Source organism: Phlebotomus papatasi, chromosome 3 (genome assembly GCF_024763615.1).
Source record: "Phlebotomus papatasi isolate M1 chromosome 3, Ppap_2.1, whole genome shotgun sequence".
NCBI lineage: Eukaryota > Metazoa > Arthropoda > Insecta > Diptera > Psychodidae > Phlebotomus > Phlebotomus papatasi.
Window position 1 is genome coordinate 52,196,381 of NC_077224.1, and position 1,047,216 is coordinate 53,243,596.

The window sequence follows — 1,047,216 nt, forward strand, 5'->3', positions numbered from 1 at the left end:
CGATATACTATGTATAATACCATTCAATTATTCGATCCGTGAATTTTATTTGTTCCTCGTGCTACAATGAGCTTTATTTTTGGCATAATTTTGCGATCCCTTAGCCAAGCAAAACAAAATTTCTTTGAGTACTCGAACTTCGAAGTTTAATAACTATAATATAGTTACTACATACTCACTCATAATATAAATTTACTTATTTTCTTTTTAACTATCATGAACCATATCTTCACACTTAAAAATGCCATAATGGTAGGGGAAACCGGGGAGATTTGTGACAGGGGTAGTGTAAGACAAGGCGAAAATAAAAAGAAAATACTTTAAATAATTGATTGAATTAAATAATAATGCAAATTATGCGAGAAAAACGCGTCCCAAACATCCCCTTTTGTGTCCCATACTGCCTCACATCGGGGAGGTTTGAAACAAAGCGTCAAGTTAAATGTTTTATCTTCTCCAAGAAAACTAATTTGTTTTTCAAATTCTATCGAGTACTTTTTATAAAGTCAATACCCATAAGTATTCTGTAGACTGCATAAAATTGTAATGCACTATCGTGATTTTTTGGAATAGTGTCTCAAAGTAAAAACATGAAAAAGTGTCCACCGTAACGCTTTGCCGTCCCTTTTTTTTATACAGAAATCGGATTATGAATCCCAACGCCCCGTGGAATCAACTTCACTGAAGCCCATTGGATACATTTAAAACAACTATGATATGAGAAAAATTCCTTGTGAGGGAAAGAGTATTAGAGCCCAAGGCATTTGCACTTGCATCAACAGAGCGAATACTCTACCACTTTACCCATTGAGTGCCTTACATTTAGACAGTACAGTACATAAAAAAATGAAAATTATAAATTGTTAATGAATAATAATACTGGAATAATCTTATAAATATAGAATAATTAAAAAGTAGTAAAATCATCTTCACATTTTACTGCTCGAATTCCACAGAGAGAGCATCAGTATATACATTATGTAGTAATCCCTCGACAAATAGCAAAACTAAGTCAACTTAATTTTATTTTTATTAAATTTGTCCAAGGGGTTCAAGATCGAAAATTTGTGTCCATATTCCGTTTATTCCATGTGATTTCAATGTGATTCTAATGACTCCAAATGTGTGATTCTGTTAATAATTTAATTCGGTATTCCGTGATTCTCAATTATTTTTGAAGTTTATTGTGAACAAAATCTACTGGCGGATATAGGGGGTAGCAAAAAGACAATGTTGACGGGGTGCTCCCTCAAAGGTGACCCCTCCGAACCGTTCTTTTAAGTATTTTGTATTCGTACGCATACTTTTATCCTTTCGGCTATCTTTAGTATTGTATGGTTTAAATTTAGAATTTGTTATTCGATTCTAATATAAAACATTGAAAAACTAAACATTAAAATCAAAAACTGAAAAAAATAAGAAAAACATAAAACTTAAAATAATTCAAAAACACTAAGATTTATTTCACTTTAAGGTCATTTTCACACAAGACGCAACCACTGTTTTGAAATTTTTTTTTGTTAGATTTTATAAGCTTTCCATAGAACTGAAAATTATTTAATTTGAATTAAACTTCGGTAAAAGATAAATATCGACAAAATATGAAAAGCCTTGCGCGGAATCTAATTTAAAATATCTTCAAAATAGGATGGAGAAAGAAGAAAAATAGGATAAGAAAGTTATTGGAAGGTGCTTTTAATTTTTTTTTTAATAAGATTTTTTTAAAAGCTTTTTTGTCTCGATCATCGTTTTGTGATCCTTAAGCTTAATATGCAATTTCCCGAAAGCTATTCAGATCAATGAAAACTCTTTTGTACTCTTTGTCTCAATCCGACAAAATCGTATAAATCGGCACAATGATTTCCTTGAAGAACAGATCATAAGTGAATTCCTTTTCCTTTTATTGATTTTCATATAAACGCAAAGTCATAATAATTGGGCTTACTTTAACAAATTTTCGGGAAAACTTTTCTTTGCGTTTCTTTGCGTTTGAAAAACGATTTATGTTGGGGATAGTTCTCCAATTTGGCTCCCGGCTTGCTAAAGTCTTGGCCGCATCCTTGACTCTAATTAGAGTCTCTTATCAATCCTATATTGGGCACCTTAATCTATGTAAAATATTGAACATAACACAAAATGTAGTGTCTCACCGTACGCAATTTTATTCTTGGTATCCCGGGAGTTCACCTTAATCGCATTTGCTGACTGGGTCTTTTACCTTACATCCGCCACTAGAGCTTTTCAAATGAGACATATTCCAAGATTGATATTTTAGTTGAAAATGTAAAAAATGTCCATTTATTTATTTATTTTGAAAATTTAAAAAAAAAAATATCCATAGAAATCTGTAATTTTGGCTTAATACCTACTATTTATCATGGAAATTTGAGAAAGAATGATTCTGTGATTTCATTTGATTTTAGTAATTCCATTTGATTCTAGTGATTTTTGAAGGAATATTATTTCAGATTCTAACCGAATCTTACGAGTAATTCCATGGATTCTATGGATTTTAACGCAAAAATGTGTTGGTATTCTAAACTTGAGTAACCCCTTGCATTTGTCTAATAAAAAAAAATATTATTTAAGCAGCTGCATTAGGAACATTAGAAACATTAAAAATATATAGAACCCCTACTTTAATCCATCTCTGAAAAAAAGAGCTAGGTTCTCTGAAAATTGCACGGTCAAAAAGATACTATTTTGAAGTTTCTTTTATAAAATTGTTCATTCATAAATTTATTAACATAAAATGATAAAAAAAAACTTTTCTCTTAAAATAAGAATTTTTTGTCTTGAATTATTTTATTAGAATTTTCATAATACCGCGGTACGTTTTTCGACTCTAGAATCTTCAAATATCCCAGGTTTTTTTTTCGCGAAGAATGTTATTGTAAAGTAGACGAGTCATCCCATTCAATCCTTTTAGTGAGTTTGAAAGATATTCAAGACTTTAAGAAGAATTCCAAGAAAATTGTAAGGAAAATTGAACATATTGAGATGTGGTGTGTTCTAAGGAAATCTTTCTTGAGCCCTCATTTACAACTCGCGTTCTTTGAAAACAGTATTCTACAACGTACCGTTATTGATATAAAATGAGTTTTATAAAATAATTCTACCTATTTCTGAAGATCAGACACTTGACATAATGAACCATTAGTATTTTTGGGAGACGTGTTCAGGAGACACTAATGAAATAAAAAATTATTCATTGAATGTCATCTCATTTTATAGAGTTGCACAATTAGCGATTGTAATAAAAAAAACTTATGGACTTTCTAATAGTTTTAAGGAAAAACCCCTGTAAGTTTTTTATCCCCCCCCCTCCTTTAGGGCTCCTTGCTCAGGTATTAGACCTTAGGCCTAATTCGACCGATATCCTGTCAAATCAACTAATTAAATAAGAACCATACTATCAATAACTTAAGAGATGAATAATCAATAATTAACTGAAATAGACTACAGCCTGGAGGAAGTTAATCTTAATATTTAATTTTAGTGCATCTCCGTTTGTCTCTATCATTTCAAAAAAGGTCAATGACATTATCTGAGAACATAAAAATTTACGACATCAAATAAAAAAAGGAGGAGCTTTTTAGCTTTTAGAAATCTCTTAAGGTCATGTGTGAAAATTACAAATTTTCTTCCTACATTAGTGTGTTTCTAATTGGTTTTATCTTTCATGTGGAAAACCCTTTTACATTGCGAATGATGGAGGTTTTGGGAGTAAAATCGATAAATTTTCCACGAAATGCTTCCTTTGTAAAAGCACTGTAAGATCATAATTAAGTGTTACCCGCATTGTCTGAGTCAGTGATGTTTCCGCCAGCAAATTTAATGTGGTTTTTAAACTTCAACGCCGCCGTTTGAGATACCGTTTGGTAGTAAAATATGGTTTTTCTCACTTGTACTTCCCCTAAATTACTTTTTTTTTCTTCTGAGTCAGATTAATGCCAATAACCCATTCAACTATTTACCAGTCAAGGTTTCTTGTTCTTTTTTTCTCTGACCAAGTCCAACTATTTTTGAGTGAATGTGTTAAAAACCAAAAATAAACCGAGAAATAGTCTAAAAGCGTACTTTCTGTATACAATTGATGAGTTAATTTCCTCTGTGAAAAAAATTAAACACCTTTAGCTATGTTTATTTAATTCTGAGCAAAAAGAAGTCATACTGAGAGACACGCGCCAATGTTTGATCATATTGTGATTGATTTCAACTAAAACGTCTAAATTATGGTTGAGACTTGTGGTGTGAATTATTATAAATTTCCCCCTCTAGAATTCCCAGTATTTACGAAATGTAAATAAATTTCTATGATAATTTCCTGACTGGGATGGTACAGAGTGTGACAACCACAACGCAACAGAAACCAGTTTTAGTGCTATTCCTATAGTTCAATTTCTTTGCTTAAACTTGATCGTTCAGTAATTGATTGAGAGTTTCTAGGTAATCTTTCTTAAATCGAGTTATATGAAGAGCAACCAAATATTACCGGTTGCGTTTCTACTGTCACAATCATGTGTTAACACCAGTATTGACTATTTACAAGTTTTTGCGTATGTGTTTATGAATATATTCGTTTTTTTTTCACCAAGATGATTCAATCGTCTCAGTCCACGAGAAGATCTTTCCGGCGAAGCATCGTCAGTGAATCCAGTTTGGATTTTGCACTCACTGAAGAACATACAAGGTCTAGACGAAGTCAATGAAAGAAATTTTGGATGTGAAGTGAATGGTAATATATAATGCGAAGAAATAAGTTCAAAAGAAGTTGAAAAGTCAACTATCTTTCGCAATGTTAAGCTGTGAATCCAGTGATAGTGGTTGAGTGTGAAGATTCTGCAGTCACCCAGCAAAAAAAAAGGGCAGTGAATTGAGCCAAAATAGGTCAAGTGTCTTATCACTTTGCTCACAATTCAATGAAACTTTGCTGGTATTTATCATATTTACCAGTTCAAATTTTAATAATCTCTACAAAGAATCGATGTGGAGTAAGCTAGACTTACTTTCATTTCATAGCAATTATTGTGCTTTTGAAATATTTCCAGATTTTTGCTCAATTCATTAAAATTTTTGTGTAGAAAAAAAGAAGTTGCAAACAAGTTCTGCCAGAACTCTTCTTCCACTGTTGACAACTTCTTGTTGTTTTTTTTTGCTGAATTTACAAAGAAAAAGAAATACTCAGACTGAAAAAAACAGCAACATGACCTTCGGCCATTTCATTGCCATCGTCGCACTTTGGTTAATCATCGCACTAAATTATGTGCATTTCACAACGGAAGCTGATCTCTATGGTAATTAACATTGTGAAATTGGCGAAGAGTTAACTACATCCTGGAATCTCCCATTAAAATTCCCATGATTGACAGTCTATGCATTTTTGGTATTTCCAAGAATTGCTTTTAACCTTTCACCCAATCATGATTTTTACCATTTATGCAATACGCGATTACGCTGAATACTCTAGTAACACTGCTTAACGTCAATTTTCATGACATCACCCATTGCATTGTATTGTACAGATAAGAAATCCAAAAGAAAATCCCTATAAACAAAATAATATTCCCAGTTAATGATTAAAGAGTATTTAAACACTTAAGGAAAGAATATCTTGCAAACTTTTTAATGTTTTAAGATTGCAGAAACTGACGTTTGCTTTAAGATCAATTTTCTAGCGGTTCTAAAGCGGTCTTCAGACTAGAGGTTTACCCAGTTCCCTAAGGTCTCAGAATCCTAAATGGTAACAAACTTTATTGCTTTTTCAAAATCTATTAGGTCATTTGTCCTTAATAATCGAATCCTAAGTTAATTTTTTTCCAAAATATCTTGACTGATAAGAAATTGTAACAGTTAAGCCATATGGCTAAGCCTTGGATTTGAAGCCCGTATAACACAAAATTAGTTAGATATTGTAAATTTTTATTGTACAAATAATGGCCTAGGGTAAGTGTACCAAATTCCGTACAGCTTACAATTCCGGCCACAGTTTTTGTTCCTCAAACTTCCATGAACTTTTAGTTTTTGCATACTCTAGGTCTAGTCTAGAGGATTATACAATGTAATAAAAATAACAAAAAATATTGCTTCGATGAGCAAATGATCTGAAAAAGTCATTAAAAGAATTCCGGAAAGACAAGGAACTATGAGAATGAAGGCAGCCGGAATAGGCCACCAATGCTTTGTCTACATTTTTATTCATTTTAATTTTTTTTTAAGAATGATATTAGAAAAAATAAAAAGGATAAACTGTCCGGAGGTAGCCAAAATCCCGAAAACCAAAATCCCGAAAGTCAAAATCTCAAAAGCCAAAATTCTGAATGTTCAAAATCCTGAAAGGGATAAAATTATATTATGTAGGATAATGCGTAGAATAATTTCCCAAGACACAGGAAATTACCCCTTGCCTCCAGCAAACGCGAGTGCAATCGTGGTAGTAGCTAATGACACTTTTGAGAATACGGGATTTTGACTGTCGGGATTTTGGTCCATTCGGGATTTTGTCCCATTCGGGATTTTGGCTTTCGGAATTTTGACCGGGACCCCTATAGAACAGTAAACTTGTCTTTATGGATAAGGCTCCCTAAACCTCTGCAGTAACCATTAATATCCAAATACAGCAAAAGAGGGCTTTTTTAAAAGCGATACGAATTTAGAAGAGCCACTATTTACCGTATAAGCAAGGCCAGTTTGCACTGGTAAAAATAAAAGGATGAAATTGATCCAAATTTGATCCTTTTGCAAAGGATAGATCAAACTAAAATATTCTATTAGGATAAATGTGCATTCAGAGTTTGAAATTTGATCCATCTTTTGCACAAGGATCAAATTTAGATCAATTTGATCCTTTTATTTTTAGCAGTACACTCGGTCGTAGTCCTTAGGGGTTAAATTTAAAAATTTAATTTATTTATTAAATTTTTGTGTCAACTCTTAATAACTCCATTTCTAAAAGTGTTCTTAGTTCCTTAAATGAGGAGCTCAGAGTAAAAAAACGCTATTTTAATAGGGAAATGCATACGACTTAGAGTTTTTTTGTACCTACGTTTTTGACCCTTCAGGTTCAATCTTAATGACAAATCTTCACTCCAACCTCATAAATGACTCGTTCCTTGAGCAAGGTAATAGTCAAAAAACTATCCTAAAATGGAATTATCGAATGTTGAGTATTCTTCCGTCAAAGAGTCAATACCCTTAATTTTAAATTTAGTTAGAAGCGTTAGAAGTATAATCGTTGATGATTGAAAAACTACTGTACACCTATGAAAAATAATAAGTATTCATAACGAATGTTATTTCTTACAAGAAGAAACACGCGCTAAAAATAAAATATGGTGTAGCGCATTTGACATGTTTCTTTGTCATGCCAACACAAAGTCGACGTATTCGTATGTAAGAAAAGACAGCTTCACCTCAAAATTTTTATTGCACTACTAGGTGAAGCAAAATTCATTGATTTTTGTCTATTTCAAAAATCACACTTTTATTTATTATTATTATTATTATTATTATTATTATTATTATTATATATATGACTGCTTTTGAGCTAGTGCTCTTAGTTGCTACGAAATTTTTATATTGCTATACGATAAGAGCTCTATCTACATATATTTAGTATATTGTAACAAATTTTTTACTCTTATCAAAATTATTCGATATGCCAAATACTCACATACATTTTTCATAAAATGGAAGCCATAAGTCACTCTCTTCACTTTTAAATAATGCAATAAATTTGGTAACGTTCTGTAAATCAACCCAAAAAATTCATCACGGTAAAAAGAATTATAAATTTTCAAATTTTCTAAAATTGTATATACTTTTTTAAGATATTAACTCAATATTGTAATAATTTTGAAGGTGCTTTAATTCATGAAAGATTGAGGAATATGGAACAATGACACTTTATTATAGTTTAACTTACCTTTTACGAGCTCTACACAATTTTTTTTTACATTAATGGTGTCTACACACTATAGAAGCAATTTTCGTCAAAAATTGCCTTTTGTTAAAAAAAATCTGACATTTCTGCCTACAAGGATAGGGGAAATTTTCTTTAAAAGAGCATTTTTTTTTTTAAATTTCTCATAATGTGTAGACGACATAAAACTTTAATATTCAACTCAAAGAAAAACCCCTTCAATGAAAATTCTTGCAAATTGTGACAATTTTCATTATACGATTAAATCTAACATCTCTATTATTACCCAAGTTAATATGATGAAGTATGTGACATTACCTCATTGATTATTTGTTTATTAAAATCACACATTAGCATTTAATTAAAGGTTTGAAATACTTGTGTAATGCAATAACACCAAAATGTATTGGAATTTGTGTAATTCATTCCTCCTCGAATTCCTTTCATTAATCATAGTAAAGTCATTCATTTGATGTATGTTTGTAGTCTAAAGAAATTCTCTCATCTGTTGTATTTTCTTAGAACAAAAGTTTCTTAACTTTTCATGGAATTCTTATGGTATTCCCTTTTATGTGTCGTTTGGCTGAATTCTCGTGGGACTTATTTCAGAGGGTAGCATATGCAGATTGAAGGATGGAACTCTTGGTGTTTGCAAAGCACATCTCCAGTGTATATGGGCACGGGAGGGATTCAAAAATGGAAAAATGTCTTACTCAGATATTGTGAGATGTACCTTTGTTGGAAATTCCGAGATTATTTGCTGTGGCGATGATAAACCAACAGAAGATGACTTTACACCACCCAGCACTGTTAACATAAATCGAAATGACGTGGACATGATATATTTCGTGTGAGTATATTGTCCTTATGGTTTCAATATTGTTGAACGATTTCAGGGATTTCAGTTATTTGAAAATCGGATATGAAATTTTACACAGAGTTTATTCAATGCATTCAATTGTGGTTCATTGGTTCCAATTCCAATATTGGTTCAATGCTTCAAGCACATAAACCATTTTGCAAATATGCAAGAGAATAGATCAAGAATTCAAATAATGTTCTAGTCTGTGGCACTGCACTGCTGCGCAGAAAAAAATTTAATTTGGTCAGGAAACAGCTTTGCTGAATGCTCGAACTTACGAGATAGAGCCATCAGTGAATTATCTTTCTGAATGTTTATTTGGGTTTATAGGGGAAAGCGCGCTATCTTTCGACGACTCAAGCTTCGAATAACTCTCTTTTCAATATATTTTTAATGAGTTTGACCCATTAAAATATTATTTTTTAAAACAGCCATGAGTCTATTCCATTAAGAACATACAAAAAAAAATTGAGTTGTCCGAAGTTTCAGTCGTCCGAAAGTAGCGCGCTCTCCCCTACACTGAGAGAAATCCGAAAAAGTTAAAATAACATTCCGGAAATGTTAATTTTACCCTGCAGTATTGATCCGAAATCGATGTAAATATTACCCTTTTTAGGTGTATTATGGGTTAAAGTTACCCTTTTCCATGTTAATTTTACCCTTAAAAAGGTGTAAAATTAACATTAAAAATGTTGATACACCTAAAATGTGTTAAAGGTATGAGAGTTATGAGGAAAAAAAGTTAATCGCACCCTCTTTTTCTCTCACTCTCAGTGTACCTGTTTATTAACGAATTTTAAATTCATTCACAAATCGGAACACAATTCTGCACTAGGAGATTGACTAAAAAGTGTGCATTTTAAAATGTTCTTGTTATTAGTAACACGCCTACGCTTGAATAAAAAGGGATAATCGAGAAAAATAAATCAATTAACAATTACTTGGCCAATTCACTACCGATTGGGACTGACGCAGCCGGGTTCGAAATTTCAATACCTTTCCAAAACATTCAAATTTAACCAAACCGGTTTAAAAATGAGCCCTCGAAAGTGATTGGTCTTTAACAATAGATAATGGAACTGGTGTGATTAGTTGATTATAAAAATTCCCGTGATCACCAGTGAGAGTTTTCTTCACCTCAAGAGTAAAACACCTTTTTAATCTTGCCCAGGGCTTTCGGTCCGGATATGGACCTTCTTCAGTGGTCGACTAAGACTATGTTTTTGTGATTTCTTGAGGGAGAAATATTGTAGGGGGAATTAAGTTTCAGAAGAATTTCGGTTCGACAGAATGTAGCAGGAAATAGACGGAGACACTGAACCTTTCTCGATTTTCACAATTTTATTCTCTACGACGTTTCGAGGATTGATGTCCTCTTCATCAGGTATCGAATATGGCAGGGAACCTGTACGTGATTTTCCCTGCCATATTCGATACCTGATGAAGAGGACATCCATCCTCGAAACGTCGTAGAGAATAAAATTGTGAAAATCAAGAAAGGTTCAGTGTCTCCGTCTATTTCCTGGGGGAATTAAGGAAAAATATCACAGCAGGAAAAATCAGTTGAGAAGGTTTTTGTGGGATTTAAATATTATATTTTACAATTTAATAATTTCTACATTTTTTTTCCTGCAAAGACTCTTTCAGTGACGTGTTTGGCGCTTTTACTAACAATTTTTCTTTTATTTTTAGTAAAAAGCGCCAAACACGTCACTGAAAGTGTCTTTGCAGAAAGAAAATTTAGAAATTTATTAAATTGTGAAATATTTAAATCCCATAAAAACCTTCTCAACTGATTTTTCCTGCTGTGTTCTTTTTCCTTAATTCCCCCTACAATATTTCTCCCTCAAGAAATCACAAAAACATAGTCTTAGTCGACCACTGAAGAAGGTCCATATCCGGACCGAAAGCTCTGTGCAAGATTAAAAAGGTGTTTTAGTTTTGAGGTGAAGACCACTCTCGGAGGTGATTACCGGAATTTTTATAATCATAAACATATTGTTTTCAGAGGGGTTGGAGGGGATAGGGGAGTTAGAGAAAAAAAGTAAAACACCGACTGAGATAATGCCATTTATGGGGGCTCATCAAAGACCGTAAGTCGTTATGTCTTACCGTACCGTTTCATCTCTAGCTCGGGAACAAACTTAAGGTCGAGTAAAAAAAATAATTTCCGAAAAAAATTATTTAATTATCGGTACTAAACCGATCCATTACCGATAAAAACCTTTCAATACCTTTCCAAAAAAAATCTAAATTTAACCAAATCGATTAAAAATGATTCCTTTAAAGTGATTGAACTTTGACTTTCAATAATTCAAAATCGCGAATTTTCCGGGCATAGGTATGTTCGGTTCGCCTAGACTACCTCTAAAACATATCCGAAAGTGACTGAAAAAATTTAAGACAATTTTGAGGAAAACAAAAAAATATGTTTTTGAAGAAGATGGAGGATGATGAAGGAAAAAAACGTCAGAAGATTGTTTTTCATTGGGAGTTACAGAAGATTGAAAATTGATATCTTTACCGTTTAACTCTTTCGCGTCTTTAGGGTCATATATGACCCGGGGAAAAAAGTTTCTTTTTGGCTATTTACATTAATTGAAATCTAACTGGAGTCTTGAGAAAATGAGCCAAGAATCTTACATCCTTCTATTATGATGTCGTGCACGAACAGATAGATTTCAATTAATGTAAATACCCAAAAAAAACTTTTTTCCCCGAGTCATGACATTGCCCTAAAGACGCGAAAGAGTTAAGCCCCAGAGCGGTGACAAATTGGAAAGGAGCGGATTACATAACTCTTCCTTTTTTGAGTTCGAGCAGTAAAATTAAATGTGCTTAGTACTGAAATTATAACTGAAATAATAAAAAGTGAAATTACCGAAGATTTTATTAAGATTCACATTGTAGTGACCTAAATTAAAAATTTTACTTGCAAAGTTTTATATATCATGCCGCTACCCCACCTTTTACATCGCCAAAATTAAATGAAATCAGAATTTAAATCGAATTTTTCACAAGCATTATTGCACCACGATCTAGCAAGTGATCGAGACAAATTGCCAAACAATCCAAAACACCGGCAGAAAATAAAATTTGGTATAGTCAAGGGGTAAATCATATTGAGAAACCCTTGTCAATTGTCCCAGAAACGCTTCGCAAAACCCGAGAAACCCACTCCTTGCATCGCGAAACCCTAGAAACCCAAAAATTGCATCCCAATTTCTGCATCGTGAAACCCTAAGAACCCATTCTTTGCATCGCAAAACTCGAGAAACCCAAAACAAATTGCATCCCTTTCTGCATCGCGAAACCCGATAAACCCATAAATTTCATCGCGAAACTCGAGAAACCAGAAACCCTTGTCAGAAAAAAATGGAAATAAGTTACCCCTTGAGTATAGTAAATAATAAATTTTTTTCAGGGGCATATTAAATTTTTATAAAGAAAAATCTAAAATCTTCACAAAATTTTACCGGTATATCTTTTTAGCCAGTATAATTTCATGAAATTAAAATTCCCTTTGTTTCTCAAATATGTTGCATATGTCTTTCTCTCTTATCTTCTTCTTCTCTTGAAAATCATAACGGTTTTAATTTAGTTCGATCCAGAAAGAAAGGAAAATTTGCTTTCATGAAATTTTCCTAATCTAAAAGACGTACCGGATGCTATGAGTAGTAATGAATTGTAATATTCAGTGCTCTTTGTTTCCCTTTGCCAAAATTTACATAGAAATTGCACTTTGAAGTTAAAAATTGATTACGGATCAAATTTGATTTATTGCTGACAAAATTTAAATTTGTAATTCTCATTGTCCAGTGCTAGGTCAAATTAGATCAGAGATCTATGGAATGAGATAGGAATATGCAAATGCATTGGATGGAAATTTTGATTCCATGACATTTTCCTGACCTAAAAGATCTGCCGGGGCTATAATTTATATAAATTAACTCGATGGCGGAGATCTTTGTGCCAAATTTAATATCTGGGCAACTAAATAATTTTTCCGTCTATTTTTCATTAGAAAAATTAAATATTTAAACTCATATTTTATTCATTTTTTGAATTGTATAATCATAGTATTATTCAATTGTTAATTGTCGCAAATTTTATTCAATTTTCTATTGATTCATTTTATTTTAATAAATGCTAAAAGCAATTAATATTATATAAAAAAAAACAAAAAAAACTCATCAGTGAGGACAAATGTAAATTTAATTAAATAATGTTATTTATATCTTTTATTGGTGCAAATTTTTTTTTGATCCGATATGAGTATGGAATGGATGGTACGAGTATATAATAATAAAATAGTTAAATATATGATACTGGTATATCTCACATGGCAGGTCCCCTGGAAATGAGATAAATCTGCCAGACTTTGGTGTTGCAACTAATCAACAAATTTCAACAACACCAGGATCGAGAATTGAGAGCAAACCAAGAAAGTGCGAAGAAGCTTGCCTAAAGTTCATGGAGAAATACCAAACACTGACTTATCATATTTTGGGTGGTGTAGAGACGAGTTTGGGGGAGTTTCCGCACATGGCAGCCCTAGGCTATCCATCGGAGGAAGTTGGTTCAGATGATTTTCAGTGGAACTGCGGTGGGAGCCTAATTGCCGAGAATTACGTTCTCACTGCAGCTCACTGTGTTGCCAATCCCGCATCACGTCCCACCATCGTTCGTCTTGGAAAAGTCACCCTCAAAACCAACGACGACACAGCTACACCACAAGATATTCCCATCAGTCAAATCATCAGCCACCCGAGCTACAAGAGGAGTCGCAATTACCACGACATTGCCCTTATCAGGCTGGCTCAACCGGCGGAAATGAATGAAAATGTTAAGCCAGCTTGCCTCAACACTGATAATGAGGATGTTGGTGACGATGTTTCCCTTATTGTCACCGGATGGGGCTCAACATCCGTGGAAAGACGTGAGCGTTCAGGTGTCCTGCTGAAGACTAACCTCACGTCCGTGGCTTTGGAGAACTGTAACAAAACATTTGCGGATTTGCCACCTTCAAGAGCCCTCCCAAATGCACTGGATGAAGGACAACTCTGTGCATTTGACAAAACACGCAATAACGATGCATGTGAGGTAGGTGGAGTTAATTTAAAAAAAAGGGGTTGGAAAGTGTCCCTGGATTTCAGAGATGGCTTGAACTCGTGACGTTAAAACTTTGCTTTAAAAATTAATTGCAATTTGTTTCAATAAAGAAAGTCGTTTACTCTTGGGGAAATGAATTTATTCTCACGATTTTCATCTTTCTACAAAATTATTCTCCAGTTCGTATTTTTTTTCTATACCTCTCTTCATTCACAACTGACAAACAATTAACGATTATGCAAAAGTACTATTTAGAATGGCAAAAGCTATAAGGGGAATTGAGACACCTTTGAATAGGGGTACGTTTAAAATTGGGATTTTTTCTTAATTTTAAGTAAAACTGGATGATTTTTCCATGATATAATTTAGCTTCATAAACCTATTGTGAACCTAAGTTACCATTATGCCCAACGCACATTAACTTTTGTTTTGTAAACATGTTCTCGACATTTTAATAAGAGTGAGTGGAATCTAGATCTAGTCATCTCGCTCACTCTCATAGGAAATTTTAAAAACATGATTACAAATAAAAGTTATTGTGCGTTGGGTATTACATTTCATCTTTTATTTATTTACAATAAGCCCCAATTTCTTTTGAAAATAGGACAAAAAGCCCAATTTCAAAAATACTCCAATCCAAAAGTGCCGCACATGTCCCTACTTTTGAATTACGGATAAAAAATTATTATAGTGACCTTATGTTCAGTGTTGAGACCGATTTACACTTATCGAAAATATAAAAGCTAATTAAATAATTCTATACTTCCCAAAATAAATTGAGAAAAATACACTCCTTGGTAAACTTTTTGACTTACGAAACAGCGAAGATAGTGTATAATATTCTAAAAACATTTCAATATAAATATTGTTTCATGTCGTGCTAGAAAAGTGTTTGAATTTTGAAATTCAGTTTTGAAAATTTTCGAAATTCTTACTAAAAAATCGCATTTAAATACTTTACACTTTTTCAACCGTTAATTATTCTAATTCATACGACTGTCAGAGGTTCACGTTCACATAGATTCTAGTCTTGTTCTTTAAATCACTATTTCTTTCCCTTATAAAATTGTTTGATAAACAGGATTCAACCTTTTTACAATAGCATAGCACAAAAAACCAAATGAGATAAAAGGAAAAGCACAAAATTTATGAACGGCAAATATAAAGCAAAATAAGAAAATAAATAAATAAAAAACAAGGACTGTTAATATCTATTTTAGAATTTTACAAAGATTCTTTTCTCCAGAAATTCTTTTATTAAAAACGACTACTTGGGGTAAAAAGTAACAAAAGGTATGGAGCAAAAGTAACAATAACCGAAGGAATTTCTGATGTCTCAAGCCGAAAAGAAACGCCAACGATTTGCAGTCTCTTGTGTGCTTTTTCTATAATAGCTTGAAAAGAGCTTTTCTCAGGACTTTTCTCGTTCAGATAGATACAACTCTGTTCTACAAAGGTGTAGAGGAGTAAACTTCCTTTATAAATATGTGATTTAGGTATTTTTAAATTTACGGGAGCCCGTAATAAATCGAATCCAAATGTGATAATTATTACCCAATGTCTGATATTATTTGCCCTAGCATTTTTGAGACTGCTCACAAAATTACCTTTTAGAAAACAGCACTATTTCCTTACAAAATAGAGGAAAATTATTTTCACAAAAGTTGTAGAGCGCTAAATATCCTAAAAAGAAATTTGCGCTGATTAGAATGTTCTGTGGCGCTTGGATAGCTTGTAAAAAAATAAAATATCCGTTTTGTGACATTTCCTCAGTCTCCCCTAAGGAAAATTATTATGAAAAACTGTCGAATAACTATTAGATAATTTTCTGAGGTTATTAGTATATCGGTTGGCTTATTTCATGCAATACTTTTTGGATGTTTTAGGTATGAAACGTGTGGCAGCAACTTTTGCTCCAAAACATCGCTCGAACATCCTTGTTTGTTCGTGATTTTTTGGACAAAATAGCACGGTAATTATGCCTACATCACCGTTTTTACCGGCATTGCCCTCCAGGGACTTTTCCTGTAAATAAAACTGAAAAGACCCGGGAAAAGTTAGTGTTTTGGTACGATTAAGGAGATAAACCATATGGCCGGAAGATCTCAAAGCTATTCCAAAAAGTACATATCGACGACTCAGAATATAAGTCGAACAACTCCTTTTTTTTACAAAAAAAACATTTAATTCGCTTTTTGGATACTTCTTTATACCCTCTACCTTCTCTGTGAATATTATATACTTGAAAGATAAATATTTTCAAAGTTATAAGATTTAACATCTCAAAAATCTTATACTCTGCATGTAAAATCTCAGCTTCAAATCGATCTCCTGTTCGTTATTCGTTTCTTATTCTAAGCAGTCGATATAAGAAGGAATTCAGAGATTAGTATATGTTAAAGTACAAATGTTTTATATCTGAAGAGGATTACTTTGAAATAAATATTTTTCGAGAAAAATAAAAATTCACCATACTTTTTGAACACGCCTCGTATATATTTTTATTTTGGGGTATCATTTGAAATATATAATGGAATTTTGTTATTAAAGTACATGACTAATGTATTTTATTATCTTTTAATTCTTTTATTGCTCAACTGATTTGTATAACTTTAAATTTATTCAAAAATATACTAAAATTACCAACGAGTGTAAATTGATCACGACTTTAAATGAATGTATATAAAATCTGTAATTAATTTGATACAAGCATTTCATTTTTATCGGTTATTTAATTGGATTTTACTATATTTGACACATATTGAATATTCTTGCCAATATTTGCATAATATTTTTACCAAGTTTTACGGTTTCCGAAAAAATTTTTAATATCATTTAATTTTATAATAACTGAAGGACAGTCATGATACATTATATCGGTCTTTCAAAATTACAGGGGACCAAGTCGTTTTGTGCAATTTTAGAGCAAATAGTGTAAGTAAAATGTGTAAAAGATTCATTTTTTTAATTAAACATTAGGCTAATATCAGGACAAGAACGATTTATTTTTTTTATCTATTTCGACATGGTTGCCAATATAAAAAGGGTGGCAAAGCGTCCCAAGATTTGCGAAATGCTCGAACTCGTGACTTAGATGCTATACCTCAAAAGTACTTTCGCATCATTTACCGTTTACCGGTACTCAACCGATTTATATCGATTCATAAATCACTCAATAGATTTCATAAATTGGTTTAAAGAGTAATAAAAATAAAAATTATATTTGAACAAAAATTACTTATCGGTAAATAACCGGTTCATTACCGGTTCACAACCGATTTAAAGCGACATATAAATCACTCAAAATATTTCCCAAAATACACCTCAAGAGTAATTTAATTGAATTTCGTACAAAAATTATGTATCGGTTATGAATAGGTTCATTACCGATTCAAAACCGAATACCAATGAGCCCAAATAAGACTCCATTCGCTTGATAAATGCTCTCTCTAGTGTCTTTTTAACTTCTACCTTGAAAAAACGTTATTAGGAATGATTCAATGGTATTTTCGTATATGGACGAAATTTCCGCCTAGGTAATCTCTAAAGGATATCCAAAAATGAAAAAAAGTCGCACGGCGCTTTTTCGAGCAATCCCAAAAAACATGGTTTTGAAGGGGAAGGGGGAGGGTGGGGGAAAATTAGGGGCATGTTAACGATCCTTGGTTCGACTTATGAGGGGGGCTCCCCCGAAGGTCCCAATTCGCTATTTCTAACCGTTTGGCCTCTAGAGCTGATGATAGCCGAACGGACAGACAGAAATTAAGGAAGATAGTAACCAAAAATGATAGTTAAGTTTGTATATCGTCGGTTCCGAAGAAGACTATTGTAAGTCCAAAATGTAAACTTTACAGGAAAGAGGTTTAAAGTTTGACAGCTAAAATTTATTTTCATTAATTTCACTGCAATTAGTATACTTTCAGCTTTTGAAACTATTTTATCATACTTACGCATTGAATATCTTCTAGTTAACACTACTTTTAAATTAATTATAGCAAAATTGTGGGCAAAAAACTCAATAATTGGGCACGCTGATTTTAAGTTTTTTTCTTGTAACTTTTGCAGGAATATCTTAATCAACATAAAATTTTGTGGAGATATAGATCTAAGGTTTCTGCATCCAATGATACCATATTTTTATACTATTGTAAGTAGACTTACAATAGTCTTATTCGGAACCGACGATATTTGTAATTGGTATTTATTCACATCTCTTTCTTTTTCAACGTTTTATAAATGTCTATCCCTCTCTTTTGCACTCTTCTTTTTCTTTTATACATCACAATAAATTCAATTTAGTTCAATTCAATTTTGAATGAGAGTGAGTGAGTGTAAAATGATTTATAGAAGGTAAGGGATGTGAGTTTCGTTTCCATGAAATTTTCTTGGTCGGAAAGTGTGCTGGAAGCGTATTTAGAAGCATAGAGGGAAGTGAGGCACCTTAGAATTGGGGTACCTTTAAAATCGGGTTATTTCTACTATTTTTAAAAGGGAATGGACTTCACTATTATATGATTTAGCTCGACAAACCAATTTTAAAGCCAAACTACATTATGAAAAGTCTCAATTCCTTTTTTATTAGGTGTCCATCTGGAATATTATTGCTCCGCTCAATTCCTTTTAAAAATAGGAGAAGAAAGTCCAATTCCAAAGATTCCCCAATTCAAAGGTGCCCCTTTTTGCGTATACAGAACTCTTAAAATCGCGAGAAAATCAAATTAGTCTCCTGTAATTATGAATGTGCGATATTTACATGTAAAATATACACTAATTAATCATCTACAAAATGAGAAATTTTAATGCTATTTTGCAACAAAGTAATCAACATTTCTATTTAATTTGTTAAACTTTAGCATCACATGTAGTCAAATATATAATCCATCCCAAAATGACCACATATTGCGTAAATATTTGCTGTAATATACTTCAATATGTGGGCTAATAGATTAAGGGACAGCAATTTATTGCACCAACCGACAATCACCCAAACTGATGACATTAAAGTACATCGATATATTTTGCTCTGTTATTTTTCAGGGTGACTCTGGTGGGCCACTTCAAACAGTTGCTGAAAATGGCTTTGCCACAATAATTGGTGTAACGAGCTTTGGTATTTCTTGTGCAAGTTCAACACCAGGCGTTTATGCACGAGTGAGTTACTATTTGGACTTCATAGAATCAAATGTATGGCCTGATAGTGGTTAATAAATTCAACGATTAAACCATGATTTATGGGTGAAATTCTAACCATCTAACCCATTCGGTACCCCTCCATCACTATGGAGACGCCAGGTGGCGAGACGCAGTCACCAGGCGCCTCCATATGTTGCACAAGTCACCCACTGTGTAAAGAACTTATCACTTTATCGATTCACCAACCTCATGTACATGCTTTTCCACTCCTCCAAAATTTATCGTCACCTTTGTACCAGGCTGCTGTCAGGCAAAAAGTTGTCAATCAGACACCTGTTTGAATGCACAAACCTTTTCCTTTTGGAGGCACTTTCCACAGAAATTCTTTCAGGAGCATAACACTTTGGCCTTTCAACATCAAATTCGCTTTAATTTTCTCGATAATCTAATTAATTTCAAGGTACATTTCACATCAGAAGCATTCTCCCGAGGAAACACGTTTGGAAAAACTGTCACACATTGTTGTACTCAATTACCATCTTCACTTAAATACTCATCCATTGTGAATTGGGTATTGACAAGGGTAAGTCAATTTGCAAAATAATGGTCTCAAGTGAAATTTTATCATAAATTACTTATATTTAAAGATATTCTAAATTAATCGAAATAGAGATCTGAATATTATGGCTCCAACACATCTTTCATATCAGGAAAATTTCATGAAGTCGAAATTCGAATCTCTTTCTATGATCTGACTATCTCTTTCTTTCGCTCCCTAAATTCAATTGAGCTAAATTGAATTTGAAATGATGTTTAAAAGAAGAAGAAGAGTGCGAAAGAATGAGATAGACTTACGCAAAGCGTGTGGGAAAAAAAGGGATTCAAATTTAGACTTTGTGAAATTTTCCTGATCGAAAAGGTGTGCCGGAGGCATTATAATTAATCCTATTGAATGTCCTGCGAAAGAGCTTTTCAACTGATTTGCTATGGGGATTAGCTATACGAATACTAATGGCCTCTACACACTGGAGCATTTTTTGTTCATAAAGAAGAAAATTGCCTAGGCTTGTGTAGAGAAAAATGTCAAAAATGAACATATAGTTCTCTAAGCCATAAAACGGCGATAAACGCAATAATACTCAAGCAGCAAAATAAAGTCAGCAAAACGTTATTTCTGCCGGATGATCATAGTAATTTTTTCGACAGTCGCACTTCATACCTTCGAAATAAGAAATAACCTTCGCATTATAAAGAAGTAATTTTTACAATAAAAAACAGCAATAAACCCTGATAAGCTTATGATAACTAAGATCCTTACAGGAGACCTTGAAATGCGTGCTACTCAAGATGCGTGCAACTCGGAATGCATTAAAATTCAAAACTGGATTGATTTTTTGGGGTAAAGAATCGTATCGAGTAAACCACTTAAAAATTCAACTTAAAATCGAATTTTCAAGCATTTCAAATTTCAAGCACTATAGGAGGTTGCATGTAAAAAATCGCAGCTACGATAAGCTTATCTGGGTTTATTACTGGTCATTTTGTATATTAAATAGTTCGAGTACAGAAGGTCAACAAAAAAAAACAAGTCAGAAGAAAGATCTCGATCATTTCACCGAAAACGTTTCATAAACACTGAAGATATCGTCCGGTTAGCTTATTTTCCTTTATAGCTCGGGTCAGGGTAAAGGGAAGGCAAAGTTTTACCCGCCGTTAGGAAAGATCTTAATCTTAGCTACAATATACTAAAATTTCACCAAAATTGAAAATGGATGTTCTGAGATATTCGACATCGAAGTTTCGAAAATCGATATTTCTATTTATCGGATCTTGGATGAAACCGGATAAAAATGAGTTGTTCAAGTAGTTGTGAACATTGTAGTATTTAACGAGAGTATTCCAAATCTTTTTTTTTTTTCAAATTCTGACAATTAGAACCGGATATATGGCCATTTTAAAATTCAATTTTTTACCCTTTATAGCTCGGATCAGGGGGGTTTGACACACAACTTTTTTTTTTACATACAAGAATTTGAGACCGATCAATGCCATAGGGGCTGAGTTATTGAGAAAACAAAATTTGGGAGTCTTCAAAATGGAAAGGGGGGATTGATGAATCTGATATCATCATCTGATATAGTCCACCTGATATTTAACCTTTACTGGAAACTGCTTGTTGACATTTCCTTCCGTTCTCTCGCCAGAAGCGTTTGTACTACGTTACGAGAATCGGTTTTTGGCGGGTATGATATTCGTGATCTATGAGAATCAAAACTTACTTACTTAGGTGGCTGCAACGTTCCTTTAAAGGACCGGGCCTCTCGCACTAACCTCCTCCAGTCCACGACGCTCCGTCAGTTCACTCCAGAAACATAGCATAGGTCTCTGCCGAAAAGTCTATCCTTCCTAACGGAGGCTCCTTGTGAGTTTTTACAGAAAGCTTGCTTTTACGGAGAAGGGTTTTAGCCCCTTGCCCAACCTTCTCTAGAGGGACCAGATCCCTTGTTCATTGGCCTCAGGTTCGTGACTTCTAACGATGAGAGTCAAAACGTGTCTCTGGAATTTTTAACTCGATCTGCCAAAAATTCTTTACAATATTGAATCCCCTTTAGGTCACCAGGAATTCTTCTGCCGTTAAAGTTGTTTGAATTGCATTTAGAAAGCTTCTCTGTACTTGATTCCACGGGACATAAAACTGAAAACCTCATACCGACATTATTAAGCTTGGGACCGTGCCTATACCTTAAAAGTACTTTCTCAACATTTACTATTTATGGGTTCTCAACTGATTTAAACCGATTCATAAATTGCTCAAAAGATTGCTCAAAATAGTTTAGGAGTACAGTAGAACCCTGCTATAGGCCATCGCTCTATAGTCCACAATTTACCGACCGTTGATTTCAAAACACTGATTTTAAGTTAGGTTATGTTTTTTTAGTACGCGACATGCAATTTTCTCATAATTAATTTTAATATTTTTGGCAAACTTAATTGAGTAGTTGTGATAATTGTGAACCATAATGAAGAGAGCGAGGACAAGTATCACAATCGCAAAGAAAGTGGAAGCCGTCGAGCAATTTCAATACTAAAAGTCGTTGATAATTTTAAAAAATGACATGGACTATAGTGCGACCCAAGTGTCAAATCTGGAACCAAATATGGCCTATAGCGAGGCTCTACTGTAATAAAATTGATTTTCGGATAAAGATTAGTTACCGGTTACGAACCAATTCATTACCGGTGTTCAGAATTAATTCGACCCAGTCAGACTTGTCAAACATTCCAAATAAAATTAAAATGCTTCATAACTTCTTTAATTTTTCCCTTTGACAATAATATTTCACTATTGACTATATTTACCTGTATTTAGTTAAATCTGCCGTATCCGGTATAATATTGTTATTCAAGTAGATGAATCTGTAAAATATTTTGCTCTTAAATTAAGAAGCAGTGAGAGCTATAAATTCAAAAAAAAAATGACAGAGTAAAATGTACACATTTTCTCCCTAAATGACAAGCCTCTTTGTGAAGTTGAATGATTCTGGCTTTCTCTCTAATGTATACTCGTAATACCTTTCAGAAAGCCTACCTATAACTCAATATTTTTCGTAATTATATCATTTCACCTCCATTTTCGCGGGTTCATTTGTTGCGGAAAAAGAGAACATTGAGTAGAACACACACCTACACGTAGGGGAAATGGCAAATGATCTGAAATTTTCCCCTGAAATACGGAAAATGAAGAAAGGATACAATGTATAAAACACTCGAGGCATTGTTTTCTTTTATAGCATTAAATATTTAAAATTAACATCACAACTCAATTTGAATTATACTGAATTGGCCTATACATGGGTCAACAAAATATTTTTCTTTTATTTTACATAATTTAATTTATTTTTACAGATGATAAAGTGTTAAATTTTTAAATTCTGAATAAATAAATTATACAATTAATCTACATGGAAATATGGGAACATATTCAGAACTTAAATTTCAAGCAGTTGAGAAGGTTGAGAACTACTCTTTGGGCAGTTGAGAACTGAATTTTGCTGCTCGCACTCAAAGAGAGAGCAGTTATATAATCTACTTTTTTTCAAGTTGTGACACAGCTAGAGGTCAAACGGTAAGAGATATCAACTTTCGGTCTTCGACGACCCTCCTATTAAGTCAGCATTATTTAGGACAGCTTTTTTTTTAAATTTTTTTGATAAAAATTATGTCACGCTATTTGTTCGTTTCTCTCTGGGACGGTCAAAAGATTATGCCCTAGACACACTTAGGACTTAAGCCGAGAGACGGCCTTAGGGGAAATTGATAGAAATGTGGTTTAACCATTATTTCGAATACAGTTACGCTAAGTCGTCTCTCGGTTAATCCTCAAATCTGCCAAGACCCTTACAGATAATTGTATGTGGTCTTAACATAACCCTGTATAAGCTCCTTACGTAAATGAAGTAGCATCTTCAATGCAAAAATTCGGTCATTCTACGTAAATAAGGTCATTTCAGATTTTCTCAAGATGTCGGTCATCAAAGATAAGACGGCGATGGTCATCGAAAAATACAACTTTATTCATACTGCAATAAATAGTAATTTTCTGCCACTTTGTATTCTAGGCAAATATCTATTTTATGTAGATATACTTAAAATTTCCCATAAATTTAATTGACAATTAAATATGAATAGCAATGCAAAAAGTTTTTAATCTAATGAAATAGTTTCTAGAAGTGTTGTATATCACTGCAATTATTTATGGGAAATTTAATTATTTATTACACATGAAAAGTTCTCTGTACAAATGAAACTTTAAACCCGTTTGAAACTTTTATAGTTTTTTTTTTCTTTTTGGATAACAAACTCTATCTAAAAGTTGTGCAAAATTATTCCTGTACAACAAACTTTAAAGGTAAGTTAGGTAGCGTTAACGAGTATGAATCTTATGCTCATTTAAAATGTTGTAGTGCCAGGCACGTGTTGCAATAAAATAGGCAAGTCAATCGAAAGTTGAAATGGCTCTATTCTTGTGTATTTATCTTTATCAAACCACATGTTTGAATAAATTATTTTGGGACGCAGATGAAAGAAAATAAAAGGCTTTTGAAGTAGCTTTTTTTTGCACCTCCCTGACTGAATATAATTTTTATTCAGAAAGTTTCTCTGCTATTTTTTATATCAGAGACGCAATATGCAGCCTTTAGAATCTGTTCTTTCTTCTTGGATAAAAAATTGCTGCAGTATTAAATGAGATTCCTCAGAAAATTCCTCACCTTTATAGTGTCTGTGAAATAATCATATTCATGACTAGAAGGGATGAGCGAATGTGAGAATATTTTTCATGCACATTTATACCATTTGTGCGCAAAAGTTTGTCTCTTATGTACCAAAATTATGTAGATGATTTTTCCTGTTTCCGGCTTCACAGCATATTTCTTATATTAGAATTGAAGTTCTTGTCCCGGGTGATTTAGTGGACATAGTTGGAGAACAAAAGCGGTATAAAAATGTCACTTACATAGAAAATCTGGTCGGCTTAATCTTTCCTGCTATACTATAAAAAAGGGATCGGAAAGTGAAAAACACTTTGCAGAATGCTCTATCAAAAAGTATTTTTTCATTAATTTCTTGAATAAAAAATGCTGTATAGGAACCTAAATTATCATGCACACAAGTTCAATATTTCATTAGGGAGAAATGGGGTACCTTTGAATACGATTTTATACTAGACAAGCTACTTTTTGGAACAAATTGGTTACTAATATTGGGTATCTTTTTGATTTTCCTAGAAGGTACAAAATTATTCCAAAAATTTTCGGTGTCCATGGAAGAGCTACGTTTTGGAACAAATTCGTTACCAATATTGATTATCTTTTTGAGTCTCGTAAAATGAACAAGATTGTGCCAAAAATTATGGTGTCCGTTGACGAGCTAATTTTTTACTTACAATAATGATATAAAAAGATATAATTCCAAAATTTGCATTGCCAAATTCTTTCCTGAAAAGGTCACTTTTATTTCATTTCTCATTTAAATTCATTTATTTAAAAAGGCAAATGGAAACCTTTTCCCAGTATTTTAAGTTTTTCCAATTTATATTGTACTCTTTTAATATCGAAAAAGCTGATTAGTCGGATTATGTTTCCATTGAAAAATCAAAGCAAACTATTTTCATAGAATTCACTGACAATGACGACTGGTTCCACTGTGAGAGGGCGCTATTTTCTGCCGCGAGTGGCGCTGACAACTGTTCCCAATTTAGGTAGTGTGTTTTTTATCTCCTATATAGTATTTTTTCGCATATTTATTATATAATATTATTTAGTATAATCCACACCTCTCGTTTGTATAATTTAATTATTATTTATTTATATTTTTATATTTATAATTGTATATATTTTTACTTATTTAATTTAATTTAAATACGCCAAACGGCTGAACCAGCCTGGCCTTTGTCTCTTGTTGACATCTCCCAAAAAAAAACAATGTACCCTACATTTGTTAATATGGCTTATACAACCAGTGAAGGAGTTTTTCCATCGTTTTACTCTGGAGGTTGGTAATCGACGCTAAGACGGCGATGGACGCATGGGGGGTGGATGATGTCTCAAGATGAAAATAAATACAATACAATACAATACAATTTTGAATTCTTAAACACCAAGTTAAACGTTCGGTCAAATTGAGTAAAATATTCACGAAAATTCTTTTAAACCCCCGATTTTTTAAACAAACAATCTTCATACACTGAAAACCCAAACTTCAAAAAATGTCTAAGCTATCGCCAATCACTGCTAATCACACGATGGAACTAAAATATTTTAGGGGAGACTGGGGCAAAAAGTAACAAAACGGTTATTTTATTTTTTTACAAGCTACCCTAGCGCCCCAGAAATTTCTAATTAGTGCAGTTTTATAGGAAATTTACTGCTCTACAAATCTGTGAAAGTTATTTTGCTGTATTTTGTAAGAAAATACATTTATCGAGCTGTTAAGGTAATTTTGTGACTATTCTCAAAAATGCTGGGCAAATAGTGCCAGGGATGAGATATTATCCCACTTTGATTTGCTTTATTACGAGCTTTCGTAAATTAAAAAAACATAGCTAGGTGACATATTTTCATAGAAAATTTATTCCTCTAGACCTTTTTAAAACACAGTTTTCTTTATCTGAACGAGAAAAGCGATTTTCGATCTATTTTAGAAAAAAACACACAAGAGACTGCTAATCGTTTGACCAATGCAAGCAAAAAGCGGCGAGACGCGAAAATAACGTTTCTTCTCGCCGTGAGACATCAGAAATTGCTTCGGTCTTTGTTACTTTTTGCCCCAAGTGGTCATTTTTAATAAAAAGATTTCTGGAGAAAAGAATCCTTGTAAAATTCTAAAATAGATAGTGGTTTCGTATTCAAAGAATTCAAATCATTTAGGAAATACTTACCAGTGCATTAATTTTATAAAATAAGTAGGTCAAAATTGATATCTGTTGTAAAGAAAACATTTGAAAAATAGGGTTAAAAGTTTCAATATTTTTTATTTTCTTAATTCCTTGTTCGAATTCTAAGAAACTTACGACTTTGAAGAAGGTCTATGGAGGCCATCTATGGAAAAAATTTTAAGCCGCTATCTCTTTTATCTTGGAAGATATTGAATTTTCAAATTTTCAATTTGTGACTTTTTACCCCAGTCTCCCCTACAATTTTAAGCATCCAATTGTTTTCATTTAAAATTTTCATTAGAAAGGGTTTAGTTGTTGCATTTATTGTGTAGCGGCTATTTTAAACTAAATTTATGGAAAATTTCAATATAATTAATTAAACATTTCCTGTACATTTTGAACTGTGAACTGCAAGTAATGTCAAATGAAATTTCAATCCCATTTTGTGTATGATTCCTGAGGTTTTGCAATAATTGAATGAGGCTTACAATCCACATGAAAATGCAATTAATTGAGGTTTAATATCTGATAAAATGTTGTTAAAATTAAAAGTAAAAATGCAGTTTGTTGGTTTAGTACAACCTGACCTTTGTTGTTGGTAATGATGTTGGGTGAGAATATTTCAATAATTAAAAAAAATCAATGAATTCCACTATTTGTCACTTCCATGGCAAAGATATTGAGATCGAGCAATAACAAGTGGTGAAACAGCAAAGGATCTATGGACCTATGTACAAGAAAACACCATGTAAGTTGGATAAATGCCCAGGACGCATGCGTTTCAACGGCTCGTGCATCTTTAGCCTGTGTTGGTGTATTATATGGTTTTGATTATTTGGGAAAAAGGGGAAAACTGTGTGTATGATATTGCTGACGGTCACAGTATCAATCCGAGCACTAGTCACTTCAGACCATTCATCTCAGTTTTCCCGGAGTCTTCCTCGTGGAAGCATCTCAAATACGCTCGCGTGTCCTTTGTCCTCGGTGAAAAAGCATCTTTCGTCCTCCTACCCATGATAAAGTGATTTCTTGGGTTTATTTAGGGTGGGTAGCGAAGGATGGAAAATCCTTGTGACAAATAATTTCATTGGAGTCATTTTAGCTCTGTCATAAGATATACACTGAGGGTGAATAAATGGGACTATACCCTTCTGAAAGACAGGTGAAAATAGGCTGTAGAGGAAGTTTAATATCCTGCCTAGATGAGCATTTTGTGACTGGGCTTGTCTTGCACAAGGATGTGATATCAATATAAATTTTCTTTTCCACAAGTAACAAAAAAAATTATTGTGAACAATGAAACAGGAGTGAAAACCCAACCCTTAATCTATTTATAAAAAAGAAAATAAAAAAAAGAAAAATTGTGGATGAGAAGTGTGATTTGAGATGTGAGGGAAAAAGTCTTCTGCAATTTGAAGAGGCATCAAATGTAACTTGAGTATGTTTGCGTGTGACACACCTGGGTACAAAAGGAGGAAAATGCCCTATACGATGAATAAAAAATTTTCCCTTAGCAACGGATAATCAACATTGACAAAGTCAAGAATTGTATGAGGGCGGCATTTGAATGATTTCCAGCTTCATTGTTGTCATATTGAGCTAAGATTTTCTTTTCCCATCCACATCCTCCCCCAATATATATAGAAATATCTTCCACAAAATTGAAATAAGAAAAAACAACTTCCAGGTACAATGTAACGATTTGATCTTAACAATTCATGGTACCTATCTCTTTAACCTGAACATCATGTATCACTTAATCAGAGAATAAAGAATAGCTGTTTATAGAATTGGAAGATATACGTAAATGCGATAAATATCACGTGAAAATAACATACGGTGCAATTATTAGGTGTTGATGGAAGAATCAAAGGCCAGTTCCTGCTGATTTCTCACAATTTTCTGAATGGCCACTTTAGATACTCCCTCATCTGGTTGCTGGCAAATCTCATTATAAATAGATAGACCACATCGTTTCGTGCAAAAGTTGAACCCCACACAAACGCCAGCCAAGCCTGTTGAACTTCTTAGTCCAATACGCAAAATGTTGGCTATTTGTTAGCACCAGCCTTTGTTTCTCGAAGTAAAAAAAAAACTTAGAAATTGATTCAATCATTCCACAAAAGCTGCAGATTAATTTCCTGCAATCAAACATATTACTAGACGAGTAATTTTACTCCATGATGCTAAAATCAGAACAAAACTTTCTTATCTACATTGTACTGATGTAGTCTTAAAGCCCCTTTAGCAATTGGAAATTCACTTGGAACAAATAACATTGCTCACATATGACAACAAATGGAATGGAGTGGTTTATTCAAATTGAAATTCAATTGAAATTGTTTATTAAAAATAAAATAAAGCTTTATTGGATACAGTACATTTAATTTTTTTGTAGAGAAACATCAAGAAAGAAAGTATTTTTGCGCTGAAATTAATTTGACAGCGTTCATTTCATTTTATTTCAATTAATTACATTTAATATAAATCAGACAGTTTATTCATAAATTTCTTTTGAAAGGAAAATTTGGGTACACACTTAACCGCAAAATAGACATATTTATATTGAATTATCCCTCAATATGGTTATCAAAACTAATAGATAAACCGCAGAAACGAAACAATATAAATGAAAAATCCCGTACAACGTGATAGGTTCACTAAAATCATTAAAAAAGGTTTATCAATAATATGCCTATTCAGACGAAGGATAGGGGAATGTAGGCATGGTTCGCACACAGTAAACCTTCAAACGATCCGATTTTTAACTTTATTTGCAAAAAGTAACAGGGAGTTTCGGCTTGAATAAAAACGGACTGAAAGGATTTGATAAGAATCGCCCACTATTGGGACCTCATTTATAAAATAATTTTTAAAATGCCCCTAAATGCATGCAAATATTTTTTCGCGGTAAATTTGAAATAGGGTCGAAGGAACACCTGTTCGACAGGGAATACATTTTTTTATAAACTGGGCATTTTTATGGCGCTGAAAATATGCCAAATAATCGGTGTCAAAAATATTTTGTGTACATCACAGCTTTTCCGTAACTTATTACAAAGATATCTCCTGTGGGTATGCAATTCCTGCTCAAGAATTTCTTTGAAAGCGGAACTCTCTGTAGTTCGTTGTTTTTTAACCATAAGCCACTTCATAAGGCGAGATGAAAAATGGTAAACCAGAACTTTGCAAACAAAAAGAAAGTTCGTATCGTTTGAAGATTCATTCTGTGCTTTGTTATGTTAAGTGCACAATACCCTTTGATTGTGTAGATATGTTTTCAAAACTGCTTATGAGAGCGAGTAAGGACTAGAGCTACACTAGATCCCGGCATTATGCACATTTTCGGGACCGAAAAAAACGCGCGAAATGGCATTATGCATCGAGAAAATTTGCATACCTACAGGGGCTTTCTTTTGAATAAATTGACCGTTGAACGAATTTCGCGCAGAGTAAAAGTCGGTAAAAGTAGTTCAAACAAAAAGATTCAAATGTTTCAACTAATTCAACAATATAAATGCATTAACAAACAGTACATGGCCAGAGTTCTTCAATAAATGGTTAGAATAATAAAAAAAAATATCTTAAAAAAAAGAAATTAAAATTTTGTTTTGAAAAAGTAGCAAAATGTTTTCAAATTTCCCGCGTCGCACCATAGTATACATTCAGGCGTATTTCAAAAATGATTTCATAAATTGACTCCTGATGGTAGGCAAATTTGCATAATTGTGTGTGCATAATTCCGTCAGGTGCATAATCCCGAAGGACTTAATGCCGGGACTGAGTGTATATTTCAGTCATTCTCACTGAAATATCACCAACATCTTTACAAAACGAAAAATAAGGTAAAGTGCCCTCGCTCGACCGGTTCCTCGTCTCGACCGGTAGATTTATTTATTCAATTTATTTATATTTGCTATAATACTTGCGTATAATCTAACATTAATAGGTCAATTATTCCATGAATAATACGAACCAGTGACAAATTTATAGAAATTGACGAAATTGCCCATCAAACATTTAAAAATTGGCCCACCGCACCGGTCGAATCGAGAAACCCGGTCTAGTGAGGGTACTTTACCTTATTGTATGTTAGGCATTATTCTGCGAAAATTTTAACTACTAAATTTATTACGTTTATGTACATACATTGTATATTCGGATATTTTAGTCCACATTAATTTCCCAAAATTTCTGTTTTATGCTAGAACATTTTTGTACATATGAAAAAAAAATCCCTTTTCTGGACGTCAGATATTTTTTACATCGAACATGTCTCGATCTAATAATTTCAAGAATTGATTAAGGGCTCGCCCTATCCAAAGTCCAACATTTTAATATAAATTGTGGGAGTGCTGTAATTAGAAAAATAATGGAAAACACATTATTCCTAATATCTTCCGTTGATTAGAGATTTAAAAATTGAGAACAGTTTCTAGCGCCACTCGTGGTAGAAAAAAGTGTCCTCACGTAGAAGAAGGCATTGTCAATATCAATTAATTTTGGGTGATTTATTTGCTTTCATTTCATAGTGGAAAATATTTCTTTAAAAATAAAAAAAAAAACTATGGTGCTATTCCAATGAAAAATGAACATGTTTTTTAGCACTTCACTGTTCTCAAGTGCATCTACAGTGCCCGCTCTCTAATTCGGATCGCCGTAATTCGGACAAGTTATCGACGGTTACCTTTAAAATCATTTTGAGGTCAAGTATGCAATGCATGTGTGTTCAGCAATGAAAATGAATTACCCTTTGATGTTTTTATTTGAAAAATAAAGTATAATAGCGTTGAATTCTCTAATTATGTCTTTTTAAGCTTCTTTAAAACTTTTATTCTAATTCTAGAAAAAAACCTTGTATTATATTTTCGAGACGTTGAACAAATTCAAAAAATCCATTCGGATTACGAAGCGAACATCTGTCATACTGTCTTCCAATCATCCGAATTACAAAGCGAGCACTGTACATAATTAATTTTTCTTTATATTGGTTTCTGTCACGCACGACTTCTTGATGGTTTTGAAACACGACGAAGGTTGGGAAAAACAATCTAGATAGGAAACCAACACAAGGAAAAGTCGATAATGCAGAAGCACTTGAGAACAGTAGTGCTAAACTGAGATTGTAAAGAATCTCAGCTAAAAAAGCATGGTTATTTCTAATTGAAATAGCATAGCACCACTACTCAACTCTCAAGAGATTAAAGTCGTGAAAAATAACGATGATAACATCAATAACACCACTTTCATCCTATTTAACTTTCTAAAAAACATGACAAAATTATGCGGATACTTTTTAGTAATTACGAGCATTTACTTTCAAATATTTTGAAAAGAACAAAAAATACTCTTCAAGTGAAAAAGTACAAACATTTACAAACTTTTCAAATAGATTAAATGAATTACGAGCATTTTCTAAGTCGTCAATAGGAATTCACAAACATTTACGAAATATTTTTCTGTGTGAGTAGTTAGTACCACTGCGGAAGAAAACTCGTTAAATGGCGCTGTTAACTGTTCTCAATTTATTGTTGACAAGTTATAAGACTATTTACATGTAGTCAAATTCTTGTACTTCTCATATCATGAAAGCTCGAAAAAAAAACCACTTTAGAACTATGCTTTATTCCAATGGACTCAAATTTACTTTCTCAGTACGCATTATCTTGCACCTCTAAACAACAAACAATCACTGAATTTCCTTCTAAAAACACCTTCACTGTTGAATCAAAACCATGTTTTATGGCAACATGCTTAGCTGACCAAGATTGCCATGCAAGTGTCAGAAGAAAACTCATTGGATGGCGTTATATGCGCTATCGAATCTATTCCCAAACTTTATTTTTAAGCTTTTATGCAAAACAGTTCAACCAACTTAAACTTTTAATCATAAAAGCATCGTTTTTTATGTGGAATTGAGCATTTTCCAACAAATTTATCAGCAAATTTCTCCATGAAAATTATTCATTAGTTGAAATAGTTTGACGAAAATGAATTAGTATTTCATGAGAACCTAGGGATCAAAAGCTCTGGTTTTTCTATGCGAAGTTGATAAATTCCACAAAATTATTCAAACAAATTTAAGTCATTTGAATACGCTTTTAGAAATATTATATAAATAGTGGAATTTAGTATTTCATTTTTGGATTCATTCATTTGTATTTTGACAAAAGTATAAATTTGCAGAACCTGCAAAACACTTTTCAAAAGTACACTTGCTAATGTAACATTTGCTTACAATTCCTCAAATAAAATATTAAATTTAGCATAGGGGAAACTGGGGCACCACCAAACACGGGGTATCACCAAACACTAATTTTTATTTCTAAACTACTCTGAAAAAATGTTTTGTTGAACGAACAAATGGATTTTGTTGAAATTTTGTTAAAAGGATGTTATTTACCAATTTAACAAAAACCTTTTTTGTATTTTACATGGAAAAACACCCTTTTGACAAACTTTTAACAAGATCCAGTTGGCCACCGATTTGACAAAACTTTCCATATTCTGTATGGAAGAAAATCCGTTTTACAAACTTGTCTTGTTAATTTGACAAAACATTTTTTTCAGAGTACTTGAACTATCTCGACCATTCCTTGAGTGGACAAGCATCCCTATAGTGCCTATAAATTCCTATAGGTCTTATCTTCTGAAGTCGAATATCCGGTTAAAAAATCGCAGTGTTTGGTGGTACCCCGTGTTTGGTGGTGCCCCAGTTTCCCCTATAATTCAACCTTATATAAGAGCCTAAGTTAAGGTTCAGTAAAAGAAGTTGAAGATTAACTAAATCAAAATAACCATTACATTTCAGATTAATATGAAATTTAATAGGTTACGCAAAATTACGTTTGTTGAGTAAATATAGACATAAGTATATATTATATATTCTTAACAGAGTTTATGAGAAATATAATTCGAAAACCGTTGCTTACTCTTGCTGAAATGTCAATCCTAAATAATATTTATGGAAATCCTCAACTCTAACAAAAAGTTAGACAGTTTTTTAAACAAAGTGATGAGACAGAAATTCCATCAAGTACTGAAAAAAATTGGAAAATATTCCGTATCATTTGGTAAGGGGAAAAAACTTTTTGCAGATAAGCTATTGAATTTAAACTCACTTGTCATCAATTTTTTGAATGACGTTCCCCAAAGGTGGTGCAAATTTAAGATAAGAAATCGTACGGTTCAACAAGATGCGTAATTGAAATAAGGTTCATAAAATTCAATCAACAAGGGCTAGAGATACAAATCAGGGCACGTTATGACCGGTTATATCTTGAGTCACCCAAGAATATTTGAGGTGAACTTTGGAAAGATATATCAATAAAGTCCTTTTCAAACATGGCAACATGAAAATATGTAAACATATTAAAAATGTAAATATAAAAAACTGTTTATAAACAATTTTCATTCCCTTTTTAAAAAATATTCTAGAACTTCTAATTTTTAAAACATATATGCATACAAGTCGAACTACAAATCAAATGAAGACGAATTAGAAATAAAACCAACATTTTAAAAATCTGTATAATAACTTATTAGATCGTGGTTAATTTCGAAAAATTTGTTGCATAAAGAGTATTCGAATCCGAAACTCGTTAATTGTAGAACTGTCTAATTGTCAAAGGAACGGTTAATTATGTTTAACCAAGAAGAGTATTTAAGAATGAGTAGTAAGGGGAACTGGGGCAGTCGTAAATACTGGTAATGGGTAATTGTAAACACTGATTTTATTTCTGTACTAGGGAAGACCGGGGCAGAATTATCCATAGATAGAATTAGACAGAGTAGTTAGTTAGTTATTATAGTAGATAGTTTTCATAGAGATAGAGTAGATAATTTGCTTTAAAATTAATATTGAACCAATTATCATTAATTTTGTTTTCTAAACATATTTTTGACATTTCAATGAGAGTGAGTGAGATCTAGATCTAGTCATCTTGCTCACTCTCATAGTAATGACCAGTGCACAATAACTTTTGTTTAGTAAACATATTTTTGACATTTTAATGAAAGTGAGTGAGATCTAGATCTAGTCATCTCGCTCTCTCTCATAGGAAATTTTGAAAGCATGTTTACAAACAAAAGTTATTGTGCGCTGGACATAAATCTTGAAAACATGTTTACAAATAAAAGTTAATGAGTGCTGGGCATAAATAACTCCCTCCCTATTCAATGAGTTATTTATCAGTCGTATCAAACATGTTTTTAACAAATCATACACCAAGAAAAATTTCATTTCCTGGTTAATTCTGCCCCGGTCTCCCCTACGTGGGCTTATGTCAACCATTTCTTCAGTGAACATGAATCCCTATACTATCTATTATTTAATATAGGCAACATCCTTAAATTAAATAAAAATTAAATAATTAAAAATTTATTAGCAATATTTACAATTATCTCATGTTCGCTACTGCCCCATATTATTATATATTATTGGAAAATGAGCTTTAATATTAATTTGTCATTTGGAATTTGCTTTCATCCTAGGTTTAGTTCCATTTCACAACAAAAATCTTAAAATAGAACGATATAGGTTTCAAAATATAGCATATCATGCTTTCAATATAGATCTCAAACCAAGTCTTAAACCTTTCTTGGATTAGAAAGGGAATAATACAGAGACGGATAAGAAAGGAGGATTCTATAATTAATTCTAAATATTCAGGCAATGCCTGTTAAATATTCATTTAACTGAATTGCAAAATACGATCATTTATTTACCCTCAATGTCCCATATATCTAACACCGTGTAACAGTAATAGAGATGAACAATTCTGCCTTATTCCGCAGTACCGGTGTAATAAATCAAATGATCTGGTAGGGACTATCTACATCTCTAAATTTATACATGAGCATTTCTCCTTTAACAAGGATAAACAAAGGAAGGAAAGAACATCATCTGAGCGACAAAAGTTGAAATAAAAAAAATAAATAAAGAAAAATTCGAGTGAAACAAGAGGAAATTCAATACGAAATGGGACAATAGGAATGTGACTCAAGGACTTATGCTGGAAATTGGAAAGTAATTTATTTTTCTCATGTGTAACACCAAACAACATTCGTGGTGGAAAACACGGACAAATGCAAAAGAGTGGGTCAATTGGGTGCGAAGTTGAACGGGAGTGAAACTGGTGGATGGATAGAGGTATATCCATCAATTAGGAACAATGGTGAACTCTCGTACGGATTTAGAGACGGAGATGGCTGAGGAAATCCCGGAGCACTGGCTGGCAACTATTGCTAACTATGTGTTGGGCTTCCGGAATGACACATTGGACTTCACTGTGCCCATTCTCAAGCCCGTTGCCGTACGATTCTATCCCATTTTTATCCTGCAATATGGTGTCCTTCTCGTGATTGGTCTCCTCTCCAATATTGCCGTTATCGCCTACATCATGCACTATAAATTGTTTCGAGATGTCACACACTCCTTTATCGTTAATCTGGCTTTCTGCCACGTTGTCCAGTGCTCAGTGGTCCTACCAATCACCCTTATGGTGCTCCTCATTCAGAATTGGGTTTTTGGCCAGTTCCTCTGTTTCTTCCTGCCACTGCTTCAGGTGAGTAATTATTTCAATATATCAAACACTTTTCTAGAAAAAAACTGGTAATCCAACTTTGCAACGCCAGATTGAAATCCGGCTTTTAGAGTGAATTAAAACACCCTTGTCATCAGGGAGACACATTTGTATAACCATTCGGTGCATGCAGTTGGATATTTATTTCCCTCGTGACAATAGGCTATATGTTAAGATCAGTCTCCAACCTACGCATTATGCATTTTATAAAATATTCATCAAGATCGGAGTAGATTAAATATGATTAATTAAATGTCAATTTGAAATATATGGAAACAATCTCTCTAATTATCATTTAAACAAATCTAAATTATACTACCTCCAAATTTGTTTCAGAAATATACCCTCGACTAAAAAGACTAGCCGTACTCACTATGGCGTTGTTATCTCGTAATCTCCGTAATCTGTTATCTTGTTATAATTTTTCATTTATAAAATACATTACGAGAACATAACGAGATAACGAGATAACGATATTACAAGATAACAGCGCCATAGTGAGTACGGCTACTACATGAATTACTTTTTAAATTTAAAAGAAAAGTAATAAAAAATTCAATCCGTTAGCGAGATAGTGTAAGGTAATTTATTCAATTTATTTTTGCTATAATATTTAACGTATGATCTAACATTAATAGGTCAATTATTCCAAAAATTATACGAATCAGTGACAACTTCATATAAACTGACCATAAAACATTCAAAAATTGACCAAGGGTCGACTTTAGGGCACTTTATTTGACTTTAAAATTTTCGTCAAAAGTAGGAAGTGAGAAATTTCGATATACTATATTTGTCATTCTGTTTCTAGGGTTAGGATTTTTTTTGACAAAAGGAAAAAATATAGTATTTAAGGGGCAGATAACTGTGCCGCTCACGCTTCACTCGAACGCCGATCTTTTGTAAAACTTGTGCCGATTTGCCGATTTCGCACGAATTTTGTCGATCGCGTGCCGGTCTGCCGCAAGTAATTTTAAAAGATTAGTCTTTCCAGTGCAGTACATTAAAATACACCACTGGAATTGTATGTAGAAAATTTAGACTGTTGCAAGAGCATAAACGAACGTTATGACCAGCGCACAATATCTTTTGTTTGTAAACATGTTTTCAAAATTTCCCATGAGAATGAGTGAGTTGACTAGATTTATGTCTCGCTCACTCTCATTGAAGAATCAAAAACATATTTACTAAACAAAAGTTATTGTGCGTTGGGCATTATACTCCATAAAAGCGAACTGACACTTAAATCTGCTGATTCCTTGCTAAAATCGTGCCTATCTGCCAATTTTTGTTTATGAACTTGGCATGTTCAACATTCCGATCTGTCAGTTTCTGGCCAAATTGTGCCGATCTGTCGATTTCTTAGCGAAAAATTTAAAATCTGCGGATTTTTGCCAAAATATCGGCACAATCTTACCGATCACCGCTCACGATTCACTCTGAGAACCACTTATTCACCCCTTGATGGCATACTAATTTTGTGTGTATTTTGACATATGTGAAATTCAAAAACATAAAAGACCATGAAAGAGCGATTTTCGTATTTCCTGTCTGAATTGAAATGAATTGGTCGTATATAAATCAAAAACAACGGATTAGATATATATTTCATCTTCTTTGAGTTCCAACTAAATCGACGTCAACGTCACTCTCGTAACAATATTTTGACAGACTTTAAAAAAAAGCTGTCAAAATCATACCCACCCAACACTGATTGTTACAATGTGATCCGGGCTTGCAATATATAGCTTATAGCTTCTCAATTTCACAATTGTGAAAATCACCATGTGTGCTCTCACTATTGTGAGATTAATCTGTTTCCCCGGTTAACAGTCGTTTAATAGACACTGTACGCATTAATTTGAATACTTAACAATTTTACCCCTATTGAACATCTGAACATCCGTGAGCTATTCGAGCTTTTCAGTCAGTTTCATTCAAATCTATCACAATCTTCACATTGTCATACCCTCAGATTGAGCTGAAGCTTTGCATTAAATCGCATCATGACAAAAGCGAAATGGACATCAATATCTCAATTGATAAAGCGTGTGCAGTGTGCACGTTAAGATTGCACCAAAGAATAATGCTTTAAAAATGAAGTCTACATAATATTAAAAAAAAAAAGAAAAATATCTTTTGAAACTTTAATTTATTGTAGATTTATTAGATAAGGTAAAGTACCCTTACTCGACCGGGTTCCTCTATTCGACCGGTGGGTCAATTTTTGAATATTTAATGGTGAATTTCATCAATTTCTATGAATTTGTCACTGATTCGTATTATTTAAAGAATAATTGACCTATTAATGTTAGATCATACACAAAATATTAAAGCAAATATAATTAAATTGAATAAATAAATCTACCGGTCGAATAGAGGAACCGGTCGAATAAAGGGTACTTTACCTTATATTAGTATTTTTTATTCAAGTATTTGATTGGCGAAATCTCGAATCTTCTTCTTGAGTCCTCCCATCAAGGTCTGTACAAGATCATCACATCGGTTTTTATTTGTTTCATTCCATTTTTTCTTGAAGTCCTCGATGTTCTCGACGCGTTTACCCTTCTTCTCCAGATCGTATTTGATAATAGCCCAGTATGTTTCAACTGGACGGAGATATGGAGTGTTTGGCGTATTCATCTCCTTGGGTACATAACGAACGTCGTTCTCCTCGTACCATTCTTTGGTTGCTTTTGAGTAATGGCATGACGCCAAATCTGAAGATCGGGGGTATATCATGTCATCTGTACAGAGGCAACAGGCGTTTTTGGAGGCACTCCGTGATGTAAATTGACGAGTTCATGTTGCCCTGCATGAAGAACGCCTTGCTCTGACGTTCACATGGGCAGATCGCCATCCAAACCATGTATTTTTTTGGAAGCTTTTCATAATTTTTGCACTTGTACTTTTTCTTACATCCTGTGCGAGACTTTGCGGTGTAATATTGTTGTCCTACTAATTGTTTGAAGTCTACTTTTACGTATGTTTCATCATGCATCGAGATGCACCCACTAAAGCTAGACATCATCTTATCGTGCAGCCTCCGAGCTCGTGTTTTAGCTGACTAACTTTGTGCATCCGTGCGATGAGGGGCTCCTTGGGCCTTAAAAGTCTTCAGTCCATTCCTCTGTTTTATTTTGTGCACAAGACTGGGAGAACCTTTTTAAAAAAAAATCAGTTTTTTAGCCATATCCCTCACAGACGTCGAAGGATTGTTCTTGTAGCGCATGATCAGCTCAGTCGAGGAATCGAAGAATCACCTTCCGGACGGTCTGGCGTGAGGTATTTGTGAGTTTTTCCAAGGTCCGCGTAATTGATTCCAGAATGTTTTAGATACGTATAAACGATCAGTTCCCTTGTCTTTTCCATTATTATTTCGTATCTCAGTGAAAAATGAACAGAATTTGATGAGAGTTACATCAAAAGAAAGGTAAAAACACGTGTTACAATGTTTACAACCAACGGACATGCGGAGCTAGTGACATCTGTCATAAAAATATCAAATCATTTGGTACAGTCTTGTCGTGCACACGCCTTAGATGAAGAAAATAAAATGAAATCAATCTTTGTTTGCCATTGAGACCAAAAATGTTCCTTTCTAGCATTATCATTCCGACCGTGCGAAAAGTCTCTTGTATCTAGTGGGATTTCAGTAAATTGTGGCTGACAACTAAATTCCCATCCCCTCAAATTCCACATTTCAGCGAATAAAGTAAATTTCCCACTCGTGGCACTGCGTCGACACATTTCGCATTTATGTGGTAAGAGGGAATTTTGTAAATTTAAATTAATTGCAAGTGCTTTAAATGAGATCTCCCTCGCGTACACTTTTGAACCAATGACTGCCAATTGAATTTTCTACCCACATTTAATTTACTGATGTTGTACAGTATCAGAAAATGAACATTTCCACGAATATACCTACATAAACATTTCTTTCTCCTACTGCTGTACTATTTATGTCACAGTACAAGCCTAATTAGATACTACTTGACTTTCCAACACAATATATCGTCAAAATTTTCTAAAGCCCCCCGTTTATAATTTTCTTTTCTCTAGACTTAATTCCTTCTGATTGCATATCAAAGTTCCCAATTCATCAACGTCACACCAGGAACTTTGTAGAGACACCTGAGAAAGTATGGATTTTTGGGGAATAAAAGCAGTTGGGGTTCATTAATTGCTAATTAATTTTGGGCGATATTAGGATTAAACATATAATTTAATTATTATATACAAAATTTGTTGTAAATATATCCGATACAGTGACTATAGCATGGTCAAGGTTATAGTATAGGGGAAATTACTGTAATTTACTTTAGGAATAAGTGACTCAATCGATATGTAACAATTTAATACAGAAATATTTCCTTTATACAGGGATATTTACAGGAAGATTAGAAAAATTCCAACACATTACTTGAACAGCTGACGAAAAAGCTTTCAGCTTGATGACAATAAAATGTGGTGTTGCCTTATAAAAATCGACGTTTTTATTACTGTACTCCCATTCACAGTGCTTTCCGTGAACTTTATTGTTAAAACTCTTAAAAGAAGAAGCAATACATAATCTAAGTGTTTTTTTTTTTTGGATAACCAGTATTATACCCCCTGTACGTTCACTATTCTGCGAATTTAGAGAATCCGAAATATTGAGTAAATTTCATAAGTCTATTGACATCGCTGCATTATGTTGAAATTAATTCTAATATTATCGGTGTAATTAGCAAGTTCAGTCCCTCTTGCTGCATTGAATGGACTCATGCAATAACGCTAATCTTAGGATATTTCGATATGTACGAGATGTCATTTTTGGAAGCTAGAACTCAAAAAGAACAGTAGGGGGAAGTGAGGCATTTTTGAAAGTGGGGCACCTTTGAAATTGGATTTTTTCACCTATTTTTAAATAAAATGGAGCTTTATCGTGATATAATTTAGCTGCACAAATAAATTGAGAAGCTAAATTGTACATTAATGGCTCAGTTACATTTAAACATAGAAGAAAAATCCCAATTTCAGAGGTGCCCCAATTTCAAAGGTGCCCCACCTTCCCCTACACATCGCAATTCTACGTTTTGAGTATCTGGATGTTTTGAGATAGAAGCCTTCAAACTTCAAACTATTAATTATTTAAATAATAAATATTTCAGGTGCAACATTTTAATGATGTTATGCTGTTTGTTCGTTTCTGCGTCTGTCTGGCCGTTACCACGCCTAAAGACCTAACAATTCTACGTTTCTGTAGGAAAAACTCTCCAATATAGACATAAATTTCTCTAGTGTGTAGAGGCCATTGGAGGTAGAGACTTGGGACCTCTAGTAAGCATCCCAAAGGGTGTACCCCGGAGACCGTGCGCCCCCGAGGCGAAAATCGCATGCTTATACCATCTCAAATTGGGAGAAAGAACTCGGTGAAGCCGAAGAAGAAACCCCCTCAACATAAGAACGCGACCACGTTTCAGACGGTTTCTTAGAAATAACGTCACGCTGTATGTATTTCCGTCCGCCCGTTACCACGACTATAACCCAAACGGTTCGAGATAGAGCTTTAGAATCTTTGCGGGACCTCCTCCTCCTCCATTAAGTCGATCCTGGGATTCCACTCATTTCTCCCTACGCCATGCATCCCCTCCAAAACCATTTTTTTTTGGATATGTTTTAGAGGTTTACCAGACGGATATTTCGTCCTTATACGAAAATAACAAAATACCATTTAATGATAACGATTTTAAATGTCAAAGGGTATTTGGGCTCTTTGGAAAGATCTTTGAATTCATCACAAGCTTGAACCGATTCCAATTTAGTTACGAATCAATAATAAAACCGACTTGTAACCCATAACTAATTTTCATCTGAAAATTAATCTCAATACTTTTAAAACTATATGCGAAAGTACTTTTGAGGTATAGCGTCTAAAGGCCTCTACAAATTGGGAGTAATTTTCGTCAAAAATATCATTTTTGAGAGAATTTTGACGTTTCTACCTACAACAGTGCGGACAATTTCCTTCAAAAGAGCAATTTTTGACGAAAACTGCTTACAATGTGTAGACCCCTAAGTAAGGAGTTTGAGCACTTCACAAAGCCTGAGGCGCTTCGTCACCCCTTCTTTATAAGGATTTAATTTTTTTTTAATTTTTCCAAATAAATTTCAAAATTAGTAATGTTATTTAATCTTGATGTGTGAGGCCATGTTGGTCAGTTTGAACATTATTCAGTTTAGTCTCTATAATTGTGAGGTCTCGGGTTTGAGACTGGGAAGCTGCAAATTTTTCAGGAATTGTATTAGTCTCGCATTCCTCCAGTGAATGATTGAAAAGTAATGCCAATGCATTGACAATGAGCCGCCTAAAAAAGAGAGGTTGGTGTAGGAAATAAGTTTCGACATGCAGAGTTCAGTCGAATATAAGTACACATTCACTGCCCAGATCCACAAACCGAAGCTGGACTACCGTGATATAAAGCGGTACTGTGTGTATCAGAACGCACACAGGATATTGTGTTATAGAGCAGGTTTATCGCCTTGGAGGTTAAGATATATCAGGAGAATGGTGAGTCCATAAGGCCCAAAAAAGTGGCCTGGATGCAGCGGTTCCGTAAAGAATATAACCGACCCATAGACAAATCTTAAATCTTAATCTTGAATACGTTAAAAATGTCCCTTCACTCATTTTAATGTATTGTACCGGATGGGACTCGAATTCAAGACTTTGATAGTCGAGCCAATGGCCTCACTTTTCAAGAGCCGAACGCTCTTACCAATTGTATCACGAAATCTTACATTTTATTTTTCGATTTTTAAAATTTAGAAATCTCGCCATTGTTTGCAAATGTTCTCCGACGAAGTATATCTTATCATGATATGTTTAAATCCATTTAAAAGATTTTAGGTTTAGGCAAAACTTTGAGCCAGTTCCAACTTTTTATAAATCAGTAAATTCTTTTGAATAAGAGTTGTATTTCTTCCGAACTCTTTTAAACACGTTAATCATATGGCTTTAATTGCTTGCTAAAATCGTTAAAAATATTTTAGAATGACAAAATGAAAAAAAAACTTTTTAAAAATTACTCATACTGTCGAGAACAATGCTTAGTTTATGATTTGGACTGATCCACAACTTTATTTTTTTAAGTTCTATTGATGATAAAATTACAAGTTCAACTATTTCGCGAAGTATACTTGTCTACCCCTTTATATCGTATTCTTTTTTTTGCAAAATTCACCTACGGTACATTGCCAAATTTATGGAATCATTTAGCGGAAATCTGACTATTATGTGAAGGAAATCCTGCAAGATTATAAAAAACTTCACGGCTTTTTTCTAAGCTGTAAAAATACTTTTTCACGTTTCCCGTATTCTGTGTGTGACATTAATATACCCAAGGCAAGGAAATCTCAGTGAAAATATTAGGGAAACGAGAAATAAGTAATAAAGAAAATGAAGCTTACAACCGTCTTTTAACCTTCGCGTCTGTGCAAATAATATATTTTACGAAATTTGTCTTGTTCCACGTTTTCAGTACTTAGAAAATTCCAATTTCATTCACTTATATGCGTAACTTGCTTGCCCTTTTAGTAGATTTTTCGAGTATTTCTCTTATCTTCAAAACAGTATCATCCAAAGTCATTCATTTCGCTTCAGAGTAAAATACAATTTCCAAGATCAAAGGCTAAATTGATTTTTTTCTCGATATCAGCTAAAATACTTGAGGGTGGAATTTTCATGATATCGTTGTCGCTTGAAAAGAAACCCTATTGAGTTTTCGGATGGAATAAGAAACACGTACCATTTCTCTGTACAAAATTACCAGCATGGGAAATTTAAAGTGAAATAAAGACTCTCAAGTGATACAACAACGGAAAATATTTCTTACATTCATTATTTCCTCTTCCACAACCTTTATCACATTATCTCCTTCATAAATAACATTACAAAAATGTGTTTCTCTGCATTCGAAAAAGCTTTTTTAAGAAATAAAATAAATAATAATAGCTCAATCTTCATAAATTTACTTTGAACTATTTTATGCAATTTATTCCTTTCAAATATACAAATTCGAATTACTGGTTTAGTATCGACGAGTAGAATCGATTTTTTGACATGTTGAAACATTTAAAAATAATTCAGAATGAAATTCCTGAAGGGAATGAGGGGACCAAAAAATTCAATATTAAAAAATGGTAGAATTTCATGAGGGTCGCAGAAAAACAGAAGACACTATCTCTATCCATATATTTAATTTGTAATAGGCGAGGGGAACTCATTTCGGGGAATTCGAGCCAATCTGGCTGGGGAACCCATTACATTTTTCCAGGAAACCCGGGGAAATCATACATTTTTTGGGAACTCGAGCCAATTTGATTGATTATTGGTTGCACAACGTTCCATAGAGGAACTTAGGCTTTCCCGCAAAGAAAATAAGGGCCTCGACAGACCTGAGGATTAGCCGAGAGACGGCGTAGCGTAATTATATTAGAAATAATGGTTAAAGTGCATTTCCATAATTTTCTACTAAGCCGCCTCTCGACTTAAGTCGTAAGTGTGTCTAGGGCATAAGGGACGTCCTTTGTTATTTTTTCTTATACAGGAATGGGACTCTTAGTCCTTTTCCCCGTGAAATCAAGTGTATTGAAGCTGATTGGATGCAATGGAAAGGGTACATCAGAAAAATTCCTGCCCAAGCAGCAATTTTTTCTTAAAATAGTCTTGTAGAATTCCCTAAGTAGGCACTACAGAACCAAAAATGTTTTTGTTTGCTTATAACGCTCTTGCTTCCATCACTGAGATTACTATAAGTAAAGTGGCGCACTCTTAAGGATCTTGAGAGTTGCTATAGGAATTTCCACAGAAAATTTTCACTTTAAGTTTTTTTAAAGTGCACTAAAAGACTTGTCTAACACTTGGTTCTATAAGGCAGCTATTTTGCTTCTTGGGTGGTGAACTAAAGGAGATTCCAAGCAAGTTAGTGCCCCTATAATTCTATGATAATCCTTAAACTACATGTAAACCCTACAAGTTTTTTTTGTATTTGAATGTTTTACCGTTTAGTTAGCAAATCGTTTTTTTTGGTCCAAAAAAAAACGGTTTGATAAAATGAGACATTTTGTCAAACCTACAAAAAAAAATCATTTTGAGCAATGAAAGTTTTATTTACTTTAAAATGATTTTATAAATTGGATAAAAATCTCAACATGATATTAAATTTCAGGAGAATATAAATATTTCCCTCCAAATACCAAAAATGAAAATTGCAATTAAAAATCATGACAAATTACTTTGATTTTAATGAACTTATTACATAGATTAAAAAAAGTTCACGCAAATTTCGATCCAATGCACTTCCAACAACTCGGCGGAAAATACAATTAATAACTTTTGTTTATAGTTACCAAAAAAACGACACAGATTGTCATAGAATTGCAAGTTTACAGGAATACTCTAACCATGTATCCTAATTTATTTGAAAGCCATTTTAGGGTTATTGAAATAAATTTTATTTAACGTAGCTGATGCTGAAAATATGAAATACTGAAACTTTGGTAATTGGAGACCCGTATATATACATTACTCATCATAAAGCATCGATTCATTTGAAAATTTTCCAACGCTGAAACATGTTCATTAAATGTAGGAAAAAGTGGAAAATATTTTTCGTTATAGAATTTTTTTGGGTATTTCATCCTTAATCCTCTTGATACCTTAAATTTCCATGTACTTGTTAGGTAGTTAAGGTTTAATCGTCAAATTTGTACAATTAAAAATATATTTTTTTTTATTTCATGTCAAATGTATTTAAGCAAGATTTTTTTGTGAAAATGGGAAAAGTGATAATTCTTCAAATGAAAGTTAAAATAAATAAATTTTGTCTTGTGATGTATTATAGTCAAGTGTGCTAATCCGAGCGCTTCGCTATCTTGATCGTTTATGACTACACTAACTAGAAAATCCAAAATCCACTTAAAATAATATTTTTATTTTTATTTCCGTACTATAGTCACTACATTAACATAATATAATTATTTAACTTTTATAAAAAGCAAAAATAATATTTTTATCCATTAAATAGGGTCGCAGGAACGTCTGTTCGCCAGGGAACCCCTATTGATACTTTTGTCAAAATGTTGAAAATTATTTAATGTATCTAGTAAAATATAAGTAATATAACGTTTTTTCTGTGATATACCTTCTACTATAAACAGAGAAGTTCAAATTTCATATCCCAAATGGTACAGAGTAGGATATCAATAGGTGCTGACATGAGTTCTTAAAGTGTCAATAGACGTTCCTTTCACCCCCCTAATTGAGTGTAATCGACTCATTTCAAGCTTGTGCCAGCTGGGTTCTGCACTAAAATTTTTCTAGCAAAGATATTTTTGCTAATGACAGCTGGTTGATTAAAAACATTTATTGTTTATTGTGCCAAAGTCCTTCAAGTTGTTCATAAAACTGATATTATATCAAAGATTGTCGTTCACATTAAATGTTAAATGAAATAATCCAATAAAATTTTAAAAATGTAATAAAAAATTATTTTCTCGTTTTAATATGATTGTAAATTGAGTGATCCAATTAAAATACTATTTGATCCAATTAGCGAAAAGGCGACCCACTTAGTGCATGCTAACTTATTTCAGTATTATCATTATTTTATATATTTTCTTTAATATTTTTAATTATTTTTTTCATATTATGTTTCTGAATAAAACAGTGAATAATTTTATAAATTTAGAAGAAGCAAAAAAGAATTTCATCAGTCCAAAAACAAGCGTTTAACTCTTTCGCGTCTTTAGGGTAATGTCATGACTCGGGGAAAAAAGTTTTTTTTGGGTATTTACATTAATTGAAATCTATCTGTTCGTGCACGACATCATAATAGAAGGATGTAAGATTCTTGGCTCATTTTCTCAAGACTCCAGTTAGATTTCAATTAATGTAAATAGCCAAAAAGAAACTTTTTTCCCCGGGTCATATATGACCCTAAAGACGCGAAAGAGTTAAGTAGCACTCTACGGAAAACGATCCAGTTACCCCACCTTACTATGGGTAACCTATGGGTAACTGTGTACAGTTACCCATAATCGATTAATAATTCTCACATTTGCCATCTTATATTACGAGTGTTAAGAAAATAAAAGTTTATTCCAATTTCCTACTCGCAATACAGAATAGGGGAAATCACTCTACTTTCGGATTATTAAAGCTTCGCACAATTCAGTTTTTTTTCTCAATGTGTTATAAATGAATTTAGTCCATTATGTCCAGTGCCTCAAATTTTCAGTAACGTATTACCGTAAATGTCCTAATTCAAAATCATTTCCAAACGCTTTAACTTTGACAGAAAATTCAACACATTAAGTTCATATTTTTTCTGAAGAAAATTACATAAATGTCTCTTCTAGAATGTTAATGTTTATTAAAAATTCTTTATATATAATTTGAAAACTTTGTAAATACAAGAAAAATACGCGAGCGTAAAATGCTTCTTTTGGAAACATATTAATCCAAATGGAGACAAGGGAAACTTTCTAATTGGAGACAAACAGTGTAAATGAAACCGAAATGAAATTCTTGATTTGTTCTTATTCCTGGTCATTTCTCATTTCCCATCTAAAACAATATGAAAATCTCTCCAAAAATCATATTTCCAGGGTTTCCTATTGAAGAATTTGCAGACACTTCAGGAAAACCCTTTTTGTTCACGAAATATGTAATTATTTCATTTGAAAACAATAAAGATAACACTTCATTTAACTAAAATTAACCAGAAATATGACATAAATGTTGAACAAAACGAATGAACAACAGTCACTTTATTGTGTTTTTCATTGGAAAACATGATCAATCGATGAAAAATTCGATGGTGAAAATGTACACTTTTAATTTTTCTGAGTAATTAACAATTTAAAATTTGTGAATATCAATGGATTTTCGCATTATTTGGAGGAAAATTAAATAAATAATGAAGCTGTGGTAAGAAAATATATAAATATAATGATTTAGTATTGTATTTATCATGGAAACAATGACGTTTCCATTTGGAGTAGCAAAAAATTTCCATTTGGAGCAGGTTTTGAATTAGCTTAATTTACCCTATGGGGTGAAATCCATAAGGAACATAGAGAAAAATTGAATTGTTCGAAGCTTGAGTCGTCCGAGAATAGCGCGCTTTCCCCTACAATAATTCCGAATTACATTTTATTATATATTTCCTTAGTTTTTGAAAAATACAACAGCTCATGTGAAAAGGCTTTTATTTATTATTTTGTGGAATTTACGGATATAATTCTTTTGCCTTAAATTGAAGCCATATGTCAATAATTAATTATATTTTTAATGAGTTTGTAGACTCTGGAATTCATCAGACATTGATTTATCATAGGGGGAAGTGGGGCACCTTTGAAATTGAGATTTTTCATCTATTTTTAAATAAAATTGAGCCATATTATAATAATGAAATTTAGCTTCTCAATCAGTTTGTGCAGATAAATTATGTCACGATAAGGCTAAATTTTATTTAGAAATAGGTGAAAAAATCCAATTTCAAAGTTGCCCCACTTCCCCCTACATGTATTTCTCAAACAAAAGCCACAACAAATTACTAATTGTTTGCTAAATCTCTGAACAAATAAAATAATAATTAATACATGAATATTTATGATTTTACAATTTACATTTCTTCCATTTTATTTTATTCCAGGATATTCCTCTTCATGTGGCAATTATAACACATTTGCTAATAGCGTGGGATCGTATGCGGTGGCTTATGGACCCGCTAAAAGCTCGTTTACCAGCTTTCGTTTGCAGTTGTGCTACGTGGTTAGCTGGAATGGTGATTGCTCTTCCATATCCAATTTATACAACATATTTGGATCTTGGGGTAAGATATTAACTCCCTTTTACAATATAAATCGTTTTTTTATTACTTGTCTCTTCTAAATCTTTATCTCGCCATTCTGCTGATGTTATTTCTTGCGCAAATGGGAGCTTTCAAGTTAGAAGCATCATGCTTAAATTTCCATATCTATATGCATCTGTAAATTGACATAAGCACTTTTGGTTACATAAATTGATATTGCTAGACCTTAGCTATAAAAGTTATATGCCCAAAGAATCATCCTTTATGGATAAGGACTGTGAATCCCAAGGATTTATTCTTGGAAAGATTTTTCAAGTAAACTGATGCAAAAGATTCCATGTATCTTGAAGAGTTGTAAAGATGTTATGGTCTTTTGAGCACTTTTATTGAAGCATTTAAGGCATGTTAGTCTTGAAGAAGGAAAAACGACTGAAATATCAAGAGAGTAAATCTTCTTTAGTTGTATAGAATAAAGTGCCAAAGTTCTTGATGCAGTCGAGTCACGGAATTTGTTTTGCCGTAGCTACAATTTTTCCAGCTTTTACATTCTCACCTAAAACTTTCTGCCTGTCTTTGGTGAAAAGGAACATAGAAAACCTCTTGTTCTCTTAAACTCTAACGCACAGATTTTCCCAATTTCCCTCAGAAACTTCTTACCAACATTTCATATGATTCTCACTAACATAATAAAGTAAAACAAACAAAACTAATGAGAATGGAGAGGGAGTGATATACAGTCAATTGGTACCTCTCCCCATAATAAGTATTTACTTTATTATATCTACAGAAGAATTTCAATTCAACATGTTTTATGTAATAAGAAAAGCCAAAGCAAAAGAATATACTTGAGTGAAAGTTGATTAAGTTTTTACAAGGATTCAATCCTGAACACCCACATGAAGGCAAGAACACTCATCAAAACTCAGCTTGACTTCTATAATCTTAGTATTTTCCTTGGTGTTTGCGGTGTTTGCCAACATTTTGGCAGGATGGAAAAGGCGTGAGAATGTAATGATGAAAATTACACAACAACAAAAGACAAAGTGTTAGAGGATGTGGGAAATGTTGAAAAGTAATAGGATATTTCACATAATGTATTTCCATATTATACTTTGTTCATTTATTAAAATAATATACCACGAATGAACTTTTAATGCCATAAAAGGGGTGAAATATATATCAAAATTTATCATAAAGTATAGCTCTATCATATTGATAGCATTAACGTACGAGGATATTACACGCGGTGTGAAATATAATATGATTATTATTAAAATCATGGGGATTCAATATCAAACTCTTAATTGCATGCACAAAGATATTAAAACATTAAGGAGAGAATTTTGAGTCTTTGGAAAAGATGTTTAACCTTGAGTCATTGATTTCGTTCAATTTTATTTTGAAATGTATTTGAACAAGAGAATTTAATCACAAATTAAATCGAACGGGGACTCTGTAAATAAAAGCATACAAATATAGCAATTAGAAAACTCCATTTTTATATACATTCCTTTTCCCCTGCGGGACTAACTTTCAAATTGAGATCAACAGAAAGTTATTAAAGAGAATTTGTTCAAATAAACAGGACTGTTGGTAAAGCACTTCAGTGTTTTATTAAATTAACCGGAATTAATGAAAATAGCATTCAGTTTTATAAGATAAATATTATTTCATACTCGTATGAAATCATTTAGCCGTTAGATTTACAAATTATTTGTAACATTTGATACTAAAAGGTGTAAGTGTGGGGCAAAATGTGGCAATAAAATTGGTTATAATATATAATTATCTGTAGCAAAAACTAGCTACGATTTTGTAACAGAGAGATAGGGGGTAAATTTTAAATGATATCAGTTGATAATTTTAAAGAGACCATTACTGGTGGATTGTCTGCCAAAGAAACGTTTCCATAAAGAACAAGAGTTTTCAAAAAAAAAACGTAAAAACCAATTTTAAATGGATTTGAACTTAGTGAAGAATGAGAGGACCTTAGATCTTCAGATATTTTAGAAAAAATCACTTAGAAACTGTACCTCGACGAAGTTCTATATATTTATGATCCATTTTCTTTGATCCAAAATCTGATAAATGAAAATGTTCTTTTATATATTCAAAAATCAAATTTATATCTATGGATTTTGTAACCTGAATTGCTTAAAAAAACCTGAATGACCCTTTCTTGGAAAAAAATCCGAAAAAAAATTTAATGGCAAATGCTTTTTAGGGTCTGAAGATCGTTTCTACAGTTTCTTAAATAAAAATGTAAAAAAATGTAATGCTAAACCGATTTTGATTATTTTAGGGCAAATGGGAAAATCTAGAGATTCCTTAAAAGCTCATCAAAGACGATTTTGTAGCTTTCTTAATAAATCAAAAACTTCCTGAGACTCAAAAAATTTTTTTTTAATTAGATTTTTTTAGAAATTCACCATTAAATGCATTTTTCGATTAATTAAGTGATTTTCGACTTTTCGAAAAGCTTGGAAAATTTAACAAATGGTGTTTGAAGGTAGTCAGGACGCTTTCTTTTGGGTGAAAAGATCCAAGGCTAGGTGAGCTAAATTTAGGTGCTCATAAATATATATTATATTAAGTTGTAATTTTTGAAAAAAAAAGACTATCATAGAGAGGCTACGGCTCTTCCAAGCCTCTTCCTCGGTACACTTTTACCTGTAAGAAAAAGTAGATAAATAAAAATTATCTTTATCTCTCAATATTCAAATGTTCAATAATACATTTTCAGTGCATTACCATTTATAAGCAAAGAAAAACCAAGAAAATACGAACTACGTGATATCTCAAATGTGATTTTAAGTAATTTCTGACCATTTTTGCATTTTGTTATTGGAAAAGTAAAATATTAGGTGAGATTCTTAACAAAATCTCACCTACTATAATCCTAACAAAATTTCATGTCGTCCGATCGACCTCAAATTTGGCCAAAATGTGTTTCGCCACTTCCTGATTCCGAATATATATGTGGCTAAGTTACGTTCCCGGCCGGCCGGCCGGCCGGCCGCTCTTTGGAGCTTAATAGCTCCTAAACTAAAAAAGATATCGACTTGCGGTTTTCGGCAAAGGTTATATATCGGGTGAAAATTGCAACTTGGTGCATAGACCCCCCACCCCCCACCCCTCCTTCCGCCATTTTGAAGACCCCCCTTTTTTTATTTTCTCAATAGCTCAGCCCCTATGGCATTCAGCGGACTCAAATTTTAGTATGTTATAGCTGGGCCTTAGAGCTTTCCATCAATACCAAACTTAAGGTCCCCCGACCCCCCTGACCCGAGCTATAAGGGTCCAAAAAAAATTTCTTAAAATGGCCATAACTCCGGTTCTAATTGTCAGAATTTAAAAAGTGAGGGCTTTTTGGAAAGCTCTCGTGAAATGCCACTTCCCCTTCTAACATCGCAAGTTCATAAAACCACCGCTAGGGGCGCTATTATTAAAAAGAAAATTTTTAAATCTTAAAAGTTAAATAACTCAAAAATTCCATTGTGCATCGGGCTGAAAATTTAGTATGTTGTAGCCGTTGATTATACCTATCAAACAAAAAAAACCTTAAGTCGATCTAAAACCCCTGACCCGAGCTATAAGGGGTCAAAGTTCGAACATTGACCGGCCTCTATCTCCGGTTCTAATTAACATAGCGACCTAAATTTTACCTTTTTGGTTTCGTCTCGATGAGCACTTTCAGATGGAAGTTCAAAAAGTCACCACAGGTGGCGCTGTGATAGCGTCAAAATTCATCGAAATTCAAAGTCACTTTTCTCAAAAACGGCATTGTGCAAGTTAATGAAATTTTAGTATGTTGTAGTCCAGTCTAGGACGTTTCCAAAATGGTGCGTATGCGCGCTGTGGTTAAAACAGAACCGGAGATATGAGGGGTCAAAGTTCACAAAATTCAAAAAATCATATCTCCGGTTCTATGTGACCGATTTTGATGAGTGAGGGCTTAAACGAAAGATCTCACCAAATGCTACAACTTTCTAGAATATTTGAACTTCGTGGGACCAACACCAGGGGCGCCACAGTCGAGAAACCAATTTCAATATCACATAACCTCAATTATCTCGACTGTCGCTAAACCGATTTTGATGATTACTTCGACACAATTGTAGAACACATTTGTCTCTACATTTCGTCCATACATCATTTTCCGCTCAGACTACGCTATCACTCCGATTTTGCCGTTTAAGTGTGAAAAAAATGATTTTTCCCATAAAAACGCTTTGAAATCACTCAGATGCCAATTTGACTGCCTCTACTCCACCAAGACACTTAAAATAGGGTTTTAAATGGAAAGTCCCACAAAATACAACAATTCTTTGAAATAGTTGAAGCTCAACAAATGACTACTTGGGGCACTCTGGATGAAAAAACGAGTTAAGAAACAAAAAACCTCGCTTATCTTGGCTTCTGAGTAATCGATGAGATCATGTTCTATGGGAAAATTATAGAGAACATTCTGGTCTACATTTCACCCATATATCACTTTTCTGTCAGTTCATCCAAATCCTTGATATTTTGGTTTAAATACAAAATTTGCATAATTTCACGAATTTGATTCAAGATGACTGAATGGCGTCTCCCTACTTCAGCATCAAATCGAATTTGCATGCACTCCGAGTTAGCTCACGTTAAGAATCTCACCTACATAAGCCGGTTAGGATTATCTGTCCCTTTTATATTGAGCACAAATGTTTTTGCCATAAGAATAATAATTCTATTAAAAAACAAACTAGGAAATATTTTTCACATTCTTTATTCGTTTACTAAATCCATTATATTTTGAAAAGTTTCAGGAAATTTATTATGGCTCTTCGAGATACCTAATTAATTTTGAAACTTACAACGAGTCGCATTATGTCCCATTTAATCTTTAAAGTTCCCAAAAGTAGTTCCTAAAAATTCCGAAACTCCCGGTGGCACTCGATTTTTTCCGAAATTTCAAGGAATTTTCCAGGCGCAAGACACTTTCTCGGAAAGATCCCTGATAAAAATTATGATCATGTTAATGATCCTTTAGTTTACTCGTATAGGATTAGGAGTCCATCATAGGTCCGGAATCGTTAACCCTGTTATCTCTAACCGTTTGGCCTCTAAAGTTGGCTACGGCCGAAAGGATGAGATGAATCAAATAGTTTACATCCATATAAACAGCATGACATCTTACTAAAAAATAACTTTTTGTCTACTGACGAATACACATAATTTTACTTTTTACAAATATTTATTGAATAAACTTGATTCCTTTATTTAGTAAAATGCAAAGAAATAAAAACATAAATTGCTCTTTGGTAAAGAACGAATAGTTACAATTCATTTAAACTTTATTTATTTAAGAAATGTATCACAATCAACATGTTTGTTCATAAATGTTCATACACTGATACCACGTCTGATATTTTAAAGTTTCAAGAATGGTGAATACTTTATAAACTAATTATTAAATAATGATAGTTTCACAAAACAACTTGGGATGAATTCACTTTTACCTCTTCTACTCTCGTTGTTCACACAAAACACATACCCTTCAACTCGTAACAACATAATGAATATACCCTTTTGTTGTTTGCATTAGTTTTGCTTGAAATTTACAATTCTGCTTAATTCAACTGGTATTCCATGAAAATTTCATCAATGCATTGTTGACGTTACTTGAATAGAATTTTAAAAAGAAGTACCACAAGCTTTTATTTCAGAATTATATGTACTCTCTGCGATAATAACGGTGACTTAATAAAATAAGTGATAAATGTGTGTACGGAAAAGCCCAGGGAAAAGCCTCAACATTTAATCAATTTAAGTGGAATTTCAATGATAAGTGCGCAATTGATGCTAGAGTTTGCTCAAGATGAAAAAACTCATGGAAGTGTGTTTAAGAAATGGGTCAGTTTTGTGTACAGCTTATCCCACTCTGACATAATGAAAAATTCTTACAAAGGATCTACCACAAATAATAAAAATATAAATTGTGCTTACGTAAATCTTTTATTGTATATCACACATTTATTCAATTTCATTGCTCATACTCCTCAAATAATAAAAGAATTTCTTCGAATTTTTCACATCTTGGAATTTCCACTTTTTGCATTATTTTGAAATTATACTGTTTGTTCGTTTACCTGTTTACCTTTAGATAGAACTAATAAGATCCAAATGGTAAGAGATACCGGAGAAGTATTTTTTCAGAAGAACCATAAGACGACCTTCTTTTTTATGACATTTATTATTTAATCTTCACTATGCGGATATTTTGTCCAAATACGAAACAATTCGTCACTTTGGTCACCAATTGTTGTAATTTGGGAGAAACTGGGGCACTACCGAACATGGGGCAGCACCGAACAGTGATTTTTTATTTCTAAACTACTTGAACTATGACGATCATTTCCTCAGTGGACAAACATCCCTATGTATCTATATGATTATCCATGATTAGAAATCTTAGTATTCAGTGGTTTTGCTCTTAACGATACCACCTGTATAGTAACAAAGTGCCTAAAGGGCACGCCAGTGGACAAACTCTATCACGACGTAGTGAAAAATATCTTTGTGGAAAGCTCCTACTCACAGGGTAAGTGTGCCAAATTTCGGCATAGTTGCATATAAGCACCGAAGTCCTAAGTTTGAAATGCAATAATTTTAATTCATATTGATATTTTTTGTTACTTCCTTTTCGGGAAGGTTGTGTGGAACCTTGAAAACTAGTTTATCATCTTTGTTTTCTTTAAATCACTTCCTAAAATATTGAAAAATTAATAATAATATGGACATTGCTTTGGGTAGTATTCCGGCCACTTTGAGTGAAATACCGGCCACCTTTTTTCTGACCACCTTTTGTGACGCAACGGAAAGAAAATTTCAAAACGTCAAACGGAACGAGTTTAATATTTAGTTTAATACGTTTAAATGACCTACAAGCCAAGAGATCTTCCGTGTAATTTGTCCCGAAAACCTAAAGAGTAGCATCTCAAATTTTCGTGCAGATTTCCGTAGCAATTTGCCCTTCCTGAACTCTTCCAAGGCCTTTTCCACATCATCATCTTTTTCATAGAAGCGATGTTTTTTTCTCTAGACATTGTAGAACTCAGAAATTTAAAAAGAAACACAAATTGAATAAGAAATTTAGGAAAGCCAAAGATGTTGCCGGAATATCCAACACTACCTCACCGGAGAGACGCTCACAAAGTATATACTTTTTTACGCGAAATACAGGATCCAGCTGTGAAATTTGACCCGAAATTTAAAGATTGATTCACTATTAACATTAACTGAAATAATCTCTAATGAAAACTAATCAATTTTCATGAAAACCACAGAAGGAAAACCCTCTGCACTTCACCACAAATCGCAAGACTGCTAGAAACACAATCGATCTGTCACATTTTTTGTAAGATTCTTTTCACACAACCCAATTTAAATTCAAATTATTCCTAAAATTTAACGGTCTTCGTGTTAATACATCCTAAAATGAATAAATATTTAATAGCAAAATGAATTCATTGACTATTCGAAGATAACATACATAATTTTAATTAATTTATTTCCATGGCCGAAATTACACTTAAAGTGGCCGAAATTAGAAGCTGGCCGAAATTTGGCACACTTCCCCTAAGCACGATGAGCTGAATGATAAATTGCATCGCGTAACAACTTCGCTGATTGAATTAATTAATACCCAACCAATTTTTAGGGCGTAGCCAAAGTCACAGGTTCGAGCATTTTGCAAAGCTGGAACGCTTTACCACCCCTTTTGACATGTGTTTAATTTTAAAACACTGCGAAGGATTTTATTATGTTATTCTGGCATAGGATTTTTTAACCATTCATCATGCCCGCAAAATGTAATAAACTAAGACGACTAAGAGCATAGGTTGCCTGTACATTTTTCTGGGACAACATTAATACCATTTATGGTTCATCATTATCCTAGTATTTACTGTATGAGTTTGACCAAAGCCACCAAACAGAAATTATATGTCATTAATGGGACTTGTCTTTTAATGAACACGAATTTTATTTTGCAAAAACATTAATAAAACACAGTGTTATGTTCCATTTATCCCGAATTTAATGTCCAAATAAAGAGCTTTTACAACAGCATCTTTCTGCAAAGGCTACAATACACCAAAATAAAGTTGCTTTTGCAATAACACCATGCAACAATATAATAAATATTCAACCACTGATTTCCACCATCTGTGACAAAGTTGTAGATTGAATTGCAAATTTTACCCTAAACTCTATTATACTCATTTTTCCAATACACATCCTAACTTTAAAATTCAATTGAGGTACAAGAAAAAAAATTCACGGTTACCGATTTTGTGATTCCCTTTCAATATCTTTATGTAAATTTTTCAAACGTCCATTCAAGGATGGCTCTAAAGAAGGTTTGATTTAAGTTGTGTCGTGATAAAAAAAAAATCCACCAAAACTCTTAAAAACCTATCTGAAAAAAATCTCTGAATTTTCAGCATTTGAATATTTTAATATTTCCCTTGCAGATGTATCTGAAACAATTTCGAGGAGTTGGGATTTGCGCTGTAAATCTCGTGGACGATATGCAAGAATACATGCGAGGACTTTTTGTTATAATGTGAGTATTAACACTATATACAAGAATATGAATTATACATAGTCTGCGAGCTTTCACATACTAAAATACCGTCGGGATTATATCTTTACCGAAATTTTATACATAATAAAAGAAAATTTAAAAGACTGAATTTATATTACTACTTATCTGTAACTAAGTGGACAAACAAATTTAAAGATATAAGAAATAAAGTAATTTTAATAGTACTTTAAATGTTTTTAAATCCATAATTTTCTTAAGATTGTCACCATATAATTTCTTTGTTAATTCTACAAGCTTTTAAAACCTATGAAGTTTTATTAGACTGTGTTCAAATTAAAATTTATTTTATACATCTTTTAAATTTCAATTAAAATTACACTTTCATTACTCGAATTCTACATAGATAGCAATATGTATAAAATCCTTCTATATTTCAATAGACACAGCATTTTAAAAAAATTTACAATACGCTTAAACTCATCAGTGTGAGGTTATGCCCTTTAAGTTGTACCGCTAAAATTGTTTTTTAATCCCCTAAAATTTTAAATTATTTTTTAAATTTACATTTAAAAACCGATTAAATTAATATTATTATTATCCGTTTTAAATTAGTATTCTCGGTTAATTATGATGCTCCTTTGTTTCTCCAGGCATTTGTCCAACCTTGTCATCAAAAAAGCTAAAATTTCACGAAATTTCGTGAGAAAAACACCTGTCCAAAATAAGGACTATCACCTCACTGGTAAATGTCTTAGAAAATTTCTCATTTTTCTCACGAAAAATCTAATTCACAAGGCAAATCTCACTTCAGGTCAAAGGTACAAATCACTACTAACGCGAAACAACACAATTTTCAATGAATATTCAATGATATCACTCAAAAAAAGCGAAGAAACATTGTTAGTACTTCACCAAAGCTGACTGAAGTAAACATGAAGATCTGTCATATTTCTCGTAAGCAATTGCTCACACTGAATATTCAACAAAGTAATTTCAACTCAAATCATATTCAAAATTTAACGTATTTAGTATTAAAATCTTCCAAAAAGACCAAATATTTAGATAGAATTCATTATTCATCAAATATTGGAATAAAAATCCATCATTTTAATCAATTTATTTTTAGTGTCCAATTTTATCCTCAAAGTGTCCAAAATAATAAACTGGACAAAATTATGAGCCTTTCCCCTAATAACGAAGTTGAAAGGTTTTGGGTTTCTTTTTGTGCAAGAATCAAATCCTAAAAATTAACATGACTTTTACAAAATTATCGAAAAATCTTCACGATTCTTCCAAAAATCGGAACGATGGACACGATTTTTGTGAAAATCGAAAGAACAGCATAATTTTTCCATAAATGAAGAACCAATTATGATTTTAACAGACACCTTAATATCTTAAACATTTCTGCTGAAATCACAATATTGGAAGATTTTTTGCAGAAATTGATAGAGATAGAGTTCGACATAATTTTAACACAACCGGAAAGAACGGCACGATTTATATAGAAATAAGTAGATTGGAACGATTTTTACAAAACTAGGAAGAAAAAAGCTGTTCTTATCAAATCGAGAGATCGGCACGATTTTTGCAGAAACTATTAGAAACTGTTGGTATGGTCATGTTCAACGCATGAAAGAAAAAGGAATTCCCTAGAAAAACTATGCAAGCCATTGTGAGGAGACCTCGACCTAGGACAAGGTGGCTGTATCAAATTCAGGATCTTGCCACGGAACGCCTTGAGATCGAAGCCTAAAATCTTCCTGATGTGGCAGAAGATCGACAGACGTGGGATGCTAAACTAAATGTTCTGGGCCACCGAGCCCTATCGGGATAGGCAATTGAAAATGTGTATGATGTATATGTGATAGTGGCTTGTCAACATTAGTGAGATGGTAGAAAGTTATCTGGAACTGAATAAATTATTACCGTAGATGCAGGTGCTTAAACCCACGAGATAAAGCTATCCGTGAATTAACTTCTCGCATGATTTTTGGGTATATACCGGTTTAATACCGATTAAATTAATTCATAAATCAGAAAGCAATTTTGAACTAGAAAGTTGGTTAACAAATGTACATTTTAGAATGTTTTTAACACATTACAAACAAATTAAAAAAGATAATTGAGAAAAATAATGAAGATAAAAAGATAAAATTCTGCACTGTTGAAACTACACTGCTTTGGAGTATTGTGAGAGATAATAAAAAATGGCTAGCTCGTCGTACTAAGCTGTAAGCCATTTGGGACAAGATCCCATGATAGAAAAAAGCGACATAAACAGTAATCTTGAAATATAGAGTCGACAAGTCTAGACAAAATTTCCCGTGAAATCATTAAAATATTAAATATGAATTAGAAAGTAATATTGAAAGGAAAATAAGGAAAAGAAGAAGCCAGCGAAAATCTGTGAAATGTTTACTAATGTAAAGAAATGAAAAAAATATCAATCGAAAAATGAATTAAAATAACCAAAAAATTACTATATGAAGGGGAAAAAAGTAAAACAAAAATAAAAAGTCGAATAAAAAAAAGCACTTAGAGAAAGAGAAAGAAATTAATCAAAGAAATTCCGCCCAGTGGTCACACCACAAGATCCACCAGTAGATGGTCTCAAGAACTATCACTACTTGATGAGTTCATTGCGGATCAGGACTGATATAGCCAGATTCGAAATTTCAATATCTCTCCAAAAAATCTAAATTTAACCAAATCGGTTAAAAAATGAGCCCTTCAAAATGATTGAACTTTGACTTTCAATAATTCATTGGTATTTTGGAACGAAATGTGCGCCTAGGCTCCCACTAAAATATATTCAAAAATGGAAGAAATATATAGTGCCGTTTTGAAATAAACTAAAAAACATGGTTTTCGAAAAAGAAAAAAACAGTCCGAGATATTATTAACTTAATAACTCACACTGGGGGGTCATCAAAGACCGGTAGTCTATATTTCTTACCGTTTGAAATCTAGCTTGAGAATAAACTTAAGGTCAAGTAAGAAAATCATTTCCGAAAAAAGTCAATTATTGGTGCTTACCCGATACATTACTGATGAAGACCGATGCAGACATAAGTTGAAAAAAAAGCGGATTATACAACTGCTCTCTCTTTGAGTTCGAGGAGTTAAATGAACATGTTTTTTAGTCACTACCTTTTTACACAGAGTTGGACAAGTTTGCACCATGACGGTCAAATGCCGACTGCCCGTCATGGTGCAAACTTGTCCAACTCTGTGTAAAAAGGTAGTGATTGTGAAAAACCCTGACCCGATTTGTCCATGTTTTTTAGTACCTAAATGTTTTTAAGTGCTTCTGCTTTACGGGACTTTCCTTTGAGTCGGTTCCTTTCTCTACTGTTTTCCCGGTTTTCCCCAATCCTCTTTAGTGTTATTTTTTGGCGGTCCTTGGTGTAAATGGTAAGAGCGTTCGGCTTTTGGGGGGTTTGACCCCCGGTTAGACGGTTATAGTTGTAAGTTCGAATCCCACCCGGTGCAAATGATTAAAATGTTTCAATGAACATATTTCTCATATGCATTGTAAACTGAACAATGTACTAAATGGCAATAAAAGCCCGGTATATCGAAATAAATAAATATTTTTTCTTTAGTGTTTTAAAACCACCAAACAATCGTGACAGGTACCATTACGATTTTGTGAAAACACTTGAGAACAGTCATGTACTAAAAAAAAAACATTTTCATTTTTAATTGGAATAGTACAGCCCCAAAATTGTACTAATCTTTGTATAGGGACATCAATCAGAAAAATATTAGGGGAAACTGGGGCACCACCAAACACGGGGTAGCACCAAACACTGAGATTTTTAATCAGATATTCGACTTCAGAGGACAAGACTTATAGAAATTTATAGGCGCTATAGGGATGCTTGACTACTGAAGAAATGGTTAAGATAGTCCAAGTAGTTTAGAAATAAAAATAAGCATTTGGTAATACCTCGTGTTTGCTTGTGCCCCAGTTTCCCCTATATTACCATTATTCAGTTTGAAGTAACTTTTAAAAGAAGGATGACCAAGACTATATTTGTTAGTCACATACAAAAGTGTACGATCTAAGGAAACAAAGAGATAAAGAAGATCCAATTCCAAATATTATTTTTCCATTTAAAAATGCAAAAATAGACTTGAATTTTCCTGATGGCCAATAGATGAATTTAATAAGACTTTCATTTAATATTATTAAAAGCATGTCCTTTTGAATAACCCAACTTTGGGTTTTTTTGGTTGTTCAACTCAAAAGAAAACAAAAATAGCATTTTTGAAAGCATTAAGATGATATACTCTACTCATTTTGTATGTGAATAAATTACATTGACAATGTTTTGTGGTATTTTTCTGTATCTGACATGATATGCATGCTATATTATAAAAGCGTACATCTTCATGAATATGTTTACATTTTTCTCAGAAAAATCATAATGTGACTCGTTATTACTGAATGAAGACATAGCAGAAATGTCATGTCAGGATCTAATCATGATTTTTCACCAATTTAAAGTTGTTTAAAAGTCCACCTGATTTGAATCAAAATCATGTATTGATTAGATTCAATAGTTTTTTGGTTAGTTGTATTTGACCAGTCAATTGTTCATGAAATATTAAATATTTAAAATATTAGTTAATACTGAAATTTCATCTAAATTTCAATATACCAATGTGTGAATGATTCAGTAGAATATAAAATCAGAATATTTAAAATAATCACTGATTGGTAAACCTCTTGTAAAAAAAGTAGGGGGAAGTGGGGCACCTTGGAATGTGGGGCAGCTTTGAAATTGGGATTTTTCTCCTGTGTTTAAATGGAACTGAACCATATTATAATGTAATTTAGCTTCTCAATCTATTTGTGCAGCTAAATTATATCGTGGTAAGGCTCAATTATATTTATAAATAGTTGAAAAATCCCAATTTCAAAGCTAGGGGAAAGTACTCTCCCTTCGAACGTTCATGGTTTTGAATAATGCGAATTTCTGTTACGTTTCTTAAAAGATTTCAACATGATTGTTACATAATTGTCAATTGATGATAAGCTAACTAATAGTTAATAGAAATGTGTAGGGGGAAGTGGGGCACCTTTGAATTGGGGCAGCTTTGAAATTGAGTTTTTTTCCTATTTTTAAATGAAACTAGACATTATTATTATATAATTTAGCTCAACAAACCAATTGCGAAGCTAAATTTCATCATGATAAGCCTCAATTCCATTTGAAAATAGGAGAGAAAAGCCCAATTTCAAAGCTGTCCCAATTCAAAGGTGCCCCATTACTTCCCCCTAAGTGTTTTAGGAAAAATAAAAGAAAATACACATTATTCGAAGGCATGAACGTTCGAAGAGAGAGTACTTTCCCCTACCCCGCATTCAAAGGTGCCCTACTTCCCCCTATTACTCTTCTTTTTTTTTGAGCTTTTTTCAATCTGAGTTTCAAAATGCAAATAATAAGAAATCAAATATTCACCAATGTTTTTGGATATTTCAGGTATTGCGCACCTGTTACAATTCTCTCGTATTTGTACATAAGGACCTCACGGGAATTACGAGAGCCTGATGGACCCCTCGATGTTCTCATGTTCGAAGCCAGAGTTGATACACGCAATATACATCAAAGGTATTCAAAATATTCATATTTACACCATGTAATCCCTTAATTACTCAAGGGATAGTATATTCTATACCTATATTGCTATGGTACAGAATTCTCGGTTCAAATTAACGTTTCCAGGGAAGCCACGTGAACAAATACTTAGCAAAGAATAAATTGAGCTTTATTGAACTTGAGAGAGAGAAAAATGTATTTAAAATACCGTCTGAGAACAACGTTAAAATACTAATTAAATTCATGATAGAAAGAAAATCTTAGCAATTCAGAACATGATTACAAAGATATGGACATTAAAAATAATTTAATGGTGGAGTTTATAAAGGACATCGTAAAGAGAATGACACATTGTGCAGAAGTTGCTAAAGGATCAGAAACAGCTTATAAAACTTTTTTATGGACAAACTTTACATCATACACCCACAAAATTCTTATTCGAAAATGGACGGAAAAGCTCCTATAAAATAAGAGTAGATATTCAAATTGCTTCGGTACTCGAAATTTTCCCGAGAGATACATGAGATTCATTTGCTTCCCAGAAAGTCACCGTGTTAGATAGCCTGGAAAAATTTACTACAACTTTCATCCGCCTTTTTCTACAAAATCCCACTTTTTATGTCACAAATTTTCCTCTTTAGTTGTGAATTGAGAAGGTCACTAATCTAATTTATATTCCGATTATGCTTTTAGAGCACCCCCATGGCTATTGGTCTAGGGATAAGATAACTGATACTTAACTTTTGAACCAGGTAACCTATAGACAGGTGAACACTGCATTATGAAATTCTATTGGTCAGGAACTCAATGATTTTTGCTATACAGATCAATTTAATGTTCAATATTGATATTGAACACAAATAATATCCCCTTTAATTAATATTATACAACAACTCTCACACAGTTATTTATGTTTCATCTCTGCAATTACAGAGTGTATCAATAGATAAACTATACAGATAAACAAGAGTTTTCACTATTTATTAAATTTCATATCGCTGTACTTCATCAAATATCTGAAAACTCAATATCCAAGAAATATTCTACTACCACCTTCTACCACATGCCCTAGAGAAGAAAGTTTATATAGCATCATCCATCTCAATTGTGCAAGGAATTTGATAACAAACTATTCTATTGTAAGGTACCTAGTAGTATTATGAGATTTTCTATTGCTTTACGTATAAATAAAATTCTTTTGATGCAGAAATGAAAGAGATTTAACGCCAATTAAATAAAATTTTAATAAGAAATAAAAAATGCTCAGCTCTATTTTGTTTGAGCATGATTTTATTATGGTTTTTTTTCGTTTCCATCAACCGAAACTCTGAAAGAATAAAAAAAGAAAATTCCTGGAATGTTTCAACTCAGTAATTTCAAGTAGTCCACAAAGCTGGAATCTATCTCTCTACAAATTAAAAACAGTGAACATTGAAGAAGAATTTCTTTACACTATTTATTTCTTAAGATCCAGACTCTCTAATTGTCCTATATTAAAGCTCTATAAGTCAGTCAGCACTTTTTCTCGCATTTTCGAGGAACTATGTCACATAATGTTCATACTACTTTATAGTACGAGATGACAAAAACTCGAATACAATTTTTTTTGTATTGTTTTTTTTTCTTAATTGCAAGATTTTTGTTAACTCGGTTCGCAGCATAACCATAGGAGGCTCTATCCAGTGGGGCATTATCTAAAAAATTTTAAACACATAGAGGAGAGTGGGGAAGGTACAGGCACTTAAAGCTTTTTCTTAAGATTTATCGACGTTTATAATTTTTTTTATGCCAACTAAATTAAGATAGTACATTTCTCTTGCACTTAAGTGGCCACTTACGTCCCTTTAAGAGATAATGTCTCTTGCACAACACATCGCCATTCCAAACGATCCAAAAAGCCAGCGTCCACCGGCGTCGCAGCACCCCAGGGTTTTGAGGGTCCACTATGTTTCTCCATCTCGTCCGGGGACGCCCCCTCCTGCTCGACCCCTCTGGATTTCGCTCTTACAGTTTCCTGTAGGGGAATTCTGTAGCAGTATGATAATGTCATATGACAAATTTTATATTTTTTTATATGGTAAATCCGGAAAAACTAATCATAAATCCGACTTATATCAATTACTATGAAGCTTCATAGTGGAACTTAAAATGGCCATTCTATGCTCATTGCGCTTTTATGTTGTCTTGCTCCCGGATTTTCCCACAAAAATTTGTCATATGACATTATCCCCTTCTGGATATTCTCTCCTCTGGCATTCGGCAAATATGATCGAGACAGCTCAATCTTCTTGAGGCCACAATGTCGGCCTCTCCATAAAGTTGGCCCAGTTCGTGGTTTATCCTTATTGTGCGGAATTTCCCTATATTTTCCTCATGAAAAGTCCTGTAGATTCATCGTAGGACCCGTCTCTCAAAGATCAGCAGCTTTGTCTCTATGCGCGTCAACGGTACTGTTTCCAGATCATCCGTTATGCCTAGCTTCAGTATGATAATGTGTATTTTGATCTTTGTTGATCGCGATCTACTCCCTGCCACGAATCTCCCGTTAACCTCTATTCCGACTTTACCCGTCGTGAGTACCGATCCGAGGTATTTGTAGTCATTGACTCAAAATTCCACTCACCCAAAGTGACATTCTGATGGTGACAATTTTCTTCATTTCACTTTCGTTAACGTTGAGTTTCATCCTCAGCTGCAACGATGACTTCGACGAAAGTCTCCTTAACCCCATGTGTGGAGTGGCCCATGATATAGATGTCGTCCGCATAGACCAACATCTACGAGGACTTACAGTAGACTCTTTCTCAATCGGGCACATGGGGCAAAATGTCATTCAAAATATCGAGAGATTTTGGCATCAAAATCATTATAAATTCCACAAAAAACGCTTAATTATAAAGAATCATGATAAAATAAGAGGAACTACACCGAATTTGAGCAAATTTGCTACATAATTAAACGTGAAAATTGTCAACAAAATTTTGCGCCCGATTGACAAAGAGCCGATTAAGCGAGAGTCTACTGTACCCGAAATTATATAATTACACATAAAACCATAATAAAATACATGTAATCGGTTAAAAATGGTCTAGGCTCTCCTGATTGTATCTTTCGGTTTTATGCGCTTTTACATTTTATTGGAACTACTAGGGCAGTCCCAGAAGTCCCTGGCCTCGGAGGGAAAACAAAAAAACGCAAATTCTCAATTACCGTATTGCCTTATCTCATACTCCGTGGCACTAGGTGAAAATAATATAAGAAAATTGAAGAAGTAAAACGAAAATTCGATAAACGGTGAGCAAAAAACTACGATTAGTTTCTGTTGCAGTTTTTTTTTCTCACCGTTTATCGCATTTTAGTTTTATTTCTTCAATTTTCTTATATTATTTTCACCTAGTGCCACCGAGTATGAGATAAGGTAATACGGTAATTGAGAATTTGCGTAAAAATTGCAATGAAAATGCGTAAACCAACGAAATACGGTGAGCATTTTACTGTCAATGTGATTCTGCCCTTAATTGTTTTAATTTGAAACTTATCAAATTCCTATAAGGTAATGTAGGCATGGTTCGCACAGAGTGAACCTTCAAACGATGTTAATTTTCTCTTTGTTAGCAAAGAGCTGACTTACCATTTCTCATATCGTTTCATGGCCTTAATAATTATATATCTTATGGCTAAGAAATGGCGAACCATACCAACATTCCCCTATCTTTGATCTTCTTTAGACTTTTATGCCATAAATTGTCGTTAATAGAGTAGAGGGTAGAGCGCTCGCTCTATGATGCAAGTGTCCCGGGTTCGTATCCCTCTTAAGTCAACAGGGATCTTTCTGGAGAGCTCACTAACCGAATTGAGGAACCGACCGATTACAGGGGACTTTACCTTACCGGAGTAAAGGCCTTGACAGACCTGAGGATTAGCCGAGAGACGGCTTAGCATAATTATATTTGAAATAATGGTTAAACTTCATTTCCATCATTTTCCACTAAGTCGTCTCTCGGCTTAAACCGTAAGTATATCTAGGGCATAAAGGCGCAAATAGACTCAAGCTGATCCTCGAGAATATTTAGACTCAGGATCATCGCTTAGAGGTCTTTTGCATTCCATTGCCTAAAGTTTTATTACCAAATTTTATAACCTAAATATTCTCAAGAATTGGACTAAATTTATTTGGCCCTTAAGGGATATAGGGATCAGGTTCTGCTGCAGTAGCATGACACTTTTGATCTATTCCAGTCAAAAAGGTTTGACTTGCGAAAGATGAGAATACCCCTTTCTGAAACTACCTCACCCTCCTCTATAATATTCGTGCCTTTATCTTCATCAAGTTTTGCTGTTAGGGGAATGTAGGCATGGTTCGCACAGAGTGAACCTTCAAACGATGCGATTTTTCTCTTTGTTTGCAAAGTGCTGACCTACCATTTCTCATCCCGTTTCATTAGCTTAATAATGATCTATCTTATGGCAAAGAAATGACGAGCTAGCTCTATGCAAACAAGAAGAAAATTTGCGTTGTTTGAAGGTTCACACTGTGCGAATCATGCCAACATTCCCCTATGCTATTTAATAAACTTCCCTTTTGTGATACTTTAAGTTCCATTCAATTATTACTCTCTCTCTCTCTTTGAATACACCAGTATAATATTCAACTCAAATGTCCCTAATTTACACACTTTTGCCTTCTCTATTCCATTTTATGCAAATATAGGAGAAAGGATTGGAAGCAGAAAGGGTGCCTGTAGTGGCTTAATTACTTTTATGAAAATGTAAACATGCCACATTACTCCAAATTATCCGTGTACAGCAATTTAAAATGCTGTATACGATAAAACAGACCTTTATATTTAGCATTAGTGCAAATGTGTTAAAACGTCCGCAGTATTAGAATAAACAAACCACGTTTTTTTATGGGTTAAATGAAAAATTTGGCATTCTCCCTTAAAATCAAATTGCATGATTGAATTAAATCTGAATAATATATTTGCTTTCTCACATGGAAAATTGAGTTAACGTGATACTGAAATTACATCTGAGACACGTAGACAATTTAGGGATTATAATAGACTTTTTTAATGTATTTGCCACTTGAAAATTTCATTTATTCCTCCAGAATTCCAATAAAAGAGAGACAAATTAATGCAGTACGCACAAAGAAGATGTCTCAATGACATCCTTGATTTCTCATTCGCACAACCGTAAATTAAACCATGCTCAAAAGAACAGTTTTTAGCGAATTTTCCTTGAAGCATTTCATCTTTCCACATTATTACCCAAAAGGACAAAGAGAATCATCTTGAAAATTGGCATTACAGAATATATTTTGATTATATTTTTTCTCTTCTTGTTTTATCTAAATTAAAGAGGAAATTGCGAGGAAATTTAGAAAGAATTGTATACAAAAAATTTGAATAATGGAAAAAAAGCAATTTATTTCGAAAAAAAAGAAGAATAGGTTCATCTTGAGGACTTTTGGTAAGTCTATTCACATGTGTAATTTTAGTAAAGAATAGCAACAATTTGAAATTATCGATTTTTAAATTATCTTTAATTTAAAAAAAAAATGAAAAGAATTATATCACTTACAATTTATAATAGATTCCTGAAGCTATAGGTGCAATAGACATTGAGTAAATGGTGTGAAAACTTAATGAACTTTTAATTGATTTAGTAAACTTCTGCAATTTCTCACTGTATCCTTTCGTTTGTGCGCAGTTTTGGTTTAAAATGGCTTCAATATACCAGTTTTAATTTTATTTTTCAATAGCATGATGACCCTCAAAAAGAAGGCATAATTAAATATTGAGTGGATGTAAGTGAGAGCCAAAATAAGAAAAGCTCATTTTCTTTAATGAAATTTCAACGCAAGCCCCCCTTTTATATCTACTCAATGTAACTTTAGACAATGACTATGCGTTGTTAGAAGCTTCAGAGAGTAGAAAGGTATTTTCTCAGCAGAAATTGAAGCGTCAATGGAAAAAAGTTTCTAAATCGGATTTATTGTAATTTTATAGACACGGGTTTTTTTGTTATCTCACATCGACCGGTAGAATATTTTCCATAATAATGGTTAACGAGCAAAAACGCTCATCTTCATGATTGAAGATAAAAAAAAAAGTTAATTGATTGCACCTATCCCAGAAATATGATGAGTAAAATAAGGGAGATGGGTGAAAATGCCTGGTCATCCAACTTACTCTAATAAATCTATTTATAATCGTCTCGAATATCTACACAATGCTACATAATGTAATTTAGCAAAAATTACCTTGACATACACTGGAATTTGAAAAGTCGCAAAGGGTTAAAAGGATATACTTTGGTAAAGGTTGATAACAAATTTTTGATAAGAAAGATATTACACAAATTTTATAAACCTCTCTATTGGGAAAATTAATACATAAATTTGTGCTTATATTAATGAAAGAGAGGACAAACTCATTTAAGTCTATTCATGGAAAATACGCAGAAAATGCTGGAACCTCTCTACCACATTCATGCGATATTTATGTAGTACATATTTTAATGCTGATAAACACAAAGTTATCAGCAGCAAGTACCGAGTTAGGTATTGAATTTGTGTTCAATTTGAAATTAAAATTATGTCTACTTCAGAAGGGTATTTCCTCCATATACGAAAATGCTTTTACGGTCTATTCCAATTTTTGAAAATTCAATTTCATTTTGAAACACTTTATTATATTGTTGTTATATATAAAGTCAATATCTTGAGGATTAAATGGATTTTAGGCGGAAAATGTAACTGAGTGATTTTGAACAATATGAGGAAGGAAGTGAAGTATCCTCCATTATGTACAAATTCAAATTCAAAGTATATTTTTTCAGTTCGCTAGACTGTAAAGGTTTAAATCACATTAAATACACTTATCTGAAAATACCAAGTCGAATGCAGCTTATGAAAATCTCACATGAAGCCCCTATGATAATCCTTTAGCAAATTTGTGTGTTTTACACTCAAAAATAAGATAACAGATAACTGAATCAGACTAACTTACAATTTCCCAGTTTATCGGAAAAAAACTATTGAGAGCTTGAGGGTCTGCCGATACTTTAAGAGTAGAATCACATTAACAGTCAAATACTCACCGTCAAAGCCTCACCGTATTTCGTTAATTTACGCATTTTCATTGCAATTCTTACGCAAATTCTCGATTACCATATTACCTTATCTCATACTCCGTGGCACTAGGTGAAAATAATATAAGAAAACTGAAGAGATAAAACGAATATGCGATAAACGGTAAGCAAAAAAAACTGGAGCAAAAAAAATCCTTTTGCTCACCGTTTATCTAATTTTCGTTTTATTTATTCAATTTTTTTAAACTATTTTCACTAAGTGCCACCGAGTTTGAGATAAGGTAATACGGTAATTGAGAATTTGCGTAAGAATTGCAATGAAAATGCGTAAATCAACGAAATACGGTGAGCATTTTATTGTCAGCGTGATTCTGCCCTAAAACACACATATAGGGGAATTTAGGCATGGTTCGCACAGAGTAAGCCTCCAAACGATGCGAACTTTCTCCTTGTTTGCAAAGAGATGATTTACCATTTGTCATCTCGTCTCATGAGGTTAATAATTATCTATCTTATGGCTAAGAAATGACGACCTAGCTCTTTGCAAATAAAGAGAAAATTTGCATTGTTTGAAGGTTCACTCTGTGCGAACCATGCCAACATTCCCCTACGCTTGAGTTCAGGTTTAAATACCATTTTGTGTCCTAATTCCTAATAGATCATATATCGATGCTTCCATTCCATAATGCTATTTCAGAATGACAAGTTTTTAGTAGAGCCATTTGAAGTTGAAAAATTGAATATCTCATTACCCGAACGTGTCAGATGACCATAAAATTTTCAGCAGTTGTAGATCTCGGTCTCAGGAAAAACTTTTTTGGATTGAATTTTATTCCCTCCAAAGAAAAAGAAATTTATCCTGATTGAAGCTCATCCTAAGCAGTCAAAGTTCATTAACTTATTTAAAAATTAATTACCGTACTAAATTATTCATGTTTTCTAAGTGTCTATCTTGACGAATCCTCATTCCACGGTTAAAGAATTCATGACCAGTGGCATTACCTTTTCTAAACTAGACCACACTTTCTATTTCACCCCCATGCCAAGTTGTCTTTTTTATATGGAGCTATTTGACGGAAGCTGCTTTACTCACCTCACAGAGTTGATAGGGAAGAGGCATTTAGACAAAAAAAAACTAGTATATTCATCTCTCCACAGGGATCAATTCCCACTTTTAAGATACATATTTCGCGTACCGGTTGCGAATGCAGAGAAATTCCCATATGTATTTGTACCGTGGCAATCAAAATCCCAAACGACAAAATCCCGAAAGGGCCAAAATCCTTAGTCTAAATCCCGAAAGCCAAAATCTCGAATGTTCAAAATTCTGAAAGGGATGAAATTATATGGAGGACAATATCTAGAATAATTTCCCAAGACACAGAAAATTTCCCTTTGCCTCCAGCAAGCGCGGGTGCAATAATAATAATAATAATAAGTAGCTATGACACTTTGAAGAATTCGGGATTTTGACTTTCAGGATTTTGGCCCATTCGGGATTTTGGCATTTAGGATTTTGGTGTTCAGGATTTTGACGTTCGAGATTTTGGCTGATTTGATTTTGAAATCAAAGAAATAAATGTAATTCATATTGTATTAAAGTTTAATAAAACCTTATTAAAAGGTAAAAACCTTCGTAGAGTCAGTATTTTGATAAAAATCCTATGTGGCCAGTAAAGGACAATGGGCAGAAATGTATGGGAGCTGATCCAATCTTTCGTCAGAGATAGGACTAGGCCAATTTTGTAGGTATTTTTGTATAACTTAAAAATTACCGAGACCCAAGTCAAAAAGGAATGTCAATTCTTGAGAAATTAACGATATCCTTCTGAAAATTCTCAACTTTGACAATATATTACACGAAAACGGTTTAACCTAGTCCCCGGCAAGTGGCCTTCAAAGTTGAAGCCAATTTTTTACTTTCACATACAAATTCGTATGGGAATTTTTCTGCACTCGCAACCATTACGCTAAATATCTAAAAAGTGAGAAGTTTTTCCGTATTATAAGATACCTTTCCGTATGAAGGGATAAATATACTAAATTTTTGTTTAAATAAATTTTTTCCTTGGAGCACTGTGAGCTGAGTCCGAGATCAATTTAGGAATTGGCTTCAAATAGCTCCTTATAAAAAGGCCAACTTGCCAGGCGCTTCGGTTTAACCGATCTTAATGAATTTCAGGTCAAAGTCGATATATGACTTAAGCTTTAAATAGATATTTTCAGATTTTCCCTCTGACTGCCCCATCTGGTAGCTCCCATACAAACTAGCCATGTTTTAAAGTCATCGCACATTACAGGGCAACAGAACAAAAACTTATTTCATTTAATAACAAATCACAGGTATTTTAGGAGTCTTTGGTGTATCTTGAACATATCACCCGAAGAAATTTATAGTCCATCACGACAACTTTTTCAGATATCTTAAAGTAAGAGTTCTTAAGAAATGGGTAGAACTATTTTTATGAAACTTGTTTTTTTTTGAGAACTGAACTCAAGGAACATTTTCCTAAAAGAAACCGTATCCCTATCCCTCCATTTTTCTTGTATCCAGATTTTCCTCAAATATACTCGAATATTCTTTAATTCCGTTAAAAGAGAGTCCGTCTTTAGAGAAATATTCTCCTTAAAAAAGGAGCCAGGATTGATGAATTTCATAGGGTTGTAAAGGTACCGTTACTAAAGAAGTTTAACAAAATACTCTCAGTATAATTAATTAAAACATTTTTCTCTCTGAATTTATTACTCAAAGTATTTCAATAACGATATCTTTTAGGACCTTGCGATCTTTATAGGTTTTAACTCTTTTTTCAAGAAGAATATCACAGCATAAGAGACATTTCTCTAGATACAATCCTCTGTTTATGAATTTGAAGGAAGATCTGGAAAATTGCAGGGAAAATAAAGAGATAAAGATATGCTTTGTTCTAGGAAAATTTTCTTTGAGTCCTTATTTACAAATTATTCTCAAAAAGAGCTAATATTCGATTAGCTGTTATTGTATAAAATGAGTTTTGTCAAAAAAAATTATTAAAATTCTTTTACATATATTTATGCTTTAGTGTTCTTCCTACATATTTTTGGGGTTGGTTCCGGAACAAAAGTTGTTACCTTTGCCAATACCTATTCGATGGTATAAGTCTCATTCGTGGCGAAAAGTTGGACCGTTTTGCTCATTGTCCTTTACAAATTTGGTATCTGTTTTTTTTTTCTAGATTATAAATTTAGAAAAAAAATTAAAAAATAATTTTGGACAGTAATATAACTCGATTTTAGAGAATAATATTCAATAACAAAACTATTAATAAAAAAAGACCTTATTTTTTTCTTTGTGAGAATTAACATGTGGATTCTACGGCTCAAACATTTTTTAAATTAACCTATACTGAAATTTGTCTGTCTACTGACAGACCACCAAAACCACAAATAAACAAAAATTCCAGGCAAATACTAAAAAAAAAGTATCTTTCCAAAAATATTTTTATTTTTTATTTTTTTATATGCTGTGGTTAATTTTTGAGAGCCAATTTTCAATGCGGGAATTTCAGCGTACAGTACATCCGTTTTACTTGACTCTAGAATATATTATTGTTTTTCTTAATTTAAATATTGACTAAAATAAAAAAAAGTGTAATTGCAAAACAAAATTATTTCTCAAATCAAAATCGATTTACTATCGATGGGAATTAATACAAACTTTTTCCGAGGCATTTTTAACAAATTCAAACTTAGGCAATTTATTTAAAAAACACCATATTCAAATTTTTTTCATTCAATTCATTAAAGTTGCATAAAAGAGTTGAACGGGTATAGATAGTCAAAAATTCCAAGATTCATTAATATTACGGTTTTAAACAATTTTTGTATAGGGACGAAATATGTGGTTCGAAATCCTACAAAACACGTTTTACGAATAAATACAACTATTATATCGCATTACAAAGAGAAAAACCAGGTGTGGATTACCAGAAATCAAAAATCGATTATCTCTTATCGTCTGATTTCTTGGCCAGACGGTTAAAAATAATTGTAAATATACTGACAAATTGAAAAAAAAAAGATAGACAGATTTTTGTCATATTTCGTATTATAAGTACCACATTATGCTATTATTAGTAATGAAAATCTTTGTATAACTTATTGTAAATATATAACCTTCATATACATATTGAGATAATAGGTAATTGTGAATATTTCTCTCTCTATTAACTCTTATTATTGATTAACAGTGATAATGAGAGTGCTTAATATGTATACATAAGCTATTGCGGTTTTGCGGTACTAAACACCCACACGCTTCAAGTTCAACAGGTTGCGTGATAAAATTTCGTAAGCATAAATTTTTAATAAAAAAGAAATTCTTCCAGAACACGAAATTTGTAGCGATTACAGAATTAAGATATTCTGCGTAGTATATTCCCTAAATGCGTAAAAGTATAACAAATTGTATTAATTCAGAAGTACTCCATTTCAAGGCATAATTCATCAAAGAACATGAAGAACATTCATTTGTATCCTGCTGGTTGCTTGACCTATGAGTCAAATAGCCTATTTCAGCCATAAGAAAAATTTCTAACAATATCAACATAAATCTCCTAAAATGTGGCATTCATGTGAACGTTGGTAAACCAGACCCTTTCTTATCTCCCAGAGAAACGGTAAATTGAGCAAAAAGTCTTTTACATGTTTCCTTTGTAGTTGAAATTCTACGCCAAAATTGGCTTGAGCAATATTTCGTGCAGGTTGCCTTTCAATCAAAATCCACTTATCAATTCGATAAATAAGATTAACTGGAAGTTGCCGAAATTTGTGAATATTTGACTGTTGCTTTTGATTCCAGACAGTTTAATTTCCAAAGGTTACCTTTGTAGCAAAAGTCGACTTTAACCAATACGACTGAGATGATTCACCAAGAATTTCACTAAGCAATTTATTTATAGACGTCGTTTACAAAGTATTTACAATTGTTGGAAATTACGACACTTGAAAGCACTATAAATGTAATACAATATTATTAAAGTCTTAAGTGAACTCCAGTGAATTCCACGAATTATTAAGACAATGTCTTCATTAAGAATTTTCAGAACGTGAACTGATATTTTGGGCACATTTTTCTTAGGAAAAAGTTAATATGATATGAAGCTTTTGGATGAACAGTTGCGAAAGCAATATTTGTATTCCCCGAAGTAAACGAATCTCCCTCAGGGAATTTCAAATGAAATCATTGCAATAGAATAAATACTAAGTCATATAGACATAATGATATTACTTATTAATTTGCTGAGTTTTGTTTGAAACTAATAGCGCTGGCACACCTTTTCAATTGAGTGAAAATCAATCGATTGAAATTTTAGCACTTATTTTTTCAAACTAAAATCAGATATATCTGTCCCTTTTGTCAAATGAAAACTAAAATTGAAAATGAAATTGGAATTCCAATTTTCATTTGATAGAAAGAGACAAATATATCTTATTTTAGTTTGAAAGAGTAGGAAGTAAAATTTCAATCGAATGAATTTCACTAAATTGAAATGGTGTTCCAGCGCCATAACCTTTCAAATTAGATTTTTACTGATTTAGGTGAATACAGATGTGTAAATAAAAATAGACATATCTAGGGCCTCGGCAAAACGTTATCAAGAGCCTGTCGTACCGGAAATTATATTTTTTTTGCATTCAATCATTACAAACATAATTTCTCTATATAGTGTAAATATCTAACAATAAGAATTTTAGTGCAGAATTTAAATCAAGAAAGAGAATGAAGGAAAATATTATCAAAATCGCTGCAGTGTCAAAGTTTCTGTGCGTAACTTCGCGTCAAACTTTCCCTGACTTATCGCAAAGCAAGAATAGACCAAAAATGTATTATTTCCATCTATATCAAACTATTTTTCCTACGTCTTTGAACGCTAAAGTAACTAAAAACTATCACTAGTTCTTGGAAGAAATAGTGATCTAAATTGCGGAGAAAAAAAATCCAAAATCGGGTTTAGTACTGTCGTAACGGAAATTATATTGTTTGCATTCAAACATCACAAATATAATTTTTCTATATAGTGTAAATATCTAACAACAAGAATTGTACCGCAGAATTTAAATCAAGAAAGAGAATGAAGGAAAATATTATCAAAATTGCTGCAGTGTCAAAGTTTCTGTGCGTAACTTCGCGTGAAACTTTCCATGACTTATAGCAAAGCGAGAATAGGCCAAAAATGTATGTTTTCATCTATATCAAACTATTTTTCCTACGTCTTTGAACGCTAAGGTAACTAAAAACTATCACTATTTCTTGGAAGAAATAGTGATATGAATTGCGGAGAAAAAATATCCAAAATCGGGTATAGTACTGCCAAATTTTGAAACACACTTTAACCAAATTTGTAATCGTCACGTCCAAGTACATTTTAAAGATTTTACGAATATTTTTTCTTATTTTAAGTAGTTGAATGTTCTACAACTCCTTAAAGTTAGATCATTAAGTTAAGAACTTATTAATTACTTAATAAACACTTAATGTGTTAGCCGGGTTATAGACAAATTCATTAAAATATTAAATTTTATTTAACGTAAATATCTAATAATAAACAAGTTTTTCATTAATCTACCATTTCCAATAAGGGTAAATGTTCAAATTTTATATCTCAAATGTCTTAAATGATACAAAAAGGTCAGGACACGATTTCTTAAAGTGTCAATAGGTATTCCTTCGACATTATCTCTTTGCTAAAGCTAAAAAATATCCCTTTGAAAAATCAATTTTGAATATTTCATTATTATTCATATCGGGATATTTGTTACAATGTAATCATATTAGGTTATATATATATTGTTGTTGATCCGGTGTTGGAGTAATCTGCTCAGTCCGTTTGGAAACCGCCCAGAAGCGCCTTCCCTGTAATGTGGATGCTTCTTCCGTGCTCCCGGAGTTTTTTTAGCGAAGGCGGTGCATTTTATTACGTTTTATTCCATTCTTTTTCTAAACAAAAAGTTGCTTACACCAGGCGGGACTCGAACCTCACAACTTTGAGAGTCGCCACTGAGATCCTCAAGTATTTCATGATTTAAAACGGTGAAATTTTAAACTATTTATTATTAATGTTTACCACGGTTTAATACAGTCGTTATATCAGCGAATTTCCAAAACATTATTTAAAAGAAAAACTAAGCTCGTCGAAATTAAAGTATTTTGCATTGTGATAATTAATCGAGAGAAGTATATCAAATCCATCTGAACATTTTAACATACCCTGTCAGGAAGAGATATTCAATGCATGAACTAACAATCAAAATATTATACCATTATTTGGTTGACTGACAATCAGAATGAGCAAATGTTAAATCTTACATTTTTCACTACAGTAGAGTCTCGCTATAGTCCATATTTGGTTCCAGATTTGATACTTGGATCACACTATAATCCATGTCATTTTTTAAAATTATCAACGAATTTTAGTATTGAAATTGCTCGACCGACGGCTTCCACTTTCTTTGCGATTGTGGTACTTGTCCTCGCTCTCTTCATTATGGATCACAATTATCACAACTACTCAATAAAGTTTGCCAAAAATATTAAAATAATTATCACAACATTGCATGTCGCGTACTAAAAAACATAAAATAATTTAAAATCAGTGTTTTGAAATTAACGGTCGATAAATTGTGGACTATAGAGCGATGGCCTATAGCGGGACTCTACTGTATTAGTTAAAATACTGAAGGCCCTGTATGATAGAATGAGTTTGCTACAGAAGATGAATATTCAACTACATCTTGCATTTAAATTCCTCGTTATTATGCATATTAGCATATTGCTTTCAAAATTCCAATTTTTATTAATAAACCATTCTGTCGTATAATTTACAAACATATCGAAATAAAATATAAGATACTCTGACTTACTGGTGCATTTCAAAATTCACCTGTTCGATTAGTAGATTTTTTAGGAACGTTTTTCTAAATAAATATCTAATTAAACATAAATATTTAGCATGGATTAAAATTAAACTTTGGTACTTTCTTACACCTTTTAAATAAGTTAATTTGAAACTGTCAGTTAATATTTTCTTACTCAGTCGTAGGGGGATGTAAGGGCCTTGACAGACTCGAGGATTAGCCGAGAGACGATTCAGCATAATTCTATTCGAAATAATGGTTAAACCGAATTTCTATCATTTTCCACTAAGCCGTTTCTCGGCTTAAGTCGTAAATGTGTCTAGGGCATAAGGCACCTTTGAATTAAGGTACCATTAAAATAGGGTTTTTCTTTTATTTTTAAATGGAATTCAGGCTTATCATATTTTAAATTAACTTTACAATTAGTTTATCGAGCTAAGGTACATCATGGTAAATTCCAGTTCCATTTAAAAATAAGTGAAAGCCCTATTTCAATGGTACCCCAATTCAAAGGTACCCTCATTCCCCCTACTTCATACACCTCAGGCTTCTGCTGGAAATGGCTTCCTTCATAGGTGTTAAATAACGATCTATGCAAGTAGATATCAAGCAATATTTCTTAAGGTTTAATAAAAGCACTCCCTCCTGAAAGTGACAAGACCAATATCTCATAATAACTCACTCCCGTAGGTCACTGTCTACGTCAGCAAATGCAAGGAGTGGCAGGGGAAATACCAGCAGCGGAAGCTCCGGAACAAGACGTTCATCTTTCCGGACGCATCAGCAGCGCTCGTATGATTTGTATGATGCTGAACTGGATGTATGTCGTGAGAAGAGGACACAGCGCTTCCTGGGAGCAATGGCAGCCGTCCACGTTATTTGTGTTTGCCCCCTAATGATAATGAGGTAAATTGGCGCTTTTGGCATTTTTCACCGATAACAATATGGGAAAATGGGGGTGAATTTTCGGGCGAATTTGCACACGTTAATAAATGAACCTGGGGTATTTGCTCCCGTCTCATGCATATATTTAGGTCAAATGGAAATTACAGTCTATTATTAGCCACGCATGCAAGGGAGGAAGATTTAACCCGTGAATAGATGATAAGGTACATTCTGTTAGAAATAAATTCCATAATGGTCAATTTTTAATGTCAATCAGGCTCGCTCGGATGGCCCTCGTAGAGACCTATGAGAATTCCACACACTTCGATCTCACATATCTCATGTTTGTGTGGATGGCCTTCCTGCCCACCACAATCATCCCCTGGCTGTATGGTTCGTGGGTGTTGTCCAGGTATAACACTGATATTCACATTACTGTAGGCATTATTTTTCCATTTCCGAGGTGGATGTACCCTTCGGACTGGAAAAAGCTCCAGTAATCTCCATGGATGCTGTACCTTTTTCAGGCCGGTGAAGGAGCGTCTCCGCGGATACTTTCGCCTCTCTTCCCGTCGCAGCAACAACAGCATCCCGAAAACCAATGAACCTCGTCTTTCGACAACTGAAGACTTTGTCTCACAGGTAATACTTAAAGGATTATAAAAATCAAATTCTGAAAAGACCTTCAAAAACCTCCCCCTATAGCTCATTGTCTCACAATAAATATTTCTTCAACCCTTTTTCTTTAGATTCATTAATTAGTATCGTCTTCTGTGATCTGAAAAGCTCACAATCCATTTTTCTGCACAATTTTACTTTACTGTGATTTACAAAAACATTATCCTTTAATAGTTTTTTTTTCTGAAAAATGGCCATGAAAAACAGACCACGCCCTTTCAAATAAAGTTCTTTTCTTTTAATATTTTATTACTTAATCGAAACTATAACCAATTGATGATGTGATCCTTGCTCATTTTATTTTCATTTTCAAATTCTACTATACCTGCTAAGACTTCATAAAACCTCACTCAGCGTTAAATAGACCACGCCTCTAAGAAATATTTATTGCTCGAATCAACGTGGCAACATTATTTGGGAATTTTTTGATACCAATATTGCACTTTTTCCTCATAATAATAATAATAATTCTAGCACAACAATCCATGAAGGAACTAGGCCTTCTTGCAAGGGAATTTCTAAACACGCATTATTATTTTTTTCTTATACGGGATGCGGTTGTCCTGTCAATCACATGCCCCATGGAATCAAGTACACAGAAAAAAAATATTTTGTAAAAATCTTCGTAAATGTTTGTGAATTCCTATGGGGGAGTTACAAAATGCTCGTGAATTGTATAACCCACAAACATGTTCGTAAAAGTTTGTACTTTTTTGACAAACATTGTTTGTAACATGATCGCTTGACGAGCATTTTTTGTACTTTTACAAACATTTGTTCGTAAATGTTCGTAAACACACAAAAAATGTTCGTAAAATTTTGTCATTTGTTCGTAAATGTTTGTATTCCTGTCGAACATTTACGAACAAATGACAAAATTTTACGAACATTTTTGGGTATTTACAAACATTTACGAACAAATGTTTGTAAAAGTACAAAATATTTTTGTCAAATGATCATGTTCCCAACAATGTTTGTGAAAAAAAGTGCAAACTTTTACGAACTTGTTTGAGGGTTATACGATTCAAGATCATTTTATAACTCCCCCATAGGAATTCACAAACATTTACGAACATTTTTACAAAATATTTTTTTCTGTGTACAGTGAAGCTCACTGGATGCAGTCCAATCACCTTTAACGCCAGAAAAAAAATCCTAGTGATGGAAAAGGGACTCGAACCAGAGACTGCATCACAAATCGGGTACTCTACCACTTGACCGAAAACAAGCATACAGGGAGTTCCGCTTACAACGAATTTCCCAGGACCGAAAAAAGCCCGCGAATTCACTCCAGTGACACAGAAAATTGCATACCCGCAGGGGAGGTCTTTGGAATAAGTTATGGAAACGCCGTGATGTATGCAAATCATTTTCGGCGCCAATTTTCAGTTCCAACGGTTCATAACAAATGTGTTTCAATTCAAATTTACCGCGTGAAAAGTATTTGAGGGGCATTTCAAAAATTATTTTATAAATGACCTCCCAGTAGTAGGCAATTCACATCAAATTCTTTCAATCCTTTTTCACTTAAGCCGGAACTCCCTGTATTTTTAAAGAAATTACGAATTTGAAAAATCCAAAAAAAACTTGGAAAAGCCGAAACCGTATCAAATCTATAATGCCTGGAGTATCTAATCATTTAATGTGCAGACTATTATTACATGATTAAAACCTATTGAAAACTAAAGTTTTGAAAAAGGGACGAGTGGTCTATATTGTTCACATGTGAGCCTGGTCGTACTCTTCTCAATAATAAACTGGTGAAGTGAAATTTCTTAAAGTATCTTGTAGTATTCATCGGGCATTTCGAGACGGTTCCATTCCATACTATTCTATCTCAGAATGAAAACTTTTCAGGAGAGCCATTAGAAGTTGGCGATTTCCTATGCTGCCCGTGTAAATTTTTTTTTCGGAAAAAGTGAATATCTCGTTACCTGAACGCCGGATGACCACTAAATTTTCATAACTTGTAGATCTCGGTCTCAGGAACAACATATCTTTCGGAGTAATATAACTCTAAGTCGAATTAGAATAGTATGGAATGCAGCCGTCGATTTAGTATGTAACATTAAAATTTTCAATTTTATATGACCATCTAAGGGGCGTGACCAATTGCAACGTAGAACATACCAGTTTCTCATGCCTAACATCTAACTTAAAAGTGAAACAGTTCTTGAGATTTCTCTCAAATAAGGCTTTTAAGGAGTTCCTTGTTTATGTATTTAAAGGATGTCACCACTGAGATCTCTCACATCCAAGAGAGTAACTCCCGCCATGGAGATTCGTTCACGCGGAAACACTCCCGGAGGCGGGATCATCGTCGCAGCAGTAACAGCGAAGGCGCATCTACGGCTTCTCGAGGATCTAGGAGCAATTCTGTAGGACGTCAGACGAAGAGAGACTCAAATGCAAGCTCTGACCTCCGGGAGGTCTCACCCTTCAACGAGAGGAAGTGCACAGCACCACTGGAAGGGAAACCAGTGACTTCATTTGCATACAGAAAATCAAGCTTCCTGCTTGACACCAATTCAACCGTGTCCAATGATCCGTCTTTTCCTGGATCCACTAGCACCCTCGAGCATGACCTAGAGATTATAGATTTGCTGGAACGAGAAAGGAGTATGGATATTCAGGAAATGCTTCATAGAGAAGCACTGGAGGAGCAGAATAGGATCAAGTGTATTCCTGGGCAGAGAATCCTGCCGGAAATTTCATCAAATCGAGGTTTGGTGTCTTCTCCACAGATTCTGTCTAGTTCGAGGGGTAGCACAAGACGCGTGAGACACAAACAACTGGCGAAAGACATCGATCGCAGGGATCTTCAGGCGTCCCGAGCGAGACGCACAAGGAGAACAAATTGGCTCAAATCCACAAACTAGAGACTATACAATTCAGGTGCAATTTATTAGACTTTATCGTTGAGATTAGGGGTCAGGCTGATGAATAGCCTCTCAGAAATTATATGTGAAGTCTCCATTGGAGAAATTCACACTTGACACTTCATTTGATGGTGAAAATCTCACAGCTCTCATGGTATCCAAGGTGCTGTCGAGAGTTGGCTGGGGTTCAATTAATTGATATCTCTGTTGGGTGTACTGTGGCACAGAGTCCTGTGCACTGGCATCCGGAACGCCTCCCCCGGCGAAAGCCCTTTGATATTGTGGAACAAATGGGTAGGATTGCTGTTGATTCAAGTATGGTGCAAACACCTGCAGAGAGAAGCCAATTCATAAACTATAACATTATTGGGAATAATTACACACTCATATCCTTCAAACAGTCCTCATATCAAATGTATTCAATTTTGTTTTTGTTCGCAAAACTTTATCCTCCCACGCGTCATATCAATCCCTCTTATAGAAATTCTACAACACATAAATTGTGTCCTTTTATCTGAAATTGTCTGTTTTAGCAATTATATTCCATCGAGAGGACCAATCTCTGTAATGGTATTAAATTAGAGACATGTCATAGTTTTAATCCATTTTCCAAAGTAATGGATTTGGTTAAATGTGATATTTGTAGAAAATTTGCAAAGATTTTCTAATCCCTTCCAATTTAACCCAAGAAACTTCTAAATCTCTCTAAAACGTGTCACCTTTCCACAACATGACAAATTCTAAAGTAACCATTTTTAGGTGGGACTCTGTAAGAGTGTCCAAAATATTTATGGATTAATCTTTCAAGAGGGTTCAATGCTTTAAGAAGTTTACAGACTTTTCTTTCAGCGAGCTTTAAAGCATTTTTTTCTCTTTTGGGTGTATCGCTAACAGATGGTCATTAAAACCATATCATCCATATTAATGTATTTGGGATATTGTTACATAAAGTAAAGTTCTTATAGAAGAAAACATTGTAACCTGTAGATATGCCTAAAGTCCATCGGCGAATTTTAAGCAAAAAAGTTTAACCCATTAGGACCAGATGCCTCTACTCCATAGAAACATGAAACCAATGAATTTGTGTTTTATTTCATCCCAGTTTTTTTTTAGTAATTTCAATGATTTACGAGAAGGGTTTGTTTTATTTGAATTTGCTTTTGCGCCGGTAATGTAGGAAAAATTATTTTTGGACTTTTTTGGTAGATTCTCTTATAAGTAAGAAGACAGCCTTATCAACTTTAAAAGGTTATATCTCGAAAGTAAAAATTGATTTCTATGTAGGTTCATTTTTTGCTCTTAAAAATAATTTTGATTAGCCGTATTTCGTTTCTATACGTAACTTTTTAGCCGAATATCTCTCAAAAGAGTTCCTCAATATTCGGTTAAAATTCCTGAAGCCAAAATTCCGAACATCTAAATCCTGGAAAACCAAAATTCCAAAGAGACAAAATCCCGAATCGGTTGAAATCCCGTATGGGTCAAAATGCAAAATGGGTCGAATCCCGAAGAAGTCAAAATTGCGAAAGCCAAACTCCCGAATGGCCAAAATTCTATGAGGGACGAAATTATATGAAAAATAAATTATGTAATAATTTCCCAAGATACAGAAAATTTAACTTTGCCACCAGGAAACACGGACGCAATCATGGGAGTAGCTATGACACTTTTAAGAATCCAGGAATTTTGTATTTGAGATTTTGGCTTTTGAAAATTTGACCGGAACTCATTATAAATTAAAAAATCAAGCATTGAAGAATTAAATTTTCAGAAAATTCAAAAACAAAACATTTTTAATTCATATTTATTAATTCATATTCCTTTACTTCAGTGTTACAAAAAGCTTGCAGAATTTAAAATTTTTGAGTTGTTTTACAATTAATTCCTGTGTTATTCTGAACTCAAGCAACCACTAGGGTCGAATGAACACCTCTTCAACAGGGAACCCCTATTGACACTTTTGTCAAAATGTTGAATTTTATTTAATGTATTTATTAAAATGTAAGTAATGTTTGTTAACGGTTTTCTTTTTTTTCTTCATTACATATGCTTCCAAGAGCGCAAGCTTAAAAGCATTATTAATTGAAATAAAATAAAAATAAATAATATGGTGTTTTTTTCATTAATCTACGTTTTTCGATAAGGATATATAAGTGTTCAAATTTCGTATTCCAAATGGTACAGGGTAAGGTGTCAATAGTTCCTGGGACGAGTTATTAAAGTGTCAATAGGTGTTCCTTTCCTTTCACCCTAAATATCCAATATTAAACACATAAGGACCATAAGGAAATTCTATAAATGAACAATTATAACAATAAATATAACTTGTAATATAAAAAAAATAATTTATTTCTGATTTTTCCAAAATTTTCGTGCATTTGAAAAAGTCCTGTTTACGGCAAATCATTTACGTTTCAAATTTACTTGAACAATAGCTTTATCTTACCTAAATTAACTTAAAACAAAGTTTCATTTAAGAAAAATATCTTCAAAACTACATCCTTTTGAATTAAACAAAAAAGTAATAATTTTTATAAATTCCACTAAAAAGTCTCTAAATAGTAACTTTACGTTTGGCCTTTGAAATTCATTCTTGTTCAACAATAAATGTATTTTATTTACAATTTTTAATTTACTTTAAAACTTTTTTGTCAGGATAAAAATGTTAAACATTTCACCCTAAAGTTGGTCAAAAGAATTTTCCTAGCCTCAAAGTATTAAAAATTTTGAGATGAACTTGTAAAAAATAATTGATCAGTATCTGGTACGTAAAATTAGACATTTTTTATTTTAATGCCAAATATTTTATTAAAATATTTATTTTGCATTATCGCAAAATTGGAAAACTGGATTCTATAATTTAACAAAATGAAGATTCTCAAACATGGACAAGACCATGCAACGTAATCGGGGGCGGAATGCGATTCGTATTGGGGATTTCAGGGTAAACAATTTGCTCTTTGCAGATGATTTGGATCTTCTTGGATCTTCCGAAGAAGAGCTCCAACCAATGTGGGAATAAGCCGACGTTAATAAATAAAAACATTGGGAGAGTAGTTAACAACAGGACAGGAAAACAAACATCTACGAACAAATGAAAAAAAAAAGTTTGTACCTTTTTGACAAACATTGTTCATAACATGCTCATTTGACGAACATTTTTTGTACTTTTACAAACATTTGTTCGTAAATGTTCGTAAACACACAAAAAATGTTTGTAAAATTTTGTCATTTGTTCGTAAATGTTTGTTTTCCTGTCGAACATTTTACGAACATCTACGAACAAATGACAAAATTTTACGAACTTTTTTTGTGTGTTTACGAACATTTACGAAAAATGTTTGTAAAAGTACAAAAAATGCTCGTCAAGTGATCATGTTACGAACAATGTTTGTGAAAAAAAATACAAACTTTTACGAACATGTTTGTGGATTATACGATTCACGAGCATTTTGTAACTCCCCCATTGGAATTCACAAACATTTACGAACATTTTTACAAATTTTTGTTTGTATGCATAATTAAGTTCAGTTCCATATAACAATACGAGAACAACCCTATTTCAAAGGTATGCCAATTCAAAGGTGCCCCATTTATTTCAACTAAATTTATTGCCTAGTGCAAATTTTGCTAAATAAAACAATATTTAAAACCGTTTGTTCTTTGTTCCAGACAATTTTTCGCTAATGTAATATCGCGTCGAGGTCTTAACAAGGGTTAAACTTTTAAATAATACGTCTTCCAAACCCAATTTAATTCTTTTCATTTATCCTTTTCTATAGATTTTCTATAAATATTTCTAAATCCCATTAATTTTTTGAACAAATTAATTGATTTGAATTAAGATCTCTTTCAATAAAAATAATTTTAAATGCATTCAACAATATTTCCTCATATAAATCATATTGTTGAACATTTCCAATAAGGTAGTGTTAGAACAATTCTCAATTAAAATTAAATTATTCAAACTTTATAAGCTCATTGTGAACAACGACAAATGGAGATGAAAGTAGAAGAAAGTTTTCCTCATTAGTGCATTCTCTATATAGCGAAAATCTCATTAAATCTCCCACAACTGTTTTTTTTCCTTTTATAGAAGGGATTATTCAATTTATAAAGTTTCCAATATTTAGTGAAAGGAAAACAATAAGCAGAAGACAATGTCCCTCTTTGTGGTATTTCTGTACAAATAAATAAATTATATTCTAATATTGTGAATACAAAACAAAATCTATCACTGATGCAAAGATAAAAATATATTTTTTGTATATCTAATGGTAGTTTTATGAGCTTCGCATTGGACTTTTTTGCGTTGAAAATATGTGCTGCACTCAACCATCGTGCATAAATAAAACCATTGTCAAAGGAATTTACCCGTGTTTTTTTTTTTGCTTTTTGAACATGGAATTAGAGCTAGAGGGAAAAAGTATATATCTTTACACCAAAAAGCTCAGTGCAAAGCTCATCACAATAGTATCTTTACTATAGGAATTACTGTTGAGAGAAATCCTAAAGTTTACAATCTAATGACATCCTATCAAATAAATCATATTGATAAGATTCTCCAATGGACTACATATGAAAACCCTCTAATCAGCAAATGCTAATATGAATTGTAAGATTGTAAGAAATTTAAAAAATATATTTCTTAGAAAAACGTTAATTTAATAAAAATAACAATATCTGTGACAAAATGTTGTATTAAGTGGTTTAACTCATAATGTTTGTTAGTAAATTTTAATAATGTATTAAGAGTCTATCTGTTACAATGATTATCAATTAATGATATTGGAAGATAATCATTGCGTGACTGTTTTTATGTAAAAGGACGCAAAAGACGCAAAATATGGCGAAAAGTATGACAATGATGAATAAAATTAATATGGATAAATATATGAAAATTATATTCACCTGTTGATGATTGGATCCGGCCACCTGGGAGTCCAATTGGTAATCCCCAACGCGTTGTGCCCCTCCTCCGAAGTACCTGGTGAAGGACTGCTGCAGCCCTGGTGCTGTCACAGTGAAAGCATTCCTGGTGGGATCCGTGTGGAATTGAAATTGTGCCGAGGTGAATGTGGTGAGGCAGCAAATACCCAGAATTATTGCGTGAATGATGGATTGTGGGGCCATTTTGTTGAAATAAATCTGTTATGCAAAACAGAGGAAAATTGTCACTTCTTGATGAATTGCTAGTACGTTTCGGAAAGCCTATTTCCATGTTTTTGTCTTCGGATTATTTATGTCGGGAATAAAACAATGAATTTGGAGTTACCACCCAAACACAAATTACACTGAAATCCTTTTTTTAAAAGGGTTAAAATAAAAAAAATATTTAAAACTTTAATTTTAAAATCAAAGTCGTTTAAGAGATGCTTTCGATATTGAAAATTGCAGGAAAGGCAAGAAACGTTTTGAAAAATTCTCTAATATATTTTTTTAATTAATTTCAATGTATCGGGCTTTATGGCCACTTTTGTATATTGTTAGTTTTATAATTATTTATTAAGTTTATATTATGTAAAAGGAATATGTCCATTCAGACGCTTCAATAATTTGCACCGGACAGCCACTCGAACTCACAACCGTGGCAGTCGAGCCGAGGGTCACACCAGGCAAGAGTCGAACGCTCTTACCAATTTAACCACGGATTCCCCAATTCTCTAAAAAGTAAAAAAAATATTATAGAATTATTATCTTAAGATCCGTTATATGGTCATTTATTAGTCCAATGACGCACTGAGAAGAGATACGGTTTTTGCGTTTTATAAATTTGGATTTCCTTCTAAACTTTAAAAGTTCACGATCATCTTCTTCTTTTAAACATCAAAAGACATTTTATTTAGTTCAATCCAATTTTTAATCCGAAAAAGTTCATTAGATAGAAGAGACGAGGGAAGCATTAGTTAGGGGTAGAATTGGACAGTTGGGGTACTAGGGTAACGTGTGGTATTTCTGGACAAAGTGCTTTTCGGGACATAATGTGGGTATTTTTGGACACATTAAAAATCCTATAATCTTATCATTTTTAAGTTCTGTATGAAATATTAAGCTCTTTATGCATCAGATAAACATAAAACTTCTGAAATTTTATTTAATTTACAGCGTGAAATACGCGTGAATTTTGAGTGTCACATTCCATTTTTTACAAAACCTTCAGTGTGGTCAATTTTGCTGATGTCAACACAAACAGTACTTAGTTTTTTTTTCAATTTAAGTCACTTTACAAGTAAAATTTAAACAAAATTTGTATGAAAGAGTGATGTTTAGACATTCTACTTAAAGGTAAACAATCAGGCTCGGTGAAATTTATTTGCATAATAGCGACTTTTGACTGTCCCGAAATACACAACTGTCCCGAAATATACCACTAGCATAAAAGGAACATAAATATTTGTATCAACAGTGAAAAGAAATAATTTGAGAAGTCGTTAAGCTGTTTAAAACTTGAAAGTGCTAAAAAGTGTCTTGAACTACCACACGTTACCCTATACACAGAAAACAAATATTTCATAAAGTCGTATTATTATAAGGTAAAATAGAAGGGGGCGGGGGGGGGAGTAATCTGGGTAAGTTAGTCCTCAAGAAAATGTTAACTTTAGGGGGGTCATCGAAGACCGGAAGCCAATATCTCTCACCGTTTTGCAGCCAGAATGGTGAGAATTAGAAAAAAATGGATTGTGGAAACTGCCCTCTCTTGCGAGTTTGAGGAGTCAAAAATTATAAACCCTTTTTTTATTTTGTACTGACATTTAATTTTTAAATATATTTACTTTTAAAAGAATTAGGATTGCAATATTCAGCGATAAACCCTTCTTTAGAAAAATGTTTAGTAGGTCAAACTGGAGCGGTAGGAAACATGGGGTAGTAGCAAACTTTGATATTTAAATCTACACTACTCAAGACTTATATCGTTCATTTTTTCGGTAGACAAGGATCCCTATAGTACTTATAAATTCACATAAGTCTTGTCCTCTCATGTCTAATTTCTAATTTAAAAGTTGTAGTGTTAGAAACTACTTCATGCTTAGTACTGCCTCAGTTTCCCTATTGTTTCCCGATTGTTACCGTAAAATTCTGACGATTGAATTTTTCACTTGTATACAGATACACAAGAGGTTAGCGTATATGACGATGAATTTGCCCCCGCTCAGTTCGTAAGCTTTTCGATCTACTATTGGTGAAGATCATCCTTAAGTGATAGATTCAAAGAAAAGCTTACTAACATCAGGCTTATAAGCTATGGTTATAGAATTAAATATTCAGAACTGAATTTCTAATTTAGTCTTAATCAGCTCTGAAAGCTGGTATACAAGACACTGCCAATTAACTTTAAAAAAAACTTAGCAAGGAAAATTTTTGGGAATGTTGAGCAAAGTATGACTTGTTTGGGTTAGAAAGACCAGCAAATCTTCTGAAATTATTTGGTGTCTTTAAAGACTAACGCTTCAATTTCATTTCAATTTAAAGTTTAACTTCTTTCAGGTTAATTTCTAATTAAACAAATACTTTATCTAAAGAAGGTTACGTAGACTGAAGGTTCAGTCTAGTTCCAGATTCTTCGATGTTTTTTTGTTCTCGAAATAATGATTTGACTTAAATCCCATCAGTTTCCCACCAACTAAGTACATTCCCATCAGTTTTTAATTAATCCATCTCTGGGCCTAAGCCGAGAAATGATTTAGTTAGTGGTAAACTGATGGGAATTTAGTCAAATAATGATTTTCATTATAATTACGCTAAACCGTCTCTCGGATTATGTCGTAAGTGTGTCTAGGGCATTAGCTGATTTAAAAATTAAAACAGTCAAAGTTACGACTAGACCTTAGATCTAAAGACCGAGTGAGTTATAGTTAAGTTTTAACAAAATTTAAAGACGATCCAATTAAGTAAGATTATAATCTTAAAATTAATTTTTGAGCCAGCCCCACTCATCGGAAAGCAACCATTTGTAATATTAGGTAGGGGGAAGTGGGGCACCTTTGAAATTGGGATTTTTCACCTATTTTTAAATAAAATTGAGCCTTATCGTGGTATAATTTAGTTGCACAATCAGATTCAGAAGCTTAATTACATTATGATGTGGCTCAGTTCCATTTAGAAATAGGAGAAAAATCCCAATTTCAAAGGTACTCCACATTCAAAGGTGCCCCACTTCCCCTTAGGGTTATATATTCATTGAACAAATTAAAAACCAACATTTATGAAGAAGCTGATACTTCAGTCTAAAACTCAAAGCTTGAAGTACTATAACCATATACCTATCCGCCAACGTAGTTCCTTATATATAAGCGAAGTAAAATGTTTTTCAAGGAAGAGGATTGGGAAAAACTTGGACAAAACACCCTAAAGCGCAACCTTTAACAGTTACGCCCCTCTTGAACAGACTCACAAAATCTTTGGGGTTGTATATCCTTTTTTAGAACTCATGCAACAATAACTCCCAATACTCTTCAAAAATGGAGTATAATTAAGTTGACATTGACAACAATCCTTATGAAAATTAATTAAATTTAGACTTTAGATAATTAACTTTTCGAACACTTGAATATCTAATTAAATTATTCGAAAATTCACTGTATCAAACGCTATAAATTTAATTATCTCTCTCAAATATTCACTGTTTTTTTCACATTTCAAAGCAGATGATTTTATTATCACGTCATCACTTAAATTTTCCATCACCAATTTCAAAAGAGATACCTATAAGAGAGTGTAGTCCCTGCTCTGCTTTACCACACTACTGATGATCCCAATGAATTGCGCTTTCCAATATATAAAGTGCCGAAATGTTGTGAATAAAGCCCCCACTTTGTAACCTGGGTTATTGTCTCATGGATTTGTGTGTTTTCTACAATTCATATCAAGTCATGAATAATAAATAAAATATACATATATATTTTACCTAACAAGCTATAAGTTAAGGAGAATAATGATGGCAGAAAAACAAGGATACTCAGCATGAATATTGGAAACTTTTTTCTTCAGTCGCTTTCTCGCGCAAAATTTACAGCTTCATAAAAAACATATTATTGATTATTACATAGAAGAATGTTATAAGGGAAGAATGAGAAAATGTGTTATACATTACGGTCCATCAGTTTGAAAGACTAAAACAATACAGAGTTTATATAACTTTTTGGCATTATTATGGGCAATTCAATAGAGATATAAATCTAAATTTTTAAGGATTCTTTGGTGATTTATCGAGAAAAAAGTTTCTTATGAGTCTACAGAAGCATTAAGAAGCATTAGGTAATTAAAACGAAGAAGCAAAAAAGAAAAGACTTTGGAATATACTCGAAATTATATTAGATGAGTTCATATATTCTGTCAGTAGAAGAGGTCGAAAGTTTGGAGTGGTATATCTCAGCTCCTGATGAACATAGTTGGATGGGTGAACTATTGTTGGAAAGCTTGGCTAATTAGCTTTTAGAATTTGGTATATGTATTCTGCTATGAGTAAACCATGGTCATCCAGAACCATTTATGTCGAAGAAGACACTTTTTGCAACGTCATTTTTGACCATCTACTACTGGGACCAGGAGTGACCCACAATTTTCGCACTTGGCCTGTTCGTTAGAGGAACTCAAAGGGTATAATTTGTAGAAGAAACTTTTTTTTTGGACATCTTAATTTTTTTTATTCATCGACTTTTGCAAGAATTTTAACATTTTACACGCATAGAAAAACATGACAGAAATCCTTCTATCTCATTTTCTGGACAAACTAATGAAGACTTAAATGGAATGTTCTTGAAATGTTCTAAGTACTCCCCCATAAGTTGATCCAAGAAATCCAAATATCACATCAATTTCATCCCCACGTCTATCCGTCCCCTCCAGAAACCACTCTTTTAGGATTTCTGTAATTTTTTCTTTGCGTTTAACACTTCAAAATTCTTGCAAAAGTCGATGAATAAAAAAAGTAAGATGTCCAAAAAAAAAGTTTCTTCCACAAATTATACCCTTTGAGTTACTCTAACAAATAATCATTGTGCGAGAATTGTGGGTCACTCCTGGTCCCAGTAGTAGATGGCCAAAAATGACGTTGCAAAAAGTGTCTTCTTCGACATAAATGGTTCTGGGTGACCATGGTTTATCCATAGCAGAATACATATACCAAATTCTAAAAGCTAATTAGCCAAGCTTTTCAACAATAGTTCACTCATCCAAATATGTTCATCAGAAGCTGAGATATACCACTCCAAACTTTCGACCTCTTCTACTGACAGAATATATGAACTCATCCAATATAATTACACACTGAAATCGGTTGTGGTAAGTCGGCGACAGACGCAATCAAGCATGAATTCAGGAGAAATATATTAATTGAATATTGAATTAAATTGAATTGAAAATGCTTATCTTGAGGTGCCACTAGTTGTTACGATGCTACTTGGATACAAAAAGTGGTACTAAATAATCAAATATCGCACTTGATGAGACTTTGCTCCCTACTCTTCGTAAGCTTATTCTTAATTTCAGCGCTTCATTGATCCAATCTATCATATCCGATCGATAAAGACTATCCTTAAGGGGTTACATGGGTCTCGCAGGTCAAAAAATATGCCTTTTTTCTGATAATAATTTATTGTGTAGAAAATATTTTAGAAATTCCGGAAACTCCAACTTTTTGGAATATGAAAGAGTAACTTTATAACAAAATTTTAAAAAGAAAATTTGAAAAATTTTAAAAATTCGACCGTTGGTTAGCTGATTGTCGAAACTATTCCTCAAAAAAACACACCTTGTGGTAAGCAGGATTTCTCCCAGTAGGTTCACCTGAAATCAAAAAACCGAATACACTCTGTTAGAGGATTAGTTGAACCCGTGAATGAACGAAGGATTTTTGAAAAAAACAAAATTTCAAGGGGGAGATATTAGGGTCGGAAGTGGTGTACAGCTAAAAATGAAGTGCTTGGAAGTCTTTGGAAGTGGGAGTACTCGTATATAAAGTCTTTTCTATCTAATTCCGTATTTTTCAGACTACGTTACTTTTAGTTGAGATTTTTAATACGGGCGGCAAAATGAAAAGGTTTGTTGAAATTTGCAAGTTTGATTATGACAATAAATAGAGCAAATACGCTCAAATTTATTATAGCTTAATTTGTGTCGTAATTTTCTCTAGTAAATTATTTAGTTGAATAATAATTTTCCTTAATTTTTACAGGAATTCCAAATTCATGTAGTGGCTCGCAAATAATGACATAGATATTGTAGTTGACTTTCAATCAATTTTATATATTTTTTTTTTATAATTTACAGTATTCGTGGGACTTTTTCGCGAATGTCGTTAAAGGGTATCCTATGGGTTAAGATAAGATTTTGCCAGGGGTCAGTTCTCCATTTCGGATATTCCGATGCATCCAGGCCACCAATTGGGCCCCTTATGCTTCCCCACTCCTATTCTATCTTATCCCCCGATACGGGTAGCCGCTCTATATCACAGCTCTGTGAGCAGTCAGTGCCGTTACTATATCACAGCACCCCTTCTCGGTGTGTGTTTGGGATCAGTGACAGCGAATATTTGTATCGACTGAAGTACCGCTTTCATGTCGAAACTCGTTCTCGTACCAGCCTCTATTGTTTAGGCGGTTCACTTTTGCCAATATGCACCATTGACATTACTATTCATTCATTCACTGGACGAATTCAAAGCCGATATGGCATGAGAAATCTTTTTCTGCTGCTGCTCAGCTTTGAACCCCAGACCTCGCAGTCATAGAGCTACTACTCTATCCACTGACCCACTCGAGGCCCCATCCTATGGGTTACCTCTACCATTTTTTGTTTACCCTTTTGCATATACTGGAAAGATTTTAGTGTATTACATCTCTTCAATGCCTAAGGCATTCGACAAAAATATAGATTTGTGCTTTTGAGGACTATTACAAATAAGAACGAAAAGGTGCATTTGTAATATTTAATGCTAGACTAATTTTGGAAAGATCTAAGTGATGAACTTCCATTAAAGAAACATTTTAGGGGTTTAGATCGCGCCTTTGCTCTAAGGATAATTAAAAAGTGGCTTTGAAAATTTATAAATAAGGATTTATCCTTCGAAATATCAATTCCATTTTAAACGGTCTCTAACATTGATGCCAATATTGTGAGTATCTTAGTGGAAGAAAATTTGTGAATAACAATTGAAGAGATTGTTAAAATGTTGGAAAACAATAATTAAATCGTATTTCGTTATTTAGAAAATCTTGAATGTGTTTGAAAGCTTAATACATGGGTGCCAGATACTTTCACTGAAAGGAATAAGGAGGACTTTATGAATGTGGCCATTTTTCTCTTGATATGTTGCAATAAAAAATCTTTTCTGGATTGATTGGCGACCAGGTAATGAGGAATTAATCTAATACAACAATAGCGAAAAAGATCCTTAAAAAAATAGCCAAGCTTGTTTCAAAAGTTGATTAGCATACATCAAAAACTTTTCCAAAAAGTGCAAAATGTTTTAATTTTAAGGATTTTAAAACCAGGGAGAGAATCAAGTTTAATAAAATGTGAAGATACACTTGAAATGCCGAATCAGTTGTTGCACTCGTACTTTTGGACTCTAACAGACTTTCCAGCCCAGTTTCAATTTACAACTGACAATACAATTTTTTTAGATATTCAATTTTCCAAAAGTAGCTTCGCTGGTTTCTTAGGAAAAATCAAAATATGTTGGTACCCCTTCGTAAAACGCAGATTATATTAAAATATTGAAAGTATGCAAGAATATCTGGCGGTAGAAATTCAAAATATAAGCAAAATGTTAAAAATATGTATAAAAATAAATTTCTCGAGATTTTTTAAGAATTTTTCTAATTAAATTTCTCATCAGATTAAGTAAATTATTGATTTCTAAGTATGAGAAATGCATGAAGTGCAGGAAGTACTGGAAGTATTGCAACATTTTCTAGAGTGTTGTGAAGTTTTGGAAGTGCGAAGGTTTCTGCCATACAAATTGTGGAAGTGCCTGGAAGTGGTGTTCACATTTTCACCCAAATATCTCCCCCTTGCAAAATTTGGATTTTTGGCAAAAGTTTTTGTAAAATAAGTATCAATTTTACCCTATTTTTCAACACATTTTGTATTGTAAAATTGGTTCTGATTAAAAGAAGTGCAAATTCTTCGTTCAAACAGTAGATAATAGTTCTCAAAACAAGTATGCAAAATTTCATTAAAGATCGGTTCAGTAGACTCTGAGTAATCTTGACTACCGCATTGTAAACCGGTGTTTTGATAAAAACGCGTTTAAAGTTTTACAACAACATACGCGCGCGGGCGTAATGCATAACTAAAACTGCTCTACCTCCGAGAGTTTTACTCCGATTGACTTGAAGTTTTCAGAAAATATTTTTCAAATGTTATACTATAAGGTAAAATAAAAATTAAAAAAAAAATTATTTTTTTGACCTGAGAGATCCATATAACCCCTTAAGTTCTATAGAATTGAAGAAAAGCTTACCAACAGCAGAGTATAGTAAAGTCACTTACATCCATAGTATTATTTATAACTATACTGTATGTTACCGTGTATATTTAAAGAATTTTTAATTAATCCAATAGGGTGGTGTAACCACTTATCGCCACTTTTAGGAAAAACTGGAATTAAAATAATTATAATATTTAAACCCTTATTATAAAGTAACTTAAATTTGACACAATGTTACTTAGATATGTTGCCTATAGATATATCAAACTAATAGTCCCTTAATTTAACGGTGGATTACTTAAAAAAAATATTTTTATTAAAAATTCAAAAATAACCACTTCTCGCCACTTACTTGAAAAGGTCCAAACTCAATTATTTTGGACAATATTATTAAAATTCTTTCCTTTTTCTTCCTGATATCCTTTTTATTACTCATATTATATGATTTTTCTTCAATTTAACTATAGGTGGCGAGAAGTGGGTAACTGGCGAGAAGTGGTGACACCACCCTACTCCAATTTTCTCTTTGTATACAAAATATCCAATCCGTCTACACGAAAAGTTTTCAGAATATACAGACCGGGTGATAGGAGAAAGGCCATAGGATCGATTCATGGAGGTTTACCAAAAACCGAAAATTTCTATCTTCAACCGTTTTGTCTACCAATGTCTTCGGTTAAGAGCAATTGCAGTGACAAACCAAAATTTCCTCAGACCGTCTTTTCCTACAAAAAAAGAACACTATACAATTTCTTGGAGGTTGGGGGTGGATATATACGGGGTATACAGGTATCATAAAATCGATCACATACTACTTTCTTCTTGAATTGAAGCAGCACTCTGTGTAACTCTTAAACCATTATTTAAGAAAAATTTCTCATTTAACAATTCCTCATTCCATTCTTCAGAAAAAAAGCAATTTCCCCCCAACTTTTCTGTCAGATGAAAAGAGACAATGTCACATCATAAAATTTTTATCACAATTCGTGGCTCAATGCTGTGATTTAAGGATAACAAATACCAAAGAGCTCACAAATCAATACCAGATGGATATTTGAAATCACGTTCTCTAACTATTTGTTTCAATTCTATGGTAAAGATTAATGCCTATATAACGCTATTCTCTTGAGTATTGTTAGGCTTTTGCTGGAGGAATGTGAATTGAGGACTTTTTCAGCTCTTTTATTACTCACGGGAAAGTCAGGATATTATAGATATATAGAGATAGATAAAATATAAAATTTGTTAGTGGTTTGTTTAAGGTTTCAGTGGAACCCACAAGAACCATAGAATCGTAAAATTTGTCATCAGATTCGTTAGACTGTTACCGAAATGATTTCAGGATTTTACCAATGAATTTTCAGTTGAGAAAACTTCAACAAAGTTTACGGACCTGTAAGTCTTTAATTAACGATAAATTGATTTTATGCAGAGAAGCTTTATTATGCAAGAATAATTTGAATTTCAATTATATTTATGTACATTTTAGTCGATCATTTTGCTCCGTGATTTGTGTTTAAAATATATATTTCAAACTTGCACGATTCATAATCAATTTCTTTCATTTCTTTATCAAAGAGCGCGTTAGAGAAAAAGTAAAGAAAACAATTGAGAATATTTCCTCGTAACTCGGAGAAAGTATAATCAATAAATCGTGATTTGAATTATCAATGCTGCATTTTGTGAATAAAGAACACGTAAAATAATGCATAAACGTCTGTCCTTTAACAATATTCAAATTTTCTCATTAACTTTATTGCGTTGCGGAATACAGAAGCAGTAACAGTTTCATTACGAATTTTTGAAGAGCTTTCCCTGACTTTTCCAATAACGACCAACATGCGCAGTAAAAGCCGAAAGGTATGCAGATTGGAGTGGAACATCGAAAGATTTTTCGATGTTCAAATGCGTCAAGCAATGACATATCAAAAACAAAAATTTACGCAGAGGTTGAACTTGCAAAAATATATTACAGTGTTGTTTTTTTTATATATCGAATTTTGCAAAACATAAAAATAGGAGATTTTATTTATTATTCCTTGCTCGTTTCGTTACAAATTAGTGTGTTATTTACTTGTATAAAAAAAACAGTCCAGAACAGAACGCACATTAGTCAAGAAAATAAATTATTAATAGATTCTTAGAGGTTAGGTTTTCGACAGTAGGAAATTTTTTTCCATTGATTTGCAGAAATTTTTCATGTCTCTGGCATTCTTTTGCATTCATTCAAACTTTCTTTAACGTTTTATGTGTTTTTCTTAGGTAGATTTTTTTGAGGAGGCATAGCGAAATAAAACAAGTTTCATATAATTTTTTTGCGTTTAAAGAGAAAAATGGAATCGACAAAGAATGAGCCGTTGTCAACACAGAAATATTATAGAAAAGCTGCCCATAGGTAAGAAAAACTCCCAATCATATCCCTATTATCAATGAACTCAAACACCTGAATAGCCCTATTGGGGCGGATAGTGAAAATTTTTTGTCACAAAGTGCGAGAGAGTTTAGCCTTGACCTCGAAAAATTACGACACGAGAAAAATCTCAATGCGATTTCATTCAATCAAAACATGTTTTTCATGCCGAGAAAGATGCACGAAGACCTCTATGTCTATGTGCTTTCATAAATAAACTCACGGAAAAATGCTGCGGAAAAATTCATCCCAGATATACATAATAAGGGAATGTATAAACATCCATTGCCCCAGCACTGATAACCTCTAGAATGGGGGCCCCATTTCGATCTGAAAACGCGTTGAACGGGTACATGTGAATAAAAGAGTTGTGTTCATTGTTTACGACTATTACCCTTTAGTACTTTCTTTGAGAGTAAACAATTAATTTACACAAGGCATACTAATTTTTTAAAATTTACAAATTGTATATTTTACGATTTTAACATCCAGAAACGTCCTATTGACAAAGTGATTCATAAAAGTTATTTGACATATATTTAGTTGAAAGGAACCGGAGTTCGACGGAAAGTGGAGTCACTCTTAGAAAAACGGCAACTCTTCCCAAAGCTTTCGGTTCGGTCCCCAAGTCTTCATCAGTGGCTGGAGCATAAAGAGAGGCTTCTTTATTTCTTTTTTTCAATTAACCACTTTTTCTTTCTTCTGTACAACAATTTAACACTTACTCGAATTAATAAGGAATTTCCAGAGTTTTGTCTCTGAATCTGCCCAGTACTTTACATTATTTGACATAAACAAAGTTTTATTTTTTAATTAATTGATAAGCAATAAATATATCCATAAATTATTAGGAAATTACAAAAAAACGCTAATGTTTAAATTTTTAGGTTATAAGCCAATAATTCATTTAACCTCAAATAACCTCTCGTGAAATACGTCTGCTACCGACGTAGAATAGATGACATACCTTTGAAGCAAATCTGTAAAAATTCTTCTCACCAACTGCATGAGAAAACGCGCTACATTCAGACGACTCAAGCTTCGATCAATTCAATGTTTTGAATGTGTTCTAAATCAATTTGCGTCATTTGTTTTAATGGCTAGTCCAATGCCTCAAATTTCCAGTAAAGGACTATTAGTGAATTCCATCAGGAACATAGAAAAAAAATTGAGTTGTCCGAAGCTTGAGTTGTCCGAAGGTAGCGCGCTTTCCCCTATATAAAGGCCCAAATAGACTCAGGATGACCCTCGAGAATACTTAGCCCAGGGGCCTCTCGACATTTCATTTTTCCATACGTTTTTGCATAGAGGCATTGAACATTGAAGACTATTGGTCAGTTTTTTCCTAAAGAGAATTAACTTATCAGTCTGATATATTTCGAAATCGTGTATTAAAAGCTATCTAAAAATACATATTTCATAATGTTCGCCAAAATTATACAAGAACTACGAACAAATTTGTTTAAGTCGTGGTGCAATAGATGCAACATTTTTACAAGTAAAAGTGAAAAATAGCTTCACTTTTTATTTCACTTGATAGGCCCCTGACTTAGCCTATAAAATTTGCCAGTAAAGGATAATGTAAGCGAAATGATGCAAAGGACCTCTAATCAATGGTCCTTAGTCCTCAGTGTATGACAGTTTGGGATAAATCTTTGCTGCCAAATTTACAGGCTAAATATTCTCTAGGATCAGCCTGAGTCTGTTTGGACCCTAAACATAAGTGGTATACAATTTAATAACTATGCTGACAATAGTGATCGAAATAGCCTTAATATTGATTAACCAAAAAACATTCCGTTTATTTATTCAACTAACTAAACTGTGATGCCTGCATTATATTCTCAGGTTTTTTTTTTAAATCATACCTCCTGTTCGTAACCTTTCTTTGTATCTAGAAATTAAAGACGGTCCTTACCGATCAGACGTGATGTACAGTGTACTCACTCAACTGTTGAGGGTTAGAATCCACTTTAAGTTGCCAGATGTTTCCTGTTTTCGACTAACTCTATTCATTACGAGAAATGATAAATAGTTCCTCCATGGGATTATAAAGGGGTTACATGGATCAAGCAGACTAAACAGCATGTTTCCTTCATATCTTTTTTTAACATAACAAAAAAATATTTAAAGTTCTAAGCATTATGCGTACAAAATTTTAACTAATTTTTTTGAAATTATCATTTAAAAAATTTTAAAAATTCAGCCATTGGTACCTCATTTTTGGAAACGGTTTTTGAAAAAAAAAATATACTTTGCGGCGGATAAAATTTCTCAGACTATATTCATGTGACTTCAAAAAATTAAATATTTCCTTTTAACTGATGAGTTGAACTCGTACATGAGCGGTAGATTTTGTGTTAGGGCGAGATTGGGCTACCTTGAGCGGGGGGCTAGATTGTTATACGACTTCAACGCCTATTTCTAAATGACGCTGGTACTTAAAATAATTTTATTTAGATCCACAATTATTTTGTCTATCCGAACTACATCATGTTAAAATCCAGTTTCCATTAGAAATATGTGAAAAAATCGTATAACAATGTTGCCCCACAGCTCAAAGTAGCCCCAACTTATTTTGTAAAACAAAATGTGATGTAAGGTAAGCCGAAAATTATTTTTTTTTCATAAAATTTTGTCAAAAACCCAAATTTCATTTTAAAAAAAATATATATACCGTTCAAGTACGAGTTTAACTCATCAGCTAATAGGGAATATTTATTTTTTTGAACTCTGAGAAATCTTGTCCACCGAAAAGTATGTTTTTTTTTCTTCAAAAACTGTCTCCAAAAATTAGGTCCCAACGGTTGAATTTTGAAGATTTTTAAATGAAAATTTCAGAAAATATAGTTTAAATGTTATGCTTTTATATGCTTAGCAGCTTAACTCTTTAAGGACGATTGGACCACCGGTGTCCCACAAAGAAAATAATTTTTCCTGACTAACTAAAGTCAATTATTTTTTTCTTATGTCTGTACATAACTGTAAAGTAGAAGGTTGAATGAATCTAGAATATTTTTTGCAAGTCTCTAGCGATTTGCTATGTAGTAAATATTTAAGCTCAAAAATGGCGAATTTTAAATTCTCAAATTCATGATTGATTTTATTTATTTTTTATACTTCTAATTTTTTTTAAACAAAACCCTTTTAGCGATAAAAACTACAATACTCATACGTAACATTTTTCATTAAAACGAAAAATATTATTCATTGGTATTGTCAGAAAAATTACTTAAATTTTTGGGCTATTTTTGTCCCTATCGTTCATAGAAGCTCAAAATAACCGGATCAGACTCTGTTAGACTTTCCGAGGTTAGATGTAAGACTTGTCATTGATTATGTTTCTCAGTATAATTTTTATTGTTGATTTTCAGTCCGTAAAAAGTGTCTCGTCGTTAAAGGGTTAAAGTATTTTTTTTTATGTTGAATAAAAATTAAAGAAAATATGATATTCTCCAGTCTTTTGACCCACGTAACCCCTTAATACTCTGGAGATCTCCGATATTTAGCTAATAGAGATCGAAAATTGCGGATGAAACGTCATGTCAAAAGGATATTTTTTTGATTGATATTAATAATAATAATATAATATTGATAATATTTTTTTGAGGGGAAAGTGCTCATACTTTGCACGATCCCAAGCTTTATAATGACTATTTTTTTCTTATGTTTTTCAATAAATGTAAAACCGTCTTCAGACTAGAGGTTTAGCCTAGTTTCCCAGGGTCTCAAAACCTTAAACAGCAACCTATTTTATTGATTTTTCAATATCTAATAGGTAATTTGGCTCTCATAATCCAATTCTAAGTCAAAGTTTTCCAAAAAAAATCTTGACTGATAAGATATTAGAGAAGATAAGCCACATGGCTAAGCCTTAGGTCTGAAGCCCGTATAACTCATCGCAGCCGTATTTTATAAACTAAGGAAAAGTGTTCTGTTTTTAATATATATATATATATATAGGAGTTACGTTTATTCAGAAACATAGAAAAAAATTAGTCATTAGGAAGTTTGGAACCGTGCAAAATATGGGTACTTTCTCCTATATTATAAATGTAATGTCATCAATTATTGGTTCGTTGTGCTATTCTTTACGCGGAAATGTAATCAATGCAGTAGCTTTTGTAACTGCCCAAGATTGATGCAGTATAAAGAAAATAACAAAGATCAGCGATAGTGTCTGCTGCTAGAAAATCAATTGATAATCTGAAAATTAGTTAGTTTTAGCTGAGCTATTCTGTAAGACACATCACAAGGCTCTGTGCTATTAATAAATTTACAACAACAAGAAAAAAATTAACAAAGTGACACGTTTTATCAAACTGATAAGAGAGATGCCGGAACTGTCTCAAGACGCCTTTGAGACGCTATATCCAGTCCCATCAGTGCATGATGGTCTTTTCAGAAATGCGAGAAGTCCTCCAAATTGGGACACATCCCAGAATGGAATTGGATACAAGCGTGAGCACAATCGAAGGTAGTAAAATGGAATAATATCATAATATTGTAGGCCTTTTATCTCTTCATTTTCTCAACCAATTTTGATTCATTCAAGTTGCGATCGTCGCGTTTTCGTGAGCACATTCTGCCAAGAGTGTTGTTTGTGCACTGGTCTCGAAAAGAAAATTCCCACAGAGTGAAAATATATTCACAAATTGCCCCCTCTCTTTGATATTTTAGAGGCTCCCACTTGGGGATTTTGTGTGTTGGTGACGGTCAAAGACAATTTTTAATAATAGTTTTCATAGCTCTGAGGCGCACTCAACATTTTTACCTCCTCTCCAAATCATCACATTTTTCCTCACTCTCTCGCCAATATTAAAATATATATTATATTTCTTGTTTTATTTTTCTTCTTGTGCTTTTTCCAACACTCCAAAATATAGTGAAAGTGCTTTTATAAAGTTGTTATTCCCTAAAGAATATTTACTCTCAAAAAGTTATTCCTCCAAGTGACAAACAGTGGCAAATAATCACAGTATTTGCCCACTTTTGAGACTATATAAAAAAAATCATAATTTTATATTGTTCAAACTTTAGTGCCCAATTAAGTGTGTCAATGTGTAACATTTAACAAAGAATTATTTTGTGTAGTAAAACAAAAGGTGTTTTCAGGTCGTGCCATGCACTTCTTCCCCCCAAAAGACATTCAATTATTTTCTGCTAGTTGAACTTACAATATTAAATGGTTTTTTTTTTTTGGTGAATGATAGCAGTTTGAATGCACTGAACACATTTTTATTGTGTTGAACTTTTTCAATTAGAAAATTTTCATATTATTGCATTAGTAAATATTTGTGGTAGACAAAGAGAAGCACAAAGTAGCAAAAATTAAAATTACAAAAAACAATCAAGATGAGAGAAGATGAATTATATCATTTTGATTATTTAAACAGTGGTGATGGTATTTGTGAAAGATTCAGTGAAGATTTTCTCTATAATTCACATAACAGTCGTGAAATGATCTCTGACAAGTGAGTTTCTTATCAGTAATTTTTTTTTGTCAAACCTCACTCACATTATCATTCAAAATTTATATTGCTTCAATGAGAATGCCATAAAGCTTATTTTAGATTTACAATGAGCTCTCAACTTGTCCAGCTTTTGTATGAAACAATACAGCAAAAAGACTTTAAATATATTCATCGTGAACTTGAAAATAAATATCAGATGCTATTTGTGTTTAAAATCTGTAGCAAAATATTCTGAATGTCAACATTATATCAACGATGAGTAATATCAAAAATTCTATTTATATAATATTAGAATTATAAATCTGATAAATCTTAAGCTTCAAGTCTATGCTAAAAGACATTGAAATGAAATATGATTACACCAATTATACTTCCTAAAACATTGGACCCTTTTCAAAAAAGAAATGTTCATTGCAAAAAGGGCTTGACGCTTTGATTAATCGACTAATGAATGCATCTTTCTTTACGTTATTATTCAAAATTCATCAAGTTGTCGCTAATTAAAACTCTTGATTTTAATTCCTCTTTTAGTGACTCAATCTAAAAGCACTTTTTGCTTCCGAAATACTCTCTACACCAACATCGAGTCAAAATCTAAGTAAAATTGAGGAATTTCGCATGTCTGATTATTTTTACCCAAAATAAACCACGTGAAAATTGTACAACACAGTGAATTTATTTATGCATTGTGACCTTCTCAGTTGAAGTTCAACAACAACAAAAAAATCTATATACGCTGTTTTTATTTTCCGGGATGACAAGAGTGCTCCACCTCTTTTGATAAAGGCTACAATGACCAGGATTTATTGACCCCTTAACCACCCAAAACATATCTCAATTTTTGCTTTCTCCGAAAGGCTATGGAGACCGGGAGAGAGATACTCTCATTAATTTGTCTATATGACTTTGATAAGGCGGTCATTACACATCTTCAGAAAATACTTAATGTACCGATGTCGTATGAGTTTATTTTACTGGGTCGTTTCACAATAACTGCGATATTTGACAACGTGTAATCTCCGCAAGTATATTTTGAGTTTTTTTCTTTATATTTTAAAACAATTTTATTATCAATAAAAAATTAATATCACGCACAGATCAGTGTATTATGACGTACATTTTGGACTAAATTAGTGCCTTGGAAACCCCTTTGAATCGTTAATTGTGATACATTAGGCCCATTAGACCAAAAGATGCCGAATAAATGCCAAATTATAAATTTTTCCATTAAAATTATTTTGATTGTGCTTAGAGGGAAGTGGGGCTACATTGAAAGCGATATTTTATCATATATTTCTAAAGCGAACTCACCTTTAAAGTAAAAAAACAAATATGGATTCTAAATTAAATTACGGAAAGTCCATCAGCTTCCTTTATAAATATGCGACTTCAATGTAGCCCTAAGCCCTAAGTTGAATTAAACATTTTTCACTACTTAAAAAATATCGAGTTTCGTTTGATTACTGCTTCAGTGCCTTCGAAGAAATAATTTCAATGATACTCAGGAGCAATTTTTCTCGATATGTACTCTTTTCATAAAATTAAACTTAATTGATTTAGGGCTTAATCACATTGACAGTAAAATGCTCGCCGTAGCCTCACCGTAGTTCGTTAATTTACGCATTTTCATTGCAATTCTTACGCAAATTCTCGATTACCGTATTACCTTATCTCATACTCGGTGGCACTAGGTGAAAATAATATAAGAAAATTGAAGGAATAAAACGAAAATGCGATAAACGATGAGCAAAATCTGTACGATTAATTTCTCGTACAGTTTTTTTTGCTCACCGTTTATCGCATTTTCGTTTTATTTCTTCAATTTTCTTATATTATTTTTACCTAGTACCACCGAGTATGAGATAAGGTAATACGGTAATCGAGAATTTGCGTAAGAATTGCAAAGAAAGTGCGTAAATTTACGAAATTCGGTGAGGCTTTGACGGTGACGGTGAGCATTTTACTGCCAATGTGATTCTGCCCTAAAAATAGTAGTGTTTTCTATGACAAAGTCAAATTTTTCCTTCCCTATACTAGTTTTGTATATTTTTTCGCCACCTTTGTAATCACTATCCTAATACACTGGTCGAAACCAAAAAAAAAACTGCAAAATTTTAATTTATTTTCAATTTATTTAATATTTAAAATTTAACTACGTGCAGGATTCTTTAACACTAAACCTACCAAGACCGGTCATATTGGCCGGTTTAAAAACCTTTGAAAATTAACACATATTTAAACGATACAATGTCCCTATCAAACTTTATGAATTTCTTCAATGTAATATATTTTTCAGTGTGTAAATATAATTTTTTCCTCTTTTTCAAGAAAAAAATACTAGTTAAGTATCCTACCTACCGCGGTGTGTCATTTGACCGAGTGCCCTAGGAAAATCGACCAAAAACGGTCAGTAGGTTTAGTATAAAGAAGATGGACAAATAAGTAGCCAGCAATAAGCCTAGATCACCTTATAGAAGTGTGATTTTTTCATTCCAAATTGGATTAAGGGGTAAACTGAAAAGATTTTTATTTGTAAATAATGCTAATTAGTTTTCAAAAATACTATTGAATTTTATATTAAAAAAATAATCAATTTTAGTCAGTAGAAAACGTAAAGTTGATCAAAAATGACTTGCCTATATCTAAAAAGGATACCAGTTAGTGAGATTGTTAAGAATCTCGCCTAATATCAAAATTGTTTATATTTATTTATCGTTTGCTATCAATATTCCATTATTTTCGTGCACTGAAAATGCATTTTTAACATTTAATTTTGTTAATTTATTTCTTTAACGCAGAACTAATGACAATGATATATTCATAAAAATAATTTGTAACAACCGTCTAGGCTAATTCGGATATCGAACTTACTGCTCTTACTTTTTCTACTTAAGAAAGCTAAGGGGTTATTATGTATAGATCACGAAGAGTAAAAAAGAAACATATTTCCTATCATTTTTTTTCAACATATTATTTTCTTTTAACTTTAACTGTTAAGCACATAAAGACACAACATTTAAACGTTAAGATCTAGCTTTAGGAGAACCTTAAGAAAAACAAATATTTCCCATTAGCAAATAAGTTGAGCTTGTACTTAAATAAAGAATTTTTGGAAAAAATTAAAGTTTGTATTTTTTAAAGAATTTTATATTTAAAAAATACTATTTTCGACTTATTTTAACCATGTTTTGTCTTGTAAAACAAGTTGCAATTAACAAAAAGTTCTCCGTTCAAGTACTAGTTTAACTCGTCTCCTAACAGGAATTATTTGGATTTTTGAATTCTAGTTAATCTACTCTGACAGCAATCGGGGCTAACGCAAAGTATTTTTTTAAAACCGCTCCGAAAATTAGGTTCCAACGACAGAATTCTTAAACAATTTTAAATGAAAATTTCAGAAAATTATTCAAATATTGTACTGCTTAAGGCCTTAAATTAAATAACTTTTAATAAGACAAATTATAGAAAATTTCATTTACTAATTATATTCACATATATTTTCGGTTACGCGATTTTCAATATCGATAAAAAAAACTGATATTCAATTTTGCGGAAAGACCAAGTTGCGCATTTTTGGAATTAAAGCAGTACAGAGTTCATCTGTCAAGAATGTTGATTAAGTTAAACTTATCAAAGCTTATCACAGATTTGAACAATTCGCTTTACAGACTATTTATTGTCATACAATACTATTGTACAGTACATATTGATTTAGCTTATAACGCGCTTCTGAAATATAACGCTTCCTATAACTCTCAATGATTTTTTCTTTTTTTTATTCCTTTATTAAGGCATAAAAAAAGTACATTGATCATACTTAGAAAAAAACGAGACATTGAATTCACAAAAAAAGTGTGCGACTAACGTTAGCTTTAAAATATATTATTATGAATATAAACATTTTGTAGACCTTGATTTACTCTTTCAGATATTCAGATAATATTCAGATCAATTCAAAACATTTCTCGCGCAGTTTAACGAAGATAGTTTTTATTGTCTCTTTAAATTTTACAAAAATGTTTCTACGGCCCTATCAAGCGATACAATTACTTAGTAAATTAGACAGTTACGATGATAATAATACTTTAAAATGCTCATTTACTTAAATTAGTAAAATAAAATATAATTTAAGATTAATGGTCTTGAAGTTTTCAACCCGATTGCATGGGACGTAATGGGTCATGGATCGGTAATTTACCCATAAATGATAAACCTTTCTCGGATTTACTTTCTATTTGTCCATATTGTTACTCATGTTAAAATATTCCAAAATGTGCTTTTATCGAGCATTTTTTTATTTCGGAATAGATTTTTAAATTTACGAATCAATTGCACCCAAATGGCATGCAAAAGTTAATAAAACGGACAGGTCTTTCTCGTGAGTTCGAGCACTCTGCAAAGCTGGAACGCTTTGCCATCTCTTTTTTCTAGTGTACATTTATTTGTGTAATTTGTACACGTTTTTTCTGGAAACTGTGAAATTTTACACGAAATATGAAACAAAATGCACACAACTGTGTAATCATTCGCAATTTATTACACAGTTTACCATAACATAACATTTAAATTACACATTTTCAGATTACGAGTTTTGCTAAAATACATATTTGAGTAACTTTAGAAGAATAATCGTGGTAGAAAAGCAAACCAACTATTATTCTAGTAATCATTTTTACTGTGTAACGTTGGTGTATTTTTACGACAATTATTGTTTAATTAAAGTTGTTAATTGTACGATTAATGCTAGTTACACAAATGTGTGCTTCTAAAAAATGTGTAATCTAAAAATGTTTGGTTTAAATTTGATGTAATAGTAAAGTGTGTAATCAGACGACAAAATTAGCAATTAATTGCACAGTTGTGTATATTTTTGTTACACATATATATTTTGTGTAACATTACATAGTTGTGTAGTAGTTCCCAAAAATTGCTAATTTTGTTAATTTACAACGAAAATCATGATAAAACAGCCAATACATCCAATACTTTTTTAACTGTAAACAAAGTGTAACTTTTTTACTGTGATATCCTTACGTCAATAATTTACAAAAGTCGTTAAAAATTGTTTACTGTCTTAGGGTATGATTGGGTAATTTGGAACCATGTCTAATTTGAAGCTTTGGGATTTCCTATCAGTTTTCCTATCAGTACTCTCAAATGTAAAGTCTTGTAGAAGAAAACGCCTTAGGGGAATGTTGGCATGTTTCGCACAGAGTGAACCTTCAAACAACGAAAATTTTCTCTTTGTTTACAAAGAGCTAGTTTGTCATTTCTTAGCCAAAAGATAGATAATTATTAGGCTCATGATACGAGATGAGAAATGGTAAGTCAGCTCTTTGCGAACGAAGAGAAAATTCACATCGTTTGAAGGTTCACTCTGTGCGAACCATGTATACATTCCCCTACCTTTGGACGACTCAAGCTTCGAACAATTCTTATTTTTCAATATGTTATCAATGAATGTGGCCCATTATAATATTTTGTTTTAATAGCTAGTCTGATGTTTTAAATTGTCCTGAAGAAAGCCATATGGGTCCAATCCTAGAAAAAAAGATTTGGTTGTTCGAACCCTGATTCGTCCGAAGGTAGCGCACTTTCCCTTATTTCTTCGTGGTTTGCTTTTTCTCTTTCACCATCTGAGACAGTAAGAAAATCTTAAAATTTTAAAATAGACATAGTTCCGAATTACTCCATCTTACCCTATAAGGTGTGTTTTCATGTATTCCAAAAAGGTGTTTTTTGTGAAAAATATTTTAACAAAATTTTTAGAGATTACTACAAAACAGCAGTATCATAAAATCCACAAAATCGGCATAGGGCTATGTAATATAAGAGGTGTATTAATGATAGTATTTGTGAATAGTTTTCTTGTGTTAAGAACTTCAACCACTTACAAATTACTCGTGACTAATTCAAATGTGTTTACTTGTCAAATAGCGCAATTATTATAAAATTACCCGAGCATTGTGCATCTTCTGTTCAAAATTCATGACATTGACCATTATTGTGAAGTTCATGATCAATATTTCGACAACTTTTCTGTTGAAATATTATAACCTTTAATAAAATGTGAAGGTCTTTTTTCGATTATTCATTCAATTTTGTTTCCTAGTGCTTTTTCGGCAATCGTATTTTTTTTTTCAAATGATCGTATATTGATATTAGAAAAATTTGTTATGAAATTTTTGCAATCTTAATACTTTTGCCATTAAATTCAAATCTTGTTGTGACGGAAGCTTTTAGGGTAGGAATAACAAAAACAAGCCTTTCTGTTATAACAGTGAAATTATTATCTATTGTATATTTACATAAAGTAATGGTGACAACTTGCAAAATTTACAATAAATATATAAATAAGAAAATTTGTTGAGAAAAGAAATAACATTCATCCACGGAAGATTTCCAGTGGGCATGAGTAAATTTTTGCTTATCTTCATTCATTCAATTTATTTATATAAACAGATATTTGGGTATCTCCAGTTTACTTTTGAACTGCTTGAAATACAATTGGGACAAAATGAGACACTTTTTCAGACAGAAGCCGTCAAATAGACGTCTTCCGCTCAGGCTATGCTTCTAAAATGATACACTTAAATAATTTATAATAAATATTTAGGGGAGGCCGGGGCAGAATTAGCGACGGACAGTATTTTTTAGTGGGGTGTTATAATTTTCTTTAGAAAGAATATTGAGCAAATAGGGTAAGTGTGCCAAATTTCGGCATAGTTGCATGCAAGCGTCAAAGTCTCAAGTTTGAAATGTAATATTTTAAATACATTGATTTTTTTATTCTTTCTTCTTAAAGAGTGTTGCTTGGAACCTTGTAAAGAGTTTACCGTCTTTATTTACTCTAAAATCATTCTTAATACATTTTAAAATGAATAAAAATATAGACATAGCCTTGGTGCCCTATTTCGGCCACCTTCATTCTCATAGTTCCATGCCCTTCGGGAATTTTTCCAATGTCTTTTTCACGTCATCTCTTTTGTCGCAGCTACATTTTTTGTTATTCTTTTGCATTGTATAACCTCTAGAGTACGTAAAATCTAAAAGTTCATGGAAATTCGGGGAGCAAAAAAGGTGGCCGAAATTGCAAGCTGGCCGGAATTTGGCACACTTACCCTAACTATTTATTCGAAGAAATTAACTCCCTCCCTATTCATTGAGATATTTATCAGACGGATTCAAATATGTTTCCCATAAATCGTCAGTTGAATCAGTAACTCTGCTAACTTATTTGTTTTGTGTCAACGTTCATTGTAAGCGCTAAGCTAAATGCAGTTAACACATTTGCTGATCCAACCGACGAAATTATAAGTAAAGAAAAATTTCGTTTGCTGGCTAATTTTGCCCCAGTCTCCCTTATATACAAATTTCTCGCCTATTCAGCAGTTAAGCAAAATCAACTCAGAAATTGCATTTAAAAAGCAAAATTTGAAGTTTCTCTTGAATTATTTGCAAGATTTAAATTTATTTGCATTCCTTTATTTTCAGAATTTTCGTTAATCGATCACTCCACTTGGAGAACATCAAATTCTATGGCTTTGATATGGATTACACGCTGGCGGAGTACAAATCTCCCCAATATGAACAATTAGGATTTGATCTCGTGAAGGAACGCTTAGTCAATATGGGATATCCCAACGAAATTCTTCAATTTGAATATGATCCATCATTTCCAATTAGAGGACTATGGTTCGATACACTCTACGGAAATTTGCTCAAAGTGGACGCTTATGGAAATATTTTAGTCTGTGTACATGGCTTTGAATTTCTCAAGCAGTAAGTCAAATGTTTTTCTCACCTCAAAATCTCAATACTTAAAAATAGAATAAGTATCAATTTTTCTCACAACCATCAAACTATAAAATCTTTTGATGATTTTTCAGTTATGATGAAAAAAAACTTGTTTTTCTTCTTGTTTTTTCCTCCAAGTGCCTTTCAATGTATCCCACTTGATCGATTTTCTCAAAGTACCTTGCAAGAAATTGGAAGTTTTAGCTTTATAAATCACCATTTGGCATTTATTGCAAAGAACTTGTTATATTTTCATATAATATGAAAAAAGTTCCTTTCGTAGTATTTTATCGAAGAGAAAAAAGAGATATATAGATGGTATGAAAAAAAAATTCAAAACAACTCAAGTAATGCAATAACTTCTCATTGCAGTTCCCAAGTTTATGATTTCTACCCAAATAAATTCCTCAAGTTGGATGAATCTCGTGTCTATGTGCTCAACACTCTCTTCAATTTGCCTGAAACATACTTGTTGGCGTGTCTGGTGGACTTCTTCACCAACTCCAAAGAGTACACAAGGGAGAAGAATGGCGTCAGATGTGGTCAACTTTTCATGTCTTACAAATCAATCTTCCAGGACGTAAGAGGAGCTGTGGACTGGGTTCATATTCAAGGAGATCTCAAAACGCGCACTATTGAGGTAAATATATTGCTTTCAGTCTGAATTAAAACAATAATTTATTACTGCTCAATTTAGCAATGGATAGCTCGTATTGTTCAGGATAAAAAAAAGATGTTTGGACAATAATTTCAATTGGGCGTGACTTATGATCCAGTAAACTAATTGAATTTATTTTCTTTATCCGTATTTAATTATTTTTTTTTAAATTGAATTTATTTGCTATTAAATTTGACTTTTGGTGGGTATTTATTGTTGCTCGCACTATGCATTTAACAGGGAGTTAAATGCATAGTGTTTTGAAAGGTTGAATCCCCTTTGGATTGTCAGAAATTTGCAATTTATTAAAGATGTTAAACTAATAATCAGCCTAGTAAGGAGATCCAAATCTTCTAGGTGCAAACGCGCCTTCATCGGTCTACATCGGTAATGAACCGGTTAAGTACCGATTTTTGAATAATTTTATATCCCTAATAATTGATATTCCCGAAAAGTAAAGTTTTTTCGATTTTTCTCAAAATTGGCCCAAGCTTTTTCAATGATTTTAGGATATGTTTTAGAGATAGTCCAGGCTAACATTTCGCACAAACATACCTATGACCGGAAAATTCGCCATTTTGAATTATTGAAAGTCAAAGGTCAACCACTTTGGAAGGCTCATATTTCAACCGATTTGGTCAAATTTATATTTTTTGGAAAGGTATTGAAATTTCGAACCCGGCTGCATTGGTAATGAGCCGGTTCAGTACCGATTCTTGAATAATTTTACATCCCCTATAAATAAAATCCCCTAAAAAATGCTTTTTCGGTTTTTCTCAAAATTGGCCCAAGCTTTTTCAATGATTTTTGGATATGTTTTAGAGCTAGTCCTGGCGCACATTTTGCCTAAACATACCTATGACCGGAAAATTCGCCATTTTGAATTATTGAAGGTCAAAAGTCAACAACTTTGGAAGGGTAATTTTCCACCCCATTTGGTTAATGAATTTTTTGGAGAGGTATTGCAATATATTGAGAATATAGAAAAAAAACGAGTTGTCCGAAGCTTGAGTCGCCTGAAGGTAGCGAGCTTCCCCTTTGTTTTGATTTTATGATTAGTTTATTCTATATATTAGAGTTAATATTTTTTAATCTTAGCTATTTCCCATACATAATACTTTTTCAAGTAGACCAAAATTCTAGAGTATTATTTGAATTTTGCATATTTGAAACTTTAAAAAGCTTCATAAATTAAGACGCCAGACATAACGTGTTTTTTGCGATTTCTTATTTATTTATTTAATTTTTTTTTTGAAGACGAAGAAACAATCAAACTTCTTGATTTTTTACTATATTTTTATAGACATTTCAAGTGTTTGAAATTGTTTTATCGCAAAAAATATTAGGGGAGATTGGGGCAAAAAGTCACAAAACGGATATTTTATTTTTTTACAAGCTACCCGAGCGCGCCATAAATTTCTAATAAGGACAATTTTACGGGAAATTTACCGCTCTACAATTTTTTGAAAGTAATTTTCCTATATTTTGTAAGGACAGATATTTTTCAAGCCGTTTTCTGAAAGGTAATTTTATGACCATTCGCTTTACTGTGGGCTATCGTGAATTTACAAAATATCTTGATGACATATTTTCATAAGAAATTTATTCCTTTACAACTATGTAGAACAGCGTTTTCTCTGTCTGAACGAGAAAAACGCTTTTCAAGTTATAATTTGGTTAGGAGCTAATTTTCTTCTTTCTTTTTTGCACAGCGAACGGACTGGTACTTGAAAATATAGAGGGACAATATTTTCAAGCATATATTTTCAAGTACCAGTCCGTTCGCTGTGCAAAAAAGAAAGAAGAAAAAAGTTCCTAACGAAATTCAAAACTGATGCATAAGAAAATAGAGGAATTAGTGACAAAAATCCTAAAGAAAAGACCAACCAATAACCACTGAGGAAGACACGATAAGTGTCGAAAGCTCTGATAAAATTGTGTGTTTGATTCATAGGATTTGATCAGCAAATTTCGACGCTCACCGGAAAGACAGATTGTCCTAAAAAAAAAAACTATTCTTAAAACGGTTTTCAAGGGCAAAGGTTAAAAAGATTAAAACAAAGCTCTAGGGAATGCATTTCTCAGCCGAATGGTATTACGATTGAGCTTATTATCTGAGAAATTCTAATAAGACTGAACCGAGTTATAGCATCTCTAAGTCACGAGCTCGAGCATTTCGCAAAGTACGGTACACTTTGCCGCTCTTTTAAAGGGACATTTTGCATAATACATTATAAACTGAATATTGTACACAATGCATAATTTGATAAATATTTTTTAATACAATATTCTTGGATATTATCCAGTTGCAAAAGCTTCAAACTGGGAAATTTCAAATTAGGATGGGAAACAAGAAATACACGTCCTTAAAATCTGTTTAAAGTGTAGAATACGAAAACAGATAAGACTGCACAAAATGTTCGTAAAATAGGTCAGCAAATGTATTTTTTCTTAGTAGGGGAAACTGGGGCACCACCAAACACGGGGTACCACCAAACACTGCGATTTTTTAATCGGATATTCGACTTCAGAGGATAAGACCTATAGGCACCCCCCCGAGACTTAGAAGTTTCAGTGTGAGTTCTTCTTTAATCTTATTTCAAATATTTTCGTTATTTTTTAAGTACCTGTAAGGTACCCCCTTATTCATCAGAGATGGCGCTTTAACAGAGTTGTAATTAGGGGTAAAATATTTTTGTATTTAATTTTACTTAATTTTTTTTACTCAGTGTTTTTAGTTTATTAGAATTATGTTAGAATATAACCTAAAATGACTCCATTTTGCTAGGAATATTTTCCCACTTTCTTTGTTTCGTTTAGGATTATTAACCCTCTAACAGTGTTATCTTTAATATGCGAAAAAGAGTTGTAAGGAAATGTTTTCTAGGATATTTATGAGCCAATAAAGTAAAAAAAATCATCCATTCTTTATTATCTCTTTTAGTTTAGACGCTAGGTGAGAAAATATTTAAAAAAAAATGAAACTCTTTTTGCTTTTAAAATTCACATTTTTACTTTTTTCAAAATTTTTCAAATAAAATATACAATGTAGAATGACATATCTTTAACTCTTTCGTCTCCTTCGGGACTATGGGTACCCATGGAAGCAACAATTTTTTTAGACTATCTAGAATCGATAAAAATCTGATTCTTCTGGATAATTACAAACTATAAAGATGTCCAAATCTAGGATATTTTTTGCAGGATCCTAATTAACTCCTGAGCTTAGATATTTTTGGTCAAAAATCGTGAATTTTCGATTTTCTGCTTCCTTGCAGATATTGTGACTTTTTTGATATTTCTAGACCAGAATAAGGAAAAACCTCTCGGGGCCAATAAGTATGATAACTAGCAATTACAGATTGCATAAATTCGAAAAATATTTCTTTCTTAAATTTTCAAAAAACTTGTTCAAACTTTATGGGTACTCTCGTCCACAAAACTCTAGAGGTCAAATGTAAGGTTATCCCGCCAATGCCTGCCATTTGCTTTTTGACACCAACCTTTTATCAAAATTCCAAGCGGGAACTACTTTTTTGCCAATATGGCTGATAATTTTGACATTTGGCAGCGAGGCAGATTGCTTTCGGGGAAGTTTCTCCTATTCTTCCGGATTTTGGTGAATTCTGTTTGTCCAAGAAGTGTTTTTTTGGCTCTTGAGAAAGCTTAATATGTCTACAATAACTTCGTGTTGAAGGAAATGTGTTTTAAAGTGTTATTATGTGAAATATTTTGAGGAATCTGTTGGCAAGCAGAAACTTGGTGTCTTCTTGACCACTTCCTGGACATCCCACAAGATACTGGTCAATAATTCTTCTTGTTTTAGTGATCAACATTGTAAAGGAGTCATTTAACACGCAAAAACAATTCACAAAATTGATATTATTGGCTTTTGGAAAATTGAAGTTTGTCTCCTTTTCGCTCTTTTGGGGACGAGAGTACCCATGAGTTTTCCAATTTCCCAGAGGCGGACAAAATTCTTTCTCTACAAAAGTATCATATTTGATCACTAAGACTTACAATAAAGTGAGTTTTACTGAAATTCGTTCGCTGGATATGTTGTGGTTCGGAAAGAGTTAAGTAAAAAATAAATTTATTTTACTCAGATAACTTTAAACCGGTATTTTTCTTGGAATTAGAAATGAGTTTGTTCTGTACAAATATTTTTTGTTGCTTTTCTCTGACGTGTCACACAAAACTGGGGATAGCAACTAAACGAAGTCAAAATGAGATCAAACTTTCAAAAGATGTTAGTATACCGAGGACATTATAGCACTTTTAAATAAATTGTAATCGCAGTAAATGTGATTTTTGTGAAGATCGTCTCGAGAGGTCTTACCAGTTAGAGGGTTAAAGTGGCGATAAATTATTATGGAACGCATATGAAATTACAAAAATAGGGCATTGCTTTTTAACCAAAGTTTAAATATCAGCATGAAGTGTTACGTTTACTGTAATGCTAACGAAGTACAAAATCAGTGATATTATAATCGATAGATAGAATCATAGTTTGTTTGTTTATCAAAATACTTACATTTACCCAGAAGTTTTGTCAAATTGCAAAAACCTAGGCGAATCTGAAGCACGAATCATTATGTGGATCCAGCATGACACAGAATTTAAATATTTTGTCAAAAACTTGAAAATTAGGTTTGAGTAGGGTATAAAAGAGACTTTCTAATAGACAGTAAATTTATTTTAAAAATAGATTTTAATAAATACATTGCTTTTTATAATTATTCTGAACAATTGAATGCCTTTCAAGCTTAAGTCCATCTAATAGAATTTGTTTCTATAACACAAATCAGCAAAACACAAATGATATATTCATATGCCTTTTACCAGGATCTCTTATACCGTATGATATTGCATACAATCCATTCTGATGGTCTGTTACCACTTGAAATAAAAAGATGCTGTTCATCGTGACATCTGAGGAAAGAAACGATCACACTTAATTAGTGGTGCGTATTGCTTTCCATCAAAAGATGTGGTACCAATGTATTGTAGTAGGACTGTTGAGCCTAGAGGAGTTGGGGAGAAAGCCCGTCTCGACAAAGACTCTTCTAAGCCAACAGTACCAATCATTGTCCAGTTGGGGTGTAACTTTGAGAGGTGTTGTAACCACAGCTAACTTCAAGTGACGATATCGCTCAGTCGGTCTTCACCAGTGAAGTGGGGAGGACGCCAGATTCGTGGCTCTTTTTGAATGGGCAATGGGGGTTCACTTCCGGAGATTAGCGATGAAGGGTGCTCTAGCATGTTCTGGTGTGGACCCGTAGCAATTTTTGCTGCGGTTTCATACCTGGAAACTTAAGATTGTTTACAATAATTTTCCAATCAGTATCCAAAAATAATGAATTATCCAATTTTCAATTTATTTTTTTTTTTAAATTCAAGTCAATTTAATTTCATCTCATTTCGTCTTTTTACTACCCTTCCCATGCGTCCATCGCCGTCTTAGCGTTTATTCCAGCTTCCAGGACTAAACAACAATCTCATTGTTAAAGCTGCATTGGAAATAAGCCAGACATAATTGAGAGAGAAGAAAAACCACTTCCAAGCCAAATGCTTTTTAGAAAAGTGGCAAAGTTTCCAATGCTGAAAAGCTCGAACTTGTGACTAAGATTCTAATTCCTCAAAAGTACTTTGAGATCATTTACCAGTTTACAACCAACCGATTTATTATGCACCTAGAGTCGCCCAAAAAAAATTACAGAGACACAATACAATTTCGAATAAAATTGTATTATTGGTTATTGGTGGGTATTGGTTATTATTGAGTTATTGGTTCATAACCGGTTTACGTACTACCGATATGTAACCAATTGATACCGGTTTTTTTTGTCAGAAATTGAAAGACTTTCAACGAGCCCTCACATGAACCCCTTTGGTTGGGAAATATGCTCTCTGGAGCCATTTAGACCTTTGATCTTGGAAATCGTCTGAAAAAATGGCCCGCGGGACAGGTTTTTACTTTTCTCTCTGTGGAGTTCGAAAAAGGTGTGTCTAATTGAGGTTCTTAACAATCTCACCTACTATTTCTATATTCGGGAATTCTTAAAAGAGACAAAGCAATCATGTTGAGTGGATAGTTTTCGGAAACAAACCTAAATATATATTGTATGAATTTGAGAAGATTATGGAGTAAAAATTATATCTTCTGTGACGATTGATAGTAATTATTTAAAAAAGCAGGACCGAAAATTTTAACGCTTGTACTTCGAGGGCTTCACTTTAGAGTCACTTTCCTAAATAATATCTTCTGGCCAGACGTCGAGGCTGCATATAGCTTTATTTTTGTTCAAAAGTGAAGCTGAGAGCTTCAGGCGACTTGCTTACACTTCTCGCATCTGAGATCTAAGAGAAAATTTTCAAAAAAAAAAAAAAATCAAAAACTTGTAAAAATCCGGCCTTTTTCTTTATAGTTTCTTTAACCCGAATTGTTTTTATTTCTTGTAATAAAAAATAGGTGTGATTAGAAGGAATCACACCTATTACTAAATATATATTTAGAAATTTACCACTTTAAATGAATGGATATATAAAAAAGTACTCAAACGGTCTATTTTTGACAAATATCAATAACATTGATTTTTAAGAAATAAATTTCAGTAAAAGCGAAATGTTTCTAAAAACTTACTTATCTCACAAAAGAATTAGCAGTCTTGTTTTAAAACTAAAACTCTTCGTTATATATAAACTTAAAGATGAGATCCTGATTGAGAGGGCTCAAAAATCGATATTTTATTGGCCTTACTGATAATAGTTTCCTTTAGAATTGTACATCACAAATTTTAAAGTAATATCTATATATTTTTTCAAAATTACGCTTCTGAGAAACTCAGTATGGCCCTAGAAAAGCTCAAAAGAAAAAAAAACTAATTGATCGATCGAGTTGCTTACAAAACCATTTGAAATACTATAAAAACTCTTCAGTGAATGTGAACTAAAAACATTTAGAAAAAATGTTTTTGTCGATCGATGTTTTTTGTTATATATGAAAAACTAAAAAATTTAATTTTGAGTTAATTAATTTGATCCACATTGAGGCGAATTAATATTATTTAATTTTTTTAATATCTTAGTCCAGTAGTTTTTCTCTAATCACTAAAAACAACACTTTAATTATTTGTGAAGCAGATTTCTGTAAATGATTTTTAATCTTGCTCTTCTAATATTTTGAATATTACAAACTCACGTATAAGGTTTATGAATAAATTTGTAATTTAAGTGGCAAAAGAAAAAAAATTGATTAACGAGGGTTTGAATTGAATTGCTTGCCCCCCCCCCCACGCTCCCGACTAAATCGAAGTTACACGTAAGCTGAATAGAAACAAATGAAGAATGTCACAAAATGAATTAAGGAAAGTTTATCACTATTAAAAAATACAACAGACTTCTTGCGACCCCTAATTCGTCTCTGGGCACAAAAAACTTTTTGCCGATTTCGCAAAATTTGACCAAGTTTCCCATGTTCTCTCTCACTATATTTTTTGTGTACATTTACAATTCTTATACCAATAAAAGCCCTATTTATCTGACGTATTATGAGCCAAATCATTAGGGTAAGCACGTATTAATAAAAAACATATTGGCACAATACCTGTGGAATGACACCTCCAGAGAATTTCGCTGGTCGCCGGTGATGCAATTTTTCACAAATACACCTATTTTTTCTCACTTTGCAGCACAAAGAAATATATTCAAGAGTTTTTACACACCTTTTCACTGGGTTTTACGGGACTTTCTTCAATATTTTCCCGATTTTTCCACAAGAACTGCGCAAGTTAATTCGAGGAAATTGCTTCGCGTGGGAACTGTCAGAAGAGGTTTTGATTGTTTTTCCGCCAGATTCGCTAGTAGTTCGCTACTAGTTCTTCGCGCAACCGCTCGCGCCGCCCTCACGCTCGATTTTTGAATTCTCTATAGAGAATTTGCTAAAATAACGACATTGACAGGGGGGTGCCTATAGGAATTTATAGGCTCTATAGGGATGCTTGTCCACTGAAGGAATGGTCAAGATAGTCTAAGTCGTTTAGAAATAAAAATTAGTGTTTGGTGGTACCCCGTGTTTGGTGGTGCCCCAGTTTCCCCTACATAAATAAATCAAAAATCAAAATTTGCTAATTTATAAAATTAATAAAATATTATTGGTAAAAGAAAAAATAAGAAATCATGGACCATCTTAGAATAAATTGTAGGTTTGTTTTAAAATCAAATGGAAGCAATTTTATTTAAAATTTAGTTTCGTAAAACTTCTCTAAAACATTATCCTATACTGAAAGAAATCCGAAAAAGTTAAAATAACATTCCGGAAATGTTTATTTTACCCTGCAGTATTGATCCGAAATCGGTGTAAATTATGATTTTTAGGCGTGTTAGGGGTTAAAGTTACCCTTTTTCATGTTAATTTTACCCTAAAAGGTGTAAAATGAACATTAAAAAATGTTGATATATTTTTACACCTAAAAAGTGTTAAAATTATGAGGAAAAAAAGTTCATCGCACCCTCTTTTTTTCTCACTGTAGACATCCTATGTAAAGTGTAGATTTTTTTTATATAAAACTCAATGTAAATGATATTACTTCTTTGATAGTTTTGATGTACAAAATTCTTTTTTAAAATTTTCATAGAGAACTTCCGTAGTTTTTCACTAATTTAATTTGGATTTTGTGCTCTTCTTTTACAGAATTTGGAATATTATGTAAAGAAAGACCCAAGATTGCCTATGGTTCTATCCAGAATCCGCGAAAGTGGCTCGAAGGTCTTCTTACTCACGAATAGTGATTTTAAGTTCACGGACAACATTATGACGTACCTCTTCGACTTTCCACATGGCGCCAAGATGGATGAACCCCATCGAAACTGGAGGACATACTTCGACCTGATTGTCGTGGATGCTGGAAAGCCTCTATTCTTCGGTGAGGGCACGATTCTGCGTCAAGTGGACACAAATACTGGAGCACTGAGGGTGGGAAAGCACATGGGACCCTTGCAGGTTGAGCATGTTTACTCTGGTGGTTCCTGTGACGTCTTTACATCTTTGATTGGCGCCAAAGGGAAGGATGTGCTCTATATTGGGGATCATATATTCGGTGACATTCTCAAGAGCAAGAAAATCCGTGGATGGAGAACTTTTCTGATAGTGCCTGAACTTGTGCAAGAACTCCATGTTTGGACGGACAAATGCCAATTATTTGCTGAACTGCAGCAGTTGGACATTATGCTGGGGGACATGTACAAGAATATGGATTCGAGTGCAAAGGAGAAACCGGATATTTCGCAAGTTCGTGCTTCAATTCGTGACGTTACGCACAAGATGGACTTGGCATATGGAATGATGGGCTCACTCTTCAGATCCGGCTCCAGGCAGACATTCTTCTCTAGTCAAGTGGTCAGATATGCCGATCTGTATGCTGCCAGCTTCCTCAATCTCATCTACTACCCCTTTTCCTACATGTTCCGTGCACCAGCTATGCTCTTGCCGCACGAATCGACCGTTGCGCACGAACAGCGGTTCATCATGGATAAACCAATGATATCTAGGACTAGATCGAAGATTGAGATGATTGGGACATTCGATGGAGAAGCGCCAGATGCACTCAATCAACTAGATAACAATTCAGATTTGAAGGTAATGCTATTCATTTATTTATTTTATTTTATTTAGTAGAAAAAAATGACAAAGGAAAATTCGCCAGAGTGCTCGCTCGAATTAATTCGATTCGAGCTTTTCGACTTTAGCCTTTAAAAACTTCAAGAAAACTAATCCAAAATTGCATTGACGTATGTAGGTGAGACCGGGGTAGAATTAGACAATGGATTTTTTTTCGTTTCCCTTAATGTACATTAAGCAAACTATTTTTTAATGAAAATGGGAACACATCTCTATATTCTCTATATTCTCTGAAAAATTTTTAAAGTCTGATCCTATCATCGTACAATTTAGAAACATTTTTATAAAATGTGTATAAAATTGTAATTTTGGTGTTACAGTTTTTGGCCCAGCATTTGGTTTTCTAAGTTTCTAGTCAAAATGTCATAGTTTTACCTCACTTCTGGTTTAATAAAGTTAATTAAAAGATATTTTTCACTTGGATAATAATTATCTTCTTTTTATATAAGATGAGAAACATTGAAACAGCCCCCGGGAAAGTTGTAGCCACTCTTCCATGTAAAACTACCAATCATTCAGATAATTTCATTTCTTTATTCAAAACATAACGCGTTAAAGCTATTTTTATTTCGAAATGGTATAAGTCCTGATAAGATACTACGTTTAATCGGACAGAAAGCCGAATCTATAAAGAATCCTAATTTTTCAAAAAGCTTTAAATCCAAATTAGACAGTTTGGGTTCTGAACCAAACAGTTTAAATGTTTAAAAACTACGAAATCTTGCAGAAAGTAATTTCCATACGTCTGTTTTTTCAACGCATTTTTCTAAATTTTAGGGTTTTATGAATTAACGTCACTGAACTAATTGAAATTTTGATGAAACTGTTTCATCAAAATTCGAAATTCTTTATAAAATTTTCGGATATCAAACACATTTTGTGCCAATAAAAAGCTTAGCCGAGACACTTTTGAAAAACTGGACTCCGGCTGTGAACACACCGACTCTTCCCGTACAGAAGTAGATCTTGAAAAATTCGAAAATCTATTTGAAGATCCAGAAAAGAGACTTTCTTATTTTTTGATAATTCCGCAAGGTGGCTGAGATACACCCTGTTCGATTTTCGAAGTGCTCAAAAGTCAAAATGTAACGGTCTTCACATTGCATTGTGAGGGAAAAAAACAGAACGACGTTTACTCTTGTGCCATTATTTAATTACTCCATAATCACTGAGTAACTCTTTTGCCAGCTTTCTGGTGTGATATTTGATACATTTTCCCCATCTTGTTCAAAAATTTAGTACAGTGCCCGCTCTCTAATCCAGATCGCCGTAATCCGGACGAGTTATCGACGGTTCCGTTTAAAATAATTTTGAGGTCATGTATGCATGTGTCTTCACCAATGAAAATTAATTATCCTGTGATGTTTTTGTTTAATAAATGAAGTTACGATAACATAGAATTCTCTAATTATGTCTTTTTAATTTTTTTAAAACTTTTATTTTATTTCTACAAAAAATCGTGTATTATATTTTCGAGACGTTGAACAAATTCAAAAAATCCATCTTGATTACGAAGCGGACATCTGTCATATTGTCTCCCAAGCATCCGGATTACAAAGCGGGCACTGTATGAAAATTCGAAATTGAATTTGAATTCTTCGAACTTCAACTACTTTTTGTGCAAATAGAGTTCCATTTACCTTTTATCCAAGACACTGTTGTAGAATCAAAATCTACTTCTGTTTGGGCTCATTCTTTTCTTGTAACGGCATCGATGAAAAAATCCAAAGCCTACTGCGTCCTGACTTCATATCAAATAAATCGCAAAATTCATCGTGACACACGTTTTACGAGTCAATTCTCATTTTCTTTTGGAAAAAAAAAAACAAAGTGACATGTTCATAATATTCCTGCCCCATTATTATTCATCTGGAAATCAATCTATAACTCTTTTAATAATATTTCGATATTAGGTATATTTCAATTCTTCGGACATCAATGACATTTTATGCAAATAAAATTTCAATAAAGGGGGAAGTGGGGTACCTTTGAATGTTGGGCAGCCTTGAAATTGGGATTTTTCTCCTGTGTTTAAATGGAGCTGAGCCATGTCAAAATGTAATTAGGGGATACTGGGGTACCACCAAACACTTTTGAAAGATGCGATTTCCGCTGAATTTCCCAAGAAAACTGTGAATTTTAGAAAAATGTTGCTTACCCCATGTTATAGTCTTGGGTACAGGCTACATATTAATATATACAAGAATGATGTAAAACACTTCAATTTTCCGTAAAAAGGAAAATTGTGTCACCATGCATTTTTCGGTTTTTTCCAACCACCCGGGGTACCATCAAACACTTTCTGGGGCACCAGTAAACACCTCATTTTCTCACCCATTGATATTTTGCGCATTCACCACAATTCTTAATTAAAAGAAGGTACTGAAAATGTAAATAGTTATAAATAAAACACTGCAAAATTTAGAATGAGTGACTAAAATAGCAAAAAACTAAAGCACTGCACACCGAACATATTTTTCAAGGGTTTTTTCATCATTTTGACAACAATCGACTTCTGAGACAGGAAGGTAGCGCCAGTAAAATCGTGGCAAACGATCGAATTTAGCGCGCTCTTCGGATTTTTTTTTTGATAAAATCAAAAAATCGTTCGTCAATCCTTGATTAAAATCATTTAAAAATCATTGAGAATCATTTAAGGCAAAATTGGGTTCTTAGAACTATATTTCTCCACTTCCTCTAACTTTTAGCAGAGACACTTCTGGAGAATCAAACTCCAGCTGTGACTGCACCCATCCCAGCATACAGTGGGATTTATCTTTTAGTCGAGACATATTCAGATAAGGGAAATAAGAAAGAAAACTCTTTTATGAACAGGCGGATTCAATCATTTAAGTATTTTCAAAACTTTTTTAAGTATTTCCTTTCGCTTGGGCGCAAAATGATAATAATTAATTAGGAAATTAATTAAATATTTTAAGTAACTTGAAAAAACTAACTTTCTTGCATTGATTTCTCAAATAGCTCTCTGGATTCAATGATGAGGCAACAGTTCCCCACACCAGACCCGAAACTCCAAGATCAGTTACTCACAATCACGATGAAGATTTCACAGATGAGGAGAGTGACAGCAATAAGGGGCAATAAAGCACTGTTTATCTATAGGATTGTTAACATTATATAGGAAATTGCTTCCACAAATATTAAAAAAAAAATGCTCCAATTAAGTAAGTATATATAAAAATGAGAGGAAAATATAATTCACTAAAATTTGAAACGCTTTGTACAAAATGAGAGAAATAGACGGAATTTTTGTGTTAGTTGAAATTCCTTCAGTTATTTTTTTGTTGATTAAATAGAAATTACTTGTAAAAAATTTAGGGGGAAGAATAAAACAATTTATCAGGGATTCCGAATAAAGCACTGCGATGAACTTGAAAATCTTATGTTGTGGTTCAAGTGAAGTCAAATAGTGCATGTCTATTTTTTATTCAGTGTCAGCGACTGAATTTCTTAAACGATTCAAATGCTAAACTTGTTGATATAGAATTAATTATATATACATCTCTCTCTCTCACTTTATCTTACACCTTAACGCGTTCTTCCAATTTCAAACTAATGCGACATACTCTGTAGAAAATGTCTAGAAATTTATTAATTGATTGTCTCAACAAAGTTTTAAAAAAAAACACTTGCAGTGCTTTTTGCATTATCTTTCTGCTTAAGAAAAATGGTCGATAGTAAAACAAGAGTCGTAAAGTTTTCCTAACAAATGAGTCATTTGCAATTAATTATTCACTTCAAGTTTTAATTTATTATTCTGTAACTTACTGTTTTTAAAGCTGAGTAAGACAACGGTGAAATGAACCACTGATTAATTTTATATTCGCGATATTGAGATTTTAAAGTACTTTTTACCGTGCATATTTTTTAATATGAATATTTTTTGATAAATTTTATTTTCCAAATAATTAAAAAAAAAACTTTTATTTAACCAAATTAAAACCCTTTTATTGGCCAAAGCGATTAAATTATCTCCCAAATATTTAAAATATATCCTGTTTTTTTTTTATTTTTTAATTAATTATGAGAAATAAATTGTGGATGCAATAGAAATGTTTTGTAAATTTTGAACTTTTGCACAATAGAAAAGTTGATAATAGAAAAATAATATCATTGTCCTGTAAAAGAAAAACATATTGATTGCAATGAAAAATAACATTTATTAATTATTGCAACGGAGTTTGTTGTAGTGAGCTTCGTCAAAAGTTGGAATGAAGTTAGACGAAGTGATCAACTTTACAGCGTTATCACTGAAAATCACATTCTTAAATCCTGGCTCAAACTCTCCAAACATCTCAAAGACGTCCTCATTTTGTGCATTTTTCCCAAATTGCGTTGCAGCAGCTGTTAAACTATGAATGATTCCATCCAGGATATTTGAACTTACGCCACTTCGAACAAATACCTAAAAAAGCAATTTTAAAAATTCAGAAAATAATATCTCTACTAAGGTGAAATTCGTGAACCTAACCAGACAAAATAGCTAAGAGATAGGCTCATATAATGAGATCATTATGAGATTAGATGTGACACTTTTATTTCAATTTAAATCTATATAAAAATAGGTTATTAAAGATTTTGAAAATTCTAGTAATTAAATTTAGCTTTTTAGCTAACGCCTAAAATTTTAAACACACTTTTTTCTCAAAATTAATTTTTTAAAGTCAGTGTTTTATATCCTTAAGTGGAAGTGGGGCTCCTTTGAATTGGGGCATCTTTGAAATTGGTTCTTTTCAACTATTTTAAAGTGGAATTGAGCCTTATCATGATAAGGTCTAGTTTGGTTTCAAAATACCAGAAAAAAAACTAATTTTAAAGCTATCCCTATTCAAAGGTGCCCCACTTCCCCTATTTCATATTTTCACGTCTCATGTTGCATATTTCAAGTCTCATGTTTCATATTTCGCATTTCATGTTTATTATTTCATGTTTTATCTTTTGTTTCTCGCCAGTTAAATCATCATTTGTCGTAACTTTTTTTGAGAACTTTTTAGGAGACGAAATTTTAAGTTCATCTTTATTTTTCTTAAAAATTAACGCTGAATGAGATATTTTTGAATCAAAATAAAAAGTATTACTAATAAACTGTATGTTAGCTTGAGAAAATAATTTATAAAATGATTTAAAAGCTGAGATATAGAGACATTATGTTAAAAGAAACACAATAAAATATAATCATAACTTCCATTATTTACAAAGCCGTAAGTTCAACGTATGAGGGATTTTAGAAGTTACAATAAATTGTCAAAATGAAAAATAATTGAATTATTTTAGTACAGTACTGTCTCTCTATATGCACAGCTTTTGTGTCGGTTGCATTCAAAATCAATTTGTTTACATTTTGACAAAGTACTAAAGAAAATTATTTTCTTCGTAACTAATTTTTCTTGTTTTTAATTTTCTTAATTTTATTTTTTCTGTCTCATATTATATTTAAAATAACACGGGAAAATCTAGAACAATAAAAAAATGATAATTTATTAAAAGAAAGAAAAAAACCGTTGGGAATTTCAAAAAAAGTTGTGCATATTCAGAGAGAGAACTGTCAAAAAAAGTACCCAAACTGTGCATATAGCGAGACAGCACTGTAATAACAGACGCCATTATTAGATTAAATTAACAAATTAAACTATTAAATTTTGTGTGACGCTTGTTTAGTTTTGAATTTATGACAGAAAATTTGTATGTATTTTTTTTAATATTTATTTAAAATGATTTACTTCGGTATTATTCACACTGTCTTTGAATATTTGACTTTGAATGGCCTTTGAATATTTGAAAAAGTACGTGAATGCCTCATTAAGAAACATAACAATTTTCCCGCAAATTGTAAACCAAACAAGTAAACTAAGAAAGTTACGGCCAATGCTGATTCGAGAAAATTTTTTATGGAAAAGACAATAGGCAAAACAGTCCAACTTTTCGCCACGAATGGGACCTATACCATAGAATAGGTCTTGGCAAAACAAAGAACTTTTCTTCTGATTATTAACCCAAAAAGTATGAAGAAAAAACACTAAAGCATGAAACATAATGCTTAAAAAGTGCCTTAAATTATGTTACAAAACTCCTTTTTTCTCAGTAAAGTAAAGGTTTATCTTAGGTTGTTGATGGAACGAGGATTTAAGGACGTGGAAGAAGGAGTAAAGGAGGACTTAAGGAAAAGTTGTCTAAAACACCTCATAACACTATACTATATCTCTTAATTTTCCTTTGATTTTAGAGATTTTTTTTCATAAATCCTTTAATATCATACAAATTCATGAAATGGATTGAGAAGGGACATATTTGCTATACAGAAATATTTTCCTCGGAAAAATAGTCAAGGTCTGCGAAAATCGTAGGGTTCTAAAAGATACCGTTATCCATGAATTTTAATTAATAAATTCAAAGTAAAAGCATTCTCATAAACCTATTATACTCTGAACTTTTTGTTAAAAATTTCTTGTAAACGGAATCTTTTCCGACCTTATGGTCTTCGGCAACATTAATTATTTTTTGAAAGAGAATATTTTCGTAAAGAAAAAACTTGTCACACGTAATCCTTTTCGTAGAATTATAGAATATTATGGTTTTATTAGAGAAATCTGAAAAGTCAGAGGGAAAATGAAGAGATAAGAATAAGATTTATTTATGAAAAATGTTTATTGAGTTCTCCCCTGAAACTTTTGGTAATTATGATGTAAGGTGTTTGAGAAAAAAACAAATCTTAGAAAATAATTCTACCCAAGGGGTAACTCATACTGAGAAACCCTCGTCAATTGTCCGAGAAACGCTTCGCGAAACCCGAGAAACCCAAAAATTGCATCGCGAAACCCGAGAAACCCACTTTTTGCATCGCGAAACCCGAGAAACCAGAAACCCTTGTCAGAAAAAATGGAAATGAGTTACCCCTTGATTCTACCACTTTCTTAGGAACGTTAACCTTAAATTCGGAAATTTGACATGATGGACTACAAATTTCTTCGGAAGATATGTAAATCCATACAAATGACTCCGAAAATATTAATGGTTTCCCTTCACATGAAATAAGTTTTCATTTTGTTGCACTGCTATGCTCAACGGCTATAAAAAGCAATTAGTTTGAATAAGGAACTACCGGATAGAGTGGTCAAAGCTTGAACCTAAAAATAAATATTTAGAAATTTAGTCGTACGTCGACCTTAAACCGAAGTTGTGATTTTTCAGAAAGATATCGTTAATTACCCAAGGACTTACAGACCGTTTTTGGGGTGAACCTCAGTAATTTTGAAATCATATACCAATACTTACAAAATGGGCCTATAGTCCCATTTCTAACGAAGTATTGGATAAGTTCCCCATACATTTTTGCCCATTGTCCTGTATCGTAACTTCACCATAAATGGAAATTACGGCAACTACTGATTTAGCTGATGATTTCATGTTTCAAATGTTTCATATTTCACTTCCCATGTTTAATGTTTAAATTTAATATTTCGTGTTTTGTTTATCAATCCACTTGTAGTATCTTTAAAACTTATGAAAAAAAATATAGCACTATGATATATTAGGTACATATAAGTTTATTTAGTTGAGATTCTTTATGGGTCTGACATACCTTTCAAATCAGGAAAATGACATAAAATCAAAATTTACATTCTTTTCTTAAAAACTTTGTTTAAGTCTATCCTACTCTTTCGCACTCTTCTTTTTTTTTGAACGACACACTAAATTAAATTTAGTTCAGTGCAATTTTAAGTCCGAGAGATTGGATAGACTTAAGCAAATCTTTTGAGAAAAGAACGCGAATTTTGATTTCATGAAATTTTACCGATCTAAAAGGTGTGCCAGAGAATATCATAAAGATCTGAGAAGCTTGATTGCACCGCACCATATTAATAGCTAAGATGGCTAAGATTATGAAAGAATCACACCTAACTGAACAAATTACACTTTAAATAATATAAAAAACATTTCCGCTTTTCTTTTTAAGAAGGACAAATGTCTCGGTTTAAGATGAAATGGTATATTGTACTAGCTAATTTTGTCTGGTTGTCTAATGAATTTAATTTCTGATAAAAAAAGTGAAACTTACGGCAGTCGGTAGAGTAGCTTCAAAATTACAATTGCTGAATTCCTGAAGAGATTTCCTAGAAAAGTCCTGACAAACCAATTCCTGATCGTCATTGTCCTTCAAATCCCTTGCATTTACGATCTTAACGATTCCATTTTCTGTACTAACTGCATCGAGAGGACATGACGGTTGTCCTTTTTTCTCGTTGAAAAGCAGAGCAGCGTTCAAGGCTCTAGAGTCCTCTCTATTAAAGTTCAAGGTTGCCTTCTTTAGAAGATCTGTTTTTACATCTTTGTCAACAACTGCCACAAATACATCATTATCCGCAAGGGATTCATGGAGAACGGACACAAGATTGTGTTTTCTAGCTATGGCGTACTCATCCGATTTTAGAACTACCACATCAGCTTCATCATTCTGCACAGCAGAAGAGCATTCTTCAACTGTTTTCAGCAGGCACTTGAACTGGGGCCGAATATAGCGTGAAAATGCGGCTTTTTGCATAGTTTCGCACTTCTGAAGAGCAATTGTATCAGATACGCAGAATCTAGAGCGTATACAAAAAATTATTGAAAAAACCAAAGCCGATCAAATACAACAATGCAATAATTTTAATATTTTGCATTTGCTATATCATGCTAGGTTCCTTATAGCTTGGTTCAATAATATCGCAAAGACCATTCGAAGATCTTAAACGCAGGGTTGTTCCTTTACATAGTAAAAAATATTTTTTACATTTTACATGTAAAAAATATGTAAAAATGTAAAAAATACGTTAAATGTAAAAAAAGAAAATTAAGCATTTTTGAATCTTTTAAACATTTCCTGTAAGCAATTTCAATATTGATATTGCTTTCGAGGAATATCAATAAAACATTCCTGGGAAATGCACAAAATTTAGCACAACTTAAGCTCAAAATGATTTCACTTGCATGTAATACACTAATAGCTTCAACACGAAAATGTTAAAATTGCAAATAAAGAACGCACAGTTGCAGCACAAAACGGTTAAAATTGAATATAAAATCCTCACAGCTTTCAAACGGAACGTTTAGCAATTTAGATCGTTATTACTCGAATTCTGTGCAGATTTTATTAAAAATCGATATAATATTATAATTTCTGTGTGAATTTTTGTATGTAAAATTTTTGAATGTAAAAAATTTGCCCAACTCTGCTTAAACGTCTTCCCCTTTAAACGGTTTTGCCCGGATTACAGGCGCAGAAACCAATTGAAGTCTGATTAATAAGTATTTTCGTAAGTTATTGAACCCAACTAACAAAAAATTGCATGAAAAACTCAAAATCAACGTTACAAAGTGATAACAAAAAACAATTTAGCACCTGATTGTATGATCGTAGGGACCAAGCCTTTCGATTACGTCTTTATACTGAGCCCTTGTAAGATGTTCACCAGGAAGAACAGGACTATCTTTCGTTACAACTAAATTTTTCTCATTAATTAACATCTTCTTAGCCAATTCCTTGTCCGAATAGTTCTTTCCCTCCTCATACATCAACTTCAGTTGCTCCTGTAACTTAGCGTAGCGACTACGCAGATCTCCGTTAGCCATATAGCCCTGCCATGGCCGTTGAGCCCACGTACAGGCTCGTCCTGTGACTGGACGACGACTTCCGTCCTCACAAAGATATTCATAATCATTGGCATTGGCTGTACCAGTAGCAGGAGCAGCAGGATTATTCCCAACTGGAAGGCCAAAGTACTTGTTAACGAAGATGACTTTCGTAAACGCTACATCACCTCCATTCTCCACCAAACATCGAATAGCACCATCATAGCCCGAATACTTGTCCGGGTAATCACACTGAGCAGGATTTTCACAAAGAGCACAGAGATTTGCGTACTTCTTCTTCAGTGCTCTATTGATTTCATCATCAGGTGAGTATTTTCCCACAATGCATGATTGTGTGAAGAGATTTGAAAGTCCTCTGAGTTCCTTTTCCACAGCCGGAATAGTTGGATCATTGTCCAATTTGAAAATGCCATGCTTTCGAAGTTTTGTGATCGGAACTTTGTATCCAACCGTTCTTCCATAGCCTGTATGACACGATTTCTTGCCCTGCAAATCGGCCAGAGAATTTATGGGAGAATTTTTGTGAACAAGAATGATTCCTTCGTATCTGAATTCAGCCTGTGGTTCTTCCAGTGTTCGAATTTCGGAGAAGACAGCAAAGTCCTGGTTGTTCATTTTGTAAGCCACATACATGTCCTCTGGATCAACAGCCATAAAGTCTGCCTTCCGTTTGTTCACAATATCCAAACATTCCATTCGATCTCGCCCCGGAATACATTCTATTGTAGCTTGGTCAGAGGGTTTGGACCTCATGAGATCCTCGCAGACTTTTTGCAATTTGTGCGGAACGCATATTTTATCTAAGCCCAAAAAGAATCATTTAATTTATAGCAAAATTTATAGGGAAGTTTGGCCCCTTTGAAATTGGGATTTTTCACCTATGTTTAAGTGGAACTGAGCCATATCATAATGTAATTTAGCTTCTCAATCTATTTGTGCAGCTAAATTATATCACAAGGCTCAATTTTATTTAAAAATAGATGAAAAATCCCAATTTCAAAAGTGCCCCACTGCCCCTTAGGTTCAGATCCATACATAAACGTGTATGTATTTATGCATTTTATTGCTGGAATCGCTGGAATTATTGTATTTTACTGCCCAAAATCAAAGAGACAACAATATAATCTGCATTTTTTCAATTTGTTAGAGTTCGGACTTCCAGTTTTCGGCGTCACCAAATACAAAAAACCTTTCCTAAAGATATTTTCTTTATTTTCTACCCCATTTCCTTTCACTTATAAAACCTTGGCTTTTTGTTTTTCGAAAACGGATCCTACGAATGCTTTTAGTAAAATAAACTTAATAATTTTGTAAGATCATTGAAATATAATTGCTAAGAACAATAATAGCGACCGTTCTATTACAATTTTGATAATATATTTCAAAAATTTTATCTGTCGAAGTTTAGTATCTTTGGATTGAGCAGAAGCTTACTGAATCATCCATTCAGTGATCCATAAACAAAAAATAAAAATGAGTAGGGGGAAGTGGGGCACCTTTGAAATTGGATTTTTTCACCTTTTTCTAAATAAAATTTAGCCTTATCGTGACATAATTTATCTGCACAAACTGATTGAGAAGCTAAATTACATTATAATATGGCTCAATTTTATTTAAAAATAGATGAAAAATCCCAATTTCATAGGTGCCAAACTTTCAAAGGTGCCCCACTTCCCCCTACCGATTTTGCCGAGAAAAAATAGGGGTATGTAGGGCACTTTGAAATAGGGTTTTTTCTCCTATTTTTAAATGTAACTTTGCCTTGACAATGATTTAAGGGCTTAAATTATATCGCAGTAAGTCTCTATTCCATTTTAAAACGAAACAGCTATTCGAATATTATCTTTTCACATGCTTTTCGATATATAAATTGATTGATAAATTTAAAAAAAAAAACGTTCCTAAATAGGAAATTGCTTAAGAAAAGTACGTTTTAGAATATTTTAGAATGAGTAACAAGCATACGAACGAATAAAAAGTTAATCCGAGAAAGGTAAATCATTTACGGGTGTATTATTACTGATTCACTACTGATTAAAACCGATGCAGCCGCGTTGGAAATTTCAAGATCTTTAAAAAAAATCCCGATTTAAGCAAATCAGGTGAAAAATAGGCCATCTAAAGTGGTTAAACTAGGGGCCTCTCGACATTCATTTTTTATACGTTATTACATAGAGGGACTGAAGACTAATAGCAAGTTTTTTCCTATAAAGAGAATTGTCTTATTAGTCTGATATATTTCGAAACTGTGCATTTAAAGCTATCAAAAATACATATGTATTTCATAATGTTCGCCGAAATAATACAAAACTACGAGCGGTCCAATATCTGCAAAATTTCAACAAGGAAAAGTGAAAAATAGCTCTACTTTTTATTAGGCTTGATAGACCCCTGGCTTAAACTTTTATCTTCGAAAATTCTATATTGAGAAGTTTTTCGAACATAGGTATCGAACAGTTCGAACAGGTGGAGGAGGGTACTCCGACTGCTCTCTCTTTGAGTTCAAGCAGTAATAGGGGAAAAACGCACAATTTCAAAAATGCCCCAATTCAAAGCTGCCCCAATTCCACCTAAATTGAATTACGAATTGAATTACAGACTTGTGGGAACAAGATTAGTGCGACCTGACACAGGTTTCAGGCTAAGGTCTAATCTCGTTCAAGCAAGTCCTATTTTTACTTCTTAACCCTTTAAAAACGATTGGGTCAAAATGAAATTTTTCCTACGGCCTTCTAAAGTCATATTTTCCTCTAAAGTCAGAAAAAGTTACTTTTCTGACCCTCAATTTTTGATCCTCTCATCCTGAAAGGGTTAAACTCAAAGAGCTGATCTTTTTGCAACCTGTTACCATTCTGTAGCTTAAACGGTAAAAGATATTGAATTCTGGTCTTTAGTGGCCCCTCCCTCCTTAAAAAAAAACGTCTTCTAGCTAATCTTTTGTCTAGACTAAAACAAATCTCTCATCCCCATCGAATTTCTCCAAAATCATATTTATTTCCGTATAGGGGGAAAGTACTCTCCCTTAGAACGTTCATGCCTTCGAATAATGTGAATTTCCTCTACTTTTCTTAAGAGATTTCCAAAATGATTGTCACATAATTATCAATAATTGATGATAAGCTAACCAATTTTTAATAGAAATGTTTAAGTCTCTTAGGAAAATTTAATAAAAATTCACATTATTCGAAGGTATGAACGTTCAAAGGGAGAGTACTTTCCCATATATATCAAAATTGGCCCTAAAAATTTCATCCGTTTTCCGATATCGACTGGTCAGAATATAAGTCGAATAAGTCGATGTGTTCAAAATATGTTTTGTCGGTCTTCGGGTACTTCTTGACATCCTCTACCTTCTCTGTGAATATTATACCGGAAAGTTAATTATTCTCAAAATTGTAAGGGCTTCAAATCTTCAAAATCCTATTACTCATTATGTAAAATCTCAGCTTGAAATCGCTCGCCTGTAAAGTAGGCCATTCCCGACTGATTCGTTTTATATTCTGAGCTGTCGATATGTTGTATAACTAATTCAGGTAAGTATTTCGTACATAAACAACTATGCTATAAAAATTCGTAATTTTGAAATTCAAAGGGTAAAAAAATCACTCTAGGGGGTTTATTTCTCAACTGATACGGTCATATTTGGATATTTTGGAAAGGTTTTGAAATTTCAATCGACAATGACTCGATAAAGTACCATTTCATTTGATTTCTTGAATCTAATTTTTTATTTATTCACATCCTTGTTACTCATGTCAAAACATTCTAAACTACCTATTTCTTAATCAATTTCCAATTTCGAAATGCTTTTATAAAATTTATGAATGAATTTAATTGGGGGAATGTACTCTCCCTTCGAACGTTCATTTCTTCGAATAAATATGAATTTACTTTTAGTTTTCCTAAGAGACTTACACATTTCTATTAAATATTAGATAGCTTATTATCAATTTATTATTGATAATTATGTGTAAATCTCTTAAGAAAATTAGAAGAAATTCACATTATTCGAAAGCATGAATGTTCGAATGGAGAATACATTCCCCTATTACACCATTATGTTCCTAATACGAAAAGATAATTTACGTAAAACTCTTTTTGGTGATTTTAAGCACTCCGCAAAGCTGTGGCGCTTTGTTGCTCTTTGATCAAGAAGCAGAGTCACTGAATTAAAAAATATATATCCTTATATATTTTGAAATATATGATACCCTAATTTACTATATATAATTTCAAAATTTCTTCAAAAAGTCCCGCTTCCTTATAAAATAATTGAGATTAAACCATGTAGCTAAACCTGAGTTCTCTAAAAGTAGAAAAGTATATCGAAATGGTATAAAAAGTACAAAGGGAGTTGCGTGAATTTTTCCCGAAGTTAAGGGTTCATTTTAATATTATTTTCCACGAAAAATAATTATTTCCTTTGAATTAAAATTATAACGACTTGAGACCGGAGGTTTTATCCTTTTCACCAATATTTAAATTTTCTAATCTACGAGCAATTCTGGATTCTAAAATATAATATTTTACTTTCCCTCAGAATAATAAGAATATTTGCTACCCCAAGTTTGAATTTTCAAAAAAAAAAAATCGCGTGTTATGTAATTAGAAACCATTAAACCACAAGTTTGAAAAGGCAATAACAACGCTAAACCACAAATACAATTCAAAAATGTGAACCTCAAGTGGCTTATCATAACACATAATAGATTAAGCTTAAAATTCACAACTTGTTCCTCTATTTAAATTTTTCAAAAAAATTGTAATAGAGATGTTGTTGTCCATTTTATGGTCTTATCAACTTTGATATACTTTACGTGAAGGATGTTTCAATTACTCTCTCAACTGAGATTGATTGTTGAAATAAAACAAGATTAACCACTCATTTTACAATAAAACGATGTAAATAGTCACTAAGTTGCACTTTTATCTTGGTCAAGAAAAACGATAAAAAAAATAAAGCAAAACTTACACGATTCCGCAAAGACCGGTGGAACTGAGAAGATTGTGCCCAGGGCACAAATGCACAGAACACTTCTCAGCACTCTGGCGAACATCTTAAGCGAAACTGAAACTATCTGCTGATCGTCCACACATCTTGTATTTATATGCTCGTCGAATTTCAAACAAGTTTACGTGGCAAGTTGTAGATCCGCGGAGGGATTGCCGGGGTAAGACGACTCAAAATATATAGAAAAATCCAACAACTCCACCCACAGACTGCAAAGTTTTCTATTTTATTTGGATTTCTCATTTGCAGTGTGACTCCCCGAAATTTAAAAAACTTGCGGGACACCCTGTGATATGGTCAGACTTATCTCTTAATTAGCATTCAGCTGGAGCTGTAAGAATATACATTGAATTGACCCCCAGAATGTAAACACTGCGATATTAAATGGGATTTCCCTGGAACTGAAATGTATGTCCCAATAAATCAATTTTCTAGAAATACCATATCAAGAAAAAAAAAACTTCAAGAGTCATGCTAATTTTTTTTTTTAATACTGCTGGTTATTTTAATTTTTACTGAACTAAATTATCTGTCAACTGGGAAATCTTAATTTCAGCGAAATCATTAAACAAAGGGGTAGCAAAGTGTACAATGTCCAATGCTTTGTGAAATGTTCAAACTCACGCTGTATCTCGAAAGTAATTTGCATAATTTCCGTTTATCGATTCACAGTCAATTTGAACCGGTTGATAAATTGCACAAAGGATCGCACAATTTTTTTTAAAAACTAATATTAATTGATTTTCGGATAAAAATTAGTTACCGGTTCATTTCCGATTTATAACTAATTGAAACCAGTTTAAACTTGACTGAAATTACAAGACCTTTCCAATAAGCCCAAACATGAATCCATTCAATTAAGAAATACTCTTTCTAAAAATCCTTTTTAACCTTTCACGTCTAAAAACAGGGAGAAAGTGCCCATGCTTAACCCTTTAAGGACGCTTGGGTCACCGGTGACCCAAATTGAAATTTTTCCTACGGCCACACAAAGTTGTGTTTTGCTCTAAAAAGTCGGAAAAAACGATTTTTTCTGACCCTCAATTTTTGCCCTTCTCGTCCTTAAAGGGTTAATACGATCCCAAGCTTCGTAATGGCTAAATTTTTCCTATGTTTGTCAATGAATTTGACTCATCGTACTCATATTTTAAAAACTAGGGCAAAGTGTCCAGTTTTTAATAAAATTATATTGCGGAATTAAATTTATTCAGAAACATAGGAAAAATTTAGTTATTAGGAAGAGGAAGAGTGGGCAGAAAATGAGGGGCAATGACGCGGAAGCCGACTTATGGTAGGGTTCCACAAAGGTCCTAAGTCTATCTCCAACCGTTTGGCCTGCAGAGGTAGTAACACATATAGAATCATCTGAAACGTAAAGATATGTTGACAAAAGTGGTTTCCATGGGGTGGAAAGTGGGAATTATATGGAGTGAAAAAATCTGTTTGTAGAGTTCGAGCAGTGAAAAACCGCACTAATAAGCATGAATTTGAAGATTAAAATAAATTCATAATTTATTTAACAAACCGTTTTGCAATATTAACATTATACTCTTAAAATAGTATAAATAAATATAAGTAAAATATGTTTTTGCTTTCCAAATAATTAACATATCTTTTAAATCTGCAGCAAACCGATATGCACCTAATAATAATTGAGTTCGAGTATTTCGCAAAAGCCCGGGACACTTTGTCAACTCTTTTAAAATAATATTACAGTGGGACCTCGATAGAGTCAACTAATTATTTCCAGGCCTGTTGACTCTATTAGATTCGTTGACTCTATTAGAGTCCGAAAAAAATCAGTTAAAATGTGAAATTTTGATAGAAAGTGCTATTGTTTTATGGGTTTTATGTTTGTTTTAGATCACTGATAAATTTAAAACGATAGTCAAATATTCATTTAATTAACCCATAAATTCTACACTCTTTGGCTCAAAAAATCATAGGTATGGGCAAAAGTTGGAGATTAAGGAATGATTTTACGGAATGTTTTTATTATTAGTAAATATCTTAAGTATAAATTACTCTCCATGTGGTAATATTGAGGTCCACTCACGATGTTAAGATAAGGAAATGGTGTCCTAAAGATTTCTTTTTTCACTTTTTTTAGAAGAGCTCCGGTAGATATTTAATTATTGAAAATTCTGATGCAAATAACATTATTAACTAGAATTTATTTTAAACTAAGTGTATAAAAGAAGAGATTGAAAGTTCTTTTCATTATGCCATGGTTCTAAATTTCACAAAAAGAGCAATAAAACCAAATTTTCCCATTTTCTTCATGTTCTGTAATATGAACGCTAAATGGTTAGAGATATCGACTTGAAGTCTTCAGATGACCTCCTAAAAAGTTAACCTGAGGATTATTAATATGACCCTCATTTCCTCCCTACCCTCCCCTTCTTCACTAAGATCGTTTCTTTGTAACTACAGGAAATCACGTCATACTGGGTTTTTCAAAAGATCAAGGAGAAGCGTGGAAATGAGAGTCCTATTAATAATCATCCAGTTGACATAGGGGGGTCATACGAAGACTCCAAGTCAATATCTTTAAGCATTAAGCACCTTAATCTTAAATGTACAAAAGAAGGACGTTTAAACCGTTTTTTGCTGACAAATTTTATTTTCTGTCGCTTATTTTGTTTTTGATCAAAATTTTCTTAAGTTAAAAATGTCACTTAAAATTAATTTACACGTTTTCTTTAGAAGGGTAATTTTTATGGTCGTTTATCATGTACATTTTTTTAAACAAGTTATTTAAAAAGTTTGAATAAATTTAGAAAAAGTTTCTTCACTATGTTGTACTCAAAAAATGTTGCATCCTGTACGTTTTTTTTTTACATTACAAATTTCGTTATATTGCAATCATAGGCTTAATTAAAAAAATTTTAAAACAAGAGAACTTTCAATCCATGAAAACGCTTAAAATCACGAAAAGAAAATTATTTTGTTGGAAAATGATTACACGGTTAATATACGAATTTTATCATAATATTACCATGTACTTTCATAAATGTTTTTCTTGTGTTAAAAACGTTACATGGATACACCAAAACACTAATTTTATTTTTGAAAAATATATAATAAAATCATTTAATATTATTAGTTCAACAATAAAGGAAACGTTGACTCTATCGGAGTCAAATTGGGTCCAAGTTGACTCTATCGGTGTCCGTAGAGTAAAAAAATAGCTGTTGACTCTATTGGAGATTGGCTCTATCGCGGGTAGGCCTTATCGAGGTCCCACTGTATATATTTTCCTAAGTCTTCAAACTAGATCATGACAAGAAAGAAGCTTCTTTAATCACAATTTTCAAATTAAATCTTAAAAAATAAAATAATAAATAAAAAAATCGTTCACAATTTAACAAACTCAATCGATTTTAGCTCATGTAATCTGAGGTGACATGATAACTTCTTTTCGATACTATCGACTGTCGATTCTGAAAACTTTAACTGATTACTGCTTTTTTTTTAGCTAATATAAATATTTATCAACAGTCACATTCTTTTAAAAATGGTGCAATAAATAGGTCAATAGTGTTTAAAAATGCGCCATTCACGAAATCTAATAGATACAGAATTATCGATACTATCGATTAAAGAGTATTGAAAAGTTATCATCCCATTCCAGGATTCTCGGCAACTCAATGGGCAAAATGTTGGCTTTGTAACTCTGAAGCCCTTAGTTCGATCCTTGATCAAGGAGCAAGTATGATAAAAGATAAGGGAGGAAAGAAGGATTTGTGATGAAGCAAAAAGAAAAAATAGATAGGTTGATTTGGTTGATAAATACGCTCTCTAGAGTCATTTTGATCTTTGACCTTGAAAAACCGTAAATAATAATAATTCAACTGAATTTTTTTTTTGTACATTAACGATATGTCCACCTAGGCCAGGAGTGTGCAAGAACCGTTAGAAACCGAATAAACGTCAAAATAAGTTTGTCTAGGTAGCGTTTCGACCATTCGCGTACAATTTTTATTTGACATTTCCTCGGTTTCAGACGGTTCTGGCTCACCTGTGACCTAGGCATCTAAGCAACCTCTAAAACATATGCAACATATCAAACGACGAGTTTACATGAAATCAGTATTTTTTCTTTTCTGACCAGATTATTACCATGTGGAAAAAATGGTGGGACGTCTTTAGGATATGTGGATGAACTGTCAATTAAAGGACATTATACCAGAGGTGAGCAAGAACCGTTTGAAACCGAACAAACGTCAAGTGAACATTGGACGTCAATGGGCAAAACGTTACTTAACTCTTTCCGGACCGCAGCATATGCTGCAAGCCAATTTCATAATTTTTTAATCAAAAATATCTTAGTTCAGGAATTAATTGAGGTCCTACAAAAAATACCTTACATTTGGACATCCTTATAGTTCGTAATCATCCACAAGAATAGGATTTTTATCAGTTCTGAATAATTAAAAAACATTGTTTTTCACAGAACATTCTTATGCTGCTTTGGGTACTCAGAGTCCCAAAAGAGACGAAAGAGTTAAAACAAAATTTATTTTGACGTTTATTTGAATTCAAACGATTTTGCTCACCCCTGTACATAACCAAAAACGGAAAGAATCGATAGCCTAGTCAGTCTTTGATAGGTCTTTTTAATTATCAGTCAATTTGACCGGCTACGGTAGGAACAGGTATGCAGGTATCGATGGGTTCAGTGTTGAGCTTTTTATTAAAAGCTCGACTTTATTCATGAAATATCCGTTATAGCAATACAAATTCAAAAAACTTTTTGGAGACTGTCGATATATCGTACAAGTTTGGAGACTTCAGTGGTTGTCAGAGAGTACCACATGAGTATGTGTGCGTTGGATGTTTGAATGTGTGAGTGGTGCAGGAATTATTTTGGTCTGTTCGTGTTGATTTGGGCATTCATACAAGGTGATACCTTTGCTAAACACGCAATAAGTGATTCCCGTGAAATTGTTTGTTGATCTGTGGCTCTCTGGCGTTGGTGAGTGGCTGGATATTCCCGTGAGAACATCAGCTCGAGTGATTGTCCGGCGATTGGGTTGAAAGGTGCAGGAAAGCCACTTCCATTGTCTCACCATCTCCTTGGTCTTTCTTCTCCAACACATTCCTTCGCTTTCGCCGACAGCACACACACAGATATCCGGCGAGCGGCCAGTGCGTAAATTGCGTCTTTGAGATCTTTGGGGCACAGAGCGGAGTCTTCCGGATGAGCATGGATAAGATGGCATTGGCAGCAGAACGGAAGATGGACGTGGAGACACTCCATGAGGACATTGACGAGGTAAAATATCCATTTCCCTGGAAAGTTTCTAATATCCACTCACTTTTAATCCCATCTCAAATTTCAAATTTGATAAACTTCGTGCGCATTTTATTGAAGTTTTATAAACAACTTTTGTGTTGTTTAAATGTTTTTTTTTTGATAAGGCCAAATCTCCCAAACAACTGGGAGATGAAGACTAGAGACCTGCATATCCGACCCGCACCCGACCCGACCCGCGGGTACCCGCGAAAATTTGCGGGTCGGGCGGGTTTTATCAATAAAATCTGCGGGTCGGGCGGGTCACGGATAATTATCTCGAAATTTTCGGGTATTGTTTAAAAAATTATCCGACCATTTTTTTTGGGGAAATAATCAAACATAATTGTTATATTATTTTGACAAAGTTTAACAAAACGAACCGACAGAAAACATGCTCTTTTCGAGATTTTCCTCAAATTTTTGAATATCTTTCAAATTCGTGAAAAGAATCACATATAGCATTACATATCCTGTGTACAGAAATATTCTTGCAAAACGAGATAAATTCTCTGGAGATTCTTATAAAGCCATTATGCTTTGAACTTGTTAAAAAATTCTTGATAAAGGTGCGTTATTCGACCCTAAGTATCAATTCGAATTCAATACAATTCATTAGGAACTTCAGTGGCCCTAACTCTTATTTCAAGGAAAATATTGTTGTTAAAAGGATTGCTGTCATACTTTTTGAGGATTTGTGGGAAAAATATGAAAAATCATAGGGAGAATGAAATGATAGAGATAAGATTTGTTTTGGGAAATTATTCCCTGGGTCCTTCTCTAAAAACTAATCTTTGGCACCAAAAACTTACGATGTACCGTTATGAGAAAAGAAAGCAAGTTTCATAAAATAATTCTACAGATTTCTAAAGAACCTCCAACTCAAGATTTCACAGAAACTTAGCGTAATGGACTATAGGGGGAACTGGGGCAGTAGTAAACTAGGGTAGTTGTAAACACTGTGATTTTTTTCATTAATTTTAAGACTCCAGAGGATAAAACCCATAAGCATTCATAGATACCATGGGGATGTATGTCCACAGATGAATTGGTCAATAAAATCCTAATACTTTAAAAACAAAAATCATTTTTCCCGAAAATGTTGATATTTCGATTATTTTGGTCATTTGGATTTCCACCTGGAAATTTAAAACTGTGTAAAATAATCGAAATGTAGCAATACCAGTTCTTTCCTACATCTTTTAGGATTATATTTATGCATTTACTAGAGAAATTGAGATTCACATTATTTCAAAAGAATTAATAACACTGTGCAACAAAATGAAAACTTTTTCCGTGTGATTTCAAATGACCGGTATTTTCGGATTCCTTGGTGTCTCCTGAGTGATAACTCCGAAGAAAGTTATGGTCCATCACGTCCAGTTTCTGAGCTAGATTGAGATGAAAATCTTTAAGAAATTGGTTAGAAATATTTTATGAAATTTGTTTTTCTCTCAAAAATGGTACATCCTGGGATGTTGGCGTCAAAGGATGACTCAAGGATGTGTAGAGGAGGACTCAAGGAAAATTTTCCTGGAACAAACCATATCCCTATCCTCATTTTCCCTGAAGTATTTCAGATTTTCCTCATAAATCCCTAAATATCCTTAAATCCATTAAAAGGATGCATAGGACGACTTGCATCGTTTACAAAAATATTCTCCTGAACATCATAGGATCATAAAACTTTCCATTATCCCCAGAAATTATTCAAGGACTCAAGGAAGATTTTCCTAGAAAAAAACTATATCCCTATTTCTTTTTCCCCTGTGATTTTCTAGTTTTTCCATTTAAATCGCTGAATATCCTTCAAATTCATGAAAAGGATTGTTTGTAAGGACACGACTCCCATATATAAAAATTCTTCTGAAAAAAGGGTAAGGATCTCTGAAGATCTTAGGATGCTAAAATTATCGCTATCTAGAAATTACATACACAAAAAAAAATTTAAAAAAAAATAACATTATACCGCAGAAAATTAATGTTCTTTTTATGCTATAACAATATTTATGAAATATTATGCTGCAGCATATATTTGATCACTATATTTACTCATTTGTAACTTTTATAGCTTTTCTTGGGTTCTTGGTTTATCTGTTCATTTACTCTTTACTCTTAATCTCTCCATTACATTGTACACAATGTGGCCAAATTTAAATCATTGATAAATATTTTATTGCACTGATTTATAACTGCTGTTTGAGAAATATTTTATCATTGCGAATGCACTATACCAATAAGTATGATTAGTGATATTTCTCTTCTTGGAGTTAATTGAAATAAATTATTTCTGCTCTTTTCGTAAATTCCACATAATATTTCATAAATATTGTTATAGCATAAAAAGAACATTAATTTTCTGCGGTATAATGTTAATTTTTTTTTAAATTTTTTTTTGTGTATGTAATTTTTAGATAACGATACTTTTAGTATCCTAAGATCTTCAGAGATCCTTACTCTTTTTTTCAGAAGAATTTTTATATATGGGAGTCGTGTCCTTACAAACAATCCTTTTCATGAATTTGAAGGATATTCAGCGATTTAAATGGAAAAACTAGAAAATCACAGGGGAAAAAGAAATAGGGATATAGTTTTTTTCTAGGAAAATCTTCCTTGAGTCCTTGAATAATTTCTGGGGATAATGGAAAGTTTTATGATCCTATGATGTTCAGGAGAATATTTTTGTAAACGATGCAAGTCGTCCTATGCATCCTTTTAATGGATTTAAGGATATTTAGGGATTTATGAGGAAAATCTGAAATACTTCAGGGAAAATGAGGATAGGGATATGGTTTGTTCCAGGAAAATTTTCCTTGAGTCCTCCTCTACACATCCTTGAGTCATCCTTTGACGCCAACATCCCAGGATGTACCATTTTTGAGAGAAAAACAAATTTCATAAAATATTTCTAACCAATTTCTTAAAGATTTTCATCTTAATCTAGCTCAGAAACTGGACGTGATAGACCATAACTTTCTTCGGAGTTATCACTCAGGAGACACCAAGGAATCCGAAAATATCGGTCATTTGAAATCACATTTTTTGCTGTTGCACAGTGTAATTGGTCAGAAAACAGCATTTGGGGTAGATGTAAACAGGCAATTTCAATTTCACAAAATGAGTAGGTAAAAGAGCGGGAAATTGACCTTCTTGCGAAATATCTATAATTCATAGATTACGAAAAAAAATTGATGGCGCTGTGTTCAATAAAAAGTCACATGATGTCAAAATATGGGGAAACTCCATTGAAAAATGTCTTTGATATGCATGCTTTTAGTTTTTTTGCTATTTTAATTATTCTTTGTAAAAAGTATCGTGATTTTTTGAAAAATATGCAGTCTTTATATATCTCTTAAGTAATTAAAATAATCGAAAGTGGTGCAAAAATAATTTCAAGGGTGGAAAAAAGGGTGTTTACATCCTCCCCAGAAAGTGTTTACTTCTACCCCAGGTATTTTGTGAAAAGAGAAAAATGCACAGTGACAAATTTTATTTTTATGAAAAACTCAATTGTTTTCCAACATCCGCATTACCTTCGATGCATTGCCTATACCCAAGGGTAAAACATTAGCTAAGAAAGATTTTCCAAAAAGTTACGGTGTCCTTGGAAAATCACCTCAAATTCGCATCTATCGAAAATGGTTACATGTGCCCCAGTCTCCCCTAAGTTTCTTATGGAGATATGTTTAAGATCAGAGGGTCAATCCAGGAGGGGAATTCTGTAACGCTCTGGCAATGCCATATGACAAATTGGATTCGAATCTTAGGAGAGCTTTTTCGAAAATGCGATTCTGTAGCCGTGACATTGCCATTTCAGCTCACGTGGCATTGTCAGAAGTCACATATTTGAGATTTCTGGCAATTCAAAAGACAGTGAATTTTGTTAAACAAATCAACCAACACGTGTATTTTCATAAAATCATCAAGTAAAGGGATTTCATTAAAAATTCAATGAATTGCATTTTCGAACTCATATGATATGACAAAAAAAGCTCAAATGACATTGTCAAGTTTCGAACTCACGTGTGACAATGCCATGAAAATTACAGAATTCCCCTACAGGTCTCCAGTTCGATTCCGGGTGGAGACAGGAATTTTTCCTATCTCCACTGAGTGAGAAAAAACTGGATGATTTTTGAATGTCGCTTGCCCTAATTGACGATTTTCTGTACATAAATACAATTAACATTAAACTGAAGTTCGTAAACTTCTCACAAAAAGCATAACTTTATATTGTCAGGAAAAACCAGTTTCTTTATGGGCAACTAGTGTTTCATTCAATCGTCTTTAAAGAGTAAAATTATCGAAATTATTACTCTGATAAGTCGAGCGCACCCTTAGAAAAGATAGACAGTAGAAAATTGGAAACGCTTTTTCTCAAAACCATTTTTCTCAGATTTTCTCCAGCGATCAAGAGAAAAGTAATTAACAGCTAAAGTTTGCTTTAAAAACATTTGAAACGTTTTCTTGAATAATTCTTAATGCATAAAAAATGAATAAAAATATAGACATTCTTAAAAGTACTATTTTATGGACATCTTGATTATTATTCTGAACACTTTGCTTGTAATTTTGGACAGCTGATGTTTCGTAATAGGACGCCCATTCTCTGTCATGTTTTCCATTAATTTCTTTTCATAATACTGCACGAAAAATCATGAAAATCTTCAAATAGTGATTCCTTTAATATACTTTTAAAACTCTACGAAGTCAAAAATTCCATGAAAATTTTGTAGTTATCATCACTAAAAATATTGTATTGGAACTCAAAAAAGTTATAGAATTTTCCGCTGACATTTCCACACTAAAATCTGCTTCAAAGGATAAAGGGTCAATATGCATAAATGATTATCACAAATAATTGGATCTACCTTAAATTGTTTTTTTTTTATAAATTAGCAAATTATTAGTAATGTCTCTTAGGGCAACTTTGAAATAAAGAATTGGATTCCTTTGGAACATTGCATTGTTGGAAAGAAAATTTCATGTGACGTATGCAGATTGCAGAGTCCAAACGCAGAATACCAAACAGAATATTAAATACAAAATGTATTTCTATTGCTGAATTTCCTTTAATTTTTTAAATAAAATTTCTTAAATCTACGTGAAGCACATGAGAAATGATTTTCACTTGCATTATTTTACTCACAAAACATGATAAATAAAACAAAATAATAATTTTTCTTGTCTACCTAAAATTATTTCTTTGTAATGTTCGTATGTAATCATAAAGTAGAAGGTTGTAGGTATCTAGGATAATTTTGTGCAAATATCCAACTATCTGCTATATAGTAAATATTTAAGCTCTCAAGTGACGAATTTTCAAATGAATGCACAATTTTTTAAGCAAAACCCTTCTGGGAATAGAAAAACCACAATTAGGGGAAACTGGGGTACCACCAAACACTGCGATTTTTCAATCGTATATTCGAGTTCAGATCATAAGACCTATAAAAATTTATAGACACTATGGAGGATGCTTGTCCACTGAAGAAATGGTCGAGATAATCCAAGTAGAAATAATAATTAGTGTTTGGTGGTACCCCGGGTTTGATGGTACCCCAGTTTCCCCTACTCATATATAACATATTTCATTAGAGTGAAAATTATCTACTGGTATGGTGAGAAAAATGACTTAAATTTTTAGGCTATTTTGTCTTGTAATCCATAAAGATAAAAAATTGTTTATTATTTTCTTTTTTATAGTTGATTTTCGTTCAGAAAAAAAGCATCTCGTTCTACAAAAGTTAATCTAAGATTTTTATTTTTGTTAAAATGAAATTTTATATTTTACTGAGTAAATTGAATCATTTTACTGTCCAAATAGTCCAAATAATTTGTTAATCGTGTTAATGAAACCAAAATACCGTATTACTTTTTTTCGGGTTAATAAGTAAAAAGACGGGTAAATTTACATTTCTTGCGGGTCGGGTCGGACACGGGTATTAATTTTTGTATTGCGGGTCGGGCCGGGTCTGATAGTACTAAATTTCAACGGGTCGGGTCGGGTACAGATCAAATTCACTGCGGGTGCGGGTTGAAAAAAACCCTAAAACCCGACCCGTGCAGGTCTCTAATGAAGACCAGAGAGAGATTGGCAAGATTGACAGTAGGGGGAGGCTTTGATGTTTCGCACATACGCTACCATCGGACACTTCGAATTTCTCCGGTATTACTTTATAACTTTCACTGATGGCTATATATTTTAGTAGCTAGTCTTAAATCACACCTTTCCTGAAAAAATTGGGAGTCTAATCCTTTTCCCCTAGTTTTAGGAAACAAAAATTAAAAACAGGTCCAAAACTGTAATTTTGCTGTGCAATATTTCATACGATTGTGCAGAATTAATATCACTTTTCTGAAAAACTACTATCACAGAGGGTAGAAGGGTTATTAGGAATCAGATTTAAGTAAAAATCTTTTAGGCTGAACAGGCACTTTTTGTGGGTGGAACAAAATTCACAAACTTGACTCAGATTCATCGATCGCACATAGAAGACATGGCTTCTCTCACATTTTCCAAGAAACTTCATTTTAGATGCGATCCCTCATATTCACATCTATTGTAATCTACCGATTTGATCCACCACTAAAAAGGAAAACTTAAAAATCGTAAAGTTGATAAACAAGAAGTAATTTGACTCAAATAGGTTGCAGTTGAGTAATTATTAAGCAATTTTGGATTTCTTTGATATAAAAATATTTTTCAAGCTTGCACAAACTGAATGTGCAATGAAAGAATCACATCTGCAATAAGCTCATACAGTTTACAACTGCTTTTTGACAATCTTTGACATAACCTCACTATTGTGTTGTTTTGCATGACAAAGAAAAGAAATTGTCCGTAAGAAGATGTTTTGTGAAAATTTTAGCTTGTTCACCTGCTGAAGCTCAATATCTGTGCTAAATCCCGATTCCTGCAGCTGCAGGAACAGAGAAATCTTCAATGATGCGCATTCAAACGTTTTTGTGCATATCCGGCTCCGTGGAGGAATGGTGGAATCTTGTGTGGTCTTCTCGCTTGCTGAGTTTTAGTCAATTTTTAGCTTTAAAAACTTATTGATTCGTGTAAATTTGGTGATATTTGGACTTTTCAAGAAAGTATTCATCAGATTTAACCGTTTCCGGAGTGAAATTCTCGTAGAATCAAGCAAAAAAATGGTTTTTAATGTCAATAAAACATCTCTCAGAAAAGTTCCAAAAAAGTGATATTAAAATGTTTTATTCCTTATAAAAATGGTTTAATCAAGTAGATTAGAGTTCCCTTTAAACAATGATGTGCAACTTTTAGTGTCCGGTGCAAAATTTACGGTGAAAATGGGGTGTTCAATGATGGCGTGAATCGTGTGCGATAATAGAAACTTGATTCATCTATCGGACAAATCGCCATTAAATTTTCATTTTCCTCTGGAGGAAAATCTAAGGATTTCCTGGGATTTTGTTTGGTGGGATTATGAACCTTATAAGTAAGACATTTTTTTGGCATAGTTGGAGAATCCATACGGTTTGCATGGTAGTCAGAAAAAATCACTGAACTTGAACATCATTTTTGTGTGCGAAAGTTCAAAGCCTCCCCCTACATGCTTTTCCATTTTATTCTCTCTCACTTGGTCTCTTGACAATTTAGAACCAAAAATTACCAATCTCTGAGGAAGAAAATCCCGTTTATAATAATAAAACCGGGATTCACAGAGGGATAACGGAGATGAAGAATTAATTATTTAATTAATTAAAACCATCACAAGTCAATTCCTTCAGCTTTTCTGACAAATAAATGTCAGTTCAATACAAATCTAATTGATTACGATAATATAATTAAAAGACCAGAAATATTTTATTGTCTGTCTATCATACATAAAATTACATAGAGGGTAAACCCGACGCAATTATTTATTTATTTTAAAACTTTAGGAAATACTCAATTTAAAGCGTTAATTCACACGAAATTAAATAAAAAATCGCATAAAATATTTTAGGTCCATTATGTCTTCTAATTGGCTAAAGCTTTGAAAAGCTTCTAAGGTCTAGCCAATCACAGAAGGCAAAAGGAATAAAATATTTTACTGTCGTAAATATCATGCTTAATTATATTTAGACACTGTATTTTTTGAATGCAATTAAATATTAAATACCGTTAATTTTTTTAGATTATGTAGCGCTATGGGACTAGTAATTACAAAATTTAATATTCTGCATATGGATGGATAATGCCAAATTAGAGCAAAATGGGGCAATTAGGAATCATTTCTAATTGGGAATTTTGAAATTGTTTTATTAGTGTTTCAAATGGGCAAAGATAAAAAGAAGTCCACGAAAAAGTACAAGCCTTATACGGGCTTCAGACTTAAGGCTTAGCCAAATGGCTTAACTCTTTCCGGACCGCAGTATATGCTGCAAGCCAATTTCATAATTTTTTAATCAAAAATATCTAAGCTCAGGAATTAATTGAGGTCCTACAAAAAAATATCTTACATTTGGACATCCGTATAGTTTGTAATCATTCACAAGAATATGATTTTTATCAGTTCTGAATAATAAAAAAAAAACATCGTTTTTCATAGAATATTCATATGCTGCTTTGGGTACTCAGAGTCCCAAAAGAGACGAAAGAGTTAACTGCTTTAATTTCCTATCAATCATGATTATTTGGGAAAATTTAATTTAGGATTGGATTATTAAAGATAAATAACCTATTAGGCTCTCAAAAAGCAATTAAATTGCAAGCTAATCAGGATTTTGAGACCTACGGGAACTGATTTTAACTAATTTATTAAGTATTTAAAAAAAGTTATCCGGATTAGCTTAGAAGAGATACAAATTGAATTTCGAATAAAAATGAGTTATCGGTTCATAATTGGTAGTGGTGCATATGGCCCTGGCCGCCGCGCGCCCGTGAAGCCTATAATGATGATGGTTCATAATTGGTTTATTACTAGGGGAAAGCGCGCTACTTTCGGACGATTTAAGCTTCGCACAATTCGTTTATTTCAATGTGTTATAAATATATTTTGCCAATTACAATATCATATTTTAATAGCTAGTCCAATGCCTCAAATTTTCAGAAAAATTCTATGGGTGAAATCTATATGAAACATAGATATCAACTTAAATTGTCTGAAGATTGAGTCGTCCGAAGGTAGCGCGCTTTGTCCTACTTCGTAACCAATTGGAACCGATTCAATCTTATCAGAAATTTCAAGACCTTTCTAATGATTCCAAAATGGATTGATTCTGTTGATAAATACGCTCTCTGGAGTCATTTTAACATTTGACCTTGAAAAATCGTTTAGAGCAAATTTAAATGAGTCTTAATAGAACATTTATATTTATATTTTTATAGACACATTGCTTAGCTTAGGGAAATGATTTAAAAAATAAATAAAAATAACGCTATGTATATCTAGGACAAATAAGACCATATGCGGATGAATTCTTAATTTCTATCCCTTTAAAAAAATTAAAATCAGCAAACGCGTAAAAGAGCTTTTAAAACGCTACTTTTGTTAAACATTCATATTATGAGTATATTACAGTGCAAAGCAAATATTGCTATATTAATGATAAAAAAAAAACGGTCAGTGATTAAAAAAACATGTATATCTGATTAAAAAAAATAATAGGAACAAAAAAAATAAAAAATAAAACGGCGCTAAGCAAGAATCGAACTCGAGACCTTTGCGTTATAAACACCGTCCGCTTGCCCGCTGCGCCACTGCTGCATCTGCTGGTTCTAGGACTTTCTTTATCATATACAGTTTTGCATGCAATCATTCTGGTCGCTTTTCTTAAAGGAAAAAAAAATTAGCACTTTTTGAGTATGACACAATCCTTATGATGCCCATCCCCGTCTATGTTCTTAATATGAAGCCAATCAGAATTTGATGACTCGATGACCTCCCTTGTTAGATGACTAGAGATCCGATTCTATTGAACTGATCTAATTCCTTGCCTATGAGAATGTTTAAGTGAGAGTTTAAGAGAGTTTAAGTTTAAGTTTAAATTAGAGACGGCTTAGCGTAATTATTTCTGTTCTTTTTTATTTTGTATTAATTTAATCTTAGTTTAAGTCAGGTTAACTAATTCCAGTCTACCTTTAAATATAAATAGTTTCTCGAGGACTTATGTCCTCTTTAGAGGTCGCTAACAGCCATTGGGCTAAGCGCTCCCTCTCTAAATCGCACTCTACACCCCCGTGCCTTTGCGCAAGACTATTCGAAATAATGATTAAACCACATTTCTATCATTTTCTAATAAGCCGTCTCTCGGCTTAAGCCGTAAGTGTGTCAAGGACTTAATGTCTTTAAATGGCCGACAATTCTGAAGACCTGATGAATTTCATAAAACCAACACTATGGGCGCTGCGTTGTTTCAAATATGTCAGAAAATATGGACAAATTACATTTTTTTTTAATTTAATGAATATAGTAACGTGGGGTAACTGGATCGTTTTCCGAAGAGTGCTACTTAAACGCTTGTTTTTGGACTGATTTTTCCCTGTTTCATTCAAAAATATAATATAAAAAAAATTATCAAAAATATTTAAAAAAAAAAAATAAAATAATGATAATACTGAAATAATTCAGCATGCACTAACTGGGTCGCCTTTTCGCTAATTCACTTTTAACACTAAACCTACCGAATGTTTTTGCTCGTTTTTCGGTCAAATGGCAAACCGTGGTAGGGTAGGATACTCAAAAAATTTGTCTCAGAAAAGAGCAAAAAATTTAAATTTAAACACTGAAAAATATATTACATGCTTATTTTAAGAAATTTATAAAGTTTGATAGCGACATTGTACCGTTTGAATGTGTGTTAATTTAAAACCGGTCAAATTGACCGGTTTTTGGTAGGTTTAGTGTTAATTAAACCTTTGGATTTAAGATGCTTTTTTTCACAAGGAAAAAACAATAAATGTTTTCAATCAACCGTCATTAGCGAAAATATCACTGCTAGAAAATTTTTAGTGAAGAACCCAGCTGGCACAAGATTGAAATGAGTCGATGACACTCACTTATTTAATAGATAAAAATATTATATTTGCTTTTTCTCAAACTTGAATAGTTATATTATGTTACTGTAGTGACTATATTACGGAAATAAAAATAAAAATATTATTTTAAGTGTATTAGTCATAAACGATCCAGATAGCGAAGCGCCCGGATTAGCACACTTGACTATATATCTCAACAATCAGAAATTCTTTTTTTATCGTTTGATAGAGATTTTTTAGATGTATTTTACTTACAAATATTTCGTGTCAGATATATTTATATCACTCAGAGCAAGAATTGGCTATTTTAATAATGACATGGATATTGGATATACGATAGACTCCTTAATGTTTGGACCATTTCATTTGAGACCCAGGTATTTGAGTTTAAACGAAAATCAAGCCAAAATTCAAATAGAGAAAATCTTTAATCGCGAAATCCAAGTGATAGCACAAGAATATCTTATCAAAAAGCCTTGCAAAAAATTTTGCAGAATTATCAGGTAAACCAATAGATTTTTAACAATATTTTGCAATGGTAGGACGGCGTGAGCGATGATGAGACGCCGAGAAGGGTTGCCGTAGGCAAGGATGAGCTAATGAAGAAACCCGCAGGAGACGGGGAGCGCGTAAAACGAAAGGCAAAGCGCTTAGTGAAGCACAATAGTGGTGAGCGGGCGCCCACGAATACCATGGATTTCGTGGTGCCGCATCGCCGATGGAAGAACAGCCGGCGTTCACGCAACGGCTACGGCCGGGGGCTGCCGAAGAAGGGCGGTGCCGGGGGGAAGGGTGTTTGGGGCCTTCCGGGTTCTGAGATCCTCGAGGAGGACTTTGAGGACCACAATGATCCCAACTATGACAGTGACGACAAGAACATTGAGCTGAAGGAAGTGATTCCGGATATCACGCCAGAGGAGTACTTCAAGCGTGTTGAACCCATTTTCCTGGAGTACTACGAACATGGGGACACACTGGAAGTGGCCCAGAGCCTCTATGAGGAGACCACGGAAGTACTGAGGCCCCTGGTCACGTCCATAGCCATTGAGATTGCCATGGATCACAAGCAGAGTCATCGTGAGATGACTTCTGTTCTCATATCCGATCTCTACGGCCGGGTGGTTTCCGGTCGAGACATTTCCCGTGGCTTTGACATGGTCCTCAAGAATTTGCCCGATCTCATCCTCGATACTCCCGAGGCACCGACGATTTTGGGCAATTTCATTGCTCGTGCCGTGGCCGATGACTGCGTCCCACCGCGCTACGTCACGAATCCCGAAGTTGAGGAGCTCAATGAGCACGCCATTGTAGCCCTCAAGCGTGCAGACACGCTGCTGAACATGAAAAAGGGATGGGCCCATTTGGACAATGTCTGGGGCATGGGAGGGCCACTGCGCCCCGTGAAGATCATCACGAAGCAGATGACGCTCCTACTGCAGGAGTATCTGTCCTCGAGGGATATCAAGGAAGCCCATAGGTGTCTCCTTTCTCTCGAGGTTCCCCACTTCCATCATGAACTCGTCTATGAGGTAAGTCAGTTTATCTTTTACCACGAATAAAATATCTAATTTAATTTAGCTTATAAAAAATCAATCAAAGGAGCGATAACGGCGACACGGAATGCTCGAAACCTTCCTTACGGTTTTTAGCGGTTCATATCCGTTTGAAACCAGTTTAAACTTGTCTAGGATTCCAAGACCTTTCAAATAAATCTAAATTTGTCCCAATCTGTTTAAAAACACGCACTGTAGAGCTGTTTAACCTTGAAAACCGTTATTTGGAATAATTCAAGGTCAATTCCAAGTTTTGAGAAAAATCTACCTGCATAACTTCCAAAAACGTATTCGAAAAATCCCCAAAAAACATGTTTTAAATGTGAAGGGAAAAATTAAAACTTATGGGGGGGGTCCCCTAAAGGTCCAAAGTCGCTATCTCCAACCATTTGCCCTCAAGGTCGTAACAAGCAGACGATAAAATCAAACCAAAAGATTCCTCGAAGCAATTTTCTTAATGCATTTTTTTTATTTATCAAAATAAATTCTAAAAAATAAATTACAATTGTCGATGGGGAATATCAACTTCCTCGTTATTTTCATCGCGAATTTTTGTGTAAATTGGCCGTAAATTGTATCTCCTTGTCATCCTCTGTCTCCAAAACATTAATTTAGTGCATACAGGACAAGTAGCTAAGCATCCATCGAACCGACGTTGTCTCATGTACCTTGAGATGCATCTGCGGCAGAAGTCATCTCCGCAAGCTAAACGCCACGGACGTATCTTGGGCCCCATGCAAATAACGCAATCCCTCGTGATATCTGTGATTTTTTTTCAATTAGATCGATCTTACATTAACTGCAAAAGTAAAATAGTTTCTCAAAGACTTACCATGCCTTCGACGAGATCTACGAAGATTTTGGGACGCTGTAGAATCCATCAAAAGATCAAATTTTACCAATCGGTTCAGTAGAAAATAAAGTTGCAAAATTCAGCGTTGACTACTAGATTTCTACGTCAGTAAATGTTGCCTACTATAAATCCTCAAAAATAATTACCTTAAAATAATAAAGGTAATTAAAAAGAGGTGGCAAAACGTCCCAGACTTTGCAAAGTGCTCAAACTCGTGACACAAAACGTACTCGTACTCTTAAAACAAAATAGTTTTAAGAGTAATAAAATTAATTTTCGGTCAAATATTACTTATCGGTTCCGATTAAACCGGTAAGTTTGACCGATTTGAACCGATTTATAAATCACTCAAAATATTTCCCAAAATACACCTCAGGGGGTAATTTTATTGAATTTGCATAAAAATTAGTTATCGGTTTTGAACTGGTTCATTACAAGTTCAAAACCGATTGAAATCGGTTCAAGTGTGTCGGAAATTCCAAGATCTTTCCAACGAATTCAAAAAACATGACCCCATTCGATTGATAAATGCCCTCTTTAGAGCCTTTTAGCTGAGACTCTTTACATACATTCTCAGTTTTTGTGGTCAGCTTCATCCGATTTAATCGAAAGTCCGATTAATCGAAAAAATAGCTTTTCGAAATTTCTATTTCGAATATTTCGAAAACTAGACGATTCATTTTCTTTAAATTTTTGTATGTTGTAGCTGAGGTCGAGACCTTTCCAACGGTGGGTCGCACTCTTCCCTCGATGTTCCCTGACCCGAGCTATAATCAAAAATATCTTGACCGGACCATATTTTCGGTGTTTATGAAGCGATTTTGATGAAATTTTAGTATATATTGTATTTGAGATCGAGATCTTTCTAACGATGGATTCCATCCGTCCCTACTCCAAACCATTGTACCCCGATCCTTACTATATCGAATTGGACCGAACTCTATATGAAGTCCTTACTTTTAGTAAAAAAAATATATAAATCCCATTTTCGGATATTTCTTCCGACTTTGGCACATCTAAAAATTAAATTAGTCTCGACTGGCATAACTTCTATAAAATTCCCTTTACTCTAATCAAGATTTCTCTCTTACCTTTTTCTGATGATCAGAGAACTGTGATTCAAACACACGATAAAAAACTTTTCTTGGTGTAGAAGCAATAAAACCCGCCATAAGTAACTAAGCCTCTGCTTTGACAAAATTACTGCTCTTTCGAGACAATAGTCTTCTTTCCAAGACCAAAACCGCTGAGAGTGGTGAACACGACTGTCAAGCGATTAGTAACGAATAGGTATGCGAGTAGAAAAGGGAGAACTCTCTTTCTGCTTAGCGGACCATCGTGGAGTGCAAACGGTTTTAGGTATAGGTCCTCGAAGACAGGGGCACACCCCAGTTTTTGTTCATAAGCCGATCCAATTTCCCAATTTAAAAAAAAATTGTTAATTCGCGTTGCCCCCGCATTACTTAAGTACCCACTTACGTCGCTTTAAGAGACAAGGCTTCCTGCACAACACCTCGCTATTCCACACGATCCAAAGCCAGCGTCCGCCAGCGTCACAGCACCGCCGCATTGGATTACTTTAAGTTTAATTCTTTAACCCTTTAAGGACGAGAAGGTCAAAAATTGAGGGTCAGAAAAAATCATTTTTTCTAACTTTTTAGAGCAAAATAAAACTTTAGAAGGCCGTAGGAAAAGTTTCATTTTTGGGTCACCGGTGACCCTATCGTCCTTAAAGGGTTAAAGTCAATCAACTCGTAAACTATAAGATATAAAAGCCTTTGTAAAAGCCACGAGCTTCCTGGAGGATTCTCGAATTATTAATTTGGCATCCAGTTTCCTGAAGGTTTTCCGTGTTTTCCGAAGATTTCCCACTTTTAATTTCCTAGATTCATGAGGGTTCCTCAGTTTCCCACAAGATAACTAGATTACCAAGGGTTGTTACTATTTTTATGAGTTCCTAAGGTTTGTTCAAGATTTTCCAAATTTTCTGATGGTTCCTAACCCTAAAAATGTCTCAGGTTGTGCTTTCCTGAACTGTTCTGTTATCAATTTAAATCTTTAAATTCGATTAAGATCGTAAAGATGTCCCAAACTTCCCGAAGAATTCCTGAATTACTTAAAAATATTCTCCGAATTACCGAAGATTTCTGATTTTGTTTCCTGTTAATTTTCCAACAGTTGCGTTGATTCACTGAGAAAAAACAAAGGGTGCGATTAACATTTTTTCCTCAGAAATTTAACACTTTAGGTGTAAAAATATATCAACATTTTTAATGTTAATTTTACACCTTTTTAAGGGTAAAATTAACATGAAAAGGGGTAAGTTTAACCCCTAATACTCCTAAAAAGGATAATATTTACACCGCTTTTGGATCAATACTGCAGGGTAAAATTAACATTTCCGGAATGTTATTTTAACTTTTTCGGATTTCTCTCAGTGTTTCCAGGATACCAATAGTTCTTAGCATTTCTATCGGATCCCTAGCTTTGTTAACTCTTTCGTCTCTTTTGGGACTCTGAGTACCCAAAGCAGCATATGAATATTCAGTGAAAAACAGTGTTTTTTAATTATTCAGAACCGAGAAAAATTCAATTCTTTTGGATGATTACAAACTATAAGGATGTCCAAATGTAAGATATTTTTTGTAGGACCTCAATTAATTCCTGAGCTTAGATATTTTTGATTAAAAATTGTGAAACTGGCTTGCAGCATATGCTGCGGTCCGGAAAGAGGTAAAGATTCATCAGAATTCACAACGGTCCTAAGTTATCTCAGGAGCTCCTAATATTTCTGGAATTTATGAGAATTTACCGAATTACTAGTTTTTGAGAACTGTATTTGGGAATTCTGAATAGACATATCGTGCTTATACGGTAATGACATTGAAATATTACTAGCAGAAGTTTTTCAAGGCCGAAAGTTAAAAAAGCTCTAGAGAGTTTATTTTTCGACCGATTGCAGCAAGTTTGGATCCGTTGGAAAGGTCTTGGAATTTCTGAGTTGTCTGAACTGGTTTTCATTGATTTTGAAACCATAATTTACTTCTATAAGAAATTCTAATTGTATTAGGGTCTATCGGGAATCGGAATAATTTTGAACGGAATCTAAATGTGTACTTTAAGATTTCCTCACTGTTTCAATTAGCAAAGACAAAAAGAAGACCACAAAGAAGTACAAAAGCCTCCCTACATTCAGAAGAAGTTCTTCGTGGTCTTTTTCCTTGTGCCTATCCACTGAGAAAAAAATAGGGTGCGATTAACATTTTTTCCTCAGAAATTTAACACTTTAGGTGTAAAAATATATCAACATTTTTTCATGTTAATTTTACACCTTTTGATGGTAAAATCAACATGAAGAAAGGGTAACTTTAACCCCCAATACACCTAAAAAGGGTAATATTTACACCGTTTTTGGATCATTACTGCAGGGTAAAATAAACATTTCCGGAATGTTGGGCTCTATTCTGCGAATAAAGATAAAGATAAAGTTTCAAAATAAAGATTTTAAAAATTTCAAGATTTGGTATTCTGCGATCTTGGATAAAAATCCCAAGAAATGCAAATAAAGATTTCAATATCCAAAGTGTCATCGTCGCTCTGTCATTTGCGACTTTGGTCAACGTGCCGATTGTGCTGTAAGTAACAGATGCTCCTATTCTAGTGAATTTATAGACTGTGGGCTGTGATATAATCTTCTTTTGAAACTGAGATGCACGAAGAAAACAATCCGAATGGTATGTATTGCATAATTGATGACTTCAAGAGAATTTGCGAACAAGTAGAAAATAACCTCACTTTGCACATACTTATTCGTCAGTTGTTCGAGATACAAATCCTGGAACAAAAAGAGCTCGAAAGGGATTAAACACCAAAAAGTCTCAGAGGGAATGTTTTGGGAATTTCGCTATAAAGAACCCTAGTGTTTGGGATTCCCTTGCCTCAGGGTACGATGCATCATGGGACGAACTAAATAAGATGCTGAATGATTTGGGACCTCCTCAGAAAGTCAAAGACGATTGGATCAAGGTAACGAAATCCTGACCTCCACGCAAATGTATAATTAATTTTAATGCAAGTGTGCGGTTTGCATAGAATTTCAGAGATTGGATATAGTTGAAGCACAAGGAGAGGTCAGGCTGCAAAAGAATTTTGAGTAACTTGGAGCAGAAAGCATTGGCTGCTTTCGGGAATATATCTTACGAAGGTGATAGCACTATTAAGGCACGGGGGATACCTTCAACTTCAAGTCACTCCCAGTTGACACCATCAGCTTCTGGATCATTTTCGCCACCATGTAATGGGTTTCCGGAAGATCTTATCGAGGAACTTCCAGACCCTCAAACTATTGCAGATGAAATTCCCAGGAACAGTGATGATCAAGGAGGTGTTGGAAGACGCAGACCGCAAAAGAAACAAACTTTGGATGTGCTCATGATCATCGAACTGAACACCTCTCAATTTCATGTAATTATAAAGTGTGAAACAAGAGTTAATAATTTTTCCAGCTGTTGTAGGATAATAGTGTAGAGTTCTGTGTTTTAGAAGACATCTAAATTTCGACTTCAAAATGCCGAATGCGCGTTCAATTACTTTCCTTCCTAGATTATGAAGTCTATTAAATTTGTGTTGAGCTCGTGTAGTAGGATCAGCATATGGCGTGAAAATAAATGGCTCGAGAGGGTATCCTCTGTCAGCTAAAAGGATAAATTCTTGACTATTTAATAGATGATTTCGAACAGGCGATTTACTCCAAAGTCCACTATCGTGAGTTGAGCCAGTAATGAAGCATTAACCCACGTAAATAACAGATTTGAATCGCATATAGCCTCGACATTTATGCTGGTATAATGTTTCCTGTTTCTATACAGTCTGGCGGGACGAACAGGATCATTTTGTGGCGGAGCAACAATAGCGATGTGTGTACAGTCGATGGAGCCTATAATATTATTCAAATCAAATTGTTCCTGGAATCCCGCAGAGATAGATCTTTTTTCGTCCTGGGATGTTGGAAATTTAATAAATTGATCTGCCAAGTGGTCATCAATGAGTCCAGAAATATATGAGATGCACCGAGAAACTGTAGCCTGACTCATGTTGCACATATTATTCCTACCGACTGAGACTTGGTAGGACCCTTTGCCATAAAAATGTAAAGTGGACAAAACCTTAAGATGAAATGGAATTACTTCTGATTCGAAATTATTCGATGAATCCCAAGATTTTAGCTGGTCAATTAAATCCAATGCCAAATTTGGAGTCAGAACAAATATTTGACGAAATGTATTCTCAGGCAATTCAAAGGGGTTCGATGCATCCCGTAATGCGCGAAATTGAATTCTGTTCAATTGACTGAAATATGAAAAATATAAAAAAATATTTGTCTCCGTTTAAAATTAATTTGTAAGTACTCGATCTTACTTTTCATCCAGGCGTCGTCGCAATTCACACAATTCTCTAATAATAAACAAAATAAGGACGTCTTCCATTGAAGGTTTTACTTTACACACTCTATCAACACGCAAATAAAGATTTCAAAGCACCTCGAGAACACCTTTGAAATCTTGAGAAAAAATAAAGACTTTTGAGGTTAGAATCGTCTTGAAATCTTTGCTTGCAGAATACCAAATCTTGAAATATTTTTATCCAAGCGAAAAATAAAGATATTTGACAGCTTTATTTTGAAATCTTGTTTGTAGAATACCAAATCTTTATTTTTCCCTTTATTTCTTTATTTTTATCTTTATCTTTATCCGCAGAATAGAGCCCGTTATTTTAACTTTTTCGGATTTCTTCAGTGTCTGAAACAGTGAAGAAATCTTTAAGTTCAAATTTAGATTCTGTTGCGAACAGCCCCATTGTACCCATTTTAAGCCATTTTGGACGACTTTTAGATTGATTTTATAAATTATCTCTCATCGATTTTGACCTGGGTATGAATTCTGAGATCCGTGAGTTACTCACATGAGAAAATCACGGCTCTGGGATCACCTTTAGTAAGCATTTTGTGAAGGTTTCGTAAAAAGTATACTGTGCTTACTTAGATGCTGTAAAGAGTTTTACATGACACTTTACATGAAAACTTAACGAAACTCTTACAAAAGACGATTTAAAAGCCGTGAGTTTCTCACGTAAAAAAATCACGCATCTCAAAATTCATACCGTGGTAATAAGCATTAAAAGCATAGCGAAAAAAAATCTTTGAAGAATATTCTGTTTCTGAATTTTATCCTGCAATTTCCAATTGCAGGCAGCCGTTATGGCCCTGGAGTCCATCAATCAATCAACTGAGGAGGCTCTGTGTGCCCTCCTGAAGAGCCTGGACAATGCGTGCATTGTCTCTCCATTGATGATGGAGCAGGGATTTCAACGTGTCTTCGACGACATGACAGACATTGTTATAGATGTGCCATTGGCATACATCATGCTCGATCGCTTCATCGAGCGATGCAGCCGTGCCGGTTTCTTGTCTGATAAGACTATCAGGAATATGCCGTCCAGGTAAGACTTTTTTTTTCTTCAATCATTGTAAACATTCGCTAAAGCGATAACAAAAAAACCATCACAGAGACTCGCCTTCTTTTAACACATTTCACCGCACAAAAATACTCGTAAAACTCAAAAAATCGTGATAGAAGCCCATCTTTCAACTAAGTATCGACACTTTTAGTTGAGGAACTTTTTCTTGCGTCAAGTTTGATTGAATTGGCACTGGAAGAAATTAATGAGATGAATCACGGAAAGTACACAACAAATAGAGCTGTTTTTTTGTTGTTGTATCTGACCTTGACTCCATAAAATTCGGCTACGAACTTCACAAGAATATTATTCAAGACAAATGAAGAAAAAAATAGTTGCCGGAAATCCTGTAATTTCGCTGACTTTACCTCAAGCGAAAAAAAATCAATAAAACAAACAATTAATTGTTCTGCAAAGATCCAAAAACAAAAATGCCCTTTCTAAGTTCATTTCTTTTTTAATTAATTTCCTTAAGTGGCTTTAATAAAAATGAATAGTCATTTTAATAAATTCAATGTTTAATCATTTTATTATCATTTCATTATTTTACAAATAACAAAACTGTTCAATAAAATTTGTAAAGATAAATAGCAAATTTTGTATTTTACCAGAAATTCCGTGAAGTTGATCTTATCAACTTAAAATCATCGTTAAATTTCGTGGAATATAAATCGTCAACAAAAAAGGTCTAATTGCCACTTGGCGATTGAAGTTTGTTGAAACATTTGAATTTTTCAACATCTGTCAAATTAATCCGATGTTGAGTGACATCGCGACTATCGGACTAATGCATTAAGTACTTATTAAGCACTTAGTAAGTACTTAATTCATGCAAATGCAAAGCCTTAATTTTAAGTATTTTCTGAAGAACATTTATTTATTTAAAAATTATTCTTTTTTATTAGGGGTTCATCTGGAAGATGATTGCCCCGTTAATTTTTTTTTTTTTGACAAACCGAGTATAATGGCAAGGAGTCTCAAGCTTTGCCAAAAAAGTCCCCCAAAAATAATTTTAATCTTAAGAATAATAGAATTGATTTTCGGGCAAAAATTACTTATCGGTTCATAACTGGTTCATTACCGGTTCACAACAGATTTGAACAGATTTATAAAGCACTCAAAACATTACCCAAAATATTTTAGGAGCAATATAATTTTTATCCGAAATTCAATTATATTGTTGCAAAAGTATTTTGGGCAACGTTTTGAGTGATTTATAAATCGGTTCAAATGGGTTGCGAACCGGTAAATGATTTTAATCGGTTCAGTCTTGTCGGGAATTCCAAGACTTTTCCAACGAGCCCAAACTTGGCCACTCCAAAACCCACTATGGCACCGATCGGACTCAAATTTTAGTATGTTATAACTGGGCCTTAGAGTTTTCGATTAATACCAAACTTATTGTCCCATTACCCTCCTGACCCGAACTATACCTAAGGGTCCAAAAAAAATTTCTTAAAATGGCCATAACTCCGGTTATAAATTGTCAGAATTTAAAAAGTGAGAGCGTTTTGGAAAGCTCGCGAGAAATGCCACTTTCCCTTCTGACATCGCAAGTTCATAAAACTACCGCTAGGGGCGCTATTTAAAAAAAATCAGTTTTTTAAGTTAAATAACTCAAAAACTCCATTGAGCATCGGGCTGCAATTTTGGTATGTTGTAGCCGCAGATTATACCTATCAAACAAGAAAATACTTAAGTCAAAGTTCGAATATTGACAGGCCTTTGGGTTTTTCGATGAGCACTTTAAAAATGGAAGTTCAAAAAGTCACAACAGGTGGCGCTGCGATAGCGTCATAATTCATCAAAATTGAAACTCATTTTTCTCAAAAACGGCATTGTGCAAGTTAATCAAATTTTAGAATATTGTAGACTAGTCCAGGATGTTTCCAAAGTGGGGCGTAAGTGCGCTGTAATAATAGAACCGGAGATATAAGGGGTCGAAATTCACGAAATTCAAAAAAATCATATCTCCTGTTCTATTCGACCGATTTTGATGAGTGAGAGCTTAGACGAAAGATCTCGCCAAATGCTACAACTTTCTAGAGCATTTGAACTTCGTAGGACCAACACCAGGGGCGCCACAGTCGAAAAACCAATTTCAATATCACATAACCTCAATTATCTCGACTGTCGCTGAACCGATTTTGATGATTACTTCGACATATCCGGCCGGCTATCTACTATGTACAAACTCAGTATATACTGAGTATAATACTTAGTACGAAACTAGTATGCCCATATAAAATACATAGTAGATTTTGTATGAAATGTCCCAAATACTCATCAGTGTGCGTGAGTCGACATTTATACTGAGTATATACTGAGTACATTTACTTTGTATTTACTTGATTTTCCTCATTAATTTTCAATAAATTTTCCTTGTATTTTTCTACTATTTATACTACGTATATTTCGTGTATTGGTACTGAGTCGGTACCTAGTATTTTTCGGTTATTTATACTAAGTAAAAAGAATATTTTTATTTTCTATAAACATTTATTATCTGAACATTTTTTAAATACAATGTGGCTAGGCACATATTATGGATGGATAGTTGGTAAAAATTTTCGTGTCCCACAGCAGTGCAAACAAAGCGAATAAAAGTGAACTCTGGAATAATGCGATTTGATGTTCAGTAATTAAGTACGGGATTTGCGAGACTTTCAGTCTCTAGAAAAGCGTCGAGGAGGAGAGATAGGACATCTTTGAGATTATAGGTGAATTCCCCATACTAGGATAAGCTTTAAAATATATTTGAGGCTGAAAGAATCGATATGGTTTTGTTCTCGATTATGTCTAAAAAATATGTTTCTGAAGAAAAATAAAAGGCGTGACCAAAGAACTAAATCATCCATTCTCTCCAGTCTGACGTATTAGTGATTATCCTAGCGGACATTTCACTCATAGATTCCAAAGATAGACGTCGAATTGTAGAGAACATTTATGTCTATATTTCATCCATACATCATTTTTTGATCAGACAATGCGATCTGTCCGATTTTGTCGTTTAAGTGTGAAAAAATTGATTTTTCCCATAATAACGCTTTGAAATCACTCAGATGCCAATTTGACTGCTTCTACTCCACCAAGACACTTAAAATAGGGGTTTAAATGGAAAGTCTCACAAAATACAACAATTCTTTGATATAGTTGAAGTTCATCAAATGAACATTTGGGGCGCTCTGGTCGAAAAACGAGTTCAGAAACAAACATCCTCGTTTATCTCAGCTTCTGATTAATCGATGAGATCAAGTTCTACGGCAAAATTATAGAGAATATTCTGGTCTACATTTCACCCATTTATCACTTTTCTGTCAGTCCATCCAAATCTTTGATATTTTGGTTTAACTCTTTCCGGACCACAACATATCCAGCGAACGAATTTCAGTAAAACTCACTTTATTGTAAGTCTTAGTGGTTCTCAAATATGATACTTTTGTAGAGAAAAAAATTTCTCCGCCTCTGGGAAATTGGAAAACTCGTGGGTACTCTCGTCCCCAAAAGAACTAAAAGGAGACAAACTTAAATTTTCCAAAAGCCAATAATATCAATTTTGTGAATTATTTTTTCGTGTCAAATGACTCCTTTACAATGTTGATCACTAAAACAAGAAGAATAATTGACCAGTATCTTGTGAGATGCCCAGGAAGTGCTAAAAAGGACACCCAGCTCCTGCTTGCCAACAGATTCCTCAAAATATTTCACACAATAACACTTTAAAACACATATCCCTCAACACGATGTTATTGAAGACACATTAAGCTTTCTCTAGAGCCAAAAAAACACTTCCTGGACAATCAGAATTCATCAAAATCTGGAAGAATAGGAAAAACTTCCCTGAAAGCAATCTCCCGCACTGCTAAATGTCAAAATTATCGGCCATATTGGCAAAAATGTCGCTCCCGCTTGGAATTTTGTTACAAGCGTTTACAAGTTACAAGTTTGGGGACAAGAGTACCCATAAAGTTTGAACAAGTTTTTTGAAAATTTAAGAAAAAAATATTTTTCGAATTTATGCAATCTGTAATTGTTAGTTATCATACTTATTGGCCCCGAGAGGTTTTTCCTTATTCTGGTCTAGAAATATCAAAAAAGTCACAATATGTGCAAGGAAGCAGAAAATCCAAAATTCACGATTTTTGACCAAGAATATCTTAGCTCAGGAGTTAATTGGGATCCTGCAAAAAATATCCTAGATTTGGACATCCTTATAGTTTGTAATCATCCACAAGAATCGGATTTTTACCGATTTTAAATAGTCCAAAAAAATTGTTGTTTCCATGGGTACCCAGAGTCCCAAAGGAGACGAAAGAGTTAAATACAAAATTTGTATAATTTCACGAATTTGATTGAAGATAACTGAATGGCGTCTCCCAACATCAGCTCTAAATCGAATTTGCATGCATTTCGAGTTACCTTACGTTATTAATCTCACCTACAATAAGCTGATCTAGGCTTATCACTAGCTTTAATAATTTTGTTAATTATTTTCAGAGGACGCAAGCGTTTCGTGTCAGAAGGCGATGGAGGCCAATTCAAGCCTCCGACTCAATCGTTTACTCGTGACAACTGAAACGTAGATTGACTCAGAGAAAGGAGCTAAAAGGATGGTTTTTCTATACTCGGAAAATGACGGATGGCTAAATACAAAATGGATTAAGTACTTGCTACCTGAAAAAAAAACACAACACGTTGATGAATGACCCCCAGTTAATACAATACATACTTTTTTCTTATATTAAAATGAAAAAAAAAAAACAATTACGATTAAGTATCAAACCCTAACAAGATTTTCCATTCTCTCTTTTCTTTCCTCTTTATACATTTTTTTTTATTAAGTGAACTACCTAAATATGCCATTAAAAAAGAACATTTACTTTGCATTATACAAAAAATACAAACAATGAAATATTCAAAAAGCTTCTAAAGATTTCCGAATTTTCATTTATATTATTTTATAATCTACTTAAATAGTTTTATATATTTTTTTCTTATGCTTCTTGGATATTTGTTTCCTTATAGTGCTGTAAGTGACAAAATGTAAATGAAAAACTGCATTTGATTTATAAAATATTTTTCCGTTGAAGTTTATCATTGAAATTACTCCTTTAATAGAAATTCATTAAACATCTCTTTGGATTGCATTTCATGAATAAGAGATGTTAATTATTTTTTTGGAAGTAAAAGAAGTTTAAAAAAAATTGACCGCAAACAATGAAGAGATAAAAAAAAATCTATACAATTTCTAAAAAAGAGAAATAAAGTGTTGAGTAGATAAAGATGGTATCTTTTGGTGGGTGGCGGACGCAAAAAGTCTTCCGCGCAAGGTAAAATTGATCACAACAACAACTGATGACGTGCGATTTAAAGTGGGATTGCGTAGTCAAGGGGCTGCCCAGTGCTCATTTTCCAGGTGAGTTTATTGAAATTTTATTGATAAAAAACATTTAATTGCCGTGCAATTTGTAGTTTTTTTCTTTCATTTGATATCGGTCAAACAACAGGAAACTCATAATTTTCCGCTTTTGATTATAGTCGAATTTATAAAAACAACATGTGAAAGTTTATTTACCAATAGTGGAAAATTTCTCACTAGAATAATATTCAACCACTGAGAAAAAAAGAGGGTGCGATTAACTTTTTTCCCTCATATCTTTAACACTTTTTAGGTGTAAAAATATATCAACATTTTTTTATGTCAATTTTACACCTTTTTAAGGGTAAAATTAACATGAAAAAGGTTGACTTTAACCCCTAATACACCTAAAAAGCATAATATTTACACCGATTTCGCATCAATACTGCAGGGTAATATTAATATTTCCGGAATGTTATTTTAACTTTTTCGGATTTCTCTCAGTGCCTCGCCTCGAGTATCAATTTATAATATTTGCAAATGTTATTTACACTGAGTGAGAGAAATCCGAAAAAGTTGAAATAACATTCCGGAAATGTTAATTTTACCCTGCAGCATTGATCGAAAAACGGTGTAAATATTACCCTTTTTGGGTGTATTATGGGTTAAAGTTATCCTTCTTTCATGTTGATTTTACCCTTAAAAGATGTAAAATTAACATTAAAAAATGTTGATATATTTTTACACATAAAAAGTGTTAAAGTTATGAGGAAAAAAAGTTAATCGCACCCTCTTTCTTTTCTCACTCAGTGTATAAAAGAGATAACAAAGCGTCCCGGCTTTCGGAGCACTCGTAGTCACGAACTACAGCTCTCCGTGAATTATCTTTTTCACGCGGCTTTTGTCCATAAAAATTTATTTTCATTTTACTTTCCCAACTTCAGCAAATCGATTGAGAAAAAAGCCATCCAAAGATTTTTCGAAAAATCGATGTCGATAATTTTTTCGGTCAAAGGTGATTATATGAATCAAATTCGCGTAGGCTACCTCCAAAACATATCCGAAAATGAAAGAAATAGCTTGAGAAAAACCAAAAGAAACATGGTTTTAGCGGAGATGGAGAAGGGTAGGGGAAAATATTTCTTTTAGATAATGGTGTTTTAGGATGGTTAACCAAAGACTGAAAGTTTATATTTATTTATCTTATTTTTTTATTAAAAAAAATAATGCTTTTTAGCAGGTGCTCTTGAAGCAAAAAAATACACGTTATAAAAATATAAAGATTTGTCAGAAAGTAAAGTTTGCGTCCACCGCCGTCTTAGCGTTGCTGATCAACCTTTAGATTAGAGCCAAACTGTGGAAATAATGCTCCATATCAAGTTTGTTTAAGTCATCTGCATCATTTGCAAAAAGAAAACTTTCTGACTTTTAGAAAAAGAAAAAAAGCAAACTAAGACGCAAAAAGCATACGATAAGTCCTCATTTTCCCTCTCTAGGAAGTTCTAGGACACAGAAGAACAAATTCAGCCAAATATCTAGGTTGACGATATTTGAGAACACGAGATATGAAATCAACAGCTCGTGACTGCAGAAAGAGTGGCAGGGTACTCTCCAAGACCCGGTCGTAGTAAGGAAATACGTGATAAAAAGGATGAAGATTGAAAGTATATAGAATAGGAATAGAGTATGAAATTATACAGTCAAGCGTCTCATAGAGGCTGCATTACAAAAAAAAATCAGCACCAAAGGAAAAAGGGGGAAGGGAAGGAATAAGGCACGAACTAATAAATATTCGAATATTCTGAGGAGTGAAGTACTGATGCCTTCTAAGGGTATAAAGGGAAAAGTTAACTCTTTTACTAATTATTTGGTCGACCCAATCCAAAGAATCATAGAAAATAATTCCAAGATTTTTGGTTTTATGGACGTAAGGTATCATCTCGCCATTTAGGTAAAAAGGAAGTGGGTCAGAACTCAGAACGGTGTCTCCCAATTGCAATTAGCAGTTTGATATTTACCCGGTTTGAGAAGAAGATCATTATTCACAGCCCACTGAAAAACCAAATGAAGTATCATTCGCTTGAATAAAGCATGCATTAGGTGCAAGAGAATCACCTGCAGATCATCAGCGTAAAAGTGAAAGTTAATGTCACCTCTCAGCATTTCAGCTTCAGAAGGGTATCAATATCAAGTAATTAATGCTGATCCTGTATACTACTCTCTCTGAATTCGAAATGGACAAAATTGGCTCTATCTGATTTCTTACCCTCAAAATTCAACTAACAGATCGCAACTAACAGAGATCGCTTGTAAAGTATCTTCGCTACCATAAGCATTATCACTAGTCATTTCTCGAGTTGAGGGATCCTCAGGCGCCGGTTACGATTGCTCGGAGTTTCAAATTGGCGGACCAGTGCCCCTCGGCCAGTACACGACTGTGTTTCAGGCTGAGGTCGTCGCAATCCTGCTTGATGCTCGGAGTCTAATGTAATCTGGCATCGAGGGTAGAAAAGTTCAAATTTTCTCAGATAGTAGGGCTGCGATTCTGTCTATAAGAGGATATGAGTCGCGTTCTGCTGTCGTGACTGAGTGCAGGAAAATGTTAGAAGCGGCCTCACAGAAATGTGACGTCGGTCTAGATTGCGTACCTGGGCACAGGGGCATAGCGGGAAATGAAGAAACGAACCGCCTCGCGGTAGCGGGGGCAAGGACCGCCTTCATTGGTCCCGATGTCCCGAACCTGCTGTAGGGATTTCCTTGCAAATGAGGAAATCTATTATACAGGAGGATTTATTAAAACTTCATCAAACGGACTAAAGATTGTCGCGTGTCCAAACTGTTCATGACCAACTTGGATAAGAAAAGGACAGCTTCTGGTGGGAGGCAGTCGCCGGAGAGCCCGGCAGATTGCTTCTAACCGGTCACTGTCTAAAAAATAAACATCTGAATAGGATGGGTGTCCAATGTAACATAATGTGCAGGGTATGCAATCAAACTGAGAAGACGGTCACTCACTACGTGTGTGACTGCCCCAGTTTATGCAACATCAGACGAGTGCTGCTATGTAAAACGGTACTGTTTGATGAAGACCTATCAAGATTGAAGTCGCCCTGTTTAATGGCGTCTACACACTAGAGAAATTTAAGTCCATATTGAAGAGTTTTTCCTGCTCAAGCGTATGGAATTCACTTCAATATGGACATAAATTTCTCTAGTGTGTAGAGGCCATAATGGAGCTTATCCGAAAAACGGGCTGGCTTGAACCATCTGGCCCTTAACAGGGATTTATTTAATCGGGGATACATAATGGGCCCAAAAGGAGACCTAAATGTTCTAGACTCACTAAATGCTGTTTGCATTTTTGATAAGATAAATCTATGTAAAGTTTTCCTGTAAAATAAAGTTCAGTGTTCAACAATGGCTCAGAATTCAGAATGGCTACATAGAATATATTTTCCCCAGAAAAGCTATGCAAGCCATTGTGAGGAGGCGTCGACCTCGGGGTATATCTAGGACAAGGTGAAGGTGATCGAACCTGAACATCTTCCTGAAGTGGCGAGGGATCGATAAGCGTGGGCCGCTAAATTGGATTTCATAGGCCCGCTACCCCAATAGGGAGAAGCGGTTGAAAATGATGATGATGATGATCGTTTCAGAATTCACTCATTTTCTGAATTAGCATTCTAAAGAAAACCCGGAGAAACCTAAACATTAAAAAAAAGGTTTGCAAACAACGGTTTACCATAATGTTGTTATCTTACTGTAAAAAACTCAAATAGTTCATAGTAAAATATTTCATTGTGAAAATTATACGAGCTTTCTATTTTCCGTTACATAGGTATTTTTAATGGGCGTCAAGACAGGATTTCAATATAAATTTTTGTTTCTTACTTTTTCTTTATTAATCTGTTAGTTTTCGTCTTTCATTAGACTTTAATTAATTTATTCAATGGAACTAAAAACAAGTCTTTAAATTCTAATTAAAATGCCCCGAAACTGTTTTAATTTTTCGCTGAAAATTAAAAGATATTCTCTTACAATTTTTAATTAAGACCGATTACTATTCCAAAATAATTGTAATTAGAAATGAGTCAGATAGAAGCCCCATTAATCCACTCAAGTCCTACAATTAATCACTGGGCAGCCCCTGAGCCTAGAAAAAAAGAATCACTGCGACAAGAAACCTGTGGAGGTGATTCGTGTGGGATTATGCGCCAGTTGATCAGTGATCGCGGTGCTATAAACAATGGAAATTGTTCGCTCTGAGTCCGCGCGTACATCTTCCCGCTCAAATTCAACAATTTCCAATGCGCCTAGCAATTGCTCCAAGCAGGACTTGTACGTATCCCTGAAGCACTACGACTGCCTCCTGGGTGAACTAAGGTGCCCAGGATGTGCACGACCAATGCACGCGCCCATCCTGCTCTGTCAATCTGGGCACAGTGTCTGCCAGGAGTGTGTCCGGAAGCAGAAATCTTGCCCACTGTGTAGGATGGATTTCACTGATATCCGATCCATGACTCTCGAAGCTCTGTCGGCTAAGGCTTATTTCAGTTGCAAGAACGCCATTTCTGGCTGTACTGTCCGACTGCCCTTTGACCTCATGAAGTGGCACAAGCCCCGGTGCCTCTTTCAGACAGGCTCATGCTTCATGGGCACCATCTGGGGCGGTTGCAATTGGAATGGACGCAAAATGGACTACCTAGAGCATTGCAGTGTATCCCATCGGGATAAACTCTTCCTCTCTGATGAGGCGCAACTCTTCTGGCCATTACCTCCGGTAAAATCGCCCACGGCAAAGACCGTGGTCGGAGTATTCATGTTCAATGTCTTCGAAGAGGTCTTTGATCTCTACCACGTGCACGATCGCACGGGAGCTCAATGCCTCTGGACAATGGTTTGTGAGTCCAAGGAGCGAAAGACCAGTACCAACTTTGCCTTCCAGATCGAACTGTTTTGTCAGAAGGATCCGTCCAGGCTTTTGGTACAGCGACACTCTTGCCATAGCGAACGCGACGATGACCTTCTGGACGAGGCCCATTGTGTCGCAATTTCCATGGGAGATATCATGAGGTTCACCGGTGGGGATAAGGTAAGCAATTTTATCGGAATTCGCATGTCCAGGAAATTTAGAGCATTAGTGGATTATCTTTTATTTGTGCCAAAAGACAAACTCAATCGATTTATAAACTCTTTTTTAGAGATTCTGTAAGTTTAATTTATGATGGTCTGCATGTGGTTTCAAATTGAGACGCTCAGAGCAGAAGTAGTCTCCTTTGTATGCATTTCCCTATTAAAACAGTCCCTTTCTGCTCTGAGCGTCTCAATTATTAAGCAATAATTACCAAAAGCAGTGATTACCGAACAATCTCTTACTTAGATCTTAGGTCTTCTTATTATGATCCACATTATTGGTAATTAAACCTCGTTTCTAACTATAATTTCTGATTTCTAAATTAAATTATCTTTCGAAAGTATCGTAAAGAAAGTATATAGGTCAAATCTTTAAAATCTGTTAGAAATAATGAAATAACTAAACAACGAAACGTAAAAAATTGAAAATCACAGATACCCGGTGACACTTTCACGTTATTTTCATTTAGAAGAGTGAAAAATAAATGGTGTCGAAACGTCTCAATTTTATAAAATAATAGAAATCGTTCAAAAAGTAACATTCGTTGAAGAAAGTTATTAAATCGTTCAAACAACGATTAGAAGGTTTTCGAACCGAAAAGTTAATTTTCGGTTAACAACAGATACATAACAGATTAATATTGAATTATGAGAAAGTCGATTTATCAAGGCTGTAGTTAATAGTTCGTCGCCATTTTTCGAAACTCGAAATTCACATTTTCGATTTCGATAATATTTCAGTTTGTTGTAGCTAAGGCACAATTTTTCAACGACAGGGCCTACTCGGCTAGCTAGGCCCCTGATCCAAAATAACAAACTAAGATTCTGAATAATCATAACACAAAAGAATTGTATCGGGTCAATTTTATACATTTCGATTATCGAAATCAATTTGATTTATGAAAATTTTTATCTGCAAAATTCATCTCTCGATCGATTTTGCAAGCAATTCGTAGTCTTCTGCAAAAACAATCTCAACTACCATAAGCTTATTCGGATTTGTCACTATTTTTTTCTTAATGTATTCTCAGTAATTCAGTTACTGTGAGATATTTCTTCTTCTTCTTCTATTTTATGTAAGGCTGTCGGACTCGGGTCCATATAGCCACTTTTGTTCACTTAGTTCAAATTTAAATATTCCGTTATCCCATGTACTTCACTAATTTCACTATTTTATTTATATTTTTAATTTATTTATCACTTGTTTATTATCACTCTTTTTTTTATATCACATTATTATTTATTATATCAATTATTATTGTTATACGATCACAGTTTTTGAATTATTATATGCTCATTTTATTTCTTTGATTTTGTAGATCTCTTTGTTTATATGTTTTTTCGTTTGCTATTTTAAGAATATTTTTTATGCTCACTTTTTCATTATTAATGCACTTATAGTTTTCTCTTATCTCATTAAATTTTCTGCATTGGATCACTATGTGATTTATATCTTCCACGATTTCGCACTTATCGCATAATTCTGTGTCCTCTGTGAGATATTTAATTTAAAATACACAATTCTGACAGTATTTTGAAGTAAATCGCTGATTGACAGCAATTCAAACCCCTTAATTTTGACGTAAAACTCTTACTCTTCTTCTTCTTCTTTCTCTTTACGTTTTGGCTGTCGGACTCAATTTCAATCACTCCCCGTCAAATATTTCGTCAGATATGTTTAAGATTTCTGCAGAAAATATCTACACCTGTGCCGAAAATCTGCTGATATATCTGTAGATATTCCTACGAATTTTATTTAGGCTTGGGACAAAATTCGTCAGAAATTTTTGCAGATTATCTGACGAATCCTGGTGTATACTCTGACCAATTTCTGTAGATATTTTGCCGATTTTCTGTAGATTTTTTTTCTACATTCCAGACTTTCCAGACAGCTGTGTCAGAAAAGATGGAGTATTTTTCACTGAAGTTTGCAAAGTTCAATAGAGTGATTTTTGGTGATTTCACAGTGTTTATATAAAATAAAGTATTCTGCGACGCCGTGTTCTAAGTAAAGAATAGCGAAGTGAAAACTTTAAACAGAGTGTCGACCTAAATTTCGTGTTTTTGTATCATTTCATGGGCGATTTTTAAGAAATTAGTATTTTTGCTTGAATCTTTTTACTCATCTAAAATGTTTAATCGGTAATGCTTGTTAAGCAGAGCATACCATTTTCTTTGTGACTTCTACAGTTTCTTGATAAATCAACAATATTCTTGTTGAGACAATGGAGACTATGCAGATTTCCTATTCAGAAATTCTGCCGAGAATCTGTAGATTTTCGGAAGAATTTCTGCCGAAAATCTACAGATTTTCTACGCAGAAATTTTGCCGAAAATCTACAGATTCTCGGCAGAATGTACTAGAATATACCGTTACAATTCAAAAAGCCTCCGAGTAAAATCGGCAGGTAGAGCAATGGTTTGACGGGGTACAATTTTATTTGATGTTTGTTCGGTTTCAAACGGTTTTTGCTCATCTGTACGTCTATAGTTCTCCTCCCGTCTCCTCCAATATCGTCAGTTTGTCACCATTTTGAAAAACTTGCAACATTTCTCTCCGGTGAGGCTTTTACTCCTTGCTTTTGAATGAATTCATTGGGAACGCCGTCGTATTTAATGTCAAATTTTATTTATCTTACTGATTTTCTCCCTGAATCTTATTTCCTTGTAAGATTTCTATTCATATTGTCATTCTATTTTTAACTTTAATTTGGACACTCAATTTAAAACTCTCTTACTCAACTCTCAGATATCCAAATGACAGATGTCAAACACTTAACAAAATTCACAAAAAAATCTCTATTTACATAAACCTTATAAAGTCAAAAGTGCTTAGAATATGTCGTTTGGTCATTTCTTGTACCATAAAACGCTTCAAAGATTCTAAAAAAACATTATAAATTGCTGAAAATTGCCACAGAAATTGTAATAAATCTATTATTAGATCACCTATAATTTTCCATCTGATATCAATTATTTAGAAATAATATTTATTTATTTAAAATAAATATTTTCTAAACAAATGTCATTGAGGACAAATAAACAATTAATTACAATTTCTGCATTATCTTATCGTTGTTCCACAAACACTGCTGAAAAAAAAATCAATCGAGCGCGCAAAACTTAACACACGCTCTCTGTTTTATTATGATTTCTTGAACAATCAACAAAGTTTTATGACAGCAATAAAAGGCACATTGTAGGAAATGCTGAAAAAAAGCGAATTCTTAACGAAGAATATTCAAAAATAATTCGAACTCTCTATAAAAAAGCGTCCCAGGAGAAATTTCCCTATTGACCTTTTGGGAAATTTCACTATGTACCCAGTGAATTTTCACCCAGAATTCTCGTACACTTCCTATATTGGGAATATCTTAAGAAATTATCCTATAGAGCTATGGAAGTTTCCCAAGAAAATCACAAGGAATTCTTAATGAATTTTCAGTATTGGAAAATTCGTTAATCTCTTAGGGAATTGCTAGAAAATTCCTAGAGAAATTTCTGTGGAATTCTCTGGAATTCCTTGGGATTTACCTCAGAACTGTCAATGTTTGCGTGGTGAATAATTGAAAAAATTATCCTTCTTGGATGTGGAAATTTCCCAACGAGATCACATTTTCGTTTAAATTTTCGTAATTAGAAATTCCACAACAATCCCAAAGAATTCCTTGAGAATTTTCCACTGACTGTTTCCTCTGATATTCCTTAGAATTTTCAAAAATAAATTTCATTATTTGTGTTAGGAATTTTATCCTAGAAATCCCTGAAGATTGCACTCATGGGAATGCATATTAAATCGGTGGAGAAATTATCTCGCTTAGAAGTGGAAATTTCCCATGGAGATCGCAGGTATTTCCCAAGACCATTTTTAGTTTCGGAAAAATCGGTAACTTCCTAGAGAAATTTTCATGATTTCTAATGGAAATTTCCTGAGGTAATTTTCTAAAGAATTCCCTGAACATTCTATGTTAAATTCGAGAATTTTCCCATAGTATTCTCCAAATATTTTCTACCATAGGAATTTAAGTAGAATCAGTATTGAAATGTCCTTGGTAAACTATAGAAATTTATTAAGAAGGTCCCTGAGTATTTAAATGGGAAATATTCCCTTCGTTTTTCCGGATTTCCCAAAGTTTCCTCAAGATTTCTTGGGGAAATCTTTAGGAAAGTTCCTACGGAAAAGGTAAAAAATTTATTTCCACTTTAGATATTACTTCAGTCGAGAAGAATTTAATAGAAAAAAAAGAAATTTCCTAAAAAATTTCATGGAAAAATTCATAGGAAATAATTTTTCACTTAAGAATATACTTCAGTCGAGATGTTTTTATTAAAAAAAGGATCATATAGAACATCGAATACTCAAGTGAAAACAGTAAAATTTGTAGAGAAAAGTCTGGGGAGATTCATAGAAAATTCCAAACAGAGACAGGGAAAACTCAACAGGTTTTCTCCGAAAAATCTGTATAAAATTTATTTTCACTTAAGGATATACTTCAATCGAGATGTTTTTATTGGGGAAAATTCATATAGTTGGGAAAATTCGTAGAAAATTCCCAATAGAGAAGGGGAAAATTCAATAGGCTTTCTCCAAGAAATCCATATGAAATCATATTTTCAAATCCAATTTCCCTTAAATAACTGAAGACATTTTTGCTCTCTCCTTCCAGAAACTTCACTACAGAGTGAAAATTTTGGATTTGCGAGAATGCAAGACCAATTCAACTGCAACACAACCTGTAGCTTGTCAAACCTGTGTACCCTCGCCCAAGGTACTTCAGGATGCAGAAACAGAACCAATTGAATGTACCAATCACAAGTGCGTTCCCATGTCCAACATTATTACCAAAAAATGCTCAAAAAAGATAGCAATTGGGGAAAAAATTGCAGAAGTCGTAAGTGATTGTAGTCAGTTTATCAGGCAAAAATAATCTTAATCCAAAAATTCAATCTCTAGCCTCCTAGAAATGCCTTGACGAATGGAACAATTGCCGAAGTGAATAAATCTACGTCACTGAATGGAAGTGTCTCGAGTCTGGACGTATTGCAAGAAAAAATACTCACTCAGTCGACGACGACGACGGAAAATGGTGTGACGAAGAGCATTGACGTCAGTAATCGAGATTTGAAGGGGATCTTCGATAGGGAATTCCAATCGGTTCATATAAATTAATACCACGATGTTATCTCTTATCTTCTTGCAGACACCTTTATTGCCGAAGATTTACAGTGTATAGTCTTCCGGATGGTAGAGCTCACTCAGCAATCTGTAAACGTACGATGGTGCATTTCCTCCGCTGTAAACAGAAAACTCTTCATTAAATTTACCATTCAATCTGCAAATATTATTTTTCAATTATATTATACGTTCAAAATCAATTAACTAGAAAATTTCAGAAAATTTCACGAAAATTTCCAAAATTTCATGAAAATTTCAAAAATTTCAGGAAATTTTCCAATATTTCATGAAATTTTGGAAAATTTCCGAATATTTGTATCATTTTTTCAAAAATAAAAATAAAACTCACAGATTTGATATGAAAAGAGTAACAAATTCCGGAGGCACGTAGTCAAAGACAGGATTGTAGCATCTGACGTTCCTAGCATCACGCATCTTGTAGGGAATTACACCTTCAGTCGTGCCAACCATATTGAAAGCATCCATTTCATAGCTGCACAGATGGACTGGTGAAAACTTGTACATGGGCACGAGAACGATAACCGGGACGGAGAACTGCTTAGCGGCCAGAGCCACTGTGTATGATCCACAAGCAGCCCTCAGACCACCATTGGCCAGTACACTATGCGTTCCAATGATCACCTTGTTCACGCGTGACATCATTGCAAAAATTGCAGAATCCGGAATTACCGTCGTCTCAATTTTTGCTTTCGCCAAACTCGCTGCAAGAGCATGGCCCTGCAAAGTTTAACGAATGGGGAGGAGCTTATAATACCGCTTGAAACTTACAAGATGTGGCCGCGGAAAATACAGAAAAGGAGGGTGAAGCAATACCCTAATTCACATTTACCTAACACTTCACAGACTTTTTTTCTACAAAGGATTCTCTTAAAACGAATTTTTACAATAGGGGGCGTGGTCTATATTTTGAGAGGGTCCCGCCCACAATTAAATTTGCAAGAATTTTCTGTCACTTTAATGCTAGTGTGCCGTTGCTCAATACTAAAAATTGAGAAAGTTTTTTTTTCTACTATTGAGTGCAAAAAGGGGCGTGACCTAAAATATAATACAATTTTTAAATAAAACACTGAACTGCTTTCTTAGTTCCCTAAATACGACCAATACGAAAAAAACAAACTTTTATGATTCACTGAGAAATACACTGAAGTTACGCCCAATTTCGAAAATAAATAATTCTAACACACGGCTTTTAGACTAGGAAAATTTCATTAAATCAAAATTCATATTCCCTTTTTTAATAATTTGCACCCTAAATTGTCAAAATCGGTCAAATAGAACCGGAGATACAGCGTTTTGAATTTTGTGAACTTTGACCCCTCATATTTTCGGTTCTATTATAATTACAGCGAACCTACGCCACATTTTGGAAACCTCATAGCCTAGACTACAACACTCTAAAATTTGATTAACTTGCACAATGCCGTTTTTTAGAAAAGTGACTTTGAATTTTGATGAATTTTGACGTTATTGCATCGCCACCTGTGGTGACTTTTTGAACTTCCACCTGAAAGTGCTCATCGAGTCGAAACCAAAAACCCAAAATTTAACTGAATATGTTAATTAGAATCGGAGATAGAGGCCGGTCAATATTCGAACTTTGACCCCTTATAACTCGGATCAGAGGTTATCGATAGACTTAAGTATTTTTTTCTCTGATAGGTATAATCAACGGCTACAACATGCTAAAATTTCAGTTCGATGCACACCTTTTCAATTGAGTGAAATTCAATCGATTGAAATTTTACCTCTCACTCTTTCAAACTGAAATCAGATATAGCTATCTCTTTCTTTCAAACGAAATTTAAAATTCAAATTGAAAATGAAATTGAAATTTTAATTTTCATTGGACAGAAAGAGACAAATATACAAACATTAACTTTGAAAATTGAAAATTTTTCTTTTTAATAATAGTGCCCCTAGCAGTGGTTTTGTGGACTTCCGATGTTAGAAGAGGAAGTGGCAATTCATAAGAGCTTTCCAAAATGCCCTCACTTTTAAAATTCTGACAATTATAACCGGAATTATGGCCATTTTAAGAAATGTTTTTTGGACCCTTATAGCTCGGGTCAGGGAGGTAAGGCGACCTTAAGTTTGCTACTGATCGAAAGCTCTAAGGCCCAGCTATAACATAATAAAATTTGAGCCCGATCGTTGCCATAGGGGCGGAACAATTCAAAAAACAAAAAAAGGGGGTGGGGCGTCAATGCACTAAGTTGTAATTTTCACCCGATATATAACCTTTGCCGAAAACCGCAAGTCGATATTTTTCTTAGTTCGAGATCTATTAAATTCCAAAGAGAGACCGGCCGGGAACGTAACGCTTGACCTAGGTCGTATTTTATCTATGTTCTGAAAAGGTCTTGACATCAGCTAGAACATACTAAAATTTCAGCTCAATAGGATGAGACTTTTGTTTTGACAGTTATTCAAAATGGCGGACAGAAACGTCAAATCAAAATGGCAATCATACCATCTTGTAGATCTTGGTCATTTTATCTCAATTTCTCAATAAATTGGATAATTTTTAGCCAAATACTTCTATAAAAAGCTTTAGAATGACCATTAAATGCAATTTTATAATATAAATCATGCGTTCTTAGGAAGATAATAGCGAAAAAAAAGTATTTTAATAAAAATAATAAACAAAATCGAAATGGATTATTCTAGCCAGATAAATTTAGAATGGATTTGGGGAATACTACTCTGAAATCGATTTTGGAATTACACTTTTTCACGGAGTCGTTTTTTGACAAAATACCTACACTAGGATTTCATTGACTATTACCGAAACTACAAGAATCCTTTTTAGGATCATTGTACCTTTCTTGGTACATAACATATCCCTATATAGTATATACTTTGACATGGTAGACCGGATCGGCGAAGACCATCAATAAGTGCTAGAATTTATGAAATTCTTACGGACAGCAGAGTGCAAAGTCACCCGCAACGACGGTATAAGAAAGAATGGGATAGTCATATGCAAAACATGTGAGAAAGAAATGGTTTCGAATTTCGACTCTCTGAAATTTTCCTGATCTTAAATCAAAAAAGGTGTGCCGGAGCCATAAGCAAAATACAATCTAATAACATTTGACCTGAAAAATTGAACTCTTAATTTTCCTCTTATTATTATTATTATTTCTTTTATATAAAATTTGTCTTCTTTAATAATCGAAATTTATCAAATTCATATAATACTGATAATAAATTTTTTATAAATTTTTTAAAATGAAAAATCTTTCATCTATTCAATCGTCAACTTGGGAGTCCTAATTGTATCGCAAAAAAATGTTTCAAAAACGAGACTTACCCGACAGGAAGGAGCACATTCAGCTACCACCACCTCGAATACCCTCCTTTTGGCGGCTCTTTTGAGGAAGCTCTCAACACTTCGAGAGTGTCCAAGAGTTAGAATGAGCTCCGAGGAGTGAATATGTTCAGCCGCCTGTTCTGCCAGATTCTCCTTCGTTGTCTCCATTTCCATCTCAATCTCTTGCAGATGATTCAGCAGAGATCCTCTGAGACCCTCCTTGGGCTTCGTGTAGTCCATGGCTGAGGAGCTTTCGCTTGTCTGCGTCACGAGTTTGTGCAGTGACAGAGATGCCTGAGATTCGTCATTCCGGACCAACTGTGCCGAATCAAATTCCTCCCGGATCAGCTTCAGCACTCTCCTGCACATGTTAGCCGTGACATTTTCCTGAGGTAGAGCCTCCATCATGATTCTACCTTGGTCCCGGACAATCTTCATCAGTTCATCGGCTGTTTTCCATTCACTAGCCGCAATGATGTTCTTGAACACCTTTACACTTCTCGTCGTCACCTCGTACGAGCTATCGATCTTCCTGCAAAGGATAAAAGGCATTCAGTTCACCCTGATGCTTTCTTCAGCCAACCCATCCTCGTCCTGCCCACCTTGTAATGATGTCGTAGATCATTTCTGCTACCTCCGGAAGAGGCAAACTACAATTTTTCACTTCACTCTTCATTTTACAGAGAAAATTATTATCTTCACAGGTAATTCAGAGTTTCAAAAAACATTTATCAAAGTAGTCACACGAAAATATTAAAGAATTTATGTAATTTGTTCTTAAAAAAAAATCTTTTGAAATTGCATACGCAGAGCCAGCTGTAAAAATAAGGTTAAGGTTGTAACGAATTTACAAAAACGAAATTAACGGAGACTCTCTTATAACTTCACTTTGCTCTTGCACTGTCATTTTAATGTTTTGTAAACAAACAGCAAATCTTTGAAAAATCCAGCAAAAAGTGATATTGTAATTAAAATGCAGTGAATATTTGTTGCTTAAAAGTACCAGTTAACATTTCTGAAAATGGAACAGACGATTGTTTTAATGAAGATGGATATAAACAAAGTGTGTAGAATATGCGAAACGAAGGAAAACCTCGTCGATCTTTCGACGGAGGAATACAGCCATCTGAACGAGAAACTGCACAAAATTGCTGATTTCGAGGTAATTACCAATTGACAGTAATACGAAATTTAATGATCTGTAAGATTCCTATTTGATATGTTCTTAAAATCTATAAATTGCCCCCGGTTCAACAAAATTCTTTCAACTTCTTTTCGTCGCTTATTTCAAAAAGGGGCACATCCGCAGTACACTAAAATTTACCGGTAAAAGATTAATCCAATCCGAACTATCACACTGAGGATCAAGGATTTATTTAGAGATTATTTGTGTTGTTTCTGTCTTCCAAATTCATTCTATTTCAAAGTGTAACAACAGATTAAGATTATCTATAGGGGGTCAGCAAGTTCAGCCATATGCAGCTTTTTATTGAAATATAACCTCAATTTTTCCTGAGCAAAGCCTTTAAATCTTCCTGTACCTATTCTATTTCTCAGCTTGTCCTTGAGATCCTATAAATTAGAAAATCTTGCCTAATTCATCTCCTCTATCCCTTTTACAGATATTACTTTTTTAGTCAAGTTTCTCAATTCAGTTTGCACGTGGCGTCTCAAAATCTTACGGGAATATCGCTAAGATCTATGGTTCCAATTTCCTAGATTATTCATTTTCCTACAGACTTCTAAATCTATTCCCTTTTTTATCAGTCTACTTACGATATTCCAAATTCTAATGAATTTAATCACTTCGATTTTTTAACCCAATTTTCACGTTCATCTGGCCCTGTAGCTGATCGCCCGCAAAAGTTTCACAGTAACGGAAAAATCCATGGAATTTCTCTTCTATTTTTCCGCGTGAGTTTCCGGGGAAATAAACGCTAACATTCTGCGGAGTTGTCAGCTTTTTTCGCGTGGATTTCCTTGAAAAAAATTCCGAAGTATTTTTTTGCAATTCCCTGGAAATTGGAACAAAATTTCTATTGAATATTCCGAGTATATTTTCTAATATCTTTCCGACCAAGACTCCATGGAAGTAAACGCTAAAATTCTGCAATTATTTTTCGCCCTAACGCTATAATTCTTGCGAGGTAGACATACTCAAATGAACGATATCTTAGCAATATTTTCAACTCAAAAATAGAATAAACTGAGTGTTCGTCTGATAGATGAATACTCTTCAAGTTCTAAGCTGCCAATTGGCACTGATCGTCCATTTATTTGTGGATGTTTTTTTTGTGTGGAAATTCTCTATAAAATTCCACGCCATTTTTAATCAATTTTTGGAATTATTTTGAAGAAAAATATAAAAATATCCACTGGAAAAGTCGTGGAATTCCGTAATATTAAACCATGGAAACCTCTAAGGCCGTTGCATGGAAATTTCCATGGAGAAGTTCGTGGAAATTCCCCCGTTCGTGAAGAGGATTTTTCCGAATTATTAAAGGGCTGACTGCCGATTAAACCGCTAATAATCCTTACGAAAAGACGTAGAAATATTCGCCAGAGAAAAGTCCATGGAAACTCGCGGACATTTCTTATTAGACGGTCCTATACCAGAGTTCCGCAAACGTCCATGGAACACTAGGAAGAAATCTAGCGTCAAATTCCATCTCGGAAGCTCACGCGGATTTTGAGCGGTAAAATCCAGGGAACTCCACGCGGATTTTTAGCGGTACAATCAGCGGACATGGCAGAAAAGGCTACTGGGAATCCAGTGGAATCGCCGTGGCCGTTGGCTATAGGGGGTTCAGAATTTCCTGTCCACATAATGTGTTTCAAATAATTTCTATACCCTAATAAAATGGCTGTCCATCCCATTTAGTACACAATTCGAAATTGAAACTGCAACAATTTGCAAATTTTCTTTATGTTATCCTCTATCTAAATTTTACGAGTTATTCTCCAAGATTAGCCAGGGAGTGGATAGGTGGATTATGTAAGTAAGTGACCCCGGTGAATGATTCACTTGACAGATCAAAGTGAACATTTCACTAATGACCCCATTGCAAAAGAAAGCGGAATAGGAATAACAAGCGAAAAATTCCTTGGAATTTTCCACTAGTTTTCCTTAAAAAATTCCATAGGAATTTTCCATAATAGGTTCCAAGGAAAATTTAATGGATTTATGCTGGATTTTTCCTATAGAATACATCCATGGAAATGCTCGTGGAATTTATGTGGATTTTTCCACCAAAATAAAATGGAGAAAAAATGAAGCTGTCACATGCACCTCATGATTTTACTTCCGAATTTTACAGAAACGGCAAAGATTACAAAGATTATAATATGTTTTTATAAACCAGCAATAACGAATTGACACTTTGAGCAATAAAAAAATATTTTATTAAAAAAAAATTTTTTTCCTTAAATATATATTAATTAACATAAAAACAACATTATTTTAGGTTGGCGACCTATTTAATGTAATCACTTCATTATTATCTACACGAAACGCAGCATCGCATAATTAATTATATTATAATTGCCACATGAATCACTAGAAATGTTTGCGGAAGGTTTGGAAACAAATTCTAAAAATTTTCGCAACACCATTTTATTTGTTTGACATTTCAGAAAACTAGTGGAAAAATCCATATAAAACACTATGGAAAGATAGTGGAAATTTCCATATGTTTTTTCCAGCTTATCCCGCGGACGTTTCACGTGTGAGTTTCCATATAAATCTTCCGCGGAATACCGCGGAATTTAACGCTGGAATTCCAGCATGTCGTACTAGTAAATTCCATGGAGCACTATGATTTCCATGGAATTTCCGGCTTTAAATTCCATAGGAAAACTTAGTGGAATTTTAGCGTCAAATTCCAGCGAATTTAGCCATTTGGACGCAAGTTTTCCATTGGAATTTTTGCGGAATTTTGCTATGGGGGAGCCGCTAAAATGCGATTACCCCATAGCAAAATTCCGCAAAAATTCCAATGGAAAAGTTGCGTCCAAATGGCTAAATTCCCTGGAATTTGACGCTAAAATTCCACTAAGTTTTCCTATGGAATTTAAAGCCGGAAATTCCATGGAAATCATAGTGCTCCATGGAATTTACTAGTACGACATGCTGGAATTCCAGCGTTAAATTCCGCGGTATTCCGCGGAAGATTTATATGGAAACTCACACGTGAAACGTCCGCGGGATAAGCTGGAAAAAACATATGGAAATTTCCACTATTTTTCCATAGTGTTTTATATGGATTTTTCCACTAGTTTTCTGAAATGTCAAACAAATAAAATGGTGTTGCGAAAACTTTTAGAATTTGTTTCCAAACCTTCCGTAAACATTTCTAGTGATTCATGTGGCAATTATAATATAATTAATTATGCGACACTTTGTTTCGTGTAGATAATAATGAAGTGATTACATTAAATAGGTCGCCAACCTAAAATATTGCTGTTTTTATGTTAATTAATATATATTTTAGGAAAAAAAATTTTTTTTAATAAAATATTTTTTTATTGCTCAAAGTGTCAATTCGTTATTGCTGGTTTATAAAAACATATTATAATCCTCGTAATCTCTGCCGTTTCTATAAAATTCGGAAGTAAAATCATGAGGTGCATGTGACAGCTTCATTTTTTCTCCATTTTATTTTGGTGGAAAAATCCACATAAATTCCACGAGCATTTCCATGGATGTATTCTATAGGAAAAATCCAGCATAAATCCATTAAATTTTCCTTTGAACCTATTATGGAAAATTCCTATGGAATTTTTTAAGGAAAAATAGTGGAAAATTCCAAGGAATTTTTCGCTTGTTATTCCTATTCCGCTTTCTTTTGCAATGGGGTAACATGTGACTCAAAATCACTGAGTTTACAAAGCGTTTGATACAAAAAATTGCCAAAATATACTTTATCGAAACACAATGATTTCGCGGCACGTATAGTGTATATTCACTTCCGGACAAATCGAAGGGGTTGACAAAATTTCTCACTCACTTTAACATACACTGCTTTGTATACACTTTGTATTGTTTTAACATCAATTTTACTATATTTTTTTCCTAAAACATCATCGTCGAAAACTGGGAAAATTGGTGGAAAAAACTACATGACCACTGAACAAAAACAATGAGTTTTGACCGTTTTGATGTTTTCGAATTTACTCGAGAAGTTTTTCACCGCAGCTGATTCACTCGCTCATTCATAATGACTTTAGCAGTTGTGAACGCGAGCGGTGAATCATTCACTTGTAAACGTTTCAGCAGTGAACGTTCACGATTTTTACATAGTCCACCCCCTAGAGCCCCGACCACGGTGCGTTGCGTATACTTCTGGTCTCGAGAGCTCACTCGAGCCAGTACTCGCAAACAATTTTCGTTGATGGGGTTGTCTTTTACATTACAAATCGCTCCCTGTAAGTGCTAGAATTTCACAAGGTGGAATTGCAGGGCACTATCAGTCTGGATCAGATGAGAGCTAATAACATTCTGTCTTTTTGCTTAATTTCTATTGTTCTTTGTTTCCTTTTGCTCATTCTTCATTTCATTTATTTCTTTATCATCTGTTCTTATTCTTTTTTTTTCAAATTCTTCTTTTTCAAACAATGTAATAGTGACGGACCCTATTTGTTTGTGATAAATAAACATGAGTTGATATAGTTTTTGATATTAAGAAACCATGTCGCTAATATATGTGTTAAAAATGTATTTTCAAAATTTAATAGTAGAAATTATGATATTTTGATTTGTTTAGTAATTATTAAAAGCCGAACTTGGCCCACAAAAAAATGTTTGAAGTAGACTTAACTAGCATAAAATATGGTTTCTTAATAAACGCAGAGGTGAGAGTTTTGCAACTTCTTATGCCAAGAACACAATAACTTTTGTTTGTAAACATGTTTTCGGACCTTAGTGTGAGAGGGAGTGAGGTCTAGATCTAGTCATCTCGTTCACTCTCATAAGCAGTTTCGAAAACATGTTTACAAAACAAAAGTTATTGTGTGTTGGGCATAATTCTATTGATTGTATTTATGTACCGAGAATTGTCAATCAGAGCAAGTGACACTCTAAAATCACCCAGTCTTTTCCGGAGTAGAGATAGGAATAATTCCTGATTTCACATACGGGCGGTCTAACAACTGACCTATTGAAGGCAATCAATTGAACTAGAAGTTCTAAAAATTCTTACAATAAAAACCAAATCTACAAATACATCAACTGCTGCCAACTCAATTGTACGCACACTACCGTTTCCAAATCTCATAATTTGAAGTGCACTAAAGCAATTGGTTAAAGTCGTGTGGCAAGTCAAATAGATCTTGAGTCCTCGGTGGCTGAGTTGGTAGAGCACTCGTATAGACAACGAGGTGCTCAGTTCTATCCTCGATGAAGACAGAAATGTTTCGTATTTCCACTCTGAGAAAGACTGGATGACTTGAGGTATCACTTGCTGTAATTTACGATTTTTGGGATTGGGGATCTCGGTGGCGCAATTGGCAAGACCGTTTTCTCGATTCTGACAGTTGTGAGTTAGAGTCCCGCCCGGTGCAAGCAACTGAGCAACTCAGTTCCTTAATTCAATTTTTATTTTCCTTTTTCGTGGTCTATTTACTAAGTTTTTGTTGCAATGAATGTGAAAGTGCTCGATCTGATCAGCCTGGATTACATAATTACTTTATCAGTGTTTACCAAGCATTGGCCGCAGTTCGACCAATACTTCGTTCGAACCATGTGACCTCTTCACCATATAGTTTCCAGGTTTGCATTTCATTAGTTTAATGTTGCAAAGTAATTTCTAAGGCTTTTGACTTTTTAAGAAGGTTACTAAATTCTTTCATAAGAACTTATTCACAAACTATTAGGGGAAAGTGCCCATACTTTGCATGGTTCCAAGCTTTATAATGACCAAATTTTTCCAAAGTTTCTGAATAAATGCGACCCCACAATTTCAGAGACACTTTCCCCTAATTTTTTGTAAGACTTTAGGCTTAAAAATCATAACGAATCTTAGTAGTTTAAAACATTAACACCAATAAAAACCCCAATTTAGCGATTAAAAATACCTATTATCTCGTACAAAATACCATTTCCCGTTTATCCAAGACACACCTTCATCTTTTAAATTGAAAAGCGAAATTGGTTTTCCATTTCAATAGTATACTTTTTTAGGATAAATACAGCTGCTGGTTGCGCTACATTTGTGCATCATGTTGTTCAAAACTGGAAAATGCGTTTGATTTTAAAGTTCAATGTGAATTCACGTACAAGAAACTTGTCGATAGAATGGAAAGTCTAAGTCTTGGCGCAGTAAACTTTTCAGATCCTCTTAGCAACGTTTGTGAATTTGATACTGCTGAAAGCGTAAAAGTAGAGATATCTGAGTCTCCCGAAGATCCTGGAGAAAATCCAGAAGAAAATTTTGATTTTGAAGAGAATATTCAAAGTAAACTTTGGGATCACAATTACTTCTTGAAGTCAGAGGAAAATGAGAGGGTTTTGAAAGATAATAAAAACGAAATTTTGCCAAAAACAAAAACCAAAAAGATGAAATCTCAGGATATTTTTATGTGTGGATTTTGTAATTGGTCTTTTAAGAAGAAAGACAGACTTAGAGATCACATTGAAGGACGTCATTTGAGAAAGAAGCGATATAAATGTGATATTTGTAGTGAGCAATTTATTTTTGCTCCTTCACGGTACAGACATCGATTGATTTACCATTCTGATCAATCCTATGCGTGCGATATGTGTGGAAAATCTTTTAAGACTAAAATGTACTTGAATAAACATAAGAAAACGCATTCTGAAACACGAGAACCTCAGATGCGGAAGCACCTTTGTGATATTTGTGGATATAGGGCCAAAGATAAAACTCATCATGTTGAGCATATGAACTGGCATGCTGGCATTAAGCCTTACAAGTGTCAGGATTGTGGGAAAGATTTTGTGCGGAAAGATGCACTAAGGATTCATCGAATGACTCACACTGGTGAAAAACCGTTTGAATGTCAGATTTGTTCGAAATCCTTTCGTACCAAAGCCCAAATGAAGGCACACATTACTACTCATACTGGAGATAGGAACTTCAGTTGCAAATACTGTGATAAATCTTATTCGCAAATTGGTGGATTAAGTTATCATGTGAGAACCACTCATGCTGGAGAAAAACCATTTCAATGTCCAACTTGTTCAAAATCATTCTCACTCAAACACTTGCTTCAGGCTCACATAAGGATCCATACGGGCGAAAGACCCTTTGAGTGTCCAACGTGTTCGAAGTCATTTAGATCGAGATCTAATCAACAAAGGCACAGAAAGATATGCCCCTCAGCTCCGGAAAATCAAAATAAATCGAGAAAAACTGTAGAACATCAAAATCTTACATGTAGCACAATGAAAATGTAAAATAAACCTTTTCAAAAGTAAATTATTGAGTTTTTTTTTCAATGCTTTTTTAGTTGTTTTACTAGGAAACTTACAATTCTCATATGAATAGGATTATTTGGAAAATTGTTGGTTATGCTGAGCTTAACCTCAAAAGTTAAGCTGGCTATACATTAGACATAATTTATTGAAATATTTCTTTTCAATGTCAAATATTGACAAGGATTGCCTCCACATTGCAAAGATTTATTGACATAAATGTTTCAATATTGAAGAAAATTGTCCAATGTGTAGGCAAATATTGAAATATTTGTTTCAATATGGAACATTTTATTCAATATTTTATTTCATTATTTTGAATGGCTACAAACTAGGCCAAATTATGTCAATAAAAAATTTCAAAGTCACATTGAAATAAAATTTCAAAGAAATTCTAAATATCAAATTGATTTGATATTTCCTTCAATATTTTTTAATGGTCAGGAATCTTCTTCCTTCAGAACATCACAGAACTGCCGGATTTTCCTTGTTCATGAATGAAAACACATCCAAGATCAAAATCCAAGTCAAGACACATCTCTCCTGTTTCCTCCAGAAAATCCCAAATTCTTGGAATTTGGTTATATATTTTGTTCAATCTCCTCAAGAACCCAACTTGGTCAGCACTAATCACCTGCTTCCTCCAGAAAATCTCAGAACTTCTGGGATTCTCTTGTATATTATGCCCAAAACACTTCAGATACTTTCTGTGGTCAGAGGATTCCTGGAGCTTCCTCCAGGAAATCCCAGATCTTCTGGGATTTTTTTGAAAATCATGTCAAAAACCAGTCAGATACTTTCTGTGGTCAGAGGATTCCTGGCTCCAGGAAATCCCAGATCTTCTGGGATTTTCTTATTCATTATGTCCAAAGCACTTCATATAAGTATAATTTTATGATACGAATTTTAATCCTACAGAGGGAACGAAGGCTTGTGGTTGTGGCCATCCAGTCCTTTTGCTCGCTATGGTAAACTCTCCTACGGTATGATACGAAGCATGATCCTGAAAGTCTGTGAGAATTCAAGTTTTTAATTCGATTTGGCTTTTGTTTTCAATCTGAAGTGTTTTTGACATAATATACAAGAAAATCCAAGAAGATCTGGGATTTCCTGCAGGAAGCTGGAGAAATCTTCTGACTAACTTGGTTATTTTTCGGTGTTCTTGACAAAAACGGAAGAAAATCCCAGAAGATCTGTGAATCCCTGACTACACTGGTGTTTTTAATATTGAAGTTTTAATATTGAAGTCAATTTGTTCAGTGTGTAGGCAATTAATAAAATATTAGTTTCAATATTCGCTTCAATGTTGAAGTTTCTTTTCAATGGCACTTTGAAATGCTATTATTTCAATAATTTATCTAATGTGTAGACAGCTTTAGACGGAATTTTATTGAATCTCGAAATTAAATCCGGAAATTAGGTTAGGTTAGGAATGACTCTTGAAAAAAGTGTTTAGAAATAAAATTATTGTTTCAGAAAAACAAATACAGCAGCTACCTGAAATTTATCTGCGTCCCATGCAGTTCCAAAGTCGAAACGACTTATGATTTTAAAACTCAATGTGAGAAAACTTATACTAAACTGATCAACAAGGTTAAAGACTATTTTGAAAGTGAGTCTGCAGACTCAGAAATTCCTTGTGATTCATATGATTGGCTTTATATAGCCGTAGAGAGTCCAAGATCCGATGATGGATTGAATGAAACCGATAAAGAAAATATTAATGAGACTATCAATAAAAAATACTTCGGCAGAACATATGCTAAAAAAAATATCAATCTTCCCAAAGTTCGCAATGATGTTGAAGATAGCAATTTGAATGACAAAAGTAAAATTGAAGATGAAGATATCAATAAAAGTATCAATCTCCCCGAAGTTCGCAATGATGTTGAAGATAACGATTTGAATGACAAAAATAAAATTGAAGATGAAGATATCAATAAAAGTATCAATCTTCCCGAAGTTCGCAATGATGTCGAAGATAACGATTTGAATGACAAAAGTGAAATTGAAGAAGAAGAGTACATGGAAAAGTCATATTCTGAATTATTTCAAGTTGTTGAGACTTATGATCCTTCCGAGTACAAGAATATTAAATTGCCGGACATTGATGAAATATGGCCAGAATTAATAAATCAGTCGAAGGGGCGCATTTTTGAATGTGCTCATTGCGACAAAGCCTTTAAACATCGAGTTAGAATTGAACGCCACATTGAAAGTGTTCATTTAAAGATAAAACCTTTCGTGTGTGAATTTTGTGGCAAAAGATATGCCCATATGACCTCATATACTGCACATCGAGATTATCATACAACAGGGACTTCAAAGCAATATCCTTCACGATTGCTAAGAAAACTTTTAGTTAGAAAGAATAGGGGAGATCTACAACTTGGACGATTTGAACAATTAAATTCCAAACATACTGATAGAGCTTATCTCTGTGATGTATGCGGTTATCAGTGTCTGACTGAAACTCAACACAAGGATCATCAAAATATCCATTTAAATTTAAAGCCCTACAGTTGCAAGGAATGTCAGAAAAGATTTTACAGTAAAATACAGTATCAGATTCATAATCATTTTACACACAAAGTTGGAAAGCATTTTCCATGCTATCATTGCGAGAAAATCTTCACGACTAAATTTAACTTGAAACAACACATTTTAATTCATACCGAAATAAAGGACCACACTTGTACATGTTGTAGAAAGTCCTTTTCCTCCGCTGTGAATTTGAGGATGCACGAGAGAATTCACACTGGAATAAAGTACGAGTGTGCAAAGTGTTGGAAAACCTACGTACACAAAAGATCACTTCAGAGACACTTGAAGCAATGTGTCAGCTCGAAGAAAACCAAAAAGAAGAAGCAAATCAAGAAAATGAATAATACTAAAAGGAATGAAACCATCGAGGAGTAAAAGGTGTCCTGGACCGGATTTTTGAAGTTGCATTTGTTGAACAACTCTCTTCTTATCTGGATCTAAAAGACTGAATGCTTCCAAGTAAAAATGAAATGCGAATAAAAATTAAACAATTACGAATATTTAGTTTCAATTTTGTAGATTTTGCATAAATAGGCTAAAATTAATTTCCAGAATTCATTTAAATCTTGGTTAAGTAACTTAGTGGTCAACCTCTCCTAATATTAAAAAAAAATCTTAGTAGCGTTTGAACCTACTTTAACTTCCACTCATTGTTGTTCTAAAGTTTCCTATTTCATTTCAAATCAAAATTTTTCTATTTTCCGCCATACCTAAACTAAAAGAAAGACAAAATGCCGGAAGGACCTTAATTACGTTAAGAATATAAATTTCAAATAATTCCGATAGTTGGCGTACTTGCTATTCCAAAAATGGCGAAATCATAGTACAGTAGAGCAGAGGTGTGCAAGAAACCGTTGAAACCGAATTAACGTCAAAATAAGTTTGTTATAGTAGAGTTTTGACCATTGACGTACACGTTTCATTTGACGTTAATTCGGTTTCAACGGTTTCTTGCACACCTCTGCAGTAGAGTCTCGCTAGGCCATCGCTCTATAGAGTCCACAATTTATCGACCGTTGATTTCAAAACACTGATTTTAAGTTAGGTTATGTTTTTTAGTATGCGAAATTCATAATTATTTTAATATTTTTGGCAAAGTTTATTAAGTAGTTGTGATAATTGTGATCCACAATGAAGAGAGCAAAGACAAGTACCACAATCGCAAAGAAAGTGGAAGCCGTTGAGCAATTTCAATACTAAAAGTCGTTGATAATTTTAAAAAATTACATGGACTACCCACCCGGCAAATTCTGCAGAATTCTGCAGAAATTCGTCAGATTTGAATTACTAACTGCCGAAAAATCAGCAGAATTTCTGCAGAATTTTGTTCTAAGGTGGATCCGATCGTTGTATGAAAATTCTGCAGAATTTTCTGCAGAATTTCTATAGAAAATTTTAAAATTATCGGCAGAATTTCTTTAGAGTATTTAGATGATTTCCACATTTCTTCTACCCTTTCTAATGTTTCTAAACATTATTTTAACTACATAAAAATATGTATTTCAATTTATTTAAAATTCAATTTATATTCAACAATTTTACGTGACTACTCTCTTTTTTTACAATATTATTATAATACAATATTATTAAATCAGCCATAATAGAAAATACGAAGGGGAAGGAAATGGTTAGAAAACACGAAAGAAATTCGCGATGCTCACGAAGTCGCACGACTATCCCGAAGCCACACGAAGTGTCCGATTGAATGACAAGAAACGTTAAAATTTCAAAAGTGCAGAATTGCAGATCGAAGTTTTGCTGGGTATGTGCGACCCAAATGTCAAATTTGAAACCAAATATGGACTATAGCGAGACTCTACTGTATTTTGTAAAATTTTAAATTTAAGTCACTATAAATTTCATTATGCTATAAATTGTGCAAGGTACAGGCGCGCAGGTCAACGCAGACTGTCATGCGTGTACTTCGGAGAGAAAACGGTAAGTCAGTTACACTTGTGGTTTTCAGGAAAGTGATAGAGTGGAATTCTTTATTTTCAAAACATGTATTTTTTCCATTTTTTTCCCCTTTAATTAGAACAAAACGGGAAATATCGACCGGTCGATTTTTGGGCTCTCATTCCAGGCATCTGCATTACAGTGAGTTCCTCAAATTTGAACTCCTCAAATATGAACGTCGGTTATATTCAAAGTGTAAAATTTGAGGTTATATGAAGGATATTTGTTTATTAGTGAATTTATCAAATTTTAATTAGTAAACAAAGGCACTTCTCAAGTAAGATAGAATTAATATTCACAGATTCTATTCATTATTGCAACTGCAATAATGGACATAGAATAGGAAAAAAAAGCTCAAAAGAAGCTTATTAAGCTCAGAAGTAGATGCTTGAAAAGAGTGAAGAGTTAAATTAGTGAAAAAGAAACAAAAAAATACAAAAGAAGCAAGTTATTTAATAGAGAGAAATTAAATGAAATGTAAGAGATTAAATTTTTATAGGAATCCAGAAAAAAGAGAGGAAAGGAAGGAATTAGGTGTAAGAAAAGTTCAAAGTCTTAAAGGAGACTATTAGTGCCTGTAGCCATAGTTTTTTGAATTTGTTTTATATTAGAAAAATTTATATTTATTCATATATTTATATTATAACAAAAAATCAAAGACTCTGGCCACTGAAAATTAAAAAATAAAATATCCCACTTTTCACGCACAGATTATTTTGCGTGGAATCTGAATTACAACCATTTTTCTCTGATGTTTCCTCAATATTATCGTATTGTATTCACTTCCTTGACAAATTCCTTTTCTTTAACAATAAATTACATTGATATATTCTCTCTAAAGTTATCTTTCTTAATTTAAGGAAAGTGCATTTTACATTAATTCCGTTACGATTTTGAAAATATTGTTCAAATTCGAGGAATTCTACTGTATTTAGTTTTTTTGTGATAAATAAGCTTAAAATTATTTTAAAATTTCTTACGTTACTAAATAAGTTTATATAATTAACCCTAACCCTTTAAGGACGAAAGGAATATCGGTGTCACAAAAATAAAAACTAATTTTTTGGACTATAGAGAACTAAAATAATATACAAAAACAATTTTTAAACTTATAGAAAGTTATTATGTACACTCAGTCCCGGGATTATGCACATTTTCGGGACCGAAAAAAAATCACGAAATGGCATTATGCATCGAGAAAATTTGCATACCCACAGGGGCTTTCTTTTGAATAAATCTTTGGAGTAAAAGTAGTCAAAGCAAAAAGATTCAACTGTTTAATAGAAATGAATTAACAAACAGTAATTTTGGCCAGAGTTCTTCAATAAATGGTTAGATTATTAAAAAATTTTACCATAAAAAAAGAAATTAAAGTTTTATTCTGAAAAAGAAGCACAGTGTTTTCAAATTCCCTGCGTCGCAACATTGCAGTTTACATTGAGGCGTACAGTGCTCGCTGCGTTATCCGGATGATTGGGAGACAATAATGACAGATGTCCGCTTCGTTATCCGGATGGATTTTTTGAATTTGTTCAACGTCTCGAAAATATAATACAAGGTTTTTTTGTAGAATATTAGAATAAAAGTTTTAAAGAAGCTTAAAAAGACATTGTTGGGGCTCTACCTCCAACTCAAATTACCTTTAGGAAAATGTAAACAATCAGATTAATATGTGAACTCGATCCACCTTGGATCTCCTGCCAGTCTCTCACCTTTAGAACAAATGTAAACAAAACAGATTAGTGTGAGCAATGGATCCACCTTGGTTTACCCTGATGATCTCTCACCTTTAATGGGGATAGAATAAAAGAACAATCAATTGCCTATTCGGCGTAGAATGGATCAAATTTTGCAAATTTGATCTGGATCTCCGGATGTTCCACGTTGCAGAGGATGGTTGCCACGTTGCTGCCACGAGCCACAGAAAACAAACTCCTTTTCCACCACCAATAAAGTTCTTTATTTCACACCTTCTGCACAACTAAACACCTTGCCACTTCCCAAATCTTAACAAACTTTAAACTAACTTTAATCTTGAATGGCTGCACTGAATTTAAATAAATTTTTCTCAAGCACAAATGTCTTTTCCGTCACAAAGGAATGGAGAACGTTTGACAAGTGAAAATGGAGGTAAACAATACCCCCAAGATGGAGGGAGATGAGAGCCGCCTCAGCGGCCATGTTGTTGCTCAGTGTGGAAGTGATGTTTTTCAAATTCGACGGTTGGCTTCCACATACTCCCCCGGATGGACAGATGATTAGCTAATCTATCTGCTCCAGATTTTCCTCTTCTTCTTCTTCGTTGTCCTGTGTTGATTCAGGAGATTGAATGGGTAACTTCGCGATCTTGGTGATCGGTCTTCGGTAGAGTCCTCTGGATGTTCGTACGGTGACAACCCGTACTCGTTGATCAACACCAGGAAAGGTTTCTTCTACCTGGCCAAGAATCCACTTAGAGTCCTCAGCTGATTCGTCGAGCAGCAGAACTATGTCCCCCGGTTGCACATTGGTTTGTTCCTGAAGCCATTTTCCTCTCTGTTGAAGCGTGTTGAGGTACATTTCGCGGAACTTCTTGCCGAACTCCTGGGCTCGCTTCTGACAGAGTTGCCAATGTGAAAGCCGGTTGTCAGAAAGGTTCGTCACGTCGGGATCCGGAGGAGAGTTGCCAGCACAGAATGTCAAGAAATGACCTGGAGTCAGATAACTTCTCTCGTTTGGATCCGACGAGAGCAAACATAAGGGTCTGCTGTTAAGTATGGCTTCGATCTGCGTCAAAACGGTGTAAAATTCTTCGAAAGTCAGTGGCGCATGCTGAGAGACGCGATTCAGATGATGCTTGACCCGTTTGACACTGGCCTCCCAAAGTCCTCCATGATGAGGTGCGTTGGGGGGATTGAAATGCCATATGGTACCGTCCTCTCGCGTCCGGTCTGCGATCTCTTGTTGGGCATCTTCTTGGCTGATCAGGCGACTCAATTCGTTTGCTGCCCCAGCAAAATTCTTCCCACAGTCACTGAAGATATGGCGCGGAGTATTTCTTCTTGCAGCAAATCGACGATAAGCAGCCAAAAAAGCCTCAGTGGAGAGCTTGGTGACAAGCTCCAAATGGACTGCTTTTGTCGCTAGACAGACAAAAACTGAGATGTATGCCTTCTTAACTCCAACATGGCGTCTTCTAGCTGATCGGGAAGCATCCAAACGATACACCACCGGTCCTGCATAATCAATTCCCGTCGAGTGGAAAGGTCTGGTGAAAGTGACTCGTTGAGGGGGCAAATCGGCCATGATTTGCTCCAGAAGTCGTGGTCTGGCCCGAAAGCAGCGAATGCACTGGTGACAGATCTTTCTGGTCAAATTTCTACCGGACAGTGGCCAATAACGTTGACGGAGTGTTGCAAGAAGGAGTGTTGGCCCCGCATGGAGCTGCCGGACGTGTTCTCTTTCAGCGATGTCGTGAGTGAGTTTAGTTTTCGGCAACAATATTGGGAATTTTACATCGAAGTCTTCTGAAGACCGACTCAGGCGGCCTCCTACACGTACGAGATCATGGTCGTCCACAAACGGAGCCAGAGAAGCCAAATTCTTCCATTTTGACGTGTGGAGGGTACCGTTTCGAAGATGATCTTTCAGCCCCGGAAAGGCTTCATCTTGATCATCTGCTATTAAGCTTTGCAGAGCGCGTTCGTGCTCTAATGGGGACAGCTGAGCTCTCCTACGGCTATCTTCTGAGCGGCAATTGTGGAAGAATTTGAAGACGTATGCTCTAATCCTCACAATTTTGTCGAAAGTGCGGAACTGATTGCGTAAGCTTTCATAAATGGACTCAAAGGAGTCAGCAGGCTGAGCTGGGGTGAGAAGAACTTCCGCAGTCATAGACTCTTTGCAATTTCCATCACCTCCGTTGAAGGATGGCGACCACTGTTCCTCTGGTAAAGTTAACCAGTAGGGTCCGTTCCACCAAAGGGTACTGATTTTCAATTGCATAGGCGTAGCCCCACGAGAAATTAAATCTGCTGGATTCAGCTTAGTGGAGACGTGCCTCCATTGTTGTGAGGAGGATAGACTCAAAATCGTCTTGATACGTTTGGAAACAAATATTTTGAAGACATCGGGTGGTGAATGGATCCAGTGGAGCACCACCATGGCATCCGTCCAGAAATGTATAGCTTGGGGAGTGAAATAATCTTTGACTTTACTCACCAGCTCTGCAGCTAGCGTGGCACCGCACAATTCCAATTTTGGGATCGTCACTTCTCCGATGGGTGCTATCCTGGACTTAGATGCAATCAAGCGAGACAGGGAAAAACCATTCGAATCCGAGGTCACCAAATATAAAACAGCTCCATAGGCACGGCTACTTGCGTCACAAAAGGCATGCATGACCACTTGTGATGGATTGTGAATACTGGACAGCCATCGAGGGATTTTGATGCACACACTGTGCTGAAGATGGTTCACAAATGTTGTCCATTTCACGCTGTGTTCAGGTGATATCGGAGTGTCCCATTTCAGTTTGGCTTCATGTAAGTCTTGTAGAAGCATTTTTGCCTCGACTACCACCGGACCTATCAGGCCAAGTGGATCAAAAAGGCGAGCGATGAGTGAAGCGACATCTCTCTTCGTGATGCATGTGTCGTTTTTGGAGATTGGACAAATAAATTCGAACACATCAGCTTTGGTATTCCACCGCATGCCCAAAGCGCTGATGACATCAGGTACTTCAGCTTTGGAATCCGTAGAAGATTCTTCAGGGATGAGTTCTGGATCATTTGAGGCCCACTTTGCTAAAGAGAATCCTCCCTTCTCCAACACTTCAACTAGCTGCAACTGGGTCTCTAGGGCTTGTTCTTTGGTTTCCACAGAAATCACGCAGTCATCCACGTAGAACGCTGTTCTCAAAGTCTCACTGGCAAGTGGATGGGAAACCTCATGCTCCATGGCTAGTTGATTGAGAGCCCTCGTAGCAAGGAAGGGGGATGATGCCAGGCCAAAACATACTCTTGTGATTCTAAATTCGGCAATGCGAGAGTCTCGCGAATCACGCCAGAGAATGCGCTGGAAATTGGCATCTGCAGGATCGAGCATCAACTGGAGGTACATCTTACTGATATCCGCAGTAAGAGCATAAGGATGTTGGCGGAATCTCAGCAAGATAGATACAAGGTCTGGTTGCACGGTAGGTCCTGTCATCAGGATATCATTAAGACTCAATCCAGACGATGTTTTAGCGCTTCCATTGTTGACAATCCTCAGTTTAGTAGTGGTAGATGCCTCCTTCATAACCCCGTGATGAGGCATGTAGTACGATGGATCACGAAGGGAATGGACAGGGACAGGCTCCAGCCAGCCCCGTTTGAGATAATCATGAATCACGTCGCTGTACATTGATTGAAGCAAAGGATTTTTGTCAAACTTCCGCTCCAGTGCCATAAATTGCTGCATTGCACGTTGGCGCGAGTACCCCAGAGTAGAAGGATCCTTCTTGAAGGGTAAGCGCACTATGAATCGACCATCTGGAGCTCTTTTGTGAGTGTTCACGAAATGTTTCTCTGCTTCAACATGTTCATCAATAGTAAGAGTTGAATCCTTAGGCAGATCCTCCAGTTCCCAAAATCTTTTAATAGATTCATCAAGTTTGGCAGAGTCTTCGATAGCTGATACTGTAAGATTGTTGTAGAACGGGGTCTGCTGACTGGTCGATGTGGTGTGCTCACCCACAACCACATAACCAAAAACGGTTTCCTTGAGCACTGGCAAACCTGGCCCAAGAGATATGGTGTCTGCTAACCAACTTTCCCAGTATGCATTCCCGCACACCAAGAGATCTACGGGTTTCTGCTTGGCCCAGTCCGGGTCAGCTAGAACAACTCCAGGCGGAATTCCTATAGCATCTTCATCTACTTTCCAGTTAGGAATATTTGAAGCGATTTTCGGTAACAGACAACAAGTCAAGGTGAATGTCACGCCTGATGTGGGGGAAATGATGGTTGCTTCCGTAGAATATTTGATTGCTGACCTACGATCGTTGACCCCAGAGACATTGAAGCCCACAGATTGCTTTGGAAGATTTAATTTTTGGTACAACGATGTAGTCATCACGTTGATTTGAGCACCTCCATCCAAGATAACTCGGCAAGGAAGTTTCTCATTGTTTGCGGTGAGAATGTATGTCATGGCTGTTGCAAGAAACACCTTGGGAGGCTGACCTGATAGATCGCTTCCTATCGTTGAAGATATTGCCACCACTGAAGGAGATGGATTGGTGTCAGTGGATGGTGGAGTATCCCGGGTGTCCGAGTTGGCTGAAGTGTCCGAGCGTGAAGTAGAAGGTGTCGGATTGGCCGGAGAATTGACTGATGAGTCATGAAGCAGCACATTGTGCTTGGAGTGGCACTTGCGACATTTGCGAAATGTGCACGATGAAGTGTAGTGATGAGCAAAACAATTCTTGCACAATTTCAATGTCTTCACGGTCTCGAGACGCTCCGCTGGAGTCTGTGATAAGAATTTCGGACACTTGTATAGAGGATGATTGGTTTCTTGGCAACAGTTGCATTTGGCACTGACAACTGTCGTGTTGAGTGCTGTGACGTTGCTCTTCTTTGTAGACGGCTTGGATGGTTGAGGTTTAGAAGGCGTCGATGATGAGCCTTTCGATTTCTCGTTGGCATTGAGATTATCGATGCAGCGTTGATTGAGAAATTTCTTGAAGTGTTCAATTGTTGGCACATCTGCACCACACTCCCGACCCCACAAAACCCTGGATTCTGAGTCCAATTTTTCCAATACAAAGTATATCAGCCAGGGGTCCCTTTGTGTCACGGACATTGCATCCAATGCCATAATCGTTTTGGAAAAACGAGCAGAGATTTGATGAATCGCATTGGGCGAGTTGGAAGTGACACTAGGCATTGCAGTGAAGAGCTTGATGTGCTCAGCCACAATTTCGTTCTTGCGTTGAAATTTGTCTTCCAACATCTTCCAAGCAACCTCGAAATTTTCCTCGGTGAGGGGTAGGCTTTCAATTTCGGCAGCAGCTACGCCGGTGAGAGCGCCTTGTAGATACTCGAGTTTCTGGACTGCAGTAATATTGGGATGACTTGTAACCGATGAATTGAAACGGTCCCGGAAAGAAATCCACTCCGTGAATTTCCCATCGAATTTTGGTAGAGAGAGTTGTGGCAATTTCGAGTGAGATCTCCCGTTATTTGTGGCTGTCTGTTGAGATCCTCTGACAAAGGTGGCTACAATTGCGTCCAATTGTTGCTGATGGCGAATCTCACTTTGCACCATGAGGTCCTTCATGAGTGCCAAAACGTCAGAGGTGCTTCCTGCGGATTCCTGTTTTGGATTTGCAGCCCTTGCAGTGATTAAATAGGCCTGAAGCTCATTGTGGATGGTGTCACAGAGACTCATAATTTCCATTTTGATTTCCATGTCTTTTTCAGCCTCTTGTGACTCCCGAACTTCATCCAGAAGTTTATCCTGAACCTCCCTAAATTTGACTCTCAGTGACTCCAAAAGACTCAATTGGGTCTCCAGGAAGGTGGGCATCTGTGGCATTGACAATTCCCAATCCGCAATATCAGACAGGCGCGATTCCAATCTCTTGATGGAAGCCACAATATGGTCTCTTACTACGTGTGACATCTTGATGCTGGTGAAGGCGAATGGACCAAATGTTGGGGCTCTACCTCCAACTCAAATTACCTTTAGGAAAATGTAAACAATCAGATTAATATGTGAACTCGATCCACCTTGGTTTACCCTGATGATCTCTCACCTTTAATGGGGATAGAATAAAAGAACAATCAATTGCCTATTCGGCGTAGAATGGATCAAATGTTGGGGCTCTACCTCCAACTCAAATTACCTTTAGGAAAATGTAAACAATCAGATTAATATGTGAACTCGATCCACCTTGGATCTCCTGCCAGTCTCTCACCTTTAGAACAAATGTAAACAAAACAGATTAGTGTGAGCAATGGATCCACCTTGGTTTACCCTGATGATCTCTCACCTTTAATGGGGATAGAATAAAAGAACAATCAATTGCCTATTCGGCGTAGAATGGATCAAATTTTGCAAATTTGATCTGGATCTCCGGATGTTCCACGTTGCAGAGGATGGTTGCCACGTTGCTGCCACGAGCCACAGAAAACAAACTCCTTTTCCACCACCAATAAAGTTCTTTATTTCACACCTTCTGCACAACTAAACACCTTGCCACTTCCCAAATCTTAACAAACTTTAAACTAACTTTAATCTTGAATGGCTGCACTGAATTTAAATAAATTTTTCTCAAGCACAAATGTCTTTTCCGTCACAAAGGAATGGAGAACGTTTGACAAGTGAAAATGGAGGTAAACAATACCCCCAAGATGGAGGGAGATGAGAGCCGCCTCAGCGGCCATGTTGTTGCTCAGTGTGGAAGTGATGTTTTTCAAATTCGACGGTTGGCTTCCACAGACATAATTAGAGAATTCTATGCTATTATACTTCATTTATTAAACAAAAACGTAACAGGATAATTCATTTTCATTGCTGAACACACATGCATACATGACCTCAAAATGATTTTAAATGTAACCGTCGATAATTCGTCCGGATTACGGCGATTCGGATTTGAGAGCGGGTACTATATTTCAAAAATGGTTTCATAAATTGACTCCCAATGGTAGGCAAACTTGCATAATTGTGTGTGCATAATCCCGTATAATGCCGGGACTGAGTGTATGTATTACTATTTATTATTTTTGGATCACCGGTGATTCAATCATCCTTAACCCTTTAACGACGAGACGGTTTTCGCTGACCGAAAATCAGCAATAAAAATTAAACCGATAAACAAAACTTGTGAAACGTCTTACATGTAACCTTCGAAAAGCCAACAGAGTCTGATCCTGTGTATTTCTTGCCTCTACGAACGACAGGGACAAAAATAGTCAAAAAAATTTAAGTAATTTTTCTAACGATACCAATGACTGATAATTTTCACTCTAATGAAAAATATTATGTTTGAGTATTGTAGTTTCTTGTTCTAAAACGTTTTTGCTTAAAAAAATTGGAAGTATAAAAAATAAATAAAATCACTTTTCAATATAAGAATTTAAAAATTCGTCATTTTTTAGCTTATAAATTTACTATATATCAAATAGCTGAAGACTTGCAAAAAATATCCTAGATTCCTTCTACCTTCAACTTTGCAATTATGTACAAACATAAGGAAAAAATAACTTTAGGTAGTCAGGAAAAATTATTTTCTTTATGGGAGACCGGTGTTCCAATCGTCCTTAAAAGGTTAAATGGTTAAGTTTGTTACGGTTGCGTTTTTCTTCTTCTTCTTCTTTTTAATTTTTTAGGCCGGACGTTCTGTCAACATCCACACAGCCGTTGCGTTTTTCAATTTAAAAAATATATTTAAATTTCATCTCCTATAATTTTATATGATTGAATCGGAGAGTGGGAGAAGCAGGGAATTGCTGGAGATGTAGGGAGTCGTGGTCTGTCCGTCAGTCTGTCCACATCAAGTGTAGTTTTGTTGTTCGTGTTAAGTGTGTTAATAGTTCGAGTGCGCGTTTGTGGTGTTGTGTGTCTGTATTTTCAGACAAAACTTATTGAAAATAAGGACATTAAGGACTCAGGAGGTGGAAGAACCCCAAATACAAAATTTATTGGGACCCTGGTGGTAACAAGTTAAAGGGGTTAAAGTTAAAGGGTTAAGGCTTATTTCAAAAGTGATTCCACAAATTGTCTCCCAATGGTAGGAAAACAATCACATCAGGTGCATAATCCCGGAATCCCATGTAGGCAAAAATAGAAAATTTCAATGAAAAGCTTGTATCACTCAATTGTGTAAAATTTTATTTTTATTAAACCTTTAAGGACGATTGGAACACCGATGTCCCATAAAGAAAATAATTTTTCCTGACTTTTTGAAGTTATTTTTTTCTTATGTTTGTACGTAATAGCAAAGTTGAAGGTAGAAGGAATCTAGGATATTTTTTGCAAGTCTTCAGCTATTTGATATATAGTAAATATTTTAGCTTATTAATGACAAATTTTTAAATTCTCATATTGAAAAATAATATTAATTATTTTTTATACTTCCAATTTTTTTTAAGCAAAACCGTTTTGGAAAAAGAAACTACAATACTCATACATAATATTTTTCATTAGACTGAAAATTATTATTCATTGATATTGTCAGAAAAATTACTTAAATTTTTGGGCTATTTTTGTCCCTATCGTTCGTAGAGGTAAAAATGCATTGAATCAGAATCTGATGGATTTTCTAAAGTCAGATGTAAGACGTTTAATTGATTTTTTTTATCGGTTAAATTTTTATTGTTGATTTTCGGTCCGTAAAAAGTGTCTCGTCGTTAAAGGGTTAAATAATTTTTCACACCGTTTTTGACAGTGTAAATACAGTGCCCGCTTTCTAATCCGGATCGCCGTAATCCGGACAAGTTTTCGACGGTTACATTTAAAATAATTTTGAGGTTATGTATGCATTCGTGTTCATCAATGAAAATTAACTATCCTGTGATATTTTTGTTTAATAAATGAAGTATAATAGAATAGACTCCTCCAATTATGTCTTTTTAATCTTCTTTAAAAGTTTTATTCTAATTCTACAAAAAAAATCTTGTATTATATTTTCGAGACGTTGAATAAATTCAAAAAATCCATCCGGATTACGAAGCGGACATCTGTCATTTTGTCTCCCAATCATCCGGATTACAAAGCGGGCACTGTACCGGTTATTTTTGAATTGATCAGTGTTTTATGTAAAAACTTCAGTGTGGTGCAATACGTACAAGTCTGAAACATTCCGTTTTGTGTGTTGAGTTTCTTTTGTGATTTTTGTGGATGAAAACATCGATGGAGAGAGAAAGGTACCAGCTAGATTTGTGCTCAAAAATCCCATTAACCCTCTGCCTCTGTTCAAATAGATTTTCACTGCTTCTACTCGAGCCGGGAGAGGTTTATTTTGAGGATTTCTCCGTGAATCTCCTGAAGCCGGTGATTGCAGATGAGACTCGTCGAGTGGGGCGCTTGAAACTCTGCTCCAAGTCCCTGGTGTACGATCCCCGGGATGTGTCTCAGCCCATTGTTAAGATGCCGTTCAAGGAGTGCCGGAACATTAGCATTCCGCCAGTGTCTCTGCAAATGCGCGAGACCAATATTCTCACAATCAGGTTTTGAGGGGATTTTCTTCAAGCCCCCCATCTCCAGCTGACTCATCTTTGTTTTTTTCCTTTTGTTTTTTTTTTTGTAGCTGTGATCAGCACATTGAGATGCTGGAAAATAACACAATAGCCCCGTACAGATTCCGTGATGAACCCATGCAATTCATCTTTGAGTTCAATTACGTTAGAGTGGATGATTGCCTCACGAAGATCAGTCAACTGTACAGAGCTTCCAGTTTGCAGCCCTGTGAACAAAATAGCATGATAGCCACAATTGTCTACTCCCGGCACAATCGCCTCAAATTCGATCTGCTGTGGCTGGAGGATGTTTGCGAGGAGGTCATCATTGATTTCCAAGTGGACGAAATTGCGCCCCTTGTCGTTAATCCCGGACGACTCTTGTTGTCCAGCAAAGCCATCTACTTCCAGCCTTACAACAACATCCATCCATATCTGGTGAAGAGGATCAGGCTAAGTGACATTACGAGCTTCCTGAAGCGCAGATTTTTGCTGCGTCAAGTCGGCCTGGACATCCAATGGAAGACTCACGAGAAGACTGATCAACTGTATGTCTCCTTTCGCAGAGACAGCGACAGGGAGGCCTTCTACGAGGCCACAAGGAAGCAAGAGGAGTTCACATATACCGACCCAGAGCCCGAGAGCATGATTCTCAAGTGGCAAAACGGACTCATATCAAATTACGATTATTTGCTGTATTTAAACAGGTAAGAAAATGAGAATAAGTAGCAAGGTCGTGAATTTCATAAACAATGAGTCAGAGTTGAACAGGGATTCACCCAATAGATAAGGATAAGAAATCCATCAAGTGTCAATGGTCCAATCAAGAGCACGAAGAGCACTCAGTTTTTGAGGGATTTCTATACAAAAACGACAAAAACAAAGTTTTTCTTTGTGAAATTGCGGATTTTATTTGTGAACCACAAATTTGTGTTAATTTGCGGAAATTGTGTTTTTTTTTTTTGCTGATAATTGGCACTTGTGCAAGCATAGCAAAAACAGGGTGGCAAAACGTCCGAGACTGCGAGCTGCTCGATTTCCAGAGAAGGAGCTCTGTCTCAATATTTTTTCGCAAATTTTTTGGGCGCATACAAAATTTAAATTTGTCTTCAATTTAAATTATCATAAAACCATTTCGAAGTTGAGAATTTATCAAGAAAATGGTATTTAGCTAAATAGTATTTTATTTATTCACACGTGCTTTAAAAGGGCAACAACATTACAGAAACAGTGATTGATTTTCCCTCTATTGACCCTCTGGCGACCAACCTACAAACGGTGGAAATCCTCCGGTGGAAATGGAAATATGCAAACGGTGGAAATCCTCCTTTGCAGATTGTATAAGCCTGATGATTTTAAAATTCATTAATATTTCAATTAATTTTAGAACTATACCGATGCTTCACAGATTCTCTATCGATTAAGGCCAATAATGTAGCCACATTGAAAATTTCAATACCTTTCTAAAAAATCCAATTTTGTCCAAATCGGTTGAAGAATGAAGATAAGGAAACTTCGTATTTTACATGTTCGTATTGCACATTTCGTATTGCGGAAACTTCGTATTGTAGTACATTTCGTATTTTACCATTTCGTATTTCACATTTCGTCTTTCATGAATTTTGTACAAAAATTGAACAGGCGATACTGATATCTTCTAAAAACACTGAAAATTTCCCTTTGCCCCAAACAGGCAATACTGATAATTAGAACTTGAAGTTCGATTTTAAACTCAGACCCTAGGCGCATAGCGCCCTTAACCCCATAAAACTGCAATTCTATTATTTTATTGGTTGATATGTTTGTGTAAAATGTATGACAGACGAAATGTTCACTTTTGTACAAAATGTATGAAAGACGAAATGTGCAATACGAAAATGTAAAATACGAAGTTTCCGCAAACCCTCTAATTTTAGGTTGGTCAGAAAACAAAAAATCAGTGATAAGCTTATGGTAGCTGAAATTCTTTATAGGTAACCCCGGAGTGCTTGCAATTGGGGGTGCTTGCAATTCGGAATGCGTTAAAATTCGATTGTGAGTTGAATTTTGGGGTAAAGAATCGTGCCGAGCCAATTTAATCCATATCGGTGGCCGAGAACCGCTTGCTCGACGCGATTCTTTACCTCCAAAATTCAACTCACAATCGAATTTTAACTCATTCCGAGTTGCAAGCACTCCGAGGTTGCCTGTAAAGGATCTCAGCTACCATAAGCTTATTTGGGCTTATCACTGGTCATTTTCTATCTTAAATAGTCTGAGTTTGGAAGGCTAACAAAAGTAAAAAAAATCATTGAAATCGGTTAATAAATATTAGAGATACAGTCCGGTCCATATAGATATAGTAAGAGTCGGGGTACAGTGGGTTGGGGTATAGACGGATGGGACCCATCGTTAGAAAGATCTCGATCCCAGATACAATATATACTAAAATTTCATCGAGATATCGTCATAAACATTCGAAAATGTGATCCGGTCAAGACATTTTCTATTATAGCTCACGTCAGGGAACATCGAGGGAGGAGTGCGACCCACTGTTTAAAAGGTCTCGACTTGAGCTACATCATACTAAAATTTAAAGAAAAGCATCGTCTAGTTTTCAAAATATTCGAAATCGAAATTCCGAAAATCGATTTTACTATTAATCTGACCTTCGATTATTATTATTAATCGTGTCGGAATACTTGTTACAATGTAATCATGTTATATTGTTGCTGTTGTATCCCGTGTTGGAAGAATCCGCTAAGTCCATGTATAGACCGCCCAGGAGCGCCTTCGCCGTGATGTGGATGCTTCTTCCATGCTCCCGGAGTTTTTTGGACAGAGGCGGTGCATTTTAATTACGTTATATCACAGTGAAAATGCCTTTTTCTAAATATTCAGATCTTTGCACCGGGCGGGACTCGAACTCACAACTGTGAGAGTCGAGTCAGAGATCTCAACCGCCCAAGAACCAACGGTCTTGCCTATTGCGGCACTGAGACCCCATGACCTTCGATTAAATCGTGTTACCAATATATACAGGGTAACTTAAAAGATTGTCCCACGATGCGGTGCGGTGATTCTCTTCGAGCATAAGACTCCACATAAGAGAAAATCACCGTACTTACCTGGTACCAAAATACTTCTCAATTTTTCTTTTATGTTGGGCGCCAGATCCTACAAGGATCGTGCACCAGAGCATTTGAAAATTCTATTTTTGATCCCTAACAACTCGGGTCAGGGAGGTCAGACGACCTTAAATTTGGGCTGAGTTATTGAGAAAACAAAATTTGAGGGTGTTCCAAAATGTCGGAAGGAGACTGTGGGGTGGATCTGGCATCATCTATTTCTAGCCGCCCATATACATTTAACCTTTGCCGAAAACCTCTTATCGATATCTCTCTCCGTTCTCTCTCTAAAGTTATTTTTCTTAATTAATTCTTAACATGAATTTCGTTACATTTTTGAAAATATTGTTCATATTTGAAAATATTGTTCACATTATGTAGGACGAAAGTCATAAAGTGATTTCAAACAGCTTAAAATCGGCTTACAACCGACTTTTCGAAAAAAAAAAGTTATACGGGCTTCAGACTTATGGCTTAACTCCTCTAATTCCTTATCAGGCATGATTTTTTTAGGGAATTGTTGTTTAAGATTAAATATTAAGGGCAAAAGATCCATTAAATTTTGAAAAATCAATAAAATTGCTTTTTATTTAGATTTTTAAGACCTTCGGGAACTGGGCTAAACCTCCAGTCTGAAGCCGGCATTAGGATTCATCCTATCTAATCCTATCTAGAAAAATTTTCTTTTCAACTCTGATAAATTTTGTAATCGTCCTTCCAGACGGGCTGATCGCACATTTCAAGACTTAACACAATACCCAGTTTTTCCTTGGGTAATCAGTGACTACAAATCTGATCATCTTGACCTCACCAATCCCAAAACATTCAGAGATCTGAAAAAGCCAATTGGTGCCTTGAATCCTGAGCGTCTTGAGCGACTCATTGAGCGCTATGAGGAAATGGCTAAACCCAAATTCCTCTACGGCTCTCACTACTCTACTCCAGGCTTTGTCCTCTTTTACCTCGTACGGAAGTACCCCAAACTCATGTTGTGTCTCTGTTATGGGAAATTTGACCATCCAGATCGGATGTTCAACAAAGTTGAGGAAGTTTTTAACAATTGTCTCAATAATATGAGTGATTTCAAGGAGTTAATCCCGGAATTCTATGACACGGAAGCCAAAGGGGATTTTCTGGTGAATGCTTCAAAGATCAATTTTGGCTGTCGAGCTGATGGGACTACGGTTAATGATGTAATTTTGCCACCATGGGCTAAAAACAGCCCAGAAGTGTTTGTAAAGACAATGAGGGAAGCCCTGGAGTCAGAGTATGTGTCACAGAATCTCCATCATTGGATCGATTTGATTTTTGGCTACAAGCAACAGGGACAGGAAGCTGTAGATGCAAGGAATTTGTTCTATTTCCTCTGCTATGAAGGTGCTGTGGATCTGGATGAAGTGACTGATATGGCTCATAGGCATGCTCTCGAAGTGCAAATATCGGAATTTGGACAAATTCCCAATCAACTCTTCACGCGACCTCATGTTCCGCGTGTTGTGACAAATCCTCAGGCATCTGCCCTGTCGCCAAGTGTCCCAAAATCTCCGGAGAATGAGGAGATGCCTCTACTTATGGATCTCACGTTAAAGGTGAAATATCAAGCGCACAAAGATGTGATCACTTCTGTTGTTGTCGATGGAACAAATATAATCTCAACGGGAAAAGACGGAGTACTCAAATGCTATGACTTCGCGAAGCAGAAGCAACTGAGGAGTGTTCGAGTGACTTCAATGCCAATCAGTTCCTGCATCAAATTGCCAGGAGCCAATGTGGTTGTTCTGGGATCTTGGGATAATACAATGTAAGTTGCATTGAGCTTCAATTTTTCTCTGATTTTCAGCTGAAATATATTTCAAATTGAAAATTTTAAATTTTGCAGAATGTCCTATGACTTGGACTACGGAAGGACAATCAATAAGATAGCAGCTCATGATGATGCTGTATCCTGTTTGGTGTACATAGACTCTTTGGGATTGGTGGTGTCTGGAAGCTGGGATTGTAGTGTCAAGTAAGTGAATATTTTGGAATATTTAATTCTCCTTAGGTTCAATTCCAAGCTATTTTTTAAGCACAAAAAAAAACAAGGCAAAGAGACATTCGCAGAGTGCTCGAAATTAGGTGTTCGTTTTTCCCCTGTTTAAACCTATTTAAAGGTAGCAACATATTGGGCAGTATTTTAGGAAAAATGGGCAGTGTATTTAAATCACAGATGAGCAAGTAAGGGAGACTGGGGCAAAAGTCAAAAAACATATGTAATTCTTTCACGAGCTCTGAGAAAACTTAAAGTTTTATAATGAGCATAGGGTAAGTGTGCCAAATTCCGGCCAGCTTGCAATTTCGGCCACCTTTTTTGTTCCTCGATTTTCCATGAACTTTTATATTTTACGTACTCTAGAGATTATACAATGCAAAAGAATAACAAAAAATATAGCTTCGACAAACGAGATGACGTGAAAAAGATATTGGAAGAATTTCCGGAGGGCAAGAAACTATGAGAATGAAGGTGGCCGAAATAGGGCACCAAAGCTATGTCTATATTTTTATACATTTTAAAATGTATTTAGAATGATTTTAGAGTAAATAAAGACGGTAAAATCTTTACAAGGTTCCAAGCAACACTCTTTCAGAAGAAAGAATAAAAAAATCAATTTGTATTTAAAATATTACATTTCAAACTTGAGACTTTGACACTTGCATGCAACTATGCCGAAATTTGGCACACTTACCCTATTCTTATAGGAAATTAACTGCTCTACAACATTGCAGAAGACTATTTTCCTCTATCTCGAAAGAAATGTGATTTTCGAATCATTTTCTAAAAGTCGATTTTGTGGAGATTCTCAAAATTGCTGGGGCAAATTTTGTCAGTCTTCGAATAATTTGTGACGTTTTATTCTCGCAAAGGTTAAAAATATCAAATAGACATATTTTTATAGGAAATTTATTCCTCTATAACTTTGTCGAAGATAATTTTTCTCTATCTTAACGAGAAATGTGATTAAATTGAGCTAATCAGTATTGATATTTTCTGTAAGCCAAATATATTCCAAAGATAGGGCTCAAAATTTCATTATTTTTTATTTTACATAATCCTTCGTCGAATCCCTTGAAACTTTGTAAGTTTAATCCTTTAAGGACGATTGGAACACCGGTGTCTCATAAAGAAAATAATTTTTCCTGACTACCTAAAGTTATTTTTTCCTTATGTTTGTACGTAATTGCAAAGTAGAAGGTTGAACGAATCTAGGATATTTTTTGCCAGTCTCCAGCTATTTGCTATATACTAAATATTTAAGCTTAAAAATGGCGAATTTTTAATTTCTCATATTGAAAAATGATTTTAATTATTTTTTGTACTTCCAATTTTTTTAAGCAAAACCCTTTTGGGAAGAAAAACTACATTACTGATACGTAATATTTTTCATTAGATTGAAAATTATTATTCATTTTTATTGTCAGAAAAATTACTTAAAGTTTCGGGCTATTTTTGTCCCTATCGCACATAGAGGTAAAAAATGCACCGAATCAGACTCTGTGAGACTTTCCAAGGTTAGATGTAAAACGTTTTACAAATTTTGTTTATCGGTTTAATTTTTATTGTTGATTTTCGGTCCGTAAAAAGTGTCTCGTCGTTAAAGGGTTAAGAAGGTTCATGAAGGCTATCTATAATATAAATTTCAATCCTCAGTGTCTTTCATTTTAGAAAATAGTGAATATTGAAATTTTTGTTTTGACAAATTTTGCCCCAGTCTCCCCTATCGTTTGAAACCAAACAAATGTCAAATGAAAATCGTACCCCGTCAAATAATTGCTCTACCTGCCGATTTTACTCGGAGGTTTTTTTGAATTTTAACGGTATATTCTAGTACATTCAGAGAAAATCTGCAGATTCTCGGCAGAATTTCTCCCTAGAAAATCTGCATAACCTCCATTACTTCACAAAAATATTGTTGATTTATGAAGAAACTGTAGAAGTTATAAAGAAAATTGTATGCTCTGCTTAACAAGCATTACCGAGTACACATTTTAGATAAGTAAAAAAACTGCGAGCAAAAATACCAATTTCTTAAAAATCGCCAATCGAATGATACAAAAACACGAAATTTTGGTCGACACTCTGTTTAAAGTTTTCACTTCACTTTTCTCTACTTGTAACACGGCGTCGCAGAATTCTTTATTTTATATAAACACCGTGATATCACTAAGAATAACTCTATAGAATTTTGCAAACTTCAGTGAAAAATTTTTCCATCTCTTCTGACACATCTTGTCTGGAAAGTCTGGAATGTAGAAAAAATCTACAGAATATCTACAGAATATCTACAGAAATTCGTCAGAGATTCGTCAGAAAATCTGCCGAAATATTCTGACGAATTTTGTCCCAAGCCCAAATAAAATTCGTAAGAATATCTACAGAATTTATCTGCAGATATTCTGTAGAGCTGTAGATTTTCTCTACAGAAATCTTAAAGATATCTGCAGATATTATTTGACGGGATAGAACTATTTAATTACTTTTAATTTAAAATGCTTGCACTGGACTTAGGGAAATTTAGATATTGAAGCTTTTAAGCTTGCGGATATTGAGAAAGACAAGGAGAAAAATGATTGAAATTGTATTAAAAATTTTTGGCTTTGTTATATTGCATTTTTTATATCTTTCTTTTTTAACAACTTAAAAGTTTCTAAAGGATTTTTCCTTTAGAAACTTTTTTTCAATTTGAAAGCAACATTAAGGCTTATTAGTTATTTTTACATTCTTTTTATAGCTTTTACTAAAACCAATTTATTATTGGGATTAAAAAACTCTCAAAAAAACGTTAGAAATAATTTTTCTAATTTCATTTGTATTATTTCTCGGAAAATCACAATTTTCAATTAATTGCAAATTTGAGTATTAGTGATTAAATTTTATTTATACTTTATTTATAATTTATATTTGCATGAGAAAATTAATAGACCCTCTGTCCCAAAAAAAAGTCGTACATTCTTTCATATAAAATGTATTAGCAAACGTAAGACTTTTTTCGGGACGGAGGGAGTATTCTAATTGGGCATCGTTCATACGAAAGGTTTGTTTTGTAAATACTCTATCATTATTTATTGTTTAATATACATAATGCTTCTGAAAGACAACAAGAATATTGTTATAATAATCTAAAGAGATATTAAAAGGTTCTACTATTTTTTGTGTTAAGAAAGAAAGAGTCCTTTAGACAAAATGTTCGTAGATTTTTTCAAGTCTTTTTTAACAAACCTCGTGGATAAAAAAAATTTCTTTATTTTTATACATCTTTATATTTCTTTATTTTTACTAATTATCTCGATTAGTGAACACGAGACCTCAAGTCTTTAAATGTTTTTAAATTTTCTAAAGAGGAAAATGAACAAGTTAGTATATCAAAATATTTTATACCTCTTTTTTTAACTTAATTTAATTAATTTAATTTAATCCTCTCTTTAAAAGAAATGAAGATATTCTTGCTCTCTCTCTGAGTTCGAGCAATAAAATTTAAGAGTGGCATATTTTTAAATAGGCAACCATACATCCATAAAAAATTAACCTATCAGTAAAGTAGAAAAGAGATTTTAAATTCAAATAACAGCGATTCTAAGCTTTCAAACGTTAGATATAAAGAAATATTCTAATTTTGAGTGGACTTTCGCCTACAAAAAGTTCAATTTTAAATATGTGAAATTTGCGCATAAATTTCATATAACTTTAATTATTTAGCATTTTTTATATTTACTGAAAGTCTTCAACTATATTAAAGACATTTTTGGTCAATTTCAGAGAAATTTTTGCCATCTAGACATGTCCAAGAGGTGCCTAGATAGCTTTTGGCTATGTAGTCTCCTATCTAGTCAGGGGTTGTCGCGTTTTCAATTCGTTAACCAACTTAACGAATCCCAGAGACTAGATAGGGATGTGGCAACAGCAACAGGTACAGCTATGTCGTCAGACTAGATATATGTAGTCTGACTAGATACGTTTAGAATTGGCCCCCAGGTTTTGAATTAGTTTTATTTACCTAATTTGCATACATTTAGGGGTATTTCAAAAATTATTTTATAAGTGAGCTCCCAAAAGTTGGCAATTCATATCAAATTCTATCAGTCCGATTTCACTTAAAGCGGAACTGCCTGTATTTGCGATTATTATAAAAGCGCGACACAACATAGTTTTGAGGAACTAGGACTTTTCGGAAGTGGGATGGAGCATGTCAGTCCTATGCTTTGTTTAAATGCAGTGAAGTTCACTGGTAGTAGAATAATTTCTAATGGCCTAAAGAACAATGTTGCTTTAAAATCCGACCTCTTTTTTCATAAAATGTGACTTAAGACTGGCTAATAAAATAACTCTTTCTGTTAGATCAGATTAATTAAAAAATATATATGGGAAAAAATATAAAGTGTGCGAAGCCAGAGTGTCTGCAAAACCTGAAAGCCATTCCCTATACATCCTAAATGTTAGGAGTTTGAGCACTCCGCAAATCTCTTCCAAATCCTTGCTAATCCTTGATCATACTTTGAAAAAAAAAATCTATTAGTAAATTGAGAAAATATTCCTGCAGAATCTGGAAGGGTTTCAGCAGTGACTCTTCATCATCCTTCAGGATGTCAGAATCTATGAAAGCATATCTTTCCCTTGAAGACAAGGTCGGATGCTTGGACGCTCGGTGCAATGATGGGAAAATAAATGTTGTGATAGGGAATGATCTGGGAGAGATAATTCTTTGGACTTTGGATGTGTCCATTGTCAATAAATGTCCAGATCCCAGTGAAAATACTGATCATTCTGCAATATTGTCTACGACTTCTCCCATTTGTGGCATATCCTTCAATGGGGACGGCACAAAAGTGGCCTTTTGCGATGAAATGGGCATTTTTCGTGTTATCTACATATCTGACCATCGTACGGGCACAGTGATCTTCCAGAGGGAGCTCTGCAGTAGCACCTTCACCTGTCTCAATTGGTCACTCAATGAGACTCAGGTGCTCGTGGGTGATGATCAGGGGCAGATTCATGTGTGGGATGTTTGGTGTGGGAAGATGTTTAGTGAATTGGAGGCGTATAGTGGGCCCATTTGGTACATCACACGAACGCAGGACAAGAAGAAGATCATCACGGCAGGTTGTGATTCGAAATGTGAGACATGCATTAAAGTCTGGAGTGCAAATTACGATGAGGACGATAATCTTCTGTTATAGTATTTTAGGATGTGTCTAAAATTTTTTTTTAAGATTTTATTGTAAAGTTCTGTAAGAGCATTAAAAAAAAGTCTGAAGAGAAATATAATTATTTCATCAAGACGTTGGGGATTTTTTTTTGAAAGGAAAAGTGCATCGTAGTAGCCTGGAAAATCAAAGCAATCACGGGAGACGAAAATTTGTTTTTTGTGAAAAAAATGTTGGAAAAGGATTTTCCTGCAAAACTCTGGGAATTGGTCAATAAGGAGGGTTCTGCAATCTCATGGATGAAGTCTGGAACTGAGATTGTTGTGGATTTTGAAGAACTCGATGGATATCTGCAATCAAGTGAGTCGATATTCTCAATGAAGAGCCAGACGGATTTTGTTCTGTGCCTCTTCAAATGGGGCTTTAGGAGGGCGAAGGGGATGAAATCAAGGGAGAAAAGTGAGGAAGATGAGGAGATTCTGGAAGTGTATTGCAATGAATTCTTCAAGCGAGATAATTCCAAGCTCTTGGACATGATAAAGCCAATGGAGCTAAAGAAGAAGAATTGGAAGATCTTCCTGAAGGAGGATTATATTTCGGGTCTCCGGGAGAGGGATCCGTGCTACAGGGTGGTAAGAAAACTACCTAGAATGGAAAGTGAGCTCAATCACTTGATCACAGTTGTGGAATTTGAGGCGAAGCGACAGAATCCCAATAATTATTTGGAAAAGAAAACTACTCTGAATTTCTTGCTGACAAATTCGTCCTGGGCAGAGGAACCTAACAGGGAAGCCAGTACAAAGAAGACCATAAATGCTGGGGACATTGCAGGATTCTATGGGACTAAGGATACTGAAAAATTGACGAGTTTTTTCGGATCCTACATGCCAATTTACGAGATTTCCGAAACTTTCTCCACTTTTGCTCCTCAAGCCACATCATCGAAGATCTGGGAGACTCCCCTTGTGGAAAATGAACACACAGGTGTCCCTGAGTCAGTCCCCGAACCCCCTGACCAATCAGCACCTGAAGAAATCCTTCCCGAAGATGGGCAATCTCCGATTTACATGGAGAATAAAGATAGAGCAACGCCGGCGCCAGAAACAAAGCATGCGAATTTCGATGTCTCCCTTCAGCTCCATGCCTCCTTTGATGTTCTCTACAATAATTCCTAAACAGGAATACATCCGGGTAATTAAAACACCTTAATTTTTCATTTATTTTGTTTATTGTTAAATGAAAAGCAACGCCCCAAAAAAATTCCGGAGCGTATTTTACTTGAGAAAAAAATATTTTTGTAGAAAAAAATTCAGGATCTACTTCTTCTGCTTCTTCTTTTCCGCCTCTTCCTCCTTTTCCTTCTCAATGATGTTCACGTACTTCTCAATAGTCTCAACGTCTAGCATCTGCAGTGGTTCATTTCGACGCATTACGGCCACTTCGAGGGTTTTCTGACCGGACTGAACCACCTCCAAAAGAGCCTTGATGGCTAACTTTACAGCGCCAGCTTCAGTTTCCACCTCCTCATCTTTGTAGTACTTCTCCAGGAATTCCCTCACTGTCTTGGCTGACCTCCCTGTGGCATTTGCCTTCCATTCATAGTAAATGCCTGAGGGTTCTGTCTGATACAAATGCGGAACACCATCATAGTCAAAGCCACCGATTAAGCAGGAGATCCCAAAAGGTCGACGACCATTGCTCTGAGTGTACTTCTGCTTAAGACCAGCAATATACCTGGTAATGTACTCCAATGTCACAGGATCCTCAACATTGAGCTTGTGACTCTGACACTCAACCTGGGCACGATTGATGAGAATCCGGGCGTCTGCCGTGAGTCCGGCAAATGCCATCACAACATGACTGTCGAGCAGACAAATCTTTCGTACTGTTCTCTCCTCCTGCAGCTTAGCCACGGATTTCTTCTCAACCCCAAGCACCACAACATCCTTCCCACGGACGCCCACCTGCCACCAGAACGACCCCAAAAAGATTTTTCGTAAAATGACCAGCAAATTTGTATGGAGTTTGAGGTTAGGGAATACTCACAGCAGTTGATCCTTTCCGTACGGCCTCCTGGGCGTACTCCACCTGCAGCAAATGACCATCTGGTGAGAACACAGTCACAGCACGATCGTAGCGTGAGGACATTTTCACAGAATATCACTAAATTTCACGGGAAATAATTAAAAAGAGATACACCAGTCACCGCACGAAATACTCAAATCATCAACAAACGCACACAACCAAATCAAAACCCAGTGGACAATCCGCTTGACAAAGACACGTTACAATTTAATAACCTGTATGCCATTAGTTTTGATACCTCGTATCACTTCGATTGTGAGAAAAAATACCAGAACATATCGTTATTAACTTCCTTTCAGGAGAAATAAATTTGGAATAACCCTATTCTTACCATCCACAAGTAGGGTGGGGTAAGTACTTTTGGCCACTTTAAGGTTTCATGTGCTTGTAATTTTTATAAACTTTATTTAAATAAAATGAAATTTTGTACAAAGATACCTTAAAAACGTAAAGCCGTTTCTTCCCAATAATCCAGGAGAATTCCCAAAATTTTTTAAATATTTTAGTGAAAACTATGCATGTTTCAGTACTTTTGGCCACTTGTTTCCAATAGAATTTTAATAAAATAGAAGAAATAGCTTTAGAAAATTTTCACAAATACACAGCACAAGTCCTATTCTTATTTAACACCAATTTTATGTGATTATTAGAGTATTTTAAACAACTTTTTGCACATTTTCTATTTGATGTAAAAATCAGTCAAAAGTCACGATTGTTTTTACTGAAATGCGCAAGGTGCACCACGTGTAAAATGTATGGGAAAATGAATGGCCAAAAGTACTTACACAGCCGAAAAAGTAAGCTCTTTTAGCCACATCCGATTTTCATTTAATTTGTTAGAAAATCTTATTAAGGATGATATCACAATAAAATTTAGTTAATTAAGAAATGGACTTTCATTGAATAACATCAAATATTTTCATCAAAAATATGAAATAATGCAAAACAATTTCTCTTAACTCTTTCGCGTCACACTTATATTCAGCAGATGCATTCATGTAAAATTGAGTTTTTCCTAATGATTTATGATCAAATATAATAGTTCTGAGATGAAAAAAATTTTCCATTGCGCGAAAACTCAGAAAAACTCCGGGTCATATATGACCTTATTGTCGGCAAGGGAAGTATACATACCATTTTCAGAATCTATATCACGGGCTTTCTAAGAGTTTTTTGCTTGAAATTATTAATTTGGCCAAAACCATGGCAAACTGGATTGTTTTGATGAACACTGTACTCTTGGTGTTCAAGGAATCTTCCTGGTAATCCCTTGAACAAACTCTGTCACAATATTTTGAGTGGTATTTGGCAAAAATAAATTTATCTACATATTTATTCACACACAACATAATTGCACAATATGGGACGCTTGCAGAATACTCTAAAATATTGCAAAATATGTTATAATTCATCAGATATAAGATGAAATGTCCACGAGCAAGATATTTTCTTTCTGGATTTCACAAAAAAAAACAATGTCCCAACGGTCCTAACTACATTGTTTAGCACGAAAAACTGTCGTAAATCTTTTACCCTTGCCAACAATAGGGTCATATACGACCCGGAAAATTCTACACGCTTTTCTGGAAAATTGAGAGTACAGTAGACTCTTCGATATCCAGCACTTCTATATCCGGGTGACAGCTGCCAAACACTGGCGGATGATATATTCAAAATTATTTTCACTAAACATGAAGTTTGTCCAGAGTGAATTAAAGTATTATTAACATTGTATCGAAGTTTTTAATACATAATTGTGATAAAAAAATGAAACATAAGCACACCATGAAGAAAATTCTCTTTTTCTTTGTCAGACAGAAAATAAATTCACACTGCACAAAATGGAAAAACCGTTGATCATTCAAAAAACCTAAATGTCATTTTGTCCCCCAGTCAGCCGGATATCGAAGAGTCTACTGTAGTTTATTATATCAAAATATGCAATATACAATCTTTGGATATTCTATTTTGTATTTCTAAAGAACTTTTTACTGAAAAAAATAAATGAATATAAAAAATTTTGAAAAAGAAAAGTCATTTCACAAAGTTCGAAATTAGTGATTTTTGATCTCAAATATTTTCTTTTCCTGAATATCTGGAGTATTGAGAAAATTAGCCAAGAATCTTGGATCCTTCTATTATGATGTAGTGCACAAACAGATAGATTTCAATTAATGTAAATAGTCAAAAAAAATTTCCCCGGGTCATATATGACCCTAATGACGCGAAAGAGTTAACCATCGTATTACACAGCTCTCCTCTCTCCGATATCCGGCACTTCAATATCCGGATGACAGCTGCCAAACACGACGGTTGATGAATTCAAGCGCACCACAAAGAAAAATCTGGTTTTCCGTCAGAAAATAAATTCATAAGCGCAAGATAGGAAAATCGTTAACCAGATTCAAAAAACCCAAATGTCATTTTGTCCGGATGTCCGGATATTGGAGAAAGCTGTGTAACTCCTTTCAGGAGAATAAAAGACTCTACACCGTAAAAGCAAGGTGAAATTTGGCAAGTTCAATTCTATTTGTTGAATTAATTGAAATTTCGAATAACAACCACTGAAAATATCAACTTTCAATTCAAAAGGAATCAATTAAATTGCAGAATTAGCAAAAATCAACCCTCGGTAATGGCCCAAATGCAATAAATAGTAGAAATAATTATTATAATAGTACTACAATGAAACAACAAAATAGCATAAACTTCATTTCATTTACTGGATGAATATTTTAACGATTATCGTGTGTAAATCAATTCGATTGTCGTAGTAATTTTGCAACCGATTATCGCCAAAACGTTCAACTTTCAACTACTTTCGTTTGAACTCATTCTTTTTCTTTTCATATTTTATGTAATTTCAGTGGAAGTTTTGGAGGAAAATTCAACTTACTTTGCTTTTCAAATAAGAAAATTCAACTTGTTTCCTTTTCAACTTTGCTCGAATCAATAGTATCGATCAATGATCAATGATCGAATGAATAGTATCGATAAATCTATATCTGTTATATATATCTGTTATATAGCCTTGAGACGGCTTAGCGTAATTATATCGGAAATAATGGTCAAACTACATTTCCATCATTTTCCACTAAGTCGTCTCTCGGCTTAAGTCGTAAGTGTGTCTAGAGCATAAGTAAACGTCGACTAGGGATTGTTGGGCCACTCATTGCGACATTTTGAAAAGAATGAGACTGTTCATAAGGTTCATAAACATCTATATTAGTTACAGAAATTGCAGCTATTGTTTAAATTTTTTAGAATCGACAGTCGATTGGGTCGAAAAGAAAATAAGTTATCATGTCACCTCAGATTTTCTAGCTAGAAGTGTCCACAAATGTGCGAGTCGATTTCTCTCTGCCACTAAAGATAAGCCGGGTGCATTGCATGGGCACAGTTTCAATAATTTGTCATCTGGTTTTTGCTTACAAAATTGCATAAAGAATAATTCAATTGTTCCGTTCCAACAAAATCCGATTTTTAAACGATTCAATTTTAATCCGTATCCAAAGGACTTTCGTATTTAATTAAGCATGTTTACGAAAAAATATCTAGGTCCTAATTTTTTATTTTTTCTAAAATTTTTATTTTCCATAATTTTTATTTTAACAAATTTTTATTCATGTGCTATAAAATGTTGTCCGTTGTTAAAATTCAAAATAGTGTATTGAATTTTCACATGGTCCGCCGGGATTTTAGCTGTCGCAGTGGAGCTATCGCGCCCGATTGCCCCCGACAGCCTGAACATAAAACCGAAGAAGAAGAAGAAGCTCTTGTGGGTCAAAGAGCGCCTGGAAAATCTGTGAAAAAAAAATTATTTATCTGCTGTAAAGTCAATGGTTTGCTCTCTGACTAGCTGGAATACAGCTTTTAAGTCTGAAAATCCCTTGTCCCCATTGTGTTCTGTCTTTAGTGTGTGAAATATAAGTGAGAAAAGCCCCAGAGGACCTCAAAATTGACACCAGAAGGGGGCCCCAAGTGTTGCAAGATTCAGGGTTCTGTGAGAGGGGAAGGTGACTCCCAGGGACACGCGACAGTGAGAAACAAACAGAGAATCTTGCTGTGGAAGTGCGAAAAGTCTCACCTTTTCGGCTTGGACTGTACTATTTTTGGGGAATATTTAATAACCTTGAGAAAAAAAATAATTGAGCATTTTCCTGGTTAGAGAAGACAGAGAAAAGCTGGAATTGTGAGGCAGGAAGTGAATGCAAAAAGATCAGAATGCCGCTTTTTGGGAAGAAAGACAGCAGTAGCAAGAAGGGGAAGAGTGGAAGGGATTCTGCAAGAGATTCAGACAAGCTGCCGGCCATTGAGGACAAGTACATTATGATGGAATTGCTTGGAACGTGAGTATCTTAAGCTTCTCTCGTAATACTCAATTTTATAAACACCTTTTGACCTTATAAGACCGATATACACTCAAGGAACAAGCTTTTAATACAGTCTTCCGATCGGGGGACTAACCTCGTTATTAAAATGTTTAATTTTTTTTATTAAAAAGTGATGAATTGTAAAATTTTACAAGAATTTCTCCAATTATTCTAATGCCTCATTCACATGATGAAATATTTTGCATAGCAATATAGTTCTTAAAATAGTTCTCAACTGTTCTCTATTGCTTTTATTTATTTTTTTTTTATTAAAAATTTAGTAAAAACAGAGATTTTATAGTAAGATTGCCTACAGTCATTGGGTATGAGTTACACTAATTCTGAGAGAAAGCATTAAAGTATTAAATGTTTAAATATGTCTTAAATGCGGTACAGACAATGTACAAAAATACTAGAAATAGATTTTTCATATTTTGGAAATATGGTGCTATTCCAATGAAAAATGAAGATGTTTGTTTTTAGCACTTTACTGTTCCCAAGTGCTTCTGCATTATCGGCATTACATTGCATTGATTCCTGTCTTGACTGTTTTACCTAGTCCTCGCCGTGGTCTAAAACCACCAAACAGTTGTGACAGCAACCAATACAAAGAAAAATTGATTTTATACATTCAAAAATACTGGAGAACAAGTAAAGTGCTAAAAAAATACATTGGAATAGCACTGTTTACTGTTCTCAAGTGCTTCTGCGTTATCGACTATTTCTGGTAATTGTTGCTGTCACAAGTGTTTAATGGTTTTACAATATAACAAGGACTGGGGAAAATCAGTCGAGACAAGAACCAACACAATGAAAAGTCGATAATGCAGAAGCACTTGAGAACAGTCATATGCTAAAAACAAACATGTTCATTTTTCATTGGAATAGCACCACTACTACTTTATAAATTAATAGATGATTTTTATGTAAAGAAAAAAGATAAATGGTAGCGGTTGCAGAATTTAAATCCATTGCATTAATTCTGTAAAACATCATGTATTTATATAGTGCAACTATATAGGAAAAGATTTTGTCACTTAGAATTCAAATCAGGAAAAAGAATGAAGAAAAATATTACCAAAATCAAGACAAAGTCTAATTTCCATGCGTCACTCCTAGAGAAAACTTTGTGACGAAGCATGCAAAACAAAATTATTTTCTATCTGTCGGGCTTTTTTCCAATGTCATTTAGGGACAAAATTCCGGAAGCAATTCAGATAATAATTGCGCAGAAATAATAGTTCTATTTCAATGGAAAAATAGACATTTTTTTTAATACTTCACTGTTCTCAAGTGCTTCTGCATGATCTACTTTTCATTTTGTTGGTTCCTGTGACAACTCTTTGGTGGTTTTGGAATACAACGAAAATTGGGGAAAATACATAGTAGAGACAGAAAGCAACGCAAAGAAAAGTCGATAATGCAGAAATCACTTGAGAACAGTAAAGTGTTAAAAAAAATGTTCAAGATATTGTTTTTTACTTTTCATTTATAATAAGAATAGCACGATAAAGTCTTTAAAATTGCATAATTTACGGTTAATGCTTGGCGCACAATAACTTTTGTTTTGTAAACATATTTTTGACATTTCAATGAGAGTGAGTGAGATTTACATCTAGTCATCTCGCTCACTCTTATAGGAAATTTTGAAAACATGTTTACAAATAAAAGTTATTGTGCGCTAGGCATAATATTCCCAAAACGCACAATAACTTTTGTTTGTAAACATGCTTTCAAAATTTTCTATAAGAGTGAGCGAGATGACAAAATATAGATCGCACTCATTCTCATTGAAATGTCAAAAACATGTTTACTAAAAAAAAAAGTTATTGTGCGCTAGGCAATAAGCTAAAGATGTGAATTGGGTTAAAGGCTATTTCATACATACTTACTATAAAAATTTATATCTTCAATTCTAAAATCCCAAAATATCTAAGTTAAATACAGAAAATTTAGCAAAAACAAAAGAGAAGTTGACTGTCAAACATTTTCAAGTTTCTTTTTTTTATAGTCAACGCACTCAACGCACAATAACTTTCGTTTGTAAACATATTTTCAAAATTGCATATAAGAGTGAGCGGGATGATTAGATCTACATTTCATTCACTCTCATAGGAAATTTTGAATATATGTTTACGCAAATAAAAGTTATTGTGCACTGAGCATTATTCTAAAGCTGATCTCGTGGTCCTTTTAAAAAGTTAAATACCTAATAAATCTAATGACTTTGTACACACCATTCGTGAAAAACTCACTGCAACCTTTTAGATATTGAGGTTAGCAACTATATTCATTGGATGATGCGCTTGAAATTCCCCTGGCTCGTGGTAGTCTTCAACTTCAAAGAGTTTATTCAAATTTAAAAATTTTCTGGATGTAACGACAAACTAATTTTTAACCTAAAAATAGTGCTTTTGACAATGTTCTTGTTCTTTTTTTCGGTTGTAGTTAAGGAATTTAGAGTCAAATAGAAAGTTTCAACAACTTGAAGACCTTATACAAATTAATTTCTCAATGCTTCCTAGTAGACGTTTCTATGTTTTTGCAGGAAAAATAAGACATAACCTCAAAAAAAGTAGGTGTTACATAGATATAACTATTAAGAACTAATTTAAGCTATAAAAAGTAAATTAATTATGCACATATGCAACTTGTAATACAAGCAATAATAATCTAACAAATAATCAACTCATTTCAAATTTAGATTTTGAGGTTAGGCATAATATAACCTCTAAAACGAAAGTTATCTCATGGAAGACATTTCCCGGTCTAATTTAAAGAAATATTAGATCATTTCAATCTTCTGATATGACTAAATTGTTTGGCCGCTATTTTTTTAGATTTATATTTTGTTTGGTTAGAAATGAGATGTTTTTGTGATAAAAAAAAGATAGTAAAAAACTTTGAAATCCTCAGAATTGATAATACAAGATTGTTCGTTTTTCAAATGAACAAATTTTTAAAAATAATTCCTGCTTTTTTTAAAAAATCAGTTTAGTTTTGAAGGTTATGTTTAACATAACCTCACATTTTAACCAACAAAAATTGTTTATTTGCATATATCAATAAAAAGGAATGAAGAGAACGTACTAAGTGAATACTTCTGGTACTTTGTTAATTGCAGTGGTGCATTCTCAGAAGTAAGATTGGCTGAGAGCAGAGAAACACCTGGTCAATTATTTGCTGTTAAAATAATTGACAAAAAAGGGCTCAAAGGCAAAGAAGATTCACTTGAGAATGAAATAAAAGTTCTGAGAAGGTAAGAGATCAAAAAGAAAAATTTAAGCTTTGCTTCCTTTTCTTCTTGTTTTTCACCAAAAAAAAAAGAATTCTATTTTATGTATAATAATATATCCATTTTTATAACCTCTTTGTTTTATGTTAACACACGCACGTCGAAAAAATCACCCCAACCACCCCGGCTGAGAACAAAAATCAAAATCCGCCCTCAGTTATTTTTTTTATTTTAAATCAAAAACACCTTTTCAAAATTATTGCTAAATTTATCCATTTCATTTATTGTAATTTTTATTTTTTTTAAAGCACAGAAAATTATGAAAAAAAAAATTGGAACACAAATCCTTTAAAAATCCAATCCAAAAAGCAAAACAAAAAGAACGCGTTATGCACAATTTACTAATTTTTTAGTTTTCCATTCTCTGTATAATATATTTATTTAGCATTATTTGTTTTGTTGTCTTTTTATTTTTGTTTATTTCTTCAAAAGAGATCTGCAATTTTTTATTTTTGCTTTCTCTTTTCTCTTTTTTTCTTTCTAATCTTCAGGTTCAGTGCATTTCAAAATGAGAGCGATGGTCAAAACATCGGACCGGGGTGAGTTAATGGGGTGATTAAGAGTGTAATTGCTATTTATCCATAATTAAGCCCTCATATTCGTCTAGAAATAAGGGGTGACAAAGTGTCTGATGCTTTGCGAAGTGCTCGAATTCATGAATTAGTTATTGCACATCAAAATTAATTAAGCTTTATTTATCTACATTGTACTAATAAAGTTTTCTTAGTTGTTTGTTTTATGGGGAACATACTCATAAATTTGAGCATTTCGCAAAGACTTTTCCCACTTAAGTTATGTATTTTTTAGGGTTTACCGGTTCCAAACCGATTTTAAACGTATTCATGGACCACTCCAAAATTTGTTTGAAATACTTACGAATTCATAGTCGGTCCACAACGAGTTGAAACTATTTCATATTAGCCAGGGACTAGGGTCTTTTTATACTTTGACCTTGAGAATTTGTTATTAAGAATGGATCAAGGGAATTTTCGTACATGGGCGAAATGACTACTTAAAAAACTTCAGAAAGTATCCGGAAATGAAAAAAGAATGGCAAAAATGTCTCATCTTTGTAAAATGCTCGAACTTTTAGCTTAGATACTATAAAAAACTTCGAGAAACCAAATTCAAGGGGAAAAGCAGAGTTTACGATTTTGAGGATTTCGCAGTATTTCTTCGTAATTCGTGTTTAATTTTACTGATTTTACTGATTCTCTGCTGTTTTGAACTTTCAGGAGAGCAAGTAAAATCGCTATGAGGTGATGTATCTGAATTTCGGATAAAAAATAGTTTTCAGTTTTCTGGTTTCAAAACCTTTCCAACGAACTGAAACTTGACTGCATTTGGTTGAGAAATTACCTCTCTAAAGCTCTTTTAGTATTTGATCTTGAAAAAATCATTGTTAGAAAAAAATCAACGGTGTTTATAAACAAAATATAACCTTTAAGTAAGTTATATCCACAAAACGGGCTGACAAAACGTCCCAGGCGTTGTGAAATGTTGAAGTTGTAACTTAGATGTTATACCTTAAAAGTACTTTTGCATCAATTACCGTTTAACGGTTCGTAACCGATTTAATACGATAATAAGCAATAGAATTGATTTTCAGACTAAAATTATCTATCAGGTCATAACCGGTTTATTACCGGTTCACAAACAATTTGAACCGATTTATAAATCACTCAAAATATTGCCCAAAATACACCTTAGAAGTAAAATAATTGAATTTCGGATAAAAATTAGGTATCGGTTATAAATTGGTTTATTATCGGTTCAGAACCTATTGGAACCGGTTCTGTCTTGTTAGGAATTCCAAGACCTTTCCAACGAACAGATATTTGACCTCATTTGGTTGAGAAATTAGCTATCTAAAGCCTTTTTAACATTTGACCTTGAAAAATTTTTATTGGAAATTATTCAACCGTGTTTACAGACAAAATGTAATCTCTAAGACATATCCAAAAAAATGAACAACGTATATTCCCGAAAAATGTGGTTTTTTATGGCATTAGGGGTATCAGATTATTTGGTGTTAGTCTGAGGAAGCTCCTTTTTCTCAAATAAAAGAACTCAAATTTTCTCCAAAGCTTTCGACAATTTGTACAGGTCATCTTGGGTAGTTTAATTGAAATCTTTTACTTATTTGGTCTTAGCGGATAAAATTATCTTATTCGAAAAATTTGTTGAGAAAAGTGAATCCGGAAGGAGAGGAGCGGTGAAAGTTGGCAACTCAATAGATATTTTATGGAATAGATATTGCTTGGAAACCTTAAATAGTAGTCTATCGTCTTTGTCTTCCCTAAAATTAATCCTATTACGTTTAAAAATGAATAAAGATATATACATGAATTTGACTGTAATTTTGGACACCGTACTTGTGATTTGGGACACTGCTTATAATTTCGGACCGTTGTTATTTTGTCATAGGAGCTCAATTCTCGTTCATTTTAAGAACCGTACTTACTAAGTCGTCCTCCTGTTTATGACAGCAATCCTTGTATGTCGCATGTAGCCCAAAAACTTTCCGTATAGTTAATTGAGGAAAGTTTACTTCGACACTCTAAATACGCGTTAATTCCGTGTTACCTTACTCTTCCATCATTTTTCTAACAAGGAAAGTCTTGATTTTAATTTTCACCCCGTATATTACTATCTAACATATATATCTCAAAATGAACAGAATATACCATGGATCGTTCTGCCGAAATCTAGAAAAAAACATATTTTTAGTGGAAAGGAGGGGGGTAGGGGAAAAATTAAGATTATATTTGGATTCCCAGGGTAAACTTGTGGGGGGATACGTAGAATATTCCAAACTGCTACCTTTCGCCATTTAACGTCTTCACACGAAAAATGCATTTTTGACTTTTTTGACCTTGCCACATAAGGTGAACAAAAAATCTCTGAAATCTAGGACTATCACTAATGAATTCCTTGGTTCCAAATTATGGAATATACCAAGTCTCATTGACAAACTCGATTTCGAGTTGGAGGACTTTCCTTGTAAGAATTTTTCCATTGTATCTCGTTAATAGAGGTAATGCTTTTTTGGTTTTCAGGCACTATATAGAAACTTATGACAAAATCTTACGAACATTTTTTTGTGTGTTTACGAACATTTACGAGCAAATGTTTGTAGGAAGTACAAAAAATGTTCGTCAAGTGTTCATGTTACGAACAATCTTTGTGAAAAAAGTACAAACTTTTACGAATTTGTTTGTGGGTTATACGATTACCGAACATTTCGTAAGTCTCCAATAGGAATTCACAAACATTTACAAACAGTTTTGATATTACAATTTTTGCACCCCCCCCCCTCCCAAAATGAATATTGCGTATCCCTAATATCACGCTTTCCATGAAAAAAATAATTTCTGGGTTCATTTTTTAACGTAAAATCGGTAAAATCAATAAAATCACTGAAATAACTCTGATTGTAAAATCAAAACAAACGAGAATGAGGTTATGTTTCACTGTCCCAAAGTGTCACAATAACTCAGAAACGAAAATTCCCTGTTTGAACACTGTTCAACGAACGTTTTCGGAGCAAGGTTCGCTTTAATGTAAATCCTTACGGCCGGCGTGGGAAAAAGCGAACGCGGTTGAAGCAATAGTTCTCCTTGGTGGCCACTACTTTCTGAACATTTGGGAGGCCGCCACCGTCGCGGCATGTCGAACAGGCAACTCTACTGTTGCTGGGAACGAGTCGACAATGCATGCAGGGTCGCACGTCATCTCTGGATCTAACGATACTAGAGATTCGATAGTGTTGAATCGATACTAGCGAGGGCCAAAGTTATCATTTCACCTAAGGGTTCTTGAGATTTTTGGGATATTTCCGCAAAAAAACCCTTTTCTCTGATTTTGATGAAGTATTTTAAGTAGGCTAAGGTAGAGGGTAGTGGGAGGCTTCCTACGAAGCTAATGTTGCTACCAAAGTGACTATGGGAAGCCCTCTATGTTGCAGGCTATCTCATCCGAATATTGTGCAATTGCTGGAGACGTATGAGGATAAGGCAAAAGTGTACTTGGTGATGGAATTAGTGACTGGGGGTGAGTTGTTCGATAGGATTGTGGAGAAGGGTTCGTATACCGAAAAGGATGCTTCAGGACTGATTAGGCAGGTGCTGGAGGCTGTTGAATATATGCATGAACAAGGTGTTGTTCATAGAGATCTCAAGCCAGAGAATCTTCTATACTACAGTCCAGATGATGACAGTAAAATTATGATAAGTGACTTTGGATTGTCGAAAATGGAGGATTCAGGCATAATGGCAACAGCATGTGGAACACCGGGATATGTTGCACCGGAAGTACTGGCACAGAAACCATATGGCAAGGCAGTTGATGTATGGAGTATAGGTGTCATCTCATACATTCTTCTCTGTGGTTATCCACCATTCTATGATGAAAATGATGCAAATCTCTTTGCTCAGATACTCAAAGGTGAATTTGAATTTGATTCACCATATTGGGATGAAATTAGTGAATCAGCTAAGGATTTCATTCGAAATCTCATGTGTGTCAATGTTGAGAAGAGATACACCTGCAAACAGGCCCTAACGCATCCATGGTAAGTTTGAAATATTATCTTATCAACGCTATCCAAGAAAAAACAGTATCTTTCATAATACTAATATTTTTCATACTAATATTCCTACCCATGATGCTTATGAAACGTGCGAACTACTTTATGCTGGTCCATGAAACGGTTTTATCCTTACGAATCCGTTGTTCCTAGGTCTTCAGTTAAGTTTACTAATCAGTTTCCATTCCTTCGTTCTATCTTAACGAATGTTTACGCACTAAAAGAGTAACAAGACGTTTCTCTAATCTCGTTTAAAGGCCCAAACAATCCGAAAATTCTTATTCCTTAACCGTTTTTGCTGGTTCTTTGCTAGTCGAGCCCTCGGCTATACTTCTGAAACAACTGAATACAGATCTTTGGTTGGAAATCAAATTCTGTGTCAGTCAATCGAATGATGAACATTACGGTAAAAGTTGTGATCTAAGTCCAAGTGCAGTGTAACAATTCCTGGTTGTACGTGATTTTCCCTGCCATTTTCGATATCTGATGAAGAGGACATCCATCCTCGAAACGTCGTAGAGAATAAAATTGTGGAAGTCAAGAAAGGTTCAGTGTCTCCGTCCATTTCCTGTTGGCAATCAAAGAAATGCTTCGCCTCAAGCCGTTTCTTAACAGGTTGTTGTACTGTGGGATTACAAACGAGGGAACCTGGGTTCCCTCCAAGTATGACCTCAAGTTCGCTCAGTAAAACTACCCGATCATGCATTAGTTTGGTGAAGGATCAGGCAGCCTAGAGTAAGCTGGAAAGTCTATAGTAAATGTTGTGGTTCTAGCATAGCCAGATACAACGTTTCTATCATAGAACATTGCAAGAATCGAGGATAGGGGAGTATTTCGGAGGCGTGGGCTGCAAGTGCAACAAAGGCAATAACTGACATATTTCCAATGGATTGTATACGTTTTCAAAAATCCTTACTGTTATAAACGTTACTATTCAAATCCGTTCCTGGACCGCTTCTAAGCCGTTGCGGTATCATTGCCTTCTGGGTCTTTGTCACTGTACCTTTAAGTTGGAGAACCGGGAGAGTCAGTCCGGTTTGGAACGTCAGAGAAGAAGAACGTGTGGGCATGGGTCTCTCGCGGAAATCTGGCTCCGGGAGAGCCCATTCCCTCTCAATCCTTCCAACTTAAGAATCCAACCGGTAGTTTACAGTAAGCGATGGCTCTATTAGGCAGAGCTGTTGGAGCCTACAATGTATCTCATGGCACTTCATTAGTACACTTAAGCCTTAGTTGGGGAACCTTTGATCGGTATTTGAACAAGCAGTATATAATCTGCAGAAGGTCGGGAACCCTTCAAACTGCGAGTTCAGTACTCGCACCAAAAACAGAAGGATCCTGCATTACGATATCCAGCAAAGAGTAAATATTTTCCATTTCCGACGACGCCCGTTTGCGACCTGATCTAGTGACAAAAAGAACCAGGATTACTTACTTACTTAGGTGGCTGCAACGTTCCTTGCAGGGACCGGGCCTCTCGCACTAACCTCCTTCAGTCCTGGTGACTCTCCGTCAACTCGTTCCAGAAACGTAGCGTAGGTCGCTGTTGAAAAGTCTGTCCTATCATAGGCTCCTTGCGAGTTTTCATAACAATCTTGTTTTTACGAAAAGCGGTTGTTAGCCCCTCGTCCAATCCTCTCTAGAAGAACTAGATCCCTTGTTCGTTTACCCAATCTTCTATCACTTACCTGAGTGTACCCCGGGCTACAAGGCATCTAGCCCGCTTGGAGATGAACACAGGAATTTAGACCCCAAATCCTCTCCCTTCAGTAATAACCTTCCCGCTTTGAGAGCTCTCTCAGGTTAAGGATTTCCTTTACCGATTCGAAGGTTTATCAGAGAGAACTTTCCTAAAAACCCGTTGTAAGTTCGAACGTTTAAACCGACGAGTTACACAAAAGGAAGTTAGTTCATGAAAAGGACATTTATTGTAGTGAAATCGCAATTAAAACGTTCTGTCATCCTGGAATTCCACAAAACTACACAAAAAGTTCACTTTTTGCAACATACGTTTACATTTTACACACTGTTGACATTAGTGGTGATCGAAGTGTCAAGAATACCTAAATTCGAAATGACAGAACAATCACCGCTAAAGCGGCGAGTACGTGAACTTACACTTTAGGCTTCCGGTAGATTTTCGTATAGGGTTGGCTTGGCCTTGGAGTGGCTTTGTCTCTTCGAAAAGTTATTACTGAACGGAGCCAAAATCTGTCCATCATTTAAAAATCAGGCCGATCGTATCGATCTGTTTAACTTCAATATGAGCTCTGTTGTGCTGCACAAATTGTTGAAAGAGTAGCGTAATGAGAGTCTCATGCCGGCCACCTTTTACAGAAACCTAGCCCCCGGCGAAATGTTTTTTTTTTATATGGAGCTGTTTTAAGCCAACTCACAAATTGATCAGAAACTCAGCTTACACTTTTCAGAACATGACCGCATTTAGACAGATACATAATATATTTATCCATCTATACAAGGACCAGAATCTTGTACATAAGGAATACCTCACTTTTGACATATATCGTGTAACGGCCACGAGTGCAGAAAAATTTCCATACGCATTTGTATGTGAAAGTAAGAAATTGGCTTCAACTTTGAAGGCCACTCGCAGGGGACTAAACAGAAACTGATTATGTCTACTGGATTGAAAGAAATTGGAAAGTCTAGCTTATCTTTTTTAGCTGAATTAATACGATAACTTAAAACGGGATTTTAGATAAGTGGCAGTGGATCAACAGGAGTTGAATCGTCTGAATCTGAAGTAACAACTTCAATCCGAAACTCATTTTTGTAACTTACTTTACCCGTGCTACAACCAATCAATGGCCTTAGCTTGACTCTGGATCCTTCGCCACTTGAGCCTGTTACGCGCAACTATTGCTAACACCCATAATATGAACAGGTGACTTATTCCATGTCATCTGGTTCATTTAAGATCGGGTCGTCCTCATTCTTACGAACCAAAAGACCAGCCCACTACAGTCTATTGAGGTGTATTTGCTTGACAACGGTTACCTTTCGGTAGCCGTTATGCATCGCATAGGCTTCGGAAACTCTCTTTGTAATAGCCTGAATTACTTAGGTAGTTCGTTTTTTTAATAATGCTTTGGCATTTAAATGATCGAATTCAAGACCGACATGACACTAGACAAATCTACAGCTCATCAGTTTTAAACGCAGGACTTCTAGGTCATAGATCTATTGCACTATTCACTCATCTACTGAGATCCCTTGACATCTCTTATTTCTTCTTTCAACTTTGTTTTTTATCAAAACTCTAAATCCTGCTTTTCGATAGGATCTCTGGAAATGCTGCCAGTAACAAGAATATCCATGGAACTGTTTCAGAGCAACTTAAAAAGAACTTTGCCAAGTCACGTTGGAAGGTAAATAAATAAACTTGCTCAACTTAAAAATGTTCAGTTTTACTTAGGATCTATATAAGCACTAATTCTTGTTTCCTAAACAGCAAGCCTACCATGCTGCTACTGTCATTCGGCAGATGCAACGAATGGCATTAAACAGCAGCGTAAATGCCGGAAATTCGGCTTCAGGACGTACTGGAGGCGCCACTGATGTCTCATCAAATACGAGCCTAAATGGCAGTGGCGCCGGTAAGTAGGCAATAATATGATAGGCCGTCTCTCTACATTGCGAAGCGTGGCTCAGATTTAACTGACGGATGAAAATGAAAAAAAAAATTAAAAAAATTAAACAGAAACTTTCCACTTAGAAGTTAGAAAAGGGGGAAATAATTTTATATACTCGTTTTGATCTAAGACTATCGGTTTTACACTTTTTTTGTTATTGTCTGTTTTTGTGGGCGGAGTTCAGTCCCGAAGATAAAATCTTCGTTACTCTTTTTTTGAAAGGTTGTGCTGCCTTTAATGTTTTTTAACTGATTTATCCCCAACTTGTGAATTCTTAATTTTCAAAAAATATTCTTAGTTGGAAAAGCTCCGCCCATTTATTTTTTATATTGTTCATTTTTTTTTAACGGCAATCTCTATTTTTTATATTGACTGTAGTTTTTTATTAGTTTTTTTTTTTTGTTGGGTTTTACTACTTAGAATTTATTAATTACTTAATCCATGACTAATATCGAATACTATTCCACTAGGCTGTCTATTATTGTACCTTGTACTTGTTTTTATCTTAAAAATTTTAAAAATATTTTTTTTTAAACTTCTTTCTCTACAATCTCGATAAAAAAGAATTGTTCTTAATCTCATAAATTAATACTTAAATAAATAAAAAACTAAAAGAATCTTGTAAATATAGAAGTTACTTTCGAAATTTCCAAAACGAAATTTAAAAAAATATATATATATAAATAAAAGCTATAAGTGTAGTTGTTAGTAATAGAAAATTTAAAAGAAAAATATATAAAAAATACGTTTAAATTAGTAAATAAAAACACAATGTGAAACATAGTAAAAAAATGTTTTTTTAAAATGTCTTATATTTTATTTTGGAGTTAATTATTAGTTTTATAAATAGTTTTTTTTTGTGCAAAATTCCAAAGAAATAAAGAAAAAAAGTGGCATTTAGGAATTGAAGAAAAACAAAAAAAAATGTGTTTTAATATCCCGAACTTCCATATCCTGAAGAGGAATTCTGTAACAGTATGACAATGTCATATGACAATTTTTTTGTGGTAAATTTGGGAACAGAACAACATTTAAGGCAATTGAGGATCGAATGGACATTGCAAGAGTTCTGCGAAGCTCTCAATGACTCATATGAATTTGATTCTCAATTATAATTGAAGGCCTTCCAAGAATATGAGAGGCTTCAAAAATAAAAGACCATCCTGATGAAGTTAAATGGGCAGAACCACAGGATGAAGAAGAGGAGGCATGATCAGGAAAATATCCCAAGGGTAATTACCTCGGATAAGTGGGTGGACTTTTTTCAAAGAAAAAAAAAAAGATTATGAAAAGAAAAAATGAAGAGGATAAATTTGAGAGAAAAGTTGCAAGAGAGGCAATCAAAAAGGAAAAAGAAAAGAAAAAGGAGGAACTCAGTGAAGCCCGAAAAAAACAGGACTTGAAGAAGCATTGGAAAAAATAAAAAAGCATCAGAAAATAAACAGCTCCTATTATTTTCAAATTATCTTTTTTATTAAATTACTTAAATTAATTTATTACTATTATTTTCTTTGTTAAATTTATGAGGTGTGATTTTTACATAATCACTTACTTTATAAGCAACCAAAATACTCATTTTAAAAAGGTGGCATTGAATGGATCCTCAGGTGGCACCAAATGTAGAAAGTGGCATAAAATGGAGATTTTTGCATAATCATAAACAATGTTTATTCTAGATCCTTTGGAAAAAAGTTATAGAAAATCACTTATATTTATAGTATGACATAGCTTCAGGATACATTTAACCCAAATTTTAAGCCGTTTGGTTGAAGAATGAGAAAATTATAAGCAATTAAATTCTAAAAGTGGCATTGAATGGGGCAAACACTTTACGGCCCCTGAATGTATACTATTTTGTGACGCGGGAAATTTAAAGACACTATGCTTATTTTTCAGTATAACACTTTAATTTCCTTTAATCAGATAAAATTTTTAAATATTAAAATTTTTAACTCCGCGCGAAATTCGTTCTACGGCGGATTTATTCAAAGGAAATCTGCGGATATGCAAATTTTCTCGATGCATAATGTAATTTCGCGCGTTATTTTCGGTCCCGAAAATGTGCATAATCCCAAGACTGTATTTATAAATGAAGATATATTTATTGTTCCTCGGCTGATGAACTTCAAATAAGTATAATATGAGAAAGCTTTTGATAAGCCTAGATCAGCTTATTGTAAGTGAGTTTCCTAACGTGAGCTAACTCGGAATGCATGCAAATTCGATTTAGAGCTGAAGTTGGAGGACGCCATTCAGTTATCTTGAATCAAATTCGTGAAATTATACAAATTTTGTATTTAAACCAAAATATCAAAGATTTGGATGGAGTGACAGAAAAGTGATATATGGGTGAAATGTAGACAAGAACGTTCTTTATAATTTTGCCGTAGAACTTGATCTCATCGATTAATCAGAAGCCGAGATAATCGAGGTTGTTTGTTTCTGAAATCGTTTTTTCAACCAGAGCGCCCCAAGGGCCGCAAGTGTTCATTTGATGAACTTCAACTATATCAAAGAATTGTTGTATTTTGTGAGACTTTCCTTTTAAAACCCTATTTTAAGTATCTTGGTCGAGTAGAAGCAGTTAAATTGGCATCTGAGTGGTTTCAAAGCTTTATTATGGGAAAATCAATTTTTTCACAATGAAAAATGGTGAAAAATGATGTATGGACGAAATGTAGACACAAGTGTCCTCTATAATTATGTCGAAGTAATCACTAAAATCGGTTCAACGACAGTCAAGTTAATTGAGGTTATGTGATATTGAAATTGATTTTTCGACTGTGTCGCCCCTGGTGTTGGTCCCACGAAGTTCAAATGTTCTAGAAAGTTGTAGCATTTGGTGAGATCTTTCGTTTAAGCCCTCACCCATCAAAACATAGGTCACATAGAACCGGAGATATGATTTTTTGAATTTCGTGAACTTTGACCCCTCATATCTCCGGTTCTGTTTTAACCACAGCGCACATTTGCACTATTTTGGAAACGTTCTAGACTAGACTACAACACTCTAAAATATGATTAACTTGCACAATGCCGTTTTTGAGAAAAATGAGTTTGAATGTTGATGAATTTTGACGCTATCGCAGCGCCACCTTGTGGCATCCGAGTGGAAGTAATAGCTAGTTGGTTTGGGATAAACTGAACTGAATGTCTATTTCTTCCTGGGTTTATATACAATTCTGATCCTAACATCAGGACCGCTACTTCATAGTCCTGATGAACTATGCCACCTCTTTGTGGGTATTCTCCAATAGATGGTATATTGGACCCATCTTTGTCTCATACATTTCACACCTGTGGTGACTTTTTGAACTGCCATCTGAAAGTGCTCATCGAGACGAAACCAAAAACCCAAAATTTAGCTCAAAATGTTAATTAGAACCGGAGATAGAGGCCGGTCAATATTCGAACTTTGACCCCATATAGCTCGGGTCAGGGGTTATGGATCGACTTAACTATTTTTTTTGTTTGATTGGTATAATCAGCGACTACAACATACTAAAAGTTTAGCCCGATGCACAAAGGAATTTTTGAGTTATTTAACTTAGAAAATTAAAAAATCTTCTTTTTAATAATAGCGCCCCTAGCGGTAGCTTTATGAACTTGTGATGTTAGAAGGGAAGTCTCATTTTACGAGAGCTTTCCAAAACGCCCTCACTTTTTAAATTCCGACAATTAGAACCGGAGTTATGGCAGTTACGGCAATTTTAAGAAAATTTTTTAGACCCTTATAGCTCGGGTCAGGGGGATCAGGGGACCTTAAGGCCCAGCAGTAATATACTAAAATCGATGCCATAGACGTAGACTCTCGCTAATTCGGCTCTTTTAAGATCGGGCTACTTTTTAATTCGGGCAGCGGTTACATTTGAAAAAAGTTTGTTGTCATTTTTCAAGTTTGATTATGATTATCAAATGAATCAAATATGCTTAAATTTGGCATGGCTTATCTTAGTTTTGATGTGATTTTGCATTATTGAGGGGTTTTATTTTTAATTTTTATTTTTATTTTTAATTTACGATAAATATGAGTATGTAAACTCAATATATGTATTCAGATTAATAAAAATTCGTTGCATTTCAAAAAGTTTGTCGCCCGAATTTCTCTCTAATTCGGGTGACATTTCGGTCCCAAATGCCCGAATTTGAGAGAGTCTACTGTATAACCTTTGCTGAAAAACGCAAGTCGATATCTCTTTTAGTTTAGGAGCTATTAAGCTCCAAAGAGCGGCCGGACGGACGGACGGGAACGGTTTTTAGCCATCCATATATTCGTGATCAGGAAGTGTCAAAACACATTCTGGCAAAGTTTGGGGCCGATCGGAGGACATGAGATTTTGTTAGGATTATAGGTGAGATTGTTAAGAATCTCACCTAATAATTTCTTAAGAAAAAGTCAAGAATATCAAGAACAAGAAAAAATTGTGTCAGAGAAACTGGGGCAATAGTAAAAAGTGAAAAACTGTTCAAACTGTTGAGTAGTCCTACGTTTATTAGTTTTTTATTGCACTGATTTACTGGATTCACCTGTAAAGCACTACGCAGGCCTGATCACGTTCTAAAATAGCATGGAGTTGGTGTGAAGATATGCCAGCGGAGCAACAGATCTCATGAGTGCATTTAAAGCCTGTAAAAGGGAGTGTAGGTCGATGGGAACCTGTGTGAGCAGACGGTAAGGCTCGTGGTAGAGGGCGACTACTCCGTCCTTCTTCAGAGAGTGTCTCTCGTCGTATGGAGACGGGATACCGATGTACGGTTCGAATAAGACCCTCTACTAAACCAAATAGCACCATTTGCCGGTCATTGATGTTCAAGGCTGCCGGATTGAAGCGAACACATATCTCACCGTACGTCGCTCCATGAGCCATCGAGGCAAACATTCGAAACACATCACGTACATCACATCTGCAAAGTAAAAGGGGTAAAAGGTAATGCCCTTTCAACTAATGATATTATTTGATTAGTGGAATTATTTGAAGTAATCTAATGTGATTTTCATTGAGAAATTTTAAGAATTGCGGTTTTTAGAGCAGATTTTGCCTTTTTTAAAACATTAAAAAACTCCCAAGGTAGGGGTTCATGATGATTTTTGGTGAAAATTTTTCCAAAAAAAAATTTCAACGTAATGCCCCATTCCATTGCATAGATTAAAAAAAAAGTCTCTTGATTTTAGGATACAAAATGTATCCTAAAGGTAGGCCTAGTTTATCCTATGTGAATTCTTACCTTGCGGGTAGTTTACTGCATTGAGCCACACAACGCTTCTGGAGTGCCAAACATTTAGCTAGTTTTGCAAGTTTTGGTGTAGGTCGATACATGTTACTGTACTGAAAGAGAGGCACCAGTAGTGCCACACCTAGCGCAACTAGGTGACGTATACACTCGCGTACGAGATCAAGTGCAACATCAGCAAGGGCGCTGATACGGCTAATGTGATTAAAACCCGTAATGTAAGGAAGCAAGCGTAGAGTTGTAAGGTCCCATTGGTCACGGGCGTAGGTATGAAAGGCAGGCAGTATAATTGGTGCATGATGAGGTCCAACAACAACTCCTGCAGCAGCCTCTCCACATTCTGGTGCAGTCACACATAGCGGAATAGTTGTTGAACCCTCTAAAAGGATTATATTAATAAAAATCCATACAAAAAATGAAGATTTCGAGGCAGAGCTAATATTAATATGAAAGCGTTAGGCAAACACTTCAATTATCGATTTTTTCGCATCTGAAGAAATTTAAAAGTCGTAAAATCAACACTATTTTTGCAGATTATTGGCGAATTGGTACGATCTTCTCAATAATCAATAGATTGGCATGATCTTTACAAAGACTTGCTACGATTTTTTAATGGTTGACTAATCGACAAAATCCTTGCAGAGATCGATAGAGTGGTACAATGTGTACGATCATGAATCAACAAACTGACACGATATTATAAAGATCAATAAATTGTTATGATGATTTCAGTTTCTGAGATTATCAATACATTCTTCGCGGAGATTAACAGATATTTGCATGATCTTCACAGAGATTGATAGATTGGTATTATCATTGATCGATAAAGTGGTATGATTTTATCAATGATCAATAGACTTGAACGATCTTTGAAAAAATTGATAGATTAATACCAACTTTTTAATAATCGATAGATAGGTACAAAATTTGCAGATATATGTATTATCCAATTCGTGATCGGTATGATCTTTTCATATTATTTGGAGATCGACACGATATTTCCAGAAATCTAAAAATTGACACGGTATTTTCAATTACTGGATAGATCGACATTGTCAATTGATATTTCAATGACTGACATAACGGCTTGCTCTCCGCAGATTAGGTTTGCACCATCTGCGTGCAGAGATCGATAGATTGATGCGATCTTTTCATTAATCGATAAATTGGTATGATTTTTTCAATGATCGATATGTTCAGGAGGGGAATTCTATAACACTCTAACAATGCCATATGACAAATTGGGTTCGAATCTTAGGAGAGCTTTTTTGAAAATGCGATTCTGTAGCAGTGACATTGCCATTTCAGCTCACGTGGCATTGTCAGAAGTCACATATTTAAGATTTCTGGCAATTCAAATGACAATGAATTTTGTTAAACAAATCAAACAAGGCGTCCTGAATTTTCATAAAATCAACAAGTAAAGGGATTTCATTAAAAAGCCAATGAATTGAATTTTCGAAGTCATATGATATGACAAAAAAAGCTCGAATGACATTGTCAGGTTTCGAACTCACGCGTGACAATGCCACGAAAATTACAGAATTCCCCTACAGGGGTGTGCAGAAACCGTTGAAACCGAATAAATGTCAAAATAAATTTATTCAGATAGCGTTTTGACCAAGGGTAACTCATTTGCATTTTTTCTAACAAGGGTTTCTGGTTTCGCGAGTTTCGCAATGCACGTATTGGGTTTCTCGGGTTTCGCAATGCAAAAAGTGAGTTTCGCGATGCAAAAATGAGGTTTCTCGAGTTTCGCGATGAAATTTTTGGGTTTCGGGATGTAAAAAGTGGGATTCTCGGGTTTCGCGATACAACGAGTGAATTTCTCGGGTTTCGCAATGCAAAAAAATAGGTTTCTCAAGTTTCGCGATGTAATTTTTGGGTTTCGCGAAGCGTTTATCGGATAATTGACAAGGGTTTCTCAATGTGAGTTACCCCTTGGTTGTGACCATTAATGTACAAGTTTTATTTGACGTTTATTCGGTTTCAAACGGTTCTTGTACACCTCTGGATAGGTTAATACGATCTTCCCAATGATCAACAGATCGATACGATCGACCTGATCATTAAATGATCGACAGATTGCTTTCGTTCGTAATAACCTTTCGAAAAGACAAAGCCAAGTCAAACCTATTCGAAAATCTACCAGAAAAAGACTAATGTACGAGTTCACGTACTCGCCGCTATTTGAAGTGTTAAAAATACCGAAATTCGAAATGGTAGAACAATCAGCGCTAAAGCGGCGAGTACGTGAACTTGCACTTCAGGCTTCCGGTAGGGGTAGATTTTCCAAAAGGTTTGGCATGGCTTTTGCCTCTTCGAAAGGATATTACTGAACGGAGTTTTTGATGGTTTCTTTTTCAATGATCGATAAATTTACGGATTGGCATAATTTTAACTAAATTCAGCATACGAGTGAACTGTGAGATGTATAGTTGTCTACTCTTTGATATTATTTCTCATGCCCTTTTTTATTTGTCAATGGGCCAAACTGTTAAAGATATCGGCATTGGTCCTTCAGTAAACCTCGTAATAATAACGAAGAATCATCCTAAGAACAAATTTAACTAAACTAAGTTGGTATGATAGCACTTACCTTGGAGTAGGCAAACACCATTGGAATTTATGTCATTACGGACACGTGTCAATAGATTCTGGAGGCAGGAAAAGAGATCACCGTCTGCTACATGTGAAAGTAGTTTGCTGCTTAGCTCCAAGTCAATAAGGTACTCAGTCAACTTGCGGACAACTGGTTCAAAGGCCACAGTTCGCGTGGTTGATGCGAACACGAAACAAACATTGAAGTGAAAAGCATTCCTTGCATACGAATTGCTAACGATTCGCACTGGATAGCCTAGTATTTTCATACCAAGCATTGACCTAAGCAAAGTACAAGTGGTATGTTAGAAATTGGTTATATTCGTCACCAAGATTGGCAACGCTTAACGTTTTCTATGTTTTCTATGTCCGTTATGGCAACGATTTTAATGATCGATTTTTTTTAAATTTAAAATACAGTAGACTCTTCGATATCCGGCTGACTGGGGGACGAAATGACATTTAGGTTTTTTGAATGATCAACGGTTTTTCTATTTTGTGCAGTGCGAATTTATTTTCTGTCTGACAAAGAAAAAGAGAATTTTCTTCATGGTGTGCTTATGTTTCATTTTTTATCACAATTATGTATTAAAAACTTCGATACAATGTTAATAATACTTTAATTCACTCTGGACAAACTTCATGTTTAGTGAAAATAATTTTGAATATATCAACCGCCAGTGTTTGGCAGCTGTCACCCGGATATCGAAGTGCTGGATATCGAAGAGTCTACTGTATGACCATCCCCAGCGAGCACCGCAAATGTGCTCGGATGTGTATTTTCAGATGAATTGTGCTAACCTTAAAATGACACTCGCGAGGCAATGCCATTTCTATATATTTGGTTAGCACTTTTTGTTCGAGAACTGCTGACCGGTCAGTATATTTTTGCTAATCGATTTAGCAAAACTGTGCTGAAAACACTGATTTTTTCAGCTGAAAGGTAACACATTTGGCTCACAATGTGGCCTAATTTGTGTAAAAACCCTTCAAGAATTTAACTTAAACCAGTTTATAAAAGGGAAATATTGTACTAATAAAAACTATCTTATACTCATATGGGATCCTCTTATGGGATCTTATAAGAGTTCAATCGGCTGGAGATGTTCACAATTGAAGCCGACATTTGGAACTTGTATAAATGTACGAAAACAAATATTAATTTAGCAAATCAGAAAATCATCAAAGTGCTTATATAACAAGACATGCTTTATATTTCATCTCGTTCTTGTTGTGATGGAATCAATTTTTAGGGGATGCAAACAACTTGTTGTCAGGTTCTATTTTTTCGCAAAGTGTAAAAGAATTGAGAAATTATCATTTAGTATTAATTGTTCTAAGACCTTTTCTTGAAAAACTATTTAATATACTCACTAATCCAGCACAATGCGCTATTTTTGATCTGAAGCTCAAATAGCCGTTAGAGAGTCTTGTTTCTTCGGATTTTTTTCATTGATAAGTCGAACAATAGAATGGCAATAAAAATAAACTTACAAGCAAATAAAAGTTCGCTGGAGCTGTTGCACCTTAGGAATGATATACCGACTGACAATCTGGAAAACATCTTTGGACACATAATCACTAGGTACTTGGATTGTTATTCGCGGACCGGCTATAGTGTGAAATTCACAGAGAAATATGCATTGAACAGCATTACCATGCGACTCCATCGAGCAAGAGAATAACACTGAAGTGACTGATCTATTGACACAGAGAGATAGTGGTACAAATAAATAGATCTCGCTCTATCTAGACCTATGAGTGGTGTATCTTCTTCTCACTCGCCCGTATGTTCGTTCACTCAATTATCACTTGATGGACTTTCAACAGCCGACATATGCTAATTGATTGTACAGAGTCGGAAAAGTTCGATTTGGATCAGGGTAATGCAAATAAGACCAATTGAAACTCAACGAGCTCAGCATAATCACATTATTCAAAACAAATCCACAAAATGCAACAGGTCCATTACTAATTGTCAGAATTTGATCATTTAAGGTGCAATTGAAAGGTCTTGTTGCACACTACAACTTTTCTAAACATCACAACTTGGTGCGACTACCGCTAGAAGCGCTAAAGTTGAAAATCAATCAATCGTGTAACATCAGTGGAAATTATAATTGACTCTATGGTCTATCGGTCTATGTGTATGTCTTACAGATCCAAACGACGAATGAACTTATGTGAGATCAAAATAACCGAGGTATTGGAAATCGGACATATAGTATCACCGGTGCTGGTGGCCCGACAAGATTTCTCTTCTTAAGAGCATAAATGAAGTCTAAAAGAGTCTCAGGCCTTGCGAAGTGCTCGACTCGAACTCTTGATCTTGACTAAACATTAAAGCTGTCGACCGTTTTGGTCGTTTTTCGGTCAAATGACAAACCGCGGTATGATAAAGATACCCAACAAATTTGTCTTGGAAAAGAGCAAAACATTAAAATTTAAACACTGAAAAATATATTAAATGCATATTTTAAGAAATTCATAAAGTTCGATAGTGACTTTGTACCGTTTAAATATGTTAAACCGGTCAATTCGACCGGGTCTTGGTAGGTAGTGTTAAATGCTATATCTCAAAAGTACTTTCGCTTCTTTTACCTAAATCATTAAGTTCTTTATTGGCTCAATTCATTAAGAAAAGAGTGGTATTCACGAGATCAAGGATTACGCAGAGTTTTTCCCATTATTGGGCAATTTTTTTAAGTTTATCCGTACACAACCATTATGTTCCAATTCATAAATCACCCAAAAGATCGCCCAAAGTAGCTGAACAGTAATAAATAAAATTGATTTTCGGGTAATCATTATCGCCAATTGGAACCGGTTCAGACTTCTCAGAAATTCCAAGACCTTTCCAATGAGTCTAAACATGATGCCATTCAGTTAAGAAATACGCTCTCTAAGGTCTTTTCAACATTTGACCTGGAAAATCGTTACTATAAATAAGTGAGTGGTATTTTCATATAAGGACGAAATGTCCTCCACGATAACCTTCAAAGCATATCCAAAAATGAAAAATAATCACGCAACGTGCTTTCGATCAATCCCAAAAAACATGATGAGAGGGGAATGTTAATGGTTTCAGTGTCGACTTATGGGGTGGATGGTCCCCCGATGATCCCAAGTCACTATATCAAACCGTTTGGCCTCGAAGCGTAATAATGACCAGATAGATGGACGGACAAAGCGTGACGTCAAAAATTGAAAGTTCAGATTTTCAAAATTTTTCGGTTGAAAAATACATTTTATAGCTGTTCTACTCATTAAATGCTTGAGATTGAGAAGTTTTGGATGTAAATGCATTAGGTACAGGAAATCGTTTTAAAGTATTTTTGTACATGGAAGAAACATCCAATTGGGAGAACGAGATGAAACTTTACAGAAAAATCTGCTTTGAAAGAAATTCTCGGGACCAATAAAGCCCACAAATTCACTCCTACGACACAGAAAATTGCATACCCGCAGGAGATTATTTAGAATTGGAATAAGTTACGAAAACGCTGTGATGTATGCAACATATTTACGGCGCTAATTTTTCAGCGCCAACGGTTCATAAGTTCATTTCAAATTTATCGCGTAAAAAAATGTATACATTTAGGAGTATTTCAAAAATGATTTTTTGAATTAGCTTTCAATAGTGTAAACTAAACTATCGGTCGGCTTCTCATGCTGTAGACCTAGAAACACTTACGACTTAAATCGAGAGACGGTTTAACGTTGGAAATATAGGTTTACAATAATAGGCAAATTATGAAAATCCATAGAACAAAGTATGTGGATAACCCCCTAATTTAATGCATTTACAAATAAATGAACATGAACATACAGATATTTTTAAGAGAATAATCATAATAATTTAAGAGAATAATAAGAATAATTTAGAGAATAATAATTTAAGAAAGTACCTTGCCCTTCCTGACCTCTGCTGCTTCCAAAGCGATTCTCTCCACATCACCTCGTTCTTAAAGGTTACGCTTTCTTAGTAACATATTTTTTGTTTCTTCGACTTTTTATTAAAAATATATATATATGAAATTGTGAAAAATAGAAAAGTGTCCGATATTGCAAACAGTCCGAAACTTGGTACAATTTCCATAACTGGAAAGCAAAATCCATTTTTTTACCAAATTTAGGATTAGAAAAAGAAATAAAAATATATTGAAGGGAAGACAGTACAAACAGATTTTCTCAAGTACAAAAAGAAAGTTATTTAAGATTAAATAATTTGAATTAATTTAATAGAGGAAGGAGGGGCTCCTTTGAAATTAGGTTTCTTTTAACTTTTTAAGGACGAGAGGATCAAAAATTGCAGGTCAGAAAAAAAATCAATTTTTCTAAGCTTTTAGATGAAAACATAACTTTGGAAAGTCATACGAAAAGTTTTGAGTTTGGGGCGCAAGTGTTCCAATCCACCTTAAATGGTTCAAATTATACCTTTTCTCTTACTTTTAGAACAAATTGAGACTTATTACAATGTAATTTAACTTAAGAATTTTTTGTGAAGCTAAATTATATTTATCATAGGAGGGGAAAGTACCCATGCTTCATGCAGTCCCAAGCTTTGTAATGACTTAATGTTTCCTATGTTTCTGAATAAATGGGACTCTCCACAATATATTTTAAAATCTGGGAAATTTTCACTAATTTTTAAAATGTGTGTGTGATAAGTCACGCTTATTGAGAAACAGGAAAAATTTAGTTATTATGAAGATTGAGGAAGTACAAAACATGGGAATTTTCCCATTAACCCTCTAACAGTATTTCCTTTAATATGCGAAAAAATTGTAAGAAAATGTTTTTTAGGATAAATATGATCCAATAAAGTCGACAAAACCATCCCTTCTTCATTATCTCTTTTAGTTTAGGCGCTATGTGAGAAAATATAAAAAGGTTTTGAAACTCTTTTTGCTTCTAAAATTCACATTTTTAGTTTTTTCAAATTTTTAAAATAAAATACACAAAGTTGAACGACATACCGTTCAGTAAAAAAATGAATTTATTTTAGTCAGATAACTTTAAATCGGTATTTTTCTTGAAATTGGAATTTTTTTTTGCTCAATTTTTTGTTGTTGTTTTCTCTGACCTGTCAAAGAAAACTAGGGATAGCAACTAAACGAAGAGTTAAAATGAGTTTGAACTTTCAAAAGATGTTAGTAAGACTATTACCAAGGACGCCGAGGACACTATAGCACTTATAAGTACACTCGACTCTTCGTTATCCGGCTGACTGGGGGACAAAATGACATTTAGGTATTTTGAATGATCAACGGTTTTTCTATTTTGTACCGTATGAATTCATTTTCTGTCCGATAAAGAACAAGAGAATTTTCTTCATGGTGTGCTTATGTTTCATTTTTTATCACAATTATGTATTAAAAACTTCGATACAATGATAATACGGTAGACTCTCTCTCAATCGGGAATATGGGGCAAAATGTCATGCGGTTTAGCGATAGAATTGACCGTCAAAGACTTTGTAAATTCCACAAAAAGCGCTCAATTATAAAGAATCACGATAAAATAGGAAGAACTACAGCGAATTTGAGCGAATTAGTTTCATAATTAAACGTGAAAATTGTAAACAAAATTTGTCGCCCGATTGAAAAAGAGCCGATTGAGTGAGAATCTACTGTAATACTTTAATTCACTCTGGAGAAACTTCATGTTTAGTAAAAATGATTTTGAGTACATCAACCGCCAGTGTTTGGCAGCTGTCACCCGGATAACAAATTGCCGGATAACGAAGAGCTGAGTGTAAATAAAAACTTTGTAATCGCAGTAAATGTGATTTTTGTGAAGATTGTTTTGAGACTGTCTTTTCCTAACTTGATAGAGGGTTAAAGCCAGTTCCATTTAAATAGGGGAAACTGGGGTACCACCAAACACTTTTGAAAGATGCGATTTTGACTGAATTTCCTAAGAAAACTGTGAAATTTAGAAAAATGTTGCTTACCCCATGTTATAGTCTTAGGTATAGGCTGCATATTAATGTATACAAGGATGATATGAAGCACTTCAATTTTCCGTAAAAAGGAAAATTGTATCACCTTGCATTTTTCGCTTTTTTCCAACCACCCGGGGTACCAATAAACACATTCTGGGGCACCAAAAAACACCTCATTTTCTCACCCATTGAAGTTATTTTGGGCATTCACTACAACTCTTAATTATAAAGAAGGTATTGAAAATGTAAATAATTCTTAAAAAAGCACTGCAAAATTTAGAATGAGTGACTAAAATAGCAAAAAACTAAAGAACTGCACACCGAACATATTTTTCAATGGATTTTTCATCATTTTGACAACATTCGACTTCTGGTTGGAAAGCAGCGCCACTAAAATCGTGGCAAACACTATACCTAAAGTTTAAATCTTGCGCGCTCTACTGATTATTTGTGATAAAATCGAGAAATCATTCGTCAATCCTTGATTAAAATCATTTAAGAATCATTAAGAATTATTTAATGCAAAATTGGGTTCTTAAAACTATATTTCTCCTGAGTCTTGAATGAAAATCCCATGAATGGATATAAATTTCTGAAATCAAACAAAGAGGGAGATGAAGAGTAAGAAAGATAAGAGGAAAAATTTTGCCATTCAAGCTACGCTCGCGACATCTGCAACTGTGAGAAATTTCCCTGTTTGTTGGTGCCCCAAACTCTGTTTTGTGATGGATTTTATATTCTTTTAAAAAAATGTGAACATTAATTTCTTTAGTAGATACATAAATATTATCTCAAAACATGTAGAAAAGTACTGGTGTAGTGAAATTTGACGTAACTTATTTCAGTTTTATTTTCGAGGTAGATATATAAACGACTAAAATTATCAAAATCTCACAATTTTGCGAAAAAAGATTCTCATTTCTAAACTACTTGAACTATGTGGATCTTTCTTTCGCTGGACAAGCATCCCAATAGTATCTATGATTTCATGTAAGTCTCATTCTCTGAAATGTTATACCTATTTAAAAAATCGCAGTGTTTGGTGGTACCCCTGTTTGGTGGTGCCCCAGTTTCCCCTATGGGAGACAAAAAAATGATTTTAAAACCGTCCCAATTCAATGGTGCCCCACTTCCTCCTAACTAAACTAATTAATAAAGTTTTTTAAGCAATAAATATCTGCTTCTTCTTCTTCTCTTCTTTAAAGTTTTTGTAGGGGCCGGACGTCTTTTGACATCCACACAGCCCAATAAATATCTGCAATCCGCAAAATTAAACATTGCTTATTAGTAAGTTGTACGAGTACTCGTATGCGTCATGTATATTTATAGTGTGCTATAAAAGGTGCATTGGCCACCGGGCAATTATTTTTATAGCACTTCAGTGTCATCGCCATAGAAGCAAAAATAAAAGTCCAAGTGAAGTTGCAAAATTGTTTTGTTCTTATTTTGTTGTTTTAAATGTGAGAACCGTGATTGAAACTATTGTGATAGCATCCAAAAAAGTTTGAAGATTATGGCGGTGGCGAGAAAACTTACATCAAAGATCTGTAAGTGTCCCCCGGGGAGGCAGCTGCTGTAAAAGTTTTTTGTATGTGGAGATTTGTGTCTCACGGAAGACACCTTTCTCGCAAGATATTTTCTCAAAGCACAAGGTTATGTTTGACAATTTTGTCGTGAAGTGCCCCCGCATGTAAAAAAACGATGAAAATGCCCAATCGATGACGTCCTCCTGTGTATTTACATTTTCCCAAGTGTTAATTGAGTATGTGGTGTGTATTTGCAGATGAGATACAGGCCCACTCACAGAAGGTGACGTGCTTGGATGTTGGACAGACTGGACGTGTTTTGGTGACTGGTGGCCAAGATCGTAATGTTAATCTCTGGGCATTTGGAAATGAGAAATGCTTCATGGTAATTTGATCATTGTTTTCCCTCGATAAACTCTCTTCCTCACTGTATTTGTGATGGAAACTTTCCCCCAAATTCAAATGGCGTGTTACCTGTGATTCTTTCACAGTCGCAGCTACTGTGATGCTGCGATTGAGTTAACCATCTCTGATCGAGCTCAGATTCACAGAGAATTTGTTTCGAGCATTTCCGAAATGTGTAAAAATTACTAATTATCGAGTCTACAAAAAAAAAACTGAGGCACATTTCGCTTTTTTCGCGAACTTTACTTGAAGTTTTAGAAAAATTCGTTTTCATGGCTACGGTATAGGCAAGACTGGGGCAAAAAGTAACAAAACGGATATTTGATTTTTTTACAAGCTACCCTAGCGCCCCAGAAATTTCTAATTAGTGCAGTTTTATAGGAAATTTACTGCTCTACAACTTTGTGAAAGTCATTTTCCTCTATTTTGTAAGGAAATACATTTATCGAGCCCTTTTCTACAAGGTAATTTTGTGACCATTCTCAAAAATGCTAATTTGATTTGCTTTATTATACGAGCTTTCGTAAGTTTAAAAAAAAAGCTATATGACAAATTTTCATAGGAAATTTATTCCTCTACACCTTTTTAAAACACAGTTTTTCAAGCTATTTAAAAAAAAACACAAGAGACTGCTAATCGTTTGACCAATGCAAACAAAAAGCGTCGAGATGCGGAAATGACGTTTCTTCTCACCGTGAGACATTAGAAATTGCTTCGGTTTTTGCTACTTTTTGCGCCATACATTTTGTTACTTTTTACCCCAAGTGGTCGTTTTTAATTAAAAAATTTCTTGAGAAAAGAATCTTTGTAAAATTCTAAAATAGATAGTGGTTTCGTATTCAAAGAATTCAAATCATTTAGGAAATACTTACCAGTGCATCAATTTTGGAAAATAAGTAGGTCAAAATTGATATCTGTTGTAAGGAAAACATTTCAAAAATAGGGCTAAAATTTTCAATATTTCTTTTATTTTCTGAATTCCTTGTTCGAATTCTAAGAAACTTACGACTTTGAAGAAGGTATATGGAGGCCATCTATGGAAAAAATTTTAAGTCTTTTATCTCGGAAGATATTGAATTTTCAAATTTTCAATTTGTGACTTTTTACCCCAGTCTCTGCTACCTTTTTTATGTCTCTGGCACATCTTTTAGATCAGGAAAATTTCAGAAAATTAAGATTCATATTCCTTTCTTTCAATATGTCTATTTCATTCTCTTACACTCCAAATTCGATTGAACTAAATTGAATTTGGTGTGATGTTTAAAAGAAGAAGAAGAAGAAGAGGTCGAAAGACTGGGAGAGACTTATGCAAAAGGATTGAGAAAAGGTCGTGAATTTTGATTTTTTGAAATTTTCCTGATGTAAAAGGTGTGCTGAAGCCATTACATTAGGAAAAATTCGTCAAATCAAATTTCACTTTCTTTTCTTTCTCAAACATTTTGCATATGTTTTCTTTGTCCGGCACATCTTTTAGATCAGGAAAATTTTATAAAGTAAAAATTCACTTTCTTCCTCGAAAGATTTACATAAGTCTATTACACTCTTTCGGTGACAAAATTGTAAACTGAACTAAATTGAATTTGGTGTGATGTTCAGAAGAAGAAGAAGAGTGCGAAAGAGTGGGACAGTCTTACACAAATAATTTGAGATGGAAAAGAATATGAATTTCAATTTCTTGAAATTTTCCATATCTAAAAGACGCGCCGGAGCTACTAGCACTCAAAATCGGATTGATCTAAATGGGATTTGTTGTAAGTAGGGTAATGCCATAGACACACTTACGACTTAAGCCGAGAGATGACTTAGTGGAAAATGATGGAAATGTGGTTTAACCATTATTTCTAATATAATTACGCTAAGCCGTCTCTCGGGTAATCCTCAGGTCTGTCGAGGCCCTAAGTGCAATGGAAGAGCCTCGCCTCGGGGGAACCGCCTTAATGATCACGGTAGGCCCTACGCCATCCTATTAGGCTTTACCCCCTCTTCCACTTTTTATTGAAATGGAAGCTGCAAAGGGGGCTTTAAGATTACGTGATATCGGGTTTGTGGGCACAAAAGGGGAGTGTTGTAGGACACTGTTTGGCCTTAAAAAGGATATCTGGAAAGAACCCTTTTCTAGATATGCCTAGTGATTCTACATCTCCAGAATGTTTCGCAGAGATCCCGAATTGTACTCTACTTTTAAATACAGGAAACTCCTTTAACTTTCATGCACTGTCTTCAGTAGTAAATGAAGATGACATCAAAATCTTCACGGACGGGTCAGTGCAGGGACAGAAATCTGGAGGAGGTTTATTTAGACTGGATACAGGTTATGAGGTACATTTTTCCATGGGAAGCTTTACGACAGTTTTCTTGGCAGAAATCGGAGCAATTCTGATTGTCTATTTTTTGTTTTACATAATCTTTCCTCGAATACCTTGAAACTTTGCAAGTTTAAAAAGGTTCATGAAGGCTATCAATAATAAAAATTTTCAAGCCTCAGTCTTTTTTATTTTAGAAAATAGTGAATATTGAAATTTTCGTTTTGACAAATTTTGCCCCAGTCTCTCCTATTTGGTATTTTTGAAGAAAAACTATGAAAAATTTATCTAATTTGCAGCAAAAATAACTGGGGACCACAGAACCAAGTTTTAGCAATTTCAAAGTCCCATTAATTAAATTAGGGCCATTCTTATAAAATATTGAAGTGTATTTGACATTTCAAAGTTGCATGTTTTGAACTGTTCTCACTAGTTTTTTAACATTATATATGTTGGAAAGTCACTTGCTTTAACTAATATGAATATTACTTTTACACGAAAAACTTAAGAAATTATCTAAAAACTAAGAAAATGTGGGAGAATCCCGCATGCAAACAACCGAGAATTGAAAACTCGCAAATAACGCAAAACCGCATCAGCAGGTTGTCATACACGCTCACTTCCCTATCAATATTCAGGGTGGAAATAATTAAATTTAGTTCAGTCCAATTTTGAGCACTAAAGAGTGGGATAGACTTATGCAAATCTTTCGAGAATGAAAGGAATTCGAATTTTGATTTCATGAAATTTTATGGCTCCGGGACACCTTTTAGATCAGGAAAATTTCATAAAATCGAAATTCACATCCCATTCATTCATAAAAGTTTAGCATATGTCTATCCTGCTCTTTTGCACTCTTCTTCTTCTTCTTTTGAGCATCATACCAAATTAAATTTAGTTCAGTCTAAATTCGAACCCGAAAGAGTGGGATATACTTATGCAAATCTTTTGGGAAAGAAAGGGACGCGAATTTAGCTTTCATGAAATTCTACCGATCTAAAAGGTGTGCCGAAGGCATTACCGATCGAAATCGAAAATGTGTGCTGAAGGCGCTGAAGGCATATTGTTGGGGACCAAGTCCCCTGGGTCAAACAAATCAAGAGATAGTGGACTGTATTTATTTTTATTAACTCAATCACGCGTGGCGGACTGCAAGGACTTGATTAATTTGGCGGTGACTGAATGGCTGAATATTACGAATGTGTTAACTCTTTCCGGACCGATGCATATGCTGCAAGCCAATTTCACAATTTTTAATCAAAAATATCTAAGCTCAGGAATTAATTGAAGTCCTACAAAAAATATCTCACATTTGGACATACTTAGAGTTTATAATCATCCACAAGAATCGGATTTTTATCAGTTCTGAATAATTAAAAAACATTGTTTTTGATAGAAGTTGCATATGCTTCTTTGGGTACTACAGTCCCAAAAGAGACGAAAGAGTTAATACAAATGTGTGTGCATGTATGTGTTGATGGTTCCTAAAATATAACCTACATTTCAATTCACTTTCTTAAACAAGATAATTCAATTCTTACTTTAACACAAACGGCCTCCGTTTGCTTCCATCAACCTCAAGCTATTTTCACGAGTTTACAACCTGCAATTTAATAATTTTCATACTATCGCCATATTGAATTTCTTTCAATCGTCTATCAAACCTACCAAGTTATAAAACTCTTTATCCTGACTCAGGACCTAGCTTGATCGTCTCCCAAGGAGTTCAGCCAAACCTATACAATAAATACTACTAAATTACATAGGTTTTAACATGAGAAAATATCCTAACTTACGCAAATTCCTTTCCCAAAAGAATTGCACAACTGCACGTCACGCCACGCTTTTCACAAAAAGACTGACAAATGTGCCGGAAGGCCTTACATAAAAAACCTTCAAATTTTTCCGCCAGTTGGCGGTCGCGTTTCCAACACATATCAAACTAAATTTACAGTGAAAGAATCACAGGAGCAATAGGCTCAACCAAACTTATCCATCTGTGGCTTTTTCTGTTTTTCCCCAAGTCACTGGATGGTCACAACTGTGCGGTAGACTGTGTCAGATTTGCATACAACGATGATGTAGTTTATTCAGCAGATGAAATTGGGATTATCAAACGATGGGATCTCAATATTGGTGGTAATTCCACCAGTTTCCATGGGCACATGAAGGGTGTCCGGACGCTGGATTTCCATCCGTTTGGTGAGTACATTGTGTCCGGGAGCAATGATACGACAATCCGACTGTGGGACGTACGCAATGGGAGTTGCATTAAGAAGTACAGGGGACATATAGCTAATGTCAATTCTGTGAGATTCTCACCGGATGGCTCATGGATTGCCTCAGCTGGGACAGAGGGATCGGTAATTATCTGGGATATACGGATGAGTAAGGAGATAATTGACTTTCAGGAACATGCTTCCTCAGTCACATGTATCCAATTCCATCCGTTTGAATTTCTCCTGGCAGCTGGGAGAAATGATGGAACAGTTGATCTCTATGATCTGGAGAGTAAGAAGATGATCTCACGCACAAGCACAGCTTCACCTAGTAATTTAGCTGGGCACAGTGTAAAGTGTGTTACATTCAGTGAAAATGGGGAATGTTTGTTTGTTGGTTCAACAGCTGGGATCTCGGTAATTGGGTGGGAACCGGACAGGGAATTTGATCATATTGAGTCTACATGGAGTTTCTTGGGGGATATGAAGGTGATCAATCAGCAATTGATTTGTGGTTCATATGAAAATACCAATGTGACAATTCATGCAATGTCACTGGATCTCATAAGACCCTTCTATAATCCCTCAAATACGGCCTTTAGTCACAATCAGAGTTCCCGGAAGAGTTTCAATCGGGGACAGGGAAAGATGCGTTTGTCTATTGGGAAGGAAGATAAACCGGCGATAACTGTACCAACAGTGACTGAGGAGGGTGGGATGTCTTCGCCCAATTTGAGTATTGAAATGATTGAGGAAGATGATGTTTTTGATAAGTATCTCGTGCCCAAGTGTTCAGAACCACCAGCAATTACGTATACAACCCTCTCGTCCAGTCCCAGTTCCAATTTCCAATTTACCAATTACCAATTGGATCGTGATGATTCTGATGTTTACAATTTGAATAAGAACATTGAGGAATTCTCAACTAGCGATCATGACAAATACTCAGATCCTGAAAAGGAAGATTTCCCAGTCAATAATGCCCAACCACCGGATTATGCACCCAAAATGTCCCATACTACCATTGTCAGTCGAAGTACGGTTGTGGCCAAATCACGACCGGAACGACGAGGTGGCGGTGGCAGTGGCGGTAGCACCAATGCCCAGTCCAATGTCACAAATATCAAACACAATCTCCAGAAGAAGATCATCAATTCGATGAGTGTGACGAATTTGAGTGAAATTGCCGAACCACTCAATAATACCACCACCTATGTCGTTCAGCCACGGACAATGTCAAGGGGAGGCTCTCCAGTGCGCAGCAATAGTCAGTCGAATAAACTCAGGCGCAATGACTACCATCAGGCTCAGATAAATAAGGAGAACAATCTGAGAAATCGCAATGCCACTCAGGTGCAGATCTTTGTGAAACCCATGAGGTCAAAATCGACGTTGGACATGAAGAGTCAACAGCATTCGGGTAATCACAATATTCACCAACGGCCACCGCAGAAGATTATGAACTACGGACAACCGGAGGGGGCCAATGAGGGCTACGAGATGAAGATGCTGACCAGTAGTCATGACACAGTCTATCAGGAACTCTGCAACAGACATGCCAGTCTTAAGCTAGTGAAGGAATGCGTCAAGGGACAGGATATCCATACGGCTTTGAGGCAGAGTGTCCGACTGAAAGATCATGCGGTTCTAGTGGATCTTCTTGGCGCCATTCTTGAGAAATCGTAAGTCACCTTGTTTTATCTACTAAATGCACTCTTGAAGATAATGTGAGAAAATTCGTTTACCTTTTCGCGGCTTAGTAAGTGATAGTAGTAGATCTTTCGAATTAAAGATCCTTGGGTGTTCGTCGAAAATCATTTCACCCAAAAATAAGGGACCTTGATTTTTCTTCCAAGGTTTTTGAACTTTGGTAGAGGTTTTCCGTAATTGATTGATTAATTGACCTATTTGAATGTTTTCAATACTTCTTCCTTAATTAATCATAGTTCTTACAGGATTAATATTAGAAAAATGGAAGAAGTATTCAAATTCAAGATATTCATCAGTTTTTAGTGAATCTACTGAAGAAGAAGACCCTTATCAACAAAAAAAGTTTAAATTTTAAACGATAATCATTGGAAATCCCGTCCTGCTTCTTCCTGTCTTATCCTGTCCTGTTATGCCTCGTCCCGTCCCGTTTCGTCTCGTCCCGACCCATCTCGTCTCGTTTCGTCCTGTATTGTCTTGCCCTGTTCTGTTCTGTTTCCCGGTCCCATCTCGTAGCGCCTCGTCGCGCCTCGTCTCGTCCATCTCGTCTCGTCTCTTCTCATCTCGGCTCGTCTCGTCTCAGCTCGGCTCGTCTCGTCTCAACTCGGCTCGTCTCGTGCCGTCCCGTCCCATCCCGTCTCGTTTCGTCCTGTATTGTCTTGCCGTGTTCTGTTCTGTTTTGCCCGGCCTCGTCTCGTCGCGCCTCGTCTCGTCGGTCTCGTCTCGTCGCGCCTCGTCTCGTCGGTCTCGTCTCGTCTTATCTCGGCTCGTTTTATCTCGGCTCGTCTCGTCTCAGCTCGTCGCGTCTCGTCCCGTTCCATCCCATCCCGTCTCGTCTCCTGTCGTCTCGTCTCGTCTTGTGCTGTCCCGTCCCATCCCGTCTCGTTTCGTCCTTAATTGTCTTGTCCTGTTCTGTACTGTTTTACCCGGTCCCATCTCATCGCGCCTCGTCTCGTCCGTCTCGTCCGTCTCGTCTCGTCTCGTCTCCTGTCGTCTCGTCTCGTCTCCTGTCGTCTCGTCTCGTCTCCTGTCGTCTCGTCTCGTCTCCTGTCGTCTCGTCTCGACTCCTGTCGTCTCGTCTCGTCTCGTCTCGTCTTGTCTCGTCTCGTCTCCTGTCGTCTCGTCTCGTCTCGTCTCCTGTCGTCTCGTCTCGTCTCGTCTCCTGTCGTCTCGTCTCGTCTCGTCTCCTGTCGTCTCGTCTCGTCTCGTCTCCTGTCGTCTCGTCTCCTGTCGTCTCGTCTCGTCTCCTGTCGTCTCGTCTCGTCTCGTCTCGTCTCGTCTCGTCTTGTCTTGTCTCGTCTCGTCTCGTCTCCTGTCGTCTCGTCTCGTCTCGTCTCGTCTCGTCTCGTCTCGTCTCGTCTCGTCTCGTCTCGTCTCGTCTCCTGTCGTCTCGTCTCCTGTCGTCTCGTCTCGTCTCATGCTGTCCCGTCCCATCCCATCTCGTTTCGTCCTGTATTGTCTTGTCCTGTTCTGTTCTGTTCTGTATTACCCGGTCCCATCTCGTCGCGCCTCGTCTCGTCCGTCTCGTCGCGCCTCGTCTCGTACGTCTCGTCGCTCCTCGTCTCGTACGTCTCGTCGCGCCTCGTCTCGTATGTCTCGTAAGTAAGCCTTAATCAAAGATAACTTCACCGGAGCACATTTTCTAATTTAGTTTATGAAGCGATTTCAATGAATTCCACTGTATCCTGACCCTTACTATATCCAAATGGGCCGGACTCTATCTCTAATGTTTATTAACCGTTTTCAATGAACTTTTTTCCTTTGGTTGGCCTTCCTCATTCAGACAATTTCAAATAGAAAATGACCAGTGATAAGTCCAGATAAGCTTATGGTAGCTGATATTTTTTAATGGGAACCTTGGAGTGTTCGCGACTTGTAAAGAATCGTTATGAGCAAACTGTTCTTGGCGGCGAAAACGGATAAAACTGGCTCGACGCATTTCTTTATGGTTCCAGCACACTTTTTAGATCAAGATAATTTCATGAAATCAAAATTCACTATCCCTTTCATCCTCAAACGTTTCGCATATGTTTGTCTTGCTCTTTCGCTCTCAAAATTAGATTGAACTAAACTGAATTTGGTGTGATGCTTAAAAGAAGAAAAAGAGTGCGAAAAACTGGGATGGTCTTATGCAAAGAGTTTGGGAATGAACGGACCTGTAGATCAATTTTGAACATCTTTTTGGTAAGATCGGTAAGATGTAAGATAATTTTCGTTAAAAATGTAAATGTATGTGTGAATACAGTGACAGGAAAAAGTACATTTCGTTAACTACGTGTGGCGCTGGTGGTTCGCGCACATTCGCAAATCGCAACCTGAATTTTTACACATACAGTCAAACAATTTCTGTGTACGTGTATAAAGATATATCTTTTTCTTACCAAAAAAAATGTTCAGAATTGACCTACTGAATTTCGATTTTATGAAATTTTCCTGGTCTAAAAGGTGAGCCGGAGCTATAACCTTCAAAATTTAGCTCAAAATCGAATATTAAAGTTATTTCGTGTTGCAAGCAATCCGAGGTCTCCCGTAAAGAATCTCAGCTAAGTTTTTTCAGAACAATCTGTCCTTCCGGTGAGCGTCGGAATTTGTTGACCAAATTCTATGAATCAAACACACAATTTTACCAGAGCTTTCGACACTTATCGTGTCTTCCTCAGTGGTTATTGGTTGGTCTTTTCTTTAGGATTTTGCACAGCGAACGGACTGTTCGCTGTGCAAAAAAGGAAGAAGAAAATTAGCTCCTAACCAAATTCAAAACTGATGCATAAGAAAATAGAGGAATTAGTGGCAAAAATCCTAAAGAAAAAACCAACCAATAACCACTGAGGAAGACACGATAAGCGTCGAAAGCTCTGGTAAAATTGTGTGTTTGATTCATAGGATTTGATCAACAAATTCCGACGCTCATCGGAAAGACAGATTGTCCTGAAAAACCTAGCTCAGTTAGGCGCGCTTTAGACTTAAGACTTAGTCATCTGGTTTAACTCCCCTAATTCCTAACCAGGCAGGATTTTTTAGAAAATTGTTGTTTAGGATTGGATTATAAGGGCAAATAATTCATTAGATTTTGAAAACTCAATAAAATTGCTTGTTATTTAGATTTTTGAGACCTTCGGGAACTAGGCTAAACCTCCAGTCTGAAGCCGGCATTACACCACCGACGGCTATCCCTATAGACAACAAGTAAAGAATCTCAGCTACCATAAGCCTATCCGGGCTTTTGATTTGATTTAACGGGATTTATGATCATTTTTTTTCGATTTTTTACTCAGATCAAATATATTTCCCTTGGATAATTTACTGTTTTTAGTGAATCCGATTCTGAACGAAATTTACCGAGCTCATTCCTGACTTATACGAAGGAAAGCAAATTCGCCATTTTGAATTTTTCAAAATCAAAATTAAAATAGTCTACTAGAGGGCTTAACTGTCAATCGATTTGTTCATAATTGGTTTCAAGTGAAAGGTCTTGGAATTCTAATTATGATTGCATCAATTTTAACTTGTGATAAATCAGTAAGGTGTACCGATAATTAAATTTTTATTAGAGTTTGAGCACTTTGTGGATTTTCCTTTGCCATTTGTTTTATTTGCCGATCGTTAAAGTTACTCACGATCAGTCAATGAATTTATGGGAGGTATTCATAAAGTCATTCACAACAAAAATCAAGGCAATTAATTACGTTTTCTGACTATAAATGACACAGCAAATTAATTTATTGTGTTGACAATTTCAATTTGAATTTCTCAACTGATACTTTCTTTGACATAAAGAAATTGAAAGAAAAAAAGAGTAATAAAGTCTTTAACGTATGTTTTGTTTTTGTCGTTCTTTTTTTTCTCGAATAAACAGAGCCTCATGGACATTGGACATGTGTGTTATATTGTTGCCTGAATTGTACGAAATGCTGCAGAGTGATCGTAAATTGTGAGTAAAATTTTTCTTTCAGCAATGACCTTCGAGAAATCGTTTTGTGTTTTTTTTTAAATCTTTTTATCACTTTTTATGTTGGTGATATAAAAACTAAATGGCGTTAATTTTTTTATTGTCAATTGGGCGTATTTAGCCACTGCACGAGAGCATGTGACACTCTTCGGGTGATTCTCACAAATTTTCTGCCCCTCATCAAAGCCAATGCAGATCCGTGGGCAGCGAGATCACTTGGAGTGGACATTAGTAGTGAGGAGAGGTGGCAAAAGTGCAATGAATGCCGCAAGTGGCTCCTCATGATTCGCACATTGCCGGAGAATAAAGTGGTTGGAGCCACTTTGACGCCACTGCAGAACTTGATTGTCGACATATAAAATGAACTTTCAGTCTGTTAGACAAAGAAAACCTAAAGACTTATTGTCTGTACTTGCTCATTGAGACATTAACACTGTTTTGAAGAAAAAAAAAAAGAAAATCTTGCTATCTAATAGGAACACGATATAACAAAATTAATAAGTTTATAAATAATTTATTAATCTCAGTTGAAAATCCATTTGAAAAAAAAATGATGATTGCATGTTTGCAGACATTGCGATCTCAATTCTTTTTTTCTTTAATGGGAAAATTTCTACTGAAAAAAAATTTTTGCCTCTATAAAATTCAATTTCTCAATCTCTCTAGAGAGTTCTTTTCTCAACTTCAATAAAAAAAAAATAACAACATTCTACTTGAAGAAAAAAAAAATGGAACGAATGAGTTAAAATACAGAGAAAGAATTTAGAATAAAAATTCACGTGTTATACTAATTGAAATAAATTAAGTGCTTAACACAGGACTACAAGAAGGTGATAATTTATCTATTTAATAGTAGAAAATAACACAAGTAATAATTTTTAGAAGCATATAATAAAATAATTATGAAGAAAACCCCAAATCACTAATTTATAAAATTAATAAAAATTCAATGCCACTGATTTACATTTTCGCGTGATGGTGAATGAGTATGAGAAAATATTACTATTACAAAGGAAATTAAAAGAAAAAAGTCAAATAAAAATAACGAAGAAAAGACATTAAAAGACGCTCACAATGTGCATAAGTCCCAAAAAAAAGAAAGTGCTTTTTTGTTAAAGATGGAGAAAGAATGATGGTGTTTCGATAAAGAGTGCCTTCTTAAAAGGTTAGTTTAGTATTAATAGGAATATAAATGATTGTGAGACAACATTAAAAGAAATAGTTTTATGACATATCCATTTTATTTCCTTCTAATTTGTGTGTTTGCTGAAGTGAAGGATGAAAAAAAGAGAAATGGAAAAAAATGAAGAGATTTAAATAAAGAATTTTTACAATGCACTTCCACCAAAATCCCCCAAAATATAACAACGATATTTTTTCACACTCAACGTAAATCTGAGAAATAATAAAAGACTAATGCATTAGCAATGTAAATAAGATACATAAAAATTAATAAAACACATTTTTTACAATCGTAAATGTTTTTGTTTTATCAAATGACGCAATTTTTATGATCTGCAGTGTTTTTACTCTTTGATGCAGTTATTGATGGAATTCAGAAGATCAGTATTCATTTTCTTTAATTTCTTTAAGCATTTAATCTAAAAACCAGTGATAAGCCTATAGATCAGCTTATTGTAGATGAGATTCTTAACGTGAGCAAACGTGAGAACTTGAATAAAATTTCCGAAATAATTGCAAATTTTGATTTTAAACCAAAATACAGTAGACTCTCTCAAATTTGGGCAATTGACACCAAAATGTGACCTGAATTAGAGAGAAATTCGGGCGACAAACTTTTGGAAATGTAACGATTTTTTATTCATCTGCATATTGAGTTTACATACTCATATTTATTGTAAATTTCATGAAAATCCTTTAATAATGCAAAATCACATCAAAACTAAGACAAAGCATGGCAAATTTGAGCATATTTGCTTCATTTCCCGTCAAATCATTGCTCTACGTGCCGATTTTACTCGGAGGTTTTTTGAATTGTAACGGTATATTCCAGTATATTCAGAGAAAATCTGTAGATTTTCGGCAGAATTTCTGCCTAAAAATCTCCATATTGTCCATAACTTCACAAAAATATTGTTGATTTATGAAGAAACTGTAGAAGTTATAAAGAAAGTGGTATGCTCTGCTTAACAAGCATTACCGATTAAACATTTTAGATAACTAAAAAGATGCGAGCAAAAATACTAATTTCTTTAAAATCGCCCATGGAATGGTACAAAAACACGAAATTTAGGTCGACACTCTGGTTAAAGTTTTTACTTCACTATTCTCTACTTAGGGTAAATTAAGCTAATTCAAAACCTGCTCCATATGGAAATTTTTCGCTACTCCAAATGGAAACGTCACTGTTTTCATGATAAAAACAGTGCTAAATTATTATATTTATATATTTTCTATAGGGGAGGGTGGGGCAGTTTCAATTTTTGCATATTCTTCTTATCTCTTTGAAAGGAATGGGATAAAACCTTTATGTTATTGAAGAGATAACTGAGACCCATGTTCATACAAATAATTAATTTCGTGACGCTTCTCGTTTGAATTCTGTAATTGATTTTATAAAACTGCATCAAAATGAAACTTTTTGTAATGTTTTATTTTCAACAATTTCTGAACTATTGCACTTATCTATCGAAATAACATAATTGTATTAAATTACCAGCGGTTTTATGATTATTATAAGGCATTTAGCGTTGAATGAATTTTAAGACGGTTCTGACAATTTTGATTTCAGTTCCGAAAGTACGTGAGGGGCAGTTTCATGCAAGCACTCAGAGAAGTTTCCAGTGTCTAACAATTTACTTTTTCAATCCAAATTTACTTAAAATGATCATTGAAAACGTTTTGTAGCTGTTTTTGTCGAAAAAGTTCGGAATTATGGAAAGTATTACTTCCTAAAAGTTCATTAAAAAATTTTAATAAAAAAAACTTTCACTGTTTTTTAGGTGCTTGAAAATGATGAATTTAATTGTTATAATATCTTTTCAGAATGTTTTCAGCAAGATATTGTAAATTTTTTTTAGTATTTTAAAAATTCAAGACTTAAATACTATTATAAAACTGTTATACTATAAAGGACATGTTCTAAGACGATATAATGATCCAACAATGTACAGAATTAGCTTATTACTACAAAAGACATTTCTTTCGTATAAAAATTTAAAGAAAATTGCTCAATTTATGAGAAACAGGCTTGGAAATCTTTGGCGATATTTTATTTTTTCTATATGATCAATTAATGTTCAAATTCTGTTATAAAGTTCTTGTTCGATTACATTTTCATATTTTAGAGTCTTAGAAGACTTCAAAATAGTAATTTTAATCAATTCTGATATCGCAAGTTTCCTATAAACACGTTTCATCTTTCTCTAAAATTGCCTCATATTTATCTTTAAAGTGCCCCGCAATCGGGGACTTTCACACATTCTGCCTTTCAAGTGAAATGAATTTCTCCACAATAGACTAATGAAATTATAGGATTATTGTTATTTTTTTTTATTAACCCTAAACCCAACTGTAATTCACAGAATATGCAAAGTTTTACTTCTGTTTATAATCTTTTTGCAAGATGGTCTCAAAATCTATTTTGCAATTTAGGGGTGAAACTGCCCCACCTTCCCCTACCACAGTTTCATTATTTAGTTAACTTTGCTCCAAATAAAGCGAAAATCCATTCATATTCACAAATTTTAATTTGTTAATTTCTCAGAAAAATTAAAAGTGTACCTTTTCACCATTGAATTTATCATCGATTGACCATGTTTATTTCCAATGAAAAACACAATCAGGTGACTGTTGTTTGTTCGTTTTGTTTAACATTTATGTCTTATTTTTGGCTAATTTTAGTTAAATCAATTGCTAATCTTTATTGTTAACGGTACGTGAAGTTTTCAACTGAAATAACTACCTATTTCGTGAACAAAAAGGGCTTTTCTGAAGTGTCTGCAAATGCTTCAATAGGAAACCCCGGAAATATGATTTTTTTTGGAGAGATTTTCTTATTGTTTTAGATGGGAAAGGCGAAAAGACCAGGAATAAGAACAAATCCTACGCTCAAGAGCAACTGAACAGGGTTTTGGAAGCTTTTCGTCGCGGTTTCACTTACACTGTTTGTCTCCAATTAGAAACTTTATCTTGTCTCCATTTGGATTAATTTGTTTCCAATAACCGCATTTTGCGCTCGCGTATTTTTCTTGTATTTAAGAAGTTTTCTAATTATATCTAAAGAATTTTCACTAAACAGTAACATTTTAGAAGAGTCAAGGAGCAAATTTATGTCATTCTCTTCAAAAAAATATGAACTTAATGTGTTGAATCTTCTGTGAAAGTTAAAGCGTCTGGAAATGGTTTTGAATTAGGACATTCACCCTAAATGGTTAGAATATTTTTAAAAAAATTTCTCTAATAAAACAAATTAAAGTTTTATTCTGAAAAAGTAGCAAAATGTTTTCAACTTTCCCGTGTCGCAACATAGTATACATTCAGGCGTATTTCAAAAATGATTTCATAAATTGACTCCCAATGGTAGGCAAACTTGCATAATTGTATGTGCATAATTCCGTCAGGTGCATAATTCCGAAAGACTTAATGCCGGGACTGAGTGTATTTAGTATCCACATTTCTCGCAAATCGATATCAACTCTCTTAGAACGTAGAAGTTACTAAGCTCGAAATCGAAAGACAAAGTTATTGCCGATAAGGGAGTTATAAGAAAAATTTTGGTGAAGTTTGGTAAGTAGTTGGAGTATCAAGTGAAATGTTAATTTTTCATGCAATTTAATTAAACTGATAAATATTTCCATCTCGTATATTTCCCAAAAACTGTGAAAAGTAAAAAATTTGAAGTATTTTTCTCGCCTATCCTTTTGTCGGATTTTAAACTATTCTTAGTTGAGAATGCAACATTTGGTTAACTGGAAAAAGATACATTCAACAAAAATTTCGTTCATGTGCAATAAAAGTCATCGTAAATTTATCCCTAGAGAAAACACACTTTTTTTCCTTGAAGGTGGAGTAAAATAAAATTTTATGAAAATATTAATATTTGTCTGTTGGAAAGGCAAAAAATTACACAGAATTAATTTAGGCATAAGGCAATAAAAAGGCTCTCTTGTGAAAATATAGTTTCTTTTGATGTCTTCCTCATCCAAAAAAAATGTGTTCTCTGTATTATTATAATTTTCTCTGAGCATTATACGCCACTCAGGTCGATTCTTTGGAGTTTTGTGGTCTCAGGATGGAACTCATTATGCCTGGAATGGTGATACATTGTAAAGAATTGTATTATTTTGTTGCAACATTGACCATTGCTTGACCATTTCGATGAAGAGGCGTTGTGATAAGTCTAATACGAGGATTGTGCGTGCTGCAATAGAATAAGAATCTATTTCAAATAGCTCGATATGTGTCCTTTTCTGGATGCTTTATAAACCAGAAGTTACATGGAATTTATCTATGCGGGATATTTTTCAACATTAAAAAAAATCACTTCGCTGTTGGTTGGCAAAATGTGTTTGGTGATGGCGGGAAAAAAGTTACAAAAATAATTTTCTATACCTCTATTATGACTAAATTATGATTGTTTGACAACGCAACGGGAGGTTTTTTTTTGCTTTTTGCTTCCTTTATTCCTTTTCACATTATTTTTTTCTTTTTCTCTCTCTCTGTTGTAGGCTCTTTCTGCGATTTTCTGGGTAAGTTTTCAAAATTGATTTTGTGTAATTTTATTGCTTCGATAATTTTAGAGGAATTACCAGTGGGATTTCAGTAAATCTCCTGCCTTCCCCATAATTTTCAATCCAAGACGTGACTTCATTATAACACATAAAGCAGCCAAAATTTAGGGGGGGAAATAGCTATGATTTAGCATGTCCATGCGCAGAAATTATGTACCAACTCCAAAATGGCCGTATTAGAGATGGGATTTAAATGAAAAAATCAATATTATTAAAGATAAACTCTCCGGTACTTATCATACAAGCCCAAAGAAAGGCCTTTTGTCAACCCTACAGCATATTATGTAGAAAGGAGAACCGCCTCTATTCGCTCCCCTTGGCAAAGAAAAACCCAAAAGGGGCCCTTCCATCTCTAACAAAAGTAGCAAAATCCTTATGTACTACCAGACATAGAATTTTCACCCCTGGTTTATAAGAGTTTCAAGTCCATATCAAATATGTTGCACTTTGTTTTCACATCAAATTTATATGTGACTATTTACCCATTTCAAGCCTCTTCAGCAACAATAGCTGTGTTTGTGTTGAGAGGAGAGAAATCATAAATTTTGAATAAATTGTCATATCAGAAATAAAGGTTCACGGGTGTGGAACCCTCGTCGGCCCAACAAAGAACAAGAGGGAATCTCCTTCTTGAGATTACACCAAATACTCTCAGCAGGATATTGAGATGACACTTTCATCCTGAAGATTATTCTCAAGAGTCTTTTGGGAATACTTCATTCAATCCTTTGAATACTCTGGTTCCATAAAAAGATTTCTTCAACTGTCTAAATTTGCAAGAATTCCACAGTGTTCGATTTTTTCATGAAGATATCTAGGGTAAATGTCTTAATTCAAAACGATTTCCAGACGGCTTTAACTTTGACAGAAGATTCATCATATTAAATTAATATTTTTCTGAAGAAAATTACATAAATTTTCTCCTTAACTCTTCTAGAATGTTACTGTTTAGTGCAAATTCTTTAATATAATATGAAAAATTCTTAAATACAAGAAAAATACACGAGTGCAAAATGCTTCTATTGGAAACAAATTAATCCAAATGGGAACAAGGAAAAGTTTCTAATTGGAGACAAACTGTGTAAGTTGTAAGTGAAACCGCGACGAAAAGCTTCCAAAACCCTGTTCAGTTGCTCTTGAGTGTAGGATTTGTTCTTATTCCTGGTCTTTTCTCCTTTCCCATCTAAAACAATAAGAAAATCTCTTAAAAAAAATCATATTTCCGGTAATTCCAATTGAAGCATTTGCAGACACTTCAGAAAAACCCTTTTTGTTTACGAAAGTAATTATTTCAATTGAAAACTTCACGTACCGTTAACAATGAAGATTATCACTGTGATATTATACATTTAAAAAAATAAATAAAATATTTCCAATTTCACAATTTTCTCCTGATTTTCTTAGCTCATTTGAAGAACACTTAGGGTGGAGTAAGAACTTTTGGCCACTTTAAGGTTTCATGTGCTTGTAATTTTTATAATCTTTATTTAAATAAAATGAAATTTTGTGCAAAGATACCTTAAAGCCGTTTCTTCCTAATAATCCAAGAGAATTCTCTATTTTTTTTTTTTGATATTTTAGTGAAAAATTGATTTTATGCAACTATGCATGTTTCAGTACTTTTGGCCACTTGTTTCCAATAGAATTTTAATAAAATAAGAGAAGAAATATCTTTCGAAAACTTTCACAAATACACAGCACAAGTCCTATTCTTATTTAACACCAATTTTATGTGATTATTAGAGTATTTTAAACGACTTTTTGCACATTTTCTATTTGATGTAAAAATCAGTCAAAAGTAACGATTGTTTATACTGAAATCCGCGAGGTGCGCCACGTGTAAAATGAATGGGAAAATGAATGGCCAAAAGTACTTACACAGCCGAAAAAAGTAAGCTCTTTTAGCCACATCCGATTTTCATTTAATTTGTTAGAAAATCTTATTAAGGATGATATCGTAATAAAATTTAGTTAATTAAGAAATGGACTTTCATTGAATAACATCAAATATTTTCATCAAAAATATGAAATAATGCAAAACAATTTCTCTCAACATTAACAAATTTCTTAAGAATCCCATGTTTTTTTTTAGTGATTGTTTACCTTGTCGAGAAAATCTTTCAATAACTTAGAAATAATCAAGTCGATACAAAATTAAATATGGTTTTCTGATTCGTTAGATTAGAGGTCACGAAATAAGACCCATTTCCCTGTTCTAAATTTGTATTTGTATTTGTATTTATTTTTCATTACCATTAATAAAACTTATAATAACTCATGTTAACCCCACCGTACCTTGCGGCCATCGCCGTCTTAGCGTTGGTGACCAACCTCCAGGGTAAAACGATGGAAAACCCCTTCATAGGTTGTATGGTCAGGTTTACACTTTTACAATATTATAAATGATGAGTCTGTCCATGAGTGCCTTAATGGTAAGAAATGGGCCTAGCCATAATAGTTGTTTGGCCACTGTGCACAACAAATTGTTGTAATTAAAAGGAAGGAATAAAATAAGAAAAGAAATAAAAAACATGAATTATACAAATAATGAATGACATCAGACAGTGAGCCACAAAAAAAAAGAAAAAAGAAATATAAAAAATTTAAAGAAAAAACAATACAGATCATCAGAAAGTGGTTACGGATCACGGGCGCAAAGCCATAATTGCCTTACAATGTGATTTTACTTTAGGTGGTCAAAAGTGCTTACATGGCCAAAAGGGCTGACTCTACCCTAATCAAATTTTTTTTTTACAATGAACTACTATAGTCTACATTTTTGTAATATTTTTATCGAAGAATTTTAAGCACTTTATGTTATAAGCATGTATCAAAAATTTATGAAGTTCCTTTGTTCTCTATTAAAAAATTGCGAAAAATATCTAATTTTTGATGTTCTAATTCAGGTGCCCCCCTTAATGCGCTAAGACCAAAAAGGCCTTTCTTACACACCTAAAAAAATCTAATAATAGTGATTATTCTGAAATTACAGCAATAAATAAAAACGCGAGAAAGGATGTTGAAATGGAACACTTGTTACCAAGAGAAAAGAGATCTTGTGAGAATTTTGTCACTTGGTCTCTCTGCAAATGTGTTTGCATGAGGATTCAAAAAGGCGTTAATCCTACAATTAAACAGAAGAAATGTCTTTCAACGGGAGTTGTGTTTTTGTTGATCATGCGATTATTTGATGAGGATTTAGTCAATAGTAAAGACGATACAAATATTTGAGTAGTTGCAAATGGAATTTTCTCGTATTTATTGTAAGAAGGACAATTACCATCTTGTTGACGAAACCTACTATTTGTGCTGAATGGGATATAAACAGTAATTATTATGAATTATTAGTTTGACGATCCAACCTCTTCTGGCTGTACCATATTTAACCAATTGGAGCCATTATAAATATTTCAATTAGTCTGTTTTGACAGATGTTCTATCCTCCTTCATTTTATTCACACCGATATGGTGTCAAATTAACTCGATTTATGTTAATACACGGTGTCATATAAAAGTGCAAAAAAGAGGAGACTCAAAGGAAATTGTAACAAGAGATTGGATAAAAGACATTCATGCAATTTTTGCCTTTCAGCCTGACTTATTCCATCATTCGGGAGTAAATAAAACTAAAAAAAAACTTTTTTAGATTGATTCCCCTTTTAGTGTGAGGCCTTAAAAATTCTGACACCCCTTCTCCAACAGACTGAATAATTTTTATTGTGTTGTGACTCTCAATTATTGAGCAATGGTAAAAAAAGGAAGAGAAGTTAATGCTCAGTCAGTTGAAAATTGTAAAATGTAACTGAATGTAATTGGGAAAAAGCACAATCGTATCGGAAAGAGTATGGAGGATCAACCCTTTTTTCTTCAAATAAAAGTATTGATTGATGAAAAAATTGGGCACGAGAAGAAGTCTTTTTCTTGAAGGTGCAACAGTCCATTTAATTATTTTCAGTTCACCGATTCGAAAATAATTTGTGGGCATTTAACTGTCTTAAAAGTATGAGAATAAAAATGGCAAGAATTGCTGAATTACTTTGTCATTAAGTTTGAGAAGATGTTAGAAACTCCCGAAGAATGTTTGAAACTATTGTTTGGTCGTTAAATGTTTCTTAAGTCTACATAAAAGAAGACATTAAGTAGCGATTGTGTTGTAGTTTGAAGAGAGTATCAATAAATAACTATTTATTCTTCTCAGCTTTAAGCGCATTTTGCCTTTGAAAAGCTATGAAGGATTTTACGCTTAATGTGAACAACAAAAGATCACATCTTATAGAGTTGAGAAGATGAAGAAGAGAACCTGAGAAGAAGATAACAGAGACCCATTCCGTCTTTTTTTTTGTGTGTTCATCTCAAAACACCTATAGAGAAAGAACATCGATCTGCATAGGTGATCATCTCAATCTTCAACAACAATGACGTACATTGTATTCCCGAAAGTGAAGCAAAAGAACCGAAATGATCCAGTGATATCCATGTGATTTAGACAAATTAGCATAATTTATTTACAATCTTGCCAGATAAAAAATAATAAAGATCTTCTTTAAATAATAACACTTGACCCATGCATCATGCGAAGAGTTGATGATTGAATGATCACAGAAAGATCTTCAGTAGAAAAATCACAGTAAATTCTCAAAATGCCAATTTGAATGGTTCATTAGATCTTTTACACTCAAATGGGGAGTGAAATGGCTCATATAGCCCTCGGTCCGATACGTATTTGTTGTTGATCCTCGATGATATCTCTATTGCTGACAAACAACACAGCAAGTATCATGTACAATGGTGTTTTGTTCATACTGATCGCATTAAGATAAGCTAAAGGCCCTAAACGAACGAAATTTGACCCAGTCTTATGCATTGAGTTAGTGTAAAAGGATGTTTAAAAAAAAAAAAAAAATGCACAAGAAACAATTTTGCCGATATCGTTTTTTACGAAGGATATTCTAAGAAAAGGACTTAAGTAACACATGGGGTTTTTAAATATTTCGCACGATGCACAATAAAATGAAATTTGTCCGAGGATAGTTTCTTAATTTCAAGGACCATTTTTCAAGTTAGATAATTTTAATTTTTAGAGTTTTTTTTTAATCTTTCTGTAGTTCCGATTAAAGGGATTCATGATAATTTTTTATGGATTTTTTTATCCTTGCAATAAAATCAAAATGCTTCTCCTGTCTGCATCTTTGAAACTATTAATTCTAAATTATATATTATTAACCCATTCCTTACCATGGTATTATACATCATACGCAAATTGAGTGATTTTTTTTAGAGGATTTATTCCTTGGCAATTTTTATCCGAATTGCTATCGGGAATGGATTTTTAGTATGTTTAGTTCTTCAATTTACTTGGGAAAAATAGTCTGAAAGGGATGAAAATACATTTTGTTACTGTTGTTTTACTTCGCGGAAGGTCATGCAAAATTTTTGCTTAAAATGGTGGACGGAAAAATCGACATCCCGTCGAATTTCTTAAAATTGACCTCTATCCTCTTTTCTGATTTGAATTCCAGTTGCCAATTTGTTTTCTTGAATAGTTACTCCATCTGAAGCAATAGAGTTTGTAATGAATTAATGCACAGAATTTAAATTCAGTAACCGTTAAAGACGTGTGTTTGACAGGGGCTTCATGCGCCCCCATAATAGATAAAAAAAATTCTTTTTAAAAAAAATTGATCTATTAATCTGTAGGAAAACTAATCCCAAAATATGAACATGCTATCTCAAGTATTTCTGGTACATTGACTGAATGGATTAACTATATTTTAAATATTCAGTCATATGAATCCCATAATCAGATATCTTTATAGAAAAATATTTTACATTTCGGTGGACAAGATAAGTAGGTATTAATGGTAATTTTTTGTATAAAATTCTCCCAAAAAGCCAAATTTCTTTTTTTTAATCTTTAGTTCGAAAACTCGTCTGCTAACAGAAACTATTTCATTTTTAGATTTCAGATGAATCTACACAGAAAAAAGTATTTCGTAAAATTGTTTGTAAATGTTTGTGAAATTCTAGGTAGGGACTTACGAAATGTTCGTAAATCGTATAATTTCCTAAGAAGTTCGTAAATGTTTGTACTTTTTTCACAAGAATTGTTCTTAGCATTAGCACTTAATAAGCATTTTTTGTTCATTTACAAACATTTGTTCGTAAATATTCTTAAACACACAAAAAATGCTCGCAAAATTTTGTTATTTTTCCGTAAAGTTTTATCAGACTAACAAAATCTCCAAACAAATATTTTTAAAGACCAAAAAATGATTGCAAAGTACTCATCTTATGAAAAATGCTTGTGAAAAAGTATACAAACTTTTACGAACTCCTTAGCGCGTTATACGATTTACGAACACTCCGTAAGGCCTTATTAGGAATTTGCATAGGGGAGACTGGGGCACATGTAAACATTTTCGATAGATGCGTATTTGAGGTGATTTTCCAAGGACACCGTGATTTTTTGGAAAATATTTCTTAGCTCATGTTTTACCCTTGGGTATAGGCAATTCGTCGAGGGTAATACGGATGCTGGAAAACAATTGAGTTTTCCATAAAAATTAAATTTGTGTCACTGTGCATTTTTCTCTTTTCACAAAATACCTGGGGTAGAAGTAAACACTTTCTGGGGAGGATGTAAACACCCTGTTTTCCACCCTTGAAATTAACTTTGCACCATTTTCAATTATTTTAATTACTTAAGAGATATATAAAGACCGTTTATTTTTCAAAAAATCACTACAATTTTTACAAGGAATATTAAAATAGGAAAAAAAACTAAAAGCATGCAAATTAAAGACATTTTTCAATGGATTTTCCCCATATTTTGACATCATGTGACTTTTTATTGAACACAGCGCCACCATTTTTTTCGTAATCTATGAATTATAGATATTTCGCATGAAAGTCAATTACCCGCTCTTTTATCTACTCATTTTGTGAAATTGAAATTGCCTGTTTACATCTACCCCAAATGCTGTTTTCTGACCAATTATTAATTCTTTTGAAATAATGAGAATCTCAATTTGTCTAGTAAATGCATAAATATAATCCTAAAAGATGTAGGAAAGAACTGGTATTGCTACATTTCGATTATTTTACACAGTTTTTAATTTCCAGGTGGAAATCCAAATGACCAAAATAATTGAAATATCAACATTTTCGGGAAAAATGATTTTTATTTTTAAAGTATTAGGATTTTATTGACCAATTCTTCTGTGGACATACATCCCCATGGTATCTATGAATGCTTATGGGTTTTATCCTCTGGAGTCTTAAAATTAATGAAAAAAATCACAGTGTTTACAACTACCCCAGTTTACTACTGCCCCAGTTCCCCCTATGTTTACGAGCAATCTTAGATATTGTTTTTTTTTTTCTTGAGGTGTGGGGGTGGTCACCGACGACTGGAAGTTGACAGCTCTTACAGTTTGAGCTGCAGAACGGTAACAAGTAGTAAAAAGGCTAATTATACTGCATTTTCGAAGAACATATGTGTGGAGGGGTCACTGAAGACCGGAAGTCGATATCTCTTATCGTTTAACCTCTAGCCCAGTAACAAAGTTTCGGACAAGTAAAAACAAAATATTATAGAAAGATAAATCAATTACGAGTATGCAACAATTACCGATTCATTAGCGTTTGGGTTTGGGACCGATGCAATCGGATCGGAAATTTCAAGACCTTTTCAAAATATCCAAATTTGAGCCTTATCATGATATAATTTAGCTGTATAAACAGCTTGAAGCTTTACTGAATAATGCCTTAAGTTCTACGGATAATAGCGTGAATTAATATAATTCTCAATTCTAAAAAAATATTCGAATGATGTTTCAAAAAAATTTATAAGTTCCAAACGCTATAGGGGAAGTGGGGTAGAGCCCGGCGCACAGAGGGTTTCGGCGGCGGCGCCAGAAGTTTTAAAATGTTTCAGCGGCGGCTGGCGCGCCGGCGCGCCAGCCGAAGCAGTTGGCGGCGGCGCGCCAAGCGCGCCGATTTTTTTCTTCATTTTATTAACACTAAACCTACCAAGCCCGGTCAAATTGACCTTTTGGACATATTTCTAATATTTACGTAGACTAGACGTTCAATTGCCACTACCTTAAGTGCATGACTTTTCTTAATATGTCCATATGATATATTTTTGAGTATTTGTTTTTTATTTTGTTTTGTCCTTTTCGAGAAACTTTTTCATGTGCTCTACCTACCACGACCGGTCAATTTGACCGATTTGACATAGGTAATCACCTACTATATACTATCACCTACTTTCACTCTTGGATATTTTAGAGAGGCCCCTAGAGTCCATTTCATCTATTTACAGCAAAGTCAACCAACCCCTCCCTCCCCCAGTTAGTAAAAGATCAGTCAGAAGGGAAGAATTCGTTCTGATTTATTTTTTGACCAAAGTAATAGAACTAGCCACTCAGAATGTTCTGACAACCCCCCCAAAAGTTAATGCAAGGAATCCAAATACAATATGGATTTTCTTTTCATCCCACTCCTTCACCTCCAGAAACCATTCTTTTGGAAATATCTCAAAAACTAATTCATCGATTCCTTTCATTTTTGGATATGTTTTAGACGGACATTTCGTTCTCAGACACTAATTCTCTCTGAAAATTCCTTCAGGGGTTTTGCAAGGTCAGTGGTCAATTGGTACTTAGGAATCAAATCAATGCTTAGGAAATTGGATTTTCGACGGATTTGGGCAAAATTTCATTTATTTTGAGAGATCTAAAAATCTTGTATAAGCCTAAAGCACTTTTATTCAGTTTTAGAATATTATAGAACAACTAAAATAGTTTAAAAATACTGACCTTGAAAGCTGAAAGAAAGAAGTTTTGGGGAGTATTGGTGCCTAAGGACGAAATGTCCGCCTTGACTACCTCTAAAACATATCCAAAAATGAAAGGAATCGATGAATTAGTTTTTGAGATATTTCCAAAAGAGTGGTTTCTGGAGGTGATGGAGTGGGATGAGTAGAAAATCCATATTGTATTTGGATTCCTTGTATTAACTTTTGGGGGGGTTGTCAGAACATTCTGAGTGGCTACCTCTATTATTTTGGGCAAAAAATAATTCAGAAAAAAATTCTTCCCTCTGACTGATTTTTTACTAACTGGGGGAGGGAGGGGTTGGTTCTCTTTGCTGTAAATAGATGAAATGGACTCTAGGGGCCTCCCTAAATCATCCCAGACTGAAAGTAGGTGATAGTATTGTCTCTGATAGCATTCATCAGTATCGGTCAATTTGACCGGGTATGGTAGGAATAGGTATAGAAAAATCTCGGTAGGTTTAGTGTTAACAAAATATAGGTACGTGAAATTCTTAACTAATTCACAATTTTGATCCTTAATTTTTAGAATACTTCGCGTAGATAAGGATCTATTCTTTTCTTTTAGGTAAAAACCCTATCAAAAAACACAAATTATAACGGTTTTTTCATAAGTTTTTCACAAAGTCTATCTTCAAGTCGTCGACATAAGATACTTTACCTTATATGGAAAATAAAAAAATAGGCATTGAATAAACGAGCAGTAAAAAGTCAAATTTGGTCAGCAAAAAATTCGAAATGATCAGTAAAAAATAAAAAAAGGACAGCTAAAAGTTTAAAAAGATCATTAAAAAAAATTTAAAAAAAGAGCAGTACTTTATTAAAAGCGGTCAGTAAAAAATGAAAAGCGGTCAGCAAGAAATTAAACATGATCAGTAAAAAGTAAAAAGTGATCAGTGAAAAATAAAATATGGTCAGTAAAAAATTAAAAATAAACAGTAAAAAATAAAATTTGATCAGTAGAAAATCAAAAGTGGTCAGTAGAAAATAAAGTGGCCAGTAAAAAATTAAAAATTAGCAATTAATAATAAAATGTGGTGAGTAAAAGATAAAAAGTGGCGAGTAAAAAACTACTATTGATTTGTTAAAAAAAATAAAATTTGATCAGTAGAAAATAAAATGTTATAAATAGAAAATAAAAAGTGGTCAGTAAAAAATTAACAATGGTCAGTAAAAAATTAAAAATTATCAGTAAAAAATAAAATTTGATCAGTAAAAAATAAAGAGTGATCAGTAAAAAATAATAAGTGGTCAGTTAAAAATTTAAAATGAGCAGTAGAAAATAACATTTGATTGGTAGAAAATAAAGTGGTCAATAAAAAGTTCAATAAAAAACAACAAGTGGTCAACAAGAAATTGAAAATATTCAATTCCGTAAGAAATTGGTCAGCAAAATTAAAAATGTGCAGTAAAAAATAAAATGTGGTCAGAAAACATAAAAAATGGACAATAAAAAATAAAAAGTGGTCAATAAAAAAATAAAAATGAGCAGTAATTTTCTTTATTTTCAAGTGAAATTTCGCAAATCTTGAGCCTAAAGGAGACTTTAATAGGGTGTAAAGTATGAGGCCTCTATCTCTCATAGTTTCCAAGGGTTTGCGGAATCTTTGTTTTTTTCCATTTTGTTTTTTTCCAATTTTTCTTTGGAATCTTTGTCTTCGGTAACCTTTGTTTTTTGGAAACTTTGTCTTTGGAAATCTTGTCTTTTATATATTTTAAACAAATATATTTTATTAAATAAAATAATGATATCACAATGGTGTTTTTTGAAGTTTTTAGTTTCGTCCTTCAGGTCAAAGGGAAATTTTCTGTGTTTTGGGAAATTGTTAGTTTCGTCTTTTGGGGCAAAGGGAAATTTTCTGTGTTTTGGAAAGCTGTCAGAATCGTCTGTCGGGTCGGGCCAAAGGAAAATTTTGTTTTGGGAAATTTTTAGTTTCGTTATTTAGGGCAAAGGGAAATTTTCTGTGTTTTGGGAATTTACCAGTATCATCTGTCGGGGCAAAGGGAAATTCTCTGTTTTGGAAAATTTTTAGTCTCGTCCTTTGGAACAAGGGTGTTTTGGGAAGTTAACAGTATAACCTATCGGGACGAAAGGAAATTTTCTGTTTTTGGGAGGTTTTTAGTTTCATACTTTGGGGCAAATGGAAATTTTTTGAGAAAAAGGAAATTTTTGAAAATTTATAAAATATACTTGTGCAAAATTTGTTACAGACAAAATTTCTGAAAATTGTTAAAAATGTATGAAAGACAACATTTCCAAAGACAAAGTTTTCAAAAAACAAAAGTTACCGAAGACAAAGATTCCAAAGGGGGAATCTTTGGGAAAAACAAAAGTGTAAATAACAAAATGGAAAAAACGAAGATTCCCGATCCCGAAGGAAATGCACCACTATAAACTGATTTAGGATTATCACTGGCCGCTGACCAATTTATATTTTTTACTGACCAATTATAATTTTTTACTGACCAAATTTAATTTTTTACTGACCACTCTTAATTTTTTACTGACCTCTTTTAATTTTATGTTGACCACAATTCGTTTTTTACTGACCACTTTTACTTTTTTGCTGATCAATTTTGATATTCTAATGATCAAATTTTATTTTTTAGTGACCAATTTTTATTTTCTACTGCTTGTTTTTAATTTTTTACTCACCAAATTGTATTTTTTACAGACCACTTTTAATTTTTTACTGACCAATTTTAATTCTTTACTGACCACTTTTAATTTTTTACTGACCACATTTAATTTTTTACTGTTCATTTTTAATTTTTTACTAGCCAATTTTTATTTTTTTACTGACCACTTTTCATTTTGTACTGACCAATTTTTATTTTTTACTGCTCGTTTTTAATTTTTTACTGACTGATTTTTATTTTTTACCGACCACTTAATTTTTTACTGACCTCTTTTAATTTTTTGCTGACAAATTTTTATTTTTTACTGCTCCTTTTTAATTTTTTGCTGACCACTTTTTAGTTTTTACTGCTTTTTTAATTTTTTTGCTGCTCATTTTTAATTTTTTGCTGATCAACTCGAATATATCTACTGATCAATTCGAAGTTTTTACTTACCAAATTTAACTTTCTACTGACCAAATTTAACTTTTTACTAACAAAATTTTACTTTTTACTGACAAAATTGAAAATTTTTGCTGATTATTTCGAATTAGTTGCTGATCAAATTTAATTTTCTGCTGACCACTTTTGACTTTTTACTGACCATTTGGTTTTTGCCAAAAAAAAAAAATATTGAAATTATGGACCCTTTTTGGAATATTTTCCTTACAATGAACATCAATATTGACTAAATTAAAATATATTTGTCGTTAAGAAATAGAAAAAAAGATCTTCGACAAAGTAGTAGGTAAAGAAGTAAATTTCCTATCGAAATATATAAACTAGATCATTTTTCCATTTTCGTGAGCAAAATGTAACAACTTATGCCATGCTTTGACACTACCCCAGCAATTTTTAGAAACTCCACAAAATCATCTCATAGAAAATTGCTCGAAAATAACTTTTAGATAAGAGGAAAATGATCTTCAGCAAAGTTCTATAGCGTTAAATTTTCTATAAGAATCTTCTAATTACATATCACTCGGGTTTGCATAAAACGCATAAACAAAAAAAAAACAATCTGAAAAACAAAAAATTATGTTAAACAAAAAAAGAACAGTCTGAAAAACAAAAAAACAAAAATTTATGTAAAAAACTAAAGTTGCAGTGTGGCGCCTACTGGCGCTGCGCCGAGTTATTCTTGGCGGCGCGCTCGGCGGCGCGCCTCAAAAATTTTTAGGCGGCGGCGGCTAAGAAAAAAGTTTGGCGGCGCGCTAAAAACGGCTAACAGTCGGCGCGCGCCGGGCTCTAAAGTGGGGCACCTTTGAAATTGAGATTTTTCATCTAAAGTGGAACTGAGCCATCATAATGGAATTTAGCTTCTCAATCTGTTTGTGGAGCTAAATTATATCACGATAAGGCTCAATTTTATCTAAAAATAACTGAAAAATCCCAGTTTCAAAGGTACCCCACTTTCAAAGGTGCCCCACTTCCCCCTATTGACGTATGACGTAATATATAATATTCAACAAAACTTCCATTTAGTTTAGTGCATTAATCTGATAAACCCCTCGAGCTATAAATCTCTCATGTTCATTTAGATATTCATCCTTTTAATTGAATTAAATTGTGAATTAACAATTATGGTGTTTTACGGCAAATCCACTAGCAGAAAAAGAAACCGCCACCCTCCCTATCAATCGAGATTCTTGGAGACAAAAAGCTCGTGTGTGGGACAACAAAAGGCGATCGCGTGCTGATATTAATCAAGATCGTCACGTGTGTTTTGTAGTTCTTATTCTAAGTTCTCCTTGTGTGCTATTTATCGCGCGACATTGCAAACAAATCTCCATTGTTTCATTCTTGATGAGCTCAACAGCACAATTGAGAGCCAAAAGGTCGTTTTTTTCACATCAATTAAGAGATTTTAAGGGGGTGATATTTATTCAGAGCTAGTCCTTATTCAAATGTCCTTAATGGATTCAATCAAAATAATCATAAAGGTTGAATATAGGTGACAACATAATTTTAAATCATACTCTTTGAAATATTTTTTGTAAAAATATTACAAAAAGCAAGTGCCTCGTGTTTAACATCTTGTTCAAATAGTATAAACATTTTTTTTTTAAATTTTTACGACCAAAGAACATCCGAAAAGTGGGGATAATTTAACATTTTACAAGATACGAATAGTTTTGAATTTTGTAAAAGTAAATATGGTCAATAAAAAGGGGACAAATTGGCCTTCAGAGGGCAAAATTACCGTGACTGTGTTGTGAGAATTGGTCAATTGCACGCCCCCGTTTTTTCCCTACTTTTAGGGTATAATTAGTTAAATTAGGGTCCCATGGAAGCATCATGCAGCGTCGAAAGTTTACGAGTGAGTTCAAGGATCGTGTGTTATTTGCCATCCTATAAAAGAAGTCACCCTACTAGCAGATTCCTGGAGTGTTTGGACATTGGTAGCACTCCTCCTTAAATGCCTCTTTGACAATTTATTTATTAATCTTCTTCGAGTGCATCGAAAATTTATTCTCCAATAAAAATATTGTGTCTCTCCTGAGAAAAATATCTCAATCTTAACATAGAAAAGACACACATAGTAAATGATGCAATGCAGAAGAAGTTGAATGTGAAGAAAATGAATTTAGGATGCTTTTCAACAGGCAACAATTCATTTCATTCTCGCACTCATGTAACAAACCTTCAATGTACCGTGAAATAAATCACAAGTTTTGCTGTTAACGTAAATAATCAATAGCTCGAGGGTATACAGAAATGTCGAAACATTTTTTTTTATCCCTGTCATTCCTAAAAGACCCTCAAATGGTAGCAGGACTCTTGAAGAGAGCCGACAATCGGTGCACAGCAGTGCTGGAAAATCGGAAAGTTTAGTTTTTGACCCTCGAAATCGATGGGATATCATTTAGCATGGAAACATCAACAATAAGGATCTTTTTTGGTGTCTCTTTCACTGAATGTGTCACTTTTTATGATTGACATTGCTCACTGGGAAGTCATATGAGGAGTTGATTGGGAATTGCGAATAAGGACACATGGAAAATTCAGTAATTGAATGGTGACGGAAGACTTCGCAACGGGCTTCTGCTCATATGAAATTTGATCTGGGATTTCGACACATTAGTGTCAAAAAAAAAAATGAAATAAATTTGAGAAATATAATAAATAAAACAGAAGATCCCCGTGCTCCTTGTTATGAAGATCAATCAAAAAGAGATTAAAGATCATCTCACTTAAATGAAAACATATTTTTTAATCCTTCTGCAGGAGTCTTTATACAGATCAGAAAATAGTTACGATATCACAAACAGCTTAAGCTGTTCTTCATTCAGAGATTCACAATAAATAAACAGAGAGACAAAAAGAATTTAACTAATGCCCAGCGCACAATAACTTTTGTTTGTAAACATGTTTTCAAAATTTCCCATGAGAATGAGCGAGATGACTAGATCTAGATCTCACTCACTCTCATTTAAATGTCAAAACAATGTTTACTAAACAAAAGTTATTGTGCGTTGTGCATAATACCCAACGTACAATAACTTTTATTTTGTAAACATGTTTTGTAACATGTTTTGTTGTGTAACATGTGTCAAATCAATGAGTACGATACCTTTTGCAAAAATAATTGTATATGAAAAATCTGATTGAAAAAGTGGTGCCGCATACGTAATTTTTTTTACAAAAACTTGCTTAAACACTTCCGAAATTCAAATATTCGATGTACAAATTGTTTGATCAACTGTCATTATTAAATAGATTTGACTTCCAGAGACATCTATCTGTCAGCAAACGTGAATATTTTTTTCCGTAGGCAACACTTTAAGGCGTCTACACATTGAGAGCAGTTTTCGTCAAAAATTGCATTTTTGACAGAAATTTGACGTTTCCACCTACAAGGCTGCAGGGAATTTCCTTCAAAAAAGCAATTTTTGACAAAAATTGCTCCCAATGTGTAGAGGCCATTAAGCACAAATAAAGAAGCAGCAGCCGTAAAAGCATATTTTGCAGATGTTCCAGAAACACGCTTATACCATGGTTTAGAATTATTTGAGGGTAATTTTTTCAAGTACGTCAAAGTTGTAGATTATTAATTAGAAAAAAAAACGGATCTTGGAATTATGTATTCCCTTTTACCTGTCCGCTCTCGAAAATTTTCACACATATTTTTTTTTTGAAAACTTGCATAAAAGCATTGGAAGCAATTTTCGTCAAAAACTGCTTTTCTAAAGGAAATTATCTGCAGTGTAGCTGGAAACGTCAAAATTCTGTCAAAAATGCAATTTTTGAGGAGATAGCTCCCAATGTTTAAAAGCCTTTGAAAAGTTACTTGGATCAGAAAAATTAAAAACATGTTTCCTCTAATCTTATGTAAGTACAACAATTGAATTTACATAGAGTCTTCTAAATTCGAACGCTCAGGGGGTATTTTTGATATTTCTCACCTATCCTTTGAACACCTATCCTTATAGGAAAGTGTGGATTAATAAAAAAACGTCATATTAGTTACATTTTATTATATATACATTAAATAAATTTCAACATTTTAACAAAAGTGTCAATAGGGGTCTCCTGTCGAAGAAGTGTTCCTTCAACCCTACTGAACGGAGCCATTTTGTCTTTTGACTTCAGATGAATCTACTCATATTATTAACATTGTCCACCGAAAACTAATTTTTTTAAATCAGTTCCCAATCTCAATGGCTGAATTTTTAAGTTTTTTAAATGAAAAATTCAGAGTTTAAATGTACTTTTATATGATTAAGATCTTGAATCAAAATCAAACATTTTTTTTTATTATGCTGAAAATGTTTTTTAGAGAAAAGGGACAGATAATCCTAACCGGCTTATTGTAGGTGAGATTCTTAATGTGAGCTAACTCGGAATGTATGCAAATTCGATTTAGAGCTGAAGTTGGGGATCGCTATTCAGTTATTTTGAATCAAATTCGTGAAATTATACAAATTTTGTATTTAAACCAAAATATTAAGGATTTGGATGGACTGACAGAAAAGTGATATATGGGTGAAATGTAGACCAGAAAGTTCTCTATAATTTTGCCATAGAACATGATCTAATCGATTACTCAGAAGCCGAGATAAGCGCGGTTTTTGTTTCTCAACTCGTTTTTTCGACCAGATCGCCCCAAGTGTTCATTTGGTGAATTTCAACTATATGAAAGAATTGTTGTATTTTGTGAGACTTTCCATTTAAAACCCTATTTTAAGTGTCTTGGTGGAGTAGAGGCAGTCAAATTGGCATCTGAGTGATTTCAAAGCGTTATTATGGGAAAAATCAATTTTTTCACACTTAAACGGCAAAATTGGACAGATCGCATTATCTGATCGAAAAATGATGTATGGACGAAATATAGAGACAAATGTCCTCTACAATTATGTCGAAGTAATCATCAAAATTGGTTCAGCGACAGTCGAGATAATTGAGGTTATGTGATATTGAAATTGGTTTTTTGACTGTAGCGCCCCTGGTGTTGGTCACACGAAGTTCAAATGTTCTAAAAAGTTGTAGCATTTAGTGAGATCTTTAGTTTAACCCTGTAACGGGTAAGACCGCCTCCAGGCGGTCATTCTATAAATCGCATTTACTGCCATAATATTACTTATTTGAAGTTTAAATATGTAATTTTTTAGTCTTTTTTGTCCACGTAATCCCCCTTAACTCTTTAACTCAAAACTCGAAGGTTCGAAAAAATCATTTGTCTGACTTTTTAGAGCAAAGCGAAACTGCCCGTTGGAAAAATTTTGTTTTTGGGTTACCGGTGATCCAATCGTCCTTAAAGGGAAGTGACATTGAGTGTAAGAATAAGAACTCATTCCTGTCTTTAAAGCTTTCAACCTTAATTTGTCTCTATAGTCTAAAAAACATAATATTCCGCCCCTACACTTCTTGATTCTCGTTCTTTTATTTACTTGAGTTTTGGGCTACAGCCCAACTCTTATCGCTTCTATGAATTCACTCAACTCAATCGTCTCTCGTAAATGTTTTATATTTTCTCATTTAGCGCACGCGCGGATATCTTTCTTGTTGACTTATCTAATCACTCTCTGCTCTAAATGTGAATATTGGCGAAAGTTGATCCACCCCCCTGGACCCAATGTGACTCCGTGGCGCAACGGTAGCGCGTCTGACTCCAGATCAGAAGGTTGCGTGTTCAAATCACGTCGGGGTCAATTTATTGCTCTTTTTTTTATTTTACTTGCCTGTTTTAATTTTATTGAAAGTTTTAATTGAGAGGCATTGGGGTGTCATCTGAAGACTTGATATCTAAGTTTCCGTGGTGTAGTTGGTTATCACATCCGCCTAACACGCGGAAGGCCTCCGGTTCGAGTCCGGACGGAAACAATTTCTTTTTTTTAATGATTTTTTTTTCTCAAGGCAAGGGAGAAAGAATCTCAAATAATTCAAATTACTCTTTACGACATGTTCAATTCAATCTATTTTTCAATTATTTCTGACATTGAGTTTTCTGTGGAATTTTCACGCATGCACTCAATGTCCTCTCGGATTTCGAAGGGATAACAAGATCGCCTTTGTGTTCAAATTCTACAATAGTCATGCTCAATGGGAAAATGACATGAGGGGGAGACTGATTAAAAAACTTTAAGGTAGGAAGATGTATTTTTAATTGCCGTCGTTTATTTAAATTCAGCACCCCTTTGGAATTTTCAGCAAAGGGCCCTAAAAAGTCTGTGGAATGAAATTGTTAATGTAGTGTTCCGACATTGTGCTAAACGATTATTCAAATTTAATTGAAAAAGAACGATTCGATACGGTTTGATGGAATATTTGACTATAAATCACAAATTAACAGTGACTGGTCAAGAAATTATCAGAAACAATTTTTTTTGCTGTATTATGGTGCGATGAGAGTAATTTATTTATGTCAATATTAAGCCGGATTCAGACCTATGGTTTAAGTAAATGGCGTAACTTCTATAATTTTTTCCAGGATTAAATTGTTCAGAAAATTTTTACTTAAGATTGAATATTAAGGGCAAAATGATACATTAGATTTTGAAAAACCGTCAAAATTGTTTGTTATTTAGAATTTCGGGACCTTCAAGAACTGGGCTAATGCCCTAGATACACTTACGACTTAAGCCGAGAGACGAGTTAGTGGAAAATGTCGGAAATGTAGTTTGACTATTATTTCTAATATAATTATGCTAAGCCGTCTCTCGGCTAATCCTCAGGTCTATCAAGGGCCTAAGCCTCCAGTCTGAAACCCGTATTAGGCTTCGCTCGGGACTTTATTGAAACGGAAAGATAACCTAGCTTATAACAGATACATAATTATTGTTGCAAATAATAAACCAAAATTAACAAAAGTTTTGTGCTTTATGTCGAACAAGAATAGTAATTTTTTAACCACAGAAGAAACACTTTTGGTGCGGAATTCTTATTTAATTCTGAGGTTAGTCAACCTCATAACGGACTACGATTAATAAATAAAATAGCAGAAAATAGGCTCTTATCAACTAAAACCAATACACAAACTGTGTATACTGCTTTTATTTTCCTTCTAATTTGAAATGTGATGTTATGATGAACATAACCTCCAAATTGAATGGAACACAAACTTCAAAAACCACCCAAATATAAAAAATTATCGAAAAAAGATTTGAAATATAGCCCAAGTGGTGGAGTTGCTTGGTGAAATGGTTATTTTGTAAACTTTTTGATAATTTGCCTATTATTAAACACCTCTACTCACTGAGTAACTCTTTTGGCAGCTTTTTAGTGTGATATTTTATCATTTTCCCTCATTCGAGAAGATTGTACAGTGCCCGCTTTATTATTTGGATGATTGGGAGACAAAATGACAGATTTCCGCTTCGTTATCCGGATGGATTTTTTGAATTTGTTCAACGTCTCGAAAATATAATACAAGATTTTATTTGTAGAATTAGTATAAAAGTTTTAAAAAAGAATAAAAAGACATAATTAGAGAACTCTATGCTATTATGCTTCATTTATCAAACAAAAACATGACAAGATAATTCATTTTTATTGCTGAACGCACATTCATACATAACCTCAATATTTTTATGACATCTAGAAATTAAAAATATACCTGCATTTGCTGAAAAACGCCTTATTGTCCATTTTATGGCTTTACGATATTTTTCTCAATTACACCTCGATGTTTGATGTTGTACGCAAAGACATGAGCTCGAATGGTAAATATCACATTTACATACTACTCTGAATTAATTTTGCTATTTCTTGAGGCAATTTTTAAGGTTAGGTGCCGATTAAGCAAGCTAACAATACATTTATGTCACTCCCATGAAAAGTTGATGTTTTTATACGGAGCGCTATTTAAAGCTAACTTATAAATAGCTCTCAGACGCAGTTCACAGTGTTCTGAGGGAAACTCATGGCGGATAACGAATTTTTGAGGTTAGAATTTGCCGTCAACTGAATATTTTACGACAAAGCATATTTACGAAATTGATGCAATCTATCGGTTTACATGAATTCACAGGAGTACACAATGGGTCAAGTGGTAGAGCACTCACTCTATGATGCAAGTATCCTGGGTTCGAATCCTCTTTAGGTCACCAGGAATTTTTTTTTGGCGTTAAAGGTGTTCGAATTTGCATTCAGTGAACTTCACTGCACTTGATTTCACGTAGTATGTGACAGACAATCCCATCCCATATAAGAAAAATAATAGTGAATGTTCCGAACTGACCTTACGATAAGGTCTAAGTTCCTCTATGGAATGTTGCCACCATTATTATTATTATTATCGGTTTACTAGAAAAATACTACGGTATATATATGAAAGCAGCTGTCATTTATGCCGGTCACGCTCTTACTAAACAGACAGTAACTTATCACAACTTTGGGGATATTGTTCACAGTATTACTGCCGACTTTGAATTTACAGAATGTAGTAAATAATTAAAATTAAAGTTCTTATTGGAAATGTTGTAATTTGATGACCTCGCGCTGCTCTAAAAAAAAGTTTCGTTAAGCAGACAAACAGATCTTTTCAAAATTCTGTCAAAAGCATGTTGTTCACCAATTTGACGAATTTTTTTTTATATTCTATATGACCGGCCGTGTCTGGTCGTTTTAACTCTACAGGCGATTCCTTATTAAATGAATGTATTGATTTTTTTTTATTTTAAGGAAAAGTCAAATTATGTTTAAAAGTGTAGTAGGGGAAAGTACTCTCGCTTCGAACGTTCATGTTTTCGGATAATATGAATTTCTTTCAATTTTCCCAAGAGATTTCCACGTGATTTTCTCATAATTATCAATAATTGATAATAAGCTCACTAATATTTAATAGAAATGTTTAAGTCTCTTAGGAAAACTTAAAGAAAATTCACCTTATTCGAAGGCATGAACGTTCGAAGGGGGAGTACTTTCCCCAACATAGAAAAGCAAATAAATGAGACAAAAATATTCTCTATGGAAAACTTCCTTTCGACAAACTTTAAACAAGATCCAGTTGGCCGTTGATTTGACAAACATATCCATATTCTGTGTGAATCAACTTATTTTTAACAAACTTTTCTTGTTACTTTGACAAAACCAAGGGGTAGATAACTGTGCCGCTCGCGATTAATTCGAGTGCTGATTTGTCGATCTCTTCGAAAAATGGTGCCGAATTGCCGATCTCATGTCAATCTGCCGATCTGTCGATCTCTTAGCAAAATAGTGCCAATTTGCCGCTCACGATTCACTTTGAGAGCCACTAATTGACCCCTTTTACAAAACAAAAGAGTATAATATGATTCCTTTGATAACGTAATGTTTTCACTGCGATATCCTCTGCTTCTATATTTTGCAGAAGGTACTGTATTTGCGCAAGAGGGTTTTTTCGCTCACAATAGTTGACTCCTAACTTTTATGCATATGTTTGTACTCTACTTTTTTTCTGTCTTATCACACTGCATGTAATCTTTTTTTTCCTGCCTCCCTCCTCCACTTCGTCATTCAATCTGCATAATCTGACAGGCAAAAAAAAGAAGGATCTAAAATTCTGAGGAAAAACTCCCATTGAGTTTATGTGTGTCCCATACGTCCCATATGTTAAATGATGTATCTTGTTCTATGCGTATCTTGGAAGCTTGTTACTCAAAGGAAAATTTCAATAAACATAGCCATTTAATAGTGCATTTAATGGCCTTTTAATAGCACCTCGACGCCTTCAATGAAATTTATCTGTTGAATGACTTGTTTAGAATTTTAAACAGGGCATCTTGTTGTTTATGTGTATCTAACCCTCCCTATATAGCTTAATATATTTCCTTGTGACTTCACATTTGACTCTTTTGGCACTAAATTGCTACCTTATGTTGTCCTCTTGGAACAGTTCTTTTTTTGTCTTTTGCCTCCTTTTCGTTTTTGGTATTTCTTGAAGAGAAAAATGTTCCGGGTTCATTAATATGTCACAGATACCACTTCTGGGAGATCAAGAGAGTGTCCCTTGAGGGGTTCTCCTTTCCCAGCATCAATCCAACGGCACGTTCCAACTTAATCTTCGTCCTCATGCGACGGCAATTTAACACTTTTGAAAATATTTAGAGAAAAAATATCATGTTTGTTGACACACAAATTCTCCTTTTGGATAAATATATGGTCAAGAGAATGTGCTATTGATCGATGAAATATTCGATGACAGTGTAATTTTCTCAGAATGATTTGCTGATGTCATGCTTTTTTGGGACTTTTTCTTTATTCACGTTTTCCAAACAATAACTGCTTGTTTTTTTTTTGCTTGTGTGGCACCTCTTGTTTTGGTTTATTTTTGTGAATGAGTAGGAAATTTTCATTGATAAATTTTACTTGATTGATAAAAAAAAGAATTTTCACAGTGGTTGGTGTTAAAAAATGCTTAAAAAAATATATATTGAAGATGAATATGCCAATCTATGCTCAACATATCGTCCCTTATGTACTTCTCTCTCTCATATTCCGGGCACATAAGGCAAGAGATAGGCGGTGCTTATGCTCGGAGTAGTAACCAGTCAAACGGAGGGAATAGTCAGAGTTGTTCGTATGGAACTCGACGAGCCGGAACATTATTGCCGGGCGACAGAGAGTAAATGTGGATTTGGTGTCTGAGGCACAATTTAGTTTCAGTCGAGCGCTCGAAACGTACAAAGTGCTAAAAAAAATTGATAAATACTTCCCGAGATTCCGTTGGATATTCCAGTGATATCTTTACTAAACAAAATAAGAACTTTCGTGTAATTCTAAGTGTTTGGTGCTCTGTCCAAGTGTAAAAACCACTCAAACGTTTTTCAACACCAAAACATATTTTTTGTGATTTATACCAAAAAGAATATACAAATAAAATCCATCATCCATGATGATGAACGATGCTGCCGCCCTGGCTGGGATGATTCCCTATGATTCCATAGGATTGTACGAACAACCCAAGCCACGGTTCATCTTCAAGATGCCCCGAGTGGTACCAGATCAAAAGTCCAAATTCGAAAGTGACGAACTCTTCCGTCGTCTCAGTCGAGAAAGTGAGGTAAGAATGTCTTCAATCTTTTACACCCAAAGTCCATCATATGTTACCATTTTTTTCTTCCCTTAACAATTACCCGGGCGAGTGTAAAGTTTAACACAGGGAATTACCATCTTAAATAGTTGTACATTTTTTTTGCACTTGCGAAACGACTGGGTTTTTTTTCTTTAATCACTCAACTTACCGCTGGCCAAGTTATTCTCCATTCGCTGATTCATTGTGAGTAGAGCATAGCCACTTCCAAGAAAATCATCGTCGGTATTTCCTCCTCCAATTCACGTTGTCACTCTCTCGGCTCTCATGGACTCTAGTCTGCAAGTGTGACCAAGATTGTTTTGTTCGATTATGCTGAATTATTCAAATGCCATTGAATTAATAGCATTAATTTCGAGAAAACACTTTCAAATTAAGTGTGAAAAGATTATTTATTTTTATTTTAAGTGACAAATCAATTTATCACAGCAAGAAATTATTTTTATTTAGTCTCAACTTCTTAGAAAACAAAATTATCTAATATACCTTTTATATGCAGATTAGACAATTTTATCCGATAAAAAATAGAATCTTTTAAACTTGCGTCATTTGTGCTAGATAATAAATTTGTAAAGAATGATGTATTCAGAAATCTCATTATTAAATAATAGGATCATGGAGAGTTGATTGAATTCGCCTTAAAAAACCTACAATTTTACAGAAAAATAAAATTCCTACTCTGCAAAACATAATGAATTTCAAAAAAAAATTAAAATCTAAATTTGCACCAAAATAGATCTAATATGGATAATGCCCAGCGCACAATAACTTTTATTTTGTAAACATGTTTTTGACATTTCAATGAGAGTGAGTGAGATCTATATCTAGTCATCTCGCTCACTCTCATAGAAATTTTGAAAACATGTTTACAAACAAAAGTTATTGTGCGCTGGGCATAATAAAACATCAAAAATGGTTTCAGTGAAAAATAGGTGTTCTTATGTAAGAATCACGTGTAAAAATTTTGGAATAGAAGAATATTAAAAGATTTTATAGTTATTTTTAGAACATTCTGGAAACATGTAATTAGATGGAGATGATGGGATACCACAGTCAAAGTTTTTTTTTTAAAGAATGATTTGCTATACGAATACAAATCATATTTAGGGCAGAATCACATTGACAGTAAAATGCTCACCGTCACCGTCAGAACCCTCACCGTATTTCGTTGATTTACGCATTTTCATTGTAATTTTTACGCAAATTCTCCGTTACCGTGTTACATTATCTCACACTCGGTGGCATTAGGTGAAAATAATATAAGTAAACTGAAGAAATGAAACGAAAATGCGATAAACGATGAGCAAAAAACCTATACGAAAAACTGTAGCAAAAAAATTCTAGTTTTTTTTTTTGCTTACCGTTTATCGCATTTTCGCTTTATTTATTCAATTTTCTTATACTATTTTCACCTAGTGCCACCGAGTATGAGACAAAGTAATATCATAATGGAAAATTCGCGTGAGAATTGCAATGAAAATGCGTAAATCAACGAAATACGGTGAGGGCTTTGACGGCGACGGTGAGCATTTTACTGTTAATGTGATTCTGCCCTTAAACTATGTCCCGGTAGTTTCTCGTGAGTGTAGGCTATCTAAAAAAAAAACTCAGCGCAATTCGTTGATAATTATTTATTGTTTCAAAAATGTGTATTTTTTAAGGTAATGCATTCGTTAAATTATCCCACTCTCCCCTATCATGAAGTAATCTATCAGATAATATGCAATAGTCACATATTTAAGTAGTTTTAGATGATAAATCAATGTTCAATTTAATTGAAACATGGTAAACAATTTAAAAAAAAAATATTTCAAAATAAAACTTGGCGAACTTTTACTACAAAAAACAAATTTTCAATACACAATTTCTGGTAACAATATTCAAAAAAAAATCTTTTTGTAATAGTACAATACTTTATTATCACACTAATAATTTTCAATCATAATAAAATTTAATTTCCGACTTTGTTTTACAATAAAACCATTTTAAATTTAAATTGATTTTGGTTGAATAAAATAAAATAATATATATATTTCCTGGGCATCTTCCTTTTAACAACTTATATTTGTAAAATATATTCATTCTGAATTCCTAAAATTACCTAAAAAGGTTTTAGAGAAAGCCAAAAGAATTTGATGATTCGAACGATAAACAATTATTTATCCATTGTAATGCCCAACGCACAATGACTTTTGTTTAATAAACATGTTTTTGACATTTCAATGAGAGTGAGTGAAATCTAGATCTAGTCATCTCGCTCATTCTCATGGGAAATTTTGAACACATGTTTACAAACAAAAGTTATTGTGCGCTGGTCTTAACTCATTAAAGCTTTAGTAACAATTATACTTCCTAAAGCACACCACAATTTAATTTTATTGTTATAAAATTGTATATAGTACTTTTGGAATAGTTAAATTTTACAGTCTAAATATTTAACACTTATACATTTATGATAATAATAATAATTTTATTCAAGATGTACACATAAATCGGATAAGTTTGCAGGAAAATTGTACTATTTCAGTATAATGGTTAGGCAAAAGAATTGTATTGAGATTCGTCATTATAAATAAGCCAAAACGGAATATTTGAACTGAGAAAAAGATAAGTTTCACGACTCTAAAATTTAAGATTTAATTTAAAGCAAAATGAATAACTTAGGTCAGAGTAGGGATATAAGGGAACGGAAAACCACGTAAGTTTCAGACGAGTTAAAGGATTACATGGGTCTCTCAGGTGAAAAAATAAGCCTTTTTCTGATAATAATTTATTGTGTAGAAAATATTTTGGAAATTCCAATTTTTGGGATATAAAAGAGTAACTTTAGAACAAAATTTGGAAAAAAAAAATTTTTGAAAAATTTTGAAAATTTGACCGAATGCATAACGAAAACTGCTCTACCTCCGAGAGTTTTACTCCGATTGACTTGAAATTTTCAGAAAAAGTTTTTCAAATGTTATACTATAAAATAAAAAAATGATTTTTTTTGACCTGAGAGACTCATGTAACCCCTTAAAACAAAATAATTATTATATTATTACAGCATATTAAAAAAAAACATTTGAAAAAAATTCAAAATTTCTATGTTAAAAAATATTTTCTTATGGATCAAAGCTGATTTTATTGTCTAATAATTAAAGTATATTTTGCAATAAGTACCATAAAGTAAATAACAGCGTCAATTCTGAGATTAAAATTTAAATCAAGAACAAGAAAATTTCAAGATTTTGGTATTCTGAAATCAAAAAACCAAGATCAAGATGTCAAATCTATCAAAAATTCTGGAATATTTAAATTTAAGACACAAACCGTGTGGATTTCAAGACTTCCAATTCTGGAATCAATACTTTAAGATTTCAAGGTTTCAGAATTTTAGGAAATATTTAATATTTCAAGCATTTCTAGGATCCACATAGTTATACACGGTGATGACCTTTATAATCTCTTCTCCTTTATTCTTTCATACAACGTTTTGGATGCAGATTTCCTCATGAAGAATCTAGAACCAAAATTTTTAGTGGGAAACCGAATAGAAAAGTTACTAGAGACGTTTGAAGTGCAAACTGTGATAACAAAAAATGCGACTTTTTTCTGAATTCTCCTTATCTGACGAAGGACGAAATATTCCTCCGAAACGTTGTACTATAGAGAATAAAGAAAAAAAAGCGCATCAAAAGCTTTGGATGTTTGCCCGAACGCTTGTAAACCTACTTGACGTTCTTTGTTTTCGTCTCTGTATCTTCCGAAATATTTCAAATAAGCTTTTAAAATTTTAGAGCTATATTCCTAGATAATTTATCCATATGTTTAAGCAATACAAAATAATATAGATTTCTTTCGATCTTGTTGTTAAGAACACGGCCTTAATGATTTTATTACCTCTCAGATATATTTGATACAGTTTAATACTAATTTTACTAATATTTGTTGCGAAAACAACAAATTCTGCAAAGAAATTGAGATGTTTTTCAGAAAAGACGCTTTGTTAAGTATGGAAAATCTTGAAATCTTGGTTCTTAGCTATGAAATTTTAAGTCCTACAAATCCATCGCGTTAGAATATGAAATCTTAATCTTGGAAATATTGAAAAAGCTTGAAATTTTGATCTTGATCTTGGTCTTGAAATTGAGGCCAATGTATATAAAACATAGTAACCACTTTAATATAACGGATAGGATATTTATCCACTTATAGTTTATCATTTCCTTATAAGATCTTTAAGACTATTCGCAGTTGAAGATATTGTTTTAAAACAAAAAGTAAAAGGATTTTTTTTTGTAGTTTCGATGGTTGCAAGTTTTATTTAGTGAGGAATATGAGATTGGAATTAACATGACTAATCCTACCGACCGTTTTTATTATTTTTCCTAGCGCGCTCGGTCACATGACAGACCACGGTAGGATACTCAATAAATTTTTTTTGGAAAAAAGGAAAAAAAAATCAAAATTTAAATACAGAAAAATATATGACATGCATATTTGAAGAAATTCATAATGTTTGATAGAGACATTGTAGCGTTTAAATGTGTTAATTTTAAAAAGTTTTTAAATCGGACAATTTGACCGGTCTTGGTAGGTTTAGTGTTAAGGAAATAAAATGAGAGTTATTTGGAAATCAAAAATTAAGGAAATTAAAATACTTAACGTAAAATATTTGAATTGATCAACCGTAGCTATTCACTAGCTGATCACCTGAATATTAAATAGTTGAATATTAGAAGTACATTACTTTTTTTATCCGAATAATTGGGAGAATAAAATGACAGATGTCCGTTTCGTGTTATATTCGGATGGATGTTCTTTAATCTGTTCAATGTCTCAAAAACAAATATTAGATATTATTAGAATAAAAAAAATTAAAATTAGAAAGACAGTATTAGAGACTTCCCTGCTTTTATAATCCATTTATTAAACAAAAACTTCACAGATTAATTCATTTTCACTTATGTAAACTATAATTTTAAATGAAATCGTCAAGATCTAATTCGAATAACTCCGATATGAGTATAGAGTGGGTACATCAGCTCAGCGCTTATGCGGCGAGTTCGAGAACCTTATTTTGCACTTCCTGTTGATCTCCGAGTACATTTGCTTATGGTCGTAACTTCAAAATTACGCTTATTAACATAATGTAATCGTTATCTATAAATTGAAATTTATCTCTTGTTTTACTGAAAGAAAGTTAATATATTTTTTTGTACACCAAAACCGCAAAAATATGCTAAAGCTTTCAGTGCAAATAAATTGAAAAGAGCGGTATAGCTTGAAGTTTCCTCGATATCTTCATGCATGTTTTTAATTATAAAATAAAAGGGGATAGGGTAAGTGTGCCAAATTTCGGCATAGTTGCATTCAAGCGCCAAAGTCACAAGTTCAAAATGTAATATTTTTCATAGATTTTTTTTAAATTAATTTTTCTTAAGGAGTGTTACTTCACTGAGATAAATCCGAAAAAGTTAAAATAACATTCCGGAAATGTTAATTTTACCCTGCAGTATTGATCCAAAATCGGTGTAAATACTATGCTTTTTAGGTGTATTAGGGGTTAAAGTTACCCTTTTCATGTTAATTTTACCCTTAAAAAGGTGTAAAATTAACATTAAAAAATGTTGATATATTTTTACACCTAAAAATGAGGAAAAAAAAGTTAATCGCACCCATGTTTTTGTCAGTGTTGAAACCTCGTAGACAGTTTATCGTTTTCATTTTCTCTAAAATCATTCTAAATCCATTTTAAAATGAATAAAAATGATAGCTTTGGTGGCCTATTGCGGCCATCTTCATTCTCATAGTTCCTTACCTTTTCGGAATCCTTTCAAAGCCTTTTTAACATCTTCTCGTTTATCGAAGCTACATTTTTTGTTATTTTATTGCATTGTATAATCTCTAGAATATGCAAAAACTAAAAATTCATAGAAATTCGAGGAATAAAAAGGGTGGCCGAAATTGCAAACTGACCGGAATTTGGTACACTTACCCCATAATCTTCGAAAATTTACAAGATTTTCAAAACTCTGTAAAATTTTTAACAAATGAAATAATCTGAAATGTAATTTTGCAGATCCGATACACAGGATACAGAGATCGTCCTCAGGAAGAACGCCAAATACGCTTTCAAACTGGATGCCGAGAGGGTCATACGGAAATATCATTTGTGGCATCCGGCACAAACCTACAGCTAGTTTTTAACGCCAATCACGGTCCATATTTACCCGAGAGAGAATGTGATTTCGACAAGGAACACGGAAAGGTAAGCACATCCAAAGTGAGCCTCATCATTTAGACATCAATTATCTCCTCTAATCACACATCTCGTCATAATCCGACAAGCGTTTCTTGATTGAAGTGGATTCAATTGATATGCCCATTTAGGTTTTCTATTTGACGACACTCTTATTTGTTGAATTTTTGTGGAAAATTGAATTCGTGAAATTTTGTGGCGAGGCAAAATTGATTGGTTCCAGGCATTGGATTAGAAATTTTTCAAGAGGATTGAGAAGAGAAAAAAAAACATTTAAAATGTGGCAATGGGAAAACCCAGGAAGGACATTGATGGACTTTTTAGATGGTTGTTTTTTTTTTTTTGGTTTTAGGCGCCTGTTAATTAGGGGACATTTCCTCGAAGCGTGCCAGAAATTAGAAAACTATTAATTTACATAAACCCCGAGAGAATGTTAAGGATGTCAGATGGTTGTACACTTGATCTGGGTTCACTAAGAAAAAAAAAAATAAAAATAAAAGAGTGGCAAAAGGAGTCAAAAAGAGCAAGAAAAAAGTCTTCGAATGAAGTCAATTGAATGGTAATTAAGTGCACTTGAATTTCCTCCTCCATTCACATCATGTGGTATGTTTTGAAGGAAGATTTTTATAATTTTCTTTTGTATTCCCAAACACATATGGGTGCAATTTGAAATTTTTTGGGAAGTTCCTTTGTCTGTCTCTTTTGGGTATTCTTTAGCATCCCCAGAAACGGAGGAAATTGGATCTTGAGCAATTTTGGGAACAATTTTTTCTCTTTAGACTCTGCCCTTTTTTTATCGACCTACAACTCTCTTATATGTATGTCAATTAGTGTGTTCAGCATTATTCGGCACGCGAACGTCAGATGTTTGATGTAGCCTCAATGCATCGTGTGACGGAAAGTTCAATGCAAAATTCACCATCAGTTAACGTTACACATTTTGTGAGAGATATCCATGTTATAAAAAAAGGGCGGTAAAATGTCGATTCTACCGCTGTGATTAATTATAAGGCATACATACATACTCCTAAAAAGCCAAGAATCCTTTTTTTTACCTCGTTCTCAACACTTCTTTCAGCATTCATTCCGGAAAAAAAATCCCTTTTATCAGGCCCTTTTATTTGAAAACGAAGTGAATGAACGAAATGACATGCTGAGCTCTAATTCTAACAGAATTAACTCTTATTGAAATTGTAAATATTTTTGTATTTATCAATTGGAGAGATTTTTTTTCTACATTCTTTCTACAAGCTCTTTTTCCACTTTAATGCCTTGCTGGACCCTTTTTTTTGCATGACACGGCGTGAAAGAGTTGAATGAAAAATGCCTCCTGATGTTTCGGTGATTATTACTTTAGTAACAATTCAACAGTATGATTTCATCAAATGAAAGGAGATTTACAGTAGAATAGTGTTGAACTATGAAAATTACTGAAAATCAAACAGTGTGCCACAAAATTGTTGATACAAAATCCTTTTAAGAAATCAATCAAGATAATGATTAGACTACATTCCCATCAATTTCAAAAAGAGCCATTTCTCGGTTTAACCCGTAGGTCTGTCTAGGGCATTACGCTTTAACACAGTTCCGCTTATATTTCGTGCTACAAAGTTTAAGAATTGCACAATTTTCATGTCATTTTTTTTTAATAATTTGTTAATATATTTCTATTTAAAAAAAACTATTCAAACTGATTCGATGTTATCCAGGAGGGGAATTCTATAACGCTCTGGCAATGCCATATGACAAATTGAGTTCGAATCTTAGGAGAGCTTTTTCGAAAATGTGATTCTGTAGCCGTGATATTGCCATTTCAGCTCACGTGGCATTGTCAGAAGTCACATATATTTGAGATTTCTGGCAATTCAAATGACAATGAATTTTGTTAAACAAATCAAACAAGACGTACTGTATTTTCATAAAATCATCAAGTAAAAGGATTTCATTAAAAATTCAATGAATTGCATTTTCGAACTCATATGATATGACAAAAAAAGCTCGAATGACATTGTCAGGTTCGAACTCACGCGTGACAATGCCACGAAAATTACAGAATTCCCCTGCAGGTCTCAAAGACCTTTCAAATGAATCTAAACTTATCCGATTCGGATGAGAAATACACTTCACAGACCTTTTTAATCGGTGAACTTGAAAATCTGTTGATTCACTTTAAGGGGATGCGCGTTGGAGACAACAAGTTAGGAGTTTTTGAGATTTTTTTTTGATAAGATAAAGACTATGCTTCATAAAATTTTTGGTATTATTATTTAAATTGCTTAGGATAAGTGCACCAAATTTTGGCCAGCTTTCAATTTCGCCCTTTTTTTGCTCCTCAAATTTTCATGAATTTTTAGTTTTTGCATACTCTAGAGGTTATATAACGCAAAAAAATTACAAAAAATGTCCCTTGGAGGAACGATATTATGTGAAAAACATATTGGAACAATTCTATAAGGGCAAGAAACTATGAGAGTATAGGTGGCCGAAATATGCCACTAAAGCCAGGGGCATGATACTTCCTATGTTTTCCATATGTTTCTAGCGTACCGAAAAAAAACTTTTAAGCTTATTATCTGTTTTCTGTCATTGTAGAAATTAAAAAAAAATACGAATACACAATAAAAGTCAACTTAATATTGAATAGGTGACCAAAAACCTAAAATTGGCAACCTACGTAGTTTTGGAGATATCTCGTGAAATGTTTAATGAAAACAAGAAAAAATTTACACTAAAATCGGTCCAATTTTCAGAGCTAATGTCAGTCCCCTGACTAAAGCTATGTCACCATTTTAAATAGTATTAAGAATGTTTTTAGAGAAAATAAAGACCATAAAGTGTCTACAAGATTCCAATCAACACTCCTTAAATAAAAGTAAAAAAAAAACAATTTGTATTAAAAATATTGCATTTCAAACTTAAGACTTTCACGCTTGCGTGCAACTATGACAAAATTTGGCACATTACCCTAAATGATTTATTTTTCAAAAACATAAATTAAAAATTGGCGGATTAATAAGTAGATAACTGGAGTGCCTCGTCGCAGCACTCAAACAATTCAAACGGTTTTTAATGGTTTTTTAAACATATTTTGGGGCAAAATTTTGACTTTAACAGGTTGTAAACCATACAGGAAATTCAAAAACCAGTTGAACTTGACTAGAAGAGAATTTATTTCCTAAGAGAATAGCTTTATTTCATTTTAATCAGTCTAAAGGTTTTTTGCTGTTTTTCCCATCAATTTGACAAAATTGTAAAAATGAAAAATGAAGAAAATGGCACTTGCGCTTGCAAATCCTATCGGTGCTCCTGGAATTTTTATTGTATATTCTCAGATAGTTTATTTATCGTTAAGCAATAATAAAAAACGATTCTTTGATCTTATCGTTCAGGCTTCCCCCTTAATACCGACCAATCAGACCGAAATTCTCTCAAAATCTGATATTTACGTATCAATGGCCTCTACTTACTCTTTATTAGGCTTTTCAAGGTCAAAGGTTAAATTTCAGGGAAAAAGTCTACTTCTCAAAGTATTTCGATCACGCTTGAACTTATTTAGAAGAATTTGAATTTTCCACAAATTTTGAACTTTTTAAAACCTGTAACAAATCCGTAATGAACCAATAAATCGAATTTTGCATACAAGTTTGGTACATAGTGTACTTTGTAGCCAACATGATATGCTAAAAATTAGTAAAATTAAGGGAAAGTAGTGCAGTTTTTAAATTTTTGGTCTTTGCTGACGTGATGAGAAGGGTTAATTCATGCTTTAAAATTTTTGCACCCTACTGTATCCTCATGATGGACAACCCACTACCCTAGGAGACAGATGAGCTTGACCAAAGGTCACCAAATGTCTAAAAGCTAATTTTTGAGAGTGGCTACGACGCCCATAACTTTTGCAAGTACCTGCTCCCATATTATTTGACTCTGTGCCAGTGCTAAACATCCATGAAATGCTATGAGATTTATGGCAATTTTACCAAGAAACTGATGTCCAGGCTTCCAAATGGGATTTCCAGGAGAGTATAAGGGTGGTAAAAAAAAATGGAACTCCAAAGTGATGTAATTATTGTTCCCTTTTCTGACCTTGGCTCTAGCTATTGCCTCAGCCTCATTTCACAATAGAGTTGTCACCAATGCATTTCCGTCCCTTTTTATTTATCTGGGAGCCCATTATAAGTTAACTTCTTTGCACAGCAGCATCCAAATGCATTGAAAATGGGCATAAATAGAGGAGAAAAAAAAACTAAGCCTTGTGGGTGACTTTTGAGATTGCTAAAGAAGCCATCTTAACATTCTTTTGTAGGTCCACATAAAGTCACATTTCATCATGAATGGTGTCTGTGTGAGATTTCGGGGATGGTTAGACTTGGAGCGTCTGGATGGGGTTGGATGCCTCGAGTACGACGAACGACGGGCGGCTCACGAGGATGCGATTCTGCGCGATCAGATCGATCGATACAATCAGCGATTGCGGGATTTTGAGGATAAACAGAGAGCTTACCGTGGAGACCGACAGGATGAAATGGATCAAGTGAGACGTGGAGTTCCGGGAGGAATTGGTGTTGGCGTGGGTGGTGGCATGTGGAGACGATAAGCCAATTTATTCAGACTCACAGGCCAACAATAAAAAAAAAAAACCAAGAGAGTGAGGAATAAGATGCACAACCAACTTATTAGCACATGAATGTGAATTTTTGTTATGTTTTGTATATAAAAATTTAATTTTACTTTTTTTTATATTGTGTCTTCTGTTCTCTTTTATTCATATAAATTTTCTCTTCCTGTGCAAGCATTAAAAGATATTCTTCATTATATAGAATTTAGGACAAAACAAAAACTTCTTTCTTAACTAAAGAAATCGATCTCGACTGAGTTTAAACATTGTAACGATACTGTACATTGAACAAACGTAAAAGAAAAAAAACGATGAGTTTGAAAATTAAAACATCTCTTTTATTGATTTTGCCAACAGAAATGCCCTTTTTCTGATCCCCAGCACGTGTAATTGAATTTTTCATTTGCCGAACATGATTTCAATCCATTTGCGATAAGACATTCTCAAATACATATCCACTAAAAAAAAAAGTTGTACCCTTTCTCAATCCACTCCCTGCATGATCTCTCTTGCTGCCTTTCAAATTAACCCCCTACAATGTTTGTTTGCAGTACTGTGAATTCAGTTGAAAATTTTCCATCTTCGTGCCTTTGAATTTAAATTCAGGGTGAATTGGAGGATTAATTGGAAGTCCTGGCATTTTTTACTAAGCAAATTACTAAATATTTTCCTTACCCTTCCTTATTCGACCGATTAGCCAAGAGGAATTTATATATACGAATTTTCTACAATCCCTCAGCCCCCTCAGCACTTTACCCCGAAGGATTTACACCGTGCAAATAACACTGATGGACAAATTTTGGCATAGAAATAGAAAGATGCAAGTTTGAATGTTTGATGGACTGTTAAAGAACGAAAATACAACAATGAAAATCTCTCAGCTCAGTTTTGATTTTAGAAATATATATTTTTTTCGTTTTTATCATTAAATATTCAATTCTGATAAAACCTGTTATCCGTTTTGAATAAATTTGGATATTCTAGAAAGGTTTTGGAATTACCTTTCCTCAAAATGGTGTCTTTGTGCTAGATTCCCCCCAATAAAATAAAATAAAATTAACCTTTTTTGCCAACCCCGTCTGACACAGGGTAAGTAGGACTTTGCGGTAGGGGAGACTGGGGCACATGTAACCATTTTCGATAGATGCGAATTTGAGGTGATTTTCCAAGGACACCGTGATTTTTTGGAAAATATTTCTTAGCTCATGTTTTACCCTTGGGTATAGGCAATTCGTCGAGGGTAATTCGGATGCTGGAAAACAATTGAGTTTTCCATAAAAATAAAATTTGTGTCATTGTGCATTTTCCTCTTTTCACAAAATACCTGGGGTAGAAGTAAACACTTTCTGGGGAGGATGTAAACACCCTTTTTTCCACCCTTGAAATTAACTTTGCACCACTTTCGATTATTTTAAATACTTAAGAGATATATAAAAACTGTATATTTTTCAAAAAATCACGACACTATTTACAAAGAATAATTAAAATAGCAAAAAAACTAAAAGCATGCATATCAAAGACATTTTTCAATGGATTTTCCCCATATTTTGACATCATGTGATTTTATTGAACACAGTGCCACCAATTTTTTTCGTAATCTATGAATTATAGATATTTCGCATGAAGGTCAATTTCCCGCTCTTTTACCTACTCATTTTGTGAAATTGAAATTTCCTGTTTACATCTACCCCAAATGCTGTTTTCTGACCAATTATTAATTCTTTTGAAATAACAAGAATCTCAATTTGTCTAGTAAATGCATAAATATAATCCTAAAAGATGTAGGAAAGAACTGGTATTGCTACATTTCGATTATTTTACACAGTTTTTAATTTCCAGGTGGAAATCCAAATGACCAAAATAATTGAAATATCAACATTTTCGGGAAAAATGAGTTTTATTTTTAAAGTATTAGGATAATATTGACCAATTCATCTGTGGACATACATCCCCATGGTATCTATGAATGCTTATGGGTTTTATCCTCTGGAGTCTTAAAATTAATGAAAAAAATCACAGTGTTTACAACTACCCCAGTTCTCCCTAAGGCTTTAAATAATATCTAGCTTTAGGCATTATTCAGGACCTTAACTCTAAGATTTGAACGATAGAACTTAATGTAGGACTCGATTTTTCCACAAAGATTTATGGTGCACGTATGAAGTTGTCTCTGGCACCTCCTGTTTCCACTTCCGAATAATTGTACAAACGGTAAAAGTTACAAGGGCCGTAACATGTTTTATTTAACTAGTCTCCTAAATAGTCTCCTCAAGAATACCGATGAAAAATAAATAAAACACAAATTTTAGGTATACAATTTGCTTACTGCTATCACCGTGCTTTTCTCTACAAGTTTACACTGTTTACACATAACAGAGCTTTAAAAGTAAGATGTGTAAGACAGAGGTTAATTCAGGCTTTAATTCACGCTTAGTTAGACGGGATTACTCTTTACATAGCCGTAAAAATTGTTTCAAAGTTCCTTTAAATCAAGGACCGAACCGAGGGTTTCTGTATCACAAAATCAACGTTTTGCAAATTAAGGTACTGGACATACTCTAATTTTAAAAACATATTCTGATTCAGGGTCTACGGGGTCTACTCTTCTAAAAAGCATTCCTAGACTAGTGATCTATTATTCTATGGAGGAACATCATTGCGACATCCTTGTTTTAATATTCGCACTTGTATGTGAACATTCAAAATTTGGAAGGTTTCGAAGGTTTGGAATACCGTAGATGCGGGTAACTTTGTCCTCCGTGGGTGACTTTGACTTCCTCCTGTTCGTAAGCTTTTCTTTAATTATGTCACTTAATGAAGGTCTTTACCGATCCGATCTACCATGTCTAATCAATAAGGACCATTCTTAAACATTAGAATTAAAGAAAAGCTTACGAACAGTAGGGGGTCAAAGTCACTCACGGAGTACAAAGACACTCGCATCTATGGTACCGTTTAAGACCTGCCTTTAGATCTTCTTTAAGAAAAGATCTTTTATGGCCCCCAATTACCATTTTAGTGAAAGATTAGCGTTAGATTTCTGTCTTTTTGGACCCAATAAAGGACAGTTCTAAAAGGAACATTTTTGGCATGACAGACGGTTCACTCAGCACCTGTCCGATGTCAACAATCTAAGTAAATGTAAGTGTTCAATCGAGATTTTTTTTTAACAAATTAGAAGAACATGAGGTAATATGCAAAATAATACAGCGCATACAGAAAAAAGTGCATGTGGTGACAGAACAATACAAACTTTTTAAGTGAGTACGTACATCGATTTTGTATCTGTACGACAGGGAAGCCTGTCAAATTCAAAGAGTGGTATTCCATTTTTTGTGTTCTTTTTTCCAGGATCTAAAAGCAAGAAAGTCTTGGTATTGAATAACTTTATTATTTTACAGACAGATTCGGAGAAGTTTAATCATGACAATGTTTTCACAGTAAAATTATAAAAGATGGACAATTACAAGAAACCGCTTAACTTCACATTTTTGTTTGTGTGCTGAAACCGTCTTTCACAGTCTGACTTTCGATATGTCCGAACTATCAGCGCTGTCCGAATTATACGCATGGTCCGAAATTTTCATAAAAATGGAGTATTTTCAAGAAAATCGTTTACACATGTACGCGTAAATCTCTTCAAAATACTTTATATTTTGACGAAAATTTCTAACTACAGGGGGTACCGGGATTATGCATATCGGAATTATCCATATGATGGGATTATGCAAATACAGTAGAGTCTCGCTATAGTCCATATTTGGTTTCAAATTTGACACCTGGGTCGCACTATAGTCCATGTAATTTTTTAAAATTATCAACGATTTTTAGTATTGAAATTGCTCGACGGCTTCCACTTTCTTTGCGATTGTGGTACTTGTCCTTGCTCTCTTCATTGTGGATCACAATTATCACAACTACTTAATAAAATTTGCCAAAAATATTAAAATAATTATGCATGTCGCATACTAAAAAACATAACCTAACTTAAAATCAGTGTTTTGAAATCAACGGTCGATAAATTGTGGACTATAGAGCGATGGCCTATAGCGAGACTCTACTGTACACTTATGCAACTTTGCCTACCATTAGGAGCTCATTTGTGAAATCATTTTTGAAATGCTCTTAATGTATGCATTTTTTACGAAGTGGTAAATTTAAAATGCGTTTCGAACCGTTGCGTTGGCGTTGAAAATAGCCCAAGAAATTGGCACCAACAATATTTTGCATATTTTACGGTGTTTCCATAACTTATTCAAAAGAAATTTCCTGAAAGTATGTAAAATTTCTGTATGCATAAAACCGTTTCGCGTGCTTTTCCTCGCTCCCGAAAATATGCATAATCCCGGGACCCCCTGTAAAGATCGTTAGAGAGTTTACCAAATCATGCCATTTAGAAAACATACGAAGGATACGAAGTATATCAGCCTGTGTATTCTCTGCAACAACACCTTAGGACCTTGACAGACATGAGGATTAGCCGAAAGACGGCTTAGCGTAATTATATTAGAAATAATGGTTAAAGTGCATTTCCATAATTTTCCACCTACCCCCTGCCAAAAGGTTTTTTTTTGTATATGGAGCTGTTTGAAGCCAACTCATAAATTGCTTCCAAACTCAGCTTGTACTTGGAATTCCGAAAAACTTATTACATGGAAATATAGACTATTTACCCCTCTTTATAAGGCACAGAGTCCTGTGTACAAGGCACACCTCAATTGTAACATATATCGTGCAACGATCACGAATGCAGAAAAATGTCCATACGAATCTGTATGTGAATGTGAGAAAGTGGCTTCAACTTTGAAGACCACTTGCCAGGGAGTAGTTTTCCACTAAGACGTCTCTCGGCTTAAGTCGTAAGTCTGTTTAGGGCATTACATTTCTAGAGCATTAACCTATCGATTTTGTATAGGTCTTCAACAGACTTTTAGCAGGTACTATGCATTTAATTTGGGTGAATTAAAAAAAAATAAATAAATTTTATAAGATTCAAAAACTTAGATGTTTGCTCTTTTTTTTTGTTTTTCCGTTAACAAGACCACACAAATATTAAAATTTCTTCGTTTTCATCTAAGGATTTTCAACCTCGTTGAATTTTGTCTACTAGTGTACGGAGAGTGTGAGAGGAATTTAAGGAATTCTTTCATAAAATACAATGGATAAACTTCCTTCTTACCATCTTGCATTACGAGATACCAATCAATATTTGCGCAGGATAACAATCGTCTAACGTTACAAAGAAGCACTATAATACTACTTTTATTTTCAGGGGGCGTTTCTTCATAACAAAATTCCTCGCACTATATCATTTTGAGCATTGTGCAGCCATAAGGCAATCCCAACTGACCCCCCAACACACAATTAATTTAACTCTCGTACAAAAAAAAGAAGCATGTAATGCCAGGGAAAGGGGTAATGCATCAGCAGTCAGTGAAACAATTATGCGTGAAAAACAAACTCTCCGGAAAATTTGCATATTTGACCCATCAGTGTTTGAACCTTCAGCATTGCATGACATTTTTAATACTAGTAAATTTTTCTTGTCCATTTGTCAGCCCCGCCCTCATTTGTTTAGCAAAAGGCGCGAAAAATCGTAAAGGGTTATGGGCAGAGAGAATACAGAAAAAATGCAACTATTAGTGTGCTAAATAAGAGAAACAAGAAAATCATGTCAGTAATAAATTATCAACGCTGTATATTTATTCAACTAAACAGAAAAACTATTTATTTCCTCACACCCGTGTCACTCAAATTCTCACTCCTTTCGGAACTCAATCCCATCTCTATACCTCTTTACCCCATCAAACACAAAACCCCTTTTATTCTTGTCCGCATTGTACCTCATCTCTTGCACTAACATGGGCAAATGTTTATGGAGTGATTCTTTTTCTCACATTGTGTTCTGACTTTTTTTTCTAGCATTTATCGAGCCTGATATGAACAGCATAAAGTCGTAAAAAAATGTGTAAGTCACCCTTTTCCCATTGATACTTGTTTTTTTTCTACTCTTCAGATTTTTGGAAATGATATAGATATTAATGCCAATTTTTTCATCCTGCCCGACTGGTGATCCATCAATTTTTACCCCATTGTTCATCCATTGAACATTGGTTGTGAGAATTACCATAAAAATGATGCAGCATTTTTTTTCGTTGCCCAAAAATCATAAAATATTAGAGGATAATGAGATGTTGCATATGTGTTACGTATTATCCTTTTATCGTAAAGAACTTTGACCCATTCTCTTTTTTTTTGAATATGAGTTGATTTAGAATGTGGTTATATTCGCTCTTACCTAAAAAAAATTAGAGCTTCAAAGGCATTTTTTGAATAAGACAACTTTGGATTGCATTTTAGTTCACAAATTTACGTGTAACGATTTTTCCTAAATTATTTCTCTATCTACTTTGGTGCGAGTGGTAAAACAGTTAGAAATATCAACATTAGGTCTTCCATGATCCCGGGATACACTCATATTGTCCAAATATGCAAAGAGCATTTTTTATATCTCGTAAATATTTCTTTAATAATCTATGTGGAAATGTGAATTATTAACACATATAATTATTATTAATCGTATCGAGATATCTATTACAAGGTAATCATTTTTACAATGTCATATCCCGTGTTGGAAGAATCTGCGAAGTCCATTGTAGACCGCCCAGGAGCGCCTTCCCGTAGTGTGGTGAATGCTTCTTCCATGCTCCCGGAGTTGTTGGGCGAGGCGGTGCATTTTTATTACGTTATATCACAGTGAAAATGTCTTTTTCTAAACATTCAGATATTTGCACCGGGCGGGACTCGAACTCACAACAGTGAATCGAGCCGGGGAATCGATCCGCCCAAGAGCCAACGGTCTTGCCTATTGCGCCACTGATTCCCCCAACACATATAATAAGGTCAATCCCACGACAAGTTGACTTTTTTATGTGGAGCCATTTGAAGCGAATTCATAAAATTGACTCAGACTCACCTCACAGAGCTCTCTTCCGGTTGTCAATCGATTTAAACCGATCCATAAATCACTCAAAAGATCTCCCAAAATACTTAGTTTTAAGAGTAATGGAATTTATTCTCGGACGAAAATTACTTATCGGTTCATAACCGATTTAGAACCGATTTGAACCGGTTTATAAATCACTCAAAACATTGCCCAGAATACACTTTAGGAGCAATATTATTAAATTTCGAATAAAAATTAGTTAGAACCGATTCATAACCAATCGGATCTGGTTCAATTTTATCGGAAATTCCAAGACCTTTCAAACGAACCTAAACATGATACCATTCGGATGATAAATACGCTATCTAGAGCCTTTTTAACCTTTGACCTTGACGAAATTAAGACCTTTTAACTTTTAACCCTTGAGGATGTAAAGTGTGCCTGGGTAATCATCTTTAAAACATATTCAAAAATGAAAAAAAAAAATCGGACGACGATGCGTTTTCGAGCAATCTCGTAAAACATGGTTTTGGAAGGAAAGGAATGGAGGGTGAAATAAGGGACATGTTAAAGATACTTCGGTCGACTTATGAAGAGGGGTCCCCCGAAAGCCTCAAGTCTCTATCTCTAACCATTTGGCCTCTAGAACTGGCGACAGCCGCACAGACAGACGGATAGACGAACAGCTTGACGACATTTCTCAGAAATCGTCTGAAGCACGAAGATTTGTAGAGTAAAGTGATTCCCAAGGGGTGTAGGGTGGAAATTTTGTGAGATGAAAAAATCAAAGCTAGGTTTTCCAGGAAAATCTGTCCTTACGGTGAGCGTCGGAATTTGTTGATCAAATCCTATGAATCAAACACACAATTTTACCAGAGCTTTCGACACTTATCGTGTCTTCCTCAGTGGTTATTGGTTGGTCTCTTCTTTAGGATTTTTGTCACTAATTCTGTCACTAAAAATCCTACAGAAAAGACCAACCAATAACAACTGAGGAAGACACGATAAGTGTCGAAAGCTCTGGTAAAATTGTGTGTTTGATTCATAGAATTTGGTCAACAAATTCCGACGCTCACCGGAAGGACAGATTGTCCTGAAAAACCTGGCTCAGTTACACCACCGTCGGCTATCCCTCTATATGAAAAAAATCAAAGTATTATATATATTGCTCTCCCTGTGGAGAACGAGCAGTAAAATGAGCTTTTGGCATCAACTCTTATACGGGCTTCAGACCTAAGGCTTATGACCAGCACACAATAACTTTTGTTTGTAAACATGTTTCCAAAATTTTCCATTAGAATGAGCAAGATGACTAGATCTAGATCTCACTCACTCTCATTAAAATGTCAAAAACATGTTTACTAACAAAAGTTATGGTGCGTTGGGCATTAGCCATAACCCAGAGCCATAGCAGAGGCTTAACTTCTCTAGATTCCTATCAGTCGAAAATTTTGGACTTGGAAATATAGACTATTAAGGGGAATTAATCTATTTAAATCAAAAGAACAAATGAAATTGGTTGCTATTTAGGATTTTGATACCTTCAGAAACTAGGCTAAACCTCTAGTCTGAAGACGGTCTTAGGCGTCTTAGGCAACTTGACAGAGGCTTGAATAAGGTAAATGCACGGTAAAAGCGCTCACTTGATGGTACTGAGTTTAAAACTTCTTTAGACCACTAGGAATTTTTTGGCATTTAGTATGTTCGAGTCTAATCCAGTGAACTTCACAATTTAATTTCACAGGAATTGTTATACCGACAACTTGTTTCTATATGAGAAAAATAATAAAGTAAGATCTGGAATTCCTGGTGATGACCTAGTTTCTTATGTAAATTCTTTACGGGAAGTCCTAGATAGAGGATGGAATTGAACTCAGATCATAAAAGAACTCAAGTGATTTAATTATTGTTTTAGATGACAGTAAATTGGAGCGTACAGCAAATTGTGTGAAGAAGTGCTTCTCTATGTGGTACAGAAGTCCTTTTTGTAAGTGATCCTATCTTTCAGAAAAGAAAATAACTTTTACCTCTGAGAAACTTCTTTTTTTCCATTCTTGCAATCTATTCCAACAGAAAAAAGATTAAAGCTTCTTAGGGCACCATACAAATCTAAGTACCTTACGGCGTTATCACACTTGCACATTAAAATTTTAATGTGATTCACATTAATTGTCGCTTGTGAGCATCCAAATATGTTATTTGTGTTTTTAAGTCACTTAATATATGGGATTTTTCTACTTATTGATAAAGAAGTGGATTTGGCCTGCAAAAATAAGTTTAAATTTACCTAAAGCATAAATATTCTTCACATTAAAAAATTAAAGAGAAAATCGCATTAATTTTTCGCATTAATGCTATAAATCAATTTATATCAAATTTTGCGGGCCAAGTCTACCTTTTTATCAACAAATTGATCAAGTTTTGAATATAAAATGATTCAAACACACAAATTACACATTTGGACTCTCACCAGCGACAATTAATGTGAATTTTATTAAAATTTTAATGTGCAAGTGTGATAACACAGTTAAGTCAATAACAAATCAGCAAATTATTTCTAGTTCAATTAACGCACATGATCAGACGGGTTCGGTTTATAAAATGAATCCATGCTTTTTTTTAATAAAGGATTGCACCATTACAAATCACTCAAATACAAAAGAGTATTTTATCAAAATGATTTAATTAAACCCTGCAAGAAATTGAAGAAGAGTGAACAACTATTTGTCATATTAGTTTCGGTGTAACATCTCTACTGAAATGGCAAAGTATCTCAAAGATTTTTGTCATTTGCACCAATAAATTACATCCCATTTAACCCTCTCTATCTGATCCTTTTATTAACCCGCCATGCACTGATTTTAGCGCATCGAATTGTCATGCTATGAGACGAAGGGTGAGCAACATATGGTGAATATTTTTTTTCTCTGTCGATCTTCCCAGTGAGATCACCCATAGAGAAATTAATAACCTTGCACACAGCCTGAGACTTCACCTCCTGAAATATTTATTTATGAGACAAGCTGTTGACAAGCAATTCATAGCTTAATATGCTGGAGTAAATGCGTTGAAATTTGTCACATAATTCTGCATGGTTGTAAAAAAGAACGTACTATTACACAATCTTCTACGACTATTTTAATTACATGTACTTTGCACGTGTAGAAGCTTTAATCCCAACCCTAACGATATCCGAGATAATCCCTCCAATTGATATAAATTCACAAGGATTATCTGCGAGATGAGCACCTGATGGATGTCCTGATGCAAAAAGGACTTCGCAACACGGATCGTTGATTGTCAAAGTGAAATTGAAAATAATTAAGAAGGTAAAGCAAGATTAAAAAAAAAAGAAACTTGAAGGTCTCTCTATTACCTGCAGATTTCTATGACAAAGAATTAATAATCTCGTTAGGATTTCTGCTCTCTTTTATCTGCATTTGATGCTTTTTGTAGGAGTTTCTTTTGCGCAACAACAATAACAAATATTTTCCTGTCTCACGAAGATTTATTCCTTGTCAGTGCAATTCATCTTGTCCCTCAGGCACAATTCAGCCACTCTTTTTTTTTGGCCTTCATGGGCTCAAGAAGTGTATATGATCCCATGTCAGTGCATAAGACACCGAATCTCCAGATATTAATTGCATGTGAGAAAAAAGAGGTAAGTATATAAGAAGTGAGACATGTCTCAAATATCGGCAGCCGTCCACTTGGGTGGCAAATATCGTCTAATTTTCCGCATCAATGAGGAAAGTAGGAAAATTGATATGTCCAGGAATTGTGATACTGTCCCATGAAAATGATAATTACACATAACTTACATATCTGAGTCATTTGGGTATTGCTTTTTTTTTAAAGTTACTTGGCACATTTCGTCTGTACAAAAATGGCCTCGAAGTATTATCGTTTTTCGAGATTAATTATTGAAAGGACTCTAGAGAGCGTATTTATCAACCAATTGGGGTAAGTTTGGGTTCGTTGGAAAGGTCTTGGAATCATTAACCAGTACAAATCGGTTCAAATCGTTTATGAACGTGCAATCAATAAAAAAGTAGAAAAACAGTTCAGTAAAATTTAAGCATGCTGATGTTCATGAGTTATCTAAAGAACCAATAATCTCAATTCAAAAATTTTAGTAGCAAATTTATGAGTTCGAATTGATTCGATTGATATAACAAGTCATTCAATAAGTCCGCAGAATGACACATTTTTTTTTAAATTTCAATTCAATTCAATTAATTTATACAATCTCCAATATTGCGACTGCCGACCGACTTCACAACCGATCTCATCAAGAAAAACGGTAGAAAACTCCTGAATCACTGATCGTATAAGCCACTATAAGATCGTATAAGACATGGATGCCGTTATTATAAAAAAAAAAATTAATTCATCTCGAATTATCCATTTTTCAAATGATATGTGCTAAAATTTGACAGCAAGCTGTTACAATTGCAAGTAATCTACCTAAGTGTTTTTTCAGTTTTTCAAAATAGAAAATTCTGAATTTCGTTTTCGATTAAACAGTAGGGGAAAGTACTCTCCCTTCGAACGCTCATGCCTTCGAATAATGTCAATTTTCTTTAAATTTTCCTAAGAAAATTAAACATTTCTATTAAATATTATTTAGCTTATTATCAATTATTGATAATTATGTGAAAATCATGTGGAAATCTCTTAGGAAAATAAAAAAAAAATTGACATTACTCGAAGGCATGAACGTTCGAAGGGAGAGCACTTTCCCCTATTATTTACGTAAGAAAACGATAACCCAAACCAAATTCAAGCTATAGTAATTATTAACTGGACTCTTCACCGTTAATTAGGATGATTCAGAATTGGTTTTCGGGCTTTTGGTGTGGCAGCACAAAAAAAAATGGATAATCGGAACTCTCAAAAGATGTCAATATTTCAGAAAGCGTTGAAAAATCAACGTTATTCGGTTGAACAATCCCAAAGCGGACTTAAGGAAGTTAGCTAAGATCATAAGGATGTCATATCAGCATTTCTTCAATCCCTTAGGGCCTTTACAGCCTTGAGGATTAGCCTAGAGACGACTTAGCATAATTTTATTTGAAATAATGGTTAAACTTCATTTCCATCATTTTCCATTTAGTCGTCTCTCGGCTTAAGTCGTAAGTGTGTCTAGGTCATTACGCTAACATATTTTGGGTATGAAAAAATTCTTGGAACAATGGCTGTCGTATTTGCTCACTTTGGACCAAAACCGAAAAACCAAAAATGGAGCAAAATTGCATGAAATTAGGTTTGAACTGGTCCTTCAGCTGCTATATTCGGAAGACTAAGAAACAAGTTAATCTTACCTGAAGAGATGGTTAACCGATTATGGAAATTTTACTGAAATGACGAACTAAGATCTGAAATTATGGCCGATTTTGGAGAATTTTTGAAAGACTACAGTATTTGCTTTCTTTGCCTTTAAAGGCCTGAAAATGTACCATCATTAATGACTTGCACAGGCGAACGCTAACCAAGCCCATACGTGTAGAATGTAGGGGAAAGTACTCTCCCTTCGAACGTTCATGCCTTCGAATAATGTGAATTTTCTTTTATTTTTCCTAAGAGACTTACACATTTCTATTAATCATTAGTTAGCTTATCGTCAATTATTGATAATTACGTGATAATTATGTATAAATGTCTTAGAAAAGATAAAAGAAATTTTCATTATTCGAAGGCATGAACGTTCGAAAGGTGAGTACTTTTTCCTATCCATACAACACAATTACAATTGAAGATTTCATGTAATAAACATTTGTTTCCAATAGGACTAACTTTGGTCATTAAAAACGATAAGTTAATACTGGGATTTGGTCCTTCGACCCCAGTGTAATACATAATTACAAGGTAGTAGAATGTTGTACAACCAGTGAAAAAACTTTTCTAGCGATTTGTTCCGGGGTTTAGAATCAAAGCTAAGACGGCGATGGCCACCGCATTGAAAGAGGGACTTTGCAAACATAAAAAGCTGAAGTAAACTGCGTAGTATTTTAGTAAAAATGGCCAGTAAAAAATATATTTGAGAGATTGAAAAATTGAGGAGCTATAAATCAACTTAGAGTCTTGCTTGGAATTGTTTGCTCGTTTTCAATATTTTTTCTGACCATAACAAATATTTTGCTCACCATAACTGAGTTTTTCACTCACTACTTCGACTTTTTGCTGACCAAATTCACTAATTTACTGACCAAAAATGTTTTTCCCGTATTTATATCACTCATATCTAAAATTATGCTAAATTTAAACTGACAAAATCTCTAAGTACAATAGGTTTGCACCCCCATGTTCTTTTATAAAATGAATTCTGTTCAATTTTCACTCCCATATATTGACATCCAATTACATTCATGACCGAATACTCACGTTTCCGTAACTCAAACTGCTCTTTAATAGGACATTCAAGTCCCTCTTTTATTTCCAAATGGATCTGTTTGAATTTCTTTCTTCTGCTCTTTGCTATCAATAATGACCCAGAATATCAGGGTGATGGCATAAAAGTTCGTGATTTTTAGCAAATATGCTCCTTACAAATTACTCCTCTCATTCATCGGCCGATTCACTCCTAATGATCTACAAATACACCTCGAAAAGTTCTTTTTGTGAATCAAATAGCACCCCCGCACAATAAAATTGGCGAGAGTGTGCAATCAATAGTCATGTCAATAGAACATACAAGAGAACTGCACAATTTTTCATTTCCGGTTGGGCATTTTAAACATCGGCAAAGGAGACTTCAAAATGTGATTGAGGGTTTTTCAACATTCATACAAAACCCTGCGATGATATGTAGTGACTTTTGGTCTCCTAAATACTGAATGGGATTTTTAGTGCTAAACAAAATTCCCATTTGGATTAATAAATCAATATAAAAAAGAGTAAGACTGATTGGCATCTAAAGTAACGATCTCAAAAGAAATATATCTCACAGTGTCATTCACACGTGTAATTGACGAAAAATAACATTTCTACCCCCAGATTAAGGAGCAAATAGGAAAGAATCTCCCTTTTTGGAAATAAATCCGTAGCAAACGTCCCAGAAATTCACAACGAAATCCATTACATTTCCAACCCTTTTTTCTTCTCACACTAAAATTGTTTACGATATAAATTCGATCAGTGAGATTATTCTTCAAATGCGAGTTAATGCGAAAGGCAAATAAGACGAGAGCAAGAGATTTTGAAACCCTCATTTGAATGTACTGTCAAATGCTCATTTCACAGGCCAAAAGCAATGAATATAACGTACACTCAGAGAAAAAAATCTTTCTGCTATACAAATCAAGATAAAAATAGAGAAAAAACATAAACAGAATATTTTGCAATTGGTTAAAAAATGAAAACTTTAATCAAACATAAAATAAATGGACCTGTCAATAAATTAGTAAAGGAAAGATGTAAATCAATAGTTTTTACTATTTAGTAATATATAGTAAGTAAGGAAAGAGAAATCTTACATTTGCTTTCCAATTGCAGAACAAATAAAATCATTTCCAATAAAATGATACATTGAAAAAAAATCAGGTGTAAAAATTATACAAAACAGGGTTTGTTTTAACACCTCTTTTAATTTTAGAATCAACCTACGAGACTTAGGGTATCCCAAGGTTCACACAATAACAGTGTAAGTTCCATAGATCTAGAGCTCTCAATAAAACTAGAATCGTTTCATCACGCGCCAAATTTATTTATATTTATTTTCATGTACTGGGCAATTATAAAAATTTATTATTTAATTTAAAATTTTTCATTAAAAATGTCCATTTTCAGACACTTCAATCATTTGCAGCGGGCGAGGCTCGAACTCACAACTGTGACAGTCGAATCGGGGATCACACCACCCCAGAGCCGAATGCTCTTACCAATTGCACCACGGGCCTCCTACGCGTGAAATAAGTTTGGACAAAAAGTTGTTCTCTGTTTCTTTTCGAGCATGCAAAGACCGCTGGGATCCTCTTGTATTTTGTTGGTCAACGTCAGCACTACAAATACAGTGCCCGCTTCCTAATTCGCATTTTTTTGAGTTTGTTCAACGTCTCGAAAATAAATATTATAACATAAGGTAAAGTGCCCTCAGTCGATCGGTTCCTGGACTCCACCGGTAGAGTTATTTACAGTAGACTCTCTCTCAATTGGGCATTTGGGGCAAAATGTCATCCGGTTTATCGATAGATTTGGGCGTCAAAGCCTTTGTAAATTCTACAAAAAGCGCTTAATTATAAAGAATCACGATAAAATAGGAAGAACTACAGGGAATTTGAGCAAATTAGCTTCATAATTAAACGTGAAAATTGTCAACAAAATTTTTCGCCCGATTGAAAAAGAGCCGATTGAGCGAGAGTCTACTGTAATAAATTTATTTATATTTGCTATAATATTGTATTTATTATTCATCTTGATTCAGACAATTCCCACCCCCTCTTGCGACCATCGCCGTCTTAGTGTTGCTGATCAACCTCCAGAGCAAAACGACGGAAAACTCATTCACAGGTTGTATAAGACATAGAAATCAACATAGTACAAAGATTTTTACAAATATATTAGCATTTGTTTAAGTTATGGGAAATGTCCACTGAATCGAGAGACAAAGAGGCCAGGCTGTGACATCCGTTTGGCATATTTATCGTAAGATCTAACAATAAAATAGGTCAATTATTCCATAAATAATGCGAATCAGTGACAATTTCATAGAAATTGACCATGAAACATTCAAAAATTGGCCCATCGGTTGAGTCGAGGAACCGGTTGAGTGAGGCCACTTTGCCTTGAGATTTTTTTGTAGGATTAACATAAAACTTAAAGTAATATTAATTAAAAGAAATTATTAAAGAATTCTTTGTTTTTATAGTCCATTTATTAAACTAAAACTTCACAGAAGAATTCATTTTCGCTATACAGTAGACTCTTTCAAATTCGGGTATTTCGGATCAAAATGTCACCCGAGTTTTAGAGAAATTCGGGCGACAAACTTTTTGAAATGCAACGAGTTTTTATTCATCTGCATACACTTATTCCGTTTACAGAAGGTAAAGTACCCTCACTAGACCAGGTTCCTCGACTCGAACGGTGGGTCAATTTTTAAACGTTTCATGGTCAATTTCGTCAATTTCTATGAATTTGTTAATGGTTCATATTATTCATGGAATGATTGACCTATTAATGTTAGATCATACGCAAAATATTATAACTAATATATATAAATTGAATAAATAAATCTACCGGTTGAGCGAGGGCACTTTACCTTTCTCATATTTATAATAAATTTCATGAAAACTCCTTAATAATGCAAAATAATATCATAACTAAGAAAAACTATGGAAAATTTGTGCATATTTTCGTCATTTAACAAGAATAAGCAAATATGAAAAATGTCAACCAACTTTTTTCGTATTTAACTGCTGCCCGAATTAAAAAGTAGCCCGATCTTAAGAGAGCCGAATTAGCGAGAGCCTACTGTATAAACTACAATTTTAAATGAAACCGTCAAGCTGTCATCCGAATAACTCCGATCCGAATTCGAATACGAAAGCGTGCACTGTACTAAAATGTCTATGACCTAAAGATAGCTCTACGTCGTGAATAGGCGAAGCTTACGTTCGGGCAGCGTGCAATGTGTTCATCACCAGACATAGGCCCGTAGTCCGTACTAAAAGTGGTTAGGGGAAAGTACTCTCCCTTCGAACGCTCATGTTCATACCTTCGAATAATGTGAATTTTCTTTTATTTTTCCTAAGAGACTTACGCATTTCTATTAAATATTAGTTACCTTATTATCAATTATTGATAATTATATCATTATATGATAAGTATGTGTAAGTCTCTTAGCAAAAATAAAAGCAATTCACATTATTCGAAGGCATAAACGTTCGAAGGGAGAGTACTTTCCCTACAGAAAATTAAAAAAAAAAAATTCTCAAACATTGAGATATTTCTCACTTTTCACGTTCATATTAATTTTGAAATAAAAAAAATCAACATTTTCAAAATTTACAATTAAATTAACTCACTTTGTATTAAATTTAATTTTTACGTGATTTTAATTTGCAATTTCTATTAGGGTAAATTGATACAATTTGGACATAGTGTTACAAGTTGGACAGGGATTTTTTCTTGATAAACACAGTACTACATTTTTTTTAAGCACAAGGAACCAAATTATAAAACTAAAGCATTAAAAATATATAAATAAAAATGAAGTACTAAATTTATCAAGAAAAACTCCCTGTCCAACTTGTACCATTGTCCAACTTGTACCACTTTACCCTAAATTTAGAAAATATTTTACTCAAAAATCTTAAAGAATGTATTTTATCACTTTTTTCTCAGTGCATCCTCTATTCTTATATCTTCCTTTAATACTTTCTTATCGTAATTCTCAATGGCAATTTTTTATCTAATAGTACGTATAGAAATACTGCAAGAATGTATTGTGGTTAAAAGAAGTAATAAAACAATTTTCTACTACAGAAACTTTGTGCGAAGATGAGATTTCTTTTTGTGGTTTTCCGTTCTTCAATATTCCACCGATTTTCTCCATCATAGAAATGTATTATTATTAATTAAAATATTTCACACAAAGCAATATGCAGTAAATCATGTCACAGCATCACAAAAAAACTGTATTCTCGATGATGGATTAAAATCACACTTGAATGGAAACATACGTTCTAATGCTCTCATTTTTTTTGTCCAATTCTGTCTTGAATCTGTGTTTGCTTATCGTTTTATCAAACATTAAATCTGCATAGGCACAATTAATGTCAGGCCGAAAAGGGGAAAAATGTAAATCTCAGCTCAACATTTTTAATACTTATAGATGGGAGTTTTAAATTTAAATGGGGTTGAATTTGATGTCTCAATTTTGATGGGTGCACGCTGGGGAAATGTTAGAAAATTTCACACTTATTTCAATATTTGCATACAACTTACAATTTGAAGATTCTTCTCATATCCATCAACTCCCATAGAAAGGGTTAATACCATTTTCTGCAATACTGCCGTAAAATTTGGTATAGAAAAAATTACCGTAACGAATTTTATTACTTTCCATTGCAAATTGGTGACGTATATTGCTCTGAAATTGATTTGATAGGGTTTATCTCAAAATCTAACATGAGATTTTTCTTTCCTTCCTTAACAAATTTATCGATTTTGAGTGCAAAAGGGTTGATACATTTATTTCCCAAGGAGAGACACAATTTTATCCTCGCTCTAAATAAATCTTAAGCTACTTGTGAAGCTTCTGGCATTAAATCTCTTCTCATCCTCCCAAAAACGCGATTGTCCAAAAATAAGCGCAGAAATTTACTCTGAGCTCTCTCTCCGTTAACGCCCATAGCGACCAATTGGATTGTTCCTGACACCGTTCAATTCCCCTTCTTCGCTATATACCCAACAATTTTCCGGATACATCTTATATATTGTTACGAGTCTGTTTATATTTTCACTCTTTTGACGCTCATGCCAGCGTTTCATGCTGTGCCGACAAGTAAATAGAAGTATGGAATGATTTTTTTATTCCCATTCAAATTGAAAACTAGATAGGAAAATGGCAGCATTGAAAGGTACAAGGCTCTTTTTTTAATGTACTCTGTTAAAAGAGGTATAGGTAATACTGCAGCCATTCCCTTTTCAACAAAATGTGTCCCTATCATCACCCAAGAGGTGGATACTTTTCAAAGTATAGATTACAATTGAGATTAGAGATGTAAATGCTATTGAGATATCTTCTTCATGAGGGATAGGCTAATACAGTGTGACTATAAAAGTCGAAATCTTCAAATATTTATTGCTTGAAATAAATTTGTTAAGCGAAATATTAATAATTTTCTCAAAAACATAAAACACTTTTAATTTTGCTTATTAAACGATTTTAGTATTCAAATGAACTATTTTATTGTTTGGACTCTACTGAGAAAGCAATAGGGGAAGTGCTTATAATTTTGGACAGTCTGCATATTAGCATCGATATCCCAAGTTTGAAGTGCGATATTTTCAATACTAATTGACTTTTCTTGTTACTCTCTTTTCAGAAGGATTGTTTAGAAACTTGGCAAGCTATTTATCATCTCATTTTTACTAAAATTAGTTTTAATACGTTTAAAAATGAATTGATATGTAGAGGTGAATTTGACTCTTATTTTGGACAACTTAGTTATTAATTTGGACAACTTGTCTGTAAATTTGGACAGATAATCCGCCTCAACAGGATGCCCATTGTTCTTCATTTTATGAACCAATCTTACCAAGTCCTCTTCCTGGTCATGTAAGGGAAACGTGGAATGTCACAAGACGCCCAGAAACTTTCCATATCATTCATTAAAGTGAGTTGACTTCGGTACTCCAAGTACGTGCGGATTCGCTCATTCCCTGCCCTTTCCGGGAGCCTTTCAAGGCATTTCTCACTGCATCTCTTTCGTAGAGATGATGCTCCTTTGTTTCTCCAGGCATTTGTCCAACCTAGTCATCACAAAAGTTAAAACTTCACGAAATTTCGTGAGAAAAACACCTGTCCAAAATAAGAATCATCACCTCACTGGTGAATGTCTTAAAAAATTTCCCATTTTTCACACGAAAAATATAATTCACAAGGCAAATCTCACTTCAGGTCAAATGTACAAATCATCAGTAACGTGAATCAACACAATACTCAATGAATATTCAATAATATCACTCAAAAACAGGGAACAAACTTTGTTAGTACTTCACCAAAACTAAATAAGACTGAAGTAAGCCACACAGTAAAAAATCGTGTAAAAAAAATAACGTGTAATTTCCAAATTACCACTAGAAAAATTGTAAATTTTGATTTTTACCACTATTAAAATAGTAAATTTTGTGTAAAAAATAATTTGTGTAAAAATTTTCAGCGTGTAATTAAAACATGTAATTTTTACCACTATTCAAGTGGAACAGTGTCACTTAAAAAGTGGTAAATATTCAACAACGTGTAAAATTTGGTGCATGTACTCAAAAACGTGTAAAATCGCCATTACAGTTTGACAGCTGCTGGAAGCATCCACCTCGGTGAGTATTTTCTTTAGTTTTTTCAGTTTTATAGCCTCTAATTTTGTGAAAAAGACCAAATCCCTCAAGAAAAAAGTGGAATACTACTGCTACTGTGTATTTTTTAATGTTTTATATGAGTGATTGTGAAAAAATCCAGTGTTGAAATTTACGTGGTGTCACTTTCAGTTGCATTCTATTTGCGCATATTTTGCCTCGGAATCTTGTCCAAAGGGTAGTGGTGGCCCCCACAATAACTACCCCTTGTGATCATCAGTCCTTCAGTCCAATTTTTAAGAAATACAGTGTGAAAATCTGCATATATTTGAACGGGTATTGAACTTGTTAAAACATGTCATAAATTCCACATTCTATTCCCGGAATAGACGATTTCCCTCAGTGTTTCTACACCGTGGGGCCTCCTGTGCTCTTAAAGAGTCTTAAATCCATCGCTCAGTGATCCTCCCAAGGTCCAGTGAAAGTTTGATTGAAAAACTGATTGTTTTTTTTTCTAATTTACAGATCTGTCACCAAAATCACATCCTTCTTCTAAATCAACGAGGCAATTTGATGCTGGACATGGAGGAATCTCTGGCGGCAGTGCAAAAAAAAACTTGAAAAAATGTGAAAAAAATTGCGTATAAATAAAATTACACGCTAGAAATTACATGTTTTTTAAGTTTACACGTTCCTTTTTACACAAATTTGGAAATTACATTCTGCAAATTACACACGAAAAACATTACATGCTGGAAATTACACGCAAAAAGAAATTACACGCTGAAGATTACACGTTTTAAAAAATACACTTTTCCCAAAATTACCACTATAATAGAGATGTCAAAAATTACCTACTATTATAGTGGTACTTATTTTTTACTGTGCACGAAGTTCTGTCATATTTCTCGTAAGCAATTGCTCACACTGAATTTTCAACAAAGCAATTTCAACTCAAATCATATTCAAATTTTAACGTATTTAGTGTTAAAATATTCCAAAAAGAACAAATATTTAAATAGAATTCATTATTCATCAAATATTGGAATAAAAATCCATCATTTTAATCAATTTATTTTTAGTGTCCAATGTTATCCTCAAAGTGTCCAAAATAAGAAACTGGACAAAATTAGAAGCATTTCCCCTAAATGGGATCTCTCGAGAAATGATGCCATGTTGTTTATCTATCAAATCCGTCTATCCGTACAGCCATCATCAGAGACAGACATTTGCGATTTTACGGGGAGCTCTCTCCCTCTCTTAAGTCAATTATTAATTAGTTTACGAGGTTCAAAAGCATTAAAAAAATAAGCAATTTTCTATTTTTTTTTCAACGCTCTTAAGGCATATAAAAAGTTTCGGAGGCAGCCAAAATCCCGAAAGCCAAAATCCCGAATGTTCAAAATCCTGAAAGGGACGAAATTATACGGAAGATAATGTGTAGAATAATTTCCAAAGACACAAGACACAGAAAATTTCCCTTTGTCTCCAACAAGCATGGGTGTAATCGTGGGAGTAGCTATGACACTTTTAAGAATTCGGAATTTTAGCTTTTGAGATTTTGGCCCATTCGGGATTTTGGCTTTCTGGATTTTGACCGGTATCCAAAAGTAGAACATTTAAAATATAAAGACTGGCTAAAAGTAAAGCTGGACACCCCTGGCAGACCCCCCGCCACCCCTTCTAGTAGTAGAAACCGAAATCCTTTGGCAGTATGTTGCTTACATTTCTACAAAAAAAAAACTTAGTGCAAGTTTCATTAAATTTAATCATCCGGTTGTAGAGCAACATAAAACAGAACTTGAAAGAATCAAAATGAGTTCAAACTTTCAAGAGATGTTTATAAGACTATTACCGAGAACACTATGGCACTTTTAAATAAATAAAGCCTTTATTGTCGCTGTAAATGTGATTTTTGCGAAGACCGCCTGGAGGCGGTCTTACCTGTTAGAGGGTTAATCCTTCTTTCATGTTTCAAAATGTGTTTCTTTGCAATAGAATGATAAATTTTGCTGAAAATTATTACACCAGTTGCTCTTCGTAGAAGTATGTACAATATACTGCCAAAGGATTTCGGTTCTCTACTGCTAGGAGTGGAAGAATCTGCGAGGGGTGTCCAGCTTTACTTTTAGTCGGAATTTATTTTTAAAAACTTTTAATATAAAAAAATTTAAAAATTCAGAAAGTGAGACATGATTTTCGGAGACCTTTTCTGCTCACAGGAAATATTTGTCTTTTTTATTTTACATGAAAGTACTCTCAAAACGGTCTGATAAAAGGACCCAGTGACTAAATTTTTAAAATTTTTAGACGAATTATAATTCCAGAAAATATTTAAATGTTGTACTTCTACAAGTCCAAGAGCCCCAAGAGCTTGAATTAAATTATTTTACTCCTCGAACTCAAAGAGAGAGCAGTTATATAATCGTCTTTTTTTTTCAACTTGTCATTGTTCTGGAGTTTATACGGTAAAAGATATCAACTACCGGTCTTGGATGACCCCCAATAAAAAGAAAACAATATCTTTTTTTTCTCCTTTCATTTTTTTTTTTCCTTTTCCTTTCACGCCGCCTCATCTCCTCCAATAACATGTTTTTTCTCAAAATTGGCCCAAGCTTTTTCAATGATTTTCGGACATGTCTTAGAGGTAGTCCAGGCGAACATGTCGTCCAAACATACTTATGACCGGAAAATTCGCCATTTTCAATTATAGAAGGTCAAAGGTCAACTACTTTGGAGGGCTCATTTTGCAACCGAATTGGTCAATCGAAAAATTCAAAATTCAATATCTTCCAAGGTAAAAAAGATAGCGACTCAATTTTTTTTCTATAGATAGCCTTCATAGACCTTCCTCAATGTCGTAAGATTCTTAGAATTCGAACAAGGAATTTAGAAAATAAAAAATATCAAATTTTTCAGCCCTATTTTTGAAATATTTTCTTTGTAGAAGATAAAAATTAATACCTACTTATTTTCCAAAATTGATGCAATGGTGAATATTTTCTAAATAATTTGGATTTTTTGAATACGAATCCGCTATCTATTTAGAACTTCACAAAGGTTCTTTTCTCCAGAAATCCTTTTATTAAAAATGCCCACTTGGGGTAAAAAGTAACAAAAGGTATAGAACAAAAAGTAACAAAAAGGCGAAGCAATTTCTGATATCTCACGGCGAAAAGAAACGTCATTATCATATCTCGCCGCTTATTGATTGCATTGGTCGAACGATTTGCAGTCTTTTGTGTGTTTTTTCTAAAACAGCTTGAAAAGCGCTTTTCTCGTTTTCTCACTTTTCTCGCAGAGAAAACGCTGTTTTACAAAGGTGTAGATGAATAAATTTTCTATGAAAATATGTCCTCAAGGTATTTTTTTCAAATTTACGGAAGCCCGTAATGAAGCGAATCAAAATATGATAATACCCAATATCTGGTTCTATTTGCCCCAGCATTTTTGAGAATAGACACAAAATTACCTTTTAGAAATTAGCTCGATAAACGCATTTCCTTACAAAATAGAGGAAAATTACTTTCACAAAGTTGTAGAACGGTAAATTTCCTGTAAAACTTCGCTAATTAGAAATTTTTGAAGCGCTCGAGTAGCTTGTAAAAAAATAAAATATACGTTTTGTGACTTTTTGCCCCAGTCTCCCCTAATGAACCGGTTAAGTACCGATTTTTGAATAATTTTTTTTACTTGACCTTAAGTTTATTCCCGCGAGCTAGAAGTAAAACGGAAAGAGATATAGACATCCGGTCTTCGATGCCCCCCCCCCCTGGACATTATCTCGAACGGCCTTTTTGTCCTTTTCCCCTATTCCCTATGTTTTTTTTTTGTGGTTTATCAAATAATTTTTTTTAATGGCTTTCGCAATGTCTGTAAACAAGACTAAATCGGCAGTAACTCTACGTGCATACAAAAAATATGCTAACGTAGAGGACTTTCTCGTAAGTTCGAGCATTCCGAAAAACTGGGACGCTTTGTCATCTCTTTTTTATATATTGTAATAATATATTTCAGGGAAAATTCTTTTCTCAGTTTTTTAGACCCACTTAACCCCTTAAAGGTCCATTAACTTTCATTTTCCCTCCAATCCTTCCTTAATCTTTTAACTTGTTTTCATTAATTGTTTGAAAAGCTGACATGCGATATTTTTTAAATTCTTTTAGATTTAGATGTTTTCGGGGTCGACTAAGCGATCATTTCTTCCAAAATTAACTCATTTTTTGCGATATTAAGATTTTGATGTGTTTAGAAGGAGAATTTAATAAATTATCAGATTATTATAAACCGTTTAATTGCTAACAGAAAATGGACGGACATTGAACCTCTCTTGATTTTCACAATTTTATTCCCTATGACGTTTTGAGGATGGAGGTTCTCTTCGTCAGATCTACAATTCATATTGTTCCTTCACCATTCTGAATCTTAATTACTTTCTCGTTCAATTACTTGCGTCAAAGGAATAAAAATTTTTGGCAAGTAAAAAATATATAGTAAGTGTGCCAAATTCCGGCCAGCTTGCAATTTCGACCACCTTTTTTGTTCCTCGAATTTCCACGAACTTTTAGATTTTACGTACTCTAGAGATTATACAATGCAAAAGAATAACAAAAAATGTAGCTTCGACAAACGAGATGACGTGAAAAAGGCATTGGAAGAATTCCTGAAGGGCCAGGAACTATGAGAATGAAGGTGGCCGAAATAGGGCACCAAAGCTATGTCTATATTTTTATTCATTTTAAAATGTATGAAGAATGATTTTTGAGTAAATAAAGACGGTAAACTCTTTACAAGGTTCCAAGCAACACTCTATTAAAAATATTATATTTCAAACTTGAGACTTTGGCGCTTGCATGCAACTATGCCGAAATTTGGCACACTTACCCTAAATATGCGTAAAATTTATGATACCCAGCCAAATTAATTTTTATTAACCATTTGTACCAAAATACAGCTCAATCCGCTTCAACCTTAATCAAGTTTACCAAGAAAATTACCCCTAATAGGTAAATCAGCCTCAAAAATAGAATAGAATTTTTATAAATAAATAAAAGAAAAACAGTTTTCAATAAAATATCTAAAACTCCATATATTTTCAGTCAAATTTGAACAGGTCATTAAAAGATTTTATTTATAAAAAATATTAGTTTTCCAAAAATGCAACATTATATAAAACTTTTCTTCTTTTTTTTACACCTTAAAAGGTAACAACTTATTCACACACACGCCATAATAATTTGAGTCTTTTTTATCTTGCACTTTAGCCACTGTTAGAAATCGTACTCTTGATCAACTTTCAGTTCAATAAGTGAATTAAATGCAAAGATATTGAAGAAACATAGACCCACTGTGAAGAGGTCGATGAGTGGCACTGAGAAATTTTCCGCCAATTTATCAATCACGAAACAATTGATAACACACAGCAATGCTAGTCCCAGTGCCCAATAATTGTCCGCCATGAAGCCAAAGTACATGAGGGACATGATATTGCCAAGGAGAATGAGGAATTTGACTGTATCATGGCCTCCGGGCGTAAAAATGACATCCAGAATGGGGATGCCCGTGGATGAGACCTGAATAATGGCCCAGAGTGAATTATTAACACGCTGATAGAGTTGTGTAGTGAGAAGGGCTACGGGCATTATTCGATTAGCATTGAATGTGATGACATAGACCGATCGGAGGTAGACAACGAGATTGGGATGGCCAAAGCGGAAGACACCGACGATTCCGTGCACCAGCATGAAGCCAAAGGTCACCACAGCCACTGGATACACTTCCAGCGCCAGTGTCCTACTCAGGCACCATCCTGAGATACCCGAGAGACAAATGTGAGCAAGGCACGTTGGATAATTGTGAGCGCTTCGGTGATCCACTTTTTTGAACCTACGGGGGATTATATGCATATATACATCTAATATGAGGATATTCATTATCCTCGTAGAAAATCAGCAACACAGAGAAGCACTATCACACAAGAAACGACATCCAAACACCAAGACAGAAAAGACCAAAAGAAAAATTTACCAAGGGAAGATGCAAAGAATTTAGTAGAAAGATTGTACTTTAAGAGAATCTTTTAAGATAAGAGAGAAAGAAATCAAGGCGAAGCATCATTGCTTGAAGTGTACATCACACAAATGAACTCATGAATACAAATAAAGTTACTCATCTTTAGATTGTTAGAATACGATTTTTACCACTGCTTTCATACTATTTATTAAAATTTTATTATGATTCACATTAAACATAAACATAAAAAATTATTCAAGCTCTTTGGCGTATAAAAGTCCATTTAAACTATGTATTATGACATATTCATTCAAACATTTTAAAAATTCAGCCCCTGGAATATAATTTTCGGAGTAAAGATCTGCACACGGAATGCTCAAGCTGAGGGAAAATTATTGAAATCATACTCGCAACCGTAAGCTCTTTAGTGACTGAGAGAAATTCACTCACATACACCGTAGATTTTTTAGTACAGTGCCCGCCTTGTAATCCGTATGATTGGGAGACAATATGACAGATGTCCGCTTCGTAATCCGGATGGATTTTTTTAATTTGTGCAACGCCTCGAAAATATAATGCAAGGTTTTTTTTTGTAGAATTAGAATAAGTTTTAAAGTAGCTCAAAAGGACATAATTAGAGAATTTTATGCTATTATACTTTATTTATTAAAGAAAAACATCACAGGATAATTCATCTTCATTGGTAAAGACACATGTATACATGACCTCAAAATTATTTTAAATGTAACCGTCGATAACTAGTCCGGATTACGCCGATCCGGATTAGAGAGCGGGCACTGTACGCAACGATTACTTTGTGTTATAACGGCTATAACCCAGCGAGCACCAAATTCTAACTGATTCCAATTCACCTGAAAACATAGATTCTTCAGCTGAATTCTGCTAACCTTAAAATAACACTCGCGATGCAGTGCCATTTCCATACATTTGGTTAGCATTTTTCGTTCGAGAACTGCTGACCGGTCAGCAGAATTTTGCTGATTGATTCAGTAAAAATATGCTGAAAACGCTACTTTACTAAGACTAAGACATTAAAGGATTAGTTAAAACAAGAGGATAGCTTGATAAATTGTTACAATTATTCCAAAGTACAACAAAACTAAAATACTAAATGAGATACGCTCCGATATATTAATTGTAGAATATGTCGAGCGTTATGGTAGGTTGCATTGGATAAGCATACCAGCACTTATTGTCCAAGAACTTAAGATTAGTCAGGAAACAGTTTGAAACTTTTGTATAAGACTGGTTTCAAGAAGAAGAAGCTAGATGTATGAGTGCCACACGAATTGCCGAAAAAGAACCTTAAAGAACGAATTGATGTCTGTGATTCGTTGAAACACAACGAAATCGACCCATTTTTGAAAGAAATGGTGACTAGCGAGGAATAGAATAGAAAAATAGAAGAAAACTGTTTCTTTTTAATTTAAAGCGCTATCCTGAATTACAAAGTTAAGAAATTCTATTTTATATTACCTAGTTCGAAATATAAACAAACTTAGAATGTACAATAAAAAAATTCACAAGCAAATTTGAAGTACTTTCGAAGATACTATGATGAAAACAAATGAACACAGAGCAGTTTGTTTAAAGTCATTTTTTAAACTTCTCTTTTACAATTTCTTTGAATTGATGAGAAATATTAAGAAAAAAACTGAATAACTGAATGAAACAAATTAAGACTTATCCTCTTTAAAAATAAATTTTCTTCTAATTGAATTAAAACAATTGTTGAACAATCGCTGAATTGGATAGTCAATAATCAGTAACCAAAATTCTATGGCTATATTTTCATTATATTTCTGAAAAAAAACCACAAAATAGAAAGATCTAAGGGGGAATTCTGTAAGAGTATGACAATGTCATATGACAAATTAAAAAATGTATTTGGTAAATTCTGTTAAATTAATTGAAAATCAAATTCATATCAGTTAGGGTCTGCCTTTGAACGCGGCAGCCTTTGAATTTTTCAATTTTTCTCGTATTTCCAAAGTAAAAATTCTATTTTCTGAACTATTGTTAATATAATTAATTATTTTCTATTAAATTCGATTAACAAAATGGAATTTTAGTTTTGGGAAATAGGAGAAAAATTGAAACATTCAAAGGCAGGCTACTTTCCCCTACTAAAAGTTTCATAGAGATCTTTCAAATGAGCATTCGATACTCACTGGGCTTTAATGTTGTCCTACTCCAAAACCTACCACGAAAAGGACAATGGGCAAAATTATATGGACGCTGGTCTAAGAATCGCTTCAAATCAGAGTAGGCGCATTTTGTAGGTATTGATATAAGATAAAAAATTTCCAGGAACCAGGGCGATAAACGCTGAAAGACCTTGAAAAAAAAACCTTTATTCTTCCAAAAAAAATCGCTGTTTTGACAACGAATTACGCAAGAACTGCGAAAGCGATCTTGATGAAATTCGGTATAGGGGCAGTGTATGATTTAAACTTTTTATATATACATACCACTCCTTCCTTTCATTCCCCATTCTGATATCCCCCATACAAAATGAGAGTATTTTGCCTTATAACTAGATAGATAGATTTATTGTCATCAATATTTTTGGAGATTTCGCAACATTCATTACATTGTAAATATTTTTCAGCGGCCAATGCCGTCTTAGCGTTGGTTATCAACCTACTCCAGAGTGAAAACGGTGGAAAACTCTTTCTTAGGTTGTATATGCCACACATCCACAGGATGCTCAATTTTAATAATTAATTTACAATAGATAGATAGATAGATAATAATGTTTATTTCATGTCATAAGAATATAAATTCTCTTTCTGACTATATAATAACAATTTTTTATACTTAATTCTAATTAAATTTCGAGTTGCGACCAATCCCCACGAGACAAATCCCTAATACAATACAAAAATTAAATGAAAAAAAGACAGTACAAATGCTGCTCTGATTTTAGCGCGATCTCTCCCCAAAAACAGTGAGAAAAAATGGCTAGCTCATTAGAGCTGTCAGCCATTCGAGCGAAGTACTCATACATCTTTTCTAAGACGAGGTAGAAAGCTTAAATTCGGCATGAGAACAAAGCTTAGGAAAGACACTTTAGCTAAGCATTCCAATTCCCTCCTCCATCACCTCTTCTGGTAGCCCCCATACAAAATGAGAGCATTTTACCTTATAACTCCTTTATGAGAAGAGGTATTTTCTAACATATTTGACATAGGGTTCGTGTCGATTGGATTTGGACCATTCTCTATTGTCATGACATTGTCGATATTTTCACCGTTTGTAAGGCGTTAAAAAACGTCCGAAAATCACAAAATCTGGTAATTGTGAAGAATCTAATGCACTACGAGTTAAGCTGAGAGACAGCTTAACGTAATTACAATCGAAATAATGATTAGATAACGGTCTCAATTCTGAGAAAAAGAATAAGAAAATTTTAAGATTTTGGTATTCTGATGTCAAGATGTCAAATCTGTCAAATGTCTTGGAATCTTGAAGTCCAAGATACAAATCGTGTGGAAATCAAGATTTGTAATTCTGGAATAAATATTGAAAGATTTCAAGATGTCAAATTTCTTGTTTCTTTTTTTTTTAATAATTCTAAGAATCTGTCAGGGGTCCTTTGAATTTTCAAGATACTAACAATTTGAAAAGTTTCATGGGGAAATCATTCTTGGTGAGGAATATTTCTATAAAATATGATACAAAAAGAGAATTACTTTGAAAAATACTATGTTAGATCTTGTAATTTAATCGAAATTGTAGAAATTTCTAGATGTACGTATCAAAATACAACACCCTAAGAATACCTGAAAAAAGAATCACATATTGCCTAAGTATTTCAGGGTTTACTACAGGTCAGAAGTTTTTTTTTGAGTTCTGGTCTTCGATTATGACCTCTTCAACAAATTCAGAAAATAAATGAAGATATTTGTCAGAAGTGACGTTTCGTTAAGTGTGGAAAATTTTGAAATCTCGGTTATTCTTAGCAAGATATTTTAAGTTCCATAAATGATTCGCGTCACAATATGAAATCTTGATCTTGGAAATATTTGACAGCTTGAAATTTTGATCTTGATCTTGGTCTCAGAATTGAGGCCTACATTTCCAACAGTTTCTGACGAATCCGTCTCTCGGATTAAGCCGAGAAATGGTTTAATTAGTGGGAAAATGATGGGAATCTAGTCAAATAATTATTTTTATTATAATTACGTTAAGTCGTCTCTTGGCTTAAGTTGTAAATGTGTCCAAGGCATAAGCTAAATTCGAATAATATCCGATTTATCTTTCATGTACATCACCCAGTAATAATTTCCCCCCTTGAATAGTTTTGTCTTTTTATTTAAGAGATTTCAGTGGAAAGGCCAAAGACATCGTGAAATTTAATATCGTGGGTGAGGAATGGTCCCAGGAAGCATAGAATCGCAAGACCAATGATGTAGAAATCCTCACTGGGCAGAGGAACCCTTCGACAGAGATTTGTGAGGAAGAAGCGATTGACAAAATCCCCTTCAACCAGTAAATTCCATCCCATGTTCCCCTCAATAATAGCCGTGCATCCCAGATAGACCTCCCCCGTTAGAGCTACGAGGTCATACATGTGATCAGTGAAATAGTGTGTGTCCAGTATTGGATGAGCTAGGATTGGCATGCAGAAGAGCATGCAGTGGAGGCATCCTACATGAGGATCCTCCAGAACTTCTGATGCAATTTGTGCATTTATGAGTGGCAGAAGTCCAATTCTGGCAATTTTGCTAGTCACCCCATAAACATAATTGACCACGGTGTTATTGAAGATTCCGTGGCTGAACTTGAGGCTTCCGATTAGCCCATGGCTGATCATTGCTATATACGGGCTCTGTGAGAGGAGACTTTCGCGTCTCAAGACATACAGGGCAAATGAACAAGATCCACAGAGGAGGAAATTGCTAAAATTCTTCATATACTTCCAATCATTGACATCACTATCACTGGGATTTGAATCATGCAGGAGATCTGAAAGGCCAGGAGATAAATCTCAAGGGATGAACTACCGGAAGATATTTGAGGTTATGTTACCATCGGTTCCCAAATTTCCCATCCAAGTACCGGTCATTCTTGCAAAATCTCACAGGAAATTCACAAATATCCCAATTTTTAGTAAATTTAGTTAAAATTTCTGAGTTTTTTGTCTTGAAAAACGTGAAAAGCAATTTTTTATGTTAAGCTACTGCGATTGCACAGAAACTACGAAAAATACCAGCATTGCCAGACAAACAGCATGCGAAAAAGCAATGGCATGATTGAGAGTACTTACCGAAACATTTTCTTTGATTTCTATTCCTTTTATTTCCTATCTAGATGCGTTTTTTCACGATTTTTGTGCGTTTTTGACCCTTTTTTACGTTACTTATTGACACTTTGTTTGATGAGCGACTGTGGCGCCAAGAGTGGTCACTGGTTGAGTTTTAGTGCTTTTGGCTGCGTACATCGATGTAAACAAAAAAGGATTTTCCCAATTTTCTACTGTTTTTCATGAAAAACTTGCTTACTTTTCTTGCTTTATTGGAATTTCCTTTGCTAAAAATCCCTATTTTAGTAAATAAACAAATTTAGCAAAGCAACCATAGTGTTTCCATGTCAAATTTCTGAACTGAGGTGTTCAACCTTACTTTTGCTACATCATCATTTCTTCAATTTTTATTGCTTTTACCAGCAAAAATCCCTATTTAACACGTAAATATTGGATTTTATTAACAATAATTTGCAGATTTTTAGGTCAAATTTTTTATTTAAATGATTTTTCGTATTGCAGTGAAATCCGTTGCAACGGCTTGAATTTGAATTCTACCATTCTCTTGACGCAGTCAAATTCCATACAAAAAAAATTTAGACTGCCGCATCCCAAACGGAAAGATTTTTGATGCGGCTTGCATAGTTGTAAAATATTGAGGTAATATCCTTGCAAAAGTCCTCCCACAGTGATTAAAAGTTTGTGGAGAGTGTGCTGGTGAATTGCCGATTGGATTAAAGCCAGAAAGTCAGGAAAAATTGGTGAGTTTTGGGGAGAAATGGGCAATGAAGCCTGCGAACATCATTGTCAAAGGGAAGATGCCAAGGACATTTGGCGGCTTTTTTGTCCAATAATGGGGCTTTTGTCTAATTATCTCTTGATTATTGAATTGCCAAGACTTGTATCTGCCTAAGGGGTTCAGCAAGAAAGCCTTCCGGTTGAAAAATCAATTGTATTTCAAGCTTCCGGATGGGGTTACAAGAAGAAAACTTACCAAAGACGTTCCGGGAATTCCTTCCGTAGCTATTCCCGGCAATTTTTTTCCATTTTCACTCTTCCGGAGATTATGCAGAAAGTCATTGCAATTCCTGGGCATTTTCTTGGGCTCAAAATGTAGCAGTTAGACGGTAACAGCTGCTTCGGCAACATTTTCTTCCTTGTCTCGCACCTTACGGTTTTCCGTCCCCTTTTCAATCTTCGCCTCATCTTTTGTTGTAATCCTCATATCTTCCCCCTTTTCTTGTCTCTCTCTCCCTCGACAACTGCTCAAAAATTGCGTGCATTTCCTCGTGGTGAACGCATCCTTAAGAAAAGCACCTCAAGTCCTTTCCCTGGCATTTTGCAGATTTTCAGGGAACCTTCTCCAAGATCCAAAAAGTGCAAAAATAATCGCAACAGTCGCGTGAAGTTTTTTTTGCGGCCGGGATTCAGGGAGAAAAAAAATGGCATCGAAGCAGGGAAAAATTGACGGAGGAGGGCAAATGTTGGAGTCGACCAAGAATGCGCGAATGGCAACGAGATCCAAGGCTTGCAGCAGTCTCACTGACCAAAATGTGATGGTAACGCGCAATAAGCGGAAAGCAGACCCCAGTCCCCTCAAAAATGACAAAGTTAAGCGATCAGCCCTGGGGAATCTCACAAATGCCACCGTGGAGTTGGTTGACAACAAACTGGCCTCCAAGGCCGTCTCAATGATCCAGCCCGTGAAGAAAGCCATCAAGTCCGCTGTCCAGGGGAAGAAGAAGACTGCCACGGTCACAAAGCCTGCCAAGGAGGCTACAGTGACCAAGAAGACCAAGGTAAGTGTGGAAAGTTCCTTCACTGAGAGAAATCCGAAAAAGTTAAAATATCATTCCGGAAATGTTAATTTTACCCTGCTTTACGGCGTTATCACACTTGCACATTAAAATTTTAATGTGATTCACATTAATTGATGCTTGTGAGCGTCCAAATATGTTACTTGTGTCTTTGAGTCACTTAATATTTGGGTTTTTTTTTCTATTTATTGATAAAGAAGTGGACTTGGCCTGCAAAAATAAGTTTAAATTTACCTTAAGCACAAATATTTTTCACATTAAAAAATTAAAGAGAAAATCGCATTAATTTTTCGCATTAATGCTATAAATCAATTTTTGCGGGCGAAGTCTACCTTTTTATCAACAAATAGATCAAATTTTGAATATAAAATGATTCAAACACACAAATTAGGGGAAACTGGGGTACCACCAAACACTTTTGAAAGATGCGATTTTGACTGAATTTCCTAAGAAAACTGTGAATTTTAGAAAAATGTTGCTTACCTCATGTTATAGTCTTAGGTATAGGCTGCATATTAATGTATACAAGGATTACGTGAAGCACTTCAATTCTCCGTAAAAAGGAAAATTGTATCACCATGCATTTTTCGCTTTTTTCCAACCACCCGGGGTACCAATAAACACTTTCTGGGGCACCAAAAAACACCTCTTTTTCTCACCCATTGAAGTTATTTTGGGCATTCACTACAACTCTTAATTATAAAGAAGGTATTGAAAATGTAAATAATTCTCAAAAAAGCACTGCAAAATTTAGAATGAGTGACCAAAATAGCAAAAAAATAAAGCACTACACACCGAATATATTTTTCAATGGATTTTTCATCATTTTGACAACATTCGACTTCTGACTGGAAAGCAGCGCCACTAAAATCGTGGCACACATTTTACCTAAAGTTCAAATTTTGCGCGCTCTTCTGATTATTTGTAATAAAATCGAGAAATCATTCGTCAATCCTTGATTAAAATCATTTAAGAATCATTTAATGCAAAATTGGGTTCTTGAAACTATATTTCTCCTGAGTCTTGAAGGAAAATCCCATGAATCGACATAAATTTCTGAAATCGAACAAAGAGGGAGATGAAGAGTAAGAAAGATAAGAGGAAAATTTTTGCCATTCAAGCTACGCTCGCGACATCTGCAATTGTGCGAAATTTGCCTGTTTGTTGGTGCCCCAAACACTGTTTTGTGATGGATTTTATATTCTTTTAAAAAAATGTGAATATTAATTTCTTTAGTAGATACATAAATATTATCCCAAAACATGTAGGAAAGTACTGGTGTAGTGAAATTTGATGTAACTTATTTCAGTTTTATTTTCCAGGTAGATATATAAATGACTAAAATTATCAAAAACTCACAATTTTGCGAAAAAAGTTTCTTATTTCTAAACTACTTGAACTATGTGGATCATTCTTTCTCTGGACAAGCATCCCTATAGTATCTATGATTTCATGTAAGTCTCATTCTCTGAAATCTTATACTTATTTAAAAAATCGCAGTGTTTGGTGGTACCCTTGTTTGGTGGTGCCCCAGTTTCCCCTACACATTTGGACTCTCACCAGCGGCAATGTGAATCATATTAAAATTTTAATGTACAAGTGTGATAACAAAGTTAGGGTAAGTGTGCCAAATTCCGGCCAGCTTGCAATTTCGGCAACCTTTTTTGTTCCTCGAATTTCCATGAACTTTTACATTTTACGTACTCTAGAGATTATACAATGCAAATATAACAATATAGATTATACAATGCAAACAAAAAATATAACTTCGACATACGAGATTACGTGAAAAAGACATTGAAACAATTCCCTAATGGCAAGGAACTATGATAATGAAGGTGGTCGAAATAGGGCACCAAAGCTATGTCTACATTTTTATTCATTTTAAAATGTATTAGGAATGATTTTAGAGTAAATAAAGACGGTAAATTCTTTACAAGGTTCCAATCAACACTCCTTCAGAAGAAAGAATAAAAAAAATCAAATGATTATTTAAAATATTATGGAGCTGGCACACCTTTTCTATTGAGTGAAATTCAATCGATTGAAATTTTACCTCTCTTACTCTTTCAAATTGAAATCAGATATAGCTGTCTCTTTCTATCAAATGGAAATTACAATTTTAATTTTCAATTTCAATTTTAAATTTCATTTGGCAGAAAGAGACAACTAAGGTAAAGTACCCTTTATTCGACCGGTTCCTCTATTCGACCGGTAGATTTATTTATTCAATTTAATTATATTTGCTATAATATTTTGTGTATGATCTAACATTAATAGGTCAATTATTCTTTAAATAATACGAATCAGTGACAAATTCATAGAAATTGATGAAATTCACCATCAAATATTCAAAAATTGACCCACCGGTCGAATAGAGGAACCCGGTCGAGTAAGGGTACTTTACCTTATATCTGATTTCAGTTTACGAGGTAGAATTTCAATCGACTAAATTTCACTCAATTGAAAAGGTGTGCCAGCGCCATTACTTCAAACTTGAGACTTTGACGCTTGCATGCAACTATGCCGAAATTTGGCACACTTACCCTATTTATCCGAAATCGGTGTAAATATTACCCTTTTTATGTGTATTATGGGTTAAAGTTACCCTTTTCCATGTTAATTTTACACTTAAAAAGGTGTAAAATTTACATTAAAAAATGTTGATATATTTTTACACCTAAAAAGTGTTAAAGTTCCGAGGAAAAAAAGTTTATCGCACCCTCTTTTTTTTCTCAGTGTTGACTTTGGGGTGCGCGGGATTGAAAGAGAAACCAGTTTCCTCTTTTGTCCGGGTTGATTAGTGTTCAATTTATCGCATAAATTTGCTATTCTTTCTGAGTTATTCAAGTTCTTGGTACCTCATTGACCTTTATGATCCGGAAGACTCAGAGATCATGTGAAAATTTCAATGTCCTCTTCAGATTTCAAATGGTGAACATAAGAAAGGGGTCAAAATATATTTTAAAATAAAAAAGAATATTTTTTCTTTAATAATTGACCTAATTTGTAAATAATTCACAAACTCCAAAAATTTATTGCAGTTCATTTTGAATTTTAGAGGTTGATTTCGAATTTAAGGTTATGTTCAGCATAACCTCAAATTACTAAACATTTTTAGGTTGATTAGTCCAGTCGGGTTTATCATAAAAAAAGGGATTGCAAAGCGTCTCGGCTTTGCAGAATGCTCGAACTCTCGAGATAGAACTGTAGGAAAGTGATTAAGAAGTCTGAAAAATAAATCAATTATGATTATTTTCTAGGATGATTCACTAACGGATTGAGTATTTTAATTCAGAAATGGTATATTTTTCATAAATTCTTTATAATTTTTAAGCTTTAGATCCCACAAAAATAAATATAACACGAAATGGTAGCCACATTATACAGAGAATATATTTCTATTGAATTTAAAATGTTTACTGGTGTTACAGATAGAAAATTTTTCAAAAAAATTGCGAATGTTACGTATTTTTCATAAAGGTTTTAGGAACTATTATCCTCGTGCAATCATTATAAATTTTGTGCTGATAACATAACATTAGATACTCTTTCATTTGGTAAAAGTTTTAAAATGATTGCATTTGGTTTTATACCAAAACTAAAAAAAAAAACACTTAAGAAAAAATATACCACATTTTTGTACGGAAAATGTATGAGAAAAGCCCTGCCCTGATTATTTGACTCAAATCGGTTGAAAAAAAAATGTCTTCCAAAGTGATTTAGCTTTGATCTTCAATAATTCAACAACTTTTTTATTGAGGGTCATTGAAGACCGAAAGTTGATATCTTTTACCGTTTAAGTTCCAGAGCAATGACAAATTGAAAAAAACAGCCAATTATATTACTGCTGTCTCGTATCGAGTTCGAGCAGTGATAGAAGACTCTAAAAGAAAATTTTGAAGTAAATATAACCTCAAACATTGCTTGAGTTAGGGCAGAATCACTTTGACGCATCACAGCACAAGTCCTATACTTATTTAACACCAATTTTATGTGATTATTAGAGTATTTTGAATGACTTTGCACATTTTCTATTTGATGTAAAAATCAGTCAAAAGTCACCCCCGATTGGCTTTACGGAAATCCGCGAGGTGTCCCACTTGTAAAATGTATGGGAAAATGAATGGCCAAAAGTACTTACACAGCCGAAAAAAGTAAGCTCTTTTAGCCACATCCGATTTTCATTTAATTTGTTAGAAAATCTTATTAAGGATGATATCACAATAAAATTAAGTTAATTAGGAAATGGACTTTCATTGAATAACATCAAATATTTTCATCAAAAATATGAAATAATGCAAAACAATTTCTCTTAACATTAACAAGTTTCTTAAGAATCCCATGTTTTTTTTTAGTGATTGTTTACCTTGTCGAGAATTTCTTTCTATAACTTAGAATTAATCAAGTCGATACAAAATCAAATATGGTTTTCTGATTCGTTAGATTAGAGGTCACGAAATAAGACCCATTTTCCTGTTCTAAATAAACTCATAATTGCCTTACAATGTGATTTTACTTTAGGTGGCCAAAAATGCTTACATGGCTAAAAGGGCTGACTCTATCCTAGTTATATTATGTTACTGTAGTGACTATATTACGGAAATAAAAATAAAAATATTATTTTAAGTGGATTAGTCATAAACGATCCAGATAGCGAAGCGCCCGGATTAGCACACTTGACTGTAGGTAGTTGAATTTGTTTGTTTTCTTAAACTAGTATTGATGTCATTTATGATTTAGAGAACTTTTAAGTTAGTTTTTTTTTATCGTGGCCAACATATTAATCTATAATTCGTCTTCCAAAAATGAAATTGTTTCTAAATGTATTTGGTTTGTATCAGCGGTATCAGCACTATTAATGACACATTACGACGCATCGTTTGCTACGATTGGAAATACAAAGAAAATGTAGTTATAGAACATTTTCATTTTGAAGAAATTAACCGTACTCCCCGACCGTTTAAGAAATTCTGCTACACAAAATAATGTTTTAGGTTCAGCGTCCCATAACCTAAAACTTTTCTAATCAACCTATCCCAAATGAATTAGAAAATTGAGTTTTCTTAAATTTTTGGAGTGTAATTTTTTTGGAAAATTTCACATTTAAATCATAGAAAGCTTTGAAAAGTGAGGTTCAAATGCGATTTACATTTGAAATAACATAACCTAATTTTCCATTGAACATAACCTTAAAAAATATATGAAAAATGCATGGTAGGGTGATTAGATGTGTATAATAATTTTGATTACAGACTGAATTGCCGGAATTGCCACAGTTCGTGCCACTTCTAGATAAGCAGCATGTAGATGAGGCTGCTGATATTCTGGAGGAATTGCCGTCAATTAAGAGGCCAGTGACGCGTGCTGCGGCAGCTCGCAATGCTGGAGCAATTGAGACGACTGCCATGAAGCCAAAGGATCCATTTGAAGCTACCAAAGTAGCGCCCATCAGGCGAATCTCTAATGAGTTCGAGAAGACCAGCGAGAGTGTCTACATGTCGGCTCTGGATGAGACGCCAAGTAGCTCAAGGTGGTCCGTGAGTACAAATCAGAGTGTCAGCGATGGGCAGAGTCGTTCGAGTGTGTCCAGTGGTGATGATGACAAACAACTCCTTCATGTACCGACTCCGTCCAAAATTGAACGAGATCCCGTTCCGGAGGGTGTTGTTGATTTTGACAAGGAGAATCTCATGGATCCATTTCAGGTGTCTGAATATGCTCCGGATATTTTTGAGTATCTGCGGGATCGAGAGAAACTCTTTCCCATTGATCCATACATGGACAGACAGCCATCACTGTCCGTGTGGATGAGGGCTCTTCTGGTGGATTGGATGGTGGAGGTACAGGAGTCTTTTGAACTCAATCATGAGACACTGTATCTGGCTGTTAAACTTGTGGATATGTATCTGTCAAAGGAGGTGGTGTCCAAGGAGAAACTTCAACTCCTTGGAGCTACTTCAATGTTGATCTCATGTAAATTCGATGAGCGCGTTCCACCGCTCATTGATGATTTTCTCTATGTCTGCGATGGTGCATACAGTAGCAGAGAACTCATTACCATGGAACGGAATATCCTCAAGACGATAGGTTTTGATTTGGGCATTCCACTCTCCTATAGATTCCTCAGGCGCTATGCAAGGGTACGGATTCCTTTTTAACGCATTATTGGGATATTTTCTTTGAGTTTCGGTTGCATTTCGGTTTTTTTTTTTGTTGGATTTTCAGTGTGGAAAAATTGATATGCCCGTTCTGACATTAGCTCGTTACATCCTGGAACTCTCCCTCATGGATTACGATACAATTGCACTGAGTGACTCGAAGATGGCAGCTGCTGCTCTCTACATTGCTCTCAAAATGACTGGAACCAGAGACTGGGACAAAACTCTTGAATACTACTCAGGTGAGTTTCGAATTTTTTTAAAAAAAAATTATTTAAGGCTGTCCGTGGTGCAATTGGTAAGAGCGTTAGACTCTCTGAATGTCATCATTATCATCATTTTCAACCGCTTATCCGTTGGGATCGCGTTCTTAGGATATCTAGGTTAGCAGCCCACGCTAGATCCTCCGCAACTTCAGGAAGATGTTCGGGTTCAATCTCAAGGCGCTCCAAGGCAAGATCCTGAATTTTATTCAGTCACCTTGTCCTAGGTCTGCCCCGAGGTCGAGGTCTCCTCACAATGGCTTCAACATGACGACGTTGTGATCTTTCAACCCGAAGAAGCAACTCCTCGACTCTTAGACGAGTGATTCCCTTAACCGCCCGGAGGTACTCTGGCGACTCAAAATTGAATCGCTTGAAATTATGAATATTTGAGAAACACTTGGATAATCCGTGACCTAATTATTTATTTGGCTAATAAGCAATAATAGATTACATCGCGACACAGAAGTTGAGACATAAGGCAGTCTTGTACACGGACTCGAGAAATATAGTCAAGAAAAACACCAGCTACCGTCTTTTAAGCTACAGTACCTCATCTCGGCACCTTGTACTCGCGCTCTTACTTTTTCGGCCATTATCCAAATTTCATGACCATACACGGTAAAAAATTTCGGCACGTATTTGTTCCAAAAATTAGCTCGTCCACGGACACCATAATTTTTGGCACAATCTTGTTCATTTTACAAGACTCAAAAAGATTATCAATATTAGTAACAAATTTGTTCCAATAAGTAGTTCGTCCATGGACACCTAAAATTTTTGGAATAAATTTGTATCTTCTAGGAGAAACAAAAAGATACCCAATATTAGTAACGAATTTGTTCTAATAAATAGCTCGTCTACAGTGCGCGACAAAACCATAACCGCACCTATTTTTTCGAATTTTGAACAAATTATAGAAATTTTATTGTAGTTTTTACCTTAATACTTCCATTTTATCATAATGAGAAAAGAAAATTGTAATGGTTAGTCGGTTGAGTTTGATTAAGATTTTAAGTTGAAAGACATGTTAGAAAATCGCCTTTTTCAAAGTGACAAAACCATAACCGCACTTCAAATTTTATGAAAAAAAATGCTGGAATCATCAGAAAAAGAACTTTTAGTACTTAGTGATAGCTCAATGTTTACGAATCAGCTCAAAAATCCGGTTTGTCATACTCCTAATTAGATTCTGGATGGTGCTTTCCGGAATGTTATGCCAAACATCAAGCAACACACCTTTGAGTTCACGCACGTCTTGATATTGGCGATTTTCATTGTAAACACTTCGCACAAGTATTCCCCAGATGTTTTCAACAATATTAAGGTCAGGAGAAATGGCGGGCCAGGGTAGAATGCGAATACCCTGGGCAGAAATCCAGTCCTTCGTCTCCTGACTTACATGAATACTGGCGTTGTCTTGCTGAAATGTGTATATTTCTTATTCAAGTATTGCAGCAAACCTCTACGGGGGACTGATATGTAGTTTCGACTCTTCATTCGATGCGAGGTAAAGCGTAATTCTAGGGTTCTTCTCGCACAAAACGCTCCCCAAATCATGAGTGATCCTCCTCCAAAGTTCATTTTAGAAAAATACTGCGGTTCTTTCCTTAAATCTCGCCAGTAATACCTGAATCAGTCAGGTCCATCAAGATTAAACTTCTTTTCATCTGAGAAGATGAATTGTAAAAGTACAAAGTGATCACAATGAAAAAAGATAGTGATAAAACATATGCATTACCTTAGTCCAATCTGTCCTTAAATTCTCTCGAGCGAAAACTAAGTGTCTCTCCATGTGATGCGGTTTTAGTCGCGGTCTTGGAGCCATTTTAGCTCTCACGATGTGCGGCGAACGTTTCATGGTGCTTTGCACGGTTCTAACCGATACATTGAGGTTCAATGATACCATAATTGACCTGCAGGTGCGAGATGAATTCGAAGCCTTACGCCACACATTCCTCTCGGAACGCTGGGAAAGCTTCCTTTTTCTTCCATGATCACGGTTAGAATCCTAGCTCGCAGGATCCTTCAAATAATTCCTGACAATGCAATCACAGCGACCAATTATGCGGGCAATTTCGCGAAATGGCTTCTTTTCACTGTTAATTAAATCTATTTGGCCTTTTTTATAATCCGAAAAGATTTTTCTGCGCGCCATCTTGACGTTTTTGACACATAAGTAAACGCTAATAAAAATGACAGTGATATTTCAGAGAACAGATCTAAGATTTTTACAAATAGAGGGCGTGCGGTTATGGTTTTGTCACTTTGAAAAAGGCGATTTTCTAACATGTCTTTCAACTTAAAATCTTAATCAAACTCAACTGACTAACCATTACAATTTTCTTTTCTCAGATGATAAAATGGAAGTATTAAGGTAAAAACTACAATAAAATTTCTAAATTTTGTTCAAAATTCGAAAAAATAGGTGCGGTTATGGTTTTGTTGCACACTTTAGTATAAAATCGTATCCCTCCTCCTATCACACTCAGTCACACGTCACGTCACAGAAGCGAGGAGGACGTCAAATCTCTGGCAATTTTCGTGCTACATGGTTTCACTTTTTTAATTCGAGATTCCCTTTCTCTCCTGCTGCCAAGCACTCGCATATGATTTCGTCATGCACGCGTCTGTATAAAACACTCTTAAGTTGATTTTTATTTGATGTTCCTTACAGAGGAACAACTACTAAAGGAAAAAGTCATTTTTGCATTCGAATGTGGCAACAAAGGACAGTTCGTTAACAAACACTGATAGAAAATTGGAAAATTTTTATGTTTCTTGTAAGTTTTTAATTCTTTTCTTCCTTGACAAATAAAAAGAAACTATTCTAGAATCCTTACAGTGCAAAAGATGTGAAATTTTCCAATTCTTGAAGGATAAAAAGGAATTTCTTTTCAGTCAATGACACTTATGGTGATCTAATGGAATAGATTTCAGTATCCAGAGGGCTTCGAAACAGCACACAAATTGTCTGGAAGGCTACCTAGAACTTCTAGGGCTTTCTCCCTAGGCGACCCATATTTAGCCTATTTTTACTATCAAATCACGCTTTTTACCTAATTCTGTGTCACTAAACTAATTCTAAAAATTATTTTCTTTATGTTAACACTAATTTTTATTGAAATTGCATTAATTGAACTTCACAAATTGGCTTTAAAAATCAATCTTGGAGACGTTTTATTTTTCAAATCTTGGCGACGACCACTACAGAAGCAGAAAAACGACTTTTTCCTTTAGTGGTGGTTCCTCTGTTCCTTATGAATTTTCGCCACCGAAATCCATCTCGAGTGAAGTATAGATTTTAACTGTAAGACGATATTCTTTACACGGATTTGTTCCCAACAATAGGAACAAAAATATTCTCCGTATGAGTAACAGTTTCGTTCCAAAAAGTACCTCGTCGACGGATACTGAAAATTTTTGGAATAATAATAATAATAATAATAATAATAATAATGTTATAAAGAAAATTTACCAATTTGTTCCTGACAGTGGAAACAAAACAGCCGAGTGCAACAAATTCTATTCCAACTTTCAAAAACAAATTTATATAAAACGAAATCAACTCAAATTTCTAGACATTCCACCATATCAAAACGGTTCCAAAAGAAAAGTCTAACAAAATTGTAATTATATTTCGTAAAAAATTGTAAAGAAAACTTTTTGGGACAAACAAATAGTTTCTCTAGGTACAAATTGATTAAAAAAAAATTGTTTCAAGGAAAAATTGTTCCAATATTTTGGTCTGTGTCCAAAAGTTTTTACCGTGTAGTTGAAAGGTCTTGGAAATTCCGACAAAACTGAACGGGTTCCAATCGGTTTTGAACCGGTAATGAACCGTTTCATAACCGATAACTTTTTTTTAAATTTAATTTTATTATTTAGTTATTTTGGGTAATGTTTTTAAGTGATTTATAAATCCGTTCAAATCGGTTATGTACCGGTAATGAATCGATAAGTAATTTTTATCTGAAAATCAATTTTATTACTCTTCAAATTATTTTGTTGGGTTTCTTCGAGTGATTTACAAATCGATTTAAATCGGTTGAGAACCGGTAAAGGTTAAAAGCAAATGATGCGAAAGTACTTTTGAGGGATAGCATCTAAGTCACGAATTCGAGCACGTAAAGCCTGGGACTCTGCTACACCTTTCTGTTTTGATTTAAACAAAGTTCAGCTTATTCAAATTTTATTTCCAGAAAGAAAATTTTGTATAAAAAGCTTTATAAAAAAAATATTTCTAAAGTAAAATTTCTCAGTCTTTTTGGCATAATTTATCTCTTTAAAGTTTTTTATTTATTTTTATTTATTAAATGTATAAAGAAAATAATTTTTTTTATTGCAGGTTACAAAGTAAGGGACTTCTTTCGTGTGGCAGTTCTCCTCAACAATGGCCTTCATAAGAAATTCAAAAATTCACTGTCGACGATAAAGAAGAAATATTCTCACAAAATCTTCCACGAAGTGTCCAAGAAGCCCCTGATAAAGAGTGTCCAACTCTGTGGGAATCACGTGACCATGCAGGAGTTTATGGACTGCGCTTAGAATGGGATTATTTGTAGAAAAAAAAACCTAGGGTATCTTTTTTTTTAAGAAATAACGAGAGAGAGTGTTTAGGAGAGTGAAGCGCATCGACGCTATTCTTACGGAGATTTCCCACCTTACCATCGTCATATTTTTTTATTGATGAAATTCTATGTGTACTCGTTGATGGATCCCTTCCTCCCTCAAAAATTTTGCGTATTTATCTTTAAGTGTTTTTTATCCGATTTTTTTGTATTAAAATAAATTTTTGTCAAGTGAATAGCTTGAACAGAAAAAATGTAATTACACGATACCGAGTTTTTTTGTCATTGCATCACAGATGGCGTTGGAAGATTGCTCAGCGCAGAAGATCCTTTGGGGCCAATTGATTTTCACCTTCAGCCAGGTGGATTTGCATTGCTTTGTACAGCAATCCAATGGCCATTTGTTTCTTGGCACGCTTCGGCCACGATTCCACGGGTCCATAGTATTTTCCGCTACATTCATTTGTCAGATGCTCCAGTCCCAGGCAATCTATGATGGAAGCTTCTCTGGTGAATGCCTCAACCGGAAGGATATTGTGGAAGACATGAAGGCATACAACGCCACATTCACTGTCCCAGATATTCATAATTCTGGTTAGTTTCCGATTTCGTGTCACAGGTACTTGTTCTCGATGTTGATGCAGGTAGAAGTCATCAAAGTGTTTAATGGCCTCATACAGGTGAGCATACGGGCGACTACATTTGCCTTTGCCCACGTAGAAAATGGACTTGAGGAAGCACAGCCAAGCATCTTCAAATTTCATGCGAGAAATTGTAGCAGGAAGATTATTTGAGATCCGTGGATCAATGAGGAAGTAGATAAAACTCGTCTTGACATTCCCCTCGCGCCAATTATTATTGGGCTGCAGGAAGATTCCCTTCATCTTCTCCTCTAGCTTCAGGTACTCATGCAAATGCAGCTCGAAATTCTTTCGATTCAACACATTCTTCAACTCAATGGAAAAGTCTGGAAAATAAGCCGTGGAAGAAAAAGCCTAGATTAGCTTACGGTAGCTGAGATTCTTAATGTGATCAAACTCGGATTGCATGCAAATTCGAGTTCTTACACTGAGAAAAAAAGAGTGCGCGATTAACTTTATTCCTCATAACTTTAACACTTTTTAGGTGTAAAAATATATTAACATTTTGTAATGTTAATTTTGCACCTTTTTAAGGGTAAAATTAACATGAAAAAGGGTAACTTTAACCACTAATACACCTAAAAAGCAAGATTTCGGATCAATACTGCAGGGTAAAATTAACATTTCCGGAATGTTATTTTAACTTTTTCGGATTTCTCTCAGTGTACCACTAAATGGGTGATTATTTTGGTAGATTTATGGAAATCTGAAGGTTCGAGTGTTTTGACGTCTTAAAGACTTAAAGGCCACACTGTTTGTTAGGACATAGGGGACATAGAGACTTGGGACCTTTAACATAAGGGACCATTAACATTTTTGGATATCTTTTAGAGGTTACCTAGACGGACATTTGGTCCTTACACGAAAGTTCCGTTGAATCCGTTAAATCATTCATAGAACGATTTTAGAAGGTCAAATTTAAAAAGACGCTCTAGAAAGCGTATTTATCAACCAAATGATATCATACTTGGGCTCATTAGAAAGGTCTTGGAATTTTTGACAATTTTGAACCGATTTCAATGGGTTTTGAACCAGTAATCAAGGTTAAAAATAAATTTCCAACGATAGAGTCCGCCAAATGAATGCCTTTAAAGATGAATTCCTCAGCGGAATTTTCCTCAAAAAAAAATGTTCTCAAAATTTTGCCATAGGCCTGTCTAAAGGTTTCAAGGCGCTGTTTTCTGGCAGTCAGGAGGAACCAATTGACCGTTAGGAATCCAACACATACAGTGGAAATAGGATGTCGCTGGACTTAGGCAAAGAGGAAGATGCGATTTCTCTGGAAAAAGCACTATTTTTTTCATGCTATTAGAAGTGAAACTCAGAAATCTCATCGCAATTTGATTTATTTAACAAAATTTTATCCTATTTACACAAAATCAGATTTACTCCACCTAACTACTAAGGCGAACTTTGTGAATCCACAATGCGTCATTGCAAAATTGCACATTTTTTATTTTGCTGACGAAAAAATGCTGATCAAGAAGCTAATGAACGGGTGTGATTAACACTACACAGTAAAAGAAATTAACACTATTATAGTGTGTAATCTTTCACACCACTATTATAGTGTTAAATTGCGAAAATGTTTAATTTAAAATTGTTTAATTTAAAGTTGTTGAATTTCAAGATGTTGAAATTGGAGTTGTTGAATTTAAAAATTGTTGAATTTCCATTTCATTTCGTTTATTTTAGTCTTTTTTGCGTTATTAGACATTTGTAATATTTTTTCCTGTACTCGGGATACTCCCTAATGCGAGATAATTTCATCTGATGCTCGGATCTTCCCGATATACTTATTATGCATATAAATATTTGATGCTCTATATGACTTTTGCCCAATAAAAAGCATCTCGACTGAACTATATGTCTTAAGTGGATATTCAACAATTTTTAAACAACTTTTATTTAAAAATTCAACAAATTTGGTTGAAATACACAATGCTTCACACTATATTAGTGTGAAAAATTATGATCAAACTATAATAGTGTTAATTTTTGATCATGTGACAAAAAATACCATAAAGTTGTGTATTTTTTCACACTGCACTGTAATAATGTGAAAAACTGTAATCATACTATAATAGTGGTAATTTTTAGAATTTTTCAATAATTTTAAATTACAAAACATTGTCGAAATTTTTTTATGACTATAATAGTGAGAAATTTTACACAGATCCCAATTAAATAATTAATTTATCCGATTTCACATTTTCAAATTAAACAACGTTTTTGAAAATTTTTCAACTATAATAGTGGTAATTTTCAATCACGTGACAATAAATTACCAAATTATTATGCACTTTTAACATTTCTAAATTAAACAACTAAAATGGTCGATTTTGCACTATTATAGTAGTAAAATTTTACACATTTTTTTTACTGTGTACGCATATAGGGGAAACTGGGGCACCACCAAACACGGGGTACCACCAAACACTAATTTTTATTTGTAAACTACTTGGACTATCTAGACCATTTCTTCAGTGGACAAGCATCCCTATAGTGACTATAAATTCCTATAGGTCTTATACTCTGAAGTCGAATATCCGATTAAAAAATCACAGTGTTTGGTGGTACCCCGTGTTTGGTGGTGCCCCAGTTTCCCCTAGTGACATAATTTCAGTAAGAATTTGACAATTTTCAATCTCTAATACAGTAGACTCTCGCTCATTCGGCTCTTTTTCAATCGGGCGACAAATTTTGTTGACAATTTTTACGTTTAATTATGAAGCTAATTCGCTCAAATTCGCTATAGTTCTTCCTATTTTGTCGTGATTCTTTATAATTGAGCGTTTTTTGTGGAATTTACAAAGGTTTTGACGCTTAATTCTATCGCTAAACCGGATGACATTTTGCCCCATATTCCCGATTGAGAGAGAGTCTACTGTATCATAAAAGCTACTAGATAGAATAGTACCAAATTCATATCAAATAGCGTTACTGTGTTATCACACTTGCACACTAAAATTTTAATGATTCACATTAATTGTCGCTAGTGAGAGTCCAAATGTGTAATTTGTGTGTTTGAATCATTTTATATTCAAAATTTGATCTATTTGTTGATAAAAAGGTAGACTTGGCCCGCAAAATTTGATATAAATTGATTTATAGCATTAATGTGAAAAATTAATGCGATTTTCTCTTTAATTTTTTAATGTGAAAAACATTTATGCTTTAGGTAAATATAAACTTATTTTTGCAGGCCAAGTCCATTTCTTTATCAATAAATAGAAAAAAAAAAACCCAAATATTAAGTGACTCAAAGACACAAGTAACATATTTGGACGCTCACAAGCGACAATTAATGTGAATCACATTAAAAATTCAATGTGCAAGTGTGATAACGCCGTTAAGGATATAGAAAATAGGACGGTAAAGGTTTAGGATCGTTTAAGTTTGGTATTGATAGAAAGCTCTAAGGCCCAGCTATAACATATGAAATTTGTTTATAAGATATTGAGAAGACCAAAACAGGCGATATCTTGTTGTTATAGTTTGGGAGCTATTAAGTTCCAAATAGCGGCCGCACGGACAGACGGGAAAGTTTTTTTATAGCCATCCATATATTCGTGATCAGGGGGCCAATTCTGACCGTATCTAGTCAGACTACATATATGTAGTCTGACTACATAGCTGTACATGTACACTGCTGGTGAATGTGTGTGAGTGTAGTCGAGACACATTTTTCAGTATTACCATATCCCTATCTAGTCTCTGGGATTCGTTAAGTTGGTTAACGAATTGAAAACGCGACAACCCCTGACTAGATAGGAGACTACATAGCCAAAAGCTATCTAGGCACCTCTTGGACATGCCTAGATGGCAAAAATTTCTCTGAAATTGACCAAAAATGTCTTTAATATAGTTGAAGACATTCAGTAAATGTAAAAAATGCTAAATAATTAAAGTTATATGAAATGTATGCACAAATTCCACATATTTAAAATTGCATTTTTTGTATGCAAAAGTCCACTCAAAATTAGAATATTTCTTTGCATCTAACGTTTGAAAGCTTAGAATCGCTGTTATTTGAATTTAAAATTTCTTTTCTAAGGTTAATTTTTTATGGATGTATAGTTTCCTATTTAAAAATGTGCCACCCTTAAATTTTATTGCTCGAATTCAAAGAGGGAGCAAGAATATTCTCATTTCATTGAAAGAGAAGATTAAATTAAATTAAAAAAAAATAGACATAAAATATTTTGATGTATTAACTTGTTCATTTTCCTCTTTAGAAGACATAAACATTTAAAGACTTGAGGTCTCGTGTTCACTAATCAAGATAATTAGTGAAAATAAAGAATTATAAAGATGTATAAATATAAAAAATAGTTTTTAATCCACGAGGTTTGTTAAAAAAAAACTTAAAAATTCTGCAAGCTACGTACATTTTGTCTGAAGTACTCTTACATTCTTAACACAAAAATTAGTAGAACTCTTTCATATCTCTTTAGAATATTATAACAATATTCTTGTTGTCTTTCAGAAGCATTACATCATATTAAACAATAAACAATAAATAATGATAGAGTATTTCCTAAAAAAAAAAGCTTTTCTTATGAAACGATGCCCAATTTTAATACTCCCTCCGTCCCGAAAAAACTCATACTTTTGCTAATACATTTTATATGAAAGAATGTACGACATTTTTGGGACAGAGGGAGTATTAATTTTCTCATTCAAATATAATTTATAAATAAAGTATAGATAAAATTCAATCACTAATACTCAAATTTGCAATTAATTGAAAATTGTGATTTTCCGATAAATAATACAAATGAAATTAGAAAAATTATTTCTAACTTGAAAGTTTTTAAATCCCCATAATATGGTTTTAGTAAAAGCTATAAAAAGAATGCATAAATAACTATATTAAGCCTTAATGTTGCTTTCAAATTGAAAAGTTTCTAAAGGGAAAATCCTTTAGAAATAATAATTTGTCTTTTAAAGTTGTTAAAAAAGAAAGATATAAGAAATTATGATAGAATTTTAATAATTTTTCTCCTTGTCTTTCTCAATACCCGCAAGCTTCTAAGCTTTAATACCTAAATTTCCCTATGTACAGTGCAAGCATATTAAATTAACAGTAATTAAATAGTCCTATCCCATAAAAATTAATTCACATCTCATTACGAATTATCGTAGACCGCATTTTTGTTAACTCTAAAAGAGTGTTATAAAAAAACCGTCAATTTATTAGCAAAATGTCATAAAACTTTTTTTTTGAAAATAATGCAGAATTTTATCGTTTTCTATTACCCGTTAACTACCCCAAGGCCTTCATTTAACTGTTTTACCACGTTCTTGTACGAGGATCAAACTCTATTTGCTGTAAATAAATTTAAATTTAATTGAAACTGTTTTTGACTTATCAGTTAGCGTTTAAGTTTTTCTCTTGATATTTTTAGGATTTTTTTATAACGATTATAGCCAGAAATTAAATTATTTATCATCAAATACCACAAACTTTTTGCAAGAAATAAAGGAATTATTTATTAATTTACTTCTTTTTTAAATGAAGAAAATGGGTAATATAATGCACCCACAATATTAATGCACCCATTCCCAAAAAAAGATGCAATTTGAATTCAAATAATTACCGCGAAAATAAATAGCGATTTTCAGTCTCAATCAGTGTGTCTCCACTGAATTTCGTCAATTGCGGTAGTTGTCTCAGTCACCGCCGAGTTTTCGTTGTTGACTAAATGAAAAACGACAGCTCCGCAAAAGACAGTTTTGTGCAGTTTAATTGCGGAAAAACCTATTAATTCGATTAGAATCTGTAAAATACATTTCAATAAGGTATCATCTTTTTTCCAAAGTGTTTTAGTGCCTGTATTCGTAGGTAGTAAAATGTGAAGTGGCAACAGCTCGGCGTCTTGTGGCTCACACACACAGAGACATTTCAACGAAGCTATGTAGTCTCTTACTACATAGCAAATAAACTTCAGAATTGGCCCCCAGGAAGTGGCTAAACACATTTTGGCAAAGTTTAAATCTTTCCGGACCACAACATATCCAGCGAACGAATTTCAGTAAAACTCACTTTATTGTAAGTCTTAGTGGTCAAATACACTATGCAACACGGTTTTGCTAACGGAGATCTCGAATGGTACGTTTGATAGAGTCAAGTCCCCTGATTAAGGATCTAGTTTTGGTTTTGCTCCAACACGTAACATTTTTTTTATTAATACTTTTATATTTGTTCTGCTTTGCCTTACATTATTCGTTATATCTCAGGTTCTTGTGAACAGAACTTAAAAAGTGTGGGTCCGTTAGAAAGCTCATTAGCTGTGCTTCAATTTTGATAATAACAAAAGACTTTGTAAAACCACTCCTTCAGGGTGTAAAATTGGAGTTTCTCTAAGAATTACCAAAAAATGGTCTTAAAGTGAGGTTTTAAAAATTTATATAAACTAAACAAAATATTAAAAATTCATTAACACTAGGCGATAGGCACCACTTAGGACTACAATTTTGGTCATCGAAGACATCGCGCTCCGATCACTCTAAATGCCTCATTTGTTGGTTTTTGTCATTTTCCAAAAAATATGAAGTACCTATTTTAGAGAAAATTCCCTAAAGATTTCTGAGAAAATATCTTTTAAAACTTATGTGAAACATACATAAATGTTGAGATTCTTCTTTAAATCGATCGGGGGACCACCAACATGATTTTCATTAACAACACTAATAAGAATCTCTCCTAATATTTGCATACATTAAGAGGCATTCCCAAAATAATTTTTTAGCTTCCAATTTATTGTAGGCAAGGTAGGCAATAATTGTAGACACAAACGTAAAGGCCGATCTGACGAAGTCAAAATTTTATCTTAGATCACAGAAGCTGTGATTGTAAAGAATCTCTGATTTCGAGCAATAAAATCTCAAATAATGAAGCATAGTATGCCTTGGATTACAATAAATTAAAAAAAAATCGTTTTAGGAGACAGAGTAGGCCTGAATAATTTTAAACAAAAATTTCCGAATAATGTTCACTTACTTGGAATATTGTCCCTGGCCTTTTGGGCTAATTGCGCCAGTTCTGGATTCATTTTGTATTGGATGAGTTTCTTCACATAAAGCTGTTTTGTGGTCTTTGTGATGGGACCTGGAGGGGCTCCGAGTGCTGTCAATTCTTCCCTGAGTGCCTCAGTCTCATAGTCTGATGGTATATTGAAGGCAAAAGAGAGACTGGAATTTTTGTCTGACTCCTTTTCTTTCTGATCTTCCGACGGGGGCGCTCTGTACTTCATTTCATAGAACTGAATATTGTTCTCTGTATCCCGATGCTTGTACAATTCCACCATCTGCAGGACAGAATCCTTCGAGAAGCGCGGGGATCGTCGGATCAATGCGGAATCTGCTAGAGAATCATTGGCAGTTGTGTAGACATTTGTAGAGGTATCAGTCTCAGCTGGAGGTGGCGAAGATGTGAAATCTTGGCAATTAGATTCCAGATCATCGTAATAAGAGATCATTCGTTCGATATCTTCGACTGTTCGGTTGACGGATTCGCGACTTCTGGATTTGTAGACTTTTTTCCTCCAACTTTCAATGAATGATTTCCGGCTGCTGCTGCCTTCTGAATAGATTTTGGAGAATTCTTGCAGATTCGACGAGGTTAGATCGAAGAGATTGACTTTTTTTGGTGTCACGAAATCATTCTCCTTATTTTCAGGCACTTGCAGGGAATTTGTGGCTGAGGATGGTGTCTTTCGCCGGTGTGTTATGTAGATGTAATAGGGAGAACTTGGATCGAGATTTGGAGCAGTATTTTTGGGTGTCAATCGTGATGGAATTGCTGGTGAAAGGACACCCCGATCTTGCCGTTTCTTCTCCAATTTCTGCTCAAGAATCAATTTATGGGCAATCTCTAGCACTTCAGCATAGCGATTCTGCAAAGCATACGACAATGGTGCCATCCCATCCTCATCGAGAATCTCAAGATTCCCACCCTTCTGCAGCAGCAATTCAAAAATCACCGCATTCCCATTACTTGCTGCGATATGCATTGGCGTCATCCCACCGTAAACTTCCTGGACATTGGGATCTCCATTAAATTCACCAAAAATCAGTTGAGAGGCCTTATTGGCAAATGTTTTGTTCTCCATGCCAGACACATAGTGTACTGCTGCATAACCCATGCTCTTCACAATGACACTGGGATTTGCTCGGTACTCTTCCAGGAGAAGCTGCAAGGAACTGCCCGGAAAACGGTATTAGCAATGGAAAACTTTTGTTTCTCAAAATCTTTTGTTTTTACCTGAAATCCTCATCTTCGAGAGTGTCAATAAGACATACTCCCAAAAATTGAAGCTTCTCCGATGATCTGGGGATTAATGTAGCCATCGTCGCATTTACAGATCAACTTTTAACGTAAAATTATCCTTTTTCCTTATTTTCTTTAGATTTTAGATTTAGAAGATGCTTTGACATAACCGAATAATTTTTAAATACATAACCTCAAAAAGTTTACTGTGCCTATTTGCAGATGTCGCATGAGACGCGTCTGCTCCCGGCTGACCAAGTGTAAACAGTTGGCAAACAACTGGCTAAGGGCCTTGACAGACCTGAGGATTAGCCGAGAGACGGCTTAGCGTAATTGTATCGAAATAGTGGTTAAATTTCTATCATTTCCCACTAAGCCGTCTCTTGGCTTAAATCGTAAGTGTGTAAAGGGTCTAATGCCCTAGCTAGCGCCTAGACACACTTACGACTTAAACCTCTAACGGTGTTTTCTTTAATATCCAAAAAAAGTAATTAAATAATTTTGTCTAGTGTAATTAATGGTCTACTGAATTCAAAAATACCATCCATTCTTCATTATCTCTTTTCGTTTGGGCGCTAGGTGAGAAAAGGTAAAGACCGCCTCCAGGCGGTCATATCGGTTTAAGGCATAAAAAGAATGAAATATTTTAATTGAAAAATAGTTAACAAATAGTAAAATAAATGAATTTTAAACGTTTTTTATGGATGAATGTTGTATGATTATCTAAGAAATGATAATTTTTAGAAAAAAAAACGTTTATAATTTTTATAATTAGACGTTAATAAAGCTCAAGGTGTTTCAATAAGACTGATTTTTACCGAATAGGTCACAGATCAGCTATGAAAACGTCACCTTCTTGTATAATTTGAAGGTCCTTTGAAATACATTGCTCATCTTCTGGTTTTATTTCACGATCTGGAGCGTTAAAGGACGAATTAGGGAACTCATCGTCACTGTTGAAGTCTGCTTCTATATCAATTTCGTTTAATTAGTAGAAATCGACCATTTTACTCATTCTAGATAGTCTTCGTGTAATCTCAATTATTTTCCATGATTAATATATTGCAAAATAATAATATATTTTACTAGAACAACCAAAACAATTAAATAAAAAAATCGATAATTTTTGAAAATGTTACCCTTGAACGAATAAGACCGCCCATAGGCGGTCTTCTTTTTTTTCTTCTAAAACTCTTACTTCTAGTTTTTTCACACTTATCAATTGAAATGTACAAACTAGAATAACATATCTTTCAGGAAATAAGATTCTTACTACAGTTAGATTACTTTAAAACAATCTTTTTTGCACTTGAAAACGCAAAATGTCGCGAGCGACATTTTGTTGTTTTTTCTCTGACCTGTCACACAAAACTGAAGATTGTAAGCAAACGAAAGGTCAAAATGAGTTCAGCTTCAGAAAATAAGTTAGTAAGACTATAACTGAGGACACTGTAGATATTTCAACTTCAAATAAGTTATATTATCGCAGTAAATGCGATTTGTAGAAAGACCGCCTGGAGGCGGTCTTACCCGTTAGAGGGTTAAGCCGAGAGACGACTTAATTATGGAAGTATTTTAACACTTTAAAACCCGAGCCAAAAAATCACGTAGAATACCAAACTGGCATCTAATGCCAATGCAGATATTCTTAACGAAAAGTAAATTTTTAATAGTTTTTCGTTGCGTAACGGCGTTATCACATTTGCACATTAAAATTTTAATGTGGTTCACATTAATTGTCGCTTGTGAGCGTCCAAATATGTTATTTGTGACTTTGAGTCACCTAATATTTCTTGTTTTTTCTGTTTATTGATAAAGAAGTGGACTTGGCCTGCAAAAATAAGTTTAAATTTAACTAAAGCATAAATATTTTTCACATTAAAAAATTAAAGAGAAAATCGCATTAATTTTTCGCATTAATGCTATAAATCAATTTATATCAAATTTTGCGGGCCAAGTCTACCTTTTTATCAACAAATAGATCAAATTTTGAATATAAAATGTGGAGCTCAGAGGCAAAATGACACATATCCTATGCTTTAGCCATATATTATGTGCCATTTTGCCTCTGAGCTCCACAAATGATTCAAACACACAAATTACACATTTGGACTCTCACCAGCGACAATTAATGTGAATCATATTAAAATTTTAATGTGCGAGTGTGATAACACAGTAAGACTTCTACAGCATTTCTAGGACTCATAAATTCATTTTCCTATAAATATTTTCTCATTTTCTTGTGATTCTTGTATAAGTTTTCAGAAAATTGAGAAAAAATGCCAAAGTGAATTTTCACCTTATTTTTTTTACCATACCCTTTTATAACAATTGTAAGTCATATATTATTTAAGTTTTATTCTTTATTTTTACATTTCCACGTATTTTTTGGGATTTTTTCGAATCATAACAAAACTCAATAAATGTTAACACTTTTTAGGTTATGCAGTATAAGCCATTGAAATGTCTATTTCTGATGCCAAACTCCATATAAAAAGGTGGCATTTTACGCCAATTTGGTATTCTACGTCCATTTTTTAGTTTATTCCCTATTTTTTAAATAATAGAAAAGTTATCAACTATTTTTTCCACTAAACGAAAGATAATTAAATTCTCTATACATTCGTGTTATCACTTTAGCATAATATTGAATAGAATTCCTACTAATGCAGCTCTAAACTTAAAATTGGAGTAAAATGCCTATTTAGGGTTTAATTTAAAGTGTTAAAAGCCTAAATAGCAAGCAATTTTATTGCTTTTTGAGACCCTAATAGGTAATTTATCTTTAATAATCCAATCCTGAGTTAAATTTTTCCAAAAATTGTGATTGATAAGAAGTTAGAGCAATTAAGCCATATATAGCTAAGCTTCAGGTCTAAGACCGGTATTATTTTCCACTGTCTCAAAAATGTTACCATACTACCGATAGTACCAGTGCTGTTAACATTTTGGTACCAAGAGCTCTGGGTTCCTAAATTTGGTCAGCTGGGTTGTGGACATGAAAACAAGGAAATTGCCGGAAATTGCTTATCAAAAAGCTTGCAATTCCTGGCATTTTCAGTGTTGATTTGTGCATTTGAGTATTGTGAGCTAATCTTTGAGGTCCTCAGAATATATTCCGATGAAGTCCTCATATCTAACTTTCTTATTTCTTCTGATAAAGTGAGACCGGCTTTTAGTTGCGATAACTCATTGTTCTACTAAAAAAAAACTCCCATTTTTTCCTAGAATTATAAGAGTCTGTCCACAGGAGGATTCTTCTCATGACCACAATACCTTCCCGCAAGATTTTACATTCGGCGTAGCCACAGCTGCCTATCAGATTGAGGGTGGATGGAATGAGGATGGAAAAGGTCCCAGTATCTGGGATACCGTGACTCATGAGCATCCAGAATTAATTGCTGACAGGTCTTCAGGAGACGTCGGACCAGATTCTTATCATCTGTATAGGGAAGATGTGAAGATATTGAAGGAATTAGGCGTGAATTTCTATAGATTTTCCATCTCTTGGGCCAGAATTCTTCCCACGGGCGATGTGTCATCACTCAATCCGGCTGGTTTGAAGTACTATAGCGATTTGATTGATCTTCTGCTCGAGGAAGGCATTCAGCCCATGGTGACTATGTTCCATTACGATCTCCCTCAGTACATTCAGGATTTAGGAGGTTTAACTAATCCTATCTTCGTCAAATATTTCCTGGAGTACTCAAGGATACTCTATGAGAACTATGGGAGTCGCGTAAAGCACTGGATAACGTTCAATGAACCCTCAGAATCTTGTATTCAAGGCTACAGCAGTGGTACTCAAGCTCCATTGATAAAATTGCACGGAGTTGGAGAATATATTTGTGCTTATAACGTTCTTTTGGCCCACGCAGAAGCTTATCATTTTTACAAGGCAAAATTTGCTAAAATATTTGATGGTAAAGTCGGAATAACTTTGGATAGTCGCTGGCTCTATCAGAAATCTCCAGGGAATGATCTGGTTGAGAAGGGAATGCAATTCCAATTGGGCTTCTTTGCCAATCCCATTTTCAGTCCTAGCGGAGGATGGGCTAGGCAGCTGGAGGATTCAGTGGACAGGAATAGTGCAAAAGAAGGACGTGCCTGGTCACGACTTCCGGCATTTAGTCCTGAAGAAATTGAGAGAGTGAAAGGATCTGCAGATTTTCTGGGATTGAACTACTACAGTGCACGTTTTGTGGAACCAGGCAAATTTACAGAGGACCCCACCAATCCGTCCTGGGAGAGAGATCAAAATCTCACATACATGGTGGATCCCAGTTGGAGACGAGCAAAATCTTCGTGGCTTTACATGGTTCCGGAGGGATTAAAGGACATTCTTTTGTGGATAAAAGGGACTTATGGTAATCCCGAAGTGATAGTCACTGAAAATGGATGGTCAGATGATGGTGAGCTGGAAGATGATGGCCGGGTGGATTACCTAAAGGGGCATTTACAGGCAGTCTCGGAGGCTCTTCAGGCAGGATGTAACGTCAGAGGATACACTCACTGGTCTCTTTTGGACAATTTTGAGTGGATGAGGGGCTATACGTAAGTACCAATCTGAGTATTGAAGGAATTTTGAGTAACTTGATCCTTTTGTAGAGAAAAATTTGGACTCTATCGCGTTGATATGGAAGATCCTGAGAAGAAGCGTGTGCAGAAGAAATCCGCCACAGTTTATAAGGATATTATCAAGAGCCGGAAAATCACGTAAACAAAAAAACTCCAAGGTAGAAACAGTGCAAATCTGTTACGTACACCGCTCATCTTCTAGTAACCTCAACAATTTGCATGCATATCCTCTCTCTTACAGTTACTTTTTTTACTTAAATAAAAATAAAAAAAATATATATCGACTTTTTGTTCCACATAATGAAGTTTACATTTTATCACGGTAAAAAATTTCGGCACATTTTTGTTCCAAAAAATTAGCTAGTCCACGGACATCATAATTTTTGGCACAATCTTGTTCATTTTACGAGACTCAAAAAGATAATCAATATATACCCAATATTAGTAGATATATCAATGTATATACCCAATATTAGTAACGAATTTGTTCCAAAAAATAGCTCATCTAGTATAAAATCGTATCCCTCCTCTCACACTCAGGCACCCGTCACCGAAGCGAGGAGGACGCCAAATCTGGCAATTTTCGAGCTACATGGTTTCATTTTTTTTAATTCGAGTTTCCCTTTCTCTCCTGCTGCCAAACACTCGCATATGATTTCATCATGCACGCGTCTGTATAAAACACTTTCAAGTTAATTTTTATTTGATGTTCCTTATGAACTTTCGCCACCGAAATCCATCTCGACTGAAGTATAGGTCTTAATTGTAAGACGAAAGCTTTCACACGAATTTGTTCCCGACAATGGGAACAAAAAGATTCCCCATATGAGTAACAATTTCGTTCTAAAAATTACCTCGTCCACGGACACCAAAAATTTTTGGAACAAATATGTTACAGATGTAGTAATAATATTGTTATAAAAAATATGTACCGATTTGTTCCTGACAGTGGGAACAAAACAGCCGAGTGCAACAAATTCTGTTCCAAATTTCAGGAACAAATTTGTATAAAACGAAATCAACTCAAATTTGTAGACATTCCACCGTATTAAAACGGTTCCAAAAGAAAACTCTAACAAAATTGTAACTTTTCGTAACAAAATTGTAATGAAAACTTTTTGGAACAAACAAATAACTTCTCTAGGTACAAATTAATTCCAAAAAAACTTGTTCCAATATTTTGGTCAGTGTCCAAAAGTTTTTACACTGACGAAAAAATAAACGCAAACTTCGAGTAAAAAAATATCTTTCTAGGTTCTGTTATTGATGCGTTCTGATTGGAATCTGACAATTTTTCTGTTACTTTGCTGGTAAGAACCCTGGTTTTATGACAAAAAAAACTTTTATGTACAGTAGACTCTCGCTAATTCAGCTCCTTTAACATCGGGCTACATTTTTAATTCGGGCAGCAGTTAAATTTGAAAAAAAAAGTTTGATGACATTTTTCAAGTTCAATTATGAATATCGAATGAAGCAAATATGCTCAAATTTGCCATGTTTTGTCTCAATTGTGATAGGATTTTGCATTATTAAGGGGCTTTAATGAAATTTACAATTATTATGAGTATGTAAATTTACTATGAGTACGCAGGTAAATAAAAGATCGATGCATTTCAAACAATGTGATGCCCAAATTTCTCTCTAATTCGGGTGACATTTCGATCCCAATAGCGCGAATTTGAGAGAGTCTACTGTATTTACATTTTATTTTCTAGATTTGTGTGTTGCTTTGTACTTAAGGTGGTCAGCATGGTTAGTAATAAGAAGCTTACGTTCGGGGAGAGGAGGAACATCATGAAAAAGTACTGGCGAGGAGAATCCGTGGTGGGAATTTCGCAATTTTACGGAAAATCCCATGAATTCCGAATCCGAAATTTTCTACTGTACAGTATAAGGGAAGAGCACCCCGGATCGGAATATTAAGAGACATGCTCGATATTTAGTTGCAAATATAAGTCTCAAAATAATACTTGGTATTTTTGTGCATACTAATCGGGATATTAATGATCCATTTAACTATATCTGTGCATTTGAGTTTTAAATTTTTACAATAAATTAATAAAAAGTAGATGTAATTGCAACTACAGTAGAGTCTCGCTATAATCCATATTTGGTTTCAAATTTGACACTTGGGTCGCACTATAGTCCCCCGTCAAATCATTGCTCTACCTGCCGATTTTACTCGGAGGTTTTTTGAATTTTAACGGTATATTCTAGTACATTCAGAGAAAATCTGCAGATTCTCGGCAGAATTTCTCCCTAGAAAATCTGCATAACCTCCATTACTTCACAAAAATATTGTTGATTTATGAAGAAACTGTAGAAGTTATAAAGAAAATTGTATGCTCTGCTTAACAAGCATTACCGAGTACACATTTTAGATAAGTAAAAAAACTGCGAGCAAAAATACTAATTTCTTAAAAATCACCAATCGAATGATACAAAAACACGAAATTTTGGTCGACACTCTGTTTAAAGTTTTCACTTCACTTTTCTCTACTTGTAACACGGCGTCGCAGAATTCTTTATTTTATATAAACACCGTGATATCACTAAGAATAACTCTATAGAATTTTGCAAACTTCAGTGAAAAAATTTTCCATCTCTTCTGACACATCTTGTCTGGAAAGTCTGGAATGTAGAAAAAATCTACAGAATATCTACAGAAATTCATCAGAGATTCGTCATAAATCTGCCGAAATATTCTGACGAATTTTGTCCCAAGCCCAAATAAAATTCGTAAGAATATCTACAGAATTTATCTGCAGATATTCTGTAGAGGTGTAGATTTTCTCTACAGAAATCTTAAAGATATCTGCAGATATTATTTGACGGGCCATGTAATTTTTTAAAATTATCAACGATTTTTAGTATTGAAATTGCTCGACGGCTTCCACTTTCTTTGCGATTGTGGTACTTGTCCTTGCTCTCTTCATTGTGGATCACAATTATCACAACTACTTAATAAAGTTTGCCAAAAATATTAAAATAATTATGCATGTCGTATACTAAAAAACATAACCTAACTTAAAATGTGTTTTGAAATCAACGGTCGATAAATTGTGGACTATAGAGCGATGGCCTATAGCGAGACTCTACTGTATGTACTCTGTATCTCGGATCGTCACGAATTTAATCAGATACCTCACGGAAAATAGATTTTATAAATTAAATTTGAGCTAATGCACTGTATTCTTATGAGAGTTCAATAGTAAAAAGTAGTTAATCATTTTTAAAAATTCATTCGAATTGGTCTACTAACAATATGGTAATAAGTTGACGATTCGAGGAACACCGCCGATCGCTGGTGCTCTTCCCTTACTCTCGCTCAATCGGCTCTTTTTCAATCGGGCGAAAAATTTTGTTGGCAATTTTCACGTTTGATTTTGATGCAAATTTATTCAAATTCGCTGTTAGTTTCCCTTATTTTATGGTCATTCTTTATAATTGAGTGCTTTTTGTGTAATTTACAATGACTTTGACGCCCAAATCTATCGATAATTTGGATGACATTTTGCCCCAAGTGCCCGATTGAGAGAGAGTCTACTGTACTGTTTTTCGAATTTTTTCATTCTTTTGACCCATATAAAATTCAAACAGTAAGAGATATTGACTTCCGGTCTTCGATGACCTCTACTCAAATGACATTATATCGAAGCTAATCTCTTTATTTTCCCCCATCCCCCTTCATGCGCTCCCTATCCCCCTAAAATACGTCAAAAATGAGGTTTTTCTAACATTACAATAAATTGACCCCAGCGATTTCAATGATTTTCGAATATGTTTTATTAGTCCAGTAACATATCGTCCTTAGACATCTTTCACCGGTTAATTCGCCATCTTGAATTATTCAAGGTGAAAGGGCCAAATTTTGAACCGATTTGTGCAAATTAAATAAAATATATTTTTTTTTTAAATACTCTCTTCTTGTACAATTTTCAACTTCAAGATGGTTTTCTGGTTAGTTATAGACAAATTAATCGAAAATAATCCTGCATAAGCATCTAAAAAAATTCCAAAAAAGAATATAAGGCAGAGCTCCTTCTCGGGATTTTGAGCAACTCGCAAAGCCTCGGACGCTTTGCCACCTTTTTTTTAAATTACAATAAAACTGATCATTCTGAAATGTTAATTATAATGCTAAATTAAATTCAGGTGAGGAATTGACATAACATAGTAAATTGATAAAGATGACACGAGAACGAACCGCAAAATGTATTTAAATAGTGAATTACTTTACTTTATACTTACACCAATAATTATTTATATTTACAATATTTAGTTCAATCTTTGAATTCATATATACAATTTCTGTAAAATTTGGGTACTTTTATACAAATATTTCCAGGACTTTGCCTGCTACTATTTACATGGTTTTTACTTGCATAATGATGTTTTCTTGTTATTTATAATTAATTTTAGCTTTTTACGCATTATTTTAGAGAGGGTCTTACACCAATAAAATTATTAGATATTTAATTTAAATATTAATAATTGATAATGTTGATAATCCTAATAAAGTCTTATAAATATTTTAGTTGATAATGATCCCAAAATATATTCTTCTTCTCTTTTGTCCCGCTTCTTGATCAATGAGTAATTGGTTGCGAAGGTCAAGTTCAATCAACAAATGATTGCGAGAGTTTTATGCCAGCGAAGGCTATCGAAATACTCCGGTGTCTTGTCCGGAGATAAAAAAACTTCAAGTTTTGGCTAATCATTTTGGTTTGACGTGCGTTTTTTCATCAGATAGAGTCAGAGAATGGAGATCAGAAGTACCTTCCGCAAAGTAGTTTTTCTCGCACTGTTTTTGGTAGTGGTCTTTGCCGGGTGAGTATTCAATTCAGCAAGCAATGGTTCTTTGTTCATCACCTAAATCTCTTGCAGAAATGTGATAACAGAGGAAGAGACCTGCTCCAAAGATACCTGCGGCGACCAATATCCTAAAGACTTTCTGTTTGGAACTTCAACGGCATCTTATCAGATCGAGGGTGGATGGGATGAGGATGGAAAAGGTCCCAGTATCTGGGATACTTTGATTCATGAACATCCGGAATTAATTATTGATAGGACTTCAGGAGACGTCGGACCAGATTCTTATCATCTGTATAGGGAAGATGTGAAGATATTGAAGGAATTAGGCGTGAATTTCTATAGATTTTCCATCTCTTGGGCCAGAATTCTTCCCACGGGCGATGTGTCATCCCTCAATCCGGCAGGTCTGAAGTACTATAGCGATTTGATTGATCTTCTGCTCGAGGAAGGCATTCAGCCCATGGTTACTATGTTCCATTACGATCTCCCTCAGTACATTCAGGATTTAGGAGGAACTACAAATCCCCTCTTTGTCAAATATTTCCGGGAATACGCTAGAGTTCTCTTTGACAATTTTGCCGATCGAGTTAAGCTCTGGAGCACATTCAATGAACCCTGGTCATTCTGCTACTATGGCCACAGCATTGGGGAAATTGCTCCCATGAAGAAACTTAATGGAGTGGGAGAGTATTACTCGGCTTATCACATTCTTCTGGCTCATGCTGAAGTCTACCATCTCTACAAGGACCAATACTACAAAAAGTCCAATGGGAAAATTGGTTTAACTCTCAGTAGTTTGGGCTTATTCCAGAAAACTCCCGGAAATGACTTGGTTGAGAGGGGAATGCAATTCCATTTAGGCTTCTTTGCTCATCCAATTTTCAGTCGTGAAGGTGGATGGCCGAAGGTGATGCAAGAGACAGTGGACAGGAATAGTGAGATAGAAGGACGTGCCTGGTCACGACTTCCGGTATTTACTCCTGAAGAAATCGAAAGAGTCAGAGGATCAGCTGATTTCTTCGGATTAAACTACTTCACTGGAGGTTTTGTGGGCCCTACAGATTACAAAAATGCCAAAACAAGTCCTCCAAGTCCATCATGGGAGAGAGACCAGAATCTAACTTTCAGTGTGGATCCCACTTGGAAACGAGGCAAATCTGAGTGGCTCTATTTGGTTCCAGAAGGTCTTAAGAATGTTCTCCTCTGGATTAAAGAGACCTATGACAATCCCGAAGTGATAATTACTGAGAACGGATGGTCAGATAATGGGGAGCTGGAGGATGATGGGAGGGTTGAGTGTATAACAGAACATTTAAAAATGGTCAAGCAGGCTCTTCAGGAAGGATGCAGAATAAAAGGCTACGCCGTCTGGTCTCTATTGGACAATTTTGAATGGATGATGGGCTATACGTGAGTATCACCTTTTTTTATTATTATCTGTTTGTTTTTCATTTTTGTATTGTAAGTAAACTTAACCAGATGGGAAATTGAGGATTAGAGTATTGTAATAGTCTTTAGGAAAAAAAAATCAGCAGAGCAAATCACAACGTGTACTTCACAAGGCAATTTTTCACAAGAGAGAGTAAACTAAAGTTTGTACAAAGACAATATTCAAACATTTCGCTCCTTGGAAATTACAAGGGTACCAACTCACTTTTTTGGCGATTTTGAGGTTATAATGCACTCAGACAGAGAATTTTATAAAATTTCAGATGATATGAATCATTAAATTTCGTAATTACAAAAGTTTTTCAAAATTTTATTCTTTATGATTGCTTGCGCGGTTTTGTTTGAAGTCAAGGGGCACAAAATAGATTTATCGTTCAAATTTTTGTGAAACAAGGGACTAACTCAAGTAAGTTGATCCCTTGTCATTCTAATTTCATGAAAATTTGCGCATCATTTAGAGAATGACAAAGAGCTAACTCATAAAAAAACATATTTTGAAAGGAAAAAATATGTATGTTTCGATGTTTATAATAATACTCATACAAATAGAGTCACATTTTCTGGAGCACTGTTTTTTCTTCCAAATGAATATCGAAAAATCGACTAAGCTGTCAAAATTTCAAATGTGGCAAACCCTAAAAAATGAATCATCCTGCTGGAATCGCTGGAACATTATAGAGGTTATGATCATAACTAAATTCTCTTTTTCTAAATTAAGGAAAATGACTTGAGAATTTTATCAATGGAAGTTGTTGTAAAATAAGTGGAATTTGTTGAGGAAATTAATATAATACGATAATATTGAGGAAACGCCAGAGAAAAATAGTTCTAATTCAGACTCCATGCAAAATTTCTTTTACATAACCTCATATTTTACATTTTGAACACAACCGTCGTTCAAATTTGAGGAACTCGACTGTAGTTGAAGGGATAACGGACACTTTCCCACTTCGTAATGTGAATTTAGAGCATTAGGCGACGTGCGGTTTGAAAACGTGAGCGGCCTTTTCCTTGTCAGGCTAATAACAACGGATCTCAATATTTGCCGGTAGTTGGTTCCCATCCTGTAGGTACAACGCCACATTTCTGTCGACGAGGCGACGTCTAATGAGACCAGATACGATTAACTTATAGGGCTAGACGAGACGTCTTTAAGCATAAGTGACCTCATCTCTTATAAGATCTAGGACGACAGGGCTTTTCGTTTGGCAGTGGTGGTGTTCTTGTTCGGCATTTACTACGCTACCCGTGGCTCATGATAAAAAGCCTCGAACATTTCCGGAGCAATGGACGCCATTCCTGTCAATCAGAGGGGGCATAAGTCTCGTCTCTGTTCCAAGAGGGAATTGGCTAGACTTATCGTCCAGAAGAGAGGGCAAAAACCTTGTCACTCTAACTGGGGTGTAGCGGCCTCTCCTAAGTGGATTCGCTGACTGACCTCGACGACAAACTCGGAGATGGCCTACGTCGACTAAATACAGGAATCCACCAAGAAGAACTACAACGCCGATGTACTCAAATCTCAAGCTGTAGTTATCGAAGAAACGGGCTTAGGAGCAGACGATGACCAGGAAAGAGGGCAACGGTCTCAACTTTCCCTAATAAACTCCAGTCCAACTTTTTCTTGCACTCAATACCGCCTCAATGTCTTTCGATGGTGTATCAGTTGCTCGCATGAATTTTACCTTAGATGTAAATGCGTTATTTGCCCGTTAAACCATCTGATTTTCCTCTGAGAATTTTATGCGTCGCCTCTGGGGTTACTTTGTGAATATTTCGCGTCACAACAGTATAATTAAATTCACAATACGTATTGATTATAATAACAATGCTTTTTCAAGATCAAATATTAAAAGGAAGCTTATTTCTCAACCGATTTGGGCAAGTTTAAGTTCGTTGTTAAAGTTTTGGGATCCCAAACAACCCTTGTTCGACCAATTATTAATCGATTAGAACATTATAATTTACTTTTAGTTGTTTGTCTGATTTGTAGTGTGATTGTTGATTTAATGCATAATTGTCACTCAACGCGGAACCCCCTGTATTTGATAAATTAAGAGCAAAAAATGGCTATTTTAATCGAAAATATACGATGACTGTTTTTACTCGTAGAAACTCATTTTTAATCCTTTTGCAGAGAAAAATTCGGACTCTATCGCGTGGATATGGATGATCCAGAGAAAAAGCGTGTACCGAAGAAATCCTCAAAGATCTACAGGGAAATCATTAAACTACATGAGAATTCCTAAGGGTTCCATTGGTTCCATTAAAAAGTCAACGAAAATCTATTCACATGCAATTGTTTTTATTATTTCATTGAATAAAACATGTGTTTTCGATTCTTAATCCTACTTAAATTGCTCTTTGCTGCATCGTCACAATGGAAGAGCACCAAAGTAGATCTCGCTGCTGATGTAAGTACTTTTAACCACGGACAGATTGACAGCAAAGAAGAGATTCCAACGTTCCGGGCTATCAAGCGCAGAGATGGCAACTGGGAGTCTAATGGGATTTTCAGGGTACTGATAGTTAGTCCGGGAACCTTTATCGCACAATGCCAGGAGAATAGTGTAGTCCGGATAGTTTCCCTTGGTCTGCCAGGGTGGAGATCGACGGTAGGTCAGTGGAATGCAGCCCAGGATACGATGGGGCGTGCCAATGGAGTGGATGTATGAGTACGTGAGGCTGAACGATAAAGCTTGTTGGTAGCTGAAGTGAAGGAGTCTAGGAGAAGTCTGGCATATGATATGTGCAGCATAAGCTAACTCCACAATCTCATTCAAATCATAAACAAATTCAGTCTCCGAGAGTCTGAAGTTCAAGTTTGATTCAAATGTGAATCCCACTGAAATATGTTCCAAAATAGGAAAAATTCTCTGGAATTGAGTGATAATACCCAGGAGGATACTTACGAATTTTGAAGTCATTTCCATGAGTCTTGATAATTAAATTGTACGCAGGGAGACCCTTGCAGCGTTCAATAAGTTTCACCATTACTTCTGCAGCCCTCTGATGGACATTCGGTACCAGGACTGTGTTGATCTCCATAAGAATTACGCATTCCACCGGAGAGTTTCTCACAACAACAGCCACATACTGAATATTGATGTCATGGTATAGGCGGCCGAATATGAAAATCGGCATATTCCAGTCATTCGCTACGCACTTGATCTTCAACAGGGAATCATAGTCGTAGAGTTTACGCAGGTCATGAATGCCGTTGGATGACGGTGGAAGAGCCCATTCAGCACTGAGACTGTTACCCTTGAACTTTGTCTGCGTTATTTTATCACGGGCATTCAAAGCTATGGCTTTTGTGGTGAATTCCACGAAAGCAAAATCCCTGACTAGAGTACATTTCACAAGATCATCCTGCTTCGATACGAACTTACAGATGTAAGCCTCGAAGTCACGGGCTTTGGTACCAGGTGCAATGTTGCGGATGAACAGTGTCTTCACCTGAATTCGAAGGACCAATAGAGTAGATTTCGATCTCATTCAGATTGCCTCACGCAAGAATTTACCGGATTGAACGGTAAGTTTATTAACAATGATGTTCAAAAGAAGAAGAAGAGTGGGAAAGAGTGGAATAGACCATATGCAAAAAGCTTGAGAAAGAAAGGGATGTAAACGATGTGAATTTTAATTTGATGAAACTTTCTTGATCTAAAACGTGTGACGACACAATTCAAATTTGATAAGTAGAAAACCAAAACCGATCACTACTATTCCCAGCAACGAAAGTTCTCTGTTTGAACACCGTTCAGCAAACGCGTTTGGAACAGGGTTCGGTCCAATGTAAATCCTTACGGCGTGGGAAAAAGCGAACGCGATTGAAGCAATAGTTCTCTTTGATGGCCACCACTTTCGAAACATTTGGGAGGCCGCCACCGTCGCGACAAGTCGAACAGGGAACTCTATCGTAAATTGAATTTGGTGTGATGTTCAAAAGAAGAAGAAGAGGGTGAAAGAGTAGGATAGACACATGAGAAAGAAAGGGATGTCAATTTTGACTTTATGAAATTTTCCTGGTCCAAAAGAAGTGCCGGAGCCATAATGTTTTAATTCACTTTTTTACCTCCGAAAATTATTTTTTTACTGAAAAAAATCGATTTTTATGCTTTTATCGATTTTTCTTATACCTTTATCTGGGATCTCAGTGGCGCAATAGGCAAGACCGTTATTTCTTGGGCGAACAGATCTCCGGATTGACTCACAGTTGTGAGTTCTAGTCCCTCCCCGTGTAAAGATCTGAATGTCTAGAAAAATGCATTTTCACTGTGATAAAATGTAATAAAATGCACCGCTTCTGCCCAATAACTCCGGGAGCACGGAAGAAGCATCTACATTGCGGGGAAGGCGATCTTGGGCCGCTTATTACAATGGACTTAGCATATTCTTCCATTACGGAATACAACAACAATATAACATGATTCCACTGAAACAAGTATCCCGGTACAATTAATAATAATGTCTTTATGGCACCGGCACTCCTTTTAGATCAGGAAAATATCATAAAGTCAAAATTCGAATCTTCTTCCTCTTCACATGTTTTACAGGTGACTATCTCATTCTTTCGCATTCTTCTTCTTCTTTTAAACATCACTCCAAATTCAATTTAGCTCAATCTAATTTAGTATGCGAAAGAATGAGATAATCATATGCAGAACGTGCGAGAAAGACAGATATTCGAATTTCGTCTTCATGAAATTTTTCCAATCTGAAAGGTGTGCCGGAGCCATTAGCATACTTTTTAGATCAGGAAAACTGCATAAAGTCAAAATTCACATCCATTTCTTTCTATAAAGCCTTGCATATGGCTATCCTACTCTTTCGCACTCTTCTTTTTCTTTTGAACATCACACCAAATTAAATTCAGTTCAGTCGAATTTGAAGACCGAAAGACTTCTAGAAATTTTGTGAGGAAGAAAGAGATGCGAATTTTGATTTCATAAAATTTTATCGATCTTAAAGCTGTGCTGGACCCATTATGGCTCCAGCACACCTTTTAGATCAGGACAACTTCATGAACTTGTAATGTCAATCCTTCTCTTTCTCACACGCTTTGCATATGTCAATCTCATTCTTCTTTTTTTTTATAATCACAGCAATTTCAATTTAGTTCAATCGAATTTGGAGGACGAAAGAGCGAGATAGAAATTTTCCTGACCTAAAAGTGTGCTGGAGCTATTACTGATTAAATTAAATTTATTTGCTGGTCAAATTTTAATTTTATTACTGACCAAAATTGGCATTTTCCACTGATCAAAATTATTTATTTTTAAGCGAACAAGTTTAGTTTCATTGCTGACCAAAATACGTTTTCAACTGGCCTAGATTTTTTCCGCAAAATCAAATTTTTACTGAAAAAGTTATTTTATTTTATAAAAAAAATAGATTTTTTATTGACCAAATTTGATTTAACTGAACTATTTCCATTTTCTGCTGATTAAATTTTATGATAAATTTAGTTTCTGGCCAAAATTGATATTTCTCCTTATAATGGCTTCGGCACATCTTTTAGATCAGGAAAATGTTATAAAGTCAAAATTCACATCTCTTTCTTTCCTAAAAGTTTTGCATATGTCTATCCTACTCTTTCGCACTCTTCTTCTTCTTCTTCTTTTAAAATTCACACCAAATTAAATTCAGTTCAGCCCAATTTTGAGTCAGAAAGTATGAGATTAGACTTATACAAATAGTTTGAGAGAAAGGGACGCGAATTTTGATTAAAATAAAATAAATTTCAATTTCAAATTTCATTTGAGAGAAAGAGAAAAATATATCTTATTTTAGTTTGAAAGAGTGAGAGGTGAAATTTCAATCGATTGAATTTTACTCAATTGAAAAGGTGTGCCAGCGCCAGATGTTTTTATTTTTTATTAAAAAATTAAATAAAATAAATCTCAATAAAATAAAATAAATTTCAATTTCAATTTCAAATTTCATTTGAGAGAAAGAGATAAACATATCTTATTTTAGTTTGAAAGAGTGAGAGGTGAAATTTCAATCGATTGAATTTTACTCAATTGAAAAGGTGTGCCAGCGCCAGATGTTTTTATTTTTTATTAAAAAATGAAATAAAATAAATCTCAATAAAATAAAATAAATTTCAATTTCATTTTCAATTTCTAATTTTATTTGATAGAAAGAGAAAAGCATCTTATTTTAGTTTGAATGAGTGAGAGGTGAAATTTCAAACGATTAAATTTTACGAATTTTACTCAATTGAAAAGGTGCGCCAGCGTCAATACCAAAAATATATTTTTTTTTAATGAATAAAATATATTTTTTTAAATCAAAATTTTATAAATCAAAATATTTTTATTTAGTGAGTAATTTGACCAGAAATGTTTTTGTCAAATTAGGAATATAATTGTGATTTACTGTTATCTTTTATTCAATTTATGAATATTACAATTTTTAAAATTTTTACTTTTTTATATTTTCCTAAGAAGTATTTTTTTTATTCAACATACGTATGAGTTTTTTTTATTTAAAAATGTTTTAGAGATCATTCTAGGTAATCTAAGTAATCTAAGTCTATGTAAAAAACAAGCTGACATAATTCAGATATATTTTCAAGGTCAAGGAATAAAGAGATCTTGATAGCGTATTACTCAACCGATTTGATAGAGTTTTGATTAATTTGAAAGGTCTTGAAAACCTGGACCGTTATTATAATTTTTACCAAAAAAAAAAAAAAAATTATAATTCAATGAGTTATGAATTCGCGCAATCGGCTAAGCTGGGATGTTTTGTGCATAGTTTTACTCAAAAATAATTTTTGTTTTATAGAAAATAAAAAAAGAATGCTTTTAACCAAGTTGTAGTACTCACATAGGTCATGATGTCAGGATCAACTACGCGCTCCTCCTTTGCCCAAACAACTTTGATATCGCGTTCCCAGAGTTTCAGGGCTCCTGATCCGTGCTTCTTCTTGGATATCAGAGCTGCCTGATGATTCGGGAAGTCAATGAAGGCGAAGCCCCTATTCTTGTATCCATCATTTGGACGCGTGTGGATGATGAAGTTGCACATGTCCGGATAGATTCTCTGCAGAGTGTTCTTGATAACTTCACTGTCGAGATCTCGAGGGAGATTTCCGACAAAGAGGCGACACTTGTCGTAGGATCTCTTCACATCGAGGCATACGCCAGAATTTGTGATGTGATGGGGAATTAATTCTAGAGCCTTGGTAGCTTGATCAGGGCTCTGGTAGACTACGTAGCCGTAGCCCCTGTTCATGTTGCTGTAGTCCATCATCAGGCGAAATTGAAAGACTTCGCCAAATTTCTCAAGGATGGGCATAAGTTCGATTTCTGTAAAGGTTTTCGGGATTCGACATACGAACAATTCGCTGTCTTTACCCGGAAGTTCCCCAATGAATTTCCTCGGAGGACCAATTTGACGACATCCATTGAATTGCACAATAGGAAACTTCATTTCCACTCTATTTTCCATCGTAATACTGGTATTGCCCTGGTGTTTCTAATCAGGATAGCTTCTCAATCTATTCACCTTGCCTTTTACGCAGAAATACGCGTCTTTTTCTGAGGAAAAACGTGGCCACAAGGAAAAATTTCAGATCACCAGAATTTTTGCCACCTCGTGCAAAAGTATAACAGTTCAAAAGAAATTCTAACTAACGATTCATGCCAACTGTTATACAACTCAAAAAAAATCCGATGCAACTTGAGCAGAAAAAGACACTTTTCAATTATTTAGGGAATTTATTGCTTCATCTTGTGGTTGGGCAGCAAGGATGATATTACGCAGTGAGGAGCCCCAGGAACAGCACTCCGACAGATAGTCCACCATAAGAGATCGATTGATTTGATTGGCTTCAGTGTAATTTTCTTCCTTCAGAGCTTCACAGATTCGTACCAAACGGCTTTTTACACCCTCACTGAGTTGCTTCCTGCACACCTGATCCCGAAGCAGACTGAGTCGTCGAGATACTTCCTCCTGAACTTTCTTGTCATCGATTTTCCTGGCAAATACCTCAAAATCCTTTAGAATTTCGAGCAATTTGTCAGCACTAATGGTCTCTTGGGTGTCCCTAGAAACATCTAGGGCATCTCCACTCACAGAATTAACACCCAGAGAGCTTGGAGGTGGTTTGAGGTCGGAAGAACTAGATGTAGTCGGTGGAATGATTGTCGAAGGCTGTTCCTTAGTGGACATTCGTGCATAAGGCATTGGCAGACCCGATGGAGCCAATTCGACTTTTTGGGCAGTTGCTCCGCCTCCAGGACTACTCAATGGGAATGCAATTCGCTTGTTCAGGTTCAATTTAGTCCGATTTGGTGAGGATTTAGCTTGCTCCTCGTAGCCCAATTTTGGAGGATCATTCCAGCCAGGATCAAAGGGAGCTGCAAGAAAAATTCTCAGTTAATTTGATTTAAAAGGTCAAGAATAACTTCTAGAAGGACTTACGTTTGGTGACACTCTCTTTTTCAGACATTTTCTCGGGGAAAATTGAGGAAAACCAAAGAGGGAAAATGCTTTGTTGCCACACAGTAATTGTCAAAATCAGCTGTTTTGTATATTTGTCTCGTTCTTTCGTGATAGTTTAATTTCTTTCACACAGTTATAACAGTTTGAATCGTTTTGAAACCCAGCTGACCATGTATAGTGCTCAGGCATGGTAATACAAAGGCCTCATGAGTACCAATTTCAAAGGTGTAAAGGGGCAAATAATTAGCTATTTGTCATGTTCTTGATTAAATTCCATAATCTAAATTTAATAATGGCAAGTCAGTTTAAAATCCGATCATATCTAATTACAAGAGTTTGAGTTCTTCATTTCAGGGTATCAACACTTCACAGTAAAAAAAATTAACACAATTATAGTGTGTAATCTAAAAATCTAATATGTGTTTAATTTAAAATTGTTTAATTTAAAGTTGTTGAATTGTTGTTGAATTTAAAAATTGTTGAATTTTTGTGTGTAAACTCAAAAATTGTTGAATTTTCATTATATTTAGTTTATTTTAGTTTTTTTTTTTTGCATTTTTAGACATTTGTAATGTTTTTTCCTGTACTCCGAATCCTTCCTAACGCGAGATAATTACATTTGATGCTCGTATATTCACTTAGGGGAAGGCTTTGATCGTTCGCACATACGCTACCTTCAAACACTTCATATTTCTCCCATATTCCTTTATGAATCTCACATATGGCTATATATTGTAATAGCTAACCTTAAATCCCATCTTTCCTGAAAAAATTGAGAGTCTAATCCTTTTTTCCTAGTTTCAGGAAGCAAAAAATAAAAACAGACCCAAAACTGTAATTTTGCTGTGCAATACTTCAGACGATTGTGCACAATTAATATCACTTTTCTGAAAAACTACTATCACAGAGGGTAGAGGGGTTATTAGGGTTCAGATTTATGTAAAAATCTTTTGGGCTGAAGAGGCATTTTTTGTGGGTGGAAGAAAATTCACAAACTTGACTCACATTGATCGATCGCACATAGAAGACATTTCTTCTTCGCACATTTTCCGGGAATCTTCATTTTAGATGCGATCCCTCATATTCACATTTATTGTAATCTACCGATTTGATCCACCACTAAAAAGTAAAACTTACAAACATTAAAAAACGACAATAAACGGTTTTATTGTCAATAAAACATCTCTCAGAAAAGTTCCAAAAAAGTGATATTAAAATATTTTATTCGTTGTACAAACGGTTTAATCAAGTAGATTAGAGTTCCCTTCAAACAATGATGTGCAACTTTTAGTGTCCGGTGTAAAATTCACGGTGAAAATGGGGTGTTCAATGATGGCGTGAATCCTGTGCGAAGATGGAAACTTGATTGATCTATCGCACAAATCGCCATTAAATTTTCATTTTTCTCTGGAGGAAAATCTAAGAATTTCCTGGGATTTTGTGGGGAGGGATTATGAACCTTATAAGTAACACATTTTTTTGGCATAGTTGGGGAATCCATACGGTTTGTATGGTAGTCAGAAAAAATCACTGAACTTGAACATCATTTTTGTGTGCGAAAGTTCAAAGCCTCCCCCTATAGACTTATTATGCATATAAATATTTGATGTTCCATATGACTTTTGCCCAATAAAAAGCATCTCGTATGAAATATATGTCTTAAATGGAAATTCAACCATTTTTACACAATTTTTGTTTAAAAATTCAACAACTTTGGTTGAAATACACATGGCTTCACACTCTAATAGTGTTAAAAATTATAATCAAACTATAATAGTGTTAATTTTTGATCATGTGACAAAAAATACCATAAAGTTGTGTATTTTTTCACACTGCACTGTAATAATATGAAAAACCATAATCATACTATAATAGTGGTAATTTTTAGAATTTTTCAACAGTTTTAAATTACAAAACATTGTTGAAAATTTTTTATGACTATGACAGTGAGAAATTTTACACAGATCGCAATTAAATAATTAATTTATTCGATTTCACACTATTACAGTAGACTCTCTCTCAAATGGGAATATGGGGAAAATTTCATCCGGTTTATCGATAGATTTAGGCGTCAAAGCCTTTGCAAATTCCACAAAAAGCGCTCAATTATAAAGGATCACGATAAAATAGGAAGAACTACAGTGAATTTGAGCGAATTAGCTTCATAATTAAACGTGAAAATTGTCAACAAAATTTTGCGCCCGATTGAAAAAGAGCCGATTGAGCGAGAGTCTACTGTATAGTGTTAAAATTTTAGACATTTTTAAATTAAACAATGTTGTTGAAAATTTTTCAACTATAAAGTGGTAATTTTCAATCACGTGACAATAAATTACCAGATTATTGTGCATTTTTTAAACATTTTGAAATTAAACAACTAAAATGGTCGATTTCGCACTATTATAGTAGTAAAATTTTACACATTTTTTTTACTGTGTTAGTAAATCTTCTTTTATATTTTATTTATTTTTTTTTCGTTTCGACCCAAAGTTTATTGCAATTTGTATTGAGTTATATACATTCAGCAAATATTTTCACGAGAGAAGAGTCTTAGAGAGTGTGCAGTGCATACTGTCTTGCACGACCTCTATCTATATCAAATGACTATCACATTTTTAACAAAAGAACAACGAAGATTGAAAGGAAAGGTAAAAGAAAACTAAAATACAAAGAAGTAAAAACCACAAAAGGATTCACAAATTTGATAGGCGCGTTCTCTTCAGTCTAGAAGACCCGTGGTTGACCAAGATCTCTTGCTAATGGATTAGGGTGCTGCTGCTGAATGTTCAAAAATTAATAATGTGTTGAAATCGTTGAATAATGAGTTTGAGTGAATCTTGACTTAACCTAGTCGACATTCTCCCAGAGTATGAGTTATGTTTCAGAAAAATTACAATAAAAAAGAATCAGAGTGGATTAAAACACATTTGCTTTAACAAAAATGTAATCCAAAAAATGAATAATGTTTGTTTTTTAAATAATGTAACCGAGATCCAGATTATTTTATGTCACTCTCGGAAGAAGAGAAATCAGAGAAACGGATAAGTGAGAGTTCACTCTATACAATTACGTATATTTTGTACACAATCATTACACATGTTGTGTGAAATTACATAAACATTAGATAGAAAAAGTGTAGAGTGTAGACACATGTGTAGAAACACAGAAAAATTACACATGTCATGTAAATCTGCTACGAAAATCATGGTAAAACATTCAATATTTTACTACTCGAACTTAAAGTTTTACTTACTGTATAGTGTATATTTATCGTGAATTATGTAGGAAGATATTCACAATAACTCAGGAAATATTCATAATGTTTGTTATATCACAAAACTTTGTAGCTAAATCCGTAAACTTTTGCGCTGGACTCCACTTGCAACAATCCAAATTTAACTGAAAAGACGGTTTTTTTTTCTAAATTGCATTTTTTATTAATACATTAGTATTTCTGTTTTCTTTATATATACATAATTCGATATTCGATTATGAAAATTTTCTAAATTTTTTGTCATTTTCATCATTTTTATAAAACACTCATCTGAATCAAAACGATATAAATTTAATTCTTTCACTGTTTTTTTTACGATTTTAACTAGTTCTTATTTTCTTAATTTATAGCATCTAATCATTTATATGATTCACCTTGCTCTTGCATTCTCTTATCTCTTTTTTTTTCTTTGTAACAATCTCTATTGGAATTACTCACACAATTTTGTCTTTGCATTTTTTTTTTACTCTTCATCCATTGAGTTAGAATCTGGTTTGTGGGGCAATTATGGGGTGCACATAATATTCAGTGTTGTTTCTTTGTCTTGACTTGAAAGAATAAATAAAATATAAATAATAAAAAATATGTAAAACCGCTGCAAGTTGGAATTTGAATATTTTTCTCACTGATTTGTTAGTAAAATATAAAGGAAATATGCTCAAAAATGTCCAGTAGGGGAATTCTGTAACGATATGACAATGTCATATGACAAATCTTTGTAGTAAATTCGGGAGAAGGGCAATATTAAAGCCCAGTGAGCTCTCTGAAGTTATCATTAACTGGTATGTCTGATTTTTGTTTAATTTTTTCAAATTAAAGACATAAAAAATTTTAAATTTGTCATATGACATTGTCATACTGTTACAAAATGCCCCCACAGGGCTCGAAAAAAGGGACTATTTTTGCTCCTCCTCTCATACTGATTTATTTTAATTTATTTGCATGCCCATTTTTAAATTAATTATTGCCTTTGGCACGTTATTATGTGATTACATGCGAAACACATTCACTCTTTGTGAGTCTGTTTTGGTAAATTCAAAACTTGAGCATTCAGTGCGTTAAGAAAATTAAAATGGAATTAATGCATTTTATTGCAATTTGGGTGTGAGATTAAAAATCGAAAGGGAATTTTGGGGAAAAAAAAGAAACTGTCAATGTTATTTGCTGTCTTTTTAATATTTCACTTGTGTAATTATATTGTGTATTGAATTGTAAGCTCAATTTCATATCTAGGTCCTATTGTGAAGTTTATATTTTTTATACACCATTCTTTAATTTATAAATTTGATTTAAAGTCAATTTGATTTCACACGAAATGCTTCAATTTCGTTTCATTGCCATACTTTGCTTAGTTGTGGATCTTTTTTTTTAAATTAGTTTTAGAGTGCTTTTTTCAATTTTTTCCCTCACCATTGAAGGGATTTTTTCCACGAATTTTTGTTTAATAGTATCTTTTTTTTGTAAATATCTATTTAATAACTAATCATTTTGTATGAATAAATAGAAACCGAGTCACTATACATTCATATCATTTCATTATATGTATTGCACTAATATTTACATTATTCAATACTCTTTTTTTTACTAAAATTTATGCGCATCTGTCGCTTACCTCAATTTTCCCACAGTATTTTTTTTGTATAGACAAATATATCCTACATAATTTTTTACTTCGAATTGATTTTGATGCTAACTATTTACAAGTTGAATGTTTATTTCCGAAATGGAATGCAAACATTGAAATAAACTGTGAAAATTAGTAACAAACATTTTTATTCCTTCTTAGTGACAGATATATCTTTTTTTCTATTTTTTTATATGAAGGTTTTATGAGTGATGTGTGTGTCTTTTAAGAATTTGTGTATAAGGGTGCAAAGTGGTTCAAACATTGAATACTTTTGTTAGGTTAATACTCATTCATATGTCATTTAATTACTTTATCGTTAAGTTTGCGAACAGCACGCGTCATCCATTTTTTTACTTGTCATTTTATGACTTCTTTTGTTGCTTTTTTTTTTAAAATTATTTCTCTTCACGTATCGCGTTTTTTTTTTAATTTCCTGATTACTATTCTAGGTGAGATTTCCACAAAAGGGTTACGAATATGCAAAAAATTAAATAAAATTCGGATTTCACGTGATTGTTTACGGGGTTGGTGTTTTAGTGATCTTTTGTTGTTTTTATATTAAAAAAAAGTGTACTGCGTAATTTTTTCATTACACATAAAAACACATCTGTAAAAAAAATGATAAAAAATAATATGGGAAATTTAGAACATTCTGCAAGCAATTAAACGAATCCCAATATTACGTTAATTAAAATTCTCAATAATAGAAGTAAATAACACTGTCAACGGCGATTCGGAACATTTTTTTTTCAATATTCTACTATTATATACAAGATTCTCGATATATAACTCAATTTTTATATATCTAATTTCAATACAAATAATTCACCATTTGACCATTCTTCAGCAACGTTTAATTGATTATATAATTCTTATAAAATACATAGTCAATATCAGTAATTTTATATTCTTTATTTATTTACAGCAACTATCAAAGTTTACTCTTTTTTTTAGAATTACGTTTTTTTTTTGGTTTTCATTACCATCTTAAATATTCTCCATAACACATTTGACATTCTCCTTTTTTTTCTCTTTTGCACAAACCGTACAATCGCGGTTCTATTTAAAATTAACTTTTGCATTGAATTTAACTTGAGCAAAGATGTTTCTGCAAGCCATTGTTATTTTTTTTTGTCTTATAGTTAGAGAATCAAGAATAACTTCTTTGGACTTGTTTTTTTTTTAAGTTTTTCACTATTTTTTTTTAAATATAAATATTTTGTTTAATATCCAGTTTTAATTTTGTCCGCGAAATTCTCGATGATTAAATTTAATAATTTAACATAACACGATCATACTATTTGTTTTTTACCTTTCTTTTTTTATATGCGTTTCATTCTCAATAATTCTCTATATTAAATCATTTTTCTCTCATTCTCAATATTTATTCTTTTAGTGCAAATGATTTTTTTTATCCTACTTCACATTAATTCTTATATACTCGGCTACATAAATTTATAATTTTTTATGTATTATTTAGAATCCATTTTCCATCGTAAATACTATGGTTTTTTTGTTTTTCTTTCTCATATTACGCTTATTTTTCTTTTCGCAATATATTTCTTGTTTTTCTTCTTTTTTTTTAAGTTATTCATCAATATTTTTTCATCTCACTATCGTCGATAATTCTCATATTTTAATATAAAATTGACTTGACATTTCATTCATTTCAAAATAAAAATATATACTATACGTATATTTTTCTCATAATAATTTACTTTTCGATTACTACTTACGCGTATAAGAGATCATTTTTTATTAGTTTCATAATGTTTTTTTTTAAATCTATTTTATTTTTAAATCTCGCAAAGTATTGTTTTGCAAAGGTTTCTGAATTGCATACGCGTATATGATATTGTAAACTTGATCATTCTGTTATATTTTATAACAAATGGCTGACAAAGTTGTGGACAAACGTTAAAAGTTCACTAACTCGTTTTCAAATAATTTCTGGGATTTATTATTAATTAAACTTTTTCAAACCTTCACAAAACAATTCCTTTTAAAAGTTGGGATGTGAAACTCATTTGGCGATATTTTTGTGGAAATTAGTTTTTTTCAAAGGTTGTTATAAGATTATTTTAGAATATGGGGAATGTAATTTTTCGATTTAGAATGAATTATTTGTAATTTCGCTTAACTTTAAAGTAATGGAATTCCTTGCTCTTACGAGTAAAGTCTTTTAATAGTCTTTTTACAACAGTAAGTTACTTTAACACTTGAATAAATAACCGAGATATCTTCAGGTGGCCAGAGTTAGAACTTAACGAAAACCATCTTTCTGTGATATGTTCAAACTACGAGCTGGTTTTCTTCTACCAAAAATAAATGTAGCATGAATTAAACTTATGTTATTTTACTATCGCCTCGAAGTCTCATAATCCCATCCTAGATTTAAATTTTTTTCGACATTCATAAATATGTGTGTGTGAGTTTATGTAATTTCTGTAATGATGTGGTTTCACGTAATGCTATCCTATGTAATGATCATTTCTTTTTTAGAACCATGTTTTGCGTGATCGTCACTTGGCCATAGCTTTTTTCTTAGTATTCTGTTTTTTCTTTCTTTTTAAATGTTATGCCTAAAAAATACCTTAACAAATAACTACCAGTTTATACACACATCGAAAATCACATGGAGGGGATGTGCGGCCCCCTTAGTCATTATCAGTGCTTATACTCGGGATATCGTCCTGTATTCTCCATTGGTTGGCCGTTGATGTCGCCTTGGCCGTCGATTAAGTGTCCGACTCGTTGCTGGGCCGCAGTCTGAGAGAGTCTCTGCGTAGGCTGGATGACACTGCCACTGCTCTCTGTCTCCGTGGACGGGGGTGATGGGTAGTAGTCCCTCGCGCCGATGCTGAGCCCACTCGTCCCCAGTGATGGTTGCTCGCCGTGGATGGTAGCCGTTGAGGATGGCCCGATGCCGGTTGAATCCGTACCGGGGTCCAATACCACCACGGAAACGACATCCTCACTCGCCCACCGGGCTAACTGTTGTTGAGCTTGAATAAAGTCATCACTAGAAAACAATAATTGTGACAGGGCAATGTGGTATGGTACACTTAAAGGCCCAAAGCTCTATTGCGGCTTTCTTTTTAGACACTATCTCAAGTGCAATTGATTTGCTCTTGAGAAGTCATCAGGCACTGAAGTTACCCTCTATAAAGGGCTTAGACTCCTAATTCGGTTTAATAAAAATGCTTGAGGTATTCGCCACATGGTGGCGTGGCATTATCAAGCAAGGTCTATCCTGCAGACGCCATATCTATACTCGGATATACAGTAGAGTCCCGCTATAGGCAATCGCTCTATAGTCCATAATTTATCGACCGTTGATTTCAAAACACTGATTTTAAAGAGGTGTCTCCGGTGATTGCCAGTGAAAAGTTAGTCACCCTAAGATGAAAACACTTTTTTGGTTTTTCCAAAGCTTTCGATCCTGATGTGGATCTTCTTCAGTGGTCAACTAAATTGTGATTTCAGAGTCTTTCTCAGGGATCGTGTGGTTCATGGGGTTCCAGATCATCACCAGCAGGACGTCAATGTGGGGCGGCTTTTTCTTTTCGAGAACTTTTCTCACTATTTTTTAACTTTCTTGGTGTTTTTTTCTCGAAAAACTAACTTTTTAAGAGGCGGTTGGTCTTTGTCTTTGTCTCTAACTTCTGAGTTAGAGACAAAGACAAAGACCAACCGCCTCGTAAAAAGTTAACTTCTGAGTTAGAGACAAAGACAAAGACCAACCGCCTCTTCAAAAGTTAGTTTTTCGAGAAAAAAACACCAAGAAAGTTAAAAAATAGTGAGAAAAGTTCTCGAAAAGAAAAAGCCGCCCCACATTGACGTCCTGCTGGTGATGATCTGGAACCCCATGAACCACACGATCCCTGGAAAGACTCTGAAATCACAATTTAGTTGACCACTGAAGAAGATCCACATCAGGATCGAAAGCTTTGGAAAAACCAAAAAAGTGTTTTCATCTTAGGGTGACTAACTTTTCACTGGCAATCACCGGAGACACCTCTTTAAAATCATTTGTGCCAGTTCATTATTGAGAAAACTACACTGATTTTAAGTTAGGTTATATCTTTTAGTACGCGACATGCAATGTTTTCATAATCATTTTAATATTCTTGGCAAACTTTATTGAGTAGTTGTGATAATTGTGATCATTAAAAGAGAGCAAGGACAAGTACCACAATCGCAAAGAAAGTTGAAGCCGTCGAGCAATTTCAATACTAAAAGTTGTTGATAATTTCAAAAAAATGACATGGACTAGTGCGACCCAAGTGTCAAATCTGGAACCAAATATGGACTATAGCGAAACTACTGTATTGCGTTGATCTAGATTTTTTTTCTGGGAACTGTTGACCGGAGTTTAACTGTTTCCAGAACTTTTATTTCAAGTTCTAAGCCTTCAGCTGTGTCTGCAGTAACATCTTCATAACATTACGTAAGATTCTTTTCGTTATTATAAATAATATACAGTGAGTGTCAATAGTTTGTTGCCTAATGGATGTTTGAGAAATCAAGTGAAAAAAATGATAGAAAAAAATACTTTTCCAAATTTTTCTTTTTGCAGATGAGTTCCTTGTAATCCGTAAATATTATTTATAGTTTTCAAAAAAAATAATTAATTTTATTTCATATCAAAAATAATTGTTTTCCAAAAGTTGGTCATTTTTGAAAAATCAAAAGTTTGTTGCCTCATTAAAAAAACTAATTCAAAATGGTGAAAACGTGCAACCAACTTTATGTAAACCGGTTACATTTTGAGCTTATGTCATTTGATAGGCAAATGGTGGATTTGTACATTTTTAAGGCTGTCAATGGTAAATATATAGGTGTAAGAGTGATGATAAATAACAAGAAATAATCAGTTTTTTGATAATTCATAATTTAGGTTATAATGGCAAATTACAAAATGTTGAAAGGTGGGATATTGTCCAGAGATACTGCTGGAAGGAATCGGCGTCGCTTAATTGCCAAATTTTATGGAAATTCATGAAAAGTTATTCATAAAATGGTCAAATATTATAGTTATGAGGCACGAGTACATCTGAAAAACGCTACTGGTAGACCCAGGGTTTCGACTCAAAAAGTCGATAACCGCATTCTAGGTATCTCTGATAGTAACCCCATGATGTTTGCTTCAAATATTCAGAGTCGGCTGGTTACAGAAGGCATACAGGCTTCAAAACCAACCGCAATTTAATGAAAGTGGTAAGAATAATTACTTGGTTTGCAGGTTTCCATTGGTAAACAAAACCAATCTGGTTAAAAGGTTGTAAATTCACTTGGAGCATGCTAAAAACGTAAAAATACAACCTCTTACGTAGTTTGGTTTTGCTTACCAATGGAATCTTGCGAGCCAAGTACCTATTCTTATATTTTCTTTCATTTTGAGTTTGATTTTCGAAGCATTTGAAGCCTGCATGCGTTCTGTAACCAGCCGACTTTGAATTTTTGAAGCAAACATCATGGGGTTACTATCAGAGATACCTAGAATGCGGTTATCGACTTTTTGAGTCGAAACCCTGGGTCTACCAGTAGCGTTTTTCAGATGTACTCGTGCCTCATAACTATAATATTTGACCATTTTATGAATAACTTTTCATGAATTTCCATAAAATTTGGCAATTAAGCGACGCCGATTCCTTCCAGCAGTATCTCTGGACAATATCCCACCTTTCAACTTTTTGTAATTTGCCATTATAACCTAAATTATGAATTATCAAAAAACTGATTATTTCTTGTTATTTATCATCACTCTTACACCTATATATTTACCATTGACAGCCTTAAAAATGTACAAATCCACCATTTGCCTATCAAATGACATAAGCTCAAAATGTAACCGGTTTACATAAAGTTGGTTGCACGTTTTCACCATTTTGAATTAGTTTTTTTAATGAGGCAACAAACTTTTGATTTTTCAAAAATGACCAACTTTTGGAAAACAATTATTTTTGATATGAAATAAAATTAATTATTTTTTTTGAAAACTATAAATAATATCTACGGATTACAAGGAACTCATCTGCAAAAAGAAAAATTTGGAAAAGTATTTTTTTCTATCATTTTTTTCACTTGATTTCTCAAACATCCATTAGGCAACAAACTATTGACACTCACTGTACTTCCAAAGAATGGTATACATTGGTCAAGATCTTAATTGTTATAGAAACGTTACACAAATCCTTTTTCTTAGGGGAATTTACAGGGGAAACTTGTCAACGTTCAGTGGGGTCTTCAGCCAAAACTGATCCAAACTCTATCCCTTAGCAGGAATTGCTCCACCACGGATGAGGAGACAAATCATCTCCAGTAGAGAGATATCCAAGGTCCTTTCTGAACCGAAGCATCTTCTTCATGATTACAAAAAACTAAGAGCAAGGCTGAAGTCTCGCAAGAGCTTTTGCCACTCTGTCAAACCACTTGATCAATCTCAGAAGGAGGCCATACTTATTCTGTGAAAGGCAGGTTTTTCACCAGATTTTGTTGAATTAAGGGAGGCCTTCCGTCTGGTGGTGACTGACTGGAAGGGTTTGCGGAATCTTTGTTTTTTCCATTTTGTTTTTTACACTTTTGTTTTTCCTAGTTTGTTTTTGGAATCTTTGTCTTCGGTAATTTTTGTTTTTTGGAAACTTTGTCTTTAGAAATCTTGTCTTTCATACATTCATTAAATAGTATTAAATAATATTTATTAAATATTTTATATTTATAATATTTATTATTTATATTAAATATTTGTTGTCTTCCAGGCCCTGAGACGACTCAATCCCAATCCTTGAGGCCCAGCACTCCGAGCCTGACCTTCACCCTTTCGTTGTTCTCTCCCGACTGACTCTTATTCTCCAACCATACTGTCCGACATTTCTTCCACTCGTGGAGGGGAAATGGCACAGAAATTTTAAATAGTAACCGTAAAGATTATTAAAGAAGGACAGCCGCCTACATATTTTATATTTATTAAATAAAATAATGATATTACAATAGTGTTTTTTGAAGTTTTTAGTTATGTCCTTTGAGGTAAAGGAAAATTTTCTGTGTTTTGGGAAGTTTTAAGTTTCGTCCTTTGGGACAAAGGGAAATTTTCTGTGTTTTGGGAAATTTTTAGTTTCGTCATTTTGGGCAAAGGGAAATTTTCTGTGTTTTGGAAAGTTTTCAGTTTTGTCCTTTGAAAGAAAGGGAAATTCTTTGTGTTTTGGAAAGTTTTAGTTTCGTCCTTTGGGGCAAAGGGAAATTTTCTGTGTTTTGGGAAATTTTTAGTTTCGTCCTTTGGGGCAAAGGGGAATTTTCTGTGTTTTGGGAAGTAATCAGTATCGCCTGCCGAGGAAGGGGGGAAATTTTCTGTGTTTTGGAAAGTTTTTAGTTTCGTCCTTTGAGGCAAATGGAAATTTCTGAGAAAAGGGAAATTTTTGGAAAGTTACAAAATATACTCGTGCAAAATGTGTTACGGACAAAATTTACGAAAATTGTGCAAAATGTATGAAAGACAAGATTTCCAAAGACAAAGTTTCCAAAAAACAAAAATTACCGAAGGCAATTTGGAATCTTTATTCCAAAGACAAACTGGGAAAAAAACAAAAGTATAAAAAACGAAATGGAAAAAAAAACGAATATTTCCGCTCCCGATTGGAAGACATAGAAGACAAATCCCCATTTTCTCACACAAGATTGAAAGGTAGATTTCTAAGAAACCTAACGGCCTAAATAGACTCCGAAGTTTTATTATTTCACTAAAATTTATTGAGTGTAAAAAATACGACTAATAAAATATGAGATTGTAGAATCAGCCTATAAGTTTCTTAAAAATAAACCTGAAGGGACGAAACCTTAAGGAAATTCCTAAATGAGATTGAGGGTAATTTCAGGTCCTGCTCAATATCGATTTGGACGAGTGTGAGGCACAGCGCGAATAGGCGATGACAAAAAATAACTTACCTCTCACTATCGGGAGTGTCACGATCGACGCGGTTGTCTACAACGTTCCTGTCCGCCGACTCGTAGATACCCTCCTCGTCCTGATGCAGATGTGTATGGGAGGAATGGTGAGAGGAGTGGGCTCCATGTGACGCGTGCCCATGTGCGTGACCATGATGCGTATGATGCGTAAATGAATGAGGCGAATGGGCCTGATGGGCAGGATGTCTATTGGGTTGGGGTGGATGTCGATATCGGCCATATACAAAACGGCTCTCATCATCCGACCGTGGGCGACACCGGCTGCTGAACGAAGACAGAATGGTGGCTGTTTTCTGTTGCTGGGCCAGTTGCTGGGTGGATCTGCGAGAGATTGCGTGGGTGAGATATTATAAGACATTTTCCTTTAGCTTCCATCGCACATAATTCCAAGAAGTGCCAAGGAGGATATCGCACAAATGGCAAGGATTAAAATTATCTCCATGAAGGGAAAGGCAAGAGGAAAAAAAAGTGTGCACGTTAGGCGTTTTGGTGAAAATTTAAAATCCAGCAGGTTTATATTGCAGACTATCTTGCTAGCAATACAACTTCATCACAATGTTACTTTACCGCTTACTTAATCTCCCGTACTTTAGAAAAGCTTAGCAAAAATTCACAAGACTACTTGCTTCTCATCCCTTTATGTACACATTCCGGCTATTATGGATATGAGGATATTATCCTTGCAGACTATTCCCCTTTTGTTTGCTCACACATCACCAGCCAATGGTCTCACAGAGGAAAAATATTTAATATAAAATTTAACCAGAAGTGCAAGAGAGGAAGTAACCTAAATAGCCAGAAGTGGCCTAGACATCTGGAAAACATCAATAATCATGTCTCTGTTGCTCAATGGAATTGACGTTGAAGAGGGAAGCAATAAAAATGATAAAAGAAAATGGGAGACAGTTGAAAGATGAATTTTTCAGAGGAGAATAAATAAATGGACTTTTCTTGGAAAATTCATAACAAGCCATCATCTTCAGTGATTTTGTGTCAATTGATATATCTCCTTCTGAATAACGCTCTTGTCTCTTGTCTTTTGGTTATCAAAAGGTCATCATGAATATAGTGAGAGGAGAGTAGATGGACTTTGACCTCAAGTGTGTGTTAGTGGCGGTGGCGACACGTTTCGAAATGTTCCCAAGTGCAGTACTGGTAATGTTAAGGATTTTAAATTAAGTTAAAAGACAAGTAACAATTTTAAAGTTGTTCAATATTTGACCTTGAAATTTTAATAACGGTTTTTCAAGGTCAGAAGTTTTAAAGACTTCAAAGAGCACATTATTCAACCAAAGGGTATCAAGTTTGGGCAAGTTGGAAAGGTCTTGGAATTCCTGACAAGACTGAATCAGTTCCAATCGGATATGAACCGGTTATAAACCGATAAATTTTTTTTTTCTGAAAATCAGTTCTATTAGGCGAAAGTGCCCATGCTTCGTACGATCCCAAGCTTCGTAATGACTAAATTTTTCTTATGTTTCTGAATAAATGTAACTCCGAAATATATTTTTAAAAATTATCACTATTTACTAGTTTTTAAAATATAAGTCATTAGGAAGCTTGGGACCGTACAAAGCGTGAACACTATCCCCTACTCTTGAAACTATTTTGCGGGATCTTTTGAGTGATTCATGAATTGGTTCAAATCAGTTGAGAACCGGTAAATGATAAATGATGCGAAAGTAGGAGAGACTGGGGCAAAAAGTCACAAATTGAAAATTTAAAAGTTCAATATCTTCCAAGATAAAAGAGATAGCGGCTTAAATTTTTTTTCCAAAAATGCCCTCCATAGCCCTTCTTCAATGTCGTAAGTTTCTTAGAATTCGAACAAGGAATTCAGAAAATAAAAAAATATTGAAAATTTTAGCCCTATTTTTGAAATGTTTTCCTTACAACAGATATCAATTTTGACCTACTTATTTTCCAAAATTGATGTACTGGTAAATATTTCCTAAATGATTTGGACTCTGAATATGAAACCACTATCCATTTTAGAATTTTACAAAGATTCTTTTCTCCAGAAATCCTTTCATTAAAAATGACCACTTGGGGTAAAAAGTAACAAAAGGTATGGAGCAAAAAGTAGCAAAGACCGAAGCAATTTCTGATGTCTCACGGCGAGAAGAAACGCCATTTTCGCATCTCGACGCTTTTGGTTTGCATTGGTCAAACGATTAGCAGTCTCTTGAGTGTTTTTTCTAAAATAGCTTGAAAAAGCGCTTTTATCGTTCAGATAGTGAAAACTGTGTTTTATAAAGGTGTAGAGGAATAAATTTCCTATGAAACTATGTCACCTAGCTATTTTTTTTAAATTTGCGAAAGCCCGTAATAAAACAAATCAAAATGTGATAATATCCCATACCTGGTACTATTTGCCCCAGCATTTTTGAAAATGATCACAAAATTACCTTTTAGAAAACAGCTCGATAAATGTATTTTCTTACAAAGTAGAGAAAAATAACTTTCACAAAGTTGTAGAGCAGTAAATTTCATATAAAACTGCACTAATTAGAAATTTCTGGGGCACTAGGGAAGCTTGTAAAAATTAAATATCTGTTTTGTGACTTTTTGCCCCAGTCTCCCCTTCTTTTGAAGTATGGTATCTAAGTCTAAGTCACGAGTTCGCCCACTCGCAAGGCCTGGAACGCCGTGCCATCCATTTTTATTTAATTTTTAAATTTTTATTAGAGGTTTACCTATAAGATTATTTCCGCAACATTCTTTTTGTAAAGGTTCTTTAGCAACCTTTACCTTTTTATCGATAATTTGCAAAATCAAGAGAAAAATCAAGAGCAAAAGCCAATTTTTCGAAACTCACCCTTGAGATGATTCACTGCAGGCAGCTGAGCTGTCCAGACGATAGTGCCGATCGGCTTCTGTTTCTGACATTCGAATGTCTTCTGAGCCACTGGGACTCATGTGGCGCGATGAGTGGTGCTCCAGCTGTCGGATCAAATCCTCGAGATTTCGAATACGCAGCGGTCCCACAGACGGTCCCCCGTCATCCTCCATCTCTGGAGGCAGTGGCCCTCGGTGGTGGTGCAGCATTGTGCCCGATTGACTGGGCTCCACGAGGACCGAGTGGGGCTGCACACCATCGCAAATGTTCTCCTTGGAGGAGGCCTTTGATCCACTGCCACGCTTGTACTCGCCATAGCCGAGAGTGGCTGTATTGCATTCCTGAAGTGTCTTCCGCAGCAATTCCTCACTGATGCTGCCGCTGCCTGAGGGTGTGTTGCCGGCACCGGTGCCTCGATGCGAGGCGGCATTCCGTAGTGCCTCGAGGATATCCTCATGGTAGCCATTGAGGCTTTTCAGGGTACGTTCGACTTCGGATGCGGCTACACCACCTTGTGGTGCTCCACCGGCTTGCGAAGGCATCCCACCCTCTGACTGGGTCGCCATTAATTCCATATTGTCCGATTGACCATCTTCCACCCACTTGTCCTTGGCTCCAGCTCCACCGTCTGCGATTATGAAGCCATACGGATGCTTCTTGAGGATGCCACTCTTTTCTAAAATTAAAGAATCAATGTTTGTGTGTTTTTCATGCTATAAATCTTAAGAAAAGTAATATATGATCGAAATGCAACTATTAAAATTTTCTATTGAACTTAAGAGATTAATATTCAAATCTTTTTTTTTTTTTGAATTCAAGATATAGGGTAAGTGTGCCAAATTTCGGCATAGTTGCATGCAAGCGCCAAAGTCTCAAGTTTGAAATGTAATATGTTTAATAGAAATTGATTTTTTTTATTATTTCTTTTGTAAGAGTGTTGCTTGGAACCTTGTAAAGAGTTTACCGTCTTTATTTACTCTAAAATCACTCTTAATACATTTTTAAATGAATAAAAATATATACATAGCTTTGGTGCCCTATTTCGGCCACCTTCATTCTCATAGTTCCTTGCCCTTCCGGAGTTCTTTTAATATCTTTTTCACGTCATCTCGTTTGTCGAAGCTACATTTTTTGTTATTCTTTTTCATTGTATAATCTCTAGAGTATGTAAAAACTGAAAATTCATGGAAATTCGAGGAACAAAAAAGATGGCCTAAATTGCAAGCTGGCCGGAATTTGGCACACTTACCCTACCTCTGAAATTTCTTAAAAAAGGTAATTTCTCATGAGTTCTGTCCTGATGATCTTGATATCATAAAAACTGCAAAATTGACGAGGTAATTTTTGGAACGAAAATGTCACTAAATGGGGAATCTTTTTGTTCCCATTCCCGGGAACAAATTCGTGTAAGTGATTTCGTCTTGCAGTTAAGGCCTATACTTCAGTCGAGATGGATTTCGGTGGCAAAAATTCATAAGGAACATCAAATAAAAATCAACTTGAGAGTGTTTTATACAGATGCGTGCATGATGAAATCATATGCGAGTGCTGGCAGCAGGAGAGAAAGGGAATCTCGAATTAAAAAAGTGCAACCATGTAGCATGAAAATTACCACAGATTTGGCGTCCTCTTCACTTCGGTGACGGATGACTGAGTGTGAGAGGAAGGATACGATTTTATACTAGATGAGCTATTTTTTGGAACAAATTCGTTACTAATATTGGGTATCTTTTTTTTCTCCTAGAAGATACAAATTTATTTCAAAAATTTTCGACGTCCGTGGACGAGCTACCTTTTGAAACAGATTCGTTACTAATATTGATTATCTTTTTGAGTCTCGTAAAATGAACAAGATTGTGCCAAAAATTATGGTGTCCGTGGACGAGCTAATTTTTGGAACAAATATGTGCCGAATTTTTTTATCGTGTATATTACAGGCGTAAAAGCCAATAGGAGTCATAATCATAGGCATTTCCGCAAGTCGTTGTGTTCAATCAACAATAAAGAGAGTATGAGAACAAAAGGAATTTTAAAATTATTGGATAGTTAGGTGAGATTCTTAACAATCTCACCTACTATAATCCTAACAAAATTTCATGTCGTCCGATCGCGCTCAAACTTGGCCAAAATGTGTTTCGCCACTTCGGTTTTCGGCAAAGGTTAAATATCATATGAAAATTGCAACTTGGTGCATTGACCCCCTACCCCCCACCCCTCCTTCCGCCATTTTGAAAACCCCCCTTTTTTTTGTTTTCTCAATAGCTCCGCCCCTATGGCATCGAGCGGGCTCAAATTTTAGTATGTTATAGCTGGGCCTTAGAGCTTTCCATCAATACCAAACTTAAGGTCCCCCGACCCCCCTGACCCGAGCTATAAGGGTCCAAAAAAAATTTCTTAAAATCGCCATAACTCCGGTTCTAATTGTCAGAATTTAAAAAATGAGGGCTTTTTGGAAAGCTCTCATGAAATGCGACTTCCCCTTCTAACATCGCAAGTTCATAAAACCACCGCTAGGGGCGCTATTATTAAAAAGAAAATTTTTAAATCTTTAAAGTTAAATAACTCAAAAATTCCTTATGCAATCGGGCTGAAATTTTAGTATGTTGTAGCCGTTGATTATACCTATCAAACAAAAAAAACCTTAAGTCGATCCATAACCCCTGACCCGAGCTATAAGGGGTCAAAGTTCGAACATTGACCGGCCTCTATCTCCGGTTCTAATTAACATAGCGACATAAATTTTACCTTTTTGGTTTCGTCTCGATGAGCACTTTCAGATGGAAGTTCAAAAAGTCACCACAGGTGGCGCTGTGATAGCGTCAAAATTCATCGAAATTCAAAGACATTTTTCTCAAAAACGGCATTGTGCAAGTTAATGAAATTTTAGTATGTTGTAGTCCAGTCTAGGACGTTTCCAAAATGGTGCGTATGTGCGCTGTGGTTTCAATAGAACCGGAGATATGAGGGGTCAAAGTTCACAAAATTCAAAAAATCATATCTCCGGTTCTATGTGACCGATTTTGATGAATGAGGGCTTAAACGAAAGATCTCACCAAATGCTATAACTTTCTAGAATATTTGAACTTCGTGGGACCAACACCAGGGGCGCCACAGTCGAAAAACCAATTTCAATATCACATAACCTCAATTATCTCGACTGTCGCTGAACCGATTTTGATGATTACTTCGACATAATTGTAGAGCACATTTGTCTCTACATTTCGTCCATACATCATTTTCCACTCAGACTACGCTATCACTCCGATTTTGCCGTTTAAGTGTGAAAAAATTGATTTTTCCCATAATAACGCTTTGAAATCACTCAGATGCCAATTTGACTGCCTCTACTCCACCAAGACACTTAAAATAGGGTTTTAAATGGAAAGTCCCACAAAATACAACAATTCCTTGATATAGTTGAAGTTCAACAAATGACTACTTGGGGAACTCTGAATGAAAAAACGAGTTAAGAAACAAAAAACCTCGCTTATCTTGGCTTCTGAGTAATCGATGAGATCATGTTCTATGGGAAAATTATAGAGAACATTCTGGTCTACATTTCACCCATATATCACTTTTCTGTCACTCCATCCAAATCTTTGATATTTTGGTTTAAATACAAAATTTGTATAATTTCACGAATTTGATTCAAGATAACTGAATGGCGTCTCCCAACTTCAGCTCTAAATCGAATTTGCATGCACTCCGAGTTAGCTCACGTTAAGAATCTCACCTACATAAGCCGGTTAGGATTATCTGTCCCTTTTATTGTGCATTTTTTTACAGTCCATAATAACCAAAAATCATTGAAATAGTTTTTGTCACTATACCCATTTCTATTGCTTTGGTAACTTTTAATCTGTACCGAAATCCCATTATGACAACTGTTTCAGCTAAAATTTTGATTTCATCCCCTACCAAACACAAAATACTTGTATGAAAATTCTGTTTTCCCATTCAATTCATGTAACATTAAATTGTTGCTATATGGGAAAGTTTTATCCCAATTAGCACATGTACAACTGGTTTAATGCGAAAAATATTATGAGAGCACTTTTGGACATCAAAGCCCGCGGTGAAAGGGATAGCGATGGGATAGATAATGTTGATGCTCCAATGGAAAATTTTACTAGAATCTAGGGACCACTTTCAAGTGGAAATCCAATTAACGTGAGGTCGAAATTACTATTTCCTCATTACTCTCTCAGGTGTTTTTACGTCGGTAACACCATATCCGCATGATTCTCATTTTGAACCGTGCTACTAAACCCATCTTTCGCTTCATCTCATTCAGGAACTCCGACTAATCGAGATATCATTATAATTTTCTTACGCTCCAGCAAAAATTGTACATTATATACCTATGTAATAATTACTAAATCGAATAGAGTTGAGAGGCATTGAAATGCTATCATGTATCTAATTTTAATACATAAGATGTATAATTTATTGTTTATTTATAATTTTTGCAATATTCAGTTATTAAAAAAGGCATCGAGGGTATCGAGCGTAATAGTCTTTAATGGGTTACGTGGTTTGCGAAGACTAAAAAACTAACAAATTTTCTTAAAATTTTCTTAAAAAATTTGTTTAACATAAAAAAAATTAATTCAAGCTCTTGGGTATATAGGGAGAAGTGGGGCACCTTTAAAAGTGGGGCACCTTTGAAATTGGGATTTTTCACATATTTTTAAATAAAATTAAGCCTTATCGTGATATAATTTAGCTGCACAAACATATTGAGAATCTAAAATATATCCCTATTAGGTTCAATTTTATTTCAAAATATGTGAAAAATGCCAATTTCAAAGGTACCTCACTTTCAAAAGTGCCCCACATCCCCCTAGAAGTACAACATTTTTCATTTCAGAATTTTAAAAATTTAGCCGTTGGGATCTGATTTTAAGAGAACTTTTTTGAACTTACTTTGCGGTAGTCACGATTCCTCAGAGTAAGTTCAGTCAAAAAATAAAATATTTCTTGTTGGATGATGAGTGTAGCTTGTACTTGGACGAAGAATTCTTGAAAGTATAAAATTTGTATTTTTGAAAAAAAAAAACAAAAATTATCATTTTTGAAATGTTTTATACCACGGACATATTTGGATTTTTGACTTCTGTTGAATCTTCTGTGAATAATCATGACTACCACAAAGTAAGTGTTTTCAAAAAAGATCTTAAATGACGTCTCAAAGTTTGTATTTTTAAAATTTTTTTGAATAAAAATTACAGAAAATATAGTTTAAATGTTGTATTTTTATATACTAGACTTTGAATTAAATATCGTTTTAATTTTGTTGAATATTTGAAGAACATATGCTGCTTTTTAGACATCTTGACCCACGTACAATCGAAACCACGTAAGATATAGATTTATAAAATTTAACTAGAATTCTTCATTTCTGATTTATTCGTTGCATAATTTTTCACATTTTTTTGTAGGATCGAAGGAATACCTGTTCGCCAGGGAACACATATTGGCAATTTTGTGAAAATATTGAAATTTATTTAATGTATCTAATAAAATTCAAGTAATATGAAGTTTTTTCATTAATCTACTTCTTCCTAAGGAGAAATGTTCAAATTTCATATCCCAAATGGTACAAAATAGGCTGTCAATAGGTTATGACACAAGTTATTAAAGTGCCAATAGGTGTTCCTTTGACCCTATTACTGCTCGAACTCAAAGAGAAAAAAAACAATATATCCAGACGTTTTCTTTTCTTTCCCCCCACCCCTTCAAAACCATGTTTTTTGGTTTTTCTCAAAATTGGCCCGAGCTTTTTCAATGATTTTCGGATATGTTTTAAAGGTAATCCAGACAATAATGCACCAATTATAGGGGAATTTCCTTCTTAAGTTTGCCCGACAAAGTCCTTGAGATGCCGAGACATAGTCGAACACAAACTGGGTGAGGAACAATGCGGTTTCAGAGCTGATAGAAGTACCACGGATCGGCTTTTGACCCCCTGAGGATGATTGTCGAAAAGGCTTGGGAGTATGCAATTTCACTCAATGCTTGCAGGTGGGTGTTGGATTGCGTCAGAGGGGTGTTTTATCACAATTGTTGTTCATATTGTATATGGACAAGATGATGGAACACAGTCGGGGGCAGAATATGATTTGTATTGAAGATTTCAGGGTGAGCCATCTCTTTTTGCAGATGATTTGGTTCTTTTTGAATCTTCTGAAGAAGAGTTTCAGCACGTACTTGACCGATTTGTAAATGTTTGTAAAACAGATATGAAGATTAGCGTGGTTAAGTCGGACGTAATGGTAATCTCCTGGCAGCCTGTATAATGCACTCTACATATTAGTGGAATCTCATTAAAAAGAGTGAAGGGATTCAAATATCTCGGGGTTTTATTCACGAGTGATGGTAGGATGGAGTCCGAACAATTGTCGCGAATCGGTCAAGCTTCTGCAATTATCAGGAAGCTTGGCGGAAGCGTGGTGAGGAAGACCGAGCTTAGTAGTTCAGCTAAATTATCCGTTTTTAAAGCTGTGTTCATTCTAATTCTCACCTATAGTCATTCATGAGATTTGGGTAATGACTGAAAGTATAAGATCGCGAAAGCTGCCGAGATGAGGTACCTCCGGGCGGTTAAGGGAATTACTCGTCGAGATCGAGTGAAGAACGTAGCCTTTCGTGAGAAATTAAGAGTCGAGGAGTTGCATCTTCGGGTTGAAAGATCACAACGTCAATGGTATGGTCACGTTTAATTCAGGAAAATTCCCAAAAAAAGTTTTGCAAGCCATTGTGAGGAGACCTCGAACTCTGGGCAGACCTAGGACAGGGTGGCTGAATCAAATTCAGGATCTTGCCTTGGAGCGCCTTGAGATCGAATCCGAACATCTTCCTGAAGTGGCGGAGGATCTAGCGTGGGCTGCTAACCTAGATATCCTAAGCCCGCGACCCCAATGGATAAGCAGTTGAAAATGATGATGATGAGGTAGTCCAGACGAACATTTCGTCCAAACATACCCATGACCAGAAAATTCGCCATTTTGAATTATTGAAGGTGAAAGGTCTATCACTTTGGAGGGCTCATTTTTTAACCGATTTGGATAAATTTGGATTTTTTGGAAAGGTATTGAAATTTCAAACCTGACTGCATCGGTCTCTATCGGTAATGAATGTCAAATCAAAATGAATAAAAAATCAATTGATTAACGTAAAGTTATGGTTTTACCAGGGATACAACACTTAAACCATGGAGTAAGCTCCGTCGACAATTTTTTTTAAATTCACCTTTCGAACAATGTAAGCCTTTTGTTACATTTAAAGCATCTTTTAGTAATTTTTGAGTAAAACTGCTCCCAACCTCATTTTCGATTTTCCCCTATTATGAAAATACAGACCACGCCTTCTATAAAGACATAATCATAATATGAGTATTTACAATGTTCCATAAGATATCTTTTTCTACTATTTTCAATAATCTTTCAAGAAAATCGAGTAATAATGGATAATAATAATGTTTGTGCTAAGCCCACGCCCATTTAAAGAATTCGTTAAAACTTTATTTTGTATAACCTCATAAAAGACTTTTACAACTAAAGGAAATGTTCTTTAGGGGAATGTTGGCATGGTTCGCACAGAGTGAACCTTCAAACGATGCGAGTTTTCTCTTTGTTTGGAAAGAGCTGACTTACCATTTCTTATCTCGTTTCATGAGCTTAATAATTATCTATCTTATGGCTAACAAATGACGAACTAGCTCTTTGCAAACTAAGAGAAAATTCGCATCGATTGAAGGTTCACTCTGTGAGAACCATGCCTTACATTCCCCTAGATATTTATTTCATAACCATTGTTTTTTATTTTATTTTTACCGATCTATGAGTAAGTTTCCTATATACAAGATCTACATTTGATAATTTTAATTAAAAAAAAATTAACATAGTTTAAATGATGCGAAAAAGGTCAAAGAAGAGCTAAACTCACCCGAATGTGCGGCATCCTCCTCGCCACCTGACCCTGTAGCTCGTCTTAATTGCATCTTGTGCTCCCTGGGAAAAATGATACAAGACAGACAATATTTGAATATTATTATGAAAAATTCACAGCAACATTACATCTACTCTATGGCTGAATATTCCCTCTGAATTATGAGCTTATTTGGTTGTAAAACTTTGTACAAAAACAATGATTGTTTAGCTTTTGTGCTCTAGATTAATTAGAACTTGTGCATGAATTGACACAAGTGAAAATTAATTTCCCACTGAAAAATATTTGATGTTAATGTGATTTTCGACTCCCACAGTGAAGGTACAATATAGCTCATATGTTATTTTTCTCATTTTATTGGATTCAAAATGATGTCCCTACAAACATTCCACGAAAATTTAATCAAGCCCTATTATTGATGCTCCAAACTGGAGCATATTCATATATTTTTTGAGCTACAAAAAAAAACATGTTGTTTCATTTATGTTGCAGCATTATTAATTGAAATTGGGGTGTTGATGAGATGTATTATTTTCGCGATGAAATTACTAAATAACGTAATAGCTTTTAAACAGAGATTTAAAATTTTTATTTACTATCAGCTCCAACATAAAAAAAATAGACAAAGTGTATAATTAATAAAAAAAAATACAAAATTATTATTCATCTATTGCGTCTGCCATATATTTTGCAAATAAACTGTATTAAATTTATGCATGAGAAAAATATTAAACACATGACATTATAGAGATAATTTCTCTGCAACCGTGAAAATTTATATTTACAGCATAATGATGAATTACTTGGGAAGATATGTATATCTTTCCGAAAATGTAAATTATCTTACCTGGGAGCGCTATTACAGCTGTATTATGAATTTTATTACATTTCAAACAATTTCTGCTATATCACTTATGAGATATTATTCAAAATTTTATACCCTGCTGTATCTCATTAAGTCTTGCGGGGTATTTCATTGCCAAAAATCTTCACATGAGATTTTGATTGCAATATTACAAATAATATTTCAGATATTTTGCATGTTAAATTGCGTGTGAGCGTTCTATACAATTACGTCTGTGTGTGCTTTAGATTTTAATGGCAGATTTATAACGCAAAAGTGATAAAATAACTTGAGAGCTTTGAGAAAAATAAAAGACAAGGGAGGTATGAGGTACCTTCTATGGTGTACAGTACACTGACAGTTCAACAAATTTTGAAAAACCCGTTACCATTTTTCTCTGACAATTCGAAAGCAGAGTTTGAAGAGCGTATGACTTTTTCAACAATTGCTAACCCAGTCTTAATGGTCAAATCCGTCAAATCCATTAATTCTAATTCTTTATAGGGGAAAGTACTCTCCCTTCGAACGTTTATACCTTTGAATAATGTAAATTTTTTTAAGTTTTCCTAAAAGACTTAAACATTTCTATTAAATATTAGTCAGCTTATTATTAATTATTGATAATTATGTGACAATCATGTGGAAATCTCTTGGAAAATGTAAAATAAATTCACATTATTCGAAAGTATGAACGTTAGAAGGGAGAGTACTTTCCCCTACTTATGATACTCTAAAATTTTTGGTTTGCGGAGTCTTCAGTTTTTGGACACTTTGTCTTTCGAAATCTTAAACAAAAAAAAAAGAGTGTAAAACATAAAATGGAAAAACGAAGACTCCTGATCCCAAAATTTTTACCTTAAGAACACAATTTTTTTGTGTTTTTATATTAAAGTTAGGGGAAGTGGGGCACCTTTGAATTGGAGCAGCTTTCAAAATGTGTTTTTTTCTGCCATTTAAAAATAGAACTTAGCCACATCATCATACAGCTTTCCAATTGGTTTGTTTAGCTTAATTATATTACGATAATTTCCAGTTCCATTTAAAAATAGGAGAACATAGCCCTATTTTAAAGGTGCCCGATCCCTATAGTTATGTAAATAAACGTCAGTTGCCTCGAAAAGTTCACTTACAACTGCAACTTTTCATTTCTTACTTCTAATTTTCTTGACTAGATTTCATAAATAAATTTTAGAAACATCTTGCAAGAAATATGCAGACCCTTTTTTCCATGATAACGCGCAGTTGTGCATTAAAATTTTATGATAAATCACTTTAATTGTCAATATCCGTTCAAATGCGAGAATTTTGGCTTTTAATTTATATTAACTCATGAGCTTCCATTAATTTAAGGAAAAGTTCCGCATTTGCATTTGCATTGTAAAAAAATGAACTTACTGTTATTTCAATGATAGAATTTTGTACTTCAACTTCCATATTGAATAGAAAATAGTTTTGTTTTTTGAATTAATTGGACGCAGGCCATTTATTTGGTTTTTTGTTACCATCTTACCCGCCTTATCAAGGTCTTATAGGACTAATGGTTTATTTTGACTAGGATATCATCAATCGATAAAATTAATTCGTCATCATCATGATTTTCCCTTCAGATAGACATAATCATTTTGTTTTTTAATCAATTGGCCAATTGGAAAATTTGTTTCATAAAAATACGGTATTCTGCAACTAACCTTAAATATGCAAGCCAAGTTACTTCTTCGCTCTATCGGGTAAAACTTTTTTTGAGTATTGATAATATTTTGTTGTTTTTGGATTTCTAAGCTTTATATGGAGGTCCTTTTTCAATTTTTGTTTAACGATTATTTGCGATGTACGCGTCGCACGGTCCATTTTTTGCAGATAGAATGAAATTTCGTTCAATTTGCTTCTCTGCCTTGAGGACGATGACTAACAGTGAAGCAGTGTTTTTAGAGCTCAATTAAAGCATTTTAAAATCCTACAAGTATCCTTATACCAAGAACCTTGTACCAAGATATGTTTCGAAAAATGAAAAGTTTAATTACATTCAGGTTTTGAAGAGCCCTAAAAATAGCTACTTCTAGTATTTACTTTCCAGTAAAATATAAGCATCATCAAATTGTCACGTTTGAGTTTCATTACAGATTTAAGTAGTTTCGCAAAATATTTTCGGAAATACTTTCGTGAGATTTTATTCAATGTAAACAACTATAATTATGCAAAATATGACCCCGCTGTCACGAGTGATTTGAAAGTTGTAAGCTCTTAATCTTGTTGCATTTTTTTGCAGCCACTCTGTAGAGCTGTAGAGTGATATTTTTTTTTAATATTAAAAAAAATAAAATAATAATTTTCTTAAATTGTCTCAAAAGCGATTTAATTAGATCTCTGACAGTAAATGAGAAGGAGCATTTTTTAACATTTGGCTCCGGAGTAGATTAGGCACCAACGCTAAGACGGCGGTGGACACATAAACCTCTTGCCTGTTATTATACCTCTCACAGAGATGCACGGTTTCAAAGGCAGTTCGATTTTAAATAAATAAATAAATAATAAAGCATTTTATTTATGGGCAATTTCATATGGGAAATTTATCAAGTCAAGTTTTTCATTTATCAGTCTTTTGACTGATACCCATTTTTTTAGATACCCAAATAATTTAAATTATTATTATAACAAAAATGTGGGCAAAATATCTCATATTATTTTTGAGGATTTGAACCTGCGATACTTGCATCATAGAGCTAGGCTCTACCACTTATCTAATTTTATGTTAAATATTCGTATTTATACACTGAGAGAAATCCGAAAAAGTTTAAATAACATTCCGGAAATGTTAATTTTACCCTGCAGTATTGATCCAAAATCGGTGTAAATATTACCCTTTTTAGGTGTATTGGGGGTTAAAGTTACCCTTCTTCATATTAATTTTACCCTTTGAAAGGTGTAAAATTAACATTAAAAAATGTTGATATATTTTTACACCCAAAAAGTGGTAAAGTTATGAGGAAAAAATGTTAATCGCACCCTCTTTTTTCTCAGTGCACTGTGAAAAAAATTGGGTGCGATTAACTTTTTTTCCTCGTAACTTTAACACTTTTTAGGTGTAAAAATATATCAACATTTTTTAATGTTGATTTTACACCTTTTTACGGGTAAAATTAAAATGAAAAAGGGTTAATTTAACCCCTAATACACCTAAAAGGGTAATATTTACACCGATTTAGGATCAATAATGCAGGGTAAAATTAACATTTCCGGAATGTTATTTTAACTTTTTCGGATTTCTCTCAGTGTGTATAAATAAAGTCTACACTAAATTTTCAAAAATAAATCTTTAAATGATTGATTGAAAGTTCTGTTTTTTGTATTTAAAGTTTAAATTGAAGTTTTAAAGTGTACACCATATGAAGGTAATCTCTCTACCTTGTTTGTATAAAAAAGATGGTATGCTGTGTTGAGACTCACCTAAATGTTGCCTGATTCCCATATGTTATTAGCTTATTAGATCCATCCAACGAAACTTCCTCTACAGAATGATGATTGGCAGTGGCTGCGCCTCCATAAGTCTTAGCAATAGGCTTTTTAACATAAGGGGGGTCATACTTGAGTCGGGTGGTCTTCCTTCTAGGGATGAATTAAAGGAGCAAGATGATGGAAGAAAGAATGCGGAAGATGTTTTAGTATGACACTCTCGAATAGCAATTTTGAAAGTATAGCCACATCACTTCAAGAGGTTTTATTTGCCAAGGGAATAATGCTTATTGTTAATGGAGGTATTTGGTATTCTTGCACCAGTTACCTACAAATAACTGTACCAGACATAACACTCTGGAGGAGAAGAATGTTGACCTTTGAACCATCATCAGTGGGAAGGGTGAAATAAAATTCTCATTGCATCTTAATGTCTCAATCTCAATGGAAAGGTTGTGAAAAATTCAACATTTTACAGAATGTCTTTTCTTGATTGCTCAAATATCATGATTCTTTTATTGCACGACAATGGTCAGTTCGTCGTCTTGGTAAAATATTTAGCTGAGTTTTTTTTTCTTCTCCAACAGTCTCAACAACTTGTGACTTTTGTGAATGGGGGGAGAAACTCCTTTATAAAATTATCCATCAATTTTAAATCAATATTGAGTGTCTTTTGTGTTGCAGCTGGCTTTAGAAAGACATTCTGCTTTTAAGTTCTCTTCTCACTGCCAAACTTCTTTTCCAGAATGTTAATTGTTCTGTTAAGTGCATGCTCCATTTTTTCCACTATCCTCCATGGTAAACTTTTACCACTCTGGGCATTGTAAATTGCCACATCAGACATGTTTTCTTTTGCAATGTTGAGAGTAAAAAAATAAAAGAAGTTTTTTCCCTCAACATTGCATTGCAATTAATGCCTAAGATTAATTCACATGTTCTGACTGGAGCAATATGGGGTGGTATTGTAGGGGTTTTTGGGTGAAAATACACTCTAGACAATTCAACACCATGTTTGTGGTGTTTAATATATTGCAAAGAGCAGTAGAAGCCACAACGAAAGCCAGGAAAACCTTGATTATCTCCCCTTTTGTCATACACTGGTGTTTTCGTTCTCCAAATCCTTGGTTCAACTACTGACCATCATCAACGAGATCATTCATAATTGCTGCAATTGTTAGTGTGAACACATAAGAGGTATGAGCCAAAGTAGTTCCACACGGCGTCAACATTGTGCTAAGCTAAGCGACAGAAATAGTTAAATTGATAACGGTTTTTAACCGAATTATTTCAAATTTAAATTTAAATGCTCTAATAGTCGTAAATTTACTAAAAAGTAAAAAAAATATATTATGAATTATTGTGTGGTCATGTGATGTATATTAAATCCTGTGCAAAGTAAGTGGGTAATTTTACACAGAGCACAGAGGAGATTGGGGCAGTTTCATACATGTATTTTCGAAAATAGTAAATTTTCGTGCTGTATGGAAGAAAAACCAACTGGACTCAGTTGATTTGAATATTCATTCATAAACATTTGGCAAATGAATTTCAAAAATACGTCAGTTGCCTGAATCTACCCCAGTCTTCTCCATGAGGATCTGTGTAAAAAGTACATATTTCAATAGATGTAGGCTCGTTTTTTTATTTGTTGAAAGTTACACTAAAAAAATCAATACAATTTATACACATTACTCTATAATTTAAATAAATTTTAGTGTAACTGTTCAAAGGTAACCCTGATGCAAAAAACAAATCAGCAGCTATTATTTAAAATTGTTTTTTACTGTGCAGCAGCCCGAAATTTTATAGGTTATATTTTTAAAGAAAAATTGTTTTTTGTCAAATAAACATGACGTTGTGTAAAATTTGTTCTGGCGGAAAAAGTACAAGCGATCTACAGGTTGCCATTTTAAGGTTATCTGTAAATCTAACCTCACTTTTACAATATAACCTCAAAACTATTATTTAAAAAGAAAAGAAAACTACCTCAACAATTGGAGTAAATTTTACCAGAAACTAACTATAGTATCCTGAACTTTAAATTGCATAGCGGATCACATCTCCAGGATAAACCACTAGCATGAATATAAGAGGGAATAGAGTAATACTCCAAGGGATTTAAGTTTCTCCATTGAGTGTGCATAAATGGCGCGTCGGGAAATCAATTTCTGGCAGATATGACGATGAAAATTGGACATTGTCATCATCATCAGCACAACATTGAATCATCTGCGGTGATAACTCAATGGTACCCAAGAGACTTGGCTCGTACTTGCTCCTTCTGCTCTTTACTTCAAAAACTATAACAATAACCAACGAATGGTCTTTAATTGCATTCTAAACAAATAATGCTGAAAGTTTACAAACTCAACAATAAGCTCACAGACACTGATTAAACATGCAAAAGAAGCTGTTTTTTTTGTACACAACACGCAGATGTTTCACACGAAAACTTTGGAGGTAGGACAACAATCTACTGACAATTGATAACACTTATCTATCATCTCTATACAACAGAGAGGGTGTGTGATGAAAAATTTCGGGAGTCTGGAAAAGTAAATTGTGGGCTAAAACTATAAGAGATAGAGGAGGTTTTGCGTCTCCAGGAAAGAGTTGATGATAGAAAGACAATTTTTTTGTTCTTTTTTTTTCAATAAATAGCATGTGATTTAATCAACAAGATCATATATAAGCATTTAACTATAAAGAAAAAGAAAGAGAGAAAAATTGGTGATTGAATAAGACAAAAAAAAGTACAAGAATGATAAAAATATGGTATATTTTTCCAAAAAATTTATAAAATAAATTATAATAAATTCAAAATTGTCTGGTACTAAATTGTCAATTGACTTCAACTAACCTCAGACACAAGGAGAAGTTTTCGTGTACTACAACTGACCTGTAGCACAATGCCATGAGGGTGAATGTAACAAAAACGAACCCAACTATTGACATAAGTATACCGACTAAAAACACAGTATTGGAACCATGGTAGTTTTCTGGATATTATTGTTGGTAGTCGAGCATAATTTTTTATAGGTTATTTTTTTTGTCGTATAATTAATCAAAGATAATAAGGTTTAGTTAGTAAAGATATGTGTTATTTAGTAAAAAAAAAAAAAAAAATTGTTAAACATTTAAATTGTATCCGTTACCATGTTTAATCAAGAGATATTGATTGATTTGAGAGTTGAAAGCAATCGGATGACCCCATGAGTCGTATCAAAATTATCACCAAAAATGAGAAGAAAGAGAGAAAATTTTCTTTAGTTGAACATTTCTATTGGATAAAAGTTTTAGATTAATGTAATTTGTTTATTTTCGAAAAGGCAAAAAACAAATTAAAGTTCTACTAATGTCTCCTTGTTTCATGACAATGGTAATCGTACACCACAATTGCTTCATCAATGCAATCTTTCATATCTGCAATGACTTTAAATGAATATTAGAAGGGTTGTGAAAAAAGGCACGTAATTAAAAATGTGTGGATTCAAATTTGGATATAGAGGTGTTTATAAGAGTTTGTGCTAAAACTATCCTGCAACTGAAATTTATTTTTAGTGTTACATTTTCAAAAAAATCAGTGTAGAATTGTCAAAAATAAAATCTTTTTGAGAATTTATTGACTTCCTGTTTTGCTATCAATCCCCAAAAATTCTCAGATAAATCTTTAAGTTTTAATTTTTATTTTTTTAAAAGTTGATTCATATTCTTTACAAAAGATTTTTATAAAGTGATGAATTTATTTAATTCTTTAAGCTGAAATATAATGAACGCCATACAGTCTGTTAAGTAAGAGCGTGTCCAGCATAAATGGCAGTTGATTCTAAATAGGGGTAAGTGGGGCACCTTTAAAAATGGGATTTTTCTCCTATGCTTTTAAATGCAGAGTATAGGGTTTTTGAGATTTAAGATCTCTATAACTTTGAAAATAATTATCTTTCAAGTATAATATTCCAGGGAAGGTAGATGGTATAAAGAAGTATCCAAAAAGCGAATAAACCGTTTTTTGTAAAAAATCGAGTTGTTCGACTTATATTCTGAGTGTTCGAAATGGAACTGAGCAATATTCTATGTATGTATTCAATTCCCCAGAGGTAATAACGGTCCTTCTGGATCCCGTTTCCACGATGAAGTATCAGACCACCTATAATCCTATATATCATATAAAAACCTATATATCATAATGTAATTTAGGTTCTCAATCTGTTTGTGCAGCTAAATTATATCACGATAAGGCACAATTATATTTACAAATAGGTGAAAAAATCCAATTTCAAAGCTGCCTCTCTTTTCCCTATCGTGGCAGGTAAAGTGATACATGATTTACATAAACAAATTGTTAGTTTGTTTAAGCGGAATCCAATCCTAAAACTGCCACAAGAATCAGTAAAATAAATGGAACTCATGTTATTGCGGATAACCTCAAATGTTGAGGCATAGGGGAGACCAGGGAAGATTAGTCACGGGTAGAATTAGACAGTAGTGGGGTATTAAAATTTTCCTTAGAAAAAATATTCAGCGAACTGTTTTTTCAGAGTGTTTATTGATTGATTGGTTATTCACAAATTATAGGCAAAGAAAAATTTTATTTGCTAGATAATTCTGCCAAGGTGTCCCCTATTTGAGAAAAAAACGTTAAGTCAAAAAAATTATCAAAATGGCATTTTTGAAGAAACATTGTCACATAGTCAATATTGTACACGTTGGTTCCGTTCAGTAATAACCTTTCGAATAGCGAAAAGCCACTCCAAAGCCAAGCAAAACCTATTTGAAAATCTACCGGAAGTCTAGAGTGCAAGTTTACGTATTCGCCGCTTTAGCGCTGATTGTTCTGCCATTATGAATTTCGGGGTATTCTTGACACCTCAATCGTTTACAATTTCAAGATCAATAAACTTTTACTGCAAAATGTGAATTTTTGTGTGGTTTTGTGGAGTTTCAGGATGGAAAAACGTTTTAATTGCAGTTTTATTAAAAGAAATGTTATTTTTATGATCTTGCTCACTTTTATGTAACTCGTCGATTTAAACTTTCGAACTCCCAACGGTTTTTAGGTAAGTTATCTCTGATTTACCTTTGAATCGGTACAGAAAAAGATCTCAACCGGAGAGAGTTCTCAAATCGGGAAGGTTATTACTGAACGAGAAGACTAAGTACATGATTCGAGGAACAAGAGTGTACATTTTGAAGGATCTAACGGAATTAATTCGTCTGATTTCGAGGTCCTTGCCGAAAAATGTTTTAAATTCAGTGAAAAATACGCGTCAGAAAGGCTAGGCCATTATCAATCACAATGGTCACTGAATCCATTATGGTAAAGCATCTTGGTTCTCAATGAGTACGACATATCTATGTATTTAAGAATAAAAAAATCATTTTTTGCAACACATTAAGCCAGACGCGTTCTTACTTAACAGACTGAAACAATTTAAATAAAGTGAAAATATCAAATTTGTTTAAAATGTCTTTAATGGTCTCTGCACTCTATAAAAAGTTTTGGATTATAAATTAAAGGATTTTTTTTATGCTTTTGCCAATTTTTCTTTAAACAAATCAAATATCGACAGAAATTACTGACAATTTTTGTCGATAAATAATAATTTAAAATTCTTTTAAAAATTAAAAATAATATTATTTTTTCAAAAGTCCCTAAACTTTCCATTTCTCAGAATTCGGAGAAATCTCTTAAATTTTAATATTAGCTTTGAATTTTTAAATTGATATTTTTCATATTCATCGGTAAGGGGAATTGGAGCATCTTTGAATTGGGACAGCTTTGAAATTGAGTTTTTAATAATTTTTTAATTTAGCTCGACAAACTCATGCGAAGCTAAATTACATCATAATAAGGCTCCATTCTATTTAAAAATAGGAGAAAGTGCTGTCCAAATTGAAAGATGCCCCGCTTTCCGCTAAAGATTTTTTATTTTCTTTTTTTTATTTTCAAATATTAAGTTTCTTTAAACTTTTGACGTAAAATGTTCATAAACTTCACAACAATTAAGGTCAAATGTAAATTCAGAATTTAATTTAATTTATCTTTAACTTCTATGTTACTTGTAAAGACTTGGAATTTTTATAAAGATTTTTTTGGGTTAGCTTTAAAAATCTTGCATCATTACATTTTTACTTGGAATAAGACAACTTTTAATTTTGGCACAGTAACATTTGATTCGAAACTTTAAGGTCTTTTCTTGTTTTTCTCTCAGAATTGTAAGAAACTATCTTCAAGTCGGAAACTAATCTTAAAGCTTAATGGCCTTTACAGACTAGAGAAATGTATATCCATATGGAAGCAAATTCCGTACACTTCTGTAGGAAAAACTCTTCAATATGGACATAGATTTCTCTAGTAGGGAAATGTGCCCATGCTTCGTACGATCCCAAGCTTCATAATGACTAAATTTTTTCTGTCTCCTAATAAATGTGACTCTGCAGCATATTTTAAATTAAAAGTTTTCCCTAGTTTTTAAAATATAGACGCGATGAATCACATTTATTGAGAAACATAGGAAAAATTTAATCATTACGAAGTTTGGGATTGTACGAAGCATGGGTCCCCTAGGCTATAAGTCTTTAAATTTGTCTTAAAAAAATATACTCTCTTATAAACATTTTTTAATTAAGTGTTTTTCGTTAAGCTTTTAACGAAAAATATAAGGAGCTACAAAAGCTGGTCGTGAGAATTTTTGATATATTAAAGTAGTGAAAAAGTGAAAATTTTCGGTAAGTTTGTGACATAATGTAGTTTTGTTTAATTTTTGAAAACCCTGTATTTATATTAAATTTGTTTTTAAAAGCTTTCACTCAAAAGTAAATCAATTGAAAATTTATAAAATTGAAATTATTAGTACCATTTTATAGAGAAATAGAAATGATAATAAAAATTATAATTAATTTATACAAAAAGTAAGCACATATTCGGAACAGCAGGAAATATCTGGTTTAATACATTTTTTGCAAGTGGTCTTTATGGCACTATACGAATCACTTCGAAAAAGTTGTTTTAAAGATTTATCTCATATTTGGGGAAAGGAGAGACAGCTTGCTTATTATTTTCTTGGAATAGAGATAATAATTTTATTATCTGTAGACTTAACTTTTAAGTGAAAGTAAATATTTCAAAACGCAATTAGACATTTTAACCCTTTAAGGACGAATGGGACACCGGTGTCCTAAAAATAAAAACTATGTTTCGGACTATTTAGAGGACAATATAACTTTCTATAGTCAAAAAATTTGTTTTTGTTTTTGGGACACCGGTGTCCCACTCGTCCTTAAATGGTTAATTAAAAACAAATGTCTCGAAACCAGGAAATAAAACTCTGCATATCTGAATTAGAGATTTTAAGAATTTGCTTAATTTAAAAAATTTTAATTTTACATTGATAAAGTTTATAAGTGACGCCATAAGGCTGGAATAGATTTTGCAATGTTTTTTGGTATAGCTAGTAAAAATCAAATAAACTAAGCAGAAAAGAAAAAAGAAACATATCGTGATTCAATACATAAAAACAATTAAATATTTTTATTATGGCAACTTAAATGCTCTGTGGAGATTTTTGATCGATTTTACGGTTTTACTACTCGAAATGGAATATTTTATTGACCATTTTAATTTATTTTACCAATATATTTTTTAATAGTCCGAAAGGTCCGAAATGTATAGTCCTGTTTGTTATATTATGTAACCTGGGCATCAATCAATAAATTATTATTATTATTATTATTATTATTACGTAAGGTAGAGGTAAAATAGCATAAGGGCAGAATCACATTGGCAGTAAAATGCTCACCGTATTTCGTTAATTTACGCATTTTCATTGCAATTCTTACGCAAATTCTCAATTACCGTATTACCTTATCTCATACTCGGTCGCACTAGGTGAAAATAATATAAGAAAATGTAATGTATAATGTAAAAAAAAACTGTAAGAGAAATTAATCGTACAGTATTTTTGCTCTCAACAATAGGGAAAACCGGAAGTCGTCGGGAAGAGATAATCACTCAGGGAAACACATCAACTATCATCAGAGCTTTCGGCTCGGTCTCCAAGCCTTCATCAGTGGTCAAGTCTTGCAATCTTTCTCAGAGACTCGTTCAGGGTTTTGGTCAGGATTACACCAGGGCATAAAAGGGAATGGGGGCACTTTTCTTACACTGTATTTTACAAATTTTTGTATTAATTTGTAAAAAATTTAAAAAATAAAAAAATTTGTAAAAAAAAAAAAATTTGTAAAATACAGTGTAAGAAAAGTGCCCCCATTCCCTTTTATGCCCTGGTGTAATCCTGACCAAAACCCTGAACGAGTCTCAGAGAAAGATTGCAAGACTTGACCACTGATGAAGGCTTGGAGACCGAGCCGAAAGCTCTGATGATAGTTGATGTGTTTCCCTGAGTGATTATCTCTTCCCGACGACTTCCGGTTTTCCCTATTGTTGATTGCAATTAACGTCGGCTTATACCCACAGTATTTTTGCTCACCGTTTATCGAATTTTCGTTTTATTTCTTCAATTTTCTTTATTATTTTCACCTAGTGCGATCGAGTATGAGATAAGGTAATACGGTAATTGAGAATTTGGAAATACGGTGAAGGTACGGCGAGCATTTTATTATGAATGTGATTCTGCCCTAATGTAGAACCTGCTCCAAATGAGATTTTTTCAAAATATTTTTAAAATAAAACTTACCAATAAGAATGGATTTACGATTTTTCTGAAGTGCAATAAATCAAATAAGAAGATTGTAACATTGATAAAATATAAATAAAAATTTATTACTGTGCTTATTGAAGAAAAATTATGTATTTTCATCTAGTTTTATGAAAAATTTTCATTTTGCGCAGGTTCTGAACTAGGCTATTCGACCCTATAGTGTTTATTCTTTTAAAATTGTAAAGCAAAAAATAAAACCTTTACTGAACATAATTCATGTGTTCTTCTTATAACTGATTGTACCGTAAGTATGGGTGACTTTGACACCCTCCAGTTCCTAAGCTTTCTGTACTTCTAGAACTTAAGGATGGTCATTACCGATCCAAACTACCATGTGTGATCGGTGAGAACCGTTCTTAAACGACTATGAAAACTATAAAAATCGGATTTGAAAACCACGTTAGATACACTGACGCTTCCGGAAAGGACATTTGTGTCCTGCATTCATCTTTTCTCACTTACAGTAAAGCCCCGCTATAGGCCATCGCTCTAGTCCACAATTTATCGACCGTTGATTTCAAAACACTGATTTTAAGTCAGGTTATGTTTTTTTAGTACGCGACATGCAATGTTGTCATAATTATTTTAACACTTTTGGCAAACTTTATTGAGTAGTTGTGATAATTGTGATCCATAATGAAGAGAGCGAGGACAAGTGAGTGAGGAAAGTCTTTCAATACTAAAAGTCGTTGATAATTTTAAAAAATGACATGGACTATAGTGCGACCCAAGTGTCAAATCTGGAACAAAATATGGACTATAGCGGGGCTCTACTGTAAATACGTTACAAAATGTAAGCCATAAAATTTGTCAGTTAGTGACGCCATCTTTCCTATAATCTATTTTGCTTGATTGCTTGCTATTTTACGATTAGTGTAACGCAAGAACATACAAAAAAGAACTAAATAGATAGACTCGGAGTCACTGAAGAAAAAGTCCACAATGCTCTAATTGGTAGGAAGAAGAAAGTCACAGTATCACCATGCGTGGACAATTGCCATTTCCCTGAGCAGTTGAGTAAAAGTTTTATTGACTTGCAATGGTGAGCAATTGGGAATGAAAGACGCACAAAAGAAGAACTTAATTACCTGCCTCTAGGCAGGAGACAACGTGACCTGACGCTCAAATACTTCCCCAACATTGTGAAGTTATTGACGATGACATTGTTTAGTTTTGCCTTCCTTGCACGAGGTGGATGAATAATGATGGAAAGTTCGGCGAGAGACTTTCTGTTGAATGTCTTACTTTTTTTCCACCCTCCCCCCTTTTTTCCATGTTTTCTGGGTGAAAAGTTGATGGAGAAGTATCATACAATTATCATTATGTGGGCGCGTGGGACAAAAAGTTGCCACTTTTGCTGGGGTATAATTTGAGAAAATAATTGCAGGATAATTTCACTATAAAAAAATAATATGGGAAGAATTATTTAATGCTAAGGGTGTGGTACAGCTTCAATTATACCCAGGAATTTGCAAATTAAATAATGACTAAATTGATATGACGTGGTTACAATTTTGAATTTCATAGCATGTCTTTCGTTAAAATTTTTTTCGTTGAATTCTTTCTTGGGTTTTTCGTTAAATCTTTCTCTTTAACATTCTTTCGTTAATTTTTTTGACCAGACTGAGAATTGGTCACTGTAATTTTTCTCATAGTTATTTAATGAATAGTTCCTCTCCTCCATTTTGTGAAATATGCAACATTATTTTGACAGTGCGACATTTACTCTCAGAATGTCCCCTGTTAAACAGTTTGAGAAATGATTTACGTATAAGAAACAGGTCAATGTCATCTATTTTAGGAGGATCTAACTCAGAAGTTTTAAAGTGCATAATTCAAGCAGTAAGGAGTTTAAATTTTAAAATTTAAATAAGATCTGGATCAATTACCTTTAATAATTTTTTTTTCTTTTTCTTATAAAGTACATATATATATATATATTTTTTTTTCTTTCCTTGAAGTTTGATCAGTTTTCTATTCATATAGATAGATTAAGTAAAGTCACTTCTTAATATTCTTATTATATTATTACTTAAAAACAAACTATTCAGTTAAATTAGACTTTAAGAATGAAATGTTACCTTTTTTATATTACTTTTGAATTTAAAGTTACTGTAATGTATTGCCATCTGTGGTGGAAATGGCTTATAGCCGATTTACCAAATAAATCATATCTATCTATCTATCGTTAATTTTTTTTTCGAAACCAGTGAAAAGTTTAATCTCATTTTACTACTCAAGTGAAATACTTTGTCTTTCGCTAATGTATTCCACAAATTTACTCAAAAATTCCTGCCTGAACCGCCTAATAGTAAGAAAGGGGGGAAAAATCCTTATTGCTTCAAGAAGTTGAAGTGTTTAGAAGAGAATTTCACCAAAATGATGAATTAACCATTTCAGAGTGAGAAATAAAATGTTTAATTTCATTTGGGGCCGCATTTCTGGGTACGTATACAAGAAATCTCATTCTGTAATGAAAATGTTCTTAAGAGCATGATGGAAGAAAATGTCTGAGATGAAATGAATGAGCGTGAATGAAAAATTGCAGTATTTTGGGGTAAAATAAATGAATTGCATGACGATGATTCATCAGCTTGCCACATTGATGATATTATTTGGACATGCCAACATGAGTTGGATAATAATGAAATTACTGAAGTTTCCGCAAACTTTTATTATAAATGGAGATATATTTAAATTTAATTAATTATTTTTTTTGCTTTTGGTAATGAAATATCTATCAATTAATGTGAAATAAAATTTCAGTTTTTTTTGCGTAATTTAATTTAATAAATGAAACAATTGCAAATTCAAGGGAGGTGCTCGTGGCAAGGTTATTAGAAGATACACATAATTTTTGTTTTAAATTTATATTCTAAAATTGAAGAAACTATGAGATTTTAAGCAATATATCGATATTTGAAGTAATATCTGAATTTAGATTTCATTGTACTACTTCGCTCTTGATCCGGATATGTGAGTTAATCAATAAAAAAAACAAAATGGTCTGTGTAACGTCAAAATATCCTGGAAAATTTTCATTAAATAACGACCAAAATAATTACGATAACCACAGGTTTACAATTGCATTATCTTTCCAATCGATATGTATTAGCATATAAATATATTTTAAAAAAAAATTGGTTGGAGGGATTGATAGATGGTTGAAAGAGTATTAGTGAAATGAATAAATAAATTAAATTGGTGATTTTTTATGATCACTCTATTAAGTAAATTATTTTTTTTTTTGGAAATGAAAATCAGAGATAAAAAGTGTACAGAAAGCAAATATAAATTCACATTGACCATGAGATCATTCATCAAAATTGTATATTAGGTAATAAACCATGAGAGGCAATTTTAATGCATTGTTTTTTGCATAATTCATGTAGTACACCATGTATGCATAAGAGTGAATAGAATTAAATACTATATAGTGCAATAAATATGTCCCTTGTAAATGAAAATTTCAACTAAAGTCAGAATATATCACCTATAGGCACAATGAAATTAATTTCATAGTTGAAGGCAAATAAAATTAATTATCCCGGAAATGACGTGATTTCATTCCCAAAAAGGCATTAAGGTACAATACTGGGGAAGGATTCTGATACAATAATGCTAATATTGATATTATCAAACAAGTCTTTTAATAAATTCCACGAAAATGTTGTATATATTTATTTAATTTCATATTTTCTCTTTGATGTACGTTTATTTGATTTAATTGGGTATTGGACAAATGACGGGTAAAAAAACATAAATTTGGTTAACAAAAATTCAAATTTGAACTGTACTGTGTACTCAATTTACTATTTTAAAAAACAGTTAAAATATTATGTAATTTTTGGCAGAGGGAAAGTGAGAAGTTTTTTAGATGTTAATGCCTTCAATGCACCTCTTTGATCAGGAAAATTTCATAAAGTAAAAATGCACTTCTTTCTCAAAAGATTTGCCTAAGTCCGTCCCATTCTTTCAAAAGAAGAAGAAGAGTGCGAAAGAGTAGGATAGACATATACAAAAGTTTTTAAGAAAGACAGGGATGCGAATTTTGACTTTATGAAATTTTCCTGATCTAAAAGGCGTACCGGAGCCATTATGACTCCGAGAAAATTTCAAGAAATCAAAATTCACAAACCTGTTTCTCTGTCTATCTCATATATTCGTCCCACTCTTTCGCACTCTTCTTCTTCTTTTAAACATCACATCAAATTTAATTTGGCTTGATCTGTTTAATTCATTTTGAAGTACGAAGGACTAGAGGATAGACATAAGCAAAACGGTTGAGAAAGACAGGCATTTGAATTTTAATTTCAGGAATTTTTTTTGATTTAAAAACAGTTTTAGAGGTACGTTTTTATAATTAGATTACTTTTCCTACTGCACATGGCAAATCTTTCAAATCAGGAAAATTTCATGGAATCAAAATTCACATCCCCTTCTTTCTCAAAGGTTTTGCGTAATACGTCTGACACCCAAATTGAATTAAACTAAATTGAATTTGTTGTGATGTTCAAAAGAAGAAGAAGAGTGCGAAATACTGGGATAGATATATGGAAAACGTTTGATAATGGCTCGGGCACACCTTTTAGATCGGTAAAATTTCTTGTGATTGAAATTCACATTACTCTCTTCTCAAATAATTTGCATTTAGATGTTTCATTCTTTCGCACTCAAAATTCGATTGAACTAAATTTAATTTGATGTGAAGTTCATAAGAAGAAGAAGAAGAGTCCGAAAGACTGGGATAGATATATACAAAATGTTTGTGAAAGAAAGGAATGTGAATTTTGATTACATGAAATTTTCTCGATCTAAAAGTTGTGTCAGAGCCATAATGAATGGAATGTGAATTTGGACTTTAAGAAATTCAGTCGATCTAAAAAGTGTGCGAGACATAAAGATTTAGATTTTTTACTGACCAAAATTCATTATTTTATTAGGGGAAACTGAGGCACCATCGTACATGGGGTAGCACCGAACATTGGTTTTTGTTTGTAAACTGCTTTTACTATCTCGATTATTTTTTTCAGTGAACAAACATTTCTATAGTGCCTATAAATTCTCATGTCTTGTCCTCTAACGTCTAATATCTGATTAAAAAATCGCGGTGCTCGATAGTGCCCCATTTGCCACTACTACTCGTTTATATTTTTTGCCATTTATTTGCTGGACAGAACTGGGATTGGATTTTACAGGGGTTAAATTACGTATTAATAGGGTTTTCTAGTTTTTCCAGTTGAGCAAACTTTTTATTAATAAAATCATAAACACATCCCGACATTCACTGAAATAACTATTTTCCTGTCTAATCCAGGTATTGGTTTACTATATTATTTTTGCTTCATTTTGGTATCCAATCCCCTACTGTATTTATTAATTTCAACTAAAAATATAAATTAAACGAAAATCGTCGATATGACAGAAAAAAAATTATATATTTTTCCATTTCACTTCACACACAATATGCGCAGATTCATATCAAAAATGATTGATTGGAATGTACTTTTTGGTATGTTAATGGATAAAAGTTTCATATTATTTCATTTTATATTTATTGCATTTTCAACTTATACGCTCATGTTTCATTTGTTTATTTTTTGCACAATATATTAAATCTGTGGTAAAGTTTCAAAGCATATATTAATTCCAAATGATTGATAAATTCATTATTGGTTATTTTATTGCTCGAACTCAAACAGATAATCCATTGGTTTTTAGCTATTTAATATTTCGACTCTTTACCCCTACCCAATGGATCATATTTTGGTAGAATTTTGGAATTTTGAGGTTTCGTGAGGACGAGTACACTAGTAAAAATAAAGAGTAATTTTGACATGAACACATTTTCAAAAATTGGATTACATTTGATATTTGATAGCTTCATTAGTTGCTTTTGAAATTTTGCGTTCTCATTATGGTGCTATTGCATTGATAAATAAAATAAAATTAAAAAGGAAAAGAAATTAAACTTTTTTTTAACGCATGAATGAGACGTTAATGAAAATAATGTGTAATGGCCTTTACACACTAGAGAAATTTATGTCCATATTTAAGCAAATTTTCTACGCATGTCATGGAAAACTCATCAATATGGATATACATTTCTCTAGTATGTAGAGACTATAAGATAGAAATATGGATGTAAAAAAATAAATTCGTGTTTCATTGAATTCATACCAGTGCCAGCCGAAATCTCGAAAGCCAAAATTCCTAACGTAAAAAAAATTTCGAACGCCAAAATCCCGAAAGGGCCAAAATCTCGAAAGCCGAAATCCCGAATATTCAAAATCCTAAAAGAGTCGAAAATATATTGAGGATGATGTATGGAATAATTTCCCAAAACATAGAAAATTTCCCTTTGCCTACAGCAAGCGAGTGGTATAATCGTGGGAGTAGCTATGACATTTTAAGAATTCGGGATTTTGTCTTGGGATTTTAGTTTGAGGGATTTTGGCTTTCGGGATTTTGACCAAGACCTAAATGTTTTACACGTTGGGAACAATTTTCGTGAAAAATTGCTTTTTGGATGGAAGTAAGTAATGGAGTTTAAAAAAATCGAATATAGGTTTCGAAAGTCAAAAAGGAGGAAGAGACAATTTTACTTCACGTTTCGTCCGCATAGTGGCCGAAATACTTCTTGTTCGAATATTGAAGGTTTTCGAGTGATAAAATGTACCTGTTTTTGCTTTGTTTTGGGGAATATCAAAGTAATCAAACTTATTTCATTATAATTTCCGTCATAATTTTTCAGTAATACTTTGAACAGCTTTTCAGTATGATATGTAATAAAATTTTCCCGCTTGTGCGAAATTTTAGAATTGAAATTTGAAACTGAGTTTAAATATTCTTTGAACCAATGACTTGTTGCCAAATAATGTTCTATTTACTGCATTTTTTAAACTCGAACACTTTCGAAATTCGAACGGGAACTACGTCAGCCATCTTGCGGAGTTATCGAGAAGTAAGAATGTCTGTTTCTGGCTTTTCAAACAGATCTTCGAATATTTCAAACTCTACTTGTGAATGATAAGATTATTTCACTTCCAAGAATATTAGAAAAAAATTTTGGCTTTGAGTTCGAGCAGTCAGTTAAGAAATGCTTTGGTTTGCTAGATTGATTTATAATTGAATAGAAAATCTATTTTTCTTTTTTTATTGATTGTTAAAGATTAGAAAAAAAACTAAAAAAAAAACATTTTGTTCGGTAGATAATTAAAATAGTTTATAACTTATTGATTTTCCTTTCATTAATAATATTTCGCTACTTATAAATTTACATTTTGACTGATCATTTTCACCAAGATACTCAGGAGTCCATCAAGCCTAACAAAATGTGAAGCTATTTTTCACTTTTCTTTGTAAAAATTTTGCAGCTATTGCACCGCAACTAAAACAAATTTGCTCGTAGTTCTTGTATAATTTTGGCGAACATTATGAAATATGTATTTTTAGATAGATTTTAATGCACGATTTCAAAATATATCAGACTTATAAGTCAATTCTATTTAGGAAAAAACTTGCCAATAGTCTTCAGTGCCTCTATGCACAAACGTATGGAAAAATGAAATGTCGAGAGGCCCCTGAAGATACTGCACAATTTGCTGCAACTTTAAAGTTTTCAATCTTAGTAATATAAGTAATACAGTGTGAGTTAGAATTATATGTTCATGTTTCTCCACAGATGTCACTATGCCAAATTATTGAATTTTATAGCAAATAGATAAATTTACAGTTTGTTTCAGTAAAATAAAATAAACTGAATAATATCTATTTCAGTTTACAACTAATTGGGCTCAGTGGTGTTCACGACGCTAATCACATTCCTGAATATTTAATTGTGATATGAAAATACAAATATTTAAATAGTCGATACTTTGAATCATGGACTAAAAGTGGAAAAGTTCAGTTGGAAGGAATACGCTCTAGGGCATTTTATTTTATTTGATTTTTTTTGGGTGGAGTTATTTCCTACTCATTCTCGTTATTAATTTACATTGTGCCTGGTACGATGGAACAAGAACAAAAACATGACATGAGAAAATTCATTTTATACCCATTTTTCGACATTCAAATTGCCCCTCATGGTCTGTTGTTTGTACAAACCGTATAAACTGAATTTTATTACGAGAGATATTTTATGGGAGACACAATTTGAAATATGTAGATTTGCATCTCTGATGGTATTTTTTACGTTTTATTTTTGTTTTGTTTTTGCGCCACAACACAATAATATATTCATATAATAATAATAGATTGACGTCAATAAAATGCAATATTACAGTACACACATGACGTGTAATTTGAAAAGGAAACCAAACAGATATGTTTAAAAAAAATGAGGGAAATATGAGTACCACACCATTGGTTGTTTGTTCTGGTATGTTGTACTTGGTGGGTGAAAATTTGCAGAAAATTACAATAAGGAAAGGTGGTCAAAGATGAAAATTAGAAAACTGAAAAAAAAAATAAAGAATACGACAAATAGACAATAGAAGGTTTTAGATACAGTCGAATACAACATAGCAGCACCACATCACATTTAGGTATTCAAATGCGAGATAATAATATGTATAAAATTTAATTTTATGGTACAAAATTGATTTGATTATCAGCGCACAATTTACTACTAATGAAATTTCATTAAAATTCGATTTATATTGCAATCCCCATGGAAAATAGGACATAGCCAGCAAGTAATCAGATATTTATGTGTATGTTTTGTTGCAATTGACACGATTTTAACTTATGAGTGTGTGTACATATCATTACTCCCAATTGTCTGCTCGTGTTGGATTTAATTAAAAAAGTAACATTCATTTTCCATTTCAATCAGTTCCATATTACACCCAGTAAATCCATGGACAATTGAAAATCACCGAGCTTTGATATACAGTAGCGAACATATTTTGTCAGATTTGATTTTGAAATCACAAAATGTCAAAAAATAGTAATGTTTCATTGGAAAATTATGGCGTACACAGAATAGCTTTTGTTGTGCAATTAACTTTTTAAAATTCTGAATTCGAATTAATGAGACGGCTAGATTTCACTCATCTCACACTGAAATGTCAAAAATTTGTTTACAAAACAGATATTAATGTGTGTAGGACATTATATCCAACACATATAATAACTTTTGTTTTGTAAACATATTTTTGACATTTTAATAAGAGTGAATGAAACGTAGGTCTAGTCATCTCGCTCACTCTCATATGCATTTTTGAAAACATGTTTACAAAACAAAAGTTATTGTGCGTTTGACTTAATTACTTTTGTTTTGTAAACATATTTTCGATAGTTCAGTGAGAGTGAATGAGACCCATAGTTAGTCATCTCACTTACTCTCTCGATAAATTGGATCTGCTGAAAACAAATCCGTTGTCGGTTTAGCACTGAGAGAAATCCGAAAAAGTTAAAATAACATTCCGAAAATGTTAATTTTACCCTACAGTATTGATTCGAAATCGGTGTAAATATTACCCTTTTTAGGTATATTAGGGGTTAAAGTTACCCCTTTTCATGTTAATTTTAAACTTAAAAAGGTGTGAAATTAACATTAAAAAATGTTGATATATCTTTACACCTAAAAAGTGTTAAAATTATAAGGAAAAAAAAGTTAATCGCACCCCCATTTTTTCTCAGTGAGGGATTCTCCAAAGAATTTTCTTTCTGGAAATATTTTTACCTAAAATGGCACGAGGTAAAATTTATCAGAGGACATGATGTAAAATTTCACACGGCTTAGAGAAACGTAATTTAAATTCGTCGTTTGTTATTTGTTATCGTTTATATCATAGTGCTTACCTCGATTTATAAGTTTATAAATTAAAAATTTTAGTAGTTAATAAAATGTCAAGTACTGTGCATAGAAACACTTATTAATTCGAAATTAAACTTTCAACGGTAATAAGTAATTTATTTATAAATAAGTAAATGGTTACTGTTCATACCCCCTTAAACCAGTTAAAGTTTTGCTTTTGATCAAAAAGTTTTTCTTTAATTTTTGATTAGTACTATTGTGGGACAAAGGTAAGTGCTCATAATTTTGGACAGTTTCTAAATTTGGACACTTTGAGGGTAAAATTGGACACTAAAAATAAATCGATTAAAATTATGAACTTTCATTCCAATATTTGATAAATAATGAATTCTGTCTAAATATTTGTTCTTTTTGGAAGATTTTAACACAAAACACGTTAAATTTTGAAAATGATTTGAGTTAAAAATGTGAGCAATTGCTTTCGAGAAATATGACAGAACTTCGTGCTTACTTCAGTCTTATTTATTTTTCTTCGCTTTTTTGAGTGATATTATTGAATACTCATTGATGTTGTGTTGATTTACTTTAATGGTGATTTGTTCATTTGACCTGAAGTGAGATTTGCCTTAGAAATTACGTTTACCTGTGGAAAATGGGAAATTTTCTAAGAAATTCTCCAATGAGGTGATACTTCTTATTTTGGATAGGTGTTTTCTTCTCAAAATTTCGTGAAGCTTTAGCTTTTGTGATGACTAGTTTGTATAAATGCCTGAAGAAACGAATCTACGAACGATATTTAGTGAGAAAAGCCTTAAAAGGCTCCTGGAAAGGCCAGGGAATGCGTGAACCCGTGCGTACTTAGATTACCGAAGTCAACTCAGTTTAATGAATGATATGGAAAGTTTCCAGACTTCTTGTGACATTCTATGGTTCCCTTATATGAACAGGAAGAGAAATTGGTAAAATTGGTCTTTGAAATAGAGAACAATGGGCATTCTACTGAGGCAGATTAGGTGTCCAATACAACCAATGTGTCCAAACTTACAACCAAGTTGTCCAAAATTTGAGTTCAATTCACCTCTACATATCAATTCATTTTTAAACATATTAAGACTGATTTTAGTTTTCCAAGTTTATAAACAACCCTTCTGAAGAGAGAGTAACAAAAAATATCAATTACTTTTAAAAATATCGCACTTCAAACTTAGAACATTGATGTTTATAAGCAGACTGTCCAAAATTATGAGCCCTTACCCTTCTGAATTTTTTTTGAGTAGTTAAAGTTAAAAGCGAGAGTGTTTTTGTTTGTTAGTTTTTTTTTGCTTATTAATTTTGATTTCTTATTCTATGTTTTCATTCATCTAAAATTGAAAAGCTAAAGTCAAGTGTGCTAATCCGGGCGCTTCGCTATCTGGATCGTTTATGACTAATCCACTTTACATAATATTTTTATTTTTTTTTATTTCCGTAATATAGTCGCTACAGTAACATAATATAACTATTCAAATTTGAGAAAAAGCATAAGTAATATTTTTATCCATTAAATAAGTGAGTGTAATCGCCTCATTTCAATCTTGTGCCAGCTTGGGTTCTTCACTAAAAAATTTTCTAGCAGTGATATTTTCGCTAATGACAGCTGATTGATTGAAAACATTTATTGTTTTTTCCTTGTGAAAAAAGTATTTTAAATCCAAAGGTTTAATTAAAAGTGAATTAGCGAAAAGGCGACCCAATTAGTGCATGCTGACTTATTTCAGTATTATCATTTTGTTTTATAAATTTTCTTTAATATTTTTGATATTTTTTTTATATTATGTTTCTGAATGAAACAGTGAATAATTCTATGGATTTAGAAGAAATAAAAGAGAATTTCATCAGTCCAAAAACAAGCGTTTAAGTAGCACTCTTCGGAAAACGATCCAGTTACCCCATCTTATTATATGCCACTCGTGCACTTTAAATATTTGCTTAAATATATGTTTTTTGACTCTTTGTCAAACACAGTTCAATAAAAATCTGTGGGTATCTTCTGGCAACACTAATTTATAAATTGCGTTCTGACAGTTACGAATTAAAATGACTGCTTCTTAGCTTTTAAATTTCTTTAAAAATTAACAAAAAAACTGAACGAAACCGTTCAGTTTTTATTTGGTGACAGTAACGTTATTTATGACAGCACCAAATAATATTATTAGTTTATTTGAGATAAAATTTATATTCTACTAATTATTATGTTCGCCACTGTATAAATGCAATAACGATTGAATATGCGAATGTTTCGTGTGTTTTGTGTGATTGGTACATTTTGCGTAACTCTTTTCCCATAATATCCTTAATGATTGAATAAAATTTATTTTCAAAGACTTTTACTGCGAATCATGCAATATATCGATTTATAACCTTTGCCCTCTTTTCCCTATTTTTTCCATGTCACAATATCGTTTTTAATTGGCTTTTCAGCGATTAGTCTGTTTTTCTTAATCAACAAATACAAATGAATAATTTTGTGCCTGATTTTTTTTTATGATGGATGTGTGTTGTACTCTACCTGTAGCAAACTGCCATTAATGCAAAACTAGTGAAGACGCATTTGACGATAACCACTAATATGATGACCATTGAAAGTGTGCTGATTTTATCTTCTTGTCCCTCGTCTGGAAAATTTTTGAGCCAAAGATATTTGAAAATAATCTCTGTGGTTAGCATTGGGCCACACACAGCACAATCAATGTTCTTACAAACTACGATTAAATATATCAATCAAATTATGGGTTTTTTTTCTTACAGCATTGACACATTTAACAAATAAAAGGCTGCAATTGAAAGTTGATGTGGGGAGTTAAAGAAAGTTAGGGTAATTGGGGGATAAAGTTGATCATAATGTGGGTGAAAGTATGCAATAAGATAGTAGGGTAGAGGTGGGATAGAATTTTACGAAAATGAATTGGGTATAAAGAACCAAAAGAAAAAAAGAAGAAAAAAAAACTAAAGAAACTCAGGAGATAAATTAATCATTGATCGATTTAAATTTCCACAGATTACCATTGTCATTTCAACTTGTGTTTATGTCATTTAAATTATCTCGTAAAGTTGTGTGCTAAATTATCAAGTTTAAACAGGTAATGTCTTAGGATGAAACTTTAGCACTTTATCACAAAATAGTATTTTCTTAAATGCTGCCTTACCGTAAGTCACAATTTTCCGCTCCATTTTGAGTGTACTGTTGGAGGGTGGTGGCACTGAGGTGGGTGCTAGAGTCGTCAATGGAATCGGTATTGAACAGTCGGGCCCACCCCAACCGAAATCACAAAAGCACTTATTGGTATTTGTACAAACCTTGAAAAGAGATGTAAAAAGAAAAAAAATTGGAATTAAATTAGAGAGCCTAGGAAAGTATAAGAAAAAAAAAGAATCGCAAAATCACGCTTCACATTCTCACACAAATGTTCCATTTTCTCAAGTATATGCTCCCCCAAAAAGCAAATGCTCAAATGGCAAAAGTACAAAGAAGCTTTCTTTTTTTTTTACTTTCCATGGAAAAAATCCTTAAGATAGAATTCTCATGAGTTTCAACTTGAGAGATGTGTTTCAAGTGAAAATCCATTTTATGTTCTTTCCATCGCGTGTTATATGTCTTGTTCATCCAGCTCCAGAAGCTCCCCGTACCCTAAAAACCCTCTACCTCTCCTCGTCATCCTGGAAAATTGTCAATTCCCTCCCATGAATTTTTCTCTCTATCCACCAGCTATCCTGTGTTGTTTTATTTGTAGTTACAACTACTGTCAGTCTGCAGTCCGGTTAATCATCTAAGATTAAGCTCATATTTATAGAGTAGGGTAAAATGAGGTAATTTGGAACCATTTACAATTTGAACAGTTGAGATTTTCTCACTGTTTCAGATGAGCAAAGACAAAACGAAGACCGCGAAATAGAAGAAAAAGATGACTAATTCAATTCAATTCAATTTATTGATAAATAAATAGGACAAGCTGTCCTCTGTACAAAGAAGTTTCCCTAAACAATTGGTTGTGCGGGATTCAAGGAGTACGTGGTAGCCACAAATTTAAGGATAAGCTCCCTCTTCCGCTCACGAGGTAAGCTATTCCATAGAATAATTTCCTCTACAAAAAGGGAGTTCGGAGAACCGAAGCCCTATTGGACGATCCAGCCATCACAAACTCCGCGAGATACCGTGGCCCACCAGTGTATAATAATCGAGAGACAAAGTCAACAGCACGAGTCTGCAGATAAGGGACAAGAGGAAGGCCAAGGATTGAGTCAACCCAAGGAGAAATATGATCGTATTTGCGCAACCCAAAAACGTAACGCGCACAAGAATTAAATGCCCATTAAGATGTAAAGGATCAGCTTTTCTTCGCAATTTTTTTATTTTGGATCTCTAAAATTGAGGAAATCTCGAGGGGTAACTCATTTCGGGGAACTCGAGCCAATCTGGCTGGGGAACCCATACATTTTTGTCAGGAAACCCGGGGAACCCATACATTTTTTTGGGAACCCGAGCCAATATGATTGACTATGAATTACCCCTTGGGAAATCTCAGAATTCCAAATTGTAAATGGTTCCGAATTACCTCATTTTACCCTAGATAATATTTTGAAAATCGCTGATTCCGAAAAAGGGGTTCTGGTCAAGATCCGGAAAGCCAAAATTACTAAAGCCGAAATCCTGAAAGCCAAAATCAAGAATGCCAAAATCCGGAAAGTCAAAATTCCGAATTCTTAAAAGTGTCATAGTTACTCTCACAATTGCATCCGCGCTTGCTGGAGGCAAAGGGAAATCTTCTGTGTCTTGGGAAATTATTCTACATATTATCCTCCATATGAGTTCATCCCTTTCAAGATTTTGAACATTCCGAATTTTGGCTTTCGGGATTTTGACTTTTAAGATTTTGACCCTTTCGGGATTTTGGCTGCCTCCGCTGAAAAAGTCGTCAAAACCGGTCGGATTGAAAGAATTAGCCAGTCCATTTGTAGATTATTTAGGAATTTTTCCGTACTTGTGTTTTAGATCAATGTTAGAGAATAATGCATTGAATAAAATACAAGTTTTCAGTGTGAAATCGTTTTTGTAACAGTCTTAATTGTTTTCAGGATTCTTTTTAATTTAATTGGCACTAGTGGATAGATTTAAGATCAATATACTACATTACAAAAATCTAAATCTGATCAGTCTTGAACCCTGAATCTCAGGGTCATGGAACAATGCTGTGTTCATTGATCCAATGAGGCCCTATAAATTCGGTTTTGAAAGGAATATCTTACCAACTGCATTTTAGAATAATAACACGGCTCCTCAATGTTCAAATTTCTTTAAACCAATTTTTATCTGGGTGTATTTTCCTTTTTCATTCAATAACGAGAACTAAATTTTGAAAGTAAACGATTTCAGGTTATTTAACGCTAAACCTACCAAGACCCTGTCAAACTGACCGGTTCAAAATTAACACATATTTAAACGGTAAAATGTCACTGTCAAACTTTTTGAATTTCTTAAAATATGGATCTAATATATTTTTCAGTGTTTGAATTTTAATTTTTTGCTTTTTTCCAATTGTTGGCGCCACTGCCTCCTCATCGAAGGCAGCGACAGCAACGGGAATTTCGGACCTGTAGCTAGCTTCACATCTTATGCTGTCAAGCATTCTTTTTCTCACTCTCTGCCTTCTACACCGCGACAAGCGCAACATCATATTTTCACCAACGCCATAAATTTCTCAAAATATCATCCTAATCGTTCATCAGAACGCATTGTATTCCAAGTCTTTTTGTAAATTAATTGTTAAAGAGTGAAGTGAAATATATAGAAAGGAGAAAACATCAAAAATTGTTCTTTCTCGCCGCATCTTTAACTCAATATATATTTCACAGGTATATCTCTTGCCATAATTCTCACGGAAGTACTTGAGGTTTAGGATCTCATGCTTTAATTTTTTCGATTATAGGTAAAGCCTAACACCAATTCAAATTCGTTTTGTATCCTACCCTACCGCGGTTTGTAATTTGACCGAAAAACAACCAAAACGGTCGGTAGGTTTAGTGTTAAATCTATTGTAAACCTATTTAAGAGATTTTTTAGCGGTATGAGGGCAGTCCCATGAAGTCCCTGGCCTCGGGTATAGACGATGCTTGTTGCTTGGGACCACTGACTGTTTTCCAAAGTACCAACATTAAAAAGATTAAGTTTCAAATTTGGCGGCAATGCGCTGCATAGTTTTTTTGACAGCTGTTAAAAATGGATGCTCAGAAAAAAATTTGAACATGAAAGAAATGGGCCATCGTTACGATACCTAGTACCTGTTTTTGAAAGGTCTTAAGATACCCAATATTAAAGCCAACCTGGATTCTACTTTAGGGAAATCTGATTCTTAGACTTAAGCCGAGAGACAACTTAGTGGAAAATGATAGAAATGTATTTTAACCATTATTTCTAATATAATTACGCTAAGCCGTCTTTCGGCTAATCCTCAGGTCTGTCAAGGCCCTAAGAATGGGTATAGAGGCTATCCAGCATCGCTGGAAGAAGCGTGTCGACCTACAAAGAGACTATGTTGAGAAATAAAAAAGTAAAGGTCAAAATATTTTTTGTTTTCCCTCCAAGGCCAGGGACTTCTTGGACTACCCTTGCATCTTAAAAGTCGAAAAGGAATTAGAGAAGGAAAAGTAGCGGGCGAAAATTATTTGTTCTCACTTTCGAAATATTATTGTCTTTTTAACAAAATATTTTATTAGGGACAATCTTAAAATGAAGCCAAACTTGGAAGTCCAAAAACAGTTTTCGAGAAGTAATGGCTACTTCAATCAACTCGATTTACAATCTGGATTTCTTACGAAAGAATCCCAGTTTCTTTGAAGTAGAAGAATCTTATCACTATCCTTTCACTCATTTCTCTTCCTTGACAACAGCGTTACTTTTCAAATGATTCGATATTGGGTAAGTGATTCAATTTGCTACCAAACTACTGTTTTCACACCCATTTGGAAATTGATGGCATACAGTGTCCACTTACCCCATGTCCGGAACATTCGTGATTGTTCTGATTCGAGGGACACTTGGTTTGATCAATATGAGGGAAGATACTGACACATGTTTGATTCACGCAGATCAAATTGTCTCCACAGGGTGTTCCATCCCTCACAAGTCCATGTGGTGGTAAATCGGAAGACATAAGCGTACCACTAGTTCCCCTGCGGGAAAAAAGACAATAAAACGAAACAAAAGTGTTAGATAAAAGTATTTCTCTTATGTCACAAAAGAATTCTTCAGGGTATTGTCCACTGAGCGTAAAGGATATATTGCTATTGAGATATATCGCGCTAATTGGTCAAATAGTTACTCAAGTGGAGCATGAGAAAAGTTATATGGATGTAGCTTTTATTCCGTCATCTATTACTCGGGAAGTGGTCAGCTTTTGTGGTAACTTATTAAATACTGACGACTCCATTCTCACAGAAAAAAAGAGCTTTGATGTTGATATTTAATTAAAACTTACACAGAATAATTTTATTGCTTTTCATTATTATACCATTCACGTCAAGCTGCGCTTTTTTGTTGATCTTGGGTTTGGAATTTATTTTCGTATTTGAAAAGTTAGATTTTTAGATGATTATTGTTTTTTTTTAACTTCGGTAAGCGAAGGCTTCCAGGCTTTGCATGCAATTTGGTTTCGAACACTGTATATTTTTCCCATAATCATTTAATGAATCTGAACTAGGTATGAATTCTGAGAATCGTGAGTTACTCACATACGAAATTCACGACTATAAGGTCACTTTTAGTAAGGGTTTTGTGAAGTTTTCGTAAAAACTATATTGTGCTTTCTTAGGTGCTGTAAGAGTTTTACATGACAGTTTACAATAAAACTTAACGAAATTCTTACAAAAGACTATTTAAAAGCCGTGAGTTTCTCACGTGAGAAACTCACGCATCCCAGAATTCATACCCTGATGGCAATCTTAATTTAACAGTCAGTCTTAAGTCACGCATTTCTTCAAAAAATAGGTCAGGAATATGGGAAAAATATGAAATGTCCGAAGCCAGAGGAATGTGAAAAACCTAAGTGCCTTCCCTTATTCTGTTTCAGTATTCGTAATTTCTGTATAGAGAATTTTAGATTTCGATGTACGTATTGACTTACTTGCACTCATATTCAACACCTTTGATGGAAATTATTGTTGTGGAGTATAGATCGTCAGTACCGAAGATAACAGGCTGCCTCTCGCCTTCTTTGCACTGAAGCGAACCGCAAAGAATATTTTCCGGTTCGCACTTCTTAAATTCGCCGTTGTTATCGATACCACAGTGACCATTCATTGAGCCCTTCCTATTGAATTGCTCATAGCACTGACGATCGGCAGCCGTTCCACCATATCCCCAGATCCTTTCACACTGAAATGCCATTGTTGGACACTGTCCGTTGAAGCAGTATCCTTAAAACCAGATACATAATCCATTAAATTTTAGAAAGGTTACGGTTTCGTTTTTGGGTATGTTGTACCTGTTGGCCCCGATACGGGATGAGTTGAGGAACCACATGGATTGCCGTTTTTTATGAACACATCCTGAGGACACTGTCCACTGTCCCCTGTGCAGAATTCTGGCAAGTCGCACTCATTCGTAGAGTCTCGACAGATTTGTCCCTGTTTTCGTAGCTGCAATTTAAAATGACAGTTGAAGCTTTCAAGTTCAAAAGCAGTGAGTCTCATGGAATACCTGGCAATTTTCACAGCAAGGTCCACTCGCACATTCTGCTTCCTTCTTGAGCTTACAGGTTATTGGATCACAGCAGGGGTCCTTTTCGTCGCATTCCTCGAAAGAACCGCAGTCACACTCCTCGCCCTCCTCAACAATCGTATTGCCGCAGTTTCGTCTCACCTCGAGCTTAGGGGGAGAAAGTATTGAATTATATTTCCCAGGAAAGGTTATATAAATCTGGCATTCCTCGCGAGGTCATGAAAATCCCATGAAAATGGGGAAGTAGCAAAGGATGCCGGAAGGATGGTGATAAAATGTCTCACCTCATTGGGTTTGTTGAGCAAACAAAGGCCATGACCAATCCGCAGTGCATCGATGTAGTCGGAGCGGCTGCATTCACTGAATTTGTACGGTTGGACATTGTCTGAGCCCACAATTGACTGCGCCATTATGCATCCATGCCAGTCCCGGCAGTAACACTCTTCGCCTGGAAGACATCCAGAAGGCATACATATGCCAGATAAAATGTGCCGAAAGGGGAAAAAATGGACTAACCACCAAATGTTCACCCGGCGAAAATAGGAATCGAGGGAAAGACGATGGAAAAGATAGTGAAAAACCATTAGAATTTTTAGAATGAGAAAGTACAAAAGAAAATGATGAAGTATCACAATTTTACTTCCACCTTTCCGACAGGTATATGTATTTATGAACAATAATATTTTCTATATTCAATTTAGGATACATTGTCATTGTCCTGTTAATTGAAATATAAGATTATAATTTTTTTCTATCAGTATTGAGTGATAGCCAAATACAATAAATGAGGATATAGAAGTATTCCCAAGGTGTGATGAGAAAAAGTGTTCTAAATTTAGATTTCTTCAAATCCTTTATCAAATAGAGTTTTCGGATTTGAAGACAGCTGTAGATGAATTCTGAAATATTTATTCACATAAAATATTTCATGTCACGAAATTGAGTTAGAGAAGCTTTTAACGAAGTAAATCCTTGTTAAGAATAAAATTTGATCTGCCTTTTTCTCATTATAAAAGGAGCATTCTTATTTCATAAATTTATGAAGTTCTGCTTCTTGAACAACTTAAATAACCTCATATCTTCTGTGACTGATCTGTGTGATTTATTTTTCTCAGAAATTGAGAAAATTCTCTAAGAAATACTGTGCCAAATGAACAGACATGGACAAATTTAATTCGCTATAAAAAGCTTTCATTAATAAAATAAATATTGATGGCTGCATCAACAGGAATCATACCTGCATGTCTTTTGCAACTGCATTTGATAAAAGAAGTCTTGTAAGAAGTGGAGTTTGTATTATCGCCGGTCGTTTGCATCAAATGCAAATGCAAAACAACCCGGCTAACACAAGGTTACTAGTGTGATGCTCTAACTTAAATCATTATTTAAGCTCTTATAAAAGAGCCTTATGCAAGTGCATAAAATAAGTCCTTAATAAGTACTTAATATGTTCTTACCAAGGTTTTTATCTTAAGACATTTTTGGACGAAATTAGTGACATCTGGTGGAATAAAGTGGAAACTATGATAGAAAATATGCGATAGACAGATGTCAACCATTGGATAGAAGGAGATGGAGCAATTTGACATTTCAGAAAAACATAACCACAAAATGTTATTAAATATGTGAAATGCATTCAGAAAGTCATCATTCTTTTAGTAAAACTGAGAAAAAACGGGGGTGCGATTAACTTTTTTTCCTTATAATTTTAACACTTTTCAGGTGCAAAAATATATCAACATTTTTTAATGTTAATTTTACACTTTTTTAAGGGTAAAATTTACATGAAAAAGGGTAATTTTAACCCCTAATACACATAAAAAGCATAATATTACACCGATTTCGGATCAATTGCAGGGTAAAATAAACATTTCCGGAATGTTATTTTAACTTTTTCGGATTTTTCTCAGTGAATAAATCCTTGGATAAATCTGAAAAAGTTGATGATACATTTTGATTTGGTAAGTTCCACTTAAAACCCTCTCTTCAGCCGCAACTACTTGTAATCCGGGAATGTTATTTTGTCCACAAGTGTCTCAAAATCTGATAAATCTGTCCTTTAAAGCTATCAACTTGCGATACCGAAGCGTAAATTTCCAACAACTGTCCTACATGCTCTTAAATGTTCTCTTTAGAGGATTCGAGTGCGTAAGTTACATACAAGACTCACAAATTTCGATGAATCCTCTCTCTAGCCCATTACCGTATTATCCGGAAATTAGAAGTGCATACCTCCCCTTGAGTCCTTCACTGACTGAGTGAGAGAAATCCGAAAAAGTAAAAATAACATTCCGGAAATGAAATATTTACCTTACGGTATTGATCCGGAATCGGTGTAAATATAACATTTTTTTATGAGTATTTGGGGTTAAAGTTAGACTTCTAGATGTAAAATTATCATGAAAAAATGTTGATATATTTTTACACTTAATAGCGTTACAGTTATGGCGAAATAAAGTTAATCGTACCCTCTTTTTCTCAGTGCATTAATTCATGTTCTGGACGTGTGTATTTTACAACATTTTTTGTATTATATTTCTTAACTCATTATTCGATTGACTTTCGTTCCAGCTACATCAGAAATACTTCATCTGAGGGATTTGAGCTTGAGGGCAACAATAGTTCCGTCCGGCAAACATCTGCTGCTTACGAAAAAATGCGTGCTCGAAAAACTCAACGGAGTTGGTAAGAACGTATTTATCTAACCAATTTTATGTGAATTATGATAACTACTTAAAAAGTCCTTACTCAGGAGTTCTTAATTAAGTACTTAGTAAAAATACTTTTCATGTCCTTAATACTAACTACTTAATTAGGGGCTTTATTAATGCATTAATTAAGTACTTAATATAAAGGCTGAGTTATGTCATATTAGTTTTGCTATTCGTCACAAAGCGTTGAAGCTTGTCTCATTTTCGTATGTTTTTTTTAAGTAGTTGAATATTCTACAACTACTTAAAATTAAATCTTTGTGTTAAGAACTTATTAAGTTTTTAATATGTATTTAATGCGTTAGCCGGGAAATGCAATTACGCATTTATTTGCTATTTATTTTACGGGAATTGATGATGCAAATACCAAATTTCTAGAAGATAAACTATTTTAAAAGTCCTAAAATAGATTCGTATTCAGTGGATGCAAATTATAATACGAATACTCACATCAAACTAAATTTGACTGGAATATAAATTTTTAATTTTTCGTAGTCCTTGCTTGAATTATTTCTAGTTTTCGATGTTTAAGGAAATTCTAAGAAAACATTCTATATACGAAAGCTTAAATATTTAAAATCTCGGTCTCTTTTATGTTGAAAGCTATCGAATTTTGAAATTATCGATTTTCCACATTTTGCTGCAGATATTTGTTTATTTGGCATTTAAATGGTCGGTTGATCAAAATTTATATTATCTGTCAATAAAAATAATTTAATTGCTTTTTTTTGTTTTAAAAGTAATAATGTGATGAAAAAATAGTTTTTTGTTCGGACTATTTTAATCCCATAAAGTTCTCTGATCGGTTAGAGCTTTGAATATTTGTTTTTTATTTCCAATTTAATATTTAAATTCATGTTATTTTATTATCTCTATCAACATTTTTAAAATAAATAAAAATATTATACCATTTATAATATTATTTTACTACGTTTTATTTATTCAGTACACGAAACGTGTTTTTTTTTTAAATTATAAATTGAATAACATGTTTTATTTCAGTGAACTTCTTAAATTTCCAGTTTTAATGGATAATTTGGACTTTAATAAACCAGAAGAGTTCAGTTTCCCAAGAAGCGTGTAGAAAAACCAATTTTGATAATTAGCGTACTTAACAACTTTAGAGTGGTAGAAAATAGCCTAATGCCATGTCAGCAATTTGATTATCCTCTGGAATAGTGAATAAAATTCTTGAGACTTTAGCATTCCAGAAATTTTGTTTGTCCCTTAATTACTGGAATTTAGTAATACTTGGGAAGTATTTCGAAAAATTTGGAGAGTTGGTGGGAAAAGTTATTTGGCAAGAATGGGCATTCTTCAGAAGCTGACAGCCACATCTAAATGTATGAGTTGCTCCCATTCGGCAGAATTATAAGAACCTCAATTAACATTTCTAAATTAAATTTAGAATGTGTCGTACTTTGTTGGCTTTAGGGTATGGACGGTATGGATGGGGGTGAAAATCAGCAATTTTGCATAATGGACACTTTGGATCGTTATTGTGCGAAATGATCAGAAGGATGGTGCGGGAAACCCTTTTGGAAATTATCGTCCCATTCATGGGCGACACTATACATCGACGAAGATGGGTGATAAATAATATTCTCTTGGTTTGCCTCTGGGGTGGGAGGTGGGGAGTAGAGAGTGCTCCACAAAGGGTGAGTGGGATAAAGTGGAGGAGTAACAGCCTCTTCCGGCACAGAATTCCGGCAAATGGTCCAAAGACGAATATTTTATGTGCCATTTACTTATGTAGCGCCACCCTTTTTGAAGCATTATATTGTTCCATCCTTCCTTGCTACCCCCATACCCTTAATATAGCTTTCATGCCATCTCTTGGTGGATGAAAATAAATCATGGAATGATAACAGGACCAGTGGAGAGATGTGAAGAAGCCGGTGTCGGAATACGGGGGACCGAATAGAAGGTCACGGAAGTCACATTTTGGGCCCTCTTTTCTTCCCTAGAAATCTGCTTTAGCTGGGGCAAATTGGGAGCATCCTCTATATGGGATGAGGGAATTTAGCTTGAAACTTCACCCCTACTTACGTCCATCATCATGGCCCATGCCGATGTTGTGGCCGATCATATGGGCCATTGTGCCCGCCAGCAGATGAGGTTCGTACACGTTGATGTCCACACTGATTCCCACAGCCTTTGGTGTACATACCGTTTCAGGAACTGACATTCCAGCTTCGCCACCCGCAAACGTCTCACCCCTTCAATGGACAAGAATATACCATTAAAATCCTTAGGGATTTACTCAATTTTACACTGTTAGTCTCTACTATCTGCCACCACCTACTAAAACCAGTTACCTCCAAGAACGATAAAAACAACATTCCAACTTGGGTAAATATTTTACTAAACAATTTTATGGAATTTATTGCTATTGGCATGTTTTACAGCAAGAATAACTTTTCATAATGTTGACTTTCCATGGGAAAATCTCTGAAAATACTCTTATGTTCAATTTCCATATCACTTACATGGCAGAGACACTTTACATTAAAGTTCTTGTACAAGTTTTTCAAGATACAGATTTCCGGATTGCCAGAGAAAAGTTGTATTTATTGATCTAGTATTGGTATTTTTTGCCTTTATGTCGATAGAATGTTGTTGGTCTAACGGAAAAAGAATAAAAATAGGAAATGCTTGAATACTCCTTAAAGGAGGAGAATTTCAGGAAAAATTTGTTTGGTTTCGAATCATAAAAAATCTAATTTAATTGAAAGGAGAATGGTCAAATCCGATCTCGAAGTCGCACCGAACGAGATTAGGGTAACGCGTGGTATTTCTGGACAAGGTGCTTTTCGGAACATAATATGGGTATTTTGGGACACATCAAAAATCCTATAAATATTTGATTTCTTATTATTTTTAAGTTCTTATATGAAATATGAAGCTCTTTACGTATCAAACATAAAACTTCTGAAATTTTATTTAATTTAAAGCGTGAAATACGCGTGAATTGTGAGTGTCACATTTCACTTTTTACAAAAACTTTAACAAAAACAAACAGTGCTTAGTTTTTTTCGATTTATGTTACTTTACAAGTGAAATTTAAATAAAATTTTTATGAAAGAGTCAAGTTTAGACCTTCTATTTAAAGGTAAATAATCAGGCTCGGTGAAAATTATTTGCATAATAGCGACTTTTGTCTGTCCCGAAATACCCAACTGTCCCGAAATATACCACTCTTACATCTTTACATTTTTTGCTTTTTTGTATAAAAATGATGCATTTTTCAACATTTTTCGATCAGAATCTTATTCTAGATAGCATAAGGAACATAAATATTTGTATCAGCAAAGAAAAAAATAATTTGAGAAAAAGTTCTAGAGCATAGAAACTATTTCTTAGACGGGAGAATGGTCAAAAGTATATGGACACTAGTTCATCTTTGTCAAGAAATGAGAGTAGGCGCATTTTGTAGGTACTGATATAAGATTAAAATTGCCAGGACCCAGGACGATAAACGCTGTGAGTTCCTGTAAAAAACCTTTATCCTTCCGTAAAATCGCTGTTTTGACAAAGAATTGCGCAAGAAAGCGATCTTATTGGAATTCTGTATCGGGTCAGTGTATGACTTAAACTTTTTATTTATGCATACCATCCCCTCCTCCAATCCTCCGTTCTGGTAGCGCCCATACAAAATGTGAGCATTTTACCTTGTAACTCCTTTCTGAGAAGAGGTATTTCCAACAACCCTGATAAATAATTTTTCGATATAGCATGACTTAATGAAAAAATTGAATTACTAATAATGTTAACGATAGTTTTCTAGATTTTTAAATGCACTTATAGATTGTTTATTTTTTATATTTCGTTTTTCGACTCGTTAAGATCTTCTGGTACGTGAAAGAAAGAGACATATCCTCATTGTCTATTCAGTCATTCAGTACAATTTTTTATGTAATGAATTATTGGTGAATTATTATTGGCAGGGTGGAAGGAACACCTATTGACACTTTAAGAAATCGTACCAGGACTTATTGACACCCTACTGTGTATCATTTGGAATACGAAATTTGAACATCTATCTTTATCAAAAAACGTAGACTAAGGAAAAGACATAGTATTATTTACATTTTATTAGATACTTTAAATAAATTTCAGGATTTTGACAAAAATGTCAATAGGGATTCCCTATCGAAGATGTGTTCCTTCGACCCTATTAGTGGTAACTTTTTCTTCAGATTTTGTTCTAATAAGTAATTCAGTGCAATAACAACAATTTGTGCGAAGGAATTCATTTTATAATGGGACTATCAGAAGGGGGATGGGTGAAGGGGTGGTATGAATTGTTAAATTGTGCTCTTTAAGTTTTGCTCAAATTTCAAATTTCAGCTTTCTGCCTTCTCACAGAAATGACTTATAGGGGTTATAGGGCAACATGCTCTCATTTTGTATAGGGGCTACCATAATGTGGGGTGTGGGAAGGGGTGGTATGGATAGATAAGAAGTTTAAGTCATACACTGACCCTATATCGAATTTCAATAAGATTGCTTTATCAGTTCTTGCGTAATTTTTTTGGATACAGGATAGAGGCTTTTTATACAAGAACTCCCAGCGTTTGTCGTCCGTTCCTGGGTCCTGACAATTTTTTAATTTTATATCAGTACCTACAAAATGCACTTACTCTCATTTGTAGCAATTTCGGGACCAGCGCCCATATACTTTTGACCATTCTCCTTTGGTTTCCAAAAGTTTATAATTTTTAATCGGCCAAAAGTTTATTGACACATTTAAAAAAGTCACTCAAATTATCAAATACGTGCATCTAACATTATATTATTCTGTTATATCTTGAAGCTATGTAATTTGAAGAGCGCTTGGTGTGTTTGTACATTTATAAAGTTGCTAATATTGAAACAATTAATTTTGATATGAAGTAAAATTAAATGATTTTATTTATTCAATTATTTTATTTTATTGATCTTATTGTTTTTAAATAACTATGGATTGCAGGTAACTTGTTTCCAAAAAGAAAAATTTAAAAAAATAGTTTTTGATAACTTTTTCCACTTCATTTCTCGAATATACCTTTGTCAAAAAACTTTTGGCCGATACTGTTAAATCGATTCTGGATAAATAATATGTGTGTAATAAAGCAACATGGAATATTTATTTGAAAATTCAATTTATGTTACTTTTACCCTATTTTATGCAGATTCTAAACAAATTTTCAAAAGAGATTAAATTAGAGTTAACCTGGAACACTTCCAAAAACAACTTTGAAGAAATATTCGCAAACTGCCTAATACGAAGTGCAATAAAATTATACACAAGTTTATTGCAACTGCACAACTTTGTATCGTCAAAGTTAAAAAAAAATCTTTTATTCTCATCTAAAGAAATTTTAAATGAACATCTCATTCCAATGCAAATAAATCTCAAGGCGAGAAACTTCTTGGAGAAAAAGCCAAATAGAACTAAAAGCACTGCAATTAATGGGGATTGCGAGACAGATTTTTAATGCATAGTTTTCAATTAAAAGTACATGGAAAAGAAGACGATTACACAGTTGGGGATAGATGAAAAAAGAAGCGAATAATGAATGTAATTTGATTGAGACAAAGGGATGCCCTTTTTGTCCCATGTAACCTTCTGCTCATCCGTATAAAACAGATCAATTTAATTACAATAATGCAATGTAGAAGAAAACTGGGTATAGGACAGAATGAAGGAGGAGATTGCAAGGGCTTCAGGGAGAAATTTAAATTTTTTTTCTCCCTTCAAAAGGCCAGAAGAGCTTTCATGTGCATGCTGATTATGAGGTTGTTGGGAATTTTCCCAGAGTACCCACGTCTCATCTTGGACGATTGAGAATCTCATCCCTAAAGTGCAGGATTTTTTTTATACTGCTTCCTATCCTATGGAAAGTATAAGAATTCCCTTTGCAGTTCATGACTTGTTCATGGGATTAAATGTATTCTTCCATGAAGCATGGGAAATGTAAAATTGATTAAATTTATAATGATTTCTATGGAATATTTGATATTTCTGGCACGAATTTCGTCTTAAGATGAGTGTATACTTCACCAGGGTGATGCTTCCTTTTTTTTTTAGTTGGAAATATACCCCATGCTAGAGAAAGTATTATGGAAAGTATGTAAGTGCCACAGTGAAAATATGGAAGAAAAATAATACTTGAAGTATAATGTATACGAGAGAAAGTTTAAAAATACTGCTCTGTAGACTAATAAAATTACTTTGGATGGAAAAAAGAATGGCAAAACTAACAAGTGGACTAAAGTTAAATTGGAAAGGAGAACTCTTTTGTTCTAAAGCTCTCTCTCTCTCTGTATTGGTGATGTTTTATCAAATTTTCTTCTTTCAAAAGTCTTCTCTGGCAACCCCAATTTCAAAGTTAAATCCTAGCGGTTGGACGATGAGCACGCAAAAACAATTCCGTTATAAATAAGTTTTCGTAAATCCTCTTCAACCCTTTAAGCAGTATTAAGATAAGAAATTAATTTATATCAAAATATATGATGAAGTGAACTTAGGAATTACTTTTAGTGACCTAAAAGTGTCCGAGCTTTGTGGAGTTCTTAAATTCGTAGTTTAGATTCTAAACACTTAATAATATTATTACTGTAGGGGAGACTGGGGCTAAAAGTCACAAATCGATAATTTCAAAACTCAATGTCTTCCAAGATAAATAAGATAGCGACTTAAAATTTTGTTTCATAGATAGCCTCCATAGACCTTCTTTTATGTTATATGCTTCTTAGAATTCGAACAAGGATTTTAGAAAACAAAAAATATCAAAATTTTTGAAATATTTTTATTGAAGAATATATCAATTATTACCTACTTATTATTCAAAATTTGATGATCTGGTGGTTATTTCCTAAATGATTTGGATTCTTTGAATACGAAGCCGCTATCTATTTTAGAATTTTACAAAGATTTTTTTCTCGAGAAATCTTTTTATTAAAAACGACTACTTGGGGTAAAAAGTAACAAAAAATATGGAGCAAAAAGTAAGAAAAACCAAAACAATTTTTCATGTCTCACGGCGAAATGAAACGTCAATACCATGTGTCGCCGCTTCTTGTTTGCATTGGTCAAACGATTTGCAGTCTCTTGTGTGATTTTTTTTCTAAAATAGCTTGAAAAGCGTTTTTCTCGTTCAGATAGAGAAAACGGTGTTTTACAAAGGTGTAGAGGAATAAATTTCCTATGAAAATATGTCATCTAGGTATTGTTTTTTAAATTTACGGAATTCCGTAACTGATACTATTTGCCCCATAATTTTCGAGAATAGTCACAAAATTACCTTTCAGAAAACGGCTCGATAAATGTATTTCCTTACAAAATAGAGAAAAATTACTTTCACAAAGTTTTAGAGCGGTAAATTTCCTATAAAACTGCGTTAATTAGAAATTTCTGGGGCGCTTGGGTAGTTTGGAAAAAAATAAAATATCCGTTTTGTGACTTTTTGCCCCAGTCTCCCCTACTTAATAAGTTGATAGTGCAAATTATATGGAAGAGCATTGGACAAATTCGATTAATTATTTGGCTTATAATCAGTTCAATACCGCTTCGTTACCTCATGATATCGGTTCAGTCTTGCCCAAATTTCCAAGACCTTTCCAACGAGTTTAAGCATAATATCATTAAGTTGAGAAATGCGCTGTTTTGAACGCTTTTATCCTTTAACTTTGAAAAACTGTAATTTGGAATGGTCAAACGGAATTTACGTATACGGAGGGAATATCTACATGTACAACGTTCAAAATATATTTGAATTTAAAAATCTCATTTCGAATTTCAAAGTATTATTTTGTTTATTTAGAAAACGCCTTTAACGATTTCTTTAATTTTTGGATATATTTTGTAAGTATTCCATGTGAGTATTTCGTTTATATCTATGACAAGAAAATTCAAAATTTAGAGTTGTTCAAAGTCAAAGTTGAACTGAAGGGTCTATTTTTCAACAGATTTTATTAAATTTATATTTTATCAAAAGAAAAAAATGATTGAATGGGAAGAATAAATTTTTTCTTAGCTGTCCCATCCCTTGGCGCTTACCGGAATTGACAATACTTGAATCAACCGTCGAAAAACATCAATAATTTATGAAAAGATTTTGAAATTTCCAAAATGCCTAATCGATAAACTATTTTTATTAATTTTTCTTTCCCGAATATTGCCTTTTTATTGTTCTAACGTTTGTTACTGTACTAGAGCTTAAACGGTAAGAGATATTGCCTTTTTGATTTCGGTGACCCCTTCGCCCCATAAATCAAAATTATCTAGAGACGTTTTTACCGTTTGATTCCCACCTTCTTCTCCAAAACCATGTTTTTTGGTTTGTTTCGAAAGCTATTTCTTGTGTTTTCGAATATGCTTTGTAGATGAACATTTCGTTCATTCACACCTAAGGCCGGAAAATTCGAAACTGGTTTTTCAAAGTTAAAATTTTACCGATCTGGAAGGCCTAATTACTAACCGATTTATATAAAATTTGACATTTAAAAGCCCGAAATTTTCAGGGGGATTGTAGCCCTCAAAAACTAACACGATTTTGGTGACTGCCTTTTTTATACAATTATTTCTTATTTTCAAATTCAATCACAATATGTCTGAAAACAAAAATCACCTGGCAACCCTAAATTCAAATCTAAATTCGAAACGGTGGCAAAAAGTAGAGAAAAAATGACAGTTATTTAAAAATTTAAACTTACGTCAAAAGTTGCGTTGTATCCTTGTCAATTTTAAATAAATTCCTAGATGTGTAATCGTTAAAATTGGAAATCGCCTTACTTATGTCCTTTCCCCCATCGATTTGCGCCTTATTCGACTGCTGCCATGTTTCTATGTACACAACTGAGACCCTGGTATTGAGTGTGCGAAAGTACTGCAGAATAAGACAATTGCGAGAGAATGGTGTTAGTTAATTCAAGGGATTCAATTAGTGTGGGGTATTTCTCACATATTGAGAAATGGGTTTTGTGGCCGGGTGAGGGAGATCTCAGGAAAACACTTACCAAATCTGCAATGTTGGCAACTTGAATGGCATCGTGAACTACCTCGGCCCTTGTACTTCCATTTCTCTTCTCGAACATCGCCTTGTCGATAATGAGTGCCGTCTCAATGTATTTTGTAGCTTCCCGGACATCCCGACGGTATCTACCCGCCCCATTTGGGTCTGCTGTCTCCACCAGACCAGATCCATGAGATGGTTTTCGGGGACGTGGCATCCGCCACTCAAGAATACCCGAATTGGCACAGCCTTTGTTTGCCTTGGTGCGAGCCTCGAAAATTATATGCGGGTGTTTCTGCTGAAACAATGGTAAGACTGTGCAAGTTATACAAATCCATTGGAAACATTGGCATTCTCCTTCGGGCGCATCTAATAGTATCACATTTTAGCGTATGCTTTTAATCTTTCCCCCCAAGTAAGAACAATGGTGCACACATTTCTCTTGTCGGACAAGGACTTGAGGGATTCAGGATTCTGAGAGGGATTGTCTGATGGTAACATGTACTTGCACATAGCAATTTCCCAATTTAATTGCACGTGCATTCGTCAGTGACATTGGGAAAATAGTTTTTGGTCTTAAGTGTCTGACTTGTATGGATCACGATGAAACCATACTCGCATGGTACAACCACTCTCCGTATTGTGGCATTCAGATTCATCATTTCGGATTATTTGGAAACTAATTAAAGCCGACGTGTAGAGAATTCTGTGAAATGACATTGTTCATCCAGAAACACAATATCAACTAACGCAAAGTTATTTGACAAGACCCATTATTATTATCTCTCTGAAACAGATAAGTGGATCTTTAAAAATTCCTCAGTTTTGCATAAAAATCAATTTATGCGATTGTTGAAACAAACAATATACTTATAATTACACTGAACATACTTTGATTATACAATTTTCAAATAATATACTGAGATACTTAAAATATGAAAAAAGAGAAAATTTGTTTAAGTTTGGAATTAAATAGGGGGCACAGTTTGAAATGAATCCATTACTATAAAAAAGAATCAGCAACACATTTTCCAGATATTTTTAAGATGTTGAAGTAGTAAATATTAATAAAAATTATTATATTGCAATATTTGATTTAAGAGGAATTGGGGCACCTTTGAAATTGTGATTTTTCACCTGTGCAAAGATCTGAATATCTAGAAGAAGACATTTTTACTGTGATATAACGTCATGTAAATGCACCGCCTCTGTCCAAAAACACTACGGGAACATGAAAGAGGCATCCACATTACGAGGAAGGCGTTTCTGGGTGATCTACGATCAGCAGATTCTTCCAACACGGGATATACGACAACATGATTGAATTGTAGCATATATATCCCGATACGATTAATAATAATAACCTATTTTTAAATAAACTTGAGCCTTATGCCTAACGCACAATAACTTTTGTTTAGTAAACATGTTTTTGACATTTCAATGAAAGTGAGTGAGATCTAGATCTAGTCATCTCGCTCATTCTCATGGAAAATTTTGAAAACATGTTTACAAACAAAAGTTATTGTGCGCTGGACATTATCGTGATATAATTTAGCTGCACAAACAGATTGAGAAGATTCCATTATAATTATGGCTCAGTTACATTTAAACATACAGTGGCGACAAGATAAATAGAACAGTTTCGGACATTGTAATTTATGCTTTGTTTTTCGAAAATTTATGCTTTTAAATGATGAAAGTAATAATAATAAGTGAAATATAAATACATTTTGAATATGAAGAAAAAACCTGAAAGTTTTATCAAGAAAGGAGTATGGTCAAAACTATATGGGCGCTGGTCCCGGAATCGCGACAAATGAGAGTAGGCGGATTTTGTAGGTACTGATATAAGATTGAAAAATAGCCGGGACCCAGGACGATAAACGCTGGGAGTTCTTGTAAAAATGCCTTTATTCTTTCGAAAAATCGCTGTTTTGACAACGAATTACGCAAGAACGGCTAAAGTGGATTACTAGAAGGGGTGGTGTAGGAGCAGGTTAACATACATGGTTGAAAAGTCTTCCATAAGTTTTGTTCCCTTGTTGAATATCAGCTTTCTACATCGTCTTAGAAAGGAGTTATAAGGTAAAGTACCCCCATTTTGTATGAGGGCTACCAGAACGGAGGGAGGAGAGAGGGGGTGGTATGCATAAATGAGAAGTTTAAAACATACACTGACCCTATACCGAATTTCATCAAGATCATTTTAGCGGTTCTTGTATAATTCGTAGTCAAAACAACAATTTTTCGGAAGGATAAAGGCCTTTTTTACAAGGACTCCCAGCATTTATCGTCCTGGGTCCCGGCATTTTTCTCAACCTTATATCAATATCTTCAAAATGCGTCTACTCTAATCTTTGTATGAAGATGAACCAGCGCCCATATACTTTTGATCATTGTAAAAAATAGTTTTTATGCTCTAGAACTGTTCCTCCATGGTTTAGAACATTGATCCCAGAACAAAAGTTGTTACCTATACTAATGTCTATCCAATGACATAGGTCCCATTCGTGGCGATTCCGGGACCGGATTTGACCATTCTCCTTTAGTACGATCAAAAAAGTCTTGAAATGGCACATATTAAGAGGACAATATAAATAGCACATCCTAAAAGAAGTGATAATTTTCGATTTCTTCTGGAATTAACAACTTACAAATTTTATTTGAAAATTAATTTTGGATTAATTAGTACTTAGTTAAGTAACTTTTGGAAAAAATGAGCACTTGACAACGAAGTATCATAAGGAAAATCAGGATTTGATACTATTCTAATGTGATTGTATTTCATTTAGTGTGGATATCTACTTAGAACTATCTCAAATTAGTCACATTCAAGAGATTTATATTATAGTCAATCTTTTCCTTTAAATTCAACAGGATTGAGGTCCATAGACCGTCCTGGCCATTCCAGAAGGTCAATTTTGTTCTGATTGAACCAGTTTTAAAAACTCTTGGAAGTGTGTTTGGGATCATTAGCTTGGTTAAAACTTAAAAATCAAAAGCAAATTCTTTTCAATGTTGAAGTACATGTCTTGTCCAAAGATATCCTTGTAAACAAATTGGTTTATATTACCTGATATTCCATATAGAGACCATACGCCACTTCGCAAAAATAACCCCATACTATATTAAAATTACCACCGCTAAGTTGTTTTTAATTATGTATCAAGGACAAAATTCTTGACTTTTGGGACATATAATATTTTGTTATGTCATATCCTGTGATATTAAATAGGAATACATCTGTTCAAAGAATATTATTTCAGAATTTCAGGTCCTTCTGCCTATGCTTTTTTACAAAAATCAAACAAAAGGTACGGTTTCGTTTGAATACTAACTCTGTACGTCTGGAAACACTTCTAAACCGGGTATTTTTACATAATTTACTTTCAGTAATGCTCACATCAGTTACTTTTTCAAATTTTGTTCAATTTGTTCCTTTATTTTCGGAACGGCGCGGTGGCAAATAATTTCAGTTTTACTATAAGAACAATGACAGAATCTTCTCTAGAAATCGTAATTCTTTCTCGAAATTTTCGAGTTTTTGACCGATTTGTTAGTTTGATCATAAAAAGTTATTGAATTGATGGTTATCTTTCTTGAACAATATAATTTACAAAAAAAAAAATTCTTAGTTATCCTAAACTCTTTTACGTAAAGCCTCTAAATCTGTCCCAAATGCTCTATTTACATGATTTTTCAGTTCTCATAATTTTATTTTACGAAAAATTGTGGCATTTATGCCTATAAATGATCCAAAATATAAAAATATAATGAATTTTAAGATAAAAGTAAATTTCAGTTCGGTTCGGTTTTCTTTCCTTCAAAATAATTGTCTTTGCACAATAGGTCAGCTGGAAAAAGGTCTTGAGTCTAATAATATCAAAAAACATAGGAAAAACTATAAAACTTCGATCATCTAAAGTTGCAAGGTCATCCCGTCATCCCCTATATTAGGTGAGATTCTTAACAATTAGGTGAGATTCTTAACAATCTCACCTACTATAATCCTAACAAAATTTCATGTCCTCCGATCGCGCTCAAACTTGGCCAAAATGTGTTTCGCCACTTCCTGATCACGAATATATGGGGGGCTAAGTTACGTTCCCGGCCGGCCGGCCGGCCGGGAACGTAAATTAACCGGGAACGCCCCCCATATATTCGTGATCAGGAAGTGGCGAAACACATTTTGGCCAAGTTTGAGCGCGATCGGAGGACATGAAATTTTGTTAGGATTATAGTAGGTGAGATTTTGTTAAGAATCTCACCTAATAAATAAAATCAATTATGAATTTGAGAATTTAAAAATTTGCCATTTTTGAGCTTAAATATTTACTACATAGTAAATAGCTAGAGACTTGCAAAAAAATTCTAGATTCCTTCAACCTTCTACTTTACAATTATGTGCAGACATAAGAAAAAAAGGGACAGATAATCCTAACCGGCTTATGTAGGTGAGATTCTTAACGTGAGCTAACTCGGAGTGCATGCAAATTCGATTTAGAGCTGAAGTTGGGAGACGCCATTCAGTTATCTTGAATAAAATTCGTGAAATTATACAAATTTTGTATTTAAACCAAAATATCAAGGATTTGGATGAACTGACAGAAAAGTGTTATATGGGTGAAATGTAGACCAGAATGTTCTCTATAATTTTTCCATAGAACATGATCTCATCGATTACTCAGAAGCCAAGATAATCGAGGTTTTTTGTTTCTTAACTCGTTTTTTCATCCATCAGAGTGCCCCAAGTAGTCATTTGTTGAACTTCAACAATATCAAAGAATTGTTGTATTCTGTGGGACTTTCCATTTAAAACCCTATTTTAAGTGTCTTGGTGGAGTAGAGGCAGTCAAATTGGCATCTGAGTGATTTCAAAGCGTTATTATGGGAAAAATCAATTTTTTCACACTTAAACGGCAAAATCGGAGTGATAGCGTAGTCTGAGCGGAAAATGATGTATGGACGAAATGTAGAGACAAATGTCCTCTACAATTATGTCGAAGTAATCATCAAAATCGGTTCAGCGACAGTCGAGATAATTGAGGTTATGTGATATTGAAATTCGTTTTTTGACTGTGGCGCCCCTGGTGTTGGTCCCACGAAGTTCAAATATTCTAGAAAGTTGTAGTATTTGGTGAGATCTTTCGTTTAAGCCCTCATTCATCAAAATCGGTCACATAGAACCGGAGATATGATTTTTTAAATTTTGTGAACTTTGACCCCTCATATCTCCGGTTCTATTGAAACCACAGCGCACATACGCACCATTTTGGAAACGTCCTGGACTGGACTACAACATACTAAAATTTCATTAACTTGCACAATGCCGTTTTTGAGAAAAGTGACTTTGAATTTCGATGAATTTTGACGCTATCACAGCGCCACCTGTAGTGACTTTTTGAACTTCCATCTAAAAGTGCTCATCGAGACGAAACCAAAAAGGTAAAATTTATGTCGATATGTTAATTAGAACCGGAGATAGAGGCCGGTCAATGTTCGAACTTTGACCCCTTATAGCTCGGGTCAGGGGTTATGGATCGACTTAAGGTTTTTTTTGTTTGATAGGTATAATCAACGGCTACAACATACTAAAATTTCAGCCCGATTGCATAAGGAATTTTTGAGTTATTTAACTTTTATGATTTAAAAATTTTCTTTTTAATAATAGCGCCCCTAGCGGTGGTTTTATGAACTTGCGATGTTAGAAGGAAAAGTGGCATTTCACGAGAGCTTTCCAAAAAGCCCTCATTTTTTAAATTCTGACGATTAGAACCGGAGTTATGGCCATTTTAAGAAAATTTTTTTGGACCCTTATAGCTCGGGTCAGGGGGGTCGGGGGACCTTAAGTTTGGTATTTATGGAAAGCTCTAAGGCCCAGCTATAACATACTAAAATTTGAGCCCGCTCGATGCCATAGGGGCGGAGCTATTGAGAAAACAAAAAAAGGGGGGTCTTCAAAATGGCGGAAGGAGGGGTGGGGGGTGGGGGGTCAATGCACCATGTTGCAATTTTCATACGATATTTAACCTTTGCCGAAAACCGCAAGTCGATATCTTTTTTAGTTTAGGAGCTATTAAGCTCCAAAGAGCGGCCGGACGGCCGGACGGCCGGCCGGCCGGCCGGCCGGGAACGTAACTTAGCCCCCCATATATTCGTGATCAGGAAGTGGCGAAACACATTTTGGCCAAGTTTGAGCGCGATCGGAGGACATGAAATTTTGTTAGGATTATAGTAGGTGAGATTGTTAAGAATCTCACCTAATAACTTTGAATTACTCGTAATTATGGTTTTCAAGATCAGAGGAAAAAACGCCGTAGAGGGTATATTTTACTTTCGATCGGATCAAGTTGGTGTTCGTTCGAAAGGTTTTGGAATTCTGCACAAGTCTGAATTCATTTGAATTGGTTATGAATCAGTAATATGTTTGTGCCGTTCAAGGTTATCGTGGATAAGTCGGAGGTAATGGTGATTTATTGACAGCCTGTACAATGCACTCTACATGTTAGTGGAAAAGCATTGGAAAAGGTGAAGAAGTTCAAGTATCTCGGGGTGTTATTCACGAGTGACGGTAGGATGGACAGGACACCAAAATATTGTTGCGAATCAGTCAAGGTTCGGCTTGCCTTGGACCGCTTTGGGATTGACCGTGAACACCTTCTTGAAGTGGCATAGGATCGGCAGGCGTGGGTTGTTATAATCTTAATGTCACGGACCCGCGACCCCAATAGGGATAAGTGGTTGTAAAATGATGATGATGATGATGAATCAGTAATAAACTCCTCTCATATTCTATTCTGCACTATAAGACTGCAAAGAAACAAAGTAAATGGAAGAAGAATCCCCATAAAAGACAGTAAAATAATTCATTAAACCGTCTAGTATAAAAGTTCAACGAAACAAAGAAATCTTTTGAGATTTCGATATTTTTAATTACAACAATAATTATTTCAATGATCTTAAGACTTTTTTTTAGGAGGAATCATAACAGATTTATCCATATCAATTCAGTAAGGATATATTTTTAAATTCTCTTGTAATTTTGGGAATAATAAGAATTAAGTTGTTTAAGTAATACTTGATTTTTGAAATCCTTTTCAATATTTTTCTCTTGTTTTCATTGAATTTAATCTCTCTAGTCTAGTGTTGTTCAAAAAATAAATTATATTTTGAGTAGTATTGGATGTGACATGGGAGAAGAATGCCAAGAGAATCAAGAAGCAATAAATCCTCCTTTTTTATTGCATTAATACTCTGAATATTGTTCAATTTTGCTTATTCTTCTTTCTCACCATTTTGACTCCCTTGGCTATTGTAACAAAATTGTGATTGTTATACCCTCTTTGCAGTCACAGGCTATCTTTATTAATTATTCAGCATCCGTGGGGATAAATTTTGCTTCAATTGAATGTCCTGCTCTTTCGGAGGTACTTTAGTGTCCACACATCGCCAATGAAAACAATACAAGCGCCAATGAAGAAGAATTTGTAATCAATATTGAGAGATATTCAGAATAAATTAATAAAGATTTTTAAAATTCTATGCGCAAGTTATTAATTTATGGAGATTTAGCTCATGGAGGGTGTTTACTTTAAGGAATACATTTCTATAATTAACGAAGAGAAAAAAATGTACTGGATAAGAGTTCTTCTTGAAGTCTTCCACTCACTCAAATATTACATTTCTTTTGAGAAAATTTATCTGAAATGAAAAATAATGAGAATCTTCCCATTTTACTATTTGTAACCACAAATTGATGTGTACATAGACATTTTCTATTTACCTTGGAAAATAAGAGAAAACTCCCCTTTTTCAGTTGTGAGATAGTGTGAAACGGAAATTGGGATTTAAAAGAGATGAAACTCAACTGACAACGGACTCCCCATTTTACCCATCCGTCCACCCATGTCATTTTACCATAAGGTTGAACACAGGAGAGGAAATACATCAAAAGCTAGGATGATGAATAGGCGAGAAATAACTCGATATGCGAGAGAATATCCCAATAAAATTTAGTCGACGCGAAATCCTATTAAAGGATTTCTATTTTCTTAATTAATTAAATTTCCCGAAACCACTTTGAATGTCAATGGCACCAAAATGGAGTTTGAGAGGATTTCAAAATGAGTGCTCTTCATCTCAATTTTGTGTGAAATATACATAATACACAGAAATGTGTCCAATTTAATGAAAATTGGAGCAGTTTTTGGTGAGGATTTACAGTATCAAGCCAAACCAAACCATGCATCAAGCAAATTTGCCAAAATTGAGGATTTTAAACCTTCACATGATCTTTCAATTAAGACTATAAGTATTGTTTTTATTTATTTTAGTACCGTCGTTGCGGGTGACTTTGCACGTTTTTTCGCTGTTTTTCAACTTTGCCCTCTAAAATTGGACAGTTAAAGTGAAGGAGGGGGGTGAATGGGTAAAATTATTTGTATTCAGTTGTTAATGAATGGATTTCGTGCCACTAACATAAATTTTATAAAATTTTACTATGTTTAAAAAAATCAAGAAAAAAGGCTTGCACTGGGGATAAGGTGCGGGTGACTTTGCACTTTTTAATAAATACTAAAAAATCAACAATTTCTGATAATAAACGACAATGAAGATCTTCATATCTAAGGGTAAAATGCACGAGATCTACAAGATGACGTGGTCGCCATCTTGATTTGACGTTTCTGTCCGCCATTTTGAATAACTGTCAAACCCTAAAACTAGTTCGATTGGGTTGAAATTTTAGTATGTTGTAGCTGATGTCAAGACCTTTTCAAAACGTGTCTATGTTCCAGTCTACGTCAAGTATTTACCTAAATACAGAGGCTCAAAGTTTAAAATTTTGTAATATTCATATTTTGGCGGTCTTTATTTTTTAATCTTCAATATTTGAAACCTAAACGAAATGCCTCAGTAACCATTAAAAATGGTTGAGGCATTAATTTTATGTATTTATTTACTCTAACATAATTTAAAAAAAAAATAAAAGAAAAGTGCATTTAATTAATTTTTATTTTTCATCTTTGCGAAAACAGTTTGCAAGATTCTCAAAAAATGTGCTGTTATAAACAAAAACATCACTTTTCTTTTTGTTTGTTTGTTAGATCTCATCGCCTAACGATAGCGCTGTCTTTTTTGTGATGGTTTTGATAAAAGAAGCTCCCTGCAGTTCTGTATTCATGAAAATGTCAAAATTTTGAACTTGGAGCCCCTATATCCAGACAATCACTTGACCTAGGTCGGATTTTATATATGTTCTGAAAAGGCCTTGACATCAGCTACAACATACTAAAATTTCAGCTCAATCGGATGAGTTTCTTGTTTTGACAGATATTCAAAATGGCGGACAGAAACGTCAAATCAAGATGGCGACCATACCATCTTGTAGATCTCGGTCATTTTATCTTAAGTTCCCACAAAATTGGATAATTTTTAGCCTAACACTTCTATAATAAAGCCTTAGAAAGACCATTATATGCAATTTTATAACATAAATCTTGCGTTCTTAGGAAGATAATAGGGAAAAAAAAATATTTTAATAAAAATAATCAATAAAATCGAAGTGGATTATTCTAGCCAGATAAATTTAGATTGGATTTAGGCAATTTACTACTCTGAAATCGATTTTGGAATTGTACCTTCAGATAACTTTTTCACGGAGTCGTTTTTTGACAAAATACCTATACTAGGATTTCATTGACTATTACTGAAACTACAAGAATCCTTTTGGGGATCATTGTACCTTACTTGGTACATAACATATTCCTATATACTTTGACATGGTAGACTGGATCGGCGAAGACCATCAATAAGTGCTAAAATTTATTAAAGTCTTACGGACAGCAGAGTGCAAAGTCACCCCCCGAGTGCAAAGTCACCCGCAACGACGGTACATATTTCTTTATAATGCCCTAGACAGATTTAAGGCTTTAACAGATTTAAGAGACGGATTAGTGGGAAACTGATAGGAATGTATTCTAATCATTATTTTCATTTTGATTATAATTACGTTAAGCTGTCTCTCGGCTTAACGTACTGGACACACTTACGGCTTAAATCTAGAGACGGCTTAATGTAATTACAATCAAAATAATGATTAGGCTACATTCCCATCAGTTCCCACGAAGCCTTCTCTCGGCTTAAACCGTAGGTGTGTCTAGGGCGTAAGCCCCAAATTTTTCATCGTCGCTAAATGATTAAGCATATGGTTATACCGATTTAATACCGATTCAAACATAAAAATTTATTCTTCATCGAATATTCGACACATTCGAATATTCGAACATTCCTCAATATTCTTCCTTAAAAGGATTGGTGACTGATTATAAGGCCGGAGACAGCCAAAATCCCGAAAGCCAAAATCTCGAAAGTCAAAATCCGGAAAGTCAAAATTCTGAAAGCACCAAAATACCTAAAACCAAAATCCCGTAAGCCAAAATTCCGAATGTTCAAAATCCTGAAAGGGATGAAATTATATGGAAGATAATGTGTAGAATAATTTCCCAAAACACAGAAAATTTCCCTTTGCCTCCAGCAATCTCAGGTGCAATCATGGGAGTAGCTATGACACTTTTAAGAATTCGGGATTTTGGTTTTCGGAATTTTGACCGGGACCCTATAAGGTAATTTTGATTCGGACTTTAAATTGTAATTTTGTGATTTCTTCATTGTTTTAAAAACATGGAAAAAAGATCATGAAAGAAGTCTTATTCCCAAGAATACATTTTATTCGTATTATGGTCGTCCGTCTAAAACAGTGACAAAATGCCAAAAATCTAATTTGAGCTCGATTCAAAATTATCCCATTTTACCTTACTGCAGCGTTTAAGATTTGTTGAATTCAGGCACAGGGATAATCAGAATAATGGCGCTATTTCTCCTGAACATTTTTTGTTCTGCTACTTCAGGACAGTATTGTCCTACCGGTGAGCGTCGGTGAGGTAGTTTAGTTCAAAATTGAAACTCTCAAGTTTCCAGAGCTTTTGGCACTGTATCGTGTCTTCTTCAGTGGTTCTTGGTTAGTCCATTATCTTGGATATTGTCTCTAGTTTGTCTAATTTTCCACTCATCAGATTTGGAAAACAGTTGATCATTTTTTAGCACTTTACTTTTCTCAAGTGCTTCTGCATTATCGACATTTCTTTTTGTTGGTTTCTGCCACGACTGTTTAGTGTTTTTAGAGTACGACGGCGATTGGGGAAAACAGTCGAGGCAAGAACCAACGCAAAGAAAGGTCGATAATGCAAAAACACTTGAGAACAGTAAAATGCTAAAAAGAATGTTCAGGAGAAAAAGATTTTTCACGAGAATTCACAGCTGCAGTTTCTGCATGAGAAAAGACATTCGAAGATCGGTTTCGAAAGTGAAAGAAAAGGCATTGAAGTAGGAGATAGAGCGCTATATTCCGATGACTGAGGTTTTCGAACATTTTATTTTATAAATGTGTTTTTATTGAATTTAATTCATTGTAATATTATATTTCAATAGCTACTCCAATGCCTCAAATTTCCTGAAAAGAGCCATGGGTCAAATCCTTTAAGAACATAGAAGAAAAAATTGAGTTGTCCGAAGCTTAAGTCATCCGAAACGCGCTTTTCCTTATTTCCAGTTCGAATTTCGAAGGGTCTCGAGAGTATCAACATGTGTTTTTGTTCACTTTTTGTGAACAATCAAAGCAAATAAGACGTCTAAGATTCTTATTCCACTATAAATTCCGCTTAAAATCCCTGAATAATATTTTAACAGGGATGACATGATAACTTATTTTCGATAGTATCGACTGTCGATTTGAAAAATTTACATAATAGCTATGCTTTTTGTAGCTAACATAGATATTTGTCAACAACCACATTCTTTTAAGAATGTCACTTGCCTAAGATGCGTAAAAAGTCGTCTTTTACTTATTCTAAGTGATTTAGGTTTATCGATACCATCGATTTGATAGTGTCGAAAAGTTATCATTCCGCCCTAGCTTTCTCGTGTGGTAATTCGTAAATTTTCATAATGTTATGCGAAAGTTTTGTTTGAAAATTCGAAATTGTGTTTATTGTTCGAAAATCAACTATATTTTGTGCTAGTAGAGTTCCATTTATCTTTTAGCCGAGACACTATTGCAGAATCAAACTCCAGCTGTAAATTAATGGAATACCGCGTTGAATTATTAAAAGAATAACACATTTGGAACATATCGGAATCACATGAAATAACGGAATACTAACGCAAATTTGCGACCAATGGGTTACATTCATGATTTTGGGTGAATTTCTATTTCACCTGAATATAAATGAATTGTAATTTTAAAGTAAATTCGGAAATAGAACGATATTAAAGTTCAGTGAGCATCTAATGATCATTGTAATCAGCTCTATGAAAGTCTAAGTAACTGATATGAGTCGGATTTTTAATTTGATCTTCCGAAATTTAAATTTGTCATATGACATTGTCATACTGTTACAGAATTCCCCTACAGGACCATGTCTCTTTTAACGTTTTCTGCAGCTTTATTTTACCAATCCGTTAACTAAACCTTGCAGTCATTGAATCAGATCTATAAAAGAAATTATTTTAGCCGCTTTCGAAATTAATATGTTTCAAAGTTAAGGTCAGGCTATGAAGGTGCTAACTGAATATCTAAAGTCGATATTATCTAACCTTTAAATTTAAACTTTAAATAAGTTATTGCGAGCAAAAACAGTCTATCGCATATGCACTTTTTTTATATAGTCTGCTTCAGCTCTGAGTGACTCAAATGTACAATTTTTTCCCAACTTATTTTATTAAATTTACTAAATTTTATTAAGTATACTGTCAAATTGCTTCTTTTAAGAGAAGATGAGTTTGGCTAAAAACAGAGAATTCAAACTGTTGATGGTATAATTATGTTGAAGGTATCTTTTTCCTGCGGGCTGAGGGTCCTATACAGAATGTGTATATAGCAGAAGGAATTAGTGCTAGGGCAGTTAATTTACTCGAAAACGAACATAATATTACAGTCAATTGCTACGAGAAATTTGCTCTTTAGAATTTTTCCCTGCGGACATTTAATGTAAATTCCTTGTCTTTCATGGGCAAAATGCTTGTTCTTGAGCGTGGTGAAGAAGCATGGTGAACAACAAGATGTTCTACTTAGCGAAATGATAAAAAGCATCGGTGCATGAAAAATACTCTTGATTTTCTTCAGCTCGAGAAAAAGGAAAGTACAGTGAAATTGAAGGGATATCAACTGAAAATTAGGTCTGGCTTTCACGTGTTTTTTTTTTGTTCCTTTTTGCCATTTCTGGCCCCCAATGCTTGTTGTTACATTCAACTGACTCGACAAAGCTTCAAGTTCTTTTCTCTCTTTTTTTTTCTACTTCTTTTGCTCCATCCTTTTTGGGGGTGTTGGGATGTGTGAGAATTGGATCACAATCAGGCAACCGTAAAAAAGAAATCCAATCAAATGTCTCTCCAAACCGACTTTTTGGCTTGATTCATGGGGATGAATCGAAATGGGACATTGCTCTCCATGAAGGCCACGGAAATTGTGATTGCATCGATAGATGTTTTTATTGAATCTATTAGACGGGAGTCATACACCATCTTCTTTATTGGATTATCTCAAATCAACAATAAATAGTATTCTGATGGTCTTCTGTCGTAATATTCCGATGTCTATAGTCTTTCATTTCATCCATGGCATAGTTTATAGTTCATCTTACCGTCCAAAGTATACAATAAAAAACGATATATGGTCATTCGGTTTCGGTAACAAAAAATCAACGTTTGATAAAATCAACAATAAAAAGTAAGGCTGTTTTTGCCACAAGAAATAATCTCTAAAATTGGAAGACTCTGAATAAGGAAAAAGTATGGGCATTTGAGACATTTAAATCAAAATTTTTCAAAAAGACTATCACATCTAACGGCAATTATTAAATGAATAATTTCCCTTATCTAGGGGAGAGTTGGGAAGCTATTGATTTTATTAAAAAAAATTGGTGGCAAAGCGTCTCAGGCTTTGCGAAGTGCTCGAACTCGTAACTTAAGCGGTCTTCAGACTAAAGGTTGAGTCCAGTTTCCGAAGATCATATTTCCTAAATAGCGACCAATTTTATAACTTTTTGAGAGCATAATAGGTTAATTATCTTTAATCAACCTCTTGGCAAGTTGCCTGAAATTTGAAGCCACTTTCTCATATTTCGATTTAAATTTATATGGGATTTTTTGCACTCGCGACCGTTATGCTAAATTTTTAAAAAGTGAGAAGTTTTTTCGCATTATAAGATACCTTACCTATGGAGGGATAAATATACTAAATTTTTCTTCAAATACATTTTTTCCTCGGAACATTGTGAGCTGAGTCCGAGATCAATTTATGAGTTGGCTTCAAATAGCTCCATATAAAATAGCCAACTTGCCAGGCGCTTGTCTTTAATAATCCAATCGTAAGTTAAAATTTTCCAGAAAATTGTGATTAATAAGAAATTAGAGCAGTTGAGCCATATGGCTCAGTGTTTGGTCTGAAGCCCGTATTAGACGCTTTACCACAAAAGTACTTTCGCATCATCTGACGTATACTGCTTCTCAAGCGATTTGATTTAATCCATAAATCACTCAAAAGATCCCCCAAAATAGTTTGAAAATTAATAGAGTTGATTTTCAGACTTTTCAGATAAGAATTAGTTAAATAAATCGGTTCATTACTGATTCATAACCGATTGGAATCGGCTTAGTTCTATTAGAAATATCAAGGCCTTTCCAACGAGCTCAAATATTACCCCATTCGGTTGACAAATGCGCTCTCTATAGAGAATTAAATATTTTGTAAAATTGTTCGTAAATGTTTGTGAATTCCTATAAGTGACTTACGAAATGCTCATAAATCGTATAACCTACAAACAAGTTCGTAAAAGTTTGTACTTTTTTTCTTGCAGAACATTGATCGTAACATTATTATATAACAAGCATATTTTGCACTTTTACAAACATTTGTTCGTAAATTTTCGTAAACACACAAAAATGTTCGTAAAATTTTGTCACTTGTTCGTAAATTTTTGCCAACCAAACAAAAATATACGAATAAATGTTTGTAAAAGTACAAAACATTCTCGTCAAATGAACATTTTACGAACAATGTTCGTAAAAAAAAGTACAAACTTTTACGAACTTGTTTGTGTGTTATATGATTTACAAACATTTCGTAAGTTCCCAATAGGAATTCACAAACATTTACGAAAAATTTTACGAAATATTTCTTTTCTAAGCCTCTTTGACCTATGACCTTGAAAAACCGTTATTAGAAATGATTCAACGGTATTTTCGTATAAAGACGAAATGTCTGACACCATAATCTCTGAAACATATCCAAAAATGAAAAGAACTCGGTACGACGGGTTTTCGGGCAATCCCCAAAAACCTAGTTTTGGAAAGGAAGGGGAGGGGTGGTATGAAAATGAGGGGCATTTTAATGATGTTAATAGTCCCAGGGTCGACTTATGGGGGAGAGGTCCCCGAAGGTCTCAAGTATCTATCTGTAACAGTTTTGGGCTCTAGGCGTGGTAACGGTCGGAGGGACAGACGGACAAACAGCGTAGCGCCAAAAAATTCGAAACTTCGGATTTCCAAAATTCTACCAAAACACGACCCCTTGGGAGGTAAGGTAATAATAACTCAAAATCGAGCTCACGAGAAAAACCATTCTCTCTGTGGAGTTCAAGCAGTAAAAAATATATATTTAAATATTCAATTAATATACAAGAACTGTGTTACATAATTTTGTAGAACCCAGTACTAAGTAAAACAAATTGTTATGAGGTATCGTAAAATTAATTAAGTTGGAATTTCTTTGAAAAATCAATATTAAAATATGATGAATTCTGTTGAAATGTCCCACTCTCTTTCATCGATTAAAAAAAAATTAAAAAAGTATCAATTATTTTTAGTTGGAAAGTATAAAGCAAAAAAAATGAATATAAGGAGTAATATACTAGATAATTTACTAGATAACACACACCTAGGAAGTTTTTTAAAAATTTTCTAAAATACAAATTATTTTCTAATTTATCAAGAAAGACTAATGAAGCATTCTTAGAATTGATTTCAATTATGCTATTTGCAAATAACTACAAATTGTAATTTACAATATTTCATTGTCTTTATCCAATTAGGAAAATTAATTGAATTCACATACAAAGTTGTAAAATTCATAGGAAAAATCATTGCATGTGAAAGAAAAACGTGAGAATGATTCTTTGAATCTTAGGAAAATGGTATGAGGTGGAAGAAGAGGTTGGTTAGTTGAAGAAGCAGATATTGATTTCCGTTGAAAGCTCGGTACAGGAACAATCATCTGAAATCAATTCCGCTCCAAAGCTCATTATGTGTAAATGTTGTTTTTACGCGCAGACAAGCATTATCATCTCCCATCGGCAACGTTGGCAACTACTAACCCCAAGAGTATCCTCATCATCGCCCACAGACGAAGATGCTATATAAACTCCTGCAATCGCAATTACGCAAACAAACTTGTAAGGGTGCACTTGATCGGCAGATGGAAGGTTCTCCTTTTAATATGTAAAGAGAGGCTCAAAAGCAGTGCTATTATTGGAAATGAGTGATGAGACTTGCATGAAACTAGACAAACTTCATGAGAGAATTCCTAACTCTTCTATGTGGTTGCTCATATTAAGTCCAACTTCCCTTTGAGAAATATTTTATAGAGGAGCTTTCTTATTGGAAAGTCTATGCCTGAATTTTGGCTTACCAGTTTGTCTTACAGGGTTATGTATCTTCCTGGCAGAGCATCAAGAGCAAAAGGAACTTTTGAACTAACAATATCCAAAGTAGATTTAGTCTGTTGTTACACACTCAATAAATTGAAATGGAATAGGGTCGATCCATTTGACCATTTCAACAGATGCATCTTTTCCTTCTGTATACACACACAAGTACTTGATGAATGTTTCCTTGCCAAACTTGAGCTTTTGCCTCTTACAATTGATATTGAATCAATTGGAAAACAAAGTTTTGACTTTAATTTTCTTATTATTGGAAAATCGTAACGTGATTTGGGGTAAGGGGAGAAAACTCGTACTTGTATGCTTGCATAATTTAAGAAAATATATTTTTCAATGTAGATAAATAAACGACTACCCGTTATGGCCTCTACACATTGGGAGCAATTTTTTGTCAAAAATTGCTTTTTTGAAGGAAATTCCCTGCTGTGTTGTAGGGGGAAACGTCAAATTTCTGTCAAAAACGCAATTTTTGACGAAAATTGCTCCCAATGTGTAGACGCCTTTAAGCAAAATCGTCTGAAATCTTATGAATTTCTTCCGAAATATCAACATTTCATTCAAAAGTGTTTTCGAAAGTCTGTAGTTTTCCGTTATGATTCAAAAATCTGAGGATAATCGGTATGTGGAGTAATGATTTAACGGGTATAGATCGGTCGGTATGTGAAAACGGCAAACTAGACATGGTTCCCTACCGATAAAAGACTCTCCGGTGATGGCCAGTGGATTTGAAGTCACTTCACAAAGAAAATCACTTCTTTAATCTTGCCCAGAGCTTTCGGTCCTGGATATGGACCTTCTTCAGTGGTCGACTAAACTATGTTTTTTGCACTTTATGAGGATCGTAATTTTGTGTGGAATTGGGAAATATCATCACTTTAAAGTTATCAATTGGGAAGTTTTTTATGGGAAATTTTTTTTTTACTGATTTTCAACTTTTTTTGAGCAATTTTCTTTTACACTGAGTGAGAGAAATCCGAATAAATTAAAATAACATTCCGAAAAGATTAATTCTACCCTAAAGTATCGATCCAAAATCGGTGTAAATATTACCCTTTTTAGGTGTATTAGGGGTTAAAGGTACCCTTTTTCATGTTAATTTTACCCTTAAAAAGGTGTAAAATTAACATTAAAAAATCTTGATATATTTTTACACATAAAAATTGTTAAAGTTCCGAGGAAAAAAATGTTAATCGCACCCTTTTTTTTCTCAGTGTAGGTACGGATTTGATATGATGTGTTTTGACTCCAAACTTCCAAACTGATACATATCACACCAGTTCTTCATCCAATTATATACATGGTCCCCTAGTTCCCTTAAATACAACTTTACGAGTATATAGAGGAGGGTGAGGCAGTTTCAGGCCTGTACATTGAAACTACCTTGAACCCAAAAGCATCCCATGCTTTTTAAAATACTCGGTCTTGTGACTTAATTGCTATACTTCTGAAAAGTAATTTCGCATGATTCACCGTTTACCGATACATAACCGATTTCAAGGGGTTATTCATAAGCAATTAGAGTAGCTCGAGTTCCCGGATTACCCGAAAAATTATACGGGTTCCCTGAGCCCCGTGAGTTCTCTGAAAAGTAAATGGGTTCCCCGGGTTCCCTGAAAAATTATATGGGTTCCCAGGCTTCCCCCGAATGAATATTTAGGTTTCCTGAAAATTATATGGGTTCCTGGTTCCCTAAGAGTTCACTGAAAAATATATGGATTCCCCGGGTTCCAGAAAAATATATGAGTTTCCCAGGTTCCCTGGAAAAATATATGGGATCCCTATGAGTTCCCTGAAAATTGTATGGGTTTTTCGGGTTCCTGGAGGGTTCCCTGAAAAAAATGTAAAGAGGTCCTTGAGTTCCCTGAGTTTCCCAGTTCCCCGTTTCTCGGGTTCCTTGTGGGCTCCCTGTCCAGATTAGCTCGAGTTCCCCGAAATGAGTTACCTCTTGACCGATTTATAAATTATTCGAAATATTTCTCATTCTGCTTAAGAATAATATGTACAATTGATTTTTGGATAAAAATCTGTTATTGCTTTATAACTGATTGGAATAGTGGAAATTTTCGGAGGGAAGCTCCTTCCGGACGCGGCAACACAATCTGTGGAGTCTTCAACCCTAAGATCAGAAAAATCATGATTGTGTTGCCGCGTCCGGACGGAACTTCCCTGCGAAAATTTTCACTGAGGCTGAACGGCAATTTCCCCCATGATTGGAATAGGTTCAGAGTTCAGACTTGTCAGAAATTCCAAGACCTTTCCAATAAGCCCCAACATCACCATATTCGGTCGAGGAATACACTCACTAGAACCTTTTTAACACTTGACCTTGAAAAATCCTTATAAAGAATGATCAACTTATATACACGAAATGTGCGCCTAAGCCAGGAGGGTGACATTAGCTCTGAAAAATGCCACCACTTTTAGTATAATTTTTTTCCTGTTTTCGTACACGTTTCACGAGATATCTCCGAAACTGAGTAGGTTGTCAATTTGAGGTTTTCGGTTGCTTATTTAGTATTAAGTTGAGTTTTATTTTGTATTGTATTTTTTGCTAATTCATTCTACAATGAAAGAGAACACCTAATAAACTCCAAAGTTTTTTCGGCACGCTAGAAACATATGAGGAACATACACTGACTGAGAGAAATCCGAAAAAGTTAAAATAACATTCTGGAAATGTTAATTTTACCCTGCAGTGTTGATCCAAAATCGTTGTAAATATTACCCTTTTTAGGTGTATTGGGTGTTAAAGTTACCCTTTTTCATGGTAATTTTATCCTTAAAAATGTGTAAAAATAACATTAAAAAATGTTGATATATTTTTACACCTAAAAAGTGTTTAAGTTATGAGGGAAGAAAAGTTAATCGCCCCCTCTTTTTTTCTCAGTGTAGGAAACGTCATGCCCCTGGCCTAAGCAGTGCATTTTTGGACTATTCCTAGAAAAACTGGTTTTGTGATCGGGGGAAGGGAAGGAGTGAAGGGCAAATAAAAGTAATGTAAAGAAATCATAGAGCGATTTATGAGGGGGGTCTTCCAAAAGTGATAAGTAGCTATCTTTAACCGTTTAATCCGTATAATAAGATGCAGACAGATGAACAGATTGACAAACAGAACAACATCATTTCTCAGAAATCGTCTGAAACAAAATCGTGCAAAATCGTTTAAATCAAATCTATTGTTGATTAAATATGTTTTAGTATCATGGGTTATAACGTAACTTTAAGGAAATTGCTTATTTTGCTTTTAATTGCAAATTTCAGTAAATAGTGAGGAAAGTTAATGAGAAATAACTCAATTTAGTTTTGCACTGACTAATTAACTGCAGATTCCTTCAATTTCGCACATGTTTGAAGAAGCTCAGCTTACTGACAAACACTTCATAATATATTTTCCAGTCATTTGCTATTATTTCTGTTGATGGTATTAATTGTAGAATTGTTTAACCACATAACTTGTATGTTTGAGTATATGCCGAGACTTTGGTGAAAGTGGTTTTATGAGATATATGAGACTTATGCTATCTCACACACACGCTATGCTTCATAATATAACATTTTGTGAGATATTTGTATGTTTTCACAGTGAAAATGTGCCAAATTTAATATAGAATATGATGAGCATAAGACACTAATTGAATCTATGAGTAGAAAATTAACAAATTTCATTAAATTCACGATACCATTGACAATATTTATCCATCATCCTTGTTCCCCATTCAGCTATTCGCCCTCGTAAGCTCAGCCCTTGACAAAACTGAAGATAAATTTAACACAAAACCAACACCTCAAACACCTGCTTGTCATCTGAGCTTTTATTAGATTTTCCAAAGCTTCACCAGTTGCCGTATATTTGCGGGAGGAGGGGTGCTGTGTAAGAAGAGCTTTTAATGAAGGAGTAAGAGATGTATCTTCTTCAAGTGGATTCATTTCAACGTTAATGCACTTGGTTTATTAATCAATTAAAAAATGCCATTTGCCACATCATCCCCCCTAGTCGAGGGTTAAAAGGTAAAACTCTCATTTGCTCAACAAAATTTTCACTAAATAATTCAATTAACAGGATGAAATTTTTATTCTGTGTCCCAACGACATGAATATATTTTTTTGCACTGTATAGTAAAAATGCAATTATAAGTCCACAAAATTGTTAAATTCACAAAAAAAAACAATGAGAAAGTATTTAATATAGAATATAATTAAAGTTGCACTAAAGTCCTATAATTTCGCCATTTCTTTATGTTGTTTGTGCGAAAAGCTCATTGCTCAAAATTCAGGATGGGAAGGGAGACAGGGGAGCAATTTCCGTAATGACTAAAGGGTGAGATGCTTGTTAAAAGTGAATTTTACGGTTTTCGTCCAACACCACTTTCTTCACTTAAAAGTCACACCCATTAAAACAATTAACATCTTGCGAAAGGGCCTCCCCTCAAATATTCAGTCAACTTATGAAAATTCTCAAAATGAGTAATAATATATGTTATGACGGTAATGACTATGAGAAATAGTGGAGGTGCTTGGTCCTGGTGTTCCAGTGAATGTATGGGGATTTTTGCAGAATACCAGGGGACGAATTAAAACCAACTGATGACGATATTTACGATGGAACTTTCTAGCAAAACCATAAAATATCATTTGTTCTATCTTTCACTTGAATATTAACGTTGAGTTATATGTCGTTAATTTCTCTTCAAATATTTGTCACATTTAGGAAGTTTTGAGCAGCAGTTGGCAAACACAAGCCAGTTAATCATCTTTATTTTCTACTTGTCATCGTCCTTGAGCTTAAACGGTAACAGATATGAACTTCGGGTCTGCGATGACCCCCAATAAAAACAAAAACAATATCTCTAGACGTTTTTTTTTATTTTTCCCACAACTATCCTTTCCCTTCAAAACCATGTTTTTTTCGGTTTTTCTCAAAACCGGGCTAAACTTTTTTAATTCCGGAAAATTCGCCATTTTGAATTATTGAAAGTCAAAGGTCAACCACTTTGGAGGGCCCATTTTTCAACTGATTTGGTTAAATCTGGATTTTTTGGAAAGGTATTGAAACCCAGCTGCATCGGTCTTCGACGGTAATGAATCCAATAAAAGTCTGTGAACAAGGAAAATGCCCTGTATCTTATCCATATGTTCAATATTGTATATAGATTGAGGTGCCCATATTCGGGATTGGTAAAAGACTCTCTTTCGTATCAAAGGTTTGGTAACAGAGTAGTCAAATTGGAGAATTGCCCTCAAAAGAAATCGTTTTTCAAATGCAAAGAAAAAGAGTTTTTCGAATATTCGCGAATATGAATTTGAACTTATTTAAAAATCATTAAAATCCTTATTAGTAACTTTAGGAAAAAGAAATCCACTTAGGAATACTTTTTCAAGGAACTTTCGTTTTTTATTCCATATCTGCGCCGATTTTAACGGATTTAGACATGGGGTATAAAAACGTTTTCATGGGATTTGAGTACATTTTTACTGAACTAAATTGCACATTGTTTTTTTATGATTTCAAATAATGTGCAAGAAAACTCTAAAACATCTAAAACATTTCCAAATGGGCTTTCCTTGGGTGGAAATACCGATAAAAAATATTCTACTTTTGTTTGAAATTAAAAATTTAATTTAAATCGAATTTTTCGACGGATTTAGTAAGCTGAAAGCTTGCTTAAACCACTTTTACTTTGCGAAAATTGGCGAGAAACTGGTCAAAAATGGAATGAAAAATGTTCTTTACGAATCCCAGAAGATTTTTGAAAGTTTCTTTCAAAAGCTAAAACTTCACGAAATTTCAGAGAAAAACACCTGATAGAAATAAGGAGCATCATCTCACTGGTGAATCTCTGAGAAAATTGCCCATATTTCACACGAAAAACGTAATTCACAAGGCAAATCTCTCTTTAGGTCAAATGAAGAAATCATCATTAACGTGAAGCAACACAATAATTAATGAATATTTAACAATATCACTTAAAAATATCGAGGAAAGATTCTTAGTACTTCACTACAGCTAAATAAGACTGAAATACACACGAAACTCTGTAATATTTCTCGTAAGCAATTGCTCACACTAAATTTTCAACAAAGTAATTTTCACTGAAATCATATTTAATATTTATCGAATTTAGCATTAAAATCTTCCAAAAAGAACAAATATTTAGATAAAATTCATTATTCATCAAATATTGAAATAAAAATGCATAATTTTAATAAATTAATTTTTAGTGTCCAATTTTACCCTCAAAGTGTCCAAATTTAGAAGTAGTCCAAAATTATGAGCTCTTGCTCTATTTTCTAAATACTTTAAACAGCTGTACAGGCCAAGACCAGTAATTGGTTGTAGCGCCGGTTAAGTAAGTAGTACACCGGTTAAGTAAGCAGGCCCCTTGGAAAAGGGGCCCCGTCAGCACTGCCTCTTTTGCTACCCTCTATATTCGACACTGAAAGTACCGTTAGTTGATTTTTTTAAATTGCTCTATATAGATTTTTGGTCATGTATTTGATCTGTAAGTTAAACTGAGAGGGATATCGGTTTCTGATTTTTGATGGCCATCAATTCAAAACTGCCTAATTAAATCCCTACTTATTTAAGTAGTGAACCAGTTTAAATCGATTGTGAACCGGCATAGACTTGAAATCTCTAGGAAAAGATAATCCATAGTAGCTCTATCTCTTGAGTTCGTGCATTTCGCAAAGCTTGGTAGCTTTGTCCTTTATTTTATTGTCCAATCTTCTAATTTACTAACCCAAAATATCTATCCCTTTAATTACCTACTTATCGAATTTGATTTTTATCCAATTTATACCAAAATACGGTCCTATCAGCTGCAGTTTTTCTTTTGTTGAGTTCAACTTCACAAAGAAATTTAGTGAATACTCTCAATATATTTTGTCCATTAACCTTCGTGAAAAAGATATTGAAATAATTATCGTAATTATTAAAGAGTGATGCGATTGACTTGATCACATTAGTTTCATATTTCATCCACTTCAATTTACCCCTGTCCGTTTCTGGGTTGTGTGATTCATTGTCCTGGGAAATGTATGGATTTTCACACGAGGATGTGATGAACCATTTGTCTCATAAATTAGTATAGTGGCCATTTTTCCCATCTGCCACAGGAATCCTCTGTGCCAGACACAAAACCGAATACTATCTACACAATGGGTATAGATGAAAAACATGAAGCTCTTCGTGGTTGAACAAATGTTAAGCTTTAGCGAAGGAAGAAATAAAAAAAATCACCAAGAATTTCTCTTACCAACTTATCCCTTTCATATCTTTCCACATCCCCATATATTCTATATCATGTTTGGAAAAATAAGCAATTCAATTGACTGGCGTTAATTCAAATAAAATTTCCGCTCCTCAAATTATATTCCACTTGAAACATTTTTCCGTTTATGGAATCTTCTCACGACATCATATCGCATATAATAATGTGAGAATAGACCTTCTGCATCCCTTCCATCTACTCTTTTTCTTTTCCTTTCATGGCAGAAAAAAAAACCGTCATTCTTTCGCGCAAAAATGAACAACTTGAATTTCGATCTTTCACATCCTCTTCAATTCTTGCTCCTTACATGCTTCCGGCCTAACTTTTCCTCTTCTTTTCGAACATCGAGAATGTGTAACGCACAATCAACAATAAAATTTTATATCTCTGGATTCAATCAATATTATATGAGTATTAAATAAATGCTACTCCTTGTGTGCTCATTGGAAATTCCATGAGCATTTTATCTATAAAAAAAGTTAAAATGTAAAAAAGATCCAGGATATGTTATCTCTCTTTCTCATTTACCAGCACAAAAATATATATTCAGCCACTGAACTAAACTATTTTCCTATTTTCCACATGGAGAGCCTATCTTCCAACTAACAAGAACTAATGCTTCAATAGCAATAGTTTTTCATTCTATAGGGTAAGTGTGCCAAATTTCGGCATAGTTGCATGTAAGCACCGAAGTCCTAAGTTTGAAATGCAATATTTTTAATTCACATTGATATTTTTTGTTACTTCCTTTTCGGGAGGGTTGTGTGGAACCTTCAAGACTAGTTTATCATTTTTGTTTTCTTTAAATCACTTCCTAAAATATTGAAAAATTAATAAAAATATGGACATTGCTTTGGGTAGTATTTCGGCCACTTTGTGTGAAATTTCGGCCACCTTGTTTGTGACCACGTTTTGTGACGGAACGGATAGAAAATTTCAAAACATCATACGGAACGAGTTTAATATTTAGTTTAATACGTTTGTATGACCCACAAGCCCTGAGATCTTCCGTTTAATTTGTCCTAAACACCTGAAGAGTAGCATCTCAAATTTACGCGCAGATTCCCGTAGCAATTTGCACTTCCGGAACTCTTCCAATGACTTTTTCACATCATCTTTTTCATAGAAGCGATGGTTTTTTTCTGGACATTGTAGAATTCAGAAATTGGAAAAGAAAACATAAAATGAATAAGAAATTTAGGAAAGCAAAAGATGTGGCCGAAATAGGCAACACTACCTCACCGGAAAGACGCTCACAAAGTATATACTTTTTCACGCGAAATGCAGGATCCAGCTGGGAAATTTTACCCGAAATTTTAAGATTGATTCACTATTAACATAAACAGAAACAATCTTTAATGAAAACTAATCAATTTTCATGAAAAACACCGAAGGAAAACCTTCTGCACTTCACCACAAATCACAAGACTGCTAGAGACACAATCGATCTGTCACATTTTTTGTAAGACTCTTTCCACACTGAGTTTTTACAACACAATTTAAATTCAAATTATACCTAAAATTTAACTGTCTTTGTGTTAATACATCCTAAAATGAATAAATATTTGAAAGCAAAATGAATTCATTGACTATTCGAAGATTACATACATAATTTTAATTAATTTATTTGCATGGCCGAAATTACACTCAAAGTGGCCGAAATTAGAAGCTGGCCGAAATTTGGCACACTTACCCTATATTCATCTCGTATACCAATCATCGTTGGATAAAGCTTTATATATAGCAAAATATGCAAGAGCACGTATGCGAAAAGCTCTGAATTACACGATTTATGCAGATATCGCATCTATCAGTATTGATACTTCTTTTTCCAATTGAGAAGCTATCAAAAAAATCCAATTCTAGGATAAAAAGTAGGGGAAAGTGGCCTGCCTTTGAATGCTTCAATTTTTCTCTTATTTCCCAAAGCTAAAATTAAATTTTGTTAATCGAAGTTAATATAAAATAATTAATAGTATTAACTATATTTCACAAAATAGAATTTTTGCTTTGAGAAATAAAAGAAAAATTGAAACATTCAATGGTAGACCACTTTCCCCTATTCCTTCAATAAAGACTTCTATATTTGAATCGTGATTTATGAAAAATATAATTTTATACTAAAAACACTTAATATTGCTCGTTAGCTGAACCTTATATTTTTTAATTATTCGTTTACAATGTATTTAATATTGAGCCATATTGTTCTCTAAAGTTATCTTCCGATTACAGGTTTTAGTACTAATTTTTTTTTAATTTCTAAAATATTTCCAGGTACATATTAGACCAATTGACCCTAATAAAACAAAACAAAAATAGAAAAATAAATAAGTTTAAACCTTTTGGAAAACATTAAATCTGAAACTGAAGACGGATTAAGTTTAAGGGATAGTCTATACTGATGAACAATTTTTAAGCATTTTACTGATGAAAATGATTTTTTACACATCAAAAATCTTGATTGCAATATTTTGATAATTAAATTGCATATTACCAGGTTTACAGCCAATTTGGATCATTTAGTTGCAAAACAATAACTTTCCAATGTTAATAGAAACACCACAGCAAAACTTTTCCAATTTATGTATTTTAGTAAAATTATTATAGAATTTTAATTAATTCTATCTATGCATAAATATTTATTAACACGTGCTTATTGTTGTGCAAATGTTTACGGGAGATGTTGAGGATTTAGAGATAACCAAAAATGTTTTGGCCCAAATTAGTTGTGTACGTACATAATGGGAGGACCTGGCGATTGGTTAATTGTAGGGAGGGTGCATTGTTTCAAATTTACAATGCTTTATGTCAGCACTATTATTGGTTGAGCTTAAAGTGAGAGCACTATAAATAAAATCTTTCGATTTTGAAGTAATATAACATACAATAAACTCGTAAATCCTAAGGCATTGTTTTTGCATTATGGTTTGGGGTTTTGAGTGAAAAACAGAATGTTATGTTCGTTTCAGGGGCCTCTCGAGATTTAATTTTTCCATATGTTTTTGCATAGAGGCACTGAAGACTATTGGCAATTTTTTTTCAGAAGAGAATCGACTTATCAGTCTAATATACTTCGAAATCGTGCATTGAAAACTATCTACAAATACATATTTCATAATGTTCACCGAAATAATACAAGAACTACGAGCAAATTTGTTTAAGTCGCGGTGCAATGACTGCAAAATTTTTACAAGGAAAAGTGAAAAATAGCTTCACTTTTTATTAGGCTTGATGGACCCCTGGTTCGTTTGTTCTAGCTGAGGTTCTTTACAGTCTCTTTGATTAGTATGCAATAGGTCCAGAGGCTAAACGATAAAATATACCGATTTTGAGCTTTTAAATATCCTCATCAGATTAAGCGATCGTAGGATTTAGATTCATTTAGGATTTAGATTCATAAATCTAAATAACAAGCAATTTTACTGGTTTTTTAGAATCTAATGAATCATTGACTCTTAAGCCTTTAAGGACGAGTGGGACACCGGTATCCCAAAAACAAAAAGATTTTTTTGACCATGCAAAATTATTCTGTCAAACTTTTTGTTTGTCAAACTTGAAAGGCAAACTTTTCCAAAAAAGTTTTGACTAATTCGAATTTAGGGAAGGTAATTTGAATAAGCCACAGATTTGAAGCTCGTATTAATGGGGCATCTAGAGACATTTTACTGCTCAAACTTATCCGAAAGAGCAAAACAAATGCAGATACAATAGCAGTTGCTCAATCTCTATCTTATTCTAACTGTTTTTTGGAATTAGAGGTAAAGTTCGTAGGTCTTCTTAGAAAAGTTTTTGTCCTTCGAAAACTTTCAAGCCCTCCTCCTCGGTATCGGTGGCCAAATCTTGGGTTTTCTTTCTTTATCATAATATTTGACCTGGTGTTCACAGGGAAATAAGATTAAGGACGCAGTATATCAAACTTTTAAGAATAAATATTTAATGATTTCAAGTTTCTTGTGTTGGTTTTTTGAGAACTCATTGTGAGAGCTGATAATAAAACCTCAAGGGGTACATTTAAAACTGAATGAGATAAGGTTGCATCCATTTGAGTCTTTAGGTATTTTCGTGGACTTCTAGGGTAAATTAAGCTAATTCAAAACCTGCTTTAAATGGAGATTTCTCGCTATTCTAAATGGAAACGTCATTGTTTTCATGATAAATACAGTACTAAATTATTATATTTATAAATTTTCTATACCACAGTTTCCTTATTTAGTTAATTTTGCTCCAAATAAAGCGAAAATCCATTCATATTCACAAATTTTAATTTGTTAATTTCTCAGAAAAATTAAGTGTACTTTTTCACCGTCGAATTTTTCATCGATCGGCCATGTTTTCCAATGAAAAACACAATAAAGTGACTGTCGTTTATTCGTTAAAAATGATATTTTTGTGTAGAAGATTTCCCCCAAGATTTAAATTTCATTTTTTTCAAAACTCTTTCGTTCTATAACTAGTTTAATTCATCAGTTAAAAGGAAATATTTGTTTTTTCTTTTGATTTCAGATAAATGTATTAAAAATCTTGTCCACCGCAATGTGTGTTTTTTTTTCAAAAATGGTTTTAAAAAATCAAGCACCAACGGTTGAATTTTTAAGATTTTTAAATGAAAGTTTCAGAAAATACATTTTAAATGTTGTACTTTTAAATGTTTAAGAATTTGAATAAAAATAAAAAAAAATATTATGTTGAAAAATATTAGAGAAAAAATGCTGTTCCCAAGCTCTTTTAATCCACGTAAACCTTTAAAACTCTAATTTGTTTATTTTAAAAATTTCCTCTATTATAATGACATTTTTTTTTATTTTCACAGAAAAAGCCTTTAAAATATATTCTCCATTAGTAATATTTTTAAAGATTAGACTCATTAGAAAGGTCTTGATAATGCTTTGGGATGGTATTCAGATATAATGAACAGGTTTAAATCAGAGCCAAACTGATATAATATCTAAATAGTCGTGGATGTGAGCACTCTGCGAATTATATTTGCCCAATTGCTTTTAGATGAAGTTAACAAAACAATTACGCGGCTTGGTTTAGTGGCGTGAAAAAAGTTTTAGTGCAAATAGAAAGACATGAAATTGTTCAACATGAATCATGCTATGTTTCCTGGTAATATCGATTTTGCAGCCACGGAGAGCTTTCAATTTACGTGACGGGGTAGGTGGTGAGGCGTCAGCGTTATGGATAGGGACTACCAGAGAGAATTGAAAGATCACCGGTCGTATACGACAAACAATCCCAAATCGATTCTTGCAATTAATCCTTCAATCATTTGTGATTTCAGCATTTTCCTCCATTCTCTCTCTCTATTTTCTTGTGTACTTTTCCTCTCTTCCAGACAACCATCCGCCACTATTTCTCCCATGGCCACTAATGCAGATGATGACGCTGATGGGAATGCAAGGGATGACAGAGTGATATTACGTTTTTGAAATTAATAAAGCTCTGCAATGGTCTTTGGATAGAAGTGAACTGTGAGTGCCAGGAATTTAATTGCATTTCTTCAGGAAAGCACACATGAAGTGCATTTTGCTGAACTATGCTGAATTCCTTCAAAATCTGCCTCATACCTCAATACAGGTATGCTTGAGGATGTTTAATTTTAGACAGACATGACACTAGTGCATAGCGTGACAATTGCTTTGAATTCAGTATCTTAGGAAAACTCCTTTCAACTTGGAATGTCTAAGAGTTTTGATCCCTACCAAGATGATGACAATGTCAGTCTTGGAAATGTATTAAGGATCTCTTGTGGTAGATTCACCCAGATATCCCAACCAGATGTCCTGTAGTGATAAAAGGGGTTGATTCCCAGTGCCATACAAACAGATACGCAATTTACTGCCATTGATCAATGCACATTCACTACGTCAGCACATTTTACATCTATGAATTGTGTACTGAATTAATTTTGCTTTTCTCAGTGTCAACATACAATTTGTTGATACACAATTAAAACTTCATTTCAATACATGATATATCAGTAGTCAAGGGGATTTTTGCCAATTAATTAGAGAGAGTTAGAGAAAGAGATTTTGTATATTAAAATTTGTTAATGCTGAAATTCGTATGTTTGATTTTGGATTATGAACTAATATTATTAGCAGTAATTGTAGAGTTAAAACATTTCTAGTTGTTTATCTTAGGACATTTTAATAAACCATTTAGCCCATCTAGTTTCTGGGTGGTGTAGGAGACGACTGCATTAGAGTAGTTGATCGTATGATCTGAGAAGCCTAAAAACATTGGTGCAGAAAGAACTTAAGGTAAATGGAATTTATGTAAAGTACCTATTACCGTTTAAGGACGATTGCACAATAAAAGGATAATCGATGTTCCTAAGCTTTCACTGTAAGCCAGTTTGGGATAGCTGGGATAGCTTCGAGGATTAACATGAGTCTATTTGGGGCCTTAGTTGCTTGTGCCAGATCTATATAAACATCTTAAAACTCTGACTAAATTTAAAACTATATAGTTGTTTTTTTTTGTTAAAAATGGTTGAATTTACGATTAAATGCTTGAGGATTGGATTTAGGAACAGTTAACAGCGCCATCTAGTAACAGATTTTGAACAATAGTACCACTATTGAGTCGGAAGAAAGTATAGGCCAGTGTCAGCGAATTCCCAGCAATATATGTTACTTTGAATTTTGTAATGAAAATTGACTTATAGTAAGGTGGGGTAATTGGTTCGTTTTCCGAAGAGTGCTACTTAAACGCTTTTTTTGGACTGATGAAATTCTTATTTATTTCTTCTAAATCCGTAGAATAATTCACTGTTTCATTCAGAAACATAATATAAAAAATTATAAAAAAATATTAAAGAAAATTTATAAAATAATAATAATACTGAAATAAATCAGCATGCACTAACTGCGACGCCTTTTCTCTAATTCACTTTTAATTAAACTTTTGGATTTAAAATACTTTTTCCACAAGGAAAAAAACAATAAATGTTTTTAATCAACCAGCTGTCATTAGCAAAAATATCACTGCTAGAAAATTTTTAGTGAAGAATCCAGCTGGCACAAGATTGAAATGAGTCGATTACACTTACATATTTAATGAATAAAAATATTATTTCTGCTTTTTCTCAAACTTGAGTAGTTATATTATGTTACTGTAGTGACTATATTACGAAAATAAAAATAAAAATATTATTTTAAGTGGATTAGTCATAAACGATCCAGATAGCGAAGCGCCCGGATTAGCACACTTGACCATATTTGGGAATTCAATTGATAGATAAAACAACAATAAATAGAGGAAAATTATAAGAATATTGAAGATATTCCATGAAAGCTTCCATTTATCTTTTGTCAATTGCAATATCAGAGCAATTAAACAACAAAATTTCACTGCAAGTACTGACAGATTTAAAGGTTATTGAAAGTCAGATTTTTTAAGATTTAAAAAACTGATAATAAATATATAAGAATTTAGTTGTGTCGATTGAATAGTTCATTTAAGATAATTAGTGAAAATTAGCAGTGAAAATTTTAAGGTAAGCGTTTAATACGTGAAGTACCATCTCTCTTAGCCCTAGTGCAACACTTGTCCATTTAAATTTTAATGCTTTCGGTAATAAGCGTTGAAATATGTAATTGGTGTATGATGAATCACTTAACATGCATCTATCTATTTATTGATGAAAAGCTAGACTTGGCCCGCAAAACTTGGTTTAAATTGATTTAATATTATAAATATGATTTAAAATTAAAAAATGAATTAGGTAGGGTAGAGCGGGGCAGAATTAACCACGTATAGTATTAGATAGTGGTATTTTATAGTTTGCCTGCGAAGGAATATTGAGGAAACCACTCTTTATTCGAAGTATATACTTCCCTTCTGATTCATTGAAATATTTATCAGCCTCATACAAATATTTTTTGTACAAATTATACGCAATGAAGAATTTCATTTGCTGGCTAATTCTACCCCGGTCTCCCCTATTGTATTAATTTTTCACATTGACAATGATACTATTCCAATGCAAAATGATGAACATGACTATATATCACTTTACTGTTCCAAAGTGCTTCTACATAATCGACTTTTTTTGTGTTGGGTCTTGTCATGACTGTTCCTTAGATTTGGGACACGACGAGAACTGGACAAAACAGTCGAGACAGGAATCGAGACAAAGGAAAGTCAATAATGCAGAAATACTTGAGAACAGTGAAGTGATAAAACACATATTCATCTCTAATTGAAATAACACCATATTGGTGTTATTTCAACGAAAAATGAACATGTTTTTTTCAGTACTTTACTGTTCTCAAATGCTTCTTCATTATCGACTTTTTTCCAGCAGTATTACGGGTCTTCTAGATCCCGTTTCAACGATGAAGTATGAGACCACGACTGTTTGGTGGGTTTAGATCACCGCGAAGACTAAGAAAAACAGTCGAGCCAGGAACCGAGACAAAGGAAAGTCTATAATGCAGAAGCACATGAGAACAGTAAAATGCTAAAAACATATTAATTTCTCATTGAAAAATTAATATGTTGCTTTTGGCAATTGCCTGTTCTCAAATGTTTCTTCATTATCGACTTATTAATCGTGTTGGTTTCTGCCTCGACTATCTGCCACAACCCACGTCGTGTACTAAAACCAACAAACAGTCGTGACAGAAACCAATACAGAGAAAAGCCGATTATGTAGAAGAACTTGAGAACAGTAAAGTGGTAAAACAGCATGTTCATATTTCATTGGAATACCACTATAAGTCAATTTATAATCAAGTCTATCCTGTTATAAATTAATAAATGAAACACCTAATACTAAGTGGTTCAAAGACACAAATTATACATTTGAATGTTAGTAAGAGACAATTAATTTAAATTCGATTAAAATTTTAATGAGCAAGTAAGATAACACTGTAAGACTAATAAATCTTTATGACTTATCTTAAAATTAAGGAGCCATTTTCCGGAACAGCTCAATACTGGACTATTCAAACTTTAATTAATTATTTTAGAGCTACAATCACTTTTATTTATAGAACCTTGTTAAGTATAATGACACATTTGATTTGATGATACAAAACTGAACAAATAACTATTCCCTCCTTTTGTATTAGATGTTATAGTATCGTATATGAAGCATTGTATATAGTACTTAGCAAATTAATTTTCTAAAATGGAACTCTTTTGGCTTTCACGTGGTGGGACACACAAGAAAAACTTGTGTCAGTTGAACAATCTGTAACTGTATGGCGTGATGTGCCTTTTAATGTTGAAAACTTCCACCTTACATACATATAATAGTCCTAAAGTTGAGAAATTGAAAATTCTCTGTATACGCTTTTCGTTGCGAATTTTGTGCAAATGACACAATCTGGTGCTGGGATTTTGCGAAAACCTCAATTCATCTCATGGAGTTTAGATCCCTTTTATGAAAATTGATGAATTTTCCACCATCAGTATTGTATATAGAATCTATGATATACACAATATCGTCTCTAATACACGTGAGTTTACCAGATATTTTGTCTCTAAGCACTTTGCCTTTATAATAATAATAATAGGATTTGGGGTTTTGAATTCCAACTTGGTCCGTGATTTGGTCTAGATGGGAAGAGTTTGGCCAAAAGGGATATTGACTGGGAATTTCACGTGAGAGTTAAATTGGGTTTTGAGATTACAGGGGATAGAGATAATATGTGCTGAGGGTGACCATAAGAAAAAAAAAAAAGATTTGTAAGGCTCTAAGAAAGGTCTCACAGACTTTGGTATCTTTTATGAGGGATGGAATAGGAAAAACTTACCGATAGATCACCACCGTAGAAAGGATGAATAACAAATGTTTCGTTGCCAACATGAATGACTCCGGAGACACCGTTGCAGGTGTGAAAGGCCGCACTGGCACCTGGATAATCCTTTACAGTTCCATGATAGTAGCAGTGCTCAATTTCCTGTTGATAGCAAACCAGAATTAAATGTGAATTAGACAGGGATTTTTTTTCGCAAAGTTCATTTATAAATCCGCATTAGAAGTATTAAGTGGTAATATTTCAATTAACAAAAGTGTCCATAATCCTAAAGATTCATATAATGCAAATAAAATGAATTTTTAGTTATATTTAGTGCTGAGTAAAATTTGTCACGCCATTGATAGTGGACAAGTGTATCTTTGACGTCCAGCATCCACGGATGAAATGGCTTTTATAGCATTTACCAGAATCCCCAATGTATGGGCTTTCGCTGGGTTTTTTTTTTATTCTATTGGTCGCATTGGGATACAGCCCAACAATATGAGAGATCCTTTTTGACATGTTCATTACACAAGTGAATGTTGTATCAAATAGTGCATGCATAAAATTTATAATGCGCTTCAATATCTCCATTCTGTTTGATATAATATTCAAATGAGGATTATTTTGTGGTGGGGGCGCACAACAAATGGATTTCCGGTGAATTGATTTCACTAATGATGTTCATTGATTTACTCTCTGGCTAAACCACTTGGCGACGCCCCCTTTTAAAATTAAACTTTTGGCACAATATTGATTGTAGGATAATTAAATTGTTCTATATTGTCCAAATTTTGCACAAATTTACTCAAAGATTGTCAATATTGACAAATAACAAGGAAATAAAAACACTGATAAGCCTAAATATGCTTATGTAGGCGAAGCTTTTAATTTGAATCATTTCGAAAGGTTTGCAAATTCCATTTAGGAAGATGTAATGCAGGAATTTCCAATCAAATTTGCTAGTAAATGCTATTTTCGTATTTGAGCAAAATATTTAGGATTTTAAAGCATTGACGAAAAATGAACAAAATGTACCCCAGAATGCTGTCTGTTGCCTATGAATTTGATGATATCAATTATTCAGGAATTGGGAAATAAATAAATTTATTATAAAAAAGGGGTGGCAAAGCGTCCCAGGCTTTGCGAAGTGCTCGAACTAGTGACTTAGATGCTATACCCCAAAAGCATTTTCGGATCATCTACCGTTTACTGGTTCTCACCCGATATAGGGTAAGTGTGCCAAATTCCGGCCATCTTGCAATTCCGGCCATCTTTTTTGTTCCTCGAATTTCAATGAATTTTTAGTTTTTACATACTCTAGAGATTATACAATGTAAAAGAATAACAAAACAATTTAGCTTCGACAAACAAGATGACGTGAAAAAGACATTTGAAGAATTCCCGATGGGCAAAGAACTATGAGAATGAATTTGGCCGAAATAGGGCACCACAGCTATGTCAACATTTTTATTTATTTTAAAATGTATTAAGAATGATTTTAGAGTATATAAAGACGATAAACTGTCTACAAGTTTCCAAGCAACACTCCTTAAGAAGAAGTAATAAAAATATTCAATTTGTATTAATAATATTGCATTTAAAACTTGAAACCTTGGCGCTTGCATGCAACTATGCCGAAATTTGGCACTTTTACCCTAAACCAATTCATAAATCACTCAAGAGATACTCCAAAATAGTTTTAAGAAGTAATAAAATTGATTGTCGGACAATAATTACTTATCGGTTCATAACCGGTTCATTACCGGGTCACAACCGATTTGAACCGATTTATAACTCACTCAAAATTATTCCCAAAATACACTTTAGGAGTAATATAATTGAATTTTGTATAAAAATTAGTTATTGGTTATGAACCGGTTCAAAACCGATTGGAACCGGTTCAATTTTGTTGGAAATTCCAAGACCTATTCGACGAGTCGTTGATAAATGCGCTCTCTAGACCTTTTTAAACTACTTCTGGGCAAGTGGCCTTTAAAGTTGGAGCCACTTTTCACATTCACATACAGATTCGTATGGAAATTTTTCTGCACTCGTGACCGTTACACGATATATGTCACAATTGAGGAGTGCCTTGTACACAGGACTCTGTGCCTTGTAATGAGGGATAAATATTCTATATTTCCATCTAAAAGGTTTTTCGGAACTCGAAGCATAAGCTGATTTTGGAAGCAATTTATGAGTTGGCTTCAAACAGCTACATATAAAAAAAACCTTTCGCCAGGGGGTAGTTTTTAAACCTTTGACCTTGAAAAACCGTTATTAGGAATGATTCAACGGGATTTTCATACATGGCCAAATGCCCGGCTTGGCAATTTTTGAAACACATCCAAAAATTAAAGACGCGTTTTCGAATAATCTAAAAAAAAACATAGATTTGGAGGGGTAGGGGAGGGATGGTGGAAAAAAGAGGTTCATTCGGTATATTCGAGAAAAATAAATCAATTACGAATACTTTCACAATTCATTACCGATTGTGCATGATTTAGACGGATAAGAAATATCTATACCTTTTCAAAAAAATTAAATCTGAAGCAAATCGGTTGAAAAGTGAGTCCCCCAAAGTGACTAAAATTTGACATCAAAAATTTCAAAATGGAAAATTTATCGGTCATAGCGGTCATAGGCATGTATGAAATAAATGGCCACATAGGCTACCTCTAACACATATCCAAAAATTATTGAAAAAGTTTTGGACAAAAAAACATAGTTTTGTTGGGGTTGGAGGGAATCCAGGGGAAAACGAAAAATACCGTCCAAAATAATATCCACTTATGGGGGGCGGCAGGGTCAACGAAAATCTAATATTGATATGTCTAACCGTTTGACCTCTAGCTCAGGAACAAACTTAAGGTCAAGTAAAAAATAATATCCGAAAAAGTTATTCAGTTACCGGCATTTAATCGATTCATTTTATTGATGAAGATTGATGCAGTTGGGTTGGAAATTTCAATACTTTGAGTTTAATATCCCGAAATTTTATATTTTAAATGTCCATTCATGTCTAAAAATGTCCCAGCCTCTTTGGTAATCTGGAATTTTTTTTCCAACGGATAGCCTTGCAGGCACTGATACTGCGAACTCTAAATGTTTTCTAAAAATGAAGTATTGTACAAAGTTTTTATTTTAATCACAGCTTGAGATTATCAATTTATTGAAGTAACTTGACGCGAGCTATAATAGATCAATATAATATGAATTACAAAAATTGCTCTATAGGTACGATTCTAATTATCAGAATTAAATGATTTTAGGTGAAGTTGAAAGGTCTCATTAAGTGCTAAAACTGTACATCTCAATTCAACTGATGTTCTGATTATACAAGGGCACGATTTTCGAAAATTTGATGTAAAATATTTCGAAAACTAGCTGAGGCTTTTTGATGAAATTTTAATATTTTAAAGCCTAAATCGAAATTTTTTCGACGATGGATCGCTATCCACTGCGATATTTACTGACTTGAGCTGCAATTCATAGTTACTTAACCACACACAGAGAAGTGATTTTGAGAAAGCGGTGTTGAATTTGGGGTTGAATTTGGTGTTGGTGTTGCTTGAACACCAAACGTAGTAGCATTCACACCAAATTAACACCTAGTTTTGAATCAATGGTGTTCTATGAAATGCTTTGGCGGTGTTGTATTAACTCCGCCACAGAAATCTCTGAAATGGTGCAAAAGTAACACCATCAATTTTCTAAACAGTGCTGTTGCAACGCCAAACGGTGTTCGTCGCTCACCATCGACCACACACACAGAAAAATGAAAAATTCTTAAACAGAAACACCCAGGAATTTAATTTCAAATCCCATCCAATGAATGCCAATGCCCTAATTCTAAATCCTTGATCATTTAGTTTTAGTTGCAAATCTGTAATTCTAATTGTAATCTCTAATTTTGGAATATCGTGTGTGCCGATGCAAGGGTTCCCGATATGCTTTGAATACATTATAGGAGTTCGTGGCGCAGCTGGAAGATGCTCGACTGTCATCACAAAGGTCGCGTGTTCAAATCTCGGCGCAGGCTTAAATGTTGGAAAAAGATTTTCACGCACCAAATGGCTTTGAAATACAGAGAATATCATCCAGGGAGGGCCCCAAGCCCTCAAACAATGGTCAAAAATTAATCAAAATCACGCAGAAAAATGGAAAATTCTTAAATAGAAACACCCAGGAATTTAATTTCAAATCCCATCCAATGAATGCCAATGCCCTAATTCTAAATCCTTTGATCATTTAGTTTTAGTTGCAAATCTGTAGACATTTTTCATTTATTGGTGTAAAAGGAACACCTATATTTTCTTGAGATGGTGTGATACAAAATCCACAATGGTGTTCTAACAACGCTAAATTTGGTGTTAATAATTGGTGTAAAATTGGTGTAATCAGAAACCGAAAGCCGGTGTTAGTTACTTTGTGGCACCACTTGGTGTATTCTGAACACCGAATTGGGGTTAGTTGATTTTGGGGTTGAGGTTGGTGTGTCCGACAACACCATTTGGAGTTGTTATGCCACTAAAATTTCTCTGTGTGCAGTATATATCTTCGATATTTATTAACGGATTTTGATAAAATTTTAGAATATTTGAGATAGGGACCATTTCAATGGTTTTCGCACTATATCCCGCTTCATCCCAATATATATACCAAGCCCACCAAGCCCCTTACTACATTGAAATTGTCCAGTAGGGGAATACTGTTACGGTATGACAACGTCATATGGCAAATTTAAAAATGTTTATTTGATAAATTCGTAAAAAATAATCGAAAATCAAATTCATATCTGTTAGCAAGAGCTTCATGGACCTCTTAGCAATGGTTATTCTATTAATGTTATCCTTTTCGATAATTTTCCATGAAAATTTGTCATACAGTGGCGGCCAAACTAATAGAATCAGCTCCGCAAAGACCACTATATTTTACCTTTAGCATTATTGTTTATTCCAATTCATTGAAATAATATTGATATAGAAATGTACTAAATTCACGTACTCTAAAGCGTGTCCACGATAAGATTGTTCCCAAGAATAAAACTTTAAAAATGAAGTCTACATAATATAAAAAAAGAAAAATGTTTTTTGTATGTCATGGCATCTGTACAGAGACAAAAGACGTTTTTGGAGGCACTCCGTGATGTAAATTCACGAGTTCATGTTGCCCTGCATGACGAACGCCTTGCTTTGACGTCCACATGAGCAGATCGCCATCCAAACCATGTATTTTTTTTGGAAACTTTTCATAATTTTTGTACCTGTACTTTTTCTTACATCATGTGCGAGACTTTGCGGTGTAATATTGCTGTCCTGGTAATTGTTTGAAGTTTCCTTTTACGTATGCTTCATCATCCATCAAGATGCATCCACTAAAGCCAGACATCATCTTATCGTGACAGCCTTCGAGCTCGTGTCTTAGCTGACTGTCTTTGTGCATCCGTGCGATGAGGGGCTGCTGGGCCTTAAAAGTCTTCAGTCCGTTCCTCTGTTTGATTTTGTGTACAAGATTTGTAGAACATTTAAGTTTTTTAGCCATATCCCTCACAGATGTCGAAGTATTGTTCTTGTAGCGCATGATCACCTTTTTCTCCAAATCTCGATCTCCAATACCCTGATTTTTCCCACATCCAGGTTTCTGGGCAGTGATTTTACTGTCGAGGAATCGAAGAATCACCCTCCGGACGGTCTGGCGTGAGGTATTTGTGAGTTTCCCTAAGTCCGCGTAATTGATTCCAGGATTTTTTAGATACGTGTACTCGATTAGTTCCCTTCTCTTTTCTATTATTATTTCGTATCTCAGTGAAAAATGAAAAGAATTCTTTGAGAATTTTACCAAAAGAAAGGTAAAAACACGTGTTACAATGTTTACATACAACGAAAATGCGGAGCTAGTGACATCTGTCATAAAAATATCAAAACATTTGGAACAATCTTTTCGTGGACACGCTTTATTACATCTTTTGGTCATAATTGTTTAAAAGTTTGCTTGACAAATAGAAGTACCATCCAGAAATGAATCCTATTAGAAAGTTTTCCTGTTACTTGAAACTTTTAATAGAATACTAAGTGAAATTCAAAAATAGGTAGAATAGAGGTATTTCATTTTTAATGCTACCTCTCGTATTTTAGTTAAATTTGTCTCAACAACTTTTAATTTCCTTTGAGATTTTCCTGAGGAACTGAGTATGTTACGTTATACATTAACGAGTTTAGTGTAAATTGCATATGGCCTCTGAAATAAATGTCTCAGGAAAGCTTGGTGAGAGAGAGAGAGAATTTGCGAAAATAAAGTTTTACTTTGTCACTTATTGAAGTCTTTTGAGAGAACACATTCACCAATACTGTACGATAAATTTCAAGTTAAACCACCCTCTTATTCATACTTTCTTGCAAGTTATGTGTAATGTGCATTTCTATGTAGTTCTGGAAATGAGGCTTTGTTTTGTGGTAGCTGCGTATAAATAGAGTGCACGCTTTAGCTGAGTAAAGGGGTTGCTGGAAACCTAATTAAATTGTAATTAAACGAAGCAAAAACTTTAATTGAGATTTAAAGCATCTCTTCTAGATTTTCTGTGTTGGAATATGAGTGTATTGCTCTCAAGTGAATGATTCTACAGGGAGATGTTTCATAATCGGAATTTAATTTCACCTCTGCATTTGTGAATTTTGTCTAGAATGAGTTTTCCATCATTTCTTCCCCCTTTTTTTCTGTGCATATTTACCAAGATGAAAAAAACTGCAATTTCAAAGGAATAATTTCACAGCTCTGCCACTCAAAGCTTTAGCTCAAATGTATGACAATTAGCGAAAATATCCAATGAATTTTAATGAAAAAACTCTTTCATGTTGTACATAAAATTTAATAAAATTTGCTAATAGCAAATGTTGAAATAATAAATTGGAAAGATCTTAATTAGATGACGATTAATGAGAAAGATAAAATTCATAGATAATTTAATGGCTTTTTATTCACTACCCACGTAAATAGAAATTAACAAATAAAAAAAATAAATGAAACGTTTCTCATCTTCAATTCCTTTTATTGTTTCAACTGTAACGCGAAAGCAGTACATATCGCACTTCCGGGGTTTGAGTAACGTTTTGAGAGTTTTCAGAGTTTTCGATTATTACAGAATTACATAGAGAATTTTGGGAATTTTCAGAATCAGGTTTTATCTAAAAAGAATTTACAGGGGAGACTTGGGCAGATTAGCAAGCAAATGTTTTTTCGCCTAAAATTTATCAAAATCATGTTTGAATCTCACTGATAAATATTTCAATCATTATTAAACGCATCGGGATATATTTGTTGCAATTCAATCATGTTGTTGTTATATTACGTTATATTAATTTGGGCAGAGTCGGTGAATTTTGAATGCGTTATATTACAATCAGGGGCCTATCGACATTTCATATTTCCATACGTTTTTGCATAGAGGTACTGAAGACTATTGGCAACTTTTTTCCTAAAGAGAATTGATTTATCAGTCTGATATATTCCGAAATCGTGCATTGAAAGCTATCTAAAAACACATATTTCATAATGTTCGACGAAATAATACAAGAACTACGAGCAAATTTAAGTCGCGGTGCAATATCTGCAAATATTTTACAAGGAAAAGTGAAAAATAGCTTCACTTTTTATTAGGCTTGATGGGCTCCTGATTACAATAAATTTTTTTTCTATACATTCAGATCTTTGTCGTACGTATGCCAGTATATTTTTTTATGAAAAAAATGTACTACTCTTTTTCTTAAAACAGATTAAGTACTATTTTTAAGGGTAGTAAGTCTCGAGTACCAGCATTTCGCAATATTGCGACGCCTTGCCATCCTTTTACTGCTCGAAGTCAAAGAGGGAGCAGTTATATAATCCACTTTTTTCTACTTGTGACACGGCTGGATGCCAAAGAGTAAGAGATATCGACTTACGGTCTTCGACAACTCCCCCATAAGTCAACATTATCTAGGACCGTCTTTTTCCTCCCACCTCTTCATATCCCTCCAAAACCATATTTTTGGTTTATTTCGAAAACGGCTACTACGATTTTTTTCATTTTCGAATTTGTTTTAGAGGTAGTCATTGCGAATATTTCGTCCTTGGACACATATGCTCGAAGACCATTTCGATATCGAATTTTCGAAGGTCAAAGTTTAACCACCTTGAAAGGCCTATCTTTTAATCGATTTTCGTAAATTTGGATTTTTTTTAAGTTTTACGTTTTTTTTATGGGGTATGTTTGAAAAGTTGTAGAGACCATTGTCTAACCTTTCAAATATTTGGCTTTTTCAAGACCAAATATAAATAAGATTTTTAAGAGCAGATTTCTTAATGGAATGGGGTCATGTCTGGGGTTGTTGGAAAGGTCTTTGAATCTCTGACGAGTCAGAATCTATTGCCATCGGTTATGAACCGCTAAATATTTTTCGTCTGAAATTTAATTGTTTTACTCCTGAACTATATATGTCGATTTATTACCGATCTATAAATCGGTTGAAAAATCGTTTGCGAACTGGAAAACCTAAAACTGAATTGCTCAGAGCAGACTTTCTGAATTGTTTAAACGTGTTAGTACGATGTGTTTTTACCATTAGTTACAATTCTAAAGAATTTTATTTGATTAATATAATATTACTACTTTTAAGGGTATGATTTAAGTCACGAGTTCGAGCATTTCGCAATATTGAGACACTTTGCCACCCTTTTTTATAGAAAGGAAGAATAAATTTACACGCAATTTCTGGCAAGATTTAGGCAATATGTTAAAAAAACAAACAAAATTGTGTGGATATTCATATTATTTCCTCTTTTTGGTCATTCTTTAGTCAAATTATATGAGAGTTTTTGTCAGAGTGTCAAATGTCGAACCATCAATCATGCCACGATTTAATTTGGCTGTCAGAATTCATCCCCATATTGGCAATCAATGTTCTTTGTTTAGGCATTCGGGGTGCGAACAAGTGATATTTATTCCTTTTAGTTCCTGAAGGTTACAAGTTCCTATATATCTACAAATATTTGGACTCTACGAGTGGTAACAGGCTGTCGGATAAGACCATTTCTTGGAAGTTGCGTGATTTGCGACGATATTTTTGACAAAAAAAAATCAAAAATGTAGGGATTATAAAGAAGATTGGACCAGTTTCACTCATGCAAGACTTTCGAAAATGTAGAAATTTTAGTTACAAAACTATCTGAAACTGAAACTATTTGGATTTAGTTTGCTTATGTTATAATAGTTTGTCAAATTAGTTTTGAAAAAGACTTCAGATGTGCAAAACTGCCCCATCCGCCTCTACTGCTTTTTCAATGGAGTTTAACCAGTAAAAGTCACGTTTTACTTCAAAATGCGAATCCATTGATCATCCAATGGAAGAATAATAGTCCAGTAGAGGAATTCTACAACAGTGACAATGTCATATGAGGAATTTCAAAATTTTTATGTGGTAAATTCGGATAACTTAAATCAAATTTAAGATTTATATTAGTAACTGAGAGTTTCATAGAGTTTCTTCCAATGACCAATCGATACTCATTGGGTTTTACGTTACCCTGCTTTAGAATTTACTACAAAAATTTGTCATATAACATTGTCATATCGTTACAGAATTCCCCTACAGAATAAAAGGTTTTACGAACAAAACTTTCATAACCTAGTTAATACATTATTATAGTATTTCTTTCCTATTCGGACTATGTACCAAATATATATTAAAAATACTAATTTATATATTTGCGTTTTGATTCTGACTTTCAGGACTTTTGCCTTCCAGCAGTAATATCCTTGGTAACAACATCATCATTAATTTAGCATTGTTTGTTGCTGTTAAAATAATGAGGCTGTTTTATCGTATTGAAACTATTGCGAAAGCAAATATTTTGTAGCACTGGTAAATAATTATGGATGTTTTATTGTATTCAATACGCTCTACCTATGTACTGAATTGATTATCTCTTCCAAATTACACTATTATATATTTTGAAAACAGGTGATGATTATGTTTATCATGTGTATTCTGTGGCATTAATTTGCGAAGATGTATTAATTGGTAAGCTTTAACGGTAGATGCTGTATGGAAAAGAGATTTAATGCACGTAATTGGGTAGTCTATCGTGTTTTCAGTTCTGCTTATACAAAGAGAAATATTTTTCATTATCCTCAAAATCTCTACATTTATATCGATGATTCATTACCCTAATAAGTTAACTAAAAGTGAGTTTTATTCTGTGTTTTTATAATATTTTAATTTTTGAAAAAAAAAAGAAAAAAATATGCAGTATATAACTAATCCGGCTATTAAAATTTTGTATGGAGGATGGTAAATTTTACCATCCTACTTTTCTCAGTGTTGAATTATTGAAGCTTTTTTATAGCATGTGAGAGTAATTATAGTAAATCATAGATTCATCAATCTGAGACCCTTCTTTATCTAACTAGCTACCAGTCAAATATCACTGCTGGAATTCAAAGAGACAATAGTTATATAATTCGCTTTTTTTAATCCTTATTACTGGTCTGAAGCGCTAACGGTAAGAGATATCGACTTTCGCTCTTCGACGACCCCCCCCCCCCCCTTTTTAATGAACATTATCTTCAGACGTTTTGTTCCATTTCCCCTCACTCTCTACAACACTGGAGAATTTATGTCCATATTGAACAGTTTTTCCTACAAACATAGGAAATCTGCTTCAATATGGACATAAATTGCTGTAGGGTGGAATCACCACTTCTCGCCAATGCCCTACTTCTCGCCACTTATATTGAGATCGCTATTTTTCACGATTTATAAAACAATGTGTCACAAAGTTATTTGTATTTTTATTGCTGCTACGTATAAAGTCCAAAAATAATAATTACTCATTTTGGATTTAAGATTTTGAACATATTTTAGAGCAATATTTTAAGCAAATTCATGGAATCCAATATTTCTTACCAAATACAACAAGTGCCATCAAATTTTCATCGAACAAAATTTACATTTTGGGGTAAATAATCTGTCTGTTGAATATTGAATTACATACATAGAACACATAAAATTTGTATTTTGTTAATTAATATTTAATTTAATATAATTTTTATGTAAAAATGAGGCATGGCGGAGAGTGGTAATGTTTTGAATTAATTTTACCACCTGTCGCCATTGCTTTTCAATAGGCGACGCTAACTTCACTTCGGAGATTCTAAGTTGTCAAATCTGCTTTGTTTACGCAATAATTGAAACACGGATATGACTTTTGGTTTCTTCTCCTTTACTTTCTCAAAAACCGACGTTTCGGAGGGGTTTTCCTCCTTCCTCAGGTATGGAAAAGATTGGGAAAGAACTTGTCACAAAGGATTTTGTTACACTTTTAGTGTTTTTTGGACTTTTCTCACTGGACACTTTTCTCATTAGATTCTCACCAAAGACTTTGGAGGGAAGTCCTTTGAAGGAAGGAGAAGAAACCAAAGGTCATATCCGTATTTCAATTATTGCGAAATCAACCTATTGGCCGAAAATCATCTAGTAACTGCATTGTTTACTTTCTGCAACAGTCTAATAATTTGATTTCCCAAATTAAAATGAAGAAATCTTTTTTCTTTTGGAGTCTGTCGGGGAACTTTATGATCTCAATTCTTCCGGTGTTCTGCAGAAGGGTATTCCTCTTTCAAATTAAAAGAATCTGGTTTTTCTCCAAAGCTTTTTGTTTTTGGAGAAAAGCTTTGGAGAAAAACCATATTCTTTTAATTTGAAAGAGGAATACCCTTCTGACGAACACTGGAAGAATTGAGAGCATAAAATGAAAAAATTTAAAGTGAGTAATAATAAGGTGATCATGAGGAAAAAGAAATGCTGAATGTATTCTTTGTATAATATTGCCCAAAATAATCGAGTTTGGACGTTTTCAAGAGGGTGGCGAGAAGTGGTTACAAAACTGGCGAAAAGTGGTAAAAAGTGGCGACGAAGTGGGTATTTTTGCATTGTTAATAAAAATCAGTTTTTTAAGTAGTTCAGCGTTAAACTGGAGTACTACTTTTTTGACGAACCTGGAGCCAATTCATCTCAGTAACTTTGTGTCAAATTTGAGTTATCTTATAATAAGGGTTCAAAAGTTATAATCAAATTAATTTTACATTTTCCCAAAAGTGGTGATAAGTGGTTACTCCACCCTAGTGTGTAGAAACCATTATACTCTCCTCCAAAACCATATGTTTTTGGTGTATTTCTAAAGCTGTTCCAAGATTTTTTCTTTCATTTTCGAATATCTTTCAGAAGTATAGTCGTGGTGAATATTTTTTCCATTTATGCCTATGACAATCGATTTCGAGTCATGTCGATATAAAATTTTCGAAGGTCAATTTCAACTACTTCGAGAGGCATATTTCTTAACCGATTTGCTTAAATTTCGATTTTTTTGAAAGTTTTTGTGATATCTAAGCTGAGTTCATCAAACTTATTCGGTGATGAATTGGTATAGTATCTAATAATTGATTTATTTTTATTTCAAAAAAATTTTATTTTATTTGTCCGAAAGATTGTGACACGGATAGAAGATAAATGATAAGAGATATCGACTTCCCGTCTTTGACACAAACATTTTAGTTAAGTATTCGAAGCCTTATTCCATAAATTCGATTCGAAATTTCTGCTTTAGGTACATCAGCCTTTAAATCAAAGTTGCAAGCATTACGTATTGGGTTTCGAATTATATTAATAATGTTGGATTATAGTTAGTTTTAGAAGTGGCTATTGTTTTGATATTATTTGATTTTATTTTTTTAATAGGGTATGTTTTTTTTAACAGAGTATTCAGAGTATGAAGTGGTATAATTGATGCAATTGTCTGCCACCGCAAAATACCTTTCTCGTATTTGTGAAAATAATGGTATTTAATTAAATTAATTTTTACCCTATGAGAGTCCTGGGGGTATCCTGTTGGTAGGTAGTGTTTCTGCATCATGTTTGGTGCCAAAAGTTGCCTGCAAAAAAAAAAGAGAAGAGGATTGCATTTAATGGAATTTTTAAAGCTCTTTTTTCGGGTGGAATCATTTATCATTTAACCTCAAAAGAATTGTTGGGATAGAAATAGTTTTGGGTCACAAATGTTTATCTGTTATATATTTATATCAGTAAATTATTCCACATGGTATTTGGAATCGACAGAGTTGAAATTCTGGGAATTCATTCAACCTCAGCAAATATTGTTAACACATTAAGCTCAACTTTCGTTCAACTGTATCATTTGAGCTTTGGACAAACGATAATAGTTTCGTTGTAGTGACAAAGCTCTCAATGCTGAGGCACTATTGGGAGGTATTTTTGCCAGACAATGTGAGAAATTCTTATGTGAGAGGCAATGTAGAAAAAAGAACTTTTATCATTTCAGACGCTTGAGAAAAGTTTTTGGAGTTTTTTTTGGTTCTCCCTTTGTTTTCCACGCTATGTTCTTCGAGGGTGAAAGCGCGGATAAAGCCATTCCTTTCAATGGACTCTTTTCTCTTTTGCCTTGATCCATATCTCTACTCTATCTGTGCTATGTACAATTATGCAGATATTCTTGTGACGAGGGTGGTCTTAAATTTATTTAAATGGCACAATTTAATAGAAAAGTTTGACTGTATAACGAAATTTACTCGATTTTTTTTCTTTTTGTTCGTGTGTACTTTTTTTATCCTCACCACCCATTCGATATTGCTTCCACATGAAGCTTCTTTGCTTCTTTGAGTGCCCATGATGAGCTTTTCCTGACTTCTTTTGGTGGCTAAAAGCATTTTTTCGTGCCTATTAGAAAGATTTTTTTTTATCAGTGGAAGGAGACTTCCTAAAACAATTATTTTAAATCATTGAATATCTCTTTATTTTGCAATTGATGTTCTAAAGTGGGCTTTTCCCTCACAATTAGCTCCCACTAAACTTTCAGAAAGCAATTTCCCTTAAATTGAAGCTCATAATAGGAGCTTTACGTTGTTTTTTCAGCACTTTGCAAATTTACCAAAAGCTGGATAATTGTAGAGATATTTTTCTTCAGTGGATTTTCTGAAGGGTCGTCCTTCCGGGAATGTAGCAATTGATTTTCAGTAAACAAATACGTAACAAACACAATAACAAAAATATTTACTTTGGGAAATTTTATGTGTTTTGACAATAGCAAAAATTATAATTAGTTTTATGATATATTTATGGAATAAAAATAACTTTCCTAACATTTGCTTTTAACAAATTCCAAGAACTTAGAAAAAAACTTTACATTTTTATGATTGTTTTGCTTTTAATAAAATAAAACTGCTGAGATTTCATTTGACTATGGCAAACTTTTCGCACGCGTGAGGGCGCTGTTTTCTCCCGCAAGTGGCGCTGCTTACTGTTCTCAATTTTTTAATTTAGAAACTTTTAGTTAATTTTTTCTTTCCACTAATATAGATCTCCAAAATTTTTATCATGAGTAGAATTATAGGTGTATCCTAATTTGTAATAATAAATTATTACATATTTCCTGAATTTTTCCTGTGCAATGAAAAAATAAAATAAAATCTGTGGAAAAAAAATTTAAAAAAAATTAGAGATAAAAAGGCAAAAATAGAAAATAAAAGGTAAACATAAAATCTGTGAAATATTCGTTATAAAAACACACAACTAGTACAAGGTAATAGGAGACAACTCGTTGTGGACCATAAAGTTGATACTCAATAAATTGAATGTAGGCAAGGATGAAAATTTCATCATCTCAATGGACAACATTTCATCCCCCATATTTGCTTAAACATTTAGTTCTGAGTGCGGCAATTTAGTAAGTAAACTGCAATGTTTGGGTTATAAAGTGGAAGTTTTCCCCAATACAGCAATATTACGTGGTTTCACTTTTCTCAACAAATACCTCGTTTCCCAACAGAAAATTGCGCAACTTTTAATTGAGTAACAAAACCATGTTATAAGGTTTTTTTTGGAAGGGTTAAGAGTCTCACAATTATGATCGGCCCCCAAGTGCATGTCGATGATGTGGCTGTGGAAAATATTTCCATCTTCAGTTTTGTTGTGGAATGGGTATAGGTAATCTGCAACCAATTTAGCGTGTTATTAGGTAGAGGAAGGTAGGGCAGTTTCGGGCTGGGTATGCCAGACTTCAGTAAGGTAGAATCATCACTTCTCGTCAGTGTACTGATTTTTGTACTGGTGCTACATATAGAGTCGAAAAATAATAATTATTCTTTTTGGATTTATGATTTTAAGCATTTTTCAGAGTAATATTTTAAGCAAGTGCATCGAATCCAATATTTCTTACCAAATATAGTAAGTGTCATCAATTTCTTATCAAGCAAAAAATACCTTTTTGGATAAATAATTTGTCTATTGAATATTTAATTACCCTTGTGGAATACATAAAATTTGTATTTAGTTAATTAATATTTAATTTTATATCATTTTTTTTATATAAAAATGAGACATGGCGAAAAGTGGTTATCTTCTGGAATTGATTTTACTACCTGTCACCATCTCTTCTTAATGGGTGACGCTAACTTCACTTCGTAGATTCTCAGTTGTCAAATTTGCATTGTTTGTTTTCAGTAATAGACCTATAATTTGATTTCTCAAAAAAAAAAAAAGTGGAAGAAAATCGTTTAAAGTAAGTAATACTAAGCTGATCACGAGGAAAAATGAATACTGAATGTATTCTTTTTATAACATTACCTAAAATAATCGAGTTTGGCCCTTTCAAGAGGGTGGCGAGAAGTGGTTACAAAACTGGCGAAAAGTGGTGAAAAGTGGCGACGAAGTGGTTATTTTTGCATTGTTAATAAAAATCAATTTTTAAGTAGTCCAGCGTTAAATTCTAGGACCATTGTTTTAAAAAAACTAGAGCCAATACATGTAAGTAGTTTGTGTTAAATTTGAGTTATCTTGCAATAAGAGTTCAAAAGTTATAATTAAATTTATTCCGCTTTTTCCTAAACATGGCGATAAGTGGTTACTTCACCCTAATTATTATATTTTACAATAATGAACTATTACATGGGAAATAGTAGGTGAGATTGTTAAGAATCTCACCTAATACTAACTATATTTTTAAATAGCCATTATCCAAGGCAAATTATCCGGAATTAACTTGAATATAAGTTCATAAACTTCCTGAAGGCTGAAACTACCCCATTCTTCTCTATCTATTCACCATTATTTTAACCTCCCAAAAGCCCATTCCATTTGGTCGTCTTCGTATAGAGGGTTCGAAGAAGTTGTGGATTTGTAAACACACGTAAACATCACACTTAAATCCAGAAGCGTGTTGCCTAAGCATAAGTATATATAGTCTAGGATTGAATTAGTAATACGAGCATTATTTCTCCTCCTCAAACTGACATTCGGGGGGATCACAAAGAAACAGGAAATTAAAAACGAAGGCAGCATAATCAAATAGAACGACTTAATTTCTCACGATTGCAGCCATTCCTAATCGAGAAAAACTACTCTCTTTTTTTTCTACTTTCGCTCTAATTTCCATCTCTCCCTCATCTGTACCGTCTGTATCAGATTATCTTGTCGAAAGGTCTCCATCAGGCACAATAAAGGTCAATCCAATAGTGTGATTTCCCTTGAATGGCAATACCTACAGTGCCCGGAGGGAATTTCCTGTGATTCTCTCGCATCATATACAGCAGTAGAAGAAGCTTTAAACATCTGAAAAGCTTATACAATTTTCAAGGAATTGTAACAGGTGGTAGTATTGAATATGTAGCTAACAAGTTAGAAGGATAGATTTATACCACCACCTATAATTGTATTGTGTATATATATTACGGGAAATAGGGGGAGTTGGGGCTATTTTGAAAACCTTATTTTTTCGCGTATTTTTAAAAGAAGCTGCGCTTTAATGTAAAACAATTTAGATAGACAAAACAATGAAGGGTCTAAATTAAATTGTGGCTGGGTCTACTAAAGGACTTTCATTCGCATACAAAATTATCAAAGTTATGTAATTAATGTCAAATTTACGACGATATTTCCTCAAAATTTCCTCAAACTAAATGGAAATTTAGGATTAGTGTACCCATTTTGTAGTATACAGTATATGATAAATCTTACTACTATCTATCTTATTTTTTTGTAAATCAATCTCAAAATCAAATTTGCAATTTATATGTGAATTGCCCCACTCTCATTTACTTTTGTTTTGTAAACACCTCATTAGACCTTGTTATATACGCATTTAATTCAGTTTTAAGCACGTTATATCATCGGTTCACTACTACAAGTTTATAACCTATTTGTATAGTGTAGGGGAGACTAGGGCAGAATTAGCCACGTATAGTATTAGATAGTGGTATCTTATAGTTTTCCTTCGAAGGAATATTCAGAAAACCATTCATTATTCTAAATATATATTTCTCTTCCTATTCATTTAAATATTTGACAGTCTCATACAAACATTTTTATACAAATTTTACGCAATAAAAATTTTCATTTAGTGGCTAATCTACCCCGGTCTTCCCTACGGCCCATTCCACAGTTGTTAACCCAGTCAACGGCCTCTATAAATTTTTAATGGTATTTAGGTCCGCCTCATTGACCCCGATATTGGCACCGATTCGAACTTGTCAGTATTGCCACATATTTAAATACCTCTTTAGTTAAACTGAAGTTGTCCTAATTGGATTAAATTCTAAACTTGAGAAATAACTTTTGCACTATTTTTGACTTTAAAAAAACCTTTAGTGGAGTCTGTCAAAGGGCAGTTTTCGAAGTCCAAAAATGGGTTCCGATTTCGATTCAATTGGGATTTTGTTTCTTCGGAATTTTGGCGTTCGGGAGTTTACCCGGTACAGCTCAAAACATATTCATAATTCATCCATCCGTTATATCAGCGGCTTAATTCTTTAATTATTCAAACAAATGTGACAAAAACACTAATCGAGTTATTTCAATAAAGTCTATACTAGTTAGTATACTAAGTGCTATACAAAATTTTAAGATAATTCTGTGGGTTTTAGAAATAATGTGTAAAGTCAAAACATAAAGTCATAGAACATAAGTGTCTCAAACATGCAGGATTTCCCCTATTTCAACTCGACTTAGCCTTATATTACTGCGAGAGATATGTTGTTGAATAAAAGTCAGTGTTTATAACTATCCTATTATAAACACTGATTTTTATTCTTATTACTTGGACTTGGAGTATATCGATCTTTTTTTCAATGGGCAAAGATCCCTATAGCATCTACACTTGAGAGAAATCCGAAAAAGTTAAAATAACACTCCGGAAATGTTAATTTTACCCTGCAGTATTGATCCGAAATCGGTGTAAATATTACCCTTTTTAGGTGTATTAGAGGTTAAAGTTACCCTTTTCCCATGTTAATTTTACCCTTAAAAAGCGTAAAATTAAAATTTAAAAATGTTAATATATATGTGTTAAAGTTATGAGGAAAAAAAGTTAATCGCACCCCCGTTTTTCTCTCAGTGTATGAGTTCATATAGGTTTTGTCTTCTGAAGTCAAGTATTTAATTAAGAAACAGAATCTTTGCAACTGCTCTACAACTGCCCAAGCTCCCCTATGATCATAATCATGTCTTGTAGCCCTAAGAGCCTATATAATTTTTAAATGTTGTAAAATTAATTCTAAAACTCTCTTTTTTAATATGTTTTGATTATACTGTATTGATTTTTTTATTGAAATGAAATATGTGAATTTGCCTATAGGGATTTGGAAAAACAAACATCGTTGTCCTTTTTCAGATACTTTTCTTTTTGGGAACATTTCAATATCAATAAGACAATATTGGGGATAATCCTGATAAATTAGATTGGAGAAGAAAAGAAGAACACTGTCTCAATTGTTGGTGTTTTGAACAAAAAGGGGATGTCCTATCCTCCCCAAATGCTAAGCAAATCAATTGAGAAAGAATGGTGCATTAAATTTTGTGCCCAAAACATCATGGTGCCCCAAACATATAGGCACGTCCAATTTACTTAATGGTTGTTTTGCATTATTTTGCCCCAAAAAACATATTACTCCCATTTAATGTTAATCCACTGTAGTGAAAACATCGTGCTCCAATAAATATCCATACATTATGCAAACGATTTACATCTCCATCGATGAGCATATTATTAAAATGGAGGAGTGTGGGAAGTTACAACAAAGTGCAAATATTTAAATAATAAAGACACAAAATTGTGATACCAAAGATGAATAGAGAGGTTTGCATTAAATGGAATTTTAATCCATTTTATTTAACTCGTGGCAAAAGCTCATGGAAAAGTTTAATTTTTTTTCTAGCACTTCAGAAAATGTTACAGCGTATGAGTACAAGTCCGGAGGAAATGGAAATTGCTATAGGGATTAATTTTCCAATTTTCTGTTATTTTCGTAATGGATTTCCGGGAAATTCATGAAAAGTGTCAAATGGTGTGTGACAATATTTCCATATTTTTGAGGAAGATCAATAGTATTTTCTGCATACACAGAGATTAGATTCTTGCTTGAATATATGGAAAAGATTAGTATTTTTTGGCACCAGACGTGCTAGTCTTTTAAAATGTAAGATTCGATATATTTAGGATTACACTCAGAAAAAACATCTTTTCAGATTAAAACTGATTTCTTTTTATTTACGGATTTTTGGGTATATTCTGCTGAGAATTCAAGCAAAAATTTCGCTTATTACACTAAAAGAAATCCGAAAAAGTTAAAATAACATTCCGGAAATGTTAATTTTACCCTGCAGTATTGATCAAAAATCGGTGTAAATATTACCCTTTTTAGGTATATTAGGTGTTAAAGGTATCCTTTTTCATATTAATTTTACTCCTAAGAAGGTGTAAAATTAACATTAAAAAATGTCGATATATTTTTACACCTAAAAAGTGTTAAATTTCTGAGGAAAAAATTAATCGCATCTTCTATTTTTCTCAGTGTAGATACACCTTAAGAAATGTTTTTCCTTGTTTCTTCTTTGTTTGAGTTAAAGCAAATATTTTAAAAAAATTGGGATCATGAATCTTAACCGTACCATTTCCTTTTCAAATTTTTCTAAGGTTCTCATCTGAAGAATTGCTGAATGAAAGTTCAATAAGGGTCGTTTTGTTTTATTTTTGTAGGGGAGGCCGGGGCAGAATTAGCAACGAATGGTATTAGATAGTGCTATCTTATAGTTTGCCTGCGAAGGAATATTGAGGAAACCACTCTTTTTTATAAATACATACTTTCCTTACTATTCATTTAACCCTTTAAGGACGATTGGGACACCGGTGTCCCATAAAGAAAATAATTTTTCCTGACTACCTAAAGTTATTTTTTTCTTATGTCTGTACATAATTGGAAAGTAGAAGGTTGAAGGAACCTAGAATATCTTTTGCAAGTGTCTACAAATTTGCTATGTAGTAAATATTTAACCTCAAAAATGGCGAATTTTTAAATTCTCAAATTCATAATTTATTTTATTTATTTTTTATACTTACAATCTTTTTCAAGCAAAACCCTTTTGGCAATAAAAACTACAATACTCATACGTAATATTTTTCATTAAAGCGAAAAATATTATTCATTGGTATTGTCAGAAAAATTACTTAAATTTTCGGGCTATTTTTGTCCCTATCGTTCATAGAAGTACAAAATATGCCGAATCAGACTCTGTTGGATATTCCAAGATTAGATGTGAAACTTATCATTGATTATGTTTTTTAGTTTAATTTTTATTGTTGATTTTCAGTCCGTAAAAAGTGTCTCGTCTTTAAAGGGTTAAATATTTATCAGGTTGATAGAAATATTTTTTGTACAAATTATAGGCATTGAAAAATTTCATTTGGTGGTTAAATCTATCCCGGTCTCCCCTACCTCTTAAATTTTGTTCCTTTAAGCGTTCTTTCCGGAATCCATTGTTCGTATTGTCGGAGAATTGGGGCAATTGGTTTTGATGGTTTTTTTCTTGCATTGAATTTTTAGAGTTTAATAAGACAAAACAGAAATTGTAGTTTGGCGGAGCAATGTTAGGAGTGTATGTAGGGTACATTAAAACATTATATTTAATTAAAATCTTGAGACTAATCGCGGATCGTAAAAGACATATGATATAGTGCAACTGCTTAGTAATTAGTTAATTATAGTTCCTTGTGCTTAATGACTTCATTTGCAGGTTTTCGCTCAATGAGAATAGGTCATGAGATGATTCCCTTCCAGTCCCACCAAATTTTAAAACACCTTTGGAATTTAATTTGGTTGTTTTTTATGTAATATTTCAGTTGAATCATTTCTATTCAGTTATTCACTTATTCATTAAACTGAGATATCGATACTCTCGTCAATATCCTTTCTTGTCTAATTGATCAATTTCCAAAAGTTCCTCTGCGATCTAAATATAACAAATGAGCTTGTGGGAATAAATCTCTCTCAATTCCAGTTGTTCTTCATACAAGAGGTAGAATTTTGCAGAGGGATTGAAACATTTAATTAATAGTTTCCTTAGAAGTGGATGACCCAAGGTGATGTGAGATGTGATTAGCTATGCAGGAACACAATTGATTGTCTCCAAGGAATATGAGGCAATTCCTCTTATTTGTTGCATTTCATCAACTTTCGGAGTAATTTATTTGCCCAGACTTTCTACTCTATCCCGGGATGGCTTCTGTGTTTTTGCCCATTTACCCACTTTTCTTCCGTCATCCCTCTGCCAAATGGCGATTGTTGGGGATCCCTTTGTTGTCTTGAAAATATATCCTAGATGTTGGCCACTTGCATTCATCACCTTTCTTTGTGCTACATACACATCCTCCCATTCTCGCCAGGACTCAGCTTGAGTCTATCCCATCGACACGAAGGACCACGAAGTATGGCTTGTGAATGCACCCAAGTAAGTTGAATGGTATAGAAAATGGGATGGACGCTTCAGAAGAATTTTCTTCTTTGCAACATCACAAATGTGAGGCAGTATCACAATGAAAAATATAATAGTGAAAACTGACTGAGTGTTCCAGTGTACCACAAATAGGGGAGTTTTGTGTGGATGAACGGTAGAGTATCGAAAGGGAGGGTTTGGACCACAGTTGAAAGAAAAGTTGCAAGGACCATTAAAGATGTATAAAAACATTTCGCGTTGGTAAAGTTGAAAGCTACATGAATAAAAGTTTTCTCCATACTAACGGTTCAAAGTTGTATATGGTTGAGTCCTTCTAGATTTTCTGTTGCACACAAGAGCCCTTTTTTCCCTATTTGTGGACTGCTAATTCACAAGGACTTGATATGTTGCATTGCGTGCTGTACCATGAACGCATTCATATGAAAGAATTAATATGACTCTTTTGTCTACAACACTGAGAGATTTTTTCCAGGGGTGTCCCATGGAACATTAACTCCATGTGTACAACGATTCATTAACTGAGTGCATTGGTTGGCTAGAAATAAAAGTGTTTTTTCTTCTACCTGCTTCTGAAATAAAAAAATTGAAAATTTCAAATCTATAAAAAAAGTTAAAATAATTAATAGAATTTCAAAATAAATTTTCAGAAATCTTCACATAATTGCGTAAAATTTTGAAAATTACAATATCTAACTAATATCTAAATAAAAAAATGTGATTGGGCCGGTGGCAGCCAAAATCCCGAAAGCCAAAATTCCGAAAGCCAAAATACCGAACGCCAAAATCCCGAAAGCCAAAATTCCGCAAGCCAAAATCCTGAATTTTCAAAATCCTGAAAGGGATGAAATTATATGGAGGAAAATGTATAGAATAATTTCCCAAGACACAGAAGATTTCCCTTTGCCTCCAGCAAGCGCAGGTGCATTCGTGGGAGTAGCTATGACACTTTTAAGAATTTGGGATTTTGGCTTTCGGGATTTTGGCGTTCGGAATTTTGACTTTCAGGATTTTGGCTTTCGAAATTTTGACCGGAACCCGATTGGACTATGTGTAGACAGAATAAACAATGGACAAAATTTCGTGAAAGAAATTTTCAAAAATAAAACAGTCGCTTGTTAAAGAATTTGAAGCAAACTTTAAGTTTCTGCTTTTTCCCTTGAATTGGAGAGAATTAAATAGTATTTTTTAGCATTTAAATTACGATAAAAACGTAAGTTACCGTACGTTATTCAGAGATGCTATCCGTTCTTTTTATTTTGGATTCTTTAGAATGCTTTTAGAATTTTAATTCGGGATGTTAAGCAATTAAATCTTGAAATTGCAATTGCAGATTCCTTCGATTCTATTTTGTAATGCCCTAGACACACTTACGACTTAAGACGAGAGACGACTTAGTGGAAAATGATGGAAATTATGTCTAACCATTATTTCGAATATATTTAATTACGCTAAGCCGTCACTCGGCTAATCAGACTGCTAATAGACTGTCAAGGCTCTAACTTTTATTTGCCATAAATTTACATGAGCAGCTTTTCAAAAACTTGGAATTGGTTTTAAACTTTTAGGTACTAGGTGGGTCATCGGTGACCCAGAAAACATGTTTTTTGACGGTTTAGTTAGAATACAAAATGATTTTCTATAGTTAAAGAATTGTTTGTGTTCTTGGACCATTGGTAACCCAATGGTATTTAACACTTTAAGGACGAGTGGGAGACCGCTGTTCGAGAAATAATAACTATTTTTTCGGATTATTTAGAGAACAAAATAACTTTGTATAATCAGAAAATTGTATTTTGTTTTTTTTGGGACACCGGTGTCCCACTCACCCTTAAAGGGTTAAAGGGTTAATATGTTCATTTCGATTAACGATTTCAATCGCTAATAAGCGACTTTTTTAATAATTAATTTAATAATTTGTAGTAATTTTCGTGATAGACATAAGATAAACAACTTTTTCTGACTGTTTTTTTACTGCTCAAACTCAAGGAGAGAGCAGTTATATAATCCACTTCTTTTTTCAACTTTTGACAAAGCTAGGAGCCAAACGTAATACGGACTTCAGACCTGAGGTTTAGCCATTTGACTTAACTGCTCTAATTTCTCATCAATCACGATTTTTTGGAAAAAAATAACTTAGAATTGGATTTCTAAAGATAAGTGACCTATTAGGCTCACAAGCAGCTAGAAAAATGCTCGCTATTTAGAATTTTAAAACTTTCGGGAACTGGGCTAAACCTCTAGTCTGAAGACTGCTTAAGAAATATAGACTTCCCGTCTAGAACAGTCTTTTTGCTTCTTACCGGATCTTCTCCAAAACCATGTTTTTTGGTTTATTTCGAAAGCGGCTCCTACGATTTCTTTCACTTTTAAATGTATTTTAGATGTAATCATAATCAATATTTCGTCCTTGCACACTTATGTTCGACAACCATTTCCATAACGACTTTTCGAAGGTCAAAATTTATCCACTTTGGAGGGCCTATTTTTCAATGGCTTTTATCAAATTTGTATTTTTTGAAAGAACTTGAAATTCAGAAGAATTTCGGTTCGACAGAATGTAGCAGGAAATAGAGGGAGACACTGAACCTTTCTTGATTTTCACAATTTTATTCTGTACGTGATTTTCCCTGCCACATTCGATACCTGATGAAGAGGACATCCAGCCTTGAAACGCCGTAGGGAATAAAATTGTGAAAATCAAGAAAAGAACTTGAAATTTCCAACCCGACTACATCGTACTTAATCGGTATGGTTCCCGTGATTGATGTATCTTTCTCAGACTTACTTCTTTATTTGTTCGTATGTTTGTTATTCATGCTAAAATATTTTAAAATCTACTTTTCTTAAGCAATTTCTTATTTCGGAATGATTTTTTTTAAATTTATCAGTCAATTTAATCCGTAGTAAAGCGGTAGGGGAAACTGGGGCACCACCAAACACGGGGTAGCACCAAACACTGCAATTTTTTAATAGGATATTCGACTTCAGAGGACAAGACTTATACCAATTTTTAGGCATTATAGGGATGCTTGTCCACTGAATAAATGGTCGAGATAATCCATATAGTTTATAAATAAAAATTAGTGTTTGGTGCTACCCCGTGTTTGGTGGTGCCTCAGTTTCCCCTATGTAGGGGAAAGTGCTCTCCCTTCGAACGTTCATACCTTCGAATAATGTGAATTTCTTTTGTTTTTCGTAATAGATTTACATTAAATTATCACGGAATTATCAACAATTGATAATAAACTAACTAATATTTAATAAAAATGAGTAAGTTTCTTAGCAAAACTAAAAGAATTTTCACATTATTCGAAGGCATGAAAGTTCGAAGGGAGAGTACTTTCCCCTAACCAAAAAGTATGCGAAAAAATAATACACGTAGAAAGAAAAGATAATACATGCTCTCGTGAGTTCAAGCACACCCCGCAAAGCTGGGACAAAGGGGTGAATAGAGGAAACTGGGGCACGACCAAACACGGGGTAGCACCAAACACTAATTTTTATTTCTTAACTACTTGGACTATCTCAACCATTTCTTCAGTAGACAAGCATCCCTATAGTGCCTATAAATTCCTATAGGTCTTGTCCTTAGAACTCGAATATCTGATTAAAAAATCGCAGTATTTGGTGCTACCCTGTGTTTGGTGGTCCCCCAGTTTCCCCTAAGTGTCTCTCAGATTGAACGTGAGCGGCGATTTGAAGTTTAAAAATCGGAAGATCGGCACAATTTGACCAGAAATCGGCAGATCGACATGTGATTGCCAGATTGACACAAGATCGGCACAATTTTTAAGAGAAATTTTTAAAAGCACAGTTATTTACTCCTTGGCTGGGAAGCTTTGCCATCTCTCTTTGTCATATTTTGCGGTCTAACGCTGAGTTTTGTTTTCATTTAGGCTTCGATTGTTATCCGAATTGTTCTATACGTATCGTCGTTGTTCACAATACAACATAAGTTAAAGAAGATTGTCACTGATTTTACTTACAGAATCTTTGTAAAACTTTAACATTTTGCTAAATAAAGTCTTTAATTCATAAACTTGTAAGTCCCCTTAAATGAAACCTACGTGCAAAAAAGTCTTTGTACACGGAAGTGAGAGTGAACAAGGTTGGAGATGGGATTTCATTAAAATACTTGAAGAATTTTGTGTACAGGAAAGTCGTGTGAAGGCATACATTTATTCATCGACTGCCAAGTTTTGCAGAGAGCAGTTGGAATTCGAAAAGTGCGGGGGTATGAAACAATTAAATTCACAGCATCTAGTGGGAGGGAGCATATGACTTAGACAGATTTCAGGTTTCGTCAAGCTAGCAATACATTCACCACTCCCCACAAATCCCTGTTCCATTTGGGTTTGAGCTTTCTTCAAATTGAAATTTTCACCGAACCGAAGGGCGTTGATATGGAAATACCTTATAGGCTAATATCTTGAGCTTTCAACGCTTGGTTCTTAATTACTTTTAAGTTTATAATTGGAATTATGCTTATTAATTAAAAGTTCCGGCTGTGGTAATTCTTAACTATCAAATCGATGGGAATGTGTATCAAAGCGACAAAACATACTTTTCCTCCATTTTTGCTGAAAATTCCATGAGTTCTAAAGTGTCAAGGGAAATGGCTTGACTTCTTGAAATACGTCAACTCACTTTTATATTTTATCCTAAAGGGATTGAGAAAAAACTTTCAAGAAATAACATGATTGTTTTCAAAAATGAGAAGAAAAAAACTTTTTATGCACTTTTATATGGCACATTTTCATGACGAAAGTTGCTAGACAGAAAAAAATATTGGTTGAAAAATTAGTTTGAAGTCTATATAATATTATTGAAATTATAATAGCCCTTGGTGAACGGGAGTAGTGTTTTCATCGGAAAAGTTATCATAAAAAAACTTTTACGAATCAGCAATTTGTCAGAATTGTAAATTAAATGACAAAAAAGTTTAGCAAAAATTTAAATATAAAATATTAAAGTAATAATAAATTTATAATGTGGAATTTAAATTCAATGTATATCAAATGCGTAATATGCCTTTGATTGATTTAGAAGTTTGCCTAAAGACATTAAATTGACATCTTGCACAAGTAAAACTCTGCTACAAACTTCTCAATATTTAATGCAACGTCTTTGATAGATTCGTCTATTTCAGTCTTAAGGTGGGGTATGAGTAAAAACTTGGAAGCATATCTTCAATCTGGATTAGTGATAATGAATATATTACACAAACATTATTCATACTAAAGAGATAAACTTTTTCTATATGATCATTTTAGGAATTAATTTTAAATCAAGTAGAGTTTGACTGAAACCTGTCGCACCATTCTCAAAGTACAAAAGAATTTGATAACAGAATTTGTAAAATGATCTGGATTTCAGTAGAAAATGCTTGAACTCGTGAGTATCCTAAAAATTGATTTCATATTACTCTGACTGGATAAACAAAATTGTTTCCTTTTGGGTAAAATGTCATGCTAATTATTTTAGTGCTTTGCAAAAACTTCATATGTGTAGGGGAAACTGGGGCACCACCAAACACGGGGTACCACCAAACACTGCTATTTTTTAATCGGATATTCGATTTCAGAGGATAAGACTTATAGGAATTTATAGACATTAAAGGGATGCTTGTCCACTGAAGAAATGGTCGATATAGTCTAAATAATTTAGAACTAAAAAATAGTGTTTGGTGGTACCCCGTGTTTGGTGGTGCCCCAGTTTCCCTTACATATGTCGATATTTTTAGTGTTTATTGCCTCTTAACTGTAGAAATTGATTCTTAAATCATCTTGAACGCTCTTGGTGTTCCATAAAAGTCGATTAATTGAATTGTACATAAGAAAAACAATTCACTGGCATTACTATAATCATTTTATAACTATTTTGATCTGGTTCGAGTTTAACCGTAAGTGAAAGACTTTTAAACGAATTCATTACATTCCATGTATTTAATTGGATGAAGAAATGGTGTGATAAGTATGTATAGATAGGGGACCCTCACTTCACAAAGGAAAAAGCTTCTTCAATCTTGCCCAGAGCTTTCGGTCTTGGATATGGATCTTGATATTGAGTCGGCCGCTGAATTAGGTACATATGCAGGACCGAAAGCTTTGGGAAAGATTTAAGAAGTGTTTTCTTTGTGCGGTGATCACTGGCCATTACCGGAGAGTCCCCTATCAGTACATTTTAATCGACTAAAAAATATGCCTTCGGACTTTATTAGTATTTGATATTCAAAATCTGTTAGAAGGGAGAGATTACGGATATTGATATATTAGAAATGGGAATACGTTTACGCGGCTAAAGGTTTTATAGCATTGTCTCAACCTATTTTCATCAGCCAACATTATGTCTAACTTCAACGTGTAGCGTCATTGGCATGGCTGCACAAGACAACCAAAACAAAATCCAAAATCAACAATATTTTAAACAGAATTGCAAAATAGTGTTTCGTGCTAAAATGAATAATATTTGCTAAAAGTTATGACTTTCTTCTTTAACTTGAAAAAAAAAAAATAGATTAAACTTTAGAAATGCCTGGGCACTCAATGGGTCAAGTGGTAGAGCACTCGCTCTATGATGCAAGTGTCCCGGGTTTGAATCTCCTTTAGGTCACCAGGAATTTTTCTGGCCTTAAAGGTGTTCGGATTGCATCCAGTGAGCTTCACTGCACTTGATTCCACGGGGCATGGGACTGACAACCTCATCCCGTACAAGACAAAAAATAATAATGCATGTCTAGAAATCCCTTTGCGGGAAGGTCTAGTTCCTTCATGGAATGTTGTGCCAGCATTATTATTATCATTATTATTAGAAATGACTATACACTGAGAAAAAAGGGGGTGAGATTAACTTTTTTTCGTCGTAACTTTAACATTTTATAGGTGTAAAAAATATATTAACATTCTTTAATGTTAATTTTACACCTTTTTAAGTGTAAAATTAACATGAAAAAGGGTGAATTTAACCCCTAATACACCTAAAAGGGTAATATTTACACCGATACCGGATCAATAATGCAGGGTAAAATTAATATTTCCGGAATGTTATTTTAACTTTTTCGGATTTCTCTCAGTGTAGAAATTTGAATATTATAGGACAGAAACGTTAAAACAATTAAGGACGCCGATCTATTATTGGTGAGTGAAATCGTCAAAGGGCATCGGGTATTTATAGCGACCAGAATAGAATCAGAATAGCGAAACACTTGATTAAATTTTTATATAGGGTAAATGTACCAAATTTCGGCATAGTTGCATGTAAGCGCCAAAGTCTAAATTTCGAAACGTAATATTTTTAATATAAATAGCAATTTTTAATATTTATTCTTCGGGAGTGTTTGTAGGAAGCTTTGTAGATGGTTTTATCATATTTGTTCTCTTTTAAATTATACCATAAATAACACCATAAATAATTATACCATAAATAAATTATAACATTTTAAAATGAATAAAAATAAAAATATGGACCTTGTTTTGGGTATATTTCAGATACCTATACGGTTCCTTGCCCTTCCGGAAAAGTCTCGTTGGAAAGGTCTTGGAATTTCCGACAAAACTAAATCGGTTCCAATCGGTTTTGAATCGGTAATGAACAAGTTTATAACCGATAAAAAATTTTATCTGAAAATCAATCCTATTAATTTTAAAACTATTTTGGGGGATCTTTTGAGTGATTTATGAATCGGTTCAAATCGGTTGAGAACCGATAAACGGTAAATGATGCGAAAGTACTTTTGCGGTATAGCATCTAAGTCACGAGTTCAAGCATTTTGCAAAGTCTAGGACGTTTTGCCACCCTTTTTGTCCCAAATGATTTCGAAAATGAAAAAAAAGTGAAATTGAAGGTTTGTGCGAGGAAGACACAAGTACGGAAAGCTTTAATTTAAACTTCCATAAAGATTTTGATAATTTTAACCGTTTTAATCACGCTTGAAGTTTATGTCTATTTAATTTATAAGTTTACTTTTTATTTTTGAAGAATTTCTAATTGCAGCATTAGATTATCTTAGGGCATTCAGTGAAATACGTAAACTGTATAAAATTATTTAGAACTTTTTGTTAAATGCCTTATCCCATGAAGATTGACGGTCTTCCGAAAACTCCTTACTTTTAATAATGAAAAATGTATATTTAGCCCAAAGCTCATTCAAAATTATTTATGCGGTACACAGTACATTAGGCTTTTGCTGCTTAAACAGCGGTTTGAGAAAAGAAGATCATAGATTTATGAGGTGGCTCGAAGGTGAGTTGAACTTCGTGTCCATGCTTAAAGCAGGCAAAATATACCAATGTAAGTAAAATGTAATTCGCCAAGATTTTCTGGCACTTTAGTTATGGGTTTGCGGGGGCGGGGGGAGTTTGAGGAGTGTGGGAGAGAGTGAATTCCAACGAAGGTTTTTTGGTGGCCCCCACTGCTAAAAAGTTCCTCTTGGGGTACACCTCAGCTCAAACCATTCCCCTTCAAAAACCTGGGTTCGCTATACATCACATTCACCACGAATTTACACAAATCGCTGAGCATACAAATTCCACATCGTGTCTAATAAAGATATTTAAAGGATTTCCCATTTCCATTGCCCGCATTTTGAAACGGTGTTCTCCATTGTCAGAAATGAAAAACGTTAGAATACAAAAAAAGGTACAGCCATTTCGCTCCCATGTATTATTTATGCCTAGAGATTTTTTGGAGTATGAGGAAGTTGATACTTTCCCAACAATTCTGAACATTCTCTGTTTTTTTTTCTCTTCTTTTCTTCGTTTATCATGCAAATTACAGGAAAAATTTTACTGTTGTATAAATGCTTATCTTGTCGCGGAAAATTCTCTACTTTCCATCCATAATCTTTACAATGTCTGTGTAAGTCGTATTTGTTCTAATCCATTAATTTCTGCATTATTTACATCTATTTAAAATTTGATAAAGCAATTTGTGAAAAATTAATTTGGATTATCCTTTGGATATTTTCACAACAAATATTACAACTGTAGAACAAATTTGCATTACAAGTCTAATTCTTAATTCTATACGCGGACTTTCGAAAAACGTTTCGGTCGGTAAATTAGCAAATATATAGTAAAGCGAGGTATATATCCGATGCTTTTCATAGATTGCGACTTTAACGTTTGTTTTTAGACTGATGAAATATTTTTCCCCATTCCAAATCAACAGAATTATTCTTTGTCTCATTTAAAATTATGATTGAATAAGAATTTTAGCAATAATATTGAAGAAAATTAATAAAATTACGATAATATTAATATATGCGCAAGAACCTTACTGCGATGCTGTTTTTTAACTCCGTTGAATTCGATCAAACTCGGATGCTCATTTTAAGGAAAAGTTTATTGGATAAAAATGAGAAGATATTTCAAAAACATTTTTTTTTTAAATTTATTTCATCAATTCACATTGCTGACTTTGACTCTCTTCTTCTGGCGACGTTTTGGAATTTCTCCTGGCCAAAAATAGCACTATTTTAGTCTGTCGAAAATCGGTTGAGTTTTAGGAGGATCGAGAGTCTCAGAAAGTTGCAGAGAGTTGATTTCCAGGGGTAACTGGATCATTGTCGGTGGCCTGATCGTGCTGGTTATTGATAATGGACTCTTCTTCCGAATGTAGCAGATGGCTTCATGCCTGATAGTGTCTTCTACAGGAGATATCCGGTATTGGCCATCTGAACCAAAACATTGATATTCACAGCATCCGACTACGATCGCAATGTAAACATTTACAAATTCACTTATTTCTGTATGAATTATTAATATATCATTAATATACTCTTACTCACCTTGTAGATCAATAACTACACTAACTTTTATTAATAATTTTGTTTAAAAATAATATTTCATAGTAAAGAAAAACCACTGAACGTTTTCCAGCGAAGAGCTGTTAATAGCAAATTTTTTCGGAAATGCAATTTTTAGTACACAACCCAGCTGACACGAGTTTGTTTCACACACTTATTAAACCGATAAAAATACAATTTTTGGTTTTTCTTAAAGTAGAATAGTTATATTATGTTACTGCAGTGATTAATTATGGAAATAAAAATATAAATTATATTTTAGGAGGATTTATCGGAGTTAAATCGGTCACGGCCTCCGAGTTTTGCAATCGTCGGAGTTACATGGCTTTACTACATAGTAAGTAAAATAATATAGAAAAATCAAAGTTTTTTCATTTTTTTGAAATAGAGTAATAAAAGACTTAATTAAAGAAATTATCAGATAGATCATTTAATATTCATATAGTTAAAATATCGGCTTCAATTTGGGAAATTAAAATTCAGAGTTATGAGTATTCCATATACACATAAAAATTGCCGAAATATAATCAAACGGTAATTAAAAGTCATTTGCAGTGTCTATAAATTCGACAAAATTTATATTAACAAACTGTCGAAAAAACAGTATAGTATTTTTTTTCGGCCAGTGAGCGAAAATGACCATAAAAAGTGTAATTGAAACTCTCTGACTTTAACACTCTACAAGCAATTTCCTTTGATCTATTTTGACATATTCTCATTGAATTTTTTGTATTTATTGACACAGTGAACAGGATATTTCCCATGTCCATATAGCAAATAACAGCCCTAGGATAAAATGATTTTCATTAAATTAATTCTTCAAAGTAAATTTCAATTTTATGACTTTTCAACAAAATAGAAAGGCACTTTGTTTCATCAAATGCCAATTTTCTTACAAATTAACCAAATATTTTCAATTCACTTGGCATTTAACATAGGTGTATTCTTTCTGTGTTCGATTTTTTTTACAATTTTAGTCACTTTCTGACTCAGAAAGACAATCAAGGATTGTATAGAAAGTACGTTATGGTTGTATTTCTTTTTTTTTAAAGTAAATCTCATGAAGATACCTTCAACAGTCAGAACATTCAGTTTACAAGTTCAATATTTGCCAATGGAACTTAGAGACGATGGCAGAAAATTCTTTCGCGAAGAGTATTGAATTTCAATGAAATTGCTCTTTTTCACCTTTCAAAGGAATTTTCTGTGTTGGTAAAGATGAATCCAGAAAAAAATGTGTAGGATTAGTGTTACTCTTTCTTGAAACTAGGACGATTTATATATTAAAAAAATTATATTGAATTTTGCATTAAGGGGTTACATCCACCTTATTTTAGGTTTTCTTTACTTTTGTTCTGCTTAAATGATGTAAATAAAATGTGTCTACGATAAAATTTGAACAAATTATTTATCAGTCTATCAAAACCTGGTAACAGTACGGAACGATTTTATAATTTACATTGACATGCCATTCATTAGCTTTGTTTTAGTGGTATTCCCATTTAATAAGGTGAAAGTGCCCATTTTTTACACGGTCCCAAGCTTTATAATGACTAAATTTTTCCTAAAAAAATCGTAGTGATGGGCAATGCCAAGTGGCCAAAACTAGGTCCCGAAGATTAAATATGACAAACTTTTGAAGAGTTTCTAAAGGTACATTCTGATGGATGATGAAACGATAGTAAAAGCCGACTTTAAATAACTTTCTGGTCAGCAATTTTATACTGAAAAATTTCGGACGGGTGTAACTAAGAAGTACAGGTTCAAGAAGCACTCGAAGATTCCAAAAAATTGTGGTTTGCATGGCGATTTACATGAGTGCATCTTCTTCTGCTTTTCGTAACTATGACATTGCTCCACTGTATTGGCCAGATCTAGCATCCTGTCATTATGCCAAGGACAGGACACCATAAGATGGTTTGAACGTTTGAAGGTAACGCCATCCAATAGGTGCCGTATGACTGCAACCAACCAACTAGCCCAGTAATTCGGCCAATTGAAAAATATTGGGATATTTTCAAAAAAAGACATGAGAAAGAAAGCTAAATCAGGCAAGGACATCAAAAGTTTTGCTCAGAAGTGGAAAAGGATAGTCAGGACACGTGGAAATGCCCTTGTCAAAACTATGATGGTGGGTCTCAAGAAAAAAATCCCAGAATTTGGAAAGCAAAAAATGGATTGAAAAAGGAAATGAGTTCAAAGGGACAGATAATCCTAACCGGCTTATGTAGGTGAGATTCTTAACGTGAGCTAACTCGGAGTGCATGCAAATTCGATTTAGAGCTGAAGTTGGAAGACGCCATTCAGTTATCTTGAATAAAATTCGTGAAATTATACAAATTTTGTATTTAAACCAAAATATCAAGGATTTGGATGAACTGACAGAAAAGTGTTATATGGGTTAAATGTAGACCAGAATGTTCTCTATAATTTTGCCGTAGAACTTGAACTCATCGATTACTCAGAAGCCAAGATAAGCGAGGTTTTTTGTTTCTTAACTCGTTTTTTCATCCAGAGTTCCCCAAGTAGTCATTTGTTGAACTTCAACTATATCAAAGAATTGTTGTCTTTTGTGGGACTTTCCATTTAAAACCCTATTTTAAGTGGCTTTGTGGAGTAGAGGCAGTCAAATTGGCATCTGAGTGATTTCAAAGCGTTATTATGGGAAAAATCAATTTTTTCACACTTAAACGGCAAAATCTGAGTGATAGCTTAGTCTGAGTGGAAAATGATGTATGAACGAAATGTAGAGACAAATGTGCTCTACAATTATGTCGAAGTAATCATCAAAATCGGTTCAGCGACAGTCGAGATAATTGAGGTTATGTGATATTGAAATTGGTTTTTCGACTGTGGCGCCCCTGGTGTTGGTCCCACGAAGTTCAAATGTTCTAGAAAGTTGTAGTATTTGGTGAAATCTTTCGTTTAAGCCCTCATTCATCAAAATCGGTCACATAGAACCGGAGATATGATTTTTTAAATTTTGTGAACTTTGACCCCTCATATCTCCGGTTCTATTGAAACCACAGCGCACATACGCACCATTTTGGAAACGTCCTAGACTGGACTACAACATACTAAAATTTCATTAACTTGCACAATGCCGTTTTTGAGAAAAGTGACTTTGAATTTCGATGAATTTTGACGCTATCACAGCGCCACCTGTAGTGACTTTTTGAACTTCCATCTGAAAGTGCTCATCGAGACGAAACCAAAAAAGTAAAATTTATGTCGATATGTTAATTAGAACCGGAGATAGAGGCCGGTCAATGTTCGAACTTTGACCCCTTATAGCTCGGGTCAGGGGTTATGGATCGACTTAAAGTTTTTTTTGTTTGATAGGTATAATCAACGGCTACAACATACTAAAATTTCAGCCCGATTGCATAAGGAATTTTTGAGTTATTTAACTTTTAAGATTTAAAAATTTTCTTTTTAATAATAGCGCCCCTAGCGGTGGTTTTATGAACTTGCGATGTTAGAAGAGGAAGTGGCATTTCACGAGAGCTTTCCAAAAAGCCCTCATTTTTTAAATTCTGACAATTAGAACCGGAGTTATGGCCATTTTAAGAAAAATTTTTTGGACCCTTATAGCTCGGGTCAGGGGGGTCGGGGGACCTTAAGTTTGGTATTGATGGAAAGCTCTAAGGCCCAGCTATAACATACTAAAATTTGAGCCCGCTCGATGCCATAGGGCCGGAGCTATTGAGAAAACAAAAAAAGGGGGGTCTTCAAAATGGCGGAAGGAGGGGTGGGGGGTGGGGGGTCAATGCACCATGTTGCAATTTTCATACGATATTTAACCTTTGCCGAAAACCGCAAGTCGATATCTTTTTTAGTTTAGGAGCTATTAAGCTCCAAAGAGCGGCCGGACGGCCGGACGGCCGGCCGGCCGGCCGGCCGGGAACGTAACTTAGCCCCCCATATATTCGTGATCAGGAAGTGGCGAAACACATTTTGGCCAAGTTTGAGCGCGATCGGAGGACATGAAATTTTGTTAGGATTATAGTAGGTGAGATTGTTAAGAATCTCACCTAATAAATACTACTAATAAAAAAAGCTTTTCAAAAATATACATATAACACATGCTTTGAAGTTAAATACTCCCTCCGTTCCGAAAAAAGTTGTACATTTGAGGAAAAATCAAAGATAAAGGAATGCTTTCAGGGAAAGTTTTTTTTATTGGTAAATATCTTATGTATGAACTACCCTCCATGTTCAGGGATAATATTGGGGTCCTGCCTGGTTTGTAAGTTGATGAACGAGAACATTAAAATTTACTTTATGTCACATTTTTTTTCAATGAGCTTCTGTAGATAGTTAATTATTGAAAATTGGTCTCTGATTGACGTTATGAACTAGCATTTATTCTAAACTTTTAGTGTGCAAAAGGAGAAATCAAAAGTTAAGTCCGTTATGCCATGTTTTATTGCTCAAATTTTGCAGAAAAAAGTTTAACATTGAAAATCCGGTAGAAGTAATATTACGTCATTTGTGTATATGGACGAAATGTTCATCAGGACAATATCTAAGACGTATCCAAAAAAGGAGGTCCTTTAAGCCGTTCAGAAGATATATCAAAAATCTGTTTTTAGAAGAGAAGGGGAGGGGTTCCGGGGAAATAAAGGTAATGTTAATAATCCCAGGGTTGACTTATACGGGGTTCAGACTACAGACTTAGCGCTTAAATCATAGTCTGAAACTCCGGGCTGTGGCTTAGCCCAAAAATTTGGAGACTTCATCTCAATTTTGTCCGAAAAATGTACGATTTTTTTCGGAACAAAATTATTTAGCAAATGTACGACTTTATTTTCGGAACAGAGGGAGTAGTTTTTATATGGAACGCGTTTTTGTTTGTTCAAATTTTAATGTATAGACACGTTTTAGCTGAAAATAGCTGTGATTAAAATATCCCTAATTTTTTTCTGCATGTTAACATACATTTTAATTTAAATTACTTCAATTTAAATCCATGAATTGATTTTTTACAGAAATCTTGGCGACGATTTTTGTATTTTTGTAAAATCCTGAGGACTACCACTACAAATGTGAAAAAAGTACTTTTTTCTTCTGGATCATCTGGTAACTCATTCATTACGTTCAGTAATAATCTTTTCGATTTAAGAGCTCTTCCGTGTTGAGGATTACAATGCACTGATTCGAAGGGAAGTCAAGGAGGACTTACTTAAAACCCGTTGGGAGTTCGAAAATGTATACCAATAAGTTGAACAAAATTTAATAAAAAAATCATGAAAAGTAACATTTATTTGCATGAAATTGAAATTGAAATTCAAACTCTTTGTCATCCTGAAATTCTATAAATAAATGATTCATTATTGTTGACGATTGAAGTGCCAAGAATACCGAAAATTCGAAACAGAAGAACAGCCAGCACTGGTAAAAATAAAAGGGTCAAATTGACCCTTTTCCAAAGGATGGATCATATTTGACTCTTTGAAAGGGTCACCAGGAACCCTTCGAAAGGGTCACGGTTTTGACATATATTTAATTCCGGAATAAACGAATAAAAAAACAATGAAAAAGTGATCTTTGGTGTTCGCTCAGATGAGAGAAATATGATATCAGTAATAAGTTTACAATAAAACATGATTATTCGTGATAAATGTGCATACTAAATTTCAAGTGATACAAAAGTGAACCTTTCAAAGGGTCAAATACGATCCATCCTTTTGAAAAGGGTCAATTTGACCCTTTTATTTTTACCAGTGAGTGCTAAAGTGGCGAATAGGTGAACCTGCACTTTAGATTTCCGATCGATTTTTGAATATGTTTGGCTTGGCTTTGGAGTGGTTTTGTCTCTTTGAAAGGTTCTTACTAAATAGAGCCATTATCGAATAACCTAAAATATGAACGAAATAACAAAATCGTATGACATGCTTTTCAGATATCGTAAAATTTAGATACCGAGGCTCAATTTACAGTGGGTATGCGCTAGATTCGTTTTAATTGTTTTAGTCTCGATTAGGAGGACGTGAGGCTACTGTGAGCTGTGGGGCTAAATTGTTATACGACTTTTTCGTCTATTTCTAAATGAGGCTAGGCCTTACAAATATTTTATTTAGATCCACAATTGTTTTGTCTATTTAAGTTACATCATGTTAAAACCCAGTTTCCATTAGAAATATGTATATAACAATGTAGCCTCACAGCTCAAAGTAGCCCCACCTCCCCCTATTGATATCAGAAATTTTATATTATTCTTTCTCATTTTCTCTGTAGAATTTGAGTAAATAAATGAACTTTTTTTTAGTGACAATTTTGACATTTTTATTAACTTTGAAATTTTATTTAATTAATATATGGCGATGAAATCGCCTTTTGAAATATTTTACACCCATTTTAAACTAGAAAAATGGTCAGTCGGATGCATAATTTTGTGAAAATTGATTTTTTGAATTGTATTGCGTGCTCATAATTTGTTTACTTGTGATTTCCGGAAGGGTGGTAAAAGTTGCAAAATTGCGCATGCAATTATAAAGGCAAGTGGGGATCTTTTTTTTTGGGGTGGAGCACAGAAAAATGGGTGGTGAAAGCAGAAAAGTAGCGGACATTGAATTTAATAGCGTATTACCCTGTTTTTTATATATAGTTACAGTACTGTGCCAGAAACAGTGGCTGCGGTTGTTATTTTTATGAACTGCAAAATCATCATCCCCGCTGTGCGTACAAAATGAATATTTAAAATGTCATTTGATACAAATATACATAACGTGTGTATGGTCTTTTGGAAAAATAGAGCTTTCAAGCCAGAATCACATCACAATGGATATAGTCTCGTAGTTCCTATGTGAAAGTCATTAAACGATTAAATGATAAAGTCGGGAAGGCTATCCCTAGGGAATGTTGTATTAAAAAAAAGTTCATGGAACGAATGCACTGTACAGAACAGCCTTTCGTGGGCGTACTCCCCAAAAAGCGGCCACACAAAGACTCTAAATTGGCTTCTGGATCGACGACGTTGTTCTCCCGTAGTTCCCCACACCCCCCAACTACGTGGAAAAAATGGTAGCAATTGACAATTTTATTTTTATTTCACTTCCCATATCCCCAATTTCGTTGGGGATGATGGTTTTTTTTCCAAACACCCAAATAGCAGTTGATGGGTTCCCTCTTTGTGCTTTAGCGTGTCGAGTTGAAACTTGAAATGGCATTTTAGGGGTTTCAATTGTGGAGCTATATAGCCTTTGGAATCCACATTTTAGCACATAAAGCAGCCCCAATCATTTAGCCTTCATTAATTTTAATTGTGCATGGAAGAAAGTTGTACCAGCTGTTAAATACAAATAGACTTTTTTCCTATTTCACTCACGTTTTTCCAAATTGTCAGCAATTATGATCTCACGTCGGCAAAAAAAAGTTTAATTTGTTTGAAGAAAGTACCAACCCATACCACATTTTCACACTTTTTTTTCTTTGTCGGCTCTTTAGCCGGAAAGTGTGGTAACGCCTTGTAAAACAATTGTGGCATTTATCAAATGGGTTGCAATATACGCTAATTTATTACAAGAAATATTATGAGAGATTCGACATAAATTTTAATTAATTACTGTCTGAGAATTTCCTGAGGTTTCACAAGAAAATTTTCCATTTGAATTTTCAGTTAGGTCGAGGAAAAAAATTGAAATTTGTTATACAGTTTATTAGAGATGGTGCCTACAAACGAAAATACTCTTGAATAATTCTTAATAAGAATTTTTCAAGGTCAAAGGTTAAAAAGGCTATAAGAGAACATTTATTTACCTATTGGGGTCTCATTCGGGCCTGTTGAAAAGGTCTTTGAATTTATGAGAAGTTCGTACTAGTTCCAAACGATTTTGAACCGGTAGTAAAGTGGTTGAGAACCAGTAACCAATTATTATGAATTTTACTGCTTGAACTCCACAGATAGAGCAGTTTATTTAATCCCACGATTTTTTCACATCCCAATATTTCTACTCTCCATTCCCCGGGTAGGGGAGACCGGGGTAGAATTAGTCACCAAATGAGATTTTTAATTGCGTATACTTCGTACAAAAAATTGTTATACGAGGCTGATAAATATTTCAGTGAATAGGAAGGGATGTATATATTTAGAATACGGAGTAGTTTCCTCAATATACCTTTGCAGGAAAACTATAAAATACCACTATCTAATACTAAACGTGGCTAATTCTGCCCCAGTCTCCCCTACCATTTTTCTCACCATATCTTCGCGTTTCAGATGAATAACCTAATAACGGTTTTTCAATGTCAAAAGGTTATAAAGCTTTAGAGAGCATATTTTCCAACAGTGTGAAGTAATATTGTAGCTTTTTGGAAAGGTCTTGAAATGTCTGGTAATTTTCAATCGGTTCCAATCGATCTTAAATCGATAATGAACCGGTTATGAGCAGGCAATCAATTCTTTATCTAAAAATCATTTGTATTACTCCTAAGCTATCTTGGACGATCTTTTGAGTGATTTGTGAATAGGTTCAAATTTGTTGTAAATCGGTAAATGGTAAATGATGCGAAAATAATTTAAACGCTATATCATGAAAGTTACGGTTTCGAGCATTTCGCAAAGCATGAGAAACATTGCCATTCTTTATTATTACTTTTAAGGCATTTTGAGAGATCTTTTAAATGATTTATGAACCTGGTTTGATCAATTATAAATATGTAAAATTTTAAAAACCAAATCTTACGTAGTGAAAGGATCATTGTAAAATGATCTAATTCGTGAGAGCGAAGTTTTTCTCTATGTGTTAAACCCCAAAAGAAATTCTTTAGGTAAATAATGCGAAACTAGATTGTCAGTGATAGGTTAACCCTCTAAGGACGATTGGAACACCGGTGTCCCATAAAGAAAATATTTTTCCTGACCACCTAAAGTTATTTTTTCTTATGTCTGTATACATAATTGTGAAGTCGAAGATTAAAGGAAACTAGAATATTTTTTGCAAGTCTCTAGCTATTTGCTATGTAGTAAATATTTAAGCTCAAAAATGGTGAATTTTTAAATTCTCAAATTCATAATTGATTTTATTTATTTTTTGTACTTCCAATTTTTTTTAAGCAAAACCCTTTTGGGAATATAAACTACATTACTCATACGTAATAGTTTTCATTAAGGCGAAATATATTATTCATTGGTATTGTCAGAAAAATTACTTAAATTTTTGGGCTATTATTGTCCCTATCGTTTATAGAGGCACAAAGTACACCGCATCAGGCTCTGTTGGACTTTCCAAGGTTAGATGTAAAACTTATCATTGATTATGTTTCTCAGTTTAATTTTTATTGTTGATTTTCAGTCAGTAAAAAGTGTCTCGTCGTTAAAGGGTTAACGTCACGCGCGGTAACACTATTTTCTGTATTTCTGGTGCTCTGCACTACGAACGCAAGTTATAGGGGAAGAGCTCATAATTTTGGATAGGGTGCTTATAAGCATCAATGTTGTAAGTTAGTAGTGTAATATTTTCATTACTAATTGAATTTCTTTGTTACTATTTTTCTCAAAAGGGTTGTTTAGAGACTTGTCAAGCTGTTTATCGCTTTAGGTTTTGCTAAAATTAATCTTAAAACAATTAAAAATGATTTGAGATATAGAGATGAATTTGATTCTAATTTTGTATACTTTGCTTCTAATTTTGTACACTTAGGTTGTAATTTTGGACAGCTAATCCCCATCAATAGGATTCTCATTGTTTTCTATTTCATAAATATTCTATATCATTCATTGAAATATAAATTTATATTTAGTGCCCAATTTTACCCTCAAAGTATCCGAAATTAGAAGCTGTCCAAAATTATGAGCACTTCCCCTAAATGACATTTTTCTCAATCTTCAAATTTGAACTCCAGTTTAGAGAAGATGAATGACATTCATGTGTGATTATGTATTTTGAATTAAAACATATTTGATGATCAATGGTAATGCATCTTTCATGATGTGCATGTATCTTTAGATTAGTTTTTGACTTTCCCAATGACGTTTCTTTTAATTCGTGTGTAGATGTAAAAGCCATAATAAGTCATACAAAATATGGCTTTTAGGCTTCTATTAAGGCCTATATGATCAGACTGATTGCAAAACAGGAAAAAATTCTGAAGCTGTTTAAATTTTTCTCAGTGAACAAGACATCATCATTTTTACTTTTCTCTTATATTTCACTGCTGTATCAATCTTACCCCTCGAATGGTGATTTATTTTTGGACAGACACAGAATGAGAAATAAAACAAGTCAGTCTCAATATTTTTCAAATCAATTTCGACATACAATCCCATGAATAAATTGATTCTCATGTAATCCAATATTATCTTACAAAAAAAAGTGAAACTCCATTTGATAACATTCAGTTTTCTATATACAATTTTGGTCTAGGAGGGAAAAGTTATTTCTACCTTTTGTACCATTTTCTCCCAAATATCTCTTCAATATTTGAGCTACATGTGTGGTTCTTTCGCCATTGAAATAAAACCGAGAAAAACAGGTATTCAGACCCAATAGACACCGCACAAAGTTTCAACTTCAAATTCACCCTAAAATTGTCTGAAAACAGTTTTTCTCCACTTGAAATTTGGAAGATTCGTGAAAATTAAATTATTTACGATAAACTTCCCTGACTCTCTGGGTACGATGAACTTTGAGTTTTCACCTCTCGTTGTGGTAACCTCAAAGGAGGGCTGTATCAGGGATAGAAGAGAATTTCTCCACTTGTTCGTATAACTCTCAATTGCTTGAAAATTATAAAATGAATAATGGGAGGAATAAATTCCATAGCCAATGTGTATAAAAGTTCAATTTGATATAGGAAAGAGAGGGAAAATGTTATTAGAATTACTCAAAGAATTTTCCCAAAAGTTGTCACCAATAATTTTCTAATTCGCCCCAAAAACTCTATGAAACTTTGGCAAATATTTCAAAAAGCGGAATTATATAATTTAAATTGTTTGTCTATATGTTGAATATATCATCCAGCTCAATAGAAACAATCGTTGGACTGGGGCAGTTATTCATTATGTATCCAAATACAGTTATGAAAATTCCTTTATGATATCGATATGAAAAATATTTTATAGTTTTTATTGAATAATTTTCAATTAGGAGTTTCAATTGTCAATTCAATAAGTGTACCTGTACTTTTTATTAAACTTTTGAATTTAAATCATAACCAAGAAGACTAAAAAAAATCAAAAAAAAAAAATTGTGGAAGTATTGAAGTGGTGTAAAAATTGAATGCAAAGTTAGGTGATATTTGAATAATTCATTTCTGTCATTTCTGTGCAATTGCTATCTGGTTCGCTGTCAAGAAAGGATTCATATTTATTTTACTGCTCCAATGACTACATAAAAAAAATATTCCGACAGAAACTGAAATACATTTTGGTGCACTTTCCTTGATACGCAGAAAGTTATTCAAAGTTTGCGCATGGAAATTTTGACATTGCATCGATTTTGATAAAAATTTCCTTCACTCTCGCTCCTAATTTGAATATTGGCTGTTAAATTATGTTTTTAGATAGTTACATTATATAAATAAATGGTTATTGTATACATCAATGCAATGGGTTTGATAAAGAAAGGCATGCGAATTTTGACTTTATGAAATTTTTCCGATCTAAAAGATATGCCGAAACCAAAGAGAACCAATTCTAAAATATTCATATTCTTTTCAGAGTATTTCAATGGATTGATAACTTGGTTAAAAGTATGTAAATATGAGAAGATTGATCAGTGTATTTATTTTATTTTTTTCTTAATGTGTAGAGGAAGGTGGGGCTACATAGACGTACGATTTTTTCTCATACTTCTCATGCTGTAGACACACTTACAACTTAAGCCGAGAGACGGCTTAACATAATTCTAATTAAAATACAAGGAGTTCCGGCTTAAGTGAAAACGGATTGAAAGAATTTGACATGAATTTCCTACTATTTGGAGCTCATTTATAAAATAATTTTTGAAATGCCCCTAAATGTATGCAATTTTTTTAATGAGGTAAATTTGAACAAAAAACATTTCTTATACCTCCGGTACATCTTTTAGATAGGTAAAATCAACATTCACGTTTTTTACTTTCTAAAAATATTTGTGTGTGTTTATCGCACTCCTTCGGACTCAAAATTGAACTGACCTAAATTTAAGTTAGTGTGATGTTCTAAAGTAAGAAAAGAGTGTAATGAGCAGGATAGAAATGCAGATCTTTAGAGAAAGAAAGGGACACGAATTTCGATTTCATGAAATTTTTTCGATTTAAAAGGTGTGCTGGAGGGTAATTCTGTAACGATATGACAATGTCATATGACAAATTTAAATATTTTTATGTGGTAAATTCGGAAATATTAATCGAAAATCAGATTCATATCAGTTACTAAGAGCTTCATAGAGCCCCTTGCAATGACCATTCGATGCTCACTGGCCTTTAGTGATATCCTGTTCTCGAATTTACCACGAACATTTGTCATATGAAATTGTCATATCTTTACAGAATTCTCCTACTGTATTCCCAAAGACCTCTCCTGTGAGTATGCAGTTTTTCTGTGTCACTGGAGTAAATTCTCAGTTTTTTTTTTGTTCTCGAGATTTTCATTGAAAGCAGAACTCCCTGCAATGATCAGATTACATCTCCATCAGTTTATGACTAATTCGTCTCGCGGCTTAAGCCGAGAAACGACTTACACTCAGTCCCAGTATTAAGTACTTCGGCTAAAGGGATTATGTACTTGACGGAATTATGCACATACAATTATGCAAGTTTGCCTACCTTTGGGAGTCAATTTGAGAAATCATTTTTGAAATATTCTTGAATGTATACTATTTTGTGACCCGGGAAAATTGAAAACACTCTGCTTATTTTTCAGAATATAACTTTAATTTCCTTTTTAAAGTAAATTTTTTAAATATTCTAACAATTTATTGAAGAATGCTGGCCAAAAGTACTGTTTGTTAATGCATTTCTTTCAAACAATTGTATCTTTTTGTTCTGACTGCTTTAACTCCGCGCAAAATTTGTTCTACGATTATTCAAAAGAAATCTCCTGAGGGTATGCATATTTTCTCGATGCATAATGCCATTTCGCGCGTTTTTTTGGCCCGAAAATGGACATAATCCTTGTACTGAGTGTAGTTAGTGGGAGACCGATAAGAATTTAGTCAAATCATTATTTTGATTATAATTACGCTAAGCCCTCTCTCGGATTAAGTCGTAAATGTATCTAGCTGAATTACCTTACAATAAAGTCCAGTTTCTCTTATAGTTTTGCAAAATCGTATATCAATGTAGCTCGAGGTAACCCCACCTTCCCCTATTACATCTTTAATTTGAGACAGTTGATTTAGTTGGTGTTTTTGTGCTGCGAAAACAGCATCTGGTTTTTAGATTTGAAATGAAGTTTCTAAAGTTTATAAATCAACTGCTTTGAAATTTCACAAAATTGTAGTTGAATACATTAATAAACTAAAGCATGAACTAGCATTTAGTGTCCGTTGCTCTGATAAATGCATACAAAGTCTCTTAGGTAAATTGTGGTCCACTAAATGCCGCTGAAAGATTCGAAAACAAAATTTAATTGGAGATTTGCACTTTGTATACACAGATGAAGTGAGTGATTTTGGGAGAGTTTGATACTATGGCCGAAATATATTCAAACATCTGTTAATATGCAAATGCCATTTCACTAAGGGTTGTTTGAAAACATTATACACAATGGGGACATTTTGAAATTAGTTAAATAAAATGCAATATGTATTAGATGAGGATAGAATTTGTTTTCATGTGTTTGTGATATAAATTGTACTTGTTAGTTGAACTTACGTGTTTAGTTCTAAATCCAGACGGAATTTGTGATTGAATGCTTTAATCAACAGCGATGTCCGATGGAAATGTTTGCCAGTCTGCAAAGAGAAGAGACAATATGGACAGAGTTTAAAATCATGTGCATAGTAACTAAAACTGTACAAGATTGCCTAAATGAGTTGCATATTAATTGATGAGAATATGTTCTAACTTGAAAGTTTTGCAAGGCATAAGAACTATTTGGAATTTCGGGGGCAGAAAAAGAAAAATATTACAAGTAAATATTCATGAAAAGTTTTCCCGAGGAGAAGGAAAATATGTAAATTTTCGGTTGAGATACTAAAACATGGCAAAGACGAAGTAGAGAGAAAAACTTTGTCATGTTACACATTGAAAGGATGACAATGGCAACTTTTCACATGTTTGACAATATGGAACCTCATCTATTTCCTCCAGTTTTGCCAGTTTTTTTTCCAGCAGTCCCAACATAAGAAGCTTATTTTATTATTCCTTTGAGATTGTATTTTGTTATTCAAGTTCTAAAGAGAATCGAGCCTTCTTATCATCCTCTTCATTCACTTTGGACATTGATGACCATAAAATTGTACTCGGAAAGGCATGAAAAAGGACTTTCTTACTCTTTCAAGACTTTTCCACCAAAAAGATAGCATTGAGTTTATGCTGCTCCGCAAACCACACTCACAATATGCTAAAGAATATTAAGTTTGAGAATTTAGTTCTTTAAAAAAAGCACACAACAAAACAAATCTAATTTCTTCAGAGAGATATTATAAAAGAAACTTTGAAAAAATCTCAGTTTTTAAACCATCTTTCCTCTTTATGCCAATTTTGCTTTTATACTTTCTCATTTTCTTCTCTAAGGAAGCTCTACGTGATGTACCCCACCTCTATCAAAGTTGTAAAGTACACTTTCATACACATATAACAATTGTTTTGAAAATATCAAGAACATGATTATATTGGATTATAAACTCACAAAATTTTGCAAGAACCTATAACAAAAACTTGTTGATACCACTTCTTGGATGTCTCTGATGTCTCCATTGAAGAAATTTTCCAAGTTACTATATAGTACAATATTGTGAAAAAATATGAACGCAATCTCACTGTGTATCTTTATAAATACTCATGAGCTCTATACTCCTCAAATTGGCATCTGTAATAATTTATAGAAGTTCAACAAGAATAATTTAAGGAAATTGCTGTTTTATATACAAGATCCCAAAGGCATAAAAATAAATTATAAAAATGATTTTCTTTATATGTGGCTTTATGAAAATTAAAGTCAGCTTATAATATTTTGTATCCATTAGCTATTTAAACGAAAGATACTTATTTAAAAGGGGTGGAAAAGTATCCCATGCTTTGCAAAATGCTCGAACTTGTCAGGTTGATGCTATACTTCCAATATACGTACATACTTTCACATTATTTATCGTTTACCGGTTTACAATTGATTTTAACCGGATGTCTAAATAACTTAAACAATTGCCCAAAATAGCTAAGAAGTAGGGGCAAGTGAGGCTACTTTGAACTGTGAGGCTACATTGATAGATAAGTTGTTCTCCTATTTCTAAATGAAGCTGATCCTTACAATTATTTTATTTAGATCAATAATTGTTTAGAATATCCAAATTACTTATGTTAAAAGCCGGTTTCCTTTATAAATATGCGAAAAGGTCGTACATCACTGTAGCCGCATAGATCAAAGTAGCCCCACCTTCCCCTAATGCAATTGTTTTTCGAATAAAAAATAATTATCATTTTATAATTGGTTCATTGCCGGGTCAAAACCGATTAGTACCGGTTTAGACTTGTCAGAAATTCCAAAACCTTTCTAACGAGCTCAAGTATGAAACCCTTCGGTTGAAAAATGCGCTTTCTAGAGCCTTGATCTTTTACTTTAGAAAACCGCTATTAGTGTTATTCTTTCCGTACAGAAGTAGATCTTGAAAAATTCAAAAATCTATTTGAAGACCCAAAAAAGAGACTTTCTTACTTCTTGATAATTCCGCAAGGTGGCTGAGGTACATCATGTTCGAATTTCGAAATGCTCAAGTGCCAAAATGTGACGGTCTTCACATTGTTCTGATGAGAAAAAAAACAGAACAACAACGTTTACGGTTCTTGACCCAGAATTTAATCACTCCATAATCACTGAGTAACTTTTTTGCCAGCTTTTTAGTGTGGTATTTGATAAATTTTCCCCACCTTGTTCGAAAATTTAGTATGAAAATTCGAAATTGAATTTGAATTCTTCGAGCTTCAACGACTTTTTGTGCGAATAGAGTTCCATTTAACTTTTATCCAAGACACTATTGGAAAATCAAAATCTACTTCTGTTTGGGCTCATTAGCGTTATTAGGACTGATTTAACAGCGTTATCGTGAATGAAATATCCACCTAAAGAAACCTTTAATTTAAAACATTCAAAAATAAAATTCGAGCATTGCTAAATAAATGTGGCATATGTTAATGATACGGAGACAAACTCTTTGAGGGGGTCTGCAAAAGGTCCTAAGTTTTTTGTCTTTAACTATTTGACCTCTGGAGCTGTTCTTTAGACATCAGAAAAACTGAATAATATTATTTTTTGGTTAGTAATTTTGTCAAGGAATATATAAATATTTATTGAAACTGTTTTAATTTATAAATTATGCATCTGAAGTAAAATTAACTTTATTTACTTATACATATCGCTCTTTGAAAAATTTAGGGTTCTCACTTTTAAACCCGAAAGACTTGTAAGGCAAATAATTTAAGTTTTTGGCGTTTTTGGCCCGCGTTAATATTTTTTGACCCGGGTAATTTCAAAAATATTTATTTTGAGTTTAAATAAACTACAACACCCAGTTTAATTTAGGGAGTATCAAGAAATACTGGTTGTAAAAAATAGACCACGCCCCTAATGAGATCTGAATGAAAAATATAATATATAATAAAATACTTTTAAATTAGCATTTTTTTTTTTAATATATCAAACAATCATGTGGTTGAGCAAATGGAAATAGGGGTGTTGGGGTGGACTTAGTTATACAATGTGGGCGTGGCTTTAAAAATATTATTGATTCAGTGCGACTTACTTACTGACCAATTTACTTTTCAATTTCACTTATTAAAAGTATGAGGGTTTTTAATCACGTATCGACCATGAAGGGCAAGTGTTAATGTTTATTTTATAAATAAATATGTTTAAGGCATCGAATGGGTTATGACTACTACTGGTTAATTTTTTTAAGTTAGGGGGAAGTGGGGCACCTTCGAAATTGGGATTTTTCTCCTATGTTTAAGTGGAGCTGAGCCATGTCATAATGTAATTAAGCTTCTAAATCTATTATGCAGTTAACTTATATCACGATATGGCTCAATTTTATTTAAAAATAGTTGAAAAATCCCAAATTCAAAGGTGCCTCACTTTCCCCTATAGAGAACTCGCACTATCATACAAATGACCTCGATTTTATTTTTTTTTCAACCAGGAATTTTCTACCAATATCTTCTTATTGCAAATAGTGAGTTTTACTCCAATTATTTCTAATAGTCCCTCTAGATTTAAAACTACATTCATCTCCATTTTTAAGATTGAAGTGGCTTATTATGTTATTCTTATTCGAAGAATAAAGAAAAGTCTAACGTTTGCTGTACATGTCCCGGAAATTTGCTTCGAGAGTTTGAAATTTAAATTTATCCGGGGAAAAATGGTACTGATTCATTTGAATATACAGGATACATAAGAGAATCTATTCACAATTTTCCTCATTCATATTTTTTTCCTTTTTTTTGCCGGTAACATTTTCCAAAGGGGTGGGAAGCAAAATAAATGAAATGGAATGTGGCAACGGACAAAAAGAATACGATAAATGTACATATGCAATTGCGAGAAGAATCCAAAAAAAGGGAAATATTTAGGGAATATATACCTTTGCCCAAAAGAGTAAAAAAAAATTGACCTCTATTTTCCAGCATCGTTGGCTATATATGCCGTATAGACGAAGTGAGTATATCATTGTGGAAGTCTATAAAAATCCAACATTTCACCGTCCCTTCATCATTTACTCTAAATATCCGGTCCCAGTGGATCATTTTGGCATCTTGAGGCAAAATGAATGCGGAGACCAAATTGAAATGGCACTAGAGGGCGGAGAGATGGAGGTGAACGTGGGTGAAATATTCGGTATAGAATAACAATGGGAAAAATCGAAATATAAAATCGGAATATACGGAATATATTGCAAAATCCAACCGCCATTCGACCGCATATTATTTGACTATGGCCACAAGTGCATTGCATTTGGCTGGATAAAAATTCAGGATATACAATTTTTCGTTAATAATATTCAAGTCATGGTGCTGCATGAAGTTGTGGTTGATTCCAAAGTACACGAACACAGTGTGGAATATTTAAGTGTATTTCGTGGCACAAAACACACAAGAATGGAATGTAAAATTGTTACTTTAGCTCTGCTATATGAATTTTTCTCAGTCAACTACTAACAAAACAGTGGGATTAGAAAACTATGATCAACTGAAAGCCAGTGGCAAAGAATAGGCTGTACACAATACTCTAATTTTTTAATTGGATGACAATCCTGTGAAATTAGTTGTACACTATTTGCCCTGATGAAATAGTTGTCAATCATCAAATCAAAGAATCAAATGGTAGAGCACTCGCTTTATGATATAAGTGTCCCGGGTTCGAATCTGCTTTTTGGTCACCAAGAATTCTTCTGACATTAAAAACGTTCGAATTGGATCAATTGAACTTCATATACTGGAAGGTTCGTAAGGTTGTACTTTGAATATTCCTCTTTCTTGGGCCATGGTATGCCCTATTCATTTGTTTGAAGACGGTTGTCTCCTGACACTACATTGCAGTGTCTTCTCTTCGCCTGTCTTCATTCTCCGAGATCCCCTACCAAACAACAGCCCCCAAGCCTAATCCTTGGGCCTGGGGGCAACACAACGCATTAAAGTGCCAAGACAGCACAAATAGGCTAAAATCGTATCATATGATACGATTTGAGCCTTCCTTGGAACAAATTTTTTTGGAATCAATTTGTATCTAGAGAAGATATTTGCTTGTTCCAAAAAATTTTCTTTACAGTTTCATTACAAAATACAGACTACAACATTCTTATGGATAAATAATTCATCATACTAGCGACACATAGCGGGGAAGTCAAATATTAACTCTACAAATACTACAAGTTTTTCCACAATGGTACTGACTCGTTATTTGATTATTCTGCATAGTTTTGCGGTAAAAAAGAACTTTTAAGTACAGTGTTCTATATTTTCTCAACTTGACTGTATATGACTGTTCAAACTATGCTGGGGTTTCGATAAAAAAAAATGGTATGAATGGTGAAAAAAGGCAAATGTGCAGAATCGAACAACTGAAAATTCTTCATCTCTCACTCGTGTTTTATGCTATTTCTGGTAAAGGATAAAATCAGGCAAAGTATGGGTTGGGAGGTAGAAAGAAGAAATAGCGATAATCATATTCAGTTTCTTGACGAGAAAGCTCGTATATATAGTGAGAAAAGCTCAGTCCCATCGGAACAACTTTTTTCATCCCGAACACAATGGGAACCACATTCTTCAACTCAACGTTCATCCTTTTTTCTTCAGTTCCTTTTCTTTGGAATTTTTCCGCTTTTGCCCTCCTTAGTTTCATATTCACGTAGTTATTTTCCACAAAAAAAAACCGAACCTGGGAAAGACACTGGTGGAATAGATTTTGTATGTTGGTTATAAAGTCTGGGGATATTTTATTATTTCGTAAATCGAACTCAACCATTTTTACCCAAAAATGTGTAATTTTGTAGACGGATGATGAGCTTTTTATGGTTCAATTCAATCGTGCATAAAGAAGAAATTTCACCAAAAGATATTCTTACTTGATTCTTTTATCATCCAAATTCTTTACATCCTCTCGAATGGTGCTTCACCTCAGGATTCCCCTCTAAAACCATCCAAATTTGCTCTATTTTTACAGGATATCCCATTATCATATTTTTTTTGTGCAAAGCACAATGACACATATAACGTAAAAATGATGAAAATCCCACGACAAAGGAATCTAATATCTCGACCCGGGTCTTTGGTAGAAGTGGGGATTGAAAATCACTTAAATTGTATCCTCAATCTTTGATCAATAAATAGTATGAAAATATAACACTTAAAATTCAAATCAGGCGTGATTATCGAATTTATAGGGGTTCATTAAAGATAAGTTTTCGTTTTATAGCAATGGATGGAGATCTTAAAGAAAATTAAGTGTGTCCTGTTCATAAAAAAGGGTTTAGGAATTCATTGCCCTGAAAGTCCTCAATGATTTATTAAATTCTATTGTACTTTTAAAAGTACAAATTAAAATACTTCAGGAATACAATGCTGGATTTATATTTTAAATGGATTAATTTTTGGCAGAAATCAACTGTGAACGTCCTCCAGCTGTCAGAGCTTAAGATGACTGAGTCTTTTCAGTATATCTGCATTTGGAATAAAACCTTTTTAAACTTTTATATGTAATACTACATGTTACAAGCTCAAAGCTAAAAATTAAGCTTTTACAGTCCTTATCGTGGGAACAGAAATCTCTTTCATGGCACAATTGTATAATCAATTTAACTTGAGTTGAGTGGTTTTTTATTTAGAGTAAAAAAAGAGTGATTCAATTCATACGCCATTGTTGTGCTGCAAAGGATATCAAGTACAATGTTAAGCCCTGTACGCGTAATTCCAAGTGCACTATGGCTCTAATCCGTTGGACTTAAGAGGACGTTTTCCTTCTGGGTGCGAGACTAACTGTCTCATGACGGAAAGTGTCTGCTCGTGTTGTGAATTGTGCCAATGATATCTTCCTATGATAATCCATGAAGTATAACTTGTATTTTCTGCAACACCCCCTGATTATCCTCTATTTTATGCTCAGTGACAGTGGGGTATGGTGGGTAAAAGAGAAAGAGTGGACGACACAAGGATGTTTTACTGTCACAGTGCAAGGTTTTGAAACATCTGCTCGTCTTATTAAGGATTCATTTTACTTGCGAGCTTTTTCTTTTGTTGAACATCATGATCGTTTGGTGTGGTACTAAACCCACCCCTATCCTTTAACCATGCCCGTTTAACCAAGTTCGCCTTGGCACTTTATAGTGACACTAGCAAGGATGGAATGAATCATGAGTTCTTCCTGCCATCTTATCGTCCGCATGTAATTAGTTTTAGTGCAACTTCTTCACTTTACGAAAGACATGGTACCATCTTCTCATCCCCTTCTGCCACTAACTTTCCGACACACAGATTTTTTACGCTTCTACACCTGACACGACATGAATGTGTTTTGCTTTGCTGCTAAATCTTTTCTTTTCCCCAGGCTTTTTAAAACTGTGCAAATGATTAAGTGGTCAAATGCAAGAATCGGCAGAAGCACCTTAAACAACTGTTTTTCCTTTTGTACATATGATTTAATTACACGATTTGTATTCAACTTCTCAGGAAAAATATAAAATTGGTTGAGATGAGCTTTAAAAAATTGCATTATTTTTATTTGACCGATTTAAGGTACGATTCATAGATATAATGATAAACTGAAGAAAATAAGCAGTAGGGGAGACTGGGGCAAAAAGTCACAAAACGGATATTTTATTTTTTTACAAACTACTCGAACGCCCCAGAAATTTCTAATTATTGCAGTTTTATAGGAAATTTACCACTCTACAACTTTGTGAAAGTAATTTTCCTCTATTTTGTAAGGAAATATATTTATCGAGCCGTCTTCTAAAGGGTAGTTTTGCGACCATTTTCGAAAATGCTGGGGCAAATAGTATCAGGCATGGAATGTTATCACATTTTGATTCGCTGTTACCGGATACCGTAAATTAAAAAAAAAAATCATAGATAACATATTTTCATAGGAAGTTTTTTCCTCCACACCTTTGTAAAACACCGTTTTCTTTATCTGAACGATAAAAACGATTTTCAAGCTATTTTAAAAAAAGAAACACACAAAAGACTGCAAATGCAAATCGTTTGACAAATGCAAATAACAAGCGGCGACACATGGCATTGAGGTTTTTTTGCCGTGAGACATCATAAATTGTTTCGGTTTTTCTTACTTTTTGCTCCATACATTTTGTTACTTTTTACCCCAAGTGGTCGTTTTTAATAAAAAAATTTCTTGAGAAAAGAATCTTTGTAAAATTCTAAAATAGATGGCGGTTTCGTATTCAAAGAGTCCAAATCATTTAGGAAATAATCATCAGTGCATAAATTTTGAATAATACGTAGATAATAATTGATATATTCTTCAAGGAAAATGTTTCAAAAATAGGGCTAAAAATTTTGATATTTTTATTTTCTAAATTCCTTTTGTTGGAATTCTAAGAAACAAACAACATCGAAGAAGATCTATGAAAGCTCTCTATAGAAAAAATCTTAAGCCGCTATTTTATTTATCTTGGAAGATATTTAATTTTAAAATTTTCGATTTATGATTTTTTGCCCCAGTCACCCCTATCATTTAATTTAGGTTTGCTACGCTTTTTTTAATAAGGCCGGTAATAGGTAAGTTGGCAGCAGACCTACTAGAGACACGTGATGATAATACGAAAATAAAATACGTATGGGATAATATCATTGCGTTTAACTTTGAAATCAGTTCAGATCTGAAGATTAACTACTACATGGCTTAAGTTCTATTATTTTAAAATAGACGAGTCTTATAAAAAAAATTGTCTTTGAATAGTGGAATAAGAGTAATAGATTAATGATCAATTTTGACGTATAGATTTTTTGATGGAATTTAAACCTTTAGGACAGAGCTTAGCTAAGCCTTCTTTTTAAATTTAGAACACCTTATTCCAGATGATACAGTTGGTTTATATAAGCAGAAAAAAGGTTTGTTTATAATATTTTAAAATTGGTTATAACACTATAAGGCGACGGTGGACATTATTACTCAGTAGAGTTTTCTAACAAAATGGACATCTAAACCACATAGTATAAATCTGTTCGTCTAAATAAAAAGAAGATCTAGCTAGATGTTTGTACGTTTTTTCGTCAAAGAGTTAGAGTCGTAGAGATCCAACATTAAGGGACATAAACTTAGAATCAATGGTGACTGACTATAAGTAGACGTTCTCTTGAGAGAGAGTGTAGTAGCTGAGATTATTTCCAATTTTTAGTCATTGTGTCCTTAACCCCTTAAGGACGAGTGGGATACCGATGTGCCTAAAACAAAAACCATTTTTCTCTTGCTATTTTGAGATCAGAATAGGGTAAGTGTACCAAATTGCGGCCAGTTTGCAATTCCGGGAACTTTTATGTTCCTCGAAATCCAATGAATTTTCATTTTTTGCATACTCTACTAGAGATTATGCAAACCAAATTAATGATTAACCGCAAACCAAAATCCTTTTCATTGGAAAGAGCTACTGTTACTGCTGAAGACCTCACGGAAAGTTTTCAGAATTGTCTTGGATATTTCACATAACACAACTGCATTAAAATTTTCCTTAAAATGAGCATCCGAGTTTGATCGAATTCAACGGAGTTAGAAAAAAGCATCGCAGTAAGGTTCTTGATTGTGATTTTTTTTAAAATTTTCTTCAATATTTTTGCTAAAATTCTTTTTCTATCATGATTCTAAATGAAACAAAGAATAATTCTATTGATTGGAACGGGGAAAAAATATTTCATCAGTCCAAAAAAAAGCGTTAAAGTCACACTCTCTGTGAAAAGCATCGGGATTACCTCACTTTACTATAATTACCTTTTTACCTTCCAATCCCAATGATTTTCAGACTTATTTTGAAATTGATCTAGGCGATATGGTTCATTTATGAAAGTGGGTTAGAAGTAGTTCATATGGGGATTTCATCCGTAAACACTATTACCGGTTAAATCACCATCTTGAATTATTCAACGTCAAAGTTCTATGAGCCTTGAGGTCATATTTTTCAATTAATTTGGTCAAATTAGGATTTAATTTCTTTTTTCGAAATTAGTAACGCCGGTATTAGCTCTATTTTAAAAATACTTTTTACGCGCTTTTTCAGTCTTCTGACACATAGAAAATTCAAACGATCAGTGATATATCAACTTCCGGCTTTTGAGGATCATCCTAGCATGACATTGTTTTGAAACTTATCTCGGATCCCCTTTTATTCTTTGGTATCTCCCTAAAATACGTCAAAAATGAGGTTTTTCTATTTTTTCTCAAAATCGGCCCTATAGTTTTCGTTCATTTTCAGATATGCATTGCAGGTAGTTCAGCTGTATATTCGGCTATAGACAGGTTTCACCGGAAAAATCTCTGTCTTGAATTAATCAAGGCCAAAAGGCCTAATTTTCACCAGAATTGATCGAAAAAATAATTAGGGGAAACTGGGGCACCACCAAACACTGGGTACCACCAAACACTGCGATTTTTTCATCGGATATTGGATATGAGAGGGTAAGACCGATAGGAATTTATAGGCACTATAGGGATGCTTGTCCACTAAAGGAATGGTCGAGATAGTCCAAGTAGTTTAGAAATAAAAATTAGTGTTTGGTGGTACCCCGTGTTTGGTGGTGCCCCAGTTTCCCCTAAAATATTAATTTTTTTTTAACACTTTGTTCTTGTACAATTTTTAACATCAAAATGGTTTTATCGTGGTTTATAGACAAATTTAAAGCGATATTAAGCTTATAAGGATCCAAAAAGGCTGCAGGGCTCTTTCCCGAAAGTTCGAGCAGCCACCCCTTTTATAGTCAAAAAAAAAAGTTTTTGTTTTTGAATTATCGGTGTACCATTCATTTTTAGTGGTTTATTTCCTTCATTAATTTTAATTTTCTTCATTAATTTTATTTAATAACCTTCAATTTGCTCCCAAATTAAATAGTAAAACTAACAATTTAAAAATCCATTATTTATCCAATATTTTCCAAAGCTGAATGTTAAGGACTCTACATTTAAACCTCGACTCAATACGGAAAGCTTATATATCTGATAGATCTTTAATTTCTTGAAAAGCTATCGGATAAGGCTTAACCGAGTCTAAAATACGAAATTTTTAAGTATAATTACACAGACACAACTACTTAGTTTTATAAAAAGAAGTTGGTCTTTAAAGATCATAAATTTACAGTAGAGTGGAGTCATTCCTTATAAAGGCTATGCACTTATGGAAAATTAAAAACTAAAACAAGTTTTGAAAAATCATTAGCATTTGTAAATGGATTAACAATTTCGTGACTTTCCAAAAATGTCTAAAAAAAAATGTCCTCTTTTAATTTTTCATTTTAATATTTTAATAGCACTGTAAGTCAAATAATAACAATTAGAACGGGTTTTTTTATGACTATTGGATTCGTTTTAAACCTTTTTGACAAAAACTGAACTATTTGACAAGTGGAGGAAACTATAGCACAATATTTTTAAGTTATATAGCCATATCTTGAAATTACTTGTAAAAGCTCTTTATTGCTCAAACACATGGTATTATTTTGGAACGAATACTTTTCGTGCTTATACCCATCTCCTAATGTTTATTGCTCTATTTTTTTTCACCAGTTAAGTTATGGAGTTTGTTTTCTCACAAAAAATATAATGGTGCTGGCTCTGTGAAGATGAGGACAGAAAAAAACACATTTTCCCATTTTCCGGAAATGTGTTCCATCATCGATTAGTATGAGAGCGCTCTTGAAAAGTAAACCTTTCATTTTTCTTATCTTTCTCTTTAATTTATAATACTTCTCGCACTTCCTGAACATTTCTGTGCATTTGGCTGAGTAATTAATTACTTTTTCTAAGGTAAAAGTGGTGTTCTATTCAACGTTAGGAAATTTTGACATTAGTATAATTTAATTATAACGTATTTCTATGAAGGGGTTACTCTTAGTTCCGAAAAAGAAAATGTGTTATCACCATTAAAGGCGCTCAAAGTGATGATGGTAGAGTGCGTGAGAGAGCTTTAGTGAAAGTGAATGGGGAGGAAAAAAATGAAATAAAGGAATTGCTAACTCATTTTCCTTTTCTCCATTGAGTTTTACCACAAGAAAAAAAAACACAATTTTCTGGACTATGGCTATTGATTACTATTCCAGACGGTGGATTGATGTGGCTCGTGATTTCATTATCTATGGGAAGTTGATTCGTTCGGCAGATGCATGAAATGCTGATCCAGTTGCTATTTTCGAGCAAATTAGCGCACAAATATGGATTTAAGCAATTGCGGAAATTGGAGATAATTGAATAATGCCCAGAGAACAGATGCTTTAGTTCAGACCCTCTTTCAGAACATGCTTGAGAGGTGCAATTTGCAAATTTTCCCAATTTGCCCTGAAAATATATGTGCAATGTGCACGATGGTGAAAACATTTCGCATTTTCCTGCATGGTAAACAGCGGAACCGCAAATTACACCGAAAACTTCTGTCTGCTGCATGGGATGGTACCCAACCTTTTCCCATACTACCAGCAGCTTCAAGGCACTCAAAGCAAATGTAGCTGGAGATGCTAGCACGAAAATAGATCAACGACCATCGCATTAAACATACAAATTGTTGACACAGCCCTGAGACGGCAGCATTACGTATCCTGTTGGCCATAATCATAGCTCGGGGTTATGATGTTTGTCTACATGCTTTCGGGGTTAACAGTTGGGAAAAGTGCCCCATTTTTCCTGGTCAGGAGCATTCCCTATTGTAGCAAAGTTTGGAGTTTCTTTGGCATAGTTTGCAAAGTAAAGTAATAAAATCAATCTCATACTTAGTCAACACTATAAGTTTAACAATGCGAAAATGAATAAGGATAGATTCCATAAACTGAACAGGATGCTTTTTGAATATATCGATTTTATCTGAACTTACTTAATAAAAAAGTGGTTTTCATACAGAATAAATATTTTGTAAAATAATTCGTATAAATTTGTAAAGTCCCACTGGTGACTTGCGAAATTTTTGTGAGTGTTAGGGGAAAGTACCCTCCCTTCGAACGTTCATGCCTTGGAATAATGTGAATTTTCTTTTAGTTTTCCTAAGAGACTTAGGCCCTTGACACACTTGTGACTTAAGCCGAGAGACGGCTTAGTGGAAAATGATAGTAATGTGGTTTAATCATTATTTCGAATATAATTACGCTAAGCCGTCTCTCGGCTAATCCTCAAGTCTGTCAAGGCCCTTACACATTTCTATTAAACATTATTTGGCTTATCATCATTTGTTGATAATTCCGTGATAATTTAGTGTAAATCTCTTAATTTGAAAATAAATGTTTTGTCAAATTAACAAGACAAGTTTGTAAAAAGGATGTTCTTCCGTACAGAATATGGAAAAGTTTTGTCAAATCGGCGGCCAACTGGATCTTGTTAAAAGTTTGTCAAAAGCGTCAAAAGGGTATTTTTCCATATAAAATGCAAGAAAAGTCTTGTCAAATTGGTAAATAAAATCCTTTTGACAAAATTTCAACGAAATCCATTTGTTTATTTAACAAGATATTTTTCAGAGTACGAAAAAAAGAAATTCACATTATTCGAAGGTATTAACGTTCGAAGGGAGAGCGCTTTCCCCTATATCCTATTAACCCTTTAAGCACGATTGGAACACTATGTCCCATAAAGAAAATAATTTTTCCTGACTACCTAGAGTTATTTTTTCCTTATGTTCGTACGTAACTGCAAAGTAGAAGGTTGAATCTAGAATATTATTTGCAAGTCTCTAGCTATTTGCTATGTAGTAAATAATTAAGCTCAAAAATGGCGAATTTTTAAATTCTCAAATTCATAATTGATTTTATTTATTTTTTATACTTCCAATTTTTTTAAGCAAAACCCTTTTGGGAATAAAAACTACAATACTCATACGTAATATTTTTCATTAAAGCGAAAAATATTATTCATTGGTATTGTCAGAAAAATTGCTTAAATTTTTGGGCTATTTTTGTCCCTATCGTTCATCGAGGCACAAAAAGTACACCGAATCAGACTCTGTTGGACTCTTCAAGGTTAGATGTAAGACTTATTATTGATTATGTTTCTTAGTTTAATTTTTATTGTTGAATTTTAGTCCGTAAAAAGTGTCTTGTCGTTAAAGGGTTAACAAGTTAGTAAAAGTTTGTGTTTCTTAACAAACATTTTGTTACATGATCTCTTGATATATTTTTCCTCTTTTATAAACATTTGTTTATAAATATTCGCTAACAAACAGAAAAACCATCGTACTGTTTATCATTTATTCGTAATGTTTTATTAGACAAACAAAAATATACAAACAATTGGCAAAATTTGAACGACGTTTGTAGAAATAGTACAAAATTCGACAAATTTGTTGGTAAGGTTCTGCGATCCACGAACATTTTGTATACGTCCTTCACAGATTTTTTTTGTAAAATTGTTCGTAAATGTTTGTGAATTTCTATTTGAGGACTTACGAAATGCTAGTAAATTGTATAACCCACAAACAAGTTCGTAAAAGTTTGTATTTTATGATCACTTGATAAGCATTCTTTGTACTTTTACGAACATTTGTTCGTAAATGTTCATAAACACACAGAAATGTTTGTAACATTTTGTCATTTGTTTGTAAATCTTTGCTTCTCTTTCAAAAATTTGCGAAAAAATGACAAAATTTTACAAACATTTTATGTGTCTTTACGAACATTTACGATCAAATGTTTGTAAAAGTACAAAAAATGCTCGTCAAGTGATCATGTTACGAACAATATTTGTGAAAGAAGTACAAACTTTGACGAACTTTTTTTTAGGTTATACGATTTACGAGAATTTCGTAAGTCCTCAATAGGAATTTACAAACATTTACCAATTTTTTTTATTTCTCTGTTGTATTGCACGAATTAGTTGAAAATCCTTGCATATTGGTAATATGGTGATAGGCATTAGATGTAATTTAACCAATTTCGCCATCAATACTTTCAAATAAAGTTTACAAAATTCAAAATTATTTTGAAAATCGGATAGGGTAAGATGGGGTAATTCGGAATCATGTCTTTTTTGGAATTTTGAGATTTTCTCATTATTTCAAAAGAAAACCCCGAAAAAGTACTCTGTACTTCTTGGTTGTTCTTCCTTTTTTCCATCCAAAATTGTTAGAAAATCTCAAAGTTCCAAATTATGGTCATGATTTGAAATTACTCCATCTTACCCTAGTTTATGCCTTGTATTTTTTCTTAACGTTTTCAAATTACTTTTTAATAAATAATAATAAACAAATATTTTATTCAATTAAAGCAGTTGAGAGATACATCGCTTTTAGTCTTTTGAAACAATTTTATTTTTGTTTACTCGAGTTTGGTTTGTTAAAATTTCAACATCCAGTCTGTAATGGGAAATCTTAATGAAATGCTTCATTCATGTAAATTGTTTGAGGGTTATTAGAAATGCAGGAGAAGAAAACATGGGTTCCGTGACAAGGAGTATAGCCCACAGTCTCCCAATTCCCGATGTCGATGTATCTTTGATCAGGTTCTTAAGATTGGTGTTTACTTCTCTCCAGGAAGCACATAATAACATCCTTCCAGACCCCTGCAATTCCTCCTTCGTGCATTATGCAAAAATAACTTGAGCCACTGGAGCACAGTGTTGTGGATGGCATGAGGTAAATACAAGATAGGAGAGACATCTCTGTATTATGTAGATCAGCCCATGATGGAAGTTCCAGGCAGGAGCAAGATGAAAGGACGAGACATAAGACATTCTAAAGGGGATAGGGAGGCAACTGGAGTATAAATTTGAGTTGGGTGTTTGCAATATTGTCTCAAAATTCAATTCACATCCAACGTTATTCAGAGAATAACAATCGTATGGGTAACGCAAAAAAAGAAGAAGATAAAGGTAGCCTGTGAGACAAAAAGAGGACACGGTAGGATAAACTAAACAAAAGTTTATCATTATAAACATGAAGAAAAGTTCTTTGTGGAGGTTATATCTCATCATCTGCAATGCCAGTGGAAAGTAAAGCCATATCATGGGGTAAAGTGAAAGAAAATTGAGTTGAAAGTGCCAGAAATAATGAGCCCTGTCATAAATTTGCAAATGAAATGGGTAAAGTTTTCACTTTTGTAATATTACCCCAAAAATGTTGGTCGCGAAAAGTCTCATGGATTTTCCACACTATACACACTTTCACGAATTCTACCATGAATAATACTACTTCATCCGTTATACAATTACTTTCCACATGAATTGTGTTTGGGTAGAAGGATTTTTTATTAGCTTATTTATTCTTCGCAAATCACATCGTATAGATTATATGAGAATCACTGGGAGTAGCTTCTTCAGGTCAGTTTGATTCAGCTAACGTTAATCTCATAAAATTCTGATTTCGCGTTTTATTGCAGGAAATTTTATCACGTGGCTTTTGTGAAGGAGCAAGGTATTCAGACTAGATACATCGTCTTGTTTTCATTTTACAAATTCATGTTAAAAAAGTAAAATTATAGGGATGCAGTTATTCAAGGTTAATAAGATGTAGTCATCAAAATGTTATGACTTCATTATTATCGACTATTTCCTTGGAGAATTTATTGCATTAGTACATTTCAGAGCAGTTCTCTATATTTCTTTTAATGATTAACAACGACCAGTGGTTGTAAACAAAGGCTTAATGCTTTCTTTGCACAAAAAAATATAATAAACATTATTTATTACAAAATGTCACGTTTAAAGTGTTTAAGTGCTTGGGTAATAGTAATTTCAACACTGGTGATAAAGAGAGTTGTGGAAAACCAAAAGCTTCAAATTCCGAATATGGGAAAGCGCGCTACCTTCGGACAACTCAAGCTTCGGACAATTCATTTTTTTTTCTCTATGTTCTTTATGGATTTCGTCCATAGGTCGTTTCCGAAAAATTGAAGCATTGTACTAGTTATTAAAATATAATATTATAATGGACCAAATTCATTTTTAACACATTGAAAAAAAAATATTTGTGCGAAGTATAAATCGTCTGAAGGTAGCGCGCTTTCCCCTAGTGATTTAAGGGGTTGGGGGGCTGATTACAATGTAAAAATACGTTTTTTCTCATTATTTGCATGTAGCGATATATAAACTATCTAAAAATATATCAAACATTTCAGAAGTTGATTCAAAGTATTTTCGATTTTTTCTTTATTATTTTATATTTTTCGAGGGTAGGGGATAGTACCTTCCCTTCGACCGCTCATGCCTTCCAATAATATGATTTTTTTCATACATTTTAATTAAATGGTAGTTAACTTATTATTAATTATTGATAATTAGGGAAAAGTAAAAGAAATCCACATTATTCGAGGGCATGAATGCTCTGAATGGAGAGTACTCTCCCCTAGTGTGGTACATTTTATGGAAAGCGTTATATTTCAGAACCTGATGTGGATAATTCAGAATGCATCATACAAATGACGCTTATAATCATAGAAATTTTTGTTTTCTTTTTATTTTAAAGTTTTTGTGATTTATTTAGTTCTTCTAGAATCAGATTAATATAAAACATTTGAAATTTTATTTAACTTAGACTGTGAAATACACAGCTCTCTCAGATATCCGGCTGATGGGGGGACAAAATTACATTTGAGTTTTTTGAGTCTGGAGTGAAATGATAACTTTAAGTCTCGCTAGTATCGATTCGATACTATCGAATCTCTAGTATCGTTAGATCCAAATGATGAGATGAAATGAGTGTCGGCTCTTCACGAATTATCGGCACGTTATTGTGACACTTTGGGACAGTGAAATATAATCTCAATCTCGCTTGTTTTTATTTTACAATCGAATTTTTTTCAGTGATTTTATTGCTTTAAAAGTTAAAAAATGAACACAGAAAATATTTTAGTAAAAATAATTTTGAATACATCAACCGCCAGTATTTGGCACCTGTCACCCGGATAACGAAGTGCCGGATAACGAAGAGCCGTGTGTATCAGAAAGAATCACACCTTCCATAAGCAGATTTAGGCATAATGTTTGATCTGACAGAAGTACAGTAGAACCCCGCTATAGGCCATTGCTCTATAGTCCACAATTCATCGACAATTTTTGATAAAGGTGTCAAGTTTATACTTTGTCTTCTAAGGCCAATAATCATGTTCAGTTTTTTTTGCTTTATCAGTGAAAAAAGCAAATTAACAATAGCAAACAATGGAGAAGGTTCTGTGGGGACACTTCCGGTAATCGCCAGTGGAAATTTATTTCACCTCAAGAGGAAAAACAAATTTTCTGTCTTGCTCAGAGCTTTCGGTCCGGATGTGGACCTTCTTCAGTGGCTATAAAAAGTTTTTCATTTATTTTCAATAATATTTTTATACAAGGTCGTTTCTTTTTCATTTGAACAATTTTTTATTTCATTTCAATATTTCATGTGAACAATAAAAATTGTTCAAATGAAAAAGAAACGACCTTGTATAAAAATATTATTGAAAATAAATGAAAAACTTTTTATAGCCACTGAAGAAGGTCCACATCCGGACCGAAAGCTCTGGGCAAGACAGAAAATTTGTTTTTCTTCTTGAGGTGAAATAAATTTCCACTGGCGATTACCGGAAGTGTCCCCACAGAATATCCATCACGCCAGCTCATTATCCAACAATGGAGAAGGTTTCGGAATGAAAAGAATCTTCACATTTTTCCTGTCTTAGTTGAAATTCCAAGTCCAAGATTACAGTTTCAAGTCCAATTCCAAGATAATGTGACTTGTTTTGGCAAATTACACTTTCCTGAACAGAAATCCAATGGAAAAGGGTATTTTGAATAGACGAGTCAAAGTTTAATATCTTTAGTGCAAACTTCAATGAAATCGGCTGTAAGTTCAAGGGCTGAATGTCACCGATTTTGTATGCTTTATATAGCAATCATCTTATCCTCGCGTATCGTGGTCATTCGGGGCTGATCGGAGCGTTTTCGGTTGCTAAAACCATCAGTTTTCTTAAAAATCTAGATGGCACACTCAACAGCGCCTTATGGAAACTTTTGATTCTTGTACAATATTTTTGATGAATTCATTTTCTTTGTGCAAATAAACGATGATACTTCGTTTTGTAGGTAACTGACACCGTTTTTTTTTACCCATTTTACATTAATATTCCATGGATTTTTAAACAAAGTGTTAAAGTTTCTTATTTCACTATTGTTTACCCTATAATAACTGTTTTTATTATTATTTTATATAAAAAGAAGCAAATGTTTGTTGCTAAAATACATTTTTGTTATTATTTTTTGGAATTGCCCAATTTGCGTAATTGGTATAAACAAAATACTCAATCTGTTTTTTTGATGATTTTGGATATGAGTATCTAAACTGGCTACAATGCTACCAATTGTCAAAAAAAGTAAAACTAAATTAGATATGGATTTTTAGATGGTGCTAGTTGTAATTTATGCTTGTTTTAAAGGTAATTAATTTAAATTTGGTGTGACAAAAATACAAAATATCAAAAAATAAAGGCCTCTACACATTGACAGTAATTTTTGTCAAAAATGGCATTTTTGACAGAATTTTGACGTTTCCACATACTGCACTGCAAGCAATTTCACTCAATAGAGAATTTTTGATGAAAATTGCTTCCAATGTGTAGAGGCCTTTATTTTTTGATATTTTATAAATTCGAAAACACATAGGGTAAATTGGTACAAGTTGGACAATGACAAAAGTTGGAAAATTTCGCTGGGACAAGTTGGACAGGCAATTTTTTCTTGATAAATACAGTACTAAATTTTAATTAGTATATTTTTCTATGTTATAGTTTAATTATTTGGTTCCTTGTGCTGCAAATAAAGTGAAAATCCATTCATATGAATAAGATTTAATGTATAAAATTCTCACCTCAATTGACAGTGTAACTTTTCACCGTCGAAAAAATACATCGATCGGCCATTTTTTCCTAATAAAAACACAAGAAGAGTGACTTTGGTTTTTCGGTTCTGTTGACATTTCTCAATATTTCTGGCAAATTTTAGTGGAATAAAGTGTTTAATCTCGATAGTTAACGGTACGTAATGGTTTTATTTGATATAATTACTAACTGTATGAAGAAAAAGTGCTTATTTGAAGCGTGAGCAAAAGTGACAAGTTGGACATCCGGAGATACGATTGTATTGCAGGGGTTTTCTTTTTATTTCAGATGGGTAAAAAGGCAAATAAATTGAAAAAGTACAAATCCTATACTCAAGACCAAGTGAACAAAGCACTGGAAGCTTTTCGTCCAGGAAAGTCACTAAGTCAGGTGTCAGTATTATTTGGGGTGCCAAGAACAACACTTTTTAATAAGCTGACCGGGAAATGTCCGGAAGAATGCTCTGGGGGAAGGCCTCCTACGCTGCCAAAAGATATAGAAGATGAGCTCGTTGAATGGATTTTAGGATGCAGTGACAAGTGGCATCCTATAACAAAAGATCAAGTCCTCAACACTGTGCAAATTATTTGTAAGAAGTTCAAGATTGTCAACGAGTTCACCGATGGAAGGCCAGGATACTCTTGGTTCAAGAGCTTTTTGAACAGATACCCAGAATTGAGACTTCGTACACCAGAAGCATACACAACCCAAAGAGCTGGTATTACCACTGAGTGGTTTGAGAAAACTCATGAATATTTAAAATCCAAAGATCTTCTGGAACTTCCTCCTGATCGCGTCTTTAATCTTGACGAAACGGGTGTAATGCTTTCGCCCAAAGGTGGACAGGTATCTATTATTATTCTATGGAGTTTTTAAATTCATGTTTGAAGTTCTTTGTGACAATTCGTACGATTAAAGAAAACTAAAAGAAAAGGCTATGCAAGAAAAAAAAGAATTAGACTTCAGAAACAGGAAGAAAGGTTCAAAATAAAAGAAGAAAAGGAGCAAAGCAAGAAAATTAAAATATCCAAAAAAAAAGATTTAATAAATAATATATATCTAAGCCTTAATGTTTTTTACTTTTTAATTATACACTTTACCCTAGTGGTACAATTGATTCAGTGTGTATGGCATTCAGTAAAAAATCTTGAAACTTGCACAACCTTCCCCTACGCATTGTCCAAATTCCCACGTCCAACTTGTCCCACCCTGTCCAATTTATATTGTTTTGCACTCACGTATTTTTCTTGTATTTAAGAACTTTTCAAACTGTTTTTCAAGAATTTCCATGAAACGGTAATATTCTAGAAGAATCAAGGAGCAAATTTATGTATGTCATCAGGGAAAAATGTATTTATAATGTCTTTAATCTTGTATCAAAGTTCGAGCCTCTGGAAATTGTTCCAATTTATGCAACTTACCCTATCTGCAAACGCAACAATACTCTTTTGAACGTATATCCTATAACCACCTTGGATAAAATAGTATAACAGAGAAAAGCTCGAATTCATTGACGAAATACTCCTCATATTCTATTCAACTAAAAGTTGGGTACTAGAACACCATTCACCCTATATATATCCATAATTCGAAAAGTCATCTACGAAACTTTGATTAAAAACAACTTTTAACTACAGCAACAAAACTCAATGGAAAGTTTTTGACTATGAAACCATATCCTTATTTGCGTACATCCAATGCATTGTGAATTTATAATTTTTCATAACAACTTTTCCTGCGACATAATTTGGAAGGAATGATGCTTTTGCGGTATTTCTCTTTGCATTTCTTAATCAGCCAATTGCTATGGAATGTAAAAGTTTGCAGATGGGAAATGTAGGTGGAATACCACAAGGAATATCGTCTCCTCAGATGAATTTCTAAATTGCAATTAAAACACTACCGTTAGGAAAACCACTTACATCGTTAGGAGAAAACGCGCAGTAAAGTTCAAAATGTGAGTTTGAGAGAAATAAATAGATCTTTGCCTCATCATATTCCAAATGAGAGTGTTGCGGTGTCGTCCTGGTAACATGCGCATCTCTGGGTAACAGACAAATGGTATATGCCAAACGGTATCCAAGCGTGGGTGGATGGAGAGAAGTGCGTGTATCTAGGTTTGAGATTTTACCATGGAAAACTTGTACATTTCCCACATGGTATACACACAATGTATTGGATTTCTGATGGGATGTCTATATACCTGGTGGTGCTGTGGAGCTTGGGGCGTTTGCCGGAAGAATTACTAAAATTGCCTCAATTTCATCTCATATACTGTTCTCCCGTGGCCTTTTGAACTTTAAACCCATGTCAACCTTAGAGACTATGCCTGATGCTTGTGTCATCTTGAAAATTGCCAACTAAAAAGCTATATTCCCTATTTGGATAATTATAGCCATGTGTACGTTTTTCGGCAGCATAATGAGGACCATGTTGGATCTGGGGTGTTCACAATTACTGGTGGATTGACTTGGTGCTCCTTCGCGCCATTTTGACGATGGGGACGCGCGAGGGCGTCATGTTGGAGGAGCATGTAAATTCTAATAAAGACTCTTTTGAAATCATGATTCTCAACTCCATTATATTACCATTGTTATTATAACTCAGTTACATCAAGAAGACAATCTCTTTTGTCTCTCGCAATTCACATTCACATCAAAAAGTGAGACATTTTGGCGGATGTGGGAATTACACATGGCGGGAACAACGCCTTTTATTCATGCGGTATCTCCCATGCCCTTTCGGTTGAACTTGTATTTGGTGTAAAATTAAGATTAATGTGGGGCGGTTTTTTTCTCTGCCTCCGGAAAAACAATCTACGCCCCCTCTCAGGGGAATTTTAGCTGACAGATGACCTAGTTGAAAGAAATCTCTTTTGACTCCGTATACCGATGGTTTTAAGAGACTCTCCCCTAGGGTACAGAGTATATTAGGCATTTTGATTAATACGCCTAGATTTAGGCTTCTTCAGCTCATTTTCATATGTGTGATAAATTTTTCAATAAGTGTAAAAAATATCTATTTTTAATACTTTAAACTGAAACCTATTTAAACGTGGGAATTCGGTTTCGAAATCTACTGTCTGAAATATTAATTGCCCTACCCTAATAGAGTGGTTATTAAATAATCAAAATATTTTTCTTTGGCTTTCGAAATTGAATTGAATTGTCCCGGTCAAAATCCCGAAAGTCAAAATCCCGAACGCCAAAATCCCGAAAGCCAAAATCCCGAATGGGCCAAAATCCCGAAAGCCAAAATTCCGAATTCTGAAAAGTGCCATAGCTACTTTCGCGATTGCAGCCGCGCTTTCTGGAGGCAAAGGGAAATCTTCTGTAAATTGGGAAATTATTGTCAACATTATCCTCCGCATAATTTAATGCCTTTCAGGATTTTGAACATTCGGGATTTTGGCTTTCGGGATTCTGGCGTTTTGGATTTGGCGTTCGGGATTTTGGGTGCCACCGACTTTGTATATATGAAGAAAATTACAGCAATGAAGTTTGGACTACTCCTGGTTCTGTTTTATTATATACAATTTCCCGAATAATTATTAAGTAACTCCTTTACCAGCTTCTTAATGTTGTGTTTACTAAATTTCCCATCCTTACGCTAAAATTTAAATGCTTAATTTTCAAACTAATTTGAGTTTTTCGAGCATCAGCGATGATTTATGCGAATAAAACGCTTATATGCCTTTTAGCCGAGACACTTTTAATGATCAAAATACAGGTTGGGAATAGTACGTTTTCTTATGGCTCCGACACACCTTTTAGATCAGTAAAATTTCACGAAATCAAAATTAACATCCTTTTCTTTCTTAAAAGTTTTGCATATGTCTATCTTATTCCCTCGCACTTCAAATTCGTTTGAGCTAAATTAAATTTATTGTGATATTTAAAATAAGAAGAAGAGTGCAAAAGAGTGAGATAGACATATGCAATAGTTTTGATAAAGAAAGGGATGCGAATTTCGACTTTATGAAATTTTCCTGATCTAAAAGGTGTGCCGGAGCCATTAGAATTAATTAGTTTATCAAGTGTGTCATAGGAAAATATTTTTAGAATTATTGAAGTTTTGATAAATGCTTTCTTTTAATCTTTCTTTATTTGCTAACCGTATAGTTTGTCCGTCTATTTTTCTGTTTATAGGTTAACGCTACAGGCCAAACTATTAGAGATGCCAATCTGGAACCTTCGCAGGTCCCCCTTATAAATAGGTTTCAACTTTATTAACATGACCTTCATTTTTCCCCGACCACATCTGTTCTCCTCCAAAACCAATCGAGAGAGCTTGAAAACGAAACGTGTCGTTTATTTTTTAAAATTCGTTTTTAGATATGTTAGATATTACCTTGACAGACACTTCGCCCATTTAAGAAACTTCTCGGAAAGGTCTTAAAAAATTCTGGAAATTCTGTATAAATCGATTCCATTCGGTTATGAACCGGTTACAAACCGACAAGTAATTTTCGTCTTAAATTAAAATGCATTACTACTAAGCTATATAGGTCGATCTTTTTAGTAATTTACAAATCGGTTGAAATCGGCTGTGAACCGGGAAATGTTAAACGCTTTGCCATCCCCTTTTCAATCTTAATTTCCTTTAATAAATCATGTTTTTTATATAAGTTCACAAAATTCCGAAATTATAACAGAATGTTATTCGGATTTTAAATTTTATCTGATATACACTTATAGTAGTTTATGAAACACGGCAAAAATTAATGGTTATGCGAACAAAGACTGGCTCCCTGACACCACAAAAATTCCGAAAGAAAGGAAGATTTAAAAATTTATTATTGCCTTGACCTAGAGTAATGAAAATTGTTAAATTAGGAAGGAAGTGTCACCTTTCTCTATATATACTCGATCCAAATAAATCTAACCAAGTGGAATGAAACTCAGAGAATAACTTGAAGACTTGACCATTGATGAAGGCTTGGAGACCGAGCCGAAAGCTCTGGAAAAAGTTGATGCATTTTCCCTGAGTGATTTTCCACTTCCTACTAGTTTCGGACCCCCATTTTTGTAATAGTGGCAGGCTTTCTAGACCTATTGATGCACATCGCAATGAAGTGTTATATCATATTAAATGCTGTGTATATCATATTAAATATCATTTCAGGATTTGGCGTTCGCTGATATAGTAAATTCAAAATTTTGAAATTATTTTTGTTGTAGCTTCTGTCAGGGGCATGACCTACATATAATCAAGTAAAGACGGAACTTAATTTAAAAAGTCGAAGTAGATGTTAATACTTGAATTACCGAAAAATGTTTTACACGAAATATACTAGATATGGAATTTTTGTGTACGCTAAGTCAAGGAATAAGTTTTCGGATAAAGAACGTTCTTCAATTCATTCAATCTTCAAATATCTTATAGCTCTAACTAATCATAGAATTTTATGATCTTAAGTTTATTTTTTTTATTTCTTATAAGAGATTTATTTTAAATTTTTCCTGTGAGATCTTAAGTCAGAGACTTATCGGCAGTGTCTTATGGCTTCAATTCGAAAATCACATAGGGGAATGTAGCATGGTTTGCATACAGTGAACTTTCAAACGATGCCAATTTTATCTTTGTTTGCGAAGAGTTGAGAGTTAATTTACGAGCGTAACCAGATAAATTTTTTACTGGTTAATGGGCAATATATTTTATAAAAATAATATTGTCTCACTGCGTAAAAGATGGGAAAGTGTTTCAGATTAATATAAAATTGAGTGTTTATATGAGACCTTTAGATTTGGTATTGGCTAAATTTCTGATTAACCAAGCAATCGACAACCGAAATACACAATAACCAGTAATCAGTTATGCCTGGTTATTTTCAAGAATTTGACACTTGGTTGACCATAATGGCTAAGAAATGACGAACTAGCTATTAGGAAAAAAGGATAAAATTCGTTTCGTTTGAAGATTCACTGTGTGTAAACCATGCCTACATTCTCCTAATCTACAACGAAATACACTAATTTGAAATTGAAATTTACAAAATATCAAATTTGTACGAGAACCATATTTAGAATTACTTTTGCTAAATGGACTTTTTTCTCCTTAAATTTGGTTATTCTTGAAGAGCAGCATATTATCCGAATGGTGTGATTCCTAATTTGAGCAGAATATAATTAAGTCGAATGTAGGAAGGTGTGGAACGTGTACTGTAACGAAGTACTACATAAAGGAACTTCCTCTTGAACATACCAAAATCTTATTATATATTAGCGAGAATGTACTAGCGCCTTTAAGAATTTACATTATGCACTTCGTGTATTGTGCATGTGAGAAATATTTATGGGCAAAATTGTCTGCAGCAACACAAAATACTATATCGTATATGGTGAGTACATTTCATTTCCCCAAAGCATAAATTTTTCCTAAAGCTTCATGATATAAATTGTGTTGAAATTTTCCGTAAAGTGGGAATCTGCATGAGATGGAGGGGTGTGCTGAGAAGGATGTCGAAATTCGTGGAAGAAATTGAAATCACAAGTTGAAATTAGAGCTGAGGAGGGATTTGTTAAAAGGGGCAATTTCATGAAGATTGTTTCAAAATAGGTTTAAGAAGAAACTTTCTTTTGTGCAAATTAACTCATTCTGGGTAAGGGGATCATTAGAAAAATTGAGGTCATGCCGCTCCGTGAGAAGAAACTCATTTAAAATTCCCTCATACCTTCCCTCATACTAGGGAGAATGAAAAAAAAATACGTTAATTTCTGGCAATTATTGTATAGTTTTCCTCAGAATGTTCAACGTCTCTCTTTCACATAGCATTTTTGCAAATGGGGGAAAATTCCACTGAGGCGCTTTAATTGCATTCTCGGAGATTTTACACGTTGGCCAAGTTGCGATAAATCATTTCGCAATAGCAATTTTTTTGATTAACTAGTTGCTTTTGGCAACGCAGGTATATTTTAATATGATAATTCAGAGTTATCTTTAAATAAGTTTACATAGAATTTAATTTTCTTTCTAGCATTTACATAGAAATAGGAGATTAGTTATTTAATTAAAGGATATTTCGTTAAACAATGGCAGTGTTCAACTGAAAAATAATTAGCGGAATTCTTGAACCCGTGAGTTCAGTGCTATTCCCTGAAAACTGATTTTGCATTCATTGATCGCATAGATAAAGTTGCTTTAAGTTTTTCTACCGAATTGAGCGCCAAGAATCTAGTTTTAAAATTTTCGCAAACTTTTCTAGAGATAGTATTCTCGTTTTTACTAGTTTTAAATGATTTATTTATCGTTCCATGATTAAGCCACAGTTAGCCACACTTTAGCATCTGGGAGTGACTTTTGGCTTACTGCTGTTCGTAAGCTTTTCTTTAATTCTAGTAGAATGTATACCCGATTAATACCACTATCCCATTTAATGCCAACTCTAATGACCAGCTCATCATCAGGGGATCACCGATTGGATCTACCATGTTTGATTAGTGAAGACCATCATCCTAACGTGCTAAAATTAAAGGAAAGCTTATAAAAACAGAGGGTCAAAGTCACCTATAGAAATTAGCCACCTGGATCTAAATACGGTAACTGATTAGACCCTCTTCAAACTTGTCTAACAATCAAGGACTTTTCTAAAAGTGCTAAAATTATCTCAATTGGTTAAAAGATTCGACCTTGAAAAAACTTTAATAAAATGTAACTTGTATAGTATATCTCCTGTAGCTAATTGCAGCTTCAGACTGGAGGTTTAGCAAAGTTCCCGAAGGCCTCCAAAAACGTAAACTACAAAGAATTTTTATGATTTTTTAAAATCTAATGGATAAAAATAAAAAAATCTTGCCTAATAAAGAATTAGAGGATTTATTTATTATTAGAGGCCTCAGGTCTGAATCCAGAATAACGTATATTAAGATACTTATGAAATTGGAATATGCCCATATAGATAGCTCTAGATGTCAATGTAGTTACAAGTTGTCAATGTAATTACAAGTTGACAGTTTTGTCTTTTTGACATGTGTCAAATATTTATAAATAGTCAATGCAAGTTTAATACAAAATTTTAGGTGGAATGATTTGAATTTCAAAATTTTACGATTAGACTAATTATTATATTTCTGTGTAGATTTCAACTAATAACAACAAAAATTAGTATACATATTTTAGCGTAAAAATACAAGAATATTTGACCATTCTGGAAATTAGTAATGAAATATCTTCTTGGTACGAGAAATTGTTTCAAGAGCACTCACTGGAAAAAAGGGAAAGATGAAGTGGTATGGGAAATGTCGCATTAAGTGACTACCACAAAATGCAAAAATGCTAATAGCATTCATTAGTTATACAAAGAAAATGAGAGAATGGCGTCATTCGTATTAAGTACGTCTGAATTTTTTTTTTCCGAAGGAGATTCTCCTTAGTGTGCTAGTCTTGGAAATCACCACCAAAACCTACAAACAACGAAGGGATCCATCCCACAACTTTTGCTCTAATAGATAGTTTCTTTCCATGGACGAGGGGGCTGCTTGAACTCTGTTATTATTACTTGTATTATTTTTGTTGAGGATGTTGTACTACAGCATTTTGATTGATGATTGGCATATTTTAGTAGGATGAAACATGAAAGCTTTTCTACTCATTCACAAAACCACCACCACCATGCTTCCGTCCTACGACTTAATAACAATAGAATGGATTCGAATTGTTAAATGCGATAAGAGATTTTCTGATAGAATAGAGGGAATAGAGAGTGTTTTTTTTTTGGGAGGAAAAGCCCCTAAAGACTCCTTCTGAAACTAGTTTATGCTGTACAATAGAAATTTAAGCTTTGCTGTTGTAAAGGTTTAACATGGGAAAATCGGATCACGAGAATGCATCTTTAAATCTGGAAATATTACGGATAAATCGTGTAAAATTGTTAAGCTTTATTTTAATATTGAAGCTCACAATTGAAGAATATAGTAAAATCCAAAATAATTTTGAATTTTGACATTAAATGTGTACGTGAACGTGCTCAAACCACCCTGATTCTTAAAAGGATTAGTATTAGGGGGTTCATCGGGTTCGTCCGTTATGTAAATCATGTATTTATCCTATGATTCACATGGCACATACAATCTGAGATAGAGTTTTCCACCGTTTTGTTCTGGATGTTGATTACCAACGCTAAGATGGCGGTGGCCTCTATCACATAAACATTAAATTTTTAATTTTTAACATTAAATGAATAAATTAATACTAAACTTTAAATTGAAATTAGTCACGCTCATGTGCATTTGCCACCGGTATCAGCCAAAATCTCGGAAGTCAAAATCGCGAAAGCCAAAATCCTGAAAGCCAATGTTCCGAATGGTTAAAAACGTAAAAAGGGGCGAAATTATATGGAGGATAATAGGTTAAAAAATATTCTATAACACAAAAAATGTCCCTTTGCCCCAAACCAGCGTGGGTGTAATCGTGGGGAATATCTTGAGAACGTTTCAATATATTGGGGATTTGGCTGTTTCGGGATTTTGGCGGTCTTGCCCTAGACACACTTACGACTTAAGCCGAGAGACGACTTAGTGGAAAATTATGGAAAGGCACTTTAACGATTATTTCCAATATAATTACGCTAAGCCGTCTCTCGGCTAATCTTCATCTCTGTCAAGGCCCTTAGGATTTGTCTGTCTAAGATTTTGGTTTTGATGACTTTGACTTTCGAGATATTGACTGGGACCTATTTGTTATATCCGCCAAATTTTCTTGCTTTCCAATAATAATAGCACATGCTTTTTGATGTCTTTAATACTCCCGTTTTGAAATTTTTAAAAAAATTAGGAATGTTTAATTTTTTAACTAAGAATATTTTACTAAAATTTAAATTAAATCAGAACAAAACTATAGGAGATAAAGTCCTCAAGAGTTGTAGTAATAAAGTTGTTATGTTCAGTAGAGAGTGTCAGCTCTTATCAGTACTAATGTCAAGCTATTTTCGAAGATATACGGGAGAGCCTGTATGTTTAAGTCGCGGTGGATTATTTTTTAATTATTAAAGTAAATGTAACAAGGATTAAGATTAAGATATGTCTATATGGGTCAATTGTATTCCTTTCAGAACCGCTGCATCCAGGCCACTTATTTGGGCCCATTATGCACTCCGCATTCTTCTGTTCTATCTCAACCCCTAAGGCTGTAAACCTCTCTATATCACAGTACTTTGTGAGTGTTCTGACATCCACAGTACCGCCTTATATCACGGTAGGCCAGCCTCGGTTTGTGGATCCTGGCAGTGAATGTATATTCGTATTCTACTGAACTCTGCATGTCGAAACTTATTTCCTATACCAACCTCTTCTTTTTAGGCGGATTCATTTTCAATGCATATTGGCATTAATTTTCCATTCATTCACTAGGCGAATTCGAGAATAATACAACAGTTGAAAAATCTACAGCTGCCTAGTCTCGAACCCGATACCTCACAGTCATAGACACACTACTCTATCCACTGATCCACTGAGGCCCCTATAAAGGCTTAAAAATCATCATCACATCCTATGGGGACACTTCCGGTAATCGCCAATGGAAATTTATTTCACCTCAAGAAGAAAAACAAATTTTCTGTCTTGCCCATAGCTTTCGGTCCGGATGTGGACCTTCTTAATCCGGACCGAAAGCTATGGGCAAGACAGAAAATTTGTTTTTCTTCATGAGGTGAAATAAATTTCCATTGGCGATTACCGGAAGTGTCCCCATAGAATATCCATCACGCCAGCTCATTATCCAACATCATCATATCTTTATTTTTAACCGCTTATCCCTATTGGGGTCACGGGCCTATGACAATCAGTTTAGTAGCCCACGCCTGTCGATCCTCCGCCACTTCAGGAAGATGTTCGGGCTCGATCACAAGGTGTTCCAAGGCAAGATTCTGAATTTGACTCAGCCACCTTGTCCTAGGTCTTCCCCGGGGTCCACATCTCCTCACAATGGCTCGCATAGCTTTCCTGGACAATCTTTTACAGGGTGTCAAAATAGTGCGAAATAATTTTCCAAAAGAAAATTAAAAAAGTAATGAATTATTTTGGAATTTTTGCTTTGTAAATAACGACTTTTTAGATATTGTTAGATCAATTTGCTAATTGGTTGACGAAAATATTTATCCCAATTTATCCTTTTTAAATTTTACATAGAGATTAAAATCGGCACTAGGTCATTCAACCATATCAATCCTCTTTCATAAGAAAAATTCGAAGTCAAGAAACACGGTATAAACCTTTTTTAAAAACTTCTCTATTTCCTCCTCTTACGACGTTTTGGAGATTGGTTGTCTCCTTCCTCAGGTATGGGTAGGTATGGGGAAGTTCTTATCAGGTTTTTGGAGAATCACTTGGACAATTACATACACAGTAAAAAAAATTACAATGATAATCGTTGGTTCGCTTTTTTACCACGATTATTCTTGTAAAGTTACACAAATTGTGTATTTCAACAAAACGTGTAATCTGAAAATGTGTAATTTGAATTTTATGTAATTGTAAACCGTGTAATCAAATGGGAATGATTACACAGTTTTGTATATTTTCTTACATATTTCGTATAAAATTACACAGCTTTCAAATAAAAGGTGTACAAATTAAACAGTTTTCAGACAAAATGTGTACAAATTACACAAATGCGTATTAGTACACACGATTACATGTTTAATGTAAAATTTACAATGAAAATCATGGTAAAGCAGCCAAAAAATTTTTACTGTGTACACTTGGACTTCATAAATCACTTTCTGGGACGATGACACCATTTGGACGGTTTGACACAGAATTTGAAAAATTTGAATTTAAACAAATTCGATGTTTTGGTTCTCTCGATTTCTCTACTAGATTTCAATGCTTAGTAAATATTATGCCCAACGCACAATAACTTTTGTTTAGTAAACATGTTTTCGACATTTCAATGAGAGTGAGTGAGATCTAGATCTAGTTATCTCGCTCATTCTCATGGGAAATTTTGAAAACATGTTTATAAACAAAACTTATTGTGCGCTGAGCATTAGCTGTAAAATTGTAAAATGTACCCCATGCGAAAAGCCGATATGAAGATTCCCAAATGTGCGATATCTTCATAATATAGCATTTCCGCGCAAATATTTGCAATTAATTAGAAGAGATAAAGTGTAACACATCACCTGTTATATCTACATGTAGTAGGGTTATGTGTTAGAAGTGTTGTGGGAATCCAAATATTCCCCAAAACAGTGAATTATTAATGAACCAATCTTCGCGTCTGAGTGTGTAGATTGTGAAAATTTATACGACTAGTGGTTAAAGGTGTTTAACCAAGTGCTACATCCGTCGTTAATCTCACTCCACAACGAGCCATGGAACATCCATACGGATAAACGGTCTCACATAACCTAATTGCAAATGGGATTTTACTTAATAATTAAGTAATTTCGTATATGAGAAATTTTATATCATCCTTCATTCAACGTGCACGTTCAAACCTGCAAGCCATGGGAGTCGTATAACCTTTAGGAGAGGTGGTAAGTTCACCATCGGAAGTACGGGGCAATTCGTGTTTACACCAAAACTCTTTGGAAGGTATAGTGTTTATGGGATATCTATTGGGAGGATGAGAAGTTCTTGAGATCATATTGAGGTTGTGCGGGTACCAGCTATCTAATCTCATGGAGAGTAAGTTGTCTCACAAAACTAATATATCATGCAAAACCGTTGTGGCGCCAAAGAACACCAAAACCTCCTCCATTTAACCTCATACTTTCACACCCAAAATTTTCCCTTATAACAGCATAAACAGTGAAATGTAATCGTGTAGCAAAAAGTCTAAATGGAATTTCATCCTCTGGAATTATCGTCACGCACAAGTGTGGCTCTGGTTTGGGGGCAGGGGCGGGGGAGAGACAGAGTGTGGGAAGTGAAACAAAACCTTACCCATTTGAAATTACCTCAAAAACCTATTCTGGTTAAATTTTCCCATCGGAGCATATTAGAAGAGAAGAATCTGGACCCAATTTATAATCGAGAGTGAATAAAACTGGTGCTGTTCGCTTTAATTAATTAAGAACGGAATTTCTCGGAAGTAATCAACAATGCGAAAATGGTTGTATGTAAGGCGCTATATTTAATTAATGAAACAAATTCAACACTCTATAAAAGCAAATTAAATACATAGATACTTCTTGTGTTAAATTTTCAAAGTGTAATGTATGAAGATTTACCCATTTCTCACATTTAAGTGATACACCTTATCATAATACATTTAAATTCAGACATTTTGAATGTGGAAAGAATCATTCAGTCTCATATGCATACGAAATGATGCTTCCTCTATATTTACACTCATAATATCCCTATGAAAAGATTTTCCACAAACTACTTTTTGATGATGATGACTACTGTATATAGTGTAGGAGATGAATTCAGGAAAATTCTTACTTAATTAGAAATACTAATTATGCAGAATTATTCGAGAGGTATTTTCTCCAATTAATCACTAAAATATTTCAATCAATTTTGCGTATTACGCTTTAATTAGTTCAACTAAATCCATTTAATTCTATTCCAAAATTACTAGATTTACTGTTTCATCAGAAAGGAATTATTCAGAAATTTGGGATATATTGTTTGTGCTGTATTATTTCGACTTTGACAAAATAATGCAATAAAGTTTGAATTTTATCTAATATGAATACAGTTAATTCCTATTTTATTGGGTAAAATAAAACATAATTTGAATACTAATTTATATAATTAGGACATCAAAAATTAAGCTTAGTCGGCTTAGGGGGAAGAGGGGCATCTTTGAATAAGGGCACATTTTAAATTGAGTTTTTTCTCCCATTTTTTAAATGGAACTAGACCTTACCATAATATTACCTCTACAATCCAATTGCGAAGTTCATTAATATGATAATGCTTAGTTCTATTTAAAAATTGAAGAGAAAAGGCCAGTTTTAAAGATGCCCCAATTCAAGGACACCCCACTTACCCTAGTCAGTAGAATTATAACTATAATTATAAATACTAAATACATTAAAAATAATAATTTTTGAATTTTGCTACTGATAAAAACATACTAATTAACTGATAAATTTAAAATGATTGGAAACATAAACCAAATTGGTAATGTTATGTTACTGCTCGAACTCAAAGAGGGAACTTATATAATCCACTTTTTTTCTACTTGTGACACAGCTAGAGGCCAAACAGTAAGAGATATCGACTAACGGTCTTCGACGACCCTCTTATAAGTCAACATTATCTAGGACAGCCTTTTTTTTCTTATTCCCCACCCCTCTTCCCCTCCAAAACCGTGTTTATTTGTTTATTTCGAATACGGCTCCTATATTTTTTCATATTCGAATATATTTTAGGGGCAATCAAGGAGAATATTTCATTCTTCGAAAACCATTTCGATTTCGAATTTTCGAACATCAAAGTATAACCATTTTGGAGGGCCTAGTTTTCAACCTATTTGCTTAAATTTATATTTTTTTTGAAAGATCTTGAAATTTTCAACTCGACTGCAACGGACTTAATCGGTAATGAATCGATAATATACCCATAAATGATTTACCTTGCTCGGATTTTCCTTTTTATTTGTTAGAAAGCTTGTTACGCATGCTATAATATTGTAAAACCTACTTTTCTTAAGCAATTCCTTATTTCGGAATGTTTTTTTTTAATTTGTCAACAAATTTAATCGATAGTAAAGTGGTATACATATACCCAAAACGGATGTGAAGAGATAATACACGGATAGCTGTTTTTCGATAGCTATGGATACAAAGATAATACACGGATTGCTGAGACGCTTTGCTATGTATTTTATTATGAATTTTGAATGACTCCGGTACTGACCTTTTTGATCTGGAAAATTCGGAGAACTTCATAAAATTAAAATTTCCATTTTTTTTCTTTCTCAAATATTTTTTTCATCTATTTTACATTTTCGAATTCAAATATAAATTGAATCTGTTTCTATGTGCACAAGAAGAGGAAGTGTGCGAAAGAGTAGGATAGATATGTGCATAAAATACGTGGTTGGGGCATCAAGTTTATTAACTGGGACGTTCGGTATATTTAGTAGAGTTGCTATATTGAGCAGTAACAAATATACAATTATCTCAGTAATAGCTCCGGTACACCTTTTAGATCAGGAAAATTTCATGAAATCAAAATTCACATCCCTTTCTTTCTCACACGCTTTGTGTATATCTATCACATTCTTTCGCCGTCCAAATTCGTTCGAGTTAAATTGAATTTGTTGTAATGTTTAAGAAAAGAAGAAAAGTGCGAAGGAATGAGATAGATGTAAAACGTGTGAGAAAAAAGGGATGTGAATTTAGATTTTATGAAATTTTCCTGGTCTAAAAGGTGTGCCTAAGCCATAAGAAATTGATTTTAGACAAGAGAAATTATTGTCCAGTGAAATTGGCCAAAATCAAATTAAATAAGCAGAAAATCAAATTTAGCCAGTAAAGTACTATATTTTGATCATTACGTAACCTTTATCTTTTGAAAACCGAGTTTAAGAATATGCAAGATAAATAATATTACCTTCTCTTTCCCTTTTCTTAAACTCTTTTTGTTTTGAATCTTCTAAATTAAGCACTATCGAAAATATTTATTCTTTCAATGAAAATCGATTTTTGTCAGAACCAAAATTAATTTTTTCACTGACAATAAACGATTTTTTGTTGACCAAAATTGGTCAAGATAAAAATCGTATTTTTACTGACGTAATTTGATTTCTACACTGACGAAATTGAATTTCTATTGCTTATTTTTGAAATCACAACGGACGAGTTTCATTTTCTTGCTTACCAAATTTTCTTTACTGATTAAAACTATGTTTCCACTGACCTAGTTTATGTAAAATGGGTATTTACTTTTATTGCTCCTGAAATAAGCTGTTAAGGATGTGCAAATTTATTACCTCCGTATAAATCTTATGTGAAAATTTTGCACTCCACTCAAGTTTTACGACATGTGCTTTGCAGTTAATGAATGTAACTAAAATTTTTGTCATTATATATAATTAGCATTACAATTTCTGTGCAAACATTACTTTAATTTAACGAATGATTCCATGTAGGTCGTTCTAAATTTCTTTCTATCTTATTTTTTTCAGGAATACGTACACTTATGTTAAATGATATGTGTCTGTAAATAAATGTTTCGTCACCGACTGTTTAGAAACTAGGCTAAACCTAGATTAAAAATCTGTAGTTTTAAATATGTATTTCGTTGAGAAGTACTATAATACTAGCTTAGTATACCGTTTACCACAGGACTAGTTTCGACAGGCTTCACCTGATGAAAAATAAGCCACATCTCAAGACAATAAGCCACGCCCCAAGAAAATACTAATATGCGTCACATACGATTATCGGAAATGCATCTGAAAGCCTGCTAACAACCATCAACTAGCAAAGACCGGGGCAGAATTGGTCAACAAATCAAATTTTTCATTGCGTATAATTTGTAAAAAAATTGTTTTTATTAGGCTGATAAATATTTCACTGAAAAAGAAGGAAGGTGTTTAGGGTAAGTGTACCTAATTCCGGCCAGCTTGTAATTTCGGCCACCTCTTTTGTTCCTCGAATTTACATGAACTTTTATATTTTACGAACTCTAGAGATTATACAATGCAAAAGAATAACAAAAAATGTATCTACGACAAACGAGATGACGTGAAAAAGATATTGGAAGAATTCCCGAAGGGCAAGGAACTATGAGAATGAAGGTGTCCGAAATAGGGTACCAAAGCTATGTCTATATTTTTATTCATTTTAAAATGTATTAAGAATGATTTTAGAGTAAATAAAGACGGTAAACTCTTTACAAGATTCCAAGCAACACTATTTCAGAAGAAAGAATAAAAAAAAATCAATTTCTATTAAAAATGTTACATTTCAAACTTGAGACTTCGACGCTTGCATGCAACTATGCCGAAATTTGGCAGGCTTACTCTATTTGAATAAAGTTATTTCCACAATATTCCTTCCAAGGCAAGCTATAACATTTCATGTCTAATTATATCCTTGCCTAATTTTAACCCGGTCTTCTCTACCAGCCTTAGAAATCGTAGAGGTGATCGGTAGCGGAACGAAGTTATACCACGTTCAGCTCTGGTTTAGGGCAGAATCACATTGACAGTAAAATGCTCACCGTATTTCGTTAATTTACGCATTTTCATTTCAAATATTACGCAAATTTTCGAATACCGTATTACCTTATCTCATACTCGGTGGCACTAGGTGAAAATAATATGAGAAAATTGAAGAAATAAAACGAAAATGTGATGAGCAAAAAGAACTGTACGGTTAATTTCTCTTTCAGTTTTTTTGCTCACCGTTTATCAATTTTCGTTTTATTTCTTCAATTTTCTTATATTATTTTCACTTATAGTGCCACCGAGTGTGAGATAAGGTAATACGGTAATGAAAAATTTGCGTAAGAATTGCAATGAAAATGCGTAAATTAACGAAATACGGTGAGGCTACATCGAGCATTTTATTGTAAATGTGATTCTGCCCTTAATTGAAAAATATTTCTTTTGCAAGCTTTTAAATACTGTGGTAATCGATTTTTCGCGCCAAAAATTAAGGAATCGAATATAGGGTAAGTGTGTCAAATTTCGGCATAGTTGCAAATAAGCACCGAAGTCCTAAGTTTGAAATGCAATATTTTTAATTCATATTGATATTTCTTGTTTCTTCCTTTTCGGGAGGGTTGTGTGGAACCTGGAAAGCTAGTTTATCATCTTTGTTTTCTTTAAATCACTTCCCAAAATATTGAAAAATTGATAAAAATGTGGACATTGCTTTGGGTAGTATTCCGGCCACTTTGAGTGAAATACCGTCCACCTTGTTTGTAACCATCTTTTGTGAAGCAACGGATAGAAAATTTCAAAATGTCATACGGAACGAGTTTAATATTTAGTTTAATACGTATTATATGACCGACAAGTCCTGAGATCTTCCGTGTATTTGTCCTGAAAACCTGAAGAGTAGCATCTCAAATTTACGCGCAGATTCCCGTAGCAATTTGCCCTTCCTGAACTCTTTCAAGACCTTCTCTACATCATCTTTTTCATATAAGCTATGGTTTTTTACTATGGACATTGGAAAACTCAGAAATTGAAAAGAAAACATAAAATGAATAAGAAATTTAGGAAAGCAAAAGATGTTGCCGGAATATGCAACATTACCTTACCGGGGAGACGCTCACAAAGTATATACTTTTTTACGTGAAATACAAGATCCAGCTGGGAAATTTTACCCGAAATTCAAAGAATGATTCACTATTAACATAAACAGAAACAATCTTTAATGAAAACTAATCAATTTTCATGAAAAACACCGAAGGAAAACCTTCTGCACTTCACCACAAATCGTAAAACTGCTAGAAACACAATCGATCTGTCACATTTTTTGTAAGACTCTTTCCACACTGAGTTTTTACAACACAATTTAAATTCAAATTATACCTAAAATTTAACGATCTTTGTGTTACTACATCCTAAAGTTAATAAATATTTAAAAGCAAAATGAATTCTTTGACAATTCGAAGATTACATACATAATTTTAATTAATTTATTTGCTTAGCTGAAATTACACTCAAAGTGGCCGAAACGGCCGAAATTAAAAGCTGGCCGAAATTTGGCACACTTACCCTACATATATTTCGGGTTGCGAGAACCCCGAAAGTTGCCACAACTCTGTTAACACAAAACGCAAGCTTATCTAGTATTGTTACTGATTATTTTTGTTCAACTCCAACTCAAATTTAATTATCTTAAAGCCTCTAACCTATTTCAAATCTTCGAAATTCCTTTTCGAGTAATTCTTTGTCAAGGAATATCGGGCACCATTTGCATGATGAAAAAGAAATTGAGATATAGGAGAAAACTGTTGTCATTATCAATCCCTTTGCGGATGGATTTTCGCTGAATTTGAAATGAATGAAGCCTGCGGGCAGAAAAAAAAGAGAGATCAGAATGAAAAGAGAAAATTAAAATGGACGCTGAACGGAGAGCAAAATAATAAATGTGAAGATTTAAAGTCTATATCGATTTTATATAGGAAATCCGTGGTTGTATAGAGGGACACATTGAGCTCTGGAGATGTTCTAGCCCAGGATTGCGAGGTATACATATTGGAAGTAACAGAAAAGAATGAAATCGTCATGTTGATGGCTTTGAGATGCTGAGGGAATTGAACCATCAGTTGCGGTTTTGCATGTTTTTAACGGTTGAATAATTCTCGTCGCCGACCAAATCTTATTACAGTAGTAAAGCACAGTCCAAGGAAAAATAACGAAGTCTCGTCTTGCCTTCTCTAGAGCTTTTTTCCTCTCGTGCTTTTGCTTCGTTTGGGAGATCCTCTTTGCTGGTCTCTTATATGCTCTTGCTCTTTCTCACTGCTATGCCATAGACCCTAGTGGCTCAATTAATTTTGTTTGGATGAGGATTTGGGTTTTACCCAGCACGAAGCACTCAATTTAATTTTGCCATCGTCGTCATCGTCATTGATTTCATCGCATATCTTGTTTGCCATCCACTCTCACGATGCCGATCGGTTCTGTTGTCTCAAATGGTTGTACTATGTTTACCGATTCACGATTCGTTATGGCAAAATTGAATTCTATTGAATTTTTCATCTCCTATGCAGGTTTTAATCTCTCGCTGGATAACGCAAACACGTTTAATATGAGTTTTCATGGGGTGCTGAAAAGCAGCTAAATCTTCAAGATATTTTCTTTTCTCTCTTTCGTGCTTATTCTGCAAATGATGGCAACAATTTACACAAAACTCCAAGCTCTTGGGAACCATCTCATTTTCTCCCCATCTCCATCTCTCTTTACGCAATTTTCCAAGAAACTCCCACACCAACAGAAAAAAAAGGAAAAATGTCCTCATCTCTCCTTTCGCTCTTTCTCTCTATTTTAAGGACCACGCTCCATTTGCAAAAGGTCGAAAGAAAAGGCACAAAAGATGTTCTCCTTTGAAGTGCATTCCCTCTTGTGAAATTGGAATGAATTAAGGGAGAATAATACGGCCAAGGTAAAATGAAAAGAATTTTCTTTTAAGCAAGAATTTCCAAAAGAAATTCATCTTTTGCAATCAATTACAACACTTTGGATCACTCTGGAGAATGCTTATGAGAAACTTAAGTGAATTCTTTTTTTTTTCCGAGAAAGCTTTTTGACGAAAGTAGAATTTGGTCTTAAAAGCTTTTTGTCAAATGTATGCGCAATTTTTAAAGTGTTTGCCGGCAAATAGCTGTACAATCAATTTATCGACATGCTCTATAAATATTTATTGAAAATCTATTTTAATTCTATTTTAAACCGCAAGATTGTATATTGAAAATTTCTATATTTGTGTTTCAGTATTAACACAAAATAAACCCAGTTATAAAAATAGGTCAAATTCTTTATTGAAACAGGATATAAATATTATCCGATATTTGACTTTATCAAGCTTCGGTCAGGAAAACCAGAAATGTTTTAGGTTTTGCTTTGGAATAAAAGCTAGAATATTAAGCTATAACTTATTTAATAGAATTTGTCCTCAATTTAGGGGAACTGTAAATAATTTCAGCCAGCTTTAAATTTCGGCCAATTTGAGTATAACTTCGGCCAAGCAAACAAATTAATTACAATTATAGAATTAATCTGGGAATAGTCACTGATTTTCTTCTTTAAAATATTTATTATTTTTAGAATTACAACAAACAGCGCCAAATTTTGGGTTTAATTTGAATTTAAATTGTGTTATAGAAATTTTAGTGTGGAAGGAATCTTACAAAAAGAGTTTTTTTTTTTTAATAAAAGTGATTAAAGATTGTTTTGTTTATGTTAATATTGAATCGTTCTTCAGATTTCGAGTGAAATTCTTCAACTGGAGCATGAATTTCGTCGAAAAATAGACATTTTGTGAGCATCTCTCCAGTGAGATAATATTTACAATTTCGGCCATATGTTTTCCTTCCTCATTTTTTTTTTAAATTTATTTTGTTTTCAATTTTTATGTTGTAAAATGCACATAGAGAGAAAAATGTATCGTCTTTATGAAAAATATGAAATGGAAAAGCTCTAGGAAGAGTCATACGTAAATTTGGAACGCCATTATCAACATTTGAGGTCTTCAGGAAGGTCCCGGTCAAAATCCCGAACGCCAAAATCCAGAACGGAAAAATCCCGAAAGCAAAAATCCCGAATTCTTAAAAGTGTCATAGCTACTCCCACGATTGCACCCGCGTTTTTGGAGGCAAAGGGGAATCTTCTGTGTCCTGAAAAATTATTCTAAACATTTTCCCCCATATAATTTCATCCCTTTCAGGATTTTGAACATTCGGGATATTGGCTTTCGGGATTTGGGCTGCCACCGCTTCAGGATAAATTACACAAAAGATTGCAGAGCTTGTGAGTCATATAAGTCATATAATCATAAACTATTTATATAAGTCATATAAATCTTACACTTATAACGTTTTTGTAATTTTCTATATGTAGTTTCTCATAAAATTGTCACCAACAAGTGTCCGAAATTTCACTTAAAGTGGCCGGAATATTACTCAAAGAGATGTCTATATTTGTATTCGTTTTTAAGTATTTTAACCATTTTTTAAGGTCCCAAGCTATACTACTGAAGAAGAAACAACAAGAAATTTCAATACGTGTTAAAAATGTTACATTTAACACTTGGGACTTTGCTCCTTATTTGCAACTATGCCGAAATGTTGAACAGTTCCCCTATACATTAACCGTTAAGAAATTGATCTTCACAAGTTGGAAAATTCTGTTTTGTCCTCTAACAAAATTGTCACTTTGGGGGTGCCAAGTGATAGCTTTACGAACTGTTTAAAGATGTTTAAAGATAGTGTGACATATCATGAGATCGATCATCATTTTCAATATCAATTGCTAAGTTCTGATAATAAGAACTAGAGTTATACTGGCTTTGGTTCTAAGGGTTAGCCATATGGCTTTCTTACTCCAATGTCTTAACATTCAAGATTTATTAGAAAAATTTTCCACGTGATTGGATTATTAAGGGCAAATGATCTGTTAGTGATTTTCAGACTAAAGGTTTAACCTAGTTCTCAAAGGTTTCAAAAACCTAAATAGCAATCACTTTTTCTGGTTTTTGAAAATCACACTGAATATTTGTTTTCAGTATTGAAGACTAAATCAAATGTTTCTCTAAAACCTTGACCAACAACCACTTAGAGAAATCAAAGCATTTGGCTTAGCCATAGGTGTGAAGTCGGTATTAGAATCCGATAATCAAATAAAGTTTATTGCTATTTAGAATTTTGAGACCTTCGGGAACAGGGCTAAATGTTTAGTCTGAAGACCGTTTTGAAGTTGTTTTAATACATTGCTTTAACTTATGGTCAAAGAAGTCCGAAAATATTTTTCTGAACTAAACTTCTAGTCTGAAGACCGCTTTATTGAAACGGGATTTGAACTTAACAAACTTGCACCACAAGTGGGCATTCTATCATTTAACCCTTTAACGACGAGATATTTTTTACGGACTGAAAATCAATAATAAAATTTAAACTGAGAAACATAATCAATAATAAGTCTTACATCTAACCTTGGAAAGTCCAACAGAGTCTGATTCGGTGTATTTTGTGCTTCTATGAACGATAGGAACAAAAATAGCCCGAAAATTTAAGTAATTTTCCTGACAATACCAATGAATAATATATTTCGCTTTAATAAAAACTATTACGTATGAGTATTGTAGTTTTTATTCCCAAAAGGGTTTTGCTTAAAAAAATTGGAAGTATAGAAAATAAATAAAATCAATTATGAATTTGAGAATTTTAAAAATTCACCATCTTTGAGCTTAAATATTTACTACATATCAAATAGCTAGAGACTTGCAAAAAATATTCTAGATTCCTTGAACCTTCTACTTTACGAATTTATACAGACATAAGAAATAAAATAACTTTAGGTAATCAGGAAATATTATTTTCTTTATGGGACACCAATGTTCCAATCGTCCTTAAAGGGTTAACCCATAGCTCTCAGTTTTTTATGACATTTTTTAATATATTAAAAAAAAGCTATTTTTAAGATTTATAAATTCGAAAATACCCTTGATTCGCTTAAATCAAATCAGTTTAGTCAAACTAAATAAGGAATATGGTGAGCTTATTTCTAAACTGATTTTGGGCAAGTTTAGGTCGATTGGAGAAGTCTTTGAATGATCGATAACTTTGTACTGGTCCCATTTCATTTAGTGATTTTATAATCAGTTTAAATTTCAAATCATTTGCAAATTGGTGGAAGAAAAACTTTGCAAAATGCTTGAATACGTAAGCACATGACTTTTTCTTGCATTGGACCATCAAATAACTTTATTTTCACCGTAGGTATGAATTATTCTGCTAACCGGGGGTATCTGACCCCCTGCTTTTCTATAGTTCTAGCCATTCTAGCACTGAAGAATGGCTTTGGCCGAATGAATATAGTAGATTGGATCAGTGAAGGCAATCCTTAAGAACTAAAATCCAAAAGAAGCTTACGAATCTGCGGTTACAACTTGAGTTTCTATTCTTATGGTCAGTTTTGCATTTTCAAGCAAAGAATGTATTTATATAATTGTGTATAACTGAATAAACTATAAATAATTGCTGGAACTATTCCAGATATTTGGGAATTCAGGACACAGGCTCTCCATTCTTTGAGTGCTAAAAATGCAATAACAATGAGTGTCTGTCTGTTTCACAAAGAAATGTCTGGCAGTGGTAAGTGTTAAGAATAGAATAAGCAAAAGTAATCATTGATAGGTCTAGTGAAAATGTTTGCTCATGTGGTCGAACAGTGGATTAACACCCAGTGGCTTGGAAATGGATGTGGTATCCATGGGGATGGTGGTATCGGATGTGAAGCCAAATATTCTCCGATTGGAATCCAAAGATTTGGATGCGATTGGGCTATGGTGGTAATAATACTCAATACTTGTTTCTTATATCTTTAGATATACGAATCGAATTTTCTATTTCCCTTCCATGTGACCAGTATATTAGCTGGTCTGCAGGAAGCTTTAATTGACTTCAGGAGATGATCTGAGATGGTAGAAAAGTGGACATTTTGATGTGATATCTTCTGCTCTGGGTCCTCAGAACAATGAAATTCTTCACCAAGTGGATGCCATGAGATAAATTCAATTACATACATAGTAAGAGGATATGCTGGCATTTCCTCATTTACGTTGCTTATACTTTTGTATGGGAGAGCGATACGAAATGGAGAGAAAAAAAGGAACTGAAGCGTCTTTTTTCTCTGCCTTTTTTTTCATTACACTTGGCCTCATACCTCTTGAGGAGGTCCTTTTCCTTCGATTGCTTACACCAAAAGTGGTAAGGGGAATTAATTGAATGTAAAATGCCTTACTTTTTTCCGCCTCTAACGTGTCAGTTCCATTCACGGAAACTCACTGACGATTAATTTTGGTAGCAAATGCTTCAGGTTTTCAACCCTTTTTTTCCGTCTCAACACTATAAGCTTAGCTAAATTTATTTTTAATTAAATGACTGCAATTAGGATAATACTTTGGTAATTTAAATTTTCTGTTCCATGAGGAATCTACGGCTTCACTTTGTATTTTGTGGTAGATGGGCAAGAATTCCAAATGAAAAATTCCCATAGACACAATTGCAGTGTCCTTTAATTGCTTCAAATCAATCCTAATGGAATTTAAGAGGGATATACCGATTGATTGACTTTGATCTATTGATTTTTTGTGAAATGGAAGCTTTTTGTAATTGATAAGGATGGAAGGGTTTACTGGATTATTTACAGACATGTCAATCCTGATTGTACGTTGTATTGGTTTAAACGAAAATACAAAAAAATAAAAAGTTGAATTTGATTTAGGTTTTGAAATGCTTTCGTATTGATTGCTTCCTTAATATTCAAAATGCAAAAACTCTTTCTATTTAAGTATTTTGAAAGGAAGAAAGGACTGGATGGCGGGGAATTTGTTATAAATTAGGTTTTTAGAAAATTAGTTTTCGTCATGTACTTTTAGTTTTATATTTGTATCACCAATCTTTACATATCAAGATTTTTTAAAAATCATTATTAAAAAAATAACCTTAGTTTTTAACAAATTTGTTAAATAGATAGATATGTTTATTTTCATGTCAAAAAGAATATACATTCTCTAACTGACTATTTAATAATCTACTATAAATGAATAATAAATTCAATTAATAATAATAAATTAATAAATTAATAATTTAAAATTCTAATAATAAATTTTTCTTTTAGATTAGCACTATTTCTAGATTTAATGAAATTGAATAAGAAAAATGAGAAGTTTTGAATCTGCATACGTTTACTATATGTAGCGGAGCCGGCCAGAATCTCAAATGCCAAAATCCCGAAAGCCAAAATCTTGATTAGTCAAAATCCCGAATGGTCCAAAATTCCGAAAGACAAATTCCTGAAAAGCCAAAATCCCGAAAACGAAAATCCTGAAAGTCAAAGTCCCGAAAGCTGAAATTTCAAAAGCCAGAATTCTCAATGGGCCAAAATTTCGAAAAATAAAAATCACGAAAAGCGAAAATTCCGAAGACCAAAATCCTGAAAGTCAAAATTCCGAAAGCCAAAATCCCGAAAAGATAAAGTACCGAAAGTCGAAATCCCGAAAGCCAAAATCTTGAATGGGTCAATATTCCGAATGGGCCAAAATCCCAAAGCCAAAATTCCGAAAGCCAAAATCCCAAAATCCAAAACCATAATCGGAAATTACATCATAATTCTCTCGTTCAGTAATAATCTTCCAGATTTGAGAGCTATCTCCGGTTGAGGTTCTTTCTGTTCCGATTTGAAGGTATATCAGAGAGAAGTTACCAGAAACCCGTGCGGAGTTCGAAAGTTTAAACCGACGAGTTACACATAAGTGAGAAAGTTCATCAAAAGGACTTTTATTTTAATAAAATTGCAATACAAACGTTCCGCGATCTTGAAATTCTACAATGCTAGACAAAAATTCACTTTTTCCAGTAAACGTTTACACTTTTTTGTTGACATTATTGACGATTGAAGTGTCAAGAATACTGAAATTCGAAATGGCAGAACAATCAACGCTAAAGCGGCGAGTACATGAACTTGAACTTTAGGCTTCCGGTAGATTTTCGAATAGTTTTGGCTATGGGGTGGCATTGTCTCTTCGTAAGGTTATTACTGAACAGCACCAATATTTATTGTTCGTTAAAATACTCTTTAAAATTACAGAAAAATGTAGAACGTACAATATCTTTTGCTTTGTCAATATGTTTTCGGAATTGTCTATGTTTTCGGAGAGTGAGCGAAATGGCTAAATTTAGATCTCACTCACTCCCACTGAAATGTCAAAAACATGTTTACAAAATATTATTCATTGCGCGATGGGCACAACTCTCTTAACATCTTCGAAATTCGACAGTTCGAATTCTCTTTGAACGTCAATGACATATTTGATTAAATATAGCTATTTAATAATAGAAAGCTATTTACCTTTTTTCCGAGACATTTCTTAAGAATAAAACTCTGTGTGAGAGCGCACAGATTAATATTACAAGCGCGAATGCAATTGATATAAATGCATTATTACAAAATATAAAAAAATCATCGAGACAGACCGTTTAACTTTTCAAAATATTTTATATCGAATTTTTTGAAAATAAATTAAAGTATTTGATGTCTCTAGCGGTAGATGTGCGAAATTTTAACTATATGAAAAGTTGCAGTATTTTACGAGATTTATTAACATAACCAGGGGGGTGACGTTAGCTCTGAAAAATGCGACCGATTTTAGTGTACATTTTTTCCTGTTCTCGTACACATTTCACGAGATATCTCCAAAACTACATAGGTTGTCAATTTGGGTTTTTCGGTTGCCTATTCTATATTAAATTGGCTTTTATTTTGTATTTCTATTATTTGCTAGTTCATTCTACACTGACAGAAAAGAGCTGATAAACCCAAAAGTTTTTTCGGCGCGCTAGAAACATATGGGAAACATAGGAAATGTCATGGCCCCTGAATATAACCATTGGTTATCAAATTCGGAATAATAGAATAATGGTGCTCCTATCCTAGTAAATTTAGCAAAATTTAAAAGATTGAAATGTTAGTTCTTATCCTTTGAAACTGTAATAAGATAAATTATCTCTTTCTGTTAAATGAAAATTGAAATTCAAAATGAAATTTCAATTTTAATTTTAATTTGACAGAAAGAGACAGTAATATCTGATTTCAGTGGGAAAGAGTAAGAGGTAAAATTATAATCGACAGAATTTTACTAAATTGAAAAGTGTCAAAAGCACCATAAGAAATTAATTTTGTTTTATTGGATATTCTACAACTCAGCTATAAGGAACTGAAATTTGTGCCTGAATCATATCATTAATATCATATTTCTATTCTGGTAATTGTGTTCTGTTGATTTGATGTTCTGCGATTGGCTAGAATGATTTCGATTCTAGCCGATAATTAAATTTTATAGGATGATGTGATTAAATATTTGATTATATGTGAATTTTGCATAAAACCCTGGTTTTATTCAGAAAATATTTTCTGAGAATATTAATCTCAGATTTTAAGTAGGGGAAAGCTTTCAGGTTTCGTATACACTCCGGCTTTGAACACTATTTTCCCATATTCTTTTGATATAAATTAATAGCTACTATTGTGCCATTATTTCCTGAAAACCCTAGGCCAGATTCATTAAGTAAATATGGGAAAATGATGATGTGCTTTACGTGGAGTGTGTTCGAAGCCAGAATGACGTTCCCTAAGTGATTTTTTATTCCTATATACTATTAATATAGAGGCTAACAAATGAACTGATCATATCTCAACTTGGAATCATAGGGCAACTCTTTCGTTTTGATAAGATTTTCTGAGCAATTTTCCGAATTAAGACCAGACACAGCTTTTAGCATTGGTTTAGAATTGTATTTTTTTCAATCTAAAATGCCTGAGGCTTTAATTTTTCTATTAGTATCTCTCTGTCATCCCATACCCAAGAGTTAGAATTCCAAAAAGAGCTTTTTTTGTGTCTAAAGCACCTCTTTTGTACCATGTATTTCCGTTCTGATTCACTATAGTTTTTGTGTTTCCGCCAATAGATATAGCCTGGAGTTGGAAAACTTTCATTCTGTGGCTTGTATGGTAGTAGAGGAACACTTGAAAATTAATTTAGTGCCTTGATTCACAGCAGACAGGTGTGTTCACCTAGGAAAATTCTATTTCTCGCTTTTTTTTCTATGTCCCACAAAGCCCCAAATGGTCTCATACATGTAGATAAAACGACGCCCGGATGGACAATAACTTGCTGAATGATTGGACAGACGGGTAGTCAGAATTTTATCGCAAGTTCACGCGTGATAGACGTTATGGGCAGAATGATGCAGTGGTTTAGAAATCTGCATGAAATATGGGAAAACTGTATGACTCCTGATAAAAATCAATAGCAATTTATTTTATTAATAGCTTCTCTGTAGTGAAAGACTTTCACTACTCCCTGGGCTCCTATCATCATCACTGTCAATGGAGAAAAAAAAAGCCATGAAATTTTGTCATGAAAATTTTGTAACCAACAATTGTTATCGAGATAAAATGATGTTGAATAAATAAATAATGTACCATCGTTGAAAGAGTAATTTGGAACGGATGCAACAATTTGTATGAACTTTTTTTTCTCGCTATTGGCGTAACTAAAAAAAAGGCAATGCAATTTAAAGTTGATAAGGGCAAAAAGTCATTAATTGGGCCTTGTTCCTGCTAAAATTGTCGAGTTTATTTATTGAGTGACACTTTTTGAATTAATATAATTTGATAGGATTTGCAGAGTGGTTGTCAATTTGGGCCTTTAGAACAGCTTTTTTTTCGTGTTGTGCTTCATAAAATATATTAGTGGAAAAAAAATGATTAATTACCATCATTCAATTTAGAAATTTTCAACCTTATACAATTTATTTATTACTATGGATATCTCTGTGTATTTCTGTACACCACGATTTTCATTAATTGCTTTCGATATCGTCCTTGGTGTTGCCTGAATTTTGCCTGTAATTACTTTTTCTCACTTTCTTTTTCCCCCCAGTATATCCTCTTCTTCGGGGCATTGCACAAACAAGGAAATCGTTATCATTATTTTGCGGACAGATTATTTGGATTCGGCAATCATTTATTCCTTCCCATGCCATGTTAGTCCAGGAGGAGATCATGAAAATGGGAAATGGTGTTACTGTCCGATTGATGGGATTGAACTTAATTGAATTTCCAATGTCTTACCCCCTAATACAATTAACACTGGATTTCTGCCATGGGCAATCTTAAGACACTCATTCTCCCTCGTCATGAATTTTTATCTACTGGATATATTGGTAAATTTCTGCAGACTTCATTAAATTTTACCATAATGTATTTTTTCGGTAAACAAATGGAAAATTCATCAAAAAATTTCAAACCAGCTGCTGATGTATTTTCTGCGGTGGTATGCATTTACAACGTTTGCAATGTGAGAAATAGCAAGTGTTTCATCGGTTTGTATTAAAGAGAATTTGCTGAGTGCTCATTGAGAGTGATGCTAATTGCAGGAAAGTTTGATGAAAGGACCTTTGAAAAACTATTTTAGGTGAGATCCTTTTTAATAATAAAATGAAACTTGTCCTTACAAAATTTTATGTCTACTGGTTGTTACTGGGCCTTACAGTTTATGGCTAAAATGTTATCTTTACCATCACGAACCCCTTCAAATGACTGTAATTTCTGCTCGGATTGACAGGATTTGGTGATCTGGGACTATAAAGAAAAATCTCGTAAAAATGTCATTTAATTTTCGAATATCGGAGGATAAATATCGTCGGTTGCCTCAGCAACTGTGCTAACTGCATTTGCTTTGTGTCAGCATTCGTTGTGAGCAACGCATCGCTGCGCGGCGTTTGCAATGAATGCAGACACAAAGCAGATGCAGTTAGCACAGTTGCTGAGGCAACCGACGATATATTAACTCAAACTCTGAAGAAAAAGGTTCTCTTTAAGGGGAGAAACGCATCTTTTTAAAATTTTGTCAAAAGGATGTTGTTTAACAATTTAACAGAACTTTTTTTCACATTTTATACGAAAAACATCCTTTTGACAAACTTTTCATAAGATCCAGTTGGCAGCCAATTTCACAAAAGTTCTCCATATTCTGTATAGAAGAACATCCTTTTGACAAACTTTTCTTATTAATTTGACAAAACTGTTTTTTACAGAGTAGAATAGGTTGAACTCTTTTCTGAATGGTGAAATTTTACTGCATCAGTAACGTACAACTGAAGTTCCCAAAACGTTATTCCTACACTGAGAAAAAGGAGTGTGCGATTAACTTTTTTTCCTCAGAAATTTAACACTTTTTACATGTAAAAATATATCAACATTTTTTAATGTTAATTTTACACTTTTTTAAGGAGAAAATTAACATGAAAAAGGGTAACTTTAACCCCCAATACACCTAAAAAGGGTAATATTTACACCGATTTTGGATCAATACTGCAGGGTAAAATAAACATTTCCGGAATGTTATTTTAGCTTTTTCGGATTAGGGTAGCCCTGAGCCCTGACCCTTCCTTAACCTCATTAAAACGGTATTTTTATTTAAAGTAACTACAATATATAAATTACCGAAAATGTTGTCAATCTTTTGAAGGTTTAATTAAAGAACCTTCATTATCGCTCCAAGTAAAATTTACATAAGTAAAAAGTAAGTTTTTGAATATTTATCACTCCGATCACTCCACATTTCGTCACGTGTCGTTCTATGATAAATTGAAATAGATATCTTTTATTATATATCATCTGAAGATATGATTTTATGCATATATAAATATAAGCAAACGTAAAAAACTTAAAGATTATTTTTGGAATTATTTAAGAGAACTTAATAATATCTTCAATATTTTTTAGTGTTATTTTTTTTTATAGTATCAATTAGAAATCTGGCTTTTCAGGATTTACTATTTTGAGATTTGGGATTTTCCGAATTTTGGCCCATTCGGAATTTTTACTTTTCGGAACATTGATCCATTTGAGATTTCAATCCATTCGGGAGTTTACACTATTCGGTGTGTCGGCTTTCGGGATTTCGATTTTGGGATTTTGCTTTTTTGGATTTTGTCTTTCTTGGATTTTAGTCCAATCAGGATTTTGGCTTTCGGGATTTTGGCTTGCGGAAAATTAGTTTTCAAGTTTTTGATTTTTGGGATTTAGGGTATTCGAGGTTTTGTCTGTATTAGATTTTGGCTTCTCCAAATTTTTAACCATTTTGGTTTTTCAAGATTTTGGCGATTTTGGCTTTCAGGATTTTGGTTTTTCGGAATTTTGGCTTTCTCAAATTTAGACACACTCGGGATTTTGGCTTTCAGGATTTTGGTCCTTTCAAGATTCGGGTGTTCGGGATTTTGACTTTAGGGATTTTCGTTTTCAGAATTTTGGTTTTTGGGAATTTTGGCTTTCCCAAATTTTGACACACTCGAGATTTTGGCTTTCAGGATTTTGGTCTTTTCGCGATTCGGGAGTTCGGGATTTTGACTATCAGGATTTTGACCAGTATCCAGTATTAATCTCTAAACATATCCGAAAATATTTTTAAAAAAATCGAACAACGGCGTTTTCAAGATCTTTTAAAAACCTTATTTAAGGGAATAAAGAGATGTAAAAAGTAGCAAAGGAATAATAATTATACGAAGATCAGGTCATAGGGATCTTTAGAGACAGTAAGTCATTTTCTCTCATTGTTTGGCTACAATCTGTACCAATGATAGGGTGCAAGCAGTTACAACTGAAGTTTTTCGAAGAGAAAAGTCATTTGAAGATCGGTTTCGAAAGCCTTAGAGAGGATCTCAGTGGCACAGTTGTCAAGAGCGCTGGATCTTTGGCGCTAGAAATCCCTGATTTGAGCAAGTGAGATCGAATCACGCCCGGTGCAAGCTTTTATTAAAAAATACGCTTCTTGTTGGAGATAGTTTTGCCATACAGAAATCTATTTATCTTTTAGTCAAAATGTGTTTGAGAATCAAACTTTATAATTTTAGTTCAAATAGGATTATTTATTCATAAATAAGTTAATCTAGGTTAATAATAATGACAGAGACAGCCGTCGTCATCTTAGTATTATTCCCAACCTAAGTTTTAGGTTGCAAGTTTGACGATTTCCATTTCTGTTAGTCAATTGACAATATTTCTGTGAATATATATCACATAAATTTAAATGAACTCATACAGCAAATCTACAAAGAAAATAAATTTGTAATTAAAAGTTCTTGGAATACATACAAGAGACTTAACAAAGTAATTTTGTATAAAGATAGAAACATCTATCTTCTTCACAAGACGACAAAATAAATTCCTTTTAAATTCCCTGAGAGAAACAATGGAAGAATCTAAAACCAATCTGACAACCGAATCACACAAATTTTCTAACCTCTAATTGAATTGGCGGGAAAAGGGGTAGATTTTTCTCTGTGTCTGAAATATGTTCAACTGTGAAAAGATTGATTTGCCTTTTTTTGTATTATCCCCATGAGGAATGATTTTGCAAAATTGCACACTTTTGCCATATTCCCAGCGGAGAGATTTTACTCTTATCGCGATTGTAAATCAATTTTATGGGAATTTCTTGTGCAAGTCTCAACGAACGGGACTCAATTGCATTCTTGGGGCGAATGAGGAGTAGGATATAGTGATTTCGCAATTTTACACATGGCAGAAAAGAGAGAACTTTTGCGCCTTGGGGGGAAGAATATGGGGAACAGGGGGATGTATATATGTAGAACTTCAAATCTCCTCTTTTTTAGGAGGATGGGTAGATTTCTTATAAGTGATTGCATGTGGCAGTATACCAGGAGGTGTATTGAGAGGTTATAGATGAATGCATTGGGTGCAACAACGGGGTGGATTTCATGGAATCTCGAGGTGATTTAGAAGAATTCTTTTATCTCTTGCCCTTCACTTCCTATTTTTGCGCGTACACACCTCTTTTACTTCACATTGAAATCTCTGCCTTGTTGATGTTGTGCACGATTTCAATTTATCTTATATCTGTATGGAGCACAATTCACCGATGAGAAGTCGATTTATCATTCTCGACTTAAGTGATGTAAGATGCGAACTTTTAGACGATTTTCTTTGCAAAAAGTTACAGATATTGGAAAAAGTATTACATATACTTGAAGTAAATTATAGAATTTCTAGAATTAAAATTTCAATAAAGGATTTTCATTGCAACTTCAGTGCAACGGAGTGACTATATACAGTAGAGTCTCCTAAATTCGAACGCTCGGGGGGTATTTTTGACATTTCTCACCTCCCAAATTCGAACGGTTTTTTCAAAACTAACGAAATTTGTGTGAGATTAAATTGTACTTAGAATCAAATTCCCGTACTTTCTCACAAGTCTTAGTGGTAACATACTTCCTTTTTATTTTACAAGACCATAATGTATGTAAACATTCAGGAAGAAGCACATAAATATGATTTTCATTCACCAAGAATACGAACTTTCTAACATAAGCTCACAATTGACATTTTCAATCCAAACGGCGTTCGAATTTGAGAGATTCAGATTTGATAGACTCTACTGTAAGAGAGATCGTAAAAGAAGAGCGACTTTAAGGAGGCTCTAGTGAACACCATTACTCGATATCTCTTGCTGTTACGGGTTCCAGAGTGGAGGTTTAACCCAGTTCCTGATGATTTCGTAAATTTGGCCCGTTATAATATTACACTTTAATAGCCAGTCCTAACCCTTAGATTTTCAGAAAAGAACCATGAATGAAATCCATAAGAAACACAGAGAAAAAATTGAATTGTCCGAAGCTTGAGTCGACCGAAGGTAGCACGCTTTTCCGTATTTTTTTTTCTATATTCCTAAGGTATATGACCCATGGTTCTTTTTAGAAAATTCGAAAGACAAAACTAGTTATTACAATTGTAACATGGGTCAAATTAACGTACGAAAAAATTAAATTGTCTGGAATTTGCGTCCTCCCAAAGTACCACACTTTCCTCTAAAAGGTAATTAAAGTGATTCGAAAAATGCAATGGATAATTTGCATTGATATCCAATCCTGAATAAGGATTCTTAAAAAAAATCCTGCTTAATAAAAAAAAATAGAAACGTTAAGCACCATGGCTAAGCTTTATCCTAGTTTCAGACTTTAGGTTTAGCTCAATCTTTGAATGTCTCAAAATTTTAAATAACAAACCATATTAAAAGTTTTTCAAAATCTAAAAGAATATTTGCCCTTTAATATTAAATCTTAAATTCAACCTTTCCAAAAATCGTGCTTCATAAGAAATTATTGAATTTAAGCCATATAAGTTGAACTTCAAGTCTGTTTGCAGTCCATATCAGATCTGGTATCCGTATTATATATAGATTTGGTGACAAAGAAGTGGGGCACATTTGAAATTGAGATTTTTTTAACTTATTTTTAACAAAATTGAGCCTTATCGTGATATAATTTAGCTGCACAAACAGGTTGAGAAGCTAAATTACATTATTTTATGGCTCAGTTCCACTTTATAGGTGAAAAATCCCAATTTCAAATGTGCCCCACTTTAGAAGGAGCCCCATTTCCCCCTATTATAGTGTACACAAATTTGATTTGAGATCGAAGTAAAACATTAAGGAACTCTCTAATTTTGATTGCTCATACTATATTTTGAACCTTCAGTTCCGGGATATTTAGAATCTGAAAAAGTAAAATGGTTTTAACCAAAAACACTCGCTAAAATCGTTAGAAATGGATTTTCAGTTGAACGTAGGAAAGTTTTCGTGCAATTTTACAGTTGTACAGGGTCTGAGAAATTTGTATGTCAACCATTAGAAGTTCTGTTAGTGAAAGATCATTTTCTGAAATTTCGATGTCGAATATCTCGAAATCACTAAGTACTCTGCCTTCGAACGTTTATGCCTTCTAATAATGTGAATTTTCTTTTATTTTCCTAAGAAACTTACACATAATTATCACACAATTATCAATAAATTGATAATAAGCTAAATTACATTTAATGGAAATGTGTAAAACTTTTAGGAAAACTAAATGAAAATTCATATTATTTGAAGGCATGAACTTTCGTAATGGTACGTTACCTTAAGGGATTACATGGTTCAAGAAGACTAAGAATAAGAACACAAAAATATTTGCTCTAATATTTGAAAAATAAATTTCAAGAAAAAAATTTGTAGGGGAAAAGCTCATAATTTTGTTCAGTTTCTTATTTTGGACACTTTGAGGATAAAATTGGACACTAAAAATAAATTGATTAAAATTATGGATTTTTATTTTAATATTTGATGAATAATGAATTCTATCTAAATATTTGTTCTTTTTGGAAGATTTTAACACTAAATACGCTAAATTTTGAATATGATTTGAGTTTAAATTGCTTTGTTGAAAATTCAGTGTGAGCAATTGCTTACGAGAAATATGACAGAACTTCGTGTGTACTTCATTCTTATTTAGGTGTGGTGAAGTACTAACAATGTTTCTTCGCTTTTTTTGAGTGATATTATTAAATATTCATTGAATGTTGTGTTGTTTCACGTTAATGGTGAGTTGTACATTTGACCTGAAGTAGGATTTGTCTTGTGAATTAGATTTTTCGTGTGAAAAGTGGGAAATTTTTTAAGACATTCACCAGTGAGGTGATGATTCTTATTTTGGACAGGTGTTTTTCTCACGAAATTTCGTGAACTTTTAGCCTTTGTGATGACTAGGTTGGACAAATGCCTGGAGAAACAAAGGAGTATCATCTCTACGAAAGAGATGTAGCGAGAAATGCCTTGAAAGGGTCCAGGAAAGGCCAGGGAATGAGCGAATCCGCACGTACTTGGAGTACCGAAGTCAACTCACTTTAATGAATGATATGGAAAGTTTCCGGGCTTCTTGTGACATTCTACGTTTCCCTTACATGAACAGGAAGAGGACTTGGTAAGATTGGTTCATAAAATGAAGAACAATAGGCATATTGTTGAGGCGGATTAGCTGTCCATATTTACAGCCATGTTGTCCAAATTAATAACCAAGTTGTCCAAAATAAGAGCCAAATTCACCTCTACATATCAATTCATTTTCAAACGTATTAAAACTAATTTTAGTAAAAACAAAGACAATAAACCCGTGCCAAGTTTCTAAACAACCCTTTTGAAAAGAGAGTAACTAAAAAAGTAAATTAGTATTGAAAATATTGCACTTCAAACTTGAAACATCTATGCTTATAAGCAGACTGGTCAAAATTATGAGCCCTTACCCTATACGAACACTAAAAAAACAAAATTTTTCTTGAAATTTATTTTTCAAATATTTAGGGTCATCCTAAAGATAATCTCTGTTTTTTAAAAGCATACCTGGGCTAATTACAAGACTTCTGCTTGCATTCTATCTCGAACTTTAGTGTACTCTTGGGGCTCATCTTTGGACCGTTACACGTGTCTGCATTGCAAAGTAATTGCATTGCAGAATTTCTTCTAGGATTGAAGGTTGTAGTTAATTGAGTGATTGATCGTATGAAAGAGACTGCATGGAATTCAGTCAACTTGAGGAAATATTGCGTAAGGTGGAATGTGAATTTAAAATCAATTTGTAGGGGTAAAGTAATGTTTGCGCGATACTCAATTTAGCTGGCACAATAAAATATTATTTTGCACCCATTTTTTCATCGTCTCTTTGCCAATTCACCCAAAGGGTGGCACAATGTTTTTGGGGTGAGATTGTAGGATAAATTGAATTCGCGCCAACATTCATCACATTTTGCACCCCGCCAACAGCAGACACGTTCACGAAATTTGCTCCATGTGACAGTGCGTATATGGGGTGTTTGGGGGTTGGGGTGTTAGGGGAAAGTGTGCAAAAGAGTAAGACCCAATGGTGTAAATTGTATCTTTTCTGCACCGTCACGTCGGCTGTCGAATATTTTGTTACACGCAAACAAGAAAATAATAATAATGCCTTGGTGCGAAAAGGCGCCCCATACCTTGGAGACACCCACACCCCATTCTTTCCCAATCCGACGCTGTATACATACTTTATATGATCCACCAGAAGGTGCTCTGTTTCCACATGGAATACGCGCACTACCTATCCACCATAACACCAAAATGTAGTCAAGTGAAAGTATAACGCAGTGCTTTCAATCATACACCAAATTGTCGTGAGAGACCACGAAAAGGATGAATACAGAATTTTCTGATAGTAGAAGATGGAAAAAACAAAATTTTCCCGGATTACACTTTGGTGTTTTGGGAATTATTCTTCCTTTTTTTTCCATCCCAACCCCACCTATACCCAGCACCTGTTCAGCCTGCTACACCAATTCTCCTTGACATTCTCTCCCCCATGGAAGATTCTCACGTTGTTAGCGATAAACAATCATATGAAGGCAGTTAACGGGTATACTTGTATACGTTACTGCTTTAAAGTAATACCTTTTCTTGAATCTTCCCTTTCACATCATTATAACCGTTTTCATGCAAAGTTTTTCCATAATTTTAAATGGTTTTGTTAACTTTCACAACTCCAGAGGCATGGATCTGCCAGAGTTTGGGAAGTTTATATTGTGAAATCAGGACTTAAATAAATTGATCTGTGTCTTTAATATCGAGGATGACACTATGTATATGTTTTATATAAAAATTTGTATGGGTTGAATTTTTTTTGATAAACCTTTAAGAGACTATAAAAAAATTCGAAAACTTGTTTAAGGTAAAGTGGTACAATTTGAAAAATGGTACAAGTTGGACAGGGCTTTTTTCTTGATAAATTTTGTACTTCATTTTTATTTGTATATTTTTAATGCTTTAGTTTTATAATTTTGTTCTTTTAAATTTTGTTCTTAAAAACAAATTTTGTACTATATTTATCAAGAAAAAAGCCATGTCCAACTTGTACCGGCGAATTGTCCAACTTGTAACACTATGTCCTACTTATTTCACTACAGTAGTGCTACTTATACAGTAGTGTAGGGGAAAGTACGCTACCTTCGGACGACTCAAGCTCCGAACATTTCAGTTATTTTTTTTTAAATTTTTTTTAATGAATTTTACTCATTAGAACAGGGCCATGACATTTCCTATGTTTCCCATATGTTTCTAGCGTGCCGAAAAAACTTTTGAGTTTATTAGCTGTTTTCTGTCATTGTAAAACGAATTAGCAAATAATACAACATCAAAATAAAAGTCAATTTAATATGGAATGGGCAACCCAAAAACTCAAAATTGACAACCTACGTAGTTTTGGAGATATCTCGTGAAATGTGTACAAAAACAGGAAAATATTTACACTAAAACTGGACGCATTTTCCAGAGCTAATGTCACCCCCTGCATTAGAACATTTAATTTTAATAGATAGTCCAATTCCTTAAATTTCTTGAAAGGAGCCCTGTGTCAAATCATTAAAAACTAGACAAAAAATAGACTTGTCTGAAGCTTATGTGGTCCGAAGGTAGAACATTTTCCCCTATTATTTTATAGGTCCCTAAGTTTTAGACAGTAATTAATGTGTGAAGATTATTGCAACTTCTAAATTCGTAAATATTCGATTTTAAGTTTTATTCTGAAGAAAAGAATGCTTTAAAGTTAATTTATTTTAATGAATAAATTAAATAACATACAACTTGAACTACAACATAATTAAATTTCATCGAAATCGAAAATTGTGATTTTATATAGAAATTCAAAAGTTGTCTTTTCGATTTTAGCACCACTATCACTGGTGGTACAAAGATCTAAGTTTTTGAAGAGTGATGGAATTTCAAAGACCTTTTATTTGTAATCTATTCTATCCAAGCATGTGGCAAGTTAATTTTTTTATATGGAGCTATTTGAAACCAATTTCCTAAATTGATCTCGGACTCAGCTCACAGTGCTCCGAGGAAAAAATGTAGTTAATCAAAAATTTAGTATATTTATCCCTCCATACGGTAAGGTGTCTTACAATACGGGAAAACTTCTCATTTTTTAGATATTTAGCGTAACGGTCTCGAGTGCAAACAAAATCCCATATAAATTTAAATTGAAATATGAGAAAGTGGCTTAAAATTTCAGCCAACTTGCCAGGGGCATGATTCTATAAAATTTTATCAATTACAATCGAAACTGTGTCACTTTTATGATTTAATTTTGAACGCTGTATACTTTAGGCTAAGGTAATTCTTTAGGGTTTTTGTTTTCTTTATTGTGAATTAGAAGTTTTTTTCTGCTCGAACTCAACAGAGAGAGCAGTTTGTAATACTTAGTTTTTTCCTGCTTTTTTCCTGTTTAGTCCTGCTGTTGCCGTCTCTAGAGACCAAGCGGTAAGAGATAGCGACTTGGGACCTTCAGAGTACCCCCATATGTCGACCCAAGGATCGTTAACATACCCTCCCCCAAAACCAAGTTTCTTTGGATTGCTCGAAAACGCGTCGTGCGATATTTTCGTTTTTGGATATGCTCTCAAGGTTACCCAGGCAGACTTTCAACTATCGAAAATATACCGTTGAAATATTTCTAATAACGGTTTTTCAAAATCAAAAATTAAAAAAGTTCTAGAGAGTATATTTATCAAGTGGATGGAGTCATGTTTGGATTAGTTGGAAAGGTTTTGGAATTCCTCTCAAAACTGCACCGATTCTGATTGGTTTTGAATCGGTAATGAACCGATTCAGAATCGATAACTAATTTTATGCGAAATTTTATTATATTACCCCTCAGGTGTTTTTTGGGAAATAATTTGAGTGATTTAAATATCGGTTTAAATCGGTTGCGAACTAGTAAACGGTAAATTTTGCTAAAGTACTATTAAGGTACAGCATTTAAGTCACGAGTGCAATCACATCACAAAGCCTGGGATGCATTGCCACCCCTTTGTTCAACATCAATTATATCTATACGCAGGGGAGACAGGGGTAGAATTAGCCAGCAAATGAAGCTTTTTTTTCGCGAGTGACTTGTGAAAAAATGATAAGGTTTGTCTAATATTTTTATGTTTCATAAGTAGCATTAGGATATTGGCTATATGAAACAGTGTAGTTCAGAGTTCTAAAATCCTTGGCTTTTTCTGGAGAGGATAATGAAAAAAGTATGACACATTGGTTACACTTGCCCCGGCCTGGTTAGAAATAGCCACTTTTGGGGTACTAATTGCCACTAGTTTCCCAGATTAAATTTTAAACTGGAGATACCAAATATTGTTTCACTTGATACACTGAAGCCCACTGATTCTAAATATGTTACTTAAACCTAAAGAAAAGGGCTTTAGACAACTTTTTTATGACATTTTTGTAATTGAGGCAAAATGAATGCAAACATTCTGAAAATATCTATTTCTCAAGTTCCTCATACAAATGGCAATATTGTTTGGAATATCAATAGTACTTTTTCATCTAACAATTATCCATGGATTAGTGAAAAATCATTGATAGTTTTATCATTTCAGTTTTTATCATTATTTTAATCATTTTTATTTTATAAAAATGCTTCTAAATTGTAGGATAACAGGATCAGAGTTATAAATATTTCTGGTAATATGGGGATGTGTTCCTACTTTCATTAAAAAATACTTTGCTCGATGTACATTTTAAGAAAAACGAGAAAAATCCACTGTCTACTTTTACCCCTGGCTATAGGTACCCCAGTCTCCCCTACAGGGAATCGTCAATTTTTCGAAATGGAGACGGGTATATTTTTGTATTTTTTTTTCATTTTTTATTTATCGATATGATTAATAATAATAATCCTCTTGTTTTTGATTAAATACATAAACTGGACGCGAGAATGTTTGGACCATATTATATAATATTAGTAAAAGCATTATAGGAATTAATATTCAAAATACCTGTTCATAAACTTTCTTATGGAATGTGTAAAGGATATAAAGTTAAACTTATTTATAGAAATGAACCAAAATAGGATGAATGCATCTGCTAAGCCAAAGCTTTTATTTCCCTAGCATTATGGTGTAAAATATAAATTTTCTCATGAAGAGGACAAAGGACATGTTAAAGGATTTCATGGAAAATTTTAGTTCACAGACTATTCAGAAGCGTAAAAATTAATATGCTTTTATAATGTGGTTCATTATTGTGCATAATTTTATTAGTTCTCATGATAGAGTGTGGTGTAATATTTATAGGAGGACTGAAATTATTAAATTATGCATTTACAATGCATTCGCTGGATCAGTAAGCAATCAGGAAAATTCACATAAATTTCATAATGGGTGGTGGTGTTGTAAAAAGACACATAAAAGTGCCTTTATATGCTATGATGGCAAAACAGGATAGAAATAGGAATGAAATGGTATTTTATGAGGATCGTTGATGTTAACAATCCAAATTGCCAAGTAGTTGTTGTCGTAAGAAAGATATTTGCAACAAGAAACATACCAGATTAAGATTTGCTTTTAGATTTTCAATGGAGGAGAAAAACTTTTCCGTAAAGTCATCACAATAGTGGATTGACGACGCCCCTTTTAGGATTCTTTGATTCTGATTTCGCGGCTCAAAGAGGATGAACTCCAAGCTTTTTTGGGGGGATGGAAAGAATGACTCTTCAACCCATTTTAATAGAAATCACCATCCAATAACCGATAAGTCGGATTGTGCTGAACGATAAAAGCTTCGGAAGAGGAAATTTTGCACAATTCTGCATTGTATTGAATTTTCTAAAGTAATTTTACTATTTAGTACTTGCTATTGTGTCACACATTTTATTGTATTCCGTATTATTTGCTCGTGAAAATAGTAGAAATGAATTCCTATGTCAAATTCACTGGTTTATTTGTGAGAAAGTACCATTTCCTCTTGTGACAATAACGAGATTTTGCTTTCGGGCATCTTCCAAAATGCAGAAAGAAATTAGCATTTTCAGAGGACACAAATGCAATGCCATTTAAACTAGGAAATTCAAGCTACGATAGATCAGTGTAAGAAATACTATCGCACATTATCCATTATTTAAAACAAAACGTACATATTTCTTGAGAATTAATAGCATAACTGAGTTTTCTTTTGAAGTACTGCGGGAAGTGGTTATTTAAAGAGTAAAAATTAGTTATAGCTAATTTGATGGGTTCCGGTCAAAATCTCGAAAGCAAGATTTTCAGGAAATTCATTATTATTTATCTTTGTATAGGGATGGGGTTGTCAGTCTCATGCCCCGTGGAGTCAAGTGCAGTGAAGCTCATTAGGATACAATTCGAACACCTTGAACGCCAGAAAAATTCCTGGTGACCTAAAGGGGATTCGAATCTGGGACGCTTGCATCATAGTGCGAATACTTTAACACTTAACACTGGTAAAAATGAAAGGGTCACCGATGATCCTTTGAAAGGGTCACTGTTTTGACACCTATTTATCTCCGGAATAAACAGATAAAAACAATGAAAAAGTCATCTTTGGTATTCGCTCAGAAGAGGGAAATACGATAATAGTAATAAGTTTACGATAAAACATAATCTATCGTGATAAATATGCATGCATAATTTTAAAATATTCAAGTGAACCTTTTATAGGATCAAATATGATCCATTTTTGTTGAAAAGGGTCAATTTAATCCTTTTATTTTTACCAGTGAACCTAGTGTGTTCTCTAGTAAACAGTATAAAAGAACTCTTTAATTTTACTATGTTTGTTTTAATAAAAGGACAGTTATACTTAAGTTCCGGAATAATCTCCGCCCATAAATAAATCAGACCTCCTCCGAAGGTTGTACCTCACTAAATTTCTGATTTAAATACGTTTTTTTTAATATCTCCAAATAAGAGCATATTATAACGTTTAAAGGGTAAGCCAAAGTTCAAGATATACGGTTTCAGTTGGTTTCAGTTTAGCAAGGATCCTTTACAATCAAGAATTAAACCACACCCCTATTAAGATTTCTGGAACAAATAGTCAAGTTCGGTTGTCAAAAACGTTTTATACTAGATTTTTGAAAGTAGATTCAGTTAGATTTATCCGTTTATTTTTCAGTTCATCAACAGACAAAAATAACAGAACTGAAAATCAAACCATTACAAATATTGATTAGAAATGTTCTGGATATCCTACGGATGAGTCGGCCTTTTCGTTATGTCATTCATTTTCGACTTATTACAGCGTTTTTTTCCGAAAAAATCGATCATTTCCTTGAATCTATTTTTTTATTATTATTATTATTTGATAATTACTAAATTTCTGAATAAAGACCTTGAAGCATTCCTAATTACGATTTTAAAACGTTTAAAGATAAATACTTTCGAGAAAGCATGTTTGTTAATCGGTTTAGGCAAGTTTGAATTTTTTTTGTGAAGTTCTGCAAATCTTGAACAAATTTTAAGAGATTTCATGCAGCAAGCAGGCTTTTATAAAACACTTATAATTATAGCATAATGGTTTAACTCAAATTTTATGTTTAATAACCTAGTACTTTCTTGGTAATATTACAATAACTGCTGCTCACAAGTCGCTCTTGATGGAAATGTGAATAAATGGAAATGTCTACTACTTGTTAAATCATTTCTAAAATCGGAAAAATCGGAATCATGGAAGAGATAGATAAAGTTAAGTTCGTTACAAAAGCTTCGGTTCATACGAGATTCAGACTTCAAGGTTCATCTGACTTCACCGCTTTAATTTCATAAAGGGCGACTTTTTTAGGAAAGTGTTCATTTAGAATTTTATATTGACGTGAAACGATGATCAATTATATTTTGAAAAATCACTACAAATCACTGCCCAACAACTCCGGGGGCACCGGGGAAGCATCCGCATCGCGGGACAGGCGCTCCTGGGCGATCTACAATGGACTTAAGACATTCTTCCAACACAGGATATACGACTTTGTAGCTTGATCACAGTGTGAAAAATATATCCCGATACGATTAATAATAATACTAAAAAGGTTTATTAATAAATTCAAGAGCTTCGGTAACTGGACTAAGGGTCCAAATAGATCGAGCCTAATTATTGAGAATATTCCGCCTGTAAAATTAACAATAAAGGATTAGATAAAGAAAATTTATGTAAAAGAAACTTTTAATCGATGATCATAGCCCTTAGTGTATGACAGTTTGGGGGTAAATCTCTACTGTCAATACAGACCGCATATTATCGAGGACTAACCTGAGTGTGTTTGTGACATAAGCCTCTGGTCTGAGAAGCATATTACAATATATTATTATGGCATAACAACGAAAAAGTACGAGAAAAATGAAATTAAAAATATATATTTTTTTAAATTGAGTCCTGTAATGGGGGTGGCGTAATTTCCATGGGCAAGGCTTTTAGTTTTAGTTCTTCCTCATATTGAAATTTTGGGAGTTTAATTATTTTCATTTTTTTTTAAATAAAAATTCTTAATTTTAGTATATCATGTAGCTCCTTCTACAGCAGGTCTGACCTAAAATAATTTTTCTGGATGGAGCTTCCATGGGACGTAAAGTACTAATCCTGGCTAATCCACAGTATAAAATTAAGTAAGAAATATTCATAAGACTTTAAAGTTTGATTGTGTTTTTTGACAGTGCTGCATGGTAATTTTTAGGACGATACTGTAAACATTTATATTCTGAATATAGAACAATTCTTTGTATATGCAGCTTTTTGGACAACAACTCACCCTCGATCGTCCACGACCACCCCCTTGGTATGTGCCATCGTAGCCACCACCGCCACTTCCACTTCCGGTGCCACCTCGCTGCGGGAACTGCAATTGACCGAAAAAAAGCATGCACATTGTTAGTTTGTTAGAAAAGGACAAACAAACAGAAAACGGTGGTTAGGAAAGAAGCAAATGAGTTACCCAATGGCAAACACTAATTGTTTTCCTACCCCTAATTCTTGTTCTACATTTCCCATATACAATTTATTACTGTACCACATGGTTTTTTTTTCGGCAAAAATGGGGAAAGTCAGAGGATTACAGTAAAATAGCGTACATGAACATTCGTGAAGAATTAAATACTCGCAATGTTCATTGCAAAAGCATAATGGTGAACAATTAAAAATTTATAGAGCGTTAAAATGTGCATTTCTACCACTTTCCCTTTTTTCTTTATGCCAAGCTAAAAAAAAAAGAAATCACAAGATCAAGCAAACACCTACGCTGTAATTTTGTACACAATGTATCAGATGGATTCGGATTTAGCCGAAATTACACTAATCCCATGTTGACTTTGACACAGAACACTCAGAAATAAAATAAATAGAAAAATGGTAATGGGCATGATGTAGTTTGATGTTTAACAACAGAAGACATGTTTTTGTGTATGGGATGCTTATGAGAGAAAAAATTAACATACCGTATTTACAGAATCACGTTTTCGTAAACGATTTCGTACCTTTGAGGCGCCCACTTCTCGCGTCGAGATGCCCATCTTCTCGTGATGGCGCAACTGCACCGGATAGATTATTTGGTAGTAGTGACTGCCGATGCGTCCTACTAGCTCCTGATTTTGGCGATACTCTTTCAGGAGTCGTTCCACCTCGCCTAGAACAAGAAGAGAATAACATTTTAAAAATATTTTCAATTATTTGAAGATTACATATTTATTATTGGTGTTTTCCAATGGTTGATTCAAGTATTATCAATTCTGGTAAGCGTCGGGGGATGGGGCAGCTAAGAAAAAATTGATTCTTCCTAAAGCTTTCGGCTCAGACTCCAGATGAATAAAAGAATGCTCTTTCCCGTTCCAGCCACTGAGGAAGTCTTGGAGTATGAGCCGAAAGCTTTGGGAAGAATCAATTTTCTCTTAGCTGCCCCATCCCCCGACGCTTACCGAAATTGATAATAATTACATATTTAATAGATAACTATAAAATTGTTTAAAAAAATAATTTCTTTTCTGGCCAGACAGATTTACATGTGCATCATATGCACATATGATCCTCTGGAATATTTATCCTTTAAAATTTAGCTCTGAAGAATTATGTAAAGGAAAATTATGCAAAGAAGCTATAACCGATGATTCTAGGCCCTCAGTATATGACAGTATGGGATAAAGCTCTAGAGCCAAATTTTACAGTCTAAATATTCTCGCGAGGATCAACTTAATACGGGCTTCAGACCTAAGGTTTAGCTATCTGGCTTAACTCCTCTAATTCCTCATCAAGCATGATTTTTTAGGAAATTGTTGTTTAGGCTTAAATATTAAGGGCTAATGATTCATTTCATTTTGAAAAATCGATAAAATTGCATATTATTAAGATTTTTGAGACCTTTGGGAACTGGGCTAAACCTCCAGTCTGAAGCCGGCATGAATCTATTTTGGGCGCTAAGGAATTTTAAATGTCGTTCGATCATTTGTTGGAGACCGAGACCTGTTCTCAATAGTTCTTATATCTTAACAGAAAAATTCACTAAATAATTATATATTAAAAGTATTTTGATCTTTATTTTTACGTTCATATTAAAACTTCTCATTCAAACCGCTTTTTAAGGAATTATTTTTCAGATTTTGATCAGATTGATCAGATTTTGATCAGTGAGGACCGTTCTTAAACATTAGAATTAAAGGAAGAGTTGATTTAAAAAATAACTAAGATAAGATAAGTATGTATTATAAAGAAGACCGGATCATCACTCAAAAATAAAGCAATTTTTTGAAAATTACTCCTTGCTTTTTAACTAATTCTCTTTTACAAAATATTATGGCCTTAGTTGCTAATAGTTAGAATACAAGTTCCATAAGAAATAATTAATAAAAATTTATTTTTCGTAAAATCTTGAAAACGTAATTTAGACAGTAAATAATGCAATAGGGGAAGTGTGCCAAATTTCGGCCAGCTTGTAATTTCGGCCACTTTGAGTGTAATTTCGGCCATGCAAATAAATTAATAAAAAAAATATGTATGTAATCTACGAATACTCAATGAATTCATTTCGGTTTTAAATGTTTATTCATTTTAGGATGTATTAACACAAAGACCGTTAAATGCTAGGTATAATTTGAATTTAAATTGGGTTGTAAAAACTCAGTATGGAAGGAGTCTTACAAAAAATGTGACAGATCACTTGTGTTTCTAGCAGTCTTACGATTTTTGGTGAAGTGCAGAAGGTTTTCCTTCGGTGTTTTTCATGAAAATTGATTAGTTTTCATTAAAGATTGTTTCTGTTTATGCTAATAGTGAATCAATCTTTAAATTTCGGGTGAAATTTCGCAGTTGGATCCTTATTTCGCGTAAAAATATACTTTGTGAGCATCTTTTCGGTGAGCTAGTATTGCCTATTCCGGCAACATCTTTTGCTTTCCTAAATTTCTTATTTATTTTGTGTTTTTTTTCAATTTCTGAGTTCTATAATGTCCAGAGAAAAACCATCACTTCTCTGAAAAAGATTATGTAGAAAAGGCATTGGAAGAGTTCAGGAAAGGCAAATTGCTACGGGAATTTGCGCGTAAATTTGAGATGCTACTCTTCAGGTCTCCAGGACGAATTACACGGAAGATTTCAGGGCTTGTGGGTCATATAAACGTATTAAACTAAATATTAAACTCGTTACGTTTGAAGTAGTGAAATTTTCTATCCGATGCGTTACAAAAGGTGGCTGGAATTTCACTCAAAGTGGCCGGAATACTACCCAAAGCAATGCCCATATTTTTATTAATTTTTCAATATTTTAGGAAGTAATTTAAAGAAAACAAAGATGATAAACTAGTTTTTAAGGTTCCACACAACCCTCCTGAAAAGGAAGTAACAAAAAATATCAATATGAATTAAAATTATTGCATTTTAAACTTAGGACTTCGGTGTTTATATGCAACTATGCCGAAATTTGGCACACTTACCCTATCTCAAATTGAGAAAAGTCTTCAGATCAAAATAATTTTTACAGTAAAATAAGATATGAAAAATCTAAAAATTCTCAAAACGGTTCTAGAATATAGACAGTGTGATGCTATTTTCGAAAAATCTTCAATAATTTAAAGTATTTACACATTTTGAGAAATTTGCGTTAAGAATTAACATTTTGAAATAATTCACCTATTATAGAGTTATACAAAGAATTCGTATTTTTTAATTTGCCACCGAATAGCATTATCCTGCACATTCTTTGAAATTTCTTAGCTTTGTGCTTTAATAAAGGAAATTGTTTGTCACAATGCAAACATATCTCATACAATATACTACATTTTCTGATAATCAAATTACAGTTCGTCTACGTGTCTCAGCATTCTCAGCATTTTTTCTTCGCAGTGTCGATTGTGCCAATGAAAAGGCAATGAGATGAAAATGCCACTTTCTTCTTTCCTTACCCTGGGTGACAGAAAAATATATAAGAAACGCATTTGTGTATGCCTGAGACATTTCATAAGAGAGATTTAACAGTTGGAGGACAAAAGAAGGGAAGACACTTGAGAAAAGTACCATGGAGTAGGAGCAATAATGCGAATGGGCGGAGGTGTAGGCAATAAAAATTTAATAACGCATGAAAGATGGCACAACCATCTACTTATATTGCCATCAATCCACCTTTTAATCCACATTTAGATTGTCACTAAATCCACATGAGATTTTTCCTTTTAATTCAACGACACAGGCAAACATCCACAGCAAAAAACAATCTCCATGAAGTCTTGATATTTTAGTAATAAGGGCGAAATTTCAATTTAATCTTCCAAACCATGGCTTTTCACACTCACAGCACAAATTCCATGATTATGGCAAAAAGTACGAGGAGAATTGTTTCGTAAGTTGCAACACACAACTTTAAATTGGCAACTTTTCGATAACACTCCCCAAAGTATTTTCGAGACACTCCACAACTAACCTCCACCGAATTCCCATCCACTTGAAGCATTTTTCAATTTACTGGGATGAAAGCACACATTTTACCAAGGTATTTCTGTATCTTCCCCATGGTGAAATTGCTGTATTCAACTATTTCAGAAATTGTCACCAAATTAAAAACATTTGTAATTTTGTTTTCCCAAGTATATCTGTTTTTCTTTCCCTCTTGAGAAATTTTCGTTCTACAAAGTCTTCCCTTATTACCTTTTAGCTGAGTTCCCCAAATAGTCTTCCCATTCACATGAATTACCAGCTTATTTCTCAATTTTGTATGTTTCCCATGCACTAAAAAGGAGTTAGCAGACTAATTTGCTGAGATAGACAGTTTCTGTGAAAAACTTTTCAAAGTTCTTAAAAGCAATTAAAGTATGTTCACATCTAGAAATCAGTTTTTGGATAGTTTTATAAATATCACATATTTTGTAGAAGTCAGTAATACTTATTAATGTTTCAATGGGCAATTTTTGAAAATTGCTAATCACTTCTTCTCTCTGGAACAGGATTGAAAAAGTAAGTTCATGAACGGAAGAGCCAGTCTTGGATCGATGCAGGAGACAGGCCAGACAGGTGATCCAAAGGTCTAAAATAGGGCTACGATTTTTCTTAAACTGATTTTATTCGGCATCGAATAAACAAGAAATCATAATCATCATTTTCAACTGCTTATCCCTATTGGGGTCGTGGGCCAATAACATCAAGGTTAACAACCTACGCCTGCGAATCCTCCGCCACTTCATAAAGATGTTCAGGTTCGATCCCAAGGCACTCCAAGGCATGATTTTGAATTTTATTCTATCGCCTTTTCCTAGGTCTGCCCTGAGATCGAGGTTTCTTACAATGGCTCGTATAGTTCTTCTGGGAGAAACGAGCAGTAAAAACTAAAATTTGGTTAGCATACAATAAAAAATGAGAAGTAAAATATTAAAAAATGTGTATAAAAAAAAATTAAGTAGTAAGTAACTGAAAAGGGCACTAAAAAAATTAAAAGTCAGCAGCAAACAATAAAACTTAATCAGCAAAAAATTAAAAATGCGCAGTAAAATATTCAGAAAGAGCACTGAAAATATTCATTTTGGTAAGCGGAATATTAAAAGAGGTCAATAAAAATAAAAATCGGTCAGCATTTCTGTTTAATTCATTTTACCTAAAAATTAACCAGAAACATAAAATTTTAAATTCGAAGAAAAGTCGCATTCAGTCTCATATATTGGTCATATATAGGTCATATTTGGTTCCAGATTTGACACTTCGGTCGCATTATAGTCCATGTCTTTTTTTTTAAATTATCACCGACTTTTAGTATTGAAATTGCTCGACGACTTCCACTTTCTTTGCGATTGTGGTACTTGTCCTCACTCTCTTCATTATGGATCACAATTATCACAACTACTCAATAAATTTTGCCAAAAATATTAAAATAATTATGACGACATTGCATGTCGCGTAGTAAAAAACATAATCTAACTTAAAATCAGTATTTTGAAATCAACGGTCGATAAATTGTGAACGATAGAGCGATGGCCTATAGCGAGGTTCTACTGTACTTTTTGGTAGACAAAATTTCTCGGAATAGGTTCATCTGAAATCCAAAATCTAAATATTTTCTGTTAGCTCATGAGGTAAACTCGTACTTGATCGGTACATTTTTTTCTTAAATTGAAATTTGGAAATACAATTTTCGGCGTCTTTTACACCACGTTTTGTTTTGAATCATAATCTTGAACATAATATGTTCTTTTTTGTTTCCCCCCTTACCTTTCCCTAATACCAAGGACTTAGGCTTTGAGGCCTATTTTAACCAAAATCAAATGTTGGGAGATCCGATATAAATTTACCTATGTTTGCAAAAATACCAAATCATCAATCAATAAAAACTTTTTCTATCATGTACTAAAAATAAATAAATAAATAAATAACAGATATGGGGTTGGAGCTTACACGTCACTAGCTGTGTTACAGCATAATTTGTGATCAAGGAAAAAAAATCTAACGTTCAAGTACGAGTTTAACTCATCTCAGCTAAAAGGAAATATTTAGTTTTTTTTACGTCAGATGACAAATACTCTGATAAATCTTGTCCACGGAAAACTAAGTTTTTTTATAAAACTATGTCAAGTAAAGTGGTAGAGCCACGCCCCTGGCAAGTTGCCTGAAATTTGAAGCCACTTTCTCATATTTCGATTTAAATTTATATGGGATTTTTTTTGCACTCGTGACCATTACGCTAAATATCTAAAATGTGAGAAGTCTTCCCGTATTATAAGATACCTTTCCGTATGGAGGGATAAATATACTAAATTTTTGATTAAATACATTTTTTCCTCGGAGCACTGTGAGATGAGTCCGAGATCAATTTAGGAATTGCCTTCAAATAGCTCCATATAAAAAAAAGATAACTTGCCACATGCATGGGTAGAGCACTCGATATATGATGCAAGCGTCCCGGATTCGAATCCCCTTTAGGTCACCAGGAATTTTTCTAGCGTTAAATGAGTTCGGAATGTATCCAGTGAGCATTCACTGCACTTGATTCCACGGCACATGGGACTGACAATCTCATCCCGTATAAGAAAATTAATAATGCGTGTCTAAAAATTCCCTTGCGGGAAGGCCTAGTTCCTTCATGGAGTGTTGTGCCAGCATTATTATTATTATTATTATTATCTGTAAAATCAGATCCCAGCGGCTGAATGTAAATGAATGCGTAGACTCGAAATTCATTCGAAATCCGGGATTTGCCCCATGAGGTCGGTTATGAAGTTGGCGGCAGCCGCAAATGAAAAAGGAAATAAATTTACTATTATTTTAATAATTAGTGTTTATTTACAATTACAATACTACTGCCCCAGTCCCCAAGTTTCTCTTCAGTTTCTTTAAGATGAAGTGTGATAACTAAACTTTTCTTTTCTTCTTAGATTTTAAACAGTAAAGCGACAAAAATCCTGGAAAAAATATCTATTTTGAGTTCAATAAAGCTGATAAATACATTCCTCTTTAAGTTTGTCGTTATTCTACTTTCACAAGTAATGAAAAATTCTATTTTCCACATCGGGAAAGTTAGAATAGTAATAGAGATATAGAATGTCAAAGTTGGTAATAGCACTTGTTAAATACTTTAATGTCAGCGAATGTAACTTTATTGCTCACTTGTGATCCAAGATATGTAATTCGCACATCGTATTATATCTTTGGATTGTGTGCAGAGAGACAGGCAGAATTTATTTCCATTGCATGCATATTAAAATAAATACACCCTTACCGGAAATTCTTTAGGGTATAGTCGTAAAATAAATACCTGTGAATTTTGCTTGTGTGCTTTAAAAATTGCTGCAAATTGCGATATTGAGGTGGTATAGTGAAAAAACGTAACCCACTCATGCAACAATATACAAAAATGCCTGTGGCTCACCACATAAAATTCTCTGCAAGTTGTATAAGGATAAAATGTTGAGGGCCTATGACGATGTGAAGATTAGGGAATGGGTTTAGAGGTAGAGAACTTCCATCTCTCCCCCAAAAACAATATCGTTTTATCGTCATTCCATCTACGGGAAGCATATACAATTTGCCACTCTGGCTAATGGCAATGTTTTTCCACATATTTGTACTTGTGAGCACGCGGCAAAGTATGCAGTAAGTGGCTCGTATTTAAATCATAGGTTTCACATGGAAATACTGGATTTTTGGGCGGATATGGAAGCTTTCACAGAATGTCTCATGGTATAAATAAACAAAATCACTTGAAATGTAAAGCCATGAATGTTACATTTGGCAGTGCAAATATTATACACAGCACCATGCCTTTCACATTAACCCTTTCACGGCTAAAAAGAACGTGGTTTTGTACACCTTTAGCTAAATCAAACCCTTTTTGAAAAAGTTTCAACCTGAAATTTAGAATTTAGAAACTTTTAAAATTTTGGATCTTAAAATTTGAGAAGAAATACTGATTTCTAAAGTATCAATAGGGTCGGAGGAACGTCTGTTCGACTGGGAACCCCTATTGACACTTTTGTCAAAATGTTGAAAATTAATTAATTTATCTAGTAAAATATAAGTAATATAACGTTTTTTCTGTAATATACCTTTTGCTATAAACAGAGATGTTCAAATTTCGTATCCCAAATGGTACAGAGTAGGGTGTCAATAGGTGCTGACACGAGTTCTTAAAGTGTCAATAGACGTTCCTTTCACCCTATTAGAAGTATTTGGGTGGTTAGTTTTTAAATATCAATCCTATAAAGCCCAATGGGTCCTCAGGGACATCATAAAAAAACTCACATTCATTGTGATAATAAAGTTCTAAGCACAACTTCTAAGTTCTTTATAGAGGAGTCTTAATGTGGGAGTTGTCTAGATTTTAGGAAACAGGGCTAATTGGGTGTTATGTAAGATAAATCGATGGTAGTAGTTTTCTTGATCATTATCTTAGTATTCTCTTATGGAACTTTAAAAAGTAATTGCTCTTCATCATTTTAAAGCTTTAATGATCCTTGCAAAATTTTATCGTAAATGAAGTATGTAACCTTTTCGGCGTTGAAGGGTTAATCAACCTCCTACTGCATTGGACAAATAAAATGTGAGCAGAAAGTCACATACGCTATACTTTAGAAATAGTTGCAAAAAAACAAATAAAATATTATTTTATATCTTTTGCCGTAGATGACGAAGAAAAAGGACACGGATAAGAGAAGAAGAAAGCAAAAAAAATATGAACATAGCAAATTGTATGGTTTACCATGTTATCATTGCACGATCATTTTTTTCCGGCGGGCCTTTCGTGTGTTTTGAATTTTGATTTAAATGTTGTCAAAACCACAGTCACATATCACTCTTAATGGGGCTGCGTGGGTGTAGGAGAGTCTTTGAGTATGGCCATCCCATTCCACAAAAGTTGAAAATGATGATGATAAATTTACCAGAGCAAATAAATTGTCGCGAACTGTTTACACACTTGATTTATATACATTAGAATGCTACCATGTATTTTCTGGTTAAGAATATAGTGTGACACTTGTGTCATTGTGTCTCTTTGCTGAAATTTCAATGAAATTCTTCATCAAATAGATAAACAGAAGTAAAACTCAAAATCACTCTAAGGATAAAAGAAAAATTAAGTGAATTCTTAACAGTCTCATTTGTTATAATCCTGGGCAATTTCATGTTCTTTAACATGAATAAAAAATGTACACTGTTTTATTTCAGCCTTTTGACTGACAATTTTTTGTTAAAATCTTATTATTTAAGTTTAATAGATCTTTAAGATAACAATTCTTGAATTTTATTATCTAGAATTGAATTGAATTTATTTTTATTTCATTTTTGATTTTTTCCACCGCCTATGTAACCGCTGTCGTCACAGTGTTAATTTCAACTTCCAGGACCAAACGGTGAAAACGTCTCTTTTGTAGTTGCATGTTTTGGATTTGCACTATATAAATTACATTTCATTGGGCCTATGCCAGTTAAAAATGGGGTGGAAAAGCGTTCCAGGCTTTGCGAATTGATCGAACTCGTTACATAGAACGATATCGGTTTTCAATCGATATAATTCGATTCATAAATCACTCAAAAGATCCCTTAAAATAGTTTTGAGAATAACAAAATTGACGTTCGAACAAAAATTACTGATCAGTTCATAACCGATTCACAACCGATTTGTGCCGATTCACTCAAAACATTGCCCAAAATACACCTCAGGAGGAAAATAATTTTATCAATGATGAAGGACTGGCGCAATGTACTTTGAGAGGGATTTTCCGGTGTTCGCCAGTGAAAAAGAGGTCACCCTAAGATGAAAACACTTTTTCCGTCTTGCCCAGAGCTTTCGGTCCCGATGTGGACCTTCTATTAATTCATAAAAATAATAATAAAAATTCATGTCCCTCTCAAAATAATTTAATTTCGGATGAAAATTAGATGTCGGTTATGAATCGGTTTATTACCGATTCATAAAAAATAAGAACCGGTTCAGTCTTGTCAGCAATTTGAAAACCTTTCCACGAACCCAAACATTATACCGTTCGGTTGAGAACTATACTTACTAGATCCTTTTCAACCTTTGACTTTGAAAAACCATTAATATGGCTCCAGCACACCTTTTAGATCAGGAATATTTCGTGAAGTCGAAATTTGAATCCCTTATACCAAATTTGATTGAGCTATTGAATTTGGAGTGATGTTTAAAAGAAGAGGAAGAGTGCGAGGGAATGAGATAGACATGCAAAGGGCAAGGGAAATTTTCCTGATCTGAAAGATGTTCCGGAGCCATTAGGAATAATTTAACGGGATCACTAAAAACATGGTTTGAAGAGGTAGGGAAAGGATGAAAGGAAAATGAGGGACATGCTAATGGTCTCAGGGTCGACTTATGCGGGGGTTCTCCGAAGGTCCCAAGTCTCTATCTCTAACCGTTTGGATTCATAAGCGTTGTAACTGCCCGACTCATAGACTCACATCCGCACAGACGGACAAACAGCGCAACATAATTTCTCATTAATCGTCAGAAATGCAAAGATATGTTGGAAAAAGTGGTCCCCAGGGGCTGAAAGATGGAAATGTTAAAGAGGGGGAGGGGGGGATTGAGGAGATATACTGCTTTCACTGTGAAGTTCGAGTAGTAAGAAAGTAAGCAAGATTGCTAAACTAACCTAAAAATTCACATGTCAGGTTATATTAATATAACCTACTTTCTGAACTTCTAAAGAGCACTATCAGAGCCATCTATCTTTAAAAGTATTTAACTAAATTAGATGATCTAGAATGCAATTTTGAGACCTTAAAAAATTCAAAATTGTAAAGATCAATCAAATTTATATGAGTCAGGGGATTTTCTGGAGAAAAATCTGTTTGTCTTATACAGCTTATACATAACCTTAAATTTCTGAACTATTAATAACCTGAGGGGCAATTCACGAAATATTTAGACAAAATTGACTTAAAAATAATTTTCTTTGGATCATTGTAAAAGTCTTAGTTTAGCGAAAATGTAGGTCCGAAATAAATCGTATGTAATTTTAGCTATAAAAAAATTCTAAAACTTATAACCCTTAATAATAATTCCTTTGATCCCTTTGATTTTTCCCAAAAGCTATTTTTTCAGAACGCAGGGAATATTTAAACGTTCATAGAATTTTAAAACCCACTAATTTCTTATAATTTTTATGTCCGGGCATCTTTATTTAAATGAAATAGTGCAAATAAATAATTTTTTTTTAGAAGATTTTGGTGAAAAAAATCATTCCCTCCGGTCTTGAGCTGGAGGGTAAAATTGTCTGTATACATCCCGAAATTCCAGCAGGTACAAGACCCAAAACTTTGTACACCCTACATTTTTAGCGAGGAAACGCATCTTTTCATGGGATGGCGGAATTCGCTTCACAGAAAACAGGCAGTAACCAGTCAAAATTTTGTCTGGATACTTTCGTGAATTGCCCTTCTGGTTTTTATATTTCTTTGGTATTTCAAGGTCAACAGTTGAAAGTACTCCAGAGAGCGTTTCTCTTAATTGAATGAAATAAGCTTGGGCTAAATGGAAAGGTATTGAAATTTTTCATAGGTCTTAACCATGTAAAACACTTACACCGGTTATAAGCGATAATTTATATTTTCTTTTAATTCAATTTTATCAAGTTTTTCTCGTTTTTCTTATTGAAAAATATCGAGAAAAATCATGAATAATGATTGATGTTTTTTGGTTTCTTGGCACAAATGGCATCTAATTGAAAGTGTCTCCGCTAAAATGCGGTTCTGCTAGTTAGCAATGACATGCACCAAAAACAAAAATTTACTTAGTTATTTATCTGGTAAATATATTTTTATCTAGAATATTTGTAATTTTGTGCTGGAAATTCCAATGTTCCTCAGCAAAGGGTAGTTCTGTTTAAAATAAAAAAAAGCAGAAATTACTTCCTAAAATAACCCTCATTTAATTACTTTATTAATATTGCAGGAAGCACTAATTATTGTAATTTACACGAGTAATTGTTGTAACACTTTTGCACTAACCTCATTGTACTGTTGTAGAATAAATTGCAAAATTCCCAGGCCAATTATTGTGTGTTTATGAATCCTCCTTGGGTTAAGACTGTCCAGGGAGATTTATCCTATGTGTATACTTTTCCACTGGCCTCAGAGAAAATACTTTTTGGGACGATTTTGGGTGCGGAGAAGTAAGGCGAAAAGAAAAGGCTCTCCACCTCTTCGTCTTTCCCCAAAAAAAAAAAATACCCCTTAAAATGTTTTCTACTGGCTTTCACCATTTGGATTGTAGCCATTTCCCATCCTTTTTCCACACTTTCAGTATCATCTTTATTTCTCTCTGGGTGAGCACAACAATTTTCCTGAAAGCTCATACTATAGCTTGCTCGGGAAAAATAACTTTACTGCGCTTTGACGTCAAAGAATTGAGTTTGCTGAAAGTTTCTCGATACAGTGAAGAGGCAGCAATGGAGAGTCTCCCTCGAGAACTGAGTTAGAATGACAGAAATTGGACACAACATATTTTTAAATAAATAATAAGTATGTTCAGAGAGTTGATAAAAAAAAGTCAAACAAGTATCTTCGTATATGAATTTTTTACGTACAATAGAGGACTCTATTAGTGCCCTTTTGAAGGTAGTTTTTGCTCTCTAGTGACGTCAAACTTACTTTTATACAAGGAGATAAATTCACTAGTTCAAACTCTGCGTCCTAGTTTAAAAATCATAGAGTGGCAATAATTTTGCAAACACCAATAAGTTCCATTTAAGTTCGTTGGACATTTTTACTTTAAATTAGAGTTATTTGATAACGATTTATGTGCAATTTTCTTTGTTATCAAATATTTATGGTGGATGATTTTTTTTCAGGTGTTCATATTCAAACACCTAACGAAATTCTATTATAAATTTATACTCGTATAACACCTCTTTCGTGTATCGCCAAAGTAAAGTCAATTTATTTCCCCTCATACATTTCCATTCACTCACAGAGTTGTTTGCTGTGATATGGTGATGATATTGTTCGGGGAGGGAAAAAAGGCACCATTGGCAGTAGAGTCAGTGATAATTTTTTATCACACGAGATATCCCTAACATTTTGTGGGCGTTGCATGATAAAGTGCTATGCGAAGAATGACTCCTTTCAAGCAAATATATCATGGTGCTTGAATATTTTATGGGTATTCAGACTTATGAAATCATGCAACAAGTGTACAATTTCCGGACACATCTGATATATCGATAACATCCACAAAATCGACATTGAAAATTATTTATTGAAAGAAATAATTTTCAAAAGGAAAAATATGCCAATTACAGCGTGTGCAAAATTTAAAACTATTCGCATGATTAGGCGTCACGCTCACGCATATACCTCGTGATTAATATTCATGAGCTGATCCTATTATTGAATTATTTTAGTTGAATTAATTTAATGCAAATGAGTACTACGAAGTTTTTACTATTAAATTGGGTGGAAAATCATCTATAGAGCCTGTATTTTCAACCCAAAATATCTGATTATATATCATAATGAGACCCTAATTGGTAGAATTTGTAGGAATTATAAATTTACACTTCAGGCCAGAAAATAATATTTTTCATATCATCTGATGAATAAATGCAAAGGGCATAATCACTAGTATATACAGCTCAAATCCTTCTATCACATGATAATTAGAGAGAGGGAACGTTTGTGACATTTCAATCGGTAAACCTAAATAAAATTGCGTTGCTTTCTGAACATATACGGCATCTAAAGCTAATGTATTTGTATTTAATTGAAAATAGTATATTTAAAACCGATTATATTATTTTCAATTCAATCCTAGAAGCAACCTCTAACGTTAAGTCTTTTGAAAAATAGACCACGATTTTGATTTTCTAAAACTTATTGAAATTTTCAGTATTCTTTATAAATCTTTCGAGGCAGAATATTGAAAATTAGAAAATGAACATTTTTAGTCAGAAGGGCAGGATGGAGTAGTTTAAGAAGCAGGGTAGGAGAGGACTTCCCTAAATATTGAAATTGATTAACCAGTAAAGCACATGACTGTTCTCATGTGCTTCTGCGTTATCGACTTTTCTTTTTATTGATCCCTGTCACGACTAAACGACGTGGACTAGGTAAAATAGTCGTAAGAGGAATCAATAAAAAGAACGGACGATAACGTAGAATACATAAAATAGTCATGTACTTTAAGAAATCACAAGAAGAATTTATCCTAAGGCTATATTCAAGGGTCCTGAGCTTTTTTTATGCACTTTACTGTTATCAAGTTCTTCTACATAATCGACTTTTCTATATATTGGTTTCTGTCTGGACTGTTTTGGTGGTTTTAGAAAAAGGTGAGTACTGGCCCTTTTCTAAAACCACCAAAACAGTCGTTACAGGAACCAACACAAAGAAAAGTCGATTATGCAGAAGCACTTGAGAACAGTATAGTGCTAAAATAAATGTACATTTTTTATTGGAATAGCACCATAAAGCGATTTGGGTGATTTTTAGAACTAATGACCTCTATCAGAGAAAACAAATTAGCCTTACGTAGGGGTTATGTGGGTCACGAAACCTAAAAAGACAACATACCTATTTCAGGGGCCTATCAAGCCTAATAAAAAGTGAAGCTGTTTTTCAATTTTCCTTGTAAAAATTTTGCAGATATTGCACCGCGATTTAAAGAAATTTGCTCGTATTTCTTGTATTATTTCGGCGAACATCATAAAATATGTATTTTCAGATAGCTTTTAATGCACGATTTCGAAATATATCAGACTGATAAGTCAATTATCTTTAGGAAAAAAACTTGCCAATAGTCTTAAGTGCCTCTGCGCGAAAACGTATGGAAAAATGAAATGTCGAGAGGCCCCTGCCTATTTACTTTAAATTTTTTTTTAACGTAATAAAAAATTTTTCTCATTTTAAAATTTTAAAATTTCAGTTCCTGGGACCTACTTTTCGGAGACCATTCTTGAAAAAAACTTTTATTGTGGTAGTCACGATTACTCATAGCACATTCATCAAAAGTCAAAATATTTTTGTTCTCAGAAGAGTTAATCCTTCTTCCTTGATCACAATTTTACAGCACGAAACGTGATATAAAATAAGCGGAAAATGCTATTTTTTTGTACAAAATTCTTACAAAAATATAAATTATCTTTTTATTAAAAATCCTTTGTTGGAGGCAGTGGGGCACCTTTAAATTGGGGTACCTTTAAAATTGAGCTTTTTTGTCCTATTTTGAAATGGACCTAGACTTTACCATGATATAAGTTAGCTTGACAAATTAATTGTGAAACTCAATTACTTTGTCATTAGCTTCAATTCCCTTCTAAAATTAGATAAGATAAGATTTTTAATATCCCAAAATTCTGTTTTGTGGTTGCGTCTGTCGCCGTCTTACCGTTTCGGGCCTCACCAGGTAACGGTAGAAACCCCGGCTCAGTAGGCCCTATATGTCAACTCATACAATCGAGTGCAGATCAAACTGTGTGAATTTACAATGATATATCTACAAAATTATTAGTATTATTTGGCCGGTAAGGCAACGCGAGGCAGTCACAGAGGGAAAAAGGTAATGGGATGAAAAAAAAAACAATTTTAAAGGTACACCAATTCAAGAGTGCCCCTTTTCCCTTTATGATTTTAACTCATTTGCTAACAGGAAATATTTTATTTTACTTTTTTACTTCTGATAAATATCCTTTAAGTAATCGTGACTCCCGCACAAAGTAGGTTTCTTTCAGAAAAAATAGATAAGTAAATAAAGATCTACGAAAATCAGGCCCAAACGGCTGAATTTTCAAAAGTTTGAAAAGAAAATATCAGAAAACTCCTTAAATTTTGTACTTTTATAAACTAAACAGCTTGAATTAAATATACAGTATAACCCCGCTATAGGCCATCGATCTATAGTCTACAATTTGTCTACTGTTGATTTCAAAACACTGATTTTAAATTAGGTTATGTTTTTTAGTACGCGACATGCAATGTTGTCATAATTATTTTAATATTTTTGGCAAACTTTATTGAGTAGTTGTGATAATTGTGATCCATAATGAAGACAGCGAGGACAAGTACCACAATCGCAAAGAAAATGGAAACCGTCAAGCAATTTCCATACTAAAAGACGTTGATAATTTTGAAAAATGACATTGTAAGACTAATCGGTTCCGCGGCTAAAGTCCCTGCCGTTATTATGAATTCCCAGAGACTGATTGGGTACACAATGTGCCTTGTCCCTAGGGTTAGCCCTCTGAGTGGGAGGTGAAGGGTGTGCATCTTTAAGCAGAGAGCGATCATGCCTTCCGATGGTATAATGCTCTGAGCCGACAGTTAGTTGATCCTGAGCTACGAGTTCATCAACACACCCTTATCAAGAGTAATCTTGTCGGGCCACCACCACCAGTTGTGCTCTTGTGCCCGATTTCCAGAACCGCGGATAGTTTCTTCTCACATATTTTCAGAAGTGGAATAATACCCCAAAAACCCCATAGATGTGGTGGAGTGCGATCTTATTTTACTTAAGTGTAATGTGAAAAAAAAAGAGTGCAAATGGTCAGATGACTTTTTTCTTTTAAAACATTGAGTGTTTTATACAGTGAATAAATATGAGAAACTCTAAGTATACAGTGAAATCTGGTTAAACGCTGGGATGGGCGTTCAGGAGAGAGGCGCCTAAAATCGATTTGATCGTTCGAGAAATGGAAGAAATCATCACACAAGGAAATTTATGATCGCAGTTTATCAACAGCGGACACGGAAGCAAGAGATAAGTAGAGATTCTGTTTGAAGAATTTTCAAAGAAGAAACTACCACGTAAATCATTAAATTACATAAATAATATCAAAAGAAATCTAGAATGACAACATTGGAAAATATTCAAAACTATAATGTTGAAATTAAACGATAAGATCAAAGATGGTTTGGCGTGCCGCTCTCCATCGAGTATATGAAAAAATGGGTTTTTTGGTTTACGACAGGGTCGAGAATTTGGAAAAGAAGAGTGTTCATCCTTTACTCGTTTTAGATGGGTTGCTATTTTAAGAAAATTTGCATTTTAGGATGCTTTTAAGTATATTGCAGCCCAAATATTATATTGCACTGAAAAATGAAGAGTGATCGTTTTCTGTTTGTTTAGGATGGGTTACAATTTTGGGAAATTTGGATTTTAAGATGCTTTTAAGCAAATTGCATGTACAGATGTTTTATTACACAGGAAAACCCAAATTAGGACGGGCGACCGTTTTTTAATCGTTCCTAATGGGTTTTTCGGTAATGCTTTTAGGAATGTTGCATGTGCAGATGTTTTATTGCTAAAAGAAGAAAGAGAAATGCATCCCTTTTCCCGCATACCTGAAAAAAAAGTATTGAGTAGTGATGGTCAAAAAAAAAAAGAGGAAAAGTATATTGCATGCTTGGAGCTCCAAAGAAAAGATAATTTGCATGAGCAGTAGAGACCACTCATAAATAAGATGGATAGATGAAAAGAGAGGATGCATGTTATCAATATTTTACAACAGGGAGGAGCAAAACTAGATCCTTCCAATCAATACATTTCAAAAAAAATTTCTCCCTCCAATATTGATATCTTGAAAATTACTTTCGGTGGGTATTTTAGAATTTGGGTAAACCGAACAACTCAGTTGATCGTCAAGTCTCAGGGTGAATAGTCAATTAATATACAGAAACCAAGTGATCTAGTGAAAATTAATATAACAGTAGAGAAATTCTGAGGAAGTGCGAAATGTCGCTTACCGAGAACATTTCACATACCCAAGACGATACACCTATATCAGGAGAAAACCTAAGAGATAACACTGAGGAATCAGGAACTTACAACGACAACTCAAGAGGTTCTACCATTGGACCTCGAGAAGTGCCCTCGATTATACCTTTGTTTGACCCAGATGACGCTACTACGGAAGAAGCTACGGATTGGTTGGACGATGTGGATGCTGCAAAAGAGATGTATTCTTGGGAAGACCATCGTACTGTGTTATATGCTGCTATGCAATTGAGGGGTGCAGCAAAGATTTGGTATAATGGTGCAAGAAGATATCTCAAAACGTGGCAGGACTTTAAAAAGGAAATGGAAATTAATTTTCCACCAAGAAGAAATCTTGCACAAATACATGAACTTCTAAAATCCAAACGTAAGAAGGAAGATGAAAGTATTGCCACATATTTTCATACCGTGAAAACGCTCGCAAGAAAAATCAATTTGGATGATGCGACTACGAAAGTGTATTTGATAAATGGATTACCATGTGTGAGCAGTCGTAATACCTTAAGCTCTCAAAGATTTTCCAGTCTTACGGAATTGCTGATTGCGATGCAGGATATGGAGACCGCAAAACTTCAACAATTGTCTACATCGAGCTCCGAAAAACGTCCGGAGCACAAACACGGGAGCTACCATCGTAAGAATTTTCGACCATATGGACACCAAGGACGACAAAGTCACTCAGAAAACCGCCAAATTAATGAGGAAAAACAGAAATCATCAGTAACAGCAGGCGAATTTGGAAATCAGCGATCTTATAACAGCAGTGCTCATGATGGAAAAAGGAATGAAAGAAGGAATGGGCCCAAATCAAGATTTCGTAAGTGTTTCCGCTGCAATGAAATAGGACATATAGCCTTCCAATGTAAGAAGTCATCAGATTCTAAGTCGCCATAGGATTTTCGCGTTAGGGTGGTCAAGCGGTGCCCCACTCAACCAAAAAAAGATACTGTTCATCAAAAGAATTAATGGTAAGCCTGCCAATGTATTTGTGGATTAGGGGAGTTATTGCACTCTGATTCAACAATCAGTTGTTGATAAGTTGGGCATAAAATGGTATACAAATGTGCAAGCAATTAAAGAATATGGGGAATCGATGTTTTATACAAAAGAGGTTTCAATAGCACATATTGAGATTGACGATGTTGAGAGAGTTATAAAGTTACATATAGTAGATGATAATTTGCAAAACATAGATATATTGATGGGTAATGATTCCTTGAGAACTCTCAAATCACTGTTGAAAAAAAATCGAGATCAATTAAAAAATCCTTAACTCCTCAGATAAGAATTTAAAACAATTGATTCCTTCTCATTCTTCATCCATAAGAAAACCAAAAAAGAGAAATTTCAGATTCAGAGATATTCATAGGCCCGATAGCAGAAATCTCTAAAAGAAATCTAATCGAATTGATAAAGAAATATCGCGAATGCTTTGCAGCCGACCCAATCGAGTTAAGTCATACAACTATGGAGGAAATGAACATCGAAATTAATAGCAAAGATATCGTTCGTTATAGTCCGTACAGAACTCCTTATGCATATCGGACAGAAATGCGTGATAAAATTAGGGAACTATTGAAGAACGGGATTATCGAGAGGTTTACATCCAATTTCGCGAGTCCAATGATTGTTATTCGAAAGAAAAACAGAGATTTAGGAGTTGTGTCGAGTATATAGGCGAGTTAAATAAAAAAAAAGAATATTATCCAATGACGAACATTGAAGAGGAATTTAATGCACTCTGCGGAAGGCGAATCTTTTCTACTCTTGACTTATACCTGGGTTATCATCATATAGGGATAAATGAGAAATCCAGACGTTATTCATTATACAGCTATTTTCACGGCGGAAGGAATGCATCAGTACCGTAGAATTTTCTTTGGGCCAAAAAATTCCCCTGCAATTTTATACGCGTGATATTTCAAGTTCTTGAAGCAATCAATCGTGAAAATATTATTTATTTTATGGACGATATTCGCGTTGCAACTAAGGATATCGAGAGTCATTGAAAGGAAAAAAAAATTGAATGTGGCCTAATGCAACTTTCTTCAGGAAAGAGTGTCATATTTGGGACCTGAAGTAACGGAAGGAGGGGTATCTCCGGGAAATGTAGGTTCGAGCAATTTCAAAATGTCCACGGTTTTCTTATGCGCAGGAAGTTAAAATGTTTCTGGGACTTAATAGGTATTTCCGAAAGTTTGTTCCTAATTTTGTTATGATTGCATCCCTTTAAAGTAAGATGAAAATTCAAAATGATAAATTGGGATGGAAAGAAAAGAAGAATTGAAGGCATTTAATAAACTCAAAAAAAGCTCTTGTACAAAAACCATGCCTCGCGTTATATTTGCCGGTAAAGGAACATGAACTCCACTGAGACGGAACTAAAGTTGAAATTGCGGAGATTCTACTACAATCAAATGATAAGGGGCAGTTGCAGCCAGTTTCCTACTTTAGTTGAGGAACCATTCCTTTGGAGAAAAAAATACCATAGTTACGAGTGGGAAACTTTAGCGGTTGTTGAGCGTTTGCAGCGTTTCCGGTAATATTATATCTTTTGGAAAAAAAAAAATTCAAAATAATAACAGATTGCAAATCTCTTCAATTAAGTCACGGAGCTCAACATCTAGTTTCGAGAATCGCTACATGGTGATTAAAGATACTCGAATTCGATTTTAAGGTGAAGCATCGAAAAAAAGCAACACGCTGCTTGCCTGAGTAGATTACGCGTAGATAAATGCGTAGATATGCCTCAAGTTTTAACGATGGATATTTCGGAAGATTGAATTGCGACTCTTCTATTAAAAGATCCGGAGATCTCAAAGATTCGCGACAACTTATTAATGGATGGCTCCGAAAACAAAAAAAAATAACGACTATAAAGCGGTTAAACAAAATTATCAACTAATTAATCAACGATTTTACGCTAAAATCACAGAGGAATTACGGTTTTATGTACCACGGGCTATGAGGTGCCATATAATTATAATAAATCATTCTGAGATGGCGCATCCAGAACCGGAACGTACCTTGAAATATATGCAAAGAGATTATTGATTCGTTAAGAAGCGACAGCTGTCAATAATTTCGAAAATAAATTGCAACCCTTGTTCGATTACTAAAAAAAAAAAGGAAAGACGAGCATTGATGTCAGATACACGTGAAACGGAATGTTCCAATACATTTTCAGTATTCGTGTCGATTTTTGTGGTGCTTTACCAAAGATAGAAATAAAACAAAGGGTTTAATACCTGGGTATTCACCCCGAAATCCTTGGGAGACTAATTAAAGAATGCGCTTATGATTACATCCAGGAAGAAAATAATCATAAAATCGAAGATATTTTAGAAAGAACACGGAACAAAATATGATTGAGAAACAAGAACGACAAGCAGAGACATTTAATAAACGCCATAAAACATCAGATAGATATAAGGAAGGAGATATTGTATTAGTTCGGTATAATGTACAAGCTATAGGAAGATCAAGGAAAGTGTTTCCTTAGTATCGTGGGCCTTATATGATTTCTGCACTGTTGAATGCCGATCAGTACGAAGTCTCTGATACCCCGGCCATACTCAAATGACCCAGAAACCTTTCTCAGCACTTTATTTCGCATATAGAATAAAGGAGTGGGTCGCGGAAGAGGATATTGAAGAATTAGGTAAAAATTATGGATGAAGAGAGGGAAGAGGCAATTATGGTGGTAAAGAAAAATAAAAGATTATGAAGTATGGATATATATAAAAAAAATATATATGTTGAAGAAAATATAGAGTACGAGTAACAACAACAATCGTAGGAATATGTAGACACCATAACTAAGAATTTGTATGGATCAAAAGAGTACACATCCAATAAAAAAAAAATACCGATATCAATGATGTATTTTAAGCAGTAAAGAAAAGAATATTTGTGTAATGTAATGAGTTGAAATAAACAAAAGTATAAAAGCGAAAAGGACGAATTTCAAACAACCAATAAGAACTAAAAAAAAAAACCTTGAACAGTTAAAAGGAATTTATTGTGGTGTTGTAAAGAAATAACCTCGTAATACTGGAATTTGTACTAAATCTACACAATACGAAGGGATAAACGAGGTAATAAAAGCAGATAGACTATGTTTCTAGGTTCCTATTTATTAGGATGCAGATAGTCTATGACATATATCAAGGCAGATAGACTATGACTCTATGTTCCTATTTATCAGGATGCAGATAGTCTATGATAACTATTTAAAGCAGATGGACTATGTTTCTATATTCCTATTTACTAGGATGCAGGTAGTCTATGATAACTATTTAAAGCAGATGGACTATGTTTCTATATTCCTATTTACTAGGATGCAGATAGTCTATGATAACTTTTTAAAGCAGATGGACTATGTTTTTATATTCCTATTTACTAGGATGCAGATAGTCTATGATAACTATTAAAGGCAGAGAGACTATGGCTTTATGTTCCTATTTACTAGGATGCAGATAGTCTATGATATATATTCAAAGCAGAGAGACTATGACTTTATGTTCCTATTTATCAGGATGCAGATAGTATATGATATCTAAGAGATCTATTAAAGGCAGATAGACTATTATTCGTTGTTCCTATTTACTAGGATGCAGATAGTCTATGTTACACAATGAGCGCAGATAGACTACGACTCTACGTTCCTACTACTAGGATGTAGGTAGCCTATTACAAACGTTTGAATGTACATGGAATATTACCCTACGTTCCTATTAATTAGGATGCAGATAATCCATGAACACACTCATTCAACCCCTTGAACCCTCTTTTCTAAGCTAGGGAAACCTCGGTTGAATTTACCCTAAGTAAGAAAATATTTCTTCAAAAAAATAAAATATATATAAACAAAATTTAAGTTACCCGATCTCAGGCCTAGTTACATGAAAGAAAAAAGTTTCGCAACACTACGATAAGGAACCGATAGTCATTATCACCCAATTTTTTAATGCTTCTCCCAAGGCCATGACCTATCTTTCAAATTTATATTCTCACTACCACCAATCAATGAGGTCATTGATTTAGTCAGGATGGCCGAATGTAAGACTAATCGGTTCCGCGGCTAAAGTCCCTGCCGTTATTATGAATTCCCAGAGACTGATTGGGTACACAATGTGCCTTGTCCCTAGGGTTAGCCCTCTGAGTGGGAGGTGAAGGGTGTGCATCTTTAAGCAGAGAGCGATCATGCCTTCCGATGGTATAATGCTCTGAGCCGACAGTTAGTTGATCCTGAGCTACGAGTTCATCAACACACCCTTATCAAGAGTAATCTTGTCGGGCCACCACCACCAGTTGTGCTCTTGTGCCCGATTTCCAGAACCGCGGATAGTTTCTTCTCACAACATGTTTACTATAGTGCGACCCAAGTGTCAAATCTGGAATCAAATATGGACTATAGCGAGGCTCTACTGTAGATTTTTAATTATGTTGAGAAATATTCATTAAAGAAAATATCTTTTATTTAGACTACGTGTCCTACGTATCCCCTTAACCCTTTAAGGACGAATGGGACACCGATGTCCCAAAAACAAAAACAGTTTTTTTTAACTATAGAAAGTTATTTTATCTTCTAAATTGTCCGAAAAATTAGTTTTTTATTTTTGGGATACCGGTGTCCCATTCGTCCTCAAAGGGTTAAAGGACGATCTGAAGGTTAAATGATTAAATTTAGAAATTTATGTAAAGCTGGTCATGATTCTCAAAGGTGGTCAAAATTATTTCTAAATGGAAACTTAAAAACTATTCTTCTGCAAAATATCAGGCTTTTAAGGATAGATGGGTTAATATAGAATAGATTAAGGAGGGAGTTCATTTCAGACGCTGAAAAATGTAATTAGCGGGCTCAGAATTTAGCAATTATTGGCAGTTTCTTCGACAATATAACAATAACAATAAAAAAATGTCAATTTGTGTAGTGTCCTTTATCGGATAGTATAATATGATTTATTCATATTTAACTTGCTCAGTCATCGAGATAATCAATCATTTGTCTCAAGACATCACCAAACAAGAAAAGGTGTGTGACGACGTGTATTGAGGAGGGAATTTTTAAAATGTGCCATGAACGCAAAAAATCCTAATTATATAGGAATTGACATTATATAGGGGTTGCTTTTGGTTGGGTATTGTACAGAGTATTGGGGTATTGGGTAAATTATTTATGGTGGCGTCTGTATGAAATATGGGGTGATTGTGGCCATGGGAGCCAATTTTTCATCCAAGGGTTATAACATCTCTGTTTACGTACGGTATCAGAAATCGATTCAATCGTAAATATAGACTGAATGTTCTATATATACCTTTGGTACCGCAGCCTGAAATCGCAAGCCACAATAGTGAGAAAGATGCTGAAGAACATGACATTTTGGGAGATAGAAAAATAATTGAAACTTTCAGAAAGGCATTTAAATTAGCATTTTATATTTTGGTATCTGAAGCCCAGTACCTAGTATTTGAGATGGGTTCGGGAGGTTGAAGCCGTGAAACGATGTAGAAACATCCCATGAATATCGAACGGAAAAAGTCAAGTGAAAATTTCTTTGGAAAAACCCACCTACACTGAATTCAATCATGAGGTGTCTTGTAGACATAAATTGAATGTTCATGTATTTAACTAGACACAGAGGTGCTGAATGAAGGAAAAAATAGGGTGAAAATGGTATACAGAGACTTGAAATCGTGGAGAGTCATGCGAACACGCCGAAATTACATTCGATTTGTATAAAATGGGTGATTTCAGTGATTTTGCAAAAGGAATTTATTGGGGAAATTTATATACTTTTCGTGCTAACATGGAGTACCATGAATTAATAATGCTGCGATGCCAGATATCTAATGGAGCGATGTTTTGTACATATAACTCACCATGGGAAATTGGACCAATTAATACCAATTCACACTTCATAAATCAATGGTCGAGACATCCAATAATCTTTCGAGCTAACTGATTAAAACTTAGATAAAATCTCGATTGAATAACACTAGTAGAGTTTGATATGATTTGCGCAGCATTTATGTTTCAGGACAAACATTGGATTTAACACAATATTATTGATTATTTTAAGCGATATTGAAGTTTACATGGCTTTAATGTAGTACTCGTTGGGCCTATATGAATTTCAGTTTGGGGGTTTAATCCAATTGAAAGTCTTTCAATTTTAAATAAGATATTCAGTGGTCTTTCAAACTTTCTTGGATAATTTTTCTTCAATATCAAATAATAGGGGAAGGTAGGGCTACAATCAGCGGTGGTTACAATGAAAATGTAATTTTTTCGCATATTTTTAAAGGAAACTGAGATAAAATTTGCGGTAATTTAGATAGACAAAACAATACTGTATCTAAGTTAAATTATGGTTTGGTTCAGCTTCTTTTCAAAGATATTAAAAAAAAGGCGTTTTCAATGCAGCTTCAGCTCTATGTAGTCCTATATCCCACCCCCTAAGTAATATTTTTATAAAAGATTTGCTTGATAAGAAATCAGGAGGAGTTAAGCAATTTAACGTTAGGTTTGAAGTTCAAATTATTTAACAAATACTTTGCACTTAATTATATACTTCAGCCGAAATAAAAATTCAATGTACACAGAGAATAAAAAGTAATCGAAATTTGTGAAAAGGAGACAAAAGTTGATTAGTTCACCAACTTATTAACAATTGGAGTACGGTTTTGGTTTTTCGGAAGATTGTGAAAGGTAGTCAAAAATTGGTCAACTTGTGGTGTGCGTCAATCAGCTTCTTTACCATAATGGCCACCTTTAGCCAAAAAATGGGGCTAGGAAAATGGGGTAGTTTTGAATCATGTCTAATTTGGAATATTTAGATTTCCTAATGGTTTTAGATGGCAAAAGGAAAAAAAAACAACGAAGAAGTACTCTTGAACGTAAAGTCTTGCAGTTCTTTGAGGTTTTCGTTTTCTGTTTGATCATTTTAAAAAGTGAGAAAATTTCAAAATTCCAAAATAGACATGATTCAGAATTATCCGATTTTACGCTGGGTGCTAAAATCAAGCAAAGTTTCGGCGCTCTTTCATTACGAGTTGTAGCCTTTCACCACTAAATTAGTTCTTCCTGATTCTCAAATTTGTAAGTACTAATTAATTTCCCAATTCTTAGAAAAATCTATAGCCTTCCACACACCTTTTAAATCTGCAAAAACATCTCCTCATACCTTTCTTAAACGTTTTGCATACGTCTAATCCACTCTTTCAAAAGTACGGCAACAAAAGCTATCAAGCGGTGAGAAAACGCTGTATTGATAAGATTTTTATTATCCCAAAGTTTTGTTTTGTGGTTGCGTCTGCCGCCGTCTTATCGTTACCGGCCTCACGTGGTAAACGGCAAAAACTCTGGGTCAGTAGGCCGTATATGACAACTCTTAAAATCGAGTGCAGATCAATCTATGTGAAAAATACAACGATTATATAGGGTAAGTGTGCCAAATTTCGGCATAGTTGCATATAAGCACCCAAGTCCTAAGTGTGAAATGCAGTATTTTTAATTCATATTAATATTTTTTGTTACTTCCTTTTCGGGAAGGTTGTGTGGAACCTTGAAAATTAGTGTATCATCTTTGTTTTCTTTAAATCACTACCTAAAATAGTGAAAAATTAATAATAATATGGACATTACTTTGGGTAGTATTCCGGCCACTTTGAGTGAAATACGGGCCACCTTTTCTCTGACCACCTTTTGTAACGCAACGGATAGAAAATTTCAAAACGTCAAACGGAACGAGTTTAATATTTAGTTTAATACGTTTATATGACCCACAAGCCCTGAGATCTTCCGCGTAATTTGTTCTAAAGGCCTGAAGAGTAGCATCTCAAATTAACGCGCAGATTCCCGTAGCAATTTGCCCTTCTTGAACTCTTCCAAGGCCCTTTTCACATCATCATTTTCATAGAAGCTATGTTTTTTTCTCTAGACATTGTAGAGCTCAGAAATTGAACAAAAAAAAAAATACAAAATGAATAAGAAATGTAGGAATGCAAAAGATGTTGCCGGAATAGGCAACACTACCTCACCGTAGAGACGCTCACAAAGGATCCAGCTGGGTAATTTTACCCGAAATTTAAAGATTGATTCATTATTAAGATAAACAGAAACAATCTTTAATGAAAACTAATCAATTTTCATGAAAAACACTGAAGAAAAACCTTTCGCACTTCACCACAAATCAGAAGACTGCTAGAAACACAAGCGACCTGTCACATTTTTTGTAAGACTCTTTCCACACTGAGTTTTTACAACGCAATTTAAATTCAAATTATACCTAAAATTTAACGGCCTTTGTGTTAATACATCCTAAAATGAACAAATATTTAAAAGCAAAATGAATTCATTGACTATTCGAAGATAACATACATAATTTTAATTAATTTATTTCCATGGCCGAAATTACACTCAAAGTGGCCGAAATTTGGCACACTTCCCCTATCTATAAAATCATTAGTATATTTGGCCGGTAAGGAAACAGGAGACAGTCACAGAAAGAAAACAAGTATGGGATGAAGTGACAACATGCTCTGACGGAAAGCGCATGTGTTGTCACTGGTTCAGTCAGAACGTGAGAAGTCACTGTTTGAAAGAGATGCCTCTTGTCTGAATTCTGCTTAAAATTATTTTACCCTTCTAAAAAATCTTTCTTAACTTCAATGCACTTGGTCCAATGAATAATGACTGTCCCTTGTACTTCACATCTAGAGATTGTTTTTAAAAGTTCTATAAAATATGCTCAACTATTAACTTCGCGTTTTACAACTATTTTCACTTCTCTGTAAAATGGTATAATGAACTATTTTAAAGCTAGCTATATCCTGTTCATTTCTCTATTTACATTCATCACAAAAATGTAGTTATCACAATTTTACTGTACGAACTCAAAGAGAGAGCAGTTATATAATCGATTGTTTTTTTTTAACTAGTCACCGTCCTAGAGCTTAAACGGTAAAAGATAAAGACTTACTGCCTTCGGTGACTCTCAATAAAAAAACCGTATTTTCAGTCGTTTTTTCCCACCGCGTCTAACTCTTATAAAACCATGTTTCTTGCGCCTTTTAGATCAGAGGTTTGCAAGAACCATTGAAACCGAATAAACGTCAAAATAAGTTTGTTCTGGTAGCGTTTTGATCATTGACGTACAGTAGACTCTCTCAAATTCGGACATATGGGACCGAAATATCAGCCGAATTAGACAGAAATTCGGGCGACAAACTTTTTGAAATGCAACGATTTTTTATTCATGTGCATATAGATATTGAGTTTACACACTCATTATAACGTAAATTGCATGAAAATCCCTCAATAATGCAAAATCACATCAAAACTAAGACAAACCATGCCAAATTGGGGCATATTTGATTCATTTGATAATTATAATCAAACTTGAAAAATGACAACATACTTTTTTCAAATTTAACTGTTGCCCGAATTAAAAAGTATCCCGATCTTAAAAGAGCCGAATTAGCGAGAGTCTACTGTACATGTTTCATTTGACGTTTATTCGGTTTCAACGATTTTTGCACGCCCCGGTTTTAGATCAATAAAATTTAATGTAATAAAAATTTGCGTACCTTCCTTTTTCGAAAGATTTACACAAGGGTGTCCCGTTTTTCTAACATTAAATTGGATTGAACTAAATTTAATTTGGTGTGACTTTCAAAAGAAGAAGAAGAAGAGTGCGAATGAACGGGATAGACACATGCAAATCATTAGAGTAAGACAGGAATGTGAATTTTAACTTCATGAAATTTTTCTGATCTAAAATGTGTTCGGGAGCCATAAATGACAAATTTTCATTCTAAATAATTTAAGTAATTTAAATTAAGCATAAGGATCTAAATGAAAATCAAAGTTAATAAAGCCTTTACTTTTTCAGGAGGTAGTGGTCACTGGTGTTGCCATACAAAGTTTTTTTAGATGTCTTTTTTTTGCTATTCCAAGCAAAGCAATTGACAGCTTAGACTAGGAACACAATATAGGCGATATAGTAAGTGAAGTGTATAGGTACATAATTTTCCTTGAAGTTCTTTTTAGCACATTCACCGCATGGACGCCTGTTGTTCCAACCAACAACTATCAGGTTGGCTAAACTTGGTTGATATTCCCTGTCTTCATTTAAAAAAAAAAGTTTTCCCTGAGCAACGGCAGGTGGTGACCGAGCAAAGAATGGCGTGTCATTCGCAATTGGGCCGAAAGCGTGGTCAGTGAGGGTGGCACTTTCAAGTGGGAAAAGATATAGCTACTGTCTCAGCAAACACTATAGTGGTACAAGTTGTGAATCAACCCTGCCGGCATTGACTTGTGCGAAAAGTTTATTGTTGTAAACTTAATGACCAAGAGTGGGTGAAAATTTAAATTAACCCCTGTGGGTGTATTGTTATGTCTTCATCATACTTTGCAAACTTTCAATTTCCATTGTAGGATAGATATGCCGGTATAGACATGATGTAGCGCACCAGTCCAGCAATATTTTCCCCCAAAAAGCAGAAAGTACTTCCACCAGGAAAACCATATGGTGGGGTAACTTGAATATGATATTGAATTGCGAATAAATATACTCATGTAATGATGTAGTGAGAAGAGTTTGTAAAATGTACATCAAATTATGGTTTCACACGTTCACCATTTTTGTGGAAAGCATAAATTTTCAAGCATTTGGTTAATTGAAATGTGCAGTTTTTGTCTGGCAAAACTTTCCTAATTAATTTCACTTTGTCCGTATATACCAATTAATAAATTTAATAACATTAAATTGTGATGGCCACAGGGCATATACATATCCCATCCCCCCAAAGCACTCTTCCTTCTGTTCACGACATTTACCATTGACCATTTATACCTCTGGGCGCGATTTTCTATCCTTCCCCCCATCCCATAAGCCTTTCCTCTGTCTTTATTTATTATTATCATCCCCTAAATGAGATGTGGTGTATATGTATTTGTATGCCCGGAAGCCCAAGAAGTGAGCTTAATGTTGGGGTATCCAGTGGTAACATATTTTCTTGATTACCGGACTCAGTTGGTGTCCATTAGAGGGGAGTTGGGGGTCACTCGACGGAAAATGAGCACTATACATACCACCCTTTACGACCATATACGCAGTAATTAAGACGGAGAGAATACGAAATGAGCCAAAAATTATTTAAAGAATTAAATTTCCCAGAATTATTTTCACGTTGGTTCTTCCTTTTTAACCCTTTTGAACCTCGGACAACAGCATTAACCATTTGAATAGGACCATTTCATTCATATTTTGGTTGTGTACATTTAGCATTACAATTCACATTTTCCAAAGTTTTGTAAATTACCTTACATTAGACTTTAAATTGAGTAAAATGTTGTATTAAAGTAAGAATTTTATGATTTGCATGATTTTTTGAGGAGTTTCCAGAAGACTTGAAATATTTTTAATCAGTATATTCACATAGAAAATATAAGGTAAGAGCACCAGCGATCGGCAGTGTTCCTCGGATCGTCAGGTTCTCACCATATTGTTGCACCAATTCAAATGAATTTTTAAAAATCATCAGCTACTTTTTACCATTTAATTGTCACAAGAATCCAGTGCATTAGTTCATATTTAATTTATAAAACCAATTTTCCGTGAGACACCTGATTAAATTCGTGACGATCCGAGGTGCAGAGTAGTTACGATTACATCTATTTTTTCTTAATTTATTGATAAACTTTAAATTTTAAAAGCACAGATATAGTTAAATGGATCACTAAATATATCTATTAGCATACACAAAAATACCAAATAGTATATTGAGGCTTATATTTTCAACTAAATGTCGAGCATGTCTCTTAACATTTCGATCCGGGGTACTCTTCCCTTATCACTCTACAAATTTCTTACTCTGAAAAAAATGTCTTGTCCACACTAACTGTAAAAATTTGTCAAAAGAGCATTCTTCTATGCAGAATGTGGAAGAGTTTTGACAAATCGTCCAACAATTGGATTTTGTTAAAAGTTTGTAAAAAGGATGTTTTCCGTTATAAAACGCGAGAAAAAGTTTTGTCAAACTGCTAAATAAAATCCCTTTGACAAGATTTTAACAAAATACATTTATCAGTTCAACAAGATATTCTTTTCAGAGTAGTGTGAAAAAAGCTTTGTAAAGCAGATTAATAGATTTTGTTAAATTTTTGTCAAAAAGGTGTTGTTTATCAATTTAATGTGGCAAAACTTTTTCTTACATTTTATATAGAAAAACGTCTTTCGATAAACTTTCAAGAAAATTCTGTTGGTCGCTGATTTTACAAAACTTTAGCAAAAATTGTATGAAAGAATATCTTTTTGACAAACTTTTCTTGTTACTTTGACAAAGCTTTTTTCAGACTACGACCTATTTCCCACTTTATTAAAGGGAAATCTGCTTTACCAGGCAGTTGTTTTTTAGCTTGATTTGTGAAAACGTGGTAAAATTTAAATAATTAAATAAAATAATAAATTAAAAGAAATATCTTTCGAACATTCTGTTTGATATTATAATAGGAATTTTTTTTCAAGAAGTCTTAATTGGTCTTAATTTAAAAAAACAAAGATTTCTGGAGATTAGACTATTGTAAATGGATTTCATATTTATGATCCTTTTAAATTCTAAAAAGGAGTGGCCAAGGGTTTCAGGCTTAGTAAAGTTCTCGAACTTGAAATTTATGTCCTAAGCAGACTCAAGACTTAAGCCGAGAGACGCCTTAGTGGGAACCTGATGCGGATGTAGTCTAATCAATATTTTGTATATAATGACGTTAGCCGTCTCTCAGCTTATGCCCAGGTGTGTCCAACACATTAGATGCTATAGGTACCTCAAAAGTACTTACGTATCATTTACCTATTTATTAAAGTATCTTAAACGTTCAATTCATGAGGAAAAGAGTAGTATTTACGAGTTCAAGGATTTCGCAGAGCTTTTTTTTAAATCAATTTGGGCAATTTCTTCTGAAGTTTACCGGTTTACAACCGATTAGAACCGATTTATAAACAACTCAGAACATCATTCAAAATAGCTTATGACTAATATAATTAAATTTCGGATAAAAATTACTTATCGATTTTGAACCGATTCATCACCGGTTCATCGTAACCTTAAGATACAACTTCACATCCATTAGGTCATTGTGAATAACCTACCTGATCTATGTATCTCACATATTGCTTACTTATTTATTTGTCCCAAAACTTGTTATAAATATAGATATCCATTTAGATCAAACGATGACAGATATCGACTTGCGGTCTTTCGTAACTCCCTATGAGTCGATGTTAGCTAGTACAGTTATTTATTCGTTTTTTCATTTCTTACTTAAGTCGTGTTTTTTTGGTTTATTTCGAAATTATAAAGACACACTGATGTACTATACGGTACATTCCACAAACTTTACACTGTTCTTGAATGTGAATTTAAACATTACCAGAAAACGCACATAATAGGCTAACACCAATAACAATTTCTTTTTATTTTTCGATTTTTTTGGAAATACTCCAAATCAATGTAAAATATTTTAGTGCACTGAAATTATTTTGCAAACAGTGTGGATTCAGCTTTCTTATATGTACACTTTTCTTCAGCATTTTTTTATTTTATGGTTTTCTTTAATTTATTTATTTTTTATTTCTTTGAAATAGTAGTAAAACCATTATGGACTAAAGAACTGTGAGGAGAGGAAATATAATTTACGAAGAGATTTGTCTCTTAAGTATGAGCATTCCATAAAGCTGGATGGCTTTGCAATTCTCTTTTTTTTTAAATAAACTCGTTCTGGTTTGTCACTAGTTACGGAGGATTCAGATTAAAGGATTAACACCCGAACAATAATTTAATATGGCTCTAGGAGGGAGGATTGAAAAATCAATTTCTGTCATTTGAAATTGTCATTGGCAAAAGCATCATTGGTAATTAAGTTTAAGACAATGGCAATGGAGAATCCGAAATTCTCTAATACTACGATTGGTCTCAATAATACTGAGAAATGAGATCACTTTAACGTTAGGTATGTGACTGGAAAACTAACCAGAAAGAAGTCTTCTCTTCTCCTCTCTTAATTTCTGCAGACAAATGAGATATTTGTTCAGTGTGAGGGGTTTTTGTACAACAAGTTTTTCTGATAATACTGAACTCTTTTCCGTAACAAGGGGTTTTCAGCAAATAAAGAAAATATTATCTTGAGCAGTTAAGAGTGGTTCTTTTTTCTCCTGTTCTTGCCCTACGAACAATGGTTTTGTCGGGAGGAAACAAAAGATAACCAATTATATTATTTGAGATTATTGCGTGGTTAAATAAATTGGTTGTTCCGAAGTGGAGAAATAGGGGTTGTTATTTGTTGTTAAAAATGTTCATTCCTCCGGTTTTTTTTTGCCCAAGTGGTGGATAGGGAAGTTGCTTTGGATAGCCTTGGGCGAGATGAATAGAGAGTGGTTAACAATGGGCTAAGTAAATGTATAGAAAAAGATGGAAATTAATTACTGTATGAGACGCATTGTGGCAGCTGGGGAGGATGGGTGGAATGAAGATGAGAACATCCAGAGGTGTTTGGGATGTTTATGTTATTGTGTATATTGCCAGTGACGACGCCCTTTCACCAACCCCGTACGAACCCATTCTTTCGTCATCCAACTCACATGGAGCCAGCAATTCTCTCTTACCCATATTCACTAGCAGACAAAAAAAAAGTAAAACAGATCCATTTATCATGTTCCCGTTAACGGTATTTATTTAGATCTCACACAGTCTCCGTGCCACCCCCTGGGAGCCGTACCACCCAACCCAGAATCTCAACTCCCTGTGCTTCTCTTGTTTTATTAATTTATACGTGAAGCTGAATGGAGGCTCAGCTGAGAAAAGTGCTCATTCGAGGAATCCACGGGTTGGCTGCTAATCATTTGGGCTCCATCTGCAAACGCGAAATTCAATTTACGAAAGAAAATCGTGTTTTATACTCAAAACGTGATGATTGATCTACAACGATCAATAGGATTTTCATGAAAATTTATCAAAAATATTTTAGCACTATTCTTTTGTGATATAGAACAATAATACAATTTATTTTAACCCAATTATTTTTAATTTTTTTAAGAACGATTAAGTTACCGGTAACGCAAAAATTAAATACTATATGTTGTCCTACGCCCGTTTAAAGTCAGAAAAATTGATTTTTTCTGACCTTAAATTATTGACCTTTTCGTCCATAACCCTTTAAAAAGAGAAATTTTCTGTGTTTGGGAAATTATGCCACGCATCCACCATGTGATTTCGAACCTTTCAGGATCTTGGCCTAATAGCGGTTTTTCAAGGTCAATGGTTTAAAAGGTTCTAGAGAGTGTAATTTCCCAACCGAATTGTATCGTGTTTGGGCTTGTTGGAAAGGTTTTGGAATTACTGTCAAGTCTGAATAGACTCTAGTCGGTAACTAATTTTTATCCAAAACTCAATTATATTAGTCCTAAGCTATTTTGAACGATATTCTGAATTGTTTATAAATCGGTTCTAATCGGTTATGAACCGGTAAACTTCAGAAGAAATTGCCTAGTGAGAAAAAATCTGCGAAATCCTTGAACTCGTGAATACTACTCTTTTCCTCATGATTTGAACGAATAAAGAACTTTAATGATTTAGGTGAATAATGCGAAAGTACTTTTGTAAAGTAAGGATATGTAGGGCTGCTTTGAACACTGGGGCTATATTGTAATACGATTTTTTCAAGTATTTCTAAAGGAAACTAGGCCCTACATTTCTTGAAAGTTAATCCGGTGTTCGTCGGGTGGGAGAGGAATAGCCCAGAATAAAAGTCTTTTCTTCCCAGAGCTTTCGGTGCACTACGCACCTTCTTAAGTGGCTGTAGGACAGAGGTGTGCAAGAAACCGTTGAAACCGAATTAACGTCAAATGAAACATGTACGTCAATGATCAAAACGCTACTATAACAAACTTATTTTGACGTTAATTCGGTTTCAACGGTTTCTTGCACACCTCTGCTGTAGGAAATATTTTTATTCAAAAATTAACATTGATTTACAGCAAATCTTTTCCAAACATACTCGAAAATGTCACAATACATCTGGGGCAACGAACGTCTCAATTCGGGACAGAACGGATGTCTTCATTGGGCACAGATAATATGAGTCACACACTTAACAAAAATTCTACAGCGAGAGTATCCTATTTTTGCTATTTTCTGCCTATAATCATGCCTATAATAATGCCTACACTGGTAAAAATAAAAGGGTCAAATTGACTCTTTTCCAAAGGATGGATCATATTTGACTCTTTGAAAGGGTCACCAGGAACCCTTCGAAAGGGTCACGGTTTTGACATCTATTTAATTCCGGAATAAACGAATAAAAAAACAATGAAAAAGTGATCTTTGGTGTTCGCTCAGATGAGAGAAATATGATATCAGTAATAAGTTTACAATAAAACATGATTATTCGTGATAAATGTGCATACTAAATTTCAAGAGATACAAAAGTGAACCTTTCAAAGGGTCAAATACGATCCATCCTTTTGAAAAGGGTCAATTTGACCCTTTTATTTTTACCAGTGTAGGCCCTACAACTATTTTATCTAGTTCCACAATTGTTTTGTAGAGTAAAGTTGCATTACGTTAAAGTCCAATTTCCTTTAGAAGTTTGAAAAAAAAAACGTATATCAATATAGCTCGACTGCTCAAAATAGCCCCACCTCCCCCTATAGCATCTAAGTTCCGAGATCGAGAAGCCTGGACCTGGGTCATTTTGCCTCTCTTTTTGTCATTCAAGGATGGGATTCCCAGGTCCATGCTACAATAAACCAGAATAGATAGAAAAAATTCTTGAACTTAAATAATTATCCTTTGCGCCGTATAATAGAAAATTAAACCGTGATTGATCTTAATGCGAGATTTGATTTCGAAAAGGTGATTTCGCAAAAAAATCCCAGTTTAAGTGGGCCTTTAAATAACGTAATTCACAAAATTTAAACGAAATTAGTATGATTTTTCACGTACATTGTATAGTAAATGTCCTTTGAAGTACCTACTAAAAATGATAAAGTTTTATCAAAAATTTGATAGAGTATATATATATCGCACATAGCCATAAACTAGTTCAATTTCGACGGAAAATAAATTTTTTACATTTCTATTTATGATCATGCATTTCAAGTTCATGGCTGTGAAGAGCAATGTCATACTGTTGAATAAATTATCACGCAATTTCAGAATGAGATTACATTTTTTTCCCAGCAACTGATGTTGCCCCTAGAATTGTTGCTGGTTGGATGAGAAGTGTTGCAGCATAGAAAGTTGGTAAAATGGATATTCTTTGAAATGCCAGGGACTTGGTTCAATTTGCTCGTCGTGGACTTTCAACGAAGACGACGTGCAAGAAATCTCCTCATCACTCAATGCAAAATCATCCCTCATGGACCCTATGGTGAAGATTGTTGACTACCTGACATTGATGTGTATATATTAGTCAGGTGTTGTGCTCGGCATTTTCTCTTTCTCTGTGCATTTGTACTGCGGGGAAAATTACCCCAAAGAAGAGCCGAATGTGATGAAAGTGTTCCTGTCTCATGTTGAAGGTATCATCATTAATAATCACTCATGAAATTTATTTTTAATATTTCGCAAATTATATTACATTTCCATCCTACCATATTTGTGTTAGACACCGTTTTTTCCTCTCCAATTGTATACTTCCCAATTTAATTAGTTTCTGCGAACATGACGAATTGTGCTTTTATTCAAAATAATTTATTACTCTTTTCCTACATTTTCCCTTTCACCTTTCAACAAAGATAGTACCAGGCATAACATAGAGGTGAAAAAGGAGATTTTTATATTAAGGCAAAGGAAGAAGATTGAAATTTTGTTTCTCAAAACGCACAAAATAAAAAAAAAACTCTAACTAAACAGAAATATTAAACATTTCTATTGATCTACCGTTCAGAAATATTCTCATCTTTTGCTGCAAAAGTCGCTTTATTGAGAAATTGCTTTGCCGTTCACGTTCAAAGGAATGAGATATTTCAGTGAGATTTTTGCACAATACGATAGAAAAGTACTATTGGGATTCAAATGCGAAATGGTTTGAGGTGCATTTTCAATCAATTTCCCAGTTTCTTTTACCCCATAACTGCTACTTGAAGGAAAATGGGAATCTGTCGTTCTATAAAATAGATTTTCAATGATGAGCGATTTCCATTGCAACCCTTTTCCGTTTATCTTTCATCCTCTCTGGGGGGAGGGGGGTTGAAAAAACTGCTGATGATTGAAAATGCTTCTAATTGACGTTATGTTTTCCCATTGAATATTTTTCCTTCAAATTAAATCACAAAAGGAGTTTTCAGTCCTCGACAATATTGACATAAAATAATATTGTTGGATTCAAGAGTTCCAATGCAATGGGTAAAGAACAAAAAACTAAAACAAATACACTATATAATATAATAATTGGAAACACTGGGGATCTCATAGTACAATTGGTAAGAGCGTTTGGCTCGTAGAGATCAAATAGATTCAGGCTGATCCTCGCGAATATTACACTCTATCTAGACAGATGTAGAGCGAAAACTGCTGATTTTTGAGAGACGAGTCCTATGACGAATCTACGGGCCTTTCCATGAGGAAACTACAGGAGAATTCCGAATAAGTATGAACGACAAACTAGAGGAGCTTTATGGAGAGGTCGACATTGTGGCCTATATTCGGGCGAAAAGGCTGAGCTGGCTCGGCACATCTGCCGTGTGCCAGAGCAGAGAATGCCCAGGAAACTGTATGAGCGAAATCGGTATGACGAGATGGAAATACATAGTGGATAATGCCCTCAAAACCTTGGGGGTGCTGCGACGCTGGCGGACGCTGGCTTTGGATCGTGTAGAATGGCGAGATGTTTTGCAGGAGGCCTTGTCTCTTAAAGGGACGTAAGGCCACTTAAGTAAGTAAGGGTCTCGACAGACCTGAGGATTAGCCACGAGACGGCTTAGCGTATTATATTCAAAATAATGATTAAACTACATTTCCATAATTCTCCACTAAGTCGTCTCTCGGCTTAAGTCGAAAGTGTGTCTAGGCCAAAAGTAACAGACGTACAGCTTAAGCCGAGAGACGGCTTAGTGAGAAACTGATGGGAATATAGTCTAATCATTATTTTGATTATCATTACGTAATGCCGAAAATAAACACAGGCTGATCCTCCGGAATGCTCAGCTTGAAAAATTTGGCGGAAATATATCAGCCGAAACTATCGTACCCTAAGGGCTTAGGATCAAGGATTAGCGTCTCAGCGTAAATTTGTATTAAATGTACATACTTTGATTGCTGAAAGACTTCTTAATTGCAATATCAATGGATTGATAGGGAATGTTTCCGGTGTTCGTCAGTAGAAAAGTGGTTACCCTAAGAGGAAAACACTTCTTTGGTCTTGTCCAGAGCTTTCGGTCCCGATATGAACCTTCTGCAGTGGCTGGAAGGGCATTAAAATTTATTTAGAAACATTTTCTTTTATTTTTTTATCAATGGATTTTTCGTACAGAGAGGAGCACTCTGATCATCCCATTACTCCAATCATAATGCATTTTAGGATTTTGCGACATTGTGTACCATTAAGTAATGGTCTATGTTGTTTTCATTCAATTGACATTTTGAAAAGTACCCAAAAACACCCAAAGTGAAGTTTCTTTTTTACCACTGGCGCTGATGTTGCTAATCATAGTAAATTTCCCTAGACCTTATGAAATTAAAAGCTTAGCTTGAATCTCAAAATTTTGGACAGATGCCTGAGAGTATTGACACCAATTTTAATTTTTCAAACTCATCCGTAAGCCGATCTGTGTGTCTATTTTGGGCTTTAAGCCGTCTCTTGGTTTAGATCGTAAATGTATCCAGCACATTAGCCTGTAAAATTTAGCACTAAAGGATTTTACTTTATTTATTTATTTTATTTTATTTAATAATAATCATGCTTTTGAGCTAGTGCTCTTGAAAGCAGAAGAAAAAGGTAAAGAATACCTTTTAGGTAAAGAAAAGGATTAGGTAGAGAAATTCATACAAAGTACTTCTAAGCGATAATTATAGGCCTTCAGTGTGTGATAGTTTGGGATAAATATTTATTGCCAAATTCTACAGGCTACAATCTTGAGGATCACCCTAAGTCTATTTCGGGGCTTATGCCCTAGACAGACTCAAGGCTTACGCCTTGGGTTTTGGGAAACTGATGGAAATGAAATCTATTCGAAAATATGTCCAGTACATTAGGCGCTAACTTTGCATTATTCTGAATTTGATCTTGTTCAAAAATTTGCCTCAAATGGCTTGAAGAGCTTTTTTGAAGAATGAATTAGCAGGGTTTGGTAGGAAGAAGACAATGAGCCTGTTTACATCGCCGCATTAGATTTGGATTAAACCATTCCAAAATCGGACTTCGGATCATTAAGTCTCAATCTAAGGCCACAATCTAGACGGTTTCATTGAGACCATTTAAACTGTCGCATTAGATTCAGACCTAATTGTCCCAAAATCCTATTTTGGGACAATTCAATTTCAATCCAATGCGGCGGTGTAAATGGCCTCAATTATTTTTAGACATTGACCGCATAATGATAAAGGGGTGACCGAAGGCCAAAAGTCGATATCTTCTCAGTTTGAACTCTAATTGAAAAAGTTTGGCCTTTGAATTCTTTTCCTCTACTGTTCTATGTGAAGAAGAGTAGGCAAAGCATCCCGGCTTTGCAGAGTGCTCGAACTCACGAGAAAGAGCTCTCCGTGTATTGTCTTTCGCAAGATTTTTGGGTGCATATCGGTTTACTACTGATTTAATTGAATCATATATTTGAAAGTCATTTTGAAATAAAAAAAAAATCATATGAAAAAAAAATTATTTTAGAATATTTAAGCATGAATAACTAGCATAGGAACAAGTAAAAATTATGAGTTCGGACAGTAAAAAGGCGTTTATAACTCATTCAATAAACCAATGCGAAAGCTATTTGGACATAGATAGTATCAAACCCGCGGGCTGTACCTATTTCGTATTTTGCACCCCTTGTTTTTAAAAACTTTATTATTAAAATATATTTCATCCTAAAACAAGCAAGAAAAATACTTATTTTATAATGGATACCATTCCCTTTCCTATATGTTCCATAGAAACGACCGATTGGCTCTTTTTCAATTCTATGAAAAATTAATTGATTTCTTTGTGCGGAAATTGATTTTCTCTCCTCACTTTGCAAGGGTAAGAGACTTCTTGAAGTAATTCTTTGAGTCAAGTTTTTGTGTTATATGGCACAAAGTTGCTATAAAGATGCAATGTAAATTCAAGGCACATCCTCTGTTAGACGGTCTTTCATGATACAGAGCTTATCGATTTACATCAGAGAAGTAAGAGTCATCCGTCGGAAATGTGACATACACTCCCCACAACTTTGGCACAGACAACACATTGGGATTGGGGAAATTGGGAAGTTGATGGGGGTGAAATTGCTGAAAATGTTATTAGGAAAAGTTTTTAATTTCATATGCTCTGTGTGTTCTCTCTCTCTCATGGAGGTTTTTGAGGAGTTATACCACAGTAATATTAAAATTTTTAATTAATTGAATTTCCATGCGAATTTTACTGTTCACAGAATATTTCAAACGCATCTGAGCGTACGGAAAATTCTACTCCTTCATCCGTTTGGCGTGCATTAGAGTGGGAAAAGTCACTTAGCAGGAAAAAGGGAATATTGTGAAGTCTAGGGTGAAAATTCTGTGTTTCGAAAAACTCAACTTTATAGCACACATTGGATGGCAATTGAGACGTGAAGGAAATTGCAAGCGACAACAGCAAATTAAAACTTTTATCGTGAAATTCTAAAGCACTGGTATTGTATTCTTTTTAAATCAGTTTAAAACTATTAATTAAATCAATTAGGGATGGATGTTGATTATAATGATTTCTTAAGAAAAGTTGGAACAAATTTGCAAAGCAGAAAATGTACAATGATAATCATTTGTTTATTTTTTTTTAACAAGATTATCAATTCGATGTTGAAAAAATAAGCAATTAAACTTTAAACTAAATTGGATGGATGTAACAACTTTTGGCAATTTAAAAACTTAGGGTAAGTGTGCCAAATTCCGGCCAGCTTGCAATTTCGGCCACCTTTTTTGTTCCTCGAATTTCCATGAACTTCTATATTTTACGTACTCTAGAGATTATACAATGCAAAAGAATAACAAAAAATGTAGCTTCGATATACGAGATGACGTTAAAAAGATACTGGAGGAATTCCTGAAGGGCAAGGAACTATGAGAATGAAGGTGGCCGAAATAGGGCACCAAAGCTATGTCTATATTTTTATTCATTTTTAATGAATAAAAATAGGCACCAGTGAGGCACCTTTGAAATTAGGCTTTTTCACCTATTTTTAAATTAAATTGAGCTTTATCGTGATAATAATTTAGGTGCACAAATAGATTGAGAAGCTAAATTACATTGTGATATGGGTCAGTTCTATTTAAACATAGAAGAAAAATCCCAATTTTAAAGCTGCCCCACATTCAAAGGTGCCCTACTTCCCCCTAGAGGCATACTTATTTATTTTTTATTTTTTATTTACTAAATCTTGTGTGGAAATTTCACTAATTTTAAAGTTTTAAATTTAGATTTGATCAAATTAATTCTTTTTGCTGACCTTTATTTATTTTACTTTACTCCTAATTCGCACAGTCATTACCTAAAAGGCTTCACTCGATAACCTTTCTCTTTCAACTAATCATAATTTATTTTTTAAAACTGGATAAAAATGAAATTTTAAATTTATTTTAATATTGTAAAAATTTACAGAATATTCATAAAGATTCCTTAGGTGCGGTTTACAATCATCAACATTTCTTAAACTCAAAACGCAAACTTGGTGAGCTTAAAGCTCATAAAGTTTTTTACAATATTTTTTCAATAGTTTTAGATTGGATGTTAAGGTCTTTACAGACTGGAAACAATTTGTATCAAAAATAGTAACTTTTTATAGAAATTATCTGTACACAGGGAAATTTATTTGTAACGAAATTAAAAAAAAATCTTTCGAAATAAAGCATTACTTTCAACTCAATCATGAGTCCACAAAGTGAATAAATAGAAAAAGGGAAATTTTTGGAAAATAATTAGACACCTGGCAACTTATAAATACAATTCTCACCTCATAACATTCAATTATTCTTTTAATTTTTTTTTAGATTTATAGGAAAGACATTTTTTTTCGATAATAATTTTATATGCACCAGAAAAATTTGCGAAAAGGAATATGAGGCAGAGCTCCTTCTCGGGAGTTCGAGTAGCTCGCAAAGCCTCGGACGCTTTGTTTTTTGAAAATACTAAGGTTTATATTTTCATTCGAACTTAGTAGAATTTTGATCTTTAAAATATGCTTCTTATTTAGTTAAATAATATTTATAAATTGCTTCTTTAATTTAAAGATATGATTTCTGACTGTTAAACAAATAATTGTGAAATTTAGTAGTAAGATTCTTGTCTAATAATATTTTTGGCTTTTATCAAGGGTTCTATAGTCTTCTTTTAAATTCATGTTGAAGTTTAAAATCTAGCCTTAAATTGTTTTAATATTTCAAATTTCTTTAATTTTTGAAAAATAATATGGGTTAGTTCTTGGTTTTAGTTACATAGCAGAATGCAATTAAAATAAACATTGTACAAAATTACCAATGTTTGACTCTGTCAAAATTTCTTTTTAAATTAAAAGCAAATAAAAGCTTTAATTTTACCAAAAAAATTAAATTATAAACTTAATTTTTTCTAAATCCTGTTTGACTGTGATTATTATCGTGACTGTAAACGGTTCTTTAAATTATTGTGAGTTATCTAAATAAAAGACCATTGCCACTATTTCTCTCTAGAAGGAACTCACTATATAATACCTTTGAACAGAAATGAAAGAATTTTTGTCGGAAAAATATTTTAGCGAATTGAAGGTGTGTTCAAAAAAGAGGGAAGCTTCAGGGTTTGGTGAAAGTAAACAAAATAGGTAAAGACTTGGTTTATGTTTTTTTTGCTCCATACTCTCCCCTATTTATTTGTTGCAAAAAACATCACATTGACTTTTACAGACAGAGCTATACAAAAGAAGTGAGAGGTGAGAGTTTCAAAAGAATGAAAAAAAATCTGAAGTTGGAAATAAAGGGAAAGAGAAAATTTCTTTAGAATAAAAAGTATGTATTATAGAAGGATGTATTGCTACTTGACCCAATGCCTCGAGGATTTTACACTTACTTTACGTAAAAAAAAACTTTGCGGGAATGCGACTAAGTTGTGGTAAAAGGAAGTTTTTAAATGATGACACATTTCATTTCAATTTTTTTATATAATATCTACAAATATTGGAAATTTTATTGTTACAGTTATAACAAGCGAAAGTCGGTTTAATATTTTATTCAATTCATATTTATATTTACTTATTTTTTTTAATAAAATTAACAGAGATTATAGAAATTAAATAACCAATTGAGTTCGAAATGTATATAATTAAAGTTGCATTTGGAAAACTATACCAAAATTTTTCCACAAAATAATAAAATTTTATGAAATACCGCATTGAGAACATATTAAAAGAATTACACTATAAAATGATAATTAAGTGGGTTTAAAAAACCAAGGGGTGAATCGTATTCGAAAATCTTTGTCAGTTGCCCGAAAAGCGCTTCACAAAACTAGATTCACCTAAAAACGTCAATGCATCACGCCAGAAACCTATAATTGCATTAGAAATCCAGAAAAACCAAGAAATTGCACCGTGACACACAAGAATACGTCTCACGAAGTACGAGAAATCCAAAAAAATATATCGCGAAGTGCCAGAAACATAAAAATTACTTCGCAAATCATGAGAAACCCAAGAATTGTTGATTTTGTGAAACTCTAGAAAACTAAAAATTGCATCGCAAAACACAAGAATCCAAAAAAAATGCTTCGGGGAAAAATACCCAAAATTGTATTTCGAAGCACAAGAAAACTCAAAAGTGTATCGCGAAAACCGAGAAACTCAATAATTAAATCGCGAAGTATTAGGAACGTAAAAATTACATCACGAAGCAACAGAAACCAAAAAATACAAAAATTGGAATTGAGACACTCTAGAATACCGAAATTTAGGGCCTCGACAGACCTAAGGATTAGCCGAGAGACAGCTTACCGTAATTATATTCAAAATAATGATTAAATAAACTACATTTCCATAATTTTCCACTAAGTTGTCTCTCGGCTTAAGTCGTAAGTGTGTCTAGGGCATTACATTGCGAAAACCGAGAAACCCTAAAATTGTATCTAGGAGCACGAGATATGAGATCGCATTGCGAAACTCGAGAAACAAGAAACCTTGTCAGTAAAAATGGGAATTAATTGCTCCTTGACAAAAACACATCAGGCAAAATATTTTTTATACTGTTTGTAGAACTAATCTTTAATTTATTTTGCCTGAAAAAGAAAACACACAGTTATGCCCTAGCGACTTAAGCCGAGAGACAGCTTAACGTAATTATAATCAAAATAATTATTTGAATAATCTCCCATCATCGGCTTAAGCTAAGAGACGGATTAGTCATAAACTGATGGAAATGTAATTTGACCTTTATTTTGATTATAATTACGTAAAGCCGTCTCTCGGCTTAAGTGGTAAGTGTGACTAGGGCATTGCACAATAAATGTTTATTTTCTTATGAGAAATGAGAAATGTTCCCAATTATTTAAAATTTTCTTCAAATTTGAAGATACGTCCGATAAAATCAGTTACCAATCGTTAAACCTTTAAGGACGATTAGAACACCGGTGTCTCATAAAGAAAACATTTTTTCTTGACTACCTAAGGTTATATTTTCCTTATACTTTTACGTAATTGTAAAGTAGAAGGTTGAAGGAATCTAGGATATTTCTTGCAAGTCTCCGGCTATATAATAAATAGTAATTTTTTAAGCTTAAGAATGACGAATTTTTAAATTGTCATAATGAAAATTAATTTTAATTATTTTCTATACTTCCAATTTTTTATGCAAAACCGTTTTGGAATAAGAAACTACAATACTCAAACATAATATTTTTCATTAAAGTGAAAATTATTAGTTATTGGTATCTTCAGAAAAATTATTTAAATTTTTGGGCTATTTTTGCTCCTATCGCTCATAGATGTAAAAAATACACCGAATCAGACTCTGTTGGATTTTCTAAGGCTAGATGTAAGACCTTTAACTGATTTTGTATATCGGTTTCATTTATATTGCTGATTTTCAGTCCGAGAAAACTATCTCGTCGTTAAAGGGTTAAACATTAATACTATTTTCAAAGTTGAAGAAATGTTTGTAGGAATGATTAGACTTCTTTTGCAATATTGCAACCTTTTAAAGCAAATCCAAAAGGATTTTAGGCTACACCCATTATTGGGATCCGTGGAGCAATTGGTAAAAGCGTTCGACTATTGGGCGGTGTGACCCTTGTCTAGACTATCACACTTGTAAATTCGAATCCCGCCCGATGCAATTCATAGAAGCATCTGAAGGGGCATGTGTATTTCTCAGAGACATCGTAAACCAAATAAAAAAAATTGTAAAATGAACAATGTGCAAAATGGTAAAAAAATCTATATATCAAAATAAATAAATATAATATTATTTTCCATGCTATAGGAGAGTTTAAAAATTTTTCTAAACATGATACTGTGGAAGCTCGTCAATATTTCCTCTTACTTTCCTAAGTACAAGAAGTCTATGTAGGGGAGACCGGGGTACCTATAGCCAGGGGTAAAAGTAGACAGTGGATTTTTCTCGTTTTTCTTAAAATGTACATCGAGCAAAGTATTTTTTAATGAAAGTAGGAACACATCCCCATATTACCAGAAATATTTATAACTCTGATCCTGTTATCCTACAATTTAGAATCATTTTTATAAAATGGGTATAAAATTGTAGATTTGATGTTACAGTTTTTGGACCAGCATTTGGTTTTCTGAGTTTCTAGTCAAGATTTCATAGTTTTACCTCGTTTCTGGTTTAATAAACCTAATTAAAAAATATTTTTCACTTGGATAATTATACTATGCAACAAATTCACAACTTTTTTTGTTAACGGAGATCTCACATGGTACGTTTGATAGAGTCAAGTCCCCTGATTAAGAATCTGGTCTTGGTTTCGCTCCTATACGTAACAATTTTTTTTTATTAATACTTTTATATTTTTTCTGCTTTGCCTTACATTATCCGTTATATCTCAGGTTCTAGTGAACGGAACTTGAAAAGTGTGGGTGCGTTGGAAAGCTCATTAGTCGAGCTTCAATTTTGACAATTACAAAAAACCTTATAAAACCACTCCTTCGGGGTGTAAAATTGAAGTTTCTCTAAAAATTACCAAAAAAATGGTCCTAAAGTGAGGTTTTAAAAATTTGTATAAAATAAACTAAACAAAATATTAAAAATCCAATAATACCATGTGATAGGCCACACTTAGAACTACAATTTCGTTCATATGAGACATCGCGCTCCGATCACTCTAAATGCCTCATTTGTTGGATTTTGTCATTTTCCAAAAATATGAAGTACATATTTTAAAGCAAATTTCCTAAAGATTTCTGAGAAAACATCTTTTAAAACTTGTGTGAAACATACATAACTGTTGAGATCCTTCTTTAATTCGGTCGGGGGACCATTAACATGATTTTCATTCAAGACCAGATTCTTAATCAGGGGACTTGACTCTATCAAACGTACCATGTGAGATCTCCGTTAACAAAACCGTGTTGCATAGTGTTATTATCCACTTTTTTATATAAGATGATAAGCACTGAAACAGCCCTCGGGGCAGTTGTAGTCACTCTTCCATCTCGGCCTAAAACTATCAATGATTTTTCACTAATCCATGGATAATTGTTAGATGAAAAAGTACTATTGATATTCCAAGCAATATTGCTATTTGTATGAGCAACTTGAGAAATAGATTTTTTAAGGATGTTTGCATCAATTTTGTCGCAATTACAAAAATGTCATAAAAAAGTTGACTAAAGCCCTTTTCTTTAGGTTTAAGTAATATATTTAGAATCAGTGGGCTTCAGTGTATCAAGTGAAACAATATTTGGTATCTCCAGTTTAAAATTTAATCTGGGAAACTAGTGGCAATTAGTACCCCAAAAGTGGCTATTTCTACCCAGGCCGGGGCAAGTGTAACCAATGTGTCATACTTTTTTCATTATCCTCTCCAGAAAAAGGCAAGGATTTTAGAGCTTTGAACTACACTGTTTCATATAGCCAATATCCTAATGCTACTTATGAAACATAAAAATATTAGACAAACCTTATCATTTTTTCACAAGTCACTCGCGAAAAAAAAGCTTCATTTGCTGGCTAATTCTACCCCTGTCTCCCCTACATAGTATTGGGATATGTATGAACAGTAGCTCGAACCGAAACGAGAATAGACAAACCAGAGTATGTGGGGAGTGTATCTTGAACAATTTACCGGTGGCAGAAAAACCAACATTTCTGGGAAAGTGAACAAGAAATGTTGATGAAATTGAGAGAAAGAGAATGTGATCTTGCTACAACACGTTCTTAGCATCTGGTGAGGATTGACGCAGTTTTTTCTACCCTTCTTTCACGCTCCTCAGCACATATGTCGTATGGTATTCATCCCCCTTGGCATTGGGGTTGAGAAAAAAATGAGGGGGTAGGGGACATCTACAGTGGAGGCGTTTACGGGGTATGAAGAGACTGTGAGTGGAGCACAATATTAAAACAAGCTCGCATCTCAACGCTGGCAAAGAATGTAATTTTGAAATAAGTGGTCCATAATTTCATTTTGAATTTAGCTTTACAATATAAGAGGTCACTTCAAATTCCGTTACCATAGTTTACTCCCTTGTCTGAATTGTTACACTTTTCCACCCAGGCCCTCAGACGCAAGATTGGGGTATGATGGCAGAAAAAGAGGCCAATTATTGTAGCAGAAATTTTCATCCCATCTCTGTATCCCGTAAAAGTATACATATTTTTTCGGATAGAGAAATAAGCACCTTCTAAGCAGTTAATTCTCCTTGGTAGCCCCCGTCTAGTGCCACTCGTGAACTGAGTGGCGTCAAATTAATTTTCATCCCCAGAAACGCTCTATTACCCATCAAAATTGCCCCCAAGAATTTTCCAGCATCTCACAGTGAAATGCGAGTGGAAAGTTGGATAAGATAAGGGATTTTCAGAGGGATGTGCTAATTCTCTGCATTATCATCCCCAACATTATTCCTTGCGTGAGCACTTCACACAGACGATATTGTTAAAGAAAACAAAACAGTTTGTCTTGATTCACCCAAAAAATTTTAAACCAAAAACTTCAATTCAATTTTACTGTATGGAAGAGAGAAATTGTATGAAAAATTACTCAAGTTATCCTTTCAAATATGAAGCGGTTTATTTTTTTTTTTGCTTTCCATTCCCTTGGACGCAGATCGTGAATGAGCGTGAAAAACGTGACAAGTTTTCTCAGTGAATGCGATGCATGGACCGGAAATGATTAATTGTGTTTATGAATTCCTCAGTATGAGCCATAGATTGGTGGCATTTCTGGGTTGACGCCGATAAGTAATAACGTTGTCAAGTTTCGATTTATGTGCATGAAGAATGCAATCGATTTTTTTGTTCTTTCATCCCCCCGCACAGCGACAAAGATTGATGATTCTTATTTAAGAAAACTTCTTTCAAGCTTTTCACATCATTTTCAAATTAAAATGTTAAATACTCACGATGGATTGGGCATCATGTGTCAATATAGTACCACAAAGTCCCATTAAATATATCAATTGAGCTTTCATACTGGCACGATTTCAAAAAAAGACCATGGTATTTCGGCCTAGATTTTCAGAGTTTATGACTTTGATTTTACGCTGTAAAAAATTAATTAAGATTGTTGTTTTGATGGTGCTACTTGTAACAAAAAGAATGTGCTCAGGAGTTGGAGCGTTTTACATTTTTTGTCCCATTAGTCATATGAGGTATGATTATCGGCTCTCTGTCGAGTTAAACCAATTCATAGATCACCCTAAAATTTTGTCTGAAACAATCGAAATTTTATTAAAAATAAATTATCGATTTATAATCGCTTTCAGGTATCCTTCTGAAGCGGTGGCAACCAAAATTTTGGAACGCGAACACGAAATATCAAACGATCGAAAAGCCAAAATATCTAAAAGTCAAAATTCCGAATGGTTAAAAAAAACCCCGCAGTGGTAATATCCCAAATAGCAAACTTCTGAAAAACAAAATTTTGAAAGAAACAAAATGCCGAAGTTTCCGAAATCCTGAAAAAGCTAAAGTCCCGAATGATGGAAGTCCTGAATGGATTAAAATTGCAAAATGGTAAATTCCTGAAAGGGTTGAAAATTTCAAAAAGCTAAAATCCCGAATGATAAAAATTCCGACTCGGTCAGAATTCCGAAAGGAACAAAATTCCGGATATTTCAAAATCCTGAAAAGCCAAAGCCATGAATGGATTAAAATTCCAAAGTAGTAAGACTGAATGGGTCGAAACTCCGAATAGCTGAAATCATGAATAATAAAAATTCCGAATGAGTCAAAACAAAGACCGTAAAGGTCAAAATCCAGAGAATTTTTATATCCTGAAAAGTGAAAGTCCTGAATTGGTTAAAGTCCTAAAGTGGTAAAGTCCCCAAGTGGTCAAAATTTCGAAAAGCTAAAATTCCGAATGGGTCTTGGAATGCGTCAAAACCCCGAAAAGCAAAATTCTGATAACCAAAATTCCAAAATTGTCATAATCTAGAAAATTTTTATATCCTGAAAAGTCAAAGTTCTGAATGGGTTAAAGCCCTAAAGTGGAAAATTCCGAAATGAGTCAAAATTTCGATAAGTTAAAATCGCGAATCGGTCTTGGAATGCATCAAAACCCCGAAAAGCAAAATTCTGAAAACAAAAATCCCGAAAGGGTCATAATCCTGAAAATTTTTAAATCCTGAAAGCTCAAAGTTCAGAAAGGATTAAAGTCCGACAGTGGTAAAGTACTAAATGGGTCAAAATTTCAAAAAGCTAAAATCCCGAATAGGTCTTCGAATGCGTCAAAACCCCGAAAAGTAAAATCCTGAAAACCAAAATCCCGAAAGGGTCATAATCCAGAAAATCTTTAAATCCTCAAAAGTCAACGTCCCAAATGGGTTAAAGTCCCAAAGTAATAAAGTCTGGGTCAAAATTTCGAAAAGCTAAAATTCCGAATCGGTCTGGGAATGCGCGAAATTCTTAAAACCAAAATCCCAAAAGCGTCAAAATCTAGAAAATTTCGAAAAACTAAAAAGCCAAAGTTCCGAATTGTTAAAGTCCCTAATTGGTCAAAATTCAAAATCCCTTTAAACAGTGAATATTTTTAAAACAAACTGAAAAGTCCAAGATGGTTGGTAGTCCTTTAATTTCTCCTATAGACTTGTTTTTAGCATTTAAAATTTATGATTTCTGTATCATTTATATATCGTTCGGGATTTTGCCTTTCCGGTATTTCAATCTATTCAAATATTGGATCCATTTGAAATACAATATCTTGAGATTTAGAATTCTGGCTTTCGAGATTTTGTGATTTTGTCTGGGTCCCATATTTGGACTCTCCTAACAGGTAATGTTTTGGTTGAATTTTAAAAATGTGTAGTTTCCAGTTGTTTACATCACGACACCACATAGCGGCCAAACGGTTAAAGATGGCGGCTTGGGATCTTCGAGGCATCTTCCCCTTCTTTCAAAGGTTGACCTAAGAATCATTAACATTGCCTTTATTTTCTCCCGACCATTTTTTTTTGGGAATCATCTCAAAGCGCTTCCGTACGATTTTTTAATTTTTTTTTTTAATTAGGGGTCCATCTGGAAGATGATTGCCCCATTTTTTCATTTTTGAATAATAAATTTCACGTAAATAAATTTACATATAGTAAATTATGATGTAGAATATTACTAATAACTAATAATAATAAAGAAAGACTAACATGCTTTAGGTTCTTAAATTTTTTTTTATCATTTTTGAGTATAAAGATCCTCAAATTCCTCACTTAAAAAGCAACGTCTTTTATGTTGCTTGTTATAACTGCATATATTTAGAAGAAAGCATAAATTTTATTACTAGAATTGTCTGCGCAGTGCTAACATAAAATGTTGAAATTAATTTTTAATTGTGGTATTAACACTTAATTCTATGAACTGGTTGCCTCATTGACTTCGACTGAGTTCTTTTATCTCCCACAAAAACACAAAGTGACAAAAAGGACCATGTTATATACATTTCCTCCAGCAATGCATTTGCGCAGTTCGATTGTTTACGTAACTTGTATGTTATTTCCTTGTTAATGGAATTTATCTGCAATTTATTCAGTCAGAGTTGCAATCAATTATTTGTTGATGCGAATTTTTAATTTGCACAATCGTTAATTGGTGATAATTGTTAAAAATCCCAGTAAATAAATGGTTTTTTTGTTGCCAATGAGATTGATGCTGAAAGCATTTCCGCTTACTTTGTAACTTACTCTGTACTTTTTGCAATAAACTTGTTCGTTGCTCATTAAATTGAGAGTTTCAGGCAAATAAACATTGTTGAATAAACTTACTCAGAAAGTTGAACTGAAAATTTTGCACCACCAACTGCAATTGATTTGAAATTGGTTCTAATTGAATTTTCCTCATATGCTTGACAGTAGTGGGCGTAAGTTATTTATTGATAGTCAAGGAACTTTAATGCCTCACCCAATTGGGGCTCACTTTATTTTGAGTGACTTCTTATAAGGCAGGCATTTGGCTCATTTAATCAGAGTAAGGTACCTTTATGTTACGCCCGTTACTACATATTCGGAAATTGTATGTTTTTTTTTTTTAAATATTCCTCATAACTGAGAATGATTTTAATTGGAAGCTTTTGCTCATTGAGGGAATTCTATTTAATGCTTTATACTTTGGACACACTTACGACTTAAGCCGAGAGACTACTTAACGTAATAAGAATCAAAATAATGATCATATTACATTTCCATCGATTTTGACTAATTCGCCTCTCGGCTTAAGACGAGGAACGACTTAGTTAGTGGGAGGTAAGCTAGTTAAATTATTATTTTGATTATAATTATATAAAACCCTCTCTCGGATTAAGTCGTAAGTCGAATACGTTTGAGTACGGCTTATTAACTGACTAATAATGAAACAATTTTATGTCCTGCCCATAAACTCAGGAGAACAAATCATTCTTGGCACAATTTGGGTAATGCCCTAGACACACTTACGACTTAAGCCGAGAGACGACTTAGTGGAACATGATAGAAATGTGGTTTAACCTTTATTTCAAATATAATTAAGCTAAGTCGTCTTTCGGTTAATCCTCAAGTTTGTCAAAGCCCTAACAGTCTTGATGGTTTTTCAAAGAGATGCGGATTTTTTTTTCCAATAGTCTGAATATTTTCTTAAAGTCCCGTCCATAAATAAACTTGAGAGAATAAGGATACCTTTATAAGCATATTGCATATCCTTAGAAGGCTTTAATAATTTTGCAATTTAACCAAAGCTATAATTACATGAGGGTGTGTCCTAAAATAATTTCTGAGTGGAATTATATTAGACCAGCCTAAGTGATATCTTTATGAAATATAGAATTAAAAATATTTTTGACCCTACGTCTTTCTTTTAAAATTGTCCATATTAGGGGAGACTGGGGCAAAATTTGTCAAAACGAAAATTTCAATATTCATTATTTTCTAAAATAAAAGGGACTGTGGCTTGAAATTTTTATTATAGATAGCTTTCATGAACATTCTTAAACTTACAAGTTTGAAGGGATTCAAGGAAGGATTATGTAAAATAAAAAATAATGAAATTTGGAGTCCTATTTTTGGAATATTTGGCTTACAGAAAATATCAATACTGATTAGCTCAATTTAAGCACATTTCTCCTTAAGATAGACAAAAATTATCTTCAACAAAGTTGTAGAGGAATAAATTTCCTATAAAAGTATGTCTATTTGATATTTTTAACGTTTGCGAGAGTAAAACGTCACAAATTATCCGAAAACTGACAACATTTGCCCCAGCAATTTTGAGAATCTCCACAAAATCGAGTTTAGAAAATGATTCGAAAATCGCATTTCTTTCGAGATAGAGGAAAATAGTCTTCGGCAATGTTGTAGAGCAGTAAATTTCCTATAAGAATATGCTCATTATAAAACGTTTTAGTTTTCTCAAAGCTCGTGAAAGAATTAAATATGCGTTTTGACAAGGTTTACCCCTGTCTCTCCTATAGCACGAATGTTACAGATTTTGCACCGGAACATGCTGGAGTGCCCTTGATCGCCAGTTTCCCGGACTAGAGCCCCCATTACCCATTCCCGGGGAGCCACAAATCTAGCTTCCTCTCAGCTGCACGGTTGTAGGCCGACTGAGGAACCGATTCGTATGCGCCTTCAGGATAATCTATTGGACGCTCATAACTCCATTTACCGACGATATAGTGCCCTCTGAAGTTAGCCGTTTTTGTACCCCTCAGAGTCACCACCCCAACTGAACTGTGACTGGTACCATTGACTTAAAAGAGTCTTCGTCAGGATGGGCTTTCTCCGTCCGACTCCTCTAGGCTCAACAGTTCTATTACAATATATTTAATAAGTACATAATGTAGGGAAAATTTTGTAATTCCGAACAAACCTATTTGTAAGTTTGGACTCTAATAATCTAGTATTAATTTAGATCGGAGTTTTCAAACACTTTATAAATTAATAAAAAAAAATTATTCGTTTTTAGACGAGGTGTCCGAACGTTAAATTGGTAAGTCAAGAATTCCATGTTATTCTAAATTTCAAATTTTACCCTATAGGGTAAGTGTGCCAAATTTCGGCATAGTTGCATGCAAGCATCAAAGTCTCAAGTTTGAAATGTAATATTTTAAATACAAATTGATTTTTTTTTATTCTTTCTTCTGAAAGAGTGTTGCATGGAACCTTGTAAAGAGTTTACCGTCTTTATTTACTCTAAAATCATTCTTAATACATTTTAAAATGAATAAAGGTATAGACATAGCTTTGGTACCCTATTTCGGCCACCTTCATTCTCATAGTGCCTTGCCCTTCGGGAATTCTTCCAATATATTTTTCACGTCATCTTGTTTGTCGTAGCTACATTTTTTGTTATTCTTTTGCATTGCATAATCTTTAGAGTACGTAAAATCTAAAAGTTCATGGAAATTCGATGAACAAAAAAGGTGGCCGAAATTGCAAGCTGGCCGGAATTAGGCACACTTACCCTAAGTTTATCTCGTAGTATCTTTCTGTTACGTCTGCTGTCCTTTGCCATCTTTGAATGTCAAAGTCGTAAAGTTAAAGTTGAAATTGCTTAGAGAAGTGTCCCACTTTTCCTTAAAGATAGATTCTTGAGACAATTTCCCTTGAAATAACAGAGATTGTCCAACTCGAGTAAACATTTTTTTCAGAGAGGAAATGCTCCAATATTGCGATGTAATGCATTGAATGCAATTTCACTGTATCTCTACCAAATTGCTTTCTAACCCCTTTGATAGACAATTTTCGATAGAACAGCAGAGTAAGAAAGAGCCACACCCTCTTTCACAATCACTTCCTGTATCCCAAACTAAACTTTCTCAGGGTGTCTTCCTGACTACCAGAGTTGAGTTTGCAATGTCTTCAGGTTTTGGTCCAGGTGGGGTGGCTGAAGGGGTGTATTTAGGAAAATGAAGAACAATAAATGGAACACCAACTGAATAATCTTGGAGTCCATTTGTTTTCATTATAGAGCCATGACGAGGGCTTCGATTCGATTTTCATTTCCATTTTCTTCTTCCTTCTGCTGTTACACCGGCATGATTCGATTTTCCCCACCAAGAAAACGAGAGAGGATGGTCCATTGGGTATGGATGAAGGATGTGGAGCCAAATGGAAACAAGTGGAAAAATGTACTCCCCCAGCTATTATTGCTTCTAATTAGATTTCAATGTTTCCGCCGTAAATTGTCAACAAGATGTTTTTCAAATTTTTCCAAGGCAGTTGTTATGGGCATTTACCACGGAATTATATGCATTTTACAATTCAATTCTCTGACTGCTTTCTCTTCCAGTTGATTGAATTTCAAGTGCCTGGCCTGAGGAATCACTACACTGAATATTCCAAACCATTTTTGTATACTAAACAACCATTCTCGTTCTTGCAAAAGCTGGGACATGTGGCTTGATAAATTTATTACTTATTCATTCAGTGCTTCACCAACGATTCCACCAAGTGCTTCTTTGTCGCGCAGTTGGACTCGAGAACTCTGGAAAAATAGTTCCTTGGGAGAGGAGATGGGAATAAATTGTCAGCCCCCCCCCCCCCCCCAGAAGCGTTACACAGAAACTTAATACTAAAATCAAACCATGTAAAAAATATGCTATCTTTTCTTCACTTTTCCTCACCAAGTGCGTCATTGGTATACAATGTGATGAAAAAGTTACGATGGGTATCTCTTTTAGCAGAAAGTTCCTCTCTTACTTTAGATTTAACGGCTGAATTTATGGGAAAGTTGTCACGAAGTGATCTTTTTTCGCGAGGGTGAACGCGAAAATACATAAATGTCGATGGTCATATGTAAGTTTCTATGTGAACGTATTTATATCCTACATATTTGGTACACAAACATTCTTTAAGAATCTCTTTAAGCTCCCCTCCTATATGGAAAATATGTTTTAGAAATATCACGAAAATGTTTCCCAGTTTTTCAATGGGAAGTACTCGAAGGCTTTTAGGATTGGCAAGTTTTCCCCCTTCAAAATCCTTTAATTTCTCATTCAATTTCCTCATTCTCCTTGCTCTTTTGCACAGAGTCAGTGAAATACCGTATATATCATTCATATAGATGATGGAAATGGATAGATAGGGTTGCAGGAAAATATTAGGGGACTAATGATATGGATGGAGAATTGATTTAAAAGCAAGATTATCGAAAACTTGATATTTATGTGATAGGTTAATGTGTGATTTTGCATTCGCGCTTTTGACTCGGAATAAATAATATTCATTGTAAAGTAAACTTCAGACTGAAAGTTTAAACCAGTTCTTAAATATCTCTTTTTCTAATAAACACCTATCTTAAAATTTAACGTTTAAATCTATAAGCAATTGGCCTAATCGGCTGTGTGATAACTTAAATTTTTTTTTAACTAAATTTATCCTGTAGGGAAAATTACGATTTTAAATATTTAACATCTCCATTTAACCTTCTTTTTACCTTTTATAAATTCTTTTACAATATAATTTACGTATACATAATTTGAATTCTAAAAAAATCTTTAATTTGTGAAAGAACAAGAAGAATATCTAGGCAGCTTCTTGGGAATATTTTTCGTTCCATGAATATTTATTTTTGTTTAAAGCAGTTCACAAAATTCACGGGTAAAGGACAATGGGCTGAAATATATGGGATCTGCAGGGGAATTCTGTAATTTTCGTGGCATTGTCACGCGTGAGTTCGAAACCTGACAATGTCATTCGAGCATTTATTGTCATATCATATGAGTTCGAAAATGCAATTCATTGAATTTTTAATGAAATCCCTTTACTTGATGAATTTATGAAAATATAGTACGTCTTGGTTGATCTGTTTAACAAAATTCATTGTCATATGGATTGTCAGAAATCTCAAATATGTGACTTCTGAGAATGCCACGTGAGCTGAAATGCCAATGTCACGGCAACAGAATCGCATTTTCGAAAAAGATCTTCTAAGATTCGAACCCAATTTGTCATATGGCATTGCCAGAGCGTTACAGAATTTCCCTCCTGGTCTCACTTTCGCGAAAAATGGGACTAGATCCATTAAGAATCGTTTAATTAGTCAAAAAGGACTGTCAGTCCCTAATGAACGATAACTTTCCGAAAATTTAAAAATGTGTGACAATTTGACAATGTATTTCCCTAAAACGGCTTTACCGATCTTAATGAAATTCGGGTTAAAGTTAATTCGCGATCTAAGCTTTAAATATATATTTTTAGATCTTAATTCTGTCTGTTCGATCTGGTGGCTCCAATACAAATTAAACCCGCTTTATAAGTCATCGAGCATTAGGGGAAGGCGTGCTACCTTCGGACGACTCAAGCTTCGCACAATTAAATTTTTTTCTCTATGTTCATAATGGATTTCACCCATAGTTCTTTTCTGAAAATTTGGGGAATTAGACTAGCTATTAAAATATAATATTATAATGGGCCAAATTCATTTATAACACATTGAAAAACCATGTTTTGTGCGAAGCATAAATCGTCCGGAGGTAGCGCGCTTTCCCCTATATATTACAATTATATGAAAATTTTTTCGTGTGATGGGAAACCATCGGTATTTTAGAAGTCCTTAGAACTTATCATCTTATTAAAAAAGTAGGTAATAATAATCCAAGTGAAAAAAATCTCCTGATTAACTTTATTAAACCATAAACAAAGTAAAATTATGAGATTTTGACTAACAACTTATGACCATGTCACATATAAGATTAATATTAAGATTAATATTTTCTGAACTGCGAGAATGCCAACAAACGATAGCAAGTGTTTTATCTTGCCTCTCTCTTGTGTTTCGCTCGAAAACTGACCGAATCACAATTGGCACGCATGGAAAATTGCTCAAATTGCCTGTAATACGATTCAGAAAGCAATTAATACGAACAGTAATATCTTACTCATCGTATTATTCCACTAGAGTGTACTCTTTCTAACACACGCGATATTCCATTTGAAATTTTGCATACCATATGCCTCTCTCTCCGACTTTTCTTAATAATAATATTAATCTTATAATGTGACACCACGGTCGGAATGTGACATATTTTGTAACTGTGATGTAATTCAAACTACCCCATACTTGTGTGTTTGTCCCTTGTCCCGTGCTTTATGCGGTCAGAAAACCAAATGATGGGCCAAAAACTGTAACATCAAAATTACAATTTTATTACTCATTTTATAAGAATGCTTCTAAATTGTACGATAACAGGATCAGATTAAGTTGTGTCTAAATTTGATCGACCTACTATTTTTTTTGTATAATTTAGGCCTATCTTAGAACACTTTTTATGGTAGTGACCCACGCGAATCTGCGTTCGTGCGTGCAAGCCAGCCAAAATATCAAATATTTGGGATATTTTCTCTGTCGGATTATTTTGTCCAAGTAATTAAAGGATTAAAGTAATTAAAAATTCATTCCCGACAGCAATTCGGTTAAAAATTGCCCAGGAATAAAGCTTCTAAAATTACTCAATTTGCGTATAATGTATAATACCATGATAAGGAATGGTTTAAGCCTACAGACATACCTAGAAAATTAGTTACCTTTCTATGTTTTTTTTTTTTGCTGGAATTGTAAAAAATATTAGCGGTTAACAGAAGGAAAAGATTTTAATTAGTTTAATTGTATTGTGAAACTAATATATAAATTTATCGACACTATGAATTGCAGAAAAATTATTGTCAGTGGTTTCATAGTTTTGTATCTTGGCTTATTAGTTTACGAATGTTGACGCATAAGTTTCAGTGCATAATATTTGTCTAACAACCTGAGGTGAATTTAGTACCACAAAATTATATACCATGAAGAGTATACGCACGTGGTATGTTTCCTTGGTAGGTTAAACTATTTATGTATACAAAGGATTTATAAACGTATTCGCTTAACAACCTTTGACAGTGTTGCCTTTAGGCAAGATCATCCACAAAGCTTTTCACTGTTGTTTAGAATACTGCTGATACATTGCAAACTGATATTTGACGAATTGCTAAAGAGGCAATATTGTGAGAATTTTCCACTCAGGTTCCCTGTGAGCCTTTTTATTTTAGGCTATGCGAGATCATGATATATAGGTCATGAAAAAAATCTCTAAAATCCTTGCCATGAGAAGCGTGACTTCATTCCAAAGGGATGCTTTGCAAATTTTCCTGAGTTTTCCTGTTCCTGATAAACGTGCCTCTCTGGATCCGGCTGCACACCCCCAATAGATAATATGGAGTCAGTCACAGGCACTCCATCTCAAAATGAACCCGAGGGATATGCTAAGTGTTTCGTCATCGACAGATGATGTAAGGGGTAAGAGATGGTCGTGTGTGTCGAATCTGATGTCAAGTTGCAAAATTGCCGACAACTTCTCCTTGACACTCAGAAGATGTCTTGCTTGGTGAGAGGGAGCGAAGGTACATCCCCAAAATTTTCAGTGTGTCTACTGACTATTTCCAGGGCGGATCAATTCAGTGCTCATGACAGGTGAACTGGAAAACTTTGCTCCTAAGAATTTTTTTTGTCAAGATGAGACCTTCAGATATCTCCAGATATATATTTTTTTCACTCCATGGGAAATACGAGGGAAAAGCCAAAGAATTTTCCCCTCTTACGTAACATTCAAAGCCGAATGGATTTTATCATTTGGATGTTTGCTCTCCATCCCAACTTGTACAAGGCAAGAAAAAAAAAGTGTTTGCCAATTTCAAATCAACGATAACTTTCTTTTTTGTATACATATATAGCACTCTTCATCCTTTTCATGGCTCGTCCAATTCGAAATCATGTAGAAATGTGATTTGGGAAAAGTGGCTGGGAGAGAAATTTGCAGAAGAGGAAAACTTTTTGTCCCTCAACATACATTAAAATCAATTAACACAGCTTCTAGCTGGTATCTCCGGCATTTAATGGGAAGAATGGTGAGTTATATTTAATGAATTGCTACACATTTTGTTGCTTTCACCATTGGTCTTGACGGTATAGTCGACAAGTGTCGTAAGTTTATCAGCAATTGCCATTCATGGATAAACTAAGTTAGTCATTGAGTGCTCAATCACGTCTAACCTGCAAGTATTTAGAATGACTTTTGGGCTTCTGTTAAGTGACCATTCAACTGACTTTAGGTATGTCGAATGGTACAAATTAAAGTGCCTAATCTTTATGTAATTGCTTGGCCAAATTCCAACCAGAACTAATGCTGTAGTTGTGACTACGGTGGTAGCAAAATGAAGCGGTGATTTGTGTTTGTAAAGTCTAATAGCATTCACATACAGTGACGACAGTTAAGATAGGTTCATTCCCGTCTACTGAACAAGTATTTGTTTGAAAAATTGCCAGAATTTCACGCTGTTTATTAACACTAAACCTATCATGACCGGTCAAATTGACCGGTTTAAAAACTTTTTAAAATTAATACATTTTTAAACAGTTGCAATGTCGCTATCCAACTTTAGCAATTTCTTAAAATATACATGTAGATATATTTTTTAGTGTTAACTTTTAATTTAAATTTAATTTTAAATTAAAGTTTTCCAAGAAAACTGTTTTGAATATTCTGCCTACCGTGGTCTGTAATTTGACCGATCGCGCTAGGGAAAACCACCAAAATCGGTCGGTAGGTTTAGTGTGAATAACCAAAAGATTTTACATATTTCTTCTAAAGTAGCTTTCTTTTAAACTTTTGCAAAATGACCAAATATTGGCTTACGGAATTTATCAGAAAATAAATGAAATCGGTAGAACCATATCCAAAATATACCTACACTGAGAGAAATCCGAAAAAGTTAAAAAAATATTCCGGAAATGTTAATTTTACCCTGCAGTATTGATCGCTAATCCGTGTAAATATTACCCTTTTTAGGTCTATTAGGGGTTAAAGGTATCCTTTTTCATGTTAATTTTACCCTTAATAAGGTGTAAAATTAACATTAAAAAATGTTGATATATTTTTACACCTAAAAAGTGTAAAAGTTCTAAGGAAAAAAAGTTAATCGTATCCTCTTTTTTTTCTCAGTGTAGAGCATAGTTTTGGACGTTTTGGAGAAAAATTAAATGAACGAAGATAATTAAAAAAAAGTTTTTTTTAGAGAATAGGAGAGACATAGGGGAAACCGGGATACTACCAAAAACGGAGTAGGACCAAACACTGCGATTCCTTTATCAAATATTAGACTTCACAGGACAAGACATATAGGAATTTATAGGCATTATGTTATGGTTCGGTGCTACCCGATGTTCGGTGGTGACCCAGTTTCCTTTAGGGGTCATGGAAAACCCAAAGTCAGTGTTTTGTACGATTTTGGTTTTTAGATATGAAAATGCAAAGAGAAAACAATATGTATTAGCCAAAATATTTCAAAACCGGTAGTTTATCAATTTAAAGACCTTTTATGTAAACTCAATATTGACCAAATCAGTTAAGAAATAAGCCCTGTAGAGTGATTTAAAATTAGATTTTGAAGAATTCAATTCCTGGAATTTTATGGTCAGAACTTTTTATAGATTAAATATTTGCCTGTAAACTATACCCCAAAAATATCCAAAAGAAATCGATGGAGTCGTTTCAAAATCAGTCGAGAGAATATGTAGGGGAAAGCGCGCTACCTTCGGACGATTTATGCTTTTCACAAATCATTATTTTTTTTTCAAAGTGTTATAAATGAATTTGGTCTGCCTCAAATTTTCAGAAAAGAGCTATGGGTGAAATCCATAAGGAATATAGAGAAAGAATTGAATTGTCCGAAGCTTGAGTCGTCCGAAGGTAGCGCGCTTTCCCTATTTGGATTGTGAGGCGGAGTTGGAGGGATATAATCAAACGTTTCTTGGAAATTTTAACTTGTGGGGGGTCAACAAAATTTCAAGGTTGATATGCCTTACTGTATAATCTCTGAATCTGTTAAGGATCAAATGAATTCAAGCTGATCCCAGAGAATATTTATCCTGTAAAATTTGGCAGTAGAAGATTAGGTAAAGGAAGTTTATGCTAAGGTCTTCTTTTCGATGGTCCTAAGCCCTCAGTGTATGACAGTTTGGGATAAATCTCTACTGTAAAAATTTACAGACTAAATATTCTCTGGGATCAGCCTAGGTCTATTTGGACACTTATACGGGCTTCAGATCTAAAGTTTAGCCATATGGTTTAATTTTTCTATTTTATTATTATTAATCAAAATTTTTTTTGAAAAAATATAACTTAGAAAGTATAGTATGGGCAAATGACCCATTAAATTCGAAAAAAAACCAGTAAAACTGGTTGTTGTTTCTTTTTTTTTTGACAATAATCCGGTGATCGTCGGATGGGAAATTTCAGCCCAGAATAAAAAACTCTTCTTCCCAAAGCTTTCGGTGCCCTACGCACCTTCTTCAGTGGTCGAAAATGTCAGGTTTCTGAGACTTTGTCTTTCTTGGGGGCCAGGGAGATGTCTTCATTGGGTACATGGATTCGGAATCACAACACTTCACGAACAATTCTACAGCGATATTCTACTTTTTACAATAAATTCACTATACAAGTTAAACAAAGTTAAATAAAATTCTTTCTTTGGCTAATGACTCTCTTTTTCTTTTTCTTGGCGCCTTTTTGGTATTCTTTGTGTCTTATTCTGGGCTGAAATTTTCAATCCGACGATCACCGGATTATTGTCAAAAAATTGTTACGTCTGTTCCTTATCCTATAACTATCTTCCGGAAATAAGGTTGTTATTTCTAATTTTTAGATCCTCATGAACTAGGTTAATCTTAGGTCTAATGCCGGTACCACGACCTAGACAGACTTACGGCTTAAGTTTAGTGGAAAACTGATGTGAATGCAGTTTAGTCCCTATATTGATCAATCGTTTGAGATGCGGCGTAGCGTGATCGAGATATAACAAGCGACGATAGGGTTTTTCGGAATGTGACATCCTTTGTAACTGTGATGTAATTCAAACTACCCCACATTTGTGTGTTTGTCCCTGGTGCCCTGCTTCATGCAGAGTAGGGGACTTGATGTCGACAACCCTTCTTGTCATTGACGTAATCCGTTATTGGGCAAGACATGTGTAAATTTTATGCCTCGATACAATTAATAACTAAATTGATTATAATTACGTTAAGTCGCCTCTCGGCTTAAGCCGTAGGTGTGTCTAGAACATTAGGCAAGAGATAATCAAGCTTGTAAATATATTGTGTTCACGCATTTTAGACGTCACTAATTTTGTCACCAAGGAGTAGTCCTATTTTCTTTACCACCACTGTTTACCCTTTTGCTAGAAAATTCCGAGAAGAACTATTACACGTCACGATTACAAAATATTCTTGTGGTTTTAGTCTCTCCTCTTGGGACCGTGAGGAAGAAATATTTGGGGAATGTGTAAGATTATACATATATCTACATATTATATGCTTCGCAAACGTGCCTTGACAACTTTAAAGGAAAATGTATATTTGAAAGCGTCTCTAACCACCCTCCCTGCTATAGCATCAGAATTGTAGGGAGGTGTAATATGGAATAGTTTACCTAGACCTTTGAACCCTCAGTATTTCTCACTAAATTCTACATAACTGTATATGTATACAACTATGTTGTGGAAATTATAGAAACGTTTTCCATCTTGATTTTGCAAATAATGTGAATGTATGTGTTGGGGGGTTAAGTTGAGGATTTTATTCACGTGTCTCCACCTAAAAGGTTGACACGTACTTTATGGGGATAATTGCGGTTAAAGTTTTGTCGGTCTGGGTCTGGTGATGTTAGCACATATGGGTGACTTGGAGGTGTGCAACTTACATGAAAATTAACGTCCAAAAATTTTAAACAACCCCCATTTTTAACCCCCTGCGGAGTGTCAAAAAGTGGTGACAAACGTAAATTTGACCCTTGGAAAGAGATATACAAGATCCATTTCACCCATGGCAATTTCCATTTCTTTTTCCATTCCCCTCCGTTCATGTCTAACTCACCATTTTACTTGCGAAAATGGCTCATAGTCATTTAGTAAAATATCAACACAAAGTACTCCACCGGGAAATTGCCTATCTAAGAGGCAAAACAGAGGAAAATGTTGTGCTGTAAAAAGCCTCGTGATTTTCCAACCTACGGCCAAAAGGGAAGCAAAGTGCCATCACTAAACTTAAGCAGACAACAACTCTCTCCTCCTATCGTCCTCATTATCTTATTTAGGCAAAATAGTGCGTGTGTTGTGTTGTGAATACAAGTGGCCTTTTATCTCTGACTTCATTTCCTCTTTCCCATTGTATTTTTGTTTACCATGTTAAAAGTATCGATTTTTCCGTATATTCAAAATACCAAATTAAAACACAGAGCGTATCCTCCCGGAATTTCAGCAAATATATCGTTGAGTGGTAGAGACACTCAAAATAGCACCCGTAGAAAGGTTGGAATTATTGTTTATTCATATTATTCTTTTAAGTACACTGTTAGAAATTATATTTTTCATTTAAAATTAAATTATGAATTATATGATCTTTCAAAGAGCTCCATCTATTTGGGAAAATTTAGACAAGTACCGTAGATACGGGTGACTTTGGCTCCCTCCTGTTCGTAAGCTTTTCTTTAATTCTAATGTTTAAGAACGGTTCTTACCGATCAGACATGGTGGATCGGATCGCTAAAGATCATTCTTAAGTTCTAGAAGCAAAGAAAAGGTTACGAACAGGGGAGTGTCAAAGTCATCCGAACTTATGGTAGCCAATTTTAAGAATGATGCATATAATATAAAACTGGTCTTATTAAGTGTACAGCTTTCACCACTCAAAAAAAAATCCTTATTCTCTAACGCCCATTTGATGGGTATTACAGAGAAATATTTTTAAAAAACTCTTTTCTCCAAGGCTTTCGACCCTTGGTACGAGTCTTCCTTAGTGAGTATAAAGCTACCGGAAGATCTAAATCCAGAAATATTCCTCCTCAAGATAGATTTCCGTATAAAACTCTTTAAATTGTTAGTATCTTGAAAAGTTCAAATAAAATTTAGAAAAAAATAATTAAATTAGTTTAAAATTTAGAAGTATTAGTTACAGAATCAGAAATCTTGAGATCGACACGGTTTGTATCTTAAATTTCAAGTTTTCAAGACATATGACAGATTCGACATCTTGATCTTGATTTTTTGATTTCAGGAAACCAAAATTTCGATTTTTTCTTGATCTTGATTTTGATCTACCGGAAGATCTGAATCCAGAAATATTTCTCCTCAAGATAGATTAATGTATAAAACTCTTTAAATTGTTAGTATCTTGAAAAGTTCAATTAAAATTAGGAAAAATTAATTATATTAGTTTAAAATTTAGAAATATTAGTTACAGAATCAGAAATCTTGAGATCGACACGGTTTGTATCTTGGATTTCAAGTTTTCAAGACATGATGGATTTGACATCTTGATCTTGATTTCTTGTTTTCAGAAAACCAAAATTTCGATTTTTCTTGATCTCCATTTTGATCTTTGTCTCAGATTTGAGGTCAATATTTAGTAGGAATGGTATCAATACAGGATTTTGACTACAAAAATTTTATGAAATGAAAATTTACATCCTTTTCTTTTTTAGACGTGTTCCACAGATCTTTCTCACTCTTTGTCAGTCTTCTTCTTTTCATAAACGTTATAAGAAATTCGATTCGGATTCAAGTGCAAAGGAATACAACAGATATAGGGGCAATATATGATAGAAAAAACGCAAAAAATATTTTGATTTTTATAAAAATTTTCAAATACTAAATCTGAATAAATCTAAAGGTGTTTTAGACCGGAGGCTGTAAAAGTCAAATTCGATAAGTAAAGACATTTTCAAGTGCGATTAAATCAGTGCGGAAATTTTGGAAAAAGTAAAAGAAAACTGTAAATACCCGTGAATATTTTCTAATAATTATTTTCCAGGTTAAAGGATAGGTTAACATCAGAGAACCTACCGTATCAGCAATTAGGGATGGTTTGGATTTCCTTAGAAAATAATTAATTGAATATAAATTTTTTAGTCGGAGGTACACCACATGTTCCTGATAGTTAATAAAATGGAATTTTGGCTTTGAACAAAAGAGAAAAATGCAATGTTCGAAGGTTTGCGCGTTTTTAATCTAAACATTTCACCCGAATTTGTAAGGATTTAGGACCTTTACTACGAAAAATTTTCAAGTTGATTAGGATCAAATTTAGTTACCAACTGAAACAAAGGAAATAATAAAATTTGACAATTTTTACAGGTAGGGAGTGAGTTAATTTTGATTTATTTGTTTTTATCTAATAATTACACAAAAAAATCAAATTAGTATCAAATTAAATCACTTTTCTCATCTTTAAAATTGATTAGAATGGCACTGGTATAGCTTTACAATTGAGTAAAATTTAATCAATTGAAAGTAAACCTTAGTATTTTTTGAAGGAAAAATCAGATATGATTGTCGGATCCCGGCCAAACCCCGAAAGCTAAAGTCCTGAAGAAAAAGTGTCATAGCTACTTTCATGATTGCACCCGCCCTTGCTGGAGCCAAAAGGAAATTTTCTGTGACTTGAGAAATTATTCTACACATTATCTTTCATATATAATTTCATCCCTTTCAGGATTTTGAACATTCGGGATTCTGGCTTTCGGGATTTTGGCGTTCGGGATTTTGGCTTTCGGAATTTTGGCTGCCTCCGATGATTGTCTTTTTCTGTCAAATGAAAATTGAAATATCAACTAAAATAGGATTTTTATCTGATTCAGTTTTAAAAAGTAAGAGGTAAAGTTTCAAATGATTAAATTATATTTAATTGGAAAGATGTGCTGGTGCCATAGGAAACCATATCAAATTATTCAGCACTCTTACGTAATTACTAAGAAGGGGAAAGTGCCCATGCTTCGTACGGTTTCAAGCTTCGTAATGACTAACTTTTCTATGTTTCACAATAAATATATGACTCATCGCACCCACATTTTAAGAATTACGAAGCTTGGGATTGTACGAAGCACGGGCACTTTTTTAATTTTTTCATGTTCCTTAATAAATCTGAAATATATATTTTAATATAGGTAGTCCTTTGTCTCATATCTCCTGTTAATATCCTGTTAATTTATTAAAAACATAGAAAATAATGAAGTTGTCCGAAGCTTGGATTTTTAGAAGGAACTGCACTACTCCCTTATTCGTTTATAAAAACTTAGAAAATTGACCAAAAAGAGTCAAAACTTCTTAATTTTTCTTTTGCCAAAACATTTGATTAATAAATTCTAAATTTGATTTCCATTAAAATCTTTCCAAATCCGTTGCAATCTAATTTATGTACGAATTTAATAAATTTTGCTAAATTAAAAGCCTAAAGGGTAATTGACTTAAATTCTTTGATTTCTTGCAGTGTAATGAAAAATATGATGGGTGAGTTGAGGAAAGACCAAAAATTTGCGTGAGGAAAGAACAAAGCCATTGGATTTTATGCGTTGTTGTAAAATTTCAAGAAAAGAGCTTCAACCATTTAGGCACACCTTTTCTGCATTCGTCTTAGAAACTTTTCCACCCTTTGTCCCCAAGTCTCTCTGTTTTTTTTTCCTCCCCATGTTGAGGTCCCTGAGCCCCATACATCCTTGTGGCATAAGCCCGGGGGGGTGCAAAAAAGTTGATTCTATGTAGATTGGGCGACGGTGTGCGACCAAGACCCAAGTTTTGGGTGGCAAAAAAAGTAAAAAAGTGTGTTGGAGATGATAACGCATTTGTTATAGAAGGTTTGTGGGGTTGAATTTCTTTTATGAGATTGTCCCTCAGCCCTTTTTTTTCTACCACCACCCTTCCCAGTTCCGCAAAACATTTGACACTGCTTTTGTATCCGTGTAAGTGATGTGTTGAATTCGTAAAAATATAGCAGTTTGTGACTATTTTGATTAGATACAACGTCAACGATACGTGGTTGGGAAGAAAAAAGCTCACAAAATATTCTGATATCCCCAAGATTGTCTCTTTTTCTACTTTTCCAAGTCTTGTGCGAAAAAAAGTAATGTAGGCAAAGTTTCCCCCATGAGAAATGGACAAAACGGCCGCCAGAATTATTTATACATGAGAATAATATCGTTGTGTTGTTTGCAAGTTGCTAAATCATTTGGAAAAATTGATCGGGTGAGCTTTTGCCAGGGCTTTTTGATGCTTACACCCCGTAATGTCGTCAGAGATCGTCCAGTTGTGGACATAAGCCACTGGCTTGGTCAGTCATGTGGTAGGATAATTTTTCCATTCTATTGCCCTCCCAGCCAGACACTCAAACATTCACTCTGCATTAGCTTTAAAGTGGTGTGTATTGAGTAATTTATTAGAATTTCTTCCAGAGTGGTCGTTGAGGGGTTAATAACACTTCAAAAATATGACAATGGTCTTCCTGTTTTGGAAGGGTGACTTGGGACTCAAAATATGCTTTATGTTATTAACGGCATTAAGATTTCAAAATTGTTTGCTGACACCCAGGCTTTTCATTTTGAATTTAATATTACATTCGTAATTCATATCTAAAAGGCCCCATTTGGTTTAATGATACTAACCAAGACCTAGGCTTCTGGACAGTCATTATATTTGTGCATATAACTGGTACGTGGCATAAAATTTTATTATTGCTAGAACTCCACGGAGAAAGCAATATAAGGGAAGGATTTCAGGCTTTTCACAAACACTGGCTTCAAACAATTCGTATTGTTCCCGTATTCCTTAAATGAATATCACTTATTTTTTTCAGGAAATGTGTGACTTAAGACTAGTTTTTTAAATATATAATTAAAGGTTAGATATGATAAATGAATATGGAAATAATATAACAAAGCCAGAGTCTGTGCAAAGTCAGAAAGTATTCCGCTATAGGATGGTGTCACCACTTCTCGCTAGTGATCCACTTTTCGCAATTTATAGTTAAATTGAGGAAAAATCATATAATACGAGTTCTAAAAAGGTTATCAGATAGAAAAAGCAACGATGAATATATATAATTTTTTTTTTAAAAACATTTTTACATTTTTAATAAAAACATATTTTCTTAGGTAGTATATTGTTAAATTAATGGACTAATAGTTTGATATATCTATAGCCAACTTATCTAAGTAACTGTGTATCAAGTTTGAGTTACTTTATAATAAGGGTTCAAAAATTATATAATTAAATTAATTTCAGTTTTTCTTAAAAGTGGCGATAAGTGGTTACTTCCTCCTAAGTCATCCTTAATTTTTATAACTCCTGGAAATTCTATAAGAACTGAATTTGACATTTATTTGCGAAATTGACGTTTTACGAAAAAACATCATTACGTTGTTTGTCATATATCCGTACAACAATTACTATAAATCTATAGGTTACAGGATTAGAGACACTATCTGGCGGTCTGTGATAGACCTCATAAGCCCCATAATAATTTGATCTTTCAATCGATATTAAGTATTAAACAAACTCTGTATAAAGGAATTCCAAAACTGTTATTTTACTGCTCGAACTCAAAGAGAGAGCAGTTATATAATTCGACCACTCAGAATAAGAAACGAATAACTCGCAGTAGGTAAATTTTACAGGAGAATGATTTGAAGCTGATATTTTACATGCAGAGTATAGGATTTTTGAGATTTAAAATCTCTATAACTTTGAAATTAATTATCTTCCAAGTATAATATTCACAGGGAAGGTAGAGGGTATAAATACGTATCCAAAAAGCGAATAAAACGATTTTTGTAAAAATCGAGTTGTTCGACTTATATTCTGACAAGTCGAATTGTGCTTTTTCAATTTGTCACCGTCCTGGAGCTTAATTGGTAAAAAATATCAATCTGCGGTTTTCGATGACCCCTATTAAAAAAAACAATAACTCCAAACGTATTTATTCTTTTCCCTCCAACCTTCCTAGAAAATATTCTAATTCAAAATTGTTTTTAGATTTGGGAATGAATTTAATCAGTAATAAATCGGTATAAAAAGATAATTGACGGGGAGTTCTAATAACGATTAGAAATAGTGACTAGGTCTTTGTATAAGATTTAAAAAATTAACACTTTCTTCTTAATTTTTTCATTAATCTCCATTATTTATATAAAAATTGTAATTATTAAATAATTGTATTTATGAAATTAATAAATTATTTTACAATGTATTAAGGTTTAGACATGTAATAGAAATAAACAATTGTAGAATAGGCCGTAAGCTGTAAAATAGGCTGACGGCTATCTCAAAATGATCTTGAATCAAATATTCTTTTACTTTTTTCTATATATAGGGTAAGTGTACCAAATTCCGGCCAGCTTGCAATTCCGGCCACTTTATTTGTTCCTCAAATTTCCATGAAGTTTTAGTTTTTGCATACTCTAGAGATTATAAAATGCTAAAAATAATAAAAAATATCGCCTCGACGAGCAAGATGATCTGAAAAAGGCATTGGAAGAACTCCGGAAGGGCAAGAAACTACATATGGGAATGAAGGTGGCCGGAGTAGGCCACCAATGCTATATCTACATTTTTATTAATTTTAAAATGTATTAAGTATGATTTTTGAGAAAATAAAGATGATTGACTGTCTACAAGGTTCCAAATAACACTTCTCATGAAAAAGTAATAAAAAGATTCAATTTGTATTAAAAATATTACATTTCAAACTTGAGACTTTGGCGCTTGCATGCAACTATGCCGAAATTTGGCACACTTATACCCCAATATTGTGTTATTAATAGTCTTAATAGTAGATATTTATAGATTTTGTAGTAGTTCAGCAGAAAATATTTAAAAATACAATAAAAATAAATAATTTTGATTGAACAGTCTGAATTTTTGAAAATCCTAGTGATCAAAATTAGAATTTTAACGAACAAATCTATATTCTACTTACCCAATTCAAGGTCTTTTTATAAAATTTGATTTATTTTGATTTATTACTGACCAAATGGATCAAATATCCTTTCTTCACTAAAAAATTGTATGTTTTATATATACTGAATTCAAAATTCTACAGACCGTTTTATAATGATAACGTATTTTTTTATGAAATCTTTGTTTTCATTTTCGAATCAAAGATTTTTTTCCACATTGAATTCAACAAAATACTGATAGAAATATTTATTATTTTATGTAGTCAGTCAGTGAAAAAATTTCAGTTTGTATTTGTTTAAGTCAAGACTGTCAGTGATAGCATAGACAATACTAATTATTTTTATTCAGAGAACTATTTAAATATTAATATTTTTTAAGTTTTCTCTTTTATTTTAATACAATTTCTGTTCTAGATTTTCAGTTTATAAATCTTTCATTATATCTATTTTCTCTATTATTTCACCTAAAATTAAACTTAAAATCTACAGTTCACATACTCAAAAAATACTCAAAAAATCAAAAAACTCTATTTTATTGCAATTTTAAATAATATTGAAAAAAAGTAGTGGAACTTAATTGCACTTAATTTGTCATGAAGTTCAATTAAAGATAAATCTATGCACAGCAACTAAAGTTAATTTAAAATTGTAATTTTATATTTTTACTTTTTTTTAAGATTTAAAAACTAGTCGTAAGTAATGATGAAAAAGTGAAAAAATGTCGCATTTATAAACCGAAAAAGAAAAATCCTGGAGTTCCTAGAATTTTCTTTTACTTATGAAAAGCATTGAGAAAATTCCGAAATTTAAACTTAAGGCCTCTACACATTGGGAGCAATTTTCGTCAAAAATTGCATTTTTGACAGAATTTTGACAGTTCCGCCTACAGCAGTGCAGGAAATTTTCTTCAAAAAATGCGATTTTTGACGAAAATTGCTCCCAATGTGTAGTGACTTTTAGATCCAATTGCAAATTATCCAAAATTAAGGTAAAGTGCCCTCGCTCGACCGGTTGCTCATCTCGAACGGCAGAGTTATTTATTCAATTTATTTATATTTGCTGTAATATTTAGAGTATGATTTAACATTAATAGAACAATTATTACATAAATAATACGAGACAATTTCATAGAAATTGACCATCAAACCGATCAAACATTCAAAAATTGATCCACCGGTCGAGTGAGGGCACTTTACCTTATGCCCTTTGTACTCTTATGAGCTTCTATGGAAATCATAAAAGCTCCAACTATATCATTCTGATTAGTTTTGGGAGAAATTTGGCAAAAAGAACCATCAGGAAACAGTGATATTCTAATTTTAGAATGGGTTAATCCTACGGCTTAATATTCTTCAACAAGTCCTTTAAACAGTGAAGGCACTCAACAAAACAGGATGGTATTAAGTATGTATAGAGCTTCCACTCCCAATATTAGACTTCTTCCCATGAAAGGGATGTTCCGGGATTATAACACTATCCTTAATTCCATTTTGCCCGAGATTTCAACGTTGGTTGAAAATTTCACTAGTGAAATAAATGTGCAAAATGGTAATTTCTCCGAGTTTCTCATGTAATGTAACATAATACGAATTTAACTAGATTTTATCTCATCATGCCGAAATGCATCAAAATTACATCTGTGGGAATTTCAGTTTGGTGGTTGGACTGTTGTGAATTGTCCCCTTGGCTTTGGCCATGGATGAATAGTTTAGTCTCCACATGATAGAAGGCTGTATAATGTGACATGAAAATACCAGGAGAAAATGCTATATAAATTGCCTATGTCCGGGATATATAGTGGGACACAATAATGATGTAGGCGTGAGGCAAAAGCGATAGCTTAATCGGATAATTCACATGAAAATTCTCTTGCCAATGTGTTACAGTAAACCATTTCGCAGCTCTTCGATATATTGTTTTAAAATCCTTGAATCTTTTTACTTTTCTACACTTTTATTCCAACCCTCAAACCCATTCTTTTCGTTTTTCGAACGCAATTCCGTTGGCCTAAATTAAATTTGGCCTCCCAGAGTGCTCTTTACCACTTTCAGTGCTTCTTCAATTGTGTCTGAAGGGTGGTACTTTTCTTTTGGGAATGAGAGGAAAGGATGAGAGTTTTGGCCCTGGAAAGACATAGTGCACAAAAGTACGAAAAGGAGATAGTGGAGCAACTTTTCCACATACACTTGTATGGAAATTTATTGCTTTTATGTTATAGAGAGGGGGTTTCTGGATGGGGTGGGGTGGGAATAGAAATCAATGTGCATTGTGCATATTAAAGTTCAGAAAGGGACTTTTATGTGAAAGTTGAGTATGAGATGTGGTGTATTTGAAGAGATGTAAAAATTGTGAGAAATGTAGCGTTTGGTGGGATTTTTATGGATGATTGCAATAAATTTTCACACTTTGTAGGGTGCTCAAGAGAGTGGCAGCGTATACACGAAAAAAAATTGTGCTCCAGACTTTTAAATATGTCAAGTTATAAATTCATGAAAAGCGATTTCACTGCGAATATCTCTCCTCATTTCTTTGTACCAACCGTGAATGTTCACACTTATTCACCCCTTCTTTCCTGGACAGGAAATGGCACACGGTGAACAGTAATTCTTTTACTGTTGGAATGTGATTTTCGCTATGCTGCCAATTTCAAGGTTTATAGTATTCGTCGTATTCGTGTTTGGCTTTATTTTTAAGTGGCTTTAAAGTGAAGCTTTAAATAGCCTATCCATGTTTTCTGATTCGTATTTTATATATTCACAATATCCGTATTCGTAGTTACAAGAGAAAAAAAATTCAAGGATCAGTTCAAATCGTTTAAATGTTCTGGGAAAAGCTCTTGCAAAAACTATTTTTTTTCTCTTTCTCCTTACATTTTCGGAATCCAATGCTACGGAGTCTAATCACAAACGTGTTTTGGTTTTATCCTTATTGTCTCATTCCTAAGATGATTTTCTTTTTCCAAAAAGGTAAATGATGCTGTTAAGGCATATAATATACCAGGTTATTTTGATTAGAAATTTCCTTCAAACAATAAAAATCTCTAACTTAGAGTTGCTCTTGTTCAAATTGACTTATGTTCGCATTAAAATGGAATCAAAGCCAGAACTACCGAGTAAAGTGTCCTAGATACACTTACGACTTTTTTCGGTAAAGTCGAGAAGGTTTAGTTAGCAGGAAATAATGGGAATTTAGTCAAATAATTATTTTGATTATAATTACGTTAAGTCGTTTGTCTGCTTAAGTCGGAAGTGTAAGATAAAGGATGCAGTCTCTAGTTCATAGAGAGTGCCCGAACTCTTACAAATATCCCTTAAGGGATTTTTTCCGGTAGTACAACCACTCGCTAGATAGTGATTAAGGAGGAAAGGAGGTTAATATGCAGCTCCTGGTAACAGGGATATTCTATAAGGACACCTGCAGTGATCGTCAGTAGAAATTTTGTTTCACTTCAAGAAGAAAAGCAAATTTTCTGTCTTGCCCAGAGATTTCGGTCTGGATGTGGACATTCTTCAGTGGCTACAAAAAGGTTATCATTTATTTTCAGGCTATTCTTATACAAGGTCGATTCTTTTTCCTTTGAAAAATTTTTAACTTTCAATTCATTCGACCAGACTTGACTTTTTTATTTCTTGAAGTTCGTTAGTTAGCAGTAAATAACTTGAGAAGGTTTTAACTAAGTAAGAGATAATTATTGTCTTGCTACTTTTCTTAATTTTATTTTTGCAATTGGACCCTGATGTGACTTGATCGGGCGCATTTCTTGACTACTTTTCTTTGTTTCGTTAACGGTTTTCTTTATCATTTCGCTCTTGAAAATAAATGAAAGCCTTTTTGTAGCCACTGAAAAATTTTGAATTATTGAGAAGTTTGCTAAAAACAACCATTAGGAAACAGTGATATTCTAATTTTAGGATGCGTTTAGGATTTTGGTAGAATATTTCGAGTTTGTTTTTTCGCAATGCTACACTGAGAGAAATCCGAAAAAGTTAAAATAACATTCCGGAAATGTTAATTTTACCCTGCAGTATTGATCCGAAATCGGTGTAAATATTATGCTTTATGGGGTTAAAGTTATCCTTTTTCATGTTATTTTTACCCTTAAAAAGGTGTAAAATTAACATTAAACAATGTTGATATATTTTTACACCTAAAAAGTGTTAAAATGATGAGGAAAAAAAGTTAATCGCACCCCCGTTTTTTCTCAGTGTATTTGTCCGTCCGATCTGTCTGTCCGTTCGGTTGTCGCTAACTGTAGAGTCCAAACGGTTAGAGATAAAGACTTAGGATCTTCGAAGGCCCTCCCATTAGTTCACATAAGAACCGTTAACATACCTCTCATTTTCCCCACCACTCTCTTTTCCCTCCAAAACCATATTTTTTGGGGATTACCTAGGCGGGTATCTCGTCCATTATACGAAAATACCTTTGAATCATTTCTAAATAGCGGGTTTTCAAGGTCAAAAGTTTGAAAGCCTCTAGAGAGTGGATTTTTCAACCGAAGAAATGTTCGTGGGAAAACTCTTGGAATTTATAATAAGACTGAACCAGTTTCGGAAAATCCTATTACTCTTCAGGTACTTTGGGTGATCTTTTCACTGATTTATGATTCGGTTAATGATGCGAAAGATTTTGGTTTTTGAGATATAGCATCGAAGTCACATATTCGATTATTACAGAAAGTATGGGATTCTTTGCTACCCCTTTTTGGAAATGTTGTAAATTTTAGGAAAGAGTATATCTTAAATTTATTAAGATACTAAATTTGAAAGTTTTAACTAAATTTAAATTTATAAATATTTTTTGAAATAAAAAGTTTTTAAAAATGACAAAATTTTACGAATATTTTTTGTGTGTTTACGAACATTTACGAATTAATGTTTGCAAAAGTACAAAAAATGCTCGTCAAGTGATCATGTTACGAACAATGTTTGTGAAAAAGTACAAACTTTTACGAACTTGTTTGTGGGTTATACGATTTATGAACATTTCGTAAGACCCCCATAGGAATTCACAAATATTTACGAATATTTTTACAAAATATTTTTTTCTATGTAGGTCTCGCTTATCTATTATCTAATCAAAAACATCGCAGTGTTTACAACTACTTTGTGTTTCCTACTGCCCTACTTCCCCCCTATTTTTTTTTTAAATTTTGTTAGAAAGAAAATTGTGAAACATAGCAAATAACCCAAATTTTCTAATTTTCTTTGGAAAAAAAAACAATTTTGGTCAGTAAAAATAAATAACTTACAACTTTTTATTTTTCCCTTTTTCAATTAGAGTATCTGTCAAACAATGAAATTTGACTATCATTTAACCTGACCCCTAATTTAAATTCTAAAATAGACCACCCCTTACGGAAAGTGCTTGAGATGAATGTAGAATCTTGCGGGATGACCCGTCCTTTATGTAGATTATAATTCTATGTGTATACATAAAATTGAATATTCCTGATAATTTATGAACCTCAGCACTTTGCGGTGAAATTGCGAAATTATTCAGGGGATTTTGAATGTTGGACAAGAGAGAGTCTCCTCCGCTATACAAAACTGACCGCATTCATAAATTATCCACCATACACATCATCGTCGTCATTATCGTGGCTCCTCCAAAAACCCCAAGCACATCATGCTGGTGATGTGTTTGGGGCAGCATTTCGTCTACACATGTTTCACGCTGCCAAAAGTGGTCTGGTACCCCCGAGAAAGCTGCCCAGTCGTCAGTGTCCATTTCATAGTGCAACCCCCATCTGCAGCCGGTCCTCCACAATTCACCACTGATGTATTGTCACAGCCATTTTCATTCCCTGGTGGTCCTTATTCAGGGAAGAGTGACAGTGACAGAAACGGAAGGCCCATCGCCCTACATCCCATGGATCTCTAGGCTCATCCAAGATTTTTTTTTTAGACTCAGTCAGATTCGGCAGAAAAAATTCCCCATTTTATAACTTCTTGTGGTGTTCCTAAATTTATGAGAAGGGAGTGCAGATACAAGGATGCCTGTTCCGTGCATTGCCACCAACAATGCCGAAACGTGCAAATAAGGCAGGTCACGTTTATCTTGGGCGGAGAGAGATGTCATAAAAAATGTATTTTAATAGAGTTTTCTCCCTCACTAGGCCAATTTCCAATCTGTCCCACCATCCGACAATACCACCCGCCCCCAGTGGAGCACTTTGGAAAATCATTTTTTAAATCATAATTGAGATTTCATTAATTATATTCCACCCATGTCCCCAACTTTTCCGTTGTGCTTTGTCAGAATAACGACGTCACGTACCATATTGTCCTCCCATATTTATTATTTTTGATCTCTTTGCGCTCCAATTCTCGCCCAAGGCTAAATTAAAGTATCAGATGATGGTAAGCTTCTGAAAATTTTATGCAATTTCCTGAAAAAAAAATCCATTAAGATTTTTGTCTACTTTTCAGTTACTAAAACGTCTAAAACAGTGGTTATTACCATTTAAATACCCTGAACTTTAAGTCTAAGTTCAAAAATATTTATCTCCTTTAAGGATTTTATAAACAACATGGAAATGTCTAATGGATTAATGTTAATTAATTTGATTCTCTTTTGTTCTAAAATAAATAGAGGGTGAATATTTTGTTATAATAAATTTCAGTTCTGAATTTTATTGTAGATAACAGTTTGTTTTATATTGAAGTTTCAATAAAGAATTAAAAGGTTATGTTTAATTAAAGTTAGTTTGATTAAATATGTTTAATATATTTCAACGAAATTTATGTTTAGTTTATTGTGTTTTATTCTAATTTGATACTTTGAAATTTGACACTTTCATATTAAAGATTTTATCACAGAACATGAATCAGCTTTAAAAAGTCAATGTGTGGTTTTCAGGCTTAAATATTGAACTCATTTATTGATTATTTCTTAAACTTTGAGATGAATAACATTTAAAATTTATGTTATTTTTTGTAATCAATTTTTTCTTAATCGGATTTAATGACTTATGGCACTGTAATAAGGGAGTACGTCCTAAATTTTCCAGTTCTGTATAAATATTATATATAGACGACTTCGTAGTCAATTTTAAAAGTAAAGCCACAGAAGAAGATTTAAATTTTTAATCAGATCTAAGATGCTGATTAATAAAAATCCAGAAGATACTAAAATTGCTTGTTTTTTAGACTTCGAAATCTTAAGAAATTGGCCTCAATGATAAGTCTGAAATCAGTTTGTTTTAAGAATCAGTTTTTAACAAAACTTGAATTTCTGAAATATAGGGTAAATGTTCTAATTCAAAACCATTTCCAGACGCTTTAACTTTGACAGAAGATTCAACACATTAAGTTCATATTTTTTCTAAATAAAATTACATAAATTTGCTCCTTGACTCTTCAAGAATGTTACGTTTAGTGAATTTTTTAAAGATATAATTTGAAAACTTCTTAAATACAAGTAAAATAAGCGAGCGCAAAATGCTTCTATTGGAAACATATTAATCCAAATGGAGACAAGGAAAAGTTTCTAATTGGAGACAAACAGTGTAAGTAAAACCGCGACAAAAGGCTTTCAAAACCTTGTTGAGTTGCTATTGAGTTCAGGATTTGTTCTTATTTCTGGTCTTTTCTCCTTTCCCATCTAAAACAATAAGAAAATCTCTCCAAAAAAAAAAATCATATTTCCGGGGTTTTCTATTGAAGCATTTGCAGACATCTTCGAATACTGTATCTGACGCAGTTGTATATTCTCTTCAGTTTCTTCCGGTGTTGGTCAGAAGATTGTCTTCTTCTCAAATCAAAGACTAAAATTTTTCTCCAAAGCTTTCAGAGCTTCAGAGGAAGACCCATACCGAGGGTTGAAAGCTTTGGAGAAAAATTTTAGTCTTTGATTTGAGAAGAAGGCAATCCTCTGACGAACATCGGAAGAAACTGAAGAGAACATTTGCAGACACTTCAGAAAAAAACCTTTTTGTTCACGAAATAGGTAATTATTTCATTTGAAAACGTCATGTATCGTTAACAATAAAGATTAGCACTTAATTTAACTAAATTTAGCCAGAAATATGACATAAATGTTAAACAAAACTAATAAACAACAGTCACCTCATTGTGTTTTTCATTGGAAAACATGGTCGATCGATGAAAAATTTGATGGTGAAAAGGTCCAATTTTAATTTTTCAAAGAAATTAACAAATTAAAATTTGTGAACATGAATGGATTTTCGCTTTATTTGGAGCAAAATTAACTAAATAATGAAACTGTGGTTAAAAAATAATATAAATATAATAATTTAGTATTGTATTTAACGTAAAAACAACAACGTTCCCATTTAGAGTAGCGAAAAATTTCCATTTGGAGCAGGTTTTGAATTAGCTTAATTTACCCTAGAGTTCTTTGATAATATAGTGTTTATTCATTTTTCGTGTTTGATAACAACTCCGGGACGGGAGCATGGAGGAAGAATGCACACAGCGGGAAAGGCGCTCCTGGAAGGCCTATAATGGACTTTGGAAGGCCTATAATGGATTATTCCAACACGGGATATGGACATTGTAAAAATGATCACCTTTGGCTAACCCCTTGAGTCGATATCACCTAGAGACTTTTTTCTTTCCTATCCCCCTGTATTCCTTCTAAAATCAGTTTTGTTTTTTTCAATATGGGAGTAAATGGGGCACCTTTGAGTTGGGGTATCTTTGAAATTTGACTTTTTTCTCCAATTTTTAAAAAGAATTGAGCCTTATAACAAGCCCTATAGTATAATTGAGCTTTCACATTGGTTTGTCGAGTTGAATGATATCATAGTGATATCCAATTTCATTTAGAAATTGAAGAAAAGAACCATATTTTAAAGGTAGCCGAAATGATAGGAGCTCTATTTCCCCCTAAAACGTTTCTAATGATTCATTTCAGTATCGGATATGTGTTAAAAGGAGTCTAGGTGAACAATTTGCCCATTTGCCTATGATCGGACAATTCGTTATTCTATATTTTTAAAAATCAAATAAAACCACATAGAAAACATAAACGTTTCTGAAGCTCAGCAAAGTTAATAAAAAATTAAGCTAAAAAATGATTATTCTCAGCACTTTTAGCTGTTCGCTATGCACACTAAATGGTTTATTTCTCAACCTGTTTGCTTAGGATTTGATTTAATAGAACCCAACTTTTAACTCGAATATGTCAGACTTAAATGGTAGTAAATCAATAACCCTTATACTCTGTAATTCACCAACGTGATTCTAAATTTTAATTATTAAAAAAAAAGTTTCAGCTTTAATATTCCACTAGCAGAGCCTTAACAAATTTGTTTTATCAGAAAAGTCGTGAAGCTTTGAGTTAATTTTTAATTCCTTCATCGAAAACGGTAGGGGGAAATGGGATACCTTTGAATGTGGGGCAACTTCGAAATTGGGATTTTTTACATGTTTTTAAATACAATTGAGCCTTATCATGATATAATTTAGCTACACAAACAGATTGAGAAGCTAAATTGTATTATGATATGGCTCAGTTCAATTTAGAAAAAAAATCCCAATTTCAAAGCTGCCCCACATTCAAAGATGTTCCACTTCCCCCTATGTTAAGAAATAATTCTATAATTGTAGCTAGTCCTAAATTAAATATTTTTCTCTTCAGCTCTTTGAAAGGTGTAGGATGTCCTTGAGATTTCATCTCGCTGTATAGCAATGCATAAAGTTTGCAAATAGGGAGACCCAAATTCCTTTCTTGTACAAAGCATCAACCAATACAAATTTACGAATAATCCATTTAAGTCTTTGTAATGAAAAATCCTTGAAAATTATCTATATATATTTTGTATGGATCAAAGGTATATAGATCCACCCTCTATATTGGACTTTGGGCAACTCATTCATTAATTGTTAAAGTTCTGTGATAAATGTTGTACATGGAAAAACATACTCTCAAACCTGTTAAGGTTTATCCCCTTTATATATCTCAATTTTGCCCTAATTAATCCTTATTAAAAATTTCTGTTCTGAGGTGCTCATGGTTAAAAGTACATTTGAAATTTTAATACTTGCTATAGTACTACATAAAATCCACTTTGCTGAAGATACACAATTTTCCCATGGTTAAATTTCCTAATTTTATTTCTTGTTTATCCTGTCTCTGCTGCTGCTGTAGGCAATATCAAAAATTTTTCACTGCTTGACATATATTTACCATTCACTCATCTCTTAAAATTTCTCTATCCATCAGCAACTCTTGCCCAGAATGGCCCCCTACCACCTTTATTCTCTACACCCTTCTTTTATACTTTCACAAGTGCGCTGTTTGTACTTTCAAAACTCCACTTCCGGCCCACGGAGGCTGGCGCAGGAAGTGCGATTAAGGAGGAAACACACTCAACAAGACGCGGTTGTGTAGCAATATTTCATCAATACGCCAAGTTTATTGGCAAATAAATAACGTTCCTTTACACTTCCCACACCTTCCCCTTCTGAAATTTTATATAAATCCACTGCTACATAGGGTTGAAAGCTCCAGGCTCCGGGCCTAATATTACCCTCACGCTTACATAGAGCATATTATATGAAGGATTTGTGTCATGCAAATGACAGCCCAATACTCATCCTCCATCCCTCTTCTACGAGTATTTGAGAGTGACTTTTTTTGTGGTGTGAACCTGAGTCTCAATGAAGGAATTTTAATATATTCATTTCCCAGATAGGTTGAAAAAAAAAACAGGTGCGTAAATTTATATTTATATGAAATTTTGTTTTTCTCAGATTTACCACCAAGGGGTAATTCATAATCAATCATATTGGCTCAGGTTCCCAAAATAAATGTATGGGTTCCCCAGCCAGATTGGCTCGAGTTCCCCGAAATGAGTTACCCCTCGTTTACCACTGGATTTTATTGCTTGAATTTTACAAAAAAGCCATATATCTAATCAATATTATCGGCCTTAAGGTTTGAAAGTATTTGTTATTTGAGGTTTGTGCTTGGTTATAATTCTGTGATATTATTCTTTTGTAAAAATACGTTCCGATACTGGTATGTCTGTCTAGTTAAAGCTAGAAACAAAACGGTTGCAGATAATGATTTTTACTCTTAAGGTAATCTGCTATAATTCAATTTTAATAAAATTAGCATGATTTGTATCATCTTCATATCCCTTTCCGATTTCTCAACCGATTGGGGCAAGTTTATGTTCGGTATTGGAGTCTCGCACCAGTCTGAATTGTTTCAATTTTAATATTTTGTTATTATTTTTAATTCAGTTCAAAATGATATTGAACAAAACAAAAGAAATATCCTGTTCAAATAAAAGCTAATCTATTTGTTTGAACCGACGAACACGATACTTTTCCCATAAGGCCGGACTTCTGAAGAATTTTACTAATAGAAATAAACAAAGTAAAACCACTTCTTAAGTAAAAGCATCTAAGGCCGGCTTCAGACTAGGGGTTTAGCCGAGTTCCAGAATATTTCAAAATCTTAAATTGCGAGCAAATTGCTTTTTGAGAGCCTAATAGGTCATTTGTCCTTAATAATCCAATCCGAAGTTAAATTTTTAAAAAAAATCGTAATTGATAAAAATTAGAGTAGTTAGGTCATAAAGCTAAACCGGATAAACCTTAGGTCTGGAGCCCGTATAAGTCAAAGTTTCGTGAACTCCTCAAAATTGGAGCACTGTGCCACCCATGCTCAGTTTCTGGATATCATTTGGTGATTGTTTCGGTATAGTAAATGCCATAAGGTAAAGTGCCCTCAAGTTGGCCGGTTCCTCAATTCGACCGGTAGAGTTATTTATTCATTTTATTTGCACTAATATTTGGCATAAGATCTAACATTAATAGGTCAATTATTCCATCAATAATATGGATCAGTGACAATTTCGTGTAAATTTGCCATCAAACATTCAAAAATTGACCCAACAGTCGAGTCAAGGAACCGGTCGACTCGAGGGCACTTTACCTTACAAAAATTAATTAAATTATTTAAACTTTTCCTCTAACGATTTTGTAGATTATTTTTTAAAAAACGGCAGAGAGCTATATTTTGTCAAACGATTAAAAATTAAAACAATTGTAAAGCGTAAAGCCTCAAACTCTACAAAAAGGCTTTTGGAAGTCATTTTATCCCCGGATTATCTGGAATCTGTTTATAAGTGTGCTAACTAATTGAAAATATATTTATAGAGTTCAGCACTGAATGGGTAAATGATTTTTTTTTAATTTTTGGTTTTACTATTTTGGGACTGAGACAATTTGTAGATCGGTTTAAAACGGTTTTGAAACCATGCCACAAAGATGAAAACAGGGAATAAACTAATACGGTCAGCGAGTGAATCATGAATGGCAGATTGCCTGGTCGGTATCGAAAACTAACTGTGATCGGTTAATTGCGCCGATCAGTCACCAAGATCGCATAAATCGCGCCTTAAGTTACCATGATCTCGTTGATCAGCATCGAAAGTGAAGCGCGGGTGGCAGACCTGTTTACATTCTGGACCTGGACGAAGTACAGAAAAATAACAGCATTTCTCATACCAGAATCCAAGCATAGTAATTTTTAAAACACATCGTCTAACTCCAGAGTTTGAGAATTTTGCAAAATCTATCGTATACCTAACTGTTTTTTCTTTGTCCATAAATCATGTCCGACAAGCATTTGAACACTGTGAACGAACTATCTCTTCAGAGTAGAAATGTGCGATGCAAATATTAGTTGTTTCAGCAAACTCATTTTCCATTTCATAAAAAAAGGTAATTCTCCAACTATTCTCTGACATTTGCATTGATATTCATTCTGACACATTTTCAAGAGCTTCTCGCCCTGTCCCCATCTCGCAACAACGACGACGTTGGAAAATTGAAATAAATTTAATTTCATCGGATGACTCTCTCACCCAAGGTTTTCACTGCAAATTTCCCAAGCAATATTTCAGTGCTAAAGTATACTTCTTTACCATTTTATGAGCATATAGCGATACAGTGCAAACGTCCACGGAAGAGCGTAAGAAGGAAAAACAGGAAAGGACTTCAAAAACTGAGGGAAGGGAAGGGGAAAAAAAGAAAAGTGAAAAATATGACTGATTCAGCATTTTCACATTTTCCCATGACCATCTACTCTTCAACCGGCAGGCCGGGAATCTTACGGGATGAGGAATGAGATTGAAGACAGACGCTTTGGCAGGCAAAGGAGAATATGTATCCCATTTATGAAACTAACAAACAGAAGCACGTAAAATTGCGCCAAAAAGCTATAAAAAAAATCCTTCGCTTCGGGCACTTTGTCAAGTATTATCATAATAGGGACATGCGTATGTGCATGATATACCTGCCACCAGTATGCCCATTTGACACCCCTCATCCAGTAACAGCCCTTCATCTATCCCTGATGCCCAGAGGGCAGACAATCATCATTTGGTGATGCGACACGACTCGGCACAATCACCCCATTTTGCTCCCGTACCACCCAAATTTGTCCGGTAAAAGCTCATGTTTCACAAGACACGCACGTGAGGTCACGGATATTTTCTGAAATATTCTCTACCGCATCTCCATATTGGACAGAAAGATTTTTTCTTCCCCTGATTTAGCGTAAGCATATAATCCACAAAGGAATAGTCAAAATCATAAATCAGTTGAGTTATATTTAAAGCTTAGCAGAGTAAATTTATTACTAATTTTATTTTTCAGTCTATAACTTAAAAAGAGTTAACAGTCATAGGTCCTTGATACACTTACAACTTGAGTCGAGAGACGACTTAGTGGAAATTATAGAAATATAGTTTAACCATTAATTTCAATATAGGGTAATGTAGTACAAATTGGACAAGTCTTTTTTTCTTGATAAATTTAGTACTTATTTTTATTTGTATACTTTTAATGCTTTAATTTTATAATATGGTTCCTTGTGCTTAAAAACAAATTTTGTATTGTATTTATCAAGAAAAAAGCCATGTCCAATTTTTACCGGCGAATTGTCCAACTTGTAACACTATGTCCAACTTATATCATTTTACTCTAATTACTCTAAGTCGTCTCTCGGCTGATCCTCAAGTCTGTCTAGACCTTTTAAACAATTTTTAAAATCGTTATGAAATGTTTATAATGAAAATCAATATTTAGAGTTTTTATGAGAAGGCTTTTAGGCTTCAAACACGCTCTGCCTTCGAACATTTGATATTTTTTCCACATTTCTTTATTAAGTTTTCTGTAATACCACCTATTAAAATATACTAGAGATAAGTCAGATCAATAACAGAAATACGGAAAAAATATGGATTGAATCCAGAGTATATGCGAAGCCTGAAAGCTGCCCCCTAAGCTTGATATGTTTATTTAAAATATTTAATAAATGTTTTTGTGTTTCGATCTTGTAAAACTGCAATTGTAAATTTGTATTATGTACGAAAATATAAAATTTCCTGATAAAAGTAAGGACAGTATCATGAATTAGCGATTAGTTGTAGCTATGTTTACATTAAATAGTACAAAAAATGGTGAGAACTCACGTTTGTGAAGTTTTCTGCTTCCGTATTTGGTATTGTTACTCAAATAGTTAAAAGTTATCTCAGGTTGTCAGTTACCTAAAGTTGTATTAAAATTAACTACCTAACCTACAATTTTAAGACCATTTTAAAGAAAATAAAAAAAATTGAAGCAGTGGGTTCATTTCTCTCTGAAGTAATTTATAACGTTTTGAGACATTTATAAACCAAGAAGTAATGTACTTACATTTTTTTTAATTCTATAAGGTAAAGTTCCTTGAAGTTAACTGGTATATCAGCTCGCCCGGTGGATTTATTTAACTATTTTTTAAACGTTTTATAGTGAATTTTACTAAATTGAATGAAATAAAGTATCATGAAGTTAATGAGGACCCGGTCGACTACAGGGCAGTTTACTTTAGGAGGGAATTTTATTATTGAAGTGGGACTTATCGCAATTCAAGCTGTGCCAGTATTCTACATCTTGGTTACGAAAGCTCATACTCTGACGGACTATGCCACATGACTTTAAGTAGTTGGTTTACGCACTTTATTTGAGAACACTTGGGCTATATGAAGAGTTTTGCGTATATGGTTTAGTATCCTGTTCGATGTCAAGAGATTTTGACAATCGTATATATCGATTATATAACCGGCATGAATATAATTAATTCTAACCAACATCAAACTAGGTGATACGTGCAAATTCGAACTTAACCTAATCCCTTAACTCTTTAAGGACGAGTAGGACAGCGTTGTCTCTAAAATGAAAATAATAAAATAATAAAATAACACCGGTGTCCCACTCATTCCTTAAGGGTTAGACTTGGTTAAACTGTATATGTGAAAGTGGATTCAACACTCTAACACGTCTTAGGTTAGGAAGATAGAGTTGCTATTCTTTACTATCTCATGAGGCTATAATGGAGTGCAATAATGTGGTATTATGATTCCAAACCAAATTCCAGTTCTTAATTTGGGCGATACTTAAAAAGAAGATTAAAACAAAATGAATCAGAGAATCAAGATATTAGATAAAATCGATCAAAATAAAATTTCGGCGAATTTATTTCGTTTTTAGGGGATCGTCCGTTCGTGGTGCAATTGGTAAGAGCGTTTGGCACTTGGGTGGTATGACCTCTCCCTATACTTGACTGTCACAATTGTGAGTTCGAGTCTCGCCCAGTGAATAATGTACATAATGGCCAAAAACCCAGTACATCAAAATAAATTTTAAAAAATCGTTTTTATATTAAGGATTTTATTTTTGGAATTCGGTAAAACAGATCATCAGATTCGGGTTAATTGTTAGAGTGCTTAATTTGTAATGCAAGATGCAAGTGCTCGGTTTTGCGTCCTTTTCCGGTTAATTGACTAGTAAGTGTGCCAAATCTCGGCATAGCTGCATGTAAGCGCCAAAGTCAATCGTTTGAAATGTAATATTTTTTAATACAAATTAAATTTTTTGCTACTTCTATTTAGGGAGTGTTGCTTGGAACCTTGTAGACAGTTTATCGTCTTCATTTTCTCTAACATCATTCTCAGTACATTTTAAAACGGATAAAAATGTAGACATGTCTTTGGTGGGCTATTTCGGCCACCTTCATTCTCATAGTTCCTTGTCCTTCCTGAATTCTCCCAATGTCTTTTCTCATCATTTCGCGTTGGTCGAAGTAACATTTTTTGTAATTTTTTCGCATTGTATGATCTCTATCTTGAGTATGCAAAAATTTAAAATTTATGGAAATTTGAGGAACAAAAAAAAGTGGCCGAAATTTAGTACACTTACCCTAAACCCGCTATTTTAAATTATTGTACCGCAATATTATTCATATAAAAATAGAATGTGGTATTTTTGTAATTTACCAATTACTTCATCTTGCTTAAAAGCTTTGTACTTTGGGGCTTATCTTGTCAGACAGAAGTGTCTGTCTCCTTTAGCATAAGTGTGACTGTCATTCGTCTCTGGATGAAGTAATCATTGCTTATACATATGTACATATGTGTTGAGAGTGGCAGAGGGCAAAATTGCATTGCACAAAATGATGTCAGTGCACTTGAAGATGTTGCAGAATGTGTCCATTATTCCTTGGTTGGAAATATGTCACTTAAGAGATGTCATATTGCAAGTGAATGCACTTGATTTCCATCTTCGATATCCACCAGGGGATTGGGAATGCAAGAGACAGTCTTGGGAGAGAGATCAATTTGAATTTAGATAGAATGTTGCAAAAGAATATCTTATATTATTTCTCTAATTTATTACTATACATTTTATTTATTTTCTACATCTTGATAATCATGTTTAGGGTATTACGTGTCAATACTGCTTGACTGGGAAAAAAAATCCAAAATGATTTTTTTTTCACCAAACACACAAAAACTCTCAATTGAATTCTCGGAAGCTCTGAAGGAAATCCTTCAATTTGGATTTTCACATCCGCCAAAATAGGACTTTTCGCCCATGTTTTCGGAGTTTGTGAGTGGTTGCTGAAGGTCTCATCGTTGACCTTTCCCTCTGAATACCTATTGACAGATAAGCCCTGGGGGTGGCCAACATGGTTTGGGCAAATCATAAACACACACACACAACCCCCAAATACAACTTGATGGTATAAACAAACTATAGAGAAATTTATGAAGATCCCAGCCTTTCTTGTGACCTCAATGGTGTGACTTTGCGACACAAACATCCTTTTCTTCCACGATGTTAAGGCTTTGGAGAGTAAATCACTAGATTATTGAGGTACTTTATTCCACTGGATAATGTTATTTGTCCTCTGAACATTGATTTTTCTTTCTTTTTGATTTTTTGCACTCTTTCGACTTATATCTGAGACGAAATGATCTCATTTGCAGCCCTAATTGCATCAATTTTCACGCGAAGTCTATGATGAAGGTTAATTCATGAAATTGAAAAGATCCGAAAAGTTTCACCTTCATCTCTTTGAATTTTATACAGACTGTTTCATAATATCTGCTATAAATGTTACGAATATTTAAAGATAAAAATGGTCATAATTTTGTAATTCCCGACAGCGTATACAACGTACAGCGTGTTAGTAAAGACTCATTGAAACAGGTGGAGAAGGTCAAGTATCTCGGGGTGGTAATCACGAGGGTTAGTTATCAAAATAAAACAAAAAAAAATGACTATGAGCAGGGTTTTGCCTTAACATAGCATAAAAATACTTTTTACATTTTACTGTAAAAAATATTTAAAAATGCAAAAAATATCTAAAAATGTAAAAAACATGTAAAAATGTAAAAAATACGTAAAATGTAAGAAAAGGAAAATTAAGCATTTTTGAATCTTTTAAACATTTCCTGTAAGCAATACCCATATTGATATTGATTTCGAGGAATATCAGTAATACATTCTTGGGAAAGCCATGAACAAAATTTGGCACAACTTAAGTTTAAAATGATAATACACGCATAGCTTCAATACGAAAATGTTAAAATTGAAAATAAAGAGCGCACAGTTTCAGCACAAAACGGTTAAAATTGAATATAAAATCCTCACAGCTCTCAAACGAAACGTTTAGCAATTCAGATCATTATTACTCGGATTCTCTGCAGATTTTATTGAAAATCGATATAATATCATAATTTCTGTGTGAATTTTTGCTTAATACGTTAGTCTAATTTTAGTAATAAAGCGCGATGGTTTTTTAGAATATTATCACAGAAACATTCATTACCACAGAAACAGTGTCAGCAAGGAGACATTGATTCTCTTCATGAATATTGTTTTCTGGAATGTGATGTCTTAGACAAGGTATATAGCATAGCCCCCAAAAAATTATCGTTATAGTTTGAGGGGAAAGGTGGAACGATGCTCTGAGATAATATAGAGGGGGGTCCCTGAAGATCGAACGTTGTTATCTCTGACCGTTTGAGCTCCAAAAGAGTACCAATTTGAAAAAATGCAGAATATTGCTCTTTCTTTGTGCGCGAGCAGTAAAATTAAGGAAAAAAATTTATATGATAGAAAGTTCTTCGAGGGTTACAATTCACAAATAATTCATTCTCACGCTTACAATGAATACCCCTGTAACATGAAAAGTAAAAGGAAGGAAAAGAGTTGAAGGAAGTTTTGTGTGAGTGCTGAATGGCAATGTGGTATGAATTGGCAGGATCTTTTCAATTCATTTCGGTGACTGGAATAAAATATCGCGAATTGTGCGAAGTTTCAACCACAAAAATACTCACGAAATGGAGATTTACCATCGTGGTAACTTTTTAATTAATTAATCTCTTTTGGTCGGAGAGCAAGCAAATACCAAATCGAAGAATTCAAATTCAATCCACCATCAATGCATAGTAATACGAATGGAATTGAATATTCGATTGAGAGTTTGAAAATTTCCACAAAAGCCAGATGTGAGAGTGTCATGTTCCTCCTGGAAGGATAGATGGATCATGCAAAAAGGCAGTGAAATTATGGAGATATACAGCTCCTCAGGGATTTTACAAAATACTTGATAGCCTGGGTAAATCGGAATCATATCGATTTCTGTACGGCGAAATGAACGTTGTTGCATTTCCATCATCATCCTAGAAGCTATATCCTGCCCAGCCCAAAAGTATCCCTATTTATCTTTCTGCGTTAGCTGGTTGAGTAACAGCCTCTAGTTTTAGCATATCGGGGGAAGGGGGGCTTTTTTGCCACCAACTCACAGAGAGGAGCTCAAACATCCAATTCTCAATCCTTGTGCCGTGCCCCCCTTTTTCCCGAAAATATCACTGGATGTGTGGGGAAGCATTGGGTGCAACGGGACGACTGAAATGAGTTATGTGCGCAGTGAACCGAACCAAACCAAAATTTAATGGTGATATGCAATTTCCATTTTCGTAATTGCCATACGAAATCACATTCAGAAGGGTTTGCAGGGAGGATTTTACATGTACACACATAACACTTCGCCACTACATGTGAAAAACCATATTTTCCACTCCGTTTCAGTTAACAAAATTCATATTTCTCCAGATTTTTTCTCACGAACCAACGTTCCAAAATTATGACCCAGCACTAGATTGTGGATTTAGATTCTCCTCCCAGGACGATTTTTTTTCATACTACAACCACATGGGGGTAGAAATAAATTTGGGGATATATTTTCGTGGCATGTATCATGTGCAGCTGCAGTTGGAAAGAATAGGGTTTTAATCATCATAGCAAGGATTAGATGGAAACTGCTCAATTTTGAGCTAGACACTTCTGAGAATGGAACTTTATGGATTTCAATTTCGATTTTAATTTCGATTTTAATTACTTTTTATTGCTGAAACTCAAACAGTGAATCCTGTGTACAATACAATTCGCTTTTTCCTTTTCGGCTTCTTACTGACCTAGAGGTCAGGAGGTAAGAGATATTATCTTCCGGTCTTCGGTGACCCCCTTTTACATGTTTTTGAATTTTCTCTGTACTAGCTCTTGCAATATTATTGTGGGAATGAATTTGGAATTTGGAATGATTTCACTGGGAACGTAGTACCCGATCAGTAGAACAAATAATATTATAGAGTTCTGTTCAAGGGAGGAGACGTGATGAAGTTACATAGTACTGAATTAAACCATTTATTAAATTAAAAGAAGAGTTTTCCCTCGATATCCCCCTTTCCCAAATCCTACATTATTTTATATATTATTTTCTGTTTCCTCCGGTGTTCGTCAGAGGATTGTCTTCCTCTCAAAACCAAAAAGACTCAATTTTCTCCAAAGCTTTCGACCCTTTCTGCCCTCGGTATGGGTCTTCCTCAGTGGGCTGAGAATGTTTATTATTTTAGAAAATTTTCTTTTGGATAATTTTAACAGAAACTCCTACTTACTTAATTAAAATCTTTTAAGTGATTTGGAATCGTCTTTCATCCTCTTAACACTACACATAGCCACTAAAAGCTTACTTTCTTTTTTTTTTATTTTTATATTTTCAAAAATATTCTAGTATTGGTTGAAGTGAACATTTCACTATTTTGTACCCATATGATTTGAAAAATCAAAATTTCGACTTTTTCGAAGGAAGTTCATAAAAATAAAAAATAAATTTAATGCATAAAAAAACAGAAATTAAAAGAAAATTAAAAATAAACAAAAAAGTAATTTTAAATATTATTTCTTCAATTTGTGGTTATAAAAACTGTAAAAATAAAAATAATTTAAAACACTTTTCGATGTAGGGGAAAGTGACCATGCTTTGCAATGTCCCAAGCTTTATAATTATTAAATTCTTCCTATGTATTTCCATAAATGTGACTCATCGCACCTATATTTTATAAACTAGAGGAAAGTGTCCTATTTTTAAAATGCTATGTCACATTTATTCAGAAACATAGAAAATATTGCGTTGTAAGAAGACTTTTCGTGTTGTCGTAGTACTTAAGCCTCCTCAGAGCAAAATAGATCTGTGCAAAAAGCTGATATCTTAAAATCTTTGGAAAAAACAAGAAAGAAGTTGTACAGGATTACTATATGGAACACGATAAATAATTAAAAATTTATGTCTACATGAAGGAAAACTAACTTACTATTTTTTAGCCATATCAGTCTTGAATTCTTATACTGAGCGACAATAAAGTCCAAATAATAACAAACAAAACAAAATAAACCACTGAAACTATTGAAGTTTGTACAAAAATGAGTTTTAGCATTTTGAAAATTTTAGGGCCCTTTAATTAGATAGATAGATATTTATTTTTCATCATCAATTGTTTAAAATCGTAATACAAATAAACTCTTGTGTAAGATTTGTTTCATTTGTATAATTTGTATAATGATTTGTATAATTAAATCTAATTATAACCAGATCAGTTGTGATTTAAGCTTTTTAAAATGGTTTAAGTTTTGACTTTTCAAAAACTCAAAATGCGAATTTTTCGGACTAATTTATCTATTTCCGAAATTCCCATTCAAAACCTCCAAAAAACATATTTAAAAATGAAAGAAATCTATAGGGCAGTTTTATTAATGTTGATTAATGTTGTATATATAGGGAACAAGAGAGAAATTTTTGTATATCGATTTGTAAATATACAGGACAACTTGAGGACTATAGATATAATAAATTATTTTAAATTCAATTTGAATCAATAAAGAGACGGGAAATTTATAAAGCAATTCATATCAGAACCGGTGAGTATCGGAGGTACATATAGGGTAGCTCATTAATTAAAGTAGATTTTCCCCAAAGCTTTCGACTAGGAATCGAAACCTTCCTCGGTAGCTGAACGGAAAGCTCCTGTCTTATTCTTTGTTCTGTTATAATAAAAATCCTTACACAGGGGGTAAACAGGTCTGTGACTCACGGTTCATTTTGGGTGCCGATAAGCGCGATCCTGGAGACTAATTGTGCGATCAGCGCGATCTTCGAAGCTGAATGCGTAACCAGCCCTTTCTTGGAGACTGATTGCACGATCAGCGTGATCTTGGAGACTGCGCAATCAGCGCGATCTTAGAGATTAATCGGCGCGATGTGCAGATCTGTCAATCTGCCACTTACAGTTTACTCGCTGGTCATACTTATTCACTTCCTGTCTTGTACAACTTCCTCAAAGGACAAAGAATAAAACAGGGTTTTCTCGTCCTATCTCTGCAGGATGGCTTAAAGTCCTAGCCGAAAGCTTTGGGAAAAATCTACTTTTTCTTGGCTACCGTGGATGTGAGTTACTTTGCATTCCTACATTTCGTAAGCTTTTCTTTAAGTCTAGTACTTAAGGATGATGTTTAAAGTTTTAAACCATCCGTAGAAGCTCTTATGGTCTCTGGACGAAGATAAGGGGTGCAGTAGAAAACACCCGTCGAAGTACCCACACTTACGGTACTCCCGACTCTTCCGACGCTCTCGATGCTCTTGACGTTTACTACCGGATCATATATAAGTAAACAGTACTAATTAGTAGTACTAATACTTCATAGAACTAATTATTAAAAGAAGATCGAGTTTTTCTGTAAGTGATTTGTCAGAGCACTTTTAGTCCTTAAAATTGCGTAATGCTACTTCCAACTTCTTATATTGTAAGCGTAAAGTCAAAACCAAATTTCAGTTCGTATTACTCTACATGTTCTAATTTGTACCATCTCAATGCAGTTCTCATAATTCAACACAGAATTATCAGAATACTCTAAAAGTTGGCTACAAACTTTCAAGTGCTAGGTACAAAGCCAAACTCAACAAACTTCTTCAAATAAGGCAACTACTAAATATTCGCAAAACCAATTCATATATCCATTGAAACTCTAGAATTGATGCCATGGCATTTCAAACTTAGAAATTGAAAATCATAAACCATGAGCTTTATAAGATTCTAACCGTATTTGAAATGAATCGTGACTAATTGATAAAAAAAACCAGAAAGATGCAGTCAGAAGAGTTGCTGTATTGCGCGCTCCAAAGCTATAGTTTCCTGATATTGTTTGATAAAAGCTGTTGATATTCTGGATGGGAACGATGAAAGGAAAATTTCTCGTTGGGCATGTATGAACGGCCAATTTTCCTAATTGCCACAAAACATACATATGTGCCGGGGTAAAGTTCACAGCACACAGTTCATGGTGTGGTGAACGCAATGTTCAAGTGTTTGCCCACACGGAAGGAATACTACATTGGATGCTATAGTCCATTGCAAACCATTTTTAGATTATTGCTATGGGATGAACTCGAAGGATTAAACGTGCTTCACCTTCTACTTGGTGTTTCTCCACAATTGTGAATTGCTTCTTCCTCTCAATATCATGGGAAGTTGTATAGAAGAAGAGAGGCTTTTGCACTAAAGACGTCATGGGCAAAACCATGAGATGCATTTTACAAATGAAACTTGTCTATAAACCCCATCCCTTGCAACTATATAGTTACTACTCGAAGATACAACAACAAAATACGTCCCACCGCATTATACATTTTTCATTAAAAAAAAGTATTAAGGGTTTTGGAAGGAGTGTGGGGATCAGAACAGATATGTATACTCAACATTAATGTATTATGGGTTGAGTTATATGGAAGAGATATAGGAAAAGAATGAGAGGTTTAAAATCCATTTCACTGCAGTTTTCAATTTAAATCCTATCCCCAAGCATCACATACAGTATCTAGGAGATATATCTCAAAAATATCTGTTTCTATCTGTGTGAAAGCAAGTCAGAAAATGCATGAATAAATAGAGCAAAAACCCACAATTCACTGCTTTTTTTAACCATCCTCCCACTTCTGTGATCTATATAAGATGTTTAGCGGATTTATTCTTTTTTCCCGTCAAAATTTTATTTCACGTACAAAGAGAGAAATGGGATTTACGATCTGCAATTCTAGAATTTGTACATTTCAAGTCGCACGCTTAAAAAAATTGTAATGAGAAATTGAATAGATGTTTCAAGAAGTAATGAAAAGACCCCTGAGTATAACCATCGGTTGGGCAACCAATTGTCAAGTGTGTCGTCTCCTTATTACTTGCAAACCAGCTGGACGTTCCTTTAATATTTCTCTTAATGTATTCTTAGATAGTTTATTTATCTATTTAAAGAATTAAAAAAAATGACTATCCAACCATAGGATAGTAAATTTTAAGGATAATCATCATAATTTTTGATTGTCCGATCTAATATCCTGTTTAGAGGAAAGTGCCCATTGCCCATGCTTCGTACGATCTTAAGTTTAGTAATGATTAAATTTTTCCTGTGTTTCTCAATAAAACTAAAAATTACATTTTAAAAATTAGAGGAATTTGCCCAGTTTTTAAAATGTAGGGGAATATTTTGCAGCTTCGTAAAAGTTGTTGTTACCAAATGAATTTCATCTATGACAAACTTGTAAGCCTAGGCCTTTTTTCCTGGGTGCAAGAAGCAAAAATAAAAAATGGGCCAAGAATCTTAAATCTGATGTATACTATTTTATGCATTTTTTTACACTTCAGTTGTCTTTTCGAAAAAAAAACTATTGCAAGTTAAAGAGGGTTTATCAGAGTTAACCCTGATAAGCATGGTAAATATTAATATTTACCGTGAAAATCTTTTGCTCGAAGGGGGTCGTTTTTGTGGGCGGAGGAAAATTCACAAAAAATTACACCTTTGTTGCTCAGGAAAATTTAATTTTGCAGCTTCGTAAAAATATCTTTCAAAACTATTTACAGCCGATTATAAGAATTCCTCACTGTTTTGGATCACACTGATGGATCACATCGGAGATTCCACTGAATAAATTCACAAGAAAATTTGGATATTAAACCATTTTCATGTAAAATGAGGCTTCATCAGATGTTTTTGTTTTACTTCTGTCATATCAAACCTTAAGCCTAAATCTGCTTATGGTAATGATTCTTTCATTGCCCATGCGGTACGTTTTGAGCATTTTTCATCTAATTTGCTCAATTGTTCACTGCTCCTTTTCGGAATGAGTGATTTTCAAAAGATGTTCTGTGAGATGTTAGAGAAAATCCGAGGATTACAACAGGTATGATTATGAGAGAATCAAGCACTTAACCGACTGTCATAATGCAGTGCAAAAATGGTTTTCTAAGTATCGAAAAATATGAGTTAGAAAAATAGCATAAAATTATTTTTTAACGCATCACATCTTCTATAAACGGTAAAAAAGAGTAAATAAATAATATTCTATCTGGGCAAAGATGCGAAAATTTTTGTGTCCGGTGTAATATTTCCGGGGAAAATGAGGCCTACATATGTGGGCAAAATGTTGTACGAAGCTGAGCAAATCAGGACAGCGTCATAAAATCGCCACAAAATTTTCGTTTTCCTGTAGAGAAAAATCTAAGGATATCCTGGAATTTTGTGAAGAGGAATTATGAACCTAATAAGTAAGAGATTTTTTTGATATAGTGCTTATAATTGATTTGGTTCGTACGACAATCAGTAAAAGAATGTGGGACATAATTTTCCGTACGAAGCTGCACAATCTCCCCCTAGGGGAAAGTGCCCACGCTTGATACCATTGGAAGCTTCGTAATGACTAAATTTTCTATGCTTCACAATATATATGTGACTCATCGCTACCATATTTTAAAAACTATGAAAAAGTGTCCAGTTTTTAAAATATATTGCGAAGTCACATTTATTGAGAAAATAGGAAAAATTTAGTCATTACGAAGCTGCCAATGGTATCAAGCATGGGCACTTTCCCCTATTGCGGAGTCACATTTATTCACATATATAGGAAAAATTTAGTCATTACGTGGCAAGGGTACTTTCTCATACACGGTGACTTTTTTACTATCCGCGGCTAATAAATTTTGTATAGAAGGTGGCATATTTTACCATCCTTCACGACAAGAATTTGAACACTTCGTGAAGTCTTTCGAACTTTGTCCTCCGTTAATTTTTTTTCTCTACTACCTGTATCTCTCTTGAGTTTTAGAAACCAATTTATGGTTTGTAACCTCAGCTTTTACACGGAAAATCATCTCAGAGTACACACATGAAAGCACCACAATTTTTTTTCTCTACATTTTGCAAAAGGGCGTGATTCTGTGGAGTTTTCTGCCCTCAGGGAAAGTCCAAACTTTTTACCCCAACTACCAGATGGAAAAGCCTCACAGTAGGTCTAAAAGAGTATTTCACGTTGGATTATAATATTCTCAACGCCATTCACTTTTACTTCACTTTCAATAGAACCCCAAAAAGTTTGGCTTTTTTGTGTTTACACCCCGCACCACCCGGGAATTAATCGGAATTTTATTGGCTAATTCTTCCATGCTGTGTGAAATTTATGTGTTGTTAATTAGCTGAAGCCTCAAAAGTAGAAAATTTGTTTTTCTGTAGAATTTATATGTATAATATATGTACTTTTGAAAATTTTCCCCTGCCACAAATCTTCTTACGAACACCTCAAAGAACCATTAACAATTGTCCAGGTGCTTCTAATAACACCTAATCCATGATGAATTTTTGCTTTCATCACTTCCTTTGTGCTCCAGACTCTCGAAAATTTCACTCCAATGGCTTTTTTTTCGGAGTCTCTTTCGAGTCCAACAAATTCCTCTTTCAACCACAAAGAACTTCATTAAATTCCAATTAATTCTTCTAGTACAGTTAGAAAGTTTTTGACGGGATATATTGCAAATTTTGCCTGTGGTAGGCATTTGATTGAAATTTTCGTAAGAAGTGTATTGGGATTTAATTTGAAATTTTCTAGAACCAAGTCTACATTTTTGATATATAACTTTTATTTATTTAATTGGAGTTGTTGTAGTTGTTCAGAATGGTATTAGGAATGAGGGAAAATGAGAAAATCTAGAAGGATTCTATTCTGATTCTCTGTAATTTATGCATAATTTATGGGAAACACAGGTAAATCTGTATAGGGGTAGTTCGAAATACTGTGATGTTTTTATTAAATAGAAAAATCCATAGAACGAGATCCATATGTATTCAGAGATACTAAAAAAATGCCTAACATAGCTTATGTGGTTCAAAAATAAAATTAGTTTTTACAAAACAGTGAGAATTCTCGAATTCTCATATTTTTTCGATATGTGTTTAAATATAGAAATAAAATTAAAACATAATAAACTAATTTAATAAAATTATTTCTGTGCTTTTTTTTCCAACATGATTACGGTTAATATTAATACACATATTTGTTACAGAAATTTTTTTATTTTTATATTTACTGCTCGAACTTAAAGAAAAAGTAGTCATACAATCCACTTTTTCTTTAATTTGTCGCCGCCCGGTCTCGAGCTCAAATTTTAAGAGATATCGACTTTTGATCTTCAGTGACCCCCCATAAATGAACATTACCCCGAGACGTTTTTTTCCTTTTACAAAACCATATTTTTTTGGTCTGTTTCGAAAACAGCTCCTAGATTTCTTTCTTTTTCGAATACGTTTTGGAGGTAGTCAAGGCGAATTTGTCGTCCTGAAAAACATTTTTCGATATCGAATTTTCGAAGGTCCGAGTTTCTCCCGATTTCTCAACCGATTTGCTTAAATTTGGATTTTTTTTGCAAGATCTTGAAATTTCCAATTCGGCTTTATTGGATTTCATCGATAAAAATTCGGTTAAGTGCTCGTAATTGATGTATCGTTCTCAAATATTTTTCAAAAATAAATTTTTTTTATTTGAAAGCTTGCGACACAGCTAGAGACTAAACGGTAAGAGATATCGACTTCCGGTCTTCGATGATCCCCTATAGGTCAATATTATCTAGGACGGTTGTTTTCCTTTTTCCTCCACAATATTTTTGTCCTCTAAAACCATGTTTATTTGTTTTTTTTTAAATAGCTCCTAGTTGTTTTTTTTTCATTTTCAAATATTTTATGGAGGTAGGTAAGGTGGGTATTTCGTTCATAAACATCTATGACCGGAAAACATTTCAATATCGAATTTTCAAAGGTCAAAATTTAATCACTTTGTGGAGCCTATTTCTCAACCGAATTATCTTAATTAGAATTGTTTTGAAGGTATTTGAAATTTTTAACCGGCAAACATCGATTTCAATAGGGAACGAATCGATAAAGTATCTGCTAAATGATATACCTCTCTCGATTTTACTTTTTTATTGTCCTTATGCTTGTCACACATGCTATACCATTCTAGAATATGCTCTTCTTAAGAAATATTTTGTACGGATTTTTTTTTTATTTATGAATTAATTAAATCGGTAGTAAATCAGTAATCACCCAAAATCCATGCTAAAAGAAGGCAAATCTGGGACGCTTTGCCATCTCTTTTTAAGTCATAAGTGATCAGCAACGACAGCAACGATGGGGCGGTATCGCAAATTAAAACTGTCAATAAGAATCATTCATCTGATCTTCCGATCTCTTCACGAACTTAATCAACTCTCCGATACCCCAACTCGGATCCGTAAACATTGACAGTTGTCAAACATGCGATAAATAAATAAAAATCCCCAACCAATCGTCACCTTCAATCAACGATATCGGATATCGGACAGTTGAGTAGAGCTATGAGTGCTCAAATTTAAGTTCAAGTGCGGTTTTTAAATTATTGTCAATTTATTAAATTATTGTCAGTTGAATGCTTTCAAAATTGATGAACTATCAACTGAAAGATATACTTGATTTGCATATTGTTCAGGAAGTACATTTAAATTTAAATAATTTCTTTTAAAAAAATCAATCAAGCTTTTCTACGCAAAGCCTATATCAAGTAATACAGTCTTTAGCTATACGTTCTTGGAAAATTAATTTAAATTTGAAGTTTTATGCCCCCGACACACCTTTTAGATCGATAAAATTGTATGAAATCGAAATTCGCATTCCATTCTTTCTCAAAAGATTTACACAAGTTTATTCTACTCTTTCGACTCCAGATTGGGCTGAATTAAATTTAATTTGATGTGACGTTCAAAAGAAGAAGAAGAAGAATTCAAAAGAGTAGGATAGACATATGCAAAGATTTTAAGAAAGAAAGGGATATGAATTTTGACATTATGAAATTTTCCTGATCTAAAAGGTGTGCCGGACCCATTAAAAATTACTGGGATCTGTCCCAGTTTCCCCTATTAAGTATTTTCAGTAATTCAACTCGAATTGAGAATGACCACAAATTATCCACGTCAAAGACGAACTTCTCCCGCAGTGCACCACACAAGGTGAATTCCGAGGATAGTTAAGGGATGATCCCTTTTCTGGATTGCTTTTGATGTCAAATGCAAAACACGTTTTTCAATCTTTGTGGTTGAGGGTATTCTCTATTTCATCAGCAGAGTTAATGTTTCATTGAATTTATTACTACACTATTTCTCACGGGTATTCAGGTCTTTTTTTACGTTTTAGCGGAAAAGTTTACCTTTGCAAGTAGTTCTAGGGTTAGCATAAAGGCACTTTGGGCAAATTGGGGTGGAAAAATTAATAAACGGTTGCATCGCACTGGGACTCCAAAGGTCTCATGAGTGAGAGTTAGTAATTTAATTCCCTTTTTTTTTTGTGCTCTACATCAGACAAAACGGCAGATATGTGAAAAGTTTTTTAATCTACAACATTTTTTTTTTTATATTTATTACTCCGCTGAAAGTCACTTGAAAGTTCTTATAGGGCCGTGACTCGTTCGCTAGAGTGCACCCTCCACATGAAAAAGAGCGAGATGGTAAGTAAACATAATTCACTGGTGCTGGGAAAACATATATAAAATTTATTTTCCCAAAGTTGAAAACTAAAAAGGAACGTCCACACCTCCATCGGCAATTCTCATGGATGTTTTGGTGTTGGATAAATGAACTTGTAAATGACACATTCATCCCGAGATGAAAGAATCACAAAGTCACCAGGCACCTTCGCTGCATTAGTTTAAGTTATGAGTGGATTTATTAAAAGTTGTCTGGGTTGCAGCTTGTTTTTATGAGGAGCGGGTTTTTTTTCACTTAGCAGTCTCGCCTCATTGATGAGACTTCATCTTCAAGCTCTCTTCAACATTCCACAAGAGATGAAAGTCAACAACATGCGACAATAACATGCCAACTTCTTGTTGCCCAACTTTAGTTGGAACTTTCATGTTAGATAGAACACAAATAATTCCTATTTAGCTTTGAAGTTTGCATTTGGATGTGTGTATAGCTTAGACTTTTCGGGGATATTATTTACATACCCACATAAATATACTTAACGTGAGGGGGATATGGTTCAAATTCTGAACTATTATTGCAGTGCAAAAATTTCTATGTAACATGGGAGTATTGAGTTACTGATAGTTTTTTCTGATGCTATCAACAAGTTGGTAGCACAACTTATGGTTATTACCCCAGATGTAGCCTCTATCAATCAAATTAATCATTTGGTGTAACATTTTTCTATGTATATTGGTTAATTTGATCAGTATGACATTAGAGAAGTCTTAGGAAGGATTTTACAAGCCATACTTCAAAATTCTTTCAATTTTGATGTCGAATATTTCTAAAGGAATCTGGATTTTAATGTAATACAATTTAGGGATAGACAAAATAGTTGTGGATTTAATATTAAACAATGGTTAGGGGCTATAGCTTTCTTTAGAAATATACAAAAAATATTAATTTTAATGTAGCCAGAGATCAATCTAGCTCCACCTTCCTCTACATAGAGTTTGAAAAAAAAAATTAACCAAGTTATATAAAATATTTGGAAATTGTAGTCATACTTTTGAAATATTTGTTTTCACAATAATAATTAGTTTTGACCGTATTATGGATGTAAGATTTTGTTAGGAAGAGGAATTTCAGTGTTCTTTATTTGTTTCTCTCTTTATTTTCATTTTGCCAAAGTTTCGGTCTCCTGTGGTTGGTACCTTCTTCAGGACATCAAATTTAAGGAAAAGAGTTCAATTCAATTCAATTCAATTTCAATTTCATCAGTGCTTTTGAGTTTGCACTCTGGAAAGCCTAATACAAAAAAAATTAATTACAGAGATGTTGTAGGGGAAACTGGGGCACCACCAAACACGGGGTACCACCAAACACTGCAATTTTTTAATCGGATATTCGACTTCAGAAGATAAGACCTATAGGAATTTATAGGGACTATAGGGATGCTTGTCCACTGAAGGAATGGTCGAGATAGTCCAAGTAGTTTAGAAATAAAAATTAGTGTTTGGTGGTACCCCGTGTTTGGTGGTGCCCCAGTTTCCCCTAATATATTTTTATAAAAATTACTACTTTCGCAATATATTCTTTCCGATGTTCAATCATCTGCCTGTGGAAGATTGAAGAAGGTCCCAACCATAATAAATAATAAATAAAAAGAAAAGACAAAAAACAAACGATCAGTAAAAAATTCTAAATGGGCAGTAAAATATTAAAAATGAGCAGTAAAATATCTAATTATGATCAGTAAAAACTTAAATCTTTACATAAATGGGCCTAATTTACATATTTAACATTTAAAATTGTTCCACATAGAATGAAAAGCCCTTTATTTTCCCTTTGCCAAAATTTGGACGATAATATCACTGTTTCAAAATTTTTAGTTACTGATCAATTTTAACTTTTTACTGCTCATTTATTCAATGCCAAAAGAAAATAAAGAGAGGAACAAGTAAAGCAGACCGAAATTCCACTTCCTGATAACATCTATTTAACTCCTGCACACAGAACAAGTGCTCATAATTTTGGACAATTTGCTTGTAATTTGGGACAGCCATTTCGCCTTAATAAGATGCCCACTATTCTCCGTTTAAGGAACCTGACTTACCAAATCTTCTGCCTGATTATGAGAAGGAGTAAAATCTCATAAGAAGCCCGGAAACTTTCCATTAAAATGAGTTAATTTTACTTCTCCAAGTCCGCGCGGATTCGCGTATTCCCTGGTCTTTCCGGGAGCCTTTTAAGACTTTTGTCACTACATCTCGTTGCTAGAGATGATGCTCCTTTATTTCTCAAATAGTCATCACAAAAGATAAAACTTTAAAAAATTACTACAAAAAAGGTACCTGCCCAAAGTAAAAAGTATCACCTGGCCGGTGAATTTCTGACAAAATTGTTCATCTTCACACGAAAAACGTAAATAACAAGGTCAAATTAACAAATCACTATTAACGTGAATCAACACAATCTTCAATGAATATTTAATAATGTCACACAAAAAAACGAAAAAAATTGTTAGTATTTCATCACAGCTAACTAATACTCAAATAAACATGAAGTTATATTTCTCGTAAGCAATTGCTCACGCTGAATTTCCAACTAAACAATTTTAACTCTAATCATATTCAAAATTTAACAAATTTAGCGTCAAAATTTTCCACAAAGAGCAAATATTTGGATAGAATTTATTATTCATCAAATATTGGAAGAAAATTCCATAAGTTTAATCAGTTTATTTTTAGTGTCCAATTTTACCATCAAAGTGTCCAAAATTATGTGCACTTCTCTAACAGTACAAAATTTCCATTTAAACTGTGAAAGGGAATGTAAAACGGATTTGTTTCAATATGCTTAATTTTGACGAAAATTTTTCTAAATGTAAAGTGACCTGGAGAGTGATATGAATTTTGATCAATTCATTTTCCAAAAATTATTTATCAGTGAGGGTTTTAAGAATAATTTTGAATTTCTTTACACAAATTTATTGACTCTTTATAGATTTGGTGGAGCTTTCAATATTTTTTGAAGAATTTTTCATTCAGGTATTCTTAGCCAAAATTTACAGACCCGAGACCTGGAATAATCCATTATCCAATCTCTGAAGGCCAGAACTTCATTCATTATATGCCATTATACTCAAGAATTTCACGGTCAAATCCAGACTGTTGTCTTAATTGCCTGCATTCTCCTTCTACTCATACTCTCACTGAGGGCATGATTTTCAGATAATGACCGAAGAATGTAGAAATGTTTTAATGAATTTACAATTTTTGTTAAAATCTTTTAAAAGACCTTTTTTTAATTAGGGATTTTACAATAAATTATTGTATGAAGTGTTAAGTATGGGTAACAAAATTCATCGATCATAACCATATTTTTTTTAAAGTAAATTTTGAAGATTACATAAATTGGAACAGATAGTTTGAGGTGTGCAACTATTTTCCAAAATTACACAACAACTATTGCAAAATCATTAGGCTTTCTACTGGTTTCCACAAAGATTCTCCCAACAAGCATTGAATGAATTTAAGAGAAAAAAATGACCATGGTGCCATTCTAAGCTTATGGATTAAATGGTAGAGTACTCGTTCCATGCAGCAAGTGTTCTGGGTTTGAATTCCCTTTAGGTCACCAGGAATTTTTCTAACGCTAAAGGTATTCGAATTCCAGCCAATTGGACTTCACAGTTTTCAATTCCATGGGGCATGAGAGGAACTAAACCATTGCTTTTCTAGTAAAAGTAATAAAATAATTGTCTAAAAATCCAGCTTGAGGGAAGACCTAGTCCATCTGTAGAATATTGCTCCAAAAACTAAAACTTTCTTACATAAAATTTTTAAAATTGGAAATTGAGTGTTGTTTGGTTGCTAAATGTCTTAAACCGTTAAAACTTACTTAAAAAATAATAATTTTCTTTCAATAAATTCTAATTTTGAGTTTTAAACATCGGTGGCACGGTGATTTTGTAAGTTTTAGGTCCAAAGAACCATTTCGTTTTATCTGAAGCACAACAAGATTAGGGGAAGGTTTTGCACCTTCGTAACGTTGCAGGTTCGTAAATGTTGATTTTTTTCCAAGTTACTAAATGAATATCATCCATGGTCATATATTCTAATAGCTAATCCCATATCTCAGATTTCCTGACAAACTTGGGAGCCTAGGCCTTTTTTCCTGGGTTCTAGAAGCAAAAATAAAAAATGGGCCTAAAATCGTAAATCCGATGTGTATTATTTTATGCATTTGTTCACGCTTCAAGAGTGTTTTCGAAGAAAAACAACATTACAAGTTATAGAGCGTTTATCAGGGTTAATATTTACCGTGAAAATCTTTCACTCGAAGGAGGTCGTTTTTGTGGGCGGAGGAAATTTCACAAAGATTGCCTTCTCTGCAGATTTGTAAAAATATCAGTCAAAATTGTGACCACCAACCTCGCCACCAACTCTGAGAATTCCAGACTGTTTTGGGTCACACTGTGCATGTCGCTCTGGATATTTTGACCCATCCAGAGATTCCACTGAACAAGTTGACAAGAAAATTGTGATATTACAACGATTACAACATTTTTCAAGAAAATCTCGAAGAAAAACACGCACTTCCACAGCAAAGTGAGACTTCATCAGATGTTTTTGTTTCGCTTCTGTCAAATCAAACATTAATCCTAAATCTGCTTATGGTAGGTGTGATTCTTTCATTGTCCATACGGTGCGTTTTAAGCATTTTTCATACAATTTGCTTTGTTTTCAAGCGGAGTTTTCCTCATTTAACTTTAAATTTATCACTGGTAATTCTAAGAATCACTGATGTTCAAAAAATTTTCTGTAAGACAGATTCGAAGTATTAGAGAAAATACGAGGATTACAATAGGTGTGATTGCTTCTTTCTGATTTGTGCAGTGATGAAACTAGACTGTTTAAGGTAGATGTGATTCTTTTATTGCCGCTTCGATGTATTTAGAGTATTTTTTATCCAATTTTCCTTGTTTTAAAGTGGAACTTCCCACATTTCATTTTAAATTGGTGGCTGGTTATTTCCGAAATCAGTTACGTCCGAAATATGTTCTGTAAGACTGTTTGGAGGTGTCAGAGAAAATCCGAGGATTACAATAGCTGTGATTATAAGAGAATCACACCTAACCGAGCTCTGAACTGACTGTCAGAATGCAGGGAAAAAAATGGTTTTCCGAGTGTCAAAAAACATGTCTTAGAAAAATAGCTTTAAATTGATTTTTAATGCGTGATACCTCCTACAAATTGTGAAAACAAGTAAATGAAAGTTCCATCTAAGTAGTGATGCCCAAATTTTTGTGTCCGGTGTAATGTTTCCGGGGAAAATGAGGCCTACAGAGGTTGGAAAAAATGGTACGAAGCAGAGTTAAACCGGACACATTCGTAAAAAATGCTACTACATTTTCATTTTCCTGTAGAGGAAAATCCAAGGACTTCCAGGAGTTTTGAGAGGCAGAATTATGAAACCAATAAGTAGGAGAATTTTTTGATATAGTGATATAATTGATTCGGTTTGTGTGGTATTCAGTAAAAAATCATAAATCTTGAACTCCTTTTTTAATACGAACCTGCAAAATCTTCCCCTAATTTGTTTTCGTTACAACATCTCTTGTATCAATTATTTCGTACATAATATTATATATCACATTTAATTTTGAAAAGTATCGATAAATAAGTTTTTTGGAAGACATTGCTCTTAATAATTTGATTGAGCAACAACTCCTGTAGAAGGTGTATTTTTATTATTTATTTATATATAGCTTTTCTAAGAAGTCAATACTACCTTTCTGTGAAATAGAAAATTTAATTAAGAGCATATGTTGCTTCGAAAGAATTTAAGTTTATGTTTATACAATTTAATAAATTCAGTTTATGTTTATACAATTAAAAGTAGTTTTTTTTAAAGAGGCCTCCCTCTGAAATTTAGATTGTCTCACGAGTCAAAAGACCATCGACTGAATCTTTATACCTCTGAAAATGAAATAAAAGCTTTGAAGTCTTTTGCATGTGAAATGTTATTGTATTTTTAAAAGCAACATCAAATGTCAGAAATATCAATTTCAGTGCTATTAAAAAAAAACTCAAAAGCAAATTCTAAAGAAATTTGGAAAGAAAAATAATACTTCAAAATTGATACAATTTATTTTGGAGAAAAGAAAATTTCATGAAGAATCTATTGTGAAAATAATTTAATTTTATGAAAATTCAGAAATCTTATGAGATTTCTTTTATAAATTCACATTAACGAAAAGGACGACAATTCTAATTGCAAGTTCTCAAAATTGAAATTAAATAATTACATTTTCTTCGAGATTATTTTCAACTGATGGTGAAGACACTTCATTAAAACAGCATAACTCTACAGTGTTTGTCCCCAATTATTTAATCTTATAAAACAAATTCCTCCTGCTCTTTAGGAAGTTCCCTCCGTTGTGGTTTTCATTCAGATTTAAAGCCCAGTAAAAGCTTTGCGGGAAAATATTTTAAGTTATCCATTGTGTGATTCGAAAGTAATTATTTTAATGAGAAATCCTGGGGCAGGGATGCAGTTGAGTCATTCCTATAGTCCGGATGACGGTATTATTTCAATGTGGATGATTTCTGAGGACGGAAGTTCTGACGGTGTATGGGTGTCAATGAGGAAAAGTGCAGTAGAAGCCACCTTCTTGGCAGAAATGGTGTCGGTGGAGTTTATTTTATGGGAAATAGAGAGTGTTGCGATAAAATTCCACTTCACTCTTGCCTCCTGTATGTGTTGGCGGTGAACTAAACTATATAATACGCCGCAGTTATATATAATGTTAGTTTAGCCTGGTGGAAAACTGTGGGATAAATTCTGGGCTGGATGGTGAATCTTGGATGTTGAGATGGATGGTCTATAAATCTGCGGGTGTCTTCTGCTCATGGAAAAGCATTAGAAAATCGAGTTCAAAGCACAGGAGTTCCCACTGAGTTCATTAAGGGGTGTCGCTCCTACCGAAGATGCACATAAAAGTTAATTAAAGGCACCTTCACCCAACGTCAAAAGCATCAATGGACAGCTTTTGCACCAGCCACGTAATTGAAATTGTTCTCACTGCTGGTACTTTGGAGAATGATTCACATAAATATTTTTAATCGGTTTATTTATTGAATTTAATGATTTTCCTTATCGTTTCATTATCAAAATTAATTGCCCGCCAATCCCTCGTCTTTAGCTTTTATTTGATTTCTTTGTACAGGAGCACGAGAAAGTTTTCGGAGTGCAAAAGTTTTAGAGCATCCTTTCAGCATGTTTATGGCCATTCCATTATGAGCGAGAGTACTCCCAGCAAGTTCTACAAATGTCCCTTTGAAAGTTTTTATGAATGACTGACAATTTCGAAGGCATGCTTCTGACATTTCTTGTTGCACACCTTAGATGCTAAATATTCAATTCTCAATAAATAGGGTAGTGGTACCCCCTTAAGTCATCAAGCTACAAAAGCAGATATTACAAATGGAACAGATTTTCAGACCGGGTAGAATAGTTTAATTAATGCTTCAAATTGGATTTTTTTTTTTTAAATAATTTGATATGGAAATACTGAATTCTCCCTTAATTAACAGGGAAGACTGGGGCAAAAAGTAACAAAACGGATATTTTATTTTTTACAAGCTACCCGAGTGCCCCAGAAATTTCTAATTAGCGCAGTTTTATAGGAAATTTACCGCTCTACAACTTTGTGAAAGGAAGTATATTTATAGATCCATTTTTTAAATTCTGTTGTGACAATTCTTAAAAATGCTGGGGCAAATAGCTAATAGTTTTTCCGCAAGTTTAAAAAAAATACCTACACTGAGAAAAAAATGGGGGTGCGATTAACTTTTTTTCCTCATAATTTTAATACATTTTAGGTGTAAAAATATATCAACATTTTTTAATGTTAATTTTACACCTTTTTAGGGGCGAAATTAACATGAAAAAGGGTAACTTTAACCCATAATACACTTAAAAGGGTAATATTTACACCGATTTCGGATCAATACTGCAGGGTAAAATTAACATTTCCGGAATGTTATTTTGACTTTTTATGATTTCTCGCAGTGTAGATGACATATTTTCATAGGAAATTTATTCCTCTAGGGTGGAGTCTACACTTATGGATGTTATACACTTATGGACAGCGTGCAAAAATCTTAAATTCTTACGCAAAACAGATTTCGAAAAGTTATAAAATTATTAGTTTATGATGTAATTACCAATTTTTTTGACTTTTCGAAATCTGTTTAATGTAATAACTTAAGATTTTTGTGTTGTCCATAAGTGTAGACTCCACCCTACGCCTTTGTAAAACAGCGTTTTCTCTATCGGAACGAGAAAAGCACTTTTCTAGCTATTTTATAAAACAAAACACCCAAGGAACTGCAAATCGTTTGACCAATGCAAACAACAAGCGCCGACACATGGCAATGATGTTTGCTTTCGCCGTGAGACATTAGAAATTGCTTCGGCTTTTGTCACATTTTGCTCCAGACCTTTTGCTACTTTTTTCCCCAAGTGATCGTTTTTAATTAAAGGATTTCTGGATAAAAGAATATTTGTAAAACTTTCAAATAAATAGCGGCTTCGCACTCAAAGAATCAAAATTATTTAGGAAATATTCACCAGTGAAAAATAGGGCTAAAAATTTCGATATTCTTTATTTTCTAAATTCCTTGTTCGAATTCTAAGTAATTTACGACATTGAAGAAGGTCTATGGAGGCTATCTATGGAAAAAAATTTAAGTCGCTACTTTTTTTATTTTGGAAGATATTGAACATTGAAATTTTCCATTTGTGACTTTTTGCCCCAGTCTCAAGACTTTGCCTTATTTGATAGTCAGAAAATTATATATACAGACCATTTTTACCAAACTACTGCTCCATCTTACGTTTTAATAAACTATTTTAAAAATCATTAACTTCTGTTGGTCATACCTTCGAAGGGGGCGTGACTTAAAATTATTTTCAGGCTGTGCTTATTCATTAAGTCAAAGACAATCTCTCTGCAAAAAAAAAATAATTCAAAATATTGCTAATGTGCTTCCAGTGCTAGGATTTTTGTAACTGTTTCGCATTGCGAATCCTAATATTTTTTAGTACTTGACAGTCGTCACGAGTCTGCAACTTGTTATTCATATTTTAATGAAATCTCAGTCTGATTTAAAGTTATAAAATGATAAAATATGAAAAACTCTGTTCTTGTCAGTCAAAGAGAAAAGCAATTCCATTTTCCTTTGGTGGAATATGGAGGAGAAAAAAAATAATACAAGGTCCTCTTAATTTTAATGAAAGTCATTTCGTAACATATAACAAGTGCCTCATTCGTTTCCTCATTCGCAGAAAGCGAATGAATTGGCAGATCCAACCTCAATTGTCGTAATTGCTTTTCTTCACAACTTCTTCAGAGTTTCCTCTATGTGGCCTCTTTTTTTCCGTTCTAGAGAGTATCTTCCAAGAAATCCTGCGGCCAAGAGAAAATTGTGATCTCATGGTCGATGTTACTGGTGTTGTGGGTACTTCTGTATCTAATCTATTCGTGTTCTATTGCAAAAATAAACTTCTCAGATGGTTATAATCGACATAATATTTTTGTGTATAAAGTTGGGTGGCTTTCTGCTTTTTTTTCTTCTATGTAACTTCTTTTGCTAGGCTGTGAGAAGGGTGGTCTTAGGTGATAAGGGAAGGACGAATATTTTTGGGGATGATTAAGTTTTCTTACCAGAGACTTTCGGCGAAGGACATCGTGCAGGAGAAGAATGAAATGAGGCAAAACCAAAGTTCTAGTCTCTTGAGACATCCATATTCTCTTCTGTAATACACTCAAGAGGGGCGACTTGGGTCATGATTTGATATTATGAAGAGAGGGTGTATATTATTATAACTTTTATTGTATATTTTGCCCTTTTTTTCGCTTTCAGTTTTTTTCTGACGAGAATTTGTGAAATGAAATATCATCGAGTTTCACTGGATGGTTCTGGCTCTTGTTGTGATTGTGTTTAATTTTAAAGGATTATCTTTATTTCGACAGCAATCTCATTTGGTCTAATTAGTCTCATGTTTATATGAAATATTTCAAATTGGGTAACATTTAGGAATTTGGTTTCTATCAAATTTACATCGTGCTTGTAATTTTATTTGAATTTGCATGTATTCGGATTTAGAGGAGCATGGGGTAGTTACACGAAGAGGTAGTTTTCATTTTTACATTTTGGTCCAATTTCTTTTAAAGAAATGGGCTTAAAGCTCTGTGGTACCATACCCAAGGAAGTTGATAATAACTGTAAAATTCAACGATATTAAGTGAAAATTTATTCTTCAATATGTTTTAGATTTTGCCTAGTGGGATATATACGAATATATACAACCTGAGAAAGAGCTTTTCCACGGCTTTGATATTAAGGTTGATCACTAACGCTAAGGCGGTGGTGGCCGCTAAAAACTACACGAAATCTCATTAACGCATTCAGTCAATGTACTTGAAATACTTGAGATAGAATGTTCATATATTGCAATTATATTCTTAATAAATAATAGATGTTTTTCTTTTTGAAAAGAAATTTTTTATCTATTATGAGGGCGCGAGGAGCCGTGGTCAAATACACGTCTTAACGGTCACTGAATTTAAATTTTGTACACCAATTCATTATAAACATTATTAGATTTAGATAGAGTAACTATCCAAGAAAACAAATTTTCAAGCAGAATTCAAATCAGGAAAGAGCATGGAGGTCAATTTTAACAAATTCGACGGGATGTTGTATTTTCCGTCCACCATTTTGAGTAAAAATTTTGCATGACTTTCTGCGAAGCGAAAAAATAAACACAAAATGTATTTCTATCTTTTGTCGGGCTATTTTTCCAAGTAATTGAAGGACTAAAGTAACTAAAAATCCATTCCCGACAGAAATTCGAATATCAATTGCCCAGAAATAAATCATCTAAAATCACTCAATTTGCGTATGATGTATAATACCATGGTAAGGAATGGGTTAAAACGAAAGTGTACTTCGAAAGCATTGTTGATGAATAAATTTACCGATCTATCTTAATTTAAATCGATCCTAATAACAGTTTTTTAAGTCAAGAAATGGAAACTATTCTCAATTTGTCTGTGCAGCTAAATTATATCACGATAAGGCTCAATTTTATTTAAAAATAGGTGAAAATTTCCACTTTCAAGGGTGCCTCACTTTCCTCTAAGTATTTCCAGAACGATTCGTTGAACATTAATCAATTATCTATTTTAGGGATTATCATAATTATCAGTTTTCAGAAGGGTTATCTCAAACTAAATATACAAATCGATTCGGTCTGATCTTTGAGAATATTTAGCTTGTAAAATTTGTCATTAAGGATTCGGGAAAAGAAATTTATGGAAAAGACCTCTAAGTTCGCAAAAGCTTGTACTTTTTCGCAAATTCTGTTTGCAACATGATCACTTGACGAGCATTTTTTGTTTTTTTTTACAAACATTTCTTTGTACATTTTTATTTGTTTGACAAAAACTTACGAACAAATGACAAATTGCACGAGCATTTCTTGTGTGTTTACAAACATTTACAAACAAATATTTATAAATGAACAAAAAATGGTCGTCAAGTGATTATATTACGAACAATGTTTCTGAAAAAATACGAACTTTTACAACATTTTTAATGGGCTATACGGTTTACGAGCACTTTGTAAGTCCCCAATAGGAATTCACAAACATTTACCAACAATTTTACGAAATTTTTTTTCTCTGTAGGCTCTCAGTGTATGTGAATCAGGGGGTGAATAAGTATAGTCAGCGAGTGTACCGTGAGTGGCAGATCGTGCGATCAGTCAATAAGATCGCACTGATCGCGCGATCAGTCAACAAGATCGCGCTGATCGTACTCAAAGTGTACCGTGAGTGGCAGACTTATTAACCCCCTGATGCGAGCTTCGAACATACTTTTACTTCCAAATTTTACAGGCTAAAGATTCCTGAGGAGCAGCCATAATCTATTTGCGCCCTAAAATTCACTAATGCGTGCTTATTAAGGTTTGGATATGTTTGCCATCTGTTTGTAAAAGAGACCTGAAATTCAATTCCAAAATCATGCCAGAAACTGCCCTACCGTCTCCTATTAAATTTCAATATAGAACAACTTTCATTACATGAATAGTTCATTGTTGTTCCTATTATTCCAAATATTTTCTAGACAATTCGTTAGGAAATTATTACAATTAATTTTAAAGTGAATTATCAATGATATGTTGTGAAATTTGATCCTAGTCGTTGTAACTGAATAAGTAGATATGCTAAGTACACTTTTGGATGCTATTCAATGGAATGCTTAGAAATGGAGATGATTTAATAAATTTGAAATTTGCCCTGAAAACTTATTGGAAGTTTTTATTCCTTTGCATTAAGTCATACTTTAAATATTATACGTGGTTAGATAATGATTCAGATATATTAGTAAATTGAAGTCTCGTGAACATAATTTATTCCCTGACTATTACCATCAGCCGGTGAGTTACGTGTTCAACAAACAACATAATTGTATTAAATGCAGAGGAACTTAAACATTATATTTGTACGTGAAACTTAGTCAAGGAGCATAGTGCATGAGAGATATCAGCTTGAAGCCCCTATGTTCAACCCTAGTTGTTTTCCCTGGAAAATTTTGAAAGGAAAAAGCAGAGGTATGGTAGAATATGGTGGGAGTAAAATTAAGTCGAAAGTCTTCCGTTTTTTAAATGACTTTTCTCACTCCCGAAAAAAAAAGAGAAAGCATTCTGAAAGTTGGTGGCAGCATAAAAAGCTTCTTCAATTCTTTGTTATAATGCACTCATACTGCCTTCAACATCAATTCAAAGCCATGAATCACGACATTTTCACTGACTTTTAATACAAAGTCACCACGTTGATTTTCTGTATAGCACCCCAAAAAGAATATTCATGCTTTGAAAACCACTAATGTGCTCTTTTTATTCCTTATGTATCTTATTCAGTTATTTCTTTATCTCTGTTTTTTTTCTCTGCATATGCATATGTTTTGAGAAACTTTTTTCTCACAATTCAAGAGCAAGATCATAAAGAAGAAACTTTCTGTGTGACTTACCAACAGGACTTTCCTCATTCCAGAAGGAATCATCCAGAGTGTAGTCAGCTTCTGCAAAAAATGGAAACATAAAAAAATTATCAGAATTATGAATGTTTCATTTATTCTGCGCTTTGTGTATGTTTTTTTTAATCTTGTACTGCACTTCATTAAAATATTCATGCGAAAGTTTCTTTTTTTTTCGTCATCAGCATTAGCATCTGAACACGAAATTTTCACATTTGGGAATATAATAATGTTTAAATAATATTCTATAACAAACTTTTTTTTCGCGTTGTGTACAAGAATATGGCTTTATCCGCTTTATCAGTAATCTTCCTGGAGAAAAGTTACCTTTTGTGGATTTTGTTTTATTTTTAAAGTGAATTTAATTTAATTAAAACCAATTTAAAAAAAAATGTGCGAAAAATAAAACAATTTGAATAAATCTTTTAAGTTTCAAAACGTTTAACTATTGCACAGATGTTAATAATAAAAAAAATAAAATTATGCATAAAAATGAATGGAAGAAATAAATTAATATAATATTTTAGAATATGTGGAATTTGTACATATTTTTTGATAATTTAATTTCGGCAACTCGTAGGGGAATGTGTTTTTGCCTTTGATTGCGCATGTCAATGAATGTATTTAATTTTTTTACTTATTTTTCAAAGTATAGAAAATCTGTCAACTAGATATTTATTCCGTTTATTATAGTTCAAAATAAGGGAATCAGAATACTGTAAAATATCCTACACTGAGAAAAAAAGAGGGTGCGATTAACATTTTTTCCTCATAACTTTAACACTTTTTAGGTGTAAAAATATATCAACATTTTTTAATGTTAATTTAACACCTTTTCAAGGATAAAATTGACATGAAAAAGGGTTAATTTAACCCCTTATACACTTAAAAAGGGTAATATTTACACCGATTTCGGATCAATAATGCAGGGTAAAATTAACATTTCCGGAATGTTACTTTAACTCTTTCGGATTTCTCTCAGTGTTTGCTTATCAATATTTAGCCTAGCATTTTTGAGAATTTCCGAGAATTTTTGAGAAGACTTAGAATATTTTTGTAAAGACACATGTTGGCAAATAAATTACATACAATTACATACATATTTCTCAAATGGTATAGTTTCTTTTGAAGTGGTCGAATATTATCCTTAGCGAAGTTATAGTGCTTTAAATTTTCTATAATAAAGTGTAAATGGAAATCTCTTTAATTTTTAGCAAGCTCGTTCGAAATATCCTTTTTGTCAGATTTCGAAATACGTTCCACTTCTTTTGAGCAATTTTACTTTCAGTATTTTATCGAAGAAATTGTTTGGCAGCTAACTGAATTTCTGATTTCTCCTGATGTTTTTTATTTATAATAAATTGAGGGGTAGGCTTATCAATTATAAAGTAAGTAAATTCAATAAAATTGTTAAATGGTTTTTAATATATTTAAGATAACATTTTTGTGAATGCGGTACTATTCAATTTTTCAATTCAATTCAAAGTTTTGCATGGAAAACATGGAAAAATTTTAAACTTATAAAATGATGTGTATATTGCACTTCGATGTACCAGATACAAATCTCATTTACAGCAGGAACGTGCAATAGAATTATTATAACTTGACTGTTGTAGGTGGTTGTAGGAGCAGTCAAGTTTTCAATAGTACTCATGTACAAAAAACTTCTAAATAAAATTTAATATACTTTTTTGCCCTTCTTACTCCAGTATTCCCTCAAAAGTACCCAATCTTCAATGTATGCACTGTGAAGGAATTTCTCCCGATCGAATTTCGAAGACTTTATAATAGCAAATTCTTAGAAGTATGAAATTTTTTATAAAAAATTCTAACTGGGAACTACTAAATTTCATCTCTCTATATTGAGTCAATTTAATGTTTCCTCAAAAGTACTTTACTTTTTGCTATTTACATCATCTACGATGGTTGGTAACGTTGGTAATATTGCAATTTCACACATAGTGAGCTAACAGAAAGATGAATATAAGATTGATAATTTGTATTAGACACTGTATGAATATTTTAAATATAGTAAAGAGAGGTAATCCCGATGCTTTTCATAGAGTGCGACTTTAACGCTTGTTTTTGAACTGTTGAAATATTTTTCCCCATTCCAAATCAATAGAATTATTCATTGTTTCATATAGAGTCATTATAGAAAAGAAATTTTTGCAATAATATTGAAGAGAATTAATAAAATCACGATAATATTAATATATGCGCAAGAACCTTACTGCGTTGCTTTTTTCTAACTCCGTTGAAATCGATCAAACTCGGATGCTCATTTTAAGGAAAAGTTTAATGCATAAAAATGAGAAGATATTATTTCAAAAAAAAAAAAAATTCATATAATAAACTTTCAAAGTGTGGAGTTTGAGTTTTTGCCTTTTCCTCGACGACATCGATAATCATAAGTTGGCGGCAGACGAAATATTTTAAAGTAGAAATTGAGTTTAATTTGAAAACTGATTAATTCTGATTTTTTTACCAAACAGTGTAGGGTTCACATATCACATGTTATCTCTTGTGCAAATACAAAATTTAAAAAAAAAGGACTGACAGAAAATCTCTGGTGGTGTGAAGAGGGTTTAAAATTCAACAAACTGATTTTGCATGTTGCAAATTGAATTTCTGCCAAACAAGGATTATGTGTAGCAATTAAATGCGGTGAAAAACGATTTATTAACGACTCAGTGCATTTAATCATGTTGATTAGTGTATGATTGCCAGATATGTACAAATCGGGCGAGTAGAAAACTAGTTGCTGTGTCAATTAAAAATTCCTTTTGGTTGAATTTTAAACACATTTTCAGTTTCGTGCTGAATGAGAATTTAATTTAACTCCTGCCACCCCCCATATCCCATTCTCCTAATTGCATCCAACACACCCAACATGTTATATCAACGTCAAAATACGTTGTAGAGAGTCAAGGGGGTGGTGGCAAATTTATTTGGTGTAATTTCAAACACGAAGACATGACCATCATCGTTTAGTTTGGAAAAGAGTGTAAACAGTTTAATATTGAAAGTCTCATCCATACTCACCTGCAATCATTCAATTTAGCCCCATGGCCCCCCCTCTTTGGATGCCTTCAAAGTTGATGTACAACAAACAATGTCAGATTTCCTTCACGGAAAATTTGCCCACTTTGTGGGGAGTTTAAATTTAACCCTATATTGAAAATTGAGTTTATATTGGGAAAATTCTATATACTCGCCCCATTTCGTCATGGGGTTTCTGAAATGGAAATACCACAGTGCTGCTAATTTTCAATTTCACCTCCTCTTTCTCAAATGGCGTTTCAAATTACTCATTTTCCATACTTTTTACCTTCCTATTCCCATTTGCATATTCCACTGTCTTTCTCTTTGGACATTAATTGGGTTTGGGAGATCAGAGTTAAACGGTAAAAGACATAATTGCAAAATAACCGCGAAATAATTCACTAATCGAATGGATTTCAGTTGCAGTAAAGCAAATTTGCTTTAAAAATTAGATAGAAGAATCATTAGCTGGGAAAATTGGCAGCATCACTAATTTCTTTTATAAATACGCTGATTACCAGAATAAAACTTTAGGTATCTGCACTGATTCTAACGTGCTGATTATCAATAATTTATTGGCAAAATTAAAATAGATTAACTAATGTGGACTATGGGTAGTTTTTGTGGTTTTTGTATTATTTGAGGTCTAGAATTACATTTTGAAAAGTACACGAGATCTCGGGATTATGCATATTTCCGGGTCCGAGAAAAAGTGCGCGAAACGGCTTTATTCATATAGAAATTTTACATTCTTCCAGGGGACTTTCTTTTGAATAATATGCAAAATATTGTTGGCGCTAATTTCTTGGGCTATTTTTTAGTGCCAATTGTTCATAAGTGCATTTCTAATTTATTGCCTCTAAAAAATGCATACATTTGTGGGTATATCAACATTTTTTCACAAATAAGCTCCAAGTGATAGGCAAAAATGCATAGATGTGTTTGCATCATTCCGAAATGAATAATCTCGGGACCCCCTGTAAAGTATTACAGACCCAGCTTTACTAAGTACTCGAGCTCAAGAAGCTTACTGTGAATTACATTTTCGCATTCGGGTGCATACCGGTTTGAAAATTCAAAGTGACGAATTTACCGGTCATAGGTATACAAGGATGAAATGTTCACCTGGGTTACCTCCAAAATTACATTCGAAAATGAAAGAAATCGATGAGCTGTTTTCGAGAAAATCTAAAATAACATGGTTTTGGAGGGGAGGAGATCAGGACGAAAGTCGATATTTCTTATCGTCTAGTTTACAGATCGAAGAATATATTCAACCAATAAATAAAAACATTCGAACAAAATATGTATAATTTATGAGTGCTTTAACGATTCATTATTATCGACTAATACCTATGCAACCGGGTTGAAAGTTGCAAGACATTTTAATAATATCCAAATTCAAGTAAATCGATAAAACAATAGATCCTTTAGCTAGGTTAAATTTCATCTTCAAAAAATCAAAATGACGAATTTACCGATCATAGGTATGTATAGACGAAATGTTCACTTGAGCTACTTCCAAAATTGAATCCGAAAATGAAAGAAATCGATAGAGCTGTATTCGAATAAGTCTAAAATAACATAGTTTTGGAGGCAAGGAGATCAAGACAAAAGTCGATATTTTTTACCGCCTATCTTCCAGATTAAAAAATATATCCAAACAAATTATATAGGTATGTATAATTTATGAGTGCTTTAACAATTCATTATTATCGACTAATACCAATGCAACCAGGCTGAAAGTTTCAAGTCCTTTCCATAACATCCAAATTCAAGCATAAATCGGTAGAAAAATAGGTCCTCTGGCTAGGTTGCATTTGATCTTAAAAAAACCAAAATGGCGAATTTTCCGGTGGTAGGTGTGCGTGCATGGACGAAATGTTCACCTAGAGCTACTACGGACATATCCAAAAATTAAAGAAATCGTTGAAATTGTTTACGAGAAAACCAAAAAAACGTTGCTTTTGGAAAGAAAGGAAAGACTGGGGGAAAAGGAGTAAAAAACATCACTAGATAATGTTTTCTTCAGAGGAGGTCACCGAAGATCGGAAGTTGATATGTCTTACGGTTTTCTCTCTAGCTCTAGGTTAAGTTCAAAAAAGCTGATTTCAATTTATTGCAATTAAATTTTAGGATATTGCATGATCGAATATGAAATGCATTTTTAATTGAAATAAATTTATAATCCTGATTCTCTTTTTAATTAATATCTTGTTTTGACACTGTGATTTAGTTGAAGACTTTATAATGCAGTATTTTTTTACGTAAGAAAGATCATGTTTTAACCAAATGAATCAAATAATAATTATTAGTTAGGGTAAGGGCTCATAATTTTGGACAGGGTGCTTATAAGCATCAATGTTCAGAAGGGTTGTTTGGAAACTTGGCAAACTGTTTATAGTCTTTGTTTTTATTAAAATTAGTTTTAATACGTTCAAAAATGATTTGATTAGAAATATTTAGGTTGAATTCATTATTCATATTGGAATAAAAATCCATAATCTTAATCAACTTATTTTTAGTGTCCAATTTTACCCTCAAAGTGTCCAAATTTAGAAACTGTCCAAAATTATGTGATCTTACCCTATGGCTTGCTCATAGAGCTATTAAAATTATTTTTGTTTCTTATATATATAAAATAATAGTATTACAACACTATGTTCAATTAACAGTTATATCACGATTGAACTGCAACTTTCGGTTGATTTTAAATTCAGAACATGTGATAATGTCATTTTCGGTGAACCAAAATCATGTTCTTCATCCAATTAGTGATGACAATAATGCGTTAAATGAAAATATTCAATCCACCAGATGGTGTGGGAATTCATTGACAAAATGAGATGATTTGACAAGACGAACTATTAAGTTAAACATTGTCGTTACTGGAGATAAGACGTGTTAGTGGTGAAAACTTCATGTGTCATATAATGTTTATGCAGTGTGACTGATCCTATCGAAAGCGTCAGACTTGCTCATACTGGAAAATCCTCCATTCACACGTCAATCTGTACTAGAGTGTGACTATATTGAATAATTCATCTCCCAGCAAAATTTTGCCATATATAGCACAAAATATATATTTGCAAAGTTTGGGGCATCTTACAGGGCCGAAAATTTAAATTTCAAAAGCATATTCTGGTCATTTTCGTCTATATAGTATGTGGGAAGGTCTGCTGGCACATACCCTCATCCATGCTATCTGGAGGTGTAGGCAGAAATTTGTGGTGAGATAACGAGTAAAAACTTTCAGCATCCTCATCATACCCATTTCTATATGTTTCATGGGGACTATACAATGTTTTCGTCATCATAAGCCTCTGTATTTTCGAAAACGGATAGCCGAAAAAATTTGGAAACGTATGTGAATGAAGAGCACTTCAAAACATGCATTTATCCTTTTCAAACACTACTATAAGTTCGTATATGTCACCTTGGATACTTATTCATAAAATGTGCTTAATAAATGCCTGCTCATGGAATCAAAAAAAAATTGGAAATTATAAATTACTTTTTGAACCAAGTGAGTTCTTGACTATCCGTTCTGTAGGGGAAATCGCGCTACTTTCGGACGACTCAAGCTTCGGACAATTCAATTTTTTTTCTATGTTCCTTATGGATTTCACTTATAGGTCATTTCTGAAAATTTGAGGCATTGGACTAGCTAATAATATAATAATATAATATTACAATGTGCCACATTCATTTATAACACATTGAATAAAATGATTTGTGCGAAGCATAAATCGTCCAAACGTAACGTGCTTTCCCGTATTCTACATTCTAATCAAATAGCTTATCCGGTCAGTGAAATGTCAAACTGTTATACCTAAGCTGATCTATGGAGAATGTTAATTAAGCAAGATTTATGATAGGGAACAACAAATTCCAGACTACGGATTCCTAATATTCACATCGGGTCAACCATCATAGCTCTGATAACTCGATCGTTACGGAAGGCTACATGCAACTGGCTTCACGGAATCTTGAAGCCAATATAGGTTATTTTCAATCAATAAAAAATAGTCCAGCTCTCAAACTGAGGCATAGGATCCTACCAACCCATCAACCATCATGTAACCGTTTGAATCGCTGGTCATTAGCAAATAAAATTGCAACGTCATAACCTGGTATGATAGAACGATTTTGAAAGAATTTCTGTCTTATGGAATGTATGGATGGTTTGAGAGGACAATTTTAATAAGGATTTTTAGCCTCGCACGGGAGGGAAGTCAATTTAGGAGCCTACATAGCAATGAGTTATAAGAGTGTTACGAAGAGGTAGATTTCAGAAAGCAATCAGTCTCAATAGGCTTCAGAGAGCTGATCGCCTAGTACGCAAGGATAAACATAACACGACCTTAGTAGTTCCTATTCATAGAGAAGTTGAAAGAACTCCAGTTTCCTAGAGCTATATAACTTAAGAATAGTGCAGTTTTACAAGCTCTAATGGCGACGACTCATGGCTGGTCAGATCAAGATCAGACCAGTAACTTATACGGGCTTCAGACCTAAGACTTAGCCATATGGTTTAACTGCTCTAATTTATCAATCACGATTTTATGAAAAAATTAACTTAGGATTGGATTATTACAGATAAGTGACCTATTAGATTCTCAAAAAGCAATAAAATTGCTCTCTATTCAGGATATTGAGATCTTTAGGAACTGGGCTAAACCTCTAGTCTGAAGACCGCCTTAGCCCAGTTCTAGAAGGTCTAGATTTTGTAAAGACAAGGAAATTGCAGTGATTTTTCAATTGGGTACTAGAAAATTAAATAGTTTTCCAACCCTTAGATGTGATCAGATGAAAAAGGTATGGCACCACTTTTGCATTGAGAATAGACGGAGGATCACAACTAGGACCTAGGTTACATACAGAGTAGACTCAATTTTGAAACTTGCCTATTGATATGAATTTTAGTTTATACGTAAAATGCGATCATAAGGGATTAACGAGGCTAATTCAGGGTTACAAGCATTCCTGATGATTGGTACCTTCTGCTTTTGAATTGTTTGAGGAACAGGGACCGTCAAAGGAGTCTTTTGATTATGATACACAGCATAAGGTAGGGTAAAATCAGGTAATTTGGAACCTTTTACAATTTGGGACATTCGAGATTTTCTAATTGTTTCAGGTGAGCAAAGAAAAAACAAAGACCGCGAAATAGAAGAAAAAGACGATTAAAAAAAGACACAGCTTTACTTACTTTTGATTCTCTAAAACAGTGAGAAAATCTCAAATGTCCCAAATTGTAAATGGTTCCAAATTACCTCATTTTACCCTACATATCATTTAGCATCAGAATTAATTCCACGTCAAATAACGTCTTATACGTAAATGCTTACGACGTACAAGTAAGAGTGTTTTCATGAACGAACCCTGAGTACGTCAAGGTCCAGGCGATTCCTTGTAGTCCTTAGAAAAACTCAAAATCATAAGTATTATTTTAAAAGTCTGCATTTTCCCGAAATAGCCCTGTAATGTGCCCATGTTTTTGTCTCCAACGAATTGAATTATAGAACCAGAAACAGGGAAAATCGGGCGACACAAAGCCAGAACCACTTCAATTTGTATGTTTACCAACGAGTAGTTGTTCCCATCTCCCGAGAACCGAGGCTTGTTGGAGAGGATCTCTACCCAGTATTTATTTAAAAGTCTAAATTAAATTTGATGAAATGAATTATTCAGGAAGAATCCTACGCCCATTCTCCAGTGTGTGTATCCGGGTCGGTGCACAAATGTTCCGCTGTCGAAAGTCTCGATGATGGTTTGAGGTTGGGTAAATGAATACAAAGTGAATTTATGGATGGGCAAAGACAATTTATAATTGTCACTTCCGCCATAAACTTTCACCCTGTCATACCCATTCCCCACTCAATGTCACACCTCCCAAAAACTACGGAGGATAAACTAATTCTAAATCCACCCCACAGAATTTCTCAGTGAAACTCATCCAAAACTGTTAGCAATTTACGCCCAAGTACTCAATCAAACGCATTTGTTCTCATCCAACTTCAGTTTGAAATAAAATATGTAAATACCATTTGCCTTCCAATTTCATCATTCAATTGCCACCTAACCACCTCTCCTACCCCCGTCCGTCGTCTATATAATATTGAATTTTATCCCCTTATCGTTTCTTAATTTTCACACCGAGGAACGTTGCTGCAGTGAAATTGGCACGAAGCATCGACAAATGATGTAATGCTGATGCTTCAGGGTGATTGTGCCATCGATGGGAATGTCTTCTTGACTTTAAATAGGCTGTTGGATTGAAAATCGAGAAATTGCGGTTTATTGGTAATTCAAGTGTGAATGGATTTCACAAAATTTCCATCTGAAAAAAGTGTATCAAAATTTAAACTTGCGTTACAGATATCCCATGAACTAGATAACACGAAAAAAAGTTTTAGAGGATCTTATGTATGTTAATACAACTTTAAATCTGAAGTGTAATGCTTATAACAATTAAAAAGTCCATTTTTACATTTTATAATTTAAAAAAATGCAACTAGGGGTCTTTTAGCTCTTTTGTCTCTTTTGGGACTCTAGTACCCAAAGAAGCATATGAATTTTCTATGAAAAACAATGTTTTTTAATTATTCAGAACTGATATAAATCCAATTCGTGTGGATGATTACAAACTATAAGGATGTCCAAATGTAACATATTTTTTGTAGGACCTCAATTAATTCCTGAGCTTAAATATTTTTGATTAAAAATTGTGAAATTGGCTTGCAGCGTATGTTGCGGTCCGGAAAGAGTTAGAATGCTATTAGAATGCAAAATGAATTTTTTTTTATTATTTTACTGACTTTACTGTTGTCAAGTGCTTCTACATAATCGACTTTTCTTTTGAGTTGATTTATGTCACGACTATGGTGGTTTTTTGAACAGCGAGGATTGAGGAAAACAGTCGAGACGGGAACCAACACAAAGACAAGTAGATAATGCAGAAGCACTTGAGAGCAATAAAGTGCTAAAAAACATGTTCATTTTTAATTGGAATACCACCGTTGGTGACACTTTTGTACAGTAGACTCTCTCAAATTCGGGAATTTGTTACCGAAATGTCATCCGAATTAGAGAAAAAGTCGGGCGACAAACTTTTTGAAGTGCAACTATTTATTGCAAATGCCATAAAAATCCCTTAATAATGCAAAATTATATCATAACTAAGGGAAAATAATGCGAATTTAAGCATATTTTCTTTATTCGATAACCAAGATCAAATTTGAAAAATGTCAAAAAACTTTTATTCAAATTTAACTGCTGTCCCAATTAAAAAGTACCCCGATCTTAAAAGAGCCAAATTAACGAGAGTCTACTATGAATAATAATAAGTCCTCTTGCTTATTATTATTAATCGTGTCGAGGCATAAAATTTACACATGTCTTGCCCAAAAACGGGCCACGTCAAGGGCAAGCGGACTTGCCGACATCAAATCTCCTACTCCACATGGGGCAGGGGACAATGGACAAACACTCAAGTGGGGGGTGGTTTGGATCACCCCACAGTCACAAAGGACGTCACATTCCGAGAAGCCCCATCGCCGCCTGTTGTCTCTCGATCGCGCTACGCCGCTCCTCAAACGATTGAGAGACTTCCACGTCGTCCAGTTTTGGTCACCACCAGGAGGAAGGCCTTCCCTTAGTTCGACAAAATCTGGTGGAAAGACTTCCTTCCACAGATTAAGTCTGGCCTCCTCTGGAGAATTGTCAAGTGGTTTGACAAAGTGGCAAAAGCTCTTGCGAGACTTCAGCCTTGCTCTTGGTTTTTGGTGACCGTAGAGAAGATGCTTCGGATCAGAGAGAACCTTAGACATCTCTCTGCTGGAGATAATTTGTCTCCTCACCCGTGGTGGAGCTATTCCTGCTAAAGGATAAAGTTTCTCTACTGGCGTGCCCTTTAGGCACCCTGTTACTATACGGGCGGTGTCGTTGAGAGCAATGTCTACTTGTTTGGCGTGCGCAGATCTCTCCCATACTTCAGCTGCGTACTCTGTTACGGAGAAAGATAGGGCAAGTGCAGAGGTACGCATCAGTTTCGGCTGAGCTCCCCATTGAGCGTTAACAAGTTTTCGCAGTAAGTTATTTCTTGTTTTTACCTTGTTTTTAACATTACTGCAGTGGGTTTTGTATGTGAGAGTTCTATCGAGAGTCACACCAAGGTACTTTGGCGTGAAATTGTGCTTCAGAGAATCTCCTTCCCATCTTACATTCAAGCGAGTTTTGGCCCACTTGTGACGCAGATGGAAACAACTTACCTCTGTTTTTGAAGGGTTTGGTTTCAGTTGATTCTCCTTGTAGAATTTGGAAAATTCTACAAGGCAGGTCTCTAGCTGGCACTCCACGTCTTGAAACGTGCTCGCCTTAACAGCTAGAGCCAAGTCATCCGCGTACAAGAAGGCCTTAGATGGAGATGGCAGTGGCTGATCATTTGTGTAGATATTGAACAGTGTAGGAGCCAGAACACTACCAAGCGGTAGGCCATTTTTTTGCAGTCTCCATCTGCTTTTCTGACCACGAAACTCAACAAAGAATCTGCGGTTCTCTAAGAGAACCCCAATCATCCTTGTGAGGCCGTAGTCATTTGTGAGATTGTAGATTTTGGAAAGGAGAGTCCTGTGATTTACTGTGTCAAAGGCTGCCGAGAGGTCGACGAAGGCAACACCTGTGATTTTGCCTTCCTCGAAGCCATCCTCAATAAATTGAGTCAGGTTCAAAACTTGACCAGAGCTAGATTTCCCAGAGCGGTATCCAGCTTGCTCTCTGATCAGTTTTTCCTCTACGGCAGGTGCAAGCCTTTGCAGCAGCATACTTTCAAACAGTTTGAAAAGGTGACATAAGAGAGAGATAGGACGATAGCTCCCCGGATCATTGATGTCCTTTCCGGGCTTCGGGATTGCCACCACATGGGCTTTTCGCCACTCCCTCGGAATTTTGCGATGACACAAACAATGATTAAAAAGCCTGAGGATCCAGTCAACAGTGACTGGTCCAAAGTTCTTTATTTGTTCGGCGAACAGGCCGTCAATACCTGCCGCTTTCCTGACTTTCATCGCATTAATCACCGAGTTGAGCTCGTCTACACGAAATGGTGCAGACAGGCGATCTACCCCTGCAGAGGCATCCTGAATGATTTTCGGCTTAGAGGCAGCTTTGCCAACCTTGCCATTCAGGAGCAATTGACTTGCGATCTGGTTGGCAGTGACCTGTGGAAGAGTCTTGTCGGCAGTGGGGTCGTTGCCAAGGTGTCTCATTAACCTCCAGGCCTGATGGCTACTGTGAGTGAGGTTGAGACCCTCAACAGTTGACACCCACCGCTTCCGACGGCTCTCCGCAACAGCGTCGGACAATGCATTTCCAAGCTCAATTGTAGCGTCACCAAATGGATCTGCTTCAAAGGCCTGGAAGTAATCCGACATCAAATTAGATATCTCGGAAGGCAAACCAGGGATGTAGCTAGTGCGACATCCCCTTGGAATGCACTTCCTCGAAATCTTTTTCACTGCTTCCACAAAACGCTCGTAATTCTCCGGTTTTGGATCAATGTCCCTCATATCCCTCATCCCTTGCTAAACCTATCTAGCTTATTCAAAATTTTTAAGAAAAATCAATTTAATGTACTTTTTTTTGGAAATATTTCTGTAATCGTTTTCTGTAAACGTATTTCGACGACGACAAGATGGATAAGACGAAAATCGTTTTTTTTTTTTTTGAGAATGATACGGTATAACTCCGATCGTATCAATTTATCAACCCCTAAAAATTCTACACAACGTAAATTTGTAAATTTTCACACCGTAAAATATGTAAATTTTCAGGTTTAATGTCAAAGCTTAAATCTATTTTAGTTTAAGAAGTACCTGAGATAATGTTTAACGAGTGAAACAGTAACTACAACAAATTACAACTTAGAATATTGCATATAAGAATATTATAAATAAAAATCAAGTGCGTTGGCTCTATAGGAGACATTGAAGACGTATTTTCTCGGGATCTAAAAGTAGTTCCAGGAGGGAGTGGGGCACCTTTGAATTGGGGCACTTTTATAAAGCTTTTTTCTGTAATTTTAAATGAAACTGAACCCTACCATGACTTAATTTAGCTACACGAACCAATTTTGAAGCTGAATTTAATTACAATAAAACTCAGTTGCATTTTAAAATAGGAGAAAAATAGCCTATTCTTAGGATGCCAATTCAAAGGTGCCCCACTGACCCCTAAGTGAAAATTTTATGGAGTAAAAGATCAAATGATTCAGTAAATTATTTGACTTATGCATACATTAAAATGTCTTATGCACAACGATAACCAAAGATCCTTCCAGAGCCGGTAATACTTAAAAATTCATAATTTTTGATCATGGATTTAGGGGAATCACTTCAGCAAAGCTGAACTAATATTTACTTTGATAAATAGTTTTATTTTAAAAACCACGTTGAAATTTTCATAATGTATGGCACAGTTGAAAACAATTGAGAAGAATAATAATTGATATGAACCACAAATATATACATTTTTAAATTAACTTAATGTTTCCTATTGTAAATATTTTAGATATTGATATTTAATTAATTTTATACCGCTAAATACACCGACAATTAGTATGAGGTTAATCATATATCAACGAGAAAAATATTTATTATTAAATATAATTCGTTTCTCCGGAACAATACAACCATAAATTCCAACATTTCTACACCATACTTGTTGGCGAAATTGCTATTGAAAACGACCAAAAAAGTCATTATAATTTCAGCTGAATGCGACCAATTTGGTTTTCCTAAATGAACCTAATCATTTTAAATGAAAGTCTATTTTGCACTGAAATTTTATTTACGGATAAATCATACAGGAAAAGGATATACAGTTCATTACATGTGGTATGCAAATTGAGAAATTTATAATTGTACTTTGATTAAAGACTTTGCTAAAAATATGATAAACTTCTGAGAAAGGTCTTTTAGAAAAAGTAGAATGGAATAAAAGGTTCTGTGAAAAGCTCATTTGATTTTTATACAAAACGCATCGTACAAAATGTTATGTCCTGTCACTCACATTTATTCATGAGTTCCATTATAAGTTTCATTCACGGATGCATTTCAAAAACTTTAATGACATGCATATTTCCTGATATTCATGAATTCCAAAAATTTCCTGTCATTTATTTTTTCACACCACGCTAGAAATTTATTATGCTATGGATGAAATATTCATTGATTGAGTGGATATTTCTGTCAATAAAAATACTTTAAAGAGAATACTTGTTATTTGACAGCTTTGAGGTGTTGATATTAATTACTAAACCTACAATAAATAGTTAATTTTGACAAGGAAGAGATTTTTATTGATTAATATTGATAATGGCAATGGGTATGAAACATACAATTAAACTTAAATCATTTTGTATTAGATCTCTTTTATTTATTACTCTTTCTAGAATTAAGGATTAGAGAAAATGTAAATGCTTAGCAAAATGCTTAATCTACAATGCCAACATTTCATTTGATAATCTTTTTTATATTTTTCCTGCAAGGAGTTGGTAATTGACTTTCTGAATAGGTTTCTTCTGGAATTTTACACAATTTATCTTTAGCACTTTCCGATTAATACATTAGATATTTATTAAGCAATTAGTACTTCATTTAATGCAATGCAAATGCATTAAGTCATAGAGCAACTATGTACCAAATGTTTAAAAAGAAACAATTCGAGTAGTATCTTATCTTGTGTTAGCTAGGCTGTGTTAAACTGAAGTCGGTACGGTAGTTTTAGATTTTCAAAAATTATTTTATTATTTTGTCGATAATTTATTTAATTATTTCATACTTCGAGCACATTGTCATCTTTACAATTTTATAAATAATACTTGGGACTTGGGACCCTCTTGAGGAGTAGGTAAGATACTAACCTACCTATTTAAATTTATTTAAATTTAGTTAATAGTCAAATGCAAAATGCTCACATTTGTTTTTCTGTATTTCTTAAAGTTTGCAAAAAATATTTGTTATATATTATGTTATACGTATTAAATATCCGAAAGGTAGATTGAAGCCTTTCCTCTGGTATCTTCAATATTTTCACTGTATTCTATTATTTGTATCAATTTATATCTTGCGAAGCTGAATGGCTTCATTTTGATTGAAAAATATTTTCAATTTAAAATGAAAACAAACAATTTTATCTATGCAGTAAAACATATTGAAATTTCGGAGTTAATTTTAGCTAGTCGTGTACTTTCAGTTGAAATTTTGAACGATAAATCATTATAAAATTCAACTTTCAGTTGGAAATTGAACTAATAAGATAGTGTGAATCTCATTTTTAAAATTTAAACATAAACATCCTTCTTATCTAATTGGAATCTTACAAATTCCACTGTATTATTGGTTTTATTGCATTTTCAACTGAAAGCTTTAGTTTCAGATTGATTACTATCATTTGAAATTTCAACTAGTTGCATTCAACCTTTACAATTCAATTGAGAAATTTCGACTTACTTTTCACAGAACATCACATTCACTAATAGTCTGTTCTCCCGCTTGAGGACACTGTTTTTCCACGTGAGAGGCGCTGTTCTCAAGTTTATTGCTCGAACTCAAAGAGGAATCAATATGTATGTACTTCTGGACTTTGGAGAGCCCCATAAAATAATTATCTCGAGATGTCTTTTCGCCTACACATCTCTCGCTTTCTGGCTTATTTCGAAAACGGCACGAACAATTTATTTTATTCTCGGAAGTAACACAGGTAAACATTTCGTTAAGACATAGCTACCATAGGTATATTCGAAGAAGTTTTCGACATCGAATTTTCGAAAGTTAAAAGGCAATAACTCTAGGGAAGTTTTTTTTTTGTAACAGATACGGTTAAATTTGGATTTTCGATAATAAATCGACAAGGTACTCATAATTGATATTTTTTCTTTATTTATTCGAGAGATTGTTGGCAGGATAGAGGTCAAACGATAAGAGATATAGACTTCAAGTCAAGGGGTCAAGAAATCGACAGATCGGAATGTTAACAAATAACGGTAAATCGGCTCGATTTTAGAGAAAATCAACTTTAAAAGAATTTAAAGATTAGTTCGCTCTTATGAAAGCATTTGTTTAAACTCGTGTAACATCATAAATTTCATACAGACAGCTAGTACATTTTAATGTATCGTAGCGTAAACACTAATCTTTCCGCGGAAATTCTGCAGAATTGGCAGACGGCCACGAGATCGGCTCAAATTGTGCAGATTGGCACAATTTTTACAAAAGATTGGCAGATCGGAAGATCGGCACTCGAATCAATCGTGAGCGGCACAGTTATCTACCCCTTGCTTCAAGTCTACGGTGACTCCCTTACTCGATTATAATGTCGAGACGTATTCTTTTCTTTTCTCTATATATCCTTTCCTATTTAAACCATGTTTTCTGGTTTATTTCGGAAATGGCTTCATATTGATTTTTAATTTTCTTTCTTCAGTATACTAGTTCACAATCCTTTGACCTGATTAATAAATCATTCAAAACAGCGCCCAAGATAATTCCAGGGGTAATATATTTAAATTTCTCATATAAATTCCTTAGGAATCAGTTAAGAATTGTCTAAAATTCCAAGACCTTTCAAATGAGCCCAATTATGATACCATTTGGTTAAGAAATACGGTCTCTAGCGAATTTTAAATCTTAGACTTTGAAAAACCGGTTAATTAGAAATGATTCAACGGCATTTTCGTATATGGATGAGATATTCTCCTATCTTAATCTCTAAAAATATAATGCTTTTGTTGGGAAAAGGGGGAAACTGTTTGACATCTAAACGAGGTAACGGCCGCACAGACGGACAGACAGCGTGACGTCACATCTCATAAATCATCTGAAAGTCGAATTTTTAGGGGTTGAAATAATAGAGGGATTTATATATACTCCTCTCTTTTTGGAATTCGAGCAGTAAAATACTCAAAAGCGTAGTACGGGCTTCAGACCTAAGGCTTAGCCATAAGGCTTAACTTCTCTGATTTCTTCTCAATCGAAATTTTTTGGAGAATTTTGACTTATAAATGAACTACCTACTAAGGGGAATTAATCTATTTGAATCAGCAGAACAGGATAAAAATTTAGGATTTTGGAACTTCGGAAACTAGGCTAAATCTCGAGTCTGAAGACCTCTAGTCTAGGCTAAATCTCTAGTCTTTGTTTTCCTTTTGTCTTTGTAAAATCTGAAAAGTGAGGAAATCTCAAAATTTCGATTTAGGATTAGTTTCAAACTACCCCATTTTACCCTGTATATCTATTTATTTCACAAGCTTTTGTTCTAAAATTCCGGTTAGGTTAAATCAAATATTTAGGAAAATATTCTATACTCTTTGTTTTCAAAAGGAAAATTGACTAAGGAATGAAAAAATCTTAAGTCAACATTTCATGTTTTGCTGTACAGTGTATTGCATAAGAATGGGTGCAGTAGAGCACATTATGTTCTGAGTCCATAACTTAAAGAAATTGGCTCTATTTCCGTTAATTTATCTTCTTGCTTGTGAGATATTTTGTGTAGCACCGGAATTACAAACCCGGTGAGCAAACACTGATCTAATACTGAGATATACTTGGATGAAGACCGGCAAAACTCTTGTTTACAGATAAATTTGCTGTTGTCCGGAAATTTGTGTATGACGAGAGTATGCTTCTGAATTTTGTGATTACCTTGTCTTGTATTTGGTATTCAGCATGTGTCTCTGTATGTGAGTTTTGCCAAATAGAATTTTCCCGTGGACATGAAAAAAGTTTTCATCAGCAGATGCTGCTGGGAAGGAGAAATGTCAATTATGTTGTTGGCAAAAAAAAAAGAAAATTAAAATGAAATATCATGGTTGTTTGTTTCGTTCGCTAGGTCCATTGGGGAGGTTTTGTTTCCCGATTGCCAACGAATGCCACTGACAGGACAGACAAGACAGCTACACCACTCGATCGGGCTTTAATGGCAAAACTTTTACACTCTTGCTGGCGACGAGTGTACCAGAAGCCGTACAGACGAGACGCAAAATCAGGAGGACCCTCCTCTGGAAAATGCAGAGAGAAAGTGACAGTGACAGTGAGACCGCGAATACATAGTCCAAAGCGGAGAATAATTTCCTTCGGAATGATAAAGGATGGGCTCATGTTTGACACCCCCCCAGCTTCGAGGATTGTTTTACGAGTTAGAAGTAGGGGGATGATTTAATACATTGCCGGATTATAAATCATTTCTCATTTAAAGTTTAATTCGCTGTGGAATTATTATTTACAATTTCAGCGCGTCCCAATTAAACGGCAATGTGACACTTTTGGGACATGGAGACGTCTTTGCGACGACCTCGTCATAAAGTTTCATGGAGATTTCGCCTATCGGGGCTATTTGCTGTCGTGCCATTCACCCAGATGCTGTAAAAAATTCACGCAAAATTTATCAAGATTGCTCACACAACGGTACAGAGTGGAGCATTTAATAAGATAAGGGATGAATGATTAAATATAAAGTTATGTTTACGAAGTTTTGGGGAAAAATGAGAAAAAAAAACAAGAACTGTTGTGCACGTGATATTTCTTCGGCTTTGAGAACAATATTTGAATATATAGTTGCAATTTTATAGGCTACGTGTAATCCCTGATGGAGCTCACAACTTCCTCGACTACTCAACTTCTTATAATTTCCATGAGCTACAAGGGTGCCTTATGAGTAACCTTTAACATCTCGTTAGGAATGGAGGTTTGGTTGTATCTTAAGAATGAAGAATTAGGATTGGTGGGTTCGGACGTTGACTGGGTTAAGAATTGTCAAATGGGTCGTACGTTCTACGCGTCTAACAAGAAAATCAATGTGTTATTATTAGCTGAGATTCTTCACAATCTCAGCATCTGTAGTCCGAGGTGAAATGTGACGTTGTCAGATCGGGATCAAAATGTATATGTACAGATACAGGCTGGCCGGCCGATTCTACATAGTACAAACGCTTCTGGCGAGAGAGCGGAAAGAGATATCAACAAACGGTGTTCGGCAAAGCTTGAATATCGGGTAGACGACATCAGATGTCGATATCAGATCCATACCCGACCTCTCTTTCGTCATTTTGGAACACCCCCTCAATTTTGTTTTCTCAATACCTCAGCCTCTATTGTATGAACCGGTCTCAAATTTTGATATATCATAGCAGGATCTAAAAACTTTCCAGTGAGAATAGAACATAAGTCACTCGGCTCTCCTGACTCGAGCTACAAGGAGTAAAAATTGAACTTTAAAATGGCCATATCTCCGGTTCTATGTCGGAATTTGAAAATTTTTGTGGTTTTGGACAGCACTTTTGGAAAGCCCATTTTCATTCGACCTAATTGAAGGTTCGATTAATCGAAAGATCGATTTTCGAAAATTCGATGTTGTACATCTAAGATCTTTCCTTTTCAATTTTGATGAAATTTTAGTATGTTGTAGCTGAGCTGATGAGATTTCCAACGGTAGGTCACACTTTGCCCTCCCTCTACCCTGACCCGAGCTATAAATGAAAATAACCTGATCGGACCACATTTTCGGTATTTGTGAAGCGATTTTAGTGACATTCTAGTATATTGTATCTAAGATTGAGATCTTTCTTACGATAGGTCGCATTTGTCCCTACCCTACCCCACTGTACCCCGACCCTATTCTCATTATACCCAAATTTACTGAACTCTATCTCTAATGTTTATTAACCGATTTCAATGAACTTTTTTTCTTTCGTTGGTCTTCTGTACTTAAACTATAAGCTCAGATAACCTTATGGTAGCTGAGATTCTTTACAGACAACCTTGGGTGCTTGCAAGTTGGAATTCTTAAAAATTCGACTATGAGTTGAATTTTATCATGAATCAAAATTCAGTTGCCTTTCTTTCTCAAAAGATTTGTATAAGTCTATCCCACTTTCTCGGTCTCAAAACTGGACTGAACTAAATTTAATTTAGTGTGATGTTAAAAAGAAGAAGAAGAAGAGTGTGAAAAAGTAGGATAGACATTTGCAGAGCCTTTTTAAAGGAATTTTCTTGATCAAAAGGTGTGCCGAAGCCCTAAAGAATCGCGTCGAGCCAATTTTATCCGTATCTGCCGCCGAAAACAGTCTACAGACACGGTCCTTTATGCATTTTCCACTCCTTTTAGATCAGGAAAATTTCTAATGTCAAAACTCACATCCCTTCATATCTTAAAAACTTTGCTTATGCCTGTCCTACTATGTTGCACTCTTCTTGTTCTTTTGAACATCAACACATCAAATTCAGACATAATGCAAATCGTTTAAGAAAGAAAGAGATTTGAATTTAGATTTCATGAAATTTTTCCTGATTTAAAAAGTGTGCCAGAGCTATTACCCACACAATTCCACTCAAAATCGAATTTTCAAGCATTCTGAATTGCAAGCACTCCGAGATCGCCTGTAAGAAATCTCAACTATCATAAGCTCATCTGGGCTTATCACTGTTTTTCACTGATCTCACTGATTTCACTGATCACTGGGGGATCAGTGGCGCAATAGGCAAGACCGTTGGCTCTTGGGCGGATCGATTCCCCGGCTCGACTTACTGTTGTGATTTCGAGTCCCGCCCGGTACAAAGATCTGAATGTCTAATTTAGACAATTTTCATATGTTAATAACGTAATATAATGAACCGTCTACGCCCAACAACTCCGGGAGCATGGAAGAAACATCCACGCAGCGGGGAAGGCGCTCCTGGGCGGTCTATATTGGACTTAGCAGTTTCTTCCAACACGGGATATGGACAAATGTAAAAATGATTACCTTTATAATGAATATATCTCGATACGATTAATAATAACTGATTTTTAAAACTATCCTTATTATTACTTTTTATTTTAACGCCATCTAGTGCTTAAATAAAGTAACTGTCAATAATCCAGTATAGTAGTATCATAGACTTTGTCTAGAGTCCAAATCTAGAGTAATATCAACTTCATTGTCATTGCATGAAAGTTTTGTTCAATTTTCTTTCACCAACAGCAACGACAATTGCCCTATCTAAATTTCCCATTTGCCCAATGTTCTGCAACAATTTTAACTCAACCAACAAACATGTAACCTTGAGTGAACTCTTTGGGAAAATGAATAAAAAACTTCTAAAATGTTTGTGATGTAAAATTTGAAATTCAAAAGGATAATAATCTCGGAGTTTTTTTCTTATGAAAGATGATACAAAATTTTCAGAGTTGAGATGAAATGCAGTAAAAATGAAATTATTTAATTTTCTCAATTAGTAATAAATGAGTGTTATCTGTTGAAAAACAAGACGCTGTATTACACTAGGTGGTAAATGTGGAGCTTTTGATGATGTGGATGAAGCTTTATGATCTAATGCAGAGCTTGCAGAGTCAGGAAATGAAATTGGGCATGAGATTTCCTTCAAATGCTAAATTGGCGTGATTTATTTCATTTCCCCTCCTGTTGATTGTTAATCTGATTGTGGATTTATATTGTTCAATTTTATTGTAATCCAGATGAAAAAGTTTTCTTCTCAAATATTTTCTTCAATGTTCTTTTAATGGAGATTATGGAGCAATTTTCGGTATACCTTGTAGCAAAGTTAATGGTGACCAACGCCCACTAAATGGTGGTGATATAAATCGCAATTGAGACCCAAAATACACTTATGTATGTTTCGTTATAGTGCAATAAAGTAAATTGAAACGACAGCTAATGTCGACTTTTCTCACCTCAAACACGATGAAGAATAAATTTGTGCTATAAATTTTCAAAATTGCGCCAGAAATGGCCTCAAAATGCAACAGCCGAATCCATTCCTCTGGAGAAATTGGGACGTTGGATAAACAGAAAATAGTTTGGGGCAGGGTGTGAATGGTCACAAGGGAGCAGTTGTGCTATATAGCACTTGAGCCTTTCGGAACGGAATTCATTCAAAGGATTAGTGTGTGACATACGGAGATAAACGATGGTTTGGTACCAAAATTTTCTCTACAACCCTTCACTCCATTTCGTTTGCTCACTTTACACTTGAATCCCTAAGTGTAATCACACACTATCCACAATGTCATTTCGTATTTACTCTGTATTTCGTTCTTACCACATAATCGATTTATTTCCCCCATTTCGTCCCCAGTGTGCATCAGAACATATTTGGCAGAACAAGCCCAGTTATGAACATCAAACTGTTATATGGTCATTCTTCGAACAAATCAAACACTTAACTGGGTGAAGTAATAAAAGTGTTGTGCGCAAAAGACCGTCACACAATTTTCTAATTCCATTTAAACACCAAAACGGACATTTATTCATTAATTTCTTTTTCGTTGTTTTGAGATCCTTTGCCAGAATCAATGCAAACATTTTATGAACTTTGACCGAAAAGCTTTGATGCTTCAATAGCAAAGCTTCAGATTCTACTGCGAAAAACAAAAAGTCGCAAAAATAAATTGGAAAAAGTGTTAGGGTATAAGTTTCTCCAATTTTTGATAGATTTTACAATTCAAAAATTAATACCTGAAACAAAGTATAAAGTGAGTACACTGAGAGAAATCCGAAAAAGTTAAAATAACAATCCAGAAATGTTAATTTTACTCTGCAGTATTGATCCGAAATCGGTGTAAATATTACTCTTTTTAGGTGTATTAGAAGTTAAAGTAACCCTTTTTCATGTTATTTTTACACTTAGAAAGGTGTAAAATTGACATTAAAAATGTTGATATATTTTTATCAACGTCAAAGTTATGAGGAAAAAACTTAATCGAACCTCTGTTTTTTTCTCAGTGTAGTAATGAGGAAACCAACTTGAAAAAGTTGGATTTAATGAAATAATAGAAGTTACAGTTCAAAATCCATATTTTCCTATATCTGTATCTCAGGAAGTTCCTTTCTTATCTCATTCCATCTATTGCTTCTAAAACAATAATTTCTAGTTAATGGAGAAAGAGATTTTACCAATTTCTTTCAATTTTGGTTAGGTATGTCTTAGAGGATGACCGTGTATTTTTTTTCCATAGAAAAACTGTGAATTTTTTGGTGAGTACTAATTGATTAGGAAGCAGTAAAAGCATTTAAAGCGATTAAAACACATTTAGGAATATTGATTCGATCAATTTTCGAGGAGATAGAATTGTTGTTCCAAGGAGATTCAAAAATCAGTTCATTAAACTATTTCATGCTGGACACGAAGGGACTGTAAGGTTAAAGTCCTTGTTGAGAGGAATTTGCTGGCGGCCTAGAATAAATTGTTTGGAGAATTCTTATCCAATAATAGGATTCAGCATACCGCTACTCCTCCGTATCACTCTGAATCGAATGGTCTTAGGGAAAGGACGATTCAGACGGCAAAATCCAGTTTGAAAAAAATCATGAGATGCGAAAAGTTAATTAAATTGACTCCAGTGTTAAGAGTGTGTCATTTTCTTTTCAGGTATAATCGCACACCCTTGACTCAGGCAGATCAGCCTCCCGTCTTCCGTGAAGATGTTATTGAATTTTGATCCGCGTACAGCGTTTACTAACAGGGAAACAAATTTGGGTCGACTTATGGGGGGGTCCTAAAATAAAACATTGTGTCTCACAAGCTCGCTCGTGTCTCTGGAGTGTTGTGTGATAGTTATTTTTTATTTAGAAAACTTATATAGTGAAATATTCAAAAGATTTTTGCGAGGTGGTTCCCGTCAAAAAAAAAACTGCAAACATGTCGGGCACCTTGCTCATTAATAGTCGGACGGAAAAAAATCTTCCCAACCGATTCAACCGATTATTCCTATTGGGGTCACGGGCCCATGACATTCAATTTAGCAGCCCGCGTTTGACGATTCTCCACCATTTCAGGAAGAAGTTCGGGTCCGATCTAAAGACGCTCCGAGGCAATATTCTGAATTTGGTTCAGCCACCTTCTCCTAGATCTTCCTCGAGGTTGACGCCTCCTCACAATGGGTTACATAGCTTTTCTGGAGAATCTTTTCGGTTAGAAAGAATAATTCTCTAAAAAAAAATCCTGGATTTGCGGCGGCTTAGAAAAAAGGTTTCCCGATTTCGGATTAAGTAAATCATTCCAAATTCAAACTGGATATCTTTTTCAAATAAATATTTGTGTAAGTTCTCAACAAGAATTGTGGTAAAAATGTAATATTATCAATATCGTTGTAATCTGTTTTTGCTATATATATTAATTCAAATATTAATATTGAGATATTACTATTATCTCGAAAATTTTATATTTCCGAAAACAATACATGCTTGCTTGTCCCTATCTCTCCCATATAGGTAATCGCTTGGGTAATTGTCATTCCTTGCAGATTTTGAAAAAATAAAAATATGTATTGAGAACGCCTAAATTCCGATGTTGGATTTTACAATTCAGTTAGATGATTTTCTTTCTGCAATTCCCCATAAGAAGTTTTACCATTAATTCTTGCAGACATAAAATAAATAAGACGACAATAGTTGAGACAATTCATTATTTTTTGAGATATAAAAAATAATTTTATTATTCTTTATTTCCATTTTGAACGTGGTCAATTGAGGTGTAGTCTATAAATAATAAATGAGTGTTATTGGAAAGTATACCTTATTGGTCTTTATTATTAGCAGTAAATGCAAGATGCTTATTACTATATGAACATACCAAACAGCTTGCTGGTAATGTATGCTTAGTTTCCAGTTGTGACCATTTTGGATAAAGCCACTATAATTTAATTATGCGGCAGATTAGCAAACAGTTGATAATTGTTGCATTTGGTTTCAGAATCCAAACGCTTTGCCAGAATATTGGTAAACACGGTAAAGCGTAGGAATTCTAAAGCCAACCACAACTCCACGTAAAATTGTCAAAAATACCACATTGGATTTATGGGTTTTCCATTAGTGTAGCTATAATTACATTGGGGTATGTTGTACCATAGTCCCCGTGTGTTTTGTTAATTAACCATGCAGAAAAGCCAACAAAAGGGATCTTCTGAGAGAGAATCTATAATTTGGTTCCTATACAATGTTCCTTCTTTTGTAATCTGATACGTCTTTGATGAAGCCATGACAAAGTAGGAGCGCGCGTGGTGTACATCCTCAGTTCCTTGGTGTACTTCTATTGGCTCTTTTATTTATGATCGACGAATAGCGCTATGCTTCCTACACGACTAGCATAATTTATATACTGTGTGGGGATTTGTGAATTATAGTGGCGAAGGTCCTTAAAAAGAGATAATAAACATTTTTATTTTATTGCAGTCGCTCGCCAAACAGTTGTTAGTGTTTGTCAATCGTTTATATTGTGTTACTTAGTATTACAGCATTTTGGGGGAGTGACATGCATGTTATAGACAATTGCAGAGTCTCTGTATACATAAAAAAAACTTTTCTGAGCTTTACGACATTCATATCCAAGAGAAAATGATGACTGACTGACCGTCATACCAGAAGCTCGCTCCATTTTATTTGATCAACATGACGCTAAATATAAAAATCACATATATAGAATGGATTTAACTTTATGTCCCTTCTTTCTCCCTCATCCAAATTGCGTTCTATTTATTGCGGGTGTGTACGCGCAAGTATACGAGTATGGACACATAAATTATGTGGGCTGGAATACGATGTTCTACCCGCAAGAGAGTTGTATTAACAGCAATGTGGTGTACTTTTCTGATAAAAAGCTAGATTCATTTGGCATTTGGTAAATGTATTCAGAACACATTCACAAAACATTCCCAGAATGTAACCAAAATTAAGATATAACTTACTGAAATCGCTAGATAATATGCAAATTATTTATTCAAAACAGTATGTAGAGTTAAAATTAAAGCGTCCTATACAGATTCAGGTTTTTATGAATTTATGTTGAATTCCCCTACATTCAGATGTAGGCGGATTAAGCTTTGAAGATACAGCAGAGACGAATCACCTTTAAGTCGCTGGCTATTCGAAAGTTTGTCACTGATATGGTTCAGATGAGTGATGATGCGGATTGCCATTTTGAACATTTCACATAAAGAAAATCAAATTTCGAAAGTCATAGCTAATTACCTCGAAAAAATCATACTAACTTCTTCTGAATTGCGCTAAGAAGTCTTTTTTTTAATTTTCTGTTTGAATTTCGAAGTGTTTCGAGTATTTACTTTCGCTCTTTCCTCTTTATTTTGAAAAAAAACTGAACAATATCTTCATAGAGCATGTTTATTCGAAAATTATTTTGATTTTTCGAACATTAACATCCGTTAGTTTTACTGAGAGCCTATCAAACCGAAAAAATTTCAAAAAAAAAAAGACCAGCCAAACTTGGAGTTTTATCAAGAAAAAGGCATTCAAATATCGGTTTCGGAAGCCAAAGAAAAGATAGTTTAACTCCTCATTTTGGCCGCATGGTGACTGAAATCCTATTCGAATTTCGAAATGTTAAATGTGAATTCGAAATTAATCATAACGTTGTTTTGAGAAAAATCAGACCAAACAGGATTGTATTGACATCTACTTTTGTTTTTCTTTCGTTTTAGGTTTGATATGTCGGACTTACTCAGATTCATAAAACCATGATAGCTTCTTACTGTAGCATTTTATAAATTTTGTAAAACCTTAACCGAGACAGTTTTGAGAATCAAAATCCGTGTGCAAGTGCATCTATTCTATAAGAATACAGTCCATTGCTTAATTGGCAGATAAACAATATTATACTCTAAAGTAAGTTCTCATCAATTTAATGTTTTTTTTTATTTACCAAAATAAACGTTATACTGTACACCGTTTTTTTTATTGAAAACAAATAGCCTGTTCATAAATATTAGGCCTTACATTTTTCGAAGATCGAAGATACTTCAAATAAGCACAAAACATGTCCAAATTTATTGTGAAAAAAGTTGATAAAAATGATTAGTTAATGTTGACAATATTCACAAATAATAGCAGCTGAATAGCCGGACTTCCAACGGGCATTTAGGTGAGATCTATCTGATATACAGTCAAGTTCCTCAAATTTGAACTCCTCAAGTTTGAACGACGGTTGAGTAAAATTTGAGGCTATGTGAAGAAAGTTTTGCATAGAGTCTGAATTAGAACTATTTTTCTCTGATGTTTCCTCAACATTATCGTATTATATTAACTTCCGTAAAAAATTCCATTTCTCTAACAAAAAATTACATTGATATATTCTCTAAAATTAGCTTTCTTAAATTTGGGAAAGTGCATTTCACATGAATTCCGTTACTTTTTTGAAAATATTTTTCAAATTTGAGGAGTGAGAAATGTCAACTATACCCCCCAAATGTTCAAAATTGAGGAACTATACTGTACTTTAGAATAGGTACAGTATAAAGCTCAATCAGAGAGAAGTCTCGAATCAGCAAGGTGTCTACTGAATGTAAGGACTCAAGTTTTTCGTTCTTCGGAGTTTTGATCTCTCAGGATTAAATATATTCGGGTATTTAGCGGCCCAGATTTTGTCTTTCGGGATTTCGACCGGAACCATGCACAATAATATATTGGAAAATCTTATTGTGTTATCACACTTGCACATTAAAATTTTAATATGATTTACATTAATTGTCGCTGGTGAGAGTCCAAATGTGTAATTTGTGTGTTTGAATCATTTTATATTTCAAATTTGATCTATTTGTTGATAAAAAGGTAGACTTGGCCCGCAAAATTTGATATAATTTGATTTATAGCATTAATGCGAAAAATTAATGCGATTTTCTCTTTAATTTTTTAATGTGAAAAATATTTATGCTTTAGGTAAATTTAAACTTATTTTTGCAGGCCAAGTCCACTTCTTTATCAATAAATAGAAAAACCCTAAATATTAAGTGACTCAAAGACACAAATAACATATTTGGACGCTCACAAGCGACAATTAATGTAAATAACATTACAATTTTAATGTGCAAGTGTGATAACGCCGTTAGAAAACTGTAAAAGTTTTACTAAAGATCCAAAGACCTATTTCAGAAACTACCCCAAATGTAGTACAATCTCTCTACATTATTTATTTCAAGTTATTATTTTTTATATATTCGTAATTATTTTCCATAAAAAGTAATTAATATATTTTTTATGTCAAAAGCTTTTTTTTTAATTACCAATTTAGGCATTGTGTATATATGTTATAATCCAGAAGTAACCATAATTCTAAAAATAGCCTTACTTTCAGCTTCAAATTCAATCCGGATAATTGAATTTTATGAGACTTTTACCACTGAAAATTGCTGAAATATCACGTCATGCATAGCTTTTTGATGTCGCTCAGTGTTGGAGTATATGATGGCGAAATCTTAATAAATTTAGCCACTACCACCCATTTCCCTTCATGGGTGGAAAATGGTGAATGTGTAATCAGCCGAACGTCCTCTCTTGTGCTGCCAATCAGCGTTGTGAAATGTTGTTTATAACTCAATTACCCAGCTAACTTTCGATTTGTTGATCATTGAAATGAGGGGTGGTACTATGCTATGTGCTGTGGGAGTTTGTGCTTTTGGTACAAGCTTTCGCACTACTCAATAATTTTGCGACGAGGAAGATTAGAAAGTGCAGAGATGTGTTGCAAAGTAATGCACATTATGATTGATTTGACTCGATATTGAATTTTCGTTGCATCGTGATGGGAGAATTTGCAACGGAAATACATAAGGATGGCAGAGATGTTGAAAATTTCGTAAAGGATATTTTTAAAGATAGAAAAGTGGAATTTCTTGCCTTTGGTAAAATACCATCTTGTGAAACATTGATTTTTCAACATCAAACTCAAAAGATTCTTTCAATTTACCCCACAATTCAATGACCTCCTTTTCGAGTCTGACATACAACAGTCACTTGAAAGTTAAGAGAGACATGTCTGAATTTGAGGGTTGTTTCTGGAGTGAAATTGTCCCGAAAGCAACGATGCTGAATAAAGCAATTTTTGCATCTAATGACTCAATTTATTTCTCACATTTTCAATCATCCCCATTTCTCTGTGTGAAACACCGAATTGGATTTTGTGAAACCGATTTTCTTCTGTCTCTGATAGAATTTTACAATCCAAAATGACACGGTTTAATCAATTTCATTAATGGAATAAATTTATTTGATGAAATTTGGATCAATCTTTAAGGAAAATCTATAAATTCACTACCACAATTTGAATGATAATAAATTTTATTTCACAGAAAATTTTCATCTCATGTGCAGATCACTCTAGACTTATTCCTAAAAGCGCTCTTTAAGAAAATTATTGTACCATGGAAAAGTTTTACGTTTAAAGCAGTATGTTATGTGAATTGTTATTGCATATCATATTTCAGACAGTTTATTTGCTCTGGAAGAAATTCGCAGGCATGGAAACAACAAGAGAGGACAAAAAGTCATCCAATTGTCACTTAACATCACTTAATAATTCATCCACTTGGCACATGCTTATAGTACTTGTGATTCTATAAAATATGTAACAATTGCCACAAAATGCTACCATTAAATGAAAGAGCCCAATTCAGTCTTTGCAGATAAAAATTCCATTTGGAATAAATTCGCATTAAGCATGAAAAACCGTGCTTATTCTGGTTGTATCACAAAAAAATCATATGTTAACAATCCACTTTTAGCATTCCAATAGTTGAAAGTTACACTTTTTTTGATTATGGCCATCCCTTCAATATGTTTGAATCCAAAAGCACATCCAATTTTACATTTTTTTTTTTTTTTTGGAACACTCACCCATTCAATTAACATAATTGATATAGCATGTTGTAGTGCCTGATTTAAATTGCTATGTAAATGGAAAATTCTATTGATTGGGATTTTTTCCCACATTTTTTGTGCCTTTTCTTCTATTGTAGCTTTCTTCAGAATCTGTAGAAAACATTCTGTGGGCGTGTTTGAAAGAGAAATAGATCTGCCTATTCAATTTTCATTATTTCCTATGGTATTATTAAAGGATTATGAAGATTTACTGGAGACATTTTATTACAGGAAATTTTAAATCTATTTACTTTTTTATTTTGTCTTTTTAATTATATTTAAAGACGAATTGTATTATGAATATAAATATGATATTCAATTCTTAAAATTATATAATAAATTAATTCTTTTAACGTGGATAAAATTTTAATACTATTTCTATCATTTTTGCTCGAGAAAATATTTAATGAGAGTGAAATAATTTAATGTGAATTAAATAATTTTTATAAATAATCGGGCAATCTTTCACTAGTGATGTAGACATGGTTCGCACACAATGAATCTTCAAACTATGCGAATTGACTCTTTAGTTGCAAAAAGCTAGTGAGCCCAAACAGAACTAGATTTTGATTCTCCAATAGTGTCCCGGATAAAAGGTAAATGGAACTCTATTTGCACAAAAAGTCGTTGATGTTCGAAGAATTCAAATTCAATTTCGAATTTTCATACTAAATTTTCGAACAAGATGGGGAATATTTATCAAATATCACACTAAAAAGCTGGTAAAAGAGTTACTCAGTGATTATGGAGCGATTAAATACTGAGGCAGGAACAGTAAACGTCGTTGTTCTGTTTTTTTTTTCCTTACAACTGTGACGACCGTCACATTTTCACACTTGAGCACTTCGAAATTCGAACTTGTTTAAAACCAGAAAATTCAATAGGAAATGAGCAATAGAAAGGGTGTATATGATTGTACAGATTGTACTATTTGGTTTTTGCAGGTTTTGGGAATATGCTTTTGAACTTGGTAACAGACGTATAAGTACAAAAAATGTATTTGCCGGGAATTAGTTCGTTAGAAACAATCGCAATTCGAATATAAGAAAAATATAAAAAAAAAACAGTCTAAAGCATGATGAATCTAAAAGATTCTAACGTTTAAGGCAAGCAATGTTTTTCAAAATTTAATTAGATGAGGGATGAGAAATTGAAGAAGGTGTAAAAAAAGAAAAGATAAAGAAACAAGAAAGAAGGACAATAAATATTTTTGATGCTTGAAATAAGATACAATTCATTCATATTTTCACATCCGTCTAAATTTATTTCCTACCGTTTTTAGGAGAGGTGTTTAATTTCATTTACAGAGAGCAATATAATAAAAATTTAATTTTTTCAACCTCCAAATTTTCCACCTTCCGGCTCCCGGAGACCACTTTTCTTGATAATAAATTATATCGAGCTATTCATCTTTATGATCCGTCTGTCCGTCCGGTCATAGCCAGCTCTAGAGGCCAAGCGTTTAGGTATAAGGACTTGAACCTTCAGAAGACTTGGGACCCCATAAGTCGATCCCAAGACTATTAACTATCCCCTCATTTTACCCTTCCCTTTCCTATCAATATCAGGTTTTTTTTTGGATTACTCGAAAAAGTATAAAGCTCATGCATTTTCTCATTTTTGGATTTGTTTTAGAGATTGCCTAGGCGGATATTTTGTCAACCCACAAATGTATCGCTGAATTATTCCTAATAACGGTTTTTAAGATCAAAGAGTATATTTTTCTTAACCAAATGGGGTCATATAGGGGAAACTACTCTCCCTTGGAACGTTCATGCCTTCCAATAATGTTAATCTTCTTTTATTTGTCCTAAGAAACTTACACATGTCTATTAAATGTAGTTAGCTTCAATTTATTGATGTAAATGTGTTATTCATGTAAATGTATGTAAATAATTATGTGTAAGTCCCTTAGAAAAAATTAAAGAAATTCACCATATTCGAAGGCATGAATGTTTGAAGGTTACCTTCCCCTATGGGCTCGTTGGAAAGGTCTTGGAATGTCTGATAAGCCTAAACTATTTCCAATTAATTTTATGAACCGATAAGGCTGATAAATATTTTTGTTCTAAAAGTAATTTTATTACTCATTTATTTTAAAATATGCTGTGAAATATTTTGAGTGCTTCAAATTGATTATGAACCGGTTAATCGGTAAATCATGCAAAAGTACTTTTGACAAGGTGAATCGATTTTATGAGTTCAAGCCTTTCGCAAAACATGATACATTTTACCAATTCATTACTATTTTATAATTAACATTATTATAAAGATTTTATTTATGTTTCATTTTATTTTGTGATAAAAATTTTATAAGTGTTCAAAAAATATCTTGATCGAAACTTTTTCTTTATTACACAGATATTTTTAAAAATTAGATTGTAAAGAATCTCAGCTAACCACAAACTTGTTCAGTGATTAGCTTTATCAATTTTATCTCCTATTTTAGAAATTCCAACTCCTTATTAATCACTATGTATAATTTTCTGACTTAATAAATTAGAACTACGTTGAGAAATTTGAATATGTAAATTCGTTGTAAAATAAATCAATTATTTATTTTTAACAATTTTTATGCTAGATTTTGCATCAATAAAATTCCCGTGCATTTGGTAGAACTAGAATGAAAATTGCATTGTTCTGCAAAAGGTGAAGAAATGTGTTGAATCTAACCCGGCACGCAATACTTAAATCATCATTAAGGTGAAAGAGCACATTGTAGGTGAGGTTAGGATCATTACACCGTGTTAGTGAATAAAATGGTAACTCGTGTCGCATATATGTGAGTTTTCCGTCTCAATTTCTGTGGGCGATGATGGTTAAGAATGGCAAGCCCGGTAAGGTGACTAAATTGTTGAAATGTGCTCCATCCAAGTGGGGGAGACGAGTCATTAATTCTTTATTGCTACACACGGAGGGTGTACAATTTTTGGTTTAGTGACAGAACCGAGATGATGTCGACGTACGGAAATTGTCGCCTACAGGCGTTAAAATGAAGACCGACGTTGTCAATATTAAATTTGTATTTCGTGAAAATTTCATGTTGCTCTTCCCACACAAAGATACCATTCTTCTTTCTCATCCGATTTTCCTCCAACACTCAAATAAAATACTCTTCAACACAGAATTTTTTTGGGGATACTTGTTGTTGTTTTTTTTTTTTAACAAGACTAGGGAATTGTGTAGATAATTTCAGTGTTTCTGAATGTGAAAAACACAGAATATGTAAATAAATGATATTTTTGCTTCAAACTTGCTGGTGGATATTCCCTAGAAATTAAACGAATATGTAGATGTCTTGTTTACGAGTTTGGAAGAGCTCGTTAAATTAAGCATAAAATCTTGACCAGATTTGATATAGAAAAAAACTATGTTTTCTAATATAGGATTTACATTTTTTATTGCCAAATTCCTCAGTGAGAGAGAGAGATGTGCAATAAATCGATTTTGTTAAAACCCATACGATTCGTCCGTTAAATTTTGAGGTCAATCGGTGAGAGATAGAGGCTCTGGAGTTTTTGAGGAATTCCTATTAAGTTGTTCATCACATAATTAAAATAAACCTTTTATCCCATTAGTTACCAAAAATAAACATTCCGTGTTTTGAAAATTATCTACTCCGATTTTTTGCGATTATGGAAAACACTCTTGAATTATCCCTAATAACAGATTGATAAGGTCGACAGGTAGTTGCTATGAAGAGCGTATTTTCAAACCGGTACAGGTATAGGGGAAAGAGCGCTACGTTCGGACGACTTAAGTTTCAAACAACTCAATTTGATTTGACCCAAGGCTCTTTTCTGGACATTTAAAGCATCGGACTAGTTATTAAAATAAAATATTATAATGGGTCTAATGCCTCAAAAACATATTGAAAAGAATAAATTGCTTAAGTCGCCCGAAGGTAGGGCGCATTCTCCTACTTTCATTGTTTGGAGTAACCTCTGCTATATTCTTAATAAATCTGAACTATTTTCAATCGGTAATGAACCAGCCTTTAACTGAAAATATTTTTCTCCCTGAATGTTTCAGTGTTTTTCTTGTAAATTTTAAGCAAATTTTATTGTGTGGCTACACTGAGAGAAATCCGAAAAAATTAAAATAACATTCCGGAAATGTTAATTTTACCCTACAGTATTGATCCAAAATCGGTGTAAATTTTACCCTTTTTAGGTGTATTGAGGGTTAAAGTTACCTTTTTTCATTTTAATTTTATCATTAAAAAGGTGTAAAATTAACATTAAAAATTGTTGATATATTTTTACACCTAAAAAGCGTTAAAGTTATGAGGAAAAAAAGTTAATCGCACCCTCTTTTTTTCTCAGTCAGTGTATGAATTGATTTAATTCAATTGTAAACCCTAAACTTTACGCAATGCTCGAACATGTAACCTTATGTACTTTTTGTCATTGAATTGTTTTTTTATTAGGGGGTCCATCTGGAAGATGATTGTCCCGACTTGTGTTTTGCTTAAGTATTCCAAACTCATCTGAAGATTTGTCTGTTATATGCCCAAAGACATATTTCGTGGAAGCTCAGAAGCTACAAAAAAAATTTAAAAAAAGTATATAGGGTAAAAGGAACACCTATTGACACTTTAAGAACTCGTGTCATTACCTATTGACACCCTACTCTGTACCATTTGGAATACGAAATTTGAATACTTATCCTTATCAAAAAACGCTAAATTACTTGATTTTATAAGATACATTAAATTAATTTTGACAAAAGTGCCAATAGGGGTTCCCTGTCGAAGAGGTGTTCATTCGACCTTAATACAGAAAATCTATATTGATTGCTTGACTTTATTTTTATTTTTATGAATAAATTTACTTCTAAATTCTTAAAATGATATTTAATATTTTCTATTGAATATTTTTCTGCAATTAATTTGTATTCAGTTATTTAATTTGAGAGCAAAAGTTCTTCAGAAAACATTTTTCAAATATGCTTTGCACTTAAAAAAAACTTATAGTTTCTAATTAAGTTTATTGACAATTGAAAGAAAAGCGTAGAATTTGCACTGTAAAATAAAAAAAAAATAGATTTATGGCTCAAACTTCACAGGAGGAAAAGAATTTAATTTAATTCATCTATTTCTCTCTGAAAATTTTCACTTCATACGACTTAGAGAACCAAATTTTTAATATATCTATCTCCACAAAACAAACGATTTCTGGAAAAATGACTTCACTCTGTCTATTCGTCCGGTTTGTCCATACGTCCTTTAGTTTGTCTGTGCAGAACTAGAGGCTCTATAAGAGTGAATTAGATCAGTAGAGATATCTCTTCGAAGGACCTGAAAATATTGTATGATATTTGTTTTTTTCGGGATAAGGGCAGAATCACATTGACAGTCAAATTCTCACCGTTTTTCCTTAGTTTACGTATTTCCATTGCAATTCTTACGCAAATTCTCAATTACCGTAGCATATGATTTGCAATGAAAATGCTTGAATTAAGGAAAAACTGTGAGGCTTTGACAATGATGGTGAGAATTTGACTGTCAATGTGATTCTGCCCTAATCTCTAAAAGTGTACATTTCTTTAATACAAAACTACCCCTTAATTATAGCTAAAAATAGTTCTTCTTGAATTTCAAGAATTCAAGTAGCTCTAGAGTTCGTATTTCTCAACCTATTAGGTTAAATTTAAAGAATGTCATCATATATCAAGGAAAATAATTGTAATAAATTGGACCAGACGGATAAGACGGATAATGGAATTATAGAAAATGGGGTACACAAGGGGGTCTTCTAGGCCTAGTTGTCCAACGTAAATCGGCAACCTCAAAATCTACAAAAATTTACAATCAACATGAAATTTAATAATATTATTTTTAAAGGTTGCTTAGGTGGATTTTTCGCCCATACGAAAGTACCGTAAAAAAGGATCCCGCTCAAAATCCCGGAAGCCAAAATCTCGAATTCTTAAAAGTGTAATAGGTACTCCCACGATTGTACCCGCGCTTGCAGGAGGCAAAGGGAAATCTTCTGCGTCTTGGGAAATTATTCTAAACATTATCCTCCCATATAATTTCATCCCTTTCAGGATTTTAATCATTCGGGATTTTGGCTTTCGAGATTTTGGCGTTCGGGATTTTGGCTTTCGGGATTCTGGCTTTCGGGATTTTGGCTGCCACCGGTAAAATTATTCCTAATAATAACTTAAAGGTTTTTTTAATCTCAAAGATTAAAAAGGCTGTAAAGAACGTATTCCTCAACCAACTGGTTTATGCTTGGGCTTGTTGTAAAGGTCTTGGAAATTCTGACAAACCTGAACTGGTTCCAATCGGTTATACCGATAAGTAATTCTTATTCGAAATTCTGGAGAGGTTTTGGGGGATTTTTTGAATTATTAATTAATCGATGCTAATCTCTTATGAAATGGTAAACGGTAAAAGATACGAAAGTACTTTTGAGGTATAGCATCTAATTCACGAGTTCGAGAATTTAATAATGCCTGGGACATTTTGCCGCTGCTTTTTTTCTTTATTAATAGTTCAAATAGTTTTTATTAAAAGAAAATTTAAAATTTAAAAAATGTGAAGTGAAAAGTGAAATATTCATATGATGACGTATTTGTGGTAGTGCAAGCTTTTTCCTACGTTGATATTTTGTGTTAAAAAGAAGAAGTGAAAAAAGAAGAAAGCATTTTCATCTTCGAAAGAAAATGTAATTAGTTTTATTGAATTATAGGGGAAAATCTGTGAAGTGTTCATTCATTTGGCTTTCCCTGCTTCTTTCCTTGCTCATTCTTCTTTATAGAAAATTCTTCTATTTATTTATACATATATATATTTTTTAATGTATACTGTGCACATTTTGTGTCAAGGGTGAATGGATATTCTGTCAAGAGTTCAACATAAATCAATATGATCTTTTTTTCTGCTTCACTGTACACTATTTCTTCTTCACTTGGAAAATTAAGGGAATTGTAATTTTTCAATCATGTCTATATTTGCGTAAATACTGAATATATCTCGACTTTCATTACATTCCAAGATTTAGGGATGACTGAAGATATGGAATTTGTGATGCCTGTCAAAATAATTTTCGTCACGTTATATCAATTGTAACAGGTAGACTTCTATTTTAGGAAATTCTGTGAAATGGTATAACAAAATTTTTTGTGTAGAATTTTTGGAAGAAATCCTTCACTAACTTTATCTATTTTATTTTGTCATTATTCAGTCAAAAATTTAACATTATATTCATGTTTTTAACAAATCAATAAGCATTCGGTATTAGAGGATTTTGATGTAGAGGATAAACGTTGAGAAAGAGAGACTTGGGACTTTCGAGGAATCCACCAAAAATAAGTTTTGAGATGGGAAGCTATAAATTAACTTATATTTATACTGCACGATTAATTCTAAACGCTGAAAATTATTCTTTTAGTTATTCAGAAGCGATTGCAAAGTGTATCTTTTATTTGATCTTACAAGCCTTGGTTAGGTTCGATTTTTATATATACGTCTATATCTACTATCCCTTTTCTATGACGGTTTTACTTTAATTTTATCTGTTTTAGCATTAAAAGCAGATTTTTTCTGCAACGGCTTATACAACCTGTGAAGGAGGATTTCCGCCGTTTGCCTCTGGAGGTTGGTCACCAATGCTAAGACGGCGGTGGACGCAATAGAGGGAAATAAGTCACTGTTCCTGTAATGTTGTTGCGCTTTTAAAGCATTTGTCGATGAATAAAATATCTATCTATATATTTAAACGTATGAAGGATGGGTACACTCCCAGCGAGCACACTTAGCTGAAAAAGTTAGGGGTTTCAGCATATTTTTGCTAAATCGATCAGCAAAAATGTGCTGACTGGTCAGCAGTTGCCGAACAAAATGTATTATCCAAATATGGAAATGGCACTGTCTCGCGAATTTTCGTTTAGGATTAGGAGAATTTTGCTAAAAATACGAATAATTTCAGCTAAATTGAAATTGATTAGCATTTGGTGCTCCTTGGGCTTTTAAGCTGTTGAAATGCTATAGAAAATTTCTTCTTTTTATTTTTCAAAATTCAATTCTTTAATATTACACTGTTAAAATTTTGAGCGGGTTTTAAGACAATTTACTAACCGGTTCCAAAAAATGCAAAACCCTAAAAATTTAATGACGAAATTAATGACATTTCACAAATTAAAATTCCCTCAATAATACTTCCAATTTTTTTTCTGACTCAATTATTTATCAATAACATAAAACATATCTTTTCCAATATAACTGATACCAATTGAGAGCCATATATACATGAAAACGAAATTGATATGGCATATGAAATTTGAAATACAGAGTGAAAATTAATCTTGGTAATGTTGTTCATGAATCAGAATTTTATATCATTTACTCTGAAACCGTCAATTTTCATTCTAATGAATGAAATCAACAAATAAAATACTACTTCATTGTATTCTGAAAATTATATAACATTTATTTTGCTGATCAACAGAATTCCAGCAATTTTAGGCTATATACAATTTAATAGTAGCAACATTCTAGATTATTAGACCATTTATTTTGTGGTTAAATTAGATTTGAAGGCATAAATTTGAAGTCTGTGGTAAGGAGTGACAGCCCATGCAGTATTCAATTTGGAATTGGCTATTAAATATCAATTGGTGATATCGTGATGAATGCCAAAAATTAAAATAGGGAGATCTATTTATAGATATATCGATAAAATTACAGATTTAATTTCCACATATTTTAGAATTTATACAAATCAATTCTACAGTCCAATCACCAATCTGTCCATTCAGAAAATTTTAACAAATATCGCAATCATTACATGTGATATTAGTTTTGAACAAGGTTTTTCTTTTATAAATAAATTAAATAGCTATGAAATATATCATTTTGACATTTTTCAAAGGTGATTACGGCGTAATTAATTGTACAGTATAAACTTTTATCGTTCTCATCATATTCTGCATTTCAATCAAAATTGATGTGGATGTCTGTTATTTTTCCCCGCATATTATCATTTTACATAAAAAACTAAAATGGAATTTTGAGATTGAATTTCTAACAATATCACAATTAAATGTACAAATTTATTGAATAAATTTCAACGCACATATTTGTGGGTGATATTTGCTGAATATAAAACTCATTGAACTCGTTAAATTTACAATGAATTTTGAGAATATTTAACCAAGCCACTTACTATTCAAATACGCAAATTTTTATCTGCATATTTGATACGATAGAATTATCTATCACAGTAGAGAATCCAGTACGAATTTTCTAAAATTTAATTTTCTGAATCAAATTACTTTTTAAACCTAACTAGAATGGTACGGCATAGCTATGGAATTCTCTAAAACGCACCATGAAAACCACGCTATAAATTAATTAAATAAATTTACAATTTAAAAATAGTGTGAAAAAGTCTTGAAAAAAGTCATAGCTTTACAAAATACTCGAAATCATTATTTTTAATAATATACCTTTAATTTTAACGCATAATTTATCTATCTAGGTCAAAACGTATTAAAATTATTATCAAAAATTATTTTAAAGTTCCTTATTGGTTCAGTTCTTGAGGAAAAGAATAGTTTTTTCAACTGGGCAAATTTTTTTCAAGTATACCGGTTCACAACTGGTTTAAACCGATTTATGTATAAATCACTCAAAATATTTCCCAAAATACCCTCCTATTAATACTTATAATTCAATTTCAAATAAAAATTATTTAGTGGTCCATATCTGATTTAATACCGATTCATAACAGATTGAAACCGGTTCAGTTCTGTCAGAAAATCCAAGACCTTTCCAATAAGCCCAAATATGATATCATTATGAAAAAGGATTCTGAGTTTGGACAATTCTTATGTAGAGTGCAAGCTGTAAATAAGCAATTTTAGTGTTTTTTTTTCAAAATCTAATAAATCATTTGCCTTTAAATATCTATTTTTAAATTGAAGTTTTCTCGAAATATTAAATGAAAAGAAATTATAAAAATAAGTCATATGGCTATACTTTAGTCCTGAAGCCTGTATTAGCTTGGAATCAATTTAAATCCATAGGGGAAAGCGCGCTACCTTCGGACGATTCAAGCTTCGAACAATTCATTTTTTTCAATATGTTTTTAATGAATTTTCTCCATTATGATATTATATTTTAATTGCTAGTTCAATGCCTCAAATTTCCAGAAAAGAGCCACGGTTTAAAGCCATCAAGTACAAAGAAAAAAAACTTGACTTGTCCGAAACATGAGTCGTGCGAAGGTAGCGCGCTTTCCCTTCTTCACTTCGAAATATGTAGAATTTTTTTTTTTGAATTTCATTCAATTTTTCAACAGGTTGCAACTGAATTAGAATTATTCTATACTTATTCATGAATTCAAGACCTTTCTAATGAACTCAAAAATGTCTCAGTCGCTTTACAAATACGCTTTCTGAAGTTCCTTTTATTCTTCAAGGGAATTAACGTTAATATCCAAAATATATCCTGTATGAGAATTCAGATTTTTCTGGGAACTGACAATGCTATAAGACATATTTAGGGGAACCTAAGAACTTCAAGTCATTATTTCAAACCATGTGGCACTTAGGCCTGTTAATTAATGGACAAATAGAATTCCGTAATTTTCATAAATTGTCTAATTTGCAAAGATAAGGTCAAAAAATTCGAGATATTATTATTGTTTCCTCCATGAGGTTGAAGCAACAAAAGGATAAGTCATAAATGGCAAATTACTTTCAATTGCACCACTATACCGCAGCAATCATAGTTAATAACGTAGCACTTTAATGTCATGGCACGATAAGGCTATACCGGTGCAAGTTCATTGAAATACGATCATAAATCCGTCACGCCATAATGTTTACTGGGTCGTGATTCGTTGGAGAGGTGCAATGTGTTTCTCTATATCAATACAATAAAATAGTGAGATTTCGAATCGGATTCCGTAGTGGATGACAGTATTGGACTACATTTTTTCAGAAATTCTCTATCGGATTTTTAGTGTCGACAAACAAAATTAAATTTCAAACAATCAGCTTTGTGTTAGATCAACGACACATTTTTTGATTTTTTTTTGCAATTCACAATGGAAAAGTCGGATTTCGTAGGGGAGAGTCGGTTTCATCACACAGAGGTATTTTTTTTTTTAATATTGAGTGACTTTTTCCGCATGTTCTTCTATGTATTTTAATTGTGTAGAATGTAAGTTCTTTTTAAAAAGAAGGATAATAATAAAATCAATTTTCAAAAAAAATCATTTATTAAAGTTGCGTAAAAAATATGGCTAAATATTTTGATTGCAAATATTTTTGAGAAATAGTTCATTCGAAAGCCGGGTTAATCATATTACATCCGATTTTACAAGTTTTTTTTTAAACTTTACGGAATAAATGAATGAATATTTTTGAATGCATAGGTTTTAGCATAGCTTATAGAAAACTTTCAGTCTAAGCTTGATTGCAGGGCTCGGATTTCGCAAAGCATTTCTCACTTTATAGACATAAGGATCTCTTCAGAGAGTCACCCAAGTATATCGAAAAGTTGTCTTAGAACATTTTTTGAAATTTTGTAACAAATCTTAAAAATAAATTAATAAAATTATGAAATTTTATAATGTTGTCTCTTGGCTAAATAATAAAGTTGGCTGCTTCTAAAAGGGGCGTGACTTAAAATTACTTTTCAGAAAAATTGACACAGAAGGATGATTGAAATTCTCCCACAACTCAAGATTTCAAGAGATGATTTGCGTTGCAATATAAAACAAACTAATATAAAACAAATCAGCAACCTAACTTTTGTGAATAAGATTTTTGAATAATCACACAAACTATTTGGGTTTTTTGAAAAATTTTTGATATATCATTTATTTAAATTTAACTGTCTAATGCATCCTCGCAGTCTCTTATATACCTTTTCGCAAAATAGCACATTCATCAAGTTCTCAAAGTGAAAGCCGCACCCTTGACATAGGAAGAAACAAAGGGAAAATTTTTCAGGAGTATGGTGACGGATGTCAGTTGAGAGACTTCCGCTATATCCAGCTATATCCGTCAACTTAGTGTTGGGTCTGTCAAGTTTGCATGGTGAGTTTGTAGACTTTAGGAAGGGTTTGTAAGGGTATATAAATGTAAAAAAAAATGTGTACAACCTACATGTTTCCAATGCGGTTTATTTGGTTGAAAGAGCATGGGATTGGATTTTCCACACTGGTACGCTAATTTGCATTTTGTGAGCTCAGCCATGGTTGCCGCTAAATCTCTGTGATAGCTGATGGTCGTCATGTCTTTTTTGCCATACCCGTACCAAGTCTATCACAGCTCCCTATCAAATTTTGTTGGCATTTCTGTAAATTTAAATAAATTTCTACAAATTTATTTTATAGGCCCATCTTAAGGAGATTACATTTGGTCTAATGAAAAAGAATTGTTTCTCACCCAGTATTTTATCCACTCACATTTTGTATCATTCAGAAAACGAATAGGCAACACCCCTCCCTGCCTACATATACCCTGGCCTCTGAGTACCCCAACCAAAAAGCCAGTATCATTGGGGAAGTGTACTAAAAACATTATTTCGATGGTGAAAGAGGCATTTATCACGCGTCCTGACACTTGTGCGGAAATATTTTATGATTACTTGATTACCTCGCCATCCAGATATTGCACCCTTCCCCCTATCAGGAAGTCTACATGTTCCCTATATACAGCCTTAGACTTGTGCAATCCGCCCAACCGCCCATTTGTTGTGTGTATCTTTTCAAGAGAAAGAAGATGATGATCTCGATGTTCTGTGAGTTGGAAAATCACTCTGTCTTGTCCTTCAAGGGACTCGACAACATGATTTCCGAAGAAATTTTCAGCACGGATTTTACCTCCAGGGGGCTATAAACTCCCATAAACGGAAAGGTGCTTATGGTTCCCATTTGTTCTAGCAGAATTCTTTGAAGTAAACTATTTCTCATTGAGTGATGTGAAACTTAAGATTAAGATATAAAACGAAGATATAAGTTGCGGCTATTAATGCTTAAGGTTCCTCTTTTTATTATTTATTGTTTTTATTCAATATTTGAAAAAAAAAATTATAGATTGAAGATTTTGATATCTATTTTGATGAATGTATTTAAAATTTTTCATCGATTCTTTAATATAGTATATTGGTCATAATAAGACTTGGCTTAAGACCTAGAATAGGGGGATAGGTAAGCGGGGAAAACAAAATTAGAAGTTACTTAAGTTTCGGCGATTAATTATAAGTAGCGCTTAATCTAATTCATATTCTTTCAAATTTCCATATCTTTCAAGAGAGTACAAGGCTTCAAATGTTTACCACGGATAATTATATTATGAACATGAACTTTCCTAAATGTTCAAAGTTTTAGAAGAAACGACCAAGGATAATAGGAAACGAGAATAAGAAAGTTTTATATCAACTTTTTGAAATGTTTTCCTGTCAAGAAATATCAATTTTACTAACTTTTTTCTTTACAAAACTTTATGTATTGAATATTTTTTACAGAATATTTACAGTTCCCTATAAGTGAACCTGGCAACCGTTTCAGTTTTGTCTTAGATTCTTCTTAAATAGACATTTTTTTATAAGGTAATTAATAGGTATACTGACTTTTGCTTGACCTATTTAGTCTCCAGTTCGCCTTTTGTGGTTGTTCTTAAGTCAACGAGGAATTGTAATTTGTAATATTTTAAGCCATTAGGAGTTCTGTTAGCAATTTGTTTAGAAACTACGGTTGACTCAGAGTCGAAAAGGATTTGTATAAAGATTACATCTTCGTAAAAAAAAGATATGCTTCATTGATATCAAGGGTTAAGTTAATGCGACACTTTACGTATATTAACCTTCAAAGAAATAAATTTCGAATAAATTTTGAATCTCTGATTTTTAAGTAATATAGGGTGGAGTCATCATTTATGGATCTTATACACTTAAGGACAGCGTGCAAAAGTTTTAAGTCCATATTTAAAAAACTCTAGAAAAATTTTAAAATTTTTAGTTTATGATGTGATTAACAATTTTGCGAGTTTTCAAAATTTGTTTTATGTAAGAACTTAAAATTTTTGCAACCTGTTTATAAAGCGGTCTTCACACTAGGGGTTTAGTCCAGTTCCCAAAGGTTTCAAAATTTTATATAGCAACCAATTTTATTAGGTTTTTGGAATCTAATTGAACATTTTTCCTTAATAATCCAATAGGTCTTAAGTCCTTAGGTCTGAAGCCCGTATTAGGTGTAAAACCCGTATAAGTGTATAACGTCGATAAGTGGTGGCTTGACCCTATATCAATTATTAAAGTCGAGACGAAAAATAAGAAAATAGCACACATCAGAAATCGGTAAAAAATCTTGTATTATGGTTTTAGCCGAGTCAAAATATCTGACGAATATTAAAAAGTAGTAGCACGCCTTTTCTGCGGTTTCATAAATCGGCAAAAATTTTCGTATAAACTTTATTTTTCAAAGTGAAAAGCTATAGATTTGGCAAAATTTGGATTTGCAGCGAAAATATTTAAATTTCTGATAAGTCTGAACAGATTCCAATCAGTTACGAAGCAGTATGGAAATTATATTCATCTGCGAAGTTTAATTATTATTTCTATTACGCTTTAATTGACCATGGGCAATTTTGGACTAATTCAAAAGGTCTTGAATTCTCCAACGGTTCTCTACCGGTTTGAAATATTTATAGACCGGTGATTAATCCATTCAAAACGATTATTATAATATTATTATTAATCGTATCGAACTACATTATTTGTAATACAATGTAATCTTTGCAACGTGCTCGTATTGGAAGAATCTGTTGATCGTAGATCGCCTTCCTCGCAGTGTGGATACTTCTTCTACTATATTCCCGGAGTTGTTAGGCGGAGGCGGTGCATTATTACAGTAGACTCTCTCTCAATCGGAAATATGGGGCAAAATGTCATCCGGTTTAGCGATAGAATTGAACATCAAAGCCTTTGTAAATTCCACAAAAAGCGCTCAAATATAAAGAATCACGATAAAATAGGAAGAACTACAGCGAATTTGAGCAAATTAGCTTCATAATTAAGCGTGAAAATTGTCAACAAAATTTGTCGCCCAATTGAAAAAGAGCCGATTGAGTGAGAGTCTACTGTATTAAATTTTAACCGACAATTAACTATTTTTAGGAATGCAAATGTTTTACACTAAAGCTATTTTGGACCATTATTTTTAGATTAATAACCCTTCAGACAAAACCGGTTTTGAATCATTAATATTAAAAAAAAATTGAAAAAATCTTTGTGGAAATTTTGAATTCGTGTTCGTTGATTTGGATCATACAACAACTGAATCAATTGATTTTAAAAACAAAACATTTAAAAAGGTCTTCAGATCAGAGGCATAGACTAGTTCCCAAAGTGTTTGATTTTTCAAACAATAGAGCATAATAGATATTTTTTAATTTGATTTATTAATTATCTCCACAGTAATTCTAATTATCCGATAAATTTTTGTGGTTTAAAATTAAAATTTTTATTTAAGCCACATGTACTAGGTCCTTCATTAAGTTTTTATGCTTTTTTTAATTATTAAAATTAGAAAAATTTCAGGTAAAATACAAAAAATAGTTTGTTAAAAGTATTAGCTCTCACTAGCTAGATATTTTATCATCTCTAAGGAAACTCTTTTGGACCCAAAATCTGAATTTTTCACTTCTTCTACATTGACTAAGTACAGCTCAGATGCTTTGATGGCCCCATTCACTATCAATCGGAATACATTCTGGACTTTCTGGTCAAGACAAGGGTCAAGGCAATATAGCGGGAGTGGTAACACCTTTCTATTCCCCGTTTTCGTTGTTATCCTGTGCCATAAAAGCGCAATAGCATATCACAACAGTTACAAGATCGAGCATTGCGCCTAGGTAGAACTCTTTGTAACCATTTTTTTTAGATTAAAACTACAATGACGTTTATAACAATTTATGGAGAACACTTTTAAGATATTGTTTTTAAAAAACTCTGGTAGCATTTGGTACCAAATGAACATGGTGTCTTGAGTAAGCCGCAGCAAAATCTGTACAGGTGGAAGAGTGATAAGAGTGTAACCTACACCTGTTCCCATATTGCAAGTTCACTAATGAATTTCCTCTCGAACACCTAAACTGCACTTTTACGGGGATTCACTGTTATACTCATTTAAGACTTTTCTGTTATCTAAGCGAACCACAAAACACTTGAGGTTTGTTTGGTAGTTTACTTCCATTTTCCCCCTTTATCTTATATAGTCCAGACTGCTGAAAAGTAATATCAAATACCACACAGAACGTGATTCTGTCTCAGAGGGAGTTTTGTAAAAATCTTGACGTCCCAGAGAGAAAGTTAGAAAAAAAGCTACACAACCGCATCCATTGCCTTAATTGCTGCAATTTTAAATTAGTTATTTTCCCTTCTCTTCTGTTCTCTTTGCAAATTGTATCCCATTTTCAATTACAGCAAAAATCTCGATGATTGTGCTATTTTGCATGCCATTTCCCCTTCGCCCCTAACCCAGATGGAAAAAAAGTCAGAGATCATCACACAATGTTATAAGGGTTTTGGGGTGAAAAGAAAGTTACCTCCCTCTGCTACTTGAAAAGTGAAGAAAATATACAAGCAAGTGCCGTACAATATGCTTTCTTCGAGAAAAGTCAAGATTTATCGCAAAGAAGAAGAGTGGCGCCAGGAAATCGGTCAGTGTTTTCTTCTTGGTAAGTGGCAAAAAGATGTTCTCTCTCTCGTAGAAGCAATTTTGTAAAATGAAAAAATAAGAAGGATAAAACCCTAAAATGTATCTTGTATCACCCCAACATACACACAATAATAGTGGAGTTAAAGAATAAGCTTTTAGCAGATAAAATAGCAGCTATTAGTGATAAAATAAATTTAAATGAAATTGTTTTGGGAGAAAAATAGAAAATTAAACTTCCCAAAAACTGCTCGCCCCACATATCCCAATTAAAACTCCATTCGACCATTAAATAAACTTTTAGCCCAGCGCCGATGGAATTGTTTGGGATGTATGGCTCACAAAATCAAATAGTTAAACCGCACAAATAAAATTAACCCAACTATGGCTGGTGCCCCAAAACTGGCCAATGTGGAAAGTTTGAATGAAAAGTTTCAAATTCAGAGACAGGGAGAGGTTGAGGTAGGAAAAAATGTTGTGATAAAAAAGCTTTGCATAAAATATAAAATTTTATTATATATCCACAAAGTGGGTTTTCCTACATTTTAAGCCTTTTAGTCCATACGTTTCTATTTATATTTTGAAAGGTATTAAACAGATATAATATACGCAATATTGGCTTTTATCTAACAAAGTCTGCTAATTTACCTGTACTCAGAATTCAATTTTATAAACTGAGCCTTTTTAGGCTTGAAAAATATGAAAAATGGAAAAATGCAATTTTGTAGCATTTATGCGCAAATAAATTGAATTCTTCTCTTAAACGAACTGTGAAAGGCAATTTATTCAATAAACAATTGTTTAAAATTGAAAAATTTGAGCCTTCTTCAGATAAAAGTTTTATGACTCTTTCAGATTAGGTAGGATGCATTGCAGCTATTCCTGTTTAGCTCTAGTTAGAGCTGTATAGTCACTAATATTGGACTACAAAGAATTATTTCCAAATAAACTTCTTATTTGTTATGATTATACTTTTCCTTTCCTTTGCATTCAGTCATTAAAACAATTTTAATCATCGACATTACATATTACATATTGAAAAAAAATTAAATAAAAAGAATCAAACGAATTCAAAGACCGATGCTATTTTATTGAATTAGTTAATGATAGTATGATCTTAACACTTCGCTTCATTATCACTTTTTAGTGTAAATATTTCTTTCTTTTTTTTTTTTAAATATTATTAATTGTGTCTAACCACAAAAATTAGACGATTAGTAGATATTAAGAAAAATGGATCGGCTTTGAAATTTGGCTTTTTTGGCTCTTTAATTATTTATTATTAATTATTAATTATTTTAATTATATCAAAATATGGTCCAGTTTCATTTAAAAATAGAACAAAAAGGTCTAATTTTGAATCAGCCCCAATTCAAAGATAACCCAATTACCCCTATTCCACATTTTGTTATTTATTTAGACCTTTAAAATTACCTGGACTAAAAAAGAATTGTACATGTGTTGCGAATTAAAATTGTTTAAAATGTACAGAAAATAGTATTCTAGGAATACTTATTATTTTCCAAACTTCACAAAACCTAAAAAAAACTGTTTTTCGAAAATTAGAACTTGTTAAGATGCAAATTTATAGGTAAAAAAATTAAAATAGTTTAATAATTTTTTTAAGAGAACCACTACGAAAAATATTAGGCTTCGTCATACCGGACCTTTATTATCGAGAAATATACATTTTCAATATTGACTGTCATTAAGAAGGTACAGTCAAGTATGCTAATTCGGGCGCTTCGCTATCTGGATCGTTTATGACTAATCCACTTAAAATAATATTCTTATTTTTATTTCTGTAATATAGTCACTACAGTAACATAATATAACTATTCAAGTTTGAGAAAAAGCAAAAATAATACTCCCTCCGTTCCGAAATAAGTCGTACGTTTGGCGAAAAATTAGGGATTAAGGAATGGTTTCAGAGAATGTTTTTGTTATTTGCAATTATCTTGTGTATGAACTATCCTCCATGTTCAGGGATAATATGGGGATCCTATCACGATGGTAAGTTGAGGAATCTATATGTTGAAGTTGTCCATTTTTCGCGTTTTTTTTTTTTCAAAGAGCTCCGGTTGATAGTTAATTACTACAAGATGGACTGTGATTAACATTACAGGCAAGAATTTGTTCTAAATTTTTAGTATGCACAAGTAGAATTCAACAGTTATTATTGATATGACATTTTTTATATCTCAAATTTTGCAGAATGAACAATAAAAAGAACATCCTTTTTTATGTATTCGAATATCTGGATGTAAAATGCTGAGAGATAGGGACTTGGGACCTTCAGCGGACCCCCCATAAGTTGACCCTAGGACCATTTATATGTTTCTCTAAAACATATCCAGAATTGAAAAAAAATCGCAAGACGTGTTTTCGAGCAATCCTAAAAACATGATTTTGGAGGGGAAGGGGTGGGGTGGGGTGGGGGTAAAATACAGGACATATTAATGGTCCCAGGGTCAACTTATGGGGGGGGGCGAAGGTCCCAAGTCTATCTCTCACCATTCATCACCTATTTTAGATTGAAAATAAAACGCCAAAAATAAGACATTTTTAAGACATTCGTTCCTCAACTTACCATCAAGACTGGACTGGACCCCAATTTTAGTGCTGAACATTTGGTTTTCCTTTTGAAAGACTTTGAGATTTCCAACGCGTATGTATCGAACTTAATCGGTATTGAATTGGCAAAGTGTCCGTAAATTTACCATTCTTCAATTTACTTTTTATTTGTTCGTGTGCTTGTTATTCAAAGGAATATTTTTCGGAATGGTTTTTTTTTTAATTCGTGAATCAATTTAATCGGTAGTAAAGCTGTATGCATCCTAAAACCATGCAAAAAGATAATTTATAGAAGGGTCTTTCTTGTGAGTTCGAGCACTCCGTAAAGCTGAGATGCTTTGTATTTCTTTTTTTTTTTATTTCAAATGTATGTTTCGATATGAAATATTGATTTAAACCAAACTACAAAAAATTTAATTTATTTTCGAAGAACTTCAACTAGAAAAGGAGTATTTATTTCAATCGGTCCGCAAAAGTTTTTTTTTTACTTTTTTTCCCGCTAATCCGACAATGTTGAAAAAACGAAATAACTCGACGATCCTTTGCTTTCGTCCCTGTACTTCGAAGATACTTGGAATTACCTTTGCAAAATTTTTATGGTATATTTTTTAGATAGTTTGTCTATCGATTTAGTCAAAAACAGGTCAATTGTTAGTATCTTGTAATTTACCGGTGGCAGCCAAAATCCCGAATATTCAAAATCCTGAAAGGGATTAAATTATATGGAGGAAAATGTTTAGAATAATTTCCCAATACACAGAAGATTTCCCTTTGCCTCCAGAAAGCGCGAGTCCGATCGTGGGAGTAGCTATGACATTTTTAAGAATTCGGGATTTTGGCTTTCGGGATTTTGGCGTTCGGGATTTTGACGTTCGGGATTTCGGCTTTCGGGATTTTGGCTTTCGGGATTTTGATAGGGATCCGTAATTTACACCAAAATTATAGGGCTGTACGAGAACCAGACTATTACTACACTTTGATCTTAGCCATTAGGCCGAGAAGCGATACTAGGACCAGACTGTCAAGTAGGTTTTGGATGATGATCATTTCTGCAATTGGAGATTTTGGAAACGTTTAAAACACTTATTCTCTGACACACAACAGCTCTATTTCCAATAGTGACTTCGAACATCGATTTTAAAAACCAAAGTAAAGTCATATTACCTATTTGATAATTCTGCAAGGCGGAACAAATGATTTCCTGTTAGTATTTTGATTTATTGTAAAGAGTCTCTATACTTTATGTTATAGTGAGGAAATTCAAAGCCATGAGATTCACAAAATTCCTGTATAATTGTATTTCGCCTCATAAACAGTAAATAACTAACATCATGTTAGTTGGAAAAATTCACTTTAATATTCGTAAAATTATTTGAATATTTTAGATTTTAAACTACGAACCTCAATAGATTGTAACTGAATGGGGACTCAAAATCGAAATCTCAGCTATAAAGTCTTATATGGAAACGGAAAGCTGTTCATGCAGCTGAAGTTTTCTTTTCAAAGCTCATTTACTTAACGTTCATGAACTATATTTCTGCTAACTAATCCCAGATAGTTTCTTGTGGGCATTAACTATTTGAAAACGTACTGTACACTTCCTGCTTCGAAATTCATGCATACATACGTGAACTGCTTCATCATCCCCTACATGTTAATGGTTAAATCTAAAACAAAAATTCTAAAGCAGCAGCAATATTTCGGAGTATACAGAACTCGTTCAACCCTTTATTGTGCTAAACTCCTTTTTAATTAAAATAAAAGTGCTCAATGAATGAACGCACAAACGAGGGTTAATTGCGGAAAATTTCAAAATTTATACCGTCTCTCTTGGATTTTATCCCCATCCATCCGGGGTCCAGTTGCAATATAAAATTTTATCTGTGAATTATTCAGTGCGAACGGTCTGACCAACCAGCCATAAATTGACTCCCTAAACTATTCATTGAATTTTCGGGGGGGATACAAAAGAGGTTGGTCTCCTATCTCCATCCTAAGCCCCATATCGATAGTATATTTGGGAATCGAGAGGTAGAGAAAAAAAAAGTATAGAGGTAAACTCTTCCTAAATCAATCTCGCATTGCAAACAATCATGAATTTATAATTTCCTCCATATAGGGATTCGTCGAATCGTGGAAGTACTCAATATTATATTGGCTCTGAAGCAAATTTGGATGATTCTCCCATCAATGTCATGTCATTTGCCACACTCTGTATTCGTTCACAATAAATTGCAAAATCTGTTTTGGACTGTTAATCAATATCAAAAACGCGTGTGGTTTTTTTTTATTTGCCCCTCTATCTCCGACCTTATATTAAATTTTTCTGCCTGAATATTTTGGCGTGATTTAGCAGAAAGAATACTCCACCAACCTTTCAATCTCCTCCAACGGAGATTAGTGCGGTTTTTTATTCTGTTTGCTTCAACCACAGGCAAAACACCTTTCCATTTAATAATTCCCCATTAATCAGATTTTCCAGCACAAGAAAGGTGAATCCTTGACGCTATCGATGCTGTGAGTGTCATTTATTCTTAAGGTGCTCGAAAGGCGGAAAATTAGATGAGGAAATATTTTCTCAAGCAGCTACTCATACTTTTTTTCCTCCGCCCCCCCTCCCTTACTGTCTAAAGTTTTGGAATTTTATAGAATGGTAATGACGTCGCACGTTGATGATGATGACGAATGCGATATTTCAAAAATTTAACAATTTATTGGACTTCGTCGAGTCATGGTCATATTGAAAAGGGAGTTATGGATTTTTTTAGCGGATGTTGAAAGGCTAAATGGTTTAAATCCACTCTTCAATACCCCATCGAGCAGTTTTTCCTTGCCCTAAAAAAAGTTTTTTTTCCCGCGTTTCCTCCCTTGACGCATATTTGTACATTTTCCATAAGAAACCGTCTAAAATTTAGATTTTGGGGCTTCTCAAATTGCCTAAAATTTCAAAATAGCTACAACATTTTTCTTACAGCAACAATTGATTCCTCTTTTGGGCAAATTTACCACCAAAATAGGAGCCCAAAGTCGTTAAAGGAAGGGTTATCATACGAAATAATAATAAATCAAGAAGAGCTATTGTACTTTCACTTCTTTGTCCCACAAAAGGTAAAAATAGAAAGGAAAATCTTAGAGGATTCTGTATTTGCATTCATTTGCAATTTATCTCAAATAACTTTATTGTTGTCTACCAAAAAAGATATACTGTCGATGAGATATTCCGGGAAATGTTTTCTCATTGAAATTGTTAGCGGTAAAAGTTTACATCTATTTTCTCTTCAGAGATAAGTGTCTTTTGCATTAAATCTTAGAAACTTCTTCTGACACCAGAGTTCAACTGGATTCTAAAATATCTATTCTGAACAATTTAAACATAAAATTTAGCTGGGTTTCTATTCATAAGGTGTGCTTAATAATTATTGCTTTCTTTGTGATAGTATTATTGTTTGAAATTTTATTAATTTTTTTTAATGTTCTTGCACTCACTACCGTACACAGTATATTTATTTATATGATAACAATCCCTTCTATACATTTAATAGTAATTATATGTGAGAAATTTTGAACAGTTTAATACGAATTAATAAAATTTTAGTATATGTATTTTGCCTCTGCAAAATTGGAAATAGAAACCATTAAAATTAAATTAGAGGGAAGTGGAGCACTTTTGAAATGGGACAGCTTTGAAATTAGATTATTTTCTTTTATTTTAAATAGAATTGAGTCTTATCATAAATAACTTAGATTCGCAATTGGTTTATTCAGCTAAATTACGTCATGATAAGGTCCAGCTTCATTTAAAAATAGGAGAAAAAAGCCTAATTCCAAAGCTGCCCCTCTAAAAAGGGGCCCACTTTCCCCTATTGCTCGAATTTTTCAATTTTTTACCCTCGAAATTTCCTCTTTCTACTTCTTCAACCGTTTATCAATTTTATAACAGCTACAGACTAAACGATTAGATATATGAGAGATAGCGAATTTAGGTTTTCGAACAACCCCCTATAAGGCGACACTATTATTATTAACTACAACTTTAATTAACTCCCAATCCTTCCTTTGCTTTACAATCAACGTTTTTTGAGCTGTCTCAAAATCGGGTCCCGGTCAAAATACCGAAAGCCAAAACCCCGAACGCCAACATCCCGAAAAGGCCAAAATCCCGACAGCCAATATCCCGAATTTTCAAAATCCTGAAAGGGATGAAATTATATGGAGGAAAATGTTTAGAATAATTTCCTAAGACACAGAAGATTTCCCTTTGCCTCTAGCAAGTACGGGTACAATCGTGTTAGTAGCTATGACACTTTTAAGAATTCGGGATTTTGACCGGTACCCGAAAAAACGATATAGTTCCAAACTTTAAAATCCTCGACTTTTCTTCTATAGGGGAAAGTGCCCATACTTTTCACGGTCCCAAGCTTTACGATGACTTAATTTTTGCTATGTTTCTGAATAAATATGACTCCGCAATACATTTTATAAAACAAGACATTTTCCCCTAGTTTTTAAAATATAGAAGAGGTGAGTCACATTTATTGAAAAACATACAAAAAATTTAGTCATAGTAAAGTTTGGGACCGTGTAAAGCATGGGCACTTTCCCCTAGAGGGTAAGAAAAGAGAGAACGCAATTTCATATGATTTATCGTATACGGTGATTACCAATTTAAGCCGATTCATAAATCAGTACAAAGATTGCCCAGAAGTTCAGAACCGATTGGTATCAGTTCAGACTTGTCTAAAATTCCAAGACCTTTCCAACGATTTCAAAATAAAACCATTCGATTGAGAAATGTGCTCTCTAGAGCTATTTTCAACTTCAACTTTTAGGAATGTATCAATGGTATTTTCATATAGGCACGAAATATCCGCCCGGGTAATCTCTAGAATCTAGAAGAACATATTTTAAATAGAAATTTAGAAACCCGTTTTTTAAAAGAAAATTTCCCCTATTATTGTAGGCAAAAACGTTTTTTTTTTTAAAGGCAATTTTTGACAAAAATTGCCTCTGGTGTGCAGGTAGACTCCATAAAAGAAAAGGCTTTGGATGACCTTTTTATTAAATTTTATTTTATTAATTCTTTTTGTTAAATAAACTTAACTTTCTTTCATAATGTTAATGTTATAGATTAAAGAGGTGGAATTTTAAAAGGAATCCCACAAAATTTATAGAAAATTTAACAAATTTTCTTTCCTTTCAGTAGAATGGAGTCATGACTTATTTTATTTTATTATTTTTTTTGTTAAAATAACTTTATGCTCTTAATGGACACTAGACAGCTTGAGTTGATAGTTTTGTGATTTTTCGGAATGTGTGATTGGTAAAAGTTTAAGATTTTTGCACACCGTCTTTAAATGTATAATATCCATAAACGATAACTACACAATAGGAACCACGAAGCTATTTTTTAATGCATCATCTTAATCTAAGGATTATTTATCTTAAGGAATAATAAATGGGTTAGGGATTAAGGAAAAATAAGACCAGGTATCCTTGGAGATTTTAACAAAACCAATTGGACAGAATGCTTATTAAAATACAAAATATCGTTTATACGATATTTCAAACCACTTGAATTAACCCGAACTACAATAAAGTACACAATCAGTGCTAATTAGCTAATAAGTGCAGTTTTAAGGCGGATATAGTTAATCAGTGTGTCTAAATCTACTTGCGAATGCTTGAGTGCGTTTGGTAATAAATTTTACCAAGTCAGCAGGATTGACGTCTATAAATCTGCCAGTGTTGTCACTCGTGTCTGAGTACAATTACTAAGAACTTTTCCTCTTCTCCTTCCAATGGATCCCAGGACAGCGTTAAGCCTCTCAATTATTCTTCATGCTATCTAACACGGGAATATTTATTTGTGAAGGGCACATGAATAATTAAGTATTTTCCAGAGGCGTGGATTTATCAGTTACAGAATGATCAACCATCCTCAATAGTCCCTTTACTTTGACAATCAGTATAAATTGTGGTTAGTACTTTATAAACAGCATCGATTTTGGCAAATAAGTAGCAAAATATTTACAATAGAAGTACAATACCTAAAAAAAACGTATGAAATATGAGGAATAAAACTAACAATAGGAACATCAACATAAAAAATATTTACAAAATTCAGTATTCATGGGAGGACAATAATTGACAGTTTTTCTCCTGGTATATCGTATCAATTTCCTCTGCAAAATCTCTTGTATATAGATCAATATCTCACAAGAAGAATAAAAGGTAAATGACGATTTTTTCTCCTCAAGGAGATGGAGACTAACAAAATATCGGATGGAAATTGGACTTTTTCTCATGCCACAGGCTACAAAAGAGAAAATTTTCCACATGACATTCAATTTATACGGAACACCAAAAACTGATTTCATAGAATTTATGACCAATTTTTCCGGACTTGAAGCCCAAAGTTTATTGAATAAATATCAATAGATAAATATTTTGAGAACTACATCCATGGCATATTCCATTCATTTTGTCTACCAAGATCCTTAGAAAAAAATTCTCCATATAGGGAAGGCTTATACCAGCAGTAGATGGAAAATGTGGGACGAATTAATATTTTGATTAAATTTATATATGCGGATTGGTATCAAAATACGCTTTTCTCAGAATTTTTTGTGAAGCTTAGGCCAATAATGGCAGCATGAAAACGAATAAGAGCATAAATGCTTAATCATTTCGCCAAAATCACATGAAAATTTTTCATTTGAAAGAAGTTAAATGTAAGTGGTAAGAAATGTCAACAGAACAATGAATATCATATATTTAATATACAAAAATGTAAATATGCTGAACAATTATGATTTTTGAGAAATATTTAATAATGCTGCTGGCTAAGAGGCCAAACGAAAATTTAAAGAAGAATCTTAAAATTTATTTATGATTCACGTAGGTTTTTAAAGATATTTTCTCTTAAATTTTTAGGGAATTTTCGCTAAAATAGGTATTTCATATTTTTGGAAAATGACAAAACCAACAAATGAGGCATTTAGAGTGATCGGAGCGCTATGTCTTAGATGAACAAAATTGTAATCCTAAGTGGTGCCTATCGTCTGGTATCAATGTATTTTTAATATTTTGTTTAGTTTATTTATCACAATTTTTTACAACTTCATTATAAGGTCTTTTTTAATAACTTCTAGAAGAACTCCAATTTTACACCTTGAAAGAGTAGGGGGAGGCTTTGATGTTTCGCACATACGCTACCATCGGACACTTCGAATTTCTCCGGTATTACTTTATAACTTTCACTGATGGCTATATATTTTAGTAGCTAGTCTTAAATCACACCTTTCCTGAAAAAATTGGGAGTCTAATCCTTTTCCCCTAGTTTTAGGAAACAAAAATTAAAAACAGGTCCAAAACTGTAATTTTGCTGTGCAATATTTCATACGATTGTGCAGAATTAATATCACTTTTCTGAAAAACTACTATCACAGAGGGTAGAAGGGTTATTAGGAATCAGATTTAAGTAAAAATCTTTTAGGCTGAACAGGCACTTTTTGTGGGTGGAACAAAATTCACAAACTTGACTCAGATTCATCGATCGCACATAGAAGACATGGCTTCTCTCACATTTTCCAAGAAACTTCATTTTAGATGCGATCCCTCATATTCACATCTATTGTAATCTACCGATTTGATCCACCACTAAAAAGGAAAACTTAAAAATCGTAAAGTTGATAAACAAGAAGTAATTTGACTCAAATAGGTTGCAGTTGAGTAATTATTAAGCAATTTTGGATTTCTTTGATATAAAAATATTTTTCAAGCTTGCACAAACTGAATGTGCAATGAAAGAATCACATCTGCAATAAGCTCATACAGTTTACAACTGCTTTTTGACAATCTTTGACATAACCTCACTATTGTGTTGTTTTGCATGACAAAGAAAAGAAATTGTCCGTAAGAAGATGTTTTGTGAAAATTTTAGCTTGTTCACCTGCTGAAGCTCAATATCTGTGCTAAATCCCGATTCCTGCAGCTGCAGGAACAGAGAAATCTTCAATGATGCGCATTCAAACGTTTTTGTGCATATCCGGCTCCGTGGAGGAATGGTGGAATCTTGTGTGGTATTCTCGCTTGCTGAGTTTTAGTCAATTTTTAGCTTTAAAAACTTATTGATTCGTGTAAATTTGGTGATATTTGGACTTTTCAAGAAAGTATTCATCAGATTTAACCGTTTCCGGAGTGAAATTCTCGTAGAATCAAGCAAAAAAATGGTTTTTAATGTCAATAAAACATCTCTCAGAAAAGTTCCAAAAAAGTGATATTAAAATGTTTTATTCCTTATAAAAATGGTTTAATCAAGTAGATTAGAGTTCCCTTTAAACAATGATGTGCAACTTTTAGTGTCCGGTGCAAAATTTACGGTGAAAATGGGGTGTTCAATGATGGCGTGAATCGTGTGCGATAATAGAAACTTGATTCATCTATCGGACAAATCGCCATTAAATTTTCATTTTCCTCTGGAGGAAAATCTAAGGATTTCCTGGGATTTTGTTTGGTGGGATTATGAACCTTATAAGTAAGACATTTTTTTGGCATAGTTGGAGAATCCATACGGTTTGCATGGTAGTCAGAAAAACTCACTGAACTTGAACATCATTTTTGTGTGCGAAAGTTCAAAGCCTCCCCCTAGTTTTACAAAATTTTTTGTAATTATCAAAATTGAGACACAATTAATGACCTTTCCAACGGACCCACACTTTTCAAGTTCTGTTGACCAGAACCTGAGATATAAAGGATAATATTACGAAAAGCAGAAAATATAAAAGTAGGGGAGACTGGGGCCGATTTTGTCAATTCTAAAATTTTAAAATTCGATATCTTCCAAGAAAAAAGAGACCAAGGCTTCAAATTTTTATCATAGATTACTTTCATGAACCTCAATAAATAAACGTCAAAAGTTTTAAGGAATTCCAGCAAGAAATATAGAAAACAAAAAATATTGAAATTTAGAGCCCTGTTTTTAAAATATTTGCCCTTCAGAAGATATCAATTTTCATTAACTTACTTTCCGAAATTGATGCATTAGTGTGTATTTGCTGTATAATTTGGATATCCTGAACACGAATCTGTTTTTCGTTTATAAATTGTATAAACTGATTTTTCTCCAGAATTAGTTTTATTAAAAATGAACACTCGGGGTAAAATTTGTCAGAACGCATGGGACAGTAATTGACAAAAAAAAAACGAATAATTCCGACATTTCACATGGCGAAAAGACACATCCAGTCACTGGTTCTGATTAAACTGCAGATGACTTCTGAGGCAGCACAATTGCAACAGGAACGGATTAAATGATTTTTGGAACAATTCTAAACATTAGAAATGTGTTTTAATGCTTGAATTTTTCTGAAGATCCATAAACATAAAACACTATCCTTCACCTTTCTCCCTATATTTTGCTATGTGACATTTATTCGGAAAACTTCGTTTAGTTCAACTCGCCCAATTCGCCCTTCTACCATTTCTAAATTCTAAGCCGGCGAAGAGAATTTTCTTGCCAAAAATAGCTTTTGGAAAATAATTTGAAAAACACATTTCTGGTTTAAATATTAAAAAGTGGTCTGCATAAAGTTAGAAAGGAATAAATTTTCTATCAAAATATCTCAATTGAATATTTCTTTGATTCTCGAGAACCCGTAACAAAACGAAAGAAAATGACAAAAAATGCCCAACGTCTGACAAAACTTACCCCAGCTGTTTTAAGAATTTTCACAAAGTTATCTTTCGGAAAATGGCTCGGAAAGCGCATTTCTTTTTGAGTTAGAGGAATATAACTACAGCAAAGTTGTAGAATGGTAAATTTTCTATAAGAATACACTAAATAAAAATCATTCAGATTCACTGATAACTTGTAAAAAAATAAAATATCCGTTTTGGAAAATTTTTCCCCAGTCTCCCCTATTAATTAAAAAAAATGGACACGTGATTGAGCAAGACTAAAACCATATTCTTAATCAGGGGACTCGACTGTATCGAAAACCAAAAGTTTCCTAAAAATCTTGACTAGGAAATTAGATCAGTGGAGAGCAAGAACTGTTTGAAGCTGAATAAATGTTAAAATAATTTTGTCCAGGTAGCGTTTTGACCATTGACGTACAAGTTTTATTTGAGGTTTGCTCGGTTTTAAATGTTTCTTTCTCACCTCTGAATTAGATAAATTGAGCCATATAGTAAGTCTGAGGTACGAATTAGAGTAAGAACCATTCAATCCCATGCTCCGTTTGATGCCACCTTTAATAAATTAATATTTTTCTATAATTTGTTTCTATATTTGAGCAGTGCGTCCTAAAATCTTTATTAAAAGTTTAGAAATATTGAAAAGATATAAAAATTTATAAGTAGTAACATCATATAGGGCACAATCATCGAATGATTCCTCAGCCCTATTGTTCTGAGACTAAACAATATTAAGTTAGATGGTTTTCCAATCGTTTGTTTTTTATTTTTTAAAACAACAAAAAAGAAATTCTAAGTTCAAGTATTGCCAAAAGATTCTGCAATGCTGGGATGCTTTGGTAACCGCATTTCGGAGATTAAAAAAAGATTTGGAACTTTCTCGGAATTTAAAAATGATTTGTATTTACTAGTAATTTTCCATTTGGATTCAAAAAACATTTTCATGAAAACCTTTTTTAATCTCTTTTTTTTTCTTCAAATTTGACGTAAAAACTTTTATATTCATCAAACAAATTCCATAGCTGAAAAGCAACTGAACGAAATATCGTTTAGTAAATCAAAATATCAGCACAGAGCTTTTCATCAAAATGGCTAAAAGGTACAAAATGTCTCGAATAAATTAAAGTATAGCCTAGGGATTTATCGGAAAATTTTGATATTGCGTAATCGAAAAATTGAAAAATTTATTGTAATGCATATCAAAGGATGAGACATTGAAATTTTCAAGTGAACAAAGTGAAATACCCAAAAACGATTAACTTTTAAATATTCAAATTTTTATATTGCATTCCACAACTTTGTTTTACAAGAATGCCTGGTGTAGAATGATAACTTTTCGATACTATCGAATCGATTGATAAATCTATATCTGTTGGTTTAAATGAATGACGACTTTTTACGTATTTTGGATGTGAATGTGATAGTTGATAGATATCTATATTAGCTATACGAAGTGCAGCTATCGTTTAAATGTTTCAGAATCGAGAGTCAATAGGAGGAAGTGGGGTTAATTTGAGCTGTAGGGCTACATTGATATATCGCTCCTTGGAAATTACAAGGGGCCAACTCACTTTTTGGCGATTTTGAGGTTTTAATGCACTCAAACAGAGAATTTAATAAAATTTCAGATGATATGAGTCAATAAATTTCGTTATTAGAAAAGTTTTTCAAAATTTTACTCTTTATGATTGCTTGCGCGGTTTTGTTTGAAGTCAAGGGGCACAAAATAGATTTGTCGTTCAAATTTTTGTAAAACAGGGAACTAACTCAAGCTAGTTGATCCCTTGTCATTCTAATTTCATGAAAATTTGCGCATCATTTAGAATGACAAAGAGCTAACTCATAAAAAAATATATTTTGAAAGATAAAAATACGTATGTTTCGATGTTTATAATAATGCTCATACAAATAGAAAAGAATTCAATTATTCTTATTAACATACTTAATTGAGATAATTATTTATACAAAGTTGAATCTTTCATGCTGTCTCCTGAAAAATGGCTCAGATTGAGTTAGCCCCTTGTAATTTCCAAGGAGCGATATGGTTTTTTCGGCTATTTCTAAATGAAGCTGGTCCTTTCAATCTTTTTTTTTTTAGATTGACAAATGTTTTGGCTACAGTGACAACAATTTAAGTAGGGACAGTGACCCTGAATCTCTTATAGGCGACGAAAATTACATTTGTCATATAGATATATTTTTATAATTATAACAGAAGATGAATTCACTAAAATAGAATGATTTAAGCGTAAAAGTTTTTTTTTTTCAAAATTGTTATTTTTCTATATAAGGTAAAGTACCCTTTATTCGACCGGTTCCTCTATTCGACCGGTAGATTTATTTATTCAATTTAATTATATTTGCTATAATATTTTGTGTATGATCTAACATTAATAGGTCAATTATTCTTTAAATAATACGAATCAGTGATAAATTCATAGAAATTGATGAAATTCACCATCAAATATTCAAAAATTGACCCACCGGTCGAATAGAGGAACCCGGTCGAGTAAGGGTACTTTACCTTATAGGAATTTTTCTAAACATATTATCATCACTTACGCACAACTTAAGTAGGGACAGTGAAAATTTTGATAAAAAATTAGGAATGTAAACTAGAAAACTCAAAATTTGAAGATTAATAAGCAGTTATAAGAGGTTCAGAGTCACTGTCCCTACTTAGATTGTTGTCACTGTATATCCAAATTACATAATGTTAAAACCTAATTTCCTTTAGAAATATGCGAAAAAGCGTATAACACTGTAACTCCACAGTTCAAAGTCGCCCCACCTTCCCCTACTATTGCAAATAAGTGATTTTGTCACCCCTGCCAATTTTTTCTTCAAAATATTTGCGTTAAATCTTGAGATAAACTTTCATACGACCTTGTCTCGATCGGAAGCATTTCTCTGTACAAGATTTGTAACACGAATGCCATGCAGGAAACCTTGTCTTCAATATCCTACACACAATTATTGTTCTGTTTGATTGGTTAGCCACATTTTCATGCATAGCGATACATGTATCTGAATAAATTAATAACTAATATCATCTCAACTAACATCCCTATCGTCTCCGAGAATGTTGATTTTGTGTGTTGAGAGGAATGAATTCGCATGAATTGCGAAGTGAATAATGAGCCTGCCTCCAAGGAGCACTTTAGCCCTTATCTCTTTGTTTAGTTGTGGCTTTTTGCCAGTATTTCCAGTGATACTATTTTCGAAAGCATTGTTGCTATTTATCGAATGTTTCAGATGTATGAGGACTGAGTATTTCCCAGCGCCTTTCACAAGTTAGTATAGAACTTGATGTATATTTTATTGTCGCATATACTTTCTTTCTCCCATTTCATCCTTTGCCCCTGGAGCAGCCACCTAACCTCCCTAAAAAATATATACATATTTATGATGTGTGAGAAGGGAGCAGTTTTGATATGTACCACAACATCATATATATTACCAAGAATGAGCGAATGGGGTTCGTGGGAGTTTAGAATTCTGTCACAGTGTGAAATAGCTTATTGACTGTCTCAAAAGAAGCATTTTGGGGGGAGGGGTGGATGGTGAAGAAATGTGAACCCATGGTACAAAATGAAAGTCGGTGCGGTAAAACAATGGGTTGGAAAGACAAGTACTACTCCTCTCTCTTGTGCACTACCCGTAGATCCAGTATAGACTTTCTTTATGTGAATCCTCTTCCGCCCATTATATTTTAGACTCAATACAATGTGTATTGTAATAGATAAATAAAATGGTGAAGTGGTACAAGAATACCACTTACAGTATGAGGATATTCTCTGTATCTTTCGAAAAAGGGCTCAGATTAATGATTTTCCTACGAGATGGCTCAGACAGTTACTCCCTAACACCGGGTTTCTTGCATCTCATATGAAAATTCGTTGGTATTTCTCACATTCATCCGATTTGATGTTTTCCGTACTACCAGTTTAGAGATTATATCCCATTCCAATTAACAAATTGATGTTTGAAAATCAGAAAACACCATGGTCATATCGATATGTGATCAATACCGAAATATTCATGCCTCTGGAATTTGAAAAAGAGAGGAACTTTCCAGGTAAAGCCTTAAAATAACGTGTCTTTTCAATTTAGTCACGAAACTGATGCATCTGGCTTTCAGTTATATGGACAAAGAGATAATCCTGTGCACAAAAGTACTAGAATAACATTTCAACACTTTTAGAAATCTAGAAAAAAATCAAGTATATCACTGCTAAATTACACTAAAAGCTTTTAGCAATATTAAAACTGATTCTGTCAGGATACTTTTAAATTATTTTTTCATCAGAGCTTTAATAAAATAATTATAGCACTTCGCTGGGATTAAAAATAGGTGAAAAATACTCTTTTTAAATCTCTCTATATGCGACGATACTGGATATTACTGAGATCGTCCTTATTTTTTTTTAAACCCTAAGAGTTGAAGCCTAGCCTCTTCTATCTTTTCCGTTTTTTTTTTTAAACACCTGTTATATCAGTTTTAATTACAAGTTAATTAATAATCGTTGTTATGCAATACATTAAGGTCTTTAAGAATTATACTTTCTTGTTTTTGTTCCAATCAAAGATATAAAGAGATATAGGGTAAAGTGGTACAAGTTGGACAATGGTATAAGTTGGACAGGGCTTTTTTCTTGATAAATTTAGTACTTCATTTTTATTTGTATATTTTTAATGCTTTAGTTTTATAATGTGGTTCCTTGTCCTTAAAAACAAATTTTGTACTGTAGGGTAGAGTAAGGACTTTTCGCCACCTTAAGGATTGACACCCTTATAATTCTTACACTTTTTGTCGAAATAAAATGAAATTTTGTGCACAAGTGCTTTGAAGCATTGTCTATCTATTGAACCAGGAGACTTTCCGGGAACTTTTGAATATCTGGTTGAAAAAGTACATTTCCTGCAACAATGCATGTTTCAGTACTTTTCGCCACCTTGTAAACACTTTTTCGCCATTCTGTAAGCACTTTTTCGCCACTTGTTTTTAATTGATTTTTAAGAAACAGCTGCTTTCGAAAACTCCCAAAAGTACACGGCACAGCACTTTTCTTATTTAACACCTATATTAGACAATTATTAGAGTATTTCGAATGATTTTTTGCGCATTTTTTGTTTGCGACAAAAATCAATTGACAATTACGTCTGTTTCAACTAAATTCCGCGAGGAGCGCCACTTGTAAAATGCTTGGAAAAATGAGTGGCGAAAAGTACTTACACAACCGAAAAAAGTAAGCCCTATTTCACCACATCCGTATTTCTTTATTTTTTGGAAAACATTTTTAAAAAATTATATTAGAACAAAGCTTAGTTAATAACGGATTGACTTTCAGTGAAAAAATATCGAATACTGTACTGAAAAAACATAAAATAATGCAAGACAATTTGTCTGAGCGTTGACAAGTTTATTAAGAACTTCATATTTTTTTGTTGACTGTTCACCTTGTCGACAATTTCTTTAATTAATTTGCAAATAATTTAGTCGATGGAGCATCTGATATGGTTTTCTGATTCATTTGGTTAGAGGTCACGAAATAACACTCATTTCGTAGTTCCACGAACTCATAATTCTCTTTAAAATGTAATTTTAATTTAGGTGGCGAAAAAGGGCTTACTGGCGAAAAAGTACTGACTCTACCCTATTTATCAAAAAAATCCCTGTTCAACTTGTAACACTATGTTCAACTTGTATCACTTTTCCCTATTAACGCATTTTAGATACATTTTCTCCTTCAGTTCTTCAGAGTTTAAGGCAAGACGGAGAGAGATAGCGACTTGCGGTATTGTATAGGCTTTCAGCCATTACATAGGCCCTGTTGGCTTTCAGCAGCCGTGCGAAGACTTCAATTTGAGATGTTGTTTTCGGCTGTGATTTTTGACTCAAGGTAGATGAAGTAATTAACAAGTAGTCTATCAAGAGTTTTCTGATCTAGAACCTTAAGCATCAAGACTAAGCTACTACTGAATATAACTAGGCTAGAATGGCGACGGGTCCTGAGTCAGGCCAAGAACAGCAATTGGTTGTAGCACCGCTTAAGTAAGTAAGTAGGTATTACATAGGTTTCATACTGGAGATTTAGTCTACGTTTCGAAGTTTTGGGACTTTAAATACAAGAATTTTTAGTTTTTTTTTTAAACTAATTTTTTTTTAGTCCTAAATATTCAATATTAAGTCCTAATTTTCTAAGAAGTCTTGCCTGATAGACCTTTAGAGAAGTTAAGCCATATAGGCTAAAAGCCTTAGGTCTGTGAACTGCATTAGGGCAAGCCCTCTATAAGGTGACATAAGACTCTACAAGACGACATATTCGTCTTCACAATGTCATAGCGAATAAAATTGTGAAAATCAAGAGAGGTGAGTTTTCCCATCTATTTCCTGCTGCATTCCATCGGACCGAAATTCTTCTCGGACGTTTTCTTATTCACTGGGTTACGAATTTATCTAACGGATTCAGGTTTTCAACTCATCTATTTAATATTAATAAGTATTCTTGAATTAAATAGAAAAACTTTTCTTTTACAAAGTTTTTTTATTTAATTCAATTAATTTTATTATTGCATATCAGAGAAAGTGTTATCTTTTTAGCTTCTATCCTTGGCTTAATTTCTGAACTTTTTCATTTATGTTTCTTGCTCCAATAACACTAAGTTAACCCTCTCGAACAATTCAAGTCGAATTTGAAAAAAAATCAAGCTTTGCATATAATTTTTAATTACGCCTCAAGACATTTTAATTTAGAATTGAAAATAATTCCTTTGCTTTATTAACATATTCGAGAAAAGATGAGTAATACCTTTATTTTTAATATTAATTTATGAATGAGGGTATATAGGAGTTGTATATGCTTTAGAGACCCTGATTAAGATATTTTAGATACAATCTGTAATATACTTTAGACAAACCGTCCTCTCGGTCTGATACCTAGATCTGAAGTTACGAAAGCATTCTTACTTAAAGTTTGTTTGTTCGAACCTTATAAGCTTACCTGAATGTTAATAATATTTGTGTGTAAATTAGGGTTGTCCCCTGTCCCCTCTGAAACAATATTCTCAGGTCATGTATATTTCAGACCATGTTTATCCCATAAGTTATCAGGAAAATCTTCATTATTTTCTTTATGGTAGCGAACATACATGGCCCAGGAATTGGGTAATCAAGTGAATCATCATCTCAATTGAATCCAACTCTGGACTCTCTTAGCTCTTGGGCTCGATATTTGTCTCTATGTTGCCACATATGTATGTGAATGGAATATTGGAAACATTTCCGTTGGCAAATTGATGTGTATCTTTTCTAAAGGGAAAAGGGGATACTATGTGGAACCGAGACAGTGTACTCCCCCACACGTCCTTCATTCACATACTCAACTGGGACTTTGTGATGTCTCAACCATGTTGAGAGAAAATGTCAGATGCTGTGGGTAAAGTGGGTGAAGTGCGGCAATATGTTAAGACATAGAGGATGCTGAATTAAATTCAATTTGAAAGTTAAGATGGTGCGGGTAGCTTTGTAATTTATTTTTCGCATTGACTAATGCATTCTCCCACCATTGAATACCTTTCTGACATATCGAACAAGAGGAGGTGTTTTCTGGCATGGTTATCGTCTGGGGGTACAAGAAACAATCCTCTAACCAATTTTTCCAACCACACTCTCCCCCAATGCTGGAAATGCAATCTAACACAAAAAGATAGTCTCTTTGTCCAAAACCTTTGTAGTTTTACAGGTTTTTATACTTCTATTCCTTCTAACTTGAGTTCTCTGTCTCATGTGGTGCTTTTGATCAACAAGTTATCCAATTGTTGACACCAAAAGCTAGATTGACAACTTTTGTTCAAGAAACTTTGAAAACTCCTACTGCTATTGCCTAATCCGGAGAAATAAAGATGTTGTTTTTTGGAACTATAAGACCAATGCTATTTATAGTTGTTGTTTTCAACTCAAACGAAAAAGGTTAGGGAGATTGAGATTCGAAAAACATTTAAGATGGAGGCATATCCTACGTCATATCTTATGTGGAAATTTTCAAATAAAGCGTGTTTACGATAAGATTGTTCCAAATTATTTGATATTTTTATGACAGATGTCACTAGCTCCGCAATTTCGTAGTACGTAAAGATTGTAACACGTGTTTTTACCTTTCTTTTGGTGAAACTCCTATCAAATTCTGTTCATTTTTCACTGATATACGAAATAATAATGGAAAAGAGAAGGAAACTGATCGTGTATACGTATCTAAAAAATCCTGGAATCAATTACGCGGACCTTGGAAAACTCACAAATACCTCACGCCAGATCGTCCGGAAGGTGATTCTTCGATTCCTCAACAGTAAAACCACTGCCCAGAAACTTGGATGTGGGAAAAATCGGGATATTGGAGATCTAGATTTGGAGAAAAACGTGATCATGCGCTAAAAGAACAATCTTTTCACATCTGTGAGGGATATGGCTAAAAAAACTTAAATATTCTCCCAGTCTTGAGCACAAAATCAAACAGAGGAATGGACTAAAGACTTTTAAGGCCCAAGCAGCCCCTCATCGCACGGATGCACAAAGTAAGTCAAATTAAACACGAGCTCGAAGGCTACACGATAAGATAATGTCTGGCTTTAGTGGGTGCATCTTGATGGAAGATGAATCATACGTAAAAGGAGACTTCAAACATTTACCAGGACAGCAATATTACACCGCAAAGTCTCGCACAGAACGTAAGAAAAAGTACAGGTAGGGGAAAGTCGTCTGCCTTTAAATGCAGCAGCCTTCAAATGTTGCGATTTTTTCTTTGTTCTCAAAAGCATAAATTATATTCTATTAACTATTAGTTAGCTATCCATCATCCTCACAAATCATCAAAAAATGGAGAGCCTAGCTCCTATTTCCTAGATGCTAGATCAAAAAAAATGAAAATGAGCTCTAAACTGTAATTTTGATGTTCCACAAATCATGTGATTTTTCATAGTAAAAATCATTTTACAAATAAATCTTCCATTGTGACACATAGAAGGTTAATCAGGCTTAATATTTCTGTTAATACATTTTGGTTCAGATGACACAATTTTTGTGTCCTATCTTTCCATACATCAAAACATGTGAAATCGAACTCCTACTTTTCTCTGACGAACGTCATACAAATACTTATAACCTGCTATCTTGCTCTGGCCGGGATGTTTCAAGTTGACAATTTTCAACTTCAATGGCTTTTTCTTCCAAATTTTCATGTGCAAAACAGTGCTTCAGAAAAATGTAAAGAAAAGTTATTGTTTAATGTCTTTTGACTGCAGTGATGATTTTAGTGAGTGCGTTAGGCTTCAATCTAATCATTTATAGCCCATTTAGTTTTATTGATTCAATATTCTCAGTGAAAAAAAAACATTTAAAGGCAGCTGCCTCGCGTTTGAAGGCAGACTATGCCAGCTGCCTTCATACAAATCGACATCACTTTTTTAATTTCCTCAGAAGGAAAAACTGAGGACTTGCGAGTGCTAAATATACGCCGAATGAGCAAGAGAATTTTTTGGTGTAGTATACAATAAAATCCATTTTGTGGATTCTTCAGAAAAAAATTTTAAATTTGGAACTTCATTTTTCGTTTGAAGGCAGACGACTTTCCCCTACAAAAATTATGAAAAGTTTCCCAAAAATACTTGGTTTGGATGGCGATCTGCTCATGTGGACGTCAGAGCAAGGCGTTATTCATGCAGGACAACATGAACTCGTCAATTTACATCACGGAGTGCCTCCAAAAACGCTTGTTGCCTCTGTACATATGCCATAACATACCCCCGATCTTCTGGCCAGATTTGGCGTCGTGCCATTACTCAAAAGCAACCAAAGAATGATACGAGGAGAACGACGTTCGTTATGTACCCAAGATGAATCCGCCAAACACTCCAAATCTCCGTCCAGTTGAAGCATATTGGGCTATTATCAAATACGATCTGCAGAACAAGGCTAAGCGCGTCGAGAACATCGAGGACTTCAAGAAGAAATGGAATGAAACAACCAAAAACCGCGGTCATGATCTTGTACACTGAGAGAAAAAGAGAGTGCTATTAACATTTTTTCCTCATGAGTTTAACACTTTTTAGGTGTAAAAATATATCAACATTTTTTAATGTTAATCTTACACCTTTTTAAGGGTAAAATCAACATGAAAAAGGATAACTTTAACCCCCAATACACCTAAAAAGGGTAATATTTACACCGATTTCGGATCAATACTGCAGGGTAAAATTAACATTTCCGGAATGTTATTTTAACTTTTTCGGATTTCTCTCAGTGATACTGATCTTGATGGGACGACTCAAGAAGAAGATTCGAGATTTCGCCAATCAAATACTTGAATAAAAAAACTAATATATCTAATAAATCTACAATGAATTAAAGTTTCAAAAAATATTTTTCTTTTTTCTAATATTATGTAGACTTCATTTTTAAAGCTTTATTCTTGGGTGCAATCTTATCGTGGACACGCTTTAATTAAACACTGAAGTATATTGATGTAAGAAATTATTTGTGCACTTTAAAATAATTTTATAATAATAACTGAACATTTTAACGAAAGTACCATAGGTGCCAGATCGTCCATAAGCTATACCATCGGCCTACACCTAAAGTTCAGATTATTTCTTATAGATTCCCAGTTATTCTTATTAGTGTAATATTAAGGTACTTACAGAAGAGAGAACTATGTTAACTTTTCTTTTATGACAATTTCACATGACGCTATCACATTGCAGAATCATAAAACCCAGATAATCTAACACCTTATACAAACCTATCCTCCTTTAAATCGCAACGAGATATTCTAAGGTCACTGCACTTGTATAGAAAATGGGTAATGTGAATTGGAATGGCAATAGAACGAAGCCACATGACAAGAATTCATGTTCAATCAATGAGAATACCTTTAGTATCTTTTCACTTGAGGGACTTTGAATGTATTTTTGAAAAGGGCTTAATGCAAAATAAAAATTCATAGTCATATGACAACAGCACAATAATACAAATCATACTTATTGTGCAGATGAAATGGTTTCTTGTATGTCTTGAAGCAGAAATGGTGAAAGGATCAGCGCGCGTGAGAAGAGTCAATTGAAAAGATCGTCGTCAGAGTCCTTGGAAAAAATTTTTCTGAACCCTTGCTTTAGCTTCGGGGTATCTCGGAATCAAAGGGCAAAGAGCAACAGTGACATGTTCTTCATGTTAGAATCCGAGGGAGCATCTTGTAATCTATTTATGGGGAATTGCGATTGAAAATCGCGCATATTTCTATATGCGCTGATGCTTCTAGGACATTTATTATATTTTATTGCTTCATCTCTTCTATTGTACAAAAAATATATATATTTGAGGGTTGAGAGCTTTTTGAATATTGAACAGATATTTTTGTATTGTACCAAGGTACATTGAAGTTATGCTTACAATTCTCACACAGTATTTAATTTTAGTTAAGGGAAGAGCACCAGCGATCGGCAGTGTCCCTCTGGTCGTCAAAGTTTATTGTCATATTATTGCACCAAATAAGATGAACTTTTAAAATTATTAGCCACTTTTTACCTTTTAATTCTTACAAGAATTTAGTGCATTTGTGTAGATTTAATTTATAAAACCAATTTTCCGTGAGATTCCTGATTAAATTCGTGACGATCCGAGGTACAGAGTACACAGTAGCAATTACATCTATTTTTTTATTAATTTATTGTAAAATTTCAAAGTTCAAACGCACAGATATAGTTAAATGGATCACTAATATACGGATTAGCATACACAAAAATACCAAATAGTATTTTGAGGCTAATATTTTCGACTAAATATCGAGCATGTCTCTTAAAATTCCGATCCAGGGTACTTTTCCCTTATCTCTTTCAGAAAATGAATATAGTTGATATAATGATCAATATACAAGGTGCGATTATGAAAGAATCACTATAATACTGGAGGTTAAATATTATTTTTCTTGTCTTGGAATTCATTCTTTAAAGACTTTATGCCCTAGAAGACAGACTTACGGCTTAAGCCGAAAAAATGTTTAGTGAGAAACTGATGGTAATGTAGTCTAATCATTAATTCGATTTATAATTAAGTTAAGTCATTTCTTGGCTTAAGCTGAGAGAGTATCCTGTACTATATACACAAATAAGAATTTTTCATAAAACAAAAAATATCTATTATGGGAGGGCGAATCTTAACGGTCACCGAATTTAAATTTTTTACATAAATTCATGATAAACATCATGTATTTATATAGTGTAACTGTCTAGGAAACGAATTCACCAAAAAGAATACAAATAGGAAAAGACAAAGAAGGAAAATATTATGAAAACGGACGTGATGTCAAACATTTCGCGAGAAACTTCGAGCATACTTTGAGTAATTTTCCCCGTTGCAGGACAAGTGTAACAAAATTATTTGTAATGACCAGCGCACAATAACTTTTGTTTGTAAACATGTTTTCAAAATTTCCCATGAGAATGAGCGAGATGACTAGATTTATATCTCACTCACTCTCATTGAAATGTCAAAAACATGTTTACAAAACAAAAGTTATTGTGCGCTGGGCATAACTCTGTCGGGATATTTTTCTCGCTTTATTGCTAAACTAAAACTTCCTCAAAATATTTTTCCAGCACAGATTTGGATATCAATTGCGCTGAATTAAATTATCTAAAATCGTTTGGTTTGTGAATAATTTGCGGTAAATGTCAATAGGTTAATAAATTTGCTTTTAGTTAATTGGAATACAGATGAACGTTGTAGTAAGTTTATAGCTTTCTGGATGGGGTTTGTAGTTTTCCAGATCAACTATAATCTGGAATGAAGTTTTCTAAGCGTACGACCAATTCCACAGTTGATAACCCAGTCTAGTTTTGAATGAACTTATTCCAATCTTTGTTAGTTATATGACACACTGACCCCGTAGGTAAATCATTTGAAGTCTTTCGTGAACTAATTCACTCACTTTCGTCGGCAACATTTCCTTCATGTTCAGTTCTGAATTTATGCATTACATATAACCCAGAATAACAAGAAGTGAATGGAATTATTTATGTTATAAGAAATGAGTAGAATTAATATTTTCTGCTTAATTTTCCACACACACGCCCCAACAATTGGATTGTTAGGGGATGAAAATTAACATTAGTCATAAATAAAGTTGTGAGATGAAAGCTAATCCCATTTTTCTAATTTTCAGAATAAAGTTTTGTCTTTTCGACAAAGCACTCCTAAATGTCATGCAGTAAAATCTAATTAGTTTTAAAAGAATTTTAACAGAAATAATGAAATTCTCAATGTTTGATGAGTTTTCTGCATTAATCAAATTTTTGAAAATAATACTTGGAAGACATTAAAATTAACGAATGTTAGCAATAAAATAAATTAAGGGTACAATACATTAAATTAATGCTGTGGGTGTAAATGTTTGGATGGGTTAGTGTGTCAATTCGATTCGTCCAATAAAATGAATGGGGGAGACATCACAATGCAGATCCTGAGGATGTGGCACAAAAGGGAAGACACTGAAGGATGGCACAAGATGATGAAGAGAGATCCTTCCATTATTTGCAAAATACCATCCTTCGGGGGATGATTAAAAGGGAGGGTGACAATGACTGAGATGTCATGGTATATCTTCCACCGCAATGTCTAAAGGGGTAATTTTACATTAAAATCATGCGGATGAATGTCGTCTTTTCACCATGATTTTCCAAAAGATTGGGGTAGGGGGATTCTTCCCTTTTTGCGATTGTTTAGCTTGTCTGACTCAAGACATCATGTGTAACCCCTCCAAGACGTGAAATGACCTATTTATGGAATTTAATTTTCAACGTCATCTCCAAAACACGTCACACACTTCTAATGCATACTATGGAGACATCACCATGAGGTAATAGATAACATTATTCCCCATCATGTAATCTCATTGACTTAACGCAATTCACCATTATTATTTTTCCTATAAACTCGCACATCTTCTCAGCACATCATACAAAATGCTTATGGTTTGAGAATTTTTTAATAACAAGATTTTTATGGATGATGCACCACGTACAAGGACTCATTTTGCATCAAGTGCCAATAAATAGCACATGATGTTGTAAGGCAATAAAAGAGCAGCAAAGGCATGAGGCAATACACGAAGCATAAAGGCTTTAGCAAGATTTTTATTTTATTATAATATTTCGAAATATTTAGAAAATTGCGTTCCAACAACACAATTGAAAACGTTTTATTTATTATTGGTATTAAAATAGATTTTCGTGTGGATGAAATTATTTTTACAAGCTGCAAATATTATATTTCTTAAAAACAATCAATTTATTAACGAAGTTTTTCTCTCTTGAAATCTGTCTTATTGGAGAGAAATCATAGACATTCACATGCAGCATAACGTTTCCCACGATTTTTCTGCCAAAAAAATGAATATTCACTTTAATAATATACTTAAGTATGTATAGGTATGTATTGTGCAATAGGTAGTTAATTAATAGTTTTCCATGGTCTATCTTGGTAAACCGATTTTAGAACGACCGATACTTATCAATTATGTATAAACCTAGAGGTCAATTTGTTTAGATATTTATCTCAGGACTTCGGTGACCCCCATATATTTATATTTCAGTTTTAATTCACAATTCTAAGTAGGGGAGACCGGGGCAGGTTTAGTATTTCATAGTTTGCCTGCGAAGGAATATTGAGGAAACCACTGTTTATTCTAAATATACACTTCCCTTTCTATTCAGTGAAATATTTATCAGCCTCATACAAACATTTCTTGTACAAATTATACTCAATGAAAAATTGCATTTAGTGGCTAAATCTACCCCGCTCTCCCCTAAAGGTATTTAGCATTTTAACCGGTTTATAGATAAATTCGCTACGCTTCAATTTCCAGTTGAAGTCAGTTCAGGCTTGTGAATAATTCCAATACCTTTCTAAAAAAAAATTAAACTTCACGAAATTGAATGAGTCCTTTCATTTTTGTCAAATTTGATCATGTTGAAGCAAATCTGTGCACTCAAATCGCATCAAATGCGCCAAAATGCTTCATTATGCCAAAAATTCCTCACTGTGTAAGCATCACAACAGATTTAAAAAAAATTATGGCAGAAAATAACTATAGAAATTAAATAATAAAATCATTTGAGATATTTCTTATCCGTTCATAACAGCATTGTACAACTGATCAATATTAAATTAAATATGAACAGTTGTCATACTTAAAACTTTAAAAGTAGTAAAATTTTCATTCAACATTCAACAAAAAGAAAACGAAAAGTTTTTCACTTTAACTTGAACCATCTCAGTTGATAATTATTTAGAATAAACCATATTAAATTTTTAGGATTTCTAATTAAATAAGATTGATTTTTATGACGCTGCTAGGTCTTTTAAATTTGGTAAAAATGAACCGAATAGAATTTTACCGCTCTTACTCTTTCAACCCGAAATTAGATATTTATAATCGTCTCGGTTTGTCGATTTCTTTTTAAATTAAAATTTTAATTATTTTCAATTTCAATTTTAATTTGAAAGACAGACATAACTAAATAAAATTTCAGTTTGAAAGAGTAAGAGATAATATTTCAATGGATCTAATTTGACTGAATTGAAAATTAGCGGAGTGGTTTACTGACCGAACTTGATTTCATATACCTCCACCATTAATTTCAGATCAAGAAAAAATTCGTCAAATCGACATTTACATTCCGTTCCTTTGCAAATATTATGAATATACTCAATTTATATTATTAAGACAACATTTATAATATAGTCCTATGTAAGTACTCTGTATTTTTGGGCATGAATAAAATTCAAAATTAAATTCAAATTCAAATACGTCTATTCCACTCTTTCACACATTTTTTCTTCTTTTGAACTTCACAGCAAATTCAATTCCGTTTAATTTAAATTGAATGTTAAAGAGTGGGGCAAACTTAATTTAAATATTTGAAAATGAAAGGTATGTGAATTTTGGTTTCATAAAATTTTACAGGTCAAGAAGGTGTGCCGAAACCTGTATAAAAATTAATAAATGGCACCAGCACGCCTTTTAGGTCAGGAAATTTCCATGAAATCAAAATTCGCATCACCGTATTTCTCACACATTTTGCATATAACTCATTCTTTTGCGCACAAAATGAGATTGAACTAAATTTAAATTTTTCTGATGTTTAAATGAAGAAAAAGAGTCCGAAAGAGTGGGACAGGATATGCGAAACAATGGAGAAAGAAAGATGTGTGAATTTCGATTACATAAATTTTCCTGATATAAAAGGCGTGCCGGAGCGGAACCATAACAAATCGAAATCAGATATAATTGTCTCTTTCTGTCAAATAAAAATAGAAATTGACAAAAATTTGCAATTTTACTGTTCACTTGTGTTTTGTCGATTTATAACTATAGGGGGAGGTGGGGCTATATCGGGCTGTGGGATTACATTAATATTCAATTTTTTCGCATATTTCCGAAGGATACTGGATCTTAACGTAATGTAATTTAGATAGACAAAATAATTGTGAATCTAAATAAAATAGATGTAAAGATCAGCTGCCTTTAGAAATATGCGAAAAACTCGTATATCAATGTAACCCCTAATATAGTCCCACCTCCCCCTACAGACTTTTAGCGCATTATAGCACAACTTTTAGCTTGGTATGATTTCATGAAATCAAAATTTTCGTTCAGTTCTTTCCCAAAATATTTGCACAAATCTATCCCTCTATTTCGGTCTTAAAATTCGACTGAACTACATTTAATTTAGTGTGAAGTTCAAAAGGAGAAGGGTGCGAAAGCATAATATATACATATACAAAGCTTTTAAGAAAAAAAAGAATAAGAATTTTAACTTTATGAAATTTTTCTGATCTAAAAGGTGTGCCAGATCCATAAAAATCCATTTTAAAGATTTATTCGTGTACATTTTCATGTATGAGCTGGGCACTTTATATAATTTTATTAAAAAAAAGAAAAATAAAAAGAAAGATAGTGCAACCTTTGTGTGAGAATGAGAACCAAATTTTTATCTCCTTATTTATGCACTCTGAGCATAATTGCTTAAACAGAAACCAGTTGTTTGCTTTTAAAGATATAGCAAATAAATTATACCCTGTGGTGTACTCCTCGTAACTAAAAACTATTTTCAAATAATATTTAACGGGTAATGAGTACAACTGGTTTTAGCTATATGTAAACGAGAAAAAAATAGGCTTAAATTATTACAAGAGAACAGATTTTCATGTGTTTCCCCAGAATGCTTCTTGAGGAAAGAAAGAAAAAAGTTCTAAGTTTCCAAATAAAAAAATCCCCTCAGAGGAGAACAAAATATTTTTAAAAGAAACATTTTATCGACTCTTCTTTTCAAGTCATTCCGATGGAGATTGAGAACTGCTTTTCCCGCCCTCATCCTCAGCCGCTCCCCTTTTATGGAAAACAGATAGCTTTATACGTACTTTGTTCACTTCTTTTTACAACTTTGGGAACAAGTGTAAAATATTTATAGTATTTACAAAAATATTGGTAAAGCTCCCTTTAATACAGTATTTCTGGTGAAATTGTCGAAGAAAGTCGCCTTCATAAAATAGCAAAAGAAAAATGTTTGCGTAACACGATATCCCTCTTTGTGGATTTTGTAATCAAAACTTTCTAATGAATGAATTGGTAAAGTAATATCGCAGAAAAAGAAGGTGGGATAACATCCCATGTTACAAGAAATTTAAAGTTAGTATTGAAGAATTTTGTCTATTTTATCATTTGACAATTTTATGGTATTTTAAATATGCGAGAAACATTAAAAAAATCAGTTAAACAATAGAAACACAATTTAAAGAAACCAAATTTTAATAATGAAGTAGATTTTCCGAAATTAACATTTTGAAATTAAATATTACAGATTTATAAATTATCAAACCCATAGCAGATATTGAAATACATTTCGTTTAATCGCTCAAAATAATGCAAATGCATGATTATTTGTTATCAGGGTATTTCCGGATTTCAGTCTAAATTAATAATTAAATTTTTTGACTGATGCATGAATCTGTTTTAAAATAATTTATTAGCTTAAGCCATATAAGCAGTAATGGCGATGTACAAATGATAAATAGCCGATTATTTTTGACAGCCGTGATAGCCGTTCTTTTTGCGCAATATATTTATTAAATTGATCAGACAAACAAATATAGCGTTAGTACAAAAGTTCTTGATAAGTAAATTCGTAAGTCAGAAAATTTTTACAATATTGATTTAATTTAATCTTCAAGTCGTTAATTAAAAACTTTATTATTATTTAAAATCCTAGAGCTTTTAAATTTCTTCCTTCTCGAGTTTTTTACATAAATTTGTTTACGTTGGTAACGAGATTTTAACTTGGATTCTTTACAATTTTATTTTGTTAGAGTAAACCCTAATATGTTAACCAGGAGAAAATCTTGAAAGTCAGCGACCATTAAAAATTAAATTTGGGAGTTTTGTGAAATATTCTTAAGATTTTTCTGTCTGATAAATAAAAAAAATGTACTAATAAATAGAAAAAAATGTACACAAATAATTTTGCCACGCTCAACTGGTAAACACAGATATTTTGTAAAATATGTTTATTACCCTAGATCGAAGGAAATTGAAGGAATTTGCAATTATCTTAAATTAGTGTGTATAAATGGTACAAAGTACAAATACATTAGTTAATAATACGTTTTATGGGACAGTTTCAACATTTTGATTGAATTTGACGGAATTGATTTTACAGATGATATTTTTCAATTAATTTTTAAAAATCGGTTCTGAAAATATGTTCTTTTTTATTCACAAAGCTATTACAGCATTTTTTTTAATTTTCAGTTCAATTTTGAAATATCTTTGGTGTATTGAGATATCTCGATTATTAATATTTCATTTTATAGTTTTTTAATGTTATGTTGGTACACAGGAAAAAATGATTTTCTGATTTACAAAAAATGGTTGTTGAGAAAAAATTAGAAATGGAAAGACATTTTATTAAAAAAAACAAATAAAAAAAACAATTAGGGGAGAGTGGTCTGCCTTTGAATGCGGCAGCCTTTGAATGTTTAAATTTTTCTCTTATTCTCAAAGCAAAAATTCTATTTTGTGAACTATAATTAATACTATTAACTATTTTCTATTAACTTCGATTAACAAAATGGTATTTATTCTTTGGGAAATAACAGAAAAATTGAAGCATTCAAAGGCTGCCGCATTCAAAAACAGGCAACTTTCCCCTATCCAAATTTTTTATAACTTTTTAAAATGTCTAACAGAATCTGTCCTAATACATAAAATTTTTCAAATGCAGTAAACTATATTTTTCTTTTGATAAATAAAGCGTATATTACTTTAACTAATTCTATAACCTTTTAACCCTTTAAGAACGAATGGGACATCAGTGTTCCAAAAAGAAAAACCATTTTTCTGACTATTTAGAGATCAAAATAAGTTTCTATAGTAAAAAAAAATTGGAGCACCGGTGTCCTACTCGTCCTTAAAGAGTTAAGGACTATTGGGTCATCGGTGACCCAAAAACAAAATTTCTTCAACGGATATTTAAAGTTTCGTTTTGCCAAAAAAAGTGACGTTTTCGAATCCCTGTTTTCAATCCGATCGTCCATAAAAGGTTAACTATTTAGGTAAGGTATTAAGTATGTGGGACATTTGTAATTTAAAACTAGATACAATAATTTTTGGTGATCTTCCGGAGCCGTACAAAATTTTTCTAGGCTTGCAGACTAATTTTTTAGGAAACTTAAAATTAAATGAAAATTTTCGTTCTAGATATCTTGGTCTCCGTTTAGTTGCCTTAGTTTACCTATTTTACAGTCCTGATAAAAAGCGTTGTTCAAAAATATTCATTGATGGAACATTAAACGAAAAGAATTAACTACAAAATAAATTTAACAGAAATAAAAAAAAAATCATATGAAATATAGGGCTCTGAATTTTCGGTTTTGAGTTGAGAATAAAATAGAATTTCACGGAATTTAATTTAATCAAATGTAAGTTGTACATTTACGATGGCATTAACAAGTAGGACGGCCAATAAAAAAAAACTGAACAAATACCCAAAATTAATTTTCACTGTTAAAATTGATAAAAAAAATACTTCAAAAGTGCAAATCGTTTTTTTTTTTGTAAGGGCATATTGACCCGATTAACAAATATTCATTTCATGTTCAGAGTATTTGGAAAGCAAATAAAACTGTTGCCTTTTTTTAATTTAATTTTTAAGGGTGAGATAATAGTATACATAAATTATCTTTAATAATAAGTGTGGTGTCATAGTAAACAGGTATAAAGGTAGGAGTTGTAAGAATAGGTAGGTATCTTAGAATTGATAAGTGCCAGGAGAATCTTTGTACACTTTTCCTGCTGTAATGAATTCTGATAGCTGTATAACTTACCTCCAGCAGGTGCTACAATTGTAAAGAGATGGGCCAAGATGAGGGCCCTCACTGGGGCCGATGCTGGCCAGTACATGGCTGCTAGAGACTTTGACGACACTGCACAGGTGACACTCTCATTGCCATTTGTTCCTCTTCAGTGAGTGTTGAATTTTTATGAATCAGCCCCAAAGATTAAGAAAAATCTATCCTTCTTTCGAGATTTCTTTCTCTAACACCACACCTAAATACCCATTAAACTCTCATCCAATATCATTTCCTGCGCCACAAATTTTCACGCGAAAAATTCAGTGCTAGATGTCCTATCGTCTTCGTGCTGCCACTTGACAACTTTTATCACCTCATTATGTCTTACCTGGAAAGAAAGTGGCAAAAAAAGGAATTGTGAATAAATAGAAAATAATTTTACAGGCAAATTATCGATTTTATATATTTCCATATAAAATTTTCCCCATAATGCTGAAATGTTCCACTTTTGCTTCGATTAATAAGGGGGAGTGTAAGTGACGATTGACTTTCCAACAAAGAATCTAATTAAATATGGAGATGTAAGGAGAAAATGTATTTAGGAAGTAATATTGGGTGAATAAGGGGGTGGAAGGGGACTGGGACTTCCAATCAACTTTATAAGATGTCAATTAGAAAGTCTATAGAAGTTGTGAAATCAAAATTCTAAATTGTAAGAATTTTCATTAGCATTTTATTAGAAAATTCGTTCATTGCCTTTTATAGTCCTTCCTTTTTTCCACTCCACATGAAGTATCACAAAAAAATATCTCGTTAATATTCCTTTTAGGGTTTTTCACAGAGTCCAAGTGAAATATACATGATATTTACTGGACGACAAAAAAATAGAATCCCTTTGATGGAATATTGTGTATACACTACGTGCTTTTTTAATATTGCTCTATTGACTGGGTATATGTTTACAAAATGCTGTGAATATTCAACTCGTTTGCCCATGCATTAAAAACACTGTCCATTTTGCAAACTAAAAAGCATAAAATAGGCACTTTGATGATTTCATGGTGGAAATATCAATGGAAATATAGTCAAAGTCATTGAATACCTTTTATCATGATCTATATTGCATTTTCTTAAAAACACTCTCCTCTACCATACAGTAAAAAATGCTACAGGAAGGATTTTTCAGACGAAACTAATAGTTGTAGTAAAAGTTCTATTGTGAAAATTATGTTGAAAAGAACAATTAAGGGGCTTCTTGGAAATTACAATTTATTAATTTCACCCATAATATTTTCTCCAAGACTTGTCCAGCTTATACTGCACGGTATAAATTTCTCTTCTGGAACATTAATTTTACGAATTAAAAAAAGGACAAAGTGTATTTTACTAGGTATTCACACTGTAGCAGAATAATTAAAATTTGCAGAAAATCCCATCTAAGACTTTAAACTGAATTTTAAGAGCCATCAATCCAACTTTGTATTTGATCGTTTCTAACCAGTTGCATTCGAAGAGAAAATTTGCTAATTTGTTCTTCTTGATTTAATAGAACTTTGAATAGTCATAGGGTATAGCTTGCAGTAAATAAACTTCTAGTAAATTTTACAGAATTTACAGGAATAAGTAGGGAAAAATGATCCATTTGGATCCATTAGATTTCGAAAAACCACGAATTTGTTTTTTTTAGGCTTTCGAAATATTCTGAAACTATCCTAAACTTTCAGTTTGAAACCCGTATTAGGGGGAGTTGGGGCTACTTTAAGCTGTGGGGCTAGATTGTTATACGACTTTTTCGCCTATTTCTAAATTAAGCTGGGCCTTACAACTATTTTATTTAGATCCACAATTATTTTGTCTATCCAAATTGCATTATGTTAAAACCCATTTTCCATTAGAAATATACGAAAAAATCGTATAACAATCTAGCCCCACAGCTCAAAGTAGCCCCACCTCCCCCTACCATTGTATAGTTTTCTGCTGAAATATTTCTCTTATTTTCGCATATTAAAGAAGTAGGAAAAGGCTTTCAGGCTTTGCACTCTCTAGCATCGAACACTTCCTATTTAGCCAATTTGACCTAATTTTTTCATGAAATGTGTGACTTAAGACTACGGCATTGAAATTATTGCCGTAGATAGATCAGATTCATTGAAGGAATATGGGAAAAATCAAATGTTCGAAGATAGAATGTGTGCGAAGCCTGAAAACCAGCCCCTACGGAAATAAAAAAAATCAGGTGAAAACTAAACGAAGATAACACGGATTTGAAACTGGAAGTTTAAGACAGTTTCCGAATGGTCCGAAATACTAAAAGTAGAAATCAAATTTAGTGGTTTTTCGAAATTTAATGGGTCATTTCCTCATACTTATTTAATCCTAAACTAACTAAGTGATATCGTATTATGGGGAATGTAGGCATGGTTCGCATACTGTGAACCTTCAAACTTTGCAAACTGTGAGCATACTAATGCTAAACTGGATCATTGCAAACAAAGAGAAAATTCGGTTAGTTTGATGGTCCCCAGTATGCGAACCATACCTACATTCCCCTATATGACGTAAATAAATCATTTTTTAAGCTTTAGTCTAAGGCTTATCTAAGGCTTAGATGTTACCAGAATGTAGAGTGGATTTTTATAATTTTAATAGAACAGATTATATAAAGGACTGATGCTCGCGAAATTCAAAACCTCATGTATTTCCGGTTCTCTTTCACAGAATTTGAAGATTATTAATTTACTCCTATAATATTCAAACTCGGTCTTAAAAAATAATACAGCTTTGTTCTTCATAAAACTAACAGTAGAACGTTTTGCTGTGAGTTTACTACATTACGTTTTCAACTTCAATTTCAAGTAGAATTTTTGGCATTCCGTTTTAGCTCATATCAAGAATCTCACGTACATGAAGCTGATCAAGGCTTATGGGAACTGCTTGTAATTTGGGACAGTTTGTAATTTTGGACACTTTGATGGTAAAATTGGACACTGCAAATAAATTGATTAAAATTATCAAAATTTCTATAAATATCTAATGAATATTGTAAGATAACACAAAATATGTTGAATTTTAAGTATATATTGAATTAAAATTGCGCTAATGACACTTCAAAACAAATTTAAACACAGCAAATTTTCCTTTGCCTTAAAGGACGAAACTAAGAACTTCCAAAAACAGAAAACCCATTGCCCTAAACGACGAAACTAAAAACTTCAAAAAACGCCGCTACAATTTCATTATTTTCTTTAATAAAATATACTTATTTAAAATATAAGAAAGACAAGATTTCCAAAGACAAAGTTTCCGGAAAACAAAGATTACCGATGACAAGAATTCCAAAGACAAACTGGGAAAAACAAAAGTGTGAAAAACATATTGGAAAAAAAAACAAAGATTCCGCAAACCGTCAGACGTAAGTTCAAAAATTTACAATTTTGTCGGAGATTCATCAATGAGGTGATATTTTTATCTTTGGATAGGTGTTTTTGCTTTCAAAATTTTGTAAATTTTTAGTTTTGTGATGACTAGGTTGTAAAAGTGCGCGAAGAAACAAGGGAGCATCATATCTACGAAAGATGCTGTGCAAAAAGCCTTATCCATTTAACTCTTTCGCGTCATTAGGGTCATATATGACCCGGGGAAAAAACAATTTTTTTTGACTATTAACATTAATTGAAATCTATCGGTTTGTGCACGACATCATAATAGAAGGATGTAAGATTCTTGGCTAATTTTCTCAAGACTCCAGATATTCAGGAAAAGAAAATATTTGAGATCAAAAATCACTAATTTCGAACTTTGTGAAATGACTTTTCTTTTTCAAAATTTTTTATATTAATTTATTTTTTTCAGCAAAAAGTTCTTTAGAAACACAAAATAGAATATCCAAAGATTGTATATTGCATATTTTGATATAATAAACTACTCTCAATTTTCCAGAAAAGCGTGTAGAATTTTCCGGGTCATATATGACCCTATGGTCCCCAAGGGTAACAGTGTTTTCGTCCCAAATCTATAGCGAAATGTAGTTGGGACATTGTTTTTCTTCGCGAAATGCAGGTGGGACATCTTGCTCCTGGACATTTCATCTTATATCTGATGAATTATAACATATTTTGCAATATTTTAGAGTATTCTGCAAGCGTTTCATATTGTGCAATTGTATTGTGTGTGAATAAATAATGTGGATAAGTTTATTTTTGCCAAATACCACTCAAAATATTGTGACAGTGACTGTTCAAGGGATTTCCAGGAAGATTCCTTGAACACCAGGAGTACAGTGTTCATCAAAGCAATCCAGTTTGCCATGGTTTTGGCCAAATTAACAACTTTAAGCAAAAAAACTCTTAGAAAGCCCGTGATATAGATTTTGAAAATGGTAAATACACTTCCCTTGAGGACAACAGGGTCATATATGACCCAGGGTTTTTCCGAGTTTTCACGCAATGGAAAATTTTTTTCCTCTCTGAATTATTATATTTGATCATAAAGCATTAGGAAAAACTCAATTTTACATGAATTCATCTGCTGAATAAAAGTGGGACGCGAAAGAGTTAAGGACGAGTGTGACACTGGTCCCAAAAATCAAAAACCATTTTTTATGATTTTAAAGGACATGCTAACTTTCTATAAACTATAACTTTCTATAAAAAATTCCACCAATTATGACACCGGTATCCCACTCGACCTTAAAGGATTAAAATAGTCCCGGAAATACCAGGGAATGCGTGAATCCGCGTGTACTTGAAGTGCCAAAGTCAACTCTATTTAATGACTGATATGGAAAGTTTCCAAGCTATTTGTGACATTCTAGGGTTCCCTCTCATAAACAGGAAGCGGCCTTGGTAAGACAGGTTCTTGAACTGGAGAACAATGTTCATCCTACTGAGGCGGATTAGCTGTCCAAAACTACAAACAAGTTGTCCAAAATTACAGTCAAATTCATGTTTACGTTTTTAATCTTTTTGATACGTATTAAGATGAGTTTTAGAAAGATATTTAAATGATACTATTTAATGCTTGTCAAGGTTCCAAACAACACATCTTAAAATGGTGTAAATATAACATTAAACTTGATTTTATATTGAAAATATGCACTATTCCTCTATTACCAATTTTAATCATATAAGAACCTTGGAGTCCGAGCTTAAATCTTTGGAATAAATCTACCTTTTTGTTAGCTATTCCACCTCTCCGAGGGTCATCGGTTTTCATAATGATTACATTATTCGTCAGCATTTACTTAGCAAAAACAGATTTTAATGTTCTTATTGCTTTAGAACATTATGGAAAATCTAGAAAAAACTTCTCATATTTAAAGCTTGAATTCTAATTATATTTAGGTAGAAGAATCTTAAAACGGGAGAGCTGTCAAAAGAATTATGGTTAGAACTAATCCATTCTCTATAATTACATGTAGGATAATCAAAAGGGGGAAAAATACAGACATTCAGCGAAGATATGTTGTGAAAGTGTTACGTTAGCTGCTTTCTAATTTGCTTTAGAGAGAAACCATGATTATTAAACTTGAATTTGCCAACCAGATTCACAAGACCTTATATTACCAGTAACACGGGCTGTCGTGGGGGCAAACCCATCATTACATATTTGTGTTCTCTAAACACACATTTTGTGCCTCCACCCTCAAACCCCACAATGTGCCAAAGCCATTGTCACAGGAGTGCAAATATAGAGCCCATCAGGCGCCACCTTTGAAAACGCACAATACATAACCTTTGTCTTGTGTGACATTTATGAGGAGACAGGCAGATATATCTGACAGCATAAAATTCACCACAAAGCTTTTCATTATCTCAATGCTCCTCCACCAACCATAAGGAGTCTGCAGACACAAGCACATGCGAAGTGAAATTACTTTCCGTTTCCGCTTGTTGGATGGAAAATTATTTTCAAAGCATCCAACATTCCACACTGTCTAACGTGCTCTTCAACAATTGCGAGACAGCAACACTTTATTATTAAAATAGGAACTAAAATAAAATACTCATATTCTAGCTGAGAATGCTGAAATACTACTTTATAACATAGTACAAAGCATAAAAGGAGCACAATTCGCTTGAATGGCTATCAAAATACTTATCCTAAGACAGAGATCACGATTTGGATCACAAAGCTATTTGAACTTACATTTTGATATGTTAAATCGTAAATTGTACCAGATTTATATGCATCCTTGTTAATGCCAAGTAAAATTTATTTATACGATTGATTCAACACTTGTCTTCCGATATCAATTTTGATACGTAGAAATTAATCATCTGTTATGGAAAGGGTTATGATTCCTCTCGTTCAGTAATAACCTTCCTTATTTGGGAGCTCTCTTCGGTTTAGACAGGGGCCTCTCGAAATTTTATTTTTGCAAAAGGTTTGTCATAGAAGAACTGAAGACAATTGGCAAGTTTTTTCCTAAAGAAAATTAACTTATCAGTCTGATATATTTCAAAATCGTGTATTAAAAGCTATTTAATAATACATATTTCATAATGTTCGCCAAAATAATACAAGAACTACGAGCAAATTTGTTTAAGTCGCGGTGTAATATCTTCAAAAATTTTACAAGGAAAAGTAAAAAATAGCTTCACTTTTTATTATACTTGATGGACCTCTGGTTTAGATTTTTCTGTACCGATTCGAAAGCATATAAGAGAGAAGTTACGTATAAACCCGTTGGAAGTTCGAACTTTAAACTGTCTAGTTACACAAGAGCGAGCAAGTTCACGAAAAGAACATTTTTTTTTAATGAAATTGCAATTCAAACGTTCTACCATCCTGAAATTTGATAAAACTACACAAAAATTCATTTTTGCAGCAAATGTTTACACACTATTGTTGAAATTGTTGATGATTGAAGTATGAAGAATACCGAAATTCGAAATAGCAGAACAGTCAGCGCTAAAGCGGCGAGTACGTAAACTTGAACTTTAGGCTTCCTGTAGATTTTCTAATAGGCTTGACTTGGCTTTGGAGCGGCTTTGTGGATATTACGGCAGAAGTTGTAATCCAAGTCCAAGTGCAGTGTAACAATTACCGGCTGTACGTGTTTTACCCTGCCATATTCGACACCTGATGAAGAGTACATCCATCTTCGAAACGTCGGTCGTAAACCTATGTCTCACAATGTCGGTCGTAAAGAATAAAATTGTGAAAGTCAAGAAAAGTTCAGTGCTTCAGTATTCAGAGAAGGAAAACGGTAAAATATGTTGAATTGTATTATTCTGCAGTAGTCAAATAAAGAGAAACTTATAGCTTGGTGGCCAACGTGACGCTTTATTGGCCATAACTTCCATTCTAATTGTCAGAAGTTCATCTTTAACAGCGAATATGAAAGGCATCTTGACATGCTATTGTTTTAAAGGCATTGCAGCTTTGAGTGGTATTCATAAAGGACATTAAAACTGGAAAATCAATTTATGATAGTCCTAATTTCGACTATCAGGATATTTCCGTTTTTTATTTCCATCCAAATCTGTAAGTTTGTTATAGCTGGGGTTGATACCTCTTTCTTTGTATAGATATCTATGGTACCACATATACATGTATGTATACTTTGTATAAGTGTCCTTTCCTCCCAGCTATTACCTGGGCGTTGGACTCAAGCCGTATTATCTTGATTAAGTGAATTTTAACTTAACCGGATTAAGCCTTTGTAAATTAAACGATTTCGCAGAAACGTTGCTTGTTGTGTACATTTTCATTAACCAAATTACCTAATACCGGTTTCAGACCTAAGGCTTAGCTATATGGCTTAATTGCTCTAATTTATTATTAATAACGATTTTTTGAAAAAAATTAACTTAGGATTGGATTATTAAAGATAAATGACCTATCGGGCTCTTAAAAGCAATAAAATTGCTCGCTATTTAGGACTTTGAGACCTTCGGGAACTGGGCTAAACCTCTAGTCTGAAGCCCGTATAAAATAGACAAAATCGTAATATTTTTGTTATCCATAATTTTATTTAAGTAGTCTAAACGGGAGGAGGGGGAAGGGGTGGGTAATATAACCTCTTAAACCCCAATGGGAAGTCATGAACCTGAGTTTTACGAACAAGGAATCTGTTCCTTCTAGAGAAGGTTAGGCGAAGGTCCAACAACCCCTCCCCGTAAAAGCAAGATTGTTAGGAAAACTCGCAAGGAGCTTTCGAGTCGAAAAGACTGGAGGAAGTTAGTATGGGAGAGGTCCAGCCCCTTAAAGGGACGTTGCAGCCACCTAAGTAAATAAGTAATAAGCTTATTAATTTGAGCTTACCCTTGGATTGAAATTTATTTTGAATTTTTAATACAGAGCAAATTAATATAAAAACGAATTTAATTAAAGTGTCCATAAAGATTTTAAATTTTTATTTTTTTAACGAAAATTATCACGTACCAAGTAAAGATATTCAAGTACGTAGTGTACTTCGTTAACCCTTTAAGGATGATTGGAACACCGCTGTCCCATAAAGAAAATAATTTTCCTGACTACCTAAAGTTATTTTTTTCTTATGTTTGTACGTACTTGCAAAGTAGAAGGTTGAAGGAATCTAAGATATTTTTTGCAAATCTTCACCTATTTTATAGTAAATTTTTAAGCTGAAATATGACGAATTTTTAAATTCTCACGTTGAAAATTAATTTTAATTATTTTTTATACTTCCAGTTTTTTTTTAAGCAAAACCGTTCTGGAAAAGGAAACTACAATACTCAAATACAATTTCGTTAGAGTGAAAATTATCAGTCATTGGTATCGTCAGAAAAATTACTTAAATATTTGGGCTATTTTTGTCCCTAATGTTCATAGAGACAAAAAATACACCAAATCACACTCTGTTTGCTTTTCGAAGGTTAGATGTAAGACGTTTTATAAGTTTTGTTTATCGGTTTCATTTTTATTGCTAATTTTCGGTTAGCCAAAACTGTCTCGTCGTTAAAGGGTTAAGGGTAATTAGATAAATATAGTTTTACAATGCGGTTCGATGCGTTCAATTTTTCATTCATCCTATTCAACTTCATCAGATCATGTAGCATGGATTTATGGTACTGGTTTCCCTACTTGATGCTCTATCACAACATAAAATGTCTGTTGTTGTATGAAAGCAAAATATAGAAAATCATCCGAACGATAAGACAGCCTTATTCTTGCAGAAGAGGCAAACAATCGATAAATTTCAATTTGATGTGTATTATAATTGTGATTAAACATAATTAAAAGATTTTGCTGTGTGCTCTGTGAGTTCTTAGTTGAGTTCGCTTAATAGATTATAAGCATATATACTACAAATATACTACGTCATGTATACAATTACGTGCAAGTACTATTGAGTATATTAATAGATCCAATTATTATCATTAAATTTAGATAATTAGTTTACTTGTATTGTATATAACTCTAAAATTGCATTCAGCTTAATATCTCACTTATGTAGTCGAACATAGAATTTCATGTTGCTTCCAGATGTTCAAAATTGATTGCTCAAAAGGGGTCATTATTAAATGAAAGAGCAGTATCATTTTGCTAATGAATTTTCCTGATTATACTATCAATTTTCAATTCACTTTAATAAATTCAGAAGAATTTATATGATTGAGTGCAGACAAAGTTTTAAGCTTCCTAAATCATGGTACTGTATGCTGTAAACTTCTTCAACTATCGCATTAAAATTTTGAATTGAAAATTTCTAGAGGACAATAAAGGTGTTGAATTAAGTTTGAAAGAAAGATTTTAAAGTTTTGGGTACAACTTTGAACATGTTTCGTACTTCATTTGAAGAATTCTTAAATTCGATGTGAATTCCGTGAGAAATCTTCTGGTGAATTTGAATGGAAATTCAATTGATGTGATGAGAGGATCTAAATAGATGATGCATGGTTGAATTGAGTAGGGCTGTCAAACTTCGTAGAAATTAAGACTGAGAAGAATGAAACTTTGTAAGCTTATTAGTTTTCCAATAATTACTAAGTATCTCAACTAAAATCTTAACTAAATTCAGCTGACTCATTCTTGGTAGGAAAGCGAATGGAAGAGTTATTGTAGACGTCTACAGTCGAGTAGTAATGTATATTATGGAATTTTTTCTCAAATTTTCCGTGTGTCCTTGCCCAGTACCAAGCATTATAAAGACTAAATTTTTCCTATGTTTCTGAATAAATATAACTTAGCAATATATATTTTAAAAACAAGACACATAGCCCTATAGTTTTTAAAATACGGGTGCAATGGGTCACATTCATTGAAAAAATGGGAAAAATTTGGTCATTATGAAGTTTGGGACCGTGCAAAGCACGAGAACTTTCCCCTAACTCAATCATTTTTAAAGAGTTAAAGAAAATACTTCAACTGTTTGATAATTCCCCATCCTGCCCAAGAAACAATTTTTTCATAATATAGTCTTGTAGAAAGCCTTAGGTAAGGCACTATAGAACCAAAAATCTTTTTATTTGCTTATAACGCTCTTGGTTCCATCACTGAGATTACTATAAGTAAAGTGGCGCACTGTTAAGGATCTTAAGAGCGTCTATAGGAATTTCAACAGAAAATTCTCACTTTAAGTTTTTTAAAAGTGCACTAAAATACTTTTTTAACACTTGGTTCTGTAGGGCAGCTATTTTGCTTCTTGGGTGCTCCCTTCAGAATTCTTAGTTATTAGTAAAAAAAACTATAAAACTATAAAAATTTTATTTAGAGTATTTAGCAAAAACAAAAGTATTTTCAGCAATCCTGAAGCAAATTTTGTATCATATACCATATTAATAGTCCTTGAGACGTATTAATTGGAAATTAATGAAGCATATTGAGAGTATAACAATACGATAAATTAGACATTCTGCCTCAGGTGAATATAATTATACACATGCGATGAGTACACATTGAGAGTAATTGTTTATAAATAGTAAATATTTAATAAATTAAATATATGTCATGATTTCTTTGGTTCATTCCGTCGTCTTTACCCAAAGGAGAAGATGAATATTGTTAACAAAACCCTTTTCTTGGAAAATGTCAGAGCAAAAGCCATGACTGGCAGACAATAGGATGCTTTACTCCATCCACCAGTCTTTATAATTTATCAACATTAACACAAGTTGCCCCTTGTGAAAAGCCCCAATATTTGAGTGTACTTAATATAGTAAGATATTAGTAAGCTTTTGCTTAATAGACAAATAAATAATGAGCTGGAATTTCTCTTAATTTTTTTCTTGCTCCCTTTTCAAAAGTTGTTTTTCACGACTTTCTTGAATATTTAATTTTAATAGGATGGCTAGGGTGTGATGCATTGTTGGCTTTAGTGCAAAAGTTGGATGTTCTTGAGGATGGTTAGTGAATTGAGAAGCTCAATATTGCACAGAACATAAATTATTCTGCAGAATATTTTTCTGAAGAGAAAACCACTGGTCGGTGTTGGATAAAGTTTTATTTACCATTTTCGAAAGTTTTTCTACCGTTGATATATTCTTTTTTTTTGTTTTTTTTTTCATCCTGGGTATTTTCTGAAGCTTATCAAAATTTTACAAGTTCAGCACCAAGAAAAACGAGGTTTCTCCAGTCAGTTGAACAGAGACTGAATCGTCCCCAGGGCTTTTTTCTGAATACTTCACGAAATAGAAATAGCTTGCACAAGTTTGTATTGCGATAAAATAGGTGAATAAAATATAGGTAAACTGTTACACTGTTATATGTTATGGGAGAAAATATAAGTGTTATATTTAAGTTAAACACTTTCTGGTGAAGATCATCATCGAATGTGGGCTCGGGGAATTATTTTCTCAATACTCTAAGCCATTTTTCGCTCTACCCCCAAAAGACGAGGAAAAAAAGGTGGAAAAATTTGTGAGTATTTCCTTCCATCTCTTGGGTGCCCACTTGAAGAGGAAGGAAGAAAAAAAAATTGTACCATGTTTGGACTGAAAGAAATTATATACATCCACGCTCATTCTCGATATAGAATCATTCAATAAGAATTGAAGTGAGAGAGCATTTGGAAGCTCCTGGAAGAAGTAAAAAAAAGTGTGTATACATAAGAATATAAGAAGAAAAACATGGAAGGTAGAATGGAATGTATTTGAAAAGGCTGTATTATAATTTGATCATCTCTAAAGGGAGCCTAAATCGTTTTTCGGGAGCAACTTGAAAAGGTTTGTGTATTATGAAATTTAAAAAGGGCACTCACTTTCGTAACAAGATATAATTCAATAAATACGACAAAGATTTTCTCATTTTCCTCCTATTTCTTATCATGTGACTAGCATTGGGTGTAAAGAAGTAAAATATCATTTTACCTTTCGACGAAATATACTTTGGAAATTTCTATTTATGTAGTATTATACCTTTGAATCAAAACCGTATTGTTTGAAGTTCGAAAATTGCAAACTGCAGAGTAATTGAGTTTCAGACACTCTCTTGGCTGTCAGGTCAATCAATTAACACTTGTGAGAGGCACTTGAAATTTCTCTTAATCACAGCTTAAATATCTTTTCGGCATGTTGTTCTAAGCATTAGATGTATCAAGTCAATTTATAAATAGATCTACGCAGAGTAATTTTTCACTGACATAACCAAATCGCAGTGTAATATTTATCTTGAAAAATATACAAATAAACTCGGTAATGCTCAATAAAACTAGTGAATTATTTCACAATCTATTTTTACTATCGAAGCATCATACTCATAAAATTTCGCAATAGTTCTTGAGCTATTGAACTTGAATTGTTATGCTATAATTTTTCCATTTATATTTTTTTTTGTAAGACGAATAGACTATAAAAGAGAGCGCCTGTGCCATGAGAAGTCTGGATATAAATCTATATCAATAAATCACACATTTTTAATACTCAGACGAATAACAATATTTACAAAAGTTTAAATTAGAAATACTGCCATATAAAACTTTGTTATTAAGGGCTTGTGTATAATAAAAATTAAAGAAAACTGCATTTTCTCAATAAGCTTATAAAATTACCTTATTTAAACTATATATATTTTCTGAAATTTCTCTTAAACATTTTAAGAATTTCTGCCGTTCAGATCTGATTTTCGGAAACCTTTTGAGAAAAAGAGATGGAAAAACGTCTCATTGAATGCACGAACTCACAAGATAGTGCTCTCTGTGAATTATTTTTTCACACCGTCTCTTGGTGTTTACTGGTTTACTAGCGATTAGATTAATTCATAAATTGTAAAAGCATTTGAAAAACGAAAACTTGTAGGGGAATGTTGGCATGATTCAAACAGAGTGAACCTTCAAACAACGCAAATTTTCTCTTTGTTTGCAAAGAGCTAGTTCGTCATTTCTTAGCCATAAGATAGATCATTATTAAGCTCATGAAACGTGATGAGAAATGGTAGGTCAGCTGTTTGCAAAAAAAGAGAAAATTCACATCGTTTGAAGGTTCACTCTGTGCGAACCATGCCTACATTCCCTAAATAAATGTATATTTTAGAATGTTTTGATATGAGTTACAAGCATAGGTGAAAGTGCTCTTCCTTCGAACATTCATGCCTTCGAATAATGTGAAGTTTTTGTTTTTCGTAAGAGATTTACGCTAAATTATTACGGAATTATTAACAAATGATGATAAGACAATTAATATTTAAAAGAAATATGTAAGGCTCTTAGGAAAACTAAAAGAAAATTCACATTATTCAAAGGCAAGAACGTTCATAGGGAGAATACTTTCCCCTAATGACAAATAAATAATGTAAATACGAGAGGGTAACGATTTACGGATATTTAATCGATTTATTACTTATTTTAGGACTTTTAAAAGAAATCCAAATTTAAACGAATCGGTAGAAAAATAAATCTTCTAGAGTGGTTAAACTTTGACCTTAAAAAACTCGAGATGGCGAATTTTTCAGGTCATAGGTATGTTTGGACGAAATATTTATCTGGACTACCTCCAAAACATATCCAAAAATAAAAGAAATCGTAGGTGTCGTTTTTGGAATAAACTAAAAAAAAACATGGGGAAATGAAAGTCATGATAAAGATCTTTGGGTTATCTTATAACCGAAGACCGAAAGTTCGTATCTCTTATACGGGCTTCAGACCTAGGCTTAGCTATATGGCTTAACTGCTCTAATTCCTTATCAATCACGAATTTTTGGAAAGATTTAACTTAGGATTGAATTATTAAATATAATTAACCTATAGGGCTCTCAAAAAACAATAAAATTACTCGCTGTATAGGATTTGAAGACCTTCGGGAACTGGGCTAAACCTTTGGTCTGAAGACTGCTTTATCGTTGGGTCTTTAGTTGGGTAACAAGTTTACAAGCAGAAAGAAAAGAATATTTAACTCTCTATCAGGTAAGTCATTCTATAAATCGCATTTACTGCGATAATATTGCTTATTCGAAGTTTATATCTATCTCATTTTGACCTTTCGTCGACCCATCTTCAGTTTTGTGTTACAGGACAGAGAAAGAACAACAAAATTTCGTTTGCAATATTTTTCGTTTTCAAGTGCTTTAAAGTACGGTGAAAGAAACATCTATCGACACTTTAATAATTCGTGTCAGGACCTATTGATACCCTACTTTGTATCATTTAGAATACGAAATTTAAACACCTATCCTTATCGAAAAACATAAGAATAATGAAAAAAACGCCATATTACTTACATTCAAATACATTCAAATACTTCAAGTGGTAGAGTACTCGCTCTATGATGCTAGTGTCCCGGTTTCGAAACCCTTTTAGGTCACCAGGAATTTTTCTGGCGTTAAAGGTGTTTGGATTGCATCCAGTTAGCTTCACTGCACTTGATTCCACGGGGCATGGGACTGACAACCCCATCCCTGTATAAGAAAAATATAATAATGGATGTCCCAAACTCCCCTTGTGGGAAGGCCTAGTTACTCTATGAAACGTTGTTCCACCATTATTATTAGTATTATTTATAAAATCATTTAACTACCAATTTTCTATAAAGAAAATACTTTAAATTAAGTAAATTAAATTAATTAAATTGCGGGTTCTTTATACCGATTCATTACCGATTGTGACCGATGCAGGCGATCTGGAAATTTCAAGACGATAAAACATTAAACCTTACGACATTATAAAAACTTTGTTATACAAATTTTCTTGCTATTTATTTATAAATATAAAAAAATATAAGTAATTTGCTAGTTTATTCATTAAGCAGCTGTATTTCAACAATTTTGAATGGAAATAAAAGTTTTTTTTTGTACTATTCACAAGCAATCTTCTTTTTAATGCTTTTTTTATAGCGTTTTTTGTTTTACTTCTATTACACAATTAGTTATTTGATTTATCTTCTCTGTGATTTTTCAAGACATTCTATAAAACACAAAAAAATATTACCGTTCCTGTCATATACTGACATTAACCCGTTAATGTCATTAAAATATAAGATGGTTCAGTTATTGAATTTATTTGAATGGACAGTAAACTCCAATTTTGGTCATCATTAAGTCAATTCGCATTTGTTGGTTGAACGCATCTGAAATGCAAATCAATCCAAACCGATTACAACTTATTGAGGAATGTATGGGATGGTGGGGCAGTTGCATGCATAACTTTCGAAAATATTAAATTTTTGGACAATTAATTAATGTCATGAGGTACTACCGCCTTTATCCATCAAGTTACACTAGCTGAATTTAGATTTAGTTAGTTGAATACTGTTTATAGATATTACGCAAATGAGTTTTGGAAAAACTGTCAACTGTGTTGCGTGAAAGTGCCCTACACACTCCCTACTTCTTAAAAAAAAATAGAAGGAAAATGTAAAAGTTATTGGTTTTGCGGAGGAAATATCTATTCAGACGACTTCTTTAATTCAAAAAGAAAGAGTTTAAATTAAATTGTCAGATTGATTTAAATTATTTTATTCGATTGTGTCACTTAAGGTGGTTTAACATTACGACAATTTCTTCAACATTACATATTGATGGTAAACATTCGTGTAATTTTCGTCACTTAATTTTTTTTAATTTTTTGAAATTACAGAAAATTGCATTAGCTAAAACTAAAATGAAATTTGGTTTCCATTTTAATATGAACAAAATACAGAAATCCACATTAATGGTGATGAAAATCTCACTAAAATTCTGGTGAGTCATTGAAAGCTCAGGAAAACTCAGGAAAGTTCCCTTTTATAAGAAAGCTTTTGGGCAAAATGACTCAGTGAAAATGTGTGGGGTTATGTGAGAAATTTTTGGGGTCATTCACCAGGCTTGCCAATCATTCACAGTGATACATCTGTTCCTCTTTGTTTCCCAGATCCACTCGAAGAGTAAGGGATCGTCTATCGCTCCCTCGACCGAATATAAATTGTAGCCATAGTGGATGAAATGAAATATGATGGCTGGCCAGAGCTTAGTTTGATATCTACATAAAACACACGCACAACTTCCAACAATCATCTGACAAAAGCTCTCTGAAAATTTCCCTCATGGTCAGAAAAACTCGCCACCACAATTAATATCACTCTGTCTATCAACGAAATGTGTGAGAAAATTCATGGGCAATTGCGAAAGTTAAGACATGTAATTGAATAAATTGGTTTGGGAATGGTTCCAAAAGAATTGAAGGGTTGGTTAACTTTCAAAGGGTCAGACGAAATCATCATAGTTCCAAAGGGCAGTTGCCGAAATAGACGAGAACATTTCATTAAGCTATATTGATTTTAGTAATTTAAATTCTACGAAATGTAAGCTCGACGACAGATAAAGTTCTAATGAAATGCTGAACATTCAGTGAAATTTCTTTGGGGCTTTAAAGAGAAGACTGTAAAATATTTTTGAATATACCAAAAATAATAACTTTATCTGTATTAGCACTTTATTTTAATTTCGTAGGGATTTTTCGCAACCGTAGTTGATCCCAATTTCAATTTATTATATTACCTGTTACAGTCATGAATACCTATGAATGCTAGTAACTGTGTATCGTTAAAAATATATACAATTGATTTTGAAAGGATTCATGTTCATAACTGGCCCTTTTAATGGCATTGTATAAATGAGTAGTAAAAAGTTAAAATTGAGCAGTAACAAAAAAATTAAAGCATAGATATTATCGTCCAAATTTTGGCAAAGGGAAAATAAAGGGCTTTTCATTCTATCTGCACCAATTTTAAATGTTAAATATATAAATTAGACCAATTTTTGTAATGATTTAAGTTTTTTACTGACCATAATTAGATTTTTTACTGCTTGTTTTTAATTTCTTACTGCCCCTTTTTGAATTTTTGTAAGAGGGATGATCATATTTTTTCTGATTGTATTAAATAATAATAATAATAAAAAGAGTCTTTAAAATATCCCTTTCAAAATGAAATATATTATGTAAAGAAGAGTTCCTGAAATTTCTTTTAAAATTAAATTTTTCAAATGCGATATCTCAATAAAGACAACAGGGATTTATAAATAAGAAGTAGTATTTCGAGGTAATTTAACTTCTGGTAACTCGGCACCATTTGAAAAAATATTGTTTTATGGATAAACCAGTAACTAAGATAATATTTTCGAAAAGGTACTTAAAAGAAAAAATTGTAGGGAAAACCTTGTGGTAAACTGTAACGCCAGCGACTATGGGGTAGCACCGAACAGTGATTTTTATTTTTAAATTATTTGGACTATGAAGACCTTTTTTCAGTGTACAAGTACAGTAGCGTCTTCCAAATTCGAACGCTTGGAGGGCATTTTTGACATTTCTCACCTCCAAAATTCGAACACACATTTAAAAAGGAAGTGTTAGGATTATTATCTAAAAAAAACTTTAAAATAAATGGATATTAAACTTTTGAACTGTTATAGAACACAACTCTCAGACGAAACTAAACAAAGTTAAACTTTTATGTTTTATGAATAGCTTTAATCAGGAACTCTATGTATCTTTATACGTGAAATAAACTTCAGGAGGTCAAAGTCACGCACGGAGGACAAAGTCACCCGCATCTACAGAATTTACTAAATTTTAGGATTCCAAATAATAAGATCCACAAGAGATATTCACAAATAGAATTTATGCACTGTAAAGGAAGTTTTTCAAGTTTCGCACATACTCGGATTTCAAACACTACACATTTTTCTCATATTCTTTTAATTAATCGAATTTTATGGCAATATATTTCAATAATTACCAAAGAAGCAAAACAGCTACTTTATAGAACCAAGTATTAGACAAGCCTTTTAGTGCAATTTTAAAAGACATAAAACAGTGGCAGCCAAAATCCCGAAAGCCAAAATCCTGAAAAGGCCAAAATCCCGAACGCCAAAATCCCGAAAGCCAAAATCCCGAAAGATAAAATTCCGAATGTTCAAAATCCTGAAAATGATGAAATTATATGGAGGAAAATGTTTCTAGAATAATTTCCCAAGACGCAGAAGATTTCCCTTTGCCTCCAGCAAGCGCGGCTACAATCGTGGGAGTAGCTATGATACTTTTAAGAATTCGGGATTTTGGTTTTCGGGATTTTGGCCGATTTGGAATTTTGGCTTTCGGGATTTTGGTACATTCGGGATTTTGGCTTTCGGAATTTTGGCGTTCGAGATTTTGGCTTTCGGGATTTTGGCGTTCGGGATTTTGACCGGGACCCGACTTAAAGTGAGAATTTTTTGTTGAAGTTCTTATAGAATATCTTAAGATCCTCAAGAGTGCGCCACTTTACTTATAGTAATCTCAGTGATGGAACCAAGAGCATTATGCCGAAAATAGACACAGGCTGATCCTGGAGAATACTCAGCTCAGCTCGAAATATTTAACGGTAAAGGATCAGCCCAAACTATCATACACTGAGGATTTTGGATAAAGGATTATCGTTTAAAGCGTAAATTTCTAATAAATCTCCACATTTTATTTATTTATTTATTTTTATTTATTTTATTTATTAAAGAAACCATACAATAGACTTCTAATTCCCTCACGTACAGTTACAAACAAGAACAAAAAGAGAAAAAAAAAAAAACAAAAGAGAAAGAAAAGTTACAACAAGAATAGAAGAGATAAAAAAAAATCTTAGACTTCCCGACCCAAGTAAAAAGACCGCAGAGAGAGTTCAGACGTTCTGGAAGCAGGTGGAATCGAGTTATAAATGTAAATCCCGTGCACAAAAAGAGTTCGTTGAAAACTGGCACTTCGCGATCTTGGCACCATGAAACACCGACACCTGGCAGATGCCCCCCAACTTAGCAGACAGAAGAGGTAGGACGGAGTCGAGGTCAGAGAAAGGCGTAGGATAAAGAGCATAGCTCTAAATTCAAGATACTGAGGCAGGTCACACCCCACAACAGACCGAGATACAGGGGAGACATGGTCACCCCGCTTCAGATTGTAAATAAATCGTAGGCAGTCATTGTAGGAGACTTTAAGCTTACGAATAGACTCAGCATCAGATTGAAAAAATAACTCACAGCCATAAGTGAAATGCGGCATAATGAGAGACCGGACAAGCAAAAGCCGAGTGTCGGTAGGAATAAGATCCCTATGCCGCCGCAGGGAGTACAAAGAAAAGCCAACTCTATGGCATACTTGAGACACGTGATCCGACCAAGTCAGATCCCCATTTATGATCACACCCAGGTCCCTGACCGATTGGCTATATGGAATGGGAGTGCCTCCAATACTCAATACTGGCAGCGGAATCCCAATGTCTCTCTTCGAAATAACAATGGCCTGGGATTTGCCAGGGTTAAGTGCCAAGCCATTCTCTGCAGACCAAGCCCAAATTCTATCAAGCTCAGAATTCAGACGAAGAAAAACAGAATGAGGAGTAGAAAATTTGCCGTAGTCATATATTTGTAAATCATCTGCATAAAGGTGGTAATGAGAAGAAACAAGAACTTCAGGCAAGTCATTAATAAAGATTGAGAATAGTAAAGGTCCTAGAATCGAACCTTGACCAATACCTCGAGCAAGAGTCTTAATAGAGGAGGTTTGCCCATTGAACTTAACTCTCTGCTTACGCTCATGAAAGTATGAACATACCAAAGAGATGGCAGATGAGCAAAATCCGTAATGGTTTGACAACTTCCATAACAATCGACCATGAGGTAAGCTGTCGAATGCTTTGCTGAAGTCCAAAAGAACTAGGACTGCAAACTGTGAGTTGTCCAAGGCCTGAGAAAGCTTTGAGAAGGCTCAAAGACTTCTTAAGTGCAATATCAATGGATTTTTCGTACAGAAAGATGCATTCTGACCGTCTGACCTTCCAATTACTCCAATCTTAATGCATTTTAAGACTTTGCGACATTGCGTACCATTACTCTCCACGTTTTTTCACCCAATTGACATTTCGAAAAGCACCCAAAAACACCCAAAGTGAAGCTTTTTATTTTCAGCACTAGCGCTGATGTCATCTAATCCCCGTAATTTAACTAGACCTCACGAATTTAGAAGATCAGCCTGATCCTCCTAGGCTGATCTCTGAGTGTATCGACACCAATCCTCATTTTTCGGGCTGATCCCTAATGCCCTAGACACACTTACGACTTAATCCGAGAGACGACTTAGTGAAAAATGATGGAAATGAAGTCTAACCATTATTTCAAATATAATTACGCTAAGCCATCTCTCGGCTAATCCTCAGGTCTGTCAAGGCCCTAAGTCGATCCTTGTGTCTATTTTGGGCTTTATAAGCAAATAAAAAAAATTTGGTTCCATAATGCCTTACTTAGGGAATTCTACAAGACTATATTGAGAAAAAAATGTTCCTTGGGTATTCTAAAGTCACACATTTTCTGGAAAAAATATGTCAAATTCATTAAAGGAATGTGGGAAAATTTGAAGTATTTGAAGCTTCAGAGTCATCCTCTAAATACCATCCGTTTAATATAATTTACTTTTGCTTCTTTTATAAAATTCAATACACATAATTTCACTTAACTTTTCGGTTTTAGAGTTTAGTTTGAATTTGAAAGCCCTGAGGATTTTTGCCCGAATTTCGCCACAAATACACCAAAAACACTTTGTTTAACGAAACACAACACTCGTGTTATTTGATGAAAATTCACAGAGAACTTTCTCAACAACTCCCCCCTCAGAACTGAGGTTAAGAATTCCCAGTGAGACATGTACTGTATTTAAGTGCTTCTTGTTTTGCTATTTCGTAAATTTGAAGGAATTTTCGTATGAGATTTATTGTAAGAGTCAACGATAAAGTGCGGCCCATTAATAAATTTGCTCGTTTAACCTTATAAGGGTGGGTGTATATCAGCCCAGGGGTAGTTGCTGGTGCGTCGGTAAATCTGTAATCGAGCATTTTGGAAGACGATCAGTTGGAATTCCTGAAATTTTGGAAATTCCTCTTGTTCTCCTCGTGCTAATAGTTGAGAATTGAGGCAGGAATGGCAAGTGAAAAAAAATGTTCATGGGGATGGTAGAGCAAATAGGTGGGTATTTTTAGATGGTGGGGCATGTTAGGACGGAAGGAAATCTAATCTAGCGTTTATTTATTTTTACGGATATACATTAAATTATAATGAAGTCGAGAATATGGAGACGACGCCCTTCGTTCAACGACTTGGTTATTTTTCTCAATTGGGGATGTTTTCTTCTGGGTATGAGAGAGATGCCTGAGGAAGTGGAAGAAAAATACCAAAGGGTGGGCTTTTTTTGGTGGAAATTTCTAGGTTGAATTTTTTTTTTTTACAAAGTCAGCTCTCCCTCTGTGCCCTTTTTTCTCACAGTAGTGTGTTGAGAAGACGATTTGAGGAGTTGTGCCAAAGCTTGAGCATAAATTGATGGTGATTGTAATGAATTGGGGTGTATAGATGGGGAGGGGATTGCTGGTGTTGCCGATGAAAAATGCTGAATTATTTTTTATGCCAATTTTTCTCCATTTGATATCCCTTTTCGCCCCCTATTTTGCCACCCTTGGAATTTTTTGGGGTGCACTTATGTGTGTCTTTTAAATTATATCTTCTCGGTGAATATAGAGAGTTTGGTTGCAAAAAGGGAAATTCCAAAAATTACTCAAGCCTATGTAATTTTTATATATTGGCATGTCTCATCCATCCCCCCTGCCCAAATCATCAAGGGAATCCCTTTGAACCATCCAATGGAATTCTTCTGTAAAACATACACCAATAATGAAGATAACTTACGCTTGATTACAATTTCGACGTGTGTATCCAAGAGAAATTTCAAGATAAATTAACTCGGTAATTTCATACAGAAAACCTTCCAAATATCCTCTCTCACTGTTTTATATAGCTCAATTCAATCACTCTTTAGCTATCTTATATCACTTATACCACTAACACTGGATAATCAGGTATTAATCTAACACCTATACCTAAATCCCGATTCGTAAATCACCACAAAAATGATTTTTGGACAGTCACTATGTAAATCTATGTTGGTTAACACTGAAACAACACAGAATGGGATTGTTTTCTATCATCCGAACTCTCTTTCTCTCTCTTTCTCTGCACGACACCAAAAATAATTCGTTGTTATTAATAGGAGTGCGAGATGGATGTTATTGAAAGAAAATGAATTCATGTGTTAATGTTTGCACATAAGCATCACTCAAAACCACACTGTTCTTTTGCTTGAAAAATTCTAAAGAGACCCATGGAGAACGAAAGTGACAAGAATTGGACACTAATGATGCTGTATTTAATGTTCTTTTTTTTTGGTGGATCGTCTCTATCTTAGTTCCTAAAAAAAACCTCTGACACTGCGAGATGCTAAGCGCGCGAAGGCTCAAATCAAACTGGGTGGTTTGACGTGAGGACGAGGGCTCTATCTTCTGCCACGTGTCGCGCCCAACTGCACTTTTCCCGATGCCAACACATCCCCAAAACGCCCGAGAGACGCGCCTAAGCATCGGCTCCCGGACCCGAATCCCATCCGAATACTGCCACAGCATGCGCAGACCCCCCTTTTCGGACATCTACTTTTCCCAGGGCTGTGCTCAAATGGTATAGGTTATACCCAAACAGTTCCGGTATATACCAGAGAAGACAAATCCAGGGGAACCCGTACCGGAGAGAGCCGGCTAGAGAGAGAATTTGAGGGGAGAAATGTGTGCCAGAGACTCACCCAAAGCTTTGACGAATGCGAGCTTTTTCCATCTGACAAGTTATTTTACAGCATCCCATCCATTTCACATCAGCCACCCCAACACACCACATCAGCACACAGGTGAAAAGTTTCACCAGCACTGCATTTTTCGCTAAAGCCCCGCTAAAAGAGCTTCTAGGGATTTATCTTGCACCCGCACTTGGGATATGGCATCATTGCAAGGTCCCTATATAACGTACATACAAGCAATAAAAAAAAAACTACACCAAATGGAATTTTAATTAGATGCATTTTCCGCTATAATTTCCGATGATGGACTTCCGTTGTCACTAAAAATATCATTATGATTTAGTACTGGATTGAGGGTCTCTATAGGGAATTTGCAATATATGATTTATGCAATATATGATATAAGCGCTTCACTTAAATCTTTTAAGAGATTGCTTTATGCCAATATTTCATACGCATGGCAAAATTTAGAGAATTTCATAGTTGATATCACAGCCAGATAACAAATAGCACTGCAGTATATTTCCACAGAGCTGAGAAATATTTCAAATGATGCAACATCCAGATGCAATTAAATGTTTAATAACACAAAAAATTGAACGAATTGCATACTCTCTGATTAAAATTTTGTTATAGAACATATTCCACATCTCAAGCCAATCAGGGAACGAGATCTTGCTGAAACATTTTATGGGATCAAAAATTTAATTATGTGTGACTAATTCTCTATTATTATAAACAAATAACGAAATAATGAATTTTTTTTAAATTTTTTATGATGATATACAAAAATCACTGAAAAAGCTAAGATCTAAGAGAAAGTGGGGAATTTTTAAAATTGGGGCAGCTTTAAAATTACAGGGGAGGTCCTGAATGTTTGAGACGTAGTGTATCATTTTTGATTATTTAAACAATTGTGGAAAAAACACTAGTTGAATTTTTTCAATGAAGTCTATAGGATAAGGGCTCATAATTTTGGACAGTCTGCTTATAAGCATCGATGTTCCAAGTTTGAAGTGCGATATTTTCAATACTAATAGATTTTTTTGTTACTCTCTTTTCAGACGGATTGTTCAGAAACTTGACAAATTTTTAATCGACTTTTTTTTACTAAAATTAGTTTAAATACGTTTAAAAATGAATTTATATGTAGATATGAATTTGACTCTTATTTTGGACAATTTGGTTGTATATTTGGACAGCTGATTTGCTTTAAAAGGATGCCCATTGTTCTTCATTTCTAGAACTAATCACCAATTTCAAGAACCAATGATCATCTAAGAGAACCGTAGAATGTCACAAGAAGCCCGGAAACTTTTCATATCATTCATTGTAGTTAGTTGACTTCGGTAATCCAAGTACTCGCGCGCTCATTCCCTGGCCTTTTTCCGGAAGCCTTTTAAGGCGTTTCTCACTACATCTCGTGCGTAGAGAAGATGCTCCTTTGTTTCTCCTGGCATTTATACAACCTAGTCATCACAAAAGCTAAAACTTCGCGAAATTTCGAGAAAAAAAAACATCTGTCCAAAATAAGGATTATAACCTCACTGATGAACATCTTAGCAAATTTCTCATTTTCATACGAAAAATCTAATTCACAAGGCAAATTTCACTTCTGGTCAAATGTATAAATCCCTATTAACGTGAATCAATAAAATATTCAATAAATATTCAATAATATCACTGAAAAACAGCGAAGAAATATTGTTAGTACTTCACCACAGCTAAATAAGACTGAAGTAAACACGATATCTTCACTTTTTATTAAGCTTGATGGGCCCATGGTCAGAGATAACAATGTGCTTGACTTCGAGGATTCCCTTTTCATATTCTTTCTAAGTCGATCAGCTGACCGGTCAGCAGTTCTTGAACAAAAAGTGATAACCAAATATATGGAAATGGTACTACCTTGCGAGTTTTGTTTTAAGGTTAGTAGAATTCAGCTGAAAATACATGCTTGCAACAGTAGAGGGTTACGGAAGTTGTCGGAAAACTAACAATCTCTCAGAGAAACACATCAACTATCTCCTGAGCTTTCGGCAGGGTTTTTGGTCATCCCCAGGGTTTTTGGTCAGTATTGCAACAAGGCATGAAAAGGAACGGGGGCACTACTTTACACTTTACACTGTCCTTTTACAATTTTTCTGAACTTTTGGCACAATTTTGATATAATTTCTTTCTTCTTGGATTCTGCCGTTTTGGATTCCAAGAAGAAAGAAATTATATCAAAATTGTGCCAAAAGTCGAGAAAAATTGTTATAGGAAAGTATAGTGCCCCCTTGCCTTTCATGACCTGTTGCAATACTGACCAAAAACTCCGAACGAGTCTCAGAGGAAAAGTTTGTAAGACTTGACCACTGATGAAGGCTTGGAGACCGAACCGAAAGCTCTGGAGATAGTTGATGTGTTTCCCTGAGAGATTGTTAGTTTCCCGACAACTTCCGGAACCCCCTACTGTTGATAACATTTCACGTCGGTTTATTCCCACATATGCTTTCAGCTGAATTGAAATCGGTTACCATTTCATCCTCCCTCGTTCATCTGCATTTTATGTCATTAGCTTGACTTCTTTTTCCCCTTCAAAACATTTTTTTTTTAAATCTTATTTGTTGTTTTGAGCCTACATTTTGTCTTTTTACTACATTACTATAGGACATTAAAGTAAAATGAAATAAGTAAAATAGTAGGTGAGATTGTTAAGAATCTCACCTAATACACAATATATATGTAAATAAAATTCGTGAAATCGAGCATACCTCAAAGCAGGGAATGCTTTGTCACATAATTAAAAACACGCAAATATTGTCACATAAATTCCAATTACCCAATAAAAATAGCAAATCTTATTGATTCAAATCAACTAAATTTGAAAAAAAAAGTACACAAATCAATAAATGTAGAAATACCAAAAGGCACTCTAATTGAATATGCTTTAAATCATGAGATAATTTACATGATAAAATAGAGTTCTTACATACATAATCTATATTGAAATGTACGGGCAGACTAAAACATTTGAAATTGCGAGTCCCCTCAAAAGCTCCTAAACAAACACAATGCGTGACTCTGCATATTATATGTGGTTTTTCCTCCTAGTTCTCACCATAAATTCAATAAATTTTCAGCTTAAGTTACTTTTTCAATGCATCGTCTCCTTTTTCTATAGCTCAAACTTTATATATAAAATATTTTCATCTCTATGATATACGTATTATTGTATAAATAGACTTTCGAACGGAAAAACACGAGAAAACCTCATATTGCGCTGAATCTCTGGTTACCTTTGAAATATGTCTATTTTAAGTGGAACGTACTTTCATATATTTTTCCATATTAGCTGTGATTCATTTATTATCACAGATATTACGACTCATTTGGTCAGTAGGGGAATTTTGTAATGATATGACAATGTCACAACAAATTTTGGTAGTAAATTTGGGAGCAAAATAATATTAAAGGCCTCATTTTCGAATAATTTTCCCGAATTTACTTAATAAAAATTCTAGATCTATCATATGACAATGCCATACGATTACAAAATTCCTTTACAGGTCTGATTAATCTCATATACACAGTGTGGACGTTTTCAGCACCCTTGATTCCGAAATGATAAGCCGTTAAAACTACCTGAGCCATCTCTCTAGCTATAAGTTATGCCACTAGTATTAACAAAAGATGAAAGTAAACGAGACAAATCAGCAAACTAATAACAATTTGTCTAATCAGTGAATTAGCAAAAACGAAAGTTTCCAGTAAAACTCTGAAAATGGAGATACAGTGGTGGCCAAAATAATAGTACTACTTTGTAAAGATTATTTTTGTTATAATTTTTGTATCTTTTCCCAACTTATTGCCATAATTTTGATGTAGAAATCTTCAAAGATTAACATCGTAGAATAAAAGTGTTTTTTTTTCGCTAGAGGTCTCTATATTGCGCAGAATACATAAATACTGAAATTCAATTCGCACAATAAAACGGAAAAATTGTCATTTATATTTTCGAAATATAGCTTTAGTTTCACTTATTCGATTTATAGGTTACATTCATTTATATATATGAAAGTGGTCCTATTACGTTGTTAAAACAGAATTTCACTATTGACATATTCTGTGAAAAATATAAACCTCTTGCGACCTAAACAATATGTATTCGACGTAACGTAATTATTTGAACATTTCTACATCAAAATTATTTGAACAAATTGAAATAAAAAAATACAAAAGAAAAAATAATGATTTTTGCAGGGGTGGTCCTATTATTTTGACCACCACTGTATTTTGAAGTATATTTAATAAATTTTAAAATTATAAAAAATTTTTTAAAAAATCATAATTATATTTAATTAAAAAATATTATTTGCAGTATTACTGATTACAATAAGATAAAGTGGCGTCATACGACAGCGTTTCCTCGACTTGCTCCGATGGGTCAATATTTGAATGCTTGATGGTCAATTTCTATGAAATTGTCACTGATTCGTATTATTTATGGAATAATTGACCTATTAATGTTAGATCATACGCTAAATATTATAGCAAATGTAAATACATTGAAAATATAACTATACCGGTCGAGTGAGGGCACTTTATACTACAAAAAAGGCAATATGTTCAAAATCAAAGTCCTAATGTCCTAGACACACTTACGACTTAAGCAGAGAGACGGCTTTAACGTAATTGTAATCAAAATAATGATTTGACTAAATTACCATCAATTTCACAATAACTAACCCGTTTCTCGGCTTAAGCCGAAGGGAGAGGTGGATTAGTCAGAAACTGATGGAAAGATAATCTGATAATTATACGGTCTTCAGACCTAAGGCTTAGCCATCTGGCTTAACTCCTCCAATTCCCTATCAGGCACAATTTCTTAGGAAATTGTTGTATAGAATTAGATATTAAGGGCAAATGATCCATTAGATTTTGAAAAATCAATACAATTACTTGTCTTTTAGAGTTTTGATACCTTCTGACACTGGGCTAAACCTCCAGTCTGAAGCCTGCATTAGATGAAGAAATTGGTCACTATTGGATTGTGGTTCAAAAGTCAATCCGTGTTAGCTAAGATTATTTACAATCTCAACTTTTGTGATCCGAGGTGAAATCCGACTTCGTTAGATCAGGCTCAAATTTTAAGTCTACATGTTTAAGTCTACGTGCACGTTTTGACACGTTTTGAATCGATTTTCGTGAACGTCCTGTCCGAAGTACAAACGCTTCTTGAGAGAGAACGGAGAGAGATATCTACAAGCGGTTTTCGGCAAAAGCTAAATGCCGATAGACGGCTAGAAGTTGATGATATCACACTTGTCAATTCGTTTTTAACATTAATTTCATCTGTTATATATTTCACAGAAGCATATCAACCAATAAAATAAAAAAAATGCAATTTTAAAGGCTAGGCATGTTATGCGCCTCAGATGTTATTTAGAATCACATATCATGGCGTATTAGTCTTGGCCGTTAGGACAAAAGAAAATTTTCTGTGTTTCAAAAAATTATCCGTTTAGTCATTTAAGGTTAAGAGAAATTTTTGGAAATTGTAAAATAGGGATTTTGCCAGGAGATGTCAAACTTCACTTAAGGTATACTATGAAAAAAGATTATTTTTATTAAGGTTTTGATACGCTTTAATAAAATTGTATGAAAAATGAAATGTACAATATGAATTGACAAAATACGAAAATTTCCAAAATATGAAGTTTCTCAAATCTGGTAATAAGCATGAAATATGCGGAGATTCAAATTAAAAAAATAAAATTCGGAATACAAAATGATGATCTGAAGAATTTTAAAGTCGATTATCTCGAAAACTAGAGTGAGATATACAATGTAATAAAAACTTAACATATTTCTTCATTTTGCGTAATAAAACAATAAATCTAGTGTATTATTTTGCTTGTTGTACACCTTATTAATTCAAAAAAAAAAACAGCATTATGTGACCTAGATAAGATAAGATTTTGCCAGGGGTCAGTTCTCCATTTCGGATATTCCGATGCATCCAGGCCACCAATTGGGCCCCTTATGCTTCCCCACTCCTATTCTATCTTATCCCCCGATACGGGTAGCCGCTCTATATCACAGCTCTGTGAGCAGTCAGTGCCGTTACTATGTCACAGCATCCCTTCTCGGTGTGTGTTTGGGATCAGTGACAGCGAATATTTGTATCGATTGAAGTACCACTTTCACATCGAAACTCGTTCTGGTACCAGCCTCTATTGTTTAGGCGGTTCACTTTTTTGTCAATATGCACCATTGACATTACTATTCATTCATTCACTGGACGAATTCAAAGCCGATATGGCATGAGAAATCTTTTTCTGCTGCTGCTCAGCTTTGAACCCCAGACCTCGCAGTCATAGAGCTACTACTCTATCCACTGACCCACTCGAGGCCCATTATGTGACCTAAATACGCTGTGCTTTAATTACTGAAACAAGTCCATTATTCAGTTCTATAAAGTTTGCATACAAACTTAATTTTCAATTAATCACAGTTTCTTGTTAGTTAATACAGGATTACCACAATCTTCTTTCTCATTTCTATTTATTGTCCTTCTTTAGCATTAATCATTCATTCAATGTGAAAACTAAATTATTATCTTTTGAAACGACTTTAATTAACACCTTTGGAATTTGAATAGTTTTTCAATCAACGCATGTAGCATTAATTTATATAAGTTTGCCTCAAATTTGCGATTTGCGGGCTTAATCTATACAGACACACAATGAGTATGCGGAATGCATCTATAAACAATTCATCAAGCACCCTGTTTATGCCACTGTAATCACATCATAATTATTATTTGAATTGATTTTGAGGATGTATGGCAGGTATGGGGGTTGTTCATCTTCCACCTTCGAAGGTGTAACAATGATGCCGGCGATATTGTCGATAGTTCTATTCCACTGGGTGTTGTTTGTGCTCCCATTTAGATATTCCGCTAACGATGTTGTGATATAATTAAATAGGATATGTAATTTTCTAACTGAATTATATTTTCGTGAAATTATTTAATGTTAAAGGTTCTTACTTAAAAGCTAAGTTTTAGAGGACAAATGTAAAACTATTTTATAATTTTTATGTGAAATAGAATATAAATTATGCAAAAATTTCCTATATTTTTATACTTAAAGCAGATGAGACTCTTCCGAACTTTCTTGGGTGAGGAATCCTGTTGTTTAAGTTACTTCTCCATGTGGCAAAGGCAAAATGTAGGGGAGAGTTAGGCAAATTCAAACATGCGTGATTTTCAAAAATACAAAATTTTGCTAAAGGGTAAAATTGGAAAAGCGGACGCTTAAGAAGGAGCTCAAGTTTATTTGGATTTGTGTTATGAAGCCATTTTTCCATAGTCCGATTTTCGGTGTGTCCGACTTCCAGCACTGTCCGACTTTTAGCAAATTACATTAATGAATTAACACCTTTCAATGAGAAATGAATAAAACATTTAATTTCTCAATTTCATGTCTTTTGATATATCTTAAAAACGAAAAAGGCCTTGAATCATTTTTATCTAAATGAGAGCTTCAATGCAAATGATTCAAAGGCTTCAGTAGTAGAGTAAATTTGCCAAATTTCGGTCAGCTTCATGTTTCGGCCACTGTGAGTGCAACTTCGGCCAAGCAACTAAATTAATTAAAATTATGGATTTAATCTTCGAATAGTCATTTGATTGTTCGCTTTAAATATTTATTCTTTTTAAAATATATTAACACCAAAATCACATTTTAAAAGTGGACGTTTCAGAACGATCTTAGGTTTATTTGCATTTGTGTTATGAAGCCATTTTTCCTTAGTCCGACTTTCGGTGTACCGACTTCCAGTACTGTCCGATTTTTACCGAATTATTGTAATAAATTAATGGTCTTTAATGAGAAATGTTTTACATTTTCAAATAACTAATAGCTCAGAAAAACTAAGAGGACTAGGTTCAACCTTTCCCACACAAAGACCACTTTTCTTAACAAATCTTAACGTTTTATGTCATTTCTGAAAAATTATGTCACGCTGTTTATCCGTCTTCACGTCAAGCCATTACAATGCCTAGAAGCCAAACGGCTAGAGATATAGACTTGGGACCTTCAGAGTCCCCCGTGCAAGTCCACCCTGAGACCATTAACATATCTCTCGTTTTTCTTCATCCTGTCCCCTTCCCATCGAAAACCATGTTTTCTGGGATTGCTCGAAAACGCGTCGTTTGTATATGTTTTAGAGATACCCAGGCAGACATTTTGTCCTTATACGAAAATACCGAAAATACCGTTGAATCTTTCCTAATACCGGTCAGGAATTACTACAGTCAGTTATGAATTGATTTATAACCGATAGGTAATTTAAAAAAAAAAACTTAAGAAGAAATTCCTCAGAGCAGGACAAACTCTGCGAAATCTTTGAACTCGTGAATACTGCTCTTTTCTTCATGAATCGAACGAATAAAGAATTTAAAAAAAAATAAAATTGGTAAATAATGTGAAAGTATTTTAGAGGCATAACATTTAAGTCACGAATTTAAGTAGGGGAGACTGGGGCAAAAAGTCACAAAACGGATGTTTTATTTTTTTTACAAGCTGGTCGAGCGCTTCAAAAATTTCTAATTAAGTGCAGTTTTATAGAAAATTTACCGCTCTACAACTTTGTGAAAGTAATATTCCTCTATTCTGTAAGGAGATAAGTTTATCGAGCCGATTTCAAAAATGTAATTTTGTGACCATTCTCAAAAATGCTGGGGCAAATAATATCAGACATGGGGTATTATCATATTTTTATTCGCTTCATTACGGGCTTCCATAAATTTGAAAAAATGCCGAGAGGACATATTTTCATAGAAAATTTATTCATCTACACCTTTGTAAAACACCGTTTTCTCTGCGAGAAAAAAGAAGAAAACGAGGAAAGTGCTTTTCAAGCTATTTTAGAAAAAAAAACACACACAAAAGACTGCAAATCGTTTGACCAATGCAAACAACAAGCGGCGAGACATTGTAATGACGTTTCTTTTCGCCGTGAGACATCAGAAATTGCCTCCTTTTTGTTACTTTTCGCTCTATACCTTTTGCTACTTTTTACCCCAAGTATCCATTTTTAATAAAAGGATTTCTGGAGAAAAGAACCTTTGTGAAATTATAAAATATATAGCGGATTCGTATTTAAAAAATTCAAATTATTTGGAAAATATTCCCCAGTGCATGAATTTTGGAAAATAAGTAAGTAATAATTGTTATCTTCTGCAAGGAAAATATTTCAAAAATAGGGCTAAAAGTTTCGATATTTTTTATTTTCTAAATTCCTTGTTCGAATTCTAAGAAACTTACGACATTGAAAAAGGTTTATAGAGGCTATCTTATAGAAAAAAATTTGAGCCGCTATCTCTTTTACCTTGGAAGATATTGAATTTTGAATTTTTCGATTTGTGACTTTTTGCCCCAGTCTCCCCTACTATGCAAAGCTTGGGACGCTTTGCGACCCCTTGTAGTTAACAAAATCATCAAAACACTCAATATATTACTAATATGTAAGACTTGGTTATACGCCAGAGTTTGTCACAGTTTTGGTGCATTTTCAAGACAGCTTACAACATTACCTAATTAAATTATTAAAATAATTTGAAATATATTAATGATATAAAAGAGAAGAATAATTATTGGATTAAATGATAGAAAAATTATCATTCTAGATTTTCCCAAAATAAAGCAGAAATAATAGAATAAAACTTCAGATAAAGTATTCGATTAATCATAAGGAAGCCGAGTGGGTTCGGTTCAAGTTTTCAGGGACCTGAAGAAATTTTCAAAACTCATTTGACAAACTTTTAAGAACTGTATTCATGCTAACTAAATTTACCTAGTTTATTCTGTCCTCTCGAAATTTATAATCTATCACTTCAATTGGCAGATACAAATCACAAACTAAGTAAGAAAAAATATCTTAATTCTATTAGTAAAGATATGTATCTACATACATATATATACGATTTTAGCTAGAGCCATGATTTCAGTCAGTAGACTATTTCTCTAATTTAAAATTGTATCTGCATGATCAAATCGAATCGCACGAAGAACTATTTCTGTGACGTAATGTATGTAATCTTTTCTGTTAAGCACTCTCGAATTTCCCCGGGAAATCCCTTTGATGGTGAAAATGAACACCGAAACGCAAATATGTGTGAGGAAAAGTCGTCAGCATTGGAATAAATATCCTCTTTCATTTAGTACACCTTTACATTTGGCACATGTACCGTGTATATGAATTAATTTACTCATGTATTACTAATTGTTTATTACTACATCCTTCGCGCTGTATATGGAAATTCTACAAGGCGAAATTGCGTGATCATTCTTGTGATTAAGTAATTATCGACGACATAATTAGGTAGAAAATTTATTCATGTGATTTTGTTTTTCTTTCTCATACCGTTTTACGTTTTACTTTCGCTTTTGTTTTTGAGAAATAATTATTGTTGTTCTAAATGATTGTTTTTTTCTTGTATTTAATATTTGAGTTACTAATTAATAAATTATATTAAATTCAATAATAATATCGAGGATTTATGTATCATATCTTATGGTCTAATAATCTACGCTTAGTGTGTAACCTGTTAATAACCAAAGACAATAAAGGTGTACTTATCATCGTTGCACAAACAAAAGACTGACCAAAGAAGAGTCATCGTGGTATTGCAATGATAATGTTCAATGTACGTATACCATCACTATGCATGCCAATAGTAACCATAACACAATAATTCCTCATCAATTATAATCCAACTTGCGGTTTCTCCGATTGTATTAAATGATTGTCACACATCAAAATGTAAGTTGGTGAAGGATGGACATATAACGTCACAAAATATTAAATTCTCTGACATTTAAATCCGGAAGTCAGCATCGCAAACATCTCTCCATGGTGTTTCCCTTAGCAATATTGCAGAATAAATTATATACAATGTAATCTCATTTCTGACGTTGCCATACTTGCCAAATTTATGTTTATTTATCCGAGAAAAATAAGATTTTTTTTTGTTTTTTAAGAGAAAAATCCGGTATTTATTTGTTTATCCAACAAGATATGAAATGAACCGGAATTATTTTTTTTTCAGTAAAAATTCACGGAAATGCACAGTGCTACAGTGAATTTTTCAATAGTAAATAGAATCGCCCTCTGAGGCGTTCTTATTTTTCACCTGGGCAAAATTGGTGAGGAAAATAGTAAAAGAAAGGTGCCAACGAAGAATTCACATATTTACACTATCTATATGGGAGTTTATGAAGCAACTGACGGTACAGACAAATAAAATGTTCTCTCCCCAGGAAACTAGACATACTCCCCATTGAATGTTCTAGAAAAATGTGCACAAGGGAATCCTCCAGTATTTTGCGCCAAACTCACTTCTCTCTTCTCTATTATATACACCAGACTTTTCCCAATTGAACTCTGACGATCCTCACCTGGCCATAGAAAAATATCCAGTTTATGTACATGGCAACATTTGCACATACTCTTTCATATTTGGACAAATATTTACACCCCTATTTCACAAGGATGTTTTCAGTTGCGATAAATTCTGAAATAGGCAAAATCTTTATCAACATTTTCGATATTAGCACTTTCAGTCCTCCGTAATAATCGGTAAAATCCAAAGAGATTCGATTGATAGCAAATGGAGCAAATATTTCTTAATTTTGACTTGCGCTTTCTTACTTTGCAAGTTTCAAAAACGTAAAAAAAAATAAAAATAAACAAGCTCTATTCTGTTTGATGTGCTTATGCTGATGCTTCAACTCTTCAACTTGTGAAATGACCCGAACCGTATCAAAACATGAATAAAATAGAAAAAAATTTATCTCACTGTTTATATCGTATTTGGATTCTACAATTATTGGCTAAATCTGATTAAAAATTAGATATGTCCTTGATGTTGAATGCTTTAGAAATTAATATCGAAACGATTAGAGATTATATGGAGCTTTCACGGACCCTTTTATCAATATTGACCTTTGCACAATCACTATGTATTTTGTGATATGATTGGCGTAATAACTTTAAAAAAAGACTTTTACAGTGGTTTTCAGTGAAAAGGTATCACCCCAAAAGGACTTGACTTGGCATAGATTACTGTGCCATTAAGCTGCAATGGTTCAACCAGTGGCCTATATTCCTGAATTAATTAGAAGTATAACGGGCCTTTTGGATTCCCTTACAACGCTGAAGTATCAGACCACCCAAAGGAAATACACATCGAAACTAGAAGCCCTCAGGAAGATCTAAAACGTTATTTTTCCCTTTTCAGGTGACAACTTTGCACTGATCTTCACCCGAAGAGTTTTTGTTAACATGAACTGCATTTTTATCTATTTCTTCCTATCATTTTAAAAATATGCTTTTGGTATCGTTTGGATAAGAATGATTATCTAGATGAGGGCTTCAATGCAAATGATTCAAAAAGCTTCAGAGATGATTATTAGGGTAAATGTGCCAAATTTCGACCACTTTGAGTATAACTTCGGCCAAGCAACTAAATTATTAAAATAATCGACATAATCTTCTAATAGTTAATTGTTTTTTCCTTTTAAAAGTATCTGATTTTGTTTTTTTTTTGTTTCTTTTCCTTCTCACTATTTCCTCTTTTTTGTCTAGATCTTAGAGGGATGATCGTATTTTTGTGATTAAATAAATAATAATAATAATAATAATAATGCAAATATAATAAAATAAAATTTTAGACTCATTCCGTATAACGTTTTGAAATTTTCTATCTGTTGTTTAATACAAGGTGGTCACAAACAAAGCGGCCGAAATTATACTTAAAGTGGCCGGAATATTAACCACAGCAATTTCTATATTATTATTCATTTTTCAATATTTTAGGAATTTATTTGAAGAAAGAAAAGCTGATAAATTACTTTTCAAAGTTAAAAACAACAATACTGAAAAATAAATAACAAGAAAATTCAATACGTATTAAAGGTATTACATTTCAAACTTAGGACTTCGCTGCTTACTTACAACTATGCCGAAACTTTAACACTTGCACTTTAACAATTATTTCTAATATAATTAAGCTAAGCCGTCTCTCGGCTAATCCTCATGTCTGTCAAGGACCTTACCCTAGCTGTTTTTTTTATTTAAAAGTAAGTGGTGTAATGTCCCTATGCAAACTTGGTTAAGTTTTTAAATTATTTATAAATCAATTATGTTACGGATAATAATACTGAGAAAAAAAAGGGGTGCGATTAACTTTTTTTCCTCAGAACTTTAACACTTTTTAGGTGTAAAAATATATCAACATTTTTAATGTTAATTTTACACCTTTTTAAGGGTAAAATTAACATGAAAAAGGGTAACTTTAACCCTTAATACATCTAAAATGCATAATATTTACACCGATTTCGTATCAATACTGCAGGGCAATCCGGAATGTTACTTTTTCGGATTTCTCACAGTGAAGGAACTCAGATTAGAGGTTTAGTCCATTTCCCCATAGTATCGAAGCCCTAAATGATAATTCTAATAACTTACAAAACATAATGAATAAATATACTTTGACTTTCAATGAAATGTCAAAAATTTTCGAAAATTCATGCCTGATAAAAAATTTCGCCAATTAAATAAATTTATCCAGTGTCAGAGATTCAGACCTAGAGTAATACTCCTGCGTGATATATTTCTTTAAAATTTCTATATTTGTTTTTTTTTCATAATTTATAACAGTTTGACATTTTGGCTTGTCTTGGTCTTATAGTGGCAAAGACTAACATTACATTAATTTCTTCAATTGTTCTATTGTATTGCAATTACTATTTGATTTATGTGACATCTCGCGGCTGTGATCTTTGAAAATTGGCACAGAATTGCACTTAAGAATTTGCAGTGTATTATTGAATTAAGAAATTTGGCACTGGATGGTTTTATGGACGGATTTTTTTCTGTTCCAACCAACCAAATGCCCTACGAATTAAATTTAGTGCTCGTCTAGGTCACATAGTTGAAGTGAAAAAGGAGTACATGAGATCCCGAAATGGTGTATTCATAGAGATGTCGTATAAATTTTTGTGACTCTCTGTCACATGGTATTCCTCCGCCTTGGAATCCACACCCTAAAACAGTTTTAGAGTAGGAGGTTAAGTATATACTAGCACTATATCAAAATTGTGTATGTTGTGTCTTTGAGATGTATCCCAAATGATTTCTGCAGTTCTGGTTAAATTCATCCCCCATCCCAGTCAGCGTGCCATCCTCAACATCCACTCCAATACATTCACAATTTTCCATACAATAGGAACACGGTATCCCAGCTAGATCCAGAACGTTGCTATGGGAAACATAGGCGAGTGACGTCATCACTTTGATAGGCTTTAAGGGTAGTGGGTAAGTTGAGAGAGAAAGAGAGAGAGAGGATGAAATGGTAGCATGAGAATGAGAGCATGGGGGCCATGGGTGTTTGAACTACATAAACATGGGGTGTGCATGAGGCAAAATAGGAGAAGAAGTATCCTTCTGTTGCTCCCTCACTTCGATGATGACGGCGCGAATGCTATTATGGAGCCGAAAATGGCACAGATGTAATCAACAATCGTCTGCAATATGTGTTACAACTCCCAGGATTGGATTCGCACTCTGCGCGACTGTTGTCTGAGTAAAAAAACTTCAGTGATTCCAAGTAGATTTCCAAATAGGGGCTACTCGCACAAGATTGATGTTTCTGTTTCATTTCAAAAATTTACAATAAATTATTGATAACATTGACAATCTCCTTATCTTGAATTTAGATAAACATTTAATAAATGCCGACATTCCGACCGAATAATTTAATCTGGTATGGGAAAGTGGGGCAGCTTTGAAATTGTGATTTTTCATCAACTTTTAAATAAAATTGAGGCTTATCCTGATATAGTTTAACTGCACCAATAGATAGATAAGCTTTAAATCAGATTATGATATGGCTTAGTTCCACTTAAACATAGGAGAAGAATCCCAATTTCAAAGGTGCCCCACTTCCCCCTACAGAAAATCTATATATTTGGTTGGTTGGACAATATAAAATTGCCAGGCACTTAATAACGTGGATTTCGTTTGTTAAATACGTTAAATATTGAAGCGTTACGAAATATTAGTATCCTTGCATCAGATAGTAATGACGATTGGGATTGAGTTATCGAAGAATGGATCTCATTTTCTGATCTTTTCCTTCTCGAACTACAGTTTGAGTCAATTGAACTGCAACTAAATTTAGATTGCTATAACTTTGAAATCGTTCGGGACAGAATGCTCAAATTTTGCATAAAGCTAGTTCTTTTTATTGGTTACAAGCCCACAAAAGCATTTATGAAATGGCACTCAAACATGATGGCGGTATTCCTCTATATTTGACCGGACAGGTTTCAATGATTATCTTTAGGTCCCTTCAAAACTTGAATAGACCTAAATCTTTTGAGTCTATGGTGAAACTATGGTAAATCCAAGGGGTTACTCAAGATCGAAAATTTCTGTCCATATTCCGTTTATTCCATGTGATCCCAGTGTGATTCTAGTGATTCCAAGTGTGTGATTCTCTTAAAAATTCAATTCAGAATTCTGTGATTCTCAATTATTCCATTCTGTGATTCTGTTTCTCCCAGATATCTTCGAATTTATCGATTTTCGGATGTTATTAAATACGATCAATTTCATTTGTTTTTGGAGCAAATTAAATTTCTCTTTCTGTCACAGTTCTTCGCTCCCAAAATCCAAACATAAATACATATATTGTAGGTCTAAAATACAACTTTTTAAGAGAAGAAAGTTTAAGAAGTTTGAAGGTTGATATTCAATATTGAGCTATATTTAAATATTTTATTGTAATTAGTAATATCTTCAATTTTTAAAGTTTATCGCGGAAAAATCCAGTGACGAATATTGGCGGTAGCAAAGAGGCAATATTGACGGGGCCCCTAAAACATGAAAGTATATAAAACTTTAAATAATATAAAAACATTTCTTTATTTTAATTTATTTATCTTATTTTATTAATTTTAATTTATTATTAAAAACACTATTTTAGGTTTTTGACTTAGGTCATTTTCTCACAAGACAATTCTAGGTTTTGAAATGTTTGTTGTTAAATTTTCCAAGCCTTTCAAAAAACTCAAAATCATTTAATTTGGGCTAAAAATCAGTTAGATATAAAAATCGATAAAATATACAAAAGGCCTTGCCCGACATCTAATTTTAAAGATTTTCAGAATAGGATTTTTAGAGAATCTCGAAGAAATTTTCGAATAAAAGTAAGAGCTATAATGTCGCCATGGGACAGGTTTTAGGAAATATCTTGCTTGAAAGATTTTCACATCAGGTTTCAAAATAATCAAAATAGGGTTAGAGTTCAATTTTTGAAAGAAAGTATTTGAGATTAAAAAATACCATTTTTTCAGTCCACTTTTGATCAACATTTCCCGCGATTTTCTTCAAGGGAAGGCCATTTTGGTGGTTTTATTAAACTCTCAGCTTACGAAATTCGATGAAAAAATTGAATATAAATTAAATTCTTGATTTTAAACACGTAAAAAATACTTTTTTTTATCAGAATTTCCACTTGATTTTTTTGTAAGTGTTTTTTTTTGAATAATTTGATAGCATCAAAAGACGTCACAAACCTCGTCGAAATCTTCCTAAGAGAGTTAAGAAAAATCGGAAGGTGTTTTTAATTTCTTTTCCTTGAATCAAAAAAAATTATTATTTATTTTAGGAAATCTAATTAAATCTGATTATGTGCTGTCAGAACCGATTAAAATCATCGAAATTGATTGATACAAGGGATATTATCCATTTCAAAGGTGGTTTTTTTCAAAATTTAAAATTGATTCTCAAAAATATTGGCTATATTTGACTATTCTCGTTTACGTCAATAAATTTCATTTTCAAATTAAAAAAAAAACACAGCACTTTCAAAAGTTGCAGTTCAATTGACTCACTCTGTAATGATTGAGCATTTTAAAGCATAACGTTTAGTTCGGAAATCTCAATAGTTCCAAGTTCTCCTTTCTGTTTAGCATCCTTGGAAAGGAGTTCTTATTATCAAAGAATAACATGGGTTTGTTATGATTCTGCGATTGAATCAGGTAACAGGGAATACCGTATTCAGATGAACCATGAGCTGGAAGTCCTCTATAAAGACCCTGATAAATGACGCCATCAGTGAACCCCAAAGTCGCTAACTGGGACACATCCATCGTATACTTTACGTTTACGATTTTCAAATAATAACCGTTATAATTATTGTATAAGAGTGAACTACTACAGTATCTCCTGCGAGCGCTGCGAGTAACCCCTTATTTAAAGTATCAGTCAATTGAGATTTGAGATTTCAGTTATTGGTTGAGAATGGATTTTTAGTTTAACCACTATTGATGAGACAAAATTTCTAGTACGGTATATTTTTCTGTGATCTGGTACACGTGGATATCCCCCAGATATTTTGAAACTGTGTAGGAGTCCTGCTGAGAAATTCAATTTCAATGAAAAATATAGACTAACTAACATTTCTGAGTGGCAGCATATTGTTTTGTCAGTTTGGAAAATCAAACAGCAATTGCCATTGTACTAGCTCTCACGCACACGAAATCTAACAGTTACACTAGCCTTGAAAAGGGCTCAGGATTTAGCATGGTCTGCACTAGGGCAATTGAATGTAAAATTATATGACTGAGCAAAGAGTATAGCCTGTTGGTGGCATACGATGGTACAGGGTGAATGGGAGAGGGTGGAATGACAGGTACAATGAAGATGCATTATGGGTAGAAAGGTAGAACAGGGTGAAATAAATAAGTGTTTGACCTAGTGGACCCATAGATTAATTAGATTTTGACCGCGGTAATGGAACACATATCCGTCTTTTCGCAATTCCGGAACAGCTCATCAGAGTGCTTACAGGTATATAGAAATAAATAAAATGCTACACTCTGGTGCCTCAGAATTCTTCATATATAGGTCACTAAATTTGTATCTAAAATAGACTGGATATAGGCAATTAATGCTACACATTTAGTACCGCTATAAATTATACTGCAGTTTGATTTGAATTACCTTTAAAGAAACTTAATATTTTAGGGAGCATACGACAAGTCTAGTAATTATACAAGATTTGCTGATGAAGGCGAAGATATGCCATTTTCCTTTTTCCAACACATCAAAATAGTGCCTAAAAATCTTGAGAATGGTTTTTTTTGTATAAGACCAGTACTGTAATAAATTATAACAGTACGAATGGCATTACATTTTCTTTTCAACTTAGAATTTTGCATTTTTATGGCCATAAGTACAATGAATAGAGCTCGAAAATTACAAATTGTGATGAAATTTGTCAGAATAATTTAATTTTCTCTCACAGAATCATTGCCCTAAATTCAACGGCATATTCCCATAAACATCTTTGGCTTAGTGTGCAGAAAGTATAATCCAGTGTGAGAAACCACAAAACTGCTTTAATTCAATTCCGTTCGGAAACTATGTCTCAAGTTATGTTTTATGAATGTCCGAAATATCTCGTAAAATGATTTTAGGGTGTTATGGTCTCATCCTGCAGCATCTAGCCCCATGTTTCCAGAAGAGCAGCTTGGTCTATATCATCTCTTACCCATCCTCATGCTCGACTTTGTGGCGTGTTGTTCATTTTATGATTAGGAAGATGTGGTAAGCATCTATAAAACTGAATTTACGCTGCATTTTATATATAGCACCGTAGCCACCTGCCCACCACACTGACTGAGAGCTCTCTCGGACCCAGCTTTAAGGGTTGATTTGGGTTTGAGAAAAAGTTATCCAGAATATGGGAGAGGACACTGAAGGTGTTTTCGGTTGAGAGAAAATTGGGGGATTCAGGTGATTTTATATCTACAGCACAACAGACAAGTTATAACGTCTAACGTACATAAAATGAATGCATGAGGAATGAAATGGGTAATTGGAAAATCTGGTTAAGTTTTGCGATGAGTGTAGCATGTCAAATTTGATTTTCCACCCAGCTTTTCGACTCGGTACGTGTTACATGGGAGTTTCATTCAAATTATATTGACATTGTGTGATTTTAGGGGTAGCAATTGCAATTGTCGCACAATCCACAACATATTGCTTTTCACCTGGGCAGATCCTAAAAGGAGATGGAACCTATGGAATACTCAAGAATTTCATTTTCTACTGAGTTCTTGAGTAAAGTGCGTGAAAACGCTTCAGATTTGCAGATATAGTCTGTTGAGATAAATTACCTGAAGCGGAATCGAGAAGAGAAATCTCACTCACGATTCAGGCACTTTGTGCTGTGTGACATGAAATTCGTTTCAATTTTATATACAAATCCAACATTTTATGAGCTCATTCTATGATGCGAAAATCACCCAATTCATAATGTGTGATTTGTAAGTCATGAAAACGCATTGAACCTTCATCAAACAAATGGGTGTGTAGAGGAATGTGAGCCAAAGAAAAAATCAAGAGGCGGTCAACGACTTTTCTAACTGTTATACTATTGTGTTATGCTATTAAATATTATGTAGATCATTAAAAACTTGATTTAATAGAATTAATGCCCAACGCACAATAACTTTTGTTTAGTAAACATGTTTTTGACAATTCAATGAGAGTGAGTGAGATCTAGATCTAGTCATCTCGCTCATTCTCATGAGAAATTTTAAAAACATGTTTACAAACAAGAGTTATTGTACGCTGGTCATAAGGGTATAATAAGAAAATAATATGAAACCCTGCAACACGTAAGTCTCTTAGGAAAAATCAAAGAAAATCACACTATTCGATGGCATGAACGTTTGAAGAGAAGTGTACCTTCCCCTAAGGGATATTCCCGATCAAATGTGATTCTTTTTGAATAAATTTATATTTTCCACGAAGACAGCGAAAATCCCCAACGCCAAAATACCGAAAGCCACAATCCCGAACACCAAAATCCCGAAAGGGCCAAAATCCTGAAAGCCAAAATCCCGATGTTCAAAATCCTGAAAAGGATGAAATTATATGGAGTACAATGTGTAGAACAATTTCCCAAGCCACAGAAAATTTCCCTTTGCCTCCAGTAATCTCAGGTTCAATCGTGTGAGTAGCTATGACATTTTTAAGAATACGGGATCTCGGCCCATTCGGGATTTTGGCTTTCGGAATTTTGTCGTTCGGGATTTTAGTTTTCGAGATTTTGGCTTTCAGGATTTTGGCTTTCGGAATTTTAACCGGAACCCGTTTTATAGCGTATTTTAACGTACACAATAATTGGTCAGTTTGAATTTTTACTGACTTTTATAATTTTGCTAAGGGAAGAGCACCAGCGATCAGCAGTGTTCCTCGGATCGTCAACTTATTACCATATTTTTAAACAAATTCAAATGAACTTTTAAAAATTATTAGCAACTTTTTACCATTTAACTCTCATAAGAATGCAGTGCATTAGCCCAGATTTAATTTATAAAATCAATTTTCCGTGAGATTCATGACTAAATTCGTGACGATCCGAGGTACAGAGTACATAGTCGCAATTACATCTACTTTTTATTGATTTGTAAAAATTTAAAACTCCAATGCACAGATATAACTAGTTAAATCGATCACTAGTATCTTGATTATACACAAAAATACCAAGTAATATTTTGTGGCTTAGGGGAATGTAGGCATGGTTCGCACAGAGTGAACCTTCAAACGATGCGAATTTTCTCTTTGTTTGCAAAGAGCTGGCTTACCACTTCTCATCTCGTCTCATGAACTTAATAAAATTATCTATCTTATGGCTAAGAAATGACGAACTAGCTCTTTGCAAACAAAGAGAAAATTCGCGTTGTTTGAAGGTTCACTCTGTGCGAACCATGTAAACATTCCCCTAGATTTGCAACTAAATATCGAGGATGTCTCTTAACATTCCGATCCGGGGTGCTCTTCCCTTACCTAAATTAATTTATTTATTAACAATGATTGAAGACTTTATTAGCAATAGTAGCATAATAAGTATCATTATAATACTATGCATTATTTGAGGGTTTTTCAATTTTTTATGAAATCTGTGGTTTGGCTCTTTTGGTTAACACTTTAGCAAGGGCAACAGGATCAATTATCAGTCTCTTATTGTGAGCCAAATGAAGACTTATGAAAGTCTGAAATGGAGTTTGATAGAGCTTCAGGATTAAGAACTTCAGTAGTAGAGAGAAACCATGTTCTACTCCAAAATAGACTGTTCAAGATTCCTAAAATTTACTGCTTTTTCAAACTTCTTTTCAAGGGTTAAAAATTCGAAATCCGGTTAAGGTTTTCTGGATATCAATGTTTTGCACAAATCCGAGTAAAATTTTTATTTAGGATGATATACTTTTGTAGTAGGACTCTTAATCCTGGAAGAGTTGGAAGGAGAAAGCCCGTCCTGACGAAGACTTTTCTAAGCCAACGGTTATCAGTCACTGTTCAGTTGTGGTGGTGACTCTAAGGGGTGTTATAACCGATAACTTCAGAAGGTACTATATTGCAGATAGATGGAGTTATGAGCGCCCAATAGATAATCCCGAAGACGATTTACGAATCGGTTCGGACGCTTACGAATGGGAAAATTTTGAAAAAAAAACACGTAGGAACGTATTAATGGAGTTGATCAATGAATTATGGAACAGGAATATAATCTATGTTAATTTGATTTTTCTCGCAGCAAAGTGAAGGATATCAATTCACGACATTTCGAAATTCGAAAATATAATTACACAATCGGAATGGCTAGTCTTTGGCTTTTTAAACCAATCTTCAAGAATTCTCATCTAAAAATTGAGAGCGTATTCAGGTAGTTTGAAAGAGCTTATTTTAATAAAAAAAATAATGATAAATTTTGGACAGTTTTTAGACTAAAACCGCCGCTTGCAATACCACGGGCTCTCATCTCTGGAATTGATGTGTAGATAAAAAAAACGTGGAACTTTGAAGTTTTATTTGATACACCTGCTCACCCATCAAGTTGTGCCAAATGAAACGATCAATTGAGCCTTCTTGGTATGTGAGGAGGCAGAAAGAAAGCTCTTACATCCATCCATCTCTCACCTTCTGCAGGTGTTTTCATGGCACTTTTCCTCACTATTTCACTGAGGAGGAATTGTACATGCCATGAGGATAATATTCCCAAATCCATTTGAAGAAATTGACGACTTTCACGCACGCTAAGCATTTGTCAGTAAACAGTCAACTTTGGGGATTTTGCAGCAACAAAAGGAAGGGACTTCTTTGTGGATTCCAAAAGCAGCAGATGAAAATTCGAAAGGAGAAAATTTTTCCGCCAAAGAGCCTCAGGGTATCTGTCAAATGGAAAATTGTCCCTCTGAGAATTTTCAATATTCGAACAATTAGGCAGCACCCTAGAATTAAGTAACTTGGCTTCTGGTATACAGAATTTTCGGGATGAAATAATTCAATTGTATAGACAAAAATATTCGCATAACTTCAACTTTTCACTCTCAAACTTTGAAGTATTTTCCATTTCAGTGTCAGATTTAATCAATATATTTTCATTCTTTTCCTCTCTCTCTCCCTTCTTGCTTAAAAGGTCTCAACATTTTAAACTCTTTACTTCTTCTTGGAGTTTTCTTAGAATGCACAAAAATACCAACAAAGTGTATTCTAAAGTTGATACTGGGGAGGATGTAGCATGAGATGCACGATAAATTCGATTTATAGACAATTCAGTAAAGATTTCGTGAGAAAGAATGTAGGCTAACAGTGAATGTGGATGTATCAACTTTTTAATGGAAAAACTTTCAAAGTTAATATGTAGTACATCAATTGGGTTGTTATAGCGTTTATTTCTTGAGTTAAATGTAACGTAGAAAATTTCCTGGTCACAGGGTATATACCGCCTTTGGTGTCTACTAAAATGTTCCCTTTCAATACAAATTATTACACAGAAAACTCAAAACGTCACTCTATCTTACTGCTCGAATTCAAAGAGATAGCAGTTATATAATTGACATAATTGACCTTTTCTCAACTTGTAACACGGTTAGAGGCCTAACAATAAGAGATATCAACTTCCGGTGTTTGACGACCCCCCCCATAAGTCAACATTATCTAGGACAGTCTTTTGTCTTTTCCCCACGCCCATCCTTCCCCCCCAAAACCATGTTTTTCTGGTTTATTTGGAAAACGGATCATACGATAGTGTGCATATTTCGTCCTTGAGCACCTGTTCGAAAATCATTTCGATATCGAATTTTCGAAGGTCAAAGTTTAACCACTTTGGAGGGTCTATTTTTCAATCGATTTGCTTAAATTTGTTTTTTTTAAAGATCTTGAAATATCTAACCCGACTACATAGGACTTAATCGGTCGTGAATCAGTGTAATAGGGGGAGGTGGGGCTACTTTGAGCAGTGCGGCTACATTGTTATGCGACTTTTTGTCTATTTGGAAATAAAGCTGGTCCTTACAATAATTTTATTTAGATCCACAATTATTTTGTCTATCCAAATTACCTCATGTTAAAATCCAGTTTCCATTAGAAATATACGAGAAAATCGTATAACAATGTAGCTCCACAGCTCAAAGTAGCCCTACCTCCCCCTACCCGTAAAGGATTTATCTTTCTCGGATTTATTTTTTTTATTTGTTCGAGAGCTTGTTACTCGTTCTAAAATATTCTAAAACCTACTTTTCATTAGAAATTTCTTAAACATTTTGGAATGACATTTTAAATTTATCATAATTTTCAACCGTTTATCCCTATTGGGGTTGTGGGCCCATGACATCCAAATTAGCAGCCCATGCTTTTCGATCATTCGATCCTCCGCCACTTCAGGTAGAAGATGTTGGGGTTCGATCCCAAGGCGTTCCGAGGCAAAATTCTGAATTTGATTCAGCCACCTTGTCCTAGGTTTGCCTCGAGGTCGCCGTCTCCTCACAATGGCTTGTATACACGCCCCTGGCAAGTTGCCTGAAATTTGAAGCCACTTTCTCATACTTCGATTTAAATTTATATGGGATTCTTTTTGCACTCGCGACCGTTACACTAAATTACAAAAAAGTGAGAATTTTTTCCGTATTATAAAATACCTTTCCGTATGGAGAAATAAATTTACCAAATTTTTGTTTAAATAATTTTTTTCCTCGGAGCACTGTGAGCTGAGTCCGAGATAAATTTAGGAATTGGCTTCAAATAACTCCATATAAAAAAAATAACTTGCAACATGCTTGCTTGTATAGTTTTTCTGGGGATTTTTTTAAATTTATCAATCAATTTAATTTGTAGTAAAGCGGTATGTAGTACCCACAAAGATGAGAAAAATTAATACACTGATAGCTCTTTCTCGTAAGTTCGAGCATTTCGCAAAGCTGGACACTTTACCATCTCTTTTTAAGTTTAACCCTTTAAGGACGAATGGGTCACCCGTGACCCAAAAATGAAATTTTTCCTACAGTCTTCTAACGCTGTATTTTGCTCTAAAAAGTTAGGAAAATGATTTTTTCTGTCCCTCGATTTTTGACCTTCTCGTCCTCAAAGGGTTAAGTGCGAGTTTAACTCATTTTTTTTAACAGGTAAAATTAAGTTTTATGACTTCAATTGAATATACTCTGAGTAATCTTGTTCATCGTAAAGTAATCTATTTCTAAAGGAAGGGTCTGTGGTATAATTGATAATTGATAACAGTCCGGTGAAAATGATTGAAGCGTCTGCAGGGACATACTTCTCATAAATTGTAAACCGAATAAAATTTTGTAAACTGAATGTGCAAAATAGCAATAAAAGCTTGAAAACAAATAAATATTACTTAAAGTTCTTAAGGAAATTTTCCGACAATCAAGTTGTTTTTTTTTAACGTTTTAATATCGTCAGTTAAATCAGCAATACTTTTGCGATTTTAAGATATATACATATTTAGAATCGGCGTAATTTTGTTTATTAAACGCATTTGAGAAACAGAAACTTTTATATGCCCATTAAATTTTTTTTCAACAGAAATTATCGTAAGTGCTCTTAATTAAGAATTCTCAATAAAACGTTCACAAACTTTTCCAATTATCCAAAGACAGTGCGAATAATGCCACATCAAATCATTTCTATTAACTATTTGTGAGAAAAAAGTGTGAAAAAATCCTTGCTCATTTGTCATTAATTCAAAACAAAACAAGCGACGCGGCTCGCAAAATTTATTCAATAAAATTTATTAAATAAAAGCTTTTAGGAACAGGGTTATAAGAGTTTAATTGATTAATTTCGTCAAATAAAGGCGCTTTTTTTCACTAGAGTCATTGAAATTTTATATAATGCATTTTTGAAATTTGGCGTAATTTCCAAGATCTCTATATACATTAGAAGTTACGGCTTTATAAACGATGGAAGTTACGATAAAATCTTATTGTGTTTCTTCTAACATATATCTCAATATCTCAGCTTTTAAATTATTTTATAAAGTTTTTCTCGAGTTAACTTACAGTTTATTATTGCCACTTTTATTATTTTGACTCAAAAGTATCGTATTCGGAGCTCATTATTAAGAAAAATAAAACAGAACTGGAAATTTCGTCTCCTGAAAAGTTGTTAAAAGTAAATGCTGATTTAACTAACGATATGCTGAAAAAAGTATATAAAATTTTCTGATTTAAGTCTTCATGGTAAAAATAACCACCCTCCTTGTAATACCCTAGACTAGATAGCGTATTTACCAAGCGAATGAGGTTATGCTTGAACTAGTTAGAAAGGTCTTAGAATGTCCTGTAAAACTGAACTGGTTCCAATCGGTTTTAAACCGGAAATGAACCGGTTCATAGCCGAAACTAATTTTTATCCGAAAATCAACTCTACTTTTAAAACAATTTTGGAGGATCTTTTAAATGATTCATGAATCGGTTCCAATCGGTTGAGAAACGGTAAATGGCAAATGACGCGAAATACTTTCGAGATATAACATCTAAGTCACGAGTTCGAGCATTTCGCAATGCATTGCCACCCATTTTGCTCTTTAAAACTATTTTACAATCTTATTTTAATTAAAATATCTCTTCTTAAAATACTTCTCTTTTTTCTTTTTTTCCCAGCTAAATGACTCTCTTGAATTTATATTTTTATGCTAATATTTCACAGCTTTTTTAAATAAAAATATGCTTAAATTACAACAATAAATACTAAAAAACGATTGTGAGGAGCTTACCGCCATCTGAAGCTTTTATGCTTTTTTTTAAACTAGTTGTATTATATTTATTTCACAAATTGTCCATAATTCTGAACACGAAGACAGATTTAAAATATCGCTTTTAGTTTTACAGATTTTCACGAAATAAAACATAAATATCCACTGCACGATTTATTTGACAACCAATTTTTCGCAAGAATTTGGAACTTTTGAACATTATAAAAATGTGTGAAAAAAGAATATAAAAAATGCAATGTAATTTTATATCCACAGAATGCAGCTTAACCCTTTAAGGACGATTGGAACACCGGTGTCCCATAAAGAAAATAATTTTTCCTGACTACCTAAAGTTGTTTTTTCCTTAAGTTTGTCCGTAATTGCAAAGTAGAAAGTTGAAGGAATCTGGGATATTTCTTGCAAGTCTCCAGCTATTTGTTATATAGTAAATTTTTAAGCTAAAAAATTATGAATTTTTAAATTCTGATAATGAAAATTATTTTTAATTATTTTTTATAGGGTAAGTGCTCATAATTTTGGACAGTTTCTAAATTTGGACACTTTGAGGGTAAAATTGGACACTAAAAATAAATTGATTAAAATGATGGATTTTTATTCCAATATTTGATGAAAAATGAATTCTATCTAAATATTTGTTCTTTTTGGAAGATTTTGACACTAAATACGTTAAATTTTGAATATGATTTGAGTTGAAATTGCTTTGTTGAAAATTCAGTGTGAGCAATTGCTTACGAGAAATATGACAGAACTTCGTGGCTTACTTCAGTCTTATTTAGTTTTGGTGAAGTACTAACAAAGTTTGTTCGCTGTTTTTGAGTGATATTATTGAATATTCATTGAATATTGTGTTGATTCACGTTACTGATGATTTGTACATTTGACCTGAAGTGAGATTTGCCTTGTGAATTATATTTTTCGTGTGAAAAATGGGAAATTTTTTAAGACATTCACCAGTGAGGTGATGATTCTTATTTTGGACAGGTGTTTTTCTCATGAAATTTCGTGAAGTTTTAGCTTTTGTGATGACTAGGTTGGACAAATGCCTGGAGAAACAAAGGAGCATCATCTCTACGAAAGAGATGTAGCGAGAAATGTCCTGAAAGGCTCCCGGAAAGGTCAGGGAATGAGCGAATCCGCACGTACTTGGAGTATCGAAGTCAACTCACTTTAATGAATGATATGGAAAGTTTCCGGGCTTCTGTGACATTGTACGTTTCCCTTACATGAACAGGAAGAGGACTTGGTAAGATTGGTTCATGAAATGAAGAACAATGGGCATCCTATTGAGGCGGATTAGCTGTCCAAATTTACAGCCAAGTTGGACAAATTAATAAACAAGTTGTCCAAAATAAGAGCCAAAGTCACCTCTACATATCAATTCATTTTTAAACGTATTAAAACTAATTTTAATAAAAATAAGTCGATAAATAGCTTGCTAAGTTTCTAAACAACCCTTCTGAAAAGAGAGTAACAAGAAATGTCAATTAGTATAGAAAATACCGCACTTCAAACTTGGAACTTCGATGCTTATAAGCAGACTGTCCAAAATTATAAGCACTTCCCCTACTTCCAATTTTCTTTAAGCAAAACCGTTTTGGGAAAAAGAAACTACAATACTCAAACATAATATTTTTCATTAGAGTGAAAATTATCATTCATTAGTAATGTCAGAAAAATTATTTAAATTTTTAGGCTATTTTTGTCCCTATCGCTCATAGAGTTAAAAAAAAATGCACCGAATCAGACTCAAGTTGGATTTTCTAAGGCCAGATGTAAGATTTTTTTACTGAATTTGTTTATCAGTTTTATTTTTATTGCTGATTTTCAGTCCACAAAAACTGTCTCGTCGTTAAAGGGTTAAGAAGAGTAGATTTGAAATCTCTTATGTTCCTTAATACCTTATAACTTTACAATCGGTCTCTGAAACTCCCTTTGACATGCAAGCCTTAGTCAGAACATGTAATAATGGGCTGAATTTTGAGTTTGGAAGTAAAAGGGATGTCATTGCAAAAGTCATTAACACTAGTGAATCGTATTCCTCAGGGTATTTTGAATGGTGATTTTCCTCTGATGATTTAGAGAATTGTTTCGTGTCATGACTCTGTGAAATCATCTTAGCCTTTGACATGAACTATCAGGCAATCAATTGTAGAATGGAATTCTTCTCTTCAGCCTTTCTGATCACTTTGATAGCAAGATCGAAATGTGTTATTGTCATTGCTGAGCTGGGAAAGAGAAATTTTAAACATTTTCATTATTACTGAATGGCATATCCTCTAGGTATTTATACCGGATGACATACCAAAAGGTTCGACTATCGACTATACAGCTGCAGCCATATAGGAAAAAATTTTAAATATCTCTCTATCGTGTGACACAATTATTTTTGAACTTTGGGCATTGTCCTATGGTGCATGGAATATTTACTCAGTAGTAAACTTATAATTCATATATTACGATGTATGCTGGATAGTGAATCCATCTTGAAGCTGATGATAGCTGAGAAAGGCATAGGGAGTCAGTGTGAACGTGACCGGAATAAAATGCAATTTTGTATTTACCAACAATGGTTTATTCTTCCATATTCCAACTGTGTTTATTTATTTATTTTCCCGAAGTATAGCGAAAAAAAAAATAAATAGGGAAGGAAAAGCTCAGAATATATTGTTATGGTTTTCCAAAGTTTCCATCCTTACACACCTCACGGATGTCCCTTAGAAGAAGGCATGAGCGAGAGGAGATTCCTAGGAGCGAATTTTATTGTACTTGAGCCATCTCATTTTCATAAGTCTTATCAAAATTGAATCAGCCTCGAATGGTCCAAGGTATAAATGCAAAATGTCGGTTGGAATACAGTTCCCAGCTACCTCAACCTGTGCAGAAGGTTGTGCAGAAGGAGGAAAGGTGGTGAGTTAGTTTTCGGACGGCAATGGGTACATTTTATGTATATCGCATGTACATAAATTTGCTCCTCACCAATGGAAATGAGAGGAAAGTTTTCAAAGCTTATTATACCAAATTTAACTATATTAGATTTTCACCATTTTCAATTTTCAAATGTGCTTCTCACCTCTTTTTCGCAATAGAATCACATATGGACAGATCCTAACACTCCTGAGAATTTTACTGAAGTAGCAAAATTGAATCACAAGACAATTCCATTGAACATTGTTTAGCATAAGAATGCAATTATGTGTGTTGCGTATAACATAAATTTTATTTTAACTTTCCTATTTTAATAAAACTAACCTTTTCATAAAATTTATTTTTATCTAAAAGCAAATTAAAAATACGTGATATTAATAATTATGTTTTTTACCCAACCAGAATAATATTATAGAATGAGCTTTGTTCATCTGTGATACATATCTTTAATTATATATCTAAGAAAGTACTTCCCTGTTCAAAAATTTGTGGTTTCTAGGCTATATATCCATTGTATACACGCAAATTTTAAATGAGATTTTTGATAATATAAGATTATCTATTCATATCTTTAAGTAAGTTCTTGTGTACCGAATATATTCAAACTTTTCAAAAGTATTTCTCAGAAACGTCTTATGCAATTGGCAATCCAAAATTGAAACTTATCAATGTTTACATAAAACCTTCCGGTTTTAGAGACACGTCAAACTTCCAATTTAGAGCTATATCCTACTACCTCTCCACCCGTTCTAGCTTTTCTGATTTATTTCTTTACTATTAATTTCCGCAATTTTCTTATTCCAGTTACATTTAGTAAATTTTTCAAATAAAAATATCAAATTTGCTGGCAAATTATACAAAATGATCAACAAAATGGAATGCTGGAACTCACGAGATAAACGTATCCATGAATTATACTTTTGCATGTTTTTTATGTGTATACCGGATCATTAACGGTTACATTGATTTAAAAATCAGAAAACAGTTTGGAACTAGAAAATTTACTATGCGCCTTGACAGACCTGAAGATTGGCCGAGAGACGGCTTAGCGTAATTATATTCAAAATAATGATTAAACCACATTTTCATAATTTTCCACTAAGTCGTCTCTCGGCTTAAGTAGGAAGTGTGTCTAGGAATACTTTCCAACAATTAAAAAGCGATATCCGAGAAAATAAATCAATTACTAACACTTGACTAATTCATTACCGATGAAGACCCATGCAGTCGGGTTCGACATTGCAGTACCTTTCCAAAAAATCCAAATTTAACCAAATCTGTTGTAAAATGAGCCCTCCAAAGTGATTGACCTTTCACCTTCAATAATTCAAAATAGTGTATTTCCCGGCCATAGATATGTTTGGACGAAATGTTCATCCGGACCACCTCTAAACTATATCCAAAAAACATTAAAAAAAAACTTAGGCCAATTTTGAGAAAAACCTCAAAGCCTTGTTTCGGAAAAGGGAAACAAACGGTCCGAGATACTGCTCACTATGGAAGGTCAGCGAAGACCGAAAGTCGATATCTCTTACCGTTTGGTCTCTAGCTCGGGAACAAATTTAAGGTCAAGTAAAAAAAAACAATTTTTTAAAAAGTTGGTTGATAAATTAGCCCTACAAAGTGATTGCCCTTTGATCTTCAATAATTCAAAATGGAGAATTTTCAGGTCATAGGTATGTTTGAACGTAATGTTAATCTGGACTACCACCAAAAACAATCTAGAAAACCAAAAAAACATGGTTTTGGAGGGGTTAAAGGGAGTGAGGAGAAAAAGAAAAACGCGCCTGGAGATCATATTTTTTTATTTGGGGTCAGCGAATACCAGAAGTTGATATCCGTTACCGATAAAGCTCCAGGATGGAGACAACTTGGAAAAAAGCGGATTAAATATCAGCTCTCTCTCTTTGAGTTCCAGCAGTACAATAAAAAAAATGTATAACCCGTTTTCATTTTAAGTAATCATTTTGATCAAAAATATTGCCAAACTTGCAACATCCGTACGTCTACATATTTCCAAATTCTTAACCAGCATTATGATGGATTTACGATTGTGGGTTAATGCGATGGATTGGGGTCGGAATTGCAGTCAGAAAAAAAATGCATGTGATGTTTTGTTGCTGAGAAAGAAAACATCAATTGCATATTTCTTTGCCCGACTGCAATTCTGAACTTACCAGCATTGAAACAGATTTTGGAAATTTATTAAACGCAATTAGGATTTCAATTTCTTAAAACAATTTTTCGGTTTTATATTTGAACTGAATCATTGGATGACTCATATAAAAACTTTTAGGAAATTTTTCTTTACTTCAAAAACTGCTACTTTGGAAAGACCATTGCTGAGGGCGGAAGTATACACCAAAAAAATTTTATTATTCGAAATTATCTATTCAAATATCCCAAATATCCCATAAAAATACATATCCATAAGAAATATTCAAGTTTTATTAGGGAGCTTTTAATGGATTAAAGTTTAAACCTTTTAAGGCCTCTACACACTAGAAGCAATTTTTTTTTAAAAAATGCCCTTTTAAAGAAAATTTCCCCTGTCCTTATAGGCAGAAACGTCAGAATTTTTTGAAAAGGCAATTTTTGACAAAAATTGCTTCTAGTGTGTAGACACCATTAATGGCGAAAGAGTCAAAAATAAGGGGTCAGAGATTTTTTTCTAGATTTTTAGAATTTAGAGCAAAACTTAACTTGAAAGGCCGTTTAAAAAAAATTACTTTTTGGAACACCGGTGGTCTCATTATCCTTAGAGGGTTAATAGGCATTAGGGGACAGTGCTTTTCCTTCTACCGTTCATTCCATCGGTTAATGTGAATTTCTTTTATTTTTCCTAAAAGACTTACACATAATTATCAATAATTTATAATAAGCTAAACTAATATTTAATAGAAATATGTAAGTCTTTTAGGATAAATAAGAGAAAATTCAAATTATTCAAAGGATTCGAAGGCATGAACATCCGGAGGGAGAGTACTTTCCCCTACGTGTACAAATGGGGCGCGCAAAATTAAATTTGGTCAGCAAAAACTAAAGCTTGATCAGTAACTCAATTTAGAATTTTAAAAGCATTAATTTTGTAAATTTTAGCAATGATAAAAAATAAGATGTGCAAAATGTATTTTTTCTTAAAATCAAAGTAAATTAAAAAAAATAATAATTATAAATGCGGTGGATGAAATTGGGTAGTAATTTTGTTAAAATTATCAGTGCAAATATTATATTAGCTCTTAAGTTATAAATCAGTGCATCAAAACTATTAAATAATGAAATATACTTAGTAAAGAATAAATTAAGAAGTTATGAAGCACTAGTATAAATAATTTTTGATTGCTTTTATATTAGTCTCAGACAAAATAAACAATTTTACTAACGAGTGTTTACTTGTTTACTTATTGTATAATCACATGTAGTGGTTTGCAAAATAAAATTGTCTTCGACGTTTAAAGTATATCAGACCAACATTACGAGAGCATTACTTGCATAAAACAATTTTTCCACTTATTAAACTAATTAAAATTCCACATATTAATGTTTTAATGCTCAATTAATTAAAAAAAATTTCTAATATTACATATATTATTCTATTTAAAATTACAAATTGAACTTCTGACATTCGGAAAAAGTTATTATTAAGAATTCCATTGACAATATCCTGATACAACCTTATTAATATGTTTGAGATCAATTTACGAAATTCATATCTATTTTTATTTAAATATTATATATTTATCGCAATAATATACAACAGAAAAATATGCTGAGTCGATGATAAAGAAGAAAATCATAATGTTATTTCCTAGAGAAAAACAGTTTACGCAATATTATGACTTAATTACGCTGCCGTTTTGCAATAGCATTGCAACAAAAACATTTGACCTTTTATCATTTTGTGAATCTCCCAAAATGAAAATAAAAGAAGAAAAGAAAATTATTCCATTTTGGCAATAATTTCAGACACTTTTTACGATAACGATTGAATATGTTGTGGAAAAAAGCCTGATTACATAATGCATGAGCACTTAGCTGGGTACTAAAGTCCCAATTATTTCGCTCTTACTTTCTTCTGACCAAGAAGACTCGTTTCTGGGTTGCCCATTGGAGCCAAAAGCCGAGAAATTGCATGCATAATATGATATCGTGTCTTTTGTAGAGGCATCCAAAAGCCAGTCTGTGTATCGGTATCCAGTGTTTTCAGTTACACGGCCAGTGTATTCCACATGTAAAAACTTATCATCCGGCCAAACGTTCAAATTGGTGAAATCTCACTTTCAGTTTCAGTCGTAGCGTGAATGTTGCTTTGAGTGGTTTCTTGTGAGGTGTTACAATCAATATTGCAAGTTGTAGAGATAAAGTCGTGTATTTTTGCGTGTGTTGAGGGAAATTTGGGAAAAAATCATTGCAATTTCCCAAAAAAGCAAGATGAATGTGGCATTTATTATTCGTTTAATTCTGTCATACGTCCTCTGTTTGTACTATAATGCCAAGTACATTGTTTTAATCATCTTGAGCATTCTTCTCAAGGGTAGCACGCGAACACTTGAGGTCAAAGATCGTCCAACTCCACCGGCAATTCTCCAAAATCCTCAGTACGGGAATCACAAGTATATCACTGTGAATGTAAGTCTTATCTCAAAGTATTACTTTGAACTGATAAGATAGAATGATTGAGCGAAATAAGTCTTTTTTTTAATGCTCTCTCGTACAATCTCACTTTCAGGGCATTAAACTACATTATGTGGAGAAAGGCGATCAAAATAAACCGCTGATGCTCTTTGTGCATGGTTTTCCCGAATTTTGGTATTCATGGCGCCATCAAATTGTGGAATTTTCAAAGGATTACTGGTAAAACCTCTCTTTGAATCTGAAAATAGTCATGTTTAATAGACTTATTAGGCTGACATTTTTATTCTTTGGTTTTATTCACTTTTTTGTTAGTTAAACTTAAACTACACACAATCGTGTGAAAATCCATTACAAAAACGGTGATTCTTATATTGTTTTCTTTTCTGTATGAACTCAATGAGGGTGTCGTATAGTATAATATATTTAATTTTTTTCAACTTGTTACGGGGCTAGAAGTCATACCGTATGAGATCGACTTCCGGTCTTCGGTAATTTTATTTTTGATTTATTTAAAAACCGGTTGCAATGATTTATTTTATTTTAGATATATTTCGTAGATTGTCAGGTTAATATTTCGTCCATACGGGCCTATTATCTGAAAATCCAAAACTTTGAGTTTTTCAAAGGCCCAAATTTGACTAGAGCAAAGTGCGCTACCTTCAGACACTCAAGCTTTGGACAACTCATTTTTTTTCTATGTTCTTAATGAATTTGACACTTGGCCCTTTTCAGAAAATTTGGGGTACTGGACTAGTTATTGAATTCATATTTTACAATGGAATAAAGGCATTAAAAACATGTTGAAAATAAAGAGTAGTTCGAAGCTTCAATCGTCCGAAGTTAGCGCGCTTTCCCCTACTCTGAATGGCTTATTTTGTTATCAGATTTGACTAATTTTGAATTTTTGGGAAAGGTTTTGAAATATCCAATCCAACTGGAACTGGTTCATTCGATAATAATTATTCGGAAAACTACTTGTAATTAATTTTTCTTTCCCGAATTTGACTTTTCCATTTACTCACAATTTTGTTATCAGACTAGAGATCAAACCGTAAGAGACCTCGACTTCCGATCTTCGATAATCTTCCACAACTAGAAATTATTAATTGTGTTGAAACTCTTCTGCATTTTCAAAGATTATAATGTAATATTATATTTTCATTCCCTCATTAGAATTCGTTATCTTTTAGTCTAAAATTTAAAATACTATTGTTAAGTACAAAAATTCTTGATATCTTTTAATAATTCTTTTAAGAAATTACACAAACTTTTAAGAAATTACGATCTTAAATGTTTATTTTATTATATTATCATATTTAATTATTTATTGATATTAACGATTTCTATGCAGACAAAAAAATATTTCACTTTGTCTTTCTTACTAATTCTTGAATTTTCCTTTAGGAATGAAATTTTTTTAATACTTTAATTTTTTCGGGACAAATCGACAAAATTTATTGAATATTTTGAGTTGTATAATTAGAATTTACCAAAACAACAAACTGCATCTCGAGCCTACCTGAAAGTACTCTCCTTGTGCAATGAAAACTTAAAATAAAATAACTATTTATTCAATATTTAACTGAATTACGTCGAAATCTCGAATGAGTACAAATCTCAAAAAGAAACAATACCGAAAATCCAAAATGCTGAAATCAAAATTCCGAAAAACTAAAATTCCGGAAGCTAAAACTCCGAACGCCAAAATCCGGAAAGTCAAAATGCAGAAATTTAAAATTCCGAAAGACAAAATCCTGAGTAAGCCAAAATTGCGAAAGCCAAAATTCCGAACGCCAAGATCTGGAATATTCAAAATCTCTAAAATTTAAAATTCGTTAACCAAAATTACGAAAAGCCATCAAAAACCCGAACACCAAAATCTTGAAAGCTAAAATCCCGCAGCCAAAGCCCCGATTGATCGAAACCCTAAAAAAGGAAGAAATTATACAGACGATAAAGCGTAGAAAAGTTTTTCATAAATCAGAAAATTTCTCTTTGCCTCCAACAAACGTGAGTGCAATCCTGGGAATAGCTGCGACACTTTTAACAATTCGGGATTTTGACTTTTCAGGATTTTATCTTTCGGGAATTTAGTTTTCGGAATTTTGGTGTTCGGGATTTGGGTCCATTGATAACTTTGATTTTAGGAATTCTGGCCAATACGACACTTTGGCTTTCAGGATTTTGACCGTGATGCCTAGTTACAATTTTACTAACTCTATAGTTTTTAGCCAATTCCTTTCAAAGGCGTTGCAAAAAGCCAAAAAAGGTTCTAAGTATTCTGTACTCTGTCTTGGAACTATTCCACACTTCTCTATTTATTCTTTAATCTAAGTTTTGGGTATAATTATAGCAAATCGATAACTAAAATCCGGTGAAAGAATCAGGTCGAAAATTGGTAATGTAATGAATAATACTACCATGCTTAATTTGAGTCCAAAAAACACGTTCAGATTTTAATTGAAGACATTTTGCACAAAAATGTAACATGTTGCATTTATCGAATATATTATTAATATTAAATTAAGAGTGTTTTTTAGTAGAATGGCTTAAATTGAAAAGTCGCTTGACTTTCCAAAACCTTTGATAGAGCTTTTTCCAAGGCTTTTGAAATTCGTTTAGGTTTTTAAAAATTTAATTTCCTTTACGTAACAGTATTATTTCAAATTATTTACTTGCGGAAATCAAATAAAAAATTGGCATTGTACTGTGATTTTTTCTTTGATTCTGAATGGCCTAAAAACTGCTGCTTTATAATGTTTTTTTTTTATTTTTTGCAATCGTGTATTGTACACATATGCATATTACTGTTGGATTATTAATAATTCACGAATGTGACCTGATACAAAAAATTCCCATTTAAATGATTTTTGTCGAATTGCACATAAATTTTTAATTAAATAGCAAACAACGTGCAGGGTAGAATACCTGAAAAAAGTCAAATATTAAAAAATTTCACAGCTTTGATGATACAGCGCTGTGGCATCTTTTTTTACTGAACTTCACCGGGGTGCAATAAAAAAAAAACGAATTTACAAAAATGTATTAATGCATTTAAATTTATGGAAATGGTGATCACTTCTTTTGACTCCATGATATATTCAGCTAAATACTTTAACCTTGTTTTCGCTTTTACTTTTACACAAACTCATTAACAGAGTCATAAGATTTTTCATTCACTGTCATTACCAGTCATATAACAGAGACAAATTTCTTTTTTTTAAACAATGCCCATCGTTCTTTTTTTTTTGATAGTTAGCATGAGTTGTATAATTTTTGCCTCTTGTTTCTTTTGCTGTGTTGTTGTGCAAATTACAAACAATTTCCAAGATCAAAATAATGAGAGATTGCAAATCAAAATAAATTACTCATGCTAAGATTTTCAATTTGTATACTCCTTACAGCAATCAAAACAACTTTCATGATAAGAAACTGAACGTGTCTGAGAGCGCGTGTTGGCACTTTACTACGAACTTTGATTATCATTATCAAGTTTCTTGGGGAATTTTATAATAGATTACGTTTCATCTCGTAAATGTTATGCACATGGGAACAATAGGAATGCGTAATTCTTAGACGTGTTGTGTCAATTTTTCTTGAAAAATTGATAAATCGACTGGGTAATTAATTGGATTATTTTTTTTTTGTAATGATAAAACTTTCCAAGAATTGTATTACCTAATTGATGATAACATTTTCCTTTTGAATTTCAGGTGCATTGCAGTCGATATGCGTGGCTATGGTGATTCTGATAAACCTAAAGGCTTAGCTTCTTACAAAATGGATAACATGGTTGATGACTTGAGGGCCTTAGTAAAGGGTTTAGGACGTGAACGTGTTACTCTTGTCTGTCACGATTGGGGCGCTGTAATCGGTTGGCGGTATATCCTACGTCATATGGAAACTGTGGAGAAGTATGTGATGATTGGGGCACCTGCCATGGAGGTTTACGGTTGGATAGCGCAACGGGAGTGGGATCAGTTCCGTAAGGGATGGTACGTGTTCTTCTTCAAGGCACCACTTATACCCGAGATGGCGCTGCGCACCAATGACTTAAGCATTTTCAAAGCTATGAAGACTGAAAGTACAACAGATGAGGACATTGAGGCCTTCAAATACACCTTTGCTAAACCCAAAGCGCTGACCTATCCTCTGAATTACTATCGTGCCAATGCATTTGGTCAGGTGTCGCGTATTAAGAAGAAGCCAGAGAAATATGCTCCTGGTCTGTATTTGTTGGGCGAGAAGGAGGCATTCATATCCCTATCTACTGGACCCGCAATGGAAAAGGTTTATCCTAATCTCACGTACAAACTTGTACCTCGAGCCACACATTTTGCACAGCAAGATAAACCAACACTGGTCAATGAGATGATGAGGAATTTCCTCACTTCTTCCACCAAGTAACTTATTTATTCACCTGAAACATCCATCTGTGCATTATGTATTACTAACTTCCACAACTTCTCTTTTTCTTTCCATTTTCCATAATATTAAAGTGAAAGTATTCATCCTGATTTTTTTCTTCTGATTTTTTTTTTGCACAAGACGAAGGTTCTCAGATGTTTTTCCAACCCTCCCCTATGGCTTACCCACGGCAAAGACGTGGTAATACAGTTTGTGGGGCATTTTCTCAGCTAGAGCTCTCAAATGGTGTGCATTGTGAGGCATAATCTAGAGAGATTTGTCGTCGTCGTCGCCTGTGTTGTTGTTGGTGGTGAAAAGAACGCCTCATCATCATTTACCGTCCGCTGAGAGGCTGGCAATCAATCAATGGGAGCCTGTTACACTAATCAAGATCACGGTCAGTGGCCTTTCCGATAAATCACATTCGTCCGAGTGTGTGGATAGCATTCTCGAGGATTTGCTGAGATAAGTAAGGGCTATGTGAGGGATTCTACGAAATTATCCATTCAATTTTATAAATTACAGAACCTATTCAAAATTGCCCATTTCTAGCACAATTTAACTTTTTTTTTTTCAGCCCAAAAATTTATAATGGGTAGGGTCTTGAAGGTGTTCTTCTGTGTACCATTTATATGCCTTCGACATAAGTTCCCTAGAATATTTGAGAGGTAAAATACAATATTTTAAGAATTGTAATTTCAAGATTTTACGTATGACTCTAAACTAAAATTTTAGTCTTACTTACGAATCAGTTTTAGTACCTTTTTATGGGGTTTAAACATAAGCTAGAAAGATATTTTAAGTGTATGAGCACACAAAGCCACGAGAATCAACTTGAAAGAATTTATCTATTTAATTTGGTGAAAAATGTTGTAACTAACTTAAGGGACTACGTAGAATTGAAGTTGGACCTGTTCGACTAGGAACACTTATTGGTAATTTCGTCAGAATATTTATTAAAATTTATTAAAAAAATTTAATAAGTGTACAAATTTCGTATCCAAAATTTTACAAAATAGGGTGCTAAGGTTCTGATACGGGTTCGTAAAGCGTAAATAGGTCTTCGATCGTAGATCTTGCAATTTTCAGACAAAAAAAATTTTATGTAAAAGAGTACAACATGTCAAGAATATTTTCTAAATTTTTAATTCATTCGGAATAAAATTCTCGAAGGTAGAGTATTGACAATAATGCTCTCGCTCAAAATTAAGTTTTCGAAATCAGTATGCATTTTACTGGCCGTGAAACAGGAAGCAGATATATAATCCACTTTTTTTCAACTTGTGACAATGCTAGAGATCAAATAGTAAGAGATATCGACTCTGGATCTTCGACGACCACCCCAATAAGTCAACATTATCTAGGACAGTTTTCTCCCTCAGCTCCTCCTTCCCCACCAAAACCATGTTCTTTTTTAATTTATTTCGAAAACAGTTTTCAGAATTCTTTTACATTTTCGAATAAGTTTTGGGGTAGTCAAGGTGAATATTTCGTCCTTAGACACCTGTGCTCGAAAAACATTTCCATATCGAGTTTTCGAAAGTCAAAGTTTAACCACTTTGGAGGGTTTATTTTTGAAACAATTTGCTTAAATTTAGAATTTTTTGAAATATCTTGAAAATTCCAATCTGGTTGCATCGGGCTTTACCGGTAATGTACCCGTAAATCATATACCTTGCTCGGGTTTACTTCTTTAGTCGTCCGTATGGTTGTTATTGATATTAAAATATTCGAAAATGTGCTTTTCTTAAGCATTTTTTTCATTTAGGAATTGTTGTTTTTAATTTGCGAATCAATATAATCGGTAGTTAAAGGGCATGAACTCAAAATGAATCCGAATAGATAATACACGGAGAGCTCTTTCTCGTGAGTTTGAGCACTCCGCAAAGCTGGAAAGCTTTGCCATATTCTTCCTTAAAGTTCATTCCTTAAAGTAAAGTTCTTAAAAAAAAAAATTGATGAGGAAAGGGAGAGAGAATGAGGGGCATGGTTATACGAAAATACAGTTGAATCATTTCTAATTACGGTTTTCAACGTTAAAGGTTTAAAAGGCTCTAGAGTGCGTACTTCTCATCCGAAAGCTATCATGTTTGGGGTCTTTGGAAATGTCTTGTAATTTTCGGTAAAAATGAACCGGTTCCAATCGGTTAGGAACCGGTAATAATTCGGATTGTAACTAATTTATTTTATTTATTTATTTACGGTGTTATCACACTAGAAAATTTCACATTGAAAAGTTGCTCATTAAAACTACTAGAACCACTCGAAATCGCTGATTTAGTCAGGACACATTGCTAGAATTGCTCAATGTCACGATGGCACACGGGTTGTCAGATGAGTGTTTTTGTTTTTGAAGCATTTCAGTCGTTTGAGTGAAAATGTGTGATTTTAGTGACGAAGAGGAAGTTATCCTCCTGTACACTGCTTTTGTGCCGTGCAAAAGGACCCGCCAAGCGAAAAGAAGGAGGGTGTGGGCGAGAGATTGGCTTTTAACGCGACCTTTACATGGTTTCGTTGAAAATCTTTATGACAACATCGCAAGTGGAGATTTTTTTGGAGACAATGATTTTCTCCGGATGACTTCGAAGGAATTTGAAGAGCATCTTCAAATCGTAGGGCCTTATCTACAAAAAAAAAGGCGATTTGTGACTCAATTTGTCGCAAACGGATTGAAAACCATCAGATCGGCTGCCTCTATTTTTGTATTCTCGACATATTTTGTAGTCCCAAATGACAGATTCTTGATGTATGGCTTCAATCAATTCCGCCACCATCTCATTTGACCACGAAATCCTAGAAGTTTATGAACGAATATAAAATGTAGATCGAACACATTTTTGTTTAGCTTTTTCTCACTTATCCTCTTCACCGATCTTTTTCAATGCCTTTTGCCCTTTCTCCATCTCGTTTACGATAAATTGGCACTACTTCAATTTCATCACTAATAAACTGGTGGGACAGTTGTGATGCAGAAATTACCCGAATGACTGCAATAAAGTAGTACCAGATGCAAATGTAATGAGCAAATTTTGCTCATTATTTGCTCATTATTTGCTCATTATTTGCTCATTAGTTATCAATCGTATTTATGCTATTTTAATCTATTTAAACCAATTTTTGTGACTCGAGTCTACTTTTTTATCACTAAATGAATCGATTTCTAAAAGTTCTTGAAGAAAATTGCACAATAGGGCATATATCAGCAACAATTGATGTGAATCAGATGAAAATTTTCATGTGAAATTCTCTAGTGTGATACCACGGTTACATTGACAATGTACAAAGCACACAGGGTTTAAGCAATTGTAGAAACGGTTAGCGTCCACCGCCGTCTTAGCGCTGGCGAACAATCTCCAGAGTCATACGGTGGAAATTCTCTGTTGCAGGTTGTTTAAACCTAAAATATAACTAAATTTTATCCATAATTCAATTATATTTCTTCTAAGGTATTTTTGGTAACAATCTGAGTGATTTATATATCGGTTCATATCTGTTGCGAACCGGTAATGAATCGATTATGAACCAATAAGTAATTTTTCTCCGAAAATCATTTTTATTACTCCGAAAAACTATTTTGTGGGATCTTTTCAATGATTTATGAAACGGAGCAAATCTGTTGAAAACCGTAAACGGTAAGTGATGTAAAAGTACTTTTGAGGTGTAACATTTAAACTTATGGGTTTGAGCAATTTCTAAAACCTAGGATCTGGAATGGTTTGCCACCCCTTTTCTACTGATATAATTCCACGGCAATAAATGATAGAAAATGATACGAAATTTCTTTTCGGGTACCAATAAACAAAATCAGTAAAATGTTAAAATGTTAAAATTAATTTTCATTATGAGAATTTAAAATTTTGTATTTTTTTAGCTTAAAATTTATTATATAGCAAATAGCTGGAGACTTGCAAAATTATCCTAGATTCCTTCAACTTTCTACTTTTCAATTACGTACAAACATAAGTGAAAAACGAACTTTTAGTAGTCAGGAAAAATTATTTTCTTTATGGGACACCGGTGTTCCAATCGTCCTTAAAGGGTTAAAGGGTTAATGTGTAGTGCTATCAGGGTGAAGTTTACATTTTTATTTTATAGTATAAACATGGAATTCGTTCTATTTTCGTAAAATGAGGTTAAAATAGGTTATTCAAAAAGTTTGGTAATTAAAGCAATTAAGGTTAAATTAATTAATTATTGTTGAATCTTTTCGCATAACGACCTCAGTATGTTAATGCCTTTTAACTATATAGTATGCAAATCTTATGGTTTAATATGAACCACACTTTCTTAGTGTTTAATTCTGTATTCAAAATTTTATTTTCAACAGCGTCATATTGCCCTAACATCATAATGTCTGAATTCTTGTGTCTCTAAATATGATAAAAGTGCCTTCCTTCTTCCGCGTTATTTTTTAATGTTGCTTGAGAATGGGAGAACTAATAAATATCTTCAATGTCAACGAGTAAGATTTTAGTTAATATTCTAGATACTGTCTTGGTCTAGTTTATCACGAAAAATCTCCCATTACTGTGACAATGTATCTAGGATGGTAAACAATGCTTGATGATTAAGTAGTGCTTAAATTTTCTGTTCGCTCCCTTTCAGCACAGTAATTTCCCACCCAGAATTGAGATCATAATTCTCATCTGTGTCTCACATAAAAGTAAGAATTCTTTATGGTATTTGAGGATGGAGAGGGTGCTTGAGATGGTAATTCATTATCATAAATTTAACACTTGACCACATCCTTATAGTTCCGAAGGCCAATAGAAAAATGTTCTTTGAAGCCACAAATTTGGGCGAAAAAAAAACTAGAAGAAGAATTGGGATACGCCTTTTATTGACCCGATTGCTGGTCCATGATAATAAATTTGTTAAAAAGGAGGAGGAAAAGGTCTCAATCGACAATTAACACATCCCAAGGATGGAAAAATGGACAGCAATTCATCAGAGAATTTTTCTGCAGAAACAAAATAGAGAGGCTTATTTTCAATATATATTGATTACTGAAGAATATTAACGAAGAACGAGAATTTTTTGTCTGAAACACCGGACAAACACTCAAATTTCCAGCGAAAAGGTGAGGTGGAAAAAGTCATCGGGAGATAAGAGCAATTCCATCTACAGTATCACATCCATATTTTCTTCAATATTTTATTTATGTCACAAATTGTACAGAATCAAACAAACATGTTTACCAATTCAGACGCATACGGAGTCCAATATGGATCAATTTTTGTCCACTACCTCTGTTGGCAACATCCATACAGCTACAGTGTAAATATGTATGATTCATTTATGTATCTTTACCCCGAACTAGTAGCATCCGAAGCCACTACTGTCACAATCTCTATTTGCAGGACAGATACTGGGTGAAAGTGGGAATTGCTGAAGATGGGGGTGGATAACTCATTTTGCCAGAGAAAATCGTTTGTTGTCCGCTATTTGATGGTGGCAAGAGAGACGCCTCGGGTGACATTCTATCGTTCTTCCACGATACGTTGAGCCATGTACAAGACATCGTCCAGAATGATTTTTTTGTCATTCACAGACAATGAACAACTTAAAGTTGACAATTTTTTGTGGACCAGTACTCAAGCAAAATTAAAGAATAATATCCTCAAGAAGTTTAAACTTGAGATACAACTTCCTCTAATTTGGGCACCTTTAAGCTTACCGCTTAAACTCAGATCGTATTTAAATAATTTTTTTAAATTTATTTGTAAAAATTTATATAATAGTTCAGATATATACAAAATTTATTTTCGGTTCCTTATTTACAATATATACATACATATGATTATTTTTTAATATCAATACTTCCAAAAAAAAAATTGTTTTTGTTTATATTGGTATGTTCAAAGATCTACAGTTTTTCTTATTTATGTACATCTTGTTTTTAGTTTTATTTTATATTTGTCGTGTCTTTATTTTATATCACTGTTATCTTTAAATTGTTTTATAAACCCACCCACCCTTTGTATTTTAGTATGTTATAGCTGGGCCTTAGAGCTTTCCATCAATATCAAACTTAAGGTCCCCCGACCCCCCTGACCCGAGCTATAAGGGTCCAAAAAAAATTTCTTAAAATGGCCATAACTCCGGTTCTAATTGTCAGAATTTAAAAAGTGAGGGCTTTTTGGAAAGCTTTTGTGAAATGCCACTTCTCCTTCTAACATCGCAAGTTCATAAAACCACCGCTAGGGGCGCTATTATTAAAAAGAAAATTTTTAAATCTTATAAGTTAAATAACTCAAAAATTCCATTGTGCATCGGGCTGAAATTTTAGTATGTTGTAGCCGTTGATTATACCTATCAAACAAAAAAAACCTTAAGTCGATCCATACCCCTGACCCGAGCTATAAGGGGTCAAAGTTCGAACATTGACCGGCCTCTATCTCCGGTTCTAATTAACATAGCGACCTAAATTTTACCTTTTTGGTTTCGTCTCGACGAGCACTTTCAGATGGAAGTTCAAAAAGTCACCACAGGTGGCGCTGTGATAGCGTCAAAATTCATCGAAATTCAAAGTCACTTTTCTCAAAAACGGCATTGTGCAAGTTAATGAAATTTTAGTATGTTGTAGTCCAGTCTAGGACGTTTCCAAAATGGTGCATATGCGCGCTGTGGTTTCAATAGAACCGGAGATATGAGGGGTCAAAGTTCACGAAATTCAAAAAATCATATCTCCGGTTCTATGTGACCGATTTTGATGAATGAGGGCTTAAACGAAAGATCTCACCAAATACTACAACTTTCTAGAATATTTGAACTTCGTGGGACCAACACCAGGGGCGCCACAGTCAAAAAACCAATTTCAATATCACATAACCTCAATTATCTCGACTGTGGCAGAACCGATTTTGATGATTACTTCAACATAATTGTAGAGCACATTTGTCTCTACATTTCGTCCATACATCATTTTCCACTCAGACTACGCTATCACTCCGATTTTGCCGTTTAAGTGTGAAAAAATTGATTTATCCAATAATAACGCTTTGAAATCACTCAGATGCCAATTTGACTGCCTCTACTCCACCAAGACACTTAAAATAGGGTTTTAAATGGAAAGTCCCACAAAATACAACAATTCTTTGAAATAGTTGAAGCTCAACAAATGACTACTTGGGGCACTCTGGATGAAAAAACGAGTTAAGAAACAAAAAACCTCGCTTATCTTGGCTTCTGAGTAATCGATAAGATCATGTTCTATGGGAAAATTATAGAGAACATTCTGGTCTACATTTCACCCATATAACACTTTTCTGTCAGTTCATCCAAATCCTCGATATTTTGGTTTAAATACAAAATTTGTATAATTTCACGAATTTGATTCAAGATAACTGAATGGCGTCTCCCAACTTCAGCTCCAAATCGAATTTGCATGCACTCCGAGTTAGCTCACGTTAAGAATCTCACCTACATAAGCCGGTTAGGATTATCTGTCCCTTTTAACATTTGTTTTTGTTTCTACTCTTCTGTAGAATTGACTCTTAAGGTACTTTTATATGTTTTAAGTCTGTAATTATACGTGTTATTAACAATTAAATTATTTATAATTTTATTATTTATAATATGAAATTTGTCTTTTGATTTTTTGATAATTTCGTCATTGAATTCTTTTAAAGTGCTTAAGTTACATAAGTCTAATAATTTTATATTACTAATAAACTTTTTGGTCTCGTTGTTAAATTTTTCATTTGTTGCCATACGAAGACATTTGTTTTGAATTGTTTCAAGTTTTTTCCAATTGGTTTTAGATACTGTTCCCCAAATGATACTACCGTATAGAAGTATAGGTCTTATAAACAATTTATAAATGTTCAATTTGTTTTTAGTATTTAACTTACTATCATACTTAATAAGTGAGAATATTTTGCTCATAGCAATTTTCGCTTTTTTAATTGTATTTTGAATATGTGTATTGAATTTTAGCTTATTATCAAAAATTATACCTAAGTATTTAATATTGTCACTCTGTTTGATTTCATGATTTTTAATTTTTAATTTGATGTTTCTTTTATATTTTATTTTAGTTGTAAAATTTACTAAGACAGTTTTTTCAAAATTAATATTGATTTTCCATTTATCATAATATTTTACAATTTCATTTAAATATTTTTGTAATCTTTTGTAATTTAATTCAATATCCTCATTTGAGGTGAAAATTGCAGTATCGTCTGCATAAACTGATAATTTACAATTGGTACTTTTAGGCATATCTGATACAAATATATTATAAAGTACTGGGGATAGTATAGCACCTTGTGGACATCCCGCGTTTATATATTTAGATTCTGATTTGTATTCACCGTCTTGTACAATTATTTGTCTGTTTTTTAGATAGCTATTTATAAGTTTTATAATATTTCCGTCAAAATTATAATCTATTAGTTTATACAAAAGTCCATTATGCCACATTTTATCAAATGCTTTTTGTATATCAAGAAATACACCTGTAGTAGTTTTGCGTTCATGTATGTTTCTTCTAATACTCTCTGATACATGTAAAAGAGCGTGATTTGTTGAGTGAGAGTTTCTAAAACCGAATTGTTCATCTTGCATTAAGTTGTTGTCTAAAATATGTGTGTTAATTTTTGTCAGAATTGTGTGTTCGATCACTTTACTAAGTGATGACAACAAACTGATGGGTCTGTGATTACATGCTAAGTGAGGATCTTTTCCTGGCTTGGGAAAGGAGATCACTTTTGCTATTTTCCAACATTTTGGAAAGTAGCCTAATGTATGTATTGCTGAAGCAATTTTAGACAACAATATAAGACTGTTTTTAGGTAGATTTTTTAACGCAATGTTTGTGATATTATCGAAACCAGGTGCTTTATGATTTTTTAAATATTTAATTATAAACTTTAGTTCTTTAGGCGTAATTGAAACATAAGATGGAGACTGTACATTGTTTATATAATTTTCAACTCTTCTATCAACTTCTTCGGAAAAATTGTCATTGTTCAGTGTATATTCGTTATGAACTTTCGCAAAGTGATTGACTAATAAATTGGCTTTATCTTGAGGATCATATATAAAAGTGTCATTGTTCCTTAAAGGTGAAATTGGAGATTTACTTTTCGATATTTTCTTGGCAAATTTGAATACATCATTTGTGTTTGATTTGTAATTTTCTAATTTACTTTCCCACTTTTTATTATTATAGTTTTGAATTGATTCTTTTATTTTTCTACTGACTTTATTCATTATTTGTTTATCTTCTTGTCTTCCATACTTATTGAATCTTCGTCTTATTTTATTTCTATAATTAATTGCAGCTAATATAAAGCTTGGTAATTCGTTTTTAAATTCTTTCATTTTTGGTGTACTTTTATGCAAAGCTTCTTCAATTGTATTAGTCAAAATAGCAATATTTTCTTCGATTAAATCTTCAGAATTAATATTAACAAGATGATTTGTATTTTTTTGTAGTATGCTTCTATAAAGTTTCCAATTTGTTTTGCTATAATTTAATTTTTGAGAATGAGTTTCTATATCTTTCTTATTGAATAGGATATCTGCAATTACAGGAACATGATCGGAGTCTAGACCTATTTTTGAAATTGGTTTACTCATATTAACATTTTTTGCTAGAAAGTAGTCAATAATACTGGGTCTTTTTTTCTTAGTTATGGGAGAATACGTTGGTGTATCTGGATTGACTAATTTAATACGACTAGAATTGTTGTTCAAAAAGTCTTCAAGAATTTTACCATTATAATCAGTGCTGTGACACAACCATTTTTTATTCTTGGAGTTAAAATCTCCTCCAATGATAATCTTATCATTAGTTGAACAAAGATTAATAAGATCACGTGTGATAAGTTTGACACTAGGCCTTAAGTATATATTGAATACTGCACAGCTTTCATTGGACAGAAAAAATTTAATTCCAATAACATTTGACAAACTTTTAATTTTTGGTATGTTTATTCGTTTGTGTTTGATGTTTCTTTTTATGAAAATGGCATTTCCTCCTTTTTGACTTTCTACATTATCATTTCTATAGACTGTATAATTTTTGAAATATATTTTTTTACTAGGTTTTAAATTAGTTTCATTGATTAACGCAATGTCGATCTTGTTGGATTCTAGAAATAATTCAATTTCTTTTACTTTACTAATTATTCCATTGGAATTGAATGTCATGATTTTTAGGTTTCTTTTTTTGAGATCCATTATTTACAAACTTCGAATATGAACTCCATTAAGGAGCATTGTTTTTCAAAAGTGTTGTTAAGCTGCTTATATTTCGGAAGGAAGTCCTTCACTTTTTTCATTAACTCTATCATTGATAAACCAAAGAGAGAAGTTATTTCATTGTTGAGAAAACTTACTCCGTTACTTGTATCTTGTGTATTGCTGGTCGGTAAGTGTTGTTCGTTGGATATGACGTCTGCATAGGAGATTCCCTGTCGAATCTTCGCTGTGTCGATTGATTTTGGGACATTTCGTTGGCGAGGTGCCTCATCATGAGATGTTCTCAACTGACGCTGTTTTTGACGATTTTTTTCAATGAGATCCTTTCGTCGTTCAATATATGACTTAAATGCTGGACATTCTCTGTATGTTGCTGGATGATTTAGCTTACAATTAGCACAGGTAGGAGGTCTCTGCTTGTCAAGGTCACATTTCTCAGGTGAATGAGATTTTCCGCACTTTAGACATCTCAAAGGCATGTTACAGTTAGAGGCTCCGTGTCCCCATCTGGAACAGCGTCCACAGAAAGTAGCGGGATTGGCCCGCTTGTTGAATTTCTCCCAAATTACCATGTGGTGCAGAACAATTTTGATATTATTGATGACGTCATCGATGTTTGCCTCTCGTTTCAGATAGACGACAAAAACGCCTATCTTCTCTTTTATTGAAGTCTCATTGTCTCGTCTTGTGGTTTGCATTTGTTTCACATCCACTATTAAATTATGTTGCATCTGTAGATCATCCAATATCTCTTTGCACGACAGGTTTTTGTCCAAACCTTTGAGCACCATTTTTTTGCACAACTCATTTTTGGGTGTGTAAGTATAGAAATCAATATTGATCGAAGAGAGATATCTCTTGATATTCCCAAAATCTTCCTGTGTGTAAGTATACACATGTCTAGTGGTTGGATATGTTCTGAAAAGAACAGTTTTAGCCACGTTTTTCAACGTGTCATAAAATGCCTTGATATCGGGAATATCACTTTTCACAATGATTGGAGGAATTTTTTCACTTTGCGTGGAATCACTGCATATCATGTCCTGATCAATAGATGCTGGTGCATCTTCCACTGATCCACCATCATCGTCGTCTTGGAGAGCATCGTAGTTCGATTCTTTCAATTTTCTCTCGGTTACTTCTGGTACCCGAGATTTCTTTTTTGAGCTTCCACCAGCCATTTTGGGCCTAAGCCCACATGGGCCAGCAGAATTCACTCTTTTCACAGTCTTAATTTTAGGAATTTTCACTTTTATGCTTCACTCACTGTGGCGAAAAAATTCAAGAGATCGCGAATGTTTTTATTCAGTCTAATTTTTCATAAACTTTTTTACAGAAATAGTTGTTTTATTAGCACTCCACTTTTTCACGTCTGCTTGGTTTGACGATCCAAACCGGAATCCTAATAGTTCAGAATATTCTAATAACTCTTAATAAATTCCTATACATTTTTAATTTTTTAAATTTAATATAATATTAAATGAAATGGCAAAGCGTCTCGTGTTTAGCGAAATGCCCGAACTCGTGACTTATATAAGGCTAAAACATTTTTGGTAAGTTTTTTGGTAAAAGCGGAAAGCAAAAAATTCACTTGCTAGGGTAAAGTGATATAATTTGGAATTCGTTTTATAAGTTGGGCAATTCGCCGTGACAAGTTGGACATGGCTTTTTTCTTGATAAATACAGTACAAAATTTGTTTTTAAGCACAAGGAACCAAATTAAAAAAATTAAAGCATTAAAAATATACAAATAAAGACAAATCAAGACAAAAGGCCCTGCCCAAATTGTACCATTGTCCAACTTGTACCACTTTACCCTAAGTAAAACATCAAAATTGGTAAATAAAAAGGAAAAATTTGGTAAGTAAAAAAAAATCAAAAATGGCAATTAAAAAATTAAAATAAGTAAGTGAAAAAATCTAATTGCCAAGTACAAAATCAAAAATTGAAGTAAAAAAATTAAAAATAATAAGTAAAAAAATAAAAATGGTAAGTATAGAAATCAAAAATGGTAAGTAAAAAAATCAAAAATAGTAAGTAAAAAACCAAAAAGTACAAGTATATTTTATAACTTTCCAAAAATTTTCCTTTGCCCAGGAAATTTGCTTATGCCGAACGGTGAAACTAATAATTTCTCAAAACGCAGAAAATTTCACGAATAGTTTCCGAAAACATAGAATATTTTCCTTTGCCTCAGCAAGCGACACTGATAACATCCCAAAACATAGAAAGTTTTCCTTTGCCCCAAAGAGCGAAATTCATAAATTCGCGAAGCACGAAAATTTCCCTTTGCCCCAAAGAGCAGAACTAATAATTTCGCAATACATAGAAAATTTCCTTTTCCCCAAAGGGCAGAACTTGACACAGAGAATTTCCTTTTGCCCCAACAGGCGATACTGATAAATTCCAAAACACAGAAAATTTCCCTTTGTCTCAAAGGACAGAATTAATAACTTCCCAAAACATAGAAAATTTCCCTTTGCCCTAAACAGCAGAACTAATAACTTCCCAAAACATAGAAAAATTCCCTTTCCCCAAAGGGCTGAACTAATAATTTGCTAAAACACAGAAAATCTCCTTTTGACCCAAAGGGCACAATTTATAACTTCCCAAAACAGAGAAAATTTCCCTATGCCCCAAGGGACAGAATTAATAACTTCCCAAAACAGAAAATTTCCTTTTCCCCCAACAGGCGTTATTGATAAATTCATAAACAGAAAATTTTCCATTCTCCTAACAATGAAATATTTTCACATTTTTGATTTTTTTTACCTACCAATTTTGTTTTTTTTTTTACATACCATTTTAGATTTTCTTACTTACCATTTTTTAATTTTTTTACTAACAATTTTACCAAAATACTTACCTTATATAATAATAATAATAATGGTGGGACAACAATTCATAAATGAACTTATGTCTTCCCGTAAAGCGAGTTTTTAACATCCATTATTATTTTTTCTATACAGGGATGGGGTTGACTGACAGTCTTATGCCACGTGGAATTAAGTACAGTGAAGCTCACTGAATGTAATTCGAAAGCTTTTAACGCTCGAAAAATTCCTGGTGACCTAAAGGGGATTCGAACTAGGAAAACTTGCATCATAGAACGAGTGCTCTACCACTTGACCCATTGAGTGCCCTCGTGACTTAGATGCTATTACCTCAAAAGTACTATCGCATCATTTACGGTTTATTCATTCAGAACCGATTTAAAATGATTCTTATTCCACTTAAAGGATCGCTTAAAATATTTTACGTGTATTGATTTTTAGATAAAAATTAGTTATCGGTTCATGATCGGTGATGAATAGTAATTTACAACTTTTTTAAACCAATTCGGACCTATCAGTAATTCAAACACCTTTCGCATCATTTACGGTTTTTTTGTTCACAACCGATTTGAACTGATTCTTAAAATCACTCAAATGATCGCTCAAAATAATTTACGAGTATTGTTTTTTGGATAAAAATTACTTTTCGGTTCACAATCGGTTTATTAGTAGTTCACAACTGGTTCAGACCTATCGGTAATTCAAAGACCTTTCCAACGAGTCCAAATGCGATACCATTTCTTTGAGAAATACACCTTTCTAGAGCTATTTTAACGTTTGACATCTTGAGCAATCTAAAACAAAAAGAACTATCTTGGAGAGGAAAGGAAGGAATCGGGTATAAGGAGCAGGTTAATTATGGGATGCTTGACTTATGGGACGGGGAAGTTCCTTCGAAGATCCCAAGTGTAAACCTATTCAAATCCTTCCTGGACCGCTTCTAAACCGTTGCGGTGTCATTGACCTCTGGGTCTTTTTCACTGTACCCAATAGAGAGCCGAGAGAGTCAGTCCGATCTAGAACGTCACAGAAAAGAAGAACGTGTGGACTTGGTTAGTTTCTTAAAAGAGCTCATTCCCTATCACTCTTTCCAATATAAGAAATCGACCGGTAGTTTACACAAGTCTCTATCTCTTATCATTTGGCCTGTTGAAGTAGTAAGATACAGACAGAGAGACAGACGTACGAACAAAAAGCATGACGTCATTCCTCAGAAATCGTCAGAAACGCGAGGACATGTTGAGCAAAGAGGTTTCTAAGGGTGGGGAAGTTCTTTGGTGGTGAAAAAAACGAGGGATTATACTGCTCTGTCTGTGGAGTTCGAGCAGTAAAATTCTCCCATTTTAGCCTAATTGTGGTAGTTTGACAAGAAACTTTTAAAATTTATAAAACTCTGCACACAATCACAAAAGTTTTTATAATCTTTTTAATAATCCAGAGAAATATTTTAAAAACAATAATAATAATTAAACTCCAGCAGACAGATTTCCAAAATTTCTTTCCAGAAGTTGCAAATTACTGAAACGATATTTAAGCAAAGTCTTTTTATGAAAATAAAAAAAAGGAATGTATTTCAGGAATGGCAACATGAAGAAATATTTTATCGTGATGCTTTTAAGACTCAAAATAAAGTATGAATAAGAGATGCAAGTTATGATTTCAACGCTTACAATTTTGAATCTGTCTCTGCACTTTGTTTATATCTCAAGACTTTTATACTCCAACTTGAACGTTTGATTGACGGAAAGGAAAAAAAAAGCGGAGTTGGGAAGAGATTCGGCAAAATTGTTGTTAAATTCACCCGAGAAAATAACTTAGGGGGCAAAGATGGGTAATCAAAAGATGAGAGAATTTGTATAAAGTCAGGGAGAGATTTCCACAAGAACCTCCCTTACGATGCTGCTCAAGAGGCAAGTAATTGAATGTAGAATAATATAGCAGCACTTGGTCGTGAATATGAATGAGTATTTTTTCTGCATTAATTTCACGAGAAAATCTCATTATGTTTGTGCATTTTAAGCGATGCAACTCAATTTAAAATGTTGTGAAAAATAATGGATTTTTAATGAAGGACGTGGTTGATTTCTGACCCTTTCCATCAAAATGATTTTGATTTATTTTTGTACTTTTTGTAGAACACAATCATAAAAGCGAAGAAATTGATATTTGATTTTAATTCCAAGTCAATGAGAATTTGGGAAGAAAACTACGAGCAGTTGCACCAAATCGTTCGAATATTTCGGTTGGTTTCATGGCTTGACCATCCATACCGATATCCTTTACTTTTCTCCATATGGGGGAGGGTGTTTGGGGATAGAATTCGACCATCTGTGAGATTCAAGTGGGCAAATGGCCGATTAGGAGGTAAACAAGTGGAAACTCAATAATTTTCCCATTAAAGTCCATTTCACTGGACTTGACCGATTCATTTGTTCAGTTGCCAGACAATGCCAATGTACCCAAATGATTTTTCAGCATCACTCCCTCCTTATACCATTCAACCCATAGATAATTTAATTACCATCCAACCATGTATCAATAATCAATGATTTTGAACTGGTCACTCTTCGAGTTGATACAAAAACCGTCAATCCTCATATATTCCCAATGTTTATTCACATGGAAAACTGAGAGTGGAAAACTCATGACTTTTTTGCTCATCACAACCCCATATATCCCAATACCAGCAATAAGATATTTATTGTGCTAGTCAGGGAATAGAACAAACAGAGAGACAAACAAGAATATTCCTGGAAGGAATCGGCGGAAGTTGTTGGCGGATGAATCCTTAAGTGGCTGCAGAAAGATTCACCATTTAAGATTCACATCACGCTATCATAATAATAATTATGTTAAACGTTTAAAAACAAATGTTAACTATATCTTAAACATGTCATATTCAAATTGATTGCTCCTACGTGACCCAATTGCTTTGGGAAACACTTGTCCCAGGAGACTCTTTAAGATTTCATCAACACAAACTATTTCAAGATGGGTGATTTCCTCATGGAATAAACTTCAAATCGAAGTGGAATCCTCATATTGTGGTAGAAATACATTAACCTAAACCCCAAGAAACGTTTTCTGATCTGTGCCATGTTGCAAAACAGTCTAATGTAAGACTCTAGGGTGGAATTACCAGTTCTCGCCAGTGCCCCACTTCTCGCCACTTACATTGAAATCGCTATTTTTCGCAATTTATGAAATAAATGAGTCGCAATTTTTTTTGTATTGTTTCTGCTTCTACGCATAGAATCGAAAAATAATAATTATTCGTTTTGGATTCACGATTTTGATCACTTTTTAGAGCAATATTTTAAGCAAGTGCATCGAATCCAACATCTCTTACCAAATGTACTAAGTGTCGTCAAATTTTCATCAGGCCAAAAATACCTATTTGGGTAAATAAATTGTCTATTGAATATTTAATTGCACTTGTGGAATACATAAAATTTGTATTTAGTCAATTAATATTTCATTTTATATTATTTTTGTATAAAAATGAGGCATGGCGAGAAGTGGTAATATTCTGGAATTGATTTTACCACCTGTCGCCATATCTTTTCAATAGGCGACGCTAACTTCACTTCGTACATTCTCAGTTGTCAAATCTGCATTGTTTACTTTCTGCAAAAGCCCCATAATTTGATTTCTCAAATAAAAGTGAAGAAAAATCATTTAAAGAGAGTAATAATAAAGTGATCACAAGGAAAGAGAAATGGTGAATGTATTCTTTTCATAGCATTGCCTAAAATAACCGAGTGTGGTTCTTTTCAAGTGGGTGGCGAGAAGTGGTTACAAATTTTACAAAACTGGCGAAAAGTGGTAAAAAGTGGCGACGAAATGGTTATTTTTGCATTATTAATAAAAATCAGTTTTTTAAGTAGTCCAGCGTTATGTTCTAGGATTATTGTTTTCACGTATCTAGAGCCAATACATCTAAGTAACTTTGGGTCAAATTTGACTTATCTTGTAACAAGGATTCAAAAGTTATGATTAAATGAATTTAATTTTTTCCTAAACATGGCGATAGCCGGTTATTCCACCCTATAGAACTGTGCGTTCTTCTATCTCAGGCCGGAAAAACATGAAACAGTGAGACAGTTTACAATATATAAAAAAATGCGTTTTTTCAATTAATAGAAAATTTAGGAAAAACACGTTGAATATTTCGAAAAATTATTTTTTTTTTAATTTTTTGCACCATTTGAACTTATCGTGAAAAAAATACGATACTTTCAAGGCTTATTAGGTTTCTTCATAATTCTTGAAAATATTTGATCAGCTGAGACATACTCATCTTAATATTGAGGACGAGACTTTGGCGATATTTAGAGTGGCAGAAAGAAGCAAAGCTTGGGTCAACTACAATTACAAGGCTTATACAGGCTTTAGACTACAGACTTATGGCTGAGACTTAGCGCTTAAGTCATAGTCCGAAAGAATCAGATTATGACTAATACGGGCTTCAGACCTAAGGGTTAGCCATAAGGCTTAACTTCTTTAATTTCTTATTAGTCAATTTTTTTTTGGAAAACTTTGACTTAGAAATCGACTATTAAGTGGAATTTATCAATTCGAATCAAAAGAACAAATTAAATTGGTTGCTATTTAGGATTTTGAGACCTTCAGAAACTAGGCTAAACCTCTTGTCTGAATACGGTTTAAGCCCAAAACTTTGGAGATTTATACAGATTTCAGACCTGAGACTTAGCCACGTGGCTTAAGTTCTCTAATTTTTCAACAATCAAGATTTTTCGAAAAAAATGTGACTTAAGGTAGGTTTATTAAGGACAAAAGCTCTATTAAATTCTGAAAAAGCAATAAAATTAGGTGTTATTTAGGATTTTGAGATCTTCGGGAACTAGGCTAAAGTCTTAAGACCGCTTTAGCTAAGTCTTCGTTAAAACGAATGTTTAGTGCTTTGTTAGTGGCTTATCGAAGATGACACATCGTTGCAGTGACACAGTGAAACATAAATTAAGTGATTTCGAAGATTAAAGAAAGAATTTTGCGGTGTTAGGGAAGCGTTTTAAAATATTCTGAACGAAAAACTTTGATATCCTTGTTGAAATCAAAAAAGCACAAAATGAAATTTCTCCACCATATTCGAGAGAGAGATATTTTGTGCATAAACGTTTGAAAATGCACTTTGTTTCTGTTTTCGGTTAATGCCATTTGACAGTCCTCCAGATCCCAATGTTCTTAGAATATAAACACAAAAGTCTCAATTTAAATCTGAAGAGGTTTCTAGCTCATCCTCACTCAGCAACGAAGCCATCTTAGCGAGAAACTGGCATAAGTCTCAGGTCTGAAGCTGGCATGCCCTAAACATACACGGTTTAAACCAAGAGATGGCTTAGTGGGAAACCGATGGAAGTGTAGTCTAATCATTATTTTGATTATAATTAAGTAAAGCTGTCTCTCGGCTTAAGCCATAGGTCTGTGTAGCACATTAGGCTTCTTTCCACACTTTACAATTTAGTGCCTAGAACTTTGGCTTGAGAGACAATTCGTCAGTTGGTATTTCCCTCTGTAGAGCAAAGTCGGCCCCTTCGGGCAGCATTCTTGGGGTGTATGTGTTAGGTCTATAACGCTACTGCAGCCAAACAGCTTCAGTACTAAATTAAGTCATAGCTCTCGGCTGGGACATCCTGCGGTCACACGGAAAGTGTGTAACTTTTCGATCAAGAAAAGGAGCAATGGCCTCGCCCGCCTGGCCACTTAGCTACACTTGTCGTCTAAAAGAATGATAAAGACCTGTGTCCTATAGGTATGTACACTATAATTGGGACGGGATGGCTTCTTCCAAGTGGAACCGTTGACTGACCTCGACGACAAACTCAGAGTTGGTGGAGTCTAAAACGGTCTTCAAACTAAAGGTGTAGCTCAGTTTCCGAAGGTCTCAAAATAATAAATAAAAGTCTATTTTATTATTTTTTTTCTAAATGTGTTATGATACTAATTTGCTTTTAATAATTCAATCCAAGTCAGCATTTTCCAAAAACAAAAAAAAAATTGACTGATAAGCAATAGGAAAAGTTAAGCCTTATACGAGATTCAGACTTAAAGCTTAGCCATATGGCTTTACTCTTCTAATTTTTTATCAGTCAAGTTTTTTTTTGGAGAATTTTGACACAGGATTGGACAAAGAGAAAAGGTTAGGTTTAAAAAAAAAACAATAAAATAGCTTGTTTTTAGGATTTCGATGCTATCGAGAAATGGGTTAAATCTCTAGCTTGAAAAGTGCTTTAATGCCTTAATGCCTGTATCTGTATAAGGCCACCGATTCTTTTAACCTAAATTAATCAAAAATGTTCGAAAATGGCTTTCAATCATTTCTTATGCCTCCGCTCCACTTTTTAAATCAGGAAAACTCCATGAAATTAAAATTTACATCCTATTTTATCAAACCCAAATTGAATTGAAGTAAATTGAATTTATTATGATTGGCAAAAGACGAAGAAGAGTGCAAAAGAGTGCGATAGACATAGTTGTATCTAAAACATTTAAGTAAAAAAAAGGATGTGAGTTTTGATTTCATGAAATTTGTCTTACCTAAAAAGCGTGCCGGAACCAAAGTCATTATAACGTTTTTTTATCAAGAGTAATTAATTTTTCCGAAAGTGTGTTTCTCGCTCGATTAATACAAGTTTGTGTTTAATCAAAAGGTTTTAAAATTCATGAAAAATCAAAACCTATTTGAAGCTGTTATTACTCTGAAATGACCTAATTATGAGCACTTAATAACTTTTGGCCTGGAGTTAAATTGCATTTTTTCAAATTTTTAAATAGATATTCTCGCAGATTTTGTAAATTTCGTTAGCATGATGCAAGTCCACGAGTTAAATGATTTTAATCCAGACAATTATTCTAATATAGTGTTGAATATCCAGGTCACAAATTTAAGTACTTTAAAACTATTGAAATACTTTATAAAGCTTTTCACTTCTGCGATTTTCACAACGGAACATGTGGATATATTCTCCTCAGGATTCGTCTTTCGAAGATCAATGGGGATTGCTCTTGAGCTTATGCATTAGAAAAGTCATACAATCACGGAAATACTTGTATAGTACTAGATGCAGGAAGTGACTGTGTATGGATATACATCTTGACTTTCATTGGAACTGAGTTACAGTCCAATTTCTGACTCATTTAAAATTTATTTCAATGATTAATGTTTTATCGTTTGTGGTTCTTGAGCAAATTCTATTTAGTTGGTTAAGTTGCATCAGTTGCAGTATTGATGAAATGATGAATGTCATTCTCTGAGACGATTCTCGAACGAGTTCAGCTTTAAGCATCTAAAATATGGGAAATATGAAGGATATATTAATAATGGTAGAGAACTTGAGCATTTATGGATGTAGGGGGAACTGGGGCAGTAGTAAACAGGTGTAGTTGTAAACACTGTGACTTTTTCATTAATTTTAAGACTCCAGAGGACAAAACCCATAAGCATTCATAGATACCATGGGGATGTATGTCCACAGAAGAATTGGTCAATAAAATCCTAGTACTTTAAAAATAAAAATCATTTTTCTCGAAAGTGTTAATATTTCGATTATTTTGGTCATTTGGATTTCCACCTAGAAATTGAGAACTGTGTAAAATAATCGAAATGTAGCAATACCAGTTCTTTCCTACAACCTTTAGGGTTATATTAATGTATTTACTAAAGATATTGAGATTCTCAATTTTTTAAAAGAATTAGCAATTGGACAGAAAACAGCATTTGGGGTAGATGTAAACAGGCAATTTTCCTGTAATTGTAGATGTCGTGAGTGTAGAATAAATGGCAATTTTTTTTGTTTTCATGCGAAATTTCTAATTAATTGACTACGAAAAAAAATGGTGGCTCTGTGTTCAATAAAAAGTCACATGATGTCAAAATATAGGAAAAATCCATTGAAAAATGTCTTTGATTTGCATGCTTTTAGTTTTTTTTTGCTATTTTAATTATTCTTTTTAAAAGTGTAGTGATTTTTTGAAAATATACAATCTATATATCTCTGAAGTAATTAAAATAATTGAAAGTGGTGCAAAGTTAATTTGAAGGGTGGAAAAAAGGGTGTTTACATCCTCCCCAGAAAGTGTTTACTTCTACCCCAGGTATTTTGTGAAAACAGAAAAATGCATAGTGATACAAATTTTATTTTTATGCAAAGCTCAAAAGTTTTCCAGCATCCGCATTACCCTCGATGTATTGCCTATACCCAAGGGTAAAACATGAGATAAGAAAAATTTTCGGAAAAACCACTGTGTGCTTGGAAAATCGCCTCAAATACGCATCTATCGAAAATGGTTACATGTGCCCCAGTCTCCCCTAAATGATTCAATGTTATAAACAGTTTTAAGAACAGCTTAGCTAAATTGTCAATAGCTAGAGCTTTCTTAAACGGGAAATTGTTAAATACTTTATAGCTTTTCAAATTAATAGTTGTAAAATTGTAATAAGTAATTGCTTAAGCTCAATCCGTAAGGAAATTTTCTGCTCATCCGAATAGATAAAAAAGCAATATTGATTGATTGATTGAATTTTGGGATACAAGACGCTCAAGGATAAAAAGGTGCCAAATTGTTGCCAATAAATATTTTATTGACAAACATTATGGTCCTTATGCCGCATGGAGCGTAATATGCTGTAGGAGGAGCAACAACAACAAAAAAGTGTAAGAGATACAGTATGTTATGGTTGTAAATCGTACAAGTCATTTATGCGGATACCAAAGCCATACACATTATAACCTTTTAATGTGGTGTTTAACCCTCCCTCTCCAGCAAGAATATTGTAGGCGATACCACCCATCTAGCTGTATGTAGTCATATAATAACAAATAAGTAATGTTCCACCGAATACATAATCGACACCACAAATGCCGACATTTTGTGATTTATGAACTACAAGATTCAATTTAAATGGCATAGTGGCTTTAGGTTTGCATTTACGGCTTTACCATCACCCTTTAGCATCAGATATCATAAATTGCGTGCGAACTGCGGAGTAAAGGTTATCAATTGCATTTTCTTTATCGACAGCCTTCAAAAGTAATTATAAAATACTCAATTAATTGTAATTAATTTCAGAATTTTGATTTATATGCTTCTCATTTGCTGAGTATTAAATAATTTTATTGCTCAAACTCACAGATACTATATCTGGTCAAATTCGGAAAATTAATTATAAATGCTTCAAACCCAGATTTTTTCACTGAATTTGGGCTTAAGATTATACCTTAAGGCCAACTTCAGACTGAAGGTTTAGCCCAGTTCCCGAAGGTATCAAAAATCTTAATAACAAGCAATTTTATTGATTTTTCAAAATCTAATGAATCATTTGCCCTTAGTATTCAATCCTAAACAACAATTTCCTAAAAAATCATGTTTGATGAGGAATTAGAAGAGTTAAGCCAGATAGCTAAGCCTTAGGTCTGAAGCCCGTATAAGGGTAAAATGAACCAATTGACTTTGAAAATTCACTAAGCTAAGTTTGTTATTTAAAATTTCGAGATATTCAGGAACTGAACTAATGGCGCTATTCCAATGAAAAAATGAGCATGTGTTTTTTGGACATTACTGTTCTCAAGTACTAAAAAGACTATGACTGTTCCCACATGTTATTTCAATTAATGTCAGATGGCATTGTGATCGGGTGAAATCTTGCTCGGCGAGAATATTCAAATTCGGATTTCGGTTGGGAAATCGACAAGATTAATTTAATGTTTTCACTTTCATAGTATTTTCTACATTTTCTTTATCATGATTGACAAGATGTAAGGTTCTTCTCTCTATACAAAGACTTCATATTTTTTCCAGTCCTCGTTGTGTTTCAATATCACCATAAAAAAGAAAAGTTCAACCGAAATTCGAATTCGAATAATCCCTCCAAGCAAGCTTTCACTCGATCACAATGCCATCTGACATTCAGTCAATGTGGAGTAACCTGTCATGTTAGTCATGTCAGCTTGGTGACGTGATGCAGTTGGATGGTCGGGAGTAAGCAACTTTAGCCTCGACCGCGGGTTTTCCCAGGTTTTCCATGAGTTTTCTCGTGAATTCTCAGTGGTGAAAAGTCGGCGAGCAGCATTAAAATTCTCTACTCATTATTTTCCTTGAAATGACGTATGGGAACAGACAAAGGTGTTCTTTAGTACTTGAGAACAGTAATGTGCTAAAAAAATATGGTCGCTTTTTCATTGAAATAGCACCATAAACCTACACTCTGGAACCCGTATAAGAAATATGGTTAAGGTCATGTTCGAAAATAGTCGTCAGTGCTCCATATCACGACTTAAGAGCTTATTTACATTTAGGCTTGATTCAAAGCGATTATAGTGGTAGATAATGCCCTGAATCATTTTAAAAATATAAACTTAGGATACTCTATCTACTTTATCATAATGTAATACGGTCTTGAGATTAGAAACTTAGCAAGTTTAGAAAGATCTAAGCATCAAGCATTTGCAACGATTTTGAAAAATCTAATAAATCCAAAAATTTCAACTTTCAAATTCTTATAGTTATTAAAAACATTTCTTTGAGTGAATAAAGCTGACTACAGTATTTCTTGTTCTATTTAGAAAAAAAAAATGAACTTTTTATTAAAAATAATACGTAATACGTAGATAAATGTAATTAAGGTAAAGTACCCTCACTCGGCCAGGTTCCTCGACTCTACCAGTGGGTTAGTTTTTGAATGTTTCATGGTCAATTTCGTCAATTTTTATGTATTTGTCACTGGTTCGTATTATTCATGGAATGATTGACCTATGAATGTTAGATCATACGCAAAATATTATAGCAAATATAAATAAATTGAATAAATAAATCTACCGGTCGATACGAGGAGCCGGTAGAGCAAGGGCACTTTGCCTTATCACACAGGACTGAGTTTTTCCGTTAATTAATACTTTAAAATACCTAATAGCGTGATAGATAAATTGATACAATAAGCATAATCTACTTTCGATTTTTTTAATTTTTGAATGACATCAACAGGATCCGAGGTAAAAAGCTTGAAAATAGTTAAAATCATTTATTTTATTACAGAAAGAGATAGGGTATTCCTTCGCTTTCTTTTACATCTGCCTCCTGTTGAAGATGAATGAGCCTTGTGTGAAGCAAGATAAATGAATGTCCTCAGAAAGTTGGGTGTCTAATGCCAAAATCCTAAAGAGACCTATCCTCAGCGTTTGAAATATAACTGGCCATCATGAAAGAGGTGACGTGTATCACATAAAACCTGCTATACCTGCTCGATAAATTCCTCCAGGGAATCCGTTAATTATGGCAGGGCATTATTTATTGAGCTCATTGAATATTTATGGTGTAGTTTTTGGGGTAATGGACACAGAAATTGTCAATGCCCAACACGAAGTGTCAATGTCTCAGAGAGGCGATTTCTCATGTTGACGGGCTGCATGAGAAGAGTCCTCGTCTCCGGAGCAATATTTGTGTAATGTTGGAATAATAAATAAGCATGTTGAGGCTATGTGCCAGGAATCTGTCACCAAAACTGAAACTCTACATAGCCTATACCTTATGCCCCACCATATCGGATATTACTGTGACCTATTCCGCACCCCAGGATGTTGACTTTCAGGATGGTTCACTCGAAGGAAATGACTTTGGGGAGTTCGATTCAGCACCAAGATAATTTTCTACTATGTACACCTGACACGAAATTAGGAGTAATGAGAACGGAGCATCAGTTATTATTTTCTTTCATTTCAACCAAATCAGCCAGAATGTCGCAAAGTAAACAGTATCTAATTACCATCAACGTTTTCTTTGCCATTTCTTTTCCTTTCGGTCATGTCATTAACTCAGAGAAAAAATAACACTATACTAAAAGTCATTCCGATGAAACGTAAATGAGAACTAATACCATGGGAATTTCAGGAAATATGTATCAATACAAGGACATATATAATATTAAATTGTCCGAAGTTTTTTTCTATCTGCTATCTGCAAATTTATTAATTAGCTGATTCATTTTCATTTCGTTATGTGATGGTATCCCTGGAGACATTGATTTTGATACAATCACGACCAAATAAAAGTTCCTTTTGGACATGTTCCAAATTTATTTATTTTTAATTGCTCTAAACTCAGCGCTTTTATAATTTTAAATTATAGATAACAAAAGATGTGTTGAATTTAAAATTTGCAGGGTAGAGACTTGCATAAGCCTAAGTACGTATGTTAAATAGCTCAAGCCCTGTTAAGAATCTTCATAGACCTGGAGGGAAATTCTGTAATTTTCATGGCATTATTACGCGTAAGTTCGAAACCTGACAATGCCATTCGAGATTTTTTTGTCATGAGTTCGAAAATGCAATTCATTGAATTTTTAATGACGGGACTAGGTCCATTTTGCAGTTATTGGTATATAACTTAAAATTTACCGAGACCCAAGACAAAAAGGACTGTCAATCCTTTTTTTGACGATATTCTTATAAAAATTCACAACTTTGACAATTTATTATTCGAAAATGGTTTGACCGATTTTAACGAAATTCGGCTCAAAGTCGACATAAAAATGAAGTAAGCTTTAAATAAATATTTTTAGATTTTCCCTCTTAATGCTCCATATGGAGCTTCCATACAAACTAATCATGTTTTAAGGCCATCGAGCATCTATATGGCAACAAAATGAAAACTTTTTCGTGTAATGGGAAACCATCGGTATTTTCGGAGTCTTTGGTGTGTCTTTAACATATCGCACGAAGAAACTTATAGTCTATCATACCAAGTTTTTGAGATATCTTAATGTAGAAGAGTTCTTAAGAAATGGATAGAATCATTTTATGACACTTATTGTTTTTCACAATAACGGTATATCGTAATCGTATATTATTGGTGCCAAAGAACGATTTCTAAAGGAGATTTCAAGGAATCTTTTCCTAGAAGAAATCGCATCCCTATTTTTCTAATTATCCATTATTTTTTTGTAATTATCCAGATTTGCCTCAAATGTCCTCGAATATCCTTTATTTTCATTAGAAGTGCTGCGTTATTTTGTATCCTTATAACGGTCACTTTTGATTCAAATTAACATTTTCTAGTAATTCGGAATTTGCGGCGAATTTCGGGACGGATGCCACTTGTGTGCGTGTATATGTTTCCTACCACCTTCCTCCTATCAATTTTTTCCCATTAAAATCTCTTAGTGTCTGGCCTCGAGACCAAGTAGTTGATCTGTAAGTTGAGTGAGGTGATAGGACTTTCTTCCATCTGGAAGAGCCTCGGAAGAACTAGAGAGGATCTTTGGCCACTGTCAGAGGACTCCAATCACCGTGCACTGGGATACATTGCTCTCAGGAACCGCATTAGCTCAGCTTTCTAAGCCGTGAGAAAGATCACCGAGGATCACCATAACTGAGGGAATTCAGCAATGGGCCCCACCGGTAAACGATTCTTCGCCACCGAGGGAGGTGTCCTGCCCCTCAGGGGGATTCGGCGTGGGATCACATCAACAGTTCTCCGGAATCATCATCTACAGGAGATTTTGTCTTGGAATTTCCCGACCATTACCCTGAAAGAACTTTTTTACTCTGGAAGGAAGCTCCAGGAAACCCACGCAGATTAGGATGAGCCTCACTCAATTTGTATGTAGAATGCCCTTCCTTTTTCCTCCCGATTTAAGACGGTTACAAACTCGTTTAAAGTCAATTCGCATTAAAATTGATTATCACGGAATCAGTCGGATTTTGCACATTAGTTCTTTGGTTCTTTAAATAAAATTTCTTAAAGTAATTCTAAATGTTTGAACTAAATAAATATTAAAGTTTCTAAACTACCTAAAATCATCGTTTCATCCTTTTACAGAAATACTCTCTTTTAAAAAATAGCTACGATTGTTGAATGTCATAGGATTTGAAAGGTACCGTTATCAAAAGAATTTCAACAAAAAGTTCAAAGTATAATGACTTAATTAAAATATTATAACTTTTAACTTACTCTTCAAAGTATTTGAATAACGCTATCTTTTAGGACCCTGCGATCTTCATAGGCTTTAACTCTTTTTTCAAGGAGGATATTTCTGCACAAGAGATATTACCCTACATACAATCCCTTTTTATAAATTTGAAAGATATTGAAAAATTTATTAGGAAAACGGCAGGGAAAATGTAGAGATAAAGATGGTTTGTTCTAGTAAGATCGTTCCTGAGCCCTCCTTTTCAAATTGTTCTTTGAAAGGACCAACCTGAAATAAACCGTCATTGTTTAAAAGTAGTTTTGCAAAAAAAATCGTCACATTTCCTAAACATATGTTTTTTTATGCTCTAATGCTTTTCCTACAAACATTTGAGTTTGTTCCCGGAACAAAAGTTGTTAGCTTTGCTAATACCTATTCGATGATACGGGACTCATTCTTTTTATATAAAAAATATAAAAATTTCTTTTTATATTTGGTGATTAAGCGAAAGATTAAAACTTATTTCCAAGACGAAGGGGAGTATAAAACATTCTGAAATGTGAACATTTTTGATTAAAATTCTCTCAAGATTCTTGATATAATTTTTTTGAGCCTTTCAATTCGAATTTTATTCCCGTATCAACAGAAAGTATTTGGTTTCTTGGCATCAAACTAATATTAATTGTGTCTACCACAAAGAATATTTTATAAAGAGTTATCTGGCAAATCTAGTCTCTGCTGTTGAATTTTTAACATTTTTGTATGAGAATTTCAGAAAAAATTGATCAATCAATAGGGTTGAAAGACGTGAGAAAATATTCGGAGAGAATATGTTTGCACTGTATAATGTTCAAGATTCACGTAATCCCTTTAACTAAATTTGCTATTTTTGAATTAATATCATTAAAGCCAATAAATGACAAAATCGATTTTCAAATTTGTTTTAATATTTGTGTTTGATTTTGGGAATACTGAATAAATGTTTGAAAATTTTCCAAATTGAATGAGCAGAAGAAAGAAAAATTGTGTTATTTTATTGATAAATGGGTAAAAATAAAAGCAATGAAGTTGCATAATGTTGAAAAGCAGATGTGCAAAAGTTCCTAGAGAAATGCAAACATTTACATATTCGTCAATTGCCATCTCTCAATCTAAATGAAGAATATTTTCCACAATGTACCCATAAAGCTCCATACGTGTGGACATCGACTATGCACTTTTCTGCATGAATAGTAAATAGTTGTTTTGAGTTTGCCCAGCTCGAGTTGCCCCTGTTCGTTAACTTTGAGCGTTACGTATTGAATGAACGAGAGAAAGTTAGTGCATAATATTACACCATACAGGAAATCCTATATTTACAGTAGATGGGTTTCTCCCGATACTTCTCCCCTTTTCAAAATCAATTTCACCCATTCTTGCTCGCTGCTCTTCTATACTAGTTTTAATTAATAAAATTTTCTCAATTTTCCAACAAGCAATTCCTTCCCCTTAAAATACTTCCTTTGCATATTCTGATACACAATTGATTATGTGTATTCACTGTGTGTATGTGTAGCTTAATAAATCAAACAATTTGCCAAAGAGCTTCCTGCTCAATTTCCTGATATCAATCATGATCGCGAAGAGCATACATCCTGTCTCATCTTCTTTTCCTTAACGTCTCAAACTGTATCCCTTACTTCGGTAGAATGACACAACTCTTCATCATCACTAATGACTGAATCATGGTGAGAAATCATCCCAAATTTATTTCTCTGCCATCACAAAGCGGATACCTTCTTAAAATAATACACTATAACTTGACCTGCGATTTATATCATGGATAAATTTAATTTTATTTATTTTTATTGTGGATCGTTAGTATTCTCGCTAATTAGCCACTTAAAAGTAAAATTCTTTCAGTGAAAATACTGTGATTAAAAGCGTTGAGATTGCAAAGAATGTCAGCTTAAAATATTATACTGTAGTGACATATTTCTTTGGTTTTCGAATTGTCTGAAATCTATTTGATGATACTGCAGTCCAGTCAGCCATATCGGATGGAATCATATTCTAGAGGACAGATAATGTTTGACTTAAAATAAACATCAATATTAATATGCCATGTCCATGTCCATATTAACAGGAATACCCCTGGTTATGAAAACGATCAATCGCTAAGTTTTATATCAATTCCGCAGACCATAGTACGCAATATGCAAAGTTTAGAACAGTTTAGAGAGACAAATCCTAACATTTAAAATAAATATAAAAGAGAATTAGGTAGTTAGTAAATTAGCAGATTTGTCTGTAAAAAATAAATGTTGCTGAGTGTCAATAAATCCTTTTAAATCAAACAGAAAATACCAAGATTGTTCATTCATTCTTCTTTTGCCAAAAATATTTCACTTCCTGTGGCCATTTTCGATTTATGAACTCCGTTTTATTTATAGTACTTGACAAATTTCTTTTTTACTGACCTTCTTTACTAAAATACTATCCAATCGATCCAATCTATTGCAGCTAATTTAATTTCAAGACTCAGCAAAGTTCAATTTCCAGCAAACACAAAAATTTCAATAGCGCAATTTGCAATGAATCACAATTCGCATAAACTTATTCCAGTTTTATTTTATTCAACAAGTTAAGGTTTTTAGTGTATTTCTTACTTACTATTTTTTAAAGTTAAATTTCCAGATACGACTAAAAACAATAATTCTCTTTAGGGGTTATGTGGGTCATGTAGACATCATACTTCCTTGACATTTTTTTTATAACAAATATATTTAGTTTAAGCTCTAAATCTTACAAAGGTACAACATTTTAACTATATTTTCTGAAATTTTTATTTGAAAATTTTAAAAATTCATCCATTGGGCCTTGTTTTTTTGGAGACGATTTTTGGAAAAAGAAACATATTTTCAATCAAAAAATTTAATATTTTCTGATATCTGATTTGATATACTCATATTTGAACGGTGGATTATTTTACCTTGATCGCAGCGTATTTTACAAGACAAAATGCCATGTAATATACGCCGCAAATTGTACTTATTTTTATAATATCTTTTTATAATATATATCCAAAAAGCCAAATATAATTTTAAAAAAATTGTACAGTTTAAGTACGAGTTTAATTCATCATATAACAGGAAATATTTAGTTTTTTGACTTCAGATGAATATACTCCAAGAAATTTTGTCCACAAGAAAGTATGGTTTTTTTCTTCAAAAAAGCTCTCTGAAAATCAGGTCTCAATGGTTGAATTTTTAAAATTTTGTAAAGGAAATTTCACAAGATGTAGCTTAAATGTTGTACTTTCATATACATAAGAACTTAAATAGAAATAATTTTTTTTATGTTAAAAAAAAATGAGAAAGAAAATATGATGTTTTCCTATCTTTTTAACTCACGTAACCCCTTAAGATCTTCAGGGACAAAAGAGCTTTATGGTTGCTAATTGTAGACAGACTAAGAATAATTTTTTACACAAAATCTCAGAACAATATTTTAGAAAAAAAAAACTATTATCAGAACAGGAAAGAGAGCAAAAGATAGCATCGTAGGGGAAAGTCAAACATATTTCAAAGAAACTAATTAAGCAGCACATGAAGGGGTTACCTGGGTCAAAAAGATTTAAGAAAAACAGCATATTTTCTCTAAATTTATTTCAGCATAATAAGAAAATTATTTAATTACATTTCTTGGGCGTATAAAACTACAACATTCAAATTTTTCTGAAATTTTCTTTTAAAAAAATTAAAAATTCAGCCTCTTTTCTTATGATTTTCAGAGAAGTTTTTGAAAAAAAAAATGCTTTTTCAGTGGACAAAATTACTTATTCAGAGTAGAATAATCTGAAATTAAAACTACATAGGGTGGAGTAAGCATTTATCGCCATGTTTAGGAAAAAACGGGAATTAATTATATTATAACTTTTGAACCATTATCACAAGATAACTCAGATTTGTCACAAAGTTACTTAAATATAATGGCTGCAGATTCGTGAAAACAATAGTTCTCCAATTTAACCCTGGACTACTTAAAAACTGATTTTTATTAACAATGTAAAAATAACCACTTCGTCGCCACTTTTTACCAGTTTTCGCCAATTCTGTAACCACTTCTCGCCACCCACTTGAAAAGGTTCAAACCCAATTATTTTGGGCAATATTATGCAAAGAATACATTCAGTATTTTTCTTTCCTTGTGATCACTTTATTATTACTCTCTTTAAATGATTTTTCTTCACTTTTATTTGAGAAATCAAATTATGGGGCTTTTGCAGAAAGTAAAGAATGCAGATTTGACAACTGAGAATGTACGAAGTGAAGTTAGCGTCGCTTGTTAAAAAAAGATGGCGACAGGTGGTAAAATCATTCCAAAATATTACCACTTTTCGCCATGCCTCATTTTAATATAAATATAATATAAAATGAAATATTAATTACCTAATTGCAAATTTTATGTATTCCACAAGTGTAATTAAATATTCAATAGACAAATTATTTGTCCAAGAAGGTACATTTTGCTTGATGAAAATTTGATGACACTTATTAGTATATTGGGTGAGAAATATTAGATACGATGCACTTGCTTAAAATATTACTCTAAAAAATGCTCAAAATCGTAAATTCAAAACGAATAATTACTATTTTTCGACTCTGTACGCAGCAGCAGTAAAAAATACAAGTAACTTTGCGGCTCATTTATTTCATAAATCGCAAAAAATAGCGATTTCAATATAAAGTGGCGAAAAGTGGGGCACTGGCGAGAAGTGGTGATTCCACTGGTGATTTCCAAAATTTAAATTTGGATTTTTAGAATCAGTATAAACAAAAAATTACCATTTCGCACGTATTTTACACCACATTTCGTCTTATGAAATATGTCGTAATCAAGGAAATAGAAAATCCTTCGTTCAAAGACTTGTTAAACTCATGTGCCTAGCCAGAAATATGTAGTTTTTTCTTCAGAATATTATACGCCGAGCAATTTTGTCCATGAAAAAGGAAAAGTGAGTTTTTTTTCAAAATTGGATCTCAACGGGTGATTTTTTAAGGTTTTTAAATAAAAATTTCAGAAAATATAGTTTAAATGTTGTACTTTTATACTAGCCCCTGGCAAGTTGCCTTCAAAGTTGAAGCCACTTTCTCATACTTCGATTTAAATTTATATGGGATTTTTTTTTGACACTCGCGACCGTTACGCTAAATATCTAAAAATTGAGAAGTTTTTTTTTTCGTATTAAAAGATCCCTTACCGCGTCGAGTGATAAATATACTAAATTTTTGTTTAAATACATTTTTACCCCGGAGCACTGTGTGTTGAGTCCGAGATCAATTTAGGAAATTGGCTTCAAGTAGCTCCATATAAAAAGTCAACTTGCCACGTGCTTGCTTTTATATATCTAAGGGCCTTGGCAGGCATGAGGATTAGCCGAGAGACGGCTTAGCGTAATTGTATTCGAAATAATGGTTAAACTTCATTTCCATCAATTTCCACTAAGTCGTCTCTCGGCTTAAGTCGCAAGTGTGCTAGGGCACAAGAGCTTGAATTAAATATGTTTTATATCATATTGAAAAAAAACTTAGAGAAAAAACATATTGTTTTTAGTCTGTTTTACCCACGTAATGTCCTATACATACTTACAACTCAATCTGAAAAACGATTTAATGTAGTAATTATTATCAAAATAATCTGGATTCGTTAGTGGGAAACTGATGGAAATATAATGTGATCTTTATTTTGATTATAATTACGTTAAGCCGTCTCTCGGCTTAAGTCGTAAGTGTGTCTGGATTATAACCCCTTAAATTTAAATGAAATTGACTTCCTTTAATTCATATTTATTTTAAATTAAAAAAGAAAGTGTTATTAGTAGGTCCTTAGGGAAACAACAACCTGATAATTTTTTCTGCCAAGAAATGGCGCTGATAACTGTTAACTTTTGATGTCAGTGAGTGTAAGGATAATTTCCAAAACATGATCCTTGCTCATGAGAATAGCATTAAAACTGTTGAATTGACTACCCCTAAATTGTCCAGTTAGTTTAATCACACTAGTATTTGGATTTGACCACATAAGGTCTTTCATGTTCTAGCATTAGAGGCATACATTTGAGAAGCTATTAGACAAAAGTGAATATACTATGTGCTTTCCGGGCGCAAATAAGCTCCTCCTGGTATATCTCCCCATATATGGGAATTCAGTATTAATTAAATTACACTTAATCCCATCTATATCTTCTTTGTTTGAGCTATACAATCAGGTATTTTGCGATTGATTTCAACATCTTTCATGTTAGTCTCGAAGATTTTGCACGATGCAATTTGCTGGGATTTTGAAAGCCACCCTCACTTAACATGAACATAAAAGCCCATAAAGCGAATAGGTCTCACTCTCGATACTTTTACTATCTTAAAGTGATTCACCGATGTGTATAGAATCGATAGAATTCAGAAGCGGTAGTGCAGGTAAGGATGAGCCATAGGAGGTGGTAGTAACATCAATGACATAATAAATAGAGAAGCATTCGATGTTTTATTTAGGACTCATGTTCACTTCCATACATCTCGTTTAGCTGAAAGCTTTCTGGAAGTGGTGGAATGTCGCCTTTTTAGCTCCCTGAAGTAAAAGTGACAAGTGATGTGTGGTGACTCTGATATTGAATGAAATTGGATGAGTTTGTAGATCCTCCTTAGCGCTTTCCTTACTAGACAAACTATCAGGGATTTTACATTTTTCAACCTTTTTTTTTCTGTCAAAGAACGTTCTAGAATTTTCTCATGTTCCTTACTTGATAACCTTGACGGAGAAACGATCATCAGCATTTATTGGCTTTCACATAGTTCTATTCTGTTGACTTGCAAAGTTCCCAATAAAAATTGAAATGTCAGCATATCCACTTACCTGAAAAGTAAAAAGAAAATGCATGTGTTAAAATACAAATTGTCAATGGTTTTTTTTGGCAATCCTGTTTGTTTTGGGGCGAAAATGAAGATGCAAAAATGTTGCAACGAAAAAGTTGAACATGTACCATGTTTATGCAAAAAAGAAATTTTACCATACAATGAACAAAGTTAATAAATACAGAGAGAAAATGTTTTACGTCTAATTCCGTACTTCCGTACTCTGTCTGTTTACTTTTCCTTGCTCAAACTTCTAATTTGAACAACACTTTTTGCATCAACGAACACTTATTAAATGGAAGTATAAAAAAAAAACTTGAAAGGATTTTTTTTATACCACAGAGAAATTCTTTAAAAAGTTTTTGTGTAAATTAGTGCACGCTCCTTGCACAGTCAAAGATTAAAAGTTTGTGAAAATACTTTTATGTAGTTTTGTTTTGTAATACCATGAGCCGGTATTACCAGTAGTGCGCATATTTCTTTTTTAAAATGCAATGTACTCTTATTTGATATTATAGTACGAATAAAGCAAAAAACCTACAAAAAAAATCAGTAAAGATGTCGTAAGAGTTTTCGTTTGTGAAAAAAACAGAATGAGAATCAATAATAAATACAAAATTGTGTACATGATGCTAAGCTTCGCTTTTAAAAGTTCTGAATGATCAGGATTTGCCTGATTCTTCACCATTACCAATACCATGTCAATGGGAAGAGGGTAATAAGATTGAAACTGTTTGGTAATATCAACATGTACGAAATGCGTGATTCTTTTAATAATCCAACAAGGTTTCGTGATTCTCAATTATTATATATGATCCTGTTTATCTCGGTGTTTTAATTTTAAAACATTTCAAAAATGACTATTTGACCGTCGATGATTGTTCGGTCGTAGGTGACTCGTATCTATGGCTGTGTGACAGAAATTCGATTTTATTTTAATTCTATTCAGTTCTGGTAACATAATCACAGTGAACAGACTGGGCTTTTCTACATGGTCATTGCTTTTTTACAACTTCATTGCTTTTTTACATGTGAAAAAGATACTCAAAAATTGCGGCACCAAACCAATTTTTCCATCAATTTGATGTTTTTTTTTCCATTCTCTGAGTGAGACAATATTCTTTAAAAGAAAATGATGTAATAGTAAAATTTGCCAAATCTAAAAACCTCGCAAAAAGAGCAAAGAGCAATTAAGCGGTCAATTGCTTTTTACTTTTTGCTCAAGGTACGGGTGTATGAAATTCAGGAAGAGTAAACTATACATGTTGAGCCATTCAGTATGTTCACAGTAAAGAAGAATTAACAACACAAAAAGAAAAATAAAGTAAAAATAAATGATATCTCGATTTCAGAAGGCTCCTGCCAAGATTTCAGGATCTTGTCCGGAGATTATTGATAAAGTAATGGAGCAAGATAAACTAGTGATCAAGCAAAGAATGTAGTTGAGGGCTTCGGCACTTTAAGTATTTCACCTTTCCGCGTTGAACGGGTGTTCCTCCTTGAAATAAAGGCCAGCTACTCTCAGCACATATAACTGGGCGGAGGTAGCTAATATCCCGAAAGCCAAAATCTTCAACACGAAAATTCCAAAAGCCAAAATTGCGAACGCAAAAATCCCGAAAGAGCCCAAATCCCGAAAGCCAAAATCCCGACAGCCAAAATCCTAAAACCAAAATTACACAAGCCAAGATCCCGAAAGCCAAAATCCCGAAAGAGCCAAAATCCCGAAAGCCGAAATCTCGAAAGACAAAATACCCAAAATACCGAAAGCCTAAACCCCGAATGTTCAAAATCTCGAAAGCCAAAATCCCGAAAGCCAAAATCCCGAAAAGGCCAAAATCCCGAAAGCCGAAATCCTGAAAGACAAAATACCGAAAGCCTAAATCCCGAATGGGTCAAAATCCCGAAAGCGAAAATCCCGATAAGGCCAAAATCCCGAAAGTCAAAATCCCGAACGCCAAAATTCCGAAAGCCAAAATTCCGAAATCCAAAATCCCGAAAACCAAAATTCCGAATTCTTAAAAGTATCATAGCTACTACCATGAATGCACCTGCTCTTGCTGGAAGCAAAGGGAAATATTCAGTGTTCTTTATTGAAGAACTCTGGCCAAAAAGTACTGTTTGTTAATGCATTTTTATTAAAAAGATTCCATTGAATCTTTTTATTTGAACAACTTTATTAAAAACAACCCCTGAAGGGTATGCAAAATTTTCTCGATGCGTAATGCCATTTTGCGCGTTTTTTTTGGTCCCGAAAATGTGCATAATACCGGGATTGAGTGTACGCGTTTTTATCCGTTCTCATTTCATTACGGATACTCTGTGAAAACTTTTCGTTATACCTAACCAATATTCGTCCACCCGGATGACGCCGTACCAGAGCCAGCATCCAATTCTTCTTATGAATCCTCTCAGACAGGGCACGTGTGATCCGGGGCTTAATAGGGCAGCGACGCCTGCCATTGAAAGCTTCACTTCGAGTGGCAGAATTAATATAAAATGTAAATGTAAATCCAAAGACGAAGGTATACGAAAAAGGTACGGAACTGGTTTCGAATTTAAACATTTGAAAAGAGTTGAATCAGTATCGATTCAAGTTTTTTTTTGGGTGTAAGCTACACTGAGAGAAAAATGGAGGTGCGATTAACATTTTTTCCTCATAACTTTAACACCTTTTAGGTTTAAAAATATATTAACATTCTTTAATGTTAATTTTACATCTTTTTAAAGGCAAAATTAATATGAAAAAGGGCAACTTTAACCCCTAATACACCTAAAAATCATAATATTTACACCAATTTTGGATCAATACTGCAGGGTAAAATAAACATTTCCGGAATGTTATTTTGACTTTTTCCGATTTCTCTCAGTGTAGATAAAGTTGAAATCTCAAGTACAAACATTACACAAAGTTAGTGTTCTCTGTTTGAAATCTAACCATTGCCATCATGTGACAAACACCCTATTGATTTCCGATAACGATCGCGAAAAGCGAAATGATGAATCCAATGAGAATGTGTTACAAATAAATTTGCTGTAAAATCTTCTCTAGAAATTCTGGTGAAGAAGTTAATTCTATCTGTCAGGGACATAAAAGTTTTATAGAAGAATAACAGCTCTTTAAGCATTCCTTTCATCGTGATTGCAATGATGCAATAAATGATAAAATTCGTAGAGAATAAGAAGCAATTTTACAAATTGGGGTATTTTCACATCAAACACTTTAGTAATTTGCTATTGGGGGTGGTAAAAAGAAAAAGTAGAAATATTTTTCTTTCGCTATGAAACAATAGAACCACTTTTTTCTTCTCACTTTTTTTCCAACTCATTCGCAATGTCTTCTTTCGCAGCTTGTTTCTTTGGAATTTTCTTCAGTGGAATTTATAGGGTGAAAATTGGTTGAACGTGCTTTTTAAGTGATTTGTCTTCATCTCGAACCATGGCCCAGTTACAAGCTCGCCAAACGATGTAAAGTGTTGTTAGACAATACCATGATGGGAGAGCGATTGCGATGGTCATAAAAGTCCAGTTGGTGAAAAATCTCTCTTCGTTGAAGAATGTTTATTGCAATGAATGATGACCATCCGTGGGGCTATAAAAATCATGATTTCCAAGCTTCACAACTTCCTCACTTGCTGTATGGTAATCTGTGTCACAATGTCTGACACTAATGTTGATTGAGAGGAAGACCTTTCGCAATCTAAAATGTTCTTCAAGTGAAAATTTTTCAAAAGAAAATTTCTTCACAAACTTTCATCCTCAGTGGACAACCCAATATTTACAAAAGGCTTCAAATCACCAATAAAAGTTTGCTCAAAGTGGAAATTTAACGGAGAAATTGCTGAGTTTGCAGAAAACCCACACAGTAGTATATCTTTTTTTCTTGGCCATAACGATGCCAAAATCCTCTAATTTATTCTAAATTTTTTTTTGGGATAACTTAGAAAAAATTGCTACTTCAAGAAAAAAGAGCTTTTTGTGAAGCTGAATCCATTTTCTTTCCCATAGAATATCCTTTCCAGCGTCTTTGGCAAATTACAGAAGAATGAAATTGCAAAACTGAAATTGCACCCTCTCTATAAGTGACTATATAATATTATTCTAAGATTACAGATAGTTAGTAAGAGGCAAAGTGAAACCACTCCCATAAATTCTCTTCACTGAAAGACTTATAAAAACACAATTTCTGCAATAGAATATGAACAGTATTAAAGCTAAGAGCAATACTCAAAATACATTTCCAGCTTAATCAGATTAATATGAAAATTGTTTATCTGAAAATATCAATAAAATTTATATTACAAAAAAAAATCATTTTGAACTAAACAGAATAAAGATTATGTAATATTTTATAGCCCTTTTGTAACAATGATCAAATGTTCAAAGGGGCAAAATGAGGGGCATATTAATGGTCACAGGGTCGACTTATGTGGGGGGTTCTCCGAAGGCCCCAAGTCTTTATCTTTAACCATTTGGCCTCTTGGTGTAGTACCCGAGCGCACAAACGCACAGTACAAGCAGCCTGACGTCAAAAAACTCGAAACTTCAGTTTTTCAAAATTCTCAAAATACGACCCCTTAGGGGGTATGGACCAGAAATATAACTCAAACTCGAGGGATTATATATCCCGCTCTCTCTGTAGAGTTCAAGCAGTACCAGAAACCTAAAGCTTTTTTGCCCGATTATGAGTAGGATGTAGGATCCCTCTTCGCGGGGAATAGCAGAAGAAGTAGTAAATTCGTTACTTCTCGATATTCGATATTCGCCGTGTAAAGACCGTTATATTTCTCCTGAAGATAGCGCGGGTGTTGGACTTGAGATTTAGACCAGTTCCCGATTGATTCTTAATCCTTAGTAACAAGCAATTTTAGTGATTTTTTATTGTATTGATCATCTGCCTTTACTAATCCTAAATAAAAATTATAGGGGAGACTGGGACAGAATCAGCCACGTATAGTATTAGATAGTGGTATCTTATACTTTGCCTTTGAAGGAATATTGAGGAAACCACTCTTTATTCTAAATATATACATCCCGTACTATTCATTGAGATATTTATTAGCCTCATACAAACATTTTTTGTGCAAACTATACGCAATCAAAAATTTCATTTGGTGGCTAATTCTACCCCGGTCTCCCCTACCAATGTAGCCGCACTTTTTGTCCTGAAAGATTCCTTGGAAACCAAGGCTTATCGCGGCCAATTGTCCGGCAGTGACCCAGCTCTGTGCCCCATCCGAGCTCTTCCAGGCCATGTTACCGGTTGACTGACAGTGTCTCTTGTTAGCCAAGGAATAAACCAGCCAGGCTCTATTTCGCTATTAGGTGAAAAATTTCGACCTTCTTTCGAAAGAATATTACCTGAAAGTAAATTAGAGAATTTAAGCCATATGGCTTAACCTAGGTCTGAACCCCGTATGAAAGTCGCCTCGTGTGTACCCTCTAAGCTAGTCTTTCTGTCATCTTTGTCGTTATTTCGTCGTTGCCCTTCTTATAGCGCAGTATAATTGAATGGAAACCCAATACTGGCTGATGGAGAGCTCTATTGTCAGAAGACCTTATTGTAGATGAGGTCACTCGTAGCCTAAGATGTCCTGCTTAGCTCTATACTTGAATTTTCTCTGGTCTCATTTTGAATAGCCTAATCATCAAAAATGCGGCGCGCTACCTGGATGACAGGGAACCAGTACCTGTCAACAGAAGGTGAGGCCACTCACATAAAATCAAATGCCGCCATAGAATATGTTTCACTCAGGAGAAGAATTCTAATTCATAAGCCCAAGATTGAGCCAATAAGTCCTTAAGTTTCAAGTAAAGTCTACATCGTTGGTCTCAGTCAGTGGATTAATGGATAGAGTAGTTAGCGTCTCTATGACTTTATTATGACTAATGCCAATACGTTAATAAAGAATGGAAAAACTAGAATAAAAGATTTTTGAACAAATTGGCCTTTCGGTAAACATCGTAAATGGTTGATTAAGGACAGAATAACATTGACAGTAAAATGCTCATCGTATTTCGTTTATTTACGCATTTTCATTGCAAATTTTTACGCAAGTTCTCAATTACCGTATTATCTTATCTCATACTCGGTAGCACTAGGTGAAAATGGTATAAGAAAATTGAATAAATAAAATGAAAATGTGATACGGTAGGCAAAAAATTCTAGGATTTTTTTGTTACAGTTTTTGGTACAGTTGTTTAGCTCACCGTTTATCGCATTTTCGTTTTATATCTTCAGTTTTCTTATATTATTTTCACCTAGTGCCACCGAGTATAAGATAAGGTAATACGGTAATTGAGAATTTGCGTAAGAATTACAATGAAAATGCGTAAATTATGCTTAAAGCATTGTACTGTCAATGTGATTCTGTCCTAAATCTTATGAATAAAATTCCGACGTTCATCGGAAGGACAATTTATTATAAGACCTGTATTTAAGATCTACCGTCGGGTATCCTTTTCTACGAAACAACTGAGCTAAATTCATGTCAGGTTTACCATGATCTAAAGTGATAGGTACTCTATGTCCATGTGTACCCTGGCGCTCTGTAAGGTTGATATAGAGGAAGTTTATTTCCTTAAGAATGGACATATTTAGAACGTAGAATGAGGAGTACACACGGGGCCCCAATACAGAGCCTAGATTCAGGGGTTCCAGAAAAGGAATAAACCGACCCATATACAAATCTTGATCTTGAATCTTAAAACCTACAAGTTTTTTGGGTACACTTGGTATCAGAAGTTTAACAGTAATTAAAAAAAGCTTTCAACTAATCCAATTGGTTAGTTGAAATTTAAATTCAACATTCTATCAATTTGATAGAAAATTGTGAGGACCACAGAAAATTAATCAGTGCTTCTTACAGAGAATGAGGAACATAATCCTCTGTGCAAAACCATCACTAATCCTCCCTTGTTCCTACAACCAACATTAGATTTCATCCCATGAGAGAAAGCTCTCTAGCTATGGTCTATTTAGGCACGAAATGGTGTGGTGATGATATATTAATATTTAGAGAGCGGATCTTTAATAGCATCTATGGAATTTCATTGTGTACGCAAGAAAAGATGAGGGGTCTCGTCAGTCTAGACGTGGCAACGCAACAATGTGGGCAGTGATTGAAATTCTTCATGCATTGAATTAAGGCAGGGGTATTGGCATTGCGGAAATTTCCACAAAATGTAAATGTTCGCAATTTTGGAGCACACAAACTATATAACAACTGGTAGATCTTGGCCACATCCATCGGTGGTGAAAAGTGGTTTCACATGGCATGAATGCAGCATATGAAACCGCACAATGTGATTCTAGCATTTACCAAAAATCACCCGGGAAGGTAGAGTGTAAATGTCCGACCATCTGTTGGTCAGATGTTGAATGATATTTTTGGTAGCAGAAATGTACTACCAAAGTTTTTTTCAGACTTTGAATTTCCAGTAGTTTGAATTGGGTCAAACCTTCGCAGGCGAAAGTTATTGATTAGAACATTTGAGGTTTCATACAGAAGAGCTTAATCTAAATGACTTTTGAGACTATTTCTAAAGTTTAAAATTACAAACTTTAAAATTGATATCACTGAAAACTTTCTGCAAACTGACAGACATTTCTGTATCATCTCTCATTTCTTAAGTAGTCTTAAAAAATTTAAAGAGTTTGATAAACTTCTTGACACAGTAGTTAAACATAGTTGAAAGTCGCGCAACGATAAGCCCAGTAGATGTATATTTACCCCACAATTACACCCAATAAAATATTTTGATTTTTTTCTACAAAGAAAATTTAACTATTTTTCGATTGATTGGGCTCAATTCGAAATTGCTTATTCTCAAATACAATTCAAAATATCTTTGAATCTAGGCAAAAATTATCTTAAATTTTTATGTTCTTTGTGGTGATCGTAAATCAAATTCCATACTGTACCAGTTTCATTAATAACAACAATGAGAAAAAAGAGGGTGAGATTAACCTTTTTTCCTCGTAACTTTAACACTTTTTAGGTGTGAAAATATATCAACATTTTTTAATGTTAATTTTACACCTTTTTAAGTGTAAAATTAACACGAAAAAGGGTAACTTTAATCCCTAATATACCTAAAAAGCATAATATTTACACCGATTTCGGATAATGCAGGGTAAAATTAACATTTCCGGAATGTTATTTTAACTTTTTTGGATTTCTCTCACTCAATGAAGGAAAAATAAGATTCTCTGCAACCATTAAATATTGTAAAATCAATATCAGAAATACTGTAGTCATGGATGTGGGGGAAAGTGGGGTGCCTTTGAATTGGGGCACCTTTGAAATTGAGCTGTTTCTCCCAATTTAAATAGTACTTGACCTTATCATGATGTAATTTAGCTTCACGAACGTATTGTGAACATCATGAAGAAACTCAATTCCATTTAAAAACGAGGAAAAAATAGTCCAATTTTAAAGCTGCTTCCATTTAAAATGTATCCTACTTCTCCTTACTCATAAAATAGTACGACTCTTATAAGGAACAGTGCCTGAATTCTTTATAAGCGGTCAGGACCACAATTGCTAAATACATATTTCTTTTCTATTAGAATTATCTACCAAATAGTATTCTTTTATACTCCTATAATTTTTTTTACGTAATCAACGTGTGAATTGTTACCAGAAAAGCTTACACCGGTATAGCCGGTACAGCCTTACACACGTATAAATATTTTTTATCGCGATCTTGATGAAACTTAGTATAGGTTTAACAGTTTTTGTCTGAGTCTAAATTTAGTTTTCGGATTTTATAGTGTGTTCCAAAAAATAGGAGAAAGCGCGCTACCTTCGAACGATTTATTCTTCGAACAATGCATTTTTTTAAATGTGTTTTAAATGCATTTTGCACATTATAATATTATATTTAAATAGGTAATCTAAGACCTCAAATTTTCAGAAAAGATCTATTAATGAAATCCATAAGGAACATAGAGAAAAAATTGAGTTGTCCGGAGCTTGATTCGTCTGAATTTAGCGTGCTTTCCCCTCTGGTCGAATTTGAAAATAAATCATAAATTATTTTATTTATTTCAAAATTGTGAAGTTTTCTTGGAGAATGAAGAATTTAGACATTATGAATTTGAAATCACTTCAAAGAAATGATTTCGGGCAGATTTCTTTTACTAACTAGAATATTTACTTACTGATAAATGTGATTCCTGTAAATGATTTTAGAAAAAGATTTACGTTACTTTTAAAAACTTAGAGAGATAAACTCCTTCCGATTGCGTCAGTGGTGTTTTTCTTTTCAGGGACATTGAAAAAAAATCCTGTGTGTTTTTCGTGTTCCTGAAAAGAGAAACACCACTGACGCAACCGGAAGGAGGTTATCTCCCTGAGATTTTAAAATTCTACATAACGTCAGTTACCACTCGAATGTTCTACGTTTTCCGGAAAAAAGATTTACGTAACTTTTCAAACAAAAAGGGGTTGGAAAGCGTCCCAAGCTTTTCGAAGAACTTGAGCTCGTTACTTATTTAGATGCTACACCTCAAATATACTTTTACGTCATTTACCGTTTACCCGCTTCTCAACCGATTTGAATCGATTGATAAATCACTCGAAAGATTGCACAAAACAGTTGATTTTTGGGTTTAAATTAGTCACCGGTTATGAACCGATTCATTAAAACTGATTGGAATCAGTTCAGAATTGTCAAAAATTCCAAGACCTTTGCGACGAGCCGAAATATGCTGAAAAATACACTCCCTAGAACTTTTTTGACCTTTGATCTCTAAAAATCGGTATTGGAAATGATTCAACGGTATTTTGAATTTCCGAGATGTTCCAGCAATCCCAAAGAAAACATGATTTTGGTGGAGTAAGGGAGGAGTGAGGGCAAAATGAGAGGTACGTTAGTGGTCATAGTGTCGACTTATAGAGGGGTCCTCCGAAGGTCCCAAGTTTATACCTTTAACCATTTGGCCTCTAGGTGTGGCAACGGCCGGACACACGGACGCACTGATCCACAGACAGATTAGCGAGACGTTAAAAAAACTCGAAACATGAGATTTCCAAAATTCTACCAAAATTCGATCCCTCGGGGAATAAGGAGATCGAATATATATAAACTCAAAATCAAGGGTTTGTATATACTGTTCTCTCTGTAGAGTTGCAGCAGTAAAAACATGGCAAAATTTATCTTTTACCATTTGTTTTTCGGTACATATCGGATTACTAGGGATTAAATTGGTTCATTAATCAAAAAGCAATCTAAAATAGAAAATTGATAAAAGAATGCGGATTTTAGAGAATGATTTGAGATTAGTTATTAGCATACGGACAAAACAAAGAGTAAAATCGTAAATTTCGGGAACTTTACCGATTTCAGGAACTTTTCGAAAATCCAAATTTAACCAAATCGGTTAAAAAATAAATCATATAAGGCGGTTGTAGATTGTAGATAGTTGAGGCTTTCCAACTGGCGGACTTAGATCAGACGGATGACGGAATTATGGAAAATGGGGGACACAAAGGGCTCTTTTGAGCCTAGTTGTCCAACGCCAGTCAGAAAGCCTAAGGTGGTTAAAATTGACCTAAAAAATTCAAGACAGCGGTTTTTTTAAGCCAAAGGATTGTCTAGACGAAATGTTCAACAGGACAAAATAATAAAATAAACATAACAGTAATAAGATTTGCTACAGTAGGTAATTTCTTAAGAAAATCCGAAGTATTTTAGAATTAATTTGGTATTTCAAAATTTAAGTATAATTTCCTATTTTAGTTGATTGTTCTTAGCAAATTAATCTTATTGAATTTTTCTGATTCTTCATCTTCTCTATGATTGTAAGAATTATGTTCTGTATGAGTAAGTTTAGTATTTCCATTATTTCCTTTTTTAATTCTTGTCAATCGATAGACAATTCAAATGAAGATGACCCAGTTTCCATTGTAATTTTTCCTTTGTCAGTGTTTTATGACAGAATTGCAAATTGTAGATGAAGCATCTGAAAATGCCTGAATACTAAATAAGGTCCCTTTTCACTCCTCAGCGAATGATTTTGCATTTGGAGAAATGAGGAACTTGGCAAGTTTTTCCTTTTCTCCCTTTTTTTTCATTTTGTGATGATGTATGAGATGAAATTTGATTTGACAAATCATGCTGCATTGTGTAGGAGCACCGCACGGTACTTGGAAAATATTTTTATATTTTTTTTCTGCCATGTAGGGCCTTAATAAATAATTACATCTCCAGCAAGAGTTCATGTCTTGTGGCGCTCTGACTGGGAAAAAAATTGGACACCATTTCACCTTGGAGAGTGCCTGGTGTAAACAGTGGCAAAAACCTTCGGGACTAATGGGGAGATAAAAAAAATATGTAAAAATATGATAAATTTATGCAAAATCAAATTATTCATCTCTGACTGGTGTTATTTTTTTTTTTTTTTGAGATGTGCTCGGTTGACGGTTGGTAGTCCATTTAGTACAAGGGACCACCACCACCCATGTGACTGGGGCGACTCTAGGACTTGTAGATAGGGGGTATATAGGGTTTGTATGGCAAGGTATAAAACACACTCTTTTTCTCGACTGAATTGTTGTTTAGTGTCTCGGGTTGGGACTCCTTTTTTTCCTTTCCTACTCGATGGGCTGTAGCCTAGTGCTATGGTACGAAAACTGAAGAGTTCTCGAGTGCAGAGCATTTTTCCTCCCCCGAATACCGTAGTGGTTGAATTGTCGTGGCACATCAACAACGCCCTGTCTCGGATGCTATATATCATCTGCTTGCCACACATATTACGTAAAGGTTTCGGGGGGATGTTTGTGAGTGGAGTCAAAAATAGAAAACTGGAGTCGAAGGATGCTGCCTGAGTTGGTATGTGTAGGCTGCCAGTTTCTTCAGGCAGGTATTGATCCATGGGATTCAGCTGCTCTGCTCTCTCGTCCTTCCCGAACTCGGTCCTTGTTCGAGAAGTGGCGCAGGAAGCTGATGCGCAGCGCACACGCAACTTTCCGATAATCGTCATCACTTCGTGATGATTTCCCAAAGACACCCCTCAAAATACACCCCTCACAAGTTGCACTTTTTATTGCTCCATTTCGTAAACCAAAATTTGAGAAGAAGCTTTGAGCAAAATACCGGGGTTTACAAAGTATTTAAAAAAACAATTCTTAAAGTTGGAGTGTCTGACTACAAAAAAGATTCAAACATTCAAACTGAAGTGGATTTTTTTAAAGGTTTATGCTATCTCTTGTATTAACTCTGGTATAGAATATTATAAAGTGACTATTTTTATATAAAAAAAAATATATTTCTGAAGTTTTAAATATATACTTAAAAAGGGTCCCTATATAGACTTCTATTAGCATGAAACACATTCATAAAATACATAAGAATTATGCTTTATGCAAATCAAAAAAAAATTTTTTTGAATAAGAATTAATTTTCTTCTCAATCAAAAATTCTATATCGGCATGTTTTTCGAACATAGGTGTCTATGCACGAAATATTTACTTTCGCTACGTCTAAAATATAGTCGAAAATGAAAAAAAAACTAGTAGTCGTTTTCGAAATAAACCAAAGAATATGGTTTTAGAGGGGTCAGGAGGGGTATCAGGGAAACCCGAAATAGACTGTCCTAGACAATATTGATTTGTCGGGAGGCAAATCAATATTGCCTCCCAATAAGGCCAATCAATAAGGCCTGGCAAATTGGCCTTTTATATAAAGCTATTTGAAGCTAATTCCTAAATTGATCTCGAACTCAGCTCACAGTGCTCCAAGGAAAAAAAATATTTAAACAAAAATTTGGTATATTTATCCCTCCATACGGAAAGGTATCTTATAATACGGAAAAACTTCTCACTTTTTTAATATTTAGCATAACGATCACGAGTGCAGAAAAATTCCCATATGAATTTGTATGTGAAAGTAAGAAATTGGCTTCAACTTTGAAGGCCACTCGCCGGGGACTAGGTGTTACCAGTTAAAAAGCAATGGATTAATAACTACTTTTTCTTTCAGTTCGAACAGTAAAATAAGTGGGCGTGAGCAAAACTCAACTTTAGAAGTAATTTTAACTTGCAATTGCAATAAAATAAATTAAATAACAAAAAGATGTGTTCAGTGAAAGTAATAAAAACATTGTTTACACAATGCTAGAACTCTTTTAGATTCTAAAAATCCTAAAATGAGAATATTCGAAATATTGCCGAATATCTGAAAATTCTAATATCGCAATATACAAATTTTGAACATCTAAATGTTCGAAAATTCGAATATCAGAAAATCTGAACACCCTACAGAATATTTCAACAATAAATCGGTATCTTTGAATATCAGAATATAAGAAAAATTTGAAAATCTGAAAATTCGAAAATTCGATAAGTCGATAATGCAAAAATCCGAAAAATATAAAATGTTTTATTAATGATAACTTACTTAAAGAAACTGATTAAAACAAATTAATTTAGTTGTGCAAAAAGGTATAATTATTATGAGCGTTTGGAACAAACTGCAGTTCGCTTGGTACGTAATCTCAACAGTTTTTGTATTTGTGGGTAGAGAGGTGGCAATATTCGAATTTTTAGTATATTATTAATCTACTTCGGATTCAGGTGGTCATCAGCGAAACGTAATTCACTTTAAGTATAAAACGTTTTTTTATCTTGCCCAAAACTTCCGGTTTAAATGTATTGATCGGTTTCAAGCATTATCGTATCTCAGAACAGTGACTTTTTCATGAAAGCATACCGTTTTGATGTTTTTTTATGATTAGTGTTGTCTTTAAAATTATTGTTATATCATTATATCCTATAATATTTCAATTTTCAAATGCTATAAAATTAAAAAAAGATACGTATTTTCCGGCATGGCACAAAATTTGGTTTTAAGGTTAGGTTAAGTGCCTATACTTTACACGGTCCCAAGCTTTACAATGACTAAATTTTTCGTATGTTTTTTAATAAATGTGACTCATCTCAACCGTATTTTAAAAACTAAAGTGTCTTGTCTTTAAAATATATACAGAGTCGCATTTGTTCAGAAACATAGCAAAAATTTAGTCATTATAAAGCTTGGGACCGTTCAAAGCATGGGCACTTTCCCCTATAGGGTACCATTACCGTACCCTTAAAGCAGAGTTTAACTACCTAACATGCTTATTAAAGCCTAATAATTCCGAAAATGTATCCAAGGTGTCAATCTTTATTAACAATTAAACTCAGATTGTTAAGACTTTTTGGGTTACTACTCTATTGTAATCCTTTATTAAAGTTTATAAAAAGAGCAATTTAATCTCGAATTTAATTCCTCTATAGCGAACAAAATTATGAAAATCCCAAAAGTCGAAGACATTCAAATACAAGTATAAAGATTTCCTGCCTAATGGAATTTTAGCTCTTTCCATCGATGAAACCAATGGAAAATGCTTATTTCCAGAAACTATGTGCAGAATTTGAGGAATTAAGAAAAATTCCACTGTTCCTAAAAGCCGCCGAAAAAGGTATTTCCATATCTCATCTCACATTTTCACATTGCTAGCATTGCTCAATGGGCGGTCTCCAGATGAGGAGGAATACAAAAAAAACGAAGGATTGGGATTTGAATTAAGTTCACAGCTTTGCATGATACACGATGCAATTGGGTGAAAAAATTTCAATTTATCATGTTCGCTCAGCATCCACATCCATGATACCAGACTTTTCTGGGGTACCTTTCCTTGAATCTGCATGGTATGGATTCTCCGCTCTGTCGCACCACCCACATCAGATGACATAATTTGCATATCTCAGCATTGTGACGTGAATTCAATGGGATAACACGTCCTCATGGATCCGGGAATGATTTCTGCCGTATAAGGGTCAGAGGCCATACCGCCAAATCCGAACACACAGATGATCTCTTGCATCGCCATGGGCTCCATGGGTTCACAATTGATTGACATTTCTGTCGGGATGGGTGAGGGTTGAAGGATGTAATCTCGTTGGAACACTCTCGGGTAAAATATTGAAGGAAAAATTATCTGCTGCTAGTCCCATCTCGTAGGGCATTGGTACAAATGATATTTTATTGGGATTGATGTGTTTGAACTTTTGCGAGAATAATTCATCGTTTTCTAACATAAAACGGAATATTTATTTCCACTTCAACAGGGACAGAAATCCATCTCATTTGAAAATGTTGTAGATAATGTAGTTGGAAAGGGTGCGACAAGACTGAAAACTCAGAAAATCAAAATTTAAGAGTTCTAAAGACAAAACACAAATATTAAATTCCTTTCTACAATCGTTGTACATGTTCTATACAGATTGTATTGAATCCTAAGATTGTGTCAAAGAAGACACTATCATTATATTTAAATTAAAAAAAAATAACAATTTGCCCTAAAGATTTACCGGTGATTTTTTACGAAACCGATTAGTCTTACAAGAATATTCCGATTTCTGTCAAAATCTCTGACATCTCTACTATAAAACTCTTCAACCTTCAGATTTCTATGATCATCAAAGAACAATAAAAACAAGAATTAGTCGATTTTTTTAAAGAATAGTCTAAATTTGAATTAATAGAATATTCTATAAATTTGATTTCGGCCGAACCGTTGCTGAACTTTAGTGTTGATTAAAAAAATCAAATAAAAATAAAATATTTCGGTTTTTACAAAGCATTCAATTTTCGGTCAATTAAAAGTTTTTTTTTAATATCTAGTTTCGAGTTATATGCCCTACTACATTTAAATAATAATCACTACGATTCCGTATTCTAGATAGTTTTCAAAAGACTTCTTATTATGGCTAAATGAAGTTCAGAATTAGATAGAGAATTAGATAAAGATCTATTCTATAGTTTTAGGTAAAAACCCTATATAAAAAAATACAAATTATAAATATTTTTTCATAAGTTTTTCACAAAATCTATCCTTAAGTGGTCGACATAGGGTACTTTATCTTACTCATCTGGACTTTTAATGCTCACAAAACAAAACAAAAATTGTAGGACTATAAGTTCGCAAAAAAGCTATGAAAAACCCATAATAGCCTGTGTTGGATGATACATTTACAAAGCCCTCAAATCTAAGATTTGACCATATTATCACCTAACTCCCTATTTCATTTATTATTGGACAAGTTTTTTCGGTAAATTTTGCGTTAGGATTGGATTTTAAAGTCGCATACATTTAATTTTACAAAATCACTACACTTGCAGATATTTTTTAATTACAAGACTTTCAGAAACTGGGCTGCATCTCTGGTCGAAGTGGTTCGAGTGATTCGAAGCCAGCGTTACAGAAAAAAAAATATTAAAGTTAAATATTAGAGCTTCGTAATTGAAAAGTAATTTATATCCCAAAATCGACTTTTGCGTTAGGTCACCCAAAAATAAGAATTTACTAATTTTTGCCGTTTTTAATTTTAAAGATAATGAACAGGCTCAATGTACATTCAAGGGGACCTTTCCGGTATTTGCCAGTGGAAACGGTCACCCTAAGATGAAAACACTTTTTTTTCGTTTTGGCCAGAACTTTCAGTACCAATATGAATCTTCTTCATTGGATAAAAGGGCATCAGCATTTATTTAACAACAAATTTTATATTAAAAAAAAATCTGAAAATTTTAAATTGGCATTGTATAAATGAGAAGTAAAAACTTAAAATTGAGCAGTAACAAAAAATTGAAACAGTGATATTATCGTCTAAATTTTGGTAAAGGGAAAATAAAGGACTTTTCATTCTATCCGTAACAATTTTAAATGATAAATATATAAATTAGACCCATTTTTGTAAAGATTTAAGTTTTTTACTGACCATAATTAGATATTTTACTACTCATTTTTAATTATTCTACTGCCCATTTTGAATTTTTTACTGCTTGTTTGTTTTTTTTTTGTCTTTTAAATTTGACGAAATTTTGACAAAAACTTTTTCCAATATCTAAAAGCCTTATTCGAGAAAACAAGAGATCAACAACAGGTAGGGGAAAGTAACCATGCTTTGTACGATCCTAAGCTTTATAATGTCCAAATTTTTTCTGTGTTTTTCAATAAATGTGACTCATCGCACTTATGTTTAAAGAACTAGCCCTGTTTTAAAATATATTGGGGACTCACATTTATTCAGAAACATTATAAATTTTAGTCATTAGGAAGCGTGAGACCATGCAAAGCATGGGAACTTTCCCCTAATAAAAATTCATTTACATTATTTTATTGGAATATTTTATCTAATTTTTAAAACAATATTTATGGAACATTCATCTTTAAAGTAAAGTCTAGGACTCTTCAGACTGTCTTTTTGTATAATCTTACTTTTCCTTTACAGTGTAAAGACTTCTTTGTGAATTTGTTTTGCTGAAGATATACAACGCCGGTGTTTGGCGGACTTTCCTCGTGGCCTTTTACATAAGCAAATATTATTGGATTATTAATCTTCAATTTGCAGCAGTCAAGTTGAAGTGATATAGCTTTTATGGGCGATAATGGAGTTCTCCCAGTGTAAGTGACACTGCCTCCTTTTATTCTTGCTTGTGCGTCAACTATGCACTTCTCAAACAATTTATTTTTCTCTTCTCACCCTCCAAACCCAGAAGCATCACAAGGAGACTCAATATATTGCACAGCCCCATTCTCATATGAAAACAGGGAAGTGAATGTTTCACCCCTTTCCTTATAGAATCCCACCACGGGACTCGTACATTATCCAAGGAAGGAAGACGTTGCCACTGCAATTTTGCAGTGCTGCTCCTTCATCTACAGCCACCTTCCGGGATGACGGCTCCACGAGAGCGATATATTTAGTCTTGGGAATGTCCCCGAAGGAGATGCACCTCAAGTTGAGATAAATTATTATTTTGTCGTAAAAATTCCCATGACACATTTTTCATCATTTGTCAAAAGGTGCTTTTCCTTTACATACCCCATGGAGGTCAAATTGATCATCACATTTGCAAACTTTTGCTTTTTCATCCAATTTGCGTCAAGTGGTTGCAATATTTTCTGTATACACCCATAACCAAGGAGTACCTTTTAGTTGCAATTCTTGCAGAGAAAGTCACTATTTAGTTCAAAAAAAAAAAAAATTGAAAAGTTGAGAAAGTTGACGAGAACATCTCAATGATCTTTCCAATTTAATGAGCTGAAATTGAGACAGAAAATCAAGAGGAAAACTTTTCTCAGTGTGTCCACATGACATTTCACCAACCATTCTGGTTTTGTCCAAAAAGGGAATGTCAACGGTAGTAAAAGTTTTATGGGTGGTACTTCTCGTATCTCATTCACCAAAAACCCATTACCACGCCGTTTATATCAATCTTTAAATTTCCATCTAGAACTGAACAGGGATAGCAGCATTCCAAAAGCAGGTGTTGAGAACTTTACACACAGAGATTATTTTACACGAATACCGTATGAGTCGTGGATGAGTGGCAAGTAATATGGAGAATGGAAATGTGAAGTTGCAGAGATTTATTGCAGCATATTAATTATACAGGGAGTTTTTGATGTGCTAAAGTTTCAAATTGAGTTTTACACACGTTAATCATTCCACATGTACTGCTACAAATTTTAAACAATCTGGTAAAGTCTATTTTCTTAACTTCTTACTATTATTTTTTATTATTTCCGTAGGGATGATTAGCTTAGAAATTTCTAAGCTAAAATACTTGTATTATCTTAAAGTCCATTGAGACATGTTGGGCTATTGGGACAGGTTCCACCTGAATATCTAAGTAATAATACTGAAATATTAATTAATAGCATTAGTATAAATTATTTAAAGAACACAGGCATGGCCTTGGGTAATATACCGGACACTGCGTCGTAGAAGAAATATAATATCGTTTACTTTGTGGTAAACATCCTACAACAAAACCTTTTCTACGGCATCCCATTCGTAGAGGTGACGCTTTTTCTAGTGTTTGACATGTTCGACCAATATGCAACCTATTAAAATTAAAAAATAAATAAATAAAAATTTGCGAAATTTATAAAGAAAGGAATTGGACGGTATTAAAAGCATTTATCTTACAGAGAAACTGTAGGCAAATTCTCTATTGTAATATTAAGGCAGACAGATTCCATCTGGAAAATTTCCCATAAGGTCTATTGAACCATTCAATATTTACGGAAATTGAGAAAACAATTCATTTTTTGAGAATATTATTGCAATACAGTGACTAAAAATTTGTTGAACTTTACTTCAGTCAAAAGCAAGATTGGAAAGTTTTTTTTTCACATTCTTCGTGTGTTTTACTGAAAATAGACTAAATTTTAAACTGCCCCAAATATCTCATTCCGATTTTTATGCTTAAGTACGTATTGGGTTTTTCACATCAAAGTTTCACTAAAACAATTTTAATTAAAATTTATCTAAAGTTGAAAGGACTTTGTGGTAACAGTACTAAATAAATCAAGCAGTTTGAACCAATCCTGAGCAATGGATTTGTAATGGGGTCTCGAGCCCATGATATTCAATTTAGCAGCCCAGGCTTGTAAATCCTCCGCCACTTCCAGAAGGTGTTCGGTTCGTGGCTTCGCGGTCAAACCCAGGACGCTCCAAGGAAAAATCCTGAATTTAATTCAGCCACCTTGCTTTAGGTCTGCCCCGAGGTCGAGGTTTTTTTCATAATAGCCTGCATATCTTTTCAACTGAATTTAATTGCAGTCAGTGTATGAAGTTTCACTGAAAGTGAACGAAATTTTAAGCTGTCCGAAATATTGTCTATGTCTCCTAATTACGACTTTGAAGCCTAAGTTACTTATTGTGTTCGGTTTCTCGATATTCTCGGTTGCATTGAACTTTGATCCAAAAGAAATTCATATACAAAATGGTTGAAATACGCAACGATATAGGGGAAGTGCTCATAATTTTGGGCAGGGTCCATGTATGCATCAATGTTATAAGTTTGAAGTACGATAATTTCAATACCAATTGATTTTTGTCTTACTCTCTTTTCAGAAGGGTTGTTTAGAAACTTGGCAAGCTATTCATAGTCTTTGTTTTTACTAAAATTAGTCTTAATATGTTTAAAAATGATTTAACTCTAATTTTGGACAATTTGGTTGTAATTTTGGATACTTTGCTTGTAATTTTTGACAACTAATCCTCCTCAATAAGATCCATTTCGTTCTCCATTTCAAGAATTTGTCTTACCAAGCCCTCTTCCTGTTTATGAGATGCAAAATGCCACAAGGAGTCCGGAAACTTTCCATATCATTCATTAAAGTGAGTTAATTTCGGTACTCCAAGTACGCGCGGATTCGTGCATTCCCTGGCCTTTCCGGGAGCCTTTTAAGGCTTTTCTCACTAAAACTCGTTCCTAGAGATGACGCTCCTTTGTTTCCTCAAATATTTATTTATACAACTTAGTCATCACAAAAGCTAAGACTTTACAAAATTTCGTGAAAAAAGTTTCCGTTCAAATTTTTGGGATTTTGGCTGCCACCGGTGGTAAACACATTACTTGGTATATTCACTTGCTAAAATGTGTAATATCTGCTTAATTTTTTTTTTTGACATTCAAGCTTATTAAGTGTAACAGTTTTTTGAATTTATTTTCTGATATTAAATATTATATTTTGTGGGGAGAGCTTTCGGTCCGGATGTGGACCTTCTTCAGTGGCTACAAAAAGTTTTTCATTTATTTTCATCAAAATTTTTACACAAGGTCGTTTCTTTTTCATTTTGAACAATTTTTAAATTCAAATTCAATTTAATTCAATTTAAATTCAATTCAAAAACCATAGTCTAGTCGAGTGAGTTGAAATTTAAAAATTGTTCAAAATGAAAAAGAAACGACCTTGTGTAAAAATTTTGATGAAAATAAATGAAAAACTTTTTGTAGCCACTGAAGAAGGTCCACATCCGGACCGAAAGCTCTGGGCAAGACAGAAAATTTGTTTTTCTTCTTGAGGTGAATAAATTTCCATTGGCGATTACCTGAAGTGTCCCCACAGAATATCTATCACGCCAGCTCATTATCCAACATTAAATATTATATTTCGATCTTTAGCATGTATTAAATAGATCAAAATTCCGACGAAATTTGCATTGAAATTTATCCTAATTGAGAAAATGTATGGTTGGTCTCTTTCTCTAGATACAGATACAATAAATGCATGGAAATGCCTGATTAGAACTGAGCCATTGTTGAGTATATAGCAATTGTACAGTAAATTATTGGTAACGTGAGTAACATACATAATAAGAACATACAAAATTCCAGAAATGGACAAAGAATGTGGAACTAGAGCCAATGTACAATTTCCTTCCGGAAAGCTTTCACACTCTATTGCTTCCGTCATAAACAATAAAATGCGGACTAACAGTGTTTTGTGCTATTTAATTAGAGAATCAATTCTGACGGAAATATTCATGTCCATGGCACTGAACACCCAATTAGGATGCTCTCATTGATATTTCAACAAAGAAAATGTTGTTGGGCTATGTTGCGTTCTTGGCAACCATGACATTATATACTTAACAATAATTCCCCATAAACTATAAAAGAATTCACGAGTTTATTTTTTGATCTATGATTAAATGTAAATATTATTGCGGGCTTTCATAAATTGTTATTCAAAATAAAATTTCTAAATAATTAAAGAAAAAATTCACTTAGATTAGAATTTCATATCTGGAATATTAGACACCTTTTGTCCTTGTTTTAATTAATTTTTAGATTTTACCATTGAAAAAGCTTTAGAGTGTGCTATGTTCAAGTTGTAGTAATACTCATGGCATACCCACGAAAAAGAGCATCAGTATTTTCCACTACAAAAAGACGCAATGCATTCATGTTCAATGAACAAAGCCTAAAAGCTCTACTATACTACATTCAAGTGAGATTTATTAGAAGAGATTCATGTTGTTTTCGGAGAAATTCTCTTCACATTGCTTTTTGAAAATTCCTCTGAAATTTAAAAGGGAAACTGGGGCAGTTGTAAACGGGATAGTTGGAGTCACTGATTTTTATGTCTATAGACTAGACTATTTAAACTTATATTGACCATTTCTTCAAGATCCAAGGGACAAAATAGCCAAAAGAAATGTAGTTTTATTCCGTCAGGCTACTTCACATACTTAGTAAATTATACAATTGTTAGCCAAGTTGACAGTCAAATTAACCAATTCTAATACTTCCCGAACGCCAAAATCCCGAATGGGTCAAAGTCTCTAAAAGCCAAAATCCCAAAAAGTCAAAATCCCGAAAGCCAAAATAACGAAAATTTAAAATCCTGAATGGGACAAAATCCCAGAAGCCAAAAACCGGAAAACCAAAACTCCCAATACTAGAATTCTGAAAACCAAAACTTCGAAAAGCCAAATTCCAAAAGTCAAAATCTTGTAAGCCAAAATCCCGAAAAACAAAATCGCAATGCCAAACCCCCGAAAGCTAGAATCCCGAATAGCTAAAATCCTAAAAAGCCAATATCCGGAAAGCCAAAATCCCGGATGAGTCAAACTCCACAAATCAAAATGCCTAAAACCAAAATTGTGAATTCCAAAATCCTGAATAGATGAAATCTAGGTATCAAACATGCCGAAAGCCTAAATCCAGAGAGTCAAAATCTCGAGTATCCTGAAAAGATGCCTACTCAGAGATCTTTTTCTCCTGGATTTCACTTGCTTTTTCCTTTACAGTCCTCCAGGACCGGTCAGATCCTGCTTCCTCCATTATGTGACTACCTCACAGAGAAATTTTGATTTTTTTTGTTTTTACTTATCTAACCTAAAAACAAAACCAACATACATCATAAAGTCGACTATAAATTTTAAGAAAATACTCATGAAAATTTGGTGGAGTATATTGGAAATTTTTAATAAATTTTCCAAAATTAATTATGCTATTTTAAAAGTCGAGAAAAGACACTTAATTTGTATTGAAATTGGGATTTTGACCGGAACTTCCTGTGACGAATTCAAATCCTTGGCGAGTACTGAAGTTATGCTAATTTTTGTTTGAGTCAATCAACCTAATTCATAATAATTTTTAGTGACTTGTTTTTCGCTTATTGCTTTAGAGATGGAGATTAAAAAATTCCAGAATCTGTTTCGAAAACTTAAGAAAAGACATACCGTAAATGTGGATGATTTTGCATTACGGAGGTGACTTTACTCCCCTGTTTTTGGCATGCTTTGCTTTAATTCGAAGACTTAAGGATGGTTTAGTGAACACAATAGCACTGGCTTAAAGATCATCCACAAATTCTAGAATTTACGAAAAGTTTACAAAAAGCATGATTGCAAGGTCAGCCCCTGAATACAAAGTGATTTATTTATTTAATTATTTAATTTTTATTTATTTATTTATTTATCTTTATTTTATTTATCTTTTTATTTATTTATTTTATTTATTTATTATTTTTTATTTTTTATTTATTATTTAATTATTTTTTTTATTATTTTTTTATTTGTTTAATTTTTTTATTTATTTAATTTATTTATTAAATTTTAGTTTATTTATTTATTTTTTTAGTTTAATTTAATTCTAATCCAATTAAAAAAAAATATTTAAATAAAAATAAAAAAAATAAAAAAACAAATTACTTAATTAAAAATTTAGATCAAGGGTGAAGAGAATATTTTAGGGGACAAAATCTGTATAAGTTAGCAATTATGAATTCTTCTGTTATTGAAAAAATACAAAATAATTATTTAAAAATTTACTTATTATTAATATTTACTTGATTTTTAGTATTATTTTTTATTTTATTATTTATAAATTAAATAGATAAAATTCAGATAGCTTAACTAAGAGCATAATATTGAAGCTATTAAGGTGATTTTTAAATCTTTGTATATTAGATAATTAAAATTAGTATTCTACGGTATTTGTGTCCGATTTCAGAGTGGTGACTGAAGTATTTCTTGTTCGATTTTCGAAGTGTTTCTAGTGTCAAAATGAATCAACCTTTCCTCAAAACACATTATCTTGTGCAAAAGATTAGTTTGAAAATTCAAAAATGAGTTTGAATTTTCGAACATCAACGACATTTTGTGTAAATAAAGTTCCATTTACTTTTTATCCAAGACACAATTGAAGAATCAAACACCAGCTGCGAATGGGAAGAATTAGTTACAAGGACTTATTCGAGAAATTAATGACGAAATTATCGTCCAAATACAAACCTTAACTACCGAAGAGTTCGAAATTACGTAGAAAGGATAATTCATAAATGAACGACATTTAAATATTAATAAATAGAAAATATGTTTCATTTTTGTGATAGCGAGTAGACTTCAAAGAAAATAGAACGTAGTATAAGTGCAATAATTATGCATTCAGAAAAAATACTTGTAAAGTTCATCTATGTAAGCTACTCCACTCTCCCTTATACCTCAGATTAAACCACAATACTAAGCTGCTAATTGCGAATTTCATGGAGAAACTAATAAAAAGGGACGTTTTCACCCAACGGTTTAGTTAAATTTGCACAATGCAAAATTTCTATTGCATTCAGAGAGTGAGTTTTAATTAATTTTTCTCATATCTGACCTATGCAAAGTGCTCATCTAACGATCCATTGGCACAAGAATTGAAGAAGGAAGTTGTCACACAAAAGAGGAAACGTCTATGTAAAGTAATACCCATGTTGGCTTGAAAAGAATCAATTTAATTAATGCTCTATGACCTTCCCTTTCAGTCTTATATTTATTGAAATGAGAAGAAAATGGGGAAAATCCTTTGCTTGTCTTACATCTCCTCTGAACAATGCATTCCGGATACTTAAGTCATCGCAAATAGCAATTTTATTACGTTATTATTCTCTGGGATATGAAGAAAATATCAAACAAGATTTCTATTGTTAAACGACAATAAGAGACTTTTTATTTTAATTTATTAGCTTTTTATGCACCTCGTTTCTTTATACAAAATTAATATGAATTTAAAAGATAATGGCCATAAAAGCTTTACGTAGGGGTCAATAAATTCGAGAGGTTTCTTTGACCGAAAGCTTCTTGGAGAAAGATATATAGTACATTGTTGATAAGAATGTTCTACGTTCAAATGCCAGGATAGTCAGAAAATAACCTTTTGAATCCAAACCCTCATACTCAGATCTTCCTCATTAGTACATGTCGATTCTCAAGATTTACAAGTATTCCTGTTTAGCTTTGCCACACGCGGCCAATTAAATTGTTTGCATGCAGATTGAATTAGGCAATACTATGTGAGGGATTTGTACGACACAATTGACTAATCTTTACTATTTGCATTTATGTTTATCGCAAATACACCAATGGTATCTAAATGTCATTGGTGTGAGTTGAATATATTTCAATAAAATTAATTTGAATCTGTCGGCAAGGAACATAAACATTCACTCACACGATCTTTACATGAGTAATTTTGCAAGACAGTACATGTAAATGAGCATATCGAGATGTAGAGGATCCCTATCATATCGACTATTGCTGACAATTGCTCTTGGGTCAATGTATATTCAAGAAGATAAGATTGTCCCTAGAATGCAATATGGGATGCATTCATTTAGGAATTAATATTCAGATTTATGGAGGATCACAGAACAAATACTCTTCCACTTTAGATTTTGAGAAGAGTTCGTAATTTGCACAAGTCGCTCTATTTTCCAATAAAAAAAAGGATTCAATTCAGGAGCAACGTTAATTTTGCGTTGATAAAGTGAAAAGGTAAATTCTACGCTTTTCCACTTAACTATAAGAAATCCATTTTGGTATAATTAAATAAATTTTGATTAAAACGCCCTGTATGCAATATACACTGAGAAAAAAGAGGGTGCGATTAACTTTTTTTCCTCTTAATTTTAACACTTTTTAGGTGTAAAAATATATCAACATTTTTTAATGTTAATTTTGCACCTTTTTAAGGGTAAAATTAACATGAAAAAGGGTAATTTTAACCCCTAATACACCTAAAAAGCCTAATATTGTAAGACGCAGAAATACAACTTAGTTTTCCCCAATATTTTTGGTGCTTATGCACCTCTCCCCAATGCCAAGTGGTGTTCTGCGTGGTATCTGCCTCACAATTATAGCGGTTAGAAACAGAAGTTTGAAATTCAATTTTAAATTCCAATCGAGTAATCGATTCAACACTTCATGTTGAATCGATCGATATACGTCAGTGATCGCCTCTGATGTCAGTCAGTGTGTAATCATGGCGCTGTGAGGTGGGCCACACAGTTCGGCCAGTGTAAAAATCTTGGCCCCATAAGTGTTTTTCCTCTTATAAGACTCATCAAGTCTTATAAATCAGAAGTGGGATCGGATTTGTGCCCAAGAAGTGGTCGCGAGTGATTTAAATAGTGAAAAATGTGCTGTGCTGTGAAATTGAGTGGCAATTGTGCGACAGATGTGTTGTGAATGCGTGTGAAAATTCCAGGAAATCTTCCCAAATGTGCAGAAAACCCTTCGAAAAAGGGCAGGCCAGGGTAGCTGCTGGCCACGAGAAATGCCCTGGAGAGGATTTGGAGCATCAGCGATGGAGAAAAATGATAAAATTGCCGAAAAATGCAGATAAGTGGTATTACAATTCTCGGAAATCCAGCAGGATTTCTGGGAATTTCAATGATAATGAAATAGAGAAATGTAGAGATTAATCACACAGGGTGATTGTGATTAATTTTTACATGATTTTTAAACAAATTTGGGATGACTTAAAAAGTAATTTTACTACATTCTTCCGAAAAGAAAACAGAAGTCCCTCAGGATATATATTTATTGAAATATGCCAGAAAATCAATAAAAGATTTTTTTCCTCTATAATGTCCTAGCGAATCTTGAAATTTTGTCAGATAATTGAAAATGATGGTATTTGTATAAAAAAAATATATATTCTTAATTAGTAGAAAATCACACGATGCATGTCATTAGACCAATTGAAGTTCGAAAAAGCCCGTGCAACAAATATTTAATGCCATTGAATGGAATTTTTGAAGTTTTAATAAGTATTTCTGATTTTTCTATGGATTGCAAGTGGCGTAGAAAAATTCCGTTCACTTCTTTAGAGAATACTCCTTTGATTTGTATGTCCTACGATCGTAAATTCCTTATAATTTACACGTAAAGCTCGCAGTCATTGCAGTTCAATTAGTAGCAGTAGTCTATTGTCATTTCCATCCGAGAGTGAATTGTTAAGAAAATGAACAAAATGTGGAAAGTGTGCAAATAAGATCATTTAGTCCATGGTATCGACGATTGAGTATCGTGTGCTGATGACACACGGGTGTAATGTATACTTAAATTATTGTGTTAAATTTAGTTTTTCCAAATACTATGATGATGGAGTACCTCATAAGAGAGAGTGACGCTAAGGAGCCATCGGGTAGGCTCGTCACAGTCATCAAATTATGGGTACGGGTTCATTTAGATACGCTGGAAGTGATAGGATGTCAGTATGGAAACAATAGCTTCGAGAGGACTCCAACAAACGCCTTGGGAGATGGGTGGCCATATGCAGAACCAGACGACTCGCAAAGAATTATGTGAGATAGTAGAGTGGATTGCAAGGTGTCTAAGGAGAGCTACTATTACCGATGTGGCGGTACAAAAAAAAATGATATTGCTTTGAATCGAGGATGGGATATTTCTGGCAGGCGAAGGTGGCGTTGTTCCGCCTTCCGTGAAATGGTTGAGAAACTGGAGTCGAGTGGCTTGGTGTGACCAGTGTTCAGGAGTTTGAGAGATCGTATCAGGAGTTTATTTCTTTTTATCTTGAGAAGTGCTTATTGGTTAATTAGGTGATTGTTGGGATTGGGTGAAATTCTGAATGTGGTTTCTGATTTTCTTCATTTTTTTTTATATTGGTTCCTAGTTCTCAAGATTAAGGGATTGCAGATCCTGAGTGTTCGACGATAAAGAATTTGGTTTGAAATTAACGACTTGAATGTCAGTATGGAGTATGGTTAGTGTTTTGGTAGAGTGGTTGAATTTCTGAAGGCGCTGGGATGTATGGATTTATCTTGGAAGTTCTGAGTTGTCTGTTATTCTCTAAAGTATTTTCGATGTCCACAACAGCGTCATTACCGTGATCGTTCAATTTTTTTTTTGAGAAGTTGGTGGTGGGGTGCTTCAGAAGAGTTGGCCTGTCATAGAATAGTGACAAATGATGACTTGCTGAAGGTTCAAGATTAGACGTTCCAGGGGTTTTCTTTTTGTTTAATGATTGGATGGCCTGGTTCCGGAATATTCTCTTGATAATTCGGCTGCATATCCTCAGCTCATTAGTGGACAGGAAGAGAACCTACATTTAGAGTCCGAACGGTGGATTTATTTATTAATAGATTATCATCATTGGCATGAACTTGTACGGTGATAGTGCACGTGCAAATATTCCCGGATTACTGTATTGTGGCATGAATGCTACAAGCCCTACACCAGAACATGCTGGAGCTCTCTTCATCGTTAACTTCCTGGAATTAAGCCCATTGCCCATTCCAGGATAGCCACGAATCCGGCATCCTCTTCGCTTTGCTGGTGAACACCGATTGAGGAGTCAATTCGATTATGGCTTCGGAATAACTCGTCGAGCTATTTCAACTTCACCTAGCGGAACTATAGTGATATCGTAATTTGAGGTCAGTCGTTGTTATAGCACCCCTCGGAGTTACCACCCCAGCTGAACAGTGATTGGTACCATTAGCTTAGAAGAGTGATCATCAGGACGGCTTTCTCCCTCTAACTCCTCTAGGCTCAACAGTCCTATCGACATAACAGTATATCGATACTTGTATTTCATTGGGTGGAGTTTGTGTTTCCGGATGATTTCCCAGAGTCATTGGAGGACTGGCGTCTGTTAATATTCCTAATAAAAAGTTCGATGATAATTCGAGAGATTTATAGAGAATTGGTTGATATAAAGAATTTTGTTTGGATGTAATAGATGTATTAAGCAGATGCTTGAAAATTTGGGCAGAGTATAGTATAAGTATTGGGGTTGCAGTTGTGTATAGTGTGGAAGTGTAATATCTTGTTCTGTGTCTCAAGGGCGGAGAACATGTTCTACTGCTCAGTATTTGATGTACTTAATTCTTTTCCGATGATATTAAGGGCTCTAGGGAACTGTTTCCGTAATTCCAGAACAGCCTAATTGATGGAATTTCTGGGATGAGAGATCAGGTCTTCTCTGTTTTTTTTTTTTGGTCACGTTGAAAAAGGAAATCGGATTTAGCGGGGAGTTCTAGAATTGACGGTCCACCGATTGCAGCCGACTTGGAAGAAGTATCAATTTTGGATTTCCAATTGGTTTGAATGTTGAATACTTCCTTGTGGTACTTGCCTCGTTGATTCGCTGTTGGAGTGTTGGAAGTAATGTTAAGCTGAATATGGCTCTTGCTGTGTTGTAGGAATGGCCGAGGTGGATTTAGTTGAATCAGATAAGCAGTGATAAACTCTAGATCACTTCGGCGCAGTATATGAAAGGATATTGGAAAATACTGAAATACAGATTAGGCATAGAAGTCTCGTGACTCATACAAGAAGAACAACAAAGATTCTTTTGAAACCAGGGGTTGGAGAAAGAATTCATTACAGTTTTCGTTGTCATCGTTGTATTAGAATTCAATAGCTATTGCATGTCCTATCAGATTTGGGTAGTCGAACAAAATCAGACACTATAGTGAAGGACAACAAGAAGATCGCACATCATACACTTAGATAATGGAGGGTAAATGGAATTTTGTCAGGGAATATTGCTGATATCCAACTAGATTTATGTAAAAGACTGTTCAGTAATAACTGATCCAGTTTTCTTCCATAATCTAGTGCTACACTTGGGAAGTGTAGCTACCTGTTTTCATAGAACATATTTCGTTGGGTGATAGCTGTTCAAGTTCTTTGTGAATGGATTTCGGTGGTAGCATCTATTACTGTGGGCTCACTCAAATACAATATGCTATAGGATGCCCATCTAAGCCCATAGCTAAGTAGGTAACAGTTGATGACATCAACTCACTGCTTCAAATATCACCCACCTAAACAAGGCCGGACAAGTAAGCGAATCAGGCGGATTATCTATGGTGAACCTTTGAAGAATATCAGTAGAGGAGATGCTTGAGTTGACAGACTCAAGATCTTTATAAAGATTGAAATTGCAGCCATTAGAAGATGGAGATTCTAGAGTTGGCAGACTCGAGATTTTCGAACGGTGCAACTACAATTTTAGGCAGAAGCAAATGCTAGAGATTTTCATCTTAGTGAAATTGCAGCTGTTCGCACAAGGAGGTCCTTGAGTTGATAGACTTAAGGCTTCCAAAGAACTGTTAAATGATGAAATTATAATCCTAGGCAGAAGAAAATGCTAGAGATTTCTATCGAGGTGAAATTGCAGCGGTTGGCAGAAGGAGGTACTTGAGTTGATGGACTTAAGGCTTCCATAGAATTTTTTTTGTACAGGATTCCTTAAGGAATTCAAGGGATATCAATTATAAATGAGAGCAGACTACATTCCCGGGACGGGAATCTATCAGGATTGGCCGATTGTAAGACGCAGAAATACAACTTAGTTTTCCCCAATATTTTTGGTGCTTATGCACCTCTCCCCAATGCCAAGTGGTGTTCTGCGTGGTATCTGCCTCACAATTATAGCGGTTAGAAACAGAAGTTTGAAATTCAATTTTAAATTCCAATCGAGTAATCGATTCAACACTTCATGTTGAATCGATCGATATACGTCAGTGATCGCCTCTGATGTCAGTCAGTGTGTAATCATGGCGCTGTGAGGTGGGCCACACAGTTCGGCCAGTGTAAAAATCTTGGCCCCATAAGTGTTTTTCCTCTTATAAGACTCATCAAGTCTTATAATATTTACACCGATTTCGGATTAATACGGCAGGGTAAAATTAACATTTCTGGAATGTTATTTTAACTTTTTCGGATTTCTCTCAGTGTCCTTGGATAAAACTTTGAAATCTAATAATAATAATAATAAATTTATTTTTCTTTTTCATCAGCGACTGCCGACTGCCGCCGACTTCATAATCGACTTCATCGGTTACTTCGGCAAAAAATTCCGAATCAGTAGTCGTATAAGCTGTTACATAATTTATTATTTATTTTATTTTGATGTACAAATTTTTTTTCCATTTTGTAGATTGCATTGTTTAGTTTACAAGTTTTTATTCAGATTGCATTGTATCTGAGAAATATGTCCCTTCAGACACTTTAATCATTTGCACCGGGCAAGACTCGAATTCACAACTGTGACAGTCTTATCGAGGGTGCACTAAGGACCCCCTATATAATTTATACAATAATAGATAGGGGTCTCTGCGATGATGGCCATCAGTGGATTTCAAGTCACCTCACGTAGAAAAACACTTCTTCAATTTTGTCCAGAGCTTCGGTTCTGGATATAGACCTTCTTCAGTGGTCCATATCCAGGACTCGAGAAAGTACACATCCAGAACCGAAAGCTCTGGGCAAGATTGAAGTAGTTTTTTTTTTGTGAGATGACTTGAAATGCACTGGCCTTAACCGGACCCAAATAGCAATTTGGAGTAAGATTACTGTTGGATGTATGTATTCTGGATTCTAAAATCGGGTCCTATATAACGGTCTCAGAAAGGACGCCAAATTTATTGTTTTTGGCGCGTCATTTTTTGTACGGAAAAAACCGTAATCTGGAGTCGTTTTTGTTACTGCATGGTAGTGTAAATTTTAGAACCGTAAAATAACGATTATATTGCTAATTCAATCTTGAGTAATGCTGTGACCAAAATTCGACGCGAATACGACTAATTTTTAAGATTCCAAATAGGAGTAATTTTTGGACCATTTCTTATACACCAAATACCTGTAATTTTTGAGTCAGAGTAATTTTTTACGGTTTAGGGAAAGTCCCCTATCTATATATATCTACCTGTCTCCCTATATCTATCTGTTACTGACTTACAGAGCAATTGGTAAAATAAATTGCTTTCTGGGTTTTGATATGTGGAGAATACGGCCTATTCAACACAATGTCAACCCAATCAACGGTCGTATATTTCGGAACGTTTATATATTTCAGAACTTTTATATTTTCAATATCTGGTTTTGATGTCACTAGTGCCCCCTACTTCACTAGATCTTACGAATTTAGAATATCAGCTTGATCATCCGAATTTTGGGCTGGTCTGGCTTTATAATAAAAATGTTGAATAATGTTTTCTATTTTTTGTGTGTTATCAATAAATTGAAATTGAAATTGAAATTGAAAATTTTTAACCATTATGTTTTAATATAATAATAATGTTTTAACCATAGGATATCTTCAAATTTCCTTCTGGCTCCACATACAATCTCCTGATACTTGATCCTACCCCATCCCCCTCCCCCTCCCAAAAATTTACACTATACATCATCCGGAAACCATTTTTCTCAACATATCTTTCCGTTTAAAACGATTTCTGAAATAAGTCACGCTGTTTATCCGTTACAATATCTGAAGACTAAATGGTCAGAGATAGAGACTTGTGACTTGGGACTTTCAGGAAGCCCCTCTGCCGTAAATATACTCAATGACTATTACTTTCTTCCTTACTCCTTTTCACCTCCATAACCATATTTTTTTTGATTTTCAGTCCGTAAAAGATGTTTCGTCGTTAAAAGGTTAATTGAGTGGGGTAATTTTTGAGCATGTTGGAAAGGTCTTAGAATTTTTGACAAATATTTACCAGTTCCATTCGTTTATGAATCTTACAGAACTGGTTATCAATCGATAAGCAATTTTAAGGAGAATTACAATTATTCTAAGCTATTTTGGGCGATGTTTTGGATGATTTATAAATCGGTTTAAATCGGTTGTGAACTGATGAGAGGTAGGGTCGGAGGAACGTCTGTTGGACAGGGAACCCCTATTGACACTTTTGCCAAAATGTTGAAAATTATTCAATGTATTTAGTAAAATATAAGTAATATAACGTTTTTTCTGTAATATACCTTTTAATATAAACAGAGATGTTCAAATTTCATATCCCAAATAGTACAGAGTAGGGTGTCAATAGGTGCCGACACGAGTTCTTAAAGTGTCAATAGACGTTCCTTTCACCCTATATGATACTAAAATACTTTTCAAGTGCAGCATGGAAGCCACGAGTTCGAGCATTTAGCAAAACAGCCACCCATTTTCTTCCAAGTGCCCAATTACCTCTGCAAAATGAAACTTCCTGATTTTCAAACAATGAATCAATGATTTTTCTAACGTTTGAGGATCATCATGTAATTTTTTAGTACAACTCAAACAATTATTTTCAAAGTTATCGAAGTACAAAATATTTTTAAAATAAGTAATGATATTGAAACAATTAGTTTTGCTTAACACTTTTAGTTTTGTGAAACCAAGGATTTTATGTTTGAATTACAGTAACTAAAATACACTAATCAAACAAAAAAAATCTTTTTCATTAAAATTGCAACTTTTGCCAAATTTAAAAATCTTTTTGCAAATAGAAAGTTCCTACGCTTTACTCAGACCCTCTCTTTACAAAATTTCTCCAACATTCTGTGGGAGTTTTTGGGGTGGTGGACCAACAAAAATAGTGTGGCGTCATTTAATTATCTCAAGAATTTCCTGAATTCCAAATGGCAACAAAGTGCTGACTTCCCACTCGTATTAAACTTATCTTTTCGGCTGAATTTAAAACCTTGGGCCAAAAGACATGGTGTGAGTTATGGTAGCAAAAGCGTTTAAATTCCCCGTCGCGACAACTCTCAGCAAAAGTCTCCTTTTAGAGGTGCTTTTTCACTTGTGTGGGGCTCTAAATGGTAAAATGCCAAGTGACTACTTTTGAGTGGAGTTTTCGGGATGTAAATGACATCTAACCCCAACTTTCATCCACTTTAAAGGACACTTTCATTGGTGGATTTATTGAAATCTAATAATTCAGCTCGAGTGTATGTAGATTAATTCAATTTAACTGGATTCTCGGTGTGCAAAAACATTCGAATCATTTTGGGAAAACTTTCATGACGCCAATTATATCTCGGTTCCATCTTCAATGGCTCAAACCCCGCTTCAGGCACAAAATTATTCTCACCAGAGTCACACTTCTCCACTTCTCAAGTGATAGAGCCATGGAATTAATTATACTATGCAAATAGGGATGACTGATTAATGAATTATGTTATATTTATACATAAAATTTGTGAGAGCCACTAACCGGAAAACCAGAAGCTAAATTGACGGTTGAGGAATTTATTGTAGATTCCGTCATAACTTACAGAGAGAGTCATATAAAAATTCCATTCCAATTCGTTATTGGGATATTTATTGGGAAAATAAGATGAATATTATCGAGAGAGCACATTTGCAGAATAAGTTTACATTGCATTCAACTTTAAATTTTTATGTTGGTTAAAATTAGGAGATTCTTAATGTTATGTTGCATTTTTAATCGTATTCAAAGGTTCTGTGTATATTTTTCAAATCTCTTAAATGTTTTAGATATATATACAAAAAAAATTTAAATGAGTTATCAAAAAAAGTTATCAATAATTTTATTATTTTCAAAAAAGAAAATCCAGAATGTGACTTTTAACTTTAAGAGCTAAATCTGATGTTCATGAAAGCGCTAAGCTTCACTTTAAAAAAATATATTCAAGCATGAATAATAAAAGAGCAGAATCCTTTATATCAATTAAATATATTTTACAGTTTTATGCTTTACTTTAAGAATTTAACAAAAATTTATTTAAACAAGTAGGGTAAAGTGGTACAAGTTGTACAGGGCTTTTTTCTTGATGAATTTAGTACTTCATTTTTATTTGTATATTTTTAATGCTTTAGTTTTATAATTTGGTTCCTTATGTGCTTAAAAACAAATTTTGTACTGTATTTATCAAGAAAAAAAAGGCATGTCCAACTTTTACCGGCGAATTGTCCAACTTGTAACACTATGTCCAACTTATATCACTTTACCCTAACTGTAAAGTAAATAACACTTCTTCAGATTTGCTTAAATTTAGATTTTTTCGAAAGATCTTCATAATTTCCAATCCGGCTACATCAGAATTAATCGATAATTAATCGGTAAAGTATCCGTAATTGATGTAAGGTAAAGTGCCCTCAGGTCGACCGGTTCCTCAACTCGACCGGTAGAGTTATTTATTCAATTTATTTTTATTTTATATAATAAATATATAGCATTTGACATTAATATGTCAATTATTCCATAAATAATACGAATCGGTGAAAATTTAATAGAAAATGGCTATAGAATATTCAAAAATTGACCACCGGTTTAGTCGAGGAACCGATCGACTTGAGGGTAATTTCGTCTTATCTTTCTCAAATATTTTTCAAAAATTTTTTATTTGTTCGAACGCTTGTGACTTGCCTAGAGGCCAAACGGCAAGAGATATCGACTTCCGGTGTTCAACGACCTTCATATAAGTCAACATTATCTAGGAGAGTAATTTTTTCTCCCCCCTACATTCTCCTTCTCCGCCAAAATCATGTTTTTTTATTTATTTCGAAAACAGCTCCTGGATTTTTTTTTCATTTTCGAATATGTTTGGAGTAGCCAAGGCGAATATTTCGATATTGAATTTTTGAATAAGTTTAACCATTTTGAGGATATGTTTTTCAACCGATTCGATTAAATTTGGACTTTATTTATTTTTTTTTTGGTCTTGAAATTTCCAACCCGGTTGCATCGGACTTAATCGGTAATGAATCGTCAATGTACCCCTAAACTGGGATTTTTTTTATTTCTCCGTATACTTGTTACTCATGTTAAAATATTCTAAAATCTGCTTTTCTTAAGCAATTTCCTATTTCGAAAATATTTTTTTTCAATTCATGAATCAATTTAATCGATAGTAAACCGATATGCACACAAAATATGCGAAAAGATAATTTACGAAGAACTCTTTCTCGTGAGTTCGAGCACTCCGCAAAGCTGGGACGCTTTGCCATCTTTTTTCAATGTAGCTCTAGTTTTCCCTTTCTTTAGCTTTAAATATTCATCGATGTGATAAATTTAGTATTTATTTTATTCAAAATATATTTCAAGGAAGAAAACCATACAGAAAAATTCTGTTATTAATATGTCAATCAAATTCTTATTATTTATTGATAGCCAAGACATGAAATTTGCATATAACCGTAAAGAAATGATATAAAAATTACTGAATACCTATTTGTTATTTATTGAAGGCGTCCTTCCATGCGAGATTGATTAGGTTGTCCCTCTTGGTGGTCTTTAAAAAAAAATCCACTTCCATCACATCCCCTTCCTCAATTGAAAGACTATAGAAATCAATAAACACGTATCGATTTGGCACAAAAAGAAAATCATGGCGAAAAATACATCAATCCCAGTCATAAATTGAAGTCCGCCAGATGATTAATATGCTTTCAGGATTTTCCATGTTGTTGGATGTGGAATAAAACAAACCCATTGACAAGCAATACTTGCCAAAGCAAAGTCAGCATTTTAACTTTTAATGACTTTTTCAGGAGATGTGAATGATTTTACCAAACCCCAATCCCACAGTGCCCTATAAAATCCCTTACTCCTAAGTGAAATTCAATCAAAATAGTACATTGAAAGCGTTTTCTTTTGAATCTTCGAGAATTGTACCGCCAAGGGCATGAGTCACGATTGTCGGTGACAGTCAATTGAGAAAGTTAAGAGAAGATGTAAGCCGGATGAGGGAGACTTATTTAATTAGATTTCAAATTACAGAGATATTCATAATCGGAAATATCTTTAGGGGAGAGTGAGTTGTGGTTTGGGTATTTGAATTTATGTGATCATGATAAAATTTACAGCATTTTATTGAAAAATGATTGTACTTAATCAGATTATTTCTAAATGTCAAGTATAGCCCGGTCCAGGTAGGGGAGATTGGTGGAGTGTTTTAGCGATCAGATAATTTGATTAATATTGTCTTTAATTTTATTCATAGGTCCTATTGAACTGTTTTTCAATTCAATAAATCTTTAAACCCGTTTTCTAAATAAAGATAATCCAAGACAGGAAGAACGATATTTTTTATCATTCGGGCTGTACATCAGAAAACGTCACAGCCAAAGAGAAAGAAATATTTGAATAAAACAAATTAATTACTCGTATTTTACGAATTTATTAGGATCTGGTAGGACAGTTTAACGCATATGCATGACTTTTTACAATACATTTGTTTTGGATAATAATTAATACAATGGATTGAAATAGTTAATGTCCAATTAATTCCGGTAATGAATCCACTGATAAAAATAAAAGAATCAAATTGACCCAAGGTTGATCCTTTTGCAAAGGATGAATCAAATTAACATGCTCTATCATGATAAAAGTGCATTCAGAGTTTGAAATTTGAGCCATCCTTAGCAAAAGGATCAAATTTGGATCAATTTGATCCTTTTGTCGTGTTTGGATATTGAATATTGAAGGATATTGCATTCGGACCAGTGTCGGATGCATAAAACTACCTTACTACCTTCCTTATTGGTAAAGACCGCTGCTGCCGGATTAGAACAAAAACTTTTCATTTGAATTCGATCTTAAGCAACTTTTAGCAGATATTACCTAGTTCCAATCGTTTACGTATCGGTAATGATTTGGTTATTAACCGATAAGTTTCATCAGAAATCCAGTTATTTTTCTAAACTATTTAGGGCGATCTTTAAGAGATGACTCATAAACCGGTTCCAATCGTTTGAGAACACTGGGGAAAGGTGATTGATGCTAAAATAACTTTTGAGGTATAGCATCGAAACCAAGAGTTCGAGCATTTAGTAAAACATCAATCCCCTTCCCTTTCAACTACCCCTTTTTCTTTGTAAAGAAGCTTTTTGGCTTTCAAAGTAAATTGCTTCGACGATTTTTCAAACGTCAAAGCAATACTCAAACAATTATATTAAAAATTATTCTTGTACAACATATGAAAATTATATATAAAAATTACAATATTGAAAATTAATACACCTAATTTTGCTTGACACTTTTTGTGAAACCGTTCTAATGATTTATTGATTTATTTGCACCAAATTTCTATTTACACTCTCTCGTAAACCGGTGAAAGAGAAAATCCCAAAAGGTAAAATCTCTATTAGTCAAATTCATGAAAGGATCGGAATTACACTGAAGATAATGTGTCGAATAATTTCCTAAAATACAGAAAATTTCCATTTAGGGTAAGATGGAGTAATTTGGAATCATGTCTAATTTGGAATTTTGAGATTTCCTGTCAGTTTTAGATGGCAAAACGAAAAAAACAACGTAGAAATACTCTCGAATATAAAGACTTGTATTTCTTCGTGATGTTCTTTTTCTCTTTCACCACCTGAACCAGTGAGAAAATTTCAAAATTATAAAAAAGACATGATTTTAAATTACCCCGGATTACCCTACGTTCGGTAAATGAGAGTGTAATCGTGAGAGCAATGGTACTTTTACTCCTTTGGGATTTCGGACTTTTGGAAAACCTTTTGGAAACCACTCCGAAACATTATCTAAAATGTAAAATAAATCGTTGCAAACATTTTCGAAATAATCCAAAAAACATGGCTTTGAATGAGTAAGAGGATGTAAAATAAAAGGAAAACAAAATACCTTTAGAGAATGTTGACTTGTGAGAGGGTCACCGAAGTCCTGAAGTCAATATCTATAACCGGTTGGTCTCTAGATCCAGTACATATTGAATATCCTTTTTCTGGGTTCTGACGGATATTCTGTTCTCTTCAATTCTTATAGTGTTCGTCAGAATCTACTTTCTTTTTTCCAAAATAAAAAGATTCAGCTTTTTCTCCAGAGCTTTCGACCCTTGGTGTGGGTCTACTTCAGTGGGCTGAGAAATTATTTTTTATTTCAGAATCTTTTTAACAATTTTACATCCTCTTCACTTACTCAATTTTGAAACTTTTTGAATTTTTCAAAAACGTCTAACGTCTGATTACTTTCTACGCATCGCAACATTCGCTTTTAATTTCGCTACTTTAGTAATTTTTAACAATTTTTAATATTTCTTTTCTCTAAGTGATAGTTAAAAAATTACTAAAGTAGTGAATATCCCGCGAAATTAAAAGCGAATGTGCGGCGATGCATTGAAAGTAATCAGCCGTTAGACGTTTTTGAAAAATTTAAGAAGTTTCAAAATTGAGTAATTGAAGAGGATGTAAAATTGTTAAAATGATTCTCAAATAAAAAATATTTTCTCAGCCCACTGAAGAAGACTTACACCAAGGGTCGAAATCTCTGGAGAAGAAGCTGAATCTTTTTATTTTGGAAAAAAGAAAGTAGATTCTGACGAACCCCAAAAGAATTAAAGAGAACAGGATATTGAATACCATTTAGTTTATTATTTACTCTGTGTTATGGCAATAATGTAATGTCTAAGATTAATGTTGAAATATTGTGACCAAAATAATCCCACTCTCCCCTACTCTGTACTCTCTCTTTCACTTCTTCATCCTGAATCCTGACTAATCTAGCAAATTTTCAATCTAATATATATATTTTTCGGTATACATGGGTAAGAAAATGCCCAATCGATTGGGGTGGAAACCTTTCGTGAATAAATAGAATTTAGGGATAAACCTGAAATTTATTGTGGGAAATCTCAGCATCGGCAAATGTATTAGGTGAGATTCTTAACAATCTCACCTACTATAATCCTAACAAAATTTCATGTCGTCCGATCGACCTCAAATTTGGCCAAAATGTGTTTCAGCACTTCCTGATCACGAATATATATGTGGCTAATTTACGTTCCCGGCCGGCCGGCCGGCCGGCCGGCCGCTCTTTGGAGCTTAATAGCTCCTAAACTAAAAAAGATATCGACTTGCGGTTTTCGGCAAAGGTTATATATCGGGTGAAAATTGCAACTTGGTGCATAGACCCCCCACCCCCCACCCCTCCTTCCGCCATTTTGAAAACCCCCCTTTTTTTGTTTTCTCAATAGCTCCGCCCCTATGGCATTCAGCGGACTCAAATTTTAGTATGTTATAGCTGGGCCTTAGAGCTTTCCATCAATACCAAACTTAAGGTCCCCCGACCCCCCTGACCCGAGCTATAAGGGTTCAAAAAAAATTTCTTAAAATGGCCATAACTCCGGTTCTAATTGTCAGAATTTAAAAAGTGAGGGCTTTTTGGAAAGCTCTCGTGAAATGCCACTTCCCCTTCTAACATCGCAAGTTCATAAAACCACCGCTAGGGGCGCTTTTTTTAAAAAGAAAATTTTTAAATCTTAAAAGTTAAATAACTCAAAAATTCCATTGTGCATCGGGCTGAAAATTTAGTATGTTGTAGCCGTTGATTATACCTATCAAACAAAAAAAACCTTAAGTCGATCCATAACCCCTGACCCGAGCTATAAGGGGTCAAAGTTCGAACATTGACCGGCCTCTATCTCCGGTTCTAATTAACATAGCGACCTAAATTTAACCTTTTTGGTTTCGTCTCGATGAGCACTTTCAGATGGAAGTTCAAAAAGTCACCACAGGTGGCGCTGTGATAGCGTCAAAATTCATCGAAATTCAAAGTCACTTTTCTCAAAAACGGCATTGTGCAAGTTAATGAAATTTTAGTATGTTGTAGTCCAGTCTAGGACGTTTCCAAAATGGTGCGTATGCGCGCTGTGGTTTCAATAGAACCGGAGATATGAGGGGTCAAAGTTCACGAAATTCAAAAAATCATATCTCCGGTTCTATGTGACCGATTTTGATGAATGAGGGCTTAAACGAAAGATCTCACCAAATGCTACACCTTTCTAGAATGTTTGAACTTCGTGGGACCAACACCAGGGGCGCCACAGTCGAAAAACCAATTTCAATATCACATAACCTCAATTATCTCGACTGTCGCTGAACCGATTTTGATGATTACTTCGACATAATTGTAGAGCACATTTGTCTCTACATTTCGTCCATACATCATTTTCCGCTCAGACTACGCTATCACTCCGATTTTGCCGTTTAAGTGTGAAAAAATTGATTTTTCCCATAATAACGCTTTGAAATCACTCAGATGCCAATTTGACTGCCTCTACTCCACCAAGACACTTAAAATAGGGGTTTAAATGGAAAGTCCCGCAAAATACAACAATTCTTTGATATAGTTGAAGTTCAACAAATGAACACTTGGGGCACTCTGGATGAAAAAACGAGTTAAGAAACAAAAAACCTCGCTTATCTTGGCTTCTGAGTAATCGATGAGTTCAAGTTCTACGGCAAAATTATAGAAAACATTCTGGTCTACATTTCACCCATATAACACTTTTCTGTCACGTCACTCCATACAAATCCTTGATATTTTGGTTTAAATACAAAATTTGTATAATTTCACGAATTTGATTCAAGATAACTGAATGGCGTCTCCCAACTTCAGCTCTAAATCGAATTTGCATGCACTCCGAGTTAGCTCACGTTAAGAATCTCACCTACATAAGCCGGTTAGGATTATCTGTCCTTTTTAATTCTTTGGGGCTTGCAATCACTTAAACGAAAAGAAGAAATTCATGGGCAGATTGATGTATTGAAGAAGAGGCCTTTCTTTCCATCGCAAGGGCTTTCTTCTTTCTTGGCAATACATTTGCAAATAGAAATCATTTTTCATATTAACTTTGCCATTGTAGAGAAAAATGCTTATTTATTTGGACGAAAGATGAAATTTATTATGTACGTGTGCGTTTCCTGTTGTATAAATCATATTCGGTAAAAATAATTTTCTTCTTTTCACAGCAATAAATGCGAAGTGCCAGCGGAAAGAGGAGAATCTGAGAGAAGAAAGAAAAAAAGGAGAAGTACCAAATTTGTCGATAAGGAGATATTTCTTGGGCTGGCTCCTTGTATCACAAGCAAAACTCCCCAGACCGTGGAGCATTTCTCCAAGTGAAAAAAAAGATGCTTCTCCCATTGAAGATCGAAGTGGAAATAAAACGATTGTAGAAAGTAGCACGTATCTTTTCGTCGACAATTTGTCATACAATTTCGTGTTTCCATAAATCATTCCATTCACTAACGACGATGCCCCCCACACCAATTCTCAACTTTGACGCCTGTGATATGCGTCCATGAGGGAGTCCCTTACTTTAAGATGCTACTCCACAAAGAGCAAGTTTTCTTCTTGCAGCTCAATGAAACTCCACAATTTATTCAAACAGAACAGTGGAGAAAATAATAAAACCTGCCCAAGTAGCATTTTTTTACTTTATTTCGCCTTTAGAAATTTCGATGAAAAGGTTAAAGTACAAAATTTTAATTTTTTTATGCTTGATATGTCATTATATTACTCCTAAGGTACTTTGTGCAATGTTTTGGGTGATTTATAAATCGGTTCAAACCGTTTATGATTCGATTTTAAGAACCGGTTATGAAGCGATAAATAATTTTTTACCGAAAATCTAATTTGTGGGTTTTTTGAGTGATTTTTGATTCAGTTCATATCAGTTGTGAACCGATAAACTGTAAATGATATCAAACTATAATGCGCTATGATATCGATGACCGAGGTGGTGAGTTAAAAAAAGAGTTTATGTTCGATCCGCCCATTTATTGTCAGAACTATACTGTCAGGCCATGTAACTGCGACGATTGCAAAACTCGGATGCTGCGACCGATTTAACTCCGATAAATACACTTAAAATATAATTTATATTTTCATTTCCATAATTAATCACTGCAGTAATATAATATAACTATTCTACTTTAAGAAAAACCAAAAAATTATATTTTTATCAGTTTAATAAGTGGGTGAAACAAATATTTTTCAAACTCGTATCAGATGGAGTGTACTAAAAATTAATTTCCGAGGAAATTTTGCTGTGGGAAGCTCGTCGCTGGAAAACCTTTATTGGTTTTTCTTTATTATGAAATATTATTTTCAACCAAAATTATTAATAAAAGTGAAGCTTAGTTATTGATCTACAAGGTGAGTAAGAGTATATTAATGATATATTAATAATTCATACAGAAATAAGTGAATTTGTGAATGTTTACATTTCGACCCAATTCGGATGCTGTGAATATCAATGTTTTGGTTCAGAAATTACATTGTTCAGGACTATTTTTCTGTTTCAAATGCCGAAGGGAACAAAAAAAGACCCATAAGGACAAGCCCTACTCTAAGGAAGGTCTTAGGAATGCCTTGCAGTGTGTACGAGATAGTTCTACCATAGCATATCCATCCAAAACATTTAATGTCCCAAGAACAACATTGCACAACAAATTGACCGGCAAATACCCGAAGGAGTGTCCCAATGGCAGGACAGCAACGCTATCAAAAGAGCAGGAAAAAGAACTTTTCAAATGGATCCTGGGATGTGCGGATGGCTGGCATCCCATCGGGAAGGAACAAGTTCTGGACAGCGTCAAACTCATCTGTGAGGTCTACAAAATTCCAAACCATTTTACAGCTGGAAGACCCGGAGACGTTTGGTTCAGGAATTTTCTTAAGCGTCATCCAGAGCTCAGCAAGCACAAACCAAAATCCTTCTCATTGGAAAGAGCTACTGTTACTGCCTAAGACCTCACGGAATGGTGTCAGAATTGTCTTGAATATTTCACAGAATACAACTGCATTAAACTTTTCCTTAAAATGAGCATCCGAGTTTGATCGAATTCAACGGAGTTAGAAAAAAGCATGGCAGTAAGGTTCTTGCACATATATTAATATTATTATTGTAATTTTATTAATTTTCTTCAACATTATTGCTAAAATTCTTTTTCTATCATGATTCTAAATGAAACAAAGAATAATTCTATTGATTTGGAATGGTGAAAAAATATTTCATCGGGATAAAGCATCAGGATTACCTCTCTTTACTATAAGACAAATGCCTAGAGATTGAGACTTGGAATGTTTAAGAATCCCCCCTCCCCAATATATGGGGCCAAGCATAAATTAACATGCTCCTGATTATCTCCCATCCTCTCCTTCCTCCCTAAAATCGGTTTTTTTCTACTAGTAATTATATAAAAAATTCATTATGGGTGCAAGAGCAATCTTATGACTTCGAGCATTTGATAAAACTGGCCCGTTTTGAAGCACTTTTTTTGCATTGGAACCTGTAATAAACTAAAAGAATTTTACTGTCATTATAAATTGTGTAACTATCGCTCAATTTCCCTTGTACCAATTTATTTATAGAGAAATGTTAAAAGTCTTTAATTGGTCGTCAGTTCTTATAGTAAACTTCTCAGTACAAACATCAAAGGGGCTCTTGCTTTTGAGGAATTTTTAGGCTTGAAATAATTTTTTCTTGGAACTCATACTTCCGATGACCAAAACTACTTAACTGTACTATATATGAAAGTTGTAAGAAAGTTAAAACATTTCAAATGAGTCCTGAAAAGTTTCCTTAAGCTACTGTAAGTTAATTTGATGGATCTTATTAAATTGAAGATTTTTTTTTAAAAGCGTTTCCACATTTTTTGTATGGATCTGCAGCGAACATTCCATCACTGAACCACTCACGAAAGCTTCATGTGGCAAAACCGCCATCAAGTGTAGTTTATTATTTAAAACTAAAGTGAAATTTCGGATGTCGACAGGAGAGTGTTTTGAAGGAAAAAAAAGACCCATTCTCCATATGTCACTCTTTCGCGTGAAAACCAAGCTTGAAGATTATAAAAGAGTGTTTTGTGCGGTGCAGGAAAATTTATGGGCTTAATCGAAAGTTCAAAGATTATACGAGACGATATAGAGCTTTTTTGACTTGTTGGGTGCCAGTGTTAAACATAAATTTCTGCAAGCTCTGCGAGAGGGATGCTTTTACTGTTTTCCCGTGTACAATAAAAAGACATTAATAATTTATAACTCTGTGAAAAACCAATATTGGAAAATAATTCCACCAATAAATTTCTCGTGGTAGCTCCTTTTTTTTCCTCTAACCTCAATGATTTCATTGTATGTTGAAATGCTTTCAAACCCATGCTATATGAGCTTCTAAATAGACGGTTCATGCAATTTATAATTTTTCCTTCACTGAACCTTTTTTCACCGAAGAAGACCCTCATCCCCAAACCCTTATAAATGTTATGAAAATTTCCAAGGAAAGGAAAAAAAACACAACTTCTACAGAAGATCCCAAAGTAATATAAATATGTGGAGAAAAAGAGGAAAATATTTGGAGGAGAGGAGTTTCGAGGTGATGAAGTAGCAATAAAATAGCATGGAGGCGCGATTTTTGAATTTGATTCGTTTCAACCTCAAAACACGACACAGAGAATTGCTAAAAATTTATTGTATGTCGCAATAAAAGTGAGAGGATATCAGTAGTAGGTAATGTTATACAAGAAATAGAATAAATACATACTTAAAGGGGAAATTTTATACACTTTAGAAACCCATTTGCTCGACAAACAAGGTAAATGTGACACAAGCCAGTATTTATTCTTTCTAATGGAAACAATGTTTTCTTTTTTAAAAAAATTCAGCAGCTTCAAATATTTTGCGCAGGTGGTCCTTTCATCCAGGAAACAAATCACCAAGATGAAAGATTTAGAACAAATTTACAAATGGATTATTTTAAAAAGAAAATAAAAGAAAAAATTATAAAACTACACTGTTCTTGTAATTAAATTTTAGTAGGAGAAGGTAGGGCTATATTGAGCTGGGGCTACTTTGAAATCGCTATTTTTCGCGTATTTCTAAAGGAAGCTAGGCTTCAACCTATTCTAATTTTGATAGACAACTCAAGTAAGAATCTAAATTAAATTCTAGACAAGTCAAATTTCATTTAGAAATATACGAAAAAATATCGTTTTCAATGTAGCTCCACCTATTCCTACAAAGTTTATTCTATGGATTATTTTATTACTGGGACTCAAAGAAGGAGAGCGAGAAAGAGATAAAGCTCTTAATAGACCCCAAAAATATTTCCTTTTCGTTACGGGTCTAGGAGCCAAAATATAAGAGATATTAAGTATCGTTGTTTGATGTCCAAGCATATCCATAAATCAACATTTCTTGATCATATTGTGCGACAATGTTCTTCTGGTTAAACGCACCATTTTAAACTGAATAGTAAAATCGTAAGCTGAATAATGTACAAAAAAATCGGAATAGTCTGGTAATAATAATCTAAAAACAGCGCAAATGCTTGCTTTCATATTCAATTGATATGGGCCTTAGTCCCTAGTTTAGCCAAAAAGGAAACCATTTCGGTTTTTCTAAAGATCAAAGTTATTTTGAGGCAATTTTATTTCAATAAATTCTTCGATATTGTAGAACGTGCGACCAATGCAACGTTTGTTAGCTCAGTCTATAGTGGAACCCACCAATCGATCGATGGATCGTAGGATAGTTGCATGTTCTACTTTGGAATTGATTTAAAAACGATATGAAAAATAACGAGTAAAAGAGGGGAAGAAAGTAATTCTTCAAAGAGTGAAGTCCTGTATGCGATCAATAAATTGAAGGACGGAAAGGCTGCAGGAATTGACGAAATACGTCCCAAAATGCTGATACTCATGGGTATAGCGGGGGTCAGTAAGCTTACACATATCATTAAGGTAGTTTGGCAAAGTGAGAGCACCAAAGGACAGGTAAGTTCCGGTCACTATATCCATATTCAAGAAGGGAAACAAGAGAGATTGCTTAAATTAGGAATTTTCCTTCTGAGTTTGCCCGGCAAAGTGTATGCCAAAGTCCTTGAGAGAAGATTCCGAGACATAGTCGAGCCCAGACTCGGGGAGGAACAATGCGGTTTCAAACCTGGTCCTGGTAGAACCACCGATTGATTGATTGTCGAAAAAGTTTGGGAGTTTGCAATTCCACTTTACGTTTGTTTAAAAGATTTGAAAAAGGCATATGATCGAGTACCGAGAGAACAACTTTGGGATGTACTGCACAAGTACGGACTGGATGAGGAATTGGTCATTATTATTCGTATCGAGACACTTTATCTCTATTACAATGAAATCTTAACCCTTTAAGGACGATTGGAACACCGGTGAAAAAAACAAATGATCAGTAAAAAGTCAAAAGTGGTCGGCAAAAAATTAAATTTGATTAGAAAATAAGTCGAAATTATCTGTAAAAAATTTTTATTTTGTCAGTAAAAAATAATATTCCTACTGCTAATTTTTAATTTTCTGCTCACCACTTTTTATTTTTAACTGCTCATTTTTAATTTTTACTGTTTTTTTTAAATTTTTTTTACTGATCATTTTAAATTTTTTACTGATCAAATTCAATATTTTTACTGCTCATTTTTAATTTTTTACTGACCATTTTTTATTTTTTACTGATCATCTCTTACTTTTTACTGATCATGTTTCAGTTTTTACTGACCACTTTTCATTTTTTACTGACCGGTTTTAATAAGGTACTGCTCTATTTTATTTTTTATGCTCTTTTTTTTTTTACTTTTTACAGCCCTTTTTTATTTTTTACTGATCATTTCGTATTTTTTGCTGATCAAATTTGACTTTTTTGAGCTAAAAGTCGAGTAGTTGTTTCTTCGAGTTCCTCGAAAGAATATACAAAGTTTTACTTCTGTTTATCATCTTTTTGCAAAATGGTCTCAAAATCTATTTTACAATTTAGGGGTGAAACTGCCCCACCCTCCAATACAAAAATTGAAAAATTTAAAGCTGCATGGACTACCCTTTTCCGATCCCGCCCTAACCTTCCCTATATGCAATTTTGTTACTTCTTAAGCAAAGGCTAAGGGTAGGTTTAATGGATATAAGCTCTATGCTTCAGCATGAATTTTCAGGTCAATTCTGGTGAGTGAAAGGAATACAGTTAATGTCCTTGTGGTTAGTCTGGATTCAAGAATATTGCACATGAACAAAGGTTAATTAAATTTCATGATGGACACAGTTTATTGAATATTCAGTGAATTTAATACAGAATTTTTCACGTATATTGAAAATTTTAGTCTGTTTTTGATGTTAATTTTTGCGTTATGTGAAACACAATGACTTTGTTTGGATTTGGATTAGAAGTTCGGAAATTGGAAATTTCCATTTTGTTCGCAATATATGAATTGGAAAATGGATTAAAATGATTGAACCGTGGAAAATTGTTTTAAATAAATTCAACATATTCGATATGGGAGAACAATTTTAAAAATAATAAAAAAGCAAATTTAATAGATTTTTTTATTCATTCATCCAGCTTAATTTGAAAAATATTAAATTAACATACCCCATGTGAGGTTCATTAACCTCATAGCATCATTTTAATATTATAGATCAATTCTGACTTATTTGCTCTAAAGTAGTGTAGCTTAATTTAAAATATAGTTCGGTCACTCTTGCCCCAAGCTTTCGTCTTTGGTTTCAAGTGAACTGTATGTCCTCAAAATTAGAAAGAAGTTGCTCCAATTTCATCTCATTTATATTGCTTTTCAGCATCCCATGTGACCACAATGTATACACACGAGATGTGGTTTGCAATTGCATGAGATGACAATGAAAATTGTATAAGTTTCCTCCGTATAACAATGGAGTTGTTTAAGTTTACAGTCTCATTTAAAAGTGGGATACACCGAGACATTAACCCACCTTCACCTCTCAAATGCACTGCAACCCATATAACAATTAATTTAATGACGCAATTAATTATGGCGAACCTCATTTCGTGGCAATTTATGAATAAACCGTATACATATATAGCTAGGGGGTGGGTAGGTGAATTGAAGCCACGGAAATGGGGCTAGGTGTAGCACAATAGAGACAACAATCAGTAGAAGTAATAAGAGATAAGTGCTTTAAGTAAATTCATTCTCGTCCTCCCACGAAAATTTATGTCCATCTCTACCCTTTTTCTGCTCATCTTCCCATTTCTCGTTCTCAAAAAGGAAAAAGAAATCTTCTTGATATATCGACGACAATTAAGGACTGAGTCCAATGATAAATGCCATTTTGACATTAATAGTACACCTCTATATATAGTTAAATTTTTCTTTACTTTAGCATCGTCAATATTATGTAAATTTCACAATTATCACTTCATTTTCCAAAAAGGTTCTCTTCTTTATTATGTTCTCACTTTCACGTTTTTGGTGGCTGATTTATTAAAAATTCTGCTCACGTAAATGTATTTATTAGAATGCTTGGTAGAATCAATACTTGCAAATTAGACACGGCAAAAAGTGTGACAAGAACTATAAATATAAAACTATATATCTTGTTTTTTACGATCACAAATTATTTGCAAAGACGAAAACACTTCCAAAAAAAAACTCCAAAAAGTCTAAAACATTTACAAATGGGTTTTTTTGGATAAAATTCCAATAAAGAAGAGAAATATTTTTATTAAGTGTTTAAAATTAAAAATTTAATTTAAATTCAATTTTTCGGAAGAGTTCATAAGCTGAAATCTTGCTTAAACCACCAAGAGGACATTTCTTTAACAAAATGGCAAGAATTTTATCAAAATTAGAATGGAAAATGCTCTGTGTAACCCCAAAAACGTCTTTCAAGACAACATTGTAACTTCGTTTAACCATTTAACGACGAGACACTTTTTACGGACTGAAAATCAACAATAAAAATTAAACTGACAAACATAATCAAAGATAAGTCTTACATCTAACCTTGGAAAGTCCAACAGAGTCTGACTTGGGACAAAAGCAGTTCAAAAATTTAAGTAATTTTTCTGACAATACCATTGAATAATATTTTTAGCTTTAATGAAAAATATTACGTATGAGTATTGTAGTTTTTATTGCCGAAATGGTTTTGCTCAAAAAAATTGGAAGTATAAAAAATAAATAAAATTAATTATGAATTTGAGAATTTAAAAATTTGCCATTTTTGGGCATAAATGTTTACTACATAGAAAATAGCTGGAGATTTGAAAAAAATATTCTAGTTTCCTTCAACCTTCTACTTTACAATTATGTACAGACATAAGAAAAAAATAACTTTAGGTAGTCAGGAAAAATTATTTTCTTTATGGGACACCGGTGTTCCAATCGTCCTTAAAGAGTTAAGAAAAATCGATTTACTCAAACTTTTCTTAAAAGCGCATTTTAAAAATTTAACAATTAGATTTTTGCACAAATCTTTTAATATATTTGATCAATGTTTGTCTTTTAATGATTTTTATTCCAAATTTAACGATTTTAGACTTTTTGGAAAGTTGAAAATTTCTAACAAAAGGGACAGATAATCCTAACCGGCTTATGTAGGTGAGATTCTTAACGTGAGCTAACTCGGAGTGCATGCAAATTCGATTTGGAGCTGAAGTTGGGAGACGCCATTCAGTTATCTTGAATCAAATTCGTGAAATTGTACAAATTTTGCATTTAAACCAAAATATCAAGGATTTGGATGAACTGACAGAAAAGTGTTATATGGGTGAAATGTAGACCAGAATGTTCTCTATAATTTTCCCATAGAACATGATCTCATCGATTACTCAGAAGCCAAGATAATCGAGGTTTTTTGTTTCTTAACTCGTTTTTTCATCTAGAGTGCCCCAAGTAGTCATTTGTTGAACTTCAACCATATCAAAGAATTGTTGTATTTTGTGGGACTTTCCATTTAAAACCCTATTTTAAGTGTCTTGGTGGAGTAGAGGCAGTCAAATTGGCATCTGAGTGATTTCAAAGCGTTATTATGGGAAAAATCATTTTTTTCACACTTAAACGGCAAAATCGGAGTGATAGCGTAGTCTGAGCGGAAAATGATGTATGGACGAAATGTAGAGACAAATATCCTCTACAATTATGTCGAAGTAATCATCAAAATCGGTTCAGCGACAGTCGAGATAATTGAGGTTATGTGATATTGAAATTGGTTTTTCGACTGTGGCGCCCCTGGTGTTGGTCCCACGAAGTTCAAATATTCTAGAAAGTTATAGCATTTGGTGAGATCTTTCGTTTAAGCTCTCACTCATCAAAATCGGTCACATAGAACCGGAGATATGATTTTTTGAATTTTGTGAACTTTGACCACTCATATCTCCGGTTCTATTGAAACCACAGCGCACATACGCACCATTTTGGAAACGTCCTAGACTGGACTACAACATACTAAAATTTCATTAACTTGCACAATGCCGTTTTTGAGAAAAATGATTTTGAATTTCGATGAATTTTGACGCTATCACAGCGCCACCTGGGGTGACTTTTTGAACTTCCATCTGAAAGTGCTCATCGAGACGAAACCAAAAAGGTAAAATTTAGGTCGCTATGTTAATTAGAACCGGAGATAGAGGCCGGTCAATGTTCGAACTTTGACCCCTTATAGCTCGGGTCAGGGGTTATGGATCGACTTAAGGTTTTTTTTGTTTGATAGGTATAATCAACGGCTACAACATACTAAAATTTCAGCCCGATTGCATAAGGAATTTTTGAGTTATTTAACTTATAAGATTTAAAAATTTTCTTTTTAATAATAGGGCCCCTAGCGGTGGTTTTATGAACTTGCGATGTTAGAAGGAGAAGTGGCATTTCATGAGAGCTTTCCAAAAAGCCCTCATTTTTTAAATTCTGACAACTAGAACCGGAGTTATGGCCATTTTAAGAATTTTTTTTTGGACCCTTATAGCTCGGGTCAGGGGGGTCGGGGGACCTTAAGTTTGGTATTGATGGAAAGCTCTAAGGCCCAGCTATAACATACTAAAATTTGAGCCCGCTCGATGCCATAGGGGCGGAGCTATTGAGAAAACAAAAAAAGGGGGGTCTTCAAAATGGCGGAAGGAGGGGTGGGGGGTGGGGGGTCAATGCACCAAGTTGCAATTTTCATGCGATATATAACCTTTGCCGAAAACCGCAAGTCGATATCTTTTTTAGTTTAGGAGCTATTAAGCTCCAAAGAGCGGCCGGACGGCCGGCCGGGAACGTAACTTAGCCCCCCATATATTCGTGATCAGGAAGTGGCGAAACACATTTTGGCCAAGTTTGAGCGCGATCGGAGGACATGAAATTTTGTTAGGATTATAGTAGGTGAGATTGTTAAGAATCTCACCTAATACATTTCAAATCAGTAAAAGGACCCTGGGCGAAATGTCGTTGTACTTAATTTCAATGTTCTTAAATTTCTTTTGAATTTTATACATTTTTTTTTTATTTTTGGAATAACATGTGAGAGGGGCAACGGCCTCTGCCTATCCCTATCTTGCAAGACCCTTGTTTAATGTTTAATTATAATCGAGTAGTAAATTCAAACTTTAAAACCTGCAATATTAAAGAGGCCGGATGGATAAAATTAAGTGTTTTATGAGCTAAACAAAACGTATAAAATATTTAAAAGAGCTGTTCATGGGGCCCCGTTAGCATTGCCTCTTTGCTACCTTCTATATCCACCACTGATGGGGAAGATAGGAAGCATTCGAAGATAGAGTATGCGTGAAGCTTGAAAGCTTTCGCCAAGTTTGGACACTTAGACACAGTACATATAAAGAAACTTGCATATCTTGTTTCTTGGATCTTTCAATTGAAGGCTTCATAGCCCTCATAGAGGCTTGGGTTTGTTTTCATAAACGGTGTTTCAGACGTTACAAAGTAACACCGGATATAATCTGACAGTAAGATGAGAAAACCGTTATTTTTATGATCGTAGAACTGTCCGAACACAAATAGATTTAAGTATACTTAGAAGTAACAACCCCTTCAGAAAGTACGATTAATAACGATTTTTTAATCTCACTGTCGGGTTATAATATCCAAGGTAAACGTCCGTAATTTTGAAATACCTTTAAGAAAATTAAGCCACGCCCCTATATGAAAGACAAAATAAGCCGTAATATTTTTTTTACAATCTTTAAGTTTTTGGATGATCTTTAGTTTGGACAAAATCATATCTCCAAAAGGGTATGCTACTTGATCAAAAATTATTTACTTTAAGCCATTTTTCTATAATGCGTATTGCTTGTCAATTTAAGTGGGAGTGTCTTATATTGCAAAGGATAAGCTTATCAGGTCCTTTCCAATTCAAACGGTGTATGTGGTTCGCTTTGAACATGTCTTGTTACATTGAAAGTTGGGATAAAAAATAGGCGCGACCGAAAATCATATTTGAGTGACATTTTTACATTGACATAAAATCCCAACAAAATATCTGTCAGTAATATAAATGAGTGTTATGGCCTCTATACAATAGAGAAATTCGTATCCATATTGAAGAAAATTGCTTATGCGGTGGGAATCTACTTCAGGAATCCGATCGGCTAATGAGGAGAAAAGCAATCATCAGTCCTTACACGGATTCACCCAGATGGGAATAGTCAGGGATATGGGGAAAAGTCTGCACTCCACACTCTTATCACTTTGTATGTAAAATATTCCTCTTTCATCTTCCATAAAATTATAGTATCGGTTTAATAAGATACCTATTAATTGATCGAATTCTAAATTTTCGGATTTTAAATTAAACTTCGTTTTATATACTTAAATGTTTGATATTAAAAGTAAAACATAACTATTTATTCTTGAGTTTTAAATAAATAAATAGAGTCTGATATTCCGCTGAATCGTTAATAAAACTATAATAAAATTAGCTTTTCTCGTCATAAATCGTGAAGTTTATTTTATTATCATCTTTATTAATGAAATTGCACGATTTTTTTAACTGCTCGAACTCCCAGGGAGCAATTTCCATAACCCAATTTTTATTTAATTTCATTAGTCGAAATTAAAGAGAAGAGTGTCTTTATATAGAATATTATTTGGATTCTTTCTCTTAAATTAAGTTAAGGGAAAAATGACTTCACTATACTTTTATCCATTTTCCTTGTAACGCTGAATAGTACACAGCCCAAATGATAAGGCCGGATTCAGACCTAAGGCCAGTTCCTCACTAATATCCTAAGCATACAGCTTAAGCTGAGAGACGGTTTTACGCAATTGTAATCAAAATAACGATTAGATTACATTTCTATCAGTTTCTGACTAATCCGTCTCTCGGTTTAAGCCGAGAAATAACCAATTGTTAGTAAGCAACTGATAGGAATCTGGTCAAAGCATATCATTTTGATTTTAATTACGATAAGCTGTCTCTCGGCTTAAGTCGTAAGTGTATCCATGAAAACAATTTCAGAACTAAATTGTGACTTCGGCTTGGCTGCGACCCGACCTTTCGAGACTATGACTTAAGCATTAAGTCCCAGCCAGTCTCGACTGAAGACCGTATAAGAGATATCGGCTTCCGGTTTTAGTGACACCGGACCTTCTCACCTTTGAACCTTCCCTATATGAGATCTTTCATTTTTTCACCCAATTCTTTCCGTTTTATTCAAAGTCGTGTGCAATTACTTTCATTGATTTTAATGGTTATTCATAGTCAAAATCCAAAATAGTCAAAAAGAGATTATTTATTAACACTTTAAGGACGATTGGGTCACCCGTGACCCAAAAATTATTTTTTTCCTACGGCCTTCTAGAGCTGTATTTTGCTCTAAAAAGTTAGAAAAAATGATTTTTTCTGACCCTCGATTTTTGACCTTCTCGTCCTTAAGGAGTTAAAATGATACACTCTGATCTCGGAATCATATAAAGGCTGTTTAGTCATTCATATTAGTAAATGTTTTTAAAATAAAATTTCAAAAAAATCTAGGTATTTAATGAGACTTGCAAAATTCTAATTAGAAGAGAATTTCGTGTGATTTCGAACTCGTCAGGCACTGGTAAAAATAAAAGGGTCAAATTGACCCTTTTCCAAAGGATGGATCATATTTGACTCTTTGAAAGGGTCACCAGGAACCCTTCGAAAGGGTCACGGTTTTGACATCTATTTAATTCCGAAATAAACGAATAAAAAAACAATGAAAAAGTGATCTTTGGTGTTCGCTCAGATGAGAGAAATATGATATCAGTAATAAGTTTACAATAAAACATTATTATTCGTGATAAATGTGCATACTAAATTTCAAGTGATACAAAAGTGAACCTTTCAAAGGGTCAAATACGATCCATCCTTTTGAAAAGGGCCAATTTGACCCTTTTATTTTTACCAGTGGGATAGAGCATATGCTATTACTTTACTACTCTTTTTTTTTTAATTTTTCTTTGTGTATTACAAACCTTAAACTGCAATTTGAATACTAAATTGGAGATATAATGAAACCCTTGTTGACAGACACATCAGAAATGGTTTAATGAATTGACATGTAGACTCAAAATTCCGTCAATAGCTATTACTCAACTCAATGAGTCGATCAGTATGGAAAATTGAATTTTCACTTGTCAATTCATCCAGTGATGAATGCGTGAAGTGTCATTGAATATTTTGCCTAGTTCATTACTGTCAAATTTTCACATATCACATCTCTCGAAAACTGCACAAAAGGAACATACATTTCTCAATCATTTTTGATTGTTTTGTGCAAATTTGACCAAATTCATGATGAGAAATAAACATGAAAATGTTCTGGTACAAAGAACATTCAGTATTTTCCACTCCCATTCAATTCGCCTGAAAACTTTTGCTAACTTGTTGGCTCTCTTCTGGTTAAATGCGGGATGAGTGATATTGTTTACTGGTAAAATATCACTTCCTTATAGTGCGTGTGTATGACAATGTATATTTTGGGGATTTATTTGAACAGTTCCCACCAGCTAGGCATGTTGTTGGTAACAGCAAAAAAGACATGTTCTAACAACCACCTTGAGGGTTTAGAAGACGCTGACAAAGAGATCACCTCCTGGAATACATCTTCTAGTGGGATAGGTGGTGTGCGATTGCTCATGTGATACCGCCCTGGGTTGTCCCGCACATTGTATGATTAAGCTAAACTTTGAAAATTGCTCCTCCTCTTTGCTTTTGCTAAAAACTTTCTCTTTTGCCAACTCCATTGAAAACTTTATGCACCTCCAAATTAAATTAAAATATTACCTCGTGACGCAAAGTAAATTGAATATAATTAAACAGATTGAATTTCTGAAGAGGAAATTGAATGAATTCACGACAAATTTTCCATACAGATTGCCATTATCCCAAAACAACGTGTTTTAGTTTTAATTAAGTAGAATCTTATTGATTATTTTGTCATAGTGCATTGAAAATAATAAAACAATGGCAAAGCATCTTAGTTTTCCGGAATTCTTGTATTTACGAGATATTGCTTTGTCTACGAAGCGATAGTGAGAGATCCTTGACCAAACTCGTAGAGTAGCAAGGAATATCAAAAATAGTTAAAAATTACTAAAACTGAATATTCTTGAAAAATTTAGAGCGAATCCCAAACGGCAATTTTGAGGAAGATTACTGTTGGATGTATGTATTCTGGATCCAAAAATGGGTCCTGCGACGGTCGTCAGAGTGTCGAATGACGGAAAGTGGGGAATAATATGACGGTTATTACGAAAGTCACTTGGCGTCGTAATAACTCTGAGATTACTCGTTCACGACTAAAATATGACGCGCCAAAGTGTCCCTATAAAAAATCTTCCCCTCGCTCGGTATGTCTGAGGGGAAATTTCACTTGTCAAATGGTAAATAGAATTATTACACACTGCTGTGAATTCGCAAAGTAGTTGGCAATTTCGCGTGTTTTCTCAAGAATATTATAGTGTAACATTAGGAGGAAAAGCTCCTCCAGTAGAGAAATGTGTTGTGATTTAGAAAAAGACAGTGCCGACAAAAATTAAGCAAAAATTAGGCAGTGTTTTGGTTGATAAATACCCGCACAATTTTTATGGAAAATTAAATTTCGTTATTCAGGTGTTTGCTCCTGTCTCAGGAGTATTGTGTGATAAACATCTTGTGTCTGAAAGTCTTATTTAGTGAAAATTTTAAAAGATTTTTGTGTGTTGTTGCCGTGCAGCTGGAATATTTTCGACATGTCGGGCGGCTCATTTAGCAATAGTCGAATGAGAAAAATATTCGCAAATGTGAGTAGTGAAATTGGAAAAAATTGACCAAAATTCCATAAAAAGTAGCCAATTAGAAAATTAGAAAAAATTGACCAAAATTCCATAAAAAATAAGAAAATATGTGAAGAATTAATGAGAAAACGGTGTCTAGGTGATAGTCTAAGAAAAACGGTCTTAGAAGATAGTCTAGAAAACGGTCTAAGGTGATAGTATAGTACAAAATTGTGGAGTGCATTTGACTTTTTCATTGAGAGTACGTACGTCGATTTCGCACATATGCGGTAGAGAAGGATGGCATGTGCACTGTTTTTGGCGCGTCATTTTTTCGTACGGAAAAGGACCGTCCCTTGGAGTCGCTTTATTACTTCATGTTGGAGTAAATTTTAAGCCCGTAAAATAACTAATGTATTACTAACTCAATTTTGTGTAATGCTCTGACTAAAATTCGACGCGAATACGACTAATTTTTAAGATTCCAATTAGGAGTAATTTTTTGACCATTTCTTGTAGAACAAAACCCAGTCATTTTTGAGTCGGAGTAATTGTTTGCCCATTGGGATGTGGCGATGCATAGTTGTTAATCAGACTTAGACGTTTATCAAAAATTTAGGAATTTCTAAATTGACCCACTGAAGAAGACCCACACCAAGGGTGGAAAGCCTTGAAGAAAAACCAGATTCTTTTAATTTGAAAGAGGAATAGAGGAAACTGGGGCACCACCAAACCCGGGGTACCACCAAACACTAATTTTTATTTCTTAACTACTTGGACTATCTCAACCATTTCTTCAGTACACAAGCATCCCTATAGTGCCTATTAATTCCTACAGGTCTTGTCCTTAGAAGTCGAATATCTGATTAAAAACTCGCAGTGTTTGGTGCTACCCCATGTTTGGTGGTGCCCCATTTTCCCCTATTTTTCTTACGAACACTAGAAGAATTGAGGTGAGCATAAAGTTTCCGTCAAACTCCAGAAGAAGAAAATTACGAGATAAATCACTTTTTGGAAATTCATTGAACAAAAATTTCGCAAATTTTTGTAATAAACCAAAAAACATGGATACCATGGCCTGCCGGCTCTCCAAATCTCGCAATTCCGAGAGTAAACGATTGCAGTGCACAAAACAATTGGTTAAGGTTGTGTAGGAAAGTCAAGCAGAGCATGTGGTCTCTAAAAGCGCAGTTGATAGAGCACTCGTCTAGTAAACGAGAGGTGGTCTCTAGTTCGATGGTGGGTAGAGGACCGGAGAAGACTGGATGATTTGAGTATCACTGGCTATAATTTCCGATTCTCTGTACATAAATACGATTAACATTTTTAACAAAATGAACGAAAAAGGTCGCAGATTCTCACGAAATTTTTTTCAAGTAGGTAAACACTATTTTAATCGCAAAACGGTTTACGATCGAGATTTAAACTATGCCAAAAATCATTAGAAAACTATCCTAAAATGGGAATTTGGTTAATCAGTGCTTATTTTAGAATGCTATGACCGCTGAATTTTAATACATGTAGGGGAAAGTGTGCTACCTTTGAACGACTTACTTAAAATTCTGCGGAATTTTCCAGTACTTTTTTTTAAAAATCAATAGACATTTTCCATAATAGGTTCCAAGGAAAATCCTATGGATATATATAGGATTTTTTTCTATGGAATACATCCAGGGAAATGTTCGTGAAATTTATGTGGATTTTTCCACCTCAATAAAATGGAGAAAAAATGAAGCTGTCACATGCACCTCATGCTTTTACTTCCGAATATTAAAGAAATGGCAAAGATCACGGGGATTTTATTAAGTTTTACTGAACTACAAATTTAGATAATAAAAAACTATTTTATATTTTTTTTCCTAAAATACATATTAAATGACATATAAACAGTTTTATTTTAGATTAGCGACCTATTTAATGTAATCACTTTACTATTATCTACACGAAACGCAGTGTCGCATAATTAATTATATTATAATTGCCATATGAATCACTAAAAATGTTTGCGGAAGGTTTGGAAATAAATTATCCATGTTATCACAACACCATTTTATTTGCTAGACATTCTAGAAAAATACCGGAAAACCATGGGAAACCCTAAGGAAAGAAAGTGGAAATTTCCGTAGGATTTCTCCAGCTTATCCCGCGGACGATTCACGTTTTATTTTCCATATAAATGTTCCGCGGAGTTCCGCGGAGTTCCACGGAATTTAACGCTGAAATTCCAGTGGATCGTTCTTGAAATTCCATGTAGATCTATGATTCAAATGGAATTTCTGACTCCAAATTCCATGGAAACTTCCTGGAATTTTAGCGTCAAATTCCGCGGATTATTGCAATTTGGACACTTGTTTTCCACTGGAATTTCCGTGAAATTTTTCTATGGGGTAAGCTTCAGACAACTGATTTTTTTTCTATAGAGAAAGATTTTTTTCTATATGGATGAAAGATTCCTCAGAAAAGTTATGCAGGGCATTGTGAGGAAACGTCAACCTAGGGGTAGATCTAGGACAAGGTGACTGAATCAAATTCAGGATCTTGCCTTGGAACGCTTTGAGATCGAACACCGTCTTGAATTGGCGGAGCATCGACAGACCTAGGCTACTAAACTGGCTGTCATGGGCTCGCGACCCCAAATAGGGATAAGCAGTTGAAAATGATATGACGGTGATATTTTGTTGTATTTCAAAAACAGTCATTAGAACTTTAGTTTTTATTTGGGACATCATTTGAGATATTTACCAGTTTCCAAAGATCTTTATTGCTTAAATAAAGAATAGTTGTAGTAACTATTATAAAATCCTAAGTAAAAATCTTTTCAAAAATTTCGTATGTTGAAATTTTGGCATTTAAGCCTAATGGATAAATATCAGACGTAAAACCTGTTTTATTCGGTGAAAATTGAATTTTTTGACATGTCTTGAAACATCTTGCAAATCTTATATGGTTTCCAAATGTAAGGGCCTTGAAAGACTTGAGGATTAGCTGAGAGACGGCTTAGAATAATTATATTCCAAAATAATGGTTAAATCACATTTCTATTATTTTCCACTAAGCCATCTCTCGGCTTAAGTCCTAAGTGTCAAGGACCTAAGGAATTGCTAATGGTCAGTTAAAGAAATTTACTTGAAAAGATAAATGTATGGATTTTTTATGCTTATAATTTTAGGCTAACTCTGAAATAATTAAAGGACAGTTGTACACGTTGTACCCATTGAAACCTAAGTTCTTGAACCACTAATATTGGCCTTAAAAATATCAAACTTAAAATTTATGACATCGGCCTACAAAGCTTATAAAATTCCAATTCATGAATTCTTACACTTCTGCAGCATTTGTCTGTTGTAAACTAGGTCTTACGTGATATCCCCTTACCTTGAGGGCTGTGTGTCTAACTTCCCGTGGGAGTCTCATTAGACAGGGTATATTTAGAAAATCGGGACACTCTCTAGCCTGGAGTCATTGATTTCATTTTCATATGCAAGCATCAAGAGAGATATTAAAACGTCTTTCAAAACTTTCGCAGCTCAGCAACACAAAACCTTCCTGGGTTGGAAGATTATAAAATGGGAAATGCTCAAGATGGAAAATAAGACCTCTGTGTCTCCCTCCCACCTTTATATAACCCTTTCATGTCTCAAATGTCACAAACACTGTACGTATTTACGAAAGAGTGTTATCAAGTGATACTGTCTCACTTTACATTTCTAATCACAAGGTCTACGAAATTACTTTTTCCCGCCCTTTTGAGGATTTTCATTTGAAATCACAGCTTCTCATGTCACAGTCTCATTAAAGACCATCCTCTCTAGAATTCCTTCAAAGTACTTTTCCTGATGCAGCATTTCTTGCAATTCTACCATTAAACTTTTGTCTTTTATGTTGAAAATTCTCAGTTGTCTAATTTTTTTTTTACTATCTGCTCCACCAAGAAGCTTTAACAATGTTGACTGTGCAAGGTGCTCATTCATTTGTTTTTTGTGATATGTTAATTCTAGTGTAAGTGCATGCTATTTGCGGTTGTACCAAATTTAAATTGATTCCATGTTGTACTTTGTTTGCTGTATTTAAAGTTTTCAAACTAAGCAAAAGCATTCAAGTGATCATTTCTGAACAATCATCCAATGCATGGGATATACTGTACAACACTTACATAATTTAAAGTAATTTATTTTGTTTTTTATTTTTATCCAATATTGAATTGTTTTATTAGGGGAAAGTGCCTTCCTTTCGAACGTTCATGCATTCGAATAAATAGATTTTTTCTTATTTTGCCTAAGAGATTTAAACATAATTTCAATGTGATTATCAATAAGTGATGATAAGCTGACTAATATTTAATAGAAATGTGTATATTTCTTAGAAAAAATAAAAGAAAATTAACATTATTTGAAGGTATGAACGTTCGAACGGAGAGTTCTTTCCCCTATATTAAGCAATATTTTGAGTTATTTATAAATTAGTTCAAATCAATTGTAAATAGATAATGAACCGGTTATGAACCGATTAAAAATATTTGTTCGAAAATCAATTTTAACTTCGGTATATATTTTATTTATTTGATAACAAATAAAAAAAATCACTTTTTTTATAACTAATTTCAATAAAATTTGTAAATTCCAAACAAAAACAAAGATTCTTTGTTTTTGAAGATGCAGATCGTCTTAATCCAAAGGGTCACCGACATATTGTTGTTCGTTTTCGGACTCAGAAATTATATAAGAACTCTGGGAACCCGCAAGGCTAGGAATAAGTGATTCTTCGTCATAGGTATCAGGGACAACGCGAGTCTTTGGGATCTTGATGAGCCTGGAGCATGAGAGTATTCCGGGACGATGCGTGGCCTCTGTGAACCCGTACCTCTGGGAACCTGAGGATCGAGCACTATACGATAGGTTTGTGTTGTCTGTCCTCTATCACATTGTGCTTTTCTTTCCCTTCGAGTAAGCTTCACGCGCAACTTCTAGTCCAATGAATCCAACTATGTCGGTCATAAAATTTATGGAGATCAAATAACGTTTCGCAGTGTAGGATTACAACAGTATAAAGTGCTGAGAAAGCAACTCGTCCTCAAAAATTCTCAGCAGCCGGTCACTACGAGCGGTATCCGCTATTCGAATTAATAAGCTCATAATTTTTCGTTTTTCAATGGACTGCCGTTATAAGTGTCTTCGGCTTTCTTTAGTTGATCCTCGGATCGGATCGGAAAGAATTTTTCTGGCTTTTCGGAAGCTATAGGGTAAGTGTGCCAAATTTCGGCCAGCTTTCAATTTCGGCCACCTTTTTTGTTCCTCGAATTTCCATGAACTTTTATATTTTACGTACTCTAGAGATTATACAACGCAAAAGAATAACAAAAAATGTAGCTTCGACATACGAGATGACGTGAGAAAGATATTGGAAGAATTCCCGAAGGGAAAGGAACTATGAGAATGAAGGTGGCCGAAATAGGGTACCAAAGCTATGTCTATATTTTTATTCATTTTAAAATGTATTAAGAATGATTTTAGAGTAAATAAAGACGGTAAACTCTTTACAAGGTTCCAAGAAACACTCTTCAGAAGAGAAAATAAAAAAAAATCAATTTGTATTTGAAATATTGCATTTCAAACTTGAGACTTTGACGGTTGCATGCAACTATGCCGAAATTTGGCACACTTACCCTACGTATTCCATTTTAACCATTTTTTTCTCCTGACTGAAGACGTATTGCACGATCGATGTCACGTTAATGCTTATCTCTGTGAGCATGTCTATGTTATGCGATACTGCTGCTTAATTACTCTTTAATCTATTTTGTGGGATTTTTTTGAGTGATTGAATCGGTTCAAATCGGTTTAGAAACAGTAAACGGTAAATGATGCAAAAGTAGTTTCGGAGTAAGGGAAACTTAGGTACCACCGAACATGTCGTAGAATTAAACAGTGATTTTTATTTCTAAACTTCATAGACTATGACGACCATATCTGTAGTGGACAAGGAGTGATCTCGTAAACGCCCCTGGCAAGTTGCCTGAAATTTGAAGCCACTTTCTCGTACTTCAATTTAAATTTATATGGGATTTTTTTTGCACTCGCTTCCATTACGCTAAATATCTAAAAAGTGAGAAGTTTTTCCGTATTATAAGATACCTTACCGTATGGAGGGATAAATATACTAAATTTTTGTTTAAATACATTTTTTCCTCGGAGCACTGTGATCTGAGTCCGAGATCAATTTAGGAAATTGGATTCAAATAGCTCCATATGAAAAAATTAACTTGCCACATGCTTGGTCTCGTCCTCTGAAGTCTAAAATCTAAATATAAAATCACAGTGTTCGGTGCTAGCCCGTGTTCAGTGGTGCCCCAGTTTCCCCTATATCACATTTGCCACCCCTTTTTCCGTTTAAAAAACGCGATTTTTTCATCGGAAATATTTTCTACCTTCCATATTATGGATGCTTTCAATTTTGTATTAATTCTTAAATATACTCCTACCACCATAATCCTTACGTAGTCTTGCTCTATCCGGTAATATCGCACTGAATAAGTGAAGAGGCTTGGTGCTCTTCATCTCTTCAAGTCCTCACATTTAGTCTGACGCCTATTTGCGAATATGTAATATTGTGTGAAATGATTAAGGGTGATTAGGAGAAGGTGGTATAAGTTCAGATCAGAAGTGTCATTTTTAATCCCCCACTTGTTCCAGAAAAACACTACAGAGATTCTGCAAAAAAAAATTATTTTATTGCGTTTAATTGAAAGTTTAGTTTTTGAGAGATTAGATTAGATTTATTAACAATAAGATGCACCAAGCTATTTCAGCCAAATGTGCATAGACTTGTACAAGGAAATTACAATGGTAATTGTCCGATCAATATTTAAGAAATAATTTTTTTTAGTAAATCTATAGATCAAATATTAATTTTATAAGTCGCTATTGTACATGATTCAACTAAATTTCATTTTGTAACTTAATCTTATTTAAAAATTTTAAAAGTTTACATTCCTTTGAATAATCTTCCTTTAATATAACTTGTAAAGACTTATCTGTATTTCATTTCGTTCTTTCTCATATTTTTTGCAATGAATAAGTATATGTTCTATTGTGACCTGTACATGACAAATTTCGCAAATAGGGGGATCTGTTTTATTCATTAAGAAATTATGTGTTATGTTTGTATGTCCTATTTTTAAGCGATTAATAATAATTTCATCTCTTCTGGAATGTTTTTCATTAAAACTATAACCAAATGGGTTGTCTTTAACTCTTCGAAACTTATTTTTATGCTGTGGGATTTCACCATAGTTTTTGAGAGAAAAAACCTTCTCTTTGGTGCTAGTAACCAAGGTTTTGGTTGTCCGATTTTTCGCTCTTCTGTGCTCATTCACAATATAGATTTCAATTGAGAGTGTTTTATTTCATGCCCAAATTGGGTGGTTTTGCATTCAATTGATCGTCCTGGGTGAATTAGATTTGATTTAGCTTATGAATAGTGGCATAGAGTGGAAGCTCATGACATTTTCCGTTGGTAGGAGATAAAAACTAAATTAATGTCATATAAATCGTTGCATATTCATTATTTGTGGCGCAAATGGTGAAAAGCTAATCTGGCTTTGTGAATCAACGATAGGGTTTTACTCTGAAACTGTCCCTTTTAAAACTCAACCTACTCTGAAATACTATTTCCATCGCATTATACCCTCCCCCACCTGGTGGTTCAATGCAGAAAAAAACACGGCATTTTGTTCAACATCGCACACAACATGGATGTAAAAAGTGTTACTGGAAAAATAATGGTACGAAGGTAGAGGAACAATTTGATCCACTTTCACCCCATAGCCCCCCCCCATACATCCCCTAACATTATACGTATGCAGACATTTTGCGATGACAATAGCGTCTGACGGTAATCAATACAGTAGCAATGCGAAGTATAAAAGAGACGCAACAACAACATACCACCCCTTACACCTGTTACCATTCCCAACACTAAGTACATGTGTCGAGTGGAGTCTTTGGAGGTGCAAACAACCCCTAGTATTCAATAGCCAGCGACATCCATAATAACACAAAATCACTCAAACTTATATCCATTTGACCAGATCGTGATTGATTGGAGAAACATAAAGTTGAAAATGTTTTTCTCCCTTATTATTTTCCATCACTCACCAGCACCACTTGTTCCACTTTTCCTCCCAAAGAAGTTCATACACTCCTGAAAATCATTACAGAGTCACACCATTGAGGCCAACCAGGACAACACTAAATTAAGCAAACCAATTAATGCACTTTCATTACACTGTGAAATTCAAAAGAAGGTTGGACTATTCAGACATAAAAGTAATATTATGGTATCTATTATGATAAAGTGTTGATTGGTCCATCATAAATTACTGCTTTCCTGGAAAAAAGTGTTGGAAAATGGTTCAGCTTATGGAAAATAAACAGAAGCTAAAAGAATCGTGCTCACGAATTCAAATTCTTGGGATTTTTTTCCACTTTGTTATTCTAAGAATTTGAAGCGATTCATACATCATCACAAAATTTACCTAAAATTTCACCATTTTAAAATCGGTTGAATTGAAACTATGCATGGCTTTTCAGTGATCCAAAACTTTTTCATATACACTTTTATCGAAAAATCCTTTAAAAGCGCGTCAACATCACAGAAATAGTGAGCTGGGTTTTTCAGGACAATCTGTCCTTCCGGTGAGCGTCGGAATTTGTTGATCAAATCCAATAAATCAAATACAATATTTCACCAGAGCTTTCGACACTTATCGTGTCTTCCTCAGTGGTTATTGGTTGGTCTTTTCTTTAGAATTTTTGTCACTAAAATCCTAAAATCCTAAAGAAAAGACCAACCAAGAACCACTGAGGAAGACACGATAAGTGTCGAAAGCTCTGGTGAAATTGTGTGTTTGATTCATAGGATCTGATCAATAAATTCTGGAGCTCACCGGAAGGACAGATTGCCCTGAAAAACCTAGCCCACTATTTCTGTAATGTTGATGCGCTTTTAAAGCATTTTTCGATGAAAGTATATATGAAAAGGTTTTGGTATCTTCCTCAGTGGTTCTTTGTTGGTCTTTTTTTTTTAGGATTTTAGGATTTTAGTGATAAAAATCCTAACACTGAGAAAAAAACGGGGGTGCGATTAACTTTTTTCCTCGTAATTTTAACACTTTTTAGGTGTAAAAATATATCAACATTTTTTAATGTTAATTTTACACCTTTTAAAGGTTAAACTTAACATGAAAAGGGTAACTTTAACCCCTAATACACCTAAAAAGTATATTATTTACACCGATTTCGGATCAATACTGCAGGGTAAAATAAACATTTCCGAAATGTTATTTTAACTTTTTCGGATTTCTCTCAGTAAAGGAAAAGACCAACCAAGAACCACTGAGGAAGACACGATAAGTGTCGAAAGCTCTGGCGAAATTGTGTATTCGATTCATAGGATTTGATCAACAAATTCCGACGCTCACCGGAAGGACAGATTCTCCTGAAAAACCTAGCTCAGTTACACCACCGTCGGTTATCATTTTATGTTACAGAAAAAGTGGCTTGTTTTCTCTCTATAGCGTCCACCGCCGTCTTAGCGTCTTAGAGTCATTGAACTCACATTTGCCTCAGTCCGTTAATAAAACATGCTACAACTAGTCATTTTGACTTTCAAATTCGAAAGTTTAGTAGAAGACAGATATAAAGGTTAGATAGCATTATCAGAAAAGAAATCTTATCTTCGTTCAGTTTTAGCCGATTAATCGAACTGACAATAAATCATTCCTTATTCTTGCTAACATGTCGCATTTTAGAAACAACACAGAACCAATTTGATTTTATGAGATTTCAAGATTTTGATGTACTTATACAGAGAATTTGAATAATGTCACATATTATACACAGGGTCTAATGGGGTTATTTTTGAGGAAAATGTAAAGCGGTCTTCAGACTAAAGGTTTTGCCCAGTTCTCGAAGGCCTTTAAATCCTAAATAACAACAAATTTTAATGGTTTTTCAGAATATAATAAATTGTATTTAATAAATCCAATTATAAGTTAAATTTTTCTAAAAAATCTTGGATGATATGAAATTAGAGCAGATTAGCCATGAGGTTAATCTTATACGGGCTTGAGACCTAAGGCTTAGCCATCTGGCTTAACCCTTCTAATTCCTTATCAGGCACATTTTATTTTTGTGAAAATTTTTGTTTAGGATTGGATATTAATGGCAAGTGATCCGTTCGATTTCGAAAAATTGATTGTCTTTTAGATGTTTGAGACCTTCGGGAACTGGGCTAAACCTTCAATCTGAAGCCAACCTCACTTTTGAAATCCGTATAATTTTGAATTATGAGATTTTCCGCATTCTTTAAGATTGATATAAGAAAAGTACCACGAAAAAATGCTCTTTCTCTTCCCTTTACTATTCTTTTTCTTAATTTTTGTGATCTTCTTTCTTTGTCCATCTGCAATATCTTAATGAAAATTGAAATACCTTATAGTCAAAGCATAGATTATGTTCGTTTTTTATTCTAAGCTCCACATATAGAACATGAAACTTGTAGGTAAACGATCAGCCCAAACTGTCATACACTGAAAGTATAGCAACTGAAATCATAGGTTCTTTCCCGATCCCTTAACTAAAATTACCAAGGTCAAGGATTAGTCCGAATCACAAGGGGGTAGCCAGTTTAATGAGATGTAAAGTTACTTCTCTTTTGGGCTCATTCTTGCAATTTTCTAACTCATTTGAAGTAATTACATTAAAAAGTTTCTTAGTTCACTGAAAAAAAAAATGAGAACTATACCAAATAAATCAACGATTTTTAATTTGCATTGAACTAAGATATGAAAAGCCCGTATAAATAATAATGCTGCTTTTCTACAGAATTAAGTTTTAATTATTTCCATCAGTTCATACAAAGAATATCAATTTATTTATTAATTTGAGAATTACCTTAAAACAAAACATTTTTTCGAGTAGTTTATGGGAGACTGGGGCAAAACTTGTTAAAATGCATATTTAATTCTTTCACGAGCCCTGAGAGAACTTAAACGTTTTATAATGAGCATATTCTTATAGGAAATTTACTGCTGTACAACATTGCAGAAGACTATTTTCATCTATCTCGAAAGAAATGTGATTTTCGAATCATTTTCTAAAAGTCGATTTTGTAGAGATTCTCAAAATTGCTGGGGCAAATTTTGTCAGTCTTCGGATAATTTGTGACGTTTTACTCTCGCAAACGTTAAAAATATCAAATAGACATATTTTTATAGGAAATTTATTCCTCTACAACTTTATCCAAGATAATTTTTCTCTATCTTAGCGAGAAATGTGCTTAAATTGAGCTAATCAGTATTGACATTTTCTGTAAGCCAAATATTCCAAAAATAGGGCTCAAAATTTCATTATTTTTTTTATTTTACATAATCTTTCCTCGAATCCCTTGAAACTTTGTAAGTTTAAGAAGGTTCATTAAGGTTATCTATAATAAACATTTCAAGTCTCAGTCTCTTTTATTTTAGAAAATAGTGAATATTGAAATTTTCGTTTTGGCAAATTTTACCCCAGTCTCCCCTACCAACGGTCCATTTGAATTAGATAACACTTTGCCTTCAAGTAATAACTTTCAGTGAGTCACACTTCTCGATTTAGACAAAAAATTGTCATAATTCTGTTTTAATTTCTGGAGATACCATAAGATACACCTTTTTTGAAACTTTAAAAAAGCTACCTTCGATGTATATTTGTTATACGGTTTAAATCTCTTTGGGAAAAAAATCCCCAAGCTCTTCTATACAAAAATTATTCACTTGCGGGACAAAAGTTCATCGTAAAAAACATAAATAAAAAAATAATAATAAAAAAAAAATTAAAAAAAATTAAAATAATAAAATTATTGCACTGCACAGCATTTCACAGTTGAATTTGTACTTTCAATTAATTAACTTTTCACAATCTTTGCTTTTAAGATTAATAACTTATATAAAATAAAACAATTTTGCAATATCTTACACAGAGAGTGAAACGGTCGATATGTCTTCCAGATTCTCTCTCTCTTTCAGCAGTACCTTCACTGTCTTTTATGAAGGTCCATATAGAGAAAATAAGTGTCTACCCCCCTTCCCAATCTTATTTTATTTTGAGCTTCCGATAGATCTACGGTTTAACACTAAAACCTACCAAGACCGGTTAAATTGACCGGTTTAAAGAAATTTTAAATTGACATATATTTAAACGGTACAATGTCGCTATTATACTAAATTTTCTAAAATTTCTAAAATTTCCTAAAATATACATGTTATACATGTAATATATTTTGCAGTTGGTTTGTTAGTTGAAAGGTTTTTGATCAAGGCGAACACTATAAACAATCGGATCTTTGGACAGATATAGACCAATTACAACAAGCGGGATCAAGATTTGCTTTTTCATAACCAGTGCCTGTATTTCAAGAAATCGGGTGGAGGTCAGTTGAATTGACAGACGACATACCTCGAGATAGGCATATTAGTAAACAGATCAATATCGCAGTATCGGAACATTCAATGTCATGGAGATTATCCATTATTTCGATTTTAAATACGGTAAGCTGTCTTTCCATTAATCCTCAAGCCTTATACACGGCTCATTTTATTTGCTAGTTTTATCCTATTGATGTAATATCAATTTAAAGCTCGAAAAAGAATTGAAATGGATTAATTAGTTCAACATTCGTTTCATGATGCGAAAATCTAAAGGTCTAACTTCTTCAGTTCCATAAATTTTGTAGAATTAAAAATGTTCGAATTGTATTTGATGTTCAAAAACCAATCAGATTTTTTCCGATATCACTCTTTTCTTTTAGCTATTGCATTTAAGCTTTCAGAGCAAACTTTTTGATTAAAAAACAACTCATTATTACAGTTTACAGGAAACACAATTTCAGTTTGCAAAGTAATAAAACAATGTACACGTAATTGTTTCTTCAACTGTAGGTTACTCTTCGCAAAAAGTAACTTTTCCTCATTCAACAATGAGGCTGGAGCAAGAAGGAATTATTTGGGTCTCCGGAACATCCGGACCAGTTGAAGAACAATTTTCTCAGTGAATCCTTTTCTTCCATCTCCTGACAAAATCATAAATATGCCGTACACTCGAAAACAGGGAGTGTGATTTAATTCTGTTAACCCGATTTTCTCTTGAGAAAATAGGTTTTTCTCCATCTCAAACCATTTCCCATTTCTCCTGCATAATATTTCCTTTTTCCAAGCCCATCCTTTCACTCTTTAAATTGTTTCACAGAGTGTGCTAAAATTTTTGCCCCAATAAAGAATTCACGTAGGGTGTTTTCTAATATATTTCGAGGCTCCCTGGGCGTCTCATCCTGAATTTTAAGGGTGCGGGGGTGATGGAAATTACACCAGAGAAAAAAAGTGCTCGAAAACAAATATTTATTGTTAAAAATTTGTCACGCTTGAAGAATAAAAGGGTGTATGGTGTCATTGACAAGAGTAAATCGAATGACATGATTGATGTTTAAAATTGTCGCATGTTTTCTCACACTCTACAGCTACGTCATTTGGCCCCCCGAGGCAAACCCCTCTGTACCAAGCTTTAGATTTTTGCATAAAATTCATAGATTTTTTTTCTGAGTGGCATGGGGTGGTTTTCCAAAGAAGCTTCCATCTTCTCGGAAACCCCAAAACGGGCTTGTTTCCCATTGTCGATGGTAAAAAGCTCGGATAGGAAGCACATCAGACCGTTTTTGAAGACTGGCGAGTCACTCCAATCGAATTCATAGGGAGCACCTGCTGTGCCGGGGAAATTGATTTTGTGGCAAGCGGAAGTACAATACAGAGGGTTTGAGTGGGATGAAACAAATACCATGGCGAATAAACTTTTTTATTCATCAATTTTAAAAGGAAGGAAGCACCTATGGACAAAGTTTAGCACAGAGGAATCACCTCTTTCGACAAAGTTTATCCCTCAAAAAACTGCTTTAGGACAAAGCCTTTCTTCTCTTACTAACTTTAACAAAGAATGTTTACCAATTAAAATAAATTAGCAATGATGACAATGATGTGCAAGTTTTTTACAATTCAATTCTGTGTGTCAAGAGTATAAAAGCGTCAGCAGTGTGTTTGATATATGATTGACATGTGTCACTTTCACATGAATTCAATAAATTAATAAATAAATTCAAAATTAAAGATTTTTCGTCATCGATTTGAATTTTGAGAATTAATGTAAATCCAAAATTCCGAAGGTCAAATTCTCCTATGCGAAAATCCTGAATGGAAAAATCCCGAAAGCCAAAGTCCCAAATACCAAAATATCGAATGCTAAAATCCCGAACGTAACAATCTTAAAAGCCGAAATTTCGGAAGCGAAAATCTCGAACACTAAAATACAAAAGGTTAAAATCCTAAAAGTACAATCCCGAAAATTCAAAATCCGAAAACCAAAATTTCGAATTTTTAAAAGTGTCATGGGTACTCCTACGATTGGAACAGCGCTGGGGGTGTAGGGAAATTTTGTGTTCTGGGAAATTATTTCACATATTATTCTTCACATAATTTCGTCCATTCTGGATTTCAGTTCTTTCGAAATTTTGGATTTCGCGATTTTGGCCTTCGAGATTTTGGTTTTTAAGATTTTGGACCATTCGGAATTTCGACTTATTGGGGAAGTAAAAATCCAGAACGCCACAATCCCGAAAACCCAAAACCAGAAAACCATAATTTCGAATTTTTAAAAGTGTTATGGATACTCCCACGATTGGAACAGCGCTGGAGGCGAAGGAAAATTTATGTTTTTTGAGAAATTATTCAACAGTAATCTGTGGAATCTGTTCCTTTGTTTAATTTAGTCCATTCTGGATTTTAGCTCTTTCGTAATTTTGGTTTTCGAGATTTTGGTGTTCGAGATTTTGGTTTTTAAACCCATTCGGGATTTCGACTTATTGGGGAAGTAAAAATCCAGAACGCCACAATCCCGAAAACACAAAACCCGGAAACAAAAATTCCGAATTTTTAAGTGTCATGGGTACTCCCACGCTTGGAACAGCGTTGGAGCGTATAGGGAAATTTTGTGTTTTGGAAATTATTTCACAGATTATCCTTCACATAATTTCGTACATTCTGGATTTCAGCTCTTTCGAAATTTTGGTTTTCGAGATTTTGGCGTTCGGGATTTTGGTTTTCAAGATTTGGACCATTCGGGATTTCAACTTATTGGGGAAGCAAAAATCCAGAACGCCACAATTCCGAAAACGAAACTTTCTAATTTTTAAATGTTATGGGTACTCCCAGGATTGGAACAGCGCTCGAGGCGTAGGGAAATTTTGCGTTTTGGGAAATTATTTCACCGATTATCTTTCGCATGATTTCGTCCACTCAGGATTTCAGCTCTTTCGAAATTTTAGTTTTCGAGATTTTGGCGTTCGAGATTTTGGTTTTCAAAACCATTCGGGATATCGAATTATTTGGGATTTTGGCTTTCGGGATTGTGGCTTTCAGGATTTCGAGCCATTCGGGGTTTTGAATCTCCGACCTTTTGGTCCTTCGCGATTTTGGCGTTCCAGACTTTAGACGGTATTCATTTGTATGTAACGATTTAAGCTTAACTTTAAGTACGGAAATTATTAAGGTAATAGAAGTTTGTGTTTGACATATGTTAGTCTAGACAGGAAGAGAATCAAATGACTTTTTCTTTGCAAAAAAATAGTTAACCCTTTAAGGATGATTAAAGTGATATTTTGCTCTGAAAGTCAGAAAAAGTGATATTTTTACTCCCAATTTTTGACCCTCTCGTCTTTACAGGGTTCAACCAAATTAAACATCATTAATTAACTTGAAATGAATTGGTTTGGAATGTTTTCACAAGAAATTACTCAAAATGCTCAAAATTAAATATGACATTTTAAATAAAGGATAAAAAAAATTGACAGATGATTTTGCGTAATATGCAGTGCCATCCTGATAGAGAACCAATGAATGAATCTCATGCTTTATCAATGAAAAATCGACAGACCACTTTGACATGCGCCATTTTAACAGAGAAAATCTGAACATTGAATGCCGTCGATATTTCAAATAGATAAAGGTTTTAAGATGAACTGTAATTGAGGCAATTAGGACAAAGCAAAATGATCATTTGCGTGACTATCTTAAGATTAATGCCAGTAAAGTGGTTTAGGAATTAGATGAGGCAGGAAGTTGGCATCCATCGTTAACCCTAGTCGCATTATATCAGCCACCTTTATCATCATCCTTTACATGCCTGCACAGTGTGATTGTGCACTTGTGCCTCTCTCACCATATCTTAACTCTCAATTCCTCCTGGGAAAGTGTCTGGTGGAAGCGATCGGTGGCTGCAAATTGCTCTGAAATGGCTCCGGATGGTTGGATGATATAAACTATGTGCACTTCTTGAGGGCTTTGCAATTAATTATTCTCTGGGGAGTTTGGTCTTAAGATTCCAACAAATGAATATATTATAATGCGCGCATATAACACACATTCCAATACCAAAATGCACTGCAATTATAGGTATTACATCTAGTGAAGCTTGACTATCAAATGTAATTTTCCTAATGATGGTTCTTCCGCAGAGAAATCTCTGCTCTTTACTATTTCACTTCATCTTCTTGAAAATTCTCAGTACATTTGAACTTGATACTAAAATTGGAAGCAATTTGAACAAACTGGATTTATAAATCATTCACAACAAAATAGGAAAATTCTTACTTTGAACGTGATGGTAGAAAGTATTTTTGAAACTTAATATGATTTAAATAGTTTATTACTTGTACTTTTAGAGAGAAGAAGACTGCAATAATATTTAGATACAATTCCGAAATTTTTCCGTAACTACATTTTCATTTTGATCCTAATGTTTTTTTTTTAAACAATTTTGTAAATAGGATACCTTGTTAAAAAGGTACATCGCTAATTTCGTACACTGAGACAAATCCGAAAAACTTAAAATAACATTCAGGAAATGTTAATTTTACCCTGCATTATTGATCCGAAATCGGTGAAAATATTATACTTTTTAGGTGTATTATGGGTTAATATTAACCTTTTTCATGTTAATTTTACACTTAAAAAGGTGTAAAATTAACATTAAAAACTGTTGATATATTTTTATACCTAAAATGTGTTAAAGTTATGAGGAAAAAAAGTTAATCGCACCCCCTTTCTTTTCTCAGTGTAGTCCATTTACAGGTCATTTACAGGTGAACTCTAAATGCTCTAAATTTTAGTTTCTTACATAATCATTTTTGTTTCATTTAGTATTTTCAAAGAATATTGTATTTTAATAATATTTATTAAAAAATCAAGATAAGAATGATCTTTCATTTGCATAAAGCATTATCAAAATTGAGCAATAAACAAGGAATTGAAGAAAGTGTTCGGTACAATTTATCTTATTGTATCATAAATTGGCTTCTTATCTTACCCAAAATGTTTTCATTATTATCTTTCATTTTGACTAATTTGTTTTTCCTTAAACTTTGATGAAGATATGATTTTCAAACACATTCCTGTATGCAAGGTTTCAAATCATAATAGTTTGCTTTACCATAAACTGCTCTATTTTTCCCTGAAATTTTCCAACCCTTCTGTGAAACTCATGGAAAAATATGCACGAACTCATTAGTAATGTTAGTAATGTATAATGCTCTGCCTCATGAGTTTAACAATTTTGTATAATACAACCAGAGAATCATGAAATAATCTATTCAATGTGTATCTGGCCAGTTCTACGTAGTTGCAGCTCTTCCGGTGTTCGCTAGAGAATTCGTTTCTTTTCAAAAAGAAAGACTTCGAATTTTTACCATTTAAAAAAAAATTGTAAAAATTCGAAGTCTTTCTTTTTGAAAAGAAACGAATTCTCTGGCGAACACCGGAAGAGCTGCAACTACATGAAATAATCAACCAAAAACTTCGTAGGGGAAAGGCTCATAATTTTCTATAGTTTCTTATTTTGGACACTTTGAAGATAAAATTGGACATTAAAAATAAATTGATTAAAATGATGGATTTTTATTCCAATATTTGATGAATAATGAATTCTATCTAAATATTTGTTCTTTTTGGAAGATTTTAACACTAAATACGTTAAATTTTAAATATGATTTGAGTTGAAATTGCTTTGTTGAAAATTCAGTGTGAGCAATTGCTTACGAGAAATATGACAGAACTTTGTGTTTACTTCAGTCTTATTTAGCTGTGGTGCAGTACTAACAATGTTTCCTCGCTGTTTTTGAGTGATATTATTGGATATTTATTGAATATTGTGTTGATTCACGTTAGTAGTGATTTGTACATTTCACCTGAAGTGACATTTGCCTTGTCAATTAGATTTTTCGTGTGAAAATTGGGAAATTTTTTAAGACATTTACCAGTGAGGTGATACTCCTTTTTTTGGACAGGTGTTTTTCTCACGAAATTTCGTGAAATTTTAGCTTTTGTGAGGACTAGGTTGTATAAATGCCTGGAGAAACAAAGGAGCATCATCTTTACAAAAGAGACGTAGCGAGAAATGCATTGAAAGGCTCCCGGAAAGGTCAGGGAATCAGCGAATCCGTATGTACTTGGAGTACCGAAGTCAACTTATTTTAATGTATGATATGGAGAGTTTCCGGGCTTCTTGTGGCATTCTACGTTTCCCTTACATGACCAGGAAGAGAACTTAGTAAGATTGGTTCATGAAAAGAAGAACAATGGGCATCCTGTTGAAGCAGATTACCTGTCCAAATTTACAGCCAAGTTGTCCAAATTAATAACTAAATTGTCCAAAATAAGAGTCAAATTCACCTCTACATATCAATTCATTTTTAAACATATTAAAACTAATTTTAGTAAAAACAAGACGATAAATAGCTTGCCAAGTTTCTAAACAACTCTTCTGAAAAGAGAGTAACAAAAAAAATCAATTAGTATTGAAAATATCGCACTTCAAACTTGGGACATCGATGCTTATAAGCAGACTGTCCGAAATTATGAGCCTTTACCCTACTAGTTACTTTAATTTCTGTGAATCGTACTATGACAAATGTCTACAACAGTCCGCTAGAGGGCGTTGCACCCTATGGAGGAGGTATATTTAAATAAAATTTAATAACTACTAGAATTTTAAATGTTCTACTAAGTGTGTTTTACATTTAGACGCTTTCATAGACAAAATTAATGTTGATATCATTTAGTTAACAGAGTGAACGGTAGCCGTCTGTCTATCGTGTGCTAGAACACTTTAAAATTAATTGCCAAGTGTTTCAAGTAAACCTGCTATCATCACATCCATCCCTAGTGGATGATACTGTCGGAGTTGCCGTAAATTGTTCAATGTAGAAGCCGGCTTTATTAAATATGATTCCTCAAGGAGTCGTTAAGCAACTTTCAGCTTAAAAAAAATAACTTTATCCCGTGTAGCTTGAGGCTGTGCAAAACAGAAATCCCTGGCGGCAAATCTTGGGGCGAGAGTGTAAGATTGACGAACGTATATAAAAATCTTTTTTTTTAGAATATACCTTTATGTAAAACCTACTGTCGATTTTATGATAATCACCATTGATTTTTTTTGTCGTTCTTCAGCACGAGCTTCTAGCATCGTACTTTTGAACGATGCTTATTGGAAAAGCTACAGAAGGGGAGCCTGGAAAATGTCTCCATGGGATCTTGTTATTATATATATTGTGGCACAAGAGATGTGTGAAACGGTGACTTTTATTGTCTTGTTACCGCTTCGTATTCACATTTGGCATTTTATTTTTTCAAGTTGCTTCCGCTACCACATCATAAACTATTTTATAGAATTGTATGGCGAGAAAGGTTAGGAATGTTTTCCGTGGTTTGGTCCTTGAGTGCTAAGGGGGGATGTTGGGAAACTGTGAAAGTAAAATATTCTCTTTTTTTCATTCTCTTCACCTCAATGTTCATACACTTTATTCTATTTTCTCGACAAACAACAGGCACCTCGTGCATCCCCGTCATTTGTCCCGCAATAGCATACCATTCTTGTGGAAAATTTATACCCTAGGGTCATGTCATACTTGAGACCACGCAACGAGTCTTTACGACAGCGTTTTTATGCAATTTTCTAAATATTCTAAATATATTTCTAACTGTGCTATCACACTAGGATTTTTTCAATTTGTAAATTCAATTTAATTTTCAGATGAATTGTTGCTATGCGTTATTTTGCATTAAAAATTACTAACTAACTAATACTTGACCCACCAAAACATGTTTAAACACGCTAAAATAGCATAAATGTAGTTGCTCAATTAAATTTGAATTCAGCAAATTAAAATGCTATTGGTCAGTAATTTCAATTTTATTGCAGTTAAACAAGTATACTTTTGAACCAAATTGTTCTTATCAAATTTATTTACTCGTAATTAATTATTATTTGTGCGGCCAAAAAATAAGATAATTACAGTAATTTAGTGATAGACTTGAACGCGAGTGAAGATAACAGATAAGTGACTTATAAAACATTTGAAGTACTTTAACACATTTTCCGGAGTCATTCACAATTAAAAATATCGCGGCATTTTTTAAAATTGAGCAAATTTCTTGCAAAATGTGTCCTGGCTGTGAGAATTTTCAAGTAAATTCTAAAAATCTAATATTGCTCAATTGGCTCAATTGAATTTAAATTTAAATTGTAAAAATCCTACTGTGATAGCACCGTAAATATTGGTATATCGCCCAATATATATTCGAACACAGTAGGAAAATTCAAAGACTAAATTTAGACTCAGGACAAAAACAATTAGCCCTATACCACATTTTCTCAAGATTGCTTCAGCCGCCGCTTTTGAGAATTTCTTGTCAAAACAGCAATTTTTGGGAAGAATTAAGGGGTTTTTAAAAGGACTCCCAGCGTTTATTGTTCTGGGTCTCAGCAATTTTTTAATATTATTTTAGTACCTACAAAATGCATCTACTTTCATTTATTGCAAGTCTGGGACTAGCACCCATACAGTTTTGGCCTTTCTCCTTTTGAACAGGTTTAGAGATTGATCCCTGGGATAACAAATCTACCGGAGTAATATAACTTTGTGTTGAAGGGTAGGCCTCTACGTAATGAAATGAACGATCACGATAAGGAAGGTTTTGGTCATTCTGAGCTAAGGCTGAATCAAAAAAGGTCCTTTTTGTGTGAGCGGTACGAATAGATATGTTCGAAAAGTCTTCCGCAGCAGTTCCGGCCAAAAACCTCCTGCATACCAAAATTCTGAAAACATAAAATCATTGGTCGAAATCTCGGAAACCAAATTCTCGAATGGGTCAAAATCTCAAATCGATCGAAATCTCGTATAAGCCAAAATCCAGAAGAAGCCAATATCCCGAATAAGCCAAAGCCTCGGATACAAGTGAATTCTGAAAAAAGCAACATCCCGAAAATCCAAAATCACAAATGGCCAATATCCCAAAAGGCAAAATCCCGAACGCCAAAATCCGTTAAACCAAAATCGCGAATGGCAAAATCCCAAACGGCCAAAATCTCGGAAGCCAAGATCACAAACATCCAATATCTTGAAAGGCAAAATCCCGAACGCCAAAATCCCGAAAAGCCAAAATTGCATACGTCAAAATCCGGAAAGGCAACATCACGAAAACCAAAATCGTGAAAAGCCTAAATCCCGGATGGCCCTCTAATTTTCCAAAACACAGAAAATTTCCCTTTGCCTCAAACAAGCGCGGGTGCAATTCTGGGAGTAGCTATGAGACTTTTAAGAATTCGGGATTTTGGTTTTCACGATTTTGGCATTCTGGATTTTGTCTTTTTCTGTATTTCAGTGTTTTAGATTTTAAATTTTGGTTTTCGGAACTTTTAGTGGGACCATTTTGACAGGTTTTGATTCCACGTGGAGTTTCAGTTTTATATCTTTCTTCAGAAAGAAGTCATAATGAAAAGAATCCGAATTTTGTATAGGAATTACTAAAAGGAGAGGCGGTGGAAGGGATGTTGCATAGATACACTGAGTGAGAGAAGGTCCTCAAAGAAATGAGTATTAAAATGAGTATTGAATCAACTCCACAATGAGTGAGACTTAATATTACATTTATAATCTCTCCACACTAAACTCTATTTAAGGTGTTTAATCAAAATATGTTTTTTAAATTAGTCTTTTGAAAAATCCAAGGATAAAACTCAATAAAGTTTGCCCGAACATTTTTATCGTGTATTTATATATATAATTTTTAGTACAAATCTCGTATTTGCATAATATTTTTAATGTGAGCACTCATATAGTTCTATATCTAGTGTTGGATTAACACTCGTGCGAGTGTTCACTGAAGTAAAGTGTCAGTTTAATGGCAATTAAAGATTGTCATTTCGTGAAAAATCTAAAATAAATTGTAAATTAAAAAAAAAATAAAATTATGAAATACAAAAAAATATTTAAAATCAGAGGAATGAATAAAATGAGAAAATAAGAAATATACGAAATTGTAAATTTCTCTTTTGACTTGTTTTGTGGAGGAAAATGAAAATGAATAATTTTTAATCTCCTTTCCGTATAAATTTATGCATCAATTTTTTTTTAAATATAACAAAGAAAAATCTAGAAAAAAACGAATTTTATAACATAGGGGAATGTTGGCATCGTTCGCACAGAGTGAACCTTCAAAGTTCATCATTTCTAGTTCGTCATTTTTTAGCCATAAGTAGATCATTTTTTAAGCTCATGAAACGAGATGAGAAATGGTAGGTCAGCTCCTTTGCAAACAAAGAGAAAATTCACATTGTTTGAAGGTTCACTCTGTGCGATCCATGCCTAAATTCCCCTATGCTTTAATGTCCACTCTTGAGGGGTTGAAATAAGCTTCGAGTGTAAGTTCAACCCTCATCTAAAGGTTAATTATACTGCGCCCCATACATACTTGCCGTACTTGCCCGTTCTTCTTTATTATGGATTTACTTATTAGTTTCTGAATTTATCTATTGCTATTCTTGAAATTGAAGTCAACCGATAATAAATTCATCGAATTGACCCTTTGAGGTTACGTCGTAAATATTCTATACAAATTCGGTTTTGGGATAATTTGCGAAAGGTTTTAATCACCAGTAAATCTGTGTGAAGTTTCATGTAGTTTATATCCATCTCAGGGTTTTCTATTCTAAATTGCAAAAAGTCAAATTGATCAAACCCTAAATTAGCTGTGGATGGAAGACGGTAAAAAGGTTGATGAGAAATGTAATAAATCTTAAAAAGATTTAAAAGGTCCAAGACAGAATTAGGTTCATACACTTGTCCAAGGCATATGCATTATATCCCCTGAGAATCCACGGATAAAATTTTGAATGTTGGGGCTTTGTATGAAAGACCCGTCTTGTAGCACCAACTCCACTGGAGATACTTTCGTGTTGGAACGGTATGAGGTCGATGGGAAATACCAACGATTTGAGTGAGAACAATCCCTAAACTCAGTGTTAGCTCACCAGGCACTGAGAATTGGTAGCTCCTTTTGGCCAGAGGAGGTTTGTCTTGTGGTGGCTATTTCCCAGGTATACATAGAACCATCCCTTAAGGCGGGGGATGCCCATAAATTTATTGATGACGCCACAGATTTAGCTGGTGGGAATCTCACTCTTCATCCCGGTACCCTTCGCAACGTTCTTGTCGGGAAATTTATTTCTCTTTTTGTTTGCACTTGGTTGTCCGATAAAGGAAACTGTATCTTGGGACGAAACAATATATATAAGATGTATCCTAGTTGGGAGTATTTCAGCAGAATCAGCGCCATTGAAAATATATATTACATGCGAGATATTCTTTCCCGTTGTGATGGTAAATGGTGAAACAATGCACCTTGCAAGGTGTGTAAGAAGAATATCAAAAGATATAGATGTGCAATATGACTAATAAAAGTATGAAATGGAAAATGCAACTCAGTCTCGTTCATGCTGATTGCACAGTGAATAAAAGTTCTCATAGATTTTTCACCCAAGATGGAGCGAAAAAGAAGTGGTATATCTGACAGTAACTTCGGGATACCGTCTTAATATTACAATCCGTAGAGCGATTCAAATTCCTTATCGCATAAAAATGCGGGTTTCGTGTGCTGTCAAACGAGATTCTTTTTTTTTACTTCTTCCTTGAGACTTCACCCAAGATAGAGGAACTGTTGGCTGCTTCTGCATAAAGGAAAATCTCATGAAATTCTTTTTTGCCTTTTCTTTATGAAAGATATGTTTTGTGGCACACTCAGGAAAACGTCTTAAATTTCTTATCTATAGCTCTATGATTGTATTTATATGGTAATTCTGAGTGAAAAATTCTATTTTTCATTCAAACTACAAATTTTTATGGCATACCTCAAAATTACATGGATACTACCTTTTGAAATAAATGTCACTGATTCTATCATACTATGTATTTGTATACTAAAAGTGCAATATAATATGCAGCGAGTAGAATTTAAAAACAAAATTACTACTGGTAAGCTAACATATTTATTCATGAATTGAATTAGAAAATACTTGCAGCATTCAAATTTCTCTAAAACAAAGAATTTAAATTCGAAGAAAGAATACTTAACAATTTAAGATAGATACATAACTAATTAATAACTGTCATAGTTTTGCATTATTTTGTGTAAAGTAATAACTTTTTGAAATCCTATAACCTGAGTTGAAACCATTTGAACTATTTAAACTTAATAGTACAGCAATTGTGAACTATGCCAAGTCCTAGAAGCCACGGATTTACAGTCCAAATATTGAATTTTAACTAGAATTTCCTAAAAATAATGCAATTGAGTTTCAAACAAGAATTAATTAACGTCTAAAGTTTTTGAAGGTATGAGAAAGAGTCGAACAGACAATCAAGATCATATGAATGATACAAAGATTCACATATTTATAAATAGCTCTGATATTCATTTAATCTTTGTTTCTAAGTGTTTAATGGAAAAGACAGTTATAACTTTTTTATGAGGCACATAAGAAAATTCTGAGATACATTATCACGTTGTAAATCTTTAAATGTAGTTTTAAATGCTCATTCATATTCTTGAATGAGAACTTCTATGAAATATCTTCAAACTTTAAAGTAAAATGACAACAATTTAACAAAAACTTCGTTTGAATTTGATTGTTTTTAAATTAAAAGTTGATTTACAAGGTAATTTTAAATCATTTGGGGTAAAATTGTAATATGTATATGAAGTGCAATTAATCTGTGACTTATTAGAATAATAGGCTTGATTTGTCTACTAAAATTTTAATTTAAATATTTATATTTCGTCGTAAAAGTGATATAATAATTCGGTAGGTAATAATTAAGAACACTGCTCCAAAATAGATCAACATTTTATACCCAAAAAATCGGGTCAAAATCTCGAAAGCCAAAATCCCGAAAGCCAAAATCCCGAACGCCAAAATCCCGAAAGCCAAAATCTTGAATGGGCTAAAATCCCGAAATCCAAAATCACGAATTCTTAAAAGTGTCATACTCTCACGATTGTACCCGCGCTTGCTGGAGACAAAGGGAAATCTTCTATGTCTTGGAAAATTATTCTAAACATTTTCGTCCATATAATTTTATCCCTTTCACGATTTTAAACATTCAGGGTTTTGGCTTTCGGGATTTTGGCCTTTTCGGGATATTCGCGTTCGGGATTTTGGCTTTCTGTATTTTGGCTGCCACCGCAAAAAATCATCGATTTTAACGCCTTAATTAATAATTAGAATAATTTTCCATCTAACAGAGAATTTAATTTCTCAAACACTAACGAGAAAGCAGTTTTAAGAGAAAGAACGCCACCTTCGCACGACTCAAGCTTCGAACATCTCATTTTTTCGGTCCCCAAACCCACCTAAAATTTAAACAGTAAGATATATCGACTTCCGATCTTCGATTTTTCTGTACTCCTCCTTAATTCGTTTGTGAACCTGCTGTAATCCGTCAAAATTGAGGTTTTTCTTACTTGAGTTACTTATCCTTAACCTTTCACCGCTTAAATCGATATTCTGAATTATTTATGGGTAATGGGTCTAATTTTCACACGGTTTAGTCAAATAATAATTTTTTTTTAATAATTTTTTTAAATTAATTTGACAAAAATCAATTAATTTAAATTGATTACTTTTTTGTATTAATTAATTTAAAATGCGTTGTCCTAAGCTTGAGTCGTCCGAAGGTAGCGCGCTTTCCACTAATTATATTTCTATTCAGCGGTCTTCAGACTAGAGGTTTAGCCCAGTTCCCGACGATCTCACAATCTTGCTCAAAATCCTAAATAGAAACCAATTTTATTGCTTCCTCAGGAATTAATAGGCATTTGTCCTTTATAGTCCAATTCTAAATTAAATTTTTCCAAGAAATCTTGTTTGGAGTTATCCATATGGCTAAGTCACAGGTCTGAAGCGCATATTAGAGTCAGTCAGAGCAATGATATCCAATCCCCACTACATCATTCCCTAAGCACTAGTTTGCAGAGGGAGAAATAAAATTATTCATCATCCCACTACATCACTTTAGGTAGTTAGGAAAAATCATATACTTTATGGGGCACCGGTGTTCCAATCGTACTTAAAGGGTTAACCATTGAGCTTTGAGAGCATACAGTCTGATCAACTTTGCTACCGACCTTTGTCAAAAGGAAAATGTGGCCTGGGAAATCTTTTCGGGGTATACCATCTGAATTACAAATTCGAACATTCCGCTAAAAGCTGAAACGCTTTGTCACATCTTTCTTTAAGTTTTTTTTTTAATTTTACTTAGATATAAGACACATATAAAGGAGGGATTATTTTGTGAAAGCATAAAAAATATTTTCTTATTATTCGTATGTCCCATTCCCTCTTGAAACGTTAAATGTTGCTATTTTCAATAGTACTGCTTTGAAGTATCTTCTACTTTAGCATCAATGTTATATATTATGAACGCTTTTCTTAATATGAACATATGAGCAATTCAAACACTTACGGTAGTTCTATCTATTTGCCAAATAGCTCTTTGAGAGGAAAATATCTTGCTTTTCACAAAATGTGAATTTGCATCTGATTTGTCGTATTTGTGCTTCTTCACAAACATTTTATATAAATAATGTCCTGAAATAAACATTCACAAGATGTTTCAGTGAAATATGTTTATAATTGTCGACTGTTGTGTTCAGTACGCTCAATTTTTCCCTACCGAAACTCATGGTGACGAAAAACTTCACGAAACATTTGTCTGCATTTTTTATATGTTTTTATGTATTTTCTGTGAAGTTGTACTTTTTGCGCATAAGATTTGTGCTATTATTTTATGAATACATAGAAATTTCTGCAACGAAAACTTCTCAACACCTGGCAACACTTGGCATGGCACAGAGCAATTAATCTTTCGACTGATGCATCCAGATGAAATGTGAATTAGACTAATATTTTACGGTGTTCAAAGCTTCACTTAAGCCAAACTACAAGTCCAATTAGTGATGCAAAGTGTTTGATTATTGCTGACGGAGATTACACATTGCTAAATGATAGCTGGACTAAGGGCGGAATTCCTAATTCCCAGGGACGTTTAATGGAAAATTCCACAAGCATGATCCTGTTCTTCCTCGTATCACCGTTGGAGCTTTACTATATGGTAGTATCAGGCCCTAATCCCCAACCTCAGTCGCTAATCCAATCGCGAAATAGCAGTTGGTACATAATGTGATAATTTGCATAATACCACGCGAATCGCAATGCATTGTAAACCTCCTCTTCATTGTTGCTCTCATTTCGCGATTGTTCTTTTATAAACAGCACCACAGCAGAGTGGAGAAAATGCGACTTATATATGGTTTCTCATTGAGACCACACATAACATACAATTATTCCAGTGCAGATCCTCAAGTTTTATTGTCCTTAACAATGTATCGCAGTTGGACAAAGGTGCAATTTCTCATTTACGTCCAATGCTTCTTCATAGTGCTGTAGTTCCTGCAACACAAAAAGCTAGGAGAGGCTTCCCAGTGAAATACTAGAGGGATGAAATATTGAATTTGTATTTCATGGTGAAAGAGCACCTCTTATCTAAATTCTGCACTGCATTTGTCATTCTCAAATGACAACACTCAATATTTGCACCCCACTTTAACCAAAAAGCAAATTCAACGTACTTGAAAATTTTCACCAAGTTTTGCTTATCTTATATTTGCATCTTCAGTTCCAAATTATTTGTGTTTTAATTTAGGAAATTTCCATCATCAGCTAAAAGACGGATGCTTATTCAAAATGGAACGATAGAAGCGAAAATCTTGATTTCAAGTTTTATTTATTGACAGGGCCGTTTTGGGCATTAATTTTCTTCTCGTTTAGTGGTGATTCTTTATTTCACAGATAATTATTATCAATATGTTTTCCGCAGTTTGAATTAAGAATTTTTAAGCTCAAATTCTCAGAGACATTTTTCTAGATATTAAGTAGTTTCATAAAGATTTGCCAGTTCTTTTAAGATTTTTAACGTTTCATTATTTACACTGAACTAATTAACCCTTTAAGGACGAGACGTTTTCACTGACTGAAATTCAATAATAAAAATGAAACCAATAAACAAAATCAATTAAATATCAGGAAAATCTAATAGAGTTTGAAACGGTAAATTCTTTCGTCCGGGTCTACGGTGACTCAATCGTTCTCAAAAGGTTAAAGCAAATTAGAGTATTATTCGACACTTTCAAAGTGCAATCTGTGATCCAAGTCCAAGAAAGTGTGACCATTTTCCGCTTTTACGTGATTTTCCCAACAAAATTTGATACCTGATGAACAGGACATTTATCCTCAAAACGCCGTAAAGAATAAAATTGCGAAATCAAGAAAAGTCTAGTGTTTTACGTCCATCTTTTGATAGAGGTACTTGATTAACCCATACAAACCTTTTTTCCTATTGTCACGGTCTTTTCTTTCTTGAATGTTACATCATTAAGACTTTTGTAGATCCGGGATTGGATAGTAATGTAATGAAGTAGTGTCAAGACTACAAATCAGGTTCATTCAAATACCATAACCAAGTTTCCAAAATTTCTAATGCACTGCCAAAGATTTGTATAGTTTGGCATTGTACTAACTAACACTAAATTCTTCCAAATAGGCAATTCAAGTCACTTGAACTTGGCCGATGTAATTTATTTTAAACGATGCACTGTTCCAAATTAAATGTTTCACGCAATAGGAGTCCCTCAAAGTATCAATCTCTTCCAATTAAATCTCTTGGGTTTTAGCCATAATGTGGACCGCTTCTCCATTACTTGCGCATAATTATTAACAAACAACGATATCGTAGATAATTTTTTTTTCATCATCAGTGCTTATCCTCTCCAAAAATGTTCTATTTTAAGGTTACGCTTTAAGAATTATTCGTAGGGATAAATTTAGTCTATAAGATCCTTCCAGACAACTAGTATGAAAGTCAAAAATCTAGCTTTTCGAGTAACTTGCTTAGTTTTAAATGACTGTGACGAGTATCAGTGCCAACCTGTATCTCCCTTGCTATACTTTTAGGAATCTTATCAAAATCCATAATATTTATTCATCTTCGAATTTAAAAACCAAATTTACTCTCAATTTGTTTTTCAAATATTTTTTAAGGATTTTGGCATTTTCATTTTGACGCAAATGATATAAAAGTCGTATTTAACCATTACAAAACCGTGATACTTCAACATTGATTATCATTATCATAAAAATGAATTAGCTATTAAAATGTAGTTAAAAGACTTATCTTAGAATTAAGAGCAATATGTTCGTACTTAAAATTTTTTGTGAAAAATGGGAAATCGTAAAGAAACATTTTTCGCATAGGGTAAGGTGTGGTAATTCGAAATCATGTCTATTTTGGAATTTTGAGATTTTCCCACTGCTGTCTCAGATGGTCAAAGAGAAAAAGAAAACCACGAATAAGTACAAGGCTTTATATTCTAGACACCTTCTTTGTCGTTTTTTTTTTCTTTTCCTTTTGACATCTAAAACTGTCCGGAAATCTCAAAGTTCCAAATAAGACATGCTTCCAAATTACCCCACCTTACGCTATTTTTAAGAATTTGAAAATTTATTTCTGTACAAGAAAATACAATTGAGAATTGAGAGAAAAAGGTGAAAAATATTCCAGTAGTATATCCTTGACCATTTTGAACGAGAGGAAAATTTTGGAAAATATCAAAAATCTCTTAAACCCATTTTTTTATAATAAAATTATTGTCAATCTGTAAAAGTTTTGTCAATCTAAAAATAATGCAAGATTTAAATTCTCCGGAGGTCAGCCTCAAAAATATAATAAGTTTTCTGCGTTACGAAATGTAACAAAAATAATGGTTTTTCTCAAATTCTTTGTTAAGTAAAATTCTGAATTCCGGAACTCTAATTTAGAGTACGAACAACTTTATCAAAACTATAAAAAAATATCAATTTATTAGAATCTTTAAAGTTCTGAAGAATTACATAATTACTAAATTTATACCAAATTATCTAAGTCCGTACTTCGAAATTTCTTACTACTCTAGTGTGTAGAGGTTTTAAAGACGAATCGGTTAGAGATAGAGACTTAGGGTTGAAATAGACTCAGACTGATCCTCGAGAATATTTAGGACGTAAAATTTTGCAGTAAAGATTTGTTCCAAACTGTGGTGTACTGAGGTCTTAGGATTATCGATCAGAGGTCCATTGCATAAGTTTTCTTTATCTAATCCTAAACTGCGAAATTTGGCAGGCCAAATATTCTTGACTTGACTTGACTCAATGGGTCAAGTGGTAGAGCACTCGCTCTATGATTCAAGTGTCCCGGGTTCGAATCCCCTTTAGGTCACCAGGAATTTTTCTGGCGTTAAAGGCGTTCGGATTGCATCCAATGAGCTTCACTGCACTTGATTCCACGGGGCATGGGACTGAAAACCCCACCCTTGTATAAGAAAAAAAAATAATGGATGTCCCGAACTGCCCTTGTGGGGAGGCCTAGTTTCTGTATGGAACATTGTGCCACCATTATTATTATTATACGCTCTAACGTATTTTTATTCTTAACAACAAGTAAATTCACCACTTCAGAAATTGACAAAGTAATTGATCTATTAAATTTCTTATCAACTTTAAAGGGTGAATGGCAAGTAAGTTAATGCTTAAGTAGACACCAGAGCTTTAAAACAAGAGCTTCAATTTCTTACAGGATAACAACACTTTCAAAATTTATATTACTTTTATTTTGTGACAGGAAACAGCTATTATAAATACTTCGAGTTCCATGAAGCATTCTTGTCTATAAGTGTCTAAATAAAAACCTCAAATTGCAAAGATGCTGAATCTTTATTATAAGTTTCTTCAACTTTTCTAAGTACCCTTCATATGTGCTGAAAGTCTCGAAATGCACTCTTTCAAAGAGCTCTAGTTGAAAATTTCTCCACTATATTCAAAACTTTCTCAAAACATTTGTGAGAAATTTAGTTTGAAGAAAAAACCATCACAAATTTGAATTTTTATCCTACCATCTCATAGAATGATACTTTCTCGTGGGACAAAAAAATCAGCATCGTGCATAATGAGGCTGTTTTTTTACTGCATAAAAAGCTCCATGCAAAAAGCATTTTTAAAGCTCTATTAAAATAATATTTAAAAAAAAATCGTGCAGATAGGGGTGGCTTTCAGCTTCGCACATACTCTGGCCTCGAGCACTTCATATCTTTTCCATGCTCCTTTAATGAAATGTGTGAATCTTGAATGCATTCTCCAACTGATTTCCTTTAACAACATCAAGAGAAAAGGATGAAAGTCGGGTGTGAAAAATATCTCGCTTTTCCTATTCAAAATTCTAATTTTATATATATATATATTTTTTATGTGTAATGTATGAAATATTTTTCCAACATTAAGCATATTTAATACTGAATATGTGTGCAATATAGAAAAATAATTGAATTTCGTGTTTGTGCTATTTTTTGCTGAAGGGGGTTCTTTTGGCATGGGGCTGCCACTATCGGGTTTTTGGTGTGAAACATTTTCCTGAAAAAGAGATGGTATTCTCTTTTGGGAGGTTGATATGAAGGCGTTGGGGTGTGTATTCCATGTGTGTCACAATTTATAATAATTGTGTTTTAAATTCAGGAGATGTAAACACATGGTGGTTGCTGGGAGTGAAGAACTGCTTCCCTGCTCGAGGGTTTTTTGGCTCCACATTAGAATGGAGGGGTATTGTAACAAATGTTAAAACGTGTCGAGATGATGATCACAGTATAGGTATTTATGCTTCCATGACATCGCAGACTCACCCACTAGAGTGCCTTTGAACTTTTAAATTTTTCATCTCCCATCCTCCCAGGTGATAGCCCTGTTTATAGCTTTTTCCTGTTTCATTATGGTATATCATATTGTTTGCATGATGAATTTTCATTCTCATTGAGATGTGCGAAAAGTAACGAGTGAGATCAGTGCACGTCAGAGACTTTTTCAAATATTTTTCATTTCATGACATATTGCCAGGGAATTTAAGAGGGTATTTGCTTCAAAATAACGTAGCTCTCGTTACCCATGTTATTACGCATAAAACCCTTTATATCCACATACTACAAAGCATTTTGAGAAATTAGCGCACATTATTATTAAAAATTTGATAACGAAGCTTTAATACCAGACATCATCTAACCTTAAAGTATATATCAATTTAATATAATTTAATAATTGTGTATGTACGCTTTTCAAGCCAATAACTCTATCCAAAGATTTTAGATAGTGTTTGGTTATATTCAATAATTTAGAAAAGAACATATCAATTTGATTTCAATTTCTTTTTGTGCCTGGTATCTAGGCAGATCGGGTTTTCTTATTTTTTGTTTCTTATGTGATAATAGACCCGTTTGTATTTAACTATTTTTATTCTAGGGTGGAGTAACCACTTATCGCCACTTTTAGGAAAAAGTGAAATTAATTGTATTATAACTTTTGACCTCGTATTATCAGATAACTCAAATTTGAGACAAAGCTACTTAGATATATTGGATGTAGATTAGTCAAAACAATTGTCTTACAATATAACGTGGGAGTACCTAAAAACCTGATTTTTATTAACAATGCAAAAATAACCACTTCGTCGCCACTTTTTACCACTTTTCGCCAGTTCTGTAACCACTTCTCGCCACCCACTTGGAAAAGTTCAAACTCGATTATTTTGAGCAATATTATGCAAAGAATACATTCAGCATTTCTTTTTCCTTATGTTCACCTTATTATTATTCTTATTAAATGATTTTTCTTCACTTTTATTTGAGAAATAAAATTATTAGACTATTGCAGAAGATTGTGTCGCCTATTGAAGAGCAATGGCGACAGGTGGTGAATCAATTTTAGAATATTACCACTTTGCGCCATGGCTCATTTTTATATAAAAATAATACAAAATGAAATATTAACTAACTAAGTACAAATTTTATGTATTCACCGAATGTAATTAAATTTTCAATAGACAAATTGTTTATTCAAAAACGTTAATTTCGTTCGATAAAAGTTTCATGACACTTGGCATTTTTGGTAAGAAATATGGGATTTCTTACCAAATCCCATATTTCTATTTTATAATTCTTACGTCGAAGAAAGTTTTTCTTCGACGACCATATGATCAGACCCTGTTTAGAGGTGGCTGGAAGACCCTCTCTGTAGAACAATTTTTTGATTTTACACTACAGAGAGGGTCGTTCAGCCACCTCTAAACGGCGTCTGATCATATGGTCGTCGAAGAAAAACTTTCTTGTCTCATCATGTAGAGCACCCTGAGAATAGTGCCAAAATTTTTTTTTCCTTGTTGAAACACCCTCAACAAGGAAAAACAATTTTTGGCACTATTCTCAGGGTGCTCTACATGATGAGACAAGAAAGTTTTTCTTCGACGACCATATGATCAGACGCCGTTTATGCTCAAATTTCATATCCTAAATTGGTACTGAAAATGTCAATAAGTATGGCACGATAAATTCTTAAAGTGCCAATAGGTGTTCCTTTCACCCTACTCAGGGAAACACATCAACTGTCTCCGATCTTTTGGCCAGGTCTTTAAAGGAAAACTCCAAGAAAAATCCAAGAAAAAGCAGAAGATCAAAATTGTTCTAAAAAAATTGAGAAAAAATTGTTAAAAAACAGTATAAAGTAGAGCCCAGTTCTCTCCTATTCCCTGTTGTAATCCTGACCAAAACCCTGAACGAGTATCAGAAAAAAAAAATTGCAACCCTTGACTACTGATAAACGCTTGAAGACTGAACCAAAAGCTCTGGAGATTGGTGATGTGTTTTCCTGATTGTTACTGACCGACGACTTTTGGAATACCTTAATGTTGATTGCATTCTTTCATCGGTTTATTCCCACCTCAGAGATCACAAGGAACCCATAGGCTACTCGAAGAACCTATGGACAATCAGGACTTCAAGCATATCTGAATACTTATGAGTTACCTGTTGGAATTCTTCATGAGCCTTAGCTTTTGATGTTTTTTGTTCACGAAATGAATTTTTCCATATATAAAATATCATTCTGTCACGATATCGTGTGTTTAGCAAAGCTTTGATGTTTAACTATTTCAGCATTTGAAATTTGTTTATTTACCAATTAGCAAATGTAAATGACTATACTAGTTTCACTAAAATATGTAATAATATTAAGGTAATTTTATAATGTATGTAGAATGTATGAGTATACGATATATGTAAAATTGAAGCATGAATGCGTTCTTTAATTCATTTATCAATCTTGTATACCTTACCACGAACGTTAGTTTCTCAGAACATACTCATTTTGCGTACGTACAAAGATGTCTACAAACGGGAATATTTGGTGTCCACAGGAGTAGGGTTAAAATCCGCATTACCGCACGGATGCGTGATTGCCAAGCACCGGAAGTATTTCCAGAGGTTACCTGAGGGAGAGGTTGGTGGGGGGAGGGGATGGGACACCTATTGTATATATTATTCCAAATTAAATGCCGACAAATGAGCTTTGTACCATTCAATTAACTCACCCTTCATCCCCCCCAAGCTCAGGCTCCAAGCTTCAAGAGTCTTTTGCGTATGCTTGAGCAATCTTCTGAGTTACTCGTGTACAAGATCCTTGGAACCCTAGGTATATCTGGTTGGTAGGGCTATTTTTATTGCTCTCCGTTGTTGGATGATGGTATGAGGAGCTTTTTCACGCGCGAAGACTTGCCAAATGCGCGAAATCCCTTGAATTTCCGTGTGGATGACGCTTTTGCAATTTGTCTTGGCACACCACAAAAAAGGGGGTTTGGTGCAGGGTGTGTAAAGGTATATGGAAAGGTATGAAGGATGCCCTATTGGAAGGAAAATTTTTGTATGGGGTTTGCCAATGGGGAATGAGGACTTGACAGCGGTGAGATTTTTATGTACTTGCCATTATGATGGTGGAGATTGTGTATAATAATAAAATGCAGACTAATGGAATTAATTTACGGGTGTTTTTCTGCTTGAGTGAGGTGTTTCAACCCAGCTATGTTGTTCATAAATCTGCAAATGGTTCATAAAAGTCAAAATAAATACGCCACTGTGTGTATTCACTAATCAGGGGTCCAAGTGATGTAGCCTGGGTTCATCGTAAGGGAAAGATGTTAGGAGAGGCACAGTCAAGTCCATGTCATGAGGATAATCTAATTCCCTAATTCTCACTTTCTGCCACTGTTGGAAATTTATGGAGTGCCACCATTATTCCTTATAATATTCTCCCAAAATTGACGATGGGGGGTGGGGGAGGATGCAGGGAGGTTGTTGGTGGCGAATCATCGGACATGAATTGGAGCGTATAAACAGGGATGGACGGTGAGGTGGCAGGGAAGTGTGCCAGTTGACGCCTTGACGGAAATGGGGTCAAGACGCACACTGATCATGCGAGTCGATGGCGTTGGCGAATGGACGAAAATATAATTGGATTACATGACCCTTCGGCAACTGGGGGAGGATGTCATAAGCAGGAGCACTACATGGACACTTCTCGACAGGGACACAGAAACAATACAGAATAAACAGCCAAAGGTGAATTCAATCCAACTGTCGTATCTCTCCTAATGAAACAAAACATTGGGGAGCACAGAGATACCTAACCAACCCCTCTGTCCCCAACTCCTTGTGGCCAGTTATTGTTGCTTGTTTAATTCTCTGTGTGGCAACTTCTTGGAAAGTAAGAAAAGTTTGGGAAATTGTTACTAAAATATTTATTATCCAAATATTTTACGTCCCTCAGAGTGTGTTTCGGAAGTTCTCTCGGTGAATAGGGTATAAGGTCAGTGGCTTACACATTCAGTGTCTTGTGTCAAGGGAAGTGCATTGTCAGACTGCTTGTCATACATTATTTAGTTAGCTTAAATGAAAAGTTCAGTAAATTTAATGTTCAATTTCAAGAATACATGGTTTTTGAAGTTTAAACTTTTAAAGAGTTTTGTTTCCACTGCAATGTTGGGTCAGGTTTTCATATAGTTCACCTATTGTTCGCTCAAGATTTAGTATGAATATGGATAATTTTTGCCTACACAATTCATCATGCAAAAAAAAAATAATAACCTTTAAAATAGCAAGAAACTTTGCAACTTGATGTGTACCCTACCAACACCCTATTTTCTTCATTCTAAAAATCATAAATATATATTTTCCTTGATTATATCAGCCACTGTGAGATAATTGGGACTCGAACTCTTAGGGTGTTATTCCACTTACTCATTAAGATAATAATGTGATTCTCTTCAATCGTTGTTAATACCTACGTGTTCAAATAAGTAATTTATTTCTTTGAATCATTTATGGGGTGTTACATAGGTAGCAAAAACTAACAAAGAGAATCAGATGAAAAGAACACCTATTGACACTTTAAAAACTCGTTTCAGGACCTATTGACACTTGGAATTCGAAATTTGAACACTTATCGTTATCGAAAAACTCGATAAGTATCAAAGGAATTCCCTGTCGAAGAGGTGTTCATTCTACCCTATTTGCTCAATTTTTTCGGCATAATAAAAAAAAAACATTTAATGTAAGATCTTAAGCCTATAAAAGTGCAGTATGTAAATTATACTATCAAAAATTTTCATCTAAAATTTTAAAAATCAGGCTTGGGGATCTGATGTTCGAAGACCTCTTTTGAAAAAAAAAATTGGTTTACTGTAGTCACTTTACGATTTCTTAGAGTAGATTTAGCAAAGTTTAAAGCAGAAGTTTAAAAAAAAAAACAGAAATATTTCCTGTTAGCAGATGAGTTGAAATGATCCTTGAACAAAGGATTTTAACTGCTCGAACTCCAACAGAGAGCAGTTTTCACAATCCAAATTTTTTGTTTCCTTGATCAGAACTTATTGTTTACAAAACGAAAAGTTCTTCAATAGCACAAATTTAAGTTTTTTTTCTTAAGTTTATTAAAATTTCTCAACGAAAATTTTAGAAAATAAAGTCTAACCGCTGTCTAAATTGTTGCTTAAGGTTTTTTTTTTTAAATCTTTTTGACCCATGGAACCCTTTCATATCTAGATCTAGACCTTGTAAATTCATAAACGTTTAAGAGAGTAATATTATTCGAACAAAGGTTTTTTGCTTAATTGACACTACAACCAATTGCTAGGCTTGACTTGACTCAGAACACGGTGCTATTCAAGTCTATTACGTTTCATTGTTCTTCAAATTCCTGACGTATCATTTAACTTCTTGTTATCGATCAAAACCATATGGAAAGAATAATCCTCTTGCCGATCTTGAGCTTCACACAAAGTACCTTTTCCCAATAGTAAGGTAAGGTAACTGGATCGTTTTCCGAAGAGTGCTACTTAAACGCTTGTTTTTTGACTGATGAAATTCTTTTTTACTTCTTCTAAATCCATAGAATTATTCACTGTTTTATTCAGAAACATAATATTAAAAAAAATATGAAAAATACTAAAGAAAATTTATAAAATAATGATAATACTGAAATAAGTCAGCATGCAGTAACTGGGTCGCCTTTTCGCTTATTCACTTTTAATTAAACCTTTGGATTTAAAATACTTTTTTTACAAGGAAAAAACAGTAAATGTTTTCAATCAATGAGCTGTCATTATCGAAAAAATCACTGCTAAAAATTTTTAGTGAATAACCCAGCTGGCACAAGATTGAAATAAGTCGATTACACTCACTTATTTAATGATAAAAAATATTATTTTTGCTTTTTCTCAATCTTGAATTATGTTACTGTAGTGACTATATTACGGAAATAAAAATAAAAATATTATTTTAAGTGGATTAGTTATAAACGATCCAGATAGCGAAGCGCCCGGATTAGCGCAATTGACTATACGTTTTTTTTTTTTTGTAATCTTTACCTAATTAACGATTATAAATGAATCACTTTCAAATTCAGAAAAAAACGGTTATATGGAAGACCGAGTAGATTTGGGATAGGAGTAGTCTGAGACAATGTGATTTTCCCATATTATAGAAATAGATAAAATTAAATCACTACACAATTTTAGGCGGTGTTTAGATACTACCGATTCTACGATTCATTTAAAAAAATGATCAAATAAGTATATATTTGATATCTTAGTGTTTCTCTTTGTGTTCAGTAGCAATTATAAATAATAAAGATTTTGCTTTATCATCAGTTTACCGAGTATTTGGGAAAATATTTTTTAAATTTTGCAGTGATTATACTACGCTATTTTTTATTTAAACGTTTTAAGTACGAAGACTGCACACGAGTATGTTTGTACTAATTGAGGCGATAAAAGTGAGACACGAAATTTGAGAAAAATAGTAAATTAATGTGGTATTCTAGTGTCTAAATATGCGGAAAATGTGAAAAAAGGTGACAAAAGTATTTTATCAGAGACGACTGTAAAACCAGCTTAAAACAAATTGATATAAAGACTGAAAAACATCATGAAGACAATATAGTTTTTAAATACCGCGTATTGCGGTGACAAAACGTTTTTGGGTAGAAGGCTAAATGGATTAAGTTTGTAAAGCACGGATGAGATTCCTGAGATAATACATAAAACAGGGCTGTAACTCTTATTAGATGGAAATACCGAATTATCTTAGGAAAAAAACCATATCCCCAACATCCCTTTTCTTGTCTCACAGTGCCCCGAATCGAGGATGTTTGGGACAGGACGACAGGTTAAATGTTTTCTTTCTCCAAGAAAGACTATTTATTTTCTGAACCCAACAGAATCCAAGATAGAATCCTTTTATTAAAGTCAAAATTTATAACACAGCTCATTGGCTCTTTGGAATAATGTCTCAGAGTCAAAATACGAAAAAGTGTCCCAAATCACCCCAGTCTCCCACAATTCAGGATTGTTGTGAATAGCAAGGCTTTGGGATTGAATCTGTACTAGTTCTACTCGATTAAGAAATGTACTGTTCAAAGAAGACTAACTTTTGACCTTGAAAAATATCTATGGGGAATAATTCAAGATCATTGTAGTGTAAGCATGAACTGTCTGTCGAAATTGGAGGGTTCGTGTATGAATGTAGGTCTCAGTTAACGTATTTAGGTCGCTTGAAAACCGAAATCTGCTACCTTTGATAATATGACCTCTTGCTTTAGTAAAAATCAAAAAGAATATTGGAAAAGATGAGGACATTCTTTTCCAATTTTCATGTTTTGATCAAGATTGAATACCACAGGCGTGGTTGTTTCAGCTTGGTCCTTTTGATAGTCCTTACAATTTGCAATTGTGATATTTTTGGATATTTTGAAAATTCAAGACATATTCAAAAAATCGTTAGATAATTCCGATAATTCTGTTTATATGATGAATTTCGAAGCATTTGGCACGATTTACGTACAAGCGGACTATTTATTTCAAAATGCTTTATTTTGTTTAACATGTCTCACAACCTCCAGAAGTTATCAGACGAAATCAAAGAGTTGCATTAAAGTTAAATAAATAAATCTACATAAGCATATGACCTTTAATTAGATATCCTAAACGCTCAATTTTGTAAGGATATATAACCAAATTATCTATACGGTTTAGGTTGAAACATGAACGATTGCAATTTCAGCTGACTTTACTTCTTCATCCTTTTAGTAAGGTAATTTGGATATTTGTGTTCTAAAGAGACGATCATGACTCATAAAATGAATCCACTTTAATGTATTTCTCCTGCTTTTTTGCCATTCTCCAAAATATTCCTCAACATTGACTGAGTTTAATGGTCAATACGATAAAATTTGGGGCAATTTCTTCACAATTTATAAGACGTCATTGTGGTGTATTTTGTTGAGTGGTGCGAAAAGTATACATGACTGACGTTATAAATTATATGGATTCGAAAAGGTTTTCGCAAAGAAGTGGCGATAAATATATCAAAATTTGATATTTATCGCATGCCATATATGCTGTCCATAAAGTCTTCAGCATCACGATGTTAGGAATGTCTTGAGGATGTGCAGCTTAGATCCAGGATAAAAGGAGAAAAAAAAAGTTTGGTGAAATATATTATACCAGATATTTCAGGCATTCTTTCTATTTGCAATGCAATAGATTTGCATGGCATTTCCCCCGGAGAAATTTCCTTTCTTGTAATAATGCTATGGAATATTTGTCCAATAGACGAGTCTCTAATTGAAATATTTTCCACAATATTGTTCCATTAGATGACAATCTTTGGCAATTCCACTGAAAATCGTGCAATAAAATGAGAGTTTTCACTACAAAATCAATGAAAGTTGTACACAATATCCATATGCTATGGTGAAATGCAAATGAAAATTCTCATAGCATCTCCCAAATAGTACGATATATAATATATCGTCAGTTAAATCAGCATTTATCGTAACTTAATTTTTGCGTTTTTGAGATATATACATATTTGGAATCAGCGTAATTTTGTTTATTAAACGCACTTGTGAAAAAGAAACTTTTATAAGCCCAATAAAAATTATTTTAAACAAAAATTATCGTAAGTGCCCTTAATTAACAAAAATTTATCAGAATTTGTCGTAACTTCCATTTTTGTGGAAGTTACGACAAATTTCCATACAAAATTTTCAATAATCAGCATTTGCCGTAACTTCTTTTGCTCACTTGCGTGTCTTGTAATTTGCAGCAAAATTGCAATATTTATCAATAAAACGTTTATACACTCTTCCAAATATCGAAAGACAGTGCGAATAGTGTAACATGAAATCTTTTTAATTCAATATTTGCGAGAAAAAAGTGAGAAAAATCCCTACCCATCTGTCATTTATTCAAAACAAAACAAGTGACGTGGCGCACAAAATTTATTCAATAAAACTTATGAAATAAAAGCTTTTAGGGACAGGGATAACAGTATTATTGCCTAATTTAGTCAAATAAAGGCACTTATTATCACTAGAATAATTCAAATTGATATAATGCATTTTAGAAAATTGTCGTAACTTCCAGAATCTCCATACATTGGAAGTTACGGCTTTATAAACGATGGAAGTTACGATAAAATATTATTGTTTTTCTTCTAACATATATCTCAATATCTCAGCTTTTAAATAATTTTATAAAGATTTTCTCGAATTAACTTACAGTTTATTAGTGCCACTTTTATTATTTTGACTCAAAAGTATCGCATTCGGGGCTCATTTTTAAGAAAAATAATGCTGAACTGAAAATTTCGTCTCCTGAAAAGTTATCAAAAGGAAGTTACGACAAATGCTGATTTAACTGACGATATGATAGAATAATCGAAAATTTCAGTCATCTTCCGTATTATTCCCATGAAATTCCGCTGAACCCCAAGTAAATTTTGATGCACAAATCAAATAAAATCCGCTCAAAACATATCTAAACTTTTATATGAATATATTTATCAGGATTTGTCAAGTATTCATGAATGGAATTTTTATTCAGTTTGAAGCTCAAAAAAAGTGGTCAAAAGCTTTGCATTCATACATAGATGAGAATTATTCCTAGGTTTCTTTGTATTCCCACACAATATTGTCAAGCCAAGTAAAGACAATGACATGAGTAAATAATGTGAAGAATATTTTAATAACACTTCAGCACAAAATTCATTTTAAAATGGGAAATTAAGTTCTATGAAAAGAACTGGAAAATTCTGATTTTTTTTTGTAGCACTGAAAGGTCCATTTTGTTTTATATTTTTCTTTTTAAAACAATTTAACTTTTAATTTGCAAAAAAGGTAAATATTAATGGTAACGATACTTTTATCATTTTGTCCTTAAGGTCCGCGCCGATACTAAGATGGCGGCAAACACTCGTAAAATATTCAAATATAAGTTCCGTTAAATTACAATAACTCTGTCGGACAATTCACCAATTTTCCCTGGGAACTTTCTTCATTTCTTGCAAAGCAACATTCGCCATCAGTACAATTAATCATAATTCCTTCCCCTTGATATGTGATAATGGGGGAGTTTTTGCCGAGTGTAAGTATCCCATATCTGTCACAGATATCCTACAGGCACTATATTCGGTGATTTCCTGGTGTAGAAAAAAATCCAAGCATTTGATTTTCCGAATGATACAAATGAATCGTTCAAATTACAACAGCTAATTACATCACATAAAAGCGTCGTTTAGTCGACGACTCACAGATAGCAATAATTGCTCTGAAAAATGTCTGTCGCTTTTTTTATGCTAAGTGATACAGTTTTCAAATGAAAAATGAATATGGAAATTTTCTTTGACAAGGAGAGCGTACGAGATTGAATATTGTGCTGTTGATACTCTACTCTGAAATCAACTCATTTCTTTGAAATTTACCAACTATCCTCTAACCAACAACGGTAATTTTCAGGAAAATTCTAGCTGGAATAATAATTAAACAGTTCTTAACATTTGGAATTAACCATAACGTTCTTAGAAGCATTAATAATGTAATAGCATGACACAATATCCTGTAGATTAACTAGGCCTTCTTCTCAAGCCAGATTAATACTATGCATTATAACTTGTCTCTACCAAGAAGAAATTATCAATTCTATTGCTTCATTGCTTGTTGAATTGAAAGCAGTGAAACTTACCGGATGGTATCCAAAAACTTTTAATGCCAGAAAATTGGAAGTAACTTGAAAAGGATTCCAATACGGGTTATATGCAACATAGAGCGAAAGCGACGAGAGCCCTACATAAATACAACAAGTCCTGCTCAAAATCCTGAAAGCCAGAATCCTTAAGTTTAGTAATAACAACCTTGTCGATATGTGAGCTCTCTCCAATTGAAATTTGTACTGTGTCGATTCGAGAACTTCTAAGACGTTGGAATTTCGAATATATAATATAAACCATTGTAAATTCAATCATTTCTAACCGTTCCAAATTGTACAAAAGGGAATAAATTTATTAAAAGCGCATTTATTTTAATGAAATTGAACTTAAAACGTGCTTCTATCCCGAAATGCTTCCAAACTACATTAAAAATCACATTTTTTTCAGCAAGTGTTTATGCACTGTTGTTAACTTTGTTGATGATTGAAGTGTCAAGAATACCGAAAATTCGAAATTGAAGAAGCCAGCGCTATAGTGGTGAATATGTGAACTTGCACTTTAGGATTTTGATTGATTTTCAATTAGGTTTGACTTGGCTTTGGAGTGGCTTTGTCTCTTTGAGAAATTAAACCTGAACACAGCCAATTTCGAAGTGTCAAATGACTTTTCGATGACCGATCCTGCTGGATTTCGACCCATACAGAATTTTGACTTTTCGGGATATTGATCAAAATTCGCAGTTTGAAAAAATATACTGTAAGGTCGAAAAGATTCTCAAACGCAGAATGGTTTAAGTCAAAGGTAAAAATTTAACGAAATTAAGAAAAGTAGAAAAAATCCTAGGAAGGAATTTAATATAGTAATACTGGAACGAAGAGCTAAGACGATACTGCTTTTTAGGGATAGGAATATTATTCTTAATCGTGTCGAGGTCTAAAAAAATTAAATATGTCTTGCTCAAAAATAGGGCACGTCAATGCACTGAGAAAAAAAGAGGGTGCGATTAATTATTTTCCTCAGAACTTTAACATATTTTAGGTGTAAAAATATATCAACATTTTTTAATGTTAATTTTACACCTTTTTAAGGGTAAAATTAACATGAAAAAGGCTAACTTTAACCCCTAATACACCAAAAAAGGGTAATATTTACACCGATTTTGGATCAAACTGCATGTTAAAATTAACATTTCCGGAATGTTATTTTAACTTTTTCGAATTTTTCTCAGTGTGGAAAGCGGACTTGCCATCATCAAATACCCTACTTCGCATGACGCAGAGGACAAACAAACAAATGGGGGGATTTGGATTAGCCTACAGTCACATAGCACATCACAATCGGAAACCCGCTTCTCAAACGACTGAGAGACTTCCACGTTGTCCAGTTTAGGTCACCACCAGGAGGAAGGGTTTCCCTTAGTTCGACAAAATCTGGTGGAAAGACTTCCTTCCACAAATTGAGTCTGGGCTCCTCTGGAGATTGGTCAAGTGGTTTAACACAGTGGAAAAGCTCTTGCGAGACTTTAGACTTGCTCTTGGTTTCTTGTGACCATGGAGAAGATGCTTCGGTTCAGAAAGAACCTTGGACATTTCTCTACTGGAGCAAGGTAGGAACCTTCATGCGTAATTAGGGCTTATCGGAGCTAAATCGGTACTCCTGGACATTCCCTGAAGACTCACTGATCCGTCCACCACGACGCTAAGATTGAATATCAAAAAGAATACACGAACACCTCAACAACAATGCTAGAGTATAGGAATAGAATTGTAGATAATCACTTAATGTTACACTAAAAACTCCCAAATAGAAGAGGCGGAATATTCTCAGATGAATTGAACGACAAAAAAAATTGAAAGGTCTTCAATCAGAGGGCTCACATCTGGAGTTTCCTCTTATAAAATGACATGCGAAGATCGGTTTCGAAATCTATAAAAACCGTTCTTGCTTTTCATTTTGTTCGCATAGTGGCTGTATTATTTCCTGTTTGAATTTCAAAGTATCTCAAGTGTTAACATCTTCCAGTTTTCACTTTGTATTTTTTTAAAAATAACGTAACGACAACGATATGTTCATAATATTCGTTTTTCATTATAGGGTAGGGAGCCGACGTAACAATTTTTTGACAATAATCCGGTGATCGTCAGCAGGGAAATTTCAGCCCAGAATAAAAAACTCTTCTTCCTTTTTTCATTATAATTGCCCACAAAATAATTGAGTAATTTTTTCCGCTGCTTCTTAGTGTCATATTCTATAAATTTTCCCAATCCTGAGCGAAAACTTATCACTCCAGCATCCCTTTTGGATCAGGAAAATTTCGTGAAATCAAAATTCAAGTCCCTTTCTTTCTCATACGTTTTGCATAGGTCTATTACATTCTTTCGCACTCCAAATTCGATTGGGCTAAATTGAATTTTTTGTGATGTTTAAAAGAAGAAGTTTTTCGAACATAAGCGAAATTTTGTGCAAATAGAGTTCAATTTTCCTTTTAGCCAAGATACTATTGGGAAGTCTAATTCTGGTTGTGAGCTCACAAGATGTTTATCTTGTGAAAAGCACATATCGCACATATCATATTAAGAAGTAATTTTAACCCATTCAATTGTACCAGAAATACTTGAGATACAATGTTCATATTTTGGGATTAGTTTCTTAGAGATTAATAGAAGAATCTTTTGAAAAGAATTTTTTTATCTATTATGGGGGCGAAGGGAGCTCCTATCAATACACGTTTAAGCGGTCTATTGATTTAGATAGAATAACTATCCAAGAAAATAAATTGGCAACTAGAATTTAAATCAGGAAAGAGGAAAGAGGCCAATTTTAACAAATTCGGCGAAATGTCGTATTTTCCGTCCGCCATTTTGAGCAAAAATTTTGCATGACCTTCCGCGAAGCAAGAAAACAATACCAAAATGTATTGTCATCTCTGTCGGACTATTTTTCGCAAGTAATTGAAGAACTAAAGTTACTAATAACATAATACTAATAACTAAGTTCCGACAGCAATTCGGATAAAAATTGTCCAGGAATAAATAATCAAAAATCACTCAATTCGCGTATGATGTATAATACCATAGTAAGGAATGGGTTAAGAATATTCGAATACCTTTTAAGTTCAGGTATTAGTCAATGCCAATCAAAATTGCAAAAAAAATTTGTAATAACCCTGGTGGATTTTAAATATCACAACAACCATTCGAATAAATTCGAATCATTAGCAATTCGAAAATAATATTTAATGTGATATGAGAATCAAAAAATTAAAACATTTAAATCTATACGGTCAATCCCATTGACATTCAGTGACAAATAAATTCATAAATTTAATGAATATGTATTATTTTTGAGGTAATGATATAATGTTCAGTACTTTCCGGCAGATTTTTTTTGTCAATTGCAGCAAAATCATGCATAACGAACCTTCCCTGAAGCAAACTGATTTTTTTTGGCCAATTTTCTACGTGTGAAAAATATTGAGATCGTGAGGTCGATTTATTGCATTATTTGTGCAGATATGACTGAACGTAGTGTTGGAAAAGTGCCGTAGTCATCGGTAATATCTTCCTCATATATTCCAATTGTGCAGTATATAACCTCCCCTCGCCCAGTCGACCCACAATCCCGACCCACACAATTCATAATCTCATGGGGAAATTGGGCCAAGGGAGAATTGCTGCTAGGGGTGTATTTAAAATTGTCAAATGTGAGGGTGTCATTCAGCAATTTTTTCCTCCGCCCGCAAACCTGCTGAGGCTTTGTTGGAGGTGGCTGGAGATTGGGATGACTGCAATCAGGGGCATCTCCGACTGTGGGATGAGCATTCAACTGTGATGGCATTTTAATGTTGATTACCTCGTTTATTGATTCCTGCAGCATCTATCGACACCGAATCGAGGCCGATTGTCATCAGGTTACCGGTGTAGTGGGTGGTATCCTCGTGATCGGCGCCCACGGAATGAGATGGTCTCTGTAGTGTCACATGAAAGGCCTCACAGAGGCTCAGGGACACAACGGTGTGCAATATCGCCCAGCACATCAACATGCTTCGTCCAAGCCACAAAAAATCGGCACACCGTTTGCAATCCACACCCAGCACAATCACGCAATGGTAGCCCAAATGATGCAGATCCCTTCACTAGGCCACCATCAACAGCCCCAAGCACAAAAACCTCCACTACAGCACTTCTCTTCGAATTTAAGGCGTCCCACGGAAATCCTCTAGTCACTAAACCTGAACACATTTCGCGACATCGTGAATGGGCGCGACGGAGTCAAAGAAAAACACTCTTTCAAAAATTACTTTTTCCCCCGTTAAGGCCAGGGAATTTACCAAAGGGGTACCTCCCGAAATTGTGTCACGCACGCGAAAAGCAAAAAACGGTCAAAAAAACAAACGAGCGCAAACACTTGGGTAAACACAGCACGGTTTTATCAATCAAAAACTTCCCGACCAAACAACCAAATCCGTTGCCCAATGCATGGGCCGCAAGGGAATCCTTCGGAGAGTATGAGAAAAAAAGGCAGTCTCTTGAGTGGGTAATAAAAAATCCGTATTTTCCACCCCTTATGAGAGCCACCGCTTTTCACGGATCAGATTTTCTTCTGTCACAATTTAATGGCGAGATTTACGGGGAACCGGTGCATGTATAAACTAACACATACTACACCAAGTGGGAAAAGTCTCAAATCTCAGCCTTCATACGGGCCATATTCACACCAAAATTGCAAATGTATTTGTGGATTTTTCTTTCGATTGCGCAGATGATGGAAAATCTCGTGCTCGCAGATTCCACAATCTGTCATTGTGTATCCCATCTCAGCGGAAACCAACAGAGCCCTCCATGTACAGCATTTTCCTCCCCTAAACTTACGGTTTGCATGACGAGTTTTCCACCCCCTACAAAGAACTAACGAAGAGATATATTTCAACGGTCTCGTAATAGATGACGCCAAATGTTTAGAACATACACCCTATCCTGTTCCAGGTAAAAGCTCGAAAAGAAACTTCTGGTAAGGATTTCAACTGTTCTTAACTCTTATTTTACGATGTTTGAATCTCTCAGAACCACTCAGTACACCTTGGTATTCAAATTTCAGTGAAGCTCCGAAAAAGTTTATTTGAAAGCTCGGAAAGCTCAGAGGTTGATAATTAGTATAGCAAAATACTCTTACAGAAAAAAAAATTATTGTAAAAATCGAAAAATATTTCTTTAGTTATAAATCTAATCGTAAATCATCTAAAAGACTGTGACTGATGCAGTCGGATTCACAATTACAAGACCTTTCAAAAAAAATCCAAATGTAACCAAATCCGTTGAAAATTATGCCGTCCAGGGTGATTGAACTAATTTTTAATAATTCAATATGGCGATTTTTTGGTGATAGGTGATTTGGATGTTCAGCTAGACTACCTTCAAAACATATTCAAAAATGAACGAAATCTCCAGGGCTAATTTTGAGATAGGTCATCATAATCAAATTTTTGGAGGGGTTGGAAGTGGTGGGGGTGATATGGCTAGGTTAGTTCGCTAGGGAATGTTGACTTGTGGGGGAGGGTGTCACAGAAGACCGGAGGTGAATATCTCTTACCGTTTGGTAACCAGGACGGTGAGAAGTGTTAAAGAGAATTTTGAGAGACTCCGAAATTCTGCGCCAGTTCCTCTGTGGGGAATCTCTGAAATATCTTGTGGGGGAGAAGCTCCCTTCCTCTGGTTTCTAAAATTAACCTTTTAGGCTTTTAACCCTTCAAGGACGAGAAGGCCAAAAATCGGGACTCAGAAAAATCACTTTTTCTAATTTTTTAGAGCAAAGCATAACTTTAGAAGATATTAGGAAAAATTTCATTTTTGGGTCACCGGTGACGCAATCGTCCTCAAAGGGTTAAATCTAATATTTCTTGGCTTATCGATCTTTCCTGAAATTGATGTTTAATTAGTCCAGCGGTTTTGATCGATTTTATAGGTTAGGCAACTGTGTAGACCTAGTTGAAAGTGAATTTTTTACCAAATTTATCTTCTTCTTAGTAGTGAACTTGGGATAATTTCTCATTATGTTAATTTTAAAGCAGGATAGAACATGGATGTGTAGTCTAATTACTGCCCATATGGCCTACATCATGTTTGATAGTCCTTTTGTAAAGGAAAATATATTTTTTGTTTATTTTCTCTAAATATGCAGCTTTTTAATTTAAAATTGTCTGTATTGTGGTTATTTGTGAGAAAACACGGGAAGTTATCATGGAAATACGACTTATATAGGGTAAGGGCTCATAATTTTGGACAGTCTGCTTATAAGCATTGATGTTCCAAGTTTGAAGTGCGACATTTTCAATACTAATTGACTTTTTTTGTTATTCTCTTTTCAGGAGGGTTGCTTAGAAACTTGGCAAGGGTTTATTGTCTTTGTTTTTACTAAAATTAGTCTTAATACTTAATCTTAAAAAATGCATTGATATGTAGAGGTGAATTTTGACTCGAATTTTGGACAACTTGGTTGTTAATTTGGACAGTTAATTCTCCTCAAAGGGATGCCCATTGTTCTTCATTTCAAGAACCCATCTTACCAAGTCCTCTTCCTGTTCATGTAAGGGAAGCGTAGAATGTCACAAGAAGCCCGGAAACTTTCCATATCATTCATTAAAGTGAGTAGACTTCGGTACTCCAAGTACGCGCGGATTTGTGCATTCCCCGGCCTTTCCCGGAGCCTTTCAAGGATTTTCTCACTACATTTCGTTCGTAGAGATGATGCTTCTTTGTTTCTCCAGGCATTTATATAACCTAGTCATCACAAGACCTAAAACTTCACGAAATTTTGGGAGAAAGAATAACACCCGTCCAAAATAAGGACTATCACCTCATTGATGAATCTATAAGAAAATTTCCAATTTTTCACACGAAAAATCTAATTCACAAGGCATATCTCAATTCAGGTCAAATGTACAAATACCCATTAACGTGAATCAACAAAATAGTCAATGAATATTCAATAATAGGTATCACTCAAAAAAAGCGAGGAAACATTGTTAGTTACTTCACCACAGCTAAATAAGACTAAAGTAAACACGAAGTTCTGGCATATTTTACGTAAGCAATTGCTCACACTGAATTTTCAACAAAACAATTTCAACTGAAATCATATTCAAAATTTTACGTATTTAGTGTTAAAATCTTCCAAAAAGAACAAATATTTAGTTAGAATTCATTTTTCATCAAATATTGGAATAAAAATTCATCATTTTAATCAATTTATTTTTACTGTTCAATTTTACCCTTAAAGTGTCCAAATTTAGCAACTGTCCACAATGATGAGCCCTTACCCTAACCCGAAAGTCATTACATTACATTCTGATTTATGTAAATTGTTCGTAAAGTAAAATTTTGTATCAAAAAGTGGTGTTTGGACAGTATCGGCAAGAGTACCGACGAAAAACATTGAACTTTCAACAAAAAAAACATTGAAGGTAACATAGCAATTGGATAATTCAATATTTAATTTTTTATACTGAACTGCAAAACATTGGGTTCTGTTGGAAATGATTCCAAGATTTTTAACCTGACACGTAAATGGAATGATTTCTCCGCGGAGAAAAACAGGGCTCACAGGAAAGTCAGAAGATCTTTTAGAGATAACAAGGACCTGTGATTTTTTATTATTTAAGAGAAGTTGAATAATAATTATTGGACGACCGGTACTCAATTTTAGATAAATTCTCATTCATTAGATCGAGGGCTGACGAAAGATTTGAAGGATCACCCTCCACATATATTTGCAGATCATCTTCATAAAAGTAATATGAACAACCTTGCAATACAGATGGAAGGTCATTGATGAATAGTGAAAACGTTACTGGACCAGGTTTTGAACCCTGGCCTATTCCTTTAGAAAATGAGGAAGATGAGGACACCTGATCTGCATGTTTGACAAATTGAGAACATTAGCTGAAATATGAGCGAATAAGTGAGATGGAGGATGAATAGAAATTAAAGAATTCATGAAGTTTAAAGTACATCAGATCATGGAGTAAGCTATCTAAAGCCTTGGTAAAGTCCAATAGTACTATTTCATTCATAAAATACAACTACTTTGCTTGGATCATTGCTATAAAAGGTTTTCCAAGGTCAAATATTTGAAAAAGAGCCCTATAAATCTTATATTTCGACCGATTAATTGGGGCGTGTTTAAATGCCGTGCTAAAAGTCTTGAGAAATCTGACTAGTCCGCTTTACTTCCAAGAGGTTATGAGGTGCTATTTTTTTTATTTGTAGTAATACTGTAAAACAACGATTAAATAGTGTAAACTAGCTTGACTCATATATTCCTACAATATTTTAAATTTATCAATTTTTGAAATAAGTTGACTTGTTAAAAAATAGTCCTGCTTTTATAATAATCAAAAATAGTTTAAAAAAAAAATTGAAATCTAAATCTAGTTTAAAATTAAGAAATCCAAAATTCCTAACTTCTGAATAACTTCTTATTAATACTAGAAAGTTATGATGCTACACTGTATTCGGAGTGTAACAGAAATATTCAAAGGTTCGAACATTAAAGTTTTGATGCTTTTATGCTGGACACTTGGGGTTAAATGGGGTAGTTCGGAATCGTGGCTATTTTGGAATTTTTATATTTTCTCACGGTTTCAGATAGCTGGCTCTCGGCTTAAGTCTTCGGAAGTATGTCCAGTACATTTGCCTTTTATTTAACCAAAAAATTAGTAGAAAAGCCGCAGTTAATCATGGATTTTATTTTTACCTCGAAGTAAAAACAATCATATAAATTATTACAGAGAATTTTATTAATACCTATATAATTTTTCGGTATAGTTATTTATTCACAAAAATGTAACAAGTATCTTTGAGGTGTGAACATAAAGTGTTTTTTTTTAATGAAAATGACAATATGCGAATTATACGTCTAAAACACATTTCCGTACAAAATAATATACATCTTGTTCAAAATTTCATCCCATTTCTTTGCTACATGTCCATTGGCTTATGGGGGATATCGTTCTGGTGAAAGACTGTGGCTAATGACAAGTTTTTGTGTGGTTCTTGCAACGTTCTTTTCCTTGCTTTTGCATTCGAATACATTGTGCTGTGTTTTGTAGTTACATTTTTCCACACTATTAACTTTTCGTAGAAGGAAATATGATGGATTGTTGGTTGCGGTGAGAGGTGAAAATTAGTTGAATATTACACTGAGAAACAGAAACTGATATGTCATCCACATAATGCAGTTTTAAACACTTATTGTGTATTTAATAGATATTTTTTTCTGAACTTTCCAAGCTATTTTATTCACTTACAAATTTCTAAATTTTGGATGTCTTTCATCATATTTCCATTTTGTAGATACTCTACTGACATTTTTTTTATGTTATCTGGAGTTATTTTGTTTTTCCTTTTCACTTTATAAATATTTACAAGATGTCTTTCAATAGTAACTGATCTTTTTTTTTTCTATCGAAACACTATGTACAGAGAGAAAATATTTAAATAGGAAAGAACGAAAATGAAAAACCTTTGGTATTTTTTTTATTCCACTTCTTTTACATTCTAAGCACCATTAAAAGATAATTTTAAAACAAATCAAAGTAATATTGTTACTATTATAGTTACTTATCAAATTTAGGAGTTAATTCCTCCTTATTCAGCCCTCTCATTACGTCATACTAGACACATATTAAATATTCTATCATCTTTTACATTCAATTAGTAGTTTAAATGAATTTATTTCATTTGCAATTCTGCATAGTCTTACATGTAGTAAAAATTATTTACATCAGAGCTAAATTAAGTTTTATTTATTATTCATTTTCAAATAAAGAGATTAATCACACTTTATCTACATCGATTTAGTTCTTTTCTTTCTTTCATTTTTTGTTTTAGTTAAAATAGAAGAGTAATTTCTAATTTTTCTTTTATCGTAAATTTCTCTGCCATTTCCAGATAAAATTTCTACCTTATTATAAAACCAAATTCTACAATTGACAATTAATATCTAAAAATGTTTGCCTTATGGTCTAGAAATGAGATTAATTTAGGTATAAATAGTTCCTGTAATTATTCATTTAGTCTTAAATGTGTGACACGTGAATGAATACTTCCTATCATGAAAACTTCTCAATCACTCAACTTCGTCCCAACCCCTTCAATGTTCCTCTCAAATGGGCGTTGGGAGGACAGTGAAGTCCTGGAGGGCCGACTTGACGGTCTCATAGATGGGACGATTCTCATCTGGGCAATAGCCTTCAGGTGTGCAGAGTGATTGCAATTTGGACAGGTAACTGTCGAAATTCTCATGACCCACTTTCTCTGGTGGTCCACCATTTGGGATCCGTACGTGCTCCAACAGGGTAATCACATTGTTCCGAAGACTCTCATAGTAGTCATTCAAGTTGCTGTTCCTCTGAGAGATTATTTGATTTTCCTAGAGAAAATAATGAATTGTATTGATCAGTTAAAGACGACAAACAAATTCAATTTTGCTCAAAAATTTAAAAATTTTATTTTGTACGTTCGCTTATCGAAATCAATTTATTATACGAAATTTTTAACATGCAGAATAATTCTTTTGTGAATTAATTCAAAGTATTAAACATGTAAAATAATATGACTTAAAAAATGTGTGATAATTTCACAGCTCTTTGGTATTGTAATTTAGTTTGCAGCAGATGGATACCCTATAAACCCAGTTCTACGGTAGTTCTTTATTAAAAAAAAACTCAGTAAAAGGTAAACATATTTTAAACTTTAATTATTTTAAATATTTTAAATAATTTTGACTGAGTTTAATTTGCATTATTAATTAAAATGAGTGTTTCAGAGTCGTGACGGTCTAAAATTCAAAAGATTTCAAAAAAGCTTTTTCCTATTTTAAATTGAAACTGGACCTTGTAGTGATATAATTTAGTTTCCCAAATCATTTGTAAAGCTAAAATACATCATGAAAAGAATGAATTCCATTTCAAAATATTAAGTAAAAAAAGGTTCAATTTCGAAGATGCCCCATTTTAAAGACTAGTGCTCATTTTTTAATATTTTTTTGAATAAAAATATAAGATAAGATAAGACAAGATTTTTTATTATCATAATGTTCTGTTTTGTGGTTGCGTCTGCCGCCGTCTTACCATTACTGGCCTCACCAGGTAAACGGCATAAACCCTGGGTCGTAGACTATGCTAATCATTATGAAAATTTTAATCTGTATTTTTTTTTAATCCTTTTTAATACTAAATTTTAGCTGTAATTCTTTCATAACGCACAAGGGTTAGGCAAATTGAGAATACCGACATCATTTTTACAAGAATTCATAGTGTACAGCGTACGCCTATTTGACACATGTGAACCCTGTCGACGGCTGTATCCCATCAATCCAAATGACAATTAACATCAGTACTTCAGTGAGTGAGCATCAGTCGCCGTGGACAGTTCACTCTGAGGAAGTTGAAATAAGGGTAGAAAGCTCAGGTTCCCATTGTCCCTCTTTTAATTTTGTGTGATGATGAAAAGAAGAAGAAAAAAAGGGATGCGAATTTCGCTTACATGAAATTTTCCTGATCTAGAATGTGTGTCGGAGCGGTCGGAGCCATTAGAATTAAATAGAAACATTGAATTCAATTTCGATATTACAAAAAGCTATTTTAGCTGTTCGATATGCTGCAGAGGGCAGGCCCCGGCCAAAATTCCGAAAGCCAAAATCCCGAACGCGAAAATGCTAATGAGACAAAATCCTGAATATGTCGAAATACCGAATGGATCCAAATCCCAAATTACTCTAAACCCCGAAAAACAAAAATCCCGAATGGGCCAAAATTCAGAATGAGTCGAAATCCCCCATTGCAATGGGTCAAAATTCGAAAATCTTAAAAATGTCATCGCTATCCCTATAATTATAATCGAGCTTCCTGGAACGAAAGGAAAAATTTCTGTATTTTGGGAAATTAATCAACATATTATCCTCCGTATATAAAGGATTTTGCCCTAAGATTTTGACTTTCAGGATTTTGAATTTCGAGAATTTGACCCTTGCGGAATTTTTCCGTTCGGAATTTTGGCTTTTCGACATTTTGTTTTTACGGTATTTTAGCCCATTAGACATTTTGACTTTTTGTGATTTTGGCTTTGCGGAATTTTGACCTAATTCGATCAATTTCAGATTTAGACCCATCCGGGATAATAGTTTACTTGACTTCGACCCACTTCGGGATTATATCTCTTCGGTTTTTTGGTGCTCGGAATTTCTTTTGGCTTTCGGGATTTGAGCCAAAACCTTTTGTGCAGTTTCATTTTGTCGGTTGGATTAGAAACTGTGCTAACTGTATCTACTTTGTGTCTGCATTCGTCACAATTGTTCTGTCTATCCACATTTCATTATGTTAAAATCCAGTTTCCTTTGGAAATATGGGAAAAAATCGTATAATAATGTAGCCCCACAGCTCAATGTAGCCCTACCTCCCCCTAGGTACTTCAAAATTTTGTGCAACTTCATGAAAATTAAAGTTATTATCTCTTTTTTTTCTAGAGAATGCGTTCTTATATAAATCAGAAATATGAAGTATAAATTAAAAACGAAATTTTAAATTTTGAAAACTTTAAAATCTTAAAATAACTTGGTTTTATTTTTAAAACGTCGGTAAAAATAGCATATTCACTACAACATAGAATGTTGAGAATTTTAAAGTTTGGCCTTATTTTGATAAGGTGCCTTTTTACTTAATTACTATTAAATATTCATGAGTTGTATTTCATGCATCCGAGGAGAAAAAGAATGAAGCTGTGTGAAAGGGTGGAATCCCACAGGATAAAATAAAATTACACCTGAGAAGCAAATGAGGAGAAAAATGCAAAGGTACAGAAAAAAACTCAAAGCCCAATCGTCTGTGGCATTTTTTGTACCGGTGTGTGTATTCTTTTAGAGCACCAAACTAGGTGTAAATAAATTAAAACTTTGGCGCACTAAATTAAAATTGAAGCATTTCATCCATTCTAATTTCAACCCTGAGAACAACTTCATAATTCAATTCTCTGATGAAGGGGTTGAGAATTTTTTTTCGCCAGTGAATTGTATGTTTAAATGAAAATAAGAGAAATGGCATTAATAGAAGTAATAGTTCTAAATTATCAGTGACATGTCATACATGGAAATGTAGTAAAACCTACCGCAACATAATTTCTTGATTTATTTGCAAGTGTTCATCGGTTAAATTCTTCAGTAGTGTGTCGCCCACAGAAGTCTCCCCCCCATTCGATAAATTGTTTCTCATGGCATTTTCCCTTTTCTCACATGCAATAGACACAACTCTTCACAAAGTCATTTCCATGGGAAAATTAATTGGTTTACTCCCGTGGACTCAGGCATATACGAGAAAACTGAAGGCAAATAAATGTAATTTATATGCAAAAATGCACTGTTATTTGCTCCTTTAAAAGAAGAAAAACATCCCGACCACTGTAAATTTTGCATTTAAACACAATATAATTTACCCATACCCTCCAAAATTACTCGAATCCCCCTTATGTGCACTCTCAGACACAAATTAAAACGACGACGTGTTAATGCTATGGTTACGTTTATTCAATAAATTCGCTGAATACCGCATCCCGAAGCCAAAACCGTGATAGTTGTGTACCTTTCAATGAGATAATGTGTCTATTTAGTAATTTTACCCAAGCCCCCAGACGTATCTCAATCCACTACAGCCCGGATTTTTCCTTTCTTCAAGGTGATGCGTGATATTTAAGGTCTTTTGCAAATCAAAAGGCTACCAAGTAAGAGAATGAGTATTCTGTTTATATTTAGTCTAATTAGGATGACTTTTGGTAAAAATAAAACAATTTTGTCACAAAAAAAAATTCTGGCAGTAAAAATTAGATAGATAGATAGATAGATAGATAGATAGATAGATATTTCATCATCAATGACTTAAAAGCGCAATACAAATATAGCTTTGTGTAAGATTTGTAATTATGCGTCCACCGCCGTCTTAGCGTTGGTAACCAACCTACTCCGGAGTAAAACGGTGGAAAAGCTCCATCTCAGGTTGTATATGGCAGAAAAGTCTCAAATGGTTTATAAATTATAAATATATAAAATTATATAAAATTATATATTAAAAATATATTAATTTAAAATATTTTAAAATTATATATTAAATTATAAATATTATTTCAATTTGGTACAATTTAAAATTGTCTCTGAAATTTAAAAGTTATAGCCCTACTGGCATATTTTCTCAATTTAGTGAATCCAATGAATTTCACTCGATTGAAATTTTACCACTTCTGTATCTGACATACCTTTTAGGTCAGGCAAATTTACTGAAATCAAAAATTGAGAAAATTTTTCCAGAACTTTGTCTATATATACCAAATATTTGACACAGGAAAGGAAAAATGAAATTAGATTTCGTGAAATTTTCCTGCTCTAAAAGTTATAACAGAGCGATTACTCTTTCAAGCTGAAATCAGATATTAATTGTCTCTTTCCATCAAATTAAAATTGTAAATTTATTTTAAATTTTGATTTCAATTTCCATTTGACAGAAAGAGACAACAGACAATAATATGATTTAAATTTGAGAGTAATGGCTTCGGCGCACCTTTTAGATCAAGAAAAATTTCAAGCAATCGAAATTAGAATCGCTTTCTTTCTCACACGCTTTGCATGTGTCAATCTCATTCTTTCGCACTCTTCTTCTTCTTTTGAACATCACAACAAATTCAATTTAGCTCAGTCGAATTTGGAGTGCAAAAGAATTATATCCATTGTCTATCTAACGTTTCGGAAAGAAAAAGATGTGAATTTTGACTTCATGAAATTTTTCCGATCTAAAAGGTGTGTCGATCTATAAGAAATAAAATTTGAATTGATTGAATTTTTATCTATATTTGAATTGATTAACAATCTAATTATCTATTTCTTAACATATCGATTTCATTATTGATTTCATGGTTTCAAGACAATTTTGTATACATTAAAATTCGATTTAAAAAGTAAAAATAGTTTTTATTTAGTAATAAAATTAATTTTCGTCAAGACGAAAATATAGGCATTTTGGCCGCAACTGATCTTTCTACACCTTTCGGATCGACAAATTTCCTCAAAATGAAAATTGTTATCTATTTCTTTTTCAAAAGTATTGCTTACTCCTAGTCTATGATTTCGTGCACAAATCTAAATTTAACATGATGATAACGTCAATTAGGGTAAAGTAGTTGGACAGAGCTTTTTTTCTTGATTTTAGTACTTCATTTTTATTTGTATATTTTTAATGCTTTAGTTTTATAATTTGGTTCCTTGTGCTTAAAAAAAATTTAGTACTGTATTTATCAAAAAAATCAATGTACAACTTATACCGACGAATTGTCCAACTTGTAGCACTATATCCAATTTGCATCACTTTACCCTAAATGAGCATTAATACTGACACAGCGGAATTGGATTATGGAACATTTGTAAAAAAGAAAAGCATAGAAATTTTTATTTTATGAAAAGCTTCCGATCTAAAAGATGTTTTAGAAACAAAATAAATTAATTTAGCTCAGTAACAAATCAGTTTTAGTAGAAAAATATGTTTCACAATTTTCTATTTCGTTAAATTAATCTTCTTCATTTTGCTGATTAATCAATTTTTAACTGGTAATTCGGTCCGAGTTACTGATCATAAATACAGTGGGACCTCGATAGAGTCAACTAATTATTTCCAGGCCTGTTGACTCTATTGAAGATTTATTATCGGAGCTTGACTCTATCGAGGTCCCACTGTACTTTCTCTTCCATTTTTGCAAAAGCCTGAGTTTTTGAATGATCCAAATGTGATTTTTTCAATTCAATTTGATTTTTCAACTCAGAAGAAAATATTTGCAAATTCTCATGAGTATGATTTAGCGAGAAAAATAGAATAAAAAATTTAAGAGAATTATAATTTTTATATTATTTGAAATTAAACAAATTAGTGCAGTTAAATAAACCTACACATTTTGAAAAAAATTATAAATTGTGTCAAAAAGCATCAAAATGCTTCAGTTTGATAAAAAAGAAATCTCATAATGTGTAGGCTTCTACACACCGGTAGCAGTTTTTGCGAAAATCAAAAATTGCTTTTTTAAATAAATTTTCCTTATGATTCTAGGCAGAACCATCAACTTAAAAAAGGAAATTTTTGATGAAAATTGCTTCGAATGTGTAGAGGCCATAGGGATCTTAATTTCAAAGTCTTGAATAGAAACATTCTTAAAAGCTCTGACGCTCTGCCACCTTCTTTTTAAATGCAAGAAAACATATATGTATGTAATTCTTCCACAAACTTCTATAGGTAATTTATGCAAAATTCAAATATAAAATTCAAAAACTACACAATTTATCCACCCCTCAGTTAGTTTCTTTTCTTTCAAAAGCAAATAGAACTAGAGACTGCGTCTTGGAAGCTCCCCTGGAAAAGTTCTCTCCAATATGGAAAGTTTATTTGAGAAAAATTAAATAAGTGCTCCCCATTCTGGGCATTTCCATTGAATGCACTTATTGGTGCATTTGCAAATTAACAGTCATTGAAAATTCTGAATGGGGGGCCCAGTTCGAGTACGTGAGCTGTATGGGGAATTTTCCGTGCGGTGTGCGGCGGGAATCAAAAGCGGGGGAGCAGTTATTGGGGAGAGAGAATGGATCTTCTGGTGGGAATTCTGTCAGAGCGCAGGCTGCATTTTCCAACAGAGGAAGAGAGAAAGAAGTAAAATGTGGGTGGAGGGCGGTACTGCTGGCTTTTCCCGTTTTCCAATGGCTAGACACCGATTCAGTGCTCATGCCCAGAATCATTTTATCACCCGAGAAGACCGACAGCCCAAGAGCAAAAAAAAGAGCCCCAAAAGAAAATTGTAGCAAAAATAGAACATGAAAAAAGCTCGATTTTTTTCCAGCAGAGAGGGTCGAGGGGAAAAGGGAGCTTTTGGGGTGAGTGAGAGAGGAAAAATTTGCAGGAACACGAAGAAGAAAAAATTCAAAGTGAAATATTTCATGCGCATGAATTATGTTTCAACTCTCTTGTGTGTTGCGTAATAAATTTTTCTTCTTTTGGAGCTTTTTGGAGCTTTTTTTTTCCTCTTTCAATACTGCCCGGGTTTTGTTTCCTTTCACCACCAATTTCCACACTATTTATCTCTCCCCCAAATACAATGACCAAAAAAAACATTGCGAATCCCTTGTGCGGAGAATATTGAAAAATAACATCCAAGATAAAATGCATTTTCCCCCAAACCCTCCATTTGGACACAAACTTCTCTTCCAACACCCTAAAAACTTTTCTTCAGCTATTTGCAACCACATGCACCAATTCTTTTCGTCCAATTTCATAAAACTCCATCATGTCGATAAATTTAATGAGTTTCTTTTCATAGTCGCCAAAAACTGGTGGAAACAGATGCTTATAATTTGCGTCACATGTGACTTACGTTGAGCTTTTTTTTCTTGGGGACCAGTAAATTACCATAAGGAAGACTTGCCTCTTTTAAATGAAAAACCTTCGTAAGAAATTGGACTCTTTTGGGCTCCATTGATAAAACTCACCCCTTCGTTCAAGCCACCACACACCTTCCACTAAGGCCCTTTTTTTGACTAGATGGAGGTTGTTGTCCTAAAATATGCTCTACTTCCCACCCACAAGCACCAAGCAACAATTTTGTCGTCGTAGTTGAATGGAGGAATTCATGAATTTTAAATTAATGACTTTTTGATTTTATTTATTTACCAGAATGAAGGGGACGCACACAAAAAAAATTCAATCGTTTGGCACTATCATTGTCTCAGGCAACCGCGGGAAAAATTCAGCTGAGGTATTCTCAATTTAGGTTTCGGAAAATTTCCGAAATTTTATTAAAGAATATCATACTTTGAATTTTACTGCTCGAACTCAAAGAGAGATTAGTTATAATATTCCGTATAATATGCTTTTTTCCAACTTGTCGCAGTTCTGGAGCTGAAACAGTGGAAGATATCGACTTCCGATCTTCGATGACCCCCAATTGAAAAAGAACATCATCTCTAGACGTTTATTGTTCTCTTTCCCCACCAAAACTATGATTTTTGGTTTATTTCAAAATGGCTCTTATACTGGTAAAAATAAAAGGATCAAATTAATCCAAATTTGATCATTTTGCAAAGGATTGATCAAATTAACATGTTCCATCCTGTTAAATGTGTATTCAAAGATTGATTTGGTCCATTCTTTGCAAAAGGATCAAATTTAAAACAATTTGTTCCTTTTATTTTTACCAGTGTACGATTTCTTTCATTTTCGGATACGTTTTAGAGGTAATCCTAACAAACATTTCGTCCAAATGTAGCCTATGATCGGAAAGCTATGTATATAATTGGATGATGAACTGGTGTGATGTGTATTGATAAGGGACTCTCCGGTGGTGGCCAATGGATTTGAAGTCACTTCACAAAGAATAAACACTTCTTCAATATTTCCCAGAGCTTTCGGTCCTGGATGTGGACCTTCTTCAGTGGTCGACTAAACTATGTTTTTGTACTTTATGAGCATCGTTATTTTGTGTGGGATTGGACAATATCATCACCTTCAGTTTATCAATTGAGAAGGTTTTTTTTAGGAAATTGTTTTCACTGATTTTCAACTGTTGAGCAATTTTTCTTTAGGTACTGATATGATGTGACTCGACGCTTTCTATTATTAATTTTGTTTTTCTTTTTTATTATTAACAGAATTATTAACAAAAAGCGCCAAATCATATAATATCAGTACCTAAAGAAAAATTGCTCAAAACTTGAAAATCAGTGTAAACAATTTCCTAAAAAAAACCTTCCCAATTGATAAACTGAAAAGGATGATATTGTCCAATCCCACACAAAATAACGATCCTCATAAAGTACAAAAACATAGGTTAGTCGACCACTGAAGAAGGTCCACATCCAGGACCGAAAGCTCTGGGAAAGATTGAAGATGTGTTTTTCTTTGTGAAGTGATTTCAAATTCACTGGCCACCACCGGAGAGTCCCTTATCAATATGACCGGAAAATTCGCCGTTTTGAATTATTTGAAGGTGAAAACATCAAGAATTTCGGAGGGCTCATTTTTTAACCACTTTGTTAAATTTGAATTTTTTGGAAAGATGTTGAAATTCTGAACCCGGCTGCATCGGTCTTTATCGGTAATGAATTTATTTTTTTTTACTTGACCTTAAGTTTGTTCACGAGCTAGGCCAAACGGTAAGACATATCTACTTTCGGTCTTCGATGACCCTCGCCTAAGTGAACATTATTCTGGTCGGCCTCGTTTTTCTTTTGCCTCTTACTCCCCTCCAACTCTCTCAAAACCATATTTTTCGATTTTTCTCATAATTGGTCTAAGCTTTTTCAATTATTTTCAGATATGATTCAGAGGTAACCTAGGCGAATATTTTGTCCATGCATTACGGAATTAAATTCGCCGACAAATAGATATTTTTTGCACTAAAAGGTATTCGAGTGGCATCCAGTGAGCCAGACTGCAATCAATTCAACAGAACTTCAAATTAAGATTAGCTAATGAAAAGGCCTTGCTCACATTATTATTGTTTGAATCATACAAATGTAGAGTTTGCACAAAAAACAAAATTTAGTGAAAGTAGAGTTAGATACTTTAACACACTATACAGTAGTACGGTAGTATAGGAAGTCATTAAAATTCAACCAAAAGCTTTGCGTATTAGAGTAAAATTTGAAATTTGGGACAAAACAAATTTGAAGTTTGTATTTTTTGGTTTGCTAGTGCATTTTAGATGAAAGAATGTACGACTTTTTTGGGTACAGAGGGAGTACTAACTTAGTAATTATGCTATTCCACATTACTTTTAAGATTATTTAATATTTTTTTAGAATTTCGAGATAGTTGTTCAATCCGTAATTTGATTTGTTCTAAGTTCCACATTATTGCCCGGAATTTCAAATTTTACCCTAAACATTTTCCTTACTGCGTACGCAAACAGAAATATTCTTTTGTGCTTTCAATTTATTTTCACAGAAATAGCAAAATAGATCTATAAAGATCTTATCTAAATCGTAAAACCTACTAAAAAGTACGTAAAACTTTGAAATTTTTCAGAAACAATGTTCGCTTATTTTTAGCTCTTTGACAAAATTTGACTTTGACGAACATTTTTGTGTATTTATGAACATTTACGATCAAATATTTTTAAGACAATAAAATGCTCATTATTGTTTATGTTACGAACAATGTTTGTGAAAAATTACAAACTTTTACGAACTTTTTAGTGGGTTATACGATTTACGAGAATTTCGTAAGTTTCGTAAGTAAATTTCGTAAATAAATATGTCAAATATGTACGAATAATTTTGCGAAATATTTTTTCAGTATAGAGACTAAACGGTAAGAGATATCGATCTCTAGTTTTTGGTACCTCTCTATGACAAGCTTTTGAAATAGATATTTTGAGAATGTATGACCCTATGACATGAGAACTGAATATTACAAGAAAAATACAAGTAAAAAATAATTAGGTGAATAGTAAAAAAATACTTTTATTTAGAGAATTCCAATAGTTATTTTAAATTAAATTTTCTTATGAACTGTTGGAGCTAATTAAATTCAATTTTAAACTAGATTTTCTCCTTTCTGAAGTATTCCATATCAAAAAGATTTTTTTTCAAATCGAAAAAAATATACACAAAATACTAATACACTTCTACAAATAATTTCAAAAAACTGTTTTGAAATTCCCATCATTTTTTTTTCAAAAATAAAAACTAGAATTTAGAAAATTGTCACGTTTGACGTTTAATCTGTCACATTTCTTTATAGTGGAATTTACTATGCTTTGATAACAAGGATTTCTACTTTTTAACTCAAAGCAATCTTTCAGAATTTTTATTTTTACTTTTTCAATATAAAGAAAAAACAATAACCTAAATATTGCAGGAAAATTTCCATAATTTTTATATTTCATGAAATTTTCATATCTTAATGATTACGGATAATATTGGGGTGAAAATGGGAAATCTTATATAAAAATGGAAAATATGCCATCCACACTATAGAAATGAAAATAAATAAATAAATAAAATACAGAATAACAAGAAAGTGAATAAAACAGCAATTTCCGAGATTTTTCCACGATATTAGTTTTCTTTTTTGTGGCTCAAAAATTGATTTATTTGACCGTTGCCACCCTCTCATTTTCAGGTTAGACTTAATTGTTTTATTGACAACTCGTGAAATTGCTGCTTTTGGGTGAAGAGAACACACAGAAAAAAAACAGCAAATGGGTAAATAATAAAGATGACTACAGCGAATAATGAAATGGTAAGAAAGAATATGTGTGGTTTTTACCCGTTTTTTCGGCCCTCAACCAACCTTATCTTACGTACCCTATCGCCGTGATTCAAGTGTGACTCCATGGCGTTGATGTCGGATTTGAGTCTAAGCATTTGGGACTCCACTCGGGCATTTTCGCGTTGGAGCTCAGTGATTTCCGCCTCGAGGGTCATAAGATCTTCGCCGTTTGGATTGCTGTTCATCATCATTTCCATGCCTGACCAATGAGAGGGGAGGATTAGTGGCACAATTTCAATCACGGTCTTACACAAAACATTTCAACAAGATCACACCAAGAGAACGACCAAAGTTTAGGGGTGCTACAGACTTGGTCAGGATTTAGTGTCATCTCGGTTAAAGAGGACCAAATGTGTGGATTGAAAATTGTGTTGAACATTGTGAGAATCTTAAGAAATTTGGATAGGAGAATGTGTATGTAGCAAAATAAACAATAAGCAAATTATATAAAACAGCAAAAATCAATAAGCGTAAAATACAATAAAAAAACGTATTCTAGGTTTTTAAAGAAACAATTTTGAATGTTTCTTCAATCAGGAATATTATTAACTACTCCTTATAGATCTATCAATGACCAGAAAAATATCCCTTATTACATTGAAAGAATAGTTTTAAAAAGATTTAGTAAAGTTTTCATGAAATATAAAAATTAGTGGAATGTTTTAAAACTACTTAGTAATTATGGTTTTACATCATGATTACAAATTTATAAATTAAGTGTTATAAAAGTTTTAAGCTTGTCCGCACCATATCAATTTTTGTTCTAGTTATTCTGTATACAAAGATTTACATTATTCTAGCTCAGCTGAAAAATTTATTGTCCCAGAAAAAAGCTAAAAGTGTACGAAAAAGTGTTTACTTATAGACGCTCTGTCATTTACTTAAGAATTCCGAGAAATTATGCCTTTAATCGCGATTTGAAAACCTTTTCCTGGCAATTTTTGTTATTTAATTTAATTTACATAATATGTAAAGCAATTAAGATCCTTACTGAAAAAAGTTTTGGTAAAGTTATTAGAAATATTTTTAGTAAGTACTAAAACGCAAAAACAAAAATGTTTAAGTCGAAAAATAAGGACTGCAATACTAGTTTCCTTAGAATATCATGAGGTCAAGTAATAAAAATTGATTTTAACTAGTAAATCTAACAAAATGATCAAAATATCTTTAAAAAAGAATGTTTTAAACGTGTAAAGGCATTTTCAGACGTGTAAAGGCATTTTCACATGAGCTCACCTTGCATATTTCACCACGTATTAAGTCATTACAATCAAACACTAATTAATCTACCTTAATTTTTTTTTTCAAAATTAACCATTTCGAGAAGGATTTCCACAATTTTATTTTCAATTTTGCATTTTATATTTTGAAAATTGTAATGCCCAACGCACAAAAACTTTTGTTTAGTATACATAGTTTTGACATTTTAATTTGAGCGAGTGTGGTGTAGATATAGTCATCCCATTCTCTCTCATAGGAAATTTTGAAAACATGTTTTCAAACAAAAGTTATTGTACGATGGGCATAAGAGCAGAATCATATTGACTGTCAAATGCTCACGTTCTCCGTCAAAGCCTTAACGTTTTTACTTAATTTACGAATTTTCATTGCAATCTTTACGTAAATTTTCAATTATCGTATTACCTCATCAAATACTCTGAGGCGCAAAATGAAAATAATAAGAAAATTGAAGAAATAAAACTAAAATGCGATAAACGGCGAGCATTTGATGGCACAGTGAGAATTTGGCTATCAATGTGGTTCTACCCTAAAGCAGACATATCGGTAATGAATACCAGTGATATTTATATTTTAAATAGTTAAATAGTTAATAGTTTTGAATAGTTAACAGTTTTCTATTATCGTACCTTGGAAATTTTATTTGACCGACATACAGAAAAACATTGAATTATCTGAAGCTTGCGTCGTCCGAAGGTAGCGCGCTTTCCCCTATGTAAAATTTATTTTGTCCTCTAAATAGTCCGGTAGTTTTTATTTTTGATACACCGGTGGCCCGTTCGTCCCTAAAGGGGTAAAGATCTTCGGTATCAGATTTTAAAATAACAATAAATAATTAAAAAAACAAAATGAAATTTGACATTTATATTTCAATTTCCGTTATTGTAAAACCCATTACATATTAAACTGAAGGGTTTAAAAAATATGACACTCTAAAATTTAAGTTTTATTTTTTTTTCAAGGAATATGAAACAGCCCTTAATGGCTGATTTAAACACTTAAAGCTTTAATACTTATAATCTTTTTTTTGTAAAGTTTTAGGTTTTTCCCATCAAAATTTAGTGTTTCATTATTAATTTTGTATTTAAGATTAATCCTAAAAATATTATGATTACTATATTAATTTATATTATTGTAAAATTGCTCTAGCCTTCCTAATTAATAATTTTAAATAGAAAAGTCAGGTTGCAAAAAAATTTAAATGTCTAATAAAGAGGCCATAATATTTAATATTATTTTCCGTGTCAATTAATAAACAGCAAAACATTCACAAAAGGCTTTTAAAAAAATGGTTATTTATTTTACCGAAAAAATATAATTTTTTTTTCTAATTTTTCCTGACTATGTCCCATATTACCCCTTCTAAATATTATATTGTGCAAATTATCTCAATAATTCAGTATGATTGTTTATTCACAAAATTTGATTTTTGAATATTATTTTAATATGGAGTTAATGCTTAATTTGATAAACATTTTAAAAGCTCCATCGTATTTTTAGATTTATTAAAATTTTATAGAATTTAAAGTATAAAAAGCTTCACCCAATCAATGAACTTAAAAAAATCACTGGATTTAAGGGATTTAAGTGTAGAAGAAAGCGCGTTAACTTCAGATGACTTAAGCTTCAAACAATTTTTTTTTTCAATGTGCTTTAAATGCTTTAAATGAATTTGGCCCATTATACGATAGAGGGAAGTGGGGCACCTTTGAAAGTAGAGTATCTTTGAAATTGGGACAATTGGGATTTTTCACCTATTTTGAAATGAAATTGAGCCTTATCATGATATAATTTAGCTTCTCAATATGTTTGTGGACCTAAATTATATCTCGATAAGGCTCAATTTTATTTAAATATAGGTGAAAAATCCCAATTTCAAAGGTGCCCCACTTTCAAAGGTGTCCCACTTTCAAAGGTTTCCCACTTCCCCCTAGTTTGATGCCTCGAATTTTCAGAAAAGAGCTAAAGGTAATACAAGGAACATAGAAAAAAATTGAGTGGTCCGAGGGAGCGCGTTTTCTCCACTTTTATTTATTTCTTTATAATGGAATTTAACCAAATTGGTCATCACTAAATCGTGAAATTATTATAACATTCACTTTTTTTAATTCTTGCATTATTTTTTTTCTTTCCATTGTCCTTATTGATACGTTAACGAATGTAAATGTTTTAAATTTTTTGGTGCATTTTTAAAAAATATTATTATTGTCTCTCTAAAGTTTAATATAGACTATAAATTTTTCCCAAAAATATAAATTTATTAAGACATATTCTTAATTACTCTCCCAGTAATTTTAGTCCATTAAATGCGGATACAATAGACTGTCAGTCGCGAAAGAATAACGACCAAGAAAAGGATTTCATTCATGATTTCCGGAGGTGCGATTTTTACGACAAGTCTTAAGGCAAAGTCTGAAATGTCGGGAGATTCCCCTTCAGGAAAATTGAAGAAAATAACATTTCACTTTTGTTAGTTTACACCCCATGACAAAATATCACTGCGGAATGATGTGTACAGTTGTGAAGTGTGGTGAGCATTTCTGCATAATTTCGAAAATGCCATTCTTGGGGCAGTGCTCTTACCCCAAAATTGCCGGGAGTCATTTATTCAAATGGTCAAGTTTCACAGCTTCCCATTAAAATTGAATAGAATGGTGAATTTTGGGTGCATGAGACGAAAGCTAAAAGGGAGTTTCATCTTAATTGGTAATTAAAGTGTATGAAAAGGGGTGGAATAATTTTCGAAATGGAGTGAATGCTGGTTGAAATATAATTGTTCTACTTAAGATGAACGTTAAATCTGAAAGGTTTAGACTTTGTCTTGTTCCCATTGCGGAATACATTCGATGAAGGGATGCGAACTTTAAGAAATTCTCTAATATAGTATTGTGTGTCTGAAAATTGCATGTTTGAGGATAATTTCAAGTGTTTATCGAGAATTGAAGTAGAATTTCTGGAGTATGTGGAAGGAATTGAAAAAGGGTGTTGTGTGAATGGGGGTATCAAATCGAAACTGCAATCGATACAAATCAAAAGCTACCCAACTACACTTGTAAACACATTCTAGAGGAAGAACCAAAAGATTAAAATAAGACAAACAACAGAAATTTTGATGAGAAGTCAAATAACTCTTTTGGCCCTCAACACAATGCATGAAATCTCTTTGGTATAAACATTTTCTCACAGATCAATCACACGACATTTCGGCAAAAATGAAAGTAGTACACTAAAGAAATAATCTGAGGAAAAGAAGTTCTTTCTCCCACGCGATATCGCTTTTCGATAAGAATCTCTTGAGGTTTGGGCCAAAAAAGTTTCAGAGTATTATTTAATTTTGATACATATTGTCTTTCACCAATGAAACTTTTCAAATTTTCTCTTTGCCATTTCAATATTATTGATATTCTTTTATTTTTTTTTGTTATTGCCGGCAAAAAAGCAAGAAACTATATTGAAATATTTTCAACAGTGTGTGTGCCAATATCATTATGAAACACGATACAACTTTTTCAAACTTTTCAATTGTCACTTAATGGTGTTTCAAATGTAAAAATTAAATAATATTTCCTCTCACTTTTCTCTTTTTTTTCAATATACGTTCAGAAAACTTGACAAAACTAATAAAGAACACAGAGGCACAAGTAACAAGTCCATTGGCTCAATTTTAACGATAATATACTTTGCAACAAGAACTCTGTTTTGTGATTAATACTTTGGAAATTTTTTTTGATGTTGTTTTTTGTTTGTTTAAACTTACCTTGAAATTATAGCTAGCAGAAATATTCACGGCCATATGTTAAAGCAGCGAAATTCTGATAATCTAAATCGGTAACAACAGGAAAGAACGTTTTTTGAGATTGCCATTGTTGCTGTGACATTTGTCAAGTTATCAAAGGAGAAAAATGGTATTAGCACACACTGTCAGTTGTTACTTGGGGTATATCAAGACAAGTGTCATTGTCTTGATGGTATTTGGGAACTGGGACATCGCTATCTCTAGGACTCGAGGTCGGAGAGGGAGCTCAATAGTTTCTCTGTAAATGGCTGTGGCACCTACCCGTGTATCCTTTGGGGTAGACCATGGTGACATCGTCGGGATATTTGGGCTTCTTGATGCCTTGAGCAGCAGTTGGACACCCGGAGAGGGATCGATGGGTGAGAAAGGTACCATTGATGTGCCCTGTGCCATCGCATCCTGGTGTAGGACAATTCACCCCGTCGAATTTCATTGCCGTCGCTGCAGCCACCGCGGCTTTGTGTTGCTCAACGGTCCCACCATTCTCCAAGACGCGCATTTTATTGCGGTTCGCTATTGGGCAACCCGAAGCACTATGTCGCGGAAGACAAATAACCATTATAGCTGAGCAATTGAATATCCACTGCTAAGTTTTTAAGACTAATGGCCCTAGACACACTTACGACTTAAGCCAAGAGACGTCTTAACATAATTATAATCAAAATGATGATCAGATAACATTTCCATGTTTTCTGACTAATCCGCCTCTCGGGTTAAGCCGAGAAACGACTTAATTAGTGAGAAAGTGATGTTAATTTAGTCAAGTCATTCTTTTGAGTATAATTACGTTAAGCCATCTCTTGGCTCAAATTGTAAGTGTGTCTAGGACATAAGGGTGAGATCAGATATCTAGGAGGTGCTTACAATCGAACTACGCAACGTTAAGCTTCTGAACTTGTGCATACTTTGCTATTTGTGATGTAACCTATATTATCAGGCTTATAGATGAAACTGTATTCTAAGTTTTGCTGTGTTATCACACTTGCACATTATAATTTTAAATATGATTCACATTAATTGTCGTTGGTGAGAATCCAAATGTGTAATTTGTGTGTTTGGATCATTTTACATTCAAAATTTGATCTATTTGTTGATAAAAAGGTAGACTTGGCCCGCAAAATTTGATATAAATTGATTTATAGCATTAATGCGAAAAATTAATGCGATTTTCTCTTTAATTTTTTAATGTGAAAAATATTTATGCTTTAGGTAAATTTAAACTTATTTTTGCAGACCAAATCCACTTCTTTATCAATAAATAGAAAAACCCCAAATATTAAGTGACTCAAAGACACAAATAACATATTTGGACGCTCACAAGCGACAATTAATGTGCATCACATTAAAATTTTAATGTGCAAGTGTGATAACGCCGTTAAATAGTGACTAAGATTACGCTTGATATATCCAATAGTTTAATGAATCTCTAATTATTTTATAAAGCCAGAGTTAAGTGGTTCGAATTCCTTCCTATTACAGGCTTAAGACCTAATGCCCTATATATTTTACGACTTAAGTCAAGAGACGGTTTAACTTAATTATTAAAAGAATGACTTGACTATATTCCCATCAGTTTTACACTAAATTAAGCTCTTAAGTTTAAGCTGAGAGACGGATAATTCAAAAATTGATTGAAATATACCCCGATCATTATAATGATTACATTTATATTAAGCCGTCTCTCGGCTCAAATCGTAAATTTGCCTAGGGCATAAGGTTTATCTATATGGTTAATTCTAATTTTTTGAAAAAAAAAAATAACTTAAACTTATGTGGCACATGATCCATTGAATTTCAAAAAGATTCTAAAATTGCTGGTTAATTAGGATTTCGAGAGATTTGGTAACTAGGGTAAATCTTTCCTGTATATTTAGATATGCTCGACCTTAAAGAAAATTCGGAGAAGTTAGATTAGATTAGATAATTTTAAGGAAATTTTTGGATTTAAATAAAGTGGAAAACTGTGAACTTTACTCAGGCCATAAAGCTTCAGTTAAGTGGTTCGATTAATTCTAATACCTTAATTATTTGAAATCTTGCTTATCCTTGCCTAATAAAGGTTAGGGACCAATATAAATTCTAAATCTTAATGTGGAGCATAATTTATGATTTGGATATTCATAGTAAAATATTATATCTATGCTTAATCTTGAAAGTTTGAGTTAAGTGATTGATATTTGGTCGAGCATATGGTTTGAATTTGGACTTTAATATTTCCTTTAGACTAAAGGTTTGGCCCAGTGCCTAAATATATTGAAATTTTGAAAACAAGCAAAATTATTAGTTTATAATAATACAGCAAATCAATTTCTCTTCATACCCAATCGTATGTCAAATTTTTCCTAAAAATCTTGGTTAATAAAAATTAAAAATTCGAGAAATTACTTAATATGGCTAAACCTTAAATCTGAAGCCCATATAAAATTTTGGGAAGTACTTAAAAACTTGAGTAAAATGATTTATTTAGTTCGAACTTCTTCTCAGTTCTTATAAATTTACCTAGTTTGGCCCTAAATTAAGATTGGTTAATATTAAGTTCGTTTCTATGTTTAATCAGGGTTTAACTTACTGTGGATGCAGTTGACTTTAACCTCCAAGGTAGATTTTGGCCCTCTGTTGTTCGTAAGCTTTTTCTGTAATTCTCAAACTTAAGGGTGATCTTTACTTATACGATTTACCATGTGTGATCTACGAAGATCACTCTTAAGTTACTTAAAGAAAAGCTTACCAACAGCACGAGCCATAGTCACCCCCGGTTGGCAAAATCAATCGCATCTACGATGCATAGTTTTATGAAATTAGATTCATTCGTACTTTGATAATCTTGATCTTTGCGGTAGCTTGAAGGCCGTAGTTAGACTACAAGTAAGTCAGCCTGTGTATTATCCATATTACTTGAGAAAAAGTGATCATCATAGCTCGTATTTCAATTGAGTTTGATGTTAGGCATGAGCTTAATACATCTATTAAGCTACTGAACCTATGTTTCATCGGTGGATTACGGTATACTCAATATATAAAGACGTTAAAGAGCCAGGTCGATATCTAAATATTTGGAAAATACTTCAGTTACCCAATAAATTTCCGAATATAGCTCTGAATAATCAACAGACCTCAGTACAGTGATCATATTAGATAACTAGTAAATTTAAGACCTATTTTCAACCGATAAGCTCGATAAGCTTAAATAAAATAATCCTCTAAATTTAGATCCCCTCGTATTCTACAATCCTAGATCATGAATAAGGATATAGTCAAATTTGAAACATTTAGATAGTATTTAAGTTGAGACCTAAGATCTTTGAAAACTTACTAGGATTACTATTACTTTGGTCTTTAGTAAACTTCACTTACGAAGTTTAGTCGTTAATAAACGAATTTAGAATTTGAATTCAAAGTTAAATTCAAATTCTAAATTTACTGATTAGGATATGTAACAATTAATGAATCATGCTTAATCCAATGAGCTTAAGTTTGTGGATTTTGTAGATCATATTTCTGTAACATTACTGCACAATTGTTATCCAAAGAATAAAAGAATTCAAAAGAAGTCGAGAAAAATAGTAAGTTGATTTATGATTGAAATAATATTTAATGTTTAATCAAAATTGTAAAGTGTGATTATAATTTTTTATTATGTTTCTATTATTGTTGTTATATTTTATTCCACTCCTCTTTCAAATTTGAAAATAGGCCTTAAGGAATTCTGGAAGTAGCTAAAGCTATATGCGTTCGCAAAAATTTTAACCTTTGTCTTAAACTTTCATACTTTCATTTTGTAAATATTTTATTAAACCTAAACCTTCTAGAAATATTGGTAATATGAAATGAAAAAATCTGAAGTTGTATAATGTTTAACTTTCTGCGCAATGTTTTTCAGATTTAAAATTTATCAAAATAGAACACGAAAACACTGAAACTTTTTTTTAATTGTCATTGCGAAATCCCAAGATTCTTTAGCGTGTTAATCGAAATAAGGGGAGCAAAAAACCAATCCGTTGAGCCATTTCAATCTAGAATGACCCTTGAGATTGAATTTAATTATCAAATGAAAAGTAATATGATGAAATGAGTGGATTATGTGAGAAAACATCTGAAAGCACAGTTGGATTCAACCAACCCCTTACTTTCAAGGGGGGACCAGGGTAATATAAAAGAAATTATCCAAAATGATAACAGGAAGGGTCGTAGAAAATCCGTAAAATGAGTCTCATTCAACCACTCCCAGCACCAAAAGTCACTCATTGTCACCCAAGTCCACTCAACATGCATGCCGGGTCTCTGGGCTGTTTTTTTTTGGCCATGGACAAACACTCTAAATGGGACGCTAAATACGTGATAATACTTTTGGTGAGATTTTACCTTCTGTGCGATAAAAATTTTCCCGTGGAGTGGCCGGAACCGTCGCAACCCGGAATCGGACATCTGTGTGAAAAATGAATTAATTATTTCCATGTGACTTTTTCCATATTAGAACGTGCCCAGAGGACAATGATGAGGGTTCAAATTATATAGCATTCCAGTCCAAGTGGAAAAATTTGAATATTTCCCAAGCATATTTCTCACAGGGGTATTCATTTGGTTATTCCTAGTCCAAAATGTCAAAAAAGAAAGACTGGAATAATGGAGCCATTACACTAAAAATATTTATGGATCATAAATTAATTTAGCACATCGATCGACTAAATCAATTACAGGTAACTTTTCTCTGCTTTCTTTCTTTAATACAGCACCTTGTAAAACATAATAGTAACCTTCGGATTTTCTCTAATACCTCTAACCTTTCTTATGGCGTCTGCACACTAGTAGAAATTTCTTTAAAAAATGCATTTTTAAAGAAAATTTCCTTTATCCTTATAGGCAGAAACGTCAGAATGTTTTTTTTAAAGAAAAGGCATTTAAAAAAAATTCTACTAGCGTGTAGACGCCATTACAGATAGGGTAAGTGTGCCAAATTCCAGCCAGCTCGCAATTTCGGCCACCTTTTTTGTTCCCCGAATTTCCATGAACTTTTAGATTTTACGTACTCTAGAGATTATACAATGCAAAAGAATAACAAAAAATGTAGCTTCGACAAACAAGATGACGTGAAAAAGATATTGGAAGAATTCCCGAAGGGCAAGGAACTATGAGAATGAAGGTGGCCGAAATAGGGCACCAAAACTATGTCTATATTTTTATTCATTTTAAAATGTGTTAAGAATGATTTTAGAGTAAATAAAGACGGTAAACTCTTTACAAGGTTCCAAGCAACACTCTTTCACAAGAAAGAATAAAAAAAATCAATTTGCATTTAAATTTTAAAATGTTACATTTCAAACTTGAGACTTTGACGCTTGCATACAACTATGCCGAAATTTGGCACACTTACCCTAATCTTTTAAACATCATTGGTTCTGAAAATGAGCAGTGACCAATTTAAAGTAAAGTATGGGAAATTCCACTTCAAAACAAGGAAAATTGAATGATAGCTGCTTCAAATGCATCGAATTTACAGTGAAAGAATCATACCTATCATAAGCAGTTTCAGGCATAATGTTTGATTTTACAGAAACAAAACAAAAACATCTGATTTTCTGATTTCGTGAAAAACTTTGAATTTCCCGATCTTCTTGTGAACGTATTCAATGGAATCTTTGGACCGGTCAAATATTCTAGGGCGACGTGTACAGTGTGGCCCAAAAGAGAATGAGGAATTCAATAACTTCAATAGTTGTGACTGATGTTTTTGCAAAGCTGCAAAGTTCAATTTTCCTAAGATGTGAAGTTGGTTACTTTCGTGAATTTTCCTCCTCCCATAAAAAACGGCCCTTTTCTCCCGAGCCTAGAACCTTTGCCATCTCTTTTAGAAGACACTTGAAATGTGAAAAAGCATAAAATATTACACATCAAAATTGTAATTAAAGGCCCATTTTTTATTTTTGAACCTAGGAAAAAATCCTAGGCTCCCAAGATTGTCAGGAAATGTGAGGTAGTGGCGTAGCTATTAGAATATATGGCCATATATAGGAAAAAGTGTCCATACTTTGCATGGTCCCAAGCTTCATAATGACATATTTTTTATGTTTTTGATAAATGTGACTCCGCAATATATTTTAAAAATAGGAAACTTTCCCCTATTTTTTAAAATATGAGTTGGGTAAGTCTTATTGAAAAACATAAAAAAATTTCATCATTATGAAGCTTAAGACCGTACAAAGCATGGGCACTCTCATATGGAGATTCATTCAGTAACTTAGAAAAAAAGGGATGGCAAAGCGTCCCAGGCTTTGCGAGGTGCTCAAACTCGCGACTTAGATGCTAACTATACCTCAAAAGTACTTTCGTATCATTTACCAATTGATTTCCGGGCAGAAATTACTTATCGGTTCATAACTGAGTGATGTTTTGAGTGATTTATAAATCACTCAAAACATTACCCAAAATAACTTAACACTTAATCATTTAGTTTTGATTGCAATTTGCAAATCTGTACACATTTTTCATGTTCCAGCTAATGCTGAACTTAAGTTCCCGATCTCTTAACTTGAAAGATCTAGGGATTCTAGCCCATTTCTTTCGTTCAGAGCTTCTAAACTTAAACGTTTCGGGGATTCACGTCCAATTTTTTCTTCCAATTCAATCCAGGATCTTTTATAATCTTAAATTTAGAGTCAAAATTTTTCTTTGTGCACATGGTCAATTATCCGCCTGAAAAAACATGGTTTTGGAGGAGAAGGGGCGGAGTGTAGGGGAAAATGACTGGCATGTTAACGATTCTTGGGTCGACTTCTGGGGGGGTCCCTCTTAGGTTCCAAGTCGCTATCTTTAATCGTTTAGCCTCTAGAACTGGCGACAGACGGACAAAACAGCGTGACAACATTTCTCAGAAACCATCAGAAACTCGAATATTTGTTACGAAAAGTGGTCTCCGGGAGGAGGAAGGTGGAAATTTTGGGGGTAAAAAAAATCAAGGGATTATAATATATTATGATCTAAATGGAGTTTGAGCAGTAAAACTCAACTTTTACTTAGCTGAAACATTACGAATTTGCAAAACCTTCCCCTATATGGTTGCACTTAAAAACTTATAAGGGAAGTGCTCGATTTTATGAGTAGGAATGTTTTCGGTCACATATGATTCATTACCTATCTATTATTAGATGGTATTAGTCTAGACATTTCCGATATTTCAAAACTTTTTAAATTCATTTAATTTTACCATACGTTCATTGATAAATGCGTCTAATAGGACTTTGAGTTTTGGTCTTGAAAACAGTTTAAAATAATAATTTATGGAGGTTATCGTAAACAGATTTATAAACAGATTCGGAAATGATATTTCATTTGGCCCATTCGTGATTTTAGCTTTCGGGATTTTGGTGTTCGAGATTTTGACTTTCGGGATTTTGGCTTTCGGGATTTTGACCGGGACCCATGTAAACCAACTATTCAATCATAATTCAAATCAATAATTAATGAAAAACAATGACAAAATTATACAAAACATTTCTAAGTGTAATAGCTCCATAAGAATAATTTTATTTAATAAAAATAAAAGAATTTCTTTTCCCAGGAACCTCCCCAAAATTTCAGTGAATATCCAAAAGGGGAATGTGGGAAATGTCAACCATAGATAACATGAAAATTCATTTTGGTAGGGGGATGAGGGACTCTTTGGTGGACAACAATCCCTCTTGTGAATATTTAATCAATACTAATTCAGTTGTTTCCATAATGCATGGGATTCTAATGTAAATTTAAATACTGACCTGAGTGGTTCTGAATCTTGTCCGTCTCTTGGTTTGCTTTTTGGCTTGTTGGCCCTAGGACATCCGGACAAACTTCGGTGAGATGAATAATTGCCAGTGACATGACCAGAACCATCACATCCTGGCGTCGGACACTTGAGTTCCTGGGAATGTGATTGGATTTGCGTCCTATCTGGTCGTGGACATCCAGTTAAACTACGGAAAAAAATATTCCAAGAAAAAAATCCAGCCATCAAGCATATTCATTCTATATGCTGAATCAGGTTTCCCTCCACTTGTAGTTTTCCATGAGGGGAAAATATTGATATGAAGTGCCTCAATGGAGGAAAATCAAGCGGAAAATTTATTTAATTTACTTGTTAGACCTTGGTAATTGGACGGACGATAAATTTTTCTGATTTCCTCCATTGTTTTTCCAACCCTAGAGACACTCAAGTGACGAGAGAAGTTTTTCTCCAGTTTCGAGGAGAAAAAACAATAATATTTATTGGTAAATTATTGTTCAATAAATTGAGAGCATTGAGTCAGTGGAATTAATTTAGTGTGCTCTCTGACTAAATGGAAAAAAAAAAATCTTCATTCAAATTAAAAACAATGAAAATTTGCCTATGAGATGGAAATTTTCAAGCCATCTTTTTCATAAACTTAGAGACTCGATGAGAAAATTATTACAACTTCACTTTCATTTTGAGAAAGTTTCATGAGTTCAACTCGTTGCATTTGACCTCACAGTCTTGCCATAATTCTTGGTGTGAATTAGTGATTCAAGTTTAAGAGATTTAGCAGATTAAAAGAGTAGGAAAAAAATCTATTATATGCAGAAACTTTACCAAAAATTTGAATAGTTTTATGGAATATTTTTTATTTAGTTTGAACTCTCATAATTTCCTTGATTAGCTTCATAAAATGTAGATTAACCACTTCAAAGAAAAACTATCTAGAGACCGCATAAATTTTAGCCCCTTTCCTCTTCAAAATTTTACACAATGTTTATTCCAAAGAGGTTCCTTTAAGTGACATCCTAATCTAACAAATGGCAATAGAGAAATTAATTAACGTGTTTTTGGTCCTTTTCTGTGAACATGGCAAGAATATCTAATGACAAATGGAGCTGAAGCAAAAATTCTCTATGATAAAATTAGTTTTTGTTAGTGAATACCCCAGGAAAGAGGTGTTTTCACTTAAAATCTCGTCTCTTGGAGAAATGTTGGGGGAAAAGATATGACTAAAACACTGTCACGTGGATAACCACAGCAAATTTATTTTGCCTTCAAACTGACAAATTGCTGAACATACCACTATTGCGTTATGGTTGGTACACTGGGATAGAATGAAAATTTAATACTATCATATCGGGGTGGATGATAAAGTGCACCCCGAAACGGAAGACCTTCACGAGACGATGATAAAATGAAATACTAGGTGAGGTGAATTGGGACATTCATCGTATGGGAAGCTAAATTGTTCCAGCATAAGGAAACCCTCTACCGGAGTAATTGGATTATGGCAGTACATCAGTCCACCGTTGACTGTAATGAAGAATTGATGGTGGCCTTTGGTATGAATACCGGGCCACTCTGAGGAGACGTACAGAGGGTACTAATGCCACTTGAGAGTCAGAATCTTTAGCAGAGAGAGTACTCACCTGTCTTTTGTGAGTGGTTTGTCATGCTGCGGAATGTGCTGAGGCGGTGGCATCGCGTAGCAAGACGTCGTGCTAGGTGAGTAGCCGGCGGAAACGGGTGTAGGATATCCAGCTGGACCCACAGCACTGCCATACGGACCACTACACTGGTAGGCGCTAGGTGCGTAACTAGGGTAGCCTGTGGGCGGATATTCCGGCTGGACTACCATGCCATAGCCACTCGGGTGCGGACTGTATCCTATGTGAACAGAGAAAAGAGTATGACCAATACTAAAATTAAACTTCAATTTTCTATTTTTAAATCTGTTTTTTTTTAACATATCAGCTAACAAGGACTTATAAACACCATCTCCCTAATGTTGTACATACACTGAGAGAAATCCGAAAAAGTTAAAATAACTTTCCGGAAATGTTAATTTTACCCTGCATTATTGATCTGAAATAGGTGTAAGTATTACGCTTTTTAGGTGTATTATGGGTTAAAGTTACCCTTTTTCGTGTTAATTTTACACTTAAAAAGGTGGAAAATTAACATTAAAAAATGTTGATATATTTTTACACCTAAAAAGTGTTAAAATTATGAGGAAAAAAGTTAATCGCACCCTTTTTTTCTCAGTGTAGGAGTGCTTTCGGATAATTTGGCTGGTCCTCTTCACAGCAGATCTATGAACGTCTAACGTGATGGTTACTATCTTATGAGATTTGTATCCATATATCTATAACGTAGGTTTATAGTCTCGAGCCCTGGAATAGTCCATTATCCGCTCTCAGGAGCCCAGAACTCGGAGTTTCATGCTCTCTATTTCACATTTTTAAAGCTTTGAGAATGAATTCTTTTGGCCCATTTCGTTTGTTTTAATGTTCCAACTATTTGGTCCTTCAGTCCGGATCGTCTAGTAAGTAGTATTTTTTTAATTAATATGTTCCACAAGATTGAGCAATAGGTCGTTCCAAGATACTCTCAGAAATATTTTTTATGTGAAGAATTAGATACTAAAGGTAATGATTTTTTAAAGAAGAAATCCAGTTAATTTTTTTAATTTTATGTTGAAAACTAATAACATTTGGTTCCATGACAAAAATCGATGATAAACTGTATTCTTATAGGTAATGTACGTTTATAAAAGAAGTTCAAAAATGGTTCGAGGAATTTCTAAGGGCGTATTTTATACCTTTTAAGTTAAGAAATTAAGTGCTGAGAAACTGATAAAGAAACCGGTTGACCTATACCGTGCTATTCAAAATTCTTAACAAATGGTCCCTCGAGCCGGATCGTGAAAGGAATTGTATTCTTTAGGTGAGAGATTCTTCAAGAGCAGTTAAAAGATATATATCTTGCAAAAAAAATTCAATTTCAATCTAATTAAAATCCATAAAGAGGTGCCAATAACCCTTTATCCCCTTCAAAAGGCACCCCCATCTACCCAGGAAGTAACTTTGATATTAGGCGCAAATGCGTGGTCTTTTGGTATTTTTTTAAACTTTGGCATGAGCTATAAATTGAAATTTTTGTAGAAAAATGTAGCATTTGTTTTGGCTTCCGCGGAGCCAAACAACAAAAGAACCTTTCACGACAACGCCGGACAACATCCCCTTTGGTATTTCGCGAAGGGGTTTGGCAGAAAAGGGTTTTGGAGTTTGGAACATTTCAGAGAGAAAGAACACATCTCTATCGACGAGTTTTCCGTGTCATTGTTTTCTCATTTTCAATGGCCATATCGTGCAAGAGGTGGACGGGTGATGTTGATGGGCTCCTTTGTGGCTAGAAAAATACCAAGGGGGAAGGGTTGAAAAAACCACTGGGGAATCCCCTTTAGCGGAAATCCTTTCAAGTTCCCCACACTGGTCAGGGGTAGAGAAAAATTCCATCTTGTTCCACTCTCCGGTGCGACATGGGATTTTAATTATGAAAAATGATTAAATTTACTTACCACTTGGATCCCGGTAGCTCTCCATGTAGTGGGAGGCTCCACTGTCTGGCGTGGATTCCCGGCTGTACACCAGACCAAAGCCCACGGGTCTGGGTGGACCACTGAAGTCCACTGGCTCCGTTTGGGGTGAGCGTGGGGTACCACCAAAACTCTGGGGATGACCCATCCCTTCCGGATGGGCAGAATACTGTGGACTCGTATCACCACTGCAAACAAAATGCATTTCATTTGGAAAAAAAATTCTTTGAATTCTCACACTCGTTGCTGAAATAACACACTACGCTCACAATGGCATTCTAATGCACCAAAAAGGTATTTAGAGTTCAACTAAAAAAATACCTCACCAACCATTATCCTTATTGCACAAAAGGATTTTTTTCTCAAAGAGCTTTGTGGCTGAAAAAGTGTGAATTGCTAAGCACTATCTCCTACAATGGGAAAAAACTTTCGGATAAAAAAAAATATTTTCCTTGAGGGTTTAAAAATGCTGATGCATATGGATTAAAAAGGTTTGAATTACTTTTATTTCGTGTTGGATACTATGGCTTGTTATCCAAAGTGTAATCCTTAGTGGATGAAAATTGGATTACTAATGCAAGAAGCCGCTCTTATGAAGCTTCGTGCATCCTATATTATTTTTTACAAGATAGAAAGTCATCTTTTAAAGTCATCAATCCCCTTTAGGATGTCTTTCAAAATTAATCTTCAACTTTAACTCTTTCCCACTGGGCGTACATTTGCCTTTCGACTTTAGAAAACCCCCTCTTAAAATACCCAAAATCTCACAAGACACTGATGCTGAGCATAGTGACTAGAGGATGGGACTGCGGATGGTTTGTTGAGACAAGAAAATCCTTCAAGTGCACTCGAGATTAATGCCACTGTGAACTGATTGTGTCAGGAGTGAATTGTGTACGTACCTGTGAGGCAATCTGTTGACACTCAAGTCAAGTGTTTGCCCTTGAGGACTTGGCACTTGGGGACTCGCCAGGTGGTGTGGACTGGCACCGGGCTGGGGACTGCCGGTTTGCATACGCTGACCCCCGTAGTGGGGTGAGTTGAACCCATGTGGACTGGACGATGTGACACTGGATGTTGATAGATCAATGACGGGACCATTTGGTGAGGGTGACCCACCACCTTTTTGTGGAATTGGATGCGGAGCTCCGATTTTCACAGACAGATTTATCGCACTAAACCCCGGCGGAAGGGTTCCTGTCGATGGATCATAGTGATACATAGGCCTAGGGTATATAGGTGCTGAGTTCTCATCTACATCTTGCTTCATCATAGCATGAGCCATATGTTGCTCCTGTAGATACTTCTGTTGTTGGTTGATGTCCTCCATGCTGGGCTGTATGTACGGATACATATTGGTTCGTTGTGGAGGACAGTTTGGATCGTATCTCTCAAAAGCTGTAGTTATAGGTCCTACACCTGGATCATATGGCCGATGTGTACTTGAGTTAACAGATAATTCATATCCCGTGGGTACGCCTCGATTGCCCCCAATATCGCTGTAAGAGACTGTGGGCCTGGCCAAACCACTCAGATCATTCATTTGCGAGTAACGGATCTGCTGTTCCCTCAAATAAGGGTCATCAATGGACATAGGCGGTGGCACGGACATCATATCAAAGGGCCTCTGTGGCAAGTTCTGTGCGTTCTGCAACTGCGAGTGTTGATGCATCTCCAGGTACCCATTCATGTTCTGGGCATGCTGAAGTCCAGTCAAGGGTTGACTTGAAATAGGTGGACACTTGTTGAGACTCCCACTGTCTGCCGATGTCATCGAACTCGAACTTGAATCGTGATTCATGTAGGGATCGTAGGGCTTTGGTTGTGCTAACGGAGGCTGCGCCTGCGAGTTGTGATTCGTCTGTGGCGGAGGACTTTTACACGTCACCGAATGTTCGGATTTAATTGATGGTAGAATTTCTGATTTCACAATTGACTTGCTGATATTAGCGTTGGTGTTGTTGTTATTGCACTTCGCGCTGTTGTTGTTGTTGTTGTTACTATTTATACTCACGCTAACTGAGACAGGGGTATTTTTTGCTGGGTCCGGAAGTTTCTGTGACGATTTTGTAATCTTATTCTGTTCCACAGTCTGATTCTGTTGTTCAACTTGTGGTTTCTGATCAAACTGAGCGTTTTGTGTTGATTGTTGTGGTGAAAAGTATGCGTCCCCTGTTGAAACCCGATTGATCGGTTGGGGGGGATTCGATGTGAAATTGATGTTAAATGGATTTTTTGAGTCAATTTCTGTTGATGCTAAAAGTGGCCGATAATCCGTCATTTGATGACAATTCATCACTGAAACGTAATCAAGTATATGTTGTCTGTATTGCTAAGGTTGTCGACAACATCAACCACACGCAAAAAAATCAAACAGCAATATTTTTTTCAAAGAGATGATAGTGTTGAAAAAAAAAACAAGTCTGATGTTAAGAAACAAGACAGGAAATATCAACATCAACATTGAAGGGTATATAGGTTTCGCACGACATCAATGAGATATTATAGGTTGATGGAAGATAAAAGTATAACAAACCTGCCGCAAGTGCTGACTTTTGGCGATAAGTGAAACCATTTTGGTACTTTTGCTCTCGAGCAGCTGCCTTATTAGCTGCCGCCGTTGGACAACCGGAGAGACTTCTATGACTATTCCGATTCGAGCTTACATGCCCTCTACCATTACAGCCGGGTGTTGGACATTTTAGAATTGTTTCATGCATCGCCAATACTTGTCATTCAAATTTGTTTTTGAATTTCAACGGTATTTTTTTATCGGATTACGTGACGAATTTTTGAATGGAAATGGAGAAAATTCATTTTTAATATTGAGTATATTCTTCTAAAATAGGAGGAAAAAAATAACTACAACAAATCAACATTTTTTTAGTACAGGTTCAGTTGGAAAAGAAAATTTAAATAATAGTACATTAAACCTCTCTGACCCCCAACTTTGAGTAGAAAATTTCTTTTTTGTCTATATTCTAAAATTCCTTAGAGAGAGAGACTGAAGAAGAGAAACCAAATAAAACACTTAGCGGGGAGAGAGTTGGAAAATTAAATGAAACACCTTTTACGAGGTAATTATTAGACTTCTCATTCAGTACCAAGTTGAACTCAGAATAACGATAGAGAATATACTCAATATATTGACTTAACTCTCAAAAAGATATCTTTGCACCTCCTCAAAAGTTTGTAATTGTTAAAAGTTCATCAGTTTCACCCCGATCAGGTGTATATACCCTTAAGTTCCATCTCAACAAAAAAAAATCATTCTGAATGAGAAAACAACGAAGAAACGAAATAATATAAAATTAAAGAAAAGTTGCATATGTAAAACAATTCAAATTGAACTTGGTGGAAAAAAGTGGTAAGTTCTTTTATTTTCTTATAAAGCTCTCTACCCCGCTAATTATACAAAAATTGAAAATTTAAGAAATAAATCATGCGAATTTTGGCCTATCTTGGATGAAAATTAAAATGCAAAAGCAATGAAAAGACTACAGATTTATCATTAGAAATGAATTTGTGAATTTCTGGAAAATTGTCTTGTAGATAGAGTCAGTATACTCACTTTCAGGAGTAACTTTATCCTTTCTTGGGCATCCAGACAGGCTAATCCAGAAAGATGTATTTTAAAATGGGTTTCCCGGTGCAAATCCAGATTAAACTTACCTTCTGTGATGCGAATAGAGTCCTGTAACATGACCCTGTCCATTGCATCCAGGCGTTGGACATTTGCTTCCCTCTGGAAAGATAAGAAAAACAGAAAGTTCAATAAAATGCGCTTTTAGCTTTCAGCTTTTAAAGAGCTTTGAGAGATAAAGAGCTTCAGATTGAGCATGACACTGTTAGAAATCAATGGGGCTGGATTTTGCTTCAAGGGATTAAATTGCGAGATTGAATAAACTTGCTAAATACCCAAGAAACAAAATGACATTTTTTATTATGTTGAAAAAATAGAGAAAAATATGTTGCTTTTTGTTTGTTTTGATCTACGTGACCCCTTAAGAAAATTAAGGAAAATAAAGTAATTTCTTCAGAAAGATTTGAGTTATTGTTACTAAATAATTACCATAAAAAATATGTAAGTTTCCTAAGAAAAACATCTTAATAATTTTAAAGAACCTAATAAGAGCTGCTAAGTGTCGTTTTACATGAAGCTGAATGTTTAAGTTAATTAAATAATTACTTTATACACTTACGTAGAAGCAAATTTTACGTTTATATGGTTAGCAACCATGGTAACAATACGAATTATTCAGGCAAAAAGGGTAAAAATAACGTAATATTGTAGTAAGAAAGTGGCTAGAGCTCAGCGATACCCCAAAAGTCATTATAATAACGCGAGTATAACGTTTCCTTGACATTATTTGTACACTATGGCAAAATTTTGCTTTTTGCGTATTGCACTCTTTCAAATCGAAAAATAGCAATATTGTAGCCGGGCTTTTGCCCTGAAAGATTCCTCATGGAGACCAAGGCTTATCGCGGCCAATTGCCCGGCAGCGACCCAGCTCTGTGCCCCCATCCGAACTCTTCCAGGCCATGTTACCGACTGACTGACAGTGTCTTCTGTCAGCCAATTCCCCACACGGCGGGCAACAGAACTATATACCGCCAGTAAAAGGCCTTGCTTGGAGCGAGAGGCGGGAAATATGAATTTCCCACAAACAGGGAAGGGAATCCACCAGCCGGGCTCTATTTTGCTATCGGTGGAAAATCTCGACAACAATATGAATATAAAATTATCTCTGTATTAAATTTCTAAATTAATAAGTATGTTGGAATTATAAGCATGAAATCATGATTTTATACCCAAATAGCAATTTGGAGTAAGATTACCGTTATATGTATGTATTCTGGATTCCAAAATCGGGTCCTATGACGGTCGTCAGAGAATCGAATGACGGTAAGTGGGGAATAATATGACGGTAATTACGGAAGTCATTTGGCGTCATAATAACTCTGAAATTACTCGCTCACGACTAAAATATGTCGCCGACTTCCAGTAACTTCTAGTGTCCCTATAAAAAATCTTCCCCACAATTGGATATATCTGAGGGGAAATTTAACTTGTCAAATGGCAAATAGAACTATTCAGTGCTGTAAATTCGCAAAGTAATTGATATTTTCGCGTGTTTCCTCAATAATATTATAGTGTGCATTGGGACACATGTCTACTCTCCCAGTGATTCGAAAAAGTACAGTGCTGACAGCAATTAAGTTAAAATTAGGCAATTTTTGGCATGATAAACACACAAACATTTTTTTTGTTTAATGAAATTTTGTGGTTCAGGAGTTTGCTCCAGTTTCTGTAGTGTCCTGTGATTAAAATTTTGTGTCGAAAAGACCTATTTAATGAAAATTTTAAAAGATTTTTTGTATTGTTGCTATTCAGTTGGAAAATTTTCAACATGTCGGATGGCTCATTCAGCAATAGTCGAATGGCAAAAATTTTCGCAAATGCGAGTAGTGAATTAGGGAAAAAATAGAGATATTTACATAGAACTTAGTAGAAAACGACAGAAAATGTGATGAATTGTTGAGAAAATAGTGTCTACGGTGATAGTGCAATACAAAGTTGTGAAGTGTACTTAACGTCTTCATTCAACGTGCGTACGTTGATTTCGTAGCTATGCGGTAGAGAAAGACGCCAAATGCATTATTTTTGGCGCGTCACTTTTTGTACGGAAAAAGACCGTCGTTTGGAATTGCTTTTGTTACCGCATGGCAGAATAAACTTTAGAACCGTAAAATAACGATAATATTACTAATTCAATCTTGAGTAAAGCTGTGACCAAAATATGACGCGAATACAACTAATTTTTATAATTCCAATTATGAGCAATTTTTTGACCATTTCTTGTATACCAAAAACCAGTCATTTTTGAGTCAGAGTCATTTTTTGCGGATTGTGTAAAGTTTTTAGAGAATTCTATAAGACACCAGGAATATGCAAATAAATTTGGTACATTAAAGGTCCTTCGAGGTATCGTCTTTAAGACTTTTGTCCCCAACTCATGTCATCGACTTCCAATCACAATGGGTTTCACTTCTTCTTCTTGGCAAAGAAACGCACCTTTTAAAACATAATGAGTTTCTCCTCAATTTTAATCATTTAGAGACGCATTCCCGTCACTCTTTTCTCATCTCTTGAATTATTTCCCTTCTTTTGCAACCCATCTAACATGCTGAGGCACTTTTCAATCCATCCACCATAATTCCGTGGTTTTTCCACGACAAGCAGCAACGAGAGAGCATTATACACAGTGGTTGATGTTGGGAAGGAATTATCTGGATGCCACCCTATTGAGAGAGCCCCCCTATTTGCCATCTCTCATACCATCATCAACTATTTCACCAGTATTTTCAACTTAATAAAATAAAACGTTGCGTTGTTTTCTACATCCTTTTAACACATTTCGCAGTTGGGTCTGAGGAAATCGTGGGGAGTGTTTGGGGGGGTGTGGATGTCTGTTGAACAGCACAAAACGATTTTCCCAACACTCGAGTATTTCATAAGACTCAATGCACAGAGCTAATGGTTGTTGCGAGTGCCACAATCTATGTTGAAAGTCGCTACATTCTGGAGATAACATGCAGTCCCGAAAATGAAGAATATACCCACCCAAAATGAAATGCGAAGCTTTAATTTTTCCTTCCCAGCCAGAGGAATGTAGAGACTCCTTAAAGTAGCACTGTCTTGATTCCAAAGGGGTGATCATGGATCTTAAGTAGGGGTGTAAAGGACAGTTTTTACCCCGTTTTTCCCTTGTATGCTAAATGGCGTTCAACCCTTATTTCACGTGTAGCACAGGTCATATTTTATTTAGGTACTTTAGCTGAGGTACAAGACAATAAATTCCATGTTGCCATTTGGAGGATTATTTAATTTCTCGCCTCTGCTGAGAGAGGGGTGCTAGTGCTTGAGAAACCCTGGTCACGTTTCGCCTAAAGATTCTTGAGTGTTGACAAGTGTCTCCATAATTGTATATTCTCTCTGTGAAATACGGCACACCTTCTTCTTGGATCTTTTTACTTGAATCTTCCTTATGAGATATTGGTACACCATGCAAAATAAGGATGGTGCACGAATACTAAAAATGCGTTTAGTCTAACAATTTCTCAATTTCGGTTTTCCGTCCATTGGTTATGAACACATTGACAATTTGAGAATACTGATAAATTATCAACACATTGGTAAAGTAAAGATATAACATTAAGTTGCTCAAGTTCAATATGTAAGTTTATATTTTTTAAACTTGGAAAATATTTCTCGTTAACTTGAAAAAACGGTCGCAGTTCTAATTTTTAGATGGTAGGAATGGGCAGTTTCATGCATGCAGAGGATTTGAAAATATAAATGGAAATAAATATATACATAGTAAAAATTATTTTTATTTAAAAATTTTGAATGTTGGTCAGTAAATTACCCAGACTATACCTTTACAAAAATGTGTCTAATTTTTTATTATATTTAAAATTCAAGCTCCTTAGGGATAAAAAGTGCTGCTCTTTAAATTTCATTAAAATTCAATTATGCTTAAAAAATTCCTACCTACGTACCATAAGCTGCTTTAGACTTATATTTGTTTTTTTTAGACACTATTAGATGGGTCCTAAAGACAAATATAAGCTGGGTAAAATTGCCCCATCTTCTCTAAAACTTAAGTGCTAATTGCAAAAAAAAGTGAAAAATTTTGATCAGAATTTCAGTAAATTTTCCCAGTGAAATATAGAATTTATAAGTAGATAATTAAAAGGGAAGTAAACTTTATACTCAAATATAGTTAAATATTCTTGGCAGAATGGAAGTAAAAAGTTACAAGGCGTCCTTTCAGTAAGAAAAAGCATTTTAGATTTCGATTTAATTTTATTTTCAGGACTTTCAGATTTCCGATCATTTTACTGCTTGAAATCAATGAAAGAGCAGTTAAACAATCTGCTTTTTTCCAACTGGTCACCGCTCTTGAGTTTAAATGGTAAGTAATGGAAAACTGCCCTAGTTATTCCAATCCCAAAGATATCGAACCCCACTTTACCTTCGGACTTCAGACCTATTAGTCTACTATCATCTCTTTCGAAAGCTTTCGAGTTTCTCTTACATGAACAAATCTCCCTTTATTTGTCCGATAATAACTTATTCTGCGCCAACCAGTCGGGTTTCCGCAGTGGGCACAGCACTATGTCTGCCCTTCTCCGAATAAATCATGATCTGGCGGCTGCTATTGATCGCAACCACTTTGTGGTATTGGTATTGCTAGACTTTACCAAAGCTTTCGATAGCCTGCCTCACGATCTGATTTGTTTCAAACTTTTTAATCTTTTTAATTTTTCTTCATCTGCGGTTTCTCTCATCCAGTCCTACTTCAACGGTCGCTCCCAAGTTGTCAGGCACTCTGATAAAATATCTTCTTCTGCTTCTTTAACTAAGGGAATTGGCCAGGGATCTATCCTTGGTCCTCTGATGTTTTCACTATTTATAAACGACCTTCCGTCTGTCTTGCATGGTTGTTCATATCATCTGTATGCGGATGACTTGCAGATATACGTGGAGGGCGATCCTTTACACCCTTATTCAGCTTTTCAGCTCATGAATGAGAATTTATCCAAGATCGAGCACTGGTCGTCCACTAATGGACTTCTCCTAAATCCAAATAAGTCGCAGGCCCTCATAATTTCCAAAAGATCATTAAACTTTCCTTCGTTTCCCCTTTTCCTACACGGAGAAATTATTCCGTATGCAGATCAGGTGAAAAACCTTGGTATAGTTTTTAACAAAACTTTATCTTGGTCTGATCATGCAACCTCAATTTGTCGAAAAATTAACTACTGTTTGTATACCCTCCGACGCTACCGGGACATCACACCTTATGACACACGCCTGCTCCTCTCACGAGCGCTACTTCAACCCATTTTCTCATATGGAGCTGAGCTCTTTTTTTTAGCAGATGGTGAGACGATGCATCGTTTGACAGTAGCCTTCAATAACTGTGTAAGGTATATCTGCGCTCTAGGCCCCCGTGATCACATTAGCCCGCATAGGGACGTTTTTGTTGGATGCGACCTACCATCCTTCCTTCAGATGCGTGCCCTTATTTTTCTTAATCGTCTCGTCTCTGCTGGAACTCCGGAATACTTGGCCTCTCTTTTGACGAGGGGGGGTTCGGCCAGGGTTCAGGGATTCATTGTGCCTAAAGCAGAGCGGGAAACCTTTTACCGCACTCTTTTTGTTAAAGGAGTAGCTTTGTACAACGCACTTCCCCGTGAGGCTCGTGACTCTCGCTTGGGAATTCAAAGGCATTTCCAGGCTGGGTTTCTCTAATATCTTTGCTTTTTTCATCATTTCTTCCTCAAATTTAGTATTGACGCATTTTTTTTTCCTCACATTCTTTTTTTTTCTTTTCTTTTTGCCTGCCACGTAATTGTAAGAGGATTGTAACCTATTTCGTGGTTTTTCAATAAACTTAAACTTAAACTTAAACTTAAACTTAATAACGACTACCGGTCTTCGTTGACTCCAAATAAAAATACATTATCTCCATGCGTTTTTTTCTTTCTTTCTTTTCTCCTCAATCCCGTCATCCTCTTCAAAACCGTGTTTTTTTCTTCTTAGTTTTTCTCAAAATTGACCCAAGCTTTTCGAATGATTTTCGGATATGTTTTAGAGGTAATCCAGATGAACATTTGTCCATATATGTCCAGAACAGACATATATGGCCGGAAATTAGCTGAGATTCTTTGCAATCTCAGCTTTTGTAGGGACAGGCAAAAATTGACCTCGTCAGATCGGGCCCAAATTTTGGATCTACGCGTTTTGGCACTCATAGATCACTAATATCATATGCGCTAAAAATCGATTTTCGTATACGACCCGTATTTGTTCTTTGGCCCGTAACCGCTTCTGGAGAGAGAACGGAGAGAGATATCGACAAGCGGTTCTCGGCAAAGGCTAAATGCCTTTAGGCCGCTAGAAGTTGGTGATGTCAGAACCACCGCCAACTCCCCTTCCACTATTTTGGAATACCCCGAAATTTTGTTTTCTCAATAACTTTGCCCCTATGGCGTTGATCGATCTCCAATTTTAGTATGTTATAGCTGAGCCTAAGAGCTTTCGATTAAAAAAAACTTAAGCCCCCCGACCACCCTGACCCGAGTTATAAGTGGTCAAGAATTCATTTTTTAATTAGTTATATCTCCGGTTCTAATTGTCAGAATTGGAAAGCCCTCGTGGAGTACTACAAATCCACTGTCACAGCAACTTCATTCGATTTAATCGAAGGTCCGATTAATCGGAAAATCGATTTTCGAAAATTCGATTTCGAATATTTCGAAAACTACACGATGCTGCTTTAAATTTTAGTATATTGTAGCTGGGGTCGAGACCTTTCCAATGGTATTTTGTTTATATACTGAACAATGTTACGAAATTACTGCCTAATTTATTGCAATCTATATAATTCCCAATTTCGAACTTGCAATTTTTTTATTTTATGAGATTTATAACTGAATTTTCTCTATTACACTCATGTTCTAATTCAGAGATGTGCAGAAACCGTTGAAACCGAATAAACGTCAAAATAAGTTTGTTCTGTTAGCGTTTTGACCATTGATGTACATGTTTCTTTTGACGTTTATTTGGTTTCAACGGTTCTTGCACGCCTCTGTTCTAAATGGTTAATTCCGCCTTTATCTGTCTAAAGAGAATTTGTGAAAAACATTTCTTAAGCAGTATATTCTGCTTTCTGACTAATTATAACTTAATTGATGAACCTAAAAAGTACTTTAATACGAAATTAATTTTATTAACCTTAAATTTTCAGAGAGGAAGTCAATCTGCCCCAAACGTCAATGGGCAAAACTTTCGTATTACTAATATCCATTCATTCTATAAAACAGGTTTAATTATTTTATTTTAATATTTATTTTATTTTAAATAGAATTAAAGTCTTCTTTAAAAAGTCTTTAAGTTGCCCTATTTGTTCAAGGACTTAGCGTTTCACAAACTGGCCGAGTTATTATACTTCTTGGCCCCTAAAGACAAGGGACTGGGAGAAAGGGTTGTCTCATTTGCTATTGTGACATGATTTTGGGTGAGAGATACACGAGTTAATATTCGTCACATCTTCCAAGGAGACTACATGTTGTTGGCCTAATTGGTAGATTTATGACTCTCACGGGAATGTCTTCTCCATGCAAAGAGTCCTCCAACCCAGGTTCCCTCCGCAAGGGTGCTAAAAGTAAAGCCATTGACTTGTGCATGCGATGTTTGATATGGAGGTGATATTGAATATTCGGCTTGTGTGTATTTGCAAAAAGTAAACACAAATCAATAATTAAAGTTGCACGGACAATGAACTTGAAGAAAGTTTTGGCGGAAAAGTGCAAAACTCCAGTTCGAAAACTCCTTTAGGAGTCCAAAGTCGGGAAGAAAAGTTTTATTTCGAAAATTTTCCCCAGTCTCAAGTAAAGAAGATATTTAACTTACTTTTCATATTATAAATCTCTTGCTGTGACTTTGTCGTGTTTCAAGAGGAAGGGGGGGGGGAGGATGGGAAAAGTTGTGGCCAGAGGAAGATGTCGCGCGACCGAAAAAAAAGTGTAGACAAAACTCTTCCTCATTCCATCATTTGTCCTGGGGAAAGTCCAGTGAACTTATTGTGTTGATATATTTATCTTTATTCGGCATTAAGGCGGGTGAAAAGTACTTTTTCTAAACTTTCTCAAAATGGTGCAACTTTCGGTAAAATATATTTTACACTTTCCCATTCAAAAATTTGGCCAAAGTCAACCAAAAGTTGTACATAATTTAAAATGGTAAAAGTTATGAAATCCATCGACCATCGCGGAAAACTTTTGAGACTTTCCCAAATGCTTTATATATAATCTACAGGCGTCATTTACTAATTTCCAAACCCCCCCTGCCTTAAAAAACTTTCTTCTTCTCAGAATACATCGATTTTTTCAGGAAAATTATTTTCCACACGATATTTTTCTATTTTACAAAAAAAAAACATTTTTAGACAAATTTTCAAGATCAATTTTGTGCTTATGTTGAACAAAATTTCTGGTAAAAATCAGGAAAATCGAGAAAAGGAACATGAACATATTTCTCTGAATTTTTCTTTTTATATGGATGAGACCAGGAAAAAAAAGCACATTGAGAAATGAGTCGACGCGATAGGTGAATCTTGGGAAAATGGGGCGGAACATTTCCACCCATTTCCGCTTCGGTTGGGCGGTATATAGCTTGACTGGAAAAAAGAGCTTTCTTTTTCTTGTATTCATTTGTTCACATTGGTAACACCAATGAAAAATGAGCGAACAGCCAAATGGAAGGGAAAGCAGGGAAAAGAGCTTTCCTCCCTGACTTCTATGGGAGAGTGTGATAAAATGCTCCAAATAAAAGCTTTCGATTTTTCTAAAAAAAAACTTTTCCACTGCTCCACACTAAAAGTGATTTTTTTCGCGGTAAATGAATTGCAGAGAAATTTGGATCTGATCCCAAAAACAAATATTCGTTGAATTTCGGTTGAGTGTTATTTTTGAATCAATTTTTGTATTATTGAAATAAAAACTGATGTATTATTGAAATTGAAAACTTTGATTACCGTCCACCGTTCAAGAATTTATTCAGAACAGTCTAATGATTCTCGGGCTATTATGAGATAAAGGCCAAAAGGTGAGAAATAGCGAATTAGTATCTTAATAAACCCCCATATAGTTTGATATACTGCAAAAATATTTTCGGACTGCTCAAAAATTCGTAATCGGTTATTTATAGGTTCTAAAAATTTCTCAAACGAAGATTTCGTCTATAAAGACCTTTACCTTTTCTTTTAAAGTACTAAATCGTTTCTGCTAATACCCTCAAAAAGTCAATGTAATGTCCTGAACATATGTACTTACGACTAAAGTCCAGAGACGACTAAACTCGTTCATAGCCAAGTCAGTTCCTGACACACTACAAACGAGGCTTAACATTTTCTGGCACTCACAAAACATAACTTTCGTGGGTTTTTATGCAGATATTTCTACTGAAATGCACTAGTAGTCCTTTAAAAATGAAAATACTTTTAAATTTACTTCACGATTCACGTATAACAACAAGAATTATTCACTAGAATCGCCAAAATTGGCTTAAGTCGCGAGTTAGCTTCCACCTCACAAATAATTGTAATTAACAATAATTATTGGACGTGTACTGAAACGAAAAGTGAGATTTACAAATCTTTAAATCCCGTAATAAGCTTAGGTGTCTTTACCCATGGATGACTGTCTTATATTTTACTAAACGCAAATTGAGCTAGTTTGGACTTGGTTAAAGAATTTTATTTACTGCAGTCCTTCAATAACGTAGAAAAAACAATTAGATGAAGAACTGGCGCGATATGTATCGTTAGAAGACTCTCCGGTGATGTCCAGTGGATTTGAAGTCACTTCACAAAGAAAAACACTCCTCCAATCTTGCCCAGAGCTTTCGGTCCTGGATATGGACCTTCTTCTTCTTGAGCTACATTTTCATCCATGTACAACTTTTCTCTAAAATTATTTTTTTTACCTCGAAATTGAGGTTCAAACGAAAATCGAGCACTTAGCCAAATAGAGAAAATCTTTACTATTTCACACATTTTGACTTTTTCTTTTTAAATTTAGAAAAGTCGGGATTTTACTCTAGGATGTAGAACAGATTGCTCTCAACTACACCCCTTTGCTCAGCCAAAAGGATAGATCATCCGACAGGTTAACGGCCAAAGCAGTGAGATGTTTTGGTTAAGGCCACTCTCAAGACCCCATGCATCACTCGCCCCTACTTCATTTTCATTTACCCCAAAGACTTCATACCCGTTTAACTACGCCAAAGGACCCGACGATCCCGTATTCTGGAATTGGGTAGAGAGGTCTTTGGTTAAAGAGTTACCACCAAGAAGTACCATAAAAACCCGATAGGATATTCCGGCTAGGATATTATTTAGTGTCACTAAATAATAAACAACGATATGATACGAGATTCATATCTGATGGCCTGGACCCACTTACGACTTAAGCCGAGATACCTCTTAGCGTATTTATAAACAAAATATTTGACAAAAATTCCCAACAGTTTCCCACTAACTAAGCCATAACTCGGCATAAACCAAGGAACTGATTAGTCAAAAACTGATGGAAATGTTTTCTGATCTTTATTTTGACTATAATTACGTTAAGCCTTTTCTCAGCTTATGTCGTAAGTGTGTCTAGGCTCTAGGGCATAAGGTTTAGTCATATGTTTTCACTTGTCTAAATTTTTATCGACCAAAACTTTTTTAAATGTGACTTCGGATTAGATTACATGGTACTTCGGCACATGGTTTCTCATGGCTTCTACACACTATAGAAAACCTATGTCCATAATTCACAGTTTTTCTACATTAACCATACGCAATTTTCTGCAATGCGGACTTTAGTGTGTATAGGCCATTAGGCTATAGAAAGAAACAGTGAAATTGATTGTTATCTCAGACTTTTATACTAACGGGAACTAGGTTATACCTCCAGTCTAAAGACCGCTTAATACGTGAAAGTTCTCTAAAATTATTTTGAAAGAAAATCATCAAAATCGGTTCGGGCATTGCACCCACAAATTCATAATTTTTATGTTTCAGTTATCTGTAGATATATAGTCTGATTTTATATAACAGGTAAAAGCAAAAAAATCTATCTTTATTATAATTTATTTCTTTTTTTAAAGTCACATTAGTAATTGCAATTTATTTTAAGAAACTTAGTTGAATTTATTTTTTCCCGCAGTATCATAAGGAACAAATTATTAAAATCCCTTAAATTCAATTAAGCTTTCCAAAAGAATAGCAAAAGATATTTTTTCTGATAATTGCATTAGTTTCTGAGCTACCCTTCTTGAAAAATCCACCCCTTTCGCTTAAGATGATGCGATAGATCCCTTCTTTAAAGTGATATGTTTACACAGTGAAAAAAGAATCACTTGAATGTTCTGTAGACATTGTGAAAGGACTCAAGCTATCTTCCCGCTAATGACGTCACGTTTTCTAATCCAATTTGTGGTCCATGCCAGTGACTTCTCACCCCGCTATTGAATTCAGCATGCATACCTTTGGTGAACCCCTCTGATTTCAGTTCTTGCCTTTATCCCCCGCACCTGAGGATTTTTACAGGGTTTCTTTGAGGAGCAATGGACGAGGCGTATTTGGAGGCTGATGAGGAGTCTCATTTGTGTGCAGGTCACACGTAAAGCACCTCTTTCAGATACTGTTGATCTTGTCATTAAAGTCAATGGTTGAATTTTGCAATAAAGCGCACCTCTTTAGTTTTAGGGCCACACAAAAGAGACACCGATTGAGACAGTAAATTCTTGGGGTTTTGAACTGAGGGGTATGAGAAATCCCAGAGACTGATTTCCATGCCATATAGCATTCATGCCAGAAGAGCCACAATTGTCCAAAAAGTATTTCATTGTAGAGGAGCCTTGGAGTAGACATAGAGTAATGAAGTTCGACACTTTTCGGGATTGGATGGTGCAAACTTTTGCGGTTCCATCGTCACAATATTGCACCCATGTGTGAAATTTTCCGTAGCAGAGAATGATGTATTGCAGATTACCCAGCGCCGTGTGCACAATAAATGAACTTTCTTGCCATCTCCCGAAAATTCCCAGATGTCGCTCCACTGAGAGCTCTGGACATCTGTGAAGTGGTCGCTCTGCGGATGACGATGAATTTGCCCATGCTAGTGGGATATTGTTTGACTGGATACCAACTTTTGCCACACTCAACCCCCATCCACCGGGCATTCCGCTAGGGCTTTTGCCACTGTCGTCCCAAATAATTGTAAATTACAAATAGATTTTGTTCAACATCTGAGTGTGGTGTGTCCTTTGTACAAATATGAATGCCCAAATAAAATGGAAATTTATGGTTGTGTGGCTTTTGGGTGCCAATGACGACACAAAAGCCCTCTCCATGGTATAGTAGGGAACCTTAGCGCTTTTTCATGCAGTCCTTTTGAAATCTACCGAAAACCACCATTACTTCTTTGTGTAAAGCTCGGATTGGAGAATTGAGTGCACATGCTGGTGATTTTGGTAATTGTGGTTCATGCGATTCGGTGATTTGTGGAAAGTTCCTTTAGGTTTGATGCGTTAAACCGTGAAACGGTAACTTAAATGATTTATTTCGAGAGCCCTTGTCGATCGACGTTCTGTGAGAATGTCTATCGAATTGTTGTAACAACCAAAACGATATATTTAACAATAACGTTTCTGATTTGAGAACTCTCTCCGCTAGAAATTTATACTGTACCGATTCGAAGGTACATCAAGGAGAACTTACCTAAAAACCCGTTGGAAATTTGAACCTGAAAACCAACGAGTTGAGAAAAAGATGTGTTCCCGAAAAGGATATATATTTTAATGAAATTGAAATCCAAACATTCTGCCATTTTAAAATTCCACAAAACTTCTTTAAAAAAAAACAAAGAGTTTTTAAATCATAGTTTACGCACTGTTGTTCGCGTTGTTAAAGATTGAAGTGTCAAAAACGGTCAAGAATACTGAAAACTCGAAATGAAGAAAATTCAGCGCTAAAGCAGCTGTGGAAATTTCATTTGAGACATCTGATCGATTTTCGATTAAGGGCCTTGACAGACTTGAGGATTAGCTGAGAGACGACTTAGCGTAATTCTATCCGATTAATGGTTATACCGTTATACCGCATTTCTATAATTTTCCACTAAGCCGGCTCTCGGCTTAAGTTGTAAGTGTGGCTTGGGCATAGGGTAAATGTGTCAAATTTTGGCATAGTTGCATGTAAGCGTCAAAGTCTCAAGTTTGAAATGTAATATTTTTAATACGAATTGATTTTTTTATTCCTTCTTCTTATGGAGCGTTGTTTGGAACCTTCTAGACTGTTTATCGTCTTTATTTACTTTAAAATCATTCTTAATACATTTTAAATTGAATAAAAATGTAAACATAGCTTTGGTGTCCTATTTCGGCCACCTTCATTCTCATAGTCTCTTGCCCTTCGGGAATTCTTTTAATCTCTTTTTCACGTCTTCTAGTTTGTCAAAGCTACATTTTTTGTTATTCTTTAGCATTGTATAATTTCTAAAGTATGTATCAACTACAAATTTATAGAAATTCAAGGAACAAAAAAGGTGGCCGGAATTGCAAGCTGGCCGGAATTTGGCACACTTACCCTAAGTATGGTTCGGCAATTTAGGTCCGATTCTAAATTACCCTATTGTATCCTACAGAACTTTATTCAGCAACGTTTGCAGTAATCACTTATCGGTTTTTTCGGAACTTTAAAAAAAAAATGATTTTTTTCTGACACTTTAGAGGAAAAAAAACTTCAGAAGGGTCTAGGAATTTTCTTTGGGATACTTGTCTTCAAATTATCCTTAAAAAGGTTAACGAATAATCGAAGAAATATGTCTCTGTTATGGAAGAAGCTGAAGCCGTTGACATGTAAATTCCAACAGAGATTTCATAAGGTTTGAAGGATTGAGAAAGAATGAGCACATCTTAAGACAACTACTACCTTTCAGTATCCAGTTACATTTTCTAAATACCTCAGTCAATATGTTCTATTCTTGAAATTATAAAATTGCACTAAAATCTCAGCGAACTTAGGAGCGCTTCAGAAGGGAATTTGCATAGTAACGTTTCTAACATCCAGGATTTTCATAAACGTATCTCGTTTATTAGGAACAGGTTTATAGTCAGTACTTCTGAGATTTATTTCAAAAACTTGGATGTGTCATACGGAAACTGACCTAATTCGTATTATCTAGTTTCGATCTTTACTTATTTTTCAGTATATTTCAGCAAGGTCCTGAAAATGGTTTGGTTTTCATATTTAATCCTTCAATCTGAACATTAATTCTAACATTTTAGAGTTCGAGATCGAATACTTCCCCAATCGTGTCAATCTCCTAAACCTAAACATTCCAAAATCTTTAAGTGCATAAGCGCATTAAACCCTAAAGTGTAGGATCAAATAAGCAGGGTTGATGGCTTGCAAGCATTTCAGATGCGAAACAGTGAAAACAGTGCAATCCTACTTACCCCTGTTAATACTGCCCGGTGAGAAAGACGGTGGTCCAGCCCTTTCGGCCTCAACACCTGCTGGAACTGCCGTATTCGGAGACACTCCAACCAAGCCAGGACTGCTAGTGCTACTAACTGCAGCCACTGACACAACACCTTCCCTTGCGATATCCTGCATTACAGATGCCGCCCTGGACCCAACTCCAGCTGGCTGTAGGATCGTATATTGCTTAGAATCTGGTGATCCTACGGACTTTGTTGAGTCTTCTTCTTTCTTTATCTTCTCTTCCACAAAGGTGGGTATGTGTTCCTGATGGAGGATAGGCTGTGGCTCTACGGGGTACCCTACGAAAGTGGCTTCGGCCGGAAAGGGTCCGAGGGCAATGGGTGCCATTGTGCCATTCTTTCGGATCATATCACTGGTTGCCGACGGTGGCTTAAATGCAGAAGCCGAACCGTAAGACCCTTTGATTTGCTGTACTGAATATGAATTGCGTACCTTGCTTTGTCGCTCATCTTTGTCACCTTCTGACATGTCGATCTCCAAGTCATTGGACGAGTCATCGACAAGCTCATTGAAGTCTGGGGATGGGTAGTATTTGTCCCTAGTCTTTCCATCTCCTGCTTCATCTCTGGCCATTCGACGTCTAGCCGCCTGAATCTGGTCTGCTTTCTTATCTCTCAATGTGATGACATCTTTGAGATTTCCACCGTGGGAATCAACGTGATTGGCAGGTGGGAGAGGTGCCGTAGGGGATAATTTGTGATCTTGATGGTTCTCCTCAAAGAGATTTTGGAACGCCGGGGGATTCTCATCCTGATCATTCATTCGATAGGGATTTCTCTGTGAATCTGGCCAACTACCCGAGAGACTCTTGAGGGCGGCCTGGGTCTCCCGTATGAGCGTCTCATCATCCTGATCTTCAGAATTTTGCTTCTGGAGCCCACGCAAAGGTACTTGCTGTGATATTCCTAATGCCCTCTTCTTCTGAGCAAATGATTGACGCTCCTCTTCTTCACGACTTGGACGCTTCTTGCGTTTACCATTGTCACCACAATCAATTTCATTTTTCACCGACGGCTCATGATATTCCTCTTTCAATGCAATATTTCGCTTTGCTAGAGCCATATTTGTTTTCATTGCTGTACACGGGATATTTATTAGCTTTTGAGGAGATGATCAATCATCTGCAAAAAAAGTGGCAAAAGAACAACAATTAGTCCTTTCTAATGTATCTTCAAAGCCACTCCAAGAGTCACTCATTGCGCCAAAGAACCCAAAATCTCTGATTTGAAATTAAAAAAATGACTATAGGTTCTCTCAAGAGGTAAAGCCCTAATTAGCCGAAGACTGTCGAAACGTTGATTCAAACAAAATAATTCAGTAAAAGCCTCGAGGGTGAAACTACGTAAAATGACCCAAATTGATTAAGGTTCATATGTCAGGGTATCCCGAATGAAGGGGAACATCCCAGGAAAATACTTAACAGGTGCAATTGAAAGACAATTTGTGCGTCAATTGGAGCAAGGGTCAGAGGTTACAACCCAATTGGGCTGAGTGATGAAAGACAAATCGAAGTACTACATAAATGAATGGAACCACTATCGTCCTGTCTTGCCAGATCTTCTGGTAAAGGGTGAGGTGATGGTAAATTAGGGGATGTGAGTACTGTAAAATTGAAAAGGGGTTCCAGTGGGTGGCGATATCCATTAGTGCGTGTATGTTTTGTTTGGATCCAAGTGAGAGTGAAAGGGTTAAGGAGGTCACAAACCTACTATTTGTGTTGAATCGTAAATTTGGGGTGCACAGTTATTGATATTAAAAATTTATCGTACTCTTAAGTATCACTAATGGATGGTGTTTTCACAGTGTAGGTTGAAATTCTAAGAGAATATCAAATCAAAAACACTTTTTTAAGATTTCTTTTGAATATCTTGAATGCTTGGATTTAATTATTTTTTAATGCTGATCGAAATAGTATTTATGTCACTGTAAATAGGAAAATGTATTTATAAAATATTTATATAGGTGCTCTTAATATTAGCTTAAAACATGCATATTATATATTTTGAATTTATTATTTAAATAAAATGTGCTTATAGTTGCAATGGTCTCTAGAATATGAACTACAAGTTTCAGGATGAGGATTTCTTCATGTGCCTTAAGACTATCATTGGAGAAGATTAGAAAGTCTTGACAGAAGTTCACAAACAACCACTGAAAGTCGACGAAGAGAATTTATATTCAATTATTAATGTTTCTGTTCAAAATTTTAGCATAAAAAAGCTTCTACACTATAGTGAACTATTATCCTACCATTTTTATCATATTTGACCAAACTTTAGAAGAATTGCAAACTCTTAGCCGTATTAGATGGGATTTGAGAGAATGATTCTATGCAGGAAGGAGTTAAAGCAGTAAAATGTCGTCAAGCAAATATGAATCAATATTATTCGATTGGTATTTAGGATGGGTCTTTCTAAATCAATCTTATAAAATTTTATGTGTTGTTTGTCTTCGAAAAAACGACCTGCCTTATAGTTTGCCTACATTGACTACGACCTCATTAAAAGCATGGTATTAAAAGGATATTGGAGATAAACCCTGAGATACACCAAATGCAAAATGATTTGAATGCTGGATAAGGGTTAATATAATATGGCAAAATATTACAAAATATGTACCTAGAGATTTTATTTTTGTACAATCTCGATGACTTGAAAAACCTACACAGAAAAATATATTTCGTAAAATTGTTCGTAAATTTTTGTATATTCTAATTGAAGACTTCCGAAATGTTCGTATAACTCACAAACAAGTTCGTAAAAGTTTGTATTTTTTCACAAACATTACTCGAAAGATGACCATTTGATAAACATTTACAAACATTTGTTCATAAACACAAAAAGTTCGTAAAATTTTGTCATTTGTTCGTAAATTTTTATCAGTGCAACAAAAATATATGGACAAATGTTTGTAAAAGTACAAAACATGCTCGTCAAGTGATTATGTTACGAACAATATTTGTGAAAAAAGTACAAACTTTTACGAACTTGTTTGTAGGTTGTAGGATTTACGAACATTTCGTAAGTTTCTAATAGGAATTCACAAACATTTACGAACAATTTTACGAAAGTTTTTTTTTTCTGTGTAGTAAGTTTATTCTTCTATAACTTTGTCACAGACGAATTATTTCTATTCTAAATCGAAATGCACTTTAGAAATAGTGTTTTAAAAGCAGATTATAAAAATACCTCTTCGTTGTGGTTTACGAAAGGTGGAAAAGGCAAACTTTAGACGATGTGGGTTAGTTATAAAGTATATGACAATTAATCAAGATTTTTACCATTTTTTTCTTGACTATAATTTTTCAGTTTAAATAAACAAATTTATGGATGGAAAAGTGTCGGGCATATCCAACAACGAACTATGGATTCGTATTCCGAGGTTCCAAAAACTCTATAAATTACGAAAACTTGGTTGATTAAAGTTAAGACCGCCTCTTAAGAAAATGTTTTTTTTAATTAGTCACAAATTTATTTATTTTTTTTAAATTTAGACTGTCTTTTGTACTTGTTCCTTAAATCGTTTAAGGAGGATGAAGGTTATCTGTGCTAAGAATTTGAATCTTTGTGTCTTCTTGAAAAGTATCTAATTTAAAGTATCTAGTAAAAGTATCTAAAAGTATTAAGTTGCTATCCTTTGTTCCATATCTTCAGTTGGATCAGCAACTGTGTTAACTGCATATGCTTTGTGTTTGCATCCATTGTCAATGCTGCGCAATGATGCGTGCATTACATCGAATACTCACACAAAGCAAATACAGTTAATACTAACACAGATATTGATCCAACCGACGATATATATCTGTTTGATATAGATCATTTGACTAAACGATTAAAGATCAAAGGATTAACGATGAATCTACGGAGTAAATTTTGCGGGAATGAAGAAGGTCTATATCCGGACCGAAAGCTATGGGCACGATTACAAAGGTGTTTTAGTCTTGAAGTGAAAAAAAATCTCACGGAATCTTTCAAATCAACTCATCACACCAGTTCCTTACCCATAAGCAAATTTTACCGTTCATCTTTGACAAAATTTTCGGATCTATCAACAAATTCGGGATACGTTTATGGGGTTACCCAGATACTCTCAGTTTTTAAAAATAATTTCTTCAAGTCCAAAATCAAATAAGTGCTATCGCTTTCTAACTGGAAATAAATCGGTATTTGTAATAATTATTAAAATGATTAAAATAATATGGCTTTGAAAGGTAGCCAAACTTTTCGGTTTTCGCGACCGGTCAGCCATTACGGGTTTTGTAGAAGGTGGCTAAGAATTTTGATCGTGGGACTTTAGACAGGATGCTCCCTATCATAGACCCTTGGAGACTAAGCCTTAGGGCCCAAATAGACTCAGGCTGATCGTTGAGAATATTTAGCCTGTAAAATTTCACAGTAAAGATTTATCCGAAACTGTCATACACTGAGGGCTTAGGATCATTGACTAGTCATTTACATAAATTACCTTTATCTAATCCTTTACTGTCAAATTTTACAGGCTAAATATTCTCGAGGATCAGCCTGAGTCTATGTGGGCCGTTACGAATTGTTTGAAATCATTTGTTAGTTTATTTATTGTTCGCGGTGCAAGTGAAATACAACAGAAGTCAAGGCTAGAATTCGGTCGAATTGTTATTTCTGTAATTTTTCTATCCAGTCAAGGTTTAATGCCCTAGTAAAAATCGCATCCATGATCGCAACGTTATGTTGGTTGAAAAAGAAAAAAAAACGTCTCTAAATAATTCATTTTATATAGAGGGGTCCCAAAGATCAGAACTTGGTATCTCTTACCGTTTGATTTGTATTACATTCTCTTTGACTTCAAGCAAAATTGCATTACAGAAACAAGGAGGATTACCGCTTAGACTTCTATCATATCTAATCCAAATTTTCCCAGTACTTATTTTTAAATTATATAGCACTTGTAATATCTTTAAGAAAAACTACCTTCGAGATTGAATGAGTAATCTGAAACACTGCCTTAATTAGTGCCTGTCGTTTGAAGATTCAATGATTATGAAGTGGATTTGTGAGTTGATGATGTGATTTTGCATACAAAGGGAGAGGATTTAAGTCTTTCGCAATGTGAGTGTAAATTTTTGACGACGTAGGGTGGTAACTTTGAGGGTTGGAAACAGCTGAGATGATGGTGCGAATAACTGGTTAGTAGTCACATTCTCAAACGTGAAGAGTGATGATCAACTTATTTTGCATGTTTTGCTCCTTGTTATTCTCCTATGAAATTTATTCATTCCCCCAAGGTTTGCGGGGGTGGAGAAGTTGGATGGCGAGGATGAGCTTTAGAGACATTGACGCAGGGCTTTTTTCATGATAAAGAGATGGGCGGGTTGCAGAGATACTCATGTGTTATGTTACGTCGGGAAGCTTCCGTCAACAGCAATATATTTATCAGGCGACTTTTCACCATGTCTTGTGCTTTCCATTATTACCTGGTTCTTGTGGTGACGAAGTGGAGTGATGACGATGTTCTCCATGGGGAGGAAGTTGGATTTGGATGGAGAGATTGCCATACAAAAAGGGGTGACTGTGCAACTACATCAATCAACAAGAGCGTCAGCCATCCCCGTAAACAATCCTTTTTCCTTACCCATGCACATTTTACTCCCACGAGATGATCCAACATCATTTTCAAACTCATACCCCGAAAAAATTCTCAATATTCCAGGAGAATTACATCATCCCCTCATCTGGATCCACTGAATCCGTACAAACAGTGCCTCTCCAATATTTTCCTAAAATCGCCGGGTGGTTTTGCAGACGTCCAGATTAATTTCGTGATTAAATTTCATGAAGCTCCTGAAGAGATACAACGCGTACAACAATCAACCACATACCTCTTTTGCCCATCTCTCAGCTGGTGAATGGCTTGTTGAGGAAATTTATGGCATTTGGTTGAGACAATGAGGAAGAAGATTCTTATAAGCACCAAGGGATACTCTCCATCAAGTGCTTGGTGTTATGAGGGATCCACAAGCATGAACGATAGATACAATTTGGCACAATAATTACCCAATATTGCTCAATAATCCAATAATATTCTTCCAAGGTGCGCTTCCAACAAAGAAAATTTCCTTCTAAGACCTTCAGCGGTAATTTATTGAATTATTTTCCAATGCAATTAACCATTTAGCACACGTTACAATTGAGGATGACACATTGAGAGAACATTAAAGAGTGCAAGTAACTGATGCCAGAAATAATTTGAACAATTGTGGTGATTTTATCATTAAATCAATTGTTTGCATTATTCCTTGTTGGTATCTTTCCACTCAATATTTGGTGGAAGATTAAATAATTAAAAATTAATATATTTTTGCTCATTTACTGTGCAAGGTATAGAAAGAAAATTCCGTTGAATGAGTTTTAGTGCCTGTGTTGATATACAAAAGACTAACTAATTACATTATCCTTATGATAAATTGCAAGCGATTTTCCATCCCCTCGACGAACCGCTTATTAAATATTTATAATATCCCATTTTCATCTTTTCCCCCTATATGCCATCACCCCCACCTCCCCCCTCCCCAAACACATTGTCTTGTATATTTTGCCATACATTTGGGGATTCTTCTCAGCAACTCGTACATGCATTAATTTACCCTCTCAGGAAAATTTGTGTGCATAAATATCCAGGATGGGTAAATTCAGATGGTGGCGTTGCACTGATTTCCCAGCTTTGCACACGCTATACTATATAGGAAAATGTATGAAGATTTATTTGTACATCCTCGAATATTTATAAGATGTTCACTTAATTTTTCCATGAGCAAATTCTCACCACTATCACCGTCAAATTGAAAGACACTTTGAATATTTCATGTTAGACTTTCAGCAAGGATTTTGCGATGGGAAAAGACACCATCAGCAGCCATATGCCAATATAGTGACAATCTTCTCAATATCCTCCTTCATCCTTCAACTGACCGATTCCCGTACCGTATTTATTTGCCATGTCTCAATTCAATTCCAGAAAAGGTCTCCTATATTTTATTTACCGAATCAATCTCAATAGATAAACGAGTGGGAATATACAATAAAAAAAACCAATCGAAAGAAGACAGTTTCTTTCCGGAGGATTTTCAGCTGAACTCTCCGTTTGCGGAATATCAAGAGGGAAAGGAATTAATTACTATACTGCTATTGATTTTGAGGAATCCAACAGCTTTTTTTGCCAAATTACTCAATTCATGAGGGTCAGATCAACATTTTTTCAAACATCAATCCACCCTCAGAAGTTGGAAAACTGTATCAATACGTCTAAAGTGAATTATTTACAATTCAATAGCGCATTTTATTCCAGCACAGGGGGGTGGATAAATGCTCTGAAAATGTTATTTAACACAGAATTAGGAGAAAATAGTCAGTCTTTGAATATAGCATTTTTTCTTTTTTTTTCTTAAACTATTATTATTTTAATCAGATTAATAGAATACAACAAAATAGGATTAATAGTAAAGAAAAGATTATTATAATAGATTTTTAGACTATCCCCTATTCGGAATAAGTTTTTAAAATCCGAATAAGTTCGAAGCAGGTCTTAAAGATTATTTTCTGAAAGTGTCGCAGAATTATCACGAGTTAGTGTACACACTGAACATTATGCCCATATCACTACCTCTTAGTAAATTCCTAATTTTTATATCCAGGTTTTAAAAATTTTGAGATATAAGGGAAGAGCACCAGCGATCGGCAGCGTTCCTCAGATCGGATCGAAGGTCATTACCATATTGTTGCATCACTTCAAATGACTTTTTAAAAATTTATTAGGTACTTTTAGGTGTGATTCCTTCTAATTTACCATTTAACTCTTACAAGAATACAGTGCATTAGTTCAAATTTAATTTATACAGCCAACTTTCCGTGAGACACTTGATTAAATTCGTGACGATCGGAGGTACAACATACACAGTTGCAATTACATCTATTTTTTATTAATTTATTGTAAAAAATTAAAATTCAAATGCACAGATATATACAAATGGATCACTAATATTCTGATTAGCATACACAAAAATACCAAATAGTAGGGGAATGTAAGCATGGTTCGCACAGAGTGAACCTTCAAACGATCCAAATTTTGTCTTTGTTTGCAAAATAATTGAGCTTAATAATTATCTATCTTATGGCTAAGAAATAACGAACCAGCTCTTTGTCAACAAAGAGAAAATTTGCGTTGTTTGAAGGTTCACTCTGTGCGAACCATGCCAACTTTCCCCTATGTCTTTTAACATTCCGATCCGGGTTGCTCCTTATTTCTTTTTTGTTTTATTCTAAAAACTATTGAAACATTTTTTTCCAGTTCGTGATATTTTTATGTTTTTGTTTTAATTTTGTTAATTAATTTTTATTTTTCTAAAATATATTTTCCAAGACTTAAAAGCTCAATGAAGTGAAACGTGTTAATAAATGACTACAGACAAGATAATTTATAAAAATAATAACAATAGAAGATACTATTTTTCACTCAGGTTATCCTTTTGAGAGCCACAGACGTCAACAGAACTCATTTTAAACATTAACATTTTCCTAACATTACTCTTCGGTCATTTATAACCTAATTTTAGTGTGTATTCAAAGCTTTGTATTTTATAAGAAAAGTTTTATTTATGTTCAAATAATTCATACGTGATTACGAGTGATGAGTACGTGATTGTGTGATCGTCAATCACGTTTTAAGTTGAATTTATAGGTCAAGATTCCACCGTAAGCTTATTATCTAATTTTCAAGTTTCCACGCTTATTATATACTATACCAAGCCCTATAGTGCTTTGAGCTTGGGATTATATGGGTTATCTGGTGTAGCGACCTAAGGTTACCCTAGTTTCCAAATGTCTAGAATTTTTTAACAATAAGCGATTAAACATTGCCACTTAAGATTATCAGTTTGTTGCCCCAGGGCCCTGAGATTACGCCTTTATAGCATTATAATAAAGCGGTCTTCAGACTAGAAGTTTAGCTCAATTCCCGAAGGTCTCAGAATCTTTAATGGCAAACAATTTTATTGCTCTTTCAGAACCTAACAGGTTACTTGTCCTTAATAACCCAATCCTAAGTTAAATTTTCTAAAATATCTTGAAAGGTAAGAAATTATAACAGTTAAGCCATATGGCTAAGGCCGGCTTTAGACCTAAGGTTTAGTCCAGTTCTCGATTGCCTCGAAATTTGAAAAAGCAACCAATTTTATTGGATTTTCAAAATTTAATGGATCACTTGCCCATGATGACCAATCTTAAGTAATAATTTTCCAAAAAATCTTTTGATTGATAAGAAATTATAGAAGTTAAGCCATATGGCTAAGACTTAGGTCTGAAGCCCGTATAAGGCCCAGAACACAGAGCTCGATGATCCTGTTTCCGTATTTTGACCAAGACTGTCCCCTTAATCACATGAACACTCTTTTTTCAGTCCCACTCTATTGAGGGGAATCGACTCGCGAATTTTAAATCATAACCATTGCAATTATTCTAGAAGAACTGACTTCTACAAGTTAATCATATAATTAAATTTTAAATCGGAAAATCACTTTACATCCTAAGTTATGATTAGTAAATTAGTATTGAGTTGACATGACTTTATTGGAGTTCGTTCTAAGCTTCTGAGAATTAGTTTCCTAAATGATTCCAGATGGTAAGATAGACTGTACTAAAGCGGTATATCAGAACCGTAGATTTTATGATTGAACTTGACGAGAATTTTACATAATCTGTGGCTTTCAAAAGAGCCTTAAATAAAGGAAAATTACTTATTGTGCTCAAGGATGTAGAAGTATTGATTTTCAGTATTTGTGCATAAGAGCATAAGTACTTATTAACTCGTATCCTTCTGGCAATTTCTATAAATATATAGAAACTGTTTAATGTAGATAAAATACAGGTTTCTAACTACAAATACCTTCTAAGCCAAAATCGAATTTTATCTACTTTAACTATTTAGGAGGGATTAAGTATTAGGTTTACAGTAATAAAGACAGGCGGAAAAACAAGGTAGATAAAATCATAATAATAAAAAATATAATATTGGTATAGCGGAAGGCTTTCAGGCTTTGCATACACTCTGGCCTGGCTACAAACACTTGATATTTTCCCCATATTCGTTTGATGAATCTGACCTAACTATGGCAAATTTTGATAGCTAGTCTTAAGTCACAAATTTCCTGAAAAAAATGTCAGAACTATTAAAGGAATACGGGAAAAATATGAAGTGTTCGAAGCCTTCCCCTATACGAGAAGAAATACTAAAAACAATTTATAATATACAGGATACACAGATATTTAAAAATTGTTTCTTAGAACATATTACAAAATTTATTGAAGGTAAAAATAGAAAGATATTGAGTGGCTGAAAACATTTCTAATTTGAACTTGTAAATCAATCAGACTTTTAATTCTAAAATTCTTACTAGAAATTCTATGATTAATTTAATTTTTTATAACTCATTCAGGAATGTGTTTTAACAACAAACTTTCAGTTTTTTTTTAAATTTCATTTGAGGCGATGTTTATTTCCTTATTATTTATTATAATTTAATAATTTGCATAATGTTGCTCTTTTAAAGCACTTATCGATCAAAAAATATCTATCTATTTTCTAGGAAATAAAATCTAAAAATAGTGATTCATGATGATGATTTAAAACACGGATTATGACCTATGTTTGGATTTATTCACTTTTTTTTACACCGAAACGTCGTATGAAGTAAAAAGTGAATAAATCCAAACATATGTAGGTCATAATCCGTGTTTTAAATCATAATCAAGTACAACTAACTGACCGTACCATTCCGATAGTGATTCATTTTTTATTATTCTAAAATTCACTTAAATTGGTTGTATTTAGAATTTATGGGTATTCAGGAACAGTGTTAAACTTTTCAGTCTGATTTACCATAAAGAGACTATATATGAAGATCAGTACTTTAACTGATTTTCTCAAAAATATTCTACATATTATATTATCTGCTGTCTCTTCTATCATATCTTCAATCACTTTATTTTCAAAACTGAGCCTAGAATACCACGCAATATTGTTAGAAGCATTGAAATCAAATAAATAGCGAGCGGAAATAGAACGGAAATAGTGTATTTTTAACGGCGGCAAGATCAGAATATTATTTAGGACATAAATAATCAAACTTATTCTTTCGATTTTTGAGATCATATGCTTAAAAAGTTGACTTTGATAGTTTTTAAATAGAATTTTTCATATTTTACATTTTATCCATAATTCTTAAGAGTAAGCTTAATTAACAGCATCACTTCCCTGCCAGTTTCCCAAAAAGCGTTGTTAGTTTCACAAAATTAGTCGTAAAATTTAATTTGAAAAATTAAAAAAAAAACATATTCCACAATATTTTAACAATTTTGTAATTTAGTTTCCAAACTGAGCACAACAAGTATTTTCCCATGAAGACCGTGACTCCTGCCACTTGCTCTCCCCTTCATTCTCAATCACTTTTATATTTCTGTGGCTTTGGGCATAAAACACTCGCATTATCCACCCAAACTAAGCAAATAAATTGTGTCAACACGTCATCCGCGAAACATATTCATTCTACATGAGCCCGATCTACCCATTCACCCCATGAAAATCTCACTTGAACGTATTTATGTCATCATAAAGTGAGACGTGATAATTTTATTTTTTCACCGAAAAAACCTCAGCGGAATCCGTCGCGTTCCCATACAAAAGTCCCAGCGTTCGAACAATGTAGAATTTGCTGCTTTTTTGGGGTAGAATAGTCTAGGGGCAGGGTTTGGAGTCTTTTGCATGATGCGATTTGGGGTTGGAAGACAGGAAAAAAAAACGTTAAGGGGAGCATCAGGGAGTGATGTATGAATTTCCGAGCTGGCATGTGTGGAATAGGTGGGTGATTCTGTTAAATTGTGCATGAAATATCTCAAAAAAAAAGAAGCGTATGAGTGGCAGGTTTTTCCGCATATTTCAGAAGCTGTAGCAAAAAGTTGATCAATGGTTATTAATATGGGTTTTTTTTCGATGGATTTTTCAAGGATAATTGATAGTGGTTTAGTACGGTTGTACGTACTTCATACAACAATAAAGTGCAAGTTCATCCTTTGGATCAGTAGAAAGGTTATAAAGAGACACATTTCTCATGTTCAACAGCTTTTATTAACACTTAATTTATTTAATTGTATTAATTGATATACGAAAACTTAAACTTTGCAAGTTCACAAGAATGTTTTAAAAATTGAATTAGTAAATTCACCCAAATTGGATAGCGGAAAAATATAAAACATTTTAAAGGTTTTCGGCAATAAACGAATCATATTATATGGATTAATATGATTTGGAATTATTAATTAAAGTTATATCAGCGAATATTTTAAGACAACAAGTATTCCAGTGCGAATTATTTCATAGTTATTTTGTAAAATTTTTTAATATTAAGATCTCATTTTTCATTTAAATATATTTTGTTCTTTTTCTGCTCCGTTTATTTATTTATTTATTTGTATCATTCAAATTTTAATAATATTTTGTATTAATAAATATAATTCCCCAATACATTTTAAAACTGGGCATTTTCTCTAGCTTTTAAAATATGGGTGCGATGCGTCACATTTTTTGAGAAAGATAGGAAAAATTTAGTTGTTACGAAGCTTGGGATCGTACGAAATATGAGTATTTTCCCCTACTATTGTTTGTGGTAGTTCTAAATAAACAAAAAAATAGCTAAATTAATTTTCTTAAATAGGTTTTTTCATTATTAGGTTTTAAAATTTTAATTTAATTTTTACAGAATATAATATTAAAATTAGTTTGTTCCATAATCGGAACACCTTTCGTTTTCAATTTAAGTATCACAAAAATAAAAGCTAACAACATTACTTTTTTTTCAAACAATAGGAAATAAATATCTTTGAATTAAAACACTGTAAAAGGTTAAAGAGAAAAACTTTTCTTTTAAATTTAGAGTTGTTTAGAGATATGGAAAGCAATAAAAATCTATCTTATTTTAAAAGTAAATCCTGCTTTGCAACAGATTTGTATTTTATTAACAAGGAGGTAACTTTTAGGGAACTTAAGTGTCATTAATTAACGACTAACTAATTAAGTGATTTATTATCTAAATTAGGTAATATGAGATAATTGTAAAAAAAATGATTAGGTAATACTGTGGAAACAAAAATCAGTAAAATAATAAGCCTATTAAACAGAAATAACATATTTCTAGTTTATAAAAATTGTGAAGTACTCTTGGGAAAACAAAAACTGAGAAGATACTAACGTTCTTCATTTCTCGAGCAATAATTTAAATGATTTCTTTCTATTAACTTTCGTAGTTTTTTCTCTGACTGAAAGAAAATATAATATTAAACTTGTCGAAATGGAATATTTAATTTATCATTCTGATATTTTGCAGTCCAATCTGTTTTCTTGATTGAACAAAATTTTTATTTACTATCCAAAAATGTTTATTAAGTTTATTTATTTTAACTAAAAATCTCACAGTGAATATTATAATAAAATCTTCAAAATTAGCTAAGATAAAATCTTGTTCTTTATACTTAATTATTCAATGCGAATTAATTAATTTTCTCTGAAACTAAGAGATTATCTTAAGAATAAGTGAATATTTGCAAAAATAAATCTAATAAAATCTACAACCCATGGCATCTTTATATTTTAAAAGAAGTTGAATTAATATAAAAAATATATCTAATTACTGATACAATTTTCTTCTGAACTGACTAAAACATTATCTTGTGGTAACTATACTCTAAGTTTTCTGTCTTTGATGTTGTTCAAAAAAAAAGTCAGTGTAAATATTAAAAACCTTTTTTTCTAAATAAAATTGAGTGATTGATAAGCTTTTAAATAATATTTTATATGTATTATACGCATTTTAAACAAATTTAAGAACTAGTAATGTAACCAAAAAAGTTTTTGCATTAGATTTAAATCCACAACAGATTTTTTTTTTTTAATTTTTTTAGGCTTAGCTATCTTATTTTATTTTAAATTTGTGACCTTTTTAAGAAAAATGTTGCGATTTGTTGGAGCTAATTAAGCAAAAATTTTTTCAGCTATGGACAGTTTAAAAAATTATACTTTCGCAATAAACATCTCATGTTCCTTAAACCAAATGCAAGCTAAAGGTTTATTTCCTCAAGAAGTGAAAGAACTTATTAGTAGGTTATGATTTTATAATTTCAATTCTAAATTTCTTTAAGAAAAAAACTTTGTCTATTAAGAAATCCAATAATTTATATTCTGTTATTAAAACTACAGGTCTAAAACGCTTTTAAGTGGTGAGATCTGAGATATTTCTTGGCGTAACGTAAAGTTTATAAGGGACATGATTATGATTTTTCTGATCATTTTATTTTTTGAGATGTTTGTTTTTCAAGTTTATAATTTATATTTCAGTGAAGCTGTTTTACGTTTTTTGAAAGTTCTAAGACTTTTTATCAATTCCAAATAAAGCTGATAAGATTTCTTCGAGTTAAAATTTCAAATTTGGAGTCAGTATCTCGTTATTTTTCCCGATTAAAAATAAATCGAAAGAAAGTGCTTCTGCGGCAATTTTCCGGTGAATGCATTTGTGAAGAGTCTCTAGAAATTTCACGCTATTCCCAGTAAAACGTTTTAAGGGGTGGTTCTCTCGCTAAACAATTTTCACCCACCGGCGGATTCGTAATTCGAGAAGAGGGATTGAAAAGTCAGAAGGTTGGGCCTTGCTATTTCGACGGTTTTTGTATCCCGTGAGTCCTTTGACTCGTCAAGTGGGTGGTAATTTAGTGGTGTATTTTTTTTGACCGAAAAAGCTCTCTCTCTCTCGGAAGTTCTCCACATCAAACACGTTACTGTAATTAAGTGGATTGTGTACTTACCATCTTTCATGAAAAGAGCTCGCTGTTGACTCAATTGTGGTGACAATTAGGATTTTTTTCCCACTCACAATCTTTTACTGGTTTGTCTCATTTCACCCAAAACACTCGTCCTTCACTTCTTGGGCAACCGTTTGGGTTGAGCTCAACACTGGGGTTGAGTTCTCAATTTAGGTTTTACGGATGAGATTATGTCGCTATTTTATTGTTATACTTTTTGGCGGAAGGAAATACAGGTGACACTGTTGACGTGACGACATGCGATTCTTTAGAATCGAACAACAAAAAAATAACGGCCACGATCTAATGCGGATGATTAGCCTTTCCGTCTTTACGCTACGCTTCTGGCGTGCACCAAAATAATTTGTGAAAACGACCAAATGGGGCAAAAAAAATCACAGGAATACAAACAGTAATTTAGGTAAATTAAAATTAATAATATTTAATTGTTTGTTTGCTCTATTAATGGGATTTCTTGTAAGTTTCGTCGCGTGATTTGGATTTTTCTTTGGCTTCACTTGCACTTTCTTCCAGGCCAGAAAATTACCGCGAGAAATTGAGCCTCTGCCTTGGGCAAGGCTAAGATGTCCTATATGGCACTGCACAGAAAAAAAAAATCACTGAAATCAGCAAAGTTGATGGTTGTTGCAGAAAAAGTATTGGCAAGCACAGGTGTTAATTGATGATATAACAAAGTCAAAGTCACACACCAAGTTTTTGGGCTTGGGCTTTTTTGTTGTGTACCCCAGGATTCCCGGCAAACAACAAACAAAACAATATTGGGGTGGCAAAACAACAAACTAAATAACTTTGCACTTGGTTGAGAGTGAGAGCAAAAAGAAAAGTTAAAGACAAGAAGAAGTTAATTCAAAAGTTTTTCAAACAAAGTTTCCAATATTTTGATCATCATTTTCAGTATAGGCGAACAACAACTTTGAAAAATAAATCGCGAAACTTTCCGTTTCTTCTTTTTTTTTCTTACTTAACTTTTAGTATATTCAACTTTTGTCCAACTCTTCACCCCGCCGAAACACTTTCTTAAGGGGACAGAAAAATTAAACTTCGGTCTCCACCTGTACTACGTTCGCTGCTAACTGGCACCAAACTACATCAGACTTTTCCCAAACTTGTATAACTCTGGCAAAACTGCAGCCAAAGTGTATCTTACTTTTGTTACGGGGTAGGGTGGTGTCACCCCTTCGGTGTTGGTGTTGTGAAAAACCATGGAAAAAGTGGGGTTGATGGGGCTGTATTGGTGTGGTGGCATGTGGAACACGTGCTAAGGACTTGTTTTTCAGAGGGGCTTCTGCATGTAGTTGTAAGGGTGAATCCGGTGGAAGACACGGGTACAGCACCCACACATACACCCTCACCGCAAAACAACCCCTCAATGTAGGGGTTCGCCTGCTTCAAGCCCCCTATCGCGCAGACGCCCCCACGACAGATTGTCTGCACCATCGAAAGTCTAATCCAGCGTTGAGACCGCCTCATGCTTTAGTGCTCGATGGTACATCCCAGGCATACAGTCCCTGTGTCTCCTTTTTTTTCTATATCCCGTGCTGTACGTCTTCAGCTGAAAGGAAGAAGAAAAAAACCCAAACCCACCAAGTAGCATTTTTGGGCAACCCCGTGTTGAGGCCTTTACCGAATGACAAAGATACGACGGTGTTCACTTTTGGTCCAGCGACGGACTACAACCTACATCCCTCACAAAAAAAAAACCATTTATAGGGGGTAGATTGAATGTTCGCAGCTAAATAAAAAGGGTCACGTATCTATTACGTGTCGATGGAGGAAATATTTATGTTGAACTGGATCCATTTCTCCCATGGGAGATACCGTCAATTTCTCAAGCGCGACAAATTGCAAGAAGGGACCACTTGGAATTAATCGGTTATAGTGGCGATTTTTCCTCGGACACAGCACAAAAAAAAACTAAACCAACCCTCTCATCCATATCCCCCTGAAGATAAATGACCATAGAGGGTGATGAAAATCACAACAATTTCCGCTGGTACCCACAAATTTCCAAGAAATTGACGTGATTTCCTCCCAATTTTCCGATATACCCAACAAGTTACCCGAGTTACTCAAAGTGTCTCACAGTGCTCCCTACCTCATCCCTCTCCCCAATTTCAATCAAGTCGCCGAAAAATCCCACCATCTGAAATTGTAATTACCCTCGTATTTCAATAAAGCACTATTTATGGGTGATATTCATGTGAATATTGGAGCGTCAATTTGGCTGTTTGTATTCCTAAGACATGAGTGACATTTGGCAAATTCCTTCACAAGTGACTTCAAATCATCCCACCCCATGTTTTACCCACCCAAAATCCCAAACATTTTGCCAACAAAGGTACCCTTAACATGCGATGATATCAATGATTTGTTATCAGGGGAACGGCATGTGATTTGATTACGAGCCTTTGATGTGTTTACGGCGCTAAAGGTGATTTTTACAGCCAACGGAATGTGGTTTTGATTCTGTTTTTCTACTGCTTTTTAGAGTAATCAAGACTTATAGCAATCTTCTATATAAAATTTGGGTAATAAATAAAGTGAATAATTGAGTAGTAAAACAGATAATCTGTCAATAAATTTAACTTAAATTTATCTACAAAATGTTCAATAATTATGAGTTTTATTATTCAAAGCAGAACAAAAGTGATAGGCTGCATCAAGATTGGAAAGCAAAGTTTCTGTTCCAATTTAAATAATTACTGGTCATTTTCTGAACTGGCGATTGGAATTAAGATTTTTTGATCTTTGAATTCGATTCTTTACTTGGCTCTTAGGTCAATAATTTCTCAAATTATGTTGAAGTGATACTTGAAGTGTAATTTTTCTTTTCAATTAGGTTGGGTTTAATCTGAACTCTAACGATTTACCGACTAGTCACGATATAAATAGGATTTGCATAAAAATGGACAAACATTTAAATTCTTAGCTGTTTAATTAGAATTTTCTGTTTTACTAATTGAGATTTATTATCAATAAAGTAGTGATGATAACGAGGATTATCTGTAGGGGAAAGTACTCTCCCTTCAAACTCAAACGTTTATGCCTTCGAATAATGTGATTTTTTTTTTAAGTTTTTCTAAGAGACTTACACATTTCTATTACATATTGGATGGCTTATCATCAATTGTTGATAATTCCGTGAGATAATTTAATGTAAATCTATTACGAAAAACAAAAGAAATTCACATTATTCGACAGCATGAACTTTCGAAGGGAGAGCACTTTCCCCTATGACTTTAAACAAATTATAGCTATATTGGGTCTACAAATAGGAACATAATTCACCAAAAATGCCTTTATTAAACCACCCGCCCTTCTGTCAATACTATATAATTTTAGATAATTTCATAAGAAAATAAAAAGTTCAGTGCTATAACAAGTTTAAATATCAAATAATAAGGATTTCGTTATAGGGGATAGTACTCTCTCTTTGAACGTTCATGCCTTCGGATAATGTGAATTTCTTTCATCTTTTCTAAGAGACTTACACAAAATTATCACATAATTATCAATAATTGATAATAAAGCTAACTATAGAAATGTGATAGTCCCTCAGGAAAAATAAAGAAAATTCACATTTTTCGAAGGCATGAACGTTCGACGGGAGAGTGCTTTCCCTTATATAATTTGTGCTATAAACAAATTTCAAAAATACCTATATGCGGAAGCATGGCCCTAGCATTCGAATGGAGGCTTAGACCTCGATCGCTGGCTGGATTATTGGCCTAAATAAGTCGTAGCCTTAATGAAAAATTTTTCAATACAAAAGCCTTTTAAGACTTTCTCACTCAATACTCTTAACTAATTTTAAATGAGAATAATAAATTTATTAATCATGGTACAGCCCTTGGCTGAACCTGCTCTCCTGTATTATCAGAACTTAAAGTAAAATTTAAAGACTATTTTTATGACTTCTACATGCTATAAACATTTACTGCCATATTTGACAGTTTTTCCTACACAAGCGTTGCCAATTTGCTTGAAGATATGGGGAAAACCTGGGCACCATCAAACATGGAGTAGTACCGAATAGTAATTTTTATTTCTAAACTACTTGGACTATGATGATCATTTTTCTTCAGTGGATAAGCATCCCTATAGCTTCAATAAATTGATACAGGTCTCGTCTTTTAATTCTAATATCTAATTAAAAAATCGCATTGGTCGATTGTACCCCGTGTTCTGTTGGTGTCCCAATATCCCCTATATAAATTTCTCCGGTTTGTTGAGGTTGAGCCATTAAATTCTTTCTTTCATACATTACTGAGATAGTTATAAACTTGTATAAATGATTGAAAGTTTCATATTAATGCAGTTAAAAAAAATGGCAATTGATGAACTATTACAACGAGAGACTTTACTAAGTCAATGCCAGTGAACTTATGGTTCGGAGTTAACTGCTATAATAACATAAAAAAATTACCTGGACTTAGATCATTAAGATGTGAAAAATGCAAGAATCTAAACTGCTGCATCTTGAAACTGCCCCACATATCCCTACATATAAATACTACATATCCACCATGTATTCGAGTGGGATACCGATGTGCAAAAATTGAAAACAATTTTTTTATTTTGTTTTTTGAATAGTTCGAAAAAATGGTTTTTATTTTTTTTTAGACATCGGCGCCCCATCCGTCCTTACATGGTTAATAAAGTTTTGAAAAAAGTGTCAAGATATGGGATCTTATCAGTATATGCTTATTTTATTCTATTCCTAGAGACGAAACAGTTAGAAATATCAACCTCGAATTTTAGGTAATAAACGAAAAGGCAGCGAAATCGGCAGAACTTGTTTCCTAAAAAAAAGTACAGTTTCTCGTAAGTGGTTGTTATTCGGAAGCTTTTCTTTAAGTCTAGCGCTTGAACATCTAAAAGATATCTAATAGAAGCTATTTTTGTAATAAATGCTTTTATAGAAAAAATTTCCCCTATTATTGTAGGCAGAAACGTTCAATTTTTCTAAAGGCAATTTTTGACAAAAACTGTTTCCAATATGTAGCGGTCATTAAGGACAATATACTCAAAAATTGAGACTTTGAAGAGCAAAACATAACTTTAGATTTAGACAGAAGTAGGAAATTTTGTTTTGGGTCCCCCAGTGACCCAATCCACTCGTTCCGTAATAACCTTCCTGATTTGATAGTTTTCTCTGGTTGAGGTTTTTCTGTACCGATTCGAATGTATATCAGAGAAAATTAACCTGTAAGGGAATTCTCTAACAATATGACAATGTCAAAAGTCAAATTTTAAATAAAGGTACAAAATATAATTTTTTGCAAGAGCAGTGTTAAAAATGATATGTTTACGTGCAGGAATCTTGAATCTACATCCAAAACAATTATATTAAATCATTCTTGAAAAAATAATAAAACATTGTAAATCACTCGACACAATTTTATTAATTTTCTCAGATTTTATTATAAGTATTTTAAACAATTTCATAAATATAATTTCTTACTAAATATTTTGAATATTTAATAAAGCTAAGGTGATATAAATAAACCTGTAGGTTTAATTTTTAGTCTGACATAGTCGAGAAAATTAAAATTTTGTTCTAAAAATCTATATTTTTTTTCCGTTTCTAGTTCTTGTAGTAGTGCTGTATACCAGGCTTTAAATTTTTGTTCCAAAGTTTCCCACAAAACCTTGGTAAATTCCTAATAAGTGTTCCAGGACAGAAGATCTCTCTTTATTGGAATGTTTTATTTGCAATCCAAATTAAAGAACAAAAACATAAAATTCAATTCTCTCGCAGAGATTTCAAGTCATTTGGCTAATCAATTAATTAGCTTTTTTTCCCTATTAATGTGTACACCAACTGTTTGGTGATTCTTAGGGCAGTATCTTGTGGAGGGCCTTGAGTGTACATGGGATGGCATAGAAATTGGAGTGTATGGCTTTTCTTAATAAATAAATTTGCGGAGAAAGGCACAAAAAAAGTCCCTGAAAGCTTTTTGCCCTCCTTCAATGGTCGAGGCAGTTGACACAAAAAGGCCAGCATAATGAGAACTGTGTGTTAAAATTGAAAGGGAATGGATTTTTCATTAGTCAATCCTCCGACTCTGTAGCATTATGCTACTTTAGAATTTTGCCTCCCCGCGAAAAAGTGACAGAATGTGTCGTGAGACTTGGTAATTAATTTCAGTCATTAATTTGATTTTAGAGAGAGAAAACGACGCGCAGCAAATAATAAACTTTTAAGCAATTTTTGGCGCAATTCTTTTCTGTGGAACATTCAGGAGGGGAAGGAGAGCAATTTTAGAGAAAGAGGTTGATGTACAGAAAAAAATGTCTATTGTCTCGATTTTAATTAAATATTTTTGTCACATTTGTAAGCGCCTCAGTGAACAAATTTGTCCATTCAACTTCAAGACTGTTTCATTGAAGTGAGACGTTTCTATGAGCAATCTTGGCTATTTTAATAAAATGATGAAGTATACTGAGTGTTTTTGGACTCTTTTGGAGATATTCTCAAATATTGATTGCTCACTATACTTAATATTTCATCTAGGTTATATTCTGACTGAAGAACTCAAAGGGTCAATAAATAATAAAGAATAGTGCTGAAAATATTGGGAACTATAAATTTATATTGGATTATAAAATTTTAAAATTTTCATGCGTTATTTTATTTCATTTTGTAAAACTAAATGGTTCAAGTTTTCTTTTTAACAGCTTTTACTTATAACATTCTTTACAGAAAGGTCCTCACAAACTCTGAAACAATAGCCAGTCATAAAATATAAGCCACGCCTTGCCTTAACCTTTCTTGTAGCCATGAGGGGAATTCCAAAACTATATGATTAAGTCATGATTTGATGATTGGCGATCTCACAGTGGCGCAATAGGCAAGACCGTTGGTCTTGGGTGGACGAGATCTCTGACTCGACTCTCACAGTTGTGAGTTCGAGTCCCGCCCGGTGCAAACAACTGAATGTTAGAAAAAAGACATTTTCAGGATTTTTTCATTGAGAATAGGTTTACAATTTTAAATCATGCACCTTATGATTCCTATATCGACTGTTGAATTACCAATTCAGTTACAGTTCACTCCAGAAGTATTGCCGAAGGTAAAATCTTTTACTTACACCAACAAAAGAGAAGTTGGAAACCAACTTACGGTTGCTGTTCAAAAGGTATTCCCGGTAGCCTTTATCTTCACCTCAGTATAGCCTAAAATCCAGGAGATTAAAAACTATACATGGCAAATGATCTGAGAGTGGAACAGATAGGCTGATTGGCCCCGATAAGTCGATCTGATTAGCTGATCGGTGCCGATCATTCGATCTGATTAACTTATCGGTGCCGATCGGTCGATCAGTCTCCATTATCGGCTTTGCAGCAGCCATAGTGAAACGTGATTGGCATTCATATTAATTGAGTGGTTTCTCTTGATTATAGCTCTGTCGTCAGCCCTAGGACACCAAGTTTAATACGTCTTTCTTCCATGCCCATGCTAAGAGAAAACTTCATACGACTTTTAAAAAGCATTAATCGAGTTCTGTACATTTGCTGGCATCAGTGTAGCTCACGTAAATTTTAGACTAGAGTGTAAAGGCTTCCTTATAAAGGCTTATCCTTAAATTTTCGAAGAGAAATTTTATCTATTGTCTTTAATGATGTTCAACGATGAACCTTAATAGATAAAACTTTGAAAATCTGGTTTTGGCCAAAAGCTCATTATTGAACCGCTTAATGTATGATCCATCTATGCTTCTATTGTTGAAGTAATGGCACGTATTTCCTAACGGAGCGTTTTAATATGTATAATTTTTTACACTCAGAAAAATAATCGATTAAAATTTACTCGAATCGATGTTCAGTTAACTCTTTTTCGTTGTGTTTTTCGATTAATTATATTTTGGAGTTGATTTTACTTCTATTTAGGTGTAATATTCGGAAGAGTTGTTTTTACTTTTTTTTCCTAAAATTTACATGACAAAAGAGTGTAAATAATTCTTTTTGAGACTGAAAATAACTCGTTTTAGGAGTTAAAATAACTCTCAAATCCCAAAATGAATATGTTCTTCAACTTTAGTTTTTTTTATTCTATAATTTTCTTTAGTAATATTTTTTGACCTCAAGTTCCCCATATTCTGAGTGAAATATTGTTGAAGTAAATTCCTTTATCAAGATTACAACGGTCGTAATTTGAAAGTCGTGAGTCACTTC

At 33.8% G+C, this 1,047,216-nt stretch overlaps 25 protein-coding genes, 1 long non-coding RNA gene and 2 other non-coding genes across 60 annotated transcripts; 16 read left to right on the forward strand and 12 right to left on the reverse strand.

Moving 5' to 3' along the window:
• The first annotated feature begins 4,360 nt into the window (after positions 1-4,360).
• Positions 4,361-19,123, forward strand: LOC129807230 (serine protease persephone). 5 transcript variants are annotated; one of them, XM_055856356.1, is made up of 6 exons: positions 4,361-4,449; positions 4,599-4,936; positions 5,052-5,297; positions 8,531-8,771; positions 13,133-13,886; positions 18,933-19,123. In XM_055856356.1, exons 3-6 carry the CDS (start codon positions 5,207-5,209, stop codon positions 19,098-19,100), a joined length of 1,254 nt encoding a protein of 417 aa, XP_055712331.1. In that variant the 5' UTR covers positions 4,361-4,449; positions 4,599-4,936; positions 5,052-5,206; the 3' UTR covers positions 19,101-19,123. The 5 variants fall into 5 exon arrangements, with proteins under 5 accessions (XP_055712331.1, XP_055712327.1, XP_055712328.1 ...); XM_055856352.1 differs by having other exon boundaries at positions 4,361-4,936; XM_055856353.1 differs by having other exon boundaries at positions 4,361-4,936; positions 5,173-5,297.
• An 8,049-nt stretch (positions 19,124-27,172) lies between these two features.
• LOC129807235 (orexin/Hypocretin receptor type 1) lies at positions 27,173-84,036 on the forward strand. 3 transcript variants are annotated; one of them, XM_055856373.1, is made up of 9 exons: positions 27,173-27,901; positions 35,341-36,029; positions 48,749-48,928; positions 57,421-57,512; positions 62,990-63,118; positions 78,791-79,006; positions 79,263-79,397; positions 79,477-79,627; positions 81,892-84,036. In XM_055856373.1, exons 2-9 carry the CDS (start codon positions 35,637-35,639, stop codon positions 82,540-82,542), a joined length of 1,947 nt encoding a protein of 648 aa, XP_055712348.1. In that variant the 5' UTR covers positions 27,173-27,901; positions 35,341-35,636; the 3' UTR covers positions 82,543-84,036. The 3 variants fall into 3 exon arrangements, with proteins under 3 accessions (XP_055712348.1, XP_055712350.1, XP_055712349.1); XM_055856375.1 differs by having other exon boundaries at positions 79,513-79,627; XM_055856374.1 differs by having other exon boundaries at positions 27,173-27,507; positions 35,260-36,029; positions 79,513-79,627.
• Positions 82,615-87,676, reverse strand: LOC129807257 (uncharacterized). Its single transcript, XM_055856405.1, has 2 exons — positions 87,454-87,676; positions 82,615-82,872 (listed from the first exon to the last, which is right to left on the reverse strand). Exons 1-2 carry the CDS (start codon positions 87,673-87,675, stop codon positions 82,615-82,617), a joined length of 480 nt encoding a protein of 159 aa, XP_055712380.1. The 5' UTR covers position 87,676.
• Positions 87,677-97,889: 10,213 nt separating this feature from the next.
• On the forward strand, positions 97,890-126,188 carry LOC129807238 (cytosolic purine 5'-nucleotidase). Of its 6 annotated transcripts, none has more exons than XM_055856381.1 (6): positions 97,890-98,120; positions 98,302-98,369; positions 111,353-111,640; positions 112,028-112,295; positions 121,006-121,950; positions 124,975-126,188. In XM_055856381.1, the coding sequence occupies exons 2-6, from the start codon at positions 98,308-98,310 to the stop codon at positions 125,095-125,097; spliced, it is 1,686 nt and encodes a 561-aa protein (XP_055712356.1). In that variant the 5' UTR covers positions 97,890-98,120; positions 98,302-98,307; the 3' UTR covers positions 125,098-126,188. The 6 variants fall into 6 exon arrangements, with proteins under 6 accessions (XP_055712356.1, XP_055712354.1, XP_055712355.1 ...); XM_055856379.1 differs by having other exon boundaries at positions 97,896-98,120; positions 98,237-98,369; XM_055856380.1 differs by having other exon boundaries at positions 97,896-98,120; positions 98,241-98,369.
• Positions 116,988-120,214, reverse strand: LOC129807258 (uncharacterized). Of its 2 annotated transcripts, none has more exons than XR_008752252.1 (3): positions 119,920-120,214; positions 117,311-117,618; positions 116,988-117,245 (listed from the first exon to the last, which is right to left on the reverse strand). It is a non-coding gene; the product is annotated as an uncharacterized LOC129807258 (long non-coding RNA). The 2 variants fall into 2 exon arrangements; XR_008752251.1 differs by having other exon boundaries at positions 117,311-117,625.
• LOC129807237 (transferrin) lies at positions 126,154-136,899 on the reverse strand. The gene is made up of 4 exons (XM_055856377.1): positions 136,616-136,899; positions 131,393-132,443; positions 130,070-130,595; positions 126,154-126,418 (listed from the first exon to the last, which is right to left on the reverse strand). The coding sequence occupies exons 1-4, from the start codon at positions 136,698-136,700 to the stop codon at positions 126,176-126,178; spliced, it is 1,905 nt and encodes a 634-aa protein (XP_055712352.1). The 5' UTR covers positions 136,701-136,899; the 3' UTR covers positions 126,154-126,175.
• Positions 136,900-141,441: 4,542 nt separating this feature from the next.
• On the forward strand, positions 141,442-167,144 carry LOC129807246 (programmed cell death protein 4). 2 transcript variants are annotated; one of them, XM_055856392.1, is made up of 5 exons: positions 141,442-141,697; positions 141,777-141,932; positions 153,483-154,469; positions 161,594-161,844; positions 166,360-167,144. In XM_055856392.1, the coding sequence occupies exons 2-5, from the start codon at positions 141,858-141,860 to the stop codon at positions 166,436-166,438; spliced, it is 1,392 nt and encodes a 463-aa protein (XP_055712367.1). In that variant the 5' UTR covers positions 141,442-141,697; positions 141,777-141,857; the 3' UTR covers positions 166,439-167,144. The 2 variants fall into 2 exon arrangements, with proteins under 2 accessions (XP_055712367.1, XP_055712366.1); XM_055856391.1 differs by having other exon boundaries at positions 141,468-141,932.
• Positions 167,145-171,437: 4,293 nt separating this feature from the next.
• Positions 171,438-177,887, forward strand: LOC129807247 (E3 ubiquitin-protein ligase SIAH1B). 2 transcript variants are annotated; one of them, XM_055856394.1, is made up of 4 exons: positions 171,438-172,313; positions 177,022-177,246; positions 177,309-177,461; positions 177,556-177,887. In XM_055856394.1, exons 1-4 carry the CDS (start codon positions 171,468-171,470, stop codon positions 177,586-177,588), a joined length of 1,257 nt encoding a protein of 418 aa, XP_055712369.1. In that variant the 5' UTR covers positions 171,438-171,467; the 3' UTR covers positions 177,589-177,887. The 2 variants fall into 2 exon arrangements, with proteins under 2 accessions (XP_055712369.1, XP_055712368.1); XM_055856393.1 differs by having other exon boundaries at positions 177,309-177,887.
• On the reverse strand, positions 177,535-181,708 carry LOC129807252 (translation initiation factor eIF-2B subunit beta). The gene is made up of 4 exons (XM_055856399.1): positions 181,467-181,708; positions 180,865-181,396; positions 177,880-178,268; positions 177,535-177,648 (listed from the first exon to the last, which is right to left on the reverse strand). Exons 1-4 carry the CDS (start codon positions 181,538-181,540, stop codon positions 177,576-177,578), a joined length of 1,068 nt encoding a protein of 355 aa, XP_055712374.1. The 5' UTR covers positions 181,541-181,708; the 3' UTR covers positions 177,535-177,575.
• Positions 181,709-181,763: 55 nt separating this feature from the next.
• Positions 181,764-192,334, forward strand: LOC129807241 (zinc finger protein OZF-like). Of its 2 annotated transcripts, none has more exons than XM_055856387.1 (2): positions 181,764-182,026; positions 190,772-192,334. In XM_055856387.1, exons 1-2 carry the CDS (start codon positions 181,886-181,888, stop codon positions 192,212-192,214), a joined length of 1,584 nt encoding a protein of 527 aa, XP_055712362.1. In that variant the 5' UTR covers positions 181,764-181,885; the 3' UTR covers positions 192,215-192,334. The 2 variants fall into 2 exon arrangements, with proteins under 2 accessions (XP_055712362.1, XP_055712363.1); XM_055856388.1 differs by lacking the exon at positions 190,772-192,334 and adding an exon at positions 188,042-189,299 and having other exon boundaries at positions 181,772-182,026.
• A 12,245-nt stretch (positions 192,335-204,579) lies between these two features.
• Positions 204,580-215,426, forward strand: LOC129807233 (protein FAN-like). The gene is made up of 6 exons (XM_055856369.1): positions 204,580-204,693; positions 204,751-204,996; positions 205,077-205,712; positions 208,834-209,913; positions 209,992-210,120; positions 214,688-215,426. Exons 1-6 carry the CDS (start codon positions 204,668-204,670, stop codon positions 215,322-215,324), a joined length of 2,754 nt encoding a protein of 917 aa, XP_055712344.1. The 5' UTR covers positions 204,580-204,667; the 3' UTR covers positions 215,325-215,426.
• Positions 215,427-216,500: 1,074 nt separating this feature from the next.
• On the reverse strand, positions 216,501-217,542 carry LOC129807253 (proteasome subunit alpha type-7-1). Its single transcript, XM_055856400.1, has 2 exons — positions 217,338-217,542; positions 216,501-217,255 (listed from the first exon to the last, which is right to left on the reverse strand). The coding sequence occupies exons 1-2, from the start codon at positions 217,437-217,439 to the stop codon at positions 216,608-216,610; spliced, it is 750 nt and encodes a 249-aa protein (XP_055712375.1). The 5' UTR covers positions 217,440-217,542; the 3' UTR covers positions 216,501-216,607.
• Positions 217,543-221,073: 3,531 nt separating this feature from the next.
• Positions 221,074-234,077, forward strand: LOC129807249 (calcium/calmodulin-dependent protein kinase type 1). 2 transcript variants are annotated; one of them, XM_055856396.1, is made up of 6 exons: positions 221,074-221,725; positions 224,874-225,008; positions 225,536-225,583; positions 229,012-229,617; positions 232,934-233,021; positions 233,105-234,077. In XM_055856396.1, the coding sequence occupies exons 1-6, from the start codon at positions 221,601-221,603 to the stop codon at positions 233,255-233,257; spliced, it is 1,155 nt and encodes a 384-aa protein (XP_055712371.1). In that variant the 5' UTR covers positions 221,074-221,600; the 3' UTR covers positions 233,258-234,077. The 2 variants fall into 2 exon arrangements, with proteins under 2 accessions (XP_055712371.1, XP_055712372.1); XM_055856397.1 differs by lacking the exon at positions 225,536-225,583 and having other exon boundaries at positions 221,086-221,725.
• A 3,677-nt stretch (positions 234,078-237,754) lies between these two features.
• On the reverse strand, positions 237,755-243,173 carry LOC129807248 (GATOR complex protein NPRL2-like). The gene is made up of 4 exons (XM_055856395.1): positions 242,613-243,173; positions 241,117-241,400; positions 238,512-238,896; positions 237,755-238,190 (listed from the first exon to the last, which is right to left on the reverse strand). Exons 1-4 carry the CDS (start codon positions 242,786-242,788, stop codon positions 237,809-237,811), a joined length of 1,227 nt encoding a protein of 408 aa, XP_055712370.1. The 5' UTR covers positions 242,789-243,173; the 3' UTR covers positions 237,755-237,808.
• A 5,252-nt stretch (positions 243,174-248,425) lies between these two features.
• LOC129807234 (katanin p80 WD40 repeat-containing subunit B1) lies at positions 248,426-260,653 on the forward strand. 2 transcript variants are annotated; one of them, XM_055856370.1, is made up of 5 exons: positions 248,426-248,612; positions 248,849-248,976; positions 253,324-255,200; positions 259,082-259,156; positions 259,296-260,653. In XM_055856370.1, exons 1-5 carry the CDS (start codon positions 248,579-248,581, stop codon positions 259,531-259,533), a joined length of 2,352 nt encoding a protein of 783 aa, XP_055712345.1. In that variant the 5' UTR covers positions 248,426-248,578; the 3' UTR covers positions 259,534-260,653. The 2 variants fall into 2 exon arrangements, with proteins under 2 accessions (XP_055712345.1, XP_055712346.1); XM_055856371.1 differs by lacking the exon at positions 259,082-259,156.
• Positions 260,654-282,465: 21,812 nt separating this feature from the next.
• On the forward strand, positions 282,466-282,537 carry Trnaw-cca (transfer RNA tryptophan (anticodon CCA)). Its single transcript has one exon. It is a non-coding gene; the product is annotated as a tRNA-Trp (tRNA).
• Positions 282,538-282,635: 98 nt separating this feature from the next.
• Positions 282,636-282,709, forward strand: Trnav-aac (transfer RNA valine (anticodon AAC)). The gene has a single exon. It is a non-coding gene; the product is annotated as a tRNA-Val (tRNA).
• Positions 282,710-287,358: 4,649 nt separating this feature from the next.
• Positions 287,359-299,089, forward strand: LOC129807255 (protein big brother). Its single transcript, XM_055856403.1, has 3 exons — positions 287,359-287,867; positions 293,962-294,150; positions 298,448-299,089. The coding sequence occupies exons 1-3, from the start codon at positions 287,697-287,699 to the stop codon at positions 298,736-298,738; spliced, it is 651 nt and encodes a 216-aa protein (XP_055712378.1). The 5' UTR covers positions 287,359-287,696; the 3' UTR covers positions 298,739-299,089.
• A 24,698-nt stretch (positions 299,090-323,787) lies between these two features.
• On the reverse strand, positions 323,788-330,169 carry LOC129807256 (uncharacterized). The gene is made up of 2 exons (XM_055856404.1): positions 330,031-330,169; positions 323,788-324,611 (listed from the first exon to the last, which is right to left on the reverse strand). Exons 1-2 carry the CDS (start codon positions 330,036-330,038, stop codon positions 323,996-323,998), a joined length of 624 nt encoding a protein of 207 aa, XP_055712379.1. The 5' UTR covers positions 330,039-330,169; the 3' UTR covers positions 323,788-323,995.
• Positions 330,170-330,528: 359 nt separating this feature from the next.
• On the forward strand, positions 330,529-343,085 carry LOC129807240 (G2/mitotic-specific cyclin-B3). The gene is made up of 5 exons (XM_055856386.1): positions 330,529-330,767; positions 331,352-331,805; positions 337,079-337,966; positions 338,052-338,226; positions 342,596-343,085. Exons 2-5 carry the CDS (start codon positions 331,449-331,451, stop codon positions 342,793-342,795), a joined length of 1,620 nt encoding a protein of 539 aa, XP_055712361.1. The 5' UTR covers positions 330,529-330,767; positions 331,352-331,448; the 3' UTR covers positions 342,796-343,085.
• LOC129807236 (ankyrin repeat and LEM domain-containing protein 1) lies at positions 342,423-351,948 on the reverse strand. The gene is made up of 3 exons (XM_055856376.1): positions 351,729-351,948; positions 350,466-351,667; positions 342,423-343,785 (listed from the first exon to the last, which is right to left on the reverse strand). Exons 1-3 carry the CDS (start codon positions 351,812-351,814, stop codon positions 343,133-343,135), a joined length of 1,941 nt encoding a protein of 646 aa, XP_055712351.1. The 5' UTR covers positions 351,815-351,948; the 3' UTR covers positions 342,423-343,132.
• Positions 351,949-354,716: 2,768 nt separating this feature from the next.
• Positions 354,717-356,588, forward strand: LOC129807243 (myrosinase 1-like). The gene is made up of 3 exons (XM_055856390.1): positions 354,717-354,896; positions 354,963-356,288; positions 356,343-356,588. The coding sequence occupies exons 1-3, from the start codon at positions 354,856-354,858 to the stop codon at positions 356,452-356,454; spliced, it is 1,479 nt and encodes a 492-aa protein (XP_055712365.1). The 5' UTR covers positions 354,717-354,855; the 3' UTR covers positions 356,455-356,588.
• A 4,314-nt stretch (positions 356,589-360,902) lies between these two features.
• LOC129807242 (myrosinase 1-like) lies at positions 360,903-364,927 on the forward strand. The gene is made up of 3 exons (XM_055856389.1): positions 360,903-361,142; positions 361,200-362,537; positions 364,714-364,927. The coding sequence occupies exons 1-3, from the start codon at positions 361,075-361,077 to the stop codon at positions 364,823-364,825; spliced, it is 1,518 nt and encodes a 505-aa protein (XP_055712364.1). The 5' UTR covers positions 360,903-361,074; the 3' UTR covers positions 364,826-364,927.
• Positions 364,861-370,212, reverse strand: LOC129807239 (probable RNA-binding protein 46). Its single transcript, XM_055856385.1, has 3 exons — positions 369,417-370,212; positions 365,489-366,035; positions 364,861-365,421 (listed from the first exon to the last, which is right to left on the reverse strand). Exons 1-3 carry the CDS (start codon positions 370,038-370,040, stop codon positions 364,952-364,954), a joined length of 1,641 nt encoding a protein of 546 aa, XP_055712360.1. The 5' UTR covers positions 370,041-370,212; the 3' UTR covers positions 364,861-364,951.
• A 77-nt stretch (positions 370,213-370,289) lies between these two features.
• On the reverse strand, positions 370,290-371,125 carry LOC129807254 (steroid receptor RNA activator 1-like). Its single transcript, XM_055856402.1, has 2 exons — positions 371,016-371,125; positions 370,290-370,951 (listed from the first exon to the last, which is right to left on the reverse strand). Exons 1-2 carry the CDS (start codon positions 371,041-371,043, stop codon positions 370,293-370,295), a joined length of 687 nt encoding a protein of 228 aa, XP_055712377.1. The 5' UTR covers positions 371,044-371,125; the 3' UTR covers positions 370,290-370,292.
• Positions 371,126-377,904: 6,779 nt separating this feature from the next.
• LOC129807231 (disintegrin and metalloproteinase domain-containing protein 33) lies at positions 377,905-972,925 on the reverse strand. Of its 11 annotated transcripts, none has more exons than XM_055856365.1 (23): positions 795,841-796,514; positions 773,803-774,157; positions 694,668-694,718; positions 582,303-582,451; positions 581,582-581,668; positions 517,173-517,252; positions 484,632-484,701; positions 471,747-471,893; positions 437,935-438,228; positions 437,632-437,804; positions 430,981-431,150; positions 426,505-426,668; positions 426,200-426,367; positions 425,985-426,138; positions 425,625-425,916; positions 424,497-424,674; positions 420,654-420,804; positions 401,846-401,984; positions 398,980-399,138; positions 394,689-394,753; positions 386,721-387,417; positions 383,882-384,223; positions 377,905-378,959 (listed from the first exon to the last, which is right to left on the reverse strand). In XM_055856365.1, the coding sequence occupies exons 2-23, from the start codon at positions 773,876-773,878 to the stop codon at positions 378,605-378,607; spliced, it is 4,161 nt and encodes a 1,386-aa protein (XP_055712340.1). In that variant the 5' UTR covers positions 773,879-774,157; positions 795,841-796,514; the 3' UTR covers positions 377,905-378,604. The 11 variants fall into 11 exon arrangements, with proteins under 11 accessions (XP_055712340.1, XP_055712339.1, XP_055712342.1 ...); XM_055856364.1 differs by having other exon boundaries at positions 582,264-582,451; XM_055856367.1 differs by lacking the exons at positions 773,803-774,157; positions 795,841-796,514 and adding an exon at positions 972,140-972,925 and having other exon boundaries at positions 377,905-378,942; positions 582,264-582,451.
• Positions 830,050-834,997, forward strand: LOC129807251 (epoxide hydrolase 3-like). The gene is made up of 3 exons (XM_055856398.1): positions 830,050-830,474; positions 830,575-830,699; positions 834,194-834,997. The coding sequence occupies exons 1-3, from the start codon at positions 830,277-830,279 to the stop codon at positions 834,885-834,887; spliced, it is 1,017 nt and encodes a 338-aa protein (XP_055712373.1). The 5' UTR covers positions 830,050-830,276; the 3' UTR covers positions 834,888-834,997.
• Positions 972,926-977,059: 4,134 nt separating the features above from the next.
• On the reverse strand, positions 977,060-1,040,111 carry LOC129805769 (myelin transcription factor 1). 6 transcript variants are annotated; one of them, XM_055853904.1, is made up of 14 exons: positions 1,039,021-1,040,111; positions 1,024,577-1,025,265; positions 1,024,096-1,024,513; positions 1,009,683-1,009,755; positions 1,009,582-1,009,622; positions 1,008,547-1,008,738; positions 1,006,913-1,008,308; positions 1,005,993-1,006,198; positions 1,004,062-1,004,299; positions 1,002,417-1,002,611; positions 999,028-999,090; positions 994,927-995,198; positions 989,666-989,829; positions 977,060-978,715 (listed from the first exon to the last, which is right to left on the reverse strand). In XM_055853904.1, the coding sequence occupies exons 2-14, from the start codon at positions 1,025,216-1,025,218 to the stop codon at positions 978,449-978,451; spliced, it is 4,167 nt and encodes a 1,388-aa protein (XP_055709879.1). In that variant the 5' UTR covers positions 1,025,219-1,025,265; positions 1,039,021-1,040,111; the 3' UTR covers positions 977,060-978,448. The 6 variants fall into 6 exon arrangements, with proteins under 6 accessions (XP_055709879.1, XP_055709878.1, XP_055709880.1 ...); XM_055853903.1 differs by having other exon boundaries at positions 1,024,096-1,025,265; XM_055853906.1 differs by lacking the exon at positions 977,060-978,715 and adding an exon at positions 994,627-994,689 and having other exon boundaries at positions 989,770-989,829; positions 1,024,096-1,025,265.
• Between the last annotated feature and the right edge of the window lie 7,105 nt (positions 1,040,112-1,047,216).

Excerpts from the sequence above, each read along its gene's own strand:
- LOC129807230 (XM_055856352.1), top strand. The coding sequence starts at position 5,207 with ATGACCTTCGGCCATTTCATTGCCATCGTCGCACTTTGGTTAATCATC. Across the intron at positions 5,298-8,530 it reads AACGGAAGCTGATCTCTATG|AGGGTAGCATATGCAGATTG; the intron begins GTAATTAACATT and ends GACTTATTTCAG. Across the intron at positions 13,887-18,932 it reads GCAATAACGATGCATGTGAG|GGTGACTCTGGTGGGCCACT; the intron begins GTAGGTGGAGTT and ends GTTATTTTTCAG.
- LOC129807235 (XM_055856373.1), top strand. The coding sequence starts at position 35,637 with ATGGTGAACTCTCGTACGGATTTAGAGACGGAGATGGCTGAGGAAATC. Across the intron at positions 63,119-78,790 it reads ACACGCAATATACATCAAAG|GTCACTGTCTACGTCAGCAA; the intron begins GTATTCAAAATA and ends TCACTCCCGTAG. Across the intron at positions 79,628-81,891 it reads CTGAAGACTTTGTCTCACAG|GATGTCACCACTGAGATCTC; the intron begins GTAATACTTAAA and ends ATGTATTTAAAG.
- LOC129807257 (XM_055856405.1), bottom strand. The coding sequence starts at position 87,675 with ATGGCCCCACAATCCATCATTCACGCAATAATTCTGGGTATTTGCTGC. Across the intron at positions 82,873-87,453 it reads CCGGATCCAATCATCAACAG|GTGTTTGCACCATACTTGAA; the intron begins GTGAATATAATT and ends TTCTCTCTGCAG.
- LOC129807238 (XM_055856378.1), top strand. The coding sequence starts at position 102,719 with ATGCCGGAACTGTCTCAAGACGCCTTTGAGACGCTATATCCAGTCCCA. Across the intron at positions 102,862-111,352 it reads AAGCGTGAGCACAATCGAAG|AATTTTCGTTAATCGATCAC; the intron begins GTAGTAAAATGG and ends CTTTATTTTCAG. Across the intron at positions 121,951-124,974 it reads ATAACAATTCAGATTTGAAG|CTCTCTGGATTCAATGATGA; the intron begins GTAATGCTATTC and ends TTTCTCAAATAG.
- LOC129807237 (XM_055856377.1), bottom strand. The coding sequence starts at position 136,700 with ATGTTCGCCAGAGTGCTGAGAAGTGTTCTGTGCATTTGTGCCCTGGGC. Across the intron at positions 132,444-136,615 it reads ACCGGTCTTTGCGGAATCGT|ATAAAATATGCGTTCCGCAC; the intron begins GTAAGTTTTGCT and ends TTTTGGGCTTAG. Across the intron at positions 130,596-131,392 it reads CCCTACGATCATACAATCAG|ATTCTGCGTATCTGATACAA; the intron begins GTGCTAAATTGT and ends TATACGCTCTAG.
- LOC129807246 (XM_055856392.1), top strand. The coding sequence starts at position 141,858 with ATGAGCATGGATAAGATGGCATTGGCAGCAGAACGGAAGATGGACGTG. Across the intron at positions 141,933-153,482 it reads TCCATGAGGACATTGACGAG|GACGGCGTGAGCGATGATGA; the intron begins GTAAAATATCCA and ends TTGCAATGGTAG. Across the intron at positions 161,845-166,359 it reads ATCAGGAATATGCCGTCCAG|AGGACGCAAGCGTTTCGTGT; the intron begins GTAAGACTTTTT and ends AATTATTTTCAG.
- LOC129807247 (XM_055856393.1), top strand. The coding sequence starts at position 171,468 with ATGGAAATTGTTCGCTCTGAGTCCGCGCGTACATCTTCCCGCTCAAAT. Across the intron at positions 172,314-177,021 it reads GGTTCACCGGTGGGGATAAG|AAACTTCACTACAGAGTGAA; the intron begins GTAAGCAATTTT and ends CTCTCCTTCCAG. Across the intron at positions 177,247-177,308 it reads GGGAAAAAATTGCAGAAGTC|CCTCCTAGAAATGCCTTGAC; the intron begins GTAAGTGATTGT and ends TTCAATCTCTAG.
- LOC129807252 (XM_055856399.1), bottom strand. The coding sequence starts at position 181,540 with ATGAAGAGTGAAGTGAAAAATTGTAGTTTGCCTCTTCCGGAGGTAGCA. Across the intron at positions 178,269-180,864 it reads AATGTGCTCCTTCCTGTCGG|GGCCATGCTCTTGCAGCGAG; the intron begins GTAAGTCTCGTT and ends TAAACTTTGCAG. Across the intron at positions 177,649-177,879 it reads ACTCTTTTCATATCAAATCT|CGGAGGAAATGCACCATCGT; the intron begins GTGAGTTTTATT and ends TTCTGTTTACAG.
- LOC129807241 (XM_055856387.1), top strand. The coding sequence starts at position 181,886 with ATGGAACAGACGATTGTTTTAATGAAGATGGATATAAACAAAGTGTGT. Across the intron at positions 182,027-190,771 it reads ACAAAATTGCTGATTTCGAG|AAAAACAAATACAGCAGCTA; the intron begins GTAATTACCAAT and ends TTATTGTTTCAG.
- LOC129807233 (XM_055856369.1), top strand. The coding sequence starts at position 204,668 with ATGAAAACATCGATGGAGAGAGAAAG. Across the intron at positions 204,694-204,750 it reads ACATCGATGGAGAGAGAAAG|ATTTTCACTGCTTCTACTCG; the intron begins GTACCAGCTAGA and ends CTGTTCAAATAG. Across the intron at positions 210,121-214,687 it reads AGCTGGGATTGTAGTGTCAA|AATCTGGAAGGGTTTCAGCA; the intron begins GTAAGTGAATAT and ends ATATTCCTGCAG.
- LOC129807253 (XM_055856400.1), bottom strand. The coding sequence starts at position 217,439 with ATGTCCTCACGCTACGATCGTGCTGTGACTGTGTTCTCACCAGATGGT. Across the intron at positions 217,256-217,337 it reads TACGGAAAGGATCAACTGCT|GTGGGCGTCCGTGGGAAGGA; the intron begins GTGAGTATTCCC and ends TTCTGGTGGCAG.
- LOC129807249 (XM_055856396.1), top strand. The coding sequence starts at position 221,601 with ATGCCGCTTTTTGGGAAGAAAGACAGCAGTAGCAAGAAGGGGAAGAGT. Across the intron at positions 225,584-229,011 it reads GGTCAAAACATCGGACCGGG|GCTATCTCATCCGAATATTG; the intron begins GTGAGTTAATGG and ends TCTATGTTGCAG. Across the intron at positions 229,618-232,933 it reads CAGGCCCTAACGCATCCATG|GATCTCTGGAAATGCTGCCA; the intron begins GTAAGTTTGAAA and ends GCTTTTCGATAG.
- LOC129807248 (XM_055856395.1), bottom strand. The coding sequence starts at position 242,788 with ATGGAGTCGCATGGTAATGCTGTTCAATGCATATTTCTCTGTGAATTT. Across the intron at positions 241,401-242,612 it reads CAGCGAACTTTTATTTGCTT|GTCAATGCTTGGTATGAAAA; the intron begins GTAAGTTTATTT and ends TACTTTGCTTAG. Across the intron at positions 238,191-238,511 it reads TGCAGTAAACTACCCGCAAG|ATGTGATGTACGTGATGTGT; the intron begins GTAAGAATTCAC and ends TTTACTTTGCAG.
- LOC129807234 (XM_055856370.1), top strand. The coding sequence starts at position 248,579 with ATGGCGGTGGCGAGAAAACTTACATCAAAGATCT. Across the intron at positions 255,201-259,081 it reads GGCGCCATTCTTGAGAAATC|AGCCTCATGGACATTGGACA; the intron begins GTAAGTCACCTT and ends TCGAATAAACAG. Across the intron at positions 259,157-259,295 it reads CTGCAGAGTGATCGTAAATT|CCACTGCACGAGAGCATGTG; the intron begins GTGAGTAAAATT and ends GGGCGTATTTAG.
- LOC129807255 (XM_055856403.1), top strand. The coding sequence starts at position 287,697 with ATGATGATGAACGATGCTGCCGCCCTGGCTGGGATGATTCCCTATGAT. Across the intron at positions 287,868-293,961 it reads GTCTCAGTCGAGAAAGTGAG|ATCCGATACACAGGATACAG; the intron begins GTAAGAATGTCT and ends GTAATTTTGCAG. Across the intron at positions 294,151-298,447 it reads TCGACAAGGAACACGGAAAG|GTCCACATAAAGTCACATTT; the intron begins GTAAGCACATCC and ends ATTCTTTTGTAG.
- LOC129807240 (XM_055856386.1), top strand. The coding sequence starts at position 331,449 with ATGGCATCGAAGCAGGGAAAAATTGACGGAGGAGGGCAAATGTTGGAG. Across the intron at positions 337,967-338,051 it reads TCCTCAGGCGCTATGCAAGG|TGTGGAAAAATTGATATGCC; the intron begins GTACGGATTCCT and ends TTGGATTTTCAG. Across the intron at positions 338,227-342,595 it reads AACTCTTGAATACTACTCAG|GTTACAAAGTAAGGGACTTC; the intron begins GTGAGTTTCGAA and ends TTTTTATTGCAG.
- LOC129807236 (XM_055856376.1), bottom strand. The coding sequence starts at position 351,814 with ATGGCTACATTAATCCCCAGATCATCGGAGAAGCTTCAATTTTTGGGA. Across the intron at positions 351,668-351,728 it reads CTCGAAGATGAGGATTTCAG|TTCCTTGCAGCTTCTCCTGG; the intron begins GTAAAAACAAAA and ends TTTTCCGGGCAG. Across the intron at positions 343,786-350,465 it reads GGCCAGGGACAATATTCCAA|ACTTTTCCATTGAGTTGAAG; the intron begins GTAAGTGAACAT and ends CTTATTTTCCAG.
- LOC129807243 (XM_055856390.1), top strand. The coding sequence starts at position 354,856 with ATGAAGTCCTCATATCTAACTTTCTTATTTCTTCTGATAAA. Across the intron at positions 354,897-354,962 it reads TTCTTATTTCTTCTGATAAA|AATTATAAGAGTCTGTCCAC; the intron begins GTGAGACCGGCT and ends ATTTTTTCCTAG. Across the intron at positions 356,289-356,342 it reads GAGTGGATGAGGGGCTATAC|AGAAAAATTTGGACTCTATC; the intron begins GTAAGTACCAAT and ends ATCCTTTTGTAG.
- LOC129807242 (XM_055856389.1), top strand. The coding sequence starts at position 361,075 with ATGGAGATCAGAAGTACCTTCCGCAAAGTAGTTTTTCTCGCACTGTTT. Across the intron at positions 361,143-361,199 it reads TTGGTAGTGGTCTTTGCCGG|AAATGTGATAACAGAGGAAG; the intron begins GTGAGTATTCAA and ends AATCTCTTGCAG. Across the intron at positions 362,538-364,713 it reads GAATGGATGATGGGCTATAC|AGAAAAATTCGGACTCTATC; the intron begins GTGAGTATCACC and ends ATCCTTTTGCAG.
- LOC129807239 (XM_055856385.1), bottom strand. The coding sequence starts at position 370,040 with ATGGAAAATAGAGTGGAAATGAAGTTTCCTATTGTGCAATTCAATGGA. Across the intron at positions 366,036-369,416 it reads ATCCTGACATCATGACCTAT|GTGAAGACACTGTTCATCCG; the intron begins GTGAGTACTACA and ends CTTCGAATTCAG. Across the intron at positions 365,422-365,488 it reads TGGAAATGACTTCAAAATTC|TGGGATTCACATTTGAATCA; the intron begins GTAAGTATCCTC and ends AACATATTTCAG.
- LOC129807254 (XM_055856402.1), bottom strand. The coding sequence starts at position 371,043 with ATGTCTGAAAAAGAGAGTGTCACCAAAC. Across the intron at positions 370,952-371,015 it reads AAAAGAGAGTGTCACCAAAC|CTCCCTTTGATCCTGGCTGG; the intron begins GTAAGTCCTTCT and ends TTTTTCTTGCAG.
- LOC129807251 (XM_055856398.1), top strand. The coding sequence starts at position 830,277 with ATGAATGTGGCATTTATTATTCGTTTAATTCTGTCATACGTCCTCTGT. Across the intron at positions 830,475-830,574 it reads ACAAGTATATCACTGTGAAT|GGCATTAAACTACATTATGT; the intron begins GTAAGTCTTATC and ends TCTCACTTTCAG. Across the intron at positions 830,700-834,193 it reads GAATTTTCAAAGGATTACTG|GTGCATTGCAGTCGATATGC; the intron begins GTAAAACCTCTC and ends TTTGAATTTCAG.
- LOC129807231 (XM_055856357.1), bottom strand. The coding sequence starts at position 972,329 with ATGTTGATGTGCTGGGCGATATTGCACACCGTTGTGTCCCTGAGCCTC. Across the intron at positions 517,253-581,581 it reads GTGGTCGTGGACGATCGAGG|ACTGGCAAACATTTCCATCG; the intron begins GTGAGTTGTTGT and ends TTCTCTTTGCAG. Across the intron at positions 384,224-386,720 it reads TGCAGTGAATCATCTCAAGG|ATCCACCCAGCAACTGGCCC; the intron begins GTGAGTTTCGAA and ends AATCTCTCGCAG.
- LOC129805769 (XM_055853903.1), bottom strand. The coding sequence starts at position 1,025,218 with ATGAAAACAAATATGGCTCTAGCAAAGCGAAATATTGCATTGAAAGAG. Across the intron at positions 1,009,756-1,024,095 it reads ACCGGGCAGTATTAACAGGG|AGGGAAGCAAATGTCCAACG; the intron begins GTAAGTAGGATT and ends TTATCTTTCCAG. Across the intron at positions 989,830-994,926 it reads CTACCCCAAAGGATACACGG|GCATGGAAATGATGATGAAC; the intron begins GTAGGTGCCACA and ends CTCATTGGTCAG.